The 1,128,197-nt window shown below is 45.2% G+C and overlaps 6 protein-coding genes, 4 long non-coding RNA genes and 1 other non-coding gene across 19 annotated transcripts; 8 read left to right on the top strand and 3 right to left on the bottom strand.

The window, feature by feature from the left end:
• Window positions 1-24,275: 24,275 nt before the first annotated feature.
• Window positions 24,276-27,998, bottom strand: LOC143270030 (uncharacterized). The gene is made up of 2 exons (XR_013046887.1): window positions 25,999-27,998; window positions 24,276-25,530 (listed from the first exon to the last, which is right to left on the bottom strand). It is a non-coding gene; the product is annotated as an uncharacterized LOC143270030 (long non-coding RNA).
• Window positions 27,999-35,611: 7,613 nt separating this feature from the next.
• Zfand3 (zinc finger AN1-type containing 3) lies at window positions 35,612-277,239 on the top strand. Of its 4 annotated transcripts, none has more exons than XM_076557531.1 (6): window positions 35,621-35,806; window positions 107,718-107,758; window positions 198,507-198,689; window positions 220,484-220,549; window positions 251,402-251,569; window positions 275,226-277,239. In XM_076557531.1, exons 1-6 carry the CDS (start codon window positions 35,736-35,738, stop codon window positions 275,378-275,380), a joined length of 684 nt encoding a protein of 227 aa, XP_076413646.1. In that variant the 5' UTR covers window positions 35,621-35,735; the 3' UTR covers window positions 275,381-277,239. The 4 variants fall into 4 exon arrangements, with proteins under 4 accessions (XP_076413648.1, XP_076413646.1, XP_076413647.1 ...); XM_076557532.1 differs by lacking the exon at window positions 35,621-35,806 and adding an exon at window positions 36,980-37,028; XM_006983073.4 differs by lacking the exon at window positions 35,621-35,806 and adding an exon at window positions 107,465-107,487.
• A 7,825-nt stretch (window positions 277,240-285,064) lies between these two features.
• Window positions 285,065-666,313, bottom strand: Btbd9 (BTB domain containing 9). Of its 5 annotated transcripts, none has more exons than XR_013046731.1 (12): window positions 666,161-666,309; window positions 617,881-618,092; window positions 614,973-615,336; window positions 612,246-612,510; window positions 604,732-604,951; window positions 600,937-601,056; window positions 414,146-414,255; window positions 375,383-375,572; window positions 351,653-351,760; window positions 299,514-299,592; window positions 286,646-288,087; window positions 285,065-286,546 (listed from the first exon to the last, which is right to left on the bottom strand). XR_013046731.1 is itself a non-coding variant. In XM_076557530.1 (12 exons), the coding sequence occupies exons 3-12, from the start codon at window positions 618,063-618,065 to the stop codon at window positions 287,890-287,892; spliced, it is 1,839 nt and encodes a 612-aa protein (XP_076413645.1). In that variant the 5' UTR covers window positions 618,066-618,092; window positions 658,343-658,427; window positions 666,161-666,300; the 3' UTR covers window positions 285,065-287,889. The 5 variants fall into 5 exon arrangements, 3 of the variants coding, with proteins under 3 accessions (XP_076413645.1, XP_006983134.1, XP_042121642.1); XR_013046730.1 differs by having other exon boundaries at window positions 285,065-286,542; window positions 286,641-288,087; XM_076557530.1 differs by adding an exon at window positions 658,343-658,427 and having other exon boundaries at window positions 285,065-288,087; window positions 666,161-666,300.
• On the top strand, window positions 390,536-390,642 carry LOC121824922 (U6 spliceosomal RNA). Its single transcript, XR_006066918.1, has one exon. It is a non-coding gene; the product is annotated as a U6 spliceosomal RNA (small nuclear RNA).
• A 402-nt stretch (window positions 666,314-666,715) lies between the features above and the next one.
• On the top strand, window positions 666,716-670,638 carry LOC143269929 (uncharacterized). The gene is made up of 2 exons (XR_013046732.1): window positions 666,716-670,319; window positions 670,517-670,638. It is a non-coding gene; the product is annotated as an uncharacterized LOC143269929 (long non-coding RNA).
• Window positions 670,639-676,001: 5,363 nt separating this feature from the next.
• Window positions 676,002-678,824, top strand: LOC121824641 (uncharacterized). The gene is made up of 2 exons (XR_013046733.1): window positions 676,002-676,134; window positions 678,444-678,824. It is a non-coding gene; the product is annotated as an uncharacterized LOC121824641 (long non-coding RNA).
• Window positions 678,825-683,918: 5,094 nt separating this feature from the next.
• On the bottom strand, window positions 683,919-706,849 carry Glo1 (glyoxalase I). The gene is made up of 6 exons (XM_006983071.4): window positions 706,576-706,849; window positions 695,226-695,308; window positions 691,137-691,277; window positions 689,654-689,721; window positions 688,158-688,247; window positions 683,919-685,282 (listed from the first exon to the last, which is right to left on the bottom strand). The coding sequence occupies exons 1-6, from the start codon at window positions 706,657-706,659 to the stop codon at window positions 685,194-685,196; spliced, it is 555 nt and encodes a 184-aa protein (XP_006983133.1). The 5' UTR covers window positions 706,660-706,849; the 3' UTR covers window positions 683,919-685,193.
• Window positions 706,850-709,247: 2,398 nt separating this feature from the next.
• On the top strand, window positions 709,248-961,549 carry Dnah8 (dynein axonemal heavy chain 8). The gene is made up of 94 exons (XM_076557534.1): window positions 709,248-709,309; window positions 709,431-709,505; window positions 726,707-727,201; window positions 727,557-727,691; window positions 732,288-732,372; window positions 733,593-733,744; window positions 737,462-737,651; window positions 738,536-738,699; window positions 741,951-742,127; window positions 745,394-745,507; window positions 745,703-745,810; window positions 748,130-748,231; window positions 752,512-752,658; window positions 755,063-755,260; window positions 759,087-759,163; window positions 762,041-762,140; window positions 763,440-763,559; window positions 764,965-765,100; window positions 767,902-768,089; window positions 774,648-774,728; window positions 775,170-775,286; window positions 776,093-776,212; window positions 778,202-778,337; window positions 781,821-781,933; window positions 782,382-782,488; window positions 785,386-785,458; window positions 786,594-786,792; window positions 788,770-788,966; window positions 790,380-790,506; window positions 792,555-792,790; window positions 794,797-794,901; window positions 796,234-796,347; window positions 797,042-797,104; window positions 799,854-799,954; window positions 801,753-801,890; window positions 802,916-803,156; window positions 805,030-805,229; window positions 806,657-806,810; window positions 809,167-809,330; window positions 810,920-811,022; window positions 814,208-814,312; window positions 814,697-814,858; window positions 817,406-817,630; window positions 824,093-824,265; window positions 825,314-825,492; window positions 827,493-827,680; window positions 828,996-829,082; window positions 829,174-829,281; window positions 830,281-830,415; window positions 832,112-832,273; window positions 834,017-834,263; window positions 834,407-834,648; window positions 835,136-835,276; window positions 835,831-836,068; window positions 838,492-838,634; window positions 839,102-839,236; window positions 840,040-840,162; window positions 841,970-842,183; window positions 843,507-843,616; window positions 845,295-845,458; window positions 846,515-846,707; window positions 847,839-847,961; window positions 850,366-850,496; window positions 852,504-852,657; window positions 854,847-855,011; window positions 856,518-856,744; window positions 858,540-858,658; window positions 859,732-859,835; window positions 861,069-861,245; window positions 864,195-864,362; window positions 866,576-866,791; window positions 869,555-869,692; window positions 871,418-871,545; window positions 872,404-872,575; window positions 874,388-874,543; window positions 877,091-877,246; window positions 880,698-880,880; window positions 884,571-884,676; window positions 887,160-887,412; window positions 888,120-888,310; window positions 891,267-891,388; window positions 894,662-894,780; window positions 896,057-896,259; window positions 899,377-899,450; window positions 901,580-901,732; window positions 902,530-902,685; window positions 914,299-914,415; window positions 917,126-917,227; window positions 925,084-925,244; window positions 938,355-938,511; window positions 941,075-941,227; window positions 942,477-942,666; window positions 957,813-957,934; window positions 961,130-961,549. The coding sequence occupies exons 3-94, from the start codon at window positions 726,749-726,751 to the stop codon at window positions 961,415-961,417; spliced, it is 14,193 nt and encodes a 4,730-aa protein (XP_076413649.1). The 5' UTR covers window positions 709,248-709,309; window positions 709,431-709,505; window positions 726,707-726,748; the 3' UTR covers window positions 961,418-961,549.
• Window positions 961,550-987,391: 25,842 nt separating this feature from the next.
• On the top strand, window positions 987,392-1,028,181 carry Glp1r (glucagon like peptide 1 receptor). The gene is made up of 13 exons (XM_076558471.1): window positions 987,392-987,738; window positions 995,073-995,169; window positions 997,309-997,416; window positions 1,005,229-1,005,347; window positions 1,005,684-1,005,790; window positions 1,011,139-1,011,292; window positions 1,012,044-1,012,203; window positions 1,016,826-1,016,886; window positions 1,017,409-1,017,478; window positions 1,017,590-1,017,678; window positions 1,017,995-1,018,133; window positions 1,019,873-1,019,914; window positions 1,023,587-1,028,181. Exons 1-13 carry the CDS (start codon window positions 987,661-987,663, stop codon window positions 1,023,752-1,023,754), a joined length of 1,392 nt encoding a protein of 463 aa, XP_076414586.1. The 5' UTR covers window positions 987,392-987,660; the 3' UTR covers window positions 1,023,755-1,028,181.
• A 4,134-nt stretch (window positions 1,028,182-1,032,315) lies between these two features.
• Window positions 1,032,316-1,039,984, top strand: LOC107401963 (uncharacterized). Its single transcript, XR_001578935.3, has 3 exons — window positions 1,032,316-1,032,585; window positions 1,038,717-1,039,030; window positions 1,039,867-1,039,984. It is a non-coding gene; the product is annotated as an uncharacterized LOC107401963 (long non-coding RNA).
• Window positions 1,039,985-1,041,022: 1,038 nt separating this feature from the next.
• Window positions 1,041,023-1,099,273, top strand: Umodl1 (uromodulin like 1). Of its 2 annotated transcripts, none has more exons than XM_076558472.1 (22): window positions 1,041,023-1,041,507; window positions 1,045,384-1,045,626; window positions 1,054,047-1,054,208; window positions 1,055,784-1,055,902; window positions 1,058,876-1,059,065; window positions 1,060,485-1,060,601; window positions 1,068,282-1,068,536; window positions 1,070,231-1,070,343; window positions 1,071,808-1,072,027; window positions 1,072,610-1,072,747; window positions 1,074,011-1,074,580; window positions 1,075,780-1,076,037; window positions 1,077,376-1,077,488; window positions 1,080,334-1,080,547; window positions 1,083,403-1,083,537; window positions 1,084,350-1,084,669; window positions 1,086,426-1,086,571; window positions 1,087,041-1,087,277; window positions 1,087,487-1,087,646; window positions 1,091,024-1,091,102; window positions 1,097,331-1,097,542; window positions 1,098,380-1,099,273. In XM_076558472.1, exons 1-21 carry the CDS (start codon window positions 1,041,429-1,041,431, stop codon window positions 1,097,516-1,097,518), a joined length of 4,056 nt encoding a protein of 1,351 aa, XP_076414587.1. In that variant the 5' UTR covers window positions 1,041,023-1,041,428; the 3' UTR covers window positions 1,097,519-1,097,542; window positions 1,098,380-1,099,273. The 2 variants fall into 2 exon arrangements, with proteins under 2 accessions (XP_076414587.1, XP_076414588.1); XM_076558473.1 differs by having other exon boundaries at window positions 1,041,287-1,041,507; window positions 1,097,337-1,097,542.
• Window positions 1,099,274-1,128,197: the final 28,924 nt, after the last annotated feature.

Below are 1,128,197 nucleotides of genomic sequence, written 5' to 3' on the forward strand. Positions count from 1 at the left end.
GCTCTTGGGACAGGGTCTCTGAACCTGGAACTCACTGTATGTTGGCTTTATTGGCACCCACGGTCCAGCAATCCTCCTGTCTCTGCCCCACTCCTAGCACCGGGGTTACACACGAATGGCTATACTTAGCTTTTTATGCGGTGCTGAGGACCTGAACACAGATCTTTGGGATTATACAACAAGGATTCCTACCCCTCAGACTGTCTCCCCAGCCCCGTGGCAGATCTCCCAAATCATTCTGAGACTCATTTTCCTGTCCACAGCATGGCTATCTGACTTGATACCCTAAGAAACTCAAAAGCTGACCGGGAATTTGACCCTCAGAAAACAACTGTGTATGACGGCAGGAATCGGGGGAAATTATGCTATTGGGGGTCACCTGCCAATCTAGGGTCCCAGCCTGTAAATTATATGCCGTTACCTCTTTTCCTGGCTCCCCACGGGGAATGGCATTTATTAAGCACCGCCTGTTTGCTAGCTGCCCTGTTAGATGATTCCCACGTGTCCGTTCATTTAAATCCTTGTGGGTTAGCGGACACAATAGTTAATATCTTCCCTCGTTCCCACTTTATGAAGGATGAAATCGGAGCTCAGAGAAGCTGAGTGCCTTGTCTGAGGTCACACTGCCCCAGATGTGCCTCGCACCAACAGGTACAAGAACGCTCATGAAGCTTCATTCATAGAAACAAAAAAAAGGTCCAGCTATCGACCACCAGGAGAGCACTTTAATGAACAGTAGTTTAGCGGAGGACTTTAGAACAAAGAAAAGCAGTGACAGCTACCGGCAGCAGTGGACAGCAAACAGACATCACGGCAAACAAAGAAGCCAGCTCGTCTCTGTCTGAGGGTTTCTAGGACGTAGGGGGACAAGTAGTTGGCGGTTCCCTCGTGGTAACTGGGGTCTGGGGAGCACAGACTGTCATTCTGATGTGGAAGAGCTTTTTGAGGTCCTGGGGGGTGGTGGTTTTCTACCTTCACCTCAGAGTTCCATGGTTGTCATAGTGTGTGCCCACGTGCGTGTGCAAAATGTCCTCCAACTGCACCCTTAACGGTTTCCTCTCAAAAAAAAAAAAAAAAAAAAAAAAAAAAAGCAAAGCAAAGAGGGCCAGCGAGTTGGTTCATTGGGTAAAGGTGCTTGCGGCCAAGATTGATGACCTGAGTTTGCTCCCTGGGACCAAACCTCAGAGAAAAATCTACGCCTGTAAATTGTCCTCTGACCTCCACACACACAAATAAATAAATAAATGTTTTTAAAAATTAAGATAAAGCGACTAATTGTGATATTGATCATCTTCAAAGATGCACAGCCGAGGCCAGTAAGGTGGGTCAGCAGGTACCTGAGTTTGGTCATTGGAACCCATATGGTGGAAGGAGAGAAAATCGTTCTCTGGCTTCCATACCTGTCCCTCCGCCCCCTGCACACAAATAAATAAATAAATAAATAAATAAATAAATAAATAAATAAATAAATAAATAAATAAATGTAAAGCTGCACAGTTAAGATGGCACCCACCCATCTTTGGCTGACTTTGCAGCCTGACAGAGTGTAGGTCAGGAGGTAGACCCTGTCTGGTTTCCCTGCTTTTCTTTGGAAAGACAGGTCCCTGCCTTTGCACCCCCTGTGGCTAGATCAGCACCCTGTGTGCCCAGCGCCTCTCTCCAAGCGAAGGAGCTGGCCTAGGAAGGGGAAGAGGACAGAGGAGGAAAAGAAGAGCAGGAGGAGAGAGGGGCCAGCCGCGGGTGGGCAGGAGCTCATTTGCTCGAAGCCTCCAGTGGTCCTGAATTGGATGGGCTCCATTTAATGAGACCTCCCTAGGCCCGTGGGGAGGCAGCGCTGGACTGACAAGCGCCTGGGAGGCTGGGGGAGGCAGAGCCATTTCCATGCATTTTGATGGATCATGAAGAGCGGCCGCCTTGAGAGCTCAATGAGATGCCAGTGCATGTCTCGGCTGGGGAGGACCCAGAGGCCGGCTCACCAGAGGATCTTCGCTAGGATGCAAACTGCTGGCCTGGATGCCCAGCCACCCCATAGTTCCCAGGCTTTGCCCGGCCCTCCCACGCCTGGAGATCACCCTGCGCCCCCCTTCGCCGCCCCCTTCTTCCTCCCTGCTCCTTTCCATCCAATGCCGGCCGCTGACTGAGTTTTCTTCTCTCTCTATTTCTGCTCCTCTCCCCCCCCCCCCTTGCACTCTGCTTTCCTCTCTCCATTTCCCCTGTTGCTATCTCTCCATCTGCATTTCGCATGGCTTCTCCCACTGCCTCCTCCCCGCCCCCATTCCCCGGGCTAGCCCAATATAAATAATAGAAATTAATTTGTCAGCCGGCACACGTGGCCCAGCCGGCGCAGCAGCGAGCGAAAGGGGAAAAAAGCTGGTTGAAATAATTATTCTTGACTAAGGAAATCATTCTTTTGATTCCTGGAGGCTAATGGAGTGAGAGCGACCTTTGACCAGGCTGCACTGACGGTGATGGCCTACGGAGCACAAGTGGACACTTCCGGTAGTGTGCAGAACACACACACACCCCTCCATCTGCTTAAAGGGCAGATGAAGCCTGGAGAGCCGCTCTCTGGGCTAACATAGTCACAGACAGGTACTGTGTGAGGGAGAATTCGTCACTAGGAATATGGCTCCTATCCTTCAAATGGAAGGAAGGAGTGCTGTCCCCAGCACATCGGTGGAGACCAGGTCACCCACCACCCCTCGTCCTGAAAGGGGAAGGTATCTTCCGGTAACCTTGGCGCTACAGTCTGCCAGGCACTGTGCTGGGCTCTGCCTCAGGTGCACACGTTTAGTCCTGGAAACCGGCTAGGAATGAAGTCAGCCACCAATTCCCGTGTAATTGAGTGTATCATGTCAGCAACCTAAGGCTAAAGGGGGGATTACCAAGGACGGAGGCAGACCGAGCTCAGCTGAGGAGCGTCTGTCACCGCAGGGAACCCGGGGCGAGGGATGATGTCCTGCCCGGGGCTGGACCCCATGGCAGGTGTAAAGAGAAAAGGTAGGCGGCTGCCTCAGAGCCTGATGGGAGCACTGGCTGTAAGAGCGATGGCAGAGGCTGGGCCTTGGGAGGGAGGAGCTGTGAGGCCCCGGCCAGAGAGGGAGAGGCATGGAACAGACATCGGGCTTTCTCTCCTCCGGCGCCCACATGCGCCCGTGCCTCCCACAGGGAACCCAAACCATCAAGCAAGTACATCCAAGGCTGGAGGGAGGATCACGTGTGCTTTAGGGCCACCGAGCGAAGAGGAGGAGACCGGAAGTGGATGGAAGAGGAGGGGTATGATTTGCACCGAATGAAGCTCAACCAAGGGGCTTTGCTGAAGGTCAAGGGGGTCCAAGACTCGGGGGACTTTGGAGGGAAGAAAGAACCCCACTCTTGGAACTGAATTCCTGTCTGATGGAGAAGAATTCTTTCTTGGGAGAGAGGTACCATGTGGGGGTCCTTGTACCTGGGTGTCAGGAAAACTCCTGGCTGGAACCGAGATAGGTGGCTGGGTGACCAAGCATTGGAGACTGGCTGGGTGTGGGAAGAGGAGCCAGCAAGACCATCTTGGAGGAAGGAGGACCCGCTGATAGTCTGCACGAAAACTCCCGGGTGGGAAGACGTGCGAAGAGGTACAGACTCGGGAGAGGAGAGGCCGGAAGTCAACGACCGGCAGGAGGCTGCGGTGCTGTTCCCAGGGTCTCCGGATGCCTAAGTTTGCTCCCTTCGTGTGCAGAGGAAAAGGCTGTGATTAGCCTTGGGGCGGCGGGGGCTGCTGAGCCAGAGAGCACCGAGCTTGGAGCTCGGCGGCGGATGGAGCACCCAGCTGGCCTCCCCGCTGCTCCTGCGGCCCCTCGTCCCATCCATCTTCCTCTGCACAGCAGCCACCGGGATCTTTGCAAAACAGAAGCCCGATCCTGTCAGTCACGCTTGAGCCTCTTGGATGTTCCCCCGCTGTACAGATCACCGCGAAAGTCCTTCACGGTTGACAGGGCCAGCCCCACTGGCTCCCCACCAGGCCCCCACACTGAATTACCAAGTACCCGGAAGGTCTGCTGCCGGCCTCTGATGCAAGCTGCAAGCTCGTCCCTTCGCTCAAAACACTTCCCTCCCAAGCTGGGGGCAGCGGTCCGGGCCTGTGATCTCAGCTTTCGGGATGCGGGGGTGGGAGGAGCAAGTGTTCAAGGCCAGCCTCCGCTACTACAGAAAGAGTTTGAGGCTAGCTGAGCTACAGGAGACCCTGTCTCTTAAAATCAACAACAATACACAGGAAGCAACTTCCTACAGCTGCGGAGATGACTCAGGGCTTAGGAGGACCCTAATTCTGTTCTCAGCACTCGTTTAGAGTGCTTTACAAGCTCCAACTCTAGAGGATCCAGTGCCACCTTCTGGCTGCCACAGGCACTGAATTCATGTGTACAAACACACACTTTAAAACAAAATCTTTCAAAAAAACTGTTGTTGTTTTTTTTTTTTAGATTTATTCATCTTATTTTATTTTTGAGGGAGAGTTTCACTGTGTAGCTCTGGCTGACTTAGAACTCACTATGTAGACCAGACTTTCCCTTAGGAAAAGCCCATGGCTTGGGGAATTGGTGAGACATTTGTGACCCCCTGGGGAGTTTCTCATCATGCTTCTATTGAGATACAACATATATGTATTAATGTGCACAAGCTTAAATGTACAGCTTAAATGCACTCACACAGTTGCCACCAAGATCAAAATATAAAGTGTTCACTTGGTATGGTGGGCACGCCTTTAATCCAGTACTGGGGAGGCAGAGGCAGGTGGATCTCTGTGAGTTCGAGGCCAGCCTGGTCCACAGAGGGATTTCCAGGACAGCCAGGGCTACACAGGGAAACCCTGTCTCAAACAACAACAAAAACATAAAATATGTGCACATTCCAGTACCTCAAAAAACAGATATGTCCTCTCCCAGACGTGCACACACACCCACACAAAAACACACACAAACACACTGCCAAAACCAGCCATAGTTATAAAATCTGTTCTTAGAAAAGTCTGTTGTCTGTCCTTGAACTTCATGGAGTTCTGTTTTGCCTGATACCTTTGACTCACATTGTATCAGTGAGATGCACCCACCCACACACACACACACACACACACACACACACACCGTTGTTGACAGTTAGAACAATTCTTTTTCATTAATTACTGAGTAGAATTTCATTGTAGAAATATAAGCATACATTGGAGCTGGTGGGCATAGCTTAGAGTCAATGACTTGCTTGGCCTGTTTGACCTCCAGCCCCACCAAAAACAAAGAAGGAAACAGAACGGAATATGTGTGTCACAAGTTCGTCGCTCCACTTCTTCCTGGACATTTGGGTTGCCTGAAGCTATTGGTATTTTTATTTTTCAGGGCTGAGAATTGCACTGAGGGCCTTGTGCACACTGCATAAGCACCCTACCACTGGGCTACCTCCTCAAAACCCTTCTTTTACTTTTTTAGCCCAGGCTATCCATCCTCCAGCTCTGAAGGGCTCAGATTTCTGGCTTGCAGTACCACATCCAGCACTGGCCATTATTAGCAAAGCTGCTGGAAATATCCATGTTATCTGCCGGCTGAGGAATCCATTAACATTATTTTCAGACACGTACTTGACTTTTAAACGCAACAACAGACCACTTTCCACCTCTTCCTGCTGGACTGCTCCATGCTGGGCTGAGATTACTCCATAGCATGGGTCCATTTATGGGAGAAGAGAGCAGCCTCCGGTCTTGCCTCCCACCCCCGACAGATTTCATAAGCCTCCAACCGCAGACTTGGGTCTCTGTGCCACTGGAGCTGGGGCAGAAAATGCGGAAGAGGCTTTAAAAGCGGTTGGACTGTTGTGAGAGGTAGAGTTAATTGTTCATCCTGACAGAACGGGAATCATCTGGGAGATGGGCCTCTGGGCATGCCTGGCGGGGGTTGTCTTGATTTCATGAGTAGATGTGAGGGGGGCCATTCCCTGGCAGGGGATCCTGGGCTGTGCAGGGATCCAGAAAGCGAGCTGAGCGCCAGCACACATGCATTCACCACTCTCTTCCAGCTGCAGATGCAGTGTGAGATGCAGCGTGATCGGCGGCGGCTTCAAGCTTCCGATGCCTGGACTTGCCCGCCATGATGGTCTGTAACCAGGAACTGTGAGCTACGACGAAGTCCTGCTCCCTTAAGCTGTTTTGTCAGGGTTTCTTTATCAGAGGAGCAGACAAAGACGCGAAGAAGCAGGGATTTTATACGTGAAGCCGACTAGCCTGCCGATGGAGATGCAGGCTTGGGAAGGCTGGCGGCTCCGAGTTCAAAACCTGCTAGTTCTGTGGGCTTCAACAGCTCGAGTTCTCAGAGGCCTTTATTTCCTTACCTGGAAAACGGAGAAGTGTAAGGTTTACCTCCAGGCACTGTCAGGAGCGCCTAATAGACATGAATCACGAGGCACAGCTCTCTACACCTGTAACTGTGTTGGTTTTTTCTGTTTGTTTTCTGCTCAAGGTCACACAGTTAGCAAGCAGAGAGACTTCTGGAAGCAGCTTTTGAAAGGAAGGGTGGGGGGGGCATACTTCCCAGTGCCAAATTAGGGTCTGTTGACAACACTGTGTGTCTCTGTGTATACCCACGCCTTAGCCCAGTACTTAATATACAGTTGGCCAACAATAAATGTGTATTCAGCGGGAGACTACTACATACAGAGGTTCCCACCAAAATCTGCCTCCAGGAACCTTGTTTGGGGGCAGGTAAGAAGAGTCCATGGGAAAAGATGCTTGCTGCCAAGGCTCATGATGTGAGTTCAATTTCCAGGCTCCACGGGATAGGAGAGAACCAGCTCCCACAAGTTGTCCTCTGCCTTCCACATGCTTTCCATGGTGTACACACACACACACACACACACACACACACACACACACACACACACAAATGCAAAACAAACAAACCCCCCCCCCAAACTTATTTCAGACTGGCATCCAAGTATAATTTCCTGGAATGCAGAAGCCAATTACACTCAAGTGAGCTACTGGTTAAGTTCTTATATGGGTCAGAAAGGGTGCTCTTTGAGACAGGGTCCCAGAGTGGCATCAGGGAGCAGGGAGAAGGTGGGCGCCTTGAGCACAAACTGGTCTCAGTAGCAGGTACCTGAAGGAGATCTGGGGTGGAGATGAGGTAACAGGATATCGAGGAGAACTTTTGCCAGGGTGTATGGATTACATAATGTATAGATTAAGCTAGACAGGACATCTGGGAGACACCTCAGGTTACTCCCCCCGCCCCGTTCCTGGGAAAGCACAAGTTTGGGGGAACCGTGTGGCAGCCAGGCCAGGAAGCAGTCTGGAGTTTCTGCCTGCCTCCTGGCGACAAGGTCTCCCCTGCTTGCAGGGTGACTCATCAGCTGTGGTGTCCTCCATGGCAGAGGGATCCAGAGAAGAGGGGACACCTGGGCACATCCATCTGCTCGCAGCCGGTGCTGGCTGCAAGGCCTCTGGACTGTTCCAATTGTGACCACAGGGGGGCGAGGGGGAGCCAGGCCCAGCAGCCCGGCCATCTGGAGGATCCTAAGCTGGGAAGAGCACTGGGCTGAGAGTCTGCAGGGGGGTGGGGGTGGGGGTGGTGTGAGGGGAGTGCTGATGCTTCTTGGGCCTCCCAGGAGCCCTGTGCCTCCACTAGATCCGACATGGAGGTCCTGTTTAAAATCAGGACTAAAATCTCTCATTTAGAGAAGTGTTTCCGTGTTCCTAAATCAGGGGAGCCTTCTTGCTTGATCTATAATGCTATTGATCTCCTGAAAGCCTTAGGTCAGCTTCTTTCCTTGTGATTGGGTAGTCCAGGGGCTGGACTGCAGCTCAGCTGGTTGAGTGTTTGCCTAGTATGTACAGAGCCCAGGGTTCCAGCCCAGGCACTCTCTAGCTTGGGGGAAGTTAGTACATACCATAGATGCTGGTACTTGGGTGTGCTGGTGTCCTTAATGGAATGCTCACACCCTGCAGGTTATATGAGGTAGGGCTGTCTTTTTATTTGTTTGCTTATCCAGGCTTTGTTTTGTTTTGTTTGTTTAGACGGTTCCATGTAGCCCAGGCTGGCTCTCCATTGGGAATGTAAGTGCTTTAATGGCAAAGCCTTTGCTTGGGCTTGCCCTTCCTAGGGGTCATAGCCCAATGTCATCATAGCTGTCATAGCCTGGTGTATCTTACATAAGCACACATGTGAGATCAGAGGTAGACGCAGGGGCTTTGCTTCACCCTTGTCAATAACCCCTGTCAACAACCTTCATCCCACCTCAAAATAGTATTTTTGCCACACACAGATGATGCCAAGACTCAGAGATGCTGACTGACACACCCGAAGCCTCACAGCTAGAATAGTGTGGTGCGTGTGTGTTCCAGGGAACCTAGCCTCTCCATTAGCACCTGCCAGCCTGCTCCCCACACCCAGCGAGACCCCAGCTCCTACCTCTCCATTACAGCCCGCTGCAGGCAGCAAGCCTCTTCACCTCTGTTCCCACCCCTTCTGACTGGGGGACTCCTGGGGAGAACAGACTCACTCCTGTAAAGGCTTAAACCTTTGTTTGAAAGTGATCGAGGTTTAATTCTAGGAGCCAAGTCCAGCAGTTTTCTACAAGCATCTGCTAATCTCTCTGCCTAGCCCAGCCAGGGCCACCTGGAGTGATGCCCGAGGCCAGGGGTGAACCTGTTCCCCAGCTCGCCTCTTCCTTCCCTCTTGCTTTCTGTACCCCCACACGCATGCCCAGTCCCTTTCTGCAATAGCCTCTCCCGGAGACTGTCTCAGAAGAAGAAACCCCAGTTCTAGAAGCTGCTGTGACACTTTAGGATTTGACGACCTCTCAAATCCTCCATGGGTCTTCATCCCCATAGGGCCTGACTCAGATTGTGTTGAACTTGACCTCAGGACTCCCCTTATCTGCAGCTCCTAGAGTGTTCTGCATCCTTGTCCTCATGATCTTGGGTTCTCAGAAGGAAGTCCTGCTCTGCTTTGCAGAGATCGGCTCAAGTCCCACTTCTGGTGCCTCCTCTGCTGTGGGACTGAGGTTGCTTCCTGGGACTCTGTATGGCCAAAGCGGCTACTGTTGCCTGTCTTCTTTTAATTGTATTTATCGTAAATAATAAATGACTATGCAGCCCAGACTGAGCTCCAACTTGTGGCCATCCTCCTGCCTCAGCATCCTAAGTGCTTGGATTGCAGGTATGGGCTACTATGCTTTGATTACTGCAGTTCCTTTACAACAATAGGACCTCTGATGTCCATCTCAGCACATGGCCACCTGGAGTGTGTGTGTGTGTGTGTGTGTGTGTGTGTGTGTTGTGCATGTGTACACATGTCTGCCTGTGAGTGGGTTTCTATTGCTCTCCACTTGCTTGAGGGACTTTTTTTTTTTTTTTTTTTTTTCGAGACAGGGTTTCTCTGTGTAGCTTTGCATCTTTCCTGGGACTCACTTGGTAGTCCAGGCTGGCCTCGAACTCACGGAGATCCGCCTGGCTCTGCCTCCCGAGTGCTGGGATGAAAGGCGTGCGCCGCCACCGCCCAGCCAAATTAGTTTTAAGACATGGTTTTTCACTGAATTTTCCAGACTGGCTGGCACTGATGCTACAGGTGCATATCATCATGCCTGGTTTTATGTGGGTGTTAGGAATACAAACTCGGGTTTTCATGCTTGCAACAGCATGCATTTTACCCATGCATCTTCTCCACCTCTGCTTTGATGTGATTCCATCAGGTGAAGATCTCAATTGATTGTGATCCTCTCTGCCCATAGGGCAATGCTCCCTCACCCTGTCTCTTCAAACCCAGGGTCTGGGGAGAGAGAAAGGAGGGAGGGAAGGAGGGAGGGAGGGAGGGAGATAAGGAAGGAAGGAAGGAAGGAAGGAAGGAAGGAAGGAAGGAAGGAAGGAAGGAAGGAAGTCATCCTTAGGATTTCTGCAAAGCTGGGAGGTGGTGGTGCACGCCTTTAATCCCAGCACTGGGGAGGCAGAGGCAGGTGGATTTCTGAGTTCGAGGCCAGCCTGGTTTACATAGAGAGTTCCAAGGCAGCCAGGGTTATGCAGAGAAACACTATCTCAAAATACAATAAAAACAAAAAATCTACTGCAAAATTATATATCTATATATCTCATATATCACACACACACACACACACACACACACACACACACACACACACACACACGAACGAGACACAGAAGAGCTGAGCTCAGTAAATACAAGTAAAGCTCTCTGTTCCACTGATCTTCTGTTCCTGGACTGTGTGCCCAGTCCGGCTGCTACCAGACGCCCCAAGGGCCTGGTGGGTGGAGCGGCCATGGGAAGGAGGTGTCACCAAAACTCAGACTTAGGCTGAGAGGGAGAGCCCAGTGAGGCTCCATGTGGTGCGGAGGACACCAGGGCTGAGTCTGGCAACTGCAGACAGCCCAAAGGGAATGCAGCCCAGAAGACACCTTGAGGCCTGTGGGCAAGGCCCTCAGCCACGGTTTCCAGTTCCGAACTTCAGGAGGCCAACCGGGCTGAGGCCTAAGCGGGAGGATTGTGCTGCAGAGGTGAAGGCTTGGCTGGCTACTGGATCCCGGCCAGACCCTGATCAATGGCGGGTGAATAAAGTAAGGTGTGTGTGTGTGTGTGTGTGTGTGTGTGTATCTATCAGTGTGTCTCTCTGTGTGTGTCTATGTCTATGTGTGTGTGTCTATCTGTGTATGTGTGCGTGTATCTGTGTGTGTGTGTGAGTGTGTGAGTGTGTGTGTGTGTAGGGGTGTGTGTGTGTGTAGAGATGTGTGTGTTTGTATCTATCAGTGTATCTATGTCTATGTGTGTGTGTCTATCTGTGTATGTGTGTGTGTGTGTCTGTCTGTGTATGTGTGTGTCTATCTGTGTGTGTCTCTGTGTGTGTGTGTGTCTATGTCTATGTGTGTGTGTCTATGTATGTGTGTGTCTATCTGTGTGTGTCTGTGTGTGTCTATGTCTATGTGTGTGTGTCTATCTGTGTATGTGTACGTGTATCTGTGTGTGTGTGAGTGTGTGAGTGTGTGTGTGTAGGGGTGTGTGTGTGTGTAGAGATGTGTGTGTTTGTATCTATCAGTGTGTCTATGTCTATGTGTGTGTCTATCTGTGTATGTGTGTGTGTGTGTCTGTGTATGTGTGTGTCTATCTGTGTGTGTCTCTGTGTGTGTGTCTATGTCTATGTGTGTGTCTATGTATGTGTGTGTCTATCTGTGTGTGTCTGTGTGTGTGTGTCTATGTCTATGTGTTTGTGTCTATCTGTGTATGTGTGTGTGTATCTGTGTGTGTGTCTCTGTATGTATATGTCTCTGTGTGTATGTGTCTATGTATGTCTCTGTATGTGTGTATGTTCCTATGTGTTTTTTGTATGTGGTATGTCTGTGTATGTATCTATGTATATCTCTGTATGTGTGTACATGTGTCTATGTGTGTGTATGTGCATGTGTGTGTATGGGAGTGGGATATGAATCAGACCACATGCATGTGGAACAGTGTGTGTGTGAATACCCTGCTCCCAAGCAACAGAAACTAACTCAAGAAAGAAAGAGGTAAAATTCGTGTATTTATGCATTTGAGACAAGCTCTCACAGTGTCGCTCTGGCTGGCCTGAAACTTGCTGTTTGAACCAGGCTGGCCTCAGACTCAGAGCTCCCCTGGCCTCTGCCTCAGGTGCCGGGATCGAGGGAGCGCGCCACCACACCTGGCTGCTGTTCCTTATTCATCCGTCCATTCATTCTTTGCAGTCCTGGGGATAGCAGCTGTGGTTGCACATGTTAGGCAAGGTCCACAACCCTGCGCCACACCCTCGGCACGAACTTTATTATACTCAAGACGGAGGAACGCTCTGGCTTGCGGTTTGTGCAGCTGCCAACACAGCTGGCCCCCAAACGATTAGATCTTTGCCTCGAATGAGTTCAGATGACAGATAGGCCCAGCCTCTGGTTAAGTCTGACTCATACTCCTGCGGTTTTGTGTTCCTCCTCTTCTTCTTCCTCCTTCTCCTCTCCTCCCCTCCTCCCCTTCCTTCCCAATTTCTCTCCCAATGTCAAACTCCTAGCTACGACCTTGATTGTTCAGAGCTCGGCACAGTGGCCACCCCTAGTACAATCCACACCACAGTAAAACACAAAGTGGGGCATGGGGAGGGCTTGGGGACAACGGAAGGTCACCTGCCTCTAGGCGTGTGGGCAATAAGAAGAGGGCTACTCAGCCACCAGGATGGACCAACAAAGCCCTTGTTCTTTAACCCAGTGGCCTGTTGAATTGACACAGTGCTGGGAAGACCCGTGTGGTGGGTGTTAAGGACCCTGGCTGCTGCTGGTGCTGTCCCAAGCTGTTTAAATGTGTTACCTCATCTTCTCTCCCCAACATCCCGGCCACATTGCAGAAGGGGACGCCTTCTGGCTCGGGTGGGGTGTTTAGAAGGCAGGATTTGAACTCAGGCCTGGGGATGTCAGACTGCACTTTGGTGGAGTCTGTGTTTGCCCCCCATCATCACCCACACTTCTGTCATGTATCCCGAAGTGTATGCTTGAGTCCTGGCCCCACTCATAGGCACACGTAACACACATACACGGTACAACTTGGGTGTGTATCGTTCTCTGGTTGGCTTCTAGCCTGGGTGAAATTGCAGAAAGTGCCTGACATGAAATGCCTGGTCAGCTGCTGGAGGGGCCTACATCATCCTCACATCAAAACCAGACATCCTCAGGCCAAATCCTTCCAAGCCCGGCTCCTTATCTCCTCCATCAAACCTGCTCCTGGGAAAGCACTTGAGACTTGTTCTCACCAGCATGTAAATGACCCAGAAGAGCTTAAAATGCTACTCCGCACTTACTAGTCCCCGGAGAGGCAATTTATGGATGCTTAGCTCAGACTCTACCATTCTCTTTCTCTAGCACCATCCGTGGCTCCCCATTTATTTCAGAACGGAGCCCATACGACATCCCCAAATCTTAATTCAAGGCCCTCTATCACTAAATTCAAACTCTTTCCAACCTTATCTCTGGCTCCATACACCCCCCGGGCCCATTAGTTACTTTAGACACGTCTTTCGGAGCCGCTGTCTGGCTGGGTGAGGTAATAATGTCGGGCAGAGAGAGTTTGGGGAGTGTTTAGGAATAAAGCGTCTCCAGGCACAGAGGGTGGTTCTGAGAAGTCTGAACAGAGGGTGTGGTTGACAAAAGGACTCGGGCCCCAGAAAGAGGGGACAGAGAGGGAGCAAAGGAAGCTTCTCTTTTTCTCACTGTGTCATGCCTGTCAAGCAGGCTGGTGTTCCGCTTTCAATAGGAAATATCCTCCCCAGGCTCCTAGTGTGAACATCCGGTCTCCAGCTGGTGGCGCTGTTTTGAAGGTGGAGCCAGGCTGGAGGAAGCAGGTCCCAGGGGGCGGGGCTTGGGAGGTTACATCCGGCCCTAGTTCCTGCTGTCCTGGTCTGCTTCCTTGTTTTCTGCCTGGCAAACGCATATCCCGCACATCCCTGCGTCCACGGACTAAAACCCTTTGTCCTCTTTTCCCGCGGTCGTGGACTGAAATCTGTCTGAAACCATGAGCCAGGGAGACTCTTTTCCTCCCGGGGGAATACACCTGAGAACTAGATATGATGGAGTTGGGGAGATGACTCAGTCAATGAACGCTTGCAGGCGGGAGAATGTGAGTTCGGATGTTCGGGTAAAAAGCTGGCTGGGCTTGCTGGCTAGCCAGTCTAGCCAGGTAAGTTCAGTACAAGACCCTTTCTCAAAAAAAACACATGCAGTTGTACACATATGTGCACATAACAACATGCACAAATTATAGTGGTAATAATAGTTAATATGTATGTTCAATAGGCTAAAACAGCCAGGCGTGGCTTTGAATACTTTCAGGTATATTAGTTTGTTCGATCCTCATAATACCCGAGTTAAGGTAGGTCCCACCTTGATCCCTGTTCTCTTTTTTTAGATGAGGAAACTGAGGCATGGAGAGATGATAATAAAACTCAACCTTTGGGGCTCTTGTGGCTCTCCCAAGTCTTGGTGAGAATCTCTTTTTATTCTGGTCCCCTTCCAACTTTTTCTGTCTTCCCGTCTCAGTGGGCCTTTGATGTTTTTGTTTTTATGTGTGTGGGTGTTTTACCTACATGTATATCTACTACACACCACTTGTGTGCCTGGTGCCTTCAGAGACCAGAAGGGATCGGTTGGGAGCCACCATGTGGGTGCAGGGAATTGAACCCGGGTCCTCTGGAAGAGCAGCCGGCGCTCTTGACTTCTGAGCCATCTCTCCAGCTCCCTCCATGTGCTTTTGTGTCTGTGTGTCTCCTTCTGCCTCCTGTTTCCCTCCTATCGTTTCTGTCTGCCTCATTTCCCCCATCTGTTTTGTGTGTACGTGCACATGCGTGTGTGTGCGCGCACGCGCGCGCACACACACCCCCGTCCAATCATTTATCATCCACCAGAGCTAAAGAAGGGCCAGTGGCTCTCCAGCCAGGTTCGGTGCCATAGGTATGATGTTAATGCTGCGTGTTGGAGGGAAGGACCTGGACCCCTGGGTTTGGAGAGAGAGGATGAGAGGGCAGTGCCCCATGGGCAGAGAGAGTCTTGTTTCATCCTGTTTGCCCTAAATGACTTTTGAAATGAAAGATGTAAACCTTAGCTCTACAGAAGGGTCTGGAAAGCCATCGTGGTCCCTTGCTCTCCAGCTCTCATTCCCAGCCACTTCCTGAAACTGCTGGAATGTGGGAGGGAAGCCCAGAGCCCAGGAAACATCTCTTGGGTGCCAAGCCCAGCCCTGAGCTGAGGGCTGCAGCTGGGAGAACAGGCCGTCATCTGCTAGGGCCTGCTGTGACTCTGACCCGGAGGGGTTCTGTAGAGGAGGGGATGAGTCTCTGGAGCCTCTATCTACTCTGCAGGATAGGCCACAGTGTGGGCTGGCTAAGTGTGGGCTCCACATACCTGGACGAGGCAGGCTGCACTGGGAGATCCCTGCCAGGTTAAGGGAAGGACCGTGTGAAGATGCAGGAAGCCCTCACCCATCTGTCCCTGTCAGTGACTGCAGGTTCTGTACCCGGTTGCCCTAGTGTGGCTGAGTTAGCAGAGGTCAGACCCTATCGGCTAAGCTAAAGAACCGGGCAGCCAGGTGTCACATTCACAGCCGGCAGTGGACATTATCCAGGTTGTAGATTCACTTTAAGATCATGGGTTTTAACTGACTCAAGCTCTCAGAAATCCTACCAGGAACAGACTTAGGCTGGCACACACATCAGATTAGGAGGGACTACAAGGATGGGAGGTGAGATGTCATGTTTTTGTGATCTCCCATCCCCGCCCCCACCCCCAGGGTCCTGGGAGACTTCTGTAATAAGGCTTTGTCCCACGATTATAAACATGTTCTTTGATTTCCTGTGTGATCTGGAATGTTCTGGCCAGGCCTCCTTCTGGACCACATGAAAGCTTGAAGAGATTTATAAATAGAGTTAAAAATCACAGGATTGTTTTCCCACAGTTTGCTCTGTAAATGGAGATGGCTGAGGAGAAAGGTGAAAGGATCCAGGGGGCGGGGGCCTTAGCCCTGGCTTGCCTCTCTCATCAGGGCAAATTCCTCAAGTAGAGGCTGTTGCTATTGGAACATTGCCTCTGCTCTGGAATGTTGTTCTTTATGGAATCTCTCCTTGGACAAGCATGTCTTCCTATCTGGAGAATCAGAGTCTAGTGAGGCCTTTACCTGAGGCAGCCTGCCTGGGAAGAAACCCTAAGGAAGACTTCCTTCCTCCCTTCCTTCCTTCCTTCCCTCCCTCCCTCCCTCCCTCCCTCCCTCTCTCCCTCCCTCCCTCCCTCCCTTTCTTCCTTCCCTCCTTTCTTTCTTTCTTTCCTCCCCCCCTCCCTCTCTCCCTTCCTTCCTTTCTCTCTCTCCAGACCCTGGGTTTGGAGAGACAGGATGAGGGGGCAGTGCCCCATGGGCAGAGAGGATCACAATCAATTGAGACCTTCACCTGACGGAATCACATCAAAACAGGGGTGGGGAAGATTTTCTCTGTCTCTGTCTCTCTGTATATGTGTGTGTGTGTGTGTGTGTGTGTGTGTCTGTCTGTCTGTCTTTCTATCTGTCTCTCTCTGTCTCTGTCTCTGTCTCTGTGTGTGTGTGTGTGTGTGTGTGTGTGTGTGTGTGTGTGTGTGAAGGAGCTAGGGAGATAATGCAGCAGTAGAGATACTGGCTGCTCTTCCAGAGGTCCTGAGTTCAGATCTCAGTACTGACACTGCCTGTAACTCCAACGCCAGGGGATCTGAAGCCCTCTTCTGGTCTCTGTGGACACCTATACACATGGTACACACAGAGACAGAGAGATAAAAGTAAGAAACGAAAAGAAACGCCGGGCGGTGGTGGCGCACGCCTTTAATCCCAGCACTCGGGAGGCAGAGCCAGGCGGATCTCTGTGAGTTCGAGGCCAGCCTGGGCTACCAAGTGAGTTCCAGGAAAAGGCGCAAAGCTACACAGAGAAACCCTGTCTCGAAAAACCAAACCAAACCAAACCAAAACAAAAAAACAAAAAAAAAAAAAAAAAGAAAGAAAGAAAAGAAAAGAAACTAAAAGAAGCAATTTAAAGGAAGAGTTTGGCTGTGGGCTTTAGAGGGTACAGTCCATCGTGGTGGGGAAGGCATGGCGTGGGAGCTTCTGGCAGTTGTGGCGTGAGAGCCCCGGGATGCTTGTTCACATCTCCATAGACCAGGAAGCAAGGAGACTGAGGCCGGAAGTAGTGTGCTATAACCATCCCAGTTTTTCCAACCAGGCCACGCCACCTAAAGGTTCTGTAATCTCCTGCAAACATCATCACTAAGTGTTCAAACACATGGGCCTGTGCGTGTAGGTGTGTGTGTGGGGGGAGTACTTTTTATATGTAAACCATAACAATATGGTTTCTTGGGGGTAGTCCTTGATACTGGGGCAGGTAAGCTGAGGGCTGGGAGTGACATAGAAGGGACGAAGAAGCTGGGGATTGTTGACGTTTAGCCCAAAGCCTGGTGGGTCATTTGTCATTGAAGGAAGAAGTGTCAGTAGGTTTTAAGATGCTCATATTGGACCAGACATGGTGGTATGTGCCTGTAATCCTAACACTCAGGAGGCAGAGTGGATCTCTGTGAGTTTCAGGTCATCCAGGGCTACACAATGAGACCTTGTCTAAAATAAAAATCAACCAACCAACAAACAGCTTGGCACTGTTCTGACCTGGGGGTTGGGAGATGGGAAGATGTATATAGATGTTATAGGATTCTGTCTCTCACAACACCCCCCACCCTCCACAAGACCCTTCCGTTCCCAGGTATCTTCCTTCCTCAAGTGGTTCTTGTGGCTCCTGGTAACGTCTGGAGACGACGATGTTGTCGTCAGTGGAGGTGGGGTAGTGTCTAGTGAACAGAGATGAGGGGCACTGCTGAGCCTTTGGCGATACTTGGGACAGTTCCTCACAACAAAGAATTATGTGGTCAGTATTGTGGAATTTACCCAGGATGATGGTGCCCATGGGGAGTAGAGAGGGATGGAAGCTAGTGACCACAGATCAAGTCCGGATGAGAAGCCACCGGGCATGGCTTCTGACAGACCGGCTTCTTCGGTGTGTGCGCTTGAGTTAGTAAGCAAAAGAGAAAAAGTAGATAATATTCAGTCCTGTTATAGAGTGCTAAATACTCAGTAAGGAACAGTCTTCTTGGGGTGTCCATGGAAAGCAATTAGGCTACCCATATAGGGTGAGTCTAGGGTAGAGGGGGACTGACAGTGATGCCACCTCTCAGCCCCCCAAACTGATGGCTACCACGCATGTCCAACCTTTTGACATTGTGTCAGACATTGTCCTCTCAAAGTAGACACTCAAGAACCACTCGTGCCTATAATCCTGGCACTCAGGAGGCAGAGACTGGCAGGTCTCTGTGAGTTCAAGTCCAGCCTGGTCTATAGAGTGAGGATATGGGGAGAGAGAGAGAGAGAGATCCTTTCACAAAAAACAAAACAAAACAAACAAAAAAAACCAACAAGTAAACAACAGCAACCAGAACCCCAAACAACCACACAAAAAGATTCATGCAAAATCATGCAACTGAGTTACAACACATATTTAAAAATCATTTTAAAAATTCTACCCTGCACTTTGGAGGCAGAGCCAGGAGGATCTCCATGAGTTCAAGACCAGTCTGGTCTACAGAGCAAGATCCGGAACAGGCACCAAAACTACACAGAGGAACCCTGTCACGAAAAAACAAACAAACAAACAAACAAACAAACAAAACTTCTGATGATTTTTTAAAAATAAGTAAGATTCTGTGTTGAAAGCTGGTCAGTGTGGTGGCACACACATTTAATCTCAGCACTCAGGAGGCAGAGGAGATAGGTAGTTCTAGGCTAGCCTGGTCTACAGAGCAAGTTCTAGGACAGCCAGGGCTACACAGAGAAATCCTGTCTTGAAGAACTAAAATAATAATAATAATAATTCCTACATATCTAGCGGCACAGGTGGCTACAGGTGGCATGTTGGACTTGGACTTGTCTGGTACTTGGCTGTTGTCCCGTGTCCGTAGCGGTGGGATGGGGTGGAAAAGCCCCCCAGGCTGCTGTTACTCTTTCCTGCCATTGTCAGGGGTAGCATCTCTGTAGTCCATTACCACCGCAGCTAGAGGCAAACAGCAGCGATAATTTAATTTTATTTACATCCCGGAGTCATTTAGAGGGAATAGATTGAACCAAAGTTGATTGAAAGTGTCCTCCAGGATGGGTCCCGCATGCTTCTTCGGGCTGTCAAACTGTGATGGATGGCGGCGGCGGCAGCTTTTGCCTGTCCCGCTGGCCTCCCCGAGGAGGCGGGAGGAGAGGAAGCCCAGTGGGTGGCCCACTCCAGGACGGAGCCCACGGGGCCACGGGGCCAGCCACAGTCACTGTCGTCCTCCTCTCCCTCCTTAAATAACTCCTTTCCCTGCTTCGCTTCTCCTCCGAGCCCCAGGAAGCCTCCACTCACCCAAAGCCGTCTTTTTATTAAATCCAAATATAACATGTACTAATTGAATGTTGACCACATGTTCTGAGGGCTTTGCTGAAGTCTGGACCGTACAGGGATGAGCAAGCCACCCTTTGTGGGTCTTAGAAGTCAGCTCAGCTTCCTGTTCAGAGTTTAGAGAACACGAGGCTGGAGATGGCCCAGAAAGTAAAGTGCTTGTCCTGAAATCATGAGGACCCCAGTTTGGATCTAGCAAACATGTTGAAGAAGAAGAAGAAGGAGGAGGAGGAGGAGGAGGAGGAGGAGGAGGAGGAGGAGGAGGAGGAGGAGGAGGAGGAGGAGGAGGAAGAAGAAGAAGAAGAAGAAGAAGAAGAAGAAGAAGAAGAAGAAGAAGAAGAAGAAGAAGAAGAAGAAGAAGACGACAATTCCAGCCTAGGAGGCAGAGACAGGATGGGCTTGCTGGCCAGCGGGGGCAGTTAGTTAGTGAGTCAAGCTGAGGAGTTTTTCAGTGTCTAAACTGGAAGGAAAGCAGGGTAAACAAATGTGCTTGTTAAGTCGTGGTGGAGGATTTGGTTAGGAAAGGAGGCTGGAGGGCCTGGCTTGTAAGGGGAGCCCTGAGCTGAGGGAATTGCCTGACTCAGGGTGAACGATGGAAGAGTAGAGACACAGAAGGGGTGAGGAGAGGAGAGCTGAGGAGAGGAGAGCTGAGGAGAGAAGAGCTGAGGAGAGAAGAGCTGCCGGAACAAACTGGATGAGGCAGGCCATGCTTGTTAACCTTGGCCCTGCAGTGTTAGGGATGCTGGGCTGGAATGTTCCTCATGCCTGCTACTTCCTGAGAAGGACTCAGAATTTGTGATTCTCTCCAGGGAGAGGGGCACTGACACAAGGACCCACCAGTGACACAGCAGATGGCCATCCTAGGATAAGTGTGCCTACCAAGGGTTTTCAGTTTCCTTCCTGCCTGGAACCGGAGTTACTCTCTCCAGGGACCCCAACGCTGTAGTGAAGTCAGCCCAGTGGCAATATGTGAGTGGGACTCTGAGGACATCCGGGAGGGGACGCAGTGTCCGGGGAGTGGGATAAGGAGACAGTGCCCAAATAACCGGGGAAGTGAATTGCCAAGTGAGACTGTGCGGGTGGCATCCCCTGAGAGCCTGCTTTGTGGGGAGTGGGGCTGGCCAGGAGTGCTTTCTTAGATGCTGGGAGCTGCCTTGATCTTTATGTGGGTAGTGATTATTCAGGGATGTGTGTGAGCGCGTGTGTGAGCATGTGTATTGTGTATGAGAGTGTGTGAGCATGTGTCAGTGTGGGCATGTGTGTCCTTGTATAAATCAAGTTGTCCATTTAAGGTTCCTTAGCATTTCTGTAGGTATGTTACAACTTGGCAAAAGAAAAGAAATAAGGAACAAGAACAGCTATAATGCTACTGAGATTCAAGTCCCTCACCACAATCTTTATCCCCACCCCCACCCTTACCCCACCCCACTGATCACAAACTTATTTCCTGCCTCTATGGATCAGATTTGCCTAGATGTTCCCTGTATACAGACTTATAGATGTGGGCTTTCACATCTGGCACTGGGCACAGGGTTGGGAGGCTTGTTCCCATTGATGTAGCACACATCAGTGCTCCTCCCCCACTTATTGGTGAATACTATTTCAGTATACAGTTACACCATTCACTACGAAATGAATAGGTAGTTCTCGCTTCAGGACTGCTAGGAATAATGCTTGCCTGGACCTTTGCATACAAGTTGTGTGGACCTTGTGTGATATAGATACCCATGAGTAGACTTTTCCAAAGTGGCTGCACCCCTTTTAAATCCAAAATAAGGTTTTGGGTATTTCCACATCATCAAAAAGACTTGTTTGTGCGTCTTTCTGGTAATGTCCATTCTGGTGGTCGTGAGGTAATATCTATCCCCTGTGGTGATGATCTGCATTTCCCTGATGACTAATGCTGCAGGCCTGACCCTTTCGCTTGCTTCTTAGTTATTCATGTATCTTTGAGAAAATGGCTGTTCAAATCTTTTGTCTTTTTTCAACTGTATCGTTTTGTCTTTTTTTCTTTTTTAAAAAAAGAGTTATTTATTATATATACAGTATTCTGCCTGCATGTGTCCCTGCAGGCCAGAAGAAGGCACCAGATCTCATTACAGGTGGTTGTGAGCCACCATGTGGGTGCTGGGAATTGAACTCAGGACCTCTGGAAGAGCAATCAGTGCTCCTAACCACTGAGCCATCTCTCCAGCACCGTTTTTGTCTTTTTGCTATTGATATTTGCTAATATCTGTTTGCTATTGAATTTCATCAGCTGTTTCTATATTTTGGAAACCAGCTCTTTATCAGATACAGGATCTACAGACTATTCCCCCTCTCAAGCTGTGCCTCGTCTTTGCCTTTTGCTGATGGGATCTTTTGAAAGACATATTTTAAGATTTAAAATTTTTCCAGGTGGTGGTGGTGGCGGCGGCGGCGGTGCACGCCTTTAATCCCAGCACTCGGGAGGCAGAGGCAGGCGGATCTCTGTGAGTTCGAGGCCAGCCTGGGCTACCAAGGAAACCCCGTCTCGAAAAACAAAACAAAACAAAAAAAAAAAAAAGAAGAAGAAAGAAAAGAAAATTTTTTAAAAATTTATTTATTTATTTATTTATTTATTTATTTATTTGTGTGTGTGTGTGTGTGCCCGCCCACATTTATGCAGCGGCCTGCAGAGGCCAGAAGAAGGCAACCTGAAGCTAGAGTTACAGGGGCTACGAACCATCTAACATGGGTTCTGGGAATTGAACCCAAGTCCCCTGGAGGAGCAGCAGCAAGTGCTCTTAACTACTGAGCCATCTCTCCAGCCCCCAATAACACACATTTTAATGGACTTCTTCCTAGGAAACCAAAGTAAATGACTATTGTGTTTAAGGCACTGTTTTATTTGGGGGGGGGTGCAGTGAGTTGGTGTTATATGCAGGAAAATAAGGCTGTCTGCCCACACTGGTTCCCAGGGGCCACACCACAGGGGAAGCTGGAGGGGCCTGAAAGAGGAAGTGGGAAACTCTAAATGGGTCCTTGGGGAAGGAAGCGTGTCAGTGGTTGGTCTTGGATTAGATGACTCAAGAAGTTCTTCAGTCATTCACCCATGAGCTTGGAATAGGGTTTTGTTTTCTAACATTTAAACTTTTCTGTCGGTGTGTGTGTGTGTGTGTGTGTGTGTGTGTGTGTGTGTGTGTGTGTATGCGCGCGCACATGTGAACACTACAGAGCCCATGTGGAGGTCAAACTTTGTGGGGGTGGGTTCTTTCCTCCTGCCATGTGGCTCCCCATTGCATTGCAGAGGGAACCAAGGCTTTGAGTTGTTCGGTAGCTTTCTCAGTATCCCTCAGCTAGCCGGGGATGGACCTAAGGAGTCAGCCTAGGTCTGTGGGCCTTCAAAAGGCATGACTTTCTCTTGGTCAGTACACAGTGGCCACAGTCCTTTCTTTTCTTCCTGTCTGCTTATCAGTCTGCCTTTTGATGATTGACTGATGACTGATTTAGCGACAGGGTCTCACTCTGTAGTCCTGGCTGTCTAACAACTCAATGTGTAGACCACACTTGCCTCAAACCCCCAGAGACCTACTTACCTCTGAGTGCTGGGACTAAACGTGTATACTGCCACACTTGGCCTAGTTGTTTATTTTTGAGACAGGTCTCACGAACTAGAGCTGGCCCTAAACTACCTAGGTAGCTATGGCTGACCTTGAACTTCTGCCTTCACCTCCCAGGTCTAGGTTACAGGTATGTGCCACCAGAGCTGGCTTCTGCAGTGCTGGGCACAGAACACAGGACCCCAAGCGTGCCACACAAGCACATTATCAAAGTCGCTAGATTGACTCTTCGGGTAGCTCATCCAGAACACTCGGTTCGGAGTCTGCTAACCTCATGCTCCCCCTGTCTAAGAGCCCTGAATCTTCTGAGGCTTCCTGGGAAGCCCCTAAATGCAGGCTCTGTAGTGCTTGTCTTTATTTTTCACAGTAGCTGACAAGATTTTTATCTTCATTTCCAACTTTTTCTTTCTTTCTTTCTTTCTTTCTTTCTTTCTTTCTTTCTTTCTTTCTTTCTTTCTTTCTCTTTCTCTCTCTCTCTCTCTCTCTCTCTCTCTCTCTCCCTCCCTCCCTCCCTCCCTCCCTCCCTCCCTCCCTCCCTCTTTCTTTCTTTCTTTCTTTCTTTCTTTCTTTCTTTCTTTCTTTCTTTCTTTCTTTCTTTCTTTCTTTCTTTCTTTTTTTTTTCTGGAGCTGAGGACTGAACCCAGGGCCTTGCGCTTGCTAGGCAAGCGCTCTACCTCTGAGCTAAATCCCCAGCCCCCATTTCCAACTTTTTAATTGAGGGAAATCATTCATATAGGAAAATGCACCAATCACATATGCATGTCTCCGTGGGTTCGTGCCAGTTAAATAAGTTCACGTAACCAATAGCCAGATCCGTAAGTAAAATATTGCCAATGACTAGCCCCTAAGAATGACCTTGGTGTTCTCTTCTGTCCTTTCCTGAAAAGTTACCCGTTTCTCGGCCCTCCACCCCCAAGGAGTGAAGCCAGGGTCTCTTCTCATATCAGGGCAGGCAGCACTCTACCACTGAGCTGCATTCCCAGACCACCATTCTCTCCTAATTGTTTAGTTTGAGACAGAGTTTTATGTAGCCCAGGATGGCCTCAAACTCATTCTGTAGCTGCCGATGACCTTGAACTCCTGATTTCTCCAGCCTCCGCTTCCTGAGTGCTGGGTTACAGGCATAAGCCATCACACCGTAGCTCATTCTCCTCATTCTTAACACTGTAGATGAGTCCTGCGCATCTCTGACCTTCCGGTAAGCAGAACAAGGCAGCAGCTATTTTGTTTGGGGCCTGGCTTCTTTTGCTTGGCATTTGTTTTCCGTGAATTATTCCTATTGTGTACGGTGTGGTTTGTTGTTTATTCTCATTCGATGAGATTTAGGAAGGGGATGGAAATGAAATATCATGCATTGTGAAATGAGAAACACCATCTAGGATTCTGACTGTGTTGCTTACAAATTGCATCTTTGGGCAGTTCATTCGGCTTCCAGGATTTTAGCAGCCCCGTTTGCAGGGTGGAGAAGGTAAGATTTCTCTTGCAGACTACAGTAGCCAGAGTGAGTGAAATTTGTCATTCCAACACTTGGAAGGGGAGGCAGGATGATCAGGCATTCAAGGTTCATCCTGGGCTACATAAGCTAGTGTGAGGCCAGCTTGGGTTATGAGACCCTATCTTGAACAATAACTACAAAACAAAACTAGTGTGTGCAAAGCAGCCACTGCCGTTAGACGGTATAAAAGGACAGTCGCATTATTAAATATTGATATTAATAATTTTATTTATATTTATAATAAATATAAATATTAATACCCTATTTGTTGAGTGTTCTCTGAGAAGGAAATGGGATCACAGAGGTGTTGAACTCCTAGTGTTTATGTCCACACCTTCAGGAATGCACACAATCACACCACATGCACAGGTTCCCACGAGTGTGTACAATCATAGCTGCTCGTGCGCACCCTCCCACACCTGCCTGCACGAAGATACGCTTCTGCCAGTGTGAGCAGGCAGCATGTGGAGTTTTCCCCTCTCTCAGCTCTTTCAAGAAGCACACAGCAGATGGAATTGGGTCTGCTACATGACTGAGCAGCCCCCACATCAGAAAGTTATAATCAGTGAATCCATCATGTGGCCAGGCCCTGGCGAGGCCACTCCTGCCTGATGGTCCATGGAGGAACGCTGCCTCCTCCTCCTCCAGGCTGGAGAACAGACACGGGCAGGCAGTTGCCAGGCAGTGGAGCCAAGAGAGCAGATGGCAGCTGCGCAGCCTCTGCCTAGCCGGGGTCCCTGGCTGGTGGGAAGAAGTTACTGGCAGTGGGGATCCTGAACAAAGCACGCTTCCTCCACAGGGGCCGTCGTGCCCTCCTCTGTCCCTTTAGTCAGCCTTGGAGTGACACAGACCTGGCCTCTATGTAAGCTGAGGCAGGAGAAAGTAATCTCTGGGTTCCTTGACTTTTTTAGAAACCTGATTCTGCCATCTCCACTGTAACCTGGACTCAGCTTTCTAGTTCCCGTGCATGCCACTTGGACATGACTCCCAGCCTTGGGAAGAAACCCCTGCTAATACCACACACACACACACACACACAGAGCACAGAGTACCTGGCTCTTGTGGACTCACTAGTGTCTTGTCTTGGCCTTTGACCCTTACAGCTCCTCAGAGTGTGTCTGAGCCGCTTTTCTATTACTGTGATGAAACACCCAGCAGATGGGACTCAAGGCAGGATGGGTTTATTTCGGCTCACGTTTCAAGGGACAGTCCAGTGGGGTGGGGTGGGGACAAAGGCAACAGGAGCATGAAGCAGCCACAGCTGGTCACATTCCCCTGTCTGAAGAAGAACAGGGAAGAATGCTGGTGGCCGGCTCACTTCCTCCATGTTCTAACAGTCCAGATCTACCCAGGCGAAAGGTACTGTCCACAGCTGAGTCCTCCCACCTCTGTTAATTTAGTCAAGATTGTCCTGCAGGCATGCTCAGAGGCCCGTCTCCCAGGTGATTGTAGATTCTGTCACAGACCAGGCAGAAGTGTGGTGATTTAGGTCACCTGGCTGTATATTCAGTCTGTCACTGGCCCTGCTCTTCAGGGAGGATGACTTTAAGGTCTGGTGTCTGTCCAGCCCCCACAGGACTGAGCCCTGGTTGGGCCCAGCGACAGCTGGCTCTCTGACAGACACCCCTCCCCTAACCACCTTGCTGACCCTGGCTGTGGTCTTTGCATCTCCCAATCCTTGCCCTCTCGTCAGCTTCTGGAGACCCAAACTAAGACTCCAGCTCTCTTTGTTCAGCCCCACCCTGGACACCTGGATCTCTCCCTGCTGTTTCCCCTGATGCCCTTGCTCTGTTTGGCATCCTCGGTGCATACTGCTGACCTAGCTCAGCGTCTGCTCAGCCACCCACGACGCCACTGGACCCTGGAAACGATCTGTGCCAGTTTGAGGACTCGATGGGATACTTCAGGTCTCTAGGGACTCACCCAGCTATCAGGTCATGGCTTCTGGCTGCTTCTGAAAACCTCTAGACAGGAAATCAGGAAGGCTAGAGCACGAGTCCTGACCAGCCTGCCTCGGGGAGCTTGGGCACCGGGCCCAGGGGACTGGCCTGACCTATGGATCACTTGGCCATTTGCCTGGGACTGCCTGCGAGGAGGCGGGGAAGAAGGGCAGCCTGAGGGGAAAGCATTCCTTTCTGCAGCCTGCAGCCTTCCTGTCCCGCAGTTTCCTGTCTTCTCATTCTCCCCGTTCTGTTCTTAATCTTAGGTGATGAACAGAGGGCTTTAGAAAAAAGCTACACCAGCAACTGCAAATTAGCCAAGGTTAACACCCCCCCCCCCCCAACACATTCTAGACTCTTGAAAAATCAAAAGCCTCGATACAATTAAAGAGACAAACAACAAAGCCAGGCCCAGAGCTACAGGCCTGCAGAATCACAGTGACTCACAAGGCTGAGACAGGAGGATCACAGTTTTACTGAGTGAGATTCCATTTTTAAAATAAAACATAGAAGTGGCTAGGGATGTAACTCATGGGTAGGATACTGGTGTAGAATATATGAAGCTCTGGGTTCGAATCCCAGGGTAGAATGAGAAAGGTTCCCACTTGGGATGCATACATAAGGAAAACGGCGGCTATTCTTCATGTCAACATTAAAACTTCCGGGGGAAAAATCCACCCCTGTAGAAAAGTGGACAAAGGACCTAAATAGACACTTCTACACAAAATGAGATAAACAGAACAACAGAGTACGCATACACAGCCCCAAAAGCAAATAAAAATAGCCACTAAATGCCATCTTTTATCATCAACATTGGTTAACGATTGAGAGTGAGGATCAGCACAAAGCTACTCAGGGACGGGGAGACCTGTCCTCACATTGACTGTTGGAGGGAGTGTAAATTGGTACATTCTGATGGGATGTTTGACCGCATAAAATGAATGGGAATCAGTATTGCAACTATTTTCCTTCTTAGGAAAATATGTCCAAAAGTTGAGACAGTGGTGCATGTCTGCAGTTTCCACTACTTGGGAGGTGGAGACAGGAAATCACTTGTGCCAAGGGTTTGATTCCAGCAACATGATGAGAGACACGATCTTACAAGAAAAGAAAAAAAGAAGCTAGGCTTGGTGCATGCCTGTAATGCCAACACTCAGGAAGCCGAGGCAAAGGGGTGCCAATTGGAGTGTTATAAAACCAGTCTGGGTGGCATGTCCAAGAACACCAGCTCAGTCTTAAAAGTGGGAGGGGAGTAGGCTGGAGCCATGGCTCAGGGGTTAACACCAATTACTGTTTTTGCAGAGGGACCTGAGTTCAGTTCCCAGCACCCATATCTGGTGACTCAAATCTGCCTGTAACAGTAGGAGGTCTCGGGAAGCTAATGATGTCCTCCTCTGGACTCCAAAGGGGCACATGTATGTGTGCGTGTGTGTGTGTGTATGCACACACACTCATATACACATGCACACAGAAAGAGAAATTAAAAAATAACAAAATTTATAAATAATAAATTAAAAATAAAATTTACAAAAAAATTTTTAAAACATTTGAGGGGGCAGGGGAAGTAACAAAACTGCTCTCTCTCTCTCTCTCTCTCTCTCTCTCTCTCTCTCTCACACACACACACACACACACACACACACATATACACACACACACACACACACTCACAGCCATGAAGAGAGAATTGTGAGCAATAAATCTCTGTTGTTTATAAGTTACCCAGTCTGTGGTATTTTGTTACAGTAGCCTAAATATTCTGAAATGACTTGGTAGACTAAATAAAGCAAATAGCCCTCCCCAATGTGGGCAGACTTCCTTTAATCTGTTGAAGTCCTGAGTGGAACAAAAAATGAAATAAAGACCCAGTTTCTCTCTGGCTGATGGCATCTGAGTCCGGATATGGTTCTTCTGGTTGCCGTCAGACCCAGACCACAACTTTACAGTAGGTTGTAGGCCTTCAGATGATAGCTCTTGAGGCTCTCAGGCTCTCTTCCCTGCCCCCTTTCCCCTCTCATCCTCTCTCAACCCCCCCCCCCATTCCTGTACCTCTGGAACACCAGCATTAGTGTCTTCTCTTTAGACTGTACCGGAGGACCGGAAAGATGGGTCAGTGGTCAAGGGCATGCACCTCTCTTGCAGAGGGCCTGAGTTCAGTTCTCAGCACCCACAATGGGCAGCTCACAACTACCTTTAACCCCAGCTCCAGGGGCCTCTGACAGCCCCTTCTGGCCTGCCAGGGCACTTGCGCTCATGTGCACATAACCACACACAGATACACACACGTGCATAATTAAAAATGAGAAGACCATACTATAAACCTATGCACAGAAATATGGAAGAGGTCATGACATCCGGTTGAGGGCATACTATGTCCTGTATGATCTAATTCATACGACTGCGCACAAAATACCTATTCTGCAGGCTACACCAGGCTGTTAGCACAGGGTATCTTTCGGGGTGGGGAGGGGGTGCTAGGGAGAACTTTTCTTTCTACAAAGGTCAAAAATTTCTGAGAGAAGTGATTATTGCTATTCCTGTAGAGAAAATTGAAAAGTCAGGAAAATCAAATTTCACACCGAGACTGGGTGTGAGCAGCAGGGAGATCAGTGACGTCACCACCAGAAGGAACGCAGAATGTGAAATGGCACTCCCTCTTGCCCTCCTCCCTTCGTCCCCCACCCAAGGCTTCGTTTTAGTTCATTTATTTTTAGTTTCTGGAGAAGGGCTGGGGATGGCATGCGTGGTTGCCTCCTTTCCCCGTGGTTCTGCGAGTTTATCCAAGCCAACTGGACCGTAAGTGACTCGAAGAACCAACCGCACATCAGAAAACTGGAAGGCTGGACCGAAACTTACACAGGGTTTTGTTCAATGGATTAAACAAAACAAAAAGTGAAACAAAACAAAAACAAAACCCCACCCAGGAAAACCAAACGCCAATGAGAGAGCAGAAACCCCCATGTTCTCAGATGTGTTTGGAAGAAGTGTCTCATGACATCCTGATGTGTTTCCCTGGTTGGCCTGAAATTCTCTACGTAGATCAGGCTGGCCACATAAGCAGAGATCCGCCCACCTCTGCACATTTTATTGTTTTATAGGAGGCCTCGGATCTTGTGCCCTCTGTCAGCTGTGCCCCTGGGACCAGAGCCACATGGGGGCTTGGGTGGTGTCTTCTGGACTTACAGGGCTCTGCAGCCTCTGAATGAGAGCGCATAGGACATATGGTTGCTGGGTCAGGAGGGAGCTGCCCCATGCTCTCTTTCCTGGCAGGCCAAGGCCTTTTTCTTTTCTCTGATTACCCAAACTGGCTTCTTACCTCCCAAGGATATAGGATATTCTGGGGTTCCCTGTTCCTGTGAGTGGGGGTCACTGTAAAGAGGAGCTGGGGGCACACTAGTCAGTGGCCAGGCAAAGAGTCTCCGTTAAGCTCCTGGAATCAGGGCTGATGCAGGGTCTGAAATCTGGGACTTGGTTTGGCAGATAATATGGGGATTAGGATTAAGACCCAGGGTTTGGACACTGGGGCTGATACCAGGTTAGAATGAATTACAGCGGTGAACGGCTTTAAAGCCGGGTTAGAGTTGTGGGGTTAAGGATTAGAACCAGGGGGGATCATCCGCTTCCTCTCAGGTCCCTAAAGCCCCTTTGTGGTTGCTTTTCAGGGTTAAGTAAGGTCTCTTGGACTTCTGTGCAGCCCTCCCTTTGAGACACACGAGGCCTGTTCCCCAAAAACTTGACTTCTACTTGAGGCAATGTTATTCTTCCCTAGCTCCTACTGAGCATATTTGATGGCTCCTTTTGGGCCAGTGGTGAAGGCAAAGTACTCTCCAGAGCCACATCCCCGGTTTGTCTGGAATGCAATCCATATGAGAAAACAGTCAAGACAATCCTAACAGAAGCACTTGTGCCAATTACCTCACACCTTGACCCCCTTATTTTATGGTGCTCTGAAATGTTATACCCTCTCTGAGCTTTCATCCAGTGAGGGGGGCACTTAATGGGAACTGGACCAGGGCTCTTCCGATCCAGACCCTGGAACTGAGGATGAAGAGTTAAGCTGGATGTCATATTTCATCCAACTCCAATGTGGCCCCCCAAAACCAGCACTTCCACCATCTTCTAGGGAGGGTAGGTTGTGACTGAGTCAGACCTTTATCATAGAACAGTTAAGATACCAATATGTTTATGGGTCTTACTTTCTTGTTGATGTATTTATTTTGCAGTACTAGAGACTAAGCCTATATATGGCCTTGAAAATACCACTGAGCACACACACACCTCTAGTCCCTCACTGGTATGTGCTAGGCAGGGAGGGGATCTACCATTGGCCATAGCCCAGCTCCTCACTGGTAGATTGTAAGCATGTGCTGTAGCATTGATATGCAACCTCCCTGACCCTTTTTTCTTTTTTGGGGGGCAGGGAGGGGTAAGATCAGCAGGGCCGTGGTGGTGCATGCCTTTAATCCGAGCATTTAGGAGGCAAAGGCAAGCAGATCTCTGAGTTCAAGACCAGCCTAGTCTACAGAGCAAGTTCCAAGACAAAATTCTAAAGTGTGTGTGTGTGTGTGTGTGTGTGTGTGTGTACAAGGAGGCCAGAAGAGGGCATCAGATACCTGGAGCTGGAGTTACAGGTGGTTGTGAGCCACTGGTTGTGGGTGCTAGAAACCGGACCTGGGTCCTCTACAAGAACAGTACATATTTTTAACTGCTCAGCTGTCTCTTCAGCCCCTTCCATTTAGTTTTTTGAGACAGGACCTCACAGAATTGTCTAGACTGGCCTCGACTCACTCCTGGCTCAGGTTTCCTTTGAGCTTGTGATCATCCTGTTCTACTTCCAGAGTAGCTGGAATATAGGTGTGCAACATCAGTCCTAGTGGGGATCTCACATAGAATAACAAACTGCTGCTGTACCTTTAATTTTACTTACAACGACTCACTCGTCGGGATTGAACTCAGAGGGTCAGGCTTGGCGGCAAGCGCTCTTACTCCCTGAACCATGTAGAAGGCCCTCAACAAATATCTACTGAATGTAAAGCCAAATGTGCCTCTGGCTTTAGGCAAATCATGGTGGGCAAAACAAACATGGTGTTTGTAGAGAAGACTCATGAATATTTTCTTGTAAACTGTGACAGGTTTTTACCAGGACCATGAGTGTTGTGTAAGATTATATAATAGGGGGTGTGTCCATGATGGTTACTCTGAGGGATGGTGACTTAAGTGAAGGCCCAGGGTAGTTTAAATTGGAGCCAATCTTGGAAAATTCTTGATCCTGCTGCCCATTGATTTTTATGCTTTGAACTTGATGCTACAGTTTATTCCTTTTTTGGTGTGTTCTGGACACCTTTTGTCAAGTAGATTACTGGTCCTTTACTTTTTGCAATATATACATTTTTAATTGTTGACAGGGTCTTACTATATAGCCCTGGCTGGCTTGAGACTCACCATACAAACCAGGCTGGCCTTAAACTCACAGAGTTTCTCTTGCATCTGCCTCCAGAGTGCTAGGATTAAAGGCATGTGCTGCCACAAGCCTGGCTCAGCTGATCCTCTTGAGAACCACCGCCTCCGAGGATGGGTCTCTGGCAGCCACGCTTGTGTCCTGACTGCACCGTTATATTGGCAGAAGGTGGCACAGGACCAAGATCTGACAACCTGATAGAAACTAGACTGACCAGTTTCTTTCCCTTGGAAATTGGAATCTGCCAATATTAATGAGTCTTAGCTTGCTCTTGACACGAGGGAAGGTAAGCTTGGAGTATGTTCTCAGAGAAGCAGGTCGGCAGAGAATGGAGCAGCTCTGCAGGAAAAAAGCAGAGATGGAGAACATGTGACCAGAGAGAAAAGGATTTGAGGGACCAGCCACATGGCTTCCTGTTGATGTTTAAGGTCGTTGTGTGAGGTTGGCCTGTTGCGAGCTTGTTATTATTTTTAGATTTTGAGATAGTGTTTTGCTATGTGGCCCGGGCTGGCCTTGAATTTGTGATTCTCTTGCTCCAGCCTTCTGAGTGCTGGAATTACAGGTGTGTCTGCAAATCCAAGTTGCTTTGCAAGATCTTTTTGTTGTTGTTGTTTTTTAGTCCTTTGCTATATTATTTTGTGTCCTTGTGTATGTGCCTGGGTGCACTTGTGCTGTGGCTACCATGTGGGGGGCAGAGGACAACCTTCAGAAGTTGGTTCTCTCCTTCCACTGTGTGGATCCTGGCATCCAGCTCAGGACATCGGGTTTGTTGGCAAGCACCTTTACCCAATGAACCATCTTGCTGGTTCACACTCTTGTTCTCTTTACTCTTGTGTTCTATGTGGTTACACACATACACACACACAGGGAGGGAGGGAGATTGATTTTGCACAGAGACATGTATGTAATTTTTTTACTTGCAAAGACAAGGCTCTTGGCAAGGACTGGATTTTTGTCAAATTAGTTTTTCCATTCAGCAAATATGGGTTAACATTGCTCCAGTCTTGGTATTTTTGAAGACAGTTTTTTTTGTTGTTGTTGTTTTGTTTTTTGAGACAGGGTTTCTCTGTGTAGCCATGGTCTTGAACACACAGAGATCTGCCTGCCTCTGCCTCCTGAGTGCTGAAATTAAAGGGGTTTGTTACCACCACCCAGCGTGAAGACACTTTTGTAAGTGTAGAGAATTGCTGGATTGTCCTATCGTGAGCACAGGGAAAAGGACCCAGTTCTCTTGTGGCAGAGTTGAAGGGCATTGAAGGGGTAACGTACCCCTGAAGCAGTAAGAATGTGCTGGGCCAGAGGGAGGAAGGGCAGTTGAGGCAGAGCGAATAGGAGGGGCAGAGGACCTGGGGCATGAACAAGCAAGGTGCGTTTAAGAAATAGCAAGAAGTGAATGACTTGGAGGGGACTGTCTTAGCTAGGATTTCTATTGCTGTGAAGAGACATGAGGACCAGGGCAACTCTCATAAAGGAGAACACTTAATGGGCTGGCTTACACTTTCAGAGGTTTAGTCCATTATCATCATGGTGGCACAAGGCTGCATGCAGGCAGATAGGGTGCTGGAGAAGGAGCTGAGAAGTCTACATCTTTGATCCATAGACAACAGGAAGTGAACGGAGACACTGGGCAGACTCTTGAGCATAGAAGACTTCAAAGCCCATCCCCACAGTGACACACCTACTCCAACAAGGCCACACTTCCCATTAGTGCCACTCCCTATGAGCTTATGGAGGCCACTTACATTCAAATTACCACAGGGACATGATGGAGAGCAGGAAATGGAGTTGAGGGGAAGATTAAAGGCAAATGATTTAACTTCCTGTATGCAGGGAGTTTGGACCTGCTACTAAGCTACATTTTATGAATCATTCTAGTCTCAGAGGGATTGGACATTCTGGGCACTCAGTGCACGCTTGTTGAATTAGTGGCAGACAGGCAAGCAGTGTGTTAGATAATAAACAAATACTTTATACATCCAACTTTCCTTTGTGTTTTCTCTTCTACACAGAAAAGACAACCATTAAGATGCCAATAAAGAGACGTGTGTGTGTGTGTGTGTGTGTGTGTGTGTGTGTGTGTGTGTGGTGGGGTAGGGGGTGGAGGGTAGGACTTAGTCTCACTTTGTTAAACTCAAAGGCTGTCTCTCATTATGTGGCAATTACACGTCCATTTAAGTGAAAACTTCAAAGGTAATATGAGTCCAACGAGAGTGAGGAATGCTGTATATGTTCTTTTTTTTTCCTTCCCCCTCCCAGTCATGGTCTCTCTATGGAGCCCTAGCTATTCCGGAACTCCTCGTGTAGACCAGGCTGGCCTCCAATTCACAGAAACCTGCCAGCCTCTGCCTCTGAAGGGCTGGGACTAAAGGGCTGCACCACCACGCTCCGCTCCTATGCACTTGACAAGTAGTTATGGAAGGCATGTGAAAGTCCACAAAATCAGAATTAAGCACCGGGGCATTAGATGTCTTAATTTTTGCAATCGTTTTCACCTTCAGTAGCACCATTCCAAGGATTATAAATTCAATGGGATTCCTGGTTTTTAGAAGTTTAGAGGCCAAGAGAATAGATGCCAGTGTCAACAAATCCAGAGAGTGCACAAGCTGATATAAAGGAAAGAAAAAGTACCATTTGATAATAAAGTTAATTTAAGTAATATTCTCTGGGGCTAGATTGAGATTGGGATTGAGAGGGTACATGGTAGCCTTCCTGGGAGTTTTGGACTTTCAAGTTGGCTCCAAAACCCTTAGGGCCAGGTCAGTTCTCCAAGAGTTCTGGTAGAAGTTTCCTTTGGGTTAAAATTAGTGATCGGCAGTGGACTATTCTGGTCACCACTGACTGGAGAACAGAAAGAATTCAGGATCGTGGACAAGGAATATTAAAGATTCTTTCAATGGCTCAGGTTTCTTTGGCCACTTATTAATATACATCATAGATGTATGTTAAAAGGTCACCTCTCTTGCCCAAACCAACCATATCTGCCCCAGGGAGAAGGAAGGTTTTCCAAATCAAGACATTGGGAGTGGACTTTGGGACTCTGAGATGGAGGACATCAGCAGGGTGAAACACCTTCCCACGTTCCTTCTGCCCTGGACTTGCTATTGGGAAAGGTAGTATACATTTTCCATGAATTCATTGATGCTGGGGGGTGGGGGGCAGGGAGCAGTTTTCCGGGTAGAACTGGAAGAGTGGGTTGGGAGTGGGGGAGGAATGGGAAGGGCGATTCTCCGACGGCTGGCAGTTTGGGGAGAAACGCTTCCCAGCATCGACCAGGAGCGCGAGCAGAGGCCTTGAAGAACCCGGCCGAGCTGCAGTGGCCACTGGACACCCAGACAACTTCCGGGTTTGGAAAACGCTCCACCCTCCTCGGGATGCGACCAGGAGGTCTCCAGGCGCATGCGCCGTCGCTCTGGGACCGACCCAACTTACCCTAAACAACTCATTTGCTCCCTTGCCCGATCGGGGCGTACCATTGGTTTTACTCAGCGTGGGGGGGGGGCTCTGGAACCCGTTCCCCTTCCTCAGATAGGAGAGTGAAAGCTCGCCTTCGCTTTTAAAAGTTCCGGCAAGACGGAGGTCGGAGGAGCCGCTCACTCGAGGCACCCGCCCGGCCCCGCGCCTCCGAGGCGCTGAACAAAGTGGCACGCCCCGATCCCAGCTGATCCGCTGGGCTCCGGCGGCCGCTCCACCCCCCTTCCCCTCCCCTCCCCGGGCGAGACCATCGCACCGCCTCGGGAGGGGTGTCCGCCGAGGGGAGGGGGCGGAGCGGCCATTGTCCGGTCAGCACAGTCTGGGGGGGGGGAGGGGAGGGGATTACGGAGCGAGCGGGGGGGCCCGGGGCGTCACAGCCGGCCGCTGCGACTCCACAGCCGGCGGGGGCCTCGGGTTCTCCCCCGACCCAGTCCCGAGCCCGCCAGCTCCGCCGCACGGACCAGCGCTGTGGCTGGGGAGCGGCGGAGGGCGCCGGGTCTCCCTCGCCCGCACGGCCCAGCTCCTCCTCCGCAGCTCCCCTCCCTCTCCTCGCCGCGCCCCCCCTCTCCTCAGGCCGAGTGGTGCCGCCCGCCTCCAGCTGACCGGCCTGGAATCCCGGCTCCGAGCCCCGGACTCGCGCCCGCCTGCGCGCCCGCTCCCTCCCCCTCCCCCCGGCCCGCGCCCCCCGCCGCTGCCGCCGCCGCCGCCGCCGCCGCTTCCTTCGAGCGGGGCCCAGGCCCAGCCGCCGCCGCCGCCGCCGTCGCCTCCGAGCTCCGCCGCCGCCGAGCACCATGGGAGACGCCGGGAGCGAGCGTAGCAAAGCGCCCAGCCTGCCGCCTCGCTGTCCCTGCGGCTTCTGGGGGTGAGTGTGGGGGCTGGGGCTGGGGCGCGGGCCTCGGGGTGGGGTGGGGTGGGATGGGGTGGGGGGACCCGAGGGAGGCCGGAGCCCCGGGAAGCGGGGCCGCGGAAGCCGGGCCTCGGGGGAGCGGGCGGGGACCGCGGCCTCGGCTTGGGGAGGGCTGCGGGCAGGGGACACGGAGGGTGGGCTGAGGAGGAGGAGGAGGAGGGGGAGGGGGGGGAGGCCTGCCCGGGCCGCGCTGCCCTCGGCGGGACTCGCTGGCCCGAGGCCGGCTTTGGGTGAGGGGCCACGGGCGAGGGGGAGGGATGAGGTGGCGGCGCTGGCACTCGGCGCTGGGGCAGGGCTGCCCCTCTCCCTCGGCCTGCGGAGGGAGGGCCAGTCCGCCTCCCCCTCATCTCGGTCGGAGTTGGTGCCCAGCCCCCAGGAGGGTATTTCCTCTGACTTTTTCACCTCCCCTCCCTCCCTCCCTGCTGCTGCTCCCCGGGAGATTTGCCTCATCACTTCCTAAATTATATCGCAGTCCCCATTTGCTTTCGGGAAGCTGTTCACGCGTCACACGTTTGAACAGGTCCTCAGTCCGGAATTCGGGCTTGGAGAGGAAACTTTAATAGGGATCTGTGGAGGGTCTCACTTTTATCCAAAACACCAGCCAGGGAGTCTGTTAAAAATTCCTTCTCCAAACAAAACAAATCAAAAAACAAAAAAATAACACCCCCCCCCAACAAACGCCCCCCCCCCAATCCCCTCCACTAAACCGAACCCAAACCAGAAACTCCCCAACAGAACCTCAAGCCAACCTGGCTTGTGGAATTGTGAGAGCCAGTTTCCTCATTGGCTCTCAAATTCCTCTTTCTCTATTAAAAAAAAAGAAAAAGTTCACCGCACAGTGTACGATTAATTGCATACAGCTTTAGGGTGGGTTGTGTGTGTGTGTGTGTGAGACAGAGACAGACAGGTATGGGACCCCCCACCCCCCCACCCCCAGTGACAGTTTTAAGTTGTCCTTGGAACACTTTGGATTTTATAGCTTGTCACCTAACAGGGGCTGTCACCATACCTCCTGACTAGTTCTGTGTAAGGAAACTGGAGACTTTGAAGAGCAGCCTTTGTGCTTCAGGCTTTTGGTCTGTTTTCAAGATTGTGTTGGGACATTTTTTTGAAGGAAATGGCTGTCTTGGGAAATGGCTAGTCTATACGCTAGGAATGGCTAATTTAGAAAGTAAAGGTACGTTTAAGGGTGAGGGTGGGTAGTAAGTGGATTTTAAAGTAGATTTCTGTGGAAGTTCGCCACTAAGTGAATCCTCTTCAAAAAAATTCTCAGTGGGAGGACCTTAGTCAAGAATAAGTTGTAGCAGTATCAAAAATTAGGAACAGGTGAAAGTATTTTAGCTGTAGAGACTTCATTTTAACTTGATTTAAAACATTTAAAAAATTTATCTTGAACTTTGTTATAAAAATATTGCAAAAACAAAACAATCAAAAAACCACACACCAGAATTAAGCAGATGCAGAGACTCTGCGTCTCAGTGGACATCTTTATAAAGTTGGAGTTGCAGGAATTGGGTTGTGTGTGAGATGCTGAAGTGTCTGCATGGACAGTCCAGCTCTCAGGAGGAGCCTTCCAAGGGAGGGACCATTATCTATTACTGGAGGGGGCAATCCACACAGGAGATGGGTAACTTGCCCCTTCGAGTAGGGAGTGCAGGGTGTGGTGGGTGAGTGCTTCCGAGTACTTAGTGCCATCATATTATGACATCACTTTGGAAAAATCTACTGTTACAAGCCCTAGATTGAAACTTACTGTGGGACATGTGGCCTGAAGAAAGTTGCTCCCAGTCACTACCTCTGTGATGCTTAGAGTGTAGCAGAGGTCTGCTTCCGGACAACATGCTTTTATGTCCTTGGGACTGATCTGATGAGGGAAAGGAATCTTGACTTTGATCAAGGCTTAGATCAGGAGCTGGAGAAGTGGAACAGCTCCTTGCCTTCAGCCAGCAGATTTTGAGTCAGGCTAAGACTCGGGGAGCAGCAGACGGCAGAAGTCTTGAGCTAAAGCATCCAGGGTTTCTTTGTTGATTCCTTTAGTCTGGTCCCTTTATGAACTTTGGTTTGCCTAACAGAAGTAGTGAGCTCAAAGCTAGTAAATTACTTGGTAACACTTTTTTTCTTTCTTTCTCGAGACAGGGTTTCTCTGTGTAGTTTTGGTGCCTGTCCTGGATCTTGCTCTGTAGAGCAGGCTGGCCTTGAACTCACAGAGATCCTCCTGGTTCTGCCTCCCGAGTGCTGGGATTAAAGGCCTGCCCACCACCACCCAGCCTGGTAACACATCTTGAACACGCCTTTTTAAAAGCTTTCCTAAGGGTGATTGTACACAGCTGTGTAGTTTGTGTTTCATGCCAAATAACAGCCGAATTGTTTTCTTCATGTCATAGCTGGTTTTATTAAGTTTCATCATTGCATGGGCCATAATTATACTACTGTGTTTATCAGGGAAACTTAGAATATATCCAACTTATATTTGAGTGCCTGTGATGGTGGTGGATGAGAGTCTTGTCACATCCACAGGGATATGAGGTAAAGACGTTGTTTAGAATGGTTAACTAGATTGTTGAGGGTGCTGTGAGAGGGGCAGCTGCCTCAGTAAGTGGGGGGTGGACGGAAGTGTCCTGGAGAAAGGGCCACTGCAGCAAGGATCTGTAAGAAGGGTAGAAGGTGGAAGGAGGAGGAAGAGGAGTGTTCGAGGCAAAGGGAACAACGGCAGAGGTGAAGGCAGAAAGTGAGGGAGAGGTTGAGGAACTGAGTGGGCCATGGCTAGATTGTGAAGAGCAGTCAGCTGGGGATGAGGCTGAGGAGTTGAGAAAAGTGGTGATAGCAGCTCCGGGGCAGTGCTGAGGCCTCTGGGCTTTTGTCCTGCGTGCAGTGGGGGAGTCTGAGCTCAGAGGACTTTGAGCTTGGACTGAGGTGATGACCTTTGATAGCAAAGGTTATTGGTTGATCTTGAGAGTGGCTAGCTGTGTGGGTGTGATTGTATGTTTGAATGAATGTGGTATATGTGTTTATGGAATGTTGCCAGACCTAGAGATACAGAACACCTGTCAGAAGTAGTAATCTGGGCTAGCCATGGCAGCGGCATGAGCGTGTCTTGGCTGGGAAGATCACAGAAAACGTGGATGGACTGAAAGTCATCAAGGAATATCTTTGTCTTTTCTCTTTATGAAAACAAAAAATATGTTTCTGAGAAATTTTGTGCGGCACTGCACTCTGGAAGCTGCAGGTCTTTAAAATCAGCCAGCCAGGGCCCACACCCAGGCATTTGCAGAGGAACCTTCTCGGTAGACCTGTTCTGGCCCCACGAGAGTAAAGGGAGCTCCTTTAGAATTGCTGCTGCTTTCTCCAGTGACTCAAGCGTCAGTGTTTGCTGCTGAGCATTGTCTAGTCAGGACAGCAATCACAAGGGCTTGGCGAATCGGAGAGCTTAGAGCTCTGTCTTGTAGGCGCACAATAGAGAGGAGACTGTCAGGAGGGGCATCCAGTTCAAGTGCGGTGGTGCTCAGAGCAGGCAGTTTCCAGCTCTGTCTGTTGACCTGTGTGTGTCATTGGGATGGGTAATTGGGGTAATTTATAGAGACTGTCTACTCACTGGGAAACTTGCTGCCTTGGAGATTGTTGAAGATTGCTTTGTTTATAGAACTTGAAAGTTCTTTAAATAGGAGATACTGTGCTTTTTAGGATTAAAACAGTTTGTTCCCTGTAACTTGGACTACAAAGTTTTAGTGAAATATGAACATTGTCTTGTTTCATTATAGACATCTTGTAATCAATTAAAAAAGCACTTACTGATAATTGCCATAGTTGAAATAAAATTGTCAGTACCTTTCTTTAATGTGAATATACTCCAGTTCTTCCTTCTTTTTCTCCTTCCCCTCTTTCATGTCTTTTGAGACAGGGTTTTACTATGTAGCTCAGGCTAGCTTGGAACTCAGTGTAGCTCAGGCTGATCCAGACTTCACTGTCTAGGTGCTGTGTTTACAGGTGTTTACCACTGGACTTAGCTTGAAAGTACTTTCAGACTATTTAGATACAAGTAGTTTTAATGCATTTAAAATTGTTCATATGCTTCAAATTTACTGAGGTACAATATTTTCATAAATATTTTAGAAAATTATTGAACAGATGGGTGTGCTGGCCCATGCCTTTAATCCCAGGGCTTGTGAGGTGTGGTAGGCAGTTCCGTGAGTTCAAGGTTAGCCTGGTCTACATAGTAAGTTAAAGGCTAACCAGGGCTTCTCAGAACACACACACACACACACACACACACACACACACACACACATACATATAAAACAAGAATATACTGTATATATTCTGGGATTGTAGGCTGTTAGAAGATCAGAGTATTTTACTTTTAATATAACAATGCAGTTACTTATATTGACATTTTGTTTTTACAATTGACTGTCACAATGAAATATTATGGAAACTCTGAGAAGTACTATGTATTCAGTAAATAAATATTGCAGGGTAGTGGTCATAAAAATTCAGTCTGATATTTATAGAATAATGATTTAAATATGAGGTTTAACTGTAAACTATTGATTATTTTGAAGATTATAAAAAAGCTTAGGTTGATGAGATGGTTTAGTATATAAAGGCACTTGCTTGTCAAGTTTGATAACTTGAATTCAATTCCTGTGACCCACATGATGGAAGGAGAGAACCAACTCCCGCAACTTTTCCTCTGGCTTCCACATGTGTGTCATGACATGCATGTCATACATACACACAAATAAATATAATAAAAAACTTTAAAAAATCATGAAAATGTGGATACATTTTAAAAAAAGAATATCTTTTATTTATTCTTTGACAGTTTCATACACATATACAATGTGTGTTGATCACATACCCAATTCACCCCTTCCACTCCCCCAGAATAACCCTCACCTCTGACATGCAGCCCCCTCCTCACTATCGTAGCTTCTTTGTTTTGGTAATCCACTGAATGCAATTACTGCTGCCTGCTGGAATGTTGACTGATCTTAATGGCTTTATTTTTGATTATCTGGTGCATTTAACCATAGCTGCAGTGAGTTCATGAATGCAGTGAGTTCATGGCTCTGTCATGGTATTTCACAGGACTCCTCCCTATCCTCCAGCTCTTACATTTTCTGTCCTCCCTCTTCTGTCATGTTCCCCGTGCTTTGGTGTGTGTGTGTGTGTGTGTGTACTCAACAGTCATTCTTAGCACTTTGACTAGTTATGAATCTTTGTATTAACTGCTGCCCGCTCCAGAAGGAAGCTCCTGAAGTGTATGGCTCTAAACATATTATTTAGAAGATAGTTTGACAACATGTTAGATACTCAGTGACACCTGAGTTTATTAGAATATCTCTTTTCATCCTTTCTGAGTTGTGTTTCTTGGAGCAGCATCTAGATGATACCTGCTTTAAAAAAATAATATTATTTGTGTGTATGAATGTTTTCCCTGCATATGTATCTGTACCATGTGCATGTAGTATCCTTGGAGGGACTGGAATTACAGATGGTTGTGAGCTCCAATGTGGGTGCTGGGGATTACACCCAGGTCCTTTGGAAGATCAGCCAGTGCTCTTAACCATTGGACTATCACTCCTGGTTTCTGCTTTTTGATATAATCTACTAGTCCATGTTCTTTGATTGGGAAATTGAGACCATTAACAGTTACCCCCTTTTATTTTTATTTGTTTTTTTTTGACAGGGTTTTACTGTGTAAGCCCTGTCTGGCCTGGAACCCATTATATAGCTACTGGGTCTCAACCCTTTGGGGTCGAATGACCCTTTCATTGTGGTTGCCTAATACCATCATAAAATAAAACTATTTACATTACTATTTATTACTAGCAAAATTACATTTATGAAGTAGCAATGAAAATAACTCTATGGTTGGTGTCACCACAACATGAGGAACTGTGTTAAAGGGCAGTGTCAGGGAGGTTGAGAACCACTGGTGTAGACCGTGCTGGCGCTGAATTCAGGAGAGCCACCTGCCTCTGCCGTGCAGTTGTTGGGATTAAAGGTGTGTGTCAGCACAATTAGCAATATTCAGACTTATTATTGAAAATTCTGTGTTGACTCCTGTCATTTGTTGAAAGTACTGTTTGGTTTTTTCTTGCTCTTCATCTCTTACCTCTAGTGTGGTTTATCCTTTACCAGATGGATTTGTTTTTCTCTTCATTCTGAAAGATTCCATCAGGTACTTTTTTTGTAGAACTTGCTTAGTAATTATAAATTTTTAGTCTTTTTTTTTTATTGTGCAAAGTTTTTATTTTTCCTTCAGTTATGACAGACAGCTTTGCTGGGTCTATAGTAGTGTTGTCTTTTGGAACTTGAAATATCTGTCCAGGTCCTTCTTGCTTTCAAGTTCCATTTGAATAATCCACTGTTCTGATGGGTACCACCTTATCTGTGACTTGGTGTTTCTGTCTTGCTGCTGTTAATCTACTTCCTTTGTTTTATATTTAGTGTTTTAATTATAGCAGGAGGGATGGTTCTTTTCTGGTTGTGTCTGTTTAGTGCCCTAATGTCTCCTTCCAGACTTGGAAAAATGTTCTGTTATGATACTTTAAAAACATTTTTATACCTTTTAAAAGATTTATTTTTAGCCGGGTGGTGGTGGCACACGCCTTTAATCCCAGCACTCGGGAGGCAGAGGCAGGCGGATCTCTGGTCTACAGAGCGAGATCAGGAAAGGCACAAAGCTACATAAGAGACCCTGTCTCCAAAAACAAAAACAAAAAAAGATTTATTTTTATTCATGTGTGTGTATATGAATGTTTGCCATGTGTACCCTTTGAGGCCAGTAGAGTGTCTTGGATCCCCTGTAGTCAGAGTTATAGGTGAGTTACAATAAACTGCCAGACATGAGTTCCGGGAACTGAACTTAGGTCCTCTGGAATAGTCAGTACTCTTAACTGGGGAGACATCTCTCCAGTACTTTCTCTAGTTTTAGAACTAGATTTTTCTCCTTTTGTGCCTCTTACCCTTAGGTTTGGTTTTTTTCAGAGTGTGGATGTAATTCTGAACGGCCTTATTAAACAAGAAACACAGAGCCAAATGCAGTTAAAAGCCCAGAGGTCAGAGAGCAGTAGTCAAGAGCTGAGACCGCCTTCTTACCACCTGCTACCGCTGCCGTCCTTCCCCTGAGAAAGAGACCCACTTCCTGTGTGTCTGTCTTTATTGACTTTCTGTCCTGCCTTCTCATTGGTTGTAAACCCAGCCATATGACCTCCTCATCACTGCCTGTCTATACAGACCTCCAGGTCTCTATGGTTGGTATTGAGATTAAAGGCGTGCGTGTGTCCGTGTCCATGCTGGCTGTGTCCTTGAACACACAGAGATCTGCCTGTCATGTGATCGGGATTAAGGGCATGTGCTACCACTGCCAGGCTTCTGCTATGGCTTGCTATTAGCTCTGACCCTCAGGCATCTTTATTTATTAACATACAAATAAAATCACATTTCAGCACAAATATCACCATATCAGAGTATTACGTATATCTTGGAATTCTCACTGTTACCTCATTAGTTTATTTTTGTCTTTGTTTGATCCTGTTTCTCTACCTTTTCTTCAAGCTCAGGAATTCTTGCCTCTCCTTGAGCCATTCTGTTGGTGAGACTTTGCACACAATTTTTTGACTTACTGTGTTTTCTTACTACAGGCTTTCAGATTGTTTTTTTCTGAAGTATTTCTTTGTTGAATTCCTCTGTCATATATTACATCATTTTCCTTATTTCATTCAGTTGTTTGTATTCTCAATCTAGAACTTATTTTCTTGGAGCATACTTATTATTTTTTAAATAGTTGTATAACTGTTTATTTTTTTAATTTTAAATTTATTTATTTTACATCCTGTTTGCCATTCCCTTCCCCCCTCCCCTCCCAGCCCCTCTCCCACCTCTCCTCTGTATTTCTCCCCCCTTCCCCAATTCACTCCTCCATTTCTGTTCAGAAAAGGGCAGGCTTCCCATGGATATCAACAAAACATGGCATTTCAAAGTTGCAGTAAGACTAAGCACCTCCCCTTGTATTAAGGCTGGGCAAGGCAACCCAGTATGAGGAATAGGGTCCCAAAGCCAGGAAGAGTTATAGACAGGCTCTGCTCCCATATATGCAAAAAGCCTAATCTGTCCCATGTAGGCTCCCCTGATTGTCCATTCAGGCTCTCTGAGTTCCTGTGAGCTCAGGTTAGTTGGTTCTGTGGGTTTTCTTATGTGTTCTTGACCCCTCTGGCTTCTACAATCCTTTCTCTCTTCAGCAGGGTTCCCTGAATGTGGCCTGATGTTGGCTGTGGGTCCCTGCATCTTTTTCCATTAGTTGCTGAATGAAGCCTCTATGATGACAATTGGACTAGGCACCAATGTATGAGTAGAGCAGACTTTGACTAGGCATCATTACATTGACATTTTTTCCCTCTAGTCATGTTCGGTTCTATCCTAGGTCTCTGGGCTATTCAGCCTCGGGGTCCTAGCTCTCCGGGCAGTGTCAGGGGTGGGCTCATTCTCATGGCATGGGCCTCAGACTGGACCAGTCATTGGTTGGCCACACCCCCTTAGTCTCATTACTGCTCTTACCCCAGCACATCCCATAGGCAGGACAGACTGTAGGTCAAAGGTTATGTGGCTGGGTTGGTGTCCTAACCCTCCACTGGAAGTCTTGCTTGGTCACAGGAGATGGTCAGTTCAGGCTATATATCCACTGTTGCTAGGAGACTTAACTGGGGTCATCCTTGTAGATTCCTGGGAGTTTCCCTTGCACCATGTTTCTATCTCACCCGGAAATGTGCCTCTTTTCCAGTCATCCCTTTTGGTATACTTCCCCTCCATCCCCCACCGATCCCTCATGTTCTCATCCCCACCCACCCCCAAAATCTCTTCTATTTCCCCTTCCCAGGTAGATCTGAGTGTCCCTCCTTGAGCCCTCCTTGTTACCTAGCCTCTCTGGGTCTGTGTTTTGTTTTTTGTTTTAATTCTCTGTGTGGGATTTCATTTAGTTCACTCTGACTAGATGCCATTACAATGAGATTAGTAGTTTTGAGATAAGTTGTCTTTTTTTTTTTTTTTTTTTTTTTTTGTGTGTGTGTTTATTATATTACTGCGTTGGGATTTACACATCTGGTGTTATTTCTTTACAATGGTTAATTATTATTATTATGTAACAGAATGTTCTTTTATTTTGGAGTGTTCCTGCAGAATTTGGATATGGTAGAGTTGAGTGTATAGTTCAGAAAACAGTTAGTGTAGGAGCTGTGGGTGCCTGATACAAATTTCATAACTGTTCCCTGATTATTTGATATTAACACTATGTAGATACCTACTGTCCAGTTAATAACAATGGCCCATTTAACCTCACTAATTGTTGGAGGATAAACAACCATGGATAATTCCATATGGAGTGTACTTGGATTTTAGTTAATAAGATTAGGAATGGGATGGAAGAAGGGTGAGTAAGGATAAAAATTATGTAATAGATCAACTTTTTAAAAATAATTTATTTTTATTTTATGTGCATTAGTGTATGTATGTCTGTGTGAGGGTGTCGGGTACCCTAGAACAGGAGTTACAGACAGCTGTGAACTGCCATGTGGGTGCTGGAAATTGAACCCAGTCCTCTGGAAGAGCAGTCAGTGCTCTTAACCGCTGAGCCATCTCTCCTGCCCCAATAGATCAACTTTGAACAGAAAAAAAAATCAAGATGGAGTCAGGAAGAAAAGATGAGATATTGTTAGGGTCCACAGCAGTTAAATTGCTTAGCGGTACGGAAGGTTATAAGTGTGCAGTTTTCAAAAGGAGGAGGGGTTAAGGATGAGAGGAAGAAGAAAAGAATGAGAGGGGAGCATGTCGGGTGTGGCTGAAGAAAATAGTGAAGAATACCTGTGAATAAACTGCTAGAGAGACATACAAGAGCCCTACAGCCTGAGCAGCACAAAACAAAAGCAGAGCCATCGTGAGACATGTGCATGAGTGGAAATTAAATGATAGAAAATAAGAAATACGAAGAACATTTGCAGAGGGCATTGCTGGCATCATTGTCTTGAGTTTTAAAAGGTGACATCTTGGTGCCCTCTGGCTTTAGTAGGTTTCAGGGTTGAGTTGAGAGCTAGTGATTTCTCAGGCCCCATTGTTCTCAGGGTTCTGGTGTGTGTGGGTGGTTGTTAAGTCCTTTCCTGGTAATTTCTTATGACTTCATTCCACCTTGACCTCCGTTGGTCGTCCAGGTCTTGTGTATGCGAGAAGTGGCACTTCCTTTGCAGTTTCTGTTGTCCTCTTCATAGATACATTGCAAAAGGAAGTAGGCTATTTGTATTTGATTTTTGTGATTAGTTCTGTTAAGTGTTTTGTGTGTGAACTAGATGTGATAGGTTGTGGATGTTTTTTAAGTGTAATTAGGCAGATATTTAGATTGAAATAATCTCAGAAAATAAATTCTGTTCTTTTATTTACTTATTTTTTGAGACAGGCTCTTACTAGATAGCTCTGTTTAGTCTCAAACTCACAGAGGTCTGCCTGCCTCTGCCTCTTTGAGTACTATATTTAAAGGGGTGTGCTACCATGTCCAGCCAAAAATCTGTTTTTGAAGTGGTTACTAATAGAAAGTACTTGAAACCTAATTTATTTTCTTCCTCTTATTTTAGTGATCAAAGATACTGTTAGCTTCAATAGAAAATAGAATATATATGTATATATGTGTTACATATATGTTTGTATACACATTTATGTATGTGTATATATTCTCCCTGCCCTGGTGCCCAGTCTTTTCAATTAACATCTCATCGTCTCCATCACTATTGCCATGTGTTTCATATGCTTGTATGCTTGGCTCCTGGTAGTACAAGGGTGAGGGGGGTGTCTTAGACTCTTCCTGCTTCATTAGTCTTGGAATCACACTTTAATAATCTTAACCTAGGCTTTCAAGCTCGCATGGACATAGTGTGAATCATTGGGTAGTCAGCTTGTTTATGTCAGTGATGTCACTTGTTATCTCTTGATCATAAAACCTCCCTCCTTAAACATCCCCTAAATACAAACAGCTTGTCTGCATTTTTACTTTGGTGTTATGATCTGACGCTGCCGCATGGTCTGAAGGAAGTATTCACTCAAAGCACATTTACCTACCTACCTCATTTTCCTGGTTATATTTGAGACATTCAGAAAGTGTAACACTTGCTTCCCTGACATGATAAAATGTGAAGAGATAATTAAAAACAAACTGGAATAACCAAACCATGGTATTTATTTCTGTTGGTTTCAGGTGGTCATTTTTAAGAGTTAGGTTTAGTTAACACAGGTATTTGTTTGTTTTTGTAGACTGTTCTTTTCTCCATTACCCTCTTTTCCTCATTCATTTTCTCAATACTGCCCTCAAGAAAAAGAGGATAATTCAGTGTTTCTTTACTACCCTGGAACTTGCTCTGTAGACCAGGCTGGCCTCTGAACTCACAGAGATTCACCTGCTTCTGCCTCCTGAGTGCTGGGATTAAAGATGTGCGCCATGGGGCTGGAGAGATGGCTCAGAGGTTAAGAGCACCAACTGCTCTTCCAGAGGTCCTGAGTTCAATTCCCAGCACCCACATGGTGGCTCATAACCATCTGTAATGAAATCTGGCACCCTCTTCTGTATACATAATAAATAAATAAACCTTTAAAAAAAAAAAAAAAAAAAAAAAAAAAAAAAAAAAAGATGTGCGCCATTACTGCCTGGCAACAAGTTTTTTGTTTTTTTTTTTTAGCTTTTATTTATTTCTTTGATTTTTTTTTTGAAATGGTGTTTCTCTGTGTAACGGCTCTGAGTTTTTGTTATTTTTATTAGAGATTTATTTTATCTGAGTGTTTTGCCTGCTTTTTTTTTTTTTTTGGTTTTTTGAGACAGGGTTTCTCTGTGTAGCTTTGCGCCTTTCCTGGAACTCACTTGGTAGCCCAGGCTGGCCTGGAACTCACAGAGATCCGCCTGCCTCTGCCTCCCGAGTGCTGGGATTAAAGACGTGCGCCACCACCGCCCGGCTGCCTGCATGTTTTTAAGTGTGTCAGAGTGGTATTGGATCCCCTGAAATAGGTGGTTGTGAACCATGGGAACCAAACTCAGATTTTCTGGAGGAGAAATGTGCCACTAACTGCTAAGCCCCTTATTTCAAACTGTATGTTCGTGTGCATGTGTGTGTGTGCATGTGAGGGTGTGTGCCCATGGAGACTAGAGATGTTGGGATCCTTTGCAGCTCTATTTACTGGTCTCTGTGAGCCCCCAGACAAAGGCGCTGACAGCCGGAGTTGGGGCTTCTGGAAGAACAGTACTAATGCTTAAGCACTGAGACGTCTCTCCAGACCCACGGTGTTTTGTGTTTTTTTTTTTTTTTTTGTAATTCAGCACAACTTCTCCATTGATTCCCTGGGAATTTCACATCATGCACTGCAATTCCATTCACCTCCCAGTCCCCCCACATCTTTTCCTCAGCCCTGCAGTGCTTCCTCCCAAAAAAACCAGCCAAAACAAGGCAAGCAAGCGAACAAGAACAAAACAAACGGAGAAAACCCCTCTTTGCTCCTCCCTTTTTGCTGCCCCTCCAACACCTCTCCGTTTGTCCTGGTCGTGTTGGGAGTGGTGTGTCACACAGTATACCCCCACCCAATAAGCTTTACTAGCAAGTGTTCTTTGCAATGAGTCCGTGGTCCCATTCAAGGCCTCTGGTCTCTGGCACACCATCATCACTAGGTCCTCACCGAAACTTCTCTGGGATATCCCGAAGCCACCCTGAGTCATGGAGATCCTGCTGGTATCGTTCCACAGGACCAGTCCCTTCACGAGCTCCAGCAAGTCCTAGATGGGGTAGATGCTAGGGTGGGCCAACCCAAGGCCTAGCTGTGGGCCTGGGTGGTAGCTGCACTGGTCAGTCTGGGCCACTGGGGCCACCCACCTCAGGTGAGGGGGCAGAGCTCTCCTCAGCCCATGCCATCAGAGTGTCTCCCTCACCTGTGGTGAACAGTCTCAAGTTTTAACTAAGAATCTCTTCATAATCCCTAACAGTGTCAAAGTTAACATTAGCTTCCACAAATTAACCTTTTCCTAACTGGTAAAATATCAGAGAACTAAAAATATTTTAAAATGATTTTTGAAATGAGTACTTTTTAAATTCTTATATAAGAAAGTGAACTGTATATATAATAATTTTTTTGGAGTATTAAGAGGGTGATGATGAAGATTATATATATTATATTATATATTAATATATGTTATATATATATTATTTATTACAGTGTCTGGTTTTATAGTCTTGGTTGGCCTGGAACTCACTGTGTAGACCAGGCAGGCTGGCCTCAGACTTACAGAGATCCTCCTGTCTCTCTGCCTCTGAATGTTGGGATGAAAAGCTATGTGCTACCATGCCTGGCCAGAAGGGTGTTTTTTAACTAAGATTTGTTTAAACTAAGCCATAAAGTTTTGTAATATTTTGAAATCCTTCAATAATGATGGATCAAAATTGAAATTGTTTTCTTTTACCTGGGCCAACAATGGAGCTGTTGTGGCTAAGATTGGAAGCCAAACGTAATAAAGCTCTTCTCACATACCTGTTCCCTGTTCTGTCCAGTATTTATCGCACCCCCCTCGCCATGTGCCCAGTAGCACCTCATTGTAGATGTAACCAACCGTCTTATTAAATAAGAAACACAGAAACAATGTAAAAGAGAAAGCCGAGAAGTCAGAGCTCAGAGCTAAAATCTCACCCTTCCTCCTGCTGTCCCAGCTTCGCGAAAAGAGAGCTACTTCCTGTCGGTTCGTTTTTTTATAGTATGTTGTTCTGCCTTCTCATTGGTTGTAAACCCAAACACGACTGCCTCGTCACTGTCTGAATGTACAGCCCCCTAGGTCTTAAAGGCATATGTCTCCAATGCTGGCTATATCCCTGAACACACAGAGATCTTATGGGATTAAAGGCGTGTGCCACCACCGCCACACTCTTGCTATGGCTCTAATAGCTCTGACCCCCAGACAACTTTATTTATTAACATACAATCAAAATAATAATTCAGTAAAATTAGATTACCACCACACCTCATGCTGTAACAGGCAAGGCTATCAAGTTGTGGAACTCAGTTTGTAGCCCACGCTGGCCTTGAACTTGCAGAAATCCACCTGCCTCTGCCTCCTGAGTGCTGGGATTAAAGGAGTGCACCACCACCGCCTGGCATCGAACATTAGAATTTTAATGAAACACTTAAAAGAAAGTCTAGATCTGGCTTGTTGGATGCTGAAGCAGGTTATGTCACTGTGGTTTGTAAGAGGGCCTTCACCTAACTGTGTGCGTGACACTGGTGACACTTCTATAGGGTTTTCAGGACAGCAAGCCCGGTCCACGCTGGGACCCTGTAAGGCAAAACTATATTGCTGAATGATATTTAGACACAAGGAATTGGAATTCCATATATATCTGTTACATGTACAAGGGAGGTTAAAGAACTTTAAAGGTCCCCCCCCCCCCAGGGTTTCTCTGTATAGTTTTTGTGCCTGTTCTGGATCTCGCTCTGCGCTCTGTAGACCAGGCTGGCCTCAAACTCACAGAGATCTGCGTCTCTGCCTCCCAAGTGCTAAAGGTGTGGGCCACCACCGCCTGACACTTTTCTAGTTTTTTAATGGGCTACATTTTAAAGTACACTGTACAACTATGATAACACCAACTACAGGAAGCAGTTAAAACTTAAAGATTTAGTTTTTTAGTTTTAGTAGCCAGCTATATTTTCATCACTCAGTGGCTGTTCTCCTGGGGAGCACAAATAAGGATATGGTTTAAAAAATGTATGTGTATGTGTGTTTTCCTGCATGTATATATGTATACCACTTGTGTGCATTGTTAATAGAGGCCAGAAGAGGGCATCATATTCCTTGGACAGAGTTTCAGGCCATTGTTAGATGCCATGTGGGTTCTAGGAGTTGAACCTGGGTCTTCTGGAGGAACAGCCGATGTTCTTAACTGCTGAGCCATGTCTCCAGCCCTTATTCTTTTTTTGAGACAAGGTCTCATACAGTGCATGCTAGCCTTAAACTTACCATGTGTCTATCCCAGGCTTTCCTTGAACTCCAGTTTTTCTTGATTCAATTTGTCAAGTGCTGGGATTAGAGGTGTGGACTTTTTTTTTTTTTTTAAGACTGCTTTTTTTTACCTGTGGTGTCTAGAATTGCCTATATTTATCTCATTGTAGAAAGCCCACTAATTGATCTGGATAGTTTCATATTATAAATATGAATTTACTATTGTGCGTGTTTTTGGTTGGGGTTAGGGATGGGAGGATTAATTTTTTTGTTTGTTTAAACTTGGGGTACAGAGAAGTCACTGGACAGGTTTGTATAAATTTTGAGGTGATTACAAGGGCAAGGGCACAAACGTGGTTAGGGAGAGACTGGATGATGGGTATGTGGAAGCATGTGGAAGGAGCAGAGGATGAAGACATGTGGGAGGAAATGATATGATAATAATTAAAAGGGAGGCAAGCTACTTTGTGGCCGTATTTTGTAGTCATGTGTAATAGCTACGGAAACAAATGTGAAGAGGTTGTATTTGTGACTAAAGAAACAGCTATGGACTACAGTGGGAGCTGACTCTGCTGCCTGCCTTTGGGACCCTTTTCTCCTACCAGGTCGCCTTGTCCAGTCTTAACAGCAGAACAAGTGTCTAGTCTTGCTGCACCTTGATATACCATGGCTGGTTGATATCCATGGGAAGCCTGCCCTTCTCGGAAGAGGAGGAGGAGGAGATGGGCAGGGTGGGGAGGAGGGGCTGGGAGAAGGGAGGGGACACTGCAGTGGGATGTAAAAACAAAGAAACAAAGAAACAAAGAAACAAACAGCCCATCTCTTCTTGAGTCACAGAGTGTGAAGCTGAGATGCAGATTCCATGATGAAGTTTAATGGAAATAGCAGCATCCTTCAGTGAATTGGTGGTTTGTTAGAAACCTGGGCTTTTCCTTCTGCTGAGCTCAGAGGCACCTTTCCAGCTTCTGGCATGGCACTTGGAGGTGTGTCTGAAGCAACTGAAGAGCCTCAGCCAACCTTTTCTAAATTATCTATCTATCTATCTATCTATCTATCTATCTATCTATCTATCTATCTATCTATCTATCTATTTGTACTACCCAACTGATTCCTTCTTTGAGGGAGATTTTCCCCTTCTCCCCTCCTCCCCCAATCCTGGTGAAGAATTAAATACAATCTTGCCTACCTTTTCCTGTTTTTGGAAGAAACTTGTGTTGACATAGTTTTATTTTAAAAGGTTTCCCAGTGAATAAGTGGAGGAAGATGCATTAAATCTTAAGGACCTTTCTTACTTACCTAAGAGGCCAGTGAAAGGTTCTTCTGATCAAACCCCAGTTCTTCCAGTATTTCCCCAGAAATGAAGGGTATGTTGATCTCTCATTTCTGGAAAGTCTACTGAGCTCAGTGTTACTTGTAGGTTTCTGATCCAAAGCTGAGTTTACTTACCACTTGGCCAATCTTTGCAAAAGATTATCTGAGGGTTACATTTAGGTTTAGTGAGCACTGATGTCTGTCAAACCCCTGCCACACTGCCTGGCTGTGGCAATTTTATTTACTGAGGGCTGACTTTGTAACCATGAGTGGATGAATGAGTATTGGAGATAGATTAATAGATGTAGAACTCTTTGATTTCATTGAATAATTTATATTGACAGTGGTCTTCAGACCACTTGGGTGGTGAGGTTTCTGATCAGTATTGGGCCTTGTGCTGTTGTCTGGAGCCGGTTCTTATTTAGCTGCTCAGTGCTACTTTTGTATTTTGAAGTCGGCTAGGCATCAGATGCCTGCTTCTGACTTCACTCATAGTCTAAAGTGGGAGGCAGATCAGCCCACAGACAAAGCATTGTGAAGAAAGTTGTGGGAGATCATGGAAGGGATTGTGAGAACACAGACGAGATAGTCCACCCTTACTGGAGCTGGAGGGCAACCAGGGGGCCTTCTCTGGGAGGGAGATGTTCTTGAGCTAGATATGAGCAGGAATTAGCTGGGGAAGAGTGAGAGGAACGCTCTCTGGGCAGAGGGTAGCATTGCCAGTGCAGCTCTGATTCATCAGCTGCAGAATGTGGCAGGATGAAGCCTGGGAGATGAGGGGCAAGAACTTGAATGTGATTGGGAAGCAGTTGGGACCACTTAACGATTTTAAGTGTGGGTGACAGATGATATTTATGTTTCAAAAATTTATTCTGGTAGCAGTGTGTAGGTTGAATTGAAAGGTGTAAGAATGAAAGCAGAGTCCTGGTAGGGCATTTTCCAGCCTTGGTTGGAATTTATAAGAGTGTACCACTCTGCCCAAGCATGTGATATGAAATATGATTGAAGAACATGTTTAAATATTTTTATGCTTTTTTTTCCCTGTACAGTTGGATGTCCTGTACAGTTGAAATTGCTCATGGGGCCATGAAAGAAGAGCCCCTGTTGACCCTTTGAAAGTCAACCAAAGGGTTTAACATATGTTTCATGTTTTGTTCTAGTTTCCTGCTTAAATGATAAAATTTTGGCCTGGCGGTGGTGGCGCACACCTTTAATCCCAGCCCTCGGGAGGCAGAGGCAGGCGGATCTCTTGTGAGTTTCAGGCCAGCTTGGGCTACAGCGTGAGTTCCAGGAAAGGTGCAAAGCTACGCAGAGAAACTGTGTCTCGAAAAAACAAAGCAAAACAAAACAAAAACAAAAAAGAAATAAAAATTAAAAAAAGATAAAAAAGATAGAATTTTGTCATAGACAGCAGCACTGAGCAGGTTATATCTAAGTAGTAAACAGTGAATGAATGAAGGTCTTGGTTTATATTTTGGTTACCTCCCCTCCTTTTGTTGTTGTTGTTGAGAATGTGTCAAGTTCCAGTCTGTAAGTTTGCATTTTAGTTGAATACTGTCCTCTTCAGCCTTCCTGGGTTGGGTGGGGCCCCGGGGGATGGTGAGAGGGTCTGTGAAGTGCTCTTGAGAGTGCTTCAGTGTTCTTAGGTGCCGTGTCGTCAGCTGGTGCCGTGTCTCACTTGAATGGATGACATCAAAGTCATGTTGTGTCTGCTGAGGAGCCACAGGGATTGGGGAGAAGTTTATTTTCAAAGCCAGAATAAGGTCTTGGTGCAAGCCCTCAGGTACGAAGTGATCTTTCTGGGAATATGAAATCTACAAGATAACTTACTTGATGCCTACTCAAGTCAGGGCCTAGAACATTGCTTAATAGTGTTAGAAACCTTGATTTGTAAGTGTTTAGTAGTATTCTTACAAGGATGCCCCTGAGCCATTGCACCAGTAATACGTCTGTCTTCCCTCTTACTTTGTGTGCTTGAATATGGATGAAGAAAAAGATTTGTGGGCAACTTGGGAGTAGTTTTGATTTACACAGTTATTCTTCTGAGTCAGTATTAACCAAACATTTCTGCCATCAAGCTTTCTTAAATGGTCTTAATTCCTTTATAGTAATAACTAGCTTATACTGTAATACTTATATTTTCCCTTATTTGTCTAATGATTAGTTTTGAGAAGTTCCTAGTAGTCTTATAGAAGCACAGTTATATATTACACTGATTGAGAACGTTTACCATTTTCACAGATACGGTTGTCTGTCTTTCATCTTGCTCAGTGTGTTCAGCTTGGACAGTTATCTGGATTTTGCAGGTAGAGAACTGACTGGCTTGGTGTGTGCCACTGCTCAGGAGGGTGGGGCACAGAGGAGTTGGAGCTTGGCCGGAAGAATCTGTTTTTATGTTTTCCCTGTAAAGTCTGTTTTTATTCTTTCATATTTTCATACATTTTATTTTGATCACAAGCCCCCCCTTCTCTCACCTCCCAGATCCATCCCTTTTCCATCCCCACATAGCTTTGTGTCTGCATTTTTTTTAAAACCATCAAGTCCAATTAGTGTTACCTATGTAACTCTTGGGTGTGTGACCACCCACCTGGTCAGCCTACCAGGAGCCAACTCTCCCTTTTTGGTAGCTATCAGTTACCAAAACTTCCTTAGGTAGGTGGAGGATTTTGTGACCACTTCTCCTTTCCATGCTGGGATTTTGTCTGGCTTGAGTTTGCACAGGTCTTGTGCGTTCTCCCTCAGCGAATCCTTTGAGATCATATTAGCATGACCTTTGATGGAGAGAAACTTTTCCAGCCCTGCCTCTTTTGCATCTGAACCATGATATTTGTATGTAAGGTCACAGAGAGAGTTGCAGCTACAGCAAACTCATCAGTTGGGCTTTCCTGCCTAGCTATATTCTGGCTGGCTATAGGCCAAGTCAGCTTTATTTATCAACCAATGAAGGTAACACATATTCACAGCATACAGAAAGACCATCCCACAGCAAATGGGATCTCATCAATCAGTTAAAAGCAGAATAGTAAATAATCAAGATGGGAGATGAAATGATTTGAATGATTGTTTCCTCATTTCTCCATTATATCGTACATAACTCGTACTTAGAGGTATAGGAAAGAAGTCAGTCTATTCCTCAGGAAGAGATTCCTCAGAAACATGTTAGCAGGTTCTCTCTCAGGACCAAATCTGGCAGGTGAATTAAAAATTAATACAAGAATATCTTTACCTGTTGAAAAAAGGGAATGTTTCCATGAAAATTACACAGAACTCAAATTCCAGTGACGGTAAAGTTTTAGAAATGCTCATGATCACTCATTTACTTACTGTTGATGGCGACCCAAAGGCCTGAACTATTTACAGAAAATCTTTGCTGGTGCCTTCCTGTGCTAGTTCTTTTTCTGTGTAACCTCAGAGAATGGTTGGATGAGGAGTGGAGACACCTGTTAGGTTGCTGTAACAGTCTTTGTATTTAAGAGAATGAGTGTCAGAACTGGCTTGGGAATTTGATCCTTTCCTTGCTTGTCATTTGGCTTTGACAACTGCAGCCCAGAATGGACATACAGGCTTTTGTCCTTGCATAGTGAGCTTGACTAGCCCATTGTATTTGGCATTTTGAAAGCACTTTTTCTAATGGCTTGTGTTGGGATTTGCTTTTGAGAAGCTACTAATTGGCACTTCCAACATGGACAGATTGAGGCCAAGTAAAGCCTGTGGGTGCTTGTCAGGCAGTGGTGAAGTTAAAAATCACCTGCTGTCAACATCAGGGAGTTTTATTACCATTTTCATTTTTGAATAAATGAAGAGTCATTAGATTCCTGGAGTTTGCAGACTGAATGGAGAAACTGGTTATTCTCCTTACGTGAAGTATCCCCTTTGTCTCTGTAGCATCATGAATCACTCTTTCTTTGCTAGTCCTTTTTTCTGTTTTTAGCTAGGAAATTCAGAAGTAGAACTGCTTGAGTTGTTATAACCTAGCCACAGAACTGGAGAGGGAGATGAGATGTGTTAAAGAATGAGGTTGTTTTGCTGTCTTAAAGCTGGGAGTTTATGTATTAGACTCTGAAGAACACTGAAGACCATTATAGGCAGATGAGGGAACTATCAGAACTCTGTCAGCTTCTTTAAAGTTCTATTTGTATAGAACTTTTATAACTTTGATCTATTTTTGACAAGTAAGGTTCATCAACATGTTTTTCTGTAGAAAAGGAATTTAAATAAAAATCAGCCCTGCTGGGTGGTGGTGGTGCACACTTTTAATTCCAGCACTTGGGAGGCAGATGCAGATGCAGAGGCAGGTGGATCTCTGAGTTCGAGGCCAGCTTGGTCTACAGATCAAGTTCCATGACAGCCAGGGCTACACAGAGAAACCCTGTCTGGAAAAACAAAACAAAAACTTTGACAGAAGTTTTGAGGCTTGTTACTCGTGGTGTTGTTATTCAAGTGATTAAACTGCCTTTGAGGTTGACAGAATCAGCTTGGCTTCCACATCCCTGTGCAGAAGGAGCAATCTTTGGTTTGGAAGTTGGAGTGAAAATAGTGCCTGTGAGATTCTAGGTGTTGTAAGAGTATGGGACCATCTGATGCTAGTCAAGAGCAGGATCCATTATGTGCCTTGCAAGTGTGCTTCTTACATTGGCGCTTAAGTCTGCCAGGTAGGTCTGAATTCAGGAAGGCTCCGAGGACCTTAGTGATAGGCAAGTGTTTATCCCTGATTGATTCCCAGGCTTCAGAGTACATTGTTGAGACAGATTGCTGGTAGCAGTCCATGAAAGGACCAGGTATCTTCTGACATGCTCCCTTGTGGGGAAGATGTTCGTTGGGAACCATACTTTGAGAACCAGGGTCAGGGTCAGTTTCTTTGAGGGATTTTTTTTCTCATTAATTCATCTCTTATGCATATCTGCTTTCTAATATTGTTCTGCCATAAGGGATGCCATGTCTATCTCTGATTTGATCTGGAAATTTTCTCAGGGGAGTTACTCTAGAAAGGGCATCAAAGTATGTACTGGTTATAAAGCCAGTCCTAGTAAGTAGAACCTGTAAAGCTGTGCTTGGTTGTGTGTTGCAGATACCTCTTTTTGTATTTTTGTATTTTTCTTCTTTTTCCTCCTCCTTTTTTTTTTTTTTTGGCCTTCCTTCAATCTTATTCTTTGTGGGGAAAAACACTTGCTTTACAAAAACGGATTGTGGTGTGGTAGGGAAGAGAAGCTGTTCAATAAAGATGTGTTGATAGGTCATTTTGTTAGGAACAGAAAAAAGGATTCCTTATATCGAATAGCTGCCTTCCAAACTACTAGAGACAGGGGTTCTCTATGTAACAGCCCCGGCTATCCTGGGACAGGCTGTGTAGACCAGGCTAGCCTTGAACTCAACAGAGATCCGCCTGCCTCTGCCTCCTGAGTGCTGGGACTAAAGGCGTGCCCACCTCCGCCCGGCCTCCGTGTGCACTCTTAATCTGCACAAGCAGCACACTAACCGGGAAGTCACTTCTCCAGCTCCTCCTTGGCTCTCTTGTAATCACAGTTTTGCACTTGCTAGTGTTTATGTTTTCTATTACAAAATGCCTGAGGATGCCTTTTGTATAAAGCAGAAAGGCTTTAGCTCACTATTTGGTGGTATAAGGATAATAATGGCTATTGGCATGGGTTTGATATTGGCAAGGACCTCTTGTTAGATGCCATTATGTTAGGAACATGTGTGAGAGATAGAGATGATAACGTGGAAGGATGTGGCGTGTATATCTTGGCTTCGCTCGTCTCTAAACACACATGTATTCAATCATGGCAGTTATGACCTTATCTAAGCCTTACTGCTTCTCACAGACTTCAACTGTGAACACAGTTCCCACCATTGTAACCCTCACAGAAGTGGTTTTATATAACATGAGTTTGAGGGGGACAAGCCATACTCTTAACTGCATATTTTTTTCTTTGGAGTGGAAAAGCAAAATAGAATGAATTTGCTACTAGGGCCAGTATTGGACATGTTACACTTTTATTCATGGGTCTTTTTTTTTTTTTTTTTTTTTAATCTCTGTGGAAACAGGTCAGCTACGTTTTTAATACACGAGTTAATCCTGACTGCCTAGAGACCTGCAGGCAGGGCTTGTTGGTGGTGACAGGTGAGGACTGTGGAGACAGTGACTGTGGGAACAGTGTGGGCCTGTGCCTTGTCAGTTTGGAGAGCCGCCTGCCTGTCTGTCTCCAAGTGCTGGGATTAAAGGCATGTGCAGTCACCGCCTGGCTAAGCACATTTTTTTTTTTTAAACATTGTCAATTGAATTTTGATTAATATTGATTTACTTTTCTGGTTAAAGAGGGCATTTGTTTATATTTTATTTGGATATACCTCATCTCAGAAGGACTTGAGGTAGCAGCTTTATGGTGTCTGGACAGAGTAGAAGGGACGATTGTGGAATGCCATAACTAAAGAGACTATTGATTCACTGGTTTTCAGGAGCAGTATTCAGAAGTATAGTTTTTTTCCACCTAACTTTAGAAATTTGTTAGCTACAAAATGGGACTGTAGTGTTAATGAACTTGCACTCCCCCTGCTGGCTGACTCTTTAGAAATAAGCGTGAGAAAAAAGCAAGAGTTCCAATTCAGTCTTGAGAATATTTGTCAAATTTCATAGTCTCTGTTCAATTGGGTAGAATTACCAGGGATGCCATTTTGCAGAAGGGGTGATTGATTATATTCTGTTTTTCTGTTTGGGGCTTCTTTGCAGTGGTCCAGAGGATGTCCATTGAGCCTTCCACTGGGGAGAGAACCCTTTGGCTTTGTTTTCTACTGTATATTCAGTGTCTGAAACATTATAGGCATGCAAAAAAGTATTTGTGGAATGGATGGGATCTAATGGGTGGTGTGGTTAATTTGCCAGCATAAAATATGCCTAAAACAATAAACTTTGAGATAAATATTCTATTATTTCACTTTTTTTTCCCCAGTGGGCAATTGTAAACCATCTCATTAGATGTAAACATTTTAATCTTTTCATAAGTCTGTTGCTCATAAAACTGCTCACTAGATTAGTTAATGGCATTTTCTTTTCTTGAAAAAGTTAAGAATGGCACATGAGGTTTTGATGACATACCGAGCATTTATTTGTTGTAAAAGTTTGAATGTGAGTTAGTTTGTATCTTCAGAATTCATATTTAATATTTGCATCTAGTAGTTCACTGTTATAAAAATAGTTTCTTTGTGTAGAACAGTTGGAAATCAAGGACTGTTCATGCATTTGGTAGCATTAACCTGTAAAATACTAAGTCATTTAAAGGTAAATGTTTGCCAGGTTTACAGAGTTGATGCAACTGCCCTTACCAGTTAGCAACAACTTAAACATTGTGTTACTGGATTTAAAAACGAAATCAAAGAGATTTCTGACCTTGAGGCTTAAGTTATTTTTTAATAGACAGTATTTATTTCTGATTTTACCAAATGGCCTTGTTTAGACCTTCCTGGATGCTAAGCAAATAGGAGAGAGATGCCACTGAGAGTAGAGGCTGAGTGGACTAGGAGCAGCGAGTCACAGGTGAGGTGGTCTGTGGGCAGTTTCGGGTCCGATGCCTGGCACAGAAATAAATGACTGTTTGCTGCAGCAGTCAAACCGGGAGTGGAGCTTCCACCCCAGCCTCATTTCTGGGCTCTACTTGGCTAAGTGCCCCAAAGCTATCTCTGGTGGAAATCTTGCCTTAAGTTTAGTAAGAGAGGACTCACTGGAGGGTTCAGCTAGGAGAGGTTTAAAAGAAGTGTTGAAAAGGCAAGTCTGAGCCAGGCAGTGGTGGCGCACGCCTTTAATCCCAGCACTCGGGAGGCAGAGGCAGGCGGATCTCTGTGAGTTTGAGGCCAGCCTGGTCTACAAAGTGAGTTCCAGGAAAGGCGCAAAGCTACACAGAGAAACCTGTCTACAAACAAACAAACAAACAAACAAACAAACAAACAAACAAACAAACAAACTTATATATAATTAAGATTTATTAAAAATGGCCTTTTCATTTTAGACATTGTTAGAAGCCAAGTGGTAGTGCATGTCTGTAATGTCAGCACTTGAAAGCAGGCACAGGAGTATTGCCCCAAGTTTGAAGCCAGTGTGGTCTTTGTAGTGAGTTTTAGGCTAGTTGCGGCTACGTATAGTGAGGCTGTGTTTTGAAACAGAATATTTATGAATTCTTTTTGGAATTAAAGAGAAACTTGAAATTAAATTTTAGTTCTTCTACAAAGTCATTGTTTGATTTTTTTTTTTTTTTTTTTAAATAGGTTATCCCCATTGTTAGAAGCAGATGTTTTGAGTGCAGACACAGCTGAGGTACTAGGGCATTGCACTTCATAGTGGATTATCAGTGACTTGAATTTTCTGTGTCACTTAAGGAAAAGAGGTCCTTTTTTACTTCAGTCACTGTAAATGTCAGTAAGAAATGCTTTTGAGGTCACTGACTTTTAACACTTGTGAGGATAAAACCAGAACTCACCAAGTCTTTTAGGAATTTGTCAGTAAAGGGCACCATGTTACCATGAAGTATTTGGACTTGTCTAAGGATCTCCATTAGTGGGGAAGCTCCATTTATGCATATTGTTTAAGTTCTGTTCTAGACAAATGATGATAACAAGTGTGCAGTTTAGGAAACGTAAGGGAAGATAGGCTTAGGTGATTGTTACAGGCACGGGAATTGGTTAAGAACAAAACCTTTCCTGTCTGTTTTTGGTTGCTGTTCTGTTAACAGGTTTGAAGGGTGTGCATTCCCTTTTATGGGTTTGAAATGAAGCCTGTTATGCAATCAGGAAGCAAGTCGAACCTCACTGAAAACTCGCTTGCTCTGGTGTATCACAGATAGCAAAATTTTAAGGAAATGCTCATATTTTCCTGCATGAAAAATTCATATGAATCAGAGACTTCTGAGTCTCTGTGTCGCCTGGTTTTCTCTGCTAAGGAGCTGTGGTCCTAACCTCCAGCTGACAGCTAGCTGCTCAGTTAAGGCACTGATTGGTGGTGAGTTAGAGAACTTTGGGTAAGGTCTGGAGCTATCTCTGTTTGCCCATTGTCTGACTAGAGAAAGGAAGACTGGCAAACCACCGAGGTGTCTTCTATCTGGACCATGGCTATTTTGGAGAAAGGGGATTTGAAGTTCTTCTTTGTATCCTTTATGTGGGTTTAAAATTGTTTATTCTGTATTACTTGATCAACTAATGAAAAGTAACAATTGCTTGAGTGTCTTATTAGACATTTACTGTAGTCATCTAAACCAGAAACTTGGCTAAGAAATCCTAAGAGTTCTAACAGCAGGGCCAAATCCTACTTTTTGACAAGGCTACCAAATTCACTTTGTGGGTGGGACTTGTATCTGAAAGTGAGACTGCTTACCATACTGGGAAAGTATTTGAAGATGAAAGCCCAGGTTTTATTTCTGGCTTCCTTAATTGGCTACGTGACTTCACAGTTATGACCCAGAGTCGCTATTGTATCTATTGGGATAACAAGTCCATTTCTCTCTTCTTGACCTCTGCTCCCAGGAGAACTAGTGAAGGGTAAATAAGCACATGTGCTTGTTCAACCTTTGTACTGATTTTAGTGCAGTTTGGGTGCAAATTGAGATTTTAATTGGAGTGTTGAATCCATTAACATTGTAATTATTGATGTGGTTGAACTTGGATTTACCTTTTTTTTTCTGTTGTGGTGCTTCAGGATTTGAAACCAAGACTTTCCTTTTACACATAAGCATTCTGCCTCCAGATTATATTCCATAGCCGTGGTTTCCTCCTCTTTTAAAGACAGGGTTTCACTGTGTAGTCATGGTTGGTTTGGAATTAACAGCCTGCCTTTGCCTCCTGGTTGTTGGGATTAACACAATCATAGTCTGTTCTTAGTACTTGATTTACATATTCCTGCCATTTTGTTTCTTCCCATTTTCCTGATGCTTTTTGGTTAATAGACGATGTCGAGGATTTGACTTTAGAGTATTGGTACTTTTGCTCTACCTTCTTCTATTTTGTTTGAGTAGCTTTCTGGAGATAAAATTTTGTATACATACAATTCACTTTTTTCAAGTACAACGTAGTACTTTGGATTAGTCAACGCCCTACATGACTGCATATGGGACAGTGATCTTGTAAGAGTCCCATCACTTGCTGGGCAGCAGTGGCGCACGCCTTTAATCCCAGCACTCAGGAGAGCAGAGCCAGGTGGATCTCTGTGAGTTCGAGGCCAGCCTGGTCTACAGAGCGAGATCCAAGACAGGCACCAAAGCCACACAGAGAAACCCTATCTCGAAAAAACAAACACAAACAAACAAAGAGTTTGTCACTCAGAAGTGGTGCCATCTTGGATTGTGTAAGTGAATTTGTTAGTTGTCTTATTTTGGTGAAAGAAACAACTTAAGGGAGATTTATTTTGTTCCTGGTTTTAGAGGATTTCAGTCCATCACAGCTGGGAAGTCATGGTGGAGCAGGTCCTGTTTATGGTAGCTCAGGTCCTGTTTATGGTGGCAGGAGCTTGTGGTGCGACTTTTTTACATGTCAGTAGGTGTGTAGCAAAGAGTGAGAATTTGGAAGGGAAGCTGGGTTATTACAGTTTTTAAAGGCTTACCCTCAGTGACTCATCTCCTCCTCTGTTAAGGCCCCATAGCTTCTCAAAATGGCTCCCCAAGTGGGGATCAGTTGTTGAAACACAGGTTCCTTTGTGGTGTGTATGTGTGTGTGAGCATGTGTAGGTAGAGCGGCATTTCAGATTCAAGTCTAAAGAGTAAGTATGCTCTGTGATGCTCACACAGTGATGAAATTGCTCAGTGATGCTTTATCAGGCTGTATCGTGTTCTTACATGACACAGGACTGTGTACCTAGAGTTGTACAACCTTCACAGTAGTCCTTTTTTGGTGCAGTGCTGGAGATTGAGCTGAGTGCTTCACATATGTTCAGCCCTCGGCACCTTCATTTTAATTTTAACCCTAGCTACTTGTAGTTTGATTTTGTTAACTTCGTATGCAGATTTTGGACTCTCTTCTTTGTGGCTCTCTGCCTATCTTCCTGATGTTCCCCTCCAACCCCTCCATTTCCATCTGATGACATCACTCTGAATTTTGTCCCTGATAAATCTTGTCAGTGGGATTCAGATGGCTTAATTGAGCCTACCATCAGTCAGATGTTACAAAATAGGAAACTGTGAGCTGGGGAAATGGCTCAGTTGATAAAGGACTTGCTGTACTGGAATGAGGATCTGTACAGATGCAAACATGTTCCCCCCTTCCCCTACCCCCTCCCTCCCTTTCTCCTCCTTGCCTCCGTGTTATTCCTTTATTTTCATTGTACCTCTATAGTTTACACTTGTTTTTGGTTGCTGACCAGTGCCTTGAAGTAGTTACTTTTTATATTCTGTCCATATCTTCTTTTTATCTATGGGACAATTTAGCTTCTAGAAAGTGGGAGTTATTTTTGTTAGTCTTTTTATTGAAGTGTGGTGTGTCATGGATGTGCAGGCACATATAGCACTTCATCATAACTCAGTTGCCTGGCAGTCTGAGCAAACTGACATGGCTTGGGGACAGAGACAGTATTACCAGTCCTTGAAGCCGTTTGATATCTCTTGCCAGCCACTGTTCTCATGTGTCTCTGGAATAGCCATTATCCTCCCTTCTAGTGCCATAGATGAAGTGTATTTGTTGTTGATGGTTATATAAATTCATATGCTTTGTGTTTGTCTGGTTTCTGTCTTGGTGCTTATTCTAAACTGTATGCATGTAAGTAGTCTCTCCTTACTGCTGGTGAGTTCATTGCCTCAGTTTACTACAGAGTTCACCCTTCTGCTGTCTAATGGCTTTGGGTTATTTCCATGTTGGAACTGATTAAACACACACACACACACACACACACACACACACACACACACACACCCTACAAACCCTACATACCACACACATGCATACATACACAGGAACACACACACACCACACACACACACCCTACACCTGCCGCATACATGCACATATACATACATGTGCACATATACACACACCACACATAACACACCCCCTACACTCCTGCACACATGAGTGCACAAACATATCCTAAACACACCACATAAAGCACACATACACATGCACACACCACACTTGCACACACCCCTTCTACATCCCTTCTATGAGAGTGCTCTCTCTCTCACACACACACAACACGTACACACACACTATACACATAGAGTTTAGTATTCTTTTATGTCATTTTCGACACTTTCATAAAGTTGACCACATGGTGGCACTTAATTTTTTTTCTATTTGGTTTTTCGAGACAGGGCTTCTCTGTGTAACAGCCCTGGCTGTCCTGGATCTTGCTCTGTAGACCAGGCTGGCCTTGAACTCACAGAGATCCGCCTGGCTCTGCCTTCTGGTGCTGGGATTAAAAGCATACAGCACTGCTACCCGGCTTTGTTTATTTATTTATTTTTAAACTAGTAAGCTCTAGGAAGTTTTAGCTTCAGTACAATGGAACCAAAGTTAAAGTAAATGCAGTATCATTCTTTCCATGTGTTAGCCTCTAGTGTCTGGTCAGTAAATGGGTATTTTGATAATAGAAGGAAAACAACCTTAGTTTATACATCATCACTTGTTTGTCCTCTCACTAGAGCTTACTGAATTTAAGTGGACTCACGGGTGATAGTGACTAGATCTGCCGTGGACAGTTGTATGAGGCATTTTATATCCTTTCACACATACCTAAGTTCTGCTGCCATAGTGGGTTTATTCTCTCATGGGTGGGGGTCAGGTGTCTGCTGCCCTGGAGGTGGTCTATTGCAATGTGTTTCTCCGGCTTTGGGGTGAAATTGAATAGTTTCTATCGCTTGTAGCTTAATGAGGGGTTTGCACTTACTGCCTCACTGAATCTACACACAGGTGTTTTGAAAATAGGTTTGTTTTAGTTCTGGACCTAGTTCTTAGAAGAAAGGGAGGATGCTGAAGAGCATCAGAAAGATGGAAAAGAAAATGTTAACTGAATACAAAATGTCTTTATAGTTCATGCTGAATACTTGGTCTCAGACTGTTAGAGGTATTTCGGGAGGTTCTAGAAGCAGTCCTAGATATTAATGTTTATATATTTATGCATATTACTCTGCATATTACAAGGAAGGCTGAAGAATTCTGTATACTGTAGCTAGAGTTTTCCTGCCTGGCCCACAGTCAGGACAAGTCTCTCACCCGCCAGTCCCACAGCCGCTCAGACCCAACCAAGTAAACACAGAGACTTATATTGCTTACAAACTGTATGGCCGTGGCAGGCTTCTTGCTAACTGTTCTTATAACTTAAATTAACCCATTTCTATTAATCTATAAGTTGCCACGTGGCTTGTGGCTTACCAGTATCTTAACATCTTCTCATGGTGGCGGCTGGCAGCATCTCTCTGCCTCAGCCTTCCACTTCCCAGAATTCTCTTCTCTGCTTGTCCTGCCTATACTTCCTGACTGGCTACTGGCCAATCAGCATTTTATTTATACAGAGCAATATCCACAGCAGTATACATGTACAACAATACATATATGTACACACATTAACATATATACACATTTTAAAGAGTTTTTTGAAAATTTATTTCATCAGTGATGGTTTTATTGTTTATCCAGACAATAGACAGGGAATGCTACTTTCCTTTTTTTTTTTGGGGGGGAGGGGGGACCATTGTTTCATGGGATAAAATTCTCTAGTGCTGTGTATATTTATATGTATCCATGCATGTATTGGCCATTGAATCTAGAGCACCATGCATGCTAGGCAAGTAAGTGCTCAGGCAATACCCCTGAGCCATAGCCCTAGGCTTAGTGTAGTATTCTTATATATATTCTGTAGTAATATGTAAAAGGAGCTTCAGCTTACCACAGAAATGGGTCCTTTCCTTGGTTCCTGCTGTGTGGGTAGTTTTCTTGCATCTGGGAAAGCAAAGAGTGGGGGACAGCATTAAGCTGTTAGACTGGTTGAATTTTGTCCACTTTCTGAAAACAGTGCTATTCAGAGTGGTAAGGAAGAAGGGGCTCCTGGCAACTCAAGGAATAGGAGGAGAGGAAGACATGGAATTTGTTCCTGTGCTGTCCAGTCTCTCTGTTCCCAGTCTGGTTTTTAAGTAGCTGAGGGAAGGGTCTTCTTCCTGCCTGGGCTTAGCCACTGTGCAAGGTTCTTGTATACACAAGGCAGTGCTTTCCTACCTGTGAGTTTGTTCTAAAGATGGAGCATGATTGGGTGATTTTACATTTACTGCAACACATGCCCTTTCTGGTCGTAACTGGACTTGGAACTTGTAGGGAAGCACGCCATGCCCAGCTCATGTGTAGTTGACGGTCAGCCTGGTAGAGTGACCTATGTAGCTCTTATTCTTAATGTTTTTATGAGTGTGCACTAGAGAAATGAAAGTGAGAACACAGGACTCAGGGCGGTGTGTGTGTGTGTGTGTGTGTGTGTGTGTGTGTGTGAGACAGTGACACTCCAAACTGTCTTGGTGTGTGGCACGACACTGGACAGTTCATCTCTGCTCAGGCAAGAATAGTCTTCAGCTTTACCGCTTAAGTTTTGTTTCAAATGCAGAAAGCTTTTGAAGGGGGCAAGTAGGAGATTGATCTTAGAAAGTGAAAAAAATGAAATGGAAACTTGATATCATCATAACTTGCACTGTGGGTAATTAGTTTTTGTAGTTGTGAAATATATATTATTTTCTGTATGTAGCAAATATATAGATAGTTTCATGTTCCAGAGCCAAACAAAATGAATTAATTGTTCCATCAAAGGCATAGATGTGGCCAAAACTTTATTTTGTTTGTCATCAGTAAATATTTTAGAAGAATATTAAATAATTGGGATGAGTGAGCATTTTTTTTTTTCAGTATGAATGGTAGTTTATTACTGGTGAAAGTTTATCTTGCTGTTATAGACCTTCAGAACATGTGTTTGAGTATGAAATACTAAACAGCACTTAGAAACAGATGTGTGTGACATTCATTCTTCTGAGCAGGGTATTCTGTTGCTGTCATTATGGTGTGAAGATGTGCTGTGGGGCTTTTGAGGAGCCAGCTATGTGTGGAGGCAGGCCGTTAGGTGACCACCTCTCTGTATCCTAGGATGAAAAGCCAAATTTTTCTGTGTGATGTTTTGTTATTTATCTATAAAAAGTTTACAAGCTTTTAGAGGTTGTGAGATATGGGTTATTTATGTTCAGATGATTGGTCAATAAAACATTTACTAAGTTGAAATGTTTTCTTTTCTCCACTCTAAGTTTTCGAAGGACAAATGGACAAAGGAAAAAAACCATTAAAGGATTTAATTAAAAAAAACAAAAACAAAAACACCATACCAACAAACACACCATAGCTGTCTGGGTTACTTCAGCTTCCTGTTTCAGAACTCTGTCTCAGCTGCAGGAGTAGGCCCTCTAGGAGCCAGTGGATTGAGTCTAGGCTGCTCTCTGCTTCCCCACCCTATCGTGTCAGAAGGATGCTGCACCAGTTGTTTTTGATCTTAAAATGACTTTGTTCTAGAACTGAACAAGAATAATGTCCTAATCTCAGACAGCGGAACCACTCGCTAGGAAGTTCAGGGGGAATTTTGATGTGCTCCATAGTGGACCACATAGAGCCTCTCAAAACCTGAAGACTGAGTTGAGCACATCCTGAACAACCTCTCTGAATTTAAGCTTTTAGAAGAAGTTTATCTGTGTTAAAACTTTTGAGAAAAGCATTGCTGGAAATAATCTATTCAGGACTCACTTCAGGAATGTTCTGTACATTGCATTTTTCATGGAACATATACTTAGTAGTTGACAGTGTTTTTAAAAGATGCATAAGTCTAGACCAGAAATGATTGTTTCATCATATGTGCTTTGATAAGTTCATTATTAGGTCTCTGACTGTGTATGTTAGTGCCTCAGGAAAGATAGTCTGTCGTTATCTCAAGATGGAGAAGAAAGGAATATAGAACAATGACTTCCTAAGTACAGAATCTGTTTTGTGTGATGGAAAAGCCCCACAAATGGACTGTAGTATCATGGCATAATATCATGAATGTAATAAATCAATACAATTAATGTAAAAAAAAAGAAATTATTTAGGGGCTGGGGTTGTGGAATATTTGTTTAACTAGGCAAAGATATGTTACATTTGTTTAAGTTGTGGAATATTACTTTAACTATGTGAAGGTGTGTTATATTTGTGCTGCCTTTGTTAATGATGTAAAGATGTGTTACATTTGTTTTTAAAAAAAGATGGAAGAGTTAGCCAGTAATAAGCCTGAGCTAATGGCCGAGCAGTTATAAGTAATAATAATAATAATAATAATAATAATAATAATAATAAAGTCTGCAAGGGAAGGAAGGCTGAGATTGTGTGGCTTTTAAATGAAAGAGCTAGGTGAATGCCTGGCCAGAGTGCCAGTCATTGCCAGTGCTGGGAGAGCTAGATGTGACTGCTTCTCTCTCTATCTGCTTAGGCCAGCAAGAGGCAGGATTGCTGGTGGAAAGAGGCTGTTAGCTCTGGGCAAAGCTGAATCATGAATCCTTCCTAGGTTCTCTTCTCTAATTAGAAAATAAAGTAGCTGGGTTGCTGGGACTTTATACAGTTTTTATACCTCCTTAGCCAGAAGGAACCCACTCTATAGGCTTTTAAATAAAACAGTAGAGCACTAAAACCAAGAATTTTTCAGCCTTTGGGGCTTTTGTAGAGACTTTTGTTCCTGGCTTCATAGAGATTGAAAAAAAAAGTTTCAATTTTGAGAAAGCAAGGCATGCAGAGGGGGTTAAGATACAGATAGAGTTGAAGACCTTTAAATTGTTCCTTGTGTACTGTTATTACGATAGAAGTTACGAATTCCGAAAGCTCCCTCTATAATCACATGGAGACCACAGATCACTAAGTTTAGCAAGTGGTCCTTGTCAGAGGAGGTTGCACTTTCCCAGGACAATGGCGTAATTTAGCTACAACAGAGTGGCCAGTGTTGGGTTTTCTACAGCCAAGATAACTGTGACATTAGGGAGTTTTTCAGTAATATACCAGCCGTGTAACCAGGCTGCTGAATGTGGGAGACAGTGACATCTTACTGCCTGGCCTGTGGACTTGTTACCAAAAGCACTGCTCTTTGTATTCTGCGTAAGCAGTTCAGTCTCTTTGAAGTAGAAAAGACAAACTGTGATCATGCCTTAACCGTGCTGATGACATTAGTAGTGTTGGGAGTAAGGGGCCAGGCAAGATTAAACCTTAAACCATAGGCTGCTCAGGGCTGTTTATTGGGGGCAGAAGGCAAAGCAGAGGCATGCTTCACTCTTCTTGTTCTCTTTTTTCTTCTCTCAATGACACATACATCTTGTCATTATGTCATACATAAAGCTAGGCCTTAGTGTTTATCTCCTGCTTCCATGAGGGGTTGCATTGGAAGGCATGCTTTCATATATTAGTTCTGTGAGTCAGAGTCATTGTACTTCTCTCCCGGAGAGGGAACACAGGGGTAACTCAGATCCTAGCCTCACTATTTTGCATGGTTTCCCACTACCTTACTTTGTTTAATATGGAGACTGTGTATTCATCTTTTTTCACGGCAGAAATTGGGGGCCAGGACTAGACAGCTCCGCCTCTGGTTTGGGCTACACATAAAAGAGGGAAGACAGTAAGTAGCTAGTCTTTAGGCATTTATTAGAAATTTTGTGTTTATATTTGTTGAGTATGGCACTCCTTGAATATGTGTGTGTGTGTGTGTGTGTGTGTGTGAGAGAGAGAGAGAGAGAGAGAGAGAGAGAGAGAGAGAGAGAGAGAGAAACACAATCCTGCTTAGGACATTCCAGTAACTGCCTTACATTTCACTAGCACATCTAGCATAGTTAGATTTCAAGTAGTTTACAATTCTGATTAATCAGTACTATGAATTACAAATAGTCTAGTTCAAAGGACAACTGGAGGGTAAGTGCATTCTAGTGTAATTTTACCAGTGGTATAATGTGTCACTTGAAGAGAATTAACATTTAATTCTCATGTTCTTTCTAATTTCCTCTATATAGAAAAGACCCAGATTATCAACGAGTTTAGTTTGCAGATAGTTTTAAATGGCTAATGTATTAGACATATACCCCATATCTAAATGATTGATTTCATTATCTTTCTTCTCACTCACTCACTTGATGTGCAGGAGGCTTGTTAGACCTGTCAGCCTCCTTCAGGAGAATTTACGAAGTTCCAGTCATCCTTTGTGGATGGGGCCTCAAGAGGGCCTGTAAACAAACAAACAAATAAACAAACAAACAAACAAACAAGCAAACAAGCAAACAATAAAATGTTTTGCATTCCCCCATATATGTAGCTTTTAAATAGAGGTTAATTTGGAACTTGACCACATTTAAATGGGGATTTTACAAGTGATTGAAAATGAGGTACGTTTTCATTGAGAAGTGAGGATTACTTTATTGAGAAGTGGGGACCCTTGCATATCCTTTGAGAGATTGCTAGGATGTAATTTCATTTGATTTTTGTTTCTAAGCCAAGATACATGAGACAGTTTCTCATTGGCACCATAATAATAAGAGGTAGGGCAAGGTTAGCAACAAGCAAGTTATTTTGGGGGATTCCATATATGCCCTGATTCTCTCCAGTGCACGTTCCTAAGAGATATGAGTAGAGAACAAATGACTGAATTCCTCCAGCTCATGTTGCATAGAAACATAGATCATGTGTCCTTATTCAGGCTCTTTCCAGAGAGGAGTTTTCAAATCCACATTGGAATTTTGGGGAAGGAGTTTTGACTTTTATTTTCCCTGCTGTCTTCAGGTTTCATTTTGAGAGGAATAGAACTTCTAACAAGATTCTTGTGATAGATACCCACATGATTATTTTTCAGACCCCTAAAAACATGACCATTAATGCCCAGAATGTTTTGGGGGATTCAGGTCTATATCTAGTGACTGCACATTTCTTTGGCAAACAGTCATCTTTTGGAGCTTATATCTTTTGAGTAGGACAAAATATTAGTATGAATTTCAGAGATAAGATTGGGTCAAAAGGGTGGGTGATTATCAGGTTGAAGAATACTTAAGGTTTCTACTGAGGAAGGGCTAGGGACTGGGTAGGGACTGTGCATCTCAGACACTTGTTTGAAGTTGCTTTCCTCATATTTCAAGTGAAACCTTCACTGTCCTAGAATGTTGTTGTGAGAAGTAGGGGACTTGGTATCTGGTCTGTAATTAGCTTCCTCTTTTGTTAGTTCCTTCTTGCGGCTTACAAAGGTAGACCTGAAGATAATATTGGATTCTGATCTTTGAGTAATGTTCTCTATTCCTAGAATAACTTGAGATTACTTCTTTAAAACACAAAGGGAGAAAAAAGTATAATTCTGACCACAGGAGCTAAACAAATGTTTTAAGTTAAAAGAATATGCTGATAATTCAGCCTTAAATATCACACCCAAACTGAGAGACAAGCAAACAAATGCTAGATTTAAATTGATGAATAATATCATTTTATGTAAATCTCGCCTCAAGTGCCTCTTAGCCTCATTTCCCTGTCTGTGTAGTTAGAAGTTAGACTTGATTTTGGTGTGAGTGGTTGAATCCTGAAAGAGTAATTAGTTCTTTGGGGAGGACTAGTGATTTCCATAATAGATGGTAGATTCTGCATTTATCTCTATACATTTATGTTCAGTAAAGCTCTGACCTTTTGAAATATAAGTGGTTTCAGAATTCCTTGTCACAGGCCTTGTAACCAAGCTGCTGGTTCTAGACCATGCTCCAGTTCCTGAGTCTGGTAACTTACTATTCAACCAGTGGAAGTCATAAAGCACAATGAGTATTCTAAGGAACACATGTGGTGGCAGTGTGACGAAAAATCCCCCTTGACTTTTCTTTTAAATGTCATTCTGGCTATAAATGTTGTTCTTGGATTTGAAAGTAGTAGAATTGTACAATATTTATTAATTGTACAATAAAGGAAGTAACTCTCTTGTAAAAACATCAGAGTTACTTCTTAGTTTGAAAGAAACATACTGTTCTTGATATGTGCAAGACTATTAAATATGTAATCATGACTTTTTAAAATTAAAATCATTAAGACTATCAACTAAAGTAGTTGCTCTTTGTTATGGTTATTAAAAGAGATATCAAGTCAGTTAAACTTTATGTATACTATGAAAAAGGTCACAATCAGATTGGAGCTTTGGGTACTGAGAATGACTGTTAAAAAATAAGCTGTCTTACATAGTATGATCTGGGGTTGGGGAGATGCCTTAGTTGGTAAATTGCTTGAGGACTTGAGTTGAGATCCTTAGCACCTATGGGAGGTGAAAACAGGAAGATCCTTGAGGTTTGCTGGCCAGCCAGTCCAGCTCAGTCAGTGAGCTCCAAGTTCTGTAAGAGACCCTGTCTAAAAAAAAAAAAAATCTGTGTCTATGCCTATATGAATTTGTAGATATAAATATAAAACAAAGTGGAGAGTAATTGAGGAAGGCACTTAGTATTGACCTCCGGCCTCTGCATGCGCACACACTTGTACACATGTGTGTTTACATATACATTATACACAAAATAAAAAATAAAAACCTTAAAAAATTGTATTCCCTGGTGGGAAGAATCTTGTAAAGACCAGTTTCAATACAAATATAAAATTGGATTTTGTTTAGATTGCGTAACCTTTATTTGACACTAGATGTATGCATTTTAGCTGTTTAGAAAAACATGGCTTTTGTTTGTTTGTGTGTTTTGGGGATAAAAATCTTGCTCTAGCTCAGGCTGTCCCGTAATCGTGATCATCATCTTGAGCCGGCCTCTCCCAAGTGATAGGATTGTAGATGTGAGCCACCATGCTTGACTCTGTTCTATTGAGTAATGACAGCTTAATCAGCGAGAATAATCTAGTCTCTGAAGATGCTTTTTGAACACCAGCTGTATTTTTGGAATAAATGCATTAGCTGGTGATTATAGAAGGAATATGGATTATTCATCTATTTTAGGAATTTGTGTATAGATCTTTGGAAAACAGTGGCTTGACCAGCACACTTAACAGACATGTGCTGTCTCATGTACAGCTGCACTTTAAATTGTGCTGGTGTTTATGATTTGTGTCTGCACCAGTGCACATGCGAATGAAGTTAACACTGGTGTCTTTCTCTGTTGCTCACCGCCTTATTAGTTTTAAAATTTATTTATCGTGTGTGTGGGTGTTTTGCCTGTATGTCTATGCACTGAGGGTGCTGGATTTCTTGGGACTGAACGTTACTGAACGTTGTGGGCTTACCATGTGGGTACTTGAAATTGAATCTGAGTCCTCTGAAAGTACTCTTAACAACTAAACCAGTTTTTCCAGCCCTGTTTTCTGCTTTTGATTTGGCACATTGAGACCATTAACAGCCTTACTTCTGTCTGTCTGTGTCTATCTATCTTGTCTATCTTATCTATCTATCTATCTATCTATCTATCTATCTATCTATCTATCTGTCAATCATTGAGACCATTAATAGCCTTATCTCTGTCTAATCTAATCTATAGGGTCTTAGTGTGTAATCCTGCCTGGAACTAACTATATAGATCAGGCTGGCCTTGAACTCACACCTTATATTTTAACTAAACCTAGAACCTTGCTGTTTTGACTAGACTGGTTATGGTTACTGTGTTGTAGATATACCCCCATCCCACATCACATAGGCATTGCTGAGTTTATGGATAAGTGCCACCATGCTCAACTGTTTTTTTTTTTCAGAGCCAAGGACCGAACCCAGGGACTTCCGCTTGCCAGGCAAGCGCTCTACCACTGAGCTAAATCCCCAACCCCCATGCTCAACTTTTTATGTGGGTACTGGGGATCTGAACTCAGGTCTTCATGCTTGTGGAATGAGCACTTTACTCACAGAGACACCTCCCAGCTCATGTTCTTACTGTTTTTTACTATTTTAAAAAGATATTCATAAATTCTTTTTTTCTTGTGATTTACTAAATAGAAGAGTTACAAAGCAGAGCATAAATTAATCTTTTCTTGTGTTTTATCTTCCGAGAAGCAACTCAAGTTCACAGCTATACATCTTTATATGTGCATTTCAGCTTTTCTGTTATAAAGTATGATTAAAAGTTTTAGAGATTGTAATTAGAAAAAAATTAATAGATGGATGAAAAAATAGTTTCATTGTGCATTGTTCAAATTTCTTAAAACCAGACTTGTATGTTTAAATGTGATATAGCTCAGTCTCTGATAATGTGATAGATCAGCTGAGCTGAGCTGTGAAATAGTCTAATGAAGTCAGATAATTATATTCTAAGGAAATTAACATCTGAATTGTAGTTGCATAATTATGGCATTATCTGTAGGAATGCATAATGGCACACCCATTTATGACTTACTCTTTTAGGGTGTACTATTTCTGTGCCATTTGAATTACACATGTATGGGGACTACTTGTTAGACTCCTTTCTGTTGTCCTACACTCTTCTGGGATCCTTGGAAATTTGTAATTTGACAGCTCTTTAGAATAATGCTATTCTTCAGATTATGTTAATTTTTATTTTTGTTTAAATTAGTTTACCTTTTTAAAATTTTTTTATTTTATTTTGGAGACAGGGGTTCTCTGTGTAGCCCTGGCTGTCCTGGAACTCACTTTGTAGACCAGGCTGGTCTCAAACTCACAGAGATCCACCTGCCTCTCCTCCTGAGTGCTGAGATTAAGGGTGTGTGCTACCACGCCCGGCTTAAATTAATCTACAATTTTAATTTTCCACAGAAAGGTAACCTTTAAAATGGGGTGAGGGTAGTTGTAAGAGGACTTGTATAAACTGTTCTCTAGGTGGGTTAATAACATGGTCTAAATGCTTTTTTTTTTAATGTGGTGAAAGACTGCATTCTCTCTTAGTTTCCACTTAGGTGATAGAGTAACTTGGCCATGTGGGAGTGGAAGGGTTCTGAAGGTCTCCCTCACTGTACAGAGCATGCTGTACTGTCAAGACTTCACTTACTGCCATTTGAGAAGCATGGGCTTAAACCTCACAGATTTAATAAGAACAAGACTTGGTGGGCTCAGAGTGGGATCAGCAGCTCTTCAGTTTGCTTGTCCTCTCGGCAGGTACAGTTCCAGATGCCCAGCCTTAAATGAGGACCTCTGAAGCTGGAAGAAAGGAAAGGGGGAAGGGGGAAGGGGCCTTCTTCCTTCTCGGCAGTTTTTCTTTTACTAGGGAGTAAGGCTTTCTCCTCTGTTGAGTCATCTCTCTTACTTCCGGGGCTGGAGAGATGACTCAGCGATTAAGGGTGTGCTCTGCTCTTGCAGAGGACCCAGGTTCACTTCCCAGCATCCTTGTCAGATGACTCACGCCCACCTCAACTCCAGCTCCAGTAGGTCCAGCAATGCCTTTGGCACCTGCAGTGCACCCCCCCCCCATTACAGATAATAAAAATAATCTTAAAAAGAGAGGAAGCTTAGTTCTTTTTTCCGAACTGTTGTCACAGCCATTTTTACATGAATTATTGCTAAAGAATGGTGATGCTACCGTATTGATGTCTCCGTGCTGCTATGCCTAGGCCTTGATATGTTCATGTCTAAAGTGTCCCCATAGGCTCAGTGTTTGAACAGGTTGTCTCTAAGTTTGCTGTTACTGCTTGAATTTAGCCCTCATCTTTCTTTTGCTCAAGAAATGTAGTTAGCTATTCATAATACAGGAATCATGTTCGTTCGTTTCTTCTGTATTCACATTTCAGCCAAAGTCTTACACAGGCATTGCTTTGCAGTAATCATTCTGTAATTGGTAATTCTGAGTGAAAACTTTACACATACACATTTGTAAGTCCTTCCTCAGTTTATAGTTAATATAACTTGGTTTTTGTTAAAATTTTATTTTACTCATTTTATGTGTGAGTGTGCCTGTATGTATGCACGCCGTGTGTTTGCTTGCTGTCTTGGTGCCCATGGAAGTCAGAAGAGGAGGGTATTAGATCCCTCAGAACTGGAGTTACAGATGGTTAGGTATTGTCACCATGTGGATACTTGGAATCAAACCTGGACCCTTTGCAAGAGCAGTGGAGGCACTTAACTCCTGAGCCATTTCTCCAGCTTCCTTCAGCTTTGTTTTCTAACTGTGTGTGTGTGTGTGTGTGTGAGTGAGTGAATGAGTATATGCTTTGTGTATGCATGTGTCTGTGGAGGCTAGAAAGAGCATGGAGTCCTCTGGACCTAGAGGTACAGGCTGTTGTGAACTGTCTGATGTGGCTGCTAAGACCTGAACTTGGTACCTCTGGGAAGAGCAGGAAGTGTTCTTAACCATCTCTCTAGGCCCCTTTGTTTTTGGCTGTTAAGTAAGTAGTACCTTGGTTTGAATCCCTGCAGTGTTAGTACTTTTGAGATATCTTTGATCACTCACATTTGGACTTTTGGCTGTCTATAGAGAGGTCCTTGGATAGAAAGGACATAAGCCTGAGAGTTGGTAGCCTGTCTCTTGTTCCTCTGTTGCTGACTTCCTGGAAGCATGGCTGTGAAGAAAGCCTGTCCCTCTTTGAGATACAGGTACTTTTCTGTAGCAAATAACCTTACCATTTCATGTCATTGGGCTGTTTGGGTATAATTCAAAGGTTTTATAATTTTTTTGTCATCAGTAGTAACTTTTATGAAGTAAACACTCTGATGTACCTACAACTTCTGGAGAGTGGCCAGTACCACCGTAAGGTTTGCTGTTACTTTGCTAATTTACTAAGCAGTGTTGTTTATCAGCCTGCTCCATTTTAAAATAAGCACTGCTCTGGTATTTTGAAGTTTCTGAGAATTTGAGTATTAACATGTTATAGCAGAAATTATTCTAAATTCAATTAAATGTTTGAATGGTTTATTCTAGTTTCTATAATAGCACAATTTATAAAAATAAATCAGACTTTCTATTCTGCTTTATTTCTGAAAAATGACGGTAATGGGGTTAAATTGGGGCATAGTTGTCCTCATCACAGGACAGAACTAAGTGAATGTCTCACAGCAAACTCTGTCTTCTGGCTTTGTGCCACTGTTTCCTATAGGTTGTAAAATGGCAGTAGGTGCAATGGAGAGAAATTGAGTTCTTTCTCTTCTCATTGTGGCCAACTGTAAATAAATCTACTTTTTCTGTGTCAATTTCTGTTTTAATTTCTTTTGGAATACTGGGGAAACTAAAGTAGTGGATTATGTACCTGAGGTTCTGATAACATATCTGTTCTCTAAAAGCCAGCCCAAATGGCAGAGTCGGCAAGCCCCAAACTGATTTTTCCATAGAAGCAAATCAAACAGAAAGTGTTACAGTCACTTTTTGTCAGGCTTTTCCATCATTGCAAATAAAACATCATCAGGAAAAAGCCTGAACCCTTCCTTGCTTCAGCTGTTACTCTTTACTCTATTCAATCCCTTCAGTTCCTGAAACCTCTTTTGTCTAAGGTTTTAGGGCATTTCTGACATGTAGAATCAGACATTTTGTGGTCTTCTGTGAGTAGTGTCTTTTTTTTTTCTTGTTTTTTTCATGACAGTGTTCCTCTGTGTAGTTTTGGTGCCTGTCCTGTATCTCACTCTGTAGCCCAGGCTGGCCTCAAACTCACAGAGATCCGCCTGGCTCTGCCTCCTGAGTGCTGGGATTAAAGGCGTGCACCACCACTGCCCGCAGTGAGTAGCGTCTTTTACTTGGTGTGTTTTCAAGTTTACACCATTGTTACTGTAGTGTGCACCATATGAGTATTTGCTTTTCTATGGTCAACTGTGATTCCATTGTATGCATATACTACAGTTTATCTACTCATTAATTAGTATTTTGTTTATTTTTTACATAATATAGCATCAAAATAATTTAAGCAAAACTGACAAAAATGGGTGAATCAACAGTAATGGAGACTTTGGTTCCCTTCTTGGAATGGAGAGAACAACCAGACAGGTTGCTCTAGGGAACAAGACAACTTGATCACCATTGTAGACAAACTGGATCTAGCCAACATAAGCACACTTACTTCTCAACAGAATATACGTGGGCACCTTTTCCAGGGCAGACTATTTATAAGACGATGAAACAAACCTTAAAATATTAAAAGGGATAGAAATAGCACAATATGGTCCTTGATCATGCAAAATGAAATTAGGAAGTAATAGGAAGAAATTTGGGAAACTCACAGTATGGAAACTAAACAAGGTACTCCTGAATAACCAGTAAATCAGATAAGAAATTAAAAGATAGAGCAGGACATGCTTTGAGGAGAATGAAGATAAAGGCACAACATGTCAAAATGTGTGAGGTACCTCTAAAGTAATGCCAAGAGGGAAAAGGCCTATATTAATATTGAGGATATCAGATTCACTTCCTCTTCAGTCCCCTTAAGACACTGGAAAAAGAAGAGTCAACAAAGGGAAGGGAGTAATAAAGGTGGAAAAGAATGAATGAAATAGCCAGCAGAAAACAATCAGAATCAGTGAATGCAGAAGCTCATTCTTTGAAGATCTCAACAAAATTAGCAAATAAGTCCTTGGATTGAATGAGGTTCACAGAAAAACTGAAAATACCAGGTTTAGAAACGAAAGAGGGAATGCTACCGCCAGACTTACAGCATTAGAAAGGACAGTGAAAGATCATTATCAAGTTGCATGGTGACAAGTAACAAGAGAGTCTACGAATTCTTAGACTACTATTATATTGACTCATAGGCCTCTAAGAAGTTAAGAGTTCAACTGGATAATCAAAGCGCCCCCCAGAACATTACTAGATGGAATCACAAGGAATTTTACCAGTCGGTTAAAGAAAAATTAATTTTCATTTTTTTAAAAACACAGAGAGCTTGGGAGAGTTTGAATGAGAGAAAGTCAAGGGAGAGGGAGAGTGGAAGGGAGGCGTGTGGGAGAGGAAAGTGAAGGGAGAGAGGGAGGAGAGAGCATGAGTGCCAGGCAGTGCTATCACACCATTATCTCTTAGGAATATTGATTCAGAAATCCTCAGCAAAATGCTGGGAAATCAAATAAAAAAAATAGTCACATGTCATGATCATACAGGATTATTTCAGGAGTATAAGGTCAGTTTAACCCCCAGAAGTAAATGACTATAGTACATCTTGTCAACAGAATGAAAAAAACCCAAAACCATATGATAGTCTTAAAAGATGACAAAACTTAATAAAGTTCAGTGGCATTTCTTGAATAAAAACCCTCCACAAACTACCAGTAGAGGCTGACTTTATTAGCCTGGTGAAAGGCATCTAGGTGTAGCTTTGTATTGTGCTATTTTTAGTGACTGCTTTAATCTTTTTAATCTTTGACAATTTTCTTCAGATGATTCTGTGCAACTCTGTATGGCCTGAGGAGGTCTCATCCCCCACTTCTTCAGCTTTGTGCATTTCATCAAGTGTTTTTCCCCCCCTCTATATGTAATAAAGCCAACATGAGATTGCTACTAGTTTTGCTCAAAAGGGTGGTGGGTAATTATCACTTTATTGACCTCTCCAGGGCTGACTCCTTTGTGTAGGTCCATATTTCCCTTTGATGTAATCTTACTCCTTGAATATTTTGAGAAATAGTTTAAATTTTTTGGTTGTGTAGGACCGCTCAGAAGGAATTACTTCAGCTTTCATGTGTCCTGAAAAGCGGGTCCCTCTTTGAGTTTGTTTTTGCTGAGCATAGAATGGTAGGTTAGCAACTTTTTATTCAGGGAGCTGAAAGTGCTGTTCCTAGTGGAAAATCTGCTGCCATTTCCATCTTTGTACTGTGTTTAATGTGATTTTGTTTAAAAATGTTTGTGTTTATAACTGAGTTTAAGCAATGCTATTATATGGTATGCCTTGGTGTCTTAAATCTTTGTGTGTGTGTTCATTGAGATTTTCAGGTGAGTAGGTTTGTGGTTTTCATCAAAGTTCTAACATTACTGCTATGTTCAAATACTTTTTTTCTGCCTCTTACTCCAGTTACACATATATTAAGACATTCGAAGGCACTTTGCCTCTTTATTACCCTGCTTCATATATTTTATTGTGAATATATGAGTTCATTATAGAGCAAATGTTGTGGTAATATCTTTTGAATTTATCTTTTTGAACATTTGCAAAACAGAATACTTGTTCTGATGCCTTTCGTTCCTGATACCGTCCTCTTTGTTCATATGAGTTTCTAGTAATTGTGGGTTTGGATTGGTTTGATGTTCCAGCTTCTTTGTATTATGTTATAGCTGCCATTAGTTTATCTGTACTCATTCTAGAACAAACACTACAGTTTACAGAGTTTTGTTATCTGATAGAATAAGATAACTTAAGGATTAAGTTAACTTAAGGATTGTCCTGGCTATATTTGGCCATTTACATTTATGTCAGATTGTAGAAATAGTTTATTAGTTTTCTAAGAAAATCCTGTTAAGCTTTTGATTGGGATAGCACCCATTTTTTTTTTTTTTTAAGATTTATTTGTTTATTATGTAGACAGCATGTATGCCTGCAGGCCAGAAGAGGGCACCAGATCTCATTACAGATGGTTGTGAGCCACCATGTGATTGCTGGGCATTGAACTCAGGACCTCTGGAAGAGCAGTCAGTGCTTTTAACCTCTGAGGCATCTCTCCAGCCCGGGATAGCACCCATTTTATGTTTAGCAGAGCTTGCTTCTTTCATCATATTTTTGATCATATTTCACTCCATATAGTTAGGTCTTCTTGAATTTTATCAGTTATATTTCATGGTGTGTAGAATAGAGATCTTGCTGATATTTCACTGATTTTTCTAGATATTTGTTTTGTGGGATATTGTATAAACGAGATGCATGTTTATTATAAATGTTTTGTTTTATTAACAGATTTAAATGTTAGAGCTGTTTATGTTGACAACAAAATTGAGCAGAACCGTACACATGCTGGCCTCACGTTCCACCTGCCTACTGTCAATACCCCGCCAGTGTCCATTAGAGTGTATTGCATTCATAGTCCTGCCACTGAGTTTACATGGGTTCATTGTTGGTGTTTACATCCTTTGGGTTTGAACAGGTGTTTAGTAACATGAATCTCATATTACACAAACAGTTCACTGCTCTTGAAGTCCTCTGTGTTGACTATTGTTCCCTCTCACTTAAGCCCTTGCAATGACTCTAAAAACCTAAGGACTGTATTGGTTCCTTAGGTTTTCTTCCAGCGTGTCACACAGTTGGAATGGTTTGTCTGTGGTTTCTTCACATTGGCTTCTTCCACCTATAGCATACACTACAGGTATTTTCCACTTCTTTTTGTAACCGTAGCCATTTGTCTGTCTGTCTGTCTATCTGTCTGTCTGTCTGTCTATCTAATTTCCTTTTTTTCCCTCCCTCCCTGCCTCCTCCCTCCCTTTCTCCCTGCAATGACCGATAGTTCATTGCTGTAGTCCAGTTCATCTGTTGTTGCTGCTTGATATTTTGGTTGGGCCCAAGTTTTGTCATACAGGAATAAAACTTCTGTAAATATTGGTGTGCCAGGTATGGTGCTGGCTTAAGTTTTCAGCTCACTTAGGTAAGTAGCAAGGAGCATGTTCGTTGGCTTGTATGGTCAAGTTCAGTTTTTCAGAAGTTGTCAGGCATTCTCCCAGAGTTTTGCATTGTTGCCCCCACATCCTAACCTACATCTTCAGTGTTTCAGTGTTTTGGATTTTGGTCATTTTAATAAAGTGTGGTGGTGTCTCTTTGTTTTAATTAACCAAATAAGGCATTGAGCATCTTTTCATATGGTTATTTGCCATGTGAAACCATCCACCCAGTGTCAGGGATTGAACCTAGAGCCTTATATATACTAGGCAGCATTATATGTCTTTTGGGATTTCTGTTAGGTCTTTTGTTTATTTCTTAATCAGGCTTTTTTTTTTTTTTTTTTTTTTTTTGAGTTTTAAGAGTTGTTTTTCTTTTGTGTGTGTGTGTGTGTGTGTGTGGTGGTTGTTTTGTTTTTTCAAGACAGGGTTTCTCTGTGTAGCCCTGGCTGTTCTGGAACTTGCTCTGTAGAGCAGGCTGGCTTTGAATACACAGAGATCCGCCAGCCTCTGCCTCCTGAGTGCTGGGATTAAAGGCGTGTGCCACTACTGTCTGGCTGAGTTTGTATTTTCGATAACAGTCCTTAGTGAGATATATCTATTGCAGATACTTTCTCCAGTTGTGTGACTTGTCTTCTCATTCTATTGATATTTTAACCTTTTATTACAGAACCATGCACAGAGAATAAGAATAATACTGTGATTACCTTCATATCCAGATGGACCTCTAGCTGTCATGTTACTAACTTGCATTCTATTTAGTTTCATTTGAACCTAATAAATTAATTTGCAGCAAATCTTAGCCATGTAATCCCTCCCCCCTTTTTTCCTTTTTCTGGCGTAATTAGACACCTGATGGCCTGGGAATTGAACCCGGGTCCTCTGGAACATCAGCCTGTGCTCTTAAGCGCTGAACCATCTTTCTCCTCGCTGTGTATTTTTTAAAATGGACAAATTTTGCTAGCCCAATGTTACATTATTCTATTATCACTCTTAAAATAATTACTAGTAACGCTTTAATGTTAATAAACACATTTTTGTCGTCCCCCACTGCCCCCCAAAGACCAGGTTTCTCTGTATAGTTTTGGTGCCAGTACTGGATCTCGCTCTGTAGACCAGGCTGGCCTTGAACTCACAGAGATCCGCCTGGCTCTGCCTCCCGAGTTCTGGGATTCAAATAAACACATTTGATGTTGACATACAGGAACACAGTGGATCTTTGCATGTTGTTTTTAGCAACATTGCTTGGTTTACTTAAAAATTTAGAAAAAAAAATATATGCATAGATGTTTTACCTAGAGTATGTCTGTTCACAGTGCACACTCCTGATGGCCTTGGAGGTCAGAAGAGGGTGGCAGAGTCTCTGGGACTGAACTACTGTGTAGGTGCTGGGAATTGAATCTGGGTCCGCTGGGAGTAGTCTTGACCACTGAGCCATCTTTCCAGCCCCCACAGTTCACTTTTAATGCTGTAAATTTTATACAGGTTTTTATTTTGTTTTACACTTGCACAGCCACATAATGTTTGAATTAGTTTGATTTCTCTGTCTATTCTAATTATGCTTCCTACTTGGTTCTTTTTTTTTTTTTTTTTTTTTTTTTTTTTTTTTTTTTTTTTTGCGTTGACTGCTGCCTTATAAGCATTGAAAAATGTATAGGCATCATGGTAATAGTTCTGTTCGTTTTGTTTTTATTTGAACTAGTGCTCAGGCCCTCCCTCCCCGACAGCATTTACTTTGTAGCCCTGACTGTCCTGGAACTCGCTCTGTAGACCAGGCAGGCCTCAAACCCAGAGATCCACCTGCCTCAGACTCCTCAGTGCTGGGATCAAAGATGTGTGCCATCATGCCTGGCTTAATGCTCAGTGCTTTTTGTTACTAAGTTTGGTGTTTGTTGTTGGTATTGCATAATTTTTTTAATGCCTTTTTTTCTGTTTTTGTACTGTGCCTGTGATTTTGAAGACCATGGATACATAATAATGCTTAACTGATTCTTACATCTTTTGTTCCTTTATTAAGTTAATATATGGTCTGTTACATTAATGCTTGGAGGCTAGACCAATTTTGGATAATGAGAGTAATCTCTACCTCATTGGCTGTTGTCTTTTGTTGTTCATTTGCTTTTCAAAAATTTTTTTCTTTTCATCCATGTCCATGTGTGAAAATAGCCTGTAAATTTCCTTTTTATACTTGTAATGCCCTTGTGGAGTTTTGGTATCACGGTTATGCTGGTCTCTTCAAATGAGTTACTTCCTTTTTGTTTGTTGTTTTGTGTGTTTGGTCGACTTACTATATTATTTTGTTGTAGAAATTGCCAGTAAAATCCCCTGAAGTCATTTGAAGTTTGCTTCATTGCCATTGAAGCTTTAAAGTTTTTTTACATTATAAGATGGGTTAGATTTTTCTAGTCTCAATTTTTGCTAGCTTTTATTTTTAATCTTAGAAGTTTATGTTTTAAACTTTTACATTTTAAACAACTGCATTTGGTGGTATAGTGCTGACCGAATCCTCTTTTATAAGTTTGTGTATGATTTCTGATGTATACTATGTTGCTCTTAGTTTTGTGATTGAGTTGGTGAGCTGTAGGGTATGTATGTTTAGCTTCTTCACAATGGCTGTATCACTCCACTCTCCTAGAATTAGTATATTGATACTCTAGTGCACAGCTTTGCCAACATTTGTTTTCAGTTCTTTGCTTTAGTTATTTTGGTAGAGGCTCTACCAAAGCTGCACTCCCAATCTGACAGTGGTCGGTAACTTAGATTCTCTGATATGTAGTGATTTAGAGCTGGTTTTCATGTGTCTTTGACTCCATCCATGTCCACAATTGAAAAGAACCTGGTCAAGGTTTTTGCTTGTTTTAAAGTGAGATTATAATTTTCTTAACAGTTTTATAGGAATTTAAGGATATATTTCACACATATCATACATATATATTGCAGCCTTTTCCTTAATTTGATTTGTTTATCCTCTAATGTTAACAAAATATAATGTGGTTAGTGTTAACTCTTACTGTTTTTCAAACTTAAAAATCCATAATTTTATTATTTTTGCTTTATATCCATTGGTTTGTTGTACTTACTTATATTTGGTGTTGAATAATGATGAAACTTCATTTTTTTAATGTGTGTCACATTGACTCAGCCAATGTTCTTTGATAATGTATTATACTGTAATGAATAATTACAAAATTAACTGATCTGTGTTTTGATGTACTATACATACTCTTGAATATCTTGTGATACATTTTATAGATTATTGCATGCTAGCATATATGTAATCATATAATTGTAAATAGAATTGTATATTTTGTGGTTTCAACACACTTCAGTCTTCTTGTGGATATTTACATTGTTGCCAGTCCTGTTTTTTGGCTATTTATCCTCATTACTGATGTTTGAGATGGGTCTGATGTAGCCCAGGCTGGCTGCAAACTCAATATATAGCCAAGAATGACCTTGAATTTCTTTCTGGGATTACAGGTGTACACTACCATACCTGGCTCTATTCAGGTCTAGGTATCAGAACTCCATTCTTGCATGCTGGACAAGCACACTACCAATGGAGCTGCTGATTCACTACTTAGCAGTTCACTGTTCAGTTATTTAAATGGAAACAGAAGGCCTATTGTACACCTTTGTGCATATATGTGGGAATTTCTTACCATACTTTTAAAGAGATAAGGTTTTTGTTATTGAGTCTGTGCTGGCCTCAGATGTATATAGCTCCTGCGTCTGCTTCCCTCAGTGTGGGGATTACAGTGTGTACCATACCTGGCTACTATACTTGCAGTTAATGTTTTGATGAATGTGGTTTATTTGTACCTTGATCTGGAAAACTACTTTTTTAATTTTATTCCTGAGATTGTAAATTACTGTTTATAAATTATTGTCTTGGGTAGACTTGTAGAAGAAATCTCATTTTCAAGAAGGCCTCCAGGGAATGTAATTTTACAAGTGATATTTGAGCAGACTTCCTTTTATGTTGAAATTAAATGTAAAATTTATAATTTCACATAATGGGTAATATTGAGTGGTCACAATCGTAGTTGCTTTTAAACTTACTTAGCTCCATAAGTAGAGTGTGATGTTTCTATAGTCTAACCTATTTATGGAGAAGTACCAGTGTTCTCTCGAACAGGTAGCTTGCATACAGCCTCACTAGCACTTGTAATAACAAGATTGCTAACTCATCTGGCCAGTGCTTGTCAAGGGTGCATTCTGTTCTGGGCAGTGCTTCATGCCCTAGGAATGCAGTACTCTACAGACTTTTTGTGAAGCTTTTATTTTAGCTTCAGGTGGTGATGTAGTAGGAATAAAATATTATCTAATCATAAATACTACAAATAAAGCTGGGTGGTGGTGGTGGCGGTGGTGGTGGTGGTGGTGGTGGCGGCGGCGGCGGCGGCGGCGGCGGCGGCGGCTGGAGGCAGAGGCAGGCAAATCTCTGTGAGTTCAAGGCCAGCCTTGTCTACAAAGTGAGTTCCAGGACAGCCAGGGCTATACAGAGAAACCCTGTCTGGAAAAACAAAACAAACAAATATTATAAATAAATATTGGCAAGCTGATTGATGATTGGGGATGAAGAAGAAAAATTAGGAAGTGCTACAAGTTTCAGAATCTGAGAGTTCCATTTTAAAATAGAATGTATCCCATGGAAGGAGCTACAAGGAATGGTTGCTTCTATAGGGGTTATCTAGTAGCCAAGTGTTGGGATGAATCATCACTTTGACTGATACCCTTTCATACACAGTTTTTTTTTAAAGCATGTAAGTTTTATTGCCGAATATTCCATTGTAGTCTTCCCTAGAGGTGAAGTTGAGAATAGAGCCATCCCACTTTGAGTGGTTTGTTCTCTTTCTCTCATTGTGGCCAGAGCCTTCTTTCTCAAAAACAAATAGTAAATGATTTCCTACTAGGAACTTATGGAAAGGGGCTTCCTGAGAAAGTAAAGATTTAATTGGCAAATGACTGAGAAATGAAAGACTATTACAAAACCTTTGCTGTTACTTTAATCATTAATGAGGCTGTTTGTCTTTTGATCATAGAAATGAAACAATCAGTAACTAACTTCCTCTGTGCTCAGCTAGCCTTTTAGAGAAGTTCAACTTTTTTTTTTTTGGGTTTTTCAACACAGGATTTCTCTGTGTAGCTTTTACGCCTTTCTTGGAACTCACTCTGTAGCCCAGGCTGGCCTCAAACTCACAGAGATCCGCCTGCCTCTGCCACCACTGCCCAGCGAGAAATTCAGCCTTCTGAAGGAAAGTCGTGGAGCTGGTTGAAGTAGTCTAGTGCATCTGAACAGCCAGTTGAGCCTCACTTGAGGTTTTTGTCAGAAGCCAAAAGGATTCACAGCTCTGGCTCTGCTTAGTACTGGAGGACCTGCTGACTGGGGACTCGGATAGAATTTATTCTTTATCTGCACCTCTGATTCCACGAATTAAGCCAGTTGACTAGAAGTGATTATAGCTGCTGAGGGCCATTCTTGATTACTCTTCTAGTTTTGTAACTAGAGTTTTTTTGGTTCTGCCTGACCCACGGTCAGGACAAATTTCCCTCACCCGCCAGTCCCACAGCTGCTCAGACCCAACTGAGTAAACACACAGAGGCTTATATTGCTTACAAACTGTATGGACGTGGCAGGCTTCCTGCTAACTGCTCTTATATCTTAAATCAACCCATTTCTATTAATCTATAAGTTGCCACATGGCTTGTGGCTTACCGGTACCTTACATGTCGCTTTTCATGGCTGCGGCTGACAGCATCTCTCTGCCTCAGCTTTCCACTTCCCAGAATTCTCCTCTCTTGTTGTCCCACCTATACTTCCTGCCTGGCTATTGGCCAATCAATGTTTTATTTATTAACCAATCAGAGCAACACATTGAACATACAGAACATCTCACAGCACTCCCCCCCCCTTTTTTTTGAAAAGAGGAAGGTTTTAACTTTTACATAGTAAAATTACAGATAACAAAATAGTTATCAAGCAAGAATTACTATCAATATATAGTCTATTTATAATAACTAGTCTATTTGTATTTGTCAAAATTAAGGAAGTTATCTATCTTATATTTGTGAATCTAAGGTTTCATATCTAACTTATCTTTTATCATAACTAAGGGAAATTATAACTATCTAGTCTTCAGCTATATCAAAGACCTCAGAAGGATATACTATTACCTGAGAAATGGGAAAAGGATGAAAACAACTTTTGGGAGTCTTGCAGGTTAGACAGAGACACCTGGCAACCTGGACAGTTCTCCAAAGTTCCTTTGTAAAGTTGGGGCATCTGTCTTCAGCCTACAGGCCTAGAGTCTCGCAGTCACTTTTCTCAGTGTCCTATAGAATGTCTGGCAGTTTCCTCTGCGAAGCAGGAACCTAAAGGACCATTTTGTCAAGCAAAGTTCAGTGGTCACCTTCCTATGGGTCCTGTATGTCCATTTTTTTTAAAGCAGTCCAAGCAAAAACAGTTTTTTTGCCCAAATGGCTATTTTTGCCAAGCAGAAGATAAACTCCACAAGGAGTGTCTTTGATGCCTATCTTCCTCTCTGAAGTAAATCGGTGCTGCCAGGAGCAGACATGTCTCATTGTCCAGAACGTTTAAATTTTTAAAACATTTTAAATGCCATATTCTGTAGGTCTTTGAAGTATTTGAAGATTACCTATCTGAAATATATTGATATATGCCTAGAAAACTTAACTAGCATGCTACAAGTTTGACTATCATAGAAGACTAATTTATCTATCTATCTATCTATCTATCTATCTATCTATCTATCTATCTCTCTATCTATCTGAAATATATTGATATATGCCTAGAAAACTTAACTAACATGCTACAAGTTTGACTATCATAGAAGACTAATTATTAATCTGTATTTTTAAATTATCCATTACAATCTAAATGAGTTACATAAACATAATACTTCCAATGAGAGTAGAAATATATATACAATATAACAAAATTAAGTTTAAACTTGTATCAATAAACTAAAATCCATAGCAATGTAAAACATCTTAAACAAGTTGCTCTTTAAAAGTAGGTTCATTAATCTACCCTTTCCTCCTAATATATCTATATCATATTCCCCTTTTTCTTTAGAAAGAGATCACATTTATAATCAACCTGATTTAAATAACAGTATTGGCTTTTTTTTGTGTCCCACATCAGAGGGCTCTTTTGATATGGGACACAAGAATCTTTCAACCTTTTTTTTTTTTTTTAAAGCAATATGTTTGGGTTTAGAGAAATTTGGGATGTTCTGTATGTTCAATGTGTTGCTCTGATTGGTTAATAAATAAAACATTGATTGGCCAGTAGCCAGGCAGGAAGTATAGGTGGGACAACAAGAGAGGAGAATTCTGGGAAGTGGAAAGCTGAGGCAGAGAGATGCTGTCAGCTGCAGCCATGAAAAGTGAGATGTAAGGTACCGGTAAGCCACAAGCCACATGGTAACTTATAGATTAATAGAAATGGGTTGATTTAAGATAAAAGAGCAGTTAGCAGGAAGCCTGCCACGTCCATACAGTTTGTAAGCAATATAAGCGTCTGAGTGATTATTTTATACGTGGGCTGTGGGACTGCGGAGCTTAGCAGGAGCTGGAGAGAAGCCCTTCAGCTTCATAGTTTGTTATCTTACTTTATCTGCTTTAAAAATGTTCTTACTTTCTTTCATGTGTATGGGTGTTTGGCCTCCATATATGTTTGTGCAACAGGTATGTGTCTGGAGTCCACAATGGGTATTGGATACCCTGGGTATTATATACCATGTGGGTGCTGGAAATCAAACCTGGGTACTTTGGAAGAGCAGCCAGTGCTCTTAACTGCTGAGCCATCTCTCCAGATCCAGTACATTTGCTTTTCATTTTTCTTTTTAATAAACCATTTTCTTTAATTTATTTATTTTTATTTTATGTGCATTGGTGTTTTGCCATGGGTGTCAGGTCCCCTGGAATTGGAATTACAGACAATTGTGAGCTGTCATGTGGGTGCTGGGATTGAACCTAGTTCCTCTGGAAGAGCAATCGGTGCTTCAACCACTGAGCCATCTCTCCAGTCCCCTGCTTTTTTCATTTTTCATTTGTAAGTTTGGAGAGTCGTTTATGTTCATCAAAGGCAAAAGTGGGATTAATTTGGAATTGAATTATAAAGTATTTATTTGAAAAAAGATTGTTAAAGCAACATGTGAGGAAGGATTAAAAAACATCCATCCATCCATCCATCCATCCATCCATCCATCCATCCATCCATCCATGCGGTTTGGTGATTGAACACAGTACCTTGTACATGTTAGGCAAGACATCCATCACTGAGTTCCATTCCAACCCTATATGTCTAGTGACTCTAGTGCCTATATTGCTAGCTCTTTCTCTCTGGTGCCTTTATGCCCTTCTTCACAGTATATGTAATTAGGAATGGATCTCATTTTACATGTATAGACATTGTTCTGAATTGTTATTTATTTTTGTTACTTTGAAAATAGTTTGACATGTTAGAAAAATTTCAGCTAGTGACAAGTTGGGAAATTGGCAAAGCATTGTAGGCTGTATTTGCGTCATCAAGTACAAATCTTTATTGGGCTCCACAAAATAGATTTGTTTTTTGTTTTTATGTTTTGGCAGTGTTTTGCTTTTTAAGACAGTATAGTTCAGGCTGTCCTGGACCTCACTCTGTAGCCCAGACTGGCCTTCAACCTCAGCCCCTCCAAGAGCTGGAATTATAAGCATGAGCCATCATGCCCAATAAAAGTGCATTTAAAAGGTTGCTCTGATCAGCAGTCCCTAGATTTCAAGGATCTTTGTATATGAGAATGTTAAAGCTTAGACAAGTTTCCTTTTAGGTGCTGAGGAGCAAGCCTGGCGCCCTGAGCTTGCTGGACAGTCACAAAGACCCAATAAATCTCCAACTACAAGTGCTTAGCTCACAAGTCTTGTGTGCATTGGGTAGAGTAGCATCAGGATTGACTGTGTAACTGAAAAATGCTATAATTTGAAATATTAAGTATTTATGCTTTCCTGTTAGGTTGAATAACCAGAAACAAGTGCTGGAATAGCTGATATTTATACTTTATTTGATCATAAGATAGTTTGGCAAGCTCTCAGATTAGCAGGAATGTTTTCAGAGAATAAAATCAGTAGTTTATCACACAAATGCACCAAAATTAAAATTACAGTTTTTCTCTGTACTTTGTCCAATTTGGGGGTGATCATCTGGTTTCCAAATACTCTAGTGTTTTTTAAAGCCTTCCCTCCTGTTTTACTACTCTTTCTTGCTCCCTCAATTTTACCAGAATTTTTACTGACTTTAACTAGTAGCCGAAGATAGACTTGAGCAGGTGTTGTGCCCCTTAGGCCAAGTGCAGTATGGTTCTTGAGTGGGAAGGATAAGGAGACTTTGCAACTGAGATGTTGAAATTGTCTGTTGATATTTTTTTTTTTTTTATAAAATCTCTTGTCAGATACTGTCACAGCATGAATAAATTCATCATAACTAGATAGGTTGGATAAAAGACTTTTACAATTTGCAGTTCATCAGAAATAGACTTAAAAAAATTACATTTTATTCATGAGTTGGCATCTATGCTCTATACCTCGCACATTGTTACAAGTTGCTATTATGAAACAATAGCCTTTTTGTGAGGTGTGGGGTTTGTTTTGTATATATTCCCATAGGGCTCTATGAGGAAAGTCTGAAATAAAGAACCAGATTAACTTAAAAAAAAAAAAAAAAAGGAAGGCAAAAACAACCTACTTGGCCTACTTGGAAGGGAATAAACAGCTACAGGCTACAGTTTTTGCTTTTCTGGAATGCCAAATTTTAGCTCAGAGCAAATTCTTCAGCAGAGCAATAAACCTTTGAAAATTGCTTTATAATGGAAATGCTGACAGACCATTAACTATAGTGGTGCAAATGCACTGCTCTGACACACACACAAGGCTGTCCCAAGTTCCTAAATACAGCATAGTATGTTGGGCAGTGTACATTCTGTGGAAGCCTGTATGGGTCTATATAGTTTGTCATGTTATGCCACCTAATTATTAATGGGGACACTCAAATAGGCCACCTTTGACATGCAGGAGGAATATCAGTTTAGAAGGAAAGAGAGTAGTTTAGGTCTGCTGATGCTGAAAGCTCATTTTATATTTGCCACATTGGAAAAGGCCCAGGGTAAATTTAACATGATGCATTTAATCACCATTCCAATTACAATGCCACTGAAGCAGATCAATGTTTTCTTACTACCAATTCATTGGAACTTCTAGGTCATAAAGTATCATTATTAGGCATATTGGAAAGTCTCAGCCCAGTGGAAATGAGGAGCCTGGGATTTTCCAATTGCTTTGAAATAATAATAGAGACTGCCTGCATGTACATTTTCTCCATGTGAAATGAAAACTGGAATTTTAAGGGATTGATATGACAAAGTGAGAATCCTTTAATGCCACAGGGAAGGGTGAAGCAGAGTCTTCATATCTAAAAGTAAAATAAGGGTTGTGTTGAGAAGAGATGGCTGCTTCTATAGCAGCCCACTTAGTGGCTGGTGTCCTGGCTAATGAGCTTTGTGAGATGGGTCTCATTCTCACTGTATTCACAGAGTCAGGCACATAGTTCAAGTCTTGGTAGTTATTGGGTTTACTTAGATTTGTTTATTGGGAAATTTTTTCATTCTGGTTTGTGAGGCACCATCCTACATGTTTTGTAGAGTTCATCTCGTGTGTGTGTGTGTGTGTGTGTGTGTGTGTGTGTGTGTGTGTGTGTGTGTTACACGGACAGGCAGTTGGTCTTGATTCATAGAAGATTGCTCAAATGCAGAGTAGGTACAGTTTGATAGTGGAGTGTCATGAATTAGTGCACATACTCAAGCATATTTTGGTTTCAGTTGTGCTCTGAAAGGTACAACATATCATCACATCATAGCTATATTATAAATGCTGAATTCCTGTACTTCAGAGCAATGCTAATAAGTTCTTTTATTTTTATTTCTTAAATGCCAGTCATAGTTCTCACATGTGTCTTGTGGGGGTGTAGATGTAACCAACCGTCTTATTAAATAAGAAACACAGAACCAATGCAAAGAAGAAAGCCAAGAGATCAGAGCTAAGAGCCTTACCTGCCTGCTGCAGCTAGCCAAGAGACCTCTCCGAAAAAGAGACCTACTTCCTGTGTGTTTGTCTTTATATAGTCTTTCTGTTCTGCCTTCTCATTGGTTGTAAACCCAAACACATGACTGCCTCATCACTGCCTGTTTGTACAGCCCTCCAGGTCTTCTATGGTATTGAGATTAAAGGTGTGTGTCTCCAGTGCTGGCTGTATCCTTGACCACACAGAGATCTACCTAGCTCTTCTACCAAGTGCTGGGATTAAAGGTGTGTGCCCCGACCGCTCAGCTCTGCTATGGCTTGCTATTAGCTCTGACCCCCAAGCAACTTTATTTATTAACATACAAATAAAATCACATTTCAGTACAAATAAAATACCACTGTAGTGGGGGTATCTTAGTTTGTGTTTCTATTGCTGTGAAGAGACACCATGACCCTGTGGCAACTCTTATAAAGGAAAACATTTAATTGGGGTGGCTTACATTTTCAGAGGTTTAGGCCATTATCATCTGGTGTAACATGATGGTGTGCAGGCAGACATGGTGCTGGAGAAGTAGGTGAGTGCTCTACATCTTTACTTGAAGACAATAAGAAGTGGTCTTTACTGGACGTGGCTTGAACATATATAAGACCTCAAAGCCAGCCTCCATAGTGACACACTTTCCAACAAGACCACATGTACTCTAACAAAGTCACACCTCCTAATAGTGCCACTCCCTTTGGGGGCCATTTTCTTTCAAACTACCACATGGGGCCCGTGGTTTGTAATGAAAACAACAAACACTTCCTCCCTTTGGGTGCTTCTATACAGCTAGAGTCTCTCCTCCTACTTTGTTGATTGACTGTGAAATGAGTGGTGCCGGTTATCTTGGATTTGGTTTTCTGGAAGTGGTAAAGGAGAACAATAAATTAATGGTGTTCTTATGGAAGGAAGTAATGCTGTATGTCATTTCTGGATTGTGTATGAAAAACCATTACTAGGACAGGCTGGGAAAGATGGCATTTTCTTCTTATTACATAGCTTCTTCATAGAGATTTTTTTTGCTAGAAAGATATTAACAGAAGCTATTTAATTTTTTTTTTTTTTTTTGGAACTGAGGATCCGGCCCAGGGCCTTGCGCTTGCTAGGCAAGCACTGTACCACTGAGCTAAATCCCCAACCCTATTTCCTTTTTATGTTTGAATTAATCTTGAAAAATACTAAGGTTTGAATCCCAGCTCTACCTCTAATTAGTTCATTTGTTTTGTTTTTCTGGGCTTTGTTTCTTACACATACAAAAACAAGCTTTTTGTAGCTACCCACCTTACAGGTTTCTGAAGACTAACCAAAACTCAGTACTTTTCCTTGTAGCAAAGTAGCGAGTCCTCAGTAAGTGTCACATCGACTGTGGCATCTATAAAGCCAAAGGACTGGCACTGAAGGGCTCAGCAGATGAGGGTGCTTGTCGCCAAGCCTGGCAACCTGCTTGATAGAAGAGAAACTACTTTACCTTGTCTTCTGACTTTACCCTTCTACATACATATCATGGACATGCATTCCTCCAAAACTATATATGCGTAAATAAGTTTTTAAAAGATAAAGGCATAGAAAAAATAGTTAGGTCTAAATTGAATGGAAATGGATAGTTCTACAACATTTTATCATTTTATAAAGCCCTTCCCCAGTTGAGTGGCCACTTCCCCACTTTGATTCCTCCCTTCATCCCCCGGGACCATCTACCTATATGGATTTGTTGTATGAAATCACTCATAAGAGGTCAATTTTACCATTTGTTTGCATTGTTGAGATTAATCCTCTCAGGGCTGTATATAAGGTCAAGTGCTCTGTTACCAAACTATTAACCAGCCCATTATTTTTACTTTAATGTTTTTTAAAATTTCTTATGTTGTAGTATGTTTCTTTGCTCTACTGCTTCATTTTTTTGTGTGTGTCTTAAATAATACTCTTATGGCTATAGAGTTTATTTTCTGAGTATTTTGCCTACATATATGTCTGTGTACCACATGGGTGCATGGTGCCCACAAAGGTCAGAAATGGCTTCAGATCCCCTGGAATTGAAGTGATAGTGGATCATTAGCTGCCATATATGTGCTGGGAATTGAACATGGGTCCTTTAGAAGAACAGCCAATGCTCTCATCCTGAGAGTCGTCTTCCCAGGCTTATGTGGATACTGATTGATGGATTCCTCAGTTGTTGGACATTCGGGTTCCTTTGCCTTTGGCTGTGTCAGTAGTTCTGCCACTCACACGTGCACGCCAGCACTGATGTGAACGTGCGCTGCCAGGTCCTTTGATTAGACATTGGGGAGTGGAATGCTGAGCTTTCTGGTGACCCCCCTTTGAACTCTCAAGGATCCACCATATTTCCCACAGTGGCTGCAGCATTTGATTTCAGTATACAGGGCTTTTAATGTCTTCACACCCTGGCTACCACTCACTTTTTGTTTGGTGTGTCAGGTTTTTACTTTTTATTATGGGTGTGAAGTTTGTTTCATTATTGCTTGGATTTGTATTTTGCTTTTTGCTTGCTAATGACATCTGGCATTTTTTTATGTGCTTTCTGCCTTTTGTTCATGTGCATGTCTTCTTCAGAGAAATGTTTATCAAAGTGCTTTGTCCAGTATTTCATTGGGTTGTTTACCTTTTTATAATGAAAATTAAGCATTCTTTGAAGGCCTATTTTGGATTATAAAGTAGATTTTGAAATGTGGAAGTAAGGGGTTGTGGTTTATGCTTTTTCAATTGAAATTATATTGAAACTTATATTTTTACCTATTTTTGTAGAAATGTGAATCACTTTAGTTCTATAGGTTAGCCCTTCTGACTTGTCTTTTCAGTCAGTCCCAGCAGATAATTGAATGCACACTTTCCAAATCATCAGCTCCTCTTTCTTCAGACCATAGATTTGTTCCAGTTCCGGTTTATTAACAGCTTTATTGAATGTCATATAAATATCATAAAAGCTACTTGTTGTTGCTCTACAGTTGAATGGATTTTACTAATTTATAAAGTTCCAAGCCCATGACTTTAATAAAATTTTAGGACATTTCTATTACTCTGGAAAAATTCCTTCAGGCCTGTTGACTAGTAATTCCTGTGTGTCTCTGTGTGGTGCACACCTCATGGCCTCTTACTTGATTGGTCCTGTTGATTTGCCTTAAAGGAATGTTTCACACAGAGTTGTGACACAACATACTGTTTTGATACTGGTTGCTCTGAGCAGAATGTTTTGTGGTTCATCCATGTCACATTGGATACCCCCAGAGTGCTGCTTATTGACAAGTAGTATTTCATTCTCTGGGTAATATAGCATACTTTGTGTCCACTTATCAGTTGATGGCTGTTGTATAATGTGCATTTATGGACTTTTTATTTTTTGAAGGTACAGAGAGATTACCACCCACACGTGTCTTTTAAAGTAGATTTGCTTTATAGATCTCCAGATACTTTCCCACTGGTATGAAAACTCTAAACACCAGGATACATAACCACAGTATTGTTTGTCATGCTTAGAAAATGATCAGTTAATATATCATGATGTTAACTGTTTGATAGTCTGTATTGAAATTTGCCCTGTTGTCTTTCAAGAAGTCCCTGTTAGTCCCTTTCTCACTTCTCTCCAATTTAAGATCTCAAAACTGGTCCATGGGTTCACACTTGGTTATTACTTCTTTTAGTTTCTTTCATTGTAGCATAGTTCCCTGACTCTTGTTTTTCTTGTTGGAGGTTTGGAAGAAAACCAGCCAGTTATCTTTCACTTTGGACATGCTTCCTTGCTTTCTCTGGATCTCTTTAATCAGTTTATTTTTTCATTTGCAAGATACTTAGTATTAAGGTGAAGTTATATAGTATTCAAAACTATGTATACACAGTATTTAAAGTGGTGCATTTAAAGCCATGCTTATTGCTGCTTTATTCACTGTAGTAAAGAACCAGAATCAACAGATGAATGGGTAGCAAAAATTTGGGGTATATGTATGTTTGTATGCTTATGTGTGCATTTAATGAAGTATTATTCAGCTCAAAAGAAAAATGCAGTTACAAAATTTGCATGAGGATGGATGTAGAATATATAATATTAAACAAGGTCACACACTCTCAGAAAAAGAATTGCATGTTTTCCCTTATATTTGGAACCTAGCCAGTATATTTATAAACAAATGTGTATGTAGGTACAGTATAACATGTTGAAAAGAGAACGAGAAATATTTCCTAAATATTAGGGGATGAGGAAGGATTGAATGCAGGTAATGGACATGAATCATGAAAGAGACATAATGTTAATTCTTTTTCTAATTTAACTCTGTCATGGAAGTTTTTGTTCTTGGGTCTGAATAAATACATAAACATTGAATAGTGAAAGTGTAAAATCCAGTGAGATGCTCCACAGCTTCAGAATGCCTATTCTAATTATGTAATAGTTCATTGAGATGTGTAGACTTTAGGTCTGATTAATTTTGGTGTGTGATTTTCAAGTTTTTAATAATAAAATTAATTTTAAAAACCTTAGTGATTGAGTGAAAAAAAATGAAAGCATGACATCATTAAAAAAACTTTATTTTTTAAAAAATATTTTAGTGCCTTATTTTAATTTAAAAACATTTGTGGTTTGAGTAAGGGGGAGTATAATGCCAAGTCATATCTTTATTTGTGTAGCTGAGTTTGAATGAATAAGATGTTCAGTGCTGTGCTCTAAAGGTGTAAATGTTGGTTTTTATCTGTTTGTTAAGTAATGTCTAGGATAAAACTTTCTGACCATATAGTATCCTATTTCAGTAATGTTTTATCAAATTGTTTAGAGTTTCCATTGCTTAAAATAATTATACACTGAGGGCTATGTAGACTACTGTACCAAAGCTTCCTGGCCCAATGTGTGGCTTACTAGGAAAGGCACTTGCTGACAGGCATGGCACCCTGAGCGTGAGTGCTAGAACCCACACAGTGAAGGAGAACACCGGCTCCTTCAGGCTGTCCTCTGACCTCTGGAGCCTCACACTAAAGAAACAGATGCACAGTTGAAAAGATGCCCACTTCTCTTCCTTAGCGTTCTTGGTAAATATACCACATAAATGCAGTTTTACATAAGGCTGCTTTGAAACTTAGGGCCAAATCTATGAAGAGTTAGGGAAGTATTAGGGACTTTTTATAGAGCAGTTCAGAAGAGGGCCCAGGCAGAAAGTGTAGAAATTCACAGATATTTGGAACCAGAGAACCAGCTGACAAAAGCTGTTTCAGAGGAAGATGGCTGGGTAGGGAATGTGGCTAGTGGCCAGGGACTCTAGTATTTTGAGAGAGGAAACATTTCTTTCTAGATTACCTGGTCTTTGAGAACTTGGGAAATAAATTAGAGAAGGAATTTTTCTGGATTAAGAAAAGCCTCTTCAGGTCATAAAGAAAAAGGGGTAGGAGAAAGGGAAGATGGTTGACAATCTCTTCCCCGCCCTTTCTCCTCCCTGGAGTGCAAAGGTCACCTTAGAGAACAAATAGTTGGGAAGCAGAAATGCTAATCACAATCCGGGTTTCCTGAGACTGTCTCCCAGGTGGCTCCTTGGCTTGCTGCCCTGTCACTTGCACTTAAAAGTTCAGGAGGAGTTACTGTGGTCAAAGTGTGGAGTGGATTTTGTTTTAGGAGTTGCTTTTGATTTTAAAGTGGTATTTGAGTCCAGTTTAGCACTCAGCAAAATGGGAGGGACATAAATAGAACCCACTCAGTAAAACTTGGTAGTAAATAATCTCCTATCAGACCAGATTGGTTTTCCCTTTTTGGTTTGTAGTTTTTTTTTTTTTTTTTTTTAAAGCTCTGATAAAGTTACCTGTTTCTTTCCTCTTCATCTCTGAAACTGCACACTATAGTGCTGATGAATTATGGATAGAATCGTGGAAGGTTGCATCTAAGCCTGTGAAGTGAGAATGTATTATGTCAATAATTTCTGTAATTAATATGGAGCTGTTTGCTTTGCCCTTGTGGTTTAGGGTGGATTAGTTTACCTTAGCATGGAAAGTCTTTCATTCAAATTCATGATGAGACTGATAGGTAATTGAAAAAATGTGTTAAAACATGGAATCCTAAATATAACTTGGCTACCTTAGCATAAATGTGAATGCATGTGATCTCTGTGTCTTTTATTGAAGCCTCAGACTTTTCCTCGACACATCTGTCATCTGATTTGAGAACCACACACTTACTTTTACACAGGACATGTACATACTTTGTCTCCTAACTGTGTAGTTAGTATAGTAGGAACGCACTTGCTGGAATCAGGCTTCATCTGCTGAAACCTTAACTGTCTCTACCTTTTACTTGCAAGTAAGCCTCTACAAATGACTCACCCTTTGAGGTCTTTCAGCCCCTCTACCCTTTAAAATGAGGATTTTAGTAACAAGAGTCAGTAACTATGGAAGCTTTCAACACATACTATCTTAAAATGATAACTCATTTAATCATGCTGTTGACAGGCACAGGTGCAAAGGAGACGAAAGCTAATTTGGAAAGTAGTCTGAAGATACTCTTTCTTGATTTTAAAAATAAAATTTTAGAGATTATTAGAAATGGTTTAATTTGTGACTTGATATTCTGATAATACATTGTGAAATGGCCACAGCAAGATAGTTAATAGTTCTATTACCTCACACACGTACTATTGATTTCCACAATTGATTGTATTAATTACATCCCACTAACTGTCCAGGTTTCTATTTTTTTTTCCATTGTCATCTTTTCTCTTTTCAATAGTAGCCATCTAGGAGGAGTGAGAAGATGGATTTGTATTAGCTCGGTACTTATTTTTATCCATCCATCCATCCATCCATCCATCCATCCATCCATCCATCCATCCATCCATCATTTTTTAAGACAGGTGTAACTCACAGAGATCCTCCTGCCTCTGCTTTCCAAGTGCTGGGATTAGAGGCGTGCACCTCCATGCCTGGCTGCCTGCTGGCCATTTTGAGAAATACCTTATTTAGTCCTTTCCCCAATTTTCTATTAGGTTTCTTTTGCTGTTCATGCTCTTTAAATGTTTCGAATATTAGCTTCATAATAGATGGGTGGATTGAAAATGTTTCTACCTATTTCATTGGTAGTTTTGTTACTCTTGATCGTTTGCTTTGCTGTGCACAATCTTTCTAGAATTTTAACGATTTATTCCTTAGTCTTGCTGTGTGTGATTTGAACTAATTTTTAAAATGAGCAGGATTGGCATTGCTGCACTTTAGAACTAATCCTCCTTATTAACAAATTTGTCATTTCTTTTGAATATTCCTTTAAAAAGAAAATTTTACAGCCATCATTTGAATGACTGAGGGATGTGCAACAGTTTCGGCAGGCTGACCAGCAGTTAAAAGCCTCCCCTGTCATCCCCAGCTAGGATGCCATCTATTTGAACTGGCTTTTTTCTTGTTTGCCTGGAATGAGCTGGACTGATAATTTAGTAGAACTGTTTGCTGTAGGAATTTAGACTGTGCTGTTTTAGGTGGCAAGGCAGATTGTCACTAGTCTTTAATCATCTAATTTCATGTCTAAGGCAACTGAAATTATTTTTACGTGTGAACTCGTTTGTTCCATTGCACCTTCTCTTCTTTCTTTTGTCCTCTTTCTCTCCTCCTCTCATTTATCTGCCAGCTGTTAAAGGAGGTTAAAGGAAGATCAGCATTTGGAGATTAGTGCTTGCTGTGGAACTTCATACCAGCGCTTCTGAGGCTGCGGCAGGGGAGTGCCACAGGTCTGAAGTCAGCTTGGATTCCAGAGTGAGAGTTTGTGTCAAGAAACCAAAACCAGACTAATAAACCATACCAAAAACAAAACCAGAAAGAAGTCCCTTCGTAGAAGAATCGAAGTATTTCTTGTTTTAGACTCATTTCTAGCCTAGAAAACGTCTATATAATAAAGCAGGAAATGTTGGTACAGTCATGGTACTAGTGGAAATATGAAATTATAGTGGACAACAGCAATCAAATTACGAACTGGAGAAGAGGCAGTTTTGGTGAAACTGGTAATTCTTGTGGTGGGTAGAGTAGCAACAGGCTTTTAAAACAACAGGAAAGGGTTCTGGTTCTTAACAGGAGAGAACATGGAGAGCTGTCATCAAAGCTGTAGGTTACTTTAAGACAGTTATCTCAAACACATTAGAGAAATGAATCCTAGTTGGAGCAGCTACTGTAGTTTCAACAAGAACCTTCTTTGTTCAGGACTGTCACAATAGTCTGCAAATCTGCAGCAATCAATTACTGCAGAAAGTGTCAATTAATGCCACTCTTCAAGGTTTTTGTCTGCTGTAGCTTTGTCTTTTCCTTTTGCTCTGGCTGCAGTGATGACACACCTCTGTAAACTGTGGTACTGATACTAGGATTGAAATACTCATGAATTTTTAAAATTTATTTTATTTCTGTGTCTGTGTGTTTGTATCTGTCACATGTGTGCAGGTGCTCTTAGAATCAGCTTGACGGAGGTGCTGGGAACCAAATTCAGGTTCTCTAGAAGAGCAGCAAACACTCCTAACCACTGAGCCATCTCTTCAACCTCTACGAATTTTTAACTTAAAAAAAAAAAAAAAACTTCAAAATAATTCATTGTGGGAAATTAAAATTACCCCCCCCCCAGCTGAGGAGCAAACCCAGGGCTAAATTCCCAACCCCTAAAATAACATTTTCTAATTAGTCTGAGTTCTAGAAATCTCTATGATTTTATGAAGAGTACTACCTCTCTATACTCAAAATGCAAACACATGCCATTGACAAGCCCTCCCCAAAACTGTCAGTATAAATGTAGTGATAAATAGTCCAGTCCCCCTATCATTTTCCTCAGCAGCTGTTTTTCTTCACACTCATAAGTAAAGGGTAATCCCGGAATTAGGGAGGCAAAGGTAGGTGGATCTCTGTGAGTTTGAGGCCAGCCTGGTACAGAGAAAGTTCTGGGGCAGCCTGGGCCACACAGAGAAACCCTGTTTGAAAAAACAAATAAAACAAAAAGCAAAAATGAACAAAAAACATGTCAAGCTCTTCCAATCTTCAGTGAGTAACTTTTCTCCTCTACCTTCATATCCTGTCCTCCACCCTGGTATTCGTGTCCTGGTCTCCATAGTGGCCTCCTTTTCCACTGGAAGCAACACCATAGCTGTAGGTGTGGCCGCCATCCTCTCCTCTCCTGCCTCTGGCGCACTGCTTCTGCCATAGCCTGCACATCATCACAGCACCCCCATAGGCAGACCTGCTTCCTCAGCTACTGAAGGGTCTTTTAGACTATTCCTACCACTTCTTGGTGATCCATGGGCTGCACATCGTGTTGAGAATAGGCTTCTCATGCCACAGTTATGCCTGTTAATAGTGTGATATTTCTAAGTTATGTGGGGTGGGGCAGCCTTTAGTCTCAGCACTTGGGAGGCAGAGGCAGGCAGATCTCTGAGTTCAAGGTGAACCTGGGCTACAGAGTGAGTTCTAGGACAGCCAGGACTACACAGAGAAACCCTGTCTTGAAAAACAAACAACAAAAATAGTGTGATATTTCTAAACAAAACCTTGTCAGCTGAATCATGATCATCAGAAATTGTGAAAGCAGATCCTTTTTTTTTTTTTACTTTGTCTGTTAGTCTTGATATCCTTTTCAAAGTAGTCTCTCAATTTTTTTCTCTGTCTTCATTTAATACCTCCAATAAAAGTTTTCTTCACTTTTAGATGGCTAATAAGCCTTACAGAATCTTCTCTAGCACCTACTCTCTGTCCCACTGCACCCGTCAGCTTGGTAGGTTTGAGGGGACGTTGCTGTATCCACCTCTCCAAGCGACAAGACCAAAGCTGCTGGGTGTTTTGTATTCGCGGGTCTGCACCTGTGCCTGAGTGTGCATGTCTTCTGCCCTTCTCTACCTTGGGTTTTTTATTTTTTAAGGGTTTGTTTGTTTATTTATTTATTCATTCATTCATTCATTCATTCATTCATTCATTTTTATATGTACCAGCATTTTGCTTGCATGTATGTTTGTACCTCATATGTTTTGGTGCCTGTGGTCAGAAGAGCCTGTTGGATACCCTGGAACTGGGTGCTGGAAACTGAACTTAGGTCCTTTCTGAGAGCAACAATTCTCCATTCCCTCTACCTCATCTTTTGAGACAGGATCTCTTAGTGAACTTGGAGCTCATTGATTAAGCTAGAGTCCCTGGAAGTCCCCTCACCTTTCTCTCCAACCTCAGTGCTGGAGTTAGAGATGTATATACTACCACCCCTGTTTTTATGTGGATGCTATGGGTGGAACTTAGGTCCTCATGCTTTCACAGTGTAAGTACTTTCTCCACTGACAAAGTTCTCTTAAAACTATCACCTGGGCTGGGGAGATGGCTCAGTGCTGGCTATACAGGATTGTAGACCGGAGTTTAGATCTCCAGAAACCACATAAAAGCTGGGCAGCTGGCCTGAAATCCTTCCTAGCTCTCAAGAGGCAGAGACAAGGAAATCCCCGGGACAGGACTATCTAGACTGAGTCAGCAAGCACCAGGTTCAGTGATAGACCGACCCTGCCTAAGGAAAATACAGGGAGAGTGATTGAGGAAGATAGACACCCATGCATGTGCACCCACATTTCCATAGGAACACACGGTGCACCTGCATGTTCATGCCAACACACAACTTCACTTGCACGCACCCCCCTTCTCCTATGTATATAGCATGAAGTTCCAAAAACCCCTGTACCCTAATTTCAAAGTTCAGATGACCAATAATCAACTTCTTCACCTGCCTGAGTTCCTCTGAATCATGGTACTTCTCCCACTCTGGTGTTGGGGGAGGTGATGGCTGGAGCTGGGCTGGGGCTTGGGAGAACCAGAGAGCAGTTTTACCTCCGTTTTGAGATTTTTGTTTTTCATGGTTGAAAAATTAATGTCCAAAAAATTACTCTCCTCAAAAAATCAATGTCAAATTAATACAATTAGAATTGTTCTTTATACAAAATGGGGGAGGAAGAAAACACATCATTAAACAAGATAATTTTTCCATAATGCAAAGATTTGAAAATAAAAATACTTAGTATTGGTGAGACTGTATTAAAATAAGTATGTAAAACTTATCCAGAAAGTAACTTCACAGCATGTACAAAAAATTCACACTTTTTTATTTAGTAAACTCTGAGAAACAATTTTAAAGAAAAATCATTCAGGCACAGGTTCATTACCAGAGATTTATGTCTAAAAATGTTCACTGTGGCAGTATTTATAGTAGAGAAATAGTTGGGAAAATGTGTGCAATAGTAAGAGTGCAACTAAATACAGTGTGAATGAATATACGGTGGATTAAGAGTGTTTACAATACTGTCTAGCCTAGAAGGGCATGGGCATTACAGAGCAGCAAGAGGATTGGGCCAGAAATAGTAAGTATACATGTAAAGTGAAAACATGAATTTTGATGGATTTCTTTATGAAATATTTGTTTTATTTGAAAGTGTGGCCCTATGGTGTGAGCATACTACACATAACTTATTGTTAAATGTAGTAAATTCTTAGTTATACATATCTACTCACAAAAAAAGCAAGCATTTCATGTTAGTAGAATGACATGAGGTAGAATTATAACCTGTCTTTAGTTTTTGCTTACATGTTTGCCCCCCTCCCCAATTTTGTTTAAAAGAACTATGTATTTGTACAACCAGTGAAGAACATTAAACATAATTTTATCAAAACAGTAACAATGTTAACCCAGCTTTAAACCCTTGTCTTACAAAGAAACCTTTTATAGTGTCTTCTCCCATTTGACCCATGATTAGGGTGGCATTGTCCCTAGAGCTCCAGATGGGTGGGAGCCTGACAGCTACAGGAATTTTAGATAATGCTCACTACACTCTACAATATACATTAAAAATTCTACGTAGGTTTTTCATAGCCCAGGCATCCAGAAAGGATTCAACTCTTAATATTATTTGTATGTTTTGGTTGCCCGTTAAATACCAAATGAGAGCCAGCAAGATGGCTTAGCTGGTTAAGGTTCCTGCTGCCAGTCTTAACTACCCGAATTTGATACCCAGAGTTTACTTGGTGGAAGGAAAAAACTGACTTTTATAAATTGTTCTCTGACCTTTACGTGTGTGTGTGTGTGTGTGTGTGTGTGTGTGTGTGTGTGTGTGTGTGTTTGTGTACATATATATGAAATAAATAAAAAATGAAAGTGACCAAGAGGATTGTTACTTTTATGACACTTAGTAGCACTTCCTATTGTTAAAAGATTATCAAGTCAGACACATGAACCTCTAATCAAAGGATTTGGAAAGTGAGAAGCAGCAGGATCAGGAGTTTAGGTCATCCTTAGTTACATAGTAAGTTTGATGCCAGCCTGGGCTTGTTGCTACTTTGCCTCAAAACAAAAACAAAGCATCAAAAAGACAATTGCTGAGATATACTTTGATAGGTTGTGAGAGAAAAGAAGTGGAACTGATTGAAGTAGTTATTGGAAAACTACTGAGAATTCTGAACTAGGTAGGACCTGAGTGACTGACCACTTCACAGTGACTTGGAGACACAGGGAACAGTATGGAGAAGGCTCTACAGTACATCCTGGGAACAGAAAAAAGGCCAATATGGTTAAAATATGGTGAGTGGAGGTGAAAATAGAAAGGAGGTAAGCAGAGCCAGACCACAGAGGATGTACAGATTGTTAGATCACAATCTGGTTAGATCACATTAAGAAAATAGCATGCTGGGCTATGGTGTCACACAACTTTTATCCCAGTGCTCAGGAGGCAGAGGCAGGTGGATCTCTGAGTTCAGGGCCAGCGTAGTCTATAATGCAAGTTCCAAGACAGCCAGGGCTACACAGGGAAACCCTGACGGGGATGGGGTGGAGGGGGATATAACCCACTTTTTAAAAGATTACCCTGGCTGCTGGGTGGAATATCATTGTAAGGAGGCAGTAGACAGTGGAAACTCATTTGCAGTGGGAGAGTTAGTGATGGCCAGAGGGTTTGAGGGACAGAGGTTTCTAACAAGTACAGTTGCAAGTGGAGCTAGTGGGTCTTGCTCAGTGTCATCCAGAAAACAGCAGAAAAGAAGGGAGTTAAAGCTGCACCTGAGATTTTGATTTGAGCAACTGGGAAGAAGTGTTGCTGTTCATAGAGGTGTAAGAGGAGTCAGCCGACTCTTGGGGGAGTTCTGTTTTGACACTTTGAAAAAACTATATGAAGAGAGAGAGGTCAGGGAGACTGAGGAAAAAAATGCTATTTTGTCTCCCACCCACCCCCCTCTGAATTTTTTCCTTACCAGTTTTGTGGAACACGATTTTCAAACCAGTACACACAGAACTACACTACTGCTGTCTCTGTGCAGGCTGCCCAAGGTTCCCTTAGACCTTGGCCGCTGGCTCTTAGGGTACTGCATTAAGAAGGGAAAACATTAGGAAGGGGAAGGTAACAGAAGAATCCTTCAGCCTCAGCCTCAGTCCACAGGAATGACTGGTAGTCTAGTCTTGTGTAGACCAAGCATTTGCTAGTCTTTATCAGAGAGCAGACTTGGCCTTCATAGGCCAGATCTGTAGATGTGGGATCATTTTCATGAACTGCAAATGTGCTAGGCTGGTATTGGTGTATATCCTCTAGCTTTTGTGGAGAGCAGAAGCCCTTGTTTTTCATGGTGAAAAGAATAGACTTTGGAGTTAGATGAGAATCATTTATTTACTGTTCTGCAATCTTTGGCATAGATAGTAAATATTTCCTGTGGGAGGCTCCCTCTCCTCCTTCTCCCTTTAAAGTTGTGGTTGTTGGTATTATGAGACAAGGCCTTGCTATGTAGCCCAGGCTGGCACTGATTTCATCATGTATCTCTGTCTGGCATCAACCTCCTTTTTCCCGAGTGGTGGATGATTGGTGTGCTGCACCACCACATCCATATCTGAGGCTTAAATTGTAAAATTTAGTAAAAAAGACAGAAGAAATTGGTTTATTGTATTTGTCGGGGCAACTCTGGCCAAAGGCTTAGTGTTGGGAGGAAAATTGCTTAGGAATGAAGCTGCAAATAGGCCAATTTGCCCAATGTAGAGTATTCTCAGAGGTCTTTGGAAGTGCTCTAAGAGTGAGTATGCTTGGAACAGGCTGGGTCAGGGACGCATCAGGGAGATGCACCTGGCTTATAAGTTGATCTTTGTAGTCCTTGGCTGGCTGTGTGCTATCAGGTGCTGTGTTGTGAAAGGAGGAGGTCAGATAGGTCATCATCTGCAGTCTCTAGATGAAGATCTTGGGAAAGCCGTCAGATGGAGATGAGAGAGTATGCTGTGGTTTTTAAGACTCCCTCAGTTTAAGAATATCTTGGAGGGAAGGGGAGAACATTTCCTTAATACTCATTACTTGTAGCCAGTTGTGAGTGTTTCCTGGTTATACAGACGGATGTGAAATTTTTTAAAAAGTGAAACAAGCAATATGGTAATACCCATCTTAGGGAGATTGGGGTGATTAGTAAGATGATGTATGTTAAATGCCCATCCAAGTTAGTATTCAGTGAATTATAGCTATTATTAACAGATGAAAGGACGTGAAAAAATAATTTGATTGGGAGCAGCTGAAGGAAAAATTTTAAACAACAAGGTCATAATGTGACCAGGATCTGAATGAGAGGAAAGAAGAGGAGATAAAAGTTGTAGTGATGGGGAAAGCAGATGCCTGTGATTATGGGAGAAAGCTTAAAACTCCATTGCAGGCATTTCTGCTCTTCGCAGAGGCACTGTGGTGAATTCTGTGAGATAAATTGACTCCTGGGCTGCTACAATACTCCTGCACTTATAGCTACCCCAGCTGTTAATTGCAGCAAATAAAATAAAGCCTTGGCTCATGCAAAGGTAAAAAATAAAAACCCATGCATTTTACTTTAGTTTTGTTTGCTTTTGTTTTGTTGGGGATGGGATAGACAGCTGGCCGGACTTGCTGTTAATTAGCTTATTAGAGCTTATTATAGTCTGGCCAGTCAATTCTTTGCCTGCATTTAATTTTTTGTTTTGATTAGAGTGATATGGAATTTTTAGCTCTTCTTTCTTTCTTTTCTTTCTTTCTTTCTTTTTTTTTGCCCCAGGTCCAGCAAGACTATGAATCTCTGTTCCAAATGCTTTGCTGGTAAGTGCAGAAAAGGGTTTGGGTGTCTTTTTTTTTTTTCTTTTCATTTTTTTCCCAACAATTTATTTTTTTTCTCTTTGGTTATTTTAAGATTATCTAAATTATTTGGCCCTCCTATAGATTTTGCATGGGGCTTTGTTTTCTTTATGTGTGAAAACAGATTCTCTTCACTGGGTGCTTCATGTATTGGTTAAGATTGCTGAACTCGCCTCTCTGAGTGAAATGGAATTTCATGTGTACTTGCAACAAATACAGTTTGCTCATTGTATTGGGGTACAGAAGAATTTTTAAAATCTGTCTGGTTTAGTAGGGTCCTGTATATTAATCTCTGATATTGACTTAAATGATTAATAGTAAATGTTGCTTTACCAATGAGAATACCGCAGGAAGAATATTTTCATGTTGGAGTCAGGAAGCGAGTCATGCTGAGTTAGCCCCTTCTAATCAGATCCCTCCTTGAAATCATCTTGGGTAAGTCACTTCATCTTTTTGGACTTTAGATCCATCATTTGTAAAACATAGGATTGGGACTTGGTGCTTGCCAGGGACCTTTACCATCCCCATATACTGATTGAGTCCTTGCATTATAACTCCTTCCTGAACTTAAAATCTCCAGTTTAATTTCTGAAAAAGAAATTTATAGCCAGTGATCTTCAGTAACTCAGTTCACTCTTTACTGATGAAATATGTTTAGTTTCTTTTTAATCTGTTAAAGGTAAGCAAAGCTGGATACTACGTAGAGTGTTACGGACAGATTTTAGTGATATACTGTTGGAGCAGACAGCAGGGTATAGCATAAACTGAACTTAAGTACAGATTACACATTGTTGACGGGGACCTTTAAAGGGAGAGTTCAAGAATGTGGGCATGGGTGACAAAGCAGAGGTTCTGTAGAGACAGAAATGAAGCAGTATGTTGACAGGCTAATTCTGTATGAGCTGGTGGTCAGCAAAGTTAGTGGTCTGCCTTCCTACAGATCTGTGAGATGGATACACTTGGTAATTACATTTCAAAAACATGGCTTTCAAGTTCTTGAGAAAGACACTCCCAAGTTGTTGGAGGAGATATACATACATCTCAAAGGGACATAGAAAAATTCATAATTCTAAGTCCTTTTTAGTAAATGCTCTGAGAGTGTTGAGGACATGCCTGTGAGTGTTGACTAGAACAATGCATTCTTTGGGTAGTCATTAGGTTTGAAGAGGCAAACTTGATGGGTGGTTGTGCATGAGGGTAATTCTAAGGATGCAAACGTTTTACTTAGAAGGCTGTTAATGTTTAAGTCTTTATATTGGGGTGTGTCTGTTATTGTTATATAGGCAGAGAGAAAGCCCAGTCAAGAACAGGGCTCAGAAGAATCTAATCAAAGGAATTTTTGTTGTTGTTGTTGTTGTTGTTTTCATCTTGGATTCATTATGCTATTTGGGCAAAAAACCAATCATCCTGCAAGCTTTAAACCTTGACTCTTGCACCTAAACTAGGGATAGATGGGAAATTTGGACATGTGCTTGTGTGCATGTCTGTTTGTGTGTGTGTGTGTGTGTGTGTGTGTGTGTGTGTGTGTGTGTGTGTGTAAGGGTAGGGAAACTGTCAGTTTGCATCTGTGCAAAATTAACAATTTGTCAATACTTCAGGTTTTTAAAAGAAAAGCATCATTGGTAAATTTGAACTTTGTCCGATTTTAAACACATTATGCCAGGTTCTGTGGAGGGCTGTATTCTGTTGATAGGTGTAATTACAGATATAAAGAAATATTTCTTCAGTGATGAGAACTTTAGCAGGACAGATAAACATAGCAGGTACAGTTTGCAGTAGATTGTAGCTCTATCCTCACAGTGATCTCCATTGTAGTTTGTAGTGATTTTCCCTTGAGAAGGCCAGATACCTTTGAATAAGGTAGCTCACAACAAATGTGTATAAAAGAACTGTCTCATGTCCCCAGGTGAATAGAATGTTTAAAAAAATCATCAACAGTCAGTTTGTGGTCTTCATGTTTCTTTAGATTTGTTACAGTTGTACATTCTTTGGCTATAGTTATTTGTTGCTGCTGTTTTGTGTCCATCCTTTTTATACAGGTTTCCTTTAAAATTTTAGGAGAGGGCTGGGATGTAGTTAAGTTGATAGAGCTTGTTTAGTATGCATGAAGCCCTGGGTTCAATCCCTAGTAAACCAGATAAACTGGACATGGTGGTATAAATTAGCACCTGGGATGTGGAGGCAGGAGATTCAGAAATTTAAAGTCATCCTTGACTGCCTATCGAGTTTGAGTCCATAAAACTTTTTTTTTTAAAGAATATTTTCAAGTTTTTCAAGGACTTTTCTTCTGTTATTTGCATCTGCCTGCTCATACAGTAATTGTATTCTTTAAAATGAACTTTAAAAATACATTTGTGTATTGTTTCATTATGAAGATAGAAAAGCATAGGAAATATATTATTGACATGAGATGTATACAAGACAGCATGAAAGATTGCTTTGGCTATTTTAATTTTAAATGCTCATTAAAAGCCAGGCATAGTGGTGAATGCCTTTAATTCCAGCATTCAGAAAGCAAAGGGGCAGATATCTATGAGTTATCCTGTCTGATCTACATAGCAAGTTTCAGGACAGTCAGAGCTACAGAGAAACACAAAACGGAACCAAAAAAAAAAAAAAAAAGCAGAAGAAAAACAAGGTGAGCTATATACTTTAAAAGGTGGCAATCACTGAAGGAAGAGCTCTTAGGTACTGGTAACCTAGTTTAAAAGATATCAAGATGTTTCTTTTTAAAGTTTGTTTTTTAAAAAAGAAGCAAGTTTATGGGGCTGGAGAGATTGCTCAGTAGTTAAAAGTACTGCTTGCTCTTGGAGAAGTCCTGTATTTGATTCTTTGTAACCACCTGGTGGCTCAGAACTGTCTAATTCTAGTTCCAGGAATTTGATGTCTTTGTCTGGCTTCTGAGGGCGCCATGTATGCATGTGGTGTATAGACAGACACACATGCAAAACACCCATACACATAAAATAATAAAATCAAATTTAAAAAGCAACACTAACGTGATCACTATTTCTAGGCCAAGAGGAAAGTACTTCTCTGAAAAATCATAGTAGAAAGTTTTTTTTTTTTTTTTAAAACAATGTGTAGCTGTTACTAGTTTTCTTACTGATGTGACAGAGCATCTGACAGAGACAACTTAAAGAAGGGGATGTTTTGTTTTTAATTAGAAATATGTATTTTTGCTTACAGTGTGAGAGGCCAAAGTTTGTGACAGTGAGGAGACCATGACGTGGTAGCTGTTGTCACTGTGGCGATAAGAATACGAAGCTGTTGGCTCGTATCTTAAGGTCCACCCCAACAACCACTTCCTTCATCTAAACCAGTGGCTCTCAGCGTTCCTAACGCTGTGACCCTTTAATACAGTCTTCATGTGGTGACCCCAGCCATAGGATTACTTTCATTGCTACATCATAATTGTAATTTTACTAGTTATGAATCATACTGTAAATATCTGTGTTTTCCAGTGGCCTTAAGCCACCCCTGTGAGAGGGTCATTCCACTTTAAAGGGGTCGTGACCCACAGGCTGAACTAGACCCAGCATCTTAAAGGTTCTACAATGTCACAAAACAGAGCTATCTATGAAAGACCAAGTGTTCAAACACATGCATCTGTAAGGAAAGTTTCACAGCTAAATGATAATGATAATTTAGACCTATTTCCCATTTAAGAATAACTGAAGACATACACTCCATGATTGACATAAAACTGAGTAACCCAGGGAGAGATGATTATTCACAGTGAAAGCAGTTTTTTTTAAGTATTTATGGAATAGTTCTATTAAAAATAAGCATTAATGAATTACTGATTGTTAGCTGACCAGTCTAAATGCAGCTAAACATTATTTACTTGTTTGTTTTTTGTTTTTTCAAGATAGGGTTTCTCTGTGTATCCTTGACTGTCCTGGAACTTGCTCTGTAGACCAGGCTGGCCTCTTAATTTACAGTGGTCCACCTTTTAATTTTAAAGTAATAATGAAATTTCACTCTTTAAAAATCAGTCTCATTGTTTTCCTTTTTTCTGTGTATGTGTACTAGTAGTATGTGCAGAGACCAGTGGTCAGTCTTGGGTGATATTCCTTAGGAGCCATCCAGCTTGGTTTTTGACAAAGGATTTCTTAGTGGGATCTGGAACTTGCCAATTCAGGGATCCTCCTGTCTCTGTCTCCACAGTGCTGCGATTACAAGTTTGTGCCCCCATGCCTGGCTTTTTATTTTTATTATTATTTTTTTTAGTAAACACGAGTGCTCAAGTCCTTATGCTTGTATGGCAAGTACTTCTAAAATGTTTTCCTTATGGTGCTGGGGATTAGACCTCACACGTGGTAGGCAGGAGTCCTTCAATGGCAAGAAGCAAGTGTTCATTCTGCTTCAGTTAGATTGCTGGCTTTTATAATCTGTGCCATTTTAACCTGTTCCAGGGTTTCTTTTCTCAGTTCTAGAGGCTGAGAAACCTAATTCAAGGTGTCAGCAGGCTTGGCTCTTCCTAGAACTGCAGAAACGGATCACCCCATGTTTGCCAATAATCTGATGTTCCTTGTCATTCTACTGTTGGCTTTTTGTCTGCTGTGAGTCTGTCTTCTGTCTCCTACGGACAAGTGACATTGGAATGAGGACTGTTCCTCATTCAGGATTATTTTTATTGAGGAATCTTTAACTTAATTACATGTATAAGGACCCCTTTTTCAAAAAAGGATTTGTATTTACAGGTTGTGTGTGGGCATTTTGGAGATGGAGGTGGGAGCATTGCATCACTCAGTCCACTTTAGGAATATGTAGCTACTTTGAAAGCAAATAGCTATGTAGGGGGGTTGTGCTCCAGAGACCTGTCAGATCTGAGAACTGCTTGGTTTGGAGATGGTTAGCTTCTTAAGTAATAGACATGAAGAGCAGCCTGACATAACTGCTACGTCTCCTGTGCTGTGTGTGTACTCTGTGGCTTTGACTCCACATAGCTATTGGTGCTCAAACCATTTCTTGATCTGGTTAACGTCGTGGATTTTTGGATACTTTCCCCAATTATAACACTTTTGAAATCTTTTACCTGCAGAAGTGGAAACAAAAAGACATTATCTTTAAGCTACTAAAGTATAACTAAAATGTGATGTTTACTACTATAAAATTTCATATCATAAGTCCACAGTGTTTGTTGACTCCTAGAGTCTAAAGTAGATCAGTCTGAATTCACATCAAAGGCTGATTTAAACTTTCTTGGGTTACTCTGATATTGAATATTTAGATACAAGAAAGAAAAAGACCCTTAAGACTTTGGTTTGATAGAAATATAGGACTTCTGTTTGGAGAAAAATAAAAAACAGTACACCACCAAACAGTATAAGAAGGAGGGTACTTGGAAGTGAACAAGAATAACTGTAACAAAAAGATGAAGGAAGAGTATGGACAGTTACATCTCTGCTTTCCGAAGGGTTTCAGGTCTGAAGTAATTGTCCTGGTGACGAAGATGGCTGCAGCTCTTTTGTCTTATTAAGCCCCTTTGTACAGTACCATCTCATGTGATCTCAGAATGTTACTGGTTTCCTATCTCCATTTTACAGAGAAGGAAACTGCAGATCACGACTCCAAGATAAGATTTTAGAGTGAAGACTTAAGGTTGGTTTTAGATATTTGAACTCCTCCTCATCTCCATAGTATGCGGTGACTAGGCGTGATGGCCATAGATTAGATGGAATTGTAACAGCTCCAATGAAGTGGATTCAGAGAGAATTAAATAGCAGGTTATAGTCATGCCAGTGCCTTAGCATAGAGTTCCTGCTTTTCCTATGCTCCTTTCTTTGAGTTCTGTTATAATTTGTCTCTAGATCTCCAGAGAAGTGTGCTGGAAGCTTCATAGATCAGCTAATTTGGGAAGGGTGTGGGGGGCTGGAGGAGAGAGATGGGGGAGTGTTTTTGTCTAAAGCATTTTCTATTTTTGTGGTGAGATTTTCATTTCTTAACTTCTTTTTTGTGCCTTTTCATATAACTTTTAGCTCATTAACCTTCCTCTCTGTATTGCATAGCAAAGCTTTATTTCTAATTTAGTCTCCTGTGTTTAGCTTCTCAAAAGATTAAAAAAAATGTTTGGAAATGTGATTTAATTGTGGGCTTGTTGGTGCATTGTCAGTGGGAAGGCAAAGAGGAGTTTCCTATTTAGACAGTGTAACTGTAGGTTTTGATTGTTAAACTGCCTTGTTGGTATTCCCATTCTCATACATATATGCATAATCGTGTTCAAGAAACTGGTTTCCTCATATCCATATTTAGCAGCTTGGTTGAGTTATGGAAAAGCCTGTCCTCTGGCTGTGTATTTGCTCATTTGGAAACCTTGTATGGTTTATAAGGACACTAGTGATTTGTTCCCTAGCTTCCCTGTGGAGTTTGTTCCAAATTACAGTCTAATTCCACTACCCTGTCCCATACTCCTGAGCTGTTAATTTGTACATTTCGATGCAGTTTGTTTCATCGTGTGCTTTTGTAATCCAAACTGAATGTAACGAGCTATGTGCTTTAGAGACCTGGCTTTGCCTTGCCAATTAGAACAAAGTGGTTACTGAGAAAGAATACATTTTAAATAAAACATTGTACCCCTGAGTGGGACTGACACTCATCTGGGAATAAAAAGATACGGCTTTAGCTCTGACTCACAAAGATCTGTTGGAAAGATCAGTACTTTGGGGGGAAAGAGTCTAAGGACTTACCTCCATAGAGTGGTTTTATAACTTTCCTCATGTGACTTCATCAATTTAAAGCTTTGCCATTACAAATCTGCCCTTTTCTCTTTGTGGTCATTTGAGACATGGGTTAGCAAAATTCTCTAAATTCCTAAGCATTCAACCAATGAATGCTGTAGTTTTTGAGTTTTGCTTGCTGCTGTTTAGGAGGGTGGGGGCATATGAAACTAGTAACTATTTAGATATTATTATCCTAGCATATGAAGGTTCTCAATGGAATAGAGATGCTGTCTCCAGAGATACGTGAAATTATGACAATTAATTTGAAGTCCTAGAATTTGTGGGATACTATTTTATCTTTAGCTGATAGTGGCGAATATTAGGTATCAACGACAGGACTGGAAGTCTAGTTTCAAATTTCAAGTATTTAAAGGCCCAGATGTTTTTGAATAGCTCATCATAGGCTAATAATTTACCAATTCACCCTCAAGAAAGACCATATTTTGGTATTGTATTTGCATGTACTCTAAAAACAGAATTATTTTTATCTGATATATCAAATAAACTCTAAAATTTAGCACTGGCCCAGTTAAATGGTATTGTTGCATATATTTTTCCTATTTTGCACAGGAATTATTTTGAAAAAAATCAGATTGTATCAATTGTTTTGAAATAATGTCAAGAGAAAAATTAGATGAGTCAATAGTTGGTAATGAGTTTATTCAGCAGATTGGTGCTTGTTAACTAATGTAGGGAGAGAGGAAGAAGAAGACATACCTGAAACAGTTCAATTAAAAAAAGGACTGTATTAAAGAAAGTTTCTAGAAAAATGAGCTGCAGCTAGTTAATTGGACTTAAACTAAACATACTTCTAGCTGTGTCCTATGAAAGTCTTGCAGGTCCTCTTGATTTTTTAAAACTACTTTTATTTATGTACTTTATGTATATAGGTGTTTTGTCTGTATGTACATTTGCACATCAGAAGAGGGCATCAGATCCCATGGAACTACAGTTACAGATGGTTATGAGCCACCATGTGGGACCTGGGAATTGAACTCAGGATCTCTGGAGGAACAGATAGTTCTCTTAGCCCTGAGCCATCATTACGGCCCCATCTCCTAATGTTTTGAAGAGTCTTGGTAGCAGTGTATTAACTAAGTGCCCCACACTTCATTCTGAATGTTAACACCCACTGTTGATAACTATCCCACTAGTTTTCCTAGTGAATGTACAGTAAGGCTTAAGGCTGTTCTATATTAATAAATAGCTTAGCAATAGGCTAATAAGGTGTTAAACAGACCAGGGTAGATGATTTTGTTTGAAAGTATTTGACATGTGTAGAAGTTGCTGATTTGCCAGCTTTATGAGAAGTGACAGTGGTGTGCCTTTGATTCATGGCATGTGATATGGCAAGCTGTTAGTTTCCATGCGTTGTAATCAGGAATTCTTAGAACACTGGTCCCCAGTTACACTGGCAGCTGAAAAGCCTGTTGCTCCTGTCTGCCCAGCTTGTCCACGTTGTGCATCTTGAGTGCCTAGCAATGTTTCTGTTTTTAGGAAGTCTAGTCCAATACTCCCCGAGAGAAAGGAATTTTAGAGCTTTTAGGTGTAAAATATCAGTGTTTTTCCCAGGTGTTTCCTAAGTGAAAGGCATTGAAAATGATCTGAGGTGATGCTGGAAAAACTGCCACTTTGTCTTCTTTTGTTGTTGGTTAGATCTATCTTTAAAAAAAAATATATATATGTGTGTGTGTGTGTGTGTGTGTGTGTGTGTGTGTGTGTGTGTGTGTGTTTCCTTTCTCCTTGTGTGAGTATATTATGTTAGTAATCTTTTTTTATAAATATTTTAAATTTATAATTAATTTAATTTTACATATTAGCCACGGATTCCCCTGTCCTCCCTCCTCCCACACTCCAGATGTTACTGTGCACCATGTTAGTTATCTGAAGATAATAGAAATCTTTAGATTCTATCAGGTTAGAAATTTCTGTGGATGAGAAGAAAATTTACAAAGGGTAGTAGATTCACAGAGGTTAATTTGCCTCTGCTTTAAAAGTGCTGGGATTGAAGTCGTGTGCTACTTTTAAAAATATTAATGTTTTCTCAGGTAAGAGTTTACATTTTATGTGGGATTTTTTTTTTGCATGCATCAATTAAAAGAAGATTTGAATGTTATACATTATTAGTCCCTTAAAGAATTCCTTCTCAGCTGGGCGGTGGTGGTGTACACCTTTAATCCCAGCACTTGGGAGGCAGATGCAGGTTGTAGGAGTCCAGCTCCCACCTTTTGAAGGGTTCTTGGGCGTGGGGAGGAGAGAGGAATGAGGAAGTATTAGATAAAGAAATATAGGCAGAGTCGACCAGAAAGACAGAGACACAGCTTCGGGAGAACCCTGGGTCAACATCCAATTGCCTCCAGATTTATTCTAATGGGCTTTTTATACACTACCAAAGGGAGAGGTAAAAGACCTCCCCCTTTCAAGATCAAAGCACAGCATACAGCCAAGTGTAGACCCTTCAAAACACCTGGTAAACACGCCTGTGGACAAATCGTCCCATTATGCAACCCTGCTGGGTAAAGCAAGCTCAGAATCTCTGACCTTGAGTAAGGTCTTACTAGGGAGCCTCTGTGGGCCCCCACAACAGGTGGGTCTCTGTGAGTTCATGGCAGCCTGGCCTACAAAGTGAGTTCCAGGACAGCTAGAACTGTTACACAGTCTCAGGGGAGAAAAAAAGAATTCCTTCTGATATAACAGAAGTTTTATTAGAGATATACACTTTAACTGTGAATCAAGTGTTCCATTCCCTGAGGTGCATTTTCCTTTAAAATATCCTCCTACTTGTTTTTGTGTGTTGATGGTTATGGTAAGGGGAACATAAAAAGTTATTATTCCTTTTCTCAAGTAAGATCACTTCATTGGTCAGCTCTTCATACCTTACATCATTATCAAAGAATTCATCTTCATGCTGCTTTGAACACCTTCATGCTGTCTTGCCACCACATATGTGAACCTGGAGGGCATCATGCTAAGTGAAATAAGCAATTGCAAAAGGACAAGTGTATGACTTAACCCAAGGAACCTAGACTAGTCCATTCATAGATACATAAAGTAGAATCGTATTTGCCAGGGGATGATGGCAGGAATGGGAATTTACTAATGGATACAGGGTGTCATTTTGGGAAAGTAAAGAGTTTTCAAGAGAAATTACTATCTTGACATTAGACTAATATTAGACATGTGACAGACATGTCACAATGAAAATGACCAAAAATATGTTTTGTATTTTGATTACAATTTTATTTTCCATGATTTAAAAATAAATCTTAAAAAGAAATTATTGGGCTGGAGAGGTGGTTCAGTGGTTAAGAGCACTGACTGCTCTTCTAGAGGACCCGGTTCAATTCCCTGCACCCACATGGCAGCTCACAACTGTCTGTAACTCCGAGATCTGACACCTTCATGCAAATATACATGCAGGCAAAACACTAATGCAAATAAAAAATAAATTAAAAAATTATTATTCACAAGTGAAGTGTTATACAGTCACTGACCAGCCATCTTTTAGTAGAAGAAAAATTAAAAAAAAAAAAACAAAACAAAGCAAACTAACCAAAACAAAAACAAAAACAAAAACAAAAACAAAAACAAAAAAAGAAAAACACAACTCCCATAAGTAAGTAACACTTAGAACAGAAAATATCTTTTAGTGTTTCTCCCTGGTTAGTCTGTGTAGATGATGGCTGACTGAGCACCATATGTAATTAAATCAAAGAAAGTGTATTGTAGAAGCCTTAGTGAGTGAAGTCTTGAATGCATGTGTCTTGTTGACAGGTGCCCAGCCATGCCAGGACCCCATAGCCTCAGACCGATTGGAAAAATTAAACCCCGTCTCTCCCTTCCACAACGAGGTTCTGAGGGATAGCAAAGCCTACCTTGGGACATCCAAGTGTGAATTGTGACGGTGTGTGCAGAAAATGTCCACCACAGCTTTCTCCCCTGATATTTATGGCCTGAAGACTGCTTCCTGCAGAGACAGCTTCTACCTAAATTAGCTAACCCTGTTCAGCTGAATGCAGTAACCCTGCCTCTTGTTCACTGTATATAATAAACACACTGAGGTTCCACGGTTTGATGGATTCTTCATCAGAAAGCCTAGCACATACCATCCCAGTTTTTCTGTGTATCTCAGTCTCTGGAGTCATGAAAGGATGTGACAGTGTAGTGGCCTCTTGTCACATGGTGACCATTATCATCTCTCACTGTGAATCAAATTAGATGACATTGATGAAATGTATTTTTAAAGTATATCATTAAAACTGTATTAGCCAGGTGGTGTTGGTGCACACCTTTAGTCCCAGCACTCAGGAGGCAGAGGTAGGCAGATCTTTCCTGCCTAGTTTACAAAGTGAGTTCCAGGATAGCCAGAGCTGTTACACAAAGAAATCCTGTTTTGAGAAAACACACACACACACACACACACACACACACACACACACACACACACACCCCACATATAGTTTAAAAAAAGTCAAAACAAGGCTGGGTGTGTTGGTGCAGGCCTTTAATTCCAGCACTTGGGAGGCAGAGGCCGAGGCCAGGAGATTTCTTTGAGTTCAGGATCAGCCTGACCATAGGGAGTCCCATCCTAGGCCAACCAGGGTTACGTAGTGAAACTCTGTGCTGGCTAGTTTTATGTCCCCAGTGCTGGAATTAAAGGTGTGTGTCACTGTTGAGGACTGAACCCAGGGCCTTCCACTGAGCTAAATCCCCTACCCCGGCAACTCTTATAAATAGTACTTCGGCAACTTAGCAGCTTGGAAGAGAGGGATAGATTCCTGGACATGTAACTCCCCAAAACTGTATCTAGAAGACAGAAAACTTTCAACACACCAATAATGAATAACAAGATAAGATATTATCTTATCAAAGAAAAACCAGGATCAGATGAATTTGTTGTTGATTCTACCAAACTTAAAAAAATTTAAATTAATTCTCAACTTTGCCAAAAAACTAAACACAATGCTGGTCCCAAACACATTGTTTGTTTGGGACCAGCATTACTCTTGAAACTAAACCAGACAAGAACACAACACAGTAAAACTGCAAACCCAGATCCTTGGTGGGCATGTATGCAAAATACTAATAAACTGAATCTGATGGTGCATCAAAAATTGTATGCTTCATGACCAAGAGGGATTTATCTCAGACATGTAAAGATGGCATAGAATAACAAATGATTGTTATGATTTCACATCAATTTCACTTCACATCACTATAACAAAGGACAAAAACCACTCGATCACTTAAATGGACAGAAAAGGCAGTTGTGAAATTTAGCATCCCTTCATGATAAAAATCCTCAATGAATTAGGTATAGAGATACTGCCCTCTACCCCACGATAGAGCAGCAGGGCAGAGTTAACCCAGGACTGTGCTGCATGCAAGAAAGTGGAAACATTTCCTCTGAGCTCTAGAACAAGACCAAGATGTCTACTTGCTAACAAAGTCTTGTAAGTCGTAGAGCAGTTGGACAAAGGAAGGAATTAAAAGATACTTAAATAGTAAAGGAAAGAACAAAATTATTCTTGTTCGTTGATAGCATGATTTTGTGTATAGGGAAACCTAAGAATATTGTTAGAATTTACATGAGTTCTATAAAGTTTTCACTGAAAAAAATTAACATTGATTAGTGACTTTTTAATTTATATTAATAATGAACATGTTAAAAAAAGAAATGGAAAAGCAGTCCCACTCACAGTTGCTATAAAGTAAAATAAACAGAAATAAATTGTTTTAAATTGGTTCTTTTAAGAATTTTTTTTTTAATAATAGGTGTTGATCATATTGGACTCTTCCCAGATCCACCCAGATTTGTGTTCTCTGTTTTTCTCCATCATCACATCGAGTCCAGTTTGTGCTAGCCATATATCATAGATACATCGTCTTCACGTAGTGTTGGGCAACTTCCCGGTGACAACACTCATTTTTTGGGTGGGGGGTTGGAATTCGAGACAGGGTTTTTCTCTGTAGCTCTGGCTATCCTGGAACTTACTCTGTAGACCAGGCTGGCCTCGAACTCTGTCTCCCAAGTGCTGGCATTAAAGGGATGCACCAACGCCACCTGGCTAGAGTAGTTTTTGCCAGCTACAGAAAAGGGCCAAGGCTTGAGTAAAATGTGACTTCAGGGAAGATCCCATTTAACTGAAAATGGACCTTAATTAATTCATGTAGTTTATCAATAGTTAAATTCACTAATAAAGGAATAGATTTCACATTTTCTTGCCCTGGGCTTATTTGTGAGAGCCATTGGATAGTTCATCCCATAACTCTTTGTTGTTTGACTGCTTTTACCTAGTTCTGATAAGCTGTTTTGGTAAAACTCTGTTTTTCTTCTCTGCCAGTCTTCAAATGTTGTAAAGTGAGCAGAACAGCTTTAAGTGCCACATACTAAATAACCCAAAGTATCGACCATTTCACAAAATTAAAGTTGGTGGTGTTTGAAGCTTGTTTGCACTAGTGGCTTATACAACTCTGGATTCATACAGATGTTAGGAAAATACCTGCAGAGTGAGTTATTCTAATGTCACTCTGGAGTAGCGTGCTCACACAGTAGCCTGTCATCATGATTTCTGTTTGTGCTTTCCAGTATGGCAGTATCCTGGTCTCTTGCTGTAATAAAACAATGACTACAAGGGTTTCTTTGCCTTACACATCCAGATGCTGAGGGAAGTCCTGGTAGGAGCTCAAGCAGGAGCAGAGGCAGAACCATGCTGCTTACTGGCTTGCTTTCTTATGGCCACCTGCTCATGGTGGGCGTGGGCGTGGGCTGGGCCTGTGCCTGCTCCTGCTCCCACATCAATCAAGAATCACAAAATAAACACACAGGTTTTCTGGCCAGTCTGATAAAGGGGATTGCTAAGTTGAAGTTTTTTTCTCCCAGGTGACTCTAGTTTGTGTCAAGTAGACAAAAACTCACCAGTCCAGGATGCAGTGAGGTATATACACTTCGTTCAAAAGTGGCCATGTGCCTGAGGAACTGGATTTTATATTTAATTTCATCTTAATTGACTTAATGAGCTGCATGCACCTGTGGCCTCTTAACAGGCCAGTGCTGTGAAGCTTTGTCCTGGATGCCTAAGTTAGAGGCTCTGCAGCCACGTCTATAAGTTTTCTTGAGACTGAAAGAGAGGATGCTAGTTGGAGTCCGAATTGGACTGTTGGTTAGTGGTGCTTTTTCTACATGATAATGTAATGGTTGTCTTTCACTCTTCACTCATTTTACATCTGCTAAAATTCTGAAATGTCCTTTTTCATCTCTTGAAAACATTTACTATATGCTTAGATGCACAGGTAATGGCCAGTAGTGATAGGTTATATTTTATTTTCTTTCTCACTGGGTGACAGTTTTAGTGATCTGAGAGTTTGTAGCCTACTGTCCGCAAGAAAATAATCAACTTCTGCTGGGTTCAAAATTGTACTTGACAGAAAAAATAACTGCTTTGGCTTTTTCTGCAACAAATAATTCTTCTTTTGGCTACTTCCTATACCCCATTACTTTTGCCTCTTTTTATTTTTTGATGAAAAAATTCCAACCCACATGTATTGTGTGCTTTAAGAAAATTTCTTAGCTAAGTGGTGGTGATACACGCTTTTAATCTCAGCACCCTGTGGAAGAGGCAGGCTTGATCAATGTGAGTTTCAAGGACAGCCTGGTCTACAGAGTGAGTTCTAGGACAGCCACGAGAAACCCTGCCTTGAAAAACAAACAGACAGACAGACAGACAACAGAATTTTATGTGAGTGAGAGTAGGTATTAACAACAGTCCTTGCACGCAGGCAGTTATTGCATCACCTCTAGCACCGCTAAACTTTGTTATTCAGGGAGTCAATTGAAGGTTCATAGAAGTGAAACTGTTGTAGTCAAAGTAAAAGTAGATGAATGCCCTCCTGAAACATTAGTTTCAATCCCATATTGAGGGAAGTAAGGCATATTTGATTCAGGAAACTGGCCGGGTAGCTATCAGTTGTGAGCTAGTTTCTCACATTCATTTCTACTTCATTGAAAGCTGCCTTATTTTCTGCTAGCACTGTGACAGCAGGAAGCGTCTTTTTGGTCAGTTTGAATACACCGAACAGAAGTTAGAGAACTAACTTTAATTCATATTCGTTCTGTGAACCATAAAAGAGGCTCTTAGCAAGTGATATGAAGTGAAGGCTTATTTGGTCTTTTCATAAATAGGTTGCACCTACAGCAGCCTTTGTCTCTATATAACATGTATTAGTCCATCACTGATTGGTGAGTAGGCTTGTAGGAAGACCATCTTGCTAGAGGGACTCAACAAAACAGTTCATTAAATATAAAAGCATTCCTGTTGTAGAAACTGGAGAAATATTTGAAGTGTATTTAATATTCTCATTCAGGAACTGTTTTGAGGGGTAGAAATGTTGAAGAAAAGGGAGTTGTATTGTTTCAATCAGGGTTGTGGTTTGAATCAGCTTATGTGGTTTATGCTGCATTTTAAAAATGGCAAGAAGGAGTCATATAATACAGCAGGGCCCACATGGGAGGTTTATTGAGCAAGAGGAGAGAAGGGACCAAGACTGGTACCTGGGGATGAGAACAAGGAAGAGAAAGAGAAAAAGATGGGAGGGGGCTGGAGAGAAAGAGAGGTGGGCAAGGCCTGCTTTTTATAAGGAAATGTATCGAATGCATGTGGGGGTGTGGGGTGTGTGTGCTCTTAGTGACTGCAGCTGAAGATATAGCCTACCAGGACCCTAAAGGGTAGGCCAGTAGAGGTGTTTAAATGTTTACAGTTTATATTTGAAATATATTTATTATAAATTTGTAAAAGCTTTGTTGAGGTGTATTTGACATGTGACTTTGAGACCATCACAGCCAAGGCAGCATATTTGTTATCTATAACTTTTTTTATTAGTCCTTTATCTTCTCTCTTCTTGCCATCACTGCTTTACCTTTGATCCAGACAACCACAATCTGCTTTTCTCCTCCTCGTCCTCCTCCCTCCTCCTCTTCTTTTTCTGTAAATTATGTGACATTTTGTATGTTTCTATAAGTAGAACTATGTTTGTCTTGTCTTTCTCTGGCTTGTGTCTGTCACGCAACAGAATTCTTCTGAGATTTGTCCATACTGTTGTGTGTATCAAAACTTAGTTTTTCTTTTGCTAAGTACTTGTGTTTTGGATACCATTTCAATGTGTCCTCAAAAGGTTCATGTGGCAGTACCTCAGGAAGTAGAGTCTGGTGAGAGGGTAGTCATATTGCTATGTTAGGTTGCATCCTGGGAAGAGATTGATGGCTGGTTTTTTAAGAGTGAAGTAATTTTCATGTGAATGTTTTTTTGTTTTTGTTTTTGTTTTTCGAGACAGGGTTTCTCTGTGTAGCTTTGCGCCTTTCATGGATCTCGCTTTGGAGACCAGGCTGGCCTCGAACTCACAAAGATCCGCCTGTCTCTGCCTCCCAGTGCTGGAATTAAAGGCGTGCACCACTACCACCCAGACTGTGAATATGTTTTTATGAGAGCCTGTCTGTTTCCCCCTCCCCTCCCCTCCCCTCCTCTCCCCTCCCCCTCCCCTCCCCCTCCCCTCCCCCTCCCTTCCCCTCCCCCTTCCTTTTTTTTTTTTTATAAGCTCTTTTTCTCTTTTCGGGGGCCCGCCATCCAGCTCCCAAATAAATCATACATGGAGGCTTAGTCTTATAAATGCTCGACCATAGCTTGGCTTATTTCTAGCCAGCTTTTCTTAAATTATCCCGTCTATCTTTCGCCTCTGGGGTTTTACCTTTCTCTTACTTCTGTGTATCTTACTTTCACTCTTACTCCGTGGCTGGCTGTGTGTCTTGGTGGCTGGCCCCTTCTTTTCTCTCTCCTTCTTCTTCTGCTCTTTTTCTCCTATTTATTCTCTCTGCCTGCCAGCCCCACCTATCCTTTCTCTTGCCTTGCTATTGGCAATTCATCTCTTTATTGGACCAATCAGGTGTTGTAGACAAAGTAACACAGCTTCAGAGTTAAACAAATGAAATATAAAAGAATGCAACATGATCCTAGCACTGGAGACAGAGGCAGGCGGATCTCTGTGAGTTCAAAGCCAGCCTGGTCTACAGAGCGAGATCCAGGACAAGCACCAAAGCTACACAGAGAAATCCTGTCCCGAAACCCCCCCCCCAAAAAAAAAAAGCAACGCATCTTTGCATTATTAAGCAAATGTTCCTCAGCATAAACTAATGTAACACATGTTAAAATAATATCCTACAACACCTGTCAGTCTCTCCAGAATGTGTCTGCACATATTGCTTACTTGTCTTTCTCATTCCTGTTCCCAAACATGATGCTATCCGAAGTGTTATGTGTAGTCACTGAACTTAGGGGAGGCTCAGCAGATGACATCTGAATTTTTACTGTAAGCCTCCAAAACTGTGAGCTAACAAATTTGAGTTCAAAGCATCACCCTGATATGAGGTATTCTGTTACAGCAACGGAAAGTGGATCCACTGGGTAGTGTCTGTTGTGTTGCTGTGCTCAGATTGCTTGTTCATTATGTGTTGATGGACGTGAAGCTACAATGGATATTCATTACTAACTTTACATGGATGCATACACCTTTTCTTTGAGCTTCAGGGACAGAAGCACATCTAGATCATACTGTGAGGACATGGTTAGCGTCTCAAACTCTGCTAGGCTGTTCTAAAGCAGCTCTACTCTAACGGTCCCAGCAGTCATGTGGCAGTCCAGCTTCTGTGCACCTCCCGCCCCCAGCCAGTCTGAGTGATTCAGCACTGCTAGCAAATGCAGGCTGGTGACTCCTAATCCTTTCATATGTTGTTGGATACACTGTACTAAAATTTTGTTTTGAAGTTTTGCATTTATATTCTTTATGGATTTTTTTCCTATAGATTTAATTTATATTATCTTTGGTTTTGTTAAAAAAAACTTGACCTCATAAAATGAGTTGGGAAGGATCTCTACTCTTCAGTTTTATGTGAGAAATTATTTATAATTCTTAATATTTCTTTACTCTTTGATAATATTCACAATAAATTCATCTGGTATTTTATTGTGGAATTTTTTTAAATTTAAAAACTATAATGCAGTTACTTTAATAAAGAAGTGTTCAAGTTACCTGCTTCTTTTTGGGTTTGTTTTTCAGTGAATTTATCCATTTGATGTGACTTTTTTTTTTTTTGTGGCATGAAGCTCATAATTTTGTATTATACATTTACTCTTCATAAAACTATTATGAAAATACCTCTTATTTTTTCTGGTACTGGCAATTTGTGCTCTCCTCCCCATCCCCATCAGTTTAAGTTTATCAGTCATTGATTGTCTCAGAGAATCAGCTATGAGTCCATTGCTTTTCTATTTTTTTTTTGTGTTGTTACCTGTTTCATGGATTTTTACTTTAATATTTATATTTTTTCTTTTGCTTACTCTGAATTTCATTTGTTCTTCATTTTCTAGTTTCTTAAAGCAGAAGCTTTGTGTATTGATTTGCTGTTTTGTTTCCTAATGAAGATGTTGGATGCTGTGTATTTCCCTTTTAGTGCTGCTCTAATGTTAATACAAACTCAGCTCTGCTGTTTTAACCTCTCCCTCTGCTGATCCTCATATCTGCGTCAGGTCAGGTTGGTTGCCATTGTGGCTTACTTGTCCCCATGGGCCTTACTTCCCTCTGTAGTTAGCAGCTTTGTTTGGCTGCAGATGTTTATTCATAGCATTATATGCCTTCAACTCTTACTTTGCTTTATTCTGGGGGACAGTTAAGTTACAGCAACTTGACCTTGTCATGGTCAAGACTACTTTCCTAAGTGCATTTCCTAAGACTTCCAAGGATGTCTGAAGCTGTGTGACGTTCTGAATCTTACATATATAGTACTTATTCCCCTTATGTACACTATGATAAAGTTTAATTTATATGGTAGGGGATGTAGCTCAGTGGTTGAGTACTTGGCTAGCATGCACAAGGCCCTGGGTTCTATCCCAGGGGTGGAGGTGCAGAGGGGCAAGGTCTCAAGTTGCCTTTGCTCCAACATTTACAGCCCCGCACATTTGGGTGCTGTGTTGGTGAGTTCACTGTTGGTGTCTTACACTGCTGTTGTCTGAGTTTGTCCTCCCACACTTGTCTTCTAAGCTGAACAAAGCAGCCTAAGTTACTCGTTTGTGAGAAGCATTGGTAAGGGAGGTCGGACTTACCAAAGAGAAGATGCTCCCAAATGTATCAGAACCAGAGTTTCTACTACTGCACCCCAAACATATTCAGTGTCATAGTAACCTTTTAAAAGTTTTAAAGAATTTAATTTGTAAAGGGGATAGAAATTAACAGTAATGAATAATAGAATCATTTTAACAGTATATGTGGCAAAAGATGTGAGTGAGAAAGTTAGAGGAATTTCAAATTTTTTGGATGCAGGTTAACTGCAGGTACCCTAAAACTGTGGAGAGCTAACTGCAAGGACTTGGAGACAGTTTCACCCTTTGGAGTCCTACTTTCAGTTTCTGTTCAAAGGAGTATCTGTGAGTGGTGCTTAGTCAAGGGTGAGCTGTCCCTTACTTCTGAGGTAGGTTCTTAAGTGTGCCATGCGCGCAGCATCAGTTTCTCTAGTCTGACTTTGGGGACAGGCAACACTGAGATGCTGTTCTGTGAGATCCCCTTTTTAGTTCTTTTCCAGGCTTATGAAGAGCTTTCCAGGCTTATGTGGAGGTCTGCAGCCTGTGAACTTCGTGGTGTACTTCTGTGGGTGCATTCTGTGTGTCTATCCATATGAAATGTTGTTTCTCTATAACTCTGTCCTATGGATTCTACTTTGTTTTCACCAGACTCTTAACCTTATTTCTTTAGCTGAGATCATATTTTAAGAGAGTCACAGCAGAATATTACAGGGAACCTAGCCCTTTCTGAGCTGGATCTGGCCAGGTGACTTGTTTGTGAAGCAGACCTCCTGCTGGCTCCACCTCATCCTCCTTTCTCTGTGCAAGGCCTGGAAACTGTCTTCAAGGACTGGAACAAAGACAGTTGGAGAGCTGTGTCTCACCTTTTAGTGTGTACTTTGTTTTCTTTTTGCCAGATGTCCGGAGTCCTAGAAATTGCTTCCTTCTGCCTCATCTTGTCTGAATTATTTGGTTTTCTCAGGCAGGAGGCTAAATCCAGTTTGTGTTAGTGCATCTTGCACAGAAACAGAAATTTGTAGTGTGCATTTGTTTAAGTACCCTAGTAGATGCTGTTTCCTATTTGGCCTGTTGACTTTGTACCTTGTTTAGATCTCTTTGAAGTAGAATCTCTCATATCATTTGCTGTTTTCCAATTTTAATTCCTGGACTAAGGGCCTTCAAGTGGAAGCAGATTCTTGGAACCATCAACTCATTTTCTGAATTATACCACTTGATTTCTAGCAAGTGTTGCTTTCTGCTTGAAGTCACTTGGCCCCTATCCTCCTCCCTCCTGCACTGAAGTACAAGTTGCAGACAGCTGAGGACAGTAATTTTCCTGCCTCCTGCAAGAACATACCTTCTTGCAGTGCAATTTGATGGGCCTTTGTGCAGTAAAGTATTAACAATGTTTCAGGATGCCCTGCTCTATTAGCAGGAATACAGTGATACAAAGATGAATTTGTCAAGTTTTATGGTACCATGATCTATTGTACAGTATTAATTCTGCTGCAGTATTATTAAGTCATTTTTCATCTTCCTTCAAATTAATGTTGACGTTCTATTACTGGATTTGCTCTTGTCCCCAGATTAAAACATAAAGGAAAAAAAATTTTCCTGCTGCAATATTAAAATTAATTGTAAGGTAAGTAGGACCATGCTTGGTAAAGTAGAATCTTCCTGGAAAATAAAATAAGAATTATTTCTCTACTTTTTGCGTGTTCTCCCCCCCCCCCCCCCACACACACACGATTGCATATTTGTATATGCACAATTGGTACAGATCTAAGGGAACCAGGAGAGCATAGCAAAGGGACAGGAGTTAAATTTAAAGTACACATTTTTTAAATGACAATAAAATCAGTGGCCTAGGGAAGAACCAAATCTAAGTTGGTACTTGAGCCTACGAGATGATAGAAGTACTCATGGTTGATGTTTATGGGAAGAAAAATTTGGGCTGAGTTAGGATCTTCTATTTTGTTCATCGATATAACTTGTATTCCAAGAAATTTGGGATACTTAACAAAAAAACACATCATTTGTTATAAAGGGCAGTGCATACTCAGAAATCTGGGATAAGAAGAGAATCTTACCTTGATTTCAGAATGATGCATGTCTGTGAATGGTGTCTCTTCTTGTGGGTGGGTAGAGCATGCTAAAGGAGATTGAATTAGAGTTTCATCTGTATTAGATCCATGTTCTGCCACTAGCTTCATATCCAGCCACTGAAGATTGTTGTTTTGTTACCGTTTTTTACTCATGTGGGATCCCGTATCAGTCTCTAGTTGTGTCTTCTCAGTGGTCTTTCAGTTTAGTGCATTCCCAGAAATGCTGATTGTTACTTTAGGAGGAATCTTACAATTTCCAAGCAGTTTAAATACTTGAAGAATTGTAGTTTACTTTGAAATAGTTCAGCAAACTGAAAGATTATTTATAAAATAAGGGAAACAATTTCATTTTATGAAATACAGTTTTTTGAGACAAAAACTGTCAGGTTGGATTGGCTATGTTCTGATCGTGAATTTCTTTTGTTCCTCCTCCCTCCACTGCCTGATCACTAGGATGGCAGGCCTGTACTACCACACTTGTTGCAGAAAATACTGGGGATAATCCAGGGTGCTGTTATCTACACCAACTGAGCTAGAGCCCAGCCTCATCATCTTGTAGGAAATTTAGCAGAGACTCCCGGTGGACATTCTTTTGATAATGATGAGAATATAAGTATGTTCTTATGTAGTAGCCAGACTGTAAAACTAAAAAAGTAATCACATCAGTGAAATTGTCCCTTTCGAGTGGCAGCTCCAGATTGCTATAATCTATAATATATAGTAAACTGAATACCTTTTAGTCCTGCCCCTAAAAATCTCAATCTTTCACCCTGTCTGGGCAGTGCTTGTACCATTGCAGAACTTTTGAGACGACTCCTTAGCAGTGTTGGTTTGGTGAGAGAGGAGCCAGAGTCAGAGAAGCCTGTCCGGATAGTTCACATTTAGACTCTTACTGGAAACTGGCAAAAAGGTATAGTCATCCTTGCCCATGATTTGGTATCCACTGCCTTTCCGTTAAGGAGTATTAATACTGTTGATCATGCCTTTTAAAATTTTTTTTTTAAAGATTTATTTATTATGTATACAGTGTTCTGCCTGCATGTATCCCTGCGGGCCAGAAGAGGGAGCCAGATCTCATTACAGATGGTTGGGAGCCACCATATGGGTGCTGGGAATTGAACTCAGGACCTCTGGAAGAACACTGGAAGAACAGGCAGTGTTCTTAACCTCTGAGCCATCTCTCCAGCCCTTAAATTTTTAAATTATACAGTTTTAGCAATTTAAATTGATGGAATAAATTCAAGCTTCTCAGGGTAGGCCAGAACTGTTCTAATTATTTGAGCACGATTAGACTTACAGGGCATATTTTGAAAACCACTGGTTGGTAAAAGTTATTGGAGTCAGAAAAATAAAGTGTAAGTTAATTTTTGTCGTTTTAAATGTCATATTAGGTGAATATATTCATTTTGCCAAAATGTAGAAAACTCTAGAATCAAGAGTTCGCCGTGACACTCTCTTTGCCTTCAATAGCTGCAGCATTACCCCATTGGACTGTGTGATTAATGCTCTTTCCTGATAACTGTAAAAGCACGTAGTATTCTTTCTGTATCACTGTGAGCTGTAATACTACTTTCCCAGTAAGCTGTGTAAACACGTGTGCTCAGTGTGCATCTCCAGTTTGACCTTTTTGCTTTCTATTCCTGCCAAACTCTGTCTTTCCTATGGCATCTTGCTGCATCTGTTGTAGACTCTCCCATTTCTACCCCCTCCAGAAATGTCATTGCTCTGAAACATGCTTATTTTGTCCCTTCATTCCTGACATTCTACATTATTTTTCTCCATGTAATTCAAGCTGTTCATTTTCTTTGAATATAGTTTCTGTCCATGGGGCTTTTTAAAAATAAATTAAAATATACTACCTTCTAAATGCTTTTTTCATCTCCTTGTCTCATTTGAAGCCAGGCTTTATTAAGAGGCAAACACATTTAATATTAAATACTGATTTGTTTCCATAGTTCTGCCAGCTTATTTCTCTTGCTCATTTAGGATTTGGCCTCTGCTTAGATTGCTATCTCTTTCTCTATCCTTTCCACATTTATTGTCTACTCTTTGTCAGGGACTCTTGGGTCCTGCATATGGAGCATAAACAGCTTTCTTTCTTTGTGTGTGTGTGTGTGTGTGTGTGTGTGTGTGTGTGTGCGCGCGCGTGCGTGCGCGTGCTTGGTTGCTTGGTTGCTTGTGTGCTTGTTTGCATGTTTTTATAAATTATTTTTGCCTGCACCACCTGCATGCCTGATGCTTGCAGAGGCCAGAAGAGGGTGTCTGATGCCCTAGAACTAGAGTCAGAGATGGTGGTGAGCCATCATGTGGGTACTGGGAAATTGAACCCAGGTCCTCTGGAAAGAGCAGCCTCCTCACCACTAATCCTTCTCTCATGTCTAGGTTTTATTCATTATGTAGGTATCTAGGTGAATATGTATACCCTTAAGGCACTCATCAGAAAATGAAACTGGCAAGGTCTGTAGCTTCAAAGAGTCTGTATTCTTGTGGGAGAACCAGTAAATAAATACACAGTACATAAATCTGTAGTATGTGATGGTGGTGTGAGTTATGGAGAAAAATAACTCAAAGGGAGAAGTGCTGCCAGGGAAGGAGTGTATGAATGCGCGCTTTTTCTGTTTCATAGAAGGAGGCCACTAAGTGTCCTAATGTGGTTCTTTTAACAAAAATGCCATACTGAGTAGCTTGGACAAGAACCACGTTCTTCACAATATAGAAGGCTAAGCCATCCACCATCAAGATGGTAGCCAATTTGGTTCCTAGTTTTCAGATGCCATCCTTCTCTATCTTGCTCAGGTATCTTTTTGTAAGGAGATAAATCCCTGTTTGAAGCTGCCATCCTCATGATCTAATTACTCTCCAAAGAGCCTGCTCTCAATAGCATCACACTGGGGACTGAGGCTGTGTTTATAAAGTCTTGGGGAGATGCCAGCATTTATTCCTTGGCAGTAAATAAAGACCAGGCCATGTGGTCATTTGTGGAAAGAATGTCAGGTGAAGGTGATAGCAGCTGAGACTGGAGATTGTTCCACCATGTTCTCTAGAACAACAGTGAACTAGTATTCCAGGGTGCAGTGCGAGCAACCGAGAGACAGGTAAGATGGGGTCAAGAGTAGTCAGAGGCTTGGTTAGGTAGGCCTTGTCAGCCTGAGTGACAGAAGCCTTGACTGTGGGTAAGATGGGAAGTCAGTGTAGAGTTTGTATAATGTGATCATACTTAATTTTTTTTTAAAGATTTATTTATGTATACACTGTTCTGCCCGCATATATGCCTACACACCAGAAGAGGGCACCAGATTTCATTACAGATGGTTGTGAGCCATCTGGGAATTGCTGGGAATTGAACTCAGGACCTCTGAAAGAGCAGCCAGTGCTCCTAACCTTTGAGCCATCTGTCCAGCCCCGTGATCATTCTTAATTTTACAAGTGATATTTGAGCTGGTGTATGGGACAACAGGATATAGAGACAACATTTAGAAATTAGTGCAGTGATTCTGTATCACAGTGATGTTTTGGACCAGAGCTCTGAACTTACTAGGATTGTGTTTTTATAGTGAAAGTAGACCCAGCAGGTTGATGAGATGTTCAAAGGAGCCAGGATGACTCTTACGATGTTTACTGTCAGAGAAGCAGTTATGAAGAGTTAGGGTTGGTACACAATAAATTTAAGATGCTATTAGATTTGGGTAGAATAGCTAAAAGTTTTTGATGATGTTTGCTTGGAATTAACTTTTTGCTTAAGGCAGAAATATTGTAGTAATATTTGTTGTGCTTTCGACAGGGGCTGTTCCTGATGCTTTCTTCTTTTTTGAAAATTTATTTAATTTTATTTTATGTGCATTGGTGTTTTGTCTGTGTGAGGGTGTCAGATCCCCTAGAACTGTAGTTACAGACAGTTGTGAGTGGGTGCTAGGAATTGAACCTGGGTCCTCTAGAAGAGCAGCCAGTACTCTTGACCTCTGAACCATCTCTCTAGACTCCCCGCCTCCCCTTTTTTTCTTTTCTTTTTTTCTTTGGTTTTCAAAACAGAGTTTCTCTGTGTAGCCCTGGCTGTCCTGAAACTTGCTGGCCTCAAACCCACAGATCCACCTGCCTCTGCCTCCCAAGTGAGTGCTGGGATTAAAGGCACCCTTCCTCTCTCCTTTCCCCACATTCTACCCCTAGGCTTTGAAGCCTGCAAGGTGTTTCACTATTCACACCCCTAGCCAACTAGGCTTACCAAACTTCACCCATGTTTTCAAATTGTTTGCTATAGGTGGTGGAAATTTTAACTTTTCTTACTGTTGTTATGTGACAGAACTTGCTCTGTGACATGCAACACATGTCAACTCACCCCAGATAGGGAACCCATGACAGATCAAAGTATGGATACCACCTAAGTTCATCTTGGTGAACCATTGAGTTTTAATGGGGTTACTTACTAGAGCAGAAATGATTCAAAGATAGCTGCATCTCCAAAGTCCATCCCAGCATGGGTGGCCGCTCACAAAGTTGGGAACCTGGAGCATACTGCACAGCTTGCTTGCAGCTCAACAGGCTGGTGTCTCAGTTGATCTAAACCTCTTCCATTCAACTGGGCTGGTTTCTGCTTCTTCCAGTCTGGTTTCAAGCTCAGCTTGTCTGAGATTCTCCACAGTTTTGCTCTGTCTGAGAGGGACTCTCAGCTTTTATTGTTTACTGTGGCAAGGAGGGACCTACTGGGTCTGAGTTTTAGAGACTTCCTGAGGCTATTTTGAGTTGTCTACCTTCCTGCTTAAGGGGGCTCCCCTGCAGCTTGGAATGTTTAAATCTCAGAGGAAACTGTTACACAACGCATACTAAACACTTGGAGTGAAATTGAGCAATTACACTCTGCTACATGACCCACCTACTGCATTTTTTCCTTAAGTGATAATTTTCCTTTGACTTAGGAATCAGTTTTAAAAACTGAGAATTAGCCCTTTGTGATGTTTGTTGCAAATGGTACACTACCCTAAGGTTTTGTTTGTTTGTTTTGAGGGGTGGGGAGAGGGCATTTTGTTAAATCTTTTTGGTAATGTTTTTATTCAACTCACTATTTTGGGGAGGTGGAAAAGATATTTAATATTATTGAATTTATCTTTCATAGGCCAGAGATTATTTCATACTTAGGCCTTTATCCTACTAGCATCATTAAAGAAAACTTACCTTGCTAGTTTCTGGCATTTATATCTGTAATCTGGTTGTTAAATGCAGTGACATGCTACTCTTGGTGATGAAGGGACAACTGGAGAAAGGGATTGATGAAGGGAAAACTGCAGAGCCACAGTGCTCTTCAGCCTGGGACATAGAGTCTCTGTGGAACACCAACACACTGCAGTAGCTGTAACTAAGCTTTTCTCTGGCTTTGCATCCTTATCTTTCTTGCGGAGGATTTGGGTGACGGTCACTAGTGTAGGACAAACCCCAGTGCTGGGCCGTCATCAGTTGGAAGCCTGTTAAAATGCAGGCTGCTGCTTGACACCTACCTCTAGAGTTTGGTCTTTGTAGCACATTTACAACAACTTGAATCCTGGACAGCACTGAGGCTGTTTGCTGTAGACCTGACTTATGTCCCAGAATCCAAAGGTTGATGTTAAATTCCTGTCCTAATATTAACTAGCTGTATGATTTGAGGCCTTTTGTTATGTGTCCCTGTCCCCTGCCACAGTTTCCCTACTTTGCACTTCAGGGTATGCATTTCTTAGTGTCACTCTGAAGACCTGAATAAAGGTGAGATCTGGTTCATACATCTAGTAAATATAAGTTGATGCTGTTTGTTTGATTTTTTTTGGTTTTTCCAGACAGGGTTTCTCTGTGTAGCTTTGCGCCTTTCCTGGAACTCGATTTGGAGACCAGGCTGGCCTCGAACTCACAGAGATCCGCCTGGCTCTGCCTCCCGAGTGCTGGGATTAAAGGCGTGCGCCACCACCGCCCAGCTGTTTGTTTGTTTTAAATGGTTTTTCTGTGTTCCTCTGTGTAGTTCTGGCTGTCCTGGATCTTGCTCTGTAGACCAGGCTGGCCTGGAACTCACAGAGATCCGTATGCCTCTGCCTCCCAAGTGCTGGGATTAAAGGCGTGCACCACCACCGTCCGGCAATGCTGCTTTTATCATTCTCTCTTTGGTTGGAATGTCTAACTTGCTGTTATCCAGGTATGTGACAGCATTCATAATATTGTTAGTAATCAAGTTGAAACTTTAGCAAAAGCAAAAGAAGGCGAATTTTTACTTTAATGGTTTTAACCCAACATGGTGAATGAATGATTTCAGTATATAATCAAATACAACTTCGGAGGGGTTTAACATTTTTTTGTTCATAATGAAATCTTTTATTATTGAGTATACTTGGGATGGTGGGAGGACTTAGTGGGTAAAGGTGCTTGCCCAGAAGCCTGGCCATGAGTTCAGTCCCTGAGACACACATGGTAGAAGGAGGCAACTGACTCCTGCATGTTGTCTTCTGAGCACTCTGCATGTCACCCCTGTGTGCACATCCATAAACACAAACAGAGAAATACTGAATGTGGTTTGTACTTACAGCCCCTTTTACTTCAGACTAGGCAAATTGTTCTCAGTCTTGCATTTAGATACAAGAAGCAACTTCATGGACTCCCCCAGGAGGTGGCTTTTCTTCTCAGCCTATCTGATGAACATGAACTCTGCTAATTTCTTGCTTATGATACTGCACTGTTTGATAACTCCTTTAAATTTATAATGAGCAATTTGATTAGCAGTTTTTAAAGACCTTTCTCTTCCTGACTGAGTTTCTTTAAATTGATGCTTTTTTTCTATTAAGGTTCAGGAACTGTGTTGTTTTTTCAGTCCAGGCTTCAATATTCACTCATCCTTGAAGAGCTGTCTTTTGGGTTTGTATTTCTAGACAGCATTTGGTATGCTTATAAAAATAGAAAAAATTTGATATCTCAGCTGCCCAGCACACACCAGCATTTAATTTCTCATCTTCTGCTATTGATGAGTTAGTTGCTTGGCATTTGGAATAGGAACAGTAAGGAATGAGAAGAGTAGAACTCAATCGATTGACTACTTTCCCCCACTTTACAGCTTAATTCTTGGGTAGTCTTTGGGGCTCACACTAATTTTTGAATTTAATTTTTGGATAGTCAAGAATTTCAATAATTTCTTTTCCATCTAGAACATAATCACTGATTGTTGGTTTTAACTTTTTGAGGGGTGGGGGCAGGTAATCCCCTTCCAAAACTTTGGAAATAAATTAAGCCTATAGAAAACTTGAAACCCTGGACCAGTGCGTGCTTAGATACTCACCGATCATGACAGGCCAGTGTTAGCATTCAGCACATGAGTTCCCTTCTTCTGACTGTGATCTCCTTTTCTGCCTTGTTGCCATTCTGATGCTTTATCCATAAGTCCATACACTCTGAGAACAAGGCTGTTCCTTCAGGGGACGATAATGTCATTGTTACAACTCAGAGAATATCGATCATTTCATTAATGTCTGATATTGTTACCATTCCTATTTCCACCAAAACATCTTTTACATCAGTTAGAACTTATTTTGAATCTAAACTCCAACCAGGGTGCAGGAGCAGCAACCGAGAACTCACATTTTGATCCACAAACAGTAAGCAGAGAAAAAGCAAACTTGAAATGGCACCAGTCTTTTGAAACCTTAAAGCCCTTACCTAGTGGCACACCTCTTCCGGCAAGGCCATACAGTTTAATTCTGGCCAGATGGCCACCAAATGGAGACAAAGTATTAAAAATAGAGACTTAAGCGGGGGTGTGGGTGTGGGGTGGGGTGGGGGTATAGGGGTGTGTATCTCATTCAAACTGCCACATGTGTGTGAGTGTTCACTTGCAAGTATGTACTGCACCACATGTGTGCAGCACCCTCAGAGATCAGAAAGGGTATCAGATCACCTGGAGGTGAGTTATAGCTGGCTGCGACTGACATTTGGGTGTTGGGATGTGAACTTGGGTCCTCTTCGAGGAGAGTGAGTACTCCAAACTTCTGAGCCATCTCTGCTGCCCTTCTAAAGTCTCAATAACACCGAGTTGTTAGAGTGTTTTCTGTTATCAGTAACAATAAGGTATTGGTATGAACTCAGGTATTTAGGAATTGTTTTAAAAACATTTAATTGAGCATTTCCATATTAGAAAAATCAAAATTTTCAGAAAATAATGACTAGTATAAATATATATTTATCAAATAACTGAGTTTTTTTTTCTCTTTTGCAAAGAAACTGAAAATCCTTCTTTAAAGATTGGATGTCACCAGTAAAGATAAATTCGTTATTAACTACCATTGAAATATGGTGGCCATGTTCTAGAGTCAGGAAGACAATTTGATTTTCTTTTTTGGGGGGGTTGGGGGGGAACAGGGTTTCTCTGTGTAGCTTTTGCGCCTTTCTTGCAACTCACTCTGTATCCCAGGCTGGCCTCGAACTCGCAGAGATCTGCTTGGCTCTGCCTCCTGAGTGCTGGGCTTAAAGGCATGTGACAATTTGATTTCTTGACTTGTGTATTTTTACTTACTAGGTTTGTGTGTTTGTGTGTCAGTGAACAAATTGTTGGTGTGTGTTGGTATGTGTTCATTCGTTCGTTCTGTCACAAAAAAATAACATGGTGTTTATAGTGTTATGATACCAAATGTTGTGATCCCAAATTGGAAGTTAAAGTTATTGGTGGTGGTGTGGTATGGGGAGAGCCCTGATTTGTGTTCGAAGGTCTGTTCCCATGGTTGAACAAGGAACTTAGTTTTATTTTTCCTTCAGTAGCCTCTACTCAAACAATATTAGGTAGACCACCTTGTGTTTGTGTGTGAATGGAAATATTTATGAGCCAGCAGAAGCAGTTAAGTATCCACTTCTGTGATGGAGAGAGGCTGCTTATTACAAACTCAGACATTACTTTTCCCCCAGAAATTGCCTGTCACTAACCCCAGCAGTAGAATGACTAATTATGAGTTGGAGTGTTAACATTCTTCACTGTTTTGACGTTGTGTGCTTGACAGGGTGTAAGGTGTACTTTTTTTTTTTTTTTTTTTACTTCTTCAGGGTGTCTATATTTATCAAATACAATGTAGATGCCTTTATAATAGTAAATATGTGATTTGTAACTCTTACTTTACAATTTTCATCAATAAAGCACAGCTGCTTAGTTACAAATCAGAATGGATTAAGCAATTTGTTGTACCATGTGGCTCCCCAGAGAAATTTCAACAATGAAGATTTACCAGGAGTCTACAGCACCAGATTTTTGCAGATGCTATTCTATGGCTAGTAAACATTCATCTTTAGTGGCCACATGTCAAGCAGGGTTCACAGATTTTTGATGGCCAGTAGATGTGCTTATCTCAGCAGAGAAGGGGTGATCCTAGTGGTTGTGATTTAGGGTGTGCTCTCCAGTGATTCCCTGGCTCTGACTACCCTTGTCAGTGGATGGATAGCTGTTGGACAGCTCTTTGCAGAGGGTTGTGAATCCGTGGAGAGTCAGTGGGAAGCTAACAGGAAGGTGACAGCATTGGAATGCTAGGGATGCCTGTGTGGGTCTGCTTCTGTGGATGCAGTGTGCAACTGTTGACTGCAGTCAGATCTGTCCCTGTCCCTGTCCCTGTCCCCCCCCCCTCCCTCCCTCCCTCCCCTCTCCCTCCCCCTCCCTCTCTTTCTCTTTCTTGTTTTTTAAAGATTTATTTTATGTAAATGATTGCTTTGCCTGCATGTATGTACATGCAGCATGGCTGGTGCCTATGAGGGTCAGAAGAGGGTGTCAAAATGCCCTGGAACTGGAGTTAGAGAAGGTTGTAAGCTGCCCTGTGGGTCCTGGAGACCAAACTCTGGTCCTCTAGAAGAGCGGCTAGTGCTCTTCAATCACTGAGCCATCTCTGCAGCTCCTCTAGTTAGATAGTCACATTTTATAGACTGTCCCCATCCGCTTGAGATGACCTGAAGAAACTGTGGCAGCGTCTGTCATAGATGGAGGAAAATTTCTCTCGTCTGCCTTTCTAATTGTGTTCTGCCAGTAAGTCCTCAGCCTGATCTGCCATTAACAGCCTGGTCTTTGTTTTTATTTTTATTTTGTTTAATTATGTACATTTAATTTTCTTTTTTTTTTCCTCTCCCTTTGCTGTCCTCCCTCTTTTCTTTTTTTTCATTTTGGACAAAAGGAAGATGTGTTGGCTAGACTTGTCTCTAGTTCCTTGGCTTAAGCATGTCTCCTGTTCAGGTTTCAAAGTAGCTGCCTATGCAAGCACTGTGAGTTTCTTATGCACATAATTGTGTTTGTATTAATGAAAGGTTCTAGAAGAAAAAAATTATCTTTTGGAAAATTACATTAGTAATGTTCAGTGATAATTATCTCTTAGTCACATTGTTGTATGATGTAAGTGGGGTGGGAATTAAAAATGCTTAAAGAATTCAGTTGATAAATATTTGCTGAATATATGGTATGTCCTGTGAGTGGTGCTAAGGAACACAAGAATAAAGCCGGGTTTCTTTGAATGAAATTTAATTACAAAAACTTACAATAAGTAAAACATAAAATAATTGGTGAGTAAAATGAGAAGCAAAAGTATTTGAAATATCAAAAAGTTAGAATAAGTATGTTATCAAATTATCCTAAATATAAATTTAAAAAAATTTATATGTAGCAAGCACTCATAAAAGGTGAATTTTGCCGGGCGGTGGTGGCGCACGCCTTTAGTCCCAGCACTCGGGAGGCAGAGCCAGGCCAATCTCTGTGAGTTTGAGGCCAGCCTGGTCTCCAAAGCGAGTTCCAGGAAAGGCGCAAAGCTACACAGAGAAACCCTGTCTCGAAAAACCAAAAAAAAAGAAAAAAAAAAAAAAGGTGAATTTTTTTGAGAATAGATTTTCAAAAGTTGTGGTTTTGTCCATATCAGGCAACACAACATACTTACTTCCTTAAGACATCCTGTCTTCATAGTGTCACCTGGTGAACACATGGAGTGTTGATTGAGCTTGTTATGTATGTTCTTAGTTCTTTCTTGCTGGAAGGGTGGATGTCTTCACTGTAAAGGTACCTGTATGCAGATAGATTATTGAATCTCTCAGTTAGAGAGCCTGAAATCAGCCAGGCAGTAGGATCTTGTTTTCTCTGTTTATTTACTGGACTTATAACCCCTAATCTCCCACCATGCCAAGCTATGCATTTTTTTTTTCCTTTTTGAGTTGTGGTTTGTCAGACTAAAGGACCCTCCCCCTGAAACACACACACACACTTACTGAAAAATTGAAAGGAGAAAATTGATTTCATATATAAATTCTTCCATTATATAAATGTGATTTTGAGCTTACAGTCTCTTGGGCCAGATACTTGGCATGTTTCCTACTTTGTTTTTAAGTTATTTGGAATTGTTACACATCATGCTATTGACCTGATTTAGCTACACTTGCTCATCTGTTCTTTACATTGGAGTTGTTTTCAAACTTTTATTATTATACATGATGTCAAGTGAACATTGTTTGCATTTGTTTGTTTGGAGAAAGGGTCTTATGTGGCCCAGGCTGTCACAGGACCCAGAACTCCTATGCTCCTACCTCTTGAGGACCGTGCTACAAGCCTTTTGAGTTGATTTTGTAGGTAAATTCTTGGAAGCAGGTCACATTTACTCTCGAACTTAAAAGCAAATTTGAGTCCAAACTGTTTAAGTTGTTATGGAAACTTGTTACCTTTATTATATAATAGATAAGGAGAAGAAAATGGTCAGAAAGAAATGTATCATTTAGTCCTTTTGCTTATAAATACTAGTTAAGAGCTGAAATATTCATAGTTTTCTTGTTTGTAATGAGAAAAGGGAGAATTGCAGAGATGATACGCAGCTCTTCAATTGAAGCACTTTGGCATCCAGTCATTTTCTTTGGCTGACTTAGATTTTATATTTTTAGGGAGATAGCTGATATAGGAGTCTATTCCTCATAAGGAAAGTCAAGGTGGGAGAAAGAATGCATTGTCCTGATAGAGCATACAGGAGTGCCTGCTGACTGGTGAGAAGAACTGTAAGGTTTATCATATGACTGCCAGAAAGCTTACAAGCATAGTAGGGAGAAGACAAAAGTCGGAATGAAAACACAGGCAGCTCTTACCCCCTCTCTCCAAGGTTTTCTGTTTGATGCAGGAAGGTGACTGCTGCCAAAGCTTGTTATATCCCATGCCTCCTCAGGTGCTTTGTGCTTCAGGTAAACTCAGTTGGAAGGGCTTTATTTCTTTATTGAGGGACAGGATCACATTTTCATTTGTAATCATGGTGCAGTGCTTGGCACATAGTAGGCTCTTTGTAAATACTTCTTAATGGTGTTGAGTTAACAGGTGAACTTCGAAATGAGCAGTTGGCAGAGGTGCTGTGGAAATTGTACTAACTAGCTAGAGGCTTCTTCAACTGATACATTATACTGATGGGGAGAGACTGATGACTTCAGGGATGGGTAGCAGAGTTGGAAGATTGTTCAGGAAGAAGAGATAGTGCTAACTGCTTCATTGAAACACTTTTTGAGCTGGGAGTGGTGGCGCACGCCTTTAATTCCAGCACTGGGAAGGCAGAGGAAGATGGATCTCTGTGAGTTTGAGGCGAGCCTGGTCTACAGAGTGAGTTCCAGGACAGCCAAGGCTGTTATACAGAGGAATCCTGTCTCAAAAAGAACAACAACAACAACAAAACAAAAACCCAAAACCAAAAAAAACAAACAAAAAGAAAGAAAAGAAACACCTTTTGAAAACCAGGATCTGTACGAAATCTGCATTTGAATATTTAGATAAATTTTATTGTGATCTCCAAGTCCTAGAAGCAACCAAAACACCCATTAAAATATGTGTAAGTAAACACAAACTGTAGTATATCTGCACAATGGAATATTAATTACCAAGCCACAATTAGATACAGATGAAGCTTTTCTTCTTCTTTTTTTTTTCCTTTTCTTTTTGGTTTTTCAAGACAGGGTTTCTCTATGTAGCTTTGGCGCCTTTCCTGGATCTCACTCTGTAGCCTAGGCTAGCCTTGGACTCGCAGAGATCCGCCTGCCTCTGCCTCCTGCGTACTGGGATTAAAGGTGTGCACCACTACTGCCCGGCTAGATACAGATGAATCTTAATGGCAGATTTCCAAGGGAAAGAAACTGATGTGGAAAGGGCTGTATTCATGTGATTTCATTGATGTAACTGTGGAAATGTAAAACCAAAGCATTGGTGCAGAGACCAGTGACTTCTAAGGGTTGGGAGAGAGGGTTGAGTTCATAAAGCATGGCAGAGTTCCAGTTTGGTGAAGCTCTTACCTATGACATTGATTGACAGGCATGTGGCATTTGTCAATATGTAAACCTTGCAGTACAGAGAGTAAGCCTTGATGTCCATAAATTTAAGAAATAAATCATTTAGGAAATTATGATGTCCCAGGATGCTGCATATGACAAGTCAGTCTTACTGTATATAACCACCTTACTGAGTAGGGCAGGATAGAGAAAAAAGAAACGGTGTTGTAACTCTAGGAATAAGTGGGGCCCGTAATACTGAAAGCTCAGTAAGTCTTCTTAAGTACTGACTGAACTATAGTTGGTATTATTGTTTTCCTCAGAGAGGAGTGATTCTGACTTTGCTTCACATGTATTCTGGAGCTGAAAACTTAAGTAAATGAGAGGGATAGGAAAGCCATAGTTCCCTCTGTTTGTGGGGGAGTTTACAGATGAATAAGGGGAGGCAGCTAGGATGGTCTTTGTAGTAAGATGACAGGGAGGAGGTATCAGTAAAACTATTTATCATAGTTTAATAGGCAACTGCAGCCTACAGATGGCTATGTAGGGTGTTTATAGTTGTGAATATATACTCAGGTGTTGGGGACAGATATCCTCAGCATCACACATTGAAGCATGAATAAAGCCCAGAGTAGTAACTCCTCCTTCCTTCCCTCCTCCCTCTTTTCCTCCTTCCTTCTTAGAATTACTTTTTTTTTTAAATTAAAGTGTACTTCATGACCTAATAAGCACATAAGCATACTGGAGTGGAAAGGTTTTAGAAATGGGTTGGTGCTGTGGAATGTCTTTGCAGATGCTGTGAATATGTGTTGCTCTGATTGGTTGATAAATAAAACTGCATTGGCCTATGGCAGGGCAGGATAAAGTTAGGCTGTACATTCAAACTGAAGAAGAGATGAAGAAGGGTGGTGTCTAGAATGGTGGTGGTGGTGGTGGTGGTGGTGGTGGTGGTGGTGGTGGTGGTGGTGGTGGTGGTGGTGGTGGTGGTGGTTGGGGGGGACACATCAGAACCCTGTAAGGAAGAAAAAATAAAAAGGTAGCATTTCTCCCAAATTAGCATGCACAGACAATTTCTTGTTTCACTAATGGAGAAGGGCTAAGGTATTGATGTCACAGCAGCAGATCATAGTGAAGCCTAGATCTTGCTTTCTAATACCATTCTCCATTAATGGAACTGTACATAGGATTCAGGCAAAAATATACAAAATGAAATGGAAGTGTATTACATTGCCAGCAAGTAAGGGAATGCTTTTTAAAAATCTCTACATTGGTAGGATTGTTGAATGAGCTTCCAGTGACCCAAGTATTAACAGTCTTAGCAACAGAATTAACAATATAGTTTGTTGTTCAAAGTATGCAGCACACTCACAATTCTACAGATAAGTATAATCATTAATTAAATAAAAAGGAGAGAGAAACATTTGCCTTTTAGAATTCTAAATAATTTTTTTAGATATTTCATCCTTAAGTAGAGAAAGAGTCTCTGCTCTTGATTATGGCCTGTGTATGGTGACTCCCTTCCAAAAAGGGGGTGGGGGTATGAGAAGGAGTGGGGAAGTAAATTTCAAACGGAGAAACCTACTGTCTTAGTCAGTGTTCTGTTGCTGTGAAAAGACACCATGACCATGGCAATTCTTATAAAGGAAAGCCCCATTTAGTTGGGGCTTGCTTATAGTTTCAGAGGTTTAGTCCATTATTATTATGGCAGGTAGCACGGTGTGGTGCTGGAGAAGTAGCTGAGAGTTCTGCGTCCAGATCTGTAGGCAGCAGGAAGAAGTAATACTAGGCCTGGCTTGGGCTTTTGAATCCTCAAAGCCCATCCCCAGTTACACAATTCCTCCAATAAGGCCACACTTCCTAATCCTTCACAAGTAGCACCAACCACTCCTTGATGACTAAACATTCAGATATGAGCCTGTAGGGGCCATTCTTATTCAAACCACCACACCTCCTTAATGCTGCTACCTCAGCTGAGTGCCTGAAGAGTAGTGTTAACATTGACCATGTGGAGTGTGCTGAGGGCACTGTGAATCTCTGGGCATCCCATTAGCCTGGATACTTGTAAAGTATATTCCGACTCAGAGGAAAGCCTGAGGTAGTGGACTAAGACTTTTGTTGACTCTAAAGGCTGCCAGTTCCAGCAGGAGGTGTGACGATATAATGCACTGTGCAGGGCAAGAAGGAAACAAAAGCAAGAAATTGGAGTGAAGTGTGCATTTAGTTAATATTTGATCAGTATTGGTTCACTAAGTATAACAGATGTGAGGTAGCAGGGGGACAGAATCCTAGGTGATGGGAACTCTGAATTAGTCTGCTGACTTTTCTGCAGACCTACAACTAGCTTTTAAAATAAAGTCTATTTCTTTTTATCTTTAAAATTTTTCTTTTAAAAAGACAGTAGTCTGAGTGTCACACTGCTCTAATTGTTTATGTTTATCTCTAGAAGAAAGTTTAAAAGATTTTTAAATAAAAGCAACTTATCATACTGTTGTGGTTTGAATGAGAATGGCTACCCTATGCTCATAAACTCAGAAATGGGAATGCTTGGTTTGCAGTTCCTGGAACTCTGTTAGGAGATGTGGCCTTGTTGAAGGAGATGTGTAACTGAGGGTGGGATTTGAGGTTTCTCATTTTGAAATTAAGAAACAGAAATGATTTCCTCTGCCCTTCACACAGGCTTGTTAAAGAATGGAAAGTACATAGGTGCTTACTGTGGGCCTCGTCCTTACCTTCGACTTAAGGCTTCTTCCTTTCTATATATTAGAAATATGAAACATAAATGAAAACATAAGCATCAAATCTTTCTCTCATGCACTGGGCAAGACTTAAAGTTTACTCTGAGTGCACTTGTAAGAAACTTGGAGCACGTCGACTCTTGAGAAACACAGCGCTGCTTTTATACCTTTCAGACTTTTGCAAAGAGGTCTTAAAAATGTCCCAAAGGAACTTAAAACCTTAGAATGGAAAGTCTTTGAATTCATTTTTATTCATTCTGAAATAGATTGCACTGTCTTTACCTCAAAGGATAGTACTGACTTTTAAGTTAAGAAATACAATCTTGTAGAGACAGAGAGTTCAGCACTCCGGTGTGAGAATCTGAAAGGAATGCAAATGCATCTTAGGAGAGAGAGCTTGTGTTCCAGATCACATGCTTTCCATCTTGATGTTCTTATGTGTCTAACTTATTTTGTGTTGTAAGTATCTTATTGTAGAACAGCATTGAAAAGGACACTAGAATTTTATCTTTTAGAAAGCTAATGGCAAGTGGATCCGACCTTTGGATTTTAGTGAATACAATCACTTTTGACTCTGAAATGATAGGGTTATTGTTAGTCCCTTTTCAGCCACTAATTCATTCCGTGGTCATACGTAAATCCCTAAATTGTCATGATGCTGATAGTGTAGCAAGAGGTCTGGTTTACTGGAAACCAGACATGCACATGTATCTGTGTATTCCATAGCTACAGCAAGCTCTTCAGGGAAGGTCAGTTAATGAAAGTGAAGTCAGTTTCCCTGTTTTAGGACAAAAAACTAGCAGCATACAAAAAGAGTTCGTGTCATGCCTTTTCTGTTAGGCTAACTGTCGATGAGCAAGTGAGTGTAGAACTTAGGAACTATGTTCTGCCTTCCTGTTTGCTTTCTGGAGTGATGTTTGTTTTTAAGGTTCTCATTTGAAATGTGGAAAACTCAAACTTACTAAAAGTTTTAGGGCTCAAGGTGAGCTTTGAGTCTTTTAGGTTCAGTTTTGTTTGAAGTCACTCTTACTCTATTAGACTGTTATTTCTCTTTGTGTTTGAAATCATTGACATAATAAAGTAAAAAGAAAATTTCGGAGATGAGAGTTGCTGACATGTGTAAAAGTTTGAATTGTAGAATACTCAGAAATCTGGTTGTCCCTTAACATAGTGCTATCAATTATAAACAAAGCAGGCATAGTTCAACAGTAAATACTTACCATGCTTTGTGAAAACAGGGTAGCTGTCAAGATTACATCTGCACAAGTGTATGGCTTTGTTTTAAACTATAGTATTAAGTTTATAATTACAGTAAGCCATACATTCTGTTGGATTACAAGAGGAATTAATGATCACTGAGTGAATCTTTATCTTTCAGAAACAGAATCTTAGCACTTCCCTTTTCATGTCTTTTTCTCTAGCTCCAAGGGCTGCTGTTAATAACACTGATCGTCACTAAAGGCTCTTGATAGTGTGGGATCATCTGTAGCCTACATCAGTACATTACTGCTTTTCTTTTGGACTCTAATATTGTTCAAGTGGAATCATCCTATTTTCATTAATTCTTTTATAGTTTATATCAGACCAGAGGATGGCCTAGGTCATCATCAAGCTTTCCAGGCTTGGTTTTCTGGGTGTAAGCCCCGCCCCCCTTCAGTCTCCCGGTTGGTGGGTTTATACCTGCCTTTCAGCATTGTAGGTTTTGTAGAAGTCTCTTGGTGGAGTTTTGGGGTCTTGTGTTTAATACATGTGATAATAGGAATGTTGAATGTAGAGGTTGGAGAAGAGGCCACTGAAAGGCTTCAAAGTGAGTATCCTAGTTCTTAGGTGTAGTCAGCTTTAAGTTTTGCAATTAATTCATTACAGAAGTCTTAAGTGTTTTGAAGTTGATTTCTTGTAACATGGGGTCTCTTTTATTCTTGATGTATATGTTCTAAGATACTTATTACATAATTTACTATTTATACATACCTATGATAAAGCTTAATCTGTAAGTTAGGCACAGCAAGAGATTAACAATAAATAGAATAACTGTAACAGTACTCTGTGAGGCCCACAGCATGAGCACTATTACACCTTTAGCTTCTATGCAAGCACCATGCCTACCAGTCAGTCTGATAACCAGGTTGTCTGTGAAATCTATAACAGATAAGTGATGCATAGATCCATGTATCCATATGTACATGGGATATCCCCACAGGTATCCAGATCTGGCTGTGTGTTTAAGTCTCCTATTTAAAATGGCATGGTATTTGTTTACAATTTATACACTTGTACATATTTTAAATCATCTCTTGATTATTTGTTACCTAATACCTTTGAGTGCTATATAAGTGGTTGCTGTATTATATTGTTAAGTACTGGTAACAAAAAACTGTATAGACTTAGTACAGACACTACATTTTAAAATAAGATTGTGTGTATATTGCACACACGTGTGCACACACACCCTTAGAAGCCATAAGGGGGTGTTGAATCTTCTGGAGTTGCATGTACAGGTAGTTTTGAAGCACTTTAAGTGGGTGATGGAACGGAAGGTTCTTTGGAAGAGCAGTTTGTACTTTTATCCACTGAGCCAAGTGTCCAGCCCCAGACACCACAGCTTCAAAAAATGTTTTTATCCTTTGGTTGAATGTCTGAGTGTATTGGCATGGAGGAAGGAGAGCAAGCTCTTACAGGATGTGCCAGACAAGAGGCATGTTACTTCATGACAGCAGGATGGTGTGAGATTTCATCATACTACTTACTTAGAATGAGACAGAGTTTAAAAGTCAGGAACTGTTTGGTTTTGAATTTTTCACTTACTAGTTTTGTGCTGTAGCCGACTCTGTGTAACTGAAACTATAAGAGGTGAAACTGAGGACAAGGGGACCGACCAGCTGCACATACTTGGAAGAGTCTGAGCAAGGGAGGAATCTGGTTTCTGGCACATGGCTTACAGCATGTTCCCTTCTTTGGAGATGAACAGTGTTCCTCCTTTGTGGGGGTTTCATTTCCTGCCTGCTTTCTGTTGTGTATCTGTTGGGGCCCTGGAAGTTCCAGCAGGGACTTGACAATGGCAGCACAGCCCTGTGGGAAGGACTTTTGGTCAGAGTTGGGGGAGGAGGTAGGACAAGGCCCAGCAAGTGTTCCTTCAGATTGAACTGAACTATACTGTAGTTACTACAGTCGCTTTCATGTGCACTTTTTACTCTATACTCTAAAAGTTAGAATATTTGAATGTAGAAGATATAAGTTAGTAACTGCCAAAATTAAAATTTTTAGCCTAAAACATTGTTGCAGAATGGGAAGGATATGAAAAGTGAATCCACAATTACTTCACAACCTCTGCGTTTCATCATTTAAAGATAAAACATTTGCTTTTTCCACTGAACCTGCTGATCACGGTTTGTAAAGATATAAGGAGAGTGGCATTTCTTCTGAGGATCTTCTCTTAGAAGTTATAAGTTATCTAGGGCTTACTGAAAATACAGACTTGAACTCTTCCAACTCGAAGCTGGTGATTTTCTTGACGTCACAGATACGTGTGGGTATGTGTGGACAGTCAACTGCTTGCCCTGTAACAGACATGATGAACAGCTTCCAGTGAGATAATCAGCCTCTGAAGGCTCCATGGCTTGAAATCCTTTATATGAGCAAGATCAGAAGTGAGTCTGCTCAGCAGATTGGCTCAGAATTTCTTTAGTGCCATTTCAAACCCCAGGAGCCCCATGTGGGATGGTTTTATTTTGAGTTGTATTATGGATGTATAGTATATATCTACTTTACCTATATAGACCTACCTGAGGATGCTTTGAAAGGTGGAACTTCAGTCTCGAAGATGGGGTCTAATAGCTTTATCAAAAGATGTTAGACATTGACAGATGGTTTCTAGGAATAATTCTTTGCAATCAAATCTTAATTTCTTTATAGTGGCGATATATAAAAGTGACTATAGGCATTCATTATTACATTGCCAATAATAACTAACAATTGCCTGCCAAAAATACGCTGTAATAGCCCCTTCCTTTACCAGATCAGATTCTGTCATATAGGAGGAGCAGCTCTTAAGCAAGGTCCACAAGGCTCCATCTCTCTGGCTTCAGATCTCAGCTAAGTCATTTGTGTATTTGAGAGGTAACCTGTTTCTGTAATGATATATCTGAACCATAAGCTTCTGTGTGAAATAAAAAGTTGCATATTGGAACTGAAAATACGTAAGGATTTTTTGACTATAAGATTATTATAATACCTTTTTATGATTGGGGAGGAGAAAAACTCCAGTGGAAACAGTTCCTACACTTGAGGTTTAGAATTAAAGAAGCTGAGCAAAGTCTCACAAAGCTAGACATTGCATATTCGGTGCTGCAGCCTATGGCTCTTGAGCTCGGCTTGTACCATACTGTTCCATACAAACCATAGTGGTTGTGATTTTACCTTATTGCTCAAATGTGCTTTCCTCCTTCCTTCTCTTAAAACAAAAGGATTGGGAGCTGGGCATGGTGGTGCTCACCTTTAATCTCAGCACTGCAGAGCAGTTCCAGGACAGCCAAGGCTTTATAGAGAGGCCCTGTCTAAGAGAAGGAAAACAAAGGATTAAAAGCTAGTCTTGCACACTTACAAGTTACGGACATTTTAGGAAAAAAAGCATTTTAAAACATGTGCCTAGCAGTACACTCTATAGAGTTTATTTACTTGTTTGTTTATTTAGGGTCTCATTATGTAGCCTAGGCTAAACTAGACCTTACAGAGATCCACCTGCCTCTGCTTCGTGCCTGGCAAAGTCTATATTTTAGCAGGCTAAATATTATCTGTGGCACTTGGCTTTCTGGTGCTAGATGTTTCTTAAGGCTGTGCACTAGGTTGTATAGAGAACCCATCAAGAACTCTGTTTTTTTTTTTTTTTTTTTACCTTGGTTATAAATAAATCACTATTTGTGTATATTTCAGCAGATGAGGCAAAATTCTTTACTGTAAAAAGCAAGAAAGTGTTGACAAAAGCTGTCTTTCTCAAAACATCATTGAAATGAGCGAGTCTTCATCCTTAGCCAGAGGATGCATGGCTTTCTGTCCATACAGAACATCACAGGAATCTGGATACAGTAAATCAAATAATCACTTCAGTTGCAGAGATAGGGTTTTAAAAATTCCTTTAAAATTATTATAGTTATTGAATTCTTCATTGGTAATAAAATATGATTTGCCAAAAGATGAGTTTTATTACAGCTAAGATTTTTTTTTGAAATTTGATTAGCTTTCAAGAATATTAAATAGTAGGATTCAAATAGCTCTTAAGCACTTATCAGGAAAAGTAGATTATTTCAATGTTGTTATAATCTCTTAAACTGAATGTACAGATCAGAGGGTATGTGCACATATGTAGATATTAGGCAGGTTGTTTTTTTTTTTTTTTTTTTTTGAGACAGAATTTCTCTGTGTAGTTTTGGTGCCTGTCCTGGATCTCGCTCTGTAGACCAGGCTGGCCTTAAATTCACAGAGATCCTCCTGGCTCTGCTTCCTGAGTGCTGGGATTAAAGGCGTGCACCACCACCACCACCACCACCACCACCACCACCACCACCACCACCACCACCACCACCACCACCACCACCACCCGGGACTAGGCAGTTTTATTAAGCCTATAATTTTGCTTTTTTGAAATCCTTTAGAAATACTGTTATGATGCCGGGCGGTGGTGGCACATGCCTTTAATCCCAGCACTTGGGAGGCAGAGGCAGGCGGATCTCTGTGAGTGTGAGGCCAGCCTGGTCTCCAAAGCGAGTTCCAGGAAAGGCGCAAAGCTACACAGAGAAACCCTGTCTCGAAAACAAAACAAAACAAAACAAAAAGCTGTTGTGTAGTCAGAGTTGTTGAGTCACAGCAGTCTCTTCAGGATGTGCTTCATATCCTCAATGAAAGCAGACCAGCTAGCTGCAGCATCTGCCCTGCATAGTGTCTCCTAAGACAGACAGTTAGGGTTCATAACACAGGTTACATTTCCTTTGCTGTCCTCAAGAGGGCATTTCAACATGGATTGTCATGGCCCAGAGAAAAGTGATCATCTTCTATATGCACCCAGCACATACACAGCATACACACACGCCTGTGAGGCAGTGAGTTCAGTGGACTTGAGATAAACTGACCAGATGTTCTGTCTGTTCTTCTGCTGTAATAGAATATGGGATGGTGAGAAATTTCACACCAATTTTATTTCACACTAAATAATTTTTATTATACACACACACTCTCTCAGAGAACATGTGAAATTTGCCTGATTAAAAAGCTGTTCTTTCTAAATAAGTATAAAAATTGGCTTTCTTTTGGAACTATGGGTTCCTTGAAATCCAAGTGTAGCGTGTAAGACCTTGATGAGTTGTAGCCTGTATGTCTCATGGAGCACACTGGAGCCAACATAGCTCTCAGTAAAGTAAGCCACAGCTGGGAATTGGGAGGATTTCAGAGGCCACGGTGGTTTTCATAGATTATGTAGATGTTCCTATTAAGAGTCCGTTTCTCGGAGAAGGCAGAGTGTGAAGTAATTAGAATTTGGGGCCTCCCAGGCTTTTGTATAGCATTAAGTAGTTAGGAATTTTAAGAGAGGAGGTAGAGAGACCAGCGAAGGCTTTCTGACTTTCAGTTTGTTCAATTTTGGACATTGAAAAGGGAACTCTCAGTATAGACTTACAGCCTATGTAAGTTAGACTACACTAACTAGATGAAAAGATGATGGTGTCCTTAGTCTTTCCATTTAACTTTACTTAGTTATAGCATGTTATCTAGTCCTTGGCTCAGGATTTAGGAATCGACATTGAAATGATCATAGTTAAATTCAACAATAATATAACAATGTAAAATAAAAATTTTAAAGTGTCAGCCTTGTTAGCTTTAAGTTAATTCTGGCTAATGGTAAGATTATTGTTAAAATTAATACTAGGCTCAACAGCCAGAGAGAAAGGTAGAAAACTTGGAACAAAGACCAAGTAAACAATTTCTGCCCCAAAGAGATGGTGATGTACATCTGTTGACTTGTTAGATAGATGTGCAGTTCTCTTGATGTCCAGGTAGCGGCTGCAGTAGATCGAGTGGGCTGTTGGAGAGTCTGCAGTACTACTCCAGACCAGCCAACAGAACCTGCTTTCCTGACACACAACAGGTAATTCCTGGGCCTCTCAGGCTTAAGATACAGGGTTAGGGACCTTTCAGGAAGCAGGGGCTTCAGTTCTATATAATTAAAAAAATGTTCCCTAACCAGGATTATTCGAGGAAACAGAGTATTTAAAAATGGCCAGTAAGACTAACCTAAAGACCGAGTATGAGAGAGGCCTTGAGAACTACATTATTGAAAATGTGGTTGATGTACAGTACTTTACCAATTAGACAAACTGGTGAATCTATAAGATTTGGGGAAAGTGTATTTTTTTGTACTGGGTTTTATATTTAATAAAACCCAGGTAAAATTTCAAATACAGGAACATTTCTTTTTTTTTTTTTTTTTTTTTTTTTTTTGGTTTTTCGAGACAGGGTTTCTCTGTGTAGCTTTGTGCCTTTCTTGGAACTCACTTGGTAGCCCAGGCTGGCCTCGAACTCACAGAGATCCGCCTGCCTCTGCCTCCCGAGTGCTGGGATTAAAGGCGTGCGCCACCACTGCCCGGCGACAGGAACATTTCTTAAAGCAGGAAAGTCATCTCATTTTTGTCAAAACCATTAAGTTGGTTTGCGAGAGAGGATATTGAGCATGAGAACTGTACTCTTAAAAAGTCACATTGTCCCTCTTTTCTCTCTCCCCAGCCCACACTGTTTACCACTGGAAGCTTAACTAAGCAAGCATCTGAGGGGCAGGCAAAGTCCTAAGCAGTCCTTAGATGCATTTTGAAGACCCAAGTGGAGGGCACAGATTTGGAGTTGTTAGGTACATGTAGTACATGATTTGTAAAAGCCACAATGGAGTTTCTACTGATAGGAATTTAAATATATAATCATTCTTTTAAGTTTGTATCCAGGATTCAGAGGTTTTAGTCTCTTGATAATTAATTAAGAAGTCCAGTGAGACTTGCCTACAGGCGTAATGTTCACAGAGCAGCTTTGACTTTTATATAGAATTGGTTTCCTTGGACACACGTGCTGTCATCATTAGCGAGTCTCGGAACTGCTTCTATGGAGGGGAACTGCTTCACTGTAGGATCTGAGGGAAGGCAGTCTTCATTGGATTCCTTTTTGTGATTTTTGAATTTTGAGCCCTATAAATTATAATCCTAATGAATAGTTAAAATCTAAAGAAAAAATTCTAACCTCTGTGACTCTTGAGTGTGTGGTCTGTGTTTCCAGGCACTGTTGTATGGGAGGGGAGAAGAATGCTAAGTTTAGATGGCTTTTTAACAAGGGGGTAAATGCTTTCGGCCTCATTTCCCACTGACATCTGATTCCTTTTTCCATCTCTCAGCAGCAAATAACGCCCAAACGCTGTTGGATATCAGGTTATAAAAGAGCCAGTATTTACCTCCCACCCTCAACCCACAGTATAAATATCTGAAAATACTTATATCAGGAGAGACAAAATGATCTTCTAAATTTCTCTCATGCATCTGTTAGACTGTAAGAGCTTGCCAAAAGTGCATTCTGAACTCTTGCCGGATCCTGCCATAGCCCCGCATGTGTTACCGCCATCGAGACTCCGTTTGGGAAGTGAATGTGGTTCTTTTCCTTTGTGGGGGCTTTCCCAGAAGATTCCAGGGCCAGGTTAGGTCTCCTCCAGTCAGTGTTTGGTGCCGAGACTTCTCTGCTGGGGTCTGGATACATTTTAGAAGAACAAATATAATGACTGGTAGTTACAGTGTGTAACCAGGATAGTGTTACCTACCCTGAAACTTGGAAGTTTATATTTTATCACTTGGTGTTCCTGGTGAAATGTGACTATTGTAAGGGGCGGTACAGGGGAGTGAGAATTTCGATTTTCATTTCAGTCAGTTGACTAGGACAGGGATGAGGTTGCCTGTAAATGTCAACAAGCCTCTGTGCTGGACTTCTCTGGGACTCTGTTTATACTACATGACAGGTTCAGCGTGTGCTTCTAGCTTTTGTCTGCAGTCTTTGGTTTTTTTTATACCTGTGTTGGGCTGCAGTAGAACTGTACAAATGAGAGATTGTAAAAAGTTCTTACTTCTTTGTGGTAGGCTGTTAATTTAGGCAGAGATTTGTCTAACTAAACACTGTTTTCTGAACATAAAAGATAGCTGGTGAGTGCTTAACTACAAGGTTACATTAAGATAGATGTTCCCACTAGCTTGTTTTACATATCTAACAGTTTATCTCAGAGCCCTGAAGAGAATATGGACCCAGACATTACTGCTATCCTCAAACTGCAACCTAACGACAAAGTTCTCTTTGCTCCTGGATTGGGAGTGACAGCACCAGTGTCTTGGGTATGCCCAAAATAAGATTTGGCTGTTTTGTACTTCTTTGTGGGTAGATTTAAAAAAACATTACCTGTGTGCGATGTGTGTGTACATTATATGTAAGAGTCACATGGATATGTACATGACTATTTGACTTTAAGAAGTAATTGAACTCTGAAATTCTTAGATAAGTGATCTATGGGGGGCTGTAGAGTCAGCATTAGGTCATAAACCTGTTCTAATTTTTATTTGTTTTTTACTTAATATCCTTGGACATGTCAGTTCTCTGCACTAATATTTTTCGTTTATTAAAAAAGGAAAGTTGCCAACATTATTGTCTGAGGTATCTTTTTTTTTTTTTTTTTTTTGGTTTTTCGAGACAGGGTTTCTCTGTGTAGCTTTGCGCCTTTCCTGGAACTCACTTGGTAGCCCAGGCTGGCCTCGAACTCACAAAGATCCGCCTGCCTCTGCCTCCCGAGTGCTGGGATTAAAGGCGTGCGCCACCAACGCCCGGCTGTCTGAGGTATCTTAATATTGTGTGATTATGTCATTGTGAATGGTAGTTTAATTGGTCAAGAAGCTGGTTGACTAAGATACTTTAGTAGCTGATTGAAGAAGTAAAACTAAGAAAATCAGGAAGTCAGTGGATAAAGAAGAACAACAGTAATGTTAATAATAGTTTATGTTAAGGAAATTAGATATTCATGACCAGCCCTTGAATGCTCCTCTTCTTCCTCCCCCCACCCCCACCCCTTGCCTTTTATTTTTTAAAGCATGCTTAAGACTTCCCTTCCTGCTGTGAGTCAGTGGGCTGTCTGCTTCCCCTCTGACCTCTGTATTGCTACTCTGGTGCTCATTTTGACACCCAGCACCTGAATTTTCCTGCACTAACCATATTTCCTTACCTGTGCCTTCATGCTACATCAACAATTTCTGGCTCCAGTGTTCAACTCTCAACTACTATGGTAAATTAGGTTGATGTTTTACAAAGAAATTTGTTGAAAGATAATTCACATTCCCTAAAATTTTAGTGACTTAAAGGAATGACTCTAATGGTGGAAATGTGAGCATCATGTCAGGAGTAGAGAGAAATGTGACTTTGGTGTTTCCCGTGCTATGCTGCTTAACTCAGGAACTAGGGCAGAGCCTGGAGAGAGGGTGATGGAGTTTCCATTTGTGATCAGGACTCTGTGTATGGTGTACTTGAGTGTTTTTCTGAGGTTTGATTGCTAGCCCATGTAGTATTGATGCCCATGAGGACATACATAGAAAATAAGACTTGTTCCACACGGAATGTGGTAAGCAACAGTGACTGGATGCTTCTCCATATGTCAACAATAAATTGGCTTTTTGTTTTTTTGTTTGTTTGTTTGTTTTTGAAACCTTTAAAAGTGCTTTGCATGTGTATATCTTCTCCTTTGTGAACATGCAGACATTCAATATGGGCCTTCTGAAGAGCAGAAAGTACTTTTAATTGCTAAGCGATCTCTAGCCCCCTTAATTTGCATTTTTAAGTCATTTGTTTTTAACAGATGTGGATTTGTACTTGAGGCATTTTTGTTAAGATACCAATAGGAGCTAGACATGGTTGCACGTGACTTCAGTCCCAGCACCTTGGAGACAGAGGCAGGTAGATCTCTGTGAATTCAAGGCCAGACTGGTCTACAGAGTGAGAGATACTGTCTTGACAAAAACCAAACAAGCAAATGCCTCAGGAGGCGTTTCTTGTTTGCCTCATGGAGTATAGGGATAGTGGTATTTTTTGTTTCTTTGATTTTCATACATGTATGATTTTTTTTTCCATAGAAGAGCTTGGATGGTTTTAAAATTACATTATTTAGTTGGCAAATACCTTGGATTGTTTAATCTCCTCCCTTTGAACAATACAATGACTAGACCAAGACTGATGATACAAATTTAACTTTATTTGATGTTTGTAGTAAGGTGCAAAAATTCCATATTAATCCATTTAATATTGCACCTGTACCCTTGATGCTTAGTTAGCTGTGCTTTGTAGTTTCTTTTTAAAAATACAGCTATTCTGATAACATGCCCAATCTCATTACTAATCAGAGAAATGCAAATTAAAACAAAACTTAGATAATTTCACACTATTATTATATCAACAGAAGCTAAAATGTCTGGCAATACCAGCTATTTGTGAGAAATGAGTGGGCTCTGCTGCTGGGGGTGGGGATTGATGAGCTGTTCCATGAGCAGCATGACAGTGTTCGGTAAAGGGAGCATTCAATTGGTTTGGCCTGGTGTTTCTGAGTGCATACCTCAGAAATGCTTGTACATACAAGACCAGTGTAAGAATATTTACAGTAGTAGGATTTGCATTAATAGAAAAGTTGGAAACAAACTGTCTAGCAGCAGGTGAATTTATCTGTAGATTGAACAACATGCAGCTTGTCTACATGGACTGCATCTTAGAATCATGGCTAAAAAGTTTCTGAATGATGGGGTATGTACTGCATCATAGTTTAGAAACATGCAAAATCACGCTTTGTGGCTGCCTGTCTGTGGATGCTTACTATTAGAAATGTGTACAACCGGACATTGGAACGCAGGTCCTGACTCAGATTTTCAAGATAGTAGTTCCCTCTGCACAAGAGAAGTGAATAGGCCTGAAGGGTAGTTTACATTGTTCCTTAGATTGACCTGCCGGCTGTTCTTCCCTTTTGAGACATGAAAGCAAATAGAGTGAGTTACTGAGACCGAACAAAGCTGCATGGTAGGTGCAGATATCATGCTATTCACCATACCTTTCTTTAGAAGATATATATATATATATATATATATATATATATATATATATATATATATATGATGGAGTAAGTGGATGTATATGTTGGAAGGGACCACAAATTCAGCCACCAGTAGCATATTGAACAGAGAATGCTAACTGTGAAGCCAAAGGCAGTGGCTCAAAACTTAGGTGTTAGGTTCAAATTCTAGCTGTGCACCTGCTAGCTACTGACTTTGAGCCTTGTTGGGTTTATCTTTGAAATAGTAATTATACTAACCTAGGGATGTGCCAGAAGATTTGAAAATGGAGAAAGGTATGCTCAAAGTGGTGAGCAGTCAGTATACTCCAGCTTTATTCAGGCTATAGTTGATGGCCTTAAGTGATTGTAATTTCTAGGTGCTAATTGCTGTGTTAATGAAGGGACAGTGTGTTAACACACATATACATATACAGTTTGTTTTCAGTCTGATTACATAAGTAAAGATTTCTAAAATACAAAACCCATGCCCACTCAGAGAACATATTATAGTTGTTTTCTGAAATCAAAGCTACCTCAGATTCAATTACAATTAAAATCTTAAAAGACAACATTAAAGTTAGCTTAGTTACTGTGCTTTCCTAAGCACCGCCCTAAAAGAAACACTCCTTTAAAAATAAATCAGGTACCAAGGCCCTCTGGATACGGAAGACGGTTGTTTGGCTCGAACTGTTTGGGGGACACCCAGGCAGGGGGATTGGGATCTGTCCCTGGTCTGTGGGCAGGCTTCTGGAACCTGGTGCCTGTGGTGTGACACCTTGCACAGCCTTGGTGCAGTGGGAAGGGTCTTGGACCTGCCTAGGCTCAGTGTGCTGGGCTCTGCTGACTCCCCATGGGAGACCTTGATTTGTGGGATGTGGGGATTCGGGGTGGCTTGGGAAAGAGGGCTGGGGGTGGGAGGAGGGGTGAGGGGAGATCTGTGGATAGTATGTGGAGTGAGTAGAAAATTTCTTAAAGAAAAATGAAAAAAAAATTAAAAAAATCAGGTAGTACAGTCTTTATCAATTAAAATTTCTATCTTTAGTGGGCTGGTTCGGTGTGCAAGCTGATTTATGTCAGCTTGACATAAGCTAGAGTTATTTGGAGAGAACAAACCTCAACTGAGGAAATGTTCCCAGATTAGCAGTTGGGTAGGCCTGTGATGCATTTTCTTGATTGATGATTGATGTGGGAGGGCCCAGCTCTGTATGGGCAGTGCTATTCCTGAGCTGGTAGTTCTGGGTGCTATAAGAAAGGAGGCTAAACAAGCCATAGGGAGCAAGCCAGTAAACAGTGTTTATCCATGGCCTCTGCATCAGTTCCTGCCTCCAGGTCCCTGACCTGCTTGAGTTCCTGTCCTGACTTCCCTGAAGCAAACCCTTTCTTCTTCAAAGAGATTTTGGTCAGTGTTTTATTCTAGCAATAGGAACCCTCAGTAAGACATCCAGTGAAGATTATGAATTAAGAAGTAAAACTGATGTAGGTGCAAGAAATGAAATGGTGTTTCGTGGATGGGGAAAAAACCTGTGAGGTGGTTATTTTTAGTGGTGATTTTCAATATAGGATCATAATGTCCTTCTGAAACCTTGTTTGCATGAGATTCAGGCTGGAGTGAGGTGGGTAGAACTGTTACTGTTGCTCTTTTCCCCTCTTTGTCTTGTTCTTCTCTTTTCTAACATGACATTGATGACCTTCTGGTCAGATTCATCATGTTTGGATGTGAGGGAGTGCACTCCATCTGAAGTTTCATTTTATTAAAGAAAGGTGTGTGTGTGTGTGTGTGTGTGTGTGTGTACACGCCTGTGCCATGTGAATACAGGGTCAGGGAGGCCAGAAGAGGGTGTCAGATCCACTGAGACTGAAGTTACGGGAGGTTGTGAGCCTCCTGATGGGGGTGCTGGGAACTCAACTCAGGTCCTCTAGAAGAGCCATCGCTTCCAGTCCTTGCCATTTCATTTTAAAAGTTCTCCTGATTGATAGAATTGTAGGCATTTTAAAGCTATGGTTTTTGACAGGTGCCCACAGCCAAGGGTGGTAAGATTCTGAGTCCAGCTGTGTAGTAGGAATGCAGCAGTGTCTTCATCCATCTTTCCCTGAACTGATCAAACACTTGTCCCTAAGGTAACTCACAACTTGAGGCAGAGGGCTGGGGGGTGAGTGGTAGGGGTGTGTTGGGAGGGGGAAGGGTATTTTTTTATATACTGTTTGAAGAACCAGATGAAGCAGGTTCTCACAACAGTGTTTGTCATTCAGTTAGAAACACTGCCTTTCCATTCCACAATGATTTCAGCTGGTATTTGAAGGTAGTTATTAGTGTGTCCAGTGAGCCATGAGTTCCTGAGCTAGTTCAGTCTTTGTAAAATGAAGTCTGAAAGCTTGATTTGCTTAGTCTCACTAAACTACTGTTCACATAGTTCTCATGGCACTTAAGTTGAGACTGTCTTTTCATTTTGTATTAAACTGTATACTGTTCTGAAAACGTACATCTTTATAATTTCTATATTTGATGTTTGCAAGATTGGCTGAAGGAAAGACCTGATGTTTGTGTCCTGCTGGAGAGAGGTATCTCTACTGATTTAAACAAATAAAACCAATCCTTTTCTTGATGTACATTTCTTTTTCTCTTTCAGGGTTTAATAACCTTTATGTTTTACCTTTCAGCCAAAGCTGTGGGCCTGTTTGATTTATATAAATATTTATTAACTATTTTTTTTTTCAAATTATAGAAAATGATTTCCATGTCAACACTTTTGGATCTTTATTTTTGAATTTTGTTCTCCTTCCAACTGCTTAATCCCGTTTTCCCCTTAAAGTGTATTTCCTGGGAAATTCTGTAGACTCTGTCCTTTGCAGACACTGGGAGTCTACATTTGTTGGGGAACTAAGACTGCACTGTTAGTGCCCAAGAAGCCACTTTGTTAATACAGCATGAATCCTATAGCAAGTTAAATGTGGCTTTCAAAATGAAGTAGGTCAAATAATGTCATCTTTGAGTAGACTCCTGAATAATTCATACACAGAGGCACACACATGCACAGACTGACTGACCCCCCCTCCCCCCGTTTTCTTATTTTTACCTTCTGTACCTTTGAGAGTGAAATACAAAGACCCCCCAAACCTGTCCTTAATTGTGGAGTTGCCCTTGTAGCACAGACCTTAGATAAAAAGAGGCCATAGCTTTGCTAGTGAACTGTTACACAGTGGAAACATGAATGTATCTAGGCATCTTATTTTCCCACTCGTAAAATGAGGATGATTGTACCTACCTCCAAGGCTATGGAAATTGCAAGATAATATGTATGTTTACTGTTGTTTTAGAGCCAGAACGTAATTTGTGATCCAGTACCTATCAGTTCTCTTTCCTTCCTGTAACCTCAACAGAAACTGGAAAAACAATTTAGACAGTAGAATAAGTTGATGATGAAAGCGTGTTCCAAATTATCTCATAAAGTACGGTGCTTATATGATGCTGTTGTAATAACAAAGAAATCTACACAATGTCATCAATGGTGGTGTTTACACTTGAGTAGTAGCACCTGTTTTCCAGAGTGCAGATCACTGTTATTAAGGTAAGAGAGCTCCACAGTGGCATGTGAGAAAAAACGGGGGGTGGAGGGGCTTTTTTCTTAAAGGGAATTTAGAAAGCACCTCTTCTCATTTTGCCCCTTTGCCCATTACACAGTCTCATATTGTGCAGATTGCTGCGGGTCTTCTCACCAAATGAGTTTTGTATCTCTAAGTTAATTTTCTGCCAGAATCACTTGAGGCTGATGACTGGTGTTTGTGTAGCCATTAAGCACACTGCCAGGATGTGTCCACTCCTTTCCACCTCTCCCATTAAACAGCTGTCACAGATTTGCAGATCTGCCCCCTTGCTCTGCATTAATTATAGGGAGCCATGGGGTATGATGTAGGATGACCTGTGAAGGAGTTGGTCAAGCTGTCGTAGATGGCACGGAAGGGAAATGTAAATTCTGTCATCAGGTGGGTCCTATTTATTAGAGAGAGCTTCATACCTCTATAACTAGAAAAGATAGGGAAGGAATTGAATTGCTTACATTCTGGGTCTTGGTTAACCTTTCCCTTGCTTCCTTCCACAACTTCCAACCAGTAATATTCAACAGTTCTGAGCAGCACATATTGGAGGAGTCTTGGGTTAGAAGCTCTCATTAAAGTTGTATATAGCACCCTGCTGAGCTTTACAATTGGTTTTGAAATGAAAATCTGTTAGATTAGAGCAAATATTATCCTAGCTGTGGTGATAAGTAATGTGGAGAAGATTAATGGTTTGTCTGTGAAAGCCAGTGAGCATTAAGTCTGCTGCTTCAGTGCCCTGTTTGAAAAGGTTGAGGTGAGAGAGTTGTCAGAGAGGGGAATGATAGTGATTCCACAGCGCCTTTCTCTTGATAAAACCAAGGCAGCTTTAAATTTCAATTATACCCCCAAGGGTAGGGTAGACCCTGGCAGGAAACCGCCTCCTTAAATGACAGTGCAGAGTCCTACTTCTGTTTTCCTGTCTGTGGTGCACTTCTGTAATCTTTCCTTTAGGAGTAGACATCTGAAGATGCACGGGTGAAACATGACCAGCAGCAGAGGGAAAGCCTCACTTCCTCACCCATTGCACATACCACATTGAAGGTAAAGTTGAATGGTGATGGGGATGCCATTGCCACCTAGATTTCACTCCGTCCGAAACACTGTCAAGGGTGGTCCTTGCTTTCTTCATTCAGTTACAAGCACCTGTTTTTTGAGACCCTCTGTTGAAGTGGGGAGAGTAGCATCCTCACCACTGGGTGCAGTGGTTCCCTGGCAGAGAGGGATGAGCTTAGGTGAGCATTTGATGCGTCATCAGCACTTCCATATGCGTCTGTAGAGCATAGTGGGCTTCGGACAGTGTCGCTGCCTTTCTAGCCTCAGTATTTGGACATCAGATGTCCTTATCAAGACGGAAATTATTTTTTTTGTTACATTTTTTTAAAGTGTGGTACCCTGTAAACTCTTGTTCAAAGTGCTTTCTGTATCAACAACACCCTTTCCCCCAGGATCTCGTTAGAAATGCATTCTCGGACCCTGTCACTGACCTACCAAATAAATCATAAGGAGAGCCAGCATTTTAACAAAATCTTAGAATTATTGCACATCAGAGTTTGAGAAGCCCTGTAATGAGCCACACCTGCTTGTCTGAAGTTAGCCTCTCCTTTTGTCCAAAGTAGGCAAGAAGGCTGTAAAGAAAAGAGAAGGAAATGCCCTCTGATTGTGAGTTTAATGTCAATTCAGTGCCATGCTGCTTGGGGGCTGCTTCTGCTTGTCCCTGGAGATGCTGTGTATAAAGGTAGTTACTTCTGCCTACGCCTAAAGCACATACAAGCCAGACCTTCGCTTTGCAGGCATTTTAGGAACAACAGCTACCATTTATTGAGTGTTTTATTATGTTCCAGGCACATTAAATTTAAAAAGTAATTCACCCCATCCGTTCGTTTTTTTTTTTGTTGTTGTCGTGGTTGTCTTCGTTTGTCCTTGCTTGTCCCTGTATCCTCGTAAGTGTAGGGGTGTGTATGTTTGTGTAAGCTAGGAAACAACTTCAGCAGTTGCCTTTAAGAATGCAGCCCACCTCTTTTGGTCTAGAACTTGCCAATTAGGCTGGACTGGATTGCTGGCAAGCTCCAAGGGTCTTCCTCTCTCTGCCTTTTCAGTACTGGGCTTAAAACGGTGGAGATCACAAACATGTACCCCCGCATCTAGCATTTTTTATGTGGTTTCTGGGGGCTTGAACTCAGGTCTTCATGCTTGCAGGGTAAACAGTTTACCAACGAAGCTATTTTCCCAGCCCTGCTCTCTTTTTTATAAATGAGGAATGGGCTCAGAGAACTTAAAGGGGCTTTGTTAGTTCACGTAGCTCCTAAGTCTTAATGAAATTCAGATTTGCTTTATTTGAATTTAAAGACTGATTAGTGTGCATTTCTTCTTCTTAGCCAGTTAGTCAGATTTTTTTCTAAGAGCTGGCAAAAAGAAAGTACTTTTCATTAGTTTGTGATAGCTGACTTTAGGGTCGCCATCACTCTGGTCCTATTTGATGCAGCACGATTTGATTGTGTTAAGTGTAGACCGAAGGACGTTTACAGGAGAGGAGGGTCTGGGAGCTTCGCTACTCTGCTGTCTCGGCTGCCATTGCCCTCATGGTTCTCGTGTAACTGTGGAGAGCAGATTCCTGTCCCTCTGTACTGTATAATCTGCAGGGTGTGTTAGCCTAGCCATCTACCACACACTCAACATGAGCCTGTAAGGCAAGGGGGGGGTGGTGGTGTATGTATGTTCTTTGTACTGTTTTTATTCAGAAAGCTTCACGTGTGAAGGACCTGTGCATGTGTGTGAAGTGTATTTTCAGTTAGACGTTCCTCTTCTCGTTGGGCATAGTTGATCTGATGAGGCATCACTGCTGATGGTCCTAAGACATTTTACTAACAACATGGAAGTTCAGTACTTTAAAAAGTTTTAAAAACAGAGGTACATGAGTGACACATGTTAATTAACTTGATTTAGCCATACAAGTACCTGTTTCAAAACAACACATTGTATGTGATTAAATATGTAATTTTCTCAATTTAAAATATTCAGAAAGGAAATTAGAAAGTTTTAGAATCTAGAATGTATGCCTGTAATTCAACTTTTTTACATAGGCAACAAGGAAGCATTTCTTTTTGGCAAGAGGAAAAATACTTAAATGTAAGATCAGTTTCATACATTGATAAGAAGACTGTCAATATTTGGTCAAGACAAAAGTTGCTTTAGAGCCAGCCAGTGGTGGCACACGCCTTTAATTCCAGCACTCAGGAGGCAGAGGCAAGTGGATCTCTTTGAGTTCAAGGCCAGCCTGGGCTACAGAGCAAGATCCAGGATAGGCACCAGAATTACACAGAGAAATCCTGTCTCGAAAAACAAACAAACAAACAAAATAATAATAATAATAATAATAATAATAATAATAATAATAATAATAATGTGGCTTTAGTATTTTAAGTAAGTGGTAGTTCTTTTGAGCATTCACATTGCTACTCTGTCTTTGGTCTCCAGTATGTACTGTTGCTGTGCAAACTATTCTATTATTAGAGACAAAGAAAAACTTTTTTTTTTAAAGTTTTCATGATCTTCACCAATTGAAGACATCAATGTGTTTAATATCTTTTTTTCTAAAAATTTGTTGCTCAATCCGGTAGTTGAGCTAACAGGTATGTGCATCCAATAGAATTGAACAGTAGGTAGGTACTTGAGAGAGAGTGTGTGTGTGTTTTGACAATGCCACTCATAATAGCTAAGGTGACATTAGCCAATATAGCCAGTATTGGATGAGTGTTTAAACCAGAGTAATACCAATAGATAAAATATTACGTGAGAATAAAAAGTGATAGAATATTGAAACACTGCGTGTGAGAATGAAGACATAAATTAACGAGGACTATGGGGGTCCAGCCCCTCGATAGTCCCCTCCCAGGGTCCGCGGAAGGCTCTATCAACCAGCAGAGAATCTTTAGGGTCGGTAAATCAGTCTACGCACTCAGAGTTCTTTGATCCATTCGCTTTAATTCCTCTGGTATAACATCCTTTATACACAGCTTCAGTTCTGTTCTCATGTCTAGCTCCTTTCTTGCCTGATTTCTCTCTATATTTATCTACTGTCCCCTCTATGTTCTATCTTAATTCCTTCATATAGTTCTGTCCCTTCTAGGTTCTCATCTATCTAGTTCTTTCCCCTATCAGCTCCTCTCCTGTCTCCTTCTCTCTCATCTGGCTCTTCCTCATCTTGTTCTTCCCCATCTGGCTCTTCCTCATCTTCCATCTCGTTCCTCTAGTCCTCTCTTTTAGCTCTTCAATCTAGTTCTTCCCCATCTCAGCTTGTACCTCTCAAGTTCTTACCCATCTCGTTCTTCCATTCTCTTCTCTCTTCCCCCCTATGCCCTGGAAGTCCCGGTATATAAAAAGGGAGGGTCCGAGCTAAATTGTGTAAGGCTATTACTTAACGTCCACCTCTCCTAGGCGGTGTCTCCTTGTGGAATTTACCGTAAGTCAGGAGACTTGCATGTGGGCTGTTATCCTTGTTAGTCCACCTGGGACTAACAATGGGCGCCCACCTGGGTGGTGTCTCCTGTAGTCCTTGAAAGTGGCTAAGGGAGATATCTGATTCCAGAGAAAGCCTTTCCCTGAGGCTGTTCTCCAAATACCTGGAATGTGTATGTCCAGAGAGTGCTCAGTCTACACTGTTAGTCCTTCTTAGGGAAAAGTCAATTGGGAAAGCTATGAAGGCACACATGATTTTCATAACAGAAGACAGCTGATATATAACAAGCCAAGTAACACCAAAAACTCCTTGGGATTTGGCTTCCTCTGGAGGAATTCCCTGATCCCTCCAGGTAGTGACTTTGCCATAACCAGCTGAGTTCTTATATTTCTGCGGCCCGCAAGAATAAATGACCATATAGTGTATGATTTCACTTCCATGGCCTTTCCAAACAACTTACAAAAGTCAACTACATTGGTGTTTCCTAAGAGCTGGGAGTAGGAGTTGCCACTCACAGGAAGGAAGGAAAGGAAGGAAGGAACAAAGGAAGGATGAAAGGAAGGGACAAGGGAGTGATGGAGGAGATGGGGAGGGGAGGAGAAATGTACTATGTGTGGAGGTCAGAGGTCAACTTTCAAGAGTTGGTTCTTGCCATCTACTTTGTTTTGAGGTAGCACTTCTCTTTCAGATGAGCTTAAAATGGTTTTCACATCTGACTGTGGACATCTGTTATGTATGGTACCTCTTACATAAAATAATGGTGTTTCTCTCTCTCTCTCTCTCTCTCTCTCTCTCTCTCTCTCTCTCTCTCTCTCTCTCTCTCTGTGTGTGTGTGTGTGTGTGTGTGTAAGTAGTATAATATTAGATATTTGGGGAGCAAATTCATTTTCTATCTGGACATTAGCTTGTTTACTCTAGACGAAGTTTTAGGTTCAAGTGTTTGAATTGGTTAGTGTTGACTAAGTAGGGAGTTGGTTTAATTTTTTTGTGGAAATAAGGAATTCCTGGTTTTCTTATTTTCCCTGCTCAGGGCAAGAGTTCTTCAAGGACACTTGCCTCAAGTAGAAGGCTGTGGTTTGTAGGTGCATGCTAGTCCCTTGCTCTGACTCCTCAGGATTAGCTCTGCTTAGCAGTGCAGAACATGGTGATTGCCTTCCATGTCACTTTCCCTCCTGCCTTTGAAAAGACTTCTTCAGATTCTGAAAGTAGCAGTGTTTGGAATGCTTCCTAGGTGACAGTCATCTTTCCCATAGTCCTTGTTCAGCAGTCTGTGTAGGACTTGGAGACTCCTCAAGGTCCCTCTCAGAAGAACCACAGTTGAGTAGCAGAAAGCTAACCTGGTGTCTAAATATATTTTAGACAACAGCTTTCTCTTACATGGTACCTCTTCTTAAATGGAGCATTTTAAATTTAGAATATATTGTTTAGCTGCTTTGGAATTTTGTCTTTAATTATTAATGACAGTTCTAAAACATCCAGTGGGACGTATAGAACTTTCCAGCTTTCAGGAGCTTTGAGAGAGGAGCAAGGAATTTTGAAGCAAGTAAAATTTTGAAGAGAAAGTGTTCTTCATGGCCAGCTACCTTGGTAGGCATAAAATATTAATATTTGTACAAAAAGGCTGTTTTCCCCTGCAGATGCTTTGAAACCCATCTGCATGTCTTAGGAGGGGCAGGCTCATGACAGAGTAAATGAACATAATACTGATTCAGCAAAAGGTCTTAGGGAGTCCCTGAGCAGTCCCTGGGTGATTACAGCTCATCCCTGTGGAGCAGAGTAAGAGTACTTCTGCCGTGGAGCCTTGCTTGAGTTCCTTTCCTGTTACTTTTGCAGGCCTCTACTGCAGGACTGGTTCTTATACTAGAGAAGCCTGTGCTTCTGCTCCTTGCCAACATCCCAGAAAGGCCATCAGTCTCAGGAAGCCTCTGCCTTTCCGTCTCTCTATTCTGTAATTTATATACACACTCTGCACACAAACCTTTTACAAGACAGTGGCATTTGTGAATTGGAAAAAAAACTTTACAGTTTCCTTTATAAATTTTGAGCAGGATTTGTAGGTATTAAATGTCTGTATGGAAAACATATTAAGAGAGTTTTAGCAAACATTACATGAAATTTTCTGTATTATATTACTTATTTCACACTTGTTTATTGTCTAGTCAAGATGTCTTTGTTCTGAGTTACTTTCCTCCACAAACCACAGCTCTGCATGGTTAGGATCAGAAGGCACCATCTTACTGTAACTAAAAGCTGTTTTTGCCTAAGGTTCTTCTTTGGTGAATAATCCACTCACTGAACTGACCTCGCTCTGTGGCAAGACAACAAAATAATGTCAAAGTTAAGGGGCTGGTGAAGGAATTCCAAGTTGCAGCTTCTCATCTTGGCTTGAAGTGTGCAGTTGGATCTTGTTCTGGCTTATGTGGGGTAGATTGGAGTTGCTTTTCTTCGTCTCTGAAGGGAGCATGGGAGAGAACCAAGCCTCCTTTTCTGCTTGTAAGGAATTACTCTAACGGGTACTTTTAGTGGGTTTTACTTTAATCTTTTTTTTTCCTTAGTTATCCTTGAGCCTTAGACAGTCACAGGAATAGGGAGTCAGTAGGACTCTTAGTATGGAGCCCATAAAGATAGTTCAGTTGGACCTGAACTCCTACCCTTGAGAAAAATTAGAGATAATAGAAAACACATTAAAATGTAATCAAGCCTACCTATTTTATCATCACCACCATTGCCTTCTTCTGTTTTTGTTTCTATGTTTGGGTCAGGATTTCATTTAGCCAAGGCTGGCCTCAGACTTGGTGTGTAATCAAGGATGCCTTTGAAACAGATTCTTCTGCAACTGTTTCCTGTGTGCTGGGATCACAGAGCCATACAACCATACCTTGTAGAGTTGAGGTAGATCATCTTTCAACTGTACACGTTTTTAAATAGAGGGTCTTTTATTTCTCCTTTGACAGCTTCAAACATGAACAGTGCTTTTCTTAAAAGTAGTTTTTGAACTGTATATTCACAAGCTAACTTCCTGACTGTTGATCTCTGGTGCCCAGGATGAGAGTAATTTCACAAGTTGAGTTTTAAAATTTCTAGCTGTCTGATATCAGAAAAAATAAAATTTCTAATTTTAGTTTTACCTTTCACTTTATATTATTATCAGTTATTAAGAACTAATAAGTAAATAGTGAAAATTAGATATCTTCCTTGTGATTTCTTACTTTAATCATTAATATATACATTTGGCTCTTGAATAGCACGGCATTCTGGTTATGTTTGATTTAATCTCTTAGTGAGTAAAGGCACATATCTAGTATATGTAAAAAAAATCTGTATATTAATTTAAATGTTGACACAGTCCTCCACTTAAAAAATAACCCTGTGGGAGCTGGTGAGATGGCTCAGTAGTTAAGAGCACTGGCTGTTCTTCCAGAGGTCCTGAGTCCAATTCCCAGCAACTGCATGGTGGCTCACAACCATCTATAATAGGATCTGATACCCTCTTTTGGCATGCAGTTATACAGACAGACAGAGCACTCATACATTAAAAAATAAATAAATAAAACTTCAAAGAAAAGTAGAAATTTATTAAGACAAACAAACAACTGTATAAACAGAAGATGTGAGCACCTACCAAAGAGGATATGTAATTGGTTAAGCATGTGCAGAATAATTGGTAGTCATCAGGGAGATGGGAAGACATGAAGTGCTGGTGAGGGTGTAATATAACAATCCCTAAGCAGTCTGAACACAAGAGGGTATCCTTACATCCTTTGTATCTATGTGAGGGTTAGCCAATTGTCAACTTGACTGGATTTAGAATTGCCATGGAAACACACCAGTGGGTGTGTTTGAGGGGTTTTCCATACCATTTAACTGAGGAAGATCCATTCTGCATTGGGCTTCAGGCCCTAGGCTGAATTAAAGGAGAAAAGAGTTGAACTGGAATGCTTCCTCTGCTTCCTCAGTGCAGATGCCATGTGACCGGATGCCTTATGTTCCTGTGGCTTGGCTGCCTTGACGGACTGGGCTCTGTAAGCTTAGATACCCTTCCTTCTTAGGTTACCTCTTGAAAGGCATTAGTCAGAGCACTGAAGAAGGTAAATAATAATGCCACCAGAGCGAATACAGCAACAACATTTACCTTACATTGTGACATGTTTGGGAGTCTTTATGTGTAGATTTGAGTTGTCTGGCATCAAATTCCTTTTGCATGCAGAACTTCCTTTAATATTTGTTTTAAGAAATTATTACCTTTATTTAGTTATGTGCATATGTGTGTATGCATGCCATGCTGTGTGTATGGAGGACAGCTTACAGGAAGGATCCTATTCTTTTCAACCCATCTGGGTTGTGGGGATTGAACTCAAGCAGTCAGGCTTGAGGACAAACACCTTTATCAGCCCCTTCCTATTTCTTATTACATGCTTCTTCTGTTGACAATACATTCTTCTTTACATTTTTTCCAGGTTTACCTGTGGTCTTTATTTATCGTTGATATTTAAAATCTATATTTCATTTGGCTCTGGGAATGTAAGTTGAGAGTTTTTTTGTCTTCAGCATTGAATGTGACACTCCACTTTGTTGTGGCTTTTATACAACAACAAAGAAGTCTTAGGTTATTCTTTAATGTGTGTGTGTGTGTGTGTGTGTGTGTGTGTGTGTGTCTTTCTGTCTGTCTGTCTGTCTTCTAGCTTTCCTCAAGACACTCTTTTACCTCAATTTCAGTTTTTAAATAGGATATAAACACACACACACACACACACACACACACACACACACACACACACACACACACACAGTTTGTGTGCATGTACATAAAAGTGTGTCTATCTGTCTTAGTGTTGGTGTTTGTCCTGGCTCACATCCTCTTGGTGTGTTGGACTGGGATTTGGCATCTTGTTGGTAAGTTTAAGAAAGGCTTTGTTTGTTCAGAGGCCATTTCTGCTGTTTCCTCTTGCCCTCCTGTTAGTACAATTACAGATACATGAGACAGTTTATACAGCTGCCTTTGAATGTTGCTGTCTGTGTTGTTCCCTCTCATTGTGATCCAGTTTGGGTAATTTCTGTAGATCTGACACCAAAATATGAACTACTCAGAAATATACACCAGTGCTTATAGGAAAACTGATAGCAGGGGCTTGGGACGTACACAGGGAATTTCAGAAAAATCATAATAAAACCAAGCATTCATGGAAAAGGAAAAATTTTATTCAAAGAAACAATAAAATCAACAACTGATTATTCAACAGTTTGAAATCCAAAAAGTCAGTGAGATGTCATCTTTAAAGTAATTGTCAAATTAGAATCCAAACATAATGAAAGGAGAAAAAGATATTTTCATGCAAATAAAACCTGAGGGATCCTCTCACCTGCAGATCTGCATGTAAAAAATACCAAAAGAAACAAAAGCAAATCCCTTAAACCAACCATCAAACAAACAAAAACCTCAAGGGATGGGGGAATGCTATCTAGTTGGTAGAGGGAATGAAGACGGGGTGGGGGCGTGGATGGGACAGAACTGTGGGAAGTAACAATTTTAGTGTCTTCTGTAGACCCCAAGTGGATGACAAACACAGAGGAAGGGGGACAGTGCAGAAGCACGTAGGTCGCTAATTCATGGAGTGAGTGACATTGAGACAGAAATTCAGTTAAGAATGTGATAGGTCAAGAGTAAGACCAGTGGGGAGGATTTGTTTTTTATTATTCGTATCTTAACTTTGTTTTTTTTTTTTTTTTTTTTTTTTTGGTTTTTCGAGACAGGGTTTCTCTGTGTAGCTTTGCGCCTTTCCTGGAACTCACTTGGTAGCCCAGGCTGGCCTCGAACTCACAGAGATCCTCCTGCCTCTGCCTCCCGAGTGCTGGGATTAAAGGCGTGCGCCACCACCGCCCAGCTTAACTTTGTTTTTTTATTATTTGCGCTTTATACTTCTGTTTGTCTCCTTGTTTGTTCTCTAAGAATAATTCTAGATTAATCTGTATGTTCTTGGATTTACTACAGATTTCATTCGTTATTTTACTACTTGGTAGTTTGATGCTCACCTTCCATAGTTACTCTTCTCATCACTTTGTTCTCTGACTCTTTCACAAACCTGTGTTTTATGCTAGTGAGCCCTACGTTTCACCTTGCTTTTCTAGAAACAATAAAATAGACTCTTTGGTACATTCATTCCTGTTTTCAGTTCAAGACCTTAAAATTGGAACTTGAGTTTTTCCAACTGTGAACTAAGATGGTCATAACCTTCTCCAAAGGTGGTCGTTTAATTTAAATCACATTTAATTGTTGCAGAGTTTCCATTTGGATGCTTGCAGCACATCCAAAGAAATGTACCTCCTTTGTTATGTGTGTTTTGCCTCATTGGAATCCTATTTATAGTTTTGTATTCTACTTAGAGTTCTGTAATTTTTTTGGTACATAATAATCTTTCTATGTTACTATAGTAATACTCAAAGTATACTTACAATGTAATGGCTAAAACAGTTACATGTTACAGCAAAGAGATTTCTTTGAAGATGTTGTTTGATTTTTTTTTGTTTGTTTGTTTGTTGTTGTTTTGTTTTGGAGACAAGAATCTGCTGTGTACGCAGGCCAGCCTCTGAGACACTGCGACCATAGGCATGTCTTGCCATATTTCTTTACCACTCCCACCCTCACCCCCATTTTGTCTTGGTTGGGATTGATCCCAGAGCAGTGTGCATGCTTGGAAAACTCTTAATACTGGGCTGTACCTCCAGCCCCAAAGATCCCACTCTCCCTCCTGCTTTACCCACCCACCCAGGGAATCTGACCCAGAGTCTTTGCACATGCCAGGCAGGCTCCTCCAACTCTTAGGATGTTCTTAATGGTATCAATATGCAGGCTGCACAATATGCAGATGTGTTAACCTTTAATCATTTTCTCAGAGTGTGTCAGATGGTTGAAAATTTCCCCAATAGTAGTAATACTGTAAAGGGCATCTTTTGAACAATTACATTATATCAGAAATACCATTTGGCCTTTGCTCAGTAGTCATGGAGGTACAATGACAAAGGCCTTAAATGACAGAGCAAACTGGAAAGACATGGACTATATTACCCAAAAGTGTGTGTGTGTGGAGACTCTAAATAACTTTCCTTTAAAATGTATTGAGAGAGCTAGTTTGTTAACTGTTTGCATCTCTTCAAAAGCTTGTGTTATGAATAGCTGAGAAAAATGACCTAATTTGGGGGACAGTGGTGAGCAAGAAAGTCCAATGGAGTCCCTGGCCTTGGTTTAGTTCAGAAACACCACAAAGTACGTGCTGTCTCTCTTCTTGGAACCAAGCAGATACCCTTGTTTATGAGTAGTATTCCAGTGACTTTAGAGGTGTTCGGAGTTGATAAGTAATCTAGTCACTAGAAAGCAAAGTCTTGGCTTTATTCCATGAATGTTCTAGACAGGACCCATGTTGTTATTCTTCTGGACAGCTAAATCTTGATTGTCATCAAAACATTTGGATACAAATACAGCTACTTTACTTTGGTCTAAAAATTATTGGCTATAAAGGCAGTGGGATTTTTTTATTTTTCCTTTTTAAGACAGAGGCACTTGCTAACTAAAATATTTCAATACTTTAGTCAAAATGGCTATCAGGAATAGCCAAGAGTTTAATCCTGGGAACTACATTGAAATAATTTATTTAGATGTAACATGGGAAGCCAGAGAGAGTCTTGGCTTTTATTTACTCTTCACAGAAACAAAACATCTTGTAGTATAGACTCATGTATAGCAAAATGGTCACATGAAATCAGAAATAGGCTAGGAACTATCAACTCAGCTTTGCCAGTTTTCATTATTTAACAAAAGGTGCACATACTGAGTGTTAGGCCACTGGTGGTACCTGTCTTTAGGGAATCCCAATAAACCAGGGCACTTAAGTCCAAAATAAACAAAGTAATGATAGGTATTTTCTGGCCACACTAGGAAACAAGGGGATCAGTGTTCAAAGCTCTATCCTTGAGGATCCTAACAAGAGGTTCAGGTTTATCGATTTGTAGGAAGAACGGGGGAGGGTGTGAAGCATGTGCAGAGCTAAGCAGTCTGGTTAAGCTGTGCTCTGAGTGATCATTGTCTGAGGTCTGCTTCAGCAAGATCCTGTTGTTATGAGGGTGGGGGGCATACAGGGGACAGACAGTTGTTGTTTGAGGAGGCACTCTGATTCCTTAAGTGATTAACACGCCTACATACATGCTTAACAGAAATCTGACCAGAGTTTAAAGTAGCAAAGGAAATAGTTGCAAAGTAAAAATAGAGAAGTGAAGCTTCCATTATGGTGTCAGTTACCCAGTGGACATCTGCAGACCCAAGTGAAGAGTCCATGTTTTTTCACAAAACAGCCTCTGTGTCCCTGGATTTAGACATTTTGCCTTTTCTCTGCATAAATCAAGTTAAAATGTTTTCTAGCTAGAATTGAGGTCATTGTACTAGCCAATTGTTTGATGTAGTTAATGGAGCTTCCATTTATTGCAGTGTTTTCCTTACCTAACCTGAGAAGTAGCTCAAGGCTCACAGGAGTGGGTCATGGGTGCTTTAACCAGGCCCTTAGAACAGCATGCTTGTGACAGCTGGTGGTTTAATGGTAACCCGCTCTGTTTGGAAGGATCCTTCATCCTTCCACTCAGTGCACTCCAATTTCTCTGTTTATTCTTAGTCTTACACGCCAGTCCACACTGTTATGTTTTACTTTTGAGATTGTATTTCTGTGACATTTGTCCCTTGCCTTTCTGCCCTCCCAACCCTCCAGTATACCTGTCTCCACTCTCCTTCAAACTCATGGCCTCTTTTTTTAATCAGTTGTTAATGCACTCTCATTCTCTCTCTCTCATTCTCTCTCATTCTCTCTCTCTCTCTCTCTCTCTCTCTCTCTCTCTCTCTCTCTCTCTCTCTCTCTCTCTCTCTCTCTCTCCCCCTCTCTCCCCTTCCCCCTCCCCTCCCTTCCCCTCTCTCTTTCTCTTTTCCCTTCCCCTCCCTCTCTTCCAAGCCCCCCCCCCCCATAACCTGTTCAGTCAGTATAATGTTACTTGTATATGTTTTCAGGGCTGACCATTTGGCACACTATAACTGTATACATTTGGTCAGTCATGTTGATGAGACTTGACCAGTATAGCTTCTGATGTTACTAGGAGACACAGTCTCCTAGCAACATCCCCAATCCTCTGACCTTGGAGTCTTTTTGTTCCCTGAGCTTAGGTGTGAGAGTATTTTGTAGATGTCTTCATTGGGACTGGGCTCCACAACTGTAGAGTCCAGTTAGTTTTCTATAGTGGTCTCTGTTAAGAAGAGAAGTTGGCTCAGAGGTTAAGAGCACTGATAGCTCTTCTAGAGGTCCTGAGTTCAATTCCCAGCAACCGCATGGTGGCTCACAACCATCTATAATGAGATCTGGTGCCCTCTTCTGGCATGCAGGAATATATGCAGGCAGAACACTATATAATAAATAAATAAATGAATGAATGAATAAGTAACAAATAAACAAATTAAGAAAAAAGAGAAGTTTCCTTGAGGGGTGAAGACTGCACTTACAGTTAGTATAGGGACAAATGTTTGTAGATTGTTGGTAAGGATTCACTCAGATTTGCCATCTCAGGCATGGTATCCCTCTTGTGGAGTGGGTCTTAAGTCCAATTAGGGAGCTGTTGGTTACTGCCAAGATAAGTGTGTCACTGCTGTCCCCATGGGGTTAAGGTGCCCTGCTGGCCATTGATGGGGTTCATAGGTATCATATCTTGGTGGGGATCCTTGGTTGCCTCTTTCAGAAACTTGCATTGTGCCTTTTGGTACCATGAAAGCTAGTCCTCAGGGAGAAAGCATTCAGGTCAGTTCCAGCTCAGGGCCTCTGGGCCCTATTTCTGAAGTGCATGGTATCTTCAGCAATAGGGTGTTCTCTTCCATCTCTGGGGGAGGGTAACCAAGGGCAGTGGCAAGAGGCTGTGTGTTTTGGGAGCCTTTTAGACAGTTCTGGCCACAACTCCAAAGAGGACTTCTTATGTCTGGTACTGGGGTTTTTGGTAGGTGGTCTTTGGCTTCTGGAGGGAGCACTGTCAGCCCAGATGAGAAAAGTTCATTAAGACTGTAAATGTATATTTTGACAATGAATTATGCCATGTTCTGTTTTCTAAGGTAATATTCATAATTGATCAAACTCTGTTCACATAAAGTGACTGTGCCTTGAGTGGGAAGTCTTTTTAGACTTTTCATGTTCTCTGTTCTCTCCAGAAGTCTTTCAGACATAGTTCAGTTCATCATAGGGCACAATTTTTGTGGAATTTTACTAGTGGCACCTGGCAAAATAATCACAATTTATTGCTTGGCTATTGAAGCAAGCAGAACAAAACTTTTGTTTAGAAAGGTACTTTTTATTATTTAAAATGAATATTATTTGGCAAATGACTTAAAATTTAAAAGAATGGCTTCTAATGGAAGACTATTACGTTGTGCATCAATTTTCTGGCTTTTTTTGTCCTCTTAGATCTGAAAGACCATTTATTCAAAGTTGAACTTCTGGAAAAACAACAAGAATTTTCTCTCAAGTTCTTACTTGGAATTTTTGCACAGGTTTGAATTTACCTGTGGCATTTTATGTTTTGTTACCTTCTGATGGAACTCAAATGTTCCAGATTACTCTGCAGTATTTTTGTTTAGTAGAGGTGTTGCCTCTTCTCTGTGTAAGCACGAGATGTTCAAGTGTAAGAATAACCCAGATGGAGGAAGTCTAGTTTGACTGACTTAATAGATTTTTTTCTAAATTGCTTTCCTGAAGGTTGTCTAGTATCTCACAATGGGATTGTCACCCTTCTGTGGCCATTTGGTTAGGAAGGCATCCATAGGAGCATTGGGAGAATTTTTGTGAAGCCAGCAGAGGGTGCACATCCAATGTTTGTGAGAACAACTTGAAAACTGTATTTTGAAGGGTTTGTCACCAAAGTCCAAGAAAAAAAAATTATTGTGGTTTAAAAACTATTGTGAAATAAAATCAGAAGGAAAAGTGTTTTAAAGGATTTGTTGTCAAAAGCTGACAATTGATATTCTTCCCAAGTGGGAACTTTAGTTATGTGAGAAACGTTGAGCTTCTCAAGAGTGGTTTTCAAAATGTAGTGTCTCCACAATGTGATCGAGCCATTTTTTTTTTCTTTAAGACTGACTTATTTCATCTGTCTCTGTGTGTGTTTGTGTGTGTGTGCACCATATATATGCAGGTGCCTGAGGAAGGCAGTATAGAGTGTTGGATCCTCTGGGGCTGGAGTTATAGATGGATGTGAGTCTACTGGTGTGGGTGCTGGAAACCAAAGCACTGAGCCATCCCTCCAGCCTCAAAAAGAAAAAAATAATTCGAGACAGGGTCGCCTGGACTTTGTTATGTAGACCAGGCTGACTTTAAACTCACAGAGATCCACTTTCCTCTGCCTCCATAGTGCTAAGATTAAAGAAAGGTGTGTGCCACTACTCCTGTGATCTAGACATTTTTAAAAGGAAGAATGGAATTGAACAGGAATTATAGCTTATTCATCAAGTGGTATTTGTTTTACATTTATGACATTTAATTAAAGAAAGACAAGTGTTTTTAACCATTTTAAATTAAACAAATTATAGTAATGACTGTGTTTCAATTAATGTTATGAATTTGAAGATCAAACTACAAGGAATGAGAAATTCACAAGGTATTTTACAATTCTGAATCTTATGTTCTCTTTATGTGTTGTGTGTTTAGATGTCAGTTCATTAGCCCTGATCCACCTCCCTCAAGACAGGATCTCTAATTGGCCTGGACCTCACTGGTTGGCTAGGCTGGCCTCAGGAGTTTGCCTGTCTCTGTCTCTAGGTGCTGGGATTACAGGTATATGCCAGAGTGGCTGGCTTTTTTGTTGCAATAGAGATTGAATTCAGGCCCTCATGCTTGTGAGGCAATCTCCAGAGCCCAAGAATTCTTAATGGAAATGAAGTAGAGTAGTAGAACTTTATACTTGTCACATTCTTTAAACCAAATCTGTGCCTTCAACCCAACTGTGGTATGTAGAGGAGTTTCTCACATTGAGGAATTTAATCCTTCTTGAACCTTACAAAAGCTTTAAAGAAATCACTTCCCATTTAAAGAAATATGAAAACACATTTCAGCCCGTGTTTGCTTTCTGGGGCATGGTCTATTTGAGCCACTAGTGATGGTTATTTTGTGTTGTTAATCCTTGCCATGTAAACATTGCTCTCTGTTAGTTCCAAGTACACCTCTTTTTCAGCTTCAATCAAGCAAGGATTTGTTTTCAGAAGCTTGAATGAAAATGTGATAGTTGGAGGGCAGAGTCAAAGAAGTGCCCCCCACTCCATGTGAATCATTGGAAAACTTTCAGTGTATGTATATATTGAAGGTACAGAACCAGCATGTGGAGATGGAAGAGAAGCTTGTTCAGGCTTGAGTTGACCCTAGTCCACTCATTCAAATCTTTCTAACAAATTTTGGAAATGAAGATTAGTAGCAGATATTAGAATTGATCTAGGTTTGCTGGGTTCTTTTTAGAGCCCATGGAGCAGAAGGAAGGATTGTAAGTGGAGTGGGGACTGATGACACTATCCAAATAGTGGACCGTAGGTGTTTGGGCTTGATGTACATAAAGAGTATAAGATCAGCAAGAGTGAATCATGAGGGAGCTTAGGAAAGAAAAGTGGGGACAGCTGGGAATAAGGAAGGAAAGAGCTCTGAGAATAAGGGAGGAAAGTAGAATGTCACTGGAGCAGAGAGTGGGAGATTGCTGAGGAATCAGGTTATTGTCTTCAGAATTGTCAGCTGAAGTGGAATCAGGATAAATGTCATTAGAAATGAGGTGAAGGTGTTTGATGATGTCTGTGTCAGGGAGATCATCTGCAGGGCAAAGATGAGGAGGGTAGCTTCCACTGATTGAATCTGCTGTGGTTCAAAGATAGTCAGATTCGACCCTAAATAAAAAAAAAAAAAAAACCTTACATAGTCCTAGAATTAGGTTAAACAGAGAGGGTATTTTCAAGGAAATGTCGATTTTCTTAGACATTTTTAAGTGTTTACTGTGGCTTTTAAGGGAACATCAAGCAGTTGGAGCTGCAGATGTACAAACCTCAGGAAAGCAGCACGGGGGTCCACAGACACTTGGCACGTGGAGGGTACTGTCCTTGCTGGGCACTCAGTCCTTCCTCTAACCTCTGCACAGCCAGAGAAACGTGATTGCTTGCAGATTGTATAACCTTCACAAGGTTGTAGCTCACAAACAAATGAACCGTAGGAGTCTCAAAGGGAGAACATGCTGGAAATTTTTTTAATTCTATATGATACTTCTTATTGGTTTTTGAAGTAATTTTCTATCCCCTAAAGGAATGATAGCCATTGTCAGCCTTAAAAAAAATCATTTTATTCCCCCCTTTAAAAGGGGTACAAGAACAGCATTTTGTGAGAATTTCTTGTCTTAGACATTCATTCTTACAGTTTATTCCTTTTAAAATTAGTTTTATTTTTTAGTGATTTGAGAACTTAGACTGAGGGTATATGTATAGTCTTAAGAGGCTGATTCAGATACTGCCCAACACGGGCATTTGTATTTTCTTCATTGCCAAAGATCACATTTTGCTTAGATATAATCCAGTATATTCATGGATTATACAGACTAGAACCAGTCCCAGGCATCATTTTAAGTGTGATAAAAGGCATTACATTATTTGTAGCATTTTTTAAATTGTATTTTTACTCATTAAAATTCTCTCTTAAATATACATATTTAATGGTCGTTTTACAAAATCTGATCAATGTAATGAAATAGAATAGAATGGAGATTAAGTTTTTTATGTCTCATGTTGACCTTTCTTGGTGGTTTTTGGACACTGATGCATGGGATTATGCACACACATTAAGGTTCCTTTTCTTTGATGACTGAGTTATGGTGTGCTGCTGTAGGGCAGTAAGAAATAAAGTGAGGTTGGTCTGGGTGACGTCTTCAAATTCGACATCTTTAAACCTCATTATGTTTGTTTATTTTATAGTCTCATTTTCAAAACAGATAATCACTGTCTAGGCATTTTTCTTTGAACCTCTTTTTAACAAAGATGTCTTCCTTCTGCTGTTTTAATTCTGCTTATTCAGGTCTGGTTTCTAAGCAACCAAGATGATACATGGCTGGAAATGTATATGTAGTATTTTAGTGATTGTGTAGCTTCGCTTTGAAACCCATAAAAATCGTCCCTAAAAGGGCGGCATGGTGGTGCCCGTATTCTTGGTTATCAATATCTCTGTTTAGATAGAAGACATTTTAAGTTTACATTGCTTATAATTACTATGTAGGAATTCCTTGTTAACATAATTCTCTTATTATAAAATTACACAGATTTTTTTTCTCTTTCTTTTTTTTTTTTTTTAGCAGTGTAAATTGTTTGGTAAAATAAACTGGTAATATAAGTATACAAAAGATGTTGATTCTACTACCACAGACCTGTGCTTTCACTTTTCTTGAAATAGTTGAGTATGAAAATTTTGGAATGCTGTTGTAGTTCTCTCTAGTGAAAACAACCATTTACTGAAAATTATCTAAACAGAACAAAGTCTCTGGCAGTTCCAAGGACAGGCAGCAAATGGAGAAATCCTTAGTCAAGAAAACTATTAAATCTTGATAAGACCAGCAAAAGCCTGGCCATCTGAACTGTAGCCCCTCTCACCAGCTCCAAGGTGAGTGCATAGGTAGATTGGGTTCTCTTTTCTACTGGCTAACTCTGCGTCTAGGAATACCATTGGGTAGGCCAGAAGCATCCAATGGCCAGATGAATCTCTTATCCACCTTTAACTCCACGCTCTTTCTATATGCTCTACTCTGGACTAGTGTAGACTCCTTGCTAAGAGGAATGGGGGTTTCTTGACCTGGGTGTTTGCCACGGGATCACACCGTGTCCCATAGTGAACAAGTTGAATGTGCGTAGCACCCGATTGCCACTGCCCCTGTGAATTCATAAGTAGAGGCTCTATGCCACGAGGGCTGTCAAGGAAGCAGCAGACCACAGAAATGGTCTTGAGAATAGTGCAGATGTGCCACACTTAGAACAAATGCCAATTATAAATGTTTTAAGTGATTTAGTTATAAATAAGTTTAAAGCAAGGTTTGATTAGTGATTTATGAAATACAAAACATCAATAACAAGATTATTAAAATGAGCAAAATAGAAATTGAGACTTCAGAAACTAAGTTACTACGAAAACTTTTCCAAAGCTTATAAACTGTCTCATAAAGGTATCCAGGAACTGTAAAATCATAATTGATCTTCTTTATAATGTATTAAACCTTTTCTCTCTCGGACAAATATATTCTTTTTTCCTTTCCATTTAGCTGTATGTATTGTCTGACAGACTAATCTTTTCAGAGCTTTTAAAAACACAATATTCTTACCTAAGGAGAAGACTCCAAATTCTGGGTGTGTATTGTCTGCTGTCTAAGTGCATTTCTTTTCTTTGTGCTCAGTTTTTAGTGAACAGAAAACATAAGTAGCCCATGACCATTTCTACCCTGAACGCTTGTCAGGTTTAGTGTATAAAAAAGTACAACATAAAATATCAGGAACAACGAGGGAAGTATTGTTGGTGTTGTCTGAATGACAGCCAAGCCTTGGTGGAGGGCTCATGTTATGAACTCGGGTATCTGACGCAGCTAGTGATCTGGTGTCTGTCAGTTTCTAGGGGGTATGTTGCACCCCTCTGGATGTCATCTAAATGCTGTTAAACAAAACATACTCTCATCTTGGTGTTTTCAAATTGCAATGTGTGACATTCTGAGCAGGGTGAGTGCAGTTGATGTATTCTAGTCAATTCAGGAGGACAAGCATGCCCACAGTGCAGGAGTCAACTATGAACATATAACATAAAGGCAATCCCCCAATACTGTCCTACTGTGGTGCACATATTGTACCAAACATGCTCATCCTAAAAACAACAATGAACACACCCTGCTTCTTTAAGCTGGTCCAATATTCATTTGTACTCAGGAATTTAGAGTAGTTTAGCTAAATCTACAGTTATAAAATTATATCTTTTGTTTTAAGAATAATGTGTAGTGCATATTTAATAAGCATCAAAGCCACCACCCATACCATTTCAAAGGTAAGTTCTATAGATTTTTTTTTTAAAAAAAAGTTTATGTACATAGGTGTTTTGTCTGCATGTATGTCTGTACACCATGAGTATGCCAGAAGAGGTCATCTAGTCTTTTTGAGACTGGAGTTACAGACAGTTGTAAGCTGTCTTGTACATGCTGGGAATCAAGCCCCAGGTCCTCTGGAAGAGAAGCTAGTACTCTTAACCACTGAGCCATCTTTCCAGCCCCCTTGAATAACTTTTGATACAGTTTTTTCCCCTCATGACCCAGGTTGACAGTGAAGTTGGGTGACATTGATAATATAATTGAAAGACCACAGTAGACAGGTAAAAGATGTATAACTTCAGTGTTGATAAAGGAAGCATCCATATCCAGACTATTGTGCCACTTTGATTAGGATGGACCCAGATAGGGTTCCCATTGGGAGCATCTTGTCATTTTTCCTTAGGGTTGGATGTGCAGCTTGTTCTTCTAGCTCTTCTGGAGACTAGCCATACGCCTGTGCCATGGATTAGGTGTGGTAGCACGTGTTTTTAATCCCAGCACTCAAGGGCCAGCCTGGTCTACATAGAGTTTCAGGCCAGCCAGGGTAAGATAATTAAGACCTTGTCTCAAACAACAACCAAATCAACGTGTGTTTAAATAACTGACAACAGACTGTCCCTCAACTCTTGAATGCTCACTGTAACCACTGGGTGGATCAGAGATAGAGTGCTTATATCTTTAATCCTTCCTTACAGGGAGTGGGCTGTCCTTCATAGGATCTAAATTGTATTAGCTATGAGAGAATGTGTGGGAGGGCAGAAGACATTGCAAGTTCAGGATAATAGAAAGGTCAGAGCATAAAGGCAGAATCGACATTGGGGGGGGGCAGTGTTGTTGCTGGAGCAGCTCAGTGGCAGTTAAAAATCAGTGACACTGGATTTTAAAGGGATCAGTCTGTAGGGAAAAGGGGCTGGCTAGAGAAACCCACCCTGAACCTGGAGCCCAGAATTAAGGAAGGATGGCTCAGATAAAGCCAATGAGAGAAACACAGTTTAGTTCAGATCAGAGCCATCTCTGCCCCTGTCCAACTGACTTGTGAAATCAACCAATCACAGAGCAAGACAGCAGAATCCTGGCCCTATGGTCCAGGACCAGGGAAAGAAACACAGCCTGTGTTTGGGACCTGGGCCAGAGAAATGAACCAAGGAAACATGCCCTGACTCTGAAACCAGTACCAAAGAAACACTCTTGGCCCCTAGAATCAGAGTCAGTGAATGAAATGTGCCCTGGCCTTAGAGGTAGTGTCAAAAAGCTAAGTAAGGCCAGTGAGAGAAACACAGTTTAGCACAGATCAGAGCCATCTCTGCCCCTGTCCAACTGACTTGTGAAAACAACCAATCATAGAGCAGGACAGTAGAATCCTGGCCCTAGGGCCCAGGACCAGGGAAAGAAACACAGCTGTGTTTGGGACCTGAGCCAGAGAAGTGAACACTTGATTCCCAAACCCAGAACCCAGGAAATATGCCCTGACTCTGAGACTAGTACCAAAATAACACTCTTGGTCCCTAGAATCAGAGTCAGTGAAAAAAATGTGCCCTGGCCTTATAGGTAGTGTCAAAAAGCCTAGAAAGGCCAGTGAAAGAAACACAGTTTGGCCCTGAAATCAGGGCCATCTCTGCCCCTTGCTCACAAAACTGGCCAATCCCTGGGCAGAAAATAAACTAACCAATCACAGTTGACTCTGCCCCCTAGACATCCTATATAAACCGCCCTGCCCGGTCAGTTGTGAGCTGTTGTCTCCACCACGGTAGAGGCAGCTACTCTCCTGGACTCCTCCTTCCCAAATAAACTCTTTCTCAAAAGGGTATTGGGTGAAGACCTTCATTGACAGCTGAACAGAAGAACCTTGCTGGGACGTCCCATAGTGGACTGAGCAAGGGGGAGCTGAACAGAAGAACCTTGCTGGGATGTCCCATAGTGGACTGAGAGAGAAAGAGCTGGTAACACTGAGCCAGAGATTGTGGCTCTCCAGGAGAGGAGCAGGATTGCTGTGTCCTGCAGGGAAACCATCCCCCATCATACCATCATACCAGGTATATCCTGACCTTCCTGAAGAGTCAGGATACCCTTCCTTGCTGAAGCAGTTCCAGGCCTGACTCTCCTGAGAAGTTAGAAAACCTTCCTTTCCAAGGTTGGGCTGTTTCTTTACAGTCTCCGCCATCAGAGCTGTGCTAAACAGCTCCAGGTGTCCGGGACACCTTCAGGGCAGAGCTTTTGTCCTAAGCAGCTCTGAGGTGTCTGGGATACCTCGCCCTCTCACCTTCAGGGCAGAGCTCTTGTCCTGAGTAGCTCTGAGGTGTCCGGGATACCTCGCCCTCTAGGGCTGAACAATTTACTAACATTTTGGTGCCGAAACCGGGACGCCAAACCCAGAGTTTTTGCAGTTTACTAACACAGTCAGTATATCTAAGGGCTTTGGTTTTTTTTGCATGTCATCTTGCCCTTTCCTCCCATTGCCATTTTGAAGATCTATAAGGACCCTCAGAGAAGTACTCCATTAGATTGAGTTTGCCTGTTGATACATTTTGCTGTTTCCTTCAAGTAAAGGCTGAGGTGATAACAGACATTTGATTGCAATCAAAGTGGAGAAACAGGGCAACTTGAAATGAATCTTTCCAACTAAAGCTTAAGCAAATGCACCATTTTAATTAGGACTAGAAAGAATGTACAGAGAAATTGTAAAGCTGGGATATTTTCAAATGGCAGAAGTAAACATAGGCTCCTAGGATGGATGGTCTTCTGAAATATAGTCTCCAAAGATACTCATCTGAGAGAGGTCAATTGAAAGTCATCTCCCCATCTGATGTTTTAATTGAATCATTTCTGGCATGGTTTATAAGATGGAGAACTATCAGCGGTTCTTCTGTGATATCAGCAGAGATTTCACAGCCGTTTGCCTTTGCCAGAGAGCATTCGTCTTTGATGTTCTGGGTGTCATAGATGCAGGGCTTGCCATTGAGGCGGACCACAGATGGGCTGTATGCACTGCTTGTGCTCTCCTTGGGGTCACACTGTCTGTTGAAGCTGTCAGGTCACATCCTGGTTTAGACTTGGTTGGTTTGAAGATCAGGCTAATTGAGAGCTGGCTAGGTTTGTTTTTAGAGTGGGGGTAAAACCACAGAGCATAAAATGACAAGTTTGGAGTAGGTTGGAAATAAGGCATCAGGTTTCTCAGTCTGTGATCAACAGACTCTATGGTTAGGTCTCTAAGTTTCACCTAGAGCTTGCCAATTACATATTTCTCTATTTCTTTGTATGTTGTTAAACTATAAATTTTAAAAGAGAATATGAGATCTACCTTTATAAGTATACTATTTCTTTGAAATTCACTTTAGGACAAATAGAGATTATTTGGAAAGAAGGACATGATCTAACAGTTTGTAGAATCTCAGAGTTTTGTCTGATATTGGTTCCTAGCAAGTTGAAGGCTGAGACAATCTATAACTAGCTTCAAAATGTACGCAGACTGTGCTCACTTAAATGGCCTCTTCACTCTTTACATTTATTTATTTATTCATTGATTTATTCTTTTATTTTGTTTTTCGAGACAGGGCTTCTCTTTAAAAGCCCTAGCTGTTCTGGACCTCGCTTTGTAGACCAGGTTGGCCTCGAACTCATGGAGAACTGCCTGCTTCTGCTCCTGAGTGCTGGCATTAAAGGTGTGTGCCACTATGCCTGGCTTTGTATCTATCTTTATTCTTTCTTTGTCAAAGATTTTTTTTAAAAAAAATTTTTTTTTAGTTTTTTTTTTAATGATATGATTCAGAAAGTACAAGAAGATTAATAAATTTATAAAATGGAATTATTTTCAGAAATTTAAAGTGAGTATATTAAATATATACATATATATGTATATATATAATTTAGTACAGATATATGTAAAACGCAGTACTGAAGAAAGCTAGTTTTAGTGAGCAATATGCAGTTGAATACCATTTCTCTCAATGTCTACATAACAAATAAGAGTGCAAGATAATGCTGTTCTAAATGTGCAGCCTGCAGGGGACATTCCAAAGTCATGGTAAGGACTGTTATAAGGCAAGGCTGCACCAGGGAAGAAGCCACAGCTCTCTGACAGTTGACATGTGCAGTGCAAGTATGGCAGAAAGCAGGGTTAGCTCTGGGTTGTGGACAGATCATAGTTGTCATAGTTTGTTTTGTTTTTAAATAGTATTGAAGACCATGCGTATGTAAAACAAAATCGCAACAACAAAAACTCCTCAGTCATTATGTAACTTGACTGTTCCTCTCATTCTCTCACTGGACATTATCAGTCTAGTCTGATGAATTTCAGTTGAGACTTTTGAGAAAAAAGTGGACACACAAATTCTAGAAAAAAATCTAAAGAGTTTTATTTTATGCAGAGATAATATATTAAAGATAGCACTTTGTAAGCCTGAGGTGATGGACATGATGGGTATCAAAGAAACTCTGTATTGAGTTTACTTTCTTTATGGCAAAAGCTAAGCATTTGGGCAGAGAAACTGCCCTTGTCTCAATTGTACTGTCTAAACTGGACCAGCAGGATGCAAAAGAAAGAAACTGCCAAACATTGACAAGACAAGGTAGGACAGTCCTTCAAAATTCTCTGCTTCTCAAAAATGTCTCTCAGATATTCCATGCCTGTAGGCCAAAGATGAATGTCTTTAGATACTAAGTCCCTTATACCCAGTCATATAATACAACTTGGTTTATCTAAATTTCTCTTAAAAACAAGTGAAATTTTGTTAAACTAATGCATTTGGGACTACATTATTTTTAATTGCAAGTGTGGATAATGCACTCTGAATAGGAGAGAGAAAGGTAGATGCTCACTGTCAAGAAAAGCCTTATGTTATTAAAAAATTGATGTTTTCTGTAGGTCTCTGAAGTGTTTGAAGACCACCTCTCTATCTAAAATACATCTCTGTTTGACCTTGAAAACATACCTAATATGATTACAAGCTTGATTAGGTGACTACCAACCTGCATTTCTTTATTATCATAAATAGTTTGTAGTAATAACTTTCAAGGACTAAAAATTTACATTGCATTGTTAAATGAGTTACATAGGTACAATACCTTAAACTGGAATAGAAATGTATGTACAATATAACAAAATTAGCTTTAAATTTGTATCAATAAGGCAAAATCCATACTAGTGTAAAATATTTTGAGATTAATTTTGTTTTTGGATTAAAGTAGATTCAATAATCTACCCCTTTTATCTTATTTCTATATCATATCCTCTTTTCCTTTAGAAAGAGATCTTTGAATTTAACTGTTTTTTTCTGACTGTGACCAATAACAACTTGTAATCATTCCCCCCTTAAATGATAACAAACATCCATAATCCATCTTTTGAGAATGTGGACATCATTCTGCAGACTACTTGTTGTCTGTGGTCACTGATATCTTTGGGGGAACCTTGAGAAAATCAGTATAATTGTTAAGTCTTGGCTGGAGTAGTTTGTGAGGTTGGATCATGTCAGCCAGCAGCCTTGAAACTGTTTTTGATGCTTCTGAGGAAACTGTAACAGAGGCATTTTGAAATGCTGGATAACCTGGGCCATCCATTTTCATTGGTGTTTGGTCCCTTTGTTCTGAAAATACATAAACTTTTTTTTTTTTTTTTTTTTTTTTTTGGTTTTTCGAGACAGGGTTTCTCTGTGTAGCTTTGCGCCTTTCCTGGAACTCACTTGGTAGCCCAGGCTGGCCTCGAACTCACAGAGATTCGCCTGCCTCTGCCTCCCGAGTGCTGGGATTAAAGGCGTGCGCCACCACCGCCCGGCAATACATAAACTTTTAAAGGTAACATACATTATAAGTATGGAATATGTGGTGTACACAAGTCAGTTAAAGATTTTTTTTCTGTCTTAAGTTTGAGCAGGTAAAATATACATAACATATCTTGTAGGGTTTTCTAGGTTTATTTATGTCTGCAGCTGGGATTTCGGGGGTAGAGGGGGGGAGTCTTCCCTGATCAAGCTTGATCCATGTCAATCTAGAATGAATCCACAGCCTCTCATTTCTATGGAAATAAAAGCATAATCTCTCCCCAAAGCATCACGCCTTTTGATTTCCATTTTGAAGTCAAGATATTTTTAAAATGTATAGGTTGGTTTAATCCAGCAGTTTTCATAATCCATTGTATTAGTGTTAGCATCTGTGAGAAGTCCCATAAAAGACCACCATTCACGTATGCAGTCAACAAGAGCATTTATTAAGAATTACCAGCATGCTGGGGTCAAACCATCTGACAAAAGTGGCAAATGGCAACCCTGAAAGAAGCTCCCAGGCTCTTTTTAAATGCAGTTGGGGGAATTCCAGGGAGGAGAGGTTAGTCTGGGGGCTGATTGGTGGGTTTTTATGGGTTGTTATAGGATTGGTAGGGTTAGGAACTTTACAGCGGCACGGTTGGGACAGCTATCTTGAGCTAGCAGAAGGCTGTGGGGCACCTGCTGATTGGTTGCTTCTGAGTTGTGGTCTTTCCGAGAGCTGCTTGCTCAGCTCCAGCCAGCTCCAGTAAACTGAAACTAAGGCCTGGTCCCTGGCAGGGCTATTAGAAACCTGTCATGGCCCTGGTCTGGCTCCCTGGGCCCTCTCATTAGCATCTGTTTTTTCTTTATTAGCAATCAGAAAAATCTAAAGACAACACAGTAACAGACAGAATCCAGACTCTTGTATTTTCCATCTTTATGTGGCTTATATTTTTTTACTCTATTTTTTTAAGGACTTTCTTATTTTTAAACTATTTTTTAATCAACTGTCTCTATCCTTTTTCTTTTCTCTCCTAAGCCTATGTATATTTTTAAACACACTGCTTGTTTAGAAGTTTTTTTCTCATTTGGATCTGTCTTTAATGAGCATCTGTATTGTTTTTTGATTGCATAGACGAATCTTAAACTGCGATATCAACTGCTACTGGTGTAACTTAGCTTAGTGCATTGCAACTGGCGGCTGGCTCCTCCTGTAGGCAGCTGCTGGGAGATGCATCTTGGTACTGTGGCCGGTATGAGAAACACGTGACTTGGAAGCCATGTTTGGCTCTATTTTTGTGTGTTTAGAATCTTTTTAAAGTTTTCTCGGGTTTTATATGGATGTAGGTGCACCACGTTGGAATACCAATAGCCTGTTTCTCTGTTATAGTGAACTGAGTGTGTTTAATACATTCATTTAGTAGCTTGAGTGGCTGCAAGTTAGACATAACCAAAGTAAGATCAACATAGCATGACTAAGCCAAAGCACAAAGTTTAGAGTTAGAGTCAGACTATCAGTTACAGAATTTGACAGGTACTTTAGAACATTGCCTGGAAGTCATAGTAGTCGCAAATGAGACTTTGTTGTCAATAAGCAAGCATTGGTTTAGTATGGGCTTACTGTTCTCACATACTTGGATATTACAAGGTTGTAATAGAACTTAATGATCCTGATAGAAAGTTTAGATTATCTTCTGTCCATACATCGTAGAACAGCCAAAGTCAAGGTCAGAATCACTGTTATAGCCTGGTTTGAGATCTGACTTACATCAAACTCAGTCTACTTTCTTTGAGGCTCTTTTTGTCTGTGACACTCTTGAAAATATAATAGCTGTATTTTCTCTGCGATGTGAATGTGCCTGTGTGTGTGTACAGTATTGTGTACAGTAGTTATCACATCAGTGTAGAGCTCCCTGTGCACAGGTCACTGGGCTGCTGTTGCTCCCATGCATTGGCTGCTTTTCTCGGGGCCACTTCTTACAAGGCCTTCATCATTGGGTCTGGACCTGTGACTTGTTTTATTTTTGAAATTCCCATTTAATTATAACATTTCTCCCTTCTCTTTCCTCCCTCCAAACCTTCCCATATACCCATCTCCACTCTTGGTCAAATTCATGGTCTCTTTTTTTTCATTAGTTGTTAATGCATGCATATATGTATTTGTATATATACATATTCCCAGATATAACCGGTTCAGTCAATATAATGTTACTTAAATGTATGTTTTCAGGGCTGACCATTTGGCACAGGGTAGCCAGTTGGTGTGCTCCTCCTTGGTGAGGGCCTCCTCTCCTGCTCCAGGCTTTACTCAGTTGCCTACAGTTCTATGTGTATGTATGATTGCGGCCTCATGAGCTTTCCCCTCCAGTTGGGCAAGTTTATTGTTGTCCCTTGTTCAGTTCATACTTCGTCAGTCATGTTGATGAGACTTGACCAGTATGGCGTCCGGTGTTACTAAGAGACACAATCTCACAGAAAGGCTCTCTAGAGCCTTTCTGCCCCCTCTTTGACAATGTTCCTGAGTTTAGGTGTGAGAGTGTTTTGTAGATGTCTCCATTGGGACTGGGCTCCACGCCTGCATATTGATTGTTGTAGTTTTCTGTAGTGGTCTCTGTTTTTGTTTTTGTTTAAGATTTATTTATTATGTACACAGAAGAGGGCTCCAGATCTCATTACAGATGGTTGTGAGCCACCATGTGGGTGCTGGGAATTGAACTCAGGACCTCTGGAAGAGCAGTTGGTGCTCTTAACCTCTGAGCCATCTCCCCAGCCCTCCGTGGTCTCTGTCTTTTAAGAAGAGAAGTTTCCTTGGTGAGGGATGAAGACTGCTACACTTACTACCTATGGATATAAGAACAAATGTTTAGAGAGTATTGTTAGGAATTATGTTGGTTCATTAAATCAGTGGTTGTAGATTCTCCTCCAGTATCCATGATATCACTAGCACTGACTTTTTTTAACCAATGCATTTGAATGAGAAGCCCATATGCCACTTAATACCAGCAACCTTGCAAGCCGCTGTGTGGTGCCATGTGTCTCCCTTTCCCTTGACCAGAGCATTCTGATCAGGACACTCATTCACCTGGCCTGCACTGCAGACAGGTCGTAGAGCTTCCGTCACCCTCAGTGGATTTGTGATACAAGCATAAATAACAAACCATTGTTGTTAGGAAACCTCTGTATTTTAGGTCATTTGTTAAATTAGCTTAGACTAACTGTTGTAAGAACTTTGGGATTCTTAGATATTCAAAACCTAGATGACTTTTTTTAGTATTTACTATTAGTCATTCGGTGTATTCAGTACTGCACACTGCGGTTTGGGTCCTGGAACACTGGCTAGGAGTGGTGAGGGAATGAGGAAAGGACAGACACAGGAAAGGTGGGATCGGGTGGGGGCGTGCCACCTCTGATGGAGGGTACCTAGTCCTGCTAGCACTGGAGCCTCAGTGTGCTTATTAGGCACAGCACAGGGCAAGGGTCAGCTGATCCCTTTAGGAGCCTCTGAAGAGAGTAGTCTTAGCACAGAACACCAGCTGCTGGTCCATATATGCTTCTCCTTCAACCAGACAGCTTTTCTCACTTCAAGCCTGGGTCTCAGTGGATAAAATGATCATTCTCATAGAGAAAGATCACTGAAACAGGAAGTTTACTGGTTTATCTGAGGTCACATAGCTTTTGAGAGGAAGAACCAGGCTTTGAACAGTTGTATACCAGTTTTCTTCACACAGTGAAAGTACGGAATGTTCAGCTGAATAAACATGGCATTTTCTTTCTCTTGTGCTCCTGCCTCTCTAACTACAGTGGAACTCCTTCTTACTAGAAACTTGCTGGGATTATGAGTTTCATAGACCATGTATTCTGCCATCCTGGTGTCACTGCTAAAACAGTTACCCTGATACTATGAATATCATAGTAGCCTTCTCTAAACAAACCCCAGTACATCTATATATTCACAATAAGAAATAAAACTGTCACTTCCTTTAAAAAACAAAAACATGGGGGGAATTGTTAGCAAATATATAATTTCATCCTTTAGTACAGTTTCTTTTAGTTTAAAACAGAATTGGCCAATTTATTTGTGGGAAAAGCTTGTTCTTAAGGTATACCATTGCTTGGTCATGTTTAAATAGTAATTTGTGCTGAACTTTTCACAAGGTTGAGTGGAAGTGTATGTCAGAAGTAACCCACCACCACTTCATGGGAAGTAGATGAGGACAAGTGCTGTCCCTAGTGGGATGGAGGGTGACTGAAGATGTGTTTTGTGGTGCTGGTGTGGATGAAGAGGCTGAGAACTGTAGCGTGGAGATCTTTAAGCCAGGAAGTACATCTTGGAGAGAGAAGGATGAAGAAGAAAGAGGAGGACTAGTGAGCAGGTCCTGGGACTCCATTATCTGTCACCACCACCACACTCCCTTTCCTGAGGGGGGTCCCCGTGGGAGACTTGGTCCTTTCTCCTGTCACTTCTGCATGACCAAATGAAGGAAAGGCTAAGCTAAATGTGGTGGCACGTGTCTGCATTTCGAGCATTTGGGAGACTAAAGCAAGACAATTGCTGTTGAGTTCAAGACTGCATTTTGGGTTCTAAGCCAGGTACAGAGTAAGACTTTGTCTCAAGCAAACACAATAAAGTTATATCAGAATGAAGGCTAACAACTGGATACAGTTATAAAAACAGTGAACTTCTAAAGAGGACTACCTTTCATTTCTAACTTATTCCCAAATGCTCTTCTAGTTTTTTATGGAGCATCTTTGTGGTGCATTTGAAGCCTTAGGCTTGGGCTGATAAAAATCTTTCAGGCTCCAACCACTACTTGTGCCATTTTGGTTGTTAATGAATGACACCAACTAATGGCTTGAGAAGGCCAGTTCTAATGGGACCAGGATTAGCTATAAGAAAACAAATGAATACTTTATTTGGAGGGGATGTTAGTCCTGAGGACGGGATCAAGGCCATTGTGTATGAAGGCAAGTGCTGTACACTGAGCCACATCCCCAATACCAAACAAAAGTCTCAAAACACAGCAGGGTTTTTTTTGTTTTGTTTTGTTTTGTTTTGTTTAGATTTTAACTTGACTCTTTACCATTTTAACTTTTTCACTCTACACTTTGGTCTATTATTGAGTTGTATGTATATATATATATGTACATTATCAAATGCACATTATGTTGAAACTAAGTTAATGTCCTAATAGTCAAAACTTGTATTTTCAATTTTTACAAACAATTTGAAACATACTGTGTTTAAAGCAAGAGGTAAGTGTGTCTCTGGTGCATGTTAACAATAATACTAATGGACTGTTAGATATTTGCTGTAATGTTAGATGTTAATATATGCCTTGTAAATGAGAAACTGTATAGTCTGCACAATAAATGCCTGTATAAGGAGCAAGCTTTCCTGCAGACATCTGTGCTAGTTCACACTCAGAACAGTCTCCTGCCTAGATGTGAAGAATTTCTAGCCTCTATAATTTCAGTGAACAAACCACATTGTAAAATAAGTTTAATTGCCCATAGGAACAAACCATGTCAGCTTCATATATTGCTGACTCTTTTTGAAAACAGCATTTAAGGACAGGCTTTGGGAGGTCATCTAATGCCATCTCTGTTCTTCAACACAAGTTTACTACAGCTTTGTGTTTGAATCTGAGCATATAGGAGGCAACTTTAGAGATACTAGTTTCCCATACTGAGGAGTTCGGAAGACTTTTTGGAGGTTTTTAGAGGGTTGGGGGTAGCAGGAATAGTTTGTAAACCTAGACATCTGCTTATTGACGGGGATACTTAATGTTTGTACTGTGAGTGGAAGCATTCTTGGTTTCTATAAATAAATTTTATAGCAATTTAAAATCCATTAGTGTCTTAGAAAACTGATATTCTTAAACTGTGTATTCACCAGAATTTAGTAGTCAAGCTCAACAAATCTAGATTATTTATTATATGGCAGGCATTGTGTTAGGGGCTGGGTCTACAGTGCTTAAGATGTCCATTTGTCTAATATGTGTCTTGAGTGCCTTCTGCATGTGGGTAAGCCTTTACACTTACTTGGTTGACCTGAGTTTCTAACCAGGGCTTGTGAAGGCTAGACAAGGACCACACCCTTAGGTATATTACCACCCTCCACGGGTGATCTGAATACTCCAAGGAAGTAGTGCTTGTGTGCGGTGTTGAAAGATGAGTGGTGGGTTCCAGTTTGGGTCCTCAGGTTAGGTTTCCATCATGCCATGTGGAGAAAGCCTAGAGTGTTGAGAAAACCAAAGAAACCAGAGGAAAGGCAGGAACAGGCGAGGAGGATCAGTGGCTTAAGATAAAAAGGCAGCCAGAAGCCATTTTCCCCTCAATTTTTATATTATTTATGTGTATGCATGTGTGTGGTATGAGATGTGTTAGTGAGGACATGCTTATGCCACTGACTTTGTGTGCCACACTGTACATGTATGGAGGCGGGAGGAAACTTTTAGGAGTCGGTTCTCTCCTTTCACTGGGAATCAGGCTCTGAGCACCAGACTTACCTGGCAGTGCTTTACCTGTTGAGCCATCTCAGCCTCCCCACAAGTGTTCTCTTAAGGGGGGGGGAGGTTTCACTTTTTAGCCATGCTTAGATTTGATTGTAGAGGCAACGGGGGCAGGGGGACATTCAAGGGTTTAGGTACAGAACTGGCATAAAAATCTGGGCTTTAATGGGAGTTTTATTTCTTTGTTTCTTATAACCATTCTGATTGCTTTGTGGAGAATGGGTTACAGTGAACCAAGAGAGGACACAAGAATTTCTGTGAAGTAGAGCTCATGAAATCTGTCAGGTGAGCCGTTAGGACAGAGTGGTGGTAGAGATGTGCATGAGGTCAAGAGTTGTGACTGATGAGGCCTGCTGGGGCTTGAGATGGAGAGGTAAGGACGGGAGGATATGGGGCATGCTCCCCAGGCTTCTGTGTTCAGCTCCAAGTGAACGCTGTTGCTAGTTCCTGTGGGACAACAGGAAGAGCAGAAAACAGAGTTTTGTTTAATTCCTGAGAAAGTGCACAGATGGGACCTGCTGCATTGTCCTATGTTGCTGAGTCTGGAATGCTGACCGGGACAATGTGGGGATGAAGAAATGACAGTTTAAGAAACAACAGACATGCATCCAGAAAGCTGGGATTGAGTGGGCTATCCTTCCCCTGATAGAGGGCACCTACTCCATATCCTGGATTCTCAGAACCCAGTGTTTTATTAAGTACAGCATAACAAGGAGAGCTTGACTGGTCTGGGTTGGAGGTCTCGGTAGGGAAGCAGTCTTAAGTTGCAGTTACCTGGGAGGAAGGAAGAAGCTGCAGTTGCCAGTTTTCACATATATAAGTCAATCTTTTTGGACCAGAGGAGGCTTTGCTCTCGCCTCTGAGCCTGACCCAGGGAAGGCTTTGTCATATCCGTGGGTCTGAGGCAATGGGCTTTTTGACCTGGCTGTGCCCATGTTAACAATACATAGTCACACAATACTTTATCTGCTTCCTACAAAGACCACAGGAGTCGTTTATCAATGTCAGTCAGCCAGTCAGTCAGTCTGTCTGTCTGTCTGTCTGTCTCCCTCCCTCTCTCCCCCCTCCTCTCCCCTCCCTTCCCCTCTCCTCCCTCCCCTCTCCTCTCTTCCCCTCTCCTCTCTTCCCCTCTCCTCTCTTCCCCTCCCTTCCTTCTCCTCTCCCTTCCCCTCCTCTCCCCTCTCCCCCTCCCTCTCCTCTTCTTTCTTTCTCTCTCTCTTTCTCTCTCTGTCCCTTTTTTCTGTGGGTGTAGATGTGTAGGATGTTTAACTTGTCCAGAAGCTTGCAGAAAGCAAAATAGCTTCATTTAGTCTATTGTGAGGTTCACAGTCTCTGTAAGAACCAGAGAAGCTAATCAGCATGAGAAGTTAAGAATCTGGTCCAGAATTTCCCACTTCATCATTAACAAAGCCAGAAGGGATTATTTGTGGAAGAAGTTTAAATGAACCCAGTGCCATTTAAAGAGATCTGTTTTCTCTTTAAGCAGGATGCAAGGTGACTGGATGCAAGGTTTTGTAACTAAGTCTATTGATACTTAACTCTTGCTTAAGCCAGTTCTTGCTTAGACCATTAACCCAGGGTAACAACCAACTCCCTAGAATTTTATTAAGATCTTAATCAGAAGACTAAAAGTCAGTTTATGAATTGGCTGGCTCATTGTTTTATAGCTTTTTAAAGTAAGACACCCAAGTTGGTGTAGGAGGTAAGGGCTCTAGCCTCTGATAGAAACTGGAAAGGTCGGAAGAAGCTCAGAACTCTGCTGTATTAAAGGAAGTTTTAATGCAGCCCTTGCATTAAACCAAACTTTTGAGATACAGGAAATGACTTTATTTGTAAGGGGGTTGAGAGAAAATTTGTGGCAACATTCTGTGTGTGTGTGTGTTTTTTCTTTAACTGACTGCTTGAAACATGAAGTACTTTATGGTATGAAATAACCAAACAAAAGCTTCCGGTGGGAATATGAATTTGGAATCTGTGCTGATGGGCAATTACGGTTTGAAGACTGGAAAGGAAATGCGGGAATGTGCAGAACCCCTCCCGTAAGCTTTACATTTCTGGTTCCTTTAGTGGTTCTGCTGTAGAAGGTGAGCTCAGCTATGAATCAGAGTAACATGCAGCCCAAAGCCCAGCTCCAGCACTCATTTGCAGCTGCCCATCCCCACGTGTCCCACTGTATTAGGAGAATGAATGCAGAACTCCTGGCAGGAGCCACATTTTGTTGTCCCCATTGATTTCCCACCTACCTTTATTCATACCAGTTTTAGTGTCTACAGTGGTGATGTAGAAGCCTTGTTGCAGCAAGCCTGATTACCTCACTGAGTAAATTGGAATGGTGCAGTAAGTTTCTCAATTCTGTTGATGATGGAAATAGAAATTCATGGTCTTTGAGCATTTGTGTGTAAAAATGGTAACCCACAAGACACAAAGGCACACTGAATTGTTAGCATTTCACAATAGTAATTGGTTGGTATTTTAAATGTGACCCAATGGTGGCATTTTGTTTTAGATTTATTGTGTATGGGTGTTTTGCCTGCATGTGTGTATCTGTGCACCACGTGTGTGCCTGGTATCAGCCAGAAGATAATGTTGCATCTCATGGAACCATGGTTGCAGATGTTTGTAAGCCACCACATAGGTGCTGGGAATTAAACTTGGTCCTTTGGAATTGTAACAAATGCTTTTAACTGCTCAACCGTTTCAGCAGCCCTGGCTTTTCAGAGAGAGGTGATGGGGGAGGGAAGGAGAGAAAAAAAATGAGAATCTCAATTATCTCGCCACTTATGCATTTGACATTTCTTGAGCCCCATTTTTATCTTGGGACCTGTAAATTGTGTAAGACTGATGGGTGTAACCATGATTCTTGTCTTTCTTAAGTTATTCTTACATGGTTATAAACTCACAAGAAGAACTGTTTTATTTAAGTTTATTTAGTTTACCATCTGATAAAAAGCCATTTTTTTAAAGAAGTATGTAAAAAGGTCATTTTTTAACAAGAATTTTAATGAAGGCTTAAAATGGGGCAGGAGGCACAGTTTTGCTGAGACTTCGTTGTTGTACATCTGTGTCAAAGGTTTGTTCGGGTTCTCTCCTCCATCCTCCCATCAAGGCTTGTACATAACTTGCATTATGTGCAAATTTGGTGTTTTATTTTGAACTTGGGATTTTCTCGTGATTACTCAGCAGAGTATTTCTATCTTACTGGAAAATGACAGGAAAGTACCATGATTCTTATACACGAGTGTGGTGGGCTGTGGGGATGCACAGGGTGCTGTACTGTGAGAATTTGACGTTATATATCAAGTCTTTAAAAACAAACCTCCTTTCTTCCCAGCCGATCTCCTTTCAGGTACTCTCCCTGCATAGATAGTGAGGACAGCTGAAAATGAGCAGCACCCATGAAGTGGTTTAATTGATAGATTTGTATTTTTGAATATTCCATTAACAGTACCAGTAAAACGTAGACAGTTATTCCTGATTTTTTTTCTCATGTACTGTAATGGATTTGTTTGGAAATGTCTATCTTTCCCATTTATTTCAGAATTTTAGAAAAACAAATGAACCAAACTTTTAGTCCCTGCTCAGCTGTCTGTGGACCTTTCATTCTCACTGCCTTCAAGGAAGAGTTCTAGGATGCAGTCTCTTGGCCTCACTTGGCTTCTTCCTTCACTTTTGACCTCACTCTACTCCTTCACCTTCTGAGTGGACTTCTGAGCTTTTTCAGTCCCCTCACTCCAGCCCCACTGTTCTTGGTGTTAGTCAGAAAGTAGGTGATGGATGAAACAAATGAGCAAGGGATGCTTTGAGGCAGGCATGGGGCCAGCAGGAAGAAACGATGCTTAATTAGTGCTGCAGGCTCTTATGCTTCAGTGAATTTGTGTCTGTCTTGAGGAACTGAGGAATGTACTATATTTCAGTTCAGTGCACTAGGTTCTGTTTCATGTCTTGTTGGGCCTTATAACATTCCCAGTTGTGTGGTAAACAGTTATGGGAAAGACATAGTAATCTTTGACATAGGAGTACTAATGAGATGGTATAAAAAATCTCTTATACTTTATATTATAAAATATGAAGGGCAATATTTTATTCTATGTAGCATTTTTTGATAAATACTATACAATAATATTGAGATAAATAAATCATTTTGAAAATGTCAAAACATTGAATAAGAAAGTGGCTAGGAGAAATACACAAAAGAAACAGCGCTGGAAATGGGTGGGGCCTAACCTGAGGCTCTTCCTGGTGTGAGCTGGTGCTTCCCATCTACACCCTGTGCTGTCCATGAGCTGTTGTCAGTCCAAATCGCTCTGCTCATCCCTTGCTGTTAATTACTTACAAACTAAGTAGTGTTACCTATGCTTCTGAGTTGTCTGAGAACTGATGTGAATGAGCTCTGCACACGCTCATTGTGTCATAGCTGTTACACTACCGGGTTAAGACGTGGTGTTTCTGATAAGGCTAAAGAACATGATAGCTGTGGCCTCTCTCCTTCCAAGGTAAGACCATGTGGAATTCTAAAGATCATTTCTTCAACTTGATAAATGCAGTCTGGGCTTCACACAAGAGCTAGAAGTTTTTAAAATAAAATTATTCAGAGAATATTGTAACAGTACATTTGTGTTCCCATCATCCACTTAGAAAATCAGAGACCACTAACTAGAAAACCACCCTCCTGTGTCTTTGTCGGTTGTAAACCAAATGGAGCCCGTTTCCTTCATCTGCCCTTTTCTTTGCTGTTAGGTTCATTTCTTTTATGTTTATCCCCATCACTGATGATATACAATTCCTGCCATTTAAAATATGTTTTCTGTTTTTTTGTGCTATTTTCTGTGCTGCCATTTTCCTTCTGATCTCTCAACTGTTAGTGTCAACCACTTTTAGTCTTCTTTTTCCTCTTTCTACTGATTACTCTGAAATGCTAACATGCATCTTGGTTTTCAAAGTTCAGCGTTGAAGTCAGTGCCTACCATCATCTGAACAACCAACAAAGGGCTTTAATTTATAAATTTAAAGTTCAACTTAAGTCATTTTCTATAAATCATTAATTTGGTTGTGTATTTGGTTTGTTTTTTAATTGATGATTTGCTTCCATGCTTTTCTTTTAATTACCCACATTAGCCTTTGTTGCTGTTGCATGTAACATTGTACTAACATAAATGTTTTATAGTGACTACTCTGGCTATAAGCTCTTCAATTAAACCAGCTTTCTTACCTCCTTTTTTCTTTAGATTTTCAAAAGAAACAACCAGACGATGATTCTGCCCCAAGTACAAGTAACAGCCAATCAGATTTGTTTTCTGAAGAGACCACCAGTGACAACAGCAATACCTCCATAACCACGCCAACTCTTAGTCCCAGTCAGCAGTCACTTCCGACAGAACTGAATGTAACTTCACCGAGTAAAGAGGAATGTAAGTCCCTAGCCACAAGAGTCATAGAATAGCCCAGGAACTTGACATGAGTGCCTTGGTCATAGGTGCTTAACCTCAGGTTCTGTTTAGTACTCGGCAAGTTAGAGAATTATCAGTCATTCCATAGGATGTAAGGTCTTCTTAGGAATAGCCTTTTACATTTACTATGTAAGGACATGAAGTTTTTGAACCCATCTGGAGCAGTAGCTGTCAGCTACTAGAATCCACTGGGAATGTGTGTGTGTGAGAGAGAGAGAGAGAGAGAGAGAGAGAGAGAGAGAGAGAGAGAGAGAGAGAGAGAGAGAGAGAGAGGAGAGAGAGAAAGAGAAAGAGAAATACATTTTAAGAAGATTTATTTGTGTCTGTGGGTACACTTGCCGTAGTGCATCTGGAGGGCAGAGAACAATTTTCAGGAGTCAGTTCTCTGCTTCCATCATGGTCGCAGGGGTGAAACTCAGGTCCTCCGGCTTAGTGACAAGTGCCTTTACCCACTGAGATAGCTCACCAGCCTTCTGTTGAGGATTTAAAGAACACTTTTAGTCTTTATTATTTTCCTTGAGTTTAATTTAGTTTGTCTAAAAAGAAGGGAGCCCAAAAACTCAATGTATAGTAAGCATTTAGAATCTACAGCCTTAGCTTGAACTCTTGCCTCTGCTAACTGGCCTTGACTAAATGTTTAACTTGGGTAATAAAAACACAGGCTGTGTGAAGAAAGTAGAAGATACGTTGTTTTATTTTTGTTAATGGGGCCTGGGGATTGAACCCACGGAGTCATGTGTAAGTGCCTCTATCTGTTGAGCCATACCATTGGCTCTTTTAACATACATTGTTACTCTTTTGTATGTGATAGGAAAAGATACTGTCTAGTTAACCTTTATAATGCTAGGACTATTTCTTTTGGGACACAGCTGTAACTCATAATATTTGTTCAAATTTAGAAAGATATTATGAAAGCAGTTTTTGCCTCTCATGCTTTGTTTAAGGTTGGAATTTAGTGTTTCAAGTTTAATGAATTTAGAAATGTGGTAGTTTTAGGCTATGCAGTCTACTAATTTAAGAAAGTTTAGCAGGGAACAAATATTTAAATCCTTTCATGAGTTATATTGAGAATATAAAACAAAGATCTTGAAAGAATGTATTGTTTAGCAGGGACATTTAATATATTTGTCACATTAAATCGGAGAATGGCAAATGGGAGTGAGTATCCCCTCCTCTCTCTCAGCGCAATGGAATGTCCAGATATCTAACATACTGTGATATCTTACATTGCACAGGACAACTCTCTACATCAGAAGTGGTCCAGCCCAATCATGTCAGAATGCGGGGGTTGAAAACCTGTTGCATGGCCGTCTGCACATATGTTAGTAGGCCAGCCTGTGTAGTAAATGCTGTTGAAGGGCACTGGCTTACTCAGAAATGGCACTGAAGACAGTGTTGTGAAGAGGCACACTATGCATGTACCGTGAGCTGGGGAGGAAAGCTGCCTGGAGCTCCTCTTTGGCTAGGGACTCCTTTAGGGCCATTCATGAAGGGTGTGAAGTTGGACAAGTTAATTATGGCCAAGAGGTAGAAGCTTGACTGCCCAACCATGCTACTGGGACTTTGAACAATAGCTGTGGTTCTGTCAATAAAAGGTGATAGTGTCACTATTGTTTTGAAGAAGCAATATGACATTGAGAATAGAGATGGGTATACTGAAAGGTAGCATTCCAGAGAAAGAGAGACTTTAATATTATAACTTGTTCAGTTATACTTTCCTACTAGGAAAGGTGTGGAAATCACTTAAGAAGAGAGGAAGTGGAATTATAGACTACTTGCTTATCAAGGAGCTGATGAAAGCTATGACCATGTTAGAAAAATACCTACTCGCCACTTACATCTGTTTATACCTAGATTTCTTTAAAGCTCTGTAGCCTAAAGGTAAAGCCTAAAGGGCCTAAGGGAATGATTGGAGCTGGTCAGGATCTCATTGGATGGAACCTGGATTGAGTTTGCATGTGGCCACAACAAACCAGTCAACCAAACTGCATATGAGATTGAGGTACTTGAAGCTCATCACCTAAGCACTTTCAGGCCCAAGACATGTTTTGTACCTTTTCTTTTTTCTTTTTCTTCTTTTTCTTCTTTTTCTTCTTCTTCTTCTTCTTCTTCTTCTTCTTCTTCTTCTTCTTCTTCTTCTTCTTCTTCTTCTTCTTCTTCTTCTTCTTCTTCTTCTTCTTCTTCTTCTTCTTCTCCTCTCCTCCTCCTCCTCCTCCTCCTCCTCCTCCTCCTCCTCCTCCTCCTCCTCCTCTTCTTCTTCTTCTTCTTCTTCTTCTTCTCATGATAACCCAGTTTTGTGGCCATGGACAAATTATCATTATTTATAAATAAATCAAATAATTTGTCCACGGCCACAGAAGTGATTGGAGATGCATTCTATTTGCTATGTATCCAGCCCCTCTCTCTCTGGCTTTCACATTTGCATTTAATCCAGAATGCTTAGACCTTAGAACCTTAGAAGGTTCTTAACCTTCCTAATGCTGTGACCCTTTAATACAGTCCCTCATGTTGTGGTGACTCCCCCAAGCATAAAATGATTTCATTGTTACTGTTATGAATTGTAATGCAAATATCTAATATACAGGATATCTGGTATGTAACCCCAAAGGGCTACGACCCACGGGTTTAGAAGCGCTGGCTTAGACTCTTGTCTCCATTTAGGTCAGCCTTCACCACTCTGTGCTGCACCACTGCAGGGCAGCCACCCTAGGTGAACACAACACACAGTGAGTCATCATAGTTCAAACTGGCAAGTTGCAAATCACCAGATCTTTGAACACCCGAGAAATCATGAAATGAGATTCGCTTTAGACAGTGTAACTCTAAGAGAGACAGACACACAGTGCGTCAGAGCTTTGAGGGTGGACTTTCTGCTTCCTCTACATTTAGGAAGCAGAAGTGACAGAGGAGGTAAACTAAGAGAGGAGAGTGACAGCAGATCATAGAAGCCAAGCAATAGATGGCAGCCTCAGGTGTGGACTTTGAGTAGTAGTCAAGACAGTGTTGCGATATTGTAAACTCTCTTCTAAGTGTAACGTGTAGTTTATATTGCAACGTCAAGGGAGGCAGTTATGCCCATCTTTATAGATGAGAAGGTTGAAGCACAGAGGCCTGTCACCTCATCCAGGGTCATAGAACTTCTGGTCAGCGCTTTGAACCACTGAAGCCTGACACCTGCCATGGAAAAATGCTGCTGAGGCTCTAAGCTGATGGCCATTTGAACTTGTATTTTTGTGGTTTGTACATTGATTTAGGAGTCTTTGCTGAGTGTTACTGTGGTTGGTCACTGTATTTAGCCCGTGACAGTAGGTGTCAGGTTAAGTGCTCTGTGGAAATGAAGGTTGGGTGTCTGCTACAACTAAGCCACTTTTTTCAAGAAAGGATCTGGCATGTTTTGCCAAATAGGCACATGACAATTTCAGGGCTTGAGGGAGGCAGCAGCATACAGTCCTTTGTAGAAGCTCTGCTACATGGGCTTTTCTACTGTCCCCAGGTGAAAGCAGCTGTTCTGCCCTGAGATGGGTGCTGGGTTTGGGTTAGTGTGGATTTGTTGAAGGTGGTATGGTGGATATTTTAGAAGTCCCAGTGAGACACTGATCTCCAAGTAGTGGAGACCCAGGTAAGATTGCGTGGGCTGATGGTGTCACAGCTTTCAAAGCTTTTTAGCTGTGACTTGCCTAGTGGTAAGGAAGGTCGACAGGCAAACTATGTTGATATTTATAAGGACCGTCGTTTTATTTCTGGGTCCTTCCCAGCTGCAAATAGAGAGGAATGTAGATGGGTATAGGAATTGATAGGAAATGAGCTTGTTATTCTAGAGCTAAGCACCAGGTAACTTGTGGTATTTGGTAAATATCCTTTGTTTAACTGCCTAGATCTGGAATTATTGGGAGTTTTAAATTTATTTTTCTAATCAAGAGAATGAGTGTCACTTAAATCTATCTTCAACTTGCTATCAATTAACAATCAACCAAGAGGGCTGGAGAGATGGCTCAGAGGTTAAGAGCACTGGCTGCTCTTCCAGAGGTCCTGAGTTCAATTCCCAGCAACCACATGGTGGCTCACAACCATCTGGAATGAGATCTGGTGCCCTCTTTTTCCATGCAAACATTTGCAGATAGAACACTGTATACATAATAAATAAATAAATCTAGGGGAAAAAAAGGCAACCAAAAGATAATGAGAGTTGCCTTCAGTTTTTTGAGACAGAGTTTTTCTGTGTAGTCCTGGCTGTCCTGGAACTAGCTTTGTAGACCAGGCTGGCCTCCCACTCACAGAGATTTACCTGCCTCTGCCTTCCGAGTACTGCAATTAAAGGTGTATGCTGCCACCTCCTGGCAGAACTATTGTTTCTTAAACAACACAGTAAAGGTCAAATTGAACAAACATCTAAACACCTAAGTGGCATTTGTCTCTCTGTTGGGCACAAACAGCTCTCCTTCCCAAGCTGTGCGTGATATATGAACATTTGAAAACCTTTCAACAAGGCACTGTAAGCAAAATTCAGATAGTAATGACAGGACTTGTCATAGTAGTCCTAATGTAACTGAACAGTAGATGAGTCACCAGGTACCTGATGCTGTTCCAGGAATGTTCCACAGGTTAAGCCATTTCATCATCATAGTTCTCTGTAAAATAGGAGTCAAATATTGAGGGTGAAAGCTGAAAGATCAGAGAAGCAGAGCAACAGCCACTAGAAACTTGTTACCTCTCTGAATCCTCAGACTGAATTGGGGTGTGGGGGGGAGATCCTGTCTCCACCTGCCTTATATTCCTGCCTCCACCTCCGTAGTGCAGGATTAAAGGTGTGCACTGCCACCACTCAGCTCTGTTTCTCTTTTAGATTGATTCAGTCTTGTAGCACAGGGTGGCTTCGAACTCCTGATTTTCCTGTTTCCTCATCCAAAATCGTTGGATTAAAAGTGTGTGCCACCACTGCCTGGCCTCTGTGGTTAACTAGTGGCTAGTTCTGCCCTCTGATCTCCAGGCAAGCTTATTTGTCAGAACATAAACAAAATATCACACAACACCCCACCTGTAAGATGTTCATTGCAATGAGTCATTGGTCTGGTTCAAGGCCTCTGGCACACCATCATCCCTGGACCCTCACCAAAAGTCTTAGAATATCCTGCTGTTGCCCCAAGTTACGGAGATCCTATGGCTATTGTTCCTCAGAACCAGTCCCTTCACGTGCAACAGCAGGTCATAGATGGGGTAGATGTTAGTGTGGGCCAACCCAAGGCCTAGGATGTGGGTCTAGGTGGTAGCAGAGCTGGTTAGTTTGGCCCACTGGGACTGCCCCCTTTAGCGGGGGGGAGGAGCATTTCTCCTAGGCCCATGCCATCTGGGCCAGCTCTTTCATGCCTGTGATGAGGGGTGGGGCCATCTCTCCCAAGTGTGGGTGGGGAATATCTCATGCTGCAGTCTCCAGCAAGGGGTAGGGCCAGCTATCCCAGGGCCAGTGAGAGGTGGGGCCCTACTGGTTGCATACAGCATGGTGTCTCAGCACCTGCATGCATATGTAGTATGTGATGAATAGAAGAGTGATTGGCACAGCCATCATGTCCAGCTCTGCTTTGTGCTGCTGAGAATGTGCAAAATTCTTTCTCTCCAGTAAGTCTTCCTGAAATAAAGATTGTCAACCATAGTTATCCATTTATGATAAAGGGTACTATGCAGCTATCCTCTGTACCTACTGACCGTCCTTCTCCATACCTATCTTCTGCATTTGGGAAGCACTGGTCTCTACTTATATGAAATCAGCCTTTTTTTTTTTTTCCTTTAAATTAAATAGTATCCACATTCATTTAAGTGGGAAGAAGTGGTGTGTGTGTGTGTGTGTGTGTGGCAAGTGATAGGATATCCTTCATTTTTTTATGGATAAACATTTTCCATTATGTGTATGTACCACATTTTACTCACTTGTATAAGGATGGACACCCAAGTTGATCCCTTCTTGGCTGTTGTGAATAGTGCGGCAGGAATCATGAAGATGCAGGATTCTCTTAAGCACAGTGAGTTTTCCTATGTATGTAGACGATAATGGAGTTGTCAGCATTTATGCTGTGTCCATCGTGGACAGTAATTCACACTTTACCAGCAGAGTATGAAAGTTCCTTCTTTTCCATATTCTCATCAATATTCACTCCCCTTCTTACCTTTTGGTAACAGTGCTTTAAATGGAGGGACAGTGGTGTCTTCTTGTAGTTTAGTTGGCATTTTTTTTATGATGTTTAGTAGTGATTCTCATTTCCCCCCCACATTTGTTGATTACTTTTCTATTTTCTTTTGAGAAGTTTTGCTTGCTTTGGAGTTGAGTTCCTTATCTTTTGGATTTTAACTAAAAGATATTTTGAAACATTTTCTCCCACTAGTAGGTTATTTCTGATTGTGCCCATGGCTGCCTTGATAGTTAAAAGCTTTTTGGTTTAATGTCATCTTGTTTGTTACTTCCTGCTTTCCCAGCCTAGTGTCTTAGTTTGTCATGTTTCTCTGTGTAGGGTGCTAAACAGCTAGTTCAGTCCTACTGCAGTGAGTGTATGCTTTCCCAACGATATCTATTGATGATTTTCCTTCTCCATTAGTGTAGGTTGAAGTTTCTGTCCTGCCAGCAGCTCCAAAACACACCGAGGCTTATGTTAATTACAAAATGCTTGGCCAGTAGCTCAGGCTTGTTACTAGCTAACTATTACCTTAAATTAACCCATATTTCTTATCTTCCCTCTGCCATATGGCTCAAGGCTTGTTACCTTATTTTCTACATTTCCTCTTTCCTCTGCTTCTGCTGGCGTCTCCTCTCACTCTGTCCCCCTTCATCCCAGCGTCCTTAGTCTTGTTGTCCTGCCTATACTTCCTGCCTGGCTCCCAGCCTGTCAGCTTTTTATTAAACCAGTTCGAGTGACAAATCTTTATAGTATACAAAAGGATTATACCACAGCACACTGGGTATTCATTATTCCTGCTGTGTTGCAAGTCACCTGGCTGTAGGTGGCTTTCTCTGAGTTCTTTATTCTGTGCTGTTGATCTGTGCCTGTATTAAGCTGACTTGGGAGTATTTTTTTAGAGTGTATGATGCTTCCAGGTATGTTCTTTTTGCTTACAGTTGCTTCGGCTTTTGTGGATACTTTGTGAATTATGTAAGCATTTTCTGGTTTTGTTTTCTATTTCTGTGAAGAAATAGATTCTGTTAGTATTTGGGGAGGGATTGTGTACACTCTGCATATTGCTTTGGCTGGTGTAGTCATTTGAACAATGTGCTTCTAACCCATGAATATGGGATATCTTTCTTTGAGAGGAGGTGTCTTTTTCTCTTCCTTTTCTCTGTGTATCTTGAGTTTCTTTAACTGGTGTTTTATAATTTTCATTGTAGAGATTATGCACATACTTGGTTAAATTTATTTCTAGTTCTTATATTGTTTTGTAGTTATCGTGAATAGATTACTTTCTTTTTCAGCAAGTTTCTTATTGATAAAGAAGCACTGTTTGTTTTTTTTAATTGATCTTGTATCATGACCATTTATTGAATTTATCAATTCTAATTGTTCTGGGTGAAGTCTTGAGGACTTTCTACCTATGAGTTCATGTCATTTACAGATGGTTAATTTTACTTCCTCCTTTCTTGTTTGGATGATCTGTCTTTCTCTTGCATAATTGCTTTGGCTAGGACTTATAGTTCCATACAGAGTTGGTAATAGAGAGCCTCTTTGTCTGTCTTCAGATCCTAGGGAAAGTGGATTTGACTTTTTCCATTGGCTATGTTGTTTGCTGTGTGTTTGGAATACATGACCTTAACTGTGTGTGATGTAATCTTTCTATATGTCTAATTAATCAGAGCTTTTATTGTGGAAATGGTTGATTTTGTTATTGTTTTTTCAGAGTCTCATTCTGTAACCCAGTTGGCCTGAATCTGAATAAAGCTCACAACAGTCCTCCTCCCTCAGTAAACCACCATGTCTCTTGAATTATATTAACTATCTTTTCTTTGTCTGTTGTCCCTCTTTCTGCTGGTGTGATGCACATACTGAGTTGCACATCTTTAACCATATGTACTCAGAGACTGGGTCTTGGTCACGATTTATAATCATTTTAATGTGCTGTAGGTTGGGGTTGTACTAAGTACTAAAGTACTAAGAAGGTTTACGAGTTGTGTTCATCAGAGATAGTAGTCAGTAATTTGTGTGTGTGTGTGTGTGTGTGTGTGTGTGTGTGTGTGTGTGTGTGTGTGTCCTTGTCTGGTTTTGGTGTCAAGGTAATGTGATCTTGTACATGAGTTGAATTCCTTCCCCTTTAAGTTTGTAGAGTGGGTTAAGAAAGTCTAGTGTTATAGTCTTTAGAGGTTTGGTAAAATTGAGCAGTGAGTTCTTTTTTGTTACTAAGTGTTGCTCGTTGTTGATTAATTTAGATTTTCTCTTTTTCATGGTTCAGCTAGAAGTTATCCATCTTTTTAGGTTTTCCAGATTGTGGGTGAATAGTTATTTGTAATAGTTCCTACTAATCCTTTGTATTTCTAGGTCATCATTTGTAATAAATACCTCCTTTTATTGTCTCTGATTTTATTTATTTGACTCTAATTCCCCCCCCTTATTTTTAATATTGTTGATTTTACTTTCTTGTCCTAATTTTGTTTGTTTCTGCTTTAGTTCCTTCTCTCCTTAATACTTTTCTGATTGGTTTGTTCCTTTTCTAGCTCTTTAAGTTATCTGTTAGCTTGTTTTTTTTGAATCATGTCTTCCTATGGTTTGAGTTTTGGTTTTTGCTAGTTTTGCTTTGCTGTGTGACAGGGTCTGATTGTGTTGCTCTGCTGTCTGTAGTCTTTTGTCACAAGCTAGAGTCATCTGAAAGGAGCGAACTCCAGTTGAGAAAAATGCCTCCATAAGATCCAGCTGTAGGGTATTTTCTCAGTGACTGATGGGGGAGGGCCCAGCCCCTTGTGGGTGGGGCCATCCCTGGGCTGATGGTCCTGGGTTGTATAAGAGAGCAGATTGAGCAAGCCAGGGGAAGCAAGTTGGTAAGCAGCACCCCTCCATGACCTCTGCATCAGCTTCTGCCTCCAGGTTCTTGCCCTGCTTGAGTTCCTGTCCTGGCTTCCTTTAGTAATAAACTACATGTGGAAATGTTAGCCAAATAAACCCTTTCCTCCCCAGCTTGCTTTTGGTCATGGCATTTTGTTAGCAGTAGTAACTGTAACTAAGACAAGTTGCTCAGGCTGGTCTCAAAGTCTTTGAGTTTTCCTTTAATATATGACATTAATTCCCAAAATGATGCTGTGAGAACATTCTTGTGTTGTGCCTAAATTAATAATAATAATAAATAAATAAGCAGGATGCACTTTGCTTCCCTGGAAACTTGTTTCTGGTGATGCCTTAGCTTACCAGGGATTTAAAAAATGGTGGTGGGTGTTGTCACCAGTGAGCTTAGTTAGACTGTCTCATATTTGCAATCTTCGTGTTAGAACTATAGAGGTAAATTATCATCCATAGATTGTAATGTCTTTTTTCATTTCCTTTATAGCCTGTTGTTGATTCTAGCAAAGCCTGATCTGCTCTCTGCAAAGTGAATATCACTGCCACCAAGTAGATCAGTTTTTTATTTAATTTTCCAGTTAAATTTCTAGTAATCTCTAAAGGGAGCCAGTTTGCCCCTTTTCAGAGTGACTTCTGTAGGAGGGCAGATATTGGACAGACCAAGCTAGCAGCTTCCAGTAAAGTGTTTGGAAAATATTACCTATTAAAAATATTTTATGACTTCCTGCTGGTCTGGTTTTAAGTGAAATATGGAGGGACGATTTATTTACAGTTCTCTCTGTGTGTGCCTTTCTCTTCCCTTTTCTCTAATGAAGCTCGAAGCATCAAGCCGTTTATCAGAGATAATTGTACAACAGATGGAGCTTTTCTGATATATAATAGTCTCAAAGTGGAAGATTCTCTCCCGTAATAAAGAATGCCCAAACTTTAAATGTCTCTTGATTTTAATTTAAAGGCTTTTTTTTTCCTGTAGTATATTTATTTATTAATCCTAAGGCTGGTTCTACAAAGCATGCTGCTTTCATTAGGGCCTTGTTCTGTAAGGATTGATACTTTGCAGTGCAGTTTGGTAATGTCCGATATGTGCTTTGTTGAATAAAATAGCTATCATTCAGGAATCGTTGTGGATGATCTTTCAGGTAATTCTTGTCAGGATGCAGGACTTGCGTGTTTGCTTATACAGAGTATTTCTGCTGTACCTTGTTCAAGTACCTGCAGTGTCATTTGACCTTTAACCTGTCGAAATAAGAGCCCGATTAAAGTAAAACCATCATTTTCAAGTTCCTCACCTGCTGCTCTTCCTCTCTCCTTCTCAACTTCAAATCCTGCCTTCAAGTAGTCATATGAAGTGTGACGACAGCATCTTCAAATTCTGGGTTAACAGAAATGACTAATTTGCCCGTCCATGTTCTTTGCTTATTTCGCTCCCCCAACCTTGCTTATGTGTAGGAATGCCTCATATATTCTGGATAAGTCAGTTCTCAAATTGTGTATTTTGTGTAGTTCCACTTTCTCCTGCCCGGGGGTCCTTTCTTTGCCTGCTTGACCATGCTGTGTGTGCTGCTGCCGCCTGCAGACACCATCGTCTGGGTTAGCAGGTTGGCTGCTATGGTTTGCAGTGCTTATGCCGAAGTAACCTTCAGTGTATTTACTAATAGCCACATAACCCCAGTAACAGTTATATTGACAATTCTTTTGCAACTATAAGTTTTCTATGCCATTACTATCTCTTACTGGGCCTAATTTATAAATTAAACTTCATTGTATAGGAAAAACACAGTGATTCAGAGTTTGATGCTTTCTGCAGTTCCAAGGCATCTTTGGAGGGATCTTGAAGGATAGTGTGCATGGTGGGTGGGGTGCATGTGGAGACCCAAGGTTGACATCTTCAGTTTGTACTCTGTCTTATATGTCTTCTATGCTCATGAGGCAGAGTCATGACTCCAGAGCTCACATATTCTTCTGGTCTAGCTAGCCAGCTTAATCCAGGGATTCTGTCTGCCTTCTGCATGCTGGGATTACAGGCAGACTCTTGTAGCAACCTGACTTGAAGTGGGTACTGGGGAATCTAAACTCTGCTTCTCATGTTTACACAGTAAGTGTTTTGCCAACTGAACCACCAACCTCCCCAGCCCTCATTTTAATTTTAAGTTACTTGTATTATTGTTTATGGTTCCTAGTTTGTCTTTATGATCCTGTAAATAGTTAATAGATTTAAAAAAAATTTAAATCTAGAAGTTGCCATTGCCACTCTTTTTTTTTTAAATTTATTTATAGGATTATATCTTTAATCTCTTCTTCCTTCTGGTATTTTCCTCGTACAAAACAACCTGTCAGATGAGGTTGCCAGTGGTAGTCATGCTGGAAAAGGAAGTTGTCTTGTTGACTCACCACTTCTAGTGTGGGCATCCAGATTCTTTTTTTTTTTTTAAGTAATATTTTTATTTTTGGAATTGTGTGCATGTATGCAGTGTAGTTTGATCTTATCCACTTCTCATTTCTCCCATCCCCAAATCCTTCACCTCCCAACACATGGCCCTCCCAAATTCATGTCCTCTTTCAGATTCTTCATCCTGTGTTAGACATCCAAAACTAGCCCTCAGTGTGGCTCATCTACCTGCTCTTGCTTGAACTAGTGCTTGCTTCTGCACCAAATCAAAGCTTTTCTTTGCCCAGAGTCTACCCGGCTTTCATAGAGCCATTCCATTCATGCTCTCTGAGGTCCACTCAAAATTGTTGCATTTATCCTTGACTGTTTCCATTAAGGAACTCCTGGACTACTTATCTGTGACACTTGGTCTCAAATTGTCTTTATTGTTACTTTTAGACTTGGATCTCTCTCTCTACCAGCTTTGAGTCTCAGGTTCTAAATAAGCAAAGCCTCTAATACTTACTCACTGAAACCTAAAAGGGTTGTTTCCATAGTCTTCCCTGATGGCTGTAAGACTGTCCAGTTATTGCTGATCAGACTCAGTTTTGAAGTGCTTTTTGCCACTGACCAGCAAATACAGAGGCTCAGAAGATTCTGTTAATTGATTAAGTGCTCTGCACTTACCTGAAGGTAAAGGCCACAGTGGACAACTGTGTCGTGTCACGCCAGTTTAACCTGTACTGTTGTTTTTGGTTTGGTTTGCCTTGTGCAGGTATAGGAAGTGGGTGACACTGACGACCTTAAACTAAATCCAAGCTTTGTCAAAATGATCAGCTGAAAAGTCAGAAGAGAGGCCTCTACTTGGATATGCTAGAAGTAACTATTTTAACTTTGTAGAAATATGTTTTGTGTTTATGCAATTCTCTGAAAACCCAGGGCTGCCAGGACAAAAAAACAACCATATAACTATATTTCATACTCATTTTCTCCATCGTTTTCTAAGCCATTTCACGTTTTGATCCATCACCAGGGTGCCACTTCAGTAAAGAATTTTTAAATTTCAAAATACCAGTGCAGTCCTTTGACTACATAATTCAAATTGTGACATTTTTAGTCATTCACAACAAAGACCAATTCCCTAAGACCTGGCAGTGTGGACTGTGTGTCGAGCCTTTCATTCAGTGTCACTCAATACACTGCTACTACAGGACAGTGGGCTTTGGGGGGACTGAGCAGTGAGGCAGAGAGGCCCTGCTTCTGTGGTTCTCTTTAAATGCCGTGGGATAGCACCTGTGGTCTGGGTAGATGTCTTGTTCCATTCTTCCTAAGGCCTCTCAGGAAGAGCATACACAAGTCACATCCTTTTCTGAGGAGGGCGCCCCAGCTTTTTGCAATTCCCAATGAAGACAAGATTTATGAGAATGGTCTTATTACCTTTGTTTTATTTTATTTATTTTTATATTAAGGGTATGGGTGTTTTGCCTGCATCTATGCATGTGCACCATGTGTATGAAGTGTCTGTGAAGGCCAGAAGAAAGCATTAGATCTCCTTGTACTGGAGCCAACAGACAGTTGTGAGTAGCCGCCATGTGAGTGCTGGGAACCAAACCTAGGTCCTCTGCTTTTAACCTTTGAACAGTTTTTTCAGTCTGTTCATTTTTTTTTTTAAGGAAAAAAAAAATCTCCCAATGCCGAGTGTCTCCATCAGTGTTATGAAAATCACACTTGTGCTGATGGTAGAAATGCAAATTTTCAGATCCCAGTTGGGCCTTAGACCTGTAAATTGTCAGAATCAGAGCCTAAATTAGACAATGACAGTCCCTGATTTCATATCCATATTAGATGTGCTTTGTCATGAGGAAACAAAAGCAGTGTCTAAAATTAGAAATGACTTTTTTTTAACTTCTCCTAAAGGGGCTCTGGTTTGATCCCCAAGATGACATCTCAGTTAACTGCATCTTAGACTTGTCACACTCTCATCCTGAAGAACTGATACTGAACACATTTAGCTGCTTACCTAGAACCAATTAAGTTCTATGAAACATTGTAGCCAAACTAGATAAAATGGTGACTGTGAATTTATGTCACTTGACTTTATTTACATGTTAACATAGTTTCAGATAGTAAAAACCATTTATTTACACTGCATGCATGGATAAGCCAAGAGTAACATGAGAGGGTTGGCTTGAGAGGAGTGTGGAAGGATTGGAACAATCTGCCAACCTTAGAGTCCACTCTTGTGTTCCGTGCGTGCTGGGAGTTCTCAACTGAGGTCTGAGCACCTGTTGTGTCCCTCTCAGGATCTCGGAAGTCCTTCTGACTCTTACTGGTGTAGGAGTGCAACCCTTTGCAGGGACACTCTAGCAGGCATGCTGCAGGTGCAGGCGCGAAACTGGAACGCCATCTTTAAGTCTGGGACTGGAAGCTTTTTAAGATCATTGTTTCATAAAAGAACATTTTCATATGCAAGTGTAACTGTTTTTGTTAATTTAAATGAAATATCAATATTTTTGTGTTTTTAAATTTTAGCTAGGTAAGTATCAGTCAATATGGTACATGTAAACCAAAGTTCATTGTGATCCTCAATCATTTTAAATATAAAAAGATCACTTGAGGACTGAAAATTTAGGAACTGCCATGTTAGATTAACATGTAAATATGGTTTAAAAAATCAACTGTTTTAATTAGTATGACAGTTCTTGTTGTTCAAATCTTAGATGGTCTTTTAATAAAAAAAAAAAACCCAGAGCCCCAGATATCAGGGTGAAAGCTGAAATATCAGAGAAGTAGTATAGCCAGCCACTAATTTTTATCGCTATAAAAATCCTCGGCCTAAAGAGAGTTAGTTCCTGTTTCCTCACCACATATATACCTTTCTCTGTCCTGCCATATTACTTACTGGGATTAAAGTCATGTGTGTTTCTCAAGCAAAGGCATGAGATCTCACGTGCTGGGATTAAAGGTGTGTGCCACCGCTGCCTGGTTCTGTTTCTCTCCTGTACTGGATCAATCTCATGTAGCCCTGTGTGGCCTTGAACTCACAGAGGTCCAGACGGATCTCTGCCTCCTGAGTGATAGGATTAAAGGTGTGTGCCACCACTGCCTGACTTCTTTGTCTAATCTAGTGGTTTGTTCTGTCCTCTGATCCTCAGGCAAGTTGATTAGGGTACACAGTATACCACCAAAGTTCTTCCATTTATCCCATGGTGTTTGGCTTGAATTGTTTTTATCTGGTGTAGAACTGTTTTGAATGCTTGGTGTGCTAGATGGCTTGGACTGCCTCTGCCTCTGAGGCTCCTGACCTTGGTGTTGTTACAGGCCAGGAGACAGTGGTCCTTCCACGGCTCCTCTGATCCTAGCATGGCAGCTTATAGTGCTCCTTGGAAGTATCCATGAGTCTGGGCGTGTGGGAAGGAAGCACGCCTAACTTACTTGCTCTTGGTGCTGCTCCATGGGAAGGTACTGTGTGTGGGAGAATTTTATTTCTAGTGAGCAAACCTGGTGATGACCGCACACACATCTCAGTGTTTGCAGAGATGTCCAGTACTGGGATTATTAGGGAGGTGGGTACGATAGTCTATTATTTTGTTGAATATAATCCAGTAAGATGCCAATAGTAAGGCCTTGCCCACTTTGAAAATCTCCTTATACCATTCAGATCTAAATTAGGGATTTATGAGAGGTCATATAGCAAGTTATGATTAGAACTTCTGACAGATCAGCACTGAAGTTTTGTAACATATCTTATAAATGGTTCCGTTTAGAAGTTTCATTTGAAGAAATGTGAGGGCTATCATCTGTGTTGGTTTTCTGTAAACTTAGATTCCCACCTATTATATCTTTATGTTTACTTGTTTTTAATCAGCAGATCTTTTCAGACCCAGTTATGTAGATGGATTAGGCATGTCCCTTCTGGTTATACTAACTCATGAATTGCAGGTGAAGGGTGACTGTGGAAGGTGAGGAGGGCTTTTCTGAAAAGGTAACTGGTTCTTCTGCAGCCTGGTGTTTCCCTGTTTGTTATTAATATCTGTTCTTTGGTATTTTAAATCACCACATATATGTTGAAGGCATTCAGAGAGAGACTACTTTATTACTCAAGAAGTAGATTATTTGAGTATTTTTGTAAGTTTTTATTTTTAACATGACCACAGCAAGATACAAGTTTATGTTTGCATTGCTCAGATCCCCTACTGCTTTGAAAAGCTTCATCAGCAAGCAATTCCGAATCTCGAGAGAGGAGAGAGAATTATGGCTGTTGGGTCTGTCTGAGGTCACCTTTAGAATAGTGAGCCTGAAAAAGTGAGCTGCTGCAAAGTAAACAGTGTGGGTTATGTGGAGTGAGATTGACCAGCTGCTTAGAAATGGATGATACATTGCTAAGAAGCTCACAGTGCCTTTCGTTGGGAATTAATTAGATACTGTTATGTAAATGTCATGTTAATTAAGCAAGAAAATTGAAGTGTTGTAAATCTGCCCGAGGACTGGCTATTTTTGTGTATTAATGTTTTGCAGTTTCCTTGGAAGGCTGTAGTAGAATGTTTGGCTATTGGGTATCTGGTGATTCTAGCTGACTCTTTGACAATCCATTGTTTCTAATGATTCTTTAGCACATGGTTTAACTTCAAGCAGTGAAGGCTTGTGGGAGCAGGACCAAAAATAACCAGTCATGACAGCTGTTTGAACAAAACCTGTTAGAGTAGATTGTTCTTCTCCACTTGAAGGTAAAGGAGAAAAACTGTTTTTCATATTTGTTTGCCTTTGGTTTTGAGTGCTGGAGAGCATTGCTCGTCCAAGTGTGGCTGTCCTCTATGCCAGTGCTCTCTTCCTCCCCCAGTCCCAGGAACCTGATGGCCTGTGGAATTGATTGCACTGTGAGGTGTCTTGAACACGGCTTTGTGATATGCTCAACAACTATAGGAGACTGAAAAAAAAAAAAAACTCAGAATTCTGCTACTTCACCTTGAAATGAATGTTGATGGTTAAGGCATACCTTTATGTAGTCCTGATTTTTACAGGTTACAGCAGTGGTTCTCAACCTCTGGGTCATGACCCCTTTCCAGGAGTCACCTAAGACCATTGGAAAACACAGATAAATATACATTACAATTCATAACAGTAGTAAAATTACAAGTTATGAAGTAGCAACAAAAATAATTTTGTGGTTGAGAGGTCAGAACAACATGAGGAACTGTATTAAAGGGTCACAGCACTAGGAAGGCTGAGAACCACTGGGTTACAGTGAATATGCAAATTTGTTGCATGCCTTCAGCTTCACAGAGCTGAAATTGGTAGTTTCCCCAGGAAAATCCGCTGCTCTGTTGGATTTGCTATAAAAAAGTTTCTGCTTATTGGGAGTACAGCTGAGGAATAACATTTGACAGTGTTCTTGACATTTCACATGTGGGCCTGCATTACATGTGGCACCTTTAATACCAGCATAGAAACAACCCTGGAATAAAAGAATATGTAGACTTCCAGATTACAAACTACAGGCTCCCCCAAGCGTTAAATTACAAAGTCAGTTGAGAAAGTTGGCATTTTAGAAGGAGTCCTCTGAATATAACATCAAATGCAGTGTGCTAGTCTGTTATTAAACACCTTTAGATAATGAAAGATCTTGGAAAAATTAGTTATTCACTTTAGCAAAGGAAATCAAAAAGCATACATGATGATTGGCTGAAAGGCAGTTCAGGCTGATTTTGTGTATAGCCTAGGCCGATCTCCAACTTGAGGTACTCCTTTCTCAGCCTCCCAAGTGCTCAGATTGTGGGCATGTGCTATTACTTAGGCTCTCAGGGAAGCAAATGATTCCTGAGCTTATCTTAGGGTTTCTATTGCTGCGATGAAACACCATGACCGAAAGCAAGTTGGGGAGGAAAGGGGTTTGTTTGACTTACCCTTCCACATTGTAGTCCATCACTGAAACTCAAACAAAGCAAGAGCCTGGAGGCAGGCGCTGATGAAGAAGCCATGGAGGGGGGGCTGCCTCCTGTCTTGCTCAGCCTGCTTTCTTATAGAACTCAGAACCACCAGCCCAGGGACGGCACCACCCACAGTGGGCTGTGCCCTCCCCCATCAATCTTTAATTAAGAAAATGCCTTACAGCTGGATCTTAGGGAGGCATTTTCTCAATTGGGCGTTCCCTCCTTTCATATTACTAGTGTGTGTGTCAAGTTGACATAAAACCAGGCTGCAGAGAGCCCAACATACTAAACAAGAAATTGTGTGTGTGTGTGTATGTGTGTGTGTGTGTGTGTGTGTGTGTGTGTGTGTGTGTTTTAAACATAGAAACAAACAGTCGAAAGTTGTCTTTCTGTAGTTGCCATAATACAGGCTGCAGATGTAACACAAAATTGATGGCAGTGCCTGCAGCTTGTGCCATGGTGATCACTCCATGAGCCTCCTGGTTTCCCAGAGAGCTGCATGCTGAGTTTCCTAGAACAGTGGTGCTCTGTGCTCTGCACTAAATTTCCTCCTATACCTGTAAAAGAATCCTCTGAGCTGTTCAGTGAGACACACACTGCTTCTTAGTGAGAAAAAAGATGGCCAAGAACGGAGCAGAGCTCACAGTGTGCTGTAGGTACATGTGGCGGCTCCCTCAGGCATTAGAGATTCCAGAAAGGAACACAGGTCCTGTTTTTGGTGGAGAGGACACCTCCATTTTGACCCTTGCCAGCAGTTCTCAGTACCATTTTGTTTACTGGAAGCACATGGGACAGATACCATATTTTTCTTGTTGTTAACAGAAACCCTTCCCATAATTACCTACATTTGTTTTAAGAGTTGATTTGTAATTAATTAAGAGCAGATATTGTCCTCTCTAGTGGCTAGTCCTTTTTATTTTTTCCTTCAAGAGTATGTGGTTTGGATGACACACAATTACTATAGGATGCGTGTATGGTACTCACCGGCTTTTGATCTGTGTTTTAAAGTGTTTCATGTTACTGTCTGCCAATTTCAAGTTTTCCATTTATAATATTGCCCAATTATCAAAACTACGATATATTATCATTGCCAGTTGCCTTTGTTGTCAGTTTTTCTTGGCTCAACTGTGGTTCTGTTTGTACTTTAATGGAGTGAATACATTGGGTTAGGCTGCTGCCTTAACAAGCCTCTGGAGAACACTTGTATGGTGATGCATATTGAGCTATGCTTTGTAGCTAGAAGGTTATTTGCATTTTTTTGCCAAAGCCTACAGAAATTTATTGATGAGTAATTTTTTTAAGGGGTAAACTCTTAACCTTCAGGTGAGGTCAAATTTCCTTGATTTGATAATTACCTGAGCATTTGTAGGCATGGAGTGTTAATTCATGAGTTCCAGACATTTCTCTCATTGTTTTGATTTCGCAGTCTCTCCCTTCTCATAGTTTCCCTGGATGGCTTATTGCTGTCCTTTAAGAAAGCATTCTGATACAGTCTCACTGACTTTTCTCCACAGCTCACTATGTTGTGGGAACCTTTGATCCTGGCCAGATACTGAACTAAGAATTAAAGAAAATCCATCATATATTGTAACTACTGGACTGTTAGTATTTATGGTGTATCTAGCTTGCTTAAAAATATACTTAAGTCTCCTGCTTACCTTGAATTGTTCCATCAAGAGTTCATATTCAGTGCTTAGGAGTCTGTATTTTAAAAAATTACTTTATGTTTATGAGTGTTTTGCCTGTGTGTGTGGTGTGTGTGTGTGTGTGTGTGTGTGTGTGTGTCTGTCTGTCTGTCTGTATGTATGTATGTATGTATGTATAAGCACTGTATATGTGCCTAGTGCCTGCAAGAAGCCAGAAGAGGTCATTGGATCTCCTGACTGGGAACCAAAGCTGGATCTTACATAATTCATTCTAGTACAGCTTGAACATCCGTCTTAATTTATGTTTGTAATATTATGATTAAACACCATGACCAAAAACAACTTGAGGAGGAATGGGTTTATTTCATCTTACAGCTTCAGGCCTTTATCATACAGGGAAGTCAGGGTAGGAACTCAAGTCAGGAACCTGGAGGCAGGAACTGATGCTGAGGACGTGAAGGAGTACTGCTTACTGGGTAGCTCATGGATTGCTCAGCCTGCTTCCTTATATCATCTGGCTAGAGGTAATACCACCAATATGATGGACTTGGACCCTTTCACATCAATCATCCATCAATAAAGTGCACCACAGGCTGTTATGTTGGAGGCATTTTTCTCAGTTGAGATTATTTTCTTCCTAAATGATTCTAGGTTGTGTCAAAGTGACATAAAACTGGCTAAAACAGTGTCCCTAATCCAAATACCCAAAGTGCTCCAAAATCAGACACTTGGGAGATACAAGACATAAGAGAAAATTCCATATTTGATCTCATGTCTTGGGCCACTAAAGATACTGTGTACAGTTAGCTCAGGTTATGTGTACAAGGTCTAGGTGAAGTATAATGGAATATGTTGTTCAGTCTTGGGACCTCCTAGTCTCAAGATAACATTACCTATGAAATATTTCAAAATCGACTAAAAACATCCAAATCCAAAACAGTTCTGATCCTATTTTGTATAAAGGATTCTCAACCTGTATTCTATTTTTTGCAGTCCCTTTATATTATACCTCCATTAAAAAGTTTTAAAGATCCGTTTGCTTCCCTAATTAAATCCACCGGCATTGTTAAATGTCCCATGTCCACAGTCATGACCAAACAGGTGACAGTGACAGATGACAAGAGTTTTCATGAAAGAGAAAGTGATGAGACCCAACAGCAAGCCTCACAGTGTATGAAACCTTTTTACCGAGGTGGTCCATGATCCCTTTGGCTAGTGACAACTTTACTGTTGCTTTTTATTGTGAAAGAAATGAGAGTGGCAAATGTCATCCTCGAGAAAAGCCTGTTGTGTCCCACAAATGGCGATGCTGCCATAAGAACAACAACAAAATACATGGAAGAAGGAGCCACAAGTCAGAGTTCAGAGAATCTGGAGACCATGGACACTGTCTGGTTTGTGTATGGCTTGGCTCACTGCCTCTGCCTGTTGCTCCTTTTCAAGTCTCAGGTGCCCTTCTAAGCGTCTCAGATTTTAGTGTATTTAAGCTTTCCCTGGGGAAAGGTGACCTTTGTAGGAATAAACATTCAGTTTGAAATACCCTGTCCTCTGATTGGTCTTTTGAATTTTTCTAACTTTTCTTGCGTTTTCAAACTCTTGCATTTTTCAAGTGATGTTGGCCAATGGTGAATGTCCTTCCTCTTAATTGCACGTGACATTCAATATCTGTTTGATGCTTTGGCAGTTGATTCATTTCTGTCTAGCCATTTAATGCTGCTGTGTATTGTTCTTACGTACATAAAGCTTGCCTTTCTAATAAGATTGCAAATTCTGTGCGACTAACCTGTCTGGTCCACCGTAGGCGTTTGTAAAGTGCTTTTGGAAGTGAACAGCACACTTCCTTGATTCTTCCTTCCTTTATATGTCCCTTCTGGGAATTACACTGTGTAAGGGTTGTTGCCATTGTGTCATATAAAGTCTTGTCATAGATGATATAAAACTGTGCTAGTCAGTCACTTAAAGAACCTCTTCAGAATAACATCTGCCTGTGTATTCTGTTCCTTTGTGGTCACCAATATTGCTTTCTCGGGGCAAGTTGAGAGATACTGGCATCCATATTTGTACAACAACTTCCTGTTTTCCAAGGTGGGGCATAGCCATTGATGAGGGGTAATCAGTATCAACTTCATGTTGTAGTGCCTGTCCTTATCCTGCAGAATTCAAGCCGCCTTCTACTAACTAAACTTTTTTCACATTCTGGACCAAATCTCTGAGCCCACCAAGATCCCATGAAGACACACTCGTCCATACTTTTAATAGAAAGGAAATATCCTTTCTTGATCAGCAGTATTTTCTTTATATACTAAAACAATCCTTATTTCTTCTGATAAGCCCTTTGCTGCTTAGGAAATGCTCTTTGTGTAAGGCTAGTTTTACAGTAAATTCAAAGTAACAATGACCACTGAAATTAAAAAAGGACACGTTTCCCTGGTTGCTTAGTGGAAGAGCTCATTTCCCTAAAATTTGGGTAATTTTCTTCTCTCCTTGATCTGAATTCTAATTAAATTTTTATTCTTTAACTTCTCAACATTATGTGAGACTTCAGATTGTTTTATAAAAGGTGCATTCTTCTGTAGAAAGGCTGGGACTCTGGATTCCATTGCTAAAGCTAAAACACAAGCTCTTTAAAGGAATCCATGCAGGTCATCACCTTCTTGCTGCCGCTCCCAGCATATCTGCAGGTGGAGCCTGTCCTCTGTAGGTTTCTCTTTCTTATTCTGGTGGCAGCAGTGGGCATGTGGAAGGTAACTGACTGATGGGCCTATTTTTTTTGTTTGTTTGTTTCTAGGTGGGCCCTGCACAGACACAGCTCATGTCTCGTTAATCACACCAACCAAAAGATCCTGTGGTGCAGGTATGTACACCATCCTTACCTGAATTCTGCCCAGAGATTAGCCACTGGTTCTTACTTGATATGCATACTCCAGGGGGTTTTCAAATTGTTTTTATCAATTACAAAATGATACAGTCTGTACTTGAGGTTGGGTAAAGTTTTGAGTAGAAGTGAGAGCGATGTTCCTAGGAGTCTTGTTGACTGAGTAGCCCTGGTAGCTAGTTCCAAGTAAGTGGGCATGGAAATCCACCAGCTTGCTAATATCACAAGGATGTTAAGACATAAAAACAAGGTGTGAAATGCAGAGTATTGCCCAGTTGTCTTAAGTCCTGAATCTCCTAGAAATAATGAGGAAAGCATAAAAAAGCATTATTACAAAAGTAAGTACTAATTTGTTTGTTACAGTATCTTAGTAGTTTTAGGAAATTACTTGTTGATAAAGCTATGGTGTCTGCTGAAACCAGTCTTCTCAGATTGGTGATGCTCCAAATATCTTTGCATCTGTGATATTTTTATTCAACATGAAGTCATGAATCTTGTAGCCCTTTACAAAGAAGTTCTAATGCCCACTGTACCCTTAGCCTATGGCTTATTTTAAATGGTTTGCCTTTCTAGTAATGCTACCTGCTGTTTAAAATATCTCAAGGTTTGTATTCATATTATATTGTTTTCTAAAGGTCACAGTCAAGATGGTCTTCATAACTTAATTTAGTCCTTTAAAACTGTCAAACAGAAACAATAGAAACTGTTTCAGATGCAGCTTTAAGGCCTTAGCTCCTGTATATATGGTTGCTGTGGATGTTTATGCAGACCATATTTGTGCAGACTCAGAGTCACATCCAGGTGCCGAACTCTAAAAGAATTTGATTTTACTTTTCTTCTTCCACATGGCCAGCTTAGAGACAGGTGTATCTAATAGTGCTAGCACGCTGTCACTACTCCTGTGCACAGTGAGCAAGCTCTACCAGATAGAGTTCATTTCTCTGCTTGATTGAGGTACAGAACAGTTGCCCTAGAGTGAGTTTGATTGTCCTCATTGGCCAGTGGGGGCTTGGGAGACCAGTTCTGCATGATGGTTCTTAGTCCTCTTTCATAGATGAAATGATGTTGGGTACTCAGGACACTGAGTGGATTTCCTGAGTAAGATTGCTAATGAGTATTATAGATAGGACTTGAATGTCAATCTTGCAGATGCTAAAACCTGTTGCAATACATTACATCATATTATTACTTATCACATTTTTATTGTATGCTTGAGCGCCCCCCCCCCCCCAGTAGAAAAGTATGTTATTGATTGAAGTTTAGAAAAACCAAAACACAGATTTGGTAACAGTGTATAGTAATGTAGTTTAAAAATGCAGTTTCCAGGGGGCTGGAGAGATGGCTCAGAGGTTAAGAGCACTGGCTGCTCTTCACCAGAGGTCCTGAGTTCAATTCCCAGCAACCATGTGGTGGTTCCCAACCATCTGTAATGAGAACTGGTGCCCTCTTCTGGCCTGTAGTCATGCATGCTATATACATAATAAATAAATAAATCTGAGAGAGAGAGAGAGAGAGGAGAGAGAGAGAGAGAGAGAGAGAGAGAGGGAGAGAGGAGAGAGGGAAGGAAATGCAGTTTCTAAAACCAGATCAGGTTTCAGTGGGGGGTGGGGAGGTTGGTTGGTTGGTTGGTTGGTTGGTTGTTTTTTTGAGGCAGGGTTTCTCTGTGTAGCTCTGGCTGTCCTGGAACTTGATGTGTAGACCAGACTGCTCTTGAAGTCAGAGATCCACCTGCCTCTGCCTCCCAAGTGCTGGGATTAAAGACATGCATCACCACTGCTTGACTTTTTTAGCCATTTATATAATGTGGTTTGTTTTGTTTTGTTTTTCTTTTAAAAGTAAGTTCTTATTTCAAAGTTGTTTATCATCTATAAAGTGGGATAATAAGGCTCAATATAAGAAGAGTATTGTACACAGCTCACATTAGCTGTTCAATAGTTCATTGTTTAATTATTTATAACTGCAGTAGTATTTTTTAATGTTATCAAAATACCTGGCAGAAATAAATTAGGGCAAGAAAGATTTGTATTGACTCCTTGGTTTTGGATTTTCTTTTACTCTTTTGTTCTTTTGGGGGGCCCACCACCCAGCTCCCAAATAAAACACACACGAGACTTATTCTTTTTTTTTCTTTCTTTTTATTTTTTTTTATTTTTTTTTTATTTTTTTATTTTTTTTTGGGGACAGGGTTTCTCTGTGTAGCTTTGCGCCTTTCCTGGGACTCACTTGGTAGCCCAGGCTGGCCTCGAACTCACAGAGATCCGCCTGGCTCTGCCTCCCAAGTGCTGGGATTAAAGGCGTGCGCCACCACCGCCCGGCCAATGTATTTTCTTTTTCTTTTTTTTTTTGGTTTTTCGAGACAGGGTTTCTCTGCGTAGCTTTGCGCCTTTCCTGGAGCTCACTTGGTAGCCCAGGCTGGCCTCGAACTCACAGCGATCCGCCTGGCTCTGCCTCCCGAGTGCTGGGATTAAAGGCGTGCGCCACCACCGCCCGGCTTTTATTCTTAATTATAAATGCCCAGCCTTAGCTTGACTTGTTCCTTGCCAGCTTTTCTTATTTTAAATTATCCCGTCTACCTTTTGCCTCTTTTTCTTTCTCCTCCCAGATTTCTCCTTCTATATATTCTCTCTGCCTGCCAACCCCGCCTATCCTTTCCCCTGTCATGCTATTGGCCGTTCAGTTCTGACAGTAACACAGCTTCGCAGAGTTAAACAAATGCAGCCTCAATCAAATGACACACCTTAAAATAATATTCTACAACAGCTCCTGGTTTCAGAAAGATTTCAGTCCACTATAGCAAGGAAGCTGTGATATGTGAGGTAGAACCTGTTTACATAGTGCATACCGTGAGGCAGGGACTGGATGAAAGCAGATGTGGGCATGGCCTTCAAAGGCCTTCTGCTTGCAACAGGTTTCCATACCCCATGTTCTAAAAAAGTTGTCACCAATTTCAAATAGCACAAATGCTGGAGACTGTGGAAAGCACAAGCCTGTAGGGCTCATTTTAAATTGCAGCCATAGCATTCTGTTTCAGGTCCCTAAAGACAGATGAGCAACCTACAGTTTAAAATGTACTCAGTCTAACTTCAGAAATCCCCACAGTCTTAGCACAGTTCAGAACTCCAAAGTCTCATCTGAGACAGCGAGCAAACTTCAATATCCAGGTGAACAGGTTACATATACGTCTTCCTTTCTTTCTTTCTTTCTTTCTTTCTTTCTTTCTTTCTTTCTTTCTTTCTTTCTTTTTTTTTTTTTTGGTTTTTCGAGACAGGGTTTCTCTGTGTAGCTTTGCGCCTTTCCTGGAACTCACTTGGTAGCCCAGGCTGGCCTCGAACTCACAGAGATCCACCTGGCTCTGCCTCCCAAGTGCTGGGATTAAAGGCGTGCGCCACCACCGCCCGGCTATATACGTCTTTCTAAAGGGAGTTACGAGAATATAGCACGGAAAGGGTGGTCCAAAGCAGGTTCAAAAACCAGATGGGAAAATGTCAAACCTGTGAGCTCCATGTCCACCATTCAGAACTTGTGGTGGCATCTTCTGAGCTCCAGCAGACTTGGGCAGCTTTACCATTTGCAATCCCTTGTAATCTCTTCCTTGAACAAGCTCCTCGCAGTGGCTCTAGTTTTTCCTGATGACATCTCATGCTCCTGGCTTCTCCAACACCCCAGCATCTCTACTTTACCTGATGCATCACCTTTCCATCTTCACACAACCCACTCAGGAGTTTCCTGCTCTACTTCACCTGAGCTCAGTGGTTTTGGTGGTGTGGTAGAGGAAGAGGAGGAGGTGGCGGAGGTGGTGGTGGTGATGATGGTTGTAGTGATAATGGTGGTTTTCCTTTAAACCTTGGTTCAAACTCTATAACTCTTGAATTCTATGTGCCTATAAAAACCAACAAACACCACATGGATGATGCCAGGTTCCCCCTCTTACCACAATTGGTAGTCCCTTGCCTGGGTGTCTGAACCCTACCTACATGGCCCTTTTCCAGAAGGATATCTATAGGATCTCTCTTCAGATACTCAGATTTTAACAGAAGTCTCTAAGGAGTTTTGAGTTTTTCATTTGTTTGTTTGTTTGTTTGTTTTGAGACAGGGTTTCTCTGTGTAGTCCTGGCTGTCCTGGAACTTGCCTTGTAGAACAGGCTGGCCTTGAACTCAGAGATCACTACGCCTTTGCCTCCTGAGTGTTGGGATTAAAGGTGTGTGCATTATGAGTTTGCATTTTTTTTTTTTTTAATGGTAGAAACTTTGAAGGGAGGAGCCTTGCCCTTAAGACACCTTTCTGTTACCTCATTGAAAATTGTAAGAGTTTTTTTTGGTTTTCCTCTCCTCCCCTCCCCCTCCCCTCTCCCTCCCTCTCCCTCTCCCCCTCTCCCCCCCCTCCCCTCCTCCCTTCCTCCCTTCCTTCTTTTGTTTTTTTGAGACAGGATTTGTCTGTATAGTCCTGGCTGCCATGGAACTCTGTAGACCAGGCTGGCCTTCAACTCAAAGACCCACCTGCCTTTAATCCTAGTGTTGGATTAAAGATGTGTGCCACCACCTGGCTGATGCGTAATCTCAGCCATAGTTTAGTTTGTCCCCTGTTCTAAACACTGGTGTGCTCTTCTTTCTTGCCAGGGTGCACATTCACCAAGTCTTTCTACCTTGTTCAGTTGTTTAAGTTAGTGGTGTCTGACTAGGGGGACAGGTGTGTGTAGAGGAATTTCTAAACAGTCTTATTAAATAAGAAACACAGAGCCAAATACAGGGGTGAAAGCCACCAAACTAATCTTAGCTCACCACACTGCCATAGCTTCCCAAGAGAACCAAACCAGCTTCTTCCTGTCTAACCTGCACCTTTATTGCCTTACTGTTCTGCCTTCTCATTGGTCTTAGCCCAGCCACCTCACTTCCTTGTCACTGCCTGTCTATACAGACCTCCAGGTCTCTATGGTTGGTACTGGGATTAAAGGCGTGTGTCACAATGCTTGGCTGTGTCCTGGGACGCACAGAGACTCTGCCTGCCATGTGATCAGATTAAGGGCATGTGTCAGCACTGCCTGAACTTCTGTTTATGGCTGGCTGTTACCTCTGATCTGCAGGCAAACTTTATTTATTAACATACAAATAAAATATCATCACATTTCAGCACAATTAAATACCACCACAGGTGAAGTCTGTGAATAAGGACACACAAGTGTAGCCTGTGAATAATGGCACAGGTATTGTCTGTGAATAAGGGTACTGGTGTAGTTTGTGAATAAGGTTGCACATAATATAGTTTGTGAGACATGAAGAACACTAATAAAAGCCTTTATCTCAGCCATTTAAAATTCATGTTTTGTAAACACACACACACACACACACACACACACACACACACACTTTTTAAGCTAGGTATATATGTACACATAAATAACATAGAAAGGCATATGGACATTTTAGATAAGATTGTACAGTGATAAGAGTTTTTTTGTTTTTGTTTGGGTCTAAAGGTCAGCTTTAGACTTGTTTTTGTTTGGCGTAGTAAAGACCTGAGTGGTTAAGTAGGGCATCTCAGTTTGTATTTTAAGTGAGTTCGTTAGGATCTGGTAGAGGATAATGTCATAACTTGGGTGGCCAGCAAGGGCAGTAGTGGTGGTGATACAGAAATGGCTTGGCTTGCAGTCATCATTGTGAGAAAAGGGGGTGGGACAGAGGGAGAGGGAGGAGACAGAGAGAACACAGGAACTCCTTTGTAGTAGCTCTAGGATGCAGATTGCAGATAGGAGCCCTAATGGCAAATTAAAGATCAGTTCTACTCATGAGCTGCTGGAAAGACTTTCTGAATCTGGGTTTTAGCCATGCAGAACCTTTTTTTTTTTTTTAAAAAAAAAAGAGAGAGAGAGAGAGAGACTTATTTTATGTTTATTTTTGTGTTTGTTTTTCTGCATATATGGATATGCATCACATGTTTTCCTGGTACCCAAGGAGCCCAGAAGAAGACATCCTGTCCCCTGGAACTGGGAGCTAGAGAGGGTTGTGAGCCAAACCCAGGTCCTCTGCAAGAGCATCAAGTGCTCTTAACTGCTGAGCCATGCCCCCTGCCTCTATTATTATTATTATTATTATTATTATTATTATTATTATTATTATTAAATTCACTATAGCCCTTGGTAGGTAAAAATGAGCAACATCGTGATAATTTTGGCTTTTAATCAGAAAAGAAATAAGTGAAAGGTTATTTAGTCTTGGTTGAACACTAAAGGGCTAAAAGGTGCTCTGTGTATCCTGGGTTGCCTTGGCTAGAGAATGAGAGTACAAGTACACCACACCTACAGATGACTGCAGAGCCCACGTTTCTTCAGAGAGCTCTGAGTGTTTTGCACACGTTCCCTTGTTAATTCTCAGAACCATCCTGCCAAGATCAAATGTGCTGTAAAGGAGAGTCTGCTTCCTTGGCAACAAACCACTAGAAGAATTCAACTTTATCTTCTCTAATCACCACATGGTACCAAAAGCGTGAGCGTGGTGGTTGTAGATCTGGTCAGCATCCTTCCACAGTACCAGTTCTATGTAGAAATTCATGTAGTCTTATTTTTGTGGTTAAAGTGTTTTGTAGGAAAGGTGAGAAGTTTGTCTTTTTCTTAGGCTTTCTTGTTTAAAGATTTATTTGCAGCTACAACAAAAGAAAAGTCCTTTTTTCTGGGGTGTGATATTCATGAACCTCAAAATTGAAATTGGAGTGGACATTGTCTTCGGGTTTTATCACTGTGATAAAAGTCCATGACCAAAAGTAACTTGGGGAAGGAAAGGGATTTATTTCATCTTACAACTTTCTCACACTCTGCCACTGAACAAAGTCAAGGCAGGAACTGGAGCAGAGGCAGTGGAGCAGTAGTAATGTTTACTGGCTTGTTCCCCCTGGTACACTCAGCCTGCTTTCTTATATCATCCAGGACCACCTGCCCAAAGACAGTGTCTCTTTTGGTGATCTGGACCTGCCTATGCCTACATTGATCTTTAGTCATTAAAGTGCCCTACAGACTTGCCTGCAGACAGTATGAATGGAGGCATTTCTCAATTGAAGTTGTTCCCAGATAACTCTGACTTGAGGCAAGTTTAAAAACAAATGAACAAACAAACAAACAAACAAACCTATCCTGGACAAAGAGGTAGTGAGCCGTGCCTGGTTTTAGATTGCCTTGGAGAAAGTCTTACTATCTAGCAGGATCTTTCAGCAGTGACTCAAGGGACTCCAAGTAGTGCACTGGGTGTGTCCAGGGTAGACCTTTTGGCATGTGGGAAAGGGAAATTCCTCTTTCGCTGACTACCCCATAAGGCTTTTTCCTTTTATTTTACAGCCCCTTTTTCTCTGAAGTTTAGATGAGAAAATATTCAAAGGCAGATTTGACTAGAGCCCACAGCCATCAGACCTCCTCCATTGTATACACACTTCCCTTTTACTCTCTTCCAGCATGTATGTTAAGTAGATAATACTTGCTGATACACTTGAAAAATGATGATTTTAAAATGTTGTTTGTATGTTGAAATGTAGTTATAATTAGTAGAGTAGCCAGTAAAATAACTATTTGTGGGGCCTGAGATGAAAGCAGGTGGAATTAGAAACTGTCCCTTTAAACATCAAGACACTTTTCCCAGAAAGCACTGTCTCTGCACCCTGTAAGAAGCACAGAGTGTATGCTGGCTTGCTAGGTTTTCTCCTCTTCCCTACACATGTTTATCCTTTTGGGTCACCTATTTTCCTTTCAGTTCAGTGACAAAATGACATGACTAGAATAGCCTTGTATTGTTCATTGTTTCTTTTTTCCTCCCTAGCCCTTTCTTCCCTATTTTTAGGAAGCCTGCTTGTGATATTGTGTGTTCTTACAAAGGTAGAAGAAGCCCCTTCCACCTGGGAGTTGAGAGAAGACTGATGTACTAAATGCACTTCACATCAGTGTTCAGAAGCCACTTAGAGGGAATGCTTCATTGCTATGTGTTACCAAAAGGTTCTATAAAATCCTTTCAACTGATTAAGAAGCTAAAGGGGGGCGGTGTTGAGTCAGAGGTGTCCTGCACATCTCACAGAACCTGTAGTTGTGTGGTTGAACTCCACATAGTCAGTATTCATGAAAACACTTCAACTGGTGCATTGGACCCTGAAGAACTGAGCCAGCGATCCAAGCTGTAGTGGTCAGTAGTACTCACCATGGGTGGCTCTGATAAAAAATGACATCCTGTCCTTTATTCTCCAGGTGTGAGCTCAACTATATGTCACTTTTTCTTTCTTGTTGGTTCTCCAGATAGAGCTCATCCTTAGGTCTGCAGTCTCAGCATTTGAGACAGAAAATTAGAAATTTGACCTACTTATGTAATACGCAAGTTCCCATCAGTAGAATATTAGGGAAGATATAAACCTTTCTTTTTTATTTGCATTTAATGTAACCATTGAAGAAAGATCAAAACAGTAAATCTGCCATGGCAAGGAAAAAAGTATTAACAAATTTTTTACCTTGTGCATTCATCATCTTAGGTCTTCAGGGAGTTCATTTGATCCTTGGAGTTGGGGGGCAAAATGAATATAAAATATTTGACAAAGTTGCAAATTTTTTTCCTAATGGAAAAGGTACCACCTTGCCATGTTCTGCCCAATTAAATAAGTACTTCCCACTGAAGTCTATGATGGTATGTCATAGTGGCTGATTCCGGCCAGGATGTGGGTTTTAATAGTTGAGGAGATAAAGGGAAGTGGTCTATGCTGTATTTTGTATTGGTTATTACTGGCTTGTTTTTCTATGAGCCAGTGTGCCTCAATTGTTTGTGTTAGAGAATGGAATGAGGGAGTAAGGCACTAGATATGTGGATGACTTGATGCTGGGCATCCATGTTATATGGATTTCAGAAAAAGCCAGAAAAATACGTCCTTGTTTTCAACTGTGCCCTTAAATGGGAGCAACATCATCTTGTCCCCAGTTACATGAGTCTGTGTTATAGCTTAGCATCTGATGTGGCTAATTGCTGTTTTAGAATGTCATGGGGGAGGGGGTGGATGAAGGAAACACTTGACCCTTGAATTTGAACCTTTCCTGTCCTTGTACTTTGAGCAAATTCAGTTTGCTTAGGTTCATGAACACACTTAGAACATTTTTAAAAAAAACTTTCATGGTCATTTATTTTGTCATAGCTTGCACTCTTGCCAAGGAGAAAGAGGCCCAAACACCCATGAGTTAGCTGCTCTATTGCTCCCCTGGGGCAAGATGCCCGAGCCTACACCATTCCTGAGGATGTGGAGACATTACTACTTTACTCCTCCCTCGGTGCTTTTGTGTTTCTCTGGGTGCTGGCTGGATCTAGTTCAGGTGCTGCTGCTTAGATATGTGTGCTTGTTAGAAGGCAGTGGGACAGGAATGTAGCCTTGTGGCCCCAGCAGGCTCACCAGAATGAGCACTGTAGAACAGCCCCAAAGCTGAGGTGTAAATCTTCGGTGCCTGGCAATGATACTACCCATTAAGGAGACTTTTTTTTTTTTCTTCCTGTCCTACTCGGTTCCTGGCTATACTAATAGAACAGCACATCAAGCAAGGCTGTAAATAAAAGTTATTACCTAATAGGTGGGTGCCGAAGTGGAACGGACGGAGCTGAGGCATGGAGGCCTTATTACTGCTCATCAGCAATTACAAACAGGATAAAGTGTGTGGGACTTGAGCTGATGCAGCGGCAGCTAATAGAGGCTGGGATGACACTGGGCCATGAGAGGATGATGTATGCTGATGGGGTTTTACTGCCTCATCTTGCTGCTTGCTTTCAAGACAAGTTGTGTTATCTGTTTTCCTGCTTGCTCATCCATCTCAAGAGAGACAGTCCCATTGCCTCTCCTGCCAGTGGGTGGGCTGCTCGTACTCCTGCCTGCATCTGTGTCTAAAGCATCACCTTCAGGAGATAAACATCTCGGGAAATACTTCATTATCATGGCCAACTGACATCATCATCTTACTGGATTGCTTGCTGTGGTGGCTGTGGAGCACATCTTCAGAAGCAAGTGTTTCTATGGAGTCTAGGATCAGGTGGGGCTCTACCTGTTAAATAACCACCATGACAGAGTCCTATAGTTGAATCTACAACATGCAGAAGAAGTGACGTTGCTTGCCCCTGGGAATTCAACCACAAAGAGACAGGTTAAATTCAGAAACAAATACAACTAATTCCAGCTTTAAAGAGCAGCACACAAATAATTTAGGTTCATTTCAAAAAGTAAAGACCTAAGTGTGGTGGTATTGTGTTCCCCAAAATATTGTGCGCCCTAATAAACTTATCTGGGGTCAGAGAACAGAACAGCTACTAGATACAGAGGCCAGAAAATGGTGGCACTCACACCTTTAATCCTAGCATTCCAGAGACAGAAATCCATCTGGATCTCTGTGAGTTCAAGGCCACACTGGAAACAGCCAGGCGTGGTGACACACGCCTTTAATCCCAGGAAGTGATGGCAGAAAGCAGAAAGGTATATAAGGTGTGAAAACCAGGAACTAAAGCTGGCTAAGCTTTCAGGCTTTTGAGCAGCAGTTCCGCTGAGATCCATTTGGATGAGGACTCAGAGGCTTCGAGTCTGAGGAAACAGGACCAGCTGAGGAACTGGCGAGGCGAGGTATGATGGATCCTTCAGTCTGTAAATGCTTTGCCATTGGGCAAATGTAGATTTTCCCCTTTCCATACAAAGTAAGATTTGAACCTGAAGACAGATGCTTGTAATCCCAGAATTTGGAAGGCTGAAGCAGGAAGATGAGGGCTTCGTCTATACAGCGCTAAGCTATATAATTAATTAGAGGCCACTCTGGGTGTCCTTGTTGTTTTTTTGTGGTTTTTGTGTATTTTTTTCTTTTTCTTTTTTTTTAAAAAAAAGAACCAACCATAAAATTTTATTTGTCAAAAAGCATCCGTTGATACTGATTTTGTTGGTTATTTATGAGTAGTGGCCAGTAGAATGAAGAAAGAGAGAGGACTCTGAGAAAGTTGTTTATATGAGTAACTGACAAGATTTGACAGTTGATAAGAGTTGGCTGAATAAAGAATGTAAAGCATAAACCAGGAACCAAGGAAGATGGGCTGATGACCGGGAGAGAGTACAAAGGGAAACAGTTGGTACTGTTTTCAGTTTCTGATTTTAAGCTAAATTTTACGCCCTTGTAGATCAGCACTTCTCAGCCTGTGGGTCTTCACCCGTTTTGGGGTGTGTGTGTCACATATCAGATTTTGTGCATATCAGATATTTACATTATGATTCATAACAGTAGCAAAATTATAGTGATGAAGTAGCAACAAAATAATTTTATGGTAGGGTCACCACGACAAAGGGATTGTTTAACAGGGTTGTAGCATTAGGAAGGTTGAGAACCACTGTTGTAGATAGTAATAAAATTAGAAATAGTGGCCTGTTTGAGGAACTATCAATCTAGAACAATAACTAACTTATGCAAATTACTAAGGGAATGAATACAAGGAACTAGGCACTAAGGACAGAATGTCAGTGAGGAAGCCAGAAAGAAAAAAGGCTCCCTGCAGGATTGGGAAAGGTTTATAAGAAGAGTCAGGAGGTGGGGAACTAGGGAAAGCTGTCCTTACAGCTCACAGACCACTGGGTGGACTGACAGAAGTCTGTGGTGTGGTGGGTAGCCAGAGCTTGTCCAAGATCATTCTTTTCTGAGTAAAGGCGTAGACAGAACCATCAAGCTAGAAGTAGCTACAGTAAACACTGGTGGACTGAGCGGGAAAACATCTCCCAAGTAGTAGCTGGTCCAGGTTTGTAATTCAGTGATGTAAGTGTTTGTAAACCAAATTGGCACTTTCTTAGAGGAAAGAGCAGAGAGAGGAATATGAGTGTAGTATGCCTCTGTGTTTTTAACAAGGAACATTGAAGTTCACCGTGTGAGACACAGTAGGTAGCATGTCATACCATCAAGTGGGTTAGGAGAACAAGCACCAGTCTGTAGAGACAGTCTTTGTCCGCACAGCCAACCAGTCTCTCCTGGACACCGTGTGTTACTACTTCATATGCAGAGAGAACCTTACAACCCGGGGAGAATCCTTTCTTCCAGCCCTACTTTGGTGAACATTCAGTTCACACTGGTCCTCATCCTGATGCTCATAGTGTATTACTCCTTTCCTCTTCCTTCCCCCTCCCTCTATTTATTTATTTATTTATTTATTTATTTATTTATTTATTTATTTATTTATTTATTTAATCATCTGTCAAGTTCAGCACCATCTTCTCTAGCCCATTTCTATTTCTGATTAGAGAACCCCTGTTCCCTTGCATTAACTGTTTGTTTTGTCCAGTGTTGTTTGTGCATGCACATGCATATGTGCATGTGTTCAGCTCCACACCACAGGCAGGTGTTCCAAGTTACTACAGGTGGTTCATAGAACAAGAAATCCAGTAAATGTCATCATGTGCATGGTTGTGACTCTCCAAATGCTCCCTGCCAGACCACCAAGTTCTGTATAGCAAAGATACATTGCAGTTTTTATAGGTCTAGTCTGTATCATAGTACCTGTTCACTTGAAAAAGAATGTTTTACCTAATCCCTCGTTGGTTGTCAGGCTCTGTCAGTTCCTGGCATGTTGCCCTAGAGCTGCTTTCTTGTTCTTAGCCTCTTTGATCCCCTTGTTGCCCAAGTACAGCACCGAGGCTGGGCAGCAGAGAAGACTGGGAAGTGTCCTCTCTGCTGCTCCAGCTGCTCCAGAGAGTTTGCCTAAAATCCTGTGACTGCAGCCTCCTTGTGTCCTGGCATTTCATGTTATCACTGAGAAGCCAGACAGCACTGCTTTTAACTTTTACAAGTAAAGTATTTGGAAATTTTTCATCTTTATAATATTTATAATCATATTTTTAATCTTGGTTGCCATAGAATTTGTAATGAAGTGTCTAGTGGCTAGGCTGTCCTTTGTTTTATTCAAGATGTTGAGAGCTTGGTAGGTGCCTTAAATATGAAGTCCAGTGTCTCCCTTCTACCCCAGGAAGTCTTTGATAGTCACCAACTCCAGCTTTCTCCTCTCGCTGGGATGGCTGGCTGAGAACCTCTCTCCCCGTTCTCACTGGGTCGGCTTCCTCCGCTGGCTGGCAATTCTGTTTGTCTTTCAGCACTTCTTGGGACTTTATTCCAGTCCTCATACTTGTTCTCTGATCCTTCTCTGTAGTGCTCTGTCCTTGTTCGTGACATAATTGAGGACGCAGTTCTTTTTCTGTCTTTGTAGGGCTGCTCCCTTTGCTGACTCGTCTTGAGGACATTTTTCAGTTTACCTTGGTCTCCATGCTCTGGTTCTCATTTGCTGAGCTAAGCGTGGTTCTCTGGTGGCATCTAAAAAAGAAGCCTTAGTTAGTGCAGAGGGTGGGTTCCTTCTACCATGTCTCTTGAATGGGGCTATTAGTAGAGGTTTTCCTTGGGATGGAGTCCAGTAGGTATGCTGACTAGTAGAATTAGTTGTAAGCAAGTTGAAAACTGTTGTCAGGTGTTCACATTAAGGAAGAGAATGTGGTCTGGGAGACCGTGGACACACTGTGTCTGTTCAGCCTGTTCAGTTCCTTTATAGAATGCCTGGCCAGAGTTTTGCCAGGCAGTGGGCTGGCTGCCAGCCCAGAGCTTGCAGGCTCACGCGGCACTTCTGCAGATACACTTTGAGTGGTTCCCTGGCCTTCTGCTCTGGTTCTCAAGACGTTCCCCGCTTCCTGCTTTTTCTGAGACCATTTTCTTTGCTCACAGTGGCTTGAAGCTGCCAAAGTCAGCTGTGATCTCCATCGCCCACTGAGAACGTCTTTAGAACTTGGTCTAAAATTTCTTTGCTGGGCCTGAGAGAGGGTTCAGTGATGAAGAGCAGTTGCTGCCCTTCCAGAGACGGTCGATGGGCTCACATCTGCCCATGGCTTTCCCTTCTGGTCTCTGTGGACACCTGTGGGTAGCAGGCGTGTGCACGGCACACACACAAAATCCTTTAAAAAAATCCCTTGCCTGTTAAATATGTTAAACATACAATTACTTTATTGAAATAGGTTTATTCTTAATGTTTTTTAAATGCTTTTTCAGATTTCTCCTGAGAAAGAGCAGAAAATACATTTATGCTGTGTGATAGTCGTCCCTGTCCTGACCCATGTCCTCACCTGCCCCACCAAGTACTTTGCCACTGAGCTGTGTCCCCAACTCCTTTTTGACTTTTTATTTTTTAAGACAGGTTTTGTTTGTTCTGTTCTGCTTTTGTGGTTTTAGTCCTTGTTTTAAAAGTTAATTTCAGTGTATATATTAATGAAAAGCAGTCCTTGCAGAGTTTTCACAAGCTTGCTGTGTTTAAAAATAAATATGCCTCATTTCTCAAACTCTCTGTTTTTTTTAATGTATACTTGCATATTCCTCTTTTAGCACAATTTAGGGCCCATAGAAGGTTACTCATTTTTGTGTGGCTAAAATCATGGTTTAAAAGAAGACTTGCATCTAAACCAACAACATGAGGAAACATTTTAGCCAATAAATTTGGTTGTTTATGATTAAAAATCAGAAAGTTTAACCTTGGAGACATTTTTGTCACGGGGGACCTAGTATTGTGATTAGTTATCTGAACAGCCAAGTGCCTCTGTGGACTTTGTTAACCAGCCTCCCACTATATGTGTATACTTATTTTTGGTACACGCACATGCTCTGCTATAAAAGCTTCTTTGGCCTTATGCTCCCTGCCATTCTGAATTCTCTGTTTCATTACCACTGTCCACTTACAGAGTTTCAGAAAGCCATTCCCAAATAGCAGAACCACAACTTGGAATTTTAAATAAGCCACATCTCTATTAACTCTACAGATGGGGGAATTAGTTACCTGTTATGCATTTCCCACATTCATCCGCCCTTTCAGAACTTATTAAAAATGCGTACGTGTATAAGCTAGAAGTAGGGCATTGACTCAGTGTGTTCATTTCTGTTACTCTAGTGAAGGCAGAGGATGTAACATAATCTTGATGGCCTTTCTACCTTGAACGTGGCATGTGTTCACTTGATAGAAAGTATACTGGCAGCTGCTGCTTTTTTTTTTCTAGAAAAAGTTGAACTCTTCTCCAAAGATAATGTTATTACATCATAGTTTGAATTATGTATCTAGATATACGAGGTGGCTTTTAAAAGATATATGGTTGGGGAGAGATTAGTGCGGTAGAAGCTGAGTCATCCGTGCGTTTGTTTCTAGCCTGGCACAGACTGGTAGTTCTTGTAACCGACAAGATTCAGCTCCCCATTTCCCCATGACAACTGTTGATAAATGCATTTGTAGAAGAGTAAAATCACATTTCAATGTCTTGGCCGTCCTCATTCCTAGAATAGCAGTTGCAGTAATTGACATAATTAAAAATGGATCCTTATTGGGTTTAGAGGGATACAGGCTAGGAATGACCTGTCAAAGTCTGTGACAGATTATAAAGGTAAGTAGGCCTCACAGACCTGGAAAAGGGTGTCACCTCCCTGTTGTCAGCCTCAAATGTCTGTCACAAGTTTTCCCATCGCACCATAAGTGTGGTCAGTATTTCTGGGAAGAAGTTCAGAAGGCTCTCTCTGCCAGTCATCTGCAAGCTTGGTTACTTAATCTGGTATATTATGTGTAGGATGTTCTTTTTGGACATAATTTCAGGCTTACCAGAAAAGTTAGGGGAGTGTGTAAAATTCTCAGGTACTTCCTATACACTTAGTTCTTCAGAGTTGATGTTTTTAACTACACGTTTCTACCACTTTTTATCTCTACCCATACCTATCTCCCTTATTGAGTAAGTTGCAGATTCAGTATTCTTTCACATAAAATCTTTAATGTGTAATTTCTTAAAACCAAGAATTAGTCTTATATGATTATGATACAGTTTTCAGAACTTAAAGTTTAACTTTAATGTAATACATAGTAGTTTTAGTACGGTTGTTCAAAGTGTGGACAGCTTGATAAATCTTTCATCAAAGCAGGTTCAGCAGCTGGGTGGTGGTGGCACACACCTTTAATCCCAGCACTCAGGAGGCAGAGGCAGGTGGACCTCTTTGAGTTTGAGGCCAGCCTGGTCTACAAAGTGAGTTCCAATACAGCCAGGACTGCTTCACAGAGAAACCCTGTTTTGGGAAAAAAATAAATAAATAAAAAGAGTTACATGTTTCAAATATGTGTGACAAACAGTTTTCATAATAATAATTTTTATTAATTCTTTTTAATTTTCTAGTGGCTCATTTTATGAATGGGGTTATTTCTCCTTTACAAACTTGTTTTATTTATTTATTTGTTTATTTTTTATTTATTTTTGAGACAGAATTTATTGTGTAGCCTGGCTGTCCTGGAACTCACTGTCCAGTAGTTTAGGCTGGCCTCAAACTCCTAGAAATCCACCTGCCTCTGCCTCCTGATTGCTAGGATTAAAGGCTTTCGCTACCATTGTCTGGCAGTTTTCGTTTTGTTTTTTTTTTTAAGGTGGCTTTTTCCACTTGGTACCTTTGGTAGAGCCCATGATTGATGCAATCCCTTTCTCCACTTGGTACCCTTGGTAGAGCCCATGATTGATGCAGTGCCAAGTATGGAATGCCTGCTGCTCTGGCTCTGATTGAGAAAAGGCTACAGTGTTCTTTCTAGGCACAGGGGAGAAATGTGAAGTTAGGTTCAGTGTAGCCTCACTTCAGAAGTTGTTGAAATGTGCACCTAGGTTATTTATTTATAGGCTTAAGGATTTTCCCTGACACTAATGAGTCAAAGGCTAGCTTTTGGGTAGAAGAAGCTAAGTGATAGGTTGGAAGAGGAACTGAATTAAGCTCAATGCTAAATTGGAAGCAAAAATAGTTTAAAAGCAAATGAGCTGTTTAATTTTAGCAGCTACTCAGTCATGCATTCAAGCTGATTTTCTTTAAACAGCAAAATAAAAATGTTCAAACATTTTCCCTTTCATTAAACCTGTAGCACACATCCCCTAGATGCCAGCTTCTCATGACAGGAACCTGTCATCATGAGGAACCTGCCTTTACAGAAGTCAGCTCTTCTCTTCCTTCATTATTGCTGTGCTGAGCACCATTGTAGCCAGCCATGTAGCTGATGCTGTACCTTACCTGGAAGCTTACATTGTAAGTCAAATAGGTAAACAATTGAAGATTTAAAAAGCACTCCAAGAAAGGATAAAATGAGATGGTTTAAATGAAAGACTTTAAAAATAACTCATGAAACTTGAATAGTATCTATTTATCTTCACCCATTTCCCTTCCCTGCTCCTATAGTCAGTGTTTCTGTGTAAAAGATGGGTTGTCAATCTTTTTGACAAGAACAAAACAAAGCAAAAGGAAAAACCAGCTTAGGTTCACACCTGGGCAAGTCATTGGTGCTTTGGAGACCAAGATACTGGAGTATAATCTTTTGAAGACGCCTGATTCTGTCTATACCTTCTAACTCTCTTCAAATATTAGGCAGCAATAGGAGGAAGTAGCTGTAGTTATCAGAGTTACCCACTATCTCAAAACAGTTATAAGACTCAAGAGGCCTACTGTGAAAACCTCTAGACTTAATGGGATTGGAGCATAGATGATTTACTCCACATTTTTAGGAAGCTTAGCCCTTAAATTTGTGTTTTGAGAAATTAAATACAAACAGTATTACCCACCCTGTACATAATTACATGAAAATAAGTGTGGCTGTATCTATTCTGTGAATACATAAAGATACAAATCTTACTTTTGTGGTAGTACTGAAGAAGATTGTACAGCAGAAATTCAAGATGATTCTTTTCATGAATTCAAGTCTTTGGATTTTCATTCTCGCCACTGATTTGTAGTCAAGAGATATCAGTTAGAAGGCATGTGGCTGGAGTGTAGGGAACTTTTTTTCCTTGGGGTTTCCTTCCTCTTTTCTTCCCTTCCTCTCCTCCCTCTACTTCCTGAATGCTGGGGTTCCAAATTTGGGCTTCCATGCCCAGAACTCTTGAGTTTATCTTTAAATTATTATTATTAATAATAATAATAATAATAATAATAATAATAATTATTATTATTATAATAACAGTTGTGAGCCACTGTTGGGTACTGGGAAATCAAACCTGGGTTTTCTGGAAGAGCAGCCAGTGCTCATGTCTTCTGGGCCATCTCTCCAGCCCCTCTGTCTCCCCCTCCCCTTCCTATCCCCTCCCCTCCTTCTCCTTAGTAACCCAGGTTTGTCTCAGACTCACTATATAGCTGAGGCTGATCTTGAATTTCTAACCCTATGACCTCTATCTCCTGAATGTTAAGATTACAAATATGTTTTACCATACCTGGTTTATACAGTGCTGGGAATCAAACCCAGAGCTTTGTGTATGCTAGGCAAACACTCTGCTGAACTATGTCCCCAGCTCCTTGAGTTTCTCTCTTTTTCTTTTCTCTCTTTGTCTCCTTAGTAGTGTTTCCTTATTCTGTTTTGCTCTACTGTGCTAATAGTTGTAAAAATCAGTGCTTTATGACACTGAACTCTAAGGTAGCCAAGGAAGTTATAAAAAGAAAAGCTTGTAGAGTGAAGGCTATTAGCAGTCTGAATAAGAAGTGGGGGATCTGTGGGGATACAGTTCAGTTGGGCTAGCAGGAATGGTCTTGCTAATGAAGATGCCAAACTCAGGAAGTGATGCCAGGCCCCAGAAGAGGACTGCTGTATTTATTGCTGGCCTCACAGACTCTCCTGACTACCTACCTCTTGGAATTTAGCACCTGGTCATGCCCTCTTGGTCAATAGAAGAGGCACTTAACAGACCAGGGTGGTGACATACAGGTTTCAGAAATTTATAGATTTGTGGGCTACTGGCGTGTGTGTGTGTGTGTGTGTGTGTGTGTGTGTGTGTGTGTGTGTGTGTGTGTGTGTGTGTGTTTATATAAGGCTATGTGGCATATAAGCTGGAAGAGCCTGTCAGGGAGTTGAAGCATCTTTGACTTGTGGGGGACCATGGAAAGCTGAGGTGACTTGGTTTGCCTTTCCTGTTTGTTAAAATAGAGTTTCAAATGAAGTTACCTAACTTGGTTCTAAGCTGTTTATACCATCCTTCAAGTAGTCAATAAAGATTGATTGTGGATTTTTTTCCTACAGTAACATGACAGTGATTGAAATCCAGTATTAAGCCTAAGATGTGACAGATAGTACAAGTTAACATGTCAAGAAAGAAAGACAGACAGAGAAGGGGAAAGAGGGAGGAAAGATGATTTTATTATAAGTTAAATTATTGTAATAGTAGAAATTCAGAGAGTTATTAGCCGGTATGGGAAGAACAGAGTCAGACATCATATATAAATCATACTCTAAAAGAGCCGTGGACAGAGTTGCTTGACAGACAGCTCTCCCAGAGAAATTAATGGTGGTTGTGGTCAGGTTCTGAGACAGCGAGAGGAGCTTGTCTTCATTTCCACTCTGGGGCCAGAGTTTGTCCCTCCCTTGTTCTAGGGACCACTGGTCCTTCATATGTGTAGAGAGTAGGAGGAGCTCAATCCTGTAGTGTTGCTCTGTGGAAGAGCAGAGGTAGAGTCTTCACGGCTAGCAGCCATTGTGTGGGACAGCTGAATGGTTGCGGGACAGACTCCCCCAGCTCAGAATCTTGCTCTACAGAGTTCTGGCCGAGAACTGGGAAGCTCCTTTACCCTGTGTCTTGGTGTTCCCATCGGTGAGATTCAGGAAATAATAATACCTACCTCACAGCCTTGCAGAAAATAAATTAGTTAACATATGTGAAATATTTGTACTTTGTTAGCATTTGATTGCTGTTATTGCAGAAGCTTAATAAAAGGAGTCTCTTCAGTCATATATCTGCCTACTTTGATGAATGGTTTTAAAAATCATGTTGGATAAGCCATGTGTGGTGGCACACACCTTCAATTCCAGCATGCAAGAGGAGGAAATGGGTGCATCTCTGTAACTTCTCAAGGCCAGCCTGGTCTACATAGCAAGTTCCAGGCCAGCCAGGGCTACACAGTGTGGCCCTGTCTCCAAACAAAACAAAAATACTACGTTGGTCAGAAGGTTACATGTTATTTGATTCTATTCATATAGCCATGTGTACACATCTGGAAGCATTCTTGAAGTAACCAAAGTATAGAAACAGATGACAGAAAAGCGATAAGACGACAGCAAACAAGGGGTTTGGAAGCTGACGAGATTCTGAAAGAGCAGTCTGGAGCCTGGTGGAGTAATGCATGCCTGTGGTCCGAGCACCTGACTTTGAGGCCGTTTTAGGTAACAGAGAAATTCCATAAGAAAAGAACAAGCAGCATGAAGGGTTCCTGTGGTTATGGAAATGCTGCATGTCTGAAAATATCCATCTATATCAGTTGCCTGGCTGAGGAAAGTGAGTGAAGAAAGAGTACATGACATTTTTGTTGTTGTTGTTGTTGGTTCTTATAACTATGTGTAAAAAGGTCTAAGATTATTGATAGAGAAGAATTGGTGATGAAAGCCTGTGTGGACAGATCAATATGTTAAACATCACAGAAGGAAAACTGAGCTGACCACTGACACGGAATGGGATGTGTTGGACTCCCAGGGTGGGGTGAGGGTGGAATTAAACTAGGTGGTGTCATTCAAAGGGGAAAGATAACCAACATTTTTCATTTTCATGTCAAACATACCATATCAAACATACAAGCAAAACCCCTCAGATGTGCTCTGCAAGTGCCTTTTTTCACACTCTGTGAAATGGTCCACTTAGATCTTATGTAAAGAGAAGGCTGGTGAGTGAGAGCTCACTATGGATGTAGTACATTAGGTGGGCATAATAGAAGATGGCTAGGGTGACACATGGGAACCAAAGCCACCTACCTTTTTGATCACATTGAAGGTTTAGCTCAGGAGATGCCCTTTTCTGATCTTTCTTCCCTTAATCAACTCCCCTCACTCTAAGTATAGGATTTCTACTTTTTGTGTTCTTAGCACTCTATTCATATGTCAAAAACCACTTACTAGGCCATAGATAGATAGATAGATAGATAGATAGGTAGGTAGGTAGGTAGGTAGGTAGGTAGGTAGGTAGGTAGGTAGATAGATAGATAGATAGATAGATAGATAGATAGATAGATAGATAGATACATGGTGCTTAATGTCATAGCCTGCACAGAGTAGTCATTAATCTAGAAGCCTGATCAGTTACATAGCTCAGATAAACTGAGGATGTTACTAAATGAGATTGTGATTATTGAGAATGAACTTTGTTATGCTTTTCATTTATGTTTTTAATATAAGTATTTTCTTAGTTTTTAAAAAATAATAACTTAGCCGGGTGGTGGTGGCACACACCTTTAATCCCAACACTTGGGAGGCAGAGGCAAGCGGACCTCTAAGTTCGAGGCAGCCTGGGCTACAGAGTTCAGGACAGCCAAGGCTACACAATGAACCCCTGTCTTGAAACCTCCCCCCACAAAAGACATAAAAAATAGCAACTTGAGCTGTTTAACAATGAATGCGTGTTTAATGGCTGTCATGAACAATATCACACAGTAGCTCAGGAGGGGAAAGGCGGTCTTCCACAAGCCAAGTGAAAGGGGATACTTAGAAGAATGATTTGCATTAGTCACGGGGAATACAATCAGACTGAAGGAAGTGATGAGTAAGTAGTACTAGTAGTTAGGTCACCTCATAAATGCTGTTAAACATCCACTCCTTGACAAGGCGTAAATGACCTTACCCCATGTTCAGTGTGTGTCAGGTGCTTTGGAGGTAGAGGACTCCTCCCTCCGAACTCCAGAGGACCTAGGCGGATCACAGGGTGCCTCCCCTTGGTGTGCGCTATGAGGGCTTGTTGGGTGCCTGCTGAATTTTTTTTTAGTTTTGGTTTTGAATATGAATTAGAGGAGAAGTGTGCAATTAATTTCCTTTCTTAAAAGTTAAATGATAGTATCCTATATAGGTTCATAAACAGAATGATTTGGGACATGGCACATTCCACAGGAAAACTAGCAAAGACATTTGAAAAGTCCATGTGGTGCTTCTGAAAATAATGTCTTTTAGTCAAGAGAAGTCTTTGCAGTATGGAGGGCAGCCGAGTGATAGGGCACTTTCTAGTGTGCTCAAGGCCTCGGGTTTAGTGGTGGTGGTAATAATAAAGCATTTGTGTGGAAGCACCTTTCACATTGCTGCCATGTAGACAGTTAGATGAGAGCATTCACCCCTAGAAGATTTCTGTTGTGGTGTGCTTTTTGAGCATTCTGGAGGTGGAGACCCTCAAAGTTTGATGCATTCTCAAGAGTGCTGGTGCTACACCACCCAATTTCCCCATTTTCTATTATCAGCTAGGGGAAGATGCAGAGGTGTGTGCTCAGATCATAGGGTGTGCAAGAGGATGAGCCCATCCTGCACACCTAAGAGTGTAGAACAAATTGCCAGAGAAAATAGGTTGAAATAAGGAGTGAGATTGGAAGGTGGGTGGGGTTCATGGCTAAAAATTGTGCGGTCTAGCAGGTTGTGAACAGTTGATTGTTAAGTGGTTATGATCTAGGACTGGTATCTAACTGTATGTAAGCTGAATTCATCTCTAAAGACATAAAAGTATTCTTTACAAGATTTTAGTCATCAGCCTCTAGAATCTTATTCTCTCTCTGTGCAATGTTTTTATTTTGTTTATATGTTTTAACTTGTTACTCTGAAATTATTCTAAGGTCATTAGAAATATAACAGAGAAAGGGGAAAATCCCATTTGAACAAAGTGCAAAAAATAACTTTTTAAATGGGTAATGAGGGAGTTCACGGTCTTGAAGTTTTTGTGATGCACAGAGTAAAATGCCAGGAGAAGGTGAATCTAATCCCTCCACATGCTCCAAAAGCAAAGCATCGGAAGAAACCTGTAAAACAGGCCTTTTTCAAGTCTCTTTTATCAGTGTTCAAGGGAGGGTGGTGCTTTTCGTGGACAGAGGTTTTAGCAGCTTAAGCTCCTTTAAATGGTAGAAGGAGAGACAGCAGTGATGTGTGAGGGTTCATTAATTATTGCTCTTTCTGATGTTTGCACAGGCTGTTGGGATCATAAATGTCAATCTGTCAAGAGACTGTGATAGGTTCTAAAAAAACTGATTGAGTACCTCAAAAGCTGCCACAGAGCCTGAGATTAAACGGGCTCCTCTCTTAGAGGTGTGGAAGGCGTGGGCGGAGGGGTTGGGAGACTTGCTTCTTTGTTGCACTTTGGCTCTGGCTCCGGGGTTCTGGGTGGAGGGCTGGCTGGAGCAGAGGGTGCGAGTCTGCCTGAGATGTCAGCAGGCCACAGCTACTGTTAGCCTAAGCCTGGGTGGGCGTGGGCTGGCAGCTGCACAGTGCCAGGAGAGTAAGAGAGCTGGGCTGCAATTTTGACAGGCCTGACACAATTCATTTGGAGATTTTCAGGAGAGAACATGAGTAATAAAGACAAGAACAGTGACAGGAGGGAACAAACGTGCATCTCTGTCAGAGACAAAACAGTTTGAGAAGCAGCAGCCCTGTTTGTTGCCGTCAGGCTTCCGCTGTAAATGTATTCCTGAGTTGAAAGACTCGGTGCTAGTTACTGTCTGTACTTGGCTAGCAAAGTCCAATTAGAGGAATTTCTCTCTGTAGACATTTGTTTTTTAAAAACACTGTACTTGTTTCCTCTGTCACATGTTGAGCAGTGGTTGCCTTCAGACCAAGAAATTGGACACAGGTAAAATCGGTGAAATTTTCCTTAGAAGATCTCACGTGGTGTCTTTGTCATTGTTAAACACTGGCTGAGAAAGCGGGGTCTAAAGGGCCGGGAGCTGTGAGCCTGGCGTGGGAGTGCAGCAGCCTGCGTGGGTATACCCAGCCTAGAGTAGTTCTCAAGAGGAAACACTGAAGAAATGTGCTTTGTTGGCTCTTTATGAAGGACCTTAATTAGGAGTCACTCCTGACTCCTGGGGTGGGACCGTGTCTAGCTTGCCACTGCAGCTCCTCCTGCTGCTAATGAGCATGCTCCTTTCTGGGACGTGTTTCTTCTGACAGTTAGAGCTGAGTGTGAGAGTTATTTCTGTTCACCTTGCTCTCCACATTTAACCCTTACTGCCCAAGTTCAGCATATGCAAACAGATTAATTAGATGGTTTCTGCCATTGTTCCCCAAACTGAAAATGCTTCAAGTTAGAGGGACTGAAACTTAGAAGCAGGTGGCAGATAATCACAGTTGATTCCAGGTGAACAGTAGATGGCTCTTTTAATGTTAACTCATGTTTGGGTCTTTTCTGGTAGTCCTTTTCTAACTGACGTAAAATTTATAATTGAATAGTTGAATTATTTAGTTCATTATTATGTAATTAGAATCCCTACACTAGACATCTGTTTCTCTTATTTAGGCAACTCATCCCAGGCACAGGGTTTCATTAAATAATTAGCAGAGGAGATGTAAAATTCTTCCATAGGCATGGTGCTGAGCCTATAGACTCCTGTTTATTTCATTAGCTTCTAATTAAAACACCAAGTTGACCAGTGAGAAAATATCAGAAAATGACTTGCTTCACTAAGAAGTGACATAAAACTCAGCCACCTGAATGGCAGCATGCTGCAGACAGTTTGAGTGGGGAACTTCATTCCACTCTCCTCACATTAGGGGACATTAGAGGACACTAGGGTTTCTTTCCAGTTAATGTAGACCATCAGTGAGGGCAGAGGAAATCAGTGTACCCCAGGGCTTCAACACTGTGGGTCTCTTAGTGTCTGGGAAGAGGACAGAGACTCGAAGAAGACACAGTCTGCTGGGCAGTTCATCTAGGTGTAGAACAGGGCTTCGCAACTTGTGGGTCACAGCCCATTGGGATTGAACAACCCTTTCATAGGGTTGCATATCAGATATCCTCAATATCGGATATCTGCATTACAATTCCTAACAGCAAAATTAGTTAGGAAGTAGCAATGAAATAATTTTATGGTTGGGGATCACGACAACATGAGGAACTGCATTAAAAGGTGGTAACATTAGGGAGGTTGAGAACCACTGGTGTATAGTCACATAGGACTGCTGCTCACAACACAGCTTGTACACACGTTTGGTTGTAAACTGATGCAGATCCTGGGACACGGACCCTCAGAGGAACAACTAGTTCTTTAGGATGGCCGGTGCATTGTAGCAGAAACTGTTGGCAGCATCACAGGCCTCCCTCTGACCTGTTGTTCCAAGAATACCTCCTTTCTATTGCCTACAAGAACATTAACTTCTCAGTGTTTAGAGTGGTCAGAGGGACCGTGGAGATTTGTTCCCTAGAGTTATTGTTGACCCTCTCAGGCATATTGTCTGATGCCTGGGCTGTCCTAACTTTAGGGACCCCATCAAAAGCAAGTGCTCAGTCAAGACCCCTGGCAGTAAGACCGTGCAGACAGGAAGTTTGGTTCCCAGTCACAGTGGCATGCAAAGCAAATGCTTTTCTTTACATCCCCTCCCTGATGCAGAAGAACAGGACTTCTTGCTCTGTTGACACCCAAAGTTAAAGTTTCCTCTAGAAACGGAAGACTGTGCTCCACAGAAGATGGCACACTTGGCCATTTGGGTCAGACTCTTCAAAAGAGCTTTGAGTTCCAGCTCTGTGCGTGTCCCAACACGTGTACCTGTCAGAGGTGTGCGTGAAAAGGTCCATGAGCTGAGGGTCATTCTCATGTGATAAGTACATTGGCATCATGTATACCGTTTGTGTTTAGCTTGCTTGCTTACTCATTCCTTCCTTCATCCATTAATGGGCGGGGTCTCACTATGTGACTCAGCTTCATTTATTTACTTGTTTGTTTATTTATTTATGGGCAGGGTCTCACTGTGTAGCCCTTCTGGCCTGGAAGTTGCTGTGTAGACCCTGATGGCCTTGAATGTCCGGAGATCTGTCTACCTTTACTTCTAGAGTGCTGAGACTAAAATTGTGGTGTGTCACCATACTCATCTTTTTGTTGTTCTGATTGTTTTTTTTTTTTAAGTTTTGAGGCTGGAGAGAGGGTTCAAAGGTAAACAGCTCTTCCTTCTCTTGCAGAGAACTGGAGTGTAGTTCCCCACCAGCTGGTTTACAACTACCTGTAACTCTAGTTCCAAGAAATCTGAGATCCTCTTCTGACCTCAGAGAGCTTCCACATATATGTAGTGTGGGGCACACACTTGCCCCTTCTCTCCTCCTCCAAATAATTTTAAAATAGAGAAGTTTTCCGCTTCCATATTGTATCGATCACACCTCTCATCCCAGATTAAGAGACTTTTCTTAAAAAGATACTTCAAATAGGACAAGCAGTACAGGTTTTTGTTAGGTATCTAAATAGGGTTGTTATCACAAATAGTGCCATTTTTGTGGAAAAAGACCCCCGGGAGAGCAGTGTGGCTCATGCAAGGTGAATTCTTTTGGCTGGCTGCTTTGTAATGATTTACATTTAGATTGTTGCTTTTTGCTCTTGTGGAGCAAAAGGAGGGGGGCTGGCCTGTGTGACAGGCAGCCTTAGTAACCATACTAACTGGGTCTGGACAGCTTCGTTCAGCAGACCTAGAAAATAGGCAAGAGTTGCTTTCAGTTGTTTTCATCAGAGGGCTTATGTAGTTGGTTTGTGTTGGGGGAGAATGTCATACAGGACTGGAAGAGTTGAATGAGGTGAGCACTGAAGCTTGCACTTGTGCAGAATGATGCAGTGCATGTGTCCGCTGCTGTACTGGGGGCAGGACTGGAGCTGTGGACACACTCCCCTTCTGCTGCTGTTGAAGCCACTAAAGCTCAGCCTCCATTCCACACAGAGCAGGTTTGGGAAAGGCACAGAGATAGCCTGTGCCAACATATCATCATGCTACAGCTTCTCAGAAAGCCCCTTCAAGTAGAAAACAAGGACTGCCAGGAGAGGATTCTCTCATTCAACCAGTGCTTTTGTCAGTCAGTAAGCAGGTGAATGTGTCCCCTTTCCCCCAACAGGCCTAAGGGATGTGTGGTTTCCATTCCTTTGACAGACGCCCAGCAGGCAAGTCTCTTGGGTTAGTCTGCTCATGGTCTCCTTCTGTTGCAGAAGGGAGGGCAAGTGGAACAGCTCACATCCTGCACATAGGAAGGGTCCAGGGCCAGACAGTCCCCAAGGAACGAACACACACACACACACACACACACACACAATGACCTCCCTCCCTAGCCAGGCCTTGCCTTCCACAGCTGTACCACTTCCAACCCAGTCTCTTTACAGTTTGAAAACACCAGTGGATGGAACTGTTAGCAGAGATTTGTCTCAGAGCTGCCTCACAGACAGAGCCAGAGTGTGCCCTACTAACCCCCTGGTTATCTAGTCAGATTAATAAGACTGACCCTCACAGAAGGAATAGAAGGCAGGCCAAGAGAGGGCCAGGATAGTGTGATTCATGTGTGATAATCCAGGAACAAGACTTAGTTGAAATTTGCCTGTGGAGCGAAGACTTAAAGAGTTGGTAGCCCTGGGTGACAGTGTTGTGCAGAGAGAACTGAAAGGAAAGAGGCAGTCTGGGGGTGAGTGTGGGTGGTGCCCAAGACACAGGGGGAAAGAGAGCTTGGAAGAGCAGATTGTGCAGGACCTTTTGAGACTGTTGATAAGTGTAGCTGGAGTGTTCTCCAGTGTCCACCTGACTCCTGCAGCCGCTCAGACCCAAGTAAACACACAGAGACTTATATTGCTTATGAACTGTATGGCTGTGGCAGGCTTCTTGCTATCTAGTTCTTATATCTTAAATTAACCCATTTCTATTAATCTATAAGTTGCCACCTGGCTTGTGGCTTACCGGTACTTTTACATCTTGCTTCTTCTGTGTCTGGCTGGCGACTCCTGACTCAGCCTTCCTGTTCCCAGAATTCTCTTCTCTGCCTATCCCACCTATACTATACTTCCTGCCTGGCTGCTGGCCAATCAGTGTTTTATTAATCAGTCATTCAGAGCAACACATTCACAGCATACAGAGTGATATCCACAGCAGATAAGCACTTAGACCTCTTCTTTGGGGGAGGGTTGGTAGTGGTTTGAAGCACGGAGGTGATCAGGGAGACGGTCCAGGGGTTCCTGATGATCTAGACTGGGTGCAGTGGCTGCTTTAGACCATAGCAAGTAAATCTGTAGGTAAGAGCTGGTGACAGAACAGAACTATCCTGGAGCTTTAGTCAGAGGCACCTTCCTTTCCCAGGAAGCAGTGTAGCCATTGCTCCAGGATGTAGGAGCCTTGTGTGTGAGCAGTGGCCAGTGTCCCTTCCCTGGGTGTACTGCTCACTGGAACAAGCATGTACCTCAGAGCGACTTCTGACCAGCCAGCCTGAGCCAAGGACAGGAGTTCATGTGAACCTGGCTGCATTGTAGGTACTTCCCGAGGTAATGTGAAGATAAAATTGTTGGTCATCGTCCCTTCCTACAGCTGTCACAGGTCCCGCATCCACCCCTACAGCCGCTCCCTCCCCCAGTGCAGGCAGAGACAGTGCTCGTGAACAAGCAGGACTCGTGTCAAGTAGGGCTAGTGTGTGCTTAGGAGTTGACTAGAACTGGTTGTCACTCACCCATAGAAGGTCACCCGGGGGTACAGGGTTCTGTAAACGCTGCAAGTATAGTCTGGTGGGGGTTTTTTTGTTTGTTTGTTTGTTTGTTTGTTTTTTTGTTTTTGTTTTTTGTTTTTTTTTTTTGAAGAGTTAACAGTCTTAGAGCTGGAGAGATGATTCAGTGGTTAAAAGTGTTGTATACTGCTCTTGCAGAGGACTTGGATTCAGTTCCTAGTTACCTGTAACTTCATCTCCGGGGAATCTGACACCCTCTTCTGACCTTCATGAGCACCCGCACCCTTGTGTCTCCCACCTCCATAGTTAAAAAAATCTTTGTTGTTGTTATTTTGAGACAGGGTTTCTCTGTGTGGCCCTGATTGTCTTGGAACTTGCTTTGTGGACCAGGCCCTGAGTACTGGGATTAAAGACATGTGCCACCCTCCCTGTCCCCCACCACCCAGCTTAAAATAAAATCTCAAAAAAAGATTACAGGGATATAACTCAGTTTACAGTGGAGTGTTTGTCTGGCCCTGGGTTTGTCTCCCAGCTCTGCATAAACTTACATGTCTACAGTCTTTACCCTTGGGGTGCAGGACTAAGGTGGTCTCCTGATACGGAGGTTCTCAGTCTGTGGGTGATAACTCTTCACTCCTTTGACCTCCCACCACAGGGGGCGCATAGCAGATGTCCTGCATATAGACATTTACATTGTGATTCATAACAGTAGCGGAAATGCAGTTATGAGGTAGCAGTGAGATAATGTTTGTGGTTGGGGGTCACCACGACATGAGGAACTATTAAAGCATTGCAGCATTAGGAAGGTTGGGAACCACTGCTCTAATACATAGCAAATTTTTGGCCAGCTTGGGCTGGAGACTCTGTCTTTAGAACAAAAGTAAAGTACCCAAGAACAGGTAAATAGCCAGCCCAAGTGAGCCTGGAGTTTGGTGAAGTGGGGGTGTTGTAAAGCGGGGCCCATCTCTATCTGGAATGCTCTCCTTGTGAAAACGTCTAGTCTTGCGGGCCGCAGAAATATATCATAAGAACTCAGCTGGTTATGGCAAAGTCACTACCTGGAGGGATCAGGGAATTCCTCCAGAGGAAGCCAAATCCCAAGGAGTTTTTGGTGTTACTTGGCTTGTTATATATCAGCTGTCTTCTGTTATGAAAATCATGTGTGCCTTCATAGCTTTCCCAATTGACTTTTCCCTAAGAAGGACTAACAGTGTAGACTGAGCACTCTCTGGACATACACATTCCAGGTAATTTGGAGAACAGCCTCAGGGAAAGGCTTTCTCTGGAATCAGATATCTCCCTTAGCCACTTTCAAGGACTACAGGAAACACCACCCAGGTGGGCGCCCATTGTTAGTCCCAGGTGGACTAACAGTGATAACAGCCCACATGCAAGTCTCCTGACTTACGGTAAATTCCACAAGGAGACACCGCCTAGGAGAGGTGGACGTTAAGTAATAGCCTTACACAATTTAGCTCGGACCCTCCCTTTTTATATACCGGGACTTCCAGGGCATAGGGGAGAAGAAAAAGAGAATGGAAGAACTAGATGGGTAAGAACTTGAGAGGAACAAACTGAGATGGGGAAGAACTAGATTGAAGGGCTAAAAGAGAGGACTAGAGGAACGAGATGGAAGATGAGGAAGAGCCAGATGGGGAAGAACAAGATAAAAAAGAGCCAGATGAGAGAGAAGGAGACGAGAGAGGAGCTGATAGGGGAAAGAACTAGATAGATGAGAACCTAGAAGGGACAGAACTAGATGAAGGAATTAAGATAGAACATAGAGGGGACAATAGATAAATATAGAGAGAAATCAGGCAAGAAAGGAGCTAGACATGAGAACAGAACTGAAGCTGTGTATAAAGGATGTTATGCCAGAGGAATTAAAGCGAATGGATCAAAGAACTCTGAGTGCGTAGACTGATTTACCGACCCTAAAGATTCTCTGCTGGTTGATAGAGCCTTCCGCGGACCCTGGGAGGGGACTATCGAGGGGCTGGACCCCCATAGTCCTCGTTAGTCTAGTTCCAGAAATCCGACATAGAGGTGCCTTTTTTAAAAAGAGATTTATTTATTTATTTATTGTGTATATGGTGTTTTGCCTGCATGCACCCCTGCCCGCCAGAAGAGGGCACTAGATCTCATTACAGATGGTTGTGAGCCTCCATGTGGGTGCTAGGAATTGCACTCAGGACCTCTGGAAGAGCAGCCAGTTCTCTTAACTGCTGAACTCAGGCTGGCTTGTCAGGAGTCAGCTCTGAAGTATGTGCTTGTCCCGGTGATGCTCACACTGGCCTAGTTCATGGTCAGGAGCAGTACCATGGTCAGATACGTGCTTAGCACTGCTCTAGACAGTCGTGTCTGCGCAGTCAGGCACTAACCCTCATCCCCAAATGTGTTGTTTTGGTCAGATTCACAGTCTGAGAACGAGGCTTCACCTGTGAAACGGCCGAGACTACTAGAGAGCACCGAGCGACCTGAGGAGAGCAGCCGGTCGAAGCAGAAGAGTCGGCGTAGGTGCTTCCAGTGCCAGACCAAGCTGGAGCTGGTCCAGCAGGAACTGGGATCCTGTCGCTGTGGTGAGCACCCTACCCAAGGCACCCTCCTGATCCCATGCTGTCTCAGGCAGGACTTGCTGTTCCACCGTCTCCCTCCTCGCCCTTCTGCTGCCTTCCCATTGGCGACTTTAGAAGTTAACAGACTAGTAAGAGTCTGCTATGTGCCATAAGACAGAGATTGAATCCATCTTAGATGAGCTTTTAGTGACAGATGCTTTCTCCCCACCCCCTTTTCAACTGGTCTGATGAGGAGCTCCTTCTGGAACCCTCGCTGATCCAGTGAGTAACACCTTGAAGCAGCTGGAATGTCACTTCCTCCTTTGTCCTCCAGCACAGTGCCGCCTCTTAAGGCTCTGCACATGGATGTCATTTTTAAACTCTGTGTCTTGCACACTGAAGAAAGCATAGGCAAATGCTGCTTTTCTTCTTGACCACGTATATCGTGCCACAGAGGTAGAAATGTAGCTGTGTTATTGTAGGCTCACTTACAGTTTTCCTGTCCCTGTTTTTATTTTCTGTGTTTGAAACATGCTATGAGAAGAACTGATCTGTGGAACAGAGGTGTCGTCTGGCAGACGCTGAGCCTGGCTTTAGCCTCTGAGAACTCGTCATCTTCTATTCCAGGAAGTGGGCTTTACCATCCCCTCACTTTTGGCTATCCTGTATTATGGTTGCTGGCACAGGGGGATGAGCAGTTCCCTGTATAGTTGTAAAGTTGGACTTGGGGGGGCATTGTCTGTCTTCTGTGCTGTGGAAGTGGGGAAGCAGGGGGATGGACTGGCTTCTCGTGGACATCAGGTCGGAACAGCTGTTTCTGGCATGACCCCCTCTGTTTGTCACTCTCTCTCTCTCTCTCTCTCTGGTATACATTCAGCTGTGGGGACAGGGAGGTGGAGTGTGGCGTTCCGTTTGCTGTGAAGTGTGCATGGGAAGTATAAAGAAGAGAGTTGGGGTTGGTGGGAGCAGACGCTGTCAGCGGGGCTGTAGACTCAGCTTGTACTGAAGTCCGTGGTGTGCTCTGGTGAGGCCAGGTAGGGTTCTGTGGTGAGGAACTTCCGGGGTCTGGTGGCTTTACTCCATACTGAAAGTGCTATACGATCCCTTGAGGTTGCAGATTCTTGCTTCTGTGTTGAGGTGAGCTGTGGTGGTTTTCAGCGATTCATTCTGTTAGCTGTGTTGAGAAGCCTGGCTGTCCATTTCTTCTTATTATGTAGGCTGGTTGTTTCTCAGAGTGGTAGAAATGTTCCTGTTTCCTCCTCAAAAGTGACTGGTCCTTGGTAGGATGCAGGACTTGCTGAGATAGATGAAGCAGTTGGTCCATGGGAGCTTGCTGCCTTGCCTCTCTCCTCCTCAGGCAGGTGAGGGAGAGTTCACAGAGTCGTGGGGAAGCTCCAGGGCCCCAAATTTACCCTGCAGCATTGATGCAAACCACTCAGGTTCCAAAGGTCTTAGCACCCAGCTGAAAACAAAGCTGAAGTAGTTATTAGATGGCCTTGTGCCTTTCACTGTGGCCAGCTGTACCATCAAAGTGTCTACGTTAAGCCACAAGCTCTTTGCCTCCTGGCCAGGAGGTTGGGTCTCCAAGTAGGGTTCACCATAGACCCACATTCTTTCTCAGTTACCTAACAACTTGTAGTGCCTTGTCCAATTCCAAGATCAGAGTCCCTTCAGAGGAAGCCTTGCTAGAGCGCTGGAGTTCACTCTGGTTCACGGAGAGCTTATACCATGAGCCCAGAAGAAAAAGACCGAGTCCCCTGCTGCTGTTCAAAAGGTGAAGACGGCAGGGACCTAAGCTCTGGGGCTGGCTTTGACAGACTGCTTTGTGTTCCTCCCTCCTGCCTACTGGGTGCCTCTAGGAAAGGGTGGGTTGTGTGCTGGTTTCCTTAAGATACATGGAGTGTTGGGAAGACACTAACTGCCCTGGAAGGTGTTACAGGGAAACGTGGTATTTGCTACTGAAATCGAAGACTCAAAGTAGTTGAACTCAAAACAGAACACTTCTCGATTGCAGAAAAATCTTCCTCTGTGTATGTTTGCAGTCTTCTCTTCCATTCTCCTTCCATTCCATACAGGTTATTAACTGCTGACAAGAAATTCACATCTCATAAATAATGCTTAAGAGCCATTGCTATATAAATTGAATGTGTTATGAATTGTGATGGGCCTTTTTGTAGCCTTCGATGCCTAGAGCAGGAAGAACAGAAGATGTCATTTTCATTAATTTCTAATGAGGTGCCAATTAAAGGCAGAGAAGAGGCTCCAAAGGGAAGAGTGGCCAAGCTTCCCTGAATCCTCCGCCCCGGGGCTGTCATCCCAGCACTGCTGGCAAAGGCTTCTCTGAAATCCCATTAAATTACAGTCTCATCGAGAGCACACACAGACACATTCAGCTTCCCTTTGATCTTCAAAAGAGCAATTTGTAAGGCGAGTTCTGAGCCTTCTCACATAGGACAGCTGTAGGTGATAGGAATTGTTAATTGCCAGGACGGTCCCTGAGCTTTCAATAAGTGAATTTTGAAGATGAGTTCTCCTGCCTCACTGTGACTAGATAACCTTTAAGTCAACAACACCAAAGGAACGCCCTTTTCCTGTGAAATCTTCCTGCGTGCCAGTTAGGACAGGCATGTGGTGTGGGTGGGATGGGCCTGCATCCTAGAGCGTTTCCACAGCCTGACTCTCGGTACAGAAGACAGTCACGTGGAATAGGTTGCTTGTTGCATTTCCACTTGGCAGGCTGACAAAGTTGATCATTCCTGTTGGAGGAGTCTTGTCTCCTCAGGCCCACCCAGAGGGTCTTCTAGCTCTGGCCATGATGCTGTGTGCTATGACCCACCCCTTCAGCATGGCTTTATGATTGCTTCTCAAGACCACAGAAGTACCTGTCAAGTAAGAACTGTGTACATTTTTGCATGTTTTTAGTATGTGGTGACTCAGCCACCTCCACACAACCCGTGCTACTCGTGTGACCTCACGGTAATCTCACTTTCCTGGTGGTTCTGTTTGCTTCAGAAAGCCCACAATGCTGTGGCTGGGTCTCTGCAGTCTGCAGTGTTCACACACCTCTGTGGTCATTTTTCCTCTGTTATTCACTGTCAGACCAAAGTAACAGGTGTTTGTTGAGGTGACCTTACAAAACATTTTGCTAAGTTTGTGAGGGGTAAGGGACACATAGGATGAGCTCATAGACTAGGCCTAACTGTGATATCTGTGAGCGCTAGCTGGGCAGTGTGTTGGGACATGCTTTCTGGCCCACTCCCAGAGGTTCTAGTTCAGTGAAATAAGTCCATGTGACTATTGGAACCACTCTGGACACCCTTAGTCTTGGAAGCTTTTCAAAGAAAAGGTTCTCTGGGCCCATCCAATCAAATTAGCAGTGATCCCCAGGGCTTGTTTTCAACTCTATTTGGAAATAGTTCCCCCCTTGGGCCATCTGAGCTAGTTGTGACTGTCATGGCCTCCCCTTCTGTAAACTGTTTGCTGGGAGCAGAGACAGACACTGTTCTGTAGAACCAGTCATGGGAGGGAGCACTTCAGGGACCTCCCACCAGTGCTGTTCCTGGCTGCCACCCATGCTCATTTGTGTCTGTTGATCAGTGGCCTGCTTTTCCCAAAGCTGCTTTCCCCTTGAGTGAGGATCTGGCCTTGATGAGGTGTTAGGTTTAGTGTCTTAGTCTGTTTTAATGTAGAAAATTCTTAAAAGCTTTCTGTTTTACAGTATGGACATTTTAAAGTATGTCCCTCTGTTTGCACACAGGCAAGTACATGCACACACACTTTCATGGGTTTTAAAATTAGAGCATCCTTCATTTGGGGTCTGTTTCTTTTTTTTGTTTGTTTTTGTTTTTGCGATAGGGTTTCTCTGTGTAGCTTTGGAGCCTGTCCTGGATCTTGCTCTGTAGACCAGGCTGGCCTTGAACTCACAGAGATCCACCTGGCTCTGCCTCCCGAGTGCTGGGATTAAAGGCGTGCGCCACCACTGCCCGGCTGGGATCTGTTTCTTAATGATTTTAGTTGCATTTTGTCAGCCAGCTATGGTACTACACTGTGGTTTGCTCAGTTTTCCTCTGGGAGGCTCGGTGTCCATCAGCTTCTGAGTACTAATGTTATTTGATCGTTCACACCCCAGCCAAGCTCCTCTCCACCTTCTGTAGTGCACTTAAGAAGCAGCCTGTGGAGGGGCTGGAGAGATTAAGAGCACTGGAGAGGTTAAGAGCACTGGCTATTCTTCCAGAGGACCTGAGTTCAATTCCCAACACCCACATGGTGGCTCACAGCCATCTACAATGAAATCTGGTGCCTTCTTCTGACCTACAGGCTGAACACTCACTGTATACATGATAAATAAATAAAATCTTAAAAAAAAAAAAAAAAGAAGAAGAAGCAGCAGCCTGTGGAAAGTACTGTGACAATAGGTTAATGTCCTTGAGAGGCTGGGCACTGTGGCACATGCCTTTAATCTCTGCACTCTTGAGGCAAAGGCAGGCAGATCTTTACGAGTTTGATGCTCATCTGGTCTATATGTAGAGTTCCAGGCCAACCAAAGCTACATAGGGAGACCCTGTCTAAAACCAACCAAACAAAAGCTGTCCTTGAGGTTTGGCACCTAACCAGCCTCATGTAGTTCCCAGTGATTGGATTCCACAGTTGCCGTTTGGTGCCAGCAGCAGCAGCAGCAGCAGCAGCAGCAGCAGCAGCAGCAGCAGCAGCATTCCCTAAGTGGGGCCTCCTCCTCCTCCTCCCTTTGCACCTGTGACTGTGGTGGACTCCTCCTCCACCCCATTGGCTTATGAGTCAGTGCTGTCTACAGCGTTCTCGTTACTCACCTAGGTCCACATCTGGTCAAACTGAAGTTCCTTCGGCTCGGCCGGCTCCTATCTCCAGTGACCAGGTGAGGGAGGAATAGGTGCAGGTCCTTCCTCTTTGGCCTAACAAGATGTGTTTAAATCTTAAGCTTACTCCCCTGTCTGGAACCAGCTGCTTCTCCAAGGACCTGCAAATGGTTTTGTATGCAGTGATTTGCCGGGCCTGACAGGGAAGCATGCGCACATGCTGCCCCCAGACAGCTCTTCACTAGCATTGTTACCAAGTTACAAGACACATTCAGAGGATGCGGGTGGGGTTTTATTCCACCTGGGCGATGCTGGACAGGCTTCTGCAGTTAAGACTTCAAGAGTGTGGCTTAGACGTAGGAAAAGGCGAATGCTTTGGCACCCAAGGTTATAGAGATGGCGCCTGCAGCTGGATGGAACTGACGTCAGGTGGTGAGGGCTGCTAGGAAGGAAGAGAGAGAAAGGTTCCAGTTCTGGGTTGAGGAGGTTGGATGTTGGCTCAGAGTAAGCACCATCAGTGGTCTGGGATATAGTTAACATGATCTGACTTTAACTCGACCATAGCCAGAACTGATTTGGCTGGTGAGATAGATCCACTCTGTAGGAGCTCCTGTTTTTGAGTCTGGTAATGAAGACTCAAGTTTCTCCCAGACTCCCAAGGAGGCAGCTGGGGTGTGTGCTGCCTGTGGCTGAAGAGGAAGATGTGTCTTGTCTGTACTTCCAAAAGGAAAAATCCCTCTGGTGGGAATTACGGTACACGAGAGAAGCGAAGGATGTTGGGAAGCACGTGGCAGGTTGAGAGAGTCCCTGCACCTCCTCTTCCCCACAGCACTGTGTTCTGTGAAGCAGCAGCTTACCCTTTCATGTGCACGAGTGTGAGTCCCTGTCCTGCTTGTCGTCACAGAGATGGAAGTGTCAGACCTGCACCCGCTCCAGAGGCCCAGCCTGCTGTGGGTGCGTGGCCAGGCGAGTGTGGAGAAGGCACAGACCCGGGTGCTGCCCTACCCCAAGCAAAACAGGACCAGAGGCTCAGCTCCTCGGGTGCAGAATATCCAGAACATGTCTGCTACCCGTGTCCTCTCCCCACCGTCCCCTGCCGACACCAGTCTCATGACATGGAGGTTTCCTTCTCAGTGGCAGCGCCATGACAGCATGTCAGAGCCTGCTGGACAGCTTACCCTGCCTAGATTACATTTTGTAGACAAGAGGGGATTATTCCAAAAAAAAATTACTGATATTTTATAGTTTTGATCTAATAATAAATAATTTTAATTATTTTTCAGGAAGATTTTTAAAAGTTTTTTAAAATTAATGTACCATAACATTTTACATACCATAAAATTCTCCCAATTTGCAATTCAGAAAATTTTTGTAAATTCATGTAAGTTGAATAGTCATCACCATTTGGCTTCACAGTTCCCCTGCTCTGGAAGGACTCTGCTGCCTCTCTGTCCTTTCACTTTGCTGCCCTCGAGTTTTGCTTTTTCTAGAATTTTAGTATCAGTGGATTCACAGTATACAATCGTAGGTCTGTGTCACACGATACGTTTTGAGAGTCATCTGTGATGCTATTGGCTAATTATTCTTCCTCTGATGCTGCCACACTGAGAGGGGAGAGCCCAGGTTTATAAGCTGCATTAAGCACTTCCGTGTAAATCTTGAGGTGGACGGACATGATGTGCATCTTAATTTTTATTGGGTAAATATGTGGGGTGGGATGTTAAGTAGTAACTGTGCATCTGACATCAGCTGCAGCCAGCACCCTTCCCAGTGTCCCGTGTCAGTTCCTGGTTCTTCCCAGGGCTTCTGGTCTAACTTCTCAGTGCCTTTGGCAACCTCAGGACTTGGTCTTTCTCTCTGGCTGCCTAGCAAGAACTTGCCCACCCAGTGTTATGAACTTTCTTCTCCCTGGGCCAGAGAGCATTTTGCACACAGGAGCATCTTTTCTGTGTGCTTGACTGCCCAGACATCTTGAAGCATCCCTGCACCTTTGAAACATTGTTCATTTTACAAAAAGAGTAACTATCACAACAGAACCCATCGGGCTGGTGGGATGAAGACCACAGGGCCACCCCTGCAGCAGCTCCTGCTTTTGAGTCTGATGATAACGGCTCAGAGTTGCTATCGTAACAGTTTCCAACCCACAAATGCAAGTATCTCTCTCCACTTAGGTTTCTTAAATTTTCTTAGCCTTTTCTTATCTGTGTTTTATATCTCCAGTGTCTATCTTTGTTCAGGTGTCCTTTGTGTTTGTGCGTAGACTGCACTGTGCCTACTGTGAGATTGCTGCCCCTCAGCACACAGTTGATTTTCCTGGAGCATCTCTGGCCCTGAAGCCTGGCCAGACTTCCTGTTAGTTCTCCGTTCTGTAAGATGCTGCACATACAGACATGTCGCCTGTGAACACGCAGTCTGCACTTTGCCAGTCTGTGTGCCTGCCTTCCATTTCTTTTCTCTCTTTTTTGCATAGATATGCAGGAGGGGGCTGTTAGGTTAAATGCTAAGTGTGCACCTCCAGTACCCTTGCCTTTCTGTGACCTTAGGTTGAAATTAAGTCTTTTCAGCATTAGGCATGACTTAGGGTGAACTTCCCACAGCTGCCCTCACCCTGGTGAGCCTTAGGAGTTGTATTTAAGGAATGTGTCAAGGACAGTGTAGGAAACATTTTACATACAGCTTGCAAAAGCAGATGATGTAGCAGAGGAGGCCGTGTGTGGCCTGGAGGAAGGTTTTGCCATCCCACAGCTCCACTTGTTTACGTGCAAAGGGTCACTTCCTGGATTACGCTGTGGACAGTAGTGCCTGGTGTGGCTGGTGACTGCTTATGGCAGTGCCCCCTCTTGCCCTCAGCCTCACTAGGTGCACCTCCCTCCTACCCCTTCCTGCTCTCCTGTCCGCACATGACCCAGCACATCTTTGTGAATTGTCTGTGTCTTCTGGTCTCTCTGCCAGACCGGTGTCTTTGACTCTGTAACCTCTATTTCGTTGAGCCTCTGAATCTCCGCTTAGGATCTAGGACTCCTGTGAGTGGTCTCGAAACTAAACTGTCAGGTAGGGTGAGGTTGCCTGCTTTGTTTAATCCAGTTATTTATTATTATTATTATTATTATTATTATTATTATTATTATGGCTTTAATTTTTCAACTTTGGGGGAAAGTATACTTTGGGTTCTTTCGGGTCACAGAAATTCGAAGTCACAGCTTGCTGTGTGGGACCACACTTGTCTCCTCCCCTAGCCTTAGATACCTGGTTGGGGTAACCCAACATCTGGGCACATTGCCAACACAGGGAGACCCTCGCCTGGCAAGGTGCATCTATACTGACCCTGTGGCATGCCTTGTTTCCACTCAGGCTGCCATCCAGAGGTGTCCCTCAAGGCCTCTTCCTCCTTACTGAGCTTGTCTGTCACCAACTGGAGTACAGTGGCTTAGACCACCTAACACCCCAGTCCCCCGGGGCTGAAGGAATGGTGACAGAGTGTTGGACTGAGTCAAGTACCGGAGTGGGTGCTGAGCTCAATCTGTCTCCACATTTTCCAAGTCAGCCCTGGCCAAAGCTGACCTCCTTTAATACAGCCTTGCTTGATCAAGTGACCACATGCTAAATCATCTGGCTGCATGGCTGCCCCCCTTTCCAGACTGCAAGCATTGCAGGGTGGGGAGGCCATGTTTATTCTTCTGGCTGGCCCGCCCCAACCCCATCCTCGGTGGTACAATAACACAGTAACTTGGGAACAGATTGGGAATCTTGTGGGGGACATAGGGAACAGTGCCATTCATCGTCTCTCTCTGTTTAGGACTTGGGCTGTGCCAGTTTTACTTTTAAAAATGCATTGTAGAACAAGGATACCTTGGTTTTTAGAAATAGATATTCACAGTTTGAAATTAAGTAATCAGAAGTGCTAAAGGATTTGAGTCCACATCTTGTTTTTTTGGTCTCCAAACTGTCCCATTGGCACCCTAAATGTTTAGGAGGTGACTACTGCCCAGTCTGTCCATTTTTCTCAACCTGTAGAGGCTAGTGAATGCTAAGAATGTGCGAGGCCTGCTGTGTGAGAACCAGTTTCTGGGGTGTTTGTGGTTTCTCTGGCTGCTTAGGGGTTTTGTTTTGTTTTAAGATTCATGTTTGTTTGTTTTGGGTTTTGGTTTTTCAAGACAGGGTTTCTTGGTGTAACAGTCTTGGCTATCCTAGAAATCCCTTTATAGACCAGACTGGCCTTGAACTCACAGAGATCCGCCTGGCTCTGCCTCCTCTGAGTGCTAGGATTAAAGGCGTGTGCCACCACTGCCCGACAGATTCTTGTATTTTTCTAAGTGTTTTGCCTAGATGTATGTATGTGAACTATGTGTGCCTGGTGCCCACTGAAGCCAGAAGAGGCTTTTGGATCCCCTGACATTGGAGTTATAGATGATTGCGAGCCACCATGTGGGTGCTGGGAACTGAATCTGGGTCCTCTGGAAGAATAGCAAGTGTTCTTAACCACTGAGCCATGTCTCCAAACCCCACCATCCCATGCTGTTATTAAGTGTGTTCTGGTGTCGCTTGAAACCTTGTCTAAACCCGGCGTTTCTGGAGGGCGGGTCTGTATCGTTGCCCTCCTTGCTCTCGCACCCACATCTGGGTCATAGGCATTGCCACGTGTGTGTGTTCTGTTCTTGCCAGCACTGATTCATGCCCTCACTGCCCATGAAAATGGACCTCCTTGCAGGGCAGCCTGTGTGGTTGGCCTCCCTGGATGCCCCGCCTTACTACCCATGGCCTGATTGTGCTGATTCTGTTTGCAGCTGCTTTCTTGCATCTCAGCACTTGTTAGCCACAGGAAACAGTGGCTTCTTTCCCCTCTGCTCAGCCAGCATAGACCATGAATACCACATGCAGATGGCCAGTAAACCCTGCTGACTCCTTGAGCCTGTTGCTTCCTTTCAGTGGCCCAGTTCTGATGCTTGACTCCTTTGTTAGATGGGTTTTTTGGTGCCACCTTTCCTCCAAGATTAGTGTCAGCAAAGTTTGTGTCTTATTCTAGAAAGTACCTTGACTGAAGCAGACCAAGGTCTTGATGAGCTCATACAGCACGGGTCCTGGAGACACAGACTCCAGGAAGGCAGCCACTTCAGCTTTCCTGTCTTGTTGCTTGCAGGAGACAGAACACTGTCCTGTGGTAATAGCTGCAGAAAGTGATTTCCCCGAGAGCATTTTAAAGGCCAGTGTGTCTCCATGAGGCTCAGCCCCCTCACTGTGGGATGTGTTCTTGGGTTGTTGGCTCTCGTGGTGCTGGGGGTTGTGGGCATTTTCGGTCCCTGAGACTCAGCCAGGGTGCTGGGGAGCCAAGTCCCTGGGATAGGACTGCAAGGGCCATGAGAGGTCTGAGCTGGAGTGTCTGAGAAGCTGCATCCCTCCCTGACTGGTGGGGAAGAGGGTTTCCATACTTCAGGTCTGCTGAGATAGACTTGACACGGCGGATTTCTGAGACAAAAAAAGTGATTGTCAGCATGGTGGTTCACGGGAGTGCTCAAAACAGCCAGGTAGCTGGCCTCTCAGCAACTGCCCTGCCACACCCATGGGTGCAAGGGTTACCCTCTCCCCTCTTCTCCCCAGGAGGCTTTGCAGACAGAGAAGTGCATGCAGAATAGCTGCTCTGCGGGTGTCACCAGTACCCGGGTTGGCTTTCCCAGAGACTCCCCTGCTGTCAGACCCCCCATTGTGTCTGATCAGAGACCTGGAGACAGATCACATGGGCATGTGATGATCCCCAGCTGTTCCTGTAGCCTTCCAGAGGCTTCAGTCACTGACATGTCTTCTAAGAAGGTCCTACAGGGCTGTAGGGAGCAGGTCTATGCCAGTGTCTAATATTCTCCTCAAGCCAGAAGTTCCTGTTGAGTATTTAGTTGTCTAGGAAATGGCTGGTTCTGGGTGGTTGTTTGGGGTGACAGGCAGAGGATGCTCCAATTAAAGACAAGTTCTGTGGACCCCAGGGGGCAGTATGGCAGCTACCATTAGAGTTTTTGTGAGGCCCAACAAGCCTCTTCCTTCTTGATCACCAGGATGTTCCACACATGCCAACATCTTCCTTCTTGATCTGAGTCAACATAGTGAGACTCCTGAGTCCTTGTCATTGGCACGTAGGGCGACATGCTCCTCTACTGTGCCCTGCCAAATTACAGGTTTAGCCAGGAAGAGAAGGAAGGCTCTAGATTTACAAGTTAAGGGTCCAGATTTATGTTAATACCCTTGCTTCAATTACATTCCTCTTCCCTGGAGCTGAACTGTTGTGCCAGGATTAGTTTTCTGTTGAATCTGAAGTAACTGACCAAAATACTAGGGAGAGGGAGAATTGAACATCAAGTGGGAGCTTGTGATGGTTAGTTCTTCGCTGTCCACACAGCTTATGTGGTCCTAAGAGCCCTTCACACTATCTTTATCTGTCTGTGTGTGAACCTGTGAGTAGATGCTTGGATCATTCATAGCAGTAGAAAGCAAACCTGTTAGTGCACAGATGCACATGTCACATCAGTCAGTAATGGTGCCTGCTGCACACTGGTCACGCGTGGAACGGGAGGTGCTTGTGCCAGGCTTCTGTGGAGCTGGGGAGGGTGCCTTGTGCTAGAAGGAACGCCTTTCTGTTTTAATGAGTCCCCTGTTCAAGTTATTTGTTGCGCCTGTCTTCATTGAGTTCAGGAGAGTGGAATGGGAGTCTGCTCTTGTGCTGTTGCTCTTTGGGGAAGGCGTGCTGCACAGAGGGTAGGTGTGGACCCCTTCTGTTACTTCAGGTGGAAGTGTGTGTCACCAAGGTATCATAGAGTGACAGCGATGAGGGCGAGAGTCAGTGCTGGCCAGCTGGGAGGAGGCGTCTGAACCAAGAAGACAGTGTGTGCCAGTGTGGGACAGCTGATGGTGTGGGTGGGCCCAGTGCAGAAGAGTGCAGGCGAGGGGCTGTTGGCCTTGAAGCTTTATTACCCCGGCATTGAAGGGTTTGAAGCACAAGAATGACATGATCTGATTTGCGTTTTTAAAATACCCCTGTGGGAGAGAAGCAGAAATGATGGTGTACATGGGCCCTCCAGGATGCTTAAAGGCTGGTGGCCGTACTGGCTTGGCCTCTAGGGAACAGAAAATGAGATGACTTTTTTGGTGATTATTATTTTATACAATTTGAAGTTTATTATATTCATATATTACATTATTAGCAAATATGAAACAAGTAGATCTCAGGTTAATTATCCTAAACACCAACCCATGTGTTCCAAAGTCCTTCTGAATGCTGTAAGAGAAGGGGCCCAGCGAGCCATGGTAGAGTCGCTGGCCTCTGCATTCCAGCCCTGTGCTTGTTCCTTCAGGATGCTGTCCTTGTTCCTGCCATGGAACCTTCGCATGTGATAGGGAGAAGGGCAGATACAGGACATGATTTAGAGGTTGTCTGAAGAAACCACTCATGAGGATAATAAGGTCCGTGTGAGGAGAAGGGAAGGAGAGGAATCTGGGATTTGAGATGAATAGTAGCTGGGTGGGTATTTGCCACTTAATGCCAGAAATCCAGAGTCTATTAATGAGCAAAGGAATTTATTTAGGGGTTAACTCACTACCATGGGAGGTTTATCATAGGGTCTGGGAAAGCTGAGCTGTGTCCCACGCTGATTTGCCTGGTCCAAGATCTTAGCATCCAATACCACGAGGAAGCAAAGAAGAAAGCTGTGTAGGTGCATCCCAGGTCTTAAGGGTCTGGACCAGCCACACCCCAGGGGCATGTACTTCAAGGTCAGGGGCGGTGTAACAGTTATCTGCTACCTTACTAGGGGCCATGCTTCAAGGTCAAAGCTAGAAGAGCTACCCACTGCATCTCCCCCTTTTGTCTAAATAAGGTGGGAGGGTCAGAAGGGTGACATCACAAAGCATGGACAAGCACAGATGCCAGGGGCTGGGCTGGCGGCGGCTGCTAGGAGAAGAGAGTGAGGATGCAGTCATCCCCTGAAAATCATGGTTGGACTTTGCTTGTCCCTTAGGTTGAGAGGACATATTGTCATTGTGACCTCTGCTGCTTTGTCAAACCTTGTTACTTTGAAAGAAACAAGCACTGTCTGAGGTGCCAGGGGTGTGAAGGGAATTACAGAACTGTGATCCTTGGCTTTGTAAAGTCTAGCCAAATAGACCTTGAAATGAAAAAAATTTACACAAGTAGCTTTAAAATTACAGTTGTAGCAAGTAATTGAAGTAGTCCAAGATGCCATGAGAATCTAGGAGTTCTTCATGAGGAAGAGACCCTGAAACTGAGGCCTCAGTGAGCAAAAGTTCATGGGGGTGGGAGTGGGGGTGGGGATGGGGTGGGGCACTTGTGTCTAGGACAGTGTATGAGAGAGAGGCAACCCTGGGGGCTGCCCTGAGGGGATGCAGTGCAGTCAGCAGGAAATCTGGATTCACTCCATGAGTTTGGTGGTCGCAGGCAGAAAGCACCTGCCTTCTGCTGCTGTGAGGAGTCTTTGGCCACTTGGGAGTCAGTGCATGGTGGCAGAGGGTCCTGGGAACTGCCTTCTGATGGCGGTAGCTCTGGAAAAGAGAGTGCCCTCAATATTGGGAAGAGGATCCGTGGGACTCAGAGATTGAATGTGAGAAGGTAGAATAATGCCAATCTCAAGCAAATAATGGACTAGAGGCGTGGCGTTGCAGACCGAACTTTGAGAATTCTCAGCGTGTGTGGAGTTTAAACCCTGGGGAGAGGGTTTAATGAGGGCCCAGCCCGAGCAGGTCTCTTCTCTCAGGATGGAGGTGCTGCCCGAGAACTCGGAGGGACCACAGGAGCAGGTGTCCCGAGCTGTGGGGTGCTCAGGGTTGAGGCTGCCCAGACAAGAGCTGAAGGCTGGCTGAGTTCATGAGAGTGATCAGATCTAGGCTGCAGCCCCTTGGTGGAGTCCTGTGTGTGAGCCCCGAGTGAGGTGGGCTATGAGGGCAGCACTTTCTACACTCAAAGTCTGAACAGTGGGGTGTCAGTTCACAGCTGTTGTGTCTGACTTCAGATTTGAACTCATGTCTAAGTCTTGTTCCCCAGTGGAAGTGTGTTAACATAAACTAAACAGACACGTGGGACCAGGAAGCCAGCTTCCTTCCCCAAGTCTTCAAGAGTGGACAGCAGATGTGAGACTACTGATACTTAAATCAGATTTTGTGAAAAGTGTGCTTGTACTTGTACACATCTCCTGGTGACCTTTTTGAGTTACTAGAGGAAAGCAAAAAGCGTGTAGAGGGGCTGGGGAGATGGTTTAGCAGTTAGAGTCTGGATCCCCGGAACCAACATGAACGCCTTCCAGCATTCAGAAGAGGGTCCTGGAGCAAGCTGACTGGCTAGACTGTCCATGCCATGGATTCAGTGAGAGACCCCACCTCACTGAGTAAAGTTTCCAGAATATAATTGAGGAAGACTCCTGAAGTCAGTCTTGGATGTGCACCCACACGTGTGAAAACACACACACACACACACACACACACACACACACACACACACACACACCCTGCAGAGGCTTCACCTTAAAAGTGTCTGATGCTGGGCAGCCTGCATCCTTTACCTCTCTAGCCCAGCATCTTAGATGTGAAGATCCCTGTGGCCAAACTTGGAAACACTCTGCCTCTGCCTAAGAAACACGCTCACTATATAGGGGAGCTGCTCTTCCTTGTCCCCGTGGTGTGACCACTGCATACTTTCCAGGTCTCCTGGGTAGTCTTCATGTATTTAAATGAGGCTTCTTTGCAGTTTGCATTTCCTCAGCAGGAATCTTTACCAGGCTGGTCACTCAGCATGCATCAGCAATCCATGGAAACAGGTTTGTAGTTGGGGAGGAGGAGGGTAACTGAGTCTCCACTGAGAAGGGAAGGTAGGTGGGCAGATACTGTCAGAGCCAGGCAGCCCTGCCTCAGCTGTGAGGACAGAGCGATAAGCCCATTATGAGAAGTCCCAGGGCAGTCTCAGCCACACAGTAGTTGGATCCGCAGCTGGAGCCCAAGTCCAGTGCTCAGTGTCCAAAACACACACTCTTAATGGGTGGTCCTGACAGAAGGCAGGACCCTGTGGGAAGGGACTTGTCGTGGTTTCGGGTGGGTGACCAAACACGTGGTGGGAGGTAGCAGAGAGAGGTGCTCCAGAGGGGAGGGTGTGGCCTTTTCAGTCTGACGTCCACTGACTTCGTTGCTGTGTGGACATCAGTTATGCAGTGAGCTGGTTCTTGCTTGCAAAGATGCTTCTGGGGTGGTTGATCAGGGCTCAGTTCCCTGGGAACCATGTGGCAGAGTGAGCACCACTGAGACCAGGGTGGCTTCTCTTTGGTCTAGGCTGGATGGGTCACACTTCCTCTCAGGTACACTGCAGATGTAGGCCAGTCTTTGGAAGCTGTACCCAATGTCTTGTAGAGGACAAGGAGGTTCAGAAAGAGACTGCCATGCATATCAGGAGCCATTGAAAACAGGTCGGTCACCCCAGAGCAGGCTTCTCACCAACCCACATTGCTCTACTGCAGGCCCAGATAGAGGCCAGTGAGAGAAGAAACACCAAGAAATGTGGGAGCTCCCAAGGGCTAATGCCCTTAGCTCCTAAAGGGTGTGGAGGAGGTAGAACTTCCTGTGGCGAAATTTTTGTGAGCCATTTCCTGTCAATAAATGTTCAGCTCTACATGGCTGAGCCCAGCGGCGGCTCCTCCTCCTCCTCCTCCTCCTCCTCCTCCTCCTCCTCCTCCTCCTCCTCCTCCTCCTCCTCCTCGTGCATGAGGGCTAAAAGGCTTGCTTGGAGGAAAATCTTCACAAGCTGCAGCAGCCTGCATGGTGTGGCCACCCTATTCTCCTCTCCCATGATGGCAGGTGGAGGTGAGAGTGAATGTCAGAGACAGAGGTCAGGTAAAATGAGGGTCTCCAGTGGGTGACAGAGGATACTGCTAAGACAGGGCAGAGTTGTGGAGAAGCAGTAGTGAAGGCCAGCAGTGGGGTGGGGCTTGTCGTTTTCAAATGAATGTTTACCCCGTGGGTGTGTGGCAGACCACTCCCCATGTGCTCTGAGTTCAGGTCCTGGCTCCTCTTGCTTATGTTGGCCTATTTTGCATTTGTGCATTTCAGGTGTTTGATTTGGGAAAAGCAGATGTGTGCTTCTGCTTTAGAACACCCCAGTGGGGCTTTGGTAACTTTTCTAACTCCTCCTTCCTCTCGGAAGAGAGACCACGGAGGCCTGCTTGGTGATCCAGTGGGGCTTTGGTCCCAGGGCCCCGGGCAGCTGACCCTGACCACCCACCCGATGCTTTTCTTCTGCAGCAGGACAGAGGCCCAGCTCACTGAGCTGGACTCCAGTTCTGGTTCTCGGATAATGACTTTCCCTCTACCGTGGGAAGCCAGGGATGGAGGAGAATGTAAAGCAGACACATTCCATTCCCCAAACCTGCAGCTGCTTTCCGTGTGCCCGGGTCTGATGAAATAAATGCATTGAGATCCGTTAATGCATTTCAGCCACAGCTTCTGCCTTGGGCACCGGGTCAGCGGATGTGCTGTAATCTGGGGATTTCTGCTGGTGGAGTGTAAGTGGCTAACGCTTCCCACCAAGCGCTGCTGTACCACCCGATGGTCCCAGCATTCACTTACAAATGAGCTAGGGGACCTGAGGCTCAAGAAACTTCCTTGCTGGAAAAATGGGACTTGTTTTTCCAAGGAGCCTCCCGGTCATTTTAGATACAGAAGTCAGGGACATTTACTTTGGTTGATTTTTGTTTTTGTTGTTTCCTTGAGATAGGGATCATGTAGCCAGGCTGGTCTCATACTTACTCTGTAGCCAAGGGTGATCTTGAACTTCTGATCTTCTTACACCTTCCTAGTGCTGGAATCACAGGCATGTGCCACCGTGCTTGGTTTTATGTTGTGAGGGGGTGCTAGATCCCCAGCACTGTTAATTTAAAGTGACACTTCAGGTGCCGTATTTGACCCCTCTGATGCTGCCATTTGGAGATGGCCCCATGGAGCTTTTGGGTCCTGTGTAGGGTCTGCTTGCTGTGCCCTTGTAAGGCTGACTTAAGTCAGAACTGTCCGGGGCAAGGAAGCATGTACTCTGTGTGGGCAGCTCGCACCCTGCTGCCCCACTGCACACTAGCACAGCCTCGGCATGCCTCGGGCCTCAGGCTTAGCAGTATTTTAAGGATCCGCTTGAACCTTTAGCAATTTGAAATTCAGATGAGCAGGGACGTGGAAAAGTGAGGTAGAAACACCGAGCAGTTGAGGCTTGTCCTGTCCCAGTCTTGAATGAAACAGCACATGGGGGCTTCCAAGTTGGGGACCTGCAGGAAAGCAAGTGCCTAGTTAATTAAAACCTGAGAGTTCGGAGCTGCCTAGTTTTGCCAACTTGAAGTGGTGTGCTTACTCCGAGAGGAAGCCAGTCAACGTTTCTGCCAGGTGGGGGTTAAGTAAAAGGAAATTCTAAGCAGAAAACAGCACTGATCTTGCTTAGATCCTAGGGTGGGAGGGAGATGCTGGCTTGGCTCCCAGCTCTGCCCGGCCCCTTTATAGTGGCCATCCCTGTGGGGGCCTTGAGAAGGGAACCTTGAGAAGAGGGGAGTGTGAGGTGGCTACCTTGTTCTGTACTAGGTCGGTGGGACTCAACAGGGGATGCTCTTCTACCACTTCGGACACTCTTAAAACAAGGTGCTGAGCTGGGTGGTGGTGATGCACACCTTTAATCTCATCACTCGGGAGGCAGAGGCAGGCAGATCTCTGTGAGTTCGAGGCCAGCCTGGACTACATAATGAGTTCTAGGACAGGCTCCAAAGCTACACAGAGAAACCCTGTCTTGGGGGAAAAACAACAAGGTGCTGGTCGCCTTAGCCTGTCTGCCTCCTGTGGCATCTGTGTATGCTCTCAGTGTCCAGGCTCAGAACATTGACCCCTGGGACACTAGCTATGGCTAAGAGTACCCGAATTAACTGGGTGAGTACTAAAGGCCATGGGGTGAGAGTAGAATTTGGCTTTCTAACAGACGGCATTTTTCCACATCAGTCACAGAACATCATTTTCACATCTGTAGCACATAGTTGGCTGGAGCCGTGTGTTCTGTGTCTGAATCCAGATGTGCTAGATCTGGGCCTCCACTGGCTTCTCCTTCCACTTAAAAAAAAAAAAAAAAGGTGTGTGTTTGCTTGCATGTCTATGTCCACCACATGCATGCCTAGTGCTCATGGAGGTTAGAAGAGGGTGTCAGATCCCCTGGAACTAGGGCTAAAGACAGTTACGAGCTGTCATGGTTGGTGCTAGGAAAGCCAGGTCCTCCTTTGGAAAAGCAGTCTGTGCTTTTAATGACTGAGCCATTGCTCCAGCCCCCATCTCCTCCCACCTCTGTGTTCAGGGTGAGTCAGCTGATCGCCCCTGCTGTCTGCTCCCTGGCTGACTTCTTCCTAGACAGAAGTTTCTGCAGCAGGCCCTGAGCCTCTGATTCCTCCCCTCCTCTCATGCTACCCACGCTTGCAGGCTTGGGCAGACCCTGGCATGATATGGCTGCTCATCTTCCTGGTGCTGCCTGCTGAGTTAAGAGGTCTTCTCTGGCTGCCAGTGGAACTGCCCAGCCCCTGGAGACCTTCCAACCCACATCCTAGGTTGTGGGGACTGGAACACCTGTGGGTTGAGCCTCCCCAGCTCTTGTTCCTCATCCTAAGAGTGGCCTGTCAGAAGCAGGGACAGTGGCTGGTCCACATAGAGAGGGTGCAGTCCAGAGGAGCAAGGCTGGCAGGGCCCTGGAAACAAGCTGCTTAGAGGGCCAGCTGCATCTTTGCTGCCCTCCTTTTTTAATGAAGGGTCTGTCCAGATTGCACTCCGGAGCCAGTAAGTCTGTAAGAGATACAGACACAAGTTCCTGAGCGCCTTGTGCAGATCTAAGGAAAATGGTTCAAGCACCTTCCTGGGCTCGGGAGCAGGACAGGTACCATGTTGTATGTTGGGGGTTGAAAGGGTTGGACTGCTCTTGGCAGGTCATGTCTTTACAAACACTGCTGTTCCAGGTGTTCTTCACACACACACACACACACACACACACACACACACACACACACACACACACACACCCGTCCTCTTCGCACTTACACCATGGCCAGTACATTGAAATTGCATCAGAACTGCTGCTGCTGAGCAAGGGGACTTTGTGTAAGGAGGGTGGGGCTCCATGTGGAACAGGAGTGAGTCTCACTTGAGCTGAGAGGAAGAGAACTGTGTGGCGCCCTGGAGGTAACAGCGATGGCATCACAGTTCTGTTGTCAACTTTGACCTTTTCAAGAGAGAACCCAACACTGTTTTGTCCTCTCCCCGTTTCTGAGACTCCGAGAATTTGCAGCCTCCTGCCCCGCCTTTCGGTTTCTAATGAGTGGCTTAGAGAAGTGCTGAGGCCGGCCCGGCCACCAGCAGGCAGTGACCTCAAGTCCTTTTTGTCTGTCACTCAAGAACACCCATCTCCAGAGTCATACCAAGTTCACAATCCCTGCAGCGGTTTCTGGAAAGGTCTGTGGAAGGTAGAGGTTTATTAATCCAGCTGCTCTGCCTGTGCGTCATCTGCAGTTCTTTTTTGTAATAAACTTCGTTTTCCTTTGCTTTAAAAAATGAAATTCCACCCACCAGTTACTTCCAGACAGTGCTTAACCCCACAGTGCAGCATGCATTCACACCAGCGCCAGCATGCATTCAGTGTTGGACTGTGCCTGGTGCCTCCTCAGCACCAGGGACAAGTTCCAACCCGTACCTTCCACTGGTGAGTGATCATAAAAGGACCTGAGTGAAATCTGTATATCTAATAAGCACGGTGCAGCCATGGAGAAGTGGCCGAGCATCTCCCCAGGTTCCTCCCCAGGTTGCCTGCTCTGCTGAAGTGCAGCCGCTGCCCAGTAAGTTTCTGGCTTGCAGAGCTCAGAGCCAGGCCTCTGGCTGCTTCTGACAGGGGCGTGGGATGGAGACTCTTGGCTCAAAACACCCAAGTGGACAGGGCCTGCCAGTGTGTCTTCCTTGCCAGAGGAAGGTAGGACAGGCCTGTAGGAGGGCAAGGGCCACACTGCAGCTTTCCCTCAGGATCTGCTTTGACTAAGGGGTCTGAGCTAGCCCAGAAGCTCCAGCTGACCTCATTCTTGCTGGTTTCCCACAGCTCCACCAGCTCAGGAGAGAGAACCCCCACCATCCTGAAGGGAGGGGCAGTAGGTACCCCTTGCCCTTCTGTAGGTGCTGCATGTACAGAACTGTGCCAGGGCTTAGTGACAGAAATGCCTGTTGGTGCTCCCGTCTGGCAGCAGCTTCCCCTCACAGGTGGGGGCTGGGCTCCTGAAAGATGAGTTAGCATGTTGGATGGAGGATGTGTACCGAGGGCAGGGGCTCTGCTGTGGGGTCCTTCAGGAGACAGGCAACCGGTATCCAATATCTGGGAGTAATGAACTTATCAGTAACTCTAACACACAAGCTCATTAATCTTAACTTTGCTTTCGACCAAGTGGGAGCTCGGCTTCTCAGGAGACAAAGATTTCATCTCTGTTCTTTTCCTTAAACCCAGTCCCAATTTAGAGTCAAACAGATTGCCCTGCTCTCCCTGGGAAGCAGTTAATAATGTGTTTCTCCAACAGTGGATGGCCCAGGCTGTACCCCTCCACCCACCAGATGGATGTACATACATACGCTTGTACACAGCATAAGCAAGCATCTGCTAGGCAGGGTGACTGGCATGGGTGTCTTTTAAGACCCCACCTCCCCTTCCACACACATCTCCCTGTAAGATTGTCTGAGTGAAGTTAATTGTCAAATTTAGGGCCTCCACCTTCAGGGCCTTGTCGTCTCTGGCCAGTTGGTCTCCAGCTTCCACTGGTCTATGGTCACAGAGGGACGGAGGCTGAGGAGTGGCCACTGTGGGATGCTCCAGACACAGGGAGAACATGTTAGGAATGTGTTTGGCTCCATCAAGGCCTGCCGTCACTGCCGAGGCCCACAGGTCTGGGAGGCATGGCTACACCGAGTGATGGGGATGAGGATGGAGGGGGCAGTGGGCTCGGGCAGTGGTCCTCTTGCCAGAGTCCTCCCGACTCCGGAGAGGACGGCACATACCCCAGCCTTTGTGAGGCTCACTGGGGAGCTAGGCGGGAAGAGTTGCCCCACACACCGAGAGCTGATGTCTTGATCCCTAGGGCCGCCTCCTCGTTTCTGGAAGAGCACCCTTGTCCACTCACACGCCTCCCTGCTCTGCAGGCCTCTCCTCTGTCCTTGGTGGCTTCTTCTCATGTGCCAACACTATGTCTCCCTTGGACCTACAGCTGCTCCACAGCTTGAAGGGCAGCCCAGGTGGACATCCTTAGAGAAGATCCTCATCTCTGCCCTCTTGGAGCTAGAGCATAGGGTCCTTGCAGATGACGTCAGTCAGCCCTCCCACAGTTATTCCTTTCCGCGTATTGTAGCTTGAGTTTTCCTGCCTTGCCCACTGTCAGGACAAATCTTTGTCACCCGCCAGTCCCACAGCCGCTCAGACCCAACCAAATAAACACAGACACTTACATTGCTTTCAAACCGTATGGCCGTGGCAGGCTTCTTGCTAACTGTTCCTTTATCTTGCTAACTGTGCTTTTATCTTAAATTGATCCATTTCCATACATCTATACCTTGCCATGTGGCTGGTGGCTTACTGGCGTCTTCGCATGCTGCTGGTCATGGCAGCGGCTGCAGTGTCTCTGGTCATGGCAGCGGCTGCAGCCTCTCTGGTCATTGCAGCGGCTGCAGCGTCTCCTTCTGCCTTTCTGTCCTTTTATATCTCCTTTCTGTTAGTCCCACCTATCTTTCCTGCCTAGCCACGGCCGATCAGGTTTTATTTATTAACCAATCAGAGCATACAGACCATCCCCCAGCACAGCCAAGTGCAGACCATCTCAAACACCTGCACTCAGGCCCATGGTCCTAATCATCCTCTATACGGACCTGCTGGGTAACGCCACAAAGAACCTGAGAATGGGCTCCCACAGGACCTACAGAACATCCCACAGCACTTCCCCTTTCTTTTCTTTTTTTAAAAAGGAAGGTTTTAACTTTTACACATCTCCAAAGTCAGCTTGGTATATTTGGGAATTTGGGCGTAGCTTCTCTTAACTACTTCCTGCTGGAGGGGGGCGCTGTATCTTATGGGGATGCAAAGAAAATTTTAGGATCATGGAGTAGTCCGTGAGACCATATCGTCTGAGCCAGTTGCCTTGAAACGATTCTGGATGTTGGATCATCTGGGCCATGGTGTCATCGGAGACCTTTCAGGTGGTCTTGGCTGGTCAAACCTGATGTATCTTAATCTGGAACAAATCCATAGCCTCTGGCTTTCTGTAGAGACAAAAGCAGAGTCTCCTTTCCAAAGTAACACATCCTTATATCCAAATTTTAAAGTCAAGATATCTTTAATATATACATATTGGTTTAACTCAACATCTTTTACGATCAAATGTTTTTCTGCAGTTAAAAATCCCAAAGACAATATAATCCAAACTCTCTGTGTTATATCCATCTTTACATGGCTTATTTTTTATATTACTTTTACTTTCTCTTTAACGACTTTATTTTTTTAAACTTTCTATTTCTTTATATAACTGTCTATGTTCCTTTTCCTCTCTCTTCCAAGCCCCAGGAACCCGCCAGTAACTCAAACCGGCGGCTGCCGCTCATTTGAGAGAGAGAATTAGGAACTGTGGGGCGTTTACCGACGTCACCGTTCCTGGAGAACTTACCGACGTCACTGCTCCGTGTGTTGAGTTCTGAATCCTCTTTACCACCATGCGAGGATTCTTCTCAGATCACACTTTATTGGAGCGCCTCTTGGTTGAGGGACTTTGTCTTTAGTATTTTTTTTTTTTTTTCATAACACCGGCCTTTATCCCTGTTCATTTGTCCTTTTTCTTTAGTCCCTTTTTTTTTTCTTCCCTTTTTTTCTTTAGCCCTTTTTTTCTTTAGCCCCACGTTGGGCGCCATATGTAGCTTGAGTTTTCCTGCCTTGCCCACTGTCAGGACAAATCTTTGTCACCCGCCAGTCCCACAGCCGCTCAGACCCAACCAAATAAACACAGACACTTATATTGCTTTCAAACAGTATGGCCGTGGCAGGCTTCTTGCTAACTGTTCCTTTATCTTGCTAACTGTGCTTTTATCTTAAATTGATCCATTTCCATACATCTATACCTTGCCATGTGGCTGGTGGCTTACTGGCGTCTTCGCATGCTGCTGGTCATGGCAGCGGCTGCAGCCTCTCTGGTCATTGCAGCGGCTGCAGCGTCTCCTTCTGCCTTTCTGTCCTTTTATATCTCCTTTCTGTTAGTCCCACCTATCTTTCCTGCCTAGCCACGGCCGATCAGGTTTTATTTATTAACCAATCAGAGCATACAGACCATCCCCCAGCACAGCCAAGTGCAGACCATCTCAAACACCTGCACTCAGGCCCATGGTCCTAATCATCCTCTATACGGACCTGCTGGGTAAAGCCACGAGGAACCCCAGAACGGGCTCCCACAGGACCTACAGAACATCCCACAGCAGCGTATCACCTTTTCCAGGCCTGGAAGACACCCGGTCTCAGTTAGGAGCCCTGTTCACTTGTGGGTGGGTGTGACTCCAGCCCAGCCCAGCCCTCCAGGCCGTAGCTGTATAGGAGACCAAGTGTGTCCTCTGCTGACTACCACAGCTTGCCAGGGCTTCTGAGCTGTCCTGGGGAGGGCTGCAGGTCTCCTTGTACAGGGAGCTAAATGTTGGAGTGCTCAGCAGCGTGCAGCCTTGCACTGGCCTTGTGTCCCCTGCCATGTACCCCCTTCTTGCAGATGCCAGGGCGGCCCTGATGGTCTGTCTCCTCTGCTTCCTTGCCGCAGGTTACGTGTTCTGTATGCTACACCGCCTCCCCGAGCAGCACGACTGTACATTCGACCACATGGGCCGTGGCCGCGAGGAAGCCATCATGAAAATGGTGAAACTGGACCGGAAAGTGGGGCGCTCCTGCCAGCGCATCGGGGAGGGGTGCTCCTGAAGGCCAGGCAGGGCCACCACACGACGCTGTTCTTAGTTCACTAATGTTAGCCTTATTTAGGACAAAGTCAGCCAGACACCTTGTACTGGGCACGCGTCAGACTACAGCCGGCCGTTTCCTGTCTTTAGCCAGCCATCCTGGTACTGTAGTTTAGGGGTTGATGGTGGATGAAATTGATTTCTGGCTGGTTACTAAGGTGCCTGCTAGCCATTGTATAAAATTAAAACATGAAGAATATTTTTTTTGAGCATGGCTAGTGGATTTAAAACAACACATACCTGTCACTGCTGGAGTCAAACTTACAAAAGCCTTAAGCGGAAAGTGTCCAGACCGGACTGAGTCACTAGAGGAGGCGCAGGCCTCACAGCCACACGGGCGGCTTTGACAGGAACTCTTCGTGTCCGGCCTTTCACCTCTTCACTTTTGCTTGGTCCCAGCAGGACCTGATGGCCACGCGTGCCTTGGCCACGGGAGGCTGCTGAGACTGGCCACGTGGCTGGGCTAGGCAGTGGCCTCGTTCTCCCTCAGAGCTGGAAGTGGGGTGGGGACAGGTTCTCATGGAGGAAGCTTTTTACCTGATGTTATAGGGAAACTCTTCACACAAGAAGAGGGACAACTTCACTTTGAAAATTAGTTCCACTCAAGATTAGTCCACGCATGATCCCCACCTTTTCTGCACAGGATCCGTGGTCTGGCCCACTGGCTCTGGCTGCAGCTTGCCAAGGGCAAGAGTGTTGCTCGTGGCAGCCCTGGGGCTGAGACCTGCGCCTGGGCCTTGGCACCCAGATTTCTGTATTTGGAGTTTTTAAAAAGACGTTTCATAGCCGCAAGAATCAGTGGGTCGCTGGGGAGGCTGCTGCTCTCCGGCAGGAGCCTCCCCTTGTTTCCATGCAGCCGTGGTTTGTGGACGACCGGGCCACCTACCTAGGGTAGGGTCAGGAAGGGAAGACGGCAGGTGCACAGGACCGCGGTGTGGCTCGCTCTACAAGGTTGAGTGGTGGCTGCGGTGGCAGGAAGCTCTCGGCCTGGGCCTGGATGGGGCAGGTGTGTGGGGCTGGTTAGAAGCGTTAGCAGTCAGGTGGGCAGGCCCGGGCAGATGCTGGAATTCTCTTGAAAGCCTGGATCAGGTCTGAGTGCCACACGCGCGCCATCTGTCCCAGCCCGTGGCTTGCCATGGGGCTGTCCACGCCTGGCTGCTGATGAACGGTTTAGCTCAGCGACTTTCCTGTGTGTAATTGAGCAAGGTCTGCTCTCCAGATGAACAGTGGACCTGCAAGTACAATGTCTTGATCCAAAATCCCGAATAGGAAATCATGTTCTTCCCACCCTACATCCACTCTGCACCCGCCAGATGGGACCCACTGCAGAATCTCCAGCCTTAATTCTCACTTCAGGACCCAGACCAGCGCCTCACTCTAGGGCGGCCCAGGGCACAGGGGCCAGGTCTGCCCAACGTTTACCACTGTTGTTAAGCCACAGCCCTCTGGCCACATGGCCATCCTCAGCGAGGCGCCATGTGCCCTTCATAGCCCCTCAGGTCCCCAAAGCACTGGGAGGGGGGTGCTGGGGGCCGTGTACCCAGGGATCACAGCCAGGTTCAAGCCTGCTGGGAGAGCTGGGTGAGGGGGGAAGGGCTTGTTCCCTGCAGTATCTGTTCTGTGAAGTTTGTTAAATGTAAGGGAAGCTGAAATTCTTGTATCTTTAAAGAGGAGATCTTATTTAACCCTTTGTGTCCTAGATTGACTTACACACATAGCCTAGAGCTCAGTTTTAGTTTAACATTGTGAAAATATTAAAAGAATCTTGTAACTTTATTCTTCTTTTTCTCCTGCTGAAAACAATTAAACCAATCGTACGGACATTTGGATTGTCTATTTCGGCGCTTCTCCTAGGGCCCGGGGGGCCAGGAAATAAACGCACTGCATCCCTGGCCTGTGACTCTGCAGGGTTCTCTGCAGTACTCGGGATTTGGGGTGATTTGCCCGGTGAGTTACTAGTGAGCAGCTGCTTCCCTGGTGTGTGTACGGTCTGGGGGCTCTAGTGTAGGCATTGCAGGGGCGGTGTGTCTGTGGGACCATCCCTGAGGACCCCAGGTATGGGTGTGTGGGTGCCTGGGTCCTGGGGACTCGGGTCTAGTACTCCCTCAGGACAGCTGGCGGATGAGCAGGTGACTCTGACCTGCGGGGTACACAAACTTTTTGGAAGTTGTACTTCAGGCAGAAGAATGGTACCCACCCACCACCCCACAGTTTGCAGACAGTGAGGGGAAATGCGCAGGAAGTTCAGAGTGCTTGGTGCGGGGCAGGGAAGCTAGCAGGCAGCAGATGCTTGTCTGGTGGCCGGAGTTTGGTCAGGCCGGGACAGGCTTTCTGACGGCTGCAGGAAGAGAAAGACCTGGGAAAGCTATGAGAACCCCCCACCCCCGGGCAGAGTCTGCAGGGCTGGGGTGGGGGTCTCTCCTCTGCAGCCCCACTACAGCTGCCCGCCTGAGGGAGACTCCAGGGAGGAGCAGCAGTAGATAGGATCCCCTAGTCCTGAGTCCCGTGGAGCTGGAAAGGGTGGCACCTAATGGATCTTCCCGTCAGAGGGTGTAGGGAACGTCTCAGAAATATCCTGAAATATATGCAGAATATTAAGTAGAACAGTATTTGTAAACCTCCTCCATCTTGTGTCCGCTGTGGGTGGATGCTAATGCTATTCTTTTGGTGAGATTTGGGGCCTCTGCTAAGAGCCAGGAGTGGGGGGAGGCAGTGCAGAGGCGAGGCTGCCTTCCGCCTGCTCCAGGGCCTGCCAGCATTTACTTGCCCTCTTGGTCAGCTGGTGTGACCAGGAGCCAAAGGTCCCTCCTGGCACACACTGGGGTCAGCTCTCACCTTCCTTTCCCTATCCATTTGGGCACAGATAAAACTTAGTTCCAGAAGTGTGGCAGTCACCCCTGGCAGATGTTTGGGTCTCTGGCCCTTTGCAGAGACTTGCCACCTGGTGTTTATCACCCAGGTGTGCAGATGAAACAGTGGACATAGGGACCTCGGTGTGTGTTTGTATGACCACTGTCCCCAGAGTTCTTTACATGATGGTGTAGATATTGTAATGCTCCCACTCACATCTTTCAAGAGGGATCTGACTAAACCAGAGACCTGACCCTTGGGCCCCTCTGGAAGGGTTGGAGCAAGCCTGGGAAAGCAGCACCACAGGCCAGAGCGAGCGCCTTTTGCACTTGGCAGGTGTGGGGAGCTCAGAGGGCATCAGTGCGGCGTCCATTCTGGCCAGTGTGTCTGCTGCCCAGTGAGAGCTGCCACAGGCCCCCAGGGAAGGGTGACCAGGGACACAGAAACAGCCCCGACCAGGGACAGCAGTTTTGAACACACGACTTGGCAGGATGCCTGAGGCTCACAAGTGTTGATTCTGAACTTAGCCCAGAAGTCAGAAGTGTCATGGGAGGACACAGCCAGGCGGCAGGATCACAGCGGCATTGCACGTGTGTGGAAGCCATGGGCCTTTGCCTTTATTCGGCTTTTTTCCATGTGGGTATTTGTCAGGTTTTTAAAACCGTAACTTGTGAACTATTTTCATTCCTCATTTGAATTCACTTAATTTTATACTCATTTTTTTTTTTTTTCCTTTTTATCCTGGGCATTGAACCCAGGTCTTGTGCACACATTGGGCCCTTGAGCAGGGGGAGAGTGTTAGGAACCTCATGCCCTGTGTGGCCCCTGGGAAATAGGACCCAGGTGGTTTGGGTTCACAGTGCTCCTCAAGGTGGGGGTGTGGGGTAGCATGGAAGACAACCTCCTCAGCTGGCAGCCTACCCACGCAGGAAGCAGCGGGGTGACTCAAGCCGGCACAGACTAGCGCTGCTGGGGGTGGCTGGGGACGTCACGGAGCTGTCCTGCTGTTAGAACACACCCCTTCTCCGCATCCGAGAATGGAGCCCTGTGCTGTGGATTGGAGCCAGCCTGCCTGGGGCAGGGGCACGTGCCAGCTGCTGGGGCAAGAGAACAGAAAGAGAAGCAGCAGGGGAGAAGGTGAGGGAGGAAGATGGAGGGAGAGAAGGGAAGGATCCGGGCTGCGGCTCCCCCGCTGCCCTTGTCGGCCAAGGCATGAAGTCGGCCAAGGCTTGAAGTTGGCCACTTCAACATTCCGGGATCGTGGTAACAGTTACTTTTTAAAGGGGAAATAAGTTGCAGGGCTGTGGGCTAAGGAGAACCCTGTGCACAGCTAGAACCCCCTGGGGATGTAAACTGTATCCGTGCAGATATAAAAATGTAATGTTTCCCACGTGGCCCAGCAACCCGAGACAACTCAAAGCTGGATGTGGTGCTGCTGTCAGCAGCCATAAGAGGCATCGACCCTGGTGTCCGCACAGGAAGAGTGGGTTGTGTGAGCATGTGGAGCCGGGAAAGGGCTCTTATGTCAAGCCACGGCCCGGCCCTTCTGGATTGTCCCTTTTAATGTTGAAATTCATGTTCTGAGATGTCTCAAGTCTTGCCACTCTAGGCCACATGCTGGGGAGACCCTGTGCTCAGACAGAGGTCAGTCCCTCAGGGCACGCACCAGACAGGTGGGGGGAAGCTCTGTCCCATCTCCGGGTTAACCCGGCACCAGCCGAGACAAGCTGCCCTGCTCAGTCCTGACCACGACAGGCCACAGTTGAGATTCTCAGCAAAGCTGCCACCATTGAAAGGATGGTCTCCGGTGGAAAGAAGAGCAGCAGTCCACACGTACGAGACCAAGACTTAACCTGTCACAAGTGAAGAACTGAAGCCAGGCGTAACAGAAGCAGAAGCTGAGATGTGGGCCATGTGCAGTAAGGACGGCCACTAAGGTGAGCTGCAGGGTGGGGCCGCATGTTGACATGTGCCAGATGGAAGACACGCCCAGCTCACAGGGATAGAGCCATTTGCACGACAACAGCACAGGGGCCCCATACAGACCACCTGATGCACACACACCCCTAGACACGGACCATCTGATGCACACGCACCCCTGGACACGGACCACCTGATGCACACGCACCCCTGGACACAGACCACTTGATGGCTTTTTGTGTGTCAGTTAAAAATAATTCTTCTGCGTTTGTTTTCAACTAAATTTAACGAGTCAACTACCTCACTAGATGGTTCTGAGAAGCTGCAGGATCAACAGGCGAGAAACTGTTGGAAATACCAAAACCATGTGATGCACCAGCTCGCTTACCTGTTAGACGGCGATTTTAACAGGAGATCGAAGCCTTAACCACTTGGAGGGAGCGTCGGCTAATACAGCCATCATGAAAAAACACTGCAGACAGACATGTGATGAAATGAAGCTGGTGTCTAAGAGACACCTGCATGTCTGTGCTTGGAGCATTGTTCACAAGAACCCAGACACCAGCCAGTGTCCATCTGCAGAGGAGTGCCCAAAGTTTATGGTTACACGGTGGTGTGTTAGTCATCCACAAAAGAGGCTGAAATCCTGTCCCTGTGGCGACATGGATGAGCCTAAGTGTCATGTTACGTGAAGTAGGCCGGGCACAGAGACAAATACTGCATGACCTCATGAAGCTGTCGAAGAGATTCCTCTTGTGGACCTGGGAGTGGGGTGTCACGGAGAACAGAGAGGCTGGTAGGTGCTAAGTCAGGCACATTCCCAAACTGTACATGTTGATGTCTTCTGTGACAGTCAAAACTGAGCTGTCTTCAGTCTCCTCTGTCATCAGCCCAAAATTCTTGAATGTAGCTTCAAGCCGATTTTTAGGACAAGGGCATAAAGCACCCACATTCTGCCAAAACATCTCCTGAGTGGTCTCTAGCCCAGTTGCTGATACGTCCCCCTGCACATGCGCTCAGCATCCCTGTCCCACACTCCCTCCTAGGATGGCCCATCAATCCCCACTTCACAGTATTCAGCTGCTTTCCAATCCACAAAAATCCAAACAAGTAGCATGGTCCGGGCACCCCAAGGCCTGGTACCAGCTTCTCTCAGTCACTGTTCTCTGCTGTGAAGAGACACCATGGCTAAGGCAACTTAGAAAAAGGCATTTAAGTTGGGGCTTGCTTACAGTTAGAGGTCCCTGTCCATCATGGTGGGAAGTATGGCTGCAGGCAGGCATGGTGCGGGAGCAGCAGCCGAGAGCTTACGTCCTGATCGGTAGGAGGTGGAGAGGGTGAGACTGGCCTGGCAAGGGCCTTTGAAACCTCCAAGTGCACCCCCAGTGGCACACCTCCAGCAAGGCCACACTTCCTAAACCTTAAACAGCCCCACAACTGGGAGTCAGACATTCAAATATGGGAGCCTATGGGGGGCGGGGGCCGCATTCTCAAACCACCACAGGGGAGCTCCATGTTCCAGTGCATGGTACACAGTAATCAGCCGAGGGCACCATTTCAAACCCTGCATTTGAAGGTTCCCATAGCAAGCCATGTTGAAGGTCCTGGATAACACCCTGGCTCCAGCTGCTGTGGTGCAGGGCTCACCCTCTCCTGCCTGCTCATCCCTTCTGTGTATCCCCAGCCTGGTCTGCCTGGTCTGCTCTCCTCAGTTCTGCTGAGGTAATCAGTGGGGACACAGGACACTGACTCACCGGCAGTTCACCTCTGCTGGTGTGCATGTGCTGTAAGGGTGATGTCAACCTTTCAGAAACAACCGGGCGCCTTGCCTGGCTGCAGCTGTAGCTTACGCTCCTACAGAGAAACCATCCGGCCCAGGCGGAAACCTGACGAGGCACGGTGGTAATCATGTTCTGCAAACTGCAACTCTCCATCTGCTGTTGTATGGAGGCTGGCAGCATCCTCATCTGGCCATCTCACCCGAGGAAGTGAGCTCTTTCCCCTCCCTGTGAACTGGACCAGTCGGCATTCCTGTGGTTTTCCTTAAGTACCCGCTGGTGCCCCTCAAGTCTGGCTCTTCCAAGGGGCTCCTGGTCTGCTTTCCCTCTGAGCTGATGCAGGGCACATCCCATGAAACTCACAGCCTCCTACCGGTCCCTTCCTGTCCCCTATAGTGACCTCTGTAGGCATGATCTATGGGTAATCTGGTACAGAGGGGCTAGTCACTTCTCAGAATTGCCCGACTCCCACTTTGGGTACCAGCCAGGCAGGGCCGCTTCACGCCTCTAGACTTCAGTCAGCTGTCACTTGTGGGAGTCGACCTGGGCTGGGGTGTACCTAGCTCACACTGCCAGGCCAACCTGAGCAAAGTGAACAGGAACTCTGATACCTGAGCACAGCGTCCCTAGGGACACACCAAGTGGTACACATCCATCTGACTCCCACTGAAGCCTGCTGTGACCATGCCATCCTCAATTCAGCAAGGGTTCTGGACATCCCTTGGTACTAGAGAAGAGGGTCCTGAGTGGTGACAGGTGTGGAGAGCTGAGGCCGGACACATCAGTCCCCAGCTCCTAGCTTGTCACAAAGATGCACAGTTGGAGCTGAGTCCACTCAAAGGGAGAAAGTGAACTTGTGTTCAAGGTGACAGTTAAAATGGCATCAGCTAGGCCACAGGGTGGCAAGAGAAGGCGCACAGAGCTAGAAGGGCCGCTGCACCCTAAAAGGCTGCTGGGGTGGGCTGAGGTGGATTCGAGCTACCCTGACCTCACAACACAGGAACCGAGTTCTGAGCAGACTGTGTGTCCCCGTGTCCGTCCCCAGCAGGGTCCTGTCGCAGAGAGCTGGCAATCCCGGAGAGCAGTGCAGGGGCTAGGCATGGAGAAAGGCAGGCACAGACGCGGTGTGAGGTCATCGCTTTATTTCTGCACTGAGCCCACAGTGGCACCGCACACAATCAACTGTGGGGTGCACACAGCTTACCAAGTGAGGATGCCACAGCACCCCAGAACACATTCCAGACGCTGCCCTGGGAACGTCCTCGGAGAGCCATGCCCAGGAGGAGCATGGGGACAGCACTCACCATCTTCCCAGGCTCAGGAATGGTAGCCATGGTGGCTCATCTTCTCTGGAAAATCCAGTCTACACAAGCTTGGTCACAGTGGCTCACAGGCACTGTCCATGGCCACCCATGGGGCTGTCACCCACCCACCCTCCAAGGGCCCAGCCCAAGCCAGTCCTTGCTTTCCCAGGCACTGGGGATAGGTATGGAGGTATAAAGTGGCCTTGGGGACATCAGTCCCAGGCCAGCCTGACAAGGAGCTTCCTAGCTCTCGGGCCGGCATGGTGTCCTAAAAGGCCACTTTTGGAAGTCCATCTGAGACGCAGGTCTTCCCTAGCCCTAGGTTCCCAAGGCCCGGCAGTCCTGGCTGAGTTCCCCTCTGTCCTTGCAGGAGTATGGCCTGAAGCCTGTTTTAGAGGGTCTGTCCCTGTGATGGCCGGGCACCAGCACTGTCCCCGTGCCAAGCTACAACAGAAGGGTGGACCATGGCCCTGAAGCAGCCACCAGGGGCTGTCGGGGGAGCCTCAGCTACATCTCCAGCACCGCTTTGACCACATCTTGTCCCTGGCTGTAACCCCTGGGACTCACAGATCGCACCCCGCTTTCAGGCCTCGACACTGCTGGTCTCCCTCAATAGGCTGAGGACTCTGCTTTGCCACCTCCAAAGTAGGAAGAGCCACTGCCACTGGCTTTCAAAGGTGACAGACAACCTTAGCCCTTGGGAAGACAGAGGCTGGAGACAGTGGCAGGGACAGGTGTGTGGCTCCGGGCCACCACTCCACCTTGGCTAACTGCCCAGGGCTCTAAATCCTCCAGCTGCAAACGGCAAGGACTGAGGGGACATTAATCCTAAGTTACAGGGAGGGGTGACTGTGTCCTTGGCTGGGGGTGGGAACTCTGTCCAGAAGCCCCACTCACTCTGGCCTCTGGCAGCAGAGGTGGGGAGGGGACAGTAGAGGAACACGTGATGCCACAGACCCAGGTCAGGAGTGGCCCAGCCAGAGGCCCTGCTCTGCTCTCTGCTAGACTGAACAAGCATTCATTCCTGTGCATTTCCAAGTGAGGGATGAGGCATTTCCAAGGAGCAGACGGGGGGGGGGGGGGGGGGGGGGGTGTTCTTCCCTGCCCTGGGGAAGTGAAGCGCAGCCCACACAGGTTCATGGCCTCCCATTCACCCAGTGCAAGGGATGTCCCAGCCCCCATCCAGAGGAGAGTTGGATGCGTTCCAGCAGCACAGGGCTGCTTCAGCCACTCCCCTCCCGTCTGTCCACCCCAGAACCCTGAACTTGGGGTGCTCCCCTTGGTAGCACAGGGCACTGTAGTGCCTAGGACCACTAATAAGTGCTCACCTCGGCCAGAGCTGTTGTCAGGGCAAACACTCAGAATCAATGGTCAGGTTGCGAAATCACCAGAGCACGGCCACAGCGCCAGGCCACCTCAGCACTGCTCTGGGGCTCCGTTCACCACAGCAGGCAAGGCGACAGGAGGGACCTCCTAGGAGGCTCTTCTCCTCCCTGGCACCTCTGTGCCCATCCAGAGGGACAGTGCATCCTGGGCTGGCCGTAGATGTCACCCTCTTCCTGTGGCCCCGCAGAGGCTGTGGTTACGGTTCTGTTATCTTCCAGGTTAGAAAGAATGGGAGGTGGGCTGGGTAGCTGCGCACGCAGAGGTCTGCAGATGCCTTAACTGCTGAGCAATTTTTTGCACAATTCAAAACTCACGAGGAGGGGGCAAGGAATCAATCTAACGAACACATCCCTCTCTCGCTGAAAAGAATTTCTTTTCCCCAGTCTTCTCGGAATAAAACACTTGTAATGTATTTGTCAGGAATTGACACTTCATTTAATAAGAGTGAAAAAGTGACAGCTGAGAGAGCCACTGAGGAGAGCCCATGCCTACAATGGGCTTGGAACTCCTCTAAAATCACACCAGGAAAAGTACTGAGGCCTTAGGAGACTCTGAGCCCGTGTGAGACTGCCTCTGTGGCTGCCGGGAGCCGCTGTACAGACACCATCAACCCTCAAGCCTACCCCACAGCCCAAACTGCCCTGCCCAGCACCCCGAATGGTCCCCCGGGAGCCCTTGTCGGTGACAGTGAACACTTTTTCCAAAAGCCACGGTGAGGACACCCGCCGTTCTAACACACATGATCAAAAGGAGGTACGGGGGCTCTGCAGGACCCAGGGGACCTGGAAGCAGGGGCCACCTCACAGCTGGCACCAGAGGCATCCCATGGTAGCCACTCTCCAAGCTGAGCCACCTGGCTGTGTTCACACACTGTTGACCTTACGGGCAAGGGCAGCCCTGAGGGAGCAATGGCTCACACTGCCTCTGTTCCCTATGGCTTGACTGGCTCCTTGGCACCCAAAGGGTCCTCAGAGTCAGAATCCACCAGTACGGTGCCAGGGCTGCTTGGTGCATAGGACCCTCCGAGTTCCAGCCAGCCCGACTTGCCATTAGCACTTAAGTTCAAGTCTCACTTCCAGTCTGTTGGCCCCAGGGGAGAATCCTGCAGGGGACAAGCAGGGATAAGCCAGGCTCTGGCTCCATCCTCTGGAAATGTGGACCTTACCTTAGATGTAGCCGTGACCTCTAGGCACATCAGCATGCCCACCAGCCAAGGGTGAGCTCCCTTTTCTGGTGGGAGGTAAGCCAACCATATCCTCCTGCACCCTAAGTAGGTGTCAATCCAGAGGTGGCCATGGGATCATCTCAGATGACTGAGGGCTATGGTTGCTATGGTTCTCAGAACTCCCCACTGGCACCTGTGACTTTGAGGTCCCATCCCCCTCCTCCTCATGTGGTGGGGGTACCATGCCAGTGCCGACACGGAAGGGACCGAGTCTCTAGTTACAACCTGAAGACGCAACACTGTCCGAAGGGAGAAAGGAAGCCATGGGTGTGGGTCTGAGATGGTGGATGGGCTGCCAAGGGGACTGAGTACCCAGTACCTAGCGTGACAGATGTGTGGTGACATCTGGGGTGGACAACATGGCTTCTTTCCAGCTCAGCCCCACTGCCCCGGGGGCTGCTGGGCTCCAGGCCTGCATCTTGCCTTCCATGTTCACAAAGAAGGCGTATGGCAGCATGTGCTATCCTAACTACAAGCCCAGAACTCAGGGTGCTGAAGCAGGAGGATTGCCATGAATGTGGCCAACCTAGGCTACAGAGGGAGGATCTATCTTAAGCAAGTAACTGAACAAGAACAAAACAAGCCCTCACATATTATCTTCCAAAAGACACAAACTCCACCCTCCACAGAATGGGGTATCCCCGTGCACAGGCAGGGGGTCCTGCCTGCTAGCGATGCTGAGCAGGCAGGACCCCAGGCTAACTGGCAACTGGGGGCTGCATGCTGCCAAGAGCAGCGCCCCATTCACAGCGGCTGCACCCTGCCTGCCATCCATCCCCGGGAGCTCCTTACCAGAGGCAGCCACACCACACAGCAATGAAGCCAGAGGTTCAGACTGTGAACTAGTCTCCCTCAGGAGCGGCTCTGCCACCCTAGGCCTGAACTCACAGGAGGATGACCTCCACTGCAGCCTGAGGCCCCCTCTTCAGTGTGGACAACCCACTGCAATTAAGTCAAGCTCGGAGAAAGCTGGATGGCCCATCCTTTCACTTCTGGAACAGGACGGGACCAGAAGCCCCACCTTCCTCTGAGCATGCTCACAGGAAGCGCTAAGGTGACTTCACGGGGCCTCAGGATGCAACAGGGAGGCGCAGAGGCAGGAGCTGGGCATGGAAGTGACAGAGAGAGCCGGGGGTGGGTGGGTGGGGCTGCACTAGTCAAAGACAAACTGCTCTTCACCATCCCCAGGTGGATGACGCTGGAGAGACTCGCCGCGGAGTCCCAGGCCTGTGCTCCTGACACCCCATCTGTTGGCTGAACCAGGGCCAAGGGCAGCTGAGCCAGGAGGGCCAGCCTAGGATTGACTGCCCGGTGCCCGACTCACAAGTGTCCACACAGCTTCTGAGTGGTCCTCTAGCACTGGCGCGCTGGCCTCCCAGACTGGAAGGAGGCTTGTACACATCAGGAATGACGGGTTAATAAAGTGGCAATTTGATCAATCACTAACTCCAGTGTCCGCAGATTGATTTGCACATTGTGCGTCTGGTTGAACTTCAAGGATTTTCCTGGTCAGGCTAAGTGCCATGATGAGCTGCACCTGGGCGCGTTTAGGAGGGACAGCCTCTGCTCTGCCCATGTGCAAGCACTGGAGACTGAGGAAGACCCTTGTCCCTGCAGAGGGCCAGAGAAGTTCCACAAGCCTGCACCACCATGACTCAGCAGACGGAGAGAAACCACACAACTACAAACCACCCAGGAACCAGGGCAACAGGTGCCCGAGAGGACCCTCTGGGGCTGGGCCCTTTTCTGGTTGTCAAGGCCTAGGGTTCCCTTTGTCTAGAGACTCCTTCTGCACTGGTACCTTGGTAACATTAGAGGTAGGATTGATGGTGGACTCGAAGAATCAAGACCCACTTCCTCCCCCTGTCTGAAGAGTGAGGAGGAAGGGCGCCCCTCTGTCCTGGGGGAACGCCTGGTTGGGGTGGTCTTGCAGCCAGGTCTGCTCTCCCAGGAACGGGGGAGGGCACACTCCTGCTCCACCCAAGTCACACCACGTCCTCTGCCTCCTTTATTGGTGGTGTTGGTTGGGTGAGCGCGAGTTGGGGCCCGGACTCGGGGGTAGTGAGCTGGCGCTGGGTGCTCGCAGTGCGTGGGGTTCGAGCTGCTGACTGGGGGTGCTGGGGCCCCCTGTCCCGGGTTCCTCGCTGCTCTCCTCCTTCTGGCCACTCTGCTGCTCCGGACACTCAAAGTGGACACAGTGGAACACCTGGAACGACAAAGAAGAGGCAGTGAGGTGGCTCGGCCTGGGGCCTGAAGCTCTGAGCCAGGCTGACCCTCGCCCTGGGTGCTGCTGGGAAGTCTGGGAAATCTCCCAGCACCCACCTCCTCCTTGCCTGTCTCAGATACCTGAAAGCAACAAGGTTTGAGATGCATGTGGTCAATCATGATAAACGCAAAAAGATGGATGATTCCAAAGTTCAAGTCCAGCAGGGATGCCTCAGCAGTGCCCAGGCTGGACCACTCAGCACAGGCTTTCCTCCTCTGGCCTGTTTCTCCCTTTTGGATCATTCATTTAAAAGACAGTATTTGTGGGGGATAAGGGAGGGAACGGAGAGAGAAAGAAAGAGGGAGGGGGAGGGAGGGGGAGAGGGGGGAGAGGAGCACAGTGAATTCTTTTAAATATAACTAGAATTTTCCCAGAATTATGAAAATGTGTTCAAGTTTCCTGGCTAAAACCTTTCCATAACCGCTTTCAGGTTCTGACTGCTTCGTTCATAAGTCAAATTCTCTCTTCTTAGCCAGGTGTTCTGGCCTAAACTATAGTCATAGCCTTTCAGGAGGCTGAGGCAGGAGGATCTCAGTCAGTCTTTGCTTCCTTTTAGCAGAACAAGCATTTTAACCTGACCTGACATTGTTCCTCCTCCTCTCTGCCCCTCCTCCTGCCATCTCCTGCTCTGCCAGCTCCCCCAGGCCAGGAAGACCCAGGTGACCCCAGGACCCCTCCCCCCAGGACCCCTCCCCCAGACCTCTCCTCCTCAAGACCACTCCCCCCAGGACCCCACCCTCTCAAGACCACTCCCCCTCAGGACCCCTCCCTCTCAGGACCCCTCCCCCAAGACCCCTCCCCCCAAGACACCTCCCCCAGACCTCTCCTCCTCAAGACCACTCCCCCCAGGACCCCTCCCCCCAGGACCCCTCCCCCAGACCTCTCCTCCTCAAGACCACTCCCCCTCAAGACCACTCCCCCTCAGGACCCCTCCCCCTCAGGACCCCTCCCCTCAGGACCCCTCCCCCTCAGGACCCCTCCCCCTCAGGACCCCGCCCCTCAGGACCCCTCCCCCTCAGGACCCCTCCCCCTCAGGACCCCTCCCCCTCAGGACCCCTCCCCCTCAGGACCCCTCCCCCTCAGGCCCCCTCCCCCTCAGGACCGACACTTCCCGTTGTACTCACAGACCCAGGCTCCACAGCCCGGTGCTGCTCAGCCCTTCTGCCCTGACAGGAATAACTAGATCAAGAAAACCCTAAACTGAGAAGTCAAGTTGCGGGGATCAGTGCGTGGCTCTGCGGCGCTGGAGAACGCTGGAAGACGCACTCTGTCGGAGGATCTGCACAGCAGGCGCCTGGCTTCCCCACTCCTCGCCACCCGTCCCACTGCGACCACTGTCTCCCTGCACGCCACGCCACTGTGTCCCACTGTGCTGTCAAGTCTCACGCAAACGGCGCTGTTTCCTGGGACGGCGCTGTTTCCTGGGACGACTCATCCACAAAGGCCACACCGAGTTCTCTCCCAGGCCCACACAAGCCATGTGAGTCTCCTTGAGCTAAAGACCCAGGCTGGGGAGACCTTAAAGACGCAGACTGAACCTTCCTACCTGAGTCCCGGCGGTCCGGGTAACATAATCACCAGACGTGAAGAACTGGGGCTTCTGAGAGCCCTGACTCCCAGCTGATCCCCGAAATCCTGAGCCACACAGGAGAAAGCTTCCTTGGTCAGGGTGACATATGGATTCCATTCATTTACTAAGACACAGCTCCGGACAGAAACCCCTCAGATGCTGGGGGTGGGCAATGGCTGGCAGTAGGCAAGCAGGCTAAGAGTGAGGGACAGAGATCGTGGGGGAACGAGAATGTGACGTACGCCTTAGCATGAGAGAGCGAAGGGTGATGTGTGCACCTGAGGTCAGGTTCCCTCAGAGGGTCCAGGGCATGCTGGGACAAGCAAGGAGCCCTGGGCACACAAGGCCCAGCAGCCCAGGAGGTCAGCTACTACAGAAGGACCTGAGGCCAAGTCAGGAAGGACAAGGTGGCCTTGCACGACAGGGCTGGGGAGGCCATGCTGGTGCTTAGCTCTGGGAATGAAGAGGAGACGAGGTCTGTGAAGGGGCTCCGGGTCTGAGGCGCAGGAACTGCCTGACAAGACCGATCGGCAGCGCCTGACCTGGAGCTGCAGCCAGAGACTGCAGACACAGCAAACTCCTGCAAACCCAACTTCTACAGAGATCCAAGAGGAAGCACGAGTGTGCCGTGACAAATCCAAATGCCCTGCCAAACAGAGCTGACGACAGACTTCAAGTTCCCCGAGGGAAAGCAGCGTTTACAATCAGTAGGAAGGAAGGGATCATTTTTAAAGAAAGCTGAAGGAAGAAAGAAAGGAGCCTGCAGCATGCCACGATGACCTGGTAGAGGACAGCGAGGGTCCTGCACTCGGACAGGCTGTGGGACTTGAGAGACTCCAGACAGCCCTCCCCTGCCCCTCCCCACAGATCCCCATAGATGCTCACGGGTCCTTTCAGTGACAACAACTCCTGGGCCACCACCTCTGAGCAGGGTGGTCCTGCCTAAGGGGCAGCGCACAGGGCTGGGGCAGAGGGGCGGCTGCCTAGCCTCCGGGATGCCCTACCGCATCCAGGGTTCTGAGCCCGAGGCAGTGTGGGCATCCACACGTGTCAGGAGCACGTGATGCCTAGAGTGGACCTTAGGGAGCACTCCGGAAAAGTCTTCCCTATAATACAGAGAAGACTGCATACACCAGGCCCCGAAGAGCTGGGAGGCAGGCAGAGGGGACTCTGGAGGACATCTGGGTCCAGTGCGGCCCGAGAACCTCACAGCGAGTCCTAGGCACCGTCCTGCACTACCCAACATGCTTCTGACACCATGCAGACGCCATTCCACCTGCAGCTCGCCAGCATCGCCACACACAGGGCAGGGCACCTTCTTCCAATCTGCACATGGACCTCGGGAAGGGCGTGTAGTTGAAGGCCTTTCTTCTCAAATGGAGGTGAAACCCCACACTTGAGGGCGGTCGTGCTGGGCCTGAGGCTGCCTGTAGTCAGGCCCTCCTCACAGAGGCCTCAGGGAAGGTGGCCTTCTGGTCTGCAGTTTCTGTGTGGAGACTGGTGGAGGAGGCTAACGGCGGACACAAGCGGGCCTCACAGAGGGCCTAGGGACCGTGCCTGGCTAACCCCACCATGCTCCTGCGCCCGCTTCCTCCCGCCTTCCCACCGCGCACTCAGGGCCTCACGTGAGATGAAATGGCCAAGTGCTGGCTTTCTCTCTGCTAGGGGCTGCTGTGATTCAATTCCTTTCCTCTGAACCTTCCCCAGACTGCAATAGTCCTCGGAAAGGATGTGACCAAAAGTGAATGAGGCATACCGGGCAGAGCCACATTCTGATTTATGCACAGCCATTACCATGGTCTCCGCATCATTTTCCCTTCAACTTTTCGGCACTCGTGTATCCCATTAGCCTGTTTGATTGCTGCTGTTCGGGAAGGGGCACCTTCGCTGAACCATCTTCTGCAGCCTGCCATCTCTCCCCCGAGAGGAGCGGCCAATTTGCAATGTAGTCATGTGTGCGCAGCAGACCCAGCCTCCCTCACCCCCGGTGTCCTTTCTTGTGGTGGCTGTTTATTATCACTTTGCCAGGCCTCTGTGGGAGCTGGACTGGCCGTGTCTCAAGTGGTCTGGCATGCTCCTTTCCCTGAGCCTGTGTGGCATGTGTATACCAGCCTGACCCCCTTTGGGAGGAAGCCTGCTGATTCTTCCCTCCTCCAGAGCTAGGATTCCCCTAAGCACCTCATGATGACTTTTTCAAGTTTTTTACAGGAGGGGGAAGGGAAGAGGACAGGAAATGGAGGGAAGAATAGTGGGGAGGGCCTATTAGCCCAAGAGTCCACTATGAACTATAGTAGACATTGGGAGAAAAGGAATAAATACTGATCAATGACTCCCCTTGCCTCTGCGGCTTCTGGGTAATGTGCACAGACCACTTTCCTGTCAAGCAGTACAAACAGGGTTTCTGACCCACCTTCTGACTTGCATTTCCAAGGTGATGTATCTTTCCAAGACAGTTAGCTTCCGCTCACTGGCTGCCCATAAGGAAGATGAAGGCCTGAGGATTGCTCCCCTCCATCCCATTATTACACCATCACCACCCCAGATGTGAGCAGCCCGGTTATGGCAGCCAGTGAACTCTCCTGCTCACCTCAGAGCTGATGTGAGCAGTCCGAATTCAGACCACAAACAGCTTTTCTTTTTGTTTCTCCTAAACAGAAGACCACGTGGATAGTGTGACACACACCTGTCATCCCAGCACTTAGGACGCTGAGGCAGAGGGATTGTGAGCGAGAGGCCAGTTTATACTATGCTGTAAACATCTGTCTCAAAAAACCAAACCGACCAAACAGCAGTCCACGACAAACAAGAGTAGGAAGAGCATCCCAGGAAGCTCTCTCTCATGCCTGTGGTTTTACACGCACCCAAATAACCAACAGCTCTCTTAGTCACTGTCCTGCTGCTGTGGAGAGCCACCGTGACCAGGGCAACTCTTATAAAGGGAGACATTTCGCTGAGGATTTGCTTACAGTTTCAGAGGCTTATCATCATGGAGACACAGTGCTGGAGCCGGAGTTGAGAGCTCTGTCCCAATCCACGGGCAGAGGGAGTCAGACTGAGCCTGGCATGGGCTTTGGAAACCTGAAATTCCATCCTCAGTGACACACTTCCTCCAACAAGGCCACACTTCCTAATCTTTCTAATCTTTACAAATAGTGACTTAGCATTCAAACATGTGAGCCTATAATGGCCATCCTTACTCAATCACCAAATGCTGTTTTCAAATAAGGGACCACCCAAGTGCCGGGATTAAAGGCAAGTACCTCAGTATTATAAAGGTAAGTGCTATTTCCCTGAGTATTTATACCTAGGTATGGGGTTGAGATTCTGGTGACTGCTTATTACACAGGGCACTACTTTATAGTATCACTTCCTCATAGCTACAGATAGCTACAACTTTTTGGAAAGTTCTGGAAAAAAGAACCTCCCCTAGGTAGCCCTAGAATTCCCTACTTCTGTGGTTTTTGGTTCGTTAATGTGTGTGCATTTCTGAGTCTTTACTGCTCATTTGGCGGCATTGGAACCCGTCACCTAGGAGTCTGGTGAGGCACATACAGCTTTGGTGCCTGTGCAGGGCACTGCCAGACAGGGTTCACTGAGGAGCAATGGTCAACCCTGATTGTGAGCAGTACCACCCTGCCATCATGCATGAGCACACGTGGCCAAGTGACCCTGGCTGAACTCTGTTTCTTCTGGAGCAGTTTTCCTAGACACCTGGTTAGAGACCACAACAAGCCTGACTAATGCAATAGTTAACAGGACCTCTTCTTGATATTAGTTTGGAAGGGATGTTTTCAAGTTATTTTAAAATCAAAACCAAACCTACAGACCAAAAGTGGGGAGCATCCTTGTCCCCAGTCCTGGTAGATATGGCCTAACCAGGGCTTCCTCCTACAAAGGAGAAAGGTGAAGTGACTTGGGGTCAGAGATGCGGGAGGTGAAGGCGGCAGTGTGGCCTGTCTCTCCCCATGTCCAGTCCCCACCTCCCTGCCACACATCAGCTCTTCTCAGACTTCACATCAGTACCCTTCCCAGAGGGTACCTGACCCTGACACTGCACACCTCTGTACTGCTCAAGTCTGTGTTCCCCTGAACCTCACACTTGACTGTTCCTCCTCACCCTCTGTCCTCTCAACTTCCTCACAAGCACCACAGCTCCCCCTCCTCCCAGGACAAGGACGCAGGCTTGGTGAGGGCTCCAGCTCTCCCTCCTCCCAGGACAAGGACGCAGGCTTGGTGAGGGCTCCAGCTCCCCCTCCTCCCGGCTCCGCATCTTGTCAATGGTAATTCTTGAGAGAGGGTCCCCTTGACTCCCAGACAACAGTCTAGCCCAGCCAGCCCGTGCAAGGACTGCTGTGTGCCATGCCATGCTCTCTACCCTCAAGAGCCACAGTGCATTGGGCACTGGGTCAGATCCTCGGTTGGGACTGTCCACCAAACCCATCCGGGTCCCCAGGCCACCGCTGCCCCACACCACTGTCTCTCTGGCCAGTACCTTATCCTAGTACACAGTAGCTTGTCCATGGTGCCACACAAAACCAGCTGCTGTGTCTATCCTCCGGCCACGGAGACACAACACCCCAGGAGGGCCAGGCTCTCCCAGGAGCTGAGAGGCCTACAAGCTGGGGCTGTCTCCTGCAGGGGTGGCTATCCTCCATTTGGCTCTGAGTCTGTAGTCACCTGCTGCTGCCTGCCGCTGCTCTGGGAATTGTGAGCAAAAGGCTGCTCTGTGGCACCTTCTGGGCCTAGATGATGTCTCGGGAGAACATGGAAGGAGAGTCCTTCAGGGGTCAGGGCACACTCCAGAGGGGAGCTAGGAAATAATTATCCCAGGCCAGCAAGGAACATTTATTTAGTTTTTCTAGAGTCTGTTTTCCTGGTTTTACTTTCCCACTAAAGCCGCATGTTGCTATGGGAACAAGGTGGCCCTCAGATCCCAGAACCACTTCCTGGCCCAAGGGAGCCTGAATAAAGTCCACTCAGCATGGAAGGCCACTCAGGCAGCCATATGCAGCCCCTGACCTGCTGCTGCTGGCCTGGGAGACCCTCCTGAGAAAGCTCATAGCTGCTTAGTTCCTGACACATGGCGGAGTACGGAACGGTCTGCAAGGCCTCCTCCACGTACTCCATGACACCCTGCTTTCTAGAGGAAACCCCGCCCTTCAATCAGCCCTGCACCCACCCACACCAGGGCCCATCTCAGCTGCCCCTGTACCTCTGTGCACCATTTCAACAGGACTTAGAGATACAAATGTCACCTGAGGACAGGCTCTGCAAAGAGTCCACTGCCAGGCAGAGAGGCTGCAGTCCCTGTGTGGAAGTGCTCTGCCTCAGTTTCTCCCCTAGACCTAGCATATGTGGTGCACAAAGCCAGCCTATCAGAGTGTGACGTGGGTACCTGAGGTGTGGGCCAGGGTGTCCACTCTGGCACCTCACTCTTTGTCACAATCTTCTGGGAGACACAGCAGTCCGATGTCAAGAGCCAACCTGAGCAGATGCAATGCCTTCCCTGCCCCTCAGAGTAGTTTCTTATGCAGTTAGTGGAGAACTGTATACACCTAGCCACAGTGCAGTGGGCATTGATTGGGTCAGATCCTCGGGGCTCTCCTCTTGCCTGACTCAAGCCTTCTTGCCCAGGAACTCCAGCTGGGCAGCGACAGCAGTTGTCCCCTTTCTTAGCAGTTGGAGCACTTGTGGAGTCTCTCTTGGTCTGAGGCACGTGTCTAAAGGGTCCTACCACACGGGGCCCTGGTGTCCTTCAGCACACCCGGATGCACACCTAGCTGGATGGGACGTGCTGTGTTGTCTGCCCACGCTCTGTGGGCAGTGAGCACTGGGTCCAACGGGAGGAGAAGGAGGAGGAGGAGGAGGAGCACTTCCAGGAGGACAGAGAAGACTGCGGGAAACCAGAAGCATGCTCCAACAGGCTACTAAGAGCTGAACCTCCACAGAACGGGAGGCTGCAATTGCCAGGAGCTACCTAGAACTGAGGGAAGATGGGGGTTACCACAGGACACATGCTGAGCAGATGGTCACAGGAGGGCCTGGCCAGACACAGAATTCTGGGCCTGGGAGCCTCTTCCAGCCCTGCCGGTCTCTGCCCCCTGTTATTCTAAGTCAGTTGGAGGTCAAGGCCGAATCCACCACAGGCTCCAGGCTGTACAGACTTCAGAAGGCCTCCCAACAAGCAGCATCTCCAGCCACACTTGCATACTGACTAGGACACCTTGTCCCTGAATGGCCTTCCACTCTCAGGAGGCCCTTCAGGGGCTCCCCACACCCCTGCTCTGTATGCCTTCTCTCAAGACCTCCCCAGCAAGGCAACAGAGTGCTCATGTTCTTCTTTATGTACACAACTGTGTATTTTGTGACCAATAAACAAACAAAACAAACAAAAATTAGAAGCCAGGTTCTCTATGCAACTTGACAACAGCAACATCAGCAGAGTCTGTGGTCTAAGCACTCAGCTGAAGGGAACCGAGAGCTGTTCTAAAATGAAGGCCACAGTAAGAATTGCATGCCCAAGACCCCCAGATCCATATGAGAAGACTCTGGCTCCACGCCCACAGTAAGCAGGAGAAGGCAGGGCCTTGGAGGACCGCCAGGCTTAGATGGGATCATGGACAGGAGCCTGTGATTAGTGTCCTCACTAACTCTCTTTCCAGGAATGTTTTCCAAGAAAGGCCATGCCAAGGCAGAAGGGTGAGCCGCTCCTCCACCAGCCAGACTGTGCACCCTGGCCGGGAAGGCCACCCTCCTGCGTCATGAGGAACAATTATCATGTTAGCCACACAGCAGACAGGGCTCTGCCCCAGCAATGCAGGCTGAGCTCGGCGCAGGAGTCCCCTGGCAGCTGAGCAGGGGCGGGCTGAGGAAACCCTGCCTCTCCTCCCCACTATTTATGACAGCACGCTACTGGCTCCCCTGGGCCGACAGAGAACAGCACTTTCCTGGACGTTCACCCCAGCCTTGTCAGCTCTACACTCCTGCCTGGGCCACATCAGTTCCCTTAGAGCTGTCCCCAGGTGTCCCGCCCAGCCAGCCCCGAGTCGCCCTCCTCTCTGTCCTGACAGGCGACAGGCATATCCTTTTTCCAGAAGATATAAAGAAACCAATGGGGACAGCAAGGTCTGCCACCTCCTCCCCACCCGGGAGACGCAGCCTGCTTGGTCCTTCAGTGCCCTCGGAGAATGGCAGTTTATGGATTCTATCCTGAAGTCCTGTTCATCATGTATTTTATGATTTAAGATGTTTTCCAATTGACAACAGTGTGTTGAAGCTTTATTTTCCCAATCAATAACTGACTCTGCAAGGCAGCTAGGGAAGTTACTCATCAGTCAAATGAGACAGATGACCATGTCAGGCTGCCCTCCAGCTAGGCCCACCAACACCCTGTCCAGGCCCCCACCAGGTGCCTGCAGAGACCTGGAGGAAACACCCTTAAGAGAGACCCTGCACCCTATTTTACAGCGTTATGACAGGCAGTGATGCTTCAGGAAGAACTGCTTTGAAATCTGATGTCTAAGGTTGTTTGTCGCTTGCCTTGGTCGGAGTGGTGATGGTGCAGTGTGGGCCTGGAGAGCCCTGACCAGTCCCCATCCTCCTGACCTGAGAAGCCTTCGTCATAACGCATCACTGTGGAGTTCCATCTAGGCCTTTAGCAGACTAGACTTCCTGTAGGGACAGGGGCTCGCTGCATTAGAAAGACTTCGAATAGTAAATAGTTTAGCTTTGTTATTGCATAGAGAAAGTTACATTGTTGTTTTAATTTAGGAGTAATCCACATATAAAGTATAAATGGTAAAAAATATTAGAACTCCCTGGCAATGGGACAAGGGCCTATCCTGGGTACATGAACTGGCTTTTTAGAGCCCATTCCCTATGGTGGGATGCCTTCCTCAGCCGTGATGCAGGGGGAAGGGCTTAGTCCTGCCCCAACTTGGTTTGCTAACCAGTGTTAACTACCCAAGGGAGGCCTTACCCCCTACGAGGAATGAATGGGGGCGGGGAATGGGGTGGGGTAGGGGAACAGGAGAAGGGGAGGGAGGGGGAACAGTGGTTGGTATGTAAAATGAAAAAACATTAGAACTCAGGCCTGCATAGATGGATCAGTGGTTGAGGTCAGTGGTTAAGATCAGTGGTTGAGATCAGTGGTTGAGATTAGTGGTTGAGATCAGTGGTTGAGATCAGTGGTTGAGATCAGTGGTTGAGATCAGTGGTTGAGGTCAGTGGTTGAGATCAGTGGTTGAGGTCAGTGGTTGAGATCAGTGGTTGAGATCAGTGGTTGAGCACGTCCTGCTCTTGCAGAGGAATGAGGAGTAGTTCTCAGCACCCACATCAGGCACATCTCACAACTGCTTGTAAATCCAGCTAAAGGGGACCTGAAGCCAAAGGTACCCCCATGCACACTCATACACTTAATTACAAATAAGATAAATTAAAAAAAGAACAATTGGAACTTATTGGTCAAATTTAAAAACTATTCATTTGAAAGCAAAACATTAAATGCAAATTCAAATTTGTTTTTGAAATAACACAAAAAGTAAAGTGGCCTATGCCTGCTATCCACTTATCTATTTATTCTGGTTTTAAGGGTAGTCTTGCTCTTACAAGCCTGGCTTCCTGGTGCTGTGTCCCGAGCCTAGCCTCGAGCTCAGAGCTGCCCTCCTGCATGCCAGGTTTCACACCTGCTTACGACCCAGAGTTCAGACATCTGTAAAAGTATCCGTTGATTTACTATTTTGAAATCTTCAAGTAAGTTTTGAAGAAGTAGGAGAAAACATTTGGGGTTCTATTTACAAGCTGTTCTCTGTAGGAAACACATGTGGGTGTGGATCATTATTATCCTAAATAAATAAAAAGGCAAAATGGATCTAAATTACAACACTATTTCCACTTTTAAAACTGTTCTTGAAGCACTAGACGTACCAGGATATTTTCTGAGAGAAAGGTTATCACGAAAACAACTTGCACATCTGGCCAGCTCTCCAGTGTGTGGGTCAGGGGCAAAATGACAATGTAGAGCCCTGTGTCTGAGAAGCGGAGGAATACCCCCTCCCCAGCATGTCTCTGGTTCTCTGTTCAGTTTGTTGTCTCATGTGTTTCTCCTCACGTGGGGACACCCTGTGGCTAGTGCAGCCCTTGCATTCTCTAGGACGCGATCCTAGAACTTGCTCTCAGACTCACATGACAAGAGAGGGCAGGAGGCCAGCACGTCAGCTCCGCTGGTGTGGGCTCCAGTGCCGACAGGCTTCCTTCTATTCTATAACCCAACGTGAAAACACCACATGCTTCCAGAAGGAGCCTAGAGCACACTAGCTGCACCCCAAGCACAGAGGCCCCCATGACTGCTCCGGTGGCACACCCATGAACCAATCCTGGGAAGAAGCAAAAGAGACCATGACTGCACACCTGCAGCCATTACTTTCAGGCTTCTGAGTGTCCGTCTGACTGTCCCTGTGTCTAGTGTGGACAGTGACAGTGAGATGGTGCCAGTGCCCAGAGCCCACAGCACAGCCGTCTACCAGATGCTGCACCTCTGGGCACTGTTATCCCAGGAGAGAAGGCCGCCTGACTTCTCAGGTCTCTTACGCTATTCCGCAGGCTGGTGGCTTTCTCTTGCCAGTGAACAGAGCCCTGACAATGGCACCCCTCTGGATAAGGTGGGGACTTCCTTTATACTGACCTGCGGTAACAACAGGCCAGCACCAGGCAGGACAGCCAGCTCCACTGAACCGGGATGTGGTGGTTAACTGGTTATCTGGAAATACCACTCCACTACTCAGGAGGGAGGCCTTACCTCGTTGGCTGTGTTGTGAGTCCCGACGATTCGGATGAAGGAGGCAGGCTGTCTTTCAAAAGTGACCGATTGCCAGGACCTGAGAGGAAACACAATTCTCCAGGTTAGCTGGTGCAGTTGGCCTGGCTGACACCTTGGCAATGGGTCATGTCGGCTCCTGTGCCAGGAGATCCAGTCTTCAGGGAGATGGGGTTGTGGGGAGGGCAGGGCTTCCCTCATGATGTCATTGAAGGAGGCAGGAAATGCACTGTCCCATCTGGGAGTCACCACTACCGTATGGACGGTGACAGGTTCTTAGAAAGCCATCAAGAAACAAAGCAAGACTGTGGACCATGCTTGCCTGTCGACAAGAGTATGGCCGGATACAAACGTAATCGAGGTGGCGGGAGTCTATAAAGCAGATGTTCTCACCTAAGCGTGGCCTGGGCAGGCCTGCCTCACTGGGCTGCTGACAGAATTAGCAGGGAATTCAACACATAAGCCAAGCCTGAGTCAGGGGTGGGGAGTGTGCCGGAAGCTGCAGGGAGAATTTTGAAACAGGGTGGGGTGGGTGGCTGGAACAGGGGAGGCAGGGTCTACACTTGAGCCTGGAGCTGCAGGAATCATTTGGAGGCCATAGCTGCCCCTAGGCAGGCAAGTGCATTGTGGGCCTCTGACCTTTCCTGCTTCCAAACGGCCCCACAGGACTGGCCCATGCCTGGTGGCCTCCAAATCAATCTCAGTGTTTGACCTTTTCTCCCCCTCCCACGTATGTATAGTGTACACGCATCCACGAGTGTACACGGAGAGGCCGGGGTCAGGCCAGGGGTCTCCTCCACTGCTTTCCACCTTATTGTTTGAAACAAGACCTCTCACTGAACCCAGAGACAAGATCTCTCACTGACCTAGAGACAAGATCTCTCACTGAACCCAGAGACAAGATCTCTCACTGAACCCAGAGACAAGATCTCTCACTGAACCCAGAGACAAGATCTCTCACTGAACCCAGAGATAAGACCTCTCTCTCACTGACCTCGAGCTTGCCTTTTTTCAGCTAGACTGGCTAGCTGGCAAGCTCTGGAAATCCACGCGCCTCCCGCAACAGCACTGGAGTTGGAAGCACGAGTGCCATGTCTGGCGTTTAAGTGGGTGCTGGGATCCAAACTCAGCTCCAGCTTACAGAGCAAGCACACTTCCCACTGAGACATTGCCTCAGAAGCAACCCTGACATTCTGAAGACAATTCCTCCTCCTCTGTCTGGCCTGAGCTAGCTCACCTAGAGGCCAACATGCACGCAGAGGAGCCCTGCTCTTGGCCTGGCCCTCCTCAGCTCACGACATCTTCTACAGTGCACGGGAGCCGCTCACAGCGGCCGCCATCCCTCCTCCCGCACTGTAGAAATGCCAGCTGCTGGGAAGCTGTTTCCTGTAATTGTCTAATTACCAAGTAATGCTAGCAAAGGAAATATATGTATCTGCAGTTTGTTTTTCCCATTTGGTTTCAGGTGTTCCATCTTCCTTCTCCCTCTGCACCTCCCACTGAGACTGACTCACCACTGCCTGGACCCCAGTCCTCTTAAGGTCATTAAAAAGTCATTACCATCCTGTGCGCAAAGGCTTGCCTCTGGAAGCAGGTTTTTGAAAACAGAGTAAGAAAAATCACTCTCTGTAAAAACACTATTACTCACGCCTAATGACAACTCCCCTGCCCTTCCCCCATGCATGCCTCTCTGCCCTGCTTCCCAGTGGGGGACTTCTGCTTTCCTAGACCCTTAGGTCTTGGGGTGCCTGCCAGACTGGAAACAGTCTGTGGGCAGGGGAGGTCTGCAAGGCTGTGGGGGTTCCACAAGCTGGTTGGAGAAGCAGGATTGTGCGAGGCATCAGAACCCCGCCTTCACCCCTAAAGGAGGTTTGGGTACCTGCTCCAGCTGGCCAGGAACGGGGACACACAAGAGCCTGTACCCATCATTGGGTTTGCAACAGAGGACAGGATGGGAGGGGGAGGGAGGGAGAGCAGGGGACGTTAGACTGACCTGTCACTGTTCCAGAGACTATGGATTTAAGGTAAGACTACATGTGAGGCCTCTCAGGCCTCCCGGAGCACAAGGCTCCAAGCTTGTGAGCAGGCCAGCATCGGGCCTGAGGCTTGCCTCTGCCACAGTTGGTAAGTGGGTCTGCCTGGGAAGGGTTCTTGGCACACAGGTCTCGCTCCTTGCAGGTTCCTGTGGCCTTTCTCTTCTACTTTTGCCTGGCCTGGGGCTCAGGGCAGAGCAGCAGCTGAGCAGGCGGGAGCCTGAGTTTGTGGAGTAATAAGATCAGAAGGTCTCAAGTTAATACCAATCCTCCATTACATTGCATTAGTATCTAATCACATTAGAGTTCATTTTCACTAACACAGCCTGAGAGGTGAATATATGATCTCATTTCCAGCAGAACTAGATACCAATCCAAAGAGCAAAGAGGAAGGAAGCTGCCTGGACTCAGGGACGAGCACCCTCCTCCACCCTCCCCACTTTCCAGAGTGTGTTCCCTAGACTTCGTCAAAACATCTTCAAATGATGCCCCTCCGTGAGGAAATGGAGGGCTTTGGAATGTCATCTGAGCCCTGTTTATAACTGCTGTGTGATCTCAGAGAACAATGTTTGGAATAAGCTCTCATAGAACCAAGGAAACCAGCACCATGATGCCATATCAGCCAAGGCTGTGGCCATTCTGTGAGCTTTAGAAATGGCTGCTTAATGGTCACCTTGCCAAACAGTGTTTCTTCCTGAGTACTGAACAGTACATCTCAGGAAAGGTCAAGGGTGGCTCCGGGGTGGCAGCCCACCTAACCAGGGCCAGGCTGATGGGCAGCAATTCCTTCCAAGATTAAACCTGCACCTTGGAGGAAAGCTCTAAGTTCTACGGGAGCTGAGACAGTCCATTCTCAGGGAAGCTCAGGAAGTGAACAACTCAAAGGCTTCAGGAAGTCCCTGAAACTGACCAGATTCAAAAGGCCCCCTCCCTCCCCAAGTATATAAAATCAGTAAGGACTGCTCAGAGACATTCTCAGACTAGAAGACTCAGCTGCCTGGAAGAGGCTCAGACCAGCTCACTGTCTGGAAAGGGCACTCTCCAGCCTGCTGATCTGCTGGGGGCTGTGCATTATGCTCCACATTCCCTTTTGTGAACTGTCAGTCACTCTGGGGTGGGCTTTAGTGATGCAGCTGTGTCTGAGTCATTTCTGCTCCTGTAAGTAACCCCAATAAAACACACTGGGTCACCATGTTGGACTTTGGTGGTGTCTTAACTTTGGTCTGTCACTGGTTCCCCATCTAGGGTGAGGAGATGTTTGCTTATGTCTCCCTAGGAATAGTATATTATATAGGCTTGGATGAAGGATCTGAACAGGAGCAAAAGGCCAAAAAACAGATGTGGTCTTCATTTTGAAATTTACTACATATCACAAAACCCACCTACACCTGCAGCTCCAACATGTACTCTGGCTCCGTAAGGACACGTCACACTTTTCCCAGGTGCCTGTGGAATCCTCCTTGAGGACACAGCCAGAATGAGGTGTCAGTGATGTCCACTGGGGGTTGCATGGACTTCCTATGTGTTCATGTATGGGATGACTGCCATGCTGTTGATCAAGGTTCTTCTCTACTGGGGCAGTGAGATGGATCAGTGGTACCAGTGCTTGATGCTGAGCCTGCAGCTCACAAAGGGGAGAAACAACTCCTACAAGTTATCCTCTGACCTCTACATGTACACTGTGCATATGGACTGATGTGAGCAACACACTACATACAGTTGGTAGTGTGCATACACACCCATTAACACCAGGCATCTACCTCGCCTGTTGTGAGGTGCTAACAGAGGTCACGAGAGCACTCCATGTGTCATCATAGGTGGTGTCCCCAGCACAGGGCTTGCTGGTGACACTGGGTTCCATCCTAGTCTCCTGACGGTCAGACAGGAGAGACTCAATTAGGTCCTCGTAGCTAAGGCACCTAGGTTTGGATCTCAGTTTGAACCTTGTGGTTTTGGTATTCATTTATTTACTTATGTATCTATTATCGATTGACTGATTGAGGCAAGGTCTCTTTGTAGTCCTAGCTATATGAGCTGTCCTGGAACTTGTTATTTAGACCAGGCTGGCCTCAAACTTACAGAGATCCACCTGCCTCTGCCTCTCAGAGTGCTGGGATTAAAGAAGTGTGCTACCACACCCAGACCTCAGTTTGAACTTTTAATAGTGCCAGGTCCTTAGGTAAGTTGCTCAGCCTGTCTGGGCCCTCAGTCTTCTCATCTACAGAATGGGAATAATGACAGTTGTCTACAACCTGTCTGTGAGGACTTAAGCACAGCATAAGCATAGCACCCAGGACAGTGTCAGCCTTTACTAAGTGCTAAAGAAGGATGAACATGGGCCAGACGGACGCTTTCCTGTGCCTGTCTATGAGCCATCAAGTTGGGGCACAAGGGTACCCAAGGCTACTGCTACAGCAGACCAGCAGCCAGGTTTGGAGGAACTAACTGTATGTATGAATGCATTCTTGAGCCTACACCTCCTGGTGTCCAGGGGTCCACGCACAGACAGGCAGCCCTTATGGCATCTATAACCTCACTGGAGAGATTAACCACCCTCCCCCACACTGATTAGAGAACAGTGCAAACAGCGCAGTGGTCCCAACACACAAACTGGTGTCCCCAAAGCCCCTCCTAACTTGTGGGAGACTTGCAAGTAATTTTTCAATGAAACAGAGCTATAAATATTAATGAGGTTCCCAAGCTCATCCACAAAACTCAAAATGAGGCTGAGAAATCACATGTATGAAGCTTTACGAAGGGGAAATATGATGCGGCCACAGCGGTGGCGAAACAAGTCAGGAAACAAGGGATTAGGACAATCTTTGTAAACCCCGAGGGGTGAGCATTACGAACCGTCACACACGTCAAGTCAGGCTCTGATCAGTGAGTGTCCATCAACAGGAGTGAAAAGTGTGGTCCCGTCACTGCCTCATTGGGTTCTGACAGAAGCCCCCCGGGAGACAGGCAGTGCTGTGCACCCAGTCCAGACCTGAGGAAGTTGAGGCCAGAGAACGCAGGGAAGCTGTGATAGAGCCTGGTTGGCTGCTGACGTAGGTCAACAACAGAAACAGGACCGAATGACAATTAGCTTGTCTTTTCCCCAAAGGGCACAAGAGAAACTTTCAAGTACCTTTGTGGTTGGAGCACCAGCTACCGCCTCGCTCTTACCCCTGGCTCACAAACTACCGAACTTTACTTAGGTGTGCATTACTACCCCAGAGCTGGAGATCACAGTGGTCTGAGCCATGGGGCATGTGCATGCACGCGTGCGCGCGCGCACACACACGACCACAAGGCAGCTATAGGAAAGTGATTTTCCCCTTAAATCTCATTTACTACATGGAATGGGTGCCTGCAGTACAGTACTCACCATTATGGTTGTGTGCATGCAACCAGAAATCCCAGGCGTGTGGCAGGGGATCAAAGCGCAGCGGCTATCGGCTAGTATTAGCAGGCCTTCTTTGTTTAGACATGCAGTGAGAGGATTGGCCCTACAGCCATCAGGCAACAGCTCCCCCCGTGAGCTGTGCCCAGCCGTACCAGTGGTTTCTTCCCCAGCTACAGTAAAGAGGCTCCCTCCAAGGCCAGCACTATCAGGAGCCAGATCTAAGGCCAGAAGGTGCCCTAAAAAGCCTGGCCCAGGCAAGCAGCATATATTTTATGACATCACACACCAACTCAGACAGGGTGGATAGACATAGGATATGCACAGATTACATAGGATATTACATAGTGCCTAGAAGATTCTGTACTGGCAGAACAGTATTGCTATAGAACATCATGTGACAGGAAACAGTACACCCCAAACCAGCAGGGACTCGCACACCAATTGTTCTCTGCTTCATTATAACGGCACCTCTTCATCATTAGCCTTGGGGAACTGGCTGCTCCATCAAGCAGAAGCTGCCGTGACTCATTCCAAGACTCCACGGAAGGGAAGGAAGAAGTGAAGCCTATTCTGAGAAAAAACCCTCAGCCTACTCCTCAAATACTCAGCTCGTATTCACTGAACTAACAGTCCTCCCTTTATTAAAGCCGGCCATGTGTGGGGCTACCCAAACTCCAGAGCTCTCTTGAGACTGTGACTCTCAATTTTACTTCCTCTCACCTTCTTGTCTGTCTCTGAACTCTGTTGATGACAAGAACTAGGAAACGGTGACTAAACAACTCTGAGACCTCCTCAGCCCTCACCATTGGCAAGAAAGCTAAACACGAAGCCAAGTGAAGAGGACCAAGGAAGACATATGGACCCTGACTTGACCCCAGGACCAGGACTTGAAATCCCACCAATCCCTGAGCTTGCCCAAGAATCAGATCACAAAGATCCACCAATCGCGAGCTTCCCTGGAAAGCTCTGCCCCCTTCCCCAAGAAACCCTATGTAAGCTCTGTACCCTGTTCAGTTTGCTGCTGCTTCTCACCCTAGAGACAACCCCCCTCCTGGATTCTTCCTTCCAGTGAATCTCTTGGGTGACGTTTGTCGTGCAGTGTGACATTTTGTAGAGAGGAGCCCGGCTGGAGCAGAGCGTGCAGAACTGTGATGCTTTGCTGGAGAAACCGTCCCCTAGTGGAGCAGAGCTGGTGTCCTCCTGGGGACCTGAGCCTAGCCTCTTAGAGCCCTACCAACTCTGCGGGGAAGCCCTGTCCTGTGCGCGCAGAGTGGGTACGCTTGCACTGGGGAGACCTTTCCTGGAGTAGAGCTGCACGCAGTTAGGGTTATGGTGACTGTGGAATTCCTTGGCTCCTGACTGCCAGGATACCTTTCCATCCGAACGGCAATGCTTACACACGATCCATGAAAATGTTCGTGTTTCTTAAATATTTTAAAATATTCTAGAAATACATGTGCTAAATTTGAGTCAGTGATTGTCTCAGGAGAGGGCAAAGAAGGGGACTGCTGACAGGAACAGAGGCAGTGTCAATGTTAACTGCAGTATTTCATGTCTTTGATGAAAACTAGAAAGTACTTGGAAGTGTGCGTGAGAAATATTAAAAAATGGTCACTCCTGGGCAATGAGAATGGAAGTCAATGTCATATCACTTTTTACTCTGTGTATATTAAACAGCTTCTGAAATAGAGAAAGGTCTCAAAACAGTGTCTGTGTTGATGCAAGAATGAACCTGCTGGAAGGTGGAATTAACTCAGCTGCAAATATAAGACTCTAGGGATGTGGGGAGCTCTACTGAGGGGTGCTGCTGCTCCTGGACAAGACATGGAAATGATTTCCACCCTGGCTGTCCCTGTGGTCTAACCAGGATCAAAGGCAGTGATTTCTACAGCAGACCTGTGGGGCCCTGTGGACACAGTTCAGAAGTGTTTGCTATGGTCAGACTGGCAGTTAAACACGGCACAGAGAACTAATAGCTTAATCTTTGCTTCTTCCACTCATAGGCCAGTAAAAAACTGGTCACATGTCTTATATTACACACACACACACACACACACACACACACACACACACACACACACACACACACACACACTAAGGCTGAGCTGATGGGACCATTCCTCTGCATCAGCATCTTGGAGAAACAGGAGGCATTACCTGTCAGAACTCTGGGCAGGCCCAGGTCCTAAGCCACTGGCCAGCTGGGAGAGCTGAAGGCAGAGGGCTGGGCCAAGAAAGATCGGCCGACAGAGCGCGAAAGGAACAGAAGCATTCTCCAAACTCCGTGTCCTCCTTCCGACATCACAGAAGATGGAGTTCATCCTGAACAGAGGTGGTCTAGCCTCAGGGGAAGTGCAGACACAGCACAGGCTGGATCCTTGGTGGCCAGAGGCTGGAAGTGAACACCCCAGTGGTGACACTCTGGTCCTCTTCATGTCCTCTGCTGTCAGTTCCCCACAATCTGGGCTTAGACATCGGCCTGAGACTGGGTCCTAGGGTCCTAGGGTCCTAGTGAGCTAGGGTTACTTCCCTAATTCTTCTTCCCTCATGGGTACCATCCTCCAGGAGCTTGGATTCTTGCGTAGAGACATATCCGAGTTGATCCGTTTAGGGGTGCTGTTCAGATGACACGGCTTGGAGGGTCTCCCTGTAGCAGGAGCTGAGCTACCACCTAGCATATTTAATGGAGAGGGTCATGCCCAGGTCAAAGAGCATTTCAGTGAGAAGCCACCAGGAGGTGGTGACGTGCTATCCTGACTTGGTGGCAGGGGTCTCCCAGTGACTACACAGTAGCCCCTGCCTGATAATGGTGTTGACAAACCCATCTATAGACAGAAGACTTCCACTTTCTCAGCGTAAGATGTTTAAAGGTGAATAATCCATCAAACATCAGCAAAGAATAGACTCTGGACTGAACACAGGCTGAAAGCAAACAAAGAAAATGACTCTGAGGATACAGCTACAATTTACTTCGTAGAACGAAACTTGAGGGGGAAAAGCCTGTTATCCTCAGAAAGAGAAAATAAAACGTTGCTCCTCTGAAATAATAAAATTATACAACGAGAGGGCCATTTAAAAACAAAATGAAACAAAAAAAAATCACTTCTGTAAATTAAAACCACCCGCTAAAATAAAAAGGTTAGAAGTCTTAAGTGGAGGCAATTTCCCAGGATGACAGAGGCAGAGGAGAGTCCCCTATTCAGGCCGACACTCCTATGAAAAGAGCAGAAAGCAGCCGCTAGGAAAGCAGAAGATATGCAGGGTCTTCCCCAAGGTGCAGAGGTCAGAGTTCCCCACAGCACACGATAAATGAGGAGCATCCATACCAAAGCATGCTACCCTTCAGAAGCACAAGGGCCAGTGTTTCCAGGTGGGGTGAGAGGGTCAACTGGAGATAGAATCAGACTCACTGCGGCAGAGGATGGAGGAACTTCCTCCCCACGCTGACTAAAAGCCAGTTCTCAGCCAAACTGCCAGGCAAGTGTGAGCTCAACGCTCACTTCAGAGTCGTTGCAGGCCCCTTAGCGCCAACCCTGACTGCAGACAAGTGAAGCTGCGGTCTCACAAAGCAGGGTGTGGAGGGAGGAAGGGTAAACAGAGGCAATGGTACCTTCCAAAGCAGGAAGACAGTAGATCATTTTCACAAGGGAGACACAGCACATCAGTGGTTTAAAACACAGTTCATTGTCTATGTATGAGATTTTGCCTACATGTATGTCTGTGTCCCACATGGGTACCTAGTATCTGCAGTAGCCAAAAAGGGCATCGGGTCTGCTGGAAATGCAGGTACAGATGGTTCTTAGCCACTGTGTGGATGCTGGTAACAGAATCCGGGTCCTCTGCATGAGGGGCCAGTGCTCCAGTTTGGAGTGACAGTTTAGAAGTGTCACAGTGTGGACCAGAAGAAGGAATGCACATGTTCATCCAATGGTCACAGACCACAGTTGACACTGGACAGAGTGGGGTCAGAAGCATTCTGAAGTGCTACTAGAGGAAGTTGAAGTGGGACGGACCCAGGTCCAGCTAGTTATGTTCCTGGTCCCTCACACCAGGGGCCTGCCCTTCAGTGGAGGACGGGTTCCCGCTCTGACGGCACCGGGAACTCAGGCTGCGCTGCAGGGCTCCCTCAGGATGGATGGAAACAACCTGGCCACGTACATGACAGCACATCCCTGCTCCCCGCAAGGACCAGGCAGCTGGAAGGGGACAGGGAAACGGGGGTATGCATTTATTTCTAAGTCTCTGGAAGAAGACAGGGGAGAGGAAGACATTTTGAAGCCATTTTAAAATACACCCTTCTTTAAACACATCACCTTTTCAAAATAGTACAGGTCTTCTAATATAGGGAAAGGGAAGCAGTTGTCTCTGTGGAGAACTTGGGGTTAGGAGGGTGAGCAAGGGCCTGCTGCTTCTGCTTGCTACGTTCTGGGGTTCTAAATGAACGAGAAAATTGTGGACATGTATAAATTTGATTGGAAAATTTAAAAACCAAACCAAACCAAGCAGAGCCACGAGAGGAAGCCCAGGCAGTGGTGGCGAGGACCAGGAAGGGCTGGCCCGGATGTTTATTTACAGCCTTGGAGAGCAGGGCTGGAAGGCAAACATGAACGCTGGAGATCCTTCAAAGGGAGGAAATAATAAAGGCTGTCCCCTGTCAAGTGAGCTTCCGGCGGTGACAGCGGTGCCCTCTCCAGTCCGATGGCACTGAGACGTGACAGGTATTAAGGCTGAGAGTGAGCATGGAGGCCCACGGGGAGATGTCTATGACAGTTCTTTATGAGTAGGCCTCTTGTGCTGACCCCACAAGAGGCCTGCCAGGCCTCTATACACATGGCTTTTCCTGTCTGGGTATGTGATGGACCAAGGACCACATTCCTCTCCTTAATCACACCTAGAGATGATCTACGGACCAGGCATGGGAAAAAGAGAGACCTTCCACATTGGGTGAAGCAGGATCTGCCTGCTCCAACAGCTTAACTGGTCTGCATGCCTTTGCTTACTGGCTCTCCAGAAGCAATGCTTGAGATTATGTCCTCCTCACAGACACCAAGCCCACAGCTCTCATTCTAGAGAGCTCCAAGGTCTGGATGTCTGACGCCATCTAACACTAGGCCTCGGAGCAGGCCTGGTCTAGTTCCCAAGTGCTTCTATGTCGACACTTAACTGGATGTAACAGTATCTTAACTACCAGGCTTCCTGGGCATTCTCCCTGTTTGCCTGTTCAACAGCTGTTTGTTAAGAGTCTTGTACCTGCCAGGCTGAGGAAAACTGGGATGAGTCTGCCTGACTCCACTACAGACCCAAGGTGGCAGGGCACCGCCCCAGGAGCTCTCCCATGCTCAGCAGGCCCTAAGCTGCCTGTTGGAGAAGGCACACGGACCTATTTCTCTCATTTCCTGGGTATTTTTATAAGTTGAGTTAGCATCCATTTATCAATTGGGAGATGTTTCATTAAAATACAGTTTTTGGTTTTTCTTGAAAATCAGAAGATCCAGCAGTAGGGCAGCTGAGAATGGGACATGGGCCTGAGCCCTGGCTTCTGGAACCTCCACCTTGGAGCCAGGCACTCACCCCAGCAGGTTCAAACATAAACATCTGACATCTAGTGCCACAAGGTACCATATCTCAGCATATTTTCCTAACAGAGAGTGTCTGTCTGTGTGCGGGTGTGCGTGCGTGCGTGCGTGCGTGAGTGCGTGCGTGCGTGCGTGTGTGTGTGTGTGTGTGTGTGTGTGTGTGTGTGTGTTCATGTGTGCATGCTCTCCCATCACCCCCACACTTTTGTTTCTTTTTTCTTGGCCTCAAGGCACATGTAGTGAGATTTGTAAAAGCATTCAACTGACCTGGTCTTCAGTCTCGAGGCCTGCTTTGAAGCTGAGTTCAGCCAGACTACTTTGCTCACATATCAAGAGCCAATTCTGCACCAAAACCAGGCCAACTAAAGCTCGGAGTCCCAGGAGGTGTGTGTTTGGTGGTGGTGGTGGCATCCTTTTTACTTCCTTAGGGAATTTCAATGTGTGGACAGGGTGTAGGGCTCCGGGACGGACCCTTGCCCAGGGAAGAGGTCGCATTTTTGGAGCTAATCATAGTCCTCTCTCCTAACATCCCTTCAGGGATTCCTAGACTTGGGCAATGACGCCGTCCGCCTGGCAGATGCAAATGCATTTGCTGCCCTAATATAAGCTGGCCTTGGGTTCTACCTTCTCGGCTCAGATCATAATTTTCCCTTTTAGAGTAGTTTCCTCTCAAAGAAAAGGTCAGGACCCTCCTGCCAGCTCATCCTACGAACTCACGGTGAAAGCTTCTAACGCCTGTGGCAGTTACAGAAAGGGAGTGTCCAGGGACATTCGTGGAGTGTTTGAATGAGCATGAGGGGGGTGTCTGTTTTCATACTCTACATCTCACTCAGCTGCCCACCCCCAGTTCCCTGCTCCCACTCCAGCATAGAGCACTCCTTGATTCCCCTAAGGGGATGTGGTAATTGATGATTAGCATTCCAAAGCTTGGCTTACATCCTGCTAGCCCGTCATATTTAATTACATTTTAACTATATTCGTCTTCGATAATAGCACGAACATAATTTAGATAATTATCTCACTCTCTTATTCTCTGACTCTGTCTGTCTCACTTAGAGCTCTCTGCTACAAAAATCACTTTCTCGGCTCAAACACATAAACAGACTCTGGGGCTGAGTGCCTTCCTCTCCTGCAGACACAGCTGTGCGGGTGTGCAACGAGCTGGTGTGTCGTGCGGGGGCAGGGAGCGGAGTCCTGTTTCTGCCTGCATGTTCATGTCTGTGCAAAACTGGCAGTGGGACTGTGGGTGTGCATGTGTGTATGTGTGCACAGGCCTGGGCAGAAGCTTTTATGTGACACAGACACAGAGGAGGCCTAGTCAATCAAATTAGTGCCTGCAGAGAACCCTCTTGATGTGGTATTTCTTTCTTGGAAGGGTCAGTGGCTTTCTCACAACTAAGTTCCGTTGACACACTCCTCCGTGTCTGGAGTCACTCGTGCAGAAAGGGTTTCTCCGTCAGGGAAGGAGCAGGGACCAGAGATTCTACCATGGACCCTGTGTCTTGAACACACACACACACACACCACTGCATGGAGAAGTCCCAGGGCCTCCAAAACATCCAAGGGCCCCTGAGTTCCCAGCTGAGGACTGGCCATCCTTTCCCCGTGCAGACCCGGGAGTTGAGGAGGAAGACCTCAGAGCCCAGGGCCTCAGCGGTTCTAGTAAAACTCCGTTATAGCCGAGCTCTCTCAGACTTCCACGTTGTAAAGCGGAGACGTCTAAGAAGGTTCCGAGCAAATAAGGGAAAAGGACTTCAGAGACAGCTACTATGGGGCTAGGGGCCGGCTCAGGTGGTAAACACTTGCCTTACTAGTGTGAGAACCCGAGTTTGGATTCCCAGAACCTGCATAATACTAGGTGTTCTCTGCACTAGTAATCCCAGCACTAGCGTGGTGGGGACAGGCAAAGCCCTTGAGCTCACTAGCCAGCTAGTCTGGTCTAATTTGGGAAAATTCCAGGCCAATGAAGGACTGCCTTGAACTAAAGGTAGATGGCATGTCAGGACCAACACCTGAGGTGCCTAACTTCTACATGCATCCACATGTGTGCCCCTCATACATGCAAATCCATACAAGAAATGGCTCCATCTAAACTAGTCTTGCTCAGTTTAGCATCTAGACAGGGTCTGAAACAGACCTCAAGAAACAATTTACAAGGCACAGTGATGGAAGAGAGAGTTATCACCATCTAACCCTACCCCTAACCCCTGATGTCTAACCTTAACTCTCACCCTAACCCTACCTGCATTCTCTGGGTTTGCCCATGTCTTTGGAGTGCTAGAAGACTCCAATAAATGTGGATTTTGCATTTAAAAAATTCTCTTTGGCTTGGCGGTGGTGGTACACATCTTTAATCTCAGCACTTAGGAGGCAGAGGCAGGTGGAGCTCTGAGTTCAAGACCAGCCTGGTCTACACAGCTTGTTCTAGGACAGCCAAAGATATAGAAAGAAACTCTGTCTCAAAAAAACAAAACGAAACAAAAACTTCTCTTTGGCTCAACCTTGCCTGATGTTGAAGGGGTATCCATTTGCTGGTGCTCAGTCATCTTCCATGTTCACAGAAAACAGAGGCTAAAACTCCATCTTTTTTCTCCTCTGGAGAGTACTACTACCAAGCAGATCCTGTGCCGTGGGGACACTTTCGAAGAGTTGGAATAGCAGTGTGTGTCATTAAAAACTAAGGGGGCATTTGGGGACTCCAAATTCTACTTGTTCCTGGAAATAAATACTCAAGAGCAGACTCCAGGAATCAGTCAGGTCTGAGCCACATGGTCCACCAACAATGCCAGTCTGTGTGGTTTCTTCTGCTGTGTGCTGGTGGAATCAACCCAGGAGGCTCTCAAGCATGTAGGCAAGTGCTCTATTGAAAGCCTTGGCTGATGGAGACAGCGTGTTGCTGTCTACCCTGGGGCCTGGGCTCAGATCTACAATCCTCCTGTCTGAGATGACAGGTGTGTACCACCAGGTCTGACTGTTCTCACATGACTGCTCACATGACTGTCCTAAAGTAATGGATGGGCAGAAGAGAAACCAGTGATGTGTGGTATGAGCCATACCTGTGCCCTGGAAAACTTAGAAACCACTCAGGGTAGTGACTAGGAGAGGTCATGGAGTCTAGTTTCTGGTATGGCCCTTCAAGCAAAGCAAAGAAGTTCCAGAAATAACCCTCAGACCAAGGGCTTTCCCCTATGACACAGGCTGTAGGTAATCAATCACTTCCCTTCCTTAGCCATGATAGCTAGGTAAGATGAGCAGGACCTAGAGGGAGGCTGTGGGATGTCTTTCTGCACAGCAATGACAGTACCTTCTTTCTGCTTGCTAACTCTTTTTTTTCCCCCTTCGAGACAGGGTTTCTCTGTGTAGTTTTGGTGCCTGCCCTGGATCTCGCTCTGTAGACCACGCTGGCCTGGAACTCACAGAAATCCACCTGGCTCTGCCTCCCGAGTGCTCAGGTTAAAGGCGTGCGCCACGCTGCCCACCTCTGCTTGCTAACTCTTAAGAGGCGGCTGTCTGTGCAGAGTGCCCTCCTCCACTCTTCCTCCTCCCCAATTCCTCGGCCCCCACCCCCACCCCCACCCCAGCTCCTGCACTATCCCTGGCTTTCCAGGAGCACACCCTCTCCCAGACTGGCGATGTGAGAACCTGGGCAGAAGCCAGTTTTTAAATGTTGCGAATGTGACTATTTCATTTCCCAGTTTTAAATACTGAAGAGATTTAGAGCACACAGAGGACCAAATGCCCCAAGTTTGGGGTTTTAAAATACAGGGTTGCTTTTATGGAATGCACAGCCCAGAGCCTATGCCAAACAAAACGCTGCCAGAGCTCAGGAGCCTCCCTCCCACAGCACACCCCACTGAGCTAGTAAGAGGCCTTCTAAAAGGACTGCCAGGCCTCTTCACAATCAAACCCGATCAAGTTCATAACTAAAAGTTACACCAGGCCCGTGAGTGCGCTGGACCTGACGACACACTCAGCACCAAACACGGGGGGCAGTCAGTACAAACTTCAAAATAGCAGCCCCTGCTACTAAGGGCCTGGGTGTGTGCAGCTGAGCCGGTAAGCAACTGAGGGCACTGAGGAGAACGAAGAAAGAAAGAGGAAAATCCCTAGAGTCCAAGGATATTTCTTGATGATGAAAAAACTATCCCTCTTAGCACGAGGGGGCTTGGCTAGGTGCTTACAGATTTCTCATAGTGACCGTACAGGTAAGAGGGCCGCCAGCTCCTCTCCACCTCAGGTAGGCTGCATGGGATGCCTTGTTCTTTGTAAGAAATCCTGTCCCTTGGGCTGGCAACCTCAGAGCCCCACCCCGCCCCATTTTTCTGCAAACTGAGGCTTCATGCATGTGTACATGTGTGCCCATGTTTGTGTGTGTGCCAAGATATGATGCAATGTATTTCTCAACACCTGCTTTGAATCTGTTGATGCCCTCAAGGCTAAGGCATCAAAAATGAGTTCTTTGCTACTTCACAGTAAACAAATGGCCACAAGATGCACAGAAATAAGGTTTCTTTCCCGGGTTTGTTTCAGTCTACCCCTGTTCTGCACTGTGCCAGTCTCCTGCCCTGAGGGTGTGCAGAGTTGAAGGCAAATGCCAACAAGTCAAGCTGCATTCAGCAAGGTTAAAAGTCAGTCTTGGCACATGGAAATCTCCTGCAATAAAACACGGCAAGGCTGCTGCTGGAGCTAAATCAGCTTATTTTTCAGTATTATTCTTGGAGAGGAGGGCTGCTGGGTGAAGGGGTGGGTGAGAAGACTGACCACTAACTCTTTCTGATTCCATTGTCAGGCCCTAAAATCAGATAGATCAGCTATTAATCTCAGAAAGCCAGCAGTGAATGTGTGCAATAAATTTGTCAACAGTTTATGAATAAGCGCTCGGTCATGAGGGCTTACTGTCTGGCAATTCACCTTTTCCATGATATTTTCTATCACTTGTATTTGGAAGCAGCTTAGAAAGAATATTATTTGTGTTCCTGGCGATCAGCACATAAACTCTCAGAGTGACGGAGACATAGAGGCAGGCTGCATGTCTGCCTCTAGGCTCGCTAAGCAAACAGTTTGCCAACGCTCGAGTGAATAGCACCAGGGGACAGTAATCACTCTTGCAGGGCCAGGAGAGCACACATCTCCTCAGAAGCTGCTAATGAAGGCCCTGTTAGTGCTGGGTGACGTCGAATGTGCCCATTGGCTTTCTGTCAAAGATTGTCAGATAGAGCTGTTGGTAATCACAGCCGGCAAGTTGTTTAGTCAATATTTTTGAAAAGTTCAACCAAGTGTGAGGAAGCACCAAGTAGACCCCTTTCTAACCCCGCCAGATGACTTTGCTGGTTCTTCCTCTGTGATGGCTATGCGCCATCAGGATCAGTGGGGCGTGCTGCGTGGGCCTGCAGGCCTGTGGGTGTGACATACACAGATGGGTGGGCTCCAGCAGTTCTGCAGCTCAGCTTTCCCCAAGTCAGCAGCTGTCCAGATGTGAGATTCTATACCAAGGAGGCTTTACACCATCACTATAATATAAAACATTAAAAAACAGGGGAAGCCCCCAAACAAAAACTTCCCGATGCAAATAATTCTGTCCTATGAATGGAGCAATCACATGGGAAAGGTCCCTTGGGAAAGTTCACCGCATGCTTGTGGCAGGTTTATACTCCAGACACCTGAACGCTAGAACTTCCCCTTAGTCCACAGAGCTCAGTACCTATGAAAGCACTGAAGGCTTCACTGCGGTGGTCAAATCCCTACCTGTTCCTAAAATGCGCAGTGAACTGTGTGTGGAAGCCATCACTTCTCAATGAATGCCTAGAACAGTAACCACGTTCCAGAGAAAACCCCTGGTGCTGCTGTAGCCTGGGATTCCCACTGGCCTGGGATGGACCATGCATGTTGTGATGTTGCCTCAGGGCTCAAGCTTGGGGGGTTCAATGTGGAGGGTGTGCTGGACATGGATGGATGGTTCCACCCTCAGACACCTCAGGTGTGGGCTGCAGGACGGGATCATGCATACACCTTGGTCTTGACACTTTCTCCTACCTAGCTGTATTTTGGCTCCCATTATCCAAATCCCTGCTGTTCTCACATGTAAAATAAAAAAGTTGGCTTTGTAGTGGGGAGAACAGTGGTCACTAGAGGCTGGAAAGGGGCAAAGGTGGCCTATTTCCAGCATGTTCCAAGCTGGGGACAATGGCCTAGAGGGCATACTTTGAGAAGCTCTACTCCAGTTGACAACATGCCCATAAGAAGGCAGGCAGAGGCTGGGGAAGCCATGGAGGCTTTCACATGAGGGAATCAAAGGTCCTTTAGTGCAGTGCTGGGGGGCAGGCATGGCGGCAGAGCTGGTGGAGGGTTGAGGTCAGCCTACCCAGGGTCACGGGATGAGAAGTCATAGTGGAAAAGGGGAGCAATCTGATTCTTGGGGTTTGGCCCAGGATCAGTCCCCTCAACAGCTGCATAGGCTGAATCATGTGATCCCCAGCTTCCTGCAGGGAGTCATGAGTGACAGGAGGTCACAGGACAGCTACTGGCTGTCCACCTTACAATTAAGTCTACCCCCAGGTCAGCAAACTATTTCCCAAAGGGCCAGTATTTAAAGTTCTGAAGGACACAAAGGTCAGTGTCACATACTTTTTAAGTCTTTTAGACAATCCTTAAGAATATAAAAAATCATCCTAGCTTAGGAACTATACAAAGGAGACAGTGGCGACTCTGGCCCTGGCTCCACCCAACCCTGAATGTGGTGGTTTCAAAGAAAATGGCTCCCAAAGGGAGTGGCACTACCAGGAGGTGTGGCCTTGTTGGAGTAGGTGTGGTCTTACTGGAGGAAGTGTGTCACTGTGGGGGCGGCTTTGAGGTCTTTTTCTCAAGCTTCACTCAGTGTGACAGTCAGCTGACTTCCTGTTGCCTACAAGGCAATGTAGCAGTCTCAGCCCCAGCACCACGTCTACCTGCATGCTGTCATGCTCCCAGCCATGATGATAATGGACTGACTCTCTAAAAGTGTAAGTGAGCCCCAGTTAAATGTTTTTTTTTATGAGTTGCCAGAGTCATGGTGTCCCTTCACGTCAATAAAAACCTGAACTAAGACACTCACCACAGGTGACTCTTCCAGCCCCTCCTGGGCTGTAAGCTGTGTTTCTCTTTGGCATGTGTGTTTGAGACAGGGTCTTGCTGTATAAAATACAAACTGACCTGGGATTCATGATGCTCCTGTCTCAGATGATAGAGTGCTAGAATTACAGGAATGAGCCATGCAGTCTGTTCCTGAATTTTTGTCTCAAGCTCGTGTTACTAACACAACTAGCCAGAATTCTCAATAAGTGTCATCCTCTAGGCTGTGCTATTTCTAGAACAGCCCCCCGACTCTGGCAGGCTTCTCTACCCAGGACAATTTATTTTGCTTTTGCCCTATGTGATACAGAAACTAGACTGTCCCAGCAGAGAGGCCCAACCATTATGTCCCAACTCTCCTGGTCTGGAGTTGACTATCAAGGACCTTTAGCTTAAGAGTGTGTGGCAGGGTCAGACTTTGGCAAAACACACTATGGGGCAATTTCAGAAACGTGGTGTTGGTTGGTTTCACCTAATAATCCATAATTTGACATCGCAATTGATCAATAAGCTGTGTTTCTTAGTACAAGGACTTAGTGATTGTTTCTAGTGGTAAATGGGGTTTTATCTGGTGTGGGAAAGCCACCCACCCACCGAGCATGACTTCAGATAGACTGTCCCTGTGCTGTGCTGACATTAGCTCTCCGGGCTGAGCAGCCCTCTGAATGGCATCTAAGATGCCAAGAATAGTGAGACCACCTCAGAGGCACCGTGAGGGGAGTCAGTAGCTCATCACTGCTTTGGCTTTTCCTTTTCTTAGGCTAATCATTCTTTTCTCTACCAAGTTAGCCACTCCCGTCCCCATCTGAACTTCCATCCTGATCTCTGACTCTCCCATCCTCCCATCCAGGATTCTGGTGACCTGGCACCTCATCTGCCATCATCTTCCTGCACAGCACAACAGCACCCTCTGGAATTCATCAGGAATAAATAAAGGCAGATGGAGTAAGAGAGCTTGGTTTCTGCAGTGAGGTAAGCATTTATACAAAGGACAAAATCAGCTTGGCTTTGCCACCAAAACCACCAGTGAACATTTATTTTGCCTTTCTACACCTCAATGACCCAAGACTTCACACATTGAGAAGGGTGGATCTCCCCACCATCTCCTGCCCTTCTCTTCTGAGATTCTCTCCAGGGGCTGACAACTAGATTTCTTTGGCTAATGTATTTTTAATATGACGTATCATGGAAGTTTCCCATGTTGCTTAACATGGTAATATGGTGTATCAGATGCATGAGTCTGTGCTGTCTGTGCTTAAAATAGTCAAACCACCATGGCTCTGAGCTTGTTGGCTGTCAGGGTAATACAGAGGAGTGCATGTCCCAGCTCAAGTGCTTTACAATTTGGGATGTGGCTCTGCCGGTGAGCCGGAGAGCAGGAAGATGGCTATTTGGTGGCTGGCTTGAGGTGGGCAGCTGTCCTGAAGTGTCAGCATGCAGTTCAGGACCTACCTCACCTCCTTCCCACTGTAGTTCCCAGAGTCTGAGCTTTGCCAGCTCCACTGCAAGCAGGGCGGAAAACTCTTGTATTGGAATTTACTGCTGGCATTCTATGAACACGCTGGTTCTTGACACACTGCTACTAAGGAAGGGTGTCCCCTCTCATGTTTTCAGTGGGTTTTGAAGCTATCCTTCCTATACGGTTAACAATATACACTGTTCTGGCCAACAAGGGATCTTTTCCTCAACCCTCATAAAGTTTTACAGTGTATGATTCATTTCAGAAATGAGACTTGATAATGCAGATTTATCATGAGGTGTCTGCCTTTAAAAAGTGATTTAATGATGCTCATACTTATTCGCTGACATCTTTATAAAACTGTTAGTGTGGAAATATATTTGTCTTTTCGAAAGTAATTCTTCCTTTTACAAGTGTCGTGCAAAACAAGAGCCATACATTAAAAACGCAGCCGAGAGAGACACAGTGGTCTAATTATGCTGCGGCTCTGTCACCCAAGCTGGGCCCAGAATCTCCAGCTTGCTGGGCCACTGGGCGTGGCCCCATTTCTCTTTGCACTTTCCCGTCCATACATCAGGCTGTGTCAGAGCTGCTGCTGTGTCTGGAGGGTAAGAGCGCATCAAGGTCACCCAGATGTACTCCTGCGGTACATAAACAAGCTACTGATTATGATTTACCTCTGCTTTTCTTCCTACCTTAACCTGGTTTATGAGCAGATCTTGTTGATTTAGCCTTTCAGCCAATTAGAACAGAAGGTTTGATTGACAGCAAATGAATAAATACCACTTTAGTGTTGGAGACAGAGTCCCCCTCCCCTATTAATCAGGCCTTCTGCCGGCATTTAGGTAACATGATATTTATCATACCTCTCTGTTACAGTCCCTTGGGGTGTCATTTCGTGGCCTACCAGTAAAAACTTCACATTTACAGCAACTGCCCCTCTATTACTGTCGATAATATCTAATTGATATGTCAAACCTCCACGGAATGCAGTAAATTGGAACACTGGCTCCCAAAAGAAAATAAACTAGCAAACAGGTAAATCAGCACCTGTCTTCCTGTGATTACTCAGCCACTTCCATCCAAAAGCCTCCCTCCCCCACAGGAAGCCATCACCACCATCTCGCCCCACGCCCCAAATCACAATGAGCCCTGAGCACAGCCGGGGCACGGAATCCTTTTGCCAGGAAAAGCCTGGCCAGACTGTAGGTACCACAAGCATTATGTGGGCTGCCATGGAAAAGAACAGTAACAAAGACTTTTGTGAAGCCAGCCATCCTGCCAGAGCTACAGTCTCGTCTGCCTTCCAAACATCCCTTCAGAGAGGGCAGGGTGTTCAGAAGAAATGAAGGCAGGGAAGGAAGACTGCCTTGAGCACCTCCCAAGAGGCAGATCCATCTGACATTGAAACGCGCAGTTTGCTTTAGACAAATAAAATGCTCTTAATGCTTCCGAATCACAAAGACGAAGCCTTAGCAAAGACTAGTTTAGCCCTGATGACTCGCTCATTTGCTCACTGAACAGACAAGGGCATGGATTACTTGGTAGTGACTCACAGACGTGAAGGGTCCAGCTAGCTCTCACAAATGGAAACATCCTCGGGTCAGATGCAAAGGTCACCAGACAGCCATGGACAATGGGCATAGATGGCTGAACTCACGACACACGGTGGGTGTGGCCACGGGGTTCTCTCTGGCAGAAGACCACAGCCTCTCTCTCACTACTTGGAAAATAATCACCCCGGGCAAGCCTGCAGAGATGAACCTCTAGTCCTGACTTGAAGATCTGGAGGTGATCACCACAACAAGCAACTGAACATCCCCTTCAGGTCAGCCCCACTAGTACCAATGGCCTCCCTTTAAACACCAGGCAGGCTGAGATTAGAGCACGTCTGTAATCCTAGCACTCGGAAGGCTGGGAAAAGAGCACCATGAGTTTGAGGCCAGTCAGGGGTGCAGATGTTGTCCCTTCTCAAACAAGCAAACTCAAGTCCCCCACGGAAGCTGGAACTGGGCAGAGGTCAGGTCGTCAGTTTCAGCACTTCTGCCAGATCTTTCCTTGGACTCTGTTTGTTTTTTCCCCTTCCTCTTTAAAGAGGAACTTGATCATATTCAGCCCCAACAACTTCCCCAAGCCTCACCCTGCTCTCATCTGCCTTTAGAAATACTGACCAGGTTTACCGCTTTGCACAGTATTGAAGTAACTGGAGCTTCGTTATAGGCACGTGGTCTGGTTATGTCCACGGCGAGCCTGAAGTCTCGTGGCCCGCACAGCTCCTTCTCTGTGCTGTCAGCACGTCTTGGGTTTGTTGTCCGCTTGCTCACGGTAAGCCCCTGGCCCATGAGCACTGTGCTAATCTCAGTTGGGACACACACACTTCTAGATGAGGCCGTCTCACTGTGAAGAGAGAGCAGGACCTCCGAATATCACACCACTGCCTGAAAGAAGAGGATCCTTGGGGCAAAACCAACACTGGATGAAGATGCTCTAAGGCCTCACAAAAAGGCTTTCTAGAGATTACCAGCCACACACACTCCACATGTAAATGAGAGCAATGGAGATGCTCCACCTACTGCCAAGTCAGAGTCAGGATAAGGGAATGCAGAACTTGAAAGGTAAAGTGTAAAGGGAAAAGCTTAAGACCAAGAACTTCAAGAGACAGGCTAGCTCCATAATGTACCCAAGAACAACATACAGATGTTCTGAGCAGATCTATTACTCCCACTTTGGATTTTCATGCTTACGCTTTTAATCACTTCTCCAAGTACCACCTACCACAGGCTTCGGCTTACATGGAGCTCATTTCCGTGTGAGTGGTGCCTACACTGTGTACAGGGCTTGGTCCTCAGAACACAACTGCAGTCCTCCCATCTAACTAGGCGACTCCACAGATACAGATGAGAAAGGCAAATGAAGCACCAAGGAAGCACTTTCCAGTGGAATTTCTGCTGCCTGTGGTGGACGACGCCTTAAGGGGCTCTCTTGTGGGACAGGGACATGCCTTGCCAGACAAGAGTGCACAAAGAACAGATCCTCTGGCCGTCCCGGGACACCACTGTCTTTATACCAGCACTTTGAAGGGCTGAGGCACTCAGTCATGCCACATGCCCATCTTTCTGCATCTGGGTCCCAAGGCCACTTGTCTCTTCTTCCACCACACCATGAGTAAGTGGTGAGGGTAGATATCAGCAGGTGGTGCCACCTCCTGCCTGATGATGTGCCCTAGAGACTCTGAGGTTCCCTTGAGCCATGTTACCAGCAGGAAACAGTGAGAAAGCTAGCCGCACAGAACCTAAGGGTGAAGACCCGAGTGCCTGGTAAAATCCACAGGAACAGGACATGCTCCTCAGGAGCTGTTCATTTAGTAACTAAGAGGATATCATATCTACCAGACATTATAGAGGTGCTGAGAAGGTAAACAGGAGCAAGAAGCGGCCTCCATTTTCAGGGGAAAGAAATGTTGGTTATTAACAACCTACAATTACCAATACAGACAGCTACAGTGAAGGAAAAGGATAACAGAGACCAACTCAATTTGGAAGAGTTACTCACAGGAACATCAGGGATTTCCTTTGAGAATCTGGGGCAGACCTGGACTTCCTGAGCTGCAGAGCACTGAAGATGTATCAGACACAGCCATGCCCACCACTTCCTGATAGCTATGACTGACCCATGTCTACCATTTGGGATGGACTCAGAGGCCACAGGCACATTAACGCCTCTCTTTGGCAGGGATCCTGAGCCTAAGGCCCATAGTGTGTTCTGATCCAGTGCTTAGTTCTTACCACATCACTAGTCCTCAAAATACCTGCCTGGCTAGTAAAGCATGGCACCCTGGGTAGAAGAGTAATTATGGCACCATTTTAAGATGGAGCAGGGGAGTGGGCGTGTGATAAGCCTTCCTAGTCGCAGATGACGTGTGTGTGCTGCGGCTCTGCAGGAGGAGTCACCAGATGACAGTCATGAGAACAGCAGAGGACCCTGACAGCTGTGCTGTGTGAGGCAGGGAACGACCAGGGAGGATGGCTGTGCAGTTCCACTCACCCAGAGTGCAGCAGGGACAGGTCAAGACTTTGACTTTGTAAAAACAAGTATTAGGATTATATGTAGACCATAATATTCTAGAGTCAGTCACAAAAAGGACAAAACCATGGCAACATGGGTGAACCTATGGGACATCATGAAAGTGGAAACAGGTCAGGAACAGAAACACAGATGCTGCATGATGTTACTTCTGTAGGACCGGAAGAGGCTGACCACACTGAGAGAGAACAGAGATAGGCCAGTAGGTACAAAGTCACACTTGAGGGGGGCTATGTTCTGCTGTCCTAGGATGCTGTGGGGTGACTGAGGTTAATAATATTGCTTTGACCATTTCAAAATAATTAGGAGAGAGGATTTTTTAATGCTCTCAACATGAAATGATAAATACATGAGGTATGAGCATGCTAAACACCCAAATTTGATCACTATATAACATAATATGTAGAAATACCACACTGTACCCACTTATTACATACCCATTAAAACCAACTCACTCTTTGCTTCCTGGTCCAGAGGAAGTGAGCAGCTTGGCTCTACTACAGGCTCTCTGCCACGATGTTCTCTTACTTACCTTGGGCCCCAAAGTCAGGGACTTGCTAACTACAAACCGAGACCCACTTAACAGTGAGCCAAAAATGAGCTTCCCCTTTAGAAAGAAAAAATTCCCTCATAACTAAGTCTTCATAACCAAGAACACTTAACCTTGTACTGCTTGCTCAGATAGAGGGCTTGCATGTGTGCACACACGCACACAGGCGTGCACACAGGCATGCGCAGCACAGCATCCTCTCCCTTGGCACAAGAGGCTTCTAAAGCCATTTGGGGTACCATGGGGATCCAATTAACCACAGTTCTTCACAAACATTAAAACACTAGTCAGACATGAAACCCACTGCTGTGGCCATCAAAGGGGAGCCCGCAGCCCCAACTAAAACAAAGGCCTAAAGACAGCAGGCTGCTTTGGAAGAATCAACTTAGCAACACGGTTTGACCCAGGATTTTACAGCTCAGACGGAGGTTGGGGCAAGGTGAGGGTTACCACTTAACAAGAGTGCCCCAGAGTGGCTCTCATCCAGCCTGCACCTATGTCTCCCTGGTGCAAAGCCACTTAACAAGGAAACTCTAAGCTTTACTACAAGGAGACCCAGAGCATCATTTCGAGAGGCAGAGACATTTCCTTTCAAGTTTCCTGAGAATTCTGGGATTTGGATTTCTCTCCAAATGAGCTCACTTTGGGGCTCTGCACTTTGAAGTTCTAGCAGCAGTCATTAGTGCTGCACTTGGTGTTGTTTAGGGACACGTGCTTATCAGGTGACTCACAGATGACATTCTTATTTGGCTGCATCTTGGTTTTAAATTCCTCAGGTTCCTTCTAAAGATTTTTGAAGGCCTTAAACAGTGAGCCTTTTAAAGCCACCTGGAGCTATGGAGCTACACAGAGGAGTCTGACTGAATGTCACCATCCGGCAAACAATTCGGCTCCTGTCCTTGTTCCCTCTGTCCTGATATGGCAGGGAAGGAAAGTGATCCAACAGCCGGCTGGCCCAGGGGCAGGCTGAGTTATCGCAGCACCGAGGAAGAGCTTCAGGGCTGTCCAGAAAGGCTGTGTGGATGCCTGCTGAAGGTCGCAGCTCCAGGCCTAGGAACAAAGGAGGGATCACTTTCTTCACGCTGGCAACTGCTGTGCCGATGCAGAGTCTGTGAGGGTGAGCAGAGAAGGCAGTGCAGGATGCAGGCTTTCCACACTGAGAGCTGTGGCCCCTGTGTTCTGATCAGCAGACAGACAAGAGAACAGTGCGCTGGATCGCAGTGGGCACTTGCAGAATGCAGTGTGGGACTTTGCTCTGAATGCAGCTTTCGCTTCAAGGCAGTCTACAGGAAATCTCTGAATCTTTGCTTTTGCCATAAGCCTGAAACTGTTCTCAATGCAGTCTCTAAAGAAAGCATTAACACATTACATTTTGTTTTGATTCCTTTTTTTTTTTTTTTTTTTTTTTAATGGTTTTTCGAGACAGGGTTTCTCTGTGTAGTTTTGGCGCCTGTCCTGGATCTCACTCTGTAGACCAGGCTGGCCTTGAACTCACAGAGATCTGCCTGGCTCTGCCTCTCCAGTGTTGGGATTAAAGGCGTGCACCACCACTGCCCGGCTTGTTTTGCTTCTTAAAAAGACAGGATTCTCAGTCTGCAGTCCAGGCTGGCTTGGACTCACTGTGCACCTGAGGAAGGCTGACTTGGAAGCTGAGAGATCCTCTTGCCTCTGCCTTCTGAGAATGGGTTATAGGAGGTGTTCCTATTGTATGTTCAGCTCACTTTGTCTGACATAGAAACAAAGCAATAACCTGCAAAGATGAGAGAGCCACTCCCTAAGTGTGCTGAGGTATGACTAACAAATCTTGGTGCTGACCTCTGGGAGTATTACATAGAATTAGGATCTCAGCCCCACATGGTAGTTTTACATACATTGAAAGCTAATGGCATGGTATTTTATCTCTGAACTCTCATCATCTGGCCACCTTCCATGTTGCTCTTTAAGAGTAGACACAGGTGCCCAAGCATGTCCTAATCTACACACAGGTCCAACAGGAAAGCCATATGGACTCAAGGTTCGTGGCAGCCTGTGGCAACTATTAGCTCATATTGAATTTGTGGCTGGCTAAAAACTATAGCTCTTCTACAAACCTCTCTCCAGCTTGACTGCTCCATCCTGTACTTAGAATTGATTTTCTGAACCTAAATGGAAGGCATCACATTTATCCCCATTAAGTCTCATCCTGTTGTTTTGGTCCCACTTCAGGGCTTGCAGAGATCATTCTGAAAATCACATCTGTCATCTACCACATTATTCACCCCTCCCACTCCCCCCAATCCCAACTTGTCTTATGCAGAAACTTAAGAGGCATGCTTTCTGAGCATGGATAACAACAAAATGTTCAGGACCAGGGACAGGGTAGGAAGCCCTGGAGACCTTTCTCTCCTTGCTTGACCTCTGCCTGGACTGCCAACCGACCAGCACTGTGGGCTTCATAGGTAAACATTTGCCGCCATCTACACCATCACTGCCTTTACCAAACCCCCATCGTGTGTTACCCAAGTCATCAAAAGCCTCCTTCACGGGCTCTCAGTTCTACACTTAGCCCCATCCAATCATTCTTGACATAGCAACCACAAGCAAACTTTAAAAAGAACAAACAGGCCGAGTGTGTAGCTCAGGGGAAGAACACATAAGCTAAGAGGCATTGGGGGCCTGGATTCTGTCCCTAGCACCAATAATATGAGAGCAGAAATAAACTGGGCATTGCAATAAATGCCCGTAAGCCCAGTATTCAGGAGGCTGAGGAAGAGGCTTGCGAGTCTGAGAGCAGCCTGGGCTACAAAGGCAGGCCATGTTTCACAACAAACAAAAAGCACTTTCTTGCATAACTCCCCCACTCCCCCAAACTCTCCACTGCTCTTAGAGTAACTCAGTCAACACCACACCTAAATGCTGCTTTGGATCCACTGCTCCTACTTCCTTCCTTGCCGACCCTCAGCTGCATCCACACTGTCCTGATATGCTGATTCCTGCTTCAGGACTTTAACCCACCCAAAGTTCTTTCCTGAGTCCTGCAAGGCTGGTGTCTGTCACTGATTGTCCTGCTAGTTTTATGTCAACTTGCCACAAGCTAGAGTCATCAGGACGAGGGAACCGCAATTGAGAAAATGCCTCTATAAGATCAGGCTATAGGCAAGCCTGTAGGGCATTTTCTTAATTAGTGATTGATGGGGGAGGGCCCAGTCCACTGTGGGTGGTGCCATCCCTGGGCTGGGTTTTAGAAGAAAGCAGGCTGAGCAAGCCATGAGGAGCAAGCCAGTAAGCAGCATCCCTCCATGGCCTCTGCCTCAGCTCCTGCCTCCAGGTTCCTGCCCTGCTTGAGTTCCTGTCCTGACTTCCTTTGATGATGAGCTGTTATATGGACGTTTGAGTGAAATAACCTTTTCCTCCTCAAGTTGTTTTTGGTCATGGTGTTTCATCACAGCAATAGAAACCCTAACTAAGACACTGGTCTTGGCTCCAATGTCTCAGAGAGGCCTTTATGGGCTAAGGTAGCTCCTGCCTGGTCATTATCTGCTGTTTTACTTGCTTCATAGAATTTAGCAATAGCCATAACTTTGTAAGTATGTGGTATTTCTGCCATTAGGCTATAAACTAGGGCCGGGCGGTGGTGGCGCATGCCTTTAATCCCAGCACAGGGAATGCAGAGGCAGGGGGATCTCCGTGTGTTTGAGGCTGGCCTGGGCTACAGAGTGAGTAAACTAGGAAAGTGACAATATGTCTGTCCTGTCTGGTGACTAACACTTAGTAAATGCTCAATGATTCTTTGGAGAATGAATGCATGGAGAATTAGAGAAATGGTAAAATTCAAATCTATCTGCTATGACTTCAATGGCATTAATAAAAATGGCTCTTGGTTTCAACTATTACACCATTATTATTATCCAGTTTTTATCAATATTTTATGACGCCATCAAGGAATCAAATTGAATTACCTGCACTGAGTTAGGTCAGACAATAATTGGTAGTAAAACTGCATTATGTGGGCTAACACAGACATGCTATTTATAACCACACTTGGAGAGACCTCTACTTGGCTGGTGCAGCTTTGTGGCTGAAGGATTAGACTGTTTTCATATCAAAAGAACCACTTAAGAGAGCTGCTGCTCAGGCCAAGTTCATGCAAATGCCTGCAACTCCTGCATTTATATACATTCATGCCCAATGTACCATCAAGGGCAGCTTGCTCTGATTTGAACATCTGAGTTTTATTGACTTGGAATACATTACAATGTCAGCCCAAGATTCTCTTTACAGCAGGTGCTCATACCACTAACCTACTGGCCAACACATAAAGTGGGCTGTTAAAAGGGACTCTAAAGGCCAGGAGGAGCCGGGCGGCACATGTGCCAAGTGTCACTGAGCAGCCTCTCCCAGGGGGCTGCGATGGCCTGACTCCATGACAGGAGGGCACAGGGGCCTGTGCTTTGCCTTCTTCTCACCCAAACGCAGCAGCACAGTGAGAGCTGTGGATTTGAATATGGAATGAATGTGTTAAGAAGGAACCTTGTCTACTTACACCAGTGAGGAAAATCATGAGAACTAAGGGGCAGGGTGGGCAGGCAGGAAGGGAAGAGTGTTTCTTAAGCAGATCTCTGCTCTAATGCAGCACACTCCCACAAAACGAAGACATGCCAGCCTTCCCACTGCACAGGCTGCCTCTGTAGGGCAGTGTCAGCCCTGGAGCATGCTCCATTCTAAGAACCTCACTGCTGTGTGATTCACATACGATGAAACCCACTCTCTAAAAACGCACTATGTCTTTTCTTTTTTAGCTTAGTTGTTACTATCCGCACAATCAACTCCAGAAGCTTAACCTTTACACCGTGGCGGAAAACAATCTGTACTCCGAGGAGTCAGTCAACAGGTGCCTTCCCAACCCCACACGGGCAGTTCTGCTCTTCTCTCTTCTACTTGCTTTCTCTGGATGCTCCACGTTCAGGTAGTCATGTAGTCAGTCGGTGGTCTTTTCTAACTGTGGGTTTTATCACTCAGCAAAACACTTCCAAGGTCATCCATGTTGAAGCACACATCAGTACTTTATTCCATTTTATTGCCAGATAATATTTAATAGGCATATCATGCTTTGCTTACCCTTCTTATCCAGGGACATCTGAATTGTTACCACTCTGGGGCCATCATAACTAAGGCTGTGAGCATGCGCAGTGAGGCTGGCGTGCTTTCTTCCTGTCTTTACATGGAGTTGGGGGCAGGTGAACCTCAGACCGCTCTGCTCCTTTCGGTCCTGAATAGCTGTGCTCTTCTTAAAAGTCGTCTAGCTACTCATTCACAACGTCACATCTACTGTCCTCTGCTCATATTCCCTGCCATTACCCTCTCTCACTGCCCTCCCGTCTGAGTCCCGTCTTACCAATAAGACCCCCTCTGAGTTTCATGTCTTTTTTCCCTTTTGGCCAAACCAATTCAATTAAAGTTGCCTGTGTGGGTGTGGCTGCTGTTTCCATAAGCAAAGGTAACTTACTCCTGGCTACGCCACTGAAGACCATAACTGTGGCAACCACTACTTGACCGACCCCGCCCGCCATGGCGGGAGTGCTGATGCACCCAGTCTTGTGCTAGTTTTCTGCAGGGAAGCCACTGCTGCTGTGGGCTCCTGGGTGCAATAGCCAAGCCGTGTCCAGAAGACAGTGTTTCACAGGCCTCCTCCTCACCCTCCAGTTCTGTATCCTTTCCAACACTTCTTCCATGGTGCTAAATAGCAATACTCTTAAGAAAGCCAGAGATCACTTACAATTTTGGTTAAATTACTTTTCTCCATGAATGGCTGCTCAGACTGTTGCTCCCCCAGACTTCCTAGGTGATATGCCGATGGCACAGAAAATCCACTTTCCAGCATTCAAGAGTTGAGTTCAGCGAATTCTCAACCTGAGCTTGAACACAGCACAAGCATGAATGCAGTGTCTGATGGCCTCACTTTTAGCAGGTGCTCAAACGCTTGCTTAAGGAGGGCCCTTTTCTGATCAATGAAAACGATCAGAGACACACACAGTTTACCTAGACATTGCCAGAGATGCTCTGGAGCCAGCAGCAGGGGCTCTAACCAGAGGTGAGCTGTCTCATAGATGCGGCTGGGGTACATGCTCTACCCAGATCACCGTATCCAGGCTGGGAAGGAAGGGATAACACAGGACAGCCCACAGACCTTCCTATCATGTGCCTCAAGGAGCTTGGGATGAAGATCTCCACACAGAAACCAAGAGAACACGCACAAAAACTGTACCACTGCATGAAGCTCTTCCCTGGAGGTTCAAGGCCACACGTCTCCCTAGGATATAGGTTAATACCACATGAAGAGGCCAGGCCTTCTCTTGAAGCCCAAGCTGGCTGGCCCTCTCCAGCAAGCCTGCCCTGAGGCTGCTGTAGCAGCCTGGGAGGCTCCATCATCTTCTGGAAGCTGCCCAACCAGGAGGTGGCCCACTCAATGGTAATCCCAGTTTCAGGCAGAGCAGTCAGTGTCCTTGGTGAGAGCTCTTCTATCTGGACCTGAAGGACGACTCCGATTTCCACTCTTCGGGACAGTGAGCAAGAATTTAGTTTGGTTAGGGTAAATCTCATTTCTACTCTTCCACAGCAATAACCTTTATCTAATTTACTATTAGTGGGACAAAATCTGGGTTGCCAGTCCAGACAAAAGACAAAACAGTAGCCGCAGTCTAATTACTCACGCACTCATTCCTCAGTCTATTTGTTCATTTACTTCATGACGTTATTTTTCAGCTCCTAATGTGCTCCAGCCTGGGGGTGGGGGCCAGGGGTGCTGTGGTTCTGGGCTCAACAGACAGTCCCTGACTGACCCTTGAAGAGAGACCAGACAAACCCTGAGGTCTGTCAGGGAGCCTCTTGGCAGCCCAGATTTCATCTCTGACATGAGCCGGGAGGTGACGGGAGAGTGGGTCTCCTCACCCTCCCTGCTGCACCCCACACAGGGCTGGGCAGACAGGGCTCAAGAAAGGCTGAATCTGAAGCGGCCACAGCACCACGTCGGCCTGCTGGAGCCTTTATCTGCTTCCTTTTGGCAGGTGGAGTTTGACATGAAGCAGAGCCGCTACCCAGTGACAGAAGAACATAATCTGAAGGTTGGTGACCTTTGTATTCACTTAAACAACTCACCCTTCCCATCCGGAGCAGTCACCACCTCTCCTGGAGAAGGACTGACTGCCACATTTGCATGCATAATGTGCCCAGAAGCCTTCTCTATAATGTTTACTTCTCTGTTTCTTCCAAATGAAATCACTGAAGGGCAAATTTGATTTTCAAATCAGTTTTAAAACATCTGCCTTCTAAAAAAGCAAGAGTAGAGAGATAAGGCTTTGAGATTACAGGCTGAGGCTAATTATTTTAACTGATACCACTGTGTCCCAGCTAAAAATATACATGCTAGGACGTTTTTAATGCAAACCCAACACCTACTGCGTGTTAATATTTCATTAGGAGACAGCAGCCAGTCACAAGGCTGCACTTGCGACTTCAGAAGGACAAGGTGACCTTCCTGACCTCCACATGGCAAGCTCTTCTGACCTTGGCTTTGCAGTGGTACCTGCTATTCTCGCGGACTCTCAAGTTCAGCCATCATGTCCAGGAGGTGGTGTTTAATATAGTCTAGTCTGTCCTTTGGTTTCGGGGTTGCAGCTTTGCTCTGGAGGTGGAGCTGTGGTCCTGATGCTGTTTGGGCTCAGGTACACGCGTAAGGATGAGAGAGGCGAGTGTGTTCTCCCTCACACAGAAGTGTATAATGCTCACACAGACACACACATGGAACACACATGTCTGTGGGGATCTGTACATCTGTGCAGCCATGGTATTATGCCAGGGCTTTGGAGCCATGCATTCAAACATTAAAAGAAACTTCAGAGGTAAATCCAATCCTGCCTTCTGCTATATGTAATTATTATACACTTTTATCGTGAACATAACAATAAAATACACTCTTTTAAAAATAAAACAGCCCTCAGAACTTGGCATCAAGCCATATTTTAGGAATGGCCTTTTACAGATGTGGAGACAGAGGCTCAGGGAGAGTGGATGACCTGCCCGGAGACACTCAGCCAGTCCATGGCAGAGCAAGGCTAGTTTCCTCCTTTGTCCTTGGCTTCTGGATTTCACCCTCTCCTTTGTGTGGTCAGACAGCAGAAACTATTACACAAAGGCAGAGTCACCAGCATCAAGGCCAAGGCTGAGGTCTCTACACTAAGCATAAGTTTGACACTGATGTGCACATTCATGCGCTGTGCCTTACCAAGTGGCCTGTACAGCCCCTGGGCAGACTCTAAGCCCTTTAAGGTATCCAGTACACAGGAGACGTACAGTAAACTCTGTAGCCACATGGGGCTTGCACAGCTCTGCTCCTAAGGGCAGTCTGGACTTTATTATTGTCCATAGGCAGCTGCAAAGCTTAGCTCCCTTCCACAGGCTCTTTAATTTGGTGGTCAGGACTTGTGTGGCATGGCTGACCTCATAGTGGGTACTCTGTAAAGTGGACTGGGTGGACAGTCAGAGGTCTGCATCAGCTGGATCCACTGGTAGGCACTGAATTTTCCTTTGGGCAAAAAAGGTACCCTAAAAGAGGGTCAGTAGCCTAGCGGGTCAGAGTGCAGCAGAAAGCAAGTGTGGGCTTAGTGTGACTGCAGCCCTGATCTCCTGGAGGATGAGCTAGCTGCACGCAGAGCTGGAGAGAAATGACTGAAGCCAGAGATGTCGGAAGGCTGTCTCACTGCGAAGACCACACGGTTCTCGGCACACTGCTAAAGTAACTGCGGAGAGCACCACCCTTTAAAGCCTAACACCGGCGGCCAGTGACAGAAATGAGACTGACATGCTCATCTCTGCAGCAGGTAGCCCCAGACCTCAGAGACCCACACATGTGGAAAATGCCACAGAAGAAATCAGGCAAAGAAACGAGAGTCACACAGATACCCAGAGCCGACGCTTACTGCTTTCTCCAAGGCTTTCATAGGTGAGCGTCTGGTGGCCCGCGGGTCTCCCCTTCTTGTGCTATGGATCTCTCTGGATGTCTGAAAAGGTCTGCACACACTTTTCAGAATGCTTTCAAATGCACAGAAACAACCACACAGGAAAACCAATGATATTGAAATACAGATGTCTATAGACCTCTGAGGCAGGGATGCAGGAGCTCTGACAGGGGCACAAAGGACAGGCCAACCACTTGGGTAACACTGTGGCATGTGACAGATGTGCTCATGCAGGGAAGAAGGCCCTCACTCAGGAAGCAGTGCCATCAGTGCCATCAGGCCATCCGGCACTTCCCCCAGCTGCTGGGATGGGGCGGGGTGTGCACTCCTCAGTCCCTTTGGTCCTCTCTAGACTTACAAGTTCCCAGAGTATCCCCTTACTCTCCCTCTGCAGTGCCAGTAACAAACCACATGACTTAGCTGTTTCAAAAGAACGCTGACACAGTTTTGAACAACTTGGAAAGTCACCCCTAAGCCTGAAATCCACATCCTAACAGGCTACCTGCCACTCCTCTGCTTTGAAGAAAAGACCCTTGCTTAACCTGGTTCCATTTGCTAACCACAGTATTAGGGGTCTGTCTCTCCATGGAGATCTTGGGGCAAGGCAGATGATCAGCAGTAGCCAAGAAGGCTTGCTGCAGTCATGAGGACCCAAGTTTAGATCCCAGCATCCACATAACAAGCCAGGCATGCCCCAAACATCTGTAACTCCAGTTCCAAGGGATCTGAGACCCTCTTTAGCCTCCAAATGTGTACAGCTACACACACACACACACACACACACACACACACACACACACACACCAAACAAAAAATAAATATTTAAAAGAACTGGGGCTGGAGAGATGGTTCAGCAATTAAGGGTACTAGTTCCTCTTCCAGAGCACCCACATTCAATTCCCAGCACCCACACCACAGTTAACAAATGTCTAACTCCAGTTTCAGGGGATCTGGTGCCCTCTTCTGGCCTCCATGGGCATTAAGCTCAAATGGTACACAGATATACACGCAGGTAAAAACCCATACATATAAAGTAAAAAACAAAAATAATTTTTAAGAAAAGAACTAGAGCCAGACACGATGGCATACTTCTTTAATCCCAGCACTTGGGAGGCAGAGGCCGGTGGATCTCTGTGAGTTCGAGGCCAGTCTGGTCTACAAAATGGGTTCCAGGATAGCCAGGGCTACATAGTGAAACCCTGCCTCAAAAAACAAAAACAAAACAAAAAAACCTAAAAAAACAAAACAAAAACAAAACAAAAAAAAAAGAAAAGAAAAAAGAAAAAGAAAGAAAGAAAAGAAAAAGGGAACTGGAAATCCCAAATGTTATTCAAATAAGCTACACAAACCCCCAAGACAACAGGCTGGGCTAGATATCAAAATTCAGAAAACAAGTGAAAATGTGGCTACCAATAATACTAGGACTCTCGGGATTTGGGTAGCAAATGAGTCCTTCTCTGGACATTTGATTAAAACTGTGCTTTCCACCTGGGTCAGTGCATTTGGGGCACAGAGCAGATTCACTCTCACATTCAGAGGGGATTTCAATGGAAGACATGGCCGGAGGAAGCAGGCAGCAGCTCCTGAAGTCCCCAGTCTTGAGATGAGTGTCCAGATTGGAGCTGAGGAACAAAGAGCTTCGGAGACGACGGCCAGCTGGATGACAGGCCTGGCCCTGGCAGCCCTCAAATGCTGGGTGCAACCATGGGGCCATGGGGCACCTGTCCCCCCTCACTGCGTAGCAGCTGAACCCTGCAGAGGCAAAATCTGCTTACCATTTTAGTTCTAGCAACTGCCTTCATAAGTCTACTCATATAGCCTGTGATTTGAATATTTTTCTTTTTAATGGGTTATTTTTTATTTTTAATTCATTATTTTTAGTTAGCATACAAAATAAAGGGGTTTCATTGTGACATTTTTATTCACATGTATTGCTGTGCTTTTCTTATAGTCACCCTCTGCTAACCTCCTTTTCCCTGCTCCCCCTAATAATGCTGGTCGTCGTCCTCCTCCTCCTCCTCCCGGCTCTCTCTTCTGCTTTCATGTTATCCAGCTCTCCATGTATGCTCAAATCTGGAGTCCACGTATGAGAGGAAACAGGAACCTGTCTTGTCCCCTCATAGTCTCTCCTGGTCCCCACCCTCACATGACCACCTGCCTGCCTCCCTCCACCTTGTAATTTCACTGGACACTAGAAGCAATCACTTCGACTCCAGTTTTCTCTGAGGTGACCCTTGAGAGGAGGGCAGTGGACAGGAGTCTTCTGTGAGGCGATGCTGTCTACATGTGTGGTGGTTCCCCACGGGCTCACGTATATGAACACCCAGTCCCAGTTGGCGTGGCTGGGGAGGCCATGGGACCTTTAGGAGGTGCAGCCTGTCTGTCATGGGGCAGGCCTTTTCAGTGTCCGTAGTTTCACTTTGCTCTCTGCTCTCTCTCAGCTCCCTGCACCCAGGGAAATGCTGCTAGCTAGCTTGCTGTTCCTGCTGCCATGCCATGTGTCCTGGCCATGAAGGATTCTATCCCCCTGGACCATAAAGCATACGCCCCTTCTTCTCTAGGTTGTTTATGCACATTATCACTGCAACAGGAAAGCAACCAGCATATCAGGCAGTGGTCTATCTTCTCTTTTCTTCATAACTCCTCCAGTACAGAGGTTATCAACTTGTTCTAATGAACAGATATGACCGTCTGTGCAAGATGGTGCAAGGTCACCTCTTAAATTAGCTGTCAGCTTACAACTTCTGCATCTTATTGCAACTGTTCCCTGGTTTTAGCAAGTCACAAAGGAAGGTAAGCATGGGACAGATGTCTGCAGGAAGGTTCTGTCAGACATTGGTACCCAGGGACCACAGAAACAGCACCAGGGCTCCCATCCCAGGGATCCACAGGCCTCTCTGACATCACAAACCGTCACCTGCTGGTCCTGTTCAGGGTGGAACCATCGAGTCCTACAGAAGGAAATGCATGATTAAATGATGTAAGCTCTACCCCGGAAAGGGGAGAGGCAGGCAGCATGGTGAGAAAGCCAGCTTAGGTTATTAAGAAAGATGTGTAGTCTTATGGTGTAAGATCATCCAGGGAATGCGAAGCTATGTTGACACAGAGGTGAGGAAGGTTACAGTGTAAAGCTTTTGTCTATTTACATTTTAAGTGTATTTTCTTGTGATTAATAAAATTAAAAATCAGTGCAAGCACCCCATCTAATCTTGAAATCATGTGACTTGGGTAAGAAAAGCACATGGAATGAAGAGATGCTTCCTCTCTCAGTAAGGGCACTGAGTCACTGGGAAGAGTTCCCTTTATACTAAAGATAGAATCTCTTATAGGAAATTTAAAACAATAACTTGACACTTGGCAGTTTTATGATCCAAGCTATTGAGCTAGCTTCAACATACACTAATCCCTTGAGCAAAAGCAGGAGATGACAGTGGAAGCCAGCTCAAGACCGCACAGCCTCCTTTAATTAGAGATGGCTATTTTAGAACCGTTGTATTTGCCTCTGACAGTTCAGGACAAGAGTAACCATTACACATTTTGGACAAACTTGGAAAGCTAACTTGTCAATCTATTTTGTGGGAAACTATGACTCTGAAACTATATCATGTTGGTGTGAAAGGAAAACACCTGCTTTTGGCTATAACTAAAGCCAAGCAGAATGCCCCTTTTTTCCCCAGCAAAGTGGTAGATGACATTTTCCTTGGTACAGGGTTACAGTTTATATAGAGTGCAAGTGCTCATTACAAACACGGACTATCGTACTTATCACCAGAGAGGGCAGTTAGGACGGTGGACAGGAGTGGAACCAAACACCATCCATTACTGAGCCGCCCCATGGCTGAGCAACAGCTTCAGGACAAAACCCAACAAAAGGCTAAATAGCAGAGTGCAGGCTCCAATCCTGCCATCTCTGGAACAATGAGCACTCAAAGGCATACTTGAACTTCCTCTAGCAGGCTGCAAGAGACACAGTGATTTGTATTTATCCACCAGGCCAACCTCACCTGCCTGTGCAGCACAATTCCTGGTTAAAAGCATGTGCTTTACTCCTCAAGACTCAACCAGAGAAGATGTGGCCCACCTCAGTGTGTCCCAATTCACAGATCCTCCAAGGGCACCTGGATCACAGCATCTTACTCTGGCAGGGTCCTGAGCCCCTGGAGTGTGCTTAAGCAGTGAGCCCACAGGTAGGTGCCAGCTCAGTGTCTGGCCTAAAGCAATGGCTCAGAATAAGCCTGCCAAGTCAGGCTTTTGAGCTAACCTGGGCCCCCTGCCTCACAGACTGGGGTTCCTAGCCGAGAAGTGAATCAGTACCAGTTGAATTATAATGTTAATTAGGAAGTGGTAATAGGAGAAAACTGCAGCAGTTCTCTTCCCAAATGTAAAAGGCTTAAGAGGGCTGTGTCTTCTAGGCCCTTCTCATCTCCTCAGACATTTATAGTTAATTAATATTAATGCTGGAATATCATACCACTGTGACATGAAGTTATAAATCTGAAATCAGACTACAAGTCCACAAATGCCTCTGTAATTGTGGCTGCTTTTTTTCCCCCAAACCCCCTGACTACTGCTTGATGTTATGGGGTTCTCTGGTCATCTCTGTGCAATGGGGCTCAGTTAGCCTGCCAGCAGCACCTGCTGACAACAGGCAGAGGCTTTGGGAACAGGGGCTAATGGTGCTGTGAGGGCATGAACTTGAGTCCTGTTTGTTTAAATCTGGGACTTCAACAATAGGGTGGTACAAGATTGGATCTTCAGTTTAAAAAAAAATGTGTTCAGAAGATTGAGATACATGAGACAAATAAGTAGGCTTCCAGGGTCCTTCCTTCCCACATTCTCAAAGTACCCTAGAGGAGAGACCATACAGTCGGAAGATTCAGCAGCTCCCTGGAAAACAAAACCAGCTACTCTAGCCTGGCACTGCCACACAGTTGCTGCTCCCAGCCTGCATGAGGCCCTTTGCTGAAGCAGAAATTCACCCCGAGGCTCTGAGCACCAGAGATGGCAAGCAACAATGACTAAGACCGATTCTGTCGCAGGGAACATGGGCTCTCTGGGACAACTTTAATGCTGCCTGGAGGGAGAAGGAAAAACTAGATGGCCATTCAGCAGGTCCAGGTTGCCAAGCCATGTCACTAGGGCACAAACATTCTTTTGTTTTGTTTATGATTGTAATACGGCTCTGTATTGTTAGATACATGTGGATAAAGGAGAGACAAAACAAGGTCTGTGAAGAGAGCCTCCCTCCCTTCCCCCACAGCAGCTGGCAAATGTGTGCAATTCCAGATGATCACCACCCTGAAACTACACTCTAAAACTTTGTAAGAAATGTTTATTACTGATACTCAGTGCATAATTTACAACACTGTGCTCAAATTCACTTACACTCCATTTCAAGGGATCATGAAAAGAAAATGTCAACTGTGGGGGAAATATGCTTTAAGGGTCCTGGCTTAAAACAAAAGGAAAAACACACATGCAAGTCCCACTCGGTGGAAGGAAATAGTTTAATAAATGGCCTAATGAACAGTGTAATGATTTTTTAAAAGTAGGTAACAGAAAGAAAAAGTAAGGAAAACAGAGGCTAATATGCTGTAAAGCTGGATAATGAACCCCTGGGTGATCTAGATTTGAATATTGGTGTAGGGACTGTACTTTAAAAACGTAATTTCAAACTATGAATTATGATACAGCTATTAGGCTGTACAAATTAACATTCTGGGGAAGAAGTAACAGTGATTATAGATAGGAAATCATGTAAAAATAAAGGTGGGTTTCTCTGCAGTCGGGGGCCTCTGCTACAACTCTGGAAGTCAGTCTATTTCTGACTTTTACACCGTATGTTTTAAAATCTGAGTTCAGAGGACCTTTGATTGTAAACTCACTGTTTCTCTGTTGTAATGTGGACCAAGGGCAGGGGGTCAGGGGCCAGAAAACATTCCTACTTTATGCTATGCTCTGAATATATCTATATTCTCACAGTACTACTGTAATCTTTCTTTTAAAAAAGCCATGGTGTTAGTTGGGCAGCAGTGGTGCACGACTTTAATCCTAGCACTTGGGAGGCAGAGGCAGGTGGATCTCTGAGTTTGAGGCCAGCCTGGTCTACAGAGCAAGTTCCAGGACAGCCAGGGCTACACAGAGAAACCCTGTTTCAAAAACAAAACAAAACGAAACAACTCTCAAAACAAAAACCAAATCTACCCCAAACAAACAAACAAACAAACAAACAAACCAACAACCGTGGTATTACAAGTCATACAAAGTTCTGAGGACAGGAACTTAGAGCCAGGACACATGGGTCCTGATCCGTACCCCACCATGAGATGTGAAGTTGGGAAAGCACTGTGTTCTCCACCTCACCTTCCCATTTGCACAGAGGAAGCCTGGACTAAGACTTTCAAAGGCTCTTAAAGTGGTTTCTGATGCTAGTCCTCTGGATTGTTCCTGTTGCTGCTATTGTACAGACAAAGGGGTAACATGGATATGACACTAAAATGTCTGCTGGTCTCTTCAGGACTTCTCCTGGTACTGCAGCATGGGCCTCCTGTGCAAAGTCTTCAGCTAACATGAAACTAAATGAAAGCTGGTTAGGCTGTGGATATGACCATAGAGCAACGAGCTTCTGTGGAATGCGCTGGCCCTGTCTGTACTTCAGGAGGACAGTGACAGTTTACAATGAAAGATGGCTGGAATTTTATAGCATCATTTCCTCCCAATCTATCTTTCTCCCTTTGTCCCTTCTGGGATACAGACCTAAGAATCCAAAAAAAATTATTATCAAATTGTATGAAAAAGTATCCAAGGATCAGGTCAGGAAGAACTGATCACTGGTTGGGGTCTTAGGAGGAACTGGGGAGGCAGAAACTCGAAGGTGAGCCGGAAGAAATAAGGACGCCTGAGCTGAAGCATGGACTTGGTAACTAGTCTGGACTAAAAGTCAAGTAGAACTCAGCTGTGAGGAGAGCACTACAGCGGGAAGGCTCAGGAGCTTGGCTGGGTCAGAGCACTATGGAAATGACACACGTGAGGTCTAACCACACGCTGCAGTAGTGAACAGGACATTGGAAAACAAGACAAGAGCTGGTCATGAGGAGACAAAGGACACACTAGGTATAGTCTGGGACTGTCTCCAGCGGGCAGATGAAGCTGCTCTATGGGGACAAAGAAGTTACGAGCAGTAACGACCAGGGCTACAGACTCTAGAACAGCAAGGAACAAACAGGACAGAGGGGATCTACCAGGGCCTACTAAAGACACAGCAAGAAAGAGGCACGGAGGTCTGTGGGACAGAAGCCATGGGAAGAGAGAGCATGGAGCCAGGGGGTTCAAGGGAGGGTAGAAACTGGAAGGAGTCACAGGCCAACTGTGGAGAGCAAGTGAAGGGAAAGAGGCTAGGTGAGGAGGGCCCAGTGGGAGGAGCTGCAGGGCAGGGCGAGCAGATGGTGAGTGTGAGCAGTGTGCCGTCTTTAGGAAGGAACCAATGGGAAGGATGCAAGGAAGAGGGGAACCCAAGAGACTAAGACAGTTAGTTAGGAAGAGTGCTCCTCAGCCACAGAGCTGACTCCTCAAGCCCCCTCCACCCTCTTTCTTAAGCCTAGGAAGAAAACACAAGTCTCTTCACACTCTGGGATAGGACTGAGCCAGTATTAATCGGTATGTGATCACCAAGAAAACCTCACTGGGACTTAGGAGGCTGGCTCAAACTTTCAGGCTATCATCTGGAAACTGAGGCTGGTCACTCTAAAAGGTGTGCTCTCCCGTCCTGTGCCTTTGCTCAAGGACAACCCATGGGTCTCTCCTGCCATGTTTCAGAGATGCCATGCTGACCATGGGTTTCTAGAATGAACATCTATGACGACTGCTACTGTGGTCTCAGTCTGCTCTAGGGTTGAGAGGCAGGTCCTACACCTTGTGCCACAGCAGAAGGCCAAGGCGATGCAGCATACCCAGCCAGTGCTGGGGCGCGATGCTCTGGTGCCACCCAAGGCCAGGAGAGGTGGCTGGGCTCCAGGGCCTCAGAGCTAGGACCACTCTGTATTCAGATTTTCCTTGTAGCAAGAGGCACACAAATGTCTTGTGAGTAGTTTTGAGTCTCTCTCCAAGAGTTCAAGGTCAGTGTTCTTAAAAAAAATAATAAATTTTTTAAACTTATTACTCTGAAAATTCAGAGAAACCTTTGAGACCTATTAACCTGAACAAAGCTGGGATTTTAAGTCAAATCCATTTCTGACGTGAATGGGGCACAGCTGGTACAAGTTCTAACTAAAAGCACTTGGCCTTCCATAAAGAACTTTCCCAACAGTAGTTAGAGAGAGATGTAATGGGACACCCAGCCTATAACCAACCTCTAGTGACACACTGTTACTGGGGATCCAAGTCATAACCTGAGGGACAATGAGTAGATGTGGGGAGCAGAGAATACTGAACCTCTGGCAGCCATGAAGTAAAGTCTGGGGACTGGGCTGTCACTAATTCAAAGATGGCAGATGGACAATGGAAGAGCAGCTGGGAGGACACACCCAAATCAACACAAACAGACACTATTGGGGCCACTCTCCTCTCCTCCCACCAGCTCATCTTGCTCCATGTGTTAGCATCTGAACTGGGGTGCATGGACTTCCTGATGAAACTCAGAGATGGCAGATAAAGGTGTCTAGACATCTCTGCAAGTGAAGCCAATGTGTGCGCACACTCGGAGACAGTGATGGTGCTTACACATCTATTCACTCAGACCAGTAAATGTGGGCCTATGAGTGCTGGGCCATTGCTAGGCTCCAATGGATAAACGAGTGAGGAAAGGAGCTGGACCCCTCTTCTCTTGTCTTGTCCAGTGGAGAAGTAGCAATTTAACTATATGCAAATGAACGCCATGAGACATTTCAGTCACCCGATGGGTGGTGAGCCAGATTTTGCTTGAAGTGGAGAGTCTTGACTATGTACCTGTGATGAACTGGTCAAAAGGCGGCAGTGTGGGCCCAGACTGGGCCACCACCACAAGTACAAGGACAGAGCCATGTGTGACGGGGATGGAAGGGAAGCTAGAGATGAGAACTGAGAGCAGGTAGTGAGATGGGTGGCTGGAGAGGCAGGGGAGAGCCAATAGCTCGACCCCAGCTATGTGAGGAATTTTGGTTCTGATTCCGAGATCAAGGGCTCCTAAGCAGGGAAGATGATAAAGCTGTGCTTGGAAAGCCCACTCTGGCTCTAGCATGTGCAGTCAATCTGTGAAGAGTGTAGAGAAAAGTGGGGAGACCAGCTAGTCAACTGGAGGAATGACCAGTTGAACTAGTGTGACCTTTATTTATTTGTCACTTGAAATATAATAGTAATATGAAAGGTATCCCATGACAAAAGATTCTCTCCGATGGTCACACAGCTCATGAAGAAAGTTTCATTAAGGTATGCTTCATTTTTCATACTTTCATAAATTCAGAAAGTTATTATCCTCACAGAATAATGCAGCTCTGTGGCTAAACAAGAAAGATGGGAATGAGAGCTGGGAGATTCTCAGTTACTACCCAAGATGACTGTTTCCATCAGCTGTCAAACATTCTGGGTAGGGAGGATTCTCACCCTCAACCTGCAGACAGTCCAAAGTTAGTAATCAGGCAATTCACATGCTCAGCCCCCAATCTGTTTCCTACATGTCTTCCCCTATACGGATAAAGTTTTACATACAAACTTTATGTACAAAGTCCTCTTTAAAAGCACAGGTATGGCCAACTAATTGCCTGTTGATGTTCTGGTCTCTAAAACACTCATCTACTTAAGGCCTTTCTTCGCTCAGAAGCAGCAGTGTGGCTCAAAGGCGCCTCTGAGTCTGGAGTGGCACCCAGGCCCCTCCACAGACAAGCTCTGATACTCAGGAATCTGCCCCCTTTCAAACTTCATCTGTGTGTTTTATCTGAAGTCTGCTGGAGGGGGGGGGGGGTCGGCGGATGGAGGTTCCTCTTACAAGGATGTGTCTCTTTATCCTTCAGGTTCTTAAAGTCTTGACAAAAATTAACATCAGAGTTTGCCCTTTAAAAAATAAAGGGAAGAACATGACTGGCTTTTTCATTATTGTCAAAGTGTGAAAAAATGGAATTAAATATGAAGAGAGAAAATACAATCTCCACCCAGCTGTTTGAAGTGACAATTACACATCCAGCACCCATTAATTGGCCTGCCCTCCAGCAGGAAGGAGTAAACATGCTCCAAGCCAGCAGGAGGGAGAAGAGGGCGGGGCCTGGACTTTCAGCCTTCCCTGAAATGGAACCTGACGCTGAGAATTTCTCACCAGCGGCAACAATGGTGGAGACATCACCCTCTTCACAACCCACCTGCTGCAGCTGACAGGATGGCTCGGGGCTAGAGAGCATGTTTGGCTCTTGCAGAGAACCTGGGTTCGGTTCCTAGCACCCACATGGTGGCTCACAACCAGTTTCAAGGATCTGATGCCCCTTTCTGATCTCTGAGGGAGCTGGACACATACATGGTATACATAATACATGCAAGCAAGCATTCAAACACATAAAAACAAACAAAACACTTGCCTTTTGGCATGTTTGTGACAATGAGCACTTTACATACGACTCCAAACTGCATGGCTAGCCATGACTTCCTAGAACTAACTCAATGCTTTTGGTATGCTGAATTCTGGCTAAGAGATAAAACAGGTGGGGAAATGCTTTCTAAACTGTCGCCAAGGCAAAGTCAATCACTAGGTTTAAATATGCTGGTTTTCATTCTCACACTCCCAAAGAGGCTCTAACTCTCCACCCTCAGTGTCCTGCTGTCCTCAGCCAGGGAAGCGCTTGGAAGAAGAAACATAACTCCTCTTCTTTCTCAGATTCCCAGTGGATAAAGAAGTTACAGAAAGAGCCCAGACAGCCATGTGCTTCCTGGGGTCTGACTGTTTGAACATGCAGCCAGGGGCATAGTGCTCCTCAGATGTGGATGCCATCATGTGGAGAGCAGGGAGCAGACAGGGGTGGGGGTGGGTGGGAGGGGCAGGTCTTCCCAGGACACAGGGACTGTGAGGCATATACTGGGGAAGTCAGGGAGAAGATTTCATATCAGAATGCTGTAGAAACTGTGTAGGCTCAAGCCTGGCTCAGTCGGGAGGCTGGCAGGCCCTCCAGGAGGGCTGGGAAGAGGGTGCTGCTTGGGCCCTTGGTATCAGGTACCCTAGAAGCTGCTGGGCTAGAGTTCCACACCACTCACTTCCTTGATTTAGTACCGACAGAGGAGAAAGCAGGTTGCTCTGCCAGCCCAGCTATGCAAATGCAGGCAGGGGCACACAGCTACAGAGCACTTCTATCTGTAGCAAGAAAGGTTTCCTCAAATGAGGCTTTTTCTACAAATATTTTTCCATGAAATATGTGTAAATTGGTAAAAAGATATAGAAATTTTGAAATAACCATGCTACAATCCACAGAAGAAAATTTGAAATAATCATGCTATGTACAATCCACAGACCCAGAGAGGCTAGGTAACAAGGAAAGCCCAAGGGGGGATGTTTGGATATCCCTGGGAAGGGTAATATAATAGATTTTGTGGGTGGACTGGGACAGGTGGGGATGAGAACATGAGGGATCGGTGGGGGATGGAGGGGAAGTATACCAAAAGAGATAACTGGAAAGCACATTTCTGGGTGAGATAGAAACATGGTGCAAGGGAAACTCCCAGGAATCTACAAGGAGGACCCCAGTTAAGTCTCCTAGCAACAGTGGATATATAGCCTGAACTGACCATCTCCTGTGACCAAGCAAGACTTCCAGTGGAGGGTTAGGACACCAACCCAGCCACATGACCTTTGACCTACAGTCTGTCCTGCCTATGGGATGTGCTGGGTAAGAGCAGTAATGAGACTAAGGGGGTGTGGCCAACCAATGACTGGTCCAGTCTGAGGCCCATGCCATGAGTGAGCCCACCCCTGACACTGCCCGGAGAGCTAGGACCCAGAGGCTGAATAGCCCAGAGACCTAGGATAGAACAGAACATGACTAGAGGGAAAAAATGTCAATGTAATGATGCCTAGTCAAAGTCTGCGCTACTCATACATTGGTGCCTAGTCCAATTGTCATCACAGAGGCTTCATTCAGCAACTAATGGAAAAAGATGCAGGGACCCACAGCCAACATCAGGCTACATTCGGGGAATCCTGCTGAAGAGAGAAAGGATTGTAGAAGCCAGAGGGGTCAAGAACACATAAGAAAACCCACAGAACCAACTAACCTGGGCTCATAGGAACTCAGAGAGCCTGAATGGACAATCAGGGGAGCCTACATGGGACCAACCTAGGCCCTCTTCATATATGTGACAGTTGTGTAGTTTGGCCCACTTGCGGGGCTCCTAACAGTGGGAGCAGGGCTGCCCCTAGTTCTTTGTGTGGCTTTTGGGACCCTACTCCTCATACTGGGTTGTCTTGCCCAGCCTTAATACAGGGGAGGTGCTTAGTCCTATGGCAACCTGATACGCCATGTTTTGTTGATATCCATGGGAGTCTTGCTCTTTTCTGAACAGATAGGGAGGAGGAGTGGATGGGGGTGGGAATGGGAGGAGAGGAGTGAGGGGAAAAACAAAAAAGAAGAAAAAAGTTTCCTCAAATGCAGCTTTTTCTAAAAATATTTTTCCAGGAAATATGTGTGAATTGGTCAAAAATATACAAAATTAGAAATAATTCCCATAACCCAACTGCACAAGGGCAATTACTATTAACATGATAGCACACACAGTTCCTTTGGGTTTTCTACCATCTCCTCCTTCTTTTGATTACACGCTTACAGTCCTGGACTCTGCTTTATCACCCTCAGTGTACATGTGTTTCTCTCTGCAGCATCGTTTTTAATGAATTCTTACACTGGAAAACCCTGAAGCCTTTCAGGAGGGAGCTGGGCAGCCAATCTGGCAGGCAGACATTACTCTGTGAGGACACTGTGTAAGGATTTTGTCCGTAATTATGTCACCAGCCTGCGATGGCGTCCCTGCCTAAAAAGGGGGAGGGCTCTGTGCGTCCCCTTCTCTTTCTGCTCTCTTTCCTTCCGTCTGTCCTCTCCCCCCCACCCCCACCCTCACCCTCCCAATAAAGCTCTAAAAAGGTAACCATGGCTTGTGACTCTTCTGACCAGCACTCTCCTCCGTTGGCACGGCCGCCACGGGCAGTGGCCAGCCACGAGCAGCGCCTTAACGTAACCAACAGAGTGGGGCCCACGAGTTAGGCCAGAGGTCCCAGATTGTAACCAGAGAGCTCTCAATGACAAGAGTCTCTATTTCCACCACCACTCAATTCATTAGACCTAATCTTTACATTTGCCAAAATGCTTGCCACGGCACTGCTCCGGGAGACAGAAGAAGGTTAAGGTCACTACTACTTTGACAGACAAAGAACTGGTTACAGTGTGAACACAATGAGGTCAGCACTTGAGAAATACACCCCAACAGGAGGTAAGACAACTGCAGGACAGGTTAGGCAGAGAAAAAGACAGAAAACAGTGCAAGGCACTGTTCTACCAATGAGTGACCCTAAGGGACCGAACTACCAATGGATGATCCTAAGGGACCGGACTACCAATGGCTGACCCTAAGGGACCGAACTACCAATGGGTGACCCTAAGGGACCGAACTACCAATGGCCGACCCTAAGGGACCGAACTACCAATGGCCGACCCTAAGGGACCGAACTACCAATGGCCGACCCTAAGGGACTGGACTACCAATGGGTGACCCTAAGGAACTGAACTACCAATGGCCGACCCTAAGGGACCGAACTACCAATGGCTGACCCTAAGGGACCGAACTACCAATGGCTGACCCTAAGGGAGCTGCAGCCTTTGGGGAACTTTAGATGCAAGATGGCAGGGCACACATTACACCCACTTTTGCTTTTCTCCACTTCTGAAAGCCTCTACTATGGCTTCCAAGAGCCACAAAGGGAAAGCAGGCACGGTGGCTCACATCTGTCACACTAGCACCCTTATTATCTGCTTTTGACATGCCTTTTCTGAAGAAACTTCATCTACAGATTTACAGTGCCTATCAATGGTCTCAACTAAATATTCAGATCAAAAGACCAAACAAGTATACTGGACATCAGGGCGACCGTGAGAGAGAATGGAGAAGCGACCAACCGCAGGACAGCACCGGGTGTTTCTTCCTTGTAGCAGTTCACACAACTGGGTGTCCTGCACGGTGTGACTCAGTAATAGGCGGGTGGAGACCCTGCGAGATAAACTTCACACTCCAAATACAAAGCATCCTCCCTTGCCATAGCCTGAGCTCTGTCTCAGAATAACAGGGCATGCCCGGGTACAAAGTCATCCCTCCCAGGGAGTCCCAGCTGGAGCTTCTGACCACGACCTACAGCCTCCCAGGCCAGAGATGATTTTTATCATAAGCAATGCTGCTTAACAGCATAGCTAATATTCTACTTCTGTGAGGTTTCGTGGACAATGGACCAAGAAAGGGAACTGGGTCCAAGGTCAACATCTCATTCACAGAGAAAGGATTTTGTTAACCCTTCAACATTCTTAAAAAAAAAAAAGCCAGCCTAGATAGGAAAGAAAAGAAATCTTAGGTCAAAACCGCAGAGTAGGTTAGGAAGCAATTTGCTCAGAATTAACCAATGAGTGCACAGGAAGCTCCAGATGCTTTGGGATCAGAAAAACAAAGCAATTAGGAGCCTTGGGCAACAAAAAGCTGATTAGGCAGCTACTTAGCAGTGGGATCATTGCGAGCACTCACAGAACCCCATTCCTCTGCTGGAATCCAGCACACAGCTCTGCTGGAGGGGGGGTGGGCATGTGTTTAGAGGTGCAGCATAGTGTTTCCCTCAATGAACAATGACTAGATATTGTGTGGACAGTGTTTAGAGACCCACAACATCACAATGACTTCTTAGTTGTTTCCTTTTCAGGGTCTCTATGGCCACACAGAAAGTTTAACTCTAAGTTATAGCAAAAATAAGCATCACAAACCTTTACAATATTAATGTGGTCAAACAGCTGACAGAAAAGGGGAAAAGAAAAGAAAGACAAAAATCAGAAGTAGGAGAGAGAGCAAAACACAGGTATCCATTTCTCCATCAACATCGTGGGAAGTCAAGAGGTTCCTTCCTTAATGGATGGACCAGAACGTAGAAGTAAGGTATACTGTTCATTTTTAAATGCTGCATTATATAGAACTAAAAAGAAAACATACCCCAGAAGAGAGAAGGAGGTTACTACGCTGGTAAATGAATAAGGAAGAAGATGCTGTTGGTAGTATGGAAGTCAGCAGGAGACAAAAACAAAATCTACCAGCAAGTCAAAGGTACTCCCTCTGAGGAGTGGACAGAGGTGCAAAGGTCAAGGTTGGCTCTCTGCTTACATCCCCCTGTATTGTTTAATGTTCTACGTGCTGTTTGCATTTGTTAGAAAAGATTAGGGTTCTACAATTTAGAGGAGAGCAGAGGAAGGGAATGTAAGGTCTGAAGGTTAGAACAAGAGGCGCACAAACATTTTTTAAAAACTGTCAATACCAAAGCGTGATTATCCACAACAGGAAGAATCCTTCACCTTGAAAGCAAGCCAGAGCAGAGCCAAGCATCCAGGGCTAAGGCCTCTGCGTACCTGACCACCCCTACCCATGCTACTTCTCAGTTAGAACAGGTACAGCTCTAGAAGCTAAAGGAAGCTTCTCTTGACATTTGCTCTGCAGCACGTTAGTTAGAGAGCTGTTTGCACATCTTTTGAAGGACTCCATTAAGGTGTGTGTGTGTGGGGGTAGAGTAAATTGAGATTGCATCTATAAAGGTAAAATCATAACTACTGGTTCCACTGATTCTAATGGAGTTGACAGAATCTTGTCCTTCTTTTTCTTCTCTCTTGTTCTGATGAATCATCCACAGCTTATTAATATGTAAAACGCTACTGGAGAACCTGAGTGCTGCAATCCAAGTGGAAATCTTGTCAATTATTTAAGTCGATCAATTAAGGGAAACAAACCAATAAGATGCTGATGGCCATGCAAAGGCACTGAGCGAACCTGTACACCGAGGATTTTCTCACTCACAAAACCCCAGTGAGTTCACTACCACCCATTAGGACAGGCATCTGTGCAGAACGAGTAGACTCTTGCTGAAGGCCTGTGGAGCTCTCTGGATGGACACTTGTAAATTAAAGTGCACGTGACAGAGGGGTTGTCAGTACCGCCAAAGATGGTGGGCTGTGGGGAAGCACTCTGGCCTGGGGGCTGTGCTCAACAGCTGGCTCTGGAGAGAGCGATGGGCAGCCGGCTCGTGGGCCTAGAGGTGTGCTGGTTTGTAAAGGGCTCCAGCAGTGTGGGAGAAAGATCACCCCCTTTTCCTCTTTCTCCACCCAGGGTAGTGTGGTGTTCTTCAGTAAAACCTGGGGACTATAAAGCTTGTGCTAAGTGGCAAAGAGTCCTGAATTAAAACTTGACCTCTGCTCCTTGGAAAAGATGGTTCTTCTCTCCAAACTTAATTTTCTCTTTTATAAAATGAGGGCAATGTTCCACTAGGCACCCTGTACTCAGACAACGAGATACAATACATGAAAGTACTGGAATACTAGTTAGCAAATAGTAGTTTGTTTTCCTACACTGTGGCCAAGTGCTCACAACCTTCACGCTCCCCTAAGAAGTGGCGGTCTAGGCACGCTCGAGTATAATGGCTGTTTTTGTCCTCAGTGGTACACGAGTGTAAGGAATGCACACTGTGCAAGCCCGGGCTTCTTAGAAACAGCTATCACCTCTCTTTCTGCTTCATGACCTGTAGCTGCTAGACACAGAAGATGCTGATGAGGCCCCAAACAACGATGAACCCACAAGAAGGGGCCACTTGACAAGCCACCCTGTTACAGGAAGCTGTTAGACATTGAAGCTTATCTGTTAGAGCCCCAATGTGAATGTCACCATAAAACACGGTGTGCAGTAACACCAGCAGCGCTGGCGGTGTTGAACACTGAGTCTGACACACTGTCATCAATGGCATTAAGAAATCATGGACCAGGGACATAGTTCAGTGAGAGCAAATGCCTAGAGGCACTCTGGCAACCAACCAACCAATCAACCAAAGAGACAGACATTAAAAAAGAAATTATAGCCAAATAAGCGCACAAAACGATGCTCAGCAGCATCAGCCATAGGAAATGCGAACCAGAGCCTCAAGGGTGTCCACTTCATCGTCCCGGGACTAACTGTGGCTCACAGATGACAAGGCCAGCGAGACTGAGAAACTGGTCCCTCACAGGCTGCTGAAGGCCATGCAAAGTGGCTCAGTGGTTTTTCAAGCAGGTAAATACAGTTACTCTAATAGCAGTGCTGATGGCGTTGAGCACTGAGTCAGACACACTGCCATCAATGCCATTAAGAAATATTACGAAACAACTTCACTCCTCAGTACCCTGAAGAACACTTAAACAGTACGTTCACACTCTCTCCTGTGCAGGAGTATGCGAAGCAGCCTTATTCATTAAAGCTAAAGAGGAAAACACAATTCAAACATCTGTCAGGATGAACAACTAAAGAAAATAAGGTCACACACTAGAAGATTATTCACCCAGACAAAAGGGAAATCTTCATCTATGATACAACTCATCTCCAGGATGAACTGGAGAACTGCCGAGGAGAACTGAGGACAAAGGTTATACAGTGTATGATTCCATAGGCTCCCCACATTTTGCAAATCCAGAGACAGAAAATAAATGACTAGATGCTGGAGCAGCTGGAGGGAAATAGGTTTATTTGGGGGAGGGGGTAATAAAACTGTTGCGGGTCATCAGACAGTGATGGTTGCACAATTCTGTGCATGTACTAAAAACTGCCCAGTTACACACTTGGAAGGTGAACTTCAAGTACATGAAGGTATTGTAGTTTGGATGTAAAATGCCCATGTGTAAAGGCTTGTTTGGTCACTAGCCTGTGGAGGTACTAGGAGTTGGTGGCCAGACCTAGAGAAAGAAAGTGAGGTACCAAGAGGCATGACCTGGCAAGTGATACTGGGGTTCCAGCGCCTCCTTCCTCCAGCTCCCCAGGGGCCACTTGCAAAGCTCATGGCCACAGGCAGGAACCTTGGGAACATGACCCCAAAGCAGCTGTTCTTCTATAGAAGTTGTTTCTCAGTGCTGTGTCATGGGGATGGAGATCGGACTAACACAGGATTGTAATGTGACTTGTTTTGTTTTGTTTTGTTTTGTTTTGTTTTTTGAGACAGGATTTCTCTGTGTAGTTTTGGAGCCTGTCCTGGATCTCACTCTTGTAGACCAGGCTGGCCTCGAACTCACAGAGATCCGCCTGGTTCTGCCTCCCAAGTGCTGGGATTAAAGGCGTGCGCCACCACCGGCCGGCTTGTAATCTGATCTTTAAAGATGAAGTCTCAGCTTTGCTGTGTTTTATCTCCCAGACAAAACTCTCCCTGAATAGGCACCAAGCCCTCTTCATGTGTCATTGTTCAAGACTGGCCAGAACAACCCACAGAATCCTTCTTTCTAGGTGTTCCCACAGCCAGGTAAGCTCAGAGACCCAACGCTGAAGGCCTGTGAAGAGCCTAAGGCTCATGGCTTTCCTTAGTTTAGGTACTGGCTGAGGTAAGGTTTGGTATGAGGAATGGCACGAGGTGAGAAGGAAGGCAGAGCCCCACAGTAACCACTGAAGCCAAATTCTTGGAGGAAGTAAACAGTCCTAAGAGGGTCATGTGGGGCTTGGAGGTCGGAGGCAGGACTGCACAGGAGTCTCTTGCTTTCCCAGTTTGGACATGTCAGTCATTTTCAAGTTCAGTTCCCAGGTAAAGCTTATTTGGGTATGGCAAGTAAACTCTCATTTAAACTCTTAATAGTCAAAACTAAAACAAAGGATCATGGGAATGCACTTCACCACCCTGGTGGTTGCATCAATCTTAGGGGCCTCTGACTCACAGAGGGCTGCCCTTGCAGTGAGAGGATGCTACTTACTTGCAGGAGACTTTCGTTCTGTCAGCCACCATGGTCCACTGCTGCTGATTGGTGGAAACCTCAACGTAGTAACTGTAGCTTCGATCGTCACAGTCCCAGAGTAGTAACCTGAGCAAAGAGAAAACACTACATTGACTTTGCACCCTAACTGCCATGGGGGCCTTGTGTCACCCCTCTCCTGTCCCCCGTGCCCCGCCCTGTTCCCAGGCTGTAGGGAGGGAATCCCAGCGAAAAGATGAAGAGAAGGGCTCAGTCAGGCTGTGGTCAGCTCTGTGGGAGTCCGCTTCACTGACCCCCCAACTCCAGGGAACCTCTGTCCTCTTAGCAGCAAAGTTCAGACTGGCTGAGGAGGAGGAGGAGGTCCCTGGGTCACCTTCTCAGGTTCTCCAGCTTTCCTCTGTTGCATCTGAGCTAGCTGAGGATAACATCCCAGAACACTGCTTGGGGAATCAGTGCTTTCTCACTGATGCTAACAAGCACTTATCATGTTCTGCTTCCTCCCATTTTTACGTTTCCACATGACTCTGATAAGATTACCTGATGTGGGAAAACAACTATTCATTAACTTCTAGAAGAGACTAGCCCTAGCACCCCAAAGTCTGTGGTTACTCAAGTCCTTCAGTAACATGACATCACACACACACACACACACACACACACACACACACACACACACACACACACAAAGTCTATGCAGTCATATATATTTATATACCTCTGACATATATGAATACAAATCTATAGATGTAGATAGATAGACACATGTATAAAGATGTGTGTCTGTGTATGCATGCATGCGCATTCTCCACAGACAAGGTCTTGTGCTGTAGGCTGGGCCAATGAGCCCATAATCCTGTTTCAACTTCTTGAGTGCTGTGATGACAGGGGCGTTACAGTCCACCTGGCCTCTTACACGATTCAAATTATCCTGAAGTTACTTATAACACCCAATACAAAGCAAATGTGATGTAAATAGTTTTTTTCTGTATATTTAAAGGAATTGACAAGAAAAAAAATCTGTGCCCTTTTATGCAAACAAAAAAAATTTAAATCAATGTTCAACTATGTGGACCCCAAGTGAGGGCCAAGTACACCAGAAAACATACTCATTATCTGGGAACTTACTATCTCGGTTCTGCTCTGAGCCCTCTTTCTGCTCAGCTGAGAACTTCAATGGACTATGAGTCCACTTATGTGAACTTCAAAGCAGAATTCACTTACCTACCAGTTTCAGAATAGCTGTTACTTCTAAGGAAGGTATTGATTGGAAAATGGGATGAGGACAACTTCTTGAAGGCTAGAAATGTGCTAGTTTGATCTCAGTGGTAGTTACATGGCTGCAGGAGCATGTAAATATTCATCACGCTATGCACAAAAGATGTGTGAACCACACACTCTACATGCATGGTTCTTCGATTAAAAACAGGATCTGGCCCGTTCAATACGGGATCTGTATTTGGCTTCTGATTTCCACTGTTAGTTAGCTTTGCCTAAACAAAGTATATGCAACGTCACACTTAACAGGAAGTGATATGCATGTGCTTCCAGTCAGCCACATCAGTGAGCACCCTGAAGGCAGTGCCCATGTCTAAGCCATTTTTCCATACCCAGAGCCTGGAACAGCACCTCACTTGGAGCCAGTGCTCAGTGGCTGTCAGCTGGGCAAGCACAACAGTAACAATGATGATGATGATGGCCAACATTTCTTTAATGCTTATGAGGATTAGGTCCTATGTCAAGTGCCTGCACAGTCTGGTCTATTAAATCCACCTGAATATCCTCTCAGCAAGCATGGTTACGATCCTCACATATATGGATGGTAAAAGTGAGTCTTGCGACCGTAAATACCTTATCTAAGCTTATTGTTAGTACTCGAAGGATGCAGGATTCCAACCTGGCATCCCCATTAAAAACCAGTTCTGTAATCACCTGCCAAGTACTCCTGTTGTTCCCACTTTATGTATCTGGATCACATTTCTACTCTAACCCATTACTCCATAACTGCCATTCCTAGTGTCCTCTTTAATCTTGGAATCACAGTCAAGGAAAATCCTTGCACAAGTTTTGTGTCATGCATGAGGCTACTATGGAGAATTACCGCTGCTGTGATTGTTTCTAGATATTTAACCTAGGGCTAGGCAAGTGTTCTACCACTAAGCTACGTTCACAGCCCTCTTACTTTGCCTTTTGAGGTGGTGTCTAAGTTGCCAAGGCTGGCCTTGAACTCTCACTCAGTAGTCCTAGGCAGGCCTTGAATTTTTATGTGCATTGAATTCCATGTGCATTGGTGTTTTTGCCTGCATGTATGTCTGTGTGAGAGTGTTGGATCCTCTGGAACTGAAGTTACAGACAGTTGTGAGCTGCCATGTGGCTACTGGGAATTGAACCTGGGTCCCCTGGAAGGGCAGCCAGTGCTCTTAACCACTGAGCTATCTCCCCAGCCCGGCCTTGAATTCTTTGAAGCTCTGTCTTCCACACCTCTGAGCAGCTGGGATGACAGGCCCGTGCCCAAGGCCCAGTTCCTGTCCCTTCAGTTCTCTGCTTCAGTCTCACCTCTGCTTGCTATCAAGGAACTGTCACGTGCTCTTTCAGGGAAGGGGAGATCTCAATCAACCCCTTCTCACCTCACAGCTCCAGTAAGAGGTGTCTCTCAAGACAATCCTCACGAGGACTCTTGGGTTTTTCTTTCTTTCTTTCTTTTTGAGCTAGGGTTCCTCTGTGTAGCCCTGGCTGTCCTGGAACTCACTTTGTATGTAGACCAGGTTGGCCTTGAACTCAGAGACCTGCCTCCTGACTGCTGGGACTAAGGGCCTGTGACACCACGCCCAGCTCTCTCACTAGGATTCAGGATTATTAATGGAGAACTAGAGCATTATAACTACCTATCCTTCCAGGTAACTATGAATAAGTGTCTAAAAGAGTACCCAGATGAAAACACTCAGTCCCTTTGGGATGAATCTAACCAGATCTCAAAACATTTCATGGAAAGAGACTGCCTTGAGGGTACAAGACATGGAGAAGGTAAGAAAGACGAGCAATTCTGAGTATGGTAAATGTCCTCAGAAACTCCTGGAGGATAGTGGTACTAGAAGAACCTGTAAACTGATTGGTGGTGGCACACGCCTTTGATCCCAGTACTTGGGAGGCAGAAGCAGGTGAATCTCAAGTCCAAGGTCAGCCTGGTCTACAGATGTAGTTCCAAGACAGCCAAGGATACCCAGAGAAATCCTGGGGGGAGGGGGAAGTACCTGTAAGGCCATGCCTCACGTCATCTATATCAAAGGCTCTGACTTCATAGCATTTCATTTTACAGATGTCCCACAATTTAATCAGTTTCTTAGTACTCAATATTTAGGCAGTTAGTAGTATTTCATGGTTAGGAAAATTCTTTAGTAAACATTCTTAGCTAAATCCACTACTTCCCTTGAAAGTTTGTACAAAAAAAAAAAATGTCTCACTTTGAGGCTGTGGTATTATAAAATAGCTATAGACCTCTCTTTTCCCACACCCCAGACAAAAATCTCTAGGAGGTTGTACTGCCAGCAGCTGCTAGCCAGTGCCTAGTTCTGTACATCTTACTGACAATCCTACTTAGAAACACTGCTGCTGTTATAGATGAAACACATTTCATTAATTTGCAGGTTTTTTTAAACTTATCATTGAACTTGAACATTTTGTGTATTTTCTATATTTATCCTATTGTTAATGACTTACAAAATGTCCTCTACATCTAAAGGATATTAATTCACTGCCTATCATAGTTGGCATGCTAAAGATATTAATTTTTATTAGCCTAGTCCATCGATCTTTACCTCAATAATTTCTCCTAGACTAAATTTTTTCTTTCCTGAATAGCAGCCAAGAGCACATAGTGGTTGAGACATCTCCTTTCTATTCTTCTATTAAGAGTCTCTGGGGAATGCAGGGTCACGGTGACTCTTGAGTGGAAAGGGACACTGATGGATGGCAGGTTATCAAGTGTAGGGCTCTGTCTTCTACATGTGGAGTTTTAGAGGGATTCAAATTCATGTACCAGGATGCCTATTTGCTTGGAACTTAGGCTTCATCAGGAATAAAACCCTTTTGTTGATTCAACTGAAAAAACAAGTACAGTTTAAAACCCTGGAAGAAAAGCTGGCTCAGTCTCCTTGCTTTCTGTGGGTCGGATTCCGCTCTCGTTAGGCACAGTGTAAAGCCCACCCCCTCCCCCTGCCGGCTTCTTTGTCTGTCTGCAAAGTCTGTTCTTGGTATTTGCACTGACAGCACAGAGACACTCCTGGCTTGTAATCTGGCTGGAATGTTTGCAGAGTGCGATCACCCGGCACAGGCACTCCTTGTGACCTTAAAGGAGATGAGCTCCTTAAACACACCCCTCCTTCCTCCACCCCATTATCAGAAGCCATTTTCAAAGAGGCTGACTTTATCCCAACAGTACAGATCAGGCCTGTGAATGGTGGCCACAAACCTCACCATCTAATGAGCACCCCATTGAAATGCCTGATGACATCACATGCTGTCTCCTCCATCTTCCCTTACTCTTACAGTGGAGTCTCCCTAAAAGCGGTGAAGTGCTGGTTTAAAAAAAATTGATTAGCAGATGTGATTCTGCTTACATCTTCCATAAATGCTCTGGCTGGTTGCATATCATTGATTACCCGGGGCTCAGTTTACAGCAACTAATTGCTCTCCTTGCTGGTGTTTTGATACAAAATTCGATAGTGAATATGATTTCAAAACTCTTGTCTTTGTGGCCTGAGTCAGAAGTGACTGGAGGCAAACCCAGTGGACTGAGTTTTCCCTTCTTAAAATAATTGCTCTCTCATCAGTCTGTGAAGAAAGTTTCCAAATTGTAGCATTCTAATTGGAAAGGCCTGCATTATGCATGCGATGACAAACTGTTGTGCTGAATGGCATTTTTTTTTTCATCCTTTCTTAAGGGATTAATTCCATGCCAGACTGTGAACAATGGCTGAAACCTAACAGAAGAGATCAACAGTTTCTCCACTGAATTGGTGCCTTTAGACCAGGAGCAAGGGCCTGTTTGCTTCTACCTAATTGCCCATCGTTTGTGGCAGCCTTGCTGGAAGACACAGGGACACAACACACTGCTGCTGTTGCTAGAAGCTTCCTCATTTGGGGGAAACAACCAACCAAAGTAAGATCAGCTACCCGGCTATTAGCAACACAGTAACTTACAGAACTCATTTATAAATTTTCTGTCAAAGACATTCATAACCTCAAAAATGTATATATAATATCCTTAAAGAGTTCATAGGTTCTTCAGAAATAGTTGTATTTCATTTAACAATTAGAAAATTATTTACCAAGCACTAAGCACCATTAGGTAAATCTTTGAACCCATTGATCTTCAAGTTCACCCTTTGTGGACTTCAGTATCTGCCTTTGATAGTTTTCCGAGGCGCTTGTGGTTCTAACAGTTTTTAATCCTCTGCATATGCACGGGAGGGTTTGGTATGACTGCACATGGTATTCTCTTTGAGAACTGCTTGTAGCCCCATTTCAAAGTAGGTGTGGGAGTTCTTGGGCTGTTTGTCCTGCAGACCTAGCTGCATCCTAGGAAGCAGATCCATGCTGGGCTAATCACATTTCATTTCTCAAAACCGGAGGATGCAGTGAGCGTCTAGCTTAATTGGCCCTGCTCACTTAAATGAGATAATGAGGAGGCAGACATTCCAGGGTGGCCCTCTTTCATCACAGGTACTGGGAAGGATGGAGCCACGGGTGTGAGAAATGCCACCATGAAGCCACCTTCATGGCTTAGGGCATCTTTACTTGGTTTCTGTCACTTGCAACCAAAGGGGCATGAGCTAAGTTACCAGTAGATCATGCTGGGAACAAAGGTGTGTGACAGTGAGTAGATGTTGAGTGACGGAAGGCTGCCTTGGTGGCAGCAGGACTCTTGAGACAACAGGAATGCTCCCTTTGCATGAAGGTCTTCCTGCTGCAGGACAGGCAGGTCTGCAGAAGGAGAGAGTGGCAGGACTGAGGTGTAACAAGGTGAAGGGGTGGGTTAGGCTCAGTGAGGGGCCTCTGGAGGGACTGGACTGTGCACTGGCTAATCACCAAGCACTTCAAAACCACCCAGCAGGGGTGCTGGGGAGCTTGACTATGTGACTACAGGGCTTTCACCTCATTGAAGAATCTGCTTCTCCCTGTTCCAATGCAAAGCAGAAAGACACAATGTGAGGGACCTTTTGAATCCCTGTGGTCCATAAGGGGCAGCCGGCCTGTAGCAGCTGCCTGAGGGGTTAACAGGGCTCCAGGGCAACAAATCCACCAGTGAGAAACCGGGGTTTCCCCAAGACGAACGGGATCCTTCTGGGGGGCTGCCACAGCAGTGGGTGGTGTACTTCTCAGTGGGGGCAAGGCCCAGCTGCTGGAGAATTGCAAGGCCAAAGTGAGAGTCTCAGCAGGAAACTAGTGCCATGTTAGAACACTTCAGCCCAAGAGCGGGAAGGGACCAAATGGCTGCCCTGAAGATCCCAGACTTGAGACTAGTGAAGGAGTTATGACCACAGAGGCCATGCCTCCAAGTGGCTATACCTTCAAAGCAGAGGGGACACCGGTCTTCTAACTACGGGCCTGTCACCAGAGGAAAGCGTTCTTGGCAATTACATTAGCAGAGCACACCGGAGCCTCGATCTCCTGTAGGACACTGCTTAATCTCTCAGAGCTGTGTCTTTCAGCTGTCTGTCACTGTGACAAAATACTTGAGGTACTAAACAATGGGTAAGGTTTATTTGGGCACATAGGTTTTGTTGTTTTGTTTTATTTTAAGATAGGGTCTCACTTGGAACCATGTAGATCAGGCTGGCCTCTGACTCACAGAGATCTGCCTGCTTCTGCATCCCAAGTGTTAGGATTAACCACACCTGGCTATAGCAGTTTTTGCTGTTTCAGTGCCTGGCTGTCAGCACACTACTTCTGGGTCTGTGGTGAGACAGTGTGCAGTGAAGGAAAATGCTTGCAGCCAGGCAGCCAACAGGGAGAGCTGGAAAGGGCCTGGGCTCTAGCATTCTCTCTAAAGGCATTCTGTAGATGACCTGCAGACCTCCCTTCCACAAGGCCTCACTTCTAAAAGGTTCCTCCATCTCTGGAAAGCACCATGGCTGGACACTAAGCCTTCCCATCCAGACTGCAGCAGACAGGAAATGAGTTCTCCAGGGAAGTCAGAAACAGCGGCCCTGCTCAGGGCTAAGTCTCACTCAGGCTCTTGGTGGTCTGCTGTCTGTAGCTGGTGTTTAGGCACCGATGCCCCAAGATGAAATAAAGGGAGGTGGCAAAATAAGGCAAAATAAGATGGGCTGCCTATGGGTGCCATCTCATTAGGACAAACGGCAATAAAAGCGGGGCTGCACCTCTAGTTCCGACTTACACCTGGTCCACCACAATCCAGGGAACTGTAAGTGGGGAGCCTGCCTGTGGGGTGCAACTCGGAACAACTGGACAAGGAGAGGCTTTTCCAGCTCTGAGACAAGACAGAACTAGCCATCTTTAGCAGCTGCTGGGACCTGGTTCTTTTCCTTGGGGACAGTAAGCTTTAAATTCAAGGTCTGGCTGAGAACATGAGAGCTGACGCTGTATAGTACCAGAGGCTCAACCTTCAATCGAAATCGAGTGTGGGATGAGAAGTGGCTAAGCATCGCTTCAGTTGACATGTGCACAAACCACACACACTGTCTGTGCACACATTATCACACTTAGGAAAAAATAATTTATAATCCCTGCACTTCCTACTTCTCAAGCTCTTTGTCTAAGTTATTGGTTAATTTTCTGGCATGCACTAAACACTGTCCCAGTTACCTTTAGATTATTCAGTCACTTGGCAAACCTTTATTTTTTTGACAAGTAAGTTTTGGCCTAGTCTTATGATCTGGATTTCATACTACATAGTCTTTCATTTTATGCTTTCCATGTGAATATGACAAAACTATGTCTAGGCCAATGGCCTCAGGAGAAAAGCTCTTTCTTGTATTTTGAAGGTGACTCTTTTGCAATATAGCCCCTTCCTTAAGCAAGCAGGTGGCACCAAATGGTCACTGGCTGGCCTTGTGGTATCTGACAAGGTGAAGCCTCACGCTGCGGCAGACCTTTTGGGCATGGACATGTTAAGCAGGCAGGCAGTTTTTACAGATCTTTCCCGGTGTTTAAATTTGGCATTATCAGGTTCCCTCTCTACAGCAAGGCCATCTGCCCTGATGCTAGCAACTTCCTCATCATGGTGTGGACACACAGTGAGATGGGCTCCCAGGAGGAGGCTGAGCACAGGGCATGGCTTCCTAGATATTTAGCCAGCTCACTTACAGCTTCATTTGTTGGGAAGAGCATTGGGTACCACACTGCAGCATTAACAGGCCAGAGTCAGTATGTGTAAGAGCTAAAGGCAATATGCATTTGTGTGATCTTTTCCCCTCAAATTCTATGAAATTATAGGGAGAGTAAGACAGACCTGACAAAGAGCTTGGGACTCACTTTATAATCTAAGTGTCAGGGATTGACTTCCTCAGTCTTTGATACATATGACTCCTATAGGGTAAAACAGTCCCACCATGGGCATCCATCCAACAGGCAGGGTGTGGAGGGGGGTCTGAGAACAAACTCAATTAGCTCTACATTTCTTACATAACAACACCCAAAGGATGTTCCCTAAGCAGGGGCCACCTGTCCCCGGCATACTACCTTCTCAACTGGCTTACACTTTAGGGGATACACAGAGCAGATTACTGAGGATGGGGGAAAGAGCATGGATTCCAGATAAACTGCACTTTTCACAGGACCTCACTGCTTCTCCCTGCCTCCCTACCTCCTCACTTCCTTCTTCCCTGGCAATGCTGGGGTCTGAACCCAGGGCCTCATGCATGCTAGGCAAGTGCTTTACCAGCTGAGCTGCAGCCCAGCCCACTCACTGCTATTTCATCTCTTACTTTATTCGTCTCCTCCTCTGACTACATGCTAATGTGTGCTCACATGCATACAACCTACACAAAGAACTAAGAAACAGAGTCAAAAAGAAACGGAATAAGCTCCACAGCTCCATTCTACTCCCTTGGGTCAAGGGTTCACAGGAGTTTGTGTCTGGGGAGAACTCAAATTTAGCTAGAGGCACAGCTTTGTACTCTCTCAACCTGGCGAGAGAGGAAGAGAACAGAAGGGCAAAACAAGGTAGGAAGGCTTGACTCAAGATTACAGGCAAGAGAACATTCCAGCAGAGACGAAGCATAAAACAAAACCCTTCCTAGCCACTCATGTCCTTTCTCTATTTTTGCCCTTAGCAAACCTCTTTTTTGGTCTCTCTCAACACAGCCAGTACCATTTTCCCACGCGTCTTTCTCTTTCTTACCAGCCTGACCTCTTCACCTGAGTCAGATCTAGGTCCCCACCTTTGCCCCAGCTCTGAGTCATCCAGTGTTCCCTACAGACATAATCTACAAAGTCCTGGGCACTTGCTGAGTGACTTGAAAACAGTTCAGGCCTGGATTTCTCACTACCACCTGTGCTGGCTGGGCCTTCCTGCCCGACCTCCTGTAGCCAGTACCAATTCTCCTATCCTATATAATCAAAGTCGGCTAGCTGCCTGGCTATCATATCTACTTGTCTTAACACCCCCCCCCACACACACACACACATCCATTTTCTGAACTTCTTTTGTGAAGTCCACATGAAAGCCACCCTCTGAAACACAAGACCAAAGCAGCAAGTCGTAAGCGCTATACAATGTAAGGCTTAGAGGACAGGTAGTTTATTCTGTTCCAAGACTGAGCTGTGATAAATCATGACTCCCCATGTGGTACATGACTTACCATTAAAATAAAGACATTAATGAGAACAATAATAGCTACATCTTCTCCACAGCACACAAAGGTGAAAATCCGAAATAACTGTAAGTTCTTATAAACAAAAGATAATTAATCAATTTAATATGTTGCTGTGAGATTAATCTTTTGAAGAATGGCAAGAAGCCAAAAAATAAGCAACATTTTATGTGATTTCTTTTTTGTAATAGCTAGAGGAAAAATGGCTAATTAAGTTTTTCAATAGGATTCTTTTGATCACTGGTCACTTGGTACAGTTTTCTTGATCCAGACCTTCAAAGCTAGGATCACAACTTTTAATTCAAACATTTTCAGATGAGCATTCACAACTTTAACTTTCCTAACTACTCAACAGCCATAATTAAAGCCAACTGGTGTGGGTTACAGGAGCAAAGGCTAAGTGAACAGTTAGTTGCCTTTCCCCCTCTAGAATCGCCTACACTGATTTGTCCAGAGCCGGAGCCCAGGCAAAGGCTGGCGGGGAAGGGGTCTGGTCCTGCTCACTGCTGCAGAAGATGAGGAAAGCAGTCTCCAACTCCTGCCCCCTCACTCCTCCCACATTTGCTAGGAGGGGGGATCCCAAGACAAGAAGAAAACACTCCCTCTTTGGAATGTATTCTGCCTGAGCTGCCTTTTTAGAAATAACCTTCCAGGTGTCGGCATGAATATTCACCAGCGTGTGCTGGGCATAGGGGCCAGTCTCCATGCCATGTACACTAATCCTTCAAAATGTATTCCAGGCAAGCCACTAGGGTAAAGTCCCATATAAAAAGCATGGTTTTCAGTGATGGATATTGGAAGTCTGAAAGAAGGAAATCACGGTGAAGGAGGCAGATGAATAAATCACTCTGGAGGCTCTGTGGCAGCAAGACCACCACCCCCACCCCCCACGCCACACTGACTGGCGCTGCAGGAGGCGTCACTAGAATACTGAACTCTGGGAATTAAATGCTGTCTCCTTTCATTCAGCTGCCTCACCTTCCTTATTAAGACCAGCAAACATTTATCTCCCCCCCCGCTCTGCCCTACCGTCTTCTTGCTACAGCCCGTTACCTTTCCTATCTGGGCTAACAGGACCCACAGGGACTTGCTGAGAGCACACGCCCTGCCCTGCGACCAGGTTCATGCCCTGCACTAGGCACTTGCAGAAAGCGCAGAAGAAAGGACGTGGTGCTAAGAATGATCTGGGTCCAGAGGTGAAATCTCACCTTTTCCTGGGATCCTCGCTCTCCAGCGCTGAGCCCCCAAGGGCCACTATGACATTTATGAGGGGCAGACCAGGCTGTGGCTAAAGTACCCTGAGTGAGTCACACACAAGACGACTTCAAAGAGCTACGCTGGGGACATCTTGAGTCAACTTCCAAAAGCCAGGGGCAGCTCTGATGGTCTGGGGACATTGAGGAGATGTGAGATGTCACCCAAGGGAAGAAGCAGGAGTGGACCACAAAGGGCGCTACCACACTGCTCAATGTGACCACATGGTGTGTGGCCTTACCAGATGGGAGGCAAGAGCCCCAACTCTCTCTATCTTTCTCTACAGCCACAGCCTCATTTCACCTGTTAAGATGGAGAGAGTGAGGAGGGAGAAGGAGGTAAATGGATTTTCATTTAGAATGATTTGTGGTTGTATTTCTCTAATCTGTCCCCCTTCCCCTTCCCCTTCAATACAAAACAATTGATGAAAACCAGGCATGGTGGTGCACACCTTTGATCTCAGCACTTGGGAGGCAGAGGCAAAAAGATCCCTGAGTTCGAGGCCAGAGTGAGTTCCAGGACAGTCAGGGCTATGCAGAGACACCCTGTCTCAAACAAAACAAAACAAAACAAAACAAACAAACAAAAAACCAATAGATGATACATCCTTCAGTATTCTTCTAAAATATCCACAAGATAGATAATTAGTTGTGGAGGAGAAAAACAATATTTTAAAAAGTACTCTTGAGGGGCTGAAGCGATAACTCAGCGGTTAAGAGCACTGGTTGCTCTTCCAGAGGACCTGGTTCAATTCCCAGCACCCACATGGCAGCTTACAACTGTCTGTAACTCCAATTCCAGGGTCTGACACCCTCACATAGACATATATACATGCAGGCAAAACGCCAATGTATATAAAATAAAAATAAATTATTAAAAACCAAAACCCAAAACAAGTACTCTTGAGAAGTGGAACCTCTCTCACAAACATTGTCTTCGAAAATCCTCAGCGTCTAAAAGAGAATACACCAGAGCTCAGGGCCAGAGGTGGTCTGCCCGGCATGCACACAGATGAGAACTCAAGCTTCCTAGGCCACTGCTTGCACTGGATCCTCTCCGTGTAGCAGACAAAGGCTTGTTCCTCACAAGACACCGCAGAAGAACCACCGGGTCACGGCATGTGTTTTGTTCCCAAACAAGACGCTGATTTCCGTATTACTTTTAATAGTAGGTTTACAAGTATTCTTATTTTCACATACTGAAACTGTAGAAGGCATGTGAATCCCCTGACTCTTTGCTTTTCCTATGTAGGCCAGGGATGTCAATGAGGAAAGTGCCTGGCTAGATTATGAAAGGGTCATCTACACTTGTCTCATAGAGAGAGTCTGCTGAAGCACAGTAGTGCCCCTAAGGGAGGAAGTACGACATATGTACTGCTTGTCTCTTTACAGGAAACCTGGCTATGCCCCAGAACTGAGGCCAGTCTTAGTGAACAGTGCAGAGCCGAAGTATAAAGGCTTGGTTTAAAATAAGGTTGAGCCTAACCTAAAAATGTCTAAAATCTCTTTCACTGAATGTTTCAAAATATGTTTTTTAATGTGGCAAATTCCACATGGAGTTAAGAGTCTGCTTTAGTCACAATTCCATCTTTGTTACTGTGACAAGCACACTGACAGTTCTTGGCTTGCCTTTCACACCAAATTTCTAGTACTTTTCCCAACAGCTACACAGTTAGAAAGACAGGGAGGGAGAGAGAGAGGGAAGGAGGGAGGAAGGGAGGGAAGGAGGGAGAGAGGGGAAGGAGAAGAAGGAGGGAAGGAGGGAGGAAGGGAGGGAGAGGGAGGGAGAGAGAGGGAGGGAAGGAGGGAGGGAGGGAGAGGGAGGGAGAGAGAGGGAGGGAAGGAGGGCTGGAGAGAGAGAGGGAGGTATTTAATTAAAAGGAACCATTCCCAAGTCCCCCTTACGCCCCAAACTGATTCTAAATGCCTAAGATGAACATTCTCAGGGTGAAGACACACAAAAAGGATGGTCAGTGGCCATCCCTCCAAATCCCTGAGATGGAAGGGGTAGGGCAGATAAACAAGTTACAGAGAAACTCTGAGTCCATAAATAACATGCCAAAAGAGTCATACAGCGATCAACAGAGCAGTGAATGTGACAGCAGCTTCAGAGGACCCCAAAGACCAAAGCCCACCAGCTAAGCAGAGAGTGTGGAGTGCAACTGTATACATCTGTCCCTTGCCATCCCTCTAGTGCTGCCTCCTGGGATTATAAAATGTAATCTGCAAGCTAGCTGGCCAGAGTAGTTCAGGTCCAAAGAGCAGTAAGACCTTAGTACCTGGTGTTTTAACTGAACTGCTCAATTTGGCATCTGTAATGAAGCCAATTTTAAATAGGGATGGGTCTTGAACATGTTCTTCCTGAATAGTACCAACTCATCTCCACAAATTCTCTACAGATTCTGAGTCTAACATGGACAGCTAAAAGGTTACTATAGTAACTTAATCATGACAAAGCTGCTCTCCTATCTTTCTAGGAAGGTTATTACCAGTAAGATATTATTCACCTGGTTACCACTAATTATCTATAGATAATGCCTTATCTATTTCTTAACAAGGTTATGGTGAATTTTCCAATAAACAGTATTTTATCACATTTGTCTTTTTGTTTTGTTTTTTTTTTAAGCCTCACAGAAATGAACACAGAAGTCAGAGAAAGACTAGAGGTAGTGTGACGGTCAGTGTCCATACCTTCTTAGTAAGTAAAGTCTCTTATTTACTGTTTTATTCCGGGGTAAGTGGACATGACATATTTTTCAGGCAAAGCGTTGCTATGTAACCCTGACTGGCTTGGAAGTCACTACGTAGCTCAGGCTTCAGCCTTGCAGCAATCCTCCCGCCTCTGCGCCTTGGTGTAATCCAGGAAGTAAACCAGGTGTAAACCAGGACTGCAGGTGTGCACTACATGCCCAGGTGGACATGGTTTTTTAAACTCTGAAAATGGTACTTCTTTACTGTTTTTTTTTTTCCTGTGTGGTTTTGGGTTTGAACCTGGAGCCCTGTGCATGATGGACAAGCACTCTACCACTGAGCCACATCTCTAGCCCTTGTTCTCCTTTAATTGGTTGGAAGTCAGCTAGAATCTTGCCTGCCTCCCAAACTTTATTATGTGCATGATTTATCACTATGCTGGCAAAACACAGGGACCAGTTACAGAAACCCTGATTAAATATTTGTAACAGAAACATAGTTTTTCTTAAGAAGTAAATTTCATGAATAAGAAATCAAACATACATAATCAGCAATGCCTCTCATTCTGGATGAGAACTGTACAGTAAGCAGACAGCTTTTTTAATTTATGGAACATTTTTGAAGCTGAGACTAATATAAAGCACTATTATTATCGTACTGTTTTAGTCACACCCAGAAGCTGTGGCCTCAAAGGACAGCTTTTAAAAAGAAATGTAGCTGGGCATGGTGTCCTCTGCCTATAACCCAGCACTTTGGAGGCAAAGGCAAGAAGATGGAGAATCTGAAGCCAGCCTAGGCTATACAGTGAGAAGTGAATAAATAAAAACAAATGGCAGGCTGTGAGTACAGCTCAGGGGCAGAGTGTTGGCTTTGCATGTTCAAGGTCCTGGGCTTAATCCTCAGCACCAAAAGTAGAGCCCCTCACTGTTTCTGTGTGTTAGACAGGCGAACTATGTCTCAATAGGCTGCTTTTACACATGAACCAACAGAGCACATGGAATATGGGGCCAGTAAAAATCTCAAAGCATGAGGAACTTGGCACAAGGCAGGCTCTGTGGCTGTGCTGTGCCGAGGTGAGCCAGCTCATCACTTGGCCCTCAATTTTCTAGCCAGCACGGCTAGGGTTAACCTGATGACCTTGTGCCACCTAATAATCGTAACCACACATGGGCTCCATCCCAGGGCAGGGATATACGGGCTCTGAGCAAGGCTAAGACTCTTCCTTATGAGAAGGGGCAGGCTTGGCGGGGAGGCTCGGATTGTTTTCTCTCTTTGCCCTTTTCCTTACTCCTGTCTAAACACAGACTCGTAATTAAAGTTCAAACAGTTGTCTTGTTTCTTTGAGGCAAAAACACAAGTGGAAAAGAAAAAAAAATGTATTGTTCATTAAATTGTAGGACCTCACCCCTATAGATTAAAAAAAAGATATCAATAGGATCAAAACAAAATAAATATAAAATGAAAAAGAATTTAGATCTTTCTCTGTTAACTACAACCAAACAAAACTCAAATATAAGCTCCTCTGGAGTAAATGAGTATTAGCAATGAATGTAAATGCTAAGTCTGAGCTGTGACAGATAACTGAGTTTCAGTAACTTACAGCCTTAGGGAACAAAAGCAGGCTGACCCCAAGGAAAGGGGCTGTCTCTTCTCTTTTGCTTTTTAGAGCTAAAGAGGCTGTGTGAGGCCCTGCAACAAACTGGAGTCTTCAGAGTAAGTATCAGCACCAGCCGCCTCATCCTGCTACGGTGGCAAGAACAAGGAGCCCAAGCAGCACCTTGGTGTCTTCATCCGCCAAATGACAGTGAGCACAGCTCGCACCCACAACTACTGGAGGGAGAAGAGGAAGATGGCTCAGCAGTTAAGAGCATCAGCTGTTCTTCCAGAGGACCTGGGTTCTATTCCCAGCACCCACATGGTGTCTCCCAGCAGCTATGAGACACCAAGTTTCAGGGGACCCAACACCCTCTTCTGGACTCTGTGGGCACCAGGCATCCGCACAGTACACAGACATGCACACAAGCGAAATACTCACACACACTAAATAAAATAAAAAGAATTACTGGTCAGCATAGTAAGCAAGAGAAGTATCAGCCAGTCCTCAACAGTAAACCAAGGAGACTGAAGCCATCCTGAGTGGTGCTGGGTTACAGAAAAAGAATCACGACACGAGGCCGGCAATGCCATCATGGAGGGACGTGCTTTCAGAAGGGAGAAAGACAATCCTTCCCATTAGGACTCAAGGGCAGCAAAGAAAGAAGATCCTGGGAGAAGTAAGGGCATGGTGTGCATTTATCTAGTAAGTGAGCCCTCTTGTTTGAATCTGAGACATCTCTGAAAGAGGCAGCACAGCAGAAAAAAGAGACTCCTCAGCAGGAGCGAAGCCCGCGTGTCCTGGCGGGTAGATGAAGAGGGTCCTGGGGCACTGGGCAGCCTTCCTGGTCATTGCTCTTCACCGGAAGGATGTGGAAGGCAGGCAGACAGAGGGGCCAGGCAAGAGGAGCAGGCGCAGGACTCAGGACGTTCTTGGTCTCCATGGCTCATTTCTTACCTATTCTGAGAATGCTTCTGGCAAGGGCCACCGTGGCTTTGCTTTTACAGAGGGTTAACTTCAAACACACGAACAAAACAGTAAGGGAGCGGAGGCTTCCGAGGACACGCCTCGACACTGAGAGTTACGAAGAGAGAGCAAAACATACAAAGATGGAAAAGTTGAGCTCCCGGAGGGGATAAAAGTTTTATTTAAAGGCCCCTGGGAAATGTGAAGACTTCCAAAGGTAGACTAACTGCTTTGGACTGCGTTAAGGACTGGCCCTGCATGACGTTCAGAATAGCTTTTTCACTAAACACTCAAAATCCACTGAAGCAATCCAGACTACTAAGTCTGTACAAGTTTCCATCCATTTTCTGAAAGTTCTTCCATCAGCCCTCCCAACAGCAGCCACGTTTCTATGACACTATGTGGCCTACTTTGGGATAGTCAAGGCCATCAGCCAGAGCAGGGCACAGTGGGGTTCCCAGACCCAGAGCCAATGCACTGTACTCATTCCGTCTTCTAAAGCAAATGAATGACTGTGAACTGGGTGCTTTAGAGCAATTTTAACCAACGATCTGGATAATTAACAAAGCATGTGTTTGTGCATGAAATATTAGGTCAGATGGGTTTAAATCTTGTGTAAAAATGTCTTCCTTGTGGGGTAGTCTTTGACAACTGAAAGACTTTTCACATATCTAGCTGTGTATGTGATGACGAGCTGTCAAGTTCCCCAGAGAATCAAGGGAGATAAACGGCTGGCATGTGAGGTAAGACACAGACACACACAGACACACAGACACACAGACACACAGACACACAGACACACACACACACACAACTTTTGGGGGGGCATTTAACCTTTCTTGCATTTCCAACGAACATCTGAATCTATCACCCCTCTTGTATTTTTCACATGCAACTTAGTTGCCATAGTAATTCAGTCTCATCTTGAAATTCTCTACCGTGGAAAATAGCTAGGGTCTATTTACCGTGCCCCCACACTCTCTCTGCTGCCAGGCTCCAGGATTCCTGGCCTTTGCATGTTCACACAGTTCAGATGCCAGCATCTGTTGGGAACCACAGACACAGTTCTTTACTTTGTGATTTTTCTGGAAACCAGTGTACTGAGGTCTGTGGGTGAGGAGGAGACGTCAGCATGATGCAGATGGGCTCAGGGAGAAACAGCACTTAGTAAATAAATCACAGACCAGCAAGACAAGGAAGAATCTTCAGTTCAGGCCTGTGACAGACGGTGCTCAGCATGACTGATAGGAAGCAAATTTGGTAAAATATCTTTCCAATTTCAACTAGAATTATAGGCAATCTTAATCCAAAGCAGAGGAGTCATATATTTAGATGCTTGCTGTATTCTTTAGACTATAAAAAGGAAATTTCTAGCTCTCTGGGTTGCAAAGAAGCTGTCTTAATGTAAATGGATGTGCTGCTACCCCAGTGGCACGCAGACAGGCTGAGATGGAAGCCGAGCGGGCTGGGGCGGCAGGCGTCCTTCCCTGTGCTGATGCCGGTGCCTGCCTCCCGTGCCCTTCGCAGTTATCCGCAGGCCCAGATCTTTAGCAGTTTGCTCACATACGCTTAGATCAGCCACACTGAGCAAATATGATGTCCAATTTAGTTGATAGATAGAACTCCCTTTAGCCGCACTAACACAGCGTTGTCAGTACGGTCAATGAGTGTTTACTGTGAACTCACTGCACACAGCACCACACCAGGCGCTTGGAATGTGCTACAGAGACCAAGTCCATCACAATATTAAAAAATCACTATCTTCAATTTGAGATTTTCTGTGATCCTCCAGGAAATGATGGGCTCACACAAACAGAGAAGATTTGAATAATTATAAACTATTATTTGAACCATGAACTTCAATTCCTCTCCTCGCCCTTATTGAATAAACCTTAATAGAGCTATTAAGTAGGAGACCAAATGGAATGGTCTCCAATTCCTCTTTCTTTCTGTGCCTGTCCCTCAGGACAGGAGTGAACGAGTAACACTCTGGCAAGGTTGTAAGCAGCCGAAAGAAGGAAAAATTGCAGTCAAAGGGGGGTCCTTGGAACTCACAACCTGAATAGGTAACCTACAGCTGGCAGAGCTGTTCAGTAATGAAAGGGCAGCTGAACCCAGTGTGGCCCTAACTGTTCCCAGAAAAAGCAAAACAGGCTCAAAGAAAAGGCCGGTGGCATGTGTGAGTCCTTTCTGCCTACACTTCCTTCTGCCACTCCCTTTACCCATGTGGAGTAACTCTAGGACACGAACTCCTTTGTGCCTTGGCCACTCTTCGCCCAGATTATCTTATCTAGGAGGCACACAGGTGGGTGGTTTCTCCCTACTGAAAAATAGGAGAGAGCCTCATTACCTCAGACTAAAGAGATTATGAATACCCATCAAGAATATCCTTTGGGCTAGACCCACTCAGTAACCTTACTGAGTATGTATACATGTGTATATTCCAACTGAGGACTCAGAGTGTTCTTGTGTTATTAATGACTTGATCTGCATTTATTTAGCTCCATCTATTGACACTGGACCTTCCTTGGGTAGCCTATTTACTTACAATTAGGTCTGTTATTTAAAGCATTATGGGTATTTTACTGACACTATTGCATGTATCAATTACAAAACCTCTCTTTCCAAGCTAATGTAAAAATTGTTAATTTAACTGATTATCTTACAGTTAGGGTTTAGGTAAGGTCTGTCATCTATCAGCTGGGAAGGGCTGACGGTGTTCAGTGAGCTCATTACATAACACGCTTGGTTTCCCCTCCCAGACGGAAGGGCACTTAACAGGATCTCTCCATCAGCAAGCAGAAAGAGAATCAGTCCTAAACTAAGGTGACAGGGGGGCTATAAACTAAGACATAACAGATCTGGTTAGTTATTATGACTCTAGCCGGTCTTTTTATGTGGTCAGGCCTCTGAAGATTTCCTGTTATTTAAATTTTAATGTTTTTAAAATGCCATGGAAATGGTATAATTACTACTCAATTACCTACTTTTAAGGCACATTCCTGGAAATTCCTCTTTCTTCCTAAAAGTAAGTAAAGTCTACAGTGCCTGTAAGCCTAGCAACAAGGACCAGCTGCTTTGTTTCCAGTTACACCGCCTTGGAGGTGTGTCCTGCCCAAGGCAAATGCTGGAAGCTGGCTCTTCCAGAACTGGAACACCCAGACAGGGCAAGAAGGCACCTCAAGGGCCTTGTGGTCAGGCCCCCATCTCTTCCTCTTCTTCCATAATGGCATTCATAAAGCCTGGGATGGGAGTGCCAGGAGGAGCTGGTCTGGGGAGTTGGTGCTAAGTATGGAGACAGTAACAAACCCCAAATCTGGCAGGCCTCGTCTCTTGTTCTCCCTCCACCAGATGAGCCTTGGCAGCTGTCTGTGGTACTGACCCTGGATCTCCAGGGGTGCTTTCTTTGACTGCCCTTCAGCTCTGCTCACAGGTCCCCTTCTCAGACCACCCAGTCTGAGACTGAACTGTCTCCTCCTTTTGTTTCCTCCTCTTCCTCCTGATTTCCTCATAGTTCTTCCAAGAATTGAGATACTATAAACATGCTTGTTCCTTTCTTATATCTCTGCCCTGAATGCCAGCTCCAAGAGCATGTCAGTTCTCAGCTTGTTTACTCAATGCTGTGCCCTAGGCATCTACCACAGTATTTGACACACAGAAGAAAAGAGCCAAGTGTCTGCGGAATGAAAGAAAATGATGGGATAGGGAGATGATCGGAGAGCATGTTTCCAGCCACCCTTCCCAGGATACCACAGGGCACTTACTTATCCAGACACACTAGCAGGACTGGGCTCTGCTGACCGTGGAGCCCAAGCACTCTCTGCCAGGAAAGCTAGCTCTGCTTGCCTGCCTAGCCACATGGCAAGCTCTCAAAGAAGGAAAAGTCTTATCCATGGCACACTGTGTTCCATAGGAGGAATAAAGAACATCAACCATTGAGCCCTTTGCCTGAGAAGTCACCAGCTGTAAGAAAGCGGTATTTTCAAAGCTTATGTGGTGTTGGGGGGGTGAGTTTCCAGGTTTCCAGCTCTGCAGCCATTGTGCTGGGGAGAATGAATCTCAGCTCTCTTAACACTTGCCCTGTAGGTGTGGATTCCGAATCGCTGGGTGGCTACAGATACAGTGACAAGGAAAGCAAGCTAGTCATCATGAGCAATAGAAGCTGTGGGTCAAATGCTCCTGACTAATCAGCCCATTGCCGGTCAATTGCCATCCCCAGGAGAAGGCACCACTGACCTAGGTTCCCATCAATAAATGTCTACCTGGGCACATCACCTGCCGTAGCTGCGACTTGCCAAGATACCCAGTGCTGTCCGCGGGCATCGGTGGCCAGGAAACCTCCCTCCCTTTCCTCTTAATAATGTCACAGAAGAGGCAAATGCAGTTCCTGACAACATAATGTCAGCTTCACCAAGACGTGCCTCTTTGAATGCCTGGCTAGTTACACAGCGCTTCAGCGGAATGGATTTTCTTGCTGAAGAAACAATAGTGGGCTTCAGGAAGTCAGCGGCGCCCACGGTGATGAGATAGACAATTCTGCCTCCGGTTGTGGGTCTGCTCATCGTCTCTCCTCTGAGTCAGGAAGAAAAGAGACTGTTGGGAGGAGCCATTCTCATGCCACACTTAGACAAACCAGGCGGCCCATTCCATCTGCCTGGAGCCCAGTCACATACACTGCTGGAGACAGAGTCAGAATTCAAGTCTTTGGTAGAGCTAGAGGCCAAGGTGGCCCTGCCCCAGGACAAGCCCTTGTTTGCTTGAGCTATCACCCTGGCAACCATCTCCCAGGGGCTCGGCTGGATCTAAAATTGTAAATTTCCTCTAAAACCTGGTTGTAATTCTCAGTCTGTCCACAAAGACTACCTCAGGGGCACATGCAACCTGGCATGAGAAGCTGATTTTGAGCTACCTCAGACCCCACACAGCAAGCGAGGCTGGGAGGGATGGACAAGTCAACAACTGATACAAATAACCCGAGTTCTACGCCCAGTGCAGGAGCCTGATGAAGCTGTGCTGGTTGGTTTCTGTCAAGTTAACGCAAACCCAGACATACCTGGGTAGAGGAAATCTTTATTGAGAAAACGCCTCCAAAAGACTGGCCTGTGGACATGCCTTTGGATGTTTCCTTAATTACTGATGGATGTGGGAGGCCCAGAGAGGCAGTACCATCCGTGGGCAGGTAATCCTGAGTTCTCTAAGAAAGCAGGAGGAGCAAGCTAGTAAGCAGCACTCCTCCAGGGCCTCTTCCAGTTCTGCCTCCAGGTTCCTGCCTTGACCTCTTGCCCAGACTTCCCTCGGTGATAGGGTGTGGGCCAGGAGTTTAAAGCTGAAATCAACCCTTCATCCCACAAGTTGTTTTCAGTCATGGCATTTTATCACACCAAGAGAACCCTAACTAAGACAGAGGGTGTCTCGGAAGCTCAGAGGACGATGGGAGGATGGCCGGTATTCCCACAGTGGGTTCAGGAATACGGGATGAGTGTGAGCCAAGACTCAGAAGCATGGTGTACAGGAGGACAGGCCGACAGACTGACGGGCAGAGCAGCTTGGGTGCTGAAGCCACAACTCGACACAATCCTCACTCACTTGCTCGCTCCTTTTGCTTTGGGCAAAGGGAGGCAGGGTTGGCGTGGTGGGGAAGAGAGGGCACCACACAGGATTCACTGGGTTCCACAGCGGGACAGCGGAGAGGGGAGTCTGGGAGCTGTTTAGGAGGCGGCAGCCCAGACCCTCAGGACTTCTGGGCAGCAAGGGAGAGATACAAGAGGGGGACAAATTTAGGAAGACCTTGTGGTTCTGGCTTGGGCCACTAAACCAAGGGCGAATCCTGAGACGAGGTAAGGTGACTGGGAGGGGAAGGGGAAGGACCACGGAGTTCCACTTTAGCTGGCTTGCTGTGGGACACACATGGACAGAGTTAGATGGTGTGGTAGAGGGAAAAGTCCCCAGTACTAGATAAGTGAACGGGATTCAGAAGCCATTAAGGAGACTGGACAGAGGTACCAAGTTGCCCGTTTGCTTCAATCTTCATTGGTAAGAAGACTGGTCCTCAAATTAGAAATGGCAGAACAAACATAATAAAGGGAAAATTGAAGTCCCAAACAGGGGAAGTGAGAGGAAGTGTCTAGTCAATTTAAATGATTTCAAGTCTTCTGGCTCAGATGAGTTACACCCCAAGCCTGCTGCAAGAAATTGCAGATGTAATCTCAGAGACACGACTGGTAATCTTCCAGAAATTGTAGGAAGACGGTGCCAGAAGACAAAGGAAAGACAACTGTTAGCAGCACATCTGTGAGGTGGGACAGACTGCAAAGGGAACTACAGACACAGTTTACATCACCCATGAGCAAAGTCCTAGGAAGGCTTGTTAGGCAGACAATGAGAACACACAGCTCCGAAAAGAGTGCGGCTTGTAAGTTCATCCAGCCCTGTGCTTAGCCCCACGCTTAGCTCCTATGATACTTGACCTATGATGTGGCTCTTGACAAAATGGGGATAACTGAAATGAAGAAATCTAACAGTCTCAATTCAAGACACCCAGCACGGACTCCTGAGCACGTGTGGGAACCACAGAGCAGCAGTGAACTGTGGTTGTTGTCCTGAGCAAAACCAGGATGGCCTGTGTCTGCTACACTGCCTCCGTCTACTTTCCTCTGCTGGCTCTTCCTACAGACTAAGACAGAGCAGGGAGGAGGAAGCCAAGTGAAGAAAAGCGCCAAGTGGGGGGCAGTCACGACCTGCCAACACCTCCACCCTCGGCAGACTGAGGTAGACAGATACTTATTTTTTCCTATATGGACCCTTCAAAGGCCTCCTTAGAACCAAGGGAGAGAAGACAGGAGGGGAAAGGATGCTAGGGGAGGAGAGAGGAGGGGAGAAAATGGGCGGAGGGGAAAGCAGACAGATGTAAACCAACAGTATCTACCCTTGAGAACTAACTTTCTGGGAGCGTCACCAGCCTCAAACTTAAAACCTAATAAAATCCTGTAAGCCAAGCAAAGTGAAAGCTCCTTTCTTAAAACAAAACGGATCAAGAAGAAACTCAAACACAAGGCCATTAAAAAGACTGTCTAGAACCAGGCTTCTTATCTGGGTCTCCAGTTCACGTGCAAAGGTGTTTATGGAAGCTGAAAAGAGCTTTTTACCCACACCAGCCCCCAACATCACCCCGTAAGTCTCCAGCTGCAGGAGTGAGATCCTCAGAGAGGCTTCTCAGCCAGTCCTCTCCTCTCTGCTGACTCCAGGTCTCATTTCAGAACACTCCAAACGGACAGCTCGTATCTCCCTGCCCTGCCTCCAATCTTTATAATAAATAGCAGGATCTCTTCTGGGAAGCTGTTGGTGGTTATGTGTATCCGTACTCTTTGAACTAACAAATGCAAAGGAATCTTACCGTATTGACCCAATCATGTATGGCTGTGCCAGCTGAACCACAATTGCACCACTTCCCAGCTGGTGACACGTGTAGCCAGAATCCCAGTCATAGTTTTTAGTGTCCCCGTTCAGCAAGGCATTGCGGCTCCGACTGACTCCTTCGATCACACTGGCACAATCAGCGATTGTTGCAACATTCTCCATGGGAACTGTGAATCCAAAGCATGAGATCCGGCATCAGGATAAGAGAAGCCATGATATCCCTACAGCATGCTCAGAACAAAACTAATTAATTAGCATCTCAGATCAAAACAAAAGGGAAACTAGAACATCTCCATTATCTTCAGATAGGAGTTTCCATGCCAAGTAATTAAACAAACAAAAACTGAACTTGACGCTGGAATATCCAAACCATATGTAGCCATTAATTCTTAAGTATTTCATTATAAAGAGCATGATAACAGAATGTGGAAATACACTGTAAAACATAACTCAATGAGAAACTTTTCATCAGTTCAGATGGATTTTTTAATGCGTTTCTGGGAGTTAAATCAAGCCAGTAACGGTCTAATGAGCTACAGCTACATATATGTTGAGTGGAAACGTATGCATCCAGCAATTCACACTCTGTAGAGCAGGAAAGGGGCCCAGGACATGCTATCAGTCCCTCTCCAGAATACACAGTTGCTTTCACCCGACCCACTCCACTGTGTTTGCACTGCGTGGCCAGAAAGGGGCCTTCCTTTGCTCGGGAGCTGCTGGGTCTTGAAAAAACAGCTGTGTTTTGATTCTGAGTCTCTCCCTATACTTCAAGTCCACATCAACAAAAGTCAAGGGCTCCCACCAAACTATAGCTGCTCAGCATGTAGAGACTCTCGAAACACTAAGATGGGAATGGTAAAAGACAAGGGCAATCAAAACCTACAATCCTCTTGAAACATTCAAGTCATCTAACCTAAACCTACTGTTAGTCACTCGGAAAAGACCCACAGTGAGTAACCCTACCACCACTCCCCATTCTAAAACACTCCAGCTTCTAGTGGTGCAGAGTAAATAACTTCATGTTGTCTTATTACAATGAGTTTATTTTCAAAGTGGGACAAGCCTGCACTCAAGTCCCTGACAACCAATTGTTTTGCTCTCTAGATAAGGAAGACCACCCACAGACAAGGACCGCAGGGAGGAGGGGTGGGTGTTTCTGGTGATGAGTCCCTTACTCCAAAGCAAGAGTAAAAACACCGTGCAAGTCCCCGTGAGGACGGTTTCCCGGCAGAAAGAGGGCTGGGAAAGAAGCTCCCTATGACTCTTAAAACAGAGGTGAATGCTATCCTTGGAGGGTAAAGCCTGCTGCCTCTGTCTCCTGGGAAAATGAGCCTTCTGGGATTTGAAAGGCAGGGTTTAGGAAGCAGAAGACCAAGAGCATTGGGAAGTAGCCTGGCAGAAATACACAGCCCCGGCTGGCCGGCCCTCAGACACATTATCATCCACTCAAGTTCTGCAGTCCATCAGCCAGGTGGCTCTGCTGATGAAACCTTTCAGAGGTCCCAGTACAACAATAGCAGCTCTTAAAATGTTTTTCCTAAAGGGGCATATCCCTTTACTCACCCTTCACTGTCCACTGCTAGTCACATGACTGACCTTAATTTGGGATTAAAGGAGGGCACAAAGCCACCTTGTCCTATATGCAATCTATGAACATTACAAAATGTAATCTCCTCCCCGGGGACATTTAGATTGTTAACATTTTTCTTTCTTTGCCATTACAAAGAGAAGTGTCTTCTAAGTTTCTAGGTAAGAGTTTCTTTTTTTTAAAGAAATATGCAAATATATGTACATACACATGTACAGACATATACAGAGACAGAAATACACTCATGGGTATGGTGGGATATGATGTTATGGATGTATGGCCTTCAGCTTCCATAGATCTTACCAAATTAGTCATCAAATTACTTGTAAAGTTTACACTCTCCACTCACTGCTCCATTTCCTCAGCTACTCAGGGAAGTCAACCAAACCAGCAGGGTGTATTGGTGTATCAGTATGGGTTCTGTCTCTCACCTTGTCAAATGAACCTTATTTTCCCTTTTCTCCTATAAAATTACCTTCAATCTTTCTTCTGTGAATTGCCCTTTTTCATCTTTTTTCTCCTTTCCCTATACATATTTCTTTCTGTTTTCATCTGCTCCTATGCACATCTGCCCACTTTAGTAGGATTTTCATAGAACCAACACTGAAAGTCTGTTCTTTGTTTCCGGCTTCTCTGAGCTCTTCTCCATTATTCCCTCCCTTCTGTTCTGCTAACCGGGTTATTAGAGGACAGATCCCCAAGTCTGGTAATGCTCTAATTCCTGATGAGTGTACCCATCCTTCCACTCTCCAAACCTTCAATGTGTAGTGCTCACGGGACTTTCCTATACAGGAATACTTAAATTTTTTCACACATTTTTAACACCATTTATAAAAATCAAAGATGGTGGGGTTGGGGATTTAGCTCAGTGATAGAGTGCTTGCCTATCAAGCACAAGGCTCTGGGTTTAGTCCTCAGTTCCGGGGGTTGTGGGGGGTGTGGGTGGGTGTAGGGGTGTGGGAGGGTGTGTGGGGGAATCAAAGATGGTGAGTCTCTGCCCTCCCACCTCAAGCCAATCATTATTTTAAACGCTGACATGCTTGGGAGACAACTCTGTTTCCTAGTTGTCTTTGCAGTTTTCCTAGTTTGTCTTGGCATTTGTGGTACGAATTCATGAAAAAGCTGCTTGCCTGTGGCCTTCTGGGCCCCAGCTCAGGCCCGAGCTACACTCAGCCGGTTGTGGTGGCACACGCCGGTTGGATTTGCTGAAGGAGGCAGAGGCAGGAGGATCCCGAGCTTGAGGCCGGCCTAGGAGGCTTGAGAGAAGCTTTGGCCCGGACTGAACCACAAACGGCGGTGGGACCATGGAGGCAGCGGCTGCTGCTCCTTGTTGCTGGCTCCTTCTCATGGTGAGGTCACTGCGGTGATGCCACTAGCTGGAACAAAAGGTTTACTACTGCTTGTTCAGAGAAGAATTGCCAGGACCATCGTATTACAAGAAAACATCAGCAAAGGTCAGTTTGTAAAAGTTTGGCAAGACAAATGGTGGGAAGAACGTTCATGGTTCTAAGAGACAGACAGACATTTATCAGACTGTGATTACTCCAAACCACAGAGGAGGCACAAAAAGAGAGAGAGAGAGAGAGAGAGAGAGAGAGAGAGAGAGAGAGAGAGAGAGAAAGAAAAAGAAAGAAAGAAAGAAAGAAAGGAAGGAAGGAAGGAAGAAAGAAAGAAAGAAAGAAAGAAAGAAAGAAAGAAAGAAAGAAAGAAAGAAAGAAAGAAAGAAAGAAAGAAAGAAAGAAAGAAAGAAAAAAATGTCTGCAGGGAACCATGACCACACCCAACAGCGACTTTGAAATCTTCAAAAGGAAGACGGGACTCCACAAAGATGATTCCACTTGGACTATGGTAAAGCCATTAAGCTAATTAACACCAAGGAAAGATTGACTTTGGACAACAAACTGGTCAGGACAATTTTGAGATGACTAGCTGAGATGATCCAGCCTGACAGACTACTCGAACAAGGACTTGTGACAAGCCCTGAACTTTCCTATTATACAGAGACTGGACAAATGATACAGGACTTGACAATTAACCCAAAAATTTTCTTTTCAAGATTCCCTAAAGATGTCTTTGCCCCTAGATAGCAGGAAGTAATTTTAAGAAAACGACACCCACATTGCCAAGAGGTGGGGTGGGAGTTTTTTGGTTGTTTAATGAGTTATGGATATTGTCATTGTTTATGATGGTTGGTTACAAGTCGTTAATTGTTAATAGTCAGGAAAAAAGCTGAACATGGAGATTAGATTCAGAGTTTTTGTTTAAAAAAGAAAAAAATATAGATTTGAGGTAGATCATTGAAATCTACTCTGAGAAAAAAAATAATAGGATAAATGGGTAGATCACGGAATCTATTCTAAAAAGAAAAAGGGGAAGTTATAAAAATGACAAAAAGTAGATTACTGAATCTATTTTAAAAAGGAACTACTTGTTTTAAATAAGCAATGAAAATTTTTTTGTCTGAGTTTATCAAATATTACTAGACTGGACATTGTTAATATATATAATGGATTTTTTGTCTGAATCTGTCAAATGTTAATGGACTAGATATCGTTAATGTAATCTTGACTGTATATTGTATATACTTGTTGGACATAATTTTTCTTGTACTAGTTATAAGCTTTTTTAATTTTAGACAAAAAAGGGGAAATGTGGTAGCATTGTGTTCCCCAAAATATTGTGCATCCTAATAAACGTATCTGGGGTCAGAGACAGAACAGCCACTAGATACAAAGGCTAGAAAATGGTGGCACTCACACCTTTAATCCTAGCATTCCAGAGGTAGAAATCCCTCTGGATCTCTGTGAGTTCAAGGCCATATTGGAAACAGCCAGGCATGGTGACACACGCCTTTAATTCCAGGGAGTGGTGGTAGAAAGCAGAAAGGTATATAAGGTGTGGGGACCAGAAACTAGAAGCATTTGGCTGGTTAAGCTTTGAGGCTTCTAGCAGCACAGTTCAGCCGAGAGCCAGACACAGAGGCTTCCAGTCTGAGGAAACAAGACCAGCTGAGAAGTTGGCCAGGTGAGGTTAGCTGTGGCTTGTTCTGTCTCTCTGATCTTCCAGTGTTCACCCTAGTAACTGATTTTATTAATAAGACTCTCTAAGATTCCTGCTACAGCCAACCATAGAACACATGCATACACACCAAGGTAATCACAGACCACTACACCCATGTCATCTAATCATGCTCACGCTTCTTTTCAAGAGAGCCGTTCTTGGAACTCTAATAGCTACTTGGAAGCCGACTCCATCTCCTGCCTCTTAGAGTACCACAGCAAACACTGCCCCCTCTTCATTTCCATTCCTTCTTCTTGGTTTGGATCAATGCAAAAAGCAACCGATGCCAGCAAGTGGGACGAGGAGGGCAGGATGTGGGTCCAGAAGCCATGGGTGATGCCCTCCTGTAAACCACTATCATCTGATGATAATCACTTCAGCCCTGTCCCAGTCCTTAATATCCAAGGCAGTAGGTACACCTGGCTAATCTGCCCTGAGGTGTAGTAGGTGAGTTTCCTAAGGGCAGGGGCTCTTGTTTCTTTTCCCACTGCTCTATGAGGCTGTAGCACGACATCTTGTAAGCACAGCTCCTCCTCCAAAGGCACACAAATCTAAGGGTATGGATGAAAGTGGACAAACAGCACTGTCTTGGGGACATTTCCTTAGGAAAGTAAGGCATGATCAATCTCTGGGTCCTGACCCAGACAGAGAAGGGCCAGCGGCCTTGGCACAGAGCTGCTACATAAGCACATGGCCCTTCTGTCCTCGTAACGTCTTTCATCAAAATCTGATCTGTGAACACAAAGTCTGCCACCCACAGTACAGTAAAATACTTTGGACAAGAAACCATTTTGGAGTGGAAAAAGGAAGGTGGCTTTAAAAGACATAAAAGATCTTTCATCTGTTTTCCCTCCCCCAGGTAATTATTTTTATTATTTTAAAATTTTAATACAATATATTGTATATATACAATATTGGCCATATTCTTTCTCCTCTCCCAAGTTAATCATATTATAGGCGCTGTGACAGGAGATGTTTGTCCCAAATGTCACTACTAACTATACCAACTAGAGGCTATTTCCTTCCTTACAGTAGGAAACACTTGGATTATTAATTCTTCTAGAAATGCAAGCCTCAGCTTGCCTACCTGGCCTACCTAATACATAGGAGTCAAAATATCTTCTGCAGTCTTTGTGCTGGGAAGAATCAGCGTCCCCACCTGGCTGCAGCACAGGGACAGTGTGCAGCTGCTCTCCCTAGAGGACCGGGCCACTCCCCATTGAGAACGTTCATTACTGTCTTTCAGATGAGCCTGATACATTTATTAAAAACACCATCTGGACGGGACTCAGCTTTGCGCGGTATTTCCAGGCTTATAGTCTCTTGCCCGGTCCCGCTGGAATTTCTGCCCCAATCTGTGTCACTTTGTTTACACACCCATGCTGCCAGAACCCAGCAGCTTGCTCCAATCTCTTCCTGGGTCTCCGCTGCCATCCCCAGCTCCACTCCTGTCACCACAGCCTGTGCTAGGAGCAGGGAACAGGGGAACTGCTTGGGGAGAAATTACTTTTCCCTCCGTGCACACAGCAATTCTGCTCAGACAAATTTAATTTGTTGCTTCTGAATGCAAAAGTTGCATGGTATCCAAGTGTATACATTCTGCAAGTGTATGAAGAACGGAGTGCCTGGGCTGGGGGGAGAGGCAGGAAAAGCCATCTGAAAACATTTCATAGCTTCCCACTCGTATGTAGTGCCAGCGGTGACCAACAGACTGCCGGTAAACTTAATTCAGGAGTGATAAATTTTTTAAATGGCAGTGTTAGTTCACTAGGACATGACTGGAGGGGACACCTGAACCAGCTATATTTAAAGATAAGAGTGACAACCTGCTATTTAACTGTGTCTAGAGAGCATCTACAGACATGGGAGAAACTTTAATTTTAAAAAAAGGTTTTTTAAAAATGTATTTCATGTATATGAGTACTTTGCATGTATATCTGCACACCATAAGAGGCCATCAGATCCCATTATAGACAGTTGTGAGCCTCCATGTGGGTGCTGAGAATTGAACTGAGGACCTCTGGAAGAGCAGCCAGTGCCCTTAACCAATGAGACATCTCTCCAGCTCTGAGAAAAGTCTTCTTGAAGCAGATTTTTTTTTTTTCAAATGAAACAACACTTGGCTCCTACAGTAGACTGTTCTCTTCAGACCCCGTGCTTGTGGCGGGCTTTATCTTCTGTCTTCCTGGCTGTCAGATACAAAGTTGATTTCTAACGCCCCCACCCCACCCCCTTATTCACCAAGTAAGTGCTTAATGGACTCACAATACATTTTTCTTAGAAGATTTTCTAAGTAGAGTGCCAAGATTTAGACACAAAGTATTTCCTGATTAAAAAGATAAGGAAGGCTATTTTTAGCTTAAGGGCTTACCTATACATCTCCCTAGTTTCACTGCTGTTGGATTTTAAAGAGGCTAATAACCCCAGGGCCCATCCCCAGGCCTGTACATAACTTGTTGCTGATTAGACAAGCTTCTAAGCCAACTGGAACCCAACCTTCTGCTGCATTCTTCTAAAGGAAAAAGTATCCACAGCTGTTTTGTGGGAACAGCTGTAAACGAACAATAGCTAATTAGAGAACAAGGCCATCTTTCTTGAGAACTATCAAAACACTGCACAAATGTATTTCTCAAAGCAGGCACCAAGTTACACTGATTCCTGGTTTTATATATCAGAAGAGAAATCACTATTAACTACGTGTTACATCACATCTGAGGAAAAAAGTCATTGATTACAAGTGGCATATGATCATTTGCCAAAGCTTCTCCCAGGTTCCTCTGGGAGAAGAACTTCCCAAACCCCCTCCCCAGAACCCAGAAAGGCCCAGACAGTACCACTGACTCCCCAGTCCCTGCAGAGGACCACAGGGAAGAAGGAGAGCACAGTCCTCCCTGGCCTACAGCCTGTGTTCTGCCTTCTTCTTGCTTTTCCTCTTGCAGGAGAGTGTCAATCCACACATTCTGATCACTCCTGCGCCGTTCCCACGGCCACACGTCCCAGAACTGTACTTTATGTCAACACTCTGTCCCCACCACACTCTCCACACTGTACTTTCACAATCAAGCTGGGTTCCATCTTGGCCAGCATCGAGAAGAACAAGCTTTCCAACCTTCAAATGTGCTTCCAGCCCCATCCTCAAACCTGCCAGCTCTACGAAGTTCTATCTCTGAATACTGCCGAGGAAGTCGGGTCACTTTCTGAAAGATGAGAACTCAGACAAGGATACCCTTGGAAACGGAAGAGGGATGGACTAAGGATAGTGAACCTTAAATATGTAAGTCGACAGAGATTAGTGAATTCACTCTCTCCTCACACCAGGGTCTTTGAAGACAAACACATTGCTATCTAGCCAGACGATTGACTCTCTTCTGTGGTTTGGAAATCCCAAGTTTAAATGCTGGAGGTTTTAGCTGATAAATTTTCCAAAAACCTTCAAGAATCACGCATGCGATATTCAGCAGCAGTGACCACTACAGTGTGTCAAAGCGGGAGTCACTCTGGAGGTGAGCCTTGAAATCTTAGACCAAGGCATTTCCAGCTGCAAGAAGAGACAGCCAGGCATCCAGCCTGTGTCTGAACGCAGGCAATGTCTCACTGCAATGACACAATCTGCCAGAGAAAGAGACTCTGCACTGAGAAGTTATTCATACTGCTATCCTGGAAAAACACCCAGCACACAGCAGTCACTGAAACTGCTTCTGCAAGTCTGGGAAACCTTAAAGGAAAGGCATCTTGCTATGAGTATACTGGAAGACTTTTATAGGGACTGTTTCCTTATGTCTTGAAAGATGTCAAAACCAAAGAATGTCCTTGTTGCACGGTACTGTGTTAAGCCACTTGTCAGATCACAACAACTTTGTGACCTCAGAGTAGAAATGCCCTTTCAGGGATGGGAAGTAGCTTTTCACCCTGTCCAGAGAATAAGACAAAAAGCTGTACAAAAAGCTGTGAAAAGTCCCACAAGTGTGGGTGCTTAATCCTTTTGTCAGGAAGCTACTGTTATTTTTAGCTAACCCTTTAATAAACTGGTAGCTTTTCTTTGTTTAAGCTGGAGGCTGCATCTGGTTCTAAATTCCACAAGCTAAAGTCAGATTGGTTCTACGATCACAAATAGCCCTTGAGTCTTAAACTTGAATGTTTCTTTAAAGAGCATCAATAACTATAAAATTTAAGTTTCCACTAAAAGTGGTAGCAATGGTGAAGTTTTCAAACATCACACAGGCTCCTGACATTCCAGGGAAGTCTCTACTGGATCTGTGCAAGGATGCTGCTCAAACTCCACACCACCTCCTGCCACAACCCCTCGGGACATAGAGAGAGGTTGACAGTAACAGTGGGTTCTCACAGGCCATGGCTTCCAGTTGGCCCGGGGCTGACTAGCAGAGAGGGATCTCAGCACAGCACAACTGGCCTGAGGAGCAAACATATGGGTAATGGTGGGAGAGGCTTCTGACCCCTAGGCTGAAAACTGGGCTCTTTCACCAAGCCCAGGGAACAGCCAAGGGATTAGCTCGTCTCTCAAACCTCTTAGTTTTTGGCTCAGGCACCATCAGGGCCATGGCAAGCTGAGGTGATGATGCCCTGGGCGGGGAGCTCACAGGGACTCTGTGGAATGTGGCCACCCAGTTTCAAGGCTGACTGGAGCCTGCAGTGTGCTGGGACAGCTGCACTAACACTGCAGAAGTGTTACAGTTACCAGAAAATGCCACCAGGAAAGCACAGTTCATATGACCTTCTGGGGGCCAAGGTTAATCTACAGGGAGGAAACAAACGATGCTCTGGCTCTTCGTTGATTTACAGAGAATGATTTTTAAAAGACTCGTCTAAAAGAAAATAAAAGGAAGCCTCTCACTGCTCTCCCTAGTTACCTCCGTGATCTGCAGCTGTGCTCTGGAGCATACAGCAGACACGGCACTCTAAAACAACAGTCTTAACTACTTTCCCATCGTTAGGAAGTTCATGTGCTGCAGTCTAGCCCTGCTGCTCTCCTGACACCATACTTCCGGCCGCCTGGGGGAGAAACGCCCCCACTCTCCATCTTCCGCTCCAGAGACACTACAAAAGGCAAGGCTGGAAAGCAGGGACTCCCAAACTAACCCTGACGGTGAGACCAAAAGCAATCTTAAGGAAGTCATTTCCCACTTCCGACTCAGTTTTCTGCTGTGTGCTAAAGAGAGCTTCCCTTCTTTCCCTACCCCCTGTGACACGAGCCGCTCAGTCAGGGGAGTTTTACACAGCATTTGAGTTTTAGACAAAGGAGCCATGGATGTGGTCCTTCCGCAGCCACCAAGGGCCAGGTCTCCCCTATGGAATGGTAAGTGGGCCTGCCATTTCAGGTCTGAGAATCACACAAGGAGATTTGTGTGCTCGTGAGCCACCTTGTGATTGTACAAGGATGGGGGTAAAGGAAGGAGGAGCCAATAACAATTCTACTGACCTGCAAAAAACTATTAGCACCTGCTAGTGTAATATGCAGCTGGCAGTTTCAGAATAACCGAGAAAGCAGTTCCTTCTGGTCGATATTTGCTGGGGACAGCAATTTCTGACCTACTGAATCAGATCAAGATCATCTGAGTCATTAGAGCAAAGAAACCTTTGTGCTAACGGTCCAGGGCCAAGCAGTCTCCTTGGTTGAACAAAAGCTTCTGCCCACAGCTGCCTTACAGGCCAGTTCCACCTGAAGGTTGCCAGGGCTATCATAGTGCAAGGTGAAAATCAAAACTCATTAAAAAAAAAGTCACAGCTGTAAGGGGGCTGACAATTTATCAGCACGACCACGAGTGAAAAATGCCAGGCGGCTGTCCCACTCTCCTTAGGAGAAGACAGGAGGGAGCAGAGAGGAGCAGAGGGAGAGGAGAGGGAAGGAAAGGTCCCCTGCAGTATTTAGATGGTCTTCAAATGTTCATCATTTCCTTGGGGTGTGCTCGTTGCCAAGCTGACAGATGTTGTAGGAAACCTGTACTGTTCTGAAGAAAGGCTAACCTTTCAAAAGTGGAAGGAGGCGGGGGAGGCCCACCGCTCAGCCAAGAGATGACATTAAACTGGACAGTAAAGCACCCTTGGCGTGCTGGATCTGAAAGGCGGTGTGATAACCCACCACAGGACTGCCTGGGAGACAGCTCATCTTACTAGGGCTTTCCTTGCTCAGGGTGCAAACTGGTTTTTAAACTAAGTATTAGAATGATCGAGGTATGTGGCGACATTGTGTTCCCCAGTATATTGTGCACCTTAATAAACTTATCTGAGGTCAGAGAACAGTACAGCCACTAGAGGCCAGAAAATGGTGATACACACCCCTTTAATTCTAGCATTCTGGAGGCAGAGATCCATCCAGATCTCTGAGTTCAAAGCCACACTGCAAACTGCCAGGCCTAGTGACACACACCTTTAATCCCAGGAAGTGATGGCAGGAAGCAGAAAGGTATATAAAGTGTGAAGACCAGGAACTAGAGGCTTTTTAGTCTGGTTAAGCTTTTAGGCTTTTGAGCAGCAGTTCGGCTGAGATCCATCTGGATGAGAACACAGAGGCTTCCAGTTTGAGGAAACAAGATCAGCTGAGGAATTGGCGAGGTGAGGTTGGCTGTGGCTGGTTCTGTTTCTCCGATCTTTCAGCGTTCACCCCAATACTTGGCTCCGGGTTTGTTTTTATTAAGACAATTCGTGCTACAAAGGTACTCCAAAGGTTTCTTATTATGGTTTCAAACCATCAAGAGTCTAAGTGGTAAGTAGCACAATGAGTCGTGGATAGTCTCTATGTAACTCTCCCAAGCACTTACCCACTTGATTTCCCATTCATTCCTCCTTGTTGCACTTAATATACACATACACCTCACCTCACCTCTCCTCTCCTCTCCTCTCCTCCTCTCCTCCCCTCCCCCTCCCCCCCCCTCTCTCTCACACACACACACACACACACACACACACACACACACACACACACACGCATGAGGGGGCAGGTTTTTCCGAGCAGACTTCAGATCTGGGTGCAAACTTGCATGGCTCTTCTGCAGGCTAGATCCTTGACACTCCATAAAGAAAGCCACACAGTAGAGGGCCAAGCAGGCCGGGTACTAACTGATGGTATAAAGTGAGCTCTGCAAAGCCTAGCCTATTCCAACAACGCAGCGAGCAAGCAGGGATGGCTCTGCTCAATCTCCTCACGTGGGCCCAGACCACGTGGTACAACTGGCTGACCACGGGGCTTCTGTCCTCCTGAGGAAGATGCACCTCTTCTTTATCTCTAGGCTATAGTTCTTGCCTTCCCAGCTCTAAACCTCCTGCTGAAAATCCCCATGTTCTTGATCATCAGTGTGACCGTACATCATTTTTCCTGTGCTCTCCTTCCCCCAATGTTTTGTCGGCTTTGTTGAGGGTGACTTATCCAATGTCTTCTCGTGGAAGGCAGGCAGATTAACTAATCTATCCATTTAGAGATTAACAGTAATGGGACACAAGGAAAATTATACCTTCAGCCTGAAAAACCTGCAATTGGGAAACCATTTTAGAGAAGAACACCTCCATTTATATCAATTATCTTGTTTATCAAAGACAATGAACTGCAGGCTGGTGGCAGAGAGGTTCAGGATGTGCAGTGGGGAGTAATCGGGCCGCACAGACCTGGAGGCTGATAGCCATTTGCCACTTCACTTGGGGAGGTGATGCTCAGTGTCTGTTGTATAACTTCCCTCACATTAACTTTGAAATGTCAAAAGCAGGCAGTTAATTGTTTATTATACAAAATGTCACAAATGTAAAACACTCAGATATAAAATTATTATAACTGATCTTCCACAGAAATCCTGCCTTTCTGCTTTACAGCTTGTTTGTCAGTCTGGAGCTCAGTTTAATTGCCATTCTGTAGGCTGTGCATGCCAGACAGTTTCTGTCTGAAGAATAATATTCTCTGCATTCGCTGTGTCTTCAGCCAGTTGAAAAATAAAAATAACATGATATGAAAATTACTGTTATGGTTTAAAGCAATACGTCCTCAGAAGAATGGGGGACGTCAGAACAGCAATGTCATGAATCCTGATCGTGCTCTAGCTGAGACTGAGTCCAGAGACTAACGAAGCAATACTGACTGAAGTAGCTTCAATTAACCAGACTGGGCATATACTTACTGCCCAGCTCTCTCAGCTGCTCTGTGTGGAGACTGATGTCATGAGCTGAGTGCTGGTGAAGTCACCTGCCTTCAGGAGTTAAGTCTCAGTATCTGGCAAATGTACAGAGCCCAAACCCTCTTCCTGGGCTGCCCATTATTCCTATCTTGCCAAAGTCACCTTCTGGTAATCTTGTTATTTTTTAAGCTCAAATTACTCAATTACTCAGTTTCCCTCGGGAGTGATTAAAAAAAAAATCAGAAATATAGGAGTAGGGAAGAATCCAGAAAGGATGTAGGAGTGAAGCCCAGAAGCATGTTTCTATGAAGGATTGGCCAGGGAACTGGCCGGTTCCTCCCTGTCCTATTAGACACAATGTATATATCACAATTTTTGTGGCTAAGAAGACTGGATGACAACAGACACCAACTCACTATGCAGGCGCGGACAGCTGTCAGTGGCATTGAAGGAACACACACTATTACACCATTCTGTGCCCATAGTCGCTTAACTCCCACCAGGACCATCAGGGTCTCAGAGGCATGTTAATTCCTACCCAGTCAAGTGCTAGTAAGAAACCTGCAGGAAGGCAGCTCAGCAAACCAAGTTCGCAGCTGGAATGCTGAAGACATCTAGGCTAAGAGTTAGAAAATGTGCATTTTATTGTCAAAACAAAGCAAAGAGGAGGAAGCAATTTGAGGCTTTTTTGTTTGTTTTGTTTTTTGAGACAGGGTTTCTCTGTGTTGCCCTGCTGGCCTGGATCTCACTCTGTAGACCATGGTGGTCTCAAACTCACAGAGATCTGCCTGTCTCTGCCTCCCGAGTGCTGGGAGTAAAGGTGCGTGTGTGCCACCATCGCCTGGCTAGCTATTCAAGGTATTTTAATATAACTTTGCTTTCCAATCAGCCTAGAGATGGTCAAGAATAAGTCCATTTTACTTAAGCAAACAGATATAAAAATTCTAAAATAAATATTAGCCAGGTGAGTCAATATTGTTTTGAAAACTTATCATGTTGAGGCAACATGTGTCCAAGAAACACAAGTATAAGCATCATCAGGATGTCTCTCCTTCAGCAGGTGAAAGGTGAGAAAGTCTGTAATTTTTCAATGATTTTGAGCAAAGGAGTGGTCCAGACAGATTACCTTGGCTGCAGACAGAACAGTGAAATGGCCTAGAGGCGTCAGGGATCACTGCTGAGTGGACAGACCACAGGGATGAGGAGAACAGCAGTGGCTGGCACTAGGGTGGGGGCAGCAGCAGTAATGAGAAACTGACTAGAAATAAGGTATCAATTTCAACCAAAACGATGCCACACTGCTGTACGGCTGGCCGGGTGCAAAGCCACACATTTGACGTACTGGTGGTGGGAATATGAACCGGCATGGGCAGGCAGCAAGATAATCAGGAAGCATGGGGCAAGATGAGTCTGTGATGCTTTCTACGTAAGGACCTCCCTCTTGTACACGTCCCCCAAGGGGGGGAGGCTGGGGACACAAGGGGCCCTCTGGAGAGTGCATCAAAGAGGGAGGGACAACCACACTGACCTGCAGGACTTTCAGGAGGTGACAAGATGCTAAAGTGCAGCTGTCCAGCACCCGGGGACATAGACATTCACTAACACAAGACCACAGCCATGAGAATCCCGAGACACAGTGACATACAGACCTTAGCATAGGGGATGAGAGAAGCAAAAACTAGATGACTCACAGCAGAGAACAGCTCTTCAAATCAAAACATCCTCCCAACCATTAGTCTTATTCTGTTAAAAAAAAATGCACATGTTAAGGAAATAATTAAACACACTAGCGCTGTTATACAGAGAAGGGGCCAAGAGTAGGGCTCGGAGAGGAACTGTCAAAGAGAAGGCCTTGCACGGCCCAGGAGCACACGTGATCATCTGAGGTCTGCAATGAACACAGCTCTGTACTTGGGATTTATTTAGAAGCCAAACAAGTCTCCCCAAGCTCCAGGAGAAGTCCCCTTTGTTCTGGATCAGAAAGGCTTAGGGAGAGCATCTTTTTATGACTTCACTGATGCAGTCAGTTCTCATTAGTCACAGATTCACCAAACTCAACATAGTCTGTCTTCCTCATTACAGAAAAATTCAAAGGCAGAGTGGGAACGGGATTTGGTTGAGCTGGTCCTCAGAATGAAATATGTCATTTTGTCTGTCCATTTGTCCATCCATCCTGCTTCCCCTCCTTCCTGTCTATTTGTCAAGAATCCAGGAACTACTAGAGCAGGCCACACCTCTCCCCTTTCCCCACTGGTTCCTCATACTGAAAACAATGTGAAGAAATTATAGTTACAAATGAAAATAGGTAGTCTAAGAGGCACATTCCGGATCTCTGAATGTCAAACAAAGAAACTTACTTGATACAGTGCTTGCACCAGCAGTACATGTACTAAAATTGGAACAATACACAGATTAATTAGCATGGCTCTGCACATGGATGACATGCAAATTCATGAAGCATTCCATATTTTTCCTATACAAGTTACATTTGGTTTTAATTTTTTTACTAATTATTGTATGTAAATAAAAGATTATATATATAAAGAAACCAGAGAAACTTAATATAGACTAGAAGAAAGAGGTAGGAGAGACTTCTCTAGAGAAGGGACAGTAGATAGGAACTTCACGTTAAGAAGAGACTGCCTGAGTGAAGAAGGGCAAGGCAGTGAGGTGAGGGTGCGAAGAAAGGAGCATAGAGAAGCACCCCTGGAAGAGCGGCAAGGGGAAAGGCCTCGTGGTTTCTGCATGAGAAGAAGTCCCGCCAGGCCTGAGCCTAGAAAGTCAGGCAAGGACCTGTACTAGATGGGGCCAATGTGCTGGCACCAGAGAGTGAGGACCATGGTGAGGACGCTAAACTTCACCCCACGGGCAACAGAAAGCCATATTTGAGTCAAAGTGCCTTCTGAGAGGCTAACTCTGAGATGGACTGGAGAGGACATGGGAAGGCCAGACAGTTGACACCACGGCAGAGAGGAGGTGGCGTCTTGCCTTTTGGTGGCAGCAGCAGTGACAAGGGGCAGACTTGTTATTTTGAATATAGTATCAATATGAACATTGCTCCTATAGTATAGAACATCTCTGATCGTGTGTATTTTATTGTTTCTACGGTTCACTGAGGTGTCACTGAGAGGCACCTCCTCTTTTCTGTAACAGGCAGCTACTGAACATGAATTCATCAGAGCAACGCCGGGAACATGAAGACGCGTCCAGGGTGACTGATTCAAGTCAGAAGGAAGGAAATGGGGTTTCAAGCTTTTCTAACTATCACTTGCCACCAAAACCCATCACCATAGCCAAGCAGCACCCCTCAGTCAGGGCTGTGGTTAGGGGACAGGCATTTGGCCTCTCTGCACTGTGGGACCCACAGCAGAAATAACACTTCTGAATGAAAATCTCAATCAATTCATATTCGCTATTTTACAGACTCATTTCTGGAAGATGCCAATGCGAGCATTTTAACACCTTCTGCATTTTTACATCTCACTTGAGTCCCTCACTTTTACACTCTGCTTTATTACCATTTTAGTTGATTTCATCACAGCTTCATGGAAAACAACTTCGCCGACGACCATTTCCTGTCATTATGGGGGCAGAACTGCAGTCATGGCCCGCTTGAGCACTAGGTAGATTTTATGATAATTTTACCACAGGTAATGTTGTGATTTTTAAGTACATTCTCTCTTGTAGCACTGTACCGACTCCTGTCCTTAGAAAGATAAGTATCTAATGCAGCTATAAAAGAAACATACCCATCTTCACAATATTAATGAGCCAATAAATTCAAAAAGATTGCTGTGTCCCTGCCTGGTTCACCTAACAGGCTCCCATTTTCATACCACTGCCTCATTTTGCACAAATCAGTGACCCACCCTCACCCTGCGGCATAGCATTATGAAGCAGCAAGGGCCCAGTGGTGTGGAGACCCCTCCCAAACACTTACTGCAGCAAGCAACTGCTTCCACAGCCTCCAGATCCGAAAGTTTCCTGTGGCCCAAAAAGCATGGCCTGCCTCATGTTAGTAACTGTGTGACGCCTTGGTTCCCAAGGCTCCGGGAATCTTTTCTTCCCAATCCTCCCTCCCATTTACAACATGTTCCCTAACAGAGAGCAGACAGCACAGGCACACACTGAACACGCACAGTTTAATGGGCTCTGGAATATGCAGCAGCCTGTGAGATCAGCACAATCAAGCTAGTAAAACTCCGTGCTGGCCCCATCCGATGTCTTTCTTCACCCAGCCTCACACTGTCGAGACTCAGCCGCAGACTCAATCACACAGTAGCTGCTCTGTTGTATTTCACAGCTTCCAACCAGGTTCTTCAGTCCTCGGTTCATTCTGCAGGATTACCAGGTGAGTCACCACACTGCAGGCCAGCATTTTCTCTCACCCACACAAAGGACAATTCTCAACTGAACAGACCATATAGTTAAGAGCTCTGAGCCACTGGCCCTGTCTGCCACTCAGCCATGTCTCTCTGTTAAAGAGGGCAACATGGAAATAGGTTCCTTTGGGGCTGGGAGGTGATTCAGTTGGTAAAATGCTTCAGACACAAACACGAGGAGCTCAGCACAATCTCCAGCATCCATGAAAAAGCTAGGTGTGGTGGGTGACCTGCTAGGGTAGAAAGAGGTGGATCTGGAGCTCACTGGGGAGCCAAGCAGGTAAATTGATGAGCTCAAGGTTCAGTGAGAGATCCTATCTCAAAAAATAAGATAACAGAAGCTATCACAGATATGCACATTGACATACGGCCTCCACATGCATACATACACAGCTGCACAGCATCACCCCCAATACGAACCCATGCACAAACACACACACAAAGAAACATTAATTCCCCCCCCCCATTTCTATAAAAAGGTTTCACATATTTGCTGAAAACATGTAAATGAAGAAAAAAATACTTTAAAAACTACTTCTGAACCTACCATCTAGGAAATGTATCCACATCTCCAACTCTTCAGTTATATACTGCCATAGCTTAAACTTGCACTCCAGAATTCATATGCCCCAGAATTCAGATGCTGAAGCTCTCATACAGGTCCTTCAAAAATGGAACTACAATGACATGATGGACCTTTATATTCACACCTGACCACTATCCTTATAAAAAAGGAAACGACACCACAGAAGTGGCCAGAGAGATGAAAGGCCAAGAAAGGACACAGAGAAAGATGGCCACCTCCATGCCAAGAGGAGGGTTGTTCAAAGAAAGTGAGTTTGCTGACACTATGACCTGAGCCTCCGACCTTCAGAACCGTGAGAAACTGTGGTTCTGTCCTGTAGACCACCCTCCTGCTCTAGGGTATTTCTATGGCTGTCTTAACAAATGAATAGGTGCACATGTAAAGATATATGCATTACCTTTAATTTTAAAATATCAGCATCCTATTGCTAAAGGGTGTATCTTCCTTCTATTTTACATTATACTGTGGGTATTCCCTGCACTGTAAATGACTATACAGAAACTGTGACATGTGGGTGTGTCATAACCTATTCCATTGTGTCCTTACTGTGGGACAATGTGTAGTCCTTCACCTTACTGGGTTACCATAAATAATACACACACAACATTTTTACAGAGGAAATGTTTCCTTGGGATAAACTACTAAAAGCAGAAATGGTAGGGCATGGTTTTACTGGCTACTTTCATGTCAACTTGACCCAAACTAGAATCACTTGGGAAGAGACTCTCAGTTGAGACAATGCCCCCATTAGGTTGGTCTGAAGAGTCAGATGGTGGTGGCGCACAACTTTAATCCCATCACTAGGGAGGCAGAGGCAGGTGGATCTCTGTGAATTTGAAGCCAGCCTGGTCTACAAATTGAGTTCCAGGACAGCCAGGGCTACACAGAGAAACCCTGTTTCGAAAAACCAAAAGGACTGGTCTGTAGGCAAGCCTGTAGGGCATTTTCTTAATTAGTGATTGAAGTGGGAGGGCCTAGCCCATTGTGGGTGGTGCCATCTCTGGGTTGGTAGTCTTGGGTTCTTTAAGAAAGCAGGCAAGAGATCAATTGAGGGGGCTTGAGACATGACTCAGCAATTAAGAGCACTGACTGCTCTTCCAGAGGTCCTGCGTTCAATTTCCAGCACCCACATAGCAGCTCACAATTGCCTATAACTCCAGTTCCAGGGGATCTAACACTCTCACACAGATATACATGTAAGCAAAACACCAATAAAATAAACAGATAATTTAAAAACAGTTGAGAGAGGAGAGAGAGAGAGAGAGAGAGAGAGAGAGAGAGAGAGAGAGAGAGAGAGAGAGAGATATCGAGATAGAGATCGAGATCAAGCCAGTAAGCAGAACTCCTCCGTGTCCTCTCCATCAGCTCCTGCCTCCAGGTCCCTGCCCTGCTTGAGTTCCTGCTCTTACTTCCTTCAGAGATGACCTTGGATTTGGAAGTGTGTAAGCCCGCTCATTTTTTTAGTTATGGTGATTCATTACAGAGACCCTAACTAAGGCAGGGCTTGGTACCAGGCTCACGGGGTAGTGCTGTAACTGACCTGACTGTGTTGTTTTGGGGGAGGATCATGGAGTTGTTTAGAACTTGGGGCTGGAAAAGCCACTGAGTGCTCAGAGCTTACTGAGCTGTTGTGGGACCTGGAAGATCCTGCTGAGAGCAGTGCAGAGGACGGAGGCCTGGACTGCGCGGTTTCAGAGGGAAGTCTGAGAATCCCAGCACTCGGGAGGCAGAGGCAGGCAGATCTCTGTGAGTTCGAGGCCAGCCTGGTCTACAGAGTGAGATCCAGGACAGGCACCAAAACTACACAGAGAAACCGTCTCGAAAAACAAAACAACAAAAAAGAATCCACAGTTCTGGTCAGTTGGAGCTGAAGAATTGGCAATGATTAAGAAACCAGAACCATGTTGTGGTGCACATGCCTTTAATCCCAGTCCTTGAGAGGCAGAGGCAGGCGGATCTCTGTGAGTTTGAGGCCAGCCTGGTCTTCAAAGTGAGTTCCAGCACAGCTAGGGCTGTTACACAGAGAAACCCTGCCTTGAAAAACCAAAAACCGGATAGAGCTGAGAAATTAGCAGTGATTAGCAAGAGACTAGCATTACTAAGAACTGTATACTATCTGGGAATATTTGTCCTCAGGTCAGCACACAGAAGCTGTGGTCCAGAGAGGGCTGAGCCACATCTCACTTGGCAGCCAAACTTGGTAATGTGTAAGAGTCACCCCAATGGTACTGGTTTTGAAGGCATGAAGGGGTCATAGAGAGTAGCTGAGGTTTGGGACTAGGAGAGGGTAGCAAGAGGCCTTTGGTGACGGTATGGCCTCAGTTCAGTAGACATCCCAGGATTGAAGGGATTCATGGAAAGCATGGAGGCTTGGCATCATGTAGCAGGGTCACAGTCCCTGAAGAGAGTCAGCAGAGGCTATTAATAAAGGTACTGCCCAAGTGCAGCAGAAGACCCCAACTTTCTGGAGGTATCAGTACCATGGGCTAACTATCAAGGACAGTAGCAGCTGTGGGTACAGCCAGCCTGAGCCTACGAGTCCAGCTGTGTGTTCCATGAGTGTCAGAACTGGAGAAATGGAGCTGTCCCAAGGTCTTTTGGAGCCCAGCAGATCATGAGTGGCTCCCAGATGTCAAATACTGAACTTGTTATGCTACTGAACTTTGGTATGCATTGATATATAACAATGTCCTGGTTCTTTCCTCTATATTTAACTTGTGTTTTGATTTTAAAGGAGCTCATGGTTAAGAGACTTTAGGATTTTATAGAGATTTTGATATTTTGGAGAGACACTGGATATTTTAGAAAGACAACTTTTACCATGTTTGAATTTTTAAAGACTGTGGAGCTTTTAAAATTTGGAATATTTTATATTGTAATATATTAATATTACATCTTAGGGGAAACAAGAAAGGAAGGATTATAGCTTAATAAGTGATGTGTCTGTGTGTCAAGTTGACAAGGGGTCAATTTTGCTGGCTAGTTTTTATGTTAACTTGATACAAGGTCATGTCTTCTTAGAAGAAGGAATCTTAATTGAAAATATACCTCCATAGGATTGGCCTATAGGGCATTTTCTTGACTAATGATTGATGTGGGAGGATTCAGTTCACTGTGGGCATGCCATCTCTGGCCAGGTGATCCTGGATGGAATAAGAGGGCAGTGGTGGCACACACCTTTAATTCCAGCACTTGGGAAGTAGAGGCAGGTGGATCTCTGTGTGTCCAAGGCCAGCCTGGTGTACAGAGTGAGTTCCAGGACAGGTTCTAAAGCTACACAGAGAAACCCTGTCTTGAAAAACAAAATAAAATGAAGGAGGAAGGGACGGGGGGGGGGGGGGGGGTAGAGAGAGCACAGGAAGGAAGGAAGGAAGGAAGGAAGCAAGCAAGCAAGCAAGCTGAGCAAGCCAGAAGGAGCATGCCAGTAAGCAGCAGCACCCCTCTAGGGCCTCTGCATCAGTTCCTGCCTCCAGGTTCCTGTCTTAAGTTCCTGCCCTGACTTCCCTGGTGTTAGAGTGTGACCTGAGAGTTGTAAGATCAAATAAACCCTTTCTTTCCCAAGTGGCTTTTGGTCATGGTATTGTATCACAGCAATGGAAAGCCTAAGACAAAGTTGTATTTAAAAGACTCTTCATGGACACTGCCACACTGTCTTCAAGAAAATTTGAATACACATTTCAGTAGCACAGCCCTGCTCCTTTCTCAGCATCCACACTGTTTCATTGAAAACGTTTCTGTCAACAAGATTTTAGAGTCAAACTTGACAAGCTGATTTTCAAGATCATTGAAAAAGAAAATTTGAAGAACAGCCTAAAATTTTTAGAGAGTTGAGTCACCATGAGTGTAGATGTTCAATATGACAAAAAATAGCTCACAAAATAGAAAAGCTATGATGCATATGTAAAGCCATTATATGCTATTTGAAACTAATGAAAAAAAATATATTTTAAAAGGCACAGAATAGATGTCCATAATGTACAAATTACTAAAACAGCTAAGTAGTCAAAAGGAAAAGCAGGCAAAGAACATGTCAAGAAGAGAGTCTTTAAAAAGAGAAATGGGGGCTGGAAAGATGGCTCAGTGATTAAGGGTACTTGCTCTTCTTGTAGAGGATGTGGGTTTGATTTACAGTACCCACATCTGGCAGCTCACTACTACCTGTAACTCCAATTCCAGGGGATCTGATGCCCTCTTCTGATATCCATGGGCAATGCACATTCACGTGTACAAACCCACATCCACACACAAACATTTATATGTAATTATTAAAAATTAAAACCTTTAAGGGGGGGGTCAAAAAGCACAAAAAGATATTTAATTCTAGTGCTAACCAGAATGAATCAAAGTTAAATAGGAATATTTTACTTTACTGCATGCACTCCTATATTGCTTGTACTTTTTAAGTTGTAATTAGCAATTTATAATTATATGAATTTAAGTAGCAGCAAGTAGTGCCATAGTTGATTAATACAATATGAAATAATTAAATTAAATCAGTTACTATTTCCTTTACTTCAAATATTGAACTTTTTGTAATGAACAAGTTTGAAATTTCCTCTTTGCAATCTGAAGTTTATAATAATTAACTATATTCAGCACGCTCTTTCTGCAGGGCATTTACACCCGTCGGCAATCACCTCCTCACTCTCCACCCCAGCCTGCGTAGCCACCCTTCTACTCCTGAGTCTGTGAGCTCAGCTTGTTGTATCCCCCAGGTGAGTGGCAGTGTATTTGCCTTTTCTGTGTTTGCTTTGCTCCGCTGAACATGATCTGCAGTTCCACACACTGTCACACGACAGGATTCCCTTCTCTTAAAACCATACTGTAACCTATCACATGCCTGTATTCCATCTTCACAGGAGCTGCAGGCATGGTGTGACACAATCTTTTTGTACACTGTGAAGATGTGTCACTCTGACTGCTTTAATAAAAAGCTGAATGGCCAATAGCTAGGCAGGATTTCCAGGCCCAGAGGCTGCTGGGAAGAAGGGAGGAGACGTCATAATACATGGAGCAAGCAGGATAGGCAGTGTATAGATGAGATATGAACCTCAGGGCAGCACATAGATTAACAGAAGTGGATTAAGTTATGAGAGCTAGCCAAAAACAAGCATAAGCTACTGGTGAGCTTTCATAATTAATAATAAGTCTCCATGTGGTTATTTGGGAGCTGGCAGCCAGGACAGAAAAATCTGCCTACACAGGCATTTCTTAAACTGCCTTAAAAACTTTTGAGCAAAACCTCAGAAGTGAGAGTGTATTAGATGGTAACTTAGTTTTGATAAACTCCCATAGTTTTTACTAGTGTTTATTCACATTCCTACAGAAAACAGAAAGAGGGACCCTCTTCTCTACACCCTATTGCACAAAACCTAATTGGTCTTATATTAAAAACCCAGAGCCAGATATTGGGGTAAATGCTAAAAAATCAGAGGAAACAAGCCACAGCCACTTCTCACCTCACCAACTCTTCAGCTGAAAGGGGAAGATCCTTTCTCCACGAATCCTCAGACTGAATGCCCCTGAGTCCTCAGCTGAAAGGGTGTTGAACTCCTGTCTCTTCCTGCTTTATATTCCTATATAAGCCCAGCCACACCACTTCCTGTCTCAACCTTCCAAGTGCTGGGATTAAGGGTGTGTACCACCATTGCCTGGCCTCTATGTTTAATCTAGTGGCTGGCTCTATCCTCGGATCTTCAGGCAAATTTTATTTGTTAGAGTACTAACAAAATATCACCACAACACCCTTACGAACACTTTTTCTTTCTATCTTTGATAGCAGCTATCCTGACAGGTAAGACCTAGCTCACTGGAAATCTGCATTTCCCTAATGATTAAAGATCGAAGCACTTTTTTTTCCTTCCTATTGGCCATTTGTATGTCTTCTGTGAACTGTCTATGTGGTTCCCTGGCACAGACTTTGTAAACTGCTTTTTCTTTTTCCTTGCTATTGAGTTGCTTGAGCTCCTCCTCATACATTTGGGGCACAATCTCTATTAGGTACATGGCTTTTAAATACTTTTTTCCCACCTGAAGATCATCTCTATACATTGTGAATTGTTTATTTCGATGGGTAGAAGCTTTTTGGTTTCATTTGTCCCTTTTTGATTTGCTTGTATTCTCTTTCGGAGTTAAGGAAAAAACAACTAAACCAATGCAGAGTTTGTCGTCTTATGCTCTGCAACCCCAGGTATTTTCTCTAGTGGCTTTATAGTCTCTGCTCTTATAGTTAAGTGCTTAATTCATTTAAACTTGAGTTCTGAGTGTGGATGTGATAGGGCTCACTCTTACTCTTATGCATGTGGATATTCAGTTTTCCCACCCCTGTTTGCTAAAGAGACTCTTCTTTTCACATTCCGTATTCTTAGCACGGTGGTCAATAAACCAACACTTGCTTCAAATGTAGACAGAGGGGGCAGCCAAAGAGTGCTGCTGCCATGGTGCTGTTATCAAACCTTCCTTACCCACGTTGTTTCCCTTCATCCCCCAAACACCCATGCTACAAATAAAGACAGAAACAAAGGGAAGAGAGCAATGTGGCACCCGAGTCCTCTCCTATCGTGAAAACAAAGGTAGACAGAGCTGGTTGAGGGCGCTTGTAGCCGTCAATCAAAAGAGAGTTCTCCTTTCCCTACTGCATATACTTGGCACAGAAGTCAAAAGTCAACTGTCTGCACGTGGTTCCTTTCCAGGTTCGTTTTTCTCTCTTCCTAAGTATGCTCCTTTCTTCTCTCCCCACTCTTGCCCATATGCCAGCTTTTCCTTCCTACAAGTCTACTCCCGTGTCAGCAGCATGCATCCTTTAGTGTGCAGTACTAACTTTAAACACAATGGTGACAGTCCTCCTCGTTCATTTTCTTCTCTTATTTCAGTGTCTGACCTAACAACCTTTTCATTTCACATAAGACATTTGGAATGTGTTAACTTAGCAGACCATGAGCTTTCAGCCTCCCCAGGGCTAAGAATGCCACCAGATAGCACCTACAATCTATAACAGTTTCTCCTACTTTGCCGTACCCCACCTACATCATGTCTCACCAGTAGATATGGCAAATGCTTTGATTTATCCCTTTTTTCCGTTCTGTGGCATATCACCACTTCCACATGGAAACAAGTTACTAAGGCACGAGGTGATCCACCGGGAGCAGTTCTGCCTCAGAAGCAAGTCACGTGCTGAGCACTGGCGAGTCTAATGGGCTTTTTTTACTTCCGCTCTACTCCATAAGGTCTAGCCTGGTCCATGTCCTGCACCAGGGGCTCTTCTAACCCCACCCCCTCAGTCCAGGCTGGAGCTCCTGTTCATCTCAGTGTTCCTATTGCACCTGCTGACACCTCTCACTACACAACCTCCTTCACTGTGTTGTCGCCTGCCCTCTTCTAAGTCATTCTCCTCTGTCAGCACACACGAACCTCCCAGGCAGAAACTACACCTGTGTCTCCTCTCCAGAGTGCCTAAAATATGCTTGGCAGACTCTTAATGAGTGTCTACTTAATGCCAAGTGGTTTACATAGCTCAACAGTTAAGTTTCACTGACAGAAATAGCCTTCCTATCTAGTTTGAGGAATTGGTCTGGGAAGGAACAGCCCCCTGGCACACCACAGTGGAAACTTATTGGCACCATCCTAGGAAACTACCTTCATTAAAGCCCCCAGGGCACCCTGTGAAACCTGATGGCAGCTCCTAGTCACACTCCCATTTTCATATGCTAATGAACTTCCCCAAGGCCAAATCTGTGTTTCTGTGGCAGAGGACACATTTTTCTAAACAAAGTTATGAAGCACACGAGTTATGATACATCCCTAGTTTAATGGATGCAAAGACCATTTGTGGCCTGATTTCCAACTGTTTGCTTTTCCTGGAAATTTACAGCACTTCAAACATACTGTTACAATCTGAGTACCTTTAAATGAGTCACAAGCATAGTCCACCTACTCCCTGCATTCAACTCCTTGGAGGGAAATACATGTTACCTACTTTTGTTGCTAGATAAATTAGCATGTTACACTCAACAAAATGTATTCAGTTCAAGATCTAACTTCAAAACACCATTCTTCACAAAGCCATTATCTTACCAGGGAAAAAATGTGTTGAGAGTCCTTCAGATCTCAACTAAACACCTACCCTTCTCACAGTCTGTCTGTTGTTCCTCAACCTGCAAATGTCTACCCTTGTCCAGGTGCCTCCCATGCCCCTGAGTCGGACAGTAGGCTGCACATAGGAGGAGACTGCTGTTTGGCCTCTGTACCACTCATCTGTCCTCAGCTCCTTGCCTAGCCCTTGTCTGAACCTTGCCAACCGCTGCGCTCAAACTCCCTTTACCAGCTTGGCTTCTGGTTCTGCCAAGAAGAAACTGGATAGACTCATAAGCAAAAGCTATTTTAAAAATAAAAAAGAAATGCAAATGGCCCTTAACATATATCCAGGTGCGAAGAGGATTGGTTCTCCAGCAATAATTCTAAGAGCAGCAGATGAACACAATGTCAGTGCCCTGTTTACAGATCACAGGCCAGGGGTGTCAGCAGGGAGGGAGGCATGTGTGTCCCACAGCTTCAGCAGCAGACCTGTGCTGGGGCACCTGTTACCTAAGAACCACAACAGAGAGCCACTGGACTGCCTGGCCCTATGCCAGCCGACAGAGGCCAACACGTGTCTAAAGCCAATGAGAGATCTCTGTTCCGTGATTGAAACAGTTTAAAGGAGCCTGGACTTAGAACCTGGCTCCATGCTCTAGTTGGTGTCTCTCAGGGAGTACGAAGAGCAGGACAGCCAAGGACGAGGAAGGACAGGGACTTAGGACAGCACAGATCTTCCGAAGCTCCAGAAGACCTCAAGAAGGGAGCCTAGACTCTTGGAAGGCTCAACACTGCTCCAACACCAGCTCTGTTTACTGCTCCCCCAGGTCTTCTAAGAGCTAAGTCTATTCATCTGGAAGACTCACAAGAGAAAGCTGTTTAAGAAATAAAAAAGAAATGCAAACGGCCCTTTAACATATAAAAAGCAGCTCAATTTCTCTCCTAAGAGAAGGACAGTTAAACTGCAATGAGATCTATCTCCTGCCTAAACTAGGGAAACCCAAAAGCATGATGACGTGCTCCACTGGCACAGCTGTGAGAAAGCAGTCCCCGATACAAAGCCAGCCAAAGTCTGCACACAGCATCTTCTCTGACTCCGTGTGTATTCCCTCTCGGACTGTGAAAGCCCTCTTGTAGGAATCTGTTTCAAAAGTATATGAGCCAAAATGGGAAAAGATGAACATACAAGGCAATCAAAACCATTTGTAGTAGCAAGACTGAAAAATAGTACAAAGGGTTCATCAACAGAGAACTCACCAAACAGACTCGGTTCATCTATACAGAGTACTATGGAGCTATAAAAATAAATGAACAGCATGTTTCTTCATCTTAGCTTTAGCATAAACATTAAGTACAATGAAATGAAGCTCCCAGCAAAAAATCTACACCTGTATTCAAGATTTTACAAGGCTGACTGGCTGACCAGAACTTCCTGACTATGGAGAGCTGAAATGTAGATCCAGAGCAAATTATCTTGAGCAACCTCTCTCTGTTCCCTTTATAGCCATGCATTGCCTGTCCCTGTGTCTAACCTAATACCCTGTCAACTCTCAGGTGAAACCTGTGGAATGTATTAGCAGACCACTAGCTCTCACTGACCCCAAAGCTAAAAACACAGTCAGACAGCCTCTGAAATCTACAGCGTTCCACCTGCTTTGCTGAGACCCACCTACACTGTTCTCAACGTATCTGGCAAACACTCAATGACTTTTGTTCCATGGCTGTAAGAAGTTCTTGTGACCAAGTTTAGGTTGGCACACTTTAGGTTGGCACACTTTTCTAGGGTACAGTCCCTCCTCAGATAGGGATGTCTTACTCCTCAGAATGAACTGTCTTACTCTATCTGAGCGCAGAGCTGTGCTGTGTTGCGTTCTGCAGTCAAATACGGGTCCAAGGATGACCCACTCACACCTGCAACGTCGCTGTACCCTTTGTGGCCACCTGTAGCATGAATCTTAAAAGTTCTTATTAATAAAATCAAACCCGAGGCAAGTTATTGGGGTCCACGCTGGTAGAGAGACAGAACAAGCCACAGCTAACCTCACCTGGTCAACTTTTCAGCTGATCTTGTTTCCTCAGACTGGAAGCTTCTGTGTCCTCATCCCAATGACTCTCAGCTGAACTGCTGCTGGAAAGCCTGAAGCTTAACCAGCCACATGCTTAACCAGCCAAAATGCTTCTAGTTTCTGGTCCTCACGCCTTATATATCTTTCTGCTTTCTACCACCACTCCCTAGGATTAAAAGCTGGCTTTCTGGGATTAAAGGTGTGTGTCACCATGCTTGGCTTTTTCCAATGTGGCCTTGAACTCACAGAGATCCAGAAGGATTTCTATCTCTGGAATGCTAGGATTAAAGGTGTGAGTGCCACCATTTTCTAGCCTTTGTATTTAGTGGCTGTCTGTTCTCTGACCTCAGATAAATTTATTAGAGTACACAATATTTTGGGGAACACAATACCACCACAGCCACCGGTTTGCACTGGCTCCTCAGTGGGGCTGTGAGTTCTTCCTGGTGCTCAGGCCCCTTTTGTTCAGGCCACGGTCTGCTGGTTGATTCCGAGCTGGCTGTTAAGCTACCCTTGGCCTGTTTTCAGAGCATGTGGTCAAAGCATTCATCACTAGCATTCAGCCCTTTTTTGCTGTCTTCTCTCATGTCTAGTTCTGTGGCTCTTATCAACCTTGCTTCTTTTAGTTTAGAAGTTCTATGGCTGCCTGAACATGAAGATTCCAGAAGGGCAGAGGAATCAGGGGAAACTTCTCAGGGCATGCCAGGACTTCACTGAAAGCCTGTGACAAATCTACCCCATTGCTTTCAACCCCAAAGTGTGGTATGTTGTCACAGGCTAGCTTATGTTCACAGGCTATCCTATACACACAGGGTGTCCACCAGTGTGTCAGCCCCACATTCCTGTGAATATACAGGATAAATATGAGACACAGTGAGAGGGGCGAGCCTCGGGGTGAGGCTATTCTCATCAGTGCAGCATATATTTGATCCAAAACACATATCCTACAAGCTATGATAGAAGGTTGCAATTTTTGAGAAAGAAAAAAAAGGGAAATTGAAACTCAAGGAAGGAGAAAGTGTTTGGCAGTCAAGCTAGTCTTATGTTCCACTGCTCTGGAAATCGAACCTACAGGGTTGTTTTTTAAATGGTGAACTATGATAATAATGTACATTTAACTAAAAGTCCTAGGCAATAAAACTAAAGATTATAAATGGGCATACTAAGGAATTTAAAAACGTGAGAAATGATGATGCTAGTTTATAAAAATATGAAAGAGAATTTTAGAAACTATCACTATAAAACAGGAAGTTAATAAAGTTTTAGAAGCTGTATCAAAACTGATGAATTCTCAAGAAGATGTTTTTCTCACCTCCACTCAGCTACTGTTGCCGAACTTGCCTCCTACTTTCTAGGATCCTCTCCTGCTACTCCCTTCTCTAGAAATCTCCAAGCAAAAGAAATTCTGGATCAAAGGAAAAGGCTCTGGGGGACTGTTTTAAGATAGAGCCTAGAGAAAAAGCGCTCTCGACACCCTCTAGATGCTTGGGCAGAACCTGCCTGAAAACCGCACACGGTATGCCAAAGTCAGCTCAGAAGTCTCCAGGATTTGCTAACCAGTTTCCAAAACCTTACTGATCTACAAAGCAGGGTTTCTGACTTTTACTGAAAATGTCCATTTGGAAGGACATAGCTTGCTCTACTAATTAGCTCTTTTTTTGTTTGTTTTGTTTTTGGAAACAGGATTTCTCTGTGTAGCTTTGGAGCCTTTCCTGGATCTCGCTCTGTAGACCAGGCTGGCCTCGAACTCACAGAGATCCGTCTGCCTCTGCCTCCCGAGTGCTGGGATTAAAGGCTTACACCATCACAGCCCAGCCCAATTAGCTCTTTAAATAGAAAAATACTGGCTAAGTCTGTACAACAGGCTTTACTCTTTGGCCTTTTCACCTTTCACCTTTCACTGGGTCTCTTACACTTCAAAGGCAGAGAGATGAAAATGCCTCCTTGTTTTGAGGAAGAGTGTACTCTGGTCCTGATTTAACACAGCTGCATGATGAGCATTGTGTTTGTCTACCTTGGCACTTGTGGCAGCTCTTGAGTTTACATAATGGTTTTTGTCTGCTAGCCTGTTAACCTGTGTTTATTACCAGATATTCTTGCTGTAAACCAGATTTTAGAGGGTTTTACTTAAGACTTAGAATTATAACAAGAACTTTTGGAGATCTTATTTATTTATGTGTGAGAGTATGCACATAAACCACAGAGCAATTGTCAAGGTCAGAGGACAACCTGTGGCAGTCAGTGCTACCCATCTGTCAGGTGGTCCCGGGGATGGGCTTGGGACCACCAGGCTTCACTTGCTGAGCCATCTAGCTGTCTCATAGATGTAGTACTCTTTTGTACTCACAGATCCACCTACCTCTGCCTCCTGAGGACTTAAGTCCTTTATTGTTTGAGGGGACAAGCTGTTGCCAGGAGATGACTGCTGCTGCCTTCAAATGGAGGATTATTTGTTTTGGGGTGGCCTTTTTGTTCCTAGAATCCATAGTGACTGAAGACTTAGCATACACAATACCTATCAGAGCCCGCAGCTTTGAAGAGGGTGTGAAATGGGTTAGATGGATGGGTACTTCTTGAGTGATTAACATGGTTACACACAGTCAGGTGGGAATCTGACCCCAAGAACAGGAGACAGACACAGACAGAGGCAGAGATGTCGGACTTCTACCCTGCCATCTGTCTCTTGCCTTGTGGGCTCCAAAGAGAAATCAATGCTCTTTAACAAGGGATATTTCTGAATGCCTGTTAATCCCTAGGACTCTCAACATTTTCTGGCTACGTTTCAGATGCAGCTTCCTGGGTTTTCATTTATAACATAAAGAGTAATTTTATTAAGAAAAAAATGTTTAAAAATTTTATAAAAACAAAGAAACTACAAAGTATGCAAATAAGATACAAAAATTATAGTTATGGACTATTTTTTTTTTTTACAAAGGAGGTTAAAGAGAAAGGCAATGCTTTTAAGAAAGGATTTTATCTACTGACACAAGACTTTTGTCCTAAAGTCAAAGGTTTTCCAAAAAACGGAAAAGGTGAAGCCAAAACGAGAAGGCTGGCGTATGTTCTAAGACCTGTGAGAGAGAAAACGTAGAGAGGACGTGTAAACAATTAAGTTCACTACAGTTAAAAGTTATGAAAACTTGGGTCCAAATCAGATGCAAAGACTGAAGAGTAAGATCTACTTTCTGCTCACAGCAGTACACCCGCAAAGCAGCAAGGCAGACTGGGAGAACAAGGAGTCTGGGGTCTGTCCCCCACGCCTGTCCTGCCAGGGCAGGAGTAAGTGAAACCAGGTGTGCGTGCTTTCCCACGGGGTTTGAAGTTTCCTCTATCAGAAATACCTTAGTGTAGGGAAAACTCTGGTCACAGACAAATTATTTCTACATGGGGCATTCCTGCTAAGTCATGCAATGATTGTGCTACTTATTTGAATGGACAAATTCTAAAGTATAGTTGTAAATTCTGGTCTATTATACAGAGTTTTCATAGCACCTATGATCTTCAGACCTTTAGCTTGACAAGTGATTATCAAAACTGACTACAGCTTTTGACTCTCTTAGCTAAAGACACTCCCATTAACTCCACTAAATCTAAGATCTATCTCTTTTGGAGAGCCCAATTATCTCCTAATAAAATAATTACTAGGCATCCTACAAACGTGGGTGAAGTACCACATAATCTATCGCTGCTAAAGGGAGACATTACATACCACCAGAAAGGACTTTAAAAATTGATAACTAAGCAAGCATGGCAGTGCACACAGGTAATTCAAGCCCTTGAGAGGTGGAGGCAGGCGGATCAGGAGTTCAAGGTCATTCTTAGCCACAAAGTGAGGTCCAAGCCAGCCTCAGATACTTGAGACAGTGTCTCAAACAAAAAATAAAAATAAAGATAAAATGTACAAAAATACAAACTAAAATGTAAAAATATGGTCTTTCTCTAGTGAGCTCCCAAGAGATGAATAGCTTAATTACTGAGAGTTAAAACCAAGTGATTTCCCCAGTTAGAAAAAAATATCACATCCAATACTTCACCTTCTCTTTCAGTCTCAATGAAAAGAACTTACTCCCTGGCCGCTTATCTACTTTTTGTTGCTGTGGTAAGTTCCCTTGGATCAAGGGATCTTATAGAAGAGAGAGTCTCTTGGGACTCATAGTCCGAAGGGTGAGAGGATACGATTATGAAGACAGGGCATGGCGGCAGGCAGGCATGGTGCTGAAGTAGTGCCTGAGAACTCAGTCTCAGCTACAAGCAGGAGGCAGAGAGAGGCCACCTGGGAACGGTGTGGGGTTGGGATCTTCAAAGCCCACTTCCATTGCACACCTCCTCCAATAAGGCCACACATCCTAATCCTTCGCAAACAGTCCCAATAACTGGGGGCCAAGCATCCAAATATACGGGCCTATGGGTCCATTCTCATTCAAAGGGCCACACTTACTGTGCTACAAAACTTGAAGAGATCACGAACTTTATTTCTTACCTAAGGTCACCTTCTGAGAGCCCTTCCGCAGGGATTTAAAAGCATTGTGTGACCCTTGCTCTCCACGACATTTACAGCCAAGTGCTCCACCAACTGAAGGAAAACCTCTGGGAGGGCTGCAGATGACTTGGCAGACAAGAGCACACCTGTGGAGACTATGGCAGCTCTCAGCACTTGCCTGATAAGGCAGGCATTGTTACATTCATGTAACTCCCACTAACGTGGCTCTGACAACCTCTTCTGGCCTCTGTAACACCCACACATGCACACCCTCATACCCTCTTCTGGCCTCTGTAACACCCACACATGCACACCCTCACACAGACAAACATAATAAATAAATGAGTCTTAAAAACTCCCTTGACAGCATGTTTACTAACCCTGCCTCTTTTGCATTGGAGTCCTTGAATCCTTTTATGTTTAGGTATTTTTAAAAAACTACACAAGCTATTTGGAATTTTTATTGGTATGGTTTCCAAAACTATAAAAAAAAAAACAGTGCTGATATTACAGTCTCACGTTAACCATGTTTTTGTTACGACTGTCTGCTTATCCCTAAGACTTACTACTTTACGTGAACCATGACTTCATAATAAAAAGTTCAAACTTTTCACTATCTCCACAGAAGAATTCCTCAGTATTAGTGAAATATGGAAGGGGGACAACTTTTTAGAGTGCAGAGACCGATTTTTAATCTTCCAATATAACTCCATTTTTGAGGTACCTGTTTTAAATCCAAACTCCTAGAGCCAAAAGTAAAACATATTAATTGGGTACAAACCAACTGGACTATTTTGTTGCCACTGATACAAATAAGTCAAAATATCTTCAGCAATACAGTCTTATTTCTAGTTCTGATGGACGACAAAGAGGAATGACAAGAGTCTGCATTGTTTTGGGGGCTTCTGGGCCCTCCCTCAGGCTATGTCACACTTGGCATTGGGGGTCTTGTTTAGTGACCTGTTTCTTCTAGGAATTTTCAGAGAGCTGGAAGCAGCCTCCCTGCTGGGTAGCTTTCACAGTGCCCAAGGCTGTTACGTAGGCTGCTGAGAGAGTAAAGGCATCAGTCTTCCTCAGATGTGAACTCGGTTAATCTATAATGCCAACTTGGCATGGAAATATGTACCCACTGGTACAACAGTAACATGACTGTTACGGGCAATAGCCATTCACTCTCACTGATTAGATTTGAGGCCCACTCAATGAGAAGGAATCCATCCACAGAACTGTAAACCTAGTAAAAAACCCAAGACCAAGGTAATCTTATGTTAAGGAGGGACCTAAAACTGCGATTTGGCTAAACTGATGTAGCATCAAACTGTCTTCTAAATATCTGTGTTTGTACTATCTCTGGAGACAAAGGTGATGCTCAGCCCCTTGTAGTAAGAGAAGGCGAATGCAGAAACCCATGGCTCCACAAGACACTGAGAATAAAGGAGGACTGAGGGCTCAGTCCTAAACATGATATTTATACCACTCCCCTTCGGGTCCAGGAACATTACAGAAGAGGGAGAAGAGAGAATCTAAGAGCCAGAAGACAGGGAGAAGGGCTGCAAATTGTCAACTTCCAATCACGACAGAGCTACAGCAATCACGACCTTACAGCAGCTGCCCTTATTGACAGTGGCCTACATATTGAAAGCAGCGTCTACAGTAACAGATGGACCTAACTGTATACTGAGAGGGTGAGCCACACTGAGCAGTTTCAGTTACCTCTAAGATATAACTTCTTATACATTTTGAGTGAGATCTATACTAGGACACAAAAACTGATTGTAAAGATACTTACACTATTTTCAGTACTGACATGCCTGTGACAGCATTGGTACTGTCATTCTAAGACTATTTGTATGAACAGGAACAGAGCAAATGAACTATTGTGCTGTATAACTGGTAACTAAGGTTGAAAAGGAGAAAAGGAGATGGAAGACAGAAAGGCCAAACTGAATTTGCATTGAAGTTTCAGGGCGTGCTAATGACACATTTTCTCTGTTAAATAGATGACATATAAATAAGGCTAGGAACAATCTTTTCCTACTTCTGCAAACAGAAAGGCCCAGAAACAGAAATAAAGATAGCAGCAAGCTCCAATGAGAGACCTCCCTCCAAAACTACAGGGCAGTGAGATAGGGGAAGACATACAGCAACTGACCTCTAACCTACATACCACAAGCACACACACACATACACAATCATGCACATATCACAGAAACAACAACAGAAATGGTACACAAATCTACTTCTTTGGTCGCACTTGGAGGATGCTAGGGAGCTACTTTTTCAATGTGAAAACTGGTACAGAAAGGAAAAACACTGTAACGTTCACCCTACTTTTCCTGGGGAAGTTATATCTCAGAATTACCAAATAAAACCTTAGAGAAATGTTCTCTTTCTAGCTATCAAAAAAAGGACAGACTTGGAACATCATTCTGTAGTCCCAAATTATGAAGCAGCAGATTTGAGAAACACTCATCAATAGATGGAAATACCCGAAGGAGAGAGAATCTGACCATCTATGTGTTTCATGATGCTGTAGCACACACATTAACTATGGAGCAGAGGTAACTAAAATTAATAGGAAAATCTGACTTGGCTTCTGACTTCTTTGTCACAGGAAATGCAATGGGTGAGCATGCCTTGAGGCTCAGTAACCAAAATCCAAGCCGTCAGTTACACTGTCAACAAAAATCTGTTTTCTTCAACTAATAAACTCTTACTAGAGAAGGAGTGGGTCTTGAGCAGGGGAGGGCAAGGAGCCTTATCAGAAGTATTTTGGGAGGGGTGCTGGGAATGGAACCCAGGGCTGTATGCATGCTAAGCAAACACTGTGCTATGGAGTCAGCTCTTAGCCCTGTTTCTTCCCCGTTACATTCTGATTTGAATAACTTACAAAATACCAATTTTCTCATTGCAGACTTTGAAACTATTAGGAGACATTTCAGTACTGGCTACCACTTAATATCTTAAGAAATTACTATTCAAATATGAGTAATTATAATGGCATTATAATACTGAATAATAGGATACTTATGACTGACTTCAGTGTAATCTAGAGTTGGGGCTGGAGATGGCGCAGGATTTAAGAAGACTGGCTGCTCTTCCAGAGGACTCAGCAACCCCACTGTTGCTCACAACTGTCTCTAACTCCAGTTGCTGGGGATCTAACCCCTCGACTGGCCTCTTTGGGCACCAGGAACACATGTGGTGCACAGACATACATGCAGACAAAATATGTATACACATAAAAATAACAGTAATCTGGTGGGGAGGAAGTGATAGACAGCTGAAACTAAGCTGGCTGAGAGTTGTTCTCAAGACGGCTGGTAGGGACTAAAGTCTTCAAGTGAGTAACCAGTATGATGCTCAAAGAAGGGAACGTGAATGCAGACTCTCTGAGTGGCTGTGAAAACTCAGTCCTTGGCAAACATACTCAAAGATCACAAAGTAGAGTACTAACAAACGCCACGTTTGGGAGGTTGGGAACGTGTGAAACAGTAGGTGCTTCTGCTCTAATTAGTCCTTCCGTGCCTCACTAGTGCCATAGCAGGGTCTCTTGCAATTCTTCCTAACACGGAGAACACAATCACCACAGGCCGGCCAGCTCTGCCGGGAGAGGACGCATCGCAGCAAGATGCACAAGCAGCCATCAAGTGAGATGGGGCTGTGGCGGCGGCAGCGGCAGCAAAGTGCTGGTACACCTCTCCCAGGGACAGAGGGGCCTGATCAAGCTGCAGCAGGCTGTTCTGCTAAGCTGTGCATGTGAAGTGGCATCAGGAGGGAGAGGCGCAGATCATGGTACCGCACACCTCCAGTTCCAGCATTTGAGAGACAGACACAGCGGATTAGGAGTTTGAGGGTCTACAAACCCAAACAAAACAGAAACAAACAGCGCCCCCCCCCCCCCCCACACACACACACAAAGGAAAGAGACACCACCACCTCTGCTGTGTCACTTCCTGGTATCATCACATGTTGTAACACTGAAATCTGATTTTAAAAACCACAAATGGCTTCAAGTCATTTTTAAGATCTACAGAAGAGTAATTAGAAGATTCTGAACTGTTGGAGGAAACCGAGAACTGACAGTCTACGAATCTAGAAACCACAGGAGGCCATGACACTCTGAGATACCCACAGTATTTCTGTTGTTTTCCTATTTCTTTTCAGCCATGACAATCTTGGGCTCTCAAGGAGGTTTCATCTAAAACAGTTCACCTCTTGGTACCTCTGGCCTGCCGATGCCCTGCAGTGTCTACTCCTTTCTGGGAAGGTTCCAGCAGGAGAGCTAGCTAGGGGCTAGGCGCTGCTATAAGACACCTGACATAACCAACATGGCCATCTGTCCACTGCTGCTTTGCATGCCTCTGTAAGCTAAGCAGAGCTGCAGTGTCAGAGTTGATATACGAGCCCCTGTGCCCTTCCCACTCCCACCGCCTCCCTCTCTGCCTAGTCCGGGCAGCTCTGAACTGTAAAGATGAGCCCAGGAGGTCCCGAGTGGGCCCCACTGGGGTCATCCGCTGGTGAGCTCACATGCCTAGCCACCTAGTGGCCCAGCCACTGCTCCTATGTGGCCGAGGGACAGTGACAGGTATGGGACTGCAGTGCCCTCTGCAGTCACACTTGGATGCTCATAGAAGGGGCTGGAAGAAGTGTCCTATCAGACACCAGAACAACTTCTTGCCTTTGCAATCTTCTCCCATCACATGACATGCCTGAGACTATTATAGCCTTGGAGAGCGCCAGCTGAACATGCAGAGCAAGACTGCATGCCTCACCACAACGGATACCGAGTTTGTTCTTTTCCTGGCCTCTCAACCAGACTGGCCTGTTTCGTAGGTAATTACAGTATCAACAGACTTGCTCTTCCTCCAGGATGAAGGGGACTGATTTACATGGATACAACAAGTACAAGAATGTAGCAGTCCTCGGGGCTGAAATGATGTCACACAGGTTGTGAATCTGCAGGCTCCTGGTTCCTCCGATCTTCTTCAGCAAGGCTTCTCCTGACTGCACACAATGAGGCCTGACATCTCCAAGGGACCTAGGAAGCTTGTAGCCACAAATCTACATACCCTACAGAATTAGAAGGCAATGCCACTACATTGTGCTTCAAATTTGTTAATTTTCAAATTACTTGAAAGTCACAAAAATACCACTAATATTCATTTTTTAATTACATCAACAGTAAAATGAAAAGTAATTATTTTGGTTGAGCTCTAAAATTGCTCTTCTCAATGGAAAAATTCCAGGTTGACATTTGTGTACGCTATGAGGGAAACACAGCAGATGGGGGATTTTAGCTCCAACCATACAAACACCACTGACTGTGAGTTTGCATTCCTCCTTCCTGTTACACTCACTGCCATGCTTAAAGACTTATGTCAGTGTGGACATGCGTCCCAACGTGGACAAGAGAACTGAATTCTCTTTTAAAGGCACAGAATTCTATGTTTGGTAAGGCGACTAAAGCATACCCTGCCCCCAACACACAGTGAGTGGTTTTTGTTTTTGTTTTTTCAAAGAAAGCTACAGTCAAAACACAAATCCAAGGATCTCATGAGCCTATCAATGCAGGAGGGGAGGAAAAACTCAAGAGTGTAAGAGGAAGTTGTCTGGAAAGGAAAAGTCACTCTTGACATCACCAAGGTCAAGACTAGGGATGGATGGTGGGCAATGGGCTAAGCAATGCCTAAAACAAAGCCAAAGCCAAAGCCAAAGCAAGCCAGCCAGCCAGACACGCGTGCGCGCGTGCGCGCGCGCACACACACACACACACACACACACACACACACACACACACGGGAAAAATCAGCCAGGTAGCTCCCACCCAGTAACTTGACTTCCTCAGTGGTAGTCCAGCATTCCAGCCTTACTCAAATTATAGACTAGAAGTTTCTCAAGGGTAATTTGGCTAAGCAGAGTGAATCTGGAACTAACATGTCTAAGAAAACATTCCCACAGCTACATATACCATTCATATCAAATCAAAGCCAACATGCCTTCATAGCTGTGGAAACTATGAACATCAGATCAATACTAGACATCCTTCCCAGCCTTACCTACCATTAAATATAGAAAAGCCTTTGGTGTGAAAGCCTTTGCCTGGCTATGAAAAGCATTTTCTACTCTGCAAATTTGGAAAAGTCCCCAAATGCTTTCAATTGCTAGCTGTAGTATTATATTCATATTTGTTTTTCCTTTAGGTTTACTGAATTTATTATTTTGAATTCTTCTACAAAGGCTAGTCTCTGGCACTCAGCCATATGGCATTCAAAAATCAACTAAAGTCCTTAATCAGAGCTTAAGATTAAGAGGAACTATTACAATAAGAAAATTCTGAAGGCAAAGTATCTAAGTATATATGCAAAAATACCATTGTAATACTTACCTATTAGGCCCTTCTCCAGAGTGAAGGTTTTGTTTGTGAACATACATTCAAAAGCCACAATATGGAAAATCTTGTTCACTGTGTTGTGAGTCCCAACTATTCGGATATACCTGAGGGTGAAAAGAAAGCGCATGTGTTGGAATGAGCTCTGCCACATCCAAGCCAGTCATAGGCAGGTAAGGCACACCACACCACACACAGAGTAGAGAGGACCCTGAAAATTCTAAAGTCAATGTCCTTGGCCGGCTCATGGCCAGGCATTTCACAGGGAACTAAACAAACCTTGGCTCTGACTGACCTTGAAATTGTACCAGTACTATTTAGTTCAACCCTGTGTGTCAGAACAAATGTAAACACCTGAGACATTCACCCTAGAGAGTAACAACAGCTTCTACCTTGCCTCATAGCTAGGAGTCTACCTGGGTACATGTGAAAAACTACAGGCAAAATCAAATGCTTTCAGCTCCAAGAGGTTCCAGCCATTGCAGACAAATGCATGAGATCAATACTATTTCCCTGTCCAAAAGCAAACCTGCACATAAACCACTGAAAACCTCTGTGGATGTCTGTTATTTTAGTACTGCTCCCGAGTCCCGACTGGGAAGTCAAGCTTATCTACTTACGCCAGCCCCCACCTGACTGCCGGGAGCCTTCTCTGTAGAGAGGACCCAGCTTGCTCTGCCGCTTCTCTCCGGGCCCCAGGCTCTGCCATCTGCACATGGTGTGGAGTTTCACCGGGCAGATCTGGAGTGTCTTGGCCTGTTCACCCCATTTCTTTCCCTAGAGGCTTCATCTTCGACAAACAAGCTTTAAACCCTGGAGCAACTTGCTCCCTTAGCTCTAAAAGGACCAACAGTTCACAGGTTAATGAAGACACAACTCAGTCTTCTGAGTGTCACACAATACCACAGGGAATGTGCTCCCTGCTCTCTTACTAGAATTCAAAGGAAGAACCATGAAAAACAACTAGATTAACTAAGAACGCTCTTCCAAATTATGAACTATACACAGAGAGACGGGGGCATATGAGAGAACAGATTTCAATTAGGAAATGACAGGCTGGCCAGCGTTTTAGTAATGCCCTCCCTCTGCACGTAGAACAACCTTCGATTTAGATGATAGAATTTGACTTCCAAGTTAATCGCTATTCACTAATTCCATAATTTCCTAACATTTCTCATCACTCCGAATTAACTGTATAATGTAAAAGACTATTTGAAACATTCACATTAAGGAGACTATATTTAGGGGTTTTGCATTATGGGCTATCTTCTTCCATTTCTTCCAGCCTGAGCCTCATGGCATTTCCTGTGCACCTCATTTAGCCATCTGCTCCTTGACACAAGCCGATCACTCATCTTCATAACCCATATTAATGGGATCTCCTGATCTAGCTCTTCAGAATGTCTGGACTTACTGTAGGGAGAACCATCCTTCCCTTGCTGAGACCCAGCGGCTGCTCCTACCAGAACCCTGAAGGCACAAAGAAGGTTTCTCTGATTTCCTCAGTCTCAATGTAGACAAAGAGGGATGAGGGTCTGAGTAGTACAGACTGTCTCTTACTATTGGCAGCGCCAGTCTCACTGGTGCTTTCTGGAATGGAAGGGGTGCACTAAACCTGGCACCTTGGCCTGAATCTAATTTTGGTCATTTCCTGTAACCACAGGAACTCAACTAGCATAGCACTTTCAACCGCACATGGCCAAGGCAGCCTGAGTGCTGCTGCTGTCTGCAATCTTAGAGCAGGCAGTTGGATGGAATCTGATCATATCCTAGTCTCAAGGTTAGGCTATCCAAGAAGAATGAGCTCTCCTACTGTGCTTGGTACACGCGCCAGGAGATGACTGACAGGGCCTTTCACTGGGCAGTGCCTAAAGCAGGTGCTCAACAGTCCTGCCTTCCTTTTGGAAACACGGAATCAAGCATTCAAGTTTCGATAACCGTCATTTCCCAGTCTTACCCTGATGTAAATGGCAGGAACAGACAAAATTATGCAGCCTTCCCTCCCCTTGCCACAGTTAGAAGCACTTGCAGACAAACAGTTGTAGTGGAATACACTTTACAAGTTTAATGACAGTGTTTGTGACAATCAACAAAATAATGGATAAGAAGAACACTGAGAATCGTCTCCAGGTCAAAGCCCCACATAAATGAAGACAGTGTTATCTCTGCCCATAATCCTGAGGTCAAATGAGCCAGCCATTCATCACTGTACATCACGCTTCTTGCTGGCTACACAGCATGCCCACAACAGGCTCTGTCACCTTGGCTCCCATGCTTTTTAAGCCTGTACAAATACAGCATAACTCACAGCAAGGGCTTGATGTCCTTACCCAAGCCCACACTTTAAGAAATGGAACACCAAAAGACAGAAGCCAGGCCCTCCTCTCCTGCACTGAAGAGAGTGACTAGAAACAGCACGCAGTGTCAACAAATGGCCAGGCTCCCATGACTGCTGAGAGCCTGGGCCCTATACGAAGAATGCGAGGCCTGTCTTCCTTGGAGACCCAAAGCAATGGCTGAGGAGGCTCACAAGCACCTACCCTGATCACAGACTCTTCCTCAATAGAGCTCAGAATGGAGGAGCCCACGGTGGATGAGAAGTTGCAACTGAAAACCCAAGAGAAAGGGGTGAAATGGAGTCTATTTTTGTTTTGTTTTCTTTTTTAACTTTCTTTGAAAAGCAAAATGAAATGATCCTAACATTTAAGCAAGAGAAGTAGACATTACTCTTCTGCCACAAGAAGTCCTGGATAGCAGGTGAAGCTTGTGATTTGTACTTTTCCCTTCAGCATTGTCTCTGCGGCGCAGTCACTGATGTCACCTGGTCACAAGGACAGGGGCAGCAAGGGCTGCATCGGTGTGCAGTGAAGAGCAGAGCTGGACACCGGAGCACTACACTTGGTTCTCTCAGAGGTCCTCAGCACAGCAGCTCGGTTTGAAAATCATTAAAACTTGAAGGGAGCTGCGGAAGGCAGAGAGGCAGCAGACTGGCCGGTGCTGGGGAAGATGAACGACATCCACGTGAGCCCCAGAGAACCAGTCTATTTCCGACACTCTCCTGCCTTCCGTGTGTTCACCGTCTTCAAGTGGCTGACAAAGCCCAGACCCTGAACACAGTTCAGAACAGGATGTTTCAGTAACGAAGCTCTTCAGAGTTAAGAGACTATGGGCGAAAGGGATTCTGTCTTCCTTACTAGGATAAAGTTAACACATTCAGGACAGCCTACAGGAACTGGAAGGCACTGCAGAGTTTTAGAATACTTGGGCTTCAAAGCAGCACAGTCCACCATGCAATGATGAGTCCCACGAGAGGAAAATGTTTAAACATTTTTGAACCTTGGATTCCTCCTCTATTAAGAAAGGTCAACAATACACCCCCAAGTCATAGGTTTTCAAAGCCAAGCCCCTATGAGTTGGTCAGGTAGCCTACAGAGGCTACCAGAGCAATCAGGGTCATTACCACAGCTCCAAACTGCCCATCGTAACTAGTCAGTAAAACCCGATTGCTGAAGACACACATGTTCTGGAGACAAAGCACAGAGAAACAAGGCCGGAACTGAGCTGGCAGCTCTCTACTAGCTGGCATTCAGTGAGCTGGGAGGTGCTATGCAGGCCACTGGGAAGAAAACCTTCAACGGTCACATCCAGCTGTAGACCCTTCCTGCTACAATAGTGAACTGCGTGGCAAGACACACCAACTGGTACAATGGTGGAGTGAACGCTCTGGGTTAACCACTCTTCCTGATCAGATCTGAAGCACATCCCAGAGGAGGGGATATATGCCTAGCACTGTAAACTGCTCAAAAGTCTGGGGCTAAGAAGGCTGCTCACAGGAGCTACAGGGGAATCCATTACTTATGCTTTGCCAAATGGACATGTAGTTGAACTGCCTTGCAAATGTTTGTAGTATACCGAGGCAGCACTCAGCCTTGACCAGAGAAGCCTGTTTTGGCAATGGGTGAATAAGTAACTGCAGAGTGCTTGGTCCCAAATGGGACATCGATGTCACTCCTCCTAGTCCCAAGGGACATCATGGAAAAGATGGCAAAAGGATGTGGGAACCACAGGGTAGGGAGGAGTGTAGTGGGCACTGACTTCCTATCACATGGCTGCTGCAATCATGGAAACACAGAAGCTGTGGCTGCCTGTATCCCCCACCCCCATAAGAAGGAAATGAAGGAAGGAAATTAGGATAGGAGGGAACTAGGTGGGGGGAAGAGAGTCAGTGGAGGGAAGAGGTTAAGAGAGGGTGGGGTGTAAATTTCAGTTACACTGCACACAAGGTATGATACTGTCGATTTTTAAAAATAACAATAAAAATTACCGACAAAAAGTCAACAATAGAAACTCTACAGAGTATTTAAATGAGTTAAATATTTTAGTTACCAAAGGCAGAGCTTAGCAGAGTAGGGTACCCTTAAAATAGACTGGTGGGTACATTATTTTGTGGTTTGGACTTTGAACCCTAGGCTACCTAGAAGAGTACTCCTTGCTATGAACAATCCTTTTCTATATTGTGATTATGTACTACTCTCATTGGTTAATAAAAGGCTGACAGTTTGGTAGCTAGGCAGGAAGTTAGGTGGGAAAGCCAAACTGAGAATGATGGAAAGGAAGAGGGCAGAGTCAGAAGTCACCAGCCAGACACAGAGGGAGCAGGAGATGAGTGTGCCATGCTAATAAAGGTACCGCCATGTGGCAGAGGGTAAATAAGGAATATGGGTTAACTTAAAATGTGAAAGCTAGTTAGTAATAAGCCTGAGCTATTGGCCGAGCATTCACAATTAATATAAGCCTCTATGTGGTAATTCAGAAGTGGCTTCCAGGACAGGAAAACTCCACTACAACTCCTGATGCTAGACGGTGAAGTGAGAGAGGCCACAGGGCAGATGTGCCCATGCAGATAGGTCATGATCACCCTCTGAGGCACCACAGCATAGGGCACCATGGGCCAAAGGCAGCAAGTTCTATTAGAATGCACATTTCCTGACTCTATGGTATTTCCTACTTTGACTATCTGGTCTAAAAACCCTTTTTCTTGTCCTGTCTCAATGCTCATGAAAGCTAGGGAGGAATGCCCTGCGTGAGCTGAAAGCCTCTACCTTCCTCCCCAAGCTTCCTGCTTCAGTAGACAAGGAGAAAGAAATCCAGGCACACTCATTCAGGTGGTATGGTACATCGTTCAACTCAAAAGAAAGGTTCATATTCTTGTGCACATCTTGGAAGTCAAGAGTTTTAATTCATTAAGGAACATGACATTTCCTAAAAGAGGACTAATATTTTGCTTTTGTGATTTCATGGCATTATCTCCCTGATATGGAAAGGTACAAATTCCCACCCTTCCATTGTCCACTATTTCTGTCAGATTGCTTCCAGAGCTAACATCTCACAGCTAACACTGAAGATTTTTTGAAGCAGAGTTCCTCTGTGTAACAGTCCTGGCTGTCCTAGAATTTACTCTATAGATCAGGCTGACCTCGAACTCACAGAGGTCCGCCTACCTATGCCTCCCAAGTGCTGGGATTAAAGGTGTGCGCCATCACTGCCCAATAATGTCAAGCATCTTAATAGACTAAAGAAAAAAAAAAAAAATCAGTGAACTATGCATTTCCACCTTAACCCCCTAGTCTCTAGTCCTGGTAGACTCCAAACTAACTCTGTGGTTAGAACTAATCCTTAACCTTAACCTCAGTTACATACTGTTCTGTACTGTGGTTAGAACTAATCCTTAACCTTAACCTCAGTTACATACTGTTCTGTACTAAGCATGTTCTAGTATCAAATAAGATTTGATTTGTTAAGAATATTTAAGTAAGCTCTTAAGGGAGCAAGTGAGTTTAAAATTCGATAGAATTTTAATTTTTAGGAAACAGTTTATTTTCAAATTGGACTTTACATTATTGGCATAAGCAGGTACTACTGAAAGCTAGAGTTAGGGTCAAAGCTATCTACACCTTTAAGAGGGGTTCCTTAATACTTTTTGTTTTCTTCCAAGTAGCCTTGGAGAACTCTGAGGAGAAATCCTGCTCTTTGCTGTGGTCAGGGACAGTTCCCTGACAAGAACAAGCTACAACTCTCACTTAGAGGCCTGGGTGACCTGGGGTCTGGTCATTCCAAGGTTTTTTTTCCCTTCTTCCTCCTGAGAAAGCACATGGTCCTCCAAGTCCCAGAGCAGCTAAATTCTGCAGGTCACCTATGGCTTCTTCCTCCAATTCTGGGTATAACGTCAGTGCTCTTAACAACAGAACATGAGCTGGAGGGGGAGTGTCTGGGTCTTGTTGCTAAGGCAGCTAGTGAAAAACAGTTTGCTGCCAGAATGACAAAAAGCTTCTAGAAAAAGCATGTTGCAACAGAAAAGATTTGTAACTCCTAGAAAGCCTTCCCTCTGGCTGGTCTGTGGAGCTATAGATTGTCCTCTGCTGATGCTGGAAAAGTCCCTGCAGTATTGTGCACTTCAAGAGGGAGAAAGGGAAAGGTTAAACACTTTGCACAGTGAGCCTAAGCAGAGGCTACCAGCTCAGAGAGCAACCAGGTCCCTGGCCTCGGTCCCTGTGGAGGAAGTAATCATGCACCTGCGTCTAAGATACTCAACCTGAAGGGCAAACAAAACAAGAAGCCATCTTGTTTAGAAGCCAGTATAAGGAGGGAAGTTGATGGGTGAAATAACCACCCATCGTTCCCCAAACAGAAAGCCACCAACACAGACGTAAGCATCTGCTGTTTCTCATAAAAAACACAAGTGAATTTTGAGCAATAAGTTTCCCTGTCCCTCAAATCTTCAGAGCCTAACACTGCCATTTGCCTTCAACTTATAAAACTGTACTTGGAATTATCGTCCCCCAAACTAATTGTAGTGTTTATATAAATCATGTAAGATTATATAAGGTGTGAAGTTTATTTAGTTCATTTAAATGTTCTGTTTTTGCATTTAAGCTCTTAAAGGCACCCTGAGTAAATCTGTCATTAATCAAGACCCACTTACCAGGTACAAAAAATTATACTAAGCCCTGTGAGGAATGAGCTGAAAAACAGGACAAAAGCCTTGATCTGGGGACATTTACGCTAAGCCTCAGGCAAGAACAGAAACACTGTGTAACTTCTGAGCAGACAGACCCAAGGAAAACCTGGGTTAAGTTCTTCGTTTATCACCCCACCGCTCCACTCCCCGGGGTGGGCGGTGCACGCCTTTAATCCCAGCACTCGGGAGGCAGAGGCAGGCGGATCTCTGTGAGTTCGAGGCCAGCCTGGTCTACAGAGTGAGTTCCAGGACAGCCAGGGCTACACAGAGAAACCCTGTCTTGAAAACAGTTCTTCACTTATCTTGGGCTCCACACTGAGGTAGCAGTGGAGAGAAGGGCCAAGCACTCAGTACCTACTCACTCACATACGGCAGCGTCATCTTCAAACAGTGGGCTCTCAGAGTGTGGGCTTTCAAAGTCCTACTGGTGAAACTCACTACACTTATTTCAAAGACCAAAACCAAACGAACATGGCAAAGGAGAACGGCTTCACGTTGTCCACCCCAGTGATCCACAGCCTATGCAAACGATATTACTGAGCACCTGCTATTTACCTGCTTGCTACTCTAGTCTGGGTAGTACAGATAAAATCCCTCCCCATGAACTTACATTTAAAGTCAAAAAAGAGAGAACATATTTAAAATAAACCTATGATCCACTGTTTACAAGATAAACTACTCGTCCCAGACAAGCAGTTCTAACCCACTGGCTGGGAATGGCAGCTGAGTCCAGTGGGAGGACAGAGCAGCTCTGTCCCACATAAAGGAGTCTGAGGAATGGGCCAGTACACCCATCACAGAGTGTCAGTGGGACAACGGAAAAAACCCACCACGCAGGCTTCTTACAACTTAGAGGAACCAATTTGAATTTCATTGGAAAAAACATGTATTTCATGGTTTAGTTTTCTTTTCTTCAGATTGTAATATTCAAAAGATTGAAAGGAAGAAGTGGAGATGGTACATATAAAATAAAAATTAACCCTGAGAAACAAGCAGGAAAAAAAGGAGGGGACGGGGATGTGGGGGGGGGGGGGAATACACCTGGGAGTGAGCCAATCCCAGCTCTCTGGGTGCTGCTGATGTCAACCAAAAGTTCAACCTCTGCATTTTACAGTAACTTTCCCCTAGACCAACATGCTCGGGATGGGGAAGAGAACTTCCTAGCTTCATCTTGGCAACAGCTGCACAGTCTTCCCCAGTTCACCCGACAAGCGTGAACTTCCACCAACTCAGACAAATGAGTTGAATGCAAGTGTGCACGGGAGGAAAAGCACAAGAATCTGCGAACACTCACTTCGTGACTGTGACCTCTAAAACAAACCTGCTTGGCGGGGTCATGGATCATGGTGGGAAATGTTCCTTTTTCCCTTAACTAGGGTGGGCACAAGCCATTCACTGCAACAAAACTTTAAGGACAGAATAATTTTTCTTTTCCTTCTTCTTTTAGAACAGGTGAATGAACAGGAAAGGAAGAGGGGTAAACAGGAAGAGAAAGACTTTGGGGTCATGGACGTGATCGCCATGTGTTCTGTGCATGTATGCGTAACAACGGTTAGGTGGAGTGGCTCATGGCTGTCATCCCAGCACCCAGGAGGCTGAGGGACCACGACTGCTACAAGTTTAATGCCAGCTTGGGCTGCTGAGAGACACCAAGTCTCAAAAACAAAAAAATAAATTTCACAAGACTATTAGTTTGTGCAGTTATATATGCTAGTTGCGAAAGGTTTAAACAAGAAAGCAGTTTGGCTCTCCAAAGAAACACTTAAGGTTCCTAAGAAGGCAAATACTGGCTACCCCAAGAAATGCAATGGTGTCTGGCCATGACTGACTCAAAGCGTCAGAAACTGAGAGCGCCAGAGTGCAGGGACGGAAGATAGCGGCCTCTGCTCCACTCTGCTGAGAGGCAGCACCAGAACTCAGATCTAAGCTAACGCTCTGAACACACCACACATGCAGTCTTTCACAGTCCATGCAGACATGCAGCCAATCCTAACACATGTTCAGACATGTTATCACATAATGTAGACAGTACTAAATATCACAGCAACAGTCTATCTTCAGACTGGAGATGTTAAAGTTTGGCAGCCTGTAACCCCAGCTTTGTGTCCTCTACCTAAAGGAACCTGGGTTCCAGGCAACAGACCCTCAGAACACTAAATGTACTGGCGGGGAGGGAGACAAGCTGAACTCCCAAAGCCCTACATATTCCATCTAATATCCCTAGAGTAGTCATCACTGTTGACAGAAAACTTCAGGGACCTTCCTTTTGCTCTGGGGAAATCTGGTATCTCAGAATGGAAAGGGAAAGGGGAGGAGCAATGGGAAAAGCTAGCCAGCGATTCAATTGGCATGCAATTCAAGTAGCAGTCTAATTATGTACAGCTCTCAACAAGAGGCAGAATAGGAAAGTAAATAAAAACAATACTAGAGAAAATGAGGATATTCACCACCTACACACAGGAAATGCAAACACTTGACATTTGCAAGATACACAAGGACAAGCCACAGTGAGCAAGAATACATACAGTGCACCCCTCAGGGCTGCTAAAGGTCTGGTGTGTGACCAATTTTGCCACAGAAGCCTATACTCTAATTTCCAAACAACAAGGCAGATTACGGCCCTAATTTCAATGCTACAGCTAGGAGAGACTTAGTCAAGTCTTTAGAACGTGAACTCAAGCAAAGCAGGAACAGGAAGATGCTCCAAGTCGCACCATCTGGTCTACAAGGGCTGCCTGCAGCAGGAGCTAAGCTGACTGAGATTCACAGCGGCCAGTCTTTCTGATCAACTTAACAAGGCCTTTCAAGGTACACACACACCCATGGTGCTATGAGTCCTATGCCCTGCTGAAGTTCAATCTGAAGTCTGTCTACCATCTGCATCTCCTATGGATTAGAAAGCAGCTTGGGAGGAGGAATAGTTTAGCAAGGATTTTCCCCCTTCCCAAAATGTCTTCAGAGTTCAGCCATTCATGCCCTAGGCTCTCCAGGTACAGCATCAGTGCCAGGTTGGTGGTCAGAGAGAACCCCAAGCTTACGCTTGTTTCACAAACTCAAGAAAAGAAACATTTGGGGGTATAATGCACACAGAGTAACGTGCTCTTGTAAGAGACGGGTTTTTTGTTTTGTTTTTTCATTAACAAGAAGATTCTGTCCTATTTCTAGAAGCTACTGCTACCCCTCTGGTCCTTGGCCCCTTCAAGCCAACCAACGCTGCCTTTACTGTTTGCTCCTCTTGAATTTTAAAAATAATATTAGCTGTGCACATAGTTGAAAGTCAAATCGCCTGTAAGGCTTGCTATGACAAATCTTCCATGCTCCATTTCCTCCCCTCCCCAGAGGAACCACTGTTATCTGCTTTAATTCATTATTTTAGGATTTATCTTGCATCTATAATCAACATGCTTCTGACGCTATTCCTTGATCTTCTGGTTTTAGGCTTTATCGACCAATGCTGCACAAGACAAGGACCTAGCTTTCACCTCTCCAACTGTACCATTCCCACCCCCAAATGTAAACTGTAACTTTGGGCTGGATCAACATTTACTGTTTCCATTATGACTATGTAAATGTTATTCACGCCCAATTCCTACTTGGGGTTTTCCCTGTTAGAAACGGCATTAGGTTGTTTTGTTTTCTTTGTTTGAGATAGAGCCTAACTCTGTAGCTGAGGCTGGCCTCAAACTCAAAGGAAACCTGTCTATCTGAGCTTATCAAATGCTAAGGTTACAGACATCTGCTATGGCTCAAGAGATTTTTGTTTTGCTTAATTTTAGGAATTCCACACCAAACTCTTCCTTCCAGTAACTGTCCCTCAACCGCCATGCTGCTCTCAAAGCATCCGGACACAGCACGGCTCTCTGGTCATTTCTCTCTTGTCCAGTTGTCTTCCGAGGCCTCCTGGGCAGCTTCAGGCCAGCCCAACCGCCTCACTTGCCCTAACCCACTCCAGGCTGCTTTTCTTTCTCCCCTGCCGTCTGCCGGTCTGGTCTGTGACTTTGGTGGAGCACGCTTACTGAAAGGCTCCTGAGCAATGGTTCCTGGGAGGTGAAAAGTTAGACTTTGAGCAAACCTTTAGTACATCTTCCTACTCAACTGGCATTCTATCTGGGTGTGGAACTTTAAACTACCAATTGTTTTCCTTGAGAGCTTTCAGTAGAATATTGTCAGTCAACTGGTTTTGCTACTAAACAGCCATTATACGATCTGAACTGGAGTCTCCCTTTCTTTTTCTTCTTTAAAACCAAGACCTGCTCTAGAAGTATGTGGTCATCTATAGATGTGCATTTTCAGGAAGGATGTGAAGATATGTCTTGGGGTGGGTTTTGCAATCTGAGAACCCATATATTTCAGTCAGGGTAAATCGTCTTGAAGTGTTAGTACTAACTTCTTCCCCTGAACTTTTTCTCAATGACACTTGAAGTTCCAGTTGTAGAAACCTCTGAGCCTTGACCTCTATTTTTATGCCTTCTTTTCAGCCATCTTTTCTTCATTTTCATTTTCTATCTGGGAGAGCTCAACTTCACTGTCTAGGCTGCACACTTCCCACAGACTTTCCACGTCTGCTTTAATATATGAAAGCTCTAACTACACTTTCTATTCTCTAACGGTTCCTTCTCATGGCATCCCGCCCTTGGAATAAAATTGCCGTGTGTACTTTAATCTCTTTAAAGATGGCAATGGCTTTTGAAGTTTTAATTTCCCCATATACGTTTGTCCTGTCTGTTTTAAGCATTATATTTGACCGGTTTTCTGATGTCTCATTTTCAACCACGTTGTGAAAAAGGGAATTAGGCACACAATAGGAAACCTGGAGATGCAGCGAGAGAGCTCTGGCTCCACGAGGTTCCCTGAAGAGGCCGGCTGTCAAAGAAAGCAGAACACTTTCAGACTCCTTGGCTCATCCCTCTCGGGCTGGCCAGATTAGCTAGGGAGACATTTCTAACTCCCTTGTAGAAGGAAGATAAGGACCCGGCTGCTAGTGTTCTAGAAGCAAGTAATAAAACAAGACCAGAAACTATCTTTCTTTCTCTCTCTCTCTCTCTCTCTCTCTCTCTCTCTCTCTCTCTCTCTCTCTCTCTCTCTCTCTGAAGTATAACCTCAACTATGCTGGGTCCCCCACTTGGCTTACTACCCCTTGCCTTACTCCCATCAGTTCACTTCCCAGTCTTCCACTCTGGCTGGAGAGAACCAGTCAAGTCTATTCAGTGACTACAAAGGTCTAGTCAGCCAATCCTAGTTGCCTCCTGCCTGATTCCAACCCCCCCCTCACCCCCCCCTCATCCCTGTGGGGTGCCTGGTACCCTTCTCTGAGGACTCAACAGCTTTGGACTCTCATTTTCTTGAGCCTCTTCAGTCATTAAGCACATGTTCATCGGCTTCACACTTCCTCTTCTCATTTTCCTTATAATTAAGGGTTTATTCCTAAACAAAATCCCTCTGTTCTTGTTTTGCTGGGAGTTTTATTCTGAAGGGTGTAAGAACCAATGTGCATTCACTTTGTTACCACCACCTGAAATTTCATAAGGGAATGCCCATCTCTTTAGATATTCTGGTAAAGACGAGGGTCCAAGCAAGGGCTTCTGCTGGCTTTAATGAGTCTAAGAACTCTAGCCTTCAAGCTGTGTAGCCACTCAAAAATGGTAGGTAGGACCATAATAACCATTTCGCCCCATTTCCATCCCAACTCAGCCTTAGGGCTGTAATTCTATTCCTTGTCTCAAATAACAGCATTACCCTGCAGCTGCTTCCCCAGTCCCTCTTAGCCCCATTCCTTCTACCAGGTCCTCAAATGCTTGTCTCAGCCAACTCAGCTATTCCATCTTCTAGGCTGTTATTTTCACTAATTAAATGTCCAAACAAGGATATGTCCAGACAGTTCTATAAATTGTCACCATTCTGCAGAAAGATTCAAATGACTGACTAGTTTTGTTAGCTTCAGTTTCTCTCCTTCCAGTAGAAAGGGGGATGTGTTCATTCCCACCTCGTGAAGATAAAGTAATTCAGCTCATCGCCATATTGAAACAGCTGCACACCCCGCCCTGGCCACTCTGTTTATCTTGATAACTGTGGAAAACACCATCTCCTCCCCTTCCCGCTTTCCAGAACAATCACCAGCTCCACATGCACATGGACTGATTTCCACCCTCTGGAGTGCAGACTTGTCTGGTGTTCTTCCTGCATATCCGCCACACACCCTTCTTTTGCGGCAGTGGCCGCTGCGGCTGCTGCTGCTGCTTCAGATAACAGCTGCTGCAGGGGACCTGACAGAGTCAGCTGTGGGTCTTCTGGATGCTCCCAAATATCCCAGCTCAGCCAGCTGCAGCTGAGCAGAGCCATGGGAAGGAAGTGGCAAAGGTGGAGGAAGTGCACCGAGATCACCCTCTTTGATCCTGTAGCTGCCCAGCAGCAGGAGGGGCAGGAGGCTGGGCAGGCAGCAAAGACATCTAGACCTCCCGGGACTGCCAGGGGCTCTAAGTGGGACACTGGAAGAGCCAAAGGGGTGGGGAGAGTTTCAGCAGGACCCATTTGCTTTTACTGCTTGTCTCAGGAAGGAAGCCCCAGGATACCCTCAGGTTGGCTGACAGTCTTCCTGGGCCAGTTACTGAATTAGATAGGAGTAAGGCAAGAGAAAATGTTTCAGCTCCTGTCACTTGGTCCAGTTCAGTAGAGTCCAGTTAAACATAATGGCAACCTATCCTTGTCTGTCCAGGACTGGTCTGGCTTTAACACATCAAGTCTCACATCTCAGGACACTGCTCAGTTTCTCAGGAAACCAAGTTCACCCAGGCCACCAGCAGTCATTTCCCCCTGGGAGCCACTCAGCACCTTCCTCTTTCAGGCCCACTCTTGCCCCAGAGCTGGTTCTCAGCCTGGACCTCACACAGTCTATCTAACCCACCAGGGCACTAAAAGGCCAGAAACCGAGACTATGTCATCTGAGCACACCCAGCTGCTTTTTTGGAGTCCCTGTCACAAGTACAAGGCATCCGGCCCACAACTCTCAATCAAAAGGACCATGGCAGACAATGAAAATGCAGCTTGTCTTGGTGCCCAGGCAAACAGCCCTCCCTCAATAATTTCAATGCTAAATCTCAGAAGAAAGAAGCCAGAGAAAACTCAATTACCCAGGGCTGGATAATTATGTGCAGATCACTCTGGTTTGCTTTGCCCTCCCCTGCTCTGGCCAGCACCAGGCCACTTCACTGCTTATTTTATCAGGGCAGTGGAAGAAAATCAACTGCTTCATTTTAAAGCAGCTTCCTCAGGAAGGATGCTCAAGCTGTGGGCTCACAAGACTACACGCTGGAAGAGATGATGGGACATGGAGGCTTATTTTAAACACGTACCCTTCTAATTCTCCAACAGATTCAACAGCTGAGTCTGTACTTGCACTACAAGACTAGAAAAACTGTAAGTGTCAAAAAAGAAAACTAGGGCTGGAGAGATGGCTCAGAGGTTAAGAGCACTGGCTGCTCTTCCAGAGGTCCTGAGTTCAATTCCCAGCACCCACATGGTGGCTCACAACCATCTGTAATGAGATCTGGCGCCCTCTTCTGTATACATAATAAATAAATAAATCTTTAAAAAAAAAAAAGAAAAGAAAAATAATGATGAAACTATACAAGATCCCACCTTTTAAAGAGTTATTTTAACAATCACCAGAGACAATGGCAACACTAGCAATTAACAAGAGAATAAATGTGAATGTTTATATATCTTCTTTAACTTTCTTATAGCTTAAATCAAAGAAGTCCATTAATTCAGAATGGGAAGTATCAATTTTATAAAGACACTTGAATGAACAACTCAGATCTGGCTTATTCATTTGCCTTCTGCAAGCTTGTTTCCTCATCTGTAGAGAGGAAAGTAATCGCATCTAATCTAAGAGAATGTACAGGAACCAGGCACATAGTAAGTGTTCAGTAAGGGGCGGGATGGGGAGTGGGAGTGAGGGAAGGATATTCTTAAGTACTCAAAAACATGAAATGAGTGCATTTCCCACAGTTTACTTAGCATTTCTATTGGGCAACTACCTATGCTGAGCCCTTTTAGACATCAGATGAGGATACAAATGCGAACAAGTCGATTCCTAAAAGGCCCACTGTTTTCATATAGACAGGAACTTCAATACCAATTAATAAATATCCTGCAAATGCTTCATTAGCAGCACGGTGGCAATGGCACCTTACTCAGACAGGGACAACCAAGAAATGCTTCCTAGATGTGGTTGCTGAGGACCAAGAGATGAGAAGGAAGAGGTGAAAGGAAGTCGAAAAGGAAAATCAAGGCAGAAGAGTAAGTAGCATGTGCAGAGTCTGGGGACGAGAAAGACCAGACAGAGCAGCAGAGCTGAGACTGGACTGAATGGGAGCAGCCATGGTGGAAACATGGTCTGGCCATAAGAACAAGTGGAAGGAAGCCTGATGGCTAGAGGGAGCTGTCAGAGAGCAAAAGTTTGAGTTACTGATAGGCAGAAGTGACCTGAGTAACTTCAAAGGCTGCAGGGAAGAGTGGAAGCAGAGAGGTGGAGACTGCTGCTTCCCGTTTACGTACTGGGGAAATGGGTTCTGTCTTAATTGTAACCCTTTCTTAGTTAAGGTCTCCTTGAGTGCCCCAGAACCTACCTAGGTGCAAATGGTGTGAGAAGCGGCTCTTAAGTCAGATTCCAAGACTTATTCGGAGAACTTTGGAAACATACACTATTCTTACAGAGTGATTTAAGTGACACGAAGCAGCGTGTCTACTGTGTGGATGGGCTTGGGAACCATTAGTTAAATCAGAGGTTCTCAACCTGTGAGTTGCAACCCCTTTGGGGTCAAACGACCCTTTCACAGGGGTTGCCTAAGACCATTGGATAACACAGATATTTACATTATGATTCATAACAGTAGGAAAATTCCAGCTATGAAGAAGCAATGAAAATCATTTTATGGTTGGGGGTCACCACAACATGAAGAACTGTATTAAAGGACTGCAGCATTAATCACAACAAATACAACAACACAGCCATACATAAAAAGGCACACTCCAAAAGCAAAGACTAATTATCTGAGGTTAATGCTCCTTTGGACTACTGGGCTGCTGGACCACTTTCTCAGTGTCTCGGTTTAGTTTTCCGGCACCATTATTAAGTATTTCTCCCTTATGTCCAGTGTTTGAAATCATGGGTCATTTCCCAGAGTGCTTTAGGTGTCTGGGCCTCACACATGGGACTTCTGCTCTTGGGAATGCCTTCCTCTCTTACTCTTTGAATAAACTGTAACTTTTCCTATAAAGTTGAGCGTCTGCTTTATATATCATGTCCCATGGCCACTCATTCCAATGAAGAGCTGTGTCTCCTTCACTATATCTGCCTAACGTCTACTGTGGCGTGCCTCACACCTCAGAGTGTTAATGTCTACTGTAGTGTGTCTCACACCTCAGTGTTAACGTCTACTGTAGTGTGTCTCACACCTCAGAGTGTTAACATCTACTGTAGAGTGTCTCACACCTCAGAGTGTTAACGTCTACTGTAGTGTGTCTCACACCTCAGAGTGTTAACGTCTACTGTAGAGTGTCTCACACCTCAGAGTGTTAACGTCTACTGTAGTGTGTCTCACACCTCAGAGTGTTAACGTCTACTGTAGAGTGTCTCACACCTCAGAGTGTTAACGTCTACTGTAGAGTGTCTCACACCTCAGAGTGTTAACGTCTACTGTAGAGTGTCTCACACCTCAGAGTGTTAACGTCTACTGTAGTGTGTCTCACACCTCAGAGTGTTAACGTCTACTGTAGAGTGTCTCACACCTCAGAGTGTTAACGTCTACTGTAGCGTGTCTCACACCTCAGAGTGTTAACGTCTACTGTAGAGTGTCTCACACCTCAGAGTGTTAACGTCTACTGTAGAGTGTCTCACACCTCAGAGTGTTAACGTCTACTGTAGAGTGTCTCACACCTCAGAGTGTTAATGTCTACTGTAGCGTGTCTCACACCTCAGAGTGTTAACGTCTACTGTAGAGTGTCTCACACCTCAGAGTGTTAATGTCTACTGTAGCGTGTCTCACACCTCAGAGTGTTAACGTCTACTGTAGCGTGCCTCACACCTCAGAGTGTTAAGTGTTCACTTTTACTGAACCCAGGTGCTGTTCAGTTTTTCTTTCAAAGCACCCAGTGAAGTGCCCAGCACAGTGCACTGAATGTATGAAAATAATGGAAAACTAAAGAAATAACTGTGAAGAAACAAAAGGTAATTATTGTAACAGCTGCACCCAGGAATTTAACAATGTTTAATAAATATTGTTAAAAATCACCAAACAATATTTACATGAAACTACTTCTTAAAATAATATAGATTATGCCTAAGGAACTAAGGACAAAAATTATCTAATTGGTATAGAGTTTTAAACTTGCTGTTTAAGGTTTAACTCAAATCAATCTCAATTAGGCAGTGTTTTCTTTGTCAAAAATCCTTTTTGTAGGCTGGGTGTGGTAGTGAACACCTTTGATCTCAGCTAAGGCAAGTGAAACTCTATGAGTCCAAGGCCAGCCTGGTCTACATATAGCGAGTTCCAGGCCAGCTTGGTCTACATGTAGTTGAGTTCCAGGCCAGCCAAAGCTACACAGTGAGACCTTTCTCAAAACAATAACAAAAGCCAAATCCTTTTTGTAAGGCGGCCACATGCTAGTGGGATAATAGCACGACCCAAAGGTGCAGGAACAAAGCTGAAGAATCTGATGATATAGCAGAAGAAAGAAAAACCACTAGGAGGTTTCTAAGTGACAACCGTCAGCAGCTTGGAGATTACTTAAAATACAATAGAATCAAATATCCATAGAATGATGGAAGGGCTCCTCAAATATCAGCACTAAAGAGAAAAAGTCCCTCTCTCAAAGGATATTATTGAAATCTGGCTTTCATGATAGTCTCAGGAAGAGTGTCCCAGTAATGACAGACCAAAAGGGAAAATGAAGGGATTTCTTGTTGAACTTTATGGTGCTAGAGATTGGGCCTAGGGTGTTACACATGCTAGGCAAATACTTTAACACTGGCCTACACACTCAGATTTTGAAGGAAAAAGACACTTTAAATCACCACTGTCTTGACTATGATGACAAGGAGGATATATGGTCTATTTCCATAGGGTCCATCAATATACACTCTTTAAGAGGCACTGTATTTCGGGAGCTGGGAAGACGACTTCACGGGTAAAGTATTTCCTGTGCCAGCATGAGGATGTAGGTTTACATCCCTGGAACACATATAAAACCCAGACACGGTGTCCCACCCCTATAGACCCAGTGAGGGTGCTGTGGTGGGTGAATTACTGCGATCTTACTGGCTAGCCAGTTGAGCGGAGGTGGCAAGCTCAAGGTTTAGTGAGAGATACTGTGTAAAAAGGGGTGGGGTGGGGAACAATAAAAGAAGGTACCCAGAGTCAAAGTTTGGCCTCTGTACAAACAAGCATACCCACAACCACAGCTGCACAAAGTGACTGTGTGTGTTTGCACATACACATACCTCAATACCAAAACGAAGTCTAACTCAAAAAAAAAAAAACAAAAAAAAACAAAACCTGTGCTTTATATACATTATATATCCTCAAAAAGTGTGTGTGTGTGTGTGTGTGTGTGTGTGTGTGTGTGTGTGTGTGTGTGTATAGTTATCACAATACTCTGGGAAAAACAAAAAAGAGGGAAATTATATATGCAAACAGATAAGTACAAAGAAAAGAATACAAAATGGCTTGAGAGGTATATTACTAGGAATAATAGAAAGAAATTAAGAAAGTGGTGAAATTAGGTTACATATCAGACACTCTCAGCATGATTTTTACTGCGGTGTGAAAGCATCTTCTGGAATAATAATGCTAATTTTAAATGCCCTCTTAATAAAATGTTCAGGTTGCTATAGCCTATTAGGCAGCAATTAAAGTCTCATGCGCTCTGCCACCCCTTCCTCAGGGCTGCCACAGTACAGCTGTCACAGAAAATGAGGCCCAGGAGTTCTGGGCACTCACGGGTTACATGGGCCAGGTAAAAGATGGAGGGCCCATCATTCAAGTCATTTAAAATTGGACACAACATTAGGGAAAAGGCAATGGAGCTGAGTGGGATGAACTAGAGAAACTAATGTAGCATTTAAAAAAAAAAATCACATTCGTTGGTGCCAAGGGACATTTGGAGGACATTGTATTTAAATTTGGGACTCGTTTCAAAGGAACTGAGTGTCAACTGTTCTTGATCTTGTGGCTGACTATACACACAGACATTCCCTCCTAGAAATGTAGAGAGAAGCACCAAACTGACAGGGGCTGCTTAAATGATCAGCTCACAAATGATTTCCTTTGCTTCCTTTGGCTCAGTGATGATGATGTCATCATGCATCTGTGGGTTGTCATTTTATATGGACATAAAAACAGACAGAAAATACATTAAAGTGATATGTAATTTTCCATGCAAGTGCTTTCAGACTAATAAGAGTTATGGTTCATGATTAAGTGGAAATTGGTTATTTGCTTTAAATATTTATGATAAAAGTATTTAGAATTAACACTTAGGCAATTCAATCACAAGCTAAAAAAAAAAAAAAAAAAAAAAAAATGCCATACTCCCTGGCTGACCTTGGCAGCTAATGTGCTATGGCACATGTTACCTAGGAGGCAATAAATCACACCCCCAAATAATGGTCAATGGGTTTCTGCCTAGTTCTGCTGTCAAACTGAGGTAATCCTGGGGAAATACCTTCTTTTTTCAATTTTTTCTTTTATTGAAGATCTTTTTTCTTACGATATATTGATTATGATTTCCCCTCCCCCAACGCCTCCCAGTTGCTCGCCATCTCCCCCCCACCCTCTCACCTTTTCTGTCTCTCCTTAGAAAACAAATAAGTATCAAGGAGGAATCATAAAATTCAGTAAGGCAAAAACCAAACCAAAGCAGAATAGGACAAAACAAGCAAACAAGAAGAAGAGCCAAAGAAAAAGCAGACAAAATACACATAGATGCAGAGACAAACGCATTGCATACACAGGAATTCCACAAAAACACAAAACTGAGAAGCCAAAATATATAAGCAAAGGACCTGTAAGGTTAAAAAAAAAAATCTGACTTAACATTATGAGACAAAGATCCTCCAAAGATGCTGTTGAGTTCACTTTGTGTTGGCCATCTTCTGCTTGGCTTGGGGCCTGGCCTTAAGAGTATTTGTTTCCCCAGTGAGACTCCCTTGGAGAAAACTACATTTTCATTGGCAAGTGACTATCAATTGGAGACAGCATCTAGGTTAGGGATGGGGGCATGTGCCTATTTCTCCTTTCAGTTCTAAGACTCCATCTGGTGCAGATCTGTGCAAGCCCTATGCATGATGCCATAGTCTCTGTGAGTTCATAAGTCCTACACTAGCTCTGTTGTGCCTAGAAGGCCTTGATTCCTTGGTGTCCTCCATCCTCTATGGCTCTTACACTTTTTCTGCCTCCTCTTTTGCAGTTCTTGGAGCCCTGAGGGGAGGAATTTGATGGCCACATCCATTTTAGGGTTTAGCATTTCAAGGTGTCTAACTTTCTGAAGATTGTCTGGCTGTGGGTCTCTATTTATTCCCATCTGCTGCAGGAGGAAGCTTCCCTGATGATGGCTGAGCAAAGCACAGATCAAAGAGTACAGAAGAATGTCATTAGGAATAATTTTAGTGCTATATTCTTTTAGCAGAACAGTAGTATCTGGTTTTCCCCTAGGTCCTTGGTCTATCTGGTCTCAGGCTCTTGCCCACCCAAGCAGTGTTGGACATGGGTTCCATCTCATGGAGGGCCTTAAATCAGCTATAGGTTGGTGACTCCCACAAGCTGTGCGCCACTATTGCACCAATGCTTCTTATAGGCAGGTCACCACTGTAGATCAAAGGGTTTGTGGTTGGGTTTACCGTTCTCCTTTGGTAGTGGATCCAATAGAGGGCTAATATTCAAAACACATAAAGAACTCGAAAAAAGTACACATCAAGGACACAGTCCAACTAAAATTGGGAGTACAGATCTAAACAGAGAATTCTAAAAAGAGGAAACTCAAATGGCTGAGAAGCATGTAAATGTTCAGCATCTTTAGGCATTAGGGAATGCAGATCAAAACTGCTTTGAGATTTCATCTTACATTAGTCACAATGGCTAAGATCAATAACACAAGTGACAGTTTATAGTAGAACAGGCCCATGGGGTCGAGGAAATTGGCTAAAACCAGTTACCAAGGCATGCACATAACATACTCCCTTATGAGCCAACCTGGAGTCTGCCTGAGGGCCTAACAGGCACTGTCAGAGGTCCTGATCATGCCTAGCTAATGAGGGGCGACCACACAATGTCATCAGATGGGGACATGACCTAGCTGCTGGAAGAAGGGTCTATAAGGCCTTCCCCGTTACTAAATAAATGAGTCTGCTGTTTGCCTTTCATCTGATTCCCAGTATCTGTGTCATTGACATCGCACCTTCTTACCTGCTTCCCTGAGGGAGCTGTCAGGACCTAGCAACAGCAGCTCATGTTGGCAAGGATGTGGAATAAGGGGAACACTCATCCATTGCTGGTGGGAGTGCAAACTTGTACAGAAATCAGTGGGGCAGTTTCTCATAAAGATGAGAATCAATCTATCTCAAGATCTAGCTGTACTACTCTTGGGCATATACATCCTACTACAAAGACTCTTGCTCAACCATGATCATTGCTGCTCTATTTATAATAGCCAGAAATTGGAAATAAACTTGACATCCATCAATGGATGAATGGATAAAGAAAACATGGTACATTTACACAATGGAATATAACTCAGCTATTAAAAAATGTACTCATGAAATTTGCAGGTAAATAAATAGAACTAGAAAAAAAATCATCCTCAGTGAGGCAACTAAGACCTGAAAGAAAATATGGCATGTATTCAATTATATGTGGATATTAGCTGTTAAGTCATTGATAAGCAAGCTACAATCCATATAACTAGAGGTTAGGTGGAGAGTAAGGGACTATGGGGTGGGTCTCCTTAGGAAAGAGAAATAGATTGTTATGAATGAATGGGGGTAGAGGACGACTGGGATGGGAGGATTAAAGAAAGGGAAGGAAGGAAGAGGGAGTTACGGGATGGATTACAGGGAGGGACAGTAAAATTATGGGCCTTTGAGGGGGTCATATGGAAACCTAATACAATAGAAGCTTCCTAAAATATAATCATATATAAAGGCAATCTAAACAAAATTCCCCAAGAATGGGAAGAGATAGAACCCCAAATGGACATCTCTCATCACGAAATGAAGTTTCTAGTATTGGCAATAGGTTACATTTAATTGAGTTCTGGCCAGAGGGGTCCCATAGGAACCCCCAAATAACCCAGGCTACATATAAGGCTATTGGTGGCTTTCTACAAACTGATAGCAGGTCCTATTGTTAAGACAACACCTACACAACTCATTGAACATGAAAAAGCTGGTACCTACCTAGAGCCTTCATTCCTCTGGACTAGGAGTCATGGTACAGGAAATACTTTAATTAACCCTATTAATTTTTACCTTGCCCAATAGGATAACACAGAAAATACTGACATATCATGGGCTAAAGAAAACCTAAAGCAAATAGATAGATGACTATATCTAAATGCTGCTAAAATCTTTTCAGCCAAGTACTGGTTTATATAAATGAATCGCAGCCTGGAACATGGGAATGTTACAACAGAGGCAATTTCAAAGCAGTATGGGGGAGACTATTAATAACCAGTGACCAAGGTGTATCCAGGACTTGGCTAAACTGTAACAAGTTCAACTCCAAAGCTAATATAGAATGGCTCATAACAACCTAATAATCACAGCAAATTAAAAAAAATTATTGAATATTAGTCTATACCAGTACTATGTTAACATCATTAAACCCTCCCAACTCACAGGCAGTTACTATCACTATTTCTGTTTTACAGATGGGCAAACTTGGGCATAACCATGAGGGTCTTACTTTTCTAAGCTCACAGGCTCGAGAATGGACAGCTATATTATATATTCAGCCTAATAGATAGGCTACTTGTCCTAACAGTGTAGCAGCTTTGCCCCACACCAGACAGCAAGTGCCAGGGAATTGTTTTTTTCTTCTTGAAGCGGGGGTTTCACTATGGTGGCAAGGTAGTCTTGGAATCCATGAGCTCAAGCAATTTCCCAACAGTCTGTAGAACAGCTGAGACTACAAAGCACAGCCCCCTATGTCTGCCCTGTTTTTAAACTTAAATCTGACTATAAATTGCTGACCATGGACCTTGTGATTAATATGTATAGTTATGAGAAATGAAGTGGAAATCTGACATACAACTATGCCATCCATATCCACTAGCAAGCACATTGTTTTATGGTCCACTATAATAATCTTAAGATAGGTGATCATTTCTGTATTTTAAAAAACAGATGGAGGGGTCTAGTTATAGTTCAGATGCATAACACTTATCTAGCAGGCACAAAGTTGAGGGGTTATGTGCTTTTTTTAAATTTTATGTGTATGAGTTTTTTGCCTATAGGTATGTCTATATACCCACATGCATGCAGTGCTCATAGAGACCAGAAGAGGGCATTGATAGTGAGTCACCATGTGGGTGCTGGGAACAAAAACCAGATCCTCTGGAAGAGCAACTAATGCTCCTAACTCCTGAGCCATCTCTAGCCCAAGTCTTGGGTTTAATTCCCAGCATCTCAATCAATCAACCACATGGAAGGAAAGACTATACACAAATTAGATATGGTTGATATTCAGAAACAAAGGTCCGAAAAAAAACCAGCAGAAACCAGATCCTCATTCACACTTGACTCAGGCACATTTCACTCAACAGGAAAAGCATACACTCAACTCACACACTCATCTTTGCTTCTCATAAGTTACTGGGGTCCCTACAGCTTTGGGATGAGAAAAAAATATCTGCTTCATTTTTCACAATTAAAAGGAAAGTATAACCTGCTTCCTATGTAGATAGCCTTTATTTATCAAAATGTAATGAACTTATAAGTTAATTGTTTTTTAACCTACTAAATTTGACTTTCACTTGTATAGAGAAGGTCACAATTTGCAAAATAATCACCTCCTTCCTTGCATCCATCTTGGTCCCAGCATCTCCTTACAATGACACACAGGCATTCTCTGTAGTGGCCACCAGTTACTTTCGGTGAAGACCTATTTCTGTGTGCAAATGAATTCAGACTACTAACTCAATCACAAGGATCACAGTACTTCCCAGCACCGGCATGCAAGTTTGCTGACACCAGAGGCAGGTTTAAAACACAAAACTTCTGTCAAACACATTATACAAAACATACACATGCACTTTTCATTTCATTACAAGACTGGGCCAAAATGCTCATGAAGAACAAACCATTTTGGTCCACCATTAACAGGAGAAAACTGCTTGTTTATGAGGGAAGACCTAAAGGCATGCTTACAGTTAAATATTCTGGGAATTCCTAGCCCAGTGAAAAGCTCCTAAGTTAAGCATGTAACTGTGATTGAGCCTACGAAGGAAAGTGGAAAAGAATAGTGAATGTAATGGTGATCTGTCTTATGCCCCCCTTACACAACTGAAAAAGGTGATTTTCAGCTTTATGGTCTTTCACAAGCAGTAGAAGAATGAGCTTTCCTTCAAATGATATATGCTGCTTCCTCCAGCACTTCTGCATTTTTGCTATGGCAATTTTGCTGCCTTTGGTCTTTAGTAGTTAAGGCAAGCACACAAAGCATGCTCTCAGAGTCTTGACTATGGCAGCCTGATAATAGCCCCCATTTAACAAGGTAACAAGGTTTCAAGATGAATATAGGTTCAAAGGGCCAACTAGTTTTCCTTAGAAGTGCACAAAGTAGACTCTTACACGCTGTGAAAAGGCTCACCCACATGTTAAAAATATGAACACTTCAGAACAAGAGTTAATGCAGATAAATGGTTTCTGATTTAATGAAGCACGGTGGCCAGAAACCTGCTGATCTTGCTTCCCTCCAAAACTTGCTGCTCTCAGCTCTGGCCCCAAGGATGGCCAATAACTTACATTACGATAAAATAATGCAAAGATTAGTAAAATTTGGTTAATGTGTCCATCATTTCTTGTAATTGACTCATGTGAGAGTGACGATTAGGAATACACATAACATACCATGTGCTGAAGCAGTAGCCTCCTTGGGTCTTCCTGTGGAGACCACCTTGTCATGTCCTCTGACAGTTACTCTGCAGCAGGGGCTTACCTCTTCAATGGCAGCTCTCTACTACTGGTGTGAACAGAAGCTCCTCAAAGACAGGGCCAGATCTTCTACATTTAGATCTGGTGTCCTACACATGAGGGCTCAGTAAACACTCAGTGTAGAAAACCTTAGAAGATAAGGGAGAAGTAGCCCAGAGGAGTACTTGGATACTTGAAGCTCCCAGTCTATTGTTTCTTCAGCCATAAAGGCAGGGTCTAGGCTTCAGGCCACCTGCAGTGACAGAATGCCTCCTGAGCACTGTGGTCCCTGGCTGCTTCCTTCTTTGTTTAAAAGCTTCCCTGTATCAGATGCCATCTTCTCCAGAGATTGAAAAGCTTCTAGATTCCGCTAGTTCTTTGGTGCCCCAGTTCCCAGGTGACAAGGCACTGTAGTATAGACTATCCATCCACAGTGTACAGCCCTGACTTATATTGATTGTTCTAAACAAAGTCAAGTTGAGGATGCTGAGGTTGACATCCACAATCAATTCTCAATAGACCTACATTGTCTCTCTTCAGCTTTCTTGGGCCCTTACTCAGTAGCAAGCAGACATGGTCATGGGTCAAGCTACCCCACTTCATATGGAAACCTGTGCTGTTCTCACCACAGACATGGATCACGTGGCCTTCCTATTCTAAATCCAGAGTACCAGTCACAACTTCTGTGACCATGTGCATCTTAGAGATAGCAAGCTTAACACAGGATATAGGTCACCAGCATAGCTTTGCAAGCTCTGACCTTGAATTGAATCCCTACTCCCAAAGCAAAACAAGGCTCTAAATTTGACTTTGCTCAGCTGACAAGGCCCATCTTGAAGTTTTAATGCCACAGAAACATCATGTGTCTGCTTAGGTGCTGTGTATCTAATATATGAATGATAACAAAGCCAGGTGTGACGATTCCTGCCTGTATCCAGACACTTGGGCACTTCAGGCAGAAGGGTTGTGATTCTGAGGTCAGCCTGGGGTATACACCATGTTTCAGACCAGCTTGGGTGGTACAGTGAGATTCCCCCCTCAAAAGTAAGATTTTAGTACCCCACTTTCACTTTATCCCCTTGATGTAAAATATTTCTCCCCTTAGAAAATGCACACTAGGCAACAGATTTCTTTATACTTTTGACTCACAGATATCATTCAAGAAGTGCCAGTCTTGTGACAATCTTTTTAAGAAAACCTATACATACACAATTTTAGACACAGAGTGTTCACCAATCCTTCAGAGCCTACTCTTGGGTTGGAGGCCAAGCATGTCCTGCTCTGAAACCTGCAGGGTTGACTCTGTCCATTCTCACCCCACTGCCGCTTTTATCTTCCTGAGTCAAAACTCTAACACAAGCATGGATATCCATTCCTGGTGCAGACACTCAGGCGAAATGGGTGATGTCTGACATGTGCCTCAACTCAGCTGTCCACTTCTGGACTCATCTTCCACTTCTCTCTGGCTTCTAACTTAGCTCCTACCATTGTTACTTCCCCAGCACGCCAAGTAAAGGTTTAGACGAAATTCTTATCCCAGTCCTGACATAACAGCTCTTGGATTTGTGGCCCCCTTTCCATAGCATTCTTCTCTTATTTCAGAACCTTCTGTTCCCCCAACTAAGACAGTCCACTGGTGCATCTGCTCTGCTCATGCCCTCTTCCAACTCACCTGTGGTCTCACACGTCTGAGAATACAAAACCTGCCAGTTTCTGCTTAAAGCAGTTCCGTGACCAACTCCCTGGGAAAACCACAGACCCAACAATACAAAACGGCCTTGCAGACAGAGACCTAGAACCCACACCTGCCCATAAGGTTCATGTCTATGCTGCCTTGGCTCCTATTGGAGGATTTTTCCACATCAGATTGCCGCTCCCTCTGCACACTGACAGACTCCTTTCTTCTTCTGTACTCTTTAAAGCAACTGACTTTAAATGACTGCACCCACAAAGGAGAGATACAGGAGAAAAGGAAGGAACAAGAAATACCCTGGGCAAAACTGGAGCTCCACTCTAGTGCCCCCTTGGTGCCGGCTGCCCTGCTCCCTGACCACAGCTGGGGTCCATTTCCTTCCTGAGCTCCATCAGCTTTCCCTGTTCCCTGATTATAAATTCGACTTTGCTTTAGTCTAGGCAATTTTCAAGCTCCTTGCAATATAAAAGACTTGACTGTGTCTGCGATGGTAAAAGTGACATCCAGTATGGAATCCATATCACCTTCTTTTACTTCATGACCACTATTACTCACTCGACCTGCCTCCTTGAATATAATATATTACCTTCTATGTAAATGGGAGGGCAATTATATTAAAAGTCATAAATGTACCTCATTTAAATAAACTACCCAAGCGCCAATGCTCCAAAAATCATAAAACAGAATTGAAAACAAATGAATCTTTGCTTTGGGCTTTAAGGCTTATGAATTAAATCATCTATTAATCAGACTTGGAAAAACACTGGCTCTTTTCCCATGGTTGCTACTATAGAGTTATTTTAAAGGATCAATAGAGCTCACTAACCTACATGACTTTCTGGTCCTTCTACTCTCTAGTTTACCTTAGAACTTATTGCTAATTACTGTAGGTCTAAGAGAATCCACACAGAAGTGACAAAACACATAAATTATTCACAGGGCTATTCATCTGCAATGGACATCCCATCAGATTCAACCTTGTAAGTGTCACAGGACCAGTTATTTTTACATCAGATTGTATTTTATAGGAAATAATAAAGACGCTACAGCAGCACAATAAATCCCCACTAGCAGCAGATCTGCATTTCATTGCAACAAATGTCTCCACTCTATTAAGCAAGCACTGAAATCTGCCCTTAACATGCTCTGGAGTCGAGGGTTTCCCTGGTGCTATTTGCCAACTTGCAGGTGCTCGAGGCTGAGGGTTGATGTGGAACCTGAGGATATTTTGGTTGTTGTTTGATATTTTCCTCTTCCTTTTCCATTTCCATGTGGGAAATGGACTCTTAGATCTGAAAGGCCTTGCTCTCATCCAGAAGGACCTTGCTCTTGGCATTTATTTTCCTCATCTAAAACATTTTCTCTTCTCGGCTGTGATCCATTTCGTCTCTGTAACAGAACCATGTTTATCATCCAAGACTTATCACATTGCTCTTGCTGACTGTGTGGTCAGCAAAAACCAAGTTGATGAGTCTGGGCTGTGAGTACTTGGCAGCCCCCGTGGCTCTAATGGATCCCAGCAGTATTAGTTTACTGAAAGAGGATCTGGACAGCCCAGGACAATTTACCATTCTGTATACTGTGCACAGATGATACCCTCTATTTTGCAAGAGTTTAACTTTGGCTCTCTTCCTAAAAGACAGAAATTCAAGCTCTGAAAGTACCCAGTATGAAGCAGTAATGAATAAAGTCAGCCTACTTAGGATTTTTGGATGATCCCTGGCTGAGGGGACTCCTTGAGACCATGGCCCTCCTTCCCAGGCTCTCATCCAGCACAAGATGGACAGGCCTGTTCTACCCAGGAGTGTCTATGAGACACAGTCATGTGTGGGAACATGGAGTGAATGAGATGGATGACTTCTCAAGGTCAGTGCCACAGCCATGATTCATTAATGGAGGACAGGCTAGTTCTCCGAGCTGCATGTTTTCCTGAAGCAATAGACTCTACTGTCCACCTTCTGTAAATAATAAATCTCACAGCTTCCCAATCTGTCTGTAATCTGCACATCAGCACAGTGAAAATAATGTAAACAAAGTTAGCTCAAAAAATAAGTCACATATCACAGCGAACCCAGTCCGCATGCCATGCTATTCAAGGCATCTAAACTGCTCTTCCCAGGATCTAACTGGGATAATGAACATCTGAAGATCCTTTACCCTTATTACCTCAAAGTCGACTTCTAATTTTCATAAAAATGAAGGGAAGATTTATATAAGTTTTTGACACATAAATAAGACTAAAAGGAATTATTTTATCCATAGACTAAAAACACTTTTAAAAATCACAATAGCTAAACATAAAATAAGTTGTTTCAACCAGATGCTCCCCATCTTGCAAATCCCACTGGAATCACAGTGTACATAAACTCTATCTCCTGGATCATCAGTCACATGTGTCTTCACTGAAACAACCATCTCTAGAGCCTTGAATGACAGAATTTTTAGCTATACCGTCAGCTTTCTCATAACCCCAAATCTAAAGTAATTAAAATTTAAATACCACCAAATTCCAGGGAGACTCTATCTTTGTAAAAACTGCCAGTTTATCCTCTTCCCATGCAGAGTCATACTCATTATTAAAAGACACTGAGCCTAATCACAGCCTGATGAGGAACACTAATTTGTCACTTCCTGGGGCTATTTCTGCAGCTGTGAGCTGGGGTTTTGCTGGCTTGGTGTGGACTGACATAGGCCATTTTCTAAAAATCAAACACACCGCTGTAACAGCTGGAGGAAAATCTTGCTCCATCAATCTACAGACCCTAAAAAAGAAAGAACACACATGAACGAACACACACACATACACACACAAAGTATGAAAGTATAAAACCCTGTCCGTTCATATTTTCAAGAACAACATATCGTGTGTGTGTGTGTGTGTGTGTGTGTGTGTGTGTGTGTGAGAGTTTAGTTTCCCTTTTTGAAAGAGTGTATGTTCTTGACTTCCTCAGCACTGACACCAGAGATCACACAATTGATGCTAAAAGGTCCTAGAAGGACTGCTGAGACTTCCCGGCTCTTCCCTTAGTATCTCAACCTGGACCACGAAAGTATCTTTCTGGTCTTACTCCCAAGAACCTTCCCAAACCTGACATGGTTGTATCACTTTCTATTACTGATACATTGGAAGCTCTCCTCTCCAGCCATAAGACTCGTATACTTGCCATTAATCAAATGTAGCAAAGGCTGTCAGTCTATGAAAATGCTACATCAGGCTTGGGGATTTAGCATGTACAAAGCCCTGGGTTTGATCCATTCCCGTGGGCCTCTCTGCACAGCCTGCATGCATTCCTTTCTCTATAAGGGGAAGGGAGAGACGATTAGCTCTTCTGCAGCACATAAGGACTGCTGCCTACTTATGTGCACCAGGACACAGTGAGCAGCACTTGCTGAGACAGTGTCCTTCACTGCAGGAGGCTACATAGCCTCAGGACCTCAAAAAGTAAAATGCATTGTTTCGTTCTTTCCATTGATTTCCTGGACACTTCTAAAAGTGATCTAGGATTGAGAAAAATTCCTCACTAAAGTGATTAGTGAATAGATTATACCTTATATAATTATTGAAACACTACCCATGACAGTGTTTGGCTTTTGAGACATACTAATTTGTATACTGATTTATTTCTCTGAATCAAACCATAGTTAATAAGATTTTAAGCTTACCGAATACAGAAATTATGACTAAGTCATCTCTGTATTTTTCACATTACTTAAATACACAATACACAACACACACACACACACACACACACACACACACACACACACACACGGTGTATTGTAACAGTTTCCTTTTTTTGTTTGTTTGTTTTGTTTTTCGAGACAGGGTTTCTCTGTGTAGCTTTGCGCCTTTCCTGGAACTCACTCTGTAGCCCAGGCTGGCCTCGAACTCACAGAGATCCACCTGCCTCTGCCTCCCAAGTGCTGGGATTAAAGGCGTGCGCCACCATTCCCCAGCAACAGTTTCCTTTTTAATGAAACCATAAAATATATGCTTCAGGGAGCATTCTTGCTCTTCTTAGTGGCAGAAGACAGGTATAAAACATATTACTAGAGTGAAATTCAGGGTTGCAGTTAATTTCATTAGAAATTAAAGATGAAAAAGATGTTACAAAGATACCAAGGTAAGTAACATTTAACACTGCTTCCATGCCTAGCATCTATCTGAGAAAGAAGCTTGTTATTTTTGTTTTCCTTTTTCACACATTGCTTTTATCTGGCAAATGTAAGGTTTCATGTATTGTTTACTTAGTAATGGACACCATTGTAAAAGCTTGGAAGGGTAGACATGCCAAGGTCAAGGGTAAAGCACTCTCATTCTGGGTATTCTTGCTGGTACGTCACACTCTTCCCTAGAGGAAACTTGGACCCACTCGCGTTCCCATCCTACCCTACCCCAGCTTTGGCTGCAAGGTTTCTTTTTTCAGACATTTTTATAAATTCTTTGAGAATTTCATATAATGCATTTGGATCATATTCACCCCTCATTCTCAGATTCCCACTTTTCCTATCCCCAATCTACCCCTGACTTCGTGTCTTAAAAGAATAAGCCTATTAAACATCAAAATCCAAACTGCATAAGGGTAAAAGAAGACAGTACAGGAAAGTCACATCCTGTAACTTCAAAGCCAGATTTATTAATACTCAGAAACTTCTGGATAATCATGCCATTTAAAATCAAACAGCATTTTAACTTAAGGTATCCTAAGAAGAGAACTATGGATGTCTTCCTGAAATGTCTCATTTTGGCATAATCAACAGAATGAAGAAACTAATTAATGAAAATGCTTTCAATTTAAAACAAATTGCTGGAAAAAGAAAGTTCTGCCAGTATTTAGAAAGATACCAGCCTCCCCCGCCATGCACACACACAATGGAGCCCTGAGAGAGAAGAAAAAACCCTGCATAGAGAACAGCATGAAATCAATACCTTTTATGTGGCCCTGAAAGCACTGATGGACCTAGGGACACACCTACTGTGTCTTAGAAAAGTGTCACTAGCCCATCTACCCTGCCTGTAGTGACAAGGAAAAGAACTCAGAGTTGGCAGCGACATTTTAGTGATCTTTGGAACACAATGTCCAAAATCGCAAGGCAGCTTCTCGCCGCAGCTGCCATGCGATAGCCATCACTCAAGAGGGTTGGGGGTAAAGAGTCAGACGACTGTCTTCCTCACATTCTTGACTTTAAGAGTTCAGATTCAACCACTCAATCCTTCTCCCATCTATATAGAATGTTTAGTCCTCTGACAAAACCAGCATTGAAGGAGAAGCAAGCTAGGCCAGGGTATACGGTGCCAGGAAAGTTGATGGGAAATACTGTAGATTGGTCTGCAGGGGCTCTTTCCTATGTAAAGCATGGTTGCCAATGCCGTAATGAAACATAAATTTGGCCAAAATCATGTTCAGTGAAAACTGAAATTGCTCATTAAACAACAAAATTGTATATCCTGCTTTTTATTAGAAGGTGTTTATTTCCTGGACAATCACAAGAGGCACAACATGTTGCTAAGGACCTTGGCATGGAGAGGGTCTGTGTATGCCGTTGGGGTGCTTATGATCTTCCAGGCAGGTTCAGGTGGAAACCAACACAGGTACTGCAGAAACTGTGGGGGATGGGAAGTCAAGAGCAGTACAGCCAGGCGGCTGCAGCTGGGAAAGTATCCTCTGCACCGATGTCCCTGACCGCTAACCACAGCAAGAGAGGTTACCAGATAGTTGAACTCTGGTACCAACATCAGACCTGTTCGTGCTCAGAGAAACTTAACTATCTGAATTATTGAACAGACTTCATCAAGGAAGACAAGGTCTGTGGGAAAGAGCATGCTGGAAAACATACCCACCATGGTTGGCTGGTAGGGGGGAAGACACAGGGCAGACTCTGTAGCTCCAGGTCTCAAATGGACACAGTTTACTATGGAACTGATTTGTTGAAACTCTCCCAAAGCAATCAACCTTGAGCCAACACAAGCAAGCAAGCAAGCAAATAAACAAACCAGGCAGGGTAACTGTGACCAGAAACATAGCTGTATCTGCAGCCCTAGATGTCTCATTCTACACACTGAGAAAGCATACTCAGACCAGAGAACAAAGAGCACACTCCAAATTATCCATTGCTGTTTAATGAGCACTGGAAGCCATGTAAGAAAACTTCCCTATATGGGCCACCCCATCCCCCAATATGGGCATTATACCAAGTGAACAAGGTTTAAGAAGAAAGACTGCAAAAAGGAAACCATATACCACTTGGCTAAGGAACTCGAAACATGAAGCTACTTTGCAAACATTATATTTAAGGGTATTCCAAGGATGGAGAAATAGGTTTTGGTAGTGTTTCTTTTTAAATATTTATTAGTGTGCTGGAAAACAGGGAATCAAAGAAAGAAATGAAGGGAAGAAAACATATCTTAAATGCCAGAACGTTCCCACAATCTGAATAACAGAAATACTGTATCGAGAGGTTCACAAATAAAAACACATCACAAATGATGAAGGTATGTGTGTGTGTATGTGTGTGTGTGTGTGTCTGTGTATTTAAACAAAATGAAAGCTGTATCAAAATTATTCAAAACTCAGAAATGAGCTGTGTTAACTATGATAAAAGGGAAATCATTACATAATCATTAGCCACTGAAAACATCCTAACACTCTGCAATGCACATCAAATTTTACTGCAATTGTGTATAAAGAAATTGGAGACAAGCTGATGTATTCTGGTATCATCCATTTTGCCTAGTCCATGCACTCTGAGTACTCAACGGCTCGGGTGCTTATTATCCTATATTTGTCTTCCTTGGAGTGGTTATAATCATAAAAGCTATCTAGCACCTCGAATGGACTGGATAATTAGAGTTACAATGACAGCTATCTGAATATACTGTGTGTCATCATCTCCTTTAAGTGCATTGCCTTACTCGATGACATACACACACCTCCTTCCCCTTGGATGCTGACTGCTCTCAGGTTGAGCTGAGTTCCTAGAGCAAAGTTATGCTTATGTTTATCACAACCAGTTCCTCAAGGTGATAGATGGAGTCTCCAGGATGACATCAACTCACTTCCCTAAACCCACCTATTCTGCTCAAGAGGTACAAACGTTTTGGCTGAACTTGTTGCCAGTCAATTTTGACATGTGGCCAGTTGAAAGGTAAATGCTGCGCAGAAAGCTGGCTAGCTGCTCTGGAAAAGCTGCATGCCAGCAGCAACTGTACACAGCTGCTTGAGAGCATTTTCTCAGAAAAAAAAGCACGCTGGGCTAGGACCAGTGTTCCCATCAAAAGTCACAATGACAGAATGAAACCATCCTCTCACTTAGGGAAGAAGGGATAGATGGTATTTACCTTGGAACCTTTTAAGTCAAGACATTTTATACCTGTTATCTACTTAAAATAATAATTGTCCAGATCATACATTTAATCATAAGTATCTCTAATCAGCAAAGTTGAAATGGATAAATTCTAGAAAATATCATCTTCCAAAACTGATTTAACAAGAAACAGAGATACTATAATTCAACAAGAAACCAGAATAATACTATAAACATTAAATATCTTTTATAATTTTTATTATATGTGCATGTGCATGTACCTGAGTCTATCTAAGTGTATCTACATGTATGTAGGTACCTGAAATGGTCAGAAGAGGTTGTCAGGTCCCCTGGAATGGGATGCAGATGGCTGTGAGATGTCATGAGTGCTAGGAACTGGAGCCTGGATCACTGACAAGAACATGTCATCTCTCCATCCCCCAAACAGTAACTGTTGAACTAATAGCTGATCATCTTCTAACACACCTCAGAAAACTTTATATACACAGTATATCAAATACTCAAGCAGCAGGTAATGTTAACATATAGATTCTTTCACTGGGAAAGGAAAACACATTCTATAAAGCTCATACAACTTGAAAATCAGACAAGGATATACACATAAAAATTCTAGTTGAACTCACTTATGAACACAACTGCAAAATTGGAAATGAAAGTTTCACAAAATAAATTCAATAATGTACAAATAATTAATTGACCAAATTAGGTTAATCCCACAAATGCCAAGTATCTCCTACATTAATGTAATTTACTACATGAACTTTGAGGGGGGAACACTACGTGTGATTTTTTTTCAATATTCCTAGAGAAGAAATGTGATTAAATCCTCCTACTTTTCAAAAACTGAGAAACACTTATAAAACTAGGAATCTACAGCAATTTCTTTAATCTGTGGAGTGGCATTTATCAAAACTTTCAGCAAATGCTCTTCAGGGTAAAATGAAAGCAGCACACACTTAGGACCGTACAGGAGCCAATAGAAGGTCGACCACTGGCCCTGCTATTCCACGGCCTCTGTACACATTCTGAAGTAACCGGGCAGAATACACTAAACTAAAGACATGCATGTTAATGACAAAATACAATACTTACTTAGGAATATGCCTAACAAAATAGGACAGAAAGAAAAGATCTACAGTAGAGAAGAGCCAATAAATGGAAAGGTGCATCATGGGTAGGAGGATACAGTGTGGTAAAGATGACTGCCACCCCCTCCATCCCCTTAAAACTGGTATGCTGACCATTTAAACTGAGTGGCAACAGACGTCCACTTTACTATGTCTCATGGAATCCACTGAATGCCCCAGTCTTCCTAAAATCTCTATGTTGAAACCCTAATCCCCAAAGCGACAGTATTAGAAGCTGGGACATTGGAAGGTGACTGGGTCATGCAGAAGGAGCCCTCAGGAGTGGGATTAGTACCTTTCAGAGACTCCAGTAAGGGGTCCCATCTTTCCTCCAGAGACACACTGAGAAGAACTAGACAGCAGGCCCCTATGTGCCAAATCTGCTGGTGCCTGCATCTCAGGTATTTCAGCTCTAGCCCTCTCTTGTTTATAAACCCATTTACAACACTGTGTTTACACAGCCTGGACAGATGAACACGCTCATTATTGTAACTATATACAAGCAAGATAGAGCCTCTTTATAGGGAACACTATTCTTAGAAGAGAGCTGTTGGAATTTTTTGAATTAATAAATGGTTCACTGAATACAGTGCTTCCTTCTCAGCCTGACAACCTGAGTCTGAACCCTGGAACCCACATGGTACAAGGAGAGAGCTAACTTCTGCAAGCTGTTCTCCGACCTCCACACGAACCTCTGTACATACACATAAATATATAAATGTAAAAAACAAGTTATTTTGCCCTGCTATGGTTTAAATGTGTTCATTCCAAAATTCAGAGCTTAAAACCAAATAGTCAATGGGTGGTTAAGAGCTAGGTCCTTTAAGAAGGTAAGGAGGCATCCTCCCATTTTGTATGGAACTGAGGCCCTGATAAAACAGGCTTTATAAAGTTTTCAAACTGACTTGCCCTTGAGCCTTCCATTTTGTGAGAAGACAGCATCCCACCTCTCTAGTGTAGACAGCAACATAGTGCCCTCCTGGACGGAGAGCACACCCTCACTAGAGGACCAAATATGCTAGCACCATGATCGTGACTTCCCAGCCTCTAAAACTGGGAGAAATAAATTCCTATTATTTATAACTCCCCAAGTCTGTGGGATCCTGATATAGCAGAAAAAAAAAAAAAAAAAGAATGAAGACAGAGCCTCACAAGTCTATCAAATGTTTAGCAAAAGAAAAAAAAAAGAAAGGAGGGAAGAAAAAGAGACAGACAGACATACACACACACAGATTCAATGGTAGAGAATGAAGATGAGAAGATCCAAAGGCACAGATCCTGGTGTCTTGCTGCAGGCCTGGGAAGAGAACTAAAGGAGCAGGAATGTTGGGGGAATCTAGTCCAAGGATGAGTGAGTGGCTGTGCTTAACAGAGCCTCTGTACTGGCCTGTCAGCCCGGCCAGCTTGGAGACTCTGATTCCATGCTGGCCCCTTGTTGCTGCTCCTCCAGAGGTGGGTGTGCACAGAAACATACACCCTTCCTTCTGCAGCAGGCCGGCAGTGCAGGGAACCCTGGCTGTCCTTTAGCAATGGCGGGATGCAAAGCACAGTGGTTCTGACTCAGCTGCAAGATAAGTGTGCAATTAGAGCATGTTCTGTCCTTAAATCTCACCTTAAAAGTTTTCCTTATTCTTTTAAGCTTGCAATTGATTCTTTCTATAAAATGCCTGTGATACTGTGAATTAGACTATATAAAAATAAAACACACTGCATTATATAAAGTTTTACTGCATCTCTGCTGTGACTTCAAATGTGCTTGATTCTGTAGGCCTAATTTGTGTATCTTTATACTCACTGAGTAGTTTTCACCTTATGAAGAATTCAATAAAATGGTATTAAAAGAGACAAAGATTGCTGTCAGATATAAATCCCTTTTTATCTTTCCTCTGAGCCCAAGCCTCCACAAATGGTTCTTTTTTAATATGCAAGATGTACCCTGCCAACAAAAGCCTGCTTAGCTCATACAGAAGCTACATGAGTTAGCATTTAAAACTAGAATAATCCATCTCTGTAAGATACATAGTAGAAGGTCTTCATAAACAGTCACAAAGTGAGAAGAAAAAGCAGTGTATTCAGGTTATACAAGACCAGAAAATAGTCTGATTAGATTAATATATGGTAACTCGGGAATGATCTAGAATTTCACATGACAATACTTGAATGAGGTGGTCAGTTCAAAAGAAAACATTCTCAGAATAAAGGACTCTGAAGCTACAGGGGAATTTGTCTCATCTTGCATGATATATTGAGAAAAATATCCTGTTCCATATCAGAGCCAAATATGCAAGATTCTTAAATATCAATACAATAGCAAAACAAAGTTCTCTTTTTCTTTTTGAGACAGGCCTAACTATGTAGACCAGGTTACCCTTGAATCCTCCTGCCTTTGGGCTCCCAAGGGCTGGGATTACAGGTTTGTGCCACCAGGCCCAGCTGGGAACTCATGTTCAGCGTCACTATAGAACTAAAGTCAAGTTTGGCTTGCAATTTGGCTTTAGCCTCAGGCTTCGGATGGGTGCTGAAGGCTTCAAGTCTACTTCAAGGTCAACTTCAGGACCCCTGACTGCATGATCAGCAGTGACATGCTCGCAAAGGCTTTGTCATTTTAACTAACAATAAAAACCAGTCATCCCAACAGTACACACTCTGGTATTTAGTGTTTACATCTCATTTATTCAAGCAGAGGTGAGCAACCTAGGTAGAACTGGGCATGATAATTTCATGTACTTTTTTGGTTTTTTTTTTTTACATTTTTATTACATAGTGTGTGTGTGTGTGTGTGTGTGTGTGTGCGCGCTTGCACATACACCATGTGGATTTGTGGACGTCAGAGGACAACCTGTAAGAGTCAGTTTTCTCCCTCCCCTGTGTGGGTGTTAAGGATGGATCTCACACTGTCAGACCCATCCTGCGTTCTTTGCACTGGAAATCTTAACAGTAAACTGAAGCTGAATATTACTGCAAGAGTAAACTGTTGTGACGATACCTGTAGAAAAACCTGCAGTTTCACATGGGAAATGAATCATTAAAAACTGTAGTACCTGAATAAATGGAGAGACAGGTTGCTTACTTAGATTGCTTGAAAAAGAAAAACAAATGAAAACAAATGAACGAACAAAAAAACCCTCAATGTCCCTAACAAATTACCTTTCATTTAATGGAGGACACATTGTAATGGAGTGCAGTGCTCCTCCTCAGATATTAGCTGCAAGTGAAAAGTTGCTATTTCAAGTGTGCCATATGATTCTCTAAATCAGTGGTTCTCAGCCTTCCTAATGCTGGGACCCTGTAATATAGTTCCTCATGCTGTGCTGACCCCCAACTATAAAATTATTTTGTTGCTACTTTGTAACTGTAATTTTGATACCGTTGTGAGTCATAATGTAAATATTTGGGTTTCCCGATGGTCTTAGGTGACCCCCGTGAAAGGGTCGTTTGACCGCCAAAGAGGTAGTTTATGACCCAGGTTGAGAACCACTGCTCTAAAGGATAAGGGTACCAGATGACACATCAGAAAGTTAAAATTTCAAATTCTGACTGATATAATAACATACTTGGACTTCAGATAGATTTTTCTGAGGTACCTGTATCCTCAGGTGTCCATCCTGTGTCGGTGGCCATTTTGGTCTTAGTTCTCACATAGTCAATATATGCTCAGTGAGCCATCCATGCTGTTCCACATGAATTCAATCAATCTCACAATGAAATTGGAAGAAAACACTGAATCTATTCTGAAAATGTATACCTTTCTTTAAAAAAAAAATCACGCTAACCATAAAGGATGACAACTTATTATACATGACATCTGTATTTGATTAAGTACTAAAAGTTATCTACAGGTGCCTGGCAGTATACAGGAGAATGTATGTGGATTCCATGCAAACAGTATGTCATTAGACATCAGAGAACAGGAGACTGGTGTATGGTTTGGGTATACATGGAGCTCCGGGAACCAGTCCCTCAAGGATGCCAAGACAAGGGTGTGTGAGGTACTTCTGGAGTGACCTTCTTTGCTGGAAGGTAGCTTCTTGCAGATGCAATGAACAGGAAACCATTCAAGAATTTATTCCTGGACATTCACCTTCCTTGGAACTTTAAACAACCACATCTTGTTTCTTTTCACCTGCTATCATGTTTCTTTCATGAGAATCTTTACAATGTGTTTATATAGGGGAAGACTGTATTAAATCTAGAAAGAAGACCAAAGGCATATGACAGGCTCATGTATCTAATACTCATCATTCAGCAGTTGGGATCTGGTCAGGAAGACAGAGTAGTAGCTACAAGATACAACATATGGATCTGAAAGAAACCTTCTAAAACTGGATCATTCATTTTGTTCCATCTGCACCCAAAAGAGAAATCAGCCAACAGATAAACTATTCCCCCAAATTCTTGAGAACAGGACTTGCCCAGATGCCAAAAACATGCACAAAGAATCAGAACAGAAAACAGGAAATTCACAGTGTGTCAGACATTTGCAGGAAGAGCCCTGGAAAGCAGGACAGGAGAAGAATGGCCCATTTCATTAGCATTCTGTGGTCTCAGAACTGGATGGCAGTGCTCATTTGAAATGCATGTGCTCACCTCTCGGTGACAGGACGCGCCACTTCCGCCTTCTCACATGCCTTTCTAATCACAGTCCATGGGGCTGTCGTCTAAAGTGAAATGTAATCTCCAAGTGAAAAATAAAAATGATGGAAAAAGTATTTTCCTCACTCAAGTGAAATCTGGTTTTATGATGCTGTTGCTCAAGAGACATCTGTTAGCATATCTGGATTTAAATGTTCAGATGTACACTTTGTGCCAAGAGAACACTTCAGTAAAATCATCCATGACAGAAAGTCTGCTTTGGTGAACTTGCTTTGAAGTGACTGGTTTAACAGGCTGCAGCCTGACCTTGTAGGCCTCTTTCCTTTTTGACTTCTGTCATGGTGGGGGCAGTGACTCTCCAACATTAGAGGCTCTTCTACTTTGTTTTTTGAAGAAAACTATGAAAAGGAAGATGGAACATTTTGGGAGTAGACTACTTAAAACGTGCATTATGATTTTCGCTTTATGCTTTACACCTGGCCCTGGCTACTGTGCTATCTGTGTGTGTTCAGCATACGGGGTAATAGCTTGTCCTACCTCTCCCTGAACTGCCAGAGTTCATACTGACTGAATGAAAACATCAAATGAAATTTAGTGTGTTTATAGATTCAACGCAGTCCCTTTCAAAGTGTTCTGAAAGGAGCATGTCCATCAATCCCGCAGCTCTGAGTTGGGGGCTATATAAAGCAGCTAGTCTCCACCTAAGCTTTTACCTTAAAATGACTGTTCCTAATAAATACCAACAGCCCAAAGCTGCAAGTTATTTAAACTAACTTCAAGTTAAAACTTCATGACTTCTGAAATATTGAAATCTCATCATGAAAGCTACATTCCTAAAAGGGTTAAAAATGTGTCTTGTAATGTATTGTCTTTTCTCAAGAAAGAAATCTGAGGTGTGTTAGAGCATGGGTTTCATACTGGCAAAAGAAATCTTCAAACAAAGGGGAAATGTCAGTAGAATAAAAATAATTTCCTTTTAGGGCTATGTAATGTACCAAGCTCTCCACTTGATCTTTAAGCTGTCTTTCACTAGCAGGACATCTCTGATAATTTATAGTATAGAAATTAATTAATAGAAGTGGGATTTAATAAAGAACCTTTTAAACTTATTTTCATCACATTTTAAAGACATATATTATCTCCACAGCCAAATTTCTTTCTACTTACCCTTGCTGGGAAAGTTTCATTTCCTTTAACTCAATACATAAAATCAGCACCTTTGTCTGCTGGAGAAATGTGCTCAGGATGTGGGTCTGTTTCATGGCTTGATGTGCCACAATAAATTGTTAATGACACACTGCTACCCTCAAAAGCAAGCAAATGCAATACCACATTCTTCGTGCATTTCAAATAGAGCCAGAAACTTCAGAATACTCTCTTTCCTCTACAACATCAGTATCACATCAGGAACACATCTGAATATCTGCATTACATATACAGTGGCTTTGCATGTCATGGGCATGCTCTATGTGACATGAATGTCTTATGAAAAATGTGCTGTAATTATGCACTACCTTTTACAAGAGCTAACCACTCAGATGCACAAATATCAAGCTGGTTCCCATCAGTTGACATGATAAAGATATGACACAAGATCACGAAGACTCATAAGAAAAAGATACTCCCTAAAAAAAAAAAATTGGATCCCCTGATTTGGTACATAATGGCTTTAAAATCTTGGGCACCATGAATATTAAACTATACCATGATGGCACATTTTGTTGCTTATATTTCTGCTCTGGATTCTGGTGCCTTAAGCATCATGTTGGTGATTTATGATTTATATTGTCAGTCAAAGCTCTTAATAAAAATATAGCTTTCTGTCATGCAGCTGGGAATAGGATTTTTTTTCCTTTCTCTGGAGAGTGCTGCATACATACTGAATAGATTCTAGTAGTAATTATGAAATATGAGGTTACAGGGCCATCAGTGATTGTCATCATATGCCACTCAAACTTCTCTATGATGGTACAATGGAGTAATTGGAAACAGCCTTCTGCTGGTGCCATCACCTAGGCAGCAAGGGTGAGCTATAAGCTCACAAAGGCTTTTCTTCCTGAGATGCAGACAGCTCCACAAATCTGCACAGGACCATCACACCAGACTCTCTGGATGAGGCAAACCTTGGTTTCCTATGCAGGCCTGACTCACACCCGTTCTTCTCTTCCTACAGTCAGGAACTGATTTCCAAAGTGAAGTGCCTGTATCTCAGGGGATATCCTTCAGTTCCCCCACTTGAAGAACACAGGGTTTGTGGTATATTCACAGGCACACAAACCTTACTGCACTTCTAACATTTCCATCACCTCAAAAAGTACTGTACCTCTAAATAATCACCTTCCCATTCCACCAGTGCTAATCAACCCCTAGTCGACTGTCCCTTCTCTGGATTTATCTATTCTGCAGTTTCTCATGGACACTCAATGCTGTATGGTCATTTATGCCTGCTTTCTTTCACTTTAAACAATGGCTTCAGTGCACATTGAAGAAGCATTAGCAATTCATTACTTCTAATGACTCAACAATATTTGTTAACTTGTTAACACTTTTTTAAAAATGGAAACATGCATTTAAAAAAATAGCGTATATGATATGTACAGTAACATATATGAATGGAACACATCAGAAAACACCATTAAAAAGCAGGTAAAAATTAAAACAATATTTTTCTCAATAATGACAACAATCTTTTTAAAAACAAACAAACAAACAAAACCAGCCTGGGGCTGGAGAGATGGCTCAGCAGTTATGAGCACTAACTGCTCACAAGACCTGAGTTTGATTCCCAGCACCCACATTAGCAGCTAATAATCATCTATAACTCCATCTCCAGGAGACTCAACACACTCTTCTGACCTCTGCAGGAAGCTGCATGACTGTGTGTGCACAGGCATATGCATGTACAAACACATACACAAATAAACTTTTTTAAAAGACATTTATTATGTATACCATATTCTGTCTGCATATATGACTGCATGCCAGAAGAGGGCACCAGATCTCATTATAGATGGTTGTGGTTGCTGGGAATTGAACTCAGGACCTCTGAAAGAACAGCCAGTGCTCTTAACCTCTGAGCCATCTTTCCAGCCCACAAATAAACTTTAATATTAAGTTTGCTTCTTGCTTTTTAAAATATGGCCACTAGAAAACCTTGAATTACATGTGACTTGATGTCAGACAGCTTTCCTATAGAAAGGAAACTATGGTATGAAATGTACAATGCATTTGGGTCAAATCCATCCCCTACACCTCTTTTCAACTCTTGCTGGGTGGGTATCCCTCAATTCTCAAAATCATGTCCTTTCTTTCTCTTTCTGAGTCCAGTCAGTGTTGCCCATATGCACATGGGTACAGGGCTGGCTACTGGAGTATATCTGCATGCAGGTGGCCACATCCCTGAGGAGGCAAACTGAATTTTCCCTCTCTGAATAGCTGCTGTTGACTGCCTGTAGCTCCTAAGGTAGGGGTAGAGTCTTGTGAGTGAGCCCTTCCCCCATCCAAGCTGGAAGCTTCACTGGTACAATCTTGCATAGGTAAACCACATCTGCTGAGAGAGTACATGGGTACAACATTCCTATCACATCCAGAAGATACTATTCTGGAACAGTCCCCCCAATCCTCAGGCTCTTAAAATCTTCCTGGCCCTTCTTCAATACTCCCTGAGCTCTGGGGAAAGGGGTGTGTTGTTGATGTTCCAGGGCTCAGGATGTGTTGTTGATGTCCTATTTGGGGAAGGACACTTCATAGCCATTATTCTCTGCATTGTGGTTTCTGTAATTACCTCTGTCCAATGCAAAAAAGAAAAAAAAAGTTTCTCTGATGAGGAGTGTTAGCTGCACTCATCCAAGGGCATAAGGATAGGTATTCAGAATGTAGTTGAAATCGGTATAAATTTAAAATGGTAGTAGCAGGTGGTCCCTTGGGGTCTATGTCCTCTCCAGCTGTAAGTTGTTAGGCAAAATGATGGTACCAGTCATGAGTTTCCTCCTACTGTATGAGCCTCAAAGCCAATCAGACAGTTGTTGGTAACCCCCAAGACATTTGTACCACTACTATACCACTACTGGGCATATCTTCCTAAGCTGAATGCTATCATAGTTTGTAGGATCCACAGCTAGGTAGGACTGCCAATAACTTTGCACTCCTGGCAACCCTGCACACCTTCTAACACTATAAAAGCTATCCATCATGGAGGAGGTTTCCAGCTTGACTTCTCTAAGTCCCATGATCCCAGTATATGGTGTTTTCAGCAACAGGGTGTCTTACCCTCAAGTTCTGGCAGGAAACAAAGAGCAATGTCAACAGCTTGTGTTGTTTTGTGGGTCTCTTGAACACCTTTGGTGAGAATTTTTGATTATACCCATCCTAGTCAGCATGAAGTAGTTATCTCATTGTAATTTTTATTTATCCTTCTCTGATGAGGTTAATTATCATTTCATGTACAAAGCTGTTAAGCTCACTAGTATAAATTACCTGTGAAGAAAACCCCAGGGAGTATTCTGAAGAAACTACCACAGCTCCTGTTAAAGATACTTAAATCTTCATGAAGAAGGCAAAAGCAACAACCATGAGTGACATAAAAATCAAGAAATAAAGTGTAGGAAACTGATGTAGGAACAAACAAAACTCAAGCCGACATAGATGTCTAGGCATGATCTTCCAAGTTGAAGATGTCCATCAATTCTGAGCCACACACAGGATCACATACACTGATGTCACTGCTTAAATGGACTCACGGCTCTGCTCTCATTATGAGAAGAGCAGCAGTAATTCCTATGTCACTTCCATGGCAAGCCAACAGCAGTCCATGAGAGGTATCTTTACAGACAGAGTCTGTGGGAGGCATCCTACATGGAACAAGACATTGGGCACAGGGGCCAGGACCTGTGTCCCTGCAAACAAAGCATAAAGAACTGTGCAGATTTTAAATATTGCAAAATAAAAGTCATTTAAAATATTGTCACCCCTTTGCCAAGATTGTATCTATTCCACATTCTGGTTATGGAACAGCAGTGCGATATCACTATCTTTACATAACAAAGTTACTTCTGAAAATGACAAGGTCTATGAAATCCAAGAGTATCTTAAGTATGTCTTCTACCCGAGAAAGGTCTCTTCAATTTACTTTGCTGTCTCTGCTTTGTTTGTTCCTATTCCTTCCTGAACCCTAGAAAACCAAGTCTTAAAATCTTAGTGAGTTTTGAAGACACTGGATGTGCCCAGTGAGTGACCGTTTGTTTACTCAAATGTCAATGCATACCTCAGTGGAAGGCACCCCTGTGGGACAGGGCTTGAGATTAGGGGGAAGAATGTGTGCCAAGCTGATTAGCTCCTGGATTCTGCTCTCCATCAAGTCTTTAGTAAAGAATAGTTAACAGCTTCTGGATCCCAGCATCTGCTGATGGGATGACCCAGGGCTATGCTATGCTAATCAGAGCAGCTTCAGACAATCTAGCACATATGGGTCATAGTACCTACCTATATAGCACTATGTATACAGAATCTGAGAAAAGGCTTGGTGAGTAAGCCAGAGCCTTGAACAGGGGAGGGAGCAATAATAAAAGTATGTTCCTTGAATTGGGTCATAGGGCAGAACTTCTATTTCCCCAAGTCTAAGAACAAATCTTCCGATTATTTTACCAAGAAGGAAAATGCTCTAATGATTAGTTCTTTTTTAACTAATCCTTTTATACCTCTAACACCAAGAAAGGTTGTTTTCTGAATAGAAAGTACCTTGTTTCTTCTGCCCTCCCCCGCACCCACAGCCTTTCTCTCACTAATCCTTACCCTGCTGAATTTAATTGCCTTGGCAACACCAAAACAATGTCTGATCCTAATAGGTCAGCATTGATCGCTCTAAACCAATTGGTTCCTTCATTAGCAAGAAAATGAAGTAAAGAGAAAAGGCAGGTGGCTCCCACACAGGCAGCTGGGCTTCTGCTCCTCTTACAGGGCCTCTCTCATTAAACAGGAGTCGATCGATTGGCAACTCGCTCAAAATCCACAAAAACTATTCATCACTTTTGACACAAGCCTGTTTAACAGGCCACTCAACTCAAGGTTTGGATACCCCAGACAGTCTATTTGTGGGGTGCATCACATTCTTCCCAGACAGATCATTCTGAAGATCATATGACAAGAAATGAGGACATATCATCTACACTACTACTTCCTTGCAGGGCTTCAAGCAACACCCAACATGACAAATTCTAAAAGGAGCTCTCAGAGCAAAAGCTTCCTAGAAGCAAGCTATTTCCCTCAGCATCAAGACCCTGGCAAGGCAAGAGCAAGGTTAGGGTGGGGAACCAGCCCTGGTGATGGCAGCCTGAGGACGCAAGCAGCGATCTAAGAGATCAGTGTCTCACTCAGCCATTGTCGGAGAAGCTGCTTCTTGCAGTCGATGGGAATAACATCAGAGACCTGGACAACCAGACAGTGTGCAGAGTGAGAGAGGCTTGGTAGCACTCAGTCCTGAATGGGATGTCTTCATCAAATGCTTCCCCCTCAAGGCTTAGGGAACTAGACAGAAGAGGAGCCAGACATGATGGATGACTGCAAGCAAACAGTGTCTTCTAGATACAACAGGACTGATGACCATGAACTACAGAGACCGGCAGCAGGCACAGGGCCTGCTCGGAGTCAAGCCAGATGGGGTCTCAGCAATGAGAGGAGGAAGTGGACATGGGCCCCCACCCCTAACCAAGAAGTTCTCTGCAAGTGGTATCAGCTGGCAAAGGGAAAATGGGTTTTCTCCAGTGGAGTCTCACTGGGTATATTAACCACACATGAGGGCAGGCCTGGTGCCCAGCAGTAATAGTCTAACATAAAACAATCTCAATGGCATTTTTGTAGACTTTTTGGCCCCAATTTTTGTTTTTTTTTTTGGCTTATTAGTCTTTTGCTTGCATATTTTGGTTTCTGTTTTTGAGCTCTTGTGGGGTTTAGGTGTCTGTACATTTGGTTTTTTTTGGGGTTTTTTTTTTTTTTTTTTTGGTTTTTAAAGAAAGAGAACATAAAGTTGGGTGGGTAGGCAAGTGGTGAGAAGCTGAGGACTTGAGGGAGGGGAAACAAGATCAAAATACACTGTATAACATTTTTTTCTTTTTTTTTTTTTTTTTTTTTTTTTTTTTTTTTTTTTTTTTGGTTTTTCGAGACAGGGTTTCTCTGTGTAGCTTTGCGCCTTTCCTGGAACTCACTTGGTAGCCCAGGCTGGCCTCGAACTCACAGAGATCCGCCTGGCTCTGCCTCCCGAGTGCTGGGATTAAAGGCGTGCGCCACCACCGCCCGGCTAACATTTTTTTCAATAAAAGAATTTAAAAAAAAATCTCAGCATCAAAGAAAAGGAGAGGGAGTTAGGCGAGTTGAGTCCATGAGGAAGGACTAGAAAGACCAAACCCCAGCAGAGCAGCACAGACTGGACCCTAGTGCTTTGGCACTGGAGAGCAGAAGCACAGCTCAGGACTTTGTTCTGGGGAACACCTGGGTGGATGGACCACACATTTCTGCATGAGGTGACACCACCACAGGTGCAGCAAATTCCTGCTGGAGCCAGGCTCCAGAGCTAGGGAAGATGCTCTTGACTGAGCATCTAAAAACACCACAGACCACATCAGGCACTTAGCTGGCACAGCTTACTGATACTGCCTTAAGCAAAATCATAAAAGGACTGATTTTATCCTCATTGTACATAATACAATGTCAAGTTCATAGATACAATGTGTCCAACACATCCCAATGTATGTCTGGTCAGCTATTCATCCTACCACCCAACCTACCCCTTTCCTCATCTTTCCCATCAACAACTACCAGGAAGACATGCTGTTAAAATGTGAAGGCAGTTCTGCTTCATCCCAAGTCCATGCCCTTTTAATGAAATCCTAGAAGGGAATCTGAAACCAAAACAGAAATAGAATCAACTAATCTAGACTAATAAAAATGTAAAGTAATAATTTCTAAAGGATCTATTAGGAGCAATATGTAACCATAATTAAGGGCCACAGTTTGATGGCAGAGTTTCTTAGCAACTGTCTTGGAAACCTCACAACTAGACTAAGAGGCTAGACAACCACTGCGGTTGCAGCCCCTTTCACTTGGACCTGCACTCACCTCTACAGCGAACTGGCCAGAAATTAATCTTGCCACAACAGTAAGTCCATTTTTGCCTAAATTTCAAATCCAGAAACAGACAAATTACTAAATATCAGTAATTCCATGTCTTAATAAAAACAAAAATTTAAAAAAAATTATTCTCTGCCTACATAACCTGAAACTCAACATATTTAGTAAAAAGCACTTACCAATAGGCTAAATTTATTCATCATTCATTCATAAAATTATCTAAAATCTTACCACAATGTTGACTTGGAGAAAATTTCAACAACATTTGACAACAAGTTGTTGACATGAATTTTTACCATTAAATTTATCACTAAATCCATAATGTTGGATTTCTCCAAATGTTTATGGCATTAAAAGTATAGGGAAGGAAAGGGGTGATTTTCAGAAGCCTATTACATGCAGGGCACTAGGTAATACTCTGGAGAGACAGAAATGAAAAGAACAGGGCACTGTTCACTAGCAGAAAAGCTGTTCACCCATGATCCACCTATTCATCCATCCCTTCCTTCATCTTTCCAACAACTATTTACTGAGACTCTGTGATGTGATCCCAAGTGTTATGTTGGGCAATGAACCAGAAAGGTGGTCCCTGCCCTCATGAACTTGGAGTAAGATAGAAAGAAACAAGCAACCTTAATAAAATGTAAGGGTTGTAAGGGATGGTGGTGATGGGAAAAAGATCATGATGGTAAGAAGGCTTCTGTCAGGAGATGCCCGAATTAAATCTCAATGATAAATAGAAGGGGAAACAAGAAGAGAAACAGAACAAAAACTTACATACAGGGACGTCAAAAGGCAAGAGTGTCACAAGTTAGAGCTTACAGAAATTCCACAAGTGCATCTTATACTGGTTGACAGCCTCCAATGTGGCCCCAGTGCTTGGCTCTGTCACTCATGGCTTTGTGTGGATTCCCTCCTATCAATTTGGTCCTATGGATGATACTGTGTGACTCTGAGGTTATATAAAAAGAAATAAAGAGCATGTGGGTCCTGTCCTATTCTCCTGGATCCCATTTTATTAGGGGAAGGTCACAATACTGTATGGACAAGTTCTTAGCATCTTAGAGAGGAGACCATGGAGCTGGGTACTGTGAAGGTTAATCTCGACTAGATCAGGAGTCAACTAAGAGACAGTGGGGCACTTCCAGGAAGGATTAAGTGAGGGGAGATAGATAACCTTCCCATCATCTAGAGAAGTGATACCTTCTAGGAAGCAGCACAAACACTGGAAGCACTGGTACCTGCCCACGAGCCTGTTTATCCTGATGCTGCTGCCACTTCTGCCATATTTTACTGGCACCAGAATATACTTGGCCTTCTAATGTGACTGAAGACCAGTGGCACTCCAGGAATCTTCCAGACCTTACTTCCAGAACAGAATTGCTAAAAGACCCAACTTCATAGATTGAATAGTATGCAAGCCACCCCGTTAGACTACTCAACTCCTGTTGGTTTTAAGTCATTCTAACTACCCCCCCCTTCTGGGTTTTGTTTGTCTATAGAGACCTTACAAAGTTGCCACATACCCATGAGCACAGACCTTTAAGGCAGGAAGATATGGAGTTCAAAGCCAGCCTAATATACACAACAAGACCTCATCTCAGAAACAACAACAAAAACATAAAAGACAATACAGAAAGGCACAACATGTGACTACAACCCTGGCTGATATCTTGACTATAATTCTCTAACATACTGCTATGAATTAAAAATTAACCCTACCTCCCGATTCCTATGTTGATGATTTTAGGACATGGAGACTTTGGGGGAAGACATAGGTCATGAGGCAGAGCCCTCCCAAATGAGATTAATGCCTTCAAAAGAAGCCTGGAGAGCCTCTTTGGCACAGTCATCATTTGAAGCCTGTGCCACCTATGGATCAGCCTGAGGTCGTGACCTTGATCTTCTCAGCTTCCAAACCAGTGAGAAGCAGTTGTTGCTTCTCTGCCATCTAGTTTTTCATAGTTGTTCTATCAGCTTGAGTAGACAGAGACATCTCAAGCAAGAGCCATTTAGCTAATCTCCTGTTTTTGAATTACAAACCGACAAAACTGTAAGGTAACAAGTGATTGCTACTGTCATTACATTTGGGGTATTCTACCACACAGCAATAGATAATGTCTCAGTTATCTTAGGGTTCCTATTGCTGTGAAGAGACATCATGACCACAGCAACTCTTGTAAAGGAAAACATTTAATTGAGGCTGGCTTACAGTTCAAAGGTTTAGTCCATTATCATCAAAGTGGGACATGGTAGCATGCAGGTGGCATGGTGCTAGAGGAGATGAGAGTTCTACATCTGGATTCGAAGGCAGCAGGAAGATAATCTGAGCCACTAAGCCTTGCTTGAGCTTCTAAAACCTCCAAGCTCATCTCCAGTGACACACTTCCTCCAACAATGCCACACCTCCCAACAGTGCCAGCCCCTGTGAGACTACGGGGCCATTTTCATTCAAACCACCACAGATAACTAATAAACACAGAACTGAAGATTGGAAGGAGGTATCTGAAACAAGCTAGAAAGGTAAACTAGGCCAGGAGAACAACAGGAGAGAGAGAGAACGCGCACGCACACGCGCGCACACCCACACACCCACACACACACACACAAAGGGGTGTTGGGATTTATCTGGAAAATAAAATGCACTTTTAGATGTTTTGAAGTAGGAAATGAGAGTCATGTATATATTTAGCAAAGACATCTGGCTACAGAATGAACAGTGGGAAGGTAAGATCTGACCATCTTGCTACTGGCTTACTGGGTGCAAACCTAAGCGTCTCTAGGACCCCCTCTCTCTGCCTCCCTATATCCCATACTCGCTAGCCCTTTCTTCCACTCATGGGTTTGGACCAAATGTCATATAGCATTTGAACAGCCATTATGGAGCTGCAGGAAGTCATCAAGAAGGAGATGCTGGCCTGGAGCCACGTGTCTCAGAGGTTGTGAGGTGGTTACGAGTCAGGAGATGCTGCACACATTTCCTTTACCCCCTGCCCTCCTCCTCCTTGTCTGGAACCCATCAAAGAAACTATCCACACTCCATCCTTCTTGGGCTCTACATTCTGAAGCTCCAAGTAAGTAGAATTGAAGAATACTGGTTTAAATGAAAAAAAAAAAAAAAATATATATATATATATATATATATATATATATATATATAAATTTTCAAATATTTCTTTTTTTAATATGACTATTAGAAAACTGAAAGTCACATATATTTCTATCAGGCAACACATTTTAGAAGACCTGGAATGAGAAAGTACATAACTCTAGGAGGAAAGAACAACTAGTTGCTGCAATAGAAAGAGGTTTCAGGACAAAGAGCGATAGATAGGAAGAAGACAAAAGAATTAAAGGTGACACCCAATGATGCCCACATTCTCTAGAAGGTGCAACCTCTGTAATGAGAACCTTGGAAGAGGAATATGGGTCACGCTGTGTAAGTTATGGTTCAGTGTGTCACTTCAGTAAAGTTTTAAAAGGCCACACTTCAGTGTTCTGTGACCACAGGGGCAGGGCAGGGACCTATGTAGGGCATGAGTATCTGTTATTAACTGATCCCATGGAGCCCGTGAAACTGCATGGGAAAAATATACAAAGAACACCAGAGCACAAAACCCATAAAAAACTGGTTCTGAAGTGGGATGAACACCAGACAGAAAATAAAGCAGGACCACAAAGCACGGGGTGGGTGGCCTGGGGAAGGCAGGTGGCTACTGAAGTCAGATGGGCAAAGAGAGGAAGATCCATTCTGTACTGCAGACACATCAAATGCCAAGTGCTGAGTTGTAAAGTGCCGACTAGCTCACAGAATGGGAAGGAGACTGCTGGAATAGGAGAACAAAGAGTGGGTCTTGTATCCTGAGCTACAGATCTTGGACTGTGAGGAGCCCTGGGAGATTGTAGGTGGAGAAGTGACAGGATATCATTGGTCTTTACAACTCTCTTCACAGCATGTGATCCACCCTAAGCCCAAGTGTACCCACCCATTTAGACCTGACATATCACTGTGTTCCAGAGAACACAACTCAAAACACATGGATTCATTCATTCCTCCAGCTTAAAGCCAAAGTGGTCTATGGATGGAGAGCTGGTAAGAACACCTGACACTATCGCCAGCTCTCAAGTCTTTCTCCACTCCGACCACTCTCAGATCTTGTCATGAACATGAGGTCACTCTAGGAATAAACAGTTGCTTCACTTTGCATATCACACACTGAGGCAAAACACCTATGAAGAAAAAAGCAAATACCCTTTGGAGGGCTTCCACTGGACTATACACACTGAAAAGAGACAGTAAAAGCCACAGCCTGATTATTCAGCAATGGCCTCCAGGCCTTTCCACACTCTCTATCCACTTGCTCTGTAGTTCTCAGTGACTCCACTGCCCACTTACCATCCCTCTTTTGGGCACACAGGTCTGGAACTCTCAAACCATCAAATAAAATAATGAAGAAGAAAAAGCTAATGATGAAACAGAATTCAATATCCTCTGCTTATATCCACCTTCTAAAGCTAACACAATTACCTTAACATTTATTCTCATGTCTATTTTTAAAAGACAACTGTTTTATTTGGGGGCTGGGGGGACTGAACTTGCGGGGTCACTCTCTGCTCACTGGCTCAGAGATTCTGCCACTGCACTACTTTGCCCTTCTCACAGTCTTCTCAGAGAATACGTGTTCTCCCCATTAGGATCTAGGAGAAATGCTTGCTTCCTCCAGGAGAAGGTTTGCTTTTAAATGAATGGTGTGTTCAGAAACCTCTTCACCAATGTTCCCCTACCAGGTTCTATGGGGGGAAGAATATGAAACTGACTTGCAAAACACTGAGAAATGACTCTGTCTCAAAAGCCAAATGAGTTTCTGAACAAAAAATAAATTAAATCCATTGTAAAAAGCTTTACAATGGGCCATACCTAAATCCTACTAACATCTTAATCTTTCTGAACTTCAATATAATGCATCTAATACCACCTATATTTAGAATATTAAGGCCATGTGGAGGTAAAACACCAACATTTCAAATTGTGCTGGTTGAACTACAAATACTAGAGCCATCACATAAAATGCCTCAGTGCACCAGAAGAAATGCTCCATTTGGGAGTGTGATGACTCGTGTCTCTGCTGGGCTACCTACCCACCCTATGGACTGTGGCCATTTACTTACTCCCCTTGTAAATCAGCTTATCTGTTGAGAAGATAAGGCTGCTAGGGAACAGTACTGGATTTGATTCCCTATATACATCCACCATCCACTCTAGCAGGGTTAGATTATTTATGGCAGAGGCTCTACGGTGCCTATCCTGACCACATAGTTGGCCTGGAATCAAAACCACATTTCCCAAACTCCCTAGTTGTTTACTATTTCCCTTGTCTTGTTGCTCGTCCTTTGCAATCTATTCTTTCCGTTATTATTGCAGTGATAAGGGTTTAATTTAGGGCCTTGTACATGTGAGGTCAATACTCTGCCAATGAGCTACAAGCGCAAGGCTACTGCACTATCAGCAATGGCTCTCTTTGCTAGCCACGCCCTCAGCCCAGGTCCTCAAACAGCATCATTCTCAGCAGCCACTCCCTTTCCTTCCCTTTATCAAGCTTCTTAGACCCAATCTTCTATTTCCTCGTTAGAGGAGCAGCTTCTCAGGAGGTCCTTTCTCCTACACTCTACTGAAACTGATCTGAAAAATTAACGTGTCCATGAAGGCCTCATGGCCCCTTCAATCTTTACTCATGGCCTGAGAGGCATCTAGGTTCATTAACCACCATTTTTCCTCGAAAGTAATCCTTCCTCTGTCATTTCTTTGTCTTTCTGAGCTACTGGAGACCCAGCCCATGACTTCATGTATGTTAGATAGGGTTCCGCCAGTGAGCGATGCTGTCACCCTCTCTAGGCTCTTCTACTGCCTGGCTGTCCACTCCACCGCAGGTCTTTTGTGACCTGTTCTTCCTTCATTTGCCCAGTGGCCATTTTCTAGGATACCATCCCATACCCATTCTGGTCTGAGCAAGCACACTAGGGCTAGTTCAGCTCCAACATACACAGAAGGGTATATTTACATTTGTGACTGCTCATGCCGATCTAATTACAACCATCTTTAAAATTATTCTTTAAGACACATTCTCTGTGCCAGGCTTAGGCTAGCATGTCATGTGCACTGTTTTTTTAAGCCTTCCCATAATCCTATGAACTAGATATCAATTCCTTTGGCCTAGAATGCCCCCCCCCCCCCACACACACACATGATACTGGACTACCAGATGTCAGTATGGCCACGGCTCCAAACACTGCATCCCCTTGTCCCTTTCCAGATCAGGCTGTTGTCAGACTCTTCTCTCACAGTATCTCCTCACTTCCCTTCTTCCATGATGCAGATATTGAATGTCCTTTGACCTTTCTACACTTGCCACCTTCAGTGGACATCCATGGAGATAGTGATCATGTCCATTTTGGTGACCATTATATGTCAGGAAACCCTTTACTGAATATAGAAATGAAGTAATTTGTAAAGAAATAGAAAAGAAGTTGTCTTCCTACTACAATATTTTGCCCCAACAGTACCAGCATCACTCTACTATTGGTCAATGACCCACCATTCTCTCCCATCTCATCTGCATTTCAGCCAATGCCACCGTCATTTAGTCGGGGTTACAGCTAGAAACCTCAAGCACCTTTCATTTCTTTTTCATGCCCCATAAATTTTTTTTGGCGTCCTTCCTTTTTGGGTTTGTCTGTCTGTCTGTCTGTCTGTTTGTTTGTTTTTTGAAACAGCATCTCACGTAACCCAGGTTGGCGTCAAACTCCCCATATAGTCAAGGATGACTTTGAACACCTCATCTTCCTGCTTCCATCTCCCAAGGACTGGGATCACAGAATGGGCCACCATGCCCAGTCTAGAGCTGATTTCTAGAGTCTCCTTTAAAACTGCCTAGAAAGCTCTGCCCCATGCCATCATTTCAACTGCTCCTTAATCATCTCCTGCCTACTGAAAGAACCCCCCTCCCTCATGGCTCTCCAATGTGTTACACATGCTGAGACTATCTCTGTGCAATTAACATTTCCAAGAGGAAGAAGAATATCATCATCGCACAGATGCAAAGGGATCAACCCTAAGAAGACAGAAGAGTTAGAAACTTGGAGGAAAATTGCACATTACCTCATGTATTGCCTGGGGTCCAGGTGCGAGTAACTAGAAATTATCCCCCAGAGGCAGCATCCTCAAGTAGTTAAGAACACAGGCTTTAGGGGTGTTTAAGTACAGGGGTAAGTAGGATGGGATCAGAGAAATATCCTAAACAGAAGAAGTTCCAACTGCAAATGTTGAGTGTGAACAGTGTGGACAAATCCACAGAAGGGGCCGGATTTGCTACTGCCAGAGCACAAAGTGTGAGGCATGGGCAACAGTAACCGAGCACAAAGCGGGCAGACCACGAAGTCCCATGGCTCTGTTGTAGCTCCAACACTGCTCCAGGGTCTCATGATGAAAAGAAAAGTGACTTATAAGTAGCTTAGTGTATGACACACAGTAAGTGGTGAGTACAGTTAACTCTAGATAGTCTCTTAAAGAGAATCCCAAAGAAGATTGGCTTTGTAATTGGTTCTAATATATTTGAAATCGTAATGAGAATCCTTGTTGTTGCTGTTGGTGGTGTATGCGTGTGTTTTGTCATGGTTGTGGTTGTTTTGAGCCAGGGTCTCATGTAACTCAGGCTGGTCTTGAAATTGCTATATAGTCAAGAATGACCCTGAACTTCTACTCTTCATTCCTCTACTCTGAGTGCTAGGATTAAGACAATGTTCCTTCTAGTGGTTAATATACTCAATAAACAAAACAGCTGAATTTCTATGAACAATAAGCAATATGACAAATGAATTAAGGAAGTCAATTCCACTACAACAGCATACAGAGTAGGAGTCTGAGGCTGTAGGTTAGTGGTAAATGAGGCTCTGAGTTCCATCACCAATACAACAATAAAGTAAAATATTTAGGAATAAATTCACAAAAATCTAAGACATAGAAAGCTATAGGTGTTGGGACAACTGACTATGGTCATGCAAAAGAATGGATGAATTTAGACTCCTAATTCACATTATATGCAAACATTAACTCAAAATAGAGAACAGATTAGGTGTAAGATTTAAAATTATAAAAGCTCACAAGAAAACTGAGGTAGTTATCTTTACAACCTTGGGTTAGGCAAGAGTTTCTTAGATATGAAAAAGGGATAATGAGGCTTCATCAAATTGAGAAACTTTTGTGCTTCAATGGATATTACCAAGAAAGTAAGTCCAGGCATACAGCTTGGCAATAAAACAGACACTTAGCATATACAAGTCCTCGCCCCCAACACCAAAGCAAGTGCATTGAGGGCCTAAAAGAGACACTCCCCATGATGGGAGAAAAATCTTTCTAAATTACAGCTAGGTAAGGATCTAGAATATAAAGAACTTTAAAGCCCAATGACTAAAAAGACATTAAAACTAAAACAGAAAAAAAAACACCATTAACAAATTCTGGGCAAATAAAAACGACTTACTTTAAAAATGGACAAAGAAACTGAGTATGACTCTTTCTCAGAGATGATATACAATTTCCAAATCAGCATTATTCTTCAGGAGGAGCCTATCAAAACCACACTGAGGTGCCCAGGAGGATGATGACAATAACAGTATGTGATAGTGGGTACATCAAGTCAGAACCAACCACAGGGCTGCTGAGACACTCCTATGGAAAATATTCTGGAAGTTTCTCAGAAAGTTCAGCAATGAGCTACCATAGCTACAGCCACAGCAGTAACTGAGGAAGACCTACACACATCTACAGAGACACTGAACAGGGGTGTTCCCAGCAGCTATTCATAAACGATCTACCCACGAACAAATTCCCTCCTTTACAACTGCTCTGTACTCATACTGTGGAACACTATTAAGTCATGAACAAGAATGAAGTGCTGGCACCCGCTACAACACAGTTGAACCTTGGGAACATTTCAAAAGCAAAATAAGACAAACAGAGACTTTCATGTTGTGTACTGAACATCCCATTTTTTAAAATCCGAAGAAGTGGTAACATCAAGTCATCTGTTGAGAGCCCTAGCACCTTTCCTCCTAGCTCCCCGAGGCCTGTGTCTTTAACATCTTAGAACAACAGTATACGAAGGTGTGTCCACTTGGCAGGAAAGAAGCGGGACAGAAAGGTGATCTTACCCAGCATCGTCCAAAATGAGGATGCATTCGTTATGGACAGCACAGGCAAGACAATAAAAGTCAGATTGAAGGCGGAAAGCTTCAGCTCAGAGCAAGTGAAGAAAACTATCTCAAGCCACTAAATACACAACCCTGAGTCTGCCTGGCATGCATGAGATCTCATTCCAGCAAAAAGCAAATTCAAAATAAATATCAGGATTCTAGAGAAAAGGAAACTCAAACAAGCAAAACCATTTCTAGTTGTTAATGAAGACAAGAGAAAATAAACAGATGTGTTTTGTTCTGGGCTTGTTATTATCAAGTTGGCCAAGCAGGGGACAAAAAGAAGAGTCTCGGGCTGTAGGTGAAATGATGGCGTTCCATTCATACTTCTATTTCAGCGACATTCAGAAATTACTTCAGAGATAGAGGTCTAGCCTTTTTGGTGTTTGTCAATTAATACTGAATGAATGAGGAAAAACAGGAAACATGGCTGTGATTGCTCAGACCCTTAGTCCTTCTGGTCCAGGGATATAAAAAGACCCTTGGCTGTCCCACACCTTCAAACAAACTGAAGGAGTCAGGTCACAGAAACTGCCTTCTGCTCCTGACTCAGAGGGCTTGGGCAGCTCCAGGGCACACTGTGGGCATTGGCTTCTGTTCAGAGTACTCAATCCAGGGTGTGTTGAGGAAAGGCCTGCCACCTTTGCACTGACCTGGGCAGGACTGGGGCTGCATGTGCATCACTCACTTTGAACATTTCAAGAAAAGAGAAGCTCTGTAACTGCAGATAATTTGGAAATTGGCACAAGGGTTTAAAAAATAAATCCAATTGGACAATTATTATAAGGCTCCTGCCAACTTTTGGTTTCTTGCCACAGAGAGTAATGATTCCTGCCAGTCATTCAGAAAAAGACTAGCTTCTAGAAAATCCAAATTGTGATGACCTAAAAATGGTAACCCTGCATCAGCACATAAGAACTTGTAGGGAGCTGGAGGTCTGGAAATCAGATTCAAATTCAGAAACTTAATCTCTGCTTCCACAATGGAGTTCCAGGCTGGGAACAGAGCTCATGGGTAAAGTGCTTGCCTAGTGTATGTAAGGCCCTAAGTTCAACTCCCAGCACTGTAACAAATAAACAAGTGTATAAATAAACAAATCAATGTGGAGTTCCTTGCAAAGATGCATTAATCATCATATTGGCTCTGCAGTGCAAACCAGCTATAGAGACCCATGGCAACTGCAAAGACCTTCAAGTTACTGTGTCCAAGTTTATTCTATAATGGTGAAAAGCCACATATACTTATAAATAAACCCAAGTCAATAAAGTAAGGAAGTAGTCAAAGCCGACAAGTCAATAAGGAGCTCAACAAATTGGGCATGGTGGCACACATCTCTAATCCCAAGACTCTGGAAACAGAGGCCAGAAAAGAAAATGATAATTCAGCACCTAGGACAGTTCTCCACTCCCAAAGAGCCAGAACTTTACACACATTTGGAGAGAGTGAGCTTTAAGAAGGTGGGGTGGGGATGAAACCGTTTCAGAATCAACAGAAGCTAGCAGGTTGCCACTGTTAGACAATCTGAAGAGGTATGTGCTAGGAAGGTACCCGCCCCCCCCCCACAAGTGGGGCTCTAAACCCAAACCTCAGTCCAGCAAGCACGTCCATAGGTGCTTGTGAAGGGCAGGGGTGATGAGGGAGAAACCCCTACAGCTCTGTGGGAGGGGCACCTAGCACCTTCTCTCAAAGGGCCAGCCTACACGCTCTAACATTCTACAGTAACCGTGAGGAGCAGCAGACAAGTTTTAAGTGCTGCTGAGAGTTGGTTTAAAAAACCAAAAACAACCTCCAAATTCTAGTGTCCAGTTGAAAGCGAGCCTTCCATCACACTGCAGACATAAACACATGACCATCCCCTTCTGTTTCTTGTCAGAACCGATACTCAGACAGAGTTCTTCATTCAGTCAAGTGCATTTCATCACAGTGGGGAACTGGCATTCCCTACTGCAGCGTCCACTGCAGTGAGAGGACTGAGAAAATCACTTTGATACCCTAGCACAGAGGTTAGGAGACTGAGGGGCTGCCCGAGGATGAGCACTAGGAAAGACAGGTGTCTGTGTGCATCACAACATCTGGAGCGTGTGTTTACCCCAATGCTCTGTCAATACTTGACAGGACTGGCAATTGATCACCTTGCTGAGTGACCTGTCTCCAAAGGAGTCACACCATTAATAAGCAACAGAGCTGGATCCAGAATGGAAGCTTTCAGAGAGCACATTTCTATTCTGACCACTTTTGTTAATGAACACAATCAAGGGACATAGATAGGAAGAAGTGGGAGGAAGCTAAAGAAAGATGTGTGTTGGGGCCGGGGTGTTGCCTCTATGGATAAGAAACACTTGCAGGCCAAGACTGATGATCGGAAACCCTAGCCGGGGAAGGAAGATGGAGACAGGCAGATCTCAGCAACTTCCTGGCCGGCCAGCCTTGCCAAAATTACAAGTTTCCAGTTCACTGGGAGATCCTGCCTCAAGACAATAAGACAGAGCATGATAGAGGAAGACACCTAACGTCTGCCTCTGACACCCACGTGTGCACAGGTACGCACACCCACATAGTCATGTGTATACATCACACACACACTTTTAATACATGTGCTGCAGGACCACAGGCGAAGCTCAGTGGTAGAGTCCACATTTACACTGGCAACGCTCGAGCTTCGCTCTCAAGAAATCGTCCATTCAAAAGGGAGTGCTGCAGCCGAGCGTTCCCATATGGACTTCAGGTTTATCTTCGTTCAAATCTGGAGAGCGATCTGATAATCAAACTTTTAACTGTTTGAACTTTTATTTTCCTTTTGAATCAACTTGCAGCACATCGGATGATCACACAAGAAGGAGAAATTGCCAGAGATTAAACAATGAGTCATTGTTTTGGGTAAACTCCAACATTTGTTCCCAGTCCAATTTAAATGCAGCTTTCAGAATGACCCCAGAAGGACCATTTTGGAGCAATAGAAGAGGATCCTCTGTTGCATATTAATTTTGAATTCTGGTTTCACTAAAATTTTATATCTAAGACAACGGATTATCAGCTATGTTCACTGTTTCTGATGGACGTGCACAAGCCGGGCAGGGCGAGGAGCACACCAGCCAGCTCCTCCTAGGTGCAACCTGCATGCAGAGGCCCCTTGGAGAGTCTGGCTGGGGTTTTAAAGAATTCTGGTCATGTGCCTGAAGTTATTTTCCCAGCATGTTAGACTTGCTTCATTTAGAACCAAGGGGGGGAAAGGAAGTAGGTTGGGTAAGTAAAGGTTAAATGCAAAGAAACATGCAGGACAAAGCAGTAAGGGACCATTTTCAACAAAAAGCAAAAGTGTTTCATTTTCACAATGCTTTCCTATGCTGGAGTCCACAACAAAAATCAATAGGAAATCCTGAAAGAATTATGCAAATAATAAACCTGGACTCAGAAGACTAGCAAAATCTATGATGCTTGCCCACCTACTCTGATTGATTTAAGAATCTCTGTATTCAGGGACCCAAATGATGGCGAATCAGATGTTTGATCAAAGGAAAGCTGTTCTCTGGAGATATCTGGGTTTGTTTTTCCTCCAGAGAAGGAAAAAAAAGCTGCAAATATATAACCTAAACACAAAGCTTTGTATTTATCCACAAGGCAAGGGCACAATGCAGGGCCCCACCCTCACTGTTTAGGTGCAGCGAGTGTGGTGGCCCCAGCCACACGAGAGGCTAACAGCCAGCTGCTCTCACTGTTGCTTGGGACTCTCCTCTGTCAAGGCAGTCTGCTATAGCATGCTGAGCTGGCAGATGTAGTCTGAGTGGCACTGCAATGGCCTACATTTTCCTTTTTAAAAATGTTTTTGCATTCTGTTATTTCCTTTACCCACTTACTCTAATGCCCAAAATTTAAGACAATGGGAACTCAAGAATCCAAAGCACTGCGGCACAGACAGGAAAGGGACACCCTAAAATTTGTTTTCCTCTCACCTACAATGACTCCGCCCTACATTAACACCTTGGCCCTGCTTAAGAAATACAGTTTTAAGGGCCAATTATGTTTGCATATTGACCTCATAAACCCTAATAAATCCAAAACACAAGCTATAAATATTCCAGAGAAAACAGCTGCTATGTGGAAAAGACAGAGAAAAGAGAAATGTTTACTAAGAATAGACAACAAATGTTATTATTCCCTAAGCCTTACAGTCAAACAGGCTTCTAAAACCTAAGGCTGAGGGAGCATTCCCAGCGTTATACCAGTCTACTCTCAATACATGCAGACTCTCCACAAGTGTTAAGGGGGAAGTTCTACGAAGCCACCTTGTTTCAGGTCCTATTGCCAATGTTAGAGCTATGGTGAATCAGAAAACTAAGCAACCATTCAATGGTGACATCCGCTGTCTGAATTAAAGTACTCCTTAGCATCATCCTTTGTCTGCAGCACCATAGCATCATTCCTGAGACAGTCTATAAGGCTTTAATAAATGTGAATTACTTCTGATATGGAAGATAATGCCTAAATGTGGTGGTATTGTGTTCCCCAAAATATTGTGTACTCTAATAAATTTATCTGGGGTCAGAGAACAGACAGCCACTAAATACAAAGGCTAGAAAATGGTGGCACTCACACCTTTAATCCTAGCATTCCAGAGATAGAAATCCCTCTGGATCTCTGTGAGTTCAAGGCCACATTGGAAACAGCCAAGCATGGTGACACACACCTTTAATCCCAGAAAGCCAGCCTTTAATCCCAGAGAGTGGTGGTAGAAAGCAGAAAGATATATATAAGGCATGAGGACCAGAAACTAGAAGCATTTGGCTGGTTCAGCATTTTGGCTGGTTAAGCTTTCAGGCTTTTGAGCAGTAATTCAGCTGAGACCCATTCCGGATGAGGACTCAGAGGCCTCCAGTCTGAGGAGATAAGACCAGCTGAGGATCCGGCGAGGTGAGATAGCTGTGGCTTGTTCTGTCTCTCTGATCTACCAGCATGGACCCCAATAACTTGCCTCGGGTTTGATTTTATTAATAAGAACGTTTAAGATTCCTACTACACCTAAGAGTTATCTAAGAGTAGCAGACAGCACCTGTTTTTAAATTCTTATTTCTGATGTATAAGGTATTTCCAAAATACAGACAGAAACATGCTCATATACTCAATTATATTTCTAGTTGAGAATTAAGTTCACAGGCTACCTCTAGAGTAGTGGTTCTCAACCTGTGGGTTCTGACCCCTTTGGAGGTTGCTTATCAGATATCCTGAATATCAGACTACGATTCCAACATCATATCATATTATATTACAATTCATAACTATAGCAAAATTGCAGTTATGAAGTAGCAATGAGATAATTTTATGGTTGGGGTCACAACATGAGGAACTGTATAAAAGGGTCGTAGCATTAGGAGGGTTGAGAACCACTGGCCTAGAACATACAGCATTACGGGCAGCTGCCTATTTCTGAGTAGAAGACTAAAAACAAGGTCTAACTCAAATGAACTCATCTAGTCATCCCCCACAGCAAGTCTGCTCCTGTGATCATGTTTTAAAGCTAAGCCATTCTATTTTCTGGGCCACAGGACATCAGTGTATTAGTTACTCTAAGAAACTAATTATTTATCTTCTGACCTGCCCCTTGGCGCCACCCTGCATCCTTATTTTAAGGAAAAACTCCTCCCCTTCCTCCCTCTCTCTTCTGCTCTTTCTTCCCTGCCATGAGGTGTGCACACCTCTCTGCTTTCCCTTTCTTCTCTTCTCTCTCTCTCTCCTTTCTGTCTCTTTCTCTATTAGAATAAACTCTTGCCGCACGGACACAGTGTCTGGGTGGTGACTGAATGTGCACCACCACCACCATTGCCCTCCCTCCCTCCCTCCCTCCCTCCCTCATGGTGTGTCTCGCCTGCTGCCTGTCACTGCATCTGCCCAGCATTCCAGCATGGTTCCCTGCACTCGTGGGATACCCTCGGGGTCCTGCATGCATATATCATAACACTAATGACTTAAAATTTATCTTGAAAATGTCATATAGTTGATATGAGTCTAAACATCTATTTTTATAACTTGAAACAAAAATGCAGTCAGAGAAAATCTCAAACAATGAACATTTTCATTTATGAATTAGCAATTATGGCATATAACATTCTTTAAACAAACAACTCTAAAATATTATTGGTAAAAACATGAAAATGGTGCCTGGCCACATGTCTCCTATGAATGAGATACCTTTAGTGTGGTTTTCTGGGAGAATGCTGCTGAATCACTGTGACCTTTACACATGATAGTAACACTCCATCTCGCTTGCAGTTTCCTCTTACTAATGAAAGTGGTTCCAGAATCTACCTCTAACCCAACCTTGTTCTCATGAGCTCCGGTCTCACATTTTGATGGTGGCTAAGAAGTTCTACTATGTCAGTGGTTCTCAACCTTCCTAATGCTGTGACTCTTTAATACAGTTCCTCATGTTGTGGTGACCCCAACCATAAAATCACATTCATTGTTACTTCATAACTGTAATTATATTACTATTATGAACCATAAATATCTGTGTTTTCTGGTGGTATTAGGTAACCCTTGTGAAAGGGTCCTTTACCCCCAAAGGGTCATGACCCACAGATTGAGAAATGCTCCTCTACTTGGATTCTCTAAGCTGTTCAGCAAATTCAAGGTGGCCTAAGCTGAGAGGAGACATGCCTAAGACATGAAGTAGACTTGAACAAACAGAATGACTTATGTCTTTACAAAACTAAAGGATGTAACTAGTCGCTCATTCTAAAAGAGAAGCTCAGTAAAGTGGAAAAAGCCACACTCCTCAGCACTGAGAGTCAGGCACACTGATGAGGCTAATCCCGAACAATCAAGCCACGACAGTCAAGAATACGGATGTAGGAAAGCAACATGAAAACATACTGGGAAGCTATAAATAAAATAGCCTAGCATCAGCATATTAATAGATGGCTGATGGACCCTGGAGAAAACAAATACAGAAACAAACTGCACAGGAAAAGAGATGCGCATTGTCTGCCAGCCATCTCAGATCAAGAACGGACCTCTTAGGAAGTACTGTTTGGGTAAGTAGGCAACCACAGAACAGATCTGCCCTTCAAATTACACGAGGGTAAATTCTAAATGAATTTGAGATTCCAACATAAGAATTGTTTAAATTAATATATAGAGTAAATTCTACTATACTTGGAGGATAGAAAAATATTCTAAAATTGGCTCAAGTCCTGAAGCATAAGACAAAACAAAACAACAAATCTAGCCAATTTGATTAGATAAAAAACAAAGCTGGGCATGATGGTATAAAAAAATCTCAGCACACAGGAAGTCTAGGCAGGTGGATCTCTTGTGAGCTAGAGGCTAGCCTGATCTATACAGGAGTACCAGGTCAGTCTGGCTACATAATCTGATCCTGTCTAAATAAAAGAAAATTCTATATAATGTAAAGCAACAAACACTCCCAAACTAAATAAGGAAAGGTACAAATAACAAACAGGAAAACACATCTATAATTTCTTTGGATGCCCCCCCCCCCCACCTCTGCCGTTTTCATTGTGTCTTGTTTGAGGTAGAATCTTGTTATATAGCCTTGGCTACCTTGACTTCACTATGTAGACCAGGCTAGCCCTGAACTCAGAACCTTTCTACCTAAGTGCTGAGATACAGGCATGCACTCAGCCTCAGCTGCATGCTTCTCCTTTGAATTTATTAAGAAGAAGTTTTTTGGCGGTAGTTGGGACCGACTACGGGTGCTGGGCACGTGCTCTACCACTGAGCCACATCTCTAACCACATCGTAAGTTTTAACAAACCAGGATGCCGGCATTCCTAGTCTAGAAAGAGCTCCTGAATGGAAAGGACTAAAACCTGAGTAGAAGCTTGAAGACAGACAGGGGAGAGGGTTGGGAGCTGTTCCATGGCACAGGATTTGCCTTGCAAGCACCAGCACTTGGGTTCCATCTGCAGAACCTACCTTTAGAGAAGCCAGACATGATGGTGGGTACTTGTAAGCCTAGTCCTGGGGAGGTGAGGATTGACCCTGGAGCTGCAGGCCTGCAAGCTCCTGGTCAGTGGGGAGCTCATCTTTTAAAACAGTCAAAGGTGGGTGGCACCTGAGTTTAACACCAGAGGCTGGCTGTCTGCTGGTCTCCACGTGCATCTGCACACATGTGCAAGGAGACACATACACACAGACACATGCTTTCACCACAGAGAAAGGAACCCTTGAGCATCCCCTAAACAGGTATGCCCAAACTTGCTCCTGTAGTAAGGCATGTTCACATGGGTGGCATGGGTAAGGAGGGACACTGCACAGCAAGTGCTCATGGGAGCCGGTGGAAGGTCACGGCGATGCAACGAAGGGGAAGTTTCCTATTTTTCAAGAGCACCTGGTGACTGAGATACTTTTGAAGGAACTCTCCCAGTTTGTTTGTTTTGGTTTGGTTCGGTTTTTGGTTTTTGGAGACAGGGTTTCTCTGTGTAGTTTTTGTTCCTGTCATGGATCTCACTCTGTAGATCAGGCTGGCCTCGAACTCACAGAGATCCACCTGGCTCTGCCTCCCGAGTGCTGGGATTAAAGGCGTGCGCCACCACTGCCGGCAATCTCCCAGTTTTTAAGAGCTGGCATCCAATTCAGATTTCTTACACTGTACAGGCCAAACAAAAATGCCACTGTTCAGATCTCTACTCTGTAAAGCTTGTTTGAAGTCTCTTCTCAGGGCACTATTTTGTTAACGGGTAAACCATATGGGCTACTGTCTTGAGACCAATGTTCAAATCCAGAGATGAAAAGGAAGTAACTTTCTGAAAATGTGCTGTGACTGATAATCTGATATTTTAGTTTTATGTGTCATTTTTGAGTGTAAGCATTCTCAGACTGTGTTCTCTTTTCATCTTTGATCACCTAATTAATCTTACTCTATATGTTTATCCCACTGCTTTTAAATATTTTCAATTTATTTTTAAGTTCCAGCGTAATGGGTTTTATCATGGCATTTTCAAACATATGCATGGTTGTACATCGTTCTAGTTTACTGCCTGCACCACTGTCCTCAGGCTGGTTCCCTTCCATCCTCCCAGTCACCCTCTGCCTACCCACCACCGCATGCCATCCTTAAGTAGTGTACACTGCTCTGCACAGTCACATAAACAAAGCCTGATCAGAAACATTCTTTTGATGCTGGGTTCTGTAAGCCTTTCTGTCCCACTGACCTCATATCTAACCTTCAGCAATGTTCCCATCTGTGAACAAGAAAGCATAGAATGCTTGCTTGCTGGGCCTGTTCTGCAGACTGAACGATCTGGACTGTGTACAGCATTTATCAGAAGACTCAACCACTGCTACTACTGCTATTACGCTACAGGCATGATTAGCATCTGCACTCCCAAAAGTTACATGGAATTTGGATGTTCTGTTGATTGCTGCTCTATAGGTATGGGCTGTCTATCACTGAGAAAGATAACCCACAAAATTCAGTTTGCAAGAACACGGCCATTGCTGCTCAGTGCCTCGTGCTTGTCAAGGTGCTTATTTAACATGGATTGTTTGACGGCAAGCTGTAACACCCTCCCTTGCTGTGTGGAACAGGAAGACATCCATAATTATGGGGGTCACCCAGCAGCTATTCTATATTTTTTACAGCTCTTTTTTGTTCAACACATCTCAAAAATAATAGCTAACACAGACTCTAGCAATAAATTTTACTAATTCTCTGAATAATGGAGGATGCAAGTCATAGGGCCCTGCTGATGTGAATCCATCATTTTTCACTAAGCATTTGTTATTTAAAAGAGAGAAAGAAAGAAAAGACAAAGAAAACCCTATGTCTTCCCTCTGGCCATTGCCCTTTCTCTTTTCTTTCCTTCACAACAGTTCCCACTCCTTTCCTTCTTCTCATGTATTCTGCAGCCACTGGTCCACCCACCCCCATCCCACTGATCTTCTCCACAGGCTCAGGCCTGCTGACTGCTGTGACTTATGCCCCATTCTTTCAGAAGGGCATTTTCTTCTTTCTTCTTCCTGCCTCCTCTTCCTCAGTGTGTGTGTGTGTGTGTGTGTGTGTGTGTGTGTGTGTGTGTGTGTGTGTGTGTGTGTGTACACGGCTCTCCTCCTTTGGTCTGTCCCTTAAATTCAGGTTTTACTGAGGAGTATCTATCTGTACTTCAGAGACTTGACTGGGCATCCTGCTTATACCTATCTGACTGAAAGGCTCCTTGCTGTTTGTGCTAATCCTCTGCCTCTGAAGGTAATCCCAGAGGGTCAGGCTTTGTGTTCTTCACATCTGGGCTCCAGCACAGGAACACTAACAGACAGTTGTTGGTACTGGCTGAGTAAATCAAGCATAGGAAGAGGGTGTTTTGTTGACTTCTCATTTAGCTGACTTTACAACATGAACCAGCATTTGTTTTGAGTAGCTGATCATCCCAGCTTGCTTGCCCCTAAAGTAAAGGTTAAAACAAAATAATCAGGGAGCTGGGAGCTGGCTCGTTTGGCAAAGTGCTTATGTCACAAGCACAAGAGCCTAAGTTTAACCCCCAGATTCCAGGCAAACATGCTAGGCATGGTGGTATGTGCTATGAAGGTTGGCGACAAGACCCCTGGAGCTCACCTGCCAGCCAGTCTAGGTGACTTGTGAGCCCCAGGCCCACGAGGCACTGTTTCAAACAAAGGAGACCTTGACACCTAGGCTGTTCTGCTACACACACACACACACACACACACACACACACACACACACACACACACACACACACGGAAAGAGGGAGAGAGAGAGACAGTCAGAGACTAAAAACATGAACCTTTAAGTCATCTGTTACCAGCTTTCACCATGGAAAAGGCAAGCAGCTGAGCAGTGCACCGGGAACTCTTGCCTCCTATAATTGAAGAATGTTTTTTTCTATTATCATTTATGTCTTTACTTATGGCCCATAAAGAGTCAGATTTAACTGCATTGGAAATTTAAGGGGAAAATATAAAGGATCTTGATGAAACAAAAGTGTTGGTATGAGATGAGCCTTCCAAGTGAAATAAATTACATGAAATCACTCTTCCTGACTCTAAGTATAGGGAGAAATATGTGGAGGGGTGCACAACTACCATGTAAATGTGTTGAGGCTGAGATGTAGGAATGGGCCTAATTGTATATGAGGCTATCCATTTACGAATCAGACAGTCTGGAATCACCTACTCGACTGTATTCCGGTCCACTTCTCCTCTCTTCTACCACTTTCACCTGGCTCTCCCACTCCAAGCAAAGCCAAAGAAGGGGCTAGAAAGGAGTGGGGAGAGGCAGGGAACGCGCGCATGAGTGAGTGGGAAAGCAGGTGGGCGTCCTGCCTGCTACATACAGAGGGATCTTCAGAAGGGCCCTAGTGGGGAAACTTCCTAGGTCCCTCAGAGTAATGATTCCCACCTTTCAGGACTTGCTAATCTCTTCATCACTGCTCCCTAGGAGTTGGCTTTGTTTGGCTTGAAACAGTGTCCCTTGGGTATGCCAGGCTGTTGAACATGCTGCCCTCTTGCCGCTCTTCCTGAGTGCTAGGTAGATTACCTCAGCCACGACAGCTAGCATAAAGAGGCTTTTCAAGATATTTTTTCCATGTATCACGTTATGTATTTCTGTACTTCATACATTAAAAACAGTAACTTGTAGGCTGGGGCTGGGGAGAATAGCTTGGTGAGGGAGTGTGACTCCCTCTTAGCTTAGCATGGGAAAGGCCCTAGAGTTTACCCCAGTACTGAAGGGAGGTGGGTAAGTTCTTTCAAACCTAGGAACAAAATCATTGCCTTTCTCAATACCACCCTGCATGAGGATGCACGGTCCAGAAGGTGGGAGGGCAAGAAACACTATTGTGCCAGGAAGGCTACAGACCACTAGGCCTATTTTCATGAAATATCTGTGTATGTATTTAGGCATACTGGCAACCTGCCCCTTAACATGGTGGCATATCAGCTCCTTAGGTGTAGACCTTGTCTCTTTATTACGGCTTACTAAGGATCTGAGTACCTTAGATTCAGTGCCACTGGGCCCATATCCTCTGCTTGCCCTCCCATCATCCTGGTGACTCGGTGACATCCTGATTTGGTTGGAACACAGTTTTGCCTGTGTTCTCTGATCCTAAGAAGGGTTATACAAAGTGGGCAAAGACACCTTTTCTATTTCCTAATGGTCATTTTAAGGAGCTGGGTATAGGAAATAATTCTCATAGCCATTCCTACTACACCAAATAACCACTACAAGATACTTCAGGCTCTGAGTAATCTCTATTCAACTGATGAATCATAAACAAAACATGATAGACTGATAAAATGGAATGTTACTTATAAAAGGAACGAAATACTGTACATGCTGTAACATGGATGGACCACGAAAACATTAAGTAAAAGAAGAGTACTAGAGTCTAAGTGTGGCTGGTCTTCCAAAGGCTTATGTTTGGAAAGCTTGATCCCAAGAACGGTGATATTAGTAGATAGTGAGATCTTTATAAGGTAGGGTTTCAGTCTTCTTGTCCATTCTACCTTTAGAAGAAACTGAGGCAATTCTTGTGAGATTCTGAATTAAGCTTCATGACAGAGCTGTTATAAAACAAAACAAAACAAAACAAACAACAAAAAAAACCAACAAGCCTAGCCATCCTGCCTTATGGTCTGGCCATGTGACCTCTCTCCTTCTCTAATGCATTCCTTCCAGGATGTCACCCACAGTAAGGTGACTCAGCCAGAAGACATTCACCAGAATCATGTCATGCTGTTTGGACGTCCAGCCTTCAAAACTGTACTCCAAATAAAACTTAATAATAAAGTATGAAGCTTCTGAGACTTCTTTACAGTAACAAAAAAATAAACTAGTGTGAAGCCAAAACACAAAAATAGAGTACTTACTTAATCATGGATTCTATCCCTAGAATATGTGTGTGGACTAGGGTGTATACACACACAATACACACACACACACACACACACACACACACACACACACACACACACACACAAGTCAAGCAAAAGGTCAAGCACTAAAAAATCATTGTACTGTATAGTTTAAGCAGGTGGACTGTATGGTATATTAATTATATCTCAGAGAAGCTGTTACAAAACTCTTAGAAATGCTTATACATTTGACGAGATCTTATCAGTCTCTTTGACTTCATTTAGACCTGGGATGTGGCTCAATAGCAGAGTACCTGCACGGCATGCTCAAAGTCCTGGCCCCACACCAGCACTTGACACATAATCAGAGCACCACCTAGGTCCAGAAGGAAGATCAACATACTAATTTAGAAAGACCTAAAAACAATGGCTTAAAATGTTAAGAAAAAATATTTTAACATTTTCCACGGTGCTCAGAGCAATCTTCTTTCAACAAGCTAAATGCCAAACAAGGGAATATAAATTAATTACACTAGACTTCAAATATTTACAGCAGATTCATCCCAAGCTACTCACACATCTATAAATTCTGCAAAACCCTCAACATCTCATTTCCCTAAAAGAAAAATCCTTTTTAAGCTTTTAATTTTTCTTTAAGTAGAAGACTTCCATTTATAAGACCAAGAAAGCAAGATTTCTACTAAAATGAACACAATTCTGTGCCGTGACTATGGTGACAACATCTAGAACTCACACAGGTCTATGGGGGTATTTTTATAAGTAGTAGCATACATATAAGAACCAACAAAAAATGAAGCAGATGCAATCATTTGTGTTGGGCAGGGTCAGTACCACTCACAGGTTAGGAAACTCATTAGCAGATGTGGTCTGAGTGTGAAACAGCCCCACAGACTCATGTACCTGAACATCATCCCCAGAGGTGGAACTTGCGGAACCTCACTGTAGGAAGCGGGTCACTGGGGGCACTAGGGGATAGAGTCCCAGCCTACTTCGTGTCCATTTTCTGCTTCCCGACTGCAAATTCCCACCATAAGCTACCGTCTGCTCCTCTGCTCATACTCCCCCCACCACGCTCAACCGCATCCTTCAACAGTGAGCCAACAGCTCTTCCTCACTCAGGCTGCTTGTCGGGTACCTGAGGCCTGAGCAGTGACTCAAAGCTGTACCTGTGCCGTGGTCCTCTGTGAACTCTTCACACTTCGCATTTCATCAAGAGAGGAACTACCACTCAGCTATTAAAATTGGCACACCAGAGCTGGAAAGATGGCTCAGAGGTTAAGAGCACTGACTGCTCTTCCAGAGGACAATGGTTCAATTCCCAGCACTGACATGGCAGCTCACAACTGTCTGCAACTCCAATTCTAGGAGATCTGATGCTCTGTTCTGGCTTCATGGGCACCAGGCATGCACATGGTGCACATACATACATACATACAAGCAAATCCGTCATACACAAAATAAAAATAAGTCTTAAAAAAACAATACCACCAACAAAAACCTGGTACATTGCCCCACACCCCAAAAGTCACAGGGCTAAGATGGGCTAAAGTGTTTAAGACTGTTAATGATGTCTCAATGTACATCTAATGAAAATCCTAGGGTGGTTTAAAAAACACAGCTATAAGAGGTAAGACTGTTTCTATTTGTTTACTTCTGAATACATGCTTTTGCCGTGCTGGGGAAGGAACTCAGGGCCTTGCACCTGCTAGGCCCTGACCTACATTCCGAGCTGAGTTGTTTGGTTTTAAATTTTATTCTTATTAAAAAAATTTGTATTTGTATTCATGAATATATTAATGGTCTTAAAACCTGACTTCAGTCCTCCTTTGTATAACACATCCAAGGCTGTCCACTTTCAAGACAGCTGTACTGTGGTGATACTTTGTTTGTGCTCTAACAAATAAAGCTTGCTTGGAGATCAGAGTGCGAGCCAGCCACTAGTTAATCAGAGAGACCAGGCAATGGTGGCACACACCTTTGATCCTAGCACTTGGGAGGTGGAGACAGGAAGTGATATGGCTGGGCAGAGAGAGTCATATAAAGTGGGAGGAGACAGGAGCTCAGCCCTTTCAGTCTGAGGATTCCTAGAGGTAAGAAGTCTTTCTAGTGGTTGGTTGCTCTGTTTCTCTGATCTTTCAGCTTTCACCCTGATATCTGACTCTGGGTTTTTATTATTAAGACCAATTAGAATTCACAATACACTGTACACTGCCCTTGTGATCACTGAGCACTAGGATATTAGCCATGAACATGCTGTATCTAACATGTTTACCTATAACCAACAAACAGATGAAAAATGATGTGGCTAAATTTTGTGATGACATAAAACAGTAAGACATTAGCCAGAGGGTGGAAATTCAAACCAAAGTTAAATTGTCAATGAAGTAGGTAATTAAGCTCATTAATGACAAATACAGGGTACATCAATAATGCAAAAGAAAGGGCACCCACAAATATAAAATGCCAAGAGCTTAGCCAAAAATATGAATGTCTGCTGCTGAAAATAATGATCAGCCAGTCTCCATTTACACTATGGATCAGTACTAATGAGCTCAGGATGCAGCATGGGGGATTCAGAATGACTAATTAAGAAATAGTTCTTGTGGTATATAAACACAATGTAGTGTTATTTCGCCCCCAAAAGAGACGGAATGCTTCCATCTGCAGCAGTACAGATGGAACTGGAAGATACCAAGAGAAATAAATCAGGCAGAGACATACAAATATCACATAGTCTCACTTACTTGTAGAGATCGATGTTGACCTCAAAGAGACAGAGACTAGACTATTGCTTCTCTGAGCCTGAAAAGGGTATGAGGAAACACAGTATGAAAAGTCTGGTGGGGCTCGGGAAGGCAGGTAGCCCGGAGAAACACTTCTCATGTTTGACGGCACAATAAGGTAGCTCCAGTCCCAATATAAACCTAGAGATTTGAATATGCTCACACAAAGACATGATTTATAGCTGAGGCCAAAGACCCCACTTACCTTCATCTGATCACTGAATATTATCTACTATGTTGAAATGTCACCACACCCATAAACATGTATTATTACTGCGTGTAAATGACAAATTTTAAATATCATTAAAAAAGTAACTCCTCAAACAAACAAAAACCAAGGTATCAAAAAAGAGGTTAAAAGTGTCTGGTGAGCAGTTTCCTAAAGCAGAGGATCCCATGGAGGTGGCTGTCACCCGAGGGGCACAGTGCACTCTGCAATACCATTTCGGTCTTCCAGTCTAATTCGCTTGTTTCATTTCTCCTTCTCAGCACAGCTACAGCACAAGATTGGTTTATTCCACCTCCCTTTTCATTGTGATATAAGCAGCACGCGCCACAGTAAAATACCTCGTAGCACTTAGAAAACTGCTATGACGTGAACTCTAGCCAACACCCCAGAAGCTCTCATATGGCCCTTCTTGCTAAGTCAACAGACAATAAATAGTGCTTTCCTAGCTTGTTCTCTTCCTTAAGTGACTTGGCTATTTTTGATCCTGTGTGTTTCTTTATAAAATTTAGAATTAGCCTGTAAGATTCCATTAAAAAAACAAAACAAAACAAAACAAAAGAGTTGATTTAGGAAAAGGTCACATTTCTATAAGGGGCACTGCATATTTCTTTCCAAAAAGGCGTGTTTGCCTGGTACAAATAAGAACCATTGTTCCCAGCAAAATAAATGTGGACTATTCAGCCAAGGACCACGAACCTAATGTTCTAAGCCCCAGACCTTCTGTGAAAAGCTAAACTCCCTCAAGATGATGACTAAGAGCCCCTCAGCTAGAAACTTTTCTCAGACACCATGACATGGCCACCCAGGTAGTGTATATGTGGTTTCCACGGAATCTTTCATGATTTTATAGCCATCAGAGGACAAGCATGTGAGAGCCAATGAGATCATAGTAAGTAAACTCCTAATGCTGGTTTGGAAATGCAAGTCCACATAGTTAATAAAACTTGAAATGTACTAGGTCAAAGGATAAAAAAGTTATTAAGATTCTGTTAAATAATACAATAAAAATGGTAACACTTACTAAATGGATTAAAAGACTCATTGTAATCTTAAAATTTTAATTCAAGCTCATTGGTCTTAGATGAATAAATTATTATATTTTTATTAAATAGTGTATGACAAGGGCTATGCTAGGCACAGTTCTTTCACTTACTGGCTACACATCCTTGAACAAGTCATTTGACATTTCAGAAGCCTGATTTCCTTATCTGCAAAGTGTAAATAACATTGGCTATCTAGCTAGTGTGTGTGTGCATGCGTGTGTGTGCGCACGTGTAAACATACATTCATACAAGTATATAATTATATATGTAGGGTATGTGTTATGTATGTGTGTGCATGGCTTTTGTTTATTTTGGTTGGGGAGATGCACGAGTCCCTGTGTTGCTCAGAATAGACTCAAATTCCTAATCTCAAGTGATCCTCAATCTTCAGTTTGCCCAGTAGCTAGGACTACAGGTACACACACTGTTTTATTTTTTATTTCTATTTTTTTATTTTTTGTGGTACTGACATTTGAGTCTCTCTTGTGCTAGGCAAACCTTGCACCTACTGATCTATACATACCCAGGCCCTAACTCACAGAGATCGTAAGCATTCAAGGCCTTACCTGGGGCCTAAGAAGCACTAACTAGGTAGAGGGTTACTCCCATTATTTTTATACTCATGTATCTACTTGCAGCTTGTGAGTAAGTTCCAGTGAGCTATGTCTCCAAGTCATTTGCATCTTAAAGCTTTTCTCTCCTAATTGTAGAATGGAAATCTTTATTTCTCTTAAAGGAATTTCAAGCCTCAGCAAGCAGATGGTATAGTCCATTCAAAGTTCATCCCACAAGGTTATACTGTCCATTCAGTTTTTAAGAAATTCAGAAGCATTGAGAAATTCTGTGACACTGAAAAAGTGTGACACTGTCCAACAATTGGCTTGATGACAATGCTCCAGATCACTGTGAATTCTCAGTCAATTACAGACCAAAAATATTAGATGGCTCTCCCATCCTACTAGGCTTGAATTTGAATGAGTTATAGAAGCTTACAAAAGTTAAAGTTTCTCTTCAAAACATAAAAAATTTTATTCTATTTCAAATATTCAGGAGACTCTACTAGAAGACAGCATTATACGACAGAAAAAGAAATGACCTTACAACCGAACAAAGTAGGCACTCCTCTTAGTTCTAATACTTAAAACACTACTGCAAGCTGGGGTGCAGCCGAGTGGGAAAGTGTGTGCCGGAATTATCAGGGTCCTGGCTCAATCCCGAGCACCGCACAAAACTACAACCCCAGTAGTACGACATTCAGCAGCACATTTAACGTCTGTAGGTTTTAGTATCTCAACACTTTAGGAATTCTTCCAATTCTGAGATTTCTATGCAAGGTAAACCTAAAGAAAGGGAAAAAGGGGGAATTCCAGTTCACCCTTGCCATTATGTATTACTTAATGTTAAATCGCCCCAGAAGCTTAAGTTCACCATGTCTTTATGAAAAGGGAAATCATAATAGACCTCCAGGAGGCAGGGGGCTGCCATCAACAGTTGCTTCAAGTCTATGGCAGGGTTGAGGATGAGGAAATAATAAAGGTATTTGATGAGTTGTCTGGATTAGAAGTACACCTAGCCTAGGATGCCCCACAAATCCTTGCATGAAGCTCCACCTCCCAGCTGCAATCTGCAGCCTACACATTAGCCAGCAGGATCTCTCTACCCTGTCCCATCCATCCATGATGCTCACAAGGGTTTTCTGTGAACAAACCACCAAGAACCCCTGTACCTCTACACCTGCCAGACAATGCTGCTTAGCTTTATCTACCAATCAGAGAAGCTTAAACACACACATAACTCTTGGGGGCAAGCAGGCCTACCACAAACCAGTCAGATTCTGAGGCAGGTTCTAGGAAATGGATTTTGTAAAATCACTTCAAATGGTTCCAAGTGTGCAGCTGGAGTGGAGAAAAGTCCACACTCAGGAGGCAAAACAGCCACAAACTCATTAGCTAACCATGCACAGAAAAGCCATCTCTCCAACAACAGCAAGGGGGTCTCAGTAGATTCAAGTGTGGAGTTCCTTGCCTGTGTGTCTAAGAATTTGTGTGTTTACGAGTATAGTGGAAAGATTAAATTATACCGGTCTTACGAAAAACTGTTAACAGTGATGATAATTTCAGGTAATGGAGAACTAACAAAAAGGAGAGAAACCCACCAAGACCTGTTTTCACCTCATAACGAAACGCTAATTGCACCCTTTCAGGTCAGCACTCTCTGGCTGACTACTGACAATGCAACACAAGAAGGTGAGGTAGTGTGGGTGTGCTGCCTTAACTAGATGAGTCTTACTTGAGGACAGAAGGAAGCCATCCTGTCGCTTAACCTTCGGAGTTTGTTGCTCATGAACGTGTAAAGTTTGAGGGAACATTTCTCCTGGACACCATGGAAGCGTTAATGTATAACATTTGCAGAGATGAAGGTACCTTTGTGTATTTGCATAGAGGCAAGTAGACCCCTTCCAAAGAACTGAGTCACAAACAGCAGCTACTCCGGAGGATGGAGGTCTCCTCCTGAAGGCTGCCTGTGAGGTTGGCAGGGTGAGATGAGGACAGAGTAGGATGCAGAGATTAATGCGATAGATGTCTGACAGTTGATCATCATAGGTGCTCCAGGGAGGACTGCTATGGTAGACCGCCCCTCTGTAGCTCTGCTGAAACAGAAGGCTGCGGTGAGGCATGGGGATAGGATATGGAGGAGGGGATTAGGGGATATTGGCCCCTGCCCTCCTGAGTGACTTCTCACCTCTACTCCAGAGCAAGCGACTCCTGGGTCAGGGTTCTCCTCCCTCCCTCTCATCTCCTGTATTCATTCTCTCTACTGGCCCATCATGTTTTTATCTGAGTTTCTTGGGAAGACAGAGCCAAATCCAAATGTCTGTGATACCCTACCGGCTAGTGAATAGATACTACAATTTAAGTGCAGCACTATAAATGTAATTCATAATCTCATCAAGTACCTTACATGGAGAGGATATGGAGAGATGTACCCTTCTTATATACAAAATGGCATGAGAAACTCCACCAAACACTGAACCAAACTGAGAGTAAACTGTGCCTATGGGGATACTCCAATTTTCCAACAATGAAGCAAAAAAAGAGAATAATCTATTTATTGGGGAGAATAACTTATTTTTAGACAAGTCAAATTGGTTATTAGTGCTATGCACCTTCTCTTAAATGCTCATAAACCCTCAGGTTACTGATTCTAGATTTCTGCCAGGGATAAAAGCCAATCTTATTTTTCTTTGTGTAAGAATTTCTCCCTTGGGCAGGGGAAAAAACAATAATAAACAAACAAAACAAAAACCAGGTAGTATTAGCCTTCCTTCTCAAAAGACGTGAAGGTTCTCTGAGCTCCTGGAGCTAAAGTATAATCCCTATGGTGAGAACTAACCTCAAGCAGAGAGGTTCACTCACCTCTTCTCCCATGGACACTCTAGACTACTCTGGGGTTGAGATAAGAAACAGTAGAGAATTATCAAATGATTAACCTGCCAGCACCAAACACCCAAACTCACTTGCAGCTGGGTCTGTGCTCTGCCTTATTTCACAATGGAAGAACAACCTCTGACCCCTTCAAAGTCTCTCTCGGGTCATACACTTTTGCCTACTCAAAGACTTTGTTCTTATTTCCTTTCCCATATCATAAAATTCTCCCTCTCTACTTAATCATCTCAATTAGCATACAAACATATTTTAACAGAGCCACATTAAAATAAGCTTCCCGAGGCATCCTGAAGCCCCAACTCTCTCCAGCCACTGCTCCATCTCTTAGCGCCACTCCAAGACAGCATTCGTTTCCACCATTTCGAGGAATGACACATCAGTTCACCTTACCAAAACGAGGGCCAGGTCTGTCCACTTCTTACTCAGCAGCACTGGACACAGCAGTGTTCTATCCTTGGACGCATCCTATCCTTCGCTTCCTCAATGCCAGTCCCTTCTGTGTGCCTTTCTCTTAGGTGGAGGGCCTTATCCCTCAGCCCTCAACTCTCCCTTTCTCCATGGCCATCTTACATGGCACTATGCCTTTACACGCCCACCACTATGCCAGTAACTATCAAGGTCCATCTCTAGCCTGACTTCTCTGCTAAGCTCCAGACTCATGTGCTCATTTAACATTTCATTTGGATCTATATGCAGCTCCAACTCTCAACAATAACAACAACGTCTGCAGCTACAGCTAACCTTTACTGAGAAATTACAGGTGGCTAATCATGTGTGAAGAGCTTCAGGAGTATTAATTCATTCACTTCTCACACCAAACAAAAAGCTTATATACAATTACCATCCCCATTTTGTAGATGAAGTCATTGAAAACATCTGTGTAGTAGTCTACAGGCAATAAACAACAGAACCATAAAATTCAAAACTAATCCTGCTCCTGCCCCTCCCCATCCAAAGACCACTTTTTGAGACTGAGCCCAGGGCTTGTGCACAAAGGCAAGCCATCTACCACTGAACATCTCCAACCTTGACCAAAAATCTTGATTCCCATCCTTCGAAGCTGCTCTTCTCCACCTATGTGCTCAACCCTACCATTTCTCTCCTTGCTGTCTCTAGTCCATCGCTAAATTCCAAGTACATCTTGAGTCTGCCTGCAGTTCTTCTACGAGACCTATGACGCAGTCTCTCCCTTCTCATTAGAAATGACAGGACAACGGGACTCCTCGTGGCCCTCTTTGCTTCTTGCTCTCACCAACCCCTTTCTCTTCTCTTCTCTTCCTCCCCTCCCCTGTGTCTTGTGTTGTGAAGCTGAAAAGCACACGTTTTAAAAATGTTCCTTAAAATCTTCTAGTGCTTTCTAGTCACCTTATTTAAATAAAATGAAAATTCCTTCATGTAGTTTATAGAGCCTACTGTCCTTTTCTCTTTGATCAAGTTCCTTGCTACATCCTCATCCTGGCCCATCCTCTTTCTGGTCCTTGAATGCACCCAGCAAAGCTCATTCTAAACTTGGTGCTTCTGTAGAGCGTCCCTGCTGCCTGAGATGCTTCCCTGAGATTCCTACTTCCCTGATTCCTCCCTGACATTCGTCAGTTCAAATGTTATCTTCTCTAACATCCATACAAAGTATCTCATCTGACGATCATGCTTTGTTTTCTTCTAGCACTCATAATAGCTAAAATGGACATGCGAATGTAGCTGCTTATTGTCCTTCCTTCCTCCACCATACAATCAATAATCCATGACAAGAAGGACTGGCTGGGGCAGTGAGGGGCACTTAGCCAGCATTTGGAAAGATGACTTCAAATTCCCAATTCTCTTCCACATTCTCCCAGTAGTGGAGTTGGTAGCTCTTCAGAACGTATGTGACTGCACACAGCATTAATCTTAGCTGTTTCATGTGGACGGAAAGCCTGGTTCTTCTTCTGGATCTATTTGCTCTACCTAGAAACTTTTAGAGAACAGAAATATGTTTTTCCTTTACTTAAAAACACAGTGAATGTCAGTGTGAGGTTTTGGGGTTTTTTTGTCACAGCCAAAGGGCATACACCTGATGTTCTCCTTCTGAGATAGGTTCCAGGCATGAGACACTCAGGACTATCATTTAACCTAAAGAAAGCAAGACTGAACTTTCACTGAACATACCCTAAAAAAACCAACCTTTAGAGAAGAAGAACCCACAAAGCTCTGTCTTTCTAACCCAACACTGAGAATAAAAGAAGTCCAGTCTAACACAGGCTTGTGGGAATTTCCACCAGTAACACTGTGACCGCCATGTTGACAATCTGGAACATGGTCATTAAATTCACCAATGACTTCAGTATCCTGACACTGAAAATTATACAAAATCTTTGCCTACATGTGCTAAGCAGATTAACAGGAAGGGCCATTTTATTGGATGTAAAAATGAGGTGAAGAGATTACTGTCCACAGGCAACGGAGAAGGATGAAGCAGCAGCAGCAAAGAGGTGCTCTAATCTCCTCTCATAACTCCAAATCTCCATCTACTGCCCCTTAACTACGTTATTGTCTAGACCTGAGACCAGCTCCAGAACGTGGAGGGGACTAACTGAGCACTAGCACCCGTCCCAGATCCTACCTTCAGTGCAAGCTAACGTCCTCCCCCTCAGTGCAGGCTAACTAATGTGCTTGGCTTCTGTCATCGAGGCACAGAGTGTGTCTCCTCAGGACGCTGTAAATGGCAAGTGCGCACGAGAGCTGCGGTCAGAAGAACGTGTGCACCTGTACCCCAGCAGAGCACTCAGCCCTTCCCACTGGGCTTTCCTGCTCCGCCTCAGGATGGAGAACCGAAAGCAGCGGCACTGGTAGCAATATATATTACAGATCTAATTACTACAAATTCCAGTGACTCCACGGCCTCAAGAGAAGGGCCTGACTGCACACACACACACAGAGCCAATGGTGACGACATGTGTGTGTTGAAGACTGACAAGTCAAGGAGACACAAAGGCAGGAAGAACGAGGACACTAACGACAAAGCTCCCCTGGAAATGTCTCACACCCTGAGACAGGCATGTTGGGGACAGGCATTCTACACACTCTCTTGTTCCTGTCCTCCACAGCTTGGAGCTGTGTCTGCTGCAGGATTTGTCATCCTAGAACATTTTGAGAGAGAAAAGGAAGTTACAGGAAGAAGCAAATAGTTTACCTGGACTCGTGTTCTTTTCACACTATTCTTCATTTTTACTTCTGGTCACTGAAGTGTGAAAATGTTACCTGTTGTTTTCTGCATTTACTGTTTCATTATCATTTTGAAGAAGAAAGCCACCGGAGAAAGACTGTGAAAACTGCAATGCCCTTTCCCTACGCGCTAATGTGAGCTCCTCTGATCTCAGAGCCAAGACATTTCTGACATGCCAACGCTTGTGAGGATTCTAGGCGTCTACTCAATGCAGAGTCCATACCAAGACTGTCTCACTAACAGCAGTTGAGAGAGAGAAATAGAACTGAAGTGGTTGTGACTAACTCAAAAGACAATTTCTAAGTAGGGACAGTGTTCAAATATGGCTTCTGTAGGACAGTTTAGAGAATGCCATGGTCACGCCCCTTCTCTGGGTGGGGTGTGGGAAAAGGAAAAGAGGGAAGAGAAAAGGCAAAGGAACACAGATTCTGCTGAGTGTGGCCAGTAAGACCCAGCTCAGACTGCAGGCGACCTTCAAGTCCCACAGCTGGACAAGTCGGAGGTGGGGGGGGGGGGAGCTTCTCATTTAAAGAGCCCACCTGGCTCCAATGCTCAGTGTTATCTGGAGACAGCAAAAGGTGAGCATTTCCCCCAGACTGACGGCACTGAATCTCAAGTTTGGATTCTAGTGCAAAGACTGCTCCTCCTTTCCAATAGTTTGTGGTAACACAGTACTAGAAAAGCCAGATTCACATACTTTGCATCCTCTTTGGGAGCTGCAGCCACAAAAAAGTACCTGAAGTGGACAAACGGTGGGATGTGGGTGACAGACTACAGTCTTCAGAGCATAGGGACAATGAGGTGAGAGTGAAGGAAAGCCTGAGGACAGAGCAGAAGGAAAAGCAGCAGCCCGCCCGCGCGCCCCCCCCCCCCCCCTGCCAGCAAGATGGTGCCCGAGAACCCTAACTAGATCAGCACAGTTTTCAGAGACAGCCACAGGGGTAGAGTGCCCCTTTCTTACTTACTGAGCACCAAGTACAAACTAATAGTTCTAGATGCTGGGGAGCTTCATGCTAATGGGTAACGAGGAAAAAAAAAACAGATCAAGACAAGATAAATCGGAGCTGGAGAGATGGCTCAGAGGTTAAGAGCACTGACTGCTCTTCCAGAGGTCCTGAGTTCAATTCCCAGCAACCACATGGTGGCTTACAACCATCTGTAATGAGATCTGGTGCCCTCTTCTGGTCATACATGCTGTATACAAAATAAATAAATAAATCCTTAAAAAAAAGACAAGATAAATCAGCCAAATTAACCGGGCGGTGGTGGCGCACGCCTTTAATCCCAGCACTCGGGAGGCAGAGGCAGGCGGATCTCTGTGAGCTCGAGGCCAGCCTGGGCTACCAAGTGAGTTCCAGGAAAGGCGCAAAGCTACACAGAGAAACCCTGTCTCGAAAAAACCAAAAAACCAAAAAAAAAAAAAAAAAAAAATCAGCCAAATATATCTGATGTGTGACAATCAAGACTAGGTAAAAACTGAACTGATTAGGGAAAATGACAGAGAAGTGAAGACCTTGAAACTTCAAAAAAGGTAAGACCAAGTTCAAAGGTCCCAAAGAACACGCCCTGTGCATTCAAGGCCATTCAAGCATGTTCTGGAATAAGGAAAACAATACAGACAGTACTTAGAAATCAAGTGCAGGAGGCACTGGGGTGGGGGTGGGGCGTGGAGTGGCTGTGTGTGGACTACTAAAAGGAGCATACCTTCATTTGCATAGGATGGGAACTCACTGCAGAAGAGTCTAGGCATGGTGACAAAGCCCGACTTTTTTTTTTTTTTTTTTTTTCCTCAAGACAGGGCTTCTTTGTGTAGTTTTGGTGCCTGTCCTGGATCTCGCTCTGTAGACCAGGGTGGCCTTGAACTCACAGAGATCCGTCTGGCTCTACCTCCTGAGTGCTGGGATTAAAGACGTGCACCACCACCGCCCGGCAAGGTCTGACATTTTTAAAGAATCAGTTTTGTTGCTGGATTGAAAAGACTCCAGGGGATAAGGACAGTTTATTCTGGATCACCAGAATAAGTGCTGTGATAGTTCAGGTCCAAGCAGGAGATAACACAAGGGTTGGCTGGGATTGGGACCATTGAAAGGATGAGCAAGATCCTGTTCTGGGAATATTCTGGAGGCAGAACTAGCAGGACTTGATCGACTGTCAGAAAGATGCCCTGCCTGAAAACGGAGCTGTTCTTTGCTCAACTACTAAAGAAGGGCTGGGATACCAATTCTGGAGCATAGCCTGACTTATTGAATGCTCCAATGCCTGTTAGACATTCAAGAGGCAAGTGCCTTCATTCACTTTGGAGTTCAAGAAAGAGGTCTAGGCTAGACATACTGAGTGAAGAGTCTTCAGCACAGAGCTGGCTTAAGCCCTAGACTTTATATCCAAATGGAGGAGAACGCCTCGACTGGATATGAGCATTTCTGGTTTAGAAGTAGAGAAGAGGAGAAGCGGGAAGCATTCCACAAACAGTGACAGTTATCTGGGATGCAAGTAAAGGCTGGAGTGTGAACACTGAGGTGACTGATGGGTTCCAAGAAGCAGGGGTCAAATAGATCAAACGCTGACAGCAGCTTTATCAGGCAGGCACTCAGCACAGACCACTAGACCCAGCACCCTGGCAAGAGCTGGTCACCTTGACAAGGGTAGTGTGAGAGTGTCTAAGTGAAGACTTGCTGGAACAGGTTTCAGAAGGAAGATTATTTCTGCGAAATGTCAAGCATTCCCAAATAGCTTTCCACAGTCTTCCATGAAGTCTCTTTCAAAGTGTAATAACACAAGCAATATGAGCACTAATATATGCTCAGTGTATATTATATACAATATATTATATTATAGCTGCCCTATTACTTTTAGGGATGTCAAATTATGGTTTAACAGAAACATTTTAATGTGTTGACTGTCTACTTTATTAAGATCGTCTATCTAACATACACTAATTAAAATTTTATGTACATTTTATTTAACTGATAAAGAAGAAATAATGAGCTATATTGGGTCTGGCACTGGTCAAGAGGCCAGGAGGTCTGGGCGCTCTAATTTAGTGCTGGCCAAATTTAGAATATTCTCCTTGCATTTCTAACTTAACAAAGTAATTTATACTTCTATAATCCATTTTGCCATGTGCTTCCCAGAAACTGAGGATGCTAAGTATCTACCTATGAAGGCAATAAAGACAGCCCTGACCTGGAGGTAAATACTGCTCTTCTTCCTAACTCAAGAGGTAACCTGAGGTTCTGTGTGCTATAGGGCTGCCAGCCAGGACACAGCATAGCCCAGAAGGGCAGGTATAGAGGTGGGGTTCCAGTTCTCATAGTGGTAGCAGCTCCTTTGACAGGCCTGTTTATCTTCTCTGTTTACCTGACAATTTGCCTACACCAAGAAAGAGGGTGCAGTTGCAGGAGGTTTCTAACCATCCCTATGTCATATATGTAGGATGATATGACACAGAGAGTTACAAAGAGGAAACCCTACCACAGCACCCTGAGAGATACAGAGAAGCAACAGAAGCTAACAGTGGCTGAGCTTTTACTATGTACTATTTACTATGTATTATTCTAAGTGCTTTCCATAAATTACCTCACTGTCCCCCAAATCACCTATAAGATAGATAGCCACACAGTTACAGATAATTACATCAAGCTCGGGAGGAGGATTACACACACGTATGAGTGCACTCTCACTAGCATGAAGCCTTCCTTCTCTGAAATTCCTCAGAGGACAGAAGTTCCTGTTTTAAAGAAACCGGAGGAACACAGTTGGGGAGAAGAGCTCCATAGTACGAGGATGCACAGAAATACATGAAACAGTACTGTAGCACCTGGATGTTGATGTTGACGAACTGGGTTTCCTTAGCTTCTACCATGATGGCAGTGGGAAATTAACAACACATCAGAGCTTGTACTATTGGAGGCTCTAGATATATTTACATTTCAAGTAAAAACAAAGTACTGACACCCCAGGGAGGCAGAACAAAACAAAAAAATCTAATATGATGCCATCAAAAGCTGTACCCTAACTGCTCCACTCAGTAATAGATGCTTTGTCCTACGAAGACAGAGTTAGAGGAAGCTATGTGCCATTGTCTACTCTGTGATGTGAAATATAATAAAATCAAGGCTTCATTTCTAAGAACTATAAGGACTCAAGTTGGACAGAATCATTTTGATTTCTGTTTGCTTGTCAAGCAAATATTTACTTAGCAAGTAAATGGACTGTGGTAGTTTGCCCTTGTGACATAAAGGGACACAGCAACAATTTCCCATACAAGATACTAACATAATCAAAGAAGGGAAGATTTAGACTGCTGCCTGGGACATCAACAGGGACCGTACCCGACATCACAGACAAATGTCCTCTATGGACACAAAAGCAAATACGTAACACATTTTAGATTCATTTACTTTGATCCTGCCTCTGGGAGAGGGACAGGAATGCATTGTTCCCTGACTCAACACTCTGCACCTCACTCCTGAGAGATGTCACCACCTTACCTGCTCACTTCCATTTCTGTCAGGTGCGCGCAAGTTCATTTCAAGCACGCACATGTCATCACCACACACTCCCCATAAATTCTGGTCCTTCCACAACTGCTTCCCACTTTAGAGGGCATTCAGTGCACCTTCATCTCCCCTCCAAAACACTCACACACACACTCCACAAAGGAAAAGAGAACAGAAAATCTCTCTCCTTCTGCCCCAACACAGGCATCCAAGTCCTAAGGCCATCTCTCTCTTTAAAAAAAGGCCATTCATAAGTTATAGCCAATATTTTCACTCACTGACATCTAGAGTCAGGTCTCCTCCCCACCTAAGGCACAAAAGAGGCTGACTTTTCTACTCATGTGACGGGATGGCCTTGTGCACAGTGGCCAGATGTGGCCGGAGTCATGTCTGAGCTACAGCATTTTATTGCTAGAGTGAAAGCCTCTAGAACTTTCTGCTCAGTTTCTGTGGTCATGGAAGCACATATAGAAATAGAAGTCTCTGGCATCTAGAAGTCCTAAGCAACAACGAGTAAAGGCCGCTGATAATTTTCATTGAATCTGTCATGTGAGAAGATGAAATCCTCGGGTTGTGAATGAGTACAGTGCAACCCCATCTACTCTACTGACAGGCGTTACCCTAGCTCATCCTATTGCCTCTTCCATGGAGCACAGGAGACAAAACCCTGGTGGGCTTCTTGTACTAACTGCTGACAACCATCCAATTTGACCAGCGCCAGGTTGCAGAGTCTAATAAGAGACGAGGGGAGATCAAAGTGTATCAGGAAAGATATCAACCAACCATCAGGTTTAACTTAATCTAAGTGTATAGACCGAGAATGGAAATGTCCATCAGGACTTGTTCCAAGCCACTCTTTCTAGTACTACAGTTTCAGTATTCTGACATGTTATACATTCAAAGAACACCAGAGAGTCTATCTAGTTAAGAAAAAAAACTTAAAATAGAAATTTAAGGCTATCTATTTCATCATACTTTTTTTATCATGCACAGACACACGAATAGAAAAAGAAAAATGTTCAAATGAGTCTACATTAAAAATGTATCATCAAATACATCTTGAACTGAATGCATAGATGCTGTAATTCCAGAGGAGATTGATGTGTCACTATACAGTCTGACAAGATGAGTGGGAGGGCAAAAATCTCATGCTCAGTCTCTTGGTTAATTTAAGTTGTTAGGAGCCTAAACACAGAGCACTGTACCAAGCAATGGTGAGAGGTAAGAACACTGTTATAAACAACAGTGCAGATGTTTATGTATATCAAATGTTTGTCGTTGTCATTCCTGGCCCGAGACCGAGACCTTGCTGAACCTTCTAAAGAAAGTTTCTGCTGAAACTGTGATAGCTAGTACCACAAGCCAGAGCAATTTGGGGGGAGGAAACCTCAGTTGAGAAAATGCCCCCACCAGACTAGTCTGTAGGCAAGCCTATAGGGCATTTTGTTTGTTTGTTTGTTTTTGTTCTTTCGAGACAGGGTTTCTCTGTGTAGCTTTGGTGTCTGTCCTGGATCTCACTCTGCAGACCAGGCTGGCCTCGAACTCACAGAGATCCACCTGGCTCTGCCTCCCGAGTACTGGGATTAAAGGCATGTGCCGCCACCACCTGGCATAGTGCATTTTCTTGACTGATGACTGATGTGGGAGAGCCCAGCTCACTGTGAGCAGTTGCTACCCCTGTGAACATGTATGTAGTCCTCAGTGCTACAAGAAAGAAAACTGAGTAGGTAATGAGGAGCAAGCAAGTACAGTAGCACTCCTCATGGCCTCTACATCAGTTCCTGCCTTCAGGTTCCTACATTGAGTTCCCTGGATGATGGACTCCAAGCTGTAAGCTAAAATAAGCCCTTTCTTCCCCAAGTTGCTTTTGCCCATGGTGTTTGATCACAGCAATGGAAATCGTAACTAGGACAGATCCAAAGGCAAAACAACAGAGCAAAACAGAAAGCAAAAGACCTGGGTGGGGGGGGCTCTGCTCACTGGTTCAGACAACTGGTCTACCTCCTTTCCAACAAAGGAGTACTAACTGAAGACAGGGTTCCCTCAGTATAAACCATCACAAAGGCAACCTCAGAAATGCAGCTCTTTTCACAAGTGCCTGTGCTATGCAGCAAAGGCAGCTGTAATTAAACGGCTGTTTTCACAAGGATTTGCTTAGTGTCTATCAGGGGCCAGACAAATAGATATACTTCATAGTCATCCAACAATCTTGTCTACCAAGCATCTGCCATTTGCTGGGTGCCAGCACCACACCAGGTATCACACACCTTTACATTTATGATTAATTTCCTTTAGCCCTGCCAAGAGCTGTACTATAAGAACCAGGTCTAGCACTGGCTCCATCTTTCAGGTGAAAGAACTGAGGCGTAAATAAGGATCTCACCAAGGAGAAGACAACTGAACTCAGGCCTGCCAGGCACCAGTGCCCATGCTCACACCACACTGTGACTAAGCAGGGAAATCAATTGCTCCAGCATACACTACAAAGTCCTTAAGTCAAACCTGCATATAAATCTAGACAAATTAAGCCAGGGTGGGCAAAATTCCTGTACACCTAGCTTATTCAAAAGCTAAATGATCCTTAAAAACTCTTTGGTTAAAAAAAATCAATAGCAATAATTCCTCCCTGTGTTGTTCATCTTTTTCTTTGGTATTGATGGGAACTTTGACTCAATAAAAGATGGCATTGCTTGAATTTTTGCCATCAGTACCTCACTAAAGCTTTCCTCTCTAAGAAAATAAAAATGTATCAACTTCTTTAAAAAGTGACTAGTATTAAAACAAAGTATCATGGAGATCAAGAAAATCTTATTTTTTGGTCAACTTTTATGGACCTTTGCAAAACATATCAATTAGAAATGTTTCTAATCAAATTAGAAACACAGGCTTTGTGTTAGGTCACAGTAATTACAAACAAGCTGTCAATCCAGGGGTCAGAAAGACAAGCAGAGGTTCAAGGACGGCTCAATCAGTGGGTACACTGAGCAACAAGCAAGAGATAGAGCAAAAAAATTACAGTTTAGCTCATAAAAGCTCACTGGCATTTCTCTCTGTTCTAGAAGAAAAACACCAGTGGAAGAAACAAGAGCTCTAGCAGTCATCAACAAACTTAACGTTGACAAAGGGCAACAAGGTGGAAAGTCAAGGACATTGCAGTATAGACTGTCCAATCATGGTGAACTCTGACACAAAAGGATTAATCAGTGTAGATCTTTTCTCAACAATTAAGATTTCAAAGCAAGAAACATTATAGAGCCGACTCACTCAGAAAAAGGCAGCAAACAAGTAAAAATCACCCTGAATATTTTTCCTTGCCTTCTTACCAAGAAGGATATATATATATATATATATATATATATATATATATATATATATATATATATATATATGTATGTATGTATACATATATATATAAAACAGCTTACCATGCTGGGAAAACAACTCATCTTGACACAATTGATACTTAGGCTTTTGGTCTCAAAGTCAAAGAAGTTGTTGAGAGGCAAGATCTGAATTAAAATTATAACCAACAGGGTGAATGAGGCCTATGGACAGATGGAGATGCACCAACACTGATCCTGGTTCAAGAACTTGCAAACAGTCTTAGGGACTGACATTTCCATAACCCTCCACAAGACACTATTTTGTGATTAGATGGAGGCTGGTCCAGTGCAGCTCTGGGTAACTTAACCCCACGCTCCACACCTTGCTGCAGCAATCAGCTGTGTCAAGAGCTCCACAGAAGGATGAAAGGAGTTGGAGACAGTGCCTCTGCTCTTCTGCCACCAACACTCTCGACCGACCGCAGTCTTTTGAACGGAAGAAGTACAAATGACATTTCTAACCCGACACATGTGAAATCTTTACCATAATACAGGGAGGAATGGAAAGAGAAGGAGGGGGAAAGGCGAGACTAAGTCAACCAAAGGAAGAGGAGGTGGGAGAGGACTTTTATTACTCAAAGGGGCAAGGATTATAAGCATTCCAGCTCATTTATCCCAGATCAGTGACTGACAGTTGCCAAGCACACAAACCAGCTCCCATCCCTTCTCTCTGTGCTGGCACACCATCTCTTAATAAAGGGCATTCTAATCACTCCTTTGTTCCCAAGTTTCCATTACAATATTTATGAGGATTATATGAGGAAATGATTAATAGAACCACATGACCCATCTGGATACTAGTCACTCACATGCAGAGACCATGCAGTCACAGTGTTTAGTTCTGGATGCTACAGCTTTGAAAAGTCACAGAAAAGCTGGGTTCATTCAGAAGCACGACTCTAGGATGGGGAGGAACTAAAAACCAAAATAAGTGAGGGCCCAGGTCTGTTCGGCTACCTTCTCGGACCTCAAGAGTGCTCACATGGGAAAGACCTGTTGTTGTGTGCTGGAGCCTCCAGGGAGGAAAGAGAAAATCAATGGGCAAATAAGACAGAAATTTCAGCTCAATAAAAGACTTTCCAACCACCAACAGAACAGAACAGGCTATCCCAGAAAGCAGTGCCAGTTTCTGCCCAACAGTAGACAGCCACGTAACAGAGGTGTTCTAGAAAAAGTCTGATTAAATGGTTGGGATGAGGTCAAGGTACAAAATGAATTAGAACCACCAGGGCATCTGTTAAAAATATATGGTCAGCCCAGGCATGGTGGTGCATCCCAGCACTCAGAAGTTAGAGACAGGTAAATAATTGTGAGTTCCAGGATAGTCAGGGGTCAGGGCTACACAGAGAAGTCCTATCTTGAAAATCAAATGAACATGAACACACACACACACACACACACACACACACACACACACACACACACACACGCATACACACGTGTGCACACGCAATCAGAAAAATACCTAACAGAACTTTGTAAAAAATAACCAAGGGAGAAATAACCCTTACCAAGCTCTCCTGGTAGTTCTCATGTGCTCAAGACTCAGAACTAGACTAGACTAGGTACCTGTGGAGCTCCTTCCTCTCTTTTCCACTTTGCTTCCCCTCTAGCCTGACGTTAGAAACGCCGCCCCCCCCCCCACGCCACTACCCTGGGTGCCCCTATGTAACTACCATGCTTTCTTATGTCTCTGTACTCCCAAGCTCACTGGATAAAACAGTCAAGTTTCTGCTTCTACATTTTTAACCACAATCTCCTCTACTTGTGGCATGTGTCACCAAGCCCTCTTGATGCCTACTTGACCATTTCTTCCACCTACACTAACTGCTCTGCGTGAAGCTGTGATCTGGTTGGTCAGCACTGTGTTTCTAATAATCAAATCCGCAGTCTTTGAGTGTTACACTGGAAAGAAGTTTCAGCTTATATGTATCTTTAAATACTATACAGTCTATTTGAAGAGATCTAGCTGCGCTTTAAATCGTAAACATGGTCAGAAAGATTTGCAATCTCCCCTCTTTCAGAAGCACTCATGGCTCTGCTCCTGCCCAGGCTTTCTAACTGGAGGCAGCCCCATGCCACCTCCACCGCCTCTCTCCACAACATTTCTAATAGCGGTCATTAACGAGGCCCACCAACCTACGTACTTTACATGCTGCCATTTGATTATGGTTTTATTTTCCCTATGGTCAAATGGACCCTGAAGCCCAAAAGGTCAAGTAATTCATTTCCTAAAATCAGAACACAACACAAAGATGCATGTGGAGAAACAACCCATTTTATTTGGTTCTAATGCTAACATACCACTATACTCTGAGGTCTCTGAACTTTCCAACTGAAAAGTTGACCAATGCCATAGTTTTAGCATAATAAATCTACTAGTAGTGCTCTGGATGAATTGGAAGGAAATTAGTTTGAGGCTGGGAAAGCAATTAAGGATGTAATAATTTAGGCACGAGGCCATATTGGTCTGCACCAGATGCTGGCAATGGGAATAGAAAAGACAAAGACAACAGAAATGATGAAAGATAAATTGAAATAACCTGGCAGTGGCTGAACACTTGAAGGAAGGAAAGGGGAATCAAAGCTGCTTTAAACTGTATATCTGTGTAACCATGAAGCAAAAAGGGTGCCCTGAGCTGAAATACAGAAGGTAAAGTTTATGGGAAGAAATGAGAAATTTGTCACAATTGCTGGAATAAAACAACAGTGTGACCCAGATAAAAAAAAGGTAACTACTTCAGAATTCGCCTGTTTTCAAAACAAGAGTAAAAATATGCCTGTGCTACTCCCGTAGGTGACAATAATACCGATGAAAGGGATGCTGGTTCACTCAAGAAAAGACCCGTGGCCACAGTAAATAGCCTGCCATCTCTTGCACCTTTTTCTCCCCTCAACTGAAAACTACCGTGCCTGCAAATTCCAGCCCCATTCAATCTGAAGGAGACGGTTAATAGGTCTCATCTGTTTAGTTGGAAAGCATGGAGCAGGTCCTTCATGAGAAGACAACAGACAATTGTCTGAGGGAAAATTTATGCAAAGTAACAGATTAGTAATAGTTTTACACCAGCAGGGCTTCATGTCTCATCGTTTTATACAGACTACTAATAGAGTTTAGTATTAGAATTTGAAAAGGAACAAAAAATGGAAAGCTCTCCCTGCAGAATTTATTGTACTCTTTCAGCTATTATGGGTTTCATTACAGATTTCTACTCCAAGGCATTATTCTTTGTTTTATTTTCAAAATGTGGCTCATACTTTTAAAATGGCTTTCTGGGAAACCTCCACATTTGCATGAATTCAAATGAAACTTAGTCCTCTATCTGCTGCCATCATCCTGTTCAGCAGCTTGTTACATATTTTATAGGGTTAGGATATGATTAATAGTGGGCCCCTCTACAGCATTCCTTAAAAATCAGTAAGGCTCAGCAAAGTAAACATGAAGAATGCTTTTAAACATTCGGTCTTACAATTTTACATTGCACATTCTAAAAGAAGAGCTATGACATGGATGAGGACCTAGCCCAGGGCAGCTCAGGTCCTGGCCCTATGCTGGAGGGCAGCCCAACAGCAGGCTAAGATTTGGGTGAAGAAGGTTCCCTAACTTTCTCCTCCCCATTCTTTGCAACAGCAAATGTCCTCCTGAATTTCAACTCAAGTGTAGAAAACAGGACAGGGGATTTACTGATTTGACCCAGTGACTGCTACGCAAACCAACAAGGCTACTTTTTCATAAAAACAAAACAAAACAAAACAAAAACACTTAGAACATGGCTAAGTTTCAAGTAGGATGGAATGTTGAGGACCTAACCCTGTATCCTGAATGCTCACAGGACAGTGCTGTACATACCAGGTCATGCTTCAGTAGCGCCAAGAGTGGCTCCTTTTTTGGATGAATAACAGAGAAGTAAGTGTTGGGGTGCTTTTGAAAGGCACTTTGAAGGGGCTGCCAACAATAACTCTGATGTACTGCAAAATGAAAACTTGAAGTGAGTAGGCTTTGGTTTCAAGTAACTAAGCTATCACTTGCACAATGCACCAGTGCAAACAACAATGAAGTTCAAGAACCAGTGTCATCTGATAAGGTTAGCTCAATGTTCATGTCCTATACTGCCAGAGCTCTTCCACTAGAAATAAGCACAAAGTATTAAAAATCGGGGAAATATGCTATGCTAGACTTATTAGTTTAGTGTTTTTTGTTTTTGTTTTTGTTTTTGACACTAAAGACCTTAAAGTTCATGTACAGATTGTTGGACACAAAGCACTAAAAATCACCTCTTTCTTAGGAAAAATCTAAAAATTTTCCATAGGGTTTTTAAAAAGCATCATTACTATGAAATTGAATACTGGAAAAATACTGCATACTCCTGACAAAATGAAGGCTTATTCATTTAACAAAAGCTCATTTTAAAGACAAGAAGACTCAATACAGTATTATTAGTTTAAAGACAGCCACTGCCATCTGAGCTGCCCACAAGAGACCTGCACCCCTACAGCCAAATACCTCTTTTCCGGAAAGAGGAATAAAACTGAAATTTTTTTCAGCCTTGCAGTAGAACAACCATCATGAATGAAAACAGTTAACAAAGACAAAATAAATGCTGGCTCACTACTCCCAGAATGCTGCCCACGACATTTCAGTTTAAGTATGTGTTAACCCTTACAGACAAGAGGATTAACCCTTTGGTATGCTACTCTGAGACGAAAGAAGCACAGACTTATTATGTGCCATTTCTTATGTGCTGTGGTTGCCACCCACAGCAACCACAAAATAGTTCCAACACCACAAACATAGCCCAGAATTATCTTTGGCAAACAATGGCCTGTCTTCCATTGGTAGAGCTTCTTTTTCACAAAACGCATATCCATGAAACCACTCTGTGTTGCCTTTTGAAGTTTCCTTCCTTCACCTAGCATGACACTTCTGAGGAGCTATCCATGTTCTGTATCCTATCAGAAGCTCCTTTCTCCGTAACGATGAGCAGTATTTCATGGACGACAGTTTAGCTGCCAAATGCAAGGCAGTAAAGGGTTATATCCCCTTTTTGTCAGCTTTTAATAATGTTACTATAAGTATCCTCCTTAGGTTTTCTGGGTGAACAAAGTTTACATTTGTCTATAACACAAAATAATAGGGTCAAACAAATGTATGTTTTGTTTTATAAGAAACTGTCAAACTGTTTTTCAAAGTGTGTATTTTTTTATTCCTACAAACAGTATATGAGAACTCCAGGTGTTCCCTCCCCCATCCTTCCCAGATGTGGTGTTATGGGTTGCTTTTAAAGAATTATTATGTGTTATAGTGGTGTCTTAGGGAAGTTTGGGTGATAACCAATGGAGTTGAATACCATGCAATGTACTTAGTTACCACCTGAATATTGCCTCAGATGAAAGACCTGCTCAAATCTTCAGTCTTAAAAAGTAAAACTGGTAAGAATGGGGGTGTGGTTCAGTGGACAAGCACTTCCCTAACATGTGTGAGGCCCAGCACAAACAAACACACCTCCAAAACTGGGTTGTCTGATTACTCATTGTTGAGTTTGGAGAGCTCTTTGTATATTCTGGCTACAAATTCTGTGTATATATTTGATTTGCAGATATTTTCTCTCCCTATACTATTCCTTAATGGATCTTCTCAACTACCAGCTTCAAAAAATTTTTTTAATTTTTTATGTTTATTTATGTTTTGCCTGTGTGTATATCTGTGTGAGGGTGTCAGACCTCCTGGAACAGGAGTTACAGACAGCTATGAGCTGCCATGTGGGTGCTGGGAATTGAACCCCGGTACTCTGAAGAACAGCCAGTGCTCTTAATCACTGAGCCATCTCTTCAGCCACAACTATCAGCTTTTTTAAAAGCCCAATTCCTGGCTCAACTCCTTTAGCACAGCCTTTCATTAAATCATATGGCACAGAATTATAATAAGCACCCTAAAAGACAAAAAGCATGGTATCATGATAAGAGGGAGTTTTCGGGAAAGACCGCCAGGGTGAGGATTCAAGTAAGACTCAAACCAGAGGCATCTAGAGAGAAGAGGACCAGGGAGCGAGGAGGAAGTATGCAAAAGCCCCAAGCTGGGGAAGTTCAGCAAGACCAAGGAAGAGAAGGCGCGTGCGTGCGTGCCTGCGTGCGTGTGTGTAAAATACACAGCAGAGGCAGAGCCTGAGCCATTTAAGCTTTGCCTGGAGCAGTCTGAAGGTGAAGCACACGGACAGTAACTCCCTCTCTCCTCTCCCCTCGCCCCCCTCTCTCCCCTCCTCCCCTCCCCTCCTCCCCTCCCCCTCCCTCTCTCTCCATTTAATCTATATATCTCCCACATCATACATCCCGATCCCATTCATCTCCCTGTCCCTCTGCATCAGCCGTCCACCCATGCACCACCACCACCACAAACAAAAACAAAATCTTAGAGAGGAAAGAAAAAGGAAAAATGGGGGGAAATTAAAAATCTCATCATACAAGCAAAGGAATGCATCTGGCTACAAGAAAGAATTCACTAGAAGCAAACATGAAGACAATCAGTTAGGAGAGAGCTGCACTCTGGGCAAGAAACAATGCTGCTGGCAGCTGGAGCAGGGCCTTGCAGAAGGAGGCACGCTGGAGCTTACTGTTAACGCTGGAAGACTCACGATGGGCTGCCTGTAGTGTGGACAGGGAAAAACAGGAGGAAGCACTGAGAGAGAGGAAGGAATTCGAGGGTAAGCACTGGAATGAGCAATCCTGGCCTTGACTGTGACGGAGAAGGACTGGTTAGGGGAGTGAAAAGTCAGGCTTTCCATTCGGGACACGTTAGACTTGAAATGCCTAACAGACATCCCAACAGAGAGGGACACACGTGAGAGCTAGACGCATGTATGTGCTGAAGAAAGGGCCTTGCTCGCACTGGCGCTGGCACACCAACAACACTGCCCCTTCTACCTCAACAGTCATTTCCCAGGGCTCTCCCCCCGTCCTGGCCTGTACATCCTGCCAGCACACGAACCGTACCCTTTTCCCAACTGTGTCTAGTAAATCTTGGTGCCTGATGTCCACCAATCCTGGGCTCACACAAGCATGACAACACATGTGTAGTAGAGCCTGGACACTCCAAGGAACTGTAATGCAAGAGACAAAGCTTTAGATACCAGGTTTCCAGTTCCCATAATAGGCAGTGAGAATCTCAAGCAAAAGGAGCCCTTTGCAGCTCTAGATTAAAAGAGCTGTTTACAGCTTCAAAGAAGCCACTCGTCACCTTAGAACCACCCAGAGGATTCGCATTGCTACTAATTTCCATTTCCTATCTTCAAAATGAGTTCTCCTATTTTATGAACTTTCACAAGATAAAAGGGTCAGAGACTGGTTAATATCTTTGGATTTCATATCCAAGAACAAATAACCCACTGGTGTCCCTGGGAATGCCAGGGATCCAATAGTCCACGCCAATGCTACTCTGAATTCCTTTTGGAACTACTAAAAGTCTTAGAAATAGCCTAACCACAAGCCCAAGATAATCTAACCAGGACTCGAGATTCCCTTCCTCAACTGTTGAGCTTTATTGAAAGGAAAATGAAATGTAACCAAGCAACACCTGGAAGCAATAGGTTCCTATCCCTATAGGAGATAATTTCCCAACCATGTTCGAGTTTCACTACAGCAATGTATTTCTATATAAACACATAAAGTATTACTTAGAGGTCACAACAAGGTCACTTTGATTATCTGGAAAATGGAAACTGGCAACTTACCATTACATACATAATGGTAAACTGAAAAATACATTGATTCCCATTCTCCTTCATTAACAAATGAGAATATACAAAAAAAATGGCAATTTTATCTAAGTATCTTTACGAGCCTAGTATTTTAAGTATGTCGCATTAACTTTTCTATTAAAGGTATTATTTCAAAATGCCAGTAGAGTCATTATATTTAAAAATTTGCTCTCCTTTTACAGCAAAGACATTATCTATCACTGCATACCAGGTTCTCCCCAACAACCCTGCAGCTGACCTGCACTAGGTGGAGCCATGTTACTGGTTCTGCAATAGGCTGCAAATGAACCACCATGTCACTTTTATGCTGAAGACTTTAAAATGAGTCCCCAACTCCAGTTTCTCCATGTTCTGCATGCACAGCTAGCTGTAAGCTCGTGGAGACACCATCAGTCTAGGTCCTTAGAGACCACTGAGCACATGACCTATTTTAGATGTTTAACGTCAAATAAACTTTTATTATGCCACTGTACTAAGATTTTTTTCCTTATTGTTATGAAACATAGCTTAGCCTATCCCTCTAAATAAGCCTTTATCATCTAAAATCATGTCCACAGACTAAGTAACGTGAAGGAGATGTGCTCAAAGACCAATTTGTCTCCAAAAACCCATCTCATACCACACAAAGCATGTTTAGTTTACAAGTATAACTATCTGCAGAGACTAATTTCTTCTGCGTCAGTCACAGGTGTGGTACCTGAGTGTCAGTTCCGAAATGGATGGATCCTGGCTGGCAGCACTTTATAGAGTCATTTGTGTCATTATGTTTGTTTCGTCGTCCTCTTTAGGGGATGCGCCAAGCAAGCTGAAGATAGACCCAAACAGCCTAACAAAATGGGGAATCAATGCTAATACCTTTTCAAGGAGTTGATATGTCCATCTGTACATTAGCACACAAGTTAGCAGACTGCTCCACTCCAACACAAACCCGCTACGGATGAGCTTCTAAACCCTCTGCAGTGAGCAGACACAGCAATCCCATTTCCCTCCCGACTTTCCACATGCATTTAAGTTTTGTGGTGGTTTTCCCTTTCAGCATCACAGCAGTCAACAAACAGCTGGATCCGAGAGATGACAAAACTCGCGTGCCCTTCTGTCACTTGGGCTCAGGGAGCTGACAGCACACTGCTATTTGTTTTTTGGTTGGTAACATTAGTCTGAACATCATTATGCATGTTGTAGTTGTATATTTATTTCCCCTCTCCAAGTGGAAAGGAAACACAATTTACTAGTGTAATATAAGAACAACAGGACACTCTAAACAAACAGCTAGCGAACGCACAGTAAGTAAAAGGAAATGTTCTTCATATACCACACAGACATTCAGCCAACCTACAGAACTTGTAACTAATCATTTCAGTCACATTTTTTAAAACTCTAGCTGACTTAGTAACTGATGAAGTCTAATTTTTGTCACCTAACAATGAAGTAATTCAAGTTTCTTGCTTCCAGAAATCATCTTCCTTGTGCTGCCTAGGACCCTCAGTCTCACGCTCCCTACCCTGTACCAGGTGAGTGGAATAACTAGGGTAGTTGGATGGGCTCAGGCCTCTACGGCCTACAAAAATCTCCTGTAGGTTGATTAAACTCTGAACAACATAATTCCATCCCCTTAAGGAAAGCCAAGTCCTCAGGGGTTTCAATAGCTGTGTTGACTTTTCCTGGCACAAAGTGCAGATGTTCAGAAATGATGAGCCATCACTAACTCCAGATAACGATCTACCTACTGACACTACATGTCTCCTTGGTCACCTTTGCGACACTCCCTGACCATCCTTCTCATTCCCTACTTTGCTTCCAATCTATAGTGCTTTCTAGACACTGCCTTTTTAAAGTTTCTGAAACTTCAGATAAAAGAACCACAAAGCATGTACACTGTGGTTGGGCTATTTTAACCACTATAATTCATCTGAGGCTTGGCCATGTTATTGGGTATCTATAGTGCACTCTGCCTATTGGCAAATGGAATAGGTTGAGTCTCTGTGGCCTGAAACATTTCAGATGTAAAAGGTTCTTGGATTCTTGAGTATCTGCACAGAATCTATTAGTTAAACATTCACAATTTTAAAAAATACAAAACACAAGCTTCTCAGATGTTATGTTGACATTGAAAATGTTCTAGATTTCAGGTCTGGGGTTATCAACTGAGAGGTGCTCTGCCTGCCATGACTTGTATCGTGGTTTGTTCCCCCATTCAACTGGGATAGGCGCTTGTGCTGTTTCCAGTTAGGATACTAACACTGGGCTGCTGTGAACATGGGAGCAAATCTTTAGAACGGCATGCTCAGTTTCCTGGATAAGCCCTGAGGCGTACTTCAGCTGAGTCTTTAAAAATATGCATGCTTAGTTTTTTAAGGAAACTACCATCTCTTTTCCAATATGAGAGATACTTACACCTCTCATCAGCAGAGCACTGAGAGCCAGGGGTCTTCATGTACTTGATAACACGAGGTATCGTCTTTCTCATTTGAATGAGCCCAACAAATTAATCATATTTTGTTTCTGATTTGTGTTTCCCTATTGACTAATGACATTGAACATCTTCCATACCTTTGAGGAAAGGTTTCTGTTCCAAGCTTTTCCTGACAGAGATTTTTTACTGAACTTGAACTCTTCATATTTTCTAAATATGAGATTTTTAAATCAGACACATAACTTGTAAATATTTTCTCAGCCTGTAACTTGCCTTTAAAGTCTTTAAAAATATTTTTATAGGAGCTACAAGTTTGACATTTGATGAAGTCCAATTTAGCGATTTTTCTGCTGTATGAACTATGCCTTGAGTGCTGGAGCTATAAACTAGGCTCAAGACAAAGTCACAAGCCTTTCTCTTAGTTTCTCACAGAAGTTTTAGAATTTTAGAGTCTATATTTAGAGAAAAATGGTCCATTTTGAGATCATTTTTGTCTGGAAAAGGATCTGGATTTGGTGAAAAATCTTCCCTTTTCCTACTGCAATGCCTCTCACCTCTGCGGATGTAGCTGTCCTTGTGATGCGGTCTACTTCTAGATCCACTGGATCTGTCCTGTTAGCTGTTATAGTAGCACTACAATTGGCTTTGTAAAGTAGCCCTATAGTAAATCAAAGTCAGGCAATGTTCAAGTACCAATTCTGTTCTTTTTTTCAAAGTAGTTTGAACTAATTTAGTTTTCTGTGTTTACATATATTTTAAAACCAGCTTGTCCTTTTCTTCAAAACATCTCTGGGGACTTTACTTAGGAACATGCTGAATCTACAGATAAATCTACAGAGAGAAGACATTCTAACCCCTGAGTCTCACGACCCATAAACAGAGTCTAGCTCTCACTTGATTTCACAATTCTTGTTTTGTAATTTTCAGTTTCTTACATATCTTTTGTCACTTTTTTTTCCTTAGAATTTTAGCTCTGATTGGTATGATGCTTAAATGGTAATTTTTAAGCTTCAATTACTGATTTACATTCTGTGGTCTTGTTAAATTCGCTCACTGGCTTGAGTAACTGTTCTGCAGACTCCATTGGCTGTTCCACACACATGGTTGTCTTTGTTCTTCTTTATTGCAGTGATAAAATGCCATGACCAGAAGCAACTTACAGAATATCAGTTTACCTGGGCTTACAGTTCCAGAAGGATAAGTGTCTGCCATGGCTGGGAACACAGCAGCACACACATGAAACCACAAACAGGAAGCATGGAAGGAACTGGAAACAGCCTGTGGTTTTGAACATTCAAAGCCCAACCCAAGTGACATACCTCCTCTAGCTACACCACACTTTCTACATCTACCCAAACAATTGCACCAACTGGGTCCAAATATTCAAACATTGAGCCTAAGAGGGGCAGGCTCATTTCAACCATCCATCACAAAGGTAATGTGTACAACAACGAGAATGAGTTTTTCTACCTTTCCAATTTGGATGCTTTTTTAAAGTTCTCTTTCTTGTACCAGCTAAAATTTCCAGTATAATGCTAAATACAAAAATGTCTATTCTGATTTACTTCTGACATACAGAGGAAGGCATTCAATCTTTCACATTGAATATTGTTTGCCTTTGGTTTTTGGTTTTTGTTTGTTTTTTAATGCCCTTTTATCACTTTAAGAAGTTTGTTGGAATTTTTTTGTTTTTTCTACTTCTTAACTGTTATTGCTTATTGGAAAGGATGCTAGAGTTTATAAAATTTTGAATATGAAATCACCCTTGCATTCTAGAGGAAAAAGTCCATTTGACTTTGATAAATTCTCCTTATGACTTATCAGATTTAATTTCCTAATCTTTTGTTGATTTTTTTGTCCCATGAAGGATACTAGTCTGTCATTTCTTTTTACATAGTACCTTTTTCTGCTTTTGGTATTGGGATAATGCTGACTTCAGAAACTGAATAGGGAAATACTACCCCACACTGATTTTTTTCCTAGAAGAGCATATACAGAGATAGAGTTAGCATTTCTTCCTTAAATATTAGTAGAACTCACAATTGATGTCATCAGGGCCTGGCATTGCTGTGTGAGAACAATTTTAGTTTTATATTCAGTTTCATTAACCAATATGGCTACTTCATTCATCTCTAATTGACATACTTTTTGTCTTTCAATAAACTTGAAATGAATTACATCCAAGTCGCCTATTCTTGTTGACCAGCATAAAGTTGTTTTTAATATTCTTTATGCATATGTACACTTCTTTATATCCATCTCTCTAAAGCAGACTGAAGGCCTGAGTTCTCTATTTCTTTTCCTTAAGGAAGGGTTAAAAAAAGTTTGTATTGTTTACTTGTAGCCTTGAACTAGAACTTCAGAATATATTGCTATAGGTACAAAATATTCACAAAAAAATAGACAACTATCTTGAAAATGTACTCTGTTAATGGTTTACGTTTTGGGGGGCGGGGGAATACAAGATCTCTCTACTGCCCTGGAACTTCCTATGTGAGGACCAGGCTGGCCTTGAACTCAGAGATGGCCTGCCTCTGCCTCCCAAGTGTAGGATTCAAGGTGCAGACACACCACTATGCCTGGCTAACCGCTTACTACTTCACAAAGTGCAGAAGTGGAGAGGGAGGCTAGACCAGTGCTAATACCCAAAGAAGGAAAGGCATCTGAGCCAACAGCTCCAGAGCAAACACGGGCCGCTCAATTCAGAGGTGGTACAGCCCTCACACCCAGAACATATTGCTAGTAAATTAACAACATCCAAATTCCAGAGCAGTATCAAGCATAGAAACAAGCCCACGGCCTCTCTCAGAAGCCACTAAACTGCAGCATCACAGAACATGCTCAATGCACTTCAACCTAACGCCCGTGACAGCCTTTCCCAGCTGCGATCCCGAATCAGAAACCTGGAATGGCGGGAGGAGAAGTTATTGGGAGAGTTTCCAGAAAGAAGGCGGGGGCAGAAGGGGGACTTGACTTTGATTATGAAGATGGCAATGACAGCTATAAGAAAGGGTTTTACTCCTTTAACTCTGTTTTCCTGAAACTGCCAGGCCCTTTTTCCCTCCGTTTCCCCACACACATTCTGGGAAGAGGATACCTAACACTTCCATATGAACAAATACACACTTATTTGTCTATTTCTGAACATATGCTGGGTCAGCAACTCTGCATACAAATCTCATTAATAAATCCAGTGTAAAAATCACAGAAACGACCTTTACCCACATCGGGCCACAATACTAATTTAGATATTAATGAGAAATACTATGAACAGTTTAACTCAACCCACAGAGCACAATAAAAGAAATTTCTTTGCAATTTCCATCTGCATCCACAGCACCACCTTGTGTGGGGTCAGTCAAAAGTCTACCCTACTGCACACGAGACCACTCTACATGGTCATCTCTACCACAACAAAGAAAGCCAGAAATTTTGCTGGCATTTCAGTCCAAAACCTTTATCAGTTCATCAAAAAGAAAAAAAGTGTTTTCTCATCTTGACTTTGATTCTGGCTCCGGAATTTTCCTAAATTACCCATGATGCCTTCTTCTTTCACTTTCTTTACCTCTTCCTCTTTAACTCTTCCTCCCTCATCCAGTCATCACAACTGCCCAGTCTGTAGAGTCCTTTCCAGGATGTCTTTCGAATCTGATCCTTCCTTTACATTTCCCAAGTTCAGACACTCAGCTTCCCTTTGGTGGTTTTTGTTGTTGTTGTTGTTACTGTTTGTTTTTGGGTTTTTTTTTTTTTTTGCACCTTCACCTGGCATTTACTAAACCACAAATACTTAAAACAGACCTTAGTTTGCTATGCATAATTCAAAAGAGACTTTCTGAATTCTACTCTTCTATCCCCTCTACTCTTCACTCCAAGCTACATTACTCAGGGCCTTTCAGAACGTCTTTGGAAAGCACAGTTTTAACTGGGTCACTCCTAGTTTCCCAGCTCCAGGATGAGCTGTCATGTAAACTCTCCTCCCTGCCTGCATGGCACATTCAAAGCTCTGGAGTTCAGCATCCACTGGATACCAGCCTTATGTCCTACTGTCCACACCCACAACTCTCAGTACTGTCAGAAGCGCCCATTTCCTGAATATGGTCCTTCCACCCTTTTGCCAAAGACCTGTTTATCTGCCTCTTCTGTCTAAATGGACACAGAGCATCTTCCAAGGCTGAGTGTTGGAAAGGCATTTCTGGAAGCCTCCTCTTACCATCATTGCAATACGAGCTTCCTAGACTAGCCAGTACTTCTGTGCCCTCAAAAACACAGATTTTGCTTGGATGATTTTGCATCTATTAATAGTAGAAGCAACTTGCAGGCAGCAATCATGTCCTGCTCTCCTGTGTACCTCTGAGTTTCTTGGACTAGTGCTTTCCTATCCCATTCAAGAGATTAGAGCCCCTGTTCTACACTGTGCCACTGAAGGCTCAGACACTACAACATTTAGTCAGTGAAATAACCACAACCCCCCCCCCAACAAAACTTAGAGTAAGAGTATTTTCAAGTAAAACTTGAGTTTCTCTACTACTCCCAGGGCCTCTGACTCTCTCTCCGAGCAGAGCTTCCTTCAGCCTTCCCTCCCAATCAAAACGTACACCCTTTTCTAACCATGCATAGGCAATCCCAAGAGGATGGATTTGGGGCTCATACACAGGTGAGAAACAAGGGTGGGGGCTATTCAGAAATGCACGACTAGCAGAAAATTCTGAGGCAAAAGCAGCAGATGGCCCACCATTTGCCAGTGACTCTCAAGTGTTTCATGTCTCCAGAGGGTCTCTGGCACCTGTTTATCCACACATCCTGAGTAGTGTACAAAAAGGAGATGAGGGTGTTGAAGGAGTCCACCTAGGAAATAGTTTCTTGTGGCCTCACAGCCTCATCATCTTTTAAGAGGCCTTGCTAAATCATTAACAGGTGATTTGATCATTTGATAGGAACCATTTTAATTTGGACTGCACAAATGGTCAATTTTCACTTCCACATATATACCTCTATTCCATAGTCCATTTGGCCTATATAATCAAGTCCCACAGTCAGCATCATTCACTACAATCTATTCTTTCCATCTTGATATTTGGAAACTACACAAAATACTCTAATATTTAACACAAAACTGTCCATGTGTGTAAAAACTTAATAATTACCTCAAAAGTTTGCTAATAGCAGATAATATCCCATAGCCCAGTTTTACACAACACCAAAATGTCCAAAGAGAAAGAACACAGAAAGAAAAGAGAAGTGAACAGTAAATTTCAATCCTTATTAAAGACATAAATACATTTTGTTGCTGGTAATCTTTAGGGTATCTGCGAGCAGTAAGCTTTGCAGTTATTAAATGTGCATTGTTCTCTTTTCTGTAAGAACAAGGAAAAATAACCAGAAGAGAAGAGGAAATAAAGCAGACAGCCTAGGCATGAAATGCAGCTCCATTTTTCAAACCCATCATGGCCCAGCACAGTGGTGCAACACCAGAGCAGGCTTAATGGACAGCGGCCATGATAGAGGCCAGAAGGAAGCCCGAGAAAATGAAGGGCTGGGCTGAAGATGGTGTGAGTGATAGCTCTGGGAGCTGAACACACTGCTGGGCAGGCCTGTGGGTGTCAAGTGTGCAGCAGGATCTGCTGCTTTGGGTGTGAACACAGCAAAGACCCACAAGGAGAACCTGACTGTTCAGATTCCACTTCTCTGTCCCAGTCGATGCTGGTCAGCTTTTGGAACACTACCCTTTTATTGTGAACATGGTGATGTTCCTAAATCAAACAGTCACCAAGAGACTAGAGGACAAGCGGGAGGAGCTGGGCTGCAGGTGGCGCCTGTGACCTCGGGGCACTGGGAGCCCTCCTACCTCTGTCCAACAAGCCAAGCAAACTGCCAGTGAGTTATCAAGTGGAGAGTGCCACTGTGGAGCCCTGACCTGTCGCGGTTAATAAATGACTCACTGCTTCCTCTTCAGCATGCTCTGAATGAAGTGGGAAATCAGCAAGAACAGTCTCCAAGACTCACTGCTACACTAACATTCTTCGGGAGTTTTTCTTGTTCCTCATTGGTTTTCAGTCTTCACCGATGATGGCTTTTCCAGCACTAGAGAACCATGGAAATACGACAGGACATAAACATACCTACCATCACTTCACTATTTTAGAGGCAAAACTGATAGCCTTAATTTTCTGTAGATAATATTTCATTTATTATTCAGACAATGTCTAACTCACCAAGGACACTCCTCCTACTTCACTCTTCCTGGTGCTTGGACCACACACCATACCCAGCAGCTCAGTGACTTAGACAAGCTGTAAGACCTATGAACAGGGTCACACACCTCAGTACACCCTTTAAGGGATAAAAGCCCAGCTTGGGCAGCTTAACCGGCCACTTTAGTCTGTTTCTGATGTGCAATCCTCTTTTCAACTGGTCAACACGTAGCCAGCGGTGCTTCTGTCCCAGAGCTCAGGTCTGCAGAGTCAGCTTCCCTGAGGAAATCAGGTCCTGCACTGTGCAAACAAGGAGCAGCTGGGCAGTCTACTTCCCTTCGCTTCCAGTGAGACCCTTCGCTTCCAGTGAGAGATGATGCATCCTGGATCTGAGCACAGGCAACCAGTGAATTCAAACCTGCAAGCTGATCAAAATAAGCCACCGAGTTTTCCCAGCACCAAATCTCCCATTCTCTAAACTACCTCCTCAGCAATGGACACCAGAGGAAAAAAAAAATCAAAATGCCACATCTTCAAATTATGTTTCCTCATTACCAAAAAGAAGATCCAACTTTTGTTATTTCTGGCCTATTTAAATAGCTAGTTTTGAAGCAACGGTTATTAAAGCAATAATGATACTTCTTTCGAGCTGAACATATTTGCAGTCTCAAATGTCTACAAAGCAGTTAAAAGTCGGAGAGTATGGCAAACAACAGCGCTTCCCTGAACATTCTGTAAGACTCCACTTCATCTTTGCGGAAAATGTATTCTATGTAGATTTTCTGCAGAGTGCCCTGAAAATTCCATAAATCCCATCCTGCAGGGATTTCATTTCTCTACAGTCTTTCCACCATACTTGTGTTCCTTACCCCACTAAATATATGCTGCAATACCAACATTTCCATAGACAAAGTACCGCACACCAATAAAACACAACGCTGTTTACATACAGTGCAAATATATAACATATTTTTAGCATAGGTTATGAGCAATATTTTTAGATGGATGGAGCCTGCAGTGATATTAGCAACAAACTTCTACTGTAAATTAGTGGCCTAAATAGAAATTTATGTACCATAAAACCCAGCATGAAACAATAAGTTAGAAATATTTAAATAACATTTTACAGAGTGTTAAGCAGCAAGTATAACTATGTTGGGCTTGTTGGTTGGTTACTGAAAAGGAGATGTGGACGCTGTCAGAAAGGCACCCAACCAGCACGAGGTAAGCCTGTGGCTTTTATAGAACACCTGGAAAACTACGAATGACCTACACCTTACCGTGTCAAAGGTAGCCTCCATGAGGAAACACACGAGACACAGACCAGTCCACAGACAAGTGTCTCACTACTGCTAACATGAGGCCAAGAGCCACCCACATGAGATGAGGCTTTCCCTCAGCTCTTCAGTCATGTCTCTAAGCTCTGCTGGGCTTGTACCATCCTGGCTTTCTCCGATCACAGTCTGGCTCCTCAGGGATAACTGAGCCCATTCCTGCACAACTTACATTTCAAAGAGAAGAGGATTGTTTCATTCATTTCTCCAAGTCTGGGAAGTAGACTTCAAGCCTGTACCCTAACCTAATGGTGGTAAGCTCGATGCTAGGGTGTTCTAAGCCCAGTGTGTGAAAATGTGGTAAGTAAGGAATAACTGGGAGGGCTGAGGAAGAAACAGTCCACCTGTGTTTCTCCTCCAAATATAACAAGAAGACATACATCAAGACTTCAGGAAGGAAGATGGCAGAATGTCAAAGCTTCAAGCAAAAAGAAAATGACGGCTTTATCCTTTCTATTTATTTATTTGAAATTCAGAAGGATAGAGGCAATATTCCTTTTTAATGGGTTGTTGGACCTTAAAATTTAAACATTCTCAGATTCATTAATAATGTCCCCAAATAAGATGAATAGAGCTTTGTTTTATTAAGACAAGAATGTTACTGCATTCTGGATTTTTTTTCCTGGTGGGTCATTTAACTTTCAACCCTTAAATGTCACATGTCTTGAGACTGCATTCATCATTTCTCTCCTTACCCAACTTATCTTAGGCTAATTCTGTCAATAATGTCTTTATCCACCGACTGTCGAATGCCCGCATGCATCATTATTTCTGATCTGTTCTCTTCTCCTGCCCTGAGCAAAACGGACACTCTAACACAAAGGCTGGGCTCGTGTCTGTCCTGCTCACTTTTCATGACTCTTGCAACCAGCTCTGATCCTGTTGTTGCAGGGAGTTCAGGGAAATATACAGTAAATAAAAGCAGAAGGACAAACCGTGGTAAGTGAAGCAATGGTTATTAAAGCAATAATGGTGCTTCTTTTGAGCTGAAACTATTTCCAAGTCCTCCACAAAGCAAACCACTGAGAAAGTCAGGGTAACATGCTTCTTCTAAGGAAGGAAGGATGGTGAGAATTAATGAAGACAGCAGGAGCTGGTGGTCAGGGAGGCTTCTTTCTTTCGGGTGTAGAAGCTGCACTGAGGGCAAAGGGTAGGCACCAAGTTGCAGGTGAGAGATGGTAACGAGTAAGAAGATCAAGGATAGGAAAGACTCTGGACAGTTCGAGACATACAAGCAAGGTAGCAGGGCTAGGGTTTCGTCTCCCAATTCCAGGGAAACTCAGAGTTAGAAACGTGATTGGATTTACATCCTGTATGAATATTCTAGTCATAGGCAAAAAGTGGAGTGAAGAACCTGGGTATGGTGACACACTCCTGTAGCATCATAGTTGGAGGATGATGGGGAATGAAGCTAGCAAGAAGACAGAGTGAGACTCTATCTCAATCAATCAACCAATCTATTCATCAATCAGGCCAGCAAAAGGGCTCATCAGGTAAAAGTGCTTGCCACCAATCTCTGGATTGGTTCAATCTCTGGAACCCACAAGGTGGACAGAACAGATTCCTTCAAGTTATACTCCAATCTCCACATGTTTAATGTGGGTTGTACACATATACGAACATAAACACAAACACACACTCAATGTATAAATAAGTAAAGGACAATAAAAGGAAAATAGACAAACTATAAAACTATTTCTGATGTTGCTCTATGAGTTCTAGAAAGACCTGAAAGTGACCTAAGGAATAGAGGACATCTTAACTCCCAGGTTCTAGCTCCATGAATGAATAAATACCACAGTCCATTCAATAGCTCTTTCTTTATGATACTCCCCCACCCATTCCAGGAAAAAGACATGGTCCAGTCTCTTCATTAATAACAATGACACTAATCTTCTAGAGTCAAATTCTTAGCCAGCATTATGACAAAAGAAAATTACATGCTATCTAATGCTTACAACTTAAAGTTCAAATTCTTCAACTGCTCCTTTAAGTGCTAGATGAAAATGGGAGTATAATTTTTAGACAAAAAGATAGAACTTGTAAGAATATTCATCACAACAGTATTTACAAAAGCAAAACAATCTATACATGCTTCAATACAGAGGTCAAATTATACTGTACTCTACATAATGAAATAGAAAACAGTCCACAAAAATGTTTTCAGGAAATACTTAGTAATATGGGAGAAATTACTATATATTATATATATAACACAACTTGAAGTTCAATTTAAAAAAATAATATAGACAAACACACACATGACCAAAGCAAAACAGAAATATCAGATTAGTGATCTACAGACCATGAGGTTATTGGTGGTTTTACTTTTTCCATATGTTTTTCTATTTTCTAAATTTCTATACTAATACTTCAAGAGAAACTTTTCACCTTTATTTTTATTTTCTGTGTATGAGTCCTTTTGCCTGCACACTGTATGTCTGTTTACCACAGGCACCCGGTGCCCAGAAAGTCCAGAAGGGTGCTGGATCCCCTAGAAGTAGAGTTACAGATAGCCGAATGCTACCAAGCAGATGCTGGAATCAAACCTGTGTTCTCTAGAACAGCCAGTGTTTTAACTGTTGAGCCATCTCTTCAGCCCCCATATTAATGCTTTCACTATTTCCCAGGAATTGTTACATTAAAAACAAAACAAAACAAGACCTTCAGCTTTCTTCCATGCCTCAGGCATCTTCTACGCAGAGCCTTGGCTGTGTCCCACAGGCCTGCTAGCGACTCTGCTGTGTACAGCCCATGCAGCAGGCTGGAGCCGCCATCCCCAACAGCTCACCTCAGCTTCAGCAGAGCACTCCCCACAGAGAACATACGAGCCTCTACTCGTCCATCTTCGGTCACTTTCATTATTTGTTCCATTTTATTCATTTGTCCTGCCCCACATAACTAAATACAGCACCTTCTCTGTGGCCTGTGCTATTTGTTGATGGTTCAGAATGAGGAAGTCGTTCCAATACAGAGTCCACTGTGCAGGCCCCAGAACAGCTCTACTGGGATTTCCTGTGCTGAGGCTACTGGGTGGCCAAAAGCTGCCATTATACCCTGTTTCATCAAGTCATGGATGGTCACAGCAGAGAAGAGGCCTGGGTGTGATTCAAGCCAGGCACCTCTCTGAGGTCCTTGGCAGAACCAAGTCTTGCCACGCCTGACTCTACATGTCTTCTTTCTCAGCTTGTTCCACACAGCTGATTCCAAGAGACCTCTCCACAACTCTTCAGAGAACAGGAGCTGGCAAGTCATTTTGGAAAGGTCCATTTGATTTCCTGAATGTCCATTTGGCAGGCTAGAGGAAATTTATTTGGGGTTTCCAGTGTGTTTTTCATTGTGAATAATCTAACTGTTGAATATCAAAGTCAGAGGCCTGATGGACAGAGTTTTTAAGTTCAGCCATTAGGCATTTTCAAGCTGTTCTCCAGCCAGCACAGCATGAAGGCAGAATAATCTCGTTCAAATCCCTCTGAGGGATATAAAATTAAAAGCATAATTCAGGGCACTTGAGAGGCCACCTCCTCCCTCCCAGCACCTCTGGAAGAACAGAGGCAGGCCTGAGTGAAGCCAGGGTATGTGGTACGCGCTTACAAACTAGTGGAGAGGATGCTTTTAACAACTCCAGGAAGACATATTAAAGTCACTGACAAATAATTATTCTGATAAAGCACTGGGATCCTATGAGGGTAGGCTGTGATTGAGCTGACAGCTTTGCTTAGAAACATTGGTCTAAAAAGCAACAATTAGTGATTCATTTGAATGCTGCTCTGCTCCAGCACCGTCCAAATCCCTGTAGTTCCTGTCACACCATAGTCTTTTACCACATAAACTTCAGTCTTATCAAGACAAGAAGGGCAAGAAAGTCTTTCAAATGAAAATAATACAAATAACAAAGGATCTATTTTACTGTTGTGAACTCCGGCAATTTCCTCTTTGCATTAAAAAGATAATAAGTGTCAAAGCAGTTATTATAACACATGACAGCTTTGGAATAGAGACAACAGAGCCAGCTCACACACTTACTACGGACACATGGGAAAAGAGCAAACAGTTTTTCTAACAGATTTCTCTGCCTCAATGCCAATATGGCAAATAATCACATGAAAATGTTATTACTCCACCTAATGTTCCCGTGGAGCTTCTAAATAGACAGCTCTGTTCACTGATTGACATGTGCCCAGGAACAAGGACGATAAGGACCTAGGAAGAGCCCTGGTGGTGATGCCCAAGTTTACATTGGGTAGACACCTGAGATGGGTGGGGTCTTCAATATGATTAACAAGAGCTAAGGACTGAAGCTGCGGACAATAGATGTCTTTCCTAAAATGGAAGACCTTCTGAAATGCCAAGAATTCCACTGAGACAGAGGCTAAGGGATGGGAGAAGGGTACCATAATCTGTGCTTGCTTCCTCTAATCAGTCGAAGCAAAAGAGGACAAAAACAAACAGAGGACCAGAAAAAGCACTGAGTACAGTGGACCTGGAATTAGACAGAATACAGGCTTTTCCTCATGGGAAGCTTAGTATATAAATCAGGCACACCAAATAACGTAGTAGAAAGCTGGGTATCATGACTGCAATTCCAGCATTCAGGAGGCAGAGGCTGGAGGATCCCCACAAATTCTAGTCCAGGCTGATGGCAAGCTCCAGACCAGCCACACAGCCATGGCTCCTTAGAGCTTACTTAAAAGTAAAATAAAATTAAATTTAAAAAATTTTAAATTAAAACCCAATTATTAAACAAAATAAAACGTTTGTAACAATATATGGAAACAATAATGAAAGTTACTTGAATTTGGGAATTACTTCTGGAAATTTCCATTTAACATGTTTAGATCATATATGAAAAAGCTGAACACAAACTACTATATTTAAATGACACAGGCTGAGGAAGAAGTTCAGCTGACAGAGTCCCTAACATGCATGAAGCCTTGGGTTTCATCCTCAGTGTCAGACAGAGGGTGGTGACACATACCTGAAATCCTAGGTGGAGGCAGGAGGACCAGGAACTCAGAAGTTCAGTCATCCTCTAGTACACAGTGAAATCAAGGCCTGGTTAGGCTACATGAGACTCCCAAGCATGTGTGTGGTGTGAGGGTATCAGATGTGTGGAGTGGTCACTTCAAATAACCTTTGCCTAGCACCTACTTTGTGCTAAATGTAATTTCAAAGTAAATAAATGCACCTGCTCATTTTATAAGAGCAAATTCTGGTCTGTGAGATCACGTTTGCAGTAAGATGTTTGAAAGTAACACTGTGCTTTATTTAATATTGAAAAAAGCTTGTTTAGCAAACTAAACTATCTTTATCTGCATGCTCTGAAGCCTGTGCTTTACATTTATTCCCGTACTTTTTAGATAAGACCCACACTAACTGCTGCAATGCTCACATCTTACTATCTCCCAACTGTATCTACGTCTGCTGATTTCACTTCCTGTCACCCTAACGTTATCATGACTTAATGCTATTGGAGAACAAAGAGAATCAATACTGATTACAGGAAAGAGAGGGAGGTTAGAGCAACCCTAACTCAAACCGAGCAATGGGGTAGGAATGTCAAGAGAAAGCCACAGTGGTCCTGGGTGAAGCAGCTTAGGCTGGTGGAAAGCGATTCTGAATCAAGACTCCAGGGCAAAGTGAACCTCCTTTGTGTGGACTTTTTTTCCAGGAGATGAGGCCTGCTCCAGTTTGGACCTGAACTCCTCCTGCCTCAGTCTTCCTAGTAGCCGAGACTACAGGTGAACACCACTGCACCCAACCAAAGCCACGCTTTGAAATCTAGTCCTGTAACTGTCTGTGTCGACTATTCAAACTCTCCGACTTCCAGTTTCTTCATCTGTACAAAGGAGAAAACCCATGTTGCAGAGGAAACTGTCATGTGAGCTTCCAAGAGGAAGTTAGCACATGATCAGTTTGCACTATGCAAGCTACCTACTACAGGGAAGGCTTGAAAAGTTCTGCTACCAACACCTGGCTGAGCAGGTATTTGGAGGGGGGTGCAAAGAGGTTATATATTTTGAACAGTGTTCTCATGAGTTTTGCCACCTTTAAAATACTTTGTTTTCTACCATTATTGACTTGGATAATGTGTTACTGTTGTCGGTTGGGATGTGACAGGCCTATCACAGGCTCCTGTCTTTGAACACTTTACCAGTTTACAGGCCTTTGAGAGAAGGTGCTTAGCTGAAGGAAATGGGGACAGGCCTTGAGATACAGAGCCTGGACTGTGCTGCTTTCTGGTTCACCGAGATGTGAGCCAGCAGCTGCTGCACACTCCACTGCCTGGAGCCATCGCCAACGCCTGCTCACCAGGACAACTGCATCTTCTCCAACATTCAGCCAAGTCAACCCCTCTTGCTTTAAGTTGCCTGTAATGAGTACTTGATCACAATCATAAGAAAGATAACCTGACACCATCGTTTCCATTAACCTGAAAGGTGCTTGGGCCTTCCAGGATGGTTTGTGGGAGAAAATGTGGAGTCGGGAACCACAGGCTAGAGAAACCATAGACTGCTGCTAACGAAGCTTACCCAGCCATTCTGGCTAGAGTCTGGAAGTCCAGATTGCTGTCAGAAATGAAGACAGTAAAGGGTGGCTCACGAGGTGCTGGAGGGGAATGCCATTCTGGCCAAGACTCTGGCTGCATTCTGCCTGTGTCTGGGGAACAGGTGAGGCTGAATGCAGGAATAAAGGACCAACTCAAGGCCAAGACATCGTTACTGTTCATGGCTTAGTCAGTTTACAGTTGGGACAATTGGAAAAGAGAGAGTAGTGTGCAATCTGGTGAGGGGAAGGCATTGAGTGTGTGTGAATTTGGAGAAAGATCATGTGAGGAAAAAGCAAAGGTAACAGTTAAAGAGATTAGTACCATTAAAGAGAAACCTAAAGCTTTCAACTGGGACAAAAAGAAATAAGCCTTGTGGGCAACAATCCATCCAGGGGAAGCTCCAGTGTTCAACAGAAAAAAATTATTTTGCACTTTCCTTATGAGGAGACAGGGCTTTTGGGATACCTTGCTAGAAAACAGCGATAGGTTTTTTTCCAAGGTTAGCCCCAAAAGAAATGTGGCCAAGCTGTATCTTGGCAGCAGAACTGGGTGTTATCCACATGGAACTGGTTTTTCAGGCATGCAAAAATCAAGGGCTTCAAGGTCATGGAAGTTTACACTGAATTTCAAACAGACACTAAGGTCAGGCAATATGTAGCAGGGATAGGCTGTCTTCATGGGCTACTGAGTGAGCCGGCACAGAGCTATGAAGGTGGGAGCTAAGTTGTGAGGGAGACCCTCAGGATACTGAAGATGCCAGAAATACAGGGCACTCACTAAGGAATTTGTGGCCATCCAATGAAGCCCACTCGTGAGAGAAGCCACACCTGAAGCGGCAGCAGACCTGGACGAGCAGCCTCAAGCCTTCTGGAGCCCAGATGATGCAATCCAAGCCTCGGCCAGCAGACATGGACCTACATGCAGGGTTTAGTGCTGGCCCTGCTGGGCTGAAGTCTTGCTTTCTTCCCACTTTGGAGTAGGAATGATTCCTCTGTCCCATTTTATGTTGGGAGAATGTAATTTACTTCCTATTTTATAGATTGTGCTCAGTTAACAGAATGCCTTAAATTTTAGAAGAAATCTTGAAGTTTGGACTTTTGAACAGGGTTGGAAATGTAAGACGACGGCGGGGGGGGGGGGGGGGACACGTTTTTGAGGTTGCAATGATTCCATTTTATATTATGAGATGGCTATGTGACTGGAGTTAAATGGGCAGAAGATTATTATTTGGATTATAATATTTCCCTACAGACTCCTTGTTCAAACCCATGGTCTCCTGGCTGGTGCAGCTGTTTGGGGGAGGTTATAGAACTTTCAGAAGGTGGTACCTAGTTAGAAGAAATGGAATGCTGAGGATAAGTCTTGAGGTTTATAGGCTAGCCCCATTTCCTCCCGTCTGTGTTCTAATCCACCCCGAGTTGAGACTGCAGATTTCATGTTCCTATTGTTCCAGTTGCCACAGGTGAGAGACACACCCACGGCTATGCTTTTCCTTGCCACGGCCAGTATGTTCAAACCATGAGCCAGAACTGTATTTGGTCACAAAAAGGAGAAAAGTAACTAATACAAGCTTCCCACCTACATCATCTGCCATGTCCATCATCGGCCTGCAGGTGTTTCTGAGCTAGCAACAGTCTCTTAGTGTGACTGAACCATTTCCAGCCTGCCACCTACTTTGTAGAGAGCTCCACGGGTGCTCCTCACGCCTCTACAGCTCCCTCTCCTCCGTGCAGCAGAGTGCTACCATAGCCGCCGCCGCCGGCGCCGCGCCCTCTACGCTGTCCTGAGAAGACTAGGCCCGGGAAGGAGCAAGGCGGGCTCTTAGCTTCTGGGGGGACTCTGCGCTATTTTACTTTCTTTTAAACTCGGTGTGAATTTATTTCAGCAGCTATAGGAAAGGCCAGAGAAGTCTGTTCTCCTTGAATAGAGGAATGAAAAAAAAAATCACTGGACTGAAAAGAAGAAAGACTTGGGAAATTATTAGAAAGGCTGCTACCACATAAGTACCCAGTTGCCTCAGTGTGCTCGTCAGCTACAATTCTATCTCACTGTTCTCATAACAAAACAGAGTCACAGCTCCAGGAGGAGCATCTTGTTGTGTCCCCTTTGGTCTATCTGAAGATCCCATTCTGTCTGAAGCAACGTTGGTGAATCTTCAATCATCTCAGCTGCAGATGAAGACAAAACAAGAGTCTTGGGAGTTCTCAGGAGCTCCCGACCTCCTCTGTAAGCCACTCTGCTATCAAATGGAAAAGATACAAACACGGCCAAACCATAAGCCTGGCGCTTTCCCTGGCTTTCTCTAGCCAGGAGACAGTTCCCAGACACACAATGAATGGTTAATGGAAGCCGACAGGGTCCCATACACAGCACAGCAGTAACAAGAGCTCTGACACATGACCCTCCAGTTCTGCAGCAACTTTCCACTCACAGCCAGTTACAAGACCCTGGCTAGCAGAGCACTGCCCTGCCTCAGAACATCAGTCTGTTACACAAACAACGCGAGGTAGGGATTTTCCTTTTTCCCCCCATGTGAAGAGAAATTCAGTGTTTTCCAACACTTTAAAGGCCCGGGTCTAGGTTAACACTCCCTTTCTGGAGTGCATCTGTGTGACAGAGCCACTAAACCACACTGATGGATGTTGCCATCACTGTCCAATTTTACCCCAGAATGAGCATTTTTATTTGAGAATCCAAGCCTCAGATAAGGGCATGGAAACCTTTAAATAAACGTTCCCCTTTAGAGACTGCAAAGAGAACAAGGAGAGGAAATGTGACACTGCAGACTTACCTGAGGCCCCATTTGGAACTAAGACTATGTCCTTATCCTAGGAAGCAGATGAGGCTGTCAGGATGACTGCTTTGTCCCTCACCAGCTGTCTGGCTCTGGACTAGCCTGCTGACACTCCCCCTCCTATCTACAAACAAAGGAGAACTATGTTCCTTCAGGGAATGTGTGCAGGCAGGGACAGTGGGCATCCAATGCCCTTGGTCACTGCTTAGTAAGCACGAGTTTACCTCTGCCATCCCTGCAGCTTTCTGTAAAACCCTCAGCCATTCCTACAACACTCTGCTTAGGAGCTTCCTCAAAAGTGTGGGAGAAGCTGGCAAAGTCCTGTTGAAGGCCAAGGACACAGCGCAGAGGGCGAGCACTTGCCTAGCCTGCACAGTGGGTAGGTCCTGTCACTTGGGCACTGGCAACTGACATGCCCTACTCCAGCCTCTCACTTAAATGTGCATTAGCAGAACCATCAAACTCTTTCCAAAAGATTAGTATAGAACTGGGAACCTCTCTGTGCAAAATAAAACAGGACAGTGTAGGTCATTAACCCCATCAGATCCTTATCCTACTGAGAGCATCCAAACAGATGCCTGTCCAGTGACAGCTTTAGAACCAAAGTCCAGCCAAGGCCCACCCTTCTCGAATAGGTCATTATGTTGACAGGTACAAAGCAGCCACCCACCAGCTGGGCTTGGCAGTACTAGGCAAAGGCATGAATGTGTGTTCCGGGGAAATGCGCTAGCAACTGGATCTCAACAATGAATCTTCTTGTACAAATGTGCCCTAAACATAGAAGACTATTTAGACACAAAAGCCTTTCCATCTGTAGCAGCGTCTCACAGGTAAGAGTGAAGACAGAAGCAACAGGCCCCTGAAACTTCTGAGAGACAGACAGAAAGACTTGCCTCCAACCCGAGGGCACCACAATGACGTGACAGGGGAAGAGGGGGGCGAGAAGGACGCACGAACGGAAGACTCAAGTGCATCCAGACACTTTCCCAAGGCATACAAGAATCCAGTGCTCTTCAGGAGACAATCCCAGCATCATGTAATTCAAATTAATTCCTTTCTGAATGAGAGCTATGTAAGAGACGGGACTTGGCAAGATGGCATAGCACAATGAGTGAGGAAATATATTCCCAGCGGATACCTGGTGAGATGTTAGGTTGTCAGCTTAATGTAAAATAAAATGAGGCCACATGTCATAAAGTGTTTTGAAAAGTAAAAACCCAGGGAAATGAAGGCAGCACTGTAATGAGTGTGGAGAAAATGAACTCTGGAGTGGGCGCTCTGCTCCCAACCTTCTTCAGCTGATAACCCACAGACCTCTGGGAAGGAGCCGTACGTGATGGAGAGGCCATGACTGCCTCCACCTGCCGATGGGGGTGGAGGCACCATCTGCCAGCACCTAGCAGCCAAGAGAGACACCCATTAAAGGCAAGAAGGTGAAAGGTGGGGGAGAAGGCTCCCCATGGCAGCAGTGATGACTGAGGTCATGCAGGAAGGAGTTGGAAGGGTAGGAAGCTGCTGCACTCCTCTCCTGACACTCATGTAAGCGGGACATAACTCACATACGTCACAGAAATCTGGAGCACCCACAGAACATTAATTTCAGGTCATGGGCTGGGATTGTGCTCTTACACCCAGCTTCTTTGCCAGGGGCATCTTGCAACTCAATAGTCAGGTTTCATTTAGGACGTGCCGTATTATACTGAAGACGAAAGCACTCTTGTTTCGTTGTGGTTTTCCCCAATCTGAGTGGGAAGTATTTGGGAAAGCACCGCACACACTCAACAGGAACTCCCTATAAACCTGCTCTCACTCACAGACTCCAGCCTGCTTAGGTCACCTCTCACTGACGTCTACCTTGCATGAAAACTCTACTGCCCCTGCTACTCTCAGCTTCCCAAAAGCAAGCAGAGGTCTCCTTTTCCATACACAACTTGGCCCACTTGCTCCTGAACACAAGATGTGTTCCCACGGCAACAGCATGCTAGGTGCTGATGCCTCCCTCCTGAACAGGGTTGCAAAACCCCACCTCTTCCCACGTGGTCACAACAGGATTCAGCTTTTACCTTTAGCTACTCCTCAACCCTGTAGATCAGCAACAATTTATTCAGCTTAAGAGAACGCATATTAATTTTTCTAAGTCATGCAAACACTTGAATGTATTCATGCTTTCAACCCACTTCCTCTTGTAGCACATGTGTGGAGCTGTTACACGGGCCTTTGTACCAATGTAGCTGTCACTCCTGCAACTCGGCTCTTGCCAACACTGAGCTCCATCTGAGATGCAGAGACAACTGCTCTAGCTGAAGAGATCCCAGTTTAGTGGGAAAGACAGCCATGTAAACAGATCAGCATCGAGACACAGGCCTAGACAGAGAAAACAAACTATGGTGTACAAATAACTCAGCGAGGCAGGAAGACAAGGGCTAGGACCAGTACATGCCCCCAAACCTAAGAGCACAAGGCCCAGGAGCATGGGAGTGATGCTTCCGCTCCCACTGCAATCGACCTATGCACATCCCCAGGACACACTTCGGCCTTGCCTCCTGGCACATGAGAAGTCTGTAACCTGTGACTACCAAAAGTTGATCCTCCTGAGCTAAAGACTCCGATCTACCTCAAATCAAGGGACCATGATCCACTCCCTTGCATCAGCAAATCCTCTTCCCTGAGATAACACTGCAACCTGCACACGAAACCACCTGGGCATCCTCCTTGGCCTTCTGCCTCACGGTCACTCCCGTGCCTCCCTTTCCAGTGATATTCCTCTGTCTCCTAGCATACTGCTTCCTGTCTCCTCAGACTGCATTCCCCCTCCCCACACCACCTTAAAATGGCTTTCAACAGGTCACCACTAAGCTCCCAATTGCCAGCCACAGCCTCATCTATGCACTATAGCATCCACAGCCTGCTGTCTCCCCTCTGCCCCATGGAAAGACTTCTTCCCAAGTCCCTGGAAAGTCTATCCTTTTCTTCCTGCCTGCTGGTGGCTCCCGCCCAGGCTCTGCTCACTTTTCTTCCATGGCTGACTTTTCTCTAGGCTATTCTCAAACCAGATCAACACTGATCTTTCAGAAGCAAGAACCAAGCTATCTGCCTCTGGCCTAAGCGCCTCAGTTTGTACCCATCAATGCCTTTCACATCTTTGAAGGAACTGAAAAACCTCGGCCCCTGTCTATCCACTGCCTTCTTTTCTAGGCAGACATTTCCCCATCTACAGTCTGCCCCTCAGGTTTCTCCCAGAGCCTTCTTGCGTACTGCCCAGTCCTTCCTCTGTTGTTCAAATGGCTGGAATGCTCTTTATTAGCTTGCTACTGAGCCAACATCAGAATTATAATTCACATCCTGGCTCACCTGACTTCCTTAGAGAGGCCTCCTCTGCCTGCCCTGCTGAACTCAGCCACCTGCGGGTTCCTAAGTCCACCCAGTTTCTTTGAAACATCCCAAGTATGGCATTTAATTCTCATCTCTCATTTATCTCTCCCTGCTACTAAAATACAAGCTGTAAAGGGAGGGGCCTAGTGTCATTGTCTGTCTGGCTCCAGGCAGTGTTAGAACATTGTGGGTGTTCTGTAGATACTCAGTGGAGGACTGGAATGATGATGGAGTACTGTGGTGATATTTTATTTGTGTAACCCAATAAAGCTGCAACCCAATAAAGTTGATCTGAGGATCAGAGGAAAAAGCCAGCCACTATATTAAACATAGAAATCATGGTAACACATGCCTTTAATCCCATCATTTGGGAAGCAGGGATCTGTCTGGATCTCTGTGAGTTCAAAGCCACACTGGGAATAGAGCCTGGCATGGTGATACAAGCCTTTAATCCCAGCACTAACCATAGAGGTCTGGAGATCTGTACAGACAGACTGGAAGTGACAGAGCTGGGCAGGAAGAAGAAGTGATGTAGCTGGGCTGAGAGAGCAAATGAGGGAGCAGAACAAAAGGCATAGAGGCATGGATATGCAGGAAGTAAGTCTCTTTGGAAGCTGCGGAGTTGGTGAGGTGAGGTTAGCTGTGGCTTTTCCTATTCCTCTGATCTCTCAGGTCTCAACCACGATATCTGGCTCTGTGTTTTTTATTTAATAAGACCGTTTAGACTTTGTCTACAGAGTATTGTATATCTCTTTACTGTACACACAGAAGATTAAGGGAGAACTCAAAATAAACAGTGTACAGGGAGGGGATCACCAGAACCAGGGGCACAGAGAAAGTGCTTCATTTTTGGGTCAGAACATCATTTCCTACCTGCCTGGGTCTGGCACAGACAAAATAAACAAATGACTGCAGGTTCAGCAGAACAATGTACGTTCTAGAGCTGATAACATGTGGGCTAAATAGGAAACACCTTCTGGGGCTGACTAGTATTTGTAATTATGACTATTTCCTGAGGAAGAACACAGGGTACCATTTTTAAAAGAATGTTAGGTATCCTGCAAGCAGCGAGTGCCTCCCAGGGCCAAGCATCATCCCTTGTGACACCTACAGCAACTCCACAAGACAGAGTTTCTGTCCTCACTGCAGATGCTCACACACCAAGGCCACACCACTGATGAGTGACCAGGTTAGAACTAAGACCAGTCTAAAAGTCTATGCTCTTCTGCTCTGTGTTTAGACGCCAGTGTCAGGCCCAGAACCCGTCTTGCTAAAAGAGTCCTCACCCAAACCTAAGCTAGCATGTGTGACCACACACCAACTTCAAATGGTCCTAAGGACCGCTGTCTTTGAGCTTTTGGCTATGAAGGTGTTTGAGAAATTGGATGCTTTCATGTATCCTTACCTCATCTGGACCTCTTTAGAGTCTGAAGACTACAATGGACATGTACAGAAACAGCAAGTCTCCCCAGGTCTCATACAACACGCTGTCCTCCAAGTTCTGAACAGAGGCCAGCAAGCTGTGGCCTGCTTCGAGCCAAAAAGCAGCTTCTCCATGAGTAAGTGGACCGTGTAAAGAACAGAAAGATGGGCAGGCCCACAAAGCTGGAAACACTTATGGCCTGGTCCATTACTAAGTTTGGTGAGCCCTGGTTTAGATCTGAAATTAAATGCAAGTCAGGTGTGGTTGCCCATGCCTTTAATCCCAGCACTCAGGAGACAGAGGCAGAGGCAGGCGGATCTGAGTTTGAGGCCAGCCTGGTCTACAGAGTGAATTCCAGGCCTACAAAGAGGAACCCTGTTTCAAAAAAAATAAAGAAGGAGAGGGGAGGAAAGAGGAGAGGGAAAAGAAAGACTTATAATAGTGAATAAAATCCCTGTTTTAAAAAAGCAAATCTCTGGAGGGTTTCAAAGGTGTCCAAAGGAGACGAGACACACAGACCACAGTTCCCAGAGTGAGGTTTAAAACCCCTCAGGCCTCCTGGACAAGTCAGGTGACAGCAGGGAAGAGACTCCAGAGAAAGGAGGTGAAGGCTCGGAGAAGGGGCAGAACTACCCAAGTCGGGAGCCACCATACAGGATCTTAGAGGAAGAAAGGACGCAGGTCCTCTCCCTAAGCGTAAAGAAACGCCCCGGGCAAGGGCAGTGGCCTCAGGTCACATCTGCAGACACCCAGGTCAAGTCTGCTGTGCTAGGCTGGGCTGTGTGGAAACGCTCTGCATCCAAAGAGCCACTGGACAGACAGAGGGCTGCCAGACAGACAGAGGACTGTTAGCCAGCCTTTAAAAGGTCAGGCAAAGCTGCGGTACTGCAGAGAACGTGTGCTGAGGGATGAGCCAGCACCTCCCGTGGAAAAGATTCCGCTCTCTTTTTCTAACAACGTTTTATATTTCACCAGTGGCATGCACTCATTATAGAAAATTTAGAAAATAAAAATATTTTAAAAAAAATCAAGTCTCTGCACTTAATGATAAAATACTTTAACAATTTGTTTCCTTACAGCTTTTAAAAAACATGTTACTTTAAAAACTAGAATACTGCGTATTTTAGTACTTTTTCACCTCATACCTCAGCATTTTTATGTCACATAAATATCCTAGCATGTTTAATGGTATACAATCCTATGATATATTTGTATTGCAAATTCTCTAACTAAGTAATCCTTAAAGGACCAGCATACAGAAAGACAGTTTTGCCTTGCCCTGGCAAACAATACTGTATTATTCAAAATATTTTTCTATTTGATGAGCACAAAATAGTTTCTCTTTGCTTCACAATGAGCTTGATTCTTTCTTTACACAGCCATTTGCAATCTCTCCATTTCTGCAGGGCCGCTGGGTCCACGGGCCCCTTGTATAACAAGGCTGAGGATGCGTCAGTCCCTTCCATAAATTTGTATGGTATTTGCATACATCTGGTGGCACATCTTTCTGTATATTGCAAAGCCTCTCTAGTTGTAATACCCAGAGCAATACAAATGTTGTGTGAATAGCTGCACTATTTAGGGAATAATGACAAGGGAAAAAAACATGCATGTCCAATACACATTCAAATTGTTTTGGTATGAGTTTATGGATGAATGTAGTGTATGCACCACATGAGTTTCCTGCTCTCTCTGCCTTACTCTGATAAGACAGGGTAATCCCACCAGACCTGGACTAGGGTGGCCCCGGCAAGCCCAGCCAGCCACCTTTTTATGTAGGTCCTCACCCTTGCAAAGCAAGCACTCATCACTGGGCCACCTCTGTAGCAGGAATCTTAAAAAGTTCTTATTAATAAAATCAAACCTGGAGCCAGGTATTGGGGTGAACACTGGAAGATCAGAGAGACAGAACAAGCCACAGCTAACCTCCCCGGCCAACTTCTCAGCTGGTCCTGTTTCCTCAGACTAGAAGCCTCCGAATCCTCATATCCGAATGGCTCTCAGCTGAACTGTGCTGCTCGAAAGCCTGAAAGCTTAACCAGCCAAATGCTTCTAGTTTCTGGTCCTCACGCCTTATATACCTTTCTGCTTTCTACCACCACTCCCTGGGATTAAAGGCTAACTTTCCAGGATTAAAGGCTTGAGTCACCATGCTTGGCTGTATCCTTGAACACATGGATTTCTGCCTCTGGAATGCTAGGATTAAAGGCGTGTGCTACCACTGCCTATCTTAAGTATCTAGTGGCTTTTCTGTTCTCTGACCCCAGATAAGTTTATTAGGGTACACAATATTTTGGGAACACAATACCACCACAACCTCTCCAGCTCATCCATATGTATGTACATGCTTATTTTCTGTGGTCATGTGAATCCATGGTTGCAGAGCCTCACTGAACCTCACAGACTTCTTTGTGAAAGGCCTGGTTCCACCGTTACAAGTCCTCTTCCCACTTAATCTGATATGTCTTCTCCCTTTTTTTTTTTTTAATCATAAAAGCCACATAGCAAAGATTTCCATTGTTTTCTATCGCAAATGTTGCATTTCCCCATGTTGCCATAGTCTTTTTGTTGTTGTTGTTGCTTTTAACTTTAGAAATGCAACATTTCAATGGGGTCAAATCTTCTGAAATCCTTTTGTCCTCTGTAACTCGACACAGATCAACAACAACCAGTGATGACCTACTGGATCTGGCAACTGATCTACTAACCAGTCAAACTAGCCCATGTAGATTCTGAAATCCCTGCAGTCTGCTGAGGATCCCCATAAGTGGCCATTTGGAAAGGAAGTATAATGGAAACGCTGCCACACAGACAGAGACAGGGGCCTCCAAGGTTGCTCCCTACACATTGCTAGGCCCTCTGTAACATATACCTTGCCAACCAAATGAAAGGTATGACCACTACAGTCTCAAAGACATGTGGATGCTAAGGCTCATTCAAATCTGACAAACGAAAGGAGACTTGGGACTCGGCATTCGGAATAGGCAGTCTGCAATGCAAGTGACCTGTCATTGAAGAGTGAAGGAGGTGAGAGATGAATGTCTAACAGCAGAGAATGTCTCTTATCCTTTCAGTATGCAGGTTATGGAATTTATTTCAAGTAAGATGATGTGATGATCTAGGGCAGTAGTTCTCAACCTGTGGGTTGCAAACCCTCAAAGATAAGACCATAGGAAAAAAGACATTTACATTACAATTCATAACAATAGCAAAATTAGTTATGAAGTAGCAACAAAAATAATTTTATGGTTGGGGTAAAAACCTGAGGAACTGTATGAAAGGGTCACAGCATCAGGAAGGTTGAGAAGCACTGGGTGGGTCAGAGAACCAATGCTGGCAAAAAGTTCAACACCAGTGTGACCACTTTTTCTAGGTAATCGCGTGGTTTCCTCTGAGTCACTTGGGGAACTACTGATGCTAGTCTAAGACACAGCGGCAAGAAAAGACAGGCTCTCAAGGACAGGAGAGGGTTCGAGCAGAGACAGAGCTGCACCCTCTCTTTGTAGGGAGTTCTGGCAAACACAGTGGGGTGGCATGTTCCAGAGTGTGAAACAGTGGGGTGGCATGTTCCAGAGTGTGAAACAGTGGGGTGGCATGTTCTGGAGTGTGAAACAGTAGGGTGGCATGTTCCAGAGTGTGAAACAGTGGGGTGGTATGTTCCGGAGTGTGAAACAGTGGGGTGGCATGTTCTGGAGTGTGAAGCGTTGGCTGACTGATAGCACTGGGCAGCAGCTGTGCCAACCCTGGCCTAAGCCTGGCTACCCAGGACTCAGACACCACATTATCAGCCAAAGCCCTTACCTTGTCGTTGCTGACTAGTGAGTGTTTGTGTCCATGTATTGAACAAGGAATCATTTTCCTTACATAACAAGTAATAACGCCTGTTCACATCTTCCTTTCATTACTGCATTAGTACTTACCTATCTTTCTACCTTAGCACTGATTAAAACAAAATGTTTTTAGGAAATGTATTGTCCTAGCTCATGGTTTAATTTAGCTGCCAAATACTGGCAACAGTATCTCTCTCTCTCTCTCTCTTTTTTTTTTTTTTTTTTTTTTTGGTTTTTGAGACAGGATTTCTCGGTGTAGTTTTTGTGTCTTCCTAGATCTCACTCTGTAGAGCAGGCTGGCCTCGAACTCACCGAGATGCACCTGCCTCTGCCTCCCGACTGCTGGGATTAAAGGCATGTGCCACCACCACCCAGCCCGAAACAGTGTATCTGTTAAGGAAATCTGCTTGTCTACTCTTACATACTAAGAAACATTAAAAAAAAAAAATCTCATTCTCAAGAGAGAAGAAACCACAAAGTCCAGAGAAAGAAAAAGAGAACCAAGTCCATGTCATCCTCAGTCCTCCACCTGGACCACTCAAATCAATACTTCCTTGTGTCTCCATGATGGCAGGCAGGCCTTCTCTTCCAACTGTTCTCTTCCCTATTTCCGTTTTCAATCCTATTTACTGTCTTTCATCTTTAAAAAAAAGAAAGGAAGGAGGGAGGGAGGGGGGAGAGAGGGAGGGAGGGAGGGAGGGAAGGAGGGAAGGAAAGAAGGAAGGAAGGAAGGAAGGAAGGAAGGAAGGAAGGAAGGAAGGAAGGAAGGAAGGAAGGGAAAGAGGGGGAAAAAAACAGCCACTTTCCCCTTCCAAAATACACAGAGGGTAAAAACTGCAACAAACATCTGTTTCATCAGGCTCACCGTTCCAGATAAAGTAAAATTCCTTTGCTGTTTATTCTGCTGTGGACAACATGGGAGAATAACAAGCTCCCACTCAGACAAGAAAACCTGCACATACAACAGCCGGCGGCACTATGTGAGGCAGAGGAACAATGGCCAGGCTTCCCACTGGAGCCCTCAGCCGGCTCCTGTTTTCGTCTCCACTCAGGGCTGGGGGCAGGGGGGCCGGGCAGGCTGAGTGTTCAGAGGATGAAGATGGTGGAAGGGAGCTGCAGGAGCAGGACTGGAGCTCAGCCCTCCACTCGTGTGGAGTAAACAGAGGGACACCTGGACCGCTAAGATAGTATGGTGTGGACAAGGACCAAGGGCAAGAAGGGCTCCGGGGCAGACGAGGTAAAGAAGATAGCGATTTCTAAACTACATCACTCTCTTACCCATGAATTTAGTACCCTCTTCTCAAAAGTGCTCGGCAGCTGTCTTCGAGAATTAGCATACTTTATTATGCTAATAATATTAGCATACTGTCTCACTTAACTATATTGTGTGATGTTTGAGAAACTGAGTGAGGAAGAGAGTGTGCTTTGTGTGTGTGTGTGTACGTACACACACGTACACGTGCACACGCGCACGCACACACACACGTGTACACACACACACACACACACACACACACACACACACACACACCCCTAATACTTAAAAGTATGGTAAGAAAAATTTGAATGTACCACAAACATGAATTCATTTAAGCCTTGTGAAACCTCAATGTGTTGAATGACTGCCTTCTGCTCACAGAATCACCCTCAAGATTTCCATTTAAGATTTTATTCACAAAATACTACCATACATATAAAAATCATACTATGATATAAAAATCTATGATCAAGAGTAGATGAATTCTGTTCATAGGTTTTTTTAAAAAAAACCTAAACAATTCTAGTCCAGAATTTGATCTAAAAATGATGAGAGAGTTCTGTATTTTGACCCTTAAAAATTCTTCAAATTTTGAACAATATTCCAGAGTTTAGAATAGTAAGAAAGTTTATTGCAACCTAACCATCGTTTTGAATAAAGGATATTTATCAACACTTACAGTGGATAAAAGTCTTTCTCCTGCACCTGGAGGAGCAGTGTTTAACGAGAAATACTTATGCCTGCCTACAGAGGGCTGGGATGGGCAGTTCTGATGTAACACATCAGAGCACTGCAAGCCAGCTGCCAGAAACCTGTTACCTGATTTCCAAGAGCAGACACAGCTCGGAAAACAGCGGGGCTTTGGTTCTCGCTCATTATTGCAAGTCAATGGCGGCAGTGGCTGGGCTGACACGAGGTTCTACTTTTGCCTGCTGAAAATGAGTTCTCACTCATCTCTCAGGTGCCAGAATAAGGGTTGTCAACATGGAGAGTTCCTCCTTCTCTCCTTTTAAAGTGCTGATAGTAATCTCATTCAGGAAGGACAGTGCTCTGAAGTTCCTTCATTGCGAGAATGAGTTGTAGCAGAAACGGATCTCCAGCTAAGCTGGTGTAGCAGTTGCTATACTGAAAGCCAATGAAAACCAAGAACAGTGTGGGGGAGGGGCAGGACTAAGCGGACAGCACTGACTTGTGCCAGCCTGGGCCACAGGGAAGTGTCTCTGTAGTCTGATCATGCAACAAAACATGGAGACTGGTTTAGTGTTTTCGGCTATAATTAGTCACATTAATTAATGCTAAGAAACAATGTTAACAGTATATTATTTTCATCTAGTTAAATAAAGGATTATACACATTTGCGAAAATTACACAGCATTAAACATTTAAATAACTTGAAATGAAGCCATTACTGTCATTCAAACAAGTTTCCACAGCTAAAGGCTGAATGTTAAGTGTGAACTGATTTGGTATTATAAGAATATAAATCCTTTATCTTTTCAGTGAGATTTGATGACTTCTCTCTCGAAAAGGTGGTTTACAGTCGCACAGCGCCCTCCAGTGGTCAAGTGTTCAAAATGCAAGTTTCAAAGGCCAATGTTGACTTTTTCTCCTATTGAACAATGACTGACATTAACTCCTTTCTTAACACAACTGCTTATCTTATCACCTATTATCAGTCCATACCATCTTCCCACTGTTATTGTTTCTCATCAAATTTAAACTTTTTATTCAAATCTGATTTGTTCCTTCTATGACAAACTCTGGAGGCAGGGGTGCTGGGGTGGGGTGTAGGGCAACCTCACGTGAATTCAATGCTTCATGATGAGAGAGTGGATTCCCTACAATCCCAGAATAGTGGCTGGCTGGCCTGCACTAGAAGGGTGATAACTAATACCTAAATGCTCAAATTTAAACTCAAAAGCAAGATTATAAAAAAAATACGGAATTCTAATCTGCTTGTTATACAACATGATGAGCATTATAAAAGCAAGTTAAAATTATAAAGTATCTTCTATTCCTTTTCTGTGTGTGAACAGTTTTCAAGATCCAAATAGTTTCCCTGAGATGGCAGGAAGCAGCTCCCTTAGGCTAATGTTGCTAGTCTCAAAACAACATTGATCTCTCATATTCAAAGGATCATACTTCCATTCATAACAAGAACTGAAATGAGTAAGTTCATTATAATATTCCTGAGTTTCTACTCAATAAAAAACCATAAGGCATGAAACCACTGCCTCGTATCATAAATCAAATAGTTACTGAGTGGAATGAGGTAGTTTATTTTCAAAAGAATAATAAAAATTATCTAACGATTTTTCCTCTTTTGCTTAGCCAAAGAATAGAAAAATCTGAACATGTTGGAAATGGTCATTCCTTTCACTGGAACCAATGATGCAACTCTATAATGAAGAAGAATGGCTTGAGTCTGAATGCAGATCTCTCCATGGCTAGCATGGTTTCTTTATCTATATAGAAGTAACAATGGGCTCCCATCGCATGGTAATACTGTGAGGGTTCAACGTCATAATACAGGTTCCAAATCTGGCCCTGCTGCCTCAAACACACACAGAACATCTTCAAAGACGCCAGTTCTCTGTCCCTGCCCCTTACCAGTGAAAAAAGCAAACAATGTATTCTCACTGCAAGGGGCACGTGAGCTGGAGTTAACAGATGTGGAAGCCTATGAGTGAATCAATGGCCCACTTAGACGTGTTTTCTGTAAAAGCCCAATCCTTTACCACCCACAAGTGGTGAGCGTTCTTACTGCTTCCCCCCACAAGCAGAAGGGCTATGAGAATGGGAATACTCTCGTCTGAGGGAGACTGGAGGACAGGCCTCGCCGACCTTACAGGTGGATCTAGGATGGTGAGGGCACTGAACAGGAGGAACAATAGCGCAACCCCAGGGGATGGTAGCAGAGAGCAGCGCGTGCTCAGGAATAAAAGCGTCTTCCTTAAGCCATCTCGATGACTAGCTGCTGCTTCAGACTTCAGGGTTTAAAGCATGGTGATGAAGAGGATGGGGGGGAGGGGTGTTTCCTGAATTAGAATACAGTATAGAGAGGACATTGGAAAGCAGTCTCTCTGCCCTGTGTGACAATGAAAACAAAGGAGTTGAGCAGCGTGATGTGAAAGTGACCTACACTGCGCTCTGTCACTAGCCAAGAACAGGAACTGTGCTCGTGGCAAGCAAGCAACCTCACACTGATCTCATGTGACTACAGGACGAAAGACATCCTTCCAAGATTGTCATTGCTTTGACTCTTTCTTCTATAATCCTAACTTTTTAATCGATATCTTAAATAACAGTAAAAGGGATGTAAAATTTCCAAGTGTATCAAAAGGAGCCTGAGTTTGAAAATGTTGAGAACATGGTTTTACAGATGCAAGTCAGCATGAGGGAAATGAGAGGGTACCGGGAGAAGGGCCTCATCGGATAAACTTCTAAAATTCGGGCTTTAGGCTAATGGTCACGTCAATTAAAAGGCAAATAGATAAGGCTTCCAGCTTCTGCTGCTTGCCAAGTTCCCTGATAACTTGGTAACTTGGTGACAACAGCCATGATGTATCCCCTGGCTGAGCTAGTACCCTAAACAATGTCCCAAACACTCCAGAGGGTGACCACCACAACCCAGTGCAGGTGGGACTGTCTAGATAGTATACGGAAAGACAGTCAGGTCTATCTGTCCGTCTCTCCACAGACTCATTCTGAGGACTGGCTGCTTCAAGCAGAGAGCCAAAGCCACCAGCACGCCCCCCGCCCCCCACTGTCAACAACGGAAATGGTATACCCAAAAGGCAAATGCCGCAAAAACAGAAGTAGAACCATCTAGCAAGAAATGACAGATGGGTCTAGATACATAAGGTAAAGGACAGAATCGGTTCTGGTGACTCTCTGAATATTCATAGAATCTATAAAAGTCCAATTCTTTCCGAATGCAGTCTGTTAGGAATGAATATGCAACTGTACCAAATAAAAACACTGTATTTCTCCAAGTGTACACAGGGAGGGAATGTCCCCACCTCCAAGTGCTGTCACACACCAATGCTGAATAAAGAATTGTCTGAAAGTCATATTGATTTGTGATTTATATTCGCTAAAGCAGGTCTCAGGACTTTTTTTTTTTTTCTCTCTCCCAAACTGTATTCTCTCTTAAAACATTTCACTTATCACAGAAGATGATATGCACTCTGTGGATTTTTTCTTCTTATTTTAGTTTATTTATTTTAATGAATTATGTGTACTTATGTATGTTGGGGGGGGGTGCACAAGAGTGCAGCTGCCCAAGGAGGCCGGAAGTGACTGGAAGTTGGGAAGCAGCCATAAGCATCCATCACCGATGCCGGGAGCTGGTGCTGAGGGTCTCAGGAAGGGCAGCAGATGCCCTTAACTACTGAGCACTTCAGCAGATGTTTCTTAGGTATATGGTGTTGGAACTAGCTAGCTCCTTCCTCAAAATGATCAGGCATCCTGGATCCTATTCAGGGGACACTGTGGCAGCAGTATGGGGCTCGAGAGGCTTTACTTCAAATTGACAGTTCAATATATGGGAAGAGAAAATTAGGAGAAGGGATGGAGGGAGAAGATTAGGAAAGGAGAGAGTGGGAAAATGAGAAGAAAACTGCAAAGAATACTCAGAGCGAAAGACCGACTTTTGTCTACATGGATGGTCTCTCCTTACCACTGCATCAAGCCTCCAATCGTCAGAGGATTCCAGATACTTCAACTACTGAGGAACAGCTGCCACCCAGTTCTTCTCTCCAGTTCCAGGCAACACTGAAGTATTATTTCATGTCCTAATTAAGCAAGCTTGGCTAGAGTCAAACTGCATGCAACCAGCAGAGGCGGCAACAGCCAGCTCTGCAGAGGAGGAGTCGGGTAAGAGCATGCATTCTGCATGTGAGGACAGATGGGCGGGCCTAAGGCTAAGGTGCTTAGTCTCAGCACTTCTATTGCAATCTAGCTGGCTCACTAGCTGGAACACTAGCACATCACTTTGCCACTCACAAACAACATTCAGGTGACTCCCAACAAATTACCAGAGCCAGAAATCTGGGCAGTTATAACAATGGCTTCCTACATGAGTCTGGCTGCTGCTACATTGGCCTGTGGTACCCACATCCAGCCCCAGCTTGGTTTTCCCATAATGAGTCTTCTCCAGGACTCACACAAGGTTTTCAAGGACAAGCCACAACGTCAGAACTAGTCTGTCATCCACACTCCATATTCATAGGCAGAGAAGCACTATAAATACTTCCAAACAGCAGACTGTACCAAGGAGCTATATGGAACATAAATAAATTGCTTCATTATTTAGAGGCAAAGATACTTCTCAAAGTTGTATGGTTCTCTCTTGATCTGTTCTGTAGTACTAATCAACAACAAAAGTACACAGCAAGAAGCAACCCATAAAGAAGTGGAGAAGACATTGCATTTTAAATGCTTTTTCTAAAAGTACCTTCTATCCTTCCACTCATAGTCCAAACAACAGTGACGGAGACCAGGTAATTGAGAACACCGCTGGCACGTGGATACTTGATGTGAACTACTGTCCCTGCACACCTTTCAAATTTAAAATTAATTATTTTAAAACCAAGAAGTTCAAAGCACTCCTGATAAACTTCACTTTGCACAGTAAGTGTCCAGGTATCACTTGGTCTCTATTATTGATACTAGGCCAGTTCTAGGTTCCACGTTGATTTTCTTGCAAAATTACAGCCAAAACAAATGGGGCCCATGGGTGTAAGTTTCATTAAACAAAATCCTCCTATGTGCTGAAGTTCAACCCTCATGTGTTTTTAACCATACAATCATATGGCACTTTTAAAAAACACACATGGTAACAAATGACACAGTGTATCTGGGGCGTGAACATCAGCAACTGCTGGCGGTATTTTTTTTATGATTGCCCTTTTTCCGAACTTATCTTCTGTCAGCATTATTTTCTCTTTAATTTTACTAAGCGAACACTAGTTAGCAACAGACCTAAGAACAGAGAAAAAAACTATTAACAACTTGTGTACCTGTGCCTCACACTCTTCAGACAGAGTGCCAAGCACCACATACTCGTCACCAGTCTCGCAGCCTCGGAAGCGCGGTGCCCAGGGACCGCCTGCTCTGCATTCAGCACACAAATCTCTTTGACTGTGATCATATGCATTTATCTTTATTTTTAAAATCTCCTCATTGTTGCCAATGGCACTTGAGCATTATTATTACTAATCCAGCTATTCCTAATAATAGTGTTTAAGGAACTTGTCATCTTGGGAACCTTACAGACAATAGCTAATTAATTGTCAAGCATTTAATGTAACAGAATTCTAATCTCCAACCTCTGAAGCAGGGTATTTATTTGTTATTATGGCAAAACTTTTGTTTGAATAGCTTATTTATGCAATATATCTTCTCTATCACCTCAATTCTAATTTTTATATCTGCTTTGTAAGTAAAATAAACCATCACATGCACCAAAGACACAGCCAGTGCACTTCACACACCGTAATGAATCTCTCGTGACTCCTTTTATTCACACTACAATAGATTCTATATTACCGTGCAGGAAAAACAAAACAAAACACCATAGATTATTCTCCTTGTTTGCAAGATACGCTCACAGGGTTCAGATAAGAACAGTAGCTTGAAAGTTCGGCATGCTATGTCTTAGTGTGCGAGGAAATACGCCACTGTTGACATCTTGTTCCTGCTTTCAAATAACCAGGTAGGTTACGAATCAAGTGTCAGAGCAGCCATGGAAGTTCCCTGTTGAAATGTAGCCACACTCTTCAGAGACCTCATCTCTAGTGTGCCAAACATCTTAGCTGAACACTGTGCTGACATTTTTTTAACTTGCAATAGTCATTTGAAATCAATATTTAAAAAGTATAAACAAGACTACTTTTGTCTGCAAATCTCCTCACACATATAACCATACATCCTTTCCATATGACAATGCAAATGGTCTGAATCCACCAGAAAAGAGAAAGGTGTCAAAGACAACCAGATAGAATCCTTTCTTCCTGCCCTTAATGAGGTCTCCAGAGTCAAAGGCAAACCAGTAACAAATGGTACTTTCCACATATTGGGGTGGGAGAGGGGGGTATAGCTTGTCATCTGAAATTAATTGAACTTAGCCATGCCAAGAAAACACTGGTAATAAACCCTCCCCATCTAAATTAAGGGTTTTATACCATGAAAAAAATTTATGGCAGTAATTTCATCTGGGTTTTTCAAGAAGTGCTTGCTGATTTTCTTGTACTCAGTAGAAAAATCCCAAAGGAGCCATGGAGACTGCAATAAGGCAGACTTCTAAAGAGATACCATTTAATTTCTCACTCCTCCTCCTGCACCAACCCCACACTTCCACTTTTCTCTAGCTCGGTATTAACTCCCTCAACACAACCTTCTTCCCTGAACTCTCAATCTCCTAGGCTGGCGAGGTGCTGGATCGGCAAGTGCCACCCTCCAACACCAGAAGGCCAGGGCCGGGCAAGAGCCTCAGAGACCCTTGGAGCACATGAGTCCATCCCTAGGTTTTATTTTAGTTTCTTAATGGCAACAGGACACATTGATTAAAAAAAAAAAAAAAGCAGTAAAAGATGTAACCTCCAAATAAATCCATCACTCAGCACCATTAATGCCAACATCAAGAACTGATGAACAACTTCAGTTCCAAACCTGTGGGTCCTATGTGTGACCCCCCCCAAAAAAAACCCCCAAAACAGAAATCAACCAGGCACTGTGATTCTTAGGGGGTCTGCAAGTCCCCATGGGCGCCAAGCCTTCCTGCAGACCAAATGCATCCTCACTAAACAGCAAAGTGTTCTTTTGCTAATATCCATAGGGACTGCTATGATTAATAAAACAAATATATTAAAAACAAGAACTAATGCACAGTGGCTTTTTTGGCATTTTCTTGATTAATGAATGATATAAGTAAAAGAGCTAATTTACATTACTGAAGTATTTTTGGGCGTCAAAATAAGTCTTCATGTTGAGAAAGCAAATGGCATACGCTAGAATTTCAATGTCTTGCAGGGGCACAGAGAGGCATTCGCTACTGGTACATCACAAGGTCAAGATGTTTGTACTGGCCTCCCTGCATCTATTCCTGCTTTCACGGCAATATCTACCAGCTTACAGTTCCAGCCACCTCTTGATGTAGAGAGAGCAAAGGCTCTCATAGTAGGAACTCCTAGGGGTCTCAGAGAACACTTACAGAGGTCCATGCAGTCAAGAGTTCTTAACTGTAAGGAAGTGATGTATGATTGAGCTTTCCATGGGCTGCAAGGCTTTGTGGCAGGCTGGGTGAGAAACAGGCACGAGAATCCAGATGTCTTCTACTTACTGGACAGCTGGGAGATCTACAAGTCTACTTTCCTAACAAAATTTATTTCAGAAAACAACTACTTTTCATTAAATGTTATTTATACCAGCACTTAATGGGTTCATGACTGTATTTGAAGTTAATAGATAAATAAATCTTGATAGCTATATCCCTCATACATTCTTTGGTGTGCTAAGTAGTTCTTAAGAGTGTAAAGCGGCAAAGGTTTGAGAAGTCCTGTTAAAGACTGTGACCTGCAATGGACTGCTGTCTCTTAGAACTCCGGTGAGCCTCTGATGTGTACATCACACTGGATGCCCGGATGGTGAGGATGCTGAAGGGAGGATTCAAGCATGGGACTGGGTTACTGGACCAACTGCTCTCTGTGCTTTCTTTTAAAAAGGGCTTCTGCAATTTTGTCTTCGAGGGAACATAAAAGCGTGCCTTCTCCTAGGGCCATGGCTCCTGACATGGACTATGAATAATAATGTACCTTCATTTTACTATCCACAAAACAATACGAGCACATTAATGAGCAAATTAATATTTTTCCATGGTTATATGGTCTTTGAGTCAGTACACTATTTCCGACAATTTGGAAGCAAGGTAAGTTTTTAACTCAACTGTTTTTTAGTGCTACTTTAAAGAAAGCCATTTTTCTTCATGTCTAGGCCTCTGTAATTTTCAAACTGCCCAGTATCATTTACTAGGAGAGGAAAGAAGGGCAGGGGAAGAGGGTTCGGAGGCAAATGGCTGCTCACCACATTTTCAGAGCATGTCCTTAGGGTTGGCGGGCAAGGTGAATACATGGCAAACAACATCCCGCTAAAGAAATCCGCAAAGCAAATAAACCGACCCCAACTTTACAGAGATGAAATGGCTTATCTTCGGCAGGTCTTGCTCCTGCATGGCAGGGAAACAGGATGGCTCAATGGGCACACTGTACCACACAGGGGGGGAGGTTGTTTGGAATACACGGCATCAGCCCATCAGAACTATTAGAAAAATTAAATGAGCATACTTGTAATGTGATTCAACTCAGTGAGCATTAACTGAGTGCCTATAGGTTCCAGCCATTAGTCTAGGTGATCATGAACAGGCACTAACTGCTGCTACAAAGCTCGTGCCGGCTGGGAGCTCACTCTCGGAGAGCCACCAGGCACACCTCGGCAGCTCAACGTGAAAGTGATGTCAAGGAGGTGCTCAGTGTGGAAACCCAGGGAACAGTACTTGGGTCTAAAGGGACTAGGAAAGCAAGTAATACATGGAGAGGTGTAGCATAACCTGTGAACCACACTTTGATTCAACTCTCACCAGCTGCCAATGGCCTAAGTGTCGCACTCAATCTTCCATTCTCCATGGCTGCAATTCGGACTTCAGTCCCTGTCTTCTCTCTTACCCACTTCCCTGGAGTCCTACTCTAAGCAGAGGTTCTTACATCTCCTGCAAAGAACACAAGGGAGCGAGCGCTAGCCTCTGGCTCCCCATCCCACTGGCCTGTTCCTCCCTGTCCTTCCTCCAGAAGGACAAAGCTAGTCAACCTCTTCACAAAGGCCCTCAACCTACCTACTTTCCCTTCCCATGCACCTCTGCTCTCTGGCCTCTTTCTGCCCAGCTTCTCCCTGTCTCTTGAGTTCTCATTCCCAGTATTTAAACATGCTTTCCCATCAGCCCTCAAGAGATGATAATGTGTTCTCTCAATGCCCCATAAACCCTGGGGCTGGCAGTTGGAGGAAGATTATCTTTGTCCCCATGGCTACTCTTAAAACCTTTTTCTCCTCCTTGTGCCTGAAACTCTGTGTCCTTTCAAAGATCAAGCCCCATCTGTTCAGGGCACCGTTATCACCCAAAACTGTACTCACGCTGTGAACTGAACCACACCCCTGGCTCACATCTATACTCTCAGCCCTGCCATCATGTCAATTATACTGTGCCATATGCAAATAAAATCTTACCCCTCACTCAAGTCCTCGACACCTTCATTTCCAGGGACCACACTTTTTTTCTATTATAGTTTAGTGACCTAAATCACTAAATGGATAAGGTCCTTGATTTGACCTAGAGAAACCATAGACCTGCCACTATTCTAAACTCAACTATCCCATGCCCCAGTCCTCTTTCCCATTCATTTGCATTAGTGTTCCCTCTGTGGAACGTCTTCCCCTAAGTGAAGCCCACTGACCCTACCGCTCTCAGCCCCTTTCTGTCCTCACTTCCTCGTCTGTTCAACTTAGATCTGATGTCCATGTCTCATAATTCCCTTGTAGAGTAGCCTCACTTCCCTGTCTCCCCTGACACACCTCCTCCATTCTGCCTGTCTGGCAAACTGCAGCCCTAAATGAACTCAAGTGTTTGAAATCAAACAGAATGTCTCTTTGTGTGTGTGTGTGTGTGTGTGTGTGTGTGTGTGTGTGTGTGTGTGTGTGTGTGTGTAGCTGGAGAAAAACCAAATAACTATAGACTTCACTGCAAAGTCAACACTGCCCAGGAATCTCATTATATTCTTTCAGATACTTCTTGAGGAACTATTGTCTACTGAGTATTCTAACCCTGATGCTTCCTTCTCGGCTTTACTAAATCCCACCCCTTCCAGTTCCTGCTCATCAATGAGCTATTGCAGCCCCCTGCTCCTTTTAAACTAATGGCTTCCTATCTTATCTACTGAGGCTATGGAATGTCTTCATGTTGCCACTAACAACACTACAATATTGTGAGTATCTAAAAATCTCCTTCTGTCCTTTCTCTGTCAAAGTCAGTCTCTCCATAAAGGCTAATTCATGTTGGTGGGACAGGCCCAGATGAGATGAGAATGCTTATTAAAGCATTATTTTTAGTAATGAAGTAGAACACGCATAAACGCTCAAGAGTGAAAGGCTGTGGATGAAGAGATAGTTGAGCAGTTAGGAGCACTGGCTGCTCTAGCAGAGGACTTGGGTTCAATTCTCAGCACCCACATGGGCAGCTCACAGCCATTTGTAACTGCAGTTCCAGGAGAATCCGATGTCTTATCCTGGACTCTGGTGGTGCTTGCTTTTCATCCCAGCACTTGTGAGGCAGAAGCAGAGGCAGCAGGATCTCTGTGACAGCCCCAGTGAGCAAGAAATAAAACCATTAGTTTAAAAGGACAAAGATGACAACAGTCTTTTGTAGCATGAATCTTAAAAGTTCTTATTAATAAAGTCAAACCCGAGGCCAGTTATTGGGGTGAACACTGGAAGATCAGAGAGACAGAACAAGCCACAGCTATCTTACCTCGCCGGATCCTCAGCTGGTCTTGTCTCCTCAGACTGGAAGCCTCTGAGTCCTCATTCGGAATGAATCCCAGGTGAACTGTGCTGCTTCAAAGCCTGAAAGCTTAACCAGCCGAATGCTTAACCAGCCAAACGCTTCTCGTTTCTAGTCCTCAATGCCTTATATACCTTTCTGCTTTCTACCATCACTCCCTAGGATTAAAGGCTTGCTTCCTGAGATTAAAGGCGTGAGTCACCATGCCTGGCTGTTTCCAATGTGGCCTTGAACTCATAGAGATCCCAGATGGATTTCTGCCTCTGGAATGCTAGGATTAAAGGTGTGTGCTATCACTGACGAATTAGTGGCTTTTCTGTTCTCTGACCCCAGATAAGTTTACTAAGGTACACAATATTTTGGGGAACACAATACCACAACAGTCTTTACTTTTGAGGAACGTTTGTGTGCACTCCCCTTTGGTACTGAAAATAATGCCATAACCCCAGGCACACACATGGTGACATCCATACATGCAAGTGAAGACTCACAGACCTAAGATAAAAGTAAAAGTTCTTTTTGAAAGTGAAAGTCTAAGTGAGTTATGGCAGATCTACCTGCAAACTGCCACACAGCCCTTAGAGGGCCACCCGGTCCACACCAGTAGGATTCATGTATAGCCCCACTGCCCCACCATCTTTCACAGTCTTCTGTCCCCACCACAACACTGGATGTGGCTTTTGTATTTGTAACCACTAATCCAGAGGACACCAAATGCACACACTTTTCTGGCCTCAGCAGAACCATTCAGCAGAGCTGCTCACTCCCTGTGTTTCTTGTATCCCATCTTCACTTCCATGACCACTACCTTTCTTCTGAGTTCCCTCCAACTTCACTAGCTGTTTTCTCGGTTTCTGCAAGCTCTATCTCCTCTGTCTGACCTTGAGCTGAGGACATTTCTCAAACCCAAGTCCTCCATCCCCTTCTCAGGTGGACTCATCCATTTTCAGAGTTTTAAGCACTTTAATATGACAAAAGCTTCCAAATTACTACTTTAGCTTGAGGATATAAACAGACATATAAACACATACTTCTTTAACCTCTATTTATCTATATTAAATTGGTAAAAAAAAATAATAATAATTCTCTCCATGAAACTGAATTTTGGCTTATATAAAATAAGAAATCTCTCTTATTTTCCAAAGAGCTGCATATCAAACCCATGACCTTGTGCATTCTAGACACGTGTTCTATTCCTGAGCTACACCCCCGGGTTTGTATAAAATAAGCCATCTTGCCTCTGCCCGTTGCCCAGCCCCAGTCAGCACTGGAAATGTGGGCATCTCTCAGGAATAATATCACTGTATATTCAGACCCCCAGTGTTTCCTCCTCCTCCCTGGGCCTCGGCCCTTCTCCAGGCACCAGGCAAACCATGTCCACTCTGTACAGTGTATTGCACGAGTCATCCTCTTACCTCTATAGCCACTAGCCTAATCCAAGCAACCAGTAACCTGACCTGTTTCTATTTTTGCCCTACTTCAACTCATAACCCTTTCTCCACTGTTTGGTGGATAATAAATTTAAACAACACTCAAGAAGCCAGGAGGTTGGAATGTTTTCCACATGTGGGCAAAAGGCAGTATTAGCAGAACTGCAATCTCTAAGAATAGAGAAACTGTTTTCCTTTCGATGTCATTCAGCCTTTCTTCGCTACAGCTAAACTAAGCCCTCTTTGCATCAGCAGTAAGGGTGCTGCTAAAAAACGGCAGGTGTAAAAGAGTCAGCACAAATCACGGGTAACCCTTCCTGCTACCTTCACCTTACCACTACTGGCTGGAAAGGCAAGGTACACAGGGAAATGCCAGTCACTCCAGCGCCTGACATACAGCAGTGCAGTGGGCTAGAGTGCTTCCGGACCTTCCAGAGGGAGCCCTAAGTTTGCCTAAAACAGAATAAAACCACCTAGGATTAACACTTCAGGGAAAGCTAATGAAATACTGAATGGGGACTGGGAGAGCACTGCACAAATCCACAGAAACATCTTTATACCTCCCTCGTTGCCACGAACGCACCGACTGCAGTTTATAGTTGTTGAATGAACATCTGATAACTGATGAATAAATATGGTTATTAAAGCAGCTGCGTTTTCTTGCTCTGATCAAAGAGCCAGCTACCCTGAGCTTCATGTTTCCTCACAAAAACATTTGTCACATGCATAAACCTACCTCATGACATGCTAGCTGGTACGCCGAGTATCAGAAGAGCTGCAGGCGCTAGATTTCTGCATTTCAGAGAGACTGTGTAAATCCTGCTGGTGGGATTGCCTTGCAGTCCCAGCACCACCAAATCAACATGGACAGCTCCCAGTCCAGCAGGTTTCCTTCCCCATACTTTGTTCTTTCAGGACATCATTCTTCACTTACTTACTTCCTATGCCTGTGCCACTGTGCTGCCGCCATCCTACCGTCCATCACACACAACCACCTCGGCCAACACCACCTGTCCAGCTGGAAAGCTCCTACCTATCCCTAAAGACCTCAGATAAATGCCAACTTCTTTACAAATGTTTTCTGAATTCCTCCAAACCAATTAATCATTTCCTCCGTGTTAGGCTCCCATAGTATCTTATAAATATCTTGAGTGTTGCTTGAATCTTCTTTAAATTATCATGATTAACTGCATACTCATTAGAAATGATTCAAAGTGTAAGAGGAAAGCAGAGATTTGGGGTTTAGTCTCAGGAATGAAAGCATCACATGGAAAATCATGGACAGAGGGCAGGAAAGGCATTTCAAACATACAGTGACATTCTGAGAAGGATTACTTCAGACACGTACAAGTGGGAAGAGGAAGGAAAGAATTGAGGGCCCTCGTCAAAAATCAGAGCAAGGACTCTGAGCATGGTCAGAAGGGCAATCAAGAACCAGAACTAAGTTTTCCAAGAGAGAACCAAAGGTTTGCATCATCTCCTGTTCCCTTACATAGTATGAATGTGTGCATGTCAGATGCCACATGGTGTCATTGTCAAAAGTGACCCACGTAGCCTCACTCTTCCAGTGAGCTGTGAACTCAGTCACTATATCTTCAGTGTCAAGCAATTAGTGGCACTTTGTTTACGGAAGTGAACTGAGTTCCTTTATGTAACATATTGAAAAAGCTTCCCCACCTTCCATAACAGAGTGGCTGGGAAGCAAGCCACTCTGCCTGAGCCATTCACACACAGAACACTTTCAATCACAAGAAATTCTGCTATAAGCAATCATCAATAGTTTAATAAGGTTCCAGAAGTATTTTCATGCTTAAGAATTAAATCTTTAACTCTGAAAGGGAAGCTTTTTAAAATGAATTCAATTACCAGAAACCCTTCTCTATGTTAGTTATCTTCAATTCACTACTAGAGTGGTAGAACTGTATGACTGAGTCCTACACATTCCCATGTAGCCTAATGGTGAAGTTTAACAGGATATATGTAATGTCAAACTAAGATGGTAGGGTTTTTACAGTCTAAAATTTCCAAAAACTATGTAACAATATATGTTTACCAAAAAAAAAAAAAATGTCAAAAAGCAATTCAACAAGTCCAATGGTTCTTACCAGGGTTGAACCATACACTCTTTAAGTAAAATGTGCAAAAAGCAAGACACTTTGGAACATGCAGTCCTAAATGGGATGTCTTCATCAAAACCCTCCCCACTCAGGGCCAAGGGATCCATGCAGAAGAGGAAGGAGGCAGAAAGATTCTAAGACCCCCACATGATGGATGACTCCAAGGAAATAGTGTCCTTCAGATATAAGAGGCTGGTATTCATTAGAACTACAGAGACTGTGGCAGCAGGCACAGGCCCTGCACAGCTTCAAGTTAGATGGGGTCCCAGTGCTGAGAGCAGGAAGGAGACAAGGGCTCCCATCCCCTAACCAAGAAGCTATCTGCAACTCATACTTGCTTGCAAAGGAAAATTGAGTTTTCTCCAATGGAGTCTCACTGAGTATGTTAACCACACTTAGGGACAGGCCCCCAAATCTCGAGTCTCACTGAGTATATTAACCTCACTTAGGGACAGGCCCCAAAATCTGGAATCTCACTGGGTATATTAACCACATTTAGGGACAGGCCCCAAAATCTCGAGTCTCACTGGGTATATTAACCACACTTAGGGACAGGCCCCATAGCAAAAAATAGTTGGCCAACACAAAAATCTCAATGGTACTTTTGTAAACTTTTTGTCTCCTATTGCTTTGTTTAGGCATTTTTTGGTTTATTGGGCTTTTTTTCTTGTATATTTTGGTCTCTATTTTTGTGCGAGGGAGGGAAGCTGTGCTTTATTCTTTTATTGTTTAAAGAGAGAAAAAGTGCATAGAGTTGGGTGGGTAGGAGGATCTGGGAAGAGTGGAAGAGTTGGGGAAGGGGAAAGCATGATCAGAATACATTGTGTGAAAAAAATTTCAATTAAAAAAATTAATTCATTAAAAACTCTTAACCCAGTACTTGACATAAGAACCCCAAGGAACTCTTAAGCTGACTTGGCATATAAATTTTTTTCTTAGTAAGTCATTTAATAAAAGCACATCTTGGTTAAAAATCACCACAATGCTTTCAATAACCCCAATGCAAAAGGAAGAAAAGAAAACTTCCCTGAGCTGACATTAAAATCAAATTAGGGGTGCTATTCATAACAGTGAATCTAAGGAATGGTTTCCCTCTTGGTGAGAGAGCAAGATGAGTATCAGAACACAAGCATGCACACACCATTCACAGATCCTCTCACTGTTTACTGTTGCCTGTGAAACTCTAGAGACTAGAGGCAAAAGTATCAGTGCCACTGACTAGAAACCCAAGTGGCTGCTCTTTGGTGGGCACGGCTGTCTGCAGCTCCAGCACAGTGCTCACGCCAATGGTTATTTTTATTTTGTAGCCTCCCTAACATAGCCCAGGTTCCCAATGCAGTAGATGAGTCTTGACTGTAGAAACAAATTGCCAGCTGTCTCCTAAAGGACAACCTCATTTAGTGGAAGGCAAATGCTAGCACAGAACAAAAGTAAACAAAGATGGGTACATATGCTCCAGTTTTCAAACTGCAAAGTGACAGCGAGGAGAGAAGCAGAGGAGGGAAAAGATTAAACATGAAGAACAGCTGCCACCAACAGCAAATGCTCTGACTATTCAACCCGTTTAATAACACAGTGCAGCAAGAATGCCAATTAAAAGAGTTGGTGTGGAGATTCAGACCCAGAGATCTTAAAGCTAAGGAAGCCAGAGGAGTCCAGCCAATCCACCTCCCACCATAGAGGGCTGCACTGAATGCCAATGGGGTGTGAGCAAAGTGCTCTGTAAGCCGCCATGTTCTGTAGATACACTTGGTGCTGCGGGTATCCTGAAAATATTTCTATTCTTCTTTCAGTTGTATTTTTATCAAATGCATTGATTGCACCTGCATTCATTCATTCTCAATACACAGAATTGAAAACTGGTATTGTTTTACTTTTTATTTCCTCAAAAATCTACAAACAGAATATGCTGCCCAAATTAAATATCTTGTAGGCACAGCACATGAATGGAATATGTAATTTGGAGGAGAATGAAACATGAACAAAGCCCACACCCTTTCATGTCTTACAAACACATCTGTAGAATGTCACTCCAGCCCATTAAAATGCTTACATGTCCTGGGAGTCCCTCTGTCTTCACAGAAGCGAGCACTCATTAAAGGTTAGAGCAGGAAGAGGAAAGGGAATAACTGGCCTTTCCTGACAAAGGAGGAGGGCCTGGTGATGTGCTTTCAGTGGGCTGAACTTAAAAGGGGCTTTGAAAGGGTCACGGGGAGGGCCTGGGGAGAAGCTGCATCGGCTGACTTCACCACCCACCTTAAAAGGCTTACTTCCTCCAGCTGAAAGCTGAAGTGGCCCACCACAGCTGGTAGGCCCCTCTAACAAAGAGACCTTCCAGAGTGACCTCAGGGTGCCCTTCAACAATACATACCTCCCAAACTGACGAACACCATGGGAAATGTAGCCAAGAACACCTTTACACTTTATTGTTTATTTCAAGTTTTCTTATAATTTTAGTAGGCCTACATATGTGGATGTAATTTAATTTTAAAGTATTTGAGAAATACATTTAGTCCAGTTGCTCCTGAAAAAAAAAGGGGGGGGGAGGTAATTTCTCCATTTTACAGATGCTTCCAGAACTGTCTGAAGCTGGATTAATCTACAGCTACTCAGCTGCAGAATATTGCTGCTCTTCCTCAGCCTTTGTCTAGGAACTATTTCATCCATCAGAGCTGCAGCAATTCCTCCCACCTGCTCCAAGGAGCTGACTTAACGGGAGTGCGCTCTTATACAAAGCTTTCCTATCTGGGGGACAACACAGTCCGACTGTTAACACACAGCAGTGTCACACAGAACCTGCAGCAGGGGAAAAAAGAAGCAGGGTACTGAGTGGGAAGTCAACAAACTGGTTTCAAGGGCACCACAGTGGGGTTTGAATTTATTCCTAGACGAGACTTTAAAGTTCAAAATATGTGGACACTAGCATTAACAATTTTCTTTCTCAAAATGTCTACAAACCACAGAGAACTAGTGATGTCATGGTATAGACAATGGTAGTGTTATAGAACAGAATACTTGTTGAACTATGTAAAGATGTATTATATTTGTTTATGCTGCATTTGTTCAACTATGTAAAGATGTGTTGCTGTTTCACCTTGCCTGCCTAAGGCACCTGATTCATCTAATAAAAAACTGAATGGCCAATAGCTAGACAGGAGAGGGACAAGCAGGGCTGGCAGACAGAGAGAATAAGTAGGAGGAGGAATCTAGGCCTGGAGGAGAATAATAGAGAAAGAGAGAGAGATGCCCAGGGCCAGACAGACAGACACAAAGGAAGCAGAAAAGTAGGACATACAGAATGAAAGAAAGGTAAAAAGCCCCCAGGCAAAATGTAGATGAAGAGAAACAGGATAATGTAAGTTCTAAGAGGTAGTGGGACAAGCCTCAACTAAGGCCCAACATTCACAACTGGTAAGAAGTCTCTGTGCCATGATTTGAGGGCTGGTGGTCCAAGAAAATCTGCTACATGGTAGTGTTATCATCTTCCTACTAAGCCCAGACCTGTGCATCATTAAAACTGACTTCACTACCCTCCTCTCTCCACTTGCCTTCACAAAGGAAAAGATAAGCATGGGAGAGAGTCCTGCATTTAACAGAGACAGCAGACATCATGCCTCTTGTTCTGGTCTAGACAGGACGAGCAATGGAGGCTCGAGGTACAGGCATAGGACACTGAGCCCCCCTCTCCTCCAGGCTTCAGATATATGAAAAGCACACAATAAATCCGAAAGTACTACTTCATGTACCAGAAATTAAAAATGGAAGCAGAGGGTGGATCAGTGTGCACTGTCTCACAATACAGTTTCAAAGATAATTGGTAATGTTCTCTTTCTCCAAAGAAGTGAGGGTTAAATATAGTTGCTCTGTACAGAGACGGACGATCTTCAGGATGTGTAAATTATACATTACAGTTACATAACAGGCTAAATCACAGTCATCAACAAAAGGAAATCTGGCACAATTTGTGAATTCTTATGATTCTAGCTCATAAGCAGAGCCTCAAAAAGCAGGGGGAAAAAGCCTTACCTTGAATCAGCCACTTAAGCAATCTTAAAATGTCCAAGGCAAGTGAAAGGGAAAGGCACTCATAGGCAGACAAGAAAACAGAAGCCAGAGCAGGGAACCTTTGTTTCCATGTGGTACATCCCTTTAGTAACATAAACAACACTCAGCCATCCCACAAACTTAAAAAAAAAAAAAAGAGATAGATTCAACAACCCAGGCCAACAGACTTAAGGTGACTGTCTCTAGATTAAATAGAGTCACCAAAGTCATGTGAAGGAACACAGGCCTTTCAGAATATGTAAAAAAAATCTGAGTAGCTCAAACCAGGGCCTAGAAAAGAACTCCCACACCTCCTAAGCAGCTCAAAGAGCCACCTAGCCCCCACACCAGTGCCATCTAGTGTGGGCAATTCAGAGCCAGTCAAAAGCATTCAGCTGGCAACATGCTGGGAATGTCCAAACGCTCTGTCTCAGTTCCTATGATGACACAGAAGCTGGAAGTCTCCTCAGGCCGGCTAGATGCAGCCAATTACCATTCATCTCTGGCGAGCTCATCCTTTAATCTCCCACCCAGAAACAGCTGCCATTGCTCTCTAACATCTATTCAGCAGTCATAGTGATCCGATAAAGAACATTAATGGGAAAAACAAAGAGCTATTCCAGCAAAGAAAACAGAAGTCATGTATGAAGCATCAGAGAGCAGACCAACCCAGAACATTCTCCCCTTCACTCCATTGGACTGTGCTTCTACCATCAATTCAGCACAGTTTCTTTCACTGACACCGAATAAAAAGCAAAAACTGCTCTCTTTGAAACGAAGTTGGCCTTGTAAGAACTTTCAGAATTCAAAGCCAACACTCAAGGGACTTCCAAGTGTCTCGCATGCCAAAGAGTCCATCAATCCTGATAAACCTGGAGAGAACAGACAACCTAAGCGTGCCCAGAGCCACTTTCCTCCACCTCAGTCATATTTCAGAATGACTTCAAGGAGTCGGTGTTGACCCAGATCCACAAGCAGTATGATCTGTGAGCTCTGGAATGCTGCCAATCCTTCTGACAGGAGATTCCCAGACCAAAGCAAAGTACACCTGCATGGCAGATAGGGTGAAGAGCACTACCACCACGTAGAGCTTTGGATAACAAAGCAGTAGCTAGCCTGCTCTGTGAATATAGTATTTCCTTGCTAATTAAATACCAAAATAATATGAAAAAGCCAAAACCAAAATCCTCTTAAGGATCTGCCCCCTTTTCCTACCCTTCTTGCTTACTTTCTTGCTTCTCCTTTTGTCTTAGTTGGTATCTATTCGTTATTTTGGATTTGTATGACTTGCCATATGGAAGAGCATAGGATCTAGCACCTTGAGTAGCCTAAAAGAGAGAGCTAAAAGGCTCTGTTGGAGCACATGGATTAGCCCTTGGAACAGGAGAGCTAGGAAAGGGATCTGGTTGGAGAAGGGAATTTGGTAGAAGTACTCTTCTTTCACTTGGAGAAGGAAGGATCGGTTAATTTCCTCTCTTCTTGCCCAAAGACAGCTTGTTCATTTCCTCTCTTCACAATCCTTCCCAAACCAACCAGGCAAGGCCGAAAGCTACGGGCCCCTGGAGGAATGCTATGTCTCCTTACAGATGGGTGTGAGGCCAACACTAGCTCAGTAATACACTCACGGCTTCACACCCTTCCCGGCTTCACTTCCTTTTGTCCCTCTTACAAAGTTGGACTTGGACATCTCAAAGAAAGCATCAACATCTTAATCTTTGCCTCAGGCTGCTTTCCAGAGAACCCAGAATTTGAGCCTTGGCTTAGAGGAATTCATCCTTGATGAAATTATCAAGAAATCATTAAAATGTACAGTTCCAAACTGTAAGAGTCAAAATGATAAATCCTCAGAAAAAGTAAGAAGACTAAGTATCAGGAACCTAAACAGACCAAGACTGACTCCTCAAATGTCACAAAGACGCTGAGAATTACACAGAGTCTAGGACAAGCCACTAGGACCAACTTCAGAGAACAATATCAGGTATTCTCATTGAGGAAGAATGCTGAGCTGGGACCAAAGTCCACAGGCAGAATGTCTGCTTAGCATGCACGTGGCCCTAGGTTTGATCCCAAATACCCCAAACATCTAAACAAACAATTAAATACAATGCAAAAGATGGTATCTGTTGCCCATAGAGTTTTCATTCTTTCTCTCTAACAAACCTTGATAGTACTACTGTCCTCGCCATAAAGGGGGCGGGGTTGTATCCCCTGGTCAGGTGAAAAATCGTCAACAATCATCACTATGATTCTTCACTGGGGACTAGCTATAGGATTGGTAACTTCAACTAGTTCTAGCCAATGATCTACAGCAATCTCCAAGGGGCTTCTGGGAAAGGCTCCTTAGCGCTTCAGAAAAATGAAAGATCCTCTCATGATTTCTGGGTTCATGTATCAGTTACCTTGTGGCCACAAAAAGATTCAGTTAGGACAAACCTTAGATCATAATTATGACAGAATCTAAGCATGGAAAAATCCTACATCCTTTACAACATCATTAAGCCACCAAATTAACCAGTCAGGAAGCAGGCCAATCTCTGGGTTTCTACCTAAATATGTCTACTTCCTTATCTCTGGGTTTCTACCTAAATATGTCTACTTCCTTATTATTTTTAGTCGTTGAGTCACAATTTTCTCTTACTTGCAGCTAAAGGCATCTTCAATAACTACATAAAGCACCTAACTGGTTAGAGAACATTTGAACACCTATAATCATGTGTTATTATGCAAGGAGTAAGATTAGATTTGAAATTAACTGGTCTTTACCCATAAGAACTTACATTCTAGTTTTTAAAACTTCTAAGTCAAACTGAGAAAATGACACCTCAATTGCAAAGAGGGGTAACACAAGCAGTGCGGACAACGTCTGGGGCCGCACTGCAGAGGAGACAAGCACTGATAGGCGTGCTTTTTGAAGAGCACTAGATTCAGTTATTTTAACTGAGAAAGATGCTCTCTAGGAAGCAACACACTCTGTCCAGTTCAGCACATCAGCAGCAAAAAGGAGGTTTCCTTTACTCTTAATGGGTGGTAGACTAGATAAAGCAATTCCTTCAAAAACAAAAACTTAACATAAGATCATAAAAAGTGAGTCTTCCAAGTTTAGCTATACAATATGAGAATTCATGAAAAATCATTTCACCAACTCTGTAAGCCACAACCTGCTTTTTCACCTAAGTGAGGTCAAGATCCTTTGCCACTGCTTAGACCAGGTTGCACACTAGTATACAAGGTAATGACAAAAACTGTGGACAAAGAAAGATGGCCACTGTAGCACTGCTTGAAAAACCACCATGCAGACTAGTTAATAAGAAACCAGTGAAAGGGGCTGGAGAGATGGCTCAGTGGTTAAGAGCACTGGCTGCTCTTCCAGAGGACCAGGATTCAATTCCCAGCATCCACATGGCAGCTCACAACTATCTGTAACTCCAGTTCCAGGAAATCTGACACCTTTACACCAATGCTCATAAAATAAAGTTAAATAAATTTTTTAAAAAATTAAAAAAAGAAACCAGTAAAAATGTTGCAGTGTAACTGACTCACAACAGCAAATACTCTAAGTAAAATCTTAAATAGCAATCCCCCAATCCTCCAATGTATATGCATATTATGCATAGACACATATACATATATCATATTTATTATTGATCTAAATTTTAAAAAACAATAAATTACACAAGAGGCTGGGGATATGGCTCAGTTAGAAAGCTCCTTGTCTACCACGTTGAGTTGTGGATTCATGCTGGGTTCAAAGCTAAGCACCACATAAAATCAGGGGTGGTGGCACATGCCTACAGCTTCAGCACAAAGGCCAGTGGAGACAGGAGGTTCCAGATTCAAGGCACCCTCAGGTGCACCAAGCATGAGGACAAACGGCAGTGCTCATGAGACCCTGTCTCCAAGAACAAAGTGTATGAAAATACACAAAATTTTCAGCCTTGGCTATCTCTCAGCTGAAGACAATTTTTTTGTTTTGCTGTTGTTGTTTGAGACAGGGTCTCTCTATGTATCCCTGACTGGCCTAGCATTCCCAAAGATCCACCCACTTCGGTCTTGAAAGTCCTGAGATTAAAGGCAAGTACCGCCCTACCTGGCTTATAATTTTGTTCAAATTTATATTAAATTTTCTCCAATAAACACATATAACTTTTAGAAAAAAATAAAGTGGTTTTTAAAATATGCACTGCTATCAAAGGTTTAAACGTATATATTAGTGCTGATGTGTGGCTTGGTGTAGGTTAAGGCCTAAGCCTCCATACAAAACAAAAACAAAAACAAAAACAAAATTAGTTGTTTTGCTGACTTCCCATCCCGTATGATCAAAATGCTTATATATGCCTTGACTCTTCCATTAACTTCCAAAGGAAACAGAAGCTCAAAGGTTAAGATCATGCCTTGTAACAACAAATACCTGCTTTGCCCTTTAATAAATACATACACGGAGCAAATTGGTGCATCTTTTGTGTTTTGATGTCTTCATTTACAAACTGTAGATAGAATAATACCTCCAAGTTTGAAAGACAATGAGATCTATCCGCAAACACGGCAGCACAGTGCTTCCTACACAGCACTGTCATTATCATCCTGCCCGAGCGTCCCCCTCTACTTCTACATCAGATGGTACGCCGCCTGTCTGGCCTCGCTCCTCTCAGCCTCACTTTTCCAGACTGTTCCCAAAGAGCTGCCAGGTGAAGGCTCCCACTTACTGCTCAAGAATATGCTCCCCTTCCTCTAAAGCAAAGCCTGTGGGCTCTCAATACCCTTCGCACCTCTCCAGCCAATTCATTCCACTTCCCCTCCAATTCTCACTCATTCCTCCTCTCTCTTCCTCTTCATCCCCCTTCCCCTGCCTCCTTCTCTTTCCTTCCCTCTCTCTTACTGAATACATACCTACTTTTCTAAACCTTCATTTGGATCTAAGACAGCCATCTGGTATTTATTCTTCCACTCATCTACCCCTAGACAAATCTACTCACATCTACTCTTCAGAAACCAAAGATGACAATCCAGCTTCCCTACCATGATTACTATCATTTCCTACCACCAGATCCAATCAATCACTGTTTAGAGCCTTACTAGGTGGGTTCTTCTCTCTAGTTAAGCATTTCAAAACCCATGATGAGGAAGGGACTCCACTGAGATCAAAAGGGCTCATTTATCCCTTCTTCCTTTCTCCTTCCTCCTTTTCTCTCCTCCCCTCTCTGTCCATCTCTGAGGCAGACTGGCAGTGTCTAAGGAAAGTTACCTGGTGTTATCTGGACAGAGTCTGAATGGATCAATCCCTCAGAAGTGACCCAACACTTTGGTTATCCTCATTTAATACCGACAGACACACTAAAAGGATTTATTAATTTACAGTTATATTTTGTCACAAAGTAAAAAAGCACACAGACTAACATCATCAACACAATGTATCCTTAATAGTTAAACTACTTCAATACAAAATGAACCCAGAATCAGAAATTATTTCCCTAGGGAACTACTATAATCCCTAATCACTTATTTTTCATTGTTAAGAAATAACTTTCACAGAAATTGGAATATTTACAAATTTGTGGTTGCTGCATATTTTTTCTGTGCATAGAGTACTATACGGGAAATCAAGAGAGTCATGTGACCCCAAGAAACAATGCTACGGACAGTGCAAACAAGCAAGCCCCTGTAAAGAGCCTCCCGTGCTCTCCCTCACTTCACTCCGGAATCCTCTTCTCCTCCACAATGGCCAAAAGACCCTTGGAGGAAGCATCTCTGTGATATGTAAATATCCATGGGGCAGGGACCAGTCTACCTACTTCTGCTGATTCTGCAGATCTAATATACCAAGTTCACCCTTCCTTCTACAAGGCCCAGCATCCCTCTCTAATTTCTTCCTATTTTTGAGAGGTAGGGAGGGTAGGATTGGGTCGAGTTAGGGAAAGTACTTCACACACTGGCAACATGACATTGAATTTTGTCATACACGAACACTAGATATATGACAGAGAAACAGACCTCCATGTTTTCATTTTTCCCCTTTAGCAAACTTTAGCTGATATGAGACTACCAAACTTGAGACATTTCCCAGCATCCCTGGTACAGTAGGAAGCTAATTTTCCACCACTGGAATGTAAGTGGTAGTGATGGACTACACTTGCAAGCCTTGATCTTGGGAGTCATATCTAGGGGAAACAGAGCTATGGCCACCTTGCAGTCCAGGTCATAAAGGAAAGCATGCCCCAGCAGTCTCAGACTGGAGAGAAAAAACAGCCACTGCATCATCTGGGGGTAACTGCTTAGTCCATGGCCATATTCATACATATAGAGATGAAACCTAAAAGTACTCATCGGAAGTACAATACTGAAGTAACCATTTGACAGAAGAAAAAACAAAATCTTCCAACCTAGTGCAAATCTACTCCTGCACACTTGATTTTCTAGGAAGTCATTAGCTTCCTACAATAAAAGTAATGGTTGAACCCAAAGTATTAAACCCAAGAGACAAAACTGCAAATTACTTTAGGGAAATTAAGTGGTTTCTGAGGAACATGTACACTGTCAACATTAATAATAAAAGGCAAGTGGGAGTGGGAGAAATGATAAAATTATTCATTTTAACTCTAAATGATCTTAACTCTAAATCCAAGTATAATCTAGGAGTGATAGGTATTAGCTACATAACATCCTTGTAACGTTCCTTATTATATCAACTAGAGAAACCTCAAATTCTTATCTAGAGCAGTTTTTAATGTAAATTTACTAAGTCAACAGCCCTTCATTTACTATTTTTAATTACTTGTTCTACATTTAACTGCCAACCACTAGTTAACATTTATTCATGCTTATTACTTAATTCAACCCAATGCAATCACCCTCAGACTTATTACATATACTGATCCCTCCAACCACACAAACTCAGAGCTAACACTAATAACCAAGACGGGGAGATTGAACATAAGGAATTTGAATCTCTGCTGTCTGAATTCTCCAGTGCAGTTTGTGTTAAAAACCAGATGACCAATTCTGTTCAAGAATTAAACTGCCATGTCCAACCATTGATTATGTATGCTAGCCAATCCCACACGACCAAAAACAATTCACAGATCACTTCTAATTGGGCTTATAAATGCTTTCTTTTTTAAGATATTCATAGAGATTTCTCAGAGAAATAGGAAAAATGATGTCTACTCCTGGGACCAAGGCAAATAGTGGAATCAATTCATGTTGGGTCTAAATTTACCAACCACAAACAAAATGTGACATTTGGCACTAAGTACTAACATTGAAGTATAAAACAATCCATGTTAGGCTCTACCTGGATCACTCAGGTCACCAGACAGAAACTGTCTTCTCGTAGTGTTCACAAGCTCAGGAAAATGGGTATGTCTAGAAACCCCTAAGAGGTTGGAGTGCTGGCCTTAAAGGTTTCTCATAAGATGAAGGACAGTGATGCTGACACGATGGTCAGCTTTCTAACTAAACGGTAGGGGTTTGCAGCCGGGCTTGGTGTGCACGCCTGCAATCTCAGCACCTCGCTGAGGTCAGACAAGGCTAACATAGTAAGTCCTTGGCTCAGAAAAGCAAAACAAAAAGTGAAGTTTTTTTCTATTAGTGCCAATAACGAAGAGGCCATGTGAGTTCAGAACATTTGCATATACAGTCCAAATGGTAAAGTGAAATGAAATAGAAATCAACAGAAGCACAGGCAACAAATGAACAGTAAAGCAAGACCATTCTTGTGCCAACATGTCAAGCAACCTCCAGCCAAGTCTCATCTTTTGATTTTTTTTTTCCAGTGCCCAATAAACTGCTGATGTTTTAGTTGGGTTAGGTGGTAATACCCATGTTGGAGGCTCAATAAGTTACTATAAAATGTCCCACAGCAGGGCCCATTTTATGGATTAGGCTAGTAATCCATGAGCCATATTCTTTATAAATAGGTTTATGTTACAATAAACTTTATTGTGTTACAACAGATTCATTGATGTACAGTGTGTTATGCACTCACAAATCCCAAACCTATAAAGCATTTATTTTTTATTTAAGACTTACAAAAACATGTCCATCTTAAGACACCTCTGGGCATTCATATATAAAAGCACATACAAAACCTTAGCAAGGAGGAAAGACCGGTTCTGTTCAGATTTTCTTTTGTCCTTTTTAAAGCACTAAACAAAAGCAGTGTGCCTTACACCTGAAGGTCAACCCAAAAGGCTGACTTTATAAAGACTCAGAAAATGAAAAGTCCAGCTCAAGGAAACACTGCTGTCTACGGACACCAAAGACTTAAGCCAACTGGCAGGCGAGTGTCAGCAGTGCCTCCCTGGAGGCAAGTGTTAAAGATACCTAAGGCTTAAGTCTAAATGAAAGAACAAAGTCCCTACTCTGAATTGAACTCAAAAGCCAAGCAGAGCTATGATGGCTCCTGTAGAGCTCTATGCTGCCAGCCACTAACGCTGCATCACCTTCCTGGGAACTCCACTGAGTGAGGCCTTCTCTTTCATATACGTTCACAGCTAGAGCAGAAGGACAGCAAGTCACGAAAACACAAAAGCTATCACAAAGCCAGACAGAAGTGCAATGGCAAACAGAAATTAATGACAATGTTTCTGGCATTATGAAATCATGGAAGGATTCAGACAGTGACATGCATAATATTCATATTTATTCTAATTTTATGTCTAAGTCCCTCACCCTCCAAGAAAAAGCATGGAAACTTTTAACAATGAGTATCAAAATAGAGTATGTAAGTATATACTACTACTGAAAACAGACCATAGCTTTTCTGTTTAGTTTGGGTTTACAATTACATCACCTATTTTTATGCGACAACTTGCACATAGTTAAGTATAAGCAAATATTTGAGTAGATGAGGGAAGAAGCAGAAATAAGAGCAGAAAGCAGGGAATTCCAACAGGAGGGAATTCTGAAACTGGAGTACGGACAAAGAAGTCAACAATAAAACTTTCATCCTGGGACTGACCACACCTCAAAATATCCATCAGGTATTAGTCAAAGCCCTGTGCAGGCTGACATAAAACCAGCTACTTCCTCTGGGTGTGTATGAGTAGAAACCCTGGGTTTCCAGAATTACCATGCTTACTAGAAAACAAATAAGATAAATATTTATTTTCTCATGTAGGAAACTTGTATCAACTGAACTAAATGTTTAAGTGTAAGTTTATATAGAAAGGGTAGAAGAGACCGGAGGAGAGATGTTTATCTAGAGTTAAGGCATGGCACTAAGGCTGGACACATGGCCTTCTCTCTCAATAGTGAATCTCATCTAGCCCACAGCTTCAACCATTATATGCCACTGATCCCCAATTTATATCCCAACCAAATCCTTTCGAGTATCCTCATCTCTCTGGAAATCCCCATGTGCATGTTTATAATCATCTTAACCTTGTCCAGCTCCAACACTACATGTGTGGTCTTCAACATGCACAGTATCTTCTTCCTCCTAACTGCTGTCTCTGCATTACTAGGTTCATGTCAGGAAACCAGCATCGAGGTAAGGCGTGCACGTTCCTCAATCCTGTCTCTGACATTCCTGTCTGTGTTCTCTTTTCTCAAGTGTATCGTAATCCCTTCTGCTTTTCTGCTGCTGTCCTCCTCGTCCAGGCACTGCCCAGTGTCCTCTCTAGGACCCAAGCACACCATCACTGCTGTCCTCTTAGCCCACAGCACTTCACAAGGCTGCTTCCATTGCTTGCTTCTACTTCAACCGAAGCGTGTAACAAAACCCTGGATTCCTGGTGTCTCTTGGAAGGTTACCGGAGCTGGCAGTATGGGCATGAGATTCCCTTTGGCCTACCTGGATGAACTCAGGAGGGCTTCTACAGGCTCTGCTCTGTTTCTCACTGCTCGATTGTTCCTTCCACATTTAGGGCGTTTATTAACACAGTCCCAACAGTATTTGGTTTGAATAAGCCTGACCCATAATTTTATGCTAGCTGGCCACTGAAAGCACATGTGTTTTGGAGTCCCCTTCTGAACAAGTTCCTACGTAAAATCTTTTTAGGGGAGGGGAGCGGGTTTGAGACAGGGTTTCTCTTTGTAACAGCCCTAGTTGTCCTGGATCTCGCTCTGTAGACCAGGCTGGCCCTGAACTCACAGAGATCCGCCTGCTTCTGCCTCCTGAGTGCTGGGATTAAAGTCCCAGCCCTATGTAAAATTTTAATCAGATCATATCATGTTCCTGGTTAAACCCACTAATAGCTAATGACTTCACAGTCTGAACTCTTTTTAAAGAATTTGTAGCTTGGTCTATATGTAAGGCTCCTAGCAGTGAGATCAGGACTTGTCCCTGGCACTTAGCTGGCTTTGGGGAACCTGTTCCCCATGTTGGATTACCTTGCTCAGCCTTCATGCAGGGGGAGGAGCTCTGTCCTGCCTCAACTTGATGTGCCATGCTATGTTCAAGCCCATGAGAAGTCTGCCTCTTTTCAATGGAGAGAGAAGAAGAGTGGATAGATGGGGAGGAGGGTAGGTGGGAGTGGGGGGGGGCAGAAGGAGAGGAGGGAGAGAAACTGTGGTCAGCATGTAAAATAAAAGAATGTCAATAAAAAAGAACAAGAATTTGTGTGTTGGGGGGTGGGAGAGAGAGGGAGGGAGGGAGAAAGGGGGAGAGAGAGGGAGGAAAGAAGGGAGGGAAGGAGGGAGGGAGGGCGAGCGTGTGTGTGTGTGTGTGTGTGTGTGTGTGTGTGTGTGTGTGTGTGCGCATACACATGGAGAGGCATTCGATCTCTCAGAGCTGAGATTATGGACATTCGGGGAACACTTGGCTTGGTATGTGGGTGGGGAGGTCCAAACTCCAGCCTTCCTGGTTTCACATCAAGCACTCTCAACTGTTGAACCAGTCGGCCAGGCCCTAGAAATCCAAACTCTTACCCATGGCATCAAAGAAAGGCTGCCACTCTGTAACTGCCTGCACTCCATCTGAACGGGTCTTCTTTCTCAGTCTTGTCCCCAAGCTTGGAAGGCTTTTCTACCTCTGATGGTCAGTGCTATCAACTTAACAGAATCTAGAATCAGGCAGAAGGGTCTCTGGAAGCCTAGGGGTGATTATCTTGATTGTGTTCATTCATGTGGAGAGACTGTGGGTCCAGCCTCTCTAGGTGGGGAGGCTGAACTGTGTAAGTGGAGAAAGCGAGCAGAGGGCTAGCATGCCCATGTCCAGCATTCTGTTCTTCCCACTTGACACTGTAACGAGCCCAGATGCTTCATGCTCCTGCCTCCTTGACTCCCTGCCATGATAAACTGTACTTAAACAGCTGGAAGAAGTCCTCTCCCTTAGGCTGCCAGGGTTATTCTATCACAGCAATAGCTACGGCATGATCCAAATGGCTGGCTCCTCCAGTCACCCAGGTGTCAGCTGAAATGGTAACTGCTGTAAAGGGCACACCTAACCACAGAACCTAAAGCACCCCTTGCCCGACTGTAAGCTGCCTTCATTTTCTATCCCCTTGTCTTACTGTCTCCATAGTCATCACTGTTCTTCAACTTCCCTTTCCTGTTCCCTGCTGTATAGAGCACCCTCTAGAAAGTAAACTCCATGACAGCAGGGAACGCTTAGCTGTTTATTTGTTAGTGATTAAGCACTCAGCAGTAAATGGTAACTGTGTTACCAAATAAGCAATGCACCACCCTAACACCTCTTATAGCAGGCTCCTGCAGCAGGCTCAGTCAACCCTGAACACTAACTCCAGTTAATTTAGTTCTTACAATCTGGAGGTTAGCCAGGTCTTTTGCAGATTGGGGTGCAAAATGACAGAATTCATTATTCATTCATCCACTACAATTTTGACTTTGGTCAAGGTGCTAGGTTCAAATACCCCCCAAAATTCTTTCTTGAAGCAGTTCATAATCTAATAAGGCAGGACAAATAAACAAAGCAAGTTATAAACTAGATTAGCTGGTAGAAGCTAAAGAAAACATATTGTGAATGTGTTTCTGTGAGTTGTGTTCACTACAGTTATCAACAAAGTGGTCATGAAAGGGTCCACTGAGAAAGGAGCTGAGAAGAATGAGATGGGAGGCAGACGGCAAACGTACAGGGCTTTGAGACAGCAGCTGATCTAGGCTAGGACAGCAGGAGCCAGTGGGGCTCCAGTGGGATGAGGGGAGAGAGTCGTAGGTGGTAAAGCCTGAGAGGGAAAGGGGTCATATCATAGTCAAGGAATCTGGCTTCTGTCTTGAATTAGATAGAGCATGATGGGATGATTTTATACAGCTCCCGCCTAGTATTTTATAAAAGAAACACTTTCTGGCTATGATGGTGATGGTTAGTGGTGAGTGGTGGTGGTGAGTGGTGGTGGTGGGTGGTAGTGAGTGGTGATGGTGGTGGTTACATAACCTTTGGAAATACTTAAAGCCACTGAATTGCAAAGAAAAAAAAGATTAAATGCTATGATTTAATGTGAGTTACATTTTAATAATAACATAAACAATCAAACAACAATTTTTAAAAACCCACAAAAGATCTCAGAAATCAAGAGGAGACCAAAGGAGTATAAGATTAGAAGCAAAAAGACAGACAGGTATGATGAGACCACTGCAATAATCTGAGAGAGGGTGGCCTGGATCAGAGAAGTGGCAATGGTATGGGGAAGTTGTTCCAGCATGTTGAAGGCAGGGCCAACAAGGTTTACCATGAGCTGTGGTCCACGAGGAAAAAAAGGAAGTAAGATGGCATGACCACTGTGATTCTGATGTTGCTAATACAGATGTTGCTCTCACACTAGTCCTCCTCCTTCCTGTGAGAATACTGACAGGGGGCTGGAAGTGGAGAAGAATGGGGTCTTCAGAGAGAAGCCTGAGGACAAAGCAACATACCACGGATGTGAGAGTGAAAAGAGGAACAGCTGGCTCCTGAAAGCACTGCTCAGTTCCATAATGCCAACCTGAGAGCAACAAGCATCCCAAACGTTTTACCCCAAATTCCCTGTGATTTGTACTGAAACTCATTCCTAATTACATACATGGCAATTGTTTTAGTCATTTAACCATTTCAAGTGTATAATTCAGTGACATTAGTTAACTCATCACTACCACTCTCCATTTCTAAAACATCTGTACCCATAAACAACAAATACCAATGCCCCACCTCCTCCCATCTCTACCAAACCTCTACTGCACCTTCAACCTCTAGAAATCTGTCTAAGTACAGCATGTAAATGTAACTGTAGAACTATCTTTCCTTTCATGTGACTGAGTCCACTCAGTATGTTTTCAAAGTTCATTTCTTGTTAAGGTACAATAATAATACCTCACTATTTATAGAGCCCATATTGCGTCTGTGCACACACCTGGTGATGGACATTTCCCCCTTTAACCATGTGAACACTGACATGCAAGCGTCTGTCTGCGTCTCTGCTTTCAGCTCTTTGTGGGATACACCAGGAAGTAGAATTGCTGGATCCTATGTGATTCCATGCACACCTTGAACTGCACAACTGTCCACAGCAACAGCTGTAACCATGTTGTGCTCCTACTGGCGATGCACAAGGGTTCTGTTTGTCTACATGCTGCCAACACTTACTTTCTGGTATCTGGGTTTTGTTTTTCTTTTTTCTTTTCCTTGCTTTGATCACAGTCATCCTAATGGCCGTCAAGTGGTTTTTCACTGTGGTTTGTACTTGCATTTTTCTAATGCCTAATGATGTTGGTCATCTGTCATATATTTATAAGCTATTTATACACCTCCTTCTGGAGAGATTCTACTCAAGGGTTTTGTTATTATCTTTGAAGAACGTCACCTAGTAAATATTCTCTAATAGGTCCCCTGTTATCAGAAATAAAGTTCAAACTCGGCAACAACATCATCCTCAGATCTGCCCTCAGTTCACTACTTCCACCTCCTTTTGGACCTCACCCTCTGGCCAGCGTGTTCCACACACCCTGCACACTTCTCTGCTTCTCTCGGTCCTGGGAACCCATCAAGCTCCTTCTCTTGCTGAGGTCTCCATAAGTCGCTCCTCCTGTGCCTCTTTTCTCCTCTCCTTGAATCCTCCTATCTTCTTCAGTCTCAATGGCGACACTAGTACTCTTGAAAAGATCTTCCAGGATCTCACAACAAATCCCAAACTTCTCCTACACAGCACTTATCATCACACGATAAGTCGAAGAACTATCTCTGTGACTGTAATGGAAATTGGTCTTGCTATCATATTGCCTAGAATGTTTCAGGCTTTCAAGAAACCTATATTAAATGAATATATGAATCAAGGACCCCCGCTCTCCCCCCCCCCACCTTTGTGAAAAAAGCTGCTAAATTCTAAGGGTTATTTTGTTTGACATTCTGCTTTTAAATTTCTAGCCACAAAATTATATTTTAAAATTTGCAGTACAAACTATATAAAATACTAATAGGTTTTGTTTAATTTCCACAAGTGTTTGCTTCCATGTATATCTGTACATCACAAACATGCCTGGTGAACAAGGAAGCCAGAAGAGGCACTGGATTCCTGGAACTAGAGTTACAGATACACATGGCTCTGAGCCACTGTGGTGGTTTGTAATAAAATGCCCCCCAAAGGGAGTAGCACTATTAGGAGGTGTGGCCTTGTTGGAGGAATGCATCACTGTGGGGGTGGACTTTGAGGTCTTTCTTTCAAACTATCACTCAATGTGATAGTCAGTCTTAATTCCTGTTGCCTCTGAGTCAAGATGTAGCACTCTCAGCTCCAGCACATCTGTCTGCAGGCCATCATGCTCCCTGTCATGATGATAATAGACTGACCCTCTGAAACTGTAAGCTACTACCTCAATTAAATGTTTCCTTTATGAGTGTTGCCATGGTCATGGTGTCTCTTCACAGCAATAAAAACCTAACTGAGACAGCCACCATGTGAGTGCTGGGAACCAAATTTGGGTCTTGAGCAAGAGCAGCCCATGCTCTTAGCCACTGAACCGTCTCTCCAGGCTAGACTTTTAGTTTTCATATTCATTTAGCTATCCATGATTCAACAATGTTTCTTTGCAGCAAATCTGTAAGTATACTATCCTCTAGAAACACATCAAAAACATTTATGTTTTATTTTCAGTAAGGAGTGATAGAATTATTTCAATTTCACTCACCAAAATAGTATAGATTTTCCTGGCTGAAACGATTCATTTCCCTCTCATTTACACACTTATCTGTGAGGGCAGCATGAGGTGTGCCATAGGAATCATCTCTCTTCAAAGCCCATTATGTATGCTTAGTAATTTACTGGAAATTGAAATGATCAGTAATCATTTCTTCCTATTCTCTTGTCAGGCTAGAGTCCTTTTTCTTTCTTTTCATTTTTTTTTTTTTAAGAGCTTTCTTTTCAGGTTTTACCCAACATATTTTTAAAAGTCATTTTTCCTCTTCTTTTAAAATGGAAATGTGCCTACAAAGTTCAAATTTTTAAAACAGTGCATTTCTAGATGTCACCTTAAAAAAAAAGGATAGAGCAATTTCCCAGCAGACTTTCTCTTTTGCCCAATTCAGGCATTTCTCTTTCCCTGGAGATATGTAAATAAGTAAAGAAGTGAGGTCCATACACTGAGGGAAACAGCGCCAAGACATTTCCCTGAAAACCATGCTATCATTCACTGCTAAGGGTCACTGTCAACATGTTTAGGCCAAGAGCACAATCTGCCTTTAAACCGCTGTAACTTGATAGAAAGGATAAAAGTTTGACACGGGACTCCTCTAAAGAGAGCAGGGCAAAAGATGAGCAATAAATCCCTAAGGAAGTGGCTACAGCCAGGCAGAAATTATAGAAATGGATGAGGAAAATCAATAACCACAAAGAGGACAACAGAACCTATGGACCTGTAAATCCTAAGGATTCAAATCCTCAAGAGAGTTGTCATTGAATTGGAATTCTCCCCCCAAAAAAGTCAAGTCTGTCTTCTTAACTGGAGTTCATAATGTGCTTTAAAAAGTAAGCTCCAATGTGACTCTTGAATGCCCAGCTCCATAAATACTCCTGGCACTACAGAGACAGTCATAAACATGTCTGAGCATTCCAATGAACTATCACAGTCGCTGAGATAAAGCAGGTGCTAGCAGAGTTGTCACAAGCCCCAGATGCCAACCTCTGATGTCTTTACACAGATCTGTCCCCACGTAGCCAACTCTCAGGTGAAACGGATAATGGGCATGAAGCAGCCAGCTATGGGCTGGCACAAAGGCACTCTTGACCAGTCCTAACTGCCTGGTACACATGACACTCCCAAGTTTCAGAAAGGGTCACATCTGCACACTGACATCCTAGAGCCTCTCTGGGGGGGGGGGGGGCACATCTTAGTCCCCAACATGAGCTTGGGCAGGAGTTTTTCTGTCCAACTTGAAAAGTCAAGAAACACAGTAAGAGTTCAGGGGCCCTGCCTATCAGAGTAGAGGAAGGAAGGAACTGAAAAAGCTTTCTGGAGAAGGGAAAGCCCTCTGTGGAAATCACCATGTTTCTGTAGAGCTAAGTTGTGGGAATGTGCCTGTGTGCCCGCTTCCAGCCCATTACAGCCTGTGCTCCAGTAAGAACAATCACCGACTAAATTCAGTACCCTCCACTCACCCAATCCTATGAAAACTGGGACTATTCCCTTTCTGCCCCATCTTCTCATCCCTAGTGGCCTCTGTATCACTCCAAGAGCACACCTGACATGTCTCATCATAGCTGGTCACTGTTCCCTTAACCTGGAACACTGCCACACTAACTTATTTCCTAATCTCTTCAGGTCTCCCTCAGACTGTCACCTTTCAATGAGGCCAGGCCTATCAGAAACAGCACTCCCACTCCCGTAAGTGGCCCACCCCTCTGCCTTGGTGCACTTTATCTTTACTGTCTGTCTCTCCCCATTAGGACACAACTTCTATGAAGATGGGCATTTTGTGCTGTCTACACTTGCTGATCCTCTGTGTCCATGAAACTCAGGCTGTCCAGACAGGAAGGTCAAGTTCACTCTGAGTAAAGATTGTTTAAAGACACAGAATACTGAACTCACACAGTGTGGTCTTGGAATCTCTAAACAGTCTACTTTGGTTGAATTTTAAGGTTTCAACAGACAGTGAGCCCAGCAAAGCAGCAGGGATCTGAGGTTTGCCAGGCAATCAGTATGTGCCAGGATTTGTTCTAATTCTCCCTCAAAGAAGTTACCACTGTTTTCCTCATTGCAAAGGTGTGCAAACTGAGAGTGGAACAATGACTCCGAATGACCTGACCCCAACAGAGTAGAGCCACTAGACTCCAGTTGTATGCTACGGACTTGGATCTCATGTACAGATAAAAAAGGGCGGGCCCTAACAAGTTTTCCTGTGGGAGATAACAGGAGCTGTCATTTAAGACACAATGTGAGAACAGACAAGGTATTCTATTTGTACTGAAATGTGATTTTAATTGTATGTTAATAAATAAAGTTGCCCGGGGGTCAGAGCTATTAGAGCCATAGCAAGAGTGTGGCGGTGGTGGCGCACGCCTTTAATCCCATAGATCTCTGTGTGTTCAGGGATACAGCCAGCATTGGAGACATACGTCTTTAAGACCTAGAGGGCTGTACTTACAGGCAGTGACGAGGCAGTCATGTGTTTGGGTTTACAACCAATGAGAAGGCAGAACAGAAAGATTATTTAAAGACATACACACAGGAAATAGCTCTCTTTCGGGAAGCTAGGAGCACCGCAGGAGGAAGGGTAAGATTTTAGCTCTGAGCTCTGACCTCTCGGCTTCCTCTTTTACATTAGCTCTGTGTTTCTTATTTAATAAGATGGTTGGTTACATCTACATCATGGTCCAAGCTGGATATACTGAAAGCAAGAGGACAAGAGGAAGAAGTAGGGATAGATTTGAGGGAAAAAAAACTAAGAAAATCGAAATTAGAGTTTCTTTTTTTTTTTAATGGTGTGCTCTGCCTTTTACCATTCTCCACATATTTACATAAAAAAGGAATTTAAAATATCAAAAGCTGAATTCAAGTCAAAGTAACATTGTATTATGAACTGGGTCAGGCTACAGACAACACAAAGCAGGGATCTACTAAGACAGGAGCAGAGCATTTGGCTTATGATGAAAATACAATTAAGGGCCTCTACCTCTCCTTAACCCAGTTCACTTTGCAGCCAACCACACAGGAGCTGAAGCAGTGTCCAGCGAACTTGGGCTCAGGTGCAAAGAGAACCCACAACAGAATGCACATAAAATAAAAATAAATAAATTAAAAAATGTGTAGTAACAAAGAAATGTGACAGACTGAATCAATTTACTAACAAACCTGGGGTAAGCAAAGAATTAAAGTCCTCGTATAAAAAACATCGTCCACAGGAATTATTTCCTTTAGGATTCAGATGAAGGACCACCACCACCATCAAGCAGCAAGTTAGCCCACTCTGAAATAATTATAAATACAAATATTTGCCCAGTACTTAATGCATAGAGAACAGAAACAGCTATAACTATGAAAGTTTAAAGGCAGGATAAAAGAAACAATAATAATCTGTTTAGCTTGAATCACAAGACTCTTGGGCACATTTCATTCTGATACTTCTATGACATATATGTAACTGTTTTATATGTCACAGAAGATTTTCAGTCCCATAAGCAAAACTGTCTTCTAAAGTTGTTTGAGTTCTTTATTATACTGAAATCTTTCGAGGTCTGGGCACGAAGAAGTCAATGGACTCCAAATTCCTTATGGGTTACATCCCTAGCCCATAGACAGCAAGCTTCAGAGAACAGGTCCTAACAGATAGATACAATTAGATGGACAGACGGAGAGAGGAAGGGAATGAATACTGCCAATGTATAGTTTGCAAAAGTCCCCTTCATCTAGGGTAAAATTCTGACAGCAACATGGACATTTTAATAAAAAACATGTTTGTGTGAGTTTAGACTGGAGATAACAGGGCTGCTTTGCCTAAAAGAGATCTAGTCATTCCAGGGGTAAATCCTGGCGGTACTGGGAACCAGTTTACCAGGCACTGAGAGTCAGGTGTGTGCACAAGGAAATAAGACAGCAGTGTAGTCAAGTAGAGAGCACAGAAATGCCTCGGCCGCTCCCTCCTGCACCCATCGCCCTCCCTCTCCCCTTAACCACATAATTCCTTTTAATCTTCATCTCTTTTCACCTTCGTTGAGAGTAAGGTCAAAACTCTCCAAGAAATGTTCTCAAAACTCTGTCTCTTTTCATAGCATTAGCTAAATGTAATTCCAGCCTGAGAGCATAGTTCTGCAGTTTTATAATCTCACATAAAACACCAGAGTTACAGATAACTTCAACATTTTCTAAAATTTTACTGCATATGTGACATCCTGAGTTTCAAGAGGTTCTTGCTTTATTATATACATTTTAAGTTTTTTAAATAATCTGGTCTAAAAACTTTATGTCTTTAAGGTAATTAGAAGTTAAAAGGGGAAAGTACAGTAAATATTAATGTACTGACCTCTTGTAAGAAACAAAAGAAAAACAACAAACAGATGGTCTATTTTGATGAAAATGCATTCTTAACCATACAAACTATATAGTATTAAATTTTTTCTGTTTCTAAGCAGGTGAATTTTAGAGTAAAATCCTTGGAGCAATAGAAATTAAAACCTATGGTGGCACACACCTTTAATCCCAGCACTCGGGAGGCAGAGGCAGGCAGATCTGAGTTCAAAACCAGCCTGGTCTACAGAGCAAGTTCCAGGATAGCCAGGGCTACACAGAAAAACCCTGTCTCAAAAACCAAAAAACCAAAACCAAAAACAACAACAACAACCTGTGGTTAGCTTGCTGGACAAGCACGTGACTTGCCATAAAATGGAGTGTCAGTCACACATCAAACTTCCCACTGAAAAGTGAGCACACAGCTATGAAGAGGGGGATTCTGTGCCCCTTACACAGGTGCCGGAGAAAGCTCCACGGAACTTATCCGAAGTACCCAATGACTAATTCAACCTTTATCAGGGGGATAAACTTTTTCAATAAAAGAAAAATGAATGGAAATGCCAGCAACTTTAAATTATGCACTTAACTAACGTGTTGCCACTTCAATTGCACAGATAAATATTCTAGCCTAAGTTCAAGGGAAGCATGAATGTAAATGTGCACCATAATGAATGAGTGCTATTTAGAGAATGGCTTTAAGGTACATATTAACTTTTTACATCTTAAAAAAAATCTGATTTTGTTAGAACACAACTTGCATATTGTGGGAAGCTACCAGATAATCCACTGTGTATTACAGTTTCAACCATGTATGTTCTTTTATACATATTTCAAAACTCCCAAAACAATAAATTCTCTGACAACACCATAACCTTGGAGTATTTCCCCAGACTCTAAGACTTGAAAAAAAATTCCAAAAAGGCATGTCATCCCGGGGCTTCCAGAGCCATGGCTGGATTAAAAACAGCAAGCAGCCGGGTGCATTAGACTCCACTCTTGACAGACAGGCTGAATCTACCAGTCTACCAGTGACCAAATGAAGTCTGGGAAAGCTGCAGACACGTTTTCCTTTTCAAATGGATTAGGAAGCTCCAATATATTCATCTTGAAATCTGAGTAAAATCCCATCTCTGGACAAAGAAACAAAGGCTTCAGAAACAACACCCCTCAACTGGAATATGTATGTATGCAATGTCTTTTCATTTAACAAGTGATTCTAAGTCCTTTCTCCAAGATAAAAGTAGAATCTACGGGTTGGCCATTCTTCTGGAAGAGACTATTTCTTAACACAGTCTGTTTCTTTGGCTCAGTGGTTACAAGACAGTTTGACTCAATTCGACTTCTAAACTGGCCACATCAGTGTTTGTTGCTGCTGTTTATTACTAGCAAAACTGGACAAAGAAGACATACAGACTCAGAAGACAAGCATATAACCATTAGAGGGCAGTTCCTATTATTCTAGAATAGTTATCTGAAAACCAACACTAAAAGTGAACTCTCTTAAAATCAAGGTCAAATTTAATTGTGAATGTGGAAAAGGACTTTGGGAAGTTAAAAACTGAGATTCAAGTATAGTTTATCTTCTATTTGACAGGAAAAAAGTAATGAATATGGCATCTGTGTGTTAACCCAAATGGTAGCAGTAAGTGGCTGATACACAGCCTGAGATAGTCTTCACACCATTTCCCGGCACAATCACAGTGAGAAATACTCTTTCAAACCTACTGGATAGCATCAATATTCTCAAAATTGTTAATCATCTGCTCCCTCTCTTGAAACACCTCCATTCCATTGGTTTGGTAGCTTCGCCTCTTTTTCTCTAGTTGCTGGTCTAGCACTGCCAGGGGTCGTTCTATCAATGGCTCTGTATGTGAGCCTGGCAGTTCTGGAACTTCAATTTCCTTAACTTCAGAGTCTTCATTTTCTGAACTTTCTAAAAAGCTGCCATCTAATCTTATAATTGAGTACTGAGTTTACATCTTCCCGACCACCAGTGAAGCATGGTGCCTGACGGGACAGACAACGATATTCCTCCTCAGGGATCAGTATTTGAGCGAGAATTAATTTTACATATGGACAGTTCATTCGTGAACACTTTTATACTACAATGACTGCCGCCTCCTATGAAATCTCTGAGACTGTGCAGTGTGAGGTAATGCACCCACACATGAAAGCCACTGACAGCACGGAAATGTTCCTGTTTTCTTGGACCAGAGCTGTTTCTGAGGCTAGATGCACACCCTAGCATGCTACCTTTTCATCCTATCTCCACAGCCTGCCACGGCAGTACTCACAGACTGAGGCAAACAATGCCTGTAAGAATCTTCCTCTCTGATAGCATTAAGTGACTGGTATGGGCACCATTCTAACTACAGCAGCAAAATTTAAATCCCAACTTATTAATTTAAGCATCTAAATGTATATTTGGCAACTGCCTGAATGCAACCTACTGATGATATAATACGCTTTTAAAAAATTAAATAGTAGATAGATACTACCCTTCAATTATAAAGTGGGCAGGATGGCCAAAGGCAGGGAGGGAATTTGACCATCCTGCAGTAAGAGTTATTACTTCATAATATAGAAGTCCAGAATAAAACTGTATTAGCACTGAAGACACACATGCATGGAGATAGCGTTGTGATAAAGATGGAAAGGACAGTGCTTTACATTTAAAAACCAACAAAAAGACCAGCTTAAGAACACCAAGCATGATGATGCAGATAAGGCTGAGGCATGAGGATCATGAGTTTCAAGGCCAGCCTGGATTACACAGTGAGACCCTGTCTTAGAAAACAGAAAAATAAAAGAATGAGCCCCAGACCTCCAAAGATCAATGTGCAAATCATACTCCTTCAGACCCAGATTCTGAAGGTGTATTTAAAACTGCATGGCAGTAATAAACTACGGTCCTACGGTCTGTTCCAAGGATGTCTATGTGTGGCTATGGATTCTTCTCTAAGATGACACCATAAACTAGTAAGGGCAGTGTAAGCAAGTCTAATAGTGAGTAGTAGTCCATGCCGAGGTTGACAACAATCTCTCAACTGATCAGCATTTGGGAACCTGCAAACCTACCATCCTTAGTGGTGGGATGAGGATCGGAGCAGTAGGCTTTTTGGCTATACTCTCAACTTTAGTTAGACCTACTTTTCTTAGTTCCCTTCCTTTGCAGATGCTAAGTATATGCAAAGGTTTCCCTTTGTTTCTACTCAAAGTCTCAGGATCTCCGTTTCCAAGAGCTACAAACAAACCAGAAAACAACGGAGCCTGGCTGTGGACAGATGTTAGCGTCCCCATGGTAACTCTAGATTCGCTCCTTCAGCCTAGAGCCACTTGTTCCTACCTTTCCTGATCTGGCAGAGCCCCACCTCTGGCACTCTCCGGTGATGGCTGTCCCCAGCATGGAGGAAATCAGAAACCGGCTGCTTGGCCCACACCATCTAGAACTGTATTTACCCTCTTCTCTGTGCCCATTACACAAAATGTTAGCAGATCTTATTCTACTGGCTATCTTTCTCCCTACCTCAACCTCAGCTTCCTGGATCCTTTCCCTGGTCCCATGATCATCAATACCATGTGCATGCATGTCCAGCATCCAGGCTGTATTCTTGACCTTCCCAGAACAGCTTCTCAAAAAGTTATTGACTTTTCTTTTCCTATCACCTCACCTCTCAGAACATTTGAAAATTCAACTCCCTTTTAAATTAAAAATAATGAGGGCTGAAGATGCAGCTCAGTAGTAAAGTAGTAAAGTAAAGCATGCACAAGACCCTGGCTTCAATCTCCAAGGTAGTTTGAATGGGAACGGCCCCCAAAGGATCGCAGATTTGAAAGCTTGGTCATTAGGATGTGGTCCTACTTGATGGGAGATTAGGAGGTATGGCCTTGTTAGAGGAAGTATGTCACTGGAGGTGGACCTGGAGGTTTCAAATGCGCAAGCCAGCCCCAGTCTCTCTTCTCTTCCTGCTGCCTGCGGAATCAGAGGTAGAACTCTCAGTTCCTTCTCCAGCACCATGTCTTCCTGAATGTTGCCATGCTTCCTGCCATGATGATAATAGACTAAACCTCTGAACCTGTAGGCCAGGCCCAATTAAATATTTTCCTTTATAAGAGCTGTGTGATCATGATGTCTCTTCACAGTACTAGAACACTGATTAAGACAGCATATATATGCAGGTGCAACTACACACACACACACACACACACTATAGCAAGTATAACAAAAGACAGGTAAAGTCCTGCTACTATGTTCCCCTTTTTCTTAGCTCATTGTCAGGTTCCTAAAGCTATCAATATCAAAGTTTGATATGTATCCATATCACTTTGTTCACATAATTCCATATAAACTCTTTTATATATACAAGGTTACTGACAAAAGAAGTATAACTAATACTATCTATAATATGTATTCTGTATAACCATTTTTATGATAATCTCTACAGGAATTTATAGGGATACAAGTATTATTCATTTTTTTTGTTTGTTTGTTTTTGTTTTTTTGAGACAGGGTTTCTCTGTGTAGCTTTGTGCCTTTCCTGGAACTCACTCTATAGACCAGACTGGCCTCAAACTCACAGAGATCAGCCTGCTTCTGCCTCCCAAGTGCTGGGATTAAAGGCACGAGCCACCATCACCCAGCAATATTACTCATTTTTTAGGCTGGGTCTCGTCCTATAGCTCAGGCTAGCCTCAAACTCTTGCCTCTGCCTCCTACAAGCTGGGACCTCATGCACCTGGCTGTATACTACACAATTATCTTAATGCCTTTCTTACTGATGGGTATTGCAGTCATTGTGTTATTGGCGTTATAAGCACTACGGCAGAAAGCATCCTCACATAGGTTTTCTTTGAACACACTTTACCAGCCAGTGACTGCTGGCTGAATGGACATATTCCTATGTCATGGTATAATGGTGCACATTTTCTTCTCTAACCCACTCTATCTGGCGTCTGCCACCAGTGTCCTGCTGTCCTGGTGAACAACGCACTGTTGTCAGCACCTGTGACTCAGCTTCTTTCCTATGTGATTTCTCAGCAACACTAGCCATCAACAAACTGGCCCTCCTCCTTGGAACCACACCTTTCTTTGATAATTTATTTCTTCCCTGTATTCAGCCAGTCATCACCTGACACTGACTTTTACTTTGAAATAGCCTTCAGAGTTCCTCTTTCTCCCCATTTTAAACACAGATGCTAACTCAACACAGATTAGTGAGACTTCCCCTAAGTGAGTTTCTTGGCCTTGGGCTATTGTGGAGCTATCTAATGCACTACAGGATGTCTTTCAGTCTTGCTACTAATCACCACAATCTAGCAATACCTTCTCCTTCAGAAGGATCCCCAGACCCTGTCAATTGCACACAGAGAGGCAAATGTGTTGAGAACTACTGTCCTAGAAGGGGTCCTCATGGGAAAAACCTTAAAATCATTTGCGCAAAACTCAACCCATCCTTCCAGGCCAACACATCGATTTCTTTTCTATGAAAATGTTGTGTTAGTCAGAGACAAGGTGCTCATGCTATACCCACTGCAGTAAGATAGTTGAGACAGCTGACAGAAAGCACCAAGGTTTTCTCTGACTCATGGTTTCAGTCATTTCAGTCCATGATTGACTAAATCTACTGTTTCTGGGCCTGTTGGGAGGTGGGGCCATGTGTCAGAGCAGAACTGCTAGAAATCAAGCAGCAGAAGCAGGGCAAAGACTACTCGACTGCATGGTGGCAAGAAGCAGAGAGAGAAGTGAACGACCACAAACAAGACAGACTGTTCCAGGGCTCGCCCCAGGCCCCTAGTTCCTCCAACTGGCCCCAATTCTTTCTGTTTCTAGCACTTCCCAATAAACCCATCACACATTCTGAAAGACCTCATGATGTAATCACCTTCCAGGAGCCCCAGCTCTGAATATTGGCTGCACTGGGGCCAAAACCTTCAAAACACTGGGTCACCACACCCTAATCATAACACCAATCAACAAACAGATTAATGGCAGTTTAAATTTATAAATAGCCAGTACAATAAAACAAATGGGTAACAGGACCCTGCTCTGTAGCCCAGAATGATCTAGAACTAACTCTGTAGCCCAGGAATCATCCTCTAGCTTCAGCCTCCTGAGTGCTGGTGCTACAGGCACTGGCCACCATGCCCAACAGTAAACCATGATTTGCTTATCATTTTGATAAAATCAAATAGTAATACCTCCTATTGAAAAGGATATGGAAAAAGACATGCTACTATACACTGCTAGGAAGACACTCTACCTCAGTACTTGTGGGTGGGACCTTTAACATGAACATAACCTTTTGACACTGCTTCTCTACAGATAATCAAATAATTCAGAAGGCTTACTGTCCTATCACTGTAAACTTAGAAACACCTTAAAGGTCTTTCAATGGATAAATTGGGAATAGTAATACAGTTAATATATTCTGCTCCTGTTAAAAGAAATAAACCAGATTTTTATGTAGTAACAGGACAGCCACAATGACAAGATAGTGGCAAGGTTTCAAACAGTATATACTAGCTAAATGCCATTTTTCTTTGAAAAAGTACTTTCCAAGTTATCTTACAGACTAGCAGGTTTCATCATGGGCTCTTCTCCCTACACCCACTGTCACGTGTGCTGTTCTGCCTCGTTGTTATTCCTCTCCCTTCTCTCTGCTCCACTCTGTCCCCTTTGTCCCCTCTTGCTGGTCGCCCTTCTTCCTTTGTGCTTTTATATGTTACATGCACTCCAGAACCTTCTTTCTCCTCCTCCTTCTCAAGACGCCTTCTTCCATTCATGGTCCTTTCTACTTTAATGTCCTACCCACATATGTAAGTTTATGCATGAGAGAATAAACAAATATTTTTCTTTCTGACTCCAGTTTATTTTGTTCAACAGGACTTCCAGTTACATACATTTTTCTGCAATGAAAGTCCTGACTTCATTCTTTATGGGCAAATAAAATTCCACTGCAATATGTCCCCCATTTCCTTACTCACTCATCTGTTGGTTGCACTGGTATCTAGGCTGGTTCCATTTCTTAGCTGCTGTATCATAATGTAACAACAAACAGGAATGTGTGAGTGTCTCTGTGCTACACTGACTTGGAGTCTTTTGGGTGCCTATCCAGTAGCATTTCAGCCGGTGCACAGGACAGTCTGCTCTGGTTCCTAAAGGAACCTCTCCACTGACCTCCATGTTTCCACTCACACTAACAGTATATAAGGATTCCTCGTGCCCTACATTCTCATTCATTGTCTTGCTGAAGCACTTCTGACTGAGATGAGATGGAATGGCAAAACAGCTTTAATTCCCTGATGGCTGAGGATGGCTGAATGGTTTTCTGAAGGTTCTTTGCCCACTAAATACCATTTTTATAAATAACACATTTCTGTATGACTATACTTAGAAAAAAGACAATATACACTATATATTGTAATGAATATGTGTCAAAAGATAAGTAAAATTTCTACAGTCATATTTTAAATTTATTACAAAAACTAATGATGATTATAAATGGCACTCTTTTTTTTGTTGTTGTTGTTTGGTTTTTTGGCTTTTTTCAAACAGGGTTTCTCTGTATAGTTCTGGTTGCCCTGGAACTCACTTTGTAGACCAGGCTGGCCTGAACTCACAGAGATCCACCTGCCTCTGTTTCCTGGGTGCTAGGATTAATGGCATGTGCCACCACTGCTCAGTAATAACTCTTCTTTTAAAATCTCATGGAATAGTCAAGTTTATGAATCATTCCTTAAGTTTTTTAGTTTCTTTAAAGTAGGCTTATACATCTACCACCTTTATTGCAACCAAATATCATGAGTTGAAATATTACTCTTACCCTAGGGAAATCAATGGTAAAATGGAAGCTTACAGAAAAATACTTTTTGTTTGACAGGTTATGGTGTGATACATCCATGAATCACACTGAAAATCTGTCCCTTGAAATCGCAGAAAACAATGTGTTTACACAGAGAACATGGCCCAAAGTTCTCCAATAAAGAAAAGTGTTTAATCAAAATATTTGTTGGCAGCTGGTTAGTGCTGATCTAAAGTAGAAAAGAAAATCAGTGTTGTTGTAGTCCTTTGTTTTAGGTATAAGAGCTGAATATGCAAATTAGCCCCAAATGGAGCCTCATTATCTGTTTTACACTCCAAGTGTGATTTTAAGCACTGTAGGTATACACACACACACACACACACACACACACACACACACACACACACACACACACAGAATGCACATCTATTTCAACAAACCATGCACATCATCTGTTCAGAACCAGGAGCTGCACACATGCTTCTCCAACATTAACCACAAGGCAGATGGTAGGCACTGATCAACAGACACAAAATAACCCCCTAAGTCCTACTCCCTCAAACAACCCTCTCATTTCTTTCCTTTAGACAAATATCAAGCAGCTTTTCCTTGCTATTGATTTGCAGCTCCACAGTTACAATGGGCAATGCAAAGGAGGATTTCAAAGAAGGAAAAATGTTTCTTGGCACAGATTTGCTTTCATAGGCTTAGGCAGGAGATAACACTAACTTGGAAACTCACAGCATACTGTATTTTTTATCAGCATCTAATGTGTAAATGAGCTCTTTCTATAACTGGAGGTTTAGCTTTCAAAATACATAATTACTGATCATTTTAGTCTGCATCACATTTCTTTTGCAGGGTGAAATGAACTAAAACAGCTGTTACGTCCTAATAGCTTTATAATGTGCAAAGAATTTCTATGACTATCCAAAATTAAACCTATAGCTTCCCATCAGGCAGAACAGATCATGTGTACATATGACCCACATTATTTGGAAGAACAATTATTAACTTATGAAATTATAATTTGAAGCATAATGAAGGAAAGCAGCTAAGGAAAATCCTGCTGCTCACGACTGAGGTCAGACACCAGGCCCACTGCTCTGCTCCCCACCGGCCTCTGCAGCACTCGGGCTGAAGGCGTCTAAGTGCTCCTGCTGCTACCGTTCCTTGCAAGGATCCAGCCCTCTATTTTCATACTGGGAGATGAATTTCTAGAAGGTGAACCAAGCCTGGCACTCTGCCCAGAATTTCTGGCAGCCGACAAGCAATCTGGTTTTACCGCTGGTCCACTGTCCCCTGAGCTAACCTTGTATCCACAGAGAGCACCCTGATCCAGGGAACTTGTGCCATTTATAATCATCACCAAGAAAGTGCTGATCATTTTATTAACCATGGGACTTGTATGCATATTTCTCTTTAAACAGACTTCTGTGAGATGGAATATTAAAAATCTTGTTTCCTAGTCTCTCTTTCTAACAATGAGGAGGGGGACAAAAATGTTAAGAGTAGTTTCCAGAAAAATCTATTATTATTCAGGCAGCTGTATTCAAGAATGTTAAGAGGGTTAAGAAGTATCAAATACCTGATGAGTACTCCCCTAAAGGAATGTAAAGCAAGGCCCAGGAACCATAAAATAATTAGATGAGTGCACAGGGTATGTTATATAATTGATGGGTGCACTGGGCCACTCAAGCTATAAATATTAAAGGTCAGAGCAATCACGGCTAGGCAGTGTGGGTGACATCTGAATGTACACAGCCCTGGCTCTCCGCTGAGAGAATTGCCAGCCTCCAACCCCCCTCTGGATTACTATATCCAAAGCGAGCAGGACAGGAGATGACTGTTAGCACAGCAGAGCTGCACCTAAGTTTGCGGCCTGGCTGTCCCTCCAGCCTCCTCTCCCCCAAGCCTTACCTCAGCAGGGCTTTCACCACTGACACCATTTTCTTATCCACCCACATGCTGAGTTAACAGCCTTGGAAACTCCTCCCTCCCTACAAGCGGCATTTTGGTGTGTTCTGGCTCCCAGCTCCTCCATCTCTACTGTCTCTGTTGCCCATGTTAGCGGTCCCTGGCTAACCACTCAGGAGCCCAGTCCTCTGGGCCGCTTGCCTTCACTCCTCCTCTGCCCTCTACTCAACAGCAACACTGTCCATGCCCAATATTCTGCTATCTCCTTGCTGGTTCCATTTCCTGAGTGTCATTAATAAGATCTGGGAAAAGGAAGTCTCATGTATGAACATATATGTTCACATTCCCACACAGAGCACACACAAACAGTATTTTTTTCTCTAAATCACACACACACACACACACACACACACACACACACACACACACACACACCAGGTCAAATTTTGGCTCCCAAAAAGAGACGTTCTTCAGTTCTCAGAAATTTTTACTATTCTCTGAAAATTAATCCAGTTTAGAATTCTTTATAGAGAAAACTTTAGTTATACGAGAAGAATCAAAAACATAACTTTAAATAAAACCAAATAAATTCTAGGTATCTACAGAGTGATACAAGGTAACAGGAAAGAGTGCCACTCCCATATGTCCTCTGATCTTGAAAATGAAGGTGAGTGGTATGGGTGGGCACTGAGGATGAAACTAGGGAAACAGAAGACACAATGGAGAACTGTGTGCAATGCAGAGCCTGCCTTTCAGTGGCCTGAATACACAGAGCCCTTGGTCTTCTAAGACTCAGTTCAAATCCTCCCCACAGGAGGATCCTCTATCACTATGGTCCTGTACTTTGTATATTTTTTAATTTTTTATATGTATTAATTCATTGGGGTCCTAAATGCATGTTGTGGTACATGTGCAGAGGTCAGAGGAACACTTGCAGGAGTTGGCTCTCTCCTTCTACCATGTGGGACTTGGGGATCAAAGTCAGGTCATCAGGCTTGGCAGCAAGTACCGTTCATTATCCACTGAGGCATCTCTTCAGCCCAACTTTATCCACTTTTAGTAGACTGCCATCTCCATTACATCATGAGTCTCTTTAAACAATTGTATCATGCCATCTGATGCAGGCACCTCCCACAAATGGTATCAAGTGAATGTCTGAATAGATACATCCTTTAGCAGTGAAGTAAATACATATTGGTAGGGGTAAATCATGAAAAAGGATGTAAGGGACTGATCAGGGAGGTACCAACCTAACTGCTTGGGAAGACACTGGAAACAGAACAAAATCTAGCTCTTGCCCTTCCGTAATGAAAACCAGCAACTGGTATTTGTGGTAATAACAGGTTATTAATGCCATTAGAATCCTCTTCATGCAATGAGCTTGCTAACGCTCTCTAAAATTACAAAACAAAATGCAAAGGAAAAGGACAACCCTGATCTATTTTCTCATGTTCCAACCCCCCATTATACACAAAAGGAGCTCAAACGTTATCCTTTAAACCAACAACATAAAACAAAAGGCCTGGATTCAGCTGAATAACACACATAAACAGCCATTCTCAAAGGTCTTACTGAAAATAAAGCACAGTGTTTGGGTTTTTTTGTTGTTGTTGTTTGGTTTTGCTGTATGTGGGCTTTTTTTTTTACCCTAATAAAAGGAATTTGGTGAAAATAATAAATAATTTCTCAACTTAAAAAAGGCAACTCAGGATGTGAAGAGATCTTGTGGAAAGAGATTTCATAATATACATTGCTTATTTCTAAATACAGCTGAAGCAAAACAAACCAGGAAATAAGAACACCAGGTTCACTCTACGATAACAAAGCCTGAAATGATCTTAGGAGGAACCAAGGGCAGAAAAATTGAAAGCTCTATTGACAAACTGACAAAGTACACCCACAACAAGGACTGCCAAGCGCTCTTTAGAGCATTAAAACAAAACAAACTTCTTCAGTTGCTCATCATCATTAGAAAGTGTGAGCTTGTACACTCAGTGGCTGTGACCAGCAGGAACAGAGCAGCCTTTGGTAACAGTGAGCCTCCTGCAGTACTCCTGGAAACTGCTCTTCCCACAGGGGTAGGAAAGAGATGTCACTCAATGGGAGAACTCGTCCCAAAAGGGCAGCAAAGGCTTCTGGCTCCTGTGTCCTGTAACTCTAAAGGAGGGCTGTTCCTTTTGTTTTGCTAGGTTTGATCTGGTCTGTTGTTTATTCTGGAGGTTAAACCCAAGGACTTGTGCATGTTAACGTGCTCGCTCCCACCATGCTGCAGATGCAATGCACTAAGAGCTGCGTCTGCACCTCCCCACTCCCCACTAATGGCGGCATATGACACGGAGTCAAACCCTTTGGTTAAAAGCTCAGATTTCCGGATCGTGGATTCAAGATGGCGGAGACAAGCAGACGCAGGTAGGCCTGTGGCAGCGGCCCGCGGAGGTAGACGGGTCCGGCGGCAGCCGCCGACAGGGACATTTAGGCCCGGCGGCAGCTGGCGGAGACACTCAGGCCCAACGGCGGTCCACAGAGGTGGACAGGCCCTGCAGCGGAGATAAGCAGACGGAGGTGGACAGGCCCAGCAGCGACGGCCGACAGAGACATTCAGGCCCTGCAGCGGTGGCCCACAGAAGTAGATAAGCCACGGGGCGGAGACGGGCAGACGCAGGTCAGCGACTTGCGGAGGTGGAAGGGCCCGGTGGCAGTGGCCGACAGGGACATACAGGCCCAGCGGCAACCGGCAGAGACATACAGGCCTGGTGGCAGTTCGCAGAGGTGGATGGGCCCTGCAGCAGTGACAAGCAGAGATAGGTAGGCCCGCGGTGGCAGCCGGCAGAGATATACAGGCCCGTTGGCGGTCCGCAGAGGTAGACAGACCCAGCGGCAGCTGACGGGGGACATACAGGCCCAGCCGTGGAGACAGGTGGACACAGGTGGGCCTGTGGCAGCGGGCCACAGGGGTGGACAGGCCTGGGGACAGAGATGAGCGGACGCAGCTTGGAACGGGGACGCCCCTAGCCCCAACACCTGGGGAAGAGGCTATCTCCGTGGGTCAGAACCAGGGCGAGTCTGGGCACTCCTTCTGGGGACAACCCAGGGCCCAGCTGCTGATCCTGTGAAACCCAACAACTTGGAGGTGTTGGTGAGACTACCCTGCTCAGCTGAAACCCATCTGAGAGAGGATTCAGATGCCTACAGTTTGAAGTCTGAAGAAACAAGATCAGCTGAGGAGTTGACAAATGAACAAAACGTGACCTGGGAACACAGAAGAAGGCGCTACCCAGCCACTAAACCAGATCACCAGAATCATAAGTATATAATTCACCGACTGAAATCAGCTGTCCCTGAAGAAACAGCCCAATAGCACCAATTTAACCAAGAACCCCTACTAAACCAAGACTAAAAATTAGAACAAGAGAGGCACTCTCAGACACAGACACCACCTGCACCGCACAGAGGAAAAGATGAGTAGACGCCAGTGCAAAAATACAGGCAACAACATAAAGACCTATATGGCAACATCAGAACCTAGTGATTCTACACCTACAAGACCTAAACATACCATGACAGAAGAAACAGAAGAGATCAACCCTAAAAATGACTTTAAGAAGATGATAGAGGCCCTTAAAGAAGAAATAAAACATTCCCTCAATGAGGAAATAAAAACTTTCCTTAAAGAGGAAATGAAAAACTCTCTTAAAGAGGAAATAAAAACTTTCCTTAAAGAGGAAATGAAAAACTCTCTTAAAGAGGAAATAAAAACTTCCCTTAAAGAGGAAATGAAAAACTCCATTAAAGAGGAAATAAAAAACTCCCTTAAAGAAATGGAAGAAAAAATGAACAAAAAATGGGAAGAAATCAAATCAAGCCAAGAAAAAGCAATTAAACAGATGAAAGAAACATTCCAAGATCTGAAAAATGAATTTGAGACAATAAAGAAAACACATGCTGAGGGAATGCTGGAAATAGAAATCCTGACAAAACAAACAGGAACTACAGAAACAAGCATAACCAACCGATTGCAAGAGATGGAACAGAGAATCTCTGACACTGAAGACATGATAGAGAAAATAGATTCGTCAGTCAAAGAAAATACTAAAGACAAAAAAGTCGTAACACAAAACGTCCAGGAAATTTGGGACACCATGAAAAGACCAAACCTAAGAATAATAGGGATAGAAGAAGGAGAAGAATACCAACTCAAAGGCACAGAAAATATATTCAACAAAATCATAGAAGAAAACTTTCCTAACCTAAAGAAAGAAATACCTATGAAGATACAAGAAGCTTACAGAACACCGAATAGGCTGGATCCAAAAAAAAAGTCCCCTCGCCACATAATAATCAAAACACTAAAGACACAGAACAAAGAAAAAATATTAAGAGCTGCAAAGGAAAAAGACCAAGTAACATATAAAGGTAAACCCATCAGAATAACACCAGACTACTCAATAGAGACTATGAAAGCAAGAAGATCATGGACAAATCTCATGCAGACACTAAGAGACCACGGATGCCAACCCAGACTATTATACCCAGCAAAACTCTTAATCACCATAGGCGGAGTAAACAAAATATTCCAGGATAAAACCAGATTTAATCAATACCTGTCTACAAACCCAGCCCTACAGAAAGCACTAGAAGGGAAAATTCAACCCAAGGAAGCTAAACACATCCATGAAAAATCAAGCAATAGATAATCCCACACCAACATACACCACAGAAGAAACAAGCTGGTGTAGCTATCCTAATATCTAGAGAAAAAGGATGTTTCAAAAGAGAAGAAGTCTTGTGGCAATGCCTCAGTGGTCCAGGTAATTACCAGAACTCGGAAAAGTTGGTTGAACTTGGGATTGACTGGGAGGCCAAAGATTTAAAAAGCAGAAGATTCTCTCAAGATACAAGTTGTGTGATAATAGTGTGTTTTGTGCGGGTGAATGAGAATTTGTAAATGTTGAATTCTAGGCTTCGACAATCATTGTCAGTGCAGATTAAGCTGCAAGTATTTATGTTCTAAAACTTAAATTATAAAGCTAGTTACGTCTTTCTAACAACTAGTTTTAATGTTTATGAGCATATTTTACCTACATTACCTTTTCAGGATGCTGAGAAAGATGCATCACAAGCACAGGCTGGAGGCTGGGGGCTAGATGGTTTTGAGGAAGAGGTCTTGGTGGACTCTTTCATGGAGCAAAGGGAAGCAATGCCTTCTGGGAAATGAGCTAAGTTTTAATCTAGTCTTTAAGATTAGAAGTCAAAAACAAAAATATTAAGGAAAGGAAAACCTAATTGATCTTTGAAGTATTGTTATGTGGAATTGAGTGGGACTTTTGAGGCCTTTCTTCCAGAAAACAAGGACTTGGTTGTCAGGCCTATATTAGGCCTAAACCTTGGTGCCATGTAGTTGTACTTAAATCATTTCAATGGAAAGTGTCTTAGTGATTGGATCTTCTAGTGCAGTTTGGAGTTCTTCCATTTGAAAAATGTGATATTTGCATGGGATTGTTTGAATCTTGTTTTCTAGTCCCTCCCCATCACCACCCTCATAGTCTGAAGGTAGATTTTTCTCTTGATAAAGGAACAAAAAAGGTGAACATCTTGTTTGTAAATAGGTATCTAGTAACTAGTGGTAAACTTGAAATGGTAGAATTCTTTAAAGCCTAATTCTAGGTAGCCTTAAGAAAATGTATCTTAATTATTTTTGAACCTGTATTCACCTTGTTTTTTTTTTCAAATATCTTAAGTTATATTTTCTTTTTCAGAGCTGCTTCTTATTTGGGGCTACTTTTTTTTTTTTTTAATTGAGGCGTAATTCATAAAAGGGTATATTGTTTTGATGAGACTTTTTACAACTATGGCTGGATGTCTTTCTTTAGTCTTCCAAGAAGGGCCATTTTACTTTTTTAGAGTTACTTTTTAAAGTCATGAGGTCAACAACTTGGACTACTATGCATGTAAGTGCTAATGCAAATTAAAGCCCAAGTTGACCTCCAGCAGCAGTTCATTCTATGTTGACAGTGAGAGAACACTTTGCCTGTTAGGATACTGTTACTCGTGGACTGATGCTGAAGAAACTCCTCCCCCTATTTTGTTTTTTGCAAAAATCAAGGTATATTCTAGGGTTTCCTGGTTGACCTCAACAGATAAACTGAGATGTTAGTCTTAGTTCAGAAATGATCTGAATATAGATTTACAGTCTACGTGTACAGCTGGCTAAGTGAGATCACTTTCACAGTTCTGCATGTATCCCATCGGCTCCCCATTAGTCACTGAACTCTTAAAACTGGTATTGTAACATTATCACAATGTTTTGCGCCAATTTTATAAACTTTACAGTGCAATATGTGTTCCTTTTCTGAGGCAAACCAAAGGTATATTTCTCAAGGTTCTGCTGCTATCAGCAGCGTTGATGGAGGATTTTTTATACATTTGTAATAGATAGAAATAAACCAGAAAAAAAGAAGAAAAAAAAAGTGGTTGAGGAAAAGGTGAACACTGCAAGAATACTCAAAAGGGCTGAGAGTTGCAAACGCCAAGAATGGCTTTGCATAGTAAATGGAATAGAACAGCTCTGAACTATAGCTTACTTTTCCTGGTTTGGTCTGACAGAATGATTGAAGGCTTTTGTACAAAAATCAGAGCCTTAAAAACAAGGATTTGGTGAGATTGTAAAATGGTGTGCCACTTTGGCAAAACAGTTTGGTGGTTGGTCAAAATGCAAAACATTGTTACTCTGTTACTCAACAATTCTACCCTTAGGAACATACCCTCAAACTACTGAAATGTGCACCTATGAAACATGTACATGAATGTTTACAGCAGTGTGTTGCTAATAGTAAAAAAGTTAAAACAACTCAAATAGCTATCAAATATTGGAGAGAAATAAAATGTGGCTTATTCATACAATAGAATATTATTAAGACATAAAAATGAATGAGAAACTGACAGATTAAATGACTTTGGTGAACCTTCATAATTTCATTTGTAGATCTTTCCATTTCTAATTTATAAATACATTTGGGGTTATAAATTATAAATGTACTGCCTCCTGTCAATATTGTATACTTCTATTTGATGATTTCTGTGTCAAACATTATATGGAAATGTTTCCAAGTATTTTCTGTATTAACTGTGAATGAATAGAACAAAATAAATTGCCAAAAAAAAAAAAACAAAAACAAAAAAAAAAAAAAAAAAAAAAAAGCTCAGATTTCCGATGCTCAAGTTCTGCCTCTGTACAGCAATGGATTCCGTTTTCCTCCCATGAGCTGCTGTGAGAATCAGACGGGGAATAAAGAGCGGCTGGTCCACAAGTGCTCCATACACATCAGGCTGCTCCCTTTCCAGCCTCCCAGCCCTCTGACTCCCTCCCTGTATCCTCATCCCCCCTGTTCTTGACTCCTCATACACAGTCAGTTGCTCTGTTACTCTTTTATTGATTTCAAACTTCCAAAAGAAGGCCGGAAAACCTTATTTGTAAGAAGCTGGAACAATTGTACTAGAGAAGCCCAGATGGCCTCCCTGCTTTGCAGATGAGGACTCGTGAGCTTGTTGGCATAAAGTGGACATCCACGGACTCTGGGCATAATTAATGCTCCCCATCAGTAGGAGACTCAAACGCTACAAACAGTTCACATGTTATTTCACAAATCACAGACTTCAGAACAATATATTTAAATACGGTTTTATTTTAAAAATCATTTCAAAGTCTCTTCAGCTCTAAGTAAAACTGTTATAATTTAGTGACACCATGTGGCTACATTTTGCTTTGCATTCTTAAAAGAAAGAATGCTCCTCTCTCTGTAGGTTGTTCTGTGCTAGTTCAATTATGATATCAAAGTTATAGGTAAAGGAACAATTCAAACTCAGTGTTTGCTAAAACAGCTACTTCTTTAAAGTGGAACCCTTCCCATTTCTTTTACATCTTAAATAGAACATTTCTCAAATGGTTGAGTTTTCTGATCCCATGAGGAGAGTAAAGGCTCAGCATAAGGGACTAGGAATCTAAAGCCTCCAGGTGAACTGCTCAATTATGCCAGTGTTTGCCTTTAAAAGTAAATAAATGTTATCTGTGCCCAGTTGGGGGTGGGGGAGGGGTGAACAAAGGCATGCCCCATTAGCATGGCAGGAGAGAATGTCTCCATAAATAGAAATGCTTCTTTTCTCATCGGTTCTCTCCCTCTCCTAGATCTACAGCCCTGTGTAGGTACTATAATCTAATGAGAACGAGTGGGGGAAATGCTGTAGCTAATGACAGCAGGGATGAGGGTGAACTGAAATGTATGGTAGCAATAAAAGAGATTCAAGTGCCTCATGCCAACAAATGGTACAGTTTTAGTACACATCTAATGAGGCTTCCTACAGAAGACCAACTACATGAGCAGCATTCACCATATACCAAAGAAAGCCTGGATGTCCAAAGCATAGACCAGATAATGTCATTTCCCATACCTCGACGTACAACACCACCACCATGGCAACCTTACTTAAAAATGCATACCTGCTTCCACTGATCCTTTTTATCATAGTGCCATCTTGACAACATGTACTTATAAATTTGTGCATATGCCTCCCACAATGGACAAATGCAGAAACCCTGCCATCCATCAGAGTTACAATCTCAGGATCAAGTACAATGCATATAGCACAAAGTAGGTGTTTATTTGCTGAATGAGTAAGTGGTGGATGACCAAATGAAGAGGATTGTTTTCCTGAGCCGGTGAGGCACACCTAAATCCCTTTTCTGAGTGAAAACAGAGCCCCTCTAGTGAGATGTTTATCATCACTGAAGGCCTCTAATGTAACCCGAGACTAGAAAGGCAGACTGGCAGATGTTCTGCAGCGTCCTTTCCTTCTTCTGTGACACACTTGGCACGTTATAATTTCTCACTCTAAGAAAATAGGAAGGGAAACAACAGTAATTCAAACAGTCAACAGGAATCAGAGGAAATCACTGTGAAGAGTCAAGCATACGCTAGAATTCAGCACATAGAAACAAGGCCTGTTTGTCTCATCAGGATGGTAAGCAATCACTGTTACATGAACAATCCTAAGTTAACCGTCCCAACCTAAACCACCTCTCTCCTCTGTCTGCCTGAACTGACTATTTGATTATAAGGAGTTTTTAAAGGAGTAAAAAAATATGCAGCATTCTTTAGCATTGGATTGAGGAATACCTTTCTAAACAAGATATAAAACTAGAAATAATTTCAAAACATGATTTGACTACCTTTTAACACTAAAACCTAATACCAAATTACACAGCACACAAAAGAAAATAATCACGCACGCACGCACGCACGCACGCACACACGCACGTCTACCAATATCAATGCAAAGTTCTTACAAATGACATAGTATGGTCTGCTCTGAGGATGAAGATTGCACATAAACTGCAAGTCACTTTTCCTCACCTCCAGCTAAGGGCTAAAGATGGGAAGACTGTATTAGTCTAAGCTTCTGGCCACATACAAGAGCCCCCACTTCATACACAAACATTCCTGGCAAGGGTCCAGAAAGAAAGAGTTGATCATTTCTCTCCATTCATCATGGTTCAAAAGATTACTGTGATTTGAAGCCTGGCGCTATCTTATTGCCAGTAGACACAATCTACTATTGTGCAAGGTGAATGCTGCCTGGATTAAACTAAACAAGGTATTGGAAAAAGCAGACTTAATGATTACACACACACACACACACACACACACACACACACACACACACACACCAGAATCAAAATATACAAAAATTGCTATAAACATTCAAAAAGGGGCAAATTATTAGTTATTGATATACCGTTTGCAGGAGGTCTGGGATTGCCATGTGTGGCCTGATAGTACAGGGAAGTACTCTGAAGGCTTGACTGCCAAGAAAAGGCATAGTGGTCTTAATAAAAGCCACTGTGCCAAAGACAGGACCTTCTCTGATGATCAAACAACAGTTCAGATTCTCCAAAAGTGGACAAAAATAAAATAAATCTCCTATTTATGAGTCTCTACTTTCAACCAGACATCAAGCTCAGTACTTGTCATTTAACTATCAAAGCAAAGTTCGCGAGAATGCTGTCCCCGTTCTTGATGGGTGTGGGTGCCAGGCTGAGGGAGGCACAGATTTACCACATGGCGAGTGTGTGGGGTGAAGCTAGGATTGCAGTGAGCTCTGTCTACACCACAGCTCAGTTTGAGACCACAATGCTCACTCGCTTGTGCCTGGTCTCAGAGAAAGGTGTAGGCATCGGCAACTCCTCACTCAGTTCATAAAGTAGTTTCAGTGTAACAGACCAAAGCTGCCATCCATTCAGAGCACTCACAACCTTCAGTAAGAACCTCCACATTCTGTTTCCTAAAGAACACAAACTGAAAATGTAGAGCTGGGCTCCTCAGGGGGTTTGCAGCACTCATACCCTCTTAACGAATGCACTGTTAAGATGAAATCATGAGTGCCATGTCAATGCTGAGTTACCCTCTCATCATTACAGCCAGTGCCTTACACCAGGAAACCACACTGTGTCCAGAGCAACTGGTGCACACAATGCACAGTCTAGGCAGTGACTGAAAGTACGCTGGTGCAGAATCCAGACCCCGTGCCTCTAGGAGCTTGTAATTTCACTCCCAGAGGCAGAAACCAAACAAGCACAAAGGATACTAAAGAACAAAGGGGACACACAAATACACAAATTAGCTAACAATAAAAACCAAACCCTTCCATGCTAAGGAAGTATTTAACCTCAGAGTGAAGTACCTGAGTAGTTCATTTAGAACATTGTTTAAGCAGTCAATAAGTGATTATGAAGGAAAACCAAAGAATCCTTGGACTGTCAATAAAGTCTAATTCTTAGATTCATTTTAAAGTACTGTTAGAACAAAAACCTAACCCAAGAAACAGATTTATGAAGAAATATAATAGCTGCGCTAGAATGGCTATAATTTCCTACTAATATGGGCCCTGAGATGCCTCCCTTCTCTTGTTATCACTGTCTCTGTGCCCCTTTGCTCAGATTCGGAGTTTGGAGCTGATGGACTGTGGTGGTATAAATGAGAATGGCCCCCCAGACCCATCTATTTGAACGTTTGGCCCTCAGTTAGTAGAACTGTTTGGCGAAGATTAGGAGGTGTGGCTTTGTTGGAAGAAGCTTGTAATGGGCTGGCCTTTCAAAAGCTCATGCCATCCATGCAGGGGGTGTAAGGGTGAGTATGGGTAGGTGGGGGTGGTGTGTGTGTTGTGTGTATGTATACACGCACGCTCTAGAAAAAGATGTCAACTCTCAGTTACTGCTCTAGCATCATGCCTGACTGCCTGCTGCAAGCTCTCACCACAAGAGTCATGGACTCACCCTCTGAAACGGTAAAGGGCAGGCAGGAAGGAAGAAAAGGATCAGTGCTCAAGGAAAAGTCTAACTTCTAAAAGATAGAGAGCCTGACTGAAAGCAGGTCTCCCTTTTTCCAGCTGGAGCTCTGAAGGGAAGAAGCACAATGGCTGTCACAGCTGGAATCATAACTTGTTCTAAGAGTCCTGTTCCTATTGTTTCAAATTACATACAGATGCGTTAGCCTTCCAACCATGTCAGATACTCAGACTGACATGCTGTTTATTTTTTAATCTGCTTCAACCATTACAACGTGAGTCATTGTAGATTTGATCTCCTCCTCCTCCTCCTTCTCAACAGCTCCCTCTCTCCAAGTATCTGGTGGTAGCTCTGAGATATGGAATCTTAACTCAATTTCTGGTCTCTCTTTCTTTCATCTATTCAAAACCCCCTAGGTAAAAAAACTGAAATATTTCGTCCCTCTTGGGGAAATGAAATTGATTTTCTTCATTTTCACACAGAGGACCCCTGTGTAGCAATGCTTCGCCCAGCCACACCCATACTGAACATGGACTAGTGTTGGAAAGGCTTGTGTCATCCTTGTACTGAGTTAACCACGAGCTCACAGAGGTGACTCTTGACCAGGAGACTCACCCAGGGACATTCTCACCTGCTTCATGTCAGTCACAACTACAAGTTAGAGTGGACGACATCTGATGTGGGGAGGCAGGTGAGGTGATGGCAAGAGGGGCCAGCTCCACATTTCCCCTGCCTTCCAACCATTTCTCTTCCCACCATTTTCTGCCTTAAAGATTATCATCGGAAGGCTCCATCCAGAGGAAAAATGAACAAATCTATATAATTTTCAGGGAACTTCAACCACCTTTTCCAATTTCATTAACTTAGACGTTTTGCAGAACTACAGAAAGTTCAGATAAGGGTTCTAATCTAAAGAAGAACGTAAACCATTAGAAGAGTAACCTCTCAACACTCTCTAAAACAATCTTCCCTGGGGGCTGGTACAGAGTCCTCTGGTACTGACAGAAAGGGGGTGAGGTCGGACCCTTCCACTGAGCCTTTGCCCAGCCCCCTTAAAACACTTGCCCTGTCAGACCCCACACGACAGCCCCTGGTGCGGACAAAGGCATCCCAAACTCTCCTCCTGGCTCCAGCACTGCCAGAAGCCTTCAGAAAGATCTTCCCTAGCTGTGAAGCAACAACCCTGTCTAACCACAGCTGCCTCCTCTGCTAGACAACAGTGAGTGCAAAGGGCATTTCCAGCTCTCGGGGGTTACCTGTTTCTTCATAGTCGCCACATTTCGACAGGAAAACACAGCACCAAACATGCTGGACAGGTCCACAGTGCATCCACACTCTAAGGATATAACTTTCCCTACAGGCTTTTTTTTTTTTTTTTTTTTTTTTTTTGGTTTGTTTGGTTGTTTTTTTTCTTTTGGTTTTGGTTTTTTCAGAGCAATCTCCCCAAATTCCAAATGTCCTTAAATGAAGATTAAAAACCATTTATTAACAATGAGTACTTACCTGCATACACGAGCTGGAAAATACAACTTTTGCCAAGACCGACATAGGTAATGTGAATGATCTATCACTCTGATCCAATCTAGTTCATCCATGGACACTTCAATAAAGTAGGAATAAGACCTATGAAGTAAAAAGAAAAAATACGGTACAGTGACAATACAAAACCAAAGTAAAATATTAAAAGGTACCCAAATATAGAATTCACTAATTATATTTCCTGTTTCAAAATCACATTTATCAAATTCAGGCAGCAATGAAAGCTGTATAAAACACTCTACTGTAGCCTTTGCCCAATGGATTGACATTTCTTCTCAGCTTGTCTTTCTGCCTTAACCAAATGATGAACTAGTTGAGAATGGAATGGAAGATTGTTTTTCTTTACATCGCCAGGAAGCCTTGACCATGTCACATTAGCAGATTGATAACGCCAAGAGGGAGGAAAGGAGAGACAGGGAAAAAGGAGCAGAGCTGGGGCAGGTAGAGAAGCAGGCGAGTGCCCTTTCCTCCTTCCATGGCCCCTGGCCTAGGTGCTCCCCCCTCCCTTCTCGGTGGGAAAGTGAAGAGCAGCAGTGGAATGGTCCTCCACAGAAGCCAGTTATCTCCAGCCACCTCTCAGTCTCCTACCACACCACACTCAAGAGCAGGCTGCTGGAAAATAAACAACATGGGGGAAAGATAATGCTTGTTTCTTCTAGATGCAACTTGAAACTTGCCAGCTAATAACCTGGCTGTAATGAAAACAGCCCATCATCCACTCCTAGTCAGCTGCCCAGGACATTACATGCTAGTCCCATACTGAAAAAATCTGTATTTCCTTGTCATGAGCCAAATTTAAATTTGAGATGCAGTTATTACTTGTACTGTAATATCAACAGGAACAATCTTGGAAGATTTAGGTGACCATAAATGTCAGCCTGCAACCACAGTCGTGGCCAGAAAAGGTCAGCTTATTTTGTGTCATCCCCTCATTTTCTGCTGTCCCCTCAACTCCCATTCATTTTATCGCTCAGTCTCAAACTGGTTATAACCTTTTATTGAACCTCTCTGGTTATCAGGAATGTGGGATATAATTTTACAACACATCAGAAGCTTTTTGGCTTCAGATTTTGAATTTTTCACCTTTACTTCAAATGTTAGCAATGTTGTGAGAAAAGAACACAGTAAAGCTAAGTCCTCTGTGAATGTAATACAGATACTAAAACAAAGTGGCCTATAAATATTTAACATCATGGAAACAATAAGCTGTGCTTTCAGGTTCAAGCACACTAACCTTTTCCTTTATCATTTTTATACCAATTTCATTATTAATTAGATGAATGAAATATGTAAAGCCTTTAGAATGCCTACCATATACAAGTAATGAAAGTGCAATAAAATTATTATTACATTGCTATTATTAACCAGGGATTCTGGAAATGAGAAATATGAATTAACTCCAACCACTTTGCCAATTATGCACCGAATAATCAACCAAGATACATGTGAGGAAATACAGTCTATCTTTAAAGGATTTATTTTAGAGCATGAGTGTGTGTGTGCATAGATGCCTGCAGAGGTCAACCAACCTAGAGTTACATGTGGTTGTGAGCCACCCAATGTGGGTGCTCCTAATCAAACTGTAGCCCTCTTCACAAGAGCACTCCTGAACTACTAAGCCGTATCTGCAGCCCCATGAAAGATATTCTTTTTTTTTTTTTTTTTTTTTTTTTTTTTTGGTTTTTTTTTTGGTTTTTCGAGACAGGGTTTCTCTGTGTAGCTTTGCGCCTTTCCTGGAACTCGCTTTGGAGACCAGACTGGCCTCGAACTCACAGAGATCCACCTGGCTCTGCCTCCCAAGTGCTGGGATTAAAGGTGTGCGCCACCACCGCCTGGCGAAACATATTCTTAATAAAAACTAAACAGAGTTATGTCCTAGGAATCACAAAAACACACTGCACATACAAATGCTGACTCTCACCTTAAAAAGAGTCCCTCAAACACAGCTCAAATGACCAAAAAATCCAAAGTGGTCACCAGCGTGCTACCAGGACACACTCCCTTCCTTCCATGTGAGCCTGATCACCATCACCACAGAACCGACAGGCACAGAGGCTGGGTAGGTCTTAGGCTAAAGGTAAGTAATACTAGAGACACTGAGCTCTGCTCATCGCTGCCACGACCAGTGGACCACAAGCCACAGTAGACCAAAGTATGACAGAGTTGCTAAATGGAGAGCACTCTCAAAGCCGCTAAAAACTGGGTCCAGGCCATGGTCTGAAGCCATCCCATCTCTTTCACAGTGTGATCTTACTCCAAGGGTACTTAGCTCTGCACTAAAAGACCATTTCTTCAGCCATGGGATGCTATGTATTTTAAAGATATTCATAATATCCAATAGTAATGAATCCAATAAATAATGTTCACTTATATGGAAGGATGCCAGATAACATTTCAAAGCTAATACAGAGTTTTAAATGTAGTAACTGAAACATGAAATTAAAGCCAGGTGCAGTGGGGCACACACATCTGTAACACCAGAATTCAGGAAACGGTGGCAGAAGGAATCCAAGTTTGAGATCAGGCTAGGCAAAGTATTGAAACTCTGCCTCCTAAGGAAGAAAAATTAAAAGTAGAGGGAAGTTTTCCATATAGCCACTCTATATTTTGTGAAGCTATGTGAAGACTTTGTAGTATGTATATATGTGTATGAGACGAACAGATAACAAAGAAACACAGTTACATACATACAAATTTTAATAAGTGGTGGTGAGATTACCAGCAATTTTTATTTTCTTCTTTATGCATTTCTGTATTTTCCAAAATAACCACTTATTCAGTGCTTGTATATAAGGAGGACAAAAAGGGGCTGGAGAGATGGTTCAGTGGTTAAGAGCACAGGCTGCTCTTCTAGAGGACCCAAGTTCAATTCCCAGCACAGATATGGTGACTCACAATTATCTGAAACTCCATACCCAGGGGATCCATCAACTTATTCTGGCTTCTGAGAGCAATGCAAGCACATGGTGCAATATATACAAGCAAGCAAAACACTCATAACACACAAAATAAAATACCAAAAACTTTAAATTTTAAAAAGGATATTTTAAATAAATCTAACTTTTAACTCTTCCTCTAGAAGTAACTAAGAGAAATAGCAGAGTGATCACAAAGAAATAGGCCGTTTAAACCTATAAAACCAAAGCAGATGGTCAATGAGCATCTAATAGCCTTCCCCAGTTCCTCTGGGCCACTTCCTTGTTAAAGGGTTGTGCTGGATAGTCTTATGTCAACTTGACACAAGCTAGAGTTAACTGAAAGGAAGGAGCCTCAACTGAAAAAATGCCTCCATAAGATACAGCTGTAAGGCATTTTCTCAATTAGTGATCGATGGGGGAGAGCCCAGCCCATTGTGGGTGGTGCCATCCCTGGGCTGGTGGTCCTGAGTCCTATAAAAAAAAACAGGCTGAGCAAGCCATATGGCGCAAGCCAGTAAGCAGCACTCCTCCATGGCCTCTGCATTAGCTCCTGCTTCCAGGTTCCTGTCCTGCTTCAGTTCCTGTCTTGATTTCCTTTGATTATAAACTGTGATGTGGAAGTGTAAGCCAAATAAATCCTTTCCTCTCCAAGTTGCTTTGGCTGTGGCATCTCACCACAGCAATAGTAACCCTAGGACAGAGGTGCTCTCTTTCTCAATAACTGCCTCCTTTCTCCAGTGAATGAAGAAGTAGTCAGGGAAAGGAACAAAGTAGATGACCAAAAAGTGAGGTCCTCTTCAGCAAATACAACATCAGCATCTCAGAGACAGAAAGGCCTCACCGGCTGTCACGGTCCCACAGGAGGAGGCGTATGTGGTTGATAATGGATGGCTGGCCAAGCTTGATCTCAATGCCAGAGCGGCAGTCATCATCGATGGGATGCCTGGAAAATCCATGATCCAAGTCATAATTTTGAGTGTCACCATCCAACAAGGCTGACTTCAGCTCTCCTTTCACAACCTGGGCTCCATACTTCATAGTTGCAATGTTTTCTTCTGGTACTATAGTCAGAAATAGAGTGGTAGAGTGGTTATTTTTAATTATTCTACATTAGTGAGGGAAAGGAACTTCTAAGCATTTTAGTAGATTCCAGTATGTGTATTTAATTTTAAGTTGCATAGGAAAGTCTATGGAAATGAGGAATATAGACTGTCCACCAAGATTAAGATAGCATTCAGCATTCAAAGTGAATGTCACTACCACATCTATAGTGAGCCAGACACTTAACATTAAGAGAAAGTTAATACTAGAAACACAAGTGGGAGGACAAACATAATCTCTCTGCAGAGTTCATTCTGTTAGCAGCTTTAACGTCTGCCGACCAAACACAGAACATCAGATGACCTGCACCCGCCATGCGAACTGAGGACAGATGTACAGCAAACTGGCCAGATATCTGCTCAGACAAGAGAAGGAGAAGCTACAGTGTTAGCTGCTGTTACTCACAGACAGACAAAAGGAATCTATTTTTCAAACTGAAAAAATAGAATTCTACCTTAAAAGAAAATAAACATCACTTGAGTTTTGTTGTTTTGTTTTAATGAAAATTCAGAAGCTTGTCACCAGAATCAGTATTGTAGTTATTTTAAGCCCCCTTCTCTCTCCAATGAGAGAGTAGTGTCTGGGACTTTAAAGTCATCTATACACATCACACTTCACAGGTAAGGAAGGTGTCTCCAGGTACTGATACCTAAAACTCGTACTCTCCATGGAAAGACACGAGGCTGCATAAACATGTTCAGAGACCAAGTCATGACTTAAACCAGGGCTGTACTCTGAACCGGATATGTCACTCAGAAGAGATTACTCTTTCTAAATGTCAGTTTCTTAAGAGGACAATGCCTGTCCCCTACTCTATAAAGGCTCAGAAGATGTTTGTAAAGCATCTACTATGCTTTTTAAAAACTAGTCATTACTGTATTACACATATGTAAGAGAACTATGCAGGTTTCCCAGAGTGCACATACAACTTGGCTAGATGCTATGAAGGGAAAAGTGAGACTTATCGTCGGGTGCACAAAGAAAAGAGAGGAAGGAAGAATTCAGCATTGCAGATACGGTGGGAAATCGGTTTTGTGGAAGTTTACAAACGAAGACAGGTAACAGTGACTCCAGAAGAAGACCACAAATGTAGCTAAAAGCAGAGGCCAACACTGAAGCGACTCGGCCAGACAAACAGAGCAAGTGCAGCATGCTCAACAGCTACCTCGGCAACGACTTAGGACCTTCTGCAGACAATTCTGATCAGTGTCTACTCTTCACAGACACTGTGGCAAGCACTTCACAAATACTAACCCCTTTGGCTCAGTCCTCAGAGTACTCCTCGGAGCACAGTACAACACTGCCACCATCACAGATGAGCCGTGGAAACAGCAGCAGAGCTGGTATCAGACCCAGGCAGCCAGGGGTGCCTGCTAGTTTAAGGCTCTGACCTCCTTCCTAAGCAAACTCTGATGGGACTGTCACCTCAAGCTCTGACAGCACAAGTTAACACCGAGGCACAGAGGGACTTGTGTCAAGTCTCCAAGCTTAGAAACTAAAGACAAGCTTCCTTCAGTACTAAAATCCACCAAGCCCTGAATAACACACCAGGTCCAAGAGTTTCTAATGATTACAGCTGAAATCTAAAATAGAAATGAAAGTTTATTGCAAGTCGAAATCTTCTCTTGAAGGTTATTTCAAGAGTACTTGAGCATTTTCTAGCCATTCTCAACGAGTTCATTCCCTGAGAGCATCTTTCACTCTAACATGAAGATCATTTACACAAGTGGAAATTCCCTCGTGGTAACTAGAATATGAGTACACTGCTAGATGAAAATACAGCTCCAAGGTATTTCTTTCTTCAAAATCTATAGCTAAATGATGAACTTAAAAGGAAAAGTAATCCTGGAAAAATTTAAATTACAGAAGTATTCAAACCCTGAGTATTCTTAGTACCTGTATCTCTCTGTCCATGAAGAATAAAACTCTCCAAAATAGAAGGCAGCAGTAGGGATGGAGCAAGATCATAAATAACAATCAAAAGTTTCATAGGTTAAGGCCATTAAGAAAAAAATTGAGCTTCAAAGCCCTACAGGTAGGTAAAAACAAACCAATTATTAGAAAGGGGGGAGAGGGGAGGGGGAGTTCTTTCAAGCCCCTCCTCTCTCCAGTTGAGACCAGTGTCTAAGACTGTGAAGTCATCTCTAGATCACACTCACTGGTAAGGAAGGTCACCAGGTACTGACAATGAAACCAACACTGTGAAGACTGACAGAGAAAGGCTGCATAAACATGTCAGAGACTGAGTCACAATTTAAACCAAGCTACACAGTGACAAAAGCTGAGGCGCTGGGCTAAACCCATTACCCTGTGTTTTTCTTTTACGTTCCTCATCATCATTTGGGACATAGCACTTGAGACAGCCATTTACACCAATGAATTATTTGGACACAAAACAGCTCTCTGCCCACTAGAATCTCTTTACCCAGTTCTGTCACTAAGTCATCTCTTACCCTCCCTTTACTAACTTCCTGGAATATATGGTCCCCTGCCTCCACAAGCCTTCCTAACAACTGTCATTACGAACGACTTCCCAAAGGCTCCCGTCTCGCTTTGCCTCTCCCCATTAACCCACCATTCCCGGCCTGCCTTCCACACTTCTTAATTCTGGCACTCCAACACACAAACTGCAAACAAAAAGGAAACAGCCAGGAGAAATTTTGGAAGATCATCTCCTTCATGAGGCACAAGTCCTGCAGTCTGATCCCAGCCTGGCAATTCACTTCACTTGGCAACTCTAGGCAAGTTACCAAGGAAGAGCACACGGCTAAATGGGACCACCATCCAATCAACTTAAAGAAGCAGGTGCTCAGAGCTGCCGCCTATGTGGGAATCACCACACAAGACTCAGGCCCAGATGTTCAGCATCTGACAGGACAATAGAACTTCCACTGACACTAAACACTTCCACAAACGTATCCCAGAGATGATACAGCAGTAAAAAGAACAAAGCGTTTTAAAAGGGTCATGTTATAACTGTCTTTATGTGATAGGGGGAAAGACTTAAACTGTAATCTGGAAACAAGAAAAATTTTCATCCAGTCATATATATTTTTAAAATCTTGATTTGCCAGGTGCTAGAAGACAAGAAGCGACACAACTATATCTTTAAAAGAACTCAATCTAATGAGCGTCTAGACAAGCAAACCAACAATTATATCACAGTTGCAAAATCCCCAGTCCAGTGACTAGAAAACACACACACACACACACACACACACACACACACACACACACACACACACACACCAACAATTTACCTCAGGAGTCTTAGGAACATATTGACTTTAACTCAATAAAATAATCCTGAGGCCAGAATCTATGATCCAGCTCTCTGCTATAAACATGCAGAAACAAGAAATTACTGTTCTCTTTCCCACAGTCTAAAACATGAGATAAACAAAACGTAGTATAACTTAGCCTTATTAGAAAAAGCACTGACTGTCAAGACAGAAGCCTCTCTAGAGCTAAGATACAACTAAATGTTAAGGGAATGGAACAAAGCCAGTTCAGATAGCCTAAGAAAAAAAAGTAATATCATTAAAAAGTTCATTTCCTTTCCCTATGTATAAATGCTTATTATATCTGCATAAAACTAAATGAACTACCTTCTAAAAGGACCAAGCCTTATCATTGAGTAAAAACATCTTCTGGATCACCCCCTTGAAAATGGGGTGGAATCTGCAATTTTGTAAAGCTTCAGAGTAGGCATCTAAGGGAAGAATCTTCCAGAAACCCATGTCCATGAACTCACAGCAGCACCAGGGCTGAGACAGGCCCTCTCTGCATTCCCCGATTAGTTTTAAAGACACACACCCAGGAAAGACACAGTGGCACAATCACCGAGCAGCTCCCAAACCAGCAGAACGAGCTTCAAAACCATCAGCCTAAGAACGCTTCTGAGCTGTCAGACCTCGTTTACCAATGAGAGAATTGTGCTAAAATAATATCCGAATGTTTGGATAGTTCTTAGAAAATAATCTCTTTAAGGATCTGCTAGGAATGTATTGTGCTTCCTCAGTATTTTTACTATTAATTTTATTATCTAAATACTATAAAAGTCAGGAAAATATTCTGCTATTTAGCCATTGCTCAATGATTTTATGATTGCCAAACACTTTTCATAACCTATTCCTTGAGCTCTGCCTGAAATTCTCCAAAATGAAGAATTTAACACAGTAAATTACATCATTCCAGAACTGAGTGCCTCAACTATTCCTTCCCTAAGGAATCTCCCAGATCACCAGAGTCCATGGCTTACACATGAACTGACCAGTTAATCAATTCCAAGAAACCAATAACTGTATGAAGTGCCAGATACACCTAACCCCTACTTCCGTGTTCCAATTCATCTTCAGCAAATCCAGTTCTAGGGCCCTATCAGCCAATCATAGGAAAGAAGGGGAGGCACTTATATGGGAGGGTAGCAAATGAGGATTTGGGCAGTGAAAAATTCAACACTCATCTTGTTATGTCACCTTTCGCCCTCTTACTCCACCTAAGGCTAACAACCTTCAACTAGCCCTCTAGCTGCTTCCTAGACCTCTCCAGTTTGTTCTCCACAGCTACACCATTCTGTGTCCTCTACTGCCTTTTACCTCAATTCATAAACCAAATCACTAACACACTGTAAGTATTATCCATTCAAACCTAACGGCTTGATTCCCTTTAGACTCTTCACAAACTCACACAATTTATATCTAAAGTCCTCTCGGTTCTCATTCACCTTGACCATCTGGCATCGTGAGATGCCATGGACTGCCTCTCCACAGAGCACCTCTCCCCTCTGATTAGCCTCTGCTGTCTACCTACCTCTCTAATTTCCTCTCCACCTGAAGCCCCTGGCCTATAGGTCTTCTCCAAGTCTTGGACTTGGATTGTTTGGACTCCTTTCTCTATACTTTACCCAGATCTCAACTCTGTGTCACTACCTGACTGCTCCCTGAACACCAGTAACATGCCTCCACGGCCTATTAGCTTTGGCTCCCGAATTCATCCACCAAGCATCCACTTGCTATATGCTCATCGTGTGTTGAATAGTCAGCATTAAAGATCAATAAAGAAGACCCACAAAAAAACCACTGTCTTTCAAACCCAAAGGTAAGTAAAGGAAACTGTTTCCAAGAACATGATGAACGTGACGGTTCCCACTATGACCATGGAGATAGATGAGGGGAACCACATCAATACTGACAGCAATAGTTTCCTGGACTGAGCTCCCATGCTGCATTTACACAAATTATTCCAATTAATCCTCATAACAATACTGAGGTAGAAAACTAAAACTCAATGTATTGCCAGATCGTATAGCTAATGACTAATTCAGGACTTAAAATCAAATTTATCTGGCTGAGGAACTCAGGAGATAGCTCAGTCTATAGAGTGTTTACCAAGCCAACAGTGAGGACCTAAATCATTTCCCAGAGCCTACATAAAAAGCTGAGTGAGTATAAGGGCACACAATTGTAAATCCCGACACTGGGGAAATTGACAGGTGAATCCCTGGGGTCTGCCACACAGCCATTCAGCCTAATCAGTGTGCCCCAGTACCCAACCAAAGACCTTGTCTCAGAATCAAGCTGGATGACTCTATGGAATAATGCCTAAGGCTCACCTCTGGCCTCCACATGCTGTGCACACATATGTATGTGCACCCACAAAATGTGTGAGGCCAAAGAACTACTATGTCAACTGAAAAGAAATCTAGATCTGATCACTGAGGAAATAAGTCCAGGCTAAGGACATCTATTAAGGGCCCACCCGCATTTCAAGAATGTCTCAAATGTATCACTCCAGGAAATGGTGAGCCTCACCAGAAATGACACATATCCAGAAGCCCTCAAGCAGAATAACCCAAAACCAAGCTCAGCATCTCTCGGCAGAAGCACTGGGTAACTGAGGACATGAAATGTGCTGAGGTTTAACTGGCACTGTTTACTACCCTAAGCTAATGAGGCCTCGAAACTTCTGGCTTCTTAGATTGAGAAAACCATGGTAAACTTACCTTCACCTTAATGCTCAATTTCAAAGCCTCCCATCATCAAGCTCTTCTTGGAACCCTGTCTCTACCTGTTACTTCCCACCTCTCTGCCATCACCTGCTCTGTCAGTTGAGCAGATCAAATTCCCTTCTCACTCGTCTTCCCGAATCCAGGTTAAACTCTCCCAAACCATTCAGGAGAGCACCACCATGTCGTGCAGGCCACTCCCAAATAAGCTTCTCACTGTAGAGAAAGTGATGTAAATCAACCTCCAAAGACCTCCACAATCTGTTTGAACTGGCATGCAGTCACTGGATCACGCAGCAGCGTACTATGCCTTCTGTTGTATCCAGCTCTTTAGTCCTGGCCTCTCAGATACACAGCCCTATTAATCTCAGCCATCTTCCCAACTGGCGTTCACTCAATCCTAACGCCACTCCAACCAAACATGAGTTTCATGCCCGCTCCTCAATCATTCTAAGCCACCTTTTCCTGAAGTTACAGTGTTACCTACTTCACCACTGTTGTGTTTAGTTTGTCACAGACCTTCTCTCCTCCACGATGAAACTGGGAGAGTCAAAAGTAGAGGCTGTTCTCGGCACTTAGGCTGCACACTGTAATGGTTAAAGGCACCGCCTTACAGAGGCAAGCTATGTCAAATTCTCAGTGCATCATCCTCTGTGTGACTTTGGGCAAGTTACCTAACTCTCTCTGTGTTTCATTTTCTTCATTTGTAAAAGAACTAGTTAAAAATAGGCTGTATCTCCTCAGTGGAATGTGAGAACTGAATGGTTATGTAGAGCCTAGTCCTGACACAGAATACATCTGATAATTGTTAACTGCTATTATTTCATTTGCAAGAAAAATCAGAATACTGTTATTAGCATCAGCCATTGTGACCATTACTTAGAATCTCTATGTGTGGTACCTAAAGAATTAGGTAAACAGCATACATGCAGGACTTGTTTGTTACAGAAAGGAGGAAAAGTCTTAGCTTGACAAGCAACTTTTCCGGAACATGTCTACTGACATTCTGAGGAGCAGGTGGAAAATGTGTCCAGGAATGACAAGAAACAGCTGTGCTGGGTTGACAATAGCTCATCCTGTTAGGAAGAATGACAGAGAAAGACGTCCACAGGAAGCAGAGCTATGTCCTCTTGGCCCCGGTATATGCATGTATAACTGCACCACAGTTCTACAGCTGGAGTTCTGCAGTTAGGACTGGCTAAGATGCCAACAAAACTCCTAGGTGGGAAGGGGAAAGAGGTACTTACTGAGCATGCCTCTGTAGTTGAGGTCCATGTCTCGGCTCTCTGACCGCACCTTAATGGCATCTAGAATAGCATCTGGAGACAACAGTCCTGAAGGTCTCACAACGTTCAGAAGCTCAGTGAGGCTCATTAGAGGTAAACGCACAGCCTGCATGATTTCAGCATGATTCTCCTTTGCATTGTGCTTACACCAGTTTAACAAGGCTAAGAAAATATCTTTCTCAGGAGCAGCAAACGAATCTCTTAAAACGATGTTCAGAAGTGCTGTCTGCAAAGGATAAAAAGGGAGCATAAAAGTCAGCACAGAACACAACCACATGCCTAACCAGTCAGCAGAACTTAACCAGAGCACAGGTAGTATTTCTTTCCTTGTGTTCTGGCCTTCCTATCTATTCCCTGCTCCCCTTCTGGCTATGTGAATAAGCAGCAGTAGTGAGTAGGTGTTTCAGCTCATGCTTGTAATACCAGCATTTAGAAGGCTGAGGCAGAGGGATTACTGTGGGTCTGAGGTCAGCCTGGGCTACATAGTGAATTCAAGGACAACACAGGTTACTTTAAAAAAGGAAAAAAAAAAAAAAAAAAAAAAAAAAGAGTAGCATCTTTCCTATTCAGGCTTTGTGTACCACTATATAAAACAGTCTTTCCCCACACAGCTCTACCCATCTTTGGCTGTTTTAAAGAGATTTCCTTGATTAATGTTTAAAGCTATGATACAGAGTGAGTAATCTTCCATGTGTTATTTTGCTTGTATTTGCAGCACTCCTCTGCTCCACTGCCCTCCTCTTGCTGGTGCCCTGTCTCTGCCCCCACAGCCCCGCTTCTGCTTTCACGTCCTTTGTCTTCCATTACTCCCCCCCCACACACACACACCTTTTTTCCTACCCGTTCTCTCTCTTTTTAAATTATTAATTTTTATTCATGTGAATTAGTGTTTTGCTTGCACGGATGTCTGTGGGAAGGTGTCAGATCCACTGAAATGAGTTATAGACAGTTGTGAACTGCCACATAGGTTCTGGGAATTGAACCCAGGTCCTCTGGAAGAACAGCCAGTGCTCTTAACCGATGAGCCATCTCTCCAGCTCGCATTCTCTTTGTTCTTAAGATCTTCTTCCCTTTTCATAGTTCCCTTTCTAGTTTCACAGCCTACACCTACTGTGTTGGTTGACTTGTGTCAACTTGACACAAGCTAGAGTCATCTGGGAAGAGGGACTCCAGTTAAGAAAATGTCCCCGTAAGACTGGCCTTGTCCTGATTAATGACTGATGTGGAAGGACCCAGCACACTGAAAGCAGTGCCACCCCTGTGCAGATGGGTTCTGGGTTGTACAAGAAAGCAGGCTGAGCAAGCCTTGGGGAACAAGCCAGCAGGCATTACTCTTCCAGGGCCTCTGCTTTGGTTTCTGCCTCCAGGTTCCTTCTCTGACTTCCCTCAGTGATGAAGTATGAGCTCAGAGTTGTAAGCTGAAATAAACCTTTTCCTCCCCAAGTTGCTTTTGGTCGTGGTGTTTTATTAAAGCAATAGAAACCAAATTAAGAAACCTGACCCCTTACATATCACATATTTATACACATATACATGTAATGTAGAGTCCATTACGAGAGCAACAGGTGAAATTTGTCTTTCAGAGTATGGCTTGTTTCAACTCCTGGGATGATTTTCACTTCTTCCATTTTGCTGCAACTGTCATTATTTCACTTTTCTTCTCAGCTGAACAAAATTCCATTGTGTTTATATACCATGTCATCTATTTGGCCTCTAGATTGGTTCCTTTTTTTAGCTACTGCAAACAGTGCGGTAATAAATAAACCTGTATCCGTAAGTATCTCTAATATGTTGACTTAAAGTCCTTAGGGTATATATGCAGGAGTAGTATAGTTTGTAGCCATCCTCTTATGAAATAGCAAGAACAAAGATGACAAACTACATGTGTGCATATGTGTGTGCACATGCATGCATGTGTGTACTCTTCTACAAGGTGTACATTTGTAAGTCAGTAAGATAAGCCTAGAATTAAAAATTCAAAACCTTTAGTTTTACAGTATTGCTGCACTATCATGGTTTCAGTCTTTGGCTCTCTGGACTGACCTCCATAAACACTGATGCAGCCTTGAAAATCCCTTGCTTACAGAGGTTAAGTAGGATAATAAAAACAAACAAACAAAAACCCATCAGTTCATTCAAATCAAGATGCATAGCTCTTTAAAGGAACACACACACAAATACTGAGAGAGACAGAGAGCCACCACTCTAAGTTCAATGGCAGATTTAAGTGACAGTTTTACAGTGGTAAACTGTAGACCAGCAAGAGGAGGATCACCAGCAGTGACTTAAGAGGCATCCACTGGCACTTCAGATTTCCTTTATGAATTTTCCCTCTATGCTACTGACTCTATCTCAGCCCTAAAGACTTTTCCCTTTTACCAAAAGAGAATTCTTGTTATATTCTACATCAGAGAAATACAAAACCAAAAAGCAGTATGCAATACAAAAAAAAAATCTTACTTGACTGTCATATTAAAACCAACTGCCCACCAGACCAGTCTCTTTTGCACATACAACTAAATGGAACCAAGAGCCTTAAAGATTAGAGCCTTAGAAGTCAGTGGCAAGTGCTAGACCAGATGACTTCTTTGAGAGCAAGGACCTTTATCTTTGATTCTTAGGCCACTGTGGTGTGGTCACTGTGTAAGCACAAATTAAATAATGCATGCCGAGAAATCAAGAACACACCTTGGAAAGGGAGAGGAAGCCTTCACTGGAGAGCACCTCCTGAGCATTTCTGTCCATGAACATGCAGCACATACAAGTTAGCTTGGGAAGTGAGTAGAGACTGGCAACATCAAAAGTCATACAGACGTTCTGAATATTAAGTATGGTGCAGAGATATTCAGAGGTAGAATCCTCTAGCTCTGGAAATCCATATTTATGAGCCAGGCTCAGAAAATCCAGCAGCACCTCCTCCTTCTCATCTGTCAGTGTCGCCCGCCCCGTGTAGATGTATTTGAGTAGCATTGTGAATGCTTCTGCAGTGGTGTCTTGGAGAGGGATTTCTGCTTCAGGCTGAGACTCTCGCATCCCACCATACAGTAATGCTCTGCACACCAGAAAAGAAACATAGTTGGAAAACCTCAAATATGATTTGCTACAAAATACCTGTAATAACGATTATCAATACTATACAGACATAAATTTGGTTAATGACACCAAGATCCAGGTGGAGAACACAAGTGATTGTAAATGGTGCTTTAAAAGAAACGAGAGGAATAATTTAAAAAACCATTTTGAATTAATATCATAAACATCTGAGCTAAATAAAATACCCGAGAATGCAAGATCGCATAGAAAACTCGAAGTCCTCATTTGAAAGGGACAAAGAACTCAGCATAAAGATATCAGAGGTCCGCAGGCAGCTGAGAAGTAAACCCTACAGGAAAATGATGAGCTAAACTAATGGGAGCCTCTGATAGCTGCACAATGAGAAAACAGGCTCTGCCCTGCAGTGTTTTAAGGGACTATATAAATGGCCCCCTCTTTTTGCAAAGTAATTTAGTAATATACCTATTCAGATATGAAATGTACATACCCTGCGGCTCAGTAATTGTTCTTTTAAGACCCAACTAGAGAAAAACATAACTCATTAATGACATATAGGAATGAATACTGGAACACTGGGGAAAATCATAATGTCAAGATGAACATGGTTGAAACATTGTAACATACATACTCTATGACACCATTAGGAAGATCAATAGAGATCAATGGGTACGATCTAGGAGAGGTCTGCCTTGGTGTGAAGGGGGTTTGATGCTTACTGGGAGAAGTCTCTTCTTGTACAGCTAGCATGCCCTTGCCAGGGAACAGATAAGCTCTGGTGACAAGACTTAGTCAGGACTCCCCCCAACTACTGCCGGTCAACTTTGCTTTGTACAAGAATAGTGTTATCAATGAGAATCTAAGAAAGCTTTGGTGGTGGCGTGGATTTAAGTCCAAGTGAGTCACAAAATCTTGGTTAATGACACCAAGATCCAGGTGGAGAACACAAGTGATTGTAAATGGTGCTTTAAAAGAAACGAGAGGAATAATTTAAAAAACCATTTTGAATTAATATCATAAACATCTGAGCTAAATAAAATGCAAGATCGCATAGAAAACTGGAAGTCCTCATTTGAGAGGGACAATGAACTCAGCATAAAGATATCAGAGGTCTGCAGGCAGCTGAGAAGTAAAAAAAGTACAAAGGTTCAATATCCACAGAAGCAAAACGGTCAATGAGTGAGAGAAATGTATTCCATTAGCTCAATACCATCTTCAAGTTTCTGAAAATGTTTGGATTTCTTTTAAAGAATATATGGATCACATGACATACATTCACATACAGTTTTTTTCCAACTGCTTCTTAAGGAGAGAAAAATATACAATGTTCAGAAATAGTAAACATAAAGTTCTATTATTAAAAAGGAGTCTTTAAAAAGCACTTTCATAGAACTAACTGGACTAAATGCAAGAAAAGGAAAAGGAAAGGCATGCTGAGAACAGGAACCATGAACAATGGCCAAGAAAGGCCCAATGTGATGGAAACTGACCCTTGGGAAGGTGACAATTTCTTGCTGATTTCTAAGCTTCTGGTTTCACGTCTGGTATTTTATATAAAGGATGGGAAGTCGTGAAAATGCCTGTAAGTTAACTATGGTAGTTCTTAGCCAAAGAACACACGCTCCCAAGAAGCACAATGATGGTGAATGTGACTCCAAGGTGTGCCTGTTTTGCTGTCCCCATTAGCCCTCATTTCAAGGTCAGATACAGCGTTCACTGGAGGACAAATGAATTTTCTCTGAGCCACCAGGCATCTCAACTTCTCCAAGTAAAACTGTGACTCTATGTACCAGCTTTATCATTATAAACAGACAAAGTTTAGTAATGTCCAAGATAAACAATCATATAGGCAATAAAGTCACTGGTGATTTCCTTTTAGCCAATATTAGGTGAAATGCAATTAAGAGATTAGTCATTTTTATAACCTGAAAAATTAAGGATCTAAGAAATAGCTGTCTATAAGTGGTTTTACATTCATAAAATATGGACATGCATATATATGTATGTGTGTGTATATACATAGATATAAAATATGTATACTTTTAGTTCTAATGTAACTGTGAAAGTCTCAGTCAATACTTGTTTTTTTAGTGAGATTAGCACATACCTGGAGAGCTCTGTTAGGTTACCCACAGGTGTTAGCTATAGTAATCCACTACTAAGAAACACACATGCCATGTGCATTCCAGAAAGTCCACTCCCTTATACAACAAGAAGCTACCGACCGGTAACTCAGGGTAAACCCATCCTTCATCTACTTGAGGAGAGGGTAAAAGCAACACACACAGCTAAAAGAGCTCATTGGAATGTCTGGCCCAGACAGCCTTTAAACCCTTAATTCTAAATTGGCTCCTAAAGAAAAGGCAATTGTCAGGAAGTAACAAATATACAAAGATACAGTTCTTTTAGACATTGTACTAAAAGACTCCACTTGCTGTTACACTTAAGTAACTTATTTTTCATAGAGAACATCAGAGCTTCCCACAGATGCCTTAAATCTAAAAATAAATAAATAAAAATTTTAAAAAATACATTATACACTTACCGAAAATATTGGCACCTAGCTGCTAAAATTACCCTGTGGGCAGGAAAGCGCTTCTTTTCCACAACAAATGTGACATCACCATATTCTTCACCAATCAACAAGGCACCAATATGCTCAGACAAAATGTGCACATGATCAATTTCCCCCACTGCAGTAAAGGGGCGAAGAGGGTGGCTGTTACTCATCGTGTGGAATAGATGATAGTCACTGACCTGTCACACAAAGGAGGAACGTGGGTTAGCGAGGAAAAGGAGCATACACAGAAAACACAGGCGAGTCCTATCAGCCAACCAAACTTCACCCCAACATTCGTCATCAATCATTTTTTTCTTTATTGAAACAGTCTTCAAATATGTAGTCTAGGCCCACCTTAAAGTCAGTGTAGATCAGGCTATCTTAGAGCCCACCATCCTCCTACCTCAGCCCAAAGTATCAAAGGTTTCCTTTTTATTTCTATTGTATTATTATTGTTTTGTTTGTTTTGTTTTTTTGAGGCAGGGTTTCTCTATGTAGCCTTGGCTATCCTGGAACTCAATCTGTAGACCAGGCTAGCCTTTAACTCACAGAGATCTGCCTGCCTCTGACTCTTGAGTGCACCACCACCATCCAGATGGTTTCCTTTTTATTAACCTGCTTATTCTAAGAAACAACTCAAGCTGTTTTCATTAACTTCACGACCTTCACTGCCTCATCACACTAGAAAAGCAAAACTGTCTGCATATTCACATACTAGCAGTGCTTGGAGCCATCACAGTCTGAGAACACTGGCATCTATGGTTCTGGACTCTTTCCCTGCCTCAGGGAAAGGCAAGGCAACCAGCAGAGTATGCCTGCACTGAGCATAGACTGATTTAGCAAGGCTAGATACAGCTACATCCAGCAAAGTCTTTCAAGTACAGATCTAGGAATAAATTACAGAGTAAATCTAATATCATTTCATATAAGAGTTTTTGGTCTGAAACCATCTTTAAATAATTGATTAAAAACAATCTTCTATAGTCACAAAAGTGACTTACTTTATTAATAAAAATTTACAGGAGCATCACAGCCCTCTCCCAAAATGAGAATCCATCTGGCATAGTCTCTAGACTGCTAATTCTCAGCATGGGAAAGTGCCACATATTTCTAATACCAGCACACTCGAGAGGCCAAGGCAAGATTATGGGTTCAAGGCCAGCCTTAGCTACATAGTAAGCCTTCTATTTCCTACTGTGGCTCTAATGATGAGGTTGATAGCAAATACTAGAATATCACTGTATTTATTGGCACTTCCTTGCCTTTATGTGCAGTCTGTCTATAAAAATGAAAATCAAGAGGCTGGAGTCTGAGTAACATATTCAAAAGGGAAGTTAAGACCTTAGAAAGCTAGAACTGCTTACAAATTTTTATTTGTAAGCATGCCTTTTTTTGGATGTAATAACTCAGCAATTGTATGAGGGTCTTCACTAGCATTCAGCTCCAAGGTGCAAGAGGTGCCTGGTGGCTCAGAAGCAGCCTCTATATTGCACAGAGACCAGTGAAACCAAGCCAAGTATACACTCTTCACCAGACCTCTACCATCTTCAACAACGTGTTATAATCCACATTAAAGGCTGAAGAGCTCTCATCTTCAAACTCCATATGCAGATATTCATTTTCATAGCAAAGTGTATGAAGTCTGTCTCATATTGTGACTGCAGGGAAACCTTCATGAACAACGTTCTTCAGCTGCTTGTTATCACATGACCAGGCAAAAGAGAGACCACCGACAGCAAAAGCTATGATGAAAGAACATGGTGGATGACTGGTAGTATCCTTCCCTGTTGCCAAAGGGTGGTGGTTTGAATGAAAACGGCCCCCAGAGCTTCATATGCTTCAAGAGTTGGTCCACGGTTGGGACTGTTTGGGAAGGATTGGCTGTGTCATTGTTGGAGGAGGCATGTCACTGGGGGAAGGCTTTGAAGTTTCAAAAGACCCGCCATGCCCAATGTACCTGTAATGTGAGCGCTCAGCTGTTCCTCCACCATCATAGACTCTAACCTTCGCAAACCACAGTCCAGTCCCATGCTTTCCTTTATGGATTGCCTTGGTCATGGTGTTGTATCACAGCAATGAAAAAGTAACTAGGACACTCTTTTCCTCAATTGCAGCTTCCACTTCAGAGTCAAAACCCAGCCCTCTTCAGTCATTTGTACATGAAACATCAAATTCAGCTTAGTAGGACCAACTTAGAAGCATTAGCAATAACAAGAAACGTGTGCTATGACAGTTTAACAAAGGAGTTGGGGTACTTTCTAGAAAGGTTCCATACTAAATACTTTTGGCTTTGTGCACTACACAACATTGTCATACATATTCACGTCTGCCTTAAGAACTTAAAAGCAGCGCCGGGCGGTGGTAGCGCACGCCTTTAATCCCAGCACTTGGGAGGCAGAGCCAGGTGGATCTCTGTGAGTTCGAGGCCAGCCTGGTCTCCAAAGCGAGTTCCAGGAAAGGCGCAAAGCTACACAGAGAAACCCTGTCTCGAAAAACCAAAAAAAAAAAAAAGAACTTAAAAGCAGCCATAGGCAATAAGTGAATGAACATGACTGTGGTCTAATAAAGCTATTAAAAAATGAATGGGTGTCTGAGGGACTAGCTCATTACAAGCATGAGGGCTTGGGTTCGACCCCTGAAACATCCACATTAAAAAGCAAAACATGGAGGCTGGAAAGATGACTCAGAGGTAAAGCGCACTGGCTGCTCTTCCAGAGGACCCAGGTTCAATTCCCAGCACCCACATGGCAGTTCACCACTGTCTATAACTCCAGTTCCAGGTGTCCTGACACCTTCACACAGACACACTAATGCATATAAAATACAAATAAATAATTTTTTTAGAAAAGCAATGGAATGGAACACAGATTGTAATCCCAGCACTGGAAGCAGAGATAGTTGGGCCCCTGGGCTCAATGGCCAGCCAGTCTTGTCTATTCAATGAGCTGCAGGCCATTGAGAGATGGTACCAAAAGAGGGGAGGGGGCGAGAGGGGGGAGGAAGGGGAAGGGGAAGGGGAAGGGGAAGGGGAAGGGGAAGGGGAAGGGGAAGGGGGAGGGGAAGGAAAGGAAAGGAAAGGAAAGGAAAGGAAAGGAAAGGAAAGGAAAGGAAAGGAAAGGAAAGGAAAGGAAAGGAAAGGAAAGGAAAGGAAAGGAAAGGAAAGGAAAGGAAAGGAAAGGAAAGGAAAAAGAAAAGAAAAGGTAGTAGTGTTTAAGGATGGATTAAGACCCAAAATTGTCCTCTGACCTCTACAGACATAAACACAGATATAATATATTCATTTGCATGCACGTGTGCACACACACACCACCACCACCACCACATTCATATTTAAAGAGAAAAAGGGTTTATTTGGCCAATGGGTCACAGTTTGCCAAGTGCTTGACTAACATGATCAAGAACTCTAGACGAAGGATCAGACAGGGCTGGAGACTTGTTTTCTTCTCAGCTTATGTTGACCACACTCTGAAAGCTACTAGATTCTGGCGTCAAATCCCACTCCTCCCAACACTCTGCTACTCCAAACCAAAGAGACCCTTTGCCTGACAGCAGGCACTGCATGTGCCTCATGAATATGCCCAGGGGTAAAATCTCTTAGTATTTATCTAAGTCATGGCCAAGACTCAACCCACTGCTGGCTGACTGGCTGAACAATGACTGAGTTTCAGTTAACTAGCTCAGTGGGATATTTACAATTCATCAACGGACAAATCATGAACATTAATTCTGGAGATGTAAATATCTGCCTTAATGGGTTCACCAGATCTTCACTTCTCAATACATACAATTTCACTTTGCTAAATTTACATTTTAATTATGTTTTTCCATGTGGAAATATAAAGTGAATAGTGCTGGATACAGAAAACAGCCACTTAGTGTGGAATAAACACAATTTTTATTGGCATATAGAAATAATTTTAATTAGACCAGTGGTTCTCAACAAGCTTGCCATACACTGGAACGACACAGGAAGCTCAGAAAAATGAAAATAAAATGCTTGAGTCCCACCCTTCAGAGTCTTATTTAATTAGTCTGGGCTGCGACACAGGCACTCCAGTCACCATACTAAAGTGATCCAAATGAGCAGTGTGGAGAAGAACCACAGTTCGGATTGCTGTGGGCTCAGGTTATGGTTTACTCATAGAATCCCAGAATCAACAGGTGACAGACTCAGGAGGTGGCAAGCAACCTTTAAGAGGTGAGCCAGCCCACTGCAAAGTCCTGAGGTCACTAAGGACAAAGGGATTAAGGCAGTCCTCAAGGGACCCTTTGGCAGTTTTCTCAAGAGTTGCAGCCATAGCAAGCTTGGGCCCACAAGGCCCTCTGGCTTCCTGTTTCAAGACATCTTTTCTTCCTCTTTTTTGCAAAAAATTATTTTTATCAATAAGCTAGCTTATCTACAAACTGATCATTCCTTTGTATTCCATATGCATTTTCTTTTTAAAAGCCTACTTTAAAAACTACACATCATTATTTTTTAAGTCACCAGTTCTCACTTGATAAATAATAAAACTGGGGGAAAAGATGACTAAAGTTCATGGAACCGAGCACTGACATGACATGCTTCTACTTCCTACATTAAGATGCCTTAAGCCACACATGTCACATTTCAGACCTTGATAATCGAATGAGATCATTCCCACACTCATGATGTGGGTATGTAGTAGATGATTATTTTCTTAAGTTACATTTTATAATTCTGCCACTCTGCCTTATTATATGCCTGTCATATAAAATTGAGACACTTCAGCTAAAAATCAAGACTAGATCATGTAATGTGGCAAGACAGAAAGGGAACCATTGAGAAAAGAAAAGTACAATGCAGGGAACAGGAAAGAGCCTATGATCAACCACAGTATAAAAATGCCGTAATGAAGCCTCTTACTTTGTATGCTAATTAAGAACAAACTGAAATAAATTTAAGAATATAACATAAGATTAAGAAGATAGAAATTTTGAAAAGTTTGTACAAATATGCATTATTATTGGGGTAAACAGTCCCAAAGATGGCTGGCTTACACTCCTTTCTTTTCCCTAGACACAAACCTCTTCCTGTGTTAATCCATTTCTCCTCCCCTTAACTCTGGAGTTGGAGTCACTTTAACCAACAAAAATGAGGTTCCAGGTCTACACCTTTGGGAATCAGACAGCATCTACTTTTGTGCCTTTGGGGAACTCTGAACTGCTCAGGCCATGTGGACAGGCCAGATGGCAGTTAAGAGACCCTGAGGTTACTAACAGAAGAGTAATGAACCCAATGAAATGAAAACCAAGGTCCAAACATACATTCCCAGTCAAGTCCTTCTAACCTGCTCAGTCATCTAGTTGGGCTGGATATGTAAGGATACTCCAACCCTAGCAGGTGCCATGTGGTCTAGACACAAGCCGGGCCCTGTTGAAATTTATTCAACAGAATTATATTTGATATAAAATGGCTATCTATATAAGCCATTACCTTTTAGAGAACTTTACTACATAGCATTTTATTAGAATTAGTGATTCTAATGAACACTAAGCAAAATGGCAGGATACAAAACTCAACATTCAAAAAATCAATAGGTTTTCTATATGCCAATAATAAAATTGTCAAGAAAGACTGAGAAAAGAAAACCTCGTTCATGGCAGTGTCGGCCTCTGAGATAGTGAGAGGACCCTGTCAAAGTGACAAGCTCTAGAATCCCAAGGAAACAAGCCTCTACAGCATGTCTGTGAAAGACTGTCCAGATGAAATTATGTGAAGTGAGAAGGCCCATTCTAAATGCAGGTGGTTCCATTCTATGAACTGGAGTCCCAAATGAATAAAAGGAAACAGAAAGCTGAGCAGCAGAACTCAAGATGTATAATGTGATGGTTTGAAAGAAAATGGCCCCCAAAGGGGGTGGCATCATTAGGAGATGTGGCTTTGTTGGAGTGGGCATGGCCTTGTTAGAAAAAGCATGTCACTGTGGAGATGGACTTTGAGGTCTCATTTATGCTCAAGCCACACCCAGCATCTCAGACCACTTCCTGTTGCCTGAAAGACGGAGAAGACTTGGCTACTTCTCCAGCTACACATTGCCATGCTCCCTGCCATGATGATAATGGACTAAACCTCTGAAACTGTAAGCCACCACCACAATTAAATGTTTTCTTTATAAGAGTTGCTGTGGTCATGGTGTCTCTTCACAGCAATAGAAACCCTAACTAAGACACACAGCAAAGAAAATAATCCAAGTGACAGGTACGATCGCATGTGGTTTCTGCACAGCAAAGAAAATGATCAGAAAAGTCAAGACACAGCCACAGAACGGTGGGAAAGCTTTCTAGTATATAGTCAACAGAGGATAGATCTAGAAACTACCAACGACTCCCACACTTAGACACAGAATCCCACAAATCAATTAGTAAACAAACTAATGAACTGAACAGACAGCTCTCACAAGAAATACAAATGGCCAATAAATATTTGGACGTGTTCAATATCCTTAGCCATCAGGGAGATGCAAATTAAACCTATACTGAGATTCCACCTTACTCCAGTTGGAAAAGCTAACATTAAGGAAACAATAGGGACTAGAGAGATAGCTCAGTGGTTAAGAGCTTGTACTGCTCTTGCAGAGGACCAGAACCCAAGTTGAGCGGCTCACAACTAATCATAATTCTAGCTTGTAGAGATCCAATGCCCTCTCCTGGCCTCCAGACACCTACCTGCACTCATATGTACATATCTTCACACAGACACAGACACACAGTCTAGAGTTAAACAATTTTTTTTTAAAAGTCTACTACGTAGGTACTATATCAGGGATCCCTACAATCACTCCTGGGTTCAGTGATTCATTAAGAGGACTCTCATGGTTTAGACCAGTTAATATTCACTGCCATAATCAATTGTGGTAAAAGTACACAAAGAAAATTAAGCAGGAGCTAGAGAGATGGCTCGTCAATTAAGAACACTTGCTCTTCCAGAGGCCCCAGGTAACAACACTACATGGCCGCTCACAACCACCTGTAATTCCAGTTCCAAAGGATCTGATGCCCTCTTCTGGCCTCTATGAGTATCAGACATGTACATGGTACACATACATACACGCCAGCAAAACACTCATACACATAAAACGAATCTTTTTTCAAAGAAAGAAAAATTATCAAAGAGAACAGAGCTCATGGAAAAGCCTATAGAAAAGCAGGCATAAGTTTCCTGGGATCCTCTCCCAATGGAGTCATACAGCACATGCTGAACATCCATCCCCAGGAACAGGCTGTGACAATACAGATAAAAAGTTTCCACCCAGGGAAGCTTGTTAGAAACTCAATGGCCAGAGCGCTTAGTGGGAGCTTTGCACATGAGTGGTCCCTGCCTGAAGTGGATGGAAACTCCAGAGTTTCAGAAGAGAGCAGCGACACAGTTGTTCAGCGTCCTCACGAGTGACTCCAATCTAAAGTGCCAGATGCCATGCAAGGGCCAACCCTGCAAGCAGATTCTTCCAAAGACAGCAGTTCAGTCCTGCTCTGTTCATTCTTTTCTGCAGTGTTAGAAATAACAAGAGGACTTAATAATATCAGCAAAATCACTGAAAATAAAGTCACTATCTGTTGCTCGAATCTTAAATTGTCTTATAATAAAAACCCTGTAGCCAAATATTTGGGTAAATACTGAAAGATCAGAGGACAAAGGAAGAAGACACTGCCACATATTACCTCTAGGACTCCTCAGCCTGAAAAAGCCTCTAGTTCCTGTCTCCTCATGCCTTATATACCTTTCTCTGCCCACCCATACCATTTCTTGTCTCAATTTTCCTAGTGCTGGGATTAAAGGCATGTGATTCCCAAGTACCAGGATTAAAGGTGTGTGCCACCAATGCCTGGCTCTGTTTGTCTCCTAGAATGAGTCAATCTCATGTAGTCCAGGGTGTCTTTGAACTCACAGAGATCCAGACAGATATCTGCCTCCCGAGTGCTAGGATTACAGGCCATGCCTGACCTCTATGTTTAATCTAGTGGCTTGTTCTGTACTCTGATCTTCAGGCAAATTTTATTAGGGTACACAATATATCACCACAACTATATGATAACCAATTTACTTACTTAATCTTAGAATTAAAGAAAGTGACACTAAAAATAATAACCACCAACTCTTTCTGAACATATCCCCAACCTCTAGCCTCCCAGTACACCGAGCCAAACATTATGAACATGTTTCTTCACAACTTCAACATTCAGATCATTCTGAAGATATTTATTCTATTCTCATGCATGAGAGAAAAGCAGTTTTCTGCCAGTTGTGGTGGCACACACCATAGGGTATATGCTGGAGGATCACAAGAAAAAGACCTTTCCTTATTTTATCATATGAAATCAACATAACCTTGATATGAAGACATTACCACATCTATATACTCTGCTGCGGAACAATCTTTTTCTACACTATGAATATGTATTACTCTCATTTGCTAATAAAAAGCTGATTGGCTAATAGCTGGGCAGGAAGAGACTGAGTATGACAGCCAGACTAGGAGAATTCTGGGAAGAGGAAGGCAGAGTAAGAGAATCACCAGCAAATGGAGAGAAGCAAGATGAGATTGTTGAACTGAGAAAAGGTACCAAGCTGCATAGCTAAACATAGATAAGAATTATGGGTTAATTTAAGTGTAAGAGTTACCTAGTAACAAGCCTCAGCTATCGGCTAAGCAATTTTAAGTAATATTAAGCCTCTAAGTGGTTATTTGGGAATTAGCAGGTAGGAGAGAAACATCCATTTACATAATCAAACAAGATTAATATAAAAAAATCTCACAAAAATACTGCTAACAATGAAGTAGACAAATTCACAACAAAGTGAATGAACTATAACAACATAGAAAATATTCACATACTCGATAAATGTTAAAGTAAGTTTTATAACATTCACTACAGACCTTTTTAAATTTTTATCTTTATTTATGTGTTGGGGCATGTACACTTGAGTACAGGTGCCATCAAAAGGTGCTGGACCCCCCAGAGCTGGAGTTACAGAAGTTGTGAGCTGCCTAATGGTGCTGGAAACCGAACTTAGGTCTTCTGCAAGAGCAATAAATGCTCAATGTCTGAGCCCTCTCTACAGCCCTATAATTACAAACTTGATAATAAAAGCAGTTAATTGGTTACAAGTAAAAGGATTGTCAATGATGTACAAGCATATATTCACACCCTAACAGGTATAAACATCGGGTTAATAAGACACAAGAAATACTCAAGTTCATAAATAAGTCAATGATGTCTACTCATATCACTATGAACGTTTTATAGGATCAGAACTATGCAATTGAGAAAAACAAATGGAAATGGGTTAGGAACAGAAGCAAAATAATCATCACTTGCAGATTACTGCCCACGTGAAAAAAATCATGAGACTCAACCAAAAACTACTTTTTAAAGATCAAGCAAGTTCACTGAGATTTCGACATTTTATTATAATGAAAATCTATAGCTTTCTTCTGTGTCACCCCCTTCCCCCCCCAAAAAAAACTGACTAGAGAATATGAGGGAAAACACTTGAAATACATAACTTAAAAATACAAGAAATATCTAGGAATAAGGTAACAGCGTATGTAAAGAAAGCTTTAAATCTCCACTAGAGGATTTAAGAAAAGCAAAGAAGCATCCGATACTGTAAAGACATCAATCATCCTTGAACCAACCACCATATGAAAAAGTATGCTTGATATTTTATACTATAAACAAAAAAATGCTATTGTAATAGAAACTTCAGATGGTGAAATTCAACAGAACATCCTTGGAAGAATACAAAGAAAGTATTAGGGGGCTATAATTTAAAAGAGCTTTCCAAGCAACCGAGCCGACCTGAGTGCAGACACCAGCACCTACATAAGAAACCAGTCATGGTCTTGCATGCACCTGCTACCCCAGGGTTAGGAGTCAGAGACAGCAAGATCTTGGGTGTGGTGATATTTTATTTGTACTGAAATGTTATTTTAATTTTATGTTAATAAATAAAGTTGCCCTGGGGTCAGAGCTATTAGAGCCATAGCAAGAGCATGGTGGTTAGAAGAGCTAGGTAGATTTCTGTGTGTTCAGGGATACAGCCAGTATTGGAGACATACGCCTTTAAGACCTGGAGGGCGGTACTTACAGGCAGTGATGAGGCAGTCATGTGGTTGGGTTTACAACCAATGAGAAGGCAGAACAGAAAGATTATTTAAACAGAGACACAGGAAGTACCTCCCTCTCTCGGGGAAGCTAGGAGCACTGCAGGAGGTAAGATTTTATCTCTGAGCTCTGACCTCTCGGCTTTCTTTTTTACATTGGCTCTGTGTTTCTTATTTTAAAAAGACGATTGGTTACATCTACATCTGGCGCCCAACGTGACAAGAATCCATTAAAAACTGCTTGGGGCCGGCTCCCTAGCTGGAGCAACCGGCTCCCTAGCCCCGGCCCAGGTCTGCTTGGGCTCAGGCTGGACTGTGAGCTGCTTGCTTAAAGTCAGTGCTACAAACAGCTCAGGCCTGCCCTGCTAAACAGGGCCCCTGCCTGTAAAGCCAAGCCTTGACTCGGCTCAAGAAGGAACAAGTGGCTGGCTTTAAGCTTTAGCCGGCTACCCCTTCGCTTTCACTTTCACTTTCACTTTCGCTTTCGCTTTCCCTTTCTCTCTTGCTTTCTCTCTGTCTCTGTTTCTCTCTCTCTCTCTCTCTCTCTGGATTCACACCTAGGACACTAGGTGGCTCTTTTGAAATTCGCTCGGATTTCTACTGTTCTACGCAGATTTGGTAAGTCATAAAGGAAACTATTTAAAAGACAAATTTTTTCCACATTTAAAAAAAAATGGGTTTTCTGTGTACATTGGAAGAAAATTGGGTTTTTGAAATTTTAGGCAGTCTGACAATGGAACAACTATATGAAAAGATTAGTATTATGGGAATTATGCAGTTTATCACCATGCTTATTCTCATTTTACTATTTAAAAAGATAGTCGATTTAAGTGCCAGGATAACAGCTTTAGAAAAACCTGTTAATTTTAACAGTGAAGTTTGTTCAAGTTTGGATCATAAGGTTACAGAAAGAAAGCCTGTTTTCACACAGTCACCCTTAATTTATCCTGTAACCGTACAGCAGATGCCTGATCAAATGGCTACACAAAATATCTGGGCTCCAATTGAACTGATGGATTTTAAAAGGTTTAAGGAGGCAATAGTATCTTATGGCATGCATTCCCCATATGTAAAGCAAATGTTAAACTCTTGGTCAACATATAATAGGATTATACCACAGGACTGGCGGGACCTTGCACAAGCTGTTCTGGAACCCAGCCAGAGAATTCAATTTCTAACGTGGTTTAAGGAGGAAGCTAGAAACGTAGAAACACAATGGAGGGATAAAGGAATACAAGTTTGTCAGGATCAGCTTATTGGAGAAGGCCAATATGCTTCAATACAAACACAATGTTTATATGATGTTCAAACCGTAATTTTATGTCAAATGGCAGCCTTGAATGCATGGGACAGAGTTGATGAACCAGGAAAAAAACCTGAGTCATTCACAAAGGTTATGCAAGGCCCAAAAGAATCTTTCACAGATTTTTTAGAAAGACTGGCTTCAGCAGTAAACAGAATGGTCTCAGGATCAGAAGCTAGTAAGGCAATAATTGAAGCTTTGGCATTTGAGAATGCGAATGCAGCATGCAAAAGAATAATCAGGCCGTTAAGGGCAAGATCTGCACCTTTGGAAGATTGGATTAGAGAAACAATTAATGTTGAGGTTGATGAGCATGATGATACGTGGGTAGGAGAAGTAATTTCAAAAGGTTTGAGGAGTGTTAGATGTTTTGGGTGTGGAAAGCAAGGACATTTTAAAAGGGACTGTAAACAGGTCATTCCTAGAAGTAATGTTTCTTCAAGGAACAATGGCAACAGAATGCCCCTTCCTTCTGGAGTATGCAGAAGGTGTGGTAAGGGAAAACACTGGACCAACGAATGTAGATCAACAAAGGACAGACTGGGTAATCCTTTGCCTCAGTTTTCGGGAAACTCCCGGAGGGGCCTCATGCAGGCCCCCATAGCAAAACCAGTTCAAACCTTTCCTGCAGCTGTAGAGGAAATCCCTGCTCTGAGCGATTAAATAACCAAATGACTATTGGAATAAATCATGCTGGTCAGGATGATGAAAAAGAGAGAATAGAAAATTCAGGAGAAAACATAAAGAAAATTTTTTGGCAAACTTCTATTAATGAACAGAGACCAAAATTAACGATAAAAATAAATGGTGTTTTGTTGTCTGGTCTGGTAGACACAGGTGCGGACATTACCATAATTGCACCAGAATTTTGGCATCCAGCTTGGCCTCTTCAAGAGGTAAACGTTCAACTGTTAGGAATTGGGACATTATCTGGAGTGAAACAGAGTGCAAGATGGCTGGAATGTATAGGTCCAGAAGGACAGAGAGGAAAATTAAAACCATATGTCGCTAACATAGCTATGAACCTGTGGGGTCGAGACTTGTTGCAACAATGGAATACTCAGATTAAAATCCCTCCAATCTCAGAAACAAATCATAAACTAGCACATGTTTCTGAGAGAAATATTAGAAGGCATTATTTTGAGTGGTCACCAGCCATCCATATTATACAGGAACAGGGCACAACAACTGATAATCCTCCAAAAATACCAACAGCTCTACCTTTAAAATGGTTAACAGACAAGCCTGTATGGGTTCAGCAATGGCCTTTAACAACAGAGAAACTCCAGGCTTTAGAAGAGCTGGTAGAAGAACAGTTAAATGCTCAGCATATTGAACAGTCAACCAGCCCTTGGAATTCTCCTGTATTTGTTATTAAAAAGAAATCTGGTAAATGGAGAATGGTAACAGACCTTAGAGCAATTAACAAAGTAATTCAGCCGATGGGCTCTCTACAATCTGGAATTCCTTTGCCTACTCTGTTACCAAAAGGATGGCCTCTCATAGTTATTGATTTAAAAGACTGTTTCTTTTCAATACCCTTACAAGAAAAAGACAAAGAAAGATTTGCTTTCACAGTGCCTCCTTATAATAATTCTCAACCGGTTAAAAGATTTCAATGGAGGGTCCTCCCACAGGGAATGTTAAATAGCCCAACTCTGTGCCAATATTTTGTACAACAGCCATTGGAAGTGATACGTAAAAAATTTCCTAAATCTATAATTTATCATTATATGGATGATATTTTACTAGCTGACTCAAATGCAGATACTTTACAAAGAATGTTTGAAGAAGTAAAGAAAATTTTGCCTTGCTGGGGATTACAAATTGCTCCTGAAAAGATACAAAGAGGAGATTCTATTAATTATTTAGGATATAAAATAGAGCTACAAAAAATTAGACCCCAAAAGGTGCAAATTCGGAGAGATAGACTACAGACTCTTAATGACTTTCAAAGATTATTTGGAGATATTTCTCATCTACGAACTATTGTTGGGATAAAAAATGATGAACTGACTAATTTGTTCAAAACCTTAGAAGGTGACAAGGACTTAAATAGTCCAAGAGAATTATCACCTGAAGCTGAGAAAGAATTGGCCTTGGTAGAAAAGAAAGTACATGAAGGGCACGTGGATCGTATTGATCCAAAGCTGGATTGCATTTTGGTTATTTTACCTTCTAGGCATTCCCCTACTGGAATATTAATGCAGAGGGAAGATATTATATTGGAATGGATATTTTTACCAAATAAACCAAATAAAAAATTAAAAACTTATGGGGAAAAAATCTCTGACTTGATTTGGAAAGGAAAATTGAGACTTCGTCAATTAGCAGGAATAGACCCAGCAGAAATTGTCGTACCTTTAACTAAGGAGGACATTGAAAAATTATGGACAGAAAGTGAACCTTGGCAAAGAGCTTGCAGTAATTTTTTGGGAGAAATTAACAGCAAATATCCCAAAAGCAACAGAATTGATTTTATAAAGAGAGCTGATTGGATCTTGCCTCGAATTGTACGGCAAAAACCCATATCTGGAGTTCGTACATTTTATACAGATGCCAATAAACAAGGAAAGGCAGGTTACAAATCAGAAAATTTAAGTAAAGTGGTACAAAGTCCTTATAATTCAGTGCAAAAATCAGAATTGTATGCTATTCTGTTGGTATTAATGGATTTTTCAGAACCTCTCAACATAGTAACTGACTCTCAGTATGCTGAAAGAGTGGTGTTACATATTGAGACTGCAGAATTTATCCCTGATGCTTCAGAATTAACTTCACTATTTATTCAATTACAAGATACAATCAGGAAAAGGAGTCATCCTTTATATATAACTCACATCCGATCTCATACTGGTCTGCCAGGCCCTCTAGCACAAGGCAATGATGAGATTGATAAATTATTGATAGGAAATGTGCTGGAGGCCTCAGACTTTCATAAAAAACATCACGTCAATAGTAAAGGTTTAAAAAAGGATTTTTCCATAACCTGGCAACAAGCCAAAGAAATAGTAAAGAAATGTCCTACTTGTTCTTTCTATAATCAAACGCCATTACCAGCAGGATGTAACCCAAAGGGTACTCAGAGGAATGAAATTTGGCAGATGGATGTGTTTCACTTTGCAGAATTTGGAAAATTGAAATATGTACACCACACCATTGATACTTATTCAGGATTTCAATGGGCAACTGCTTTGAGTTCTGAAAAAGCTGATTCTGTAATCACTCATTTGCTAGAAGTTATGGCCATCATGGGTATACCTGCACAAATTAAAACTGACAATGCTCCATCATATGTCTCTGTTAAAATGAAACAGTTTTTTGCTTATTACAATATAAAGCATATTACAGGTATACCACATAATCCTACAGGTCAAGCAGTTATAGAAAGGTCAAACAGAACTCTAAAGGATATGCTAAATAAACAGAAAGGAGTAACAAAAACCCCCAGAAATAGACTGCATAATGCTCTATTAACTTTGAATTTTCTGAATGCCAATGAGAAAGGAACAACAGCTGCAGAGAGACATTGGGTAATAGAAAAAACTACAGAATTAAATCAGCCTATATACTTTAAGGATGTGCTGACCTCAGAATGGAAGCCAGGGTATGTATTACGTTGGGGACGAGGTTTTGCTTTTGTTTCTACAGGAGAAGATAAGCTGTGGATACCATCAAAATTGATAAAGGTTCGATTTGAACAAGAAAAACCTCTTAATTAGAGGAGGTGATAGTTCATCAATCAGCATGAACATCCAATTTAAACTAGCTTGTACCAGTAACACATGTCTTTTCATTTAATCAGATAATAACTTGCCAAAAAGGAACATCCCCAAAATTAGTCTTGGGGGAAGGTTTTTGTTTTTGTCTTTTAGGAGAATGAAGGTTAAGGAATCTGAAGAACACAAGACAAATGAGACAACTGAAGAAAAGGGACAAATCATCTATCCCAGGAAACAAAGTGAAACGGCGTATGGGTATATATAATCTAAAAAAAAATTTATGTCTTCTTAAATGTTTGTTTCTGCTTTTCTCTAAAGATTTAACACTATTGGTTTTCTAATAGTCCCAGTTCAATTAAAATTTAAAGCTGACTTTGGAGTTGGAGAATGGCTCTCTCCTTCTTTAAACTCAAGCATGTTGTTAAAAGGAAAATGCAAACTCCCTGTATCATGCCAGAAAGAGCCATTTTCTGCTATGGGACAGGACAAAAGCCAAATTAATTAAGGGACTATTCTATTACTAATCTCAACTCTTTGATTCTATTCTGATTCTTTAAACTTTTCTTAAAGTATAAATTTTATATCAAAATTTACAAGATTAATAGATACATATACATTTTAAACTTTGTTAAGATAGGAATGGTCATATAGAGTACTAACTAATTCTAGAAAAAAGGCTTCAATTAGCTGCATATATATGTCTTTGTGTTCGAGTCTCTTATCAGTTTTCTGCAGGAAATCATGGCCAGGCCTAACATCAACTGAAGTCTCCAGGAAGAAAATGGGGCCCCACAACAAGAACAACAATTCCACGTGGACAATAATAATATCACTGAACTGACAAACATCATCTACAGATCAGCTTTGAACTACAAGGTGCTCAGAGCAATTTTGAGATGACTAGCTGAGATGATCCAGTCTCAAAGACTACTTGAATAAGGACTTGAGATAAACCCTGAACTTTGGCATTATACACAGACTGGATAATAATGAAGGATATAGTTACCTTTCCTAGAATTTGACAATTAACTTAAATTTTTCTTTCAGGATAAAGATAACTTCGCCCATACCCAGCAGGAAGCAATTTTAAGAATGACGCCCACATTCCCAAAGAGGTGGTGTGGGGCGGGTGGTTTTTTTTTTGGTTCTTTTTAATGGGTTTTGGGTCTGGGATAATTTTCATTATTTAGGGGGGTAGGTTACAAGTTGTCAAGGGTTAGGAAAAAGGCTAAGCAAAGGAGATTAGATTTAAGGTTCTTGTTTTAAAAAAAAAAAAAAAGAAAGAAAGAAAAAGAAAAGAAAAGAAAAAGACAATTACTAGTTTTAAATACTTTACATTATTACCAACTATTAGGATATAAAGAAATGAAAGTTAGTAGTTAGACATTACAATAGAAATTGTAGTCATATTAGATATGTTTTAAAAATTGAGCAGATGTATTTTAGACAGGTCATCTTCAAACCCTTCAGAGATCTACCGAATATGGCATTTAAAATGTTTTAATAACTTAGAAATTTTTCTTTTTTGAGACATGTCGGCTCCTGGCAGTACCAATCTACTTCAGAGAAAATATGGGCATTGAAGAAACTGCATATGGAGTTAATTTTCATTGTGGCAAAAGTTAGCCACTGGACAACAAAGTATCCTCGTATCAACAGGACAAAATGGACAGACAGAACACGAAACAAAGGACTACCGATTCCTGCCAAAACAAGTGTGGTTATGGCTTTATCAAAAGGCATCTTCTGAGGCCAGGACAATATGGCACCATCCCTGAAGTCGCCTTCACAATCTGGAAAAGGTACAGTACCCTTTTCTTCGAAGGCAGCTGAACAGGCAGTGGGCCGATGGCTTCTCTTGTGCAATGGAACAGCAACTGAAAGCTCACGCCTCTCAATAGTAGACTGGCATTTAATAGAGGGATGTGGAGAAGGGGATGCTTAGATGAAGCCATATATACACAGCCAAGAAGAATGGACAGCTGAATTCAAAAACCATCAACAATTTCCAGAATTTAAAATCCTGAATCATGACATGACACTAGTGGAATTCAGGTGTTTCTGGTATATGGACTGCTCTCACCCAATGTGAGGTTGAACTGTTGACCTTGTGTACAACCTACTTCACAAATGAGTCTGTCAGATACCATAAGCCTATAGGCTGAAGATGATGCCCCAACACTGTGGAGAAACCTCAGGTGACTGTCCAGGCAGCTGGCTGTTTCTGTCAACTCACAAAATTTTTGGAAGCTGCTTTTGTGCACTTCTTGTTTTTATTTTTGTTAGCTAATATTATTTCCTTCTTGGGTCTCTGAGGGAGTTGAAGATTAGTTAGTTATAGTTGAAGATTAATTAGGATAGAAAGTGAATTAGATACATTTTGGACTTACTAAAATAGGATAGATAAGGGAATTATTTTCTCTGATTTGTCAAATACAAATGGACTAGACATCGTTTAGGTATTTGTTACTTGTATATATTGTATATAGTTATTGTACTTTTGTATATAGTTTTTCTTTTGTTAGTTATAACCTTTTGCCTTTTTTCTTTTTATTAAAATAGAAAAGGGGAAATGTGGTGATATTTTATTTGTACTGAAATGTTATTTTAATTTTATGTTAATAAATAAAGTTGCCCTGGGGTCAGAGCTATTAGAGCCATAGCAAGAGCATGGTGGTTAGAAGAGCTAGGTAGATTTCTGTGTGTTCAGGGATACAGCCAGTATTGGAGACATACGCCTTTAAGACCTGGAGGGCGGTACTTACAGGCAGTGATGAGGCAGTCATGTGGTTGGGTTTACAACCAATGAGAAGGCAGAACAGAAAGATTATTTAAACAGAGACACAGGAAGTACCTCCCTCTCTCGGGGAAGCTAGGAGCACTGCAGGAGGTAAGATTTTATCTCTGAGCTCTGACCTCTCGGCTTTCTTTTTTACATTGGCTCTGTGTTTCTTATTTTAAAAAGACGATTGGTTACATCTACACTTGGGAGTAGAAGGCTGCTGGCTGCCTGCCTAGTCAAAAAACACAAACTCTGATTTAAGGAAAGACCCTCCCTGCTGCAAAAGAATAAATCAGTGATAGAGTAGGATACCCAATACCTTCCTCTTCATAGACACACATACATGTATACAATATACACATACATTCTCTCTCCTCCTCCCTCCCTCCCTCCCTCCCTCCCTCCCTCCCCCCCTCTCTCTCTCTCTCTCTCACACACACACACACACACACACACACACACACACACACACATGCCCCAGAAAGGAAACTGTGTCACATGAACACACACACTTCAAAATTAGGAATGTAAGGGCTAGGGCTGAAGCTCAGTGGTGCAGCACTTTGCTAACATGCTGAGGCCCTTGATTCAATCCTAATCTCTTTAGAAAAAGAAAATTGAGTGTATAGATTTTATATTTATCATGAAGTTCTGTTTGAGATTGAACACAGAGCCTCACACAAGCTAGGCAAGATTTGGGTGTTTTTATTTTTCCTCTCACAAAAAAAAAAAGTTGACTTGACCATGCCAAAAAAAAAAAAAAAACCAACAACAACAACTAAATGTCTATTTTCTGAGGAATTATAGTCAAATAGTGGCATCTCAAATATTAATAATGTTATTTATTAATATCAATATTATAAATTAAATACTAGTAACAATAAAAAAGTATTTGTTTTTAGCATGGCTGGTATTGAACTCAGGGACTTATACATGTCAGGCAGGTACTCTACCAATGAGCTACATTCCAGTTCTGAAAAAAAATCTGCATCACTGACTGCAAAATACATGCTAAAAAACAGCACTATAGCTGGGTGGTGGCTCACGCCTTTAATCCCAGCACTCAGGAGGAAGAGGCAAATGGATCTCTGAGTTTGAGGTCAGCCTGGTCTACAGAGTAAGTTCCAAGACAGACATAGCTCACAGAGAAACCCTGCCTCAAAAAACCAAAAACAAAAAAAGAAGAAGAGAAAAAGAAAACAAGAGAAAGCAAAACAAAGCAGTACTACCGAAAAGTTTGTTAAGTCTATTAAGTAACTAAAACAAATACTGAGCTGGGTGGTGGTGGTGGTGGTGGTGGTGGTGGTGGTGGTGGTGGTGGTGGTGGTGGTGGTGGTGGTGGTGGTGGTGGTGGTGGTGGTGCACACCTTTAATCCCAGTGCTCAGGAGGCACTGGCAGGCGGATCTCTGTAAATCTGAGGCCAGCCTGGGCTACAGTGAGAGTTCCATGACAGGCTCCAAAGCTACACAGAGAAACCCTGTCTCAGAGGAAAAAAACAAAACAAACACACACACACACACACACACACACACACACACACACACTGAAAAAAGGCATTATCAAACTGCTAAACCAAAGGACTATCTCTACAAATAAAAAACGAAGCCCTGCTTGGTGGCACACTCCCTTAATCCCAGCACTTGGAAGATGAAGGCAGGAAGGTCAGGAATTCAAGGTCATCCTCAGCTAGAAAGGGAGTTTGAGGTCAGTCCACATAAAAACTAGGTAACAATGATGCAAGAGTAGTGTGCCCAATAGACTCTTTCCAGTCTGAAGACAGACTTCCTCAGATGTATGTGATCTAACTGACTCCTGGTTACAGGTCTGAAGTCTACCTTGATTTCCACAAGATGAGGTGGGGTTAATTTATTCCTCTCACTTTTCCCCAAGGTAGTAGAAAGGCAGGACCACAAGGGCTTGGTTTAGGAGAGGACAAAAAACTGTCCCAACCAGGAATGTACCTTCCATGGTACCTTATTCAAATATTAACGTAAAGGTACTGGACCCTTGTGTGAATTTTATATTAGTTAAGGATAATAAATAGATACTATTGTTCTCAATTGACTTTCATTACTTCAAAAGCATCAATTATCAAAATAAGGCTAGTCAGCAGTGCTAAAATACTGGTGGTTATGGCCTGTTTGTTATGCAGTCAGAAACCCACACCCATTTTGTTCTCACCAAAATAATAAACAATGTCCATCAGTGAAATGAGAGCACCATATGCAGCTCATAACAGTGTCCTATTATAAATGCCTCCTAAAGAGGAAAAAAAATGAAGTTGGCCTAAATATCCATTTCCTTACTTAAAACCACACTTTCCAGCAGTGGTTTACAAGCTTTAACTTAAGGGCTATTCTGATTTTTAAAATTAAGTATATGGCCCAGTATTTCATGAAGAAAATCAAAGTGGTTCCATAAGGTGGAGATGCCAGTGAGTCCTTGAGCCCTGTGTGTCTCCCCTGGGAGCCCTCTCCACCCTGCACATTTCCTGACTGAAAGGCCTTTATGGGGAAAAAGACCTTCTGCTCTTTAATTGCAAAATATAAATGATCTTCCTCCAGGGGAAAGAGATGGCATTTACAAGCATATGGTTTAGCAATTTCTTTCTGCTCTTGGTACCCATGTGGTGTGTAATTCGAAGCAGGATTCCTTAAACTTTAAATTAATAGCGCTCAGGGAGTCAACTACGCCCTGTCTGCATCTTAAACACTCTCACAGAGGACCCGTCTACCTTCTCACCAGAAGAACACTTGGCTTCTTTTGACGTATGCTCACCTGTCACTAAGTCTGAAGACAACGACCACTCTAGAGGGATAACCTTCATCCTGATGTTCTAAAAGCCTCATTCTACAAGGGCCAGTGAAGAGCAACAAAAACATGGGGCTCACAAGGCAAGATTACCGATGTCTTTTCTAAGGAAAGACTGAATTCACATCCAGGCTGCCTTCAAAGCCACAGCATCCCACAAATTTCATGTTGGTAAATAAACACCCATAGACATAGGTCAGCTCTAACAAACTTCGCCTTCACAAAAATCTTTGACAGGATTATTTAATTGAGCATGCACATAACTCCATTTACTAATTATCACATTGATCCTCCACTTCTTTGCCAAGGGATAAACTAGTTCTGAATCTGTAGCTCATGCAACAGAAGATTGCCTGAGCTCTCTTTATAATAGTCTAGTGCTGGATGACACAAACATCCTCTAGTCAAATCAAAAAAGCCATTTCAGCCAGGTGTGGTAGCACACACCTTTAATCCCAGCAGAGGCAGGAGGATCTCTGTGAGTTCTAGCCAGCCTGGTCTACAGAGCGAGTTCCAGGACAGCCAGGACTACACAGAGAAACCCTGTCTCAAACAGCCCACAAAGCCATGTTCATGTCATCTTCAGGTGGGTAACACATACCTTTGACTTACTAATATGAGGGAAACCATTCATATTTGAACTGCAATGTAAAGTCTAGACTAGAATACTGGTAACACAAGTATGTGTCGATATATACTGTAGGGCTAACTAAACAACCTCTAACAAACTTAAACAATAAGCCAAGAGTATATTATAATAAAAATTAGAACAGGAAGTTCAACTCGGCATATGCTGATGAGCATGTCCGGCCACATCTGTAAAGAACTCACAAACATGCAGATGCAGGAGAGAAGCTGGGCAACAGCACTAAATGTTACGAAGTAGCCGGACTCAGAGCTAACTAGACTCCTTTACACACTGCAGTAATATGCCATTGTAGGCTTAAGAATGCCACATTTCCAGCCCCTTAATGCCTCATTTGACTGGTTACTAAGCTGCCCAAGGAGAGATATACAGATATATAAAATGAAGGGCTACAACAATGCCCATTAATTGCCAATATTTTTTGTCAGGGCTTATGAGGGGTCTTGGCCCATCTTTTGAAAAATGTTCTTTTAAACTAGGAAATGCTCCAGGCTCATTCCAGCAGTGATAACTAATTCTGTGGTGGCTGAGCAAGGCTGCTGCTTTATTACCCCAGCACAGATATCTAAGACTCTCAGGGAAAAAAAAAAAGCTCAACTCATAATTTGCAATATCATTTTTATTTCTATTCAGTTAAGCCTTTTGCAGTCTGTGGCTCCAACCTCTAATTAAAACAATCCAAATGCTGCAAAACACACACCACAGCATTCAAGAAGGACATTCTTAATGTGAGTGCCAGAGGACCAAACAAGGTGCATTCCATTGTTTGAAGTGCTCTCACAATTTCAGTGCTAGCTCCTTTATTCCCTACAAAATACCTTCTTCGGCTGCTTTAGGAGTGGGGGTAGGAATAATGCACCAGACTTCCCTGTCCTAAGTTCTGAACATTTACCCAATACCAGCACATCCTCAGTCTCTTGGCTTGTGATTGCTCCTCCTGTGACTTCTCATGGGGCAATCCCCACAGATGGGTGACTTTCCTGAGAGAAGTCACAAATCCCAATGCAAGAAGAGACATTTATACGTCTCAGAAGTTATATAATTATCTTTTCCTGGACTTTTGGCCTCATTGATCCCATGCCCACTGAACACTGTATGAACTGAATGCTAGTAGCAGAAACACATGCATCTAAAGCCAAAAAACGAGGAAAAAGTCATGAATGACACAGAGATTATTACTTGTGATAATATTTTAAAACACAGAACAAGTCATTTCTATTTAATTTCTTCAGTGGCAACTTATGAAGCTATAATCTTCTTGCATAGATGTGAATTATATGGTTTTCCTAATTAATAAAGGTTATTACAGCATGAACTCCCATTAAAGCGGTACAATCATCAACTGCAGCAACATAATTTCTTTGTAGCAAAGCTGCTGTGAACATCGGCATTATTATCTATGTAAAGGAAATTGGCTTTTCATTTGCAGAATATTATAAAAATGTTCTACTGTGCACAATTTTGACTATAGTTTGCTATACCCCAATATCAGGGCTATTTTCTATAAAATTATGAAATAAAAAGAAATTAACTGAGAAATTAAATCAAATCTAAAGTCCTGATTTGTAAGTTCACTTATGCTATCTAGGACAGAATTTAAAAGAAATGTTTATAATTTACACTAGCCTGTTTGTTCTTCTTTCCCATATGATCTTGTTAGTTTTATAAACCCTGTTTTTAACACCAACCTAGCACTTTCCACTGTGATGAAAAGAATTCATAATGTAGTCTAAAAGATGCTACTGAAAACCACGAATAATAGTGACTCAGCTAAGGGGCCACTGAACTCACCAAGAACTCTTCCCAAATGCAAGCCAAGGGTGTGTACCTCAGAATATGGGAACAAACAGGCCTAAGTCAAGCAACAACTTTCAATCTAGAAACAGAAAACCTTAGGCCAAAAAACATTTAAGTTCAAAACTACCTAGAGCTCACTGGGAAAATAGGGTTTTTTTCCTATAAAACTATCACCTTTTCAAGTTTTAAACATGGTCATACTCCAAATTTCCATGAGCCCTCATGAATAAACAAGTGTGTAATCTGTCTTCTGATCCTCTTCTGTGTATATGCAACTTTCACTTACACTGAGAGAATTAAAAAAAAACCCATTAAGATGAAAATAATGCATTTTCCTTGCTGTTTTAGAACAATAACAAATAAGTACAGGATCTTTTGTATTCTGTGCACTAACACCCCCAAGACACTACTGAATAATTGATAGGTTTATGATTAGACTGCTATTTTCTGTTTTGAACAGCATTCATGGACCAAACTTAATTCACATCTAATTTTGAATTCTTTCTCTTTTGTCAGGGTCAAAATCCCTATCAAGGCTGATCTGTTTCGTAGAGTTTTGCCAGTTGCTTTTTACCTAATGTCATAATCTTCATATGTGACCAGCTCAGCGACAGGAGCAACTTAGAATGTCACTAACACAAGGTTTTTATTACATTTATTCTGTGAGGGGGAGGTGGGTGTGCACACCTGACAAGGCATACGTGTGCAAAGCCTGAGGACAACTTGCAGGAGTTGGCTCTCTCCTTCCACCATATGGGTTCCAGGGACCCAACTCAGGTCATCAGGCTTGGCAGCAAGTGCCTTTACCCACTGAAACATCTCCATGGCCTCAACACAAATTCTCAGGGTCCACCAAAGGACGACAGCAATAAGACCATGCCTTTGTAAGAGAAGTCCCACAGTTCAGGCACCAGAGAAATGTATCATCACAGAAGAGAAATGATGTACACAGTATAAGCGGAATATTTTTTGAAGGTCATTTCTAAGGAGGGGAAAGATAGTAATTTATAAATTGTATTAAGTTATGCTTTTCTTGGCAAATGGGGGAATCGGCTGCTGCTGAAGAAATGGAGAGTCACACAGTATCCTCTGCCGTACCCACAGTAAACCTAAAGTAATCCATACAGCGGTGATCAAGCTGGGGTTTAAAGATGGAAGGGGTGGGTTTTATGGTTTTTAAGTAAAAGATGTTTTATAGAAAAAAATCATGGCAAAGTCAAGAGGCTGGTGGCATGAAGGGAAAGCCTGAGACTAAGGATGGGTGAGTGACAACACAGGAGAACTGGAGGCAGATACACACTGGTGGAGTAACCTACACAAATGTGTCTGGAGAGACAGCCCAGTGCTTAAGAGAGCACACTGCTCGTTCAGAGGAGCCAAAAGGGCACTGAGGATCACCTGCCACAGGCCAGGCATAATAGCAAGGGGAAAGATGTTTGCTTGAAGGTTTGTTTCCCTTTGAAGAATCTGCAGGAAGTAAATTCTTTCCCGGGGAGGCTGTCAGAGGATCTGGAGTGATACCCTGGAGAGGGTCTCTATCTGTGAGAGACACCTCTGGAATGAGCTGGAGGAGGGAAGGCAGCGTTCCCTCCAAGATTTGGAATTTTGCAGTGACCTTTGAAGAAGAGCCTTTGCTGGACTCTTCTGACCTCGACTTCATAAGAATCGAAGTGTCAAGTATGGTGTCAGAGACGCTGGTTCTCAGCACCAACACCACTGACAGCTCTGGCTCCTGGGGAATCTTCTGTGTCTGGCCTCTGCAGGCACCTGCACTCACATGCACGCCCTCCTCCATCCCTCCACCCGCCGCCTCCTCTCTTGCTCTCAAAATTTTCAAGTCTCCAAGTCTCTACTTTAAAAGAGGCCAGGGTTTATCAGGCTACATTCTGTAGTCCTTTAAGTTCTGAAACTGTAATTAAATCATTATGCAGCGAAGTACAGTGCTGGGATTACAAACAGTTTCTTGGAGCTGAGCTCTGTACACTATCAAAAGTCTATCTATACATTTTTATGGCCCAACAACTGTTTCTAGGAGTTTTTAAGGCCATTGACTAGTTCTAAGTTTAAAAAAGCTAGGGAGAAACTAAGTCCCCAGCAATAGAGTAAGAGCAAAATCAAATGAGATGCATTCATTAATAAGAATGGAATAACTAGCCAGGCATGGGGGCACAACACCTTTAATTTCAGTGCTCCAGAGGCAGAAGCAGGAGGATTTTTGAGTTCTCGGCCAGCCTGGTCTACATAGTAAGTTCCAGGGTAGCTCTGGGGCTACCTAATGAGACTCTGTCTCAAAAAATAAAAGCAACCAAAAGAATAGAAAAGTGTACATGTTTTTGTTTGCTTGTTTTGGTCTTGTTTTTTGCAGTACTCTCTACTGGGGCTCTGCACATTCTGACCTGACCAAAGGAAATGACATGAGCAGGCTTCAGGACAATAGGACCCATTATGTAAGCATGAGCACTTATGTGTACCTATTTACATACACATATACACACATATTTATCTAAAGACACTCACCATATATATTTATTCTGATACCTGGCATGTACACCTAAATACAGACTCAGCTAATTAAGTAAACAGACATTTAAAAAGGTCCTGAAGAACACACAACACGCTGTTAACAGTAGGGCCTCAGAGAAAGGGGAGAAGTGGATAACTGAGAACTTGGTGTTTAAATCAATATATCGCGGAAGTGTCTCCTTTTCAAATAATACACTGAGCTTTTGTATCAGCAAAAGTTAAATTTTTTTCAAAATGGCAACTAGAGAGGTGATAAGTTTATCAAAAAAAATTGTATTGTTTTTCCAAAAGAAATACAAGGAGGCATCAAGATGGCTCAGAAAATACAAGCACTTGTCTCCAAGTCTAACAAGCGAGTTGGATCCTGAAACTACATGGTAGAGAATCAACTCTCATAAGCTGTCCTCTGACCTACACACCTACACACACCTACACACACACACACACACACACACACACACACACACACACACACGGTACATGTGCGCCCACACACAGTAGGAATGCTAGCAATAGACATCTCCACTTATACATGAAGAGAAAAACACAGTGAGAGTGAGGAATCCTGACACTGACGGTACTTAGTTAAGATAGGCTTTTAAGAATTAGCTCAATGTCTCCAAATTGCAACCCTTGGAAAGCAAGACCCACCACCTCTTCTAGCAAATACAATGAAGTGTAAAATGTACCACACTTTGTGAGTCCTAGGACTCAGCTATAAAATTAGAAGTCAGCGGCACAAGATTGAACCTGTCAACATTCACCCTAGAGGAAGGCAGAGCTCCTAAGGCCCACCCTTCTCCAAGACTTTCTAGGTGGGCAGGTAGTTCGGTGGGGAAGGGCTCACAAGGCTCTACCCTCCTCCGCAGAGATCTAGAGGCAGCTAATGTTCCTTCAGTGGTACGGCCACTGGTAAGTTATCCATACTCCTACAAGCAACCCTAATTAAACTCACTAGTTTACAAAACAAACAAAAAAGCGGGTGGGGAGTAGGAGGGAATAAGTTGGGAAAACAAAGGAGGTCATGGAGAGTAGGCATCTGACTAGATAGGGTAAGTGGGGGTGGTAGGTATGTTCAAAATACAAGTGTCTTAATGTACCCTTATTTTATATATGTGTGTGTGTGTGTGAATAAAACACACATATAAATAATTTAAATATCTTAACTATCGAAACTAAATGCTTTAAGAAGTTTTCCTTGGGGCTGGAGAGATGGCTCCAAAGTTAAAAGCACTTATTACTCTTGCACAGGACTGACACCCAACACCCACATCAGGCAGCTCACAACCACGTGTAACTAGCTCCAGGCAATCCAGCACTGTAGCTAGAGTTTTCCTGCCTGGCCCACGGTCAGGACAAATCTTTGTCACTCGCCAGTCCCATAGCTGCTCAGACCCAACCAAGTAAACACAGAGACTTTTATTGCTTACAAACTGTATGGCCATGGCAGGCTTCTTGCTAACTGTTCTTATAGCTTAAATTAATCAATTTCTATAAATCTATACCTTGTCACATGGCTCGTGGCTTACCAGCATCTTCACATGCTGCTTGTCATGGTGGCGGCTGGCAGTGTCTCCCTTCCTCTCAGCCTTCTACTTCCCAGAATTCTCCTCTCTCCTTGTCCCGCCTATACTTCCTGCCTGGCCACTGGCCAATCAGTGTTTTGTTTTTGTTTTTTTGTTTGCTTGTTTTTCGAGACAGGGTTTCTCTGTGTAGCTTTGTGCCTTCCCTGGAACTCACTTGGTAGCCCAGGCTGGCCTTGAACTCACAGAGATCCGCCTGGCTCTGCCTCCCAAGTGCTGGGATTAAAGGCATGCACCACCACTTCGTGGCCCAGTGTTTTATTTATACAGAATGATAACCACAGCACAGCACTCTTCTGACCTCTGTGGGTACCTGCACATCCATAGTATATATACACAAAGGCACAGACACACAAAATCGGTATTTGTTAAAGGGGAAGGGAAAAGAAAGTTGCCCCGGTTCCTAGTGGCTACTCTACAACAAACTGCACTCCCTTAGTACACTTCCCATGACTGCTTTTCAAGCAGGGTTAAGCATACAAAAGCACTCTACTGTGCAGTGCTTCCCAGGGGTCCTCAGTCTACAGACCCTTGCAGTAGAATGCGAGCAGCTCTTAAGCACAGGGGACCCTCAGAGTCAGCAAGGTACCTCCCCACCTTCCCAGCCACAGAAATCCAAAACTCCTGCTCTTGCCTTTTCACAGGACAGAAGCCAGCGGTTCTCTTCCTAACACCTGTGTCATTTAGTTTGGGGTAAGCCTATGTGGTTGTTTATAGTGGGCTGAGGCCTCTGGAAACAAACTACGTAAGAATTAAGGAAATCATTCACACAGCTCACTACACTATGAGCTAAGCCCAGGGGACTCTGAAAGAGGAGGTGACAGTGACTCCTAAATACCAAGAGTTCACCTTGCTTCATCATATAGGTTACCCTGAGCTCAAAAGGCAGAAGATAACTAGCCATTCTTTCCCAATAAACTCCGTCCACTAGGAATAGAGGATGACATTTCAAATATAAGATATTCATAGCTCTTAGAGTCTAGAAGTCTTTCCCATAGAAACCACTGGAGTGGTGGGTGGCCCACAAATGCCCATCTATTCCTAAGGTGTCTCCGGAACACAGTCCTGTGGAAACAAAGCATGCTGAGCAAGACTTGTTTGGAAAGAAGAAAAAAAAAAGATACCTTAGCAGTTTCAGGGTGCTATAAGAGCAAACTTCTCCCCTGGCCCCCATCCTTACCCAATCCCAGTCGGGAAACGGGAGCTGGAGTTGAAATGTCTGTCTGCTGGCTTTTCTACAGGCTTCCCCCACTTTGGTTGACTCCTCGCACTATCTGACTCCTGTCCCCAAGCTGCAATGACAGTAACCCTCACAGTGCCTGCAGCTACTGAGCACCTGGAAGGTGGCCAGTCCACTGTAAAACACTAAGCGCTAAATACACACCATAGTGGCAAGACTTAGCAAAGCAGTTTTTACTCAGTAGATGTTCAAAGCCTCTTTGAGATTTGAAGACTGACTTCATTAGCCTTCCTAAATCAATTTCACCTGACCACCTGTACTTCCTCCTTCAGGTCCCGGGCATCTTGAAGTACACACAGGGTTGCACTTGCAGCACACATTGCATCTCTGGAGGCAGCAGGTATAGAACAAGGCATCAGATGGTATTGAAAGTCACGCTGCCTGGGTTCAAGTCTTGGCAGCACCATTTACTACAATGTAGCCTCCTCCTAAACCTCCCTTTTTAAATATTCTTTATAAAAACAACTGCTGTGTCTGTGTACGGGGTGAGGCGCATGAGCCACGGCACACACAAGTAGAAGTGAAACTACAACTCTGTGGAGTCAGCTCTCCTTCCACCTTGCCTTGGGCTCCAGGGACCGAATAAAGGGTGTCAAGCCTGGGTAACAAGCACTTGACCTGCTGAACCATCTCACTGGCCTAAACCTCCTTTTTGTTTTCTAGACAATGTAACAGAAAAACCACTACCTTCCCAGCATCCAACAAAACCTCAAACACTTTCTACTGTAACCACCACCACCACCACCACCACCACCACCACCACCATTAGTACATGAAGGAGAAAGGGACAAAGATAACAGACGATGCAGAGATGGACAGTGGGTACCAATATTGGCAACTCAGATTTGATGCTCTGATTAATGCCAAGGAGACACACTAGAGAGCAGGTCCCCTTTCACACACACACATAAGGAACTAAGCAGACTGAAATCTGAACTCTCTGGACATTCATGTGTTCGAAGGCAGCATTCTGAGTATTCCAGGGCATTCTCTTTCCACATAACTCAAAAATTATGAATAATCAGAGGCAGAGGAACCAACTGTGCTGTCCCAAAGTAGTGTAATGGGCCTTGGCCTGGGCTCTGGGCAACCTGCAGTCTACAGTAACCTCACTTACAAATAAATGGGCTTAGAGTTTTCTGAAATCCATTCTACCTATGAATGATCTCAGCTCCTTCCCAGCAGGATGCCAAGCAATGGCTAGCTATCATGCTGAGAATATCCAACTGCAGCACCAATTTTGCTGGTCCTATTCCAACCTTCTCACTTGTCCAACCCAACAGTGGAAGCCAGGATGGGCACTGCTGGGTTTTCTAAGATGCCATCCACTGTCTCCTCTTAGCATTCCAGGCATTCAGTAGCCATACAACATATGTCTGAGTCATCTTTGAATGCCTGCTATTTGTTAACTGTTTCTTTTTTTAAAATTATATTTATTTAATGGGAGGGATCATATACATACTACAGCATGAATGTGGGGACAGGGGACAACTTTCAGGAGCAGGTTTCCTTCCACTTTGTGGGTCTCAGGGACCAAACCCTAATCAGCAGGTTCAATGGCAGGTTCAATGGTACTGAAAAACATTCAGGGTGAGTCTTCTCTCTTCAGTTCAGCTTCTCCAGCCACACCTTCACGGACATATCCATATACATATAGCTCACGAAGGCCATCCGCACTTCTGAATCTAATGTAGTAAGAGTGATTCTCCATCACAGTGGCATAGGAGTGCTGTGGATATCGTTCTATATAAATAAAACACTGATGGCCAGTGACCAGACAGGAAGTATAGGCGGGACAAGGAGAGAAGAGAATTGGGGAAACAGGAAGAAGGAAGGAGAGACACTGCAGCCACCGCCAGAACAAGCAGCATGTAAAGACGCCGGTAAGCCACCAGCCACATGGCAAGGTATAGACTTATAGAAATGGGTTAATTTAAGATATAAGAACAGTTAGCAAGAAGCCTGCCACGGCCATACAGTTTGTAAGCAATATAAGTCTCTGTGTTTACTTGGTTGAGTCTGAGCAACTGGAGGACTGGCGGGTGACAAAGATTTGTCCTGACTGTGAGCAAGGCAGGAAAACTCTAGCTACAAATGGCACCCAACGTGTTGGCAAGAGTTTCCACCTAAAACCTGAGTAAAAAGATTCTAAAACAGCGCTAAAAACAGTGCCTAGTTGTCTCTTTCAAGTTAGAGGCAGCGTGCGTGTTTGAGCTACTAGCTACTATGGCGGGTTCCTGGTGTGTGCGCTGGACCTGCAGTATGGTGGGAATGAGTCCTCTGCAAGTGGCACATTAAGCTGCATGGTGGATTTAGCCTTTGCTAGTACAAAACAAAAAGAGGTTTCTAGGCTACACACTGTCTTGATAGAAGCATAGACCCACTATTTCTGAGAGTTGATGGCTCCCAGAGCTGGCGGAAAATGTACCGCCGCCATGTTGGGAAGCTGAAGTGGGCAGAGCCAGCAGCCACAGTGCCAGTCCTGTTTCAGTCTTAGAATGCTGCAGTTTAAAGCAACAGGCTCAAGGTAATATAAAAAATAAGCCACGTAAAGATGGCTACCACACAGAGAATCTGGATCATGTTCTCTTTGATATTCGTAACTGAAGAAAAACATTTGATTGCAAAATCTGTTGAGTTATGCCAAAATGTATATTTTAAAGGTACCTTGACTTCAAAATTTGGATATAAGGATATGTTACTTTGGAAAAGAGGTTCTGCTTTTGTTTCCACAGAAAGCCAGAGGCTATGGATTTGTTCCAGATTAAGATACATTAGGTTTCACCAGCCAAGACCCCCTGAAAGGTCTCTGATGACACCATGGCCCAGATGATCCAACATCCAGAGCAGTTGCAAGGCAACTGATTCACACAATACAGCCTCACGGACTACCCCACAGGCCTAAAATTTTCTTTACGTCCCCATAAGACACAGCGCCCCCCTCCAGCATAAAGTAGTAAGAGATGCTATTCCCAAATTCCCAAATATACCAAGCTGGCTTTAGAGGTGGAATTGGCTCACTCCCCCTCTAAACCCAGACATATTGCTTAAAAAAAATAGTTAAGAGATTCTTGTGTCCCAAATCAGAAGAGCCCTCTGGTGTGGGACAGAGAAAAAACAATATTTTTATTTAAAACAGGTTGATTATAAATGTGATCTCTTTCTAAAAAAGAAAAGGGGATATGATATAGATATATAGGGTATAGAGATGATTTAAAAAAGGGTAGATTAATAAATCTACTTTTAAAGAACAACAACTTGTTTAAAATGTTTTACATTGGTATAGATTTTAGTTTATGTTTAAAATGTTTTACATTGGTACAAATTTTAGTTTATTGATACAAACTTGAAGTTAATTTTGTTATACTATATATATATATATATATATATATATATTTCTATTCTTGTTTGAGGTATTATGTTTATGTAACTCATTTAAAATTGTAATGAAAAATTAAAAAATAGATTAATAATTAGTCATCTATGATAATCATATTTGTAGCCATGTTAGTTAAGTCTTCTAGGTATACATAGATATATTTCAGATAGATAGGTAATCTTCAAACACTTCATAGACCTAGAGAATATGGCATTTAAATAACTTAGAATTCTGTTGACGTGAGACACAATTGCTCCTGGCTGCACCAATTTGATCTGGAGAGAATGTTGACCTTCTAAGACATTTCCATTTGGAAGTTTGTCTTCTTGGCACAAAATGGCCTACTGGGCAAAGAACTGCCCTTGCCTTGACGGCTGACAGTACAAATACAATGCTGTCCTTTCTGGATAAGCGGGACACAAGGAAAGCGACCACTGTACTCTGCCAAGACGGTAAAATAGTCTTTCAAAATTCCTGCTTATGAAAATGGTCTATGACATACTCTAGGATTGTAGCCAATTTGAATGCACCAACAACGCTGAGAAACATTAGGTGACTGTCCAGGCTGCCAGCTGTCTTGGTCTACTCTTGCAAGATTCCCATAAGTTGCTTACATCCATCTACCATTCCTCAGGTACCATTATGTTCCTTCTCAGTTCTTTGATGTGGTTGAAGACTAGATAGTTGAAATTTCCTCAGTTATGATAAAAGATAAGTTAGATATAAAACCTTAAACTCACAAATATAAGATAGATAAGACATCTTCTTTAATATTGTAACTGTAATTCTTGCTTGATAATTGTTTTGTTATATGTAATTTTACTATGTTAAAGTTAAAACCTTCCTTTTTAAAAAAAAGAAGAAAAGGGGAAGTGCTGTGGATTTCGTTCTATATAAATAAAACACTGATGGCCAGTGACCAGACAGGAAGTATAGGCGGGACAAGGAGAGAGGAGAATTGGGGAAACAGGAAGAAGGAAGGAGAGACACTGCAGCCACCGCCAGAACAAGCAGCATGTAAAGACGCCGGTACCACCAGCCACGTGGCAAGGTATAGATTTATAAAAATGGGTTAATTTAAGATATAAGAACAGTTAGCAAGAAGCCTGCCACAGCCATACAGTTTGTAAGCAATATAAGTCTCTGTGTTTACTTGGTTGAGTCTGAGCAACTGGGGGACTGGCGGGTGACAAAGATTTGTCCTGACTGTGGGCAAGGCAGGAAACATTCCTAAGCAATTAAGTCAGGACTAATTAGGTATTGCAGGGCCAGGGAGGAGTTGTCAAGGGTTCCTAAAAGGGTCTGTAGCAGGACTTGTTCTGTGGTTGCACTGTGTTAAGATGAAGGCCACTGGAGCAAATACCCATTATTAAGAGATTAGTTCAGTAGTTGACTTGGGGTACCTGGAGGGACATGTGTTGGGATCATACCGCAGGCTTACCAGTCTGTACTGAGGGTTCTGGGATTTGGAAGAGAGGCAGAGAGTTCTGGGCTAGAGAGAGAGAGATTTAGAAGTTACGGAATGAAATCTGCAGGACAGGCCCCTCTGCAGAACAGAACTCTTGAAGAGGAAATAGTGACAGAAGAGACAAGGGGCAAAAGAACCAAGAGGGAAGTGTCACAGGTTTAGGGGAATCGAGCATTTTAAGTAGGGTGGCGGCAGCGGCGCACACCTTTAATCCCAGCACTTGGAAGACAGAGGCAGGCGGATCTCTGTGAGTTTGAGGCCAGCCTGGGCTACAGAATGAGTTCCAAGACAGCCAGGGCTACACACAGAGAAACCCTGTCTCGAAAAACCAAACCAGCCAACCAAACAAACAAGGCGTGCTCTAGAGTCAGTGCAGTAGAAAAATTCAGACAGGCAGGGAAATGAGATTCTAGAACTTATTCTCTCCTTTGCTTATTCCAGGGTCAGCCACAGAGCAGCTGTGGACTTTGACAAATTTCTCCATTTTTTTAAAGCTATTTAAAAAACTGTGTGTGTGTGTGTGTGTGTGTGTGTGTGTGTGTGTGTGTGTGTGTGCGCGCGTGCGCGCGCTTGCTTGCTTGTGGAGTATGTATGTATATACACATACTTGTAGGTACATCTGTCTGTGTATGTCTGTGTGGAAGCCAGAGGGTGATTTCATAGATCTTAGACTATTGCTTTTTGCCTTATTCTTTTAGACCAGTGGTTCTCAACCTCCATAATGCTGTGACCCTTTAATATAATTCCTCAAATTGTGGTGACCCCCCAACCATAAAATTATCTTGTAATTTTGCTACTGTTATGAATCAATGTAAATATCTAATATGTGACCCAAAGGGGTCAGGACCGACAGGCTGAGAACCACTGTTTTAGACAGTGTGTCACTGAAGCTAGAGCTCACTGTTTATACTAGACTGGCTGGCTAATGAGCCCCAGGGACCTACCTGTCCCTCTACCCCACACCCCGGTGCTGGGGTTGTAGGTGTGCACTGCCAAGCCTGTTCTATGTGGGTGTATTGACAGGCTCGAACCCTTTCCCACTGAACCATCTCCCTGGCACCCTAGTTAGGATTATTCCTCTCATGTCCCTTTCCCAGATATCAGTGGGTATTTATCTTATTTGGGCACAAAAAAAGGCTAATAAGGGATTTTTTCCCTTCTCAGTGAATTAATAACTTAATAGTAACATTGTCAGGTTGTACAGACTAAATAATTTATTTTCCCATCACAGAGTGAGTTGCCATTATGTATGCGGCTTTAGAAGGCTAGTGTAAAATAAATCAGGCCTTCCATCAGTTGTCACTGGGCATGGGCACATGGGCAGAGAGCCACCTGCAGGACTGTGATGATGTTAGTGTGTTACAGGTTAAGTGCTTAGTATTTTTATTAATTTAGGAAGTACTTTGGCATGTGGCCTTTAAAATCACATTATTATATTATCATAAATCTTGATTAAGGCAACAAAACATATTTACTATGGTCAACTTCACAGCTAAGGTGAAATATTTTATAGCACGTGTAATGAGCCACTAGATGATGGTGACTCTCAGCTCCATCTAAAGAGTTCGAGCTGGGAAATGAATTAGCAGCTATAAAGGTCTATGTAATTGTGAAAATTAATTTCAAGGAATAATGTCATGTGTCCTGCAAGTACTTTCTTAATAATTGAGGACACTGAAAAAATGGAAATTGTGAGGTTTTCAACCTCCTTAAGTCCATTTTGTAAAAAGAATATAATAAAAATATAATTAATTTATATAATATAAAAATAATGCTAATATGAATCTTCAAAGATATGCTTCCCAACATGATATAAAAAGAAATGAAATTGAGCTGGCAGGATGGCTTGGAGGGGAAAGCACTAGGTCTAGGTGTCTGGGAATGAACAGAAATGAGAAAAGGAGCAAGACAGCTGAACTCGGGTTCTGCTTCCTGATCTGCCTAGAAAAGAATGCACAGGCTCCCTCTCTGCCACCACCCCTTCCAACCATGATAGACCCCTCTCTCACACCGTGAGCCAAACTGAAAATGTCTCTCCTTAAATGGCTTCTTGTCCAGTACTAGTCACAGCAACAACTAAAGCAATGAACAGCTATTTTCTAAGTCAGGTTTCAAACAGCTCTCATCTAGACCGCCTTAATGGCTTCCCAACTAGCCTTCTGCAGCCTGCTTGATTCACAAGCCCATTTCTACTTAGGGGATATTCAACACCAGGTGAAGATGATCTGTTATTCCTCTGCTTGACGCCTCTGTAACAAGTCTCCAGGTAAAAAGCTCTGCACCTGCACACTTTCCCTGTGATTACCCCACGGGATAACAATGCCTAAAGCAAACTTAACAGTGTCTGGTACTTAACACCTGATAACTGTACAAGGTCACGGTTCATAAACAGGGCATATGTTGCCCCACTTACCCCTTGTTGCTAATTCCTTCCCAGGGGGAGAAGAACAATGTCTACTCTCCTCTCAAGGTCCCAAGACAGACCGCAGGATCCCACCAAAGTTCACTCTGGGGAACCTATGAGTGCACTGGATCCCTTACAGGAGTGTGGGTGCTCCTTCCCCACAAAGCTGCTCTGAGAAAGCCTTTACCCAGTGTGATGGTTTGAAGGAGAACGGCCTCCCTCACAGGTTCATGGGTTTGAATGCTTGGTCCAGAGCCGGTGAACTTGTTTGGGAGGATTAGTTGTGGCCTTGTTGGAGGAGGTATGCCACTGGGAGTAGGGCTTTGAGGTTTCTACATGTGCCCACTCCCTCGACCCATCTCTCGCTCTCTCTTGCTTGTGGATCAGATTTAAGGTTTCTCAGCTCCTGCTCCCCACCATGATGATCATGGACTCACCCTCTGAAACTGTACACCTAATAACCTTTCTTCTGTAAGTTCCATGCTCACGATGTCTTAACACAGCAAAAGGAAACTAAGACACCCAGGAAGGAAGAGAGCTCGGCCACAGCTGCGGAGATGGAAACGCCTGCCCTAGTCTCCCAGCCGATACACTCTAAGCCCTCCGGAGGCCGCATGTTAATTAAGACACAGTCACATAACAGGTGGTAGGGAGCAGCTCGGGTGAGGGTCCCGTGATCCTCCCACCCTCCACGAGGAGATGGGCACAGTCAACAAGCCCATGGCTCTTTCACAAGCTGGCACAGCAGAATGCCTGCCCTCTCCTCCTCCGGCTGGCTTATATTTTCTTTGCTCTCCCTCTTCTACAAGAGTCTCTGAGACAGGAAAGAGGTGACACAGACGTCAGGAGGTGCCAAACCTTCCTGCCCTTTCATCATTCCTCTGTCTCAAGAAAGTGGATGGTGGCAAACTATGGGGGTATGTCTTCTACTACAAAACCCAAGGGAGGAAAAGGAAAGGGGGGGATGAAAAAATGCCAAAACAGGTGCAGCCTACAGTAATAACCTATAATTGTAAACACAAGTGTAGAGAAGCATCTTAGCGAGCACATCAGTTAGCCAAGTAATAGAAGCTGCTTCTCCACTGGAGCCTATGACTTTCTGGTCACGGGTTCTTTTCTAAGGTCCCAGTACCATATGTGAATTCCCTCCTGTGGACCAGGCCTTAAGTCTACAGAACTTGATTCCATCCATAACCACTCACACTACCACTGCACAGGCTGGCACATCTTGCAGAGAACTTCCAACACAAGCATGCAGGATCCACAGCTGAGAGGGACTTTGGGACTTAATTCACTAGGGGAGCTAGCTCACAGGGAGGAGACACTTCCGACCCACCCCTAGCTTAGCTTCTTCAAGCCCTGCAACCAAAGCACACAACCTCTTCAGGAACAGTCTATACTATTCCGTTCCAGAATGCATCCAACAACAGTGGCAATAGGCTTATTGCTTTAGAGACCTATAGGGCCAACAAATCCCAGGGAGGTAACCCACTCTTGGCACTGGGATTCCCAGTTAACCACCTTATGGCTTCCTGGAGCATCTGCTTTTACCTTTTGTGTGCTCACTAACATTATAGGCACAGACTATTGCAAACTTTTCCCAGTCACCTTGGTGACTATCACTTGTGCCTTACCCAACTAAATCTCCCAAGAATGCCACAGCAACGCCTGGGCTTTGTACCCTTTGTAAACTAATTTCCCATGCTTGCTTCTTCAGGTGCACTCTTAAATGAGGCACCTTCACCTAATGCCTGGTGGGACTGTGGAGATAGCCTTGGTGAGGGGCTTTCAAAGTCCACTGTCATGTTTGCAGTAGTGCTGGGTAATGAAAGAAAAAGTCCACAGTGAGAGATACTCGAGCCAAACCTAAGTAAGATCTAACAGAGCATGACAGGATTCCATCCACTAGCATCAACTGTTTCCTCCACAGATACACGTTTGGTACAGTAGCATGAACAGGAAGCACTTAGTTCTCCACAGACATTCTCCCCGAGTCAGTCCACTTCCACTCCCTTCCTTAGAGTCTACCCTGCATTTCCCCATCCCTGGTGAACTTGGTAGAGGTGGCTCACCTTGATCAGTCCTGCCCAGGGCGGAGAAGGAATGTGAAGACAAAGACTAAGGAAGTGGCCCAACAGTCCAAAGGAAATCAACTGAGTATATTTTGTTTCTCTAAGTAGTGTCCATGGATAAACCAAGTGGGATAACTGAAGACACACAGGTAAGGCATGCCACCTTCTGAGAGGCTAAGGAAGCACATTGCTTCTGCAAGCTTGTAAGGTCAATGACATCACCTAGAATTTTCTAGTTTACTTCTTTGTTGCTGTGATAAAGCACTGACCAAAAGCAACCTTACACGTAATAGCCCCCCATTAAGGAAGCCATGACAGGAAGGAATGGCACTGCCCACAGTGAGTGGGTCCTCAGGCATTCATTAGCCCAACGGACATACCCACAGGCCAACCCAATTGAGACAATTCTTCAACTGAGGTTTGCTCTTCCCAGGTGTGTCAAGTTGACAGCAAAACTAACTGGGACAAACTGTGTGGCTGTATCTTAAAAGATCAAAACTTTTAAGGATGAACAAAAGTACAGAAGCATAGATATGTAAGTTCAAGACCTCCCTGGGCTATACAGTAAGACCCTGTCTATCCTGTCTCCCTTGCCTTTTCCTCCTCCCATAAAAAAGAATGCATAAAATGAAAGCATTCTGGGTGCATTTGTGTTAACACTAATGTGACAGATAAGAAAACTTCAAGGAATCCACAAATCTGCCAGCTAGAGAACTTGCTTTAATTTTAAAATGCTTTGATAATCCTTTTTCCCACACTGTGAACATACAAGTCAGAAAAATGACTGCATGTGTCTAACAGAGACAACTGCAGCTGATGAAATGGCTTCCTCTGGGAAAAGGTCCTATGATTGCTTAAAATTTGTCCACTTTCAAAAAATGTTCACAAAATCTTTGATTCCTCCTTCCAAAGCAGATGGAGCCTACCTGCTCTCTTAAGCATAGGCCTGACTTACAGATTCAGCTCTATTACAGGTGCTCTAACAGTTGAAATAAAACAGAAGTAACACTGATATTCAAAACGGCATGCAGATGTATGGGCTCTTTCTCACTCTTTCATGACTGGCTCTGGATGAGGCCCAGTGACAACTGAGGAACCTCAAGCAGCCTCCATGAAGGTGTAAGGCCAACAGTCATCTGAGTATGTCATCTTGCAAGCAGACTCCCCCAGCCTATCTGAGCCTTTGGACAAAGGCTACAGTACTTCAAAAGTCACACTGAAACTCATCAGGCACTATGAGCTGGAACCACACGGCTAGGCTACTTGAGTTCCTGACCCACAGTAATTGTGACAGAAAAAAAAAGTTTGTGTTTGAAACAACTAAATCTTGGATTGATTTCTTAGACTGCAAGAGATGACTGGTAGGGTATTTAGTAGCTATCCATTTGCAGAATTATAATTACTGTACAAATATTTACTGTGAAGTTAGATAAAACTGACTCTTACAAAGATAATTACAGGATATATTTCTAGGAATGTAGAAAATAGAATGAAGTAGAGTAACTCAGTCAAAATGCTAGGAACCAAATCAAAATAACTGCATTACACCACAAATAGAATGCACTCACTTTGTGAAGACTTAAACACTTCAGTGGAAGGAATAAGTGAGGCAGACAGAAGAGAGATTAGCTACTGAATCTCAAGGATTACACTGTTTGGGATAAGATTTCAAGGGTGTCTTTGTTACTTTTCTATTGCTGTGAAGAGACACCATGACTAGGTCAACATATAAAACAAAGAGTTTATTGAGGGCTTACAGTTTCAGAGGGTGAGTTCATAACCATCACAGAGGGAGCATGGCGGGAGACAGGCAGGCATGGAGCTGAGCAGTAGCTGAGAGCTTGCATCTAAGCCACAGGCAGGAGGCAGCAGTACTAACTGATAAAGGTAAAGCCACAGGCCCAGCCCCCCCCCCCCCCCCCCCCGTGACAAGCCTCCTCCAACAAGGCCACACCTCCTAGTCATTCCCAAACAGTTCCACCAACTGAGGACCAAGCATTTAAATATATGAGTCTATGGGGCTATTCTCATTCAAACCACCACAAAGGGATTTTGTTTAAGTTCTGAATTTACTTCAAATGCTATTGATTAGCATGAAAAATTATATTTCTAGAACATGTTGAACTTGTATATAAAGAAAACCAAATGCTTATGTAAAATGTATCATTCAAAAAATTAGCACTTGTTCATAGGATAATCAGCATTGTGGCCTGTCAGGCTCCTCTCCTCTCTAACCTTAGATATGTTATCAAATTATCTTCAAGTACTTAAGAACTTACTAAGATTCTGACCTGTTCTAGCAAGTTTTGCATAATCTGCAGAATGTGTGTCTATGTGTGTGTGTGTCCATCAGGACATTCACACGCTAAGACCCCACGTTGAAACCAGGAGTTGACACTAACTAGAAAAAGCATTGGTATTAAGAGTCTAAGCCTAGGGCTGAAGCTCATTGCCATCCCTCACTGGCTACAAACTACAGACAAATTGCTCCCCATTCTGGAACTCACTTGGCTCATTAGTACAATGGGGATAGTTGTCGGGTTTTCAAGACCATTATCAGAATTAAAGAATGCATAGAGGGGGCCTCACCTCACATATTACTGAAACTCAATACATGGCTCCCGGCTGTTAATGACTCTTGGATCAGTCAGCTTTCTATCACTGTGACAAACGCCTGAGAAGTTGAAAGGAGAAAAGAGTCGTTTGTGCTCACAGAGGCTTCAGTTAACGAGTGGCTGGTCCACTGCCTTCCTGACCTGTGCTGAAGCACTACATTACAGCAGAAAGCACACGACATACTTACCTCACAGCGGCGAGGAAGCAAAGCGACAAACAGGACTGGGATGGGGTCCCAGATATCTTCTACAGTGGCATGCCTCGATAACCTAAATTCCTTCTAGTAGTCCTCCCTCCCTCCTAAAAGCTCTGCCATTTTCCAAAAATGCTATTAGCATTAACAGGACTCTAGGGAACATTCGCGATACAAACTGTAACAAGTGCTCTCCTTATACGCATGCTACGTCTTGGATTTGGAATAGCCTCCAAAGGTCCAAGCATTAAGGCTTGGCACAGTCTGTGATTAGCAGAGGACAGGAGTCTACCTTCAGGAGGTGAAGCCTAGGGAGCTTATGTCGTTAGGACTCTACCCTCAAAGGTGACTGCAGAACCCTGGACTTTTCTCTAGTCATGATGTGCCTCCCCAACACAGACATACATCGCAGGCCTAAAAGTAAGTGTGCCCAGTTATGGACACAAAACTCCTAAACTATAAGTCAAGATAAACCTTTTTCTTATTAAGCTGGTTTACTTCAAATATTTATCACACTACAGGAAAGCTGGCTAACACACTGTGTATACCTCCCAAATCACGAACTGCAAGGACACAGACCACTGGAATATTTTTGTGTCTCATATTCAGATGCAAGAAGTAGCCCAAGAGGGTCAATATGTCCAGATTTATGGCTTTTTTTGGTAGAGTCTCACATGTCCCTGGCTTGCTTCTCATTCACTATGTAGCTGAAGATGACCATGAACTTCTTCTGAGCCTCCGGCTGCCACCTCCCAAGTGCTGGGAGTACAGGTATGGGCAGCTTGTGTGCCATCATGCCCAGTTATTCAGTATTAGAGATCAAACTCAGGTTTTCATGTTTGCTAGGCATGGACTAGATCTTAAATGTGCTCCAAAGGCCTCTATCAAGTAAGCTACATCCTCAGTCCCAGACTCGTTATAATTCTGAAAGATTACAATGACTTATGAATTGAAATCAAAACTGAACACTTACCCACTCAACAAGCACAAGTCCCTAGCCTGCAATCAATATTTATAAAGCTTAACATATTCCTTGTAGCAGTCTATTTTCTTTCTCTAATTGCACTCGCTCTTCTACCAAATTACAAATTGGATTGCAAAGAAAAAAGCTAAACATGTCTCTACTCTTCATGGCACCTTGCATACAAAAAGCCGATAAATTTAACTTCAAGTTCTCAAGACACTGTTCTTATAAGTATAATTTGAACATTTTAAAAATCAGGCCTCCTCCCCTATCCCGACAACATACATGTGCATACATTCACCCTGCCTATTTACAATCAGCTCAGGTGCCCAGAACAATGACCATTTCTTTCTTCCTGCCTAACACCTCACACAAAATCTGGAGAAACAGTAACTACTTAATAACTTGACAGAGAAAAGAAATAAGAGAGATTAAACAACTCGTTTTCAACTTCCTATTAGAAAGAAAAAGACAAGTAATACTAGCATCTGTGCTGCATGCTAGAAGTCCTCAGTACATGTGTCACAGAGGACCAAAGGTACCTCCACAAACAGTCCCTAGACTCAGAGTCCTCTACGTCCGAGTTTCCATGGCTAGACTTCTGTTTCCTTCCTTTGGCTCTGCACATCTTATCAAACTTTCTGTAAACTCTCTAGAAACAAAGAGTCTATCATTTGCTTCCCTAAGATAATGCACATGGGAATCCTGGCACACACACATTATTCACAGTGACTTTGTGATCTGGCTTGCTTTCTGATGCTGTGAGAACACACTGACTGAAACCAGCTTGGGGAGGAAAGGGTTTATTTCCGTTTACAATTTACAGTCCATCACTGAGGAAGTCGGGGCAGGAGCTCAAGCAGGAACTGGAGGCAGGAAGTGAAGCAGAGACCATGAAGGAACACTGCTTCCTGGCATGGCCACAGTTTCTACAAGTTTCTTATAGCACCTAGGACCACCTGCCCGGGGGTGGGAACCAGCCCGTGGGCTGGACCCTCCACATCAAGTACTGGTCAAGAAAATGCCCACGGGCCAAGATGATGGAGGCAAGTCCTCCATTACTTCCCAAGTTCACAAAAAACAACTGATTTTACAACCTGAACTGTCATTCTTCTAAAAAAGGGTGAGGAGAAAGAATTTAACACAAAGCCAAATGCACAAGTTATACTCCAGCTTATTAAAAACTTTTCTGCCCGGACAGTGGTGGCATACACCTTTAATCCCAGCACTCAGGAGGCAGAGGCAGGTGGATCTTCGTGAGTTCACGTCCAGCCTGGTCTACAGAGTGAGTTCCAGACAGACAAACCCTGTCTTGAAAAACTAAAAAAATAAAAATAAAAATAAAAATAAAAAATTCTGTAGCTATTTTATATGTGTAAAATTAGAAATAGTGTCCTCATTTAGTGTATGGAGAGCAGGAGTGAAATTATGTGAAGGACATAGTCCCCCAAACACTGTCACACAACAGGCATTTGGTAGATTCTGAGGAGACAGCTACAAATGAGCTCTATGGAACTACTCAGGTGATGAACCTATAGTCTGAAAACTATTACATTCCTGATTCTTCTCTGAACTTCTCCCTGCTTCTCCAAAAATGTCACTATCTTCTTGATGTCCATGCTCATCTCTCTTCTATTCACAGGGTACCTTGGTTGTCTTCAAGTTTGGTCCCAGCATCTCCTGGGCACTTGTTCAAGCCCAGTCTAAACACACTCGATCTGAAACTTACAGAGAATGGGCCTGGATTTCTGGTTTTACCAAGGCCTCCATGGACTCCTGATGCATGCTCAAGTTTGGGAACCTCCATGGTTTTAAGGTTCTCCAGAGCTCACGGGTTGGAAACTTAATCCTCAGTGCTACTGTGTAAAGACAGAGCATTTGTGAGGCGGTAAGACAGGAGGCCTCTGCTGTTTCTCCAGGGGTGAGGTTCCTATAAAAGGAGAAAGGGAGAGACAGATACCACCCTTCACCACAGGATCTACCAAGTGACCCTGGACATCTCAACTTCTAGAACACTGAGGAAACAAATTTCTGTTGTTTATAAACTCTTTAGTCTTCAGTATTTCCTCACAGAAACAGAAAACAGAATGAAAGCTGGTCTAGCCTAGAAATGACCTGAGTTTTATTAAATACTGATTCACCTGTTGGTTTTCCAAGTTCCATTTTTTGTCCTTTCTAATTCTCATTATCTGTTTTTTGTTTTTGTTTGTTTTTATGTAATCAGACTGTCTACTTCTACATCTATTACTATTATTGTAGCAACAGCTGCCTTTTGTTTAACATTTGTACACAAGGCATGTGCTGATATCACCAAGTACACACTGTATTATTCAGTCTTCACAATAATTCTTTAATTCCAACAAAAAGCCGAGAATAAAAGACATTAATTTGTGCAAGGTCACTCACAACAGGGATTTGGGCTGGTATCCTCCTGCCTCCAAAGCTCCCAGAGTTAATGACTACCCTATACACTCCTTGGAAAGTTGCTATTCCTGTGGTCTCAGCTGTCATTCACACTACACTGTTCCTGGTTCTCTCCAACTCTGAAGGAGAATTCTGAACTACCGACACAGTGGATCTGTCTACTGAAGCTCCCCATACGCTCCTTAAAATTAACACAGCACTATTGTTTCTCTGCACTTAAACCATCCCTCTGTTGTTTTCCAAGTTAATGGCATCATAATCACTTGGTCACAGGAGCGTGTCCTCTTGAACTTATTCTCCCTCCCCTTCTATGTGTTCTGAAAATTTTAAACTTCGAACAACTAAAATGTTTCTGAACTCTAATCATCCATTTCCTTTCCTGAGATAGCAGCACATTCCTGCCTCTCCACTCTAAAGCAACCTATGCGGGACTCTTGATTACTCCTGAGGACGTGCTTGATCTGCTTTCTTTGCTTTCCATTGCCAAGTAAGTGAGCAGTGGACCTTTAAAATAGAGTGGGCCAGGCATGGCGGTACACACTTTTGCTCCCAGCACTCGAGAGGCACAGGCAGGTGGATCTCTGTGAATTCAAGGCCAGCCTGATACACATAATGAGTTCTAGGACAACCAGGGCTATAGAGACCCTGTCTCACAAAAAAAGAAAGAAAAAAATAGAATGGAAGATGCCTTCATAACTTGTCTTTAATATATCTATCCTATCTCTACTACCACACATCAGTCGGGTAAGAAACAACTCAAGATGTCTCCAAAACGACCATTCAATTTCAACAGTCAGCAACACTCCTTAGACTGTCTACCTAGAAAGCTCCTTCCTCCCCATACACAGCAAAAACACACTTCAGGTTAAGTGGGGATAAGGTCTATCCTCTTCTCTCCTAATCTTTCAACATCAATGTTTCCCCAAATGCAGTCAATTTCTCTAGCACTTTGTTAATTCCCAGTGATTAACCTGTCACAACACACAACAGCCAGTGGTTTATCATCTCTGATGAAGACTTGATGCCAAGAGTATTGCAGCACCTCATTCATCTATGCCCTCCTCTCAGCACCAGACAGAACTAGTTACAGCTAGCGCCTCATCAACGTCTGCTGAGTTGTTAAATAATGCAACATTTGCCGAGTAACCTTACACATCCCACTTAGCAATTCCACCTCAGGCTTCCAAACCATTCTACAGAATTCTGTCTCTTTGTGGGGGGGAATGAGAGTGAGACAGACTCTTGTAGCCCTGGCTAGCCTCAAAATCACTGTTGCAGGGGATGTCGTTGAGTCCCTGAGCCTCTTGCCTTCACTTTCCAAGTGTTGAGATTACGTGACTACAAACAGCTCAAGAACTTTCTAATAACAAAAAAGTTATAGATAATTTAATATTCCCCAGCAGTGTGTAATTACTGTCAGATCTTTTTGTCAATGTTTCTTCGTATCTTCCTTCAGAGAGGCTCCCTTTCTAGCTAACATCATTTGTATTTTTGTCACAGGATCAGCAGTAATTGCTTAGCAGGGCACTGTGAGAGATAATCTCAATGGTAACTGTGTCACTGAGTATGGTTAGATGACGACTTTGGTTACATCATTTCTGTAATTGTCCAGAACAGCAGCCTAAACCCATTAGGTAGATTTGGGGGGCTGAGCCATGTAGTACTGACAACCTAGGGAAAAAGCACAGGAATGAAGCATTTATTCCAATTACTAAATGAAATCGAAGGATACAGAATTCTGGTCCTGGCTCAACTGGATATCCTTTAAGTAAAAATAACATTTTTTTAGGCATGGCATGGCGGCTCATATCTGTATTCCCAGTAATCAGGAGCAGAGTCAGGAAGATCATACTAAGTCTGAGGCCAACATGATCTACACAAGTTCTAGGCCAGCCAGGGATATATGGTAAGACCCTCTCTCAAGAAACAAATAGATGTTTTAAAAGAATAACACTTGTAACTTATTCCTGTCTGAGACTTTATTCTGATCAACTCACCACCTCATGCCCCATGCAAACAGACTCTGTTCTAGTTTTTCTGTTGCTGTGATAAAACATTAATCAAAACCAACTTGGGGGAGGGCTTATTTTGTTTACAGGCTAATTGTCTATCATCAAGGACAGCAAAGGCTGGAACCTGGAGGCAGGAGCCAGGTGCTGTTGTTTACTGGCTTGCCTTCTCCACAACCCGGGACCATCCGCAGGGTGGCTCTGCAGGGGGTTAAGGAGGCACTCCTACATCAATCATCACTAAGGAAACGCCCCCACAGACTGTACACAGGCCAGTCTGATGGAAGCACTTCCTCAATGGCGGTTCCCTCTTCCCAGGGATTCTAGTTTGAGCCAAGGTGACAGCTAACGAGCACAAGCTCCACCCTATTAGGAGGCCGGCTGTAACACTGCATCCCCATTAAGTTTTCTCTTCTATTTCTGTGTCAGAAAACTTTCTCTGCCCCAGTCAACACAAGTCTCCTCAAAATATCCCTCCGCCAACGAACAAATTCACATTAACTTTTCACAACAGGACTTCTTAACTCTTTCCTAACTCCAATTTTACACTTCCTTCAAAGGCCAGCCCTAGTCTTCCTTCCAGAGTCCCCTATCTCTGACCTCCTCTTGTCTAAATTTCTCCGGTACTACAGTCCCATCTAATACTACTACCTCATTTAGTTCCATGACTCTTTTATAGATACACGCTCTTTTTTCCTGACTAGAGGGTTCGTTGTTAAAGGAAAAAGGCTGGTCATCTACTCACTTGTGATCCCACAATCCTCTCACTAATTTAGCACAGCTCTGAAAAGAGAGGAACGGTCGTATTGGCTCTGTGAAGGCTGAGACTAAATGCTTCTCTGAAAACCATTTATGCAGTGTGATGCTCTACCTACTGTGTGTCCACTCTGTAGCATGCAGTTTTCTAGGAGACACAGGCAGAAAAGGAAAACGGATGACTCTAGTCCCGAAAGTTCATAAATGAACAGTGGCTCTTGAGTATTCGGCTTTACACAGCTTTACTGATTCCAAGACGGGAGAACTTCAGATGTCATACTTGACAGCCTCGGTTATAAAACGGAATCTCTGGGTTGTAGAGCTGGGTGGAAACTGAAGGTATGTCACTCTATTTTTATGCATAAATCATGACTAAATGCCAATGCTCCCTTGTCATTGGTTCTAGGCACTGCCTTTAACAGGTAATGGGGGAAAAAGACTTCTTCCGTCTGTCTCCATTACTCCTCCTTCCCCAAGGATGGTCAGGACAACCACCACACATTCAACCCACTGGAGTCCCGCGCACAGTACTGACTGAGGGCTGGCTGCATCTCTTTGCTCCAGCTGCACCACTCTAGCCCACACGTGGAATGCAAGCTAGATTTTCATTCGATAAATAACCGCCTGCCCGCTTGTAGAGAAAACACACACAAGAGGCAGGGCTGCCCTACCCTCGAGGCCCTTGCAGTGGCCCAACGCACAGCAAGTTCTTGGAGATAAATACAAGAGCCGTTTCCAGTCTATGAGGAAGTAACAACACTGGATGGGTATGGTTCTCTGGCTTCAAAACGCGTACCAACACTGGATTTAAAAAAAAAAAAAAAGAATAAGAGAAGCACGTGGGCATACACGTGAGGCTGGAGGTCCAGGCAACTGGTTGGCCGCCCGGCATCTCCACTGACAGGTCGCCATCCCCAGGTCGTGGGTGTGCCCGAATCTAGCGACTCCTAACTCTCCCTAACTGCCCGCTCCTGCTCCGGGACCCGCCAGGGCAGAACCGACGAAGCCCTCCGGGGTTAACCTAAAACTTGGTGAACCCCTAAGCCCCGAGGGTCCCCGTTTCCGCGTTTGTCAGGCTGGCAAAGTCGCATCTCTTGTCCCGGCGCGAGGCTGCTGAGGATCGCGGGCTTCTGCCGCTTCGAATTCCCCCGTGGAAGGGAAACTGGCAGCGTCATGCCGGACTCCAGTCACTTGTCCCTCCGCACCCTTGCCCAGCGCCCCCCGCCCGGCTCCCCCACCCCCCCAGAGCGCCAGGCCCGGGAACTGAGCCTCGTCAGCCCCCGTCCCCGCCCCCGGAACCAGCGGCCGAGGGGCGTGGAGCGGCGCGCGCGGGTACGGCGATGGGGAGGGCGGCGGGGGGCGCGCGTCTCCGCGGCCCGGGCCCGCGCAGCAGGTGCGGCCAGGCCCCACCTCCACCCCACCCCCAAGGGGTCCCGGCGACTCACCCCGACGATGTTCCTCAGCGACCTAACAGCCGCCACACACGCCTCTTCCGCCAGCAACGACCTTGCCTCGTGGCCGCCGCCCCCTCGACCGCCGCCGTCGCCGCCTTCCCCGCCGCCGCCGTCGCGGCGCGCGCCCGCCTTCACGCACACCGCCGTGGCCGCGCACGCGCTCTGCGCGCTGGCGTCACTTAGCAACGGATCCCCCGTGGGCCGGTAGGACCCAGGATTTCAGGGCCCCCGGGTCGCTTCCGGCGGGGTTTTGTGGCGCGTCTCCGCCCGTCGGAGGCGATTGCCCCTCCTGAACTGAAGCCCTCAGGGTGTGGCCGCCCTGCCGGCACCTGGCTCGGGGTAAGTCACGTCATCGCACGTCACTGAATAGCGTCATCGGTCGCGTCACTGCGTATGGGGAAGAGCCGGAGCGCCTGTTGGGGAAATCCCTAAGCTGGTTCACTGATGGACAGTCGGCTAGGTGCGAGAAAGTTCTACAAGGAGGAAGAGTGAGCCAAGTGAGTCATTAACAACATTAAGGTGCGATGAAGGCCAGACCTGGAATCCCATGACTCAGTTTCCTCCAGCTGTCAGTGTGAAAAATAATACCCGACCTGCCTGCACTAGACAGCTGTGGAACCTGGTCGCCTTCGAACTTTTAAGACCGTGGCAGAAGGCCGACTATAACTACTCACCATTCTACCTTCCAGGACTACCAAATGTAAAGTATAAAACTGGACTTCATCTTTCCCGTAAGAAGAAACCGTGGAGCAAGGAAAGCAGGGGCTGTGGGCTTCCAAGCCGTAGAAATCGGGGTGCAAGTCTGAGCCTGGCTGAAGCTAGAGAGTCGTCTCCCTTGAAAGTTAGGTACTTAGCTGGGTGCGAGGTTTTGAAGACGGAAGACAGTTCCAAGCAAAGACATCTTAAATAGGAAGTGAAAATGAACAGAAACCGCAGGGGCTGGGCCAGGGAATGTCGCATTGTAGTACCCTGGAGAAGTGATCAGAACCGCCAAGGCGCTGCGAGTGGGAATGTGAATGTGAAGGCCAGCGCTGGTGGGGAGTGGGGGTAGGAGTTGGTGAATAAGTAGGCCAGGATTCTAGGATGGGTGCTGAGATAGGCTGATGGAAAGAAAGATGCCTTTGCGTCCGTAGGTGGTGTGTTGCTAGACGGTGATGGCATTCCTGGCCGATGACTATGGTAGCAGTGCCTGTGAATGTGAATGAGTATGTTGGTTGGAGAAGCACCCTCCCTCAAGCCTTTCGTGTGGAATGATATCCATCAATTTAATACTTCTAGCTTTTGCTACGTATGTCCCCAGTTTACTTTTCCTTGGAGAACTGGCTTCTAGATTGATAAATTTAAAAGAACAAACTGGACGTGGGAAGCCTTTGAAGAAACTGTTAGGGTGTGGTGGAATGAAGGTGCCTAGTCCAGGGGTACAAAGCAAATCCTAGAGTTTAACATTAGGAAACTGCCCGCAGGTAACACCCAATTCCAACTTTGTTAATTGTGTTTTACAGAATAATGTTCCCTACACTGACACACACACACACACCGCCCCCATCTCCATAATCTGCTAATACGTTCTGTAACATCACAGAAGGGAGTTTGCAGATATGGTTCAGTTAAGGACATGACATACCCTGAATTGGCCTGCTGGGCTAGGGACAAGAGCAGAGTTGGAAAAGGGCATATGAGAGAAGCAAAGGTCACAGAGATTTGAAGACATCACCCAGTTGGCCCTAAAAATGGATCCAAGGGAGTACAGGCAGCCTATAGAAGCTGGAAAGGGCAAGCAACTGGATTCTTGAATTAAGGACGTTTGACTTCTAGAACACTAATATGAATTGTTGTTAAAGCACTCAGTTTGTACTAACTTGTTACAACAGCCATAAGAGACCAGTGCAGTCAACAATAAAGATGACAGTTCCCCGGTGCGTTCTCCTTCATGTAGAAAGAAAAAGCACAGTTTATCAGGCTGCTTCACTGTGGTTATGGTCTCATGGAGGGGCCCTCCACATTTAGAGGAAAACATCAAACAGCCAAATTACACAGGTCTGTGACTGATGAGAGAAGTTGAGGTTTGGAGGAAGTTAAGCCCTCAGACATGGATGAGATCAATCAAGGCAAAAATATAACCTCAACTCTTATATTAGACTCAGTTGCTTATAACAACAGCATCCTTAAAAATCCAACTAAGGCCGTTTCACCAAACACTTAAGAGTTAGTATAAGCTGTGATACTTCTCTCTGGACAGCTGTGGCTGTTATACTCAGTTATACAAGCCATTCAGTTTGGAGGCAAGGTAAACACATGGGTAGATAGCTGGTTGCCATAAATGGGGTTTGTTGTTTGGTTGGTTTTGTTAAGGTGTAGGCAGACTATAAGGGTAAAACAGCTAATAGACTAAGGTTTAGATCCATGACATGCAGTCCTTTTCTAGGAAACCTATCGGAGTCCTGAATTGGTTAAAATGCTCTTTCTCCATATTAATATAATGCCCATGCATTGTAGCATTTGCTGTAATAATGGTGCTTACTACATGCCAGGTACACATTCCTGTACCTGTGCTCCTCCTGTTTCAGTGTTCAGGCATTACGAGTCTTGTAACAGCCCTTGAGTAGGTGATATTACTAATTACCATACTTACAGATCAGAAAGCTACATCACAGAAAGTTGAAGTAATTACTCAAGTTCACAAAGTTAATAAGTGATAGAGCCAGGATTCCCAATGCTAGAACCCATGTGCTGTAACCATTCATACCAAATCCTCCCTGTTCACATGAGGGGTGCTAGAAACACGGCTTACACAACTCAGCAGTGTTTGTGTTGCAGGGCTGGTGTGTGTGTGTGTGTGTGTGTGTGTGTGTGTGTGTGTGTGTGTGTGTGATCCCACTCTCCCTTCCATGAACACCAGAGACTCTTCTTTCCGAGTTGGAAGTCACAAATCCTTGGGCACTCTGGATAGCTGATGCATCTCTCTTCATAGGCTATACCAGTTGTATAAATGAATTGTGTAACCATGTTTCCCATTCAGTCCCTGCCCCGAAGCACTGAGTAAATTTGCTCACTTGGCATTTGTAACTGAGTGGATTGGTGTGCATATCTCTTTCCATTGGTGTAGTAGTATCCCATCATCACCTTAACAAAATATCTGAGATAACCATGTTTGTTCTAGCTCACAGTTCTAGAGGTTTCAGTCTGGTATCCGCTAGCTCCATTGTTTTAGGCCTGTGGAGTGACAGAATGCATGTCAGAGCAAACCACTCACCTCATGACCAGCAAAAAGAAAACAAGCAGGCCATGATTTAAGGACCCACCACTAGGCCTCACATCTTAAAGGCCCCATCACGTCCTAATGATGCTCCCCTGGGGACCTTTGAAAGAATATTCTAGATCCAAACTATAGAAGTTGGTTTGAAGCTTTTCTGCATATATAATTGGGGAAACTACCTATATTTTTCTTATTTTCTAAATTATTGACAGCATAGATTTTATAATTTCAAAAACCTCATTTTAAAAAGAATGTTTCAGGGCCAGCCAAAGGCTCAACAGATAGAGAAGGGTACTTGCTGTGCAAGCCTGAAGACCTGAGTTTACTCCTAGGGAACCCAGATGGCAGAGCGAGCCAGCTTCTTTCTGCATGTCATTCCATGGCTGCTACCTGGATATGGCACAAATGCTCATGCATCCATACAAAAAATAAAGTGTTTTCAAAGTTGCCCTTTGACCTTCACATATGAGCTCTGGTATGCATGTGGCGAGCCACACACACACACACACACACACACTTTTTTAAATGTTCGTAACTTTAATTTCTCATTGAGATTCTGGGCAAGAACTAGTTTCAAGTTTCATGACTTTGAAAGTTCAGATTGAAAGAATCATTGTCTAGATCAGAAAGCATTTCAAGTAGCATAAATTAGCCCAACCTGTGGCCTTTCTTGTTTTTTTTATTTATATATATAAAATCTAGATAATATGTGGGTTCTTTGGACACATATTCCCCATGCCTTAGAAACAAGAAAGTCTGTTTTCCTATATGTTGATAATATTTTGTTATGATGGAGTTTATGTAGTTGTCCTTGTTACCATTTGTCATTGAGAATGAATGTCGTTCCAAAATGACACGTTTTCAATTTAATTGGCTTAAGTCCAGTAATACCAGGTTAGTCTTTTTTCTTTTTTTTTTTTTTTTTTTTTTTTTTTTTTGGTTTTTTCGAGATAGGGTTTCTCTGTGTAGTTTTGCGCCTTTCCTGGAACTCACTTGGTAGCCCAGGCTGGCCTCGAACTCACAGAGATCCGCCTGGCTCTGCCTCCCGAGTGCTGGGATTAAAGGCGTGCGCCACCACCGCCCGGCTTCAGGTTAGTCTCTTTTTGTTTAGTTTTGTTTGTGAGACAGGGCCTTGTTGTGTAGCCCTGGCTGTCCTTGAACTCTCAGAGATCTGCCTGCTTTCTGGTGCTGGGATTAAAGGAATGTGCCACCATGCCATGCCTAAGGTTCATTTCTTTAGCAAGGGGGATGTTTTGTATGTTATCCTTCCAGGTACATTTATTAACCAGTGACTTTGTTGGTAGCCATACATTTCATAAGAGCCCACTCAGATTTTCTTACAGTCAAGAATGAGCAATGAGGCTGGAGAGATGGCTCAGTGGTTAAGAGTATGTACTGCTTTTGGAGAGGATCTGAGTTGGAGTCCCAGCACTCACATGGAGCAGCTCACTGCCAGTAATACCTGTTCCAGGGGCTTCAACGCCCTCTTCTGGACATCAAACTTCTGTACTCACATATGCACATACACACAGAGATACACACATGTGTGTACTAATACTAATATACTAATGCTTATACTAATACTTACTTGAAAAAAAATTAATCCAAATCTCCTACCATTCTCCAGCAGAGCATTTCAGTACTTAAATAGCTCAAGCAGATGGGTAATGTTCTATACCCCACTTAGCAGATTTTGCCATGTGGTATAATAGAAGCAACTAACATTGTCGGACTTGAAATCTATTAATCTCTAAATATTGGCAACTAATATGAACTTTAAAAAAAGAAAGAGAAAATAACCCGTGAATTTACAGACCTTCTGATAAAACTTGATCTTGAATATTTTCCCCCTTATTTTTGGACACCTGATTTAATGAAAATTCCTAGATTGTCTGTGCCCCCCAGCTACTACCATAGACACAGGAATGGTCATATAAGGTTGACAATTATCACTTGGTGTGGCTCACTCTTCACAAAAAGTTGTCAGCCCCCTTCCCATCTGCTGATGACATTACTGAATTCTGAACAGTGTGTATCTGTCTTTAGCCAAGCACACAATGATAGCTGGTTCCACAGAAAGCATGCTTGTCCATATTGTCCCGAACCCACGCTCACAAAACTTCCCGCCCCCTGCCACAAGTGTGACACCAACTTGTCAAGTATCACACCTCCCCAGAAGGAACAGCCCCTCAGAACCTATGAATGTCTGTCCTGCAAGACTTGCTGTGCACTTGATGGCTTTGCATTCCCTGAAGGAAATCTCCCACAGGACACTTCCTTTCAGAGCCAAGCGTCATGAAGTGACTTTACCTCGAGTGACAGGTGTCATTTTTTTGTGCATGAGGAAACTGGCCCCATGGTTCCTCTTTTCATCTTGGCTGCCCTGAAGCTCTGAGTCAGATTTGTGGCTCTGGGCTAGGAATGAAGCTCAGATTTGCTTTAACACATGCAAGGCTCTGGATTCAGTTCCCAGCACCACAAAATAAGATGAGGAAAAAAATGTGACCATGACTGAGTGCCCTGGTATAAAGTCGTGGCCTGCATATCTGCATTCTAGCTTGTTCCCGGATCCAAGCATGCTTGGGCTTTGCTTGCTCGGAATCGTGGATAAATGGTTGCAGTCTCTGTGTAGTTGCAGCGGTCCTCAGTTGTCTGGAGAAAGTGAATGGTGACTATGCTTATGATCGCTATCTGATGCATGAAGTGCAGCCTCTGCCCTCACTTCAGGCTGGGAACCGTGGCTAATGAGTCTCCCCGGGTTAGTAAGAGCAGGAAGAATGAGTTATCCCCAGAGAAGTTTTGATACTATCGCAACTCTGCAGGATGACATTCCTTTAACTTTCATTCTGAAGGAGATGGAGAAATGAAATCATAGTGAACAAGTCCCGAGTTCTCCAATCCACTCAGTTTCTCTCCTCTCTCTCAATGCTGTCTTCCAGGAGGCTTGAATTTCAAAGAATAATTCTCTATATACTATCGTCTTTGCTTGTAACTCCATTCTACCTCACAGATTAATAATCTGATCATGTTCTGTAGTACATGTTTCCACATGTAAATTTTAACAGAAAGTACATGAAAAATCAAAAGAGACTCATTGTTGTCTTAATAGATCTTTAATATATTTATGTAGGTGGTGGTAGAGAGTGGTTGAATATGATGTAACTACCGGTTACCTCATCGGTTGGATATTTTAATCCTGAAATTATCTTTATTGTAGGACACAAAAGCAGCATGTAAGTGCAAGGCAAATATTATAACATACCACAATTTTTATATTTATATTTTGGCATTTCTTCATTTCTTGATATACCAAGAGCCTTAAAAAATTAGTGATTGCCTAGGCTTTCTTATTGCCGTTTTTTCATTTGCAGGTTACTGTGAGCTAGACACAGAAGGGGTGCAGGGGCGGGGGGGGGGGTGTCAGGATGTAAGGAGCTAGCAGTCAAGAGCTGCAGGCTCGGCAAGCCATCTCCAGTTGAAGCATTCATTTCTCAGTCTCTGGTTACATTCAAGAACTCAGGAGCTCCTGTGTTGGACAGCTCCCATATGGACCGTTTGGGTTACTGTAGAAAGTTCTGTTGGACTGTGCTGGTCTAGACATCATAGGAGACTCAGGCGGATAAGACAGAGCGACGTAGGAATGGCTGGAGCTGCTGATGCCCATCACCCTCTTTGGAGAGTTTTCAGGACGTCTCCTTTTGTTGCTGTTTGACAAATACCCACAGGTAGCTGATGTAGGACATGCATATGCTACCCTAAGGAAAATCAATGTGGGGTAAAGGGGAAGATATTTTAGATTCTCAGTTTTGTTCTCGTGTAATATAGTAAAATGAGCCGGGCTGTGGTGGCGCACGCCTTTAATCCCAGCACTCGGGAGGCAGAGCCAGGCAGATCTCTGTGAGTTCGAGGCCAGCCTGGGCTACCAAGTGAGTTCCAGGAAAGGCACAAAGCTACACAGAGAAACCCTGTCTCGAAAAAGAATATATATATATATATATATATATATATATATATATATATATATATATATATATTAAAATGAAAAAACAGGGAAGTTTCTAAAACGTTTGACATAAAAGCGCTAAGGCAAATGTTCCAAAAGAAGAAAATGGGCAGAGGAACCAAGTCTGCTTTGCATAAAATAGAAAAATGTAGTTTGCCAAAAAAGTATGAAAAGCATTCCATTTCACTTGTCCTCAGGGATAGTGGATCAAAGGAGACTGTGAATGTCTACAGTTTCCTTGGAAAGGAATGTGTCAATATCTCCTACAATTGAAATGTACCTGCTTGTAGATCTTCCAGGGAACCCATTCTCCCTGAAAACTGCCAATGTAAACGCCCCCCCCCCCCCAGCACGAATCTTAAATGGTCTTATTAATAAGAACAAACCTGGAGCCAAGCCTGGAAGATCAGAGAAGCAGAACAGGCCACAGCCACCTCTCCTTGCTAATTCCTCAGTTGATTCTGTTTCTTCAGACTGGAAACTTCTGAGTCCTCATCCAAATGGATCTCAGCTGAACTGCTTCTCGAAAGCCTGAAGCTTAACCAGCTCTAGTTCCTGGTCCTCACGCCTTAAATACCTTTCTGCTTTCTACCATCACTTCCTGGGATTAAAGGCATGAGTCACCATGCCTGGCTGTTTCCAATGTGGCTTTAAACTCAGAGATCCAGAAGGATCTCTATCTCCCAAGTGATAGGATTAAAGGCATGTGTGCCACCATTTTCTGGCCTCTATATCTAGTGGCTGTTCTGTTCTCTGACCCCAGATAAGTTTATTAGGGTGCACAAAATTTTTGGGGAACACAATACCACCACCACCACCACCACACATACACACACACACACACACACACACACACACACACACACACACATACTGAGGATATTTACTATGATTTTTTGTTTTGTTTTGTTTTTTGTTTTTTAAGACAGGCTTTCTCTGTGTAGCCCTGGCTGTCCTAGAACTCGCTCTGTAGACCACTGGCCTCGAACTCACAGAGATCCGCCTACCTCTGCCTTTCAAGTGCTGAGATTAAAGGCATGTGCCACCACAGCCCGGCGACTAGCTGCATTTTAAAAAATAAAAAAAAAAAAAATGGAAGCACCTACCGAGAGTGTTCTTCAGTAGGGAAGTAAGCTGGGTGAGTTATGAAATACACTATGGAGCATTTTTCAGTTAATGAAAAGACATATATGTATACTGAACTGTAAAGGCGTAACTTGCACATTAGTAAAGAAGGGAAAGGTGATTCGCCTCCTCGGTCTCCAGAGCAGCTGGAGTCACAGGCATGCTCACCATGCTCAACTCATAGCTCTGCTGCAGGGCATGGGCTTCTGCAGTGCCGTGGTTCTCAGGGTGTGGTTCAGGAGCAGCAGCACATAGGAATTCTTCACAAATGTATGTTACAACTAAATCAGACCCTGTGAAGCCTTGGGAAGAAAGCAGCCTCAGCTAGGGTGAAGCCCAGAATCTTTCAACCAACTGTCATGGTTTAGATCTAGACTGCCCTGCAAAACCCCATGCATTGAAGGCTGGATCCCCTGTGCAGAAGTAAAAAAGGGAGGCCTGTGGACGGGGACTGGATCATAAGACCTCTGACCTACCAATGGATGGGTCTACTTATAGACTCATAGCTTACTGGGTTTGGAGACTAGATTTTGTTTAAAGCTAAGGTCTGCCTTTGCTCCTCAGCTACCATAAAGCAAGAAGCTCTCCTCACCACACTAATCCTGTCTCACCACAGGCCCAGAACGACCAGGTCAAGTGACCACAGTCTGAAACCTCTGAAAACATCTCTGGGGATGGAGAGTTTTGTAGTGGGTAGCCATTCCAGCTTGGATCTGGAAGTTCCAACCCCCATTGAGACTCTGGCAACTGTCACGCCTACGAGGTGGGGCCAGGAGAGGCGCCGGGGACCCGGAGAGCTGGATGGGCGAGCGCTCTCTCTGTGCGCTCGCTCGGTACCGGAATGCTGAACGGTGGAGATTGACTGTGCAGAGCTCCGGAGAACACCGCTGGACTGCGTTACACCTTCCCCAGACCCTGCGACCTACCCATTACTTAATTTGTGAGTTACGCCATTAAATAAATATCCTTTTAACTACGTGGAGTGGCCAAAATAATTTCTCCAATACCTTTAGGCGTGGGTTCGTATCCCACTTCTGACACCAGCCCAGCTAGCTCAGTCGGTAGAGCATGAGACTCTTAATCTCAGGGTCATGGGTTCGTGCCCCACGTTGGGCGCCAGGTATTGGAGAAATTATTTTGGCCACTCCACGTAGTTAAAAGGATATTTATTTAATGGCGTAACTCACAAATTAAGTAATGGGTAGGTCGCAGGGTCTGGGGAAGGTGTAACGCAGTCCAGCGGTGTTCTCCGGAGCTCTGCACAGTCAATCTCCACCGTTCAGTGTTCCGGTACCAAGCGAGCGCACAGAGAGAGCGCTCGCCCATCCAGCTCTCCGGTTCCCCCAGCGCCTCTCCTGGCCCCGCCTCGTAGGCGTGACAGTTGCCAGAGTCTCAATGGGGGTGGGAACTTCCAGATCCAAGCTGGAATGGCTACCCACTACAGAGTTTAGCCCAGCAGTTAGAGCACTTGCTGCTTTTGCAGAGAACCAAAGTTGAGCTCCCAGCACCCACACTGAGCATCTCACAAACCCCTGTAACTGCAGCTCCAGACCATCCAGCAACCTCTTCTGGCCTCTACAGGTACCCACACGCATGCACACACACGCACACATATACTAAATAAAAATCAATCTTTCTTCATAAATTAATTATGTCTTCTTGGTATTGTATTTTTTAGTGACAGAAAGCTGATCAGTGACTACAGCATTCTGGGTTTTTGTTTGTTAGTTTTTTTCTAATAGCTTTACTAGAATATGAGTCTGTTTAAAGAGCACAGTTGAGTGGATTTTAGTATGTCCACAAAGCTTTGCAAATGTCTGTTCCAACTTCAAGCCTTTTCAGTGCAAAGAAAAGAAACACCAACCTCTTGTCAGTTACACCTTATTCCCCAGCCCTCATTCCAGCCCCAGGCAACAAGTAATCTGCTGCCTGTCCCTGCAGATTTGGCAGCTCCAGACATTTCATAGGAACGAATCATCCAGTCTGTGGTCCTTTGTGGCTGGCTTCTTTCATACAGTGTACCGTTTTCTCTGAGGGTTATGATATGCCAGCATCTGAAAGGGGCTGCTTTAGGGTAGAAATAAAAAGGCATCAGTCAGTCAGAATGTGACAGACCAAGGACATAAAAAGAAGAATACCCTGATCAGGAGATAGAAGAGAGGCATAAGACCAAAAGGGCACATAAATGGCAAAAGTGAACGACGTTCCTCCATGCGGGGAAATAAGCTTATCTGTCTTGTTCCCAAAGTCGAGGCAGACCGACACACAGAGGCCAAATAGTACTGTGCATCATTAATTAGACTTCTGTGTTTGCTCTGCCTATGATGCAGCCTTAATCTTTTCATCTCCTCAAAGGATTTTATCAAAGAAATGATAGGTAAGGTCCTGGAAGTAGGAGACATCACCAGAGAAAGCAGAGACTGTACAGAAAGGGCAGTGCTGAGGACGGAGGATTAAAGGAATGGTTTCTGTTCCAGGCACAAGGACAGAATAGTGCACGTTCACTCCATCCCCCCACTCCTGTCTGGAACCTGGCAGTCAGTCACCCTGGGAGGAAGAATCCCCCAAGACCCACGTTTAGCTATGGAGCGAAGGCCTTCTGCCTGGAATCAGCTCCTTTTTAATCTCATCTGAATTAAAAGAGAAGAGAAACTGGAGACAGACCAGTCAGGAAAGTCAGATGAGAACTACCGAACACAGGTTCATTCACGGAGGCAGAGGGAGCGAGTGCAAGGAAAGCCTGTGTGTGCACGTGCCAGGGTGCACGTAGGGCATTCCCAGGGCAACTGTGAGCATTGTGTACTTCAGGCTATCCAGCCTGCCAGCTTCTGGGCCATTCCCCTGGCTCCACCCTCCATCTTACCACAGGAGTGTTGGGATTACAGATGCATGCCACCACATCCAGTCCCCCCCACACCCCCATTTTTTAAAAATATGGCTTCCAGCTTGCATGGCTACTGCTTTTAACCTCTTAGCTGTCTCCCCAGTCCCTAAAAACACCACTCTTTTAATGAGGAGAGTGTGTTCTCCAGTGACTAACTGTACACCATGGTAAGGAGCTATCAACACGACTGATCCAAGAGACTGCTTTGTTCTAACCTGCAGAGTGCTCCTCTTGCCAATCTTCTCCCAGTTAAGGTCCTTTCCTTTTGGGGGAGGAGCATTGTTTTTACCTGAAGTCTCACAGGAACAGCAAGGCACACAAATACAGCTTGTTAGACTTTCACAGTGTACCCATAGTAAGTAAAAAGAAAAAAAAAAAAACATTGGAACATTGTGTGCACGCCCCCCCCCCCCCCAAGTCCCTGTGCTTCCCGTTAACTATCATTCCTCCTCCCTAGAGGTAACTGTTTCTCCTGACTTGTAATATTGGTTCTTCTGAGAAGTGAACATGGGGCGGGGGGGGGGGGGGGGGGGATAGCAGAAAACCTATCAGGTGAAGAGCTGAAAGTAGGAAGTACCGAGACATAACTAAATTCCTTAATTCAATAGGAGGAAAGGTCCCACTGTAATAGATGATTAGCAAAGTCAGGGGCAGCGGATGGATGGTCGTGGAGAGAGCTATGAGAACCTGGGCTTTAAAGGGAAAGCCAGCGGGCAGCCAGCCAATGTCTTGCTCACTCTCTACTCTCAAAAGACATCAAAGGTGGATGATGGAAAGACCAAGGGCCACTCATCCAAAATTTGAAAATGCGTACCCAAGCTGGGCAGTAATGGTGCACACCTCTACTCCTAGCACTCAGGAGGCAGAGGCAGGCAGATCTCTGCAAATTTGAGGCCAGCTTGGGCTACAGAGTGAGTTCCAGGACAGCTAGGGCTAGAGAAGCCCTGTCTGGGAAAAACATCAACAACAAATGCTTACCAATTTCTACTCTTGAACTTGTTTTCAGAATCAGAATCCACTGAGTGGCTGCCAGGAAGACTGACCCTGCGACATCACAGCAAGTGACTCAGTCATGATTTCCCTGAGTTCCTGAGAAAGACAGTGCTCATTTACCAGGGTCCCCATACAGTGCTCTCTGTTTCCTTCCTGCAGTTTGGGTGCGTCTTGTCACAGCAGCTCTAGGTGCTGTTCACCCCCAGATTCATGGAGAACACTGATAACTTGGGTACCATCTTCGAAGTGTGGTCCATGACTGACTAGCCTTGTTAGCATCACCTGGAAACTTGATGGGAATGTCCACAGTCAGGCTGTGGAGATGGCTCAGTGGTCAAGGTGCCTGTTGGACATGTATGGGAACTACCTTGGGATTCCCAGAACCTACATGAAACCTACATGAAAAAAACTGGTGGAGTAGCCCATGCCATCTGTAACCCCAATCCTGAGCATGCCTGGAGATAAGTGAATCCCACTCAGTGACCAGCAGTCTAGCTTAAATGGTGAGATCCAGACTCAGTGATAATCCATTTTTTTGTTTGTTTGTTTGGTTGGTTTTGGTTTTTCTAGACAGTGTTTCCCTGTATAGTTTTGGTGCCCGTCCTGGATCTTGCTTTGTAGACCAGGCTGGCCTCGAACTCACAGAGATCCGCCTGGCTCTGCCTCCTGAGTGCTGGGATTAAAGGTGTGCGCCACCACCGCCTGGCAATAGTCTGTGTTTTTTTTTATAAACTAAGGTGTAGCAATAAAATAGATGTCAACTCCTGGACTCCTATATTCTACTTTCTCCTCTCTGCCCTGCTCTCCCTCTCTCTTACACACACAGCAAATGCTTACTGTAGCGCCCTCTGCAGACCTAGCCCATCAGTGGGGCCCAGACACCTGACACCTGTGTTTAAACAAACCCCAAGCAATTCTGCTAAGGTGTCCCATTTTGAGACCCACACATAGCCATCAGATGCTAGAAATTGCCACTGACAGGCATACAGGGTGGTTAGTACTCGTTTCAAACCTAGTTTGTTCCTGGTGATACTCTGCCTGCTGCTCTTCTGGTTTGTCCATTCTGCCTCCACAGCTCATAATTTTTCTCAATACAGCAACTATCTTGTATCCTCAGCCTTGTTCTACAAGGACATTTAATATGATTTTGTGCCCCCAATCATGCTGTGCACACTCCATTAAATCTTTATATCATTACATGACATGATGTTGAAATTATTAACTCACCTCCCTGCCTGTCTTGGTAACTCATGGCCCATCACCATTCAAGCAGCTAGACCACAGCCTCCTGCAGTGCCATGCAGGACAAGGACTCTTGACTTTGAACGTTCTGAACCCTGAAGCTTTCTTTCTCCTGAGAGGGGAGTCAGGAAGGACAGCCCTGAAGATCAGTGAGTCCCTGTGTAGTGACCATACCTTCCTGTAACTGAGAAAAAAGGAGAAACCACCTTCCTGAGACTTAAAAAGTCATAGTTGCTCACTTTAAATAATTTGTAAAACTCACAAAAATAGCAGGAAGTAAGTAGCCAGTGATGATCATAGCTTGGTATTTCCCCCTTCTCTTTCTGTTTTGTTTTGTTTTTGCTTACTAACATCAAGAGCATGGTATACATAGATTACATTCTGTCTCTTCACTTACTACCTCATGACATTGTCCCATTGTTCTTTTTAAGGTCTAAAATAATGTTTGAATGCTTCAATGACATTAGAAAAGAGAACACTATCGTTATGTGTATATATTAACAATTTCCTCATTTGGGGCCTTTCTACTTTTTTCGATACTGTAAAAAAGTAATACAAGAAACAAGTTGCATTAATTTAGAAATTAAAATCCTTGATTATTTTCTAGGATACAGAATACCACAGCAGGGCTGGAGAGATGGCTCAGAGGTTAAGAGCACTGACTGTACTTCCGAAGGTCTTGAGTTCAATTCCCAGCAACCACATGGTGGCTTACAACCATCTATATTGAGATCTGGCGCCCTCTTCTGGCATGCAAGCAGCATACTGTATACATAATAAATAAATAAATCTTTAAAAAAAAAAAAAAAAAAAAATACCACAGCATTAACCAAATAGGAGCTGACCATTTTAAGGCCTTTGAAGTCTCAAAGCCTATTGTATCATGTGTATTTTTTTTTAATATTTATTTTCAAGCTATGGGGTTTTGCTTTTTTGTTTTGTTTTGTTTTGTTTTTGTTTTTTTTTTTTGTGTGTGTGTGTGTGTGTGTGTATACACTTGAATGCAGAGGCCAGAAAAAGGTGCCAGATCTCCTGGAGCTGGAGTTAAAGGTGGATGTGAGTCATGGGTGCCGGAAACTGAACTCGGGTCCTCAGCAAGAGCAGCAAGTGCTCTTAGCCTTATCTCCAACCCTAATGTGTAGTTTGATGACATCTATGAAGTCTATTTAATTACAGCTCTAAAAGTCCAGGATGAGATTAGCATTTTAAAAATACTTTATAATATGCTAACATGATTTTATGCTAATAGGCTAACACCAAATTTATGTGTTTGCTGTACAGTTTCTCCTAACTAGTGATTAGACTGAGCTGGGTTATTTCCTCCAAAGAGTACTGTCTGGTTAAGCTCAGTTAACTGTCACTGGCCATTTTCTGGGTCACCCGGGTGTTGTTACTTCCTTGGTGTCACTGCGCCATCATGCCTGTTACTAACATGTTCCATTAGTGTGACCCATATTTCTGAGCATTCAGCGTAACAAAATACTATGTAAAACACTGTTCAGAAGGGCTCCCTGCCGGGCGGTGGTGGCACACATCTTTAATCCCAGCACTCGGGAGGCAGAGCCAGGCGGATCTTTGTGAGTTTGAGGCCAGCCTGGTCTACAGAGCGAGATCCAGGAAAGGCGCAAAGCTACACAGAGAAACCCTGTCTCCAAAAAAACCAAAAAAACCAAAAAAAAAAAAAAAAAAAAAAAAAAAAAAAGGAAGGGCTCCCAAAGGTAGCTCAGACAAGTAACTGCTGATCAGAGGTGAAAAATGCCCTTTGTCCATAAGCAGGAAAGCCTCAAAGTGTAGACTACTCGTCCCTTTGTAAATGATGCCAGGTCACACTCACTTTGAAGAAACTAGAATCAGAATCTTGAAACCAGTGGTTCCAGCAGGGCAGTACTGACCCCTAGGGGTTATTCTGGAGATGTGGAGGGGCATTTTCAGTTGGTTTTACTAGTGGTGTTTAGTGGATGAGGTGCAAGGACATTCGACATCCCCAGACGGTCTGCACAATATTTAACCCCAGAGCATTCATACAGGCAAAAGCCTGTTTCATTTTTCCCTCTCAATGAAGTCAAGCATGACTCCCGTTTTGGGCTTCACATAGTTCATTTTCTTCTGAAGAATACAGTGTAGGTGGGCAGAGGAAAAGTTTCCATCAGAGAAAGTGAACAAACATAACCTCAGCAGGCCACAAGGTTAAGTTAGTGATGCATGCTGAATGCACGTGCCCTCAATGTGAGAGGGCATTTCACCCGCGGTCTTCCACTTAAAGATATATAATTCCACTTTCATCATCGTCATTACACCAATCGGAAAACTCCCACTGTGAAATAGTCTGTAAAGTAACTCATACTCCATAACATTGTTGGTCTTGCAGGACATAAGGGAGATGAGCGTTCGGCTAAGGAGCCTTGGGAAACGCTCCTTAGTTTTCAGTCCTTATCCCAGGTTACTTTCTTCCACTAGACGTTGATCTATACCCAGCACTCAGACTGGTGGTTAGGCATCTTTGATCATAAATAGTATTGATCCAAAGAGAACAAAGTTGACAGAATAAGAAAGCTGGAGACATCTGGAGTTCTTGCTGTACAGACTGTATCAACCCTTTGTCAACTCCCCACAGTGCTTGCTTGCTACCTGGGCCTCTCCATGTTTCCAACAGCATCATTGGAACACAGCCCTCTCCACAGTCATGTTGTCAACAGTAATTTCTATGTCCTATGCTATGGACAACCCTGGGTCCCTTCCAAATTCCCATGTCTAAGCCCACTCCCCAAAATGATATTTGGAGATGTCTTAGTTAGGGTTTCTATTGCTGTAAGAGACACCATGACCATGGCAACTCTTATAAATGAAAACGTTTAATCAGGGCTAGCTTATAGTTTCAGAGGTTTAGTCCCATTATCATAATGACAGGTCATGGCAGCTTGCAGGCAGATGTGATGCTAGAGGAGCTGGGAGTTCTGTATCTTGATCTGCAGGCAGCAGGAAGTGAACTGTGACACTGGGCATAGCTTGAACATACAAGACCTCTAAGCCTACCCCCATAGTGACACACTTCCTCAACAAGGCCACACCTCCTAGTGCCACTTCCTGTGGCCAAGCATTCAAGCATATAAGTCTATGGGGGCCGCACCTATTCACACTACCACAGATGAGCTCTTTGCATGGTAATTCAGTTAGGGCGGAGCCCTCCGGAATGGGCTGAGTGTCTGGTCAAGACAGACATGCAATAACTTCTACCCTGTGAAGACACAGACAGTATCCGTCTACAATAAGTCAGGAAGAGGACCCTTGCCAGACACTGCATCTGCTCCTGCCTCTATCTTGGATGTTTCAGCCTCCTGAAGTGTAAACAATGTGCACATTGCCTAGTCTATGGTATTGTTGTTAATGCAGGGTATTATGAGCTGCAATTACAGTTTGCTCAGAATGCTCCACAGGTGAGTCTGCAGCCACTGGCTCTTTGTTTAAGCCCCTTGCAGCAAGGGCCCCAACGTGTGTGCACGTCTGCAGAGGACCAGCACTCTCCATGACTGTGTGCCGCAGCCCTGCTGTCTCACCAGAGCAGCAGCAGGCTTTCTGAGCCGCAGCCCATTCTTCCCATCACCACTTCCCAGGCAGGAATATTGGAAAGTGCACTGTCTGAATTCCTGCCAAGGCCCAGTCACGTCCATTTTTCAATGCATTAGTAATGAACTTAAGGGATAAGGATTACCTTTTGGAAAGATTCACTTAACAAGTCCAGAAGTCTTTTTCCCCCCCCTAGAAATAAGACTCAAATTGTTAGATGAATTGTGCCGGCCTCCCATTTGGTGACTGTAGTACAGGATGTTACAAACTGGTCCTCCTAAATTCCTGTGACCCAACCTTTTAATATCTGGTCTTTCTTCTGCATGTACTTACAATGCCCCAAAATCCTTTAGTTCTATTTGTTTGTTTGTTTTGTTTTAGACAGGGTTTCTTTGTGTAGCCCTGGCTGTACTAGAACTCATTCTGTAGACCAGGCTGGCCTAGAACTCACAGCGATTCACTTGCCTTCGCCTCTTGAATGCTTAAGATTAAAGGTGTGAGTAACCACTGTGTAGCTAGTTCTGTATTTTCTTTCCTACCCTCCATCAACCATAGAAACTACCTGGCTTACAGTCTGTACAGATTCATGCATATCCTTGGCTCAGCATGCAGGTTCAGCATGCATTTACACGACCTTCTCTTCAAAGCCAGCCTCTTATAAGAAAGAACTTGCTACACAGAATTTTACATATTAAACAGCGTTAAAGTTTTATTTCAGTCTATGATTTGTTTAAACTGCTCACATTAATCCATTTCATCCCAAAAAGAAACAGAATGACTCTAGAGGTGTAACCCTTGACATCACCCATCCAGACAGCTTCCACTACAGCCTGCAGAAAACTTCAGTGTAGTTTGACCTCAAATTGGGTTTTATCCTCCGGACCAAAAGTTTTCAAAATTGCCTTAGAAATCCACCACCAGTCAGTCAGCAGGGTAGACCACTGAGCTAACTCCTGATAGCTGAGTTCCCACTGGAAATAATTTATCCTAAGTGAATTCATAGGCCTGTGGGGTGGGGAAGACTCATATGAGCCTCCCTCACACAGAATGTCCCCTAGAACAGCCTTGTTCTATCGAAGTCTATGCTTCTTCCACTGTGGTACTCAAGCCCGAGAGCAAAGGGCACAAAGCCAAGCTCAGTGCAGGCCTCAGAGGAGAAGACTAGCCTGTCACAGGAGGTCCAGTGAGGCATCATCCAGACACTAAAAACGATGACACAATCAGGTTAGTCTGTATGTCTAGCCGCTTGCTTTCTCCCATGGTAGTTGCAGTATTCATTCACATAAAGTATGCTGCACCCTAGCCCATTGTTGAAGTACCTAGTAATATTAATCCCTCCTTCTCCACATTCCCACAAAGTAAAGTTAGTCCTTGAACTTTGAAAGTACTTTATATATACATAAAAATTAGTATTTCTGTCAGTTTCCTAGTCAGCGTGATTCAGAATTGCTCTCAAGAGTGCCTTCTCTTTTGTAAAATAAACACTATGCTGTTTGAAGTACATACGAAGTTTCATTTCTGTTCAGTGTTCTTTACTTTCCATTATGAAAAGTTATTTCTAAGGAAGTGAAACCCCAGAAGGTAAGAAAGAGAAACATTTAAAACAAAATTTTAAATGATGAATCAAAACCAGACTTGAGTAATACTTAAGAGACAGGGTAGCAAATGTAGTCTCTGAAGGGAATCGTTCTAATTATTATCTAAAAAGCAAAGTCACACAACTTTGTCAAAGTCATAAGACAAACTGGTACTTGAAAATTAGGTTGACTAAACAGAGGAGGGAGGATTTAAAAAAAAAAAAAAACCACTGAAACAGGACAATGAAAAGGATTTCAGAATGACTTGAACTGGAGCAAAGATCCATCGGCCCTCGATGCTTCTGGTGCCTTAGAATCTTGTATCACGCTGTTTCTTGTCCCCACCATCACCGACACCTCAAAGGAACACTCTCACAGAACTAAATAATCTTTGTCATTGTGTTAGGATTCAGAATTTCAATCCAGTAGCCGTCAGGATCTTGAATGAATGCCAGACCTTTCATTTTACCTGTATAATGAAAACTTTTCATTACTAGAAAGGAACATTAAAAATCAAACACATTTTTATTACAATTTTAATTTGCATTTGAATGAGACACATTGTTGATAGCTTTCCTTCTAAAAAAGTTTGTGTTATAATGGTAGCACGGTGATCCTAATGCTAGAATACGACCTTTCAGAAGGAGCCCTGTTAAGCCTCAGGTCCTTGCCTCTCTTTGAGGTTACCATATCACCATCACAGAAATTATTTAGGAAGGAAAAGAAGATAGAGGTGTGCTCAAGGGAGCAGGTAATGTGGCCTCTCCACACAACCAAGACACCAGAGGCTTGGGTCATGTAAACCCTATTAAACAATACACTAGGCAACCCAAGTCCTGTCAGTCAGGCTGTGACTCCTGGGGATTGTAACCAGATGGAGCTGTTTACTTAGATGTAGAAATGTGGCCTGAGAGATTGATTTATTTGGGGACTAAGATGCTGAACTCATCAGACTCTTGTGTCTGCTTCCTGACCCCAAGGTCAAGGAATACAAATAAGGGTGGAAAAGAGGGGGTGAAACACAGCTAAGCAATCTCCAGGGGGGTGGCTGGGGAGCAACGGGGGAGCGTGGGGGTGACTATTGGAACCTGATCCATACAGAAGGTAGCTTGGAGTCAGAACACAAGTTCTGAATGTGTGGTTGTGGGAGAATCAACAGGATGCTTCTCCTGCCTCGCCACGGCAAACAACAGCCGCCCTTGCACTTGGGAGGGGCTCCACCACCGATTCCCAGATGTCCTCAAGAGTGAAGGGCGACAGAGAGCATGTCTAATGAGGGAGCTAGGAAGAATAAGCCAGCTGGCCTTCCTTATTGCCCCTACCACATCCAGGCCCAAGTATGGCGACCTCAGGTGTGTCTTCCTACTAACACTGCTTTGCCCGGAGGGGGAAAAGCCTCTGAGCTGAACTCAGCCCAGGGCTCATCCAGCTGTCTTCCTGAGATCACACGGATCCTTAGGGACGATTCTCTTCTGCCAGTCATGTGGCCTGGTGGATTACAACAGCTTACGGTTGTTGGAAAAAATAGCTCAGAGGCCAAGCTACCATAATCCAGGAACTTGATTATATGGATTATAGATTTGAATTCAACATGAAATATTAGAACAATGGACAAAGGGCTATTAAAGCGTGTAAAAGTGATGAGCACTATGAAGTATTGCCAGCGCGAACTAAGACAAAGAAAATGTTAGGGAGCCCGGGAATGAAAGCGCAAACGAAGACTCCAACAGAGGGCGGGGCTGACAGGAAGTAGTTAAAGCATTTGCTGGGCAAGCATGAAGACTGGAGTCTGGATTCCCAGAACCCTCCCAAGAAGGTGGCAGGTGGGCAAGCCTGGTGGCGACTTGTTATCCTAGTGTGAGGGAGCTGAGGCTGGGATCTCCAGGGAGCTCAGGCTTCAGTAAGAGGCCCTGCCTTGTTAAATAAAGTAGAGAGTACTCGAGGAAGATGCCCACTGTCAACTGAGGCCTACAAATACACATACACACCACACACAGACACATACAAAGGAAAAAAAAAATGGAAAAATCAGATAGATACATGTGAGGGAAAAAGTAATTGGTAAACCACAAAGCTCCCGGGGGGATGGATACATATATATAAAACAAAGACACTGAGCCAATTTTTCAAGGATACTTGTATACAGAATGACAATTAAGCAGTGTTTTCAAGAGCGAAGGAAAATGAAGATAGGATTCCCAAAAGAACTCATCCATCTGTGCCTGGTTCTCATGCATCTGTCAGAGACCTAACCTCCCAAAACCTCAGGTCATAGTCCTGGTAGAGGTGCTAAGACAGGAAAATCCAAAAGAAGCTTCAAGAGAGAAATGGAGTAAAGGTGCTCAAAATACTGTACTATATTATCTTTGAAAAAAAATGTGTGAAGGCCAAAGAGAAAGAAAAGATAAATCAATAACCCAGTCCAGGTGACAGCAGCGGATATGAGCAGAGGGGAAAGCTGTTGACTTATTGAGGAAATCCTGTAGTAATATGTTTACTTGAAACAATTTTATTGAAATGTTTCATTTATTTGTCTCTGGGCTTTTGTTATGTGTTGTTTGGTTATTTTGTTGTTGTTGTTGTTGTTGTTGTTGTTTTTGGTTGGTTGGTTGGTTGGTTGGTTTTTGGTGCTAGGAATTCAACCCATGACCCAGTGCATACTAGGCAAAGACTCTACCAATGAACTACTTGGTGCTTAAGCTCATGAAATGTCTCAAACTGTGGTGGCACACTGTAATGTCAGTACTAGGGAGGCTGGAGCAAGAGAATCACAGGTTCATGAGCAGCCTGGGCCACATGGCAAGAACCTATTTCCAAAGTTAGGAATACATTTTAAAAAATTAAGGAGGTAAGAACAGATCTAAGTATAATAAAAATTATACATATAAATCCAGTGGAATTCAGATATCTGCTATTTCAAGACAAATACCCAAAGCATAAGCATATACAATTGTATAAAAGAATGAAAAATATCAGTTATTCACTAAAGTAAGCAGGCAAAGTTATATTAACAACAAAATACATTTCAGAGAATTCACTTAGCAGCAACTACCCACACCCTGAAATCCTGACAGTTGGAAGCCCACGAGAGAAAGTGGCAGAGCCAGGGAAAGAGAGGCGAGCTTCCCATGCTCCCCAGATCCTGTGTCCAGTCCCTGCTGAAGCCACACTACACGCTCCTTCCAGTCTCTGAAGAGAGCCAGGTATTCCCTTCACATCCCTTTGCTCTGAGGACTGCTGAAAGGGCTTCCTGTTCCTTGCATCCAATCAGCATGACCCCAACAGCCACTCAGACACATGAACCAATCACAGCTGTGCACACGCTGAAGCGCAGGCTGACTCACCATCGTCGGGTTTCTTCACAAACTTGACTCCCAGTTCTTCAAATCTGTTACAGGCGCTGTAGACATCAGGAACAGCAATCCCAATGTGACCTTTGGTGATAACATCCCACCAAAAAAACAAAGCACAGGAAGGAATTATTACAAGAGCACACAAATGGCTTCCAAAACTTACTTCCAAAACACAAGGCCCATGAAAACAGAGTTAAATAGGTTCAAAATCTATGTATTAAAGGACCAGTAGCTGTCTGACTAGCTAGCTATAGTCAAATTGCTATAGTTATAGTCAAAGTTGCTCTGATTATTATTTTAAAGAAACCAATACTGACTAATGCATAGCTCAGTCTGTTTAGAATCACCTATACCCAAAGGGTATCATTTCCTGTGTTTAACAGGTTGCTGACATTCACCTCATTACCCAACTGAAGCTTTTACTCTGCCATCCTGACAAGACACATTATTTCTAGATTTATTTATTTTACTGTATGTGTAATGAGTAGTTTACCTGCATGTATGTAAATGTACTACGTGTGTGTCGTCTGATACCCAGTGATGTCAAAAGAGGGCATCAGATCCCCTGGAACTGGAATTATGGACAGCTGTAAACCACCATATGGATGCTGGGAACCAAGTCCAGGTCCTCTACAAGAACAAGTGTTCTTAACCACTGAACCATCTCTTCAGCCACTTGACAAGGCATTACCAGAAAATGGGATTATTATTAACCATAGTTATCACTGTTTTTAATTGAACACTCTCCTAGAGGGAGTTGGAGGGACAGCTTAGTGGTAGAATGCTTGTCTTGCATGTGCAAGGCTGTGGACTCTATCCCTAGCCCTACAATAAAGTTTACTGGAAACATAATACTGTGACTTAACAGTATCATATTATGAAAAAGCAAACACGGCTGGAGAGATGGCTCATCGGTTAAAGAGCACTGATTGCTCTTCTAGAGGTCCTGAGTTCAATTCCCAGCAACCACATGGTGGCTCACAACCATCTATAATGAGATCTGGCGCCCTCTTCTGGCCTGCAGGGACATATGCAGGAAGAACACTGTGTACATAATAAATAAATATAATTTATTTAAAAAAAAAAGATTAAAAAAAAAAAAGGCCGGGCGGTGGTGGCGCACGCCTTTAATCCCAGCACTCGGGAGGCAGAGCCAGGTGGATCTCTGTGAGTTTGAGGCCAGCCTGGGCTACAGAGTGAGTGCCAGGAAAGGTGCAAAGCTACATTGAGAAACCCTGACTCGGAAAACCAAAAAAAAAAAAGAACCTTAAATCTAATTCCAGGATAGCAAACACAATGTTTGGACTAATACTGAAATTAGATAGCTGCTAAATAAGATATGCAGGAAATAAAAAGTCATATCCCTAATAAATTAGTTATACTTGAAAATTAGGTCATTCATGTCTTAGGTTTACTGTACCATAAATATGCACAGTGTGTAAAAATCACACACATCCACAAACATCCAACCAGTGTCGCAAACATACCGAATCCCCGAGGGTCTGAGTTGCTGTTGTGGTAACTCTGGGTCTCATCATCCTCGGTGCCCCAGTTGCTACAGAGGAAAGGAAAATCTCCGTGATAGCGGGTCTTAGAACCAACCTAACAGACGCATCTCAGGGTGTGTCCTTGCGTGAATTTCCAGAGAGAAGACCCACTGTCAACATGGGTAACCCCTTCCATCTGACCTGCATTTATCTCTGCTGATGATAGACTACAGCTCTTTGGACCTCCAAGGCCTTCCACAGCAGCTTAGGACTGCGGAGGCCTCCAGCTTTGCGGATGGAACAGCAATGGGTTCTCTGCTTCTCCTGTGTTCACAGAGCCATTGTCGGGACTACCCAACCTCTACCGTGTAAGCCAATCGAATAACTCTCCTTTGATGTCTACCTTCTATTGGTTCTGTTCTTTAAAGAGCCCTGCCTAAGATAATAACTTACAGTTCTGACCTTAGAGGAGCCTATGAAAGGGAATCTCTCTGCAGGCTTACTCTGTAGCATGTGACTTTACTACAAATATTGAATTTTCACCAGTAGAAAGGGCAATCTGGCAAAGAAGATCCTAACTAGGTCAAGGAGACAGTCAAACCCAGGCACCCCAATAAGAGCAAGAATAAAAATGGCAGCAACTATCTGCACTAAGTACTAGACACATTATCAAGCAAGCATCCAAAGAGCTCTGTGGACTAGATCCGAACATTTCCATTTTAGAGCAGAGACGGCCACTTAAGCAAGTCTTTCTGAATCAAGGGATACACACTAACACAAAAAGGAATGGAGAATTCTTTAATTCTGTACTTTTAAATGCTGAGGTTATAAAAATGTGCTAAAATTTGAATATTAATTATTACAAAATGGGGCTGGAGAGATGGCTCAGCGGTTAAGAGCACTGGCTGCTCTTCCTGAGGTCCTGAGTTCAATTCCCAGCAACCACATGGTGGCTCACAACCATCCGTAATGAGATCTGGTGCTTTCTTCTGACCTGCAAGCATATATGTAGGCAGAAAACTGTGTACATAATAAATAAATAAATCTTAAAAAAAAATTATTACAAAATGATGTGCTGGCTCTTTAAAAGGAACATAGTCTATAAAATTTCTGGGTCAAAAACATAACAAAATAATAAAAGGACAAAAATATGAATATCAGAAGATTTGAGAAGAATCTGGGCTGGAGAGATGGCTCAGCCGTTAAAGGCTAGGCTCACAACCAAAAATATAAGAGAAGAATCTAAGATATAAAATTGATAATCTATAGTTTGGTAAATATCTTGCCACTTCAGGGTCTTATATTCTCTGAAATAAAAATATTCCCTCTGTGCTAAAGAAACCATAAGAATAACACGGAGACCCAAATAGCCACACTTCAAAAAATACTAAAAATTGATTTAGACTGGTAAGCACACAAAAAGGATTCTTTAAATACCTTATGAAAAATTAGGATATATATAGAGACAAGAAAGCATACTCACTGTGTCAACTCAAGTGTAGCTTTTCTGGAAAACGTCCATGCTATTCTTTCATTGTTATCTTTTGGGATGTCATTCTTTTCCTCATAAGCCAAGAAGTAGAGGGAAAATTTCATTGAAGGAAAATCAAACTTTTGGAGTAGCCTAAAATTAAAAGCCATAGTCATTTACAACAGCAAAAGTTGATAATAAATGCGACATAATATTTATGGTCTACTTGGAATAAGAACTATATATATAATGTAGTTTAGTGAGAAGACTGTATTCAAAAACTAGGGAAAAAGATCTCATTTACAGTTCCATCTGTAAAGTACTTGCCATAGGAGCATAAAGACCTGCGTCTGGTCCCCAGCACCCACGTAAAAAGCCAGGCATGATGGTGTGTGCTGGCAATAGCCGCCCTGGGAAGACAGAGATAGGCACACCCATGGGACTTGCTGACCACCAAGCTTAGCAGGTACCAATGAGGAACCCTGTCTCAAAAACCAAAGTGGTCAGTTCCGAGAAACAGCACCCAAAGTTGACCTCTGGCTCTATACATGGTATGTCCCCTTGAATACACACACACACACACACACACACACACACACACACACACACACACACAATTCTGACAGCCAAGGAGGCATTGAGTTAAAGTGTCACCATGGATCAAGTCTTGAGTGAATGTGTATTGTTGATATGAGCATGGCCATGTTAAGGACCAATGCTCAGACCCATGAGAAGAGAAGAGCCCTCCTGACACACCCCTAGACTCAGAAGGATGGCAAAGCCTTCCTGTAGGCCAAGTGATGATGCTCACAGTGTGTGCAAAAGCTAGCAGCTGCAGCTTGCTCCTCCCGGATGATTTCTGCCTGAGACTGCTGCCTACAGACACCTCCTACCCACCCTTGTACCGACGTAACACACTGCGGTTCCAGGTTACTGCCGTGGCTGGTACCACTCCATCAGAGTGCTCTGACCACCTGACCCCAGCTTTCCTGTGCCCACATAGCTGTTTCTTTAGTGTCTGTTCTTCCTTTACCCCTTCACCACCCCAGGCAGGGTTCTAGTACCAAGCTGTGAGGGGCAAGGTTCTGTAATTCATCAATTCTTTCTCTCTCTCTCTCTCTTTTTTATTGTTTTGTGAGACATGCTCTTACTGTGTAGCCAAGAATAGCCTGAACTCACTAGATAGTGCTAATTTGTCCATCTCCTGCTTTACTGTGTAGCCAAGGATAGCCTAAACTCACTGAATGGTGCCAATTCGTCCACCCCCTGGTTCAGCTTCCCAAGTGCTGGGCTTCCGAGGGTGACTTAGCACAAGCATCTCTCAATTATTCCAATTTAGTGAAATTTAGCTAGAATCACAGTGCTCGTTTATAAACAGGGGAAGATACTTTGGGTTTCTGTTTCAGTGAACAATCCCTTTCCCTATCATTCTGTCAGTTAAACACAGCTACTGAGTTCTTCAGAAAGCACCAGGAGAGGAAATGGGGGACAGGCGGCAGGAGAGAGGGCAGATCAGCATCACAGAAATGTGAATGCCACCCACGGGAGGGTTGGAGTCTCCAGGACTGCGCAAAGGTCACGGGACATGGAAAGGTCATGCAGGAGCAGCTTCCACATGGCCGGGCGGCTGAGGCAGGGGCCGGGAGGAATTGGGGGGGAGTCAAGCGAGAGCAGCCAGCAGAGTTTAGGCAGAGCTGATGCAGAGAGAGCGACAATGGACAAACGAGGGCGCAGAGGACAAGAGACAGTCTCCAAAGACTTCACTAAGTTTGTCTGTTGTCAGGGACCAAACATGAACCATGGAAAAGGACTAGCTAGGCCAGAGAAGAAGCCACAGGCCCTAAACCAGATGCCCCCAAAGATAAAGAACAGGTCAGGTAGGTCAGGTAGCATAGCAACAGAATAATGTTCACCTGCACTTACGGCACGTCTCGCCCCTTCCCTCCTTCCTGCCCCTCTCATGCTATATAAGCCTTGCTGAGGAGAATAAAATTTGCAGCTTGATCAGAACACTGTCTTGCTCTCTTCTCTCGTGTCTCCCCGTCCCTTTCATTCTCTCCCGCAGGTGGGTCACCCCCGTTGACACCCCGCTGGCCGGGGCAGGCTGTAGGTGGAAGGGAGAGTCGATGGGACAAGGGGAGACTTGATAGGAAGGGCGAAGGAGCCCCGAGGTTCTAAGAAAGGTAAGTTACAGTTTTCCAAACGGAAGATCACAGGCAAGCAGAGCAATACCCATAATACCATCTTTTTAGATCACTGAGGATTAATTATGCTCAAAGATGATCCTGTGCATAATCAATAACAGGCGCTTGAAGCCCAGCAGAATGTCTTGGGGTGTGTGTGTGTGTGTGTGTACATGGGTACATGTATAGGGAATGTGCGTGTGCATGTAGAGGTTAAGAGGTTGACACAGGGTGTCCTCAACTGCTCTCCATTGTCTTTCACTCACCCTCGACCCCAGAGACAGCATCAGTAAGTGACCCTAGCTGGTCTGGAATTGCTAAGCAGGCTAAGCCGGCCTCAACTCAGAGGTCCACCTGCCTCTGCCTCCTGAGTGCAAGGACAGTCTTAGAACCTTTGTCTCTCCAGCACAGGACTGCAGGTACATACCACCACACCCAGCACCTTTACATGGGTTCTGGGAGATTGAAATCCCCATGCTGTCATGGCCAGTGTTTTATCAGCTGAGCCATCCCCCTGCACCCAAAGCCTAGTTTCCAGAGATCTGCCCCAATATTTTATCTACTTATCCCTGTTATCAATATGCCTGGACCACTACATTTAGGCATTGATCAACCACAACTAAATTTACTCCCACAAAGGGATCAAACACCTCAAATGGAACCATTGGGAAAACTATCTCCGCCCCTACTAACATGACTGTACTGGCCTCAATGTCCAATCAGATGGGAACCAAAGCAAAGGAAGCCACTTGCTGTATGCAGAATGAGTGTATCAGGTTAGGGTCAAGTTGCGCTCAGTCTGGGAGCTCTTTAAAAACAAAGGTCAGCAGTGGAGTCAACTGCATATGGACTCAACTCTGCCAACGGTGGGGTCTAGGCCCAGAAATTTCCTATCTTCAAGTGTAAAAGGGGGACACAAGCTATCCGAAAGGTCTGCAGCGAAGGTACAAGGGACAGAAGAGTTGGAGCCTGGCAATGGCGTGTGTCCGCCGGATTTGCTTTCACTCTGTCCTAAAATATGCTACACACACACACATACACACACACACACACACACACACACACACACACACACACACACACAGAAAGCCACCTTTTCTGGAAAGGATCACAACAACTGAAGAGCAGTGTAGGGAGAGGGACCGAGGGAAGGAAGCTATTCCTCTCCGTTTTATATTTTTTCAGAACTGGCCACACTTTCTAAGCATACATAATAGAGATCTCCTACTTGGGCTGTTCTCTCAAAATCTGTGGAAGTAAATGGAAGGCAGTAAATCAAAGATCATTTCGTTTAATTATGTATGTCATCAAAAACCTCCTGCTATGAGGAAACGAACCAAGAAAAGTCAAATTATCAGTTACGCCCCAACAAAGCCGATGGAAAAGAGAGGTCAGCACACCAAACGTTCAAAGGGTTACAAACCCCGCGGCTACCACCCCTTCATCAAGAGAGAACGCAGCCTATAAAAAACGGAACCAGGGGCCGATTTTAAATAAATCCATTCATTTTCTAAGCACTGTGTCCTGACATTCATGACTTCGGAAGCAAACGGGGTAGAAGCGGTCCGGGCATCTCAAGGGTCTGAACAGACGCTGGTTGAGCTGGCCAGCTCTCGGCAGAGGGGACTCGGCAGAAAATGAAAGCCCTGAGCCTTTTGTTACCGTGAACTTGACCAGTGCTGACACAAACGGAGCTTAACCGGAGTGCTGTCTACTCAGGCCTCCTTGCAGGCTCCACAACCGAAGACTTTCTGCTACTTTTTACTATGTATTTATTTCTGAGAGGAAGGGGCGTGTGCCCTGGCACTGGCCTGGAGGTTAGGGACCACTTTGGGGGGGCCAGTCCTCTCCTACCACTGAGCCATCTTCTCTAATTGCTGTGGTCTTCTTCAACATTAAGGCACTAAGAAATACTTACGTCATTCCAAGAACCTTAGTATAAAACTCCAGGGACTTCTTGGGATCCTTAATTCTCAGCATCGTCTGCTGCAACAGGAAGTCCTGAGGAGAAACAACTGGGTACATTAAGTATCTTTACCTTTCAACACAGCAACTTTCACTATGCTTTCTGTAACAGCCCAGCAAACAGAAAACAAGAAAGGCCACCCCATCTTCAGCCTCAACAGTAGCTTCCTCAAACAGTTCCTCCCACACCTATGGCTCCACTCCCAAGCTCTCTCCCTGCCCTGCAATGTCCAGTTGCGGGCTTCTGGGTGGGGCAGCTGAGATCCGGTGAGTTTCGGGTCCAGGAATGCCCTTCGACTACCAGGGACTTGAAAACCTGGCTTTCTTAGTCACTAGGCTTGGCGGGACCTCTGTGGTTGTTGGGTTTGGCTCTGGGTTCCTGAGACAGGAGCTCATATGGCCCACGCTGGCCTCAAACTGGCTGTGTCAGCAACTGGCCCCTGGCTGGCCTTCCAGCTGTCACACACAAGTCCTGAGATTATGGGCGAGAGCCACCGGCACCCGCTTTAGTGAGACAATTATAAAGTGACTGACTCCCACCTGCCCCCTCACCCCCAGGGGCAGAAAACAATGTTTTTTGCTGGCACTTCCCCACTCCATAGGACTTCCGGTGACTACCTTCCAAACAAACTACTAACAAGTGCATCCCTTCTCTAGCTTGATTTTGTGCAACCAAAACTACAATTTTATTTGGCAAAACAAAGCATCCATCCTCTATAATCTCCCCCCACCACGCCCCCACTCCCCTCAGGTCTCATGCAGCCTGGAACTCACTAAGCAAATCTGAGATAGCCTCACACTCACAGAGATCAGCCTGACTCTTCTTCCCAAGTGCCGGGATTAAATGTGTGAGCTACCATGTCTGGCTCTAAAATTACACACACACACACACACACACACACACACACACACACACACATTTTTTTTTTTTCAAGACAGGGTCTCTCTGTGTAGACCTGGCTGTCCTGAAACTCTGTATGTAGACCAGGCTGGCCTTGAACTCAGTGCTCTGCCTGCCTCCATAATATTTTTTGATGAATGTATAAACATCCTTGCTGAACTATTTAGTGAGAAAGGACCCCATCCTAGAAATTGATGGCCTGAATCAGCTGGCCTCTTCCCCCTTTGCTTTTCAAAGATTCTTTTAAAACTAGTCAATGGGAAAAGACTGTGAGGTCAGACCCCAGGCGATGGGAAGACAGTCACCAACTGCCTTTGTATAAAAACCAAGTGCACGTCCTGCCCCAGGGTGCTTGCTAGTCCTGGGGCTCTGGCACACACTTTTCGCAGAAAGAAATTGCCTTGAGAAGCTACTCTCACTTTAATACTTGGTGCCACCCTGAGATTCTTTGTGTCTATCAACTTACTGGTAACCACGTTAACCAGCAAGTCCTTACAAAGGTCTTAGATTCCTAGAGAACCAAGAAGCAAAAAAGGTAGTGTCTTAACACCTTTGTGAAACCCTTCAATCTCCACGGAAAACAAGAGGGTTTACTGAAAAAGGGTAAACAATGCATAAATTTATAGGGTTAAAGTTACTAGTAACACTTCGGTTAGGAGTTGATTTCTTTAGGCACAGTAACTATCTTATTTTTTGAGTCAGGGTGGCCTGTAGTCCGGGCTGGCCTTGAATTCACTATGTAGCCAAGGGTGACTGACCTTGATCTGCTGATACCCCTTGTTATTTATTAAGTGGCTATGCCACGCAAATGCATAGGTTACGTGACCATGCTGTGTGCAGATTACGTGATCAAGCAGTGCACGGATTACGAAGGACATAAGGCAAGCGAAGCCAGTCATGTAGCTGGGGGAGTGGCTAGGAATTCTAACACTGCTGACTCTATCTCCCAAGTGCTGGGATTACAAATGTACACTACCTTGCCCAGTTCTGGGAATCAAACCCCAGGCCTCATGTGAGCTACACCCCCAGCCCTGATAAAATAATAGTATGAAGTATTTATATGTGCGAATATAATCTCCATTTTATAAATGAGAAGCCAACACTGAGTAATTACATTAATTATCTAACTCTTGTAAATTCAGGTTTTCTTTTACCACAGACACCTCTTACCCTATAACTAACCCAGTGTTATTCTGTTGTACTCGTGGACTTAACACAACAGGCCTGAAAACTCTGATCACCCTTTGCAGTTTTCATAGTTAATGCTGTGAACTCGACAGGAACAGAATCACCACGAGGCAAGCCTCTGGGCACATCTGTAAAGGATTATTTAGATTAGGTTAGCCTCCAGGCATGTATGAGGGATTTAGGGATTTTCTTTTTCTTTCTTTCCTTTTTTCCTTTACTTGATTTTTCAAGACAGGGTTTCTTTGGCTGTCCTGGAACTTGTAGACCAGGCTGGCTTCGAACTCAGAGATCTACCTGCCTCTGCCTCCAAAATGCTAGGATTAAAGGAGTGCCCCAGCACTTGCCCAGATTTTTTGGTCTTGTTTTGGTTCAGTTTTTTTTTCCCCCCAGAGCCAAAGACCAAACCCAGGGCCTTAAGTGCTCTTACACAGAGCTAAATCTTGAGTAGGTTAATCAAAGTGAGAATATCCACCATAAATATAAGTGGGACCACTCCATGGGCTTGGGTCCTGAAGTGCACAAAACAGAAAGCTAGCTAAGCACAAACATCCTTCACTCTCTGATTCCTGTCTGTGGCTGTCATGTGACCAGCCACCTCCAGCTCCTGTCATCACGATCTCCCCACCTTTAGGAAGTGTAACTTGAACTGCAAGCTGAAATAAGCCCTGTCCCCCAAGTTGCCTTTGTCAGGGTATTTTATCACAGCAATGAGAAAGGTAATTGCTGTGGGATAATCCCTTTATACACTGTGAAGATTTGTTGCTGTGATTGGTTTAATAAAGAAAGCTGACTGGCCAATAGCTGAACAGAAGGTTAGCTAGAAGAGCCAGACTAGGAGAATGCTGGGAGGCAGAAGGAAGGAGCCAGGAGTTGCCAGCCAGATGCAGAGAAAGCAGGAGATGAACATGCCATGCTAATAAAGGTACCACCATGTGGCAGAGCATAAATAAGTAATATGGGTTAACATAAAATGTAAGAACTAGTTAGTAACAAGCCTGAGCTATTGGCTGAGCATTTATAATTCATATTAAACCTCTGAGTGATTATTTGAGAGCAGCTGTGGGACAGGAAAACGGTGTCTACAAGTAATGCTTTGGCCAAACAGCCTCCTCCTCCAACTTAAATCATATAAATACAAATACACTATTTATTGTCTATCATGAAGAAGTGATCTTAAAGAGCACGTAAATTCACTGTTCAGAGGTGGTAACTGTTAGAATTCCTAGCCACATGTTAGAATTCCCAGCTACATGACCGAACACGTGCTGTCCAGTAGCCAGGCAAGATGCTTAGTCATCCCAGCACCTTATGTACTACATAAATCCTACATAATCTGTGCACTGCATGATTACGTAATCTGCACGCAGCGTGATCATATAATCTGTGTACATGTGTGGCATAGCTATCTAAGCCCATATGTGCATGCAAGGGATTGGGGGGGAGGGGGGAGTGTGGCGACAGCTATAAAGTGGGTTCCACCTATTCCTTCCCTCTCTTCCTGCATGGTCATTCCATACCCCTATGCATACCCTTACTATTAATAACCTTTTTTTTTCCCAAGACAGGGTTTCTCTGTGTAGTGTTGGTGTCTGTCCTGGATCTCTCTCTGTAGACCAGGCTGGCCTCGAACTCACAGAGATCCGCTTGGCTCTGTCTCCCCAGTGCTAGGATTAAAGGTATGCGCTGCCACCGCAGCCGCCGCCGCTGCCAACACGACCTGGTAATAAACTCTTATAGTGGGTTTCGTTGTGTCTCGTGGCTTCTCTCATATGGTAAACAGTGCCGCTTAATAAATAACAGCAACTGCTGGGCTGGCCCAGATCTTTGGCTTAAGATGGAGTCACCCAAGACACCAAGATGGAGGACCCCTGTAGAACGGAGTCCCATAAGGGAAATGGAAACTGAATGTTCTCCACTTCTGCTGACCCCTCCTCTGAGCAGAAGACTTGCCCACAGCAGTCTCCTGCTATTCTAACAGCCAGAGGGCCCTCCCCGTCCCCCATAAAACTTGACTTACTGCAGTCCCTTAGCCTGTGAGAATTCCACCCCCCCCCCAACTAAAAGCACCCTATAAAACCCCAAACTCCTTTGGCAGTGCTGCATTCCCTTTTCCTGGGGACAGCTGCGCAGTTCATACCCTGAACTTGGAGCCTCAGTGTGGCTCTCCTGGTCTGCTTCTCTCATTACGCCACACAGCGCCCAGGTAAAAGGCAGCTGGCTCCAGGCTCCATTTTCCTGGACCTATGTTGCCTTTCCACAGCCAGAGCTGCCCTCCCCTGTGACAGTCAGGTAAGAGAGAGATGAGCAGCTCACTGGCCAGGCACTGACCCTCTGGTTCTGTCTTCTGAACACGGCCATAAAAACACCTACAAAGTCACTCTGGGACCCCGGTGAAATGAGACAAAACAATTTCAGACTTTTTACAAAGCAGCAAGACCACTCTCATGTCAGGTGCTGGTCTAAGCAGAGATTAAAACAAGATACTAAAGATACAGCAAGCAGCTCCCTCTCCCAGCCAATGTGAGCGCCTGCTGCTTCCCTATCAATTACTGCGCTTGCGTGGGGAGGCCCAGTCCACTGAGATCCTGATGTGTGCTCTTTGGGGCCACACAGAGGTAATTTCAAAGGCTGTCCTTGGCAGGCCTCATCAGAGAGCTTCCCACACTAGGCTTGGTGATTTGCCCCTGCACTACAGCCCCCTGGGGGGAAGAAAGAGCTACAGACCCAGAATCAGCTCTGAACAAGGTCCAGATTATTTTATCAGACATTAATTAATTTAGGTTCTATTGTAAGAGACTCTGAAGATGGAATTAACTCACCAGACGGCCTTAAAATCCAGAGACTGGGGTTGGAGAGACAGCTCAGCAGTTAAGAACATGAACTGCTCTTGCAGAGGACCCTTCAGTTCCAGCACCCCACATTGGGTAGCTCACAACTATAACTCCAGCTCTCCAAGGGATCTGACACTCCTTCGGGTCTCCACAAGCACTTACACTCACATGCACATGCCCACACACAGACAAACCGACACATGCTTAAAGGGGAGAGGGGGCAGGGACCAGCCTCGGTTAGGATGGTGGTTCAGCGCAATCACAAGAGACCTTAAAAGCCTCCGAAGACAGAAGAGAGTCAGCACATGGCAGATACGGTGAGGAGAGGTGTGGTTGAAGGGACATCAGAAAGAGTACGCTGTGGGGGCTGGCGGAGAGACAGATCACCACCACCATTTTGGCCACTGACAACAAGCAAGGAAACTGGGGTGTCGGCCAACCTCTGAAAGGAAATGAGATCAGGCAACAGCCGGAGCTGGAAGCAGAGGCTTCTCTGGATCCCTCCAGAAGGGAAGGAAGCCCTGCCCAGACCCTGACCGTAAACCAGCGGGACTTGTCAGACTTCTACAAGTCTGGGAGGTCACATACTTCTTTGTGTACATGTAGCTTGTCCTTGTGTATGCAGGTGCACATGTGTGTCCATGCATGTGGAGGCCAGGGAACAACTCCAGGTGCTGTTAGAATCCATCAACCTTGTTCTGGAAGGCAGAGTCCCTCTTTTGGCCTGGGGCTCCCAGAGCAGGCCTGGCGGGCTGGCCAGAGAGCTCCAGGGATCCACCTACCTCTGCCTCCTTCCTGCTGAGCTTACAAACGGCTCGCCACCATGCCTGGCATTTTTTTTTTTTTTTTTAAATAAGGGTCCTGGGGATTGAACTCAGGTCTCCCCAGCTGCATCCAACATTATTGGTCCTCTCTCCAGTATCACAAGGCAGTCCTTTCCTCATGCAAAGGGAGGAAAAACACACATATATGAGATATTGATTTGGAGCTGGCAACAACATGGCTCTATAATGTGACACTGAGAGAGCCGTTACTTTCCTCACGCCTCCGTTTCCACACCTCTGAGATGACAGTGATCAGTCTACGGCTGAGCTGATGCAGAAATGTGGTAATGTATTAACGTAGTTAGCAGAATGCCTGGCCCTGAGCAAACCACTTTATTTGTCTTGCTGCTGCTGTTATAGAACAAACGCAGAGCTTCCACTGCACGATTGGTTTTGGTTACCAAATCTGCCCAACCCTCTAACCTCGACTCTGGACTCGCACCTGCGGCCTAGTCACCACATCTGCTTCGGCCAGAGTATCAAAAGCACCTCAGCCCAAAGACAAGAGAGGATGCCCCAGCCACTCTGCCTGAGCCCAAGGGAGACCCGGGGGAAGTCTTCCTTGGTTCTTCTCTCAACAGTCTCCCCAGTTCAATCCTAACCACCTCAAGTGTCCTGAACAGATTCTAAGCCAAGCCTTCCACTTCCTTGGCTGCCTAACCCCCTGGGAATCCTCCTTCTAGCCTTCCTAATAACCGCTGCATAGCTCAAGTCCTCCCCAGTCCCACCCGGGCTGCTCTCCACTTCTTGCAGGCTTACTCAAAAGCAATCTGGAGTGATAGCTCCAGAATCGAAATCCTGGGCTGCAGAAAACTCAGGCTTCTCGACGCTTTGGGGATCAAAGTACACAAGGGCCAGTTTGTTTGCTGTACCCCTTTCAACATCATCTTTATCGCTGCACCCTTACAATGGTTCTGCCGACCTTCTTCTATGCCAAACGCCTATGACTGGAAAGAGTGTTCTCCCAGCAAATAAATATTTATTTCCATTACGTACATGCAAAATATACTCGTATAACTCCAGGATGTATTGAAAGGACCAAGCAGATGTCATAACAGGCTGATCAGCCTTCTCTCAGAGATCAGGCCTCAATTTCAGTTTCCTGAGACTTGAGCAAGCAGTTTTTGAGAAGGCCATGAACAAAAGACCTTGCAGTAGCTCCCTTTCTGCATGTACTCTGACTGCTCAAAGTTTGGCTAGATGTTTACTGTCTGGGACCCCTCACCAACTTAGAGTTATGTGCATGAGTCAAGGACAGAGCCTAGACTACTGAGCCAGCCCCCACAGTCAGTACGTGCTAGGCCAGCCAGCCCCCAGGCAGCTCAAGGACAGAGCCTGGGACTTGTGCTGGACTGCCCCCAAAATGATAATTGTAACCCACAACCAGTAAATTCAAAGGTTACAACCCTCACCCAATAAAAGAACAGAGATAAAAGTAAACCAACCCGAGTTGCACCCGTGCAAACCCCCCAACCACCCTGAAGGGCTTGCAGTTTTTAAATACCTAGCCTCACAAAGAAAGAGCAACTCCTCCCTGCCTCGCTGTATTGGGTGTAGGAACGAGTTCCCTGTCTAGACTTGTATCTATAGAATAAACCTTGCTGTTGCATTCTGGACATCCATGGTCTTTGGTGGTTGGTCTCTTTGGGGTTGTGATCTGGGCATAACGGTGTCTCTCAGCATCAGAGCACATTTGTGCTTAGCAAGTCCAAAGTTCTGGGTTCAACATACACACATACTCCAAACTCGCCAAGTAGAAATCTTTGTGCGGTGAGAAAAACAAACATTACAGGAGTTTTCAGTTTTTTGAGTACCCCAATGATTGCTCTGTATTCCCTCCCCTCCCCCTCTCCCTCCATCAAATATATAGTATATGTATGTATATATTGTATATACATTGTATGTACTTACCTACTATATATATAATATAGGTTTTACACACACACACACACACACACACAATGCTAACCTAACCTTCTTAGACATGACATTCATTCAGGCTTTTCCTCATGACGGGTCTCCAATCTGCCAGACTAGTCTTCTCTACCTTCTGCTTAATGCTTTCCTTGACCCTCACAGCTGAAACACTACCCTGAGCCCTATCTTCATAGACTAACATAACCCATTTCATCTCACCGTACCCCCACAAAAGCTCTGAGTCATCTTTACGTTCCTTTTACAGGCCCCAGGAGCCCTGCCAAGATGGGAGTGATCAAGGACATGAGGATTCCAATGCAGGGCTCCAGATTCCCAACACCCTGTGCCTACAATACACCACTGGTGGGACCTTTGAAAACTCTGATAGTTCATCTCCGATGAGAACTTGAAACTGGACTTACAATCACCCAAAGTTTGAGAGCAGCTTCACGAATTCGGGAAGACGCATCCTGAATGTGAGTGGCGCCGTCATGGACTAGGCTTTCAGACTGAATTAGAAGTGGGAAGCCAGCCAGCTACATGCACAGAATCATCTCACTCTGCGTCCAGACTGCAAACACAGTATGACCAGCAACCTCACACTCCTGCTGCCACAGGCCAGAGCCTCCCTTGCCCCATGTCTCCCCACTGTCACGGAATGCACCTTCAAACTGTACATTCTTGCTCTTTAGCAGGCATTTGGTCAGTGCAGTGAGAAAAGTAACCAATACACTCGGGATGCTTTGTAATGCCAAGAGCCCATCCATCCCAAATCCATCAGAGTTGGTGTATGTTTGGTGAAAGATGAAGTCCTCATCTTGTTTACGCCAGAATCCGCACCCACTCAAAAGTGCCTACCATGTTCTCTGCAGTCAGTATACAATCAAGCTAAATGTCATTCATTGAAGGCTTTCCCCCCCTCCCCCTCCAAGGCAAGTCCTCCAAGTACAGTTTGAGTTATCTTAGAAGCAGAGAGGGCAGAGGATGGGAACGTGGACTCCTCACTAGGCAATCCACTCGGTACCTGTGTCTAAGTCTCCTTATTTGTAAAATGGAGACAATCCTCCCTTTCTCATAGAGCTGTTAGGAATGAATCGCTCTGTTTGGTTGCCTCATCACGTAGTAACAATAAGTGTTGGAACTAGGGTAGCTTCAAATAGAATATAAAATATAATTAACTCATTTGCAGAGAACGTTATGATTAGTAAAATTTGTAGGGATACTAGCATTGAAATGTAAGTGTTTTTATTTAGTTCTGTTTCTTTTTTAATGGGGTTTTGGCTGACTAGAAGTATTAAAGGTAGAAGTCATGTTGTGAGAATATGACTTTGCTAGCACACTCAACATACACCAGACTTTATGTAACTCACTTTACATCTGCACATGGTATGCCCATGACCAAAAATGCCTAATCTCAAAAGATAATTAAAAATCAAGAGAAATCTGGAGAATGTGGAATGTAAATCAAGATACAAAAAAGTACATTTCGGGGCTAGAGAGATGGCTTGGTGGTTAAGAGCACTGGCTGTTCTTCCAGAGGACCTGGGTTCAATTCCCAGCACCCACATGGCAGCTTACAACTGTCTGTAACTCTACCTTCCAGGGATCCGACATCGACAGACAGACATACATGCAGGCAAAATATCAAAAAAGTACATTTCATATTATTTTTAAAGATCTACCTGGGGGCTGGAGAGATAGCTCAGAGGTTAAGAGCACTGACTGCTCTTCCAGAGGTCCTGAGTTCAATTCCCAGCAACCACATGGTGGCTCACAACCATCTGTAATGAAATCTGGTGCCCTCTTCTGGCCTGCAGGCAAACATGCTGTATATGTATACATCATAAAAAAAAAAAAAAAAAAAAAAAAAAGAGAGAGAGAGATCTACCTGGAATTTTAATATATTCATTCCTTTTGTTCTTTCTTTTTTTTTTTTTTTCTTTCTTTTTTTTTTTTTTTTGATAGTAAGGATTGGATTCAAGGCCAAACATGTTCTTTACCACACCACATGCCCAGGCCCTGGACTCCTATTGTTTGAAACAGCCTGCTACCCACAACCCCCAGTGACCTAGGAAGCCAGGTGACACAGAACAGTGCCTAGAATCTGATTTTGCTTTGTAAGAACTAGCCCAGCAAGAGCAGGTTATGATAGTGTACTCTCCTTTAATCCCAGCACTTGGGAAACAGACAGTTGGATCTCCGTAAGTTTGAGGCCAGCCTGGTCTACATACCAAGTTCCAGACAGGAAAAGCTACATAGGCGAGACCCTGTCTAAACAAACAAACAAAAGAAGAATAAAAGAAAAGAAAGAAAATTAAATAGCTAGATAGGTAAAATTTTGAGTAATGTGTGAAACTAATTCACATGGAATGAACCAATTTATAATTTATAAAATAACTAAGGGATGAGCTGGCTCAGCCAGTAAAGTCACTTGCTGCCAAGCCTGAAGACCTACCTGAATTTGATTCCCAGGACCCACACATATGTGGATGGAAAGTTCTCCACTGACCTCCACACGTATGCCACGCATATGCATGCACACACCACACACACACACACACACAAATAAGTGTAAAAATTAAATGCAAACTAAGGTATGTGTAAGTGGAAGGTGTGGGAAGATGTGTGTATATTCATTCTTTCCTGCCTTAATTTTTTAGTGACTAAGATCTTTTTTAAGTACACACCTTGTGCTAGTCAAAGGCTTTGGCAATTACAGTATGTCTGACTCTCTCTGGCTCTCGTTGCCCTTAAGGCAAAGAACAAGCAGGGACCAAAGTCCTTCACCATCGATCTGCCCCTCCTAGAGGTCTGCATAAAGCTCACATTCAGTCTTCAAGGGATTTACAAATGATACACCAAAATGAATAGATGCAAAGGTGTTTACTGACACAGATGACTACACAGTACTAAATTTCTCCATCAGCCACAATGTCGAACTTTTTTTGGCCGTGTACAGACAGTGAGGCACCACACCTGAATGAGTTTTCGCGACTGTAAGTACAGTCATGTTACGTGAAAGCTTTCCCAGGCCATGGGCTATGCCCCTTACTAGGTTGTAACTGCAAAACCAAAGGGCCAGAAGAAGAGGGTCTGAGAGTCTCTTCAGATCGATGTCCTATTACCAGCAATTTCTCCACCAGACTCACGGTGGGCAGGGTGGACAGAAGTGTGGTCTTTGGGCAACAGCAAAAGCCAAGAAAAGGCTTTAAATTGGAGCAACCGCCGCAGTTTGAAGGAGTGAAAGCTGGAGGCAAGGCAACTACAGAAAATGAGTGCGTCTGGGAGGGGCCAGTTATAGACAGGGCCCTTTAGCTATGGAAGTTCTGAAACTGCCCCCTTTAAGGGCCATGGCGTCTGACCGAGGGACAACTACACCCACATACATAGACTATGACCCAGATTTGGGCTGGCTTCAAGAGACCGTGCAAAAATAAACAAATTAATGCACTTGGGGTCAGATGTTTTGAAATAACTTTCTGAAGAAGGGGATAACCCCACCGCACCCCGGGCCTGCTCTGTCTCTCCCACGCCTTAAGCCGGCGGACCTGCAACTAGATAAGGTTAGGATCTGGCCCAGCCTTGCCGGGCCAGAGTCCTAGGTCCGCTCCGGCCGCCAGGGAAGGAGGCCCTGTCGCCCACCTTGGTGCTGGGGTCCGGGTCGGAGCAGCAGCTGAGGGCGACCTCATCCGTGAGGCCGCTGGGAGCAGGCTGTGGCTCTGCCATGACCGCCCCGGAGGATCACCGACCAGTTCTGCCAACAAACCAGCGGGCCACAAGCTCCGCAAAGACCGTGTGCCGCCTTTGCACTAGGCGGAGAGACCGGCCCAGGAGCGGGCGGCCGCGGCTCCCAGCCAATCGTGGTGCATATGGTTGTTGGCTTTCTGTTGATTGGATCTCAGTGAACCAGGTTCCCAATGGAGAAACTACAATTCCCAGGATGCCATTGCGCACAATGGCGGCAACTCTTGAAGAAAAAAAAAAACTGTGGCGCTGAATCTGCGGTTTTGGAGTTACTCAGTGACCTGATTTTGTTTATATTTAATTGCGTTGAATAACCACCCATCCCTCAGGGCGGCAACTTCGTAGAAAATTGCAGCCTGGTGTTAGTTTACTCTTTTTAGAACAATGAAAGTTTGAGCTGAAAGTTAGTCTTTTTATTTAAATTGTGTAAGAACCAGAAGTTTATTCTCTCACTTGAATTGGCCAGGCTAATTGAAAACAATTCGAGTTCAGTTAACAAAAAAAGAACAACAACAACTAAGTTTAAGTATTGCTTCCACTATATATTGGCCCCGGGAGCTTGGGATAGTTACTGATCTTCACAGAGCCTCCTATAGAATTTGGAATTTGTTGAGACTCGGATGAGGGGTAAGCCATAGGTTGACTACACAATACAGACAAAGCACCTGAGTTTTAATGGGATTTTTTTAATGACTCACTTCTACACACAGAGTATGTGTGTATACAGAACTGAGGGGATGTCACATCTCAAATTAGTTTCTAAAATTCTGTGATTGGTCAAGGGTGGTGACACACATCTGTAATCCTAGTAATTGGGAGGTAGAGGTAGAAGAATCAGGAGTTCAAGGCCAATAGGGCTACATACTGAGTTCAAGGCCAACCTGGGCTTCATGAGACCCTTAAAAAAAATCTTAAATAAATAAGGCATCTTTAGTTCTTGGTGAGTCTTGTCTTAGTCTCTTCTCTCTCTCTCTCTCTCTCTCTCTCTCTCTCTCTCTCTCTCTCTCTCTCTCTCTCTCTCTCTTCTCTCTCTCTCTCTCTCTCTCTCTCTCTCCCTCCTTCATCTCTACCACCACATGAACAATATTATGGAGAGAAATGTGACAAAAACTGATATCTCTAACATGACAAAATGTAAAAGAAACACCATTGAAGGGACAAAGACACCCTTGGGTAGGGTGAAGATGGTATGGGCCAGCAGACGTTCTGTATGCAGAATGTGTAAAAATTCTTACAAAAGAGTGAGAAAATATAAAACAAAAAGCTGCACAGAGAAGAAATAGGCAGAGTGTAAATAGAGAACACAGTGTGTGAAATCAGCTCCAACCCTTCCCATGCCTTCAGGCTAACTTTTTAAAGTTAAAAACCCTCAGTGTTGTGTTACTGTGTAAGGTGGAACACTGGAATTAACAGGCATTTGCTAGTAGAAACCTAGATGACTAGAAACGTGTGGGAAGACTGTTTGACAGCATTTAGTGAAGTTGAAGTTACCATATCCCAGAATTCACTATTATTAAGTAATGACCCTTGACAAAGATTATTATACTCTGTGTGACAAGTAGAAGAAGCATGGTTGGAATGGGGGGGAAAGGCAAAAGTCACTTGTTCAACAATAGGAAACTAGATAGGTTATCATTTTCATAGACTGGATTATGATACATAAGTGGAAAAAATCAGCCAGAAATATATATTCCAAAGTGGATAAGCCGCACTAATAGAAATTAATGAATGAGCCAAGGCAGTCTCAATGAGTAAAGTGCCCACGGCACAAACATGAGGACCTGGGTTTGGATCTCCAGAATCCATGTAAAAAAGCTGGGCTCCGTGGCATGTGCCTCTAATCCCAGAGAGACGGGCAGATTCCTGGAGTTGTTGGCTAGCCAGCCTAGCCAGTCTATGAGTTTCAGGTTTCGTGAGAGATTCTTTCTCAAAAATAGAAAAGGTGGGGAGTATCGAGGAGAGACACATGACATCTATCACTGCCCTCTCCATTTGCAGACAAATGTGCTAACATACACACTCACAAGCACCACACACAAACAAAACACCACACACACCCACAACACCACATACAAAACACTACGCACACTCTCACAACACCACACACACTCACAACACCACACACACTCACAACACCACACACACTCACAAGCACCACACCCATATGAAACACCACACACACTCACAAGCACCACACCCATACGAAACACCACACACACACACATGAAAGAAGGAATATTAGTGTGTTGTTGGTTGTTTCACTCTTTGGGCTCTTTGTTCTTTGCTCTTTCGGGAAACCCTGCCACTCAGCTCCCAAATAAATCACACATGGAGGCTTATTATTATTTATAAATGCCTGGCCTTAGCTTGGCCTATTTCTAGCCAGCTTTCCTTAAATTATAAACACACCTCTGCCAAGTTACAGTTACCTTTTTTACCAATAAGGATTCAAGGATTAGGGGCTTTCTTTAAGTGTTCCATCATTGTCAACCAGCATAGAATGGAGCCTTTCAGTCCAACCAATCAGAATCATCTGTTCTTTCTGTTGTTAGGAACAGCCATAAAGTTCTAGAGAACTAAGGAGCAGAACAGACTAGCTCTGTTGTTTAAGGAGGAGGTTGGTCAGTCATTGGTAAGTTCCCAGATCCCCTAAGACTTGGGAACCTGGACTTTGTTTCACCATACAGTTAAAATGGAGTCTGAAGTTAAAACGGCAGTACTTAGGACAAGGTGCTTTTGCTTGCTCCCTTCAGCCTAAGTGGAGGAAGAGAAAGAGAAGAGTGGGAGATCTCCAGAGAATTTAAGAGTTGACTGTGCTTCAATCTAAGGTACACATTAGGCAAATGAATAGTTATGGTATTATTTCTCAATATATAGTGTAAATGATTTATAATACCTTTTTAAAAAGCCTAAAAATGTAAGTACTACATATTCGAGCAGACAGACATAGAGGGATTATAGGGGAGGAGCAATTTAGAAATTGTCGTCCTTATTTAAGAAACTATAAATTCCAACAACTTCCACAGAGCTCCCCAACCCCCTTGTTTTTGAGACGAGGTGTTATGTACACAAGGCTGGTCTGGAACTTGTTATAGCTGAGCAAGACTTTGGACACCTGATCTCCCTCCTCTTTATTAAACCAAATCAGAAGGTGCCCAGGCAGAGACACATCTTCACAATGTAAAAAAAAAAAAAAAAAAAAAAAATATTATCCCACAATATTTAACCTCATCTGTCAAGACTCTATTGCCAAATAATGTCACATTCTTCAGGGATCACAATTCAACTCATTCTCAGGGATGAGTATCTGCTACTTTATTCCCCCAGACCAGGTTTTTCTGTGCAGCCCTGACTGTCCTGGCTCTCACTTTGTAAACCAGGCTGGCCTCGAACTCACAGAGATCCGCCTGCCTCTCCCTCCTGAGTGCTGGGACTAAAGATGTGTGCCATTTGAATCTTAGATGGTCTTTTAAAAAACCCAGAGCCAGATACCAGGGTGAAAGCTGAAAGGTCAGAGAAGCAGAACAGCCAGCCACTAGTCCCTACCTACCTCTATGAAATCCTCCGTCTAAAGAGAATGAGTTCCTGTTTCCTCACACCTTATATACCTTTCTCTGCCCTGCCATATTACTTCCTGGGATTAAAGGCATGTGTGCTTCCCAAGCAAAAGCATGATATCTCAAGTGCTGGGATTAAAGGTGTGTGCCACCACTGCCTGACTATTATGTCTAATCTAGTGGCTGGCTCTGTCCTCTGATTCTCAGGCAAGTTTATAAGGGTACACAATATATCACCATATTTCCCCTTTTTTTGATCTAAAATAATAAAAGAATGTTATAACTAATATAAGAAAAACTATATACAAGAAGTACAATAAGTATATACAACATATACAGTCAAGAATTACATTAACAATGTCCAGTCCATTAACATTTGACAGATTCAGAGAAAATGCTCCATTATTTATCCTATTTGGTGAGTCCAAAATGTTGTACCTAATTCACTTTCTATCCTAACTTGTATTACCAACCCCAAACTATCATTTGATGTCTTTCAAACTTATACAGTTTACACCTCTGTAGTGAGTTTATTTTCTGAAATTGTTAACAAGAAAAACTATAAGTATCTAGTCTTCAACTCTCTAAGAGAATCAAGAAGGAAGTAATATTACCTAAATAAACAGGAAGTGCAAACAAGCGACTTTCAAAAAATATGAGAAATGACAGAAACAGCTGGCTGCCTGGACAGTCCCCCAAGATTTCTCTGCAACATTGGGCCAACTGTCTTTGTCTGACAGGCCTAGCATATCTGACAGACTCATCTGTGAAGGAGCCTTCCTACCTTGTCTTGGCAAGGTTAGGCAGTTCTTTCTTTTGTGTCCTGCTTGTCCATTTTGGACAGCACACTGTCAGCAGTCGAGGCAAGGGCATTTATTTTTCTTGCCCAGTGGCTAACTTGCCACAAAGAAAGTAAACTTCATTTTGTGGTGGCATTCCTGCTGAGCTGCACCTGGCCTGGCTCCAGAGAGCAGCACCCGGCCCTAATCCATCCTTTGTTTAGCAGACACCTTTTTTTTTTTGTTTTGTTTTGTTTTGTTTTGTTTTGGTTTTTTTTTTGGTTTTTCAAGACAGGGTTTCTCTGTGTAGCTTTGCGCCTTTCCTGGAACTCGCTTTGGAGACCAGGAAAAAAAAAACTATGTTATTAAAACATCTTAAATGCCATATTCTGTAGATCTTTGGAGTGTATGAAGATGACCCGTTTATTTAAAATATATCTCTGTTTGACCTTAAAAACATACCTAACCTGACTACATGTTCAATTGTAATAGGTGACTAAATACTAATTTGCATTTCTTTATATCCTAATTAGTTGGTAATAATTTTCAAAAACTAGCAATTTGCATTACATTGTTAAATAAGCTGTATAGGCACAATACCTTGAACAAGATTAGAAATATATGTTCAGTATTTTCTATCAAAATTAATCTCAAATTTGTATAAATATTCAAAATTTGTATACAATATACAAAAATCCAATCCAATGTAAAATATTTAAAATTAGTTGTTACTTTCTAAAAGTAGATTCAATAATCTACCTTTTTTATCTTTTTTTTTTTTTTTTTTTTTGGTTTTTCAAGACAGGGTTTCTCTGTGTAGCTTTGCGCCTTTCCTGGAACTCGCTTTGGACACCAGGCTGGCCTCGAACTCACAGAGATCCTCCTGCCTCTGCCTCCCGAGTGCTGGGATTAAAGGCGTGTGCCACCACCGCCTGGCTTATCCATCATTTTTATATCTCTTTTTTTTAAGGTAGATTCATAATCTACCTCTTATCTATATCTTCTTTTTTCTTTTTCTTTTTTTTCAAACAAGAACCTTGAATCTAATCTCCATGTTCAGTTTTTTTTCTATGACTATTATCAATTACCAACTTGTAACCAACCATCCTAAACAATGACAACTATCCATAATCCATTGAATGACAAAAAAAAAAAATCACCCATCCCACCTCTTAGGAATGTCACATTCTTAAAATTAACTTCCTGCTGTCTGAGGGCAAAGGTATCTTTAGGGGATCCTGAAAAGAAAATTATTGGGCTAATTGTCAAGTTGTGGGAGAGGTAGCTATATCACTTGTTGTCTAGTCTCTGCATAATGGGAAAATATAGGGCTTGTCCCAAGTCCTGGATAGAGTAGTCTGAGAGGCTGGATCATCTCAGCTAGCAACCTCGAGATTGTCCTGAGCAGTTTGTAGTCCAAACTGATCATTGTGTGGTGTTTGTCAGCTTGGTGGTGTTATCATACTCCACGTGGAGTTGTCATTGTGGGATTGTATCATCTTTTCAAAGACTTCAAAGGTCACTATTAGGCATGGTCATGGTTCACTGCAGAAAATCTTTTTTTGTGGGACTTTTTTTTAATGGATGATTTGTCCTTTTTCTTCAGAGGTTTATCCAGTATTCTTCAAATTCCTTAGCCTTCATTTTCCTGAAAGACAAAAACAAAACTCTTCCCCAACCCTAACTTTGCGGAGTTTCCAAATCTAATCTTTATCAATTTTGGTTTATGGTTTCTCCTCAATTTTTTGTTCTCTCTTCTATAGCTGTTCTGTCATCAAAAGCAGTATGATTTTTACAATAGGCATTAGGTTCTTTAATTGCTCTGGGAAGGAATTTTTTCCACAGTGACAGGAAAGGACTAAACCCAATTTGCTGTGGGGGTCTGTGAGAGGCTCCCCAGGGAGTTTCCTGATGGCAAAGGCAAAGGATTACCTTGTCTGTCCCTTGTGGATCTAAGTTCATTAGTCAGTGTCTGCCTTTACCATACCTTCTGCATAATCTAGAAGGGAGGGGTGTTCTGTTGCCATTGTTCCTGAAAAAAACATTGTTTCTAGGAATATCCTGTTTACAGTCCCTTTTTAGGTGACCTTGTTTACCACAATTGAAACATCTGAAATTACTATTTTTTTTTCAAATCTCCCCTATCTAAGCATCATCATGGTCATGAAATTCAATATTCATTGTATCTTGGATCCATTCCTCCTCCAAGGGTGCTGATCTTGCCTTTAATGGCCAAATTATCCTTTCGCATTGTGCGTTAGCTTCAATTCTGTCCCAAGCATTCAAGGCTGCCATTTGGCATAAAGCCAGAGTGTGGTCATCATATAGAGATTGCCTTTCTATATTAGCATAATCTTCCTCTCCAAGAAGTTAATTTTGGGAGATTTCCATATCTCTAGCCTTACTTTGTTGTTCAATGATCTTAGCCTCATTTTTCCACCAGATCCTCCACTGTAATTGGGGACCAACTTCTAAGACAGCTGTAACCAAATCTCTTGAGTCTTGGGGGATAATTCTATTACAAGTTGACCACGAGTTTAACATCTGCTTCACAAATGGGGATGCATACCATATGGCACTAAAGCTGCTTTAAATCTCCTCAAGTCTAACAATTGTACAGGAGTCTAGTTAGCTCTTACACAGCCTTGAGCATTTTGCATTTCCGGTAGGTTACTAGATAGATTAAGGTTGGCTGTTTGAAAGCCTTAGGCTGTTTCTCTGTAACCATATAATGCAATGCTGAGATTGATTCACCTTTAAATTCCTCTGTCTGGGTCTGAATTTCTCTATGATCTGTTTTAACAAGTTTTTCTGAAATTTTTATCTTAGCATTTATATTAATTAACCTTTTTAATATTAAAACAAAAATTATTAAACAAATATTTTAATTGACATTATATAAATCCCATCTACATTAATTATCCTCTCATTTAATTGTTCCATTTTGAGACCACTTAATGTATAGTCAAACAGAGACCAAATGCCTTCCATCGTAAAAATGTTTCCCATTTTTAATGTGAGGAAAAAATTATCTTTTAACTAATTTATTCTTTTAAGAAATCCCAATTGGCCAGGTGGCGGTGGTGCACACTTTTAATCCCAGCACTTGAGAGGCAAAAGCAGGAGGATCTCTGTGAGTTCAGGCCAGCCTGGTCTACAGAGTGAGATCCAGGACAGGCACCAAAAACTACACAGAGAAACCTTGTCTGGGATGGGGTGGGGGGAGAAATCTCAATTGTCTCACCAAATCTGCTGACAAATGACAATTCAGATGTGAGGGTGACTGCTTCTGCAGAGAACAGTAGAAGCCCAAGTGGGTTTCAAGTGTGCTAATATTGTGTCTGCCAATATACTGTGCACCCTAATAAACTTATCTGGGGTCAGAGAACAGAACAGCCACTAGACAGACATAGAGGCCAGAAAAATGGTGGTACACACACCTTTAATCCTATCACTTGGCAGGCAGAGATCCATGTGGATCTTTGTGAGTTCAAGGCCACACTGGAAACTGCCAGGCATGGTGACACACACCTTTAATCTCAGAAAGTGATGGCAGGAAGCAGAAAGGTATATAAGGCATGAGGCATGAGGCATGACCAGGAACTAAGTTCTGTTAAGCTATTAGGCTTTTAGCAACAGTTCAGCTGAGATACATTCGGATGAGGACACAGAGGCTTCCAGTTTGAGGAAACAAGATTAGCTGAGGAATTGGCAAGATGAGGTTGGATGTGGCTTGTTCTGTTTCTCTGATCTTTCAGCATTTACCCCAATACCTGGCTCCGGGTTTGTTTTTGTTAATAAGACCTTTTAAGATTTGTGCTACATTCAAGGTAGATACCTAATGTGGTAGCAGCCCGAGATGGGGATCTAAGGAGAGCCTACAACCCTCCAGGAGAGAAGAAGCCGAAGAGCCAGCTGTCTGCATAAGACACTGTGAGAAAGCGGCTAACTCTCATGGCTTTGAGAGTCCAAAAACTAATGGAGTTTGCTGCAAAAAGGCTGTAACAAAAACTTAGACATTGGGTTAGGGATTTCAGCCCATGTGGGGTGGAGACTCTGGCTGCATGCGGCTCATGCCTGAAGCTGGACCTGCAAGGCCATAGGCAAGTGGCTTTTTCGTGAATTTGTGCTCCACAAGTTGGATGCCAGATGTTGTTCGAATCTTAGATGGTCTTTAAAAAAAAAAAAACCCAGAGCCAGATATCAGGTGAAAGCTGAAAGATCAGAGAAGCAGAACAGCCAGCCACTAGCCACTACATGCCACTACCACCTGGCAAAAATAAATCTTTAAAAAATAATTACATATATTTTACTAAAATGTTTGGTTACTTAAGTTATTATCCCACAGTAAGACTATGTGATTACCTTAGGACAATGACAGCCGAACAGGTACTGATAACCCGTGCAGTTTTGTTGCATTTACCCTGTGACATCTAAGCATTTTGAGTAATTTGTTTGGACTTTTTATTTTTGTCAGCAACGTAACATTTTGCCTACTTGATGAAACTTGAAGCCAAGCTCATCCTGAAGTTCTAGAGTTTTGAAACTCAAAGAAAGTTAGAACATTTTGATTTTGAATGAGGACACAGAGGAGTAGAGTGATTTCACAATTGGAGTTAGTCAACTAATTAATTATAGTCAAGTAGGAAAACTCCAGTACTGAATTTCAGGTTTTCTGATCACCAGTTCAATACCTTTGTTCACTACATTAGTATACTCTACTAAACTATTATTAACAGTAATACTCTTCTACTGCTAATAACAGTGAACCTTGGTTAGGCCATTTCCAGGTACTACTGTGCTAAATGTTTTCTGTATACACCCGCTTGCACTTTCTAGGACATTTAATTCTCAAGGTCTAGGGCATTTAATGTCTTATACATATACATGTGTCATGGTGGTGGAAGCTTGAGGCAGCTGGTCACATTGTGTATGAAGTCGGGATGCAGAGAGAGAGAGAAAGAGAGAGAGAGAGAGAGAGAGAGAGAGAGAGAGAGAGAGAGAGAGAGAGAGAGAGAGAGAGAGAGAGAAGGAGAGAGAGAGAAATGCTAATGTTCAGCTCACTTGCCCCTTTGTATTCAGACAGGGACCTCAGCCCACACAAATGGTGTCTCCCACATGTAGAGTGGGTCTTCCTGCCTCAGTGTGTGTAGGGGGGAAGGGGAGAGGTATACTATCACATGCTACATGGTGTTTACTTTCTTATGCCTCAGGAGAGCTCTGTTTTACTCACAGTTTTCCTGTGTCTTGGCCATCCCAAGAGTGCTCTCTTCTGGCAGTGTTCCAGGAACCTAGTTTTCTGCCAAACCTAATGAAGCTATTGTATGAATCCTGGTGCCCACAAACACAATATAGCAACATGTATCTTTCAAACAAAAGCTCTGCCTCTATTTAGTATTATTTCTTTTTAAAGGGCTTATTTTTATGAAATGTGTCTGTCTATATGTGGGTATGAGCAGGTGCCGGTGAAGGCCAGAAGAAGGCACTGGATCTCCTAGAGCTGGAGTTTGTAAGTGACTGAGAAACTCCTAATCTGAGGATGGGATCTGAACTCCACCTTCTGCCCTCTCCCTCTTAACAGCTGAGCTACCTATCCAGCCCCTAGTATTATTTCTTTCCTATGTATTTTCAACGGAATAGCTACTAGTTAAGGAATATGAATATATTTAAAATTCTATAGGATATGTTCTATTCAATAATTTGTTTCTTAACTAGGTCAGAATATATAGATGTAGGCATGACATGGAAAGATGGCAAGGAGCCAAACCTCAGAAGGTTAATCCGTGCCAAAAGAGGGTAAGGAAACTCCACCAACAGGAGAGAGGTCCTTATGACTCAGAGCTCCGTAATTGACAGAATGGACACATGGACTCACCAGCATCCCTGCTACCCAATGGCCTCTGTGGACACTATGGACCAGAAGCAGGTGGCCGCTGTGGGCAGCTTAGGAATCTAGATGACCTGCTCGGCATCTTGTATAAAGAACAGTAAACAAACTGATCTCTGTCTCCTGGGAAGTGAGCACCGCTTTCGTCAGGCGGTGCTTGCTGGGACCTTATTTTTGTTGCTGACGTAGCTAAGGGAGCGGCCCTGGCTCCCAAAGTCAGGTCTTGCAGATGGATGTACTCTGTGTCTCACGGCGAGACAGCCTCGCCCTAAGCCTCACACTCTACCTTGCCGCCTGGCAGCTTTTCCCGCCAGTTCTCTCTGGCTTACTTAAATCGCTGTCTGGTACAAGGGCTCTCTTGGCTCTTGTTATCTCAGAGGAAAGAATTCAGTCAAGAGACAGCATGGATGCCGGGCAGTGGTGGCGCACGCCTTTAATCCCAGCACTCGGGAGGCAGAGCCAGGCGGATCTCTGTGAGTTCGAGGCCAGCCTGGGCTACCAAGTGAGTTCCAGGAAAGGTGCAAAGCTACACAGAGAAACCCTGTCTCGAAAAACCAAAAAAAAAAAAAAAAAAAAAAAAAGAAAAAGAAAAAGAAAAAAGAAAAGAAACAACATGGAGGCAGTTTATTGAGCAAAGCGAGCATCCCAAACAGATTGAAACGAATTGTCCCAAAGGAGGCTGGCAGAACAGTGAGTCCTCTGTGGTGGATTGAAGAAGTTTTTCACCAATATTTATGAGGTGGATGGCGACGGCATATTCACAGGTTAGGTGACTTTTTCCTTCCCACATCATAGCGGACTGGATCTCTCCAAGATGATTCTTCCCAGGATGCTCTAGGAAAACCTACAAAGGTGAGGAGCCAGAACCATGACGAAAATGGTATTCAGACGAGGCTGTCTTAGATTCTTGTCTAGTTACCAAGCAAGTTATCTGACAAACCAAGTTAAGGCAGGAAGAGTTTATTCCGGCTCACAACCAATCCCAGGGTTCACTCCAGTCACGTGACAGCGGAAGCCGCTTGAGGCATCTGGTCACATTTAGTCAGGTTGGGAAGCAGGAAGAGACGAGTGCTCCCGCTCAGCTCAGGTCTTGTGGTACTCAGTCCAGGACCTCAGGTGTCTGCTACGCGTGGAGTGAGTCTCCCACCTCAATTAACCTACTTGTCTAGATAGTCCCTCACAGACCTGCCCGGAAGCATGTCTGTTAAGTGATTGTAAATCCCATCAAGTTGACTCCATTTTGGGCTAGGCCTCCATCTTAGTACTTAATGACTGTTTGCTCTAAATTCAAATTCCTGGAAGATGAGTTCTCAGAAAACAACCCTGACCTAGGGACCCTCACCGGGAAATGTGCAGTCATAAGCATCTGCTTTGTTAGGATAAGGATATGAATGACTAACTGCTGGGTTTTTGTTTTGTTTTGTTTTGTTTTTGGCTTCTACAACTTGCTTATGAAGACACCCAAAGATTCTTTTGGGTTGCCTTGACCACTTAACCTTGGCAGAACAGACCAGTTTTTTGCTTGCTTGTGCAGACATTGAAGGTCCTCTTGCAGTTTTCACCTTTAAAAACCCTTCCTCTAGGGGCTGGAGAGATGGCTCAGCAGTTAAGAGCATTGGCAGCTCTTCCAGAGGTCCTGAGTTCAATTCCCAGCAACCACATGATAATTCACAGCCATCTGTAATGAGATGTGGTGCCCTCCCCTGGCGTGGAGGCAGAATGGTGTATACATAATAAATAAATAAATAAATCTCTTAAAACAAACAAACCTTCCCCTCAGCCCAGTGGAGGCACATGCCTTTGATCCCTGCAGAGGCAGGCAGATCTCTGAGTTTGAGGCCAGCCTGGCCTACAGAATGAGTTTCAGGATGGGCCAAGGCTACACAGAGAAAACCAGTCTTGAAAAACAAAATAAGAGCCGGGTGGTGGTGGCGCTCACAGCACTCAGGAGGCAGAGGCAGGCGGATCTTTGTGATCTTTGAGGCCAGACTGGTCTACAGAGCGAGATCCAGGAAAGGCGCAAAGCTACACAGAGAAACCCTGTCTCCGAAAACCAAAAGAAAAAAAGAAAAAAGAAAAACAAACAAACAAACAAACAAAAAACCCTTCTTAGTACCCTACCTACACGACACACCTGAGACTGGACTTTCTTTAATTAAAGTTGGATTGAGTCTGAGGTCTTTATCCCAGGGGTCTCAAGCTCCATCCCACTCCCATTCCCACTATTACATCCTTTTTCTTCAGTCTTCCCAGGCTATGGCTCATCACTCCCAGCAAACTGACGCGGCTAAGTCATTACGTCCCTCAAATGTAACACTTAAGCAATTCTAGGAAATGTAAAAATCATAGAAAACATTGTTAGCAATGTACACAGTTCTGTGCTGCTCCCCTCAAAGGTTTTCTCAGAAGGCGCTCACGTTACGGGCACACGGATATTGAGTTCTCACCGTGTTTTGGATGAGTGTAAAGGACCAAGCTCCCCGCGCTCCCCTTACTGTCTGCAGGTACATGCCCCTCTGTGCTCAGTTTCTCTCCTCGGACGGCATGGGTGAGTTATCTGGTAGGCACGCCCTTGCCTTGCAGCACCCCGACAGCAGCGAGGCACCCCGCGGGGAGCCGCCGCATCTTGCGTGAGCCAGCGCGAGGGGCTTTCACCTAACCTCCGTGTGCTCTCAACGGCCGAGCCTGGGCGGCAGCGGAGACTGAGGGCAGCTCTACCAGAGCAGCCGCGCTGGGGACTCGCTTTGGAGGTCTAAGGTTCGAGCCTGCCAAGCCACCCGTTTGCAGGAAGGCGAGTGAGTGGTAGACGCCAAGCTTGGGGCGGGTGTAGCAGCTGCCACCAAGGAGGGGTGGGGCTCCAGCCCACTCCCAGTGGAATCGCTGCTACCTGTCAATCCCTGTCATCGATGGGCATCTGACTCCACGTCCTGGCCTGTCCCTTTTTAAAAATGGAAGTTAGGGGTCAGGAGTGAAGCACCCGGCAGTAATCGCTTAGAATGCATGGTTGCGCGGAGAAGACGGAGCAAAGAAGCAAGGAGGGATTGGGAAGGAGAAAGAAGAGAAGCAAGAAAAGACAGAAGGAAGGAAGGGAGGGAGGGAGGGAGGGAGGGAGGGAGGGAGGGAGGGAGGGAGGGAGGGAGGGAGGGAGGGAGGGAGGGACAGACTCCGAGGACAAAAACCAGAGGCTGGCATGATGGCTCAGTAGTTAAAGAATCCCTGAAGCCAGGCGGTGATGGTGCATACCTTTAATCCCAGCACTCGGAAGGAAGAGCCAGGCGGATCTCTGTGAGTTCGGGGCCAGCCTGGTCTACAGGGCGAGATCCAGGACAGGCTCCAAAACTACACAGAGAAAGCCTGTCTCAGGAGAAAAAAAAAAAGGACTTGCTGCTTTTGCTTAGGACCTGAGTTCTGTTCCCAGCATATGGAGATGGTTCAGAACACTCTTCTGGCTTCTACAGGCATTCACACTTAAAAAGCATAACAACAACAACAAAAACAACAACAACAACAACAACAACAACAACAACAAAAAAAAAAAAAAAAAAAAAAAAAAAAAACCAACGAAAAAGGTCTCCCCTTCCAGGCTTGTTTTCTATTCCTGAACTTAATCACTATTCTCCCTCAGCCCTAATTTCTCATCACAGAATTCACCAGGGTTGCTGAGCTAACTTCGGCTTTTCTGGCTTCCCTGCATGTATCCGCCATAGGATTCGCCTTCTGTATAAAACACAACCTCTTTCATCCTCACCCCCACCCCCAGCCCTACGTCTCATCTTCACTGGAAAATATTTTCACCCAGAAGTTTCTCTGCTTGCCAGCCTCTCTCAGCCTGCCTGCCTGCCTTTTTTCCTTCCTTCCTTCCTTCCTTCCTTCCTTCCTTCCTTCCTTCCTTCCTTCCTCCCTCCCTCCCTCCCTCCCTCCCTCCCTCCCTCCCTCCCTCCCTCTCTTTCTTTCTCTCATTCTTTTTGTGGTTGTTGTTGTTGTTAATTTAATGAGTGTGGGTGTTTTGTCTTCCATGTTTGTCTGTGCCAGGCTAGAAGAGGGCATCAGATTCCCTGATGGTTATAGATGGTTGTCGCCCACCATGTGGGTGCTGGGAATTGATCCACGTCCTCTGGAGGAGGATGGTGTGTGCTTAACTGCTGAGCCATCTCTGCCCACCAGTTGACTGGGAATCTGAGTGGAGACATGTGGGTTGTAGAGACAATGAAGAAGACAGAACAGAGTCCAGAGGCCTGCCAGTCAGTGCTGGACAGTCCTGAGTTTATTTCACAGCCAGCTTATATACAGCCTTGAAGGACAGAGGTAGAACAATGCACAGCGCAGGCATTCAACCACTATCTATCCGGCTTTGCGTTAAGGAGCAGACAGTTTCATTTTCTATCTCTATGTACTTCCACCTGGCATCAGCAGTCGGCATCTAGCTAGATATTGTGCTCCTTCCTGTGGGCTGATCAGGACTTTCTCACAGCCCTGGAGCAAGCAAGCTTGAACTCTATTGACTCAGAATAGACTTCAGATTCAAACTGGGAAACTGAGTCAGTTGTGGGCTCCCACACCCCGCAAACCACTTTCTATTGACATTCACCAACCTTGGCTGTATTTAACAGTCTGTCTTCCCAATTTGTGCATTCTCCTTTAGAGGAGCTTCTTGATTTTGGATGTAGCTGCCAGGTCCAAAAGAAACTGGGAACAAATGGCTAACTGTGGAACCTATTAGCATACCAAAGTACTTGCTGGCTCCAGGCTCTCTCAGCATCAAAAATACCTGTTATAGAGTCCATGCTGGCATTCTGGTTCCTCTCACCCCACCCCTACCCTAAACTTCTCCAGCTCATGGGCTGTCCTTCCCTCAGCTTCTCATCCCTATATAACCCTGCCATTTTAGCTATATGCCCTCTTAGTACCCTTTGGCCCCCCTGTCTGGGTCCTTCTCTCTTACCTTCCTCTCGCTTTCCCCCTCCTCTTCCACTCCTGGCCCGGTTCAATCCACTGGCCATGCTTACTTTACTACTTTCTTTCCCTGTTCTGGACTCTTCTAGATGCCTCTGGCTGTACTCTTCCTCATTACTACAATGCACACTTTCCTCTCAACCATACCCTGGAGCAGTCATGTCCTCACTTTGTACAGTAGCCACAGCATCCAAACATGCAGAGGACTCACAAAAATCAGGAAAGAACTAATGCATTCGTAGTTGGGGCTATAGGAATGGGTCCCAGTGAAAATGTTGGGATGCAATGGACTATGCATGCAGCACACAGATGTACAGCTAGCTCCTCCAACTTGTGGGCCCTTTCTACTTCCTATTGCTTAATAAAGCATTTCTTACTTGTTTATTTATTTATTTACTTACCTATTTATGAGACAACATCTCACTCACAGGATATCGTGGGGTTCACTATGTAGACCAGGCTGGTCTCAAACTTGTGACAATACTCATCCTTCAGCCTCCTGAATGCTGAGATTACAAGTTTGAGCTACTGTGTGAGTTTGAGCTATGTGTTTATGCCTGTGTTGCAGGATATTTGATTACACTGTGAACACTATAGATTGTGTTATTTACAGGAAAAACCTGTTTCTAGTTGTGGTGTGGCTCAGCCCTAACACACACTTCTAATCCAAGAGCTTTCTGATTGAACATGGTAAACAGGATTAAATAAAGTCAACCATAGGTCAAGATGTGGCTCAAGCAACCAGTTGGTATGAAGGGAACAAGAAAAAACCATAGAGAGCAAGAGGAAATCAGGAAGGATAGAAAGACACACAGGAAGTAGACGGAAATGACATGCAGTTGGAAGCTGTGTTTGAAACAGCATAGGAGTAAAAAAAAGGTTTGGGGGATGTCAGCTGAGAAGGGAGGTAAGCTTGGTGCTTTCTCTGAGCTAGCAGGCTTTCACTGCAGCATCTGGCTTCCGAGTCTTTATTGGTAAAGTTGAATGACTGATATTTGGTTAAACACAACATGCCTGGGTCAGTTAACCCTTCTTAAAGTATGCATCTCAGAATCGGTGAAATGTACCCACATCTGCATACTTTTTTTTTATACAGTTGGTATTACACAGTTAAAAATACAGATTTTTATACAGTTGGTATCATTGTGCAATGTGCTATATCTTGACTTTCATCTATTTATTTGTTTGCTTGGGATGGGATTTCCCTGTGTGGCCCAGTCTTCCATTCACAACCCTCCTTTCCAATTATTGGGATTACAGGTGTTCACCAGGTTCTTGTTCCTTCTAAAAATGTAACCATATATCTTTTGCTTTTAAGGTTTACTATACTGATAGCTGTGTGTGTGTATGTGTGTGTGTCTTTGTGCACCTGAGTATAGGTGCCTATGGAGTGTTCTTGACCTCTGAGCCATTTCTTCAGCCCATAACAATGAGTCTAAAAGACCTCTCCATAGCTTTGTGCATATCTCTGTTTTGTTCTCCTTGTCATCAATGTCTGTATTAAAATTTTATTGAGTGAAGAGAGAGAACATGATTATGTAATGAGTCCTTTATTGCAATTGTTTCCAAGGTGTTTTCCTTCTTCCTTGTCTTTGCTATTATATATACATTAACACATACATATAATGCATATGGATAGCAAATTAGTTTCTATTTGCTGAGATTTTTTCCTTTTCAATTATACCACCTACTAAAAGTTTCAGTACAGTTTAGAAAATATTTATCTATTTAGTGTGTGTGTGTGTGTGTGTGTGTGTGTGTGTGTGTGTGTGTTGCTCCAGGTGCTTGTGGGGTCCAGAAGAAGGCTCTGGATCCCCTGGAACTGGAGTTATAAGTGGCTGTGAGCCACCCTGTGGGTACTGAGAACTAAGCTTCAGTTCTTTAAGCATAGAATCCAACACCCCCAGAAAAGAATTTGAAGTAGGAAAGTAGAATGATTGGTCTAACTTTAGAAAGGTCCCTACATGGCCTGGAGAGATTGTTCAGTGGTTAGGGGCACTGACTCCTCTTGAAGAGGACTGGGATTTGATTCCCAGCACTCACGTGGCTGCTCACCACCACCTGTAACTCCAGTCCTGGGGCTCTGAAGCTCTCTTCGGTTGCTCTCTGTCTGCGGGCAACAGGGACTCATATGGTGAACCAGCATATAAGCAGAGCACAACACTCATGCGCATAAAAATAACAAAATAAAGCTGGGTGGTGGTGACTCACGCCTTTAATCCCAGCACTTGGGAGGCAGAGGATGGCGGATCTCTGAGTTTGAGGTCAGCCTGGTCTACAGAGTGAGTTCCAGGACAGCCAAGGCTACACAGAGAAACCCTGTCTTGAAAAAGCCAGAAAAAAAAATCTAGAATAAAATTAATTAGTTAATTAAAAATGAGAGATCACTACTGTCTACTTAAGTAATTGGAAAGAACTGTAACAGCTCTGAATGTTCATCACCACTAAAACAGGCAGTTGAAACTAGTGTATTTGCAAGTCTCTTCTCACCCAGTTCTGAAAGCACACAGATCTCAATTCAATGATCTAAAATCACCAGGGAATAAACAATGTAGGGTAATAATGTTTTCTGAGACTACATTGTGTGCTTCCACTTAAAAATGTAGTATCCATTTTGAGATGGAAAACTCATTGAGATTTATTGAATACTGATTTCTTAACGTATGATGATTCAATTTTAGCTTTTCTTTGATAGTGTAAAAAATAGAGGCTAATTAAAAGAAACCATATAATTTGAGAATAATAGTTCTTTCCTCCCTCCTCCTACTCTTCCTCCTCCTTCCTCTTTCTCTCTGACAAAATCTTGCTATATAGCCCTGGGACACACTGTGTGGAGCAAGCTGGCCTCCAACTTGCAGCAACCCTTTTGTCTCAGCCTAGGAGCACTGGGATTATGAGTGTGAGTCACTGCATCTGGCCTGGAGAATAACGGTTTTCCTCTTGTCCCCTATTCTTCTTTCGTGGAATTGGCGGTTGATCTGAGGGCCGCATGCATGCTAGGCAAATGGCCTACCACCACGCTAAACCCACAGCCTGAGAGGGTTTTTTTTTTTTTTGAACAGGGTCTCTCTATAGCCCTGGTGGTCCTGGAACTCGCTGTGTAGCCCAGGCGGGCCTCGAGCTCACAGGGATCTGCCTGCCTCTGCCTCCCGAGTGCTGGGATTAAAGGTGTGCCCATCATTCCTGGCGCATGAGTTCTTGCTTGTGCTTTTTTGTTTTTCTTGCGGGGACTTATGAAATAGAGTCTCTCTGTGAAGCCCAGCCTGGCTTTGAACTTGTGATCTTTCTGCCTTAACCTGTTGGATGCCATCATCCTAAATCAAATGCCTAAACAGTCATAGCAACTTTTGTTTGGCTTATTTTAAGATTTTGTTTTATTTTTGTGTGTGAATGTTTTGCCTGTATGTATGTCATCACCACTGGCTTATAATTTATTTATTTTATTTGTTTTTTTTTTTTTTTAAAAAAAAGATTTATTTTATGTATACCAGTGCTCTATCTGCATGCACCCCTTTATGCCAGAAGAGGGCATCAGTTCTCACTACAGATGGCTGTGAGCCACTATGTGGTTGCTGGAAACTGAACTCAGGACCTCTGGAAGAGCAGCCAATGCTCCTAATCTCTGAGCCATCTTTCCAGTCCCTTGGTTATTTTTAAAATCCCTATACAAAGCAACAGAATTCATAATGGCTTTTTTTTTTTTTTTTTTTTTTTTTTAAGACAGGGTTTCTCTGTGTAGCTTTGCGCCTGTCCTGGATATCTTGCTCTGTAGACCAGGCTGGCCTCGAACTCACAAAGATCCACCTGCCTCTGCCTCCCGAGTGCTGGGATTAAAGGTGTGCGCCACCACCACCCGGCCCAACTGTGAGTTCGAGGCCAGCCTGTTCTACAAAACAAGTTCCAGGAAAGGCGCAAAGCTACACAGAGAGAAACCCTGTCTCTAAGAAAAAAAAAAAAAAAAAAAAAGACTGTCATAATGGCATTTTAAAAATACTATCCCGAAGATGGCACAGTTTCCTAATCCCATAGCAAAATCAAGTGAGCACTTAGCCTTGAAAAAACAACTTATGTATTTGTCTACTGTCACCTTAAAAAAAAAAAGCTGAGCGGTGGTGGCACACGCCTTTAATCCCAGCACTCGGGAAGCAGAGGCAGGTGGATCTCTGTGAGTTGGAGGCCAGCCTGGTCTACAGAGCGAGATCCAGGCCAGCCCGGGCTACAGAATGAGTTCCAGGAAAGGCTCCAAAGCTACACAGAGAAACTGTCTCAAAAAAACCAACAAAACAAAACAACAACAACAACAAATCCCCTCTCTAGAGATGTAACCTTAGCTTGTTCAGATAACATGGTAAAGGAGTGGATTTTTTTTTTTAATTTTTCCCCTATCTGTCTAGCTTTAAGGGATATGTCCTAGTTGACTGTCTGTTTGATAAACACCATGATCAAAAGGAACTTGGGGAAGAAAGGGTTAATTTTACGTTTTCAGGTCCCCATTTCACCGCTGAGGGAAGTCAGGGTAGGAATTCAAGCAAAACCACAGTTTTGTTTGAAGGAAAGCGGCCCTCTTGCTTGCTCCCAGCCTTCCGGTGAACTATCATTCTTACATTGCCCAGGCCCCACCAGCCTAGGGATGGTAGCACCTACAGCAGGCTAGGCCCTCCACTATCCATTCACAGTCTGCAGACAATGCCCACAGGCCAATCCGATGTAGGCAATTCATCAATTGAGGTTCCATCTTCCCACCCAAAGTGTGTCAAATTGACAACCAAGATTAGCCATCACCGGGAGAAATAAAAACACCCAATGGTCAAGTTATCTGCACACGTCTCAATGAAAATACTTTGTAATTCTAGGTTTTGACGTCGAGGATCTACAGGAGGACACCGCGTTGAAGGATGGAGTCTGAGGAAGACAGCTCAGGCCCACCTCCTCAGAGCGAAGAGGCTCCTCCTCCGATGGAGGAAGCCCCGCCCCCTCCTGAAGGCTCCGCCCCTCCCCCTCCCGAGGATCAGGCCCCGCCCCCCGAGGAGGGCGCGGCCCCGCCCCCAGGAGATGACTCTCAGCCCCCTGACGAAGGGGAGCCCGCCCCTGGCACGGAAGCCACGTCCGCCACCTCCCAGGTCACTGGTCCTTCTGTGACTGACTATAGGAGTCTGATTCCCTCAGACGAGGAGATAACGCTGCCGGACGATGAGGAGGGCCAGAGCAGGGTCCGACCGAGGATCGCCCCCAGGCCTGTGCAGTCAGTGCTGTCGGATGGGCTTTCTCAGTCTTCCCGGCGGGCCTCCAAGTACCGCCGAAGTATGAGTGGCATCCCGAACCTCCAGGAGACCCTCAAAGAGAGACAGGTTTGCAGCTGAGAGGGCTTGCTCTGGAAAAGTCCTGAGACGTCCCATTGTTTGAAAGCACCTTTTTCCTCCTTTGGTTTTTCAAGACAGGGTTTCTCTGTGTAAACAGCCCTGGTTGGTTGTAGAGCAGGCTGGCTGCGAACTCATAGAAATCCACCTGCCTCCGCTTCCTGAGGCCCACATTTTCTTCATACTTAACAATTTTTATTTTATTTTTTATTTTCAAGACAGGGTTTCTCTGTGAATCAGTCCTGGCTGTCCTGGAACTCCCTCTGTAGACCAGGCTGGCCTTGTACTCACAGAGATCCACCAGCCTCATACTTAACATTTTCATACATGTTTTCACCTCTTTTAGGCAAGATTCCGAGAAGCAAGGGAAAGCCGGAAAATGAGAATTGACCCCTTATACAAATACATATTTGAAATTCTATCAGAAATGCTTGGGCTGGACATAGTAACCGTGGAAGAACTGATTTTGGATTGCCCATCGGTAAGCTGAAGTCTTAACCATCGTTTGTTATGGTTTTGCCTTTATTTTGGGGTGTGTACTTGTGTGTGGGTGTGTAGGAGCATGCGTGTACACGGACCTCGGGTGTGTTCCTCTATCACTCTCTACCCAGGAGATGTGTGTATTAAACAGGAGGTGTCATAGAGAACAACTGGATGGAACTAGGGTGTGACTTTCTAGGTCACCAAAGTTCCCAACTAGAATGGACCTTATGGTCAAGGCTGGTTTCACGTGTGGACTTGTGAGCTGTGGAATCACACAGGTTCCTGGTCAGGGTTTAATGATCTAATAATACACTATCTTGAAATAACCCCCTTCTCTTCCTTCTCTTCTTCCCCCTTTTTTTCCTCTTCTCTCCTTTTTTCCCTCTTCTCTCCTTTTTTTCTTCCTCCTCTTGCTCTTCCTCTGTCTCCTCTTCTGCTTCCTCTTTCCCCCTTCTTCCTCTTCCTGCTCCTCCTCTTCCTGCTCCTCCTCCTCCTTCTTGTGGTAGGAGGGATCTAACCCAGGACTTCATATATACACATGCTAGACAGCTACCTTATAACTGAGCCATGCCCCCCCCCCACTTCATCTTGAAGTTCTTAATGTCCCTTCCTATTCATGTTTCGCTGAGCTGTGCACATAGATTTTGCAGGTCATCGGGACTATCAGCAATATTAACCTAACAGTAAGAAGATTCTCTCTGACCTTTTCTTTTCTTTCTTTCTTTCTTTTTTTTTTTTTTTTTTTGGAGCTGAGGATCGAACCCAGGACCTTGTGCTTGCTAGGCAAGCACTCTACCACTGAGCTAAATCTCCAACCCCTCTCTGACCTTTTCAAGTTGTGTTTTAATGCCCTGCCTTTCTAATGACTGTTGGGGCTCCTGTGGTAAACCCGGCAACATGTCTTCCTAGAGGCTGTGTAGAAGTCAGTTGTGCAGTGACCGTCTGCTAAAGGGACGGCCAGTTTCAGAAATAGGACCGCTCTGTCGGTCTCGAGTCCCAGCCACCATTCCTGAGCGTGTTTAGGGAGGAAACCAGATAGGTGATCAACCTTGTGTTTCTCCTGAAAATTGCTAGGCCACGCTGGCTCCCTCCATACTGGAATCCTCTGCAGGAGGTGCAGTCACAGACATTGGGGCCTGGGCATTGCCTTTGTTGTACCCAGAGTCCCCCAAAGACCATCGAGAGACCAAATCCGACGCAAAAGCAAAGAGTCTTTTTATTGTTACGAGTTAACTCGGGCCTCTCCGTCTATCTGACTAAGCAGCAGAGCCGGAGAGACCCCAAGTAGCAATGGGGCAGGGTTTTTAATAGGGGGGACGTGGGGGTGTGTGTCTAGGAGGTCTACAGACTACATAGGAACAGACAGACTCAGGATTGGTTTATTCGAGTGGCAATCATGTTAGTAACTTTTAATTGCTAGGGTTGGGGGTTACAGTTACCCGTCTTTTGGGCAAGTCTGGACAAGTCCCAGGCTTTGTCCTTGAGCTACTGTGGAGGCTGGCTGGCCTAGCAAGTACTGATTGTGGGGGCTGGCTCAGTGGCCCAGGCTTGGTGCGTCCTATCTCCCTGTCCCTGCTGGCAGGGGCGTCAGTGATTAATTGTCTTTTGTTCCTGGCCCTCCCAGAAACTGCTTGCTCAGTCTAAGGAAACTGAAATTGAGGCCTAATCTCTTGAGAAAAGACTGAGCAGCCTGTTATGGCATCTGCTTGGTCCTCTCATTCCCTCTTTGAGTAGTATATCATCTCCAATCTTGGAGACGTTTCTTTTTGGTAAAAGACTTTATCATCGGGGTGGTAGGTTATTTTGAAGACTACTTGGACCAGGATGTAAGAATTTTGATCTAAAAGTTGAACATTAACATAACATAATCAAGTCAGAAGTATATGTCCATCAGGTATCCTCCGGTGGGATCAGAAAGTAGGCTCCCATTGGATTCTGAGTGAGATTACAGAGGTGGGGAGAGGCATGTAGAGGTTGTTTCCGCACAGAGACCATTTCTGTTACCAACGGCAAAGTGAGCCCCCCCTTACTCGGTTGTTGCCATCTGCAAGTGTGCCATGGGTTTGGTCCAGGGGCTGATATTAGGATTCTAGCATCCTCAGTTTAGTGGTACCCAGACAGGAATCATCATTTAGTTAAGGCATCGATGACATAAGAGCCAACAGCAATTAGCAGAAGCAGAAGGGCCAAAATCCCTGTGATGGCTGACAGAGTTCATTCTCCTGAAGGAACTTGGAGAATGGGGACCAGTTATTATTTTTATCTCAGGTTCTCTATGACAAGAAATTCCCTTTTGATCTAACATTCTGGGGGTGGGGGTCGGGGAACAAGAGTGACGTTTTCGCTTCTGTAATTACTTCCTGCTGACACTGGGACGTTGTTGTCAGGGTCCTGGAAAAGCCACAATGTTAGTCAAAGGCACGGAGAGAATTTAGAAGCATCTGAAGAGGTGGCATTTATATGGGCTGTATTGTTCCATATTAGCTTTCAGCAAGTTCAGGGCTTGCAGTCATTTGGAGTAGGTTGTTGTCAACAAATGATGCTTGGATATGTCACCAAGTGGAAACCTATTGAGATAGATATAAACTAGAAATAGGAGTTAAAATTTATGAACTTATTTGGAGCTTTTAGACCCATAGACTCAGTAATTGAAGAAGGGGAGGAGTATGAAGTCCAGGAGAGAGAAAAATACCACCCTCAGGAATAGACAAGGGGGGAGACTTGGGCTTACCTCTCTTATGACATTCTTTAAGGCTGGGTCAAGTAAGTGGCTATGAAAAGTGATATGTGTAGATCATTAATGTAGGACCGATCCATCTCGGGGGATCATTTAAGCCCTGGAGTTAGCGGCCAGCCTGGGCAGTATGGAGAGACTGTCCATCCTTGCCCTCTTTCTTTCTTTCCTTTCTCGCTCCCTTCCTCATGTCTCTCACCTGACAGCTTTTCCTTCCTACATACTCCAGACTGGCCAAGAACTCCATCCAGAGCCTAGTCCAGCTTCAAACTTGATTTCTATCCTCAGCCTCCTGAGGATGATTATAGATGATGATAGGTGTGTGCCACCATGCCCAACTGTGAGGTATTACCTCTTTAGAAAGAGGGCTGGTGGTGGCTGGGGAGACAGTTCAGTTGGTACAGCAAGGCACTTGCTGTGCTAATAAAAATGCCTGAGTTTACTCTTCAGAACTCATGTGAAAAGCCAGGCGTAGTGAAGTGGAAACAGGCAGATCCCTGTGGCCAGCTGGGCAGCCACTGGAGCCTTGTGTAGTGAGATCCAAGTCAGCCTGTCTCAAGAAAAAACACAAACAAAAACGATGTGGACCCAGAGGAATGACACCCCAGGTTTACCTTTGGTCTACCTGCATGCACACACACACACACACACACACACACACACACACACACACACGCACACATACCCTCCCATGTGCATATACATGCATTCCCCAAACCAGCCTCCCAGCCAACCAACCAATCAACCAACAAACCGAGTGTGCTGTTTGGTTCTTGCCAACTTGATACAAACCTAGACATACCTGGGAAGAGAAATCTCAGTTGAGGAGTAGCCTCCATCAGATTGGCCTGTGAGCACACTGGGGATAGGAATTTTCTTGATGGCTAACTAGTGCCGGAGGGCCCAGCCCACTGTGGGCCCTGCCATCCCTGGGCAGGTGGGTGCAGACTGAACAAGAGAGGCAGCTGAGCAAAACAGAGAAGGCAGTCAGCAAGCGGAGTTACTTACGGTCTCTGCCTCAGTTCCTTCCTCCATGCTCCTGCCTTGCTTCCCTCAAGGATGGGCTGTAATCGGTAAGGTGAAATAACACTTTTCTCCCTAAATTGCTTTCAGTCATGGTCTTTCTGCCTTCCTTCCTTCCTTCCTTCCTTCCTTCCTTCCTTCCTTCCTTCCTTCCTTCCTTCCTTCCTCCCTCCCTCCCTCCCTCCCTCCCTCCCTCCCTCCCTCCCTCCCTCCTTCCTTCCTTCCTTCCTATCTTTCTTGAGACAAGGTTTCACTGTGTAGCCCTAGCTATCCTGGAACTCGCTCTGTAGACCAGGCTGGCCTCGATCTCACAGAGATCTGCCTGGCTCTGCCCCCGAGTACTAAAGGCATTAACGGCATGCGCCACCACTGCCCAGCTTGGTCATGGTATTTCTCACAGCAACAGAAAGCCAACTAGGACACCAAGACATGAATTTCACCTGTCTTCCCTGTTGTCTGTCTTGGAGTTAAGTCAGGTTAGCTGTTTACCCCTTTCTTGAACGTTCCTGCTTTTTGATCTCTTTCCAACCCTGCCCCCTCCGACTCTCTTTAGACTTTCTCTATTTGAGAGAGGATCTCTCTAAGTTGCCCGGGCTGGCCGTGGATTCACTTAGTATCCCAGTCAGACCCTGAGCCTATTATCCTCCTGCCTCAGCTTTCTGAGTAGCTGGGATCACAGACCTATGCCACCAGACCCTTCAGGAAGGTCTTTCTTATTTTCTCTCTCTGAAAAGGGACAGTGATTAACCAAGGTAGGTGAAGCATGAGTTCAGGAGTTATTTCATCACACCGGAAAGCCAGTATCATTTTATTGATCCTCATTTTTCTCTTTAACAGCTGGACCCATTCAGCAATTTTTTTGAGAAAGGCGGTTGTAAGACGCTGAAATTCTTATATCAGGAAGGAGAAGCACCAGGGCTTGGTAAGGATGTTTTCTGAGGGCCCTGGGCTCGAAGGGAGCTGATTAATGTTGAAGTGCAGCCTGTTTTTCCTCTTACTCGTAGAAGGTTTCCGCTCTTACAGCGAAAACTTGACCAGAAACCCATGTGTAAAAAAATAGTGCTTGAGAGCTTGGAGATGTGCCTCAGCTATTAAAAGCACTTGCGGCTCTTGCAAGGGGACCCGGGTTCATTTCCAAGCACCATGTGGTGACTCACAACCATCTGTTAACTCCAGTTCCAGGGCACCTGACACCCTCTGCTGGCTCCCACTGGCTTTGCAGGTGATACCTAGGCATGTATGCTGGCAAAGGCACTTGCATACGTGAAGTAAAATACATCTTTAAAAACATTATCTTAAGAACACTCCAGGGTCATCAGGATGGCTCATCAGGTAAAGACACCGGCCACTATGCCTGGTGATGGGAGTTCAGTCTGTAGGACTCACGTGGCGGAAGGAGACAACCAACCCCTACAGGTTGTCTTCTGACACAGATGTGGGTAGACACAAAATAAATGTAATAAAAAAGTTTCATTTTCAGAACCAACCATTTGAGACATTGCTGTCATGCCTTAGGAAGAGATAGCAAAGACATCCTGGCCTCTACTGGGAAATACACTTTTCCATTAGAATTTAATTGCAGCTCCCTGGAACAGGTGGACCATTTTGTCCATATGTTTTCAGATGGCTAGACGTCGTCATGATGCCTCTTTGGAGCCCAGTGTCTGCCCCTCGTGGCTCTGGCTCAATGTCTGTGGCTGCTGCAGCTGTTAGTTGCAACATCTGGCTTTCCTATATTACTCCTAAGATAATTAACGTGCAACCAGGTTACTATACCTTTGTTTCAATGACTCGGGTTGTCCTTTTACTCTCAGACCACTTAAAAAAAAAAAACAAAAAAACAACGCTGTGTGTATGTCTGTGTGTGTTGCTGTGTATTCAGGTGCACCTGCCTGCGTGTGTGTGTGTGTGTGTGTGTGTGTGTGTGTGTGTGTGTGTGTGTGTGTGTATGGGGTATAGGGGCCAGAGGACAGCCTCTGGAGGCATCCTCGGGAATGCCATCTGCCTGTGTTGAGACAGGTCCTGGCATTGGCCTACAGCTTACCAATGTAGGACAGACTGCTTGCACGGCCATTGAGCAGTCACTTGCCAGGAGGGGTCAGTTCCGTGACCACGTGCTCAGTTCTTAGCATTTGTTTTCAGAATGTGGTCGGACTATCACCGGAGTACCCAAAGGGACAAAAATGATGAGACTGTATGTAGACAACGCAGCTCCAGACAAGCTGAAAGGACTATGCGTCTTCTTTGTTCGCTGTCGTAATGAGGTGGCCATTAATGCTAAAACCATTTATGAGGTATGGTTTAAAACACTGGTCACTTGTCGTGTTTCCCCGGTCCCTTTATCTCCTTTTCTATATGTAAGACGGAACTGAGTTCCAAGATAATGATGCATTTGTATACTCAAAGAAACTAAGGTATTGGCTATAATAGAGTGGAGTTATTGTCATCCTATAGATACAGCTTTTAGAAAGTTTACATTTTGGAAAGATTTAAAAGCTTATGTAGCTGGGCGGCGGTGGTGGCGGCGCACGCCTTTAATCCCAGCACTCAGGAGGCAGAGGCAGGTGGATCTTTGTGAGTTCGAGGCCAGCCTGGTCTACAGAACGAGATCCAGGAAAGGCGCAAAGCTACACAGAGAAACCCTGTCTCGAAAAACAAAACAAAACAAAAACAAAAAACAAAAACAAGCAAACAAAAAAGTTTATGTGTTTGAGACAGGGTCTCATACAGCCCAGGCTGGCTTTGAATATATATATATATATATATATATATATATATATATATATATATATATATATATATATATATCTCCAATGTCCTTGAACCCCTAACCCTCCCACTTCCACTTCTCAAGGGCTGGGATTGCAGGCATGCCTCCACTGTTTTAATTTGCATAAAATGCTGGCCGGAAACAACTTGGGGAAGAAAGGGTTTATTTCCCTCCCACTTCCGTATCGCAGCAATAGCAACCGAGGAGAGTTGAAGCAGGACCTGAAGCGGAGGCCAGGGAGGAGAGCTGCTGACTGGCTTGCTCCCCGCTGGCTTGCTCAGCCTGCTTCCTTATACAAGGCAGGACCATCTGCCCAGGGTGGCACAGTGGCTTGGGCCCTCCCACATCAATTAACCAGGAAAATGACTCTCAGACATGCCCACGGGCCAATCTACCTGAGGTCGCTCCTCAGATGAGCTTCCCTCTTCCCAGATGACTCTAGCTTATGTTGACTTGATTTAAAAAAAAAAAAAAAGTCTCCAGCCCTAAAGTTTTTGAAAACTCAATGTCTTCTTTTGTATGGTGTGCCCAGAATTACCTTATGCCCATTCTTTAGGATCACATTCGATTCTGCTCCTACGGTCTTAAGTACTAGTTACTACGCCGACTCTTTGCTTAGTATTTTACATTATTTAGTCATTTTAGGAGAAGAGGGAGCTGACTTACAGTCTTGACATTGCTACCCGAGTCAGGGGCTGGGCTGCAGGTTGGAACGGGCAAGTAGGGTCACACAGACCAGAAGTGGCCTCCAAGCTGTTCCTTTGTCAAGTGGCTCATCCTTTGTGAGACGTGGGTGTGCCTGAATGGGGACTAAGGACACCCACTTTGCCCGAGTGTTGTGAGACCCCTGAAAGACAAAACTGTTGCTCTGCTGCCTGATGTACTGTAGATTCTCAAAAGGCTTCCATCCATTCTCTTTCTTGTTCTTAGGGGGTCTTACTGCCTTCAGGAGTGGGGCCATGTAACAAATCCAATGTGCTTTGGCTCCTTTCCTGGTTGTGACGATAGACGGCCCGGAGAGAGGTTGTTGCGGTGGGCAGCGATCTCCCCTGGGCCCTTGTAGGTGCTTCCCCGTGTCTCTTGTGGGTGAGACACCCGCTGCCACTTGGTGCCCTTCGTGAGGAACCTGCCCTATCCCCTCTGCTTTTTGCTTTCTTCCTGAACTCTGATCGTCTTACCAGGCCGTCTTCGTGTGTGGATGAGTGTTCCATCTGTCATCAATTTCAGTCATGCTTTCTAGTTTATCTGCAGTTCAGTCTGTCCTTCCATTCCCTTCCCTCCTCCTTTTCCCTTCCCCCTCCCTCCCTCTCCCTCCCTACTTTCTTCTCACCACTCCCCTCCCCTCCTCTCCTCCCTCTTCCCTGCCTTTCCTCTTCCCACCTTCTCTCTTCCCACTGCCCTCTCCTCCCATCCCTTCTCTTCTTTTCCTTCTGAGGATCAAATCCGGGACTTTGCATCCGCTGGCCAAGTGCTCTCCTCTTCAGTTACATCTCCAGCCTCCTTTGCTTTTGGAGAGAGGGTCTCACTATGTTACCCAGGCTGGCCTTGAACACCCGGGCTCAAGAGAACCTGCCTTAGCCTCTTGAGTACCTGGGACTGCAGTTGTCTGCAGCCATAGCCTACATATACTTTTTTTTTTTTTTTTAAGTTGCAGTTATGTGTGCATGTAGTTTAAAGAAGAATAAGTTCTTTGAGCCTTGTGATGCAGGGCTGACCTGTACCCCACCCCACTCCCACTCCCCAGAAGAAGCCCTTAAGCCTGTTAGATGAGGTTGGAGAGTTGGCTCAGAAGATCCTGCTCTTAGAGAGGACCCGAGTTCAATTCTCAGCACCCACATTGGGTGGCTCAGAACTACCTGTAAATCCAGATGCCGGGGACCCGACACCTTCTTTTCTGGCCTTTATAGTCGATGCACTCATGTACACAAACCTAACGCACATATGCATGTACTTAAAAACATTATACAAATTATAAAAATCTCTTTCAGAATATTCTTTAATTTACCTCCACATTGCTAAATTTAGCTAGCTCGACAGGTCTCTTTTTAACCATTTAGGCATTATATGTGGGCTTTCCTCTATAGATGAGAATTTAGTTGTTTAAAAAAAAAAAAAGACAGCCGGGCGTTGGTGGCACACGCCTTTAATCCCAGCACTCGGGAGGCAGAGCCAGGCGGATGTCTGTGAGTTCGAGGCCAGCCTGGGCTACCAAGTGAGCTCCAGGAAAGGCGCAAAGCTACACAGAGAAACCCTGTCTCGAAAAACAAAAAAAAAATAAAAATAAAATAAAATAAATAGATATTTTAAAAAAAAAATAAATAAATTAAAAAAAAAAGACAGAAACCAGGGTCTCACTGTGTAACTCTGGCACTATGTAGATCGGGCTGGCCTCAAACTCACAGCAGTCCACCTGCCTCTGCCTCCTGAATGCTGGGATTAAAGGCATGCACCACCATGCCTGGCAAATTGAAATCTAAGAACTCTCTGGCCCTCCCCCCCCCAACCCTCCCTTCTTCTGACATGATTACGTTCCATACTGTTTAGATAAGTATTGGTTCATATCATCACTATGTAAATGTAATCACAGCAGAGGCGTATAGTGGACCAGTGATTTTTAAAGTCATGGCAATCAGAAAGAAGAGAAAATGGGCATCTAGGAAGTGGGCAGGATAGGATACAACCCAAAGATATGTCCTCAGTGGCCCATTTCCTGAATCTCCTACTCTGTACCACTTCTCCATATAACTGTCTTCTTATAAGGAATTTGTCTGTGGATTAGCTCGGAGTCTTCATGAGGTAACCCTCTCTAGAAACACATCACATACATACCCAGAGGCATGCTTCCCAAACCCGTGGGCACCTTTCAAGCTGACGACAAAGATTACCCATCATGCTTCACAAGACAGTTTTCGTGAACAGGGCACCTTATGCTCGAGGGCGTCTTTATGTGACAGACTCGGTTGCCTTTCCCAGGCCTCAGCTAGGCTGCAGAGCACAGCTCCTCCCCCTGGCAGAGATTAAAGGACTGAGGAAAACATGTCCAGGGAGAGCTGGTGGGAATGGGCAAAATAGGGCCAGATTGTTGGTTTTAGACTTCTAATGTTCATAAGCACTTAACATGTTCCCAGTAGTTTACAAAATATATCAACTGTTCACTGCAGGTGAAAAATGGCTTATGAGTTTTTTTTCCCCCAGTTCCTTAATGGACTTAACATATAACAGTTGAATATCATCCTTTCAGGATGTGCTATTTACCGTCTTGGATGCATCAAGAGGACTCTTAAAAGGGATCAAGAATATGTTGCAATACATATTTCTGCCAGCTATTCTTGCAACGAACAACTGGGGCGCTTTAAACCAGTCCAAGCAGGGTGAATCTGAGAGACATATTTTCACAGAAACCATCAACAGATATCTTTCATTTTTAGATGGTAAGTGTAAGATTTAATGTTTGGTGAACAGCTCAAAATGAGACCGCTAGCTGCAAGGTACGGTACTGAAAACAGGGTTTATAGAAGGAGACCTGGAAGTAAGATGGGAAAACATGAGAACCCCTCCTTACCAGGGGCTCTGCAGGTAAAAGCGTTAGGGGAATCTCTTCCTGTTCTTAGTCAAAGATTTGCCTCTAAAAAGTATGTGCTTGTGCTGGAGAGATGGCTCAGCAGCTGAGAGCATTTGCTGCTCTTGTAGAAGACCCAGGCTTGGTTTCCAACACCCTCACAGCAGCTCACAACCTCCTATAACTCCAGTTCCAGATCCAGTTCCAGAGGATCCAGTGCCCCCTTCTGGCCTCCATGGGTATTGCACACTTGTGGTACATGTACCTATACTCAGGCACACACATACATGTACACATAAAATAAATGCTTTTCAACTGTGCTTTATGATTATTTCTTAAAAGTGTTATTTTATCACTTAATATTGCAAAAATATACAATTTGATTCACAAGTCAATTCACAACCTTTTTTTCTTTTCTTTTCTTTTCTTTTTGAGACAGGGTCTCATGTAGCCTTTTTTTGAAGTCTCTTTGTAGCCCAGGGTGGCCTTAAACTCCTGATCTTCATGCCTCCACCTTCACAAATACTAGGAGGAAACCTCTGTGTCTGGGGTATGTGGTGCTGGGGATCAAACTGAGGGTTTTGTACATGCTAGGTGAGCACTCTACCAGCTAAGTTACATCCCTACTCATAGAAATCTGTCTTTATAAAGCACTAGACCTTATTCTTTTCTGTAAATATTGCCACTCAAAAGCACATCTTGATATTTAACGTATGGGCCCTTCTTTATAATGTGTCATTTTGTTTTTCCTTTAAGGTGCTAGGATAAGCATTGAGGGGACGGTGATGTTAAAGAAGGTAGACACTATCGATTTCTCCAAACTGCATACCTTTGAAGAAGTCACAGCTGCAGCGAGCAATTCGGACATGGTGCATCAGCTGGAGGAGGTGCTGATGATGTGGTACAAGCAGATCGAGCAGGTGAGGCCATCCCGCTTCCCCTCGAGTTGTAGGCTTGTGGGTCCTAGGTAGGACATTTGGTCCCTGATAACTTATGTTTTGTTAATACTCCCCATGAAAGACAGAGGGGGCCGGGAATGACCCAGTGAAGAGCCATAGAGACAAACCCTGGGTAAGCAGATCCTGGGTGGTCAATGAAAGTATCACTGCTGTCAGATAGGCTCAGCCTAGGCTTCTTTGTATCAGCACTTCAATGCTAAGTCCACCGCAGTTAAAAAAACACAGTATATGTCAAAATTGTTGGGGTAGTGGGGGCAGCTTATTTGTTAAAGTGCTTCCCGTGTAAATGTGAGTACTTGGGTTCAACCTCCAGCACTCACATAAAAAGCTGGTGTGGCTAGGCCGTGGTGGCACACGCCTTTAATCCCAGCACTCGGGAGGCAGAGGCAGGCGGATCTCTGTGAGTTCGAGGCCAAGCCTGGTCTACAGAGTGAGTGCCAGGACAGCCAGGGCTACACAGAGAAACCCTGTCTCCAAAGACAAACAACAACAACAAAAAAGCCAGATGTGTTGACTTGCACCTGGGAGAACAGAGATGGGTGGGTCCCTGACACTTCCTGGCCAGATGGTCTAACCTAATTGGTAAGCCCTGGGACCCAGTGAGAGACTCAGTCTCCAAACCAAGGATATGGAGCCACTGGAATGACATCTGAGGTCGACGTCTAGCCTCACTTCAAGTATGTGTGCACAAGGGCACGCACACCCACAAACTAATAGAGATGCAGATCTTTATAATAAGGGCAGACCCCTCATGATTTAATAACCTTCCAAAGTCCTTACCTCCAACTACTACCACACTGGATTAGGTCTCAGCATATGAGTTTGGTGTGTGTGGGGGAGCATCAGCATCCAGCCGATTGCCATGCCATGGGTATCATTTTTCAAGTCCTACACCGTCATTTAACATTTCCTTTCGTCCATTTCCTGTTGGCTCACGTGCATGTAATTCATTCTCTTAGCTGATGTCTGGTAATCCTCTACAAAGAAATCGTATTTTGGGACTGGAAAAAAATGGCTCAGCAGTTAGGGACACTTGTTGCTCTTGCAGAGGACGTGAGTTTAGTTCTTGGCACCCACAATCATCTGTAACTCCAGTTTCAGGGGATCCGAGGCCCTTCTTTGGCTTCCACGGGCACTACATGCACATGGTTCACAGACATACGTGCAAGCAAACACTCATATACATAAAATACAATTAATCTTTAAAAAAGGAAGTGACCTCGGATGGCACAAGGAACTACTTAAAGGAGAAATTGTATTTTGTTAGATAGACTTTTCAATATTTAAATAATATCAGACTGCCATTATTTAGGAAAGTAGAGAGGTTTATTCCTCCCTCCATTCCCTCAGTAAGTAATTTCTACTTCTGCTGTTAGAAAGGACAGTAATGCATATGCAATAGCTGTCTTTGCCCAGGCTTCCTTGTGCTCAGGAGTCTCTCAGTGGAATCCCTCAGAGCATTTGAGTACAGGTCTTTATTGGATATTATTATGCCCTCCAAATACTGATTATTGTAGTTTTGCTTTCAGTACCGTAATAAAACACCCTGACAAAAAAAGCAGGACTGGGAATATATCTCATGGTAGAGTGCTTGTCTAACAGATATAAACCCTAAGTTTAGTTGGGTGGTGGTGACTCTCACCTTTAATCCCAACACTCGGGAGGCAGAGGCAGGCGGATCTCTGTGAGTTTGAGGCCAGCCTGGTCTACAGAGGGAGATCCAGGACAGGCACCAAAACTACACGGAGAAACCCTGTCTCGAAAAAACAAAACAAAACCCTAAGTTTAATTCCCAGTAACACACACACACACACACACACACACACACACACACAAATCAGGGAGGAAAGGGTTCACTTTAGCTCACAATTCCAGGCAACTGCCCACCCTTGTAGGGAAGTCCAGGTGGGGAATCTGAAACATCTAGTCCTGTCGCATCCATAGTTAAGAGCGGAAGGAAGAAATGCAAGCTTGCTTGTGCTCAGTTCCCCCTCGACCCTCATGTAGTCCAGGATTCCTTGCCTGGGGAATGGTGCCACCACAGTGGGCTGGGTGGGTCTTCCCGCATCAGTTAAGGAATCAAGACAATCACCCACGGACACGCCCATAGGCCAACCTGATCTGGGCGATTCCTCCTTGAGTCTCAAGTGACAAAGCTGACGGGCACCGAGGTTACATTGATTTATGTACTTCACAGAAGCACATGGAAGTTCTCATTTCTTCAAGCCACTGGTTACAGCTGGGATTGTCAGATTGCCCTCACACCAAGTGCGCAACGCTATCTTGGTTGACTTTGCACTAACCTGAGTACTGACCACTGAAGTTGAGCATATTTCATGGTTGCCTAGGCTTCTTCTTTGTTGATGTGTCTGTTTAAATCGTCTAGTTAGTTTTCTTTTGGATTGCTTGGTGTTATCTCATTGAACTGCTGGACCTTACCTAATGTTTCCCAGATCTTGATTCTTTGTTGTGGTGTCGTCCCCCCCCCCCCCCCCCCCCGTCATGTCTTTTTATTTGGTAGAGGGTGTTTAATGATATTGAAGTTTGAAATTTTAATGATTTTTTATTTTGTTTTATTTTATGTGCATGAGTGCTTTGCCTGCTTGCATATATGTGCACCACATGCCTACAGGATCCATGGCGGCCAGAAGAGGGGGGCTACAGATGGTGGTGATATTTAATATGTGCTAAAATGTGGTGATATTGTGTCCCCCAATATATTGTGCACCCTAATAAACTTATCTGGGGTCAGAAGACAGAACAGCCACTAGATACACATAGAGACCAGAACATGGTGGCACACATGCTTTTAATCCTATCACTTGCGAGGCAGAGATCCATGTGGATCTCTGTGAGTTCAAAGCCACACTGGAAACAACCAGGCATGGTGACACACGCCTTTAATCCCAGGAAGTGATGGCAGGAAGCAGAAAAGTGTATAAGGTGTGAGGACCAGGAACTAGAGCCTTTTTTAAGTTTTTAGCTTTTAGCAGCCGTTTAGCTGAGACCCATTCTGGATGAGGATTCAGAGGCTTTCAGTCTGAGGAAACAGGATCCGCTGAGGAACTGGCCAGGGGAGGTTGGCTGTGGCTTGTTCTGCTTCTCTGATCACTCAGCGTTCACCCCAGTGTCTGGCTCCGGGTTTGTTTTTTATTAAGAAGACCTTTTAAGGTTCGTGTTAGAACAGATAGTTGTGTGATGCTCATTTGCAGGTCCTTATTGAGAGTGAGCAGATGAGAAAAGAAGCTGATGATTCGGGTCCCCTCACTGAACTGGAGCACTGGAAACGTATGTCAGCCAAATTCAACTACATCATCGAGCAGATCAAAGGGTCCAGCTGTAAGGCCGTCATAAATGTGCTCAACGTCGCACACTCCAAGCTGTTAAAGGTAAGAGGCCTCCCGCCGCAAGACTTGGTGTACTTCAGAACAGCTTACCAGAAAATGACCCTTATCAAACTGCTTCTTAAAAAAGTTCTGAGATGTATTTTGAGTAGACACCACATCTATATGCCCCGTGGAGGCCAGAATATTGGGTCCCCAGGAGCTGGAGTGATAGGCAGTTGGGAGTCACACAGCCAAACTCAGAGCAGCAAGCACAGTTAACTGCTGAGCCGTCTCTCCAGCCCCCACCTGGCTCACTAAATAAGCTAGCTGGCTGGCTGGCTGGCCAGCGGGCCCCAGGTATTTGCCTGGCTCTGCCTCCCCAGCTCTGGGATGACACTTGATCCACTGCGCCCAGCTTTTTTGACATGGGTTCTGGGGGGTCAAGTTCAGGTCTTCTTGTTTTTGCAGAGACACTAAGCTGTTGCCCAAGTCCCACAGAAATGCATCATTTTTACATGTTCGTAATTTCGTACTTTTCCTAGACATTATGAAGTATACCATAGATGGTTTTAATGAGGAGTTATCCTTGCTGTGCTACAGAAAAACCAGAACAAATTCCTCCTGTCTTGCTCTATTGTGGGCCCTTCCCAGTCTTTAGCGACCACCATTCCATCGTGTTCTGTGGCATTAGATGGTTTCTCTGTGCACAGCAGTCCCGTGTTTAGAAGTGTCAAGCTCTGAATTGGGCTTTCTTGTATACCACCATAATTCCCAGCTGATGAAACAAAGATTTATTTCTCAGCTTTGACAGGTTCATCTATGGAGTACCATCCAGAGAAATGATCACTTTTATTTTGAAGGTGTTTTGGGGATTGTAAATCAGTGCAGACTTGCTATGGGAGAGACCAGTGCCGGGGAGATGGCTCAGCAGTTAGGAGCACTCGAAGCTCTTGCGGAGGACCTGGCTGTACACGGGGCCATCCAGCAGTCTCTAGCCCTAGTTCCAGGGTGTCTGACGTTCTCTTCTTGCCTCCCTGGGAGCAGCACCCACGTGGTTGCGTAGACATACCTGAAGACAAACACTGCACACATAAAATAAGAAAAGATGAACCTTCTGATAATAATAATAATAATAATAATAGTAACTACACAGAAAGGCAAAAGCAAAGGTTCTGCTCAGCATGCATTGCCCCACACCTCCTTACCACTTCTTTCCCTAGGGATCATTTTACTACTTTTTGAAGATTTATTTTTAATTCATGCAAAGGCATGTTTGGCCTGCACGTATGTGTGTCCACCATGTGAGTGTCTGGTGTCTGCAGAAGTCAGAAGAGGGCACTGGGTTCCTTGGGACTGTAGTTAGAAGCAGTTGTGAGCTGTCATGTGGGTGCTGGGAATCGAACCCAGGTCTTTTACGACAGCAACCAGTGCTCTAACCACTGAGCCGTCTCTCCAGCCTCTTCCCTAGAGGTCATTCTGATTTACAGTTTAGCTTGATGAGTTTAGCTTGATGCTTTCCAGGTTCTTTCCTTATTCTTTGTTTTCTTAACGTTTATATTTCTCTGTATGAAAATGCAATAATGCTTTTTTTTTGTAATATGTTTAGACAGTAGATATAAAACAAATGTCTTTTAATCCTATCCTCTCCCTAGCTCTACTTCCCATTCTTGAATCTGAAAGATAACCCCAGTGCTCCGGTCTTCCAAATTCCCACCAGGATGCCCCGCTGCTGAGCTCTGCTTACCGTAGTGGAAGGCTTCTCTAGCCCACAGCTCCACGCTCTCCCACATACTTCGTGCACACCAGGGTGTCAGGTCTCAGAACCACATGATCAGGGTCACTGCAGTCATGACTCATGTCTCTGACACTAGCTTCTGTCTCTCATCACTGTGAGGAAACCCTAGAATGACCAACGGAGGGAGGCTTTATCTTGGCTCATGGTTTCCAAAGTATTAGCCCATCGTTGCAGGGCAGGCCTTGTGGAGCTCACAGTAGCAGGGGTGTGTGACAGAGGCTTTTAATATGGTGGAGACCAGGAGACAGAGAAAATATAATGGCACCTGTGGAGACCTTCCTCTACCAGCCAGGCAGGCCACAATGCCTAAAGCTGCGGTTCTCACCCTGTGGGTTGTGACCCCTGGGCATTGAGTGACCCTTTCACAAGGGTCGCCTAAGACCATCAGAAAACACAGATATCTAAATTAGGATTCATAACAGTAGCAAAATTACAGTTATGAAGTAGCAATGGAAATAATTTTGTGGTTGGAGGTCAGCACAGCATGAGGAACTGTATTAAAGGGTCGCGGTAGTAGGAAGGTTGAGAACCACTGTCCTAAAGCCTCTCTGCAGTCTTCAAAACAATGCTACAAGCTGAGAGCCAAGCATGGAAACTGAGCCTTTGGGCCACATTTCAGATTCAAAGTATAACAGCCCGAAAGAAAATGTTGATTTCCAACTGAGTCCATTTTGCTGATAAGTATGTTTTCTTTGAGTCATGTTCTAATAACGTGGCTCACTGTTGAAGACTCTGAACTATTATGTAATGTCATAAGTACCCATCTTGGAAAGTATCATTTTAGGTAGAAGCAGGTCCAATCCAAGCCTATAGACAGGGCATTAATTACATAGGAATAACTTGATTTTTAGGCAATCATTTAACATGCTTATGACATCAAGCCAAGCCTTAAGTTCCACAAGAAAAGGCTGTCAGGGGCTGGAGAGGTGGCTCAGTGGTTAAGTGCACTGACCTGCTCTTCCAAAGGACCCTAGTTTGATTCCTACCATCCCTATCAGGTGGCTCACAAGCACCTGTAACTCCAGCTCAAGGGAACCTGCCACCCTCTTCTGGGCTCCTCAGGTACCTGCAATCACACACCACTCCATATACACATAATTTAAAAATAAAAGTAAATGATTTTCTTTTTTTAAAGAATTATTTATTTATGTTTATTGGCATATTGTCTGCAAGTGCATTTGCACATCAGAAGAGGGTTTAGGATCCCACGGGACTACAATTATAGACTGGAGTGAGCTGCCATGTGGGTGCTGGGAACTGAACTCAGGACCTCTGGAAGAGCAGCCAGTCCTCTTAACCACTGAGCCATCCCTCCAGCCCAAGCAAATCTTCTTCAAAAAGAAAAAAATATATATACCCATCACACGTCAGTATTTTTTCAGTGTATGTTTGCTCAGGGAAATCAGCTTGCCTTTCGTGATTAAATTGAAGCCCACCCAGATGTTAGGATTGATAGATAATTGAGTTCTTTTTTTTTTTTTTTTTTTTTTGGTTTTTCCAATAATTGAGTTCTTACACGATTTTGTTTCCTTAGAATTGGCGTGATTTGGATGCGAGAATCACTGACACAGCAAACGAATCAAAAGATAATGTTCGTTATTTATACACCCTGGAAAAAGTATGCCAGCCCCTCTATAACTACGACCTGGTGAGTATGCCCCTGAAGACACAGTTTCTAGGGCCTGGGGGGATGGCTCAGAATCTAAAAAGTCGAAAAGTGTCCTTTCTAAAATTAACTTGTATAATTAAAGCATTTGGTCATGGCGTTTTACCACAGCAAGAGGGAGCAAACCAGAATAGCAAACCAGTATGCTAGAATATACTTCCTGTGTCTCCATCTTAGGTCTCCATGGCACATGGAATACAAAACTTGATTAATGCCATCAGGATGATTCACAGCGTGTCGAGGTATTATAATACATCAGAAAGGATGACCTCTTTATTCATCAAGGTGAGCTGCTTTTACGGTTACGGTGGTTGTCATTGTCGTGTGTGTAGACGATGTGTGTGTGTGTGTAGCAGGGTGCCACCGTGCTATGGCAGCTTGTGGAGGTCAGAGGACAGCTTTGCAGGGTCTGGCTCTCCCCTTCGGCCTTTACCTGTGTCCCTTGGATAGAACACAGGTTGCCTGGCTCGCGAGGCAGGGGCCTTGACTTGACGAGCCCTCTCGCCGGCCCATCACGGTGAGCTTCTAATGGAATTCACACACACGGTCCTGTGAAGCAGTTCATAATTCCTTCCCTTCGAGCCACGGGAGGGAGCTGGGAGGTTTGGGTACTCTCAGAGGTCACGTGGGGGTAAGGGTGGGGTGGGGTGGGGTGGGGGTGTCAGTTGGAGTCAGTTGTACTTCATAGTACTAATGAGTGCCTTTCTCCTGTCGGAGGTCAGCCCCAGGCTTTTTACTTAAAGGTAGCCGTCCTCTTCAATTTAGCCATTCCAAATACTTTTGAGTCTACCCAGTAGATGAGGCTTCGGTTTGTTTTAAATGCTCATGTTGCATCATGTGGGTAATTATTTTAAAGACTTTTTTTTAAAAAAAATTATCCGCCAGGCAGTGGTTGCGCACACCTTTAATCCTAGACTTGGGAGGCAGAGTCAGGCGGGATCTCTGTGAATTCGAGGCCAGCCTGGTCTACAAAGCGAGATCCAGGACGGGCACCAAAATTACACAGAGAAACCCTGTCTTGAAAAAAACCAAAATAAATAAATAAATAAAAATAAATAAAAATAAAAACATTATCCAGGAAACATTAGAAGAGAATTGAACTAGATGTGTAAAAGCACATATCAGTTTTATACAAGGAAATAGGGATCTAGCTACACACCGCACCCCAGGTGATCATGGGAGTCCTCTCTGCCCTTTTGCTTCCTTCTTGCTACCGATGTTCCAGGTTGAGATTATTCTTGGTTCAGGATTATTAACATTTTTTTTTCAACATTGTGAACCAGAACATTATGGTTGGTTTGTAATGTCAACTTGGCACAAGCTAGGGTTGTCTGGACTCTTACTGGAGAAATATCTCTATAGGATTGGCCTCTGGCAAGACTGTAGGGTATTTTCTTGATTATTGGTTGATGTGGGAGGGCACAGCCCACTGGGGGTGGGTAGGGTGGGGTGGTGCCACCCCTGGGCTGGTAGTTCTATAAGGAAGCAGGCTGAGCAAGCCATGAGGAGCAAGCCGGTAAGCAGCACCCCTCCATGGTCTCTGCATCAGCTCCTGCCTCCTTCCCTGACTCTCCTCATGATGGACTGTGACGTGGACATGTAAGCTGAAATAAACCCTTTCCTCCCCAAGTTGCTTTTGGCCATAGTGTTTTCTCACAGTAGTAGAAACGCTAGCCGAGGAGACTATTCAGACTGACAAATAAGTTTCTTTGATCACTAGTGGTTTGTGATTTGCACATCAGCAGGTAAAGGCATTTGCCACAGAGCCAAGTTCAAGCTGCTCTAAGTTCATCGTGTGGCACCACGACTGAAGCTGAACTCCCATTGTTACCCATCTGTAAAATTTCCCAGAATGATCACCCTGTCCAAGTCTGGGTTTGGGTTTCCTTTAGACACTTCCTGCATGCCGGTGTATGTGATCTTGTGTGCATTGTCCATTTGAAAATTCCCCTGAGTTCACTGTCTATACTGGACACCATTTCTTCCTCCCCTCTCCCTCCCCCTTTCCTCTTTCTCTGCCTTTCTCATTCTCTCTCTCGCTCCCGCCTCTCTGCTAAGGTCCCAGGTTTCCCAAGCTGGCTTCAAATTCTCTTATGTAGTAGAGGACATGGATGATCTTTAACCTCTGATCCCCTGCCTTCGCCTCCTGAGTGCTGGGATCACAGGTTTTAAGTGATGTTCACAGTGGAACCCAAGACCTTGGGCATGCTAGGCAAGTGTTCTACCATTGGTCTACATTCCTCCTCCTAACCATCTTATGAAGGCTACCCTTCCTTACTTTGGACTAGATCAGGACCTAAACAGATGTGTACTAGACAGATGGAAAATGAGGTTGGCTTTGGGACTCATGGCCCCAGTGACAGAGACCTAATTGCAGTAGGTAAACGTGACTTTGGATTTTCTTTATTTTGATTGGATTTGTGTTTTTTTTTTAATTTTTGATTTATTTACTCTATAAGCTTATTATTTATCATTATACTTGTCACGTTATTGATCATAAATGTTATTATTTATCATTCTACTTGTCACATTATTTATCATATGTATATTATATTTTTTAAAAGTCATTTACCTCCCGCTACCTTGCACCTTCCTTTATTTTAGGTAACAAATCAGATGGTGACAGCGTGTAAAGCATACATTACCGACGGAGGAACAAACCACGTGTGGGACCAGGAAACACCAGCCGTCCTAAAAAAGATCCAGGTTCGTAAAAATATTTCCTTTGCATAAAGCAAAGTCCTCACCAGCCAGTTCAGTGGCGTTTACTTTGTTCATTCATGAAACATGGTTCGCTTTGAAGTGGTCATGAGCGGAGTAGTGTGAGAATATGAAAAAGGGTTGTCGTTGATACATCGCTCCGATGGGGCTAGACTGCTCGGCTGTGCAGAGTGCTCTAACTCATTTCAGAGGGTCCGAAGCCTTCACCCCTGTGGGAACCCCCTCCCCACAATTAAAAATAAAAAATAAGTCTCTTACGTGTCACTGTGGCAGCGAGAGGGGCAGGTTAAAGCGGAGGGAGAGCTGGGGAGACGGATGGGCTCCAGCAGGGTTGTAGTGCTAGACTGTCAACGCTCACCTATCCTACAGAGGCAGGGATGGGTGCCCCACCCCAGACCCCTCTCCCATGCCCCCTCCAAACAAAGACAAGTGTCTGTGATCAAATTGCAAAAGAGAAACAGGAAGCTGAGCCTTGTAGCCTAGAAGTGTGGAGAAATTGGGCTAAGGATGCAGCTACCTAAGCATGTGTGAATGAATCTCTGGGTCCCATCTCAGGCACCACATCCAAGCAAGCACAGAGGCACATGCCTGTACCCTGACCACTGGGGTAGTAGAGATGGGAGGATCGGGAATTCAAGGTCAACCTTGGCTACACACGGAGTTTGAGGCCAGCCTGGGCTGCACAAGATCCTGTGTCAAACAACATCAATAAAAGATGGAGAAAACGATGGCCAGAGGCGGAAAGTGTTCAGAGGATTCTTCTGCAGTTACCCGGTGAGGTTGCAAGCATCTCTGCTCCCTGCATGTGGTCCAGACGGAGTTATTACCAATCATATGGACACAGATTCTTTTCCTGGTGTCAAGAGCACTAATCGACAAGGAATCGTCAAACACCGAGCCTTCAGAAGAAAGCCAGAAGAAAAACAACTCGCAGTAACTTACAAAAGAACGAGGCCTAAGGTGCCCAAGGCGACAGGAAGACGCCTTCAGGACGACTTGGAAGTCCACACACAGCTTTCACCTTTTGACAGCAGAACACAAGCTTTTGGAAGAAGCTTTGAAATGTGTTCAGAGAATACACTTAAAAGGTGGTGAAGAGTGAAAAAAAAATAATAATAAAAGTCGCACCTTCGAGGACAAGACCATTCATCAGAAGGGATGTGCCGAGCCAGTTAAGACACGGAGTGTCAGTGAGCAAGAAAAACAATTCTCAGAAAAATGGAAATGCTCCAGAGCCAGCGCTGAGGGCACGGACAGCCAAGAAATAGCTGAATGACTGTCTTAGTTAGGGGTTCTTTCTTTCTTTTTTTTCTTTTCTTTTTTTGGGGGAGGTTTATTAAGGGGAGGGGAGTGAAGGGGCAGAGAAGGGGGCAGAGACAGGTCCCTGGGGATGAGAGCGAAGGAAGAAAGGGATGGGAGGTGGGTAAGGCCCTCCTTTTATAAGGAAACGTAGCAAATCAACACTCGGGGTACTTTTGGTAGCTGCAGCTGAGGTTATCTCCTGTCAGGACCCTAAGGGCAGCCAATACAGATGCCTAAATGCTAAAATTCCTCCCTTTTGTTTATTATAAAAAGATGAGGCGTTAGAAGGGGGTAGCAGGTGAGGGGGGATGGGGGCGCCATGTTCTCAAGACTGCTTCCTGCTTGCCTGGGGGGCATCAATCATCTTTGGGGGACCTGAGAAAACTAGGGTGCTGGCCACGTCCTGGGGTCGCTGGATGTTTCACTTTGCTGTCCAGGCTCTGTGGAACTGTCTGGCACCTCTTGGACCTGGCAAGTTGCTGTTCGAGGTGGATCCAAGTGGACTCCCTGGAGCTCACAAGAAATCATGATGAGGTCACCAGCCAAGATGAAGGAGAGCCACGTGATTGCCGTTGTCCGTGTTGGATGGAGAATCCCAAGGCTCCATTAGGTGGGAAAGTCAGGCTGTGGCAGGCACCCCTCAGACTGCCGGGAGAGCCTGTCTGAGTCACAGCACCAAATGTTGTATTTTAAAAATGGCAGGAAGGAGTTACACTGTACAACAGGGCGCACGTGGGAGGTTTATTGAGGGCAGAGAAGAGGGCAGAGAATGGTCCTTGGGGATGAGAAGGAAGAGAAAGAGAAAGAGCTAGTTAGGGTTTCTATTGCTGTGAAAAGAAAAACACCATGACCATGGTAACTCTTGTAAAAGAAAACATTTAACTGAGGCTGGCTTATAGGTGTAGAGATTGAGTCTGTTATTGGCATGGTGGGGAGCATGGTGGCTCACAGGCAGACGTGCTGGAGGTGCTGGGAATTGTACATGCAGACTGGCAGGCAGCAGGAAAAGAACGGGCTAGAGCTTCTGAGACATCGAAGCCTACCCACCTCCTCCAGCCAAGCCACACCTCCTCCGACCAAGTCACACCTCCTCCAGCCAAGCCACACCTCCTCCGACCAAGCCACACCTCCTCCAACCAAGCCACACCTCCTCCGACCAAGCCACACCTCCTCCAACCAAGCCACACCTCCTCCAGCCAAGCCACACCTCCTCCAACAAAGCCACACCTCTCCCAACAATGCCACACTTCTTAATGTCACTCCCTAAGCATTCAAATATGAGTCTATGGGGGACATCTTATTAAAAGCACCACATTGAGAAACTGCTGTGTGTGTATTTGAAAAATAAAAGTAGCCTAGAAATGAGAGTGCATACCGTTAATCTTGGCATTCGGGAGACAGAGGCAGGTGGAGGCCAGCCTGGTCTACATAGCAAGTTCTAGGTCAACCAGGGCTATGCAGTGAGACTCTTGTCTTTTTCTTTGGTTTGTAAGCCATGAATCGCTCTTTTTTTTTTTTTTTTTTTACTCAATCTGTTTCTATCTTTTTTTTTTTAACATTCTTTTCTGAGACTGTCTTAACAAAACAAAACAAGCTGTCAATGCAAAATCTTTATGTGGTGCATTCATGGACGGAACAAATGCCGGTGCAGACCACGTGGGGATGCACGCCTGTACCACCCAGGAGGCTGAGTCAGGTAGACCATAGATTTGAACCCAGAACAGGCTATGTAGTAAGAGATTGTCACAAACAACAAAAAATAGCACGCTGGTGCAAATACAGATGCCAGCTGAATACAGAGATCTTCAAAGACAATTTCCTGGCCTCTTGGGAATTTTATGATTTTTTTCTTTTCCTGAGAATTTTATACATGAATACAATGAAATATGATGGCATCTGCTCACCCCCCCCCATTTCCCCTCCACCCTCCTCCATTTTCCCTCCAACATGTCTTTTCCCAGCTTCTTGTGTTTTGCTTTTGTTTTTCTTCATTTCTGACCCACTAAGTCCGGTTAGTGCTGCCCAGATGTGCATGGGCGTGAGGCCATCTCCAGCAGCCCGGGAACTCTACCTGTGGCTGCATCCTTCTAAAACACCGAGTCCCCGCCCCCACTACAACAATAGCTCTTCTGAGGGGTGGGGGCTGGAGCCCACCGGCCCCACGGATGCCTGAATTCTAGCTGACTTGATCTTGTGCAGGAACCACAGCTGCTGAGAGCTGAGGAATGCCGTAGCCACGCCTTGTCCGGAAAACAGCCCTTCACATGGTTCCTCCTGTCTTCCTGCTCTTGGGCTCTCTTACCTCCTCTTCCTCAGTGTTCCCTGAGCCTTGGCCGGGGAAGAGGGTGCTGATACAGGTGCCCCCTTTAGGGCTGAGCACCCGGCTTCTTATCTCAGCATCTGACCATTCTGCAGCTCTCCGCTGGCTGCTGCCCACGGCACAGAGAGGCTCCTCTGGCCCACGTGTCTATGAGTGGAAACACGAATAATTAGAAGGCTACTTGCCAGCATGACGATTGCACTTAATTAGCCGTGAAAGTATAAAACCAAAAGCTAATGTCATACTTTAGTGCGGGGTGAGTTAGGGGGAAATAGTGAGAAAGGAGAGATGAAGATAGAATGTGTATTCAAAAAGCTGTATTTTTTTTTTTTTTTTTGGAATGGCTACTCTTAATTGGTTAGAAGTTCATTGAGTTGTGTCGTCATTGAGTTGGGATAATTTTGGTGTATGATTTTCGTCTTGTTTTGTTTTTAGGTTTGCAACCTTTTTTTTAAATAACAAAGTTTAAAATAAAAACATTTAAAATGTAGTGTGGATGTTCATAGGCTTTAATATACAGGCAGAGAACCAGATCATCTGTTACCAGTCTTGGTTTGAGGGGCTGATGGGGCTGGTATGATCAGCCTGTCACGAACCTGTCACCCATCACCCTCCTGCTTTTTTTCTTTCTATTCTCTTGTAGGATTGCATTTTTCTCTTCAAGGAGTACCAGGCATCCTTTCATAAGACAAGGAAGCAGATCTTAGAATCCTCAGGGGAGAAGTCTTTTGAGGTTTCAGAAATGTATATATTCGGAAAATTTGAAGCCTTCTGTAAGAGACTGGAGAAGGTAAGCATTCTGCAATCACAGGACCCCACCCTAACCCACACAGTGCTGGTGTTTTGGGTGTGGGTGAAGATCATTGTCTCAGGTCTCTTCCTGGGTTGATCCAATTCATCCACTTAGGTTACTCATATATCACTGCGTTTGTTTGAACTGATCTTTTTTCCCCCCAATCCCGGGCCGGTGACTTGTGCCCTCACAGAGGCCGTTGCGAACTTTCACCTCTCCCGAGACCTCAATTCTTCTCACACAGCTAGCTCTTGAACTTGAAGGCCTGTGCTTTCGACCACAATATTAAGCTTGAGAAAAATGTGTGCAGCTGGTGAGCCCCATAAATGTGCAGTATCTGGAGGCGTAGACGCTGGTCTTTCAGGACCAGTATGCGAGATGTATTTCTGAACAGTGTGTATGGGAAGCCTTTGCGGGACAGACGGCGGCCGGAGACTCCTCACCTCTGACTTCAGTTGTTAGGACTGACTGAGGAGGGATGATATTCCTCAGAAGGCTATAGGGAACCCACACTAAAGGCTCCTTCGTGTCATTCTTTGTGGGGATCTACAAAGATACCCTGGGGCTGGAGAGATGGTTTTGGTAAAGCGCTTACTGAGCGAATGTAAGGACCTGGGTGAGGCTAGCTAACCGCCCTGTAAATGTTGGGCATGGTGGTGCTTGCGTCTAAGTCCAGTGCTGGTGGGGCAAAAGAGAGGTGGATTCCTGGGGCTCCCTGGACAGCCAGCCCAGCCGGTCAGTGGAGTTCCAGGTTCAAGGAGAGACCCTGCCTCAAAAAGTAAGTTGGAGGGGCTGGAGGGGTAGCTCAGCAGTTAAGAGCACATTCTGCTCTTGCAGAAGCCTTGAGTTCGGTAGCCAGCATCCCTAACTACTTTTAACTCCAGCTCTGGGGGATCTCATGCCCTCTTATGGCCTCTGGGGGGAAATTGCAGTCACGTGTACATATCCACACCCACATACATATAATTAAAAAATAAATCTTAAGATTATATAGGGAAATAGATGTAACTGAAGATAACCGTATAAAATGAATTAAGTGAACCACATGAAGACAAATATAGTATGCTTTCTCTTATGATGGTTCATGGATTTTATGTGGGCACATAAAATCATGTCCTACTTTCTGGCTATAGTAGCTGGGTGGTAGAGTCAGAATCTTAGAGGTTAGAATATCATCAGGCTAGTTGTGTTGACTTCCTTTACACAGTAGGTATGTGGGGTGTCTGTATTAGGAGATGGTCCAGTCAGTTCTTGTGTTTATACAACACATATGTAATATACTGTAAGTTTCAGATGGCTTGCATTTCCAAGACAATGGTTTCTGGAGATGTCTGGATATTGTACGGTTAGAATAGTAGTCACCCTGCAAGGCTGCTTCTGGGTTGACATGCACACGGACTGTGTGGGGCTTCTGATATTCATGTCGAAGGACCAGTAGTATTGTCATGGAGGACGTGCTGAGGAGAGGCACATTTCCTTTCCCACTGTTGGACAAAAATAATCTCTCCATGGAGAGTTCTGAGCTGTGTTATTATTGAAAGCAGGACTCAGAGTGGAAATCACTGAAGGTTAAGAACTGCATCATGCCGGGCGTTGGTGGCGCACGCCTTTAATCCCAACACTCGGGAGGCAGAGGCAGGCGGATCTCTGTGAGTTCGAGGCCAGCCTGGGCTACCAAGTGAGCTCCAGGAAAGGCGCAAAGCTACACAGAGAAACCCTGTTTCGAAAAACCAAAAAAAAAAAAAAAAAAAAAAGAACTGCATCACTTGTGGATATGAGGGTTTTATTGTTTTAGATTTATTTCTATGAATGAGTATTTTGCCTGCACATATGTTTTTGTACCATGTGTGTGTACCATGTGCACACCTGGTGCCCTCAGAGGTCAGAAGAGGCTGTCGGATTCTCCAAGAACTGGAATTATAAATGGTTGTGAACCACTGTGTGGGTTCTACAGACTGAACTCAAGTCCTGAGGATTTCCAGCCCTCCAAGCTTGTGTGTGTGTGTGTGTGTGTGTGTGTGTGTGTGTGTGCCATAGCCCATGTGTGTGGGGGTTAGAGGACCACTTGCAGAAGTTAGGTCTCTCCTTCCACCATACGGATCCTGAGGATTGAACGCAGATTGTTTGGATGTGACCATCACCTTTTCCCGCTAAGCCGTCTCACTGGCCCACTGCTTCATGGTATTGAGGCTAGGCATTAGCTCAGGCTTGCTCAGATTCACTGTTTGCTGAGGATGGGCCTAAATCCCCGTCCTCTTGCCACGTCCTTTCAAGTGCTGGGATTTGGGTACTCGCTAGCTGGCCTTTTTGTTTGTTTGTGTCCATGATTCATTAAAATGCCTGTTCCAGAGAAAGGGACCTAAAAGCTCATTTCTTAACCATTTACCATTTCTGTTTGAAGATTACAGAAATGATAACCATTGTGCAAACATACTCAGCCTTGAGTAATTCCACAATTGAAGGAATAGATATTATGGCTATAAAATTCAAAAACATCTATCAAGGGATTAAGAAGAACCAGTATGACATCCTGGATCCACGAAGAACAGAATTTGACACGGACTTCTCAGATTTTATGTCAAAAATCAATACTTTGGAGGTAAGTAGTTACACAAACTTGTATTTAGAAAAACGGAAGTGTAGTTGATAGTACTGCTTGGTACTGGTAGTGTAAGTATTCATTTAGAGCAATGCTCATGTATTCACTCTTGTTAAAAATTTAATTCATTTTATTGGTATGGTTGTTTTGTTTGCATGCATGTCTGTATATCACATGTGTGCTTGGTGCCCTCAGAGGTCAGAAGAGGGCATCAGACTCCCGGGAACTAGAGTTATAGTTGATTGTGAGCTGACGTGTGTGTGTGTGTGTGTGTGTGTGTGTGTCCTTTTCCTTGGGGGTTTTGGCCACTGGCCCATGAGGGCAAAGGGCGCAGGTTTTGGATGGCCGTGAGTATGACAGAAAGAACTTCCGGGCGTCAGCTTCAGAGAGACAGCTCATTTTATTGTTCCTTAGGGTTACAGGTGGGAAGGGCTGATTGGTCGGAACATAGTACCTAATTATCATATGGATGGAGGAAAGAGTGAGACTTATGTGCTGAGTCATAACAGCATTTGCAGGGAGCTCTGTGCAGGGTCATCCTCCAAATAAGGTCAGTCATCCTAGCTTAGAGACACTCTCCAATGGAGGTTTAGGCAGAGAAGAGGAAGCCCCGCTGAGAAAGGAAGTCCTCCATTTTGTGCTGAGCTCAGAGAGCTATCAGACCTAGTGGATTCCCCAATACACGTGGGTGCTGGGGATGGGACCTGGGTCCCCTGATGGAACAGCCAGTGCTCTTAACCGCTGAGCTTTCTCTCCAGCCACATGCACTTACTGTTTATTTGATTCCTCTTCTAAGTTGCTTTAAAGATGTGCAGGGTGAATAATGTTTTAAAACAACCTGTAAAACATTTTCCACTTTTATGTGTATGTAAGCGCAATGCACAGGGGGTTTGTGTGGTCATGTATATGTATGTATTTAATGTACAAGGTGTGGAGGCCAGGGCATAACCCCAGGGTCATTGACCTTTTATTTGAAAGAGGGTCTGCCATTGGCCAGGGTCTAGCTGGCCCACCTGTCTCTGTGATCTTGTGTTATAAGTGGGATCTCAGGTACACACTGTCATTCCTTGCTTTTTATGCAAGCTCTGGGGACCTGTCTTACTTAGGGTTTCTATTGCTGTGAAGAGACACCATGACCATGACTACTCTCATAAAGGAAATATTTAACCAGGGCTAGCTTACAGGTTCAAAAGTTTAGTTCATTATCGTCATGGCAGGAAGCATGATGGTGTTGCAGGCAGACATGGTGCTGGAGAAGAGGCCTAGAGTTCTACATCTGGATTCATAGGCAGCAGGAAGAGAGTGTGACACTGGGCCTGGCTTGAGCATCTGAAATCTCAGTGCCCACCCCCAGTGACATTTGTCCTCCAACAAGGCCACATTTACTCCAACAAGGCCTCACCTCCAACAATGCCACTTCCTATGAGTCTATAGGGGATGTTTTCATGCAAACCACCACAGAATCTGAATTTATGACTTCCTGCTTGCAACCCATGTGCTTTACTGCTCATATAATTTTTCTAGCCTTTTCAGCTTTTTTTCTTTATGAAATAATGAGTATATCTAGCAAAAGACATACGTGAATAATCAAACATCCAAAGGATATTTTATGCATTGGCGTAAATGCCTTTACCTGGCGAGCTTTCTCACTGGCCTCTTTTTTCCAATTTTTGAAACTCAGTTTCTTGACATAAAGGGGAGAGAAAAATAAGATTTTTGTCTCATTTTTAAAAATCTTTTAAATTTGCATTACATGTAATCTTGGCAATATTAATAAGACAGTTCCTAAATTGTTATCACTCCTACAATTATACCTTCTAGTTTTGGAACAGGTTTCTGTTCAATTTCTTTTTAAATACCTATTTTTCTTTTATGTGCTTGTTTGCTTGTATATATGTATGTGCACCTCATGTCTGCAGTACCAGCAGAAGCCAGAGGGGGCGCTGGATCCTCTGGACTAAGTTAACAGAAGGTTGTGAGCTGCCATGTAGGTGCTGGCAATTGAACCCAGGTCCTCTGTAAGAGCAACCAGTGCTCTTGACTCTTGGGTCATCTCTCAAGTTTCATCCTTTTTTTTAAATCGTCGTCGTCTTCGTCGTCGTCGTCGTCGTCGTCGTCGGTGGTGGTGTGTGTGTGTGTGTTACTAGGGATGAACCTTAGGTCCCATGTGTGCTAGGCAAGTACTTTTACCACTGAACTATCCCCAATCCTCTTTTTACCTTTCATTTTGACGTAGGATCTTCATTAAGTTGCCTAGACTGGCCTTGAACTCCCCGATAGCCAAGATTGGCCTTGAGCTTGTGATCTTTCTCCATTAGCCTACTGAGTAGCTAAGATTATGGGCCCATATCATCAGCCCTGAAAAGTTAACTTATTTTTTTATTCCCCTTCCATTTTTGAAAATTAGATTCTGATATCAAGATATAGTCCCGTTATTATTTTTCATTTTTAGCTAGTTGAGCTGCATGGAATTTACTTACAAAATACATTGGGAGTTAAATATTCATGCCAGCAGGAATTAAAAATTTTGTTCTCTGAGAATTTTATGATTTATTAATGAAGATTATATATTATGAAAGATGTAAATTTTAGCTTTCAATAAAGTTAGTGTCCATATGATTTTTTTTTTTTTTTGAGGACTGGTGATTGGATTCCAGCTGGGTAGGCACTGTACCACAGAGCTACATCCCAGCCTTTTAGTTTATTTGAGATGGGGGTCTCTGTACATAGCACAGGCTGGCCTCAGATTTTGCTGTTTTCCTGCTTCTCCTGAGTGCTAGGATTATAGGTGTGTGCCATCAAACGCAGCTCACATAAACCCTTTGGTAGTTATTAATCGATAATTTGATTGTAGTGTCAGTATTTTAACTTTCCTTTGCCAGCGCCTGACTGACTTCTGGGTGCGATTCCTTTGACTACTGATACCAATACATTCCATGTGGAAAATGATCTACAGGGAGCCATTTTTTTTGTTGTTGTTTTATTTTGTTTTCCTAGACAGGGTTTCTCTGTGAAGCTTCGCACCTTTCCTGGAACTCACTCTGTAGTCCAGGCCGGCCTTGAACTCACTGAGATCCACCTGCCTCTGCCTCCTGAGTGCTGGGATTAAAGGTGTGCGCCACCACCGCTTGGCTACAGGGAGCCATTTTAGTTCCATATTTCAGGGCCAAGAGCTTGAAGTTCATTGCTAGGGATGGTGGGAGTCTTGGAGGGACATTTTCTGCCTCCTGTTCCTACTGAGCCACAGCAACAGGGTTTCCCAGGGCACTAGTGTGAAAGCTTACATTTTCTGACCCATTCTTAGAAATGACAGACTTTTCAAAGAAAAGTATTTAGCATGGGCCCCTCACACCATTACACATCGCCTCAACCAGAATATCCAACCACGAACTGCAAATGCAAACCACACAAGTGTCTTTCATCTTTCCACATGAATAGACTAAAAAGAAGGTGAGTTTAACTTTAATAATGTGTTTAGTCCAGTCTATTCAGAATATTATAGTTTTACGTGCCATTCATTTCTAATTCATGAGGAGGTATTTTGCATAACCTTTGTGTGTGTGTGTGTGTGTGTGTGTGTGTGTGTGTGTGTAGGGGGGGTACTAAGTCTTTAAGATGCGGTGTGTATCTTATATTTACCTAAGTCTCACTTCTGAGGGGTGACATTCAGTAGCCTTGTGGCATGTGGCCACCACCGTGCATCCGCCCATCACTAGGAACTGAGGTGGTGGATGTGTTTGAGTCTTTAGGAATGTCGCTAATTATCAAACAAAACTAATTTCCTTCATGTTGTAAACATAACATGAATGTCAACATTTTATTTTAGATCCAGATACAGGGATTTATGAACAGTATCTTCGGGAAGATCTTGTCTTCCCAGCAGGCTCTGCAGCTGCTTCAGAGGTATTTATTACAGGGGCCGAATGAAGGAGGGTGGTTTCTCTAAAGGCACAATTTCAGACAGCTTGGGGGGCAAAGTGCTTGCTTTGCCACGGGGAGGACCTGAGTTCAAACCCCAGAACCCACGTGGAAAGAGGAGAAAGAGGGGGAAGAAGGAAGCGGGTGTGGTGGGCACATTTGTAGCCCGCCGTCCCTGAAGAGGGTCTCAGAGGCCATGCAGTTCAGCTGAATCAGTAAGTTCAAGGCCAGTAAGAGGCCCTGTCTCAAAGAAAAGAAAAGGGTCGCTAGCACCTGAGGAATTGACCGCTGGGGTTGTACTCTGGGCTCCACACATACATATATGCATTTGCTCCTGCACACACACATGCCCCTGCACACACATATGCCCCTGCACACACATGCCTCTATACACGTGCTCCTCCACACACACCTCTGTACACATGCCCCTGCACACACACATCCCCTGCACACATGTCTCTGTACGCATGCCCCTGTCACATGCCTCTGTGCACATGCTCCTGCACACACGCATGCCCCTACACACACACATGCCTCTGTACACATGCCCCTGCACACACACATGCTCCTGCACACACAACGCCTCTGTACACATGCCCCTGTGCACACGCCTCTGTACACATGCCCCTGTGCACACGCCTCTGTACACATGCTCCTGCACACACAACGCCTCTGTACACATGCCCCTGTGCACACGCCTCTGTACACATGCTCCTGCACATACACATTTCCTGCACACACACCTCTGTACACATGCCCCTGTGCACACACCTCTGTACACATGCCCCTGCACTGCACACACACCTCTGTACACATGCTCCTGCACACACACACATGCACCCACACATACATGTACCTGCACACACATACATGTACCTGCACACATGAACACACATTCACAAAACCCCTGCCCACAATTTCAAATTAGATGTTCTAGAAACCTCTCCTTTATAAACCTTGAAAGTTATAAATAGTAACTTTTCATTTACCACTAAGTAGATTTTTGAAATACAGAACATTATTTTTTTATATACCATTTTAGACTTTTTTTTTGAGACAAGCTCATCATAGCCCAGGCTGGCCTTAAATTTGCTCTGTGGCCAAGGAAGACTTTTAATGTCCTGCTCCCTCTGTCTCCATCTCCCATATGCTGGGATGACAGGTGTGTACTGGATGTTCTACTGAATTAAAAAATAATAACAAAGTCTTTCATAAGGAAGTCTCACAAGGCTTCCTATCCCCAACCACGTAATATACTTCATTTTAATTTCATAGTTATTATTGGAGAGGGAATAACAAATGTTTAATTTTACTTGAGGAAAGAATTTCTAAAGAACATGAGTGCATATTGTCATAGGTAACTTTAGGTGTCAACTTGAAACAAACCCAGAGTCCCCTGGGAAGAGGGAGCCTCAGCTGAGGAACTGTGCCTGCCAGACTGACCTGTGGTCATGTGTGTGGACATTTTTCTTGATGGCTAGTTGATGTGGGCAGGCTTAGCCCACTGTGGGTGGCACCGTTCCTAGGCAGCTGGGTCTGGGCTGTGTAAGAAAGGCAGTGAGCAGCGTTCCCGTACATTTCCCCTTCACTTCCTACCTCTTGGAGTTCCTACCCCTGCTTTCCTCCATGATGGATTGTGACCTAGGGTTGTAAGCCGAAATAAACCCCCTCCTCCCCAAGTTTCTTTTGGTGTTTACCACAGCAAGAGAAGCAAACTAGACCAGATATATTTGACTTACTGGTATACGCAGAAAAATGATCAACACGGTCAAGAAAATAATGTCCTTCATTGCAGATAGTTAGCTTCATCCCCAAGGTGTTTATGGCAAGGGCTCTTAAAATGTATTCTCCTGCCGGGCGGTGGTGGCGCACGCCTTTAATCCCAGCACTCGGGAGGCAGAGGCAGGCGGATCTTTGTGAGTTCGAGGCCAGCCTGGGCTACCAAGTGAGTTCCAGGAAAGGCGCAAAGCTACACAGAGAAACCCTGTCTCAAAAAACCAAAAAAAAAAAAAAAAAAAAAAAATGTATTCTCCTTCAGTCTCCTTTCTCCTCTATTCTGATTAGTAGTACCCCCCACAAAGGGCAGAAGTCTAGACTAGAGAGGGAAGTTGGACTAGAGGCTGTGTGTGTGTGTGTGTGTGTGTTTATGCGCATGCGTGTGTATGTGTATATGAGAGACAGACAGAGAGGCACACACGCACATCACACACACACGGACAGAGGCAAATATACACATAGAGACAGAAACAGACAGACAGACAGACAGACAGACAGACACACACACACACACACACACACACACACACACACACACACAGACAAGACCATGTCAGAGGCCCCTTTAGGAATTCTTCCCTGTGGGTCAGAGCATCTGGCTTTCCGGTGACTTTGCCACAGCTCCACGTCTCGGTGATAGTGGTCATCTCTAAGAGACTACCATGAGGTTCAAAGCAGGCACGAAATGATTTTGGTAAGTGACAGTGCAGGCAGCGTTTCAATGGTGACCTCCCCGCCCTGTTTGTCTCCCATTGCCCTCTCTACCTATGATATGCTGTTGGTCAGTTGTTCGTTTTAATGTCAGAACAGTGTGGTCCTGGCACCTCTTAGGCATCATTTAGTCTCTGAGTTGATGTGAGAGTTTGGCTGACAGGCCATTCTTACAATACCTGCCTTTCAGTGTGGTAACTGCAGGTCCAGAAAAGCTAAGCGTACATCTGCCTTGTGTGTTGTTACATACGTAGGATAATGCATGAGCCCTGGATTAAACGTTTATCAAATGCATGAGAGGATATTTAGCACCCCAGCCATTCTGCAATCCGTTTCTCATTTCCCTTTTAATTACCCAGTTTCAATTACTTCTAGGTTTCAGAAGTTGAACATCCCCTGCCTTCAACTGGAAATCAATCACACAATTGAGCAGATTCTTCAGTGTTATGTGGCTGAACTCGAAGCTACCAAGAAGGTAACTCTCCTGCCTAGGCACATAATGTCTCAGCGCTAAGAGGGAGGGTCTGAAAGTCTTTGCCATTGTCATCCAATGCCTGGGTCTTCAGAGCATTCCTCTCACAGTGAAGGCTCTTGGAGGCTCCCCTCTGGATGCGAGGGTCTCCGTGGTTAGTCCTCAGACTCCCAGATCCACACCTGTCTGCTGTTGTGAATTGTGCTTTTGTTCAGTCTTCCGACTTTTGTATAGCAGAGCCAGTTAGGTTAGGACTTTTTGCACTAGAAATGCAGGGCCTGGAGTGTTCCAGATACAATGTAGCTGCTGGTATTCTCTTTGGAACACCTCCTTGAAATGTCAGGTAAGGATAGAGGAGAATGCATGCTTGTCAGTGATGTCTGCATCCCTGCTACCAAAACACCGAGGAAAGAAATTTCGGGGTGTGGGAGGGATTTATGTCCGATCGTGTTTCAGCCTGTCAGAGTGGAGTGGTTCAGTGTGTGGCACCAGGGGTGTAAACCTGAGGCTGTTTACATGGCTGTAGCATGAACCTTAAAGAGCCTTATTAATAAAAAGAAACCTGGAGCCAGGTATTGGGGTGAATGCTGGGAAGATCAGAGAAGCAAAACAAGCCACAGCTACCTCACCTTTACCAGTTCCTTAGCTGATCCTTTTTCCTCAGACTGGAAGAAGCCTCTGAGTCCTCATCCAAATGGGTCTCAGCTGAACTGTGCTGCTCAAAGCCTAAAAACTTAACCAACCAAATGCTCAGTGTGTGACAACAGGGGTGTAAACCTGAGGCTATTCACATGGCTGCCAGCCAGAGCGGATCAGCGGGTATAACTTCCAGAGGTCCACCCCCTTTTCAATTGATTTCCACCTTCTCAAGATTCCATAGCTTTCCCAAACAGCACAACCCGCTTGGGGTGGGCAGGCGTTCAAACCAAGAGACCAGGGGCTGGGGTGATGGCCCTGTAAGGACAGAGCTTGCTCTACAAGCATGAGGTCCTGAGTTCAGATCCCCAGCATGCAGAAAGTTGGGTGCAGCCGCAGCATGCGCCTGCCACCTCCATGCTGTGTCGGTGGGGGCCAGTGGCTCCTGGGGCTTGCTGGCAGCCAGCCTAGGCCAGTCAGTGAGGCATGATTGTGTCTGAGCCTCGGATTACTGGCTCTGAAGCTCATTTACATATTCATCAACTAACTCGCGTGCACTCAACCTGTGAATCATGGCGAAGCCACCTATTCAAATGTAGCTGTAAATTCCTCTGCATTCTCCACTGTGTTGAATTCAAACATTAACATCATATTTTTTAATTACAGCTCTATCATTCTCAGAAAGATGATCCCCCTCTCGCTCGCAACATGCCCCCCATAGCAGGAAAAATTCTCTGGGTGAGGCAGCTCTACCGCCGGATAAATGAGCCCATCACCTATTTCTATGTAAGCCAATCACACAGTTTATACGTGAATCATGGTGGGGTGGAAATGAAATTACATTACAAATGCATCCTGTCCTAAAATATTGATGCCAATGAAGTAGTCAGAACCAATGCTTTTACCGAGAAAAAAAAAAATTAGCTTATAAACATGCCAGAGAGGGACGAAGTCAATCTTTTCACGTTCAGTGGAGCAGCCAGTTCAATTATAGTTGGCAAATCTTACGTCTTTTAATAACAGAAGACACTTTATAAAGGCTCTTAAGAATAATTGTTTTTAAAAGCGCAGAGTGTAAGCTGTGTCCTGACTCTTATTTGCATGTGTGGATGGATAGGTGCTGATGTATATTTAATGAAAGCCAAGATGGGATGCTGAGTGCGTTCCTTCTTGAAGAGCTGAGCCCCGGGGAGGCCAGAGCAGTATGTGCAGTAGAAATAAGATCATTTGATTCTCAAGAGCAGGGTCCTTGTCGATCCTGCCAGCATCTTGGGAATGTCATCTTGTCTTTTCTTTGTGTTTTGTTTTTGTTTGTTTAAGAGACAGAGTACCCGAGTAGAGTCTGGTTTGTTTGATGTCGTATTTCATGTCTGAACAGAGAACAAAATATCCCTGGGACCATAGCCTTTGAGGATTTTTGTTACTGGGGCATTACTGAATGAAGTTTCTGCTGTTGCCTGCTTCGTTAGTCTGTGTATTTGCAAATATTTGAACTGGGAGCAGAGAGATGGCTCAGCAGCTAAGAGTACATACTGCTTTTGCAAAAGACCCAAGTTCAGTTCCCAGCACCCATGTCCAGTGACTCATAATCACCTATAATCCCAGCTCCTAGGGTCTGACGCCCTCTTCTGGTCTGTGTGTGCACCTACACTGATGTGCAATGCCCCTACACAGACACATAATAAATAGTAAAAAAGAAAAAAAAAATCTTAAAAGACATTTACATTCCAGCTTTAGGCAAGAGGCTAAATTGCTGTAGCAGCAGGTTGCAGTAGGACATTTAGGAATTCTTTCAAGGTTAACAGAAGGGAACACTTCTTGAGTGATCCCCTTTTCCCTGCCGCCGCCCCCCCCCACCACAGCTAAGGAATTTGCCCTGATAATTGTTCAAGTAAAATCAGCCAGTTGTACCTTGTCCAGGGAACTGGGGGAGGGAGGAGACCCTGGAGATGGCAGGCTCTGCTGCCTGTGGCTGGCTGTGGCTGGCTGTGGGCTAACGGGGTTCTTTTCCTTCCCTTCCCAGACTTCCGTCCCCAGCTCCCATGGCCTTTCCCATCCCTGTTCCACTCGAAGGCAGAATCTAAAAGGCCACCAGGACTATTTGATGTCAGTATAAGTAGTTTGTGGAACAAAGTCTGCGATCTCTTCGAATATAACTTTCTCTCCCACCCCGCCCCGTCCCCAAACCCAGAAAAACTCAGAAATTCTCTCAAGCTCGGAAGGTAAAGCTGTCATCCGTCAGTATAACAAGATCTCGTACGTGCTGGTGGAATTTGAGGTGGTCTACCACACAGCCTGGGTCAAAGAGATTTCACAGCTGCAGTATGGTACGTGTAAGACTCAAGTGGAGCTTTATTGCAGATGGGTTCATGGTTCTGGTGACCTTTGACACTCCCTTTCCAAACAGGGCTTTTAGGGCTGGGAAGATGGCAGTTGGTAGATGCCCAAGCTTAGTCTTCAGAACTCAGGTGAAAGAGCCAGGGGTGGCGGCAGACGTTTGTAATCCCAGCACTAGGGAGGTGAGATCAGGCGGACCCCTGGGGCTCCCTGCAGGGAGTACAGCCTAATGGGTGTGCTCTGCAGTAGTGAGAGACCCTGGCTCAATAGGCGGAGATCAGGCAGTCTTGGTAGATGAAGTTTGTATCAAGTTTTCTGGAACGTTCTTTGCTCTCGAGGACACCATTTGACACTAGAAGATACCACAGACTCGTTGCAATGGATCAGTGCCCAGGAGAAGTGCTCCCAAGCAAAGCCAACGGTTTAAGTTTGGGGAGTTTTTCATGCTAACCCCGGCTATGGGAAATGAATGGCTCGGGGTGGTTGCCCGTTGTATGAATTGGCTGTGCTTGCCTGGGCTTGGGGTGGGTGACTGGGCCTCCTTTTGATGGATGCTGCACAGAGCCTCTGAGGTGGAGAGCCGCCAGGTCTCAGATGGTCGTCCTGGCCTGGAGCGGCCCCTCCTGACTGTCCTTTCAGACCCGTCCTAGTTACGCTGTCGATGCTATTGTTCTGTCATGCAAATTCCGTACAGCCTGAAGGAAGACAGATTTATTAAATGAGTATTTAGAATTATTCTGGGATTTGTCTGAACGGACAGGTGATTTCTAACCAAGTTCTGAGAGGATTCCAAATATGTTGGATAAAATTCTTAGCTGAGAGCCTCAGGAAAATTGACTCCATTGAGAACCTTGCTAAGGGCTGGCAAGGTGGCTCAGTTAGTATAAAGGGGCTTGCTACACAACCCTAGAGACCTTAGTTCAATCCCCGGCTCTCACTTAAAAGTAGAAGGAGAAAACTGACTCCACACATTGTCCTCTAGGTGTGCTATGGCACATCCATCCAATCATAGATTTAAAAATAAATAAATTAAAACCGTCTTTTAAAGGGACCCTCTCTAACACTAATTTTGCCTAGTGAGTAAAAGCCAGCTTCAAAGGGATTTAGGGAACGCTTTATTTTCCTAGAAATTTGATGGTGTGACGTTCTATCAGGTCACATGAGACTTGGCAGAGTCTGTGATTATAATGAAATTCTTGTGTTAATAAAGTTTGTTGAAATAAGATTTAATTTGAGTGAATACATATAAGCCTGTAGAAGTAATTATTTTTATTATTATGCCTCTAGAAGTAATTCATGTTGCATTAACGGATAATCTCAGGGGCCGGAGAGATGGCACAATGGTTAGGAGCATTGGCTGCTCTTACAGAGGACCCAAGTTCAGGTCCCGGCACCCATAGCTCACAACCATCTCTAACTTCACTTCCAACATCCAACACCCTCTTCTAGTATTTGTGAGCACTGCACACATATGTTGCACAGACAAACATGTGGGCAGAATACTCACACACATAAAAACAAATAAGTAATCCAAAAGCCCCAACAAGAATCTTTTTATTTATTTATTTTTTCGAGACAGGGTTTCTCTGTGGAGTTTTGGTGCCTTTCCTGGAACTCACTCTGTAGCCCAGGTTGGCCTCAAACTCACAGAGATCCGCCTGCCTCTGCCTCCCGAGTGCTGGGATTAAAGGCGTGCGCTGCCGCTACCACCACCCAGCCCCAGCGAGAATCTTTTGAGGTTGTGCATTTCACTTCATGATAAAAGCATCTACTTGCATTGTTTACTTTTTAAAACTTTTTGCTTACTTGTGTGCTTGTTTCCGCGTTCACACCTGACATGGCATACCTGTGGACGTGGGGACAAATTTGGATCACTTTACTTCTGTCATGTGGGTCTCAGGAATCAAACCTCCCCAAAGAAGTCAGACTGGGGTCGGATGGAAAGAGTTTGACATCTAGGCAGTGGGCTGTCTCTGTCATTCTGATCCTTATTCAGGGGCTTCCTAGTTAGTTTTACCTGTCAGCGTGACACAGCCTAGAGGTGTCTAAGTGGACAGCCTCAGAGGGATTGACTAAATCAGATTGGTCACAGGTCTCTCTGTGTGTGTGTGTGTGGGTTGTCTTGATTGCTAATTGATGTAAGAGAGCCTAGCCCACTGTGGGCGGTACCATCCCTAGGCAGGTGGTCTTGGACTGTGTAACAAACCTAGCTGAGTATAAGCAGGCCCGAGTGTCAGCTGGCAAGCAGCATCCTCCCTTGCTCCTTCTGTGCTCTGTGGCTATGAAGTGAGTTCCTGGGTGGGAGCTGATGCTTTGCGGAAAAGCAAATAGGCCTGCCTTGAGGCCTTTGAGTTCCCTCAGTGATGGATTGTGATCTGGAGTTGAAAGGCAAATAAATCCTGTCTTCCTCAAAGCTATTTTTGGTCAGTGTATTTTATCACAGCAACAGGAAGGGAACCAGAACAAGGATAAAGTTAAAATCTATAAAAATAAGCCACAGGTAGACGTCTATAGTCCACTCGAGGACGTGTGGCAGTTCATAGCGCAACGCCTGTCACTTACCCAGAGAGGGTTTTCTCTCTCTGGATCTGAGTTGATGGCTTTATAGATAGGGTCTTCATTTCTCTGAGTCTAGATGACTGACTGTGTGTAAGAGACTGTGCCTTGGCGCCGTAGGATCCAGGACTGTTGCTCCGCCTTTACATAGTGAGCCGTGGGGAAGAGGGGAATGTGGGGAAGCGGAAGGGGAATGAGGACACTTCCATCGATGCCAGTACTGGTTCATTTGCAGCTTTGCAAGCCACGCTGTTTGTGCGACATCCGGAAACGGGGAAGTTGCTGGTTAACTTTGATCCTAAGATTTTGGAAGTTGTGCGGGAAACCAAGTGCATGATAAAGATGAAGCTGGATGTCCCGGAACAAGCGAAGAAGCTGCTGAAACTGGAAAGCAAATTGAAGGCAGACAAACTGTATCTGCAGGTAAGACAAACAGCATCTTCTGATGATTTCTTTTTCCTTTTTTGTATGTGCATGTTTGTGTGTGTGTATACATGTGCATGTGGGGCCAGGTGCAGAGGCCAGAGATTGACACTGAATGTCCTCTATTGCTTTCCACCTTACCTTTGAACTTAACATTCACTAACTGGCTAGACTGGTTGGCCAGTGAGCTCTGGGGATACACTTGTCCCTACTCCCCCAGCATGGGGTTACAGATGGACATGAACACATCAGTTGTTTGTTTGTTTTTTTTTATGTACATGCTGGGGATCCGAACTCAGGTCCTCATGCCTGTGTGGCAGACGTGTTCTGTCCAGCCCACGTCTGATTCCTTTTGAAGGAGTTTTTTTGGTGCAAGAAAAATGTATCCCAGCAGGCTGTTATTTTCATTTCAAAAAGATTTACTGAGCCAGGTGGTGGTGGTGCATGCCTTTAGTCCCAGCACTTGGGAGGCAGAGGCATGTGGATCTCTGTTGAATTCGAATACAGCCCGGTCTACAGAGTGAGTTCCAGAACAGCCAGGGCTACATAGTATGAGACCCTGTCTCAAAATAACCAAAACTAACCAACCAAACAAAAATATTTATTAATTGATTGATTGCGCACGCGCATGTGTGTGTGTGTGTGTGTGTGTGTGTGTGTGTGTGTGTGTGTATGTGCATGTCAGTGCTTGTGCACAAAAGTACCCACAGAGTCCAGAAGGAGGTGTCAGATTCCTTGGAGCTGGAGTTACATTTGTGAGTTGCTTCTGAGGGATAATGGATCAGAATGTGGGTCCTCTGCAGGAGCGGTGAATGCCCTTAACCACGGAGCCATCTCTGCAACCCCACCTCCATAGGATTAAAATACCAACTTGCAAACAACAGAAAGATGGGAGATGGAAAGGAGAAAGATTTCCAGAGATCACTTGGACTTGGACGTTTGGGTTCTAAGTGATAAAGCATCAGGTTTAACAACACTTTAATTATAATTTTATGGAGCCAGAACATTAAATTTAATATATTTAATACTGGGTACTAGTAAAATATAAATTATGAGAGAGGGGTGACTATAAAATAACACAGATGGAGAGGATTCTCCAACATTTTAGGATAAAACGAAGCATTCTAATTTAAGTTCACTTATGAGTAATGTAAAATTTAAAAATATGAGCCAGGTGTGGTGGCGCATGCCTTTAGTCCCAGCATTTGGGAGGTGGAGGCAGGAGAATCTCTGAGTTTGAGGCCAGGTCTACATAATAATGAGTTCAGGACAGCCAGAGCAAATAGTAAGACACTATCTCAAAAACAACAACAACAACAAAAACAAAATCAAAGTAACATTCAAAAGCAGCATGAAAGAGGGTTAATTAAGTATATTCAAGAGGCTGGCAGTGGTTCTCAACCTGTGGGTCATGACCCCTTTGTGGGTCACATATCAGATATTTACATTACGATTCATAACAGTAACAAAACAACAGTTATGAAGCAGCAATGAAATAATTTTGTGGTTTTTTTTTTTGGGGGGGGTCACCACAACATGAGGAGCTGTATTAAAGGGTCAAAGGGTCACAGCATCAGGAAGGTTGAGAACCGTTGGGTAGGGGAAGTGGCCCATGTGTTAAAGTGTACCCTGCTCTTGCAGAGGACCACACTGGGTGACTCAAAACTGCCGGCAGCTCCAGCTCCAGGTCATTAGATGCCCTCTGCTGGTGGCTGCAGGTACCTGCACTTGTGTGCACATGCACATACACAGACACATCCATACACATAACTAAAAAGTATTAAAAAGTAGTGCATGGCTTCAAAGACATGTGAAACAGAGTAGGTCACATCAGATTTCTTTTAAAAGCCAGTTAAAACAGCAAGCTAGGAAGTCTGTGGGCATATATTTTGGGGAGGCAGGAAGATACATAAATGTAAAGACAATTCTTTCCAGCAGCATTAGTCATAGCAAAAGACCGGAATACAAATCCAAGAATAAAGAACTGATTAAATATGGATTATAAGATGAATACATAGAAATTAATGGAACTGCTGATGATTCAGTGAGAAAAAGGATTCTATTTGCTTGGGCACAGAGAAGATTCACTTCCTTTCATCAATAACACAATAAGTCAATATAGGACCCTTCCTGGATCTTGTTGGGAAGCTGACAGTGAATCTGCCCTTTTCAATATACCATTACATTGAAATCTCTTGGTTTAATTAAAGCCCGTGTTTGGGCATAAGGGCAAGCTGGTTGGTTGGCTCTTTCAGAAGGAAATAAAAAGAGTATCAGAGACTATTTCAAACTCATTCCACTATGGATTATAACAAATTAAAAGTTGGTTATGATGTGTAGCTTTAAGAGGAACAGCAAATATGATCAAATACACTGTATGCATCTATGAAATTCTCAAAGAATTAGTTGGCCAGGCAATGGTGGTGCACGCCTTTAATCCCAGCACTTGGGGGGGCAGAGGCAGGCGGATCTTTGTGAGTTCAAGGCCAGCTGGGTCTACAGAGTGAGTTCCAGGAAAGGCACAAAGCTACACAGAGAAACCCTGTCTCGAAAAACCAAAGGGGGAAAAAAAAAAAAGAAAAAAGAAAAAAAAGAATTAGTCAACATGTTATGTTTCAGAAGAGTCCTGGAGAGATGCCTCAGAGGCTAGAAGCACTGGCTGTTCTTGCAGAGGACTGGTTCAGTCCCCAGCACCCACATGGGGGCCCCCTGCCACCTGGGACTTCAGTTCCCAGGGGTTCAACACCCTCTTCTGGGCTCCCGGGTACCTACATGCATGTGGTGCATGTGAAGACAGGAAGGCACACACAGGCATATATAAAATAATAAACCTGAAAAACAAACAGAGAAACGGCAAAGGGAAAAGTTCTCCCAAACACTTTTATTTTGGTACCATTATTTTCGTCGTTGTTTTGCTGTGAGACAAGAGTCTCACGGCTCAGGTGACCTCAGACTTGCCATGTAGTGGAGAATGACCTTGAGCCCCTGCCCTCCCTGCTTCCGCCTTTCAAGCAATGAGATTAGGGCCTACGCCACCGTGCCTGGCCAAACAGTTTTGTTTTCAAGTCACAACATTATTGAAGTACGGTTCCCGCACGGTACAGTAAATTCACTTCAGATAAACAGTCAAATGGTTTTCGTGTCTCCACAGAGCTGTACAACTATTATCACAATCAGTTCTAGAATGTTTTTGTCATCCCCAAAAGAGAGCCCCTGTGTCCAATAGCATTCATTCCCCACTTTCCCTCCAGACTCCCTCCTACCCTGCAGCTGAAAACTATCATTGACATTGTCTCTGTGGACCTGCCTGTGCTGGGCATTGCCCACACATGGAATCATAGAACATGTGGCCTTTTCTATGGAGCTTCCTTCACGAAACAGAGCTATTTCACATTGTTTCATGCATCAGGGCTTCACATTCATTGCATTGTACGATTCTACCACACTTGGGTTATCTGCTTGTCACTTGGTGTTGTGGGACACTGTTCCTGGGGAGATGAGAACAAATGCTTACTCACCAACCAACCACAGACTGAAATAAAGATATCACCAAATTCTAACTTGGTGAACCCAGGAGTTTACCTGGGGATTGTACCGGAATGTGGCTGAGGGGTTACTTAAAAGAAAGGCTCAGCCACAGCCACATCAACAAAGCCCACCCCAGCATGGGGGACAGATCATGAAAGCTGGAAACCTGGAGTGCACTGCACACCCCGCAGGCACATCAACAGGTTGGAGAGTGTCTTTTCTGAGAAGCTCTGTTGGTCTCAGTGTCTTTCAGGCAGCTTGTCTGGTCTGTATTCAGGCAGTTCAACTACTCTCTGGTTCTTCTAGAGGGTTGGGCTGGTCTGAGAGGCTTCTGGGCAGTTTGACTTGTCTCTGATTCTTTCAGGTGACTTGTCTTGTCTGAGCGTGCCTCTCAGCTGTCCTTATAGTTTATGTATGTTTGGAGGGTGAGGAACCTAGTGAATCTGGCCAGTTTCAGGGACTTCCTGAAGCCTTGGAGTCGTTGACTTCCTGTGCTGAACAACTTTCTCTGCAGGGCGGACTGATTTACCTCCTTTCTAACCACCCGGTCTTAACAGGCTTCCCTCCAAGATGAAAGGATTTATTCTTGGAAGATTGCCACTCAACAGATGAGCATTTGGTCTGCTTCTGTTTTGTGGCTTTTATGAATAAATGTGGCCATGAATGTTGGCACCCAAGTTTTTGACGGAGGAATGTCTTTACTCTCTTGGGCTTTTGTCTACACAAGTGAAATTGCTGGGTTTCATTAATTTGCCAATCCCACATGAAACCTTATAAAGAACTAGGCTGTTCTTGGAAGCGGCGAAGTGACATCATCACTGTATTTCCCTTCTGGTGAACAGGGGCGAGTCTGGGTTTGCTATCTTTCCATTACTTGTTAGTGCCTGTCCTTTGCATTTGTGGTATTCTGGTTAATATTTCCATATGGTTTGGATTCATGTTTCCCTGGTGATTAGTGATGCTGTGCATTTTTTCATGAGCTCATTGGCTGTTTGTAGGTTTTTGGAGGTATAGAGTTTTGTCATAAAGTTATGCTGCCTCATCAGACCCTTTGCTCATTTTAAAATTGGGTTGTTTGTCTTTTTAAATTTTTTTTTTTTTTTTGGCTTTTTGAGACAGGGTTTCTCTGTGTAGCTTTGCGCCTTTCCTGGAACTCACTTGGTAGCCCAGGCTGGCCTTGAACTCACAGAGATCCGCCTAGCTCTGCCTCCCGAGTGCTGGGATTAAAGGCGTGCGCCACCACCGCCCGGCTTTGTCTTTTTAATTTTTTTGAATGATTATAGGTCTTGTAGATACTAGTATGTTATTAGATATTAGATTAGATTTTTTTTCCCATTCTGTGGGTTGTTTTCTTTTGTTAATGATTTTTTTTTTCTTTTTTAGATCGGTCTCACTATATAGCTCTAGTTTACCTAAAACTCTCTACGTAGACCAGGCTGGTCTTGAACTCACAGATATCTGCCCGCCTTTGCCGCTCAAGTGCTGGGATTAAAGGTGTGGGTCACTATGCCTGACCAGTGATGCACTTTGAAATAAAAGCATTTTGTATTTTGATGAAGTTCAATACATCTAATGTTTTATTTTGTTTCTTGTGTTTTTGTTGTCCTGTGTGAGAAATCTTTGCCTAATCCAATGCCACAGCCATTTATGTCTCTTCTTCAAAGAGTTTCTGCTCTTAGCAAAACAGGGTGTGATGGTCACAGAACCCTCCACCCCAGAGGTGCAGTCACATCACGGTCGCCGTGCACTTGGTGTCCAATGCTCTGGGTTTCTGCGTGGCAAGTCCCGGAGGCTGGCACCGTTTTTTAATCTCATGGGATCTCATTAGCATTGGGTGACATCATGAAAGTCAAAGTTGCTTGCTGAGTGTCCCGGCTGAAGGAATCCAGAACTCTGAAACTATTAATTAAAACTGAAGTTGCTTAAAAACCAGTTAAACAACTTCATGCCACATCTCTCCCACCACACCCTGCAATACGTGACCACGAAGAGGCCCAAACTGGTCGTTGTGGGTCATCTCTGGAAGAAAAATAAAGGCTCCTCCACGCTGGTTGTGTGGAGCAGTTGAATTTATTTAGATTTAAAAGGGGGGGGGGGGGCTGGAGCGATGACTCAGTGGTTAAGAGGGCTTGCTCTTGAAGCAGCAACCATTTGGATCCAGTCCTTGGTACCCGGGCACCCTCTTCTGGCCTCTCTGGGTACTGCATGCACATGGTTTGTCGTCATAATGCAAGCAAAGCACCAATACACATATAATAAAAATTAAATCTTTAAAAAAGAAAAAAATTAAGAATCAATTATGACTTCAGTGATGAGTGTTTTTTAAAGATTGTGTGTGTGTGTGTGTGTGTGTGTGTGTGTGTGTGTGTGTGTGTTATATGCTGCTTGTGAACATGGGTGCCCAAAGAGGTCAGAAGAGGGCACTGGAGGCCTTGGACCTGGAGTTACACGTGTTTGTGAGCCAGCCAACTTGGGCACTGGAATGTGATCTCTGGTCCTTGGCTTGACTAGCAAGCACCCTTAACTACAAGCCATCTCTCCAGCCCCAGTGGTGAGTATGTTTTAATGGGTAAAAAAATTAGGAGCCCAGCCTGTAATCCAGCACCTGGGAGGTGGAAGCAGTATCAGGAGTTCAAGGCCAGCCTATGCTACTTGAGACCCTCCCTGTCTTAAACAAACAAATTAATGGGGAAAAAAAAAAAAGACCCAAAAGATAAAAATGTGTAATAACAGATACCATGAAACGATAATTATCCAGTTTTACAAAATGAAGAGAGAAAAGCAACATATGTGAAAAAAACGAGAAATTAAGAAGTGACATGAACATGTTTGAATTGAAAGGGAATGTCCTGGTGATTGAAAGCTCATGAAAGAGTATGGTCAGTCAGTATAAATTAAAATGAGCAGTTCCCAGCCTGGCAGACCCGTGTGGGAAAATCGGGTGCAATGAAGCCTTACTGGTCTGAGCCAAACTGTGGTCATTGCTTCACTGTGAATTAAAGTAAGCTCTGCCGTTTTGACTTTGTACAGGGCCTTCTGCAGTATTACGACGATTTATGCCAGGAAGTGCCTTCTGTGTTTGTCAATCTCATGACCCCTAAAATGAAAAAGGTTGGTGATGCCCGTGGTTCATATTGATTTCTCTGATTTAAAATTAGATTCCTGTTCTATAGATTATGGATCTCAGAACACATCTTCTTGCCTAGACCATCTGTCTTTCTCATTTCAACTTTACAGCTCGCTCCCTCTCTCTCTCCCCTTCCCCCATCTCTCCCTTCCCTCTCCCTCCCTCCCTCTCTTACCATGGAATGATTCCTTGTCTAGGTTTTGTTACCTTTGTAAAACAAGTAAACGTGAGTTGTGAGCACTTTGTAAAAATTTATGGCTCCTTTCAGGACACTGGAAGATGATTTAAAACAAAAGGAATATCTATTAGGTACAATGGTAGGGGAATTGAATTAAGGAAATACATCACACAGTATTTTCAAGTAGCAACAGAGGCTCTTGTGGAAGACTCCTGTGAGCAACGGGAAACCTTTTTGCTCTTCCTAGGTGGAATCTGTGCTGAGGCAAGGGCTCACAATACTGACGTGGTCATCGTTAATGCTGGAGAGCTTCTTCCACGAGGTTGAGAATGTTTTGGATATGTTCAACCAGCTTCTAAAGAAGGTAAAAACCATAATCTTTCAGAGCCACGCACACCATTACTCAAGCTACGGGCAGCAGTTTACTCACATCCAGACGCCCCTTGAAAGGGTATGGTTTGGGCTGGAGAGGTGGCTCAGTGGTTCAGAGCGGGTCCCACTCTGCAGAGGACCTGCATTTGGTTCCCGGGATACATGTCTGGCTGCTCACACCTGCCGGTAACTCCAGCTCCACAGAGACCTGCCACCTCTGACCTCTGCGGGCACCTGCACTAGCACCCACTTTCCCGTACTGAAACACACACATTACCACGCGTCTGACATGGGCCAAGTGACACGGGAGCCTAATGGGTGGTGGCCTGTTGATTCCTCATGCGTCTGTTGTATAAAACATGCACATCTCTGTGTGGTGTCATGGTGTCACAAACTCAGAGGCTTTGGAACCAGCCACACATGGCCAAGGTCCTCTGCTTTTTCCCAGCTGTGTGCCCTTTCCTGCTTCTCTTCCTTCTTCTGAGCCTTGGTGTCTTTCGCTGTGAAGCAGGGACAGGAAGGGCTCACGTGTGCAAGATGAGGATCAAAGAAAGCCCTGCCTGTTCGTGGTGCTCTGGCCCACGCCGCTTTAGACCCGTGTCACGGTTCCTTTGTACACCTCTTCCTGAACTGTTGTTCGCCGGCTTATGCTTGGCCCAGGTTGAAAATTTCTAGACTCAGTTCTATAAATGGATGGATGACTCCAGCGCGTTTTGGGTAAAAATGTTAGTAGTGTGGAAGGGAAAGAGGGCTGTCCCTCACTTTTTACTTCTTTGTGTGTCCTTTTCTTGCCGGCAGGTCAATGACCTGTGTGAAATGCATATCGACACAGTTCTGAAGGAGATAGCCAAGACGTTGCTCATTTCCTTGTCGGACAGTGGCGCTACCCGAGTAGAAGACATGCTGACCCTCAACGAGGTACAGGTTCATAATGACAGCAGGAGCCTCGAGTCACCGGCCCGGCGTGTGAACTCGCAGTCTAGACGTGGACACCTAGGCCTTTTTTCCCTTTTCCTCCTCTTCCTCCTTCCTCTTTTTCCTCTTCCTCCTTCCTCCTCCGAGCTTTTGTGGGAAATAGCCTACGCATCCAAGACTTCTGTGGCTCCAGTGGCTCAATCCCGGGCCACACCTGGGTATGATTTACTAATGCCCTTAAACTAATGCGGGATTCCTTGGGACCTTGCCAGTGTTTCAGGGCTCCTCTCTCAGTCAGCTATCCACCTTCCTTTGCTTCTTCCTCCTCTCCCCACCCCCTCCTCACCACTCCGCTTCCCTCCCCTCCTCTTCTCTTCCTTCCAACTGGTTCTTGCTATGTATCCCTGGCTGGCCTAGAACTTCCTATTTAGACCAGGCTGGCTTTGAACTCACAGAGATTCACCTGCCTCTGCCTCTTGACTGAATGGAATTAAAGGCCTGGGCCCCATGCCCAGCTGCCATTCTTCTTATGGGTTGGTTACACATGTTTTCTTGTTAAGTTACTGAGAAACCTGGCACTCATCACCATACCACATTCCATTTCCAAAGTCCATTTAGTCTTAAAGCCAAGCCAGGTTTTGCCAGATTTTGCTCAGATCGCCTCTTCTCTCCTGTACCCACAACCTGTTTCTTAGGTCAGGCCTTTAAGCTCAGCTTAACACTGTGCCCTGACTCTTTTCCTGCTTCTGTATCTGGCCATCGTATCCAGCCATATTGCCACGATATCTGATCACGCAACTTTCCTTCAATAAGTGACATTCAGTCATTACAGCATAAGATCTAACCTCCTTAGCATCCTCCTCCAGTGACATTTCAGTCTGTGTTGTTTTCCTATTATATTAATTTGTATTTATAGACACCTAAAAGGTACACAAACCTTTCCTTTAACTAAAAATTTTCATGTGTATAGGTGTTTTGCTTCCATGCATGTCTGTGTACCACATGCATTCCTGGTGCCTGAGGAAGCCAGAAGAGGGTGTTGGATCACCTGGGATTAGGGTTATAGATGGTTATGAGTTGCCATGTAGGTGCTAGGAATTGAACCTGGGTCTTCTGCAAGAGAGGTCATTGCTCTTAATCTTAGAGCCATCTCTCTAGCCCTCTGGTACACAGATCTGAAGTGTCATTCAGTCACTGTGCATTCCGTTCCTTGTTTTTTGATCCCCACTTCATACCAGTGGTATAGTGCAGAGCGTGGTCTCTGTATTTACGTAGCTGTGACTCACCTTATTCTTTCCATCTCTTGACAGTGTGTTATTCTATTGTACAAGTTTGTTGTAATTTACCCAGGCTTATAACATTCAATTATACACTGAACATATATGTGTGTTTTTTTGTGGACATTGGAACTGATTTGGGTGGGTATATATCCGAAAGTGAAATTGTTGGGTCATCTTACATATATTTAGCTGTGTTACTGGAAAATTTGGCGTGTCCCTTCTTGGCTGCCAGATGATACTGGGGAGATTGGGATATCTACTCTTGGGATTCTTAGTCACGTAAATAAAAAATAAAATTGAGAAAGGACTCAAACAGAAGCTCAAGGGCAATTTTACTAGTGTTTAAAAGAAAAAAGCCCAGAGCAGGTACGCTGTAAACTGTAAATCTGCTTAGGGGCGGAGAGCTGGTTCAGTGGTTAAGAGCACTCAGTGGTGGATTGTGATGGGTAATGTAAGCCAAATACATGCCTCCAAGCTGGTTTTGGTCAGTGTTTTATCACAGCAATAAGACCTTATCTGTTAATCTCTTCTCGCAGTACTGGGGATAGAACCTAGGACCATGCTAGGTGAGTGCCCTGCCACCGAGCTACGTATCCAGCCCCTCTAGCGACTTTCAAGTGGAATTGATCATAGCTGTAGAAAGTAAAGTCACAATAATTTCATGGTGTTTTTAAAGTGTCTGAAAATTAATGGTGACTTATCTGTTTAATAGATGTACACAAAGGAATGGGCTGATATTCTAAACCACAAGAGCAGGCATGTGGAAGAAGCTGTGAAAGAGCTTATATCAATATTTGAGCAAATCTACGAAGTTAAATACACCGGGAAACCAGCCAAACCGGTGCCAGGTAATCCACGAGGAAATGTTTGAGTCCCAGGAGTACCCCCCATGGGTACCTCCTCCTTCACAGATAGCAAGGTTTCAGCTTCCCAACAGGAAAACAGGTGTCCAGGGTAATCCACAGTGTAGGCACAAACAGCTTAGACCCTATGAACTTCTGGCGGCAGGCAGTTAGGGAACAGTGGGGTCCTTGAAATCCTAGTTTTCAGATGTCAGCCATCCGTCAACTCTACCAGCCAGCCTTGCTCTAGAGAGCCCTCTTAGTCCTCTCTCTCTCTCTCTCTCTCTCTCTCTCTCTCTCTCTCTCTCTCTCTCTTTGTGTGTGCACGTGCATATTCATGTGTGTATTCTAATGTGACTTTGGCCTTTTGACTCATTTTTCTTTTCTTTTTTTTTAAACACCTAAGAACAAAATCTATAATTTTCGTGGCTCTGAAATTTCTAATTTGGGCAAGACCACGTTTTATGGTATCTTCACCTACCCCAGCCTTTTCTGCAGAATTAGCTATGTATTCCCACTTAGGAATGCCTCGAGGGTTCAGGGCAGAGCTGAATGCTCTCATTTCAGAGCAGTGGTAGCAAAGGTCACACCATGGTATGTATCCCGCCCCCACACCCTTGATTAAAGGATGGCGTAAGGAGCTCCATGTCTTTTTGTTTTTAAAGATTTCTTTATTTTTTATTTACATGCATGTGTCTTTGTGAGTGTGAGCCATGTGTGTGAGGACGTCTGATCCCCTGGAGCTGGAGTTATAGGCAAGTGTGAGCCTCCTGTCATGGGTGATGGGAACTGAACTCAGGTTCTCTGGAAGAGCAGCGGATTCTCCTGAGGGCCGAGCTGTCTCTCAACCCTGAGATTTCGGTCTTAAACGTCCAACTTAAACGTCCCAGTGCATTGAGTACGTCTGACTGGGGATGAGAGAAACTTCCTCATCTTTGCATCTATTTAAAGAGCTTGAAATAATTTTGCTTTTTTTTTTTTTTTTTTTTTTTTTTGGTGTGTGTGTTTCCTGTTCTCCAAATGTTTTAGAATTTCTTATTTTGCTGGAAGAAGCCAGGGCCCCAATAATTCCAGTAAATACATGCTTATAAGCCCAAGCCATAAGCTGCTGAGTCTGAACCTGTTTATGAGGGCTGTGTGACTTTAAATTCCCTGCTGGGGAATTGTGCATTCTCTGCTTCTGGGTTGGTGTTTAAGAACATGATGGTTTGAGGTTCCCTGAGATGGCCCTGTCATTGGGTAAATTTGCAACGGAAGATTTGTTTAGTTAAAACCAAGTGTTTTTTAGCTCTACGAAGAACTGACTGGGTAGAAGTTTGTGGTTGGTGGTTTTACTCTTTGGCCTCAGAAGGTTTTGTCCCTGTCAGTCAGAGGCCCAGGGCACCCAAACGCCTGCACTTCCCAGCATCCTCTGCTCAGGGTTACGGTACAAGGCTGGGTTTTACAAGTCAGGCCTCTGACTGGACTCAGGGTGTGCGGCCAATGCAATGCTGAAGGGCTCTGCCTAGGAGAGGTCAGAGGTCAGATGTGTTAGCTGAGTACCAAGGCACCTGAAGGGGAGCTGGCTGTTTTCAGTGAGCTGGGGAACATTCCAGTCAAACAGAGATCCCACTGAAGTGATACTATAAGAAAGGAGGGACAGGAGGAAGGACAGACAGACAGAGTCTGAGAGAGACTGATTGGATACACTAGGCCCCTGAGTTTGCCTTTTTAATGAGTTCCCTGGTGATGTTCGACCCGTGACTTAAGAGACCACGGTGATTCTCTGTGAGGGACGAGGCCACCAGAGAGCAGTGCCTGGAGACATCTTTTGGTGGAAACACAGCGTGGGCGGATGCTACTGGCTTCTGGGTTGGGATGCTGGAAACATCCTCCACGATGGCCCCAGGAGCAAAGGATTGTGGGGCCCCGAGTGTCACCATGCCAACCGGGAAGCCCTGATCTCCAGAGAGCGTGCACAGCGTGGCTTGTGCCACCTTGGTGTCCCACACAGCTAGTTCACACCAAAAGTGTCAACATCACAAAGGGGTGAGCTCGTTACGTCAGAATTCTCAGGTGTCAGTCACTGAGTGACCTAGAAAGATGTGATGTGCAGTTATCTCACATTCTTTCCTTACTGTTGATTTTATTTTTTCCTTTTGGTGTGTGTGCTGGTGCCCACGTGTGCATGTTCATGTGGAGGTCAGAGGTCAGTCTCTGACGACATCCCTGGGGATGCTGTCTACCTGGGTTTACATTTTTAAAAATTACATTTATGTGTTATATTACGTTTGTGTATTATTTTTATATATATAATAATTTTTTTCTGTGTGTGTGGGTCAGAGGGTAACATGTGGCAGTCTGTTTTCTCTTACTGCTGTGTGAACACCAGGGTAGAACGCAGGTTGTCAGGCTGCCACCGAACACTTGTAACCACTGAGCTGTCTCACCAGCCCACACCTGGGATTTAAAAAAGTTTTTTTCTTAACATTTTTTTAATTTTCATTTTTTTTGGCAGCATCTCTTAGTGGCCCAGAATTCATCAATTTAGCTAGGTCAGCTGGCCAGTAAGTCCCAGGCATACACCTATGTATTCATTCATCCACCAATCCTCCATCCATCCACCAATCCATCCATCCATCCACCAATCCATCCATCCATCCACCAATCCATCCATCCATTCATCCACCCATCCATCCATCCATCCATCCATCCATCCATCCATCCATCCACCCATCCACCCATCCACCCACCCATCCACCCACCCATCCATCCATCCATCCATCCACCCACCCACCCACCCATCCATCCATCCATCCACCCATCCACCCATCCATCCATCCATCCATCCATCCATCCATCCATCCACCCACCCACCCATCCATCCATCCACCAATCCATCCACCCATCCATCCATCCATCCATCCATCCATCCATCCATCCATCCATCCATCCATCCACTAATCCATCTTCAGTGTGGGGATTACAAGCAGTTTTGTTTTGTTTTGTTTTTCTCTGAATTCTCAATACAAAGATGGGGTATATTGATGGGATATATTTTTTTGTTGAATGGTGTGTCTTTTGAGATGAATATTTTAAATTGAATTCCTAGTAGAAGGAATGTAAAAGAAACTCTAAATACATTTTTTGTAAGACTCTTTTTTTAAAAAAATAATTTTAAAAAAGAGTTTCTTGGGCAGTTAAGAGCCCTGGTTGTTCTTACAGAGGTCCCAGGTTTGTTTCCCAGAACCCACATGGGAGCTCACAATGGCCTGTTAATCCAGCTCCAGGGTTTCAGTCCCCCTTCTGGCATCTGCAGGCACTGCACCCATGTAGTACATATAGATTCCCACAGACAAAACACTCATACACATAAAATAAAAATGAAAAATTAAACAACAACAACAACAACAATATCAAAAAAAGCTTCCGAGTAAGGCTTGGTCACATAGGGTAAGTGTAACTCTGGAAATTCAGGTGTTACATTTTTGTTTTATCTTCTATGTCCAGAGCAGAGGAAGCATGTTGTTTTTGGAAGCGAGACAGAAGAGGGTGATAGCCTTGACTATGAGGCTGAGACAAAGGAGGTTGACACCAATGACAAGGAAGATGAATTTAAAAAGGTATTTATTGGGGGGTTTGTGGACTAGTGACTCAGGATTGGAGGTGATGAGGAGAGAAAGGAGAGCATATCCCCCTCTGCCCATCCCCTACACCAAGCATTGAGAAACCCTATACTCAAGTTTCAGTATGCCTTATCGAATATTGAGCAAACCTGGATTATTCAAACACTTTTTTTTTTAAATGCAATTCTGCTGTTGGGTCTGCCCTCACGTGGCTTGCTAGGCTGTTTCTGCAAGCACTCTTCATACATTAACAAATATTGTTATGTATTTGTCTAAAGAAACCCAGGCAAGAAATGTAGGGTTGAATTTATTTCTCCAGCATTATTGAAATTGCCTGGTTTATTCTTTCTTAGTGCTCACGTGTCACTTTCAATATTGAGCTGCTGCTTTGGGGACGTTAGGAGTTCATTTCTGGTATTAACTGTAACATGATTTCTTATTACAGGAATGTAAGGAGGTCTATGCTTTCTTCTCTCATCAATTACTGGACAGTCTACAAAAAGCGACACGCTTGTCTTTGGACACAATGAAACGGAGAATATTTGTGGGAAGGCAAGTTGAAAATGTGCTAAGTATGTTGGCTAAACTGCCTATAATAATGTAATTCAATAATACCTTTTATTTCATTATTTACCTGTTTGTTTATTTTTGAGACAGGGTCTTATGTATTCCAAGCTATGTAGCTATACTAGCATTTTCTAAATGAACAGAACTGATCATATATTATTATTAATGTTCATATATTATTATTAACACCATGGACAGACAGACAACAAACAGCATGGAGGGGGCTCTGAAGAAGGGTAGAGGGGTAGGAGAGTGGAGGGGTGTGTGGCGGGGGGGGGGGGGGCGGTGGCGGTGGGGGGGGTAGGCAGGGCTTTCTTCTTATAGCTCTCTGAGGATGGGGGAGGTTTCACAGCCCGAGTCTGCAGCCAGCAAGCAGGAGGCGGGGAGGGGGTGGGGAGAAGGATGAGAAGGATGTGTGGCTACCCTCTTGGTCTCTGAAGCAGGTGGAGGTGCTTATCTGATGCCTTTTGGTTGGGCAGCTTGCCCTTTTGGGGAGCTTTCTCTGGCTCTCAGATTGTGTCCTTTGTATCTCGCCCCCCTCCTGTTTTACTGGGTCTCCTAGGGAGACAGAGTTGGTGCTCTTTTGTTTACTGGAAGAATGGGGGCTGAGTGTGTGCTTTTGGACTTTATCTTTAAGGCTTTATCTTTCTTTTGGTCCCGTCTCTCCATGGGTGCTCCTACACAGACAGGTCTTTTTGTCCCAATGACAGCATTTCTTGCATTCACAAGGAGAAAGAGACCGGAAAGTCTGCATTTTTCAAATAATCTTGTCTAGGAGAGCAATGGGTGTCGAGGCAGAGGCAGCTCATCAGACTAATTCTCATCTCTGTGTGTGGGCCCCTGTGTCTGTGTCTATACACGAGTGGCATTGTTTAAAAAGCAGTTTCTGGAAGGCTTTGACTGGGATCTCTTGTCTGTGGGAAAGAAAAGGTAATAACAAATTCCAGAGGCAAGTGGAAACGAAACAGTTGTTAATAAACCGTTCTGCAGAAAGGGCGCCAGCACAGAGAAAAGGCGAAAATGGGCTGGCCCAAGATAGTAGTTTTTAAAGCCTCGGACTGCAAAATTTCCTGTTTTCTCTCCCTACCGGCCAGGACTTGTCCCAGTCCCACATTCTCCATCCTGTTGTTTGAGGACACAGAACTGTAGCTTATGAAGAGTGTTTGTCTTGGGGCTGTCCCTTTTCTGATGGTGGGCTCCCTTACAGGATATCTGCAATTGTCCAGCTCTCCGTCTCCAGCTGCCAGCTAGGGGAGGGCCCTAGCACCTCCTGCTTCCCTGCAGCCGGGATGAACTGTCAGTACACCTCATACTGAAAATGGACCACAACAATGTATTTCTCCCATGTCTAGTCATGTAGGAGTGTCTGTCTATTAAAAAGTGTATGAGCCTGGATCTGGCACAAACTCATAATCCCAGGTACTTAGGAGGTTAAGGCAGGAGAATCATAGGTTCAAGGTCAGCCTGGGCAACTCGGTGAAGCCCTGTCTCAAAGTAAGAAGAAAATGAAGACTGGAGATGTAGCTCAGTAGTAGAATGTTTTCCTAGCATACACAAAGGCCTCGTCTTAACCCCAGTAATATAAAAATAAATAAATGACATAAAGTATGGTTTCTGTTGGCGATAGCCTCCATTATTACAAGCCTGAGAACAAATTGATACAATCTAGGGGGTCTTAATCAGATTCGTTTTCTCTGCTAATTAAAGAATTAAAAGGCACGAAAGCTCTAGTGTGTAACAGGCACTGTAGATAGCTGCAGACGGAATCAGCAGATGAAGAAAGGGTTATCGAGGGTGAGGAGACACACGCACACAGCAGACAGAGAAAAAGACCTCAGTAAAGCAGAGGGCACCGGGAAAGCTGGCAACTCCATTCTCTTCCCGAGGGCTGAGGGATTCTAACGCCTCTGAAGGGCTTTCCTCCCCAACTTTAGGGCTGGCCAGTTTGAAGAAAGCTGGGACAGTTGATTGACCACACACACTTTTGTGTGACATGTCCTGATTCAACCTTGGCTTTGTTGGGCCAGTCCATTAGCAGGGGGTCTGCTGGTGGGAGACAAAAGCCTACAAGGCCTTTGTTTAGAGCTGCCAGGCTTTTGTCTCCAGTTGGGAGGGTGAGGAAGACTCCAGCCATTTGGGAAATTCACCACCTTTATTACCTAGCCATGCCCCCTCCCTCTATCTGTCTGCCTACCTGCGAGTCTGTCTGTCCCAGTCTCTCAAAAGAATGCCGTTTAGTGACATTGTATGATTAGTTGTTACCGTCGGAAGCCCAACGCTCAAATATTAGGACATGTATGTGTCATTACCATTTTCCTTTCTGAGAGTATCAAATTGGTGTGTTTTAGTTCTGTGCAGTTTATGGTTCTATGATAAATAACCTCCTCTTGGTGTTATTTAGTATTTTAAAAGTACAGTGCCATTTATTGATTTTTATCACAATTTCAGACATGTAAACACTGTATATTGATCATATCTTCCCCCAACAACCTAGTCCCACCCTCCCCAGGCTCTTCCAACACCTGCCCCCCTTCCTGCCTTCATGTCCTCCTTTTTTTTTAATTGGTTACCCTGTGGGTCTTACCAGTGCCGAGTGGGTAATGCTGCCCGATGTTTTCGGCTTGATCTCGTGCAAGTCTGGTGCAGGTAGCCATTGGTGCGGAGAGTTAATTGATGCGCGAGTCACCGCATGTCCAGATCACAGCACTCCGCAGCACATTCTTTCTGCCCCCTCTTCTTAACGCTCCCTGAGCTTCCGGGGACTGGGGGTGCGGGAGGGGGTTTGCTTTTCCAGGATTAAAGATGGTCTTTATTTTTAGGATGGAAATGTACAGTGTTAGAAACTGAAATTCAGGTTAACATTCATTGTCTGTTTATTCTAGCCATGGGCGAAAACGGTCGGAAGATATCATTTCCTTTATAAAAACCGAAGTGCATCTTGCAATTCCTAATGTGGTAAGTCCTGTTTACGGTGATATTTTGGTAATGTATTTTAAAAACACAGTATCTGGTGAGTGTTTAGAGTGTGAGGCTTTGGGTCTCCAGCATTACAAAAATAAGTTAAATAAAATTTAAAAAAATTGTATGAGAACTAGGCTTTCACTTAGAGTAAGACCTTGGTTCTGGGTGTTTCTATTTTATTTTACTTTAAAAGTTTATCATTTCTGTGTGTGTGTGTGTGTGTGTGTGTATACACGTACATGAGTGCAGTACCCATGGAGGCCAGAAGAGGGTGTCAGATCCTCTGAAGCTGGACCTACAGGTGGTTATGAGCCACCCAGCATGGGTTCTGGGAACTGAGCTTGGGACCCATGGAAGAGGTACACTTTCTTCCTCCCTGAGCATGTACCTTTACTTTCCCTAGACTTGGCTAAGAATAAAAATGTCATCATTTATGTCTGTTATTAAAACCTTTGAGCTGAGGTGTAGAACATTTGCTTAGTGTATAGAGCGGCACTGGGTTTGATCCCTAGCAACACTTACACATGTACACATCCACCCTGCTTGTAAACGGCTCATGGTATGTTCTATCAGTTAGCAAACAGAAAACATCAAAATAAAATCACCTTAGCAACCATCCCTGTTCTGACTCCAGCATCATGAGGAGCCCCGTTGAATATCCCAGCATGAAAGGAAGCTGAACACGGTGTTGTGAAGTTCCTGTGTTTTCCAATGGCAGCCCAGCTGCTTACTGCCGCCCGGGAACCCCAAACCACACAGGGTCGTCTAGGTGCCATCAGGAACCCCCTGTGACCCTCCTGACACCACACCCACTGTCTGACCTCCTAGAGGAGAGCTTTGTAGCAGCTTTGACACGTTTCAAAGAAACCAAAGGAATCACAGTGCTTTGGCTCGTCCTGTGACTTTGGTCTGCTGATGTGGATTCCTGGACCCTTTTGGCCAGCGGCAGTGGGTAGAACTGGGAAATCTCCAGGGTGCTGGCTGTCTGCCGTACCTCCTGGCACAACCCTCACCTGAAAGCCGCCTGCCTCAGGCTCAGACTGCTCGTGGGGAGTTGGATGACTAGAATCAGAGGCGGGGAGGGCTGTTTGTGCCGACAGGATCACGCACAGGCTGCTGCTTCCCGCAGGTGATGGTTCCCAGCCTGGATGACATTCAGCAAGCCATCAATCGCATGATCCAGTTTACCCTGGAGGTCAGCCGAGGCGTGGCCCACTGGGGACAGCAGCAGGTCAGACGGATCAAGTCGATTCCTAACAGTACCTCTCGCACCACCGGGACGGATCAAAACCACCCAAGCACGGGGAAGCTGCTGAAGAGGGAAGACAGTAAGGAAATTGCAACGCCCAGTTAACCCGTAGACAGTCAGTTCTTTCTAGTTTTTGGTCCTAGGTGGACAAAAGTTTGTAGTTTTATCACTGTTTTGTAGCCATCTTGAAAGGCAAAGGGTGAAAAGAAACCCGAGCACCGATTCTCCTTTCCAAGTCCTATGTGCTCTCCTCAGAAACCATTGTGCCTTCCACAGCTGCATGATGGGTAATAGCCCCCGATTGCTAACAAATGTCTCAAAACATGAAGGATTAAGCAGACATGGTCTTAATGTTTTTAGGTTTATTTTATGCGTGCATGTCTGTCTGCACCCCATGTGTGCCTGGTGTCCACTGAGATCAGAAAAGGGCACCGAGTTCCCTGGAACTGGAGTGTTGTGAGCCACCACATAGATGGCTGACTAGAATGGAGCCCAGCTCACTCTAAACCACTACACCCCCTCTTCAGCTGTAAATGTGGTCTTTTAGACAGCGAACTTCTCAGGAACACGGAACACGGACCTACCAATGCGTGCCACCACCTCAGTCAGCTAGCTAATCAGATTAGGCCAGCGCCTTGTGCTTTCTTTTGAGTAAATCTAATTCAGTAACAGAGCAGATGGGATTACAGGCGACTGGGTAAGCACCATCGTTCCAGTCAACCAAGCTGTTGTTCCGATGCAGGAACCTGGGCCCCTAATCCCGTGGTGTGCTGTTTCAAGGGAGAAACGGGGAGTCTGTAATTTCACACGAAGGCTCATGCTTTTTAATTGTCAGAAACCGGTTTATGTTTTTTTTTCCTGTTTGTTTGTTTTTTAATTACTGCATGGGCCAAACAAAAGCCAATAGCCAGTCTTGGTGGCACACACACACACACCCATCGTCCCAGCACTCAAGAGGGAGATGACTGTAAGAGGAGCAGACAGGGTCAAGGACCTCTTTAGCTACATTGCAAGTTCAAGACCAGCCTGGGCTAGTATGAGAGCCTGTCTCCAAAGGAAAGGGGGGAGGGGCAGTGAGATGGCTCAACAAGGGAAGACCCTGGCTGCCCAGCCTAACACTACCGTCCGAGTCCGGTCTCCGGCCGGAGTCTTCCACATGGTGGAAGGAGAGAACTGACTCCCACACGCTAATCGCTGACCTCCGCAGTATGGCATACCTGAGAAGATGCACGCACACATACACACATATACACACACACACATACACATACACATACACATACACACACGCACACATACACACATACACACACACACATACACATACACACACGCACACACACACACGCACATACACACATATACACACACACATGCACACACGCACATACACACACATACACACACACATACGCACACACACACATACACATACACACATACGCACACATATACACACACATATACACATACACACACATACACACATACACACACATACACACACATACATACACATACACACACATACATACATACACATACACACACATACACAGACGCACACACACGCACGCACACATGCACGCACACATACACACACACATACACACACATACACACACACATACACACACATACATACACACACGCACACATACACACACATACAAACAGACACACATACACACACATATACACACACATGTACACACATGTACACACACACACACACACACACACACACACACACACACACACTCACTAAACAATAGGAGTTTTTGGAGCTGGTGAGACGGCTCTGTGGGTAAAAGTGCCGGCCGCCATGTCTGACAGCCTGGTCTCCATCTTGGGAACTATGTGGTGGGAAGAGAGAGCTGACGCCTCCCTGTTGTCATCTTGGCTTTCAAGTCAGTGAGTTAATATGTAACCAAACCAACCCCCGACCACACACACGTATTATTATTTTTTTTTAAAGACTCCTGTCCATATGACAGTTGATAGTCCCTTTGAGTTAAATATAGATGCTGTCTACATTGGAAACGTCTGCTTTCAGGGTCATTCGAAGAAATCATCCCCGCCAGGAAGCTGAAGAATTTCTACCCTGGGGTGGCGGAGCACAAAGATATCTCCAAGCTGGTCCTCCTCCTCTCCTCCTCTGTGAATTCCCTCCGGAAGGCGGCCAACGAGGCCCTGCAGGACTTCCAGAAGTACAAGACCCTGTGGACCGAGGACCGGGATGTGAAAGTGAAGGTGTCTCTCCACTGATGGGGTGGTTTGGGTTTGTCTCTGACCCTTGAGAGGTGTGTGTGTGTGTGTGTGTGTGTGTGTGTGTGTGTGTGTGTGTGTGTAGATGGGGTGGGGGTAGGGGCAGAATGAAGCTGCTGGGGATCGTGAGAGAACTCTGAACAGAGGGCAGGAACTCAGAGATGCCAAGCATCAAACTAGGCTCACAGTGATGCCCTGAGGCAGGTTGACCACAGTGAGACTTTGGCAGGCCAGGCTGCTTATACCTGCTTCCTCATGAAGTCCTAATGGCAAACCGAAGTTCACTTCCCCCGAAGTTCCCCTGGGGAACAAATGAGTTTCTCTACCTACAGAGCATGAATGGCCGGCCCTAAAATAGCTGCCCTGTGAGAGGACTGCACTAGCATGGATGATACCTTCCCCGTGGGCTGTGTACACGGGCCCCCTTCCTTTAGACCTTTCTGTCACATGCTCTCTAGCCCTTCCAAGAGGCCGTCAGCAGCATGGACTGTTAGGGCAGACATGCATTCAGTTGGGTGGGAAGTGACTGGATGCTTGGTGAGGGTCCCATGACCCTTGCTGCCCTCTCCTTCTGTGAAGGAAGGTCAACAGCTAACAGTTAAGCCCATCGGTGATGATCTTTTGCAAGCTGGCCCGGCTTGAACACAGAGGACAGCCATGCATGGTAGAGACACAAGAGGGCCACCACACCCAGACTAACCCGTGCCAGTGTCCTGTGTACCGCCTTCATGCAGACTTGTTATCCCAGGGCCTACCAGGACATCTTGTTCTTGTCCAAGCCATTGGCTCCTGGCATGGACAAGTGTATAAAAGGGTCTGAGCTGCAGTTAGGGCCTCCCAGAACAAAGGGAAGGCAGTGTGGCACAGTCAGTGTCTACGCGCACAGGTATGACTGGACTACCCTGTGACTTGGACCAGAATGTATGTTGTCGTGTAAGGGAGCAGAGGGCTAGAATATAAAGGGAACTAAGGAAGGGTAGTGTGTGTGTGTGTGTGTGTGTGTGTGTGTGTGTGTGTGTGTGTGTGTGTAGTGTGTATGTGTGGAGATGGGGTGGGGGCAGAATGAAGCTACTGGGGATAATGGGAATATATATATTATAATATATATAATATATAATAATATATATAATAATATATAATATATATATTACTACTCCCTACTCCCTGCTGTGCTCAGGGCTCAGCCTGTAGATGTGAATCCATGGAACCAGTTTCAGCTGGTTCAAATAAACACTGCTTCCTAGCAGAGAGCCTTAGGGTCCCATCCCCCTCCCGGTCCGGGTAATCCCGCTATAGAGCAATTGCAGACTTCCAGCTCAGCTGTTAGAAGTGTGTGTGTGTGTGTGTGTTAGCCTCCAGAGGGCTGAAGGGAGCATTAACTGTCGCCTTACCTGACAGGAGTTTTTGGCCAACAACCCATCCCTGACTGAGATCAGGTCGGAAATCCTCCACTACGCCACGTTTGAGCAGGAGATCGACGAGCTGAAGCCCATCATTGTTGTGGGAGCCCTTGAATTGCACACGGGTAACGTCACCGATGGTTCTGGCAGGTCACAGATGTGGGGTCAAGGGGGACACTGAGATGGATAGTTGGAGGAAGGAGTTAGTTATTAACGCCATGGACAGACGGACAGACAGACAGACAGCAGCACGGTGGGGCCTCTGGGGAGGAATCAGGGCCCGTGGCAGAATTGAGGTCCCTTCTTACAGCCCTCTGAGGATGGGGGAGGTTTCGTAGCACAGGTCGCAGCCAGGCTATCTGATTCCAAGGCAGGGGATGGGGAAAGGGTGGGGAACAGGATGCGTGCCCATCGATACCTGCTTTGACACAAACTCACCTCTGTAGGTGAGAAACCTGGGCCCCTGGAAATCTGGCAGCTAGGGACACACAAATGGTGGCATCTGTAAGAGGCAGAGGGCTGCTCCAGGATTGTGGCCAGACTACTCTTGTAGTCTGGTCTTGAGTCTAAGAATTACTTAAAGTAGTATCTGTATTTTACAAGGTAAAGGTATTTTACTTTGGATGGAAGGAACATCAGGACATGATCCATGAAATGGTATTTGACTCAGCAAGCAGCTTTAGTATAATATGGTAAATGCCAAGTAGTTCTAGGCCATTCAAATTCTTTTACCCCCCTTTTTTCTTTTATTTTTTCCTAAGGCAGAGTCTCATTTAGTTCAGGCTAGCCCCAAACTGAATATATAGCTGAAGATGACCCTGAATTCCTTATCCTCCTCCTCTTCCTCCTCCTGCTTCTCCTCCTCCTCCTTCATTTTTTTTTGTTGAGACAGGGTTTCGTTGTGTAACAACGCTGGCTGTCCTGGAACTCACTTTGTAGACCAGGCTGGCCTCTGAGATCCACCTGCCTCTGCCTCCTAAGTGTTGGGATTAAAGGTGTGCACCACTACTGCCCAGCCTGCCTCTATGGTCTGAGTGTTGGGGTTTAGACATGAGCAACCACACCTGTTTATGCTGTGTTAAAGTATAAAGCTATGGGGTTGAAGAGATGATGGTTCACAGGTTAAGAAGATGTACTGCTCTTGCCGAGGACCCAAGTTTGGTTCCCAAGAACCCATGTCAGGTGGCTCACAACTGTCTATAACTTCAGATCCACAGGATCCAATGCTCTCTTCTGGCCTTTGTGGGCATGACTCTCATGTGCACATGCCCTCTGCCCCCATACACACACACACACACACACACACACACACACACACACACACACACACACACATACAACTTAAAAATAAAAGATCTTTAAAAACTAAAATGAAAAGTGTATACCACGAAATCCGTGATGCTGCTGGCTTTTCAGAATGGACTAGGACCAGGGGACAGTAGGAGGCCAAGGATGCCCTTTCTCTCTACTCCTCATTTCTTCTTCCCTCTGGGTTTTCTGCTTTACAGACTACTCTTGACTCCCATCCCAACGAAAGGACTCTTCAGATTGGTTCTTATGGGTATGAATTGAGCTGGGATGGTCAGTCAGGGTGGAGTCTGGTTGTATAAATATTCCAACCATAGGGTAACACACGGAGTAGACTAGAAGGCAAGCTAGTGCCATGGTTTGCTGGGAGAAGCGATGGATTTCATTCCACAGAAAGGGGCTTCCCTAGAGGAAGCTAGAGGGGACAAGTATGGCCTGATGGTAGGGTGTCCAGAGCATGGCTTACCCAGCAGCACTACCCATTTAGAAACCCTGCCGCACAGTCTGTCACATCCTTCTCCTGCAGCCAGATTTGAAGGAGCACTCTTTGAAATCTCGTAACTTTCCAGCATGTCTAACAAGCTAGGCATGCTTCGGGTGACCAGTAGCCACTTGTGGTCAGTGAATACTGAATGGGGCAGGATCTAACAGGCTGGCTAGGCATGCTTCAGGTGACCAGTAGCCACTTGTGGTCAGTGAATACTGAATGGGTCAGGATCTAACAGGCTAGGCATGCTTCAGGTGACCAGTAGTCACTTGTGGTCAGTGAATACTGAATGGGGCAGGACGGCTGGGATGCCGAGATTCACAGGACACACAGCAAACCATTTCAGAGTTCCGTTTTCATCTTTTCTGTCCTCCCCAGAGCCAATGAAGTTAGCCTTATCAATCGAGGCCAAGGCCTGGAAGATGCTGCTCTGCCGATATTTGAATGAAGAATACAAAAAGAAGATGTCAGACATGATAACATTTATCAATGAATACTTGAAAAAGTTGTCCAGACCCATCCGTGACTTAGACGATGTCAGATTTGCCATGGAAGCTCTGTCTTGCATTCGGGAGAATGAAATTCAAATGGACATGACTTTGGGGCCCATTGAAGTAAGAAATGATTGCATCTTGCTTTCCTGAAATGATGTTTTAAAATGGAAGCAAGCTTTTTTTTTTTTTTTTTTTTGGTTTTTCGAGACAGGGTTTCTCTGCGTAGCTTTGCGCCTTTCCTGGAGCTCACTTGGTAGCCCAGGCTGGCCTTGAACTCACAGAGATCCACCTGCCTCTGCCTCCCGAGTGCTGGGATTAAAGGCGTGCACCACCACCGCCCGGCTTGGAAGCAAGCTTTTAAAAAGTGATTCTGTAATACATTTCTTCATCTAGTAGCTGGACTAGTCTTTTCTGGTATTGATATCTTTGGGGGAATTCTAACGACTTCAACACAAATCATATACAGAGGAATATTACCATGCTTTATTGGGCTTGACAATGTTCAGTGTTTGATACCAATGCCAACAATTTATGGGAGGTATTGACTACACTCTTTAATATTAATTTTACTTTGTTAGGGGTAAGTTCTCCAAATATCTTTGGCTTCCTAGAAACCAGTTGTTGGTCTGTCTTACGAGCATACACATGCCATGGGTAGGAGAATAGTAAGACCTCATGTAGACTCAGTAGTCACCTGCCGGAGTTTAGATGAACAGGAGAGAATGTTAGGAAAAGTACTATAGTCTTTTCCCATTTCAGCAATGGTAAATCACCAGCGTGCAAATTCTCAGTGGCTTAGGACAGACTTATTGGCTTCCAGGCATACACATCCGTTACCTTGGTCCTAGAGCTCATTGGCGATGCCATTGTTTCATCTGTCACAAGTGTTTTATTAACTAGCAGTATTTAGAATATATAATCCTTTGACTCTTAGTGATAACGGAATCACTCTTGTTCCCCGCGTCTTATATTCCCCCCAGCAGCATATTCGCATGTAGCTTGCGGTGTGTGGGGAATTGGCGCTCTCCCTGCCTCCTCTTGGTACCCGTGTTAGTTACCATTCTGTGGCTGTGGTAACGTACCATGACTGAAAGCGACTGAGGAGGAGTCTCTTTTGGTTCACCGTTCCAGAGGGCTAAGAGTCCATCATGGCAGGGGGGGGCGTGGCGTCAAGCAGCGGGCACGGTGGCGGGAACAGGCAGCTGAGTGTTCATATCGTCAACACAAGCATAAAGCAGAGAGAGAGAGGGGGAGAGGGAGAGGGAGAGGGGGAAGGGAGAGGAGAGGGAGAGGGGAGAGAGAGAACTGGAGGGAGGGGAGAGCTTTAAGCTCTCAGATCCCTCCCCAAGTGACATACTTCCTCCAGCAAGACTGTGTGTTCTAAACTTCCCTAAACGGTGTCACCAACTGGGAACCAAGCATTCTCAAATACCTTAGCCTGTGGGGGACATTTCTCACTTCACCACCAGAGAACCCAATGTTTACCAATACTGTTTGCTTCCTGAGACCATTTAGAGTTTCCGTCTCTTTGGTAACTAACGGTTCACATCATTTGCTACTTTAAAGATCATAATATGTGGGAGTTTGGGATGCTGACTCTCTACCCCTCACTGTTTAATAAATTATCATACACTTAACTTCTTCCGCCGACATTCTTTCAGTAAATCCAACTGCTAATCCATCCTTTGACTCATTTTAATTTCTTTTCTCCTGGGTAGTCACACACATCATCATTTCTCTCCATTCCTTACATCGTTAACCCCCGTCTTACTGTAAGGGACACCGTCTCATAGGTAGTGTTCCCAGATCAAGGAGGAGAAAGACAGAAAATAGCTCTAAGGATATATTGCCTAAGATGGAAGTTCTCCTTGTGATCTGCCTGCATCTCCACCAGGATGACCTAGCTGATAGTGAAGTGAGGGTGTCCGAGTCTGGGATTATTCTGAGTAAGCGTTGTGGAGGCTGGTGAGCATCTAAAGGCTGCTCCACAGCTTTAATTTGGGAAAGGATGCTAGTGGAATTCCCTCTCCTCCTCGGAGATGCGGTGTTTTCAGCATGTCTCCCAAGCTTCCGGTGCGTACATGACTTCTTCTGAGGTGTTCCTGCTCTCTGCCTCTGCCTTGCAGGAAGCCTATGGCATTTTAAACAGATTCGAAGTGGAGGTAACCAAAGAAGAGTCGGAGGGCGTCGACACCTTGAGATACTCCTTCAACAAACTGCAGAGCAAAGCTGTGAGCCCACGCTTAATTCTGTCTTTCCGTCATGTCATGGCTTCCAGGAAAACACATGCTGAACTTTTAAAACCATCACTTGTAATAAGTTTATTGATGTACAACCTGCACGCGGAAGACGAGCCATTTCTTTCTAGTATATCCACAAAATTGTATGAAAACCCCCGTGACCTCATTCTAGAACAGATTCATTATCCCCCAAAGAAACCCTGTGCCTGTTAGCAACTGTTCCTCGTTCTCTGCTTCACCTCAGCCCTGGAGCACTTTCTGTGTCCGTGGATTTATCTTTTCTGAATATTTAATGCAGATGGAATTATATGCTATGTGGGCCTGTGTGAAGAATCTTTAACTTAGCATTCATTTTCAAGGTTCATCCACAGTGCCCCAGGCACTTCATTTTTTCTCAGTTGCTAACGACATTAAGCATCCGTCCTGTGACCGCTTTATTGGCCGTTTGTATATCACCAGAGATACATGCATATAAAGCTGCTGCTTGTTTGCTTGTTTTAATTGAGCTTTTCTTTCTTATTGTTAAGTTTTATGAGTTTTTAATATATTCTGGGTTCCTTATCTCATAGATGACTTGTAAATATTTTCTCTCTCGTTCTGAGGATAGACTTTTTACTTTATTGATTGGTGATGCTGGGAATAATCAAACTCAGGCGCCTTCATCCATGCTCAGTGGAGTTCTATCTCTGAGTTATAGCCCCAGCTCCAATTATTTCACCTTCTTGGTGGCATCTTTTGAAGTACACCAGTGGTTTTTTTTTTATTTTATTTTAATTAAAACCTAATCAATCCAGTTTTTTTTCTTTTGTTGTCTGTAATTTCATATCATATGGAGGAAATCATTGATGGATCCAGTTATACAGAATCTATGTTTTTTTAGTTTTAGAATTTTAGTCTTTACCTTTAGGTCTCTGATGCTTTTTGGGTTAATTTTTTTAAAGATATATTCATTTATTATGTATATGCTGTTCTGCCTACATGTATCCCTGCAGGCCAGAAGAGGGCACTGGATCTCATGATAGATGGTTGTGATCCACCATGTGGTTGCTGGGAATTGAACTCAGGACCTCTGGAAGAGCAGCTGGTGCTCTTAACCTCTGAGCCATCTCTTCAGCCCTTGAGTTAATTTTTACCTGTGGTGTAACAGTTCTCTTAAATCACAAAGCAGAGAGACTTTAGTGCCATCTAAGTGTATCTGGGTCATTCATGTGTATTATAACAAGTGAGCAGTCTATGGCACATAAACTTGCTAGAGAGGAATTATAGTTTTCATCTTTAATACATCACTCAGACCCTCACCCTGAATATTCCTTTTGATTCTAGGTTTCCGTACAAGATGAACTTGTTCAAGTGCAACCCAAGTTTAAAAGCAATCTGCTTGAGTCGGTGGAAGTTTTCCGTGAGGACGTTATAAACTTCACAGAAGCCTATGAGACGGTAATTTAAACGTGGCAGGCTGCGTGTTACAATGTCTGTGGTATGTGACATAAAGAGGGACTCATCTTGAGAAGTAGGTAAATTTGGTGTTAATGACCCAATCTGCATATTTACAACTATCCATAAAGGGACTGACTGTTCCTCTGAGCGAGCGGACTGTTCCTCTGAGGGAGCGGACATTATAGAGAAAGAAAGCAGATTTGACTGTTGAAATAAGCAGTGATCTAGAAGGGTGTGGAAGGAATGAAGGGTCAGGTTTTGTCCTGTTTCAGGGGTAGGATTCTTACAGAATTTCTGATGGAGGGGCTGGGGAGACGGCTGGGCAGTTATACCGGCCGCTCTTGCAGAGGATGGGCTTTGATGCCCAGTACCCGTGTCGTAAAGAGTACTTACTGCTCTGTCATGAGGAGTGGAGTTTGGAAATAAGCATCCATGCTGGATGCTTATAGGCAGCTCACGATGCCTATACTCCAGCTACAGGGCATCTGATGCCCTCTTCTGGCCTCTGAGGGTACCTGTAGTCATGTGTACATTACTGCCCTCCCCCAGATACACACACACACACACACACACACACACACACACACACACGATTTAAATCTTCTTAAAAAATAAAGTGAGTTCTACATAGAACCAGTAAGCTGACATGTATATTGATCAGGAGTAAGAATGGAGATGATATTATTTCTTACAGGAAGGACCCATGGTTCCAAATACTCCACCCCAAGAAGCTAGCAACAGGCTGCAGATATTCCAGGTAAAAACAGTTTCTTCTGTCACACTGACAAGGCTGTATTTTAAAATGTGGTTTTAGAGGAAATGTTATGTTTTAGCTTATAATAGAAAAATTAATGTTTAAAATACACATAAATTTTAGTTGCAGTCTAATTGTGTGTGTGTGCATATACACATATGTACCCATGTGTGCAGGCACCTAGTGGCCAGAGGACAACCTTGGTGCCGTTCCTTGGCATTATTGACTTTTTTTTCTTTTCTTTCTTTTTTTTTTTCTTTTGAGATAGGGTCTCTCAATGGCCTGGAACTTACCAAATAGACTAGGCTTGCCACCAAGCCCCAGAGATCTGCCTCCACCTCCCCAGTGCTGGGATTACTAGTTTTGGCTACTATACCCAGCTTTGCAGTCTAATCTTCTAAACAGTGTTATTTATCCCTCCCTCTCTCCCTCCCTCCCTCCCTCCCTCCCTCCCTCCCTCCTTCCCTCCCTTCCTCCTCCCCTCCCTTCCCCCCTCCTCCCTCCAGGCTGTACGCAGAATCTCAATATTGTTAGAAAATGGTTCCTTGACTGTGAACTTAATACTTTGTCCTATTTCTTAGCATCTCTGTTGATATATAAAGTGAAGAAAATTGGTAGTACAATATATTTTATCAGCATAAGAGTTTGAATATTGGGTGGTCACTTTGCTGCTTCAGTCACTTTCCAGCGTCAATCTTCCTTGTTATATGCATACTCTAAAGCTTCCATGGTCCAGACTGTGTAATATTCCTTGGGTCAGACCAATCATTCATTATCCTTTTCTGTACCCAGATTACTGAGAACATCCTGAGGAAGCATAACACGTCCATTTGGATGACGTTCTCTAAATTCATGGAGTGCTCAATGAATTTGCCCTCCACAAGCCCTAAGGAATTCTGTTCTCTGTTTATGTTCCTCTCTTTTACAAACCCTATTTCCTACAGTGACTATGGAATACTTTTATATTTCCTGTCCCTTCTGTACTCTCAACCACTGAAGGGGGATGATGGTTGGAGAGATGGCTCAGTGGTTAAGAGCACTTGCTGCTCCTGCAGGGATCTGGGTTTGGTTCCTAGCACCCATATAGTGACTCAAAACCATCAGTCATTCCAGTTCCAGGGTGTCTAATGGCTTCTTCTGGCTACTTTAGGCACTGCACATACAGTGTCCATATGTGCATACGGACAAATACTTGTACACATAAAATAAAAATAAAGCAGAGATTCGGTTAGGCCTGGTTGTTATCTCTAAGCTTCTAAAATCTGATGGGGACACAGGAGCTAGAGAACACGGTTCTGAAGCCACACTGTGAGTGCCATGATCTAGTTATGGAAACTTGGGATTTGGAAGCAGGGCTACGGGATTTCCCAGTCCAGATGGGAACTACCGGGACAGGCAGAGAAGGCTCCCTGGAAGAAGAGGCATCTCAGAAGATTGTGGAGGAACAATCAGAGCTAGACAGGGGAAGGAGAATTTACAGTTTGTGTACAGGTTCAACAGTGAGAAGTAAGTGGGGGCATTTAGGGAGATGTTCACTCTGTGGAGAAGGGACTTCCATGGGACTTGTGTGGAGTGCTTATATTGTAACAGTTAGATCGCTACTGTTGTATCCATGCCTTGAACATGGCTCATATTTTAGCAGTCAAGTAAGTGTATGCTATTCAATTTTTAATTAAAAATATTTTAAAAATGAGGGTGCTTGAGAGATGGCTCAGCAGTTAAGACCTCTTACTGCTCGTACAGAGGGCCTGAGTTTGGTTCCCAGGACCCACTTCAGGTGGCTCACAACCACCTGTGACTCCAGCTCTGGGGGAATCCGTTGCTCTCTTCTGGCTTCCTTGGGCACTACACATACACAGATATACATGCACGCACGTAGTTAAAAATAAGTCTTAAGAAAAGAAAAGATAGTGGGGCGGTGGTGGCGCACGCCTTTAATCCCAGCACTCGGGAGGCAGAGCCAGGCAGATCTCTGTGAGTTCAAGGCCAGCCTGGGATACAAGAGTGAGTTCCAGGAGAGCCGCAAAGCTACACAGAGAAACCCTGTCTCGAAAAACCGAAAAAAAAAAAAAAAAAAGAAAGGAAAAGATGTGTGTTACCCTTGGTGTTACTATTGAATCTTTCACTTTATGGGCTCTCTCTTGCATAAAGAGAAAACAGGGGGCTGGAGAGATGGCTCAGAGGTTAAGAGCACTGGCTGTTTTCCAGAGGTCCTGAGTTCAATTCCCAGCACCCATGGTGGCTCACAAACATTTGTAATGAGATTTGGTGCCCTCTTCTGGCCTGCAAGGATGCATGTAGGCACAACACTGTATACATAATAAATAAAAGGAAAAAAAAAAGAGAGAGAGAGAGAAAACAGGCTGACTCTATTGTGCTAATGCTTTTCTCACTTTTGAGTCCTGGGGGAGAGAGAGATTGCTAGCTAAAGTAGTGAAAAAGCCTGAATTACAGATTTTTAAGATACCATTTTATTACTTTCAAATGTGCAGACGGGGATTTGAAATACACCATTTCTGGAGACCACTTAGTTCATTAACGAATGAATTTAATATAAAATAGATGCGTATAGAATGCTTGAAAGTAACTTTCCGAAGAGCTCTGCCTTCCTCTGGTGACTTGGATAAGAATAAATTTGCCCCACAAATCCTTCTTCCCTGTGTATTACCCTTTCTCTCAATTATAATAAATTATACTTTAATGGGATCTGAATTAATTCCATGTCAGTAAAACTTTAAAATCTTTGTTATAGGCCAATTTTGATGATCTATGGAGGAAATTTGTTACATACTCATCTGGGGAACAACTTTTCGGATTACCAGTGACAGACTATGAAGTTTTGCATAAAATCAGGTGAGTTCTGCAAATGTACGAGTGTTCCATGTAAATCAATAAACACCGCCCATATGCAGAAGACATAGCTCAGGATGCACCTGAATACTCCCCTTATACCTAATATGTCTGACTTGTTAGATGCATACATAGTCTCTGTGATGGCTCCTTTCAGCTGTCAACTTGATGGCCTCTAGAATCACTTGGGAGAGGGACCCCAGGCGGCCATGCCCATGGGGAATTGTCAGGTTGACTGAAGTGGGAAGACCCTCTCACTCCGGGCAGCCTCATTCCCTAGGCTGTAATCCTAAGACTGAGCTTCGGCACTTATCACTTCCTTCTTCTTGACTGTGGACGCCCTGTGACCAGCCGCCTCATCTTTCTCTCTCTGGAGGACAGAAACCTCAAACTGCGAGCCAAAATCAACAAACAAACACACAAAAAACCCGTCCTTTCTGGAGGTTCTTTTGCCAGAGTACGTTGTCACATCAACAGAAAAGTAATATCCATATATAAAAGAGTGTTCTGGAGAGGGTGGAGAGTCTGTTGCTGTAATTCTGGTCTTGCCTAAAGTTAGCTCATGACTTACTTTCTCTTTTTGTCAATTTTGGACAGTATGAGTGAATCACAGGTACTGCAGTTTTGATCCTAATGCTTGATTTCTCTTCTGACTACATTTACATCAAGGGTGCTCTGCCAACATGGATTGTACTGAAATTGGTGGTTCAATAGCTTGCTTGATTTTAAGCAACGTATCTGAGATTTAAACAAGATACAGTTAATAGAATCTTTTCTCAGAAGCAGTGTTAAGACAGGGGGCATGGCTCAGGGGTAGAGCACTGGCCTAGCATGTGTGAAGCCCTGGGTTCGATCCCCGGCACTGGGAGGGGGTGGGGCATTACAACAGTGCTTTTAGAGTCTTGGCTGTCGACTTTCATCAGGAGATAGACAAATGATAAGACAGATGAGTGATTCTGCTGTTTAGGGTAGATGCTTTTATTCTCCTAACACACCCATCTCTGAGTATGACCCATTCACCAGGTATGTTAGAATGGCAGGCATCTGGTTCTCATCTATGGCTTATTGAATTAGGCTATAAGGTAGGGTTCTAGAAAATTTTCTCTTTTACACAAGCATTGAGTAATTCTTACTTACACTCTTGGTGTGAGATTCAACATGATAATCTCCATCGAATATAGCAGGCATATAGCCATCTGACTCAGGGACCTTTTTTTTTTTTCCCCTGAGACAGGGTTTCTTGAAGTCACATAAGTTGTCCTCTGATTTCCACACACATGCTATGGTAAATGTATACACACACACACACACACACACACACACACACACACACACACACACTTAAAAATAAATGTGACATAATTTTTAAATAAAATAAAATGTCACTATAAAAATGGTCCATGTGTCAGGCATAGTGGTGCACTCCCTTTAATCCCAGCACTCGGGAGGCAGAGGCAGGGAGATCTCTGTGAGTTCAAGGCCAACCTGTTCTACAGAGTGAGTTCCAAGACAGCTAGAGCTACATAGTGAAACCCTGTCTCCAAAATAAACTCAAACACAAAACAACAACCAAACAAGGTAACTAACATTGTAGAATGTGGCTTAGCATTAGAAAAGAGTCCAGATTCTTCCTTTGCAAAATAATCAAAGCATTTGTTAATGCTGAGTGACTCTGTGATATTGGATGCTGTGGGCCTTGGCCTTACGGAAGGGACTTGAACAAAGACTCTGTATTGGAAGCCACCGTTGCTGTGTGCATCTTGTGTTGAGAGACTTAACACACCATGATTTTGTTCCTCAGGAAAGAACTCAACTTGCTTCAGAAGCTGTATGGACTGTATGATACTGTCATGGGCAGCATCAGTGGTTATTATGAAATACTTTGGGGAGACGTGGACATTGAAAAGATCAATGCGGAGCTTCAGGAGTTCCAGAATAGGTGAGCCTTGGTCACATGAGCTGGCTTTCTTACAATGTTTATCTTACAAGGCCCCTGTTAGATGATTTACAAGCTGAGGCTGGAGAGATGGCCCAGGGGTTAAGAGTGCTTCTTGCTCTTTCAGGGGACCTGAGTTCAGTTTCTGGCAACCATATCGGGTGGCTCAGAACCACTTGTAATTCCCAACTATATGGCACCCTCTTCTCATCTCCCTGGCCACTGCATGCGTATGGTGCACACATGCCACATATATAGACCCCCCCGCATAATTAAAAATAAATCTTAAAAAAAAGGTATTTCAGGGGCTGGAGAGTTGGCTCAGCAACCAAATGCACTAACTGTTCTTCCGAAGGACCTGGGTTCTATTCTAAGCACCCACATGATAGCTTACAACCATCTTCCAGTTCCAGGGGATCCGATATCCTCTTCTGGCCTTCCTGGACACGAGGTACATAAGTAGTACAGAGACATACATGCAAGCAAAACACTCATACACATAAAATAAAAATTAGAAGAAAAGATGTAGGCAAACTTTTCTTTCCTGCCTACCAGTTCCCAAATAACTGACACAGAGTCTTAGTATTAATTATAAATCCTCGGCCGATAGCTCAGGCTTATTACTCACTCACTCTTACAACTTGAATTAACCCACTTCTATTAATCCACATTCTGCCACATGGCGTTACCTCTCTCTCATCTTGCACCTCCTGTTTCCTCTCCATGTCAGGCAGGGGACTCCTCCTACTCCGCCCTTCTCCTTCCCAGTGTCTTTAGCCTGGCTGTCCCACCTAACCTTATCCTGTCCAGCTATTGGCCATTTAGCTTCTTTATTTAACCCCTCACAGCGACATATTGTTACACAGCGTAAAGGAATATTCCACAAAGAAAGAATCTTCACACTATTTCATTGCTGTCTGTTCATAACACTTTTTCCAGAGGGGGGGAAAACCCACCTTTCTTCAAAACCAAAACCAACAAAACAACTGTGCAGGTGAGAACCTTTTCTCCCTTTTTCTTCCTGAAAGATGTCGGAAACTTCCCAAAGGCCTGAAAGACTGGCAGGCTTTTCTGGACCTCAAGAAGAGAATTGACGATTTCAGTGAGTCGTGTCCTCTCCTGGAAATGATGACCAATAAAGCGATGAAGCAGAGACACTGGGACCGCATCTCCGAGCTCACAGGCACCCCGTTCGATGTGGAATCCGATTCGTTTTGTCTGAGAAATATCATGGAAGCACCGCTCCTGAAGAATAAGGATGACATTGAGGTGGGTAAGAGAATGAGGTGTCACTGAGAATGGGCCGTTAAGGAATGTTGTCTTTTTCTTTTCTGAGACTTCTCAAGCAAACACTTGATTTTTTAGTTATGTGTTCGCATGTGATGGGCTCTGTGTGGGTATGTGCACTTGGGTGTAAGTGTCTGTAGAAACCAGAAGAGGGCGTCAGATTCCCCTGGAGCTGGAGTTAGAGGTGGTTCTGAGCTGCCTGGTGTGGGTGGAGTGAACCACTGAGCCATCTCTCTGGCTTGGACATTTATTTTATCTTTACTTTTTACACGTCATTGCAGGTATCTGTGGAACAGAGAGTGAGGATTCAATGCATGTATAGAATGTGGCATGGTCAGGACAGGGCACTTCATGTGTCTATCTCTGTCATTTCCTTGTGTGTGCGGCCTTCGAGTCCCCCTTTTCTGGTTCTTCATTAGATACACAATGCCATTGTGAAGAATGGTCCCCTCGCTCTGCTGTGTGCCAGTAGGGCTCCTGTCTCCCGTCCCCCTTCCTGCCTGCAGCAACCACTCTTTCGTCATCTGCTGCTCTTCATCGTAGCATCAACCTAAGAGAGAGTCTGTGCCCGGCTTCCCTTTCTGCATGGCTTACACAAATTTTTGAATTGTTGTTTAAGATTTATCTTATACATGTGTATATATGGATGTCTGTGTGTGGGTGTGCGCACATGATTACCAGTGCTCACAAAGAACAGAAGAGGACATCAGATTCCCTGGAGCTGGAGTCACAGGCAGTTGTGACCCATGTGATGTGGGTTCTGAGGACTGAACTCAGGTCCTCTGCAAGAGCAGTACCTGCTTTTACCCGCCTCGCCATCTCTCCAGCACCAGCATTTTTTTGTCTTTTTGTTTTTTTGATTAATGTGTTTGTGTGTTTTGAGATTGGGGTCTCACTTATGTAACTCTGGCTATCCTGGAACTCATTATGTAGACCAGGCTGGCCTCAAACTCACGAAGTTCCACCTGCTTCTCCCTCCCAAGTGTGCCGCCATGCCCAGCCTTGATTTCTTGATTCTTAAACGTTGTTTTGCCCTCTATATTTCTTGCAAAAGGAGAGCTTGAACTTTTATTTACTCTTTCAAAAGAGCTTGTATAGATAGTGTGTTTGTTATGTTTGTTGAGGAACAGTGGAAGTTTGTAAAGTTGGAAAATGTGCCACGCCCATAAGGGATAGACAACATGTTAGAGACACAGAGCTGGTCAGTTAGAATTGTGGGCATATGCTTGGGCCACTAAGAATAAGGTAGTTGTGAGGAATTTGAAAAGCATTAATCATGTAGACTAAGATGTACAGGGTTTCTGAAGTACACCAGTGAAAAGGTGTACTTCAAGAAAAACAAAGTTTATGGTGTTTGTGTATGATGTTCTTGGTGAATTCCTCAGGATGCTTTTCCAAATTTTTAAGTCAATGATTTTTTTTTTTTACTAAGTCTATTTTGAGTTGAAAATTTAAAATGGCATTGTAGTTTTCCTTTCCCATACTTTATTGTGTGTTTTGAGGTATATATATTATTGTGTGTGTGTCCATGGTGAGCATGGGGAAGTCACAGAACAGCTTCCAGGATTGGTTCTTTCCTTCCACCAGGTAGCTCCAGGAGCTTGGGTTGCCGTCATCAGGCTTGGCTGCAAGCGCCTTTAGCTGCCGAGCCCTCTCACCTGTCTGCCCTCTCTAGAGTTTTCTCCATCAGTCCCAATGGGAACCCGCAGCGTGGGAACTTCAGCTTTCTCAGCTACGAGTTAACTCACTGAGCAAAGGCGGCCTCTGGTCCCTTCGCTGCTACAAGTGCTGTGATTTTTTCTGGTGCACGTGAGTTGCAGCTGAGAACGCCATGGCTCTCCCCTCTTCCTTGTAGGATATCTGCATATCTGCCATTAAGGAGAAGGATATCGAAGCCAAGCTGACTCAGGTGATTGAGAACTGGACCAACCAAAACCTGAGTTTTGCAGCGTTTAAGGGGAAAGGGGAGCTCCTGCTCAAAGGGACGGAGTCCGGAGAAATTATCACTCTGATGGAGGACAGCTTGATGGTCTTGGGTTCCTTGCTGAGCAACAGGTAATTTTATCATTCACAGGTAAGATTTAAATTTGAGAGCTAGCATCATAAACTACTGGGTAAACACCTAATTTTGTAGCTGGGCCATTTAGATCAGATTCTACCCTACCTTTCATGCTTTTTTGTACCTGTCTGCACAAAGTGTCTGTTTTTCTTAGGAGCCATGGCCACGCCATCTCTCTTCGGTCTTTGGAGATACCGACTCTCCTATTTTTCCAGGGTGTAGGCGATTAGACTTGTTAGCACCAACACTGGCAGCTTAATGAGTATTATGCTCTGCATCAAGATGGCCTCTCCTTATCTCTGTTTAGTCATTCCTTGTTCTAGTGGTCACCCAGTGAGAGCATTTGTAGCCTCAGCCCTTGTAGCTGATCGCAATATTTGTTCTTTTTTTTTTTTTAAATATTATGTGTACGTGTTTGTTTGTGTGTATGCGACATGTATACAGGTGTCCATGGAGTCCAGAAGAGGGTATTGAACCTTCTGGAACTGGAGTAACAGATAGTTGGGAACCATCTAACATGGGTGTTGGTAGCTAAACTCCGGTCTTCTAGAAGAGCAGCCAGTGCTCTTAACCCCTGAGCCGACTCTCCAGTTCTGGTAGTTCTTGACTGTGCTCTCCCTTACATCCCTACACCACAGCCTCATCATCAACAGAGGTTAGTGTCCAGGGAACATGGGCATTCTAATGCTCTGAGATGGGACCCCTGGCTAATGACTGGTAGCCAGCCTGACCTCTGGCCCCAGCCTGTGTTTGGATATGTATAATCTCTAAAGATCCTGGGTCAGGGAATGGTGGCTTGGATGTGTTGAGGTAAAGATCCACGGTTTGAATCTGAGTACGCCTAGCAAAGGTGAGGGTATCATAATCATTGGTTTCTAATTTCAGGGCTGGTGATTCCTATAGATCATTGCAGATTTGCCATGCTGACTTTCATGGCTAGCAGCCTCTTGAAAACAGGCTGTGGGCCGACCTGAGGAATGTCAGCTGCCAAGGGATTCTGGTCTTTGGTTTGAGCATTTGTAGCCTCAATGCTCCTAGCTAATTGCAGGAGGTTTTTTTTTTTTTTTTCCAAATATGTGTGTACCTATGTATGTTTGTGTGTATGTTACATGTATGAAGGTGCCCAGGAAGCTAAAGGATTCTTATACGTACTTGCACATAACCTGGTAAAATATACGTATGACACCATAAAATCCAATGTTTTCACCATTCTCTGGGAGGAGAATTCAACTGAGAATCGGTTTCCAGCAGTGCACAGGGCCCTGCTAGGGGGTACATGGTTATTTGAGAAATTCCTTATTCTGGGAGACCCTCCTCCCAGATATCTGTGAAGCACCAAATGAATCTGCAAATCCTACCCCAGCACCAGCCACAGACCATCCTCACTGCAGTCAGAAACATGCTTCATATTCTTTGTTTTTAGATATAACGCTCCGTTTAAAAAGAATATCCAGAACTGGGTGTTTAAGTTGTCCACTTCCTCGGACATCATTGAAGAGTGGCTGGTGGTACAGAACCTGTGGGTCTATCTTGAAGCCGTCTTTGTAGGTGGGGACATCGCCAAACAGCTGCCTCAGGTAAATAGAGCTTTTGGGCAGGGCAGCGGTGGCGCACGCCTTTGATCCCAGCACTCGGGAGGCAGAGCCAAGAGGATCTTTGTGAGTTCAAGGCCAGCCTGCTCTACAGAGTGAGATCCAGGACAGGCACCAAAACTACACAGAGAAACCTTGTCTCAAAAAACCAAAAAAAAAAAAAAAAAAAAAAAGATTTTGCAGTTATTTATAAAATTATTAGGTGAGCTGGGCCTGGTGGTGCTGGCCTGTGATCTCAGCTGCTCAGGAGTGTGAGGCAGGAAATTGTAAGTGTACAGTGCTTGCCTGGCTTTCCTGAAACCCTAGGTTCAGTCCCTGTTACTATTAAAAAAAATATCTGGTGTCATCTGTGTCTTTGTGAAAATCTTCCCAAAGATAAATGGTCAAGTCTTATTATTATTATTATTTTTTTACATTTTATTTATTTTGTGTGTGTATGAATGTGTGTGCGTGCACACATGACAAGATACACCTATCCTGGGTGAGTCAATTCTCTACTGCTACCATGTGGGTCCTGGAGACTGAACCCTCATCATACTGTTGACGTCAGCCATCTTTACACACTGACCGCCTCTCTGGTTCGTACGGTCAAGTCTTGGTAAATCATGTCAGGGTTGGCAAACTATGGCCCAGACACTTGTTTAAAAAGAAAGTTCTAGGTTTGAGAGATGGCTCAGCTATTAAGAGCACACACTGCTCTTGCAGAAGACCGGAGTTCATTCCTAACACCCACATTAGGTGGCTCCCAACTGCCTGTTACTCCAGCTCCAGGGGACTCCATGTCCTCTTCTAGCTTCCGTAGGCTCTCATGGGCACATAATTAAATTTAAAAATAATTTTAAATAAAGTTTTATTGGGACACAGACACATAGGGTGCTGGTTTCTAATTTACACTAGTAGAAAGAAGAAAAGCCGTAGTGTCTGATGGTGAAGTCTTGAGATTGAGTAGGTTAACATACATACATTCAAAAAGAATACCACCAAACCATTGTTTTCATCTCTTGTGCTAATCTTCTGAGAATAATAGTATTATAATAGTATTAAAATTAGTCTATGTTCAGTTAAGCACAAATTAACAATTAATAAACCCACTACTAGCAGGTCAGGAATATACAGTGCAGGGCGGGGGGACACGGACGGACGACGACACAGTATTAGAAATACGTATTGAAACATTTCCATTTGGAGCCTTTTAAATCAGCCAAGGATGTGGCTCTGTTCGTACAGTGTTTGCCAAACACTCATGGAACTCTGGGTTCAGTTCCCAGTAGCATGTAAGCTGTGTGCGGTGGTGCAGGCCTGCAACCCCAGCATGTAGGAGATGCAGTCAGGAGGATGAGAAATCGTGGTGAGTTCGAAGCCAGCTGTAGGCTTCGTGAGAACATGTCTCAAAAAAAAAAAAAAAAGAAAAAGAAAAAAATGTCAATGACAAATAGTTTACTCTTAAGGTAACTTTCCTGTTATATAATTAAGCCTGCTCATCCTAAATTTGTCTGTTCATAGACAGGCTCTCTGCAGATTATAAATCAAAGATAAAAAGCATGAAAATGGTTCATTTCTCTTTGCAACACATGTTGTTTTGGAACCTAACACTAAAGTCTATTTTTTTTTAAATTAGAAAATGGCATTTTAAAAAGAGATAAAATTATGCCGGTTTCCAGAGGCATTTTTTTTTTTTTTTTTTTGCAGTTGAACGAAAAACTTAATATCATCCACAGCACCTAGGAAATTTTTATTTGCAAGTATGTAAATGAAGCTTTGTTTTGTGATTTCAGCCTTCCCTCCCCTTTGCCGCCTCCCCCACCCCCAGGCAATGTGGGCCTGTGATTATTCCAAGGACTGTGAGATCAAATTATCTTCCTTGCCTCTTCAGTTTGCTCATCAAACCAAAACACCTGGGGTGCTGAAAGACTAGGTTTGAACTTGAGGTTGATAGCTTGGCGAATTAATCATGTGGCACTTCAGAACTATATTAAATGCAAGGAAACAAATAAGTGATAAACCCCATTGCGATCAGGCAGCATTTTAATAAGCGGCTTTACAGGTTTGGGGTCTCCTTGTTCTTCAGAATTAATTCAGATGAAGAATATATATATATATATATATGTATATATACACACACACACACACACACACACACACACACACACACACACACATATATACACACACACACATATACACACACACACACACACACACATTTGTTGTTGTTCAAATGCTGTCGCCTGAGATGAACACAGACCGGGTCTGAAGCACTGAAAGGAGTCACAAAGTGAAGCGCTTGCTCTTTTCAATCACTTCGATGCTAATCTTTACCCAACTATGGGTTTGTTTTTAGGAAGCCAAACGCTTCCAGAATATTGACAAGGCGTGGATAAAAATCATGCAGCGAGCTCACGAGAACCCCAATGTGATCAGCTGCTGCGTCGGGGACGAGACCATGGGGCAACTTCTGCCTCACCTACACGAGCAGCTGGAAGTCTGTCAGAAGTCCCTCACAGGGTGAGAGTCGGTCCTTCTGGATGTCCTGCTTCCTTCCAAACCACTCACTCAGTTCTGTCTGCCTTTCAGGTTTTTCTAGGGATGGTTCAACTGGAAATAGGAATCTAATAGTCCCATACATTCGATTTCCCAGTAAGAACGGCATGGGATGGGTGGGCTAAAACGCTGTAGTCCCGAACACCACAGACTGATGGCTCAAAGCACCAGACCTTCATTCTGTCCCAGGTCTGGCAGCAAGAAGTGTGAAATCAAGGTGTCGGCTTCCCTTGGAGCTTGTGACAGAGCTGTGGTGGCTTCTGAGGCTTGTGTCATAACCCTGATGCGTGTGTCTTCATGTGGCCTTCATTTCTTCTGTTCTTTTATGAGGGCACTTGCTATTGGGTAGACGGTATTAAGGATGTTGCTTCCTGGGGATCATGGGGCATACACTCAAACACAAACAGTTATCTTTTAAAAAAAGATCTTTAAATTCATTATATGCTCAGAGGACCTTCTTTCCAAATAAAGTTCCATTTACAGATGCCAGGGTATGTAGAATTCTCTTTTAGGGGATTAGATCGAACCCACTTTGGGCTTGGAGTAGACTATGCAGTAAGAAAAGAGCTGGCCAGACAAATGTGTGGATAGTTTTTTCCCAAAAGACATTTCTGGAAGCTTTTGAAAACTGATGGTTGTGGTGTCACATGCTGGTAGGATTTGCTGAAGGAGGCAGAGGCAGGAGGATCATGAGATGGAGGCCAGCCTGGGCTACACATTTAAAAAAAAAGAAAAAAGAAAAGAAAAGAAAAGGCCAGTCATGGTGGCACACGCCTTTAATCCCAGCACTCAGGAGGCAGAGGCAGGTGGATCTCTGTGAACTTGAGGCCAGCCTGGTCTACAAAGTGAGTTCCAGGATAACCAGGGCTATTAACACAGAGAAACCCTGTCTCAACCTGCACCCCCCCCCCAAAAAAAAAATGAAAGCAGAGTTCACTCTCAGTTTCTATCTAGAATATGGTGATGACATGTCCTAGTTTGGCCACATTTGTCCCTCTGTTCCAGCTTCATGGGTAGATGGCCTCCATTCATCCTCAGGATGTCCTGGGTTGGAGAGAATATCATCCCAGATTTAAACCATGAAGTGCCCAGTGCTCTGACAAAGGTTCTTAAGAGGGCTCCAGATGAGGAAGCAGATGGTGACTGAAGATAGGTGACCTCGCTCCCTCCCTTATCACTTTGAAGCCCTCCTGTCTCCCTGATGGACTTTGGTTCTCACCAAATAGCCCAGAGGCCAATGGGAAATGTCTGTTGGTATTTGCTGTTCATTTATTGGCCAAAACAAACAAACAAAAACAAACACACAAACAAAGGTGGGCTGGAGAGATGGCTCAGCGGTTAAAAGCACTGGCTGCTCTTTCAGAGGACCCGGGTTCAATTCCCAGCACCCACTTGACAGCTCACAACTGCCTGTAACTCTAGTTCCAGGGGATCCTACACCCTCACATACATGCATACAGACAAAACGCCAATGCATATGAAATAAAAGTGAATGAATAAATAAATAAGACCCTGAAGGGATCACTCAGTAAGATGCTTTTAACCGTTTAAAGGTATTTGGAGAAGAAGCGGTTGTTGTTTCCAAGGTTCTTCTTCGTCTCTGATCCGGTTCTGCTGGAAATCCTCGGACAGGCCAGCGACTCCCACACCATACAGGTACAGCCCCAGCATCCTGGGGTGAGTTGCTTTGTCCATGGGTATGCAATCAAGAACAAATATAGAAGCCAGGCGGTGGTGGTGCACGCCTTTAATCCCAGCACTCAGGAGTCAGAGGCAGGTGGATCTCTGTGAGTTCGAGGCCAGCCTTGTCTACAGAGTGAGATCCAGGACAGGCACCAAAACAACACGGAGAAACCCTGTCTCGAAAAAAAATAAATAGATAGATAGATAGATAGATAGATAGATAGATAGATAATAAAAACAAAACAAAACAGAAATAGAGTCAGCATCCTAACAGTGCAAGGCAAGAAGGATGAGAATCCAAAATCATTATGCTTTTGCTGGGAGGATGGTAAAGTGGCTTGCCATAGAAACACAAGGACCCAAGTTCAATCCCCAGGACCTACATTAACAACAACAACAACAACAACAACAACAACAACAACAAAAAGCCCATGCATAGTGGTGCATGCTTCTAATACCAGCACCGTGGAGGCAGAAAGGGGCAGACCCCTAGGATTCTCTGGTTAGCTGGCCTAGCAGACTCGGTGAATTCCAGGCCCTGTTCCACTGCACTAGGTAGATAGTGCTTGAGGAATGACATGAAATATTCTGAGAACCTCTTACAGCACACATGTATACGCATTGATGCATATCTGCACACAACACATACATGATGATAAAATATCCTATTTTGTATGGCTTCACACAGTCCAATCCTGGTCACTAACCATGTGATTTCACCAAGTTCTTGGTTTTCCCGTGTCTTGGTGTCCTTACCTGTAACATGTGAGAGCTGGGAAAAGAGAAGACTGTTGAGAGACAAAGTGAGAGGTAACGAGGACTATGGGGGTCCAGCCCCTCGATAGTCCTCTCCCAGGGTCCGCAGAAGGCTCTATCAACCAGCAGAGAATCTTTAGGGTCGGTAAATCAGTCTACGCACGCAGAGTTCTTTGGTCCATTCGCTTTAATTCCTCTGGCATAACATCCTTTATACACAGCTTCAGTTCTGTTCTCATGCCTAGCTCCTTTCTTGCCTGATTTCTCTCTATATTTATCTACTGTCCCCTCTATGTTCTATCTTAATTCCTTCATCTAGTTCTGTCCCTTCTAGGTTCTCACCTACCTAGTTCTTTCCCCTATTAGCTCCTCTCCTGTCTCCTTCTCTCTCATCTGGCTCTTCCTCATCTTGTTCTTCCCCATCTGGCTCTTCCTCATCTTCCATCTCGTTCCTCTAGTCCTCTCTTTTAGCTCTTCAATCTAGTTCTTCCCCATCTCAGCTTGTTCCTCTCCAGTTCTTACCCATCTCGTTCTTCCATTCTCTTCTCTCCTCCTCCCTCTCTGTCCTCTGCTTTACAGTTATATATCTCCCCAAAATCACAATCCTCCCCTCCACCCAGGACACTCAGCCTGAACTTCCTCAGGCAGTGATTGTCCGCTATCAGGATCAAATGGAGGGTTGATAAGAATTACAAAGAGGGGCACTAGTTGTTAATTACCATTTGTGACCCAAAGGGGAAGTGACTAATGAATTAACTAAAGGCTAAATATGGGTAACATCTAAGAAGAGGGATCTTACGTGCACAACTATAACCTTAAATGTGTTTGGTAAAGGATGTTAAAAATCTATAAGTTGCTAGGTCAATGGGAGAAAATAAAACTGTCTTCTTTTTTCCTGTGGCTCCTATCTGTTCAAGCTGTCTGCCGTTTACTGCAGGGTGGGGGAAAGTGTGCTCAGTCTCTAGGCAACCTGTGTACAGCTAGATGCCTCTGGTGATACAGGGAGGTTTGAACTGGGAGTTCTGGCTGAGCATAGCTGTTAGCACAGAAGTTTATCTAAATATTCCTAGAAGTGGTTAGGTAAGTAGTTAGAGGTCTATAAAGTTAGTAAGGCTGTAAGAAAGAAGGGCCTAAGCTAAATTGCGTAAAACTATTACTTAGTGTCCACCTGGCCTAGGCGGCGTCCTCTTGTGAATTTACTGTAAGTCAGGAGACTTGTACGTGGGCTGCTATCACTTGTTAGTCCTTAGAAGTTGGGCGCCCCCCTGGGTGGTGTCTCCTTGTGGAATTTAAGTCAGGAGACTTTCAGGTGGGTTGTTATCATTGTTAGTCCTTGGCAGTTAGGCGTCCACCTGGGTGGTGTATCCTGTAGTCCTTGAAAGTGGCTAAGGGAGATAACTGGTTCCAGAGAAAGCCTTTCCTGAGGCTGTTCTCCAAAAACCTGGAATGTGTATGTCCAGAGAGTGATCAGTCTACACTGTTAGTCCTTCTTAGGGGAAAGTCAATTGGGAAAACTATGAAGGCACACATGATTTTCATAACAGAATACAGCTGATATATAACAAGCCAAGTAACACCAAAAACTCCTTGGGATTTGGCTTCCTCTGGAGGAATTCCCTGATCCCTCCAGGTAGTGACTTTGCCATAACCAGCTGAGTTCTTATGATATATTTCTGCGGCCCGCAAGAGAGAGGGACCTGTACCTGGCAGAGAAGCAGGCTGGGATGGTATGGTTCAGTCTTCATGTGGAGAGCACACAGGGATGGTCACTGGGCTGGTCTGTAGTGTAAGAAATGGCATTTGCTGGACTGGAGACAGTATCATAGGATTTTAAAAAGTGGGCCAGAGTTGGTTGTCATCGTTTACACCTTTAATCCCAGCACTCAGGAGGCAGAGGCAAGAGGAACAGAGTTCAGGATCAGTCTGGACTACATAGTGAGTTCCACGCTAACGTGAACTGTTTTCAGCAAGCATGGGCCTTTAAGTTAATCAAGGGTTGTGGTAGTCGCTATTGCTGTTTTTTTTTTTCCATTTTGTTTTTAGTTTTGAGTTAAGAAAGGAAATTCTCTTGTGTCTCATGAAGAGAGAAAAATACTAAGGCTTTATGCTTTAAAAATGATCTTGTTTGTATTTTTGTGTGCATATGCACACATGGATGCAGTATCTATATGGGCCGGAAGAGGGCACCAGAGCCCCTGGAGCTGGAGTTCCAGGTGGTTGGTTGTGAGCTGCCCAGTGTGGATGCTGGGAACTGATCTTGGGTGCTGCGGAAGGACAGGAAATTGCTCTTAGCTGTTGAGCTGTCTCTCTGGCCTCTCCTAAGGCACTAAAAAGGCGTCTGGGCAGCTTCTGGGTTCGGCCCCCATGTATGACGTTTTGGCTCTGCCTTGTGTCTCTTACAGCCACATCTCCCTGCAGTGTCCGACAACATAAATGAGGTGACGTTTCATGCAAAAGACTACGACCGAATGATGGCTGTTATATCAAGAGAAGGAGAAAAGATTATGGTAATTTATTTATTTAAATTTGTTATTAGAATTTCCTTGAGGATTTAGGTTGAGGAGAATGCAATTCACTTATGAACAAGGGATGTGGGGTGGGGGGTAGGGCACACACACACACACACACACACACACACACACACACACACACACACACCATGGGTGGGGGAGAGAAACCAGAAGTACAAACTATAAAGCTGCATGAATGGGTGCACTCATTTAAATATACATAGGCACATACATGCATACAATGCTCCCACAAAATAAACCAACAAATAGTTGTTGTAATAGAAGAGCTTATTCTGTGGTACTGTACTAGGATTTATCAAGGGTGACAATTTGTAAAAATACCATACTCATATTTGTTACTTGTTTCTAATTCTTTTTTAGTTGGATACTCCAGTGATGGCCAAAGGTCCCGTAGAGATTTGGCTTCTGGACTTGCTAAAAGTACAGATGTCGTCTCTACATAACATAATCCGCTCCGCCTTCTACCAAATCAGCGATTCAGGATTTCTCCTGTTGCCTTTCCTCCACCACTTCCCAGCCCAGGTGAGGTCCTCACCATTCTCCAGTGATGGAAAGATGTGGAAATAGAGGGGGGCCGTACTTAGCCCGGTAGTGTGGAAGCTGCTATAGTTCTACTCACCCTCAAATTTACCCCATTCTGTGCCATGCTACCCATATCCTAGTGGGGAGCTGTGTCCTCATCTCTCTCTTTCTTTCTTTCTTTCTTTCTTTCTTTCTTTCTTTCTTTCTTTCTTTCTTTCTTTCTTTCTTTCTTTCTTTCTTTCTTTCTTTCTTTCTTTCTTTCTTTCTTCCTTCCTTCCTTCCTTCCTTCCTTCCTTCCTTTCTCTTTCTTTCTTCCTTCCTTCCTTTAATTTTTTTTCTCTTTTTTTTTCCTTTTATTTTATTTTACAAAACCACTCAGTTCTACATATCAGCCACGGATTCCCTTGTTCTCCCCACTCCTGCCCCCCTTCCCTTCCCCCCAGCCCATCCCTCCATTCCCTTTTTTTGTTTTGTTTTGTTTTTTTGAGACAGAGTTTCTCAGCGTAGCCCTGACTATCCTGGAACTCACTCTGTTGTCAGGCTGTCCTCGAACTCAGAGAAATCTGCCTGTCTCTGCTTCCTGAGTGCTGGGATTAAAGGTGTGTGTGACCTCGCCCAACCTAGGACATATGCCAAGACTCAGACAGCAAATGGAAATTTTCATCTTATAGATCAGTGGTTCTCAAACTGTGGGTCACGACCCCTTTGGGGGCGTTGCATGTCAGACATTTGCAGTTGTGAATTAGCAACAAAACTAATTTCATGGTTGGTCACCACAATGTGAAGAACTGTATTAAAGGGCCACATGTAATTGGACTTTTTCATCAGGACCATTGACTCCCCAACAATGACATGGAGACATCTTATTAATTATGAGAACTCGGCTGATAACTTAGGCTTGTTTCTAACTAGGTCTTATAACTTAAATTAACCCATATCTTTTAATCTATGTTCTTTTACCTGGCTCAGTTACCTTTACTTTGTAAAGCTCATGCTGTTTGCTCTGTGTCCCTGGTATCTCCTTGTGACTCTTCCTTTCTTCTTCCCAGTGTCCTCTCTGCCCCCCAAATCCTGCCTAGCTATTGGCCCTTCAGCTATTTATTAAACCAGTCAGAGTGACATGTCTTCACAGTGTACCAAAAGATTATTTCACAATAGTCTCAGCATTAAGGAATGTTGAGGACCACTGTTGTAAATGAACATGTGTACGTATCTCACTATATAGAGATAGGATGTGGATAGGGGTAGAGATATGGACATGCAGAGGGGAAATAACCATACATTTTCCTGACATGAATCCCATCTTGTCAGGGTGGGAATGGTGTTATGGCAACAGTTCTTCTGTCCCATGTCTCTTTCAAGCTCTCTGCAATGTGCCAAATACTATTAAACCCCAGTATAGGGAGGGAATAAGGAACTGGCACTTCCATTAAAATTTCACCCAGGATAAATGAAACGTGGTTTTCAGTCTCTTCATAAGTAGCATGAACTAGAAGAGATTCCCAAGGGGGAAAAAAAAAGATTTTTCTCCTAACTATGTTTTCTGCCCCAGCCTGAACTCCAGTTAGTTCCCGAATTAATGAGAACACTTTGGAGACAGCTGAAAATGATTGGCCATTAATTATTCAAACTGTATAAGCACAAACAAGCATCAGCCTCCACCACAGAGATGGTTTTAATGCCGCAGTTTTAATGTTTTATAGTTGCCTTGAAAAATTTTAATGTTCTTGTTAAAGATTTAAAAAAAATTTCCTAGGTAAGCTGAAAAAAAAAATAGGCTTCTTAGGGTTACGGTGACATGTTTTCTCTGTCCTTGGAGAGCAGGAACCACTATATATTCTCAAGTCTCATTCAGACTGGGGAATTAGCATTAGGAGAATTAGGAGCAGGTTCAGAGCAATGGAGGAATTGAATAGGACATAATGGAGAAGCTGAGTGGTTTCCCAGGTTTCTTTTAGTGTGTGTGTATATTAGTCCCTTAAAGCAATTTTTTCAAATAACTGAAATCTGCCTGCTATCAAGTTAATTTAAAAAATTGCCTAACACCTCATCTCCGCTTTCTCTTAGAACATATTTTTAAAGTTTATGAATGCAGTGGATCATTGCTATAAAAATCTGGGAAAATTTGAAAACTACAAAATAGGAATAAAAATTACTTATATTTATGCTGCTTGGAAATGATGATTATATTTTATTATATACCCTCCTAGAATTTTTTTTTGTGTATACACACACACAATGTATATACACACACATAAATGAAAGTTTTATTTAAAGCTTAAAAAAATTAACACGGAGCTGGGCGGTGGTGGTGGTGCACGCCTTTAATCCCAGCCCTCGGGAGGCAGAGGCAGGCGGATCTCTGTGAATTCGAGGCCAGCGTGGGCTACCAAGTGAGTTCCAGGGCAGCCAGGGCTACACAGAGAAACCCTGTCTCAAAAAACAACAAACAAACAAAAACGATCAACACTGTTTGCTTCATGTGCATAAATGACAACTGAAATTCAATGTTCACATGCTGTACATATGTGTCTGCTGTGTCTGTAGGTCGGGCTTCTGGGAATTCAGATGTTGTGGACACATGACTCGGAAGAGGCTTTAAACAACGCGAAGGATGACAGGAAAATCATGCAAATAACTAACCAGAAATTTCTGGATATTCTAAATACTCTGATCAGTCAGACGACACACGACTTGAGCAAGTTTGACAGAGTGAAGTTTGAGACTCTGATCACCATCCATGTGCACCAGAGAGATATTTTTGATGACCTGGTAAAGTATCCCCCCCCCCACTCCCACCCCTACCCCACCTTGTCAAAGTAACTTAGTCTGGTAGCTAATGGTGAGTAGTTAAACGTTATCCAGAACGATGAACTTACGTGAGCTCCTGTTCCTTGTGGTTCCTTTTCACAACTGTCTATACCTGAGGAGGTGCATTGAGTGCTTCAAACAACATGCGTGTGTTTTCATTTATTATTCTAAAAAGTTTGGTTTCTGATTTTTTTTGTTCCTTGGCTGTTGTTTGTTTTGAAATCACTTTATTGTAATGAACTCACAAATGTTTTTGAGATAGGGTCTCACTGTGTTTCCTTAGGTATCGTGGAGCTTGCTATGTGGACCAGGCTGATTCACAGAGATCCTCCTGCCTCAGCCCCCTGAATGCTGGGATTAAAGGCATTTGCCACCATGCCTAGCTAAAGTCACAAACAAAAACATCACACAGCCTAGGTTAAGGAAGCCACTCAAAGAAATACTGCTTAGGACCAAACTCAGTGCGTCTCTCTGAACTTCTTTTGATATGGGTAGAAAGACCATTCTGAAGCCGTAGATCCTCGATTAGGGTTTTAAACTTTGGCTATCAATTATGAACTTATCTAGCACACACACAGAACAAAACACTGTCATAATTGAAACGAGAAAAACGATTATCTTTTAGTACAGTGTAACTCTTAGAAAAGAGTCTAAGGAAATGTATTATTAGATGAGGAAAGACAGAATACAGGCAAAAGGACACACGGGTTGTAAAAAGGGTGCAGAGTTATTTTTTCCATGGACTATTTTGAAAGTCTGGAACCCATTGGTTTGTTAAGAATTCATTGCTCTGCTGAACAAATGCCCAGGCGCATGCTGTGGTTGAGTCAGGACAGGGCATGAATGGTGGTGGACCGGTTGAGGAAGGAGAACTTCAAGTTGAGTGGAAACAAGCCTGAGTGATTGTGTGCGGCTGTCATCTAGTTGTTAGCATCCGACAGAACTTGACTGGGAAAGAGTCTACAGGGCAGGAGTATGTGACGAGTGTCCTCAATCCCCTTGGAAATAGGATTCTAATGATGGCTTTGGGCCTGGTCAGGTTTTCCTAAAGCTGAAACCCCAAGCGTGCCTCAGTTTCTTTTTCTGTTATTATGATTAAAACTCTGACAAAAATCAAGTCTAGAGAGAGTTTGTTTTGGCTCACGGTTCAAGGCACAGTTCACCATGCCAAGGGCATCACGCAGGAGCAGCTCAAGGTGGCCCAAGGTCACATCATAACCACAGCCAGGAAGCGGAAGATGATGATGAACGCATGCAGCTCTGAACCTGTGCTGCTCTGAACACGTGCTGTAGCAGGAATTTTAACAATCCTCATTAATAAAATCGAACCTGAGGCCAGTTATTGGGGTGAACACTGGAAGATCAGAGAGACAGAACAAGCCACAGCTAACCTCACCTGGCCAACTTCTCAGCTGATCTTGTTTCCTCAGACTGGAAGCCTCTGTGTCCTCATATCCGAATGGCTCTCAGCTGAACTGTGCGGCTCAAAACCTAAAAGCTTAACCAGCCAAAAGCTTAACCAGTCAAATGCTTCTAGTTTCTGGTCCTCACGCCTTATATACCTTTCTGCTTCCTACCACCACTCCCTGGGATTAAAGGCTCGCTTTCTGGGATTAAAGGCATGAGTCACCATGCCTGGCTGTATCCTTGAACACATGGATTTCTGCCTCTGGAATGCTAGGATTAAAGGCATGTGCTACCACTGCCTATCCTCTATGTTTAATATTGTGGCTGCTCTGTCTCTGACCCCAGATAAGTTTATTAGCGTGCACAATATTTTGGGGAACACAATACCACCACAGCGTGCTGCTCTGAACACGCACTGCTGCATAGCTCCTGCGTTGCTTGGTTTTCTGTTGCTGGGATACAATCCCATGGCTAAGAGCCACTTAAGGATGACAGGGTTTGTTTCTGCATGTGGTTAGAGTACATGATGGCAGGGATGTCATGGCCATAAGAGCAGGAAGCTGGTTGATCACATGTTGTCCCCCGGCAGGAAGGAGGGAGGGAGGGAGGGAGAGAGAGAGAGAGAGAGAGAGAGAGAGAGAGAGAAGAGGAGAGAGAGAGAGAGGAGAGGAGAGGAGAGGAGAGGAGAGGAGAGGAGAGGAGAGGAGAGGAGAGGAGAGAGAGCAAGCAGGAAGTGAGTCAAAGACTATGAAACTCACGCTCCATTCTGATGTACTCTTCCAGCAAGGAGTCACCTCCTAAAGGTTCCATAGCCTCCTGAAACAGCACCCCAGCCTGGGTACAGTGAAATATGTGATTCCATGGGGGACGCCTCTCATTCACGCCGACCACCACCCTTCCCTTTCTCTGCGTACAGAGTCCAAGATCCCAGTCAGGGAAAGGGGCTCTGCACAGCAGGTGGGCTGTCCCACCTCAGTGTAATCAGGAAACCCTCCCAGGCCTGACCCCCTCCCAGGTGACACTAACAACAGGACAGGGGACCGTGGTGGTTTCCCTGCCCCATCTTTTGAGTCTGTACCATTGTTTCTTCAACGCCATTTGACTCATCTTTAAAGGCCTCGCTGTCCTTCGTGGTGGACACATAACCCATACGTCTCAGGGACTTCTGTAGAGAAGCTGATCGTAGACCCACCTCCTTCAAATTTGTCCCCAAAGCCCTGCTCATGTAAGGGACCTGTACTGATGACTCTTGGAAGGACATTTGGCCAGCCCACTGATTCCCTTACTATCCCCACCCTCATTTTTTCTAAACATTATGTGCTGATGACTTTCATTGGCTTCTCCCAGGAGCTTACTAGGAGGCAGAATCTTTAGTTCTGGCCCACCTCTGCCTGCAGAGTCCGAGTCAGATTCCTGAGTGATTCAAATGTGGAAGTGTAAGGAAAGGGGCTAGAGAGACAGGTCAGTGGTTAAGAGCACTCGCTGCTCTTTCAGAGGATATGGATCTGGTTCCCAGCACTCATTAGGAGGCTTACAACCACCTGGAACTCTAGTTCTAGGGACCTAATTCCCTGTGTTGCCTCTGTGGGCACCTACACGCGCATGTACATACACACAGACACACATGTAGCAGGAATCTTAAAAGTTCTTATTAATAAAATCAAACCCGCGACGAGTTATTGGGGTCCATGCTGGTAGATCAGAGAGACAGAACAAGCCACAGCTATCTCACCTCACCAGTTCCTCAGCTGGTCCTGTTTCCTCACACTGGAAGCCTCTGAGTCCTCATCCAGAATGGGTCTCAGCTGAATTACTGCTCAAAAGCCTGAAGCTTAACCAGCCAAAATCTTCTAGTTTCTGGTCCTCACGCCTTATATATCTTTTTGCTTTCTACCACCACTCCCTGGGATTAAAGGCTGGCTTTCTGGGATTAAAGGCGTGTCACCATGCTTGTCTATTTCCAATGTGGCCTTGAACTCACAGAGATCCAGAGGGATTTCTATCTCTGGAATGCTAAGATTAAAGGTGTGAGTGTCACCATTTTCTAGCCTTTGTATCTAGTGGCTGTCTGTTCTCTGACCCCAGATAAATTTATTAGAGTACACAATATTTTGGGGAACACAATACCACCACATTTCCTCTCTTTTTGTCTAAAATTAAAAAAGCTTATAACTAATACAAGAAAAACTATCTTCAATAAGTATATGCAATATACAGTCAAGATTACATTAATGATGTCTAGTCCATTAACATTTGACAGATTCAGATAAAAACTCCATTATATATATTAACAATGTCCAGTCCAGTAACATCTGATAAACTCAGACCAAAAAATTTTCATTACTTATCTTATTTAAAACAAGTAGTTCCTTTTAAAAAGTAGATTCCATAATCTCCCTTTTTATCTTATTATATCCATATTCTCTCTTTTTTCTATTCATAATACATTCAGTAGTCTACCTTTTGTCATTTTTATATCTTCCCCTTTTTCTTCAGTGTAGATTCAATGATCTACTATTTATCCTATTATTTATCTTTTTTCTCAGAGTAGATTCGATGATCTATCTCATATCTATATTCTTTTTCTTTTTGCCTTCTAGGGGTGAAGATATCTTTAGGGAATCTTGAAAAGAAAATTTTTGGGTTAATTGTCAAGTCCTGTATCATTTGTCCAGTCTCTGCATAATAGGAAAGTTCAGGGCTTGTTTCAAGTCTTTGTTTAAGTAGTCTGTCAGGCTGGATCATCTCAGCTAGCCATCTTAAAATTGTCTTAAAGCAGTTTGTAGTCCAAAGCAGATCTTTCCATGGTGTTAATCAGCTTAATGGCTTTACCATAGTCCTTTTGAAGATTTCAAAGTTGCTGTTAGGTGTGGTCGTGGTTCCATGCAGACTTTTTTTTTTTTTTTTTTTTTTTTGGTGCCTCCTCTGTGGCACACAGACAGACACACACACACACACACACACACAAACATATATGTTTGAAAAGTATGAAATAAGCTGCAATCAGATTTTCTCCAGATCACACTAATCATGATTTGGCATTTTTTTTTTTTTTTTGTTACCTGCACAGTCGTATTGACATTCCACAAAATGCACCCAGGATTGCTGGTGCGGAGTGTGTTTTTGTACCTGCTGTGAACACACTGTTGGGAGTGTTTGTACAGCCCTGGTGATGTGAGGTCCTGTGGGAGTCAGTGCTGAGGAGAGCCGCTATACTTTCTGTACAGAATGGATTTTTTTTTTTTTTTGACAAGATACGTAACAGGCTGGGAATTGAGCTCAGTGGGAGGACGTTGGCTTAGCCTGTGTGACACCCCCGGGTCACTCCCCAGCACCACAGGTGCAAAAGCCGGCAAGAACAAAGCCAAACTGGGGCATGGTGAAAACTGTGAAGCTGTTTTCCTTGTGTCCCGATCCCACCTGACCTCGGAGTCAGTTTGCAAACCAGCTAAAACTGCGTGGCGTGGCCAGCATATATGCCTCTTATTTGTCTGATTCTTACAGTCTATGACAATATGCCACCAGAATTTGATACCTCTGTTGGCTACCCTCCACCTCTACCTCATTCTTACCATCTCAATAGGTCATCGAAAGTTCCTGGCTGACTGCATCTCCATGGCTGTGGTCCCTGAGTCAGGGGACATGGTCTCTGGGGCTGGATCCAGGCTGTGTCATCCAAGAGCAGATCATTTAATGTGGTGAACACAAACAGTTTTGGGTGGGGAATCAGAATCCTAAGCTGGAGGGAAAGGCATGGGCATGCTACAAAAGGGCAAGACGGTGAATAGCAAGGCTTAGGGAGATCTGAGGCAGAGGGATACCCAGCCAGGTGAGCATCCAAACACTGTAGCTATTTCCAGATGTCTGTTTCTAGTGCCATCTGGAATGGCCTGGAAGTGACCTCGTGGATATGAGGGCAATTTGTGTGTATGTGTGTTTGCCTACATGTATGTATTTGCACCATGTGCATGCAGTACCCACAGAGGCCAGAAGAGGGAGTCAGAACTCCTGGAACTTGACTTCCAGGTTGGTTTCTTGAATAGGCAGGACTGAGGTTTTTCCAGGCTGACCAGGGGAACGTCAGAAGGTGCCTCAGAATGTGGCCGTGGTGGGTGGGTTCCTGAAAGTATCGACTTGCTTTCTGTCTCTTCTAATGGACCTTTCTCTGAAGTTACAACCATGGTGGTGATCACCTGGAGCTTCTTGCCTCCCGGTACATGCTGAAGACCTGTCAGATTGGGAGACAAACACTAGTGCCAGGACAGAGAGACATATGCACATACCTAGCTACATACTCCTTATCTATCACCTCTAGTGGCTTCCAGCTGCTGTGAAGAGAGTCTCCCAAACTCTTCCCATGACCCTTTGAGGCCCCAACACACATTCTGTCCTTTAAGCCCTAGGCCTCAGCAGTACAAACATTTTTCAGTTATTGAACATGCTAAGTAGATCTGGGCCTTTGTTTTCCCTGCCATATTTCTATTGTTTAGACAGATTTTAGTTCAGATGTTTGCCTCCAAGTCTCTACTTCCTAGACCAGATTAGGTCCTATTGCTACACATTTCTTTTGGCCATGAATTTCTTCTTTGTAAATTGTGTGTGTGTGTGTGTATCTGCACCAAGTGCATGCAGTGCCCATGGAGGCCAGAAGAGGGAGTCAGAACCCCTGGAACTGGAGCCACCGTGTGGGTGCTGGGAACTGAACCTGGGTCCTTGCCAAGAGCAGCAAGTGCTCTTAATTGCTGAGCCATCTCCCTTGACTTACTTTAGTTGTGTGGTTTGTATTTCATTGAAATTTCTTGACTTTGCCCCCCGCCCACATTTTTGGTAAGCTCCAGAAAGAGACACCGTGCCCTTCTGTGTTCACCCAGTGTGGGGTCAGCACAAGAAGGCCAGCAATAACTACTGTTAAACGGCGACTAACCAGCTCACTTGTGAGTGACTCGACTCCACCCACTGGCCTGTTTTAGGCTATGGCAGGTCAGTTTGTAACATTTCGTGCTTCCTGTTTTTAAGGTAAAAATGCACATCAAGTCTGTTACTGACTTTGAATGGCTGAAACAGAGCAGATTTTATTTCAAAGAAGATCTGGATCAGACCGTGGTGTCCATCACAGATGTTGATTTCATTTACCAAAATGAGTTCCTGGGGTGCACCGATCGCCTTGTGATCACCCCGTTAACTGACAGGTAGGAAACCCGGAGCTTGTGGTTACACTTGATAATTAAATGACATGCTTAGAAGGCCTAACAAAACCACACTGAAATATTCATGAGCTCATGGTGCTGTGGTCTCGGTCCGCGCTGGGTCATCAAAGGCAGCCTAACAATGAAATAACCCTCGCTGTTGCTTACACGAACACACGCGTTAATGTTTTATGAAGTAGAAACAGATGAAAGAATAAAATCAAGATTGAATGTTTGCTTTGGGTAATTTAATAATGATCTTGAGATTGTGAGAGGAAAAAAAGACCCGAAACCATTAAGGAAGTTAATAACATTGCAAGAAAAGGAGAGCACCTCTGATAGCCTTTAATGTAGTCTCCTGTGCTTGGGGTTTTCGGCGGATTTTATTCTTTTATTTATTTTATTGTTTTGAGACAGGGCCTTACTGTGTACCCCTGGCTGACCTGGAGCTCACAGCAATCCCCCTGCCTCTGCTTCCAGGGTGCTGAGATTAAAGGGAGGAAATCACCACACTCTGCTTTTTCTTTTTTCTTTTTTTCTGAGATGTAGCCCTGGCTGGAATTCTCTGTGTATCCCGGACAGGCGTTAAACTGGCAGCAATGCCCCTGCCTCTGCCTCCTGACTACTAAAGGGGTACATCTCCACAGCCTGCAGTCTCTCAGTTTCTCAGATGTGGAAACTGAATTTAAAAGTTTAGTTTCTTGGCTGAGTCTGACTCCGTCAAGGACGGGTCCTGTCCCCGGGCAAGATGTGGCCCTTCTCTATCTCTACTATCCCACCGCATGCAGTTCAGTAGGCTGGACACGGCAAGCACTCAGCAAGTGTCTGTAGCATTGACTGAAAGCGGATGTTGGGTGATTTCCTCCTGCCATGTTGATCGAGTCCACTTCCAGGTAAAATGACAGCAGGCAGGCCTGTTTCGTGTTTTCAGCTTCCTCTTGCTCTCTCCCATCCCACTCTGTTCGGTTGCCTGTTTCATGCGGGCCGTTCAAGCTCCGTGTCGGACAGGCTCTTCTGAGCCACCCGGGGCCTGTTCCTTCCTGTGTTGCAGATGCTACATCACGCTGGCTCAGGCTTTGGGGATGAACATGGGTGGGGCTCCAGCAGGACCCGCCGGCACCGGGAAAACGGAGACCACCAAAGACATGGGCAGGTGCCTGGGGAAGTACGTGGTTGTGTTCAACTGCTCGGATCAGATGGATTTCCGAGGCCTGGGGAGGATTTTCAAAGGCAAGTGTCTGATAGTTTTATTTTTTTCATTGCCCCTTGATATTTTCTGATAGAAATGCAAAATGACGCTACCATCATTAGGCTAGGTTGGTTTATATAATATGGCAATCTTTCTGGATTAAAAGTGACCAGGTAGCATAAGTTCAATGTGGCTCAATACTGCTGGTCATGTTATATTGCATGCATTGAATGTGTATTGGAATTGGAAGACAGAATCAATTTGTAACAGTCAAACAGTAATGGAGGAGAGCTAGTCTTCATAGCAGATGGGTGCATGCAGCTTCCCCTTGCTGTGGTAAAGCCCATTGAAATGAAAGTGGTTTTTTTTTTTTTTTTTTTTTTTTTTTTTTAATAGCACAGTTACACTAGAAAACAAGAAGCAGGTTGGCCATCAGAGACTGAGAATTCTTGAGAAAAATCTTAGAAGATGGGTAGGCAAGAGTTGATTTCAGATAACACTGAGGGAAAAAAAACCACATCCAAGGGCACATCAGTGTCAGCACTCAGTCTGGCTTTGTAACACAGCTCTCTGAAATAGGAGTCCTGCCAGAGGCCATCCCCAGGTAGGGCCTCTGCAAGGGTCAGATGGCAGGTCCCAAGCCCAGGAGGAGCTCTCCTGCCAATCCCATCCCTTCCTCCAAAGCACTGGCAGCCGGCATCTCAAACAGGAACTTGCATTTGTGCTAAGACATAATGTAGTAAAAACCCATGAGCTCACCAGAAGAGCTTGGGGTGGTACCCAGAATGATAAAGACGCTACAGGGCTGATGGTATAGCTCAGATCATAGAGTGATTGCCTAGCCTGGGCGGCATCCTCAGTACTGTATAAGCGGTGTCTGGTGGTGCACACCTGTAATCCCAGTACTCGGTGGGTAGAGACAGGAGGATCAGGAGGTCAAAGCCAGTCTTGGCTACAGAGTGGGTTCAAGGCAAGTGTGGGATACATGAGGCCTTGTCTCAAAGAATTAAAAATACACACACACACACACACACACACACACACACACACACACACACGAGAGAGAGAGAGAGAGAGAGAGAGAGAGAGAGAGAGAGAGAGAGAGAGAGAGCACATAAAGACTGCTAAGTTGAATTAAAGAGGAAACAGAAGGAAACTCAATAAATTCAGTGAAATTAATAGCTTCAGAGAGATTTGAGACTTTATGCTCTTCAGCCAACTGAAGAAACCAGGCTGTTAAGAAAAAATAACAATTGAGACACAAGGAGAATGAAACTACAATTTACGAGGAAAAAATAACCACCCTCTCTTGAGTGACAAAAAGATGAGATGGAAGGTTTGACAGGAAAACGTTAAGGGAATAAACATCCCCACATCCTCAGAATGGTCGTCCCCAAGTGGGAGAGGAGATTGGGCAAATAATGATGAAGGAAATAAAGCATTTCACACAGCTGTAGGTGATGAAGGTTTTTCATCCTTAGAGGATCGGTAAGGAAGAGCGTTCGTGATCTCCAGGTCTGCCTTTGTGCTTGGTTTTGTAAGAAATACATAAAACCCCTCTGGCCATCTCATCCTGCAACCTGACATTCCTATCTCAGTGTAATAAAAAAGTAAAATAAAATAAAAAACAAAAAAACAAAAACAAAACAAAACAAAACAAAAACCAAAGCCAGAGAGATTGGATCTGGCTGAGAGGCATCCCATATTGTGCCATTTTCCCCAGAGACCAGAGAGCCGTTTTTCTCCATCCTCACTGAAGGTGGTCATTACAGACAGGATCGGATTTTATCACTTCTCAGGACACCTGCCTGCAATGTCATATTTACATTTTCCTTTCGACACTGTACTGTTTTCACTGCGTTTGGTGATGATATGCAAATAATTAAACATCTCCCATAACAAGAATGAAATACGTCTCCATAAACAGCCCGATGTGAAACTTCACATAAATTGTGTTTAGGCGTAATTGTTGGGGAGCACTTGCTATCAAGAAGGTACCTCGAGAAGTGAAACTTTGCAAATTAACCATTTCTCATGCCAGGTCTTGCACAGTCGGGTTCCTGGGGCTGTTTTGATGAGTTTAACAGAATTGAATTGCCTGTGTTATCTGTGGCGGCCCAACAAATTTACATAGTTTTGACAGCGAGGAAAGAGAGGAAAAAACAGTTCATTTTCTCAGATGGCGATTGTGTGGATTTAAACCCAGAATTTGGAATCTTCCTGACAATGGTGAGATCATAGGCCTAAAATGCAAGTTGATGGGTTTAATTGTTACAGATACAAATAGATGAGTCTGTGTATTACAGGACAAGTTAACCAGAAGTCACGGACACTTCTCTTCATGTGGGTTTTAAAATAAAAGCCTCACTTTAAGTAAATTATGTGTGTCTATGTGTGGGTATGTGCATGTGAGTGTAGGTGCCTGTAGAGGCCAGAAGAGGGCATCAAATACCCTGGCACTGACGTTTACAGGTAGTTGTGAGATTGTGAAGTTTATAGGTAGTTGTGACGTGGATGCATTACTTACAAATGCGAGTTTCTTAAAACCACAAAGATACCTTTCTTTCTCATGCCTCATGTCCACTATGGGTTGTCTAGGGTGGCAACTGAGAGGTCAGGGTGAGCTTTGCACATCCTTACTCTGGTATTAGGCTGATCAGGTGGTCACTGTCTCAATCACGGTTGGATGGTATAGCGAAGAGAAAATCCATAATCACGCTTTGGCTTAGAGTTTCCATCCCGAAGGGACACCCACAGGTGTCATGGGGCAAACTACCTTCAAGGGGGCCTAGAGGGTGGGTGGGAATCTATAGGCAGGCGGAGGAAGGAATGGTGATGATGGTCACATGCCTATTGCCTCCTCCTAGAGCTGCAAGAGCCTCTGGGGGAAATGTCTTCTAGTTGAGATGTTTCAGGCTCAGATCACAGAGCCAGTAAGGGAAGTGAGCTGTCGTGTGTACTATGTGTGCAGGTGTATGCATGCATGCTTGCACATGCGCCCACGTACGGGGATATAGAGGCCAGAGGTAGCTGTCAGGAGCCTTTCTGTATTGAACACCTTTTGAAGCATCACCTCTCGCTGGAACTGGAGTTACAGATGGTCGGGAGCCACCACGTGGGTGCTGGGAACCGAACCTGGGTTTTCTAAGAGCAGACAGCACTCTTAGCCACCCAACCATCCCTCCAGCCCCTCTCTTTACTACCATATTTCAGCTCATAATGACTCAGGACTATTTATTCAGCTCTGTATTTCCCCTTTCTATATTTTAAACCAATAGACACACAGATGCTTAATTTTTTTTTGCAAAACTATGTGTAGCTTTAATAATGAATTGAAAATGGATATATTAGAAAAGGTGTGATATGAAATGTTATTAAATGTGGATGGCTCAGTAGACTTTTTTGAGAAAGTGTGGATGTTTTATATATTTAATATTTTTGTGCAGTGCCTTACAGTCTGAATTAGGGGCCTGAAATGTATTTATATACAGGAAGTAAAAAACTTGAACCAATAATTAAAAATTAAATATATTTTAACTCTTAGAACCCTGGTTATGCTGGGCGCCAGGAGCTGCCAGAAAACTTAAAAATCCAGTTTCGAACGGTTGCAATGATGGTCCCTGACAGGCAGGTATGTGTCAGGACTTAGAAGGGTGATATGTGGTGTTTACTTTTCCTCCAAGTAACGTTGCTTTAAAATGTCTCACTGTGTTAATCTGCAGATCATTATGCGAGTTAAACTTGCAAGCTGTGGTTTTCTTGAAAATGTTATCTTGGCCCAAAAGTTTTATGTTCTCTATAAACTCTGTGAAGAGCAACTTACTAAACAGGTAACAACATATTTATTATTTTCATAAGTATAGAATTTAAGTTTTGTGTGGATGTAACCAACCGTCTTATTAAATAAGAAACACAGAAACAATGTAAAAGAGAAAGCCGAGAAGTCAGAGCTCAGAGCTAAAATCTCACCCTTCTTCCTGCTGTCCCAGCTTCGCGAAAAGAGACCTACTTCCTGTCGGTTCGTTTTTTTATAGTATGTTGTTCTGCCTTCTCATTGGTTGTAAACCCAAACACATGACTGCCTCGTCACTGTCTGAATGTACAGCCCCCTAGGTCTTAAAGGCATATGTCTCCAATGCTGACTGTATCCCTGAACACACAGAGATCTTATGGGATTAAAGGCGTGTGCCACCACCGCCACACTCTTGCTATGGCTCTAATAACTCTGACCCTGAACACACAGATATCTATGGGATTAAAGGCGTGTGCCACCACCGCCACACTCTTGCTATGGCTCTAATAGCTCTGACCCCCAGACAACTTTATTTATTAACATACAATCAAAATAATAATTCAGTACAATTAGATTACCACCAGTTTTGTTTTAATTTTTTTAAAAATTATGTGTATGTATGTGTGAGTATGTGCATGTAAGTGCTGGTACCCACAGAGGCCAGAAGGGGGCATCAGATCCATCTGAGCTAGAGTTGCAAGTGTTTGGAAGGGGCCAGATGTGGTGGGTCCTGGGAACTGAACATGGGTCCTCTGCAAGAGGCTAGGCATTTAAAATCTGTTGTTTTTCTCTCAGACTGCACCTGGCTGTCTCATTCTGGAAAGCAACATAGGTTCGAATTCTGTCATGTTACCTTGCTTTTTCTGATGGAATGATTCTTTTCTCACCCAAAGGAAAGGGGGAATAATTGTGGTCACAACACTTTGTAGAATAAACACTCCACAATGCCAGCAGAATATCTGTCTATCTGGACAGGATGAGCCTGCACCTGGGATTCTTCAATGAAGTGTCTTTGTTCTCTCTTTCCCCATCCTAGGTCCACTATGACTTTGGGCTGAGAAATATCCTGTCTGTGCTGAGGACCCTTGGATCTCAGAAAAGAGCCCGGCCGGAAGACAGCGAGTTGAGCACAGTCATGCGAGGGCTCAGAGACATGAACCTTTCCAAACTGGTGAATATCTCTGAACTCTCTCTCCCAGGACCCTGACATAGTTTCTTTCTGTTCACCTGGCCAGTGGGGGGTGTGCTCATATTGAGTTCTGAACACTAACAGCCTCAAAGATAGTAGGTGTGTTTCGAGGGCACACAACGAAAGTGCCTCCCCTTGTCGGTCGTATGTAGTGCATCAGGCCGTCAGAGAGAGGGTTGCTGCTGCACTAGATTTTCAATCCAGTTTTCTTTAAAATTCTTTTTGAATTTTAATTTTTTATTTATACATATGAGGGTTTTTTGTTTTTATTTTTGCCTGCATGTATGTTTATATGTGTACCATGTATGCGAAGTGTCTTCAGAGGAACTGGAGTTATAGGTGGCTGCCAGCCACCGTGTGGTCCTCTGCAAGAACAAATGCTGTTAATCACTGAGCCGTCTCTCCTGCCCCCTTAAAAAACTGAGAAATTCCCGGGGGTGGTGGTGGTGGTGGTGGTGGTGGTGGCACTTGCCTTTAATCCCAGCACTCGGGAGGCAGAGGCAGGTGGATCTCTCTGAGTTTGAGGCTAGCCTGGGCTACGGAGTGAGTTCCAGGACAGTCTCCAAAGCTGCACAGAGAAACCCTGTCTTGAGAAATTACATGAGAAGGAATGGAGTGTAGCAAGTTGACATTCTGGTCTCTAAGCTAGCCACGAGCATCTGTCTGCATAGTTTATTGCGTTTGCAAATCCTCTTCAGATCTACTCTTTTGTTAGACCCTCTTAGCATCTCTGGCAGGTTGACCTACTGTCATTTATTTGAGTGGGGCAACGCGGAGAGGCGAGAGGACCCATCCATAATTATAGTCAGCCTACTTTCTGATGCCAGGTCCTCTGTTCCTTATTCTTGGAACTTTGACAATCAAGAAAGTATGTGTGTGTGTGTGTGTGTGTGTGTGTGTGTGTGTGTGTGTGTGTGTTGCTCAATGATTAAGAACACTTGCTGCTCTTCCTGAGGATCTGAGTTCAGTTTCTAGCACCCATGTATGGTAGCTCAAAACTGCCTATAGTTCTTGCTCCAGGGAATCCTGCGCCCTCTTGTGCCCTCCGTGTGTCACTGCACCCAGGCACACATACCCACACACAGACACATAAATAAAAATAAATCTTAAAGCAAAAAGCATCAGGGGGGAGCTTCAGAGGATAGAAGAGATTGAGAAGGACTGGAAGTTGGGAATGGGGCAACTGTGTATTAAAGAACACAGCACACGAAGAGACATGGAGTCAGCTTGCTGAAGCCGACTCCTTAAAAATAAAGGCAGGACACGGCTCAGGTGGAGTGCCCAGCCACTGATGGATGGAATCACTGAGGGTGAGGGGTATGTATTTCCTGCTGTAAATACATACAGTGACTTATTTATGTGAGCTATTGATACTCTGTTTCTATGAGGAGGGGATATACATAGCCTGCTTTAAGATGAACATGAAAACGAGCCTGTGAGAGGCAGAAAAACAAATGAGGTGGAACACAGGTCAAGGCTAGATTGTCGAATGCCAAGGGATGCTGCGTGCCGTGGGGGTTCAATGGTGGTGCTGAGAAAGTGCTAGAGGGTGCCAAGTCTGCTTCAGAGACAGGAAGTGATTCTCTGGGCATAAAGCGGTGAGGACCATGCATATATCCTACTCAGCTAAGACATGATTGTTGACCAGATACGTCTGTGTTCGTGTACACCATCTTAGGTTGATGAAGACGAACCCCTGTTCCTCAGCTTGATCAACGACCTGTTTCCAGGGTTACAGCTGGACAGCAGTACTTATGTGGAACTGCAAGCGGCAGTGACCAACCAGGTCAACCTCGAAGGCCTGATTAACCACCCGCCCTGGAACCTCAAATTAGTGCAGGTAAGGGCCTCGGAACCCCGGAGCGAGCACACAGCGGCGGTCACGATGGCGGATCTTACCCCATCATGCTTACTCCATGTTAAGGGTCGAAACTGAATTAAAATGCTGGGCAGCCATCATTACCAGAGGAATCCTCAGGGGGTGGTGTTTGTTTTAGTAAGAAAGAATTTGTCCCGTTTTGGTGAAATCTGGCCATCATTTAGTCTAGCTGCTACTTAACCCCCGTGAGAAGGTCGATGGTAACCTGAATTCGGGAACAGTTGGGGTAGGAGGTGACAACCCAGGTGGCTTCTTGCAGTCACGCTGGCAGTATTAACTGACAACTCAGGGTTGCTCGCGAGCGTGTGTGTGTGTGTGTGTGTGTGTGTGTGTGTGTGTGTGTGTGTGTGTGTTAGTTGTCTAACCTAGACTGGCTTAGAACTTCCCATGTAGTTGAGGATGGCCCTGAACCCTAGACCTGTAGCTGGAGTTTTCTCCAGTCCCGCTTAGGCCCGCAGCCGCTCAGACCCAAGTAAACACACAGACGCTTATATTAATTAAAACTGTTTGGCCTAATGGCTCAGGCTTTTTGCTAGCTAGATCTTACACTTAAATTAACCCATAATTCTTATTTATGTTTAGCCACATGGCTTGTTGTCTTTTCCCAGTTCTGCCTTCACATCTTGCTTCTCATGGCAGCAGCTGGCAGCGGCTCCCGACTCAGCCTTCTTCCTCCTCCTCCTCCTCCTCCTCCTCCCCCTCCTCCTCCTCCTCTTCTTCTTCTTCTTCCCAGAATCCTCATCTCTGCTTGTCCCGCCTGTATTATACTTCCTGCCTGGCTTACTGACCCATCAGCATTTTATTTATCAATCAGCCAGAGCAACACATTCACAGCATACAGAAAGACATCCCCAGCATAGACAATCCTCCTGCCTCTGTCTCTGGAGTCCTGGGGTCACAGGTGTGCACCGCTACTCCCACTGTAGACTGAGTATTCAAAAGCCAAGGGCTTCATGAGTGCTAGGCACGCCCTCCATGACTGAGCTGTGTCCACAGCCCACTCTGTGCTGTGTCCTTGGGAGGCCTCTGTGAATCCCCTCTCCCATTCCCACGTACCCAGTTTCTGTATGCTTCTACTTCTAGTAGCAAATGGAAGGCTGAAGCTGCTTTGTGTGTGGGCACATGAGCAGGCATTGCCTGAGCACTTACTATGCCAAGTGCCACCGTCATCATCTTAAGGAAGAATGGATGGGTGAGGGGAAAGGAAGACCAAGTTCCTCTGATTCAAAGATGGAGAGTCCTTGCTGGGATCATGCTTGTCTGCCCGCTGCTGGTGTCCTCCATTGCCATATTCCCATCCCCGGGCTGTTATCTCCATAACCTTCTCTAAGGGTACTCCCGAAATAAATACCTTACACAGGAAAAATTCACGCTGTGCTTCTGGAGACCCAGAAGGCTTTGCGTTTCTGCTTTCCACCACCGGGGGGCGACGTCACCACACCGCAGGCACACTCAGATCCCAAGGCGCATAATAAGAGCTGGTCCTGTATTAATTATTTCCAAAATGTAATTCAACTCCCATGTTGTCATTATTTTATTATCACTTATGCCGTTTTTAACGGGATGCCAGTTTGCTTCTCGCATCCAGTAAAAACAAAGAACACTTGAATGTCATTTAAAGCCTTTGAAATTTCGGCTAACTCACACAAAAGCCAGCCAGAGACGAATAACCTACATTTTCCAATGTGTCGTTTGATCGTGTAGTTATATGAGACCTCGCTGGTACGGCACGGCCTGATGACTCTTGGGCCCAGTGGTTCCGGGAAGACGGCGGTCATTACAATTCTGATGAAGTCGTTAACAGAGTGTGGGAGGCCTCACAGAGAGATGCGGATGAATCCAAAGGCCATTACCGCACCCCAGATGTTTGGCCGACTAGATACAGCCACCAATGACTGGACAGACGGAATCTTTTCCACTCTGTGGAGGAAGACATTGAAGGCTAAAAAGGGTACGCACGGGCCCTCCCTCTGAGTCTGCTTTTTCTAGGCAAACTTAACAGTTTTTGGCCCAGTATTTGGTTAGTTTTCCGTTTTTTATTTGCTGATGGAAAAATCGATCGATCTTCCCCTCCTCCCCTGTCCTTGTTTGCAGGTGAAAACATCTTCCTCATTTTAGATGGCCCCGTGGATGCCATTTGGATCGAGAATTTAAACTCTGTGTTGGATGACAATAAGACACTCACCCTGGCTAACGGGGACCGTATTCCCATGGCCCCCAGCTGTAAGCTGCTGTTTGAGGTGCACAACATTGAGAATGCTTCTCCTGCGACCGTGTCAAGGATGGGCATGGTGTACATCAGCAGCTCGGCTCTCAGCTGGAGGCCAATATTGCAGGTGGGGACCGGAAACGGGCAGGTGTATCTGTGTGTGTGTATCCGTGTGTGTGTGTGTGTGTGTGTGTGTGTGTGTGTGTGTGTGTGTGTGTGTGTGTGTGTGTAGGTACTCGTGTGTGAGTCCATGTGGAGGCCAGAAGACAACCTTGGTGGTGTTGTCCCTCAAGCCGTCCTGCCATTCACACTTCTTTTTTTTTTGAGACTGTCTCTCTCACTGGCCTGGAATTTGTCACGTAGGCTAGTCTGGTTAGCCTGTGAGTGTCAAGGATCTGCCTGTTCCCACCTCCCCAACGCTAGGATCATAAACATGTGTCACCACGCCTAGCTTTTCTTTTCTTTCCTTTTCCTTTCTTTTTTTTTTTAAAATGTGAGTTCTAAGAATTGATCTCCAGGCCTTGAGCTTTCAAGGCATGCCCTTGATATCAGCTGAGCTGCCTTCCCAGCTCTGTACCTCCTTAGTAAGCACAGGCACTGTTCTCTGACCCCAGGCATGGTTGAAGAGGCGTACCCAGCAGGAAGCCATGATGTTCTTGGGTCTGTACGACAAGGCCTTTGAAGACACGTACACATTCATGAAACTAAACCTCACCCCCAAAATGCAGCTCCTGGAGTGTAACTACATTGTGCAGGTAAGACTCGGTCTGTTCCCTGCCCCCACTGCTTTAACCTTGGTCGCCACTCGCAGGCATCTAGAAGAGCAAGTCCCCGGGGGGGGGGGGGGGGGGGGGGGGGGGGCTTGGGGATCTTTTCGAGAGGTGGGTGGGAGGGCTCTGAGAAGTTGAATTCCCAGAGGAGGAAGGATGAATTTTAAATCTAGTAGTCTAACTCTGGAACCAGAAGCAACCTTTGGACACATTTAGAGGGGAGCTTCTGCCTTTTCAGGTTGGGAAAGCAAGGTTCAGTGGCAGGAGGAGGGGGTATGGGGGTGTGGGGGTGTGTGTGGGGGAGAGCGAGGTTAAACCCCACACCTGCAGGTTCCCGGCTCACATCATTTCTATTGGTTGCACAGCCTGTCTGAAGCCTTAATTGTCCTTCTAGTGCTGGGAACTATCAAGAGGGCATCAGGCAGTGTCTCGAGATATTTCTGTTTTCTTTTCTCTCCTCCTCCTGCTTTTGATTTTCTGCTTTCAAGTATTTTAACCCGAACATTGAAAAAAAAGATCTTATTTGAAATCTCTTGCAGTCTCTCAATCTCCTGGAAGGTTTAATTCCCTCCAAAGAAGAAGGTGGCATCTCATCCATGGAGCATCTCCATAAGCTGTTTGTGTTTGGCCTCATGTGGAGTTTGGGGGCCCTTTTAGAACTGGAGAGCAGAGAAAAACTCGAAGTCTTTTTACGCAGTCACGGAAGCAAGTTAGACCTGCCAGAAATACCCAAGGGCACCAATCAGACCATGTATGAGTTCTACGTTTCTGATAATGGTAAATTATGGGTCAAACAAGACGACTCTAAAATATAAATTTCTAAGAGTCGAGAACAAAGCCAACTACGAATATAACAGTGGATACCATTGTGAAGATACATCAGAGATGGGGTTTTCTATACTGGCTGTGCTGGAGGCTGGGACTCTCCTGAGTAACATCTGCTTTGAGAAGCAGTTCCTGGCACATCACCTGCTTCCCAGTGCTTAGGGTGCAACGTGGAAACGCTCACCGTTGATGAGCCACAGACTGTCTGGTGCCAATGTCAGAACAAAATAGAGAGAAGGGAGTGGGCAGGGCATGCTTCTGTGTAGCCCAGGCCCAGCTCCCCTTTCCTTTAAACAAATACCCCTCAACCTGACGCTTTGGTCCAGAACCAGGCTCCGATTCTTCTGAGCCCCTTAGAGAACAACAAAAAAAAAAACGATAAACCCTTCCCCGTTGCTTCCTGTATTTACCTCTGCTTTCTCCCCAAACCTCCAGAGCAGCAAAGGTATTTTTGTGTTGAATGCATAAACTCGAAAGGATAAATAGAACGGGAGGGAAGCCAGCAATGAAAACATTGTGATAGCAAGGAAGCTGAAGACGGGAAGCGTTTGATTTAGCATGCGGGGGCGCAGCTAACCCCTGGTTGAGAAGCAATTTGTTGTCCATCTCCAGAACCTCCAGAGGGCCCGGGATGGGGAAACAGCGGGGAGGTGGAACTAGTAATCAGAGGGCTGCTTCTCAGTCTCTTTAAGAAAAAGGATTTCCTAGGTCTCTTTCCAAAGCAGCTGCAGGGCAGCTGCACTCACCCGACACCGCAGAGGGCTGAAGGAAGAGCTTCTGATTTACCCAGGCACCTTGCAGGGCGAGAGAAGCCTCACCACCGGGAAGGGCCGCGCATCTGTGTTTGGAAGGGCCTTCTTGAAAGGACTGAGACAAGTACAAGTGTAGAGGTCAGAAGACAACTCGTGTGAGTTGGTTCTCTCCTCCCACTCTGTGGTTCTGGGCACTGAGCTCCAATTGTCAGGCTTAGCGGCAAGCTCCTTTAGCTGCGGAGTCATCCCATGGGCCCTCTCTAGTCTTAACACTCTAAATGCTTAGTGCTGATGAAATTTGTATGCTCCAGCGTCTGTGCCCATGAAGTAACTAATGCATTACATACTTTGTGCTCATAAAGGGCTCAGTTCTATATTAGCTCATCCTTTAGTTTGTGTGTGTGTGTGTGTGTGTGTGTTTGAATGTGTATGTTTGTCTCTGTATATGTGTGTATACATATTTTTATGTGTGTGTGTATGTATTCATGTGCCTCTGTGTGGGTGTGTATAGTGTGTGTATGCATGTGTATATGTGTGTGTGTGTGTCTATTCTCATCATCATCGGACATCAGTTCTTTTGGAGAGACTGTTTTCTTAGGTCTAGAAGTCTCTGCTTCCAGGCCAGATGGGATTACAGTCTGGGTTTGGCCTCTAGCATCAGCAAGTTGGACTCAGTGTGTGAAACAGTCATTTAGACACCGGGCAAAGGCAGAAAGAGAGCCAAGTCATGAGAGAAAGAGGCTTCTAGCAGCTGTGAAGGAACTGCCAGGCTCATCGGAGCAGGAAGGGATTGATCTGGAGGAGGCTGCTAGGTTAGGGGGCGCAAGATGGAGTCCCGCAGCAGAGGGTCATGCACAGAGAGGAAGAGCCAGAAAAGAGTTGAAACGGGCCGGGCGGTGGTGGCACATGCCTTTAATCCCAGCACTCGGGAGGCAGAGGCAGGCAGATCTCTGTGAGTTGGAGGCTAGCCTGGGCTACAGAGTGAGCTCCAGGAAAGGCGCAAAGCTACACAGTCGAAACGGACAGACAGACAGACCCCCAGGCAGTGGTGACATCGCACTGGCCGAGGCACTGAAGAGCTGCTAGGCGGTGGACAGGCAGGCACAGGCTCCTTGCTTTTGAACCTACCTGACAGTCGTGGGGCAGTGGGGGCAGTCCGCTCTCAAACCTGCCGGGCACTCGTGTGTATCTTCTTTTCAAGAGCAAAGAAACATTTACCGCCATACTGTAGACTGTAACACATTTAGAACAGGGAGACTTTGTAGCATGCTATGTCTATATCTCAACAGAAGAAAGGTTTCAGTTAACCCCAAAGTGAACAGAAGAGTGAGCAATGATGAGAACAAATCAAAGAGATAGAAACTAGAATAGGGAAGGAAAAAGACGGAACCAAAAGATGGTTCTTTGTAAAGATCAATAAAAATGATAAAGCTGTTATTAGCGGTACCAGAGGTTAAAAACATAAGAAGATATAAATTACCACTGACGGGCTGGGAGATAACCTCAGCCAGTGACGTGTTTGTTTACTGTGCTGGTGGGGTGTGTGTGCGCATGTAATCTATAGCTTTACGTAACCATCTGAGGACACGTTTTGACTAAGATGAGATTCTACCCACCATGTAGGTGATTGGGAACACTGGAACAAGAGACTTCAGCCCTACTACTATCCAACGGACAGCATTCCGGAGTATTCATCCATCTTGGTTCCAAACGTGGACAACATCAGGACCAACTTTTTGATAGACACTATTGCAAAACAACATAAAGTAAGCGTGGTGACCCCTTGGGTGGTGCCAAACCATATAGGAAACACATTTCCCCTCACGTACCACAGAGAGAAAACATAAGCCCCAACACGTGGGCCCAGACAGGGTGTCGCCGGAGGAGGACCCTTCTGACCGTGGTTCCAGGCTCCAGAGTGGTCTTCCTCTCTGTCTCCCCTGAGCCGATGAGGAACGAGGGTGTCGCCTTTCAGACTCGCTTCTGTCCCCAAAGGGCATGTGAACAGGCAACCAGCTTCTCTTCCAGCACCTCAGTATCGCTGTGTGTGCGTTTTACTTGAATTTTTAGTATCCCTGGGAGTGAGCTGGGTCTAGGTGTGATTGTAGGAAATGATTTAAAAAATGCATAGCATTGGCTCACGGAACGGCAAGTCATAGGAGGTAGAGCCATAAGGTGTTTGGCACTAAACACAGTATGGCACCTCTCAGCACAGTTTCTTCCACAATTGCAGGCTGTTCTGCTCACGGGAGAGCAGGGAACTGCAAAAACTGTAATGGTGAAGGCCTACCTGAAGAAATATGACCCGGAAGTACAGCTGTCCAAGAGTCTGAACTTCTCCTCTGCCACAGAGCCAATGATGTTTCAGGTAGAATCTCTCATTTGCTGTGTAATAAGCATGCTAAAACTTTAAAGTGGTGGTTTCAGTACAGTGAGGGGGCTCTCTGTGTTTTCCCAGACACACGTGTTTAGCAGTTGGCATTGGCTAAATTTGCCTTTTTTTTTCCTTTGGTTTTCGAGACAGGGTTTCTCTGTGTAGCTTTGCACCTTTCCTGGAACTCGTTCTGTAGCCCAGGCTAGCCTCGAACTCACAGAGATCCGCCTGCCTCTGCCTCCCGAGTGCTGGGATTAAAGGCGTGTGCCACCACTGCCCGGCCAAATTTGCCTTTTTTTTTTGTTGAAGACTTATTTATTTATTTTTATTTGTAGGTGTGGGTGTGTATGTGTGTGTACGAGTTTATGTACACTGTATGCATGCAGGAGCCTGAAGAGGCAAGAAGCGGGTGCCAGATCTCCTAGAACTGGCATGTGTGAGCTGCCATGTGGGCGCTGTGAACCAAATCCGGTCCCCTGCCAGAGCAGTGAGCACTCTTTAGGTACTCTTTAAGACACCTCTCCAGACCTAAGTTTGCTCTTGTGTGACTGAATTGGAAGCCAAGCAGTGTGTTTCGGCTTACTGTTGAATTGGAGGCTGAACTTGGGAGCGTGCCAGTTTTAGTATATTGATGGTTCACATTCCCGTCTCTTGTTTTGAAACACTCAAGTGATGCATATCTAATAATTATGCTTGAACTAAACCGGTTCTAGTAGTGAATTATATTGTTTTGAAAGCATGGTTAGTTTCAAGGATTGAAATCCAGCGCACGTGACAGACCGTCTCCTTTTCTCTAGAGAACAATCGAAAGCTACGTGGATAAGAGAATGGGAAGCACCTATGGGCCCCCAGGAGGGAGGAAGATGACTGTGTTTATTGATGACATTAATATGCCCGTGATCAATGAATGGGGAGATCAGGTATGCCTAAGGAACTTTATGTAGCTGATATGTAGCTCCCCTGGAGCTGGAGTTGCGGGAGATGGTGCGTCATACGAGGTGGGCACCAGGAATTGAAATGGGGTCCTCGGAAAGAGGCACAGTCGGCTGCTAAGCCTCCTTCCAGCCCAGTGTTTTCCATGAAATCAACCACCTGCACATTAAGCCTCATAATAGTTCTCAGCCCTTTTGACTTCTCCTCTTTGAACCCATCTGCGGTTTGGTGGGACTCCTCATGTCTACTTGGCATCTTGACTTCATGCCCTTCCTGGCTCCTCTGCTTTGGCCTTGCTCTAGGTTTTATTCTTGCTCCCCCTCTCCAGTGACCACCTACTAGCTAAACAATTCCAATCAAGCCGACAAAGCACCACGTCTCCTCCACGCATCCAACTGTAGACCATAGTCCCAGTGGCCATCATCAGTCAACCCAAGTCAGTCCCTGTTAGAGCACCTTACTGTCATGGCCAGCATCCAGCGTGTTCCCAATTCACTCCCAGGGACATACACTGCCTCAGGAGCTCCATCGAGTCCGCCAGGCCCAGCCCTTTGTCCCTGTTCCCCCTCTTTATGCCCCCTTGCTGTAGGATCCACCAGAAGAAGCTCTGTGCCCACCCCGAGAGCAATCCTCGTGTAGTTCCGCAAAGCTTCTGCTTCTGGGCTGAGGGACTTCAGCGGTTCTCAGAGGTGGAGGCATGTGTAGCTCCGGCCTGCCTCTATTGTCTGTAGAGTTCTAAACTCAGTTGTTCATCTAGGGGGTGTCTAGTCAGACTTAGAAAATCCCAAACTTGTGTGGCAGTGAGTCTTGTGTAACTCAGGAGTCAGCTGCCCTGTATTCAACCGTCAGGAACCATGCTGTTCTCCATATTGAGACACTCCTCCCGGGAGCCTCGCATTTCATTCCCCTGCTTTATTTTCTCGGAAACGTTTATAGCACACTATTTTATTCGCACATAAGCATACACTTGTGCATTTTGTCTCCCACAAGAATGCATGCTTCATGAAGATGGATTTTTGTGTGTGTATAAAGAGAGCCTGGCACACGGTAGTTGAATACTGGTTGGATGAAAGACTGTTCTGTTGGGGGTGCTTATGCGCAGTCCCTTTGGAGATAACCCAGAGGAATTTGAATACCCAGAGTCGGAGCACAGAAGGGAAGCTAAAGCCAGAGTGACAGCTTGGAGATTCATCGGGATGTGGCGTTCCGATGGTGTGGCTGGAATCGTGAGAAGGAAGGGGGAGCCCTGGAAAGCAGTTAAATGTGAGAGTGGGGGTGGGTGGGTAAAGCATGGCTAGGGAGTGACCCAGAGTCATCAGAGGAGTCTGGAAAGAATCATGCCTCGGGAACCAAGGCAAGAGGAGAAGAAGGAGGACACATTAACGGAGTCAGAGCTGCCTCCGAACCAGAATGTTGAACAGTTCATAGTGTCAGAGGCTCGGGGTTGAGACCACTCTCCACTCTGATATGAAGTGTCTAAGTGAGTGCGGGAGGTGTCTGTAGTCCAACTTGTAACTCTGGGTGCTGTTGCCAAGTGCACCAAGTACTTCCCAACTTTCTACCCACCTAAACTTACTCGGAAATTTGTTTATCAGTCTAATGAAGGGCACCCTGGACTCACACCAGCTGTTGGTATCATTTCATTCAGGTTGCCCTGAAGGGGATGGCCAGAGTGATAAACACACTTCCACGGAAGGAGTTGAACGTTTTTTGATAATCTCATCTGTCCTATGTTTTTTAGGAGTTGTTGAGAATTAGCGATATGTTTAAAGATGTTGCTGTATGAAATTTCAGATAACTAACGAGATTGTGCGGCAGATGATGGAAATGGAGGGTATGTATAGCTTGGACAAGCCTGGAGACTTCACCACCATCGTTGATGTACAGCTCATAGCGGCCATGATTCATCCAGGAGGGGGGCGGAACGATATCCCTCAGCGCCTAAAAAGACAATTCACTGTGTTTAATTGCACGCTGCCTTCAAATACCTCTATAGACAAGATTTTTGGTACGAGTACTATAGATGCTTAATTTTTTTTATTGCATCACATAATGGATATAAACCATGCAAAAATTTACTTAAGATCTAAAATGTCTGTCTGGAATGGGGATGAAGTATCTGAAGTGAACATCTAAATACCAACATTAAGATGACTGGTGTTGATAGCCTGTTCTAGGACTCAAAGATACTTAGAAAGAACCTTGTAGATGTTGGCATAAGAAGTGAGGGAGGGGTGAGGAGGTGGCTTAGTTGGTAAGATGTTGGCCATGCGAGTCAGAGGACCTGAGTTCAGTCCCTCAGAACCCCATTTAAAAAAAAGCCACACGTGATGACACACACTTGTAGTCCCTGTGTCGGGGAGGTAGAGGCAGGAATATTCTGGAATTTGTTGGACAGCCAGCCTACCCGTTTTGGCAATCACCAACCCAAAGAGTCTGTCTTAGAAAAGATGTATGGCTTCTCAGGAACAGCAGCTGAGGTTGTCCTCTGGCCTGGGGACACACACACACACACACACACACACACACACACACACACACACATACAAGTACCCACATATGGGTACACCTTTGCACATGTACACATACACACACCCAAGTGTACACACACACACACACACACACACATACAAGTACCCACATATGGGTACACCTTTGCACATGTACACATACACCCACCCAAGTGTGCCGCCTCATGCGCGCGCGTGCGCGCACACGTGCGCGCGCGCACACACACACGCATACATGCGCGCGCGCGCACACACACACACACGCGCATGCACGCACATACACACAAGTGTGCACGTGGTAAAGGAAGCTCTGTTTTGTCCTCACATGGGTGATCAGGGAGATCTGGGCTGAGGAGTGGCAATACTTCACACAAGCTCACAAAGTTAACAGAAATAACTAGTACTTGGAAACGTTAATGAAATTGATTGTTGGTCCCAAATTTGGCATCCATAGCATGTACTAAGGAAAAATTTGAAATATAGACTAGATTGTCATGATTGCTTGATGTGGCAGGCACTGGGAATCAGAAGCGGAAGGGGAGGAGTTTCAACAGAAGCGGCAACAGCCAGTCATTTTTATGGGAAAACCATTAAAATTGGGCCCCATGTCATGCCAAAGCACAAAATAAAACACATGTAGACAAAGGACCCAGCTATGGAAGGCTGTTGGGAGGATTAAGTATGAGTCGGTACATAACCTACTGCCACTAAGGATATCTGGGATTTCTACTTAATATTGTAATGACTTATTCATTAGAATGAACATGTGTCCTGTGACCCTTTTCAAAAACTGTGTGCCTTCCCTCTTACTTTGTCCCCAGGAATTATCGGCTGTGGATACTTCGATCCGTGTAGGAAGTTCAAACCTGAAATATGTGATATGGTTGGTAATTTAGTCTCAGTGGGCCGAGTGCTGTGGCAGTGGACCAAGGTAACTGCGTTGCTCTAACAGAGGACCCAGGTTCTGTTCCCAGCACCCACATGGTGGCTCACAACTGTCTGCTGACTTCAGTTATGGAAGAGTTGATGCCCACTTCTGGCCTCTAGAGGCGCTGTACACACACAGTACACAGATATACATGGAGACAAAACACTTGTACACATAAAATAAAATAAAAAAAAAAAACCTAAGTCTTAGCCAGCAGTGGTGGCGCATGCCTTTAATCTCAGCACTCCGGAGGCAGAGGCAGGCAGATCTCTGTGAGTTCGAGGCCAGCCTGGTCTACAGAGCGAGTTCCAGGAAAGGCACCAAGACTACACAGAGGAACCCTGTCTTCAAAAACAAAACACAAACAAACAAACAAACAAAAAACAAAACTAAGTCTTAAAAAATATCCTGACAAACGCCTAGGGTATATTTTCAATACAGAAAGAGGCTATTCTGTGAACAGGTACTAACATGAGCATTTAGGGAGTTAGTTGTTTGGGATAGTTTGGGACCATCTGATTTAATCAGAGCAATCCGCAGAAGATGCTTGGGGGTGTGGAGACAGCTTAGTCAATAAATTGCATGTTGTTCAAGCATGGGCACCCAAATTGGGATCCTGAGCATCCCTATAAAAAGACAGATGTGGTGACACATCCCAGTAAGCCTAGTCCAGGAGGCAGAAACAGTGGGACCGGCTGGGCTCGCTGGCCGTCTGGTCTTGCGAAATCTTTAACCTCCAAGCACAGTGGGAGACACTGTCAAAATATAAGGTGGAGAATGATAGAGGAAAGATGCCTGATATCAGCCTCTGGCTTCTACACACGTGCACATGCGTGTATACATGCACCGGCCCACACAGCAACAACTACACATGCCTAAACCACACACAAGCAGCTAATTGTGAATAGTCATTCTTCTTACCTGCGTGATCACCAGTTCATGTTCAGTTTTTGTTATGATAGCTTTTCATGTCTGCATAGCTGTGTCTTTCCCTGTGTACCCGTGGATCTGTCCGTTCACTCATCCACATACACTAGTAAGGTCAGCCATCATTAGGCACGGTCTTCCCCACGGTTGGTTCGTGTGGTTCTTGGGAATTCATGGGGAAGGGGCTTGTTTAAGGCTGACCAGTGGCAGAACAGCAGGCATTGGAGGCTATCTCTTGTGTGTTATTCTAGAATCCATCCTGTTTTAAGGATTCCTGGCTTTAAAACTTTTATGTTGCTTATTTATGATTTTTTTTTTTTTTTGCTGTCAATGCTATGACAAAAATATGAACTTGGTCTTATTTATTTACTCACCAGGTCCATTCTTAAACAGGAAGTGTGATGGGAGCTGGGGAGATGGTTAAGAGCACTGGCTGCCCTTGCAGGGGACCTGGATTTAGTTCAAAGCACCCACATGTTGCCTCACAACCATCTGTAACTCCCAGTCCTGGGGGATCCGATGCCCTCTTCTGGCCTCACTGGGCACTGCACCCCTGTGGTGCACAGACCTACATGCAACCAAACACATAAAAAAAAAATAGAAGTGAAGAAAAAAAATATTAAAATAGGGTGTATGAGATAGAATAGCCAAGAAGACATCGCTAGTCTTGCGAAATCTACTATTGCTACTCTTAATTTTTTTTTTTAAATCTGGGAATTAAATTGAGAGCATTAACCTTGTTTCTCGTCTCCAGGTGAAGATGCTGCCGACGCCTTCCAAATTCCATTACATCTTCAACCTTCGCGATCTTTCCAGAATTTGGCAAGGGATGTTAACCATAAAAGCTGAAGAGTGCGACTCGATTCCCGTTCTCATGTCGCTCTTCAAACATGAGTGTAACAGAGTGATCGCAGACAGGTGTGCACTGCGGCCCTGCCTGACGTCTACACGCATGACCCGAGAAGCCAGGCCTAATCAATCTACACTTCTGGGCTGATGCTTGCATTACCTACTCGGAGCCATGGATAAGGACGGTTGTCTCAAATTGTGTGTGTGCGCGTGCGTGCGTGCGTGCGTGCGTGCGTGTGTGTGTGTGTGTGTGTGTGTTTGCATGCGTACACATGCTCATGGAGGCCTGGTGTCTTCTTTAACTCCTCTCCACTTTGTTTTTGAGGCAAGCTCTCTCACTGAATCCATACCTCACTAAGTCAGCTAGACGGACCTGCCAGAGAGCTCCATGGCTCCTCCCGCCTCTGCCTTCCTAGAGCTGGGGCGACAAGGGTGATGCTACTGCACCTGGCTTTTACAAAGGTGTTGGCTGTCCAAACTCAGGTCTCCATGTTTGTGCCGCAGCCCTTTGTCCACTGAGCCTTCTCCTTGGCCTGTGTGTCGGTCTCCAACGAGGCTTGAACAACATCAGTGGCGCTTCTCACTTGCCTGTCACTTTAAGAATGTCCTCTGCCGGTCGTCCCCCGCCCCCACTACTGCTGCAGCAGCTCCTCTTCAGGGGCCATGACACCACCAGAGAGTTGATATAATTTAGCGGTGAATTTCAGCTATGTCTTTTCTAAAAGCAGCGATCATGGCATGGATGAAATCTCGTATCCCCCCATTAACGTTCCATTGTCTCTCTGAGCTACAGTTTCCTCATTTGAGAGATGTATACGATGCCACCAGGCTCGTGAACTGGTGGCATCATCCTGACACACGGGTAGAGCTCTACAGATGTTAGCAGCTCTTCTGTCTTCCCTCTGTGGCACTGTGGGTCCGAGGTGGCGAGGGTCACGTGCCTGCTCCTCACTTGCCCCACAAATCATAGGGGCCTGTTGGCTTCACCTAAGCAATAGGGCTGTGCCCCTCTCTGAATAGAGGGCATAGTGTTTCCTGTCGTGAGGAGAGGAAGGGGCGGGGTTGGGCAGGTGCAGGGTGCTTCTCTCGTCTGTCTGTCTCCTTTTCAGTGCCCTGTCCTTTCAGGTTTATAACTCCTGAAGATGAGCAGTGGTTCAATGTCCAACTGGTTCGGGCCGTTGAGGAGAACATCAGCCCTGAGATCGCGTCGATGATTGCCACCGAACCATACTTTGTGGATTTTCTCCGGGACATGCCTGAGCCCACTGGTGACGAGCCTGAAGACACGATGTTTGAAGTGCCCAAAATCTACGAATTGGTACTTATTGTCATCTCTCAGAGGTTTTCAAAAAAAAATTTTTTTTTTTTCTCAGCATGGTTGGGGGAGGAGCTCATGGAGTCCTGTGTCAGCTAAGGAGCCATTGACAGTTGATGGCTCTTGGAAGAGGGAGGGTCACTTTCTTCAAGGCCCTGGGAGGCTACCTATGTTCTAGGAGACGGTCCAACACCCATGCACACACAGGCGGCACTAAATATATTCATGGGTATTAAATTGATATATATATATACATATGGATTGATGGATAGACAGACAGATAAAGAACAAACACCACGTAAGCTATATGGAATTCAAGTTTCAAAGTTCCTAGATAAAGTTTTATTGAAACATAGTCATGGACACTTGTTTGTCTTTTGCCTGTGACTGTTTTGCAAGAGCAGAGTAGAGTAATTACAATAGAAACGGTAAGGATCACGAGACTAAAATATCGATTTTAGCCCTTATGGAAGTTTGGCCAGCCTTGGCCAGCCATCCCAAGATGGAAAAGGTCACTTGGAAAATGTTTGGTCCGACATTTCTCAGGCCCTTGATGAACTATTGAGGAGTTGGCGTGATAAAACTTTAGTGAATTAAACAGAGACGTGCCATTTTCCTGCATTAATAGATAGATCTGGGGCTGGAGAGATGGCTCAGCAGTTGAAAACACGTCCTGCTCTTGCAGAGGAGCGGGGTTCAGTCCCCAGCACCCACATGACAGTTTACTGCACCCTGTAGCTGCAGTCCCAGGGGATCTGACCCCTCTGGCCCCCAAGAGCATCTGCATGCATGTGGTTTACAAAACTCCTTCAGGAAGACACATACACATAAATAAAAAAAAGAGGTAGATTTGATGAAACGAAAACAAGAGTGCAAGTGAATTTGGGGGAGGGGAGAAGATCACATATCAACATAATTATAAAGTGCTCGTGGAGCAAAAGACCGATGTGTAAACGCAGTAGGTAGGGCTCTGCTTCACAGCAACCACATTGTGGACTTGGCCACATCAACGGCGTAATTTTTCTGTGTATTTTCGAAAAGCTAAACTACTAAATCACAGACTAAAAACAGAGAAAAAATATTTGCTGCATCAAAAAGTTTGGGTCTTCTATATTATTTTTTTCCCTCCTACAGGTGCCAAGCTTCGATTTTCTGTGTGAAAAACTGCAGTTTTACCAGAGGCAGTTCAATGAGATCATCAGAGGGACATCTCTTGACCTGGTGTTTTTTAAAGATGCGATGACTCACCTAATTAAGGTGCTGTTGACTACTTCCTGGTGTCTGTGAATGTTGTTCAAACTTAGTTTCTTAGGTAAATGTGCCGTGAGAGCACCCATCCCACCAGGCAGCCCGAGAAGAGTAGCCACGGCTGAGTCAGCTCCCTGTTTCTGAAAACAGTGGATCCTTAAGAATCCCTTGAGCCCACTCACATGTGTTTTCCAAGGGCAGTTGGATTTTGTGCCCCGAGCTTCTGGCCTTCTGATTCCCAGTGCTCCCCATTCTCGGACGAAGCTCGAACAGCTTGGGAAGAAATGCCCCTTCTTGGAATTATGCTTAATTATTGTGTGTGCAAGCATGTGTGCCCGTGCCCACAGGGAGGCCAGAAGAAGATGTCAGGCGCCCTGCACTGTCACGCTCCACTTTATTTCCTTGACACAGGATCTCTCATTGAACCTGGATCTCTGGCAGCCAACCGTCTCTGGTGGTCCTCCTGTCTCTGTCCTCATAGTGCCCCGCGTGTGTGATCATTCCTAGCTTTTTACATGGGTTCTGGGATTTGGACTCAGGTCCCCATGATTGCACAGCAAGGACTCTTGTATTTATTTTGAGGCAGGGTTTCTCTGTAAAGCCCTTGGCTGTCTTGGAACTCGCTCTGTAGACCAGGCTGGCCTCGAACCCAGACTGATGGGGAAAGACAGGTGCACAGGACTGACAGGGAAAGGAGCTATTTAGAGGTAGCTTGGTGTGATCCGTTGATGGGAAGCTGCCAAACAGGTTATTCCCTTACATAATTGGATCATGGCAGAGGAATTCTTCCCAGCAGTGATGACATCATGTAAGGATACAGCCTCAAAGTTGGTGGAATTCTTAACGTCTCAGGATTTCCACACGATGCATCCAACACATTAGTTACTAAGCTCCCACCATGACGACGATATGGGGGCCTTGGGAGCCTCATCTGAGTGCAAAAAAAAAAAACGTAAGTGGTGAATATATTTCAAAATGTGATGTAATCCATGCATAACCAAAGTGTCATTACTGATTTGCCATCTGGATATATTATATGTTTTTTAAAAAATAGTTACTTTTAGGAGTTGGAGAGATGGCTCAGTGGTTGAGATCACTGGCAGCTCTTCCCAAGGAGCTGGGTCCAGTTCCCAGCACCCACACAGTATCTTACAACCATCAGTAACTCCAGTTTCAGGGGCTCTATGTCGACCTCTTCTGGCCTCCTTGGGCACTGCATGCATATGGTATAGAGACAAAGAGGCAGACAAAACACGTACAAATATAAAATAAAATAAATAAAAATTTTTAAAATAGATACATTTATGGATAATAATGAATTCAGCGATCCATCTACATGCTTCCTCATTGGTGACATTAAAATAAAAGACTAAAGACGGCCTTTTTTTTTCTCTTCATTGTCTGCAGGGCCTCTGTAAGCCCAGGGCCTCCACTTGCCTTACTGCAGAAAGCAGTCACAGAAAGGTCACACCAGGTGGAGGGCTAGCTCCCACAGGCTTTTCCCAAAAGTGTCCCCTTTACTTTTGCTAATCCCAGAATTTTGATACTTTGTGAAAAGAGAAGGTAAAGCCAGTGTACCTTGTAGCTAGGTGTCTGTATGATTCACTGTAACAGGCAACATGGACAATACACAATCAGCTTTAGCCCTTTCTTACACTTGTGTATCCTAATCAGCCACAAAGTCTCAAAGAAGTTAAATACGGGCTGGAGAGACAGCCCAGAGGCTAAGAGCACTTGCTGTTCTTCCAGAGGACTGGGGTTTGGTTCCTATGACCCACATTAGGTAGCTCACAACTGCCTCTAACTCTAGCTCCAGCAGATCCGACATCCTCTCTGGCCTCCTTGGGTACCTGTACAACATGTACACTGTCCCCCCAACCCACAAATAAAAATAAATCTTAAAAAAAATAAGTAATGGCATGTGCACATAAATACACAGAAAGAACAGTTTTGAAACAGAAGAGAGCAAAACCAACTTGTTCTCTTTCATGAGGCAAATACAGGTGGGCCGAGGAAACCGAAGGCTGGAGACGGCGCAGTAGCTAAGGACACTCGCTGCTTTTGCAGAGGACCTGGTTTTAGCCCCAAGCACCCATGTTGGTGGCTCATAACCATCTGTAACTCCAGCTCCAGAGGGTCCAGCACCTTCTGACCTCCAGGGGTTCCCCCTACACACACACACACACACACACACACACACACCCATAAATAAAAAAAAGAAATTGAGTTAAATAAAACAACAACAACATGTTAAAACAACAACAACAACAACAACAAAATCCAGGACACAGCATTGTTAGGAAAGAGTCCAAGGTAGTCTAGAAACACATGGTCGGACTTTGGCCCCATGAGTGCAAGAAATTGTAGACATTTGCACCCATTTTTCTGATGAGCACTCTTCTTTCAAAACTAGATCTCTCGGATCATCCGAACATCCTGTGGTAATGCATTGCTGGTGGGTGTCGGCGGCTCAGGGAAACAAAGCCTTTCGAGACTGGCCTCTTTTATTGCTGGGTACCAAATATTTCAGATCACATTAACCAGGTAAGATGGGCTAAAACTCAATGGCGTGTCATCCTGTAATTCATTGTTTATGTTTAAAAACAGCGCTCTGGTGTATTGATTTGCCTCAATTTCTTTTTCTTGAATCTTTATTATTTATTTTGTGTGCATGTGTGTCTATGTGTGGGCATGCCACAATGTTCTCTCACCAGGTGGGTCTTGAGGGGTTGAAGTCAGGTCATCAGGCTTGATAGCAGGTACCCTTACCCACTGAGCCATCTCTCTGGCCCCCTCTTTCTAAGTAAAATTTCATATGTAAGAGGATACACACAGATTATGGATGAAGTACACCCCCAGCCAAAGGCCTGCATGACAGCGGCACCAGTCAGCATGCCAGCATGGATGGGGGACGTTTCATAAGGCCCTATCCATAGATGAGGAGCTACAGGCAATCAATGGCTACTGGGAGAGGGCGAATTAGTTTTCACCAGGGATGGACCTCCTGATAGGTTATAGTGGTCAGCCCGAAACACGTATGTGAGAGTAACACTAAATGGCAGGTCCTGTGTGTGTGTGTGTGTGTGTGTGTGTGTGTGTGTGTGTGTGTGTGTAGAAGGAGTAGAAAGAGGGAGAGGGGGAGGGGGAGAGGGAGAGAGAGAAAGAGAGAGAAGAGAGAGAGAGAGAGAATAATGGTTATAGCAAAAGAGATAAGACTTGAGACAGCATGAGGGGAGGACATGGGAGGAGAGGGGAGAGAGAGGTGGACACCATGTGAATACAGTTACTCGTGTTTGAAATTGTCAATAAGGAACTAAAGAGCACAAACTGTGCTAAATAGAAATTAGTAAAAATGTGTTACTAGAAATCAGTCGAAACTTTAAAAACTTAAAAATTGGAAGGTTTAACATCTTAAAAGATACACTGCTGACTTCTCTTGAGATAACTGGAAAAGCTGCCATCAGGTAGTCTACCTTCCAGTGGCTGGCTGCGCTGTGGCTCTCTCCTTAAGTGGGCTGTGCATCCTTCCATCTGGTAGAGACTCCAGCCCCAGCACATCTTCCCTTGTTGGTACTGAGCCAGAATCCTGGGTATATCTGAATCTGTGATCCCAGTGGGTGGCCTTGTCGCTTGCACTCTGGTACCCTCTTCACGTGACACATCCCCACTGTCCCTGTCATCAGTTTACCCTTTAGATACAACACTTCAGAAAGGCCTGTTGTGTTATTATTTATCGAAACCACTGCCCGTGGCACTTGTATCTACCAGGAAACAGGGGCGATAGGAAAAAGCCCAGGATCTTCCATATTCATAATCAGTAACCTCCTCATTACAGTAGTTCAATTACTTAGGCCAAATTGCATAATCTATCTGTAGGCGTTCCCTGCATCGAGCCACTTGGTGAGCTGTGCACATGGCTGTGATATCTAATTTGCCACTAATTTTATTCCTAATTTATTGCCACTTCCCCACCCCCCAAACCAAACTCATCCAGATTTCAGATTAGTTTTGGATATGAGATGTATATTCACTTGGACAATATCTGTTAATTAGGATGGTTGGGCAGGGTTCATATTCATTTTCCTTTCCCGTTATGATTTCTGGGTGAGTTCTGTTAAATTCTCCCCTTCTCTGTTCCTGAGATGTAAAGAACATAACTTGTTTTGAATGGCAACCCTTAGTTCATTATCTCTGCTCCCCGAGTTTTCTGGCAGACACCATTACTCATGTATGTGTTGGAGTCAGTGCAGATTTTTTGCTCTAATTATCATGGTTTATTACTGTGTCTTGAGATAAACTGTGACTACATATGTTAACGCGTTACTTTTACGTTTATGTGTTTGTGTGTGCCTACTCCTCTGTATGCTCAAAGACGTGTGTGCGGTGCCCACAGAGGCCTGCAACTGGAGTTACAGGCACCTCTGAGCTACCCAGGGCGGGAGCTGGGAACTAAACGGGTCCTCTGCTGGAGCAGCGAGCCCTCCTAACGGCGGAGCCGTGTCTCCAGCTTCGTTAAAGCCTTTGAGAAACCATCTGCCGCCTCTCGTGTAGGTCTTACAATGTGACCAATCTCATAGAAGACCTGAAGAACTTGTACAAAGTCGCCGGAGCGGAAGGCAAAGGCATCACCTTCATCTTTACGGACAACGAGATAAAAGATGAGGCGTTCCTGGAGTACCTTAATAACTTGCTGTCCTCGGGGGAGGTGGGGCTCGGAGAGGGGCGGCTCACAGTGAGAAAGTATGTAGCGTATGCGTGTGTGTGTGTGTGTGTGTGTGTGTGTGTGTGTGTGTGTGTGTGTGTGTGCGCGTGCGTGCGCGTGCGTGCGTGCGTGCGTGCATGTGTGTGGATATATATATATATATGCACATGTGTGAATTTGCATGTGGAAATTCCAAGACTGTCCCTGGCTGTCATTCCTCTCAGTCACTATCCACCTTTCATTCGTTTGTTTGTTTCGGGCAAGAGATTTCTGGTGTGCCTGGGACTCTGGCTGGCCAGTGAGCCCCGGGGTCTGTCTGTCTCCATCTCCCCAGGGCCGGCATGGCAGACATGTGCTGCTACACATGGCTTTTGACATAGGAGCTGGGACTCAGGCTCAGTACGTGGATTATGTCATACCTGGCTTTTGTTAGTCTGTTAGTTTTTAAAATGTGGGTTCCTGGAGACTGAGTTTAAGTCTGCATGCTTGCAAGGTAAGCGCTTTCCCACCTGAACCGTCTCCCCAGCCCTTAAATCCAAATTCCATTTGTGTAGGAAGAACAGGAACTTTACAAATGCGAGACTGTTTTGCATACATTCTTGACTTGAGAAATGAGATTTAGGCACACACCATGTTGTGGGTTATTTCATTTTATTTTTGTATTTGTGTGAAATGCATGCTGCCTACCTCCATATTTTTTTTTGTATGTTTTATTCCCTCTTAAATACATTTCCTGGCCTATCTTTTATCTTCAGCTTGGTCCTATGCCTCATTTTATTATTCCACCTATGTACCAGTTGGGAGTGGAGAATGGTGGAATGAATTCTGTTTGCTGGAAGTGGGTGGGGTGGGCTCTTGCATTACTGTTTCCCATAGCCACCCACCTTTAGTACTTCGTTAGAAGGTTGCCAGCACTCAGCACATAGTTGTACTAATGGCTGAGATTTACAGGAAGTATACCCAACTGGGTCGTAAGTAGGAGCCGTCCTGGACTGTGGAGATGGTTTGGTCAGGAAAATGCTTGCTTGAGGTTGATTCCCCAGAACCCATGCATGGTGGTGAGTTCTTGGAATCCCTCTGCTGGGGAGATGAAGATGGGGGCATCCCTGGGGCCCCCTGGCCAGCCAGCAAAGCCTAGCCTACTTTGTGAGTTCTAAATCAGTGAGAGACCATGTCTCAAAGATCAAGGTGGATGGTGTCTGAAGAATGAACTGAGATTGTCCTCTGGCCTCCACGCCCATGGGCATGCATACCAGCACACATAATGGGCACCCCCACACACATGTGAACACCCCCACACACATGTAAACACACACACACACCCCACGTGTAGCCTTGAGGAATCAATGTCCAGGTGTCCTGTGCTTGCCTGAGGGGCCATATAAAACATGTCCCCTTTAGGAAGAGGTGTTGGCATATGTACCCCATGCTGTTAACACCACGTTTCCACTCAGGGAAGCCTGTGTGGGGATTCCGAGTCGGAAGATCTTGTTAGAGCCGTCCACACCTGTCTGGACTCTCAGGAGAAAAGCAGGCCTTTACCATATATTGGCAGTGTGTGCATGAATAGTTTAAACTCAGGGGAAACACCTTATCAATTAGTAATGGAAGAGATATATCCCCAAAGCCACGTTCCCAGACACCAGCCAATTGGGAAGGCCCAAAGCACTCCCTTCTCACGGTCAGGCCTGCCGCTGTGGACTCCGGCCAGCACGCTGGTGATTGCCGATGCTCCATGGGACCTAAGTACAGTGTCTTGAGAGCAGAGTTGAAAAGCCCTGCCAATCACTAGATACTTGAAAGCATTGATTGGTGGAGGGGGACCGTTCTTAGGGTGACAGTTTCTTAAGCAGGGGGGGGGGCACTATGAACTGCTCTTGATTACTGTCCTCAATAAAAGAGTGGTGCTCTTGATAATGTCTGGCAAACTTGGCATGTGGCTGAGGAGCAGCAGAAAGGGAGTGGTGGTGGTGGTGGTGGTGGTGTGTGTGTGTGTGTGTGTGTGTGTGTGTGTGTGTGAGAGAGAGAGAGAGAGAGAGAGAGAGAGAGAGAGAGAAGTAGGGAGGGAGGGAGGGAGGGAGAGGGAGGGAGAGGGAGGGAGGGAGGGTGACTAACTACACTTACAGCAGTGGGAAATTATTAACTATTTAAAATACACATCACTTTCTCACTTTCTTGTATGCTCCTCAAAGATCTCCAATTTGTTTGCCCGAGACGAGATGGATGAAATCACCCAGGGCCTGGTGTCGGTGATGAAGAGGGAGCTGCCTCGCCACCCTCCCACCTTTGACAACCTGTATGAGTACTTCATCAGCAGATCCAGGAGGAATTTACATGTCGTCCTCTGCTTTTCCCCGGTGAATCTCCAGTCTGCGTGTAGACGGAATCAGGCATCTAATAGGCGACCTTCTCTGAGGAGCTGCTTGATCAGAAATTAGCCTTTCTGTCACGAAACTAAAATGAATTCCTTCCTAGTACCACACGCTCCCTGGACCCAAATCTCATCACCAGTGCAGCCATTTAAGAGTATAGGAGTTATTTGAGGCTACTGTATAGCTTTACCAGTTCACAGATTAACAAGAGATGTAGATTATTTGAATCGTGAAGAATTTAGTGATACAGTCCTGCCCATCTGTATCTCCAATATGGACATAACATCAAGAATATTCTTGATGGATTTTCCACCTTTGAGTATCTCTAGAACACTGTGCTTGCCAATCTAGCAGCCATTTGCCCCATGTGGTTACTTGAATTTTAATTAGTTAAAATTATGTAAAAATAAACATCCAGTTCCTGGGGCCTGGCAGCCCCATTTCCAGTGTTCACTGGCCACGTGGGGCCAGTGGTTACCACCCCGCGAAGCACTGCTGGAAAGCATACATGTAGGACATTTTTATCCTCATGGGATGTTTTCATGTATAGTTCTGCTCTACCTCAGAGGGTCTCATTCCTCTGTAGGGTGGAGGCAGCCTGGTGTCTGAACTCTTCTCTGTACAATTGAGTTTTCTCTCTCTGAGCTTTTTCTCTGCTCCTGCCTTGTAAAATGAGCCCAGTTCCTTCCTCTCCTTCATACATACAGTCCTTCTCAGACACTTGGAGGAGGTCTCTGTCTCTCTCTCTCTGCGTCCCTAGAGGGACCACCTCTTCCGTAAGCTGCCTGTGTTACTGGACCTGTTAGAGCCTCTGGCCTGGGCAGCTCAAGAGGCCAGCCTTGGCCACTGGTACTCAATGAGTCCATTAAAGAGACAGATTAATAGTGAAAAAAAAGAAAAGGGGAATTGGTTCAGTGTGGTCAACATTGGCAGGAAGAACAATGGGGCCCAGGGACATGCCCCTTCACTGCTCATCCGTCTTCTGGGTCCTGTCCTGAGGTTTGAATTTAGATAGAAGGCAGGAGCTGGGGTGGCTAAGCAGTCCTGTCGAGGTGTGGTTCATTATCTGGGCTCCAGTACACAGCATGACATCCTAGGGGTGTTCTAACTTCCTGGAGTCCCTTGTTTGAATAGACAGCCAAAGGGAGAGTTTGGAAAAGCTTCTTTCCCCTCAGGACTGTCACATTTGTGCTCTCTCCAGGGTCCAGCCCCCCCACCCCCCACCCCATTGTCAGTTTACCATGTTCCTCTTAGAAGGTAGGTTCCTAGACTTGAACCCCGTATGGCAGCCATTTCCCCAGGACAAGGAAGAGATGAATACCGCACCTTCCCTCAGCTAAACACTGACTTGGTATTCTGCTGCAGCCCAAGCTGGTGGTTTTTAACCCTCAGCATCACACTGCTGGCCCAGGGTGTGAACATAGCCCTCTCTCCAGCGGGCCTTCAAGCTCCCTCCGTGTTTCTCATGTCTTCTGACCTTGCTCTCCACAGGTTGGTGAGAAGTTCCGGGCCCGCTCCCTGAAGTTCCCGGGCTTGATTTCCGGGTGCACCATGGACTGGTTCAGCCGCTGGCCCAAGGAGGCTCTGATTGCCGTGGCCTCCTACTTCCTTTTGGATTATAACATTGTCTGCTCCGCTGAGATCAAGAGGCAGGTTGTGGAAACCATGGGACTCTTCCACGACATGGTTTCCGAGAGCTGTGAGAATTATTTCCAAAGGTATGTGAGATTAGCTGGGACCCCAGAGAGTTCTCTCCAAAGAGGAATTAAATGTAACAACCAGTAAACGACTCTTTGCATAGCCTGATTTTTTTTTTTTTTTTTTTTGCACAGGTCTAGCCACACTGCATTTTTTTTTTTTTTGGCATTGATTTCCTAGTGATTAAATAATGAAAAGATGCCAGATAAATGAGATTTAAAAATTAACTAGGGGCCATACTTTTAAATACCTCTTTACCCTCCAGGACTCCAAGTAGCAGATGCTTAATGAATCACAGTTTCATTTGCTTAATTTTGTTTTGAAAATGACCTAAATAATTCCTTATAAACGGTTCAAATGAGCTGCTTATCCCAATGCATTATTTATTCTGATTAAAGAAGGACACTGTTTTTAAGTTTCTTTATTGCCTTATGTTGAGGGAACATTTTAGGTTTGGCATTTGCATAGCCGAGTCTTATCAAAGCTTTTCTGGCAATTAATTATGAAACAGGACTTTAATTGGGTGCAGAAGAACCACCCAGCAAGAACAGCCATGGTTTGCTCGTTCTGAGCAAGCTGCCCACAAAACCGTAGGGTTTCCTTGCCCCACAATGCATGGGAGCCGATGGGTAAGGATGCCAGGTGGGTCTACGAGGGCCTGCAGAATATTGAGCTCCCTGCTTTGGGTGAGTGGGTGGGCTTTTCGAGGTGCAGAACCCGCTTGAAAAGCTTTGCCTGTTTTTCCGTGCAGAGTCTGGGTGGTCCTGGGACCTCTGAGGGATGTCCGTGCCTTGAAGGGTTTGCTTATGCTGACCCCTTCCTTTTGCTAGGACCATGCCCAGACCATCCCTCTTAACTGATTCTAGGTGTTTCTCAGCCTCTCTGGAGTGAGTGGGCATGAATCCTCACAGTTAGGCAGACATTACTGCTTCTGCTTCTCTCATCTGGCAACATCAATTTCTTTTGATTTTTCCCACGACCACAAAATGTACTTCTTGAGGTTTGGAAATTGTGCTGTGGCCTTCAAACTTTTCCCATTTTCTTACGTTGAGGAGTGGTTTCTACAAAACAATTTTACAAAGTGAATGTTTTCACAAAACGCTCTAGCGATAGTTACATACCTGTCCGTTCTTAGCAAACGGACAAAAGACAGAAACAAAAACAATCAAAAGAAACTTTGAAAATGTTAAAAGCCCTCAGAACTCCAAAGGTGAGCCTTTCAGTGAAAACTGTAAGACTGTAGAGTCTAGACTCGGAGCCTAGACTGGGACCTGAGTTTCTCTGATGTCAATCACCCGTTTTGTTTATCTCTGTGGTTATTATAATGACTGAAGCGTAAAGCTCACAGTGAGTTGAACCCTGAGTCCAGTGTGGCTGTTTGGACTTCGAGAACAATTCACCTAGACAGGGGAGAGACTGGTCTTGTAATGAGCAGCCAACAACAGCCAAGTGAAAAGGAATTACAGCACACACTGGCATCATCCCCACTGTCCCCCAGTCTGTCCAGAAACTTCCTGTTGACAGAGCATGCTCAGGAATGCTAACTTATTTAATCTTCACAACCCTCATGGGGTTGCGCAGCCTCCTTCTCTCAGCTTCCCATGTGCTGAAACACCAGGCCAGAGTAGGGCAGGAAGGAGTCAGGTCAAGGACCCCGTGAGGGCAAAGCCACAGACAGATGTGTCCGGTGTTTTCCCATGGCCCTCTGGGATGCCAGGTACTGCGCATAGCTGTCAGAGTGGGTGTCACATCGGGAGTCCTTCACAGAAAGACAGCCGAGTGACTGAGCGGGCTGTTTTTATATTCCATTTTCAGATACCGCCGAAGAGCCCATGTGACTCCCAAATCATACCTCTCATTTATAAATGGTTATAAAAACATCTACACTGAAAAGGTGAAATATATCAATCAACAAGCGGAGCGGATGAATATTGGTAAGAGGAATGGCCAGTTTTGTCTTTTTTAGGGTTTGTTTGATGGTGATCCCAGCCTTCTAATGAATGGGTATCACTGTGTTTGAAAATCAAACACTTTTTGTTTTCTTAGATTTTAAAAATTATGTATATGTGTATGTGACTGTGTGTATGTGGCTGTGTGTGTGTGTATGTGACTGTGAGTGCAGGTACGTATGGAGAAGGAATTGAATCCCTTGGAGCTGGAGTTACAGGAAATTGTTTGTTTGTTTGTTTTTTTGTTTTTTGTTTTTCGAGACAGGGTTTCTCTGTGTAGCTTTGCGCTTTTCCTGGAACTCGCTTTGTAGACCAGGCTAGCCTCGAACTCAAAGAGATCTGCCTGCCTCTGCCTCCCGAGTGCTGGGAAATTTGTGAGCTGCCCTACATGGGTGCTGGGAATGAAGCTAGGTTCTTTGCAAGAACTGTACAAACTCTTAACCTATGAGCCATTTTTCCAGCCCCTAAGTACTATTTTTTTTTAAGTTGTTTTGGTATTTTAAGACAGTATCGCCTGTAGTCTATACTGGCCTCCAACTCGATGTATAGTCCAGGATGACCTGGAGCTCCTGAGTATTTGTTCAATCCAAATATTAATTTGATTATTAAAAGTAGGTCATGTTAGCGAAGGCCTATGACCTGGTTAAAAAAAACTAGGTAGTTGTGAACAGAGGCCTTTTCTTCCTCTAAGACCATGGCTAATGGCTCTTTCAGCCCTGGGTTCACTGTGTTAGGTGTGGGTCACAGACCCGGAGTGCTGCTTGATGACCAGAAAAAGCATAACTGGAACAAGACAACCCGGGGCTGAGGAGATGGCGTGGCGGGTAACATGCTGGCTGCCCCAGTACGAGGACCTGAGTTCGAATCTTATAGCACTGGGCGTGTAAGAAAAGTGATCAGCCTTGTTCTAAAGACAGGCAGGTTTCTGTCCGTGGTGTTGTGTTTGGTATGCATGTCAGACACTGTGCCTGGCTTATACATAGTCCGTAGTGAATGCATACGGGATGTGAGGCTGTGCCATAACCAGTGAGGGCCGGTCTATGTCTGTGTCTGTAAAGGTCTGGACAAGCTGATGGAGGCCAGCGAATCTGTCGCGAAACTCTCACAGGATCTCGCCGTGAAGGAGAAGGAACTGGCCGTGGCTTCTGTGAAAGCAGATGAGGTAAGTTTGCATGTACCCTGTCCTCACCAACCAGGAATATCTCCCCACATTTAAAAAGTACTTTTACACTGTATATAATTCTCACATAGTTGATTAAAATAACTTATAAAAATCTTTATTTGAAAACTTTATTAAAATAAACAGGACATAAACCTACAGACGAGGGCTGGTAAGACAGTCGTCCAGGGACACCCGTCTGCCTGGTCTAAAATGTTCTTTTCTCTCTCTCTCTCTCTAACTAAGCTATTGCTCTCACTTACCTGTCTGTGGACTTCCTCTTTAACTGTGAGTTAGAGTAAATCTCATCTTCAAGGTCCTTCCATATTCTAATTTTCTAGAGGAGCCAAGCAAGGCTCATAAAAAATTTTTTTTTTTAACTGAGTAAGGGAAAGGCTAAGGCGAGGGAGGGTTTATGGAGTAAAAAAAGAACAACCCAAAGGCCCTCTCCCATGGTGATAGGACGCCTGTGTGGCTCATTTGTGGCCAACCACCTCTTTCAGACTGCTTTCACAATCTGAGAGTCGCTTAGAAAGTGGTGACCTGAGCCTGGCCCCCCAGCCAGTTGCTGAACTGGATGGGACTCTAGGGAAGCATTGTTAAGCACCCACCAAACATTAGCTACTTTTAGTAGTATTATTATAGGAGACTCAATATGGCTTCCTACTTTACTCCACTGTACTTGAATTGTTTTAATTATCTAGAAGGTCATAGACTGGAAACACCATTTTTATGAACTCTTACATTTGTTTATATATACTCTTAAGATCAAGGATAGCTCAGAAAATGAAGTATCTCAAGGTACCACTCAGAAGAACTATTTTTAAAGATTTAATTTTTAATCATGTGTATATGTGTGTGTGTGTGTGTGCGTGTGTGTGTGTGTGTGTGTGTGTGTGTGTGTGTGTGAGTGTGTGTATGTTCACATGCATTCAATACCTGTGGGAGCCAGAAGAGGGTGTCTGATCTCCTGGAGCTGGAGTTACAGATGATTGTGAGCCACCAGGTGTGGGTATGTTGGAACTGAATTCAGGTCCTCTGTCATAGCAGTCAGTGCTCCTAACTGCTGAGCCATCTCTCCAAACCCCTCCACGTACCTTTCAATACACATTAAAACACAGGTGACGTAGATGGAGAGCTTTGCTCTTATTTTCTTGTCTTACACTCTACTAAGTATCTCACAGACACACAGCCATACATTTTACTTGAAAGGGTTTGGTGGACTCTCTTTACCAGGTGCTGGCAGAAGTCACCGTGAGCGCCCAGGCTTCAGCCAAAGTGAAGAATGAAGTCCAGGAGGTAAAGGACAAAGCCCAGAAGATCGTGGATGAGATCGACAGTGAAAAGGTGAAGGCAGAGTCCAAGCTGGAGGCAGCCAAACCTGCGCTGGAAGAAGCGGAGGCCGCCCTAAACGTGAGCACCACCCCCTTCTCCCTCCCGGGGCAGATCTTACAGGATGCTGGGCTTCGCCATGTGAAACTAACCCTGGAGCTCTGTAACCAGGCAGCGGAGTGGAGGAGTCCTTAGCTCCGTTAATAGCCTCACCTAGAGACACATGTCTCCGTTGGCTCCATTTCCTCGGCTGCAGGCTTTAGTGTGTGCTGTTGCTCTCCTTCCTGAACCAGCCTTCCCTGGGAACCGGGAAACAGAGCCGGCGGACAGTGGCTTAACCCTGGGGATGGCCAATCCTTTGACATTGAGACATGGCACTGTCATCTGCAGATTTGTTGGGCTGCACTCAGAGCTATCCTAGGACACATGGGGCTGGGGACCCTCAGGTTGGACATGTCTCCTAAGAGTGTGGATGGATTCAGATTACAGAGACAGCCTTGTCCTAGACACTCCCCTCTTTAAGACCCTCTGGTGGCTCTCACTTCTCTAAGGATACAGTTACAAGATGGCCTCCAGCCATCCTCCTGCTTCAGCCTACCAAGCAACTTAAACTGTATGTGTGTACCACAGTGCATACAACAGGGGCATGGCTCTGGAGGCAGGAGGTTGGCCTTTCCTTCTCATGACCACCAAGTTTATTCACATAATCTGGAGTCAGTGTACTTAGTTTTATAGGTCTCCACAGGCATGATAATCCCTCATGGATTCTTGAAGTTTCATGTAGGCATTAGAAATGATACAACATTGATCGCGTTCAGTCTGTTTTGTAGTTGGGACCTTTCCTGTCCCAACCTCCTGGTCCCAAGTAACCGACTCAGAGGCTGAATATGAATTATAAATGTTCAGCTAATAGCTCAGGCTTATTACTAACTAGCTCTTACAACTTAACCCATTTCTGTTAATTCATGTACTACCCCAAGGCTTGTGGCCTTTACCTCTGTCCCATTTTGTGTGTCTGACTCATTCTCTGTCTGTGTGGCAATTCCTCTCACTCTGCCCTTCTTCATTCCATCATTCTCAGTTTGGCTTTCCCACCTAACTTTCTTTATCCTGTTCAGCTATTGGCCAGTCAGTTTGTTTATTAAACCAATCATAGCGACAAGTCTTCACAGTGTACAAAAAGTTTTCCACAGCACTGTCTATTATTTATCTAGTATCTGTCTATTATTTATACTTATTTATTCATCTAATCTAATCTATCTATCTGTCTATCTATCTAACTATCTATCTATCTATCTATCATCTACTATCATCTATCTACAATCTACTAGTCTACCTGCTTCTGTTGTTGCTAACAACCTGATTCCTATGTTTTGAACTTTGCCCTCGCTGTTTTGTCCCAACATACAGTATGACCCACGCATACAGAAGCACCTGTAGGGTTCTAGAAGAATTGGGACCTCTTACCTTTGGATGTACCTAAATGTCTTCTACCGTCTGCCAGGACTGCTTTTCCTAACCTTCATTGCCCGATCACAGCATTCCTTTGAAACTGGGCCCAGCCTTCACTCCTCCAGAGGTTTCCACTTCTTCTGGGCTCTTCTTGTTTGCCATCGCTCTGTGCTTCTGTCATGACAGACCCTCCTTTAAAGGAGTTGTATTTTCTCTGCCGTCTCTGGGAGATTGTGCAGGCAAGGCTGTTTGTGTTTGCCCGCTTTGCTCTCTGTAGGAGAATGCCTGTAGCTGTTAAACGGATGAATAAATACATAGTAATCCTTTAGTTCCATGTCTAGGTCACACCCTCCACACCCTTTATGGGCCATGTAATGGCATATGAAAGAGCAGCCATGGAACTGGATGAATCTTAAGATGTTTTATTGATCTTGTTCTCCTTGTCTTCCTTATCTTGGAGGTCAGGTGTATTAGTTACTTTTCTGTTGCTGTGATGAAACACCATGACTTGAGGCAACTTATAAAAGAAAGAGTTTAATTGGGTTTGTAGTCCCAGAGGGCTAGAGTCCGTGGTGGTGGAGCAAAGGCTTGTGGCAGGCAGCTGTGGCAATGGCTGAGATCTCACACACCAGTCCACAAACAGGAAGTAGAGAGCACATCGGGAATGCCCTGAGTCTTTTGGAACTTCAAAGCCTGACCCCCAGAATGTACCTCCTCCAGCGGGACCACACCTCCGAATCCTTCCCAAACTGTTCAGACCAACTGGGGACCAAGTATTCAAGCATGTGAGCGCATGGGGACCATTTTCATTTAAACCCTCACATCAGGCAATGTCTTCATGTAAATACAGTTCACACTAAGTGTATTTTCATAAGCCTTTTACTATAATAGTTTTTCTTGTTTTCATGGAGTTTCTCCCCCTTCCAGAGACAGGACAGCCCTAAAAATGAAAACTAAAAGGAAGATTTCTGTTATTCAGGGCTCTGTCTGCTTTCTCTTTAAAGATATTTTTTCTTCATCTTCATTGTGTATGTTGTGTGCATATGTACATATTTGTAGTGTGCATACCTATGTGTGCACAGGTGTATGCATATCTACATGCACATATGTATGGAGAGCAGAATTTGACATCAAGTGTCTTACTCTGTCACTCTTCACCTAATTTTTTGCGGCAGGGTCTCTCACTGAGCCTGGGGCAGATCCAGTTAGATTAGCTGGCCAACAAGCCCCTGAGATCCTCCCCAGTGCTAGGATGCAGGCTGTCTAAATGCTGCATACCAGTTATGTTAGCCGAGGTCTGGGCAGTGGGCAGTGAGTAATTGATCCTGGAAGTCAGTCAATGTAAGGGGCAGCCGAGCAGGAATACAGGCCAATAAACAGAAACCCGAACCTAACCATGAAGGAGCCATTATGCAGAAACCTTAGAATTTGATCCCTTGAGGAGATAATGTTAGGAACTGGAAGATGAAATATGTTTTGATTGTTTTCTGCTTTCATCACTTAGAAGAATTAGGTTTCCATATATAAGTCTGTTAATACCACTCAGGAAAAAAACTGGTTCCTGTTCCCCCGCTACAGACCATCAAACCAAATGACATTGCCACGGTCAGGAAGCTCGCCAAACCACCTCATCTGATTATGAGAATCATGGACTGTGTGCTGTTACTATTCCAAAAGAAAATCGACCCTGTTACCATGGACCCCGAAAAGCCTTGCTGCAAGCCCTCATGGGGAGAGTCACTGAAGGTAAGAAAAACCTTTGGAAGTCTCGTGAGCTGCATCGGATGTCCAGGGTCATGGAGAATCAGCCAGGCTTGGCACATTGCTACCAGCTACCATGTATTCAAGAGTGAATCTTCAACTTCACGTTATTCAGTATTTTCCCCATCACTGTCATACAAAACCCGTGATAATCACTTTATGAAAAGGAAAGGTTTATGGTTGAAGCACATGGCAGAGGAAACTACTTCACTGAAGCAGGAAGTAAAGGGAGGAAGAGGAGGGGCTGGGGTTCTGGTAGCCCTCTCTGGTGGTTGGAATGGGAAGGGCTGGAGTTCTCATAGCCTTTCTTTCCTGGATGTGAAATGTGCTCCACAGGCTGATACATTTGAATGCTTGGTGCCAAGCTGGTAGCTCTGTCTTGAAAAGTCATGTAGACTTTAGGGAGTGGAGCCTTGCTAGAGGAGGTAGGGGCACTGGAGGTGGGCCTTGAGTCTGGTCCCACTTCCCAAGTGTTCTGTGCTTTCCGTTCTGCCAAGATGCAAGAATCCGAGGTGCCCCGACTGCACACTCCCGACACCATGGCTGCCGTGCCTTCCTCTTCAATGACAGATCGATCGTACCACACCCTGCAAACTATGAACCATGACAAACCGTTTCTGTCCTTAAGATGCCTTCATCATGCATTTTGTCACAGCAGTAGACCGTAACTAGCACACCTTCCAGAGCCGTAACTCCACGATCTAACGTCCTCTCCCTAGCTCCGCCCACCACAGGTTCTACCGCCTCCTCATAGCACCATCATTATGGGACAAAGCCTTTGGGACATGGGTCTGTTTTGGTGTGAGTAAGAATGACACCCATAGGCCCGTCTATTTGAATGCTTCATCGCCAGGGAGTGGAACTGTTTAGAAGGGCTAGGAGGTGTGGCCTTGTTGGAGGAGGTGTGTCACTGGAGATTGGTTGGAGTTTCAATGTCCGTGCCAGGCCCAGACTCTTTCCCTGGCTGCCCGTGGATCAGGACGTTGCTCTCAACCACGCCGGCCTGCCGTGCTGATAGCCCTCTGAAGCCGTAAGCAAGCCCCCAGTTAAATGCTTTCTTTCATGAGTTGCCTTGGTCATGGTGTCTCTTCACAGCAATAGAACAGTGACCAAGACAGGGTCTTTTTTTTTTAAAAAAAATATATATATATATATTTATTTATTTCTATGTGTTTTGCCTGAATGTATGTCTGTGCATCATGTGCATGTGTGGTGCCCACATAGGTCAGAAGAGGGGGGTCAGACACTTTGGAGTTATGGAGGTTGTAAGTCACCATGTGGGTGCTGGAAACAGAACCCAGGTTCTCTGCAAGAATAACAGGTGTTCTTGCCCCCGGAGCCATCTCTCCAGCCTCCTAACATATGGGTCTTTGAGGAGTATTCAAGATTCCAACTTACAACACTATATCACTCAAAATGTGCACAGAGATATTTTGAGGTTCAAAACCCTTTAAAAAAAATGAAATATGTCGAGAACCAGTGGCATATTAACCAGCTTGGTGTCAGTCCAGCCCCATATCCAGAAGGTGGTCTTTAAAGTTGGTGGTATTTAGACACATTTACTGCACAGGAATGTGGGTTTTCATTTCTCTCTCTCTCTCTCTCTCTCTCTCTCTATATATATATATATATATATATATATATATATATCTTACTATGAAATTAGAAAAAAAAAAGTCAGTCTACCGGTTTAAGCTGGCTATTGCCAGTAGGATTGGCTGGTTGGTTGGTATGTTTGGAGTCAGTTGATGCTTCCCTCTTTGAAAAAAAATCAAACGATGACTTAGTTACTCTTCTGTTGCTGTGATAAGACACCATGACCACATCATCTTATAGAAGAAAGGGTTTATGTGGAGCTTACAGTTTCAGGTCCTCATGGTGGGGAGCATGGCGGCAGGCAGGCAGGCACGGCACTGGAGCAGTAGCTGAGAGCTCACATCTTGAGGTACAGCCACCAGGCAGAGACCGATTGAGAATGAGGTGGGCTTTTAAAACCTCAAAGCCTGCCCCCAGTGACACCTCTTCTGATAAGGCCACACCTCCCAATCCTTCCCAAACAGTTCCATCGACCAGGGACCCAGTGCGCTAATATTTGAGCCATTTTCAATCAAACCACCACAGTTGAGACGTTCGTCCCAACGCAGGGAGGCGGGATTTCTTTTCCCCGCGGCCTGAGAGATCGCCACGCTCTCTTCCAGCTGATGAGTGCCACGGGGTTCCTGTGGAGCCTGCAGCAGTTCCCCAAGGACACCATCAATGAAGAGACTGTTGAGCTGCTGCAGCCCTATTTTAACATGGACGACTACACTTTTGAAAGTGCCAAAAAGGTCTGTGGGAATGTGGCTGGCTTGCTGTCCTGGACACTTGCTATGGCAATATTTTATGGCATCAACAGGGAAGTGTTGCCTCTGAAGGTAAATTTCCCTCCCCCCTGTAAATCAGTGCTTGGTAAGATCAATTGTAAGAATTACTGTTAGCAGACAGACTGTGATTTAGACCAGTAGAGGCAAATGCTTCTGTAGACATGTTTTAATTTTATTATTTATTTAGTTGTTTAGTTTTGCAATTTTGTATTTTTTTTTTTTTGTTACCTGGCTGGCCTGGTACCAGCTATTCCCTGATGCTCACAGAGCTCTGCCCGCCTGTGCTTCCCACTTGGATTAATCTCACTGGGAGTAAAGTCGAACACCACTGTGCCTGTTTTTTTTTTTTTTCTTTTATGACCTTTCAAAGTTTCTCTTCTTTTTCTTTCTTTTTTTTTTTTTTTTTAAATATCTGGTGCATGCTTCTTGGCAATGCAGGCAACAAACACTAACTTGTTCGCTTCAACAGGAAATTAATTTGTTCGGAATAATAATCAAACTGCCATAAAGGCCAACTTGTCAGGTCTTTGAACGTTCAGAGATTAGGGACTGAGTTTGCTCATGGCATTCCAAACTAAGCTTACGGAAGTTCAGATCAGCACCTGGAAACGTACCCTGATCTCCGACACTGAACCAAGACCTCTTGTGAAGTGTAACATAAATAACCAGAGTTGCTTGTGGGAGGAGAAAAGTCAGGCGTCGGGAGATGGCTCCACCAGAAAGGGCTTGCTGTGCAAGTATAAAGACTGAAATTCGATCCCTAGAACACATGTGAGGAAAAGTGGGGTAGCTGTAATTCCTGGGGTTCTGTGGTCAGTCAGTGTAGCTGAATGGGTAAGTTCTGAGTAAGGAGAGAGAAACCCTGTTTCAAAAACAAGATGGATGACCCCCGAGGAATAACACCTGAGGTGATCTCTCGCCTCACCTACACATATTCACACACACACACACACACACACACACACACACACACACACACACGGGGTTAAGAGGGAAGTTGCTGTGGTCCAAACTCAACACGAGCAGTGCATCTCTTCACTAGGAGGAAATGGACATTCTCAGCGATGCAGTCAAAGCGTTGGGCAGGAGCCACCCCCAACATATATACATGCACACACATGCTGTTTGCACCCAGTCAGGGCGTCTTCCGTGTCTGAGGGGACAAAAATCGTAAAATATCCCACCATACCCCCAGGGCTCAACCCAACCCCCGCACCCCCTCTAAGCTGAAAGAGTTGTAATTGCTTGTTCTGTGGCTGGAAAATGGGTGGGCAAGCATGGCGTTGCCTTTCTTCACGAGAAGACTTTTAAGACATGACTACCTCTTTAAGCTCGACATACATAATTCTGAACGAAATAGAAAATAAAGTTTTAATAGAGGGAAATAATGAGAAAACAGCAAATATGCCCCAAACGAAGATACCAAATGAAAACTTAGTAGAAATTTAGAATTCAGAGTAAAGGCTCATAAGAACAAAGGGTTTTTTTTAATTAATAAAAAATATGATCCATAGTGAAGATCCAATTATAATGCTTCATGAAAGAAATAAGGTAGTGTTGGATTAAATAAAACATAAAAAGGCATGAAAATCCATTTGTATCTTAAGTGGGAACCAACAAAAACACCCTGGTGGCTTGAGACTGTGGCACATGCCATTGGGTCTGGACAGATCTAGGGGTCAGAACCAGCTTCATGTGGGCCAGGAACAGTGGCGCATACCTTTAGTTCCAGCTCTTGGGAGGCAGGGGCAGGTGGATTTCTGGGAGTTTGAGAATAGCCTGGTTTACATAATAAGAACCTGCCTAAATAAATAAGCAACAAGCAAACAAGACAGAAAATGAGATGTTTATCAAAGAACTTTACCCCAGAGAGCTCTGGCTATGAATTAGTGATTAATTATTTTAAAGCTACAGAAACAGATAATTACCATTTTGTAGGATTTGGGGAAAAAAAAAAACCCAAAACTACTGCAGTAATATTTATCCTTGTATCATTTTTAAGAATTAAAAGCCAGAGAGAGGAAGAATATGTATAAATGTAGGGAAATATTAATAAATTAAGATGCATTCAAATGGTATAACATCAAGAAATTGTATCATCAGTTGAGAAAACTTTTTTTTTTTTTTCTGAGACAGGGTTTCTCTGTGTAGTTTTGGTGCCTGTCCTGGATCTCACTCTATAGACTAGGCTGGCCTTGAACTCACAAAAATCTGCCTGGCTCTGCCTCCCAAGTGCTGGGATTAAAGGCGTGTGCCACCACTGCCTAACTGAAAAAGCATTTTAAGGGGAGATGGTTCAGCCATTAAGAGTGCTGGATACTATTTCAGAGGACCTGGGTTTGATTCTCAGCACCTACATGATGGCTCACAGCCTCAGTTCCAAGGGCTCCAATGCCCTCTTCTCAGACATACCTGTAGGCAAAACACCCAAACACATAAAATGATTTCTTTATTGAAAGATATTTTAGGGATGTGATTAGAGTCTACTAAGGGAGAAGAATAAAAATGTCCTTTAGTACTTTCTTAGCACAATACTTATATCTAAGAAAAATCAAAGCTTTTTTTAAAATTCTTCCTTTGCATTGTTGCATTTTTGGTGTTTTCCATAGTGAACATTAATAATTAAAAGGGAAGAAATTAATAAAATATCCCCAAGACAGCCTGCCTCCCCAGTTGCAAACACTGAAACAGACGACCTCAGAAGTAGCATCCACTGCAGAAATTCTGTGATTTATGTGATAATTTACAAACTAAAGTCATGAATGTTTCATGGAGCTTGTGTGACTGTGTGAACCACTTGCCCTTCTTCCTAAGGCAAACCTGGCCAAGCAGGAAGGCCGCCTGGCGGTGGCCAATGCAGAACTGGGGAAGGCCCAGGCCCTGCTGGATGAGAAGCAGGCTGAGCTGGATAAGGTGCAGGCCAAATTCGACGCTGCGATGAACGAGAAGATGGTGAGTGAGGAGAGGGGTGAGCGGATGCTCCACAGAAGGGGCATCGTTTGCATTTCAACTAAGTGCAGTTTTTCAGCTTATTCATAACAACGCGGACAAGCTTGATGGGTACCATGTGATGCTTCAGTATGTGTGTACATGGGATAACGTTAAATCAGGGCACATACTTATCTTAGGTATTTTCATTTCTCAAATAGCATCTTTCCTTTCATATGTGGAACTTACTGTGTATCAATTGCCACCCAGTCTTACATTCATCATCCATCTCTGTCTATCCACTCATATCTATTATATCTATCTATCTATCTATCTATCTATCTATCTATCTATCTATCTATCTACTACCTATCTATGTATCTTTCTGTGTATCTATTATATCTATCTATCTGTCTGTCTGTCTATCTATCCATCTACCTACTACCTATCTATGTATCTTTCTGTGTATCTATTATATCTATCTATCTATCTATCTATCTATCTATCTATCTATCCATCCATCCATCCATCCATCCATCCATCCATCCATCCATTTACCTATCTATCATCTATTATCTTTTTATAAATGACATAAATGCAGAAGGGAAACTTGGGATTAAGGGGGGAACAGAACCATCAAAAGGGGAAGGATAACCACAGGGGAATGGATATGAGCAAAGTACAATAATACGCATGTATGGAAATGTCATAATGGTAGCATGAATCCTAATTGCTCTTAACAATAAAAACTTGGAGCCAGGTATCGGGGTAAATGCTGAAAAATCAGTAAAGGAACCAGCCACTAGAAAGACTTCTTACATCTACCGAATCCTCAGCCTGAAAAGGAGCTGAGCTCCTGTCTTCTCCTGCCTTACATTCTTCTCTCTGCCCAGCCATATCACTTCCTGTCTCCACCTCCCTAGTGCTGGGATTAAAGGCGTGAGATCCCAAGGGCTGGGATCAAAGATGTGTGCCACCACGGCCTGGCTCTGTTTCTCTTTTAGACTGGATCAGTTTTGTGTAGCCCGGGGTGGCCTTGAATTCACAGAGATCTGTCTGCCTCTGCCTCCCGAGTGCTGGGATTAAAGGTGTGTGAAACCACTGCCTGGCCTCTAAGGCTAACTAGTGGCTTAGCTCCGCACTCTGATCTTCAAGCAAGCTTTGTTAGATCACAGACAAAATATCACCACGCATAATGAGGCCCATTATTTTGCATACTGACCAAAAAAATTAATTAAGGAATAGCATCATTTTTACCTTTATTGTTTTCTGGAAAATATTTAATAGAAATACTACTTTAATTTATGCAATTTCAGAGTCTTTTTTTAAATAAAATTTCCTCATTTAATTTTTATGTAATTAATTGTTCATTTTAAAGACAGAGTTTTATGCACTCCACTTTTCTCCGCTCAGCCTGACCAAAGATGGTTTTCAACCTCTGATCCTTCTGAACCCCGACCTGTGGAGTGCTGGGATCATAGGCAAGCATTCTACCAACTGACCTTCATCCCCTGCCCTTTTTACATATGTCTTTGAAATTTTACAAGGTTAAAAAAAAAAAAAGCCAAACTGCTGTCTCATGAATGAATGATGAGATTGTAATTAATATGTCACTGTATTACTTCCTAACTACATTTATTTTGCAAACTGAGAAGTTCCTCCATGTAGTTTTATGTGTGAACACATAAACACACCCCTGCTCAAGTGTTTTGAAGTGTTGTCTGAGCCCTTTCTCATTTCCAAGTGCAGGATCTACTCAACGATGCGGACATGTGTAGGAAGAAGATGCAGGCGGCCTCCACACTCATTGATGGGCTGAGTGGAGAAAAAGTCCGGTGGACCCAGCAGAGCAAAGAGTTCCGAGCGCAGATTAACAGGTAGGAGTTTTAGTCTTTGTAGGCTCCCTTCTTAACCATCACTCCCCTGCCACCTCTCTGTGATACTGAGACCTAAAATCTACACCATCCACACTTCTCTGAATCCCCCACCAGGGGCTGCAAACACCTTTGAAGTAGAAAGCAAAGGCCCTTCCACGCAGCTCTGCAGTGTGAGTTCCTAGCAGGAAGATGTCTGAGCTCACCAGGACCGCCCGACACTCCTCTGGTTTCCTGGGCTTAGCCTCAGTGATTTTGAAAGTGTGCACTGGTCAGGGGAGAAGACTCATCCAGTGAAGGGCTTGCCTTGCAAAGGTGTGGAAAGGCCAGTGGTGCACATCTGGAACCCTAGAACTAGGAGGGTCGAGAGACAAGTGGATCCCTGGGACTCACTGGTCACCTAGACAGCCCCAAGCCAAAGAGAAACCCTGTCTCAAAAAACAAGGTGTGTATGTGTGTGTGTGGGGTTGGCACCTAAGCAATGACATCTGACGTCGACCTCTGGTCTATGTACATGTGTGCTTGCTTGTGTGTACATGCACATACACATGCATGTACACACATACACACAGGTTCCTGCACACATGAATGTACACACGTATACACAAAGGCACACAAAGTGTCTAAGACAGGCTGTGAACAGGCCGTGCAATAGGAAGAAGGCATGGTCCACGCTTCAGGAAAGAGCCTGCTTGCGTCTCCCTGACCCACCCAAGTGTGACCCCCTCCTACAGTCCTTCCATGTCAGGGGCAAAGAAAGTCTGTGCCACATACCCTGTGGCAAAGCCAGTCTGCGCCGAGGCTCCTCCAGGGACTTACTCTGAGGAGCGGGCTTCTGCAGCTGCACTGTCTCCTTCACAGGCTCGTAGGTGACGTTCTGCTCTGCACAGGCTTTCTCTCCTACCTGGGCCCCTTCAATCAGATCTTCAGGAACTATTTGCTGAAAGACCAGTGGGAGTTAGAGATGAAAGCGCGGAAAATCCCTTTCACCGAAAACCTGAATCTCATTGCCATGCTGGTGGACCCTCCCACTGTAAGTTTGGCTTTTCTTCGTAATATCAGAATGTCAGCCTGGTTTTAGTTCTCGCCGTCAACAGAAAGTCAAAGAAGGTCTGTTTTAGTTTCCTGTAATTGAAGAACTTTATTTCCACTATTTAAGATGCCTTAAATGGCTTTCCATTATTTAAAATGTTAATTCTGTTAGGTTCTCTTTCAGAGGTTTGAGGCAAAGGCAGTCACTGCCTAGGTATTAAATTGTATTATGTATGTGAATATAATATATATATATATATATATGGTATTGTGTATATAATATATATTACATATTGTAGTGTATTAGTTCCTCATTGCTGTGAAAAAATAACCTAAGAAAAACAAGGAAGGAAGGAAGGAAGGAAGGAAGGAAGGAAGGAAGGAAGGAAGGAAGGAAGGAAGGAAGGGTTTATTTCGGCTTACAGTTTGAGGGTACAGTCTGTCATGACAGGGAAAGCCATGGTGGCAGGAGTGGGAGGCGGCTGGTCACATGGTCAGGAAGCAGAGAGAGGAGGGGGATGCTAGTGCAAAGCTTGCTTTCTCCTTTTTGTTCAGTGGTGGTCGTGGTGGTGGGGGAACCCAATCCATTGGATGGATGGTGCCACTCACGTTCCCACTGGGTCTTCCCTCCTCAGTGGAACCTCTCAGAGGCCTTCACAGGGAGCCCAGAAGTGTGTCTCCTAGGTGACCACAAACCCAGTAGATTGATACTCAAGATTAGCCATGGCGGATAGCTGACACCCTAACATGCTCTGGTACCCATGGCTAAGGGCATGCCCGACTTGCTGGGATTTTGATGCCACCGTCAGTTTTCCAACACAACCTGCCAAGCTCCTGTGGTCCTAAGTACTTTCCAGGCAATTTGTATTCAAATCGACTTGCATTTCGGCTTTGCAAATAGGCACCAGTGGCTGCTTCCTGCGGGGACGCAATGCTTTGAGTTTCCCGTGTTCTGTATTTAAAGGCTGAAGAGTAGATTTTAGTTCAAACACTGTTAGACTCACCCTTACAGGGAGTAGATTATGTATAGGAGATACGCTGGGCACTCTGAGGCAAGGTGGGGCCAGGTAGTCCTCATTAATCTGGGTCTTGGGGGAGGTCCTAGGGGGTCATTTAGCAAAGGTAGACATTGCTTGGTTCACCGGATCTCTAAAGATTTTATTGACTATGATGTAATCCCATCTAAATTTGGGGAAGGAAGCAGTCATACTTACATTGCTGAACTACCAACTGTGCAGTTACCTCCCATAGCCTTGTGGGCAGAACCAAAGGCCCAGGAGAGAAGCGCTGGAGGCTGGGGGCTGGGGGCTGGGGGCTGGGGGCTGGGGGCTGCCTTCTTCTCTGACATCGGCTTACTTTCAAAATCTCCTCTGTAAATATAAAAAACAGTGGACAGCCGAAGAGGACAAACCTAGCTTTATCCATTAGACTGGGGACCCAAGATTGGGTCTCAGCACCCATGTCGGAGGCTCACAGTCTTTGTAACTCCAGGTCCAGGGGAAATAAACTCTCTCTTCTGACCTCTGCAGGCTGTGCACTCACATGTACAAAACTATCCCCCACATGTACAAATACGCAAATAAAAACATAGAAGGTACACATTTCAGTTTGCTTTCTAAACAACCTGGCATCACTTGGTCCACATTTGCAGGTTGGTTCGGGCCCCTCCCCTCCCGGCTCCCCATTACCGTTTGCATAGCCCCAAGGAGGAAACAAGGTCAAATTATTTCCGTTTTCTATTAGAAGCGCTCAACTTACTAATGAGCACATTCCTGCTCTTTGAATGGACACATCCCCATTTCCTCTTCTGCAGATTGGCGAGTGGGGCCTGCAGGGATTACCCGGAGACGACTTGTCAATTCAGAATGGCATCATTGTGACAAAGGCCACCAGATACCCTCTCCTCATCGATCCGCAGACTCAGGGGAAAACGTGGATTAAATCAAAGGAAAAAGAAAACGACTTGCAGGTGCGCCTGATCCAGCGTGCGCCTGAACCGTCACGTTCTCTCCACGTCTCCGCAGACTCTGCCACTCGTGAGCTTGTCATGGCCTGCTGTCGCTGTAGTGGATACTTGAGATAAGCCCGTTTATAATGAGAAAGGGTTTGTGGGGACTCGGCAGTTTGGACGCGTTGGGTCCGTTACTGGTCAGTTCAGTCGCTTCGGGGGTGAGGCAGCAGCACATCATGGCGGCGGTGTGTGACCATCCTAGTCACCATGGCCAGAATGCAGAAGAGAAGAAAGAGACAAGGGCTGTGGTGTTTCTGTGGCCTGTAAAGGCATGGCCTGGAGACATAAGCGAATCGCTCTTCACTCACCTCCTACTGTTTCTTTCCTACATCTTCCGGCAGCTCCAAGATGGGAACCAAGTCTTTAAGAGCATTTTGAGACCATTCCAGATGTAAACTCGAATGTCACTTTGCTGGCCAGTGTTTGCCCGTTTGTCCTCTTGTGCGTCAGCATTTGGGGCAACGGCTCTGACGATGCCTTTTCTCTTGGATCCTTTTTGTTTATTTGCTCACTTGTTTTTAGGGTCAGGGTCTCTTGGATCCCGTGCTGGCCTCAGTCTTACTATGTGATCAAGGAGGACTTTGAACTTCTGATGCCCCTGCCCCTACCTCTCCCCTCTCTTTCCATTCGTGATCTCACTCTCCCTGTTTCTCTTCGCTTCCTGGCATCATTACTGTGGCCAGTGGAGAATGTGGCTTTTGTTCTGGACTTTGCGTTTGGGCTAAGAGGAAGGCCGCAGAAACAGTGTCCCCTCAGCTGATTTTTGCAGGGGTCACCCAGGTACTGGCACCGTACAGTGCACCCATTGCCTGTAGAGCCTAATATGGTGTTACTTTTAAACAGGGGTTAGACAAGGCCAGGATTACAACATTCCTGGCTCCTTTGGGATCATGTGACTATTGGTCAGCTAGCGATAGGGACTGTTCAGTGTTTCCTAGATCCTGTTCCCAGAATTCCTCATGCACCATGCATTTTTAAAACTCATTACTTATTTGTGTGTGTGTGTGTGTGTGTGTGTGTCTGTGTGTGCCACACTGTACATATGAAGGGTAGAAGACAACATGCAAGACTCAGTTCTCTCCCTCTACCGTGTGGGTTCCAGAATAGAACTCAGGTCATCAGGCTTGGCAGTAGCCTGAGCCATCTCCTTGGCCTCTCTCTCTCTCTCTCTCTCTCTATATATATATATATATATATATATATATATATATATATATATATATATATATATATATATACTGAGTTGTATGTATATTGAGATGTGGTCTGACTTTTCATAATTTTGCTCATATTATTTTTACTGATCAGAGTATCTTTTCTGCACTGCTGGCCTCTCCACCTCCGTCTCAGTCTTCATCAGTATTCCTTCAAAGCCTATATCTGATGCTTGCCTCCTCAAGACTTCTCTGTCTCCCCAGCTGAACGCAGCCTGCCCCGAGGCCTGTGTGTGTTTTGTTTGCAGTTCTGTTCTGGACTCTGAGTCTGACTTGAATTACTGCTCTTGCACATTTCTCTCTTCTATTTCTGCTGAACCATAAACTTCTGGCTGGTCATGTTTATGTTTTCGGCACAGCTCTTACACAGTGTAGCAATTCCAATATTTGTTGAATGTAAATGAATTCATCAAAGTGTGCTATCACTACTGGGGAGATCATGTGACCATCTTGATAAATGTCGGGAGAGTGCTCGGCAACATCCAATCCCCATTCATGACAAAGCTGCCAGTAAACTAAGAAGGGTGGGGGATCACCTCTGACCCCATAAAGAGTTTTTACAAGAAGCCTACAACCAAGAAGATAGTTAACCCTGAAATAGAGACAGACTGTCAGAATTCTGAGTTCTGGGATAGACCCTTGGCTTCTCCGTATATCACTTCTGACATTATCTTTTAAAGACTTATTTTCATTTTGTTAGGTGTACGCCTGTGTGTCGGCACATGGATATGTGCATGTGGGTGGAGTACCTGCAGGGGCCAAAAAGAGCCTCAGATCCCCGGAGCTGGAGTTATATAAGCAGTTGTGAACTGTGCAATGTGTGCTGGGAACTGAACTCGGGTCCTCTAGAAGAGCAGCAAGCTCTCTCAACCCCTGAGGCATTTCTCCACCCCCTGACATTCTTAGACTTATTTATTATTTGTTACTTATCTGTTTCAGAGAAACCCAGAGAAGATAAATAAATACCATACATACTCATGACACATTGCTGTTTGTGAGTGATTCTAGTTTTAATAAGACGAGTGCCTGGCAGCCTCCATCTGCTGGGTGCTCCGTCAGTCCATCTAAGAGTGTCCCCTTTTCTTCTGGATCAGAGACCCTGCATCCTTGCCTCATCAGTCGGGACTCTCCACATATGGAGAATTAACATTTGCTTGTTGTTTTTATTTCGCTCAACTGACATCGCCCTTTCTGTTCCCAGTCGGTCACCCAACAGAGGGCTTGCTTCCCACTTAGCAACTGGGATGCTGTGGGCAATGTTTTAGAAGACTAAGGAGCTTTTTCTCTGCAGGTGACGTCTCTGAACCATAAGTATTTCCGCACACACTTGGAGGACTCCCTCTCCTTGGGTCGCCCGCTTCTCATTGAGGACATTCGAGAGGAGCTGGACCCCGCTCTGGATAATGTACTCGAAAAGAACTTCATTAAATCGGGCACTGCTTTCAAGGTGAGTGTTCTGTAAAAGAGAAAGAACAGCAGAGGCAGCTTGACCTCAGCATAGCAGTGGAGCTGTCTCCTTGGGGTGGTGATGTCTTGTACACAGGAAACCAGCATTTCCGGACGAGCTGTTTTCTTTAGGTGATGGCTTCTAGACACCAAACACTTATTTCATGTCTGTTCTTTTCCAAAGTGGTAGCTATTACTTTCTTTTTTTTTCTTTTTTTTTTTTTTTTTTTTGGTTTTTTGAGACAGGGTTTCTCTGTGTAGCTTTGCGCCTTTCCTGGAACTCACTTGGTAGCCCAGGCTGGCCTCGAACTCACAGAGATCCACCTGGCTCTGCCTCCCGAGTGCTGGGATTAAAGGCGTGCGCCACTACCGCCCGGCTTATTACTTTCCTTTTTAAAACCTATTTTAATTATGTGCATGCTTGTATGTGGGTCTGTGCATGTGAGTGCAGATGCCCTCAAAGGCCAGAAGAGAGGGCGTCAGATCCCTTGGAATTGGAGTTAACGGTGGTTGTGAGCAGCCAACATGTGAGTGCGAGAACTGAACTTGGGTCCTCTGTAAGAACAGTATTGCTCTTAACCACTGAGCCATCTCTCCAGCTCCAGCTTTGTTTTGCTTTGAGTTGATTTAATTCTTAATTGAAAAATAATTGCACATATTTATGGGGTACAGTGTATTTTGTTTGACAAAATTGCTGAAAGTTATTGAAATTTTACCTTTTCATGGATACATACAAATGAAACGTGTATATTGGTGGTTGCCATGCAATTCTGATTTCTTTCATTTTTTTGTAATATATTTAAAAAAACAAACAAACCCAGAAGAGCAGTATCCTTGTCAAAATATTCAGTTGGTTGAAATGAAGTGTAACACATTAAGGAAACAGTTTCTTATCTTAATAACAATGTAGTAGTGTTACATGGAAATTACATATATCTATTATATTAGCTGATATTAGAAAAGTGATTTTGCAAGCCAAATACATACACAAATTCAAGAAAACCTGCATCTCCTCAGTGAAGGGAGCAGCATTTTAATAAAGCCCGTAGACACTGATTTATTCATTTCTGTGTTTACTAACTTTCAATCTAAACTCATTGACTTTCTAGAAGCCATGGGATTCTGTTCCCAACTGTTGATGATAACACAAATTGTTCTCAATATATGTGTCTCTTTTTTTAATTGGTCTCATTCTCTACTTTGAAGGCTCATTGGTTTTATTTCTTGATAAATGACAGCGTTTTAGATTCGATTATTTCACTTCCAGTTTGTTAAATTTCCTGACTACTAGGGAATAAGTGAAGAATGAGGATTTTCTTCTTAAACACAGATTTACCTAGTTTTCTTTACAGTGTGAATTCTCCCCCCCCCCCCCCCCCGTTTTCGTGTGTGTGTGTGTGTGTGTGTGTGTGTGTGTGTGTGTGTGTGTAGAATGAATTGTTCTCCATCAGTCTTCCACCGTGTTCACTGAGGCAGGCTCTCAGAGTTCCCTAATGTGACTAGCCTCCCTAGCCAGTTTGCCCCGGGGAGTCTTTGCTTTCAGAGACAATTACAAGCAGGTTGCCAGGCTCACCCAGCATTTTTCATGGGATCCAGGAATCCGAACTTCAGCCACCATGCTTTTGTGACCAGCAATTAACTGTTGAACCGTCTTCCCAACCTCTGCAATGTGAATTCTTTTATTTACCATTTTAAAAATTCTTTTGACAAACGTATATGGGGCATTGATGATCTACTTAAGCCTGGAAGAGTGAATTTATTTTAATGGGGGAAAGTGAATAAAATTGAGTCAATGTCCTCAAGAATTCTTTTTGTTTTCCCATCAGATTACATAGAGTGGAAATTTTCTTTGCAAGAAAAGGGAGCTAAGGATAAAATCTTGGTGACTCCCTTGGCTATTGTGGGTTCACCCACAGTTTTGAGTCATTCTTCAAAGTGTTCAGTTGATGGGAGCTGGGGAGATGGCTCAGCAGCTAAGAGCCCAGGCTGCTCTTCCAGGAGACCTGGGTTCAGTTCCCAGGACCCACATAGCAGCTCACAACCGTCTGTAACTCCAATTTCAGGGGATCTCATATCCTCTTCTGACCTCTGTGGTGACCAGGCATTCATGTACCACCCTCCCCTTTCCCTTCACCAAATAACCTGTGCTGGATTCTCAGCTTCCAGGAGTTGCGGTTTCGATTCCACATCTAAGGGTAAAATCACGTGTAGCGTGTGTCCTGCTGAGCCTGGCTGGTTTCGTCAACCTCATTTAATATGCCAAGGGAGGTGACAGAGCCTCCATCACTGAGGCCACTCACGGGCCTTGGATTCTGGTCCTCAGTTTGAAGATGTGGTGGAGGCTGTAGTTAAGGCACCCAGCCCATGTCCAATCAGGACACGTTAGAAATTTAAGTCATTTTAAAATGTTATGGTTTCCACCTGTTTTTTTTAAGAAGTAAAAATGTTGTTTTTCAGTATACTACAAATAGTAGTATTTAAGCTTAATATTTTTCTAGTATTTTTTTTTTTGAAAATTGCATTGACTCTGTTGTCAAATATGTTGGAGATATGACTGTGGAATGCAGAAAGGAAGTGATAATTTCTACAAAGTTCTGCAGTCGGATATAATGTCACCATCTAGGGGAAAATAAGAAAATTGGTGGGAGTGATAAATGCTGGAATTTTAAAGTCAGGTCTGAGACGTGTCCAGGTTTTCCTTGATTCCCTGTTGGTTTTGGATCAGTTTTTCATTTGATTTGCTTTGGATGGTAGCTAAGAACCTCTCCAGGCAGAACAAACCGGAATTACTCTACGTCGGACAGGCTTTGTTATTTAAGATCTATGATTAAACTTTCCCAACTCTCCTTCCCAGTTCACTCACATATCAACAGCCTTGACCCCTGGGAAACCCATTCCTATCTCAAATCCCCAGTGTTCTCCCTATCTTTCTAGCTGTTTTCTTTCTTTCGGGTTATACATTGTTACCCTTTTAAAAATTTAGATTAAAATTTTGTTTTAGAATTTTGTACTTGAGTATTGACATCATTTCCCACCCTTTCCTCTCCCTGTTCTAGCACCCCCCCCCCCGCCCGTGTCCTCCTACATATTCTAGAATCCATGACCTCTTCTTCAGTTATCCTAGTCACACGCGAACACACACACGTGCACGCGCACACACACACGCACACGCACACGCACACGCACACGCACACATACACATATACAACCTACTGAGGCTATTTAATGTCACTCATATGTAATGTGCTTAGGGCTGATCACTTGGGATTGGATGAGTTATCAACGGCCTTGTCTCTCCCCGTCTCAGCAGCCATTCCTTGCCTGTAGCTTTTCCTCCAGAAGTGGGCCCCGTGGGATTTCTCCCATCCACGTTGGTATTTCGACAGGTATCATCATGCAGGTCTTGTTTGGGCAACTTTAATGTTTTCAATTTTGCATTTGAACTTGTGTAGGTGAAAGTCGGTGATAAGGAATGTGACATCATGGACACATTTAAACTTTACATCACCACAAAGTTACCGAATCCTGCCTTTACCCCTGAGATCAACGCCAAGACGTCCGTCATTGATTTCACTGTCACCATGAAGGGACTTGAGAACCAGTTACTCAGGAGGGTCATTCTAACAGAGAAACAGGTAACCGCTCTCAGCGTAAAAGCTCTAACTCACAATGAGTGTTTGACATTGCTTAGGAGGGTCAGGGAGACGGCTCAGCAGGTAAAGGTGCTTGCTACCAAGCCTGAAGACCTGAGTTCGATTCCTGGGACCCACGTGGTGGAAGGAGGGGATCAACTCTTAGGTTGTTGCATGCCCCCTCCAATAAACAAACAAACAAATAAATAAATGTAAAAAATAAAATAGAATGTTGTTATAGCAAATATGTGGAAAATAAAGGCCATTCATATTTCCTCTTGTTAGCATAAGGAAATATTTCTTTCTCAGTGGTAATTTCTGTTAGAAAATGATATGATTCAGTTGTCCTCCATCCCCAGATCACACACACACACACACACACACACACACACACACACACACACACACACACCTCACTTCATGCTTCTCTTCTTATATCTTCAGGTATATTGATTCTGCACATTTTAATCCATAGTGCTGTGTATTGTCTGGAGACACCTGGAAAATTTAATAAAAACAATGATCCCAGAGAAAAGAAAATTCCCCTGGATGGCCATTACCCAACTGTTGGGATTTCAGATATTACAGTGTAATAATGTAATGATATAGGGAACAATATTTCAAATGAAATTTGCATTGGAGGGGGCCGGAAATCAATTAGGTATAACTAAGAATATTGGTGAAGCAAAGAACACCTTAGGCCCGTAATATTTTAAGAGCTAGATATGAGACCAGTGTATCTTTTAAGATGTTCAGAAAACTCAATTCTATGCACAAAATATATTTGCATATATTAGATGTATTTGCATAAAGCACAAGATAGTTTACACTTACTTTGATATAATTCATTTTAGTTTTCAAGGGAAAGGCAAGGTGAGAGATAATACAAGCAAAGAGGCATAAAATGGGGGAGGAGACGTGAGGAAGAGAATGGCCAGGGAAGAGGGGGAAGGGGAAGTATGGGTGGAGGGCTGTGGATGAGGAGGGAGACTCCAGGAGGTAAAGAGACATGGTACCAACTCTCCTTCATGAACGAAATAGCAACGACATCCTCCTTGCTTACCTGGACCCCCCAAGGGGCAGACCGTCCCAACCCCAGCCTTCCTTACACCTCCATCACCTCCCAGGCTCACATGGTGTCAGTGTGTTGAAAACAAGTCTCCTGCAGTCAGTCGACCAGGTGCTGGTCTCTTTTGAATGTTTCTGGTTGGTGTAGCGCTCCCATGAGGCGGTGTTACCTGATGGTCTCCACGGTACCCCGCGTCCCTCTTCTTAACTTGGATTCCTCTTTAAAATGCCCACTGGCATGCTTGGGCCAGCCTGGCCGGTGAGCGCTGAAGACACGCTTCCTAAGCAGTGTGTCCCCTCCTGACAGCCCTGCTCCGGAACCTCCAGAGGGCAGAGAGGGTGACGGTCCCCCTCCGTGACAACAGGTGTATTTTCCAAGGCCTCCTGGACACTCCTCAGGAGCTTAACATAGGCCCAGTGTGCCAGGACACCTGACTGTGACTTCATTGTTTGGGTTTTCCTTCACGTGTTTGTGTTCATATGTGTGCACACATATGTGCATGTGAAGGTGTGTGTATGTGTTCATATATGTGCACACATGTGCTCATGAAGGTGTGTTCATATATGTGCACATATGTGCACATGAAGGTGTGTGTTCATATATGTGCACATACGTGCATGTGAAGGTGTGTGTTCATATATGTGCACACATGTGCATGTGAAGGCCAGAGACCAATGTCAGGTGTCTTCCTTGGTTATTCTGCTTCTTATTTTTTGAGACAGATTCCATCACTGCATCTGGAACTCACCAGTTAAGCCAGGCCAACTGTCCAGCAAGCCCCTGGGACCCCTACCCCTACCCCCAGTCTCCAACCCTCCAGCACCGCAGTTACAGGCACACTCCACCGAGCCCAGCTTTCTACACAGGTGCTGGGGAACCCGGCCCCAAGTCCTCCTGCCTGGGTAGCGGGCACTTGGCCAGCTCAGCCACCTGCCATCCCCAGGGATAAGCATCTCAGTGCAAACAGCTCTTTAACTGGTCTCCCGCAAGCGTAGCCACACTCCTCAGCACCCCAGCAAACCCCACAGTCTGTCTGCAGGACAGCGGGGACACTAGTCAGGGTTGGAGGGCAGGCTGCGAGGTCCATCTCGGCAGTGAGTAGCCGTGTGTGGTACTGGGACACTCACTACACAGGGTTTCGCCTTGCCCAGATGCGCAATAAGGGATGTGAGTGAAAGTCAGCGCGTTGTTGGGTGAGGCCTCTGCTCTCAAGCATTTAAGTGCTCCTGCCTGTGAGATGCCAAATTCTGGATGAAGATAACCTATCGGCAGGCTGATTGAAGCCGTGGCAGACGTTTGACTCAGAGCAGGGCTGTAGCTTTTGATGGTCTATTTGCTTTCAGAAGACTCCTAGAGTTAGTGGGGTTTCCGGAGCAGTTTTGCAAGGAACGTTCTCAAGTTAGCGCTTTGATTTACCGTGAAATATAATTCTAAATGCAAAATGTGATTTTTGCATATAGATGAGGGCAAACGGCGATAAGAGTGTCACAGAGGGCTAGGATGTGGCTCAGTCGGTGGAGCACTTGCTCAGCCTGCACAAAACGCTCAAGTGCAATGCGTAAACTGTGTGTGTGTGTGTGTGTGTGTGATGTGTGTGTGTGATGTGTGTGTGTGTGATGTGTGTGTGTGATGTGTGTGTGTGTGTGTGTGTGTGTGTGTGTGTGTGTGTGTGAGCACAGGCCCGTGATCCCAGCACGAGGGAGGTGGGAACAGGAGAATCAAAAGTTCAAGGCCATCCTCAGCTCCATGGTGAGTTCAAGCCCAGCCTGGGCCACAGGAGACCCTGCCTGAAGAACAACACACACACACACACACACACACACACACACACACACACACACACACGAATATTGTTAACATTATTTTCATTTAGACTCTATTAATGTCAGATTTCTGGGATGTGGGGCCAGGGAGGTGGCTCCGGGGTTAAAGTACTTAGATAGTTCAGATGCCCAGAAGTGCAGTGCTTACATGGTTGCCCAACCGCTGGGTAGCAAAACTTGCCATATCCGTGTTCTCTGGGTTGAGTGAGAAACTTGGCTTTGGTGAAACTTTCCGGTAGAAGAGCAATTCAGGATGACCCCCAACATCAACCTTGCATGTACACCCACACACATGGACCAGCCCCAGTGCATGCAAAAACAAACACATGCACCCATGCACGCCCCTCCACGTATGTGAAGAAATGACAAGAAAAAGGATGGATATTATTAAGGTCACTTTCATTTAGACTTTGCAAGAATGTCTGTCACTGTTAAACGTCCTGGGCTTGAGAGGGGACTTTGACGCTGCAGGAGGACAATGTCCTGGTTCTCAGTTTAGGAGTCAAGTCTCCAGGGATCTGAGCTCAGGTTCTCATGATTGTCCACGAGGCATTTTACTGACCGGGCCATCTCTCAGCCCCAGCACCATGACATGCTAGTGTCACTGGGCATCGTGCTCTCAATTATCCAGAGAAACAGAAATATTAATTGGTTTGACTAATGATAATCATTTTGTCCGGCATTCAAAACGCAGTTTTGTTCAGCCCTTTGCCGTTGCTACTAGAACGCCAGCGAGCCTGGTTTTCTGTAAGCCCCGGTGACGAGGAGTCCCAGGTTCATCTGTTTGTGTCTTAATAACAGGAGTTGGAGTCGGAGAGGGTTAAGCTTCTGGAGGACGTCACCTTCAATAAGCGGAAGATGAAGGAGCTGGAGGATAATCTGTTGTATAAACTGAGCGCCACGAAAGGTACCGCATCATTAAGAGGAGATCAAGCCCTGGCTCCCCAGGAAGGAGTGTGTTTACTTGTACTCCTGTCAAGGCCACCACAGATGTCAGGAAATAGCCAACTTCCCGATGCAGAAACAGGCGGGGTGGTTTCCGTGTAGACATTAAAGAAGACATCTTTATTAATGTAGACATTAAATGTAGACATCCCGGAGAATCTGATGTCTGAATTAGCAGCCGGAGTCGGCGGATGAGACTAGCACCATCTTGTCGATACAATCACCCTCTCCTGAGAAAAACAAGGGCTCCTAAGCGGGACCCAGGAGCTCATGATGGCCTCATTTGCTTGCCCAAAGGACACTCGTGTGTTCCATCTTTTTTATTTTTATGTTATTTTTTAATCAATCAATCAGCTCTTTCATTTAGTGTTGAAATGAAGCGACTATGACGGGTCACGTACAGCACATGCCATTTGTATCAGGAAGACATGGCTGCCCAATGCCCTGGCTCATCTCCGATGGCTCCCACTTAGAAGTCAAGGGCAGTGCCTCCTCCGGGTAGCCAGAATCATTATACCGCACCCCAGTTGGAGGAGATGCCCTCTCTGTAATACATGGCAGAAAAAAGGTTCTTCTGTGTAGACCTGTCATCCCAGCCCTTGGGAGGAGTACCCGAGGCAGGAGGATGGCTGAGGGCAGCCAGGGCTACAGAGAAAGCACCAGGTCAGTCAGGGCTACCTGGCAAGACATTGACTCCAAACAAACAAACCAACCCCCAAATTTTATGCAAAGAAGAGAGACTCAACAACACAGTGGCATTCTTACAGGCCAATCACAGCGGCCCAGTTCAATTCTCCACGTGTTGGTAGCTGACTTAGGAGTCTATCCCCTTGTCACTTTAATCCCTGGATCGGAAGAAAACAAAACCTCAATATCCTAGAATGATGATAACATTAGGAAGCCCTCAAGGCCAGTGTGGTGGCACATGCCTGTAATCCCAGCTACTTAGGAGGCTGGGGCACAGGGATTGAGAATGTGAGACCAGCTTGGGCTATATTAATGAGAGCTTGTCTCAAAATAAAACCTTAAAAAAGGAGCTGTGATTCTGGCTATGGTATAACATGGCCTAAACACACGTTACACACACACACACCTACCCACATGCATGCCTACCGTGAACTCAGTGGAAAGTAGGTCTTGGTTTCTCTGCTTTTGCTGGTGAAGTTGGACATCTGTTGATGCTCTGACTTTTCCTGCCCGTTCTGAATGCTGGCAAGCGGAGCCAAGGGCAAGTTCCCTTGTCTAGCTAAGAACATTCTGCATCAGGGTCTTCCTGCTGTAAGGCTAATGACGTTGGCCTCTCACATCAAACATGGCATGTTAGCCAACGTCACTCAGCCTTTCCAAACACCTGTCAACCTCCCAGAACTTCCTGCCCCTGTTTGCAGATGTGGGGCCCATGAGCTTAGCATGCCACCGATGCTTTCCTGTATCCTAACGGACCATGTTGTGATAAATGGGTTATTTCCATTAAGAACAATAGTGAAGGAAAACTGAAAATGAGATTGTTTTTTTCTTGGTGAGACACTTCCACTATATCCCCCAGTTTATTCTTGTTAGAGGCGTAGAGTTGGTTATCCCTAACTAGGACTCTTTCACTCAAGAAGTGGGGAGAGAATGTCCCACTCATCCGTCAGCTCATCAGCCTGGGTACAGTGCATGCATCAGCTCGCACCCTCAGACACAGAACATATGACCTGGAGGCACCTTGGGAAAAGTTGCCAAGGTAATAATGGGGTGAAAGTCGATCTCACAGGTGACGCTGATACCACTGGAGACACGGTCGTTGTCTTAAAACATTTGAACCTATTGGGCAGGGGAGACGGTTCAGCCACTGATGTGCTTGCCTTGCCAAGCAAGAGGATGGACCTGAGTTAAGTCCACCAGAATCCATATTGAAAAGGCCAGACGTGGTAGTACATGCACATAACCCGAGTGTGGGGAGATCGAGACAAGCAGATTTCTGAGCCTCACTGACCAGCCAACCTAGCCTACTTGGTAAGTTTCAGGCCAAGTGAGAGACCCTGTCTCAAAATACAAGGTGGTTGGGGGGGGGGGCAGACTCAAAGGACTACACCTGAGGTTGTCATGTACCTGCACACAAATGAACGAGAACACACATACACATGCATACGCACTCGCACATGCACACACGCACATGCACACGCTCACACACACTCGCGTGCACATGTACACAACAAAATCAAAACAGAGATGGTCCTATTGTCTTTTGCTTCTGGTTTTCGGGTAGAGGAGGATGAAGAGCCCTCAGTGGGAATGTAGAAAGATTCAGGCTCTGAGTGGTGGTTGGGCCAGGGGCCCTTTGGTGTGTTGAGTTCCTTCCTGTGGTCTCTGGGTGAGCCAGGTTAGACAGTGGCATTATGTCTGAGACAGCCCTCTTGTTCTTTGGTAAGTCCCTTCATTGCCTGCTTCTTTGACACTCAGGTTCCTTGGTGGATGACGAGTCTCTCATTGGTGTCCTGCGTATCACCAAGCAGACGGCAGCCGAAGTGAGCGAAAAGCTCCACGTGGCCGCAGAAACGGAGATCAAGATCAACACAGCTCAGGAGGAGTTCCGGCCTGCGGCCACCCGTGGCAGCATCCTTTATTTCCTCATCACAGAGATGAGCATGGTCAACATCATGTACCAGACCTCGCTGGCTCAGTTCCTGAAGTTATTCGACCAGTCCATGGCCAGGCAAGTCCTTCCCACCTTCCCCTTGGTCATTTCCAAAGTGGTAAGTTAAAGTTTTGTGTTGGAGGCCGGTGTGTGTGTGTGTGTGTGTGTGTGTGTGTGTGTGTGTGTGTGTGTGGTGTGGCTCAGTCTATGAAGTCTCTGCCACAGAAACATGAAGACTTGAGTTCAGGCTATCAGCACCCACATAAATGGTCTATGTGTGGCAGTAGTCATCTGTAAACCCATGCTTGGAAATAGAACTGGATGGATCGCTGGAGCTCCCTGGCTAGCCAATGTAGCCAATCAGTGAGCTCCAAGTCCAGTGAGAGACCCTGTCTCAAAAAGTAAGGTGGGGACTAGAGAGATGGCCCAGTAGTTAAGAACGTTCTGTTCTTACAAAGGACTGGAGTTTGGTTCCCAGCACCACATCTGGTGCTCACAACTCACTCCTATAACTCTAGTTTTAGGTGATATGATGCCCTCTCCTGGCCTCCATGGGCAACTGCACACATACACTTAAAAATAAAAAATAGTTCTTAAAAAATAAGGTGGTGATCAATTGAGGCAGATACCAGACACCAGATGTCAACTTCTGGTGGCGTAGACATACCTACACACACACACACACACACACACACACACACACACACACACACACACACACACACGTTTTATTATTTCTAGTCTTTAAGAAATTGTTTTTTTTTTATTTTAAAAATGGATTGCAGATCTGAAAAGTCTCCACTACCTCAAAAAAGAATTACAAATATCATCGAGTACCTGACGTACGAAGTCTTTACATACTCAGTGAGAGGCCTGTATGAAAACCACAAATTCCTCTTTGTACTCCTCATGACGTTAAAGATTGATCTTCAGAGAGGGACAGTTAAGCACAAAGAGTTTCAGGCTCTGATTAAAGGTAACATGCTTGGAGTGTGGCGGGGTCGGCTTGGAGTGTGGCGGGGTCGGCTTGGAGCGTGGTGGGGGTTGGCTTGGAGCGTGGGCGGACTCTGGCTCTGATGGGCTCTTTGATGTACTTCGATGCCATTCCAGGGATGTCGGAGGGAAAGAGTGTGGTACCCGGATGAAAGCAGGATTGTTCCCTAATCTCCCTCTCGCCCTCCTCTGCCCTCTTCCAGTTTCCATTAATATAGTTCTGTTTACTAAACATTTGGGCTTGTCCTAACTCTGTGTTTTTAGTTACATCACTGTATTTGGTTTCTTCTTTGTTGCCTATGTTGTCAAAGTGAGGAAAAGCTGGTGAGGAGCTTCATTCCTCCTCCTCTCTCCTTCTCTTTTTTCTTCTCTCTTTTCTATAGAAGATCTCACTGCATAGCTGAGACTGTCTTGGAATTTGATAACCCCCCCCCCACACACACACACACAAATAATGTTTAACAACAGCAAACCACCAAAATTCAGATAGGCGCTGCTGCCGTACCCACCACAGAGGCGGCATTGCTCAGTGATAGAGTCTCATTGATGGGATCTCAATGAATAGCCCCAAGGTTGGGTAAGGAGTGTGGTAGTGTGGAAATACGGGGCAGGCTGGCACGCAGCAGAGACCTGTGCTCGAACAGGATGCTGTGGAGCAGGAGAATGTTGTGCTGGAGACGAGGTGATTAGGATGCTGACCACAGCCTACCGTCCTACTAGTCAACTAGTGACTGACTGTTGATGAAACTAAGAGGGCCCAGGGCAGCCGGTGACTGAGACACATGCAGCTTTGAGATGCTCTCCCATTCAGACAAAAGCTCACGCCATCTCTTCACTCCTCATTAAAGACACCCGGTCAGACCAGGGAGATTTGCCGAAAGAAGCAGACCTCTTTGAAAGAGGGTTTGTGAGTGAGAGGTGGCCAAGACACGTAGAGACACACCGGGGGTGGGGGGGGGAAGGGGTCCTTGGAAGGGGGGGGTACTTTACCACAGGATAAAGATGGGCGCTCCCCTGGGCTGTGGTGGGGGCATATTTGTGAGCCCATTTCATCACAGTGGAGAGCGAGATTGCACAGGGCCAGCCCAGCCAGCAAGGGGACCTCGGGTCCAATTCAGTTGGCGGTGGGGAGCCTTCGAGTGTTTTATGGGCAGGGATATGGCAGGAGCAAAGCGGTGCTTTAGGAAGATTAATTTGGAATTGGACGGTGGGTTGATTGACAGAACTACAATAAGTTCAGCAGAAAAGGAGGGTATTTTCTGGACAAAGCTGGTTTATTGTACAGTCTGCTTTAGTTTTGAACTGGCTTACATTTTGATGGAATTATTTTTTAAAGGATAGTATGGCTTATTTTTTTTTAATGCTTTTTCATAGAGTTAACAAATAGACTCTTACATCGTGGACTTTTTTTTTTTATCATTGTGAACTCCACACTCAAGGGAGAACTAGTGATATTTATGGCCGCGGCAATGTTTGATTTCCCAGGAGTGACAGTTCGTAGGTATCACTTATTTCTTGTTTTCTGTGGTATTTGTAAGGTGCCTTTGACTTTCTTCTCCAGCTGAGGATGTCAGGGCACTTTGGAAAATGGATACCGGGGGCAAACCTACGCTATAGATCAACGGGCAGCCCTGTTTCCTTGCCGGTTTATTCTAGAAAGATAGTATCTTTGTTTTTGCCATAGAACCCCGGGGGTTCTCATAAGCTGCTCATAGGACCCGAGCCTTAGAAAATATGAGGAGGATACAAATTAAATGTCAAAATAATCACTAATGATGACATAGTTTTTTTGTAACCTCACAGCAGCCACATGGTAGAGTCCTGCTATTCCATTATTTTGTTACTCTCATCTGACAGATGAGAAAATGAGAGAGAGAGAGAGAGAGAGAGAGAGAGAGAGAGAGAGAGAGAGAGAGAATGATACTCAAGGTTGTTGGGTAGCTCATGACTGCCTGTAGCTCCAGCTCCAGGGGGTCTGATGCCTCCCTTTGGCCTGTTTGGCCTGAGTGAGCAGTTGTGCATATGTGTGCCCCATTCACACACACTTACCAAGCTAGTGTAAGAATCACTCTTTTGCATGCATCTGACTTAATAATAGTGGAGCTTCAGTTACAAGACAATGTCACTAAGAACATCCAGCCAAGAACTTTCAAAACTATAAAGACAATCTTCTATTTTGCTTAAGAATGCCCATCTTGTGTATGCTCCCTTTGACTGGTGATTTGTTTTTGTTGTTGTTGTTTTTGTTTTTCGAGACAGGGTTTCTCCGTGTTGTTTTGGTGCCTGTCCTGGATCTTGCTCTGTAGACCAGGCTGGCCTCAAACTCACAGAGATACGCCTGGCTCTGCCTCCCGAGTGCTGGGATTAAAGGTGTGCGCCACCACCGCCCAGCATGGTGATTCGGTTTTAAACATGGCCTGCTGTGGTGCACTCACATTCTTTGGCAACCTACAGGCTCCATGACAGCACTGTTGAACCCTCTTCATATTCTTTTAAGTCTTTGCTTATCTGTAAGCTGTCCTTGCTTCCCCTTCTCTTCAGTGCCCAGATCATGAATGAATGAGTGAATGAATGAATGATTTCACATTGCCACTAGAAAGAAACATAACTATGATCTTCCTCCCTCTTCCACTCCCTTTAATTTCCTCCCTCTGTCTGTCTGTTTAGCTAACCATCTATTTAGCCTGGTGGGAAATATTATTGAGTGTGGAACTGGAGGAGTGATGGGGACTAAAAGACAATTATAAAAGTCACACAAAGAAAGGTCATCCTATCCCTTGGCAAAAATTTTACAACTCTCAGGTGGCTAAATAAAAATGTAAACCACCACACCCATTCAAGAAGAGCTCATTGGTATCTCACTTATGTTACTGGGGAAATAAATTTCTAAAAGTGAATAGCAGGCTGGCGTGATTGACATGTCTTGCATGTCTCCCCAGGTGGTGCCGCTCTGGACCTGAAGGCGTGTCCTCCCAAACCCTTCCGCTGGATCCTGGACATGACGTGGCTGAACCTTGTGGAGCTCAGCAAGCTCCCCCAGTTTGCAGAAATTATGAACCAGGTAAAGGAAGGGGGATGAATAAAAACAGGTCTGCAGATCAAAACACAGTAGCTTGTTCAACCAGGGCCTCCTAGTGACAGTTTCTATCCCCAGAGGAACAGCAAATAAAGTGTGGATTTAGATGGGTGTGGTGGGACCCACCTACAATCCCAGTTCACCGGAGACTGAGGCAGGGGAACCAGTTGTTCAGGCCATTCTGACTGACATAGTGAGACCCTGTCTTGAAAGCAAAACAAAGATTAAGTCAGTGGTTCTCAACTTTCCTAACACTGCGACCCTTTAATACAGTTCCTCGGGTCATGGTGTCCCCCAACCTTAAAGTTATTTTCATTGTTACTTCATTTGCTGTTATGAATCATAATGTAAATACCTGTGTTTTCTGATGGTCTTAGTGATCCTTGTGAAAGGGATTCAATCCCTAAAGGGGTCTTGACTCACAGGCTGAGAACCACAGAATGAAAGACAAGACTGGCCTCCTGGGCTGCGGAGGTGGGGTGTGGATGGACGGACTTCAAAGGGAGCTTTTCACAGGCATTGGGAACAAACCTTCCTCCTACATGGTGGACAGAGGGTTTGTGTGTGTGCGCTCAACTATGCATGCACATGTGGGCACATGCATGTAGGAGCCAGAGGTTAACCTTGGGTGTTGTTCCTCTGGCTCCGTCTGTCTTACTCACCAAGTAGTCCCAGGGATCTACTGTCTCTGCTTACCTGGTGTTGACATTACAAGCACATGCAACCACGGTCCTCGTGGATAGCTGGGCAGGTGCTTTACCAGCCCCATCCCTTCCGGCCTATTCCCTTGCCCCAGCCCCCAAGGGTTCTTTCTCTATTCCTGCTTGAGTTACACCCAGATATACAAGGACTGGGTGAGTGGACCCTTCCATTGTATCAATGCTCTTGTTTCAATGAAGTCATTGGTGCAAATTCGAGTTGGAGTCAAATCAAGAGGATGGTGTACTTTTACAAAATATCAAATTAGCTTATTGGTGCAGACCTGAAGTGACCTGGAGTGATGGCTCAGTGGTTAAAGCGCTTGTCACGCAAGCAGGAAAACCAGAGTTCGGAACCCCAGGCAGATGCCTGGTGGGCCTGGCAGCCTCAGGGCAAATACAGAGTCCCCAGAGTAAACTGGATAGAGATTCTAGCCATATCTAGGACCTCTGGGTTTGATCTACCCCTGGGAATAAGGTGGAAGCGCAACAAGCCACTGCGGTCTTCAGGGGGCCCTTTAGATGCACTTCAGAACCCCTCCCTTATCTCATGCCGCCCCAGGGGCAAGGCTGAAGCAATTGAATGGCAGAGTTAATCGAGTCTGGTTAGCAACCCACTCTCTGCCGCGTCCTCTACTGTGAGTCTCACCGAATGCACAGCTTTGAGTGGTTTTCCACCTCTCTGGGCCCCAAATAAGAAGGGTAGAAACCAGAGGCTGGGCAGATAGCGCAGTCAGTGACGTGCTCACCACGCACACAAGGGGACCTGCCATCAGACCCTCGGGACCTACGTTTAAAAAACAAAGCCCCCCAAACAAACAAACAAACAAAAAGCCCCGGAGACTTGGTGCTGTGTCCACAATCCCGGTGCTTGGGAAGCAGGGACAGCAGGACCACTATGGCCGGCAGGCCAGCCAGGCCCGCTGAAAGGGTGAGTTCCGGGTTCAGTGAGGGACCCTGCCTCAAAAAGAGAGATGGAGAGTGATGGAGGAAGTCACCTGATAAGGACTTGTGCCTGCTGAGGGGCTCAGATTCACAAACCACATACATGTATACCATGGGGGGAGGTGAGGGAGAGGGAGAAGGAGAGGGAGAGGGAGAGGGAGAGGGGGAGAGAGAGAGAGAGAGAGAGAGAGAGAGAGAGAGAGAGAGAGAGAATATCTAAGAAAAAGTTCAGTCCGTAGGCCTGGCACATAGGATCTGAGATGTGAACTTCTGCCGTCTGCTTTAATGCTCACCATAGGTTTCTCAAAAGTGCTGACAAACCATCTTCTGAGGACCCCAGCCTGGCCGTTGCTGAGGATTATGGGACAGGCTCAGCAGTGCAGGGTTTATAATTAGACTCAATGGCTCTTGGGCAGCAGGGGCACCTTTTAATGCTTCTGAACCCCCTAGGTCCGCTGCATGCATCCCGATGAGCAGATACTTGAGACCCACTCCGAGAGACTTCACCCGCTCTCAGCTTTAAGGTCTCTCTAGGAAAATAAAAGTTTGGATTTTTGGCTTCTCTTGCTATTTTTAAATAGAGATCAGCATTCGGGGGAATTGGTCCACATCCGTGGTTCTCAGTGGAGGGTCATTTTGTGCCACCCCCAGCAGGGTATGTGGTGGTGTCTGGAGACAATTTTGATTATTCCAACTCAAAGGCAAGGATGCTACTGGCATCTAGTGGGTAGAGGCCGGAGATGCTCCGAAGCATGCTTACTGTTTCCAAATCGATTAGGGTTAGAGCCTGTACTCACAGGCTCAGCCGCCTGCCCCAGTAAGCCAATTAAAGAGACGAGTTAATACTGAAAAGCAGAAAAATGAGATTCACTGTAGCCACATTGGGAAGAGGGACAAAGAGATCTGATGACTCCCTGCTCCCAGTCTGTCTTTAGGGGTGTGATAGAGGGTTCAGGTTTAAACCGTTGACGACAAAAGGTGTGCTTGAGTGAGCAGGCTAGCTCACAGTGTAAGCAGGCTAGCTCACAGTGTCATCTTGCCCGTCACTGACTCCACCACTGTGTCATCTCCGGTCTCTGCTGCAAGGTGGCCTAACAAGTTGTCAATCATTCTCCGTGAGGCACATTCATTCCTCTGGCTGCTTCTGGGACCTCAGCCCTCCCATCTCTGAGCATGAGGTTCCAGAGTGAAATTCTAATTTCTAGGGTCCTATGGTTTGAATATGTTAACCATAGGGAGGGACACAAAGTGTCTATCTGCCAGTGTGGTCACACTACCATGCCCAGGACAGCCCTGCACTTTATAAAAATGTCCATCCCCGAGTGTCACTAAGTGTCATGATTGAGAAGCCTTGGTCTGTTGCCATCCTTGCTAACCATTGTGCCATTGATACATTGTTCTAACCGTAGGGAACAGCCCAGGAAGGCAATTAACAAAACTGAACGCCGTAGTTACACTGTATCTGTTCTTCAGGCCATTGTAAACAGTAGTGGGTTGTTGTGCTTTGTAAGGGAAGAGCCGGGAAGAGCGGCTCTCTGGGGTCCTTTGGGAGGTCTGGCATATTCCGGTCTCTCTCACGCAGTCTTGTGGCTGGCTTATTGGCTTTTACTCGTAGATATCTCGGAATGAGAAGGGGTGGAAGAGCTGGTTTGACAAAGACGCCCCGGAGGAGGAGATCATCCCTGATGGATATAACGATTCCCTGGATACCTGCCGCAAGCTCCTGCTCATCAGGTGAGCACAGAGCCAGCAAGACCTGGAAGCATCACTCACTGTCCCTCGTCCCAGGTCTGACCTCCGCGGTCAGCATCATGGCGTCCCCACTGTTCTGTGTGTTGCGTGGGGAAGCAGCCCCGCAGTTCCTTTACAATGAATGACAGCAGGGAAGAGCTCTATTTCAACAATATAGTAACAGTCGTGCTTTTTAGTGAACACAGGCAAGAAGCTGTTTTTATGTCTCCTTTGTCCATTTGATCTTGGGTGAATCATTCATTATTGAATTTATCTCTGTGGGGGAAAAAAAAAGATGGAACTTGGGCTGGTGAGAGGGCTCAGTGGGTAGGAAGGCTTGCTGCCAAGCCTGACAGCTGAGTTTGATCCCCTGGACCCCACTGTGGAAGGAGAGAATCGACTCCAGCGAGTTATCCTCCGATCTCCACACTCTTGCTGTGGTTTGTGCACAAGCACACGCACACACACATACAAATACACACACACACACACACACACGCACACACGCACACACGCACATGCGCGCGCACACACAGAATATGAATTACAGAGGTGGATTATTTAGGGACGTTTTATGTTTCCCAATGTAGCACACCAGAGCTTGCCATTGGAAATGCTGTTTTCTGGCTGTTGTCACCCATGAGGGTGGTCAGAGTGGCCGCAGTGGTGACTTCCTGCTCAGCAGAGTATGAAAGGGTTACTTGTTTTCATTGAAATAAGCACATTTGTCTTTTGCCCGTCGTTTTAAAACTGGACCCATGTCACACGAGCAGTGTTATTAACTGATAAGTGAGAATCTGTTTGAGAGACAGCACCTCGAATCTAAATGATCAGCTGTCTGGCATTTATTTATTCGCTGTGTCTGTGTGTGCTGAGTCTGTCAGGGTGTGTGACACACAGATGGCTGGAACACAGATGCTTGCTGAGAGCTTACTTCTGGCCTCTTGGGCACCTCCATCCCCGCTGAAGACAGCAGAGCTTCAGAGTCCGTGGCAGGTCAGCCTCCACCACGGACTGAGGCTGGCAGAGGACACTCTGTTGTTTCTGACTCTATCCTGCTCCCTGCCAGTGCCTGGCACCAAAACCTCACACAATTAAATCTGTGCTCATCCAGGGATGGCAAAGCTTGCCGCCCCTCTCACACAGCCCGGTGGAAGGGAGGATTCGCTTGCTATCCCTTTGTTAATTAAATGTGGGACATTGGAACCTTCAGAATTAGATAGAGACAGAGGGAGAGCATGTTGAACTTATTCTTCTAATTTTTTAAATTCATTTCAAGATCATGGTGCCCAGACCGCACCGTTTTCCAAGCAAGAAAATACATCGCCGACTCTCTCGAGGAGAAGTACACAGAACCAGTTATCCTGAATCTGGAGAAGACGTGGGAAGAGAGTGATACACACACGCCTCTGATTTGTTTCCTGTCCATGGGCTCTGACCCCACCATCCAGATTGATGCACTGGCCAAAAAACTGAAGCTAGGTATGAAATTTAACAGCACACCTGTGTTTGCTCTGAATATCACCGTTCATAGGTGATTCTTAGAGAAGTATCTGTGGCCAGGCTTGGTGGTGTACATCTTTAACCTGGCACTCAGAAGGCAGAGGCAGGCAGATATCTATGAGTTCAAGGCCAGCCTGGTCTACAGAGTGAGTTGTAGACAAATTTCTAAGTGGTCTTATTAAATAAAAAACACGGAGCCAAATATAGGGGTGAAAGTCTCAGAGATCAGGGAAGTAGGAATAGCTACCAGCCAACCTTACCTCACCATGCCGCAGCTTCCAAAGTGCTACTTCCTGTCTACCCGCACCTTTATTGCCTTGCTGTTCTGCCCTCTCATTGGCTCTTAGTTCAGCTACCTCACTTCCTTGTCACTGCCTGTCTGTACAGACCTCCAGGTCTCTGGTTGGTACTGGGATTAAAGGCATGTGTCACCATGCTTGGCTGTGTTCCCTAGTGTGGCCTTGAACACACAGAGACCCTGACTGCCAAGTGATCAGATTAAGGGCGTGTGCTACCACTGCCTGACTTTTGAGTTTACTTAAAATGGCTTGCTATTTCTTCTGATCTCCAGACAAACTTTATTTATTAACATACAAATAAAATATCACCACAGTGAGTCTCAGGCCAGCCAGGGTTACATACTGTGACCCTGTCTAAAAAAGAAAGAAAGAGAAAAAGGAAATTGTGTATGAAACAAAGCTATACTTAAAAATTGAGCTTTCTCCCTTTCTTTTTATTCATCTGTACCGGAGACACAGGTGTCTTTGAGCAGCCAAGGAATAAAGCTATATCTATCACAGATTGTTTTATCAGCAGATGGCCATACTGTCGGCCAGCAGGTAGCAAGAGCAATGAGGGGAGCAATTGTCTGCTGCTGCCATGTTTATATAAAACGACACCGAAGCATATTTTGTCACCAACTGAAAAACTGGAACCATTACTGTAATGTCTGATGACCAGGGATTCATTTGTTCACGCTTTCGTTCAATAACAAGTCAGTAATGAGTCACTCAGAGGTTTGGGGATAAACAGAAAACAGCTGGAGAAGACAGATGTGAACAGAACTGAACAGGATGTGCAACAACTGTAGCCACATTCTGTAGGAATAAATGATGGCTCATAGGTTCATAGCTGCACAGATTCTGGAGAAAGCACCGTGTTCTTTAAGATCTTATTTTTAATTGTGTGTCCATGTGTGTCTGTGTGTAGATGTGTGTGTGTGTGTGTGTGTGTGTGTGTGTGTGTGAATGTGGGTACCCACAGAGGCTGGAAGAAGGTGTTGAATTCCCTGGAGCTGGACTTACAGGCAGTTGTGAACTGCCTGTTGTGGGGGCTGGGGACTGAACTTGGGTCCTCTCTGAGAGTAGCAAGTTAGCAAGTTAAGCCTCTGAGCCATCTCTCTAGCCCTGACCCCCTATAAAGGAGCACCATATTCCTGATATTAGATATATCTTTTTCATTACCAATTGGAGACAGAAAGAATATTATCCCAGGGAGGGGAGCCCGGACAAAGAATTGTAGCGCCTAAGCATGGCAGCAGTGATGAAGTCCGTGGGACTCAAGGATGGGGACGTGGTAACAGGCTTGCACTGTCCTATATCCACACACTCAGGGAACCTGGGTGTTGTTGGCATTGGTATATAAAGTCACTATAGCAGTACTTACAGAGTTGATGCCTTTTCTTTATAAAGATTAGAAAGCATTTTATGGTCAGGGAGAGGGCTCAGCTGGAAAAGGTGTCTGCTGCCAAGACTGGTGATCTGAGTTCAATTCCCAGAACTCATATAAAGGTGGAAGGTGACAACCAACTCTAGCAAGTTGTCCTCTGACCTCCACACTTAGGCCAAGGCATACATATGCACATGCGCGAGTACACACACACACACACACACACACACACACACACACACCGAGTCAGCCAGGCAGACGGACGGACACACTAAAGATAGTAAGATCATTTTTTAAAAAGTTCAACATCCGTATTTGACTTTGCAAAGTCAGGAGCAGACTGCCCTATGAAGTGATAGATGTGCCGCAGACATCAGCCCCAGACTCGCTGGTGAACAACTGAGACGTGCCCATTAAAGTCAGACTCGAGACAAAGATGTCTGCCCACTGCCACGGTGATTAAACGTCCTTGCGGAAGATATAGCTAACGTATTGTGAGGATCATAAATAAAAGATGTAACTACTGAAAAGGAGGGACCAAAAATGCCGCCATTACTCTCAGACAATGTAATCGTCTTGCTTAAAACCACAAATGAATCAACTGAAAATTATCCTACTTAATAGAACAGTTCAGTAAGGTGACTACTCACAACATAAATATTTTTTTAAAAAAATCAATTGTGCTTTCTTGTAAAAATAAAATGTAAAAAATTCCATTAACTTAGCAATAAAGATGAAATGGGTCATTTTTAAAAATACCCATTTAAGGAAAAATATAAAACTTTCTCAGTGACATAGAAAGTTAATTCAAATAGAATTAAAACTGATTCCCAGCATAAGAATTCAATATTGTAAAGGTGTCAATATTTTATAGATTAGTCTATAAATTGAGTGTAAGTCTAATTGAAATTCAAACATCATTTTCCCCTAATTGGATCCCAGGAAGATATTAGATCATCAGAAGCATAGATGGACAAGAATAGCCACAAAAGCTCGAAAAGAAAAAACAGTAATTGGAAATGAACACTCCTAAATTTTTAAAGCTTTATCAAATGGCAATAATTTAATCAGTATGCAGCTGGCTAAAAGCAAGTAAACAAATCAAGTGAGCAAAATGAAAGACCCCCAATTAGACACAGACATACACACACACACACACACACACACACACACACACACACACACAGGAGCATGTGCTTACATATGCACACATAAACACATGCATACATGCATGTACACTCTTTTGGAGTCCAACCTGTGTCTTTTGCTGTCATATCCCACCCTCCCTCTGGTTTTGGTGTCTTCATTTCTTTGTGCAGCACATTTTCTGGTCAGCACCATGGAAAGCCAGGTCCTTCTGAGAGGAAAGGAGGGAGGGAGACCGTGGTAAAATTGACATCTTGTCATTGTGAGCTTCTTGTGTTGCAGAATGTAGAACTATCTCAATGGGACAAGGACAAGAAGTGCATGCTCGAAAGTTGATTCAGATGTCCATGCAACAGGTATGCAACCAGGAGCCATCACCATTTTGACCTAAGTGCTCCAATTCTTCCGTCCATCTGGTCTACCTTGGAAAGCCATGGTGATTGGAGGCTTCCTTCCTCTGATGTTCTTTTCCCATTCTTGTTGATGCATAGTCAGACCTTTGGTTGTCTGTGAACCTTACATCTCAAGGCAGTTTCCTCCTTAGAGCTCTATGGAAAGGACTGTTTTCTATGTCCTTTTCAAGCTTGCTGTTTTCTAGGGTCCATGTTCACCTTTGTTTTTCTGTTTCATTCCATCCATCTACCCATCCATCCATCCATCCATCCATCCATCTATTTACAATCTGGAAGGCACAACATCTGTTTCCTAAGGTTACAACTCCAGCCATTTTGGAATTTCATGATCACTATTAATAAAGGGACAAATCAGGACAGTTAAATTTCAATTTTCAGTTAAAGGCGGGCTTTCACTTTTCATTAATGGATCGTTGTGGGCAAATAAGAAATAGTTGAGGACTTTCTGTTTAAATATTGATGATGATTTTTATTGAAGTGGAATGTTGAGAAGTGGTTGGCATTGTGCCTAATAAATACACAGATCGTTAACTTTCTAGAAATGCTTTGCGGATAGCCATCTCAGCTATAATAAGAAAGGGCATAATTTATAAAAGTAAGACAAAAATCTCGGTTTGTTTTTAAGTGTTTGGTCTCATCATGTCTGTGGCGACTTTGTCATGGCTTTCCCCTGGGAATTAATGACCAGTGAGGGTTAATGGTCCAAAGCTCTACTTAGCTCATCAAAATTTCAAGCTGGTCATTAATTCTCAAGTGCCCTAAGCCTTAATCTTTATCACCTAATTAAATTCAATAATAAATTATATTTAATTTATATATCAAGGCAATGATGTGCAATTATTTCTACTTGAGTCAAGTCTTCCACCCCTTTGGGTGATTTGTCTGTTCTACTTTGGGCAAGAGTGATCCGTTTTGTAGTTTCAGTGAATGGGAAAACTTTTAATTTAAATATTAAATTTACTTTCAACTTCTTTGGGGTGATAGTTATTGTCACTTCCATATCTGTTTCTCACAATGGCATTATCAGAAAGAAAAAAAAATAACAAATACAAGTGTGGCCGTACTATGACCTTGAGAAACTCCAGATTTCAAACACATCTGATGTTGTTGAATACCGAGTAAAGGACCAGGAAGTAGTGGGTCCATGGTGCTGAGTTCCATCTTCTCCTAGAGAACTCACTATGAGCCCAGTGCATCCATGCATGAGCCAGCCCGACTCAGATTTTTTCCTCTCAGTTGAAGGCACGTTTTAAATACATTATCACGCACTACTGCATTTGACAGTATATAGATGCAGTTATCTAGTCTACCATAGTAGTTACATCTAAATATTAAAATGTGGACGTACTGGGCATGGTGAAGCGTACCTGTAATTTCAGTACTTGGAGGTCAGGAGAAAGAGAGTTCAAGGCTAGCCTACGCTACATGATGAGTTCAAGGCCAGCCTGAACAGTAGAGCCAGGCACTGACCCAGCAAGTGAGTGGCTGGTCTTGTTTTCATAGGGGGAGTGATTGTTTCTGACTGACTGACTGACTGTTAAAAACTGCTTTATTTAACCGTTTAGGTGGAGTTTAATAAATCATGTTCTCAGGAGTCCTGGGAAAAGTGACGACAATTTAGAGCTTGGTTAGCAAATGGCCACCACATACATCACCTCTGACTTTCAGAAGGTGACAAGCTCTTTTATGGATGACTGTGAAGCTGTCTTTGTGGTTTGAGGCTGCATGGATTCTGACATACATTAGGCAAGGCTGTGCAAGTTACCAGCCTCACCATTAGATGGCACACACACTCAAGTTTTCATTTCTAATCTCTGAGGAGCCAGGGGTGCCAAAATGCAACATCGTCACTTGTTAGCCACTTGACTTCAAGTCACCAAATTGGGCCAGGGACAGATGACGGTATTAACATGCAGCTTTTTTTAAATTAGTAAATATAGGCTCAAAATAAAACAATTATGCCGTAAGCAAACTTATTTTTGAAATGGTGCATTTTGTTTTGGTAAAATAATCACAAGATATAAAAAATAAATATGAACTCTTTTTTTGTTTTGCTTTGTTTTTGGATACAGGGTGGTTGGGTATTACTGCAAAATTGTCACCTTGGTCTCGAATTCATGGAAGAATTGCTAGAGACGTTGTTGACCACAGAATCCATGGAGGACTCTTTCCGAGTATGGATAACCACTGAGCCCCACGACCGATTTCCAATTACATTACTCCAGGTTTGTGACTGAGAGTTAACCAAGTCCACAGCATGATTCATGATTGACGGCACTGAAGGGTGGGTGGGAAGGGCAAGAGGACTCCTTAGATAAAGGTGCTTGCCACCAGGCTCGACAGCCTGAGTTTGCTCTTCAGAACCATGCGGGAGAAGGCAAGAACAGGTTCCTACAAAGGTGTCCTCTGACCACCATGTGTGCACTGTGGCATCTGCTGGGCCACCCGAAGAATAAATAAATGTCATAAAACTTTTAAATGAGGGAACACAACAGGGTATATTAATCCTGACCAGAGTCATTAGGCTGATATAGTACTTCCACAAAAGAATTCTAAGGCCATATTAATTTGTTCACCGATCAAATGTAATTGGCTTTTAATCTGATGAGTTTCAGCCCACATACTCTATGCTACAAGCATGTTGTTGCTGTTACCTAACATATTATGATTTTTCTTTTATTAATTAATTGATTCATTATATTGTATATTATATTGTATATTATATTCATTATATTGTATATTATAATTGATAATGTGTATGGTTGTTTTGGCTGTATTTATGTATGTGTACCACATGCATGCAGTGCCCTTGGGGACCAGACGAGGGCACTAGATCCCTCAAGATTGGGGTTATAGAGACAGTTGGAAGCTGCCTTATGGGTGCTGGGAACTGAACCCGGGTCCTCTGCAAGAGCAGCCAGTGTTCTTAACCGCTGAGCCACCTCTCCAGCCCCCGTACCATGATTTCAGTTGCATTCTTTACAGTACTTTGTAGCAGTAACACAACTGCTTCTCCCAACAGACTTCTCTCAAGTTCACAAATGAGCCGCCCCAAGGTGTTCGGGCAGGCCTGAAAAGGACATTCGCTGGGATCAACCAAGACCTTCTGGACATCAGTAACTTACCCATGTGGAAACCTATGCTCTACACAGTGGCGTTTCTGCACTCCACCGTGCAGGTAACCCGGAGAGCGGTGTTCCCCAGGGGGCGCTAATGAGTTGGTGTGGCCACCATGGGAGAAGTTCCTGGGAGGATGGCACCAGCCTCCCAGCCCTCACTTCCTCCCTGACAGTTCACTCCATCTGGCGTTTGTCACGGATTCCGCCTGCACCTCCACTGTGCAGCGGCCAGCTTCTTGGGTGCAGAGGTCTCGCCTTTGATCCTGCCGACTCACCCTCCTGAGGTCACAGCATGCTGAGGGCATAGTCACAGTGCCTTGGCCATTTTTTCCTTGCTCTGAGACCTACCCACGGGAAGCAGTTTAAGGGGGAGGGGTTTACTCTGGTTCACAGCTGCAGATGGTTAAATCAGGTGGCTCAGGGCACTTGACATCGAGACAAGGAAGACACATTTGTGTCAAGAGCGTGTGGCAGAGGTTGGTCACCCTGCGGTGGCCAGGAGACAGAATGCCGCCACAGACCAGATACCCCTCAAATTCTAAACCCTCAGGGACCAACTTCCTGCAACCCAACCCCGAGGTTTCCACCCCCTCCAAAAAATGGCACTGCCAACTGGACACTCGGCCTTCAACACATGAGCCTGTGGGGGGCGTTTCCTACTCACACCATAACACGGAGCACAGCAAATATTTGTACAAGGAACCAACAGATTATTAAGAGCCAAACTTGGTCTTGAAAGTGCCCGGGTTGGCCAAGAATTTGATCCACACCCTCTCGGATAGTAACAACCACTGCTTTTCAAGATAGGGTTGCCACCACGTTCAAAAGGAGGCGATTGCCCTGGGGAGATGGCTCAGTCAGCCCAGTGCTTGCCTTGCAACGTAAGGACCTGAGTTCAACCCCCAGAACCTTTGTATAAAGAGCTGGGCGTGGTGGTGGCACACGCTTGTAGTCTCGGTGCTGGGGAGGCAGAGGCAAACAGATCCTTGACATTCACCAGCTAGCCAGCCTAGACTGCTTGGTGAGTTCCAGGCCAGTCAGAGGGGTTGTTTCCTGGCTTTCATGTACACACACACACACACACACACACACACACACACACACACGCGCGCGCGCACGCACGCGCACACACACACACACACACACACACACACACACACACACACACACAAAAAAGGCAATTGAGTCTTAGAGAGCCTATATCATCCATGGTAGATCTGGGGTGTCTTGGCTGTAATTCTTAATAGTTGACCTGGGGGAGGAAGGGGTAACCACAGTCCCCAACCTGTCAGGCTGTGCTGATGGCTTTCACATACTAATTACTTCTGTTAATTATTACTAATTGCTTATTTTAATTATTAATTGCTTATGTTGTAATTTAATTATTTTATACTAAGAAACCTACTTACAGGATGTTCTATTTCTTTCTTTTCCATATATATATATATATGTATATATATATATATACATTTAAGAGATTTTCTATTCATTTTACATACCAACCAAGATTCCCCTGTCCTCCCTCCTCCTGTCCCCCAGCCTTTCCCCCCAACACCCCCCCCCATTCCCACCTCCTCCAAGGCAAGGTCTCCCTTGGGGAGTCAGCAGAGCCTGGTACATTCAGTTGAGGCAGGTCCAATCCCCTCCTCCCTGCACCAAGGCTGTGCAAAGTGTCTCACCATAGGCACTAGGCTCCAAAAAGCTGGCTCATGCACTAGGGACAGGTCATGATCCCACTGTCTGGGGGCCCCTAAACAGTTCAAGCTAAACAATTGTCTTGCTTATCCAGAGAGAATAGTCCAGTATCATGGAGGCTCCTCAGCCATTGGTCCACAGTTCATGGGGTTCCACTAGTTTGGCTAATTGTCTCTGTACTTTTTCCAGTCATGGTCTCGATATCCCTTGCTCATAGAATCCCTCCTCTCTCTCATCGATGGGGCTCCTGGAGCTCCTCCTGGGACCCGGCCATGGATCTCTGCATCTGCTTCCATCAGTCACTGGTTGAGGGTTCTATGATGACAGTTAGGGTATTCAGCCAGGGTAGGCCAGCTCCGGCACCCTCTCGACCATTGCCAGTAGTCTATGGTGGAGTCATCCTTGTGGATTCCTGGGAACTCCCTAGCACTCTGCTTCTCCCTATTCCCATGGTGTCTTCATTTATCATGGCATCTCTTTCCTTGCTCTCCTAATCTGTTCCTGTTCCAGCTTGTGCCTCTCCGCTCCCGTAAGCTCTCATCCCCCATCCCTTGCCCTCCATTACTCCCCTCACCCCCAGTTTGCTCATGTAGATCTCATCCATTTCTCCATCACTGGGCAATCCATGCATCCTCCCTAGGGTCCTCCTTATTAGCCTCCATGGAGCTGTGGGTTGCAGTCTGATTATCCTTTGCTTTACATCTAGTATCCACTTATGAGTGAGTACATACCATGTTTGTCCTTCTGAGTCTGGGTTACCTCACTCAGGATGATATTTTCTAGTTCCATCCATTTGCCTGCAATCCTCATGCTTTCATTGTTTTTTCTCTGCTGAGTAGTACTCCATTGTGTATATGTACCACATTTTCTTTATCAATTCTTATGTTGTAATTTAATTATTTTATAGTAACTAAGAAACCTACTTATAGGGTTTTTTTGTTTTTAACTCTTGTTATTTTATGTGTAGCTCAGTGTTGGAAAATGTCATGCCTTTAATTCACACAGGGTATTCCTTGGTTTCACAGGGGCTTCAGGGGGCTTCTTCTGTGTCTCTTTCCTGGAGGCTTGAGAAAGACAAAATGAGCCCTTGGCCATGTCCTAGCAGGTGTAGTCTCAGCCGTACCCATATGGAGTACAGAAGTCCCTTCATCTCCCCCAAGGAAGTAGGGAATCTACAGTCTCCCCACCCCTAGGAATGGCTGCTTTCCCCTGGCTCATGGCCTCTACCACACTGGGTCCTGTGCAGCCACCAGAGAGGGTGGTGGGTATCCTCTATCCCCCCCGTCTAGGAGAATGTCCATCGGCTAGCATGCTCAGTGGGTAGTGTTTTTTACTAAGTTCCTCCGTGGCTTTTGACTTGTAAATTACAGCTTTCCGGAGACCCATTTTACTTGGTCTCATCTGAGGACTGTTCCCCTTATCACGCTCTGGCTCACATACTGCCCTGACCCTGTTATTTGATCCCCCGTTCACAGATAACGATGTTTTCTGACTGTTCCCAGTCACAGTGACTCAACTCTACCGCCACCGAGCTCACCCTGGAGAGCGGCTGTGGGGAGAGGTTTTTCCACATGGTCAGTGTGCCAACCCCCGGTTTTAGTGGACATTGTCTGAGTGCCGAACAGAAGAGTCCAAGCCCATGATCCAGTCAGGGGCCAAACTGTGCTTGCAGGGAACAAGGTGCAGGTTTAGGTTAAAACAGAGAAAAAGCTGTGTTTTCACTCCAGGGCTGGGAAGCTGATCATGGAATGTCAGTATAAAAAAAGATGGAGGGTCTGGCTGGCAGGATGGCTCCAGTAGGTAAAGGCACTCGCTGCTATCCCCGACTCACTGCTATCCCCGACCGACCACCAGAATTCCGTCCTTCGAGCACATGATGGAAAGAAAGAACTGACTCCTGAAAGTTGTCCTCTGCCCTCTACCCTCAAAAGTTATGCTATGCCATGATATGTACACACACACACACACACACACACACACACACACACACACACACACACACGAGAGTGAGTGAGTGAGTGAGAGAGAGAGAGAGAGAGAGAGAGAGAGAGAGAGAGAGAGAATAAAACAAAATATAATTTTTTAAATTGAGAGCTCAGTCTATGACGTGCTTGCCACCCAGGCATAAGCCCAGAGTTTGATCCTGGAGACTCATGTGAAAAATCAGAGCAAGGCCACATGTGTCTGCCACCCCAACACAGTGAGGGGGGAGGGGGAGAGTAGGGGGAAGGGAGGTGCAGAGAGACAGATCTCTGCATCCCTTGACCATTCGGTCTGGTCAGATTGGTGGATTTGAGGTTTAATTAGCGAATCTGTCTTTAAAAAAATGTCTAAGTGTGCTTTTAGGCTTTTGTTTGTTTGTTTTTTGGTGTGTGTGTGTGTGTGTGTGTGTGTGTGTGTGTGTGTGTGCACATGCGTGTGCATGCGGGTGTACAGATGCCTGAGGAGGCCAGAAGAGGACATCAGATGTCTTGAAGCTGGAGTTACTGAAGGCTGTGAGCTAACTAAGTGGGTACTGGGAACTGAACTGGGGTTCCCTGGGAGAGCAGTGTGAGCTCGTAACTACTGAGCCCTCTCTCTCTGTCTCTCTCTCTGCATGCGTGCGTGTGTGCACGCACACACACACACACACACACACACACACACACACAAACATACACGTGTATGTATGTATACGTATATATAAATATAAATATAAATATATATATATAGGAATCTTAAGTGTAAAAGATATCTGGGTCCTGATGCACACAGGGCAGCTTGAGATGCAAATTCTCAAAGGAATGCTTGTGGCTAAGATGTTGATGGTGATGGTGAAGGTGATGATGGTGATGATGATGATGGTGGTGGTGGTGGTGATGGAGCCAGTCGTGGAGGATGGGAAGACTCGATTGTCATTTAAGAATTTCCAATATGATTCTGATATACAACAAAAATTGAAAACGATGCTAGCCAAACAGCCACTGCATTTCTGATGCCATTTGGACAACATTCTCATGTTTGGGAATTCCTCTCCTCATCCTTGGGTTTTGCCCACGGAGTTTCTAACACTTGAGACCTTTCTAGTGGTTCACCCATGGAGGTTTTACTGTTTCTTTGCTACGTTCATTCTGCTCTTGGTCCAGAATAACAAGCCCCTGAAGGATTCTGGGATCTCCAGAGTCCTGCAGTGGTAGTTGTAAAGGTGAACTTTTTTTTTTTTTTTTTTAAATCTCATCCTTTAAAGTAATTTAAACATTCAGTAAACATAGTCATATCACCAGAGCCCAGGAAATGCCACCACCAACGTGTTTTCATTCAGGAAAATGTTTGCGTCTTCTGGGCTTTGTTCTGTCTGGGTGAAGTCTTGACCCAACACCCTTTTTCAGATTAACAGTGCCCGTAAAAGTTCTTGCTTTGGCAAGCATGCTTATTTAGAAGATCCTTATTTAAATGTTTCTGAAGAATTAAAGCAACATGGTGCATGCTTCTCTTTCCCATTCCCCCGCCATCATTGACTCCTGCTGGCTCTGATCATCTTTGTGATTTTTTAGCCTCTCATCATTACATTCATATCGCCTAGTGTGGACTGTATCTTTCATTTTATTGGGTACTTCATTTCCCTACTTTACTAGGTTTGATAGTTAACTACAGCCAATGAAGTGCATTGAGCCACACATAAAATCAGGGCGAGCTTCAGCACCGTTAGCAGAGCTGTTGAGCATTCTCTCACCAGTGATCTCGGGATGTTTCCATATTTCATAGGTAGTTCCGTTTTGTGTATTCCTCAGGGGGAAAAACGAACTCTGCAAAGTGCTTGCCATGAGGACTTGAGTTTAGATTCCCAGAACTCCTGTCAAATGCTGCCTGTGGCAGCCCATATCTGTCATCCCAGACCTGGGGGAAAGCAGAGTCAGGGGGATGGATCCCTGGGGTGTGTTGGCCAGCCCATCTAGCTTAATCAAGTTCGTTGAAAGACCCTGTGTCAAAAAATAATATTGAGAGTGATACAGGAAGACATCCAGCTTTGACTTCTACACACACACACACACACACACACACACACACACACACACACACACACACACACACATGCACACACAGGGTTAGAGGGGAAGAACTAGATGGTTCAAACTGTGTACAGAGTACTCCAGCCCTCTTAAAATCATTGCATTCCTGCTTACCAATGCCTTTGAGTTGGGGGAGCTTTGTGTTCGAATCTGTCTATCCCACCCTGAAGGAAGTGAGCCTGGGGTCCCTGCTGCTCTGAGAACTCACCCTGGACTGCAGTACGACCTTCTGCCTGCCGTCCTCTCCACAGACTTTGTGCTTCTGTGTTTTCTCCATGCCTTCACCAACCCTGCAAGCCTCTTGTCCGCTTTCACAGAGCAGCCTCATTTTTGCTGTGAACCGGAAGCCTTGGGTCGAGTGTCTGTCCCCCCGCCCCAGGCTTATCGTCCTGGTTAATTTCAGCAGCTAATTGCATTTGCTGTCACATTGTCCTTTTCTTGTTTCTGGGTCCTATTTTCTCGACTAGATGAAAACTTCTTGAGAACACATGTATTCTAATGATTTTCTATTGTACTAATAAGACCTTGGCTCAGGGCTTCCAAAAATACTAATTGGACTGAAGAGATTCAACATTCTAATTAAATCTCAAAAATCTCCCTCATCCAAGATTCCAAATGAGCTTCCAGCCCCCATTGCTTTCTTTGCTAAGTTGAGTGTTTTTTTTCTCTTTTCTTTATTTTGATGCTTTTTCATTACATTTTTGTTTATTTGAGAGGGGGGCATGTGACCTAGCGTACCTATGGGCCGAGAACAGCTTCAGGGAACCGGTTCTGTCCGCCCACCATGTGGTTCTCAGGGATCAGCTTAGGTCATCAAGGCTTTCGAGAACATGTTTATCTGCTGAACCATTTCTCTGGGCCTCTTTCTTTTTCCTTTATTGTCATTTAGAGAGATCAGTGGGTGGGCAGATACATGTACAGATGGACACAAGACCTTGAAATTATTTTTGTGAAGGACAAAAAAAAAAAAAAAGCATCCACCAACATCTTGTCTTTTTTAAGAGAATATTTTCCCCAAGATGAACTCACCTGTTTTTGACTTCAGTGAGCTTACCTAAAAAGAGAATGCTTTCAGTGAAAATGGGTGAGAAGTGACATGATAGGAACAAGCTTTGGTACGGGGCAATTTCTGAAGATTGCATTTTAAGGAACAGCAGAGTTGCCATCGCTCTGTGCATATAAATGGAAGTGTTTCCATGGAGCCAGTTCGAGCATCCCCGGTAATTGTAAAGAAAGAATTACGTCTCATTCAGCCCTCTGTCTAATTGAACCTTAAATTTCAAAAATTAAGTCAAATGCTTAGGTAAAATTCACTGTAGATTTTTATTTTTTATTTTTTGCAAAAATGGATCGCGTTCCCATTTTACTAAGTGACTTGGGCTCTGCTGTGTGACGCTTACACAATGGAGGAAACCACTATCTGGAAAGCCCCATGCCACCCTGGCTTCCAGAACAATCTAGAAGAGTCTCACCTCAATGTTTCTGACATATACTCAAGAACTTCAAAACTCTGAGTCAGCCTTGGAATTGACCTCACTGGGGGCTGGGAGTATTTCCTTTGTTAGGATAGTGACTGACCCCAGCATGGCTCAGGTAACTGTGAGTCTTTTCACCAAAGGAAGACAAAGACAGAAGACTTGTCCTTCACAGCCAAGCTTCCAAATCTGGTTAAAGGACCAAATATTTCAGCATGAGGCAACAAGATAAGCCAACTCTCTTGGTTAGTTTTGCTGTCAACTAGACACACTTGGGAAGAGATAGACCTCAACTGAGGAACTGTCTCTATCATATTGGCCTGTGGTATGTCCATGGGGGCATTCTCTGACTGCTAGTTGATATAGGTTCCACTATGGGTGGTACCATCCCTAGGCAGGTGAGCCTGAGCTGTGTAAGAAAGTTAGCTGAGAGTGAGCCTGGAAGCAAAGCGGTAAGAAGTGTTCCTCCATGGTCTCTGGTACAGTTCCTGCCTCTAGGCTCCTGCCTCCAGGTTCCTGCTGTGGCTGTCCTTGACTGTGGGCTGTAACCTGTAAGGCAGATAAACCCTGTCTTCCTCTCAAGTTGCTTTTGGTCATGGTGTTTATCACAGCAACGGACACCAAACTCTGTGGACATGAAGGGGACATGAATGCTGAGTCTGGAAGCCATGGAAAGAAGCACACAGTCTTAGGACCGCAGTCTGCCCTCTGCCAACAGTGTGCCCCCCCCCCCATTCCTGGTCGCCTTCTCTGTGGACATGGCGGGAGGGCATGCTTTAGAACTCTCAAGGGTGCGTGTCTTCCTAGCGTACATTGCGGACGTTTTTAACTCAGTCCAAATTCCTGGGATTGTCTGGTCAGCTTTTAAAAAATTATCTTTCTAATTAACAAACAAGTATCGGACGTCTTTGTGGCATTTTCAAACAAATTTTGTTTTCACTGACTCTCCCCACTTCTTCCCCATCTCCCCGCCCCTCCTTGTAGCCTTCTATCCCCAGTAGCCCTGCCTTTGCTTTCCTGTCACGTGACCCCTGTCCTCCCACAACTCCCTTTGCAACACCTCTCTATCCCCTCTTGTATCTCCTTTAGTTTCATAGCCTGTATGCACACTCACACCCACTTAAACATGTATGTATGTATGTATGTTTATATATGTGTGTGTGAAACAAAAGCCAGGATCTGTACATACATGAGAGAGGATATGTCATATTTGTCTCCCTGGAGCTAAGGTACCTAACTTAATAGTAAACTTTCCAGGTACACTTATTTTCCTGAATACTTCATGATTTTCTTTCCTTCTTGAAGGCTGAATAAAATCCCGTTAGGTAGATGCCACACTTTCCAGTATCCATCCCTCTGCTGATGGACATCCATGCTGCCTCCACTTGCTAGCTATTGTGAGGAGAGCAATAATGAACGTGGATGTGCAGGTATCTCTGTGGCAGGAAACAGAGTCCTTTAGGTGATGCCCGGAGTGGTGTGGCCTGGTTTCCATAGTGGCTTCACTAGTATGCGCTCCTCTTTCCCTGCACCCTCACCAGCGTTTGTTGTCTGTTTTCTTGACAATCACCGCTCCGACGGGGGGGTGGGGAATGGAATCTCAAAATAGTTTTAATTTGTGTTGCCCTGATGGCTGGGGATGTTGAACACTTTGTGTTTCTTCTTTTGAGATCTGTCTGTTTATTTTAATAGTCCATTTATTAACTGGCAGAAATTTCTTTTGGTGTTTAATTTTTGTAGTTCTTTGTATATTCTCTATACTAGCCCGCCCCCCATCTGAAGTATAGTAGGCAAAAGCTCTCCCCCATTCTGTAGGCTGGCTGTTTGCTCTGCTCATGTCTTTTCTCTGTGTAGAAACTCTTTTTCTTGGGCTGGTTGTCCTCCTTTAATCAGTTAGTTAAGTGATGGGGACGAGAGTCACATTAACGTGACAACCAAAGCCAAGAAGTGCAGGTCAAGAAGTAATGGGCACGCACACCTTCCCATTTTTGAGAGGGCTCTGAATTTCTTTGTTTTCTGGCCTTTCTTCTTCTCCCTGAGGGTCAGAACAACTGGATCTAAATTAATGCTAATGGTTTCGTTAATAGTTTAAAAGCATACCTTCAAATTCAGCGATTAAAACCTCCTGGCTTGCAGAATTTCTTCTATAACTTGTTCATGATTTTATCCTAGCTAATAGATTCCCTCAAAAGGTGGGCTTGCGCAGTAAGTGAGGCTTGAAACAGCAGCAGTAAGAAGAAATGGCTTATGAAGACTTCAATGTGTGTGTGTGTGTGTGTGTGTGTGTGTGTGTGTGTGTGTGTGTGTGTGTGTGTATGTGTGTATGTGTATGTGAGGGTGCATGTGTGCACCCTCAAATGTGTTGGAGAAGGCAGAGGAGAGAAAGAAGAGTTAGTATGTATTCAGAGAAGCCAAATTGCTGCCCATGTAGATTCTTAATCTAGACAATAGTATTGAGGCTCCAGAGGATGTACAAGACTCTCCTTAAAGATTCACATGTGCCAGGCAGGGGTAGCTGATAGCATAGAAACTGTACTTATCTGTATGACTTTATAGATTTACAGGACTGGGAGTTATGTGGGCTACCATTCATATGCCTTCAAAAGGGCCTCTGGGGCTCTGGGGTGGAGATGGCTCAGTCAGCAAAGCACTTACTTTGCAAGTTTGAAGATCTAAGTTTAATCCCTAGGACCCATGTTCAAGTCCTAGGCATGGGGACATGTGCTTGTAATCTCCACTCTGGAGAGGTGGAGGCAGGAGGATTCCCAGGGCTTGCTGGTCAACCTGTCTAGCCTAGTTGGTGATCTCTGGGTCAAGGAAAGACCCATCTCTAAGGAGGTAGACAGCCTTCCTGAGGTTGTCCTCTGGCCTCCACACATTCACATGGACACAGAGTGACACACAGTAGTCTCCAGAATATTGGAGGAGCTACATCCTTTGAACTGAGTCCGGTCTGATGGTGCACGGGTGATTTGGCAACTTTGAACAGCCGTGGTTCCGTAGGTGTCTTCCAGCTCTCACTCAGTTAGGCAGTGACAGTGGTGTGGGAGTTTGAAGACAGCTGTGGACAATAGAAAGTCTTAGTTTTCAGAACCCGAGATGGACAAATTACAGAGCGAAGCTGGCAGGGAGTCATGTTCATGAATGCCTGATTTTTTCAACTTGAAAGATCTCAGCCCCTACATTTGACTTCCCAGACTCTCGGGAGGCAGACTTAGAATAGCAACAAATCCAACAGGCACTCATTAAGAATCTCCTGCAGTTCCCTGAGGAGTTGTCAATGGAGACCCAGACAAGTTTTTCTTTGTTCCAGACAGATCTCATGTAGCCCAGGCTGCCCTTGAACTTACTGTGTAGCCAAGGATCACCTTGAACTTCTGATTCTTCCTGCCTCCATCTTCCAACTAAGATTACAGGCTTGTGCTACCATGACAACCTACTAGACTTAAACAAAACAAAAAATAAAACAACAACATTCCCCCCAAACCCGATAACTACAACTTGACAAATATTTGGAAATTGTTTGTAAATCATTAGCTATAGCCATGAATAATATTTAATGGTTACTATATCTCAAATTACACATATTGCTTATTTTTGTTTTTTGTTTTGAGACAAGGTCTTGCTGTGTAGCTCAGGCTGAACTTGAAGTCACAGCCCTTCTGTTTTAGCCTCCCAAGTGCTGAGACCACCTCGCCCAACCAGGTGCTGCCCTTTAATACTTTTTAATTTGTAGTTTTAAAAGCATTTTTATTCTTTGAGTGTGTGAGTGTGTGTGTATATATACACATTCGCACACTCGAGTGAGTGCCAGTGCCACAGTAGAATGGAACTCAGGCCATCAGGCTTGTTGACAAGCCCCTTTCCCCATGGGGCCATCATCTCACTGACCTCCTACTGTTTTTTTTCACACAGTGTCAACTTGCCTTAGTAATGACGATTTCGGTTTTTCTTAAACTTTATTACGCTAGCAGTAATAGAGGGGTTGGCAGGGGCTGTAGTCCAGTGGTACAGTGCTTGCCTCCCATGCCCAAGGGTCCCAGGTTTGAGTCCCCAGCTCCACAAACAAGGGTCCAGGTATATACAGTGTTTGGCTCAGTGGTTGGGAACACATTTGGCAGCTCATGGCTGTCTGTAGCTCCAATTCCAGGGGATCCTACACCTTCACACAGACATACATGCAGGCAAAACACCAATGCACATGAAATAAAAATAAACCATGAAGGAAAAAAATCCCAGCTGAAGCCAGGCGGTGGCGCATGCCTTTAATCCCAGCACTCGGGAGGCAGAGGCAGGTGGATATCTGTGAGTTTGAGGCCAGCCTGGTCTACAGAGTGAGTTCCAGGACAGGCTCCAAAGCCACACAGAGAAATCCTGTCTCGAAAAACCAAAAAAAAAAAAAGAAAGGGGGGGGGGATCCCAGTTGACACTGACTTTCTTTACTCTTTTTAAGGAGCGACGAAAATTTGGTCCCTTGGGGTGGAATATCCCCTATGAATTCAATTCTGCTGACTTCTCAGCCAGTGTCCAGTTCATTCAAAACCACCTCGATGAGTGTGATATTAAAAAGGTGAGTGCAATTGTTGGGCTTTTGTTTGTCTGTTTTCTAGTTTATTGTTACAGCCTATGACATGGAATGAACTAGCTGAGGTCTCTAGTTCTGGGAACTTCTTCCAGAGGGACAAGTACAGTACTCTAATCAGCTGGTCCACTCACTCTCTCCTCCCCTAACCAACTTACTCACATCCTGTTTCCCTCCCCTGAAGGTGCCTGTCAGTATAATGATGAAACTGTGCTGCAAAAATACAGGCATGTCCCTATTGCCACTCGTGGGCCCCACAAGAAGTGGGATGACCTCAGTCAGGCCTGCCTTCTTTGATCTTCCTCCTGCTAGCCGATGAGGCAGTTCCTTTTTTTTTTTTAATCTTAAGTCCCCTTTCACCATTAAAAAAAAAAAAAAGGTTTATTTATGTATTTACTTATGTGTGTGTGTACTCAAGTATGAGTAGTGCACCATGTGTGTGCAGTACCCTTGGAAGCCAGAAGAGGGCATCAGATCCCTGGACTCGGAGTTACAGCTGGTTGAGTCACCATGTGGGTGCTGGGAACCAAATCTGCGTCCTCTGCAAGAGCATCCAGTGCTTGTAACAGTGGAGCCATCTCTCCATCCTCCGACCCCTCTGCTGATTTTGTGGTGGTACTAGAGATTGAACCCAGGGCTTCACACATGCTCAACAATGCTCTCACCAGACTGTGTTCCCAACCATGAAGTCACTTCTTTTCTTGACTTGTTACATTTGTTTGTTTGTTTGTGGATTGTGTATTTGTGACGTATGTGCATGAGTACAGGCATTCATGCACCATGGCACACACACGTAGGCCAGAGGGCTTTTTAACTCGTGGGTCCAGGAATAGGCACTTGTGTCTTCAGGCTGGATGCCAAGTGCTTTTACATGCTGAGCCCCAAGAACTTAGCTCATGTCCTAATTTTTAAGTTCAAGCATATAAATATATAAATAGCAACTAAAAAACTTTTTGGCAGTACTGGGGATTGAACTTATAGCCTTGCACATGCTGGACAGTTTCTCTACCACTGAGCCATACCTCATCCCCTGTGGTCACTTCTAGTTGCTAATCATCATGGTGTAGACTTCCCAGTCTCCATGGTGCTTATGTATGCATTTTTGCCCATACCATCATGAAGTTAACATAGAAGGTGTCACCAGTATTCCCACTTAACTGATGGGTGGCTTCCTTGAGGTCACATAGTTGGGAGCACAAGCCTGGTTGTCTCTACTCACAGGCTGCGAAGGGTTGGAAATCTACTTTTTCAGGCTCATAGTTAAGTCAGTGAGCCTTTCCACCCATTTCCTCCTCCATAAAGTAATGGTAGCATCTTTGAGGAAGAGAAGAATTAGTGCAGAATAGAGGCTCAGTAGAGACCACTGTCACTCTGTCTCTCTCTCCCTGCCCATAGCAGGACTTCCAGATTACTATAGACACCGTGGTAGCATTAGGATTCTGGTGAGCCATGATGAATGCTCACCTGGGGTGGGCAGAAGTTAGAACAAAACTGTCATTTTCTCCTGAAATGGCAAAAGGACAGTAAATTAAGGCTGTGGCAGTGTGGTGAAAAATTATATTGTATAGGATCATATTCTGCAGTTATTTATCATGTCAGCCTATACAAATAATAGCTGCCTTGAAATGGTTGCTCTGAAAGGCAACCACGCTGAAAAATACAAGTTTAACCAATAAGTAAATAAAAATAAGAATCCTAAATCTGGACGCATCCTCACTTTTCCTTGACTCCAAATACACTGAGTTGTTTTGTTTCGTTTTTTTAAATATCTATGAATAGCAGAATTATATTGCTAGTATAAGATTGCTAAGAAATTAATGACTACACTGATACGGTTTTAGCTTACAGAATGAGACAGCCCAGGATTGCATTGTGGAAAAGTCTTGGGAATAAATATTTTCCTATTTGTTCTCCTGCTGATTCTGGAAAAATCTATTGCTAGGAAAGAACATTAAAGCTCCCCGTCCTTGGTCCTGCTCCTCTCTTCATTAGGCACCACCCCTGCCCCTCTGTCACAGAGCGGCGTTTACTGTAATGAGGGTTACTGGTGATCACAATCAAGGAGAGGACAGTACTGTCTTATATTTCTGTTTGACATAATCTACAGTCACCTCCTCTTCCGATACTTACTATTGTCGATTTTTTTTTTTTTTTTTTTTTTTTGGTGAACGAACTGGAGCGGGTCTAGCCACATGGTAGTGAGTTATTCGTATGAGATAAAGAATAATTTTCAATGCAGCCGTTTGAGTTTCATTCAGCGGCTGTGATAAAACGTTCTTACTGGAAGCGACTTGCAGGGGGAGGGAGGCTTCCTTGGTTTACACTTGGAGGTCACTGTTCATCGTTGGCGGATGTCCCGGCAGGAACCTGGAGGCACGAACTGTGGTGGAACACTGCTTGCTGGCTCACTCACTCAGCTCATGTCTTGCTGGCTTTCTCACACAGCCTAGGGATCCCTGTGTAGGAAACATCACCACCTATGGTGGTCCCCCATAGAAATGCCCACAGACCAACTCGGTAAAGACGATTACTCAATTGAGACTTTTTCCCCCTCCAGGTACTTGTAGCCTGTGTCAAGTTGATAATGTTAACTGGGACAATAGCCTAGCTGGCATTCTCTTTTCCAGAACTTTCCTATAGTGCTAGGCCCCGAGTGTTCTCTCTGGTAGTGGATAATTCTACCTTGTTTGTAATACAGGGTGTATCGTGGAGTACGGTCCGGTATATGATTGGAGAAGTACAGTATGGAGGCAGAGTGACAGATGATTTTGACAAACGACTGCTTAACTGCTTTGCCAGAGTAAGTCAGTTCTGGGGGAAAACGTGTAGAGATAAATTCTGCAATGTTTTCCTTTAAGAAAAAAGTATGCATTTTATTTTAAATTATGAATATGTGCATGTGACTATGTGCACGTGAGTGCCAGTACCCGTGAGGGCCAGAAGAGGGTGTCATATACCCTAGACCTGGAGTTGCAGGCTGTGTGTGTGTGTGTGTGTGTGTGTGTGTGTGTGTGTGTGTGTGTGTGTGTTGGGAACCAAACTCCAGTCTTCTTCAAGAGCAAGACTTGCTCTTTACCACGAACCATCCCTCCATCTGAGGAATATTTTATGTTTACAATGAGCATGACAGATCTGGGGGTGGGGTGTAAAGCAGGGGTGTTTATAAATAGAATTAGCCAACTATCCCTTCTTTCTACCATACTGCCCTCACGCACAACAGTAAACCAACCATCACCCATCCCATGGAGCTCCCAAGGAGTCTCATACCCTATCTCCCCACGGCCCTTGCTTCATGGTCTCAGTTCTCCAGAACCTGCTGAGAAAACACTGCCCATATCTCTGTGCCTCTTCCTCTCGAGTGCAAGACATGGTGTGACTCCAAGGCTGAAAATAAGAGCTTGAAAATAAGACACTATAACGTCCATGTTGTCATCTTTTCTGTTAGAATAAACTATTGAAAGTGGATGGGGTGGTAGGGGTTTTCCCAAAAAACTCCACATAAATTCTGTGAATAAGTATTTTCTAGAGGATATTGTTCATTGGCAGCAATGACTTTACCATGAAGGATAAATAACATAAATCACCATCCACTGGACACAGACTCTTCTTAAATATTTCTGTGTATTAAAGAAACAATATGCATTTACCTATGGGAAAAAAATCAGATATGTGACTATTTAACGGTTGTTGAATTCTTTATATTAGGAATTCTGTTAGTAATTCTGCTTCAGCAAATTTTCTCCCTCTACTCTTCCTCCTTCCTCTCCTCTTCCTGCCCCCCTCCCTCTCTTTCTGTTTGGCATAACATAATTGAGATCACAACAAATCTATCTCTTAGAAGCTGTTCTTTTCTAATGAGAGGCAGAAAGGGAGTGGGTCTGGAAGGTAGGGTAGGTAGGGAAAAAGTAGGGGAGTGTGTGTGTGTGTGTGTGTGTGTGTGTATGTGTGTGTGTGTGAACTATAATTAGGATATAATGTGTGAGAAAAGAATCTATGTTCAACAAAAGGAAAGAAGAAAACATAAAAAGATAGAAAAAAAGTTTACAACAAAGCCTACAAAATGTTGGGATAGTTTGGTAAAGTGGAGGTAGACCAGATATCCAATTTTTTTTTTAACCCTTTAATTAAGTTGCATGTGGCAAATAGTAAGCTTTGGCAAGGATGTATAAGGTAGGAACATGAGTGCTGAGAAGTTAAATATGACAGACCTCCCAGAGTGCAGTCTGGTGATACTGGCGGAAAACAAGTACCTGAGCAAAATCCATGTCAGAACATTTCAAAGAAAGGCCCGCAAATGTGTAAGTACCAAAATGTCCATGGTGACATCATGTGTGGGAGGTTCAGGCAGTCATCACAGGCTGTTTTTTTCTGGAGAGAGACTCTGACATGGTCCTCTCTGTTCAGGTTCCCCATTCCTTCCCTATTCTCCCACGGATGACCTTAGCTGAGGCCGCTCCCATCTGCTGGAGCAGTTCCTAGGAAGAGTCTGTACTATAGCACAGTAGCCAGTGCTTTAGCCAGCTGGAGAAGTGAGTGCCTGAGGCCTGATGAAGGATAAGATGGTGCCTCCCCGCATCCCAAGACCCTGAGATGTAAATGACTCAGCACAGTGGCTTCTGTTGCTCACCCTTTGGGGGCACAAGCTAGCAGCTCTTGTCTTTCTCAGCTCCAGGATGTGACTGCTGTCCAGACCGGAATCCTGCTCCTGAGTACAAGTTCCAGATGTGTTCTCAGAACAGATATTATCCGTGGCATAGTTTGAGGTGTTGGGAGGCAGCTTCTGTATTCATCATGGGGAAAGAGACGAGTCACTGATGGTGGTGTATACCCCAGAAGACATGGTCCATGTGATATCCTGCAGAGATTGCAAAAACATTTGTCCAGTGAAGCTGGACAAAAATATAAAATGAGATCTATAAAGTAAGCTGTGTATATTTCACAGGGAGAAATACATACATTAAATGCATTTAAATACTCACAGAAAGAAGACTGTAGGTGTGTATCAGAGCTGAATGGGGAAAAACTGAAATAAAAAGGGACTAATGTGTGAACATAATAAATATGGTATGTGAAAAACTTAACTGTGACTGAAATTCAAAGGAAAAATATGTCTTAGTCAATGATTGTAGAAGTACCTAAAATTGGAGGATTTTCGGACATACTTTTATTTTTTAAATTATGGGTATATAAGGGGATGGAGAGATGACTCAGTGGTTATGAGCACATGTTGCTTTTGCAGAAGCCCAGGTTCTTTCCCAGCACCCACATGGTAGCTTACAACTGTCCCTAACTCCAGTTCCAAGGGATCTGGTGCCCTCTTCTCACCTCATGGGCACACATGTGGTGCAGGAGCCCTTGGAGTTGAGGAGTTGGATCCCCAGGAACTGGCATTGAAGGCGGTTGTGAGCCATGCTGTGGGTGCTAGGAACAAAATCAGGGTCCTCTGCAGGAGTATCAAGTGATCTTTGCAGCGGACCCATCTCTCCAGCTCCTTGTTTTTCCTTTTAAGTGTGTGTGTGTGTGTGTGTGTGTGTGTGTGTGTGTGTGTGTGTGTGTGTTTTGAGTTTGTGCATGTGAATGCAGTGATCAAGGAGGCTGGAAGAGGGCATGAGATCCCCTGGAACTGGGGTTAGGGGCAGTTGTACACTTGATCCCACGGAGCTAGAGTTACAAGCAGTTTTGAGCATCGTAATTGTGGGTGCTAGGAAGTGATTTGAGGTCCTCTGGAAGAGTAGCAAGTGCTCTTAACCACTGAGCCACATCCCCAGCTCCTCTATACAATATTTTTAAGTGTATAAAACATGAACATACTAATGCAGAAAATATGCAGAAAGCTGATAAGGAACTATTTATTAAAGGATTATATTGGGGGAAAAACTCACTAATACAGGGTAAGGCAGATTCAGTCTCAGAGTCCTGGAAGACTGAGAACCGATCCTACACTACTTCACGCCTCCACACTAGGTCTCCACCATCCAAGAGTGCATGAGAGAGGTGACCCGTGACTGTGCTCCCCAGGTCTTAAGCTAGCCAAGAGGCTGTGCCCTAGAGGCTGGTACCCCAAAGTCATAGGTGGAATGAATACCTACTATAACATACCACATGATATATTTACTCACAGGTTCCCTACTTCAGGCTTGGGGTTGAACCCTGGCCTATGCTCCCAACCCTTCCTCATAGGAATTCACTGTAGGCCTTCTGACAGAAATTGTCCATATTTGTGTGAGGTATGTGGGCTCGCTGTGTTTACCCCACACCTACATTACTCACTGTAATAGATTTTGCAATCAATACCTATATTGATCCACACATACATGTGTGTTGTAGAATATTATTTTCAGGTGTGTTACTTTTGTTTATGTTGCATTTGTTTAACTCTGTGAAACTATGTTACTGCGCCTGTCTAAAACACCTGATGGTCTAATAAAAAGTTGAACATCCAGTAGTGAGGCAGGAGAAAGGATAGGTGGAGCTGGCAGGAGAGAGAATATATAGAAGGAGAAATATGGGAGAAAGAAAAAGAAAGAAGTAGCCAGAGAAGGAGGAGGACTCCAGGGCCCAGCCACCCAGCTACAAAGCGGGCCACAGAGTAAGGAACAAAGGAAGGTATACAGGAATAGAAAAGGAAAAGCCAAGAGACAAAAGGTAGATGGGGTAATTTCAAGTTAAGTAAAGCAGACTAACAACAAGCCAAGCTAAGGCCGGGCATTTATAAGTAAGAATAAGCCTCCATGTGTGATTTATTTGGGAGCTGAGTGGTGGGTCCCCCAAAAGAGTTTAAAAAAAAAATACATGTGCCTGTTGGTTTGCATGTTGTCCTCATGTTCCCCTGCCCCACTCCTGATAGAAGGAAGGAATTCCATTTCTTGGGGCAGGGGTGAGTGCAGATGGGAGGGACTGCTGGGTATAATGGGGGATACGAGGGTATTTTCCTCTGACTTCGTCTGTATTCCGAGTGAATAAGAAGTGAGGGTCTCAGCTACAGGGTGGCAACAGGAAGTCTTAGGATGTTTGAAGAGGGAGGAGAAGGTGTTTGTAGTTGTCTAGGAGAACGAGGGAAGAGAAATGAGACCCCTGTAGATTTCCTCCAGGACCCACATTGGACTGCAAGCCCCTTGGAAAGAGCCACATGTTCCTGCTCCAGGGGGTACCTGCAGTGTTCTGAACACACTCGTGTACCTTGGCTGATGGCGGGTGGTGTGCCGTCTCAGCTCTAAGGTCTAAGATAGAGTCCACTGGACTGAGGTGTTGACGTCAGAACACACCCTGAAAATTAGGCCTATTAAAAAGTTCAGCATGTACATATCAACTTTTCTCAAAATCCCACGTTGGCCGTCTTAAACTTCAAGATCAAGAAGAGTCCCTTTGTGGCCACCCCCCTGCCTTCCTTTGTCTTCGTATCCGTGGGGACTGCCTTGCCCACGGGTGACTGGGACATTTGGTCGGCTGGCAAATGGAAGAAGATTGTTGAAGAGTCCACGATGCTTTCTAGAGCCCAGCTCCAGACGTAGCTGAGAGCCACCATGACCCCTGAACAGGTGGATGGCCGGGCCAGGAGCTCAAGTAGGGACAGTTGCTAGTAGCTCAGCCCCCTTCGCCTCCAGCCACCTGTCCGTACCCTGACATAGGACACTCAGGGCCACAGAGGACTACTAACTTAGATGTCAGCTCTCTCCACAAGATTCCGCCTCCCTGCGTGTGGGCTGACCTGCAGAAATACAGTGGAGCTGTGTCTCAGTCACGTAAGACTTGCCGGTCTGGGCACGAGGCTCCCTTTCCCACCCCCAGTGCGGTGGTTACTCCCAATGACCATAGCTTCTGCCCCACCTGTTCCTAGCTCCTCTGAGCTCTCCTCTGCATTTACTGTCCTGTTGGCCCACGCTTGTAGCCCTGCTCGACAGCCCTCTGCACTCGAGGACTCGGAATCTGTGACTGTCTGACCTCTGCCAGTCTCTCCCCCTTAGTCACTCACAGCTGCTCTCTGCCTTCCCCGCTCTGCAACCTCCATCCTCCTCCTGCTTCTCTGTCCCTTGTTCCCCCCCCCTTCCATCTTTTCTTAAATTCCTCTCACTTACTCCTCTGTTAAGCTCAGACTTATTCCGGCTGTCCCCTCAGGAGCACAGGCCACGTAGCTCTCCTGCTCGGCCACGTCTTTTAAAGGCCCCACCACTTCCCAGCGGTGCCATGGGCTGTGGTCCTTCTAGACCCAGATGTCAGCAGCTGCTTTCCTTTGTGCCTGCCCAAGTCTGTGATGGGTTGGAGAAGAAATGTCCCCACGGGCTTGGAGATTTGAATACTTGGTTCCCCAGGAAATGATTTTTATTTAGTTACAAAACTTTTAGAAGACACAACTTTGCTAGAGGAAATGTATCACTGGGGTGGGCTGGGAGGGTATACTGCCCGGCCCCACTTCCTGTTCTCTGTCTGTGCCTCCCCGTCCCTCTCTTTCCGCTTCCTGTGTGTGGATGGAGTGTGATCTCTCTGCTTCCTGGCAACCATGCCAGCCTCATGCCTCCTGCTGCTGTGTCTTCTCCAGCCATCATGGACTCCATCCCTCTTTGGAACGTTAAGCCAAAACAAACCCTCTCTTCCCCAAGTTGCTTTTGGTCAGGGTATTTCATCACGACAACAGAAAAAGAGAGTAAGGACAATTCCACGTGGATCTCCTATTCTGTTCCTTATTAGTAACCTCGGCGTAGTCTCCATGCTGGTGAACCCCAGCGTCACCTCCGCATGCTTGGGTAGGTATAGGGAAAGTGCAGGGCTTCTGTAGCTACATGTCACTTGGCCACTCTGTGCGGTCATTTGTTAGATAACAAATGTGCCAGGGACCCAAAGCCTTCCTCCCGGGATGTGTTCCCGCGACCTAAGCCACCCACGACATCACTAAACTGCTCGTTTGTCTTCATGACGACTGTACGTGCAGCGCCACTTTCTTTAATAACTTGAGATCGCTCCCTAACTCTTGGATTAAACGCTGCTCACCAACCCCACGTCCAGTCATCCATCACAGAACTCCCCTGGCCTTCCCTTTCTTCTCCCACCCGGCAATAATTTATTTACTCCCGGCTTCACGACTTCTGTCAGCCCACCTCACACTTTGGCGTCTGACATTCTGTGTCTTCACTAGTGGTGTTCCCCCTACCCCGCCCTCCCCAGCCCCCGCCAAGTCCTAAGTGCTCTTGAGAAAAAAATCCTCTCCTTGGAAACTCTTAAAAAAAAAAATCTCATCCTTGCTCAGTCCTTCCCTGATACCCACCTGGCCATCCTGCCTCCAGCCCTCTGTGCCCTTTGCTTGTTTTCATGCCCTTCTGGCTCTTTCCTCCGTGTGCCTCATATTAGGGAGGCTGTTTCATAACTGACTTGCCCCTCTCCCGGGTCATGAGCTCCTTGAGAGAAAGGACTGTGTGTCTCTCTCCTTTGCGTTCTGTTCTGGATCCGAGCTCTGTACCCTGCGCTGAATAAAGTGGAACTGAAGCAAATAGAGCCACGAAGAAAAACCAGGGCACAGTATTTCAGGATAATCACTGCATCTAAAAGGACCTGTGAACGGCGGGCGACGGAGGGACCCTGCCAGAAACAGCGGGGCGGAACGGGCAAGGCACAGTCCCGTCTCCCCCACCCTAGCCTGGCTGTCATTCCTGTCCCCTCCCCTCTCTCCCTGCTAGGAAAATCACCCTGTTAGGTAGACGTCGCCTCAAACCAGCTCAGGCATTCAACATCTCTTTTTCCCACCTTTTCAAAAGAAGCCTGTTCACACCCGAGTGTATGTTTGTTCTGTCCCTGTTTTTGTTACAGATGATCAATCAGTTCATAGGGGGTGAGAAAGGGTGCCTTCAGGCTAGCAACCACGGAGGCTGGGCCCCAGATGCACTTGCTTCTGGTGGCTAGGGACAGAACTTAATTAACCAAGGGAGCTCAGCGTGGGCGGGCGGGTGCTGAGCAGTTTTTGTGGCTGCATTGTTAGGGCTTGGTGTCTGTGAGTGAAACTCTGTAATTCTGGCCCTGAGGAAGAGCCTTGCCCGGGGAGATGTGAGGCCAAGAAGATGCTCAGGGGCCTTCATGGCCGCGGGCGGACCCAAGGGAACCAAATTATTCCTATGTAATATGACGTGAACTCACCAAGGAGTTCAGCATGACCTTGAACCTCTGACCCTCCTGACTCTATCTCCCAAGAACTGCGATTATGGGAGTACAGTGCCACACATAAGCTGGTATAAGCCACGCAGGAGATGGAACCCAGGCCTTTCTGCATGCTACACAGGTACTCAACCAACTGAGCTACATCCCATCCAGTTCCCTCTGCCATTTTTTTTTTCAATACTGAGGATCGAACTCAGGGCTTCCTTCATGCTAAGCACCGAGCCTACTTCCAGCCATGATCCACCCTCCGTACTTTGGCCGGATCTCCTCTTGGGTGCCAAGCAGAGTCCTGCCCAATTGTCTCTGTGCAGCCTCTCTCTTGTGGATTATCTTTTTCCTTCCTATAGGTGATAATTATTCTGTTGATAGTTTTGTTAAGATGCTTTCAAAACCAACAGTAAAAAAGAAAGAGAGAGAGGAAGAAGAAAGAAACCCTATTAAAATGGAAATAAGCCCCCTTCTTCCAGTCTTGGGCCTTTTCATCAGTTTTATTTTTTTCTCGCTCCCACACAGGTCTGGTTCAGTGAGAAGATGTTTGAGCCCTCATTCTGTTTTTACACCGGGTATAAAATCCCCGTGTGTAAAACCTTGGACCAGTATTTTGAGTACATCCAGTCTCTGCCATCCCTAGATAATCCGGAAGTCTTTGGGCTCCACCCTAATGCTGACATCACGTAAGTTCTTGGCATTTTTTTTTCTTTATTTTAATTTGCAGGTGTCATTTGTAACTCAGCCTGGCAAAGACTATGCATTTCATTTTCTCCCCTAATCTCTCTCCTTTCCCTTCTTTTTATTTTACTGTGAAAAATAGTGTTGCTTCCTGTCTTCCAATTACAACTCTGTCACAGCTCAGCCTGCCCTCCCCTCACTAAATCCCGATGGCCTGGCGTTTATGACAACCCGAAAGCTGTAATTTATGCGATGATTACTTCTCTGTCCTGTCATAAAACCAGTTATGTTTTTATTTTAATTGATGCGCTCCACTGATAGTCATCTCCTGGCTCCTTATCTCTTTCTCCAACTATCCATTAGAAACATACCACTTGGGGCTAGGTGACTCCATGGTTAAAAGTGCTTGCCGCTCTTATAGAGGACCCAAGTTCAGTTCCCAGCACCCATGTCCAGTGGCTCACAACCACCTGTAACTTCAGCTCCAGGGTGTCTGGCTCCCTCTTCTGGCCTTCTCGGGCAGCTGCACTCATGTGCACATACCCATACATAGACACATATGAAAGGACAAGGCACATACAGTTAGAGTCCTGTCTGACCCTCTCTATGGTGGTCACCTATCTCTTCTTATGCTTGTTCACCTACAACCTTATGGTCATGAGCCCCTCATGGGGACATACCCCAGAGCTCAGTGTGAGGTCCCTGATCCCTCCAAGCCGTAGAAATGCCCACCCTGTTCCACCCACTGACTCAATTGGCCCAGGTGAGTCATTCCTTTGTAAGATGTGGCCTCTGTGGTACACTGGAGCTAGCTAGGAAGAGGGGCATGCTTACCCAGCTCTCAGTCCCTCAGCCATGGCTGTAATTTTAAGAACTCTTTGGTCAGGCCCAGGCACTCCCCCTTTCCAGTACTTTGTTCTTACAAGTGCATTGTCTTCCCACACAGACACAGCCTAACTCCCTGGCATGAGATTCTGTACCCACACTGGGCTCACCTCCTCTGTACCCTCCAGTCTGGCCCAGGACACTTTCCACCTTCTGAGAAGCTGTCCCAGCCCATGGATGGGTAATGCTCACTTGAGGCCCTGTGATGGAGCATGATAGTTCTTGGGTGTTGCCTCTGGACTGCTGCCCTGGCAGGCTCTGTTCAGTGAGCTGAAATGCAAGCAGAGTGAAGCCGTAGAAAGGGCTTCTTGGGGGTTCAGTTTGAGAGCAAACTGAGAGAGGGAGCCCAAGGAAGTGGTTTTGCTTGGTCTGAGGCTTTAAAAATGTGAGTCACACTACACAGATCTTCTGCTCAGAGCCCTCCTGAGCTCCTGCCTCGTCTTGGGTCAAGGTCAAAGGTGCCCTTCATACTTATAACCCAGACCTCTGTTCCATCTCCATCGCTCCCTCCTTCTATCCCTCCTTCTAGCTCAGCTCTAGCTCTCTATAACTTCCTGTTACTTAGACCACAAGCCTCACACTTGTACTTCCTGGAACACACTCCCCCTCCCAACACACATACCCTGAAATGTCACTGTGGCTCTCTTTTACCTCTTCCGGCCCTTGCTTACATGTCATGTTTTCAATGATGCCTCCCCATAGTCACCCTAAGTACAAATGGCAACCCGTTTTCAAGCCCCACTCCAGACCCTACCCCCTGACCAACTTCTTCTTGTATCAGCCACAGACATAGTCTATTCTCATTATTTATTTGCTTTTATTTATCAGCCACTAGTTAAAATACAAATTGGATGCAAAACCTGTGTCCATTTTCACTCCTGTACCTTCATGGCTATAGTAGTGCCCGGTGCTCAGAAGACTTTGGATGGCTGAGTCAGTAATGCTGAGTCCTTCTAGATTCTAAGGAGTCTGATCAGCAGGGCTAATCCATAGAATGTGATGGTTTTCCATGGGTAGGAAGAAAAATAGTGGACAGAACTCCATGCAATTATAATTATGTAATAAAAGATACTGCTATGTAGGCTGGGGATACAGTTCTGATAAATACCTTCCTAGCATGCACCAAGTTCTGGGTTCAGTTCCCAGTACTGGGAAATTTTTTTTTTTAAGCAGGGTCTTGTGTAGCTCAGGCTGACCTTGAACTTGCTCTATTGCTGAGGATGGCCTTGAATATCTGATCTTTCTACTTCCATCTCCCAAGTGTTGGGATTGCAGCCATATACCACCATGTGCCAACCAGTGATGGGCTGCGTTCTGGAACTGCAAGGCCTTTCCTCCCCTAAGTTGCTTTTGGTCAGAGTGTTTTGTCATGGAGATGAAACTTAAACAGACACTCTTTCTTATTTTGAGTGAACTTTCTTATACCGAAGCATTGTTGGTGTATAACTTGTCCACTCTTCTCCAGTAGCCATTTTAGTGCTTTTTTTTTGTTTTTAAGACTTAATTATATATATATATATATATATATATATATATATATCATATAAATTGTACATGCATGTATATATACACACACACACAATTTTATCTGGGATATATGTTGACAATACTGTCTCCTGTTCTTTCATTTGTGTTTGCCCCTGCTTTTGAAGGCAGAAGTGTTGCTTGTCATTGGGTTTTACTATTGTTTTATGTGTTCAAATGATGGCTTGCGCTGCTATCTCATCTGGGTCTACAGTAATCGCAACAAGGCCTGTTCTCATATGAGGTCACACGTGAGCAATCCCCCTTCTAGTGTGGGCCTGGTTTTACAGTTCACACTTAACTCTTTAGGCCATCTAGAATTTTTGTGGCATCCAAGTATGGGTGAAGCCTCCCCTTTTTCCAAATGGCAATCCAGTAATCCTTTATCAGTGATGGAGATGCTTCCCTCAATGTGGGCAGAACTTTGACGGGTGTGTGGGCCCGTGTCTGGACTTCCTTTGCTGTAATGGTCTGTTCAAAGACTCTGATGTTTTATTATCTGGTCAGGTACCCTCATTGCATCCCTCCCCGTGGTATTTCTCCCAGATATCATTGCATGTTTATTAATATTGGATCCTGAATTTTATTCAATACCATTCAGTATCTATGGAACATATCATATGGTTATCCTCCAAATTGCTAAATAATATATAATGGATCTTCTAATCCAAGTTATCCATTCAGTCTTGAAATTGACTACCACTTTTTCCTTGTCTTTTCTTGTTCTTTTCACATGGGTAGACTGTCAACAGTTCACTGGGAAGATATTTGCACTGAGGCTCATAAATAATGTTGCTCAAGAGCTTGTGTGTGTGTGTGTGTGTGTGTGTGTGTGTGTGTGTGAGAGAGAGAGAGAGAGAGAGAGAGAGAGAGAGAGAGAGAGAGAGAAGGAGAAAGAGAGAGAGAGAGATCTTTATCCAGTTTCATTGTTAATCAGTGGTTATGTTTGCTTTATAAAATATTGGGTATTCCTAATCCCTCAAACAATTTCTGTGCTTAAAAATTGAGTTGCGTTCTCCTGTGAAACCATTAGCACCCAGTGCTTCTTAGTGTTGCTATTTTTTTGGCATGTTTAGTTACATCTATTTCCATTTGCAGTTGAGTTTTATAAATTGTATTATCAAAGAAAATCATCTGTTGAATCTGTATTTTTGTGTTTGCTTACATGGAGTTTTGCAAGGTAGTCTGTGCTTGAATGTGTGCATACAGTGCCGAGTACGTACAGTAAACTGATTGTGGAAGTGTGTGCATACCTCTAGCTCTGTGAGCCTTTGGTCCGAAATCCAATAGCTTGCAGCCACTCTAGTCTCTCTCCAAAAGGAATATTCTAGCTCCCTTAAAATAATTTGTCAGGCAACTATGGCCAGCCACTTTGCTACAGTTAGTCAGTGTATCCCCAGAGAAACCATGGGGGCCAACTTGACATTAACACAGGTGTAGACCACACCACAAACCAGGGCTCTCCTCTTGCACAGGACTCAGCTCAACAGGTCCTCAGTCACTGATGGGAAAAGCACACTGTGGCAAAGAACCAGGCTAATTTGCAAAATGCATGAGTATTATGGTCATTCTTTAATGTAGTGTTCTGGTAACAGTATGACCTCATATCTTCTTTCTTTATTTATTCTTTCAGAATTTCATACATGAACACAATGTATTTTGCTCATGTCAACCATCTGTTCTCCTGTCCAGTCCCTCCCACGCCCTCCTACCATGTCTCCCTCCCATGTCCCTTTCTTGATAGAACCTACTAAGTCTAGTTAGTGCTTTAGTATGTGCATGAGCGTGGGGCCACCCACGAAAGTGTGGACAGCTTACCACCACCCCTCCCTCCAGAATGATCTTTCCCTCCCCCAGCAGCCATCAGCTGGGAGCTCTTTAGCTGTGGGTGGGTGGGGCCTCATGATCCCCTCCATCCATGCTGCGGTGTTGACTGGCTTGATCCTGGGCAGATCTTGTACAGGGACCCACAGCTGCCATGAGTTCTTGAGTGCGGTGTCCCCATAGTGTCCAGAAGACGTTGTTTTTACAGCAGGCATCCCTGGCCGCTGGCTCTTTCAGACCGCCCGCTCCCCTCTGCCCAGATGTTTCCTGAGTCTCAGGGAGACGGTGTGATACAGATGTGTGCTTTAGGGCTTGTTGACGGTGTCCACTGCCACTTCTCTGCGTTTTGGCCAGTCACTGAGCCTCTGGGTTAACCGCCACCCACTGCACAGAGAGGCTCCTCTGGTGAGGACTGAGGACTTCACTAACCTGTCTGTGATGGGAGTTGGGGAGGGACAGGGGGAACTTCAAAAGTGTTAACCGGGGACCCCCTACCTATCTGCACCAGGAGCTGAAAGGGGGTAACAAAGTCGCACCACAGGCTGTTGTATGATTTCTGTCAGGTAACTCAAGCCCCAAACTGAACCCATGACCACCAACCCCCAGCCTCCCCCTTCCCCCACTCCAGCACACCCCTCCCCCTCTTTGTCAGTAGTGTCCAGGGCACGCAGAACACAATGCAATCTCTCACCTCCCCAACCTTATCTAGAGCACCTCTGAAGCCTCAAACAGCATCTTAGAGATCCAGACCCGGTGCGTAAATCCAGGGATGTGTGGATGCAGGCCTGGATCAGGGATGGTGGTGGGATGGGCCGAAGTGACAGGGCAAGTTATAAAACAGATCTGACAGGATTCCCTGAGTATGGAGCAAGGTCTAGAACTTTCTTCTATGGCTTATGTTCATTCATTGCTGCTGATGGGTGGTAGAGAGGAGGTGGGAAGCCCTCTGGCCAGCTCACTCCGGGAAACCTAAGCTAGCTTCTCCCCAAATGGTGCCAAGATCTTTTTAATCTTTTCTCACACTCTGAGGGAACTGGTAGAGAGCCCTGGGTCTCTCCCACTGATGGACAACTCTTCCCACTGAAGAAGCCTTTTGGCCCGTGACACTAATGCACTTAGCTCCTCTGGTCTGGCTGGATTCCCGTCCTCCCATTTGGTTCTCCTTGGGGTTCTCCCATCCTTAGTCCCCTCCTGTCTGCGCTTCATGCCCTGTTTCTATTTCCTGCTGTGTCCCACAGCTCTGTGTTTGGAAGGTTTCCTGGTCACTGTTTTGGGCCTCATTCTTTCTTTCTCTAAACCCTGAATGTCTGGTGACTAGAATCCTATCCCAGAGTATCCTGCTTTTAAAGGATAATGTTTTATTTTTTTCCGTTAGCTCCTGCCTCCTGCTCCCTGGTTGTCCCCCAGCGGCCACCAGGAGGCAGTAAGTGGTAAGGGACACAGTTTCCTAAGGACAGCCTCTCGTTTCCCACCCCAGCAAGTGCCAGCTCTTCAAGGTCTGTGTAAAATGGTGTGAGCTAAGGTGCTGCTGCTGTCTCCAGCCGGGGAGGGTGGAGATAACATAGGCTTGGAGAAGGAGACAGCTTCTGAGGGAAGTTAGAGTCCCGTGTGGGGTGTGCTAGGCAATGGTTGAAGCCGTGAGACAATGAAGGACTCTACAAAGCAGTGGCTTAGTCAGCCTGTGTGGATGTTCCCAGCCAGAGGGATCACCGCTTTATCTGCCTGGCCATGCCGTTCAACAGTAATCTTGCTTCTCCATAGTCCCATGGGTGTCATGGACCGTGGTGAAGAATTGCCCCCTGTTTATGAGGATCTGCCTTCTGAAGTTCACATCCATAAATCTCTAAGGAGAGAAATTTGTAGAAGGGCACCACAGGTCTTCCTCTTTGGTCTTTGTTTCTGAATCTCGGAAGGTGGTGGTGGGGGAATCACACTGAATTAAATGCTTTAAAATAAGTAAAATCTCTCCCAAGAGGGTAGATATCTTGGTGACAGAAGCTATAAAAATGCACAGTGTATTCACATTTTATTATCTAGATTTATAAGGTACCAAAGACTCCGCAAATTCCTCTATCTCGATGTCAGAAGCAGTTATTTATTTTGGCTCTTTTTCTCATTAGTGGGCTATGCATATTTTTCTACCTTCCGAAATTTATCAGGTGCCTCATTACAACTTTTCCATTCATTTCTATGTAGGGCAAATGTAAACACGCTCCTTTTGTAATTAACTGGCAATTTTTGAGTTTTAGATTTTTTTTAAATTATGCTCATTGATATTTCATGTGATGATCTGGAAATAACTGTGCGCTGATACCTCATTAGGTGTTTGATTGTTGATTTTATAGACAGTGCTGTCTTTGAATGCTTTTGCATTTTTGTTATTTGTGACTTCCAACTCCCCGAACCACTAAGCTACAATGGCCGAATAGCTTCTTTTCTTACCTTTACTCCAAAGGGAAATCTCCAAGAAGTAACTCAGGATCATGACAGTCTTCATGCTTCATCTCGGAGCATCTGTGGAGACTGTTTTCCCTAAAGCCCTTGGGCTTTTGAGGCGCGGAGAGGCAAGGTATTTGCAATTCTCCCTCCGAGCCAGCTGACTAGGTGCTTTGCCTTTTGTATCTTTGCGAACATAAAATCACATTGTGGAAAAGGAGCTGTACATCGTACAACCCTGGAATGCTAGGGAACGCTATTCTCTGTCTAATAAAATGGGTGGTGAAGGGACCTGGGTGCTTGTCTTGCTGTCATCCAAAGTGGGTCAGCTCTTGAGGGGTCCTTAGTAATACCTGTGTTTGGAGGACTCTTCTTAGCCTCATAAAAGAATGAAATTATCCACCGTGAAAGTGGTATTGTAGGGAGATGTAGCAGAGGCAGCTGCAGCCTTTCCATCAGGATCCTCATCCGGGGGCTCCCGTGGACTTTCCAGAACTCTCAGAAAACAAGATGGCCTGCCCATGGTGGCGTACACAGCTGTCACTGGTGTGCAGAGCAGGCTTAAGACAGCTGAGAGAGCTCCCACAGGCCCTCAGACACAGGTCATTCCATATTTTATTTGTAGGTAGACCAGGCAGGACAGAATGACCTTCTTAGCAAGAATGGAAATTTACTGTGGGTTTCTTTCTTTAGCATTAGAAGATCCGTGTTGATGATATAATTACAAAATAACTTCCTTCGTTTTGAAATTTGACTCTCTGATTCCCCTGTGGTTTGGAGGGATAACATGTAAAGATGTTTGCAATCCATTCCTTGAATTTTGAAGTGTGGCACAATATACGGGTTTTTGAAAGCCATGTAAAATATGAGAAAAGTCTAGATAACTCGGAGGGAGGAGAAAAAGCCTATGAAAAGAGGCCATGAAAATACAAATTTAAACTACTAACAGTTAGGGAACCAATGATATATATTTACCTTTGTGTGTGTGTGTGTGTGTGTGTGTGTGTGTGTGTGTGTGTGTGTGCGCGCGCTCATGTTTTTCATCTCTCGTTTTAGGTGGAGAAATGTCAGGAAGTGGAAAAACTTGTAGTAATAATGCTCTAAATGTTTACCATAAGACGGGGCAGATAATTAAATTTTCATGCCCTTTAAATATTGGAGAATTGCTCTCCTTTGTATTTGAAGTTTAATAAGATTCCAACCAACTGGCTTCAGTTCAACAAACAAATATTTATTGAGAACTTACTGTCTGGGCAGCTTGGGAACATGAAGAAGAGGAAGACGCAGTTCTCATCCTCCAAGTTCATTGTCTATTAGGGAAACGGATGGATGGTAAAGACGTAAGACAATCTGATAAACTCTAAAATCAGGTTACATATACATTGCCATGGTGTATATGCCCCATACAGGCAAAAAAAAAAAAAAAAAAAAGAAAGAAAGAAAGAAAGAAAGAAAGAAACTAAAACTCCAATAAATCCCAATTTAAGATCAAAGACAGCCAGCAGCAGAGGCCATATTCCAGTCGTGCCGTTGTGGGGAGGCAGCTTCATCACGGGAGAGAAGGAGGGGACACGGGGAAGAATACAGTGGGCAGCAAGGACCAAGACGCCATGGATGGAGCAATCAAGGAATGGGGGTGAAGAAATAAAAAACGTCAGGACATCTGAAATGTCCGCCTCATTCCGAGTGTGGGGAGCAGTGCTGACAGAAAGGAGGTGTGACCCAGGCAGGGTGCAGTTTCTGAAGGTTGGTGTGTTAGGGAAAGAGTCTGGGCTGGTTCTGTAGGTGGTAGGGAGGCCGGAGGGATGGACCAGCAGTTAAGAGGACTCGCTGCTCTTTGCAGAGGACCCGAGGTTGCTTTCTAGCACCCACGCTGGGCGGTTTACAACCACCTGTAATCGGGGCTTCCGGGGATCTGATGCCCTCCACAGGTGCCTGCAGACAGGTGTGCATGCACGCCCAGACACACCTAAATAAAAATAAAAGGAATCATTTGAAGACAGTAGGGAAGAGGATGGGAGTGGATGCTGGAAGTGATGAGGCAGCAGAGCTTGGGAGCCAAGAGCACCTGGAAGCTCCGCCAGAGGAAGCAGATTCCAGGTGGCCAGCCGCGAAGACGTTAGGGACGGTTCAGGTGGGGAGCAGAGGTGAATGAAGACTGAAGACGGTAGATGTGCTTTGCAAGTGTTTAGTGTAAGACACAGAGGGATCTAGGGGTGCGGGGAAGTGTGCATGCGGGGTGTTCAGGAGAGAGTAGGGGGTTGTGATCCTACCCAGTGTGGCCTGATATTCAGCTGTGCTCTGTAGTGTATCAGCCATGGTGGCCTCTCCATTTCTCTGAGGGTGATTCATCACGTCTTTTGTCTTCACTGTATCTAACCCCAGAGGGAGGTGATGGACTCATGTGAATCACACACAGATCAAAATGTCTGAAACCCCGGGGGTAATAACTCGTAGATATCAGGCTGTGACGCATTTCCCTCCGTTGTCCCCACAGCCGTCTGCACAGACTTTTTGCCTGAGTTATTCGTATTTTTCTTAGACTTTATATGACTTTTAAACTTGAATCGTGACCTGTACTGTTGTTATATGTCAAGAGAAGTAAACACACACACACACACACACACACACCACACAGATTGCACTCAAAATTCATGAACAGCTTGCAGATGCTTTCTGAGCCACTTTATTAGAGTGTTTCTTTCCTGCCTCCTGTGTTCGGTTACATGTGTGTTCCCTAGATTCCTTTTTCCACTGTTAAAATAAATGTACTTTGATGCATTCTAAAACCTCCAATATCTAAGTAGGGTTTTCTCACACACACAAAAATAGGTTGAAGTAATAAATTTTCATTTATTAGCAATCAACTTTGGGGACAACTTTGGGGGCTAGGTGGTTAGAGGTGCTTATTTTGCTTCCAGAAGACCTGAGTTTGCCTCCCAGCACCCATGTCAGGCAGGTCACGACTTCCTATTACTCCAGTTCCAGGGAACCTGATGCCCTCTTCTGGCCTCCGGCATTACACACACACAGGCAGACATACATACACATGCATGCAAATAACAAGTATTTATTTTTTTACTTTTGTTAACTCTTATTTTGAAATTCACATATGTAAAGGGTAAAATGGAGACAATTCCCAAACTTTGGGTGGAATTACAAACGTTCACTCTATCATGAGCACTCTTACAATGACCACACGGACCGAAAGCCCCATGTATAAAATGTGATGCCATGTGCATTTACCGTGGCTACAACTCCCTGCGAAGTTGCATACATGTCTGGATCCACATGTGGTATTGTACCTGTTCATCATGCCAGATAGGAATGCTGGAGACAGGGGCATGTCCTTCTCTTCAACTCCCTTCACAAAGGAGGTCAAACCCCGGCTCTGCAGGATCCTTTGGCTCCCAGAGAACACAGTTCCTCCACAAGTGGAAAGCAGGATACTGCTATCAGGAGCTCCTTAGGTGTCTGACAGTTGCTGCATTGAGTTACACAGAAGGATGTTTAATTCACACTTAGGCATGCTGAGAGAAAACGGTGTCATTCTCTCCCTTATGCTGAAGAAAAACATCCGCCGTCAGCTGAGGGCCTTTCTGGCTGGTGTGGTTTGTGAGGTGTGTTTTAATGCCCCCAACACATTTGCCACTGATTCATCTCTGACAAGTTCTTTGCACTTGAGATGGGCTTTGCCCATGGAGGTAGGAGGGTGTCTATTTCTAAAAAAGAAAATGGTTTTGCAATTTTGTTATAAAATCATATTTTCCTAATACACTATCTTGAAAGTCATACCTTCTGAGACTAAACAATACAGAGGAATATGAAAGAAAAAGTAATGATTATAGAAAAAACTTATCATGCAGAAATACCACTGTCAAAATACCCTTCTAGACACTTCTTTTTTTTTTTTTTTTTTTTTTGGTTTTCCGAGACAGGGTTTCTCTTGTGTAGCTTTGCGCCTTTCCTGGATCTCACTTGGTAGCCCAGGCTGGCCTCGAACTCACAGAGATCCGCCTGCCTCTGCCTCCCGAGTGCTGGGATTAAAGGCGTGCGCCACCACCGCCCGGCCCTTCTAGACACTTCTATATTCTAAAATACACATTTTTAGTACCTGTACACAAAATACTAAATAAAGATAGGAGCCTAGTTATTTGTTTTGTTTGCTTTCTTGTTTGTTTGGTTTTGTGGGTTTGTTGTCATCTGAGATAGGGTCTCTGTAGTCTAGAGTATGCTGGAACCCACTATGAACACCAGGTTGGACTTAGGCTCCTGACTGTCTTCCTGCCTCAGCCTCCCAGGTGCTGGGATCATAGACGTGAACCAGTCTGGGTTCATAACTGGTTTTTGTAGCATCCTATTTTATTCTGAATTTTAGATGACATCTCACTTTAACAATGAAGCTAGAACTACTTCCTCATTTTTATCAACTATATAGCTTTTTATAGGCCTTTAGTTGGATTTATTGTTAGAAATACAGTTACACGATTATGTATTTAAAAACTTCTTTATTGCATTTGGACTATATATGGAGTAAATATAAAATAATATTTAAACTGTTTAAAATAAGAAGAGTCAACATAAGATGTTGCCATTCTTTTGCTTTTAAAAATAGTGTGTGTGTATGTGTGTGTGTGTGTGTGTGTGTGTGTGTGTGTGTGTGTGTATGTGTGTGGTATGAGCATGTGTGCACAAGTGGGTATGGTGTGTGCATGTGTACCTTGTGGGTTCACTTGCCCATGTATGGAGGTCAGGGGTCAATATCAGGATGTCTTCTTCAATCACTATCTACCTTATTTTTGAGACAGAGCTCTCTAAACCTGGAGCTTGACATTTTGGCTAGACTGGCTAGCCAATGAGTCCCAGAGATCTGCCTATCTCCACCCCCAACACTAGGACTACAGACACACAGAACCATGTCGGGTTTTCAGTGTGAGTGCTGAGGAGCAAAGTCAGGACCTCATGCTTCCATAGCAAACGTGTCGTCCACCCAGCCATCTTCTGAGTCCCAGATGTTGCTATTTTTATACCGCTTTTTTTCCTGTTTCCCTTTCCCCTCCCTCTTCAGCCCTTTGCTGATTCTATTTCTCCTCTCTTCCAATCTGAAAGTCATACATTTATTTTAAATGATCATAACTGCTTCTGAGTCCAGCTCCAGGGGACTCAACACTCTTTCTGGCCTCTGAACACTGCACTCACATATGTATATACACACAGACACACTGACATATACACATAGATATAAATGAGCAAATAAATTCTTAAGGAAAAGTAACCCAAAGCACTCCCCTCTTGACATTTCAGGATTTTAATTTTATCTTGTTTTTTAACCCCACACCTAGACTTACCGTGTTGTTTTACCCTATAATACTTGTTTAGGTTCACCCAAGCATTGGCCCATTCTTTTCTACATTTCAAAACTTGCAGGGAATTGCCTTCCTCCTCTCTGAACTGTGCTGTTTAGAATCTTCTCAAGCGTCAGCCTGATGATGGCCCACTCTTCCATGCTTCTCCAAAGATATGCTATTGTTGTCCTCCTTGGTTTTTGAAAAAATAATTTTAACAAAGTCTAATCTGCCCCTTAAAATTCCTAAATTTAGATGGAGAATAAAAATAGAGTAAGTTTACAGAATTGTGTGACCATCACTGCAGTGAAATTCTAGACTGTCTCTATGCCCCAGAAAGAAACCGTGTACCCGTTTGTGGTTAATCTCCACTGCTACATCCAGCTCCCATGCAACTGGTGATCTATTTTCTTGTCCCCTCCCCTTGACATTTCCTATGCTGCCGTACCCAGCATTTTACGTGGGTGCTGGGGATTTGAACTCGGCTCCTCATGCTTGTATCGTAAGCGCTTTACCAACTGAGTCATCTTTTCAGGCCCCAAGGAGTGAACCTTCAAGATGGGCAGCTGCATTTGAGTAGGTGGGAGGGAGGGACAGCAGTAGATCACCACGGGAACCAAAAAATCAAGCAGACCAGACCAGAGAGATTTGAGTAGCACATAATCCAAGGAGGGAGAAAAGATGGTTCTGTTCCATGTTGTGAACTGTCATATTCTGGTAGACAGCTTGTGCCCAGTTCTTGAGCTGGGGAGGATAGACGGTGTGCTCATGTGTCCAGCGCAAGCTGCTGCATAAGCAAGAGACAGTCAAGGTAATTTGGGTCACCAAAGACACTTAAGGAATCCCTTTATCTGGAGGTGAAGGACTACCGCTGTGATGCTCTTGACGCCATATTAGAAGCCAACAGAAACCCGGGTGTTCGCGTTCCTGTAGGTTGATGGTGAAGTTTCTTTTCTTTCCTCCTTTCCCCTCCCCTCCCCTTTCTTTTTCTCGTCCGTCGCTGGCTTTGTCTTAAGAGATCCCACTCTTTAGCTTGGGGGGTTATCTCCAAGGCTGTGTTTGCCTTCCTCACTCTGAGCGCTCGGTCACTCTTTCCGTCAGGTACCAGAGTAACACGGCTTCGGATGTCCTTGAAACCATCACGAACATACAACCCAAAGAGAGCGGAGGTGGCGTGGGCGAGACGCGGGAGGCCATCGTCTACAGGCTGTCTGAGGACATGCTGAGCAAGCTGCCGCCTGACTATGTGCCTCATGAGGTAAGACATACCCTTCCTGCTGGGCGAGATCCTGGGAGGTGAGGGGCACCCCCCCCCTTATATCACATACCATTCATGTGGAGGTCAGAGTACACCCTACAAAAGTTGGCTGTCTCCTCCCATCATGTGGGTCCTAGGGATCAAACTCAGGTGGTTTGGGCTGCGAGCATCTTTATCCCTGGAGCCATCTCACCAGCCCTTCTTTTATTGTATAAGAAGCATGTTATTGAAAAATGAAATCTGTAAATTGAGACCTAATTATGCCATTAGCTTCCACAGTACAAATGGAGTCCCATTACTGTAGACAGCTGCTCCCAGAAGCATTGTGAGAAGCATGCAAGAGACCACAGCAAGTCTTTGATTTTATTAATAAACAGTTTATGCTAAACTATAATCATGCATGAAATATAGTCAGCATTAAAATTATACTCTTTTCTAGGGTGTTCCCCTTCTGTTACAATTATTATTATATTTTAATTATGAAGAAATAGGTCATGTTATATTGCCTGGGCCAGCCTAGGATTCTTGGGCTCAAGTGACCCCCCTACCTTGGCCTCCTGAGTAGCTAGGACTATAGGTCCAAGTTATGCTCAACAAGGTTCTCTATTAAAACCTGCAGCTGGGAACTAGAGAGAGAGCTCAGCAGTTAAAATGACTTGCTGTTCTATCAGAGGTCCTGGGTTCAGTTCTCAGCACTCACATCAGGTGGCTCACAACTCCAGTTCCAGGGGACCTGATTCCCTTCTTCTGACCTCGACAGGCAGCTACGTGTGCATGGTACACATACATACATGCAGATGCCAGGATGTTCCTCATGTCCTATTTGTGGGACTGAAGTGGTCTTTTTATAATGTCTTGTTCCCCAAAGAGTGAATTGCCACAGGGTCATCGTGAACAAAGGATGCTGTGTGTGCCGTCCTAGGCTGACGAGTTCAGGATGGAGACAGAGCAGAGCACTGGAGACTGAAAACACAATAGGGATGTGGCTCAGTTGGCAGAGTGTGTGCCCAGCATGCATCAGGCCCTGGGTTGGATTCCCAGCCCTGCATGAACTGGGTGTGGTGATGCACACCTGTAATCCTAGCACTCAGGAGGGCGAGGCAGGAACATCAGAAGTTCAAAGTCATCCTTAGCTCTATAGCAAGTTTAATGCCAGCCTGAGATCCTATTTCTTAATAAAATAATATGAAGGTTTTTAGATGCTAAAATTTAGAGACTGGAGAGATGGCTCATTGGTTTAGAACACTTGGCAGCTCTGACAGAGGACCTGGGTTCCGTTCCCAGGACCCATGGAGGGCAACTCAAAACCACTTGTAACTTCAGTCCTGGGGAATCTTCTGACTGCTGAAGATGCCCACCCATACATGCACATACAGTGCGTGTGTGCATGCGCACACGCACACACACAATTTTTTAAAAATTGTAAATGATGGAGTTAGAGACACCCAAAAGTTAGTAAGTGGGACTGAGAGCCCTGGTCCTCCACTGACTGGCTGGACTGTGAGGTTGGTGTTTATCTGCTCTGCCCTGCTCAGGTGGCCCCGCTCAGGCCAGTGGCTTTTATGCAGTAGTTTTCTCCGTTCATCTGTGACTCCCTGGGGATGTCACAGCTGCTGTACAGTGGAGACGCTTGCAGCTGGAAGAACTTGCTTAACATCCCACGGCACAGGAAGGACTGTAGGCAAGAGGGCCCCTCAGATGCTGGCCTCTTCATGGTTCTTTGGAGTCCTCCTTGGGTCACATCTTCTACTTTGTGTCTCCATCACCCTTCCACTCCCAGAACCTCTTGGACTGTGGCCATCAGAAAGTTCAAGACCTCTCATGGGTTCCTGCTGGTTTCCGTAGTCAATCTCTTCTTGCCATGTGTCACTAAACCGAAATGTGGATGTATATTGGCTTATTAATTAATTAATCATTATATTTTATAGTTCCCACCATGGGAGGCTTTGGTATTGATCTCTTTCATGTGGTCAATAAATGATTTGCCAACAGGAACAAGTGATAGGTCACTTAGTGGCTCTCCCACGAAGCCAAATATTTTCACTGATTAGATTAGGGAAAGCCATTTTTAGCCTCCATAGCTGAGGCAACCATGATCTGCAGTTAATTGTATTCACCGGTAACTGTTCTGTAAAGATTTGGGCTGTATTAACTTTTTGTGACATTTCTAATAACAACTCTGTAAGGGTAATGGGAACAAAAAGTCCTGCTGTACTCTTGTGAAGGTTAGATTGCAAAAGAATATTGAGCTGACACTTAATACATTTGAAAGAGGAAATGGGTACGATTTTATTTCAGCTTTTTAAAGAACATTTCCAATTATCAACTAAGTGCAATCAGTAGGATATAAAAATCATTTAAATTGAACAGAAGTTTTTGAAGCTCAGAAAATGGGGGATTTAACAGCCAGTCTGGTTCTGCAAGAGATAGTTTCTAGTTCATTGGGTCTTGTGGAGACACAGCCAGAGAAAGAGAAAGAATAGAGAACGGGAGAGGTCATTTGGAAGGGAAATGATGAATGACTCTTTAAAAAAAAATTATTGTGTGCTATCCTTTGTTTTAGGTGAAAGCTCGGCTGATAAAGATGGGACACCTTAATTCAATGAACATATTTCTTAGACAAGAGATTGACAGAATGCAGAAAGTCATTTCCATACTCCGAAGTAGCCTGAGTGATCTCAAATTGGCTATTGAAGGGACAATCATCATGAGTGAGGTAGGCACCTCCCTCTTCTGGCTTCCTTCTTTCTTTCTTTATCTCTCTCTTCCTCTCTTTCTCTCCCTGCATGTGTGTATCTGTGTGTGCACATGTTCATTTTTGTGTGGTTATACACGTGTGTGTGTGTGTGTGTGTGTGTGTGTGTGTGTGTGCATACACATTTGAGAGATCCTGCATGTTGAGGACAACCTCAAATGTCATTCCTCAGTCACTATTTATTTATTTATTTGTTTGTTTGTTTTTTGAAACAGGGTCTCAGCCCTGGATGTCCTAGAACTAGCTCTGTAGACCAGGCTGGCCTTGAACTCACAGAGACAGACACTTTTCCTTGTGAGGCAGCGTCTCTCACCGGGACCTGTGTCTCACCCATTAGGCTAGGGTAACTGGCCAGTGATCACTAGAGATCCTCTGGTCTCTGCCTCCTCAGTCCTGGGATTGTAATGCACACTCCCACACTCAGATATTTTTATGTGGCTTCTGAGAGTCTCAGGTCCCCATGCCTGCAAGGTAATCAGTTTACTAACAGAACTGTCTTCCCAGCTCCCCAATAATGTTTCCTATTCATGTATTTCTAAAGCCATTATTTTTAATATTTATTCATTTTTATATGTATGAGTGTTTTGCCTGCATATATGTACATGCACTATATATGTGCAGTACCCACTGATACGAGAAGAGGGTACCATATCCCCTGGAACTGGAGTTACAGACAGTTGTGAGCCACCATGTGGGTGCTGGGAACCGAACCCAGGTCCTCCACAAGAGCAGCAGGTACTCTTAACTGCTGAGCCATCTCCAGCCCACAAAGCCACTATTTTTTTTTTTTTTTTTTTTTTTTTTTGGTTTTTTCGAGACAGGGTTTCTCTGCGTAGCTTTGCGCCTTTCCTGGAGCTCACTTGGTAGCCCAGGCTGGCCTCGAACTCACAGAGATCCGCCTGGCTCTGCCTCCCGAGTGCTGGGATTAAAGGCGTGCGCCACCACCGCCCGGCCAAAGCCACTATTTTTAAAAGATATGATTTTCCATTTTAGTCATGTATATGTCTGTGTGTTTGTGTGTCATATGTGCACATGATCAGAAGAGGGCGTTGATCCCCTGAAGTTGAAATTGCAGGTAGTCATGAGTCATCCACTTGGCATGGATGCTGGGAACCAAACTCAGGTTCTCTGCAAGAGCAACATGTGATCTTTGGTGCCGAGCCATGTCTCCCGCTTCCTTAGTCACACATCTTACCCTTGTCTTCTTCAGAACCTGAGAGATGCGCTGGACAACATGTACGATGCTCGCATACCTCAGCTCTGGAAGAGGGTGTCCTGGGATTCCTCCACCCTCGGCTTCTGGTTCACTGAGCTTCTGGAGAGGAACTCTCAGTTTTCCACGTGGATATTTGAAGGGAGGCCTAACGTGTTCTGGATGACTGGTTTCTTTAACCCCCAAGGTAGGTGCTCCCAGGGGAGTGGGCTGACTTAGAAGTTCATGAGCAGCTGGATGAGCAGCTGGATGGCAGCATTGCATGCTGACAGTATACTCCATAAGGCCGTGTGGTCCTACAGCTGGCGGGCGCTGGGGACAGCCCTCCAGAGGTCCAAGAGTACACAGAAGCCTTTGAAATCCTTTCTGTCACTTTCGTCCCACTGTGCAGTGACCAACCCCCCCCCCCCCCCCCCGCCCTTTTCCTGTTCACCTACATGAGTAAGCTATGGCCTGTGGTGAAAGGGTTAAAAAAAAATCTCCTCTCAAACTTCAGTTTTTAACTGTTGATGGGAAAGTCAAAACAGGGCAAAGGAGATGGGTCATTTGGGAAGGTGCTTGCCATACAGGCATGAGGGCCTGAGTTTGATTCTCAATAGATCCAGTCCTGGTGGTGCTGGGAGGCTTCAGACTGGAGGAGCCTGGGGGCTTGGTGGCCAGCCAGGCTAGTCAAATGGACACACTCCAGGTTCCGTGAGAGACTTCATCTAAGAGGATGGGGGGTGGAGGGCGATGACCCCACTGTTCGCACTGGCTGCTCTTGTGAAGGACCCAGGATTTGTTCTCAGCATCCACACAGTGGTTCACAGCCATGTGTAGCTTCAGCTCCAGGGGACCCAACACACTCTCCTGATCTCTGCTAGAACCAGGTCCACATGTGACGTACATATATCCAGAAAAACACTCATATACATAAAATAAAAAAAAAGATCCCTAAAAAGTTGAAAAATAAGGTGGAGATAGAGGAAGATGCCTGACATTGACCGTTGACCTCCATTCACATGTGCACACACGGTAACACGTGCCCTCCCCACACACAACTAATGGATAATAAATAAAATAAAGCCGAAGTGTGAGACTCTGGAGATGTGCCCAAAATTGCTGATTTAGGTTAGAAAATTAAACTTGAAAAAAATTGAGTGAGCTTTGGCCAGGAGGTAGGAGTAGAGGGTAGAGGGGTCTTTCTCCCTTCTCCCTGAAAGCACACTGCTGTTCTGCATCATCCATCCCTGCATTTTAGAAACATTCTCCGAGAAAGTTGCTGACTTGATGTCATGGAGCTTGTAGGGTCTAGAGAGCTAGCAACATTGTGTCATCATAGTGTAGGTAGTCTTACTTCAAATAATTCTCAGCTATAGGAAGGGATTTGGATGTCTATATGCTCAGAACCCCGATAGCTTCACCAGTCGGTGAGTTAAGAAGCATTCATTCAAGCCGGGTGGTGGTGGCGCACACCTTTAATCCCAGCACTCGGAAGGCAGAAACAGGTGGATCTCTCTGCAAGTTTGAGGCCAGCCTGGTCTACACAGTGAGTTCCAGGATAGCCAGGGCTGTTACACAGAGAAACCCTGTCTCAGAAAGAAAAAAAAGAAGCGTCCATTCTTACTGATTTGGGAGGAATCACTGCTATGTGCAGCAATAAGGGTAAACTCATCAATAACGTTGAGTGAAGGCAGCCCAGTGAACACTGCAGTGCCCTGGAGGAGTCCATCCTACGAAGGCCAAGGATGGGCACAGTGAATGCAGGGTGATGGAAGACAGGATCATGGTCTCCCCTTTTATGAAGACACAGCAGGACTTCCTGGGGTGTGGGATGTACTGTTTCTTGCCCTGCATGTGGGTGACACAGCTCTTTCTTTGGTGACAATCTACTGAGCCGTACACTCTATACACTCAGTTACTTCTTAGAAGTAGAATTTAAGCAACTATCATGCCTTTAAAGCATGCATTCCCTTGTCCTCTGTGCATACATGTTCATTTGTTGGATGCACATTCTTTTTTAGATGAATTAGTGTGTGTGTGTGTGTGTGTGTGTGTGTGTGTGTGTGTGTGTGTGAGAGAGAGAGAGAGAGAGAGAGAGAGAGAGAGAGAGAGAGAGAGAGAGAAGATGGGGGCATATATGCCATTGTGTGTAGGGAGAGTCAGGACAACTTTGTGGAATTGGTTCTTTCCTATCTTGATGTGGCTTGTGAGGATTGAACTCAGGTCATGAGACTTGCTCAGCAAGTGCTATACCCACTGAGCAATCTTACAGCTTCTGTTCCATGCATTTCCAAGTGCCTTAACATTTTCTCAATTTATAGCATGAACCATGGCAATTTCTACCTCCACAACAAGTTACACAGAGTAATAGTTCCAGGGTATCTGATGCCCTCTTCTGGCCTCCACAGGCACTGCACTCATGTGCGCAGATACAAATACACACATAATTAAAACTAAAAAATAAATATTTTAAAGATTTATTCTTATTTTACATGTATACGTGTGGGTCCGAGTGCATGTAACATGTAACAGAGAGTGTTGGCTCACCAAAGCTGGAGTTACAGGCAGTTGGAAGTCACTCAGTGTAGTTGTTAGGCACTAAGCTTGAATCTTCTATAAGAACAGCCAGTGCTCTGAACCCCTGAGTAATCTCAGTAGGCCCTAAATTCTTTTTGAAAATTTTTAATATAGATGGGCATGTCGGTGCCACCCACCAACAAGACAAACCCCTTTTTCATCCTTTACTTCTGCGTCCATGGGAGACTCTTGATGTTTTCTCTCAAGTCTGCATCTTAGAAAGTCCACGCTGAATTCAAGCCAGCACCCTACCCTTTGTAGACACGCACAGTCTCACACACCCACACCCTTATCCATGATCGCTTTCTTCTTGCTGCTTAGCAGCCTGGAGGTCACCTCTTCCTGCACAGAAATCACATCCTTGCTTCCTTTTCCCCCTCCCGGCAGAAGGGACAAATTACTTTCCCGTTCCACATCAGTTGGCCACATCTGACAAACAGAGAGCTTCTCGGCCCCTCCCCTCCCGACGTGTGTCTGCAGGCAGTGTCCGAACAGATAAGGGTTCTCCAACATTAACAACGGATCTCATCCGGTAGGAACTCACCTCCCGAGTCTTGTGTCTTCTTCCCAAGTCACTGCGATAAAAATCATCTCATTCTTTTAGTTCAAAACATTTAAGGGGATGGCTTTAAAAATAACACCCCACACATTTAAGTAAAAAAGCACACGTTTGTGCTGTCCACAAAGAGGCTGAAGTTTACCACAACTACAAGGAGTTTGGGGCCTGGCAAGCGAGCTCAGAGGGTAAAGGCCCTTGCCGCCCAGGCTGACGACCTGAATTCAAACTGCAGGACCCACACTGTGGAAAGAGAAGAAGCTGCAATAAGTTGTCCTTTGACTCCCCCCCCCCACATGTGTGCTGTGTCGTGCCCCCCCCCACGATAAATGAATGGAATGAATTTAAACTAAATTTATTCACATGTGAACATTTTTATCACCTCATAATACTTCAGTCTCTGGTGTCTTACACCGTGTGTGGTGTATTTCCCATCAGGCCGTTCTTCTCAGACTTAGGTGACTTGAGGTCCGTGCTACCATAACAACAGGTGACATCCTTCATTTGCCCCCCCCCCCGCCCCAACCCCCACCCCACCCCACCCCACCCCGTCAACATCCCAGCCATCACTGTTTGCAGCATCCCTCACTTTGTGACTGGCTTGATTTTTTTTTATTTTATTTTATTTTTGGTCTGGCATATTTGAAGAGGCTGAGTCATACACCGCAGAGCCTCACCTGGTATTTTCAGGCCCCTTCACAGTTATTTCTGTGGCCATTGATGAGCTCAGCCATGTGGACAATTAGACTGGATGATTAAAATGGTCAAGCGCGCCGCATCGGTGACCCTGTTCTGTTTGTCTGGATGGTGCTGCGTCTTCGCTGGGTGGGTGGGGGTACTCATCACCAGATTCTGCAGACCCGGAGAGCCCGTGTCTTTCGTTAGCTTGCCCGGGCAGGTTTGAGCACGTGGAATTCTCAAACTCTTTAAGGCTGTGATTCTCAGAGCCCTCAGAGGAATTTTTTTTTTTGGCCTTCCCCCTGCCCCCTGTACCATTCTCAGGGCGTTATGTACACATGATTTGTATTCTGGTGTGTGTGTGTGTGTGTGTGTGTGTGTGTGTGTGTGTGTGTCCCTGTGTGTGTGTCCCCTGTATATGGGGATGTGGCTAAACCAGTAGGGATGAAATATAGGGAGGTGGACTTCAAGCTCAGACACCGACTCCTTTGTGATGCCTTCATATTAATAGCCACATTTTGTCATTTAATGCCGCGAATGACTCATAGGTGTGCTAACGACATGATGGTGGAGGCTGGCCGAGCTCCCTGGGCCTCGCACCTCTGTATTAGATTGAAACCCACAGCCACAATCATTTTCCAAATGCTTAAGTCAGTCTGGAGCATGGTGCCGTTTAGATACCTTCGTTTTGGTTCCCGTGTCTCCCCAAGCCATACCAGTCACTGGCGGCAGATATCAATGCCAGCTTATTCGTTCACAGGAATCAAGATTTTTCACTTAGAAGGGCTGTCGCCGAAGCAAAGAGATGGGTCATTTTTTTTCCTGTTTTCTTGCCCCCCCCACCGTGTGTGTGTGTGTGTGTGTGTGTGTGTGTGTGTGTGTGTGTGTGTGTGTGTTCGAGGGAGAGTGTTTTCAGAGCAATGCAATTCCGAATGCTCTTTTTGAGAACAGCTCCAAGAGCTGCTGTTTGTCAAGGTGGAGAGTGGGCCAAGGGTTAATAGACTTTCAGGATTGGAAAGGAACCAGGAAAAACTTCTCGTCTCGTGTCAGTTCTTTGGCTGTCTCCTCGTGCCCCTGCAGAGGGACCCGCCACCGCTGCACTCAGTGAAAAGCCTCTGCGGGGTGACAGGCGCTTCTGCCTGCCTTTGGATGAGAGGAGGCTTTAGGCACTGGCCTTGGTCATAGTCACGGCCACGTCTCCTAAAATCCTAGTCTTGCCCGTGGCTACCAACGATTTAGTCCCTTGTAATTTGGCCAGCCATCAGAAACTACCAAAGCCACTCTCTCCAAGACCACCTCCACCTAATGACATTTCTGCTGACTTCATTCCCTTGACTGTTGCTAGGATGTCAAGTCTGGATTCTCTCTCTCTCTCTCTCTCTCTCTCTCTCTCTCTCTCTCTCTCTCTCTCTCTCTCTCTCACACACACACACACACACACACACACACACACACACACAGTGCCACATGCATGCTGGTGTCCACACAGGCCAGAAGGGGGCATCTGATACCCCTCCTCAAAGTGGAATTATAGGTTGTAGGTTCTGGGAACCGAACTCAGGTCCTCTGTACCCCCGTAAGAGCAGTAAGTGCTGGTAAACTCTTTTAGACCTTGGCTTCCCTCTGTGCACTTCCTTGGTTCTCTTCCTGCCCCTCGGCCATCTTTGTGACTTTTCCCAGGCAGGCTCTGCCTTTGGCCTAGCTGCCTCTTCTCACAGGTGTGGCTGTTCATTTCTCTATGTGACTGACTCAATGCCAACAGCCAGCGTAGGAAGTTCTGTTCTCCAGTGACCCCCTCTGCACAGTCTGGCCATCTGTCCCCTAAGCCATCCTCATGAGGATTCTGCTGCCCCCTTGGGCATCATCCTCCAGAACACACAAACTTGGACCCTCCACCAAATAGCTTGGAAAAGGGGGAGCAGGAACACACGGGTCCCAGAAGAGACAGAGAAGGGAAGGTCGTAAGTAATAACAGAGGCTGCCAGAGGTCAAGCCAGATGGGCTCCAATCGGCTGGATGGATTTTGCAGTAAGATCACAGTTGGCATAGAAGTCCCTGGGGTGCAGGTGGGAACTTGAGGGGTCAGATTTTAAGATGAGTGGGTGAATCAAGGAAGTGGAGGGGGCCAGGGAGAGAGAGAAAGAGAATTTATATGGATGATTTGCTGGGTACTCTGAAGAAATCAGACTTTGAAGAAAAGAAATACATCGGAGGATATTTGCAAGAAGGAAGGATTTTCTTTCTCTCTTAATGGTAAGAGTAGGCGACTCAAATACTGCTGAAGGGAAGGAGGAGGGGGCACAGAGAGAGAGAGAGGGGGAATGTAAGGATACCAGCCAGGGTTTAGAAAAGGTGGGAGGGATGTGTCTGTCAGTGGAGAGACTCTGTGGGGCCCGTGGATGGATGGATTCCTGGACACCTCTCCAGTTATAACAAGACCAGCAGGGAAGGACTGGCCCAAGATGCTGTGCTGGATGGGTGGTTGTGTGTCAACTTGACACAAGCTAGAGTCATCCCAGAGGAGGGAGCCTCAATGGAGAAAATGCCTCCATAAGATCGGGCTGTAAAGGCATTTTCTTAATTAGTGATTGGTGGAGGAGGGCTCAGCTCATTGTAGGTGGTGCCATCCCTGGGCTGGTGGTCCTGGGTTCTATAGAAAAGCAGGCTGAGCAAGCCATGAGGAGCAAGCCAGTAAGCAGCACTCTTCCGTGGCCTCTGCATCAGTTCCTGATCCCAGGTTCCTGTCCTGGTTGAGCTCCTGGCCTGACTTCCTTGAACGATGAATAATGATGTGGAAATGTAAGCCAAAACCCCTTTCTTGCCCAAGCTGCTTTTTGGTCATGGTGTTTCGTCACAGCAATAGAAACTCTGACTAAGACAGTTGCTCACAGTGGATAACAGTCCAGGCTTGGTACTAAAAGGTGAAGGGAATTTTCTATCCTCCACTTAAAGGCAGAAGCAAGATTATCTTGGGAGCAAGAAAATGTTGGGGGCAAGAATTTCAGGAAAGTGACAGAAGCTGGGGGAAGAGGGCTGGTGGGGACAAGGAAGGACACCGGGGGCTTTGAAACCCACCGAGGTTCTGCACAGCAGCTGTATGGTACTTGCTGGTATCCCCCAACAGTGAGGCACTGCTGTAAGAGGAGGGTCTCTTCTCCGAGTTTGTCTGTGTTTGGGGCTTTGTCTGACATGCAGTGAGAAGGGAGGATCTAATAAGGCAGGGAAGAAAGGAGGTGGAGTTGATTAGTTGCAAATGTTGTGGTCCAGGCAAGCAAGATGGCTCCACTTGCCACCAAGCCTCATGGCCTGAGTTTGTCCCTTGGAACCTACACAGTAGAAGGAGACAGCTCACATCCATACATTGTCCTCTGACCTTCACATGTGCACCACAGCACATACATGTGGGTGCCTGCCTCCCCCCCGCCCCCCCCACACATACAAAATAAAATAAATAAATACGGAAGTGACAAAGTCAGGAGCGGAGAGGCCAGACTGCTGGAGGGACCCTGAAGACGAACAGAGGGGTCTAGGAAATGACCCAGTGAAGTGCTTGAAATGCAAGCATGAGGACCTGGGTTCAATCCCCAGCACCCACAAAGAAGGCTGAGGACCTCGGCCCAGACCTAGCATCCCTTCATCCAGGATGCAGAGACAAGGAAGATGCATGGGGCTTGCTGGCCAGCTAGTCCAGCTCCATCAGTGAACTCCCGGTTCAAGGGAGAGCTCCTGTCTCAAAACGTAAAGGAGAGAGCAATTGAGGGAAACGCATGACATTGGCTTCTGGCCTTCGCATACACCACACACACACACACACACACACACACACACACACACACACACACACACGGAGCAGGTGTTGGTGGGTTACTGAAATGATTAGGGACAAATGGCAAGGATGATGAAGGGAAGGAGGGCTGGTCGCCCCAGGCTGTGGTTGTCAGGGCAGCAGAGAGGTTCTCCTGATGGGTGGAGGAATGACTGGGAAGTGCTTATGTGTCCAGGGTTGATTCCTGTAAAAGCAATAGGTAGAGAGACTATTTTGTGTGGAAATGGAGCCATGCCAGAGGGCATAATGGGAAGGTTTGGAGGGAGAGAAGAATTGATACTGGCGGGGTCCAAGGAAAACCAGTTACTCCGAGAGAGGGTAGGATGTGTCAGGAGTTAAACTTCCGAACACCAGCCATTTGGGGTGGAGGGCCCCAGCCTTACTGTGTTCATGGATTCTGACAGAGCCTGTCATTTAGAGGAGTGACACAGAGTACCTGTGTTCTCTAGAGTCCCCGCAGAGCCAGCTCATCCCCTGACAGCCTTCCAGATACTGCACTTGTGCTCAGAAGTGTTGCCCTTCCCCTTTGTCCACCCGGTTCTTAAAATAAATGTGGGTCGGGGACCGGCAAGTGGCCTGTCTTGCGAGAGCGTTTGACAGAGTGGCAGTCCTCAGGCCTGCCTTCCAAAGCAGAATCATCTGGGACATTTTTAATACATACTAATGGCTGGGGCCCAAAACCAATCGTGTCCTAATCTCAGGGGTTAAGACCTCAAGACTCTAGAGCTGAGAGCCTCGATGATCAGTTTTCTCAAGAGTACCCTTAGTCATTCTAATGTGACAAGAACCTTGACTTTAGACCCTGGATAACTGATGTGTGGTCCTCCTGCAGTGGCTGCATCACGGAGATACAGAACCCCAGGTCCCAGTCTTGACCCACCTGCCAGATGAGAACCTAGGTGTTTACAGGAGTTCCTTCCCCGGATGATTTCTGGGATCATTAACAATTGAGAGAAAGGGCTGGGAGACAGGCCAGGCAGGAAAGTGCTTGTCCTGCAAACAGGGGGCCCTGAGTTCAGATCCTCAGGACCCACATAAAAAACTGGGTGTGTCTGCATGTGCCTGTAATCCCAGCACTGGGGGAGCACAGAGCATGGGACCCTGAAACTTGACGGCCAGATAGTCTAACCAAATTGGTGAACTCCAGATTCAGCAATTCCTGTCTTGGAGAGTAAGATAAGAGGGTGACTGAGGAAGACACGTGACTTCAATCTTTAGTTTCCACACACACACACACACACACACACACATAAGAGGGTGACTGAGGAAGACACATGACTTCAATCTTTAGTTTACACACACACACACACACACACACACACACACACACACACACACACGCACGCATGCGCATGCGCACACACGCTTGTGCTTGTAAACACGTGTACACACACACACACACACCCTAGTTGGGGAAGAAACTCTACTATAACACCATGGATCCCTCTTGCAGCAGTTCCGACTTCACTGCTCTAGACCAAGCTGTCCTGGCATTTCAGATTTTCAGCCATGCCAGTCCACGGCCCTACAGCATTTAGCCAACACCTCTGTGAAAGGTGCCCAGTGTGTGTTCATTCAGCTCGGCTGACCAACCTCATCATTGTCTAATGATTTCTGCCTTTTTTATTTAACTTACCAATGAACTGCATTTGCTTCTCATTTGGGGGACAAACTGCCTGTCATAAACTCGTGGCAGGGACATCATTTCTCTTCATCTTTGAAGATGCTGCTGGGAGGTGTGGTAACTGTTTAGACAGGAAGTCACTGTGCAAACCCAGGCCCATTACAGAAGGACCGGTTCATTGATTGAAGAAAAAAAAAGGCCACCTGGGAGCCTGGGGAGACTTAGTGGGCCATGAGGGCCTGATTCAGATCCCTAGCTCCTATATAAGTCAGGCATGGTGGCACACATCTGTAACCCCAGCTCACTGGCCAGCCATTCTAACTGACTTGAGCAGCTCTGTGTTCAGTGAGAGACCCTACCTCACAAACAAACACACAAACGAGGTGGAAAGCAATCGAGGAAGATACCTGATGTTAAACTCTGGCCTCCAGGCACACAGACGTATGGTCATACACACACACACACACACACACACACACACACACACACACACACTCACACACACACTCACACACACTTACACTCACACACACAGAATCCTGCTACCTGCCATTAACACAGGCCCATCATTACAGAGCACCAACCAGCTCTTGGTAAAGCTGAGGAGCACACCTTTCCTGACCATCTGTTCTTTTCACGTTTTCTAAGACCTGGTAGGGAAGACCACTTAAAACACACCGCGGCTCTCTTGAAGCCAGCTGATTGCACAGGCCAGGCAGCGGACATCAGTTTGCTTTAGTGTTAGCTGGTTCCCGTTGCAGGAATTAATATAGAGCAGGTGTTGCTTCAGACCTGCCTTTCCACAGTATGATCCTAGATTAATAGTGAGTTTTTAAAAATTACGAACTTGACAAGTATTTTAAGAGTTTATTATGCTTTATGAATTTGAAGGGAAGAATTGTTTAAACACCTCATCTAGGGCACATGGAACGCCAGAGTTCAGTCACGTCCCCCATCTTTCATGTGGGTGGTTAAATTGCAAGAAGAATAGAAGGTTATTGCTGCCGAGGTCTCACTCTGACTGACTTTTCGTTTCTTCTTTCAAGAGTGGGAACATTTGAATCACTTTCAGAATGATTATAAGTAAATTCATGCCAAAACAAAAGTGTTTGATTTGCAAGCTATTGTGAAGAAAACTATACCAAGCGTCCTTTAAAAAACTTATGTAAACTGCAGAAAGAGCAGATTGTAGTTTCATTAGGTTTGACATTGGTCTCCAAGAAAGACAGCCATTCACTTCTTAAAACCCGGCGATTAATGTTTGAGAAGGTTCAATATGTTTTGAATGTGACAAGACCATGTCCTTCATAGGAAGCCAGTGTCAAATGCTATAGCCTGGAAAAGTGGCCGGGGACGCAGCTCAGTTGGTGGACTGTTTGTTTAACATGCGGAGTCCTGGGTTGGATTCCCGATACTATGTAAAATGAGTAGTGTTTGAGGAGGCAGAGGGATTAGAAGGTCAAGGAAGGTCATTCTTGGCTACAGATGGTGTTTGAAGATAGCTAGAAAATGAGACTCCATCTCAATAAACGGGTGGATACATCATAGATTTGGAAATGCATGCATCTCTTCTCTTCCATGTTCTCTTTATAGCGAGCGGGTATATCATAGATAGATTTGGAAATACATGCATCTTTTCTCTTCCATGTTCTCTTTGTAGTGAATATATCATAGATAGATTTGGAAATACATGCATCTTTTCTCTTCCATGTTTTCTGAGTAGGGATGGCTCACAAACCATTCCCTACCCTTGCGCTAGGTCTCAAAAGTGTTTACTCTAGTCGGGCGGTGGTGGCACACGCCTTTAATCCCAGCACTCGGGAGGCAGAGCCAGGCGGATCTCTGTGAGTTCGAGGCCAGTTTGGACTACCAAGTGAGTTCCAGGAAAGGCGCAAAGCTACACAGAGAAACCCTGTCTCGAAAAACCAAAAAAAAAAAAAAAGAAAAAAAAAGTGTTTACTCAACACTGCCGTTCTTGGTTTCTGAACAGACGTGTGTACTAGATCCCACCTGCTGGGGTGCTAAGAATGCCTCTTAAGCATGAGGCTGCTTACTGTTGGAGTCTGGGCAATGTAATGCATGCTCCCCAGTAGGGCCAGACGGGAAATAGTGTCTCCTTAACTGTACTGGAGTTTCACAGAACTCTCTGATAATGACTAAAATCTTAAAAGCAGAAAGAAGATATTAAAGGAAAACAAAACAAAACAAAACAAAAACCAGCCAGCTTCCCTTCTCTTCAGATACTCTGGCATGGCCCTGAAAGCCATATGGGGTGAGGTCAATTTATAGTTTAGTCATGACTTAAGATGTATAGAAAGAAAAATATCAATTACTCAACTAGTACGGAGGGAAGGTTAAGCCTGGGATTAGGGACTCTTAGCTTCATATCAGAGGAGAATTTTAAAGTATTGTAAGCTAAGGTCAATTTAATTCTAGACATTCAAGTTGGATATGTAGTGTCTACTAGACACATGGATGAACACTGTGTGTTGAATTATAAAAATGACATTTTCTGCAGGAGAGATGGCTCAGCAGTTAAAAGCACTGGCTGCTTTTGCAGAGGACTTGCGTTTAATTCCCAACATACACGGCAGCTCACAACCATCTGTGACCACAGTTCCAGGGGATCTGATGCATTATTCTGGCCTCCGTGGGTACCAGGGCACAGGAATGGTACACATACGTCCATGCAGGCGAAACACTCATACAAATAAATAAATCCAAAAATGACATTTTCAGACTGATTAGAAGGGTGAATTGAGTTTTCTTATTTTATATATGTGTGTGTGTGTGGTGTGTGTGTGATGTGTGTGTGTGTGTGTGTGTGTGTGTGTGTGTGTGTATACCACTGACCTACAAACTCATGAAATGTGTTACTAACATGTGTGATTTTGCCAGTGTCTAAAATGAAACTGAGGAGCTGGGGAGGTGGGTGGCTCAGTGGTTAAGTAAGTGTACTTACTGCTCTTCCAGAGGACCAGGGTTCCATTCCCAGCTCCCACGTGGTGGCTTACTACTATCTGTAATATCAGTTCCAGGGGACTTGATGCCCTCTTCTGGTTCCTGTGGGCACTGCTTACACACATGATGCACAGACTTACATGCAGGTGAACACTCATACATATAAAATAAAAATAGATAAATCTAAAAAAAAAAGAAAAAAGCCGGAGGTGAAGATGATTGATTGATTGGTGATCACATCACCTTCTGGGACTCCAGGAAGTGGCCAGCTGTTGTTGCCGTGTGAACTTCCACTATATTTCCTGATGACTGTAGCTCACACTGTGTGTTCACTGTGTCTCCTGATGACTGCAGCTCACACTGTGAGTGTGTTCACTGTGTCTCTGATGACTGTAGCTCACACTGTGTGTTCACTGTGTCTCTGATGACTGTAGCTCACACCGTGAGTGTGTCCACTGTCTCCTGATGACTGTAGCTCACACTGTGAGTGTGTTCACTGTCTCCTGATGACTGTAGCTCACACTGTGTTCACTGTGTCTCCTGATGACTGTAGCTCACACTGTGAGTGTGTTCACTGTGTCTCCTGATGACTGTAGCTCACACTGTGAGTGTGTTCACTGTGTCTCTGATGACTGTAGCTCACACTGTGAGTGTGTTCACTGTGTCTCCTGATGACTGTAGCTCACACTGTGAGTGTGTTCACTGTGTCTCTGATGACTGTAGCTCACACCGTGAGTGTGTTCACTGTGTCTCCTGTCGACTGCAGCTCACACTGTGAGTGTGTTCACTGTGTCTCCTGATGACTGCAGCTCACACTGTGAGTGTGTTCACTGTGTCTCCTGATGACTGCAGCTCACACTGTGAGTGTGTTCACTGTGTCTCCTGATGACTGTAGCTCACACTGTGAGTGTGTTCACTGTGTCTCCTGATGACTGTAGCTCACACTGTGAGTGTGTTCACTGTGTCTCCTGATGACTGTAGCTCACACTGTGAGTGTGTTCACTGTGTCTCCTGACAACTGTAGCTCACACTGTGAGTGTGTTCTTTTCTGCTCTGGTTGATGGAGGGGCTTGACTTTTGGAAGGACATGGATGGCTCTCTAGCGCCCCAGCTCCTGTTTGTATGGGCGCTTTGAATGAGCTTTCTTAGATGCAAGTACAGACAAGTCATTGGCTTCCTCTAAATGGCTCATGGGTAAAGTGTCTTGCTGCCAAGCTTGACAACCTGAATTAGATTCTGGTACCCACATGGTGGAAAGAGAGAAGTGCTTCCTGCTGTCTGACTTCCACATGGCTGCCATGGCGTGCCTGTGCACACACACATGCACACATGCATGTAAATAAATATAATAAAAAAAGCACTCTAAAAAGAAGCAGTAGGAACTCTGACCTGAGAAGCCACGCTGCTACCTTTGTCCTGTCTTTATCTGGACTCATCGACTCCTCCCTTAACCCAGACTCGGCCTCTGTGTCTTCACACATGCTGTTGCTCACGCTGGCCTTGTCCTGTCTTGCAAGTTCTCATGCAGCTTTCAAGGTTTGCAGCCAGAGGCTGAGCAGTTGAGAGTATGGACTGGGCTTGCCGAAGAGCCGGGTTTGGTCTCCGGCACCCACGCCTGTCGTCTGGCTCCAGAGTAATCTGATGTCTCTTGCCTTCCCTCCCCACCCCTACAATGCGCATACCTGTAACTAAAAACAGCAAAAAAATAAATATTGAAAAGAGAGTTGCAATTAACTTCCACTTTGCAGTTAGGACTTCCTGAACCTTTCCCACACCTTTGCCTGTGTCCTGCTAATGCTCTGCCTCCCTCTAGGGCAGTGGTTCTCAACCTGTGGGTTGCGACCCCTTTGGGGGTCAAACGACACTTTCACGGGGGGCCTCCTAAGACTGTTGGAAACCACAGATGTTTATGTAACTGTAGTTTAGCTGCAGTTATGAAGTCGCAATGAAAATACTCTTATGGTTGGGGGCTCACCACAGCACGAGGAACTGTATTAAAGGGGTCGCAGTGTTAGGGAGGCTGAGGACCACTTGTCTAAAGACAGACACTCTTAGACTTGAATGCAGCTAATGGGTGGCCTCTTCCACTTTGTGAGACCTCGAACTGTGCCTGGCACACCGTGGCCACTCTTAGGAGAGCTGACAAACGAAAGAATGGGTCCCTCTGCATGAACTGGAGTTCCTCAGTACAGCCAGGCTGGGTGCTGCTCTCCCCTTCCATTCCCAGGGAGCTTAACCCCTTACAACATCCCCTCCATGGTTCTCAGAGGCCACTCAAGAGTGCCAGGGATGGGAGATGGGGCTGGAAATGATATAAACACATTGCATTCATGCATGAGATTACAAAAAAAATAAGTAATTAAAAAAGAGTACTGGGGATGTATACATTCCATATTTTTAACAGAGTCCTACGATTCTCCCACCATGTGTATGAGACCCGAAAGATAGCAGTAGATCACAGGCAGCTGGTTTTCCAGCCAGCTTTAAAATTTGGGTTTTTTTTTCTAACATCAAATGCCACTCTCCAGAAAAGACTTCTCTTATTGAATTGAATGGCATGATTCCCAAATATTAAGTTTAGAGAAAGGCCACAAGATACGGAGCCACCCATTATCTTAAAATAACTGTATTATGCACATTAAAAGATGTGGCTTTCCCTTTCCGGTGTGATTGCTTTGTTTGATCAAATTGAAAGTCAGGTTCCTATTATGGTGTTTATGCCTTATTTCCTTAGACTAAATGAAATTGTCCCATTATGGCAAATAGAAGCTTCATAATGGTTTGATTCGGGTTTAATTGGAAGGCTGTTTCTCAGAATACTTTACCATTCCGGTCACACGTTGGGTTTTGTGTTTTCCAGTAGAGACTGGTGAGCTGGGACTAGGTTGAAACCCTTAAAAAGACTTGCAGTCCCAGGAGACTTCCAAACCAAGGTCCCTCTCTCTTCCCTGTCCTCATGGAAACAAATCCCTAGAAGAAACGCCCCTTGCTCTAGGGTTCTGCTCTCAGCTCCTCCCAGGATGGACAGGCTGTTTAGAGTCTGTCAAGCCACCCTCAGTGTTACTTCCTCTGTGTTTCTGAAGTGGACTTCACCAAGAACTTCCTCTCTTTTTTTCTCTCTCTCTCAAGGCTTCCTCACAGCGATGAGGCAAGAGGTGACCCGAGCTCACAAAGGCTGGGCGCTGGACACTGTGACCATCCACAATGAAGTCCTTCGGCAGACCAAGGAGGAGATCACCTCACCCCCTGCGGTAGGTGCTGTGGGGAGCTGAGGTTCTGGAAATCCAAGGTTCAGCTCCAGATTGTCGTTGAGGGCTGGGGGTGTGGTGCACCGAATGGTCAAACAGTTGCCCTTTGCGCAAGGTCCTGGGTTCAATCCCCAATACCACACAGGCAAACAGAAAATTAAAAGCTGACCTTGGCTGCTTCAGTGAAAAGCCTGTCTGCTTTTCAGGGAGGTTTTTCTCTGTTGTAACCAGACAACCTCAAGGCCAGTGCCTCCCCCGTCTGCTGAGTGGGAGGTTAATGACAAGGGCTAGTGAGCCCGGCCACTCCCTGGTGACCTTTCTTTATAAAGGAAAGTTATGGTCATGTTTGTTTAGAGGGCTTTCCATGTGTCTTCGGCTTGTGCGCTGGGCTCACAGGGTCCCCTGTAGTGGCTGAGGGCCATGCATGTCCACTGGACTAATGGTTGGGAGCTCAGTTCCACCGTGTTGTCCCTCGGTGTGGGTTGGGACTCCTGGGTGTGGAGAACCTGCCATGCTGTGGAGAGAGCCGGCCCCTCGGAGTTGACATGGATGCCCGGCAACTTCTTTTATGATTTCGCTCTTCTGTCTGAAAAATGTGTGACAGTCCAGCCGCTCTGCAGGAAGTCTCAGGGCTGTAAAGGCCATCGTGTGAGCTTGGTGGCGGATCTGACATGGCAGCTCAATAAATCTTCGTCCTTCTCTTCTCCTCTGATGGCCATTCTCCCAGTACCAAGGGGATTAGGGCAGATGGTTTTCTCAGCCCTGGGCCAACTTTTCTGCCGCTTTGTAACGGGAGGTCTTCCTTCCAGTTTCAAGAAGGTTCCTTGTGCCTCTCCAAGCCCTCGTCCCACACACCTCTACCCTGTGTATTTCTCCCAGCTGCTCTGTAAGGTAATTTAGGGCCTCACTATTACGTATTCTGAGGTTCTTGCATCTTCTGTCTATGATGGCACCCCCTTCCTCTGTGTCACCTCCATGTTGTAAGTATCTGTGGTACCACCTAGCTTCCTGGTACCTCAAGCCATATTTGTTGCCTAAAATACTACAGACAGGGTTGCTAAAATCTTAGAATGTCTTTCCTTCACAAATAAGGAGTCAGGAAGTCCAAGAGCCACTGTAGCTCGGTTGAGAGAGTGTTGGTTTAGCAAGCATGGAGTCCTGGTGGGATCCCCAGCAGCACACAAGCTGGGTGTTGTGGCATGCACCTGTAATCCCAACACTCAGGAGGCGGAAGCAGGGGGGTCAGGAGTTTAAGGCCAGCCTGGGCTACATGAAACCCTGTCTCCAAACAAAACAGAACGAGTCAGTGATTGGCAGTGTTGGTTTCTTCCAGAAGGAAGGTGTGAGAGGCAGTCTTACTCTGTGACTCTCTGCTGGCTGCTGATGCCTGCTGGCAACCCTTGGCAAGCCTGGTTGGTTTGGGCTGTCTCATTCCCAACACTGTCAAGAGCCTTGTTCCCTCTGTGCCTCTCTGGGTGATCTACCCCTGCACACACACACACACACACACACACACACACACAAACACACACATATACAAGCTCATATACACATACACACACACATACAAACACATGAAAGCTCATACACACACAAACACACATACACACACACACACATACACACATAAACACATACACACAAGCATACAAGCTTACACACACACATACAAACACATACACACACACAAACACATACATACACACACACACACACACACACACACACCATATTGGATCTAGGGCCTTTCTAGACCCAGTGTGTTCATATCTAAACACATTATATCTACAAAGCCAAACCATGCGTCTGAGGTACTGGCTTGACATAAATGTGGGGTGACACTATTCTACCTGTCACATCTTCTCACTATGACTCTTAAGGTCCCTAGGTTGCGAGGGCTATAGAAAAGGACACAGTTGGCTGTAGGATGGTTCCTAGTAATCACCTTGTTCCTGTAAATAATTGTCAACCACGCTAAGTTAACGATGGGAACTCCTGTCTCCTGATCTTCCTGGACTGCCCAGGATCTCACTGTCAATCCATGTGCTTCCGTTTGCAGTTCAAAACATACGGTCCTCATGCAGTTAGCCCACATGAGCGAGCCCTAGAAACTCTCTGCAGCTAATCTCTCTGTCCTTTACCATGATCTACATTTACTTCCCCAGGCCCTATCTTCATTAGAAATAGAAAAACGGTCACCCTCTTCTACATAAATATACTTTATGAGCTTGCATGATTCTCTCTGGCCCTTTCTTGTTTTAATGAATACATGTTCTGTGGCTCCCCCGTGCCTGCAAGATAGAGTTCAGACACTTCAGCTCGGCAGATTCGTCTTCCATGGTCAAGTGATAACTCATTTTATTACCATTGCACCCTTCGCCAAGAAGTAAAATATCTTCTCTGCCCATCCTGTCTGTCTTTGTGGAGTTGCTCCGGCCCCTTTTCCCCATTTCCGTCTGCTGCTGCACCCCTTCAGGGATCTCTTGGAGACTCTTCCCCTCCCCAGTCTGCCCTGATGGCAAAAGCCCATGTGACCTTCAATCCAAAGTCACTGCTCTTATCCTTAGAAGGCATCACCAGGCAATTCCGTGAACAAGCTTCAAACTGTCCCCTGTACTCAGGGGTCTTGGCTTCCTGGATTTAAAGGTGAGGCCCACGAAGGCAAGTCCATTTGTAGGAAAGAACGCAGGGAGGATGGTTTGGTCATACACTGTGGAGCACCAACTCCTCCTCTCCATTTTCATGTCCACTTTGCAGTACCTCTCCAGGCCTCTGGGGGCGCTCTCATCTTATTTCATCTTGTGAAGGAGATGGGCTGGAGCCCAGAGTGGGCCTGGTCAACTCAGCCTAAAATCCCATTGACCACAGCTCTAAGTCACAGCATATGCTCTCAGCTTGCACCAGCTCCAACTGGACTTTACAGCTACCTGCAGAGGTGACTTGGCCCTCCTGTTACCCAGGTTGGCCACCCCACATCCCAATAACTCATAGCAGGGCATTTCCACCATGCAGCCAGACTCACTGTGTGCCCCAGGGGAAAACGTGGCCTGGTATTTTGTGAATGCAATTTCTCCAGTGGTGGTGTCTTATCTGTTAGTGCTTTAAGACTGGCATGTGTTTTCTTTCTGAGCCGGCAGCCCTGATTATACAATGGATATCTAGCTTTCAGCACTTCGTCTCTGTCCCTTGACCTTTCAGGAAGGGGTGTATATTTATGGACTGTATATGGATGGAGCATCCTGGGACAGGCGGAACGGGAAGCTCACAGAATCCACCCCGAAGGTTCTCTTCATGCAGATTCCCGTCCTGCACATCTTTGCCATTAACTCCACGGCACCCAAGGACCCGAAACTGTACGTGTGTCCTATCTACAAGAAACCCCGGCGAACTGATCTCACCTTCATCACCGTGGTGTACCTGCGCACAGTGCTGTCCCCGGATCACTGGATCCTGAGGGGAGTGGCCCTCTTGTGTGACATCAAGTAAGCTCATGTCTACCTGCCATGGGCACCGGAAGAGCCACCTTGAAGCCCTGCCATTGAGAGACTCAGACACAGGTGTCTTTCTTTCCTGGTAGGTCTGTCATTTCTCTCCCTCAATTAAACAGTTTATACTTCTCCCATGGCTTATCTGTTTCTTCCTCTCATATCACTATTCAAAGAACCGGTCCGAATACACGCTTCTGATGCCAAGAACTCACATTATGTTATAATTGCTTTTTGAAAGATAAACCCCTGTCTTCATGTCCGAATACATTTTAGAAGGCTTGCATTTGAAAAGTCGAAAACGGGGTGCTGATAGGATCCATCCTGAAAGGACCCCAGCAGATGGAACTTTTCCCTCGGATGAAAACCACTCCTGGGCTGGCAAGATGACTCAGTGGGAAAAGCTTAGCAGCATGAGTTGGATACTCTGGGATCCACTGGTGGGAGGAAAAAATGCACACACATTGGTACTGTGGGGCAGGCATGTGCTCTCGGGCGTGCATGCTCATGCACACATGCACACATGCACACACACAAATAAATAATTAAAATATACAAATAAATATATCAAATAAATAAAATTAAAAAAAATCCCTCCCAATAAATAATCTTCCCATATCTAGATTTGTTCAAATATTACCCTTTTGAGTTTTCGTGTGTGTGTGTGTGTGTGTGTGTGTGTGTGTGTGTGTGTGTGTGTGCGCGCGCGCATGTGCGCGCATTGTTGGGGAATGTCAGAAAACCCACTAGGACAGTTGATCTTGTAATTGATTTTAATTTTATTTAGGATTATTTCCTCTTCTTTTTGTAGTACTTTTGAGGCTCAGGGAACTCTGGCTCCCTGGCTCTCCCTCCCAAGCCCAATTCTGCAGGAAATAATGAAACACATGTCTAGGTAGCAAATGGAGAAAGCAAAACAAACTCCATCAAACAAAATTAGGTTACACGCTGAACATCTTAAAAAGCAGGCTTTAGAAAGTGAAGCTATTTCTTACTCAGTAGTTAGTCTGAAACTCAGTATGAACCTTGATTTCCTGCTGAAGGAAGTTGTCAATTTAACGAAACAGATGGGGCCTTCAACTGAATCGCTCGCGTAGCTCCAGGACAGTGAAGAAGTGTCTGTCTGTCGTCTTCTCATCTGGAATCTTCTTGCCTGCCCCAGCTACTTGCACTGACTTCATCCTCTCGGTTCTGGAGGAGGAGTCATTCCAGATTGCCCCCTTCCCCTGCCGTCCCATCACCCTGACTGGAGATGGTGGTGGTAAACCCAGTGAGATGGTCCAGTGATACCCTGGATAAGGTATCCAGGAATGACCTCAGAGGAGACTCTGATGTACCTCCTGTCTGGGGTAGCTCCTGGAAGTAGACTACAGTAGCAGCCTCTGATGGGTCCCTGAGGCCTGTTCAATGTCAAAGTCATGGAACTTAATAACTAAGTACCTGTCATGGTTTCCTTTCTAGTGTGATAAAAACACCCTGACCGAAAGCAACGTAGGGGAAGAAAGTTTTCATTTGGGTTACATTTCCAGGTCACAATCCATCATTGAGGGAAGTCATGGCAGGAGCTTGAAGTACAAACCCTGGAAGGTCCTTGCTTGCTGGCTCACTCTGGCTTCTTTGCAGGCTCATGTTTACTTAGCTAGTTTTCTTATATAACTCAGGATTGCCTGCCTAGGGAATGGCACCGCCCACAGTGGGCTGGACCCGCTTGCATCCATCAAGACAGACCTCACAGAAATGTCCACAGACTGACCTGATAAAGACAGGTTATTCAATGACATTTTAAAAAATTATTTCAGGTGATCCAATGTTGTGTCAAATTTATGGTTAATGCTAACTAGAACAGTAGCCAAGCCCCTGGTCTAAGTGTCCTTGTACTTCTCATGACCAGGGCACACACTAAAGCAAAGTTGGCATTCCCTGGGTGAGGGATCCTCCTGAAATGAGGATCTAGCTAGACTTTGGAAGCACCTGCCTGTCAGTCTAGATGGGCCCAGGAAAGCAATATAATCTCAGTATAGCAAGCCAGTCAACGGGTTCTGCCACAGCACACATGTTGGTTGATCAAACAATGAAAGGTAAATTCATAATCTAAACCCCTGACATCCAAGAGGATACTTAGAGAATAATAATTAGGCCTGATGTTGTCTAATGATTTGAATGGCTTGGAGAAAACGGAGGTGGAGGGGAAGACACAGAAAGCTGTAACTCTAGCAAAGGTCACCGATAAGACTGGTTAATGGCACACGAGAACTATTTTCTGGGAACTCTGCTGTGGCTGATTATTTTGCTCTGAGTCAACAGTGAGGAGAAAGAGAGATGTGCACGGAGGCCCGGCCAATATGGGCACCTGGCCCCTGGGCAGTGCCTCCAAATGGTTCTGTTGACGGTTGGCACTTCTGAACTGCCTGGGTTCTGCTGAGAGCTGGCTGGGGACCCAGTTCCGCTGTCTCTCTCTAGCTTAGCAAATGGCTTTCCTTAGACATTTTGCACCATTGAACTTCCATAAACACATAACCATTTTCTCAGCAAAATTGTTGCTCTTTCACTAATTACATAATTTGCCACACTTGAGTGAGGGAGACCTGGTGAGCATAAAGAGCAGAGGGAGGGGAAGAGATGGTTAAGCCAGCAGAAGCTGGGCCAGACGCAGTGGGTTTTTTGTTTGCCCTCCTTGGAATCAGTCCACGTTTTCTCATTTTGGTCTCAGCGGCGTGAGCCATGAGATTTATATCTTCTTTGATTTAAAATGTTATTTTACTTTGGTCTTTACATAAAAATAAGGGCAAAGAAAAGCACCCAGAGATAGAGCCTAAAAAAGAGATCTGTCTTGCGGGTGGTGAGGTGTGGATGAGCCGCACTCTGCTGTCAGAGATGAATAGGGACCTCAGCAGGGGAGGCGGTGTGACTCGGGCCATGGCTGAAGGTCATGGATGTGGTTGGGGATACTGAAGGGTGAAGGATGGAGCGAACACAAGGTAACCCTGGGGCTGGGTCCTGAGCTTTTCATAGATATCACCAAGGCTGCAGACGGGTGGGTTCCAGGGAAGGGCCCCACGTGAGGGAGATACCTTAATTACCTCATCGCTGTGACCAAATCCCTACAAGAAGCAGTTCTTAGGTGAGGAAGGGCTTGTGTTAGCCCACAATTTGGGGGTGGGCACAGTTCATCGCGGTGGTGGGAGTGAGTGGCTCATGGCTGCAGTCTGGAGCAGGAGGCTGCTGCCTCACAGAGACCAGACAGGAAGCAGGGCCAGGCTATAGACCTCAAGGACCGCCTCCAGGGACGTCCTTCAGCGAGGCTCCACCTCCTGAAGGATCTCCAGCCTTCCAAAGCAGCAGCACCAGCTGAGGGTCAAGTGTTCAAACATAAGAGCCGTGGGTCACACCACAGGAGAGAAGGGAAGAGAGAGACAAAATAGCCAGGGACAGAGGCCAGAGAACCTTCAAGAAACTTCCATCACGAGGACTACACACTCTGGATACCAAAGGCCTCATGAGCTCGTCATCCTGTCACTCAAGCGGCTCTTTACAAGTTTCGGCAAAGTACAGCTTATTAGCCATCCCGCTAAGTATTGACACAGTGAAAGGATCAGCAAACAGCAGGTTTGCTGATTGGCACCCCTGATTACAGGCAATGACAAGGACGGAGGGACCATCTATGAGGGACAGGTCTGAAGGGCTAGAATGGAGGAGGCCAGTGGGGTGCTGATGGGCTGGGGCTGGGAGGGTTGGTTAGGAGGCCATTGTTCTAGACAGGAACCAAGGGGCTGAGAATTGGAAAAGAGGAAAGAGGTTCTTCTGAAAGATGCCGAGAGGGAGAATTTGGAGACTCCAAAACTGAGTGAAGAAGGGTCAACAGAAAGGGTCTGAAGAGGGCTGGAGGCGGGCCTCAGTGGTAGAGTGATTGCCTAGCATGCTCAACACACCACACACACACACACACACACACACACACACACACACACACACACGCACACACAACCACTCCACAACACATAAATACAACATACATACTACACACTCTCTCTCTCTCTCTCCAGATAAGCCTTGAAGATACAGCTGTTTATAGACCGGAGAGTCTAGTTGAATGTTTGTTTCTTTTGTTCTTACATTTGGGCAAAGAGAGGGCTGGGGAAGGGGCTCAGTACATAAAGCACTTGCCCCATAAGCATTAAGACCTAAGTTGGGATCCCAGGACCCACATGGAGAGCTGGGCACTGTGGTGTGCATCTGTAACCCTAGTAACCGTGAGATGGAGACACAGAAACCAGCAGATCGTCAAGACGCTTCTCAAAGTGGGGTGTGAGGACCAGTACCCGAGTTTGTTCTCTGACCTCCATATTGGTGGCGCGGCACACATGTGCCTGTACTCACAGACACAAATGTACACACACACACACACACACACACACACCCTGAATGTGTATACATTCATTGAGAGAAAAAAAGAATGCTTTAGCAAAAGATGGAAGAGTGAAAACTTAAAAAGAAAAATTTACTAAGTGAAAAAAAATTAGAAACTGTGGAGATCTTTTCATTTTTTTTCTATTTTATTTTATTTATATCATGTTTTGCCTGGAGATATTTTCATTTTTTTTTCTATTTTATTTTATTTATATGATGTTTTGCCTGCATGTGTGTGTATGTGCCACATGTGTGCAGTGCCCAAGGAGGCCAGAAGAGGGCTGAGATTCCCAGAAACTGCAGTGAGAGAGGATTGTGATCCACCCTGAGGGTTCTGGGACTGAACTCTGGGTCCTCTGCAAGAGCAGTCGGTCCTCTTAACCTCCGAGCCAGCTCTTCAGTCTACTTTCAATTTTAAAAAGCTGAAAGCAACTCAGAGTTAAAGTAACTTAATGACTTGAACCTAGGTAGCTAATAAAATCTCTAATGTTGGCACTTTTGGAAATTAAACACACACACACACACACACACACACACACACACACACACACACACACCTTTAATAATTAGCCTAATCAGAAAGACTTGAAAGATACAGCAGTTGAAAAGATGCCACCAGGTAACACTAGCCACCGTCAACCCTGCTGACACACAGGACTGGTACAAATACTGAGTGAGCATGTGTCTTCGGGAGCTATCTGGGAATGTAGAGACATTGATGTACATGGCTTTCTAGATTTGACCAAAACGTTCAGGCCATTAAAAACTTCCGTTTTCCTCCTCCCTGTCTTAGCTCAGGTTCTCTAGAAGCCAGCTGGGTGAGGTAGCGATTTGGGAGTGGGAGGGTTCCTAGAAAAAGCTCTGCGCACAGCTCCTGTGGTGGGGTTGGAGGAGACAGACTGGGACCAAGTTGGGCTGCCAGGCAAAAGACGGCCTTTCAGGCTGTCCCACGTGTGGGCAGGGAGCAGGCAGAGGAAGCCGGTCATAGCAATAAGCCCTGTCGTCAAGAAGACAGTTTTGGGCCTGAGTGGGGTTCGCCAGCCCAGGACGGCTGTCTCTCCCTGCCCACCCCCAGTCTTTCCCACCTGCTTTGCCTTGAAATCCAGTCATGAGGCCGTTTGGCATCGTCTCCTCTTTTTGCCTTCCTCAGAAATCTGAACAACTTAATAAAAAGTACTTGAGGGGGACCTGCTCAGCCCCTGTAACCTGTGAAGGGCCAGGTGAAGAGAGGTCCCTTCCTGACGGAGGACTCTGAGCAATGAATGGACAGCTTTTGAAAAGATGCCCCATCAACTCAAAAACAACTAAAATTTAAAAGCCTCCATTTTTAATTGCTGGATTTTTATTTCATGGCCATAAATTCCCTGAGAATTTTTGAAGGATCGAGCTATATTTTTACCTTTGAAAAATTACTTTTGTACCTTGAGCACATGGGGAGAAGTTAGTTGTCTCCATTGCGTCTGGCGTGGACTGCAAAAAGGAACCACAGTCTTTGAACACTCAAGTCTTGATTTACATACAAGCCTCTGAGATGAATATAAATAGTCTAGGGGTGATACTCAAGACATAAAAATCATCTTTGCCTACCCTGAAGCAATACTAATGCCTTCTAGGAGCTGCTGGGGCAAAGATCACCTTAACTCCTTCTATTCGCCCCAGGCTGAGTAGAGATCGAAGACCTCATAGGTATTGCTGTCCCCTCAACCCTCTAAGGCTTATAAGATCACCTCTCTTGGGATTATGGGGTGCGGGTTCTGGAAGGTGACAGTGTTACAGGTGTTTCATTATAAACAGTCTTAATTGAACAGGTGTCCTTGGGCGGCAGGTACCCGCCTCAACTCTGCACACAAGTCTGGTGCCAGCAGCCCCCACCTGCCATCCTCACTTAGGGTGGCACTGACTAATTAAATCACCTCCTCTCTGTTTCCAGACAGAAATCTTCATTGACCCTGTCCAGACACTTCACGCTTGCAGCTCCAATTCCCTGACACCTTTGCGGCTCCTCCAAGGTGGTGTTTATGAGTGTGTCGGGGGCTCTTTTCCATTCCTCGTGATGATCAATCCATGGGTAATTCTGTCACCAGGAAGGAACCCCAGCCTCCTCAGAAATTTGACTGGGGACTTCACTGTGTGTCGGGGTGGGGGGTAGGAGGGTGGGGAGGAGTGTGTTAAGGACACTAAGCTGTGGTTTCTGGCTTCTCTGCCTGCCTTCCTGATTATGCGAAGCCTTTCTTCTCTATTGTCCCTCTTCCTTTGTGAGCCCTAAAGGACATCCGTGTCCTGTCATGATAACACCCAAAGAGAGGTTGCCAGAAAAACAGAAGACAGTCTTCTCATCCCCCTCCTTTATCTCTCCGCTCTCTTTCTTTCTCTCCAGAGCCGGACTGGCTGTTTGGCATTTAGCTAGACTGTATCAAAAGCGTCTTGAATGTGTCATCCCTCTCTTGGGAAAAGCAGTCACTTTTGGTTTTTTTCCACATTTATGGAATTTTTTTTTTTTCTAGAGAACTGATTTGTGCTTTCTGCCTCATCTGCTTTCACCGAAAGCTGGTCCCGACTGCCAGCAGGCGCTGTGACATTCCCTGGTGGCTCTCAGATCCCACGTTCCTCTTGGGTCCTTCCTGTGCGCAGGGTATCCTTGCCGGTGGAGCAGCGGACCCAGGGGTGATCAGGCCCATTTTCTCTGTGACCTCGACTCTTGCCTCTCACGCCCACCTCCCTGCTCTTCCCTGAAGCTGTGAGAGGTAAGGACTGACCCCAGAGATCCCGGCCAGGCTCATGTCTGTTAGCTCACATGACTCACTCCTGGAGCCCGGCCAGCAGAGCCTCACAGGCCGCCTGGGTCACTCGGTCATCATGGTCCTCCCCTCTGCCCCATCCTTCCCCAAGCAGAAGGGGAAGACACAAGTGGCGTGCAAACAGTCTGCTGCCAACCTTCCGTGGGTCACGCTTGAACTTGAACTACACCCAGTGTGAGATGGTGATACCACCCGCCTGCCTGCCACTTGTCCCACTGGAAACCTGTGAGCCTTTCCCCATCTCCATTAGCACGTGATTCAAGCTCTCTTCCCGACAGTCTTCCTTGGAAACGTTTGATTGACAGGTAACATGCGAGCATCCATACTGCCCGGCTCTGTGTTGCTCAAGCCACTCTCTATGTTCTGATCATCCATCCAGTATGTAGATGTCTCCGGGTCAATTTATGTATTAATTTGTCACTTGCTGCATAATATTTAGTACTGAGATAAAAAACAAATAAGCCAATCCTACGAGGAATTGATTTTCCCTTCCACATCTGTTCACAAAGACATAAATCTAAAGTTTTGCTACTTTAAAAGCCTCCAATGCAAATATAATCTAAAATTGCTAGGCTTTGAAGTTAGCCTGTTCTGTCAAAAGATGTTTATGGACCCGATCTCTGGAGCCTGGCCACTCATCTTCCGCCTGCAGGCTCCGAAGACATTGATCACCTCTCGAGGTCCGCTCCAGTTCTCCACAACCAAGCCCGAGGGTGTTGTGTGCCTATTGCATACTCGAAACTCTGTGACAACTCCTAGGAGAAATGCAGGCGTGACCAAGTCGTGGAACAGATCTCAGACACTTACCAGATCGGAGAACACTGGCTCTGCCTACAAGCCAGCATGTAAGCCGGGAAAGGATCATTGTTCCAAAGGTGAAGAAGGGCTGTAATAACAAAGAGGAACAGAAACCCGACTTTTCTTTGGGAAGACTGGGGGACGTCTTTATAGAAAGGAGAATTTAGGCTGAGCTGTATTGGATGTGGGGACTCGACCAAAGGAAATGAGATCAGAGCATTCTTGGGGTGGGGTGGGGGTGGGGGCTGAAAGGAGCAGAGTTTAAACCTCAACGGGAGGGGGGGATATAGCTCAGTGGGAGAGGACTTGCTTCCAGGTCCAATCCCCAGCACGGCAAGAAATAAGTGAACAAGCTAAAGAAACAATCACAAACAAATACACTGTGACAGAGTTCAGTTTGGCTGCAGCCCAGGACTTTCAAGAGGCACAGCTGGAAAGCAGGGCTCCGAATGTGTGACCGTGGAACCTCAAGGACACTGTGGATATGGCGGTGACAGTTTCCTTCACATGGGGCGGTCTCCCAAACTCTCTCATGTGCGATATCTGCACAACAACCCTGCCAGCAGGGGGCAGCTTTGAGAATGGCGAGACCCAGAAGGGAAGGGCGTGGGCTGGGGAGATGGTTTAGTGAGCAGAATGTTTTTCATACAAGCGCAAGGACCTGGGTTTGATCTTTAGCATCCACAGCCAAAGCCAAGTGCGGTGGTGGCACTCACCTGGGCTCCCAGCACTGGGAAGGGAGGCAGACACAGGAGGATCCCTGAGGATTGCCGCCCAGCCAGCCTCCTTGAATCTTTGAGTTCCAGGACAATGAGAGAGAGACCCTGTTTCAAAAAGTAGGGTGGATGGCTCCTGAGGTTAAGCCATCCAAGGTCGGGACTGGAGAGATGGCTCAGTGGTTAAGAGCGTGTGTTGTTCTTACAGAGGGTCTGAGTTTGCTTCCCAGCATCCACCATCAAGCAGTTCACAACTGCCTGTAACTCTAGATCCAATGGCTCTGATATAGATTTGATCTTGGTCCTCCTCTGGCACTCCCACATAGACATACATAAATAATTTTTAAAGTGCTTCATAAAGACATCTGAGGTTGACCTCTGACCTACACATGCTCTCTACATACAAGTGCCTGTGCACACACACACAGGCCCCTAGGACAAAGAACAGCAGAGACATGAACATGAAGACTCAGTTCTTCCAACATAAAAACATATTAGTTCTATGGGAATTTCATACCATGTATTTTGAATATATTACCCCCCTCAGCTTTTCCCCTTTCCACCCCTACCCCTTCCATGCAACGTTGAAAGTTCTTTACTTTTCTTCTTTTCCCATCAAGGCCAACATCCATCACCTACTAGTCTTGAGATCTGGGCCTGCTTTCAAGTGTGGTCAGACTACCAGTAGGCACACCATTTCAAAACAAAACAAAACAAAACAAAACACCCAAACCATCTGACCCTTCCTCTCCCAGCAACCGTTAAATGGCTAATAACTGCAGGTAAAATTACATGTTCACACCCCCACCTCTCTGCTGGGGCTCCCCACATTTTACGTAGGCCTTTGCCCCTAAGTAACGGTGTGAGCAGGGAGCCTGTAAGAGACCTCATTCCGAAGTAATGGCGGTTTTGAGTGTCTTTGATTGGATGGGTTAGTTGGGTTGAATTCGATGCTTCTCCCTGGGTAAGGCTCAGTGGATACTCAGGTATGAGTCAGAGTATTCCTGATAGGCAGACACAGAGAATGGTCTTTCCCTAGCGGTCAGAGCTGTGGGTCATGGGTGTGTCATCAGATGAGACCATGGCCAAAGGGGTAGATGTTGTAACCATCGTTAAGACTGCCAGTGGTTGGGCCAATAAACCAGGTACAGTGGTGCACAGCAATAATACCAGCACTTGGGACATACAGCAAAGAGAGGATGTGAAGACACCTACCACCAAGCTTGACGACCTGAGTTCAAGCCCCAGGACCCACATGGTTTGTCCCACAAGATCTGGGACCTGGGATTGACCCCAGCCAAAATCCAGCCACACCCGTCTGGAGGTCTCCCCTCCAGCACTCAATGCTCCCTCAATACTGACACTGTCAACTTTTGTCTTTTTCTCATCGGGAAACTGCCCCGTTTGGAATTAATTCTGTGATTCTACCCTCTGGGGAGCCACCCACCACCTTCCCCGAGAGCAGCGGGATGGGGAGGGGTGGGCATCTGAGCCATTAGGTGCTGCAGAGGTTCCATCAGCTTTGTTTGCCATCCGTTTGGCAAATGAGCCAGAAACCAAGGCATTATGGAGTGCACGGGGTGGGGGTGGGGGTGGGGGTGGGGGTGGGGCGGGTACTTTTTAAAACAGCGAAGAAAGTGACTCTGGGTCTGGCCTTGTGAGGGGAAGGGAGGAGGCAGGTGAGGGTTCTTGGAAATGACAGGTCCGCTTGAGCTAGGTCTCATGGTCAGACCCAAGTAACGGCCGGCAGGAGACCTAGAGCTTTGGCAGTCACGGGCCAATGTGAACTTCTGACTCATTGTCACAGCACCAGCCAGAGTGTCCCAGGAGAGACGACCAGGGGCCGGGATGGGAACTTCTAGCCTGTGTTTCTGCATGAAGCATGGGAGTCAGTCTCGGGTAGTGGGGGCGCTTGCTTCACTTCCTGTTGGATTGTGGGCACGACAAGACAGAATCTACACTAAAAACCAAGGCCGAGGTCCGGGGCTTCCAGCCACTGAGAGGAGCCGGCCCAGAAACTCCTCCGGGGAGTTTCTGTCTTCTGTTTGCTTTCTTTGATCAAGGGGAAAAGAATAAATCAGCAAATGTCTTTCATGCAGAAGCCAGGGAGGCCATTTAATCCAGCCTGTGTGTGCTTAGTCAAGGCAAAGAGACCAGGACTGGAGAGATGGCTCGGTTGGGTAGGTACTTGCTACCAAAGCAAAAAGACCTGAGTTTGATTCCAGGGGTGGGGGTGGGGGGGCGACACTAAGCTTGATGACACATGATCCCAGTGCTGGGGAGGCAGAGGCAGATGGAGATCTGGGACTTACTGTCCAGCTAACCTCAGGCCGTTGCGAGACCCTGTTTTCCACAAACAAGGTGGACTGGAGAGCTGGCTCAGTGGTCAAGAGCTCGCTTCTCTTACAGACGCCGGGTTCAGTTCCCAGCATCTCAAATCCATAGGTGTACACACACACACACACACACACACACACACACACACACACACTAAAAATATTTTATTAAAAAAAAATCGATCCAGACATGGTAGCACATGCCTTTAATCCCGGCACTCGGGAGACAGGCAGGTGAGTCTCTGTGAATTCAAGATGAGCTCGGTGTACATAAGCAACTTCCAGGCCAGCTGGGGTTACACAGAGAGACCCATCTCCAAAGGCAAAACAAAAGGCGGGCGACTCCAGAAGAATAACCCCACTCAGGTTATCCTGACTTCCACAAATACGCACACACATGTACCTGCACCCACATGTCCACTTCCCCTGGTGTGAACACACACTGATCACTGATGCAAGAGTGAGGTGACTCAGAAGGCTCCGGGATGAGTGTCTAAAGGGGCTCTGGCCAGCTTGAGCGTGGCAAGAATGGCTCTGGCAGGCCTCGCTCTTCTCCCCCATTCCTTGGTAACAACCATTAGATTACATTCCTAAAGCTAGCCACCAAGGTCCGTTTCCTTATTTGGCCACTTCCTCCTCCTGAGGCTGACTACCAAGGTCCAGCTGTCAAAGTATTGAAGTCCAACAGCAAAAGCCCCTAACTTAATTTGGCTCCCCTAATTAACATGCCCAATTAAAATGAAGCACTCATCCTAACATGGGGTTTCCCCTTGTACCTTCATAAACCGCCATTTGCCTATGGGCCATGTCTGTCTCCTCTCTATCCAGAGGCCGTCCTCTGTCCCTCCGGGACAAATACCCTGCCCCTTTCCTCGTTCCTTTCCCTTCTCCCTCGTCCTCTATCTCCTGTCTTTGTCCCTTATCCCTGCCCTCTGTCCCTCTGGGAAAATAAATCTCCTTTGTGCTGAGAACTTGGTCTTGGGGGTCCTGGGCCAATACTTGTCCTTTCAGTGTCTACTGGTACTGGGATCCTGCCTGCCCCAAGAGTTCCTCCTTCCTGAACTTGGGGGACACAGGTAAATCTATATGATGACCCTTTTCAACCTTCTAGTAGCTTCCTGAAGCCCAGTCCTAGATCCCCACATCAGGGCCAGAGCTGTTCTTCTGAGAGAAAGCTCTGATGTCCCACCAGCGTTTCCTCTCCACCTGGTGTGAGGGGCACTCTGAAGAGGACTCACTTCAGGGTCTCCGCGCAGGGCTTCTACAACCGTGGACCAGAGTGGTGGTCTGAGGAAACCCCTTAGTTCTTACTCCGATGGACGCTGGTTTCATTTGTCATTGGGTGGGTTTCTCAGCCATGAGGAGGTTGCAAGGCTCCGAGGAGAAGGCTCTTTGTGACATAACTTTTCCTTTGGCTTCTGAATGTGTGAAGTGTGGTATGTTTTCTCTTCTTCCCATCAGAGTTTTAATTCAGGGAAGAGGAAGCCATGTACTCTGTTACACCAGCCCAGCCTGGATCCTCTTGCTCCACAGAAAAAGGTGGACGTGTGAAGAACACTGGAGACAGCTACACAGGAAGGCCAAGAAGGTGAGAACAACTCAGTGTACTTGTAGACCCAGGAATCACACCGGCACAGACCTAGAATCCCCTCTCTGGTCATGAGATCCTGGGACAGCCGTGAGAGGAGATGAGCCTGGGCCAAGGAGCCCTCTCCACTTAATGGCGGCTGCTCTGAGGGGATCTTCAGAAGGGTCCCCTGCCCAGATTAACTGTGGCCCTGTATCTAAGGGTATGTCTCAGGGTAAGTCCCTGAGTCCCAGTGGATTGCCGGGATCCCATCCAGGGTGAGGTTGGTGGAAGACTCCGCTCTATGAAGGCTTTCAGGGGCCTAGGCTCCTTCTTGGTGGCTCTGCCATCCTCTAGGGCCTTGACACCCTTTGATGAGCATGTTTACTTCACAAGCCACGGAAGACTGGAGGCTTGAGAGCAGTCTTGTGGGCCAGGCCTGGAGGTTCCTATATGACTTTCTTCCCCATTCCATGGCCCACAGGAGACATTGAGGGAGACGGGGAAATGGTGTCTAGGTGTCTGTGGATCTAAGGTCTCTCTCCAAGAAGATCTCTTGAAGTCCCAACTCCGATGCCCTAAAGTGTGGCCTGATTTGGAAACAAAGTCTTTACAGAGATAATCAAGTTTGAGTCAGATCCTCATGGTGGGCTGGAATCTAACAGGGCTGCTTCTTCTTCTTCCTCCTCCTCCTCCTCCTCTTCCTCCACCCTCCCCATTTCTCTAGAGCTAGGGTCTCACACAGCCTAGGCTGCTGAGCTCAGATTTGTTCGATAGCTGAGGATGACTTTGAACTTCTGATCCTCCTGCCTCTACCTCCCAAGTGCTGGGTTTACAGGCATGTGCCATTATGCCTGGGTCTTCTTTTCTTCCTTCCTCCCTTTCTTTTTTTTTTCGCAGCACTAGAGATGAAACCCAGGCCCCTGCATGTGCCAGGCTGGTGCTCTACCACCGAGACGTGCTTATAGCTCAGCATTAAGGATATCAGGACACAGAGAGACACACACCTAGGAAAAACCACATGGCGTGCAGAAAGACACGGGAGGCCATCCACAATCAAGGGGGCACCAGAAGCTTCGAGAAACCCATGAGATCTGGAGTGGACTCTCCCTTCCCAGTTCTCAGAAGGGCCCACACATGGAAGACTTGGAACTTGGGCTCCCAGCCTCTCGAATTCTGAGATGAAATGTCTGTTGTTGCGCCACACCTTGTGGGCTGCCTTGTCATGGCGACCCCAGGAAGCTAGAGCACACCGTGCTGTGTCCAGATCTGGGGAGCAGCCAGCCAGTTCTGCCGGACTTTCCTTTTGTCCAGAGGAAGTACAGGTCCTACTTAGGGCACTTGACCGTCTCCCCAGGGGATGCTTTCTGGCTCATCAACCAGGCCCCATTTGTCTCCGGGGCTTTCTGTCACCTTCTCTGCACTCTGGGAGCAGATGAAGGCCCGAGGCATTTCTGGCTCATGCATCCATGTGGAAAAGGCACAGGAGCTAGTCTGCTCTTGCCTTCTAATTCCTCCCTTAGTCCAGAGTTACAACAACTCTGCCTCCATTTTCCTAAGTGACCTCAGGCAAATCCCCACGCTTTGAGAACTCTAGTCCCACCCCCTGTAAAGGGGTTGCGATCTCGCTGACTTCTCTCAACAGAGGAGTCCCTTCGGCAAAGATGCCCTGACACTTGGAAAATACAGCCTGCCGCAGCCCCTCAAGAGAGCAATAATCACTGTAGCTCAAGAGGCCGTAAATCTTCCCTGCTGACTGCCCGGAGCTGGACAGGGCCCAGTACCTGGGAAGCTTGGCTGACTCAGTGAAGTGGGGAGCAGTGAGGGTGGCCATGCCCTGGGATTGCAGGGGGAAGGGACCCTTAAGTAAGGCAAGTCTCCTTGTCTGCTAGACCTGGGGTCCTGGCAGCAGCTCCCTGGCAGATAGAGCGATGTGCTAAGGCCCTGGGGCCTCAGCAGCCTCGCCTGCTGCCCTGCTTCTCCCTGGCACAGCTTGGGACACGGAGAGCAGAGGCGATGGAGGGTGTGGGTATAACGGCAGAGTTAAGCCGCTGTTGACTGAGGACTTCATTGGTGCCAGGTGTTAGGCAGGGGCCGCTTCTGCCTGTAAACCCTTCCTGTAGCATGGTCAGTGTGGCTTGTGGGGTCCTGTGAGGGTGCAGGCTAGGTAGGTTTGCATCCATGGCTATCTCAAGCCATGCCATGTTCCTTCCTTAACTGTTCTGTGTCCTCATTTATAAAACGGTTGTAGAAGTCACTCTGATGATCAGCCAGTGTGGCTCTGTGCGGGGGATGGGCTGGAGTGGTCGTGCCCAGGGCAGGGGTTACTCTTGAAGGAGATGGAAGAGTAAATAAAGCCCTTGCCTGCAGGGCCGTCCTCTGTGACAAGATCTTGTGCCCCGGAGCTGATGCAGGCAGGCTTTCCAGGCAGAGGGTGGATTTGGGACTCTGCAGTCTTTGCGTCCTCTAGGGGGCAGATCTTCAGGTTCCTGGTGACAAGCAGGGTGGTTAGCCTGAGGCCAGAAAATGCTCCTAAGTGCTGGCTTTTTTTGTCATACCCACACTTCACAGACAACGGGCCGGAATTTGAGATTGCAGATGCACAGGAAGGGGCTGGTCTGGATTTGAACCCGTGACTGTCAGCCTCTAAGATCTGTAAGCATGCTTGTGTGCTGATAGAAGGCTCAAAGAACAGCTCCATCCTGTCACTGGGGAGCAGAAGTGATCTTCACCTTGGGGGAAGCCAGTGAGTTTCTTTGGGAAGTGGCTCATGGATGGGACATCCTAGCATCCTAGCATGACATCCCTAGCTTCTCTCTCCTCTCGTGTCTTTCTACTCTTTTCTTTCGGGCCTTCTCCTAAGTAGAAAGATCTGCCCCAACTCCTGCTGAGTTCTTCCTGCCGAGAGCGGGGCTTTCCAGGGTAGGGACAAGGAGGGTGGGTGGAGAGCACCCAATAGTCAGTAGCTGCTTTCATTTATGGTTATTGTCTGTCTCTCTCTGTCTCTGTGTCTCCCTGTGTCTCTGTCTGCCCGTGTGTGTGTCTGTGTGTGTGTGTGTGTGTGTGTAGACCAGAAGACTTGGAGTGCTGTTCCTCAAGAGCCATTTATCTGTTTTATGATTTATTTTTAATTGTGTGTGTGTGTGTGTGTGTGTGTGTGTGTGTGTGTGTGTGTGCATGTGAGTGCAGTTGCCCATGGAGGCCAGAAGAGGGCATCATATCCCCTGGACCTGTTGTTATAGGCAGTTGTATACCATCTGATATGGTTGCTGGGACAAGAACTCAGGTCCTCTGCAAGAGTATCAAGTACTCTTCACCATAGAGCTATATCTGCAATCTTTAAAGAAAAACAAGAAAAAGAAAAGTCTCTTACTGGCCTGGAATTTACCAAGTCAGCTAGGCTGACTAGCCGGTGAATCCCAGAAATCCGTCTGCCTCCTCAGCACTGAGATGACAAGGGCTCACCACTGCTCCTGGCTTTTTCCATGGGTCCTAGGGATTGAACTAAGATCCTCATTCTTGCAAGGCAAGTACTTTACCAATTGATCCATTGCCATGGCCCCTCATAATTCTTGCTAATTAGCAGGCAGTATTTCATCCGATTGGATCCTTATCCTTAGAGAGTCATCCTTTCTCCTGCTCTAGGATGGCTTTGCTGGCATTATGGGGAAAGGATAGTGTGTTCTCAGGGCATACTCTGCCCTCTCTCCCAGCCCGGCCATCTCTAATGAGGGTTTCAGAACCTTCTAACCTGCTGCATACCAGGCAGCTACAGAATGCTTGGATCCCCACATGCCGTTTGCAACAAGTACCTACTGAGCCCCGACCTACCAGGGGTCAGAGCCAGCGCTGATGTAAGACATTGGGGATAAGTGAGGTCTGTATTCACTCCAGGAGCTTGCCGTGTTATGGGAAAGCCACACAGATAGGAACAGAACTCCGAGGCTGGATGTGTGGGTATAGACCAGTGGTTCTCAACATGTGGATCCTGACTCCTTTGGGGTCCAATGACCCTTTCACAGGTGCACCCCTAGGTGACCATCAAAAAAAAGGTATTTACATTATGATTCATAACAGTAGTAGAATTACAGTTAGTTATGAAGTAGCAATGAAAATAACCTTATGGTTGGGGGTCACCACAACATGAGAAACTGTATGAAAGGGTCACAGCATTAGGAAGATTGAGAACCACTGGTATAGACGAAGTCCTGTCACCAAGATGCACAATATCCATGGGGAACAAACTAACCATGTCACTATGAAGTGACATGACACTTCCGTCACTTTATAATTCCACAGTGCCCTGACAGGGGTAGTAGTAACATACAGGGAAATGAGGCCTGACGAATCCTGAAAGAAATGACTTCTCCACCGAGGCTCCGAGTCTGGGCAGGATCAGGGATCCTAGAAGAGATGTGTGCTTAGGGCAGCCCTCCAGAGCTAGGGCTGCCATATGGAGTAAGCATCGATGTCGACTGGAAGGGCACTCAGGGACAGGGGTAAAGAATGAACTCCTGGGGAAGGGGCTGGCTGAGCTAGGGTTTGAGGCATGATCAGGAGCCTGGGTAGGAGACAGTAAGAATAATGGAACTTCAGAGGGGGTTGTGTTTGGCGGAGAGGGGCCTGAGGAGGCATGAGAGGTTACAGGGGAGAGGGAGGCAGGTACAGGTTCCAGCTGCCTCCTTGGAGCTAATGAGTTTGGAGGGTGTGCTCCCAAGCGGTGGGGGACGCAAGAGAACATGAATGAATGGCCTTAGGAATGAATCAGATAAGGACTTGAGAGGGTTAATCCTCCAGGACCCCGGCTGAGGAAGATGCTTTTCTCACGGATGTGACAAAATCACTGATGAAAAGCAGCTTAAGGATGGAAGGGCTGGCTTTGGCTCACAGTGTGAGGCTACCGCTCATCTATGTGGAGAGAGCACTCTGGCGTGGCGGCAGGGGCCAGGGACTGAAACGCCCTCAGTCAGGAAGCTGAGAGAGATGAATGCTGGCACTCAGCTCACTTTGCCCTCTCCATGTAACCCAGGGCCTTTGCTCATGGAATGGTGCCGCTCACATCCACAGGGAGTCTCCTCATCTCGGTCAAGATCCTCTGGGAGCAGCCAGGGTGATGGCTCAGTGGCTAAGAGCACTTGCTACTCTTCCAGAGGACAGGAGTTCCATTCCCAGCACCCATGACAGTCAGCCCACACCTACCTGTAACTCCTGCTCCACCATGTGCTTGAACACACACGCACACATACAAATGTTTAAACCACACCCTCTCTGGAAACATCCTCACAGACATGTGAAATTATTTCTAGGTGATTCTAAAACTAGTTGCATTAACAAGATTAACCACAAAAAGCCAATTGCTATGAACAAGGTATTTGACTTTTGTCCTTTTCAGAAGTCTACTTCCCTTAGGAGCTAGGGAGATGAGTCCTTCCAAATGTCCCATGTACTGTGATGAGAAACAGCCATGACTGTAAAAGAGCAAGGGATCCAGTCTCACCCATCATCCTGAGACAGAAACTGGAAGGAGCCAGGTCAGGGATGGAAGTATGCTATGCTGAAATCCTGTATCTGGACCCCAGCTTCCCATGGTCCAGGGAGAAGGTGATGTCCCTAAGACCCAGGATGATGCCTGCTGAGATGAGAGGCAGTATCACAGCAAACTCAGAAACTTTTGGATCCTCAGATTTTAAAAAGAGAAATCAGGGACCCTTCCTGTAGCTGGAAGTTTTCCTGTGTCCCACAGGTGCTTGGTCCCAAATAAACACACAGAAGCTTAGATCAATTACAAACTGTTTGGCCTATGGCTCAGGCTCATTGCTAGCTAGCTCTTTCATCTTTAATTAACCCATTTCTATTAATCTATGTGGCCATGGTGTTACCGGTCTGTTGGCATGCTGCTCCTTGGGCAGAGGGCTGGCATCTCCCTGACTCTGCTCTCTTTTCCCTGCATCTCTCTTGGATTTCCCGCCTGGCTCTTATCCTGCCTTACCATGGGCCAAAACAGCTTCTTTATTGACCAATAATAGAAACACATATTCACAGCGTACAGAAAGACCATCCCATAGCACCTGCCCCTCTGTGCACAGACAGACTGGCACCCCAGGTGCAAATGCTGGTGTTAGGGTCCCAACACAAATGTTTTATTTTAATTTGGGAAATGAGCCCCAAGAAGCTCTCGCCTGCTGTGGGATGGTCTGTGTGGCAAATGTGTTGCTCTGATTGGTCAATAAATAAAACACTGGTTGGCCAGTGGCTAGGCAGGAAGTATAGGCGGGACTAACAGAGAGGAGAAACGAAAGAACAGGAAGGCAGAAAGAGTTACTGTCAGCCGCCGCCAGGACAAGCAGCATGTGAAGATGGTGGTAAGCCACAAGCCACGTGGCAAGGTATAGATTTATAGAAATGGGTTAATTTAAGGTATAAGAACAGTTAGCAAGAAGCCTGCCACAGCCATACAGTTTGTAAGCAATATAAGTCTCTGTGTTTACTTGGTTGTGTCTGAGTAGCTGTGGGACTGGCAGGTGACAGAGATTTGTTCTGACTGTGGGCAAGACAGGAAAACTCTAGCTACAAAATGTACTTTGACTTATGTAAATGTAAAATGTAAATGACATATAATTTACATATATATGTAAATTATACCTTAATAAAGCCAGGAATTTTTTAAATTTAAAAACTGATACTACACAACAATTTCTACAATATAAAGAGTTTTTTTTTATATCACTGCCCCAGTTGCTAGCCAGCAGGGAAGACTCCTGTGGGCAGGCTCCCCCACCAAAACCCCCCATAGGACTCTGCAATCTACAAGACCCACACCTTACCCCAAACCTACCCATCCCCCTGTAAACGTACCACTGCCATGTTGGGAAGCTGAGGTGGGCAGAGCCAGCAGCCATACTGCCGTTTCAGTCTTACAAATGCTGCAGTTTAAAGCAATAGATTCACAATAAGACAGATTCAGACGTAATAGTTTACAATGTGTGTAAAATATACGTAGGCTTGAAAGAGACAAAAAAGGTGACATATACAGTTATATAAACAAATACATAGTTTTAAAAAATAAAGTCTTTAAAGAGCCAATAAAATTAATATAAAAAATAAGTCATGTAAAGATGAATATTACACAGAGAATCTGGATTGTGTTGTCTTTGGGATTTTTAACTGCAGAAAAACATTTGATTGTAAAAAATGTTGAGTTAAACCAATATGTATATTTTAAAGATACCTTGACTTCAAAATTTGTATGTAAGGATGTGTTGCTTTGGAAAGGAGACTCTGCTTTTGTTCCCACAGAAAGCCAGAGGCTATGGATTTGTTCCAGATTAAGATACATCAGGTTTGACCAGCCAAGACCCCCTGAAAGGTCTCCAATGACACCATGGCCCAGATGATCCAACATCCAGAATGGTTTGAAGGCAACTGGCTCAGAAAATACAGCCTCATGGACTATTCCATAATCCTAAAATTTTCTTTGTATCCCCATAAGATACAGCGCCCCCCTCCAGCAGGAAGTAGTAAGAGAAGCTATGCCCAAATTCCCAAATTATATGTAATTTTACTTTGTTAAGGTTAAAACCTTCCTTTTTGAAAAAAAAAAAAAAAAGAGGGGGGAAGTGCTGTGTGATGTTCTATATGGCAAATGTGTTGCTCTGATTCATTAATAGATAAAACACTGATTGGCCAGTGGCTAGGCAGGAAGTATAGGCAGGACTAACAGAGAGGAGAAAAGAAAGAACAGGAAAGCAGAAGGAGTCACTGTCAGCTGCCGCCATGACAAGAAGCATGTGAAGACGCCTGTAAGCCATGAGCCACATGGCAAGGTATAGATTTATAGAAATGGGTTAATTTAAGGTATAAGAACAGTTAGCAAGAAGCCTGCCATGGCCATACAGTTTGTAAGGAATATAAGTCTCTGTGTTTACTTGGTTGTGTCTGAGTGGCTGTGGGACTGGCAGGTGACAGAGATTTGTTCTGACTGTGGGCAAGGCAGGAAAGCCCTAGCTACACTCGTCCCTGACCCACACCATTAGGAAATGAACCAAGAGAGGAAATAAAGTCAACACCAGGCACATGATTGACAGGTATCTGTTGGAGTTTTCCCAGGGGCCTACCTTGAGAAAATCCTTCCCAGGGTCTTGGGGGAAGATGCTACATCAGGTGTGGGGTTATCTGAGGGAAAGGAATCTATATATACCAAGCTCTTTCATCTGTTTACTTTATTACTCTATAACAACATTCTATCTATGCAGCTTCAGTTCTGTCCTGACACTTAGTTCCTCTTTGTCCCTTCTTTTTCTGTCTTCTCATAGCCTAGTAGTAACTAAGCTCTTTTTTTTTTTTTTTTTTTTTTTTTTGGTTTTTTTTCGAGACAGGGTTTCTCTGTGTAGCTTTGCGCCTTTCCTGGAACTCACTTGGTAGCCCAGGCTGGCCTCGAACTCACAGAGATCCGCCTGGCTCTGCCTCCCGAGTGCTGGGATTAAAGGCGTGCGCCACCACCGCCCGGCCGTAACTAAGCTCTTAAGCCTCCATCTTTCCTCCCTCTTCTTTCCTGACCTGATATAAATCCACCTACAGTCTGTAGAACTTTTCCTTGCTCTTACTCCTTGGCCTGAGCCAGTCTGCCTTACCATCTACAGAAACTCTGTCTTGTTCTCTTCTCTCCGGCCACACTGCTCTACTGGACCAGGAAATCTGCTCCAGTCTTTACTGCACCTGGTTATACAAAAACTCTTTTGCCTTTAGTCAGTCACTCTGGCATGCCACTAGGCCCCTGAAGGAAACAGATGGTCTGTGAGTTTCGTTTGCACAAGAAACAAAGTTGTGCATCTACAGTCTGCCTGTCTCCCAGGCTCTGTAGGGGTGTTACCTAGTAGATCAGCAGTAGATCTGAGAAGCTTAACTGCTTACCATGAGGCCTATTGGTATACCAGCACACAAGAATTTCATAGCAGAAGACAGCTGATATATTAAAAACTGAATAACACCAAATACTCCTTAATAAATAGCTTCCCTCTAGAAAAATACCTTGACTTTTCTAGGTATAGGTTTTATTATATACAGCTGAATCTCTATAATATATTCTTGTGGCCTGCAGCAGGTATCTACTGTGGGAATCTGAGGATTCCTGAGGGAGGGCAGCACCCCTCCAAAGCTGTTCCATTCAAAGGGCTGTGAACCATGGCAACTCTTATCAAAGAAAGCATTTAATTGAGGCTTGCTTACAGTTTTAGAGGTTTAGTCCATTATGACATGATGCTGGAGAAGCAGCTGAGAGTTCTACATCCAGGTCTTCAGAAAGTTGGCAGAGAAAGCCAGTGGGCCTGGCTTGGGCTTTTGAAATCTCAGTGATGATACACTTCCTCTAACAAGGCCACGTCTCCTAATTCTTCTCAAGTAGTGCCACTCCCTGATAACTAAGCATTCAAATATATGAGCCTATGGGGGCCATGCTTATTCAAACCACCACGATCTCTTTCTATTGACTGGGATACAATGTGACCAACCGCCTGCTGCTCCTGTAGTCACGCCCTTCCCTCCAGCTCCCAGGAGTGCCTTGCATCGCCTCAATCTAGGAGCCAAATAAACCCTTCCTTCCTTTAGTCACTTGTTGTCAGGAACCTGGTCATAACCCCGAGGGAACTAACTAACTCACAGGGTTAGGGATGATGGGTGAGTGGGTTGTTTCAGAAGTAGGTTTGCTCTCTGTGTTTATGTTCTTTGGAGGAATAGAACTTATAGGGTGAATATATATTAAACTGTGACATGGAGACTGGAGAGATGACTCAGTGGTTACCAGTACTGGCTACTCAGCAGAGGACCTGGGTTCGGTTCCCAGCACCCGCATGGTGGCTCACAACTGTCTGTAACTTGAGCTCCAGGTGATCTTGTGAAGGTCTACACTTAACTTTACAGGCTCAGGAATGTGCCATGACAACTCGAACGGATACAGAGCAGTATCCTCCTGCAGACATCCTGTTTGTGGTTTATGGCCCTTGAAGATATCTAGATAATCCTGCTGAGCAGTCCAGATAATCCTGTTCAGCAAGTTGTGGTTCCCCGCCAAAAATCTAACCCAATGGTTTCAAATGTGGTTTCACGCCCAAAGTCTAGACCAATAGTTTCAAAAAACACCTTTCCCCATATCCCTTCTACCCAATCCCGAGTTGCCAATTCCTGGCTTGTGGTTTTTCCCTATAAAAACTCTCTACATCCGGGCTCATGGCCGTTGCTACATTTCCTTCCATCTGCCTTGTGGTGGCCCAGGTTGAACCTGAATAAAAGGACCCTTATGTGCTTGCATTGGAAGCTGGCTCCTTGGTGGTCTCTGGGGGTTTCATGAAATGGGTACAACAATCTGATGGCCTCTTCTGGCCTCCACGGGACACTGCATACACATGGTGCATATACATGCATGCAAACACTCACATATACACATCAAATAAAAATTCAAGGGATGTGGTGGTGAGAGGGATTTGTTTGATTAGTTTCCATGCATGATCCAGGCAACTCAGTCCCTGGCTGACTCACACTAGAGAGGCTAAGAAGCTAGTAGTTGCTCAGTCCATGAGCCTGGGTGTCTCACATGTCCTAATCTCACCCTTGAGGATTCTGGGAGAGCTTCTGTTCTTCACCCTGTGCCAAAAGCCTAAGGAAGCATATTCTAGTATCAGCAAAGGACTGTAGCAGTAACAGCAGTAGAGTAGATGAACTTGCCAGCAAGAGTGAAGACAAGCAGGCTAAAAGCCAAGCCTTTTCCTCCCATAACATTTTATCTAGACTGCCACCAGAAAGTTCCACCACATTTAGGGTGGGCTTTTCCACTTTAAATAATCTGACCAAGAAAGACCCTCATGAGAGTGTTAATTCTATTCAGGTTGACAACCAAGATTAGCCCTCACACTATCAAAGCCAACATGGTTAGCTATATTGAGAACTCCCAATCTGTCAGTGTGGGATACCCTTCACCACTCCAGAATTCTGTGATGAAGGATGCCATCAACTGTAGTTCTTTACTCTTACACTAGAATCAGGGTCCCAAATGTATTTTCTTCAAAGTGTACTTAGCCTTGCTGGGCAGTAGTGGTACATGCCTTTAATCCCAGCAGTTTGGAGGTAGAGGCAGGCAGATCTCTGTGAGTTTGAGGCCAGCCTGATCTACATAGACAGCCAGGGCTACATAGAGAGACCTTGTCTCAAAGAAAAAAAAAATCTGTGGTATGATGTTATTAGCAACAGAAAGCAGGCAGAGTAATAAAAGATACACTATTTAACTGTTGTGGGATATTTGTACACTGTGTGAAGATGTGTTGCTGTCATTGATGTAATAAAAAGCTGGAACAGCCAATGGCTAGGCAGGAGGTATAGGCGGGACTTCTGGGCAGGGAGGGATGCAGTGGATGTGGGGGGAAAGGAAATAGGAGATAAATCTAGGTGCCAGGAGGCATGGAAGAAGCAGGATGAGTGGTACATGACAGGACATAGATGAAAAGAAACGGGTTAATTTAAGTTATAAGAGCTAGTTAAAAACAAGCCTAAGTTAAGCCAGGCGGTGGTGGTGCATGCCTTTAATCTCAGCACTCAGGAGGCAGAGGCAGGCGGATCTCTGTGAGTTCGAGGCCAGCCTGGTCTACAGAGTGAGTTCCAGGAAAGGCGCAAAACTACACAGAGAAACCCTGTCTCGAAAAACCAAAACCAAACAAACAAAAAAACAAGCCTAAGTTAAGGTCAACCTTTCGTGATTAATAATGGGTCTCTGTGTCATTATTGGGAGCTGGATGGCGGGACAGAAAAGGACTCTTGTTACAAACTGTGCCCATGACGGTCTGAAATAAAAGATACTTTTTCCAGCCCCTCTTGGAACTAGGGGTGACTACGGGAATACATTCTGATCAATGGGTGGAGAATTGATGGTTGGCATGCTGTGGGTAATCAGCTGGCCCTTTCCTGTGGACTGGACTTTTGACTGGGTCTAGAGCAAGCCACTTTGTATGGTTTAGATAGATGCCTGGAACCAGAGAACCTAAAAGATCTCGAGATCCTGATAGTCAGAGAATGGCCACTCACTCCAACCTGGGCTGAACATCCAGCCTTGTTTTCCATAAAAGCCACAGTTACATCATTTTGGGGGTGGAATTTTCTTTACTGACAGCTAAACATCCTAAGTCTATGTGGGAACCTGGTTGACCTCTGGGTGGGGTAAGAACAAGGGACTCAGGAGTCAGAGGCAGCGCTTGCCAGAAGGGAGTCCTCCTTCTCCCTCTCCCATCTCCCATCTCATCTCTCTGTCTCTCTGTCTCTGTCTCTCTCTGTCTCTGTGTGTCTCTCTCTGTGTGTCTCTATCTATCATCTATCTATCTATCTATCTATCTATCTATCTATCTATCTATCTATCTATCTATCTATCTCATCTCTGAATGGAGCCTGCAGGCTCCTCCTCTTGGCTATCTTAGTCCTGGATGTGGAGTCCCGCTTGACTCCAGACTTGGAGGAGTTCTGTGTTCTCCAAGAGGTACAGCTATGCTCACAATTCTCCCTTCCTTTCTAGAATGATCCAGACTAGCCCCAGGCAGGTCCAGGGCTGGGTCGAGCCACACGCAACTGTCCTTATACTAGTTCTTGGGGAGGGGCGACCTCTTGCTGTTTTTGTTTCCTCAAGAGGGTTAGCTGTACCCTGTCTGCCTGCCTGTCCCACTTACTGACTGGAAGAACACGCAGTGAGGTGATCTCCCCCTGCCTGTACTGTGTGCAAGGGCAAAGGTGGAGAAAAGACAGACAGGAGTCTCCACAAAGCAGAAGACAGAGTGACCTGCACGGAATGCAGTCAGGACGCCCATGACCACACCTACACAGTGGGGATGGATGGTAAGTAGGCAGGCCCAGAGGCTGCAACGGCTGGGCAGGGAACATTGGGAAAGTTCTAGAAAGACAGACCTTCAGCCTCAACTTCTCCAGCCTGCAATTTCTAAAGTTTCCAGATAGAAGGGAACCTGAGGACCACCTTGGATCTCCTGTCCCAATCCCTACAACCTTGATTGTCAGGCCTGCCCAGAAGGCTGGGCTTGGGATAAGGAGGGGACTGGGGAAATAGGTAGCCCCGCTAGGTGGATCTTTCTTCCCTAGGCACTAGCAGCCTATGGGATACACTTTCCAGGAGAAGTCTGGTAAACACTGTGACCTTGTACCAGTGCTACACCTTCCTCGGCCTCAGTTTTCTTTCGGAACCACTGACTTGGGGGGCGTGGCTTTCCATAGTTGAGGGGGAGCCTGGAGGAGATCGGGGTGCGGGGGTGGGAGGCGGGCCCCACTGGTCGCAGCGAGCTGGCCAGGCGCACACACCGCGGGGCGCTCAGAGCTGGTGGCTCCGCTCCTGCGGTTCCTAAACCCGAGTGGCGCCTGCGGGGAGCGCAGCGTCGGGCACCTCTTGGCCCGGGACATTGGCGGCCCGTCTGGACCCCGGCCCCCAGAGACCCGGGCGGAAGACGGCGGGGACCCCGCCCGGTCCCTCCCGCGGGCAGGCGGGGCGGCCCCACATCGGACTCCTCCCCCGCAGCCCGGCAGGGATCCGTCGCCGCGCGCGGTTCCGCAGGTGGCAGCTATGGCCCAGTCCTGAGCGCCCCGCCATGGCCGGCGCCCCCAGCCTGCTGCGCCTGGCGCTCCTGCTGCTCGGGGCGGTGGGCAAGGCCGGCCCCCGCCCCCAGGTGAGCCCCGGGGACCCCGGCGACAAACGGGAGGGGGATGCTGCGGTGTTCTGCGGGCGCTGGAGCTAGCGGAGGGGGCCCTTGGACTTGAGCGAAACTCCAGGACCCCAGCCAAGGGGAAGTGCAAGGTTCTGGGGAGAAGAGGACTGAGGAGTTGGGAGGTCCAGGTGGGGAATGGACACCAGGTGACTACCCTCGTCCTGACGAGATGCCTCACTTCTCGGCCACAGCTTCTCTGCCAGGGCACCAGCTGCCCCGCGGTTGCTTGCTCTGACTTCTGTGACGCATCTTTGCCCTTCTCTCCCACTTTTCCAACTCCTTTTTCCAAAATCCTTAGGCCCTCCTCTTTCCCCTGTACCCAGGACCCCTGTGGTGCCTCCCGCTACACTCAGGTCCTCCGTTCTCTTGTGTGTGGGGTACCCAGGGATCTCCAGAGGGCTGAAAGGGCCTGGCTGTGGAAACCTAGCTCCTTCTCCCCCTCCCTCCCCCCATTATCGGCCCCTCATTACAGTCTTTGACTCATAGCCCCAGGGACCCTGCCAGTGGCAGCTTGTTGTCCTTCCTGATGACCTCCCAGGTGGCACTGGATTGCCACCCCCACCCCAGCCTCTGCAGTAAGCATGCAGCAGGTTCCCTGCTCCTTCTGAATTAGCCAGGCCCTCCCACAAGCTCGGACACCCATTCCAGTCCCCCTTTGAGGAATAACCCACCAGAAAGCATTATGGGGACACACAGGCACATCCTACCTCCTTGGTGTCGCCAAAGAATAGGTTGCAGTTGGACTCTTGTGGACTCTTCTCCTACTCTGTCTGTCCTGCCTGTGTGTCCTGCCCCAGTCTCCTGCCCTAGGCATGATGGTCAGCTGCTTGTGGGGAGGGTGGTTGTCCAAACGTGCCAGGACTCCCCTGAGCAGAAGAGGTCCAGGCCTGGGCAGTGTCCTGTATAAGGGAATACTTTGCCCATCATCTCCTGTGTCCACTCCCAGATCTAAAGGACTGAAACCTTTGGGGGAGTGGGCCTGCATAGGGTTGAACTTGGTCTGAAATAGGAGAGGGGCAGACTTCACCCCTGGCTGAGAATCCAGTTGTGGACAGAGGTGCCTCCCAAAGAAGGGACCAGCAATGTTTCAGCTCCCAAATTCTTTTCCAGATGAATCCTCTCCCTTTCCCTATTCTCCAGGGCCAGCTGATCCCAAGAGACACCTCCCCCAGTCCCTGGCACCTTCCTCAGTGTTCCCCCATGGGCCATGGCTTTCCTGGTGACATTGGGATCTTTCCAGAGCCAGGACTGCAGATCCGCTGCTGAGTTCCCTCTTGTGAGCCTGGAAGGTGGGGGTGTGAGCTTCCTGCTCCAAGGCTGCTGCCGGCCAAGTTTGGAGATCAGGTTGGGAATGAAGGAATAGAGAGATCCAAAGCTTAGGGCCTCCCTGTCTTCTTCTCCAAGCCCCCCTTGCCCAGAAGTATTAGCCTCCTTGGACCTCTTCACATCATCTTCCTCTTTGGCCCTGGTCCATAACAGCACCTGGGTGGCAGAAATGCAGGCAGTGAAGAGACACCCGAGTTTTTGATGGGATGCCCTTGCTATGGGGGTACTGACATCCCCGTCTGCTGCAGAGAGCCGTGTGACAGGCAGCTTTGAGGTTAGATCGCAATAATTACGACACGACCTCATGAACACACAGAAGACTCGAAACTAAATTTTGTGGTTTGCTTTCTGTCTGTGAGGTCAGCAAAATTAGAATGTCTCCCTTCGTGTCACTCACGGCGAGGTGAGTGCTGAGAAACGGGGTTCCTTAGGCGATGTGGTCCAGCAGCTTAGGAACAGGGTGTAAAAGAGTGTAGGCCCCAGCTCTTGGCTCACACCTTCCTCCTGGGGGCCACGAAGGCTGAGGGAGCGGGTCTGGCGAGGCCAGAAGTTACTTCCTTACAAGATGAGGAATCGCTGAACTGACCTCTGCAAATTGTGAACTAGGCTACTCCATCATGGTTTCTGGGAAGGACCACTCCTCTTTCCTGTTCATTTCTACCATGGACCCTCCATGGGGGAGCTGTGCTGCTGGGAAGATAGGCAGACCTTTGACACTTGAAGTTCCAGGTGGAAATGGGTTCTGATGTCAGCTCTGATCTTAGCCTTCAGCAGGACCCTTCATGATCTCGAACCCCAGTTTTCTTAGCAGTAAAACGGGGATTGCAGGATCTGTCATGGGGGGATGAAGGGACACTGAGGGGAATAAAGCATTCGTTGGTTCCTCAAACGACAGCTTGAGACCTCTGGGAGAACTGTCCTTTGGAACCTGGTGTGTCCCCAGGCTGCAGAATTGAGCCTGGAGCAGGACTGTTGGAAGCCCCCGGCCTCCGCACTCCAGCAAAGGGCAGTGCAGTCTGAGGCTCCGGCTTGGCCTGGGTGGACTTTGTCCCTGGCTGGGCTTCCTTCCAGACGTGGACCCAGCATAGGGCTGGCCAGGAGCAGCCAAGAAACCACATCCTGTCCTCCTGTGTCTGGTGCTGAGGAAAAACAGGTCCTTCACTTATTGCACCCATCCTTAGGCAAATCTCTCTCTCTCTCTCTCTCTCTCTCTCTCTCTCTCTCTCTCTCTCTCTCTCTCTCTCTCTCTTACAAAGAATCTCTCTCTCTCTCTCTCTCTCTCTCTCTCTCTCTCTCTTACAAAGAGATGCATATGAGGTAGAGATAGAGTGGGAGATAGGTGTGCAAGGTATACAAGAGTTCCTATTTCTCAGTGTGTTTGTGTGACAATCTGGATGGGAATCACTGTATTCACATATCCAACAGTGTGTGTGTGTGTGTGTGTGTGTGTGTGTGTGTGTGTGTGTGTGTGTGTTGGTATTCTGCCTGTTATACTGTGCTTTGGGGAAGGTATGGGGTTGCAGGTGACAGCCTGATGAGATCTTCTGATATGTGTCCATGTAGGGGAGAGGTACTGTGCTTGAGACAGTGTTTAATGTGTGTGATTGTGTGGGTCATGTGTGTGTGTGTGTGTGTGTGTGTGTGTGTGTGTGTGTGTGTGTGTGCTGGTCAGTGTTTCAGCATGTGCCTGTGTGCCTGGCAGTCTGTGTGTGATGGTGCGGGGACGAGAGACTCAATGTCAGGGTCTCAGTGCTGGGAACATCCCTGAGGGTGTGAGGGGTATTGCGTGTGACCGTGTATCTGTGAGAAGGTACCTGAGTCTGAGAGAAGGTGCCTGCAGCTTTCTTTGCCCTGTCCATCCGGTCAGCTACCTCAGGAAGGAACTTAAGAAAGCAAAACATGGATGCAAAAATATAGGACTCCGCAATGGGAAGCATGATCCAGGCTCTGAGCGGGGACCAGAAGAAAAGCGCGATGTTCCAGGAGGAAATGGCAGAGACTCTGCAGGGTTGAACCTAGTTGGGGTGAGGAGGGTGCTCTGTAAATTGTCTTTGGAGCCCTTCTGAGGGACCCCGCCTCCCTCCTTCCTCCCTCCTCAGTGATCAGGTGAGACTGAGCACTCTTTTCTCCCACCCCTCAACCCAAATGGTTCCCAGAAAAGGAAAAGTCCTGGTGCACACGCTCCTGCTGAGTCTGCGGAGGGTGCCCTGTGCCAGGGTGCAGGCTGTGGACGGAGCAGGCAGCGGGCACCATCTGCAGGCTGTGAGCGCCTCCGTGTTCCATTCTGCATCTCCTGCTACTGCTCCTGGGGACATCCCCTCCTTACTGTCCCCTCCACCTGGGCATTGATCCTCCTTTTTTTCAAGCACTCCGGAAGTGCTGGTCCTCGGAAATACTAGCCTGTCCCGGCCCCTGAGACTCCCAATCTGTTGTCCTAACTAGCGTTGCTGCCCTGGGACAGCCATGTTAATTTCACTCTTCTGGGAGTTTATTGAAATGAGAAGGAAGACCCCCCCAGATTCAGGAAGCCAGGCTTGGGGTTCCAGCCTGTCTTCTAAACAGTGGAATCCCCAGAACCAGCCTCTTCCACGTGCCAGGGGCCATTGGAAGCAGAAGCTCAGTTGTCATGGTCCTTGACGCGTGGACTCTTGTGGCTCCTTTTCATGAAAGCCAGCTGAAGCTAGCCGTTGAAACGCGCACCAGATCATGGACCTAATTTGCGGGAGACCTGCAGGATCAGTGCAGATCTGACCCCCAAACTAGGACTGCTCACTGTTCCCTTTGTCACCCGGATGCCAGGACCTGTGGCACCCAGTGGCCCCAGCTTCCACAAGGCTTATCCCAGATCCTATCTCTCCCACCTTTCTCTTTGGCCAGGAATTGCCCTGGACATCTCTGTGGACATCCACGTGTACATGTATGTGTGTTCATGTGGGGAGGTCCATGAGTTGTGGCCATGCACACATTCATGCTTGTGTGTGTGTGTGTGTGTGTGTGTGTGTGTGTGTGTGTGTGTGTGTGTGTAGGGCAGAGGTCACACCTGAGTGGCGTTCCTCAAGAGCCACATGTCTTTATGTTTATTTTGTTTTGCTTCTGGGGTGGTGGTCTCTGTTTCTGGGACCTGGGGCTTGATTATCATGCTAAGCAGTGTCTCTCAGGGCCCTTTCCTGCCCCCCTCTTCCCAGCTCTAGGATTAAAAGGATGTGCCACTATACTGAACTTGGGTTCTGGGTGTGAAATTTAAGCTTTCATGGCCTTGCAGGATGCACTCTGTAGACGGGGCCACCTCCCCAGTCTGCTCACCTCGGCTCCTTTGTGCCTACTGTGCCTTCCTGTTAAAATGCCTATCTTCCTTGCTAGGCCAGCCTCCATTTCCCCTTCCTGTACCTCTCAGCCCCTAGATGACCCCTCAGGTCAGCGCTGAGATCTGCCCTGACCACTCCCTGAGGTCTTAGACCCCGTGCCTTCTACATCATTTGTCCTGCGAAGCATCCGGCCCCAGCCACAGACAGCCCCGAGACTCTCAGGACAGTGTCTGCCCACCGTCTCCTCTACTTGGCACCATCTAAAATCGACACTCTATGGCTTCAGGGGGCAGAGGGAAAGACAAGGCCGCATCCTAACACAGCCCCAGTCTGATGGAGACAAAGTCCTGTTCTAACAGAGCCCCAGTCTGAGGGAGACCAGGGCCCGTCCTTACAGAGCCCCAGTCTGAGGGAGACCAGGGCCCGTTCTAACAGAGTCCCAGTCTGATGGAGACAAGGTCCCATCCTAACAGAGCCCCAGTCTGAGGGAGACCAGGCCCCGTCCTTACAGAACCCCAGTCTGAAGTTAATTTCATGTCTTCACTGCTCTTAGTCACTGTCCAAGTCAAAGCCTCTTCGAAGCTCCCATGGTGGCTAGCCATCAAGGTCCCATCTCCAGCCTCCGACCCCTCCTCTCCATTGGGAGACACTGGTTTCTTGGACCTCCTCCGTACTCCCTGGCTAGACACACCTGCTGCCCCAGTTCCCAGCAACGGCCTTGCTTTCCGCCACTTCTCCTCCTAAGAGCAGACATGGTGAGGATTTCCCCCCTTGTCGCTGCCTGCCCTCACGGGCACCACTGCCTTCAGGGCAATGAGAATAGAGGAGGAGGAGGAGGAGGAGGAGGAGGAGGAGGAGGAAGAGGAGGAGGAGGAGGAGGAGGAAGGAACTAGGAAAGGCAGTGGGGTGTGTGGCATCAGTCTGCCACGATTTAGTCCAATGAATCTGCCACCCCTCAGCAGTGGCTCCAATCACAACACCACCTTTGCTGTTGGCAATTGATTTCCCTTTTTATTCTTTTGCTTTTTTATTCTCCAAGCAAATACTGCTGACCTTTGCTCTCAGAAGAACTTGTCCTTCAGGGCAGCCTCACCAGCACACTTACTCCAGAGATGTTGGTGGCATTCAGAGCAAGCTTGACACCCCCCCCTCCCCCAGCTTCTGGAACTTTCCATGTCACCAGGAACAAGCACATGTCACTGTGTGTTGTTCTGTGGTGATGTCACATGAACTGGGACTCTGCGCAAACCAGGGCAGGCTCACCCAGAAATCAGATCTGTTGTGTGTGTGGGTGAGGTGGAGGTGTACTGGGACTTCGGGGGTCGGGCATCTGAAAATCAGCCGTTTTATTTCAGTACCTGTGTGCATCTTGTGAACTTCTGGGCTGCAGAGGTGGCTCATTGGGTGTTTGCTGGCAAGCCTGATGATATGAGTTCGATCCTCAGGACCCCATGCGGTTGGAAGGAGAGAACCAACTCCCACAGGCTGCCCTCTGACCTCCACATACCCGAGGCACACTATGGCAACACATGTTCTCTCTTGTGTGCAACCATGCACATACATACACTCACATGCAGATTTAATTATCCCGACTTTAATGCATGGGACTTCCTGTTCATTTTGAGATCTATCACTTCTAAATGGGTAATATTTATAATCTGTAAGGATGTCTGTGAAAAAAGTTAAGAAAGCACCACAGCTCAAGGCTGGCTAAAGGGAGCACTCAGCAATATGAAGAGGGATGTGCTCAGTAGAATGGGTCTGTTAAAGCCACATTAAACTCAAAGACCAGTGCTGTTAAACTTACTTAGGCTCCTGTCCCTCTGTCACAGGTAAGAGGCCACCTCCCAGTGCAGGCACAGCTTCAGTGTTCTGGAACTTTTCTGTCTTCACCCTGCCCTTAGCACCCCTTCTCCTCCTGAGGCTTAGCAACCAGGCTGCTAGCAGATCTGCCTTGTATTGGAAGAGACCCTGGGGTGCGGGAGGGTCTGTGAACCCCGCAGGGCCGCGGTTGAGTCCGGCAGGGGGAGTGGATGATAATTCTGGCTCTTTCTAAGACCTCACCGTGGCCACATCCTGCATCCCTGGGTGTCCTGCATCCTCTGGTGCTGCAGGTTAGCCACTGAGCTAGGCATGACTCTGTGTGCCAGCCTTAGCTCTGCTTCCTGAGATACTGTGTGCCTCGGATGGAGTCTTCTCTTGACTCTCCTAGAATGGCTGGAAGCAAGACAACTCCTGCATGACTGATATGGGGCGGGGGTGGGGGTGGGGTGGAGGGAGGAGCCCCAGGCTGTGATGCAGCCCTGTCCCTCAGGAAGTCTCCTTGCTGAGGGTAGATGAAGGGCAGATGGGACCATGAATGAGTCACATAGTCTCCCGGCTGCACTCCCCTTCACCCCACCTCCCTGAGCATCAATCCTTTAGACACTTGCTGGGTACTTTCCACACGTCAGCCTTGCACAGCCCCCTGGGCGGGATAACCACACAAACAGGTCCTGCCTGGGTCCCCAGAGTGGCAGTCACTGGCTCTTCTCCCCTCTCAGAAGTTCCTGGTGGACTTTGGTCCCCCCCGGAGATTGAGGAACCAACGGGATGGGAGGAGGCGAGTGGGAATGGAAGGGGCTGATGGAGCCATGGGGCCTCCGTTTCTGCTCTCCCTCTTAGGGCGCCACGGTGTCCCTCTCGGAGACAGTGCAGAAATGGCGAGAATATCGACGCCAGTGCCAGCGGTTCCTCGTGGAAGCACCACCTCTGGCCGCAGGTGAGTCCGGATGCGCCCTCACGCCTGTGTCCACACAGCTCCAGGGAGGCTGTGAGGACCCAAGTCCATCGTCGTTGGTGTGGCTTGTCTCTCTGGAACGCTGTCTGCCTGGGCCTCTATCCCGGTGACTGACCGCACTGTGTCTTCAATGACGTGTCTTCCTGCTCCCTTCCCATCCAATTTCCTGCAGGCAGCTTTGTGGGTGCTACTTTGTCGCTATCTTTTATTTTTTTCAGACAAGATCTCATGTAGGCCAGGCTAGCGTCCTACTCACTATGTGCCATGAATGATTTTGAACTTCTGATCCCCCTGCCTCTACCCTCCAGAACATTAGCATTCCATGCCTGTGTACCACCACACCTGGCTTGTGCAGTGTTGAGGGCCGAACCCAGGGCCTTAGGCATGCTAGACAACTGAGCCAACAGGAGTAAATCTTTATAGGGTGGCTTAAAGGTCACGGCGTTGGAACCAGCTGGGCTTGGGTTCAAATCCTGTCTCTGATCATCGCGGTGACCTAGGGAGGGTTTCTTCAGCCTCAGGAGCCAGCATTTCCCTCTCATCTCTGAAGAACAGCTCAAAAATGGCTAATAGGAGATGCCCATTGAGCCCTTCCTCCATTCCTTCTTCCACACAGCACGCTGTAACAACGTGGGCCAGGGGATGCCTGCATTCCACAGAGGAGTATGTAGAGTTGTTAAGGAACTTGCTTAAGGTTCTGCCCTGATGAGTAACAGGGTCCTTCCTTGGTCCCTGCCCCACGGGGAGAGTGCTCAGCATCCAGTGATCCCTGTGAGGAGAGTGCTCAGCATCCAGTGATCCCCATGGGGAGAGTGCTCAGCATCCAGTGATCCCCATGGGGAGAGTGCTCAGCATCCAGTGATCCCCATGGGGAGAGTGCTCAGCATCCAGTGATCCCCGTGGGGAGAGTGCTCAGCATCCAGTGATCCCCATGGGGAGAGTGCTCAGCATCCAGTGATCCCTGTGAGGAGAGTGCTCAGCATCCAGTGATCCCCGTGGGGAGAGTGCTCAGCATCCAGTGATCCCCGTGGGGAGAGTGCTCAGCATCCAGTGATCCCTGTGGGGAGAGTGCTCAGCATCCAGTGATCCCCATTGGGGAGAGTGCTCAGCATCCAGTGATCCCCGTGGGGAGAATGCATCCAGTGATCCCCATTGGGGAGAGTGCTCAGCATCCAGTGATCCCCATGGGGAGAGTGCTCAGCATCCAGTGATCCCCGTGGGGAGAGTGCTCAGCATCCAGTGATCCCCATGGGGAGAGTGCTCGGCATCCAGTGATCCCCATGGGGAGAGTGCTCGGCATCCAGTGATCCCCATGGGGAGAGTGCTCAGCATCCAGTGATCCCCACGGGGAGAGTGCTCAGCATCCAGTGATCCCCATGGGGAGAGTGCTCAGCATCCAGTGATCCCCGTGGGGAGAGTGCTCAGCATCCAGTGATCCCCGTGGGGAGAGTGCTCAGCATCCAGTGATCCCCATGGGGAGAGTGCTCAGCATCCAGTGATCCCTGTGAGGAGAGTGCTCAGCATCCAGTGATCCCTGTGAGGAGAGTGCTCAGCATCCAGTGATCCCCATGGGGAGAGTGCTCAGCATCCAGTGATCCCCATGGGGAGAGTGCTCAGCATCCAGTGATCCCCATTGGGGAGAGTGCTCAGCATCCAGTGATCCCCATGGGGAGAGTGTTCAACATCCAGTGATCCCTGTGAGGAGAGTGCTCAGCATCCAGTGATCCCTGTGGGGAGAGTGCTCAGCATCCAGTGATCCCCATTGGGGAGAGTGCTCAGCATCCAGTGATCCCCATTGGGGAGAGTGCTCAGCATCCAGTGATCCCCATTGGGAGAGTGCTCAGCATCCAGTGATCCCCGTGGGGAGAGTGCTCAGCATCCAGTGATCCCCGTGGGGAGAGTGCTCAGCATCCAGTGATCCCCATGGGGAGAGTGCTCAGCATCCAGTGATCCCCATGGGGAGAGTGCTCAGCATCCAGTGATCCCCATGGGGAGAGTGCTCAGCATCCAGCGATCACTCAGCAGAGGCTGGGGTGTGCAGCTTCCGGGAGCTGGGGAAGAGACAGGAAGCAAGAATGAATGGCAGCCTGGAACTCAAGGACTGCTCCCCTGCCTCTGCAGGCCTCTTCTGCAACCGAACCTTTGATGACTACGCCTGCTGGCCAGATGGGCCCCCAGGTTCCTTCGTGAATGTCAGCTGCCCCTGGTACCTGCCCTGGGCCAGCAGTGGTGAGTGTCCTTTTCCATGTTCCAAGGACTCTGGGGCAGGATGGGGCATGGGCTCCCTTCTTCTGGGACCCAGTACCGGTGGCCCAGAACGTCCTCAGGCCCCCTGGAGGGTGGACCACCCCTTGATGGTGGTTAGATGGTCAGCAGTGGCAGGTGTTGGAACTGCCTGAGGTGTCCTAAATCTGATGCTTGTGCAGGCCGGGGTGGGACATCACTTAAGACAGAAATGAGACCTTCTGACCTAGTGGTCAGCGGAGCTAAGAGGGAGGAACCAATCATGGGGGACAGAAAGGAGATACCTAGGGAGTGTCATTGCATTGTGTGTGTGTGTGTGTGTGTGTGTGTGTGTGTGTGTGTGTTGTGTGTGTCTGTGTGTGTGTATGTGTGTGTGTGTGTGTGTGTCCTAGAGTTGACACCTTAGCTCTTCCTGACTCTTTGAACGGTTCACAGGAAATAGTACTCAAGGGCATGGTGGGCTGGCCCCTCAGACCTTGTCCAGCCCACCTCTGCCTGCAGGGGAGACTCAACACTGGGGAAAGTATGACCTGGTGGGAGATTCGCTTCCCGCAGAGCCATGCAGAGGGCCAGGGTGCCCATGACTGCAGTGGTGATTTACAGGCCTATTGCTCCATCCCAGTTCCCATGCTGAGGCTCTGTGGGAGCTAATGGGGTCCAGCATTCTTGCTGCAAGGAGTCCCAGTGTGCACAAGGAGGGAAAAGACGTGTGTGTATGTGTGTGTGTGTGTGTGTGTGTGTGTGTGTGTGTGTGTGTTCATATGTGCAGAGGTACATGTTTATGTACAGGAGTGGATCCACCAGGACTGTCCTCCATGTAGAGACTAGAGGTCAACGTTGGGTTGTCCTCACAGACTGTCTGCCTCGTTAGCAAGCCCTGGGGATCTGCTGCTTCAGTGTCCCCAGCATTGAGATGACAGGCTATCATGCCCTACTTCTTCTTACATGGATGCTGTGGGACCACAGTGAGGTCCTCATGTTGTACGGCCGGCATTTTACAGACTGAACCATTCGCCCAGCCCAGCAAAGATATTTCATAAGCTAATGATGGCAGTACTTATTGAATATCTAACGGAGTCCAATTCTGTCCTAAGTGCTGCCTGAGGGATGTGCTTGCCTCAATGAGGAAACTGGGGCGCTGAGGGATTTTTAGTCTCTTGTTCCAAATGAGGTGGTGACTGGTAGAATCCTGAGAACCTAGTGCTTTTCTTGGCCATTATCCTCAGGAGAAACCAGCCTGTGAGCAAGCATAGGAATTGAGGTCAGGCTTGAGGTCTTCTTGGAGGAGGTGGCCTGGCAGGCCGGACATGAACTTCTCTTTAGCATGAAGTATGGTCTGAGGGGGCTCAGGCAGGTCTTCTAGAGAGGCCCCACCCATCTCTCCTTGTGCTTCTCAAGACAAACCAGGGTCTGAAGAAGGCAGGCTCCAAGTGGATCAGTGGCCCTCCACTCGGGATTCCTCAGCACATGTCGCCTGTTGACAGGCAAGACGCTCATTCAATCCTGCCCATAACTCTCGGAGGCAATTACTCCCATCTTGCCTCCCGCTGATGAGAGAGCCGAAGCACACAGAGATATGACCTGACTTTTCCAAGACACACAGCTAGCTTGCCTTGGCAGACCTGGGCGTCAGTCCAGGAGGTGGGGTTAGTCTCTGCATTTCATTGTGTAATTGTTGAGCCAGGCTTCCTGGGAGCCGGGCAGTGCCTGCACGTGTGTGCGGCCCTGGGACTGGAGACAGGTGAGTGGTCTGAATGACCTCCATTGGCTGGGTACACATTAGTCAGGGCAACGAGATCCTGCCCTTGCCCTCTGAGCCGGGCGATCCTGTGGCCCTGCCTGTTGAGGACCCCAGGGGCTGTGTGGTCAGGAGTGGTTCCTAGACCTCTCTGTGCACTGGTTTCTGTGCTCACTCGGGAGCTGGGGTGGAGCCAAGTGATGTGGACGGGAGAGGATTGGAGACCCTTTGGGAGGGAAAACAAGTCTCCGTTCATTTTTCCCACCCGCCCTGCGTGCCCGGGCAACTTCCTGCATGGCGCACAGGTTCCCTGTCTCAGAGATTTGGGACCTCTGCCTGGGCATCCTGGCTGAGCCCCTAGACCCCAGGGAACCAGGCGCGGGACGGAGCCTATCACTCAGCACTAAGCGCCCCCAGCTCTGCCTGCGCTCGCGGCTCCATCCATCACCTTTAATTTTATTTGAGCAGGAAATAGGTCCTGGTGGTGCCCGTTTATGAGCGAACACGGTTTTATTGCTTTCTCCATGAAGATAACGGCCTCTGCACAGGCCCCCTGCCAGCAACCTCCCCTCCCTCCTCACCAGGCTAATTTACTCCCCCTCCTGGTTTTTTTTTTTGGACACCCAGATCACCAGCTCTGCCTCCCCCCTCTCCTGAGCTGAGGACCCACAGAGACACCCACTGGACTCACACAGTGCAATCACCATACTAGAGGGGCTCCCTAGCCCCACCCAGGGCTGTGGGGTGTGGGAGGGGGCAGATGAGGAAGGGGCCACCTCTGGAGCATTCTTAGCCTGCCTCAGGGAGCAGCTGGTGGAGATGCCTCACAGCGTGAGCTGGGGACAGAGAGATGACAGGCAGGCCTTGTCTCTGGCGGGTTCTCTGGAAAACATGCCCAGTGGAGAATAGGAAGGGAGTGTGATCGACACCCCCAAAGGCCAGAGAAGGAAGGAGTAGGCTTGGGGCTAGAGGTCCCCATGATGCCCGGAGTTAGGGCAAAGAGGCCACCAGCCGGGTGCCCACAGAGAGACAAAGCAGGGCAGGGGTGAGAGAGAGAGATGCCCAGGTTCTTTCTCTCTTATCCCGATATCTTCTGCTGGTGTCTTCCTGTTGACCAGTAAGAATTGTGTGGTGCAACCCTGAAGGAGTCTGCCTTCTGGGGTTCAGAGCAAGGCAGAGGAGTGGGTGGCCTCAGAGAGAACTAAATTCAAACCCGCCAATGAGCATAGCTGAGCTAAGTCCCCTGTCTGGAGCCAGAGTCATGTCTGGGTGACATCTGCAGGGGAGCCGCATGGAGCCGGAGGGTCAACCTCATGGCCCAAGCAGAGCCACTTGGGGGGAGTCGGAGATGTCTGTGTCCTGGGGGTGACATCAGGACAGGTGACATTGGGACCCGGCTGGGAGAATAGGCATAGGCAGACAGGAGGAGGGCCGATGCTCAGGAGTCACCTTGGACACAGGGCCAAGACCCCAGGCCTCCGAGGTGCGCAGTGTCCCAAGATAACCATTCTAGGCCTTGCATTCTGACCCTTGTCATCGTGGACTCGGGGCTCCAGAGGGTGTAGAAGGGGCGGAGGGAGAGAGTAGGAAGAGGACCATGATGGGAAGAGTCTGGCCCACACAGGACAGGAAGGGAGAGTCTTCGAAGGTCTGTGAGGCCTTCCAGCCTGTTGGCTGTCTCCGGGCCTTTTAAAGGCAGCTCCATTCACTCTCAACCAGGGACCCACGCCTTACACATCATCCCAGCCTCATTAGCCCTTCCTCTCCAGTTCCTACCTGTTTGTTAGCTTAGTTCTAATTATATGAGGGTCATAAAATGCTTTTAAAATAGCCTATCACTCACAATTCTTAGAAACTCTTGACAGGCTGCCTCCCCGGAGTAATGTTGAACCTGGGAGCTTTTAGAGCAAGCCAGGGTTACCAAGGGGAGACTGAGGCCCAAGTTGGGCCTCACAAAGCTGGGGGAGGTAGCAAGGCCTCTGTGTGACTGTGTGTCAGTCGAAGGCCTACCATGCACCAGGCTGTTCCTGCACATCCTCCTAGGAACGGTTCCCATTTTCCAGATGAGGAAGCTGAGAGCCAGGGAAGTAATGCTCCTGAAGTGCCACCACTGATAAAGAGTGGAACCAGGATTGCACTTGAGTCGGGACTCGGAACCTGGCCTCATCCTGAATCCCGATGCTCCAAGCTTCTCGGCCCCGGCCTTTGACCCTGCCCCCATCCTGTCACATTTGGGAGGGGTGCCAGCCTCGCTGACCCTCAGCATCTCCATCTGCGAAATGGGGCCCCCCCCCCAGCCCTTGCCAGCCACCTCTGTTGCCAGGGTGCAGGAGCTAATAGATTCATGAGCGGCTCTCGACAGCTTTGAGTGCCCGCCGTCCACGTGGAAGGGTGGCGGTTAGCTTGATTACAGACGCCGTGGCAGCTTCCGGGAGGCGAAGTGTTTAATTGGGGGTTTTATTTCCAGCACCAGGGGCTGACTTAATGAAATATGCCTGGGCCTCCTGGCATGTGGCCGCCTGGTTGTCTCCTCGTATTGACTACACCAAGCCAAGCCCGTGGCTGTGATTGGCCAGCTCCTCAGGGGCCAGATAAAGGCTGGGCTGATAAGCAGGGCTTTGCCCAGACCACCCACCTCCAGCCAAGAAGGGCTTTTTGGGGACCATGGGCTCAGCCAGTATCCAGTCGTGGCTTTTAATATTTGATGTTAACGAGGGCTAACTGACAGATGAACTTGCAGGCTGGGCTCCTCTGAGACACAGTGATCTCTTGACTCTAAGCCAAGGAGACACACATCCATGCACACACTACCTTCCCACCCCCAAGCTGGCCCTGAGCAGAGAGCCCAGAGCTTTGCAGGCTGTCTGGGGGCCGCAATGGCATGTGTGGAAACCCAAACCCAGGGAAGGACAGGAGAAAACGGCACCTGGCCACGATGGACTCTTGGCACAGCTCAGGCTGCTAAGTTTTGGCCCCTGGAGCTGGGAGTTAGAATCCTGTCTGTGCTTCTTCCTATCGGCCTGGTCTTGAGCAGACCGCTCGGCTTCTCAGAGGCTCAGTGTTTTCATCTGTAAAATGGTTAACCCGGTGAGGTGGCTATGATGTTCTAAGGTGTAAGCATACAGTAGGTATTCAAAGCCCGATTCTGTGAGTAAGTAGCCTTGAGAGACAACATACGGGGTGCATGTAGGGAGGAAGCCTACAACAGTACAGTGCCTACTGTGTACACGGTACATGTAGGGTTCAGCACCCGAAGTGTGCACAGTGCATGTAGAGTTCAGAGCCTTGTGTGTGCACAGTGCATGCAGGGCACAGTACCTACTGTGTGCGCAGTGCATGCAGGGCACAGTGTCCACTGTCTGCTGGGGTTTGTGCCAGCTGTGGGCAGAATCTACCGCTGTGTTTCCTCCCTTCTCCTAGCTCCCAAGGTTCCTTCTCCCCACTTCCTCCCGTTCAGACTGCAGAGCAAGCTCTGTACCAATGTCATTCCCACAAAGTTGGCCCAGGTCCCTGTCACCATTCTTGGGGTGTATCTACAGCCAAAGACAGATTTGTTATCTACCAGAAGCCTGGACTCCCATTAAAGAATTTTTAAGCATCCATGCAGCAGATGAGGGAAGCATTTGGGGACCTGAGGATGGCCCTTCAAGATGCTAAAATGAGACCATGCACCTGTTCTCCCCTGCCTTTATATGTGCCCAACTGTTGGTAAGGCCTCAGAGATGCTTCCGGGGCTCAGCCCACTCACTACTCACACTGGATGAGCCACCATCCGATTCTTGAGGTTTTGTTGAAGTCTCTGACAACGCAGGTTTCAGGCTGAGGAGACAGTTTAGTTGGTAAAGCGCTTGCCTCGCAAGCAAGAGGAGCTGAGTTTAGATCACCAGCACCATGTGAAAAGCTGGCTGGGGTGTGGTGTGCCTGCCCAGGGGAGGGCCTGGCTGGCCCGCTAGTCTACCCAAGTCAGTGAGCTCCAGGTCCAGTGAAAGCGCCTGTCCAAACCGCAAGCTGGTTGTCGGGGAGGCACCTGGCATCCACCATCAGTTTCTGGCCTCCATGCACAGGAGTGCGTGTGTGTTTGTGCACGCACACAAACGTTCTCCCCCCCCCCACACACACTTGCATGTGCACACGCATGCACTTGTGCAGACTCCTCTAACAGTAGTGATACTACAAAGCTGTTTTCCTTGGATAACGTCGCTCTCCTGAAGAGGGACCTGCCTCAGGGGCAGGGAAAAGAGAACGGGAAAAGAAAGAGAAAGGGAAAAGAGAAAGAAGGGGAGGAAGAGTGAGGACGGCCCACACTGGGTGCTGAGTGGCAGGGCTGGTCTTAAGAGTAAGGCCTGATTGACAGGTGCGTGACTGTGCTGGAAGAGGCTGTCACAGGACCAACAGTAAGTCTCCCCGCCACAGAACAATGGTCTCAGAAGCTGGGAGATTGGGTTTCCGTACTGAAAGGCTGTCCCTGGGGTGGGCGTCCCTTGGGTATGGTCTCCCACGGGATGCAGCTGCCAGTCTGCCATGTACATACATTAATTAGCCTCCTCCGATTGACAATCTCTCCACCTCAACACTGACCAGCCAGAGCCATCAAGGGCTCCTGGTGACTTCTGAACAACCCCCCCCCCCCCCGCCCCTCCTTTCCACACTGGCTGCTGCCCATAGCCGGTCCTTCAAGTCTTTTGGTCTTTAAACCATTTTCTTACATTTATTTGCTCATTCAGGGGAGGCACATGCCAAGGCACTCATGTGGAGATCAGAGCTTGTAAGAACTGCTTCTTTCCTCCGATCATGTGATCGTGTGAGGCCCGGGGACAGAACTCAGGGCAGCAGTCATCTCTACGGGCGGGCAGCTGATCCATCTCGCTGATTCAAGTTGTCTTACAGAATTTAAATCGTCTGCAGTCCGCCCTGACCTTGCTGCCCTCCTCACTCTCCTGTGCTAACCCCACCTCCTTCAACCTGTTTGTCCCCCCACCCCCACCCCTACCCTGTTCCTTGGCCCTGGTGGAAGATTTAAGTTCTCCCACAGGGAGGCAACAAGTGAGGCATTTCCTAGATAAATAGAGCGCTCTGCTGGCCTTACATGGAGTCTTGGGCTGGAAATCCACTCCTCTCCCTCATCTCCCTAGACGGGTCCACAGGTCCGCAGGAGAGCATGCTGGGAACTGCCCCAGCACCCCGGTGGTCGTTGAGTGGATGTGAAGACCACCTGTGGCAGTCCACTCCCAGCTCTGCTGAGACTGTGTCGGGTCCCCACTGATTTCCCTGTTCACTGCTCTCTTCTGGGAGCTCACGAGGGCAGGGACCGAGTTGTTGCTTTCTCTCAGAGGTACAGGTCTCAGAGCAGTTTCCTTCTTGAACCTAGGGCTCGGGTTAGTTGAAGGAGTAAGCTTTGTCTCCTGATTGGAAGGGAAATTTTCCAAGAGCAACAGTTATGACGGCGCCACAACACTTTGTGTTCCTTTTAGAGGCCTTTGAGAGGAAGTCTGAATCTCTTAAGACTGGGGCTCCCTGAGGACAGGTCATGTCTCCTCAGACTGGGGCTCCCTGAGGGACAGGTTGCTTTAGTTTTGTTCTTAGAAGTTCAGTACCAGACAGCTTAAGTTGTAGGGCTGTCTATCCCCCCAAAGAATGCAGGAGGGCGAAGGACTCTGAGTCCTGAATATCAGAAATCATAGAGGGTGACTGTGATTGGCAGGGTCCCTTCTGCTCAGCACCAGACCTTGTCAACAGTGCGATTTGAGGCTGGGGGATAAGACGGATCTAAACTAGATTTGTCTTGTCTAAAAGCTATGGATTCACCCAACTGTGTCCCTGGGTGGCTAAGAGGGACAGATGAAGGTGACTGGGTGATCCTTGCTGTGCGATCTCTTATCATGTATCTGGACCATCATGGTGTGTGTGTGTGTGTGAACACAGAGGACGTGCTTGTTACTAACTCAGAAGAGTCAGCTCTGATGGAGCGGGGTCCCTCAGGAGAGGAAAAGAAAAGGACAACATTGGGTGGGCTGCTCATTCCTAGCTGCACCTCAGCTGCCATGTCTCCCCTCCTCTAGTGCTCCAGGGCCATGTGTACCGGTTCTGCACGGCTGAGGGCCTCTGGCTGCAGAAGGACAACTCCAGCCTGCCCTGGAGGGACCTGTCGGAGTGTGAAGAGTCCAAGCGAGGGGAGAGAGTGAGCTGTCGGCTTCTGAGCCTGGGAAGGGGCCACGGGGTGTCTGCTTCATGGGAGCAGAGACTCTGGGCTGTGGGTGGGGCTGCCTGTTGTCACATCTGTCCCCGTGCTTCGGGTGACTCTGCACATCTGCCGTCTGGCCAAAGGTGATGTGTGCTCACCTTGGAGCCAGGTTGTAAACATCCCTGGACCACTTCCATAGGTCACGCTCTTCCTTGATCCTGGAATCCCAGGTGGGGCCCCAGGTCACCTCAGTCCCTGGACTCTGGAATGAAGGTAGGGGAGGAGGAGGCTCACAGGCTGTGCATACATCCTTGTGTCCCTCTATGCACGCAGAACTCCCCTGAGGAACAGCTCCTGTCTCTGTACATTATCTACACCGTGGGCTACGCACTTTCCTTCTCTGCCCTGGTCATCGCCTCAGCCATCCTTGTTGGCTTCAGGTAAGGGGAGCTCAAGACGGAACAGGAAGGACTGCCTTGTGCTCATTTCCATAGTAGAGGAATCCCAAGCCAAAGCAGTCGGGGTCCTGCTTTCTGGAACTTCCTGGAAAACATGAGGTTGAAAACAGGTTGCAGCAGTGTGTGTTCAGTCTAATCTCCACCGTGTAACTGCACATGTGCACTCCAAAAAATTACATGAGTGTGTGCGTGCACACACACACGAATTGTAACACTGGATGGTAAGATGATGGGAAATTCCAAGAAGTCACATCCAGCATGCAGATGATAATCAATAGTTCAGCATGATTTCAGGAAAGTCTCAGTGGCCAGAGATCCTACTGTCTTGGAGATGTCTTGGAACGCCACTGGAAAGTTCTTTCTTGGGTCTAACCTAGCTGAGGAGGGGCTGAGAAGCAGCTTCCTTAATCTCTCTGGGGTAAGTGAGGGAAACTGAGTTTAAGGTCAGAGGAATTGTGGGTGTTAGAAACCTCGGGATCTCGACTATCAAGAATAGGAGAGGCGGGGCTGCAGAGATGACTCTGCATTTAAGAACATATCCCACTCTTGCAGAGGACCCTGGTCCAATTCCCAGTACCCATGCTGGGCAGCTCACAACCACCTGTAATTCCAGCTCTTTGGGATATGGTGCCCTCTTCTGGACCCTGTGGGACCGGCACTCATGTGTTCATTACCTCCCCACACACACAGCATACACATATTTAAAAGAATAAACGTAAATATTTAATAAAAACGAGGGATTTTTTTTTCTCCTCTGGTCTCTAAAGCATCTGGGATAACACTGGACATACAGTCAGTGTTCAATAAATGCATTCATTGGATGAGGATTGTGTTAGCTACTTTTATGTGCCAGAGAGATATATGCAAGGACAGTTTCAGAGCGGAAGGCTTGGTTTTGACTTATGATTTTGGGGCTTTGGTCTGTGGCTATTTGACCCCCATGGGATTGGGGAGAAAATCATAGCCATGAGAGTGTGTGCCAGAGGGAGCTGTTCATCTCCTGATGGACAGGAGGCAGAGAGAGGAAGGGACTGAAGAGTGAGTATATTCTTCAAAGGCACACCCCTGCTGACTTACTTCCTCCACTTAGGCTCCTAAGTTCCACCCCATAAAGCATTCATCATCCCTTAAATAGTGTCACCATCCCAATCTACACATCCCAGTGAGATTTATATTCAAACCATTATACTCTTATTGTGAACTAGTCCAGAGATTCAGACTATGTATAGTGAAAATGCATATAGGAATACACTCTTAGAACTAAGGCATTGTGAGTTGGGGAGAGAGCTCCACAGCTAAAGTACTTGCCACATAAATGTGAGGAGCAGAGTTCAGATCCTGAGAAAGCCAAACAAGCCAGGTGGACTTGGTGGCCTACCTATAATTCCAGCCTTGGAAGGTTAAAACAGGATCGCCAGAACAAGCTTGCTAGCCAGGCTAGCCATCTCAGTGATCTCTGGGTTTGATTGAGAGCCCTTGCCTTGATGAAAAAGTTGAAAGAGCAATGGCGAAAGATTTCCATCATCATCCTCAGGCCTCCCTATGTGCACACACGTGCACATACAATCATGCACACACCTACAGGAAAAATGAAAAAAAAATACCACCAAATTATTACAAGTCAGATTACGGGTAAATACCCATAATCCCAGCACTTAGATCAAGGCAGGAGGATTACCACAAGCTCAAGGCTGGTCTGGGTTACATAACAAGTTCCAGGCTAGCCTGAGCTACAACACAAAGCAAAGCACATCCACCAGGTCCCCACGTCCGCCCCTGAAGCGCTAATCCTTTTTTGTAAGGACCTGATTCCCCCTCCGTCTCATTGCCTTGCACTCCTTTCCTGAGTGTCTATAAGAACACACAGCGTGGTTCGCTGATATTTTAAACAGCGTTGTGACCATGTCCTGCTGCAGTTCCGAGGGTATGGGAGTCCAACACTGTGTTTTTGTCAGGTTCATTCTGACACAGGCAGTCCTATTTCATTAATTTGAGCTGTCCCTGTATTCCTGTGTCCACACGGTCATGGATCTTTGAAGCATTTTGTTGATTTTTTCCTTTCCGCATTACAAACCTTACAACCATGTTTTTTTTTTTTTTTTTTTTTCCCTGTGGTTTTTGCCTGTGTGTTTCCTGGGGGCATATCCCCAGTTGCCACCAATAACCACCTGCCTGGTTTTTACTATTTTGTCAGCTGGTGTTAGGTGGCTTGCCAGGCGCCTGGCTGCTGCCAGTCTGTGCTCTGGCCACCAGCGAAGAAGGTTCCCCTTGCTTCAGACCCTACCCACATTTAATATTTTCAGAATTAAGTGAAGCTGATCTATAAAGCGTGCAAAAGAACTTGTTAAGATTTTAATGTGCTTATCTTTGGCCCCCAGAGAGATTTTTATTTCATATTTTAGTCTATGTATTGCTTGCTCATTGCTTTTTTTTATTTTTTTATTCTTAGTTTATTTGGCTTTCATGGCTTCTTTTAGGCATTTGTTATCTGGATAGTAACCCAAAATACACTTAATCTATGCCAATTTTTTTTTAACTCTATGGTGCCTTTTATACACAGGAGCTCTGCATTTAAATGAAATGAAATTGGCCAACTATCAATTTTTATTAATTAACAAAAGTATTAATTAACAAAAGTTATTTTTATCAATTGATAGACATTTATTAATTTTTTTCCTGAAGACTAGATTTCTTTTGGCTCTCCCTTGAGCAATCTTTTCTTACCTGATGGCTGCAAAGCCACTCAGCTCTGTTCCTGTCCAGAAGCTGCAGGGTCCACTGGGATTAAGTGTGTGTCAGGTGAGGACCTGGGATTTCATCCCCCCCCCCCGCCCCCCGCCCCCGTATGTGACCCTTGCCCTGTGCCTTTGCTGACAGTCTTGGTTTGCACAAGGGCCCCTGGATTCGTAGGTTTATTTCTGTTGTTTACATCCTGTTCTGTCAGCCTGTTTATCCATCCTATTCCCAAACCACAGCACTTTGTCTCCTAAAGATTTGCTAGAAACTTAAGGTCTCAGGCCATTAAGTTAAGGCCAACCCTGATGACCTGAGTTTAATCCCTGGATCCACACAGCGTGAGAAAAGAACTGATTCCTCCAGATTCGTTCCCAGACCTCTGGCCGCCACACAAGTGTCCTGGCATGTGTGGACCCAAACATACATGTATGCCATATATACATAAAATTAATTAACACAATAACATTTTTTTAAGGGATTTAAGGGATTTATGGGATTTAAAGATAAATCCCATCTCTCAGGCTGTGGAGATGGCTCAGTGAGTTAAACATTTGATACTCGAGTGTGAGAACCTGAGTTTGCATCCCCAGAACCCACAGAAAGCCAGATACAGTTGGTGGCATGTGTTTGTGGCCTGGCACTCCTGCGGTGGCATGGAAGGCAGAGGTAAGAGTGCCCTAGGAAGTTCCTGGGCTGGCCAGCCTGGTGTGAGGAGTATGAACCAGAGACTGTCAAGGTAGACAGTGAGGCTGTCATCCGACCTCTGCCCGCCCGTGCACTCCCACTCGCACCCACGAACATGCACACATATGTGCAGGTATCACATACATAGACCCAGAGAAATCCTAGCTGTGTTACAGCAAAGACGCCTATGTTGTGATTTCTTTTGGGTATTGATTGTTTTGAGACAGGGTCTCATGTAATCTGGACGGGCTTTAAACTTGCTTTGTGGCTGAGGCTGGCTTTGAACTCCTAATTCCCTTGCTTCCACCTTCCAAGTGGTGGGATTATAGGTGTGCAAATCATGCCCCTCTGGGGCTTGTCTTGTTGAAACCGGGCCTTGCTTTGTAGCCTAGACTTGCCTCAAATTCCTGATCCTCCTGCTTCAGCCTATCACGTGCTGGGATTACAGGAAAGGGCCACTTGATGGTTCTGTAATGACCACCCACACTACCCTTGATCTTTAGCTATTCTTTGTAAACTTTTTAAGTACCATGAAAAAAAGTTGACATTTTACCACAGCTGCTTTGAATTCGTTATTTGACATGGGACAGTGACAGTGGCATTTCTGTTGATAAGTACGGTGTGACTATGTATTTCCCACTAATTTAAGACTTCTCTGATAATCTTAAGCCAATTTTACTATGTTGCCCATAAGGATCTTACCCATTCTCTTGTTAGAGATATTTCCAGGAAATCAAATAGAACCTTCCGAATGGATCTTCAGTTTCTTTTCACTGCATTTTGCTAGGATGTGTCAGGGAAGCCGTCCGCAGTCTCGCCCAGCTCTTTAGTTGCTATAGTTCACCCGTACACTGTTTGGGGTTTCTCTGAAAAGACTCATCTATAAGCCATAACCAGTTCTGGTTCACCCCTTCCATGGCCCTGCTGAAGTGCTGGGGTCTGTAGAGTAGTCATTAGAGGTGATGAGAGCACACGTCCTCACCTGGCTGCTGGTTTTAAAGGAAATAGTTGCCAGCTTCCTCTGTGAAGAATGAAGTTGCCTTTTGCTTAGAGATAGCCTTTGAGCGGATGAAGTGCCCTCAGACTTCCAGTTTGCCACACAGTGTGTGTGTGTGTGTGTGTGTGTGTGTGTGTGTGTGTGTGTGTGTGTGTGTTTGCTCGCTCACATGCTTGCATGTGCATGCTCTGCACATGGCTTGCATGTCAAGCATGTGGAAGCCAGAGAAGAACATCGGATGTCCCTCTCTGTCATTCTCGCCTTATTTGCTTGAGAACGGGGACTCTTACTGAACCTGGAGCTAGGGGGGCAGCCAGCAAACCCGAGTCATCTTCTGGTCTCTCCGCCCCACTCCCCGCCCCCCACCCCAGCACCGAGGTTACAGGTGTGCACACTTGGTTTCCCAGGTGAGCACTGGGGATCTGAACTGAGGCCCTCATGCTTGCACAGCATATGCTCTTACCCGCTGAGCGATCTCCTCGGCCCTGCTACACATTTTTACCGGACAGTATGCTGACACGGTACCCAAATCCTTAATTCCTACCGTATGCCTAGACACACACTGTCCCAGAGAACAGTCCAGGAGTGTCTTGCCCCGAAGAATCAAAGCCCCCACTGGGAAGACTGATCCGGCACAGACCTTGCTTTGGTTCCCTGTAACTGTATGAGGGAAGGCTCCGCGGCAAGGACAGACGATGGGTAGGAAACAGGCGGCGACTGCCTGGCTGAGGGCCTCTTAGGCAGCGCGCGCTTCGGAGGGTTTTCAAAGGTTGTGAGGAAGAAAGACACTCTCGGAGGAAGGAAGTCGTGAACATAGTCCCAGAGAGAGAGACACGTGCCTGACGTGTGTGGGGGCTGGCCGGGAGCCAGCATTGGCCATCGTGCCAGGGAAGGGCCCTGCTTTCTCCCTCAGACACTTGCACTGCACCCGGAACTACATCCACCTGAACCTGTTTGCATCCTTCATCCTCCGAGCCCTGTCCGTCTTCATCAAGGATGCCGCCCTCAAGTGGATGTACAGCACCGCCGCCCAGCAGCATCAGTGGGACGGACTGCTCTCCTATCAGGTGCATGGCGTAGCCCGGGGAGCCCGGGGAGCCTGGGGAACCTGGGGAGGGAAGGGCATGGGTGAAGGGGTCCGCTGCCTAAGTCTGGGATGGGTAAAAGTGAAAGTATCCCAGACGTGGCCTCAGAGAGTCCCTGTATGATGGGAGAGGCAGTCTACCATATGGGAAACCCCTAGTCTGATGGGAGAGGTAAGACACCCCAGGGAGCCCCCGGTGTGATGAGAGAGGCAGTCTAACCTGGGGAGTCCGTAGTCTACTCTGAGAGAGGCCTAGTTTGATGAGAGAGGCAGTCCAACACAGAGAGCCCCCAGCCTGATGGAAGAGGAAGTCCACCATGGGAAGCCCCTAGTCTGATGGAGGAGACAGTTCACCCTGGGCAAGTGAGCCCAAGGTAAGAGACTCTGCCAAAGGGAGTTCAGTGGGACACAGAAAGAACTCTGGGTGCAGACCAGAGTTTGCATCCCAGCTCTGCCATGCACTAGCTGTATATAAATTCAGACACGTCGTATAACTTCTCCAGGACTCCGTTCTCTTCCCAGCATGGGAACAATAGCAGGTGCTTTTTTTCTCAGGTTAGGGAGGGTTCCAATGAACTAAAGCAGAGACAGTTCCCAGGAGTGACCCTGGCCGTATGAAAACGCTTTCATCCTGTGTTAAGCATGGTAGGCCAGTGGCCAAGCCAGGCCAGTGAGGAGCGGCAGGTGCAGGCAGGCAGGGCCACTGTCCCAACGGGACCCTTCTTTGTCCCCAGGACTCTCTAAGCTGCCGACTGGTGTTCCTGCTCATGCAGTACTGCGTGGCGGCCAACTACTACTGGCTGCTGGTGGAGGGTGTGTACCTGTACACGCTGCTGGCCTTCTCAGTGTTCTCGGAGCAGCGCATCTTCAAGCTGTACCTGAGTATAGGCTGGGGTAAGGCCTACTGTCCTTGCCTTCCATGGGAACCTGCAGCAAGGGGTGGCAGACCCTACCCTGTCTTTAAAAAAAAAAAAACACAAATCTCCTTTCTTAATAGATGCTTCTGTTCTCATATGGCCACACATCCCCCTACCCTGACCCTTAACCTTGCCACCACACCATAGAGGATACTGTCCTCAAAATACTAAGGTCCTGTGGGGAGAGCATTTCATACCCGGTGCAGGGTACCAGGGGTCCTGTGGGAGGCGCTACATCCTGGGCCTCACTGTGGGTGGGCCGGGGGTAGGATACTGTTGTAATGATAGAGGGGATGATTCAGAGGAGAGCCAAGTTGGGAGAGGTGAGCATTGAGGAAAGGGGCGGACTGCGGATGTGCCTGGAGCCCAGCTAGAAATGTTCTAGCCAAAAAAAGTCTACGGAGAACCATTGTGCTTTTTTTTTTGCTGGAACATTTCTGGTTGTGTTTCTACCTCTCGCCGCATGAGAGTCACGTGGAGGGTAAGGAGGACTGCAGGTCAGTTGGGGTGGGGGTGGGAGGCTGGAGCCCTTTTCGATCTCCCCTTGGAGTTCCAGGGTTTTCTTCCTCGTGCCATGCCTTTAGTCCTGAGAGCTATTCTGGTCCTTCCCAGCCTTGGCTGCCGGAGACATCTCAGCTCAGTCAGAGCAGACCGCGTGCTCTCCCGTCCTTATCCTGCCCTTCCAAGATGCTGTTTGGTGCTGGGAGCATCCTCCTCATCGCATGGTTGCTTTCCAGCTCACTTTCCAGGAAGCTGCCTCAGGTTTCCAGGCCCTTAGGACCCTGGCCTCTGGCTCTCTCAGCCCCTCTGCACTCTCCTTGCACCCTACTTATTTCTTCGGGTGCCCCTCGGCCACCTCAGGCATGAGGAGCTCTAGTCGGGGCTTGTTGTAACCAAAGTATTAAGGTCCCTAAGACCCAGGGAGCAACAGGGCCTTAAAGACAAAGCATACCCTGAGTCACAAGAGGCAACTAACTTCCTGACTCTGGGCCTTGTTGTCCACTTGCCAAGCACAGACCTGGGCTTCTGCTTTTCTCTTCAGTCCTCTGTTGGTTCTGCTGAGCAGGCTTAGGTCTCTGTACAGATAAAAGTGGCCCTAGCTTCAGCATGCAGAGATTCCCGACAGTCCCTTTTCTTCCTCCTCCTCCTCCAAGACCCAGCCCACCCTACTAGATCTTTCCTTCCTTCCTAGGCCTCTTTATCCTGCCAGACAACCCCATCAGGTGGGACATCTGGAGAGTCTGATGCTCCCTAGGGGTGGGTGCAGGGACAGGCCATTGAGGAGAACTCAGGGAAGGGCTTCCTGTGTGGGGGACGGATAGCGTCTGTCCATTCTGGGAAATAACATCAGTGCTGTTTGTATCTGTCACCATAGCAACCCGAGGGCAGGACCAATCAAAGTCATGTGTTCGGGAAAGCAGGGAGTTGGTAAGGGTCAGTGGAGACATACGGTACTGTGAAGGTCTTTAAGTAGGATATGGGGGAAGGAAGGGTGCCAGGTCTTTCTTGCTTAGCCTAGCTCGGGGCTCAGGACCCTCAGGGACATCTTCCCCAACAAGGACATCTTTTTTGAGGAACTGGGGTGGGGAGAGGCAGGGTCAGAGAAAAAACAGGAGTCACAGAGACCTGCCTGCTTTATGGCCATGTCAGGAGGCCTCGCCTGAGTCAGGATAGGCAGACAACTTCTAGCTTCCTGTGCAGCTGAAGTAAAAGCAAGACTGATGGAGTTGTGGAAAGCTCCTAAAAGGTACATCAACTGGTACTGCCATCCATGAGCAGCTGGCCGTCCCCAGAAGGGAGATAAGTGTTGATGGGAAGACATGACTTCCCAAGATCTGTTCTGTGCCTCTGGTTACCTTTTCTCTCCCGGCTTGTCTTGGAGAACTGTAGCCTTCAAGGGGAATGTCAGATGGTGGGTGACAGATGTTAATGCATGGATGAAGCTCATCAGAGCTGGCTGGTGGCACAAGCAAGCTCATTCATTCTGGAGTGAGATCTCAGAGAGAACAGCAACTGATGGAGGACTCACCACCTGAAGTTTCTGTGCATGTAGGGCCTAAGAAATTGCATGGTCTTGTCTAGAGAGCTTCCCTTCTCTCGTGGATATATTTATTCCATTCCTACAGGGCATATTCTATGGGGCAGGGTCTATGCCATGTCCCAGGCCATCCTGTTATTTGTTCAGTCTAAATGAACGCCTGTTTATAAAGCATGGTGGATGTTGGATGGCTGGTCAGTGCAGAAATAAAGAGAGCGGGGGGGGGGGGGGGGAGAGAGAGCTCGATGAAAAGCACTTACTGAATAATCATGAGGACTGGAGTTTGGATCCCCAGAACCCATATAAAAGAGTTGTGGCACCTGCTTGTAAGTCCAGTACCAGGGAGACAGAAACCGATGGATGCCCAGGACTTACTGACTAATCAGTTTAACCTAGTTGGTAAACCCCAGGTTCCAGCAAGAGACCCTGACTCAAACAACAAGGTAGACAGATCCTTAGCAATGACATCTGAGGTTGTCCTCTGGCTCTCATGTTCGTGGGTCTATACACACTTTTGCACCACACACCTTTGAGCATATATAGGGACGGACAGACAGACAGACAGACACACACACACAAGGAATGTAATAAAACTTTTAAACAATAGTAATAGTAACATTAGTAAATGGACCAATAGGGAGACCTGATGGATGCTGGCCAGCTGTGCACTGTTAGATCCCCTCCCCTCCCCTCTCTGAATCATGGGCCAATACGGTGATCCAGACGCACAAGTTGCTCAGCAGCTGTGACTGTGTGGACACCAATGAGTTGAGGACACTGATGGTGGTGACTGGAAAGGTTCTGACATGGTTCTGCCTTGGAAATGTACACCTGGGAGAGATGTCCTAAAGCTACCCTCCACCACGTGCATGAAACCTGTGTCCACATACCTTAATGTGCACACTGTGACCTACCTCAGACATCCACATGACCAACTTGAGAAAGGCATAGGTAGAGGCAGGTAATGAGATATTGATGCAGAAAGCCTCTGAGGATGGCTGGAGCGGGTGTAGGCTTACAGCCCCAGAATCTGCTCTTACATGTGTTCTTTCCTCCTGTCCATCTCCTCAGCTGCCGGGAGAGGCTGACCGGCCCATCTGCTCAGCACAGACTGAGCTCTGGGGAGTCTACCCTGTACACCTTAGGAACCAGCCAGACTCTTTGCTGCTTAGAGCCACAAACTACAATCTCACAGTTCCTGTGCTCAAAAGTCTTGAGTTCAACATGGCTGTGCATCCCTGACTCAGAATATCTAGCTGGATCTGCTAGTCAGAGTTACTGCCATCTAGGGCTTGACTGGGGAATCGATCTCCAAGCTCACTCATGGAGCTGTGGGTAGGAGCCCTCCATGCCTTGCTGTAGGGAGCTCTCTGTACACTGTTAGGGAACACTCTTGGTGTGACAACTCCCTCTACTTCCCCAAGTAAATGGAGACAGGGAGAGGGAGAGGAGGAGGGGGAGAGGGAGAGAGAGAAAGAAAGAGAGAGCGAGAGCACAAAAGTCTATAATCCTAGTACTCAGGAAGTGGATGAAGGAAGATCAGAAGTACAAGGTCATCTTTGACTTTATAGCAAAAAAAGCAAGTTTGAGGCCAGTCTGGACTACTTGAGACCCTGTCTCAACAACAACAACAACAACAACAACAACAAGTATGAATACCTAGGGGTAGTGATTACTGGGAACCATCTAAGTGGCTACCTCTAAGCTATATTCGTCAACTTTGCATTGCTATAATAAAATAAATATTGTTATCATAAAGAGAAAAGGGCTATTTATATGATCACCATTCTGCAGATTCAAGTCAAAGATTAGGCAGACTCCTTGCTTTGAGCCTCTTGTGGGGGTGCCACATTGCAGTGGTGGGGTACATATGAGTGAACAAATAGTCCACCTCATGCCAGGAAGGAAAAATGAGAGACTGGACAGGCTGAGTGTCCCAAAATCTCCTCTGGGAAGGACTGCCCACAGACCCTATCTTCTGAAGGCTCCACCATCTAGTGTCACATGTCTAAACCCTAGCGCTCACTGAGGAGTCTTGCTGCTGCAGTTAGTAATTGTGTAGGCCTCAATATAAATGGGACAGGCCTTGTCTCTTTTCTAGTCCTCAAACAGGTACATGGGGAAGGAACCAAACACCTGAAGGGGCTTCTGGGACCTAAGGTGTGGACTGAGATGGGCATCTGGGCTGAAAAGAGGGAGGATGGAGCATCAGAGAGTCTTCCTGGTCCCCTCCTCACCCAGCATGTCCTCCCCACCACGTTGTACTGATCTTGTGCCACTTGAGTGTCTGTCCTGGGATCTCACAGCCAAGATTCTAGAGACAAATCCCAGCAGGGCACCTGGCACCCAGGAGGGGCTGGACCATGACGAACTCTGTGAGGAAGAATGTGGGACATGAGTGTGAAACCCTTCACCTCCGTTCTCACAAGCACTACTTTAGGGCCAGGAAGGTTGAGGGGCCGGAGATGTGAGGGGTCCAGGGTGTGAGCGGACCTGGGCACTGTGGCAGCAGCTCTGTCCTGCCAGCTTCTCTCCTCTTTGTCTTTCCTTCTCCCCATTAGGTGTTCCTCTGCTGTTTGTTATCCCCTGGGGCATTGTCAAATACCTCTATGAGGATGAGGGGTGAGTGTCTTGCTGCAGGAGTGTGGTGGGCTGGGGTCTCATCCTTATAATCTGTGGGATTCTTGAACCCTGGAGCACAAGTTTCCTACTTGTTTGGGAGGATTCATAGGGCCAGCAGGAGTTTAGCATACGAATTCCGTCTCTAATCTCTACTCCCTGCACCTGCCCTGGGATGGTATGATGATCTATATTGCTGGCCTGTGCAGTGCACGATGCCTTCCTGATGGCTTTTATGAACATCAGAGTGAAGAGCCTGTTGTTTTGTGTATGACGCTGGGTGTGCGTATGACTGTTTGCAGAGGTCCGTGACGATGTGGGAGAGGCATGGGTCTCTCTGTGGATGACCATGTATTGAGGACTCTGGGGTGGGGCATGTGATGCACTTACAGGATTCTACATGGATCTGTGGCTGAGTGTAGCACTTTGCTTGGCTTTGGGTCCTTGTGCCTTTGTCCTGCACTAACCACTGGAGCCTCTGAGTGTCCAGTTGGATGCCTTGTGTGCCTCTCTCTTCCTCCCCAGCTGCTGGACCAGGAACTCCAACATGAACTACTGGCTCATCATTCGACTGCCCATTCTCTTTGCTATTGGGGTGAGTGACAGAGCTGGGGATTGAAATGGAAGCTGGTGGATCTGGCCTGGGACCAGGCTAATGACTGGGGGAAGGTGAATGGTCCTAGCCTCCTGCCCATGTGCTCTGCAGGTCAACTTTCTCATCTTCATCCGGGTCATCTGCATTGTGGTCTCCAAACTGAAGGCAAATCTCATGTGCAAAACTGACATCAAATGCAGGTACCTTAACCAAGAAGGCTGCAGGGGTGCCCTTGGCCTTCCCCTTCACCAGAGAGAGAATCTGGGCACTCTGTTGGGAGCCCTGTGTATCCCTCTTTTCCTATCAGGTCTGCAACCCCGAAGCTTTTCAATCTATTTTAGACATCCCCTGAGCTTCTAGAGTCTTGGCTTCTGCCCCCATCTCTCTCACACACACACCAAGGCAGCTCGTCCAGGGTATTTTCAGTGAAGAGTGTCCATGGTGGGCACAGAGAGAAAAGAGCGGTCTGCGTACAAGTAGCTGAATGACACATGCCGTCTCACCCTCTCTCTCCAGACTTGCTAAGTCCACTCTGACGCTCATCCCCCTCCTGGGGACACATGAGGTCATCTTTGCCTTTGTGATGGACGAACATGCCCGAGGGACCCTCCGCTTCATCAAACTGTTCACAGAGCTCTCCTTCACTTCCTTCCAGGTGACTCACAGTTGGGGGGCACATGCCTGGGATGTCCCAAAGTGAGGGAGGGGCGGGCACCAGCTTGCATCATGCAGACGGGGGAAGATGAATAAGATGAGACCCGAGAGAACAATCTGGGCCCCAGGTTACACGGTGGGAGCAGAGCCAGAGCGAGTATCCCCAGGTATTCGGACATAGAAGTCAGTCTTCTTTGTAAGTCCATAGGACAAGAAGCCTTCTCAGATGTGGACCTGGGCATCTGGGCATCTAGAGAGAGGCACCGCCATCCACTACTTCCTGCCAGGCAATTTATACACACAATGCATTCAGTCCTCCCACGACCTACAGTTGCGAGATCGCCCCTACTTGACATAACTGGAAACTGAGGCCCGGAGATGTTAAAACAGGGTTTACAGGGGGTTGTGTGACTTTTCCTAGGAAGACACGAACAGATAACTATTTGGTCCGCATAGAATACTCATGGTTGACCAAGGAAATGATGCCACTGAAGTCCAGGTGGTGAGCCAATGAACTTGGGCTTGGATACAGGGCCGTGGGTGACTCAAAGGCAGCTGCATCGTTGAAAGGTCCGTCCCAGCATGGATGATGACTTACAGAAGCGGCATCCTGGAGGTCCCTGCATGATTTGCAGACAGCTCCATGGGGGAAGAGTTTCCTTGCCTTAGTTAGGGTTTCTATTGCTGTGAAGAGACACCATGACCATGGCAACTCTTGCAAAGGAAAACATTTCATTGTGGTGGCTCACTTATAGTTCAGAGGTTTAGTCCATTGTGGTCATGGCAGGAAGCAAGGCAGTGTTCAGGAAAACGTGCTAGACATGTCCTTCTCTAGACAAGCTCTCAGAAGGAGCTGAGGGTTCTTACATCTTGACTCACAGGCAACAGGAAGTGATCTGAGTCACTGGGTGTGGCTTGAGCATATAGGAGACCTCAAAGCCCGCCTCCACAGTGACACACTTCCTCCAACAAGGCCACACCTACTCCAACAAAGCCTCCTAATAGTGCCACTCCCTTTGGGGGCCATTTTCTTTCAAACAACCACACTCCTCTTTCCCCCAAAACTGCCGACTGCTCATATAAACCCCATGGAGGAGTCTGTAACTTTCTGAACTTCCTGGGTCTTACAAGTCCCATGCGTTTCCTAGGTCTTAGGAGCCTCTTTCTTCCTTCCAGGAAGGAATATCTCGATTCAGAAGAACTAGCCACACAACACGGGACGAGGGTAGGGGGGTGGGGATGTGTCATATGGGTTCAAAGCAAGGAATCGGTCCTCCTCGCTAGCATGAGATGGTGCAGCATGAGTGAAAAATGTAAGAAACTGGGCCTGGAGAGATGGCTCAGCAGTTAAGAGCACTTGCTGCTCTGGAAGCTTGGTTCCCAGCATCCATGTGCTATCGTATACAATTACCTATTACTCCAGTTCCAAGAGGCTCAGATGTCCTCTTCTGGCCTCCAAGGGCTCCTGCACACACATGGTGCATGTAAACTCTCTCTCTCTCTCTCTCTCTCTCTCTCTCTCTCTCTCTCTCTCTCTCTCTCTCTCTCTCTCACACACACACACACACACACACACACACACACACACACAAATTTATTTTGGAAAATTAAAAAAAAATTAACCCTTGTCTATTCCCAAGCCAGTCTGGACTGCTTGATTTGAGGAGAGGAATCCCAGAGGCTAGTCCCCCGGGTGCCTCCTCCTGAGTCCCTTCCTGCTAACACGCCTCTTGTTTCCAGGGCCTGATGGTGGCCATCTTGTACTGCTTTGTCAACAATGAGGTAAGGTCTGCAGAGGGATGGTAGGGACCCTGCTGGGGCTGCTGCCATTGGCTGGTGTGGGGCTATGCAGTGGGGGTTCTCTTCAGTCTTTCTATACTTCCAGTCACCTCACTGTGGATGAAGATTGAGGTGGCATCTTCTTGCCTTTATATTCTCTTCTCTGCTCCCCTCAACACACACACACACACACACACACACACACACACACACACACACACTCCTAATGAAATAAGAGCTTAGGGAAGACCCAGCCTCGTGTTAAAGGGTTAATGTTGACTATTTCAAGCCGGGGGTGTTCAACCTTGTGACCTTGCCGTATGTCACTGTCATCCACAAATGATCCGGGCCACATTTGTCGTTATCCTCATATTCATGCAGCCCTTAGGCTACAGGTTGGGCACACCTGATTTACTGCTGAGCGACCCAACACACATGTGCCCTGGCCACTCTTGTGGCCTCTGCCCACAAGAGCCGTTCTCCAGACCCAGGGTTGCCATGGCAATGCCAGGTACTTGTGACCTGAGAAGATGGCTCGAACATTGGTCTCATGTGGCTGTCAAGGCCTGCACCAGCTGCTGGTCGGTGAGGAGTGGGGACGGGGGGACCGGTGATTGATTTACTGTGGTTTATGTCTGAGGGGCAAAGTCAAGTCGCTCAGGAGCCGTGAGTGCTCAGCCTCTTCTACACGGCTAAGCTGTGTGGCCTCCGGCTAGCGACCTTGTGGTCTTTCCCTCTTTTACCCAGGGGTCAGTGGAGGTAAGAAAGATTTACCAAACCCTGGGCCTGACTCGGTTCACAGTCGGGGGTTCCTGGGATGTGATGCTGGGCGTTAATGCTCAGAGGGCAGGGAAGGGTAAACATCCGATGGCGCAGATGCCACGGCCGGCCATTTATTTATTTATTTATTTATTTATTTATTTATTTATTTATTTATTTATTTATTTATTTTTTAATCATTCATCCATCGGGGTGCAGCCAGTGTGTATGTGCCACAGAGCGCAGGTGCAAGTCAGACAACAACTTGGGGCGGGTTGATTCTCTCCCTCCTCCGTGTAGGTTCCGGTGATCCAACTCAGGCCATCCGGCTTGGTGGCAAACGCCCACTGGGCCGTCGCACCAGCTCCAGGGTCATTCTGTGTTTCATTTCCCTGACTGATCAGCGGGAGGACCTCACCTCAGAGCGTGGCTGCCTAGAGGAGGAAGACGTGGCCATGCCTATCAAGTGCTCTGTGCTAAGTGGGGAGGAGACACAGCCAGAGACTGGCTGGGCTTCTAGAGCTGTGGCAGGCAGGAAGCCAGTGGTTAGATGAGGGTGCCGGAGTCGGACTAGACCTGGGTTCTAATCCTGGCTGAGCCCTGGGGAGATATTTATGAGTTCTGCTCCTTTGCTCGCCCCGTTTCTCCTCAGGAGTGATGGCTGCTTCCCAGGGCTAATGAGGAAGGAAATCAAAATGGCGTTTCTTTTTGGGTGTGTAGATACATGTGTGTGCACATGCGTGTAGAGGCCAGGGATCTTGCCAAGTGTCTTCCTCAGACACTCACTCCCCACCTTGTTTTTCAGACAATACCTTTTGCTGAATCTGGAGTTCATAATTAGTTAAAGCCCCAGAGATCCACCTGCCCCTATATATATATATCCAGTGCTGGGTTTATAGATCTGAGCCAACAGGCTCAACTTGTCTTTAAGATTTATTTTTGTTTTATGTGTATGAATGTTTTACCTGCATATATGTCTGTGTGCCCATGGAGGCCAGAGGAAGGCATTGGATCCCCTGGAAATGGAGTTAGAGATGGTCATGAGCCACATATGGTTGCTGGGAATTAAACTCGGGTCCTGTGGAAGAGTAGCCAGTGCTTTTAACTGCCGGAACATCTCTCCAGCTCCCCCTGACCAGCTTTTTATGTGTATTCCGGGGTTCCGAACTCAGGTCCTCCGGTTTCTGACGCAGGCAATGCCCTGACGGGACCACCCCCTGCCGCCCATAGATAATGGTTCTTGGGGACAGTTGTGATGACTAGGGCCACCATGGAGGTTCAGAAAAAGTGCCTAGGGAGACAAGATCAAGAGATACCATGTGCCGTAAGTCCTGCTGGTTTGGTGTGCCTCAGTTTACCAGTTTTTCCCCTCTCTTCCCAGTGGAAGACTGAGAGATTTGCTTTCCTGCAGATGTGCAGACGGGGCCCTTGGGGTTCAGTGTCTCCACCCCGGCTATCAGCACTACACAAACCCAGCCATGCAAGGCAGCCATAGGTAGTGTCTGCTCCGCCTCCCTCCCTCACCGTCTAGGCCTGGGCTCCACGACACTGTCTGGGACACCAAGACGCCCTGGCAGGCAGGCTCTGGGTGATCGTCGTCGCTCTACCCAGCACAGAAGTTCTTTTAAGGGATGGCATGTGGCCACACGGGGTGTCTGGCTGGGCTTAGCAAGATGGATGGCATGGAAAGAGTAGAGGAGGGGTGTTTGCTTAGGGGCAGGTGGGGGCAGTGGCGGGGAACCTCTTGTACAGAGCTGCTGGCCGCTGGCCCTCCTGACGGCTACGGTCTGAAAGGAACACAGTCCCTAGACACTCGCGGATGGAAAGGCTGGGGGCAAGGGTAGAAAGAGCAGACAGTGAGAATAAGTCCCTGAAGTGTGATCTAGCCCTCAGGACATGCTGGGCAGCTTGTAAGGGCTCTCCCTCTCTCTCTGGAACCCGGTCACAGAGCCGCAATGGAGCCACAGTGTTACCACAGGCCCTGGAGGGATTCAGAGCCCTTCCACATTCTGGGTAACTTTCTGCCCCAGCAATCTGGTCCTCCAGCGTCTGTCCTTCGGAGAGGTCAGCACGCTGGGGAATCTGGTTGGCTGAGCTCCCCTGGCAGATTGCCCAGCCAAGCTCCCTTCAGCTTCTCTGGACGGGCCAGTCAAAGCCAGGCACAGAAGTCCTGGACCTTGGCTAGTCCTCCTTGCCTCCTTCACCCCTTCCCTGCCCTGAGAGGTTCAGGGACTGAGTGAAAAACCTTAAGGGGAATCTGGACTTGACAGTTCATGCTTGCAATTCGGGGCGGGGGGAGTGGGGCTGAGATAGGAGGGTGAAGAGTTCGAATCCAGCCTGGGCTATACAGTGAGATGAATGGTGTCCGAAAACAAAAACAACAACCACCACCACCTCTGACCCAGACGAAACAAAGGAAAGCTCCTGAGGGTGTTCAGACTGCCACACGGGTGTCACCGGGGTTAGGGGCAGACATGCCTCCTCCTCCTCTCCACTGTCTAAGCCACACTGTGAGAGCACTTTATAAAGTGAGGCTCCATCTTCTCCCCATTCTCTCTCCCTCCCTGCATCTCTCCCTCGCTCTCACTCTCTTCTGTTAAACAATACTGTGATGGATTGTAGAAGGTACTTAGCTGAATCACCGAGTCTAGAGATGGAAAAGGGACAATTAGGTCATCAAGCCCATCTCTCTCCCGAGGAGAGGCAGAGAATAGGAGACAACAATAAACAATTTTATTGGGATATTAATTTAGGCGCCTGAAGACCTTGACTTGTGTCTCTTAATATAATCCAGCGGATTTTTTCCCTTCCCTGCTAATGTAATAACAGGGCCATTTTGTGGGCAGTTGCTTTGCCTGATGGCTCTCGCTTCCCTCTCTCTCTCTCTTTTTTTTTTTCCTTTCTTTCCCACGGAAGGTCCAGATGGAGTTTCGGAAGAGCTGGGAGCGCTGGAGGCTGGAGCACTGGAACATCCAGAGGGACAGCAGCATGAAGCCCCTCAAGTGTCCTACCAGCAGTGTAAGCAGCGGGGCCACCGTGGGCAGCAGCGTGTACGCAGCTACCTGCCAGGCTTCCTGCAGCTGAGCCCCAGCGCTGCCCCCCTCCCTGTGGTCCTTGCCGCTGGCTAGGTGGCCATCCCAGGTGGGACTGACCCTCCCAGGGACAGGGACGGGGAAGGACATAGGCACACCCACACCCTTAGCTTTCCTTCTCCAAACCTATCAGACGGGCAAGTGGACAGTGCCTCCCGGGACCGTAGACACATGTCCTCCAAGGAGAACAGCCTGCTAATTTAATCACCGTGGCAGGAAGAGAGGAAGAAATGATTGCTGCTAAAATGAGGAGGACTCCTTCCTGTTAGAACCACAGGGCCCTTGGGGTTCCCCCGGAACAGAACAGCAAATCAACCCCGGACTCCTACTCAAGGGCAACTGTTGATTAGTGGGATTGGGGCTTGTGAGAGGGGGCAGTTCCGCGAGAGACCCGCCATTCTGACCTCAGCCAGCGCAGAGCTTGGCAAGGTGAGCGGCTGTGCTCTGTGCCTGCCTGGGCTTGCTACCTGCGTCATCCTCCTCATGAAAGAAGAGAGGCCTTCTCTGTGCGTCTGGGCTGCTGGCGCTCCCTCATCTGCCCGTTCATCTCACCATCCTGTCTTTCCTTGTGGGGAGGGGGGGTTGTTGGAGCTACGACCCGCAGCTCTTTCTGGAAGTGGCTGCGTGTGGTGCTGGGGATAAGTCCCAAGGGGATGCTCAGAGGTCACCGTTGCTGGCGCCCACTTCTCACTCAGCCTTTTAAGTCACTCGGCTCTCTCTCAGCTTCTGCTGTGCCTAGGGTACTAGGTCAAGTCCTACCGTGAGGAGCCCAGGCCTGGTGTAAAGAAGCTCAAATGCCCTCTAAGGCTCATCTGGAGACACTTCAGGAATGTCCCCCTAGGGGCACTGATGACGCGAATCTAGAGGAGAAAGGGATCCATGGCCTCCATACCTCCACCTTGTCTGTGACCAGATTCCATGTCTTGCATGGGAGTTGGGGGTACATCCTCTGATGCTCCTGATGCTACCATGGTGGTGGGCTCCCTGCCTTTGAAATCCTCCCACTTTGAACACACACACACACACACACACACACACACACACACACACACACACACACACTTCATCCTTTTTCCTTTATTGCAGTGGCTGCTATGTCTATACAAACATATAATTCTGATTTCTCCCACCCAATGGAAGAACTAAATTGTGGCTGTTGTTACGTTTGAGGGGAGTGGGGGAAGTGATTGATTTTATCCCCCCAGACTCCTCCCACACATGATGAGTAGAGATAGGGCAGCATGGGGACAATCTATCACTCCTACCCCGAGCCACAGGACAGGATGGGAGACTATCTATCACTCCTGCCCTCAGCCACCATGAGAAAGCCATGAAGGGACAGCTCTGCAGAGACCCAAATCCAAGGACAGCCTCCCTGGGAAAGTAGACAATGAGTTCACAGAGGCCAAGGAAGGTTCCAGGGCTGGGAAGAATCCTAGTAGCCCAGGCCTCCTTTGAAGTTGGGGTGGAGGTGGCTTCAGATGGATTCTCTCATGAGGCTGATCTCTCCTTCATCCTGCGGAAAGTGGGGGACCCTCCCCAATGCTTTCACTAGACACATTCTCCTGTGCCCCTCGGAGAGGCATGGGACATGTAAGGGAGATAATAACGGGCCATAAAACACACCAAGCAGAAATTTTCTTCTCCTTCTGCTTCACCCGAGTGTTGTGTCTGTGTTAATAGGGAAGTGGAAACTCAGGCTAGAGAAAGGAGCCACGTCACCCAGCTGCCCCCTTAACCAAGACAAAGGAGTCCAGTGGGGGAAGTAGGCCCAGGGTCCTCTGCTCCCTGAGAACCAGGGCAGGCTTCTCATTGGGCACCTTCCTTGTTTCTCCTGTGGGAACAGTGGAAAGATAAGCATGGGATAAACTGGGACCTTTTGAGAATCATTCATTGCACACAAGCGAAAGGAAAAGACAGATTTAATCTGCCTGGAATAAATTTTCCAGGGGAGAGATGAGGAACAAGCCTAGGTAACTCACTAGGAGCTTTTATGTGGAGTTCCTTCCCCTCTGGAACTCTGGATCCCCGGCTTCTCCACACCCCATATCCCAAGATTTGAATGCAGGTTTTCCTTCCCAGATTCCTGAACTGAAGAAAGGTTCGCCCTTCTCCAAGTCCCCGTACTATTAATGTTTGTTTGAATGGCACACCACCCCCTCTGAGCTCTTTCCAAACTTGCCTAAGCTAAATATAGCTCCCCTAGGTCTGGGAATTATCTGATGCTATGTACTCTGAAATTCCACTAGCTGTTTACATGCCTCACGACATAAGTCTAAGCCTAGCGTTGCTGAGAACTCTCTGGCTGCCCCTGCTCCTGTCCGGGGGCTGCTCCTGCTGGCCTATAGGGCACATAAGCGGTGGCTTTGTGGGAGTTACCCAGCCGGTGGGCTCACGTTGTCGTCAGTGGCTGCTGACTTCAGCACTCTGGCCAGCTCCTGGGAACACGGTAGGCACTGAAATCTCAAAGACTCTTCTAGACCACTCACTCCAGTCTCCGAACAGCTAAATCACGGAACGTTACAAACCACTTACATTGCCTTCTCTTTCAAACGACTTTCTGGAAGGCAGGCGTGATTGCAATCGGCCCAGCGCTCAAGACAACATTAATGGGGTTCTGGGACACTCTGTGTGCAGGAAAGATCCTGACAATTCCTCCTGACGTGGATCTACAGAAGGGAGGAGGGAGGCTTGCAGGAAGGTTTGCCGGGGTCACAGCACTAGCTGGCCGGTGTGGCTGGTCCTCTGGCAGGCCAGGTGAGAGCATAAATGGTCACTCAAGATGTGCCAAGTGCAAGTCCTCATGTGACCTGGAATTTATATTGAAGAAATGGAACAGCAGAGGTGGACGCATCACACGGCAAAGGTGTCACCCCTGGCAAAAAGGAATTGCTTTGGTATCTCATTCTCGTCTTAAAATTAAGGGACGAAGGGGTGGAGAGATGGTTCAGTGGTTAAGAATGTGAACTGCTCTTGGAAAGGACCAGAGTTTGGTCCCCAGCACCCACATCAGAAGGCTCACAGTCCCCTGTAACTTCAGCTCCAGGCTACCTGACACCCTCTTTTGGCCTCCACTGGAACCCGCACCCACGTGGCATACAACCAACTCCCACAAACCCACATCCACATAGACACAAATAGTAAAAGATGAAGTCCGCAAAAACAAAGAGATAGAACACATCTGAGCACCGGGGTGCTGCAGGACTGGCAGTCTTTGAGAGAGCAGCCATGGCCTTCCCCATGGCTTGTCTTAAACATTTTCAGATTCACGAAGCTCTTGTTTTGAAATGTGCTGATGGGCACACAAGGCGACTGAATGAAACCGAATAGTGACCTGAACTTCATCTTTGCCTCTCTAGTGCCCCCTGAATTACGGAGCGCTCTAACAAACTGAACCACTAGGTGGTCCAGAGCTCCAAAGGACAGATAGAGTCAGTTTTCATTCATGCCTGAGCTGGCTGTGTTTCAGCAATTCAAGGGAAGGAACACTATGTGTGCCGGTGTTTGTCCTATGCATTCCAGCCCAAGGGGAGGAGATGCGGGAGCCAGATTCAGCCCTCCTCCACCGTGAAGGTCACAGGGCTGCACAACCCGGGGGTGGGGCTGGTTGGGAATCTGGCAGATGCAGCCCCTCCATGCACAGACAGGGCTCCCATTATCACTAATGCCTGCGACGTGCTCAGGGAAGGCAGAATATGTTTCAAAGCTTTATTTTCCATCTGCTGAATTGATTCTAATCTACAGGGCTGACTCTCCTTTTGGCTCCTAGGAGGCAAACTTTTTTTTTTTTTTTTAATCCTCAAATAATAAAACACGGGGATTGATTTTGCTAAGACAGCTATGCAAATGGCGTGTTAAATATTCAACAGAAAGCAAATTAGCATCAACTCTAACATGGTGAGGTGGGTCCCCCCCCTCGATCTTTTTCTGTAGCTCAAGTGAGTTTCCTTGAGAAAAGGGGTCCAGGTGAGAAACCTCTCCCAACATGGCCATGTCCCCAGGCTGTAGTCTGCAGCCTGAGCCTCTCTCTGGCTTTGGGGAAAATCACGTCAAGAATCAGGACCAGTGAGCTGGCTCAGCAGGTAAAAGCCCTTGCCTCCAAGCCAGATGACCCGAGTTTGATCCTGGGTCCCACGTGGTGGAGAGAACTGACTCCCAAAGTTGTCTTCTGGCCTCCACATGCATGAGGTGGCATGCATGTCCCCCCCCACACACACAACACAACACACTTACACATACGCACATAATAAATAAATTGTGATAAAAATCTAAAAGAATGGTAACAGGCACATTGCTTTGGAAAATATTTTCTTAAATAAAGAGGATGTGGGTAAGCAGTGTGATTCTGAGAGCTTTCTTGAGCGCTATGATATATCTAGAGTATAATTATTTCTGCTCTGCTGATGGGATGATTGGCAGGAAACAGATAGGGTTAATTGTAAATTTGAACAGTAAATAAGACACCTGGTTAGAAACCACAAAAATACTTCAACTTTTGTTGTTAAGGACCTCACTATATATTGCAGGCCAGCCTAGAACTTCCTTGTCTGAAGGTAACAAAACAAAACAAAACAAAACAAAAAACTATTAAAAAAAAACAACACTATTTTAAAAGTAAAATTGAAAGGACTTCAAAGATATATTGGATGTTGTGGCAGTTGGAATAAAAATGATTCCCGTAAGTCCATAGGGAGTGGCACTATTAGGAAGTATGGACTTGTTGGAGTAGGTGTGGCTTTGTTGTAGGAAGTGCATCAGTAGGGGGTGGGTTTTGAGATCTCAGAAGCTCAAACCAGGACTGCTGCCTGCTGACCAAGATGTAGAACTCTCAGCTCCTTCTCCAGCACCACGTCTGCCTGCATGCGGCCATGCTTCCCACCATGACGATAATGGACTAAACCTCTGAAACTGTAAGCCACCCCAATTAAATGTTTGTTTTTTTTTTTTAAATAAGAGTTGCTGCGGTCATGGTGTCTCTTCAGAGCAATAGAAACCCTAACAAGACAGATGTAGTATGGGAGACTCACTCCCACTTTTACCCCAGGGTAAAGAGGGAGAAGTGAGAAATATTTAGATTGAAGGATAGAGCAGGGAGAGACAGATAGAAACACAGGATAGCTCGAGAGGGCCTGGATTCTTATCCACTGCCCCCTTCTGTCTCTTCTAAAGGGCTTTTTAAAGGAATGCCAAGGGTCAGGGCAAAAGACTTCTCCTTGCTAGATCAAAGCGTATCGCACATCCAAGTGCAGACCCTTCCAAACACCTGGTAATCATGCACGTGGTCAAGCAATCCTCTCATGCAGCTCTGCTGGGTAAAGCAAGCTCAGATCTCACTAGGAAATCTTTGTGGGCCTCCACAACGTACATAGGACAAAATACATAAATAGAAAAAGGAAAGAATGGACTGGTGAACTGGCTCAGCAGTTAAGACCAGACTGGAGTTTGGGTCCCAGCACGTGCGTGGTGGCTCATAACCATCCATAACTTGAGTTCCAGGAGATCCAACAGGCATGCATGTGGTGCATACACAGACATCCAGTTGAAACATTGATAAAGTAAAATAAAGCTCCAGAAAAAAAAAAGACACAAAATCAAAACAGAAAACCAGGGGTGATGTCTGGCATCTGCAATCAGGCACTTGGGAGGCTAAAGGAAGAGGATTATCCAGTATGGACTAAAGTGAAACCTGGCCTCAACAAAACAAATAAAACCCACAGAGTAAAGGAGATACTGAAGTTTCTTTGACTCCTGATGGCATGGCAATGCCATTCTCTTGAGACAGGAAAACAGTCCAAGGGGTTTTCAGGGAATCCGCTGGCCACACTGGCCAGGGGAGAAGGTAAGCTATCTTCACTCTCCTCTTCTCCAAATCCAATCCCCCAGTCTCATTCCCAGCTCTGAAACAGACTACCTGCTGTGGCCTCCTCTTCCTCTATGCCCCCATTCCCAGGAGACTATGCAGATCCTGGTGCACCCCCTGCTCTCCTCCCTCCTGTGACCCCCTCAGCTCCCTCCTTTTAGCCCATCTCCATTCCTAAATGTCAGTTCCCAATACCTAGAAATACATTCTACCTAGAAACCACAATGGCCACACCTGGCAAGATCTCAGGAGCATTCCCTACCAGGCAACCCACAGCCACCACACTCACCAAAGAACCAGAGAGGGCAACAGACATCAATGAATGGAACCCACCCAACAAAGACAAGACCAGATATCAGCGCCTAGAATTGCAATCATCCCACACTCAGATGCCTAGATGCCAGTGTAAAAACAGAATCAGTAACAGCCAGGACAATATGTCTCCACTAGAGCCCAGCAATCCTACCACAGCAGGCCCTGAGAAATGCAAGGTAGCTAAAGCACAAGACAAGGATTTCAAAATAGACTTCATGAGCAGGAGCCTCAGAGGCAAGCCTCAGCAACATAATACAAGAGGCAGAAGAGAGAATCTCAGGCATTGCCGACACAGTAGAAGAAATAGATACCTACGTCAAAGAAAATATTAAATCTAAAAAAAAATCCAGACACAAAACATCCAGGAAATCTGGGACATTATGAAATGACCAAATCTATGAATAATAGGAAGAGAGGAAGGAGAAGAAACCCAGGTCAAAGGCACAGAAAATATGTTCAACAAAATCATAGAAGAAAATGTCCTTCATCTAAAGAAGGAGGTGCCTATCAAGGTACAAGTAGCACACAGAATACCAAATAGACTGGACCACAAAGAGAAATTCCCCGCAGCAATTATGACCAAAACACTAAACGTACAGAACAAAGAACAAATATTAAATGGGAAAAAGACCAAATAACATAGAAAGGCAGACCTATTAGAAGAGCAGTCGACTTTTCAATGGAGACTCTAAAAGCCAGAAGGGCCTTATAGATGCTCTATAAACTCTGAAGAGAACACAGATGCCAGCCCAGATTACTATACTCAGCAAAACTTACAATAGATGGAGAAAGAAAAGCATTACATGATAAAACCAAATTCAGGCAGTATCTGTCTACAAATCCAGCCCTACAAATGTGCTAGAAGCAAAGCTTCAACCTCAAGGTTTCAACCACACCCAAGAAGCCATTTTATATATATAATATTGGGCCAGTAAATCATAAAGGAGGACCATGCATATTACAACAAAATAATAGGAATCAATACACATTGGTAATTCTCAACATCAGTGGTCTCAATTCTCCATTAAAAAGACACAGACTTGCAGAATGGATGTGAAAACAGAATGTAATCTGCTGCATCCAAGAAACACACCTTAACGTCAAGGATAGATATCATCTCAGGCTAAAAAGAAGGGAAAAAGTATTCCAAGAAAATGAACCTAAGAAACAAGCTGGCATGGCAATTTTAATATCTGACATAGAGACTTCAAATCTAATTCAAATGGGTAGAGAAGGATACTACATACTCATCAAAGGAAAAATCCACAAAGAGGATATTGCAATTCTTAACATACACTAGATGTAAGGACACCCAAGTTCATAAAAGCAACATTACTGCAGCTTAAGTCACACATTGGCCCTCATACAGCGGTAGTGGGTGGCTTCAATACTCCACTCTCACCAACAGACAGGTCATCCAGACAAAAACTAAACAGAGAAATGATGGAGTTAACTGATGTCATAAAACAGATATTTACACAACATTTCACTCAGCTGCAAAAGAATATACCTTCTTCTCTGCACCTCATGGAACTTTCTCTAAAATTGACCACATACTTGGACATAAAGCAAGTCTCAACAGCTAGAAGAAAATTGAAATAACACCTTGTGTTGCAGAATATATGATATATATGATGAAAAATGTGTTACATTTGTTTATGCTGCATTTGTTTAATGATATAAAGATGTGTTGGTTGCCTTGCTTGCTTAAGGTACCTGATTGGTCTAATAAAGAGCTGAACGGCCAATAGCTAGGCAGTAGAGGGATAGGTGGAGCTGACAGGCAGAGAGAATAAGTAGGAGGAATCTAGGCTCAAGAGAAGAGAGAACAGGGAGCAAGAGAGGAAGACCCCCGGGGCCAGGCAGCCAGGCAGCCACCAGCCAGCCAGATATACAGAATACAGAATGAAAGGTAAAAAGCCCTGAGGCAAAACATAGAGGAAGAGCAACAGGCTAAATTAAGTTATAAGAGCTAGTGGGACACACATAAGATAAGGCTGAGCATTCCTAACTAATAAGAAGTCTCTGCGTCATGATTTGGGGGGCTGGCAGGCCAAGAAAGCCTGCTATAACCCTGCATCCTATCTGGACCACCATGGGTTAAAGGTGGATATCAACAACAGAGACAAGAGAACTTCCAAATGCATGGAAACTGAACAACGGGCAATGGAATGAAAAATGGATCAAGACAGAAATTAAGAAAGAAATGAAAAACTTCCTAATATTGAATGAAAATGAAAATACAACACACCCAAACTGATGGGACAGTTCAAAGAGGCAAGTTCATAGTACTAAGTGCACTCAGAAATGCTCACTGTTGCCTCATTTGTGTGACTCATATGGGATTATGACCCACAGTTACGAAGCTGGGCCCGGCAGCGCCATAGCCAAGCTCGGTCATGGGCAGTTCAGAGAGATGGCGTGAGGTCTGTTGTTCAATCAATACATCTTGGCTACATAGAAATGAAGAGAGAACCTGCTTCCCCAGCTCCTCCTTGATCTTCTGGCTATGGGATCCTTCAGCTGGCCCTATGGAAGATGAGAATCTGTAATCCCGGCTACTCCAGAGGCCAAGGCATGTGGATCACAGTGTGGTCAAGGCTCACTTGGGCTAGAGAGTGAAGTTCATGACCAGTCTTGGCAGCTTGGTAAGACTTCTTACAAAAAGGTAAAAAGAGAGCTGGCGGTATACTGTAGCTGGTTAAATGTTTGAAGTGCTTGCCTAGCACACAAGGGGTTCTAGGTTCAAACCCTGCGATCAGGACAAAAAGTAAATAAAAAACCTAGCCCCCTTCACCTCTACCCCGTGCACTGTCCTCCCACCCTGCCTCCCTTCTGAGAAAGTCTACACCATTTTAAATGTTGGCAGTAACAGTATGAGCATGATTTGCAGCGGAAACATCTGTCCTGTTACCATCCCGTCCCCCTTTCTTTACTAGTTATCCCTTTGTGTTGGTTATTCATTGGTTTTCAGCCATCAGATTTCTGCTGGAGTTTCTGAATGTCCAGTCAAAACTTTATTGCTGTTGTTTCAAGATTTATTTTATTTTTAATTATGTAGATAGCTGTGTGTCTGTGTGGTAGGGTGTGTGCATGTGACTGTCCATGACAGAGGCCAGAAACGAACATGGGATCTCTTGGAGCTGGAGTTACAGACAGTTGGGAGCCTCCTGAGGCGGGTGCTGGGAATAGAACCCAGGTCCTCTGGAAGAACAGCGTATACTCTCAATTGCTGAGCCATATCTCCTGCCCTCCAGTTAGAATTCATCTTCGTGCTGATTTCAGCCTTGCTCTCTACGCTGAGGCCACCAGCCTAGCTTGTAGCAGGTTAATGGCTGGGAAATCTCCTCACTTTCACACCAAGGCTACCCTTCCCTTTCCCCTCGCTTTCGCAATTCTCTTTTCCTTGTTTTTTAGTTTACTCTAGGATGATAGGTGTCCCCTGAAACCTTGGAACAAGAGTGTAGAAGCAGTAAAAGTTCTGAGAACTCCCAGCTTGAGGATGGGGTGTGGAGGGAAGGACAGACGCCAAAGAAGCATGGAGAACTCTGGGGCTAGATGGATGTATCTATTTGACTGTAAATAATAACTTCAGGGTTATATGCATTTGGCAAAATTCATTAAGTTGTGATGGTATATTATGGCATGTCAATTACATTCCTGTGGGGCTTCAAAAATATAAAGAAAGGCATATATATAAAATTAAGCTTATCAGCCTATGTTCTTAGCAAGTCCATGAGGAGCAAGTTACTCTCAATAGTGACGGTGGAAATACAAAGTGGCACAGCCTCGCTCAGGAGAAATCAGGTGGTATTAGCACCCAGTTGACAAATACGCTTAGTCTTTGGCCACTTTTAATACTCTGAGCTGAGGGTCAAGGCTGTTGCCCAGTGATGGCTCCCTGTCTACGCGTCCAGCCTGCATGAGGCCCTAGGTTCCGTTCCCAGTACAAAAGAAAAAGAGAGAGTATATACAAATACACAAGACAGAAACACAAACGACCCCGGTACAAAACTATTCACCAGCGCGCTGTGTGTACGAGCAAGAGAGTAAATTAATTAACTCCATGAACGACACACAGCTGCTCACTGTGCGGATTAACAGAAATGAAGCTGCTCTCAGAAACACTGCTGTGGAGAGAGAGGCCCAGAGGGATGGCTCAGCAGTTGAGAGTAGACATTGCTCTTGCTGATGACCCGAGTTCAGTTCCGAGCACCCTCATCTGCCCCAGGGGAGCCCACACATTCTTCTAGACTCCACAGGCACCTGCACTCACACTGGCACATACCCCACACACAGACATGCACAACTAAAACTAAAATAAACCTTAAAACAAACAAAAAAAATCACTGATACATCATTGTCTGCCAGGAGCATTACCCAGTGGCAATACCAAGTTATGGACTATCGAGTATGTTGTGTTCCTGAAAATGCTACCTACCTTGATCAGGGTAGGGTGTATAAATGTGTGAACGTGTAAAACTGAACTGTGCATTTGAGATCAGTGTGCTTTATATATAACTTGCATCTCTGTGAATTTTTCCTCTCCTTAGATAGAAGGCGGTAAAGGAATGAGGAGGGTGGGGCGGGGGGCGCGAGGAAATGCAGGCAGTAGATATGTGGCCTTTGAAAGGAAAGGACTAGCTAGCTGGAATTTATGAAGTGACAAGGAAGAGTTTTTCTCTCTTCCCTCGCTCCCTCCATCCCTTCCTTCCCTATGGTAACTGGAAGACTTAAGCATGCCTAAATGCCAATGGCTGATGAGAAGATCAGTTAAAAAGTAAGACTGGGCAGGGAGGTGGTGGCGCATGCCTTTAATCTCAGCACTAGGAAGGCAGAGGCAGGCAGATCTCTGTGAGTTCGAGGCCAGCCTGGTCTCCAAAGCGAGTTCCAGGAAAGGTGCAAAGCTACACAGAGAAACCCTGTCTCAAAAAACCAAACAAACAAACAAACAAGCCAAAAAACAAAAACAAACAAAAAAGTAAGATTGGGCTATATATATGTGATGGTACACATCTGGAATCCCAGTCTTTGGGAGACTACGGCAGAATAATCATCAATTTAAAACAAATCTGGGCTAGTTCCGGGCCAGCCTGGGCTACACAATGAGATTCTGGCTCCAAAACAAAACAAACAAAGAGAGTGAGATGATCACGCAAGAGAGCAGAGATACAATCATGTAGACGCTCCCAGGGAAACAGGGTGAGGGGTGTGAGAGTCCAGGTCTGAACAGAGCCGTCCCTAGGTAGGGAGAGGCATCTCCACTGTCCCAGGAACAGAAGTGGAGGGTGGGGACAGACCCAGGAGACCACAGGACTGGGAACATCAGACACAAGTGTCCCCTAGAAATGGGCGAGGCCAGTATGGCACCAGGTAGGAGCAGAATTCAGACAGAAACAGTCTTTCAGGAAGTAGGATGGACACCAGAATACATAGGCTAGTGAGATACTGAGTACTTACTCTGCAGGTCATGTGACTTTCTCCAGCAGGGTTCCATGGAAGCAGAAAGATGGCTCCATGCACATAGGAGTTTTGCCCAGTGGGCACCAGTAAGAGAGTGAGCAGACAAGGTCATTGACTGGGGTGTCACTAAAGCAATGTGCAGCGGCTTCAGGTGACAAGATAGGGCAGTAAGGACAGCAGAAGGCTGGTTGGCTCCAGGTAAACAGAAGATGTGAAGAATTGAGGTACTGGAAGCTTCTGGGAGGCGGGAGGATGAGGCCGGGAAGGGGGTGCTTGGACTGCGGGTGCAGAACATCTCTAGAGGGCTGAGGAGAAATGAGGGTCCCTGCCATGTCACAGGTTCATGGAATAATAATGTCTTATGTGTAAATACATGTGTATGTATATGTTATATTTATATATGTGTGCAAGTGTATGGTTGTGTGTGTTTATGTGTGTACATGTGTGTAATGTTTATATGTACATGTGTATATTTATGTGTGTGTTTATGTTTGTGTACATGTGTGTGTTTATGTATATATGTGCATGTATATATATTCATGTGTGTCTATGTATGTACATCAATGAGTATATTTATGTGTGTGCATGTGTATATTTGTATGAGGCATGAAGGTCTTTGTGCTCATGGAGAAGCACTAAGGTAACATGTCATGTTAAACACCAGGGTTGCTCCTTCAAAGGAAGGGATGCATAACCTGTTATCCATCCAGGCTGGGAGCAGATGGGATTAATATCTTGGTGACCTTTGCACTGTCTGTGTGGGGAAGACCTCACTGGATAGACCCTCCCCAAACCCTTATGGTAAGCTTTCCTTAGTCACTCTATAGAGCCCATCTTCATGGAACATGTCCCATGTACTTCACAAAGAGTTTTGATGCTATCACATCCAATCTTTATTTAGCTTACTTTGTACCTTGAGGAGATGTATGTGTGCCTTATTGCACACACGGGACTGAGTTAATTATCGCCAGGGAAGTTTTCACCAAATTTCAAATTCACCATCATCTTCTCCACTTAAAACCTCCCAAACAATGTACCTTCAATTACTTACGAAAATTTGGGAGTCATGTCACTTGGGAATGTCTTAAACATCTGTCACTATTAAGGACTTGGCTCCGCCCTTTAAGCTGCTTTCTGGAGATTCCTGGTTAAACTATAAGAATCATAACACCTGCTGCTACTAAAGCCGTGGCTCATAGAATTAATCCCTTACTCCCTTATCAATTATTTATCTTTCTTTCCTCCTCATCACCAACTGGAATTGTATACCAACAAGGTATTGACATTATAGATTTTAATTAATGTCCTAATTCTCCGCAATGATCTGTAACTCCTATGTACAAGAAATTATAGAGTTGATAAGGATGGGAAGGACACGTCTTAACTTACTGGGAAAGATCCGACAGGGATCAGTGTGCCATTAAATTAAATGCAGGTTAGTTGTGTGTTCCACACGGCTAATACTTGGCAGGTAGCATTAGCATGTCACTCTGGATGGATGGATAATCATTACCCTACAGATCCCCTTTCAAGGTTTTATAAAGATACCCCATGGATATTACCAAAATCACACCTAATAATTCTGGATAGGGATTGCTTTTAATTCTTTTACAGGTGGATCTTCAAAAGGACAAGGAGCTTAACATCTTATATACAAATTCCACATCCTCCACAAAGAAGATCATATCCGTCCTTGGTTGTACAGCTCAGCAGTCTGAACTCGCTGTAATCAATCAGCTTTTATTGGATGTTTCTCAACCATTGAATATTTTAACTGACTCTGCATATTGTGATCAAATTGTTTCTCTTTTAGAAACTGCAAGATTTAAACCTAAGCCCACTACTTATTTCACGATTTTTCTCTTCCTTCAGATGTCTATATGACAATGACATCCTTTCTTCAAAACTCATATTCCTGCTGATTCTAATTTGCCAGGTCCCTTAACATCTGCTAATGCTCAAGCCTATGTGCCTTGCCCTTAATACTTCCTTTTCAGGCTGCTTAAAAAAAATAAAAAATAAAAAATAAAAATCAGATGAACGCTTCACCTTCTTGTTCTTCTTTACACCACTGCCCTCTACTGGCAGAATTAATCCTCGCAGGTTACCATTTGGCATTAGATTTTGAACACCTCAGAATTTGGACGTTTAAAGTATGTTCATGTAATGGTTAATACTTTTTCTAACATGATCGTTGCTTCTGCTCACAAGGGTGAAACAACCTCAGCTTCCATTAATCATTTATTATACACCTTCTCCTTTCTAGGATTCCCATTACAACTGAAAACCAATAATGGTCCTGCTTATAGTAGTAAACACTTCAAGGAATTTTGCAATTTATGGGATATTAATATTACTGGAACCCCTTAAAACACACAGGATCAAACTATTGTGAAATGACAATGCAAAATACTTAAATGACAACTTTAAATATACATATACAATATTTAATAATGTATACAGTATGCATTATTTTATATATACTATACACATACAGTATTTATTATTGATATATACAGTATTTAATAGTATACATATGGTATACAATATATCTATTAGGAGTATATACACTTAGCCATGCTAACTTTGCTTTTTTTCACTGTAAAGGATAATGCTTCTTCTGCTTCCCCAAAACATTTTACCCTAAAGGAGACACAGCATAAAGTATATATTAAATGGAAAGATCTAGAAACTAATTGGTGGGAAGGGCCCATGGTGATATTTTGTTGTATTCTAATAAAGCTTGCCTGAGGATCAGAGGACAGAGCTAGCCACAGATTTAGTTACAGAGGTCAGGCAGTGGTGGCACACACCTTTAATCCTAGCACTTTGGAGACAAAGGTAGAGATCCATCTGGATCTCTGTGAGTTCAAGGCCACCTTAGACTACACAAGATCAATTCAGTCTAAAAGAAACAGAGCCAGGCAGTGGTGGCACACACCTTTAATCCCAGCACTCGAGATCTCATGCCTTTGCTACCAGTATTTGGGAAGCACACTCGCCATTAATCCCAGCACTGGGAAGGTTGAGATAGAAGTGAAATGGCTGGGTGGAGAAAGGCATATAAGGTGGGAGGAGCCAACCCTTTCTGCTGAGGACTCAGAAGCATTCAGTCTGAGAATTCGTGGAGACGGGATCAGCTGAGGAGTTGGCGAGGTGAGAAGTGGCTGTGGCTTGTTCCTTTGTCTCTCTGATCTTTCAGAATTTACTCCAATATCTGGCTCCGGGTTTTTATTATAAGGCCATTTAGGATTCGGGCAACAAGGGCCAGATGTTCTTCTAACACCAGGGTGAAGATATACTTATGTCTTTCCAGAAAATGAATTAAGAAGTCTGAGACCGCTCCTGATCTAATGAATCCAACCAGGACAGCATGCCAGAGACCACAAATGAAGCACCTGAAGATAGATAATAAACCCGTCCATCAAAAGGAGACATCCCAAGAAAAGAAGACGCTGGTGACTTGGGGAGACAACAAGGACACAATACTACTGGCCCCCAAATGCTGCTGCTATGTTTACTGACTATATTACATGTCAGTTCTTAGCTTCCCAATGCAGAATCCAAATTCCTTTTGTCTGAGGTGGTAAACGGCACGCCTGTAATAGAAGACTCTATGATGTTGCTGTGGTATGCTAAAGATTGTTTTTATGCTTTTTATTACCAGTCCCAGGAATGGTTACTGAACTACAAGAAGGGTTTCAAAGATGGCCTTGCATGGTTAGTAAAACTACTAATATTACAGCAAAAGCATTAGCAGAAATCAACCAAGAGATGGGTGATTTGAGAACCACAGTTTACAGAACAGAGCGGCTGCAGATGGTTTGTTGCCCAACCATAATCTTGGTTGTCAACAGTTTCCTGGCCTGCGTTGCCTTAACAGGTCAGATTTTTCTCATATGATCCATGGTCAAATGAATGATTTGCATAGAGAGGTAAAGAGAATCTCTTAAGTCACCTTTGGCTGTCAGAGGTCATGGTTAACATGGCTTTTCCCTTTCCTTGGCCCTTTGTTAGCTACTCTTACAATTATGTTCTGCTTGCCTGTATTAGTTAGACTAGCCATGCAGGCAATGCGTTCAACATTGGCTCTATTACAGCCACAATTTTCTCTTTAAAAAATAAAAGTGGGGGAAATGTAGGAGGCACGGAGGTTCTTGTGTTCACAGATAAGCCCTGAGGGAAACTGGAACGTTCAACACACAAGGTGGTGCCTTTAAAGAAAGGGATGAAAAAACTGTTATCCACCCAGAAGTCTGGGAGCACGTGGGATTAATAACCAGGTGAACTTTGAACTCTCTGTGTGGCCAAGACCGCACAGGATCCTCCCCCAGACGCTTATCATAACCTTGTTTTTCTCCGTCTATAGAGCCCGTCCTTATGGAATGTTAGTGCATGTACTTTACAAAGAGTTTCAGTGTGGTCATGTCCGATCTTTATCTAGCTTGCTTTGTTCTTTATTGTAGGCTTTATTGTGGACACGGGATTGAGTTGTCACCAGGAAAGTTTTCACCAAATTGCGCTGTGCTTCAACATGCCTAAAATAAACCACTCGGGGTCAGACTTCTGAAGTTTGAACCAACACCAGCTACTTAGTCATGTTGAACCAAACTACCTTCTTCCCTTCCGTGGATCGTCACTCAGCTGGCCATCGTGGTCACAGACACCCTGGATATATTTATGTGTGTGTGTGTGTACATGTATGTATTTGAGTGTACAAGTATATATTTATGTATGTATATGTGTGTGTTTATTTGTATGTAAATTTGTATATTTAGATGTATACATGTGTATAGTTATGTGTGTGTGCATGTGTATATGTGTATATTTGTGTGTGTGCGTGCGTGCGTGCGTGCGTGCGTGTGCGTGTGTGTGTGTGTGTGTGTGTGTGTGTGTGTGTGTGTGTCCCTCTGATAGGTTCTTATGTAGCCCAGGCTAGCCTCAAATTCCCTATTGTATCACAGAATGACAAGAACCTCTGTCCCTCTCTCTTTTACTTTCTAAATCCTGGGGTAACAGACATGCCCTGCCAACCTGTATGCAGTCCTGGGGATTGGGGGTTGAACCCAGGTGCTTGTGCATCCTAGGCGAGCGCTCTACCAACTGAGCCACATCCCCAGACCAGCTGGAAACTTTAAAAGTCCATTTCCTGCATAACATGATGACCAATGAATACAAACACCATTGCCAGTATTTCTACCAACCCTCAGGAAAGTTCTCTCCGCTTCCATTCCTGGATGCGTTTGTGTCCATGCACACTTGCAGCGGCATCTTTGTGCAGGGGAATTGTGGGAGGTCTTGTTCTGGTCTCTCACAGCTGAGATTTGCTTGCTGGTGCTAAAATGTCTTCAGGGGAACACTTTACCTGCTGCGTGACATGGCACACGGATGCTCTGGGCTGCTCACCTCCAGCTGTTCACTTCATAATTTCCCGTTTTCGAATCCTGCGGGGCACAGCATGTCTCTCGGAGCACAGTATCTCCAGTCCCCGGTGAGGGAGGGACTGCGTGGAGCTGACGAACGTGGCCGTGGCCTCTGAGCTCTATTGTTGAGTGGTATGAAGGCTCCTCTCGAGAGCTGATGTGACACTTTGATGTGAGCCTGTCTTCTTCTGCCAGCTGGGAGCAGCAGGGTAACGGAATACTTGGTGTCGGATGTGCGGAGTCAGATTTGGGTCTGAAATGCGTTTTCTACGTACAAACAAGATGAGGCCCAGCGATGCGGCCGGGGCTGTTAGCTGCTCACCTTTCCGAGAAGATGCCATCTGCTCTGAACAAGAATAGGCTCTGACATGCAGGTGCCCCCAGGGAAACAGCCATGGCAGTGGCTGGCGTTAATGAGCAGGCCTAAGGGACTGCTCCCGGCGAGTGCTCCTCTGAAGTCGCTGCCACTAACAGCAGTGCAGGGGACACACAAGGGCCCTTTCTCTGGGCCGGGGCAGCTCAGGATCATCTGAGCCTGGGATTGGGACTCGGGTCACTGCCGCAGAGGTCCCAGACCCTGTCTGCACCACCGCTGTCACCACAGGATGATGTCCAGGACCCTGAAGCTCGCCCTGCTGACTTTGGCCTGTACTGTGGACCTGAGCCAGGCCAGTGGCTTCACAGGTGAGGGATCTAGGGGTGACCCTGGAGAGGGGGCTTCTAGGAGTGGGTCTCAAGAGGGCAGTGCCTGCTGGGACCCTGGTGGGCACAAGCATCTTCTCTGAGAGAGGCATCCTGTCTTGGCTTGCCACACCGTCCGTACCAATAGCAACAGGCTACTGCGGAGCCCTGGGTATGCTTTCAGAAAGAGGGCTTCCCCAGCGGGAGTATGCCACTGATGCTCAGGGTCCGTGGGGTGGAGACACGGATTTTGAGACGGGGTTTGGGCCTGAAGCAGCACATTTCTGGATGTGGACAATGAGCTCCTAGGCACCCAGCATGAAGGTCTTGTTTACAGACCAGGGGAGGGCGGTAGGGTGGGGCATGTTGTCAGGTACAGAATTACAGAGTGAGCGGTGTAGCGAGGGTGCCGGCCCAAAGCGTTAGGAAGCACGCGGTTCACAAAGTTGTTAAAAGCGCCTTGTGGAGTTGAGATGCAGCTAGGGGTACGCAGCATGTGTGAGCCCTGGCTTCTATCCCCCAGAACCACCAAAACCAAACCAACATAGCCAATTCCTGTATTCCTGAAACCCCAGACCTCAAGGAATTGTGATCGCAAACCTTGTGAGTCTTTTTTTTTTTCCCTCTTAAAATCTGTCTGACTTGGTTGGGAATTCAGAGACTGATTCTGTTTCTAAAGCCTCTCCATTTTTGTTCCAGGTCCATGTTGTTTTCTATCTAGAGGAGGGTTTCACTTGACTTGGGAGTGTGTTTCGTGCTGTGTGTATGAACCACAAAGTTTAGTCACAGAAACAGTAGAGCATTGGGAAGTTCGTGGAGATCTCATATGGGAGCTGTGTTCCTCTCGCTGTTCGTGTGAGGCCACGGGACAGAACACAGCCTTCCTGGGGCCTGCCTGCTCACTCACTCTTCACCGGGAGAGCCATGGAGCCCGTACTGGCTCATCATGGTGTGCAAGGCATTAATTAACCTTACTGATTAACCCTGCAACTACTGGACATAGAGATTTTATGGACAACAGGGCTAGGACCCTGAGAAGTATAACATAACCTTGGGGGCCGCTCCATCATCCCTGGCATGCCTATGTGGTCAGCAGGCCCCTGAGGGAGGGGATTAAGTATCACTTGCCTTCACCAAGGTATACTCTGGGGAGTCATGGAGGACCTCGTGACCTGGTGGGCATTTATAAAGTAAATGAGGGTTGAGGGAGTTGAGCTGGGAACCTCGCTCACGCCAGAGCAGTGGTTTTCAAATGGGGGTCATGACCCCTTCGGGGCGAATGACCTTCTCCAGGGCTTGCTTTAGACCATTGGAAAACCCAGATATTTACATTGCCATTCATAACAGCAGCAACCATTACAGTTATGAAGTCGTAACAAAAATAATTTTATGGTTGGGGGGGGGGCAGTCACCACAGCATGAGGAACTGTGTTAAAGGGTCCCAGCACGAGGAAGGTTGACATGTGCTGGTCTACGGCAATGAGGTTCTCCACCTCCTGCTGAGACACCTCTGGAAAGGGATTTTTGCACAGCGGATTCTTTAAGGGGGCTTCTACCATGGCTCTACCTGTCCCCAGGGTTGGAGATGGCACAGTGGCCTCAGTAGAAGATAAAAAAAGCAAAATTAAATAAACATTTCCCAGACTTCCCTGAAGACAGAATGGGGTATGAAGGAAGATCACTGGCCCCATAAGGATCGGGAGGAGCTGGCTCCCTAGAGACCGCATCCTTCACTAACATGGCTGACATCTCAGCTGAGTTTAGCTGGAAGAATGTCCGTCAACTCTAGTAGACTCTTGCAGGACACCCCAGGCTTTGTCTCGCTCAGCACAGCCCCTCTGCCACCCTCTGCCACACCTCGTCTGTGTCACCTCTGAGATCTTGACCTCCGGCCACACTCATGTCCTAAGAGCCTCCCTTTCTTTCCAGAATATTCTGTGACCACTTTTGGAGAGGAGAAATAGGCTTTCCAAGGGCCTGGCTGACCTCACGGGGCGGGGGGGGGGGGGGGGACGGGGACCGGGCTATCAATGCCCCCACCCTCAGAGGTGGCTTTGGGGCGTGGGAAGGGGCTCACTCTGGGGCAAAGGTGGGACTCTGTGCTGTGTCTGCCTGGGAGGAGGCTGCTGCGCTCCCCTCTCCCTGCGCCCGCACCCGCCAGGGTCAGCAGTGCTGGGTCATGCCATCCACATCTGTGGGCTGCTCTTAGGTCTAGAGAAGGGGTCTACAGAGGTCTAGCGGGTGAAAATGGCCGCCACCCTTCTGCCTCCAAGCCTCCCCAGACACTAGTCCTCGTGCTGGGGGAGACTCTGACACTGGGCTCTGTCTGTAGGCCGTGCAGTTTGGGAAAGCTTGGGGGTGCTGAAGGTGAGCATTTGAAGATGCTGCTCTGTCAAGTGGTCTAGCAGCCCAGGGCCGCTGAGAAGGGGCGCCTATGGGTCCTGCACGAGAGTTTCAGAACTCTGAGGCAAAGAAGCCTAAGTAGCAGGTGGCTTCTCCCACAGTTCTGAGGATTGGTATCTAATGTCAAGTGTTGACCCGGCTCCCTCTGGGGCCATGGGGGCTGAGTCCATTCCAAGTCTGTGGTTTGGATGTGTTTAGAAATCTTTGGCACTGCTTAGCTTGTAGAAGAATCATCCTGAACACTTTTCCTCTCTCTCTCTCTCTCTCTCTCTCTCTCTCTCTCTCTCTCTCTCTCTCTCTCTCCCCTCACTCTCTCTCCTCCCCTCCTTCCCTCCCTCCCCTCCTTCCCTCCCTCCCTCCCCCTCTCTCTGTCTCCTCCCTCCCTCTCCGTGTGTGTGTGTGTGTGTGTGTGTGTGTGTGTGTGTGTGTGTGTGTGTGTACACATGCATGAGTGCCTGCCCCACTTTCATTTTTTTAAAAAAGCAGGAGTCCTACCATGGTTCACGTGACAAGCCCACTCTCTGAGTCCCTGGGCTCTGGGATCCTAGGGTATTTCGGAAGGACACACTTTGAACCCTAGTGTTTCTTGACATAAAGTGAGAGAGGTTTCATGGGGTACAGCCCGTCATAAAGAGGTGAGGGGCTGGAAAATGTCATGGGGGTACACGTCTGAGAAGCCACGCTGTTCATGATAAAAGAGGATAGCATCTCATCCCCAACGCCAGGCTCAGACTGAGGAGCTGAGCTGAGCTGGGCTGGACCATTAGCAAGGGCAGTTGTGTCCTCCTCCAGCGACGATGATGGTGACAGAGAGGCTGAAGTGCCTGCCACATGTACACACACACACACACACACACACACACACACACACACACACATCCACGTACATATATACATGCTTTAAATGTTTGGGTATTCATCTTCATTTCATTCCAAAAAAGCTGCTGTTGCCACCCCTGGCCCAGAGTACACGTTTGTTGAGTGACTCGTACCCGTCTGTGGACCATTAGCCAAACTCAGGTTCACAGAAACTGATAGACGGGGGTGGGGGGTGGGGGAGGTGGGAGGATGGGGGGGGTTTCTGCAGCAAGTGAGACCAAAGCGGAGTGGCAATGGGGACACGGTCTCCAGGTCCGACTCCAGCTCTGTGTTCTTGATTGGGCTGTCATTTGAATCTAATATTACGCCCGAATCCAGTCCTGGTGGCTCCTGGCTTTAAACAGGAGGGTTCTTAGCATGCAGGTTGATGTCCACGGCTTTGCATGCGTGCAAACAGAGGGATGTTTGGGGGATTTGAAATGGCAAAGGCCATGGCTAGGATTGGTGGGCTGGTTCTAAGGCCCCGTCCAACCGTAGAGAGCTCTGTCCACTTGCTGTTGCTGAGGGCGGCCTCACGGTGATCTAACCCCTCCCCTCGAACCCCCCACCCCCGACCCGCGTGGCTTGCTAATGCATCTTTGATGGTCTCCTTTGTAGAAAATGGCCTCTCACTGCTGAGCTACCAGCTGTGCAGCTACCCGGTGACTCAACGCGTCCAGAGGCTGCAGGAGGTGCAGACCTCCCACACAGCCTTCGTGCACTGTGGAGGATGGATCCCATGGAAGAAGTGCCCCAAGACTGTGTACCGGACCCAGTATCTGGCGGTGGAGGTCCCCGAGTCCAGGAATGTGACCAGCTGCTGTGAGGGCTTTGAGCAGCTTGGCTTCTACTGCATTCTGTGTGAGTCCAGGGGGATGGAGCAGGGTGTGTGTGAGTCGGGGGGGGGGGGGGGGGGGGAGGCAAGCTGCTTTTCCCTGGAGGGAAGAGTTGCTGGGACTGTGTGTGCAGGCCTGAGAGGTTTCCCTGAAATACTGGATCTTTCTAGAACATTGCTGTTCAGTCTTGATTGTACCTCAGGAGCTTCTAGAATACAGACCTATCCCCCTACCCCCCCCCACCCCACCCCCCCCCGGTTTCTGATTCCATAGCTCAAGTAAAATAGAGGAGTCGTCAGACTTTTAACATGTGCTAGAGAGAGGCCACAGCTGGAGAGCCTCTGTGGCCCTCAGACCTGACTGTACAACGAGGGCTTCTGGGCGCTGGGCACCATGCAGCAGCCTCAGCGCTGGCGGCCGAACTGATCTGAGCCTCGGATGAGCATCTGCAGCTTTTATAACCTGAGTGGCTCTAACCCAGTGGCATTTGAGACCCAGTGTCCCCACCTCTCCAACAGTGGAGCCTGCCCTCTCCTTCCAAGGCTGCTGTGGAACTCCTGTCTCAGCTGAAACCCTAATCTGAACCCCACTAGAGAGAGAGATGGAGGGGCTGGGCCTCCTGTCTCACTGCCCAGAGGTCCCCTTGTCCTCCACCTCCAGGTGCAGGTTTGTGGGATGAGCAGGCTGGTTACCCAGGTGATCTATATGACTGTTCACATCACAGCTAGAGCTAGGCATGGCTTGGGGTACAGGGCCCAGCTCCTAACTTGGAGGGGGTGCACTGAGTACCTCTTCTAGCAAAGGGGTGTGGGTGTGGAGGTGGTACTTGCTTGTTCTGAGTCAGTATCAGGTTGGAATGGGCTTCTGTGCATTCAGAAGATCCTGTCTCTCACTCAAAATAGACAGGATGTTTGCGTGTGTGTGTGTGTGTGTGTGTGTGTGTGTGTGTGTGTGTGTGTTGTAGGAGGTGGGTGTGGGAGGTAGGAGGTGGGGGATGGAGGTTGCCGGGGGGGGGGGGGGGGTTGTCCAGTGTCATGGAATGTCAACTGAGGCCACCCTGAGATGTGAGAGCTCCTGCTCCAGTGTGCAAGAAGTGTAAATTTGGGTACTCCAAAAGGAATCTCACATGACCTATCTCTATGGCCCAGGGCTGGGTCACTAGCAGATTAAGGACCCTCCCAACCAGGCGGACCCCCCCCCCCCCACTCCTCCATGGACCAGGGTTTGCATGCAGGCTTCAGAGTGCAAACTTGTGGAAGGCCATCTTGGCTCCATTTTCTGAACCCTCCTGACTGTGCTCACCCTTCAACACGCCTCCAGTGTGACGTCATGAGGATAGAATGGCCGACACTTCCCACTGCCCTATTCCAAAGGTCAGGCAAGGTGCTGGTGTGGGTGTAGTAGTAACCCCTGCTGATCAAGGGGTTAAAGGATGACCCATCTCCAGTGGGAACCGTTCAGGGCTAGCAGCCATTCCATGTTCCCACTGTCTCCCTGCAGGGACCCTAAGAGGCCATCCAGCTAGGTGCTGGTCTAAGGCTGCCTGCCATGACACCTGCTCCTTCCCACAGTCCCTGTTCCCACTCCCAGGCTCGCCGGCACCAACGACACAGCTCTTGATGCTACTCCAGCTCCTAGGTTGGGTAGTGGCTTCCGCTGGGTGCCATCGTGGACCTGCAAAGGCCTTAGACCCCTGACACTGTGTTTCAGAGAGTGGAGGCCCTGGCGGAGTCTGGCCGTGGAAGGCTGGCTCTGGCCCGATCTGTCTCATTCACCAGTGCCAGTAACACTGTCTCCTAGCTGTGGGCTAGTCTCGGGGTTATGAAGGGTCACCCAGCTGAAGGTCAGGGGAGGGGCAGTCAGGGGAGGCTGATCCTCAGCTTCTCCCTCCCCACCGCTGTGCTAGCCAGGGCAGCCCCCACCACCTCACCCGCTACATTGACAGAGAAAGTGATGCTGAGGTCCCTCCCTACCGTTCCCCTGTGTCCTTCATCCTCTGCCCCCCACCAAACAGTTCCTGGGGGGCGGATATCTGTTGTGGAACTTGAGCCACACTTTTAGGGTATTACTACCTTTAATTGGGGGAGATCATGGGCAGGTTGACCCTCAGTTAGAACCCTAGTTAGGGTCCCCAGGGTAGGAAGAGAGGCCCACTCTGGCGAAGCCCTTGCTCTGGGAGACAGCGGAGGCAGAGGACGATGTGGCGGGGACAGGGCAAGTAGGATGGTGGTTATGGGGTGGCTGGGGATGAAGGAGAGTGGTCCTGGAGTGCCTAACAGTGTGTGGACCCTTAAATCTTGGACAGCCCGGTCAAACAGGGTGATGGGTGGCTAGAAAGCAGCCTGAATAAAATGGAAGAGGGGAGGCATCAGCACTGACTATGGTCTCCTAACAGAGGTCACAGTGGACAGGGCCCCCGCCCCCAGGTCCGCTGGCAGGGACACAGTGTGGGAGACACCAGTGGCCTGGCAGGCAGTGCAACTGGGGTCAGATTGGGGCTCGGCCCTGGGCGGTGAGAGCTGGTCACATTGTAACTGGGGCGGCTGTGTCCCGTCACCACGAAAACAGGAAGACGGGAATAGGACTTTTACACTGTGCTGTATTTAGAGAGCCAGCGGTCTGGGGAGGAGGGTGGGGACAGCCCAGAGAGCTGCCTCCCTCTCATCCCTAGCCAGCAAGCTTTATAGGGATGGGTGAAAGGTGAGCCAATCGTCCTGAGCAGCCTTGTCCCCTGGCCAGGTGGTCGGCCTGGTCCCTAAGATGCAGGTGTCCCTGCCTCCCTCCTTACCGGCCCTGGAGTTCCTCCTTCATTCTGTGGACATTTGGGCTCAGACACTGTTTTCTTTTTTAAGTGACTTCAGAGGGTGGGAACAGCTCGGCGGCAGCAGAATGTGAGCCTAGCAAGTGCAAGGCCCAGGGTTCAGTCCTCAACAACAGGAAAAAAAGACATACGTGTGTTGGGAGGGCGGGTCAGAGGACAACTTACAAAAGTCCCTTCTCTCCTTCCACTATGTGGGTCCTAGGGATCAAACGCAGGCTGGTGTTGTGCATCAAATGCCAGCTCACCAGGCAATTCTTTGTAACGCGGAGTTGAGTTAGCGTCTGCCGGGATCAACCTTGTATGTCTCCAAGGACATCTAGATTAGGGACGAGGTAGGGGTTAACTCAGAACAAACGAGCCATTAACATCATGATGTGCTAGGTTATTAATAGCATGCAAACTCTTTCTACAACATCCAATTAAAAAAAAAAAAAAGTGCTCAGTCTCCCCGCCTGTCCCCCATCAAGGACATTTTCCCGTTCACCCGGTACAGCCTGCTAGAGGGGAGTCTGAAATTTGAGGCTAGCAGTCCCAGTGAGGATAGCAGGGGAGGCATTTCAGGACACAGAGGACATCCGTGATCATGGGGACAGAGGCTCCTCTGTCACTCTGAAGCATAAAGGGTTCTCTCCCCTCTTAGAGACCTCCATTCAGGAGAAACCAGGTTTTTGTGGCTTGGTCGCAGGAAAGGATTCCAGGATGAGCCAGTATGACAGCGTCAGCAATAGGTTATGGATCGTCTTGTCCCTAAGAGGGCCCGGTTTATTTTATTCTTTGAGACGTCTGTAGGAAAAGACGTGTTATCTGGTTGGGCAGTTTGTGCTTCATCAGTGGGGCCTGAGGTCTCTTGTCTATCAGCAGAAAAGACAAAATCGACCCTGCACGGAAGGTCTTCTCCCTTCCCAGTTACCATAGCTTCTGTCTTTTTATCCTTTCTATTCCGACACTGGGTTCTCCTTGGGGAGGTCCCTGCTGGTGTCAAGGCTTGGTGTAGGATACACCCCATGGCCACCGTAGTGTGCCCCTGTCTTTGAGAGCTGAGACCTAAGGGTCTCCAGCTGTGCATTCAGGGGCATCCCCTTGGTGGCTTGACGGTGCCTGCGGGACCACATGGACACCACAGGTGTGGGCAGACAGCTTTCCCCATGCTGCTGATTTGAGGTGTATTTCATAACTGCTTATTCATAGTCACCACAGGCTTATGGTTTTAGCCCAGTAAGTTGTTAGTCTCAACAGCCATGGCCCAGGTGTGTGTACAACAAGGCTGGGTCAGAGCTGGGTCCACAGGTGTCCAGGAGGACAGAAACAGGACCAAAGACACACTCACCTTCACCCAAGTATGGGCAGCATTGACCTCTCGGCTGGTGCCCGACCCTCGGCATCTCACCCCCAGCCAGCTGTGTGACCCCGGACAATGCCCTTCTTCCTCCCTCCACCCAGTAAGGTGGAGCCATCCCAAACAGGGACGGGTACACCGGCTGTGACTTCCAGTGTCACCACCTCTTTCCAACTCCAAGAATCTCGTACTTGGAATGCAATGCTAAGCCATATGTTCATTTATTAAAATTTTAAAAATACTGTTATAAACGTGAACTCGCCAGGCACACAGTTTAGAAGCAAAGGAAAGAATGGAGAGCAGTCACTGCAAAGCCTGTCACCCAAAGGTCACCTCTGGTGACACATCCCATCACTCATACTCTAGGGTCAACATTGCATAAGAGGCTGGTCACCCTGCTGGAACTTTCTGTTGCATTTTTCATTATTTAGCCATTCCCCCAAATGCTTTCCATGTCAATAATATTACTCTAGCCTTGATTTGGTGTTCTCAGGGCATTACCACATGTGGATGTGTAAGTGCCTATCAAGCAGTCTTGCCACTCAGCATTCATTGTTTCTGATTTTTAGTTATCAACAATGCTGCTTGTGATGGATGTTACACAGAACCATTACTCTAAGTTAGAGTTGGATTCAGCCTCAGCACATTCCAGGGGGCAGAGCTCTGTGTAGCAGCTCCGGTTCTGCAGGGCCCCTCTCCACCTGCCAACAATGTGGTACACTCACACTCCTTGTATAAACTCAGGACCTGCTGGACCAGGACACCCCCAACCTCCCACCTCCATGCAGATGCCCAGGGGCCCCTGCTGCTGACCAGTCTGAGGAGCAGAGGGAGGAGGTCCAAGAAGGACTATGCCCACCAGCCAGGGATTCCTTAGGCCTGGGCAGCCTTGGAGGCTGTGGTCCCAGTAGGAATCCCTGGGGCCGCCTGGCTGAACTGAGACTCATTGGGTTGCCAGGTGCTGAGCAGTGCTATTTTGTTGTTTGCCTTGAGTTGAGAAAGGAGAGATTTTTGACTTTCTACCAAGTTGACTGGCTATTCCTTTAGGACTAGTTACCAGCCCCAAAGCGGGAAGGGGAATTCCCAGCGGCAGTAAGATTGAGATGAAAACTTGGGTTCCAGAACTTAGCTGTTGTTAGGCAACTGTTGTTAGAGCCTGCCTTTTTCTGTGTGTGTGTGTGTGTGTGTGCGTGTGTGTGTGTGTGTGTGTGTGTGCGCGCGCGTGTGTGTGTGTGTGTGTGTGCGCGTGTGTGTGCGTGTGTGTGTGTGTGCGTGTGTGCGCGTGTGTGTGTGTGTGTGTGTGTGTGTGTGTGTGTGTGTGTGTGTGTGTGTATAGCCAGAGAACAACCTTAGTTGTCATCCTTGGGTACCATCCATCTTTTGTTGAGCCAGGGTCTCTCACTGCCTGGAGCTCTCTCCAATCCAGCTGTGCTGACTAGCCAGTGAGCCCTAGGGATCCAGCTGTCTGTGACTCCCCAGATGACAAGTGTGCCCCTGGGTTCTGGGACTTGTGTGGCGAGTGTGTTCCCCATCTCTCCAGCCTGGAGCCAGTTTTTATGGGGTCGCCTATATTTTCTCCTTTATTTCAGGAAATCTTTTTAGTTTAGAATTGTCTTAGATCTACAGAAAATGTGCCTAGATCCTGCAGATTGGTTTCCTCCGCTGTCAGCCTCTGACCTCACTAGGACATGCTTTATAGCAGGCTGATGTCAAACCTCATGCTGTATTTGGACTTTACCTGCCTTCTGTTGCCTTTCTGTTGTCTCGGGACACCTTATCCCCCACATCCTCCTGTCTGCTTGTTCTGAGGCCCTTGTTGTTCACAATGTCAGATGAGCAAATGTCCAGCTCTTCCCATGCAGACTGCACAGGCATCCCTCATTCCTTCCTTGGCCTCCAGCTCCTCAGAACTTGACCCAGCTCAATCCCTTCTCTGGGACCTGGACACTTTGTATAGCCACCTAGATGCCGAAGACGTGAAGAACAAATCCATAGCTTGGAAATGACAGTGTTACTAATCATGACCTTTAGCCAACATGCATCTAACATCAAGACTCAAGGCTCCGGATTCCTGAGCAGGGCCTGTGCCACCTTGTGTGCTGTTTGTTCTGGCTAAGCAGCTGTCCTTGGGACTTGTTCCCAACAGAAGTGAGGCCACAGTTCTCTTCATTAGCTACAAAAAGTTCCATAGACCCTGGGAGACCCAAGAGGATTATCTCTGAGACTGTAGTGTCTCCAGGCTGCCTTTCTACACCTCCAGGGCCCCGCTAATCTCATGGGGTGTTGTCTTAGTTACTTTCTATTGCTGGGACCAGACACTTATAAAAGAAAGCATTTATTTGGGACTTACTGTTTCAAGTGGTTAACATCTATGACCATCATGACTATCATGATGGGGAGCATGCCAGTAGGCAGGCAAGCAGGCATAGCACTGGAGCAGGAGCTAAGAACTTACATCTTGATCCACCAACGGGAGATAGAGAGAGTCTAAATGGGAATGGTGTGGGCTTTTGAAATCTCAAAAGTGATATACCCAGCAATACATCTTCTTCAGTAAGGCCACACCTCCGAATCCTTCCCAAACAGTTTCACCAACTGGGGCCCAAGTATTCAAATATCTGAACCTATGGGGACCATTCTCCCTCAAACCACCACAGGTATCTTCAGATTGGTTAGCGTTGTCTAGGATTCCTGATCGTTGAGGCGTCTGGAATGGCACCACTGAACACTCTGTGGAGCATTGGTAGATATGTTAACCTTTAAATGTATCTGAGTAGGAACATAATAGGTTTGAATGAAACCCATGGTGGCATGTGCCTATCACCAGATGCTGGGCACATATGCTGCTAAGTCCCCAGCCTTCCCTGGCACTGGCATTCTCCTGGAGAGTGAGGCTTTTGCTCATCCAAGCCAGCTGCCCTTCTTGACTGCCCTGGGAAGTCTGCTCTGCTGTGCCTAAGTGTCTCTGGGTTCTGCCTCTGGCCAGATGTTTCACTGTCCCCCAGCAGAGCATGTCCCCAGGGTTCCAGTTCCGCCTCGTGTGCTTTCTATGCTTGGAGGAGTGCACACTCCCTGGAATCCTGGCCAGTTCCCCTGTGGATCCTATGGACTCTCAAGCAGTGTCAGCTTTTCTAAGAGATCTAAAAGCAATTTCCCCCCAAAACCCCACTGTGGCTTTCCACAGGTTCTGGTCCCTAGGACTTGGGGCCCTGCACATAGTTCCAGCTGTCTGGCTTCTTGACCTGTTTGTCCTCAGTGCATTCCTGGTTGAGGCCACTTCTGCCTGAAGCTGCGTGAATGCTTCATTCACACAGAACGCATGTGAACGTCCCTTCCGCTGTACAGAGCTGCAGCCTGGCCAGCTGACTTCAGTTGACCCCCTGTGTTGGTGCAATGCAGTGCTGCAACCTCCCCACACTGGTGTCTGGTAGGAGGTCAGATGGCATGCAAGGCTGGACTGGACCTTTCCAAGATGGCTGTCCCCACGGTGTCCCATCCCTTCCCGCACCATGCTCCCAGGAAGGAGCTAGAAGGGTACCCAGAGTAGCCTTCCAGTCCTCGCGAGGCTCCTCCTCCTGTCAACACCCCCATTCCTCTGCCAGCACATCTGTGGCAGCCATGACCTCCTTTGGCACTTGGCAATTTGGCCAGCTGGTTTCACATCCCAGGACTCTCAGTGGGGCTCCCTCCCTTCCCGGGCTACTCCCCAGCTGTCCGAAGCCACTACAAGGAGAGTTACTCTGCCACTTGTCCCCAGGGAACAGGACAGCAAAGGGAAAGGGGCAAATGCTGAGGCCATGGCATTGACTCCAGCTGGGAAGCCAGTTTCTGAGACTCCGGAAGCCCCAGTGTCCAGAGTAGCCTGAGGAACACAAGAGCGGGGAGAATGGAACTGGCCAAAGTGTCTGGAGGCTTGGAGGCACCAACAGTGTCAACACAAACCCAAGCCTCCAAGCTGGTCCCACAGGAAGGGGCTCCGTGGCGTCCCTTCTGTCTCCACTCCACCCATGGTGGCGCACCAGCTCCCCGTGGTCCTTGGCCAGCAGGCATTACCTCAGAGCTGAGAACTGCAGGGCTGCTAGGAGCTTTTCTTGCTCCTGGTGCAATCCTTTCCAAAGGGCGGCTTTCTCTGAGCCCACCCGGCCCCACCCCACAGCAAGAGGCTCTGGCCCTGCTTGCCTTCTGAGGGTTTGCTAGCGGGTTTCCTTTGGAATTCCTGTTGGCAAAGCACTCTGCCAGTTGAGCCGGCTTTTAATGCTAATGTGGTTCACTTGTCTCATTCCACCAGCCCTGAACCGATCCAGGGAGTTTGCCTCAAGACCTGGGGTCTGCCCAACAGCAGAGCCAGAGTCCCCCAGCCCACCATGCAGCTTGGACACTGACTGCTCTGGACTTCAGAAGTGCTGCTCCTGGTCAGGGGCCCGCCGCTGTGCGACCCCTGCACCCACAGGTAGGGCTACATTGAGGAGGGTCTCAGGAAGAAGATGCAGGGGTCTTAGCAGCCACAGTTCCCTGGGGCGTCTGAAGCTGGGAGTGGGGTGGGGGGTGTCTGCTGTCCCCATGGCTGGTCCCTAGGGCCTCCGGAGAGTTAAATGTGTGGGAAGGCAGCCGTGGTGGGCAGAGCCATGGTCCTTTGTCAGGCAGGGCAAGGTTTGGTAACTGCAAGCAGGCTTGTTGGAGCGGTGTCCCCTGAAGAGACGCAGGCCTGGTTGTTCTGCACACACCCCACAGCCCAGAGCAGCTGCTGGTGGTCTGGCACGTGTGCCCACTCTTCAGGAAAGTTCTCTCTGCCCAGGAGCTGTACTATGGGCAAAGCTGGATCAAGGCTCATAACTAGAGAAATACAGAAACCGAATCTATACATGCACATATACCATATATACCATATTGTCCTATTAGCATATTGTCATAAAATTAGCATATCAAGGATTACTATATTATAATTCTTTTATATGTCAATTATACTCCTGAACTACATACAGCTAGCCCTCCATATCCAAGGGTTCTGTATCCACATTATTTAACACATTTGAAAAATGTTTTGTTGCCAAAGTGTCCTACACAAGTAGACCTGAGGTAGGCACATTGGTACTGGACCTATAAGGACATTAAAAAAAAATCACCATTCCCTAAACAATCCATATACAAGGGCTGATAAGCGTTTACAGCACATGCAGCACTATAAGCCATCTAAAGATGACTATAGTGTCTGGGAGGGAGTTTGCTTACATGAAAACACATATGCATTTTAGGTATTTTAAAAAATTTATTTATTTAATTTTTTATGTGTATGAGTAGTTTACCTGCATGTATGGTACCCACAAAAGCCAGAAGATGGCATTGGATCCCCTGGTATCGGAGTTACAGATGGTTGTGAGCAGCCATGTAAGTGCTGGAAATCAAACCCAGGTCCTCTGGAAGAGCAGTCAGAGCTCTTAACCACTTAGCCATTTCTCTAACCAGACTTGTTCGGTTGCATAGGGGACTTGAACATCTGTAGACACTGGTGGTGACCCCTGGAAGTCTTGGAACCCATGTTCACCATTGCTGAGGGTAACTGAATAGACTATATATGAGCGTTATATGCACTACATGTGACAGCAGATGTCTAGTATGTAGTCATATATGACACTCTAATGTCAGGTGCTTACACTATTCACCTAGACAGCAGGGAATATCTAATATAAACAATGTTACATAGAATGTTACATATCATGCTATTTGCTATCAGTATAAGGAAACAATGGTGGACCAGACTGATTTTATATTACATTGTATCAAAGGCTGCAGGCAGAACTGGGTCCCAAGGGTCCCTCTCCCAGGGAGGGTCTTTGACTCTTCACAGGTGGGAGCCAGTGGTCTTTGCAGCAACAGGAAAGAGGAGTGAGGGCAGGCACCCCCAAGTCCCTGCAGGCATTTTGTGCAGAAAGGTAGTCTCCTGCCTCCCAGGGCTGCTGGCCACCCATGGCCTCTTGTGGCCCTGCCCTGTCCCAGAGATTGTAACTCACTGGCATCTGGCCTCCAGGTGCAGAGAGGACCCTGGTGAGCTGGTACAATGTGACTGTGCTGGTGAAGATGGACTTTGAGGACCTGCAGCGGGAGGACCCTGGCTTCCGGAACCATACCCGCCTGCTCTACTCTTTGGTGAGTGCGGCCGTTATAGAAGTCATGTTTCTGCCTGGGTAGATAGGATGGGGTGACATCGCACAGTGTCCTGAGTGACTGACACTGAACCAAACTTCAGTTCTTAACTAGAGTAAATCAGCCTCACCGGTAACCCCAACCCACGGGGCATGTAGACAGGAAGATCAGGAGTTCAAGGACATCTACCAACACCAACCTCATAGCAAGTTTAAGGTCAGCCTAGGCTGCCTGAGGCTCTGTCTCACAACAACAACAACAACAACAACAACCCAGAGAGGCACACAGTGGGGTGGTGGATCAGGGTGTGATTTCCTGAGTTCCACCATGTGTATCTGAAGCCACACCTGGTATGTGGGATGGGGAAGCCGCCTTCTTCTTGAGATGGTCAGTTGAGGAGATGAAAAGGTTGTCCTTGTCAGTATGGCCTTGGCCCCTCAGCCCCCAAACCCTGACATCCTCGTTCTCACTTTGTGGAATCCTGGGCTGTCCTGTTTAGACTAGGAGCCTTTCCCAGTGTGACAACTAACCAGTACCTACTGTCCCCAGGGGTCAAAGCCACCCTGCCAGAGACCCCTGCATTGCAGCCATACCTACAGACATGTCACAGCTATTTCCTGTCAGGGTATCTCTCTATGACACACTGTCCAAGACTTGGGGATATTAGGACGGTAGGGCATTCTGTCCCCCTGCTGGGTCCTAAAACACCTTCCTGCTCTTACAGCCGACTGTAGACAGGAGCCTGTGCCCAGGAAGGCCCGGGGGGGGGGGGGGGGTTTGCCAATCTGCCTCACCCCAGTGTGATGAGCCCAGCAAAGGGTGACAGTTTCCATTCCGTACCTCTAGGCCCCACTCATAAAGTCCCATGGGTGCGAAAATGAGAGAGATCCCTCCTTAGTCACTACACCTACCAGCCAGGCAGCCTGGGACAGGCGGGACATGCTTACCTTGCCCTCGCCACTGGGAGGTGACACTGCCCCAGGAGTCTTCCGCAGCCTCGCCTCTGCCCAGAAGCTCCTCCCTGATGCCCACGGCAGGAGGGATCCTTGTTTGTTCTTGGTTCATTAAGGGGCTGCCCAACTGGCCACTAGGAGCACAGCTCTGCAGCCAGGCCACCAGGGTACAAACCCCAGCCTGGCGCCTGCTGTGTGACCTTGGAGAAATGGCTTCACCTCTCTGTGCCGCAGATAGCCGTCCATTACATGCAGATAATCATAATTCTGTGTGAGATGGCAGCTGGCATCGAAACAGTACCTGTGACCGGATGCCTGGCTGAGCAACTCAAGGAAGGAAGGTCTCTTTGGGTTCACAGTTTGAGGGTGCAATCCATGGCGTAGTGCCATGCACATTCAGGGTAGGTCTTCCACCTCAGCTAGCGTAATAAGAAACTCCGTTCACAGACACACTCCCAGACTTGACTCTTGGGTGACTAGATCCTATCAGGTTCACAGAATTAACAATCACAGCCTGTAAGGCGTTTGTTTGCGGCACTCCCCGGACACGCTGGGTCCTGAGACAGTGTCACTTGGATCCATTATTTCTCTAGCCCTGCAGTTGCCTCCCTCCCTCCCGAGGGAGCCAGCTTGCCCAGGCAGGCTCCTGGCTGCAGCAGGTGCTGGCTCCTGGCCTCCCGACTAAAGGGTTCCTGTGGGGGTGGGTGGGTCTTGGCTTGCCTCCAGAGTGAGTTGCTCTGGGTCTCCTGGGAAGGGTTCCGGTCTCGGCTCCCACAGAGGCAGGTCTGTTTACAAACCTGCTTTGGAGACACCGGTCAGAGGTGTGCGGTGCCAACTTGCCTGGTTTCCCTGGGGTTGAGATGCTGAGATACAGGCTGGATGGCAAGAATCCTACGAGAGAAGCAAAAGAATGGTCAGTCTAAAAAAAAAATAATCCAGACACCACAGCAGGAGGTCCCCGCTTCTAGTGGCCGCTCCTTAATTCCAGATTCCCCTGCCTCTGTCATTAAGTGTGGGAGGCCAGGTTCCTGCAGGAGAGGGGACTCAGGTCCTGAGGCTACAGCTTTGCAGGCAACCTGGGGCTGCCCTGGCAAAGAGTCACTACCAGTAGCTGGCTTCAGGAAAGGATTCTCTATGGATTCTCCATGAGCTGGGAAGTCTGTACCAGGGTATCAGCAGCGTGTTCTTTCCGGAGGCCAAGAGCCCCCAAAGGCCCAAAGCCCTTCCTCTTGGCTTGTGTGGCCATCTGTCCCCTAGGCCTCTTCACACTGTCCTTTGTCTGAGTGTGTCCATCTGTGTGTCCACATTTCTCCTCCTGATTGACCACCATGGGGTCTCACTGTGTTGCTCAGGCTGCTCTCAGGCTCCTGGGTTCTAGTGAGCTTGTTGCCCCCGCCTCTCATGCGGCTAATGTACAGGCACATGCCACTGCACCCAGCTTAGATTTCCTCCTTTCGATAGAGGCAACATCAAGATCCACCCTCAGTTTAGCCAGTCACACCCATGTTCAACCGAGGCCACGTCTGGGGCTGGAGGTCAGGGCTTCACACCTGAGTTTGGGTGGGGCTGGATCTACCAGCAGCAGTCGGGGGCAGGAGCTGAGACCACTCTGGTTTTCTGTGAAGGTCACAGAGGTGAAAGACATTGCAGTAACCCTCCTCTTCCTGCCCCCCTCCACTCTTCTTCATCTCCTTTTAACAATCTCATGTAGCCCAGGCTAGCCTTAAACTCATTAGGTAGCCAAGGATGACCTTGAACTTGATTGTCCTGGCTCCACCTTCTGTGTGCTAGAATTACAGGTGAATGCTACTACGCCCAGTTTATGTGGTGCTGGGTGGGGGTCACACCTGGGTTTCCTGCATGGTAGGCAAACGCTCTGCCTGAGTCACCACCCCAGCCCCATAACAGTTCTTTACTGTTTGGTAGGCAGGTGCATGCAACCTGTTTCAGTTTCTCGTATCTCTGTCTCCTTCCCCTACACAGGGTGCCCTTCTGCTATTGATCCTCTGGTTCTACTCCCCAGGTCACCAGCGCCTTGCAGCCTCTGACCCCAGCTGTACACTACCTGGACTCAGCTGGTGGCAGGGACACAATCACCACGGTGTCGTGGCTGCTGCTGGGCCTTCCACGGCTCTTGGCGGTGGGCAACGTCTCGGCCATGCTGGATGATATGGTGACTCGAGTCTACGAAGTGATCAGCATCCAGGTGCAAGGTGGGCCTGCCCTGGGGGGACACTGCCAAGCTGACTCTGCCACCTGGTCCCAAGCGCACCGTTAAAGCAGGCTGAGCTCAGATGTGGGAGATCACTGGTTCAGGTGTACTGTTCTGCAGAGCATGGGGATGGTTTGGCTCATCGTCTGCTCACTCTGGCCCAGACCAAGTTTAAACCCAAGTTCCCATGTGCAGATTTGGGGGATTTATTTTGTCCCATCAGCACCTGCCCCCAGCATACGTGTGCACACACACACACACACACACACACACACACACACACACACATACATACACACACACACACACACACACACACACACACACACACACACACACACACACACAGTCTCCTCCACTCCCTTCCCTCCTCCCTAGCAAGCCTGCCCATGGTACACTACACTGTAAACCACAGATAACACATGGAAAACTCAAACCCTAGATATGGCCTTATTTCAGAAAGAAATTAAAATACCTATGGCTTAAAAAAGAAAACTATGTCAGGGATTGGCAAAGGTTTTTGAAAACATTTGATGGTCTGTCTCAGCTCCTTAGGCCTGTTTCTGGCCTGCAGCAGTCGCTGGTGTATGAGCAAAGGGCTGGGGACTGATAACCTCCTCCTGGTGAGGCTGGGGGCAGGTGCAGCTAGGCGCCTGGGTAACCTTGTCTCCAGTGTCAATCATGTTGGGAGTGGAGCCCATGACCAAAGCACTCATCTTGTCCTTCTGAAAATGTCCCTCAGTCACTGGTCACAGGCCCATTCCTGGAGACCAGGGAGCATCCTTCGCTAGAACCTGCTACAGATGTGGACTTTCACTGCGTGGTTTGGGGAGGTTCGCATTGACAAGGTTTGGTTCTAGATTGGAGACGGCCATAACGTGTGATCATGGTACAATTGGTTATCTCTGTAAATCACGTGCATAGAAAGTAGGAAATGCATGAAGATGAATAACTAATAACCACACACTTATTTTCCCCCAGGAGAAGAGGTTGGTACTTTGTGAGTGACCATAAGCTTTCCTGCTTGTGCTTAAGCACACTTAGCTATGAGATGGCCTAGCTTTGCCCTGTTCATCACGGAAGAGTGGCTTTATGTGAGGCAGGTGTTCTGGGGCCGTGGGTGGGAAGATGACGGATCCAAGACTGGGGGCCAGGCAAACGGGAAAAGTTAGTGACGTTTCAGATTCCCTTTAGCTCAGGAAACTTCTGATTCCCTTGGTTTACTCTTGGGCTTTTTGTGCCGTGACCACTGGGACTCAGGTCAGCCCCAGAGCCATGTGCTCAGGCCTGGGATCAGCAAGCTGCCAGTGAGCATGCTTTGACCTTGCCTGAATCTGCGGGAGGCTGCATCAGAGCATCACGGAGAAGGAGGAAGGAGCTGCGATGTTATCTCACCTGCCCCCCCCCCCACTTTCCACAGATGTGAATGAGTGTTTGCACAGTGAGCTCCACGCCTGCTCTGAAGGAGAACAGTGTCTGAACACGGAGGGCTCCTACCAATGCGTCGCCACCCAGCAGCTGAACCCCGCAGACGAAGGTAATGCTGGAGTCCTCAGATGGCGTGAGAATGGCAAAGAGGCCATGTCTAGGGTAGATGGCCTACAGACCTCAGCTACTCCTGCTGGCTTCCTGTGAGGGTGTGAGGTCTAGGCTCCAAAGCCTGGAGCAGAGGAATGTCACAGGAGGCTGGAAGGCTGAAGAGAATGTGAGGAGTCGTGGGCAGATAAGGCATACTTTATTTATTGGTGCTCAGGCCATTGGGCAGGAAGACAAGATCAGACACTTAGGTACATGCTGGCATGTATAAGCCACATACAGGCGGAAGCAGGTACAAACAGGCCAGTGCACAGGCCTACAGGCAGACACTCGCAGGCAGGCTGGCGAAGACACAAAGCTCTGACCTTAAGGCTATATTTATGTAGAATCATACAAAAGCGACATTCTTCCAGGAATAGTTACATTCCACCACTGATTACTTTTGTATGTCTGTATCAATCATTTTGTGATGACCCGTGCCCCCTGCCCTAGATGTTCAGCATTAGGCGTCTGGGCCCGGAGATTCATCAGCGCCATGTTGTCTAAACGTAAACTGGCTGGTACAGCCTCCTGTGCTCTCAGCTCCCAGGTGTAGAATGGCTGCTGGGTCCCTGCAGCCACGCCTGCTCCCCTGTCACGTTTGCATTCATTCTTGGGTATGGCACCTGTCTGGCTAACGCGTGGCTTGCATTGGAAACGCCATGACCAGATCAGAACCCTGCTCTCAGATGCCCCCTGGAGAGTGGCCGTGGGCGGCACATGCATAGGACAGTTACTAATTTCCTGTGGTGCTGAAGGGAGAAAGAGACTCAAGGGATATTTATACCCAGCCCAAAGGGACGGGCTGAGTTTATCTCCGGCTTTGCATGGGTGATGTAAAGATAAAGCTGGAGGTGGAGGCCAGGAGGCTATGGGAGGCTTTGAAAACACACACACACACACACACACACACACACACACACACACACACACACACACAGTGTATGTAATCAACAACAGCACCCCCACTCCCACTCCGGCTTGGCCAGCCTGCCTCTCCTCCCACCTCCCATAATCACCGAACCTTCATCATCTTCATCATAGTTACACTAGAGTGTATCTCTAAGACATAAGAGATGCTCATATCCATCACCTGTTGCTGTCCCTTTGTAGTCAAGGTAACTTCTTAATACTCAGTATCCAGTCTCGGAAATGTGATGTTCTCTTCATTATCATCTTTAAAGTCTGAGCTTACATTTCAGCTGCGTTCACTGCTCATCTCTGACAGCTCTGGGCCTATTTACTTTAACTTAGATTGTTTTCCCTCTTTCTCTGCTTCTGTCCCTTGTCATTGTGGGTATTCTGGCCTCTCCACCCAGAATCTCAGATGCATCCTGGTGCAGGGTAGGGACAAATTAGAGACCTAGACAGAGACGCCATGCCATCCTATGGGCTGGACTTTGTGACTATCTCCCTGGAAAGTCCATGGTATCCTGTGATGGGCACTTGGCTTTGGAGTAGGGATCCCCCTCTCGTTGGCCCCAGACCCCATTAGTGCCTGGTTGGGCTAAGAGCACTTCAGAGAATGGTCCCAGTGTATATACACATAGATAAGAGTGGACCTCACAGCCAGGGTGAAGCTCTGACTGCCCCTTATGCAGGGTTCCCCTGCTGCCCCTTACACAGTGAAGGCTCTGTGTCCCTTCCTAAAGATATTCAGGCTGGATTCTGGGTACACCCAGCCCCTAATCTTTCTAGGTGGGATGTGCAGCGTTATCTCTTGGCCTCCTTTGGCCCCTGATGGCCACCTCTTCTCCTGGTGTTTTCTCCCCAGGTCTTTCAAACCCAGATATGAAATTTTTGTCTCAGGTGCATCCTGGTGTTGGGCAGGGGAAGATTATACACCTAGATCGAGACCCCATATCACCTTCTCCCTGCTCAGTGGAAGAAACCCATGGAGTTTTGCATGCACATGCTCTGCTAAAACTGCCTCGTGTCCCTTCTTCCCCTGAAGGTGACAGGTCATGTCACTCAACTCTAGTGACAGAGAGGTAGTGGAACATGGCTCAGGACTCACGAGTTATGGATATCTTGAGGAAATGCCAGAGATAGCAAGGCCACATTGTACATCTCTGCAATATAAGGACCTTGAAGGTTCTGGTGTTGAAAATGAAGACAGATAATTACCACATCCATTCTGCCTACAAAGCACCCCTGTCCCTGGGGAGCACATGACCTTGAGAGTCCGCAGAATTGCATGACTACTTCACACACCATTATTCCAAGGAGCTTGGTGTGTGTCCCTGTGTGCCAGAGATTCCCTGGTCTGTGGACTCCAGGCTAAGAATCCTGTCCCTGCAGTGGGAAGGCAGTCTATGACAGAGACACATTGACTCTGGCCAAAGGCTTTATAAGATGCTCAGTTCTCTCTGCAGTTAGTTATGCTGCCCACTAAATTGGGTTACACTTTTAGACACAATAAGCCTCTAGGAGCCTTTCAGATCAAGGGCTGAGAATAGATGGGGGACATGACCAGGGAAGGCTGCCCCTCCTTAGTCACACTTCTCAGAGGGTGGAACAGGCAGGCGTGTGTGTGTGTGTGTGTGTGTGTGTGTGTGTGTGTGTGTGTGTGTGTGTGTTCAGACTGGAGAGTCGAAGCCAATTTTGTCTGCATATTGCTATGAGGACCATGTGTATTTTAAATTTAGAAGCTAATACAAATGAGCAATCTGTTGGACCAGCTCAGCCACACAAGTTGCTGGAAAATACAGCATGAATTTCAGATGCATTCCTTGTGAAATTAGTCACCCAACTGATGGTCCGTGGGGCAGCTGGATTCTCTCCCACAACAGCCAAAAGAAATCTTGCATGATTCGCCCTTACTATTCCAGGAGTGCGTCCTGCTTTGAGGAAGGCCTGAGTCCTTCCCATACTAACTTCAGGCTCAACTGACACCTGCCAGCTTTTTAATCTGTCACCTAGATCTGTGGTCTGGTGGAACTGGGGTGCCAGCTGAAGAGGTGAGCATAGTTGGCATGGAGTAAAGGGTCCTGTTCTCCGAGGCAATGCTTGTGGCTTCATTTCAAGTCTGATTTCAATACTCAGAGTCTTTGACTGAGTCTGTCACCAATGCTTCCCACTCCGCAAGGCTTGGGGCTCAAGCTGTTGGAGTCGGGATAAAAGGGGCAGGTCTGACAGAGAGATCTCATGAAGACTGGTGTCCCATCTTCCTCCCCATCAGAGGGGGTGGGGCAGGGCTTCCTGAATAGAATGAGAGCCCAGGCCCACAGCCCTGGTGACAGTGATGAACATCTCCAAAGGGACCACCAAGTTTTGGGGTTCTATCCTCAGCCACAGGAAGAGGAGAGCCACAGAACAAGACCTTTGGCCTGGATTTCAGAAGATCAGGGTTTCTGTAGGACTTTGCGGTGTGAACAGTGATCTACCACCTGAGATAAGACTCCAACAATAGACCAGAGAAATACTTCCAGCCAAGCCGAGCATGGGTTTATCTACAGGAGCGTGGATGGCTCCCAAACAGCCACATCAGTGACAAGCGCCATTCCAGCATGGATGATGCCTCCCTCACACCTGCTGAGATGTGATCTCCTGTTTGCTTAGCTTTCCGCTCTCTAGCACCTGTTGAGACCACATGCAGCTGGGAACAGGACTGGAGGAGGACATGGCTGGAATCTCGGGGTCTAATGACCTTCCCTGTCCCTTCTTCCCATGAAGGCGAGTCATCAGGCCAGATCTGTGGAGTCTCTTTCAGGGGTTCACAGGTGCTCTCACGATGGGGTTGTTGTCTCCTAAGTTGGAGGACAGAGGTCCCCACACCCTTAGATCATGGGAAGCATCAAGAGTCCAGTGTCGTTTCCTAGGGCCATGTTAAGCCGCAGAGTGACCACAGTGGGCCATCCTGGTTGGTGGAGGATAAAACCAAGTCCCTGGGGTAGAGAGGGTGAGTTGGAAGAAATAGTTTTCATATTAAAGCACCCCAGGGTGGTCCTACAGAGGCAACTTGGCCTTAGAATGCTCCAGCTGTCTGTTTACTGCACACAGCTCCCTCACGAGCTTCTCCACCCAGTGTGGGAAGGCTGCCTGGCAAGCTCATTGAAGTAACCCGAGGATGTATAACCACCCCGAAGCTGCTGTAACAAAGCACCACAGACAACATGGCTTAAATCACGGAAATGTGTCCTTTCACAGTCCAGGAGGCCACAAGCTCAAAACAGGCATCACTGGGCCCAAATGAAGGGAAGGTTGGGCGGAGGGTCCTCTGGAGCTCTGGGGGACAACTTGCTCCTTGCCTGTTCTGCCTCTGATGGCGGCCAGCCCTCCCCAGCTTGTAGCTGCTTCTCTGGCCCTTGGAGTCAATGAATTTGGTCCTTTCTCCACTCCGTTCTCACGTGACCTCCTGTTCTTATGGTAACTCAGCTGTCCCTCTGACCTTCTCTTATGAAGACACCTGTGGTTGCATTTAGGACCACCCTGGACTTAATCACACCTGCAAAGGTTCCTTTTCTGTGTAAGAGCTCCGGGGCTCTGGACCTGGCGTCTCTCAAGGTCCTCATGCATTCTCCTCCTGGTGGTTGGATAGTTTAGGAGCAGAGCACGTGACCCCTGTTGCTGGTTATTAGACAGTTTTATTTCGCTTTGACCTTCCTAGGCCTTGGCTTTTGTCTCCCCTAAAGTGGGGCCATTGAAGGACGTCTTATCTGGGATTGAGGTGAAGATTCAGTGGGCTCAGAGGACTGGGTCACACAGCACTCAGAGGAAAGACATTGTAGCAGTCATGGATGGCTTGGATGGGAGGTGGCGTGCATGCCATGGAGGCCCCCTATGAGCTTATAGCATGGAGTGTCAATGCAGCCCTGTCCCCATGATTGCCACAATGCAGGCGGTGATCTGGACACTTCCCTGTGCCTGCCAGGCACAGAGGTGGCTGTGAATTCTTCGTTTCCTGAGTGTCTGTGGCAATGTTGGGTTAATAAATCCCAAGCTGTGGGAAACTGCCATTGCTGTGGGTCAAGGGTGGTTGAATGTGGACAACTGTGACTCCCTCAAGGAAATATATCAGAGAAGGAGGCACACGAACATCTCCACGTACCGCTGCCCTCAGGGGGTGTGCTTCTGGATCAGAAAGGATTTTCTTCCTGCCAGTGTTGTTGGAGCAATTTCCACAGATGCCTGGAGGGTCTCATAGCAGTCAGAGCACAGAGTTCGCAGCCCTTACCCCTTCGATCAAAGAACTGCCGGACCTCAGAGAGTGAGGCGCCATGTGCGCTGCCAACGGGCCACCCCTCACCTGCTTTCTGACCTATTCTTCGCCTTCCTTTCAAGGTGTCTTGTTTTATGTAAATCCCACCCAATCAGAGACATGGTTAACCAAACACCCTTGTAAACAGCGGCCTGACAGGCAGGCTGTCTACTGGAGTGGTAGCAGGGGACTCAGAGAGGCTGTGTGCTGCTCGCTGGCTTCTGGACAGCCCCCAGCCCCCCCTTCCCTATTGACTCGTATACTGCCACGTTGCTGTCCTCTGTGGATGTGGACTCGGCAATGTTTGTCCTTGATAGTCTCTACTATAGGAACAGCACAGCCAAGGCTTTCAGCATAGTTTCTGAGAGGTGAGTGTAGCCGTCCCTTGGTCCCTCTCTCCTTCCTTCTTTCAAGAGCATCTGCTCCCAAGCACCGGCCAGTGAGCTGTGCAGGGACTAGAAGGGCAGAGTGGAACTTTCCACTTCAGGGTCCCAGAGACTGGAGCTGGGGGTGAGAACCATAGTTAGACCTGGGCTGCAGCTGCCCCTTGGCTGGTACACGCTCTGCATTCTCTACCTCTGAGGAAAACACCATTGTCTTAGGTTTCTGTTACCATGATAAATGTCATGACCAAAAGCAACTTGGGGAGGAAAGGGTTTATTTTAACTTACAGCTCATAGTCCATAAATGAAGGGAAATTGGGACAGGAATTGAAGCAGAGTCCATGGAAAAACACTGATTTTAGCTTGCTTCCCGTGGCTTGCTCAGGCTGCTTTGCCCCCAGCCAGCACCCAGGACCACTTTGCCCAGGGGTGGCACCGCCCACAGTGAGCTGGGCCCTCCCACATCAATCATCAATCAAGAGAATACCCATAGAGTCGCCCACAGGACAGTCTGAGGGAGGCGTTTCCTCAGCTAAGGTCCCTCTTCCCAGATGGCTCCAGCTTGGGACAAAACCCAACCCAGACAACCATCACGTGAGCAACTGGACACACATCTGTTTCTGTAGCTGAGGCGTCAAAGCACACTCACTTCTGCATCCTAGACGTGTCCCGAGGAAACAGACAGACTTGAGAGGTCGTCACTGGTCTGTCTATGGAGGCATGGGGCTTCGGCTTCTGGTAACTTAAGCCAGCCATCTTGAGGGGCTCTGAGAGAGCTCTTCATGAGGAACTCCCCACACAGTGAACCAGCATGACCAAAGGTGGTTAATGCTGGTCGGAAGGAGCAGGCAGAGGGCTGTGTTGGAGAATTGTGACTGTGTACCACACTTGCCTGTGGGAATCCTGCCAGTCAAGGAAGAGAGGGGAATGGACTGACTGCTCTTCTGATCTTTTCTGAAGGAAACAGTCATGTGCGTTGGAAAGACATAATTTTCATACCACTAAGAAGTAAATATCCTTTAAACACTTTTTTATAGGCATGTGTGCAGATGTGTGTATGTTTATGTGTGTGCATATGCACTTGTGTACACAGGACAGCCTCAGGGGTCATTCTGAGATGCTATTCACCTGTCCCTCTCCCCCTGCTTTGGACACGGTGTCTCTCACTGAACCCAGTGCTCTTTCAAGCAGGCTGGACTCATGATCCATGGGGATCTGCCTGACCCTGCCTCCCTCGATGCTGGGATCATGAGCTATGGAGGAAACTCAGCCCGACTCCCAGACCAATGACTGAGGGTCAGTAGGATGATGTTCCTGTGCACATGTAGTTAGCATGGCCGTAGCCTGGGAATGCATGTTGAGGCTGTATTCACAGGCACAGCCTGGCCACAGCACAGCACAATGGCCTTCACTAGAGACATCTTTCTGTCATGTGTCACAGTCCCCATAGACTGTTCTAACTCCTGTGTGTGGGTGCATGTGGAGGCCAGGCACTGACATCACCTGACTTCCTCCCACCCACCCTTGTTACTCACCTTAGTGTCTACACACATGTGTGGTGTGTGCACATATGTGCTTGTTTATGTGTGTGCATGTGCATACACATGTGTGTTCATGTTCACACACATGTGTGTGTTCATGTTCACACATGGAGGCCCAAGCTCGACTTTACGAGTCTCCCTTAATTGTTCTCCACTTTATCCTTTGAGGCAGGGTCTCTTACTTGGGCCAGAGCTTGTCAATGTGATTAGTTTAGACTCACTAGCCAGCTTGCTAGTGATCCCCTCTCCCCCAGTGCTGGAATTACAGGTAGCTTCCATGACTACTGGACACTTACATGAGTTCTGGGGATCTGGTCCTTTCTCCCACTTTCCAGGCAATCACTTTATCTATGGAGCCATCTTCCTAGGCCTCCACCCTAGTTCTTTAACTGAGTAAGGTAGTTAATTACTGTAAGACGACCGAGCGTTGTTCTGCACATCGGTCTCCTTGCCAGGTAAGCAGGTGGGACTGGAGCTGGGATGCTTCCCACCTGAGGCCCCGGTGTGTTTCTCCCTAGACTGCCCTCCAATCCAAGACTTGGTGGCGCTTGATGTCACGAGCAGCAGTTTTCACGTGTCCTGGAGTCTGAATTCCACTCAGAACCACACTTTCCATGTCCAAGTGTACAAAGGCAGAGAAATGCTCAGAAGCACCCAGACGAGGAGCCGGACTCTGGCTGTGCCTGGGTTGGAGGCTGGAGTACTGTACAGAGTGAGGACCAGCTACCAGGGGTGCGGGGCCAATGTCTCGGCCACACTGCTTGTCAAGACAGGTAAGGGCACTTGCAGAAAGCCATGTTTCCTTGAGTGGGTGCTTCTGTCCCAGAGTTCTGGGGACTCAGCATGTCACAAGAGCCTTCCTGCATGCAGGGGGTGGGATGTGACTGCCCCCGCTGTGTGTGGCCCACACTGGACTGAATGCCGTGTGGTGCTCACATGGGTCCCTTGCTTGTTGACTCACAGGCCCTGTGGAAACCTGCTAGTCTGATGTACATGGATGTTGTCAGAGAGTGTGTCCACAGATGGTGTGCCATAGGCATTCAATCACACAAACCCCTTCGGGATGATCTAAATAGTTTTCCACCATCAGGGCTGGGCAACCCAGTGGTATCTAGATGAAATGGGAACACATCCTATTTCCTGTGGTCCATAGCATCCACCCTACCAGTGCCAGTAGGGACAGATTCTCCCAAATCTACAGGACACATGCATATGCTTGGACCTCTGGCACTGAGTGGCAGCTAAGGTGGCCATCCAGTCCTTACAGGTGGCCCACGCGGCCCTGCCTGGACATGGTAATTTACAGACCTCACCAGTCTAGGCAAGGTAATAAGATGGCTCCCTTAGTTCTGAGGCTGTGATGTGTCGAGGAGGGCGTTCTGAGACCCTGAAGCCCTGGATTCTCTGTTCTACCCCTCCCCTAGCACAGATGGTAGCTGCAGGCTGGGGTGGGGCTCATTGTTTCTACAGAGTCTGCTGCTGCCCTTCTAACAGCGACTTAGGCTTATCACAGGAGCGTGTTCTGAACAAACAGCGAGTGTGGATTTGGTTCCAGGTGTCCCCTGGGAGGAATGTCTCCCCCGGGATCAGAACCTCCCACAGCCTTGACAACACTCCAGTGGCCGTGACATGCACATGTGGACTGTTGGGTCGACCCTGGCCTGTGGGCCCAGGCTCTCCATCCCTGGTGGAGCCAGGTTGGAGTTAGTCTGTGGCTTGCTGTCAGTAGTCAGGGAGCATGATGGCATGATGGGCTGTAGCGGAGCCCACCCCGATGCCTGGGCACGATGAGTTTACTCTCATAAAAGAGACATAGGTTCCCAGTCTCCACGTTGAGGCTTTCTTCAGCCTCTAGAGGAGAGGTGACCTCATGGCAGTGGACCAATCAGTTTGCCAGGTACAAAGAGGTGGGATTTTCAGTGCTGAAACCCAGAAGGTTCTAGCAAACTGGGACCAGCAGTCACTCTAATGTAGGGGGCCTGGGTAGTGATTGAATATGAGAACTTGGCCAGGCCAGGTACTCAGTGCATTTCCCTACCTCAGGAAAGGTCAGCTGGAGGGGCCTTGGGACCCTCTATGTACAACCTGAAACCCAGTTCCTACAAGTATGGACCCTGTGTGGTGACTCAGGGTCCCTGTCCCAGCTGACAGAGTGCATCTGATATTGACCAGGTCTTTCACTCCAGTGTGGATGTCAGCATCGCCGTGTCTTATACCATTTTCTGCAGTTTGACCATCCTGGCCTAAAACTGATGTCTCAATTTCTTTTGTGTACCAATTCATTTAAGAGGCTTTTAGCAACACACAGACAGAAAAGCCCGTGACTGTTTCTGTGTGCATGGTGCTGGCGATTGGCCTGGGCTGTGTGCATGCCAGGCAAGTATTCTACTGCCTAGGTATACCTTAGCCCCTGCGAGTGACGCCCCCCTCTCAGGGTTTGGGCTGATTTGTGTCACTTCTGTCTTAGATGCCCGGGTTTTCCAAGTCACCATACGGATCACGGACCGTAACCTGACAGAGCAGATTCTCAACTGCAGCAGCGAGGAATTCAGGAACTTTTCTCAACAGCTGTTTCTTGAGGTAGCAGGAGGGCAGACCATTGGCCTGCCCTCAAATCCTCAGAATAAGGATGCACTTTATGTATGCACAAGCACGTGCGCGCGCACACACATGCACACGCATGCACACACTTACACATACACATCAACAACCTGGTTCCTCCCTGTGGCTGAGCCAAGTCATATGTCTTGTAACAGCCCGAGGAGGGTCACACCCACCGACCACAGCCCCTCATAGGATAGAAATCCTCCTTCAAATAAGTACCTTGATCGTACGGCTGGACTTGCTGTGTAAGGCTCTGCCTTGGGGTGCTGTTAGCCTGTGTGGCTTCATAATAGTTTCCTGAGCGCAGCCTCTGCTACCGATCTTAGCCTCGTTGGCCCCCGTGGCTGGCAGGAGACCCTGACACTAAGCCTGGGAGCCGGGCCAGTATCTGCTGTCTAACATAGGTTCTGGGCTGGGGGGAGAGCTGACTTCTGCAGCTGTCCAGGGTCTTACCTTTTTTGGAAAATCACAGACTAGCTTGATAGAGTATTACAGATGCTGGCAGAAGACCCGAGGTTCCTGGCTCAGCGACAGAGTGCCTGTCACGGCACAGCGGGGGTCCTGAGAGCCATATAAGGCTGGCTCCCCATCTCGCCCCTTCCCCAAGGATGATGCCCATGAAAAAAAGCCTTTGTGTCCACGAAGGGGACGTCCCTAAGCAGAGCAAACCCTGCCTTAGGGAGCCCAGATCTTTCAGACCCTAAATTGTGTTCCAGAAGGGGAGGTTATGTTCATTCGCTCTTGGATGGTAGAAAGGACTGTCTTTTGTTCTGGAGAGAGCCACCATCCTGAGGTCCCCGGGTTCCTCTGCATACCAACCTTCCTGGAAAGAGTCCCGGACAAAGGGACCTGGGGTCATCTATTTGCAAAATGGCCAGACTGCTGGGGAGAGGGGTGCTCTTGATATCTGCCTCTAGGGATGCCCGCTATTTTTAGGTTTATTTTTGAAAGACAAGGTCTCATTCTGTATCCTAAGCTGGCTTAGAACTCAGTGTATATCTCAGGCGGCCCTTGAATTAGAGGTGGTCCTCCTGTCTCGTGCCCAGGAGCAGCTCTTGAAGGCACACAGAGAGCTAGTTTTTTGTTTTGGGGCCTCCCCCAAAAGCTAATCCCAGTGCTCACGGGATGATTGGCAGGAAGGTGGGGGGGGGGGAGAGACATAGCCCCAAGGAATCATGGGAACTGTTCATTGGTAGCCTCTCCTTGTCCATCAGTCAGTCCATCAATCAAGCTGACAGTCCCTGCATTTCACCCACATACACACGTCCCCCTCACACTTACTTCCAGGGCAGTTGGGTGGCCTGTCCACGTGTACCCGGGGCCTGGGTTGTAGTGGGTGCTGTGTGTTTCCCTTAGCTGTTCCAGGGAGAGCTGGGTGGGCCCCGTGGCTGGGAAGGCGCGTCTGCTAACCGTCTGCACCCCTGTGTGTCTCCCGGGTAGGTGGAAAACTCCTTGCCCCCAGCCATTTTTGACATGTACAGACGAGGGAAGCTGAGGCTGCAGATCGTGTCCCTGCAGCCAGGGAGCCTGGTGGTGACACTTTTAGTCACCCTGCAAGACCCTGAGTTTCCCGTGGGGGTCTCCACGCTAAGGCCCTTACTCCAGCGGTTGGCTGTCAGCACCGTGTTCCGGGTTGACCAGCAGGGGACGCTAGTGCAAGGTACGGCTTTTCCCAGCAGGGCAGCAGGGCATACCTCCAGCTCACAAGCAGCCCCAGCTGCAATTGTTTGAGCCAAGCTTCCCTTTACCTGAAAGGCGAATAAAATAAAAGTGTGAATTGTATCCTGGCATCCTCTATGAGAACCAAGGGCCAGGGCCGGAAGCTCCTCCTGGCGCGTGGGCCCATTCCCTCTGGATGATGCCTTTTGCAGTCACTGGTCCAGCACACAGAGTATGAAAGGAGACTAGGGGTCCATGGCGGGCGGGGGGGGGTGCGAGAGGGAGTGTGGGGGAAGAATGGGGATCCCTGTGTCTGGTGGTCAGGACACAGTACTACCGTGTCTGTCAGTCAACTGCTCACGTGTGGGGTCTGCTCCGTTAGCCCTGGTGGTAATTCATTTTGCCTTGATGCAGGGCAAGCCAAAGAGAGCGAATTTTCACACGGCGTGTTGAACAGACTTGGGAGGCCCACCAGTGGCCAACGGTTGTCTGTAGGAAGGGCAGGAAAACTTCTATCTGCTGCCCTCTTGTTTCCTGACCAGGCTGACCCCTTTCTCACGGACTCTGCCTCCTCTCCCCACAGACTGGGACGAGTGCGCACACAGCTCTGAGCACGACTGCCACCCAGCCGCCCGCTGCATCAACCTGGAGGGCTCCTACACATGCCAGTGCCTCACAGCCAGGGACGCCAACCCCTCCCGGCCTGGCCGGGTCTGCAAGGGTGAGCATTCCCAGCGTGCTCTGAGGCCTGCGGTGGGAGCGCGGCCAGCACGGCCAGGCATAGTGCGAAGGGCCACAGCAATGTTTCTGGTTTTTTTGTTTGTTTTATTCAGAAGGAATTAATGTGATGGTAAACGTACCTAAGAGCAAATGCAGTGTGGCTCTTTAGTCCACAGCAGTTGTAAAATATAATTGGAGTAGATTTCTTTTTATAAATGGGTAAAAGAGCCCACGTAAGCTGAGTACCCCAGCTCCAAGGAAGTCATGAAATGTCCTCAGGAGTAGGGAGTCCTCTCTTGATGGCTTCAAGATGGATAGACTTGTAGAAACCAGGTGTGCTAGAAAAGGGCCCCCCTGGGGGGGGGCTCCTGAGTCCTAGCCCTACCACAGCTCTACCGCTCAAGTCTTTTAGCAGGAGGTGGGGGGTGGGGGCTGAGCTAAGAAGCAGGAGGCAGTTACTTGCAGATCTCTGATGCTGTGTCTGGTTAGTTATGTCTGCCCTTACACACATCAGCTACTCTGTCTGATTAGTCATGTCTGCATTGGGAGCATGCTGGAGCAGAGGTGTTCTCCTCCTCCTCTTCCTGTGCCTCTTCTATCTATCTCTGTCTGTCTGTCTCTCTCGTGTGTGCATGTGGGGGGAGGCATTCACACCTGTAAGTGCATGTGCTTGTGGAGGCTGAACGTCAACCCTGAATGTCATTCCTCAGGAACCATACACCTTGTGCTAGGATTAAAGGTGTGTGCACCACTACAGGGTCTGTCACAGGGATCTGAAACTCACAGATAAGGTTGACTGACTGGTTACTGAGCCTCAGATATCCTCCTGCCTCTGCTTCCCCAGAGCTGGAATCCCAAGTGCACACTACTATGACTGGCCTTTTGTTTTATTTTATTTTATTTTTTTTAGGGTTACATTTAGTTATGCGTCTGCATGCTCGTCTCTGTGGGTGGGTGTGCATTAGTGCAGTTGCCTGTAGAAGCCAAGAGAGGGCGCCAGATTCCCCAGAGGTGGAGTTACAGGGCATTGTGAGATGCCTATTGAATCTGGGACCTGAACTTGTGTCTCCTGGAAGAGGAGGAGCAAGTGTTCTTCACTGCTAAGTCATCTTTCCAGGCTCACCAAGGCGGGGGCGGTGGGCGGAGGGGACACGACAGATCTTTTGCAATGTATTGTGTTTCTCTAGGGAAATCTTTTGCTGTGGGGAGACTCTGGTGGCCTTGCTGGCTCTTTCTGGAATCTGACAGTGGATGCATTTTGCAGGTGACATGGTGACCCCCACAGGAGGTGGACTGTCTGTAACAACAAAGGTCACGGCCCCAACTGTCAGCGTGGGAATAACAGGCTTTGGCCCAGAGACCCTTACCTTGTCACCAAGTCCCAGACACCCAAGGAGCACCCCAACAAGAAGTCAAGCTTGGACCCCAGGGCCTCCATCTGGGAGAGAAGGTAGCAGCACAGCCAGGCAGGAGAGGACTAGCACATGGCAAGGTGTGGAGATGCTCAGCACGGCCCCAAGCCTGGGAACAAGCCATGGAGGTCCCAGCAATGTGACAAGCTCCTTTCCCAGCACTCCAGGGCCAACCCATGGGTCCCTTCCGAAGACCACAAACATCCCACTGCATTCCACTGGAGAGCCACAGGAAACCTTCACCATAGGCCCACCCTCAGTGACCACTTCACCCACAAGCTATGTAGTGTGGCACCCCAGTCCCATTGGGGAGACACCCCCTCCGACCTCCACAAGACTGCAGAATGAAGACTCTCGACCTTCCTCCTTCCCTGGCCTGCCATCGGCCTCGACCCCTGTGGCTCCAGAGCCCCCTGCTTGTGGTGAGTCACAGGGAACCCAGTAGAAACCCCGGCCTGTGTGAGTCCCAATGTCAGGGTTGCCAGAAACGTGGAGTGTCCTTTCTCATCTCGAATGTATGTGGACCCCGTTATGGCACAGTGGGGTCCTCTGAGGCAGGTGTCTGGTCTAGTTAGAAAGAGAAAGGCTCCCTTTCCATCCCTTACCTTCTCCCCCTTACTTCCTAAGAGCGCTTGGCTTTCAGTAACTGGGGCAGAAGTTGGCCAGGGGAGGGTGGAGACTTAGGGACTATGTGTCCCATTTGCACTGCACAATCCCTTGAAGGTTGGATACCCCAACAGTCCCATAATCCCTAGCAGCACTGCACCCTCAGCCCTCACTGGCGTTACACCATCTCAGCTTCCTGAACCCCAACGTTCCTGCTGACCCTGCTGAACCCTCGGTTCTTCCTTGACCGAGCCACCCTGGACCTCCAGGGGTCCTGCACTCTGGAAGTCTGTCCTTCCAGCCTTCTATGCCCAAATGTGTGCACGTCAGCTGTCTACCCCTCACAGCTGTACTGCAACCTCCCCCCCACCCCCCACCCCCGTCCCCGCTGATCCATGCCACACACAAAGCTTGTCATCAAGTCCTGGGGGGATATCCAGGAAGGAGTGACCTTTCCAACCAGCAGATGGCCTAGCTGACAGCCCTCCCCACCCCCCCTTTTGTCAGCTCGCAGAGCTGGTTCCACGGTGGGCTTTGCCCAGACTGAGCCACTGTCAAGGGTGAACTCCTCCATGGTTTCCTCTGTGCCTACTCACATGTGCCAGGATTATCCCACAGGAGTCCGGGACTATCCAAGGGACCCTCGAGCCAGCAATGCCAGGGGCTGGCCCTGGGACACCAGTGTAGGGTTAGGGTGGACCTTCTTGTGGAGAACCACCTAGAACCTGCAGAGGAGGAGTGGTCTGTAGGCCCCCAACCATCCTCCGGAACCAACTAGCCCAGTAACCAGTTTCTGTTGTCTAAGACACGTGGCTTCTGCTGAGAAGCCAAGCTAAGGGCCCGACAAGGTCCTGCACACAGGGACACCGTCTCTGTGAGGGGTCATGACAATCTGTGTCACTGGCTGGTGTCACCTCCCCTCCAGTGTTAAGTGTTGGACTTTGGGGAGCTCTTTTCCTGTTTCTCGATGTATTCGGATCGATCTTCACGTCAGTGTGTATGTCCCACTTCCCAGTTCCTGGACCCATTGGAAAGATCACCGTCTCCAACGTGACCAGTACCAGCTTCTCCCTGCAGTGGTCAGCAGACATCAGCGTCTCACCTACCTTCTACCTCACTTTGGTCTCTCCTCGGGGACCCGCCGTCACTATGGAGACCCGGGACAACAATGTGACATTGTCGGGTCTGGAGCCCGGAGCATTGCACCTGGTAGAGATCGTGGCCAAGGTGTGTGGGAAAGAAGGTTCCAGAACACAACTGAGAGTGCGGACAGGTAAGGATCTCTGGGAACATGGGTCACCAATTAAACATACGGGGACAAACAGACACACATGAAAGGCTGAGCCTAGGAAGACCTGCCTGAAGGCTGCTGGGTATCCATTCCCTTCTCAGCATGGAAGCACCTGGCTCAGCTTGTGAGGGGATGGTGGCAGAATTGAATAATGACACAGAGACCCCATTACATGGGAGACAGTCCTCCCCACAGTTACATGGTCAGATAAAATCCTTTTTTTTCTCCTCCTCATTACTTCTGACTTCAGTTTTCCCAGCACATGACTTGTTATGTATGTGATGATACTGTAGGGAGCTTTCGTATCACAGAGAGCCCCCCATACACTGGGGGCTGTGTCTTCCAGGTCGGGGGTACATTTCTTGGGTGATGCCTAAGATGACCTATTGGGGTGTAATAAGAACAGCTCATGGCCAACAGGAGAAGAAGGAATTTGGTGGTGTGGGGATGGCCTAGCAGGGAAATCCCTGAGTCTGAGCCAAGCCGGGAGACCCCTGAAGGTCTCCCTCACTCTGGAAGGAAGGGGTTGTACATGGATGTGTGGCTCTGCACCTCAAGATGAGTCCTATTGTCTGCTCTTCCCTATGCTCCTGTCCTGCCTCTGTGCCTCCTACATCAATCAGGTTGCATGTGCCACTGGCCCTTGGGTACAATGACAGTGACGTCCCCCAAAGACATGAGGTTTGAGGCTCATCAGGAATGCGTAGTGGGATGACTTTATGATTTGTCTTAGGACTGAGTGAGAGTCCCTCGGGAGGTGGGCTTGAGGTCATCAGGGATAGAATGCTGTTGCTCTCATCTGATGCTCCAGGCCCCTTACATGAAGCAAGTATGGCCCAGATGTTCAGGAAGGGCCTGTGTTAGAAGCCCGGATGTCACTGGGGACTATCCAGACTATGCTCATGTTCCATATGTTCCTGGAAGCCTTAGAGGGCAAAGACTCACAGAGAACAGGCGGGGTCAAAGTGGGACTGTCCTTAGACCACAGAGAGGTGTGTGTACAGGGTGGGAAACAAGCTGCCTGAACAAGGCCCGCAATGAGGCACGGGCTTTGAGCAGATACCCCTTGGCTCTGACTGTCTCTTGGGGCCTGTTCCCTCTCAAACTGTCCCGGTTTGCCATTAGCTGTCTGGCTTTCAGTGAAGCCTCAAGGGAGGCCCACTGCATGCTACTTCACATCCTTGGGAGCCTGGTGGGCCATGTCCATGGGCAGCAGTCCCTAGTCCTTCTTTGGAGCCAGGTCAGCCTGGATACTCATGCAGTTAACAGGGACACTGGGTAAAGGACAGTCTGTGACCTAATGCATGCTACATCCTGCAGTGGTCCAGAAACTTGCGGGTGAAGTCCGGATAGCAAACATCCGGTATTCAGAATCCCTCCGAAATGCCAGCAGCAGGGAGCACCGAGACTTCGTACAGTTATTCTTCAGGACGGTGAGTGGGGACGGTCAGTCCTCCTTCCCTTCCTGGGGAAAAAGGAAGGGGGTGGGATGGGGGGCGGGGTGGGAATGCTAGGTGCTTCCAACTAGGAATAAGATTCCTGGGTTTTGTGGACTCCCTGTTTCTGGAGGAAGCTGAGCCCGACTCCAGCAGGTTTGAGCGTCCTGCACTGTGTGGTAGAGGCCCTGCCTGGAGGCAGAAGCCACCCCTTCCCCATGCACCTTGCTTTACGCTCCCCATGGAGCAGAAGGCTCCATCTGTATTTATCAAAGTGTTTAAGCAGGGCTTTGGTGGCGCAGGCCTATAACCCTGGCAACTCAGGAAGCTGAGGCAGTGGCGTGTGTGTGTGTGTGTGTGTGTGTGTGTGTGTGTGTGTGTGTGTGTTTGTGTGTTGTAAGTTCAAGGCCTGTATGGGCTACAGAGAGAGCTCAAGGCCAGCCTGCAATATGTGTGCACCGAACACATGCATGCACACATACACACAACCACACACATACACATACACACACACACAAATGAATATTTAAAATTGGAGCTCCATTTCAAATACCATGAAAAAAATTAAGTGTAAAAACCAGTGATTTATACTGTTTGTGAAAAATCTGCAGCTACCACCACCATCTAATTCCAGAATGTTTAGTTACCTCAGTGTGGAAACCCTGTACCCATTCTCCCTCTGCCTCTCCCCCAGCCCCTGGGCCGCTACTCTGCTTCCTTGAACCTGTCAACTGGATGCACGTGAACATGGACAAGATTAAGTAGCATGTTGTTTCTGTCACTTAGTTAATGTGCTCCAGGTTCATCTGACATCGCCATGTGCGTCTGCACCCCATTTCTTTGATGGGTGGATACTGCTCCATCATCCCTTCCCTTTATCCATCCACTCAGTGTTGGAGAGCCATGGTCCTTCTGCTCTCTGTCCAGAACAAAGCTGCTCTGATCACATGCCTTTCTCCCCTGCCTTCCCTCCAGCTCTCTTTGGGACAATAAATTGTTATGGCGTAGTAGTACGGGTAGCGATCTCAGCATGTTTTGGTGCTATGGCAATAATTATTATTACTCAGACAGAGTCTCATGTATCCCAGGTTGACCTCAAACTCTCTATGTAGCCAAGGATAACCGTGAACTCCTGGTCCTCCTGCTTCTACCTCCTGAGTGCTGGGATACGGGTATGCACCACCAGGCCTGGTTTATGTGGTATTGGGGATGGAACCCAGGGCTTCATGTATGCTAGGCAACACTCTACCTGCTGAGCTGCAGACCCAGCCCTAGTTTACACTACTTTAGAGAATGCACTATATTATTATAGAAAATGCACTTACCATAATCTCGTGATCTTGTTTACCTGGTGGAAATTTCAACCTCCTTCTAGCTTTTCCATAGTCAGGGAGTTGGAGTTTTAAGGGCGCGTTGGACAGTGCCACCTAGTGTTGGTTGTGATAACACGCGGGTATGTCTAGAGCCAATGGGCACTACTCTCCAATAGAATGGACCATGCAGGCTCAGGAACTGCTCCAGTCTAGCCCCACGGGATCTGAAGCCCTGCCTTCCATATTCTTGAATTCCCAACTCTTCCAGTGCCTGGACCCAAGAGTCCTTAGTGGTGTGACTTATGTGGTGCATCACCCCTCTTTAGCAAATGGTGGTTTTAGGTAACATCAGGCAACAGATGTTGAGCCCCTTCCCCACTCTGGTGGTCAACTACAGCAGCTCCACCCCAAGTTTCTAGATCAGTCTTTCTTTTTAAAGTCATCTCCTCCTTGGCCCATTTTTGGACATAGTTGCTTTGTTTGTCTCTTGTCCCGGGATAGAAAATAATTGTGTAGCCATATACACAGGCAGGATACCAAGACCAGCTTTGGAGGTGGTAGGCTAATGGTTCATCATTTCCTAGCAGGTTCTGGAGCTTTGCCTGGAGACCACTTTGAAATGGCGACATTACCCCAATGCTGCGGCAGATCTGGGGTGGGGTGGGGGTGAGAAGCAGGAGTCTCTAAGATAAGCACAGCAGCTGTCTGGCTGAGCCCCCCAAAGGCAGCTGGGGTGGGGTTGGTGGTACTCAGCCTGTGATGGGGGAGGGGGATAATGGATCTCTCTGCCTTGGGTGACATAGAGGAGGGGAAGTGGGGCCAGGAGCTCATGCCTTGGGGTACCAGCCCTCATGGGTTTCTCTGACAGTCCGTGGAGATGCCCTTTCCAGGAGTAATTTGAATCACGTAGACCGTTGAGGCTCATTATAAGAGCATGTGTCTTGAACTGTGTTGGGCTGGATTAGAATGATGCAGCCCGTGACACGTGACTCTGCTCTAAAGGTTAGAGGACCAGAGCAAGCCCTTCGGAGGTGGGAACTGTGTGTCCTGTTAGGGCTGCTGGAGCAGCTCATCCAGAAGGGGTCTGTGAAGAGATGGGGAGGAAGAAGAGAGGGGAAATGTTCAGAAGCATTAGCGCCAAAGGAACATTCTAGAAAAACAAACGGAGTAGGTGGTCTTGCTCTCCACTCACTCAGCCCCCGCTGCCCCCACCCCTGAGCTAAGAGCAACCTTTAATTGCCACCGTGAGCTTTCATGTTGCAGGCCTGTGCAGGTGGGGTTCTGCTAGCATCACCCCCTACTCAACCCAAAGATAGCTCTTTGCAGCTGTCTACTGCATGTAGGGGGAGAGCGCGCCTCCGGACATCATCAACACCTGCAGGTGTTTGGCCTGGGCTTCAAGGGTCCAAGAACTGGCCTGGGGCCTGGACCTTCTTGCCACAAGCCTCTCCTGCTGCCAGGCAGAGTACCAGGACAAACGGCCTGTGGCCTCAGCGGGCAGCTCTTCTCACACAGCCTGTTTCTTGAAGGTGCGGGACTCCTTGCCGGCCACGCTGCGTCAGCACATGGACACGGGCGAGATCCGCGTGGACATCATCAACATCACCAATGGCAGCGTCGTGGTGGAGTTTAATTTGCTAATAACGGCAGACCTGGATGTCAGGGAGGTGTCTGCCACCTTCCTCACAGCCCTACAGAATACATCGGTGCTGGAGGTGGTCAAAGGCAAAACCTTTCTACAAGGTATGCAGGGGCTGGGCTCAACCCTGGTCTGCTGCAGTTCTGGAAACAAAGGCAGCTGTGAAGATGTGTTCCGGGCCTTCTTGTGGGGCTTCCTAGGAGCTGTCTGAAGCATGAAGTGAATGGGGGCTTCCTTATCATTCTCTCTCTCTCTCTCTCTCTCTCTCTCTCTCTCTCTCTCTCTCTCTCGTTTTTTTTTTTGTTTTTTTTTTTTTGTTTTTTGTTTTTTTTTTTTTTTTTTTTGAGACAGAGTTTCTCTGTGTAGCTTTGAAGCCTATCCTGGAACTCACTCTGTAGTCCAGGCTGGCCTCGAACTCACAGGGATCTGCCTGGCTCTGCCTCCCGAGTGCCATCCGGCTTCCTTGTCTTTCTTATAGCTGCCATGGTTATTGTTAAAAATGGAAGGGTTGGCCGGGCGGTGGTGGCGCATGCCTTTAATCCCAGCACTCAGAAGGCAGAGGCAGGTGGATCTCTGTGAGTTCGAGGCCAGCCTGGTCTACAGAGCAAATCCCAGGAAAGGCTCAAAGCTACACAGAGAAACCCTGTCTCGAAAAACCAAAAAAACAAAAAACAAACAAACAAAAAAAAAAAAGGAAGCGTTGAACCTTCAAAAGTCCAAGATACCCCTCCCCTGTCTCCTATGCTTTGATGAGCTGAGAACAAATGGGTCCTTCTGAGCAGCCCGACTGTCCAGGAAGTTTCCATGGAGATCTTAGCAAAAGCACCAGGGAACAAAGCAGGGATGGGGAGGCAATTTAGACTCTTCCTTCCTCCGAGTTGAAGATAAATGACACATGGCTCATAGATAAATCATTAGTTTATTTTGTTTAGTCGGGGTCTCACTGTGTAGCCTTGGTTGGTCTGGAACTCACTGTGTAGACCAGGCTGGCCTCACATTCACAGAGATCCCCCTGCCTCTGACTCCAAAGTGCTGGGGTTAAAAGTGTGGGCCGCCATGCCTGGCTGGCCCTAGATGGTTTTATGCTTTGTTTTGTTTTTAATGAAGACTTTAAAAACTGAATGTCTTTTTTTTTTTTAATTTGAAGAGCAAGAAGTATTCCCTAAGCAAAGTCAGGTTTTCAGAGGAAAGGACTGTGATACTTGAATTGCCTAAAAAGATCAACCCTCCTGTCAAGCAGAACACAGTCACTCTTGTAGAAATGACAAAAGAAAACTTCTAACAGAGCCGGGTGGTGGTAGTGCTTGCCTTTAATCCCAGAACTCGGGAGGCAGAGGCAGGTGGATCTCTGTGAGTTCGAGGCCAGCCTGGTCTCCAAAGCGAGTTCCAGGAAAGATGCAAAGCTACACAGAGAAACCCTGTCTCGAAAAACCAAAAAAAAGCCGGGCTGTGGTGGCGCACGCCTTTAATCCCAGCACTCAGGAGGCAGAGCCAGGCGGATCTCTGTGAGTTCGAGGCCAGCCTGGGCTACCAAGTGAACTCCAGGAAAGGCGCAAAGCTACGCAGAGAAACCCTGTCTCGAAAAACCAAATAAATAAATAAATAAATAAATAAATAAATAAATAAATAATAAATAAAAAAATTAAAAAAAAGAAAGAAAGAAAGAAAGAAAGAAAACTTCTAACAAACTAGTGAAGAATTAGCAGCCTGAATACAGAGCAAGTTTACACAGGACTGATCGATACCGAGCCTGATAGGTCCGTGTTCACAGGATGATAAAGGACAAAACCCCAAAGAAGTGTAAGTCATTGACACACAATCACCAAGGACATGGCTCCCTTTGTCCATGAAATTGCAAAAGGTAAAAGGTACTACAAATAAAAACTAAGTTAGAAACGAAGCAACTGCCAGATTCTCTCTGACACCAGCATGGGCCCTCACAAGGCACGGTGAGGAGCTGCCGTGGAGTCTGCAGAGCGGGCTGGTGGGGTAGCATTTTCTCTCCCTTTTTGGAAACCAAGGCAGTGATGAGTGTCAGCAGTCCACAGCATCTCTTCCTCATTGGCTTGGCATTGATTCTGGGACTTTGTCTTGGGTGCTGGGACCGCTCAGTTCAAACCATAGTTAATGCAAAGACAGCCGTCATCAGAGCGCCTTCAAAGGCCAAGTCATTGGAAATAACCAATAGTAAGGAGCAGGCCGAGTTCCGTCCACACCGTGGGCTGTTGTCACCTATGAATGGGGTTTGCTGAGACGGAAGATTCTGAAAAGTCATATGCTGAGTTACAACAGGGTGTCATGTGTGAGTGTGCGTACATGCTTGTGTTATGCGCCGAGCAAGTACAAGTGTGTATATAAGTGCGTGTGAGTGTGTATGTGGGACGTGTGTGTATGTGTGTGTGTGTGTGTGTGTGTGTGTGTGTGTGTGTGTGTGCATACTAGGTAGGTGTGCTACCATGGAGCCACAGCCTGGAGTCTGCTTTGGAAAGACCAGAAGGAAGCCTGTGACTCTGCAGCCCGCGCTCTGTGCTCTTTGCTCTGCGTTTTGGTTCACATCCCCGTTCTGCAAGGCTGGCAGACCGAATGGGCAGAAAGACAGAAGGTGTGGGGTAGGGGTGGGGGGTGTACCTGCTGGGTTTAGTGCTTTGCTGCTTGGGTCTCCAGTTCTGTGCATCTCCTGACTGCAGTGGTGGATGGGAGGGGCTGCAGTTCTGCAGGAACCCCTTCCTGTCTCACAGGGCTGTATTCGTCCAGATTAGCCCTGGCTCCCATTCCCACTGCAGCTCCCACCCACCCTGAGGGGTCTCCTGGACTGTCCTGAGCTTGGGGCCTGCTCTCTGGATGTCTCCGCCCACCTCCTGGGGTGCCCTGCCCTGGAAGGACTGTGCAGGCAGCTGGTGGCACTGTCCACCCCGGAACCACTTGCAAGCTGGCCATGACTCTTGTCCATGCTTTTCAGATTACAATGAGTGTGAAATGAGAGAGGATGACTGTGAGCCTGGGACGTGCAGAAACACCTTCGGGTCTTTCACGTGTAGCTGTGATGGGGGAGGACCTGACTCACGTGTGGAATATTCTGGAAGATCCTGTGATGGTAAGTCTTACAGCCTTTTCTGGCATGTTTCTTTTTTAAGGAAACTCATTCCTAAGTAAAGGGGGCTTTTGTCCAAATGAAGTCAGCACATTGTTTATGACCTGGGCAAGTTTTCTTTGTCTCTCTGTCTCTCTCTGTCTGTGTGTGTGTGTGTGTGTATGTGCACATGCGCATGTGCATGGAAGGTATATGTGTATGTCTGGCTCTCCCTCTTCTTTCATATATGTCCAGTGGAGGGAGACAGCCACTTGTGTGAGTGAAGAGTGTCTGGGGCAGAGGCCCTACTCTGTGTGGGAGAAATAGAATTCAGAGGAGGTCAAGTTATGTTGGAGTTGGTCATCAGGGCCAACGAAGTCAACACTTAGCAGTGTGGGCCCAATCATGCAATAGAGACTGGCTAAAACGTGGGAGCCTGCAGAAGTGGGTAGCAGAGGGAAGCATCTGGCCAGGGATGTGGGTGACATTTACGTGGACGATCTTTGCAGAGATCCCTGGACATTGCAAAGGTATGAGCTTTGGGGCAGGAAGGAAGGCAAGGCAGGAGCAAGGGGTATGGGCTCCTGAGAGACAATTTAGGATTCTATTTGGAGATAAACCTCAGAGCCTTGGGGACAGGTTACTTGTCCATTCATGCTTAGCACATCCATGGTACTTGAGGACCAATGGAAGCCTAGTGCCTGGACACTGTGGCTGGAGCAGGCAGCTCCTGGGTAGGACTGCTTTAGAGCACAGCGTGGGGACTCAGAGATCTGCCCTGTCCCTCCAGCCCCTAACAGACTCACTCTGAGCCTTTGTCTCCTTGGAAACTGCAGGGGACTCTTCTGGCAACATAGTCCAGACCCCAGGCCCAGAGTGGCCCCCTACCCCAGCAGGAACTAGAGATGCCCCTGTGCCAGGTTCCAGCTCCGTGGCCCAGGGCCAGCCCCCGCGACTGAACCTGACAGACGCAGTTGGCATATCCTGTGAGATTGAGATGGTGGTCATCGCCATCCAGAAGCACTTTCTGCAGCAGGAGGCCATACCCGAGGCCTCCCTGTACCTGGGAGAGCCCTCCTGCAACGTGAGCAAGAGCAACAGCACACACGTGTTCCTGGTGGCTGGCTGGGGCGAGTGCGGGACCCTCGTAAAGAGCGTGAGTGCATGTGGCTGTGAGCCACCTGGAGGGACCTCAGTGTGGGGAGGGTTTGCACCTGGTAGGGCAGGCAGGCGGGCCGGCAGGGTCTTCACTCCTGGGCCTCTGACTTCTAAGTGAGAGAACCCAAAAGAGGAAGTCAGTCAGGCCCACGTTGTCACAGTCGGTACACTGGAATCCTGAAGGAGATGCAAGCCTCACATTGCAGCATTCTTCTGCAATGGGCCTTCTGGGGTTGGCTGGAGTCAGGATTTAAAGAGTGCTCTGCACCCAAGCAAGATGGGAGGGGAAGGTAGGAAAAATGAGAAATCCAAGAAGTCATGTGGGAACATGTGTGTGCATGAATGTGCATGTTTATGCATGTGTGAATACACCTGTGCACACATGTATGTTCCCTTTCCTCATACATATGTATGAGTATACATATGTGTTAGTCATATTTCTGTCACGGTGAGCTAAGTCAGCTTACGGGAGGGGAAGGTTTGCTTTGGCTGACACTCAGAGCTTTCAGCCCACAGTTGGGTTGGTCGGTTCCATTGCTCTGGGCGGGAGAGCATGGCGGAGCAGAGCTGTATACCTCATGGTGGCCGGAAATGGGAGAGAGAGGGAGAGAAGAGAGCAAGATAGGAGAAGGAAAAGAGATGAGGGGGAAAGGGGAGGAGGAAGGGGATGGGAGAAGAGAGAGAAAGAAGAGGGAGGGAGGGAGAGAGGGGGAGTGCACCAGCATGTGCTGAGATCCAAGTGTTCCCTCCAGGGCCCCCCAGGGCCCTAACTTACTCCATCTGGGCTCTGTAGCTGGAGGATTTCTCTCCAGCTCCCGCCAAGTCCTGCCAGTCCCGGAGCCCACTTATAAAATAAACACACAGACTCTTACATTATTTAAACTGCTTGGCCATTGGCTCGGGCCTATCATTGTCTAGCTCTTACTCTTATATTCAGCCCATTTCTATTAATCTATACTTTGCCACGTGGCTCGTGGCTTACTGGTACCTTACATCTTCCTTGTCCTGGCGGCAGCTGTAGGCAGTGTGTCCCTCTGCCTTCCTGTTCCCTCAATTCTCTTCTCTGTTAGTCCTGACTATACTTCCTGTCTGGCTACTGGCCAATCAGTGTTTATTTATATAGAGCAATATCCACAGCAGGGCTCCACTTTCTAAAGCATCCCAGTTGCCCACAGATGAGCAGCCACCATGAGGGGTCCAACCCCCCCTGCCCCCCCCCCCCCCCCGCCCCTGCAGCTCCTCACAAACTGCTGTGTCCGAAGAGCATCCACTAGGACACCAACAGTGAGACCAGTAGCCATACCACGTGCTCTCAAGTGTCCTCTGCACGCCAGGCTGTTCCCAGTGTGTCAGCACCTCTTCGCAGGGACAGGATGCAGGGGCCTGAAGACTGAGGGTTAGCGTTGCCTCTGTTTTCAGTCCGGCTGGGTTGGGGGAATGCTGAGAGACAACACGCCATTAATTAGACTTGGTATGACGTGATAAGTAAGATACAGCTTGAGTCAAGGACACAGCTGTGCACATATGATGGCACATACATGGTCGGTAGGCTGACCTCCTTTTGGTAAGTAGGATGGGTTCTTGAGGTAGGAACCCATGCCTGACATGAAAATCTCTGGGTGACATCAGGGGACACTTGTCAGGATCTTCACTCTTCTGGGGATTACCCTCCAGTACCTGGAATATAGCTGCAGTTGGGACTGGGGCACACTGAGGCTCAGGAGATCACTTACACCCCATCTGTTTATGCACAGAACATGACCAGCACAGTGGTGACCACCACACTGAAGAATGACCTGTCCCCGGAGGGCGTCATCCACCACCTGCAGATCCTCAGTCCCATCCACTGCGCCTTCCGCAATGACCTTCTGACTTCCTCAGGCTACACCCCGCAGTGGGGGTGAGTGGGAGGCTGCCTCACCTCCACACAGCTTGGGCTCCTTCTAACACCTTTGCTTGAAGGCTCTCTAGGGTGTCCATCCTTCGAGGGCTTTCTTGAGTCTGTCCACACAAGTGGACGGGACTTGTGCTAACTGCCAGCTTCCCCCATTTCTGCCCCACTCCTTCATAGGATTAACTAGAGAAGGCCAAATACCTTCCCTGTGGCCCATCAGCTAGGAGGAAGAGCCTCTAGAGAGCCGCCTCCAGCTCCTCAGACCACAGCCTCCGCCATGGCCACCCTCTCTCCAGGGCAAACGCCCACACAGAGAGGAGTCAGGCTTTTTGCTTGCAGCCAGCTCTGCGTGCATCACCTCTCTTCACCTGGGCTCCTCCTTGGCTTCTGAGCCCCCCCAGAACCCCTTTTTGTGGGGGAGGAACTAGAAGAAAGGACTGCACAAAGCAAGCTTCACCTAGCCTCTCCCCCACAGGGTCTACACCATCTTCGAAGACCTCCACGGCACCGGAAGCTTCATCACTGAAATGCAGCTGTTCATCGGGGATTCTCCCATACCTCAGAATTATAGCGTGTCCGCCAGTGATGAGATCAAAATCGAAGTGGGGCTCCACGGGCAGAAGAGCAGCCTTAGGGTGGTGCTGACCGAGTGCTGGGCCACGCCGTCCAGCAACGCCAGGGACCCCATCACCTTCGGCTTCATCAACAACAGGTAGAGAGAGGCCACATCGCCTCGCCCAGCCCCGCTGCCTACTTAGAACCGCTTGGAATTTCCAGGCAAATGCTGATGTGGTCTGGGTTTGGGGCGAGATGAGCTCCTGAGACTTCCATGGAGGTTGTGGGATACCCATGAGGGGCAGATGTTCACGAGAATCATGCCTGGGGAGCAGCTGACTTAAAGAGATACGTTCCCTCCCTCAGCTGCCCTGTTCCCAACACCTACACCAGTGTGATCCAGAACGGCAACTCCAGCAAGGCCCAGTTCAAGCTGAGAATCTTCTCCTTCGTCAACAATTCCATCGTCTACCTGCACTGCAAGCTGCGAGTGTGCATGGAGAACTCCAGGAACACGTGCAGGATAGTAAGCGTGGCTCCTTCTCTGCTTCCGGGGGCCAGGGGTGGGGGTGCACTTTCCTGCTTGGTAGAGGTGTTGCTTACCCATGAGGACATGGGGGACAGTGCTCAGAAGCATGCAGCTTGGCGGGAGAGCGCAGGACAGGGAGTAGCACATGTGGGTTGTGTTGATTCAGGCTAAACATGTTCTTCCTGAGGGTTTATTGTTAATTGTTTGGTCAGAACTGAGTTTCATTGTGACATTTTCATATGTATATATAGTTATACTTTGTTCTTATTTACCCCCATCTCACCTTCCTCCTGCCATGGTCCAGCTTTCTGCTTGCATCACACATACACACATACTACACATACACACCACACACACACACATATATACACACACACATACATGCATTCATATACACATACACACATACCACATACACACACATATACCACACACACATATAAACATATACCTATATACACACAAACATGCACACATACACATACCACACACACACATATATATATACACATACATGCATACATATACACATACATACATACCACATATACACACATACACCCCACACACATATATACATATACCTATATACACACAAACATGTGCATATACACATACCATACAACACACTCAGACATACCACACACATACATATACATACACACATACATAGACATACAACACACACATACACACATTTTTACATATACACACCTACATACATATTTACATACACCACACACTCACATATGTACATACACAACAGATATGCACACACACATACACCACATTCACCATTACCCTCTCTTGCCCCCTTCTTCTTCCCTTCAGGCCTCTTGGGGCTACACCTGAGTTTTCTGGTTTGCTTTCTATTGCTGTGATACAATCCATGACCTACAGCCACTTGGGGAAGAAAAGATTTATTTTAGCTTATAGGTTAAAGCCTATCATCAAGAGAAGCCAAGTCAGGAGCTTGAAACAAGAAGGATGGCGAAGCCAGGCTGTGGTGGCGCACGCCTTTAATCCCAGCATTCGGGAGGCAGAGGCAGGCGGATCTCTGTGAGTTCGAGGCCAGCCTGGTCTACAGAGCAAGATGCAGGACAGGCTCCAAAGCTACACAGAGAAACCCTGCCTCGGGGAAACAAAAAAGAAGGGTGGTGGATGCTCCTTGCCGGCCAGCTCCCCCTGGCTGGCTCAGACCTAGGAACTGCACCGCCCACAGTGGGCCGGGTCTTCCTCCGTCCAATCGCAATGAAGAAACTGTCCCACAGATGTGCCCCCAGGCCAATCCAATCAAGGCAAGCTTCAGTTGAGGGTTTCTCTCCCTAGGTGTTGACAACAAAACTAACCAGTCATGTTACCCCCCCCACCCCCCCCCCACCCCCGATCAGCTGTGCGCATTCTCCTTTTCCTGAGGTGTAAAACATCACATTAATGCCGCATTAGCCCTGTGAATAGAACATCACCAGCCGTCAACATCTCCAGCAGCTTCTTCTTTCCTTGTGCTCAGCATTGACACAGAGCTTATCAGTAATTTGCATTGTCGTTTACCCAGACTATGTGTGTTCCTCCTTTGGGAGACATGCTCGATACTGTACCCATCTCTGAGGGTGACAGAGACGCTGGAATTTTTCCAAGTGACAAGCCTTTGGCCGTTAGCAGGGTGTGGATAAGAGACACAGTGAGTCATTCCACTTTCTCACATAGTAGGTCTTCCTGCGGGCACAGTTGACTCCCCATGACACACACTGAGGGGCATGCCCCAGTATACACCTGGAGTCATAGAGTTCGCAGAAGCAGGGCTAGCAGTTCTAGCAACGTTCTCTCTGCAGGGGCTGCTGCTTCTCAGGTCTTTGCAGCCTGATCCCCACCCCCACCCCACGAGTTCCTTTATGGTGGGCTTTCCATTAGTTCCCAAGGCTGCCAGACAAGGTATGACTGAGCCATTAAAATGTTAGACAGGTGTTGACAGGCTGGGTTCCGAGTGGTGCGGAAGACTCTGCCGTGGCCTTGCCCGACTAAGAAGAGTGGCCTCGCCCTTTCCTGACTTACAGAAGTTCTTTCCCTCAAGTCCATCCGTGTGTCCACATCCCTCTTCATTTTAGACCTCACCTCCAGGGTTAGAGTTCATCTCAACCCGATCATTTTTCCAAACAAGGTCAACTGGCTAGTTTTGTGTAAACTTGACACCAGCTAGTAATTTGAGAGGAGGGAGCCTCAGTTGAGAAAATGCCTTTCTGGGATCAGGTTATGGACAAGCTGGTAGGCCCAGCCCATTGTGGGAGGTGCCATCCCTGGGCTGATGGTCCCGGGTTCTATAAGAAAACAGGCTGAGCAAGCCAAGGGGAGCAAGCCAGTAAGCAGCACCCCTCCATGGCTTCTGCATCAGCTCCTGCCTCCAGGTTCCTGCCCTGTGTGAGTTCTTGCTTTGGCCTCCCTCAGTGGATTGTGACTCTGGACATGTAAGCCAAACACACTCTTTCTTCCCCAAGTTGCTTTTGGTCATGGCATTTCATCACAGCAATAGAAACCCTTACTAAGACAATCGGAGTTAGAAGGCGGGGGTCGGGATGCCAACATTTTTTTGGAAGACCATGGTGGATATTGGGTATATAGGGAGCAAATTGCACCATACCATTGAGCCACACAGTGATTTTGAAAGGCAAAGGTATCCGGGGGAGTGAAGGTCTGGTTGAACCTTTGGAGGATACAAAAGGTTGTGTCTGGGTTGAGTGTTTGAGGCATGGTCCTAGGGAGGGATGTTCCCTCCGTCTTCCCCTATGTGTACCCCAGCGTACCCCACTCCATGCCTCTTCTGCTTTGGGCGGTGCTTTGGTTTGTTTTTGTCAACTTGACAAAGACTAGAGTTACTTAGAAGAGGAAAATGCCTCCATCAGATTGCTTGTATGCAACTCTGTAGGGCTTTTGCTTGATTAGTGATTGATGCGGGAGGGCCCAGCCCACCGGGGCCAGTGGTCCGGATTGTATAAGAAAGCAGGCCAGCAAGCCGTGGGAGCAAGCCAATAGGGAGCTTTCCTTCATGGCCTCTCTTCAGCTCCTGCCTTCTTCTTGATTTCCCTCAATAGACTGTGACTCATGTATGTAAAGCAAATAAATCCTCCACAAGCTGCTTTTGCCTGTGGCATTTCGTCACAGCAATAGAAACCCTAACTAAGGCAGGTAATGTCCCACCAGAGTCCACTGCTAGGGCTACCCTGCTCCCACACCCCCGTCTAGATTTACCCATCCAATTGCTCAATAACGCTGTTCTAGAGGACTAGATAGTCAGGGTCAGAAGAGGAACACCCTAGACAGTGAGTTTATGCCCTGTAAGCACCACAGGACAACTGTGAAGTTTCTCTTGTCAAAAACAGAGCTGCAATGACTTCCGGTTGCTGAGAAGCAGTGAAGACGAGCACCAGATGTCCTGGGGGCCCCTCCATCGGTCTGCAGGTGAGTCCTCTGGGTTTCAAAGGCAAAGAAACGATCCCATCTGCAAAGTGCCAGTGTGAAAAGCACCTGTTTGAAATATGGGGCTTTAGAGATTTTTCTAAAGGACTCACAACAGTGGCTAAAATCTTCCTCAAGAGTCTTGGGTGCTTTCGTGGGTTAAGATTGTCACATATTGGATAGGATTTGTTCCTCTTGGCCACCCTGAGCAGTGGAATCTAATTCTGTGGTCATGCTGTGGGGAAGAGTCCCAGCTTCCAGGGGTCCAGAGCACTGAGTTTATGGGCTCCTATGACCTGAGTTCTAGAAAGCCAAGAAGGTCTTTGACCCTGAGTAAATGTCAAGTGGATACGAAGAAGAACCCATTCTGTAAATAGACAGCCACAGTGTGTGTGTGTGTGTGTGTGTGTGTGTGTGTGTGTGTGTGTGTGTGTGTGTATACGTGTGTCTCTGTGTGTGTGTGAGACACAGAGAGAGAGGGCATGTGTATACATGTGTGCACACATGTATAATTGCACAACCACATGAAAAAGCTGTTTAATTCAGAAGATAAACAAAAAGCACACTTCATTCCCTCCTGAGTATAAATGCCTACCAGGTGATTATATTCATGTATTTTCAGAATCAACTTTCCAAACATATTTCTCCCCCCCCCCATATGATCTAATTATTTGAAAAAATAGAGAATCTGCATGCTTTGGGTACTAAGACAGAAGTTTCTAGATGCCTCCACTTCTGTCTCTTCTCTATAGTAAGAATTTTCAGGTTTACTGGAGTAAAAACCATAGCTCCCAACCTCCTTGGCAGCTGAGTGTGGCTGAGGAGGTCAGCTCTGGCCAGTGAGAGGGGAAAGAAAGCCCTGACAACTCAAGGGGACACTCCTCAAGGGCCACCCAGTGCCATCCCTGGCCACTTTCCTCTTCCTTGTCTTCTTCGACATCTCATCTTTGTGCCAGATTGAGATCCAAGCTTTTCCCGTTGCTCAGCCTAGTCCTGGCTGCTTTTCTTTTTGTTAGTTTTCCCTCCTAACCTGGATGGTCTTGTGCCTCTCTGTATTTTCCTGCATAACAGCTCCTGGGATTCAGGCTCAGGGTGGGAGCTGAGATGCAGGCTCAGGGTAGAAGCTGGGTTCCAGGTAAGAGGACAAGGGAATCAGCAGGCAGGTTCTAGCTGGAGTTTCTCAACTGTTGCTTTTCATCCAAGCATTGTGAGAATAAAGCCTTAGGCACAGTTGCCAAGGCACACCCCTAGTTCACTAACTCAGGTGGTTCTAGACCCAGGTGGGGGTTCACAAATGATTGATGATCTGTGTTCTGAGACCTAGGTGCAGGGGGGTCCTCAGGTAACTGCTTGTCTAGATTCTACAGCTGCATGCATTTTCTCCACTCATTATCCTCTTAAATTGCTGTAGATAACGGGTCAACCTGGGGCTCCAAGAGGAAAGAGCATAAGTATATCACATGTTCTCATTAATAGAAATGGAACCTCTCCATTCATTCATAGATGTCAGGGAAATGTCAATAGAGTGTGAGAGGTACTGTACTTGGAGTTAGTAGACCAGAGTTTGATCAGAGCTGATGTATGAGCTGTGTGGTATTTGCAATATTATTGACTCTGTCCATCACCATCTATCCATCCGTGCACCCTCTGTTCATCATCTATCTTCCATTGATCCATCCAGCCTTCATCCATTTATCATTCATCTATGTATCCATCTATATGCCTTCCATGAATGCATTTAATCTTCACTAATCCATCTATCCACGCATTCATCTATCCATCTACCCATTAATTATCTATTCATCAGTATATCTACTGCCTGTTCACCATACATGTATACAGATAGACAGATAGACAGACAGACAGACATCCCTCTCTTCCTCCATCCACTATGTGTCAGGAATGCTGGTTTTCCTTTGTAAGGCTGTAGCTACAGCAAATTTCCATGCCTACCCCCCAGGGTTGTATTGGGTGTGAAATACAGGTCCTTTGACAGTCCCTAATTGGTGAGGCTCCCTAAATTTAAAATTGGGCTGATGATAATACTTTTGGGATGTTGGGCACACCACCTCTCATTCCTCATTCTCCCCTTGTGAAATGGTGACATTATTTCCTACTTCAGACAGAGTATGGCCTACGGTCACTTCTGGGTAAAAGTTGGTTGTTGCCATTTGCACCAAGCAGAGATCTACACTAGGCCAGTACAGAGAGCTTTGCACAAGGGTGTGACTGATCTGTCACCAAAGCTCAATGGTCCTCCTGCTCACCACACTTTCTTGTTGTCTTGTTTCTATTTCCACAATATTCTCAAACAAATGGGCATCAAAATCACTCTCAACCCATGGCACCTGCAATTGGTATGGGCTGCTCTGTTGCAGGGGTGGTGTTAGCTGAAGTGCTGTGGGAACCTGCAGGGACAGGTCAGCAGACATGTTCCTTCAGGCTCTGGCCTCTATCCCCACTGTGACCATCACTTCCCCTTCAGGGAAGCATGAAATTCGCCTTACGATCTGGGAGATTGTATGCGTTCACATAGCTGAACGGTGGTGAATTGGGCCTCAGAGGCAGAGCCAGGCTGCTCATAATCCTCTGCTTGTCTTTGTCAAAGGGTCAGGGCCACGTCTGTGGAAAGGGCTCCTCCAACACCAATACCACCACTCCAGCCCACATGCGCATAAGTAGCCTGAGCTGTGATGACAGAACACCGTGGACTGGGTGACTTAGGACCACAGAATTGTAGTCCCTCACAGTTCCAAGAGACGGAAGTCTGAGATGGGGGTGTGGGCAGGACCTACTCCTCTGAGACCTGCAGCCAAGCATCCTGCCAGCCTCTTCCAGGTCCCGCGGGCTGTGGCCCATTTTGGGGTTCTCCAGATTGCTATATGTAGCCCAGCTACATCCCACTGCAGCCATCTTGTAAAAACACTAGTCCTACTGTGTGAGGGGCCCAACCCCTCCAGTGTGGCCTCATCACTCTTACCCCTACAGTGGCCCTGTTTCCATATGAGTCCTGCAGCTCTTGGATTTGGGCTTGGATGTGTCTTTTCCTGGGACAAACTCGTACACATATTTTCACGTGTTGATGATGATAGGGAAACTCAGTCTTCCTTCATCCTGAATACGTGCTGCCTGTTTTTAACCCTGTTTGGGAATCTCCTGTGGCTACCGCCTCACTAGTCAACTATTCAACCTGCTTACTTTGTGTTGCTGAGCAAAGATGTGGGTAGTGTGAGATGACTGGGGGATGTGCAAATGTCCAGGACGGTTACTGAGGCTGCTGTGTACTTCTAGAGTATATGAGCTGGGATTCTAAGTACCAGGAGGCCTTGCTTCTGTTGTGTGTGGGTCATATGTGTGCTAGGAGGCCTTGTTTCTGCTGTGTGTGGGTCTTGTGTGTGCTAGGAGGCCTTGCTTCTGCTGTGTGTGGGTCATATGAGTGCTGGGAGGGCTTGTTTCTGCTGTGTGTGGGTCATATGTGTGCTGGGAGAACTTGCTTCTGCTGTGTGTGGGTCATATGTGTGCTGGGAGGCCTTGCTTCTGCTGTGTGTGGGTCATATGTGTGCTGAGAGAACTTGTTTCTGCTGTGTGTGGGTCATGTGTGTGCTGGGAGGCCTTGCTTCTGCTGTGTGTGGGTCATATGTGTGCTGGGAGGCCTTGCTTCTGCTGTGTGTGGGTCATGTGTGTGCTGGGAGGCCTTGCTTCTGCTGTGTGTGGGTCATGTGTGTGCTGGGAGGCCTTGCTTCTGCTGTGTGTGGGACCATGTGTGTGTTGGGAGGGATTTATTTCTATTTGAGAACTACACATGTGCCGGGTGGGAGAGCCAATGTGGGTTTGTCACGTGTATGCCAGGGGCTTGCTGGCTGTCTTCACTTTCCACTCCGTGGTCACATCTTCTATGTGCTCAGTGTCTCCTCACTTAAACTGCTTCCTGTAGAGACAGGGTCTGATGGCAAGACCCACACAAGTCACACTGTGATGTTCGGAGTCTCACATGGACAGACAGAGGCCTCGTCCCAGGGAACACTGTGTGTCCAATTGTACAAGCATTTCTGGAGCTTGCTCTCTGTTTCAGACTTATTGTGGACCCTGGCAGGGAACAGCCTGGCCTGCAGGCCCCACTCTGAGTTAGTGACATGATGCAGGACCAGACGGGACAGACAGCATCAGGACAGGGGCTCCATGCTCTCAAGGGCTGACAGTCTGGACTGTCACACAGTGTCTGTTTCACAGTGCCAACAGGGCCAGTCTCCTGCCTCTGCTTCAGCATCCTCAATGCAGGTACCCCAACTGTGCTGGGAAGAACCCCTTCCTGGAAGGAAGAGCCCTTGGGGGCTGGATTCTGGTGCCAGCTCTTCTGTGTTCCTGGGAAGGTGCCTGACCAGGCGTGAGGACCCATGCTTTTGGGGAAGTTTCACAGTTGTGGTTACTGGGGGGTACCCCCACCTCAAACAAGGTTGTCTGGTTGAAAGCTTTTGTCTAGGTGGCCAAGAGGGAAACCCAGGACCACTGTGGGGGCAACTGTGCTCCCTTTGGTCTACATCCTAGAAGACAGCATTGTGTTCATTGTGGGACCCTACAAGTCCCACGGGGATGGGAAATGGGATTTGAGTCATGCAGACTACTCAGGCTCTTCCTAACCAGACTTTTCAGAATACTGGAGGTGGACGGGATGGGGGATGAGCATGGCTGAGGTCCATCCCTCATCTCTGTTGTAGATACTCTTGACAATGTGTCACACTAATGCTCAAAGCACTTGTGGGCCCTGGCCACTGGAGCGCAGGCCAGGGGCTGGTTGGTGATTCCAATCTTTTTCCTACAATGTGAGGTGTGTGTGTGTGTGTGTGTGTGTGTGTGTGTGTGTGTGTGTGTGTGACTCCAGAAGGGACATTGGTGTCCTGTTCCTTTGCTCTCCACCTTTGTCTCTTGAGGCAAGGTGGCTCCCTTATCCTAGAGCAGTGAGTGCAGCCACCCCCAGGCATCCTCCTGCCTTCATGCCCACAGCACTGGGATTTCAGGTCTGTAGCCTTTGTGTGGGTTCTGGGAATTCAAATTGAGGTCCTCATGCCTGCACAGCAAGGACTCTTACCCCGAGCCATCTCTCCCAACCCTGACAGTATGAACATTTAAAGATGGAGAACATGTTCCACCTAGCATTAGGCAGCCCTCTGGAAGAGAATCGGGTGCTGTGTGGCCCAGCGATCAGCCTCTTCATCTCTGTGGTGTGAATGAACATCCACACCCCAAAACAAGTCTGGACCCTTTAACAGCCTCCTCCCTTTCCCACAGCCGCCTCTTCCCTAGGCCCCGGAACTATCAGTCTTCTCTCTGTCTCTGGTTTGCCTGTCCTAGAGAGTTCTTGTGAATGGGTCTCACTACCCATGGTCCTTTGTGATCCCTTACACACTGTCTCCTTGGCGGCATGTGCCACCAGAGCTCTGTTCCTTTTTGTGGCTTGATAATATTCCATTGTATAAACTGCACATAGTGGGGCTCATACCCATCGTCCTACCACATAGAAGGCTGAGGCAGGAGGATTGCTGAGACTAAGGCTTCGTAGTGAATTCCAGGCCAGCTCATGCTACAGTGTGAGACTGCATCTCAAAAACCAACTAAATAGGAAAAAAAAAAATCAAACAAAAAACTCCATTGTGTGGCTTGATCACAACTGGCCCATTCATTCACATGTTGACCGACATTGGGGGTGTGTCTACATTACACCTATTATAAGCAGCATGGCCATGAACATGCTGTACGAGCATTCATTAGAGAGGTGTTTTTCCTCCATTCTTTGGAGGCTACGCTCTTGGACTTTTGGCTGCTGCTCTGGCCTTGGGTGGGTCCCGCTCTCGGATGTAGGTGATACACAGGCCCAGCTGTGTCTCCCCATGAGGAGCTGGCTGGCTCTCCAGCAGTGAGGGGGCCTACCTGCAGGCTTCTCTTTGCACACTTGCAGGCTGAGCTGCTCTCACGGGGTGAGGACCCCCCCCCCCCCCCCCCCGCCTCCCTTGCTGACCCACAGGTACATGCGGTGTTTTGCTGTGAGGGGCCTCAGATTAAATTCGGAGTGCGCTGCTCAGAAGCAGTGACTGAGCACCCCAGATCCAGCCCCTCCCGCCAATCTAAGCACAGCCTTTGCCTCCCACCAGCTTTACAGTTGCTGGGCCAGGTGCCAGGCACAGACACGTGCTTCCCCTGACATGGGCACCTCTCTTACCCCACGCCTATCTCCAGCCGCAGGTGAACCTGAAGGTACAAAGCCAGGCCTGGGGACTGGTTACATCATCATCATTGCGGTGGCTGCGGTTACAGTGGTGGCTGGGGCGGCAGCCCTTCTGATCGTGCGTTACCAGAGAATGAAGGGGCAATACAGTCTCAGAATCCAGACCGATGACTTCAGCTACCAGGTGTTCTCTCAGTAGGAGTCCCAGCTGATCGGGAGATGGGTAAGAGCGAGCGTGTCCGATGCGACACCCTGCCTCCATCGCCTGTGGAGATGACAGAGTGGCCCCTTGGCAAGGGGTGGAACTCTGTGATCCCTAACTGACAAACTTCTCCCTCCCAAAAGCAGCTGAGAGCAGTCAGAGAGGGAACAGGGCCCATTTGCAGATCAGCCAAGAGTTCTGCCATTTACACCGTGGTCTCGGGGAAGCCAGAGGTAGTGCAGTGATCCTGGTACCCACCCTACATCTTGGCCGGGGATGGTTCCCAGCCTCATCCACGAAGGCCTTGTGTTCACTGGGACAGTCCTTCATGTCCTGGGAGTGCAATGCATCCACTGGATCACCACAGTGCTCTGGTCAGTCTGGTCTGGTCTGGTATTTTTTCGGGGGGTGGGGGGAGTATAGTTTGCTCCCACAGAGAGCAGTATCTGTACGTAGTCCACACACATCCCCCTATAGCTTCAAACCACCTCTCCATCAGCTAAGAGAGCTCAGACGGTGCAAATGCTATTCAGTCACCACACTGCTGCTTGATGATGTTTGGAGCAGACAACTTAATTTTTGTATTAATTTATTTGTTTGAGCGGTGTGTAGGAGAGGTCAGAGGACAACTTACAGTTTGGTTTTCTCCTTCCACCCTGTGGGTCCCAGGGATTGATCTCAGCCTTCAGGCTTTGGGTGCCAAGTTCCTTTCCCCATTGAACCATCTCACTGGACCCAGGGACACAGTTTTTAAAAGGATGCTGCTCCATGGTTGGTGGATCTACGGCTGTGGGTCCTGATGATGGAGGGCTCCTTTCCCACCTGGAGACTGACCCTGTGACCTCCTTCCCCACACAGGGCGCTGTAAGTGATTCATTCACCAAGCACGGGCAGGACTCCACTCTGGGCAGTACTGTGGCACTCTGGGCGCTCTGTGGCCCTTGGGGATTAGACCCCACGACGACAGCAACCTCTGTCTGCCCCCAAGAGGCTGGAGCTGCGGAACAACATCCACCAGGCCCGAGACAGGTCTGCTGAATATGTGGGCAGAGTGCTGGAGCGGCCTTCGCCCTCAAATCCAACATGGCTCCTCCACCACCCAAGCTACCGGCTCAGCCTTCCCAGCTTTGACATTCAAGTTGCCTTTGTGACTCTCGCTCACCGACCATTACATAACACGTCACATCTTCGCAGACACTGGACAGTGCCTGGGATGCTCTTTCATGAATGGATCTGCCTGCTACATTCTCCGCTGTGTCACGGTCCTCATGCAAACACTCTAACTCTGCGCTGCTTATCAGCAAGTGGCTTTCACTTACTCGGTGACTCAAGACGTCCTAGATGAATACGGGAAGCTTTCTACTGAGTGATAGACACGTGATGTGTGTGCTCTACTCTTCCACGGCACATCCATGGCCATTTTTCATGTAATCCCAGAAAGGGGAAGGGGCAGTTTACCCACTACACCACAATAAGGCAGGGGAGGGGTGGGGGGAGGTATGTACGTTGCTAACAGGTCCTCTACTTTGATGATTTGAAAGACCAGAATGGTTAGCTAGCTCACACCTAAGGCAATAGTGAGATTAGAATTACAATGGGTTTTAGCTTTTCATTGGTATGCTTAATTCTGTTGTGTGTGATTGTCACACAGAATATTTAGGGGAATGGGTCTTTTGATTTAATGCATATTCTTGGAGTAAGAATGACAAACAGGAATCTGTGTTTCAAGCAATAAATTTCTCCTGCACTGAAGTCTGGCTGGCTGTGCTGCCTCCCCCTGTGTGGTGCAGTTCACGTGACAGTTTCCCTTAGTACCTCTAAGGGCCAGTTGGTTCTGTGCCGGACGCTCCAGGGAGGTGCTGGGGCTCCCCAAGTCTCATCCATCAGTTCCGACTTCATCTCATCACTTTTCATTGACTGTTCTTGAGAAAAAATATATAAGATCAGAAACCCTGGTTACTGAGCCCAGGAGCAGGCAGCTCTTTGGAGTTTGAAGTTCTCTCACATTTCACCGGTTTTCCTGCAGTTAGTAGGTCGTGTGCTGTTGTCTGTGCTCCTGTAACAGGGAAAGCTCGGCCTCCTCCTCACTCTCACTCCTTGGTCTTTTCTTGGGTGAACGCTTCCTGAACAGTCACGGTGCACCAGACCCTGAGCTCAGGGATTCAGAGAAGACAGTAAGAGGACAGAAGTGCCCAGTCTTCATGGAGTACACAGTTGTGTTGGGGAGGGAGATACTTAGATCAATAGAAAATGGAACCGAGACACATGTGATATATATTCCCCTGATCTGTTCTACCCACCCACCCATCCAACTACCCATTCATCTATCCATCCATCTACTCACCCATCCACCAATCCATCTTTTCATCCACTTTTTCACACATCCACCCGTATCCTCAACCACCACACCCTAAGCCATCTATCCCATCCATCTACAGCGGCAATTAACGAGGCAATTCCATGTAGTTTATCTGGTAATTAAAAGAGGTTTATTTCAGGGTAACTTACAACCAATAAAGGGTCAGTTACAGGATCCGGGAGAGGTGAGGTTCAGTCCAGCATGACTCTCTGGAGAACTCTGACTTGGTCTGCAATCCAGCATCCAGGGTCACGAGGAGCCGAGAGAGCTGGCACTGACGCATCTCGGGTCTTAAAGGGTTTCGTCTTGGCCATGCCCCAGGGGCAGGTCATAGGCATGTGTGGCAGTTACCTGCCACCTCACTGGGGCAATGCTTCAAGGTCAAAGCTGGAACAACTACTCACTACATCCATCAGTTCATCCATCCATCCTCCATCCATCCATCCATCCATCCATCCATCCATCCATCCATCCTTTCATCCCACCTACTTACCTTCTAACCTATCCATCAATCCATTGATTCATCTACTCAACCACTTATCAATCAATTCATTGATCTAGCTACCTATTGATCCATCTACACTCACAAATCTATCCATCTACCCATCTACCCATGCCCTCCTCACTTTTCATCCCATCCACCCACTCCCTCCCCACTTTTTATCCCATCTACCCACTCCCTCCTCTCTTTCCCACCCCACTACTCATCTATTGATCCACTTATCCAAGCATCCCTCCCTCCCTCCCTCTCTCCCTTCCTCCCTCCCCCCCTCCCTCCCTCCTTATAACCTAGGAATTTTTGTTGCATCTATGTTCTTATGTGGATGTCAGGAAGACAAGAAGTATGGGACAGAATCCTTGCTGTTCATATTCACAGCCCATTTGAAGAAACTCCCCGTGAACAGTGCATTCAATCAAGCCAGGGAATCCTCAGGGGTGGGGAGGGGAGGGGCTCATGTGTGCTCACATTTCTTATAGATGCTCCCTTCAAACACATTCTTTTTGGGTGTCCCAGTTAAAGGGATTCAAGCCAAACAGCATTGAAATAGAATGTCCCTGTCACAGATGTCACTCCCAGCTGAGAGGTCAAACTTCAAGGCTCTGGAGACCCTAGTGCACAGGCAAGCAGTCAGGTCTCTTGTTGGTGGAGGGAGATGGCAGGCATTTTCTCACTCAGCACTCCCCAGGGCCCCCATGGGTGAGGCTCTCACTTTAGAGCTGAGGACATGGGCATCAGTTAGTCAAGTTCTATAGAGTGTGTTGAAGACACAGAATTGGAATCAACCCCATCCTGTCAAATCCATTGGAACTAACTGATCCGTTGTCAAGCCTGCCTCCCTCTCTGCCTCCTGGGGTTCAGGGGAGGAAGGCCTTGTGGGTTTCTGGATATACCTGAGATGTCTAGATGGTGGTGGGGCTCCCCAAAGTGGTCATCCTTTACCTGCTGTGGTTCTGTGTGGGTCCATGGGAGTTCTCACCTTGGCCCTGATCTTCCCAACACAGGGGTCTCATGATACACAGTAAAGATCTGGTGGAGGTCAAGGTCTGATGGAAGGGGTCTGTTTGTGGTAGAGGGTGTGAGGGAAGAAGGGCTGTTGGAGGAGAAAGTCTGATGGAGGTGGAGGGCCTGATGGAGACGAGATGATCTCAAGGAGAACTTCAGAGCTCTGCCTCAGTGCTCGGCCCAAGCTGCAGCTCTCCATCCTCACCACTAGATGGAGCCCTGAGCCAAGTCTGCACCCAGGGCCGTGAAAACCCTTGTGTTTCTGCTGCAAACACAGCTCTGGCTTCTTGTTTGTTTGTTTGCCTCCTGCCCTTAGGCAAAGATCAACTTGAAGTTTTTCCACAGGTCTGTGTCTGTTGGCACGGGGCCTTAGTGGTGACGCTAGTCTTTGAGAGTAGGACCCTTCAGTTCTCTTCAGCCCGCCGAGTTACGGGAAGTGGGGCATGGAACGTGTGGGGAGGGAACACTGCCATCCACTTTCCTAGAGAAAACAGTCCCCTTCTTTCCTCCCTTTCCATTTCTAGGAAGAAAAGACGGTTGGGCACGACGGATTCCTCGATCTTTGTGTCAGGTACATCGTGGGGCCTCCAATCCAGCCCTGGCCACAATGGCTCTTGGTTGCCATGCTCTCGGTCTGCCATGTGAAGTCATGGCTGCTCAGTGCAGTGGCCGGACCAGTAAGACCCCCACATACAGAGCAGATGAGCAGAGTGGGCTTGGATAGCTACCCTGGGACCTCCCTTTCTCCCTGGACCCTCTCCCTTCCAGGAGCTTAGAGGAAAGAAAGGTGGATACTACCGGTTATGAATCAGGCCGGGGCAGACAAGTGGACTCTCCCACCCAGTGCAAACTAAGATGTCTCTGGGCAAACTGTTAGAGCCTACGCCTGCTGAGCCTTCTACCTCCAGGACTGTCAGGTGCTGTCCTGGGAACCTTGGACAAGCGCATGGACAGCCAGGGCAGGAGCCAGTGCTGGAGCTGTGACTGAGGATGTCACCACAGCAGCTGGCGGCATAACCTTTGGCTCACAATGTTCCCATGCTGAGGTCTGGAGCTGCCTCTGGGGAGGAAGTGGCCACTTCCCTTTCTCGGGGTACCCATAAATTTGTTAACCTTGCAGGGCCTGGCTGGCTTCTCCCTGGGGAGGCCTCATTTCTGTATCTTTTCCCTTCCTGTCTATTGAACTACTGCATCGATCCCCATCCCCAGCAGCCCATGGCGTTTCTTGGCGCTGAATCCAATTTCTAATGGCATCCAGCTTCCCTAAGGAGCTGGGCTGCTGTTGCGGAAGTCAGATCCAGGGAATGGCTCATGCTTCTCTTCCTCCACAGTGGGCACTGTTACTAATTGAGTTTCACAAGGGCAACTGTGGGTTCCCCTCTGTGCAGGTCCACTGGACCTGCTCCATCCCTTCTCTCTGTCGCAGATGTTCACTTATCGGAATGGTGTCTGTGAAGCCAACCCACATGGGTCCTCCGTGGAGCAACAGCCAGGGTACTTTGAGCTGTCACCGAGATTTCAGTTCCTCTCTGGAAGGTTCCCAGGCAGGTGTGGGCCTGGAACAGAGATGAACAATGCCCTCCAAGCCTGCAGGTCTTCTCTGCCAGGTGCTTTCTCACCTCACACCTGTAGCCAAATCAAGTCTTGCTGGTGCCCAGTGTAGGAGATGGGGCTTGGAAAGGAAGGGGTTGCAGGATCCAAGTCGCCATCCCAGCTCTACCTGGCCTTTGGTTCCCTAGATTCCTGGCTCTGGCCACCTGCCTAGTGTTGACCATTATCCATCAAGTACAATTTTTTTTTTTCTCCCAGGAAGCTGCTAAGCACGCGCGCGCGTGCACACACACACACACACACACACATACACACACACACCACACAAAAATAACCAACTTCCTCTGAAAAGAATATATAATATAGACTCGGTCAAGATTAGTTTTCAAAGGTAATTCCTTAAGCAAATTCAACTTAGGAATCTTATTTATTTATTTAGCATACATCTGGGAATTTTCAAATCATGTTTGAAGGGGCCCCTGATTCATGTTTGACCAACTCCCAGCCAGGTAAACCTCGCCATCAATCCTGCTAATTAAATTTCCCTCAGACATTTTAAACAGAGTTTACAAATTTAATTTATTCCATTTGTTTTGTGAAGCGCCTCAGCTGCCCCACTCGGGTACGGAAGGGCTGCGGAAAGCTAAGGAGTCTGTTGTTTTCCTGCTGGTTTTGTTGGTGTGTATGTGGGATCCAGGGCTGGAACGTAAGGGCCCTCTGAATGCTAGGCAAGGGCCTGAGCTCATGATGTCTCTGTACACAGGCGGCTCCCAGGTCCTAGTAAACATCCTGGTTCTGTTTGCGTTCCCTTTGCTCTTCCTGGTACCGTTTGACTCAGCACAAGTAATCCACAAGAAGGAGTTCAGTGTAAGCTAGGATCAAGCACATGGGGCAGGCAGGGGCCAGAGGCCATGGGAGGGGAGCCCTGTGATGCCTGGCTCTTGCAGACATCACAGACACATTAAACACAGGAGTCCACTGTGCGGCTTGTCTCTAGGCTCCACGGCAGATGTCTCTCAAGTTCAGAGAGCACCTCTACCTCCGTGGCCATGACCCGAGCAAAGGCTGGTTTCCCTTCCGAAGTGCCAGTGGTTTTTCAGGGTACTCCGTGTCCTCCCGACAAGCCTGCCGTGAGCTGTCCCGGTCTGGACAGCTATGGGATGTGCAGACTCCCAGGCCCTGTCCAGGCTCCTGCATCCCAGTCCACCCTTCCTTCTCATCAGCCTGGCGTCTGCTTGACACAGCCCACCTCTCGGCTTACCCAGCTCCTTTCTGAATTCTCCCCAAGCTCCTCCCATAAGAGGGCCATGACTCCCATAGGGAACATCTCCGTTTTTAGCCAGCTTGGCATCTCCTGCACAGAACTAGGTTTCTGGTACCGGTGGTCCGCAATCGCTCCCCGCCCCTCTGGGCCTGGCTTTTTACCTAGGTCCTGGAGATGAGACTCGGGTCCTCGAGCCTGTGTGGCAAGCTCTTCACTGACCTGGCCATCTCTCAGCCCTACAGGCAGGATTTTTCCATGTCACCATCTACTGCTCTTTCACCACGTGCCAGGCAGGGCCACATTACTCGTGATGTATATTTAAGCTACCACTCACCCCGAAGGAACCCCAACTCTCTGTGACACTGGGCGGAGAGGAAGACACTGGCCTGGCTGTCCATGAGTGGCGGTGGGCCTGGTCTCTGTATATGATAATACTGGGGGCAGGGGGTGTCCCCCAGTAAAGGCTACTCAAGCCTTAGAATCCAGGGTTGTCACTGGGGGTCAGTCATCCGTCCTTGGCTTCTCAGATCCCAGGCCTCAACGATCAAAAATATAGAGCCTGACCCAGAGCTCAGACATGCAGAACCAGGTGAGCCCATAATCCCACCTGCTAGTGGCGTCACTCGGGCCCAGGTGGACAAATTAATGCTCATCACATGGCGATGTGACCACAATAATTAGAGTCAAAGCCCAGGCCCTGGCAGCCACAATAAATTAAGTTTCGCCATTTGTCCTCAATATACCAGTTAAAGAGACAGATAATAATGAGAAGCTGAAAGCTGAGGCGTGTCCAGTGTGGCCATATTGGGAAGAAATAAGTGCCCCAAGTCTGTCTTTGGGGAACTCACACGAGGTTCAGGTTTAAATAAAGGGCGGGCGGTATGCATAGCTAAGCAGTCTGGTTCAAGGTGTAGTCCCACCACCATTGTCTGGGCTCTAGTCTTTCAGACAAGTTGTGGGAACTGTGTGAAACCTCTTCCTGGGAGACGAGACTCTGGGGGAAATTTTAGTTCTTGGAGATCCAGTGTCTCAAATGGTTTGACAGTATTGTGTGTGTGTGTCTCTCCCTGCCGTGGTTCCTCTTTCTCCAGAACGGCCACAGTGAGACACTCTAGGAGCTTATGCCTCATATCCCAGGGTTCCCGAGGATGAGTTCTGTGAAGTGTGTAGGGTCTGAGTGGCCCCACCCCGTGTCCCCTTTGCCACACCAAGAACATGTGGTCAGCAATGACAGGGAGCTGAGGCTCTCCATCCCAGTGCTCAGGGATGTGGCTGCGTGTGCCGACCTCCCAGCTCCCAGCTCCGGTTTCCCTTCTGGGTGAGAACATTGTCCCGACCCAGACTGGGCAGAGCTGAACAAAGAGATGTTAGCTCGAGGTCTCTCAGCAGTGCAGAGACTGTAAGTGGCCATGAGAGGGGACAGAGGTGTGTGGTAGGAGATCATATTCTGCATTGCACTTCTCTTGAAGCATTCATAAATATTCTCTTTAGAACAGCAAAAATTGCCATCAGATCAGCTAAAGCAAGCACATTGGTAACCATGGTAACTAAACACTGGGCCAAAAGCCTCAGGTGGACAAGAGGGAGGTCCATATGCTACCTGAGAGATGGAGCTGTGGTAAATGGACCAGACTGAAAACCTTTACAGTCTTGGGGGCTGGAATCTCTGGTCCTCATAGAATGGCATCTGTCCCCATTACACAAGATCTGAAGCCCTAGCAATGACTGTAAATTGTAGCCACTGGTACCCAGACTTGACTTCAGGTAGAGCTTTTGACTAGCACGGACTGGGTAGGAGTCCAAGCTTCCTTCTCCAAGTCTGCCCAAGCCCGGCTTGGATGTCTGCATTTTCAGGTTGGTGTCAAGGTTGAGCTGAAAGATTGCGGAGCCCAGTGAATCCAGGTCTTCTCTCTGGATCTTGCAATATGAGAAACAAAAACCGAAAAGGGCCTTAAAAGCCAATACAGTCGAGGAGGGAAAAGGATACATTCCTGTCTAGAGCATTCAGTGGGAAACTAGTCCAGCACACAGACCCACATGATCAGAACCAACACCTATAGCTGTCCTTACAGTTACTAATCGGCTGTGTCCAGAATCCTTGTCCACGCCAGCTTCAGCAGAACAGGTTTGAGGAGACACTCAGAAAAGCAAGCTGGGTTTCAGGCCGTGGCCTTATCCAGGTGGGAAGCTGGGTCTGAGCCTTCCCAGCCCTGTGATGGGAGATTCTGCCAAGAGCCTTAAGTGGGACAGCGAACCTGCCGTGCCCAGATATCCCCAGGGAGCATGGTGGCGAGTGGCCGGAGCCTTCGCATCATCTCTGTGATCCTATGGGCTGGAGTTGTTACAGCCCAAGCGTCTCTAACCCAAACACCTGAAATCCATGTTTCCCCACTGTGTGTGTGTGTGTGTGTGTGTGTGTGTGTGTGTGTGTGTGTGTGTTGACGTCACACACCATGCAGAAAGTTTCATACCTGACTTCACGCAGTGGCTGACCTGCCGTGAAACATAGGTGCATTAAAAACAATGCATAACTTCCTTTTGGGGTGTGTGGGTAAGGCATGGCACACACATGAACTTCACGTTTAGACTTGGGTCTTGACCCCGAGATGAATTATTATTATGTAAGCATTCCCAAGCCTTGTGGATAAGGGACCCTCAACCTGCTACCCCAGAAAGGATGTTTTATGGAAAATCAGCACTCACAGCCTTATTCTTGTGGGACATTTTTAATTTCAATCAATCGAGCCCAGAAAGTTTCATGGCAGGGCATTGGGAGACCAGTATCCAGGGGATCCAAGGCAAGCAGGGACCAGCCTGCTGGTTCTCCTGGTAGTGAGATAGCCCCCAGATGAGCACTAGGGACCAGAGTGGGGGCTGGGCAGAGAGAAACTACCCAGGAAAGTCCCAGGGGATGCCTCCTCTCCACTCACTGGAAGGCATCAGTAAAGGACCACAGAGTCTACTAGCAGGGCACAGCTTTTCCTGGGCCAGCCGGTAGGAGGAGCTCCTCCCGGTCTTCAGGGGTGGGATGCTGCCCTGACTCTGGGAATGCTGGCAAAAGGCCACCAGGCCTGCTTATTTGTGGAGTGGGCAGGACATGCATCGTGATGCAAGGCTGCTCTTAAGAAGACTCTGGGTCTTCTTAAGTGCACATGCACTTGACCCCAGCCCTTCACAGCTTTGTGTGTGTGTGTGTGTGTGTGTGTGTGTGTGTGTGTGTGTGTGTGTGTGTGTGTGTATAGGTGGGAAAGGGAGGAGTTTCTGGTTTGATAAACCAGAATTATCCTGAACAAGGACCCATGTCCATAAAGTAATGAGGAAATCGTAAGGCAATTACCTCTCTCCCATGATGCTCTGAGCAAGACCTTAATCCTATTTGCAGATTTCAAACCCCAAAGTGGATCCTTGCTGCCTCAGGGAGTGGACTGTAAGGCCTACAAAGGACAAGAGCTGGATGCTGCTCTCTGGCTCCTAGGGACTCAGCTCTAGAGGGTACCGTGGGCAGAGCCTAGCTCTGAGAGGAAGGTTATGCCAGGAAGGTCAAGGTGTGAAAGTCAAGATGGAGTTACTGGTGTCAACCCTAAACAAAGAGGCCACAAGGGCTTTTCTGCAGAATCACCTGACAGTAACTAGTACGGAAAAGGGCCAGGACCCCGAGTCCCAGCAGAGGCCACCACAGCTTCACACAAGGACATTTGCCAGCAGAGGCCAGCTGAAGCTTGACCACGCCCATAGTTCTCTGTGGAACTTGAGTTCCTGTGGAAAGGCACTGCTCTCCCAAATCACTGTCTGTATGCATCCTACAGGCTCTCTGGTTGTTGTTGTTTTACCAGAGTGTAAAAGCAACCATCAATGGGAAATAAAGAACAAAACTCATATTCCTATCCTCAAGGACTTTGGTACAGAATAGGAAGCACTAGGCACATGAAGCCAGCCCATGGGCCCAGATCTGCCAGGGAGCATCAGGAAACGGGCTGTGGGATACAGGAAGGGAAGGTATTTCCGGGGGCAGCCAGGGAGTTCTACATTCTGGTGTCAGAGCTTTTCGAGACTGGTCATCAGGGATGGAAGTATCTGGGGGTCTGGCCAGGTCCTGCTCTGTTTGTCAGACCTTCTTTCATCCACACCGACCCAGACACTGTGGACCCCTGAGCCTACATACCTGTGATATCCCACAGGTGCCAGTAATGGGTGGTTTGGTGTGCCAACTTCACACAAGCTACAGTCCTCAGAGGGAGGAGCCTCAGCTGAGGAAATGCCTCCTTGAGATCCAACTATAAGACATTTTCTTATTTAGTGATCGATGGGGGGGGGGGCAGTCCATGGTGGGTGGTTCTATCCCTAGGCTGGTGGCCCTGGGTTCTATGAGAAAGCAGGCTGGACAAGCCATGAGGAGCAAACCAGTCAGCAGCACCCCTCCATGGCCTCTGCATCAGCTCCTGCCTCCAGGTTCCTGCCCTGCTTGAATTCCTGTCCTGCCTTCCTTCAGTGATGAACAGCAATGCTGAAGTATAAGCCAAATAAACCCTTTCCTCCCCAACTTGCTTTTTGGTCATGGTGTTTCATCACAGCAATAGAAACCCTAACTAAGACAGTACCCTTTGCATTTTGGGTAATAATGACTTAAGGTTTCTCTCACAAGCTGCTTATCGTGAGGCCCCCGGAGCACTGTGATGACAGAACACAGAAGGGGTACCCTCCTCTCTGTAGCCAACTTCTAAGCCCTTGGCAAGGCTGCAGGGGTGCTGATAGTGGGTCTCACTGTAACTCTGGGTGACAGCAAACTGTGTGAAGTCCGTGAGTACACACAAACCCTGTCCTGAAACTTTGGATGACCCCCTAAATATAACCCAGGTGTCCGCTTTCCAAATGGTAACTCCAGGCAAACCTCCCTCTTTCCCAGGGCCCCAGCCTCCTGCTGAGGAGTCTCCTGACCCAGTTCCACTCAGAGGCAGCCCCCAGCCTCTTCCTCTTAGAGACCCTGCCCTCATTCCTCACATCCACCAGATCTGCCTTAGGGCAGGATGAAAAGGAAGCCCGAGACAGCCTATGGCGATATCTCCCCACAACCAACTTTTCCCCAAGTCTGTCCTGCCGGCCTCAGGCTTAATCTACAGTTTTTCTGGACATTGAGGTTCATACCTTTGACCCAGAGAGGACTGTGGGTCACTGCCCTGGCAGGAACTGGAAGGGGAAGGAGGAAGTCTGTCCAGATGGGGTGTGTGGGAGTGCCGGTGGTGTGTACTGGCCCTGCTTTTTAGCCTCCTTTGCCCTCACAGCTGTTTTATGAAGACAAGCTGCCCCTACCTGTGTCCAGCCTCTGGTCCCTGGCGACAGCTGTGGCTTCTGGGCTACCCATGCCCGCTCTCTGGTGCAGATCCTGGGGAGGCTGCAGGCAGGCATGGAAGGCAGTGAGCGTGGTGCCCATCTGCACCCGCTGGTGAGTTCCAAGTACCCGAAGTCCCAACACAGCGGAGGACGGGGGTCCCCGTGACCACTCTGTGAAGCGGCCACACCCTAAGATGGCTCTCAGCTCATTGCTGGAGGACAAAGGCGAATGCAGAAACACCAGCCCCGCTGGCCGGCACAGGGCCATGAGCTGCTGCCTCTGGGAACAATGCACAGTGTCAAGTTCTGGGGACACTCCTCTGCTGATGCTACATTGGGAAGAGGCCCTTGGCCTCCCAGACGCTGGCATCGAGGACTCAGCTCCATGTACCCTGTGGGTCATCATCAGCACCATGACAGCCCTTCCCCTTACCCTCCCCTTTAATCCTCCCAACCATCTAACGAGGTCACTCTGCTGTCCCTATTCTCAAGGCCCAGATAGGTCAGAGTCACAGGGCTGGCCCAAGGCCTCAGTTTAACCCAGAGCCCTGTCACGTCATGGCTGAGAGCCTAGAATCACATGGAATGGAGGGAGCCAGGATGCTACAGCCAAATTCAGGGGAGGGGTTTGAGGAAACACACAATTGTCTTCGCCTCCCCAAGATGAGCTTGCTGGGCCATGGTCAAGGGGATAGAGTGCTGCAGTCCCTGGAGGGATGCTGGGACCCAAATTCTGGTCCTCTGGAAGAGCAGCAAGTACCCTTGACCTCTCAGCCATCTCTCTAGCCACCCGCCCCCACTCTACTTATTACTAAACAACGTGTGTAATTTATAAATAATAGACACTTCTATCATAAATTTGTGTTGCCAATTAAACTACACAGAATCATTGCAAGAGTGTGTGTGTGTGTGTGTGTGTGTGTGTGTGTGACTCTTGCATTTCCAATTCAACTACGATTTGACAATTGCTCACAATACCGTAGAGCCCCAAAGCGGAAATGGCGTAGTGGGGAGGATTGCCTGTAAATAGCGCAGGTGGCATGGTTCACACTGGCTATTACTTTGTTCTTGAGTATGAAGGAATGTCTTAGTAATTTCTCTATGCTTGTCTATCAGTCGCTGAGGCAGGAATACTTAAATTTCCATCTCTAAGTGTTTTTAAACTTTGTACCAGTATCATTTGGATGTGAAATGTCCCTCACCATCTTCGGTGGTGAATGTTTTGTCCTCCAGACGGTGGCGCTGTTTTAGGACAGTCTATAAACCTTAGGAGTTAGGACCTAGTTGGGGGAAATGAGTCCCTGGTCCTCAGTCCTTTCTTCACTCTTTCTGTTTCCTACACAACATGTACTGAGACGCCCTCCTCCTCCACGCTCAATCCACTGTGACATCCTGTCTTACCATTTGAGAAGAACAACAAAACCAAGGACTGTGGGCGGGAGCCTCCGAGATCATGAGCTAAAATAAATATCTTCCATTCGGTTGCTCCTACCAGATATTTGGTCCTAACAGCAATAAAACTAGCATAGAAAATCGGTACCAGGAGTGGGGTCCGGCTAGCTGACAAGCATCTTTCTCACCGTCCAGATGTAAGACATCTGGGTTCTTTTTGGTAGACCTAGATCTGTAACAGCCACATCTTCTTTGTTAATCACTTGTCTTGCTTCCATGGGGGCAGGAAGGCTGATGGAAATAAGGAAGGAAGGGTTCATTTTTGGCTCTGAGTTTGAAGGTATGATCCATCATGGTAGGAGAGGTCATAATGACAGAGGTTTTGAGGCAGCTGGTTACCAGCTAAGGATATAGGTTTCAGCATAGGAGTCTGTCATGAACACTTTCAATCTAAATGACTACAGGTACGACAGGACACCTCAATACCTGTCCCCATTGTGTGCTTGAACCAGGTCACACAACTGCACCCCTCAAACACTGAGAGCTCCGCCTCTAGCCCTGACTTTTTGGCACCTCCTTATACATCTGCCAGCCTTTCCTTGATGCATTCTGGGGGTGGGGAGAGCAGACAAAGTCTCACACTACATACATACGGCCAGCCTTGAGCCATCTCTATGGACCAGGCTGGCCTGGAACTCACAGAGATCTACCTGCCTCTGCCTTCTGGGTGCTGAGACTAAAGGTGTATGTCACACGCCCAGCTCCCTCGTGCAGTTTTGAAGCTCTGTTTTGGGGTATCGGGGAAGACATTGTGATGACTTCGCCCCTGTCATCCTGCAGTGTCTTCTGCCTGCCATGGCCTCTGAGTAAACTGGACCCAGTCCATTTGGGCCCTCCTTTTTTTTTTTTTCTGTCCTTTTAATGCTCCGCTTTTGAAATGTAGTCCTTGGACACCAAAGGTCCTTTTGGGGGTGATTGGGCTGAAATCTCCATCTCATGGTTGATTTTCCTTATCTTACTGTTTATCTCCCCCCTTTATTTTGGTCAATTGAGTTGCGAGTAATTCTTTCATTGAGGTAAACTCGAGGGAGCTCACTATAAACAAAAGTCTTGCTCTCTGCTCTGGGATCTCGAGTGGTTCTGTTCCGTGCTTTGGTCGTTTCCCTGCTGGTTTCCAATGTTGTGCCCTGTGGCATCGGTAGCTTGTGGCCAGCCACCTGCAGGTGCCCTTCTGCCTCCTCACCTGGGCAGGTAAGAGCCTTCCAGCCTCACCTGTTGCTCCATGGTCTTCGCCCTTCTTTTATATAGTTGTTTGTGTTCTTCTGCCTTTTACACGTTAGGAGTCGCACAACACACAGGCGCCAGTTTTTTAAGCAGGTCTTTTGAAATCGCAGCTGAATTGACCACTCTTTGTGAGTGTTTCTGTCATGGTCGCCCTGCACCGGGATGCCATGATGAATAAACGGCTTCTTCTCTGGCTTCTGGAGCGCACTATTTGTACTTTGATTGTGACATTGTTTTAACGCTGTTTTTATTAGTTTGTCATTCTTCTGCATTGGACAATAAGGTCCTTGAGAGACAAAGCAGTATCTGTTCATCCTGGAGCTCAGCACAATGCCTGGTGTTGGGCAGGAGTTCAGCAAATGTTGGGCCATCGCTCATTTCCTGACTGCCAAATGACTTACGAGGCGGCGGAATGATGAGACCACAGAAACACAAACACTAAACATGGGTTTGGACATGTCCCAGCAGACAGACCAGAAAACGACACTTAGGTACATCTACTCCCCTGTCTCCACCTTCACCATCAACCTCCCATGGGAGATGCAGCAGGAGGGCCAGCAGGGGCCATCCTAGTAGGCTCCAGTAGCCTAACTATAAAATGTCCCCCAACCACAATGAGGCCACTGGCAGTCCTGACTTTGGCCTCCTTCCAGACACTTGAGTGTGTAATGAGTCCAGAGCCCTTGGGTGTGTTTGCATTAGAATCAATGTGACTGTAGGTGGGGTTCAGGGAAGGGGACTGGGTCACATCTGGCCCATGTTCTAGCTGCCCTGGAAAGTGACTCAGGGCCTCATGCTTGCTCCTGATCTCGTTAGGAAACTGAGGCAGCTTAGTGTCTTTATCCAACACAAAGAATTTTCTGGAACCCAACTAGCATACTGCCTGTTTAGCCATGTGGTTAGGATTCATGCTTTAAGACATGCCTGGGTGCTTGGCTGAGCTTTGCTGGTGGCCGTGTGAAGTGGCTGGGTGGCTCTGGGCTGGACAACAGGCCAGGGCTGCTTACAACAGGCAACAATGTTCTCAGTTCCCCCGAAACACGAGGATGTGGAAATATTTCTCTTCTAGCATTTTGAATCTAGAACAATTCCAGCATTATGGCTTCTGCCATGCTTGGCTGACCTTTCTGTAATTTTCTAAGCCTTGAAATGTTGAAACGGCTAGGAAAAATGTTCACAATGTGCTTTATTGGAAGTTTCTACATAAATAAATTAAAAACCAGAAATAATATTTTCCCCTTGTGCAGAGTTCTAACCTATTACAGAAGAGAACTCGTTTCAAAGTGGGCTCTTTAGGCCAGGGGATGCACTTTCATGTGTAGAATTCAATGATTTTCACTCCCCTGCCCCCGTTTATTAACTAAGCATGTGAGTTAGGATGAGATGGGGTCTATCTCCCACTGCTGTGGTGGAAGACCCATGTAGCTCTATGCCCCCAAAGAGAAGATAGCATGCATAGCATTGCCACAGATTTGTTCTAGATCTTTCTTCCTCCCCATACACACTAGTTCGGCTATCGATTGTAGCTAGAGTTTTCCTGCCTTGCCCACAGTCAGGACAAATCTTTGTCTCCCGCCAGTCCCACGGCCACTCAGACCCAACCAAGTAAACACAGAGACTTTATTGCTTTAAACTGTACGGCCGTGGCAGGCTTCTTACTAACTGTTCTTATAGCTTAAATTAGTCCATTTCTACAAATCTATACCCTGCCACGTGGCTTGTGGCTTACCGGCACTTTACATCTTCCTTGTCCTGGAGGTTGCTGCAGGCTGTCTCCTTCTGCCTTCCTGTTTTTTTATTTCTCCTCTCTGTTAGTCCCGCCTATACTTCCTGCCTAGCCACGGCCAATCAGGTTTTATTCATTGACCAATCAGAGCAACTTGACATACAGACCATCCCCCAGCACAGCCAAGTGCAGACCATCTCAGACACCTACACTCAGGCCCGTGGTCCTAATCATCCTCTATGTGGACCTGCTGGGTAAAGCCATGAGGAACCCGAGAACGGGCTCCCACAGGACATACAGAACATCCCACAGCAATCGATTCTCCACACTCAGCATCATAGAGTCTTTGTTTAAATACAGGGATGCTGCCATGAGAGCGATGTAGCAGCCCATCCTGGCTCCCACAGGTCTGTCTCCCATAGATGCAGCCTCATTGAGTGACATCCCTCTGAGACCCCGTTGACCAATGGTTTTAGTGGGGAGGAGAGAAGATGGCCTTGGGAGGTGGCCAGACCCTCTGGGCTCCGATTAGGGCATGGACAGCTACAGTGAAGGTGACTGGCTGTGTTGGCGGCTAGAAATACCCAGTGTTCAGTGCTCAATAGCTCTGAACCTGAAGGAGGGTTGGATCCGATGGTTGGGCCAAGTGACTGTGGAGAGCTGTGGTGGTAGGGAGAGGGAGCCTCTGATTTAGAGGCCGCGGACAACCAGGTGTCTGGGAGACATTCAAAGGAAATTCACTGGACTTGTTGTTAGTTATGCCCCGGCGCTGCCCCTCGTGGCTGGTCGCCGCCCGCAGCGACCATGCCGTCGGAGCAGCGTGCTGATTAAAAGAATCATAGCCATGGTTACCTTTTTAGAGCTTTATTGGGGGGGGGGGGCAGAGGGGAGAAAGAGAGAGAGAGAGAGAGAGAGAGAGAGAAACAGAGACAGAGAGACACAAAAGGTGGGGGGGAGGGGACAGAGAGCCCACAGAGGGCTCACCCTCTTTTTAGGCTGGGAAGCTGGCGAAGGCTGATGACGTAATTAAGGATCAAATCCTTACACTTGTTCCTTGTGAAATATCCATGGCTCCTCAGAACAGGCATCACAGATGTTCCAGAACATTGTAGATTGCCACCTAAGACTCCTCCAGGCCTCTACCTAGGAAGCTGTGTGAAATCTTTATATAAAGAAGCAACCTGCCCCTCCTCCCCCGAACTGGAGCTTTCTAGAAGCGTTCAGCTTGACTTAGTCAATTCAAAAACGACTCCGAGAAAGTGAGGCAGGTATTGTTGGAGAACTTTTATTAGCTCTTCCAGAATGATCAGGTACCATTTACCAAATTACTACTCTGGGGGTATTTAATAACATCCCAGCACCTGAGGAAACAGATTTCATTTCCTAACACCCTGGGAAGTGTGTGTGGGGGTGGGGGGTGGGGGTGGAGTACAAGAGTGAATGCGTGCTTGAGAGAATTACACATAAACACAATCGTCTATCTGGGCCTCTCGAATGTAGATCACTTGGACTCTTCTTGAGTGACCTGAATTAGCAGCTAGTTCTCTATCTGTCAGGGGAGTTATTAGCTATGACACTGTTCAAATGCTTCCTAAACCCCGCCGTAGCTCCTTTTAGACGGACTCTGAACTGCGGCTTCTTCATACAGGCTTCCCAGGACAGGTAGGGTCTTGGTTCACACCAAGGGGACTCTGAGGCCCCTTGCTAAGGAGCACTGCGATGTCTTCATCTCTCCTCGCTGTTCCTGTCTTCCTGTCTCTCAAAAGTATTCTCAAGCCAGGCTGGAGAGGACGCTGGTAGAGGATGCAGACCGCCTTTTCCATTGCTACCCCGCCCCTCAGAAACTTAGAAGGGCCCTGATTGGCTCAACCCAGGTCACATGAGCATAACCAGACCACTTGTGTGGCTGGTAACAGGAATGCTCTTGTTGAGATGGTGTAGACCAATGGATTAGCAAGAAGTCAGGCCTGCGGCGTTGATGCAGAAGAAGACCTCCATGACAAATGATTGGTTCTAATCAGTGAGGCAGGAAAGAGTGCTAGGTGGGCAGATCCTGCGACAGTCACACTCTGTCTTTTTTTTTTTTTCATCTTTTAAACTGCCCGATGCTGATGAGTCCGCGGGTAGCTCGTGTTTTACCACTGGATCCTTTCTAGGGCCAGGCGAGGTCTCAGCGTGGAAGCTGCAGCTGGCTGCCCCTAGCTAGCTGTGGCCGTGATGGATCTCGAAACTTTTGCTGCCTGCTTTGCTGTGGGTGATGTCCAGTCCGACCCTATGTCTTCACGCTGAGCCCATCAGTCCCTGGCAGTACCCTTCAGATTTGATTTCAAGAATTCGGAGAGCGTTGCCGAAGCCATCTCTCATTGCCTCTGAGGCCACGGCTTCAGTTCTGGGGACCATGTCACTGAACTGGGGAGCTGAGAAAAGCAGCTTGGCAATAGGAAAAGGTTTCAGGATGTGCTCAATGACCACAAACCAATTTAATCAAGTGAATGATGAGTCTGAGGCGTTTCTGGCGGGACCCGCCCATGCGGCAGCACATGACTTCAATGCAGCCATGGTCCTGAAGACGTGTGTGTGTGCTGGTGTCTACACTGTGCAGTGCCAACCACATTGTCTGAAACACTTGGCTCAGACCTCAGACGAGTGTACACTGTGGGTTGGGGTGTTTTTTACTGCAGGTACCACGTTTTCTGCTCTTTCGGAAACACCCTGTTTTAATTAAGGAAAACAGTCTTGTGCTTCCCTACAGGCATTCCTCAGTAGGTAAGAATCAGATCAGTAAGCCTTCGCATTGGCTTGTGTGGTTTACAGTAGGTGGTTTTTAACACTGCTGTTTGAGTTGCTGACTGGGCTTTTATTTTAAAAGTTATTATGACAATTCGTCTTCATTGACAAAAGGATGGGATTCAGAATCACCACGGAAACTCACTTTTGAGTGTGTCCTTGAGTGTGCTTCCAGAAAGGTTTAACTGAGCAGGGAACAGTTTCCCTGAATATGGGCGGTACCATCCCATGGCCTGGAGAAGGAAAAGGAGAAAGTGAGTTGAACACCAGCATTCATGGCTCTCTGCTTCCTCGCTGTGGATGCAACATGGCCGGCAGTGTCCTTCACACAACATGGCCGCCCCTTCCTCCATGCTGTCCGTGTCAGTGAGGACTGTATCTTCAAACTGTAATCTGAAGTCGACCCCTTCCTTCCTTAGCTGACCTTTGTCATAGCAATAAGCAAAGGAACTAATACAGAAAATTGAACCAAGGAGTAGGGCCGTTGTGTTGGTGAAACTAAGTGATTCTTAGGCCTTCGGAAGAGTTTGGAGCTGTGGGCCAGAGAACTGATATAACCAGTGGGTGCCTCTGACCAAGGACTGAGTTTCTACAGCTCTGGGCTCCCCACAGTGCCTGCCTCAGTGTACGTCATCCTGTGTAGCAGGTACACAGTGCCTACACCAAGTTCAACATTTGCAAATGTGAAGAGTCCTCCCTTGTCTGCTTGCTGGTGCTCCCCATCACCTCACAGTCCATCAGCTCCTACTGTCTTGTGTCCTTAAAGCCCTCAGCCCCTCAATCTTTGAGGCCTGGGGATGTGGCAGCAGGACACATTCAGGTGATTCCTTGGGTTTTCTTAGAACCTCTAAGTGGTTTATACACTTGATGATTCAAGATCCAAGCACACAATATCCAACACTACTGTATATTCACATATCCTGGCAGAGTTCAGAATCACTAAGCCTTCCCCAGAAGGGATGGTGATGTGCTACTCAGAGACTAAGGAAGGTCATATGTGTCTGGGGAAACACCATCATTCAGGTCTAACCAGGAACTTGCAGGGAAGTCAGACCGAGGCCAGGCACCTTTCTTCATCTGGCTGGTTAAAATAACACTCCCCCACACCATGCTTTTTCTAACCCAAAGCCCTGCTTCTCAGGAGCACAATCCACGTTTGCAGGACCAGTGAGGAATTCCCAGAGCAGTCCCTGACAGATGGAAAGATCTGATTGTCTTCTTAGAAACGTGGGTTTCCTCCAGCAAAAGTCCTGAATTCTTTTTAGAAAACAGGCCATTTGTAAGTGGTGAAAGTGTTCTTGGAAACATGCTTGCATGGGTGAGATGAATGCTTCATGCTAACATCCAGCTGAAAATACACCCACCAGGTTTTTCTGTGCTTGCAATGGTGATATCCCTTGTAACAAAACACTCAAACGGCTGACATCTGATGGCTAGATTTTCTATTTTAACTAAATATGTTGCAAGTTTCTTTTTTTTTCAAATTGTGAGAAAATCATTAGAGTGAACAAATCTGGAGTTGTTGAAATGTCTCAGAGCTGTTGGAGAGGCATCCTGTCACACAGTCGGCCCCTGATTTTGAGAGGTAGGGTGGCTTCATGGTTAGAGCAGAGCCCTGGGTGCAGCTGTGGCCTGCCACGTCTGACCTTGTGCCCTTGACTTCTATATGCCACGTCGATGTGACTTAGGAGCCACCTCCCCTTGATCTTTAATAGGACCAGCTGACAGGGGGGTCACAACCACCTGCCTCGGAGGGGCCCTGCACAGTGTTTACTCCGCTTTCAGAACCACTGAGCCTGGCAAAAGTGCTGTTCCTCTGTGTGCTTGGGGTCCATGCTCAGTGTGGACATGTGTGAGCAGGGGTGCTGGGACCGAGATCTTTCGTGTTCCCCAAAAGCCAATGCGTTCAAGGCATGGTCACAACTTGGTGTGACCATATTCCAAGATTGTAGAACCCAGTGAGCAATCTTAGGTCATGGGGATGTGTCCTTGAAGGGGATGTGCATTCTCTGCAGGGTGCTGAGGAGGCAAAGGGTTCCTCATGTGCACCTACCACCCTTCGCTGCCTCCCCACAGACCAAGCAACAAGGACTGAACTCTCTGAAACCACAAGGCAAAATAAATGTTTTTTGTTTTTTTGTTTTTTTGGTCTTTTAAAATGGATTGCCTCAGCTCTTTTGTCCCAAGTACAGAAAGCTGACTAACACAGTATGAATGAGTGGGAGGTGACGGGCTGTTATAGTTCTCAGCTCAGGACTGACTGGCGACTCTGAGCATCTTGTGTGTTTATTGGATGTCTGGGTTCTTCCGTATGTGAGTTTCCTGTTCACATCCTGTGTGCAACTTTAAACACAAGGCTGAAGGGTTTCCTATTGAGTTGTAGCATTTCTTTGTGGAGTCTGGACACAGCCTTTGTGGTTGAGCAGCTAAGGCAGTCTGGCTTTAAGCTGACTTAGACTCCATCCTAGCCTTATGCCAGCATCTTGCAGTATTGTAAGACTTGGAAATAATTAGGCTGTGTGCAAGGTGGTCTACTTCTTGGAGATTTGATAAAACCTGTCTGAGGCCCCGGTGAGACTGTGGAATCTTGGCCACCAGTGTGGACTAGGCAAGCATTTTCTCAGCTGAGTTACATTCAGCCATCAGCTCGTACCTTTTCAGTGGGTTTTAATTTTCAGTGTGATTAAATCCACTTTTTATTCTTACTAGTCCTAATGTTCTCTCTCTCTCTCTCTTTCTCTCTCCTTTCTTCCTCTTCTAGATCATGCTGGTTAGAGATCTGTCTATTCGAACAGCTTGTATAGCAAACCCACTTTGAGTCTGTTCTTCAGTTAATTATTTCCAAGGGGGATGCACACCATTGACAAAGTTGTGTGTTCCTGCCAGCCGTGTATCAGGTAGACCAACCAGGCCTCTCCTTTCATACCTACTATTGGTTCCTGACCTAACAGCATTTAGCAGAGCATTTCAGCCACCCAAGCACTCTTTTGGAGAGTTGGCATTGTTGATTTCACTTATCCACATGGAGGGCTGAGGATGTGCTCTGGGTAATGGTGATTTAAAATGTTCTCAGTTAGCGTTCCAGAGGCCCATGGGATCCTGGTCTCAGAAGCCCTGGCCTAGCAGTTCCTCAGCAGCTTTCTCACAGACCTCACCAGCTGGGCCACTCTGACCCTGCCCTGTTCAAGCAGAATGAGGTTTCATCCCACCTCCCACCTCACTGTCAACCTTTGCTCCCAGCCCTGGGCCCTGTGGCTAAGGGCTCTTCCCTTCTGTGTTGCTCATGGGCGCTGGAGTCCCCAGCTTGCCTTTGGCTGTGGTTTGCTCACTCCTGGTTTTATCTTGGTCCTGGACCTGCCTGGAAACCCCAGTCTCCTTGTGACTGAAGAGATGGGAGGAAATGAATGTTAGCCCAAGGTCACACGTGGGTTAGTGAGGGACAAGGACCAGACCGCAGGCCTGCTGCCCAGCTCATTAGCGATGTTATTACTGTCACGTGATTCACAGGCATCCAGAAGCATAGCTCAAGCAGGCATGGAAAACTTTATATAAACTATGATGTAAATGCTCAGCAAATGAGCTACCCAAGGCCAGTGCTTTATTAGAATAAAATAATGTGTGTTGTAATGTATGGTGAGTATGTGATTTAAGTCATATGTGGTGAGTATACATCTTATGTATTGTATATGAAGTGGGGGGGGTGTCCCTAGATTAACATGCCAGAGGACCAATGGAAAATACAGCCTCATAGTTTTAAAAAAAACTAGAATGGGTAGAAGTGGGGGAAGTGTTATGTTTAAAGCCATGAGTGGTATCAGTGCCCAGGAGTAAAGAGCCCTTGGGTGGATTCTAGAAGGCTCCATGTGCAATGATGCTCAGTGTGCTGTGGGTGTGGGGGCAGCAATGGAAGCCCATGGCGAACCTGGTGGATTCAGGTCCAGCAGCTTGGAGCTGGCTTCCACGAGCCAACTAGAACAATGTGTAGACACCTTCATCCCACCAAACCCTAAAGGTGAAAGTCAATGCCCAAGCCTCACTACTCCCTCACCATTCTTTCCCTCAGTTTTTTTTTTTTTTCAAGACAGGGTTTCTGTCTGTAGTTTTGGTGCCTGTCCTGGATCTCACTCTGTAGACCAGGCTGGCCTCGAACTCCAGAGCCAGAGATCCGCCTGGCTCTGCCTCCTGAGTGCTGGGATTAAAGGCGTGCGCCACCACCTCCTGGCTTCATTCTTTCCCATTTGCAGTGAGTTTCTTCTTGGGCTGCTCATGTCAGAGGTGCCGGGATAGAGAAGAGCTTGGCGGGGCTCGTAGTGCACCGCTGTCCTGATACTGGATGGTGTTGGAGGCTTTCAGCTGGTCATGGTAGCATCCTCTCTACCATGGAAACTGACAAACTACAGGTGAGGGTTTTCTTAACCCAGCAGCATGTTCATGACATACAATTGAAATCACATTTCAGTACAAATAGAATACCACCATACACCCTGTGGCCCCAGTGTGGCAGACTGTTGGTCTTCTGGACTAATGGAGGCTTTGGTGAAGATGTCTCTTCATCTTCCTATAAGGATGCCATTCGTTTTAAAAAAAAAAATAGAATTTAAAGGGTTTTTTAGATTATTTTATTTTAATGTGTATGAGAACATTACTTGCTTGTCTATATGTATACCACATACATTCCTGATGCCTGAGGAGGTCAGAAGAGGGCATTGGATCCTCTGAAACTGGAGTTACAGGGTAGTTATGGGTGCTGAGAACCAAACTCAGGTTCTCTGAAAGAGCAACAAGTGCTTTTAACCTCTGACCCCTCTCTCTAGCCCCAAGGGTGCCACTCTTGATGTGTGTGTGGGGTCACTCATGGCTCAACCGCCTCCAGAAAGCCCCACCCAAATGCTGCTACATTGGGATTAAGGCTCCAACAGATGGAACTGGGGAGATGCAACCGTCTGTGTAGCCCACCTGGCTTTGCAGTCTCAATCACAGCAATGCAGCGTTAGTTGTGTTTACATTGTTGTGTTTGCATTTCTGTGGCCTCGTTATCTGAAAAAACAATGTAAAGGGAGAAACCTTTCGTTTTGGCTCATGGTTTTAGAGGCTCTAGTCCATGGCTGCTTAGCACCCTGAACCTGGGCAGAGCATTGTGGTGATGGCTAGAGTTAGTGGTGGGACTTTCTATATCTGAGGATGAACAGGAACCGGCAGGGATGGTTAAGATACTTCCAAAGATCTGCCCTCCAAAGATCTACTACTTCCTTCCTAAAGTTTCCAGAAACTCCCAAATAGCACCATCAGCTAAGGACCAAGCCCTGAACATATGAACCTGTGGGAGACATTTCATATTCAAACCATGATAAGTGCTTAGCTGTCCCCCTGTAGCGGAGGGCTTAGCTGTCCCCCTGTAGCGGAGGGCTTAGCTGTCCCCCTGTAGCAGAGGGCTTAGCATTTCAGTAGCTTAGTTAATCTATGGACCAGCAATTCGATCACTCAAAAACTAGCTGTGGTAGTTAACTGCCAATTTGGTGAGATCAAGAATCACCTAAGAGATAAGGCTCTTGAGGGAGTCTCTAGACTGGGTTGATTTGAAGTAGGAAGACCACCTTAACATGGAGGTACCAGTCCATGTGTGTCCTGGGCTGAATGAAAAGGAAAAAGTGAGCCAAGCACCAGCATTCATCTCTCTCTCTCTCTCTCTCTCTCTCTCTCTCTCTCTCTCTCTCTCTCTCTCTCTCTCTCCTTCCTGATTGAGAATGCAACTGACCAGCTGCCTCAAGCTCCTGCTGCCATGACTTCCCTATGATGGCGGACTGTATCTTCAAACTGGGAGTTAAAATAAACCCTGCCTCCACTAAGGTCCTTTTGCCAACATTTTGTGTCATGCAATGAGAAAAGTAGCTAAAACAGAGATAAACCAAAAACTATTTCAAATGTGAGGGAAAAGTTGATGCCAGAGAAAATTGCCAATTTCTTAGAGAACAATTAAAATTAAGGAGAGGCCATGATCAATAGAGAATAAACAGGATGGCATCGACCATTCCCTGAGCCAGAGGGGAAAAAAAGAAAGTGCTAGGATTGCATGGGAAAAAGAGAAGGGCAGCAAACTTCTTGTCGATGCACGAAGTAAAGACCGGATGAACTACGGCACTGCCAGGCTGATGGGAGATTGGGTGCCTAGTAAAAAGATGCGAAAGCATACAGTATATGGCGGGTGTGCTCATGTCAGCAAAGGTAGCATGGCCACTGTGGCTCCATGTGGACACAAGGGACAGAAACTACCTCAAACGGGTGTCCGTGTCTGCCCCTCTTCTGTTCTAATGACAGAAGAGAAAACCATAGATGTGTGCTGTCCTTGTTACATCTGTTTCTCTGGTGGCTTAAGCAAGAGACTTTCAGTCTCCACAGCTCCGAGGCCATACCTTTAATGTTCTTGTCCTCATGGGCTTTGTCACTGTTTGCAACATGGACAACAGTGTCCCTCCTGTTTGCCACTTCCTCCATGGCTCTCCTTTGCACCTCGGTGAGGGGCAGGGGGCGGGGTCAAGCCGACCCTTCACTCTTTGATTTGGGGAACTCCTCAGCTAACTGCTCCCCTGCTCACAAGTCCCACCGTGGGACAGAAACCAAGTCAGCCGAGGCCTATGCCACTTGTTGGTACAGATCCCCTCCTCTGCATTGCCCAGGGACATGTTCCTCCTGGGACTTCAAAAAAGGACCTTGCTCTATGATGGCTGGGGTGCCCTTTAAGAAGGGGATGCTATCCCTCAAAGTTGAGATCCTGTTTGTCCCCACAGTTCTCACTGCAAAGTTCCCTCAGCAGCCCCTTCACGGCTGCCCCAACTGCGTTAGTATGAACCCCAGAACTCTCCCAGCTTCCATGGGGCAGCTCTGGAGTTACACCCATGTTTCTAGGTGTTTGGTGCAGCACGGCCCTGGCCCTCCACACTAGCTTTGCTTTAGGTTCACTTGGGCTGCTGCAACAAAGCGCTGGAGACTGAGTGGCTTCTAGACAATAGGCATTTGTGTCCTACGCTTCAATGGTCTGGAAGGGCAAGGTGAGGTGGTCCAGCAGGGCCAGGTTCTGGTGAGATCGATCGCTTCCAGACCCATTCAGCTGACTCTTTGCTGTGTCCCATAACGTGGAGAATAGTGAATGACCAACATTTCTGTCCATTCAGAGTCTATACAGGTGCCCATCCTGTCCTGGAGGTCCACTGCAGCTCAGTTGCCACCAAAGTCCCTCATCCAAATGCTAACACATTGAGAATTAGGACCCCAACGTAAAGATTGGGGGAGACACATTGTCTACCACAGATACACACTCTCTTAGCTTCCTAGCCGGTTGCTGTGGGGAAATGTTAACAAAAGGAGCCCAAGGAAGAAAAGGTTTATGTTAACTCACAGTTCAAGGTACTGTCAGGAAGGGCAGGAGACAGCAGGAGCCTGAAGCAACTGGTCACATCGCATCCACAGTCAAGAGAGTGGTGAATGCCTGCTCAGTTCCCCCCCTCCATTCCCACAGTCCAGGATCCCAGCCAGGGAATGGTGCCACCCGCAGCTGGCAGGCTTTCCTACCTCAATGAAAGCAATCAAGATAATCAGACATGCCCAGAGCCCTGTGTCCCGGCTGATGCTAGACCGGTCAAGGAGACAATTCACACTAACCACTACACACCCCAAACTGGTTTGCTGTATGTATGTACTGGGCAAGTTAAGAGACAGGAGAAAAGAGAGACAAGTTCTGGCGGCCCGTATCCAGCAGCAAGCATGCTGGACTCAACACTAACTGGGCCTATTTCAAAACCGCTAACTCCGATTAACCTTGCCACCAGGAAAGGATACGCGTTTATGATGAAGGATATGCTAATTACCTCACTTGACTCTTGGCTTTTGGTTTTGTTGTTTGCTGCTGGGGATCAGTCCCAGCCAGGGCTTATCATGTGAAGTATGGCTCGGGTACTGAGCTACGGCCAAAGACCTCTAATTTGGTCTAGATATGAATTTTACATGCATCAAAACTGCATCTTTGGCCTCATAAATATTTACAATTATTACACGTCCTGACAAACATTTTATTAAAAGGGAAACTAAGGCTCTAGGTCCCGTTTTCCTTCCTCTTTAGTTTCCTCCATCACGCAGGTGACAGGTAGCTCACGGCTAAGGAAGTTTCCTCTTTTGTGCTCCGAACAACTCAACCTTTGGCATTGGGTGACTGAGCAGGTGTTAGCCACCCAGGGTTGGGAGCTGCCTTATTGGGGCAGGAGCAGTTTCGGGGGGTGGGGTGGGGCTGGGGCCTGAGAAGAGGAGGGTCAGGCCCCTGGAGGAGTCACGTAGCATAAAAGGTAGAACAAGGATGAGGAGGGCCCTGTAGGGGCTATGGCTGCTGGAGCCCCAGCCCCAGAGGAGGGAAGAGACCCTCAGGTGGGCCACAGACGGAGCCTACTTACACATGTACCTGTGTCTTCAGGACGAACTTGCGTCTAGACCACTGAAAAGAACACCTCGGCATGTCTGCACATTTATAGCTAAGAGAGGAGGCTAAGGCCCAGGATCCGGCTGCCTCCTCACCCCCTGCTCTGACCAGCTATGCGCTCCTCAGTGTCCCAGCTGCTGGGCGGGACTGATGGAGTGGACACGTGGCTCGGCATTACTGCTGCGGGTGTAGCCTCCCAAGAGGCACTTCTCCCCATCCCAGGACAGGTGGAGACTCTAACCACCCTCTACTGTTCAGTCAGCAAAGGGCCGCCTACTGTGGGGTGAGGAGACCCCTGACGGGAGGTGGCAATTCGTTCAGTGGTCTTCCGAGGTGGAAACAGTTAACAGGCATCCTTTGCTCGGGAGAGTGAACTGGCAAAGCCCGGGTCCAGGTCCAGATTATAAACAAGCCAGTCTCAGTGCCGACCTGAAGCCCTGTATTCATACTCTCCTAACCTCCTAAGGCCAGTGAAGGGAACGGATGGCCCCTGGCAGGGCACACACTCCTTCCCCTGCCCACTCCCCTCCACCCCTGCTTTACACTCAATGGCTGCTCATTATGAACGCTGCCAGGGCCTGCTTTGGATTTGGGGGGCGGGGTAGGAAGAGCCCCAGAGGGTGCCGGGCTTTCCGCCGGCCACCGTAGGAAGAGAAGGGCTACCAGGAGCCTCAGTGACAAGGCCAGATGAGAAACAGTGTGCTCAGCTTCAGATCACATGACCTCCATCGTGTCAGCCAGCAGCTGGAGGTTGAAGGGGGCTCTCCACTGATGCTGACTAAGCCTGAGACTTTCCCCTGCACAGCCCGGGCTGTGGCTGCCGCTGCTGAGGACTTAAAGGAGGAGGTCAGACAAGGCCAGCAGGAAGGGCTTGGGCCAGACAGTCTCCTCTTCCATCTCCCTTCCCTCTATGCACCGGTCCACCTGTCCCTCCTTCCTTCAGAAGCATGCCCCGCGTGGCATTTCCTCACATGCGCTGAGCTCAGTGAACTGGCATAAAGGTTCTTTTTAAATGTAAAAGCATGAAAGTTGGTTTCAGTGGCACGCTGGGCATCTGCAAAGTCCAGAGCCCCTAGTCTAGCTGAGTTCTGAATTCTGCACATGCAGGTCTTCAGAGAGCCGGTTGCAGGCTTGTGGATGCTTCTGGACTGCATCCCCTGTCAGTACTGAGCAGAGGAGGCCACGGGTCTCCATCCACAGTGAGGCCGTCCCGTGTGTTGAAATCCCTGGGACTCACTATCCTTGAGATACTTGAAAGATTCCCCAAAGGCTACAGGGAAGTTCCCCGAAACACTGACACAGTGTTTTAGGGGGCAGTGGCAAGTGAGGAGCCCTTTTAAATGGCGTTAGGATCGTGGGCTGGGAATGTGCCTCAGTTCACGCAGTGCTCGCCTTGTGTGCGCTAAGCTTGGCTCCATCCTCAGCACCTCCCATAAGTGGGTGTGGTGGTGCTGGCCTGAGTCCCAGCACTCAGGATGCAGGAGCAGGAGAGCCAGGAGTTCAACATTATTTTCAACTACATACAGAGTTTGGGGCTAGCCTCAACCTCTGGTAGAACTGTAACATTTTGGTAACCATGTTTCTGGGATATGTTAATATCTCAGGAGCACAAGGCTATGAAGAGATAAAATTATGGTGGAAAGTCAGGTGGGATTCACAGTGGCTCTTCTCACCTGTCCTTCCCCATGTCACCTCCCTGGCCCTGGCACTGCCGTCATCCTTGGGATGCTGTCTGGGTGTTGTGCCTCGCTGGCTGTACCACCAAACACCACCTGGAAGTAAGTGGATCCTAGACGACTGGGCCTCAGCAGGCAGAGTCTTGGGCTGAGGTGGAGACAGAGGCTGGGCCTCACCTCCAGAAGCCTGGATGTGGCATCTTTTCCCACAGATGCAGCACCGCGCGGCTCTCCACACTGACTTCCACAGCTCGGCATCACAGAGAGTCACAGTGCCACACTCTGCGAAGAGAACAAAACAGGGCTTTTATGGGCCGGCCTGGGAACCTAACCCCCACCCGATGGGAAAGTGTGTGCTGCATTCTAAACAAAAACGCCCACGGAAGCACTAGCGAGTCTGTGTCGGGATGGCTGGTGCTCTGGCACAGATGGGAGGCATCGCCCATGGGCCGAAGAGCTGACCGTGCCCGTCTGCGCGAACTGCGGAACACAGAGGGATACTGGGGCCTGGGTGATGAGAGGTTGAGGGCCACCAAGTTCTCATGACAGCGACTCAGGGCTCTTCCCTCAGTGTTCCAGCACATTCTATTAAGATCCTAAAGTCCAGCTTGAAGTTTCCATGATTCCCAAAGACAGAAACCTTTGGAAGCCGATGCCTTGAAGACAGAGTGAATTTTAGTGATGTGTGAGGGGGACAGAGGAGCCAACAGGCCTTCATCTCTGCTCTGTGGAGACAGAATGGCCTGCCACACCACGCTAGTGGAGTTGTTTTCCCGTGCATGGCCATCTCTTGACCTCTGTAGCGGTGGGATCAAGGTACCCTCAGGACACAGACGTCATGTCCCCTGTATCAAGTGTGTGGCATTTGCACAGAGCCCACACACATCCTCTGTAGACTGCAAGTCATCTCTTGGCTCCTTACCACACTGAACATGTAAATGCTGGGTCAAGGTCTTTCTACACATCTTGCTTTGGGAGGAATAAGAAAAATGCATCTCTGTGTGCTCAGTGCCCATTCATCATTTTATCGTTTGTGTCTTTGTGTATGTGTGTGATGGGGCAGAATGCCTGGCCATCTCCAGAGCAGAGTGACTGGGGAGCTATGGCCTGACAGCTTGGTCTGTGAGGGACAGATGAAGGAGGCATGCGTGGTCACACTGAACTGCACAGGGGGAGCATGGGGATGATGAGGTGCTGGTCTGCAGCTAGGGCAAGGCCGGAGCAGGTCTGGGTCTGTTTTGTGCCGCTGTAGTGGAATACCTTAGACTGGATAGACCTTAAGTACACAGCTGTATTACTTCACTATGCTAGAGGCAGGAGTCCAGGAGGTAAGAAAGGGAG

This window comes from Peromyscus maniculatus, chromosome 21 (genome assembly GCF_049852395.1).
Source record: "Peromyscus maniculatus bairdii isolate BWxNUB_F1_BW_parent chromosome 21, HU_Pman_BW_mat_3.1, whole genome shotgun sequence".
Taxonomy (NCBI): Eukaryota; Metazoa; Chordata; class Mammalia; order Rodentia; family Cricetidae; genus Peromyscus; species Peromyscus maniculatus.

Bases quoted from the DNA above. Each gene is read 5' to 3' on its own strand.
- Zfand3 (XM_076557531.1), top strand. From the start codon at position 35,736: ATGGGAGACGCCGGGAGCGAGCGTAGCAAAGCGCCCAGCCTGCCGCCT. The intron at 107,759-198,506 runs GTAAGTGCAGAA...TTTTTTCTTTAG, and splicing joins CTGTTCCAAATGCTTTGCTG to ATTTTCAAAAGAAACAACCA. The intron at 198,690-220,483 runs GTAAGTCCCTAG...GTTTGTTTCTAG, and splicing joins TTCACCGAGTAAAGAGGAAT to GTGGGCCCTGCACAGACACA.
- Btbd9 (XM_006983072.4), bottom strand. From the start codon at position 618,065: ATGAGTAACAGCCACCCTCTTCGCCCCTTTACTGCAGTGGGGGAAATT. The intron at 351,761-375,382 runs GTAAGATTCCTT...CTCTTTGCTCAG, and splicing joins TACATGATTGGGTCAATACG to GTTACTACTCTGGGACTGTG. The intron at 299,593-351,652 runs GTAAGTAGCATC...GTTTCCTCTCAG, and splicing joins AGAACGAAAGTCTCCTGCAA to GTCCTGGCAATCGGTCACTT.
- Glo1 (XM_006983071.4), bottom strand. From the start codon at position 706,659: ATGGCAGAGCCACAGCCTGCTCCCAGCGGCCTCACGGATGAGGTCGCC. The intron at 695,309-706,575 runs GTGGGCGACAGG...GTTTCTCCTCAG, and splicing joins ACCCGGACCCCAGCACCAAG to GACTTCCTGTTGCAGCAGAC. The intron at 689,722-691,136 runs GTGAGTATGCTT...TTTCCTCTGTAG, and splicing joins GCTACACTTGAGTTGACACA to CAACTGGGGCACCGAGGATG.
- Dnah8 (XM_076557534.1), top strand. From the start codon at position 726,749: ATGGAGTCTGAGGAAGACAGCTCAGGCCCACCTCCTCAGAGCGAAGAG. The intron at 781,934-782,381 runs GTATTTATTGGG...TTCTTATTACAG, and splicing joins AGGAAGATGAATTTAAAAAG to GAATGTAAGGAGGTCTATGC. The intron at 866,792-869,554 runs GTAAATTTCCCT...CTTCTTCCTAAG, and splicing joins GGGAAGTGTTGCCTCTGAAG to GCAAACCTGGCCAAGCAGGA.
- Glp1r (XM_076558471.1), top strand. From the start codon at position 987,661: ATGGCCGGCGCCCCCAGCCTGCTGCGCCTGGCGCTCCTGCTGCTCGGG. The intron at 1,017,679-1,017,994 runs GTACCTTAACCA...CTCTCTCTCCAG, and splicing joins AAAACTGACATCAAATGCAG to ACTTGCTAAGTCCACTCTGA. The intron at 1,019,915-1,023,586 runs GTAAGGTCTGCA...TTCCCACGGAAG, and splicing joins ACTGCTTTGTCAACAATGAG to GTCCAGATGGAGTTTCGGAA.
- Umodl1 (XM_076558472.1), top strand. From the start codon at position 1,041,429: ATGATGTCCAGGACCCTGAAGCTCGCCCTGCTGACTTTGGCCTGTACT. The intron at 1,072,748-1,074,010 runs GTGAGCATTCCC...TGCATTTTGCAG, and splicing joins GCCTGGCCGGGTCTGCAAGG to GTGACATGGTGACCCCCACA. The intron at 1,087,647-1,091,023 runs GTAAGCGTGGCT...TGTCAAAAACAG, and splicing joins CCAGGAACACGTGCAGGATA to AGCTGCAATGACTTCCGGTT.